Source organism: Balaenoptera ricei, chromosome 16 (assembly GCF_028023285.1).
Source record: "Balaenoptera ricei isolate mBalRic1 chromosome 16, mBalRic1.hap2, whole genome shotgun sequence".
Lineage (NCBI taxonomy): Eukaryota > Metazoa > Chordata > Mammalia > Artiodactyla > Balaenopteridae > Balaenoptera > Balaenoptera ricei.
Window position 1 is genome coordinate 120390530 of NC_082654.1, and position 1153433 is coordinate 121543962.

General features: G+C 38.9%; 5 protein-coding genes, 2 non-coding genes and 2 pseudogenes across 25 annotated transcripts; 4 read left to right on the top strand and 5 right to left on the bottom strand.

Annotated features, from left to right (window-relative positions):
* Positions 1 to 126276: 126276 nt before the first annotated feature.
* Positions 126277 to 130806, top strand: ADO (2-aminoethanethiol dioxygenase). Its single transcript, XM_059899383.1, has one exon. It carries the CDS (start codon positions 126759 to 126761, stop codon positions 127569 to 127571), a length of 813 nt encoding a protein of 270 aa, XP_059755366.1. The 5' UTR covers positions 126277 to 126758; the 3' UTR covers positions 127572 to 130806.
* Positions 130807 to 133618: 2812 nt separating this feature from the next.
* EGR2 (early growth response 2) lies at positions 133619 to 137657 on the bottom strand. Its single transcript, XM_059899587.1, has 2 exons — positions 137189 to 137657; positions 133619 to 135839 (listed from the first exon to the last, which is right to left on the bottom strand). Exons 1-2 carry the CDS (start codon positions 137355 to 137357, stop codon positions 134590 to 134592), a joined length of 1419 nt encoding a protein of 472 aa, XP_059755570.1. The 5' UTR covers positions 137358 to 137657; the 3' UTR covers positions 133619 to 134589.
* Positions 137658 to 192866: 55209 nt separating this feature from the next.
* On the top strand, positions 192867 to 192973 carry LOC132351336 (U6 spliceosomal RNA). Its single transcript, XR_009498275.1, has one exon. It is a non-coding gene; the product is annotated as a U6 spliceosomal RNA (small nuclear RNA).
* A 190742-nt stretch (positions 192974 to 383715) lies between these two features.
* On the bottom strand, positions 383716 to 383788 carry TRNAG-UCC (transfer RNA glycine (anticodon UCC)). Its single transcript has one exon. It is a non-coding gene; the product is annotated as a tRNA-Gly (tRNA).
* A 49645-nt stretch (positions 383789 to 433433) lies between these two features.
* Positions 433434 to 523346, top strand: NRBF2 (nuclear receptor binding factor 2). 3 transcript variants are annotated; one of them, XR_009497932.1, is made up of 7 exons: positions 433434 to 433648; positions 456636 to 456720; positions 461319 to 461359; positions 463361 to 464409; positions 468807 to 468862; positions 471137 to 471229; positions 523001 to 523346. XR_009497932.1 is itself a non-coding variant. In XM_059899611.1 (4 exons), exons 1-4 carry the CDS (start codon positions 433619 to 433621, stop codon positions 464069 to 464071), a joined length of 867 nt encoding a protein of 288 aa, XP_059755594.1. In that variant the 5' UTR covers positions 433434 to 433618; the 3' UTR covers positions 464072 to 464797. The 3 variants fall into 3 exon arrangements, 2 of the variants coding, with proteins under 2 accessions (XP_059755594.1, XP_059755595.1); XM_059899611.1 differs by lacking the exons at positions 468807 to 468862; positions 471137 to 471229; positions 523001 to 523346 and having other exon boundaries at positions 463361 to 464797; XM_059899612.1 differs by lacking the exons at positions 456636 to 456720; positions 468807 to 468862; positions 471137 to 471229; positions 523001 to 523346 and having other exon boundaries at positions 463361 to 464797.
* Positions 475291 to 791541, bottom strand: JMJD1C (jumonji domain containing 1C). 9 transcript variants are annotated; one of them, XM_059899599.1, is made up of 26 exons: positions 791437 to 791541; positions 657267 to 657431; positions 547205 to 547318; positions 520826 to 520931; positions 518402 to 518526; positions 516946 to 517089; positions 516662 to 516848; positions 514862 to 516546; positions 512410 to 512582; positions 509935 to 512144; positions 504779 to 504980; positions 501320 to 501534; positions 500239 to 500391; positions 497865 to 497954; positions 496800 to 496927; positions 496397 to 496610; positions 495671 to 495885; positions 494670 to 494948; positions 491651 to 491819; positions 490834 to 490924; positions 490226 to 490356; positions 489721 to 489843; positions 486295 to 486434; positions 484544 to 484720; positions 476443 to 476574; positions 475291 to 476181 (listed from the first exon to the last, which is right to left on the bottom strand). In XM_059899599.1, the coding sequence occupies exons 4-26, from the start codon at positions 520830 to 520832 to the stop codon at positions 476092 to 476094; spliced, it is 7080 nt and encodes a 2359-aa protein (XP_059755582.1). In that variant the 5' UTR covers positions 520833 to 520931; positions 547205 to 547318; positions 657267 to 657431; positions 791437 to 791541; the 3' UTR covers positions 475291 to 476091. The 9 variants fall into 9 exon arrangements, with proteins under 9 accessions (XP_059755582.1, XP_059755576.1, XP_059755575.1 ...); XM_059899593.1 differs by lacking the exon at positions 791437 to 791541 and adding an exon at positions 729882 to 730355 and having other exon boundaries at positions 496397 to 496550; XM_059899592.1 differs by lacking the exon at positions 791437 to 791541 and adding an exon at positions 729882 to 730355.
* Positions 791106 to 942631, top strand: REEP3 (receptor accessory protein 3). 9 transcript variants are annotated; one of them, XM_059899601.1, is made up of 10 exons: positions 791106 to 791273; positions 837799 to 837871; positions 864493 to 864569; positions 866970 to 867090; positions 867264 to 867377; positions 875719 to 875866; positions 883613 to 883767; positions 893073 to 893185; positions 940423 to 940611; positions 942496 to 942625. In XM_059899601.1, exons 1-10 carry the CDS (start codon positions 791242 to 791244, stop codon positions 942500 to 942502), a joined length of 1029 nt encoding a protein of 342 aa, XP_059755584.1. In that variant the 5' UTR covers positions 791106 to 791241; the 3' UTR covers positions 942503 to 942625. The 9 variants fall into 9 exon arrangements, with proteins under 9 accessions (XP_059755584.1, XP_059755586.1, XP_059755585.1 ...); XM_059899603.1 differs by lacking the exons at positions 940423 to 940611; positions 942496 to 942625 and adding exons at positions 927908 to 927973; positions 930055 to 930419; XM_059899602.1 differs by lacking the exons at positions 940423 to 940611; positions 942496 to 942625 and adding exons at positions 915696 to 915787; positions 916300 to 916363.
* A 94665-nt stretch (positions 942632 to 1037296) lies between these two features.
* LOC132350485 (mitochondrial import inner membrane translocase subunit Tim9-like) lies at positions 1037297 to 1037626 on the bottom strand (annotated as a pseudogene).
* Positions 1037627 to 1053785: 16159 nt separating this feature from the next.
* Positions 1053786 to 1054069, bottom strand: LOC132350883 (cytochrome c oxidase subunit NDUFA4-like; annotated as a pseudogene).
* Positions 1054070 to 1153433: the final 99364 nt, after the last annotated feature.

A 1153433-nucleotide genomic window follows, 5' to 3' on the forward strand; every position in this document is an offset into this window, starting at 1 on the left:
CCCTCTCCAGCATTTCTTGCTTGTGGATTTTTTGATGATAGCCATTTTGACTGGTGTGTGAATGCACAGTCTTGATTCTAGAGCCTGTGCTCTTAACTAAGCTTCCAGTTCCAACAAACGGCCCTGCCTTTTCAGATCTCACTTTCAAGCTAACCTGAGTTTGAAAAAAGTCTTGTATCCAACACTATTTCAAAATCGTTCTTCTAGGGACGGATAACTTAACTACCTAGTACATACTATATGGCTTACATCAACTCATTTTCAGTATTTTTATTTCAGTATTATTATTACTGCCATCTTACAGATGATAAACTGAGGCTTGTGTAACTTGCCCACACAGCTAGGAAGTGGCAGAACCAAAATCTGAATCCACAACCTATAACCCCTTTCTACCTTCCCCAGCCGACTCCCGACTACTACACGTTGCTTATTCATCTAGCAATTTTTTAGCTAAGACTTTCATGAGACAAACTCATTTGCTAGAAAAAGTAATACTTGTCTAGGAGGTAGAAGATATTAGTTCTAATGTTGCCACTAACTAACTTTGTGATCTTGGGCACAGAGAAATTACGAACTCTAAAGTCCCTTCCAATTCTAAATTCTGCAACTACATGCATTGGGCAGTGGAAAGAACACAAACTTTGATAACATCAAAAAGATGTTTTCAAAATGTGACTTGCCACTTTCTGGCTGAAGAATCTTGGTCAGGACAGTTAAACTTTCCGAACTTTGATTTCCTCATCATTGAAATTGGGATAATATCTTCCTTGCTCTATGACTATGAGAATGAGAGCTGACACATCAGGCAATTCCTGGCATGTAGTGGCATCAATAAAGAAAGTGATGCAGGTGCTGGTGCTGGGTATGCTGGATGTGACGGTGACTTCCTGGCATTGCCCGTGTAAGCCTCAGTCTCACTGTAGGACGCTATACATACATTCATCTCCAAGTAACACCTAAAACATGCTTACACTCTTGAACTTTCCTGTGACCTTGATATAAGAATTTCAATTTACCTTAAGGTGACCTTCACTTGTACCGAAAGTCAGAAAACGTACAGTCAGAGTTGCGTAACAGTGAGGCTGGCCTACAAAGGAAGCAGCTCTTCTCTTCCTGCTTCAAAAAAATTTTTTTCAGCAACTTGAGGCATTCCCCTTGTGGGCGTGTGATATCCCCAACAGCAGCAATAGCTCAGGCAGCCACAACCACAGCCCTCAGCCGCTGCGGCAAGTGAGCGCACAGAGCACCTGGCCTCCCACAGGCCCAGAGCTCAGAGCAGTTCCATCTGGTGGCTGCCTGAGAAAAGGCTGGCCAAGCACAAAAGGCCTCGGGGCTTGCCCAGAGTAGTGAATGCACCAGAGCTGGCTGTCCCTCCCTGGGGCAAAATGGACTCTGGGAGAACCTCTGGTCAAATTCTGACAGCTCAGGACCCCAAAGACGCCAGAACAAATGCGCTCAGATGAACCTTCCGCCCCGCTCTAAACACGCGGTTGTCTGTGATCCAGGTAGGAAGTAAAGTGTTACCATGTCACTGCAGGGTCATGTTACAGGGACAGCAGACCATTTCAGAAATAGGATAGGAGCTGCAGAAATGCGCTCCCTTCTGCCTGGTGGTCCTCAGCCTTGGTCACACTTCAATAACACTGGGAGAGGAAAATGGACAAACGATGTAGGCAAGTATGATAGCTAATCCTTACATCAAGGTCACTATATGTTAGGCATGTCTAAGCACTTACCAGTCTCCAAAACCCCAAAGGGTAGATAGCCTCATTTCTCCAATTCACAAATGAGGAATGGGGGAAAAATAACTTGCCTAAGGTCACACAGCAAATAAGTGGCAAAGACAGGGTCTGAATTCACAAAGCAGTCTTGGCTTCAAACACCAAGCTCTAAACCACTATGTTTCACAAAAGAAAAATGACAAAGGACTGATCAACATATGAAAAGATGCTTAAGCTCACTGGTGACCAGGGAGAAAGACGCTGTGGTGAAATGGACAAGCTCAAATACTTTAGAGCCTTTTTGGAGTATACACGAAAGCGGATTGTCTATCAAAAGGTGAACTGTGAATCCCCCTTGGCACAGGATTCTACTTCCAGTAATCTATGCTACTGGAATATGCAGAAAGCTTTCCGCACAAAAATGCTCACATACGGCTCTGTCTGTGCAGGATCCTCTCCAGTAGTCCCCAAACCTTTTTTGGCACCAGGGACCAGTTTCATGGAAGACAATTTTTCCACGGATGGGGGGTGCGGGGGTGCGGGGGCGGGGGGATGGTTCAGGCGGTGATGCACGCGATGAGGCGGATGGTTCGGGCTGTAAAGAGAGTGATGCGTAGCGGCAGATGAAGCTTCACTTGCTCGCCCACCACTCACCTGCTGTGCGGCCGGGTTCCTAACAGGCGAAGACCAGTAGCGGTTTGCAGCCCAGGGGTTGGGGACCCCTGCTCTAGCCATCTTTGTCCATGACCCATAGTACAGCACCTGGCACTTGTTAGGAGTATCAGAGCTACTTGCAGGAATATACAACCAATGAATATTTATTTAGCTAGATAATGATACGTCCATCCAAGTACTTCAATATTGCTGCTAATAATTCAATAGTGCAAGTGTGATGAGACCCAAGTTCTGCAAAACTAAAAGAAATCAAAAAGAGGCTCTTCTCTTCCCAGCTCTGTGTGCTGGGAGGATGGCCGCTACCCCCTGTGTTGTCCTGGCTCCCCCGCTCTGAGGCCTCTGATGAGGGTCAGCCAACAGAGACACCAGCAGATCAGAGAGCAGGAGTGACGGGCTGGAGTCTTTACTCTCCCACTTTCCCCTTCTGCCCCCTCTCCCTCCATACTAGGTTGTAGGTTCCTCAGTGGCTGAAATTCCTTATAGACCCAGCTCAGCCCCTGCTCTTTCATGGCTGTGGCTCACACTGGGCTTAGTGACACCTTTCCCTCCCCTCCAGGTCGAGAAGAGGGCATGGTTTCCACTGTTGCTAGTCTCTGGTTGCATCACCATGCCCAATGCTTCTACTCACTTGCCCTCACTGCTGTAAATAGCCCCTCCACTAAACAGACTGTGATGGAAGCCCTTGATGTACCATCTATTTTCGCCAGGACCCTAAGTGATTCAATCTCAGATTTTCATCCAATGCACATTTGTTGAGTACCTACTATGTTCAGGGGAGCCAATCTGTTACTGAGTTTACCAGCATGAGGGAGTCAGTCCCTTCTACCTGCTGGCTCAGGGAAGTAGCTGTAGCATAGGTTTTCCATGGGCCCATGGGGGAGCTTTTCTTCCAAACTATGTAGGACTTGGCTCTTTTCTAGATGAAGATGAATTAGGATGGTGTACACTCTGTTAAATTAGTTCTTGTTCAGGTATCAGTATTAAATAAAGCTGAATCCAGTCAAAACATCTATGTCTTTAGAAAGCACCTAACAATGTTATCTAATAGAGCAAATGTAGTGAGTTCAAGGAGACGGGGGAGGAGCTAAGTGGAAGTAAGCCTACTTCTCCTGGAGTGTCCTCCTTTCAGAGAAGGGCACCATCAACAACTGTCCCAAACCTGGAGCCCTGAATCTCCAGCTCCATCTCTCTAAACCTCTCCTATCCATCCCTGTTTCTACTGCATTGGTCCAGATCCTTACCTTTTCTTGTCTGATTTGCAAGGGTCACGAGGAATGGGTTGTGTATTCATTTCTGAGTTTCCAGCCCAGCAGAGTGTCTAGCATATAGTGGGCCCTCAATAAAGGTTAATTGCATGAATAAAGTCTATCACAGTAGGTCCCCATCTTTCTTCCCCAACAACTCTATCCTCCCTCCTACCCCATGAGATCTTTCTTAATCAGAGATATGTTTACACTATTACTTAAAGCCATTCAATATTTCCACCATGGCTTTTAGCCAGGGGTCGCCAAACTTTCCGTGAAAAGAAAGAGCAGGTATTTTAGGTTTTGTAGGCCATATATAGTCTATGTTGTAACTACTCAACTCTGCTGTTGTAGTGTGAAAGCAGCCATATATGACACATCATGAGTAAGTTTGGTTGTATTCCAATAATACTTGATTTTTCAAAAACAAATAGCAGACTGGATTTAGCCCATGGGCTGCAGTTTGCCAACCGTGCCCTAAGCAGATATGTCCAAGCTGGCTAGCATGGCCTACAGGGCTGTTCCTGACCTGGCTTCCATTTAGCTTCCACCTCCTGACACTCCTGCTTCACACTTTGCTTTCCATCACTGCCACACTTCTTAACAATCCCTCCAACGTGCTGTGTACTTTCAATTACCTGTGACTTCACAGCTGCAGTTCTCCCCTTCTAGAACCCCCGTCCCCATCTATATGTCTATGAAACATTGGCCTTTCAAATCTCCTTGATTGAAACCTTCCCTATCCACCCTCCCCATCACTGCCCCAGATGGTGACCTTGCCCTCCTTTTGTGGCCTTTGCATTTGTTCCATCATTGCATTTAACCCTCTGTCATGTTATTTATTTGTGGACATGTCTGTGCCCTGTTACGGAAGGGAACAATGTCTGGTGCAGAGGTACTTAGGGAATGTTGTTAAATTTAATTAAGACCAAGGTAGCTTTCAGTATAGTGATTCCAGGTTTGTCAGACAACTCTAGTTTTTGCCTGTGGCCCCAACATATTTATAATTTACTGCCCCTTTTGACTCTCCGAAGTGACCCCATGTGGATAATAAATTAAGCAGTTGCCCTATCTTTCAGCATTCTTTGAACCGTAGCACCTAAGTGGCTGCCTGCTCAGCCTATCCATGGGGCCAACAAGAGAAGGACTCAGGATCTCCCTACCCAGTGTTGGCCAGCAGATCGGCGTCCCTGGCTTCCCCGGGCCTAGCCTGAACAGCTGGGGGCCAGGGTGGTGAGGTTGCCAATGCAGGCTGAGCTGCCTGTGTCCATGCAGCCCAGTGAGCTACGCCCAGTCAAGGCCCTGAGCACAGTCATGCTGTGAGGAGAGTACAATCCCATGGTGACCCGTTATCTCTGCTATATCTACGACCCAGAATGACTCTGACCAAAGCCAGGGCAGTGGGGAGAGAGCAACAGGACTTCATGCCCAGTGTAGAAAATCCTTCAAACCCAGGCCCCCTTAGGAATAGGGCATTTGTGGCCCCTTTATGCAGAAAGGGGAGGACTTCACTATAGTGACCATCCTTCATCAAGGGTCATAGGAATAGCTCCTGGACAAGGTACTCAGGAAAAAGAAAGATAAATGCAGAATGGCTGTTCCCCTCCGCCCCCCCCCCCCCACCGCCCCGACTCCTCCACTTGTTTGACAAGCAGTCTGGTTGCCCTAGACTCTTTCCTGAACTTCCTCCCTCCTCCCCCGCATCTCAGACACTTCCATCTCTGTTCCCTGGGCTCCTCACAGGAATACGAAATGGCCACCCGGAAGTGGGGCTGCATAAGGAGCCCTTGGTTCTTTGAAAGCCATCTCAAATTCTCAAATCCGGGAGCAGCGGTTCCCACAGCTCTCGCAGCTCTGAAGTCAGAGCAAAGGCAACTGAATGCATTTACCAAAAAATGTGTCCCTCTGCACTGAATCCTGAGGTGTTATCTATACAGCCATCTCCACAAAGCTGCCCTCCTAAAAGGTCAGCCTTATTATTTCCAATGGAACCAAGCTCCTTCTGACCTCAAGGCTCTAGCTCATGACCTTGAATCTATGCTACCGAATTTTTGTTTAGTAAGTCATTTGAGTAGCTTTTTGAATAATTCCCACCCTAACCCCGGCTGCATTAAATTTTTCCAAAGAGACAGGCCTCCCTCATTGCGTATCAGGCAATGCCCTACTTTAAAAAAGAATATGCCAATAAACACAAATTCAAACTTAGAAAACAAAGTGATCATTAGCGGACAATCAGAAGGATTCTCAGCATGATGAGCACTCACTGTGGAGTTTCTTTACAAATTGAAAGTGCTCTTGAATTCAAGTGTTTATTTGTGACTCCTTAAAGCAAAGACTTCAGGAACCACTGTCAAATAAAGATCATCTCTCAAACTGTAACAGAAGGAATACAGGAATCAACTTATGCCAATCTTTTCAGAAATACTCCTCCCTCCCTGCCCACCCCCCATGCTTACATTACATAGAACACAGGTGTATGCTTGATATATAAACAGACAAATAAAATCCACCAAAGAACAAGGCAAAACAATCTAGTGGCAAAAATTGTGAATTCTGAGATTTTTCAGTAAATTGGTGATTTACTGCCCACCGTAAGCCTAGAACAGGTGATCATACCTGAGCAAGGAATGCTCCCTCTTCTCAGTGAGCTATCTATTTAGAGGAAAGAAAAGAGGGTATACAAGTAATTTATATAAGACAGAAAATAAGCTAGGTGATATTGAACAACTTATGTAACCTCACAAAGTTGGCTTTCTCACCTGTAAAACAGAAAGTTCATATCTCATATGAACTTAAATGAGGATTAAATGAGATGATGGGAGTAAAGAGCACAGTATACAGTGCCAGAGAACAGAATAGGCCATTATCAGTGCTAGCTATACTGCTCTCGTAGTTTTCATCTTCACTTATATGTGTCTTACACCGTCATTTCAGAAAGCAGAATGCAGAGAGTATTCAATTTGGAGAAACAGGAAAGGGTGGATGGAGGAGGTGGAATTTCAGCTGGATCTTAGAGGCTAGGTGGTATTTCAGGGAGAGAAGATGGGGCTGGGGAGGAGGAGTTCATGATAAGGAGGTGTGCCAGCTTTAGCAGGAGGAAGGACAGATTCAGCAGGAGTACAGGCTTGGCTGGCACGACAGATACCTAACAGGGAGAAATGGGAGGGAAGGCTGGGAACATAGTTGAGATCAAATTTTGAAGGAAGTTTTAATCTTCCCAGCTGAGATATTTGAATGTTACCCTATAGGCAATAGGGAGCCACTGAAAGTTCTTGAGGGGAGGAGTAATATTCTCTGAGTTATATTTGAGGTACATTTTCCTGGGAGCAGAGTACCAAATGGACAACAACAGAGAGGCCAATCAGAAGGCCATTTTAATAGCCTGGGCAAGAAATAGTGAGGGCCTCAACAAAACTCAGACTGTAGAAAACAAATGAAGGGGACAGATGGGAGCAACATTTTGGAGGAAGATCAGCAGGCCTAATTTAAGGGAGAAGGAGATGGTGGAGTCATATTTCAGTGACTCAAAGATTTTGAACTTGGGTATAGATGACATTAAAAAAGTTAGGAAATGAAGAGAAACTAGTTCAGGGCCTAGGTGATGATAAGTTATCTATAACTAGAGTGCCCGATTCTAAGGCTTCTACTGGCAAGAAGGCCTTGGATGGAAATTAATCTTTCAGTTTCCTCATCTGTGAAATGGGGATATCTGGGTATAGTCCATAACTTCACACAAATAGCTTTACTGATTTCTAAGTTCGGGCTTCTTAGGGGCTGGAGTCTCTCTAGTCATGATTCACTGTAATTTTGGGAGTAAATGAATGAATCACCCCCTGTGAGCTTATTTATGTCTATTACTACTTAGCCAGGAAGCCTTAAATAAACTAGCAAAGTCAACTATGGACCCAACATTCTAAAAGCATCAACCTGGAAACCAGAAGATGGATTTCAATTGCTTGCCAAATGTCAGTTGCTTTGGTGTATAAAATTCCAATAGTAGTTATTGAGACCGTACAATTTCTTGGCAACGTAGATGAAAATTGAAGTACTATATCAGTCAGGGTGAGTGAGGAATATAAACCATGTTAGGTATTTTAACAGAGAAAGTATAATGCAGGGATTTGGTTAAGTAGGTGTTAGAGGACTGAAAAAGCAAAATGAAAATACTAAGCTAACACAAATTAATAACTGCAGGCATTTGACACTAGCACTAAGGAGATCAAAGAGAAGAGAGTGGGGTTATCAGAACCTACAAGCTTGGAGGAGGGTCCCACAGAGCTGGAGCTCAGACCTCCGTGGAGAGAGTACTGCCCACCTAGCTGTGCTCTCTGATGCATGCACTGAGGCTGGCTCTGGAAGTGCTGGGAGAAGCTGAACCAGAACCATCTGCCACTGCTAGGGTGATACTGACACGAACAGCCAGATAGGAAGCAGCAAGTGCCTTCTCCCGTCCTCCTGCCCTCCTGCCCCCTGATCTAACGTGAAGCTAGCGTGGACTGGAGCTGAGAACCGATACCTGAATAACCAACATGAGGACTTTTACATAGCGCAGGACTTGAGAAATATCAGATTGCTATATTTATTTTCTGAACAAGCAACCACAAAATATAAAAACTGATTTAGATAATCAAGCACAGGCTAGAAATAAGCTACTCTCCTGCAAGCCTCAAAAAGGATTTTGTGGAGTGAAAGTGCTTATGTTAGTGGAATGGGTTATGTAGAGACTGAGGCAGACCCACCTAACCCAAAGGGTACTCCCATTGGCTTATGCCCTTGTATAATCCCATCCCTCTGAGTGTGGGCAAGACCTGGGAATTGCTTTTAACAAATAGAATATAATGCAGGTGATGGGGTGTCACTCCCTTGATTACATCATGTTATCTAAAGTCTGTGTCAGCCAAGTAGAGTGAGAGAGTCTCCTGACAGCCTTGAAAAAGCAAATATCCATTGTGCAAGTTACTACTGGCCTCCAGACCTGAGGGTGGCTTCCAGTGCATAGCCAGCAAGAAGCAAGGGCCACCCCCCCACCCCCACCCCGCACAACCATAAGGAAACAAATTCTTTCAGCAACCTCAATGACCTTGGAAACAAAACATCCCCCAGAGTCCCCAGGTGAGACTGCAGCCCAAGTCAACACCTGACTGCAGCCTACTGAGACCCTGAGCATAGGACCCCACTAAGCCGTGCCCAGACTCCTGACCCACGGAAACTGTGAGATAATAAATGTGAGTTGTTTTAAGCCACTAAATTTGTGGTAATTTATTACACAGCAATACAAAACTGATACAGGGATGATCCTTATTTCTCTATTTCCCATCTACATTCAACACTGACCTAATGTTTATGGAGCATCTAACACAGGCCAGGTGTTTTCAGTCTTCAAGAAGCCAGTTTAATAGAAAGACAAGTAACCAGGCCATTCCAGCTGAGTGTGATGTGTTCAAGAGGTAAGTGTGCCTGAGGGGCTGCGGAGCCTGGCCAGAGCAGGGGCACAGGAAGCTTTCAATGGAGAAAGTCCTAGTTAAAGGAAGATTAACTAGTTAACTAGGAAGGGGAGCTTTGGGCAGAAGTCCAAAAAAATTAAATTGTCCTTGATTACTAATCAATTTTCTTCAACTTCATACATGTAGCAGACATCAGAAATGGTTCTTCCTTACATTGTTTTTCTTCCATCGAATTTATACTCATATTACAGCATTCAACTGAAAATCCAAAATCCAGAAGAGTCAAAAAAAAAAAAAAAAGTGTGCTTGAACTTAAATACGTCTCCTGATAGAGATTAGATTAGCAATTGTTTGTCTTAATAACCAGCACTTCCTCTTGAAACTGTGCCCAAAACAACCTTAAAAAGCTCCGATTTCATGAAACGTGTCACTTCCTCTCCACTCACAGCCCCCTTTTTCCTTCCTTCCCTTGGTCTCTTTTTTTTTTTTTTTTTTATTTAAATGCAAGACTTTAGCTTTGAAATAATACCCCTCTTTGGCAGGCTGATATAACTCCCATTTTTCTGGGGAGAGTTTAGAGCTCGGCCAAGGTCACGGAGAGGGTTAGAAACAACAGAGCTGAGATTAAATTCCTCGCCTCAGGAACTTCTAGATGAGCCCCATAGCAGTTTTCTTGTCATTGTCTGAACTTGGAACGGCCTCCCACCCACGCCCAGTCTTCTCAGGCGCCTCCTTCCCTTCCCATAACTTCACAGAGACAGTTCTTCAGGATCCACATGCATGACCAGCTCAGCCATGCCACTCATTTTCATGCTACTCAGGGGAACTCTGGGGCAGAACCATGATGGTGGGGACAAGTTTTCTCAGCTCAATTTGGACCTGATTGCACTGAACAGAGAAGTAGAGGACAGAGCAAATGAAAGAACAAAGAAAAGGAAAAAGGTGACCACAGCTGGCTTTCAGCAACACAAGTGCCCATTTGAGGGATTTCTTGAGTGTTTGGACAAGGACATATGTCCCCATCCCTACTCCCATCTATTTCACATCAGACTCCCAATCATCCGCTGATCAACTGTATCTGTTTCAAGTCATCACGGAAGCTGTTTTGGGAGGAACCCTGTCTTTTGTGGGTTCTCTAAAGCTCCATCTACTCCTCCCACAGTGCAATACAATTAGTAACATAAAAACACTGCAGGACTACCATCTCCTTTAAGGTGGGCTATTAACTTTTCAGGGGGTGTGGAAGAGCTACCACTTTATTTTAAATAAAGCTAATGCCAAGGAACCCACATTTAAAGTTCTAAAACAGCAGCTACTCACCCACCACCACCCACAGATCTAACGATTGAGATTTTTTTTTCAGCTTGGCCTATTATTTATTTAGAATCAGAACTGATTTCTATCTTGATGATGCAGTCATTCAAGCTGACATCTCAAAAGCATCTAATAGTCTCTCTCCCTTAAAAACACACCAGTGAGGTTCTGTAACAGTGACCTCCGTAACTGTGGGTACACCTGTCCCAAATACAAGAGGGCTCATGGACTGACCTGAATCACCTGCTTCTCCCTACCTTGCTGAGACCCTGCTCAGACCAGAAACATCTCAACTGGAGGTTTCAGAATGGGAGCAGAAGCAACAATTCTTTCCCAAGCAGTGAGGGCTCGTTTCTGTTGAAGCCCTGACCTTGGACACGTTGATAGCCACTGGCAGTGCCTTTGAAGCCAAAAGGATGACTTAACACTTGCTTCAGTTTTCCTCTTAATTTCTTAAGTAGAAATATTAGGGAGGGAGGTTGAGGGGAGGAAGATGAATGGGTAGAGGGAAAAAAAATAGAGTTTCTCCTTAAAAAAATACAAACAACTTAAAAATTAAAATTTAAAAAAGCAGGCACTAAAAGTTTCCTTAAAGAACATCTTTGCTGTATGTCAATTAGGGAGGCTGTTCTTGCTGTAGATTTTCTCTGCCGCCTCAGAGCCAAATCTTCAGCCTCCCACACAGATCTGTGAAATCAATTGTCTTCCCCAAACATGTGGTAACCACAGAGAAGTGAAATTAATAAAACTGCTCCAAAAGATGATTTCTAAAGATGACATTCCTATTCTAGTTTTAGGCTTTCTTTCCTGCAGCCAAGCAGGGGCCTGAAGGGGGAGTGGGAGTGGTTGGGTAATGATCTGGGGGTTTGGTTTTTTTTTTAACTTTAGAGTTTTTAGTTTAACTTAGTTGTTTTTTTATTGGGGGTGGGGGGGCACAAGGAAGAGTTAAGGGTGGAGGCCAAAAACCCCAGAAGCCAGCAATTATGAACAGATCGAGTGAGGCCTGTCATTCCTGACAAACAGGCAGGTCACAGCCAGGGGGGGTGAGGCCTGGACTCAGCGCCCCCAGAAACCCCCTCTGTTTGTTTCTCCCACCACCCCCGCCCTGGGTGAAGGCTACCACAGAGGGCGGCGTGGATGCCACATCCAACCTGCCGCCAAACGAAGAAGGCCTGGCTCAGCCCCAGCCCTGACAATGCCAGGAAGACAAGCAGAGGCCATCAGTCTCCATTACAAAGACAGTATTTTCCTCCCATATTATCCCGTCTGTCATGTCCTCCTTGGTCTCCAAAGGCACTGCTGTCTCATACATCATCATCATCATTTCCTCCCCACAAAGATGGAGAGCCCCGGGGAGAGGTCCTTTTCGCCAAACATCTCTCCTGATGGCCAAGGGCCTTCCCCTGATGATAGAAGCTACCAGGGGAGACATTTGCATCCCAATTAGGCCCAGGGCTTTGAAGAGTCTAGGAGGAGGGCACTGACAGTCAGTTTGTCAGTTTAAATAAACTTCCACAATCTCCAGAGGCCTGGACTGAGAGGGGAGGGAGAGGAAAAACCCTCAAATCTAGGGCTCAGGAATATGGATACACTTAGTCTTGACAGAGCAAAGGCACGTTGCCACTGAAAACCGGAATGTTATTAATAGTAGTTCTGTTTAATTAAGCGTTGGGTATACTATTTTACTGAATTCTCACAACAGTCTTATTCCACATTTACAGGACATTTTTCTGGGGACAAAACTGAGGATTAGAGGGTCGGCCAAAATTAGAAGACAAATTGGTCAACCTATTTGTCTGATTCTAGATCTGATACTGACTACTACAGTGTATTAATTGGTCATCTATGGATCACTCTAGAACTTTTGCATATTTCCTAAATAATAATGTTGATAGTTTCTATTCATTGAGGTCTACTACGTGTCAGGCCCTGTTCTCACCACTTTACGTATATGTTTTCATTTAAGCCGCATAGGTAATACCACTCTGACAGACAGATATTACTATTATCATTATCCACATTTTATAGCTGGGGAGACTAGAGTTTAGAGGAATTAAGTAACTCTTCAGGTCCCCCACTAGCAGTTGCTGGTGTCAGGATTCAGACTCAGTCTCCAGTGTGTATTATAGATGATATAAACACTGACTTGCAGTCCAGAAGTCTAGATAATTGTAGTAGAAGGAACCAACCATGGAGCGTAGGCGTGGGGCATTCATCATTGGGTTCCTCACCAATGGTAATCTGGATGAAAGCTGACAATGAACCTCATGGCCAAGTCTCAAAGTAGAGAACATGTCACCAAAGCAGGGGTGAGGAAGACCCAGCTCCTTTCTTGGTTTTGAGAGGGAAAACTTATCAGCTGATGGTAGGTATGAGCTCAGTTCTTTCTCGGCATCAGCTTGTGGGGCCACTGCTTGCTCTCCAGCAGGCACTGCCACTGGGCAGAGCAAGGAGCACCGGGGGACTGCCTGCCAACAACCAGCATACAGGGCTCCAGCTCCTGGGCCTGCCAGTGTGGTGGGGTAACCCACCCTTTCAGCCCTGTCTCAGCTTGAAGGAGGCACTAACTCATCCTGAGCCCCTAGAAATCCAACTGAGTAATCCTGCAGCATGGAATCTGATCCATTTGCTTAGGGAAGGGCTTCTATCATGCCGAGTGGTAAGGCAGCAGCAACAGAAACTCAGCGCATCTCAAAATAGTTTTAAGAGACCCTGCTGGTTTCCTAACTACCTGTCAGTCATCCCCCCTTCTTTCTGTTAATAGAACCCTGATTTTGTTCAGCTAACCCTCTTCCTCACAGACCAATGTTTCACTATGCCCATAATGGTAACCCCATTTCTCTTGCCAATGAGTGACTAAGGAATAGACAAGTGACATAATTCTGGCCAATCTGTTGTAAGGGAATGTATGCAGAGGGGTTCTGGAAAGGTTTCTACACTGGATTAAAAAAAAAAAAAAGACACACACAGAGAAAATAATGATCTTTTTTCTTTCACTGGAATTTGTCATGACATGATGTGATTGCAGGAACTGCAGCAGCCATATTGGTAGCTACCTCAGGCTATCTCCCCTGAGGACCAATCCAACCACCCTGAGAAGGGCAGCCTGGAATGATGGAAAGAACTTGAATCACTGAAGACACTGTTTACCACCAAATTAACCAACCCTTAGAGCTGTCCTACCTTGGAATTTTGGTTACATAAGATATATATTTTTCTTATGTAGCGACAGTGTTCAGTGCAGGAAATACTGGTTAAATGAAAATAAAGATAATCCACATTAAGACTTTCAGCAGTACCTGCCGTATAGAAAACTTTAGCTATTATTACATTCATCATATGTGTATAAAGCTTCCAGTTCTGTGTCTTCTTCCCTGCTCCCCAAATAAAAAGGCTAATCATGAAGGCAGTTGGTCTGTGTAACCCATTTCAGGTCTTGAAGAAGTCTCAGAAATGTTCAACCTCAAAACACATTAGTTGCACTCTGGCAATAGTCTGAATGGAATCTATACAAAGCAAAGAAGTTCAGAGATTTGAGCTAAGACTACCACCTGATCTCACTTGACTACAAAATCATAAAAACCCACAGTAAAGGACATGGTTTAGAGGTTTGTTATGAATTTCCTGGCCTTGTTTATTAATTGAATCAAAACCGAAAGTAGTATCTCTCCTCTTCCTTGTAAACTGTACACTTTAGGAAGAAAGAGCAATAATATTCCTGGCCATCGTGTGTATGTTATATAATAAATACATGTTATAGGTTCTTTGAAAAGTGTGCGATTTACGGTTGGATCCTGGCATCTGCTTTGAAGCATAAAATTTTTCACCCAAGTCTAATTAGAGGATTCTCAATTAGCAAATCTTCCCAGCTGACACATTAGACAATGAAGATTTTTCACAACAACTGTAATATTTAGTTCACTTTTCCGCATTTTAACAAAACAAAGTAGAAAGACATCATTTATAAAAATCTCTGTTCAAGGCTCACAGAGCTTATAACCAGGAGAGGGTCAGGGAGAACTGAAATATGTGCCCTGTCCCCCAACCCTTGACTCTGACTTGCTTTGGGATCTGGAGCAAGTCATGTCCTTTCTGATCTCAATTTTCCCATCTATGAAGAGGGGAGGTTACATGAGATCGGGGCTTCTCAACCTCACCACTACTGACATTTTGGATCAAGCAATTCTTCAGATGTTTAGCAGCATCCCTGGCATTTACCCACTAGAGGCCAGTAACACCCCTACCCACACCCTAGTTGTGACTATCAAATATATCTCCAGACATTGCCAAATGTACCCTGGTGGTGGTGGGGCAAAATCACCTCAGCTGAGAACCACAGAATTAGACCTGGAGTCATAAATGCCAACAATAATCAGCTGTTATACAAATGAGAGAAGATCAGATGAAAGAAAGGCAAATTCAAGAGCATGTGTCCTATCAAAAAAGGAAGATACGCCTCATCTCCAGTGGACCCTCACCATATGTTATAATTGTTCAAGAGAGGGCATGAATCCCATGATTCTGTAAAGTCTTGACTTTCTCCTTTTTTTAATGTTGGTAACTCATTCTTTGTAGCACATAGGACGGTGGGGTCTGGAGCTACATTGCCTAAATTTGAATGCCAGGTTTACCTCTCAACTAACTTAAATATTGGGCAAGTTCTTTAACATATCTAAGTCTTGGTTTTCTCACCTAAAATAAAAACAATAATAATACCCACCTTATAAGGTCAAGATCATCAGGATTACATGACACAACACATGTAAAGGTCCTAGGATAATGCATATAGTAAGTGCTTGATAAATGTTAGCAATTATCCCTAGATATAAAAACACATATATTAAGCCAAACTAAATATATCTATAGGGCAGATTCAACCTAGAGGCTACAGGTTTACAATGCTGAACTACAGGATTTCAAGTGCATCTTCAGGTTCTCTAAAGTTTTAAAATTCCATTCTGTGGAAGCAAGAACACCAATTAGCCTCTGATTAACTCTATAAAATCTAGTTGAGAAGACAGAGATCTGACATTGGCAAAGATCAGGTTGTCAGAAGAGAATTCTAATCAAATACCAAAGTATGTGTTCTCAGAGGTCAGAAGGGATGAAGAGCATTCTATGCTTTCCATTCAAGAAAAGACTGTTTTTTGTTTCTCTTTTTTTAAAAAGTACATGAAGGAGAAGAACATCAAATTTGGAACCTGCCATCCTCAACTGTATCCTCTTAGCAGATGCCATAACAATACAATGAATTACTGTTTACTTTCTAGCTAAAATAAATCAACAGTTATAAGTTGTATCATTAGCCCAATTGCTTTTCAGTGAGATAGCTGATAGAGGCAATAATAGATTGGTTTCTCCATTCTTATCCTCCCACTGGAAAACAACATATCCACTCCTGATCAATACCTTAACCTGTGTTACTTATAACATTGTCAGACATGAGTGTCTGCTTCACTCCAGGGTGGAGAAATGAGATAGTTTGGGAAAGTTCAGGTCAGACATTAAATTGTCTTGGGTGAGCTGTTATCCTAGTCTAGATGCACATAACCAAATCAGCACCATAGAGGACTACCAGAAACTAAAGGACTTACTTGAAAAAGTCCCGCTGCCTTTACTAAAACTATGCCATGGAGGCATGGAGTAGAATGAGGTCCTAGAAGCCTACATCTGTGGATTACATCTCAGGGAAATGACTTGGGAACATGCCTTGAATGCTTTAAAATAAAACTTCACACCATTTGACCCATAGTTCCCTCCTGGGAATCTACCATAATGAAATATTCAGAAGCTGGAATCAAAATGTACACATAGAGATGTTCTATGCAATGTTATTTAATTAAATAGAAAAAGTGGATACCAACTCCAATGACCCATATTGGAAGCCTGTAAATAAATTAAGAAATAGTCTTACGATGGACTATTATGCAGCCAATTATAAACGGCATTTCAAAGAGTATTTCACTACCTGGGAACATAATATATAATGTTATGCAAAAAAGGTGATAAAAAATTGGATATGCAATGTGATACCAATTGTGTGTGTATGTATGTGTGTGTATATGTATGTATATATATATATGAAAATACTGTACATCAAAACATGTACTCTGGTTATTTTGGGATGGGATTATGAGTAATCTTCATTTCCTTTTATAAACCTCTCTGCATTTTCTAAATCCTTACATGGACCTCAGGATTGCCACATGCAGTTGTATGGGATGCACCCTGCAGAAGGGGGCCAATCCATGGGGCACTCCAAGTCATGTGCCCATGCACCACATCTGTTCAGAGAAGATGCCATTTTAAATTCATACAAAGACACCATGCAGGATACTGGTGCCCCATTATAATTTACAGTATTTCAATTTAGCAAGGGCAGTCAATAAATGCTCATTAATATGTTTATTAAAACTGGGGATGTTTTCTGCTTTATCCAGGGACACAGCCACCTTCTGTTTAATATCAATTTGATATTTTTAAGTTTTATAATAAAAAAAGTTAATCTCAAGAGTCCTCTGCCACACCTAGAGTTCTCCACTGGGTCAGGAAATTTATGAAAACCTTCCTCAGGAGTCCAGGCCAGCTTCTTAGGGCAGGGAAATGGCCTAAGATACAGAGCAGATCTGTCCCTAGTGAGCCACTGGGGATACTGAACTAGGTTCCTATCACAGAGGGGTAGCAGCAGAAGAGTACTCCTTCAATTAAAACAAAATAAAACAGAAGTCCAAACAACAATCAAAACAGACTTTCATATAAATACTACCAGTCAGAACCCAACCCCCAAAGTATCATCTAGACCAATGATTTTTCGACAATTTTAGAAAGAGATTTTTTTTTTTGGAACAAAGTCTTACAATGAGTTCCAATAAATAAATGAATAAGTATTTTCAGTGTTACCCAAAATGTAAAAGATACCCAGAATTAAAACTAACTTCAATATGTCACCACAACATGGCATGCTATGTGTTTATATCTCAACTGACTACATTAAACTATTTTAAAGTTGACAATGGCATATGTATGCTACCCAATTTTACGTGTTGGACATACATAAGCCTGAAATTTCTTTTAAAAGTCCAGTATAGAGTTATAATATTCTTATTCAGTGACATCTATATAAGACATTCAAATCTGTGCACAGAATGGAAAATGACTCCATGAATAAGATCAAAAGACAAATGATATAATCTGGAGGGAAATATTCACAACACATACAAGACACACACACACACACACACACACACACACACACAGACACACAGTTGGGATTCCAGAAGGAGAAGAGAGAAAGCGATAGAAGAAATTTTTTAAAAGATAATGGCAGGGGAAAGTGCTGCAGGCTGAGGAACATCAAATGCAAAGGCCCTGAGTCAGGAACAGGCTTTGCCTGTGTGAGAAACAGAGAGAAAATATCAGAGTTGAAGCAGAATGAGTGAGGTGTGTAAGGGGTGGGGAGAGTGGAATGAAGGGACCAAGTTCTATAGGACTTTCTTGGCCATGAGTCCCTGTGACGATTCCAAATTTGTCAAAATAATAAGAGAAAACCTCCTTGATACCACTGACAAAGAAGACACTTTGAGGGAGACCTTCAAGATGGCAGAGGAGTAAGACGTGGAGATCACCTTCCTCCCCACAAATACATCAGAAATACATCTACATGTGGAACAACTCCTACAGAACACCTACTGAACGGTGGCAGAAAACCTGAGACTTCCCAAAAGGAACAGACACCCTCAGGGAACCTACACGCAGAGGCGGGGCCAAATCCAAAGCTGAACCCCAGGAGCTGTGCGAACAAAGAAGGGAAAAGGAAATTTCTCCCAGAAGCCTCAGGAGCAGCGGATTAAATCCCCACAATCAACTTGATGTACCCTGCATCTGTGGAATACCTGAACAGACAAAGAATCATCCCAAAATTGAGGCGGTGGACTGTGGGAGCAACTGTAGACTTGGGGTTTGCTTTCTGCATCTAATTTCTTTCTGGTTTTATGTTTATGTTAGTTTAGTATTGAGAGTTTATTATCATTGGTAGATTTGTTTATTGATTTGGTGGCTCTCTTCCTTTTTTATATATATATATATTTTTTTCCTTTTTCTCTTTTTGTGAGTGTGTATGTATATGCTTCTTTGTGTGATTTTGTCTGTATAGCTTTGCTTTTACCATTTGTCCCAGGGTTCTGTCTGTCCGTTTTTTTTGTTTTATTGTTTTCTTAGTATAGTTTTTAGTGCTTGTTATCATTGGTGGGTTTCTTTATTGGTTTGGTTGCTCTCTTCTTTCTTTCTTTTTCTATGACTTTTAAATTTTTTTATTTTAATAACTATTTATTTTATTATTTTTTTCTTTCTTTCTTTCTTTTTCTCCCTTTTCTTCTAAGCCGTGTGGCTGACAGGGTCTTGGGGCACTGGCCAGGTGTCAGGCCTGTGCTTCTGAGGTGGGAAAGCCAAGTTCAGGACATTGGTCCACCAGAGACCTCCCGGCTGCATGTAATATCAAACAACGAAAGCTCTCCCAGAGATCTCCATCTCAACACTAACAAACAGCTCCACTCAACGACCAGCAAGCTACAGTGCTGGACACCCTATGCCAAACAACTAGCAAGACAGGAACAAAACCCCACCCATTAACAGAGAGGCTGCCTAAAATCATACTAAGTTCACAGACACCCCAAAACACACACCGGACGTGCTCCTGTCCCCAGAAAGACAAGATCCAGCCTCAGCCACCAGAGCACAGGCACCAGTCCCCTCCACCAGGAAGCCTACACAACCCACTGAACCAACTTTACCCACTGGGAGCAGACACCAAAACCAACGGGAACTACGAACCTGCAGCCTGTGAAAAGGAGACCCCAAACACAGTAAGTTAAGCAAAATGAGAAGACAGAGAAACACACAGCAGATGAAGGAGCAAGGTAAAAACCCACCAAACCAAATAAATGAAGAGGAAATAGGCAGTCTACCTGAAAAAGAATTCAGAGTAATGATAGTAAAGATGATCCAAAATCTTGGAAATAGAATGGAGAAAATACAAGAAACGCTTCACAAGGACCTAGAAGAACTAAAGAGCAAACAAACAGTGATGAACAACAAAATAAATGAAATTAAAAATTCTCTAGAAGGAATCAATAGCAGAATAACTGAGGCAGAAGAACGGATAAGTGACCTGGAAGATAAAATAGTGGAAATAACTACCGCAGAGAAGAATAAAGAAAAAAGAATGAAAAGTACAGTCTCAGAGACCTCTAGGACAACATTAAACGCACCAACATTCGAATTATAGGGGCCCCAGAAGAAGAAGAGAAAAAGAAAGGGACTGAAAAAATATTTGAAGAGATTATAGTTGAAAACTTCCCTAATATGGGAAAGGAAACAGTCAGTCAAATCCAGGAAGTGCAGAGAGTCCCATACAGGATAAATCCAAGGAGAAACATGCCAAGACACATATTAATCAAACTATCAAAAATTAAATACAAAGAAAAAATACTAAAAGCAGCAAGGGAAAAAAAACAAATAACATACAAGGGAATCCCCATAAGGTTAACAGCTGATCTTTCAGCAGAAACTCTGCTAGCCAGGAGGGAGTGGCAGGACATATTTAAAGTGATGAAAGGGAAAAACCTACAACGCAGATTACTCTACCCGGCAAGGATCTCATTCAGATTCGACAGAGAAATTAAAACCTTTAGAGACAAGCAAAGGCTAAGAGAATTCAACACCACCAAACCAGCTTTAAAACAAATGCTAAAGGAACTTCTCTAGGCAGGAAACACAAGAGAAGGAAAAGAACTACAATAACAAACCCAAAACAATTAAGAAAATGGTAATAGAAACATACATATCAATAATTACCTTAAATGTAAATGGATTAAATGCTCCAACGAAAAGACACAGACTGGCTGAATGGATATAAAAACAAGACCCGTATATATGCTGTCTACAAGAGACCCACTTCAGACCTAGGGATGCATACAGACTGAAAGTGAGGGGATGGAAAAAGATATTCCATGCAAATGGAAATCAAAAGAAAGCTGGAGTAGCAATTCTCATAGCAGACAAAATAGACTTTAAAATAAAGACTATTACAAGAGAAAAAGAAGGACACTAAATAATGATTAAGGGATCAATCTAAGAAGACATAACAATTGTAAATATTTATGCACCCAACATAGGAGCACCTTAACACATAAGGCAAATGTTAACAGCCATAAAAGGGGAAGTCAACAGGAACACAATAATACTGGGGGACTTTAACACCCCACTTTCACCAATGGACAGATCATCCAAAATGAAAAAAAATAAGGAAACACAAGCTTTAAATGATACATTAAACAAGATGGACTTGATATTTATAGGACATTCCATCCAAAAACAAGAGAATACACTTTCTTCTTAAGTGCTCATGGAACATTCTCCAGGATAGATCATATGTTGGGTCACAAATCAAGCCTTGGTAAATTTAAGAAAATTGAAATCGTATCAAGTATCTTTTCCAACCACAACGCTATAAGACTAGATATCAATTACAGGAAAAAATCTGTAAAAAATACAAACACATGGAGGCTAAACCATACACTACTAAATAACCAAGAGATCACTGAAGATATCAAAGAGGAAATCAAAAAATACCTAGAAACAAATGACAAGGAAAACATGACGACCCAAAACCTATGGGATGCAGCAAAAGCAGTTCTAAGAGGGAAGTTTATAGCAATACAATCCCACCCCAAGAAAAAAGAAAAATCTCAAACAAACTAACCTTACACCTAAAGCAATTAGAGAAAGACAAACAAAAACACCCCAAAGTTAGCAGAAGGAAAGAAATCATGAAGATCAGATCAGAAATAAATAAAAAAGAAATGAAGGAAACGAGAGCAAAGATCAATAAAACTAAAAGTTGGTTCTTTGAGAAAATAAACAAAACTGATAAACCATTAGCCAGACTCATCAAGAAAAAAAAGGGAGAAGACTCAAATCAATAGAATTAGAAATGAAAAAGAAGACACTGCAGAACTACAAAGGATCATAAGAGATTACTACAAGCAACTATATGCCAATAAAATGGACAACCTGGAAGAAATGGACAAATTCTTAGAAAAGCACAACCTTCCAAGACAGAACCAAGAAGAAATAGAAAATATAAAGGGACCAATCACAAGCACTGAAATTGAGATTGTGATTAAAAATCTTCCAACAAGCAAACGTCCAGGACCAGATGGCTTCACAGGCGAATTCTATCAAACATTTAGAGAAGAGCTAACACCTATCATTCTCAAGCTCTTCCAAAATATAGCACAGGGAGGAACACTCCCAAACTCATTCTATGAGGCCACCATCACCCCGATACCAAAAACCAGACAAAGATATCACAAAGAAAGAAAACTACAGGCCAGTATCACTGATGAACATAGATGCAAAACTCCTCCACAAAATACTAGCAAACAGAATCCAACAGCACGTTAAAAGGATCAGAAACCATGATCAAGTGGGGTTTATCCCACGAATGCAAGGTTTCTTCAATATATGCAAATCAATCAATGTGATAAACCATATTAACAAATTGAAGGAGAAAAACCATATGATAATCTCAATAGATGCAGAAAAAGCTTTCGACAAAATTCAACACCGATTTACAATAAAAACCCTCCAGAAAGCAGGCATAGAGGGAACTTACCTCAACATAATAAAGGCCATATATGACAAACCCACAGCCAGAATTGTTCTCAATGGTGAAAACCTGAAACCATTTCCTCTAAGATCAGGAACAAGACAAGGATGTCCACTCTCACCACTATTATTCAAAATAGTTTTGGAAGTTTTAGCCACAGCAATCAGAGAAGAAAACGAAATAAAAGGAATAGATGTTGGAAAAGAAGACGTAAAGCTGTCACTGTTTGCAGATGACATGATACTATACACAGAGAATCCTAAAGATGCTACCAGAAAACTACTAGAGCTAATCAATGAATGTGGTAAAGTAGCAGGATACAAAATTAATGCACAGAAATCTGTTGCATTCCTATACACTAATTATGAAAAATCTGAAAGAGAAATTAAGGAAACATTCCCATTTACCATTGTAACAAAAAGAATAAAATACCTAGGAATAAACCTATCTAAGGAGACAAAAGACCTGTATGCAGAAAACTGTAAGACACTGATGAAAGAAATTAAAGATGATACCAACAGATGGAGAGATATACCACGTTCTTGGATTGGAAGAATCAACATTGTGAAAATGACTCTACTACCCAAAGCAATCTACAGATTCAATGCAATCCCTATCAAACTACCAATGGCATTTTTCACAGAACTAGAACAAAAAATTTCACAATTTGTATGGAAACACAAAAGACCCCGAATAGCCAAAGCAATCTTGAGAAAGAGAAACGGAGCTGGAGGAATCAGGCTCCCGGACTTCAGACTATACTACAAAGCTACAGTCATCAAGAGAGTATGGTACTGGCACAAAAACAGAAATATAGATCAATGGAACAGGATAGAGAGCCCAGAGATAAACCCACACATGTATGGTCACCTTATTTTTGATAAAGGAGGCAAGAATATAAAATGGAGAAAAGACAGCCTCTTCAATAAGTGGTGCTGGGAAAACTGGACAGCTACATGTAAAAGAATGAAATTAGAACACTCCCTAAAACCATATACAAAAATAAACTCAAAACAGATTAAAGACCTAAATGTAAGGCCAGACACTCTAAAACTCTTAGAGGAAAACATAGGCAGAACACTCTATGACATAAATCACAGCAAGGTGCTTTTTGATCCACCTCCTAGAGAAATGGAAATAAAAACAAACAAAAAAAATGGGACCTAATGAAACTTAAAAGCTTTTGCACAGCAAAGGAAACCATAAACAAGATGAAAAGACAATCCTCAGAATGGGAGAAAATATTTGCAAATGAAGCAACTGACAAAGGATTAAACTCCAAAATATATAAACAGCTCATGCAGCTCAATATTAAAAAAACAAACAATCCAATCCCAAAATGGGCAGAAGACCTAAATAGACATTTCTCCAAAGAAGACATACAGATGGCCAAGAAGCACATGAAAAGCTGCTCAACATCACTAATTATTAGAGAAATGCAAATCAAAACTTCAATGAGGTAACACTTCACACCAGTCAGAATGGCCATCATCAAAAAATCTACAAACAATAAATGGTGGAGAGGGTGTGGAGAAAAGAGGACCCTCCTGTACTGTTGGTGGGAATGTAAATTGATACAGCCACTACGGAGAACAGTATGGAGGTTCCTTAAAAAACTAAAAATAGAACTACCATATGACCCAGCAATCCCACTACTGGGCATATACCCTGAGAAAACCATAATTCAAAAAGAGTCATGTACCAAAATGTTCACTGCAGCTCTATTTACAATAGCCAGGACATGAAAGCAACCTAAATGCCCACTGACAGGTGAATGGATAAAGAAGATGTGGCACATATATAAAATGGAATATTACTCAGCCATAAAAGACAATGAAATTGAGTTATCTGTAGTGAGGTGGACAGACTTAGAGACTGTCATACAGAGTGAAGTAAGTCAGAAAGAGAAAAACAAATACTGTATGCTAACACATATATATGGAATCTTAAAAAAAAAAAAAGTTTCTGAAGAACATAGGCGCAGGACAGGAATAAAGACGCAGACGTAGAGAATGGACTTGAGGACACGGGGAGGGGGAAGAGTAAGCTGCGACGAAGCAAGAGAGTGGCATGGACATATATATACTACCAAATGTAAAACAGATAGCTAGTGGGAAGCAGCCACATGGCACAGGGAGATCAGCTCGGTGCTTTGTGTCCGCCTAGAGCGGTGGGATAGGGAGGGTGGGAGGGAGACGCAAGAGGGAGGGGATATGGATGTATGTATATGTATAGCTGATTCACTGTATAACAGTAGAAACTAACACACCATTTTAAAGCAATTATACTCCAATAAAGATGCTAAAAGAAAAAAATAATGGCGGGACTTCCCTGGTGGTCCAGTGGCTGAGACTCCAGGCTCCCAGTGAAGGGGGCCTGGGTTCAGTCCCTAGTTGTCGAACTAGATCCCGCATGCCACAGCTAAAGATCCTGCCTGCCACAACTAAGACCCGGCGCAGCCAAATAAATAAATAAATAAATATTTTTTTCAAAAGTTAATGGCTGGGGACTTCCCTGGCGTTCCAATGGTTAGAACTTTGCCTTCCAATGGAGGGTGTGTGGGTTCAATCCCTGGTTGGGGAGCTAAGATCCCACATGCCTCAGGGTCAAAAAACCAAAACATAAAACAGAAGCAATATTGTAACAAATTCCATAAAGACTTTAAAAATGGTCCACATCTAAAAAAAAAAAAGATAATGGTTGAAACTGTCCAAAAATGTTGAAAGATATCAACTCACAGATACAAGATTAGCAAACTCCAAACAAGCTGAAAACAAAGAAATCCACACTTAGACATATTATAGCCAAACTGCTGAGAACAAACAAACAAATAAAAACAGAATATCTTGAAAGCAAATGAGGCCTCGAAAGGGTGGGAGAGAGGACCTATTTCATATAAGGAAAAAATAATAAGAATGACAACTAGCTTCTCATCAGAAATAGTGGCCAGAAGACATTGGTATGACATTTTTATGTGCTGAAAGAAAAAAATACCCCTGCTAATTCCAAATTCTATATCCAGTGAATAAATCCTTCAAAAGTGAAAGTAAAATAAAGACATTTTTGGACAGACAAAAGCTGAAAGAATTTGTTTCCAGCAGACCTGTACTACATGAAACACAAAGAGAAGTTGTGTAGGCTGAAGAGAAGTTGTATCAGAAGAAAACCTGGTTCTGCAGGAAGGAATGAAGAACTCCAGAAAGAGAAAACATGTCAGTGTATCAAACATTATTTTAAAAAATTTCATATATGTGCATGTATGTATAGATTTCTTTAAAATACTTTTACTCTTTTAAAGTAAAATAATAACGCATTGTGGGGTGTATAGAATAGGTGAAAGTACTATAAATGACAACAAGAACATATAGGGTTAGGGATAGTAACTGGAAGCTTAGTATTCTGAGAACAGAGAGAATGGAAGGAAGGCAACGTTTGTAGAAATTATCACCAAGAGCCAAAGAAACATAAGCATCCTCCTCAGATTGAATAAGTGCCACTACCACAACCACAAAACGCCCAAGTACCCAAAAGGATATTTTAAAAACTCAATCTACAGACATCATAGTGAAATTTTAGAACCTCAAGAACACAAAGAAAATACAAAAAAAAACCCTACTTTTTAAGAGCAAAAAAATTTTTTTTTAATCTTCAGAAATTCAAGCCTCAGAAAATTTAGCACTCACAGATGATCTTCTAAAGAAACACTACAGAATGTACTCCAAACAAGGGACAAATGAACACAGCCAAAGGAGTGGGATTTAAGAAAAACTTGTAAGTAAAGAATACAGTAAACGAATTAATTCTAAAATAAGTATTTATTCCAAAAACAAAAAAACTTTGTCAAAGCATTTTAGAAGTAACCTTCTGGATTATATGAACATTGAAAGTGGAAAAAGCTCAAAGAGAAGTAAAGGTTCTTGTCTTCGTCCAGAGAGGAATATAGATTAACTGATTAACTCTTGTCTTTATTATAAAAACATATGTTCACGTGTATGTAATAAAAACTGAAATGTAAAAAATAATAGAATTGGAGTATATAACTTTAAACCAATAGAAGAAAAAATGGAACAAAGAGCACAGACTAATTTTATTTGTTTTTAAAAGCATAGAAAATTATATAGAAGTATAATATCAGTGTCTATGTGTATGTCTCTGCGTAAACAGTATGTGTGCCTGTGTGTGTGTGTCTGGTATGCATCTATGTGTATACATCTGGTCTGTATCTGGGTACAAATACTGTTACATACTTTTTTTCCTTCACAAAAATAGAATCATACTGTACTATTTTGCCTTTTCTATGCCATAAATGTTGTAGTCAACCTAACTGTCAAACAACCTTGAGGGGCACAAAGCCAGGAGGCTTGATCATCCTGGGACTGCCAGCTCACTACCAATGGTCCTGGGAGAAGTAGTGCAAGTGGGAAAGTTGCCTGATTTTCCCCGAGGAACAACACTGTAGATAAGCTGCTAACATTGGGTATAGATCCTGAGCTGAAATATCACTAGTTCCAGCCCTTTCATGGGGAGGAGAGGCCCTGGTGAAGGAAAAGAAGGTGGCTCAGGTTCCCACATCTTGATCAGCTGGGCAGTACAGTCCAGTGATTCAGAGCATTCTCCCCAGAGACAGACTGCCCTGTCTGCTGGGTTCAAGTACCAACTCTACCCCTTCCAAGGCTGTGACTTTTAGGCAGGTCACTTAATCTTTCTGTGCCTCTGTTTCCTCATCTGTAAAATGGTGATAATATTGGAGCCTCCCTAATAGGGGCATGGTGAGGATTAAATATGTAAATCACTCAAAGAGTGCCTGGCTCATAAAGTGTTCAGTGAACTTGGTGTCTAGGACTCAGGGGAAGTACACAGAGGTGTGAATGAGACAGGATGAGACATGGGCTGATGCTTGTTGGGGCTGAGTGATGGGCACACAGGACTCTACTTGTAGGGTTTGTTCAAATTCTCTATAATAAAAGTGCTTTGTAAAAAAATAGTTTATAAATATTAACTGTTATAATAGGCAGCGCCAAGGAAACAGCACGGCTTCACTGCGGTCACAATTTTGTTATAACAAGAAAGATAAGGTGTCAGTACACAAAGCAGTTGTTAGACAATGATACAAATGTCATCTATTCTTGCTATGGTGTGATCTTAGAGGCTTTGTCAAAGTGTTGACCCTCCTGCCCCTCCCTCACACCCTAAAACTCTCTGAGGCAGCCTCATGGATGCCTGAAATATTTTCATTAAAACCTTAGCTTAAGTTTTTATAACCCAGTCAAAAAGCAGGGGTGGGGAGGTGGGAGAGCAGTAGGAGGGAGAACTAAATAGCTAAAGCAAAGCTGCTATGCATTGTCCTTCTAAAACACACTTAAATGTTGATTCTCTTCAGAGGTTAGATTTTGATGGGAAGGAAACTGACACAGAATGAGGAGGCAAAAGGGAGGTGGGGCCGCAGGAAGGGAGGGGGACCCAGGTAGGGAAGTAGACCTTTTTGTCGAAATGGGCTTTATGTCAGCCCTAAAAGAAGCACAAGAAATTGCTGCAGGAAAGAGAAAAAGGGGTTTCTTAGTCTTGGTACTCAAAGTGCGGTGCCTGAACCAGCAGTCCCCGTATCCACTGGGAGCTTGTAGGACATACAGAAACTCGGCCCCACCGCAGACCTGGTGAGCCAGACCATGTATTTTAACAAAGTCCCAGGTAATTCTCAAGTACATTAAAGTGTGAGAATTTCACTGCCTAACCGAGGACCTAGACATGACTGGCCCTTAGTAAATGTCTGAATAGACAGCTGTTGAACAGATAGAGAAAAATAGTGCTAGCTATGCTTTTATTCAGCGATCCTGCATTCATACTGCATCCACAGGGTGTACAGAATTGTGTAAGACTGTGGTTCTTTGGTTCTCAGCCTTGGTTGTAAGTTAGAATCACCCAGGGTGCTATTAACAACAGCTGTGCAGGTCCCTCCCATCTCCAGAGATTCTAATTCAACTGGTCTGGAAGGGACTTAGCCTAAGATGACTTCTTTTTTTGCAAGACACTGTACCAAGTAATAGGACTCCCTGCTGAAGAACCAGGGATGAGCCATCGAGGTCACTCTTGCTGAAGACAAAGGCAACAAAGATGTCAAGAGTCAATACCTAGAGGAGGGGAATATTTATCCCCAATGAGTATTGTCTTTTTTCCTGCAGATGTCCCAGAATATATAAAAATATAGTTTGTTAGTGTGGGTGGTTGGAGGGGAAGGAGGCTGATGTGTCTGTGATGGGTTTTATACTGTCTGACAATTTTCCAAATAGATTAACCTGTTGCCTGAGTCATGACCCCCTTAGGGATATGTTTCCTCTGGGCTCTTTCTCTCCCCCTACCCCTTGACCCCAACACACACATATATGGGGGTCAAAAATTGTCACACAGAACCTGGGTAGCCTCAACTTTTAGTAAGCCTCCTTTCTTTGGCTTCCTTGAGCTCAGGGAGGTTAAGCAGAGCAAGACTGTCAATCAGTCTTGAAGCTGTGCCATATGTGGCTGTCCCTGAAGCAACCTCCAATGTGTGGATTTTAGTCAATCCCTTTCTGGTTGGGAACTACTTACTTCTGAACCACCCCACAGTAAAAAGGTGACCTTTAGCATAACTGGTCCAATTACACCCCTTAGCATCCACCACCAGAAAATTTAATAATCATGTCGTCCCTCTCTCTCTCTCTAACTTGACTTAATTAAAATTACGCCCATTTCAAGAAGAAGACAACGGGTAGGTGACGCTTGGGCCATGGCCTGATTATGCACTGTCTTCTCATTAAAAACTTTTAGTGAAAAGTTCAAATGTCTTCACAATAATTCAGAATTCATCGAGGCGATTCAGACAACTCAATCCTTTGTCCTTATGGGTCTCATTCAGGGAGAAGAAAAATGGGAAAATGAATGATGAGTGAACAGTCAAAACTAAGTCCAAGTTAAAAAGAAGTAAATTAATACACAAAAGGTACAACTTGTGTGGAAGGCACATCTGTAGGTGAAATTAGCTCTGACATCCAAATGCTCTGATCAGTTTGAGCATTTGAAAACTTCTAAGGGCATGAAATGCGTGCGCTGAGGTGGCATCACGGAAGGAAGAGATGTGATTAAACTCCAGGCTGCCTGTCAGAGAGGTTCCAATCTCTCCTCACTTGTGATACTTCTATGAAGTTTTCGCATGAGAGCAGGCTGTCACGTTTGGGAAGAGACAGCACCCTCGTGCTAACTCCTCCTCCCTTTGATGTTTGTAGAACTTGGCCATTAAAATCTGCCTTGGGCTAAAACTCAGCAGGCAAGTTTCCAGTCCAGGAACAGCTTTGACAAAATTTTAATAAAATTAGAACCAGATTGGCATGAGGGATTTCAGTTAGAGAAAAGTTTATCTATATATGTAGATAGACATGTGAGGAAGGCCAAACTGTCATTGTGGAATAAATGATACATAGCAGTAACTCTTAGCCTGCTGGCATTCTGCACACAACTACTAGTGTCCTTGATCCATGAATAAGGTAAGAGATTATGAGTTTTCTTAGGCATTGTTAAGGTATTTGAAACATCCTATATTTGGGTGAATTTTGCTAATTTCAATATTGTTTTGTAACAATAGGGTTACAGTTTTTGTATCTTTTTTGTATCTCCCAGTTTTTGTATCTTTTTTTAAAAAGTGCAGCATTTGATTGCTTTGTTTTAAACTAACAGAGTAATTACACTGTTTGAAAACACTAAAGAGTTTTCTTTTGAAACCTTAATTTTGTAATATTTAACCTCTCTACGTGATTCTTGGTACTTTAAGCAAAGATTGGCTTACTTCTGAATATGGGCACTACACATACCTCTGTGCCTACTGTAAGAAATGTGGAGCAGAAGCAAGAAGAACTACAATCCTGCAGCCTGTGGAACAAAAACCACATTCACAGAAAGATAGACAAGACGAAAAGGCAGAGGGCTATGTACCAGATGAAGGAACAAGATAAAACCCCAGAAAAACAACTAAATGAAGTGGAGATAGGCAACCTTCCAGAAAAAGAATTCAGAATAATGATAGTGAAGATGATCCAGGACCTTGGAAAAACAATGGAGGCAAAGATCGAGACGATGCAAGAAATGTTTAACAAAGATCTAGAAGAATTAAAGAACAAACAAACAGAGATGGGGGCTTCCCTGGTGGTGCAGTGGTTGAGAATCTGCCTGCCAATGCAGGGGACACGGGTTCGAGCCCTGGTCTGGGAAGATCCCACATGCCGTGGAGCAACTGGGCCCGTGAGCCACAACTAATGAGCCTGCGCATCTGGAGCCTGTGCTCCACAACAAGAGAGGCCGCAATAGTGAGAGGCCCGCGCACCGCAATGAAGAGTGCCCCCGCTCGCCGCAACTAGAGAAAGCCCTCGCACAGAAACGAAGACCCAACACAGCTAAAAATAAATAAATAAATAAATAAATAAATTTATTAAAAAAAAAAAACAGAGATGAACAATACAATAACTGAAATGAAAACTACACTAGAAGGAATCAATAGGAGAATAACTGAGCCAGAAGAACGGATAAGTGACCTGGAAGACAGAATGGTGGAATTCACTGCTGTGGAACAGAATAAAGAAAAAAGAATGAAAAGAAATGAAGACAGCCTAAGAGACCTCTGGGAAACATTAAACGCAACAATATTCGCATTATAGGGGTCCCAGAAGGAGAAGAGAGAGAGAAAGGACCCGAGAAAATATGTGAAGAGATTATAGTCAAAAACTTCCCTAACATGGGAAAGGAAATAGCCACCCAAGTCCAGAGAGTGCAGAGAGTCCCATACAGGATAAATCCAAGGAGAAACACGCCAAGACACACAGTAATCAAACTGGCAAAAATTAAAGACAAAGAAAAATTATTGAAAGCAGCAAGGGAAAAACGAAAAATAACATACAAGGGAACTCCCATAAGGTTAAGAGCTGATTTCTCAGCAGAAACTCTACAAGCCAGAAGGGAGTAGCATGATATACTTAAAGTGATGAAAGAGAAGAACCTACAGCCAAGATTACTCTACCCAGCAAGGATCTCATTCAGTTTCGATGGAGAAATCAAAAGCTTTACAGACAAGCAAAAGCTAAGAGGATTCAGCACCACCAAACCAGCTCTACAACAAATGCTAAAGGAACTTCTCTAAGTGGGAAACACAAGAGAAGAAAAGGATCTACAAAAACAAATCCAAAACAATGAAGAAAATGGTCATAGGAACATACATATCGATAATTACCTTAAACGTGAATGGATTAAATGCTCCAACCAAAAGACACAGGCTTGCTGAATGGATACAAAAACAATACCCATCTATATGCTGTCTACAAGAGATGCACTTCAGACCCAGGGACACATACAGACTGAAAGTGAGGGGATGGAAAAAGATATTCCATGCAAATGGAAATCAAAAGAAAGCTGGAGTAGCTATACTCATATCAGATAAAATAGACTTTAAAATAAAGAATGTTACAAGAGACAAGGAAGGACACTACATAATGATCAAGGGATCAACCAAGAAGAAGATATAACAATTATAAATATATATGCACCCAACATAGGAGCACCTCAATACATAAGGCAACTGCTAACAGCTATAAAAGAGGAAATCGAGAGTAACCCAATAATAGTGTGGGACTTTAACACCTCACTTACACCAATGGACAGATCACCCAAAATGAAAATAAATAAGGAAACAGAAGCTTTAAATGACACAATAGACCAGATAGATTTAATTCATATTTATAGGACATTCCATCCAAAAACAGCAGATTACCCTTTCTTCTCAAGGGCACACGGAACATTCTCCAGGATAGATCACATCTTGGGTCACAAATAAAGCCGCAGTAAATTTAAGAAAATTGAAAACATATCAAGCATCTTTTCTGACCACAACGCTATGAGATTAGAAATGAATTACAGGGAAAAAAACGTAAAAACACAAACACATGGAGGATAAACAATACGTTACTAAATAACCAAGAGATCACTGAAGAAATCAAAGAGGAAATCAAAAAATACATAGAGACAAATGACAATGAAAACACGATGATCCGAAAACTATGGGATGCAGCAAAAGCAGTTCTAAGAGGTTAGTTTATAGCTATACAAGCCTACCTCAAGAAACAAGAAAAATCTCAAGTAAACAATCTAACCTTACATCTAAAGGAACTAGAAAAAGAAGAACAAACAAAACCCAAAGTTAGCAGAAGGAAAGAAATCATAAAGATCAGAGCAGAAATAAATGAAATAGAAACAAAGAAAACAATAGCAAAGATCAATAAAACTAAAAGCTGGTTCTTTGAGAAGAGAAACAAAATTGATAAACCATTAGCCAGACTCATCAAGAAAAAGAGGGAGAGGACTCAAAGCAATAAAATTAGAAATGAAAAAGGAGAAGTTACAACAGACACCACAAAAATACAAAGCATCCTAAGAGACTACTACAAGCAACTCTATGCCAATAAAATGGACAACCTGGAAGAAATGGACAAATTCTTAGAAAGGTATAACCTTCCAAGACTGAACCAGGAAGAAATAGAAAATATGAACAGACCAGTCACAAGCAATGAAATTTAAACTGTGATTAAAAATCTTGCAACAAACAAAAGTCCAGGACCACATGGCTTCACAGGTGAACTCTATCAAACATTTAGAGAAGAGCTAACACCCATCCTTCTCAAACTCTTCCAAAAAATTGCAGAGGAAGGAACACTCCCAAACTCATTCTATGAGGCCACCATCACCCTGATACCAAAACCAGACAAAGATACTACAAAAAAAGAAAATTACAGACCAATATCACTGATGAATATAGATGCAAAAATCCTCAATAAAATACTAGCAAACAGAATCCAACAACACATTAAAAGGATCATACACCATGATCAAGTGGGACTTATCCCAGGGATGCAAGGATTCTTCACTATACGCAAATCAATCAATGTGATACACCATATTAATAAATTGAAGAATAAAAACCACATGATCATCTCAATAGATGCAGAAAAAGCTTTTGACAAAATTCAACACCCATTTATGATAAAAACTCTCCAGAAAGTGGGCATAGAGGGAACCTACCTCAACATAATAAAGGCCATATACGACAAACCCACAGCCAACATCATTCTCAATGGTGAAAAACTGAAAGCATTTCCTCTAAGATCAGGAAGGAGACAAGGATGTCCACTCTCACCACTATTATTCAACATAGTTTTGGAAGTCCTAGCCATGGCAATCAGAGAAGAAAAAGAAATAAAAGGAATACAAATTGGAAAAGAAAATATAGAACTGTCACTGTTCGCAGATGACATGATACTATACATAGAGAATCCTAAAGATGCCACCAGAAAACTACTAGAGCTAATCCATGAGTTTGGTAACGTTGCAGGCTACAAAATTAATGCACAGAAATCTCTTGCATTCCTATACACTAATGATGAAAAATCTGAAAGAGAAATCATGGAGATACTCCCATTTACCACTGCAACAAAAAGAATAAAATACCTAGGAATAAACCTACCTAGGGAGACATAAGACCTGTATGCAGAAAACTATGACACTGATGAAAGAAATTAAAGATGATACCAACAGATGGAGAGATACACCATGTCCTTGGATTGGAAAAATCAATATTGTGAAAATGACTATATTACCCAAAGCAATCTACAGATTCAATGCAATCCCTATCAAATTACCAATGGCATTTTTTACGGAACTAGAACAAATCATCTTAAAATTTGTATGGAGACACAAAAGACCCCGAATAGGCAAAGCAGTCTTGAGGGAAAAAAACGGCGCTGGAGGAATCAGACTCCCTGACTTCAGACTATACTACAAAGCTACAGTAATCAAGACAATATGGTACTGGCACAAAAACAGAAACATAGATCAATGGAACAAGATAGGAAGCCCAGAGATAAACCCACGCACCTATGATCAACTAATCTATGACAAAGGAGGCAAAGATATACAATGGAGAAAAGACAGTCTCTTCAATAAGTGGTGCTGGGAAAACTGGACAGCTACATTTAAAAGAATGAAATTAGAACACTCCCTAACACCATACACAAAAATAAACTCAAAATGTATTCGAGATCTAAATGTAAGACCAGACACTATAAAACTCTTAGAGGAAAACATAGGAAGAACACTCTTTGACATAAATCACAGCAAGATCTTTTTTGATCCACCTCCTAGAGTAATGGAAATAAAAACAAAAATAAACAAATGGGACCTAATGAAACTTCAAAGCTTTTGCACAGCGAAGGAAACCATAAACAAGATGAAAAGGCAACCCTCAGAATGGGAGAAAATATTCGCAAATGAATCAACAGACAAAGGGTTAATCTCCAAAATATATAAACAGCTCATGCAGCTCAGTATTAAAGACACAAACAACCCAATCCAAAATGGGCAGAAGACCTAAATAGACATTTCTCCAAAGAAGACATACAGATGGGCAAGAAGCACATGAAAAGCTGCTCAACATCACTAATTATTAGAGAAATGCAACTCAAAACTTCAATGAGGTATCACCTCACACCAGTTAGAATGGGCATCATCAAAAAATCTACAAACAACAAATGCTGGAGAGGGTGTGGAGAAAAGGGAACCCTCTTGTACTGTTGGTCGGAATGTAAGTTGATACAGCCACTATGGAGAACAGTATGGAGGTTCCTTAAAAAACTAAAACTAGAATTACCATATGATCCAGCAATCCCACTACTGGGCGTATACCCAGAGAAAACCATAATTCAAAAAGACACATGTACCCCAATGTTCATTGCAGCACTATTTACAATAGCCAGGTCATGGAAGCATCCTAAATGCCCATCAACAGACGAATGGATAAAGAAGTTGTGGTACATATATACAATGGAATATTACTCAGCCATAAAAAAGAACGAAATTGAGTCATTTGTTGAGACGTGGATGGATCTAGAGACTGTCATACAGAGTGAAGTAAGTCAGAAAGAGAAAAACAAATATCGTATATTAACGCATGTATGTGGAACCTAGAAAAATGGTACAGATGAACTGGTTTGCAGGGTAGAAGTTGAGACACAGATGTAGAGAACAAACGTATGGACACCAAGGGGGGAGAACCACGGTGGGGTGGGGATGGTGGTGTGCTGAATTGGGCGATTGGGATTGACATGTATACACTGATGTGTATAAAATTGATGACTAATAAGAACCTGCAGTATTAAAAAAAAAAAAAGAAATGTGGTGACAGGTGCTGCACTGCATTCAAGAACATAGGAACAAAGATCAGAAAACCTCAAAATATTTAATCCATCCATTCAGCTCCTTTTGCCACTCTCCTTCCACATGCTTGCTGCACACTGGGGAAATGCGGGCTGTAGTCCTGTCCCCTATAATTTATTAGGAATCTTTCAGTCACTTTGAGTCCTGTCTCACATACTCAATACGTTACCAACACCTTACAGAGAAGCACTGGAAGCTTCATCTCTAACTTAGTCTTATCTAAAAGGTTATTAAACAAAGCAGCAACCATTTGACATATACAATAAAGACCCTCCAATGACTTTTTCAAGTATGCCTTATAGATGTATTATGCCAACAAAGACTGAAAGATCCCCATAAAAATGCCTCATGTATGTCCTGTTCTCCTTGGCCCAGTTGTTCATTTCATGAAGGTCAAAGAGAAACCATGTTCTAAGAATGTTATGCAAATTATCTAAAATTAGTGTGAGCCTATTTTTACCTTGCCAACCCCTACTCTATTGATGCTAAAAAAAAAAAAAATCAGAGACTGTAAGCAGTGTGGCTCCCATGGATGCCTGTAGCCTAGTACCAATGAAGAAATATATTTGCTAAATACTTTCCAAAACTAGAACCACACAATTACTATTTGATCCTTTTGGGGTTCAAACTGGCATAATAACATTAAAGTGGTTTTTGTTTTGTTTTTAATGCACAAAGGAGCCAACTCTACTGTCTCGGTTTAATCCATATTTTCTTCCTGCACTAGCAGATTTATTTTGTGTATTTATGTATTTTTATGCCATTTTTCCTGATATCACAGATACAGGGAGTATGCTTAATCTCTGACATGCATTGCAATGCCAGAGCTAAATAGCAGTGAAAGCCTTCCAAGACAAGCTCTCCTAAAAGCACATGCTCACTTTTTAGGTCAGCTCTTCTCCGTAAAGTGTGTACTGACTCCTAAAAGAAAATTTTTGTTTAATGTTTCCTGGTTTTTGTCTCCAGGAGATCATTTTGCATAAATGCTGTAACTACCTTGGGTCAAGGTCAGGAAAATCCTCATTGTGAGTCTCTTGGGTATGTTTCATTTCTTGGGTGTATTTTGAGAGCTGACTCATTGTCCTGACTTGACAAAAGTCTATCAGTTGATTGTTTTCTTCCCATTGCATTTTGGACCAGAACCCTCAAGACCTCATGTGCCCATTAGTCCCTGCCCAGGGCCTAAGGTCAGATGACTTCCCACAGAACCAAACTGGGAGAAAACAAAACAAAACAAAACAAAACTCACTGAGCCCTACGGCAGAGGAAAAAGAGGGATGTTCCACTTTCAGAGCAGCTTAAACTAGACTGTGTTCCCACAGTGCAGTACGAATCCTTCCTACATCAAGCACATGTTCAAAAGAACTATGGCAGGTGGTCTTTTGGCATCAGTATGCTTCGCTTGTGGCCTATAGTAGATGAGATGCGATCCCTGATCTTAGATTGCCTTCAATCTAGTTGAGGAAATAAGCTACAGACACATAAAATGACCAGCAAATTGCTGGCAAACAGGAGCTAAGATGTCTGTCTGAGGGCTAGCTAATAAAACACACCAAATCTATTTTTCAAAAACTCCTCAGTTCCTAATGGTTCATCATGAAGTTATCTACCATAAACACAGCATCCCTAATAATAGCCCTTGTCTCCAATATTTATTCAACAAGCCTAGTCATCACTAATTTCTCCTAACCTCCTAGTCAATAAGATTGTTATAGATTTACTGAATGATTTTTTTAAAGATAGAATGGTGGTATCCCCAAAAGATACTATGCTGTATCAGTATAATCTCTTCTGCTGTCAGCATACTGTCTTCTGGTTATTTTGACCTAGAGATGACTATTATGACTCAATAAATCTATTATTGGAGTCAAAACTTCTTTAAAAAAAGTGATTTACTGTTGCAACTGAGCAAAACCCACAAATCCAAAAAGTCATGTGGCCAGGGTATCACATGAGGTGGTGAAATGTCAGCCATAGACACCCACCAAAAAACTCTGTAATGTTCACTTGCACAATCAAAACAAACTTTTATTAAGCACTTACACTATGATAAGACCAAAGTATACAAAGATAAATGAAAATAAATGATTAAGAAATATACAAAGGAACAAATCAATAAAATACAGTGTGATAATTACTATTAGCAAAAGAATCTGGAAAGTATTATGGGAGCACTTACAGGAAAGAAAAACTCTTTTAGAAGGAATCAGGAGAGGCACTACAGAGAAGGTAATTTCTGAAGGATGGGTCTTGACGGATGAATAGGAGTCATGAGTGTAAGTAGCAGGCATAGCACATATACTAAACAACTATATTTAACATTTTGAACAAAATGAAGTCTAGAAGTATAAAAATACAACATTTCCAAGTGAGTGGCTTGGCAGAGCTGGAAAGGAGGGCATGAGGGACGCCCAGAGGCCAAGTTTTGGAAAAGATAGTTGCAAGAACTATCCCACTTCCCCTAAGTTGTGAAGGGCCTTATATATCATGCTAAAAAGCACGGAAGAGAACTATGATATGTTTTTAAGGAGAATGACATGATTAGTAAGTAAAGGATATATAGGAGGAGAGATATGAGGTAGACAAGGATGGCCAATATTATAGCCAGGGAAAATAGGTAATGAGAACCTGAACTATTTTTATGTTTGTTTCCCACCTTGTTGCAGAGAAAACTGCAAGTAGCATTCAAGGATATATAAGACATAAAGTGGCATAAAATAAATGTGGAACCAAAGAAGAATGAAAAACAAGGTCAAAGGCTCCATTTGAGATGGAGCCACAAATCAAGAGTTAAAAATAAATGCTCTATATATTTGCCACTGATTGCCCAAGACAAGTACAACTCACTCTTCTTGGTTACTGACATTTGACAGGAACGTCTCCTGGGTGAAGGAGGACTCTGTGAAGTCATGAATAGCACCCTTGATAATCTAGCTCTCTGCAGATCTGGTTTGATACAGGGTTAGATTTGATCTGGAGGAGCCCTCAAGTCATTCTCCCTTGATATTGCTTTTCTGGGTCAAGCTCTTGATAAAAACTGGATGGTCCAAAGCTAGAAAGGGCCCCAAATAACAAGAGCCTCAAGCTACTCTGTGCTGCCCTTGATCACAGGTCTTTTTGCCTTAGCAGATGACCAAGTTGGAAAAAGGACTGGTATGTCTTATAAAAGTTGAAAACGTCTCTTCATAAAGATAGGGGAACCTAAAGAGAAAAACTTTCTCCACTGGAAGTAAGCCAAGGAACAGTATACAGATAGGGAAAGTCCTGAACAGAGGCAGAGGTGATGAGGATGAAGAAGAGAGGAGATGTTGGAGAAATATTTCCAAGGCACAATTAATAGGACTGTTCACTAATCAGATGCGAAGAAATGAGAGAAAGAGAAAGTAGGGTTGAAGCTGTTTTCAAAGCTCCTTGCTTGGGTACTTGGATGAATGGTGATGATAAAAAGAAACAAAATAGGAAAGAATAGGTAGGATTTCTGGAAAAGATGATTAAATCCAGTTTTGGTTAAGTAATGTTTGAAGTAAGGTGTTCTGCACCTTGCTCTATTGCAGTTAGAAATAGCAATCTAAAGCTCTAGTGAGAGGTGTGGAATGAAATTATAAATTTATAAATTATTGAACTCTTGAAAGCAGGTAGAGACCTAGTAGTATATGAAATCATCCTGGGAAAACCTAGAGTGAAAGAAGAAGGGGAAGGGGTTGGGAGGATAGAGGGAGAGGACTAAGGGGAGTACACTGGAGAAGAAACGGTGAGAGGCAGATGACAAGGAGCTATGAAAGGATCAAGAAAATAATTCAGAAGCTGAGAACTTCTACTAGAAAAGAATGGTATTGCAGAAGCCCATGAAGGAAGAGAGGAGGAAATGGCCAGTTGAGACATCCCTATAAAGGTTTAAAGAGGGATAAGGACTAAAAAAGATGCTATGGGGTCATCAATAATCTTAGTTATGACAGTTTCTGTGGGAGTTATCTAGAGATCAACTCTAGTGGCCTGGTGCATGGTGAAAGGTGAAGGAGTAGAGAAAGCATGAGTGGGATACTCAAACAAGATATCTGACAGCAAAGTAAGGCGGTAACTTAAAGAAGAGGTAGAGTCAAACAAACATTTTTGGTTGACAGTTGTATCAAAATAGTTACTCATGTAAGTCTGTGAAATTCCCTCTTAAATCCAACTGACCAGCATTTCTATCTTCATAAGAAAGTAGCTTTATGAGTTACAGAAGCGGTAAGTTACAAATAACAGAAATCCAAATTAATGTGCTGGCCTCAAGGAAGAGGGATTTGTCTCACATGACAAGAACATGTGACAAGGACAACTTCCAGAGGTAGAAGCTGAGGGCTGGGCAGTAGCTCAACAATGGCAACGGGGACCCAGACTCTTACTTTCTGTTCTCCCACCTTTTGTGTGTAGGCATACTTGGTGCTTCATACTTGTCACGATTACAAGATGATTCCTGCACCTTGAGACTGACCATCTGCTTTGCTAAAAGCAAAAGAGGCAGGAAGGGCAAGGGGTAAAAGGGAAATGATTGCTGAGTCTGTCTCTTTTTCTCAGGAAAGGAAAAACTTTCTCAGAAACCTCACTCAGTTACTTCTGCTTGTATTTCATTGGCCAGAATGGTGTCACAATGAAATGAAAATGAAAAAGTAGATGAACCATCAAAATTAAGACAAAAAATATAAAATCTACCTGAAACAAAAAGACAAAGGTAATTTTACTCTTCCTCTATCTACCCACTTGATGAAGAAATCTCCCAGAGACACAGCTGAGGAGAGTTAGTGTTAAAAAGACCATTGCCATTGCCTTGACCCTGACAGACAATCACTATCCCAGCCCCCAGCTGTAAAACTTACACCCTTAGACTATACCTTATACTCTTCTACTTCTTGCAGACATCTAAAGACCCATGGTCACCAGCATTCCTATTCTGTGACGATTTGATTTCCAGGCTTAATTATTATCATTGTCAACATTACTCCTGACCTAATTCTAACTCTCAGTGATTTCAGTATCCAAGTAGATGATCCTTCCAAGAGGCTCACCTCCTTCCCTCTGATGATCTTACTCTCCACCCTAACTCAGCTCCTCTTTCTCATGGCTACACTTTAACCTAATCCTCACCAACAGCCACATCCCTTCCATAATCTCTACTTAACCATCCTATTCTTTGTCCCCCACCTCCTATCTTTCTAGCTGTCTCGCTCCAGTGCTTTGACTCTGAAAAATTTCCCTCTATACCAGAACCTATAATCCATTGGGTTCTTCCAACTTTTTTACTGTCTACACCACCTTCACGGCCTCATTCCTTTATTTTATTTAAATTCCATAGTTAATCAATTATTCCCTTGCGTCTACCCCCAGTTCTCTTGCTTGGTCCTCTCTTCATCTTACCTACATGGTGAAACCCAACCCTGATTGAATCTAGCTCTTCACCTACTTCAGGTCTACATCCAAAGACTTGAATATGACTGGATAAAAATATAACATTATGAATAGATTCATTTTAAATGTCTGAAACTAATCCCAAGAGGGCCCTGAATGCTACCTGGCAACTCTACTGCATATTGAATTCCATTCAGTCTCCCAATGCTAGACAACCATTGAACACCTTTTCCTCTCTTCTCATACCTCCAACCTCTTCTCCCCATCCATTCTTACTCTTAGTTGACTACCATGTCTCTTATTTCTCTTGAGAAAATAGTGGCAATCAGAAGAGAAATTCCATGTTTCACTACCACCTCTACCCACAATACTCTGCCCATATACTCTGCCTTCCCACCTGTTACTATGGGTGAAGACTTCAGGTGCTGTTTAAGGTCAACCCCTCTGCTCTTCCACTAGTTGCCACCCATCTCTTATCACCTAAGACACTGCTTTAACAATGGTCTCTATCTCACTTGGATCATCTGTGTGATCTCTTTTTAAAATTATTTCTATCATCATCTAAATATGCTGAAATTTCTCCCATCTTAAAAAAAAATCATTTGAGCTTCATATTCCTGTCCAGCTATCATCTAAATTTCCTGTTTCCCTTTGAGGGAAATTCTGAAATGCATTTTCTATTCCCATTGTCTCCAATTCCTCTGTCCTTATTCTTCCTTGAACCTATTCCAATAGGACTTTGGTCCTGGTCCTTGGCCAAAACTCTCTTCTAGGTCACCAATGACTTCCAAGTTGCTAAATCCACAGTCAACTCTCAGGCCTCATCTTACTTGACCTATCAGCAGCATATAGCAGGTAATCACTTCTCTGTGAAACACTTTCTTCCCTAGGGTTCAGGGACATCAAACTCTCCTAACTTCCCCCTAAATCACTGGCTACTCTCCTTGGCTGATTTCTTCTCCTCCTCACAAATCCTAAACATTTAGGTTGCCCCAGGTCACAGCCATCAAAACTCATCTCTTCTCCATGTGTACCATTTTCCAGGATGATGATCTCATCCAGTCACACAGCTTTAACACCAGGTATAAACTGATGATTCTCAGCTTTGAATTTCCAGCCTGGACTGCTCCTAGTAATTCCAGTCTTATATCTCCAGCTGCCTATATGAAATTTCACTTGGATACATAATAGTCATTTCGAACATAAGATGTCCAAAAACTAAATCTGATTTTCTTCATCTCTCCTCCCTGACCCTCCTGCATAGTTCCCTACCTCAAAGGAAAGCAACTTCATCCTTCCAGTTGCTCAAGCCAAAAATCTCATGGTCACCCTTGATTCCTTTTCTCTCTCAGCTCAAATCCAATCCATCAGAAAATCCTGTTTGCTCTACCTTTAAAATCTCTCCTGAATTATTGTCATAGCTTCCTAACTGATGTTCCTGTTCCTACCCTTGTCCCTCTTTAGTCTATACTCAACATAGCAGCCAGAGTAACTATTTATTATCTCACTCAGAGTAAAAGCTGAAGTCCTGCAATGGCTTAAAGGCCTTACATCAGTAATTCTTAACCTTCTTTGTGATGTGAATCTTTTTGGCAGACTGTTGAATTCTCCAGATCCCTTCTTAAAATAACATTTTAAAATGCATAAAATAAAATATATAGGATTAAAAAAGAAACCAATTATGAAATACAGTGAACAACAATTAAATAAGTCCAAATTTGTGATTAATAAGAATTCCTTTATTATATTAAATAACAATATCTAGTAGACCCCAAGTAAGAGATTTTGCTCTGGACAATCTGGTCCCCACTACCTCTGACCTCAGCTCTTACCATGCTCTCCTCTAATCATCTGGCTTGGGTCACCCTGACTTCTTTGCTGGTCCACCAAGCTTGCTTCTACCCTAGGAACTTGGCATTTGCTGTCCCTGCAAATATCTGCATGGGTTATCCCTGCACTTTCTTTAGGTCTCTGATCAAATGTCACCTTGACAGTGATGCCTTCTCTGGCCTCTCTCTTTAAAAAGGCAACTCTCCTCCCATACACATACCCTGGCACAACCTTTCCTGCTTTATTTTTAAATGGTGATAATATTTATCACCATTTAATAGATAGATAGATAGATAATGTCCTGGTTAATTTTTTTGTTGTCTACACACACACACACACACACACAAATATAATTTCCCTGAGAGCACAGATTTTTTATTAATTTTGTTCAATGCTGTGTTTATAGCATCTGGCCTATTACCGGCACGTAACAAATATTTACTGAAAGGACAAACAAATAAAGTGAATTCCTCCCTCCCAGAAGAGAGTCTCCGAGGGCTGTCTTCTTCGGAGTCAGGCATCAGGCAGTGACCATGCTCAGGGATGTGACTGCCAACTTTGCCCAAGATTTTGTAAGATCAAAATACTCACTATCATATAGTCCCCCAGTTGAGACTGATTACTTTGAAAGCCACACCCTAGAGGAGCAGGCACTAGACTGGGTCCTTGACTTGGGTGTTTGACTACTTGACAACTTTCCTTCATGCCCAAGAAGAATGGCCTGGCCATGGTCATTCTTTCTCATATCAGGGCCTTTTAAACAAAGTTCCACTTCAGAGATCAAATATGAAAGGAGAGCAAAGAAAACTTGGTGGTAGATAAGATACTACAAGAGACTGTCAGAATCTCTGCAACAGAATAAAATAATGCTCAGGGTACTGCTGATGAACACAACCAGGAAAGAGCACACCATTTTCTTAACTGAGGAGCCATCCAATCTATGAACAGAGGCACAACACATTTCTCCTCCAAAGATGCCGATTTCTAACTATGACTATTGATCTCTATCTAACCATGAAAATTAATGGTCCCAAAGAGAAAAAGTGACACTGAATCGTTGGAGAACTTCAGACAATAAGAACAACACTAAAGGGGTTGCTGCAAGGTCTGGACTTGATAAGTGTAGGTGTCACAGTATTAATCCATTGTGTCTAGCACAACATACAGGATTAGAACCAATGGGATTTGTTTGTTTTAGTTTAGTGGTTTTGTTTTTGTTTTACCCAAATCACTTCCATTTTAAGGTTCCACGGAGCCAGGCTGCTTTTCACTGTACCTTTTAGTGATTAAGCCATGGGGACAGATTGGGGGTGGGCAAGAAATGAAAAAGAAAAATGAATGAATCTATAGAGTACAGTTTACTCTCGGGGAAGCATATGTTAGCATCAAGGTGGCGTAAGTCACTGGGAAAGGAGGTGACTTCTACCAAATGATATTAGAAATATCCAGGAATACAGTATCATTAAGGAAAAGATCTTTCTTCTCTTCTCTCTGGAAGCCCATGTTCCTGCAAGGCTGCAAGTTTTCTTCCTGTGATGTCTTTCTACCCCTATAAGATTTCTTTTGGTATTCATTTAACTTGATCCAACACATCAGCCTGATTACAGTTTTCTAGGAATGCCTTTAATACTTTAGGCTCTGAGCAGGTCTTACATAGGTACATATATAACATTAGGCATGAAATATTCTTTGAGGCTCCTTCTTGCTTCCCCAGGTTACCTGACTAGCCTGCTAGCCCCTCATCCACTGGTCAAGCAGATGTTATAGGAGTTACTGAAGACAGAGGTCCCAGAGTCAGATCCACCTAATCCCATCAAGGTGTGACCAAGGCAGAACTGGTTTAGCAGCTGTTCCACCTGGAAAATAAAAGCACCTGGGAAAGAAAAGTGAGGTGAGGGAGGACATTTGTGGAGCTTCCTACATCTTGACCTTCTCCCCAGCAAACCTTGTAGTGGGATGGGAAATTGCAATTCCTGGACATTTCTCCTCTGATTTTAGGTGGTTTTCTTAGTATTAGAACTGGAGCCAGTTACTCATCTGAGGTTTCCTGGGTGACAGGATCTGCCAACCTGCCCTGGCACAGCAGCATAGTGAATGTTGGCAAAGATCACCCTTGCATTTTCCATAGAGCTAAGGTGAGTGTGGAGGGGTTCCTAATGTTCCCATTGATCTAGGCCAGACTGGGCCTACACATAAAGAAAAACATAAGGCACTTAAGTATTTATTACAAAAGAAATTAGGCAGGGAATTGGTTATACAGGTGGTAAAGGAACCAAGAGTCAAACAGACAAACTAGAAATTAGCAGCATAGAAATGAAAACTAGCTCTGTGATGGAGAGACAAAGGATAGAGGTGGTGTTCTTGGTGTGCATGGTCCAGGGACCATGGAGCACCCTTCCAGTGGTTTTGGAGCCACAGAGGACACCCCAGGGTTGCCAGCGATGCCACTTGCAACCTTCAATCTCCTGTCAACCCTCCCATTTGCTGAATCTGGACAAATTCCAGCTGACCTAGGAGCCTGGGCAATATAGCCTATAGGATTAGCCCCTTGTGATAACAGAGGGTAGCAGGAGAAGGATGAGAAATGAGCCCAAAGTAAAATGCCTGAGACTGGCACAGGATGACAGAGCAGCAGAGGCCAGCTAACTACACCCCAGAGATTTCCACTGTTGGAAGGAGAAGCATAGTGGGATCCCTGGAGACTGCTCTCCAAGGCTGAGAGAAAAGAAGCAGCACTACCCAATGGCGCCCTGACACTCTCAGGCTAGAGTGTACCAGTCAAGCAACTGATGTCCATCAACATGCTCCATGAGAAAGCACCAGCAGGTATCATCTGGGCTAAGAGAGCCACCTGTCAGGACAGCTGGCGTCACCAGCATCTGAGAGCAGACCAGCAGGAAACCTATGGCTGGGCCCTGTTGAAAAATCTGACTCCAGCCCAGCTGATCAATTTCCTTTCCACTCATGTACCCTTACCTGCAGGAGCACTTCTTTCTGCCCCCTTCCTGCAATGGAGGTGTACAGGCAAGCCCAAGGTCCCAGAGGGGAGAAAGGAAAAATTCAAGAAATGGACAGAAACCATGAAATGGGTGTTTTAAACTGGACAGTGGCCAATTAAAACACTTGATTTGGATTGAATATTTATTTGAAAGAGACTATTCTAAACCATAAGTGACTCAAAATGTTTAGGATCAGACCTAATTTCACAGTTTGGATGAAATTTAGTGAAACATTAGTGCTTTCATAAAGAAAATTAAGCAGTTTGCACATAGCTGAGAGGTGACTACAGGCATATCTCAGAGATATTTTGAATTCCATTCCAGACCACTGCAATAAAGTGAATATCACAATATCACAATAAATAAAGAGAGCCACACAATTTTTTTTTGGTTTCCTAGTACATATAAAGTTATATTTACATTATCCTGTAGTCCATTAAGTGTGCAATAGCATTATGTCTAAAAAACAATGTACATGCCTCTATTAAAAACTACTTTATTGCCAAAAATATTCTAGCCATCATCTGACCCTTTAGCGAGTTGTAATCTTGTTGCTGGCGGAGGGTCTTGCCTCAATATTAATGGCTGCTGACTGAACAGGGTGGTGGTTGCTGAAGGGTGGGCGGGACTGTGGCAATTTCTTAAAATAAGACAGCAGTGAAGTGTGCTGCACTGATGGACTCTTCCTTTCATGAACGATTTCTCTGCAGCATGCAATGCTGTTTGATAGTATTTAACCCACAGTAGGACATCTTTCAAAATTGGAGTCAATCCTCTCAAACCCTGCCATTGCTTTATCAACTAAGTTTATGTAATATTCTTAATCTTTTGTTGTCATTTCAACAATCTTCACAGCACCTTCACCAGGAATAGATTCCATCTCAAGAAACCACCTTCTTTGCTCATCCATAAGAAGTAACTCTTCATCCATTAAAGTATTATCACGAAATTGCAGAAATCCAATCACATTATCAGGCTCCGCTTGTAATTCTAGTTCTCTGGCTATTTTCACTACATCTGCAGTTACTTCCTCCACCAAAGTCTTGAACCCCTCAAAGTCATCAATGAGGGCTGGAATCAACATCTTACAAACTCCTGTTAATGCTGATATTTTGACCTCTACCCCCGTCCCATGAATCACAAAATCACGTGGGTTTTTTTTTTTTTTTACATCTTTATTGGAGTATTATTGCTTTACAATGTTGTGTTAGTTTCTGCTGTACAACAAAGTGAATCAGCTATACATATTCATATATCCCCATATCTCCTCCCTCTTGTGTCTCCCTCCCACCCTCCCTATCCCATCCCTCTAGGGGGTCACAAAGCATCGAGCTGATCTCCCTGTGCTATGTAGCAGCTTCCCACTAGCTATCTATTTTACATTTGGCAGTGTATATATGTCAATGTTACTCTCTCACTTCGTCCCAGCTTCCCCTTCCCCCCGTCCTCAAGTCCGTTCTTTACGTCTGCGTCTTTATTCCTGCCCTGCCACTAGGTTCATCAGTACCATATTTTTAGATTCCATATATATGCATTAGCATACAGTATTTGTTTTTACCTTTCTGACTTACTTCATTCTGTATGACAGACTCTAGGTTCATCCACCTCACTACAAATAACTCAATTTTGTTCCTTTTTATGGTTGAGGAATATTCCATTGTATATATGTGCCACATCTTCTTTTAACCATTCATCTGTCAATGGACATTTAAGTTGCTTCCATGTCCTGGCTATTGTAAATAGTGCTGCAATGAACATTGGGGTACATGTATCTTTTTTTTTTTTTTTAATTTATTTTTAGCTGTGTTGGGTCTTCTTTGATGCATGCGGGCTTTCTATACTTATGGCAAGCAGGGGCTACTCTTTGTTGTGGTGTGTGGGCTTCTCATTGAGGTGGCTTCTCTTACTGCGGAGCACAGGCTCTAGGTGCACGGGCTTCAGTAGTTGTGGCACGTGGGCTCAGTAGTTGTGGCTCACGGGCTCTAGAGCACAGGATCAGTAGTTGTGGCACATGGGCTTAGTTGCTCCGCAGCATGTGGGATCTTCCCACACCAGGGATTGAACCCATGTCCCCTGCATTGGCAGGCAGATTCTTAACCACTGTGCCACCAGGGAAGTCCAACATGTATCTTTTTGAATTATGGTTTTCTCAGGGTATATGCCCAGTAGTGGGATTGCTGGGTCATATGGTAGTTCTATTTTTAGTTTTTTAAGGAACCTCCATACTGTTCTCCATAGTGGCTGTATCAATTTACATTCCCACCAACAGTGCAGGAGGGTTCCCTTTTCTCTACACTCTCTCCAGCATTTATTGTTTGTAGATTTTTTGATGATGGCCATTCTGACTGGTGTGAGGTGATACCTCGTTGTGGATTTGATTTGCATTTCTCTAATAATTAATGATGTTGAGCATCCTTTCATGTGTTTGTTGGCAATTGGTATGTCTTCTTTGGAGAAATGTCTATTTAGGTCTTCCACCCATTTTTGGATTGGGTTGTTTGTTTTTTTTGATATTGAGCTGCATGAGCTGCTTGTATATTTTGGAGATTAATCCTTTGTCAGTTGCTTCGTTGGCAAATATTTTCTCCCATTCTGAGGGTTGTCTTTTGGTCTTGTTAATGGTTTCCTTTGCTGTGCAAAAGCTCTTAAGTTTCATTAGGTCCCATTTGTTTTTGTTTTTATTTCCATTTCTCTAGGAGGTGGGTCAAAAAGGATCTTGCTGTGATTTATGTCATAGACTGTTCTGCCTATGTTTCCCTCTAAGAATTTTATAGTGTCTGGACTTACATTTAGGTCTTTAGTCCATTTTCAGTTTATTTTTGTATAGGTGTTAGGGAGTGTTCTAATTTCATTCTTTTACATGTAGCTGTCCAGTTTTCCCAGCACCACTTATTGAAGGGGCTGTCTTTTCTCCATTGTATATTCTTGCCTCCTTTATCAAAGATAAGATGACCATATGTGCATGGGTTTATCTCTGGGCTTTCTATCCTGTTCCATTGATCTATATTTCTGTTTTTGTGCCAGTACTGTCTTGATTACTGTAGCTTTATAGTATAGTCTGAAGTCAGGGAACCTGATTCCTCCAGCTCCATTTTTCTTTCTAAAGATTGCTTTGGCTATTCAGGGTCTTTTGTGCTTCCATAAAAATTGTAAAATTTCTTGTTCTAGTTCTGTGAAAAATGCCATTGGTAATTTGATAAGGATTGCATTGAATCTGTAGATTGCTTTGGGTAGTATAGTCATTTTCACAACGTTGATTCTTTCAATCCAAGAACATGGTATATCTCTCCATCTGTTTGTATCATCTTTGATTTCTTTCATCAGTGTCTTATAGTTTTCTGCATACAGGTCTTTCGCCTCCTTTCGTAGGTTTATTCCTTAGGTATTTTATTCTTTTTGTTGCAGTGGTAAATGGGAGTGTTTCCTTAATTTCTCTTTCTGATTTTTTGTTGTTGGTATATAGGAATGCATTAATTTTGTATCCTGCTACTTTACCAAATTCATCGTTTAGCTCTAGTAGTTTTCTGGTGGCATCTGTAGGATTTTTCTATGTATAATATCACATAAGTGTTCTTAATGGCATCTAGAATGGTGAATCCCTTACATAAGGTTTTTGATTTCCATCAGAGGAATCACTATCTATGGGAGCTATAGCCTTATGAAAAGTATTTGTTCAATAATAAGACTTGAAAGTTGAAATTACTCCTTGATCCATGGCCTGCAAAATGGATGTTGTCTTAGCAGGCATGAAAACAACATTAATCTCATTGTACATCAGAGTTTTTGGGTGCACAGATGCATTATCAATGAGCAGTAATATTTTGAAAGAAAATTTTTTCCTGAGCAATAGGTCTCAATAAACGGCTTTAAATATTCAGTAAAACATGTTGTAAACAGATGTGCTGTCATCCAGGCTTTGTTGTTTCATTTATAGAGCACAGGCAGAGTCAATTCAGCGTATTTCTTAAGGGCCCTCAGATTTTTGGAATGGTAAATGAACATTGGCTTCAACTTAAAGTTACCAGCTGCATTAGTTCCTAACAAGAGAGTCAGCCTGTCCTTTGAAGCTCTGAAGCTAGGAATTGACTTCTCCTCTCTAGCTGTGAAAGTCCTAAATGGCATCTTCTTTCAATATAAGACTGTTTCATCTACACTGAAAATCTGTTGTTTAGTATAGCCACCTTCATTATCTTAGCTAGATCTTCTAGGTAACTTGCTGCAGCTTCTATATCAGCACTTCCCGCTTCACTTTGCACTTTTATGTTATGGAGATGATTCTTTCCTTAAACATCATGAACCAACCTCTGCTAGCTTCAAACTTTTCTTCTGCAGCTTTTCACCTCTCTCAGCCTTCACATAATTGTAGAAAGTTAGGTCTTGCTCTGGGTTAGGTTTTGGCTGAAGGGAATGTTGTGACTGGTTTTATCTTCTATCCAGATCATTAAAACTTTCTTCATAGCAGCAATAGGCTGTTTCACTTTGTTATCATTCATGTATTCACTGCAGTAGCACTTTTAATTTCCTCCAAGAATTTTTCCTTCGCATTCACAACTTGGCTAACTGGTACAAGAGGCCTAGCTTTCAGCCTATCTCAGCTTTCGACATGCTTTCTTCACTAAGCTTAATAATCATTCCTATCTTTCGATTTAAAGAGCAACTCTTCCTTTCCTAAAGAGAGACATGCGACTCTTCCTTTCACTTGAACACTTAGAGGCCATGACAGAGTTATTAATTGGCCTAATTTGAATATTGTTGTCTCTCAGAGAATAAGGAGGCCTCAAGAGAGGGAGAGAGACAGGGAAGAGCCGTTCAGTGGAGTACACAGAACACACACAACGTTTATTAATTAAGTTCGCCATATTATATGGGCGCAGTTGCTGCTGCCCCAAAACAATTACAGTGACATCAGAAATCACTGATCCCAGATCATCATAACAAATATAATAATAATGAAAAAGTTTGAAATATTGTGAGAATCACCAAAATGTGACACAGAGACACAAAGTGAGCAAATGCTGTTGGAAAATGGCACCAATAAATTTGATAAACTTGCTTGATGCAGAGTTGCCAAAAATCTTCAGTTTGGTAAAAACAAAACAAAACAAAGAAAAAAATCAAATGAAAACGAAACAAAAACCCCACAATAGCTGTGAAACATGATAAAGCGAAGTGCAATATAATGAGGTACCCCTATACTCAGTCATTCCCACAACAACAAATATACAGATACCCTTTAACCACAAAGGAAACACAAATGTAAAGTAAGGATTTCATCACCGTAAACATTGGCAGATAATGCTGAAGGGCAGTGTATGGAAGACAATGTGCAAGGACAACCTTCCTTTTTTCTCTGGTCAAGAAAGATCTCATGAAAGAAATGGATATTTAGGACTTTTTATGACTAGGAATAATGACTTGGCAGGCTTGGGGAATGAAAATTCTGAGCAAATGATGCTTCTTAAAGAAAAGTTCAAAGACCGTAGTGAGAGGGAATGGGTGAAGGGGCTCTCAGAGGTGTGTGTTTATTAAGCTCTTATCTCTTGGCTGCAATCTACTCTCCTGTGCTCTGCTTTGTGATGCTAGGGCTCAAATCCGTCAAACCATATTTCACCTTTGCCTGCTGAAGTCTTTAAGGTGTGACTCACGGGGGCAGAAGAAGGAGACTAGAGGGGATGGGAGAAGGGATATTTCTTTCCTGTTTTGCTTTTCATTTCTGTTTCTAGTCTGTGGCATTTATCCTAGCAACAGCTGTTGGTTCTGTTTCCAGAGTTTCTTCTACCCTCTCAGAACTCCCTCATAGGTACCTGCATCAGCTGGCCACGGCCCCTCCTCAGTGGCCTTGGTCTTCACTCCCCTTTACTAAGCTTCTAGGTTCCCAATCATCCCTACCTCTCCCCTCTGTTCCCTTAGCTGCTTCCCGTGGCCAAGACTTCTGTGATACTTCAGTATTCCCCTTTGTGTATTTTCAGTCCTCCAATACCTGTTTAACTAATTGTTTGTTAAATTCTCTTTGTTTAAAGAATTGGTATAATTTCTGTTTTCCTGACTGATGCTGATACAGTCATGTGGAAGACAGGAGAAGGGAGCAAACCAAGATTTAACTAAGATTTAAGTCAAGGCAAAAGAAGTGAGTACCAGAGTACCAAGGTGATTCAATGTACAACCAAGATAAACATGGTCATTTCATCACAACCAAAAAGCTATGACAATGGTAGATTCTTAGAGCAAAAGTGAGGGAAGATGTACTGTGCTTGCCTCAAATTGATGGCAAAAATCTGTATATCAAAGTTCAAAATATAAACATAGTTCTACAGCAGGTTTACAATGGGGCAAAGGGTTATAAATATATATGTGTGTCAAGAACTCTTTTTGGACAACCTTTATGCAGAAGTCCGGCCATTTATATAATTCTTAAGATTTCCTGTTGAACCTATCTGATGGAATTCCTGCATACTGAACACACAGGGACAAGTGGAACTGCTCAGGTCCTGTTTTGTCATTAACACAGTCATCAACCTCAGATGGAACACTTAGGAACTCCTACAAATTATGAGAAATGCCTTAGAAATGTCCGGAAAGAGAAGACAGCCCAGCAGCGACGTTATTGCTTGCTGGAAAGGATACTGAGCTTCAGAAAGTGGTCCATCAGATCAAGCACCACAGAGACCAGAAAGAGGCACAGAGAAGAATTTCTGCGTACGTTTAGGAGTGAGAGGATCTTCAGTGATCTTAGTAAATGTGGTCTCTGTGGAGCAGGGGTGGCAGAGGCTGGTGTGGACAGCCTCCAGGAGTGAGTCAGGGCAGCTTTTTGGCATCATTTCATTAGTGCTTGGGAGTCGCTGCTAGGCAGGTGGAGAGCCAGGTGGTGTCTGCCAATGCTGACCTCCAGCACTCTCACTGGCACTGATTGCTGTTATGTACAACTCAGTGCATAAACTGGATCTAATAAGAGGCCTTGGAAATCACTCAAAACTCATTTTCAAATAGGCTACGGTGCATTTTTCCCTTTACTCTCAGTGGCTCAAATCCAGTTGATGCTCCAGAAATGCTAGTACTATTCTCCCTTTCTTATGGCAAAAGGTATAAAAATGCATCCTAACACTACAGAGGAAAAATTTTCTCATCTTTGCTGCTCTCTTATGAAAGGAAGTTGGATTTTTCTCAGCACGTGTAATCTCACAGAGAATGTAGCTTGCCTGTTAATGCCTGGAGCTCTGAGGTTAAACAGGGTGGGGCTTGAATCCTTGCTGGCCCCAGAAAATTACTTAACCTCCCTGACCTGCAGTTTCTTCATCTGGATTGTAAAGGAGATGACAGTATCTTCCCCAGTGGGCTGGGTTGTTGTCAGAAATAATTAACCAAGCATCTATTACCAAGCCTGGCATAGAGTAGGTTTTTGGTCAATGGGAGTTCTTGTTAGTTATTTTCAGGAGCCTGTCTAAAAACTATTAGATCGTATAATTCTATATCCCAAAATTCCTTCAGAAAAAATAATTATTGAACTCTTTTTAATATGCTCTGCGAAGATTTGCAAGCAACTGGAAGATCTCTTTTTTCAGAACAAACCTGCTTATTACATGCTAGTTTATCCCTCACAACAGGGTTATGGCTGTGACTGCCTCTCCATGGATGTCTGGGTTTAAAAGAATCTAAGAATCTTTGTAGTTTGCTGGAAGAGATTAAGGCAATACCTCAGGGCAAAGACCCCACTGCCTCTGTTATCTTGGGGTCTTCAGATTACAGTTAGAGGTGCCTCAGACTGTAAAGAGGTGCAATGGGCATTTGAAAATTTCCTCTCCAGCAACTATTTCCCTTTCTTCCTACAACAGCACTGATTTCTTAGGACTGTTTGTTCACTGATTTGTTTGTGGTGAGCCATCCTCCCTGACTTTCAGCCCCACAGGGTGTAAGATTCCACCTTTACCTTGTGCACAAGCCAATGAGATCATGGCCCTTCCTGGTCATGGTGTTTCTTGCAAGGGTGGGCATCTGACCTAAATTGATCCAATATGGTGAATTTTACAGAGCTGGCAGGAAATTCTGGGTCAAAATGTTTGCTCTCCTCTGATGGGTTCACCCTTGTGATGGGATAAACCTGGAGCTTCTGGGGGTATGAGGTGGAAATGAATCCAACACAGGAGAGGGAAGAGTCACTAGGAGAGAAACTTGAACTCCAAATCCAGTCAAAGCAAAATCAGAATCTTGAGTTTTCAATAGCCAGTAAATTCTCCATTATGCTTAAGCCAGTTCATGCCTGGAAACTGTCATTGGCAAGAGTTGTGACTGATACTAGAAATAACTCAAGAGTATTTGAGCCAGTATTCACCATAAGAGAGAAAATTCTGATTCTCCCAAAACTACTACAGAATTTGTGATTGATTGCTTTCTTTCAGACACTACTTTGCATAAATCTGTCACAGGAAGCCCTCCATTGGTTGTCTCCAACAGGGAAATGGAAAAGAAAGCAAAAATTTAATTTAAGTGAAAAGAATTCACATAAATGCATAAGGCACTTCCCTGCAGACTAAACTACCAAGGTCATTTTGCAGGGAAATTCTGATAATAGCAATATACACAATAATGAAAATAACAATAAAGCTTGGTAACTACCAATAACATCCCAGGAGAACCAAGTATTTTCAATGAGATGCCACATCTATGAAGAGGGGAACCCTCCCCACATTCCTACATTGAGCAAAGCCTCTTCCTTCATGAACTGGAGTCTCCAGCTTTCTGAGGGCACCACGTGACACCCCTCTGCAGCCTAGAAAGGGTTTGCTTGGTGGTGGTCCAGATGCTAATTACCTTGAAGAGTAAATGGGTCATAATTTGTATCAGAGATGTTGCTGTAATTACAATACAATGAAAAAGCCAGAGCTTTTAATTGTTTCCACTTCAATAATAGACCTTGGGCTTATGGGCTAGAAGCTAAGAAGCTCAGCCAGCTGCAGACTCAAAATCTGACATCCTCGTCATCCACATTTCTACCCTGAGGGCCAGCTGGGTAAACTGTCAATGCAGAGTGGTCTCTGGTGGATTCCTGCTGGGTTCTGTGTGAAGCAGCATCAAACAGTTTCTTTTCTCCTGAATGCTGTATGTAATAGCTATTCTGTGGAAGAAGAGACAGAGGCCGGCCAGTGGCAGAGATTTAAATGATACCAATGGGTTTCTCCCTGCAAACCCAGCCATTCTCAGGAATGTACTTCCTATCACGCATCTATCTGGGAAGATGCCTGGTCACAGCGTGATTGATAAATTAATCTATCTTTCTTTCCTTCCCTCCCTCTCTCCCTCCCTTCCTTCCTTCTCCTCTTTCTTACCTCTTACCTCTGAAGAGTTTAGAAAATTTTCTGAAGGAGCTGTGGAAGATAGAGTAGACTTCCTAAACTTCTATTTATAGCTTCCACCATTGATTTTTTTTTTTTTCTTTTGTCAGTTAGGGTTTTGTAGCTGCAAGCGGCAGCTACTGATTCTGGATAATGAGCAAAAAAGATTTTATTGGAAGGATGTGAGACAGTTCACAGAACTGAAGGGAAAACTACAGAATCAGACATGGAAAAGTTGAGAACCAGAACACGTCTGGGATCCATGTAGTAGAAGCTATGAACAATCTTTTCAGGGCTCTGCAACAACCATTTTCCTTCTTTGCAATAACTGGGCTGAAGAATCAAATTCCTGGGCAAGAGAGTTCCACAGACCTAGGTTGGCTCAGTTGCCTCAAGCTTAGATTTCAGAGCACCGGCAGTTCCACCAAGACAGCTCCATATAGAGGAGGGGTAATTCCCCAAAGGGTTATCCAGGAAAAGAAAAATGGCATCTGGGTGGACAAAAAACCAACAGATTCCATTTATAGTACCTTTGATCAGGCTGCTTCCTCTACCTGAAATGTCCTTCCTTACAGCAGACCCTACTCAGCCTTTTGAATCTAGCTTAGACATCACCTCCTCCAAGAAGTCCTCCCTGACTCACACACATACCCTCACTAGCTGCTGAGTTAGGCTTCTCACAGTCTCCTGGGTTCCTTTCTCTTACTGCCCTTAAAACATTGGAGTGTAATTTATCTGAGCATCTGACTTGCTTGAGAGAAGAAACAATTTATTATTCAATCTTCTATCCCTAGCACCTAACACACAGTAGGCATTCAACCGATGTTTCTTGGATGACTGGTTGGAAGGAAAAATGGACCACTGAATGAATCTGATAGTTACAGAATCTGGACTGTACTAACTTTAAGTTACAGCTGTATCTTTATACAGAGAGAATGAATCAATTATAATGTGTTGATCCAATAAGTATCATCTTCAAGGTAGTATCAATACAAATTTCTTAAAAGATTTGTTGCAGCTTTGGGGGCACAGAATATAAATACCTGTTTATTTTGCACCTAATAGCTCACTGTTCATCTCCTATCTCCTGCTGTTCCAGAGATACATATGAAGAGTGAGGGTTATCACTATCATTCTCCCAAGCCAGGGAATGGATATGGAGATGTGCTGTGTCCCTAAGTACCATTAATTTATTAGCTTTGTGAAGATTATTTTATGGTCTGGCTTACATAATACCTAATCCAAAGCAGATGCTAAGTAAACACACCGGTGAAATCAATTCAGTCATAACAATTCACCTCAAATAGCTGCTATCCAGCACGTATGTCTGCCTTCCCAGCCAAGGACTAATTCATCATTCATCAACCACGCTTTCCCACTCAAGGTCATCAGAAAATGCCCACAAATTTATTTAAAAATTTGCAGGTGGTTTTCACATGAGTGCTTCTTGGTTAGGAGGGGGAAGGTTAATAGGACCTGGTTTGCTCCCATGTGCTGCAGACTTAAGGAATGTTGAGGAATGTTAACTGCAGTAGAGACTAGTAAACAAGTTGGATCCTCCTCCACCCTCTGTCTGGCTGTCTTAGGCAGCGTAAGCACGTTTTCGACCTTACTCTCAACAACTTAGTTAATACCTACCCCAACATGGGTGGGAAACCCTAGGTGCGGCCTTAATATCCTAGGTCAGGTCTGCTTTTAGTCTAGAATGCTTCTGTACAAATAGAAGAAGGCACCACCTACTACATAATCAAATTAGAAACAAGTCTTCTCCCCAGGCATCTGAGTTAGCAAAAGATGCCCACTCTGGTTGGATGCAGCCAGACAAGGGATGCAGCCCTGTGCCAGGGGTCATAGCCTGGGAAGCAGAGCACAGACTGCACTTCAGGCTCTTTCACCTCTCAGCCAGCAGCACCTTTGTGAAGGGAAGGAACACCCACACATGGCATCCCTTACATAGATAAACCTGGTCTCCAGCAAAGAAGAGAACATGACAAAGAGTCAAACTACGTATTGCAAATCCATAAGGTACTGTCGGGAATAAATCGACCCCCACACTTATTATCTACTTGGAAAGCTAACTGGAAAAGCTATAAGGAAGGTCAGCCTCAGCATCAAGAAAGAGAACCAGTTCTTTTTCATTTGTTTTTAAATTTTAAAACATCAAACCTAAGGAAATGTATAAATATTTGTGTATATACTATCAACCACCTAGATTTAGCAATAACATTTTATCATATTTGGTTCAAATCTTTTTTAAGCCTTCCCACACCAAACCACCGCCATCCCCTTTTCTTTCCTCCATCTCCAAACTGTCCTCCAGTTGATATTTGTCCTGCCCGTGCCTGTTTTTGATACTTCCCCTATGTATTTTTACATAAACAACATACATGTGCTTTCTTAAGTATATGATTTAGATGTACATATGTAATAAATACATAACATAAGCAACATATATCACATATAAACATATAATAAAGATATAATGTAACATAAAATAAATATATAATGTAAATGACATAAAGTTTGGTTTTTAAAATTTTACCTAAATGGTATATATAATTCAGATCCTTCTATAGATTGATATTTCTACTCCAATATTATCTTTTAGAGACTGATCCATATTAGTACATGTAGCTCTATCTCATTCATTTTAACTGCTGTACAGGATTGCATTATATGACTAATTCACAACTTATGTGCCCATCCTTTTATTGATGGGCATTTAAAGTTTTCAATTTTTTGCCTTTACAAAAATGATGCAATGAACATTCTTGTGCCTGGCACTTTGTATATATGTGCAAGAGATTTTCTAGGTTATATACCTACAAGTACAATAGCTGGGTCTTAGGATATAGACACTTCCAACTTTGATAGATATTGCCAATGTGCTCTCTAGAGTAGTCTTACCCATTTACATTCTCACCAGCAAGGTGTGAGAATGCTTGTTTCCCTATATCCTTGGCAAACTGGTTTTATCAGATATTATCCTTTTGGTCGACCTCGGGAGTGTAAAATGGTATCACAATATGGTTTTAATTTGAATTTCCCTTGTTATTAATGAGACTGAGTTTCCTTTTCTTTTTCCTGCACTGTCCAGTTTCATATTATTTGTCCATTTCTCTTGGATTATCTTTTTTCTGATTTGTAGGAATCAAAAATACAAATTTTCATTAAGAATGTTACTTACAAGAATTATAAGTATCTTCTTTCAGTCCGCAGCTTGTATTTTACCTTTGCTTATTGTGTCTTTGTTGGTATAGAAGTGTAATATTTCAATATAATCATATTTTAAAACCTCTTCCCTTTGGTGTATACCTTTTGAGACATAGTTCCCTATGTTTAAAAGTTCTCTATGCTTTCCCCTCAAAGTTTTAAACTTTCCTTTTAATATGTAGGCCTTACTTCCATCTGGAATTTGCTTGTGTATATAGCATGAGGTAGGGATAATTTTTTTTTTTCCACAGCCAATTATTTCAGCACTTGAATAGTTCTTTCATTCTCTGCAGATTTGTATTGCCATCTCTGTTATGAACCAAGTTTCCATGTATTCATGAATCTGTTTCTGGGACCAGTCCATCAATCTATCTGTCTCTCCTTGCACAGATACCAAACTCTTTCACTACTTCCAGAAAAGGCAGTTTTTACTGATACCTGAAATGGCACCATTCTTTGGGTGAGATGTGAAAATCTCCAGGAAGGGCAATGATCTAAATCAATGATAATGTGACATGCATATCTTGCTTGGATTCCTTCCAGTCTGTCAATCTACTGAGAGAAGCACTGACAGGGAAAATCAGAGGAAGATCCAGAGCACACAGGGCTTCCAGGAAAGGGGAGGGAGATAGAGTTGGATAGAGGGGCTCTCGGGCAGATAGTAAAAAATATGATATCTCCAATCTCTAATTTTTTCTAGGCGTGGCCCTGAACATAAATATATTTGCCTAGAAATATGATATTTCAATATATAAATGTGCCACAGCATTCCCCACTCTTATCATAAAATAATAACCAGAATCATAACTTACATTTATTGACACATGAGCTAAACACTTAACATGCATTACTTTATTAAATCCCATAATATGGGTAATTTCCTTGAAATATAGATGAGAAAACTGAAACTCAGAGAAGGGAAGTGACTTGTCCAAGGTCATACAGGTAGTGAAAAAACTCAGCTTATGTTCCTTGCTAGATTACATTGCCCTCCATGCTGTAGAATGTACCACACTGTAGTGGGATTAAGTACTTTTGAGGGGAGAGAGTGAATCTTATTTTACCGTTACGTCCTCAACCCAAGCACTGTGTTAGTCACACACAATAGAGTCTCAATCAATATTTGTAGACAAGAATGAATAGATGCATGTTGGCTGTGGGGTCTGTGGTTTCTGAGTCATGAAAGGCCTAAGTGGTTTACTCAGGAGCCTGGTGGGGGAGAAGAAACTTACTTACTCTGAAAGCCACGCCAAGTCTCTTTTCTACTTACCCTCAGATGACGAGCTGAGTTATGAACACACACAATGTACTTCTTTCTACACAGATATCAGGAATGGGCAAATAGAATTGGGGATGGGGACACACAAAGGCCAGTGCCTGCTACACTTCCAGCTTGAGCATTTGCTTCCAACCTCTAGAAATAATCTTCCCATTTCCTAGATATTTCAGCATCACTGGCTTTGGTTCTCATCAGAGACAACACAACTTTGCCTCCCCATGAAGTTGTGTGCTAAATCGGAAAAGCAGTTTGCAGCTCAACCCCACAGTGACTGCTGCTGCGGTGGGGATTCCCAGCCTGCACAGAGGCCCCTGCTGCTAGTGGAGTTCCCCGAAATGAGAAGTGAGTGGGCCACAGAATCCACTGGTCTCTGGGAGACTGTCAGCACCACGACATCTCCCCTAAAGAATTGTGTTTTGCGGGGGGGGGGGGGTATCTGCAAGGTGTGGGTTATAGTATGTGGGGAGATGGTTTTGGAAGGCTTGAGTCTCTCCCCATACTCCACAGAATTAAATGGATTGATCAATGATGGTTTCCTGGCAGGTAAGCCTCTATCACCTACCTCTTTGGATTAATCAGTTTACCATCTCTGAATTCAGCTCAACTTCAGACCCTACTCAAGCCCTACACTGTGGCCCCTGTTTCGACCATAAGCATTTAGGAAGCTTTCCACCTGAGACAGAAAGTGCCTCAGTGTGAACTTCTTTGTGCAAGGAACTCACAGCTGCTGTAATGATCATTCACTTGGATTCTGGCATTGATTCACAATTCCCTGGAAGCTCTGTGCTTTCTGATGGCTCTGCTGCCTTACGGCTCCTGCATCAGCCCTCACCATCAGCTGTCTGGACCTAGCCTCAGATGCCACACTCCTTGCTGAGGATTCCTGCCTAATCTCCCCAAGCACCACTGTCTTGAGCTTCCACATGACTTGATGTGCAATCCTGCGGCCTAAAGAAGACCCCTTACTTTCAACAATCCATTCATCCTTTTGACAAATATTTCCTGTATATGTACTATGTTCTAGACATTCTTCTAGGCATTGGGATACAACAATAAACAAGTAAAAGTTGCTGTCCTCAAAGACTTATATTCCAGAGGAAAGAGAGAAAATCTACACATAAACAAAAAAATATTTAACATAATATCCAGTAGTAATGAACAACACCATAAAAAAATAAAGTTAGAAAATGGGGAGTAACATGGGGAAGGGGTGTCACTTCAGACAAAGGGGCCAAGTAAGAAGGTAACATTCGAAGGAGACCTGGATGAATGAGAGAGAAAGCCACGTGAAGATCTATGGGGAGAACATACCTGGCAAAGGGGCCAAGGTGGAAATGAGCTTGGCAAGACAGAGGAACAGAAAGTAGACCAGGGTGGCTGGAAGAGCAGGACAGAGGAAGAGAGTGGCAGGAAATGAAGCCAAAGAGACAGGAAGGGGCCAGATCAAAGACTGTGTGGATATTTGAGGCCACGGTAAAGCATTCTGATCTTACTACAAGTCTGTTGGAAAGCCATTGGAGGGTTTTAAGCAGGTGAATGACATTTTTTTATGTTTTTAAAATCTGCATGGAGGACAGACTGAAGGGAGAAAGAGTGAGAACAAGAAGCCAGATGGGAACCTATGATAGCAGGCAAGATAAGGCATGGCAGAGGGTGGACTGGAGTGGTGACAGTGGAGGTGATAAAAAGTGGTCATATCAGCATATATTCTGTCAGGTCTTACTGACAGGTTGGACGGGGAATGAGGGAAAGAAAGGAGTCAAGGATGACTCCTAGGGCTTCTCTCAGACCTGACCTAGTTTAGGAGTATGAAATGAGAAAATAAGCATATGAAGATATGCTCCTCATCAGCCACTCCTTTTGGAGACCAAGCCTCTTGGGCCATCAGACCTCAGCCTAAATCCTCAAACCATCCACTGGCATCTAACCCAAATTATAGACATAATCATAGGAAGAAATGAAAAGTTTCCTGCATATACGCCTTCCATGCATATACTGATCCAGTGACAGTAAACTCCCAGGATGGAGATACTAGGGATTCTGAAACTAGTCTAAGGCCCTTGAACACCCTGAAATTACATTTTGATTACGGATTAAAGGGGCAAAAGGCCCTTGCTAGGCTTGGCAAATGTGCGGCACATGCATCACCTCCCCCTATTAAGCCCATGAGCCTATCGCTAATCAACAACGTCATTCTTATTCGTTGAGACTGGATGCTACCTCACACTCCTTATCAACACAACACTTCACGCAACCACTACCAATTAATCAGTCAGCTGACAGATGATTGCCACTCTGGCTTCTGAGTTATCATAACAGTTTAGTTCTTCAAGATCAGACACATCCTTAGGTATCCTTTGACAATCTCCTATCGGGGACAGTTTTCAGCCACATTATGAATGAAGCAGGAAAGGAAATATATTTATTAAGTTTTGACCTGAACACTTTACATAGACTGTGTTGTCATGTTTCAGTAGAGTTCATCTTTGATGACAATGTTAATCACACCCAGGCACACTCAGGCATCCAGTGCTTTCTAGTCACCTAACTTCCCACTGTGCTGTCCCTAGGGGATCTGCCATTGCTGAGTGATTCTGTATGCCTCACACCTTTGCTTACCTCCTTCCCAACCAAGACTCCCATTTCTCTTTTCTCCCTGCATGTGATACTAGTTGGTAATAGGTTAAACCATATACATTTAATCCTGACGTCATCTGGCTGATATGTAATGCCCCCTTTCCCACAAAATGATGCCTTAACCCAGCAAAATGGACCACTCTGTAATACCTTTAAGGTTATCATGCTAATAATGGGGATTTCTGGAAATGTGACAGAACTTCTGCGCAGAAAGGTATTTCAGGGTGTGAGGGACATCTGGCAGAGAAGGGGTTTTAGCACTTTTATGAGCATGACACTGGAAAGGCAAGAGTCCAGGAGGGTACCCCATCTAACATTTCATGCCATAGAAAGCCAGTCCAAAATAAAGGAAGGGAGCCCTGCTAAGAACCACTTTTAACAATCTTTGGGGCAGAAGAAAATTAATATGCTATCCTGATTCTTCCAAAACTCTTCTACTAATTCTGCACTCAACTTCTAGGTATTACTTGGAATCAATTTCATCCACACCAAACTACAGGATAAAGAAGCTCAGAAGGGAAATTTCTTAACCGTGTATAGTACTCTGACCACATCCTGCCCAGAAAGGAGGGGCTGAGCTGTGGGTCACTGCCCAAGGCATCTAAATGCACAGGCCTTCTTGGTTGTTTATTTTATTTGGGGCCCATGCACTTGGACTTTTGAGAAAATTCTGTCACCATTATCAAGATAATCTTTCTTACACTTTGGGGAGTTTAACCCTACCCACATAGATAGAATGACTCACCCCGGAGGGGTCTGAGTTGGTGTCTGGTAAGGCAGTGAGATTAAACAACTGCTTTAAACAGCAGTGTCCTAAATTATCCCTGTAACAATTGTCTTTAAGAAGAAAGGCCCAGAGAGAGCATCTAGATATTATTTCACAGATACCTGAGACAAAGTCCCAGCAGAAAATAACGGCACACTCAAATTGTGTAATATGAAGAGAGTTTATGATAAAGAGACTCTTTTCAGAGAAGTGGTCTCGGTATGGGGAAACAAGAAATAGAGTAGCACTAGGGGCTAGAAATGGCTGTACTCCCCTTACTGTCCCTAGGCCTGAACAGGCAATGGGAAGGAGCCGTTTCCAAGGAGAGAGAGGATTGTGAAGAGAGGGTCCCTAACAGGAGGCAGGGGCTATGACTCACAGTATGGGGACCCAGATAGTCCACAATGTCCCCACAGGAAGGGAGTCAGGGGAATAAATACTCCAATTTCACTCTTATCTGATTGCCAGATCTCCTGCTGGTGCCTCCAACTAGCCAATTCCAACAGGAAGCCCAGGACAGGAAGCCCAGGGCAAGGAAGCAGTCCACAGGTCAGCCTCCCAGGGCACAGAGCTAGGAGGAGAAGGGTGACCATTGGATCTAGAAGGGGTAATCAGAAGACATGCAGCAGATATGGTGCATGTGTAACTCAAATTCAAGAAACTCAAATCCAAGAAAAGTAAGACATCTCTTTAAGCCTTCTCTAGCTTTAAATATATTTATCATTTTATTACATAACTTGGTATTCTTCTTTCCAGATTACCCAAGTATTCCTTTAGAAGAATGTATCCAAATCCAGGGTGGAAAATGGGCTTTATCTCACATGTCACATGTTATCTCACATATCTCACATGTCAGTATGAGTCATACCTGCCTTCACTGTCTAGTTGAGGACTGGAAGGTCCCACTGGGCTCAGGACGAAGAAGTGCTGCGTTTGTTGATTAGTAACGCCTGCCATGGACTCTGGAAGGGCAAGGTGCAGAGAACTCCTCATATTAATATGAACCAAAGCAAAAGGAGAAATTGAGATAATTATCCAGATAATCTGGTTTAAAATAAATTTATCCAAAATATTCCCTTTAAGTGTATGTTTATGTGTTTGTGTATAAATTCAATCTCTCTGCTTTCTCCAGTACAAAAAACATTTTTTATGAGTATTGCATACACTATATCATGTCAGTTTCTAGAAGCATGAACAGTTGAAACGTTTGACTTTATCCTACATTTATGGCTTTTGTGTTCACATGTTCAAACAGCATTGGTGATCTTACAAAATGACTTGTTCCTTTTATGTTTACTCTCTAGATTTACACAGTCCAATGTGGTAGCCATGAGCCATGTATAGCCACTTAAATTTAATTAGAATTAAAAAAAATTCAGCCCCTCAGCCATACTAGCCACATTTCAAGTACTCAGTAGGCACATATTGGACAGCACAAATATAGGCTGGTTCCGTCACTGCAGAAAGTTCTATTGGAGGATGCTGCTCTAGATCCCAAGGCTAATTGTTGGACACAATGAAAATGATGTGTCTGTGAGTATCACTTAGGCATTTCAATAATCCCATTACACCAGGCAACCAGCTAAATGCTTTATAAACATTACCTCATTTAATTGTTTTTTTGTTTGTCTTTTGCAGTGAGACCGCTTAAGATCTGTTCTCAGGAAATTTCAAGTATACAATATGGTATTATTAACTATAGTCATCATTCTGTACATTAGATGTACATTAGATCCTTAGAACTTCATCTTATAACTGAAAGTTCACACCCTTCGACCTAACATCTCCCTATTTCCCACTCTAGTAGCCCCTGGCAGCCACAATTCTACTCTCTGTTAATATGAGATGGGCTTCTTTTTTTTTAGATTCTACATATAAGTGATACCATGCAATATTTGTCTTTATCTGGCTTATTTCACTTAACAGAATGCTCTCCAGATTCATCTGCATTGTCACAAATGGCAGCATTTCCTTCTTTTTTATGGCTGAGTAATATTCCATTGTATATATATACCACATCTTCCTTATCCATTCATCTGTTGACGGACACATAGGTTGTAGCCATATCTTGGTTACTGTGAAAAATGATGCAATGATCATGGAAGCACATTCCTTCAAGATCCTTATATCACGTGCTTCAGATATATATACTCAAGAGTGGGATTTCTGGATCATATAGTAGTTGTATTTTTAATTTCTTGAGGAACCTCCATACTGTTTTTCATAGTGGCTATACCAATTTACATTCTGACCAACAGTGCACAAGGTTTCCCTTTTCTCCACATCCTCACCAACATTTGCTATCTCTTGTCTTTTTGATAATAGTCATCCTAACAAGTAAGAGGTGAGATCTCATCGGGGTTTTGATTTTTGCATTTCCCTAATGATTAGTGATGTTAAGCACCTTTTCATGTACCTATTGGTCATCTGTATGTCTTCTCTGGAAAAAAGTCTATTCAGGTCCTTTACCCAATATCTCACTTAATCTTCACAACCATCCTATGAGGGAGGAATTCTCACTCTCACTTTGTTGACAAGGCCAAGAGAGGTAAAGTAACTTATCTCATAACCACAGGTAGTAATTAAAAGAGCTCAGATTCAAAACTAGATCTTTCTGACATTAGAGCTCATGCTCTTTACCATTATACCGGCACCTGCAAAAGAAATAGCAATTCTATTGAATAATTCACTTGGTTTTTTGTTTAACACCTGATACTCCCTAGAGATATTAACTAAGTTAATATACAATTTGTTTTCAAAACCAGCTTACTTCCTTACATTATATATTGTCATCTGTTGTTCATAATATATGATAAAAATATGAGATGTCCTTGAATTAACTTTTTCTCCATTTTTCGTATTGTGAATATGAATTAATAAGTAAATAAATGATTGTCTTAATACTTGTTCCATCAGTATCAGTCAGGATCCCATCAAGAAACAAATGGCATATTCAAACTGATTAACTGAGGAAAGTTTAACAAAGTGATGACTATTTATCAAGGTGCGGACAGCGTTTAGGAAAGCAAACAAGGAAAAGTACATACCCCATGGCAAGCAAGAGTGGGAAGCCATTACTACCTAAAGCCTGTGGTAGGGGAGGAGCAAGGAAGGGAGCACTTTCTGGAGCCAGAGAAGGCAGCCGTGTGGAGAAGGCAACGGATGGAAGCTGTGGCCTTTTGTAGAGGGACACAATGAACTTAGAGTACCTGAGCAGAGAGAGCCACCTCACTCACCAACTATCCTCCGAGGTGAGGGCAAGGCTGTCCATTGAGATAGTCCATACAGTGCAGCTTTCTGGGCTACCCAGAAAGATGGAGAAGAGTGGAGAAAGGGCACATACAGAAGATACTGTACACATTATCTGTTACTGTTGTTTGGAAAAAGACTAAGAACTGTGATGTGTGAGGCTAATGTCAATGGGAATAAGTTGACTAACAACAGACTTCCTTATCTCCTAGAGAGCCACTTTTGGACAATTAGATCCTTAAGGTAGAAGAAATGCCCAACCTCAGGCCCAGGAAGGCCATGGGTCTCTTCCCATCACCAGTTCAAGTACAGTAACTGAATACTGTACTTCACTATGGGATTTCTTTCACGCCATGGCAAAGGACAGGGTAACTATATCATGGGGCTAATCTGAAGCAAACAGGGACTTACCAAGAATATTTGCCTGACTGTAAAGGCTGTTACATTAGTGGCTCAAGAATTGGCAATAAGAGTCACAGTACTGAGAATAAGGACCATGGGTGGTCTTAATTCTAGGGCCATTTCTATGAGCTGCCAAATTTAGCTTTGGGGACTAATCTTTAACTCACTATTTTATTAAGTGCCTACTAAGTTGCAGATACCGGCAACCAGTCACCCAGTTCATCTCATTATTCCTGGGCATGCCATTCCCTTTTCTTTAGTTATAACTTGGTACATGCTGCTCCCTCTCTCTGATACTCCCTCCTGGACCTGGTCCGGAAAGCTCCTACCCTTACTTCAAAACCCACCTTGGGGATCACATCCACTGGGAAACCTTTCCAATTTCTACCCTGAAGGCTGAGGGGCTCCTTCCCTGGGATCCCTACAGCTCTTGGCTCATCCTGCTATTACAGTGGGTATCAGAATATTTTTACATGTCTGTCTCCTCAGCTTGGTGGAAGCCAGTGTTTAGCTTGGGAAAGGTTGGTTTTAATTAAATTTTAGCATATAAGTATCTTTCAAAGGCACTGTGTTAGGCATTGTGGGACTAGGTGTGGGAGTAATGGCAATATGGGAGGAAAGAAGTAGATAAACAAAGAGTAAATAGGGGACTTTCCTGGTGGTCCAGTGGTAAAGAATCCACCTTCCAATGCAGGGGACGTGGGTTTGATCCCTGGTCAGGGAACTAAGATCCCACATGCCACAGGGCAACTAAGCCCACGCGCCACAACTACTGAGCTCGCGCGCCTCAACTAGAGAGCCTGTGTGCTGCAAACTACAGAGCCCACGCACCCTGGAGCCCACGTGCCACAACTAGAGAAGAGAAAACCTACACGCCACAACTAGAGAGAAACCCCCGCGCTGCCACAAAAGATCCCGCATGCCTCAATGAAGATCCCGCGTGCCACAACTAAGACCCAACACAGCCAAAAATAAATATTAAAAAAAAAAAAAGAGTAAATAAAGTCCCTGACCCCTGCCCTCAAAAGAAAGACAATCAGATAAAATACAGGCTGTCCAGATAAATTTGAATTTCAGATAAGCAACAGAATTTTTAATATAACTTTCAAAATATATCTCATGCAAAATGGAACATCATACACTAAAAAAGTATTTGTTTATCTAAAATTCAAATTTAAGTGGGTATTCTGTATTTAATTTGTTAAATCTGAAAACCCTGTGTTCAAAGGACTCATCCACTAGTTGATGATATAAGATGTGACTACATGGGCCATTAGTGCTATCAGGCAGAGCATACTAAGAACACAAGAGTGGTGCGGTTTAGGGAGTGCTAGGAGAAACTCTGGTGACACAGGCCTGGATCAAGCCCTCCCTTTTTTTTCACTACAAAGAGTTCCTGCCAATAAACTTGGCTTCTCTCTGGCTACTCCAGCTTACAGAAGCATGGTGTGATTGAAAGCACCCTGGATTTGAAATAGAAGATCTGGACTTAAGTCACAGGCAAAACACTGACCAGCTGTGTGACTTTCAGGAAGTCACTAAACTTCTCTGAGTACCATTTTCCTTTCCCATAACTGAAAAACTCAGAACCAACTTAAAAAAAAAAAAGGAGGGGGGAGTCCTTATGTACTTGGGGATATCTCTTATGGGACATACTCTGAGAAAAATTAGAATTTTCCTGTAGAAGATTCATCCATTGCCCCCCCTTTCCTTGCCTCCCATTACTGACAGACACTGGCCTCTAGGCATGAGCCAAAAATTAATACTATTCCATGTCTCATCCCTCAGAATCTTCTATATCCGAGGTCAGCAAGCTTTTTATGTAAAGGGCCCTACAATAAATATTTTAGGCCTGGCAGGCCATCTAATTTACAAATTATCAACTATTTTAGGCTTTTCAAGTTTCTGTTGTATCCACTCAACTCTTCTATTGTAGCGTGAAAGCAGCCAAGGATGATACGTAAACAAACGGGTGTGGCTGTGTTCCAACACAACTGTATTATGGACACAAAAGTAGAATTTCATATACTTTTCATGTGTTGTGAAATATTATTCTGCTTCTCCTGATTTTTAAAAATCTTATAAAATGCAAATAACCATTTTTAGCTCCCAGGTCAGGCCGCAAGAAAACAGACAGTGGGCCAGATTTGACCCTGGGGGTGGGTGGAGGGGGGTATGCCCAGCCCTGTTCTATGTGACTGAATTGTTAACCCATGATAAACATTTCACCCTGGAGGGATGGTCCATCTTCTACCGTTTGTGCCCTAGAGCAGAGCTGGGAAAAGAGCTGGTCTGAGTTCTTAACCAGCCCTGGCCTCTGCTGTAAACTTGCAGTGTGAATCCGGAGAAATTATGTCACTACTTCCTGTCTCATCCTTCATCTGTTTAAAAAAAAACCAAAACAAAACAGGGTGAGGGGGCATTATATTTAGCAAGCTGCTAAATAAAGTGGTTGGGAAATACAAATGAGGTAAGTAAGGACAGACACTTAGCAGGGACGGTCCAAGTGTTGAGTAATATTGAAAATATATGGCAAGAGAAATAGAGAAATCAAATTGCTTTCCTTGTAAATTTTCCACCACGATGTTTTTACTTCATGGAAAGCAGAGTAAGGTGTGAGGTCATTTTTCCTTCACACACAATTCACTTTCATGGAGTTTGTAAAAAAGGAGAAGTTTCTCTCAACAGAGAAGTCTCGATGCCTGACTGAGCCAGAAGGGAGCATTTTCTCACAAAGGCCATTTCTGTCCCTCCCTTGCTCCTCCCCTGTCTTCCCATACTTCTCCCCACCCCCATCTCAGCTACTCTGAGCATATCCCACTTTTCCTAGTTATAGAGAGACCCCATCTTGAGTCTTTTCTTCTGCAGGATTGTGTTGCTAATAAATACCAGGTATATCGTGAAGCCAGGAACCCAACACAAACACACTGCTTGGAAATCGTTGTTTTGATGAGATATCAAAAAGATAGAAAAAAATGTTTTTAATTCTTACATTTTTTCAATTCTTAATTTAAAAATTCTTAATTTTTTAAAAAAATTCTTAAAAAATTTTTTAAAAATTCTTTAAGTTTTAACTCTTAAAACTTAGAGTACAAAGTGCCAGGTAAACAATGATACAGAAAACCCAAGTATAGAGAAGAAGGTGCTTGTTTCAGTAACCTGGGAATCTTGTGCTGGTGAGACATGGCAATCAACTTTAAATGACAATCCTAGGCAGTTTAGGAAAAAGGGCCCTTCAGGTGACTTGAGGGGAAAAGATCAGGTTTTTATAGAAGTAGAAAACAACCACCAGAATGGAATGATAATTAGAGATAATTGTAGTCAAGTATAAGGGTGCCAGAATCCTGGTGTCTACCCAGCAAGTACAGTCGAACCTCTCTTTTAATCACTTCAAACATGCCATTTTCATTTCTTAGCTGGTGAATCTTTCACAATCTCAGTGTATCTATAGAGCATTTTGGTTCAACCAAGGTCAAAGAAAGTAAGAGGTGCATCTGCCATAGAGCCTCCCATTCCCTCTCAGATGCTTAAGTAAGTGGCTTAAGAGAAGCAGTGTGGAGCACAAAATGGATCACCAGGATTCAAGACCTGGTCTTGCCCCTTTTAAGCCAGTGAATGTCAGCATTTGAACTTCTTTGAGCCTCAGTTCCTTTATGCGTAGAATGGGGATCATGCTGTTTTACCTAACACACAGCTCTGTTGTGAAGCTCAAACAGCATGACACATAAAAAGGGCTTTGCAAATTATAAAAATAGAAGTGCTTTCTATGATTATTATTGTTATTGAAGAAGAAATAGTTTGGATCAACTGCTAAGCTACTGAACAGCTGCTTCAGTTAGTTGAACAGATGGTTTTAAGGGTTAATAAGCACATGTCTTGGTCATCGCTTAGGCCTAATGAGTCAGTGCCCAAGAGCACGAGGCCCAGATCATGGGCTGCATGGGACCAGCTCATCTGACTTGAACAGCAGGAGCTTCCAAGTTAAAGAAATCTGGAATTGAATTCCATATCTACCCCTTAATTCACTAGGAAAGTCCCTTATCCTATCCAAGCCTCACTTTCCCCAACCCTAAAATTGGGACATAAATACTATCTTGAAGGGTTGTTGTGAGACTCAGAGATAACATAAATAATCTTTGGTACATAGTATGTTTTTCATAAATAGGAACAAGTACTGTAAAGGGAAGAGGCAATAGCTTTAACCCTTACCAGCTATTTTATAAATGCATGTGGAGTTTGCATATGTGAACAATCTGCTCAAATCTATTCCTATTTCTTGAAAAAAAATCCAAAGGCATGGCCCACTGATGATGGTATTTGTACCTAAAAATGACAGCACATTATAAACTGACTTCTTTCAGTTACATTTCTTATTATAATAGTCTGTGAGATACACCAAAGAAAAATTTGATAATTTGATCTAAACTTGCCATAAGGCTGCCCCATGATTAAAACTGCCGATGCTCCACATGCCCCAACACTGCCCCTTGTCTACCATAGTGAATCCTTTCCAAACTTTGCCCATATATGCAACCCAACACCCTAGCCAAACTGGACATCTCACTATTTCCCAAAGTAACCCTCTGCCTGGAAAGCCTAACACTGTACTAAACCAGTTATCCCAGAAACAATGAGACACTGAGATTTGTGTGCAAGAGGCATACTGGGGAGTTCTCAGGAAGACCTATGAGGAAACAAGGGGTGCAGGATTGGGCAAAGGGAGACGTTAAATCACGGTGAAGTTCCACAACTGAGGTCTTTAAATGATCCCACGTGAAGCTCTAGAGCTGGCATGGCCCTTCAGGGATGTCATGATTGTGTCCAGGGGCTGTGTGCTCTACCCCACATTGACCAGTCACTGCAGGTGCGATTCCCTCAGGGAGGGGTCATAACCTTTGGCAAAGGGCAGTTCTCAGAGAGGGACGCTGAGATCTGTCAGCGGCCAACCTTCCCTGCAGCTGGGCAATGTGTGTGTCCTGCTGAAGGGGCTTCTGCGCAGCACCCCACCACATCCACTACTCCAATTTCCAAACTACTGTCCAGTCCTCAAGGCCCAAGTTCACCACTGCCTCACCATGAAGTCCCTCTGACCCTGTATTCTCTCTTTTCATACCTGAGATACAGCCACCATACCTACAAGACACTTCCAGGTGCCTCTTCCGTTACCACTGAGTTCAGAGGTCACAAAGCTCAAAACATATACTTGGTATTACTTCTCAAAATTCCGGTGAATGTAGAGAATGAGAAAGTTATACCCCTTAAACACATGCAGTAATGTGTGTTCTTCTTATAGTTAAAATTTCCAAGACCTCAGCACATTTAAGCATACTTAATTCTTCCTAGTCTGTCTGGTTCCTCATTTTGTTTGTAGGAAAAAATATTTCATTGGTAACGATACACTTCTATTCTTACACAATATCCACTGGGGTTTTCATTTCCTTTATTTGCTGAATAATTTTTCTTTGTAAGTATTCTCTTGAAAATATAGCAAGAAGTACTATATACTGAAAGGAAAAAGTAAGACTAGATGAGCAGGGTCAAATTAATAAGAAATCCTCCAAATTACACAAAAGTATCAGCCATGAAGAAAATATGATTGTAACAAGAACTCAGTATTCACTGTAAGTATACCTATCCAGCTCCCTTTAGAAGTGAAGAAATGAAGATTAGTGTCATATTAATGCCATTATTTCACAAATCGAAATGATTTATTGGATTAAAAACATGAAAATGGTTGCTTTGCAATAAGTAGGTTATGTGAATGAATAAAATTGAGTAAAATGAATGAATGAAGCCAAATCCTTCTACCAAATGGAAGAGATATATGTGTGAAAGATGTAAGTATATTTATGTTTATATGCATTTTTATACACAATAAAATATATAAAATAAAATATATGCTTATATTATTTTGTATGTATTTATATATACATATGTGTATATGTACACATATGCATTAAGGAAATACACACATACACATGCTTCCCTAAAAAATTATATATAGCTGTTGTCTTTTGGGTAATTACACCACTTCACTCTGACAGCCCATTGCAAAGTGAAGGGCTTGAGTATCTCCAGCTCTAAGTCAACAGTATGGCTGCCTGCATATGATCCCTCCAATGCTTCCAAATCTACAACACCCTATACAGCATTACTGTTAGACCCAGGCAAGTGGCCCACCCCCGTAAGACTGCGCTGCCAGAATGGTGTTAGCCTACTGATTTTGTATGATTTGCTCACATTGGACATAGGATCATTCGGGTTGTGGAGTAACTGTCCACTTTTGGGCTTGAGCCTGGCATTTGTGGGTCTGCCAGTGTCCCCACTGCAGTGCTGCCTCCAGTCTACAGAAGCCCAGGTTTGGGGAGGGGGCAGTAGGCATCCTTTACCCTGTGTGAGCCACCCTTCCATCCTCGCTGCTGGCCCAAGGGTGACTACCCCACTCCCACATGCTCCTTGCCACATGTCAGCAAGTCCTCAGGAGTGGCCTCACTCATCTTCTCCAAGGTTTTTGGAGACTGTTACTCCACAAATGGAGTAAAATGGCCACAGACCCTTGCAATAGATCATATTGCATTGTATTTTCCAAGGTTGGCCATTTTGTGGGAATGGGACCACTCTTCTCACTGGGCCCAGAGGACCCTCTCCTATCATCAACACTGAAAGAGATCACTAGGAATGCAGTAATTGCATCCTAAAGTAATCAAGAGAAGATATGGATGAAAAATCTGTTATTCTACATTTATACTATAAAATTACAAACAGTAAATTTAACATGACCCAAAAAATGAATTATTGTTCCCATTTTTCTGTATACTCTGGGTAAAACTTACATTTGTGGTCATCAGCAAAAAAAGCATACTAATGATCCTTTAGAGTCATTGGAGGCCAATACCTATAGGCAGCACGATGGAGGATGAAGTGCCATGAGTAATAATACAACCAGCACTAAATAAATGGTTATTAGAGACCTACCCACATTGCTTCAATACAAACAGACGCCAAAGAGCTATGGCTTTGTGAATAATAACATACTTCTCACCTTTTTCCCATTGTGGGAGATACGAAGTTAGACAGGAATGGTGTATTTGACAAAAAAGAAAACAGAGAGGTGGTTCCTAAACCTTAACAGGAAGACATGGCGCCTAGACACCATGAAGAATCTTCACATGCACTGAATGGACAACAAACAAATATGTAAGTACCACTTCTTTACACATTATTCTAAATCTTCACTGATAAATGATTATGCTTCAAATGGGCCCATTAATTTTATGTTTTTTAGTCAAATTGTTTAAATAGACAGGGCCCTGCAAAAAAATATTTTCCCATGTACAGCCTCAAGATGACCCTAATCCCATACGAATTTTAAAAAATCACCCTGAAACCTAGAGATCCTGAATGAACAATAACTTTCACAAGCCCTTTTTTTAGTGCAGCAAATTCTCTAAACACTCCAGATTGTGATGAATATCATTATTAGAGTCAGCCGATGATATTCTGTATCAAAACAATAAAATGTCTTCCAATGGAATTTTTGAAAAATATATTGACTCTTAAAATCAAATGTTGAGACCAATGAGACCATCTCCCTTGCTCCATATGTCAGTCATATTCCCCCATGCTCTCCATTCTTACCTATTTTTGTTATCCACTACTTAAAGCAAAACTTCTATAATTATTTTAAATTTCAAATACAGGTAATTCATATTTAAGACAACCTAGAATAGCACTGACCCAAAATGCTCATTACATCTGACTTGGCTGCCTCATTTCTTCTTTTGTCCCTCCCACCTTCAAGTAATCTAAATAGACCAATGAAAATGTTTCCTCGTTTTCATAACTTCCTGAAAAAAGGCTCCATCACTCTGTCCAGTCACTCATTCCAAAGTCTAACAATGTTCACACTGCTTCCATATGAGGCACTCATCCTTGATCTGATGAACATATCTCTGGATTGATTGTTCAGGTCTCTGAAGCCCTAACCAGAGACATGCAATGACTCCATCCTAGTCTATATAGGCAAATAAAACATTTTTTAAGGAGTATCTTTTCCACAAAGATCATCCCTTAAATTCCTCTGAATTTATCTGCTACTTTCAAGCATAGACTCAAAATACATAAAGTACTTCTTAATACTCTTAAAAATTCATTCCTAGACATGCTGCTAAATACCTTCCCCAGAAGATTATTTAAGCCCTTTTGATTAACTCTGTGGTAAGCTATGAACATCAGTCCATTTCCTTTCTATTATTTTTGTTTTGGTTTTTATTCTTCTTCCACTTGCTGTTTTTCCTATTTGAAACTGAGGTCTCCCAATTTTAACCCATGTGAAAGAAACATATTATTCAGCCTCTTATCTGCTGTGGGGTTTGCTTGACAGATTTTCTCAATCTCTACAAAGTAGGAAGTTAAATTCCACTATGCCAGCTTGTAAGTCCAACTCCACTGTAATATCCAATGGTAATATCACCATTGAGTCCTTCTCCCTAAGTCTCAGTCCTTAAAATTACAGAAGGACAGTTTCCCCTCAGACCTCCCCAAGATAATGCCTGATGGCTTTAGAGACTTTGGGGCACAGTCAACATCTAGATATGAGAAGTGAAAGCCAGAATGCAGTGATTCACATTTGCAGCAGTTATGAAGATTACATGGTAAAAAATCAAGCTCTCTTTTATTCACTGTAAATGAACTTAAATCAGTTCACTGACAACAGAAAACTTAAGCCTAACAATCAAGGTAAATGTAGTCAGTGGTTTATTCTAGAGTCCCGGAGAGGGAATCATCAGTCATTTCAGGATGCTCCCTTCCCTTTTTTTTTTTTCCTTATCCCTAAGGGGTGATCCAAATTGGGGGAGGGGATTTTTTAAACTTCCCACCATCAGGCCGAGGTCACCAGTAGGTGTGATACTCAAAATGTTTAACAAGCAACAGGGTACAGGCACCAACCAGTCAAAACAGATACCAACTGTCACAACTGACAGGGCCTTGCTAGTGAGTACCAGGTGATGTCAACCCTGGCCATGAGCATCCATCCACACTGACTTCTAATGGAGCTTGTTCTTTGATCCTTGGAACCTACCACTATGGCATCCATGGTTGAAACACCTGCATCCTGCTCTGTTTTCAGGTTGATGGGTCCTCGAAGGTCACACAGAGGACTCCAGAGACTTTTGGATCATCTGACATCTAAATATGAGAAAGAAAAATTAGACTGTAATGATTCAAATTTGTAGCAATTATGAATTTTACACATTAAAAAATAGTAAATGTGAAAGACCGTTCTTACAAACTACCTCAGGGGGATGAAAAATTTTTTTACTATCTGGCATTTCCTGGGGTTGCAGGCATTTTGGCATGCTGCTTTAGACTTTCTCTGCCTAGACCTTCTTGCTGCCTTTTATTATACTTTGCTGCTGTAGCGCCATGATGGAGTGGGAGACAACCTACAAGAACTGCTTTCTTTCTCTTGAGCTTCATTAGGAAGCAAGCTACATGGCCCCAAATTCATCCCACCCTAACCTATCCTATCCTATCCTTAGGTTCTCCAAAGTCTCAGTAGGGGGAGAACAGGGCACTAAACACTTGCTGCAGCTCCTCACCAGCCTCTAACCTCTATTCTCCTCCTGGATGACTCCTGCTCAAACCTGCTCTCCCTTGAGGAGGAAAACACTCATGAGCCATTCCTTCCCACTCTGTGGTTTGGCATAAACTCTACGCACTGAAACTTCCAGACTCTCAAGCTTTTGAATCTCAGGTTCTTGTAGTAAAAGTCTCAGCTTTCAAAAGTCACTGAGGACTTTAAAAAGTAAGCTCGGAAACTCAACTGACTTTTAGGGATCAGCTATGTTAGCCTTCTCCTAAAGTAATGAATTCCACTGATACAGTGGGTAGAGGGCTGCAAAGAAGGAAATTGTGAAAAAGAACACACACACACAAAAATTCCTCATTATCTCCAAACTGTATCCTTTGCACACATCTTGGGAGAAGTTCTTTCAATAACCAAGATAGAGACCTAGAGGCCTATAAAATAATTTACACTGGTAAAAACCAATTAATCCTTTTTGGCTTGTTGGAATTAAGATATACATATTGATACCTAATCAATAATTTGTGATAAAGATATTTAAAATACAAAATATCTTCATTAAGAAAATTCTACTCCATTTAATATACTACTTGTTCAGTGACCTCAACTCAAGGAAAATTCAAGAGAGTACAGCTATCCTCTACCGTTTTTTTTTTCCCCAAGAAAATATTTCAAGAGACCACACTCCACATTTGTATCACCCTGTTCTAAAACCCTTCCTTCTGTAGAAGGAAGGAGGTGGCTTTAAGGACAGTTAAGGTTTTTCACACTGAATTTTAGGAGCTGATGGCATAAGTCAACACCTAGGGATGCTGACAATTTGCTTCTTTGTTTTTAACACTGGTTTAAAAGGAATACATTCCATCTTAGTCCCCCCCACCAATCCAGGAAATAAAATACATTTTTTATATATAATATAAATATTCAGTGTCTGAGGGAAGACTGAAAACAATGTTTAGTCTCCCAGTAATGTAGGCATTAGCATCTTTCTCTGTCTTCCTTATAGCCAGGAGATGCAACATATCTTCGTGGCAGTAAAAGTGGAAAATGGACCAAAGAGGAGGAGGAGGAAAGGAGGGGCACAATTTTGAACAGCATTTCACAGAAAACAATAACTCTTCCTCTGACCTCGGTTGACCCTGAAAACAACCTATGCCATAGGTGAAAACAATATTACCATCACCATTTTACAGTTAATGAAACTGATGCGCATGAAGAGTGTGTCTCATGCAAAGCCACGGAGTTGAAGTGATAAGCTATGAAAAACAGAAATCCACTTATTCTGATTTCAAATCCCATACTCTTTTCACCAAAATACAACGGCATCCCCAATTAAATTCACATAGATTTGGGAGCCGTGACAATTCCTCTGAGAGACCATTCTCATCTATTAAAAAAAATTGTTTTTTTATGTATCTATTGAAGCTTACGGTCGAGAACACTTCTCCTCACCTATATGCATGTTTCTCCTCTTCCTTTAGAAATGGAGACGTGTTCGAAATTTCTCAGCTTCTTTAGGTGAAGGGATATGACTGAGTTATGGTAAATGGATTGTGGACAAAAATGATGCATACCACTTTTAGGCCTAGCCTCTTATGATCACTCTCACAATTAGCCATGTTCTTTTTCTTACCCCATTGGTTACCCAGATGCAAAGGAACCAGTGGAGAAAACTAGATGGAAGAAGTGAGGGTCACTGAACAGCTGCATGGAACAGCAATGGCCTGTGACACAAATGAAAAATAAGCCTTTAATGTGAAAGCCACTGACATGCTGGAGCTCTTTGTTAGACCACTAGTGATTTATCCTGACCAGTACAAAGAGCAAAGAAAATATCATATTTTAATGCCTAGGATACAGTGACACTGCATACTTTAAATGATAAAGAGAAGATGGGGGAAACTGTCTTCGATTTTTAGCGTGCTCATATTTGACAATGAAAAATCCTAATGACTAACTAGTCCAGGATTGGTGAGTTTTATACAAACACACACATTTTGCTTTATATTACACCAAATCATTCTTGGATAGAGTAAATTCAGCCTTTGAAAGGACAGAAACTAATATAAGTGGGGGAGGGGTCTTCTTGAAGAACATAAATTACAAATAAAATTAGGTACAAAAGTAAATATTTATTGAGAATTAGAAAATAAATTACAACAAACTGAAAATTTTTTAAGTGGACAAATACCATAAGCATCACAAAATCCAAAAAACATAATATTTTTATTAATTAACTGCCTGATAAACCTATACGATATTTACATTTTTATGCTGCATACTCTTTTATCACCCCCTTCCTATGATGATGACTTTCTACTTTTTTAATAGAGAGAACAGAAAGATAAATGTCTTTCTTCTAAAATAGTTGGTTGAAATTTGTTTTCATTATTGATGGTAGCATCATATGCATATTTAGGATTATTGTGAACTTTGGGAAAATCTCTATAATATTTCTGCTGTACGTGAGTGTAAGGTTTAAAAGAATTATCCACTGACGGGCTTCCAACTCTGTAGATTTCAGACCTTGTTTCTCCTCTTCAGTCCACATGCTTCCAGTGCTGAGGGCCATCAGACACAATATCAAGACAGAACCTCTGCCCTGAATCTCTGTGTCATGATGTTAGGTGAGCTGGCACAATGGGCAATAGAAATTTTCCTGGAAGACGTGCATATACCAGGATAACTAGCTATAATATGGAAGTGACTGAAAATATAAATATAAATATATCCCACTAAACCTACTCTAAGTATACCTCAATTGTATTTTTCTAAGCCAGATTTTAAAAATATATAAAAACCATGACTTCCCCTATACCACTTGACACGAGGAAAAGTGTAACATGAGAAATGAGAAAGTTGGAGAGCGAAGAGTGAGCTTAACTGATTGCAATTAAAATATCTAGAAATTTTTCTAAGAAAAATTTCTAAGGGGTTAATGTTTAATAAACCTCAGGCTGATGTCTAAAGCTAGCATGATCCATGGCTTTGGGTGTTAAATGCTCCACTCCCAAATTGCAAATGTGATTCTGGAAATCCTAAGTCAGCTTCATGACCATATTTGTTGAAAACTAAACTTTTTTTTAATGATTTCATCAGGTAAAATAAAATAAATTCTCTTTTTAAAGTTAGCCCAATCATGTCCCAGGTATCTCTCTCTCTCCTTGTAACATAGATAGTCCAGCAGTTACGCTGAATTTTGTGACCACTCATAGGAGGCAAGACCATACACCAACGTGCCTAAGGTACATTATAAAGATAGACATTGCTTATGGGCACATAAAGGTTTTAAGGCAGTCACATTAGCTAAAATATGACCCTTTGAATTTTTTAATTACTTAAATGAATTGAAATGGAAGATGAGTTGAGATTATCCATGTGAGTTAGAAGTTGAGTGGAATTAATCTAGGAAAGCTCCTAGGGGAAGATGTGTAATTTGGGGCAGTATTAGGATAGTGGTTAAATTCCATGAGGGCATGGACTTTGTTTGCTGTGTTCACTGCCATCTCCAGTGCCCATAATACTGGGCAGCACATACTAAGTGCTCAATTAACATTTTTTACTTGAAGGAAGGAAGGGAGGGCGGGAGGGAGAGGGAGAGGGAGAGAGGGAGAGAGAGAGAGAGAGAGAGAGAGAGAGGGAGGGAGGGGGGGGAGAGAGAGGGAGAGAGAGAAAGAAAGGAAGGAAGGAAGGAAGGAAGGGAGGGAGGGAGGGAGGGAGGGAGGAAGGAAGGAAGGAAGGAAGGAAGGAAGGAAGGAAGGAAGGAAGGAAGGAAGCCTATCAGTGTGTCTCAGGTGAAGATAAAAATAGTCCCTCCCTCATAAAGTTGTTGTGAGGATTAAATGAGCTAATACACATAAAACACTTATAAGAGGACCTTCATTACTACAATGAATATTTGAACTTCACTTAGTTCCTTGGAGCTATTATAATATTCAAGGTATTCAACAAGAGAAGAAAGTGTTACTGATTGGCACAGAGAGAAGGGAGCTGAATTAGAAGAATAATTAATGTCAAGGGGTCTGAAATCTCTATTCTGAAAATTCACAATTTCATGGGAGAGTCCAAAAGATCTGGGACTTGATTCTCAGGCAGGAATGAAAAGAAGAGCATGTCCTGTGATGCGGCAGGAAGACTCATCTTAAGCCCCAATTGGGTAAATGCAATCAATAACATCCTGTCAAGAACTTTTTGTGGTCTCATGTAAATATAGGCTACCTGAATAAAAGATAAAAACTGTCATTTCCTCTCTCGTGTTGTAGCATGATGATTTATCTATTCCTTTGAAAGAACCAAACCAAACCTAACAATTGCTTTAACTTCTCCGGTGTATATGTATCCATTGTGAAATATAAGAAAAACTGGTCCAAGATGACTGGACATTTTTAGGACATTTGCAGAGCGGAACACTAGAAAGAATGAGGAATAATTAACTGAATCCAATGGGCAAGTCATTATAATTACTCCTAAGACAAACTATGAGGGAAAAAAGTGTCATGGGCTGTTTAATCAACCCTAAACTGTGGGGGTGACTAGTTATAATTTAGGTGTTTTCCAATTAGCTAATACAAAACAGTAATAAATTGCCAGTTGCATTCTTAACCTAATGCTTCCATATACTTAATGAGAGTTATTGCAGAGTTCTTTTAAAACTTTGAATTTGACTTGGGATGGTCATTAAAAAGTTTATTTCTCAAAATTATTATTTATTATTTATTTATCAAACCCATGATCTTAAATGAAATTTAGGTTCACAAAGGCAATATGAAATATCACTGAAGCAGGAAGCAGGATTTTAACATACAGGCAAGCCACTGTGAATAAGGAATCCTTTAAATTGGGGAGAACGTTGAGGTCCAGGCATAAAAGAGCAATGCACAACTGGCCTCCCACCATTTACAATCTGCTCTTGCTCTGAAGGGCAGGAAGCGTCATAGTCAACACTATCCATGTTAAAAGCCGCATAAGATGTAGGGCAGGGAGCTTGCTGTTTCAGATTCCATGCAGAAGACAGTCTGTCTGGTCAGGCAACTTATGAGCAGTGATGGCTCCCCAATTTGCGCTCAGCCCAAAGGCTCATCTCACCCCAATTGGCAAGGTGAAAACAAAGGTTGACACTGTCTAGCACAGACCTTCAGCTCTAAGTACTCCAGAATACATACATAAATAATCTTACTGTGATCAAGTACAAGGGTGGGATTAATACTGTTTTCCCTAAGCCTCAACCTAATTTCTGAAAAATCTACCCTTCAGCTCATTTGTGTAAACACTAACAATTATTTTCAAAGACATCTTTCTGAAGTATCTGGATACTATTTTAGAATAATCTTTACTTGTTTTTCCCATGGGCCAATATTCATTAAAGTAAAATCATATCCACTCAAATCCCAATAACTAATGAGCAAAAAGCATAGAGAAAAGAGCTTGACCCTTAAAGTCAGACAAACCTAGAGTAAGATCTCAACTCATTAGAAATAGGACCTGGAATAAGTTACTTGACCTGAAGAAGACTGAGTTTCCTCAACTATAAGTGTAATTGAGAAGCTTCACCTTATAAGGTAGCTATAAGAAATAGTAGGGGCTCAATAAATACTCTCATTATTATTATGAGCAACATGAAGATTTTGTGGTAATGCAACAGAGAGAGAGCATTAGTAGATCTAAGTTCCACTCCTCAAGGCCCCAAATTTAGCTGTATGATATGAGGCAAATCGATCCAGTTCAGTTTCCTCATCCTTAAATGAAAATAACAGTTGCAATCTTTGTAGAGTATATAATTTTAATGGCGAAAAATTAAAATGTATAAATCTTTAAAAATTAAAAGCACTATACAAAGTAATATTAATGTAATTGCTGGCACTGTTAGAAAGGCCAAACACCCTCTGTGTTTTTGTTTTTGCTGCTTTCCCTGTGCTGCTTCCAGTTGAACACATAAGAGTTCTATGCTCATCTAGTTCAATTCTGCCAGTGTGTTAGGGGCAGCACCAAACCACCTTTGCTCCCTATCTGGTTAAAACATGACATTTTCCCAAACTGAAATTTGGCAATTCTAGACAGGATGTGGTAGGTGCTGCTGAGTAAAAAGATTGAAGCAATTTCTCTTCCTGGGAATGTCCAGGAGGAATCCTCACCTACTGAATGAGGTTTTAATTGTCTGGGACACCTTCCTCATTATCCCGCTAGTTTCCCTTCCCAGCTGCCCTCTGAGCTTGTTCACTGGCCTTTTGACTGTCTCTGACCCTTTCTGAATGTGTCTTGTCTCCCTAACAATGAAGTACTCTTCTTGAGGCCAGGATTTGTATTTTAATTATCTTTGAACCTTCCATGTCACTTCTCACTCTCCTTTTCACATGCTATTGATTAATTCTAATCTTGGATAAATCCTTCTTTTTAACTACTTATTACCTCTCTTGAGTTTAGCAAAATGACTGTCCAGCAGAATTATGGAGAAGTCTGAGTTTTTCCATCTGATGAACAGCATAACAACACTCCATGATATGATAATAATAGTAATTATGATAACTAACACATATCGGAAATTTATAATATCCCAGGCGTTATACTAAGTGCTTTACAAACATGACTTCATTTCATCCTCCCAGTAACCTGATGAGGTAGCTATGATTATGTCTCATTTATAGAGATGGAATCAAGGCACAGAAGAATAAAGTAACTTGCTCAAGGAGTATAATAGCTTGCCCAAGTTTGTGGGTAGCAGAACCAAGATCTTGACCCAAGGCCATACCGCCTAAATATTTGTAACACTTCTGGCTTTTGTCCCCAAACCAAAGTTTCAAAATTTACTTGGAATGCAAAGTAGCCTATTGCTAATTGTGAGACCTTGATTTACAGAGTTGTATACACATTTAGTTTCTCTCTCCCATTTTTATGAACCAAACCCATTTACAGCTTGCATTGTCATTTAAAGTAATGAAACTGCCCTAATTCATAAATATTCAGTTTCTTCAAATTGTACCAAGGAAGAGTTTGCTTCCTGTTGGCAGGGCTGATTTATCCATTAGGTACAGCAGGCACAGTGCCTACACCCCACAAAACTTTTAGGGGCCCACGAAAATCCTTTCACTTCCTTTAAAATAATAAGAAAAAAATTGAACTTTCAGGTCAAAGGAAATGTTGTGATACATAACATTAGTATATTTGTCTTCATAACAACATAATCATGAAATATAGTTATTTATGTATTTCATTTTTTCGGAGGAAAGGGCCCACTATAGCAAAAATATCTAGGGCCCCCTCAAAGTCCTCCTATGGCCCTGCCTGTTGACTGAGCAGGGTTTATGGGCACTTTCTGTCTTACTGTTTCTCCCTGCACCCTCCCTCATTACCCCCAAGGTCACACTGCTGCTGCTTTGTGGCTTCTGGCTCTTCCCTGTGGATATCAAGTGTGACAGAGAGGTCTGGTTTGTAAAAAGAATGACAGCTGCTCTTTAGCATAAATAGCACATACTGAAGTGTTAGAAAGGTGCTTTCCTTCTCCCTTTCAGTGTGATGAGGAAACGTGGCTATACCAGGGTATCTACATCACCCATCAGATGAGGGTTTCCTGGCCACAAATTGTCTAGCCACAAGAAAATGGTTCACAGCAAAAGGATATTACAGAGAGGAAATTTTAAATGTCAGGAAAAAACAACCTAACTGCTTACTGGAGAGCATTCTTAAATCTGGGGTTCTAAGAAGTGTACCTGTAACAACTGATAACAATGACAGTTCTAGGTCACCTGGGGGCCAAGGCCCTAGAAGGGAAGACTTTTCCCAACTTAAGCCTGCTTTGTGTCAATTCTTCCCCCGCCTCATGCTCATATTCTTGAGTTCTTTTTGGAAGCTCAGACTCCAAATGTCAGTCTGAAATAATCACAAAGCTTAAGGTAAGCCTCAGGTTAAGACAAGGACCCTAGTGAGAGGACGAGTGCCATTTTGACCCCAGCTAGGCTAGAGACCCATTGAGACGTGGATTTTAACTTTTGTTCCATTTGAACTGTACGTAATGACCTTTATTCTCAAGTCTGGCTTGTGAGTAATGAATATGAAGTCCTCCTTTCAGCCTCTTAGTTTAAAGAAAGAGGAAGGAAACAGTCCATTGTTTTTCTAACCTTGCAGTTTCCTAGAGTAAGATGGAAAATTGAGGATGGCAAGTGAAAGCAGCAGGCATCTCTATAGAAGGACATCCGGTGAGGCCAGCCCGCTCTTGAGGGGGGTATATGTTGACTATGGGGCAGTGGGGGACAGGCATAAAGACAAACTGAAATAGTATATATATATACGTATGTATGTGTGTGTGTGTATGAATGGCAATTTTCTCCAATTCTGAGAGAGATTTTGTTGTACCCAGAAGAACTGAAAAGGGTGACCAAAAAAAAAAAAAAAAAGGTGTGTGTGTGTATTTAATATTCTTTTCTGTTCATCCACTAATCTGGTCAAAAATAGCTCTCAAGTTTGTTCAGCACAATTTGACCTTCATAATTATGCAGGTGATTATGGGGCCCCATTAGAGTTTTCAAAGCACTTTGTACACAAGGGGCCTTTAGACATTCTACTATAATAAAAACAAGCTCATAAAAATCCCACATGTTTCACACAGGCCTTTGATAACCCATCACACAATAATGACCTTGAGTAACTAACAGCCTGTACTACATTCAAACCAGTAGCTTAGAGGTAAGTTTTTGTATCTTACTATGTCTGGCTAGAGTTACATGGGGCCTCAAAAGAAAAAACCCACACACACACTTGCTTTTGCCCTTAGATGAGCATATCCATGAGTGAGCAGAAATAACCCCCCCTTTCTTCTCTGGCCACCTTCTCCCAGGTAGCTTTGTCAGAGCAGACAGTCTGGATCAGCACTCAGGTGATGGGGGCTCCAAGCCCAGTCCTGCCTATCTGTGGGATCCTCAGTTCCCTCCTCTCTCTGGGCCTCAGCTTCTCTTCTGTAAGACAAGAGGGTTGATCTAGAATCAGTGGAATTCTCTGCATGTGCTCTAGGGCTTTTAGGCTGGGGAAAGCTGAGCATGGAGGTGCTGCCCACCTCCTCTCAATCAGAGCAGACCCCTTTATGTTTTATAGGTAGGGTTCTGAATTATCTTTCGGTTGAAGAAAAAGTTTGAAAACCATAAAGCCAGATGATCTCTAAGGCACCTTAGAGATGCCTTAGAAAGAAAATACATTTCACTTGCCAGACAAGTGGGGAAAAGATCAGAGGAGATTGAGTGCATGGTAAGGCCTTGCTTGAGGACAGGCTTCAGTGGGGCAGCTCAGCAGACAATGATGGACACCCAAGGGCCTCAGAGAGGGGCCCCACTGGGAAACAGTCAGAGCCATAAGACTTTATTGACCAGCGTCTTTCACACATGCCATCTGATTCAATCTTTACAAGGGAGTAATAACATCCCCATTTTCCAACTGCAGGAACTGAGGTTTAGAGTGGCTACATGATTGTTCAGGATCATCCAGATAATCAATTCCAGAGACGGGATCCCAACTCAAGGGGAGGAGAGATGTGCCAACTGGGTTGGGGAAGAGAAGACCAAGTTTTCTGGCCTCTCCCATTTTGTTCCCATCACGTGCTAAGCTCTACAGTCTACCTAACATTTATCGCCTTTCTACTGCAGGCTGGTGTCAGGAGAAAGGCAAAGAGGAACATCATTGTTTTTACATTCAAGAAATTTATGACTAGGAAGATGTGTGTAAATGCAGTATTGTTAGTGTGGTTCACCCAACATTTCTGTTCTCCAGCCAAAAACAGAGTAGGACTGTACTTTTACAGTTTCTGCTTCCTTACAGTTGAGTGTGTCCATGCTTCTGCCAGTGACACTCGAGCTGAAGGGACAGGTGCTACTTCCAGGTGGAAGCTTTAAGAGCCTGGGCTGCTTCCCTGGGCCATGATAACTGGCAACATCTCCCATGGTGGCTGCTCCATCAGCCAAGGTCCCCAGGGAGGCTAATTTGGAGCAGGGCCCCAGACAAACTGATATGGGCATGTCTCATAAGGAAGATATAAATCTTCTTGTTTAAATCACTGAGTTTTGGAGTTGCTTGTTACCTCAGCATTACCTGGCCTATGCTGACTAATGCAGTAAATATCCACCACGGCAGAAGTATTATGAAGCCAGAGGTTTATGTCAGTCATTACTCACGTTAGTTAACCTATAGCAGCAATTCTTTTAAAGAGAGTTACTGGTTAGTAGTTCATTTCACTTGCCTACTATACTGTGGCCAGCAGGCTTCCATATAATTGAAGAGTATCAATGTTAATAAACTCCAGTGATGTAATTTATTGTTAATTAAAACTTCTTTAAAGTTCCTACATTGTAGGCTTATAAACATAGAAACTTCTAGAATATTTATTTTTATACCAATTTCTTAAATAGTCATAATAAACTCTGAGGGAGATGTGGGCATGTGGCGGAAGGGGAGGGCCTCGGAAAGCAGGAATATGTACAAGGCACTTCCAAATTGCAGAGCTATTGCCAGTTTCTTTGATTTGCCCCATAAGGCCATACCATATTTTCAAGCAGTTCTCAATTTCAGCTTTACCTTTCTATGATATTCAAAATACTATAGCATTATGCGTTACAAATTACAATTCTCTGTTCTCATTTTTATCCCTTCCATCAAGAAATTCTCTGTATCCTAATTCCTCTCTAAATTCATGAAGCATCAATAAAAGTTAGCAATAAGCCACCATTTGTAGACTATGGGACAGGCCCTTTGCTTTGTGTAAATTTACTCACTGACCCTTACCACAACCCTGTGAGGTAAGCATTCTTGTTACAGATCTTACAAATGAGAAAACTGAGGATTTTCTTATGGGCAAGTATCTTATCCAAGTCTCACAGCCTGGTGAACCCGACAGTCTGCCTTCAGAACCCACACATTTTGCCCCCACATTTCCCAGGCCTCCCAGTTATCTCGCTACTGAGGAACACGCCCCTCAAAATGGCTCAGGCATCTTCGGCCTCAGTCCCCCATTCATACCACCACATAGCTTAAAAGCAGTGAGGGGGCCAGAGCTCAGGGCCCTACAGGGCACAGACACAGGACCGGCCCGAGCGCAGAGGTCATACGCCCGAGAACAGACTGTGCGGCTTAAGGCAGCCAGCCAGAGCTTATTGTCCTGGGCCGTTCTGAAAGACGGTCTTAAAATAGTATTTGATGATGTGGAAACACACAGGTATCTCACGTAACTGATCTCTGGAACTCCACAGATATTACAGAAAATGCAGGGAGTCGGGAGGTGCAGGTCTAGGCCTGGCTCTGTCATTAACTAGCTCTGTGACTTCAGCTAATAACAGTAAACAGCACCTTGGCAAAGAGTGCTAACACTGGTGCCAAATGCTGTGCTTGGCACTTCATGTGCGTGCTCGTTTCATTTACTCTTCCCCAAAACTACAAAAAGTAGACATTGTAATTATTCCACATTTCAGAGATGATAAGTAAGTGCCCTGTACAAGGATACACAGATAGGAAGCAGCAGAGCCAGGATTTATTCCAGCCATTTCCTCTCTCTGGGCCTCAGTTTATCCATCTATACAATAAAAAGGTTGGGTTCGATTAACTCAAAAACCTATTTTAGCTCTCATATCTGGGCTCTTTCACAAATATCCAGGGAAAGCAATCTATTCAATCAATACCACATTGAATTTGCAGGAAATCATTTGTACCGCTTTCCCCTCGGCCCAACTTTGTTAGAACTTGCAAGAATGGACCACATTCTGATCAACACAGCTCCTCTTTTCTGCAGTTCTAAGTATTATTAGAGAGCACTTAGCAAATCCACTACAAAATTAATCCCAATGACAGAGGTTATAATGAGAAAAAGATTGATGCTTAAACATATTCTCTTTTCTTGTAGTAAAATGATGCAACCCTTTATTCTCATGGGTGGGCTTATAACATGGGGAAGCAGTTTGGAATTAAGACTAAATTCATCTTCTTTCCACAGTGCTGACAGAGGTTAACACTGCCCCTGGGGTTAGTCCACTGTTCCAAGTTCTAAATATATTTGTCATTTTAAATAACAAACCAACTAATAACAAACCCCAAATAATGAATTTTCTCTAGGGCCTTAGTGTTTCCTTGATTCTATGCATCTAATCCCAGATATCCTCAAACTTTAGGGTGCAGCAGAATCACCTGGGGGACTTGCTAAATATGCCAAGTCCCGGGCCCATCCTCTGAGGAAGATTTTGAGGTCTGGGGAAGAGACCCAGACTCTGCATTCTTAACCTCCCCCACCACCCCCAGGCAAGTCTGATGCCCATAGTTTGTGGACTACACTTTGAGAAATGTAGTCTAGTCCTTGTACTAGATTCATTTACTTCATTTTCCTCAAGAGAGATAGGGACTGACCTTGGCATTCTGGCCAGACACAACCAATGAGGTCAATTCAGACGACCAATTCAATTGTGGTTTGTTTGGTTTGTTGAGGAGGTTTTATTATTTGTTTTTGTCAGGTCAGATTTTTAATTGTGGCACACAATTGGTGCCCAATAAACATTTGTTTATGTTGAACAAAATCACTATTTGATTTTTTTTTTTTTTTTGCTGTACAGTGAATGGACAAGTTTTTCATTGAATTACCACACTCTACTACTTGTTTTGGGCCATTAGTCATTGCCTTCACACCATTTCACATGGTTACTCAATAGTGTTTCACCCCATTCCCTTGAAAAAGTTCAATCTGAAAGTACCACCTTAAGGTGACCATGTAATTTATTGTCCAAAATGAGGCTCTGTTAATAACTTCCCCAGGACAACAGGCATAAGCCAAGACTGTCTGGGAGAACTGGGAGACGTGATGCCTCCCACTTTCACCAGTTAGAAAAGAGATCACTGGAAGGCAACCTACTTGCCCAAAACTCCAAAGTGACCCCTCCCCTCTATGAAGGGCCACAGTACTGGATCAGACACTGCCTTGTGTTGCTTTTATCTTTCCATGGGACTTACAGCTGCCTAGCCACCAAAATGCTTGCCACTGCTGTAAAGGCAGGGGCCATGTCTCTTTTCATCTCCCTCACAGCACCTGGCCCAGGTACTCAGCACGTATGTCATCTGATGGAGAGGTGACCTAGGTAGCAGAATTCACTGTTCATATGATACTGCGGGAGTGCTCATCCAGCCTAGGGAGGCCTCACGTGTAGAGGAAATCCTTTGAACCACAGAGCCAGAAAAACTGGGTTTGCTTTCTAGCTGTGTAACCTTATACAAATCACTTAACCTCTCTGAGCCTTACTTCTCCATACATTAGGGTTGATAATATTAATCTCCTAACATTGTTAGGTAGATCAAATGAGATAATATACGTGAATCACCTAACAGGGCCTTCTAAACAATGATAATTCCCTCCCTCTGCTCTCTGCAACACTGAACCTGCTGAACAGAGAGAGATGAACTAGAAAAGGCCACCACTGCTTACGGTTCTAGTTACTACCACAGCATAACAAGTTACCCCAAACCTAGCTGCATAAAATAACCATTTTATTATCCTGAGTCTGTGTGCCAGGAATTTGGAAAGGACACAGTGGAGGCGATTTGCTCTGCTCTGTAACATCTGGATCTCAGCAGGAAGGACCTGAATATTCAACTTCTGTGGCCAAGAATCATCTGGGACATTTTTCATTCACATTTCTGGTGGTTGACGCTAGCTGTCACCCAGAAGGGCTACAATGTGGCCTGGGCTTCCTCACAGAATGGAGGCCCCTGAATTCCTACATAGGGGTTCAGAGCTCCAAAGGCCAACATTCCAAAAAAACTAGGAGGAAGCTGCATGGCCTTTTATGACCTAGCCTCAGAAGTCATATGCTGTCAATTCCACCATAATCTCAAGCCAGCCTAAGGAGGAGAACATAGATCCCAACCCTTGACAGGAGGAAAGTCAAGGTCACTGTGTAATAAGATTATGTGGGATGGAAGAACTTGATTTGGTCATTTATGGAAAACGTAATCTGCCACATTTACCCTGTAAATGATCACATGAAAGACGGATAAATTTTAAAAAAAGAAAAAATAAACCACCACACACATCTTAGAATCCCAAAGTGTTTAAGGATCTCCTGAACCTCATAGATAATCTAGGCTTTGGTTAAGCTGGGCAAGCCCCTGCCTTTAAGACACTAAGAGATGGGTTTGTGCCTTAAAGATGCCCCTACTTTTAGAAAAAGTTTGTTGGTAAAAAATCAATCTTTATCAAGCAGAAGTTTTAGGAGATGGACATTCATATTTGGTGAGTTGTGTGAGGAGTTTACCCGCATACCAAATAAAATCTTAACCTGGCATTCATGGTCTCTTATAACCTGGCCTGTACCTACTGTACCCATTTTATCTCTAGCTACACTGAATCACATGTCATTTCTGGAATAATAGTGTTGTATTTTTTTTGTCATGACATCTTTGTTTGGGTTACTTTCTTCTCCTTGGAATGTTCTTCACCCATGCCTATCAAAATCCTACCTATCCTTCCATGCCCAGTTTCAATGTCACCTCCTCTCTGAAGCCTTTCCTGGTTGTCCATGAAGGTAATCTCTCCTTCAGAACTTCTAGAGATCTTTATTTATATCCTTCCTTTATTTATAACACATTCCGCCTCACATAAACTTTGCCATTTCCCAAGGCCCACATCAAAATTTCACCTCATTCTTTCCCTCTGTCCTGATCCTTACCCTTAACTGATGCTAAGAAGAAAGCAAGATTAAAATGTTTCCCCCATTTTGGAAGTAACCGGGTTCCCACCTGGGCAGAAAGTGTTGGCATTGAGAGGTGGTAAGGAGTCAAGGTACTAATGGCGAAGACGAGATAAGTCAGGTATGACTGCCTCTACCCAAATGATCTCCATCCTCTGTCTCATGATTTCTTCTTATCTGACTACTCTGTGTTCTGTCACACACACACACACACACACACACACACACACACTCACCTCAGCCACTTAAAAGCATTATCAATCTCTATGGGGAGTGCCATACTTTTTTCAGTCACTTAAATTATCATTTATCTCAGAAATGTGGAGGTCCATATTTTAATGAGGAAATCTGTCTACTTATTGATTCTTTCCTGTTTAACAAGAATCTCTCAATCCTTGGATTCCTATTCTTTCTTCAGAACCACATTCATCTAACTTGCCATGGACACTCCCAAGCACGCAGAATTATATTTTAAATTACATGGATTTACTATATGTGGAATCTAGAAAAATGGTATAGATGATCTTATTTGCAAAGCATAAATAGAGACACAGACATAGAGAACAAACCTATGGATACTAAGGGGGAAAGGGGGGGTGGAATGAATTGGGAGATTGGGATTGTCATATACATAGTGTATATGACATATATACATTATGTATAAAATAGATAACTAATGAGAACATACTATATAGCACAGGGAACTCTACTCAATGCTCTGTGGTGACCTAAATGGGAAGGAAATCCAAAAAAGAGGGGTATATGTTTATGTATAGTTAATTCACTTTGCTGTACAACAGAAACTAACACAACATTGTAAAGCAATTATACTCCAATAAAAATTAATATAAATAAATAAATTACATTGACCTAGACTTCAAGTTACATTGTGTTTCTTTCTACTGGGCCAAATAGTAAATTTGAGCAACTATTCTCCTGTTAAATATGGCCATCAAAAGGGAGAAAATCCTCCTTTTTATAACTTTAATCTGAGGAAGAAAACTCTCATGAATTCAAGCACAAAAACTCTGTTGCACTATTTGGCCTGACCTTCATGCCAGAATTATGACTCTCCTTCACATTCCATTATTTGTTTCCTCTAATCTTCATTGTATCATGACTTCAAATTTCACATCTTAAATTTCAGCCAGTACTTACTTAAGCTCCTAAAGCAGGTTAATTAATTGCTGTTAAATATTCATGATTTAGGCCACAGATTCACTCTATGAAACAGCACCCTCCAGAGTGAGGAAGAACCGGGAGTCTCCCCTGTCCCAATTTACCCCATCAGCTAAACGGTCTCTTCCTTTATGCGTGTTCTCTTTTAAAATTCCAGCAACTGACTAATAACAGCTGAAAACAAGCACCACTTTACTAAAAACAGCACTATTTTAATATACTAAATGCCATCAAAGAAAGTGCCACCACTTAATCAGACAGACTATCTACTCTACTCTGTTGAATAGTCAAGAGTGGCCCAATCCACTAACTTACCACACATATGTGGACCTCAGCCTATCTTAGCATTACTCTTTCAAGAGATATCAAAGTGAGGTAAGCAAATAGAGGACAATTCAACCCTTAGCTTTATGTGATACAATTCATGTCTCATTTAATCATTCATTCACTATAACTATAAATATTCCTTGAGTACCTACTTTACCCAGTCAAGGATACTGTAATCCAATAGTTCCCAGTATTTAGATTTTACAGGCTAGTAAAATTCCCAATATATTTGATGGACTAACAAATGCTTCCAACTTTTTATTCTGCTAAAGAATGTCAAGTTATGAAAATCAGTGAGTCTCCCAGTGAGAGACTAGAACAGAATTCGCTGATGGTACAGGAGCGGCAGGTTAAAGGTAACTGAAAATAAATGGACAAATCCACAAAATGAGAAAAGGTAAAGAACATTCTCTGGTCTCAAAGTTAATGTGTTAAGAAGATTTGAAAATGTTAATTCACACCCATCCTTAGCCAAATGACTAAAGTTTTGAAGAGGGATAACACCAGAGTTGCAATACCTAGGCAGATTCTTTGCTCAGCTCCCTCCTTCCTACCAGATTCCCAGAGACAGGCTCATATTGCCCTGCCTAAGGGCTTAGCCCCTGCTAGGGTCTGAAGCCAACTATCTCACAGACCTGAAAATCTTGCTGAGTAATCCTGAGCCCAACCAAATCAGCTCTAACCCTAGTTGTAGTTACTGGGCTTTCTTTGTGACCTAGCCTTTACCTTCTAGCCCAGTTTCAGTTACTCTTCTCTTCTACGATTCCTGATGCTTTCTCTTGGCTCATTTTCATAGTTCAAGAGTCTCCAGATGGGCATTATACCCCTAAATCTCAGTCCCCATGCAGAGGCTCTGATACCTACAGCTAGTTATTCCTAGCACCAGCTCCCACCTCAATGAAACATGATTTGTTGCTTGTTCCCCTTGTTACAGCTGGGAAACCCCTGCTAGGCTCTCTCTGAACTTCCTGCCAGCCATCCTCTCTGCCTGGACCTAAAGATATTACCTATTACCAGACTTTACTGATGCTACATTCCACCCACATAAGGCGACTGGCTCCAAGAAAGCTGGGAACCCCAGAAATCATGTGTAACATTTTGCTTACGTATACATGTGTGTGTTTTTCTTGAGAGAGAGCCCTTAGTACTTAGCTTCTAAGAGTTCCATGATTTTGAGAAGATAAACAAAACCACTGCTATAGGGCCATTTTGTTGACTGATCAATCTGAATTATATATTCCAGGCTGGTACTTATTCTTATTTTATAACAAACACAGGCTTTACTGAGGGGAAAGTATACCAAGGACCCTCAGTGTCTAGAGAAACCTGAATTTAAGTCTAGCTCTATTTCTTTTCTAGTTCACTTCTGGTCTATGCACCATCTTCCATCAAACTACTTTTACATTTCACTCTGCTGGTCATGCTACCAACTGACATCTCTATTTTTAAATAAGATAATACAATGCTTGGCACAGCGTAAGTACTCAACAAAGATGTCAGCTGTTGAGCTTATTTCTCAATCAGGTAGGGCCACTTAGTACAGAAAAGTGAAAATTCAATGTTTTCATGGCTGTTTTCCCTGGAAAATAGTGCCAATTTAATTCCTAGGCAAGTCACTTTCCCCAAGAAAAGGTAAACTCCTCCAGATATGTCCTTAGTTCCCACAAGCCTAAGAGAGGCATAGGCCAACAGCAAGGTGCAGACTGGTCTCAGAGATGATGCTTGTGAAGCTATGTCACTAGTATGAAGAAGTGAGAGGATGATGTCCAATGTCTGTCTGGGTAAAATTGTGAGGTGGTGTGGAAAGTTTGTGGGGGGCACTCCAATCACTCTGGGAGTCTTCCTTCATGCCCTCCTGTTTTCTCCCTCTGTCCTTATCACCCTGATGGCTAATTGCTGAAGCATTAGCTGGTAAATGAGGAGCTGACAAAGTGAGGTATGAGAATTCATTAGCACTTTCAAAGGGAGCCTCTCACGGTCTATGCTGAGTTTTCCTCAAATCATCAAGCTGACCCAACAGCCTACATGGCCTATGAAGAAGCAGCCCACCGTCACAATGTCCAGAATGCTGGGTGTCCCGGGTCTGGGATTTGATCCCTGGAGTATCTCAACTTCACCTCTGGAAACGGACTCCACTAGGTGGGCTTTCCCCTGTGTAGTGCCACATGGGTAGCTCTGGCTTCTCATTCCCAAGGTAAGCCTTGGCATACTACATCAGAAAGATCTAAGACCTTAGATCTTAATCCTTTGGCAAAGACCTTTGATCCATGGTCATTCAAAATGTGTGTAACTTGATGTTATAGCTCAACAGAAGGAGCTCCCCTCACGATTTGATTTTTTTCTGATTTTTACTCAATTTTTTCCTTTATTTATATATATTCTCCAAGATATCTCTCACACCCCTACCTTGAATTAAGTCTGTCAATTAATTCTTTAAAGAGACAATAAAACTGACAGGGTACAGAAGTGATCCAGACAGTTCTTCTTGTATGCAAAACCTCAATCTCAACTAGGAAATCTTTACAAAATTATTAAGTAAATTACTGTCATGAGAATTCTAGTCATGAAGCAATACCTACCATTTCTGGAAATTTTTTTAACCCCATGATGCAGTAACACATCTAACTTATTAAGCTTTTTGTATTTGATAACAGCTGTGGTATCTAATCTTTTTCATCATTCAAAATGGAAACTGTCCTTATTTCAATACAGTCAAGTGAATCTAATTTAAATAGCAGGGCCTTTTGGAAAACAGAGACTCACCTCTCAATGCAAAGAACAAATATTTGCATTACCTATTTATATTAAAATATGCAGAAATTTCCCAAGCATTCAGCCAACTTATAAATTTTTATAACTTCTCTGAATTGTTAACATTTTTTTAACACACTGCATTATTTCAGCTTTGTGAAGGGCTCAATAACAATCTCTCTGGTCAGGAAAAAGGAAAGGACATTAGAATAAAGAATGCAGAATAAATAAAAACAAAACAGTACAGCCCGTACATCCACTCATACAAAGACAACCTTTATGGTGAGCTATAAGCAATTATAATAACACAATGTGCTTCATGTTGATTTCAGCAGTGAAAAGAATTTCTCTAGTTATTGAAGACTTTCCTGGCCAAGTTTCAGAAAAAAAAAAAAAATCTGATTCTATCCCAATCTGACTTCTGTGCAATGCAAGTCATGCACATTTTAAATGCTGGTATATAATGCTGCCATTCTTCTACGAACTGTTAACAGCTGTAGAAACTATTATAGCCAGCTTCAAAACGCGTCTGTGTAGTCACTGCTCTCCAGACACTTAGCAATCCCAAAGCTATTCCTGGACTCACTCAGATTGCAGTGCGAACACAAAGTTTTGATTTATGTTGGTAATGAAACAACAAACTTCTGATCTTTCCTCTAAATGGCCATTCAGATTACATGAACAGCATGTGCTTCAGGGGAAAGTGGAGGGCAGAATTTACAGAAACAAAAAGGAAGCAAGAAAATAAATGGAGGGGCCACCCACAGTTACCTTAAGGAAAACCCACAGTCATCAGTATAAAGCACTGTATTGGAGTTACATCTTGTGGCCACAAAAGGCACTTGTGCTTGGACAGAAAGAAATAGCAGCAGAAGCTTTAGATGAGGAGAATAACCCAGTGAGAGCATGTGCCCTAAGCAGGGACATGTGCAAAGCTGGTGATGGACATTAACACACCTAAGGTGCTACCCTGGCTATGAGCAAAGATGCAAAAAGGCCATGAAATTCTCATTTTAACTGAAAGTTCCACTTCGCTGAATCATGACCAAAATCCCCTGAAACTGACAAACTCATGCAAGGGAATTTTTTAGCTGTAGCAATCCAACCTCCCCCCAAAACACAATGTCCATTGGAGATCTTCCTTAAGTTATGAAGTTCCCTTATTCCACATTTGCCAGCGATAACTCAAATACATGGGGGTGCTTCCCTAAAACTGAACTTTGTTTCAAGCTAATCATTAAAGGATACCAACCAATTCTGTATCTAAGTTGTTTATAAAGAATGTAAATATTGATACGTAACCAAAATTCAAATAACGTCCACTTGTGATGATAGTGATGTAACATGAAAGAAATCTCCATAGGATATTCCATATCTTCTGTTTTCCAATTTAGAGACCAAGAAGGTGGTAAGTTTGTACCTTAAGATAAGTCATTTACTTAATTCCCTCCCTGCTGGCTGAGATAAAGAATTGAAGCCACAGTATTTCATTAACTTCCCCATCACTGAGAACCCTCTCTAGGCTGAGTACAGGAATGCACACCAGAAGAGTAAGAGGCTCAACAAACACATGAAAGGATGCTCAACATCACTGATCATTAGAGAAATGCAAATCAAAACTACAATGAGGTATCACCTCACACCGGTCAGAATGGCCATCATCAAAAAATCTACAAACAATAAATGTTGGAGAGGGTGTGGAGAAAAGGGAACCCTCTTGCACTGTTGGTGGGAATGTAAATTGATACAGCCACTATGGAGAACAGTATCGAGGTTCCTTAAAAAACTAAAAACAGAACTACCACGTCACCCAGCAATCCCACTACTGGGCATATACCCTGAGAAAATCATAATTCAAAAAGAGTCATGTACCACAATGTTCACTGCAGCTCTATTCACAATAGCCAGGACATGGAAGCAACCTAAGTGGCCATCGACAGATGAATGGATAAAGAAGTTGTGGTACATATATACAATGGAATATCACTCAGCCATAAAAAGAAACGAAATTGAGTTATTTGTAGTGAGGTGGATGGACCTAGAGTCTGTCATACAGAGTGAAGTAAATCAGAAAGAGAAAAACAAATACCATATGCTAACACATATATATGGAATCTAGAAAAAAAAAAGGTTCTGAGGAACCTAGAGGCAGGACAGGAATAAAGATGCAGATGTAGAGAATGGACTTGAGGACACGGGGAGTGGGAAGGGTAAGCTGGGACGAAGTGAGAGAGTGGCATGGACATATATACACTACCAAATGTGAAATAGATGGCTAGTGGGAAGCAGCCACATAGCACAGGGAGATCAGCTTGGTGCTTTGTGACCACCTGGAGGGGTGGGATAGGGAGGGTGGGAGGGAGACACAAGAGGGAGGAGATATGGGGATATATGTATATGTATAGCTGATTCACTTTGTTATAAAGCAGAAACTAACACACCATTGTAAAGCAATTATACTCCAATAAAGATGTTAAAAAAAAAAAGAGTAAGAGGCTCAGCCTCTGTCCTGAAGATGATTCAAATATAGTTGGTAAAGAAAACATGAATATGTATAAAAATAAGTAGAAAATCAAGTAGATCCAAAAGTGTTGAGGGTGTATAAGATGGTGTAATCTGAGCAAGATGGAGTTGAAGGGCTATATAGCTATGGGCAAGTTATTCAGGCTCTCTGAACCCAGAGTCAAAGTATAACTAAAATGCTGGAGGAAGAGTGGTGACGGGATAGCTGTGGTACCTACATGAGATATTGTTCATTGCTCTTGTACCAGTTAGTATGTATTAAGTAATGGAATACCCAACTCCAGTCATTAAATAACAAGGCCATTAAGTTATCTCACATAACCATAAATTTGAAAGTAGGTAGTTCAAGCCTTGGTCTTGTGACTCAGGGTGTTTTTATCTTTCTCTTCTACCATTTGCTAACATGAATGCTTTGTCCCATGTTGCAAAGAAAGCTGCTGTAGCACCACCTGACACCACGTTTACATTCATGGTAGAAAGAAGAGGGAAGGAGAGGTCTCAGTGAACTCTTTTCTAACACTTGCCCCTTTAAACAAGAAAATGAAAGCTTTTGCAGAAGCCTCATCCCCAGAGGATTTCTACTTGTTGACCAGAATTGTATCATATGGCTACCACTAACAGCAAGGAAAGCTGGAAATGTGTGTATCTGGTAATGAGACTACTATAATAAGCTTGGATAATCATGATTCAGCCCCAGAAGTCAGTACAGTGCTGCCAAAAGAAATCAAGTTTCATTAGCAAGGAAGAAAGAGCAAAGAGGGTGAAAATGGCAGCTGAGTACTCAATGAATAGTGTCTTCAGTGTTCCCTTGTTTTTGTTTTCTATCTTGATAAAAAACTTAAGATTTTCTTTTTTGCTGTTACAGAAAAGCAGAAATATGACTTCTATTTTTTATGCAGAGTACTTGCTTCCATTGATGGTATGGTATAAAACAAATTGCCTTTTCTCTTTCAGTGCCATAAAACCATTTTATGAAATGAGATAGGAGGTGTGCTATCCAAGCATAAAGGACTTGTAACAGACAGTATTGGCTGTCCACCCTACAAATATCTGTCCCTGTTCTTTGTTAATTGAACCCTGATCTTTATCATCCTCCACATGGCCATATGCTCAGTGAAGGTGTCCCTTTAAATATCTAGGGGGTGATTCTTAAACTAATCTAATCATAATAATTTTATTTCTCAAGTCAGTAATTGGTTTAAGAACGAGCATGCAACATAACTCTTTCTGTCCAATGATTTGTGAGGGGATGTCTGCCAAGGATCTGCTAGGAAAAGTTTTCCTCTTTTGAAAGAGATGAACTGAGAAACTGTCCTTTTCTTCATCTCAAAGAAAATAGGTGAGGATATGATACTTAGCGCATCAGCAGCCATTTTGCAACCATGAGAGGATAAACCTAGGAAAAGATCAACATGTTGAGAATAGTAAAACAGAAACTGGGGTCTTGATGTCATTGTTGAACCACTGAATTAACCAACCCTGAAAATGTCCTACCTCTAGGTTTTTTATTATGTGAGATAATAAATCCTTCCTTATTCACTTTGTTTCCTGTGAACCCAAAGCATCCTCAATGACATGGTGCTATCCCTATCGGCATATATCCCAGGTTCTAAATTTTCAATAATAAGCTTATTTCACCAGCAGCAGCATCAAGCTCTTATCAGTTCCCAGTTATCTGTAGGAACACTGTGCAGCTCTTTGATAAGCTCAAGTTGATTTATCATCATACTCCATGCTGCCACATCAGCCTTAGCAGAACTAGATATATGAAGTTTACGTGGTCAGAAAATCCAACCTCAGTCGTGGTGAAAGAAGGCTTTGAGGCTGTTCAGATTCACCACTTAAAGATTCTCTGTTTCCCCTCAGCCACCCACAACATGCCTACAGTGAGGTGCCTCATTAATTTTAAGAGAAGCCCCATAAAGTGCTCCTAAAGTCACAGGCAAAGGGGAATCAGAAGCTTAAAGGAGTAGAGCTACAGAAATCATGAAATAGTTTGACAGAAAAAAAAAAGAGCTTTGTTCATTAAAAAAAAATGGCTATAATTTTGGGCTTTTAATCTTATAAACTAAGATATGTCTTGTACTTAAATTATATGGCGAGATAAAAAAGCTACAAAAGATACAAAAATACATCCAGATACAAATGTATATAAATTGGAAAAATAGTATTTGGCCCTATTATGGTTTATCATAATAAATGGTTTATTTATGACGGTTCATCATAAATTCTCATATAAAATCTTTTTATAGAAAAGATTTTAAACGGTTAAATGTCTAAAATGTCAACTAACACACACACACATTTTTTTTTCCAGAAGTTGTCATGCACAGCTGCATGTTTGTTATATAAAATCTTGCAAAAGAAAATCCTGTATCATTCTTATTACCCAGGACTCCCACAGGTAATATATCTCTCCTGATGATCAGTGAGTGTGCCTTCACTGAACCCCATTTCAGACTTGCTTTAAAAATGCCCTTTCACTTACTCCTTCTTGTATGACAGTACCTTAAAAGAGCTCTAAATAAACTTTCTACCTTGGCAGGGGGAAAAGTACACGGCAAGTTTTTGTCCCAAGTTTGATATGCCTTAGCAGGACTTAGCATAAGAAGGACTTAGGACCAGATTCCCAACTAGATGGGGCAAACCACTTTGCTTATACCTTTATAACATAGTTTTCCATGTACTTCTAAAACCTGAGCTTGAGGATATCTTAATAGAAATCTCCAAAACTGGGGCTTCCCTAGTGGTGCAGTGGTTAAGAATCCGCCTGCCAATGCAGGGGACATGGGTTCGAGACCTGATGGGGGAAGATCCAACATGCCGTGGAGCAACTAAGCTTGTGTGCCATAACTACTGAGCCTGCGCTCTAGAGCCTGTGAGCCACAAATACTGAGCCCGCGTGCCACAACTACTGAAGTCCACGTGCCTAGAGCCCAAGCTCCACAACAAGAGAAGACACCTCAATGACAAGCCCACGCACCACAACGAAGAGTAGCCCCCACTCGCCGCAACTAGAGAAAGCCCGTGCGCAGCAACAAAGACACAGCAGCCAAAAATAATTAATTAATTGATTGATTAATTTAAAAAAAGAAAGAAACTTCCGAAACTGAAAAGCAAAAAGAACAAAGATTGAAAACAAATAGAAGAGAATATCCAAGGACTGTGGGACAACTAAAAAGGTATAACATACGTGTGATGAGAATACCAGAAGGAGAAGAAAGAGAAAAGAAGCAGTATATGAAACAATGATAGAATTTCCCCAAATTAATGTCAGACAGCACACCACAGATTCAGGAAGATCAGGGGACACCAAGAAGGATAAATATCAACAAACAAACAAAAACTGCACATAGGCATTTCATTTTCAAACTACAGAAAATCAAAGATAAAGAAAAAAATCCTGAAAGAAGCCAGAGAGAAAAGACACTTTATCTATAGAGCAACAAAGATAAGAATTACACCCAACTTCTTCTCAAAAACCATGCAAGCAACAAAGAGGGGAATGAAATATTTAAAGTGTTGAGAGAAAATACAGCCAACCTAGAAACCTGTATCCTAAGAAATTATCCTTCAAAAATGAAAGAGAAACAAAGACTTTTTCAGACAAACAAAAACTGGGGGGGAATTTGTTGCCACAGACCTGTCTTGCAAGAAATGTCAAATGAAGTTCTTCAGAGAGAGTGAAAATATATAGGTCAGAAACTTGGATCTACATAAAGAAAGGAAGAGCATAAAAGAAGAAATAAGTGAAGGTGATATAAGAACTTTTATTTTCCTTAATTAATTTAACAAATAAGTCTGTTCAGAATAATAATAGCAACAATGTATTTGACTATGCATGCTTATGTATATCATATATATATGCTTATGTATGCTTATATATAAGTGAAATGAATGACAGCAATAATACGAGGAATGAGAAGGAGAAAATAGGATTATCTTGTTATTATAAGGTACTCACACTACCCATGAAGTGTTATAGTGTTATTTGAAAGTGGACTTGGATTAGCTGTAAATGTATACTGCAAACTCTAGGGCAATCACTAAAAAAAGAAGTATCACTGATATGCTAAGAAAGGAGATAAAATGGAGTCATATAAAAATGCTCAATTAAAACCACAAAAGGCAGAAAAAGAGTGGAAAATAAAAATAGGAACAAAGAACAAGAGCAATAAATTTTTAAAAAGTAACAAATATGGTAGATATTAATCCAACTATGTCAATAATCACTTTGAACGTTAATGGTCTAAATGCACCAATTAGAAGACAGAGATTGTCAGAATGGTTCAAAAACAAGACCAACTAAATGTTGTCAAAAAAAAACCCACCTTAAATATAAAGACACATACAGATTAAAAGTAAATGGATGGAGAAAAATATACCATGCTAACACTAATCAAAAGAAAGCAGACTAAACAAATGGGACCTAATGAAACTTAAAAGCTTTTGCACAGCAAAGGAAACCATAAACAAGATGAAAAGACAACCCTCAGAATGGGAGAAAATATTTGCAAATGAAGCAACTGACAAAGGATTAATCTCCAAAATTTACAAGCAGCTCATGCAGCTCAATATCAAAAAAACAAACAACCCAATCCAAAAATGGGCAGAAGACCTAAATAGACATTTCTCCAAAGAAGATATACAGATTGCCAACAAACACATGAAAGAATGCTCAACATCATTAATCATTAGAGAAATGCAAATCAAAACTACAATGAGATATCATCTCACAGCGGTCAGAATGGTCATCATCAAAAAATCTACAAACAATAAATGCTGGAGAGGGTGTGGAGAAAAGGGAACACTCTTGCACTGTTGGTGGGAATGTAAATTGATAGAGCCACTATGGAGAACAGTATGGAGGTTCCTTAAAAAACTAAAAATAGAACTACCATACGACCCAGTAATCCCACTACTGGGCATATACCCTGAGAAAACCATAATTCAAAAAGAGTCATGTACCAAAATGTTCATCGCAGCTCTATTTACAATAGCCAGGACATGGAAGCAACCTAAGTGTCCATTAACAGATGAGTGGATAAAGAAGATGTGGCACATATATACAATGGAATATTACTCAACCATGAAAAGAAACGAAACTGAGTTATTTGTAGTGAGGAGGATGGACCTAGAATCTGTCATACAGAGTGAAGTAAGTCACAAAGAGAAAAACAAATACCATATGCTAACACATATATATGGAATCCAAGAAAAAAAAAAAAAAAAGGTCATGAAGAACCTAGGGGCAAGATGGGAATAAAGACACAGACCTACTAGAGAATGGACTTGAGGACACGGGGAGTGGGAAGGGTAAGCTGGGATGAAGTGAGAGAGTGGCATGGACATATATACACTACCAAAACGTAAAATAGATAGCTAGTGGGAAGCAGCCACACAGCACAGGGAGATCAGCTCCGTGCTTTGTGACCACCTAGAGAGGTGGGATAGGGAGGGTGGGAGGGAGGGAGACACAAGAGGGAAGAGATATGGGAATATATGTATAACTGATTCACTTTGTTATAAAGCAGAAACTAACACACCATTGTAAAGAAATTATACTCCAATAAAGATGTTAAAAGATAAATAAATAAATAAATAAATGAATGGTTTAAAAAAAAAAAAGAAAGCAGGAATAGCTATATTAATTACAGGCAGAGCAGACTTCAAAGCAAGGAAAGTAAGCAGAGATAAAGAAGAGCATTACATATGAAAAAGGGGTCAATTCTCCAAGAAGACATAACAATCTTTAACATGTATATGCCTAACAACAGAATATCAAACTACATGAAGCAAGAACTGAGCAAGGAGAAACAGATAAACCCACTATCACTATTGGAAACTTCAACACCCCTCTATCAGAAATGGACAGATCCAGCAGGCAGAAAAACATAGTTGAACTCCATAACACCATCAATCACCTGGATGTAACAGACATCTATAGACTATTTCATCCAATAACAGCAAAATACACATTCTTCTTAAGCTCACATAGAATATTCACCAAGACAGATCACATTATGTGCCATAAAAAGGCAAACAGTCTTAATCTGGAGTGAGTGACCCCATCCAGAGGATTATGTTCCATTCCCAGCCCTGGGTTTCATGAAGGACCTCCATAAACTAAGTCAGTCCAGAAAAAGACTGACAGTGACTAGAACAGTGAGAGAAACATAAGAAGAGCTGAAGTATCTGATATGCTTAGCATGCAGAAGAGAAAACTTAGAAGTTATAGGATGGTTAACTGTCTTCAAATATTTTTGGAATGGGTCGAGAGAAAACATGTTGTATGTCAAAGGAAGAACTCTGGCTGCCAAAGAGAGGAATGAAGCTTCATTTTGACATGAAGAAGTTTCTTACAAACTTTACTTTCCAGCCAAGGGATGATGGCCTCACCCACATATGGCCAACAATGGGCACTCCAGCACCACAAGGGCCAGATGGAAGTTGAGTGACCATCAGTCAGCGAGCCCTTGAGAGACATTTCTGCAGCTGGGGCCAGAGAAAAACCAGATGATTTCCAAGAGCTCCTTCCACAGTTAGACTTGGGTTTTGTTCCCAAGTGGTGTGACCATGAATTTTGAGACTGATTTTATCTCACATATCATATACCATCTCCTTGGGTCATTTAAAATAAATGACCTGAGCAGAAGCAAGAAGAACAACAATTCTGCAGCCTGTGGAACAAAAACCACACTCACAGAAAGATAGACAAGATTAAAAGGCAGAGGGCTATGTACCAGATGAAGGAACAAGATAAAACCCCAGAAAAACAACTAAATGAAGTAGAGATAGGCAACCTTCCAGAAAAAGAATTCAGAATAATGATAGTGAAGATGATCCAGGACCTCGGAAAAACAATGGAGGCAAAGATCGAGACGATGCAAGAAATGTTTAACAAAGACCTAGAAGGATTAAAGAACAAACAAACAGAGATGAACAATACAATAACTGAAATGAAAACTACACTAGAAGGAATCAGTAGCAGAATGACTGAGGCAGAAGAACAGATAAGTGACCTGGAAGACAGAATGGTGGAATTCACTGCTGTGGAACAGAATAAAGAAAAAAGAATGAAAAGAAATGAAGACAGCCTAAGAGACCTCTGGGACAACATTAAACGCAATAACATTCGCATTATAGGGGTCCCAGAAGGAGAAGAGAGAGAGAAAGGACCTGAGAAACTATCTGAAGAGATTATAGTCGAAAACTTCCCTAACATGGGAAAGGAAATAGCCACCCAAGTCCAGGAAGCGCAGAGAGTCCCATACAGGATAAACCCAAGGAGAAACACACCGAGACACATGGTAATCAAACTGGCAAAAATTAAAGACAAAGAAAAATTATTGAAAGCAGCAAGGGAAAAACAACAAATAACATACAAGGTAACTCCCATAGGGTTAACAGCTGATTTCTCAGCAGAAACTCTACAAGCCAGAAGGGAGTGGCATGGTATACTTAAAATGATGAAAGGGAAGAACCTACAACCAAGATTACTCTACCCGTCAAGGATCTCATTCAGATTTGATGGAGAAATCAAAAGCTTTACAGACAAGCAAAAGCTAAGAGAATTCAGCACCACCAAAACCAGCTCTACAACAAATGCTAAAGGAACTTCTCTAAGTGGGAAACACAAAAGAAGAAAGGAACCTACAAAAACAAACCCAAAACAATTAAGAAAATGGTCATAGGAACATACATAATGATAATTACCTTAAACATGAATGGATTAAATGCTCCAACCAAAAGACACAGGCTTGCTGAATGGATACAAAAACAAGACCCATATTTATGCTGTCTACAAGAGACCCACTTCAGACCTAGGGACACATACAGACTGAAAGTGAGGGGATGGAAAAAGATATTCCATGCAAATGGAAATCAAAAGAAAGCTGGAGTAGCAATACTCATATCAGATAAAATAGACTTTAAAATAAAGAATGTTATAAGAGACAAGGAAGGACACTACATAATGACCAAGGGATGAATCCAAGAAGAAGATATAACAATTATAAATATATATGCACGCAACATAGGAGCATCTCAATACATAAGGCAACGGCTAACGCTATAAAAGAGGAAATCGACAGTAACACAATAATAGTGAGGGACTTGAACACCTCACTTACACCAATGGACAGATCATCCAAACAGAAAATTAATAAGGAAACACTAGCTTTAAATGACACAACAGACCAGACAGATTTAATTGATATTTATAGGACATTCCATCTAAAAACAGCAGATTACACTTTCTTCTCAAGTGCGCATGGAACATTCTCCAGGATAGATCATATCTTGGGTCACAAATCAAGCCTCAGTAAATTTAAGAAAATTGAAATGATATCAAGCATCTTTTCTGACCACAACGCTATGAGATTAGAAATCAATTACAGGGAAAAAAAGGTAAAAAACACAAACACATGGAGGCTAAACAATATGTTACTAAATAACCAAGAGATCACTGGAGAAATCAAAGAGGAAATCGAAAAATACCTAGAGACAAATTACAAGAAAACATGACGGGGCTTCCCTGGTGGTGCAGTAGTTGGGAGTCCGCCTGCCGATGCAGTGGACATGGGTTTGGGCCCTGGTCGGGGAGGATACCACATGCGACGGAGCAGCTGAGCCCGTGCGCCACAACTACAGGGGATGCACTCTGGAGCCAACGAGCCACAACTAATGAAGCCTGCACATGTAGAGCCCATGCTCCATGGCAGGGGAGGCCACCACAGTGTGAAGCCCGCGCACCACAGCGGAGACTGGCCCCCACTCGTTGCAGCTAGGGAAGGCCCCTGTGCAGCAACAGGGGCACAACTCAGCCAAAAATAAATAAAAGAAAATAAATAAATTTATTTTAAAAAAAAATAAAACACGATGATCCAAAACCTATGGGATGCAGCAAAAGCAGTTCTAAGAGGGAAGTTTATAGCTATATAAGCCTACCTTTTCCAAGAAACAAGAAAAATCTCAAATAAACAATCTAACCTTACACCTAAAGGAACTAGAGAAAGAAGAACAAACAAAACCCAAAGTTAGCAGAAGGAAAGAAATCATAAAGATCAGAGCAGAAATAAATGAAATAGAAACAAAGAAAACAATAGCAAAGATCAATAAAACTAAAAGCTGGTTCTTTGAGAAGAGAAACAAAATTGATAAACCATTAGCCAGACTCATCAAGAAAAAGAGGGAGAGGACTCAAAGCAATAAAATTAGAAATGAAAAAGGAAAAGTTACAACAGCCACCGCAGAAATACTAAGCATCCTAAGAGACTACTACAAGCAACTCTATGCCAATAAAATGGACAACCTGGAAGAAATGGACAAATTCTTAGAAAGGTATAACCTTCCAAGACTGAACCAGGAAGAAATAGAAAATATGAACAGACAAATCACAAGGAATGAAATCGAAACTGTGATTAAAAATCTTCCAACAAACAAAAGTCCAGGACCACATGGCTTCACAGGTGAATTCTATCAAACATTTAGAGAAGAGCTAACCCCAATCTTTCTCAAACTCTTCCAAAAAATTGCAGAGGAAGGAACACTCCCAAACTCATTCTATGAGGCCACCATCACCCTGATACCAAAACCAGACAAAGATACTACAAAAAAAGAAAATTACAGACCAATATCACTGATGAATATAGATGCAAAAATCCTCAACAAAATACTAGCAAACAGAATCCAACAACACATTAAAAGGATCATACACCATGATCAAGTGGGGTTTATCCCAGGGATGCAAGGATTCTTCAATGTACGCAAATCAATCAATGTGATACACCATATTAACAAATTGAAGAAGAAAAACCATATGATCATCTCAATAGATGCAGAAAAAGCTTTTGACAAAATTCAACACCCATTTATGATAAAAACTCTCCAGAAAGTGGGCATAGAGGGAACCTACCTCAAAATAATAATGGCCATATACAACAAACCCACAGCAAACATCATTCTCAATGGTGAAGAAATGAAAGCATTTCCTCTAAGATCAGGAACAAGATAAGGATGTCCACTCTCACCACTATTATTCAATGTAGTTTTGGAAGTCTTAGCCACGGCAATCAGAGAAGAAAAAGAAATAAAAGGAATACAAATTGGAAAAGAAGAAGTAGAACTGTCACTGTTTGCAGATGACACGACACTATACATAGAGAATCCTAAAGATGCCACCAGAAAACTACTAGAGCTAATCCATGAATTTGGTAAAGTTACAGGATACAAAATTAATGCACAGAAATCTCTTGCATTCCTATACACTAATGATGAAAAATCTGAAAGAGAAATTAAGGAAACACTCTCATTTACCACTGCAACAAAAAGAATAAAATACCTAGGAATAAACCTACCTAGGGAGACAAAAGACCTGTATGCAGAAAACTATAAGACACTGATGAAAGAAATTAAAGATGATACCAACAGATGGAGAGATATATCATGTTCTTGGATTGGAAGAATCAATATTGTGAAAATGACTATACTACCCAAAGCAATCTACAGATTCAATGCAATCCCTATCAAATTACCAATGCCATATTTTACAGAGCTAGAACAAAAAATCTTAAAAGTTGTATGGAGACACAAAAGACCCCAAAGAGCCAAAGTAGTCTTGAGGGAAAAAAGCGGAGCTGGAGGAATCAGACTCCCTGACTTCAGACTATATTACAAAGCTACAGTAATCAAGATAATATGGTACTGGCACGAAAACAGAAATATAGATCAATGGAACAAGATAGAAAGCCCAGAGATAAACCCATGCACCCTATGGTCAACTAATCTATGACAAAGGAGGCAAGGGTATACAATGGAGAAAAGACAGTCTCTTCAATAAGTGGTGCTGGGAAAACTGGACAGCTACATGTAAAAGAATGAAATTAGAATACTCCGTAACACCATACACAAAAATAAACTCAAATTGGATTAGAGACCTAAATGTAAGACCGGACACTATAAAACTCTTAGAGGAAAACATAGGAAGAACACTCTTTGACATAAATCACAGCAAGGTCTTTTTTGATCCACCTCCTAGAGTAATGGAAATAAAAACAAAAATAAACAAATGGGACCTAATGAAACTTCAAAGCTTTTGCACAGCAAAGGAAACCATAAACAAGACTAAAAGGCAACCCTCAGAATGGGAGAAAATATTTGCCAATGAAGCAACCGACAAAGGATTAAACTCCAAAATATATAAACAGCTCATGTAGCTCAATATTAAAAAAACAAACAACCCAACCCCAAAATGGGTGGAAGACCTAAATAGACATTTCTCCAAAGAAGACATACAGATGGGCAAGAAGCACATGAAAAGCTGCTCAACATCACTAATTATTAGAGAAATGTAACTCAAAACTTCAATGAGGTATCACCTCACACCAGTTAGAATGGGCATCATCAAAAAATCTACAAACAACAAATGCTGGAGAGGGTGTGGAGAAAAGGGAACCCTCTTGTACTGTTGGTCGGAATGTAAGTTGATACAGCCACTATGGAGAACAGTATGGAGGTTCCTTAAAAAACTAAAACTAGAATTACCATATGATCCAGCAATCCCACTACTGGGCGTATACCCAGAGAAAACCATAATTCAAAAAGACACATGCACCACAATGTTCACTGCAGCACTATTTACAATAGCCAGGTCATGGAAGCATCCTAAATGCCCATCAACAGACGAATGGATAAAGAAGTTGTGGTACATATATACAATGGAATATTACTCAGCCATAAAAAGGAACGAAATTGGGTCATTTGTTGAGATGTGGATGGATCTAGAGACTGTCATACAGAGTGAAGTAAGTCAGAAAGAGAAAAACAAATATCGTATATTAACGCATATATGTGGAACCTAGAAAAATGGTACAGACGAACTGGTTTGCAGGGCAGAAACTGAGACAGAGATGTAGAGCACAAACACATGGACACCAAGGGGTGAAAGCGGCAGGGGGTGAGGGTGGGAGTGTGATGAATTGGGAGATTGGGATTGACATGTATACACTGATGTGTATAAAATTGACGACTAATAAGAACCTGCTGTATAAAAAAATAAATAAAATAAAATTCAAAAATTCAAAAAAAAAAACATGAGTAAGTTCTAAATACCTAACATATATCATGATGACTACACTTCAAAGTTATGTATTATATTAGAAAATAAAATAAAATAAAATAAATGACCTTATCTTCTCCCCAAAATTGTTACTCATACAATTCCCTTCCACATATGTGAACTAACATCTTTACCCAATTTCCATACTGCCTCATTCACTGATCCCCCTGCCTCTAAGATGTTTTGTTTGGTTGGTTGATTGGTTGGTTGGTTTTGTTCGTTTTTTTTCAGTTATACATGTATTTATTCTTTTTCAAATTCTTTTCCCATTTAGGTTGTTATATAATATTGAGCAGAGTTCCCTGTTGGTTATCCATTTTAAATATAGCAGTGTGTACATGTCAATCCCAAACTTCCTAACTATCCCTCTCCCCAACCCTTCCCCCTGGTAACCATAAGTTTGTTCTCTCAGTCTGTAAGTCTGTTTTTTTTCTAAGATATTGAGATAATTGTTAACTTGGTCAGACTGCCAGCTTTAGGTATTATTTCCCTATATATGTCTCCTTCCTATAATTGTCTCTCTGTGGTTCCTTAGATTCTGAATCTTCTTAATGAGCTGCTGGGTCTAAAATTGGCTCTTTGCCCAGTGTGGGGTTTCCCCAGCCTAGATGTGTGAAAAGACACATCACAACCTGTGGCACTGGGGAAGTCCCAGGGCCCCCAGAGAGCTGAACTATTTTATGTTGAATATTAAACAGAAGAGAAGCTTGACTAGTGGGTGTGAAAGAGAGGGGGACTTTCAGTTGTGAAATAGTGACTAGATACTATTTTCACAATAAAAGATAATTTATCTTCACTGACTCACTCATACACACTTCCTTGACTGATCTGTTCTTTTATCAACTGTCTAATATTCTGGCAGCACCATCAAAAGAGTCAGGTCCAGGGTATGAGCATTACAACTGGATTACACATTAGCATCTGAAGCAAGCAGAAAAACTGATTGCTTTTCTAAAATACTGAAGAAATCTTAGTTGTGGGCAATGCCTAAATGTTTACCACATACCAAAGATCTTGGACAAAGTTTTGAATACCTTTGATCCACTAACCTTCGCTGGAAAATGCCAGTGAATTTTGGAATAAACTTGCTCACTTCCCATGGATTAAAATGTGATACTCCTCAAGTCATCCAGGTTATTTTTAAATGTTTTCATAGTAACAGTCACCTTTAATAAACCAGAGGAAAAGAAAAATCTAGGAGAGAGTCTATATCTAGTCAGGGCTATATCTACTCATAGCCTAAGTGCACGATATAAAGAAACAAACAGTTTGCATGGGTCTACTCATCTTAACTGTTAACAACTTGGGACAAAGAACCAGAACGAGTTCACTTTGGCATGTGGAGATGGAGGAGAGAGGAGGTGGAAGATGTTAATCCCAAGCATCTGGATCCACATCTGGGTGCTGAACTTTAAAATCCTGGCAAGGAGGAAGAAGTGGGGTCCATGCAGGTTAGCACCCTATGAGCCCACAGCCTCCTCTTTGCTGCCCCATCCCTATTTGTAATGTGTGTGTAAATTGAGTCTACTGACAACAACAAATTTGCCTATCTGCTTTGGTTCTTCCTAGGCTATACCATCACCAAAGGGATGGAGGGTTCTCTGGGGATGACCCACTGAGATAGTCAACAGAAAAAAGAATAATACCAGGAAAAGAGAGGATCTAAAGGATAGAAGGTATGAATTATCTATTATTAAGATAATTAAAAAATTATCTTTAGTATACCCTAAAAATTAGCATGCCCCAAAACTAGTTTATTCAAGCTACCAAGCTTATTCCTGCCTTAAAACCTCTGCCTGGAATGTTTACCCAGATCTTAACTGGATCTGGATCCTTCTTGTCTTTTAGGTCCAGCTCAAATGCTACATTCACCAAGTAGATTTGTTTCCAGACTAAAGTAGTCATCCAGTTACATTCACTATGTTATTTTTATCCCAGTACTTGGGGCATTTTGAAATTATCTTGTTCCTTTGTTTTCTTTCTATTGTTTATTCCCCTCTTTTAGAGTAAATTCCATGCAGGGGCTTCCCTGGTGGCGCAGTGGTTGAGAATCTGCCTGCCGATGCAGGGGACACGGGTTCGAGCCCTGGTCTGGGAAGATCCCACGTGCCGCGGAGCAACTAGGCCCGTGAGCCACAATTACTGAGCCTGCACGTCTGGAGCCTGTGCTCCGCAACAGGAGAGGCCGGGATAGTGAGAGGCCCGTGCACCGCGATGAAGAGTGGTCCCCACTTGCCGCAATTAGAGAAAGCCCTCGCACAGAAACGAAGACCCAACACAGCCATAAATAAATAAATAAATAAATAAATAAATAAATAAATAAATAGAGTAAGTTCCATGCGAACAGGAATCTTGCCTGTCTTGTCACTATTATATCACTCACCCATAGACATGTACCTAATGCATGGAGAGGGTGTTTAATACACATTCGCTGAATGAATGAACGACCAAGTCAATGGTGGAAAGTTCCGAGTTTCTGGTAACTCAGAACTAATAGGTTTTTTGTTTTTAATGGATTTTATAGCAAATTTTCTTGTGAGAACTCCATTCCCCAATAATATCAGGTAAATGAAGCATGTAAATGAGAAAGCCTGTTGTCACTGAGATTATCTAAGCAATTTTAAAAACAAAATTTCTAAGTATAAGCTATTATTAGAAAGTATGAACTACCAGACTATGAATCAGAATCATAAAACAAAATTCTCTATTACTGTTTCTGACAAATACACCATTACTTCATCTTTCTTCTGATGCCCAGGGAGCTGCTATACACAAGGACTGCCTCTTTATTTCAAAAGCAACTTGGTAAGAGTAAAATCAGTAACTTTTAAAAGTCTACAAGGCCCTTTTCTTTGCTCCCTGAGCATCTCTTTCACCACCTTCATTGTGTGAAATGATTCCTCTTTAACCTCTCCCCTCACCCCTGCTGAAATCTAAGCAGAGTTCCAAATCCTACATCCATAAGTACCGAGAAGACTGGTGCTACAAAAATCTATTATCTCCACCAACAGCATTTCTCGCTGTACCAATGCAATTTTAACATGCTACAACAGTCACGTGCTAAAATGTGAAAATTCCACAACCAGTAAGAAATACCAAAAAGATTTTTCTTCTCAGACAAAATAAACATTGCAGTATGAAGTGTACTTTGTGAATTAAATAATTAGAAGCCAGATGCCAAAGGGCCAAAATAGTTGCATCCACCAGGCTTCCTACATTCTTCACCATAGACTAAGTCGTACAGTGGGATTATGGCTAAATGGAAAATTTATTTTCACTAATCTTGTTCATTTAGGAATTCAATTCTCTTTGTTTTAGCTTTGGAGCAAAAATCTGCACCATTACCTAAAGTCCGTTTTGCACGTTTAAAAATAAAATGTGTCGACTAGGGACTTGCAGCCTGTCCCTGTCTTTCAGCTGCAGTGCGTAGCTGTGGGCTTTCCCAAGCAGGAGAACAAATGTCTGAGAGGGAGAGAACACACACTGTTGACTGTATCAGGGGAGAGGCCATAAAAGAGGAGACGCTCTGGTGGGAAAGTTCAGGCAGGATTACCAGGAGATTGGAGAGAATGCCATTAAGTAACCCAGACTATGCCTCTATGGGCTACACAATGCACACAAGCCCAACAGAAAAACGTGTGACTCTCCTGTAGAAGCACAAGTGGGAGAATACGGGCTGAGCCTTTGCATCATGTTTTTCCACTGGAGTCCTCTGCTCTCTCCTTTCTATCAAGTTGGTCCCAATTCTTTAGTGGAGGTCAAGCTGCACAGCCTCAGAAAAGCTTCTTCTAACACATTTTGCTTAGGGTTGACTTCCATGTATTTTGTGAGCCTCTACTTGTCTTTATTAATAAGTAATGATGCTACACAAATCCCCATAGCCTGTTTCTGTTCTCATTCTAGCCCTTCTGTGTCCTGTTTCGAGGTAGATTATAATCTCCCCACCAGCAGAAATGTATGCCCCCTACTCTCTCTCCACAGAGTTTAGTACAGTACTTTCACAAAACAGTTATTTAATGAAAGCTGGAGGAATGACTTAGCAATTATATTCTTATAGGGATTCATTTCAAAAATCAGGGGGGGTCCATACATAGGAATTGGAGTTTACGGAACACTGAAATGTGATGGGAGGAAAAAAGATTAACCACATTAGGCTAAGGAGGAAGAGGTAAAGAACAGGAGAGGGCAAGAAAGGCCCTCCGGACCAAACAGCACCATTTAAGGGCTGAGCAGAGGAGAGGAAGCATGAAGGGGATCCAGAAGGAGCAAAGACTCAAGGTCAGGAGAGAATATCGGCACCAAAACCAAAACAAGAAGAGGGTTTCCAGAAGAAATGTGCCAAATGCTGAGCCAAGAGTGAGATAAAGTGAGCATTTCTGGGTGTGTGTAAGGAGAGCACTGTGTAGAGGGAAGGTGGAAAGGGGGGAACAGACCACAGTTACAGCACAACCAAGTTCATTTGCAGGACACTGAAGGAGAACTGTTAGGCAGTTTGTCCCCAAACTGCTTTCTCGTACCAAAAGCAGTCCCAAGGTGCTTATCTTCCCAAATCGCACCCAGCTCTGAAGATGTGTGATAACTGAAACCTGAGAGTTTCTGAGGTCTCCACGGTGATTAATGTGCTCATTTCCATGGTGATACTTTTTGGCACTTCACCTAACTCTCTTTTAAAGGTAGAATAAGAACTAAGTAGATAATTCCCTCTAGTTCAAAATCTCTCAGGGAATCAAAGTTGTCATGACTGGGCTCAATTCCCTCAGCATCCACTGCTGGCTATTCCAGAGCAGCCTTCCCAGACCACCTGACTAACCAGTAGAGGGGCCCAGGAAAGCGCCCGGCTTCCCTGTGGAACCCAAAGGACCAGCAGAAGATGTGAGGCAGAGGCAATCTCCTCCTAGGACCCTTTCCAGGCCTCCGGTAAAGCTCATCCTGTAGGCAGTAACACACATGGGGCAAGATGCTCTCTTCTTAGTCAGTGTCTACGTCCAGGGTCAGATGTGCTTCCTAAGGCACACCCCTTACCAGGGAAAGGAGAGGAGGGGAGTGACAGTGCCATCAGATTATTTATCTTCCCCCCACCCTTTTTTAATAGAAAGAGGAAAGCCATTCAGAATCCATCCTTCCATCACTTGGGCATATTATACATTAAATCAGTATCTCTGCACCAGATTTTCTTTCCCGCTGCAGTGCTGTCCTCATTTCCCCAGAACATTCCCCAATTACCATCTCTTCCAGGAGTATATTCCAGAATGTTCCTGCTTGAAAGAGTGCAAAAGGAATAAGCCTCTCAGTCACTAACACATGTTAAGATATTCATGGCATTATCCTGGGTTCTGCTAAAAATATGTTAATTAGATGTAGTCTTTGTCCTCAAGAAATGTGTAATCCAATACATGAATTCCCTCTCCCATCCCTGCCCACAATAGTGAGGAAATGGCCCAGGTAGCACCATCCTGGATCCCCACAGCCTGCCTGAGCTGAGGGGAGGGGAGGTGGCGGAGTGGGCTTCTGTCTCTTTACCTCTTATAAGTTTGGTGACCATATTCATCAACCCCAGTAAGATGCATAGCCCGAAGCAGGAGTTTTTCAAGGAACTAAATGGTGCAGGTTCATTTCTGCAAAATTTTAAAACAAATATATCTGTCCAGAGACGTCTTCTAAAATGTTTGTAGGAAGTTTTTTTGGTCAACAATTTATTAAGTAAAGTACTTGCTATCAGTTATATCATTTAGGGAATTGCTGCAAAATATATGGAGTTTCAAGATAGTAAGAGACCACTTGTTCTGGTTTATGGTATTTCATGATTGTTCTGTTGATGCCGCCAGGTAATTCCTGTAATACACACTGTGTATGTTTAGAGAAATATAATCTAAGAACAGTATAGCATGATTCTGACTGTCCTGGACATGGCTAAAATGGGTTTACTTAGTTTAGATCAGCAGTTTTCATATTCAGTCCCTGATTTCTATTCACCTTTTTTTATTGGTGGTTGTTTACAAATGTCTGTCTGAATAAATAAGGGCCAGGGTAGCTAACAATAAAGAACAAAAGGTAATTTAAGTAAAGATAATGTGAATTCAAAAATCATTAAAGATTTTTTTCCTAATTACTATTTCTTTGGAACAAGTTAAACTTCTATTCAGTGTTTTTACCTTATCTGTAAGTACCACTCTGGGAAGTCATGTATGTCTATTAGAATTAGAAAAGCATATGTCTGTCTGATATTGTTAAAACAACAACAACCTTAAGGGGAACAAGGAAACTCAATATTTGAAAGCAGGATTGGGATCACTTTCATAGATTCCTACATTTTTAAGAAGAAAAAAGGCTAAAGCAAATTATTAAAATGTGAACACATATGGCCATCAGTATTAGTGTACTATTGTTACTCTTATCAATAATAAAACACTATCTTCATGTGAAAGCTTGTGGGAAAATCTGAGTTGAGAGAATAAAGGTAAAAACATAATACTAAATTGGAAAAATTATGCTGAAAGGGATAAGTGTGAAATTTATCAGTCAGGTATAATATTAAGACAACTGCTTATATAATATGTGTAAGTCAAAACTAAAAAAGAGGAACCATTTAGTCCAGTTTGAGGCAAAGAACCTAAAAAAAATAGTAAGGTCAATGCAGAATGTTAAACTGCAGCAAGAACTGGTGAAACAAACAAGAAAAAATGTTTTATTTTACTTTGATGTTCAATTGGACTTTTGAATACAGGTTGGGTTAACCACTAGAAGGTATAAGATCAGTAACTAGTCAAGGAGTCCATAACTTTACATAGTGAGCAGTGAAATGGTCATAAATAAATCAGGCTCTGCGAAGGTCCCTGTGAAGGAGATGCCTGTTGTCTAAATCTAGCTGTGATCTGTGGTGTATTTTGGCTCCCTCATCTTAGGAAGAAATCAGGAAATGAAAAGGCAAGGGACACTGGATGGAAAAAAGAAAAATAAACAGAACCTATACTTAAAGGTTTGGTCTTGGTCTGAGTGCCATGAAACAGTAATTCCATTAAAAAAAAAAAAAAAAAAAAGTCAACCAGACCAAAACCCACCCTGAGTAACTGAAATCCTATAACTACATGGAAACTCAGTGTGGAAGCTACTAAGGCATTTATGAAAATATCCTAGAACAGTCTTCCGCATGCTTGCCATCAGATCTCCATGTCTCCTATGTTTTAGACAGTTCCTTTTAATGGACCATTATTTTAATCTTCAGAAAGTTTTTTAAATTGAATATAGCCTGAGCATCTACTTATGAGGGGTTGTGAGTTCCACAAGCAGTGCCATCCCTATGGTACCCACTGAGTGATGCTAGAAGGTCCAGGAAGCCCTCTTATAGGCCTGAAACTGCCAGTCACTGACTGGCAACGATGCCAGACAACAATGGAGGAAAAGCAGGCTCGACATCATTCACACCTCTTCCATCAGCGTGGATGATAGGTTTAAATGTCAGGTAATCTAGTCAATGTTTCTCTAGACTTTCAGATTTCCTCGTAACTTTTAAAAATTAACCTGGGATACCCAACACAGAGGGGCAAAGAAAGTACACAAAAAAAACAACTACTGGGTTGGCCAAAAAGTTTGTTCGTATTTTTCCATAACATCTTACGAAAAACCCAAACAAACATTTTGGCCAACACAATACTTTACAATCTACTAGAGTCTTTGCTGCTTAAAAAAAAAAGAAAGAAGAATGGAATTTAAAGATACAGGGAGTAGCAGAAAAAAACAAACACTGAAACATGGCAAGAGCAACTCAGGCTGACCCACTAAAAATGTGGTCTAGAGGATCTTTTTTTAGTGTTTTCCACCTCCCTTTAATCATTCCTTTTCCCACACATGATGTTTGCTTCCCATTCACCCACTAACTCTCAATTCCCCAGGTAATTTTCTTCTGGGTCCTTTTCCTGAAGGTCCTTGTCATAAGTAAAAAAGTAGGTATATGTTAATAACATGCTAGTATTTAGCTAAAAACTAAACTTTCAGTTTTAGTGTAAAGGGATGCTCCTCTCAGGAATATCTGCATTTTGACAGAAAGAACAAATTTCTAAGAATGCAAACTTCCAACCCTATAGCAAGGCATTAGGGAAAGTCAAGTGGAATTTGGGAGCAGGAGTGTTCTTCCAGTGTCCCCCAAAACCACTCCAAACTGGAGGTCAGCAAAGCTCTGATTCATTTGTTCTATCTCTATTAAGACTTCACTGACTAAAGACTACCTAGACATCCAAATTCAACACACTTAATTTTTTTAACATTGAAATACCTTTAAAGAAAGAAGTTGCCAAGGTCTTATTCTATATTATTGATTATCAACCAGGGGTAATTTTGCCCCCCCAGCCAATATCTGGAGATATATATGGTTATCACAATGGGGTGAAGTGGGGGGCAATTGGTGCTACTGTCATCTACAGGGTAGAGGCCAGGGATGTTTCTAAGCATCCTACAATGCACAGGACAGCTCCCACAACAAAGAATTAGTCAGTCCAAAATGTCAATGATGTCGAAGCTGAGAAACCCTGCTCTTACATGATTTAACTCCTATAAAGTTGATATTTAAATGATTAAAAACATTAATGCCAGTGAAATTACTGCGCCCATGGTAAGACTAAAAATGACCATAATTGGAAGGATTTGCACTATTTTCTAAGCATTTCTGGAACATCTTAATTCTGGCTCTGAATTATTTAAATTACTTTTTCAAAACAGTCAATTGAATAAAATGAAGAGTCTTTATATAGTTCACAAAAGTTTTTCTATTTTGGAAATGAGAGTTTTGATTAAAATTGGCATTTCTGAAACTCTAATTGCTAGTTATTGCTGGGGGAAAAATATTTCTAAGACCAGCCAGATGGGACACTTCAAGATAAGAAATTATAAGCCAATGTTCATATTCCAATCAGAAGAAAAATTCTGTTTATACATTTTTAATTCTGCTTAAATAGTAAGCAATATATTTCTTCAATTAATTCCTAAACTGCTATTAACTGGCTAGCTAATTTTCTAACATTGGGTTTAACTCCCCCAAATCTTTTTAGATTATTAATAAGCAGAACAGCATCTTTATAAGAACACTCTGTATATCAGGGACTCTATAAATTCTAACGGAATCAGATTGGTTTCTGATTACGACAAATCATATCTCTTTGTAGATGTACAATGTGCCCATAGAAACTTAAAATGTCCGTTTTTCAAAACCCATTTCTGACTGAAATATAATGAAGTGTTTCAGTTTACATGCCCAGAACCAGAACAACAGAAATGTCTTCTTGACATTAACACTTAGTAAGTCTTTGGAACATGACCTCTACCTCTTTGGTAACTTCTGCTCTCCCACATCAGAAAGCTCCCTCTCAACCCTTTGTCACTCCCCTCTCTTCTTCCTTTTCCTTTCTGCCATTTTGGATGGGAAAGACTTACAGTGGAGGAATGTGAGGAAAACCATAATGATTCCTTCTGCCATCCATGAGACTAAAAACTGTCCCCAAACAGGAAAAGATGGCCAAGTGAAGGCTTTCATTTACTGAATTCTATCTCAAGCCCTTCCAAACGTAAGACTCTTCAAGCCATATACACACACACAAAAAAAGTTGTTTTTTGAGGGTTTTGCTTTTGGTAGATTTATGGAACTGTTTCCTTTTATTCAACTTTGCTGAAAGCCAACGAGAAAGAACTCTAAATTAAGGTACATCTCTTACTAGTTGCTTGGGTTTGACAAATAAAGCAATCCTCAAAATCAAGTAGTGTGCACTTCTTTTAAAAGCTCTATTTGTCTGACATAATATAACAGCAAGATGGTTAGGCAAATAAATGGCATTACTTAACATAATCACTTAATGTTGTGCAACCAACCTCAGGTCTCATTGTTTTATCGCTTGCAAAGTGTTTGAGGATAATAAAGTTGATTGTTAGTGTGAAGAGATAAATTGTTCAGTAGTTAGAGTTGTTAATGAAAGCAAAAGAACACAAAAGAGGAAAAATAGGTTTTAGCAGCCCAAATTCATTGCTAATTGCTTGTGCATTCATTATAGGCTGACCACAGCTAATTACCTAATTAAACTAAAGCTCTGCTACCTTAGAGGAATTTCTAGAGCTATGATGTTGGTTGTCAATTACCTCAGCAGGTCTGACTGAAATGAGTAGTTAACTCAAGGCATGTTTTGCTTTTCCCAGTAGCAATACAGGCACTCTTGTTGCATAATATATGCTTAGAATGAAAAAAAAAAAGTTTTCCTTAAAAAATACTATGGAACCTTAACAATAACGGTAAACCTTATTTTAAACAAGAGTTCTTGCTCATTTTATTCAATAATTTATATTCAGGAAATGTCAAGGTAATCTACTTTAGGTAGACAACACAGACACAAAGGAGAAATCAGGTATCACTGTATGCATGTTACTGAGTGTCTAGTCACATGCTGTTTTTAAAAATACATTTTAAAAAGTGTCTTTTGTGATGCTCTGCAGTATTTCACAGGATGAAATTATACTACTTAATTTTATATAATATTTTAGATTCATAAGTTTTTTTTTTTTAAAGCTGGAAGAAAAGTAGTAAATCATCTAGACTAAATTATTCGTTGTATAAATAAGGGAACCAAGGTTCCAAGAAGTGAAATGACTTACCCAAAGTCACGCACTGGGTTCCTAGAACCAGGAGTAGAACTGGTATCCTGCCAGTCTATTGTTCTTTCTTCCTTGATTCCTGCTTTCCACTTTCAAATTGTACCATCATTTCTCAGGCTTCCTCTAAATGCTGTAACAGAGCATCTAGTTGGACAAGGCTTTTGGGTTTGCTTATGTTCAAAAGGCTTTGATTAGTAGCATTTTACTACTCCAAAGAAACACATGTAATACTGTCCCTATTTATTTCAAGTCAGTCAAATGTCTCAGGATGTATTCTAAGGTGAACACTCAAGGGAGCAGATTTTTTTAAAAAGTTATTGTTCGCCTTGCCCAACTAAAAAGGAAAAGATGATAAACTTATGGTGGATTTTACTAATCAGAGTGTTCAAGCAATTGAATTGCACCCGATATATTGTTCCTAGGGAATCTGATCCTAAATCAATGGACCATAAATCATCAAGCAATATTTACTAAGCATCCCTTGAGAAAGGCATTTCCCAAGAAAGTATGATTTCATTCTCAAGACTTTTCCCACTTCCCTTGATTCTGGGCTATGGTGCCTGTTCCTTGCAAGGACACAGAATTCTGGAACCCTCCTCTGCCCCTTTCACAGCCATTTTTCAGGTAGGCACCAGCAATGAATATCCAGTTCTTTTCTGCCAAGTTAAAGAGGATGATTTTCCCTTTCACTGCCTCTTGAAGATGAACATCAACTGTTTCACTACTTGCGATTCAAATCCATTAATTAAAATAAATATAAAGTAAAAAACATCTCTCTTTCAGCCAAGAGGAAAAGGACAGATGGGGAAGCGGAGGAGGTGGAGATACCTCATGTCTTCTTAAAGGGAAAAAAAAAAGGGAAAGAAAAACAAGAAGCATGAAATTGGGGGAAAAAGTTAATTAAGAGAGGTAAAGGGTGTTTAGATTTAATTTACAGTTCAGAACTATTTTGGGTCTTATAATAATTGCACTACTTAAAGGAGAAGAGGAAAACCTCTCTAATATCAAATTGGTAAGGGGAGTGTTAAATCACCTCCAAAAATGGTGACTCCTGGCCTTTGGCTATGCTTCACCCTGAGCATAGCAAAAACTTCTCTACATTATTGACTTGCAAAAGCCGCACCTTTTTTTGCTTCCCCCTCAACCTCTCTCTGCATGCTCCCAATTTTTAATTTCTTTCTCCCTTGCCTCCCATTGCCTGAAAAAAGACACTGGCAAGGAAGAGAAAAAGGAGTTAGTTTAAGTCCTTCTCCATCCCAACCCTACATTCATCAGTATGTAGAACCACACAGAAAACAAAGCTATATCACACAAAACAACCTCTGCAATTTTTTGGTGCAACGTGAACACCTAAAGTCTGACCTGAACACTACATACTACTGGGCCTGGCATACTTAACGGAACAGCCCATATACCAAAGTGATCTGATTTCAGATAACCACGCAAAGTTAAACCAGAGTAGAGTGGAGCAGAGTTACTTTATAAGACCTTAGTGGAGATGGACAGAGCTAAGAGTTACACTGTAATAATTTTAGATAAATGAGAAGAAAGAAAATACGTATGTTTGCCATGCCTAGAACTAGTTCTTCTGCCTTCACAACTATTTATTTTTTCTTACAACTTGACATTCATTCATGATAATGGATGGAAAAATATGCTAAATGTCTTAAAAACTGAAAGGAAAGCTACAATAGAAACCCAAAATATTTCAAATATAAATAAGTACAACTGAGTCCAAAAGTAGAAAAAATTTTTATCAATTTATTTATCATGTTCTATAGCAAATTAAAAGGCGGATATAGGAGTAAGTTGGCAAGAGGTACTGGGAAAAAAGAAACCTTCCTGCCCACTTTAAAAAAACTACTAGCCTACTGTAGGCTAGGAACACTGAGAATTTGAGAATGTCAGTACTTTTGTACTCTTTTGACTGGGTCCAAGCGTGATCAAAAGAGATGGACAAAATGAATTCTGAAAAATGATTTGAGGGCTTCCCTGGTGGCGCAGTGGTTAAGAATCCGCCTGCCAGTGCAGGGGACACGGCTTCGAGCCCTGGTCCAGGAAGATCCCACTATGCCATGGAGCAACTAAGCCCGTGCACCACAACTACTAAGCGTGTGCTCTAGAGCCCACGTGCCACAACTACTGAAGCCCTCATGCCAAGAGCCCAAGCTCCGCAACAAGAGAAGCCACCGCAATGAGAAGCCCGCGCACCGCAACGAACAGTAGCCCCCGCTCACCGCCACTAGAGAAAGCCCGCGCGCAGCAACGAAGACCCAACGCAGCCCAAAAAATTAATTAATTAATTAAATTTTTTAAAAAAAGAAAGAAAAATGATTTGAGAAAAAGTCAGAACATGATCTATCCCATGAATTAAGGAAAATAAGTCCTCATAAAGAAGAGGGCCAGGGGAAGAAGAATGAAAGATAAACTATAAGCCAAGTTCCCAAAGAATGAATAGATCATATAAATGAGCAAGTAGAATTAAGAAAAGATATATTTGTGTGTGTGTGTGTGTGTGTGCGTGCATGCATGCTGGGGGCTCTTCCAATTCTTCTTGCTTCCTGATTAATTAAGCAACTGTTAAAAAAAAACCTTAGCTTTACTCATGCTTCTGTGTGCTTCCCTCATTCCTAAATTTAATAGTTAGATGTGGGCAGGAGGTGAGATTTCAGCTTTATCAGTCTTACCTATCACCACGTAGCTGTCAGCTCATGAAAAAGAATATATGCGAAGAGAACATACTTTAAGAAACAGATTGCCAGAGCAACAGCTCATCAGCAAGCCCTGCAGCTCCACCTACAAAGCAGATTCCTAATCTTTACGCTAGTGTTCTTTTCTCTAGATTACTGCCTTCAACTGGGCTTTCTACGCTGTTACATCGCCCCCCACCAATCTCTGAAAAGCGCAAAACAGATCAAGTCATTCTCCTGCCCAGTGCTCTCTGAAAGCTTCTTACAACACTTATAATCCAACTCCCTACCATGGCCCTCAACTCCCTGTAACACCCCAACCAGGGCCTATAAGGCCTGTGGAATATGTCCCTTGCCTACCTCCCCAACTTCATCTCCCTCCAGGAACTCTGAAGGTCACTACATAGCCTATCCCCACCAGCCTTCATTCTTGTTCCCAATTATACCAAGCTCCTTTACATCTGGTCAAAGTCATGGTCTCCAATACTCTGTTTGACATCCTTAGGGCTATTTTCCTAGTCTTGGAATGCTCTGACCCCAGATTTTTCCACAACTGACTCCTTAATATTCAGAACCAAACATTATCTTCTGGTCACACCTGACAACTCAGTAACACACACACACACACACACACACACATCACACCACCATCCTGTTTGTCTTTATAAACTCATCTCTGAAACTGTGTTGCTCATTTATTTGTATTGTGTAACAACCTCCAACCCCAAAATACACACACACACAGACACACACACACATGTAAATTCCTTGAATTCCAATATTCTTTGCCAAATCCTCAAAGCCTAGAACAATGCCTGGTACCTAATAAATACTCACTATTTATCGAATGATAGATTCCATCTGTCCCAAACTTTTCCCAAATCTTGTTTCTGTCTTGTATTTCTAGCTCTTGTTCACTATCACTTCTCTTTTGTCTGTTCTCCTTTCTGAATGTCTTTTGGTCTTCATTCTGCTTACTGCAACACAAAGGAAAACAGAACAAGGAGCATAAAAAGAAGGACGTTATTGGTAATAGAAACCCAGTCAGCCTATGCTACTGGCAGTGGGGCAGAAGGCCAAATATTGCAAAATGCTTCTTAAGGGCAAAAGCCATTAGGATGGATCTCATCCATTAGAGCAGCTCTTAAGGACAGTTTCAAACAGGAATTATGGAGGTAGCCTGTCTGTGGCCTAAAAAAAGTACCATATGCCTTATGGACACTCAGCAGTTCTTAAAAACTTTAATGTGCAAAAGATTCAGATGAAGATTCTGAGATGATCTGAGAAGCTGCACTTTCAACAAATACCCCCAGGTGATTCTGATAAAGGCAGTCTTAGGAAACTACTTTGAACTCTCAGGCCAAACAATGAACAGCAAGGACCTGAGGGATGGTATTACCAGGTGAATAATTAACCAATAAAAATAATCTTTTTTTTTTAAATCTCTACCTTGAACCTAATTCTCAAGACAAGCAAATCCCATTATTTGCTCAATATTATTTAAATTCATTGGTCCTTACAGCTTTTAACAATTTTGAAAGTATAATAATAGCTACTATTATGAGACAGCTACTATGGTATCATCAGTGTTTTACACATGCATCTTGGTATCTTATTTTATAGATGAGCTTCAGTTAAATAAGTACGGACAACTATTAAGAAGTAACAGATGTGTTAATAAAGTCTGTGATCTATGGAGTCTACACCTCCCACTAATTATACCTTAATAGAAATAAAATCAATAAATAAAAATCCAGATTTTTAAATGAATAGAGGGCATTTTTTTCTCTTAATTTAAATATTCCTCACTTTAGAAAAAGATTGCATGGGATTTCATTACATGAACTTCGACAGTACATTTAAGTACCTTAACAATGGCATGGCAACCTCTGAAAACGAATAAAACTTGAGTCCTTTTCTAAAACAATCACCCTCTCAATCGAAATCACCAAATATTAAGAACTGGTTCATTATTTACAGATCTAGCAGTGGTTTTCAAACTGGGCTGATAATTAAGAATCACTTAAGGAGCATCTTACAAATAAAAATTCTGGGCTTCACACCAGTTCTTCTGAATCAGAATCTCTTGGGTTTGACCCCCAAATCTTTATTTTTATAATGCTCCCCAGGGTCTTCTGATGAGTAAGGAGAGTTCAGAATAACTGTTACCCTAACTCCAGATTCTACAAGTAAATAAACTGAGGATATAAAAGGGTAGAGTCTGCTAAAGACAGACAACTTTAAGTAGCAGTAAGTAGCACAGTAGGCTGGAAAAACAATATTCTAACTCCACATTTAGTGCTTTTAACACCAATTCAAGCTGCCGGTTTTGGTAAAACTGTACTTATTTCTGCTCTGCTTAGGCACTGTCAATTATTCGCTATCCTCTTGCAACTTATTCCCTCATCTGCAAACTGGGAATAATAATAATGCCTACCTCTTAAGAGTTGCTGTGAGGATTACTATAATATTCATTAGGTAATGTACTTAACACAATGCCTGGCAAATACTGAGTGCTCCTTAGATAGGTTACATAGCCCACTAAAAAAGCATGCCTTTTTTTAACTGGAGAGAATTTACTGCACCACTCCAATTACAAAATGAGTAAGAAACCCTTATTTAGCTTTGGAAATCCAAAAGGACTTTAAACTCAGGGTAAGGTTAAGGTCAAGAGTTTGCCTGATTCTCCCACAACAAGGTTTCTCACAGGAAGCCTCAGAATCATCTAATGAACCAATCTCTGGATGAAGACCAGGCATCTGTATTTTTAAAAAGCTCCCCTCCCCCCCTAACCAAGTGCTTCTTGGGCAATCTAAGGTTTGATAACCATTAGTATACAGAATCGGTGACCACAGCAAATAGCCTCTCAAGTTCCCCCCAAAAAACTATCGTACTCTGTAACCAGAAGAGCAGCGTCATCAGACCCTGATGCAAACAACAGCTGGGGACGGCTGGGTAGAGTAACTGTGGTGCTCACCAGGGACAGTCTCGACCCTCTCATCTCCTCAGAAACTTAGGAAATTACGAAAGCGCGGTCCCGTAACCCCTGTGGCAGACAGTGCCGCCTGGACGGCCACAAGGAGCTAAAGTTAACTCAACAGCCTCATTCCCAAGGCTAAGGCCACAGGAAAGCGACCTTGGAACGCTGACCAGGCCCGAGCGGCGTCAGAAGGTTAACGACCCCCTTGCCTGGTTCCTTGAGACTGCCAAGAGCCTCCTCCACACCACAGGCCAGACGCCGGAAGTGCGTCACCCCAACCTGCTGAGGAATGCCGGGAGTTGTAGTTAACTGGCTACTTCTCTGGTGCCCCAATTCGCCTTTCTTCAAACAAGCAAACACCTTGGGACCGTACTAAAGGTCGCTTTATGACCCACCTATCTGATCCTTCTCTTTTCCAGCTGACAAAGGGAACTCTCTGAGAGCGCATGCGGAATACCGGACTACAAGTCCCAGCATGCTCTGAAAGGCGCCGGGAACGCCTGAGCACCGCCGTAGGTGCGGGCCGCATGAATGGAGCTTCGGGCGTAAGGCAAAGCCTACCACCGTCCGCGCGGCCGGTACCTGCTCCCGGAGCGTGAGTGCGGGGTGTGGGCCGTGCGCGTGCGCGCTCAAAGGGAGCGCGAGGCGGGCGCGCCCGGCCGTAGCGGGCGCGTGGCCGCTGAGGTGGGCGGCTGTAGAGCCGCTCGCCCTACTGGCCGGTAGTTGCGGGGCCTCCTGCCTCGCCGGGTGTTGCGGGCAGCCGTGGCGGCCGCCGGGGACCGCAAGGGGCGGAGGAAAGCTGGGGGCGGAGGGGGCCGGCCTCGGCACGCAGAGGAACAACAGGGCATGCCCCGAGACAACATGGCCTCCCTGATCCAACGGATAGCCCGCCAGGCGTGCCTCACCTTCCGGGGCAGCGGGGGCAGCCGCAGCTCTTCCGACCGCGGCGAGGCGCCAGGCCCCGAGGCGCCGATTTCGCAGGGCTTCCCGGAGAACCTGAGCAAGCTGAAGAGCCTGCTGACCCTGGTCCGCGCGGAGGACCTGAACATCTCCCCGCGCAAGGCCACGCTGCAGCCGCTGAGGCCCAACCTGCCGCCGGTCACCTATATGCACATCTGCGAGACAGACGGCTTCAGCCTCGGCGTGTTCCTGCTGAAGAGCGGCACCTCCATCCCGCTGCACGACCACCCGGGCATGCACGGCATCCTCAAGGTGCTCTACGGCACCGTGCGCATCAGCTGCATGGACAAGCTGGAGGTGGGCAGCGGGCAACGGCCGCGGGCCCCGCCACCAGAGCAGCAGTTCGAGCCGGCGTTGCAGCCCGGGGAGCGGGACGCGGTAAGGCCGGGTGTGCTGCGCTCGCGGGCGGAGTACACGGCGGCCAGCGGCCCCTGCGTCCTCACGCCGCACCGGGACAACCTGCACCAGATCGACGCTGTGGAGGGGCCCGCCGCTTTCCTGGACATCCTGGCCCCGCCCTACGACCCCGACGACGGCCGGGACTGCCACTATTACCGGGTGCTGGAGCCTGTCAGGGCCAGGGAGGCCTCCGGCTCGGCCTGTGACCTGCCCCGAGAGGTGTGGCTCCTGGAGACCCCGCAGGCCGATGACTTCTGGTGCGAGGGGGAGCCCTATCCAGGTCCCAAGGTCTTCCCTTGAAGCCGCCGGCGCCCGGGATTGGTGGGCCGAAGACATGCCCTACTCGTATCTGGGCTTGGCTGGCCGCGTCCCATCACAAGGGCTCTCTTCCTTCCCCCAGGCCTGGGCGTTGGATCTACTGGAATGGGCTGTAGCCGCTTCCTCGGGAGCCTTGCGAAGCGCGGCGACTGGACTGCAGCCACTGGGCACCGTTTTGGGGGCGGAGTAGGCGGGGAAGCTAGGTTGTTTCCTGGCTCTGTCACTGCCACTGGGGTTTTGATTTGTGGGGAGGGGGCAGGGGTCTTATTTGAAGTGCTTCCATCCTCAAGCCATAATGAAGTTCCCCATCCTATACAAAATACACTAAGTGATTTTCTCCGCCCCCCTCTTTGGGTAAATAGGGTTTGTTTTCCACTTACGTCCTTAAGCCCTTTTACTCCTTATTGTTATAGTTCTAACTTACTGACTTTGCATGACCTAGTGGTTTGAATTGTTTTTAGTTCAAGTCATTGATAAAAACTAGGTTTAAAGACATGAGCTACTATTTAAAGTGAGCTGTCCGGCCTAATTAAGTCGTTGTGAAAATTAAAACCATTTTTCCAGAGTTGGGGGGTTACCCCCAAACGTAACGATGCATGTAGAGGGCAAGATTTATTTTCTTTCCTCCCCTTGCCCAGTAACCACATCTGGGTTACTCTGGCAGCATCTACTAAGAAATTCAAGCACCTGCATATCTCAGTGACAAATGGTCACTTAGAGCTTCCCGATGAGTCTCCAGATCTCTGAGTTGAGCAGATTTCTTGTTGCAGATTCACCTTTAATGCAAAAACTGTATTATCCTCAAGTGACTTTTTTTGTCTTAGTGTACTTTAAGAAGTAATAGGGTAATTCTGTATTTTCTAACCATAAGATTCAGAGGAGCTGAATCGGTATGCTTCCAAACAACTGAATGTAAAACACCCTTAGCCAGCTGTTAAATTCTGTGCCCATATTTACTTCCAGTATTTTCCTGCAAAAGTAGAGGAAAATGTTCATGACTGTTTCAGATTCTCTCAGGAGTTCTAACGTTCCAGAGGGCTGCTGATTCCAGCTGTGTTGTTGGTGGCAGTGTTCTCAGAACCCTGTCCCTCAAATAGGAGAGAGCCAGTGCTTGCTTCATCTAGGGTGAGTTTTCTGCAGGAAGAGAGAGAGGCACAGATGATCAAGGCTAGAAAATTGAGAATGAACTATACTGCTGGCCACTTTAGGGCACCAAAACTTGGGACAAAACACTTCCCACTCCCAACCGCTTGAAATGAACAGCTGTGTTGTGACTAGTTTTATTTTTGTCCTTTTAATTGGCTGAGCTTTACCTTGTTTACAAATGTATTGACACCATTTGCTTCAGGCCAAGGAACACTCCTGTTTCCCCCTTTTTACTATTTATAGGACTCTTTTTTCCACAAAACTTTTAATAAAAACAAACTGTAGAAATAAACACATTAAAATTTGTCCAGCTGTTGTCTAAGCCCTCTTGATTGACTTGCCCATGTGGCAGTTGAGTTCTAATATCTGTAATAAAGGGAGATTTGCTATTGGTGGGAAGTGATGACCCTGTAGGGAAGCAGTATGTGCCTTTGCCTCTTTCTGCACACTGGGTTAGAGGCCCAGAGTGAAGGAATATTTGTTCCCAAATTTAAAAATAGAATGAAAAAGCAAAAAAAGCAAAAAAGTTTTTTCTTAAAAAACAAATTACAAAAAGATGCTACTAAACATGATATGCCACTGTGTTGTAAAACCTGACACAAGCGTAATGCATTTCTTCCAAGTTTGCTAAAATTGTTTTATGGTAGTGTCACATTCTGGTGTGGTTTAGTATACCGTAGGGGCAGTTTGAAGCAGTTCTTCAGGCCATTCAGTTTGAAATTAAATTCTAGATATGCAAATGATGATTTTCTTTAAAATTGTTCACAAAATGGGTTTTTTTCATAGCACAATGACGAATGTGTATGGTTATCACATACCTACCTGTTTTGAATTATATTGTAGCAAAAAGTTGATCAACTTACAACAATTGTTGATAATGATGTATAGGTTATAATACAATCTGGAGTACATTAAACCTACAAAAACTCATGCTGGCAACAAGACAGTAATAAAGGAGAAATTGTTTTTTCAAACTTCATTATAAAAAATTTTTAAGTTCTCAATTACAAGCAAGTTGAATGAAAAAGACTTAAGGTGCTTTTCAAAAGAGTAACTGAAATTATCGCAGGCCAAAACAGCAATATATCTCTCTAATTTAGTTCAATAAGAACAGTGAAACTTTTGGTTCACTAATAACTCTGAGTAAATTAATGGTGAAAACAAAATTAACTTGTTTTAGTGAGCCACTAAGGAAAGAATATTCTTAATACAAAGACAGAATGTGGTGCAGAAAAGCCTTGCACCTTTCTGCGTAAACTGTTAGATGTGACTGCTGTTGTGTTTCCATATATTCCTGCAATATGGGTAACAACTGTGGGGAAAAAAGTTGTCTTCTACAAAGACTAATGAGCACAATGATCCTAATCACTTAACTTTCTGTTGAATAACAAATGCAATAATTGCCTCTCATGGGTGAGAAGTTGTCTAATACTTCTAAAGCTTTTTAATTCTCTGGTTATATCAATTCAGAGTGTCGTATATCTACCTACTACTTTATGAGAATTGATTTTTTTATTAAGCCTAATTTGCATGGATTGAGTTTACACCAGCTGCTGTTTATCAGTGAAAATGGTGAACCTTTTTTTAAAGTAATGTGTGTTTGTCAACAGGAGTGGGTTATCTGATCTTTTAATGCTAACAGCCCTTAACTTCTCCCAAAACTCACAACTTATGTTCCTTCTTTTGCATTGTTCCCTTGTAGGTGCCTTAGTCTAGGCATCGCAGGACTCTCATCACTCATTTATTCCAAATGACTTGGAATCTTGTGCTCTAGCTCTACTGTTCAACAAAAAAGCAATATATCTTTAATTCAGGGCTCTGCCCATTGCTATTCAACTCTAACCTGAGGGCAGTGCCACTCCTGTAACTCTCCTGTTCTGAATTCAGAACTTCACGTCACAAACAGAAGCTGACCATTGATTATTCCAGTGCAATGCGTGTCAAAGAAGGAAATCATTTGTTAAGCCACGTATAGATACTGAATCTTCTGATCCAGGGATGTTTACATTTCTAGATTAAAATCAGTGTACTTGTGGAAAATAAAGTCATTTTGAAATTGTTTAGAGGTAAATCTTATTTGATTATTGCAAAAGGGAAAAGGAAAATATTACTTGCTATGATGCCTACATTTGAATTGCTGTTAAACGTTCACAGTCTGTATAGTAAGATTATGTTGTACTAAAAACTGGGGGCCTTCTGCAGATTCTAAAGTCCAAGTAATAATATAAGCTTAATAGTTTATCTCCCTGAGTGTGATCTTTGAAACAGCCTGATTGACAAAACATCTGAAATTATTTAACATGCAATCATAACTATTTTGCTGCAACGAAAATACTCCTTTTATATTTAACCTGAGGAAAATAAGCTAGTGTAAGAAAACAAAAATACTTTCATTCATGGAGGAAAGAACCTTTGGACTTAAATATTTTCTTGTCTTTCCTTTTTCTGTAAAATTTATTTAATTGTAATTTGGATTGGCAGCATTTTAGGCACTTGTGATGATACTGACTATTCTTTCCCACCACCAGCCCCCCCAAAGTAGTATTGAACTGTTAAAGCATCACTACAGCCATTTCTAATATATGCCAGACAATTTGCCTTAATTTCATTAGCAGTTAGGATATTGAAATTAAATAGCCTGGTTTATGAATAATTGGAAACCTTATTTAGGTTTAATAGACCTATTTTTAATGTGTACTGAACCATCTCAACTGCATTATGATCTTTAAGGAATTACTCTCCAGAAGTTTATTTTTAATAAGAATTCCTAGTAACAGCTGAAACATCAATAATATTATTTAATAAAGCATACTGAATAAAAGAAAGCAGACAGCTTTATATGCTTTATTTCTTGAGCAAAGTAAAAAATGAGACACCTGTGAACAGTACCCTGAATGTTTCAAGCAGATAATAAAATCTGATTAAAGATTGACCTAACCTATTGAAATCAAGGAATAAAATCCACAAGGTTGGCTCTGAGAAAACACCAAGGTGTGTTCCTTATGGTATGTATGTTATGCCACTTCACCAAGCCCACATCAAGGCGAAAGTGATTATGTAATCAATTTGACTATCACCAAAATGTATTTCATCTTATTAAAAAGAGATTTTTAGTCTGTTGCTTTGTTAACAATTGTTTACGTTGTCTTAATTGAAGGTGCTCTGAAATTAAAATTTGGCAAGACAATTTAAATCACATAAAACTTAGGTGTATTATATTTTAATATAATGACATTTTGGTAGGAGAGTAGTATCATTAAAAACACAATTATCAAAATGTGGCATTGTTTTATACATATTTCTTTAAGAAAATTGGCCAAGCAAGGATGATAGTATGCTGACAAGCTAGGAAATATGAATCTAATGGAATGACACCAGGCACTAGAACAATCTGACACTGACGTTTAGAAACTTCCATTTAGTAGTTACTAGAGCTATTATGCATCTTTGAAATAAGGACAGGAAGGAAATAAGGGTTAGTTACCTTCACAAATTAGATTTCGAATTCTAGTGCTGGTAAGGGCAAAAAGTAGTTTCCAGGAGAAGCTGTCACTGTCTGCTGTTCTAAAATACAGGCCATCTATTATCAGCCACGCCTGAGAGAGTCTAACAGTGCCAAAGGACAGACGACAGGGTTTTCAGATGATGTAGCTAAACAGTGGGCGCTCCAGTGTGTTACATTTGTGTAAGGATCCAGAGGCAGCAAGTGACGTTAAATGATATTTAGGCCCAATTGTAGAGTAAAGAAAGATAACTTCACAAAGACAATCTGCATTGTATGATACGTAGATAACTATGGGCGGGGGGGGGGGGGGGGGGGGGTGAATTTATATTTTAAAATCACTACAAAAGGCTTGCAGTAAAATGACCCTTATAGTGCATTGTTTTGCAAACCATTATCCAGTGCCATGGAGGACCATTTTTGCCTATTTGATTCAGATTGTCTTTGAGGTTTTCTTAAGGCTGGTATACACTTATCTAAAAAGGTGAATAGTCTCCAGACCCACCAAACCTATGGCAGTGTAATGATCCTTCTGAATAGGTGTAACTGGGGAGACAAGGCTGGAGAGAAATGAGTCCTGGGGTAATTCCTTTGGCAACCTATTAATGCTGTCATCAGCAGTGTCTCAGTTCATTTTTGATCTGAAGAGGCGATAGCGCTTTTCAAAAAGTTTTCTGTGGTCATGAGACTAATCCTGGAACCTGAAAGTCATTTCCAGCTTGACCACGCCACCACACTTTCCACAAAGCCACATCTCGTCTGAGTTCCTGGCCCTGGTCAGGGTTCTGAAAACAGCCGCAAATGTGTAGTCTCCGAGTGGGCACTTGTTTGTAAGTATTTATTTTCCGGAGCCCACTCAGGAGCAGAGAGAAGTTATAGGCTGTTATAGAGGACGGAACAATGAGTCAAAACAACGCCTCCCCACTTTTACACTAATGCATGGGGGAAATCCCCGGAACGCTAGCGTTTGATTATGAATGGAGATTGCTTTGGGGCGAGAGGGCTGGTGTTGAAAGGCTAGCAAAGAAGACTTGGAGATCCTGGCTTGGTCAAAGTACTAAAACCCACTGACTGGGTACTGTTGAAGTCCCACCCAATAAATCTTTCGTAAGTAATTTCTGCAGCAAAAATATTGTTGAAAAGTATTTATTTACATCATAGTCATAAACCATTCCTTATCTGAACTTTAGTTAGTGGTTTTGTGTTAGAATAAATCATTTATATTTCCACAACTATTAAGAGCTAATAACCAAACAAGTCAGCTCCAGTAACATTATTTACATTCCTGCAATTTGACTACAAAGGTAACACTTTTAAGTCACAAAACAGAGCATACAAAAATATACTTTCTAAAAAAAATTCCAAATATTAATAGGCAGAAATATACAGCCATACTAAACCCAGGGAGTGATGGTTTTTTTTTCTATAGTAAGGCAACCCATTTACATGCAGACCCTGTAACATTGTCTACATCACACAAGGCACCAAGGACACTTCCAACACAATTGCATGCATCCTAGTTTCAGAGAATATATGTACATCCCCCTTTAAATAAGTTAACCTTTGACTCATTTTGAGATCATAAATGCTTTACTTTTTTTTCCCAAAGGTTCAGAACTTGGAGAACAGTGCACATCAAAAATACACAAAATCTGAATGGATATACACTGAAAAAATAGTCTTTACATTTCTCAACCACTCAAAAAGGAGCAGATATTGCTATGTCCCTCCCATCACATTGCACTTCTGTTCTCTGAGTTTATAATACATATTGCTTAAAGGGTTGAGATGACTAGATAAGCTTTGATTCACTGTTCTAGGGCCACAGAATGCAGCTTTATAAAGGCCATGCTTCACCCACTGTACAGCATCCCCCAAATCAGTCCCAAGCCATAAAGTGCACATCAGTTTTGCTTCTGCCTTTTTTGCTCTCCCCACCTGAAGGGATGAGCATCTCCCAACCTACTGTAGAAAAAGTCTCAGATCAATTCTGACATCCAGAGTCAAAAACCTGTAACCAGTCGAAATAAGAGAGGGGAAACAAAACCTAGTCAAACAACCCTTTAAAGTAGGGTCATGCCTCAGCCCTCTAGGCCAGGGACCCCCACCCAACCCCCTTCTGAGCCTCCCCATTACCTTGGGGTGACAGTCAACTCACCTAAGAGAGACTAAGGTGGGCTAACTTTTAGGAAGGACCTGCTTCTAAGTGGAAAGGGGTGGGGGCAGTGCTAGGCTCCTAAGGCCCTTTGCCCAACGAAATGAGGGAAGGGCAGGAATGGGTGGTAGTGTTTGTCGTGCAGCTCCAGTGGATGAAGGGCCTCAAGGAGCTGGTGTGTCAACCTGAGTCTCATCTCAAGGTGTCCGGGTCCGAGATGAGCAAGGGCCGAGTGACCCTCCACCAATAGTGCTGCTGTTGCTGCCGCACAGGGTCCCCCCAGCCTGCGCGCCCCCAGTGCAGGAGGTGCTGGAGGCGGCTGGCACCGTCGAGGAGGGGGCACTGCTCTTGCGTTCCTTCTGCCTCAGGTGGATCTTGGTGTGGCGCTTCCTCTCATCACTCCGGGCAAACTTGCGGCCACAGTAATCACAGGCAAAGGGCTTCTCGCCAGTGTGGGTGCGGATGTGGGTAGTGAGGTGGTCGCTGCGGCTGAAGTTGCGCATGCAGATCCGACACTGGAAGGGCTTGTGCCCCGTGTGGATTCGGATGTGCCGTGTTAGCTCGTCGGAGCGGGAGAAGCGCCGGTCACAGCCTTCTGCTGGGCACGGGTAGGGCCTCTCATGCACTGGGGTCTTGCTAGGCCTGTTGGGGTACTTTCGAGGCCTCAAAATAGGCCGCAGCGGCAGATGGTGTGGGTTATAGGCGGCAGCAGCGGCAGCTGCGGAGCCGCTGCCAGGTAGCCGGGGTCCCTCGCTGCCTCCACTGGCCCCTGGCCCTGTGGCCCCAGCACTGGGCCCTCCCAGGGTAAAGTTGCGGATGGTGGAAAGCGGAGTGAGTGGAGGGGGGACTCGCAGGGAGTCCAGGGGGCAGGGAAAGGGCTTGCGGTCTGGGCCAGCTGCACCATGTAGGTCTCTCTGGCACTGTGATGGGAAAAATCCAGGATAGTCTGGGATCATGGGGAAGAGACCTGGGTCCGTGGCTGGCTTGGGGGACGGGTAGGAAGGAGGTGGTGGGTAGGCCAGAGAGGAGGAGGTGGAGGTGGTGGCTGCCGACAGGAATGCCGAGGGGTCCTGGTAGAGGTCTCCTGCACAGCCAGAATAAGGAGGAGGCGGCGGTGGAGAGTAGAGGTGGTCCAGGTCAGGCTGGGTCTGAGACATGGTGCATACACCCAAGGGTCCAGTGGCCAGTGGGTTGGGGGAGGCAGAGGTGACGCTGGATGAGGCTGTGGTGGAAGCTGGGGAGGTGACCCCTTGCAGGATGCCTGCACTCACAATGTTGATGATGCCTTCTGGGTAGCAGCTAGCACCGGGGTACTGGGGGTCAATGGAGAACTTGCCCATGTAAGTGAAGGTCTGGTTTCGGGGTGCAGAGACGGGAGCAAAGCTGCTGGGATATGGGAGATCCAAGGACCTCTTCTCTCCAGTCATGTCAATGTTGATCATGCCATCTGGGGAGGGGAAAGGAAGAATGGAGGTGGAGCAATGAGAATGCAGCCAAGAATCCCTTCTCACCCCCGTCTCACATGAGTCCAACCCCAAGGCCCAGGATCTTAGCACTGTAGAACTGAGGCAGAGTTCAACAGGTGAGGAAATTGTGGCCCAAAGACAGTTAGAAGAGGCTAGCCCAAGATCCTACTGTGGCAGCCAGTGACAGTCTAGGACGCAAACTACCTCCAGGAAAGCAGATGAGCACTCCCAACCCCCATATACAGCCATCTGTGGCTCTAGTCCCCAATAAAAACACCCAAAAATAGCAACAACAGTATTAAAAATTCCCCATCTGCCTGGAACTTCTCTCCCTCTCCTTTGCCTGGGGCGGGTCTCACGGCTGGGGCAGACACCACCCAGAAGACTGATCCCAGCCACTGCCGCGAAGGTGTCAGCCTGAGAGGTGAGCCAAAGAAGGGGGTCAATGATTTCCCGGCTGCTCCCCATCCCAGGTGCCTTCCTTTCCTCCCTCTCCCACTGCTGGAGGGAATCGGGCTCTGCGATGGAAGGAGGCTATAGATTTCCTTCCCCTCCCAACCTTTTCAGCCTTGCCCGACACCCGCGCGTCCTCGCCCCAGCCCAAAGACAGTGGCAGGGCTTCGGGGAAGGCGCGGGGGTTGCGGGAGACCACTTTCCACCGCATCGCCAAGGAGACTCGCGGCACCGGTGCCCGATGGGCCTCCCTAGGCAGCCAGGGAGGGGGCCGCTTCCCGCCGTTGCCCGCCCTCCACCTCCTCCTCCCCGCCTGGCCAACCCCCTCAATTTCGCGGGCGGCACGCAGGTGGGGGCGCTCCTGCAGGCCGCAGGGGGAGCGCGCTCCGAGATGTTCCCCGGGTCTCCCCTGCCGAGGAGGGAGCGGCGGACGCTTTGCTCTGGGGCTTCTCCGCCGCTCGGCTCTCCAGACGCGCAGCTTTCCTCCAGAGCCCCGAACTTTCCCGTCACTTTGCCCCTACCCCGCGAGAGGGGAGGCTGGGGTGCGGCCGGCGGAAAGGCCCGCACAAGCCCAGAAGCCTGGTGGGGCACCTCTCCTACTCTCACCCCTCGCCCGCCGGGGGCTGGGCGCGCCGCGGCGCACGCACGCTCGCTCGCTGGCAACCTGGTGCATCTGCCCGCGCGTCCAGCTCCAACGCCTGGATCCCCGCTCACGCGGGCTCCTCCTGCACCCCCTTCCATTCTTCAAAGCCAGCTGAGTCAACATCGTCCACCTCGCGCCCCGACCCTCTCCTCCAAGTCCTGCACATGCACCGAAACCCCCCCACCATCTCCGAGCTGCGTGGGTCCTGGTCCGCGAAGGGGGCACGCGGCTTACCTCCGGCCACTCCGTTCATCTGGTCAAAGGGGCCTCCCAGTTCGGCATTGGGGAAGATGGTCACCGACGTCGCGGCGAGGTCCTCCACCGGGTAGATGTTGTCAGACAGCTGGTGCACAAAACCACTGAGAGTTACTGGGATTTTGTCTACGGCCTTGGCGGTCATCATTTGCTCCTCGCACAACCTGGAGACCCAACTCCCTCGCTACCTGGAGTGTCAGAGAAGCCGTTTTGGAGAGGGATTGGACTGAGCCTAGGTAGGTATCTCCTTTTGCCCTCCACACTTAAAAGCAACTATCCACCTCAAAAAAAAATCTAACAGAAACAAAACTAGCAAACAAGTTGCTTTTTTTTAAGAAGAAAAATGGCTATTTGCCACTGACTCTCTCCTGTGTTCCGGCTGGGAAGCCAGGAGTTGCTGGTGTAGTGTTATTATAACAGTCAGTGTGTCCCCTCGCCGAGCTATTAATCAATTGCTGCTCTCCGGGTTAGACGGAAAGTGTTGCTCTAAGTATTTATGGGCAGGTCCTCAATGCCCGTGACGTCACTGCCCATATATGGACTGAGGAACAGGGCTGGGCCAGGCGGCTTTTGCCGTCACATGGCCGATTTGCATAGGGGCTCGGCTGCGCGGGCTCCTCCGGGCTCGCGACTCCCGGCTCGCAGCCCGCGAGTATCCGCGGGGGTCTGGGGCGCGGGGCCCGAGCCGCAGCCCGGGTCCAGAGCGCAGGGCCCGACGGGGATAGGGCGCGCCACGGGTCCGGCTTAGGCCACTGTGGGAGAGCGATCGGTCCGGGCTGCGGCGCGGCCTCCCGGGCGGGGAGGAATTCCGGTTCTCCGGGACTTTCCAAAAAAGGCGAAGATCCGGTGCCAGCAGCTCCGCCTCCCCAGCCCTTGTTTGGGAGCCATTCCGGAAAATTAAACTTCGGAAAGAAACCGAGCGGAGCCGAGACACTACAGTCAAACCCCTACTCACTTTCTTGGCAGCTCAAAACCGCAAGCAAAAGGAGGCAGAGAAGAAAAAAAAAAAAAGCTGCATGCATTCACGGAAGCTGACTGCTTTTTTCTGAATTACTTGGTGGAAAGAAGTAGCTGGTGATAAGAGTGAATGCGGTATTGCTTTTTTGGAAAGTCTGTTCTATTTATACAGGAGCGAAAACGGAACAGGTTTGGGGTTGTTTGTTTGTTTAAGTATTTTGGGCACCTTGGGGCGGGGGGGGTAGACCCTAGGAGGAGCAGATAACTGCGGGGAGCTTCGAGAGAAATCCTCAGCCGGAGACACCCCCCACCCTTCCTCTGCCCGCGCGCTCCCCGCCCCCCTTCAGCTGCTGCGCGGAGCGGGCGCCCTTCCCGGCGCGTCTGGGCGGTCGGCAATGTGGGGGCGTCCAGATGGAGGCTTGGACACTCACCCTGCCCCGCCACACACGCGCACACACTCTTACACTCACACACGCTCCACTTCCGCTGCACACACTCCTGCCCCCGCCGCCTTCTTCACACACCCACTCGCACACCTTACGCTACACACCTCCCTGTTGACAGCGCGCCCGTGCGCTCGCCTCGCCAACAGAATGCCTGGTCGGCAGAGCGGGCGCCTGGGTTTGCTGAACAGGCTGCTCTGCGAAGACACCCATCCTCACCTTCCCTGCCTGTACCTGCCGCCACCGCAGTCATCCACCCCCGAAAGCCTACCCTCCGGAGGTGCGCTCTGCCCGCACCCGAGCGCTACTCCAGATCACACAACAGGAGGAGGAATATTCTTCCTGTCCCTGGCCAAAAGCCACCTCGGGGAGCCGAGCGAGGTCCAGAGTGACAGCAAACGGTGACGCTAACGCCAGTTTCGAGTCGCCATCACCGTACGCGCTTTTCCCTTTGCGTGTAAAAAAAAAAAAAAAAAAAAAAAACTGGCCCCGATGGGAACCTTTCTGCTTAGTTCCCAAAGCAATTTTAAAAAACTTTTCAGAGGTCCAGATAGCGGTGGATTCTGGCTGGCTGCACAGACCGCTTCTATCTCCCGGCGCGCCCTGGCCCACCCCCGGAGCGCTCCTGGCCTGGCCGGGGCCCCGTAGGAGGTTGGTCTCAATTGCTCAAACCTGGCGAGCGGCCGCCTGCCAGCCACTTTCCCGCCCCCAAAGCAGCCAAGGCCTGGCGTAGAGCGCGGGACAGCCTCTAGGGCCCGGCCCTGCCCTTTCCCGCGGCGGGCCAGGACTGCCCCAGCCTCGTGGGGGCCCGGGCGGCCGAGAGCCACGGCGCCACGCCGTGGAAGAAGCGCAGCGCTGCAGGCGGCTCTCTGGCCGCTCACCTGCCGCGGCCGCAGCCGCTGCGCGTCCGCTCCCGCCCGGCCCCGCGCACGGTGGTCAGGACCCCGGGGCGGCGGTGAGCTGCCTTTGCTTCTCCTCCGGCGCTCCGGTTCTCCCCCTGCCCGCAGCGAAATTGGTTCTCCCGCGGACGGCCATCTTCCTGACTTCAAACGCCCAGAGAAAATTTGGGAAAGTTTCTCGCTTGCGCTGCGCGCTCTTTTCCAATTGGAGATAAAAATTAAAGGGGAAATCGCAGCAAGATTAGCACCCTTGTAGGTACCCCACCCTCGACAAAAACGTGGAAAGTCCCGTTTCTGAAAAAAGAAAAGAAAGCTGCACTCTTACCACGTGCGCCGGCCCGCTCCGCCTGCGCTCCGGCCGGTCCTGCGGCCCCCGCGCTGACCACCGGCAAGACGACGCCTCGGAGGGGAGCCCGACTCGCATCTCCAGCCCTGAGTCTGAAAGAAGGGGTGGGGGGGACCGAATTATGCAAATATGGGTCGTGGCAGCGGGGCTCGGGTTACGGCCCCAGCCGGCCTCCGAGGTAAGGCACCCACCGGTGGCAAGCGCAGGCGCCGCGACTGGTTGCGCTTCGCTCCTCTCCACGCACGTGGGCGGGCGGGTGAGTCGCCGGGGCCGCCAGGCGGTGGGCGCCGCTGCCAACCCCGCCGGCGGCCACCGCGCGCCGCCCGGAGGGGGAGCTCCTGGACGCTCGAGCACGGAGCGAGCTGGGCGCAGAGGGCAGGGCGCAGGCTGGGGGCGGCCCGGGAGAGGGTGAGCCGCGCGCTCTTCGCCTGCTGCTCTTCCCGAAGGAGGAGGCTGAGTGGGGGTCAGATGGGGGATGGGACCCCAAGGAGGGGAGGCGGGCTTACCCGGCCGGTCAGAGAAGCACGTTAGAGTAAATGGGAGTGACTGACCTTGGAATTATTCACAGTTTTCCAACAACTCACACCTACTTAAGAGCTGCGCTACGTCAAGCCAGCCGTGCGCCGGGGGTGGGTTGGGGGCAGGGGCAAGCAATAGTTGCAGGGAGGCTATGCAGGCTACCGGGCAGGTGCCTGGGGCCAGTCCTGGGAGGGCTTCCCTGAATCTCCGCTGGAAACGGGTCAGTAGATTCCCTCTCTCCCCCTCTCTCTCCCTCTCCCTCCTTCCCTCTTAAGAGTGATAATGGAGCAAAATTTAGGCATACTCATTTCAAGCCAGCCATCGTGAGGATGGGTAATAAGTTCAGAAAGCTGAAGTAACTTGCCTAAGTCGCGCAGCTGATAAGGGGTGGTGTCCAAACTTGCAACCGCGTCTTCTGACTCCAAGTACGATGCGCTGGATGCTACATCATTCATATGGGAAAACCCAGTTCCGGAAAGTGAACGGCTCTTTGAGGACTGGGAGCGTGGCTTAGCCCACTAGGGAAGAAACAGGTCACCTTAGACAACTTCATTTCTTTTCTCTGGCATTTCGGAAAGGAGGAAAGCTGAGGTCAGGGGTTTCAAAAGGAAGGGACAAGGGACTGTCATGGACATATACCCCCCCCTCCCCAAATGAGGGAGAATTTGAGTTCTTGGCCTTTCGCAGCCTGTGTTATGGATGGAGTGACCAGGTTCGCACAAAACCAGCGTACTGATAGGCCCTGTAATAAAATAAGCCAATCCCACAGTATCCTTCTTGGAGTGAAGAAGTGAGAAAAAAAGAGGTAGAGACAAATAAAAATCACAAAGGTGTTTACAGAATAAGATACTGTGCTGGGGAGGGGAGGAATGGGGGAAGGGGGAAGGTGGCAGTTGAATACAGAGATGTACCATGGTCTCTACTTTTAGGCACTTGAGCTTATTCTGATCAAAAGCTGAACAAATAAATGCTTTTCTTTAAAATAGATTTGTCAAAATGCTCAAGTAAATGGAGTGCTCCAAGATGTATTAGGGTTATTAAAAGAGTAACAAATCGATGCCAGATGTTGATTTGCTTTGTCCTGATTCCAGACCCAGAAAGTAAAAGAGGAAGGAAGCAGAGGTGCCCCTTAGTAGGCTTGCCCTGTGGTGGGGGTGAGGAGGAGGGAAGGCAGCCTGAGGCTCCTGGCTGGCCCTCAGGGTCCACCCTCTGAGTGCTTTTCAGCTTTTTTTCCACAGTGTGGACTTGAGAATCACAATCAGCCATGAAGCATGTCACAAATAATTTGGTAACATTTGCGTTTTGATTTATTAAGAAACATTTTTGAACATCATTATAGACTATTCCTATTATTATGTCATTTTCACTCACTTCCATTCTAATACTGCCACTGGAGTGAGAAAGAAGTGTCAGAATTGCTCTTAACCGTGGACACACACAAGGGTGTGGATTCTGAACTCAAATGGCATAGGACATGTGAACCTCAGTGATAAACAGGCTAATTCCCAACTCTGCCACATGACGAAGCCTTCCTTAAAGGTGCCCCTGTGTGCTGAGAAAACTGATAAATGCCTCCCTACCTTCAGCATCTCACTACAAACCTGGTAATCCCAGAGGCTATAAACCAAACCGAGATTATGCCAATCAAAGTTGTTGGGAAGCCTGAGAGAACGAATGCTTCACACCAGTCCAATGTGCAACCAAAGTCTTGTTGGCACAAATAATCTGGACGGGGGAAGTAAGACCCCTGTGATCTTATTTTGTAGCAGTGGCAGCACTGGCCTAAGCAGAAGGTGCTCAGGTTCCCTTCAGGGTGAACTATTGTAGGTCAACAGGTATTTCTTGAGCATCTACTATGTGTCAAGACTGTGCCAAACCCTGGGCTACAGTGGTGCCTAAAACCAGGCCTGGTTCCCACCCTCCATGGAGCTTGCAGTCAATCACACAAATATACAGCTGTAAACAATGACAATGTTTGACCCCAATGAAGAAAAAGGACAAAGGATCCAACTGAATCTAGGAGGTTGAGGAAGGCTTCTCTAATCTAAGCAGAGATCTGAAGAATGTGCAAGGATTAGGGGAAGGTCAGTGGCTAGAGCATTCCAGGGAGAAAAAGACCCGTGCGGAAAGGCCCCGAGGTGGGGGGAAGCAAAGTGCATTTGTGGAATAAAGAAAGTTCCATGTGGGTGGAAACCTCCGGTCAGTCTTCCGTGCCTAGTGTACTGGAGCTGAGGGTAGCCAATACAGTCAGGCTCCTTGAAAGCCCCTTCCCTTTTCCCACCCCTCAAGAGATTTTAACCTCTACGACTCTCCTTTTTCTCTGCCATTATCTTTTCTGGATAATGACAATGGCATTATAATTTTTACATTTGAGATTTTTTTTTAACCACTCAGCTTCTGCAACATGCCAACAAGATGTCAGCAAGAAAAGAGAACATATACAGAAATGCTTATTGGCATCAGCATTCTGCTTCAGTGACAGTCTTAATGAAATAACATTCCTTAGTTGTCTGTTTCTCAATACGGAAATGACAGACAATGTGAATTTTGTCCCATTTAAAATGAATAGAAGGGAGAAGTGCAGTCTTTCTAGTAGAAACACATCATGTCAAATCTACAGATCACTTTAGCATTGCTGGCAAAGAATAAAAGGTAAATTAATGCATTACTTATCACCATTAAGACAAGGTACATATCAACTTAGGGTCCAGGTTAATAAGTGATAGTCTGTCAGTATGGTCATTAAGGCTCGAAGCAAAATCTCCATTCCAAATCACACCTTTTTATGCCCTTAAATTTAAAATCTTTCAGCTTATATATTTAATTGTACAAAAAATGAAGTTCACTACAACTAGGGTATTCCTGGATTTTTTAAAAGCACATATCACTAGCCTGCTTACATTACCAGATTACAGGAAGCAATTTTTCTTTTTCCAAATAATGCCAGACATCCTATAGAAGCTTTGTTTTTTTATTGAGAAAAGGACGGAGCAAATCGGTGCATCTAGTTGTCAGAGCAGTTCTTTTTCAGCATTTAAACCAAAAAAGAAAAAAAAAAAAACCCAAACATTTCATTTTTCAACTGAATAATCTTGATAAGAATGGTCACTATTTCTTGTGGTTATTAAATGAGCTCTGGAGGCCCATCTGGTCTGGGTTCAGATCCTAGGTCCTGCATTCAAATCCTAGATCCTGGGTTCAAATCTTAACTCTGACTGTACCTGGCTGTGTGTTCTTAACTAAGTCATATAATTTTTCTGTGCCTCAGTTTCCTCAACTATAAAGTGGACAAAATGATTATACGTATCTCATGGGTGTACTGAAGATTAAATACAGTGATATACATAAAGCACAGAGCATACTGTTTAGTACATACTACGTATTCACTAATCGTTAGCTATTAAATTATTACTATTATGGAACACCCACTTGGCAGACAGACACTGAACTCTGTTTTTCTCAGTTCACTGCCTTATTCCTCACAACCACCTTGAAAAATAAGGCTATTTATTCCTATTTTACAGATGAGGGAACTAAGGCTCAAAGGAGACACCCAAGTTCGCACAGATAGGAAGTGGCAGAGCCAGAATATGAACTCGGTTCTCTCACTTGCCAGAGCCCATGTCTTTCAAGTACATCATGTGATGCAGAGCAGCCTACAGTAGACAAAGATAAAGCAGATAAAGCATAAGAGTAGCTAGACTTCAAATATTGACATATGAAGTATTCATAATGTTTATTCTTGAATTCTGAGTTTCCTCTTCCAAGAATAATGATTCTAGTGTTACTGAGGAGGTCCAGGTTTAGGTTGTAAGGAGAAAAGCTAACCCAGAAATCAGCACTTATTTGCATGTAACTTATAATAAGCTGTACCCTTGTGGAAAACGTCATCTAAACTTGGAAAGCCAAGTTCCACATTAATAATTATCGAATTGACATAACACCCTTTTTTTCCAGGGAGATCAAAATGACTACCGATTACACTGTCGCTTTTCCAAGGAGGTTTGTAAATGTGGAATAGAAATTTTAGATTTAGGAAGAGTGGGTTAGTGAGTGACCTGCAAAATCTGGAGATGGTGTTAGAAAAGAGACATCCTTAGCCTTGGTGTCACCCACATAGGGGACTTGCCTTGTGCTGGTGTCTCACGTATTCTCTATGCTGTTACTTTTTCAACTCTCTTATAAATCCCCTAAAGGCAGGGACCTTGAAGGGTGTTCTCCCTGTCTGTACTCCAGTAAGCAGAGTTCTGGATAGAAACCCAACATACACCTTCCCAGCAGTGAGAGGGAATGAAGCCTGGCCATCTGAGATTTTCCTATGCTATCTTGCCAGAGAACTCCTAATTAACTAATTCTACCCAGTCCACAGCATGTTATGTCTAATGAATGGTTTCTCCAGGAGATGTTGGATTTCAGAGCAAGGACATGGACCCCAGAAAACATCCTCTGAAGGGTTTGTCCTCAGATACACCCTTTATTGGAGATTTAAATCATGAAGTTCTGAGCGCCACCCTCTGATGTCAGCATAGGGAGTGCCACTGATGTGGTGGCAGCCAGCAGTGAAAACCACTTCACAGATGTCTACCCGGAGCCCTGTTCAAGCCATCCCACCCTCCTTCCTGACTCCTCCCTTCCTTGTACAACTGGTCACAGATGCAGGGCGATGCAAGGAGCTGGTGAATGGAAAGGACTCAGGGCAAGGAACCCCAAGACTCCCTTAGCAGTTCTGCCCCTGCCACTTGACTGATGGTATTCTCCTGGGTTGGTGGTTGATGCTGGGAGGAACCAGCTCTGCTTGCTCCACTCACACCACTCAAGCCTTTGGTGGCAGCCTTTCCCCGTGTCTGATGATACGTCTTAACTATGTGCCACAAAGATACAGAAACATCACATCCCCTCATGCCTGCCCAGAATTTTAAACAGCGTCCTAAGAGGCCACAATGTTTAGAAAGAGTTTGGAAGTTTTCACTATTTTGAATGAGAAAGGTGGTAGGGGCAGAGATAAAGGATTGGTTAAAGGGGAATACCAGCAGCTGTGCTGAGGGCAGCACTGTGTAGTGGGAAAAGCACTCGATTGGGAATTAGGCTCAATGGTGGCTCTCCATAATAATAATGTTCTCAATAATAATAATAATGATGCCTAATATTTATTGAGCATTTAAGGGTACTAAGCTCTCTGCTGACTATGTTCCCTTATCTATTATTAGTCTACCAACCACCCCATGAAGCAAATATCATTACTGTTTTCACTTTGCAGATGAGGAAACTGAGTCACCAAAGCTCACACTACAGAGCTAATTAAGTGGAGGTTCCAAGATGTGACCTCAAGCAGTCTGACTCCATCACTTGGGCTCCCAGTACCTACCCTAGCCCGTGAACTAGACAAGCCACTTAACCTCTGTGAACCTCTTTACACTGGGGCTGGACATGTCTACCTCAACTGCCCTTGGCCAGAGAATTGTGGTGAATCAAAAGAAAAGGACTAAAAACATGTTCTGAAAAGCAGGACACACACTTCACATCTAATTGTCTCCCAGGGTGATCGTTTGGGATGCTGGACCTTCAATGACACAGGTGAATGTAGATTGGGATGGGATAGGAGGCGACGCTTATGATTCCAGGACAGGGACAAGCCATCAACTATTGAACTGAACTTCTAATCTGTTTGCTTGCTGACCAGTCCTAAAGCCCTTCAAAGAGATCTCTTTATCCCCCCTCACGTTGGAGCGTGGTCCAGATCTGTGTTCTCCTTTTCATCTGGAGATGGGGTTGGAGAAGGTGTCTACTGGCACCTTGGGACCTTTGGAAAGAGTCCTTGGCAGGTCTGCTTCTCCTGATGCTAATCACAGGCCTAGACACATGGTCACACTCCTTCCTGGATGCTAATAATTAACTAGAAAGCATGTTTCTGCTCAAGGGCTGTTGTACCTGAGAGAATATTGTGGTTACAATGCATTCACCACTGGGTAGCAGAATCATTTCGATCAATGGCCTTGTAAGCACACAATCAGAGACTCCCCAGAGACCTGGCAACTCTCAGCCTTTTCGAATTCGAAAGGTTGCTTTTTTAAAATATGATTATTTAATCAACAGCCCGTGGAAACTTCAAAAAGAAGAAAATGAGAACAATTTAGATCCTTTCTTCTGTTTGGATTTTATGAAACAAGAGACACCAAAGAAATGACCAGAGTGACCATTTTAATCCCTTCATCTGTTAACTCAGAAATCCTAAGGATGGAAGATGCCTTGACAGGAGACATATTTCCTTGGTTTTCCTGCATTTCAGGCCTGTCATCAAAAACTCTCTCATATAATGGCAACTTGAATGGAATGTTACCCCCAAAATGGAAAACGATATCCGGAAACCCAGTATGTAGGTATCCTAGGTAAAAGCTGGGTGGTTCTAGTTGAGCCGGAGTGGGCTTGACTCCGTCCACTCCATACAAGTTACCTGGGGTCGGAAGCCACTGCTGTGACGTGTAGAGCTAGCCCACAACGTGCTGGGGCTGGCTTAGAAAGGTGAACCGGAGAGCAAATGAAGATTTAGGGATGGGCCTATGTCGATTTCAAATATCAGGACAAGCTCATGGTGTTTTGTTAATCCATTCAGTGAGTATCTGTTAAGTACCTAGTATATACCTGGTACTATGCTAGGTGCTTGGGATGTATCAGTGAACAGAACTCCCTGTCTTTATGTAGCTTACAGCCTGAAAATTCTTGTGAATTTAATTCCAAGAGCTAAAAAAAAAGGAAACCTCTGTAGTTCCTTCCCTGTCTTCAGCCAGAACCATGTTTAAGCCACCCACACTCAAGCACAAATCTCTCCTAAGGTCATTAGAGAAAGAATACCAAACTTGCTTCAGTAACACATTTTGGTGTTTAATATTCTTGTAAGACATTCTTCAGAGATAGAAAACACCACCCTTTTATTATGCATTTATTTTGTTTTCTCCTCAGGAGACATGAAAGAAGTTAGTCATGATAGTCTGAGCAAGAACCAGTTACAGGCTGGAATATAGCCCTCAACCTTTTCTATTTCACATGGAAAAATCTCCATTTCTATAGTTTATTCTTAGAATTTTTGCCTTTTGATCCATTCGTCTCATCTCTTTGATGAATTTCCTAATTCCTCAAACTTCCCAGTGCTCATAAAGCCTAATAAGACATTTTATGTGGCACTCTACCCTTTCCAAGTCCCCTTCACAAACATTACTTCCTTTGGGCCTCAAAATATAAGCCCGTGATGTTGGCAAGGCCACTTTCACCTTTCCCACTGTCCACAGAAGCCAAGTGAGACCCAGAGAGACTAAGTGACTTCCCTGAGGTCGCACAGGTAGTAAGGAGGCAAAGCTGGCATTCCTAGCCAAGTCTCCTGGTGCTGATGTTGAGAGCTCTGTCTGTCTAATGCAAGCCTCAACTACTGGTTGGGAAGGCCCAGGCATGTGAATGCTTGTGAAATCCCTGAGACACTTTTATGGCTGCTGGCCAGTTAACATTTAGGTCATGTGTCTGTTCCCCAGGTGTGTACTGACCCTGTTCTGTTCCTCCATGTCATTTTATTCCCAGTGGGTAAAGACTGGTAGCATGAAGTTAAACAACAACAACCAGATGCTAGGCTTCTAGGTCATCGAAGGCAATTTTGGGCCACCAGCCTCAGGTCCATCCCCTGTTGCCCTCATTTGTCTCATTTCTGTGAGGTTGGCAACTGACTCACCGATTACCACCCTCTGGATCATCAGCCTGTGGTGCAGTCAGAAGGGATTCTCATCTCTGTGGGGTGGGTTAAGTGTGGTCGGGTATACCCTGCTGGGGTGACCAGCCTGACCAGGGGAGGAGATTAATTCACCAGCTTCATCCACAGAAGGCCTTGGTGGTTTTGTTTGTTCTAGACTTAGCTAACCTATGCCACCGTCTGCCCAAAGATGATCACAGTAGTATTTTTAGGTAAAATCTTTTGTGTTTGTGGCTAAAATTTGGCCAATTTTAACTTGTTTGTCCAAGAGATAACGCTGCCAACACTGCCCTCTCTTCTCATTCTTGCCCAGAAGGGTCATTAATACACTGGGAGGAGCTGACTTGCAGACCCAGGAACTGGCCAGTAACTGTCCTGGTCCCTCTTCGGATCTGGCTCATCAGAATCCTAGTCCCAAGAATCTGTATTAAAACAATAACAACAAAGAAAATGCCCTTGTAAAAAGCTAAATTTGATGAGGAGCTGATTGCCTGTTACAGTTTTTTAAAAATCCACACTCCTTACCACCCCCTATACATCCTTGCATCACCTGGCCTTGACCTCCCCGCTAATCACAGCTCCTTCGTCTTTCCCCACACTCACCAAGCTCAGCCACATCTTAAACAGCTCAAGCTGCCTCCCATCTCAGAACCTGTGTGCTCACTCCTCCCTTTGTCTAGGACGATTCCTGCCCCGACCCTTTGATCATCCCATGTCTAGTCCTTCTGCTATAGACGAAATGTTTGTGTCCCCCCCCCACCCAAGTTCATATGTTGAAACCCAATGCCCAATGTGATGGTATTAGGAGGTAGGGGCTTTGGGTGGGGCTTAGATCATGAAGGTAGAGTCCTCATGAATGGGTTTAGCGCTCTTATAAAAGAAACCCCAGAGAGCTCCCTTGCCCCTTCCACCATGTAAGGACACAGTGAAAAGACAGCCATCTGTGAACCAGAAAGTGGGCTCTCACCAGACAATTTGTTGGTGCCTTGATCGTGGACTTCCCAGCCTCTAGTACTGTGAGAAAAAAATTTTCTGTTGTGTATCAACTACCCAGTTTACGGTATTTTGTTAAGGCAGCCCAAAAGGACATCTTCTTATTTAGATCTCAGCATAAGCCTTCCCTTCCCGGCCCTCTCCACTCTTCCCCAGTCACCCTGTCCAGTACGTGCACTGTTCTTGGTGCCGAGCATACAAGAGGGTAAGGACCATAGCCTTCTTGACCATCACTGTGTGCCCAGAACCAAGAACAGTGCTAGCATAGAGAAGTGTGAAGTAAGCACTTGCTGAATGAATGGAATGAATGAGCGATGATCAGCCAAGTTTGGGATCCAATGACTTAGTATGGTCCCTTTCCCTCCCTGCATGCCAGTTGCCTCATTTGTAGAAAGGGGGTATTAGCCTATGTGACGTCTAAAGCCCCATGCAGCTTTGGCTGTATGGGGAGCACAAGGGCTGTAGCCTCAACATCACCCCACACTGGACTGTGCTTTCCTAGGTAAGGCAGCATCTCAAATCATGATAAAGCAAAGCAGATTAGGCCCATAGAAGAGGCCTCCCTCTTTCTACAAAGAAAAAAAAATCAGTCTCTGCTTTTCCTAGGAATTCTGACAGGAATTGTTCTCCATGAAATCTTTTTGATTGAATCCTGTTGCCTTGCTCATGCCAAGGCATTTGCAAATGGATGGAACAAATCCATTTTCAGATATATACATGACCTATGCTTAGAAAGTAGACTTAACTGAGTTGCAACTGCTGGGATCTTTTTTTACTTTTATAAATAATGGTGATTTATCGTTTTTTGATCTTCAGGTAAGACCTTAGGATTCCATTAACTCTTTTAAGTGGTTGTTCTGTTTAAAATGATATAGAATATAATGGAAAGGAGACAGTTAATAAGAGGAAAAGAAATTATTTTCTACCTAATTAGAGCACAGAAACTTAAAGCAACTTGTATTCTTTGGCCTAAGGCACTTAGGACTGCATGTTGTTTTTGAATGAATACTCCTAAATTTCAGTAAGTAAATGCCATTATTATCAACATTTGGCTTTGAATACACTAATGGCACTCCTGTAGGATTACTTTAATTTCAATGATGTATTTTAATTTGGGCTATAGAAATGAAACTACAGCTTATATAATTTTTTAAAAATCAAGAATAAGTTGATCAAGAATAGGGTGGCTTAATTGGGGCCTGGTTACTTAAATACATGCACACAAATCAAAAAACGGATGTGCAAAGAAAGAAGTCAATTTTTGTATTGCCATGTTCCAAAAGAATCAGAAATGTCAGGCGTGAATTATATTGTAACTGACAGTTTTACAAATGTCATCTGTTAGAATTAGGGGGCCAGTGCTGGCAAAATAATCCACTAAATATTTTTGAGACCTAGTGGGTGCTAGGCCCTGTGCCAGAAGTTAGGGAATGGGAGATGAATTAGACGGTATCCCTGTCTCTTGGGACAAATGGTCCAGGAAAGAAGAAAGGCAAGTGCACAAAGAAAAAGAATGCAAGAAGGTCATGGTAGGTATTATCAGACAAACATTCAAAATGTTGAAAAATTTTGCTATGGGGTCCCAGGAAGGGCAAGAACAGTCACGCATGTGGTAGTGGGGATCAGATAAGGCAAAACACTTGAAGGTCACTCATTTTCCAGACTTAGCCATGTCCTTCAGAGCTCAGTACACCTTTCTACCCTACACCTACTACTGTGGCATGGCTGTGAGAGATGACCAATAAACACTGACAGATCAATTGATCGATTGATTGATTGATACTCAATAAAAGATAAAGAAACAAACTCCAAACATGCTGTAGCAGCCAGTTGGTAGAATTAGTGGATCCTGGAGACTTAAAGATGGATAAAAAGTTTGGCTACTGTAGTTGCAGACCCATAAATGCAAGTTTTGTACGTATTTATCATCTTTAGTTTTCTGGCCAAAGATTATTGAACCCAATCAAGAAAGGAGAAATATGCATTTGTGCAGCCTACTCAGAAATGAAGGAGGTTGCATTTAGCAGCAGCTAAACTTTCTTTTCCATCAGAATACGCTGAGAATTACTTCACAGATACCTCACCAAAAAATGGTTATGTGGTCTGTGAGGGGAGAAGATGGGCCCTGAATTGTGCTGGCTTGGTTTTATAAAGTAGATAGATAGCAATAAGAGTTTAGCCTTATGCACAGGGCTGGCAGTCCAGAAGACCCCCCAGGATGTGCCAGGCCCTTAAGGACAGGGTTTTCTCACCCACCCAAACACTGGTCCCAGGACTCTCCACAGTTGCTCCCCCATCAGCTGATCAGCTTTGACTTGCACACACTGTGCAGACAGCTCTCCCCTGGGATCCAGAGCCCCTGTTAGAAATGAACCATGAGGAACTTTCAACCTGCACATTTTAGTTTATCACCTCTGCTTGCACATCCACAGGGCCCCTGGATGGAACGGGAACCCAGAACTCACTTGAGCTGCAGCTGGGGAAGGGGGGAAAGCCCATTCTATGGTGGGTGGTCTTTTGCACTAGGCTGAGGGACCAGAAATCAGAGACTTGGGGGACACAGTGACTTAACCCTTACCCTACCACTGCCTTTTACTCTGCCTCAATGAGAACCAGGGGAAGTTTAGCAATGAGAGTCTCATGATACGGCAGTTGACAGGAAAGAAAAAAACCTGTCTCTGACCCTGGATCTCAAAGTTTCCATTTGGAGTAAATTTTCAGAATGGAAAATTGATTATTTAAACTTCAATGAATTTTTAAAAAAAGAATGGACTTTTGTTGGTTCTGTCTCAGTGAGTTTAATTAACTTTCACAAGTCTACAGTAATAACTGTTACCCATGATGCTATTACAGATAAAATGTGATGGGCATAGATAAAACTAAATGTTAATTGGCATAATTACCCAGCTAATATTTTAAGATTTGTTATCTATATGTCTCTTCTTTTACCTTATTGTACATTCCAGTTCAATATGAAGATTAAGAAAAAGAACTTTCTCTTCATCTGCACTGAGTTATTTTTCACTTTGAGTTTGCTAGTTATTAGTCAGAGATGATAATAATAATTTTTCTTAAAGTTCAGGCTGCAGCTGAGAATTTCCAAATTTCTGTGAGTCACCTCTGGAGCAGACAAGTCATTTATCCCCAAACCTCAGACTCAGACACTGTGCCAGGAAGGGGATCCAGGATTCCCCACCTTTAACACCAAACACCAGTACCATGACCTCCTCACCATGTGAGATGGCTCTCCTTGGCTAGTCAGTGTGAGCTGCTGGGTCCCTTTAAGCAGGGCTCTGAGAGGGTTCTAATTTTCATGTTCCTCAAACCAGTTGCTTCCATGTTCCTACCTCAGCATCACTGGACACCTGATGCCCCCAACCTATGTCCTACTGCCCAACAGTGACAGACATTCATCAGCTGCACAGGAAAATAGGTACAGGTTACTGTGCAGAAAATGCCCAGTGTAAGGGCTTGGACCATTAGGAGATCCAGCTCCTAGTCCCTATTCCTCCAGTAGCATTTGAATCATGGAATCTCAGTGTGGCTTAGTGCTAGGTCATTCAAATGTCAGTCATTTTTATTTTATTCTGCCCTATTATTAACTTTGTACTTTTCTTTAAATGATTTATTTTAATAAATAAATATATTTTTAAAAGAAAGCTTTATGTTACTACTGCAAAACAGAAATTTGTCTTGTTTGATGTAAATTTTTAAAAAATCATAAGAATAAATATATTGGAGTTTCCAGCCAACACAGTAAAATGGCTATTGAAGTTCAGCCTCTGGGAGTAAAAAGGATTAAATACGAGGAACAGGAACTGACTCACTGCTTAAAACCCAGGGCTGAGATAGGTTCTTCACTACCATTTTATATAATGTATATCTTTTAAAAAGTTGCTTACTTACTATCTGAGGTTATGACTTAAAGAAATGTGTAAAGATAGACACAGCCTAAAGACTATAACTTTAACCAAGCCACCAGCTGACTAGTGGATCTGATTTGTGAATGAAATAGCAATAGAAAGAGAGAAAAAAATAACTGATTAAAAATCTTGGAAATGAAAAATATGCTAGTGGAAGTTATAAAACAACTTAATAACATAAAAATCAGGGCCAGAGACCATCAGAGAGAGTATTATTAAAGGGAAACATACTAATGAGGAATTCAGCAGAACACAGCACAGACAAAAAAGATGAAGAAGAGGTAGAAAAGGAGGAAACAAAACAAAAGAAGAAAGGAAGCTCACATGAAGGATAGATTGAGACCCTTCAACAAACTTTTTATAAGTTCCAACAGAAAAGAATGGAAAGAATAATGGAGAAGCATTATATGAAGAGTTAATACTTACAAATTTTAGCAAGACCACCTAAGATCAAAAGTATATTGTAGAGCACCCCAGATCTTGGTTTCTAATACCATTCTCCAATAAAAGGAACCAGGGCTCCTCAGAGAAATTGCTGATTCTAAGACTGGAGCAGGAAAGATACAAGATGAGCATGGAGTATCTTGTAGTTCAAGAAAGTAAGAAAATAATCAAACAACAACAACAAAAAAACCACATTGGTGGAGGTATGTCAAAGGGATACACAGGGCACCAACTGAAGGAGCTGCTCCCAAGGACCAAAGTTGTAACAGCTCAAACAACAAAATAAATAAAGTATAGGTTTATAACCCAAAGTATAAAAATACCTGTGAGTCCATATTAATATAAACAAATTATTGAATAAATAAACAGATGGGGGAGAATAGACAAATCTCCCATGCAGAAGAATTCCAAATAATTTATGTAGATACTTTGCCCCTGAGGAGGTGGAACATAACCCATTACTTAAGTGTGGGCTGCACATAGTGACTTCCTTCCAAACAGAGCAGTGTGGAAAGGAAGGGGGAAGAAAGAGTAACTTTACAATGGAGAAACCTGCAAACGCTTTCTTAAGTCAGGCGGTCAAGGTTAATATCAACAGTGATAAGTCATGTTGATAGTATGTACCTTTGATATGATATGATGAGAATGGCACTTTATCTGTGTGATCTTCTACCAAAAAACACATTACTCCAGGCTAATTATGAGGAAAACATCAGACAAATCCCTTTTGAGGTCCATTCTTTAAAACTGTCAAAGTTATAAAAAATGAAATGAGCCTGAGAGATTGTCACAACCAAAAGAAAGCTAAGGAGACATTTGACTAAACATAATGTGGTATCCTGGAAGAGAGAAAAAAGAACATGAGGGGAAATTTGAGAAAATCTGAATAAAGTATGGATTTTAGTTAATGCTAATAATATATCAATATTGGTTCATTGTTGGGGACAAATGAACCATAACAATGTAAGAATTCAGAATAGGGTAGACTTGGTATGGGATATATGGGAACTCTCTATATCAACTTCTCAATAGCTCTGTAAATAAAACATTGTTCTAAAATTTTAAGGTTTTGTTTTTTAAGTGCTAGTGACCAAGTGCAAGGATAAATATGGGAATAAAACTTGTAGAACATCAAGGATAATGAGACCATCCTAACAGCAACCAGAGTAAAAAGACAGATTATCTATGACTATAAGTGAGTTACAGTGAAACTTACTTTAATCAGCAGTACTAATAGAAGCCTCACAACTATGGAGATAAATCTTAAAAGTGCTGATGGAAAACAAAATAACAGTCAACTTAAAATTTTATACCCACATAAACTATTATCAGAGAAATGATAAAATTAAGCCATTTTCAACATAATGTTTACTATTTACATAACTTAAAGAACAACTAAAAGGTGCATTTCATAAAAGACAATTTTGAAGACAAATTTAGTTGGAGGACCTGCACTTCCAGATATCAAGACTTATAAAACTGCACTATGTTAAAAAAGAAAAAAACAGTGGTATTAGTAGAAAGATAGGCAAACAGACCAGTGGAACAGAATGGGATCTAAAAACAGATTCACATATATATGGTCACCTGAATTATGACAAAGACATCGCTGCAATATAATGGGAAAATGATAGTCTTCAATCAGTGGTACTAGATCAATTAGTTATCATATGTCAAAAAGGAACCTTGACCCTGCTTCACACCATATACAAAGATCAATTCAAAATGGATCATAGAACTAAACGTGAAAGGTAAGACAATAAAGATAACAAGCAATTTTTTTTATGAACTTGGGGTAGGCACAGAATTCTTATATAACCCATAAAAACACTAACCACAAAGGAAAATATTGATTATTTAAACTCTGTTAAAATGGAAAACTTGGGAATTCCCTGGTGGTGCAGTGGTTAGGACTCTGAGCTTCCACTGCAGGGAGCATGGGTTTGATCCCTGGTCAGGGAACTAAGATCCTGCATGTCAGGTGGCAATTTAAAAAATTAAAAATAAAATTAAAAAAAAGAAAACTTGTGTTTATCAAGGACACTTTAAGAGAATGAAAAGATGGGCCACAAAGTGGGAGAAGATATTTTTCATATATATGTCTAACAAAAGACTTGTATCTAATATATGTTACTTTCTAGTGGAAAATCACTCCACTAGAGTGATTTTCCACTAGAAAACCACTCATTACAATAAAGTTTAATGAGCACTAAACAAGGGAAGTTCCAGGGTACTTTGGGAATCAGTAGTCTAATTAATTCCTGGCATGACAAATCCCTTCTAAATCCTATTATGTTTGTATGTTAGACAGAGTAGGGCACAGTTTGGACAATCAATGAGCATTCCACATATCCACCTCATGAGAGAAGCAATCTCTAGTTGTTTCTTATTCAGTGGCTGTCATAGCCAGCTACCTTGGCCAAAGATTGGACGAGGACCTGCCAAAAGTAGCTGTCTTATGCAGTGGTTGTCATGCCCTGGTACCCTGAGGGAGAGAAAAAGAGGGAGATGGGGCTGAGGATTCAAGCAGGAATAATCTAGAAAAAGAGAATTAAAGGAAATCCACCAAAATGCCACTTCAAGATAATTTGATTGGTTAAATAAACTCCTTCCAGATAGAAGGAGTTAGGTAATGTTATTTTCTTTTTGTATTTTTATATTTTCCACATTTTCTACAGTGGATAATGTGTTGCATTTGCATTTTACAAATTTTCTATAGTTGATAGTGTTTTGCATATGTAGGTTTCAAAATTGCAGACCACTTGTACAATGACAGCAACTTGTAGAAAAGATAAACTAACCAGTTAAAGAGATTTAGGATCTTTCTAACTAGAGGAACCAAAATACTACATCCTGCTTTTTTTTTTTTTTTAATTGTGGTAAATCCGCATAGTATAAAATGTACCATCTTAACCATCTTCAAGTGTACAGTTCAGTGGCATTACATATACATACTCACATTGTTGTGCAACCATCACCACTTTCCAAGTCCAGAACATTTTTCATCTCCCAAAACTGAAACTCCATACCCATTTACTCCCCATTCCCCTTCCCCTAGCCCCTGACACCCATCATTCTATTTTCTGTCTCTGAATTTTACTAATCTATACTTAATGTAAGTGGTACCTCATACAATATTCATCCTTTTGTGACTGGCTTATTTCATTTAGCATAATGCCTTTAACGTTTATCCACATTGTAGCATGTGTCTGAATTTCCTTCCTTTTTAAAGCTGAATAATATTCCATTGTATGCGTATACTATATTGTGTTTACCCACTCATCCTTCAGTGAACACTTGGGTTGCTTCTACCTCTTGTCTATTGTGAATAATGCTTCTATGAACATGGGTGTACAAATACCTCTTTGAGTTTCTGCTTTCAGGTCTTTTGGATATACACCCAGAAGTGGAATTGCTGGACCATAACATAATTCTATACTTAATTTTTTGGGAAACTGCCATACCATTTTCCACATTCTCACCAACACCTGTTATTTTTGTTTTTTTTGGTAATAGCCACCATAATGGGTGAGACAATATCTCCTTGTAGTTTTGATTTGCATTTCCCTGATGATTAGTGATGTTGAACATCCCTTCATGTGCTTATTGGCCATTTGTATACCTGCTTTGGAGAAAAGTCTGTTCAAGTTCTTTACCCATTATTTTTTTATGTGTGCACTGAGTTATATAGTTTTTTATATATATTCTGGATATGAACCTATTATCAGATATATTATTTGCAAATATTTTCTCCCATTTGGTGGGTTGTCTTTTCATTCTGTTGATTGTGTTACATCCAATTTTTAATTAAATATTTTCATGATGGGTTGGGGTATGAAGGGAACTGTAATTTGTTGTTCCAGGCCAGCAATCTATGCTGGGCCCACTGAAACAGGGATGGCCTCAGTGTGTGTGACCAAGCATTGAGAGGGCTAGATCTGATGCTTATGATTTTTGGTATGAAGGAATACAGCAGAAGTAAGTAAATCTCAGACTAGTCTTTGGCATCTCTCTCTGTCTGACCCCACATCCAAACAGCATGCCAAGCCCTCCCTATTCTTCCTTCTCCAGTATGGTTGCATCTGTCCTTCCTTTCCATTGTTCTACTGCCACCCTCATTCAGACTTCTACAATTCTGCTGTAGATTTCCAAAGAGCTTGCTGTTGTTTAGAATGCCATTGTGGAAAATACAGACTGCAAACTAAATGTTCCATGTTCCAACAAATTTGAGAAATGCTGGGTTAATAAAACTTAAACACATTTTTCTTGCAGGACTTCTCAGAGCAAATACTATGCAAGGAGTATTGCAAATCTTCCAGAAGAGATTTAGTGTGCAGGTATTCCAAGATTATTTAGCTGCTGAACACATTTAGGGAGGTGGGTAGGGAAAGCACTATGAGCTTTGAATAGGACCTAGAAAAATGCTAATATATGGCAATCACTTCCTAAATGGTCTCTGCCTCCAGTCTCATTGTCCCTCAACCTTCTGATCCCATCACAGTTGAATTAATCTACATAAGGTGTCACCCAGAGGTATTTCCTATGGGCTACCAAACGAAGGACATCAGAGCTTTAGGCCCAACTTACCTTTCTAGACTTTTGCTGACTGTGCCTCACACAGACCTTACACTTCCAACAAACTAGACTGAATGTTCTACCCAGAGTAGGTGCAGCCTTTCCCACCTTTTTATAAAAGGTGCCTCTCATGCCATCCCCTGTCAAAACCTTGCTATCCACTGGGTCTCCTTTTTGACCTTCTCTCCTCTCTCCAGGCAGAGGGAGTCTCTCTTTCATGCATATTCCCCAACACTTTCCATGGTATCAGACCATCATTATCTGTATGTTGCATTATTCCTCCTATTGGATTTTACTTTATTTTGAGGGAAAGAGACTGTGCCTTCTTTATCTTTGAATTCTTTATCTTTCCTAATATTTACTTAGGGTTTATTTCCTCTGTCTTCTAGAAAACTTTTCAAAATCACACAAGTTAAAAAAAAAAAATGAGTACATGCTTGTAAAAATTCAAATACCACCAATATATGTGGAAGAAAAAAATAAAAACCATTCTCTACTCTTACCCCCTCTTTCTAGCTCTTCTAATGTGAAACTTCCATTAATAGTTGACGGTGTATGTTTCAAACCCATATTTACATTTAAATATATATATTTAAATACAAATACTTTTTGAATGTAATTTAGTCTATTAGAACACAGATGAGATTATAGTATTCCCACTCTGCTATGACTTGCATTTTTCACTTTATAGTAGGTCTTGGAGATCTTCCTGTGTCATCACGTATAGAACTAACTCATAGTTTTAATGGCTTCACAACATTCCATTTATGGAGGTACTGTACTATATTTAACTATTCCCTTTGGAAATTCAGTTTGCTTATTTTTCATAATCAAAATTAATGCTGTAATCAACATCCTTGTGCATATATCTAGATTTATTATATGAGTGATCTGATCTGGAAAATAAGAGTAGAAAGTTGGACAAATGCTGAGAACATATGAAATTTTGATGCTGACAAATTGTCCACTAAAAAACCAGTACTCATGATAAGCATGTGTTGAATAAATAAATTTCAAATTATAATTCTCTAAAGGAATTATCTCTCTGGTCCAGTGCCCAGCACAAGACCACATACAAATAGATAGTCAACGTACATTCCTGTTTAGCAACAGTGATAACCAGTTTTACAAATTCCTATCAGTTGAATACAGGATGGGTAGTAGCTTATGTGAAAGCAATCTAAGGGTCTTAGTTGATTACAAGCTTAACACAAGGCAAGATAAAGCAGCATCTTAAAAACAACAACTCTGGTTACATAAACAGAAGGGTAATTAATTTCCAGATCACAGGATCAAATCATTAATTTAATTCCACAAGCATCCATCCCCTCGACTTGTACAAGTCAGACTACATGTATTTCAGTTTGGAGCACTGGTCATAAGTTACTGGCAACCTGGGGTTTACTCAGGATCATAAAAGCTCTAGTGCCAGTCACATGAGGCAGAGTCAAAAAACTGAGATATTTAGCCTAGAGAAGAGAAGACTTGGGAGGCCCATGATAGCCATCTTAAACAACTTGAAAGGCTGACATGAGGGAAGAGGAAGCAGACATGCTCTATGAACCAGAACTCATGGGTGGACTTGTCAAGCAGAGAGATTTCAACTCAGTGTGAGCTGACCACTTTCTAACCACTTAGGTCATTCAACAATGAAATGAGCTGTCTCATGAGGTAATGAAGTTCCCATCACCGAAGAGGTTACAGAAGAGGGGTGTGGACTTTTAAGGATCTTGCAAAGCCTGTCTTGAAGAGTAAGGCATCTCCAGGTGTCCTGTAAGCATGGACAGAAACCAGCTTCCTCAGGGCAAAGGTATGAGCTCTTGCTCCGCTTCCCAATTATTCCAGCACCTCAGTCTGTAGTACCCTGAAAAATTCTCTCCTAACATTCTGACTCCTGGTGGGAAAAGACTCAGAATGACAGAATTCAAGGATGAAGGAAGCTCTGAGAAACTGAAGGGAGAGTTACAAAGAAGATAAAACAAATAATACTGATAACAGGCATTGTCTTTGCACGATTCTCTTATCTCCCTGTTCTCTGCCTCTTTACCGCTTTCATGATCCCCCATAACTCCCTCTTCCACCTTCTCCCAGGACTTTCCTGTCCAAAAGGAAAAGGTCTGATAGTTCACCTTAAGTTAGGGGTGACAAACAGGGTCCATCTCAAGAGCTAATTCCAATCAATTGGTAGTGCCTGCCTAAAGCCCTGAAGTGAGAGAGATTCTGGTGATGCATCTGGGTTCAACAGGAAAGAGCAGAGCAATTGATTAGTAGTGTCTGCTCTGAACTTAATGGAGTGAGTAATGGAGTGCATGCCATAGAGATGATAAGCTTGCACTAAGATGTCAGTAGTTGCAAATCCCTGGGAAGGAATGAGATATTATTTTTACAAAAGATCTGTGGGAAGAAGGCAATGCTTAAAAAAAAAAAAGAGGGGGCTTAAATCAGAGGCGATTACAAGCACAGTAACATTTTAGTGGAGGCCACATCTGAGGGCAAAGAAGTAACTCCTGGTACCCCTATAATCCTATCACAGAGGTAGCCTCCAGTTCTGTTCCCTGTTGGGCAGACTCTAAAGGCCAGAGAGAGAAAGTGGACATCAATATCTGCTACATGAAGTGTTTACAATGTAAGGTCCAGGAGTAAGGGCGAATGGATTTTTGCCTAGAGATGACCATGCTCGATTTTCCCCTTCCATCTTCTATTCCAAGACCCAAATCAAGGAACAGAGTGGAGAAATGATTTCCCAAATTTTACACATTTTCCTCCTGCCTTCAGGTCCACGGCTGCTTATCCCCGATCCTATGAGTGTCTTTTCAAGTGTCCCTGTTGCTCCTGGGCCAGACTCAGGTAACTCTGCCCACTCCCTGAGCCTCCCACCCACCTCTCAGAGGTCTATTCCAAGTCTTACGGTGATTTCAGTAGTTGCTCGCTCCCTGCCTGCAGCCCACACTTTCCTCCACAATGAAAATGCTTTCATTCTTCTGCCCCCATCACCTTTCAAGTTGTCGGTCCCCAGACGGCCACAAAGGGCTCTGTTCTCCTCTTGGTGTCTCCTCAGCGTGGACTCAAGACTGCCCCAGGGCATGGGTTGGGGTTGGTGGAGGGTGGGTGATGAGACACTCAGGGCCTCTACATACACCTTCCACTGCATGTTGAGGAAACTGAGGCCCAGAGAGGAAAGGAGCCTCCCTCAAGGTGACACAGAGTCAGTGGTGGAGGTGAGACTGGAACCCAAGTTTCTTTGCATGGTGTCCAGTCTCTTCACCCCATGAGCCTCTGGGTGGCAGCTCAGGCTCGGATACTTGAGTTGGTTTACACTTTATACCTTTAAAAACAAAGCTTCCTCTCCTCTTCCTCCTCTTCCTCTCTCTGCTTCTCTCCTTCTGGTCCCTCTTTCTGGCTCTCCCCCACTTTTCTCTGTCTCTCATCTCCATCTCTCTTCCTGTTCTCTCCGCCTCAGTCTCCTCTCCTCTTCTCTTCTCCTCACCCCTTCCCTTCCCTTTCCTTCCTTCCCTCCCTCCTTCCCTCCTTTTTCTCTCTCTCTCCCCCCTGCCTCCCTCCCTCTGAAAGGATGGAGGAGGACTGCTTTCTGATACAAGCTGTGTGTCCTCCATAGGCTGGGGAGGGGGCGTTGAGCAGGGCCAGAGGAGGAAGACTGAGGTACCTGCCCCCACCTTGGTTAACGGGGTCACATTCCTCCAAACTCCATTCTCCAACCCCACAATCTGGGTAGTCTGCCTATTTTCTTTTGAAGGGGTGCAATTTTATTTTCCTTCATTTTTTCCTTGACTGGATAGAGGAGCAGTCATATCAAGTAAAGGAGGGGTGATTTGCTGCTAATTGAAGTGTTTTCCCCTGTTGAATTTCTGGGGGAGTGAGAAGAGGGGTCACCAAGAGAGAGGGTGGAAGTCACCTGGAAAGGGCGCACTCACTGAAATGCCGATGTTATCTGATGAAGCAGGTCGGTGTGTTCTGCTTCAAACGTGGTTAACAATGAGAGAAGAGTAGGAGTGCGGGTTTTGCAACCAGATACCTGGATAATGTGTAATAAATAAGGAACACAGATAAGATGGCCTTTTATTATTTTTCTAATCTATGCTGTCAGGTTTCACTTATGAAATGGAGGAGAGACAAAGCAGACCTATTTCTCTATGGGATCCCCAGCATGTCCTCTCAGGTGGGCCTGGGGTACTCCTCCCCTTGAAGATTCACATTTTAGACTAGGCTGGGTCACTGGGGGGTTGAGAGAGAAACTTCCCCAAACCCACAAGTGTTGGTCTCCTGGAAAGAACACCCAAGGACGAGTTACGAGATGGCAGTTACTCTCCCCAGCACAGCTCACCTATTCTGTGTGATCCTGAGTAAGCCATTTTACTTTCCAATGTCTGGATTTTCTCATATCTGAACTGAAGGAATTGAACTAGATAAGTGGTTTTCAAGTAATATGCCACACATCCCCAGAACTCACTACAAATGTGTTTCAGAGCTTCTCCACACAGAAAAATAGTGCCAAACGACAGAGATTAAGACTTCCAGAGAAATCTGCCCATTGCTTTTTATTTGTTTAATGCATTAGGGTTTCAGGTAAGATTTAGTTTGAAAAAAAGAGTTCCCCTAAAGTATGAAAATCACTAAAATAGGGAATTCCCTGGGTGTCCAGTGGTTAGGACCCAGCACTTTCACTGCCGTGGGCCCGGGTTCGATCCCTGGTCAGAGAACTAGGATCCCACAAGGTGTGCGACGTGGCCAAAAAAAAAAAAAAAAAAAAAAGCAAATCACTAAAATGAATTATCCTTCTCCTTAGACAAAGGCTGCAGGGAGGTGTCTAGATCTGGTGTATAACATTGTCCTCTGAGAGTGAAAAGATAAGCCAGCCCCAAATGGTTCAGAGCAGAATTACACAGTCATGTCAAATACACCGGCCTGCTCTCAGACCCACAACACTTAACTCTCACCTGACTGAACATATCCACAGACAGGATGCGCTGGTCAGAAGAAAGATCTACCACGTATGGAAGACCTGAAAAAGGATGCTGGTGGTTGCCAACGAAGCACTGCCCAGGGTGCCTGAGCCCCCAGTTCTAATGATATGTGTACGTGTGTGTACGTGCATGCACGCATGTCTGTGTGTCTAAGAATTCATAAGGCTATCTTTGTCTGATGTTTTTACACTAGGGATGGCTCAAGTATAGCGCACATGTCACTTCCTCCTGATCCTGTGCCCATGGCAGACATGACTAATCAACTGTTGCTTTCCCACCAAGTCTAAATGTGGCCTTATACTCCTTCTCAACACCCCAGACAGTCCTTAACAATCAGTAAGAGTTTCAGGAAATGAAATCTATCTTTCATCCCTGCATTGAAACATTTGAATCATGTAAGTAACTCCTTTTGTTTAGATCTCTGACTCACCAAGCAACCTTCTGATTATAACATAGTTTCCCATGGAAGTAACAGATACCAAATGGGCTTTTCAGAAGACAGGAGTGCTAGTCCTCTTGAAAGTTATATTTTTCACTCGATTTATAATAAGCCTTATTAGTTCAGTCATTGACAATCTTTTCTCTAAAGCAAATTATCTTTCTTTCAGAATGATGACAAATTAGGTATCTTGATACCTTAAGGTCTGAAGACCAGACCGTGGACTCTGGCAGATCCACCAAGATAATGTACTTCTGTGGAGCACTATCTGGACCACCAACCTTCTCCAGATAACTTACTCATCATCTCTGTACGATATAATAACATGTGTCTTTTTTCCTTTCAAATTTATGTGATGAGACCTACAGTAACTTCAAACTGAGGATTCTATGACTTAGATATTTGCCACTGCAGAGTGAGTTGAGGTCAGAGAACAGCAGAGTGTCTGCTTAGTATTCGTTAGAATATGTCTGGCCAGCTTGATGGAAAAGGGGTGAGAGTGTGGAATTCTAGAAACAAACCATTCCCCTCCTGCAGCCCTTGTCTGTCAGACCATGTTCAAACTCTAAATCAAAATTCCTACACACCAGCAGCCACAGGGCATCTGGCCATGAATGTCTTCTTTCCTGCCCTGGTTTCTGAGAGCATCTCAGAGTCATCATTAGAAAATAAGAACTAAATCCTTACCAAGTAAGGCCCTTTCAGAGTATACCATAGATTGCCAGACGACCACTTGTCCTTCAATCACAGTTTTCCCACTTGGCTTTGTTTCTTGAGTCAGTTAGTCAGAGAACCACACTAAGGCCAAGGTTGGCTCAGTCTCCAGTGTAAATGAGTTCTATAGCCATAGCCTGCACCCAAGGGGCTTAAATGAAAGGGTACACAATGCCATTCCTTCTCTTGGAAAACTAACTCAGACTTGCGTCCTGCCTACAGCAGGTCTCATATTTTTGCACAGAAAATCAGCTCCAAAGCATATAAGCTTCCCTTGTGGAAATGCCTAAATGTTCCTGAGATTTATACTCGAACAATGAAACTATCCCATCTGCTATGGGCTGAATTTCCGCCACCTGCCCCCTGCCCCCTGCCAATTCATATATGTTGAAGTCCTCACCCACAGCACCTCAGAATGTGACTGTATTTGCAGAAAAGTGTGATTAAGTTAAAAAGAGGCCATAGAGGTGGGCTCTACTCCAATCTGACTGGTGTCTTTATGAGAAGAGGGAATATGGCCATACAGAGAGACATCAGGATACATGTGCATAGAGGAAAGACCATGCGAGGGTTCAGGGAGAAGATACCATATGCAAATCAAGGAGAGAAGCCCAGGAGAAATCAAACCTGCCAACAACTTCATTTTGGACTTCTAGCCTCCAGAACTGTTTAAAAATGAATTTCTTTTGTTTAAACTATCTGGTATGTGGTTATGGCAGGCATTAGAAAACTAATATACTATCTGATTCTCTTTCTTTTTGAGGTGGGTTATACCAACCCTACAAAATGTCTTAGCTCTCCAGGTCCCCAGGTATGCCTTTTGATGCTCTGAGCAACACATATCATGCTCAGGTTTGACCTGGCTTTTTAGGTCTAGACGTAATGGATTGAAAACCTTAAATTTTCTATTCAGCTACCACCATCTTCCATCCTCTCCCCTACCTACATCCCTCTTGGAGGATGATAAGTTGAGAACCCAGCACTTTATAGAAATGACAATTTAGAGCTCATCTGCTCATCACACAGTGACCAGGACAAACTGAACTCTGCTCCAAGCAAGGGTCATGCCACCGCCAATATAGCTTCGTTTGAGTTCTTACAAAGATTTCATCCCTAAAAAAATGGAGTATCTTGAGAAAAGAAGTGAGCATCTGACATACTTCAAGGAGATCTATCATCTGGAGATGAAGGATCTAAATTTTGGAGGGGAGGACTACAGGAGAGGTTAGAGGCCACATCTTGCCCCCCTTTGCATCCTTGACTCTCATGCTCTGTGACTAGCATAAGACTTGGCATGAGAAGATAACTTTTTATTTTAGTGCAGCAGGTGAAGGAGAACAACAACTCCAAGGGATTTTGGAGGAACGGTGATGTCTGTTACAAGTGTGGATAGAATGGTTATTTCAATCAAGCTGCGTGGTAGCACACCCACAGTGACGTTCTGGAAGTAGAATCCAAATGCTTAGCTTGAATGTGGTATCTTGTGATTCTTCTTGGAGAAATGTCCTATTATCAGGTTTCAGGTCAAATTTACTCATGCAGCCTAGGTTTGTCTGTAGCATTGTCCATTCACAACACTGAAATCAAAGTAATCCTTTAAAACCATGCAAAACTGTGCCACATCTTTGTGAAAAACCCTACACTGGCTCCCCATATCACTCAGATTAAAGCCTTCCAAATCCCCCATGATCTTCCTCCTCCTACCTCCTACTTCTCTCCCTGGCTCACTCTGCTCCAGCCACGCTGGCATCCTTGTCATTCCTCAAGCAAGACTGGCACATTCCCATCTTAGGATCTTTGCACTGGCGGTTCCCTCTTTCCAGAATGCTCTTCTCCCAGACATCTGCTTGGCTAAACTCCCCAACCTCTTTCAAGTCTTTGCTTAAATATCACTATCTCAGCGAGACCCATCCTGAGCACCCACTGCCACTTTCCTACTTCTCACCCTGATTTACTTTTCCTTTTTTTTCCACAGCACCTGTCATCTTGTAATATATTAGATAAATCTACTTATTTACGATGTGCATTGCTTACGCCTGTCCTCTTCCCACATAGAATGTAAGCTCCATGAAGGCAGAGATCTTTGTTTGCTTCAGTGATGTACCCCAGATACCTAGAACAGTGCCTGGCACATAGTTGATGCTTAACAAACACATTTTTGGTAGAATGGATTTTGTTTTGCACAAGCTAGATGTTGATATTTTCCAAGACTAGGTTAGAATGACTAAACTCAAGTTTTACCATCAGTGATCAAAAGCACAGTAAGATCTCTCATGGCTTTATTCTTATGCTGTATGGAAATCTAGATGAGATGACTGGCTTCTACGTCTAGATCCCTTGCTGATATTCTAAGATTCTATCAGAACACTACATGGTAAACAGTCCCCTAGTGCACTGATGGCGCAAATGCACTCATATTATTGGCAATGACCCCAATGTTAATCAAAACCACCAACCAGTTCAATCACACTAGTGAGAAGTTTAGTAAATAGGTTGTTTATTATCATAAAGTCAAAACACATATGGAGTTGACAACATTTTCCACCTTATTACGGTAGATGGTGTGTGGAAACTCTGCTTTATCCACCAAGAAGAACCAGAACTTTTGGAAGTTTCTGACATCCTTATAGATGCATGGGCCAAAAACTATTTAACACTTAAGTTGGGACACCTGTTGACCACCAGGCTAGTTGGGGACAGACTTCCAGCAGAGATAATATCTTAATTTTCCTGGCTATACCACTCCTTGGTTAATCTCATGGCATCTAATATTCAGAACGAACTGTTCTTTTCAAGCAAGGGTTATTGATTATGCCTAGGCTGAGATTTCAGACAAATCCCCTATCCCAGAGAAGAAGCAATTCTAAATGCAGGCAATCTTTCATGCCTCTATTGTCTAGGAAACTGTGGACACTGGTTCTTTCAGAACAGCAGACCATCTCTCTTAGGTATCTGACAAAGTTAAGGTCATTGCTTTTTTTCCCAGAATCTCTACCTCTCTTAATGAATAACTTTGGACACCCAAAGACAAGCCACAGAGGAGTCAAGTATGGGGGAGCAAGAGAAAAACCAATCATTCAGTAGTACTTTGCCGCAGCTGGTTTCTTCTTACTTCACTGTCAAAGATGCTCATACATTTTCTAAGCACTATGTCATTCACTCTCAGAATATGTGTAAGGAGAGAGCATTGCAAGCACTTGACAAACAGAAAATGTTTCCTTCTCTCCTTCCCTCTTTCTGTCCCTTCCTCCTTTCTTTCTTTTTCTTTCTTTCTTTCTTTCTTTCTTTCTTTCTTTCTTTCTTTCTTTCTTTCTTTCTTTCTTTCTTCCTTTCTTTCTACCTTCCTTCCTTCCTTCCTTCTTTCCTTCCTTTCCTTCTTTCTTCCTTTCTTTTGGAATTCTCACTAAGCAGTTACTATTATAGGCAGAGAGACACAAAACTAGGACCAGGGACACCTCTAGCAGATACAAATAACTCCTCTACAAGACAATGGATGCCAGGAAAGAGATGGGTGTACAGCGCCTGAGAAGCACAGAGGAGAAAGAGGACATAAATTAATTCTGCCTGAGGAAGGAATGTCAACAACAAATGCTTACCAGTGGAGGTGCTATTTGAGCTTCGCTTCCAAGTTATGAGGCAAAGTGTGTCAGGCAGTAAAGAAATTAAAGGCCCTGGATTTAAGTGGCCTTTGCAGAAAGCAACTATGGAAATTTTTCCATAGGCTTAATATATGTGGCAACAAGATAACTGGTTAATGAAGGGAGACGTTAGCCAAAATGATTATTTGACCTTGGGCAGATCAAAAAGGAAAAGCATTGGACTGAATTTTTTTCTTGTCCACATATGTTGACAGTCGGAGCCAGGTAGAATGGAAACATGATCTGGATAATCCAGCCAAACTCAGAATGATTCTCTTGGCCCTCCCAACAGTACAACCAAGTAGTGGAACATTCCATCTCCTAGCTTTCATTTCCTATGTGACACATCTCTAGAGAGACAGTGGCAGAAGGCAGATGAGTTCCAAGAAAGTGTGGTCTCTAGAGCTGACACCAGTTGTAGAGATCCAGGAAGGCTGAAGGTACTGGGACCTTGTTTTTTTCTCTGTGAAACACATTCCAAGATCCAGAATGAAGGGTCCTTGAGTGCATGAACTGTTTTGTCAAACAGGCAGAAAGCTCAAGATGGTGGGTGCTGTAGTTTAGTCTAGCCCTTAAGAGAATCACAGAACCTGAAAAGTGGAAGTGACCTGCAGCATCACTCTAGCCAGTGTTTTCATTTTACTCTGAGGAACCTGAGTCTCAGAGACTTGATTGAGGTCACACAAAAATCAGAGTCAGGAATAGAACAAAGTTATTTTTACTTCTAAGGAACAGCTCCATTCTGGAAACTTCCCTCTACATTCTACTTCATAACTTTACTCATACTCCATTCCCACGGGGAAAAGAAGCAAGAGGGTGTGAATGAAGATGAAATACCAATATGTAAGAAGATATTCCAGTGGAGTCAGAATGCAAGGTGAAAACTGCCTTGTTCAACTTTACCCTTGAAAATATCTCAGGGAGACACCCCCCTGGGGGCCAGAAGACTCCCTCTCAGTAAGTCCAACCCAGCCAGTTTTTCCATCTAATGTTGGAAAGATGTGCTACTTTTTCAGTTGAGCACAGATAAATTATTTAGCTTATGTCTAGGGGCTGTGCTGGATGAAAAATACTTAACTCGTAAAATCAAACCCAGGCAGGGATGACTGCAGCTACTGCAGGACCAAGAGCTGCAACCCCAGTTCTCCTAACCACACAGGAACCACGTTGCCTTCCTCCTTCTCAAGGCAGTTCCATTCTTTGCCTCAGTCACATTTCACCTTTGCAAGATTTCCTGCAGAACCTCTGTAGACTCAGCCTTTCCCCTTTCTGTGGTCCCCATGACTCATACTTTTACATTCTGTTTCTAGTGCTTCTTCATCAAAGTATTTAAAAATATTTCCACATAATCTGAACACGTAGAGTCATATGTATTACCAAAGCAGTGTATGAATTTGGAAGTATAAAGGAAAGAGCACTAGACAGGAGTCAGGAGACCTGGATTCCAACGTGTGTGGCCAGAGTCCAGGTAAGAAACCCATGATATATTCATTGACTTAAAGAAAAAGAGACTACGTGCAAAGACATTGGCAGGGTTAAGGGGAGCCTGCAAAATCTGATGAAGCACTCTGATGTGAGCGACAACTGGAAGCCTTATCACCCCTGGGTCTGAAAAGACAAGGGGAGGAAATGGTTACTAGAATTGGAGAGAAGGCAGCCAACAAGAGCCTTCCATCGAAGAATGTAACCCTAGCCACGTAGCCCAGTACGGAGGTCGTTGAGGGAATAAATGCTCCAGCCTCGCCTCTCCTCACCCTCTCACTTCTTGCCCCTGCTTCCCACCCCGGAAACACAAGGGAAAGCCAGAAGGCAAGAGGGAGTTCACAGAGCAGGGTGGAGAAGGAAGAGCAGCAAATCTTTGGGGGGAAAGGAAATATCCAGAACAGGACGTGAGTTCAGCCCCTTTAGATGAGTCTCCTTACTCTCAGATCCTCATAATCTTTAATAGTAAAAATGAGTGGGTTGATTATTAGACAGTCTCTGTGTTCCCTCTCTGTATAACACCCAATGACGCTATGAGTCTAGATAAAATAATGCTCACATATATATATTTTAGAGTTCCAAAGGCAGATGGTCTCAACAGACCAGGGTACAGTGGCTGCTATAAAATACTTCTTGAAGCAGTATGTGGAATTAGAAATTCATGCCTCTGTAACATAATTCAGTGCTAAATAAATTTCTAAGAAAAACAAGCTATTACTATTCATCATTTCTTAGTTTTAAGAAATGTTACCTTAGGCAGCTCTGTTTATGCAACATACTAAGGTGTGTCCTGGGAAATTACTCAGTTCTCTTTTATGGTGAGGCCTCTGCTCGGCCCTTGGTCTCTAAAAGATCTCAGTTACCTTATCTGACCACTGTGGGGCTTCTTTTAATCAGCTGTAAAAAAGATATAATTTACCTGAAGCCATCTATTTTGCTATGGCAGTCAGGAGGCAACCCTTTCCAAAAAGTGTTAGCACCCAGAGGTGGTGGAACTTTAAGAGAGATCCTAAGACACCTCGGCATCTCCCAAGCAAGGGTCCTTCGTGGATGGCCTAATGCTGGAGATGGGGAACGACCATCACAGCTTGTCAGGTTTGTTTCTCTCTTTCAACCAACCTGTACTGAGTTTGTGTTTGTGCCGGCCCTGTTCTAGGCATCCAGGAACAGCTGTGAACAAAACAAAGCCCCTGTTTCTGAAGTGAGAAGAATCATGTTGCAAAAACACATACATACAAAACACACAGATATGTAAGATACATTTATATAATGATAAGTGTAATGAAGAACATACTACAGGATAATGGGATACAATGACGGGGGTAGGGGGTGGGGTGGACTGGGGGTGGCACCTGAGACTTGAGTCAGTATACACAGCCTTGGGAGGAGGTTGACTTTTTTTTTTTTTTTTAATTTATTTTTGGCTGCGTTGGATCTTCATTGCTGCGTGCAGGCTTTCTCTAGTTGTGGCGAGCGCGGGCTACTCTTCCTTGCGGTGCACGGGCTTCTCACTGTGGTGGCTTCTCTTGTTGTGGAGCACAGGCTCTAGGTGTGCAGGCTTCAGTAGTTGTGGCGTGTGGGCTCAGTAGTTGTGGCTCACGGGCTCTAGAGCGCAGGCTCAGTAGTTGTGGCGCACGGGCTTAGTTGCTCTGCGGCATGTGGGATCTTCCCGGACCAGGGACCGAACTCGTGTCCCCTGCATTGGCAGGCGGATTCTTAACCCCTGTGCCACCAGGGAAGCCCCAGGAGGTTGAGTTTTGGTAAAAACTTTTATTTCAACTATTTTGTTCCTTTTTTTGCATAAATATAAAAATGTTCCAAAACTTTCAAGATCTTAGAAGAATCAATCTGAAAGAATTGATTGATTCTTCTAAGAATCAATGACTGAAAGAATCAATCAGTGACATTCATTTTAAAGGATTAAGAAAAAGTCCAAGAACTACAAAAGATGAAGCAGCCTAAGCTGAATAATTTATTACAACAACTTGTAAATGTTTGTGTAAAATGTCTTACAAAGGGTTCATTGCTGTGTCTGTGGGCACCCAGGGGTGAGGGGTGGGGACAGGGAAGCAAGGGGCCAGACGTCTCTCAGGAAAAGAAAAACAGCATGAGGATGTTGAGGGAGAAAGAGGAAGAAAGAGGGAGAAGCTGTCTCCGGTGAGCACTGAGGCAGGTATTGGTCCACGTCATGTAAATCTGAAGCTAAGCACATATTTATAAGTGTGGAGCACTTATCAGGCAAAACAGATTCTTGTCATATGGGATGATGATTACAGTGGCTGTATCTACTGTTGTCTGTAGTTCAGAGATGTTTGAGGTATGCTTAATATTATTTTATCTGCTTTATTTTAGTATCAAAATGATTGTAAAGGTGGGGTCAACAAGGAAAAATAAACATTTAATGAGGTTTGCAAAAGGAAAGCTCTTGTATAAAATAAAGTGTCAATCCACACAAAATATTTTGCTTCTTATGTGGTAGGGAGAAAAATGTTGAGGCCAAATCGGCTATCTTTTTTGCACTTTCAATTTAAGGAAACGGCCCTTGTCTGTCAGATCTGGAGTTTCCATGACTCAATGATAAATAGCTCAGAAAAGAAGCAGTAATTCCATATAACACTACAGAACACAGTCATGGCTGCAGACTTTAAACTGCACCTTTTTTTTTTTTTTAATTATATTTTATTTTTTTAAACAGCAGGTTCTGATTAGTTATCTATTTTATACATATTGGTGTATATATGTCAATCCCAATCTCCCAATTCATCCCACCACCACCACACCCCTGCCGCCACTTTCCCCCCTTGGTGTCCATGCATTTGTTCTCTACATCTATGTCTCTATATCTGCCCTGCAAACCGGTTCATCTGTACTATTTTTCTAGGTTCCACATATGTGTGTTAATATACAATATTTGTTTTTCTCTTTCTGACTTACTTCACTCTGTATGACAGTCTCTAGATTCATTCATGTCTCTACAAATGACCCAATTTTGTTCCTTTTTATGGCTGAGTAATATTCCATTGTATATATGTACCACATCTTTATCCATTCGTCTGTCAATGGGCATTTAGGTTGCTTCCAACCTGGGTATTGTAAATAGTGCTGCAATGAACATTGGGGTGCATGTGTCTTTTTGAATTATGGTTTTCCCTGGGTATATGCCCAGTAGTGGGATTGCTGGGTCCTATGGTAACTCTATTTTTAGTTTTTTAAGGAACCTCCATACTGTTCTCCATAGTGGCTGTATCAATTTACATTCCCACCAACAGTGCAAGAGGGTTCCTTTATCTCCACACCCTCTCCAGCATTTGTTTGTAGATTTTCTGATGATGCCCATTCTAACTGGTGTGAGGGGATACCTCATTGTTGTTTTGACTTGCATTTCTCTAATAATTAGTGATGTTGAGCAGCTTTTCATGTGCTTCTTGGCCATCTATATGTCTTCTTTAGAGAAATGTCTGTTTAGGTCTTCTGCCCATTTTTGGATTGGGTTCTTTGTTTTTTTAATATTGAGCTGCATGAGCTGTTTATATATTTTGGAGATTAATCCTTTGTCTGTTGATTCGTTTGCAAATATTTTCTCCCATTCTGAGGGTTGTCTTTTCGTCTTGTTTGTAGTTTCCTTGGCTGTGCAAAAGCTTTGAAGTTTCATTAGGTCCCATTTGTTTATTTTTGTTTTTATTTCCATTACTCTAGGAGGTGGATCAAAAAAGACCTTGCTGTGATTTATGTCAAAGAGTGTTCTTCCTGTGTTTTCCTCTAAGAGTTTTATAGTGTCCAGTCTTCATTTAGGTCTCTAATCCATTTTGAGTTTATTTTTGTGTATGGTGTTAGGGAATGTTCTAATTTCATTCTTTTACATGTAGCTGTCCAGTTTTCCCAGCACCACTTATTGAAGAGGCTGTCTTTTCTCCATTGTATATCCTTGCCTCCTTTGTCATAGATTAGTTGACCATAGGTGTGTGGGTTTATGTCTGGGCTTTCTATCCTGTTCCATTGATCTATATTTCTGTTTTTGTGCCAGTACCATATTGTCTTGATTATTGTAGCTTTGTAGTATAGTCTGAAGCCAGGGAGTCTGATTCCTCCAGCTCCGTTTTTTTCCCTCCAGATTGCTTCAGCTTTTTGGGGTCTTTTGTGTCTCCATACAAATTTTAAGAATTTTTGTTCTAGTTCTGTAAAAATGCCACTGGTAATTTGATAGGAATTACATTGAATCTGTAGATTACTTTGTGTAGTATGGTCATTTTCACAATATTGATTCTTCTAATCCAGGAACATGGTATATCTCTCCATCTGTTTGTGTCATCTTTAATTTCTTTCATCAGTGTCTTATAGTTTTCTGAGTACAGGTCTTTAACCTCCTTAGGTAGGTTTATTCCTAGGTATTTAATTCTTTTTGTTGCAATGGTGAATGGGATTGTTTCCTTAATTTCTCTTTCTGATCTTTCATTGTTAGTGTATAGGATTGCAAGAGATTTCTGTGCATTAATTTTGTATCCTGCAATTTTACCAAATTCATTGCCTAGCTCTAGCAGGTTTTTGGTGGCATCTTTAGGATTCTCTATGTATAGCATCATGTCATCTGCAAACAGTCACAGTTTTACTTCTTCTTTTCCAAATTGTATTCCTTTTATTTCTTTTGCTTCTCAGATTGCCATGGCTAGGACTTCCAAAACTATGTTGAATAATAGTGGTGAGAGTGGACATCCTTGTCTTGTTCCTGATCTTAGAGGAAATGCCTTCCATTTTTCACCATTGAGAATGATGTTTGCTGTGAGTTTGTCATATATGGCCTTTATTATGTTGAGGTAGGTTCCCTCTATGCCCACTTTCTGGAAAGTTTTTATCATAAATGGGTGTTGAACAATGTTCATGGCAGCTCTATTTACAATAGCCAGGACATGGAAGCAACCTAAGTGTCCATCAACAGATGAATGTATAAAGAAGATGTGGCACATATAAACAATGGAATATTACTCAGCCATAAAAAGATACGAAACTGAGTTATTTGTAGTGAGGTGGATGGATCTAGAATCTGTCATACAGAGTGAAGTAAGTCAGAAAGAGAAAAACAAATACTGTATGCTAACACATATATATGGAATCTAAAAAAAAAAAAAGTTCTGAAGAACCTAGGGGCAGGACAGGAATAAAGACGTAGACGTAGAGAATGGACTTGAGGACACAGGGAGGGGGAAGGGTAAGCTGGGACAAAGTGAGAGAGTGGCAAGGACATATATACACTACCAAATGTAAAACAGATAGCTAGTGGGAAGCAGCCACATAGCACGGGGAGATCAGCTCGGTGCTTTGTGACCACCTAGACGGGTGGGGTAGGGAGGGTGGGAGGGAGATGCAAGAGGGAGGGGATATGGGGATATACGTATATGTATAGCTGATTCACTTTGTTATAAAGCAGAAACTAACACACCATTGTAAAGCAATTATACTCCAATAAAGATGTTAAAAAAATAAAATAAATAAAACAAAAAAAAATAATAAATGGGTGTTGAATTTTGTCAAAAGCTTTTTCTGCAGCTATTGAGATGATCATATGGTTTTTCTTCAATTTGTTAATATGGTGTATCACATTGATTGATTTCTGTATATTGAAGAATCCTTGCATCCCTGGGATAAATCCCACTTGATCGTGGTGTATGATCCTTTTAATGTGTTGTTGGATTCTGTTTGCTAGTATTTTGTTGAGGATTTTTGCATCTATATTCATCAGTGATATTGGTCTGTAATTTTCTTTTTTTGTAATATCTTTGTCTGGTTGTGGTATCAGGGTGATGGTGGCCTCATAGAATGAGTTTGGGAGTGTTCCTTCCTCTGCAATTTTTTGGAAGAGTTTGAGAAGGATGGGGGTTAGCTCTTCTCTAAATGTTTGATAGAATTCACCTGTGAAGCCAACTGGTCCTGGACTTTTGTTTGTTGGAAGATTTTTAATCACAGTTTCAATTTCATTACTTGTGATTGGTCTGTTCATATTTTCTATTTCTTCCTGGTTCAGTCTTGGAAGGCTATACCTTTCTAAGAATTTGTCCATTTCTTCCAGGTTGTACATTTTATTGGCATAGAGTTGCTTGTCTCTTATGATGCTTAGTATTTCTGTGGTGTCTATTGTAACTTCTCCTTTTTCATTTCTAATTTTATTGATTTGAGTCCTCTCCCTCTTTTTCTTGATGAGTCTGGCTAATGGTTTATCAATTTTGTTTCTCTTCTCAAAGAACCAGCTTTTAGTTTTATTGATCTTTGCTATTGTTTTCTTTGTTTCTATTTCATTTATTTCTGCTCTAATCTTTATGATTTCTTTCCTTCTGCTAACTTTGGATTTTGTTTGTTCTTATTTCTCTAGTTCCTTTAGGTGTAAGGTTAGATTGTTTATTTGAGATTTTTCTTGTTTCTTAAGGTAGGCTTGTATAGCTATAAACTTCCCTCTTAGAACTGCTTTTGCTGCATCCCATAGGTGTTGGATCGTTGTGTTTTCATTGTCATTTGTCTCTAGGTATTTTTTGATTTCCTCTTTGATTTCTTCAGTGATCTCTTCGTTATTTAGTAACGTATTGTTTAGCCTCTATGTGTTGGTGTTTTTTACATTTTTTCCCTGTAATTAATTTCTAATCTCATAGCGTTGTGGTCAGAAAAGATGCTTGATATGATTTCAATTTTCTTAAATTTACCGAGGCTTGGTTTGTGACCCAACATGTGATCTATCCTGGAGAATGTTCCGTGTGCCCTTGAGAAGAAAGGGTAATCTGCTGTTTTTGGATGGAATGTCCTATAAATATCAGTTAAACCTATCTGGTCTATTGTGTCATTTAAAGCTTGTGTTTCCGTATTAATTTTCTATCTGGATGATCTATCCATTGGTTTAAGTGAGGTGTTAAAGTCCCCCACTATTATTGTGTTACTGTCAATTTCCACTTTTATAGCTGTTAGCAGTTGCCTTATGTATTGACGTGCTCCTATGTTGGGTGTGTATATATTTATAATTGTTATATCTTCTTGGATTCATCCCTTGATCATTATGTAGTGTCCTTCCTTGTCTCTTGTAACATTCTTTATTTTAAAGTCTATTTTATCTGATATGAGTATTGCTACTGCAGCTTTCTTTTGATTTCCATTTGCATGGACTATCTTTTTCCATCCCCTCACTTTCAGTCTGTATGTGTTCCTAGGTCTGAAGTGGGTCTCTTGTAGACAGCATATATATGGGTCTTGTTTTTGTTTCCATTCAGGAAGCCTGCGTCTTTTGGTTGGAGCGTTTAATCCATTTATGTTTAAGGTAATTATCGATATGTATGTTCCTATGACCATTTTCTTAATTGTTTTGGGTTTGTTTTTGTAGGTCCTTTTCTTCCCTTGTGTTTCCCACTTAGAGAAGTTCCTTTAGCATTTGTTGTAGAGCTGGTTTGGTGGTGCTGAATTCTCTTAGCTTTTGCTTGTCTGTAAAGCTTTTGATTTCTCCATCAAATCTGAATGAGATCCTTGCCGGGTAGAGTAATCTTGGTTGTACCTTCTTCTCTTTCATCACTTTAAATATATTGTGCCATTCCCTTCTGGCTTGTAGAGTTTCTACTGAGAAATCAGCTGTTAACCTTATGTGAGTTCCCTTGTGTGTTTTTTGTCGTTTTTCCCTTGTTGCTTTCAATAATTTTTCTTTGTCTTTAATTTTTGTCAGTTTGATTGCTATATGTCTCGGCGTGTTTCTCATTGGGTTTATCCTATCTGGGACTCTCTGTGCTTCCTGGACTTGGGTGGCTATTTCCTTTCCCATGTTAGGGAAGTTTTCGACTATAATCTCTTTAAATATTTTCTCGGGTTCTTTCTCTCTCTCTTCTCCTTCTGGGACCCCTATGATGCGAATACTGTTGAGTTTAATGTTGTCCCAGAGGTCTCTTAGGCTGTCTTCATTTCTTTTCATTCTTTTCCTTTATTCTGTTCCGCAGCAGTGAATTCCACCATTCTGTCTTCCAGGTCACTTATCCGTTCTTCTGCCTCAGTTATTCTGCTATTGATTCCTTCTAGTGTAGTTTTCATTTCAGTTATTGTATTGTTCATCTCTGTTTGTTTGTTCTTTAATTCTTCTAGGTCTTTGTTAAACATTTCTTGCATCTTCTCGATCTTTGCCTCCATTCTTTTTCCAAGGTCCTGGATCCTCTTCACTATCATTATTCTGAATTCTTTTTCTGGAAGGTTGCCTATCTCCACTTCATTTAGTTGTTTTCTGGGGTTTTATCCTGTTCCTTCATTTAGTACAAAGTCCTCTGTCTTTTCATTTTGTCTATCTGTGAATGTGGTTTTTGTTCCACAGGCTGCAGAATTGTAGTTCTCCTTTCTTCTGCTGTCTGCCCTCTGGTGGATGAGACTATCTAAGAGGCTTGTGCAAGCTTCCTGATGAGAGGGACTGGTGGTGGGTAGAGATGGGTGTTGCTCTGGTGGGCAGAGCTCAGTAAAACTTTAATCCACTTGTCTGTTGATGGGTGGGGCTGGGTCCCCTCCCTGTTGGTTGTTTGGCCTGATGTGACCCAACACTGGAGCCTACCTGGCTCTTTGGTGGGGCTAATGGTGGACTCTGGGAGGGCTCATGCCAAGGAGTACTTCCCAGAACTTCTGCTGCCAGTGTCCTTGTCCCCACGGTGAGCCACAGCCCCCCCCTCCGCCTCTGCAGGAGACCCTCCGACAGTAGCAGGTAGGTCTGGTTCAGTCTCCTATGGGGTCACTGCTCCTTCCCCTGGGTCCCAATGCACACACTACTTTGTGTGTGCCCTCCAAGAGTGGAGTCTCTGTTTCCCCAAGTCCTGTCGAAATCCTGCAATCACATCCCGCTAGCCTTCAAAGTCTGATTCTCTAGGAATTCCTCCTCCCGTTGCCAGACCCCCAGGTTGGGAAGCCTGACATGGGGCTCAGAACCTTCACTCCAGTGGGTGGACTTCTGTGGTATAAGTGTTCTCCAGTTTGTGAGTCACCCACCCAGAAGTTATGGGATTTGATTTTATTGTGATTGTGCCCCTCCTACCGTCTCATTGTGGCTTCTCCTTTGTCTTTGGATGTGGGGTATCGTTTTTGGTGAGTTCCAGTGTCTTCCTGTTGATGATTGTTCAGCAGGTAGTTGTGATTCTGGTGCTTTTGCAAGAGGGAGTGGGAGCACATCCTTCTACTCCGCCATCTTGAACCAATCTAAAGTACACCTCTGAGCTAAGTTCCATGGCATTTGAACTTAAATTTCCATCAGCACAAACCAAATGTATAATGTAAAAGAAAAAAAAATTTTTTTTTGCTCCAGTACCTCAAAAGATTTAACAACAAGAACTCGGTAAAACCTTTATGTCTCAGCAATATGACAGTTTCAGCTAACCACAAAAATCAAAAAGTTGTCCCTATATTAGTAAGTTATTTTAATTAAATTCCTGGAGATAATGTAAAAGTTCTTGAACTTGATGTCCTGCCAGGCGCAGGACAAGTGACCAACTAAATGATTATACCTTCTCTGCTCTGACTGCAGTACACTGGTTGATAAGATGATTAGCATGTCAACTGATAACATTAACTTCAGAGATGGAAAATCCTACCAGTTCAAAGACTTTTCTTCTAGAAACTGATGACTAACTTCATCAAAACATTGATGAGGATTGATTCTACTAGTACACTCATATCAACTCTATGAATAATAACATATCCGATGATTTTCCAGTTTTTGAGGAAAGTTGTTCTTGTGAAAATACTTCTATATTCATATGATATGAATAGTCACTACAATAATTTGATGATTAAGTCAAAGTGCAGAGCCAATAGCATTATATTAAACCCAAGATTTCTGAGATGGATGCCTTCTCTTGAAGAAGACTAAAAGTGTTCCAAATAGTTCATGAGTCTAAGAAAAGCAAAAAAATTAAAGATTCTAATTCAAAACATTGGTTCTGGTTTTATGTAAACTGTTTCTACTATTTTATGTGATGCTCTTTCTTAAAAAAGAGAGGCAAAATATATCATTACTGAAGACTGTGTGCTTTTCTAGCAGTATGCAAAAGTCATAAATAATTCTATGTTTTCACTTTCACTTCAAACTAAGAGAATTGTGAAAGAACATCACTAGCAGTGGCTTTCACTCTGGTTTACTGCTGCTCACAGATGAGTTACATATAAACTGTTTAAATCACAAAACTTTGGGAAAGGGAAGTCTAAATAGGGTCTATCGTTAATACTAGATTCAGCTGGGGGAAGTTAGAAATAAAATCGTCCAGAGGAACCATAAATCCCTTTCAAAGTGCTGTTCCTTCTTTATCATGCAATGATCTTTTTAATGAACACCATGTCCTTAAATCATAGTTTAATGAGAACTTACTAGCCTAATGGGCAAAGAGAAATTATCTACAAATGAGAAACAACCGAATACGCTGGGAGGTTTTTTTTTTTTTTGTCCTGTGTATATTAGCATTTCAGCCTTATTTTAAAAGGGCAAATTCATCCTCTCTACTGGGTACACCACAATGGAAGGACAGATTTCAGCAAATAACAATTTTGGAGGTCATGAAACATCTTCAGTGAGCACCAAACCTGCAGACTCTCTCTTAGTAATTCTAATTAGAACTCAGAGACAGAGATATTTGAGAAAATTAGGCAAAATACACAATTATTGAACAAGCTGAGTTCTTCAAAAAAAACAAGGAAAATAATTTGCTATTAGCATCATTACTAGATAAATGATAAAACTGAGAAAGCAAGTATTGTATTAAATTATAAAATTTATGTTTTAACTATCCAAACAAATTATGATTCATTGAAAAAATGTTCTCTATGCTTTTTCTTTCAACACCGCAGTCAAGTTTGTTTTCTTTTTTAAATTAATAGCCTTTATTTTTTAGAATAGTTTTAGGTTTACAGAAAATTGAACAGCTAGTATAGAATCCCCATATTGGCCTTTCCCCCCCATTTATAGTTTTCTGTGTTATTAATATCTCGTACTAGTGCAGTATATTTGTTATAATTGATGAGTCAATATCGATGGATTATTATTATTAACTAAAATTTATGCTTTAGGGTTTATATCTTGTGTTGTACAGTTCTATGGGTTTTATCATAGATATTTTTTACCAAATTTTGTATTTATCTAATTTTATTCTTTCATATAAAGAACAAAGATTGATAAATATAAATACAATGCCATGTCTGTATGTCGTAACACTTTTCAAATAAACAAATTCTAGGGGAGAAAAGTTCTTGGTTCCTAGTTCTGGATTAGAACAGGAGGACAATACAGATAGAGGGCATAGGAAAGAGCCTGAGTAGTTTTGTGAAAAGAGCCTGCAGAATGTGAAGGCAGAAACTACTTTGGCCTCAGCCTTGATCACCATAGTGTAACACATCCTTAAGTCTTAGCAGTTAGGTGCATGCCTGGCCCTTTAAATGCACCTCTGACACCAGGCAGCCTGGCCATAGGAAACTCTGACCGTCAGACTCGGCCACCCACAGCCAGTCAGCCTTGCCAGCTCCCAGCCCAAAGCAGAGATTCTGCTGCCTCTCCCACTTTGCTCCAGGGACTGCCCTCAGCTTTGCCATGTGCCTCACTCCCTGCCTATTGCCTTTACGGTCGATGCTCCAGCGTCATCCCAAACACTTGGCTTTTGCCCAGCAGAGATGAAGAAGACACATTTCCTTTGCTCAAGGAGTACACAGTGGAGTTAGCAGCAGGGGTATGGGTACAAAGTGATGGCCCAGGAGCTGCCTCTAGCCTCGGGATGTGGTCAGTTTTGCAGCACAATGTTGTCTCACATGCTGCTTTAAATTTGAATTGGGTTTTCAACCATTAAAAAGTAGAAAATTTCACACACACACAAATCATGATCTCTAGCTTCTCCTGAAACCTCAGAAGCAACCCCACACTCACGTTGCTAACAATCAGCTAGCGATGAACGGCAGCTGCCCTCCTTTGGACAAGGCATTTGCTCCCTAGTGTGACATAGCCCCCACCTCTCTCTTCTGTGTTACACTTACTGCATGTACGTTATCTACTTGGCCTCTGTAGACAGTTGAATTTGCAACCCTTGGAACTGTTGGCTATTTTTGTGTCTCCAGTGGCCAAAAAAGCCTGGGAGAATCTAAGATATAACCCTATACCAAGTCCTGCCCCTCACCATCCACTGATGGGAGAAATAAATGTTCAGGTATGTCCACCCAAGTCTTTTTGTGCCGAGAAAATCCCAAGGCCACATTTTTCTTCCTCATTGTACTTCTTTTTTAAAAATTCCAGCCAGTTCAATAAAATGTCCTTTGATGGAAAGGAGCTCCTGACAACCAAGCCAAATCTGTGGTCTGGAAGCATTATCTAAAGTGTCTCAAACCTGGAGATGATCAAGATGAACCCACCATGCTTGGCCTTGGAGTACCTTAGCCCCCTTAGGGGGCTCTTTGTTTCAGGGATTTCATAAGCTCTCAACTCACTGACCTTATGAATCCTGATTTGTACCTTGAGAGAGTCTTCATCATTGAAGGTACCTATAAGGGGGGTCATGTCATTTCCTTGCCTCTCAGATTTACTGAAACATAGGAGAAAATAGCGAAGATTCTTCTCCATGCCTGCCTTCCTCATCCTAGGGCTCCCTGCCACTGGCTCTCAGCCTCACAGAAGCACATACTTCATGCCCAGCTGAATCCATGTTAGCCGAGCCCGGAAGGATCATCCAACCCTTTCCTGTTCTGCCTTCACTGTAATAATCAAAGCATCAAAAAGATGTTCCAAACCATAGACTTGTCTGTCTCTTTTGCCTGGTTATTGCAAGTTGGACTTGCAAGAAGCTGCTCATTTGCACCCTGCAGAACCTAGACCTTATCCAGTGTGAAGGGAAAGGCTACCTAAGGGGGACAGGAGGTGCATTAGAAGCACATTTAAGGTAGAGCACCAAGTGAGCATGCCTCCGGAGCAGCCGTTAACAGATATGCCTTTGTTCACCTCTGCATCCCCAACGCCTGGAATGATGCCTGCCATATTATAGACATTCAGTACGGATTTGTGGAGTAAATGAACAATCCTTGCCTTCTGTAGCCTTACTTGCCCCTGATCCTTGGCTTCTGGTCTTTTCCTCACACTCTGCCTTTGGCATCTTTCACTTACAGACTGATTCAAGACTGACTTCCCCACATTTTGATCTGACATTTACTTTTTCCTTTGCCATAATAGTTCACGAATACCTCTGTTTTCAGTTTTTTATGCTCTGTATTTTTCTAGGCAAATGAAAAGAGCTGGAGGGGTCAAGTTATCTGGCTTCTGGTTCTAGTTCTGACCATAGGTAAATCTTGTAACCTCTCTGGGCTTTCCATGAAAATGGGTTGGGTGACCCAAGCGTGGGAAATGGATACAATATCTCTTACTTGCTCTTGAGGAATATTACAAGTTCTAGGGAGTCTTGCAGTAAATAAAACTGGTTCAATATTGTTTAAATGCAGTATTTTCAACATTCTTTTGATTAAGGAGCCTCTGCCTTTTTTCTCCACATGAGGCCTATTGACACATATGGAATTAGGATTCCAGGGGGTAGACACACTTTGGGAATTGCTGGAGTAGAGACTCTGGAATCTGTTTGAGGACTAATATTATCTGATTAAATTCATTTGCATTAAGGTGAAAGGCAAGGACATCTTATCACCAAGCAAATGATATAAAATGAAGAGAATGACAGGAGGTCTGAGAGCATTCTCCCAAAGGAAATTATAGTGTCCCTCTTTGCCAACTTCCTTTTGTCTGTCCTGTTTTATGGGTCTGCCATTTATCAGCAATTAATGAGCCCAAGTGGAGTCAAAGCCTCCACCTTCCGTATAGTGGGGATCTAAGCTGTACTGGGGGGTGGGGTGGAGGAGCCAGCTGCAGCTTTTTATCTTTGGTGACAACAAGCAGTTCTGTTCCTTCTTGGGCAGTCACCGGGTTCATGAATAGTGCCACAGTCTTTTAAAGCTAGGACTGCTCTTTTGATGTACAAGTTCATATGACTCCACCATGGGCAAGGCCTTCTGTCCTATTCCACCCCTCCCCCTTCCTGTGTTTGTCTTTGCCCTTGCAAGAGTTTTGGCTCCCAGCCAAAATGAAACCAGTGAGTTGCCCAATTCAGAGAAATAAAGGAAAACAACCCCCTCCTCAATTTGATGGTCAATAGCTCTGGGGGAGATATAATAAACCTCTTCATTAAGTAAATGCAGCTTTTAGATAAGTGAAGAATTATATCTCCAAAGCTATTCTTTAGAACTTGTGACGGCTGGACATAGTCAGAGGCTGCCGGCTGCCATGGAGATGGAATTTAAGTATAGAATTTGAGGGACTTTGGCTTGCGTGGTTTTCTTCTTCCCAGCCCCACCTTGCAGTTTGGTATATTTTTTAAAAATTTGAACTATAAACTAAACACAACTTCTAATGCAAAGAGTCAAACAAAAAGATACTTTTTTAGAATAATTTATTCTTATCTTTTTAGAATCTATCCATTTTGTGTAATACTGATGTGTATCAACTTTGCCAAGACTGCTAAGAAGAGCCCAGGCCTCCTGCCACCCATAACGGTACAAGGAAGGGGGGCAGGGGGAACTCCATCACTGGTGTCACCTCTACCAAATGGAACAAAAGCTTTGGTGTTTTCTGACCAAAAACCTCTTTCTTCCTTCCTGTGCCCAGACATTGACTTGGTTCTTTGCAGAGCAAGCTCCACCCACATGTAAAAGTTGGCCAAATACATCTCCTTCCCAGTGACTAAAATTCCCATTTTTAGGGCCACTCTATATGATTCAGGCATCATCTGCAGAAGATCCCAGCTAAGATGTAGTGAGCAAGGATGGGCTGTCCTTTCAAACATGGCTGTTCATTACTTTCCACTTCTCCCTCATTCTGCTCCATCCCTGCTGGCCTCCTTACAATTGTTCAAACACTTCAGGCATGCATCTAACTCAGGGGTTTTGTATTTGCTGTTCCCTCCAACTAGAATGTTCTTCTCTGGGTATACCATGGCTCACCCTCTCCTCTCCTACAAGTCTTTACTCAAATGTCATTTTGTCAGTGAGGCTGGCATAACCACCTTATGTGAAATAGCAGTTTCCCCACCCAACAATTCCTAGCCTCCTTTCTTGCTTTATCTTTCTCCATAGCACTTACCACTGTCTAACACATCTTTTGCTTATTTGTTTTACTCATGATCTTCTTCCCCCACTAAAATGCTGGTCCATAAGGGCAAGGATTTTGTCTGTTTTGTTTGCTGCTACAATCTTAGCAATGACATGTCTAGAGCAGTGCCTGGCCATGGAACACACTCACTATTTTTTGAATGAATGAATGAATTCCTGGATAACTACCACCTAACAGAGATCAGGGCCCTGAGACAAGGGGCACTAGGACTGCTCAATTTTGACTGTGGCCTTGGTGAACAGCTCAAAGAGGAGAATCTGAAATCACAGGGCTCTGGGCACAGAGTTGGCAAGCACAGGGGTAAAAGTGTTGAAGATACTCATTTCTCAGGTCACAAGAATGATACCTAGTAGTGTTTTAAGCACTTCCAAGTCCTCCTTCCTACTGTCTATGAGTTTCTTCTCATCATCAGAAAATTGCAGTTGTGTCTTCTGTTAACCATTAGCACCCCTGTTCCTCCAGGCACAGCCAGTGATGAATGGTTCCATCAAAAACAGGCCCTCTTTTGCTTAAACCCATGCATAGATGAAGGAGACTCCCAAACATTCCTCAGAAACCAGCAATTCTACCTCAATTAGTGGCACTTCTACTTTCCTCCAGCCTCCACATTAAGGCCATCCTCCAATTCTCTCTTTGACCCTCTAGATCCAACCAGTTGCCAGGATATGGTAATTTTATTTCCAAAATGCCTCTTGCATCCTTTGCCTCTCTCTCATTCTCATCACCACAGCCCTCATCTGGCCCTCATTAGCTCTTAACTGGCTATGGCAATAGCTGCCCAACTGGTTTCCTATCTCTAGTTTCTTCCTCTCCCAACCCTGCTCTGAACAGCTGTCACTATAATGTTCCCAAAGAACAAATGTAATATCACTCTTACAATTCCTACAAAAAGCCAATGGCTCCCCATCACCCTTGAGATGGGTCCTTTAATCTACCTTCCAGGCTTTCCACCCACAAGTCCCCTAAATAAACTTCCACCATAGCCTGGTCTGCTCATGTACCCAAGTACTTCTTGTCTCCCAAATAAATCATGTGCTTTCCACTCTTCACATCTTGGTTTCTTCCTTCCCCACTCTGTCTACCCACTTCTAATCATATGCCCTCATTTTCTCTCTGTGTCTATTGAAATCTCATCCAAAGATTCCCCCAAGGCCCATTTGTTGATTTGTTCAGTCAATCAGAATAGAGATTAGGAAAAGCTCAAACCTCTGTTCTCCCCAGATCTCCTATATCAGAAATGATCTTTCTTCTGTATATGTCCCGTGCATTTATCACATGCTCCCTTAATTAGTGCTATTATTCATATATATATATAATTATTTCTCCAGCCAGCCTCTTTGTATGGTCCTTGAGGACAGAGACTTTTGTGCCTCTATTTCATTCCCAGAATACTTTACATGACAGCTTGCTCATAGCAGGTGCCCACACCTATTCAGGGAAGCAGCTAAAAACACATCTCACTGGCCCTCTAAAGGTCACTATAATCCTTTCAAGGTCACGTTATCGATTATAACTGGTGAACCATCACCCAGGAATATTTCCCCTTCCCCCATCCCCACAGCCAGCAGGACTCACAGTCCTCAAGGTGGCCAGCGGTTATGCAAAGCTGAGTGGAAAATAATGTTACACAACTTCCTCCAAGATGAATCTTAAAAAGGAAATCATCAGGGTGAGAAGAACAGAGACTTGATTTACCAGTTGAGGCTGTCGTACCAGGTGCATACACATAATTTCTCTCTCGAATGCCCTGTGGCACACACCTGGATATCCTGGGTGCCTCGTTTATTGGGCAAGCAATTTGGTGGCACGTAAAACAAACCTGGAACTAGAGGGGTAGTCTGAGAGAATGAGGATAAGAAGAAAAAAAAAATGGAAGGAGAGAAAGAAGGAAGGAAGGAAAATTTTGGTTTCAACTTGCCAGGCAAGAACATTGTGAAAGGAAACAAGCAGAAAGATATTTGTAATATGACAATATGTAGCCTCTGCTGTTGGTCTCATTCTAACTCACCACTGTTGTCTATCATTTTCTGGCTGTTTTGTGTATACCCTGCCTTCCCAACAGTACAGACTTCCCACATTTACCAGTTTACATGTCTTCTCTTGCCTTGACTGTGAACTCTTAGAAGAAGAAGCACATTCCTTTATCTCTGTATCCTTGGCCCCAAGCACAGCATCTGGTATATAATGGGCACTCAGAATGTGTATCAATGATGGTGATGTAAAGCTGTGTTTCCACAACTTTAATTACTAGCATGCCAACCTTGTGCTTTTTGTTCTAACCAAGTATCATCACCTGTACGATTATTTGCTTCTTTCAATTGATTCATGCTTTTTTTTTTTTTAACTTTGTGCCATTCTTTGCAATCATATCTGTGAAATCACACAGATTGATAAGCAGGTTATATTTTTCCTAATACATGTTAAAACAAGTAGATAACTGTTAAACAGTATTCATTCAGGTACCGCCTAAATCAGCACACCTGTGGTAGGCAGATCACTTTGGGGAAATACTGATTAGGCTTTGTTCTCTAAAATTGTGGAATAATTAAGTGTATCAGTTCTATACTTTAGGCCTTTCAGTGGGAATCCTGCACACACTCGTCCACGTTGTCTTTCTTTAGAAGAAAGTTAACACTCTGAGTTTAACTTTTTCTATGTACCAATTGTTTAATTCGTGCAGCACAATTTGTATCTAAGGAAAGAGGGGTTATTTTTTCATCTTCCCAGTTATTGATAGGCTGATTCTGATCTTGAGGTGTTTGGCCATTTTAGCAATCAGTGATGAAGATTTTCTCAAATCCTGTCTTTCCACTCTCCCTCATCCTCTCACCCCAATATCTTCCCCAAATCTGGATAGTCTACCTGGGAACTGGCTCTAAAAAATTCTCCAGAAGATAAACAGGTGAAATGCACAGCAGATAATTCCCAAAAGAGGAAATGTAATTCATCATGGATATGGGAAAATAGGCAACCCTACTAGTAATCAAACGAATGCAGATTACACATAATATATTCTTTTAAACATTTTAAATAAGAGGGATTTTTTAAAAATGATGCTTAATGCAAAGAAGGTGGGCTGAAATTGATAATCTCATCCTCTGCATGGGGCCATATGATGCACAGTGACTACGGGAACTGCTAAAACATTTCCAACTCGACATTTGGCAAAATGTGAATCAAGCGCTCACGGTTGCAATGAGGCCTTCGATCTGGTGGCAATTCTGTTTCTAGAAATCTAGTCTATGGGAATAACTCTATATATGGAAAAGATTATATGCATGAACATGTTTGTTGCTATATTATGTTTTCCTTAGTAAGTGAAAACTGAGGAAAGACCAAAATACCAACAATGAAGATAGTGAGTAAAATTGGTAATCTATTTCCATTCACTGGATGATTATACACCCATTAAAAACCAGATTGATGGGCTTCCCTGGTGGCGCAGTGGTTGAGAATCTGCCTGCCAATGCAGGGGACACGGGTTCGAGCCCTGGTCTGGGAAGATCCCACATGCCGCGGAGCAACTAAGCCCGTGAACCACAACTACTGAGCCTGCGCGTCTGAAGCCTGTGCTACGCAACAAGAGAGGCCGCGATAATGAGAGGCCCGCGCACCGCGATGAAGAATGGCCCCCACTTGTCGCAACTAGAGAAAGCCCTCGCACAGAAACGAAGACCCAACACAGCCATAAATAAATAAATAAACCCAAAGTTAAAAAAAAAAAAAAAAAGTTGGTGTGTTAAGGTGCTCAGAAAAAAAAAAAAAAAAACCAGATTGATGAAAACACTTTATAACATGGCAGAATGCTTTGGGTATAATAAGATATAAAATTTTATACATAATGATGATAAATATGTAAAATATATGCACATAAGAAGACACCATGAGGAAATGCCCTTGCTCCTGGCAGGGCAGTGTGCCTAATGGTTAAGTGCATGAACTCTGGCATCAGATTGTCTGTGTTTGCAACTTGGCTTTGCTGCTTATTAGCTTTGTGACCTTGGGTGAGTTGCTTAAGTTCTCTAAGACTAAGTTTTTCTCATCTGTAAAATGTAATAGGTATCTCACCATGTTGTCCTGAGGATTAAATAAGGTAATTTGTGTAAAACATTCAGCACAGGGCTGGCACACGATGGCACTGACTAAATCGTTAGTTATTCATCCTGCAAATATTTATCAATCATTGACTATGTGCAAGACACCTAATATGCTGGTAAATCATGGGATAATTTCATCTCCCTTCTGTTTTCTGCAACATGCTTATATTATCTTTAAAAGGAAACACTCCACTGGGCCTACTTTGGCTGGTCACCCTATCAGCAGGCTATCCTAAGAGTGTGCTAATCATGTTTCCTAGCTTTTCTCCTCTCATCCATTCCAAATCGATGTCATACCCTTGCTTCAGCATCTTCCCTGGGGCCCCATTGCTTGCAAGGTAAAGTCCAACATCCTTACTTAAGAATTTTCAAAATCTGGCCTCAATCTACCCTTTTTAAAAAAAAAATTTGTATTTATTTATTTATGTCTGCATTGGGTCTTCGCTGCTGCGCGCTGGCTTTCTCTAGTTGCAGCGAGCGAGGGCTACTCTTGGTTGCAGTGCGCGGATTTCTCATTGCGGTGGCCTCTCCTGCTGCGGAGCACGGGCTCTAGGCACACAGGCTTCAGCAGTTGTGGCTCGCGGGCTTAGTTGCTCCGCGGCATGTGGGATCTTCCCGGACCAGGGCTTGAACCCGTGTCCCCTGCATTGGCAGGCGGATTCTTAACCACTGCACCACAAGGGAAGCCCTCAATCCACCCTTGATGTGTCATTTCTTGCCATTCCCTCTGTACTCTCTGTTCAAAACACTCTACTTCCCAATCCCAAACCTGCAGAGAACAGCCACTGTCAGAACCCTCGATTTCATGCAGCATGACACTGCAGATAGCAAATTTTAGCCTCCTTTAAAATGGTGATTCTTGGACCACAACCCCAAGGATTTGGATTCAAAAGTCTGCAGTGGGACCTAGGAATTTGCTTCTTTAATAAGTATCTTGCATGATTCTGAGACAAGGTTCAGGGATACCAACTGAGAAACACACCATTCTCTTCTCTGCCTGGTAGACACATCTGCACTGTGCCAGGCACAGCTGAAAAGTTTGTTTGTTTTCTTGCCTTCCTCTTCAACCTCTGTACTTCTGTGGTATTTTATCCCAACTTCTAAGGCCATCATTTCCTTGTGCTTTCTTTGCTGACTTACTTCTCTAGCTGCCTCTCCCATGAACCATGAGCTCCTATATTTCAGAAACTATGTCTTGTTTACCCATATAGCCCCCTACCCGGCATGATAACTGGCACGTAGTAGACACAGATGTCTATGGGATGTACTCGTTCATTGGCATTAACTGTGGATGACTGGATGATTCCATTGGCTACACTGAGCTCTAGTTCACTTGTAACTACCACGTCTGACCTTACTGATGCTGATTATTGGCTCTGCTCATTTACCTCCCAGGCCATGGAAAGCCAGCACACTTTCTCACAGGGACAATTTAGAATGTAACCTGCAACCACACAGCTAGCATGCTCTGAAAGAGAGAAGGAACTTGAGCCAAACACCATGAAGTTCAACATGGATGGCATGTAAACTTCTGTCTAGAAGAGGTTAACTAACATTGAGGAATCACACTGCAGACAGGTGAGCAAGGCACAAACCCAGCTTGGGTGCCCAGATCCCAACAGACTCACCATGAGCTTTCCTGCTTAAATGCTAGAATAGCATAGTAGCTATTCACATGGGCCCTAAAGTCAGACTGCCTTCAATTACAACTCCACCAGCTGTGTGACCCTGGACATGTTCTATAACCTCTCTCTGCTCCAGTTTCCTGATCTGTAAAATGCAGCTAATAACACTACCTAATTCATGCAGTTGCTGTAAAAAGTAAATGAACTAAAATATATACAATCTTTAGAATTACCTTTGGTACATAGTAACTGCTCAATAAATGGCAGCTGTTAAAATTAGATTTCTAAACTATATCATGGATTCAATGCGCACTTCAGATTGAAAATTTTGCTCTGGTCTTTTTTTTTTCCAAACACATGCTGAAATTTTCTGTAGTAGTAATCTTTGTCCTTGCTTAACTCCAACCTTGGGGACCTGACTTATTGCCTATCAGATTGGCTTCAGTTCTATAGGACCTGCAGAAACCACAGTAATATCAAGCTAATAGACTTTCTAATTCATGTGTTGGAGATAAGTTTGAAGTTGGAAAAATATGGCAAAAGAAAATATAAGAGTGTTACATATGTAGATGGGGGGGAAGAAATTAAGCATCCCCAAAATGATAGGATGAAGAGAGATTTTGAAAAGAAAAATCTGATAAGAAACAAAGTCCCATCTATTCAAAATTGCTAGCAATGTCTTGCATGAAAATATGCCCCCTACCTTTTAACTCGCTGAGAAAACTGAGGCATCAGTCTGCTCTCAGCGTTGAGAGCCTAGTACGGGCCAATGTGGAGCTCAGCACTTTACATAAATTGCCTCTTTTAATACTCGTTTGCAGTCACTGCTCTTCTTATTTTACAGAGGGGAAACTAATTACATTACCAGTAACAGCAAAACTGGATTCATACCCAGCTCTAGAGTTTTAAGTTTTACCAGCTTCCCTGTTGCTCTTAATTATGCCCCTCATAAACTTTTGAGTGGTATTTCATGGCCTAGAGATTAATAGAAAATATTTATACAAGGCCATTTTCCAGTTCTAGCTCTGCATCCCCCAAAGCCTGTGAGGAGGAAATGCCTCCAATGATCCCCCTGCTGAAGTCCTAACTCCCAGTACCTCGGGATGTGACCTTATTGGAAATAGGGTCATTGCAGATGCAACTAGTCAAGTTACGATAAGGTCATACTGGAGGAAGGTGGTCCGCTAGTTCAATATGACTGGTGTCCTTAGAAGAAGAGAAGAGATACTGAACATGAGGGGAGAAAGCCATGTGAGGCACTGATGTGCTACAGAGCAAGCCAAGGAACCAAGGAACACAAGGATTGACAGCCTGGAGGAGAGGAAGGATTCTCCGCGACAGGTTTCAGAGGGAGCATGGACCTGATGACACCTCGATTTCGGACTTCTAGCCTCCAGAAAACTGTGAGACAACAAGTTTCTGTTGTTCGAAGCCACCCGGCTTCTGTACTTTGTTATAGCAGCCCTAAAAATCTCATACATTCCCCCTGGAGTTGGGGGCAGCGTTCTTTCCCGCCCATGAAAATAAACAGAGAACATCCTTTTGTGGGTTTTTACCACTTCAGCCCCCAAGAGCTGGGCTGTCTGCTGTCACTGTGATTATGTAATGGCAATCATGACGATGACATCATGGCAGACACTGTGGGTTTCTCCCCAGTAGCCATCCTTTCCTGCTTTGGCTAACAGATCCCTATTTTACTCAGCTATTAGCCCTGCATCCTTCGTGGGGCCTTTTAGTTCTGTAATCACGTGGACTTCATGTATTTGAAACAATGTTCTGATTGGACCCATCAAACTGAATTAACTACTTAAAAAAATTTTTTTATTGGAGTATAGTTGATTTACAATGTTGTGTTAGTTTCAGGTGTACAATAAAGTGAATCAGTTATACATATATCCACTCTTTTTTAGATTCTTTTCCCATATAAGTCATTACAGAGTACTGAGTAGAATTCCCTGTGCTATACAGTAGGTCCTTATTAGTTATCTATTAGTTATCTATTTTAATAGTGTGTATATGTCAATCTCAATCTCCCACTTTATCCCTCCCCCTCTTTCCCCCCTGCCTAATTAGCTTCTTACAGCCCATTTTGTGAGTGACACTAGCTCAGAGCTCAGGAATTTGCCAGGTTTTACCATCCACATGCTAAGACCAAATGGGCTTCTGCAGGCTGCCTTTTCAGACTGAAAGGATGAAGTGAATGATTCATCCACCAGCTTGAAAAGTTAATTCGTTTGGTGGCTTGTGTGGCATAATTACCAGCACTTACAGATCCCAACAACAGCATCACCGGCAAACCCATGGGGAGGTAAGTGGTCATCTCTCGTGCTTCTTCTCTCTACCCTCCCTCAAACCAAACTGGTAGATGGGCATATTTTAAAATGCTTCTTCTTATTCATATTGAGCTTGATAATTTTATTTTTTTAACATCTTTTTTTACATACTGACTGATTCCACTGATATAGAGTTCAAAAGTAGGCAAGCGAGTATATTCTGTTAGAAGTGAGGACAGAGGGGTTACAGTTACATCAGGGGGCCTCAGGGGTGCTGGTACTGTTGTCTTTCTTGAGATGGGTGCTGGTCATACAGGTGTGTTCATCTTATAACATTTGCGACTTGTGCATTTTTCTGTATCTATGTTGTGTTTTTAGTGTCAATTATTTTCTTAAAGATCTTATTTTGGGCGCTCGCTTCGGCAGCACATATACTAAAATTGGAATGATACAGAGAAGATTAGCATGGCCCCTGCGCAAGGATGACACGCAAATTCATGAAGCGTTCCGTATTTTTGATGGGTACTAGGTATGAATGTTTCTTACAAATTGCATCTGTGTTAAAGCTAATTATTACAGTTCATAATAAGTTTAACTAATTGTATAATGAAAATCACTTTAAAGATCCATAGAAAGCACTAAAATGTTAAAATATATTTTCAAAACTGCAATAAGTGTTTAATGCACAAAGCAAAATCTAAGACTAAATTTTTGTTGTTAGTGCTGTTATTTTGTTCTTCTACTAAGTAAAAGATTTAATAAATGAGCCATTTATGTCTGTTTTCCAAAACAAAACAAAACAAAACAAAAAGATCTTATTTTGGGGAATTCCCTGGCGGTCCAGTGGTTAGGACTCCAGAGTTTAGGGCTTTCACTGCAGTGGGCCCGGGTTCAACCCCTGGTCAGGGAACTAAGATCCTGCAAGCCATGTGGCACGGCCCCCCAAAAAATCTTATTTTGGCTCTAACTAATTCTAATATCCTTTATTTCCATAGTACTGTCTCCACTCATGTTCATCTTAAAACAACACCTCCTGAAAGGTTGACTTAATAAAGGATCCCAGGACATATATACACTACCAAATGTAAAATAGATATCTAGTGGGACGCAGCCGTGTAACACAGGGAGATCAGCTCCGTGCTTTGTGACCACCTGGAGGGGTGGGATAGGGAGGGTGGGAGGGAGACACAAGAGGGAGGAGATATGGGGATATATGTATATGTATAGCTGATTCACTTTGTTATAAAGCAGAAACTAACACACCATTGTAAACCAATTAAGCTCCAATAAAGATGTTAAAAAAATTTTTTTTAAATAAAAAATAAGGGTTCCCAGACTGAGTCATATCAGGGTGGTGACCTGGACCCCAACTACTAGATATTATTCCTGATCAAGTCTGCCTCCCCTGCTCCCACTAAGTCACCACTTTCTAGGAGTTAATGGCTACTTCCTGACTCACTTTAAAAAAAAAATTTTTTTTCTAATTGTATTTTTAGAAAACACTCTGCTAAGGAGGTCTTCCTGTTTCACAGGAGATGATTTAAGGCCTGTTCCACTGCGTTCTTTGAATATGCAGTTTATATCTAACATAACACTCCCCCTACCCACCCAAATCACACTTTTCTTGCCTTTAGTTGAATTTATTAAACTGACCATTTACGTGAGCAAGGGCATCACTTTCAAAACCAAGCAGTAAGCAAATGACTAACTGCTTTCCCATCTGCTCACGTTCTACATTGGCTTTCAGGGGTGTTTACCTAATACGTCTAAAGCGGTTGTGAATAAACAAAGTGCAGTTTTCAGAGGAACTGCTCATTACACATTACATCATATGACACTTAAATCTTAGTTCACAAAAAAACAAAACAAAACAAAATCTCTTAAGAAATGCATCTGCAGACAAATTCTGCTTATTCTGAATGTCATTTTGCTCACCATGGTGGCCAGGATATATAAAACATTGACAGAAATTTGCAAAATTTCATCTAATGCTTTCAATTTCTTTTTTTATTTATCAAACTATAATTGATTTACAATATTGTGTTAGTTTCAGGTGTACAGTTTCAGATTCTTTTCCGTTATACAATTATTACAAGATATTGAATATAGTTCCATGTGCTATACAGTAAGTCCTTGTTGTTTATCTATTTTATATACAGTGATGTGTACCTATTAATCCCATACTCCTAATGTATCCCTCCCCCTCCCCTTTCCCCTTTGGTAACTGTAAGTTTGTCTTCTATGTCTGTGAGTCTGTTTCTGTTTCATAAGTAAGTTGATTTGTATTATTTTTTTTAGATTCCACATATAAGTGATATCATATAATATTTGTCTTTCTCTGCCTGACTTACTTCACTTTCTATGATAATCTCTAGGTCCATCCATGTTGCTGCAAATGGCACTATTTCATTCTTTTTTATGGCTGAGTAATATTCCATTGTATATATGTATATACCACATCTTCTTTATCCATTCATCTGTTAATGGACATTTAGTGCTTTCAATTTCTTTTGAGATTTTTGGGAAGATCAAAGTAGACAAAAGTTTTCTCAGTTTTCCCATTGAGGACCTCTTTTGTGAAGAATGCTTCATTCATTTGATAAACATTTACTTATTATCTACTACAGGCTAAACTCTGTGGCTGATTTTAAATATATATATAGAGAGAGAGCATTCAGAGGATTTAAAATTTTTCAAAAAAGACAGAAATGTGAAAAAAATCCCAACAAAGCCTATGGTGAAGAGTACTGAAATAGAGGAACTGAGGTTACAACCCTGAAGGAGGTAATATTGACTCTTGAAGAACAGATGGGATTTTAAAGTGGAGATGGGGAGGAATGAAGGTCATTCCAGGTAAAGGGAGCAACTTTAGGAAATGCCAAAAAGTGAAGGAGGACAGAGCAGGGAAATATTGGAGCACAGCAACTAACAATGTGGCCAGAGCTTCAGGTGGGAGAGGGAATTAGGAGTTAATACAGTCCTGGGAGGGAGGGTGGAAGCCAAATTTTGAAGTTTGAATTGAATTGAAGGTTTAAAGAATTTCTCAGGCAAATGGGAGTGAAGGAGTATTGTTACCAGGCTGTGTGTGTGTGTGTGTGTGTGTGTGTTAAAATATACATAGCATGAAATTTACAATTGTAACCATGTTTAAGTGTGTAATTCAGTGACGTTAAGTATATTCACACTGTTGTGAAACCATCACCACCAGCCACATTCAGAACTTCCTCATCTTCCACAACTGAAACTCTGTACTCATTAAACACTAACTCCCTCCTCCACCCTCTCCCTAGCTCCTGGCAACCACCATTCTACTTTCTGTCTCTGTGATTTTCACTATTCTGGGTACCTCATATAAGTGGAATTACATAGTATTTGTCCTTTTGTGGTTTATTTTACTTAACATAATGTTTTCCAGGTTTATCCAGGTTGTAGCATGTGTCAGAATTTCCTTCCTTTTCAAGGCTGAATAATATTCCATTGTATGTATATATCACATTTTGTTTATCCATTGACACTTGGTTGCTTCCACTTCTTGGCTATTGTGAAGAATGCTGTTATGAACATGGGTGTCCAAAAATCTCTTCACAACCCTGCTTTCAACACTTTGGGGTTTACACCCAGAGGTGGAATTGCTGGATCATATGGTAATTCTTTTTAATTTTTTGAGAAATCTCCACACAGTTTTCCTTAGAATTTACACCACTTTACATCCCCACCAGCAATGTACAGGAGTTCCAACGTCTCCACCTCCTCACCAACACTTGTTATTTTGTGTCATTTTGTGGGTTTTTTTCTTTTTTAAATAAGAGCATCCCAGCAGGTGTGAAGTAATATATTATTGATTTGTTTTGTATTTTCCTAATGATAAGTGATATTGAGCATCCTTTTATGTGTTTATTGGCCATTTGTATATCGTTTTTGGAGAAATGTCTACTTGAGTCTTTTGCCCATTTTTGAATTGGGTTGTCTCTTTTAATATTGTTGAGGTGTAAGAGTTATTTATGTATTCTTGATATTAATCCCCTATCCTCTATAGGAATTGTAAATATTTTCTCTCATTCTCTGGGTCGCCTTCCACTCTGTTAATAGTGTCCTTTGATGCACAAAAGTTTATAATTTTGATGATATGACTTATTTTTCTTTTGTTGCCTTGCTTTTGGTGTCATATCTAAGAAGTCACTGACAAATCCAATGTCACAAAGTTTTTCTTATGTTTTCTTCTTCTTTTTTTTTTTTTAATTGGGGTATTGTTGTTTTACAATGTTGTGCTAGTTTCTACTGTACAGGGAGGTGGAGTTCCCTGTGCTATACAGCAGGTTCTAATTAGTTATCCATTTTATACATATTAGTGTATATATGTCAATCCCAATCTCCCAATTTATGTTTTCTTCTAAGAGTATTATATTTTTAGCTCTTACATTGAGGTCTTTGATCCATTTTGAGTCAATTTTTAAATATGGTGTCAGATTAGGGTCTGACTTCATTTTTTTGCATGTGGATACCTAGTTTTTTTGTTGAAAAGACTGTCATTTCCCTATTGAGTGGTTTTGGCACCCTTACTGAAAATCATTTGACCATATATGAAAGCTTATTTCTGGGTCCTCTATTCTATTCATTGGCCTATATGTCTGTCTTTATGCCAGTGCCACACTATTTTTTTTTTTTTTTTTTTTTTTTTATTTATTTATGGCTGTGTTGGGTCTTCGTTTCTGTGCGAGGGCTCTCTCCAGCTGTGGCAAGCGGGGGCCACTCTTCATCGCGGTGCGCGGGCCTCTCACTATCGCGGCCTCTCTTGTTGCGGAGCACAGGCTCCAGACGCGCAGGCTCAGTAATTGTGGCTCACGGGCCCAGTTGCTCCGTGGCATGTGGGATCTTCCCAGACCAGGGCTCGAACCCGTGTCCCCTGCATTGGCAGGCAGATTCTCAACCACCGCGCCACCAGGGAAGCCCGCCACACTATTTTAATTGCCATAGCTTTGTAGTAAGTTTTGAAATCGGAAAGTGTGAGACCTCCAAATTTGTTCCTCTTTTACAAGATTGTTTTGGCTCTTCAGGTTTCCTTCAGATTCTATACAAATTTTAGGAGAGATTTTTCTATTCCTGCAAAAAGCATTGTTGCAATTTTCATAGGGGTTGTATTGAATCTCTGGATAGCTTAGTATTGACAGCTTAACAATATTAAATCTTCCAATGTATGAACAGGGATATCTTTCCATTTATTTGTGATTAGGCTTTTATATATTTTAAGTGACATTTTATTTTTAATTAACATTTTCATTCTGTTCTTGTAACTTGAGATAAAAGGGGCTGTAGAATGTCACACAGCAGGTGCATAATAAAAGTATGTTACTGAATCAAAAACAAAAAAAACCAAACGGAGCAACAAAGCAGAACAATGGTTGCAGTTTCATAAACTATGCCCACCAATACTAAGATTTATCATAAACACCTAGGTTTACCTAAATAAGGCTGTGATGTTGGTCGTTAATTTCTTCTCCCCTTCCCTCTTTCTTTCTTTCCACAATTTCTCCTTTGCTGTACCCATCTCAAGCTTCCACTCAGGGATCTGCTCTCTTAGACAAGGAGGTTATGATTTTAAAGTCTAGCCTAATTTACTTAGAGTGAAATTCACCATTTTAAAGTGCACAGTTCAGTGAGTTCTGACAATGTTTACAGTCATTTAATCTTCAGGACCAGGCTTTGGACAGTGGACTTGATGGCAGCTTTCCATCAAGAGGGAAAGAGGGAAGCTTCTTCCCTTCCCTCTTTCCATCACACATGGAAAAAGTGGGTTTGCTGTTTGGTAGTTTCTCAAAAATCAAACATAAAATTACCATATGACCCAGCAATTCCACTTCTAAGTATAGATCCCAAAAATTAGAAACAGGGACTCAAACAGATACTTGCACATCAGTGTTCACAGCAGCATTCAGCATTAGTCACAATAGCCAAAATGAGGAAATAACTCAAATTTCCATAAATAGATGAATGAATAAACAGAATGTGGTATATACATACAATGGAATATTTTTCAGCCATAAAAGGGAATGAAGTTCTGACACATGCTACAACATGGATGAACCTTGATAACATTATGCTAAGTGAAATAAGCCAGATACAAAGGGAAAAAAATCATTGCATGATTCTATTTATAGGAGGTACCTAGAATAGCCAAATTCATAGAGACAGAAAATAGAATAGAAGGTACCAGAGAAAGACAAACACTGTGTGATCTCAATTATATGTAGAATCTAAAAAAAATTGAACTCATAGAAACAGAGCAGACTGGTGTTTGCTGGGGCTGGTAGGTGGGTTGAGGAGAGAAGAAGTGGGGGAAATGGATGAAGGTGGTCAAAAGTTACAAATTTTTAGTTATAAGATAAATGAGTCCTGGGGATATAGTATACAGTGGTGACTGCAGTTAACAATATTGTATTGTATATTTGATATTTGCTAAGAGAGTAGATCTTAAAAGTTCTCACCAGAAAAAAATAAAAGGTAACTATGTGAGGTGATGGATCTTAACTAAACTTATTATGATTAACATTTCACAATACATACATAAATCATTACATTGTACACCTTAAACTTACACAATGTTATTTGTCAATTATATTTCAAACTAAGCTGGGGGAAAAAAGGAAGGTACCAGGGGCTGGGAGGAGGGGGTAATGGGGAATTATTGCTTAATCGTCATAGTTTCTCTTTCCAATGATGAAAACTTTCTGGAAATAGATAGTGGTGAGAGTTCCACAACACCGAATGTACTTAATGCCACTGAATTGTACACTTAAAAATGGCAAACTTGGGGCTTCCCTGGTGGCGCAGTGGTTGAGAATCTGCCTGCCGGTCCGGGGAACGCAGGTTCGAGCCCTGGTCTGGGAGGATCCCACGTGCTGCGGAGCAACTGGGCCCGTGAGCCACAACTACTTAGCCTGCGCGTGTGGAGCCCGTGCTCCGCAACAAGAGAGGCCGCGATAGTGAGAGGCCCGCGCGCCGCGATGAAGAGTGGCCCCCGCGTGCCGCAACTGGAGAAAGCCCTCGCACAGAAACAAAGACCCAACACGGCCATAAATAAATAAATAAATAAATAATTTTTTTAAAAAAAGGTAAACTTCATGTCATGTATATTTTACCAATTTTAACATTTTATTTTTTAAAAAGTGGGTTTGCCTTACCTCTAAGGGACACAGGTGACTCCAAACCCTCTGGCTAAACACATAACACGCATAAAACCACGAGAATAAATAAAAATATAAAATAAATAAAAACCAATCAAAGAGCACTGCAAGTTGGGAGAAGGTTCGGAAAAGAGAGAGAAAACTGAAGGCAGGGCAACCAGATAGGAGGCTGCTGAGATGGCCCTGGACTGGCCTCAGTTAGAATATGGGCAGAGGAAGAGGGAAGATGGCACCCACACAAGAGGCAGAGAGAACACCAGGACTAAATGAACACAGCACAAGGCAGGAGGAAAGGTGGGAAATGCCAGGCCAGGACCACACTGTGAATTTTGTGAGCCCTAGGTGTTGTTCTTAGAGGACCCCTTCCTCCACAAAAAAAGAAAAATAAATAAATTAGATAATATTTTACTGTTGCATTGGTATAAGGATGAATACAACAGTATTATAGATTATAAACATTTTTTTGTCCTGAAAGTACATTTTTTTCCTTCTGATATTAAAAGAAATCAAAACATTTTCGTGGGCCCCTAAATATTCACATCTGGGCCCTTGGTGCTGCCTCTTCTGAGTGTCCTGGAGGAGGGGGTCCTGGGCCAGCCTGTGCAAGGCGCTGACGGTCTCCTACCTAAGACTCTGCCCTCCTTCCCCTTCCCTGTGGCTTCCTTACCTGATGGACGGCTCCAGGTATTGAGGACTGTGTTACAGCAGATATGTGATCCTGGGGGCAAAGTTGTAGGCTTCGCGTGGGGTTAAGACTGTGGACTCCAGAATCAGAACAAGTTGGGTCCGGGACTTCCCTGGTGGTCCAGTGGTTAAGACTCTGTGCTCCCAATGCAGGGGGCCTGGATTCAATCCCTGGTCAGGGAACTAGATCCCGCATGCTGCAACGAAAGATCCCGCGTGATGCAACTAAGACCCGGCACAGCCAAATAAATAAATAAATAAATATTTTTTAAAAAAAGAAAGAAAAAGAACAAGGTGGGTCTGAATCACAGCTCTCCCTGCTTGACTGTGTAAACTGGAGCAAGTTACTTAACCTTTCTAAGCCATGGTTTCTATCTGTAAAATGCACATAAGAGTTCCTAACATCATAGAGGTTTTTTGAGGCCTAAATGTGATGTGAAACAACCAGCTTAGCACTATGTCTGGTCCACGGCTGGCAAGTGCCGGCATCCCTTGGCTATCCTTAAATCCGGCACTTACCCAGCACCACTTCTGACTTGGTTTTAAACAGGCACAGTGATTTGCGGTTTGTTATGAGGGGGAAGAGGAAAGGTATGAAGACACCTGGAGAGGGGAAGAGAGAGGGGCAAAGGAGAAGGAACATGAACTATTTCATGCTTTTGCCCAGGACAAGCCCAGTGAGCCTTTATATATGTTAAGGCTTAATAAGAAAGTAAAAAACTAAAGTAGACTAAGTCTGCCTTTATTTAGCAAATATTATTTGAGTGCCCACAATGTGGCAGGGTTTCAGGGGTGGAACAGACAACCCCTGCTACCCACTCCTCTCCCTGCTTGCCTTCCAGACTTCTCTCCTATTCTTCTGAACAAACACAACTAGACTATTAGCCGATGTGTCAAACACATCCCTTAACCATCGCAGCTTCCTCCGTAAACTCATGCAGGCTTGGCTCCCATCACCACCTCTTTTTTCCTCCCAGTCCCACTTGCTGAAATCTTTCTGCAAGGCTCAAAAATAAAATCAGCTCCTGAATGGAGACTTCTCAACTGGGGAGACCATGCTCCACGCTGCAACCCTGTGTGCGCCTCTTGGGGCCTCCTTTTTTTGGGGAGTTCTGTTTCTGCTGCCTGACCTTTCCTCATAAACACAAGCTCCTTAAGGCGAAAGACTCATCTCTGATTCACCTCTGCTCCAGGAACACCTGCTGAATTGAAAGATCAGAGAAAGGAGAGGGGAAAACACCTTATACAACTTCCCGGGCCTCCCAGCCTGGTCTCTGCCTGCTTCACTGTTGAGGAGCTCACATCGGAAGAAAAAGCCCCATTACCATCACACCACGACCATCCCTGCTCTGAGATCTCTGCCCTGGTTTGCGTGAGGGATTTGGCTGCAAAGGTTTGTTAAGGTGTTCAGTGCTCCAAACACAACCTTCACAACAGAAAAAACAAAAAGGAATGGTGGGGGAGGAGGGAGAAGGACAGGGAAGTGAGCAAATACTCCCGCTGGCAGGTGATCCCTCTTGGGATCTGATCTGTTTACTTCTCCCTAAGGTCTCTGTGGAGGTCATCTCTGTATACGGAGGACAGGCCCTTACTTCTTCTGTCTCAGATGTGAAACCAGACCCAATTTCTGGGCATCGAATGGACTGGACCCTGGTACCCCAAAAGCTGTCAGCTCTGGGTTTGCACTTCCATTACAGAGCACCACTTCAAAACATGACTTTAGGTATTAGCTTACATGTACGTATGTCACACGAAGTATGTATGAATAAATATATTGATTATCTACCATAGGCAGGGCCTTGTGCTAAGGCGAACAGAAGATTCAAAAGCTAGAGTTCACTAGAGTTTAAAAGTAGTTTGTCGTACATATGGGATGTTCGCTGAAGCACTGTTCACAACCAGAAAAAAAATTAGAAACAATCTAAATATCCATCATGAGGAGAAGGGCCAATAAAATGTAGCACACTGGTTTCCTAGAATACAATAAAGTGCTTTAATGGAAGTAACCAGGGATCATATGTCAACGCTAATAGATCTTGAAAATATAGAGAGTGAAAAAGACAGATTGTAGAATGATGAATATCATAAAATATCATTTATGCAAGTATATACATAAGGAAAATAATACTCTACATATTCTATGAATGCATTAGAATCTGCATGTAAAAGTGTGTTTTTTAAATGGTACAGAGGGACACATACTTTCAGGGAGAGGGGAAGAAACAGAGAAAGGCTGTGATGAAAGGGGGCTTTTGCTTTTTCTATAATTACTCTCATTTTTTTAAGTAATTAGGAAGGTACTACCTAAATACATGAGAAGCTAAGTAATGAGTTCATCGATAACCACGACAACAACCTAAGCGACATCACGGGGCAGAATGGATTTACTCTCCCAGGATTAGCATCTGCAATAACGGCTGGGAGTTTAGAAGAGGAAGAGCTGGGCCCTGGGGAGCTCTGAGGAGGAGCTAAGGAATTAGTATTTACTTCCTTGGAAGTCTCTGGGAAAGGGAATGCTGTGACGAAAGTGGAGTGATGTGAAGATTCATCTGGCCACAGGTGTGCAATATAAAAATTTACATTACGAGTGTATGTGGGATTTGTTTTTCCTCATAGTTGTCAGACTCTGGAATTGGAGGGCACTATTTTTTTAACTTGTCAGGCTCTGGAAATTGAAGAACACGGTATTGCACAAGCTAAGCTCTGAGAGGAAATCACATTAGGAGAATGAGGGATGTTTTGGTGTAACCCCTGAGCCAAACTAGGGATCGGGGCCTCCCGGGGGATCTGGGGGTCAGTGACGTTCACTAAGTTTCCTTCACTGGTCTGTCAGCTCCTCGGGCTGGGGCTGTGACATCTTCCTTCCTGGAGCCCCAACGTAGAGAACAGTGCATGATGTCACATCACTCAGTGAACACTTGTTGGATGAATGAGTGGATGAATGAGTGGATGGATGAATGAATATTGCAGAAAGGTCAAAGAGAATAAGGACTACAGAGAGGCTTGTGGCTTGAATGGCTAACTCCCTAGCTCTGAGGAACTTCTGCCCCATTATCCATTCTCCCAGATGGTGTCTGTCCCTAGGAGTGTGGCTTTTATTTGCCTCCCGCCGCCACCTGCCCTCCTCGACTCCATCCCTAAACCCTGGGGTCCTTCTTGGGATGGGGGGAGGAGTGACTGTCAACTTACAGGGAGACCCAGGATACCGACGTCGGAAGAAGATAAAATTAAAAATCATTTGGAGAACTGAGTTGGGAAGATCCTCATAGGAGGTGGGTCAGGGTGGAGCAATGTATTGTATGTTGGAGGCGGGGGGGGGGGGGGGGGTGGGGGGTGGGATTCTAATCCAAGGCGGAGGGGAAATGAGCCTATTGGAAGAGAGGATCAGGCAGGTGGAAGGACTGGGGCCAGATATCAGAAAATTGGTTGAGGAACTGGTTCATGCAGAGGTTTTTCAAACGTGGAGCTCAGAATCCCAGGATTTCATAGACAGCCTCCAGGGGTTTCCCAAACAATGAGGCTGCTTCTGCCAAGGAGAGAAGATTAAAACTGCCAGAGGGATCTGTTCATCCATTATCTGCCCTACGTCCTGGGATCTGTTCTTCCATTATCTGCCCTACGTCCTGGGATCTGTTCTTCCATTATCTGCCCTACGTCCTGGGGTTCTGAGTAAGATTTCATTTGAAGGAAGAGACAGGTGTGTGTGTGTGTGTGTGTGTGCGTGTGTGTGCGTGTGTGTGTGTGTGTAGAGACGAGAGAGGAGAGGAGGGGAGGGGAGACAAGGGGAGGGGAAAGAAGGTCATTCAGCTAAAACATTTGAAAGAACACTGAGTACATAGTCTCTCTCTCTCTTGAAATGAGGTCATACATAAAAAGTATTCTGGGTGGAAAAGGCTCTCAATGAGTGTTTGTATTGGACTAGATGCAGGAAAAGAACTCAATCAAAAGACAAATTCACTTGAAATTACCAAAACTTGCCTAGCCCATCCTATGCTCAGGGTTGGGATTATCCCCAAAAGATCAAAATTAGGAGACTCAAAGCCCAGAGTAAGGGAAGCAGGGAGGTGTAGCTCACTGGTGTTTAGTTCTTGTTAATAATCATTAACACTCTACTGAGCACTTTTCAGGAGCTGTGCCCAACCTTCGCATGCATAATCTCATGAATTCTCACAATAGGCTAGGCAGTAGGCCCTATTCCCATCTCTACCAAGGCTCAGAGAGGTTGAGGAACTTTTCCAGCATCACAGCAGATCACAAGCAGCAGAGCTGGACTTTGAATCCAGGCAGCCTAACTTCAAAGTCCCTGAGCATAAGATGCAGTCATATCTCCCAAAGACCATGCCCTGAGCAGGTGTGGTTGAAGCAAGGTGCAGGCACCTGCAGCACCTGCACCTTCCTCTTCTGAGGAAGAAAGAACAACACTTTCATTTTTGACAGGGTTCCATGTGACACAATCCCTCATAGAAAAAAGTCCCTCATAGAAAAACCCTGTCTCTGTTGGGGCAGTTGCCTCCCTGGAAACCTTGGGTGGACTGACCACACCTGGAAGTTGCATTCCCTTCTTGATGCCACATATCTGAGAACTTAAAGGTATCTCACCTTCAATCAGTGAACAGGAGGATGAAGGGTCTGGCTAACTATAAAGGAAAATGAGGACATTTAATTTAAAGAAGAGAAGATTAGAAGGGGAGAGCTATCTCAAGCACTCAGAAAGTTTTCTCAAGGAAGAGTGACCAAGTTTATTTTGTGCAGCTCTGGGTCACAGAACCAGGGTCAGTGGGAAAGTAAGAGGGAGACAAATTTCGAATCAATATTACAAGTGATTTTCTTTTGATCTGTTTGAAAATGAAGTTGGCCACACTTAAGATAGTGAGCACCCCGTCAGAGGAAGCAATCAAGCAAAAACAGTTAGGAATCATGAGTGCTAAGAGGGAACTCATCTGTTGGGTAGAAGATTAAAATGACTACTAAAGCCTCTTCTGACTTGAAGATTCCCCAAGTTTATAATTATGATGTTTCTTCTCCTTTTCAAAATTTCTCACTGAGCCAAAGACTTAAGAATGAACCCAATGGTCATTCCAGCCACTGAAAATATAACGCCTTATAAATTCTTATATTCTGCATGTCTGTGTGAAGGGAGCCCCACCTATGACACAAGCCTATATGTCTGTCAGCAGGGGCAACATTTTTCACACTAATAGTACAAGTCAGAATAAATACCATCTCCATTTGGGAGACAGTCTTTGACAGAAGAGAATTGGCCTGCTTGATTAGGAGTATATGTCAGGCACTGATAATAGGGAAATCCTTTTCTGCTGAGCCCTAGAACCTGAACAGTCATAATGAGACCGATTTAATGAGCCTCCTGTTTGTTCTACACCAATATTAATTATAACGCTGTCACAGAAGGCAGCCAGCTCGAGATAAAATAGGTAAAATGCCCAGGAATTGGACTGGATTCAGAATCTTTTCCCCAGATACAAATAAGCTTGCAGTCATGTACATAAGTCTCTAGCAAGCAAGTGGATTTAACTCCTTCTTTAAGCTGTTTGGAAGAAATACTTATGGAATTGGTCTGAACAGCAGAAATGCTTCTGAACTTTGGGTTTGTCCTCAGAATGCGTCTACCCCAAATCTGTCTGACTGACTGAGTCTGATCAGTACCAACTTGTTGGTACCAACTTGTTGCTCCCTTGGAAAGAGAAGAAAAAGGCCCTTCTTGTTGAGTAGGTAGGCACACCTCCAACCCTTCATTTTGGTCAGGTCTCACAAATCTCTCCCCTTAAAGAAATGGAACTTCTTTCAGATAAAACTTAAACTGGGAATTGTCATCAATCCGGTTGAATAAATCATCACCAGGGGCCTATTTACTGCTAATACCTATTGAGCTCTACCAGGCACTCTTGTAACACAAATTACCTTGTGGTCAGTACTGACAGTGTGCTCTTTACAGGAAGCCCAGAGATGTTAAGCACTTTGTCCAAGGGCACACAGCCAGTTTGAGTCAGGATTCAAACCCAGGCTGACTGATTCCAGAACCAGGGTGCTTAACCACAGGCCATGCTGTGCATGGTGTTTGCAGGCGGTTTATTCATTCAGCAAGTGTTAACCGAGCACCTCCTATGTGCCAGGCACGTGCTGAGCAGAAATGAATAAGACACAGGCCCTATCCAGAGTAGTTCGGCAATTCCAGCAGACTGTAACAAACTGTCCCATTCCCTGGATGTCAGCAAGGGCTCCGGGAAATGAAGTGTAACCAGAGACTGTAAAGATAAGTAAGAATTAAGCAGTGAGTGGAGAGGGGAGCCTGAGAAGGAGGAGGTTACCAAAGGAATCCCTGGGATCAGGATGGCAGGAGCACAGCATTGTGAGATATCGAGGAATTACACAACAGAAAGAGGAGAGAGCTTTCTGACAGAAAGGACTTGGGAGGAGGCAAAACTTGAGCTTGGTCCTCAAAAATAGACACAGTAAAAGAAGATGAGCAGTGTATCTGACATATACTTTAAATCTGCTGAAATTTTTTCATATTTACATAACTCTCTCACTCCAACTCAGACCCAGGGAACTTTGCCACATGGATAAAGGATTGACTCCAAGGGGTTAATCGCCTGCCAATCAAAAGAGGCCACAATGGTTCTCTTCTCTTTTCTTACTAAATCCACATTGGTGAGATTGTGATGGTCCAAAGATGGTGGGCAGCTGATGAAGGAGGCATGGGAGAGGACAGACATGGAATCCTGAGCCTTGACTCAGGCAGACTGCGGTTACTCAGAATCTGACACAGAGCGGCAGAAAGAGTTAGAAGCAAAGCAAAGGTCCATAGGCCTGAAAACTCACACCAGTCCCTGGCTCTGATCCCAGAACCCACTGACTTGTGAACCCATGAAGTGGTTCACGTCCACCCACAGCTTCCCACCACCAGCATGCAGGTGGCCTTGCCTGGACCGCCTGGCTCTGCTCGTCTCAGTGCTGCCTGCCTCTGCAGTGGCTCTCCAACTTTAGTGCAGGCTGGAATTGCCTGCAAGGCTGACTGAACCACAGATGGTAGACCCCACCTTCAAAGTTTCTGATTCAGTAGGTCTGGGATAGTGCCAAGAATTTGCATTTCTAACAGGTTACCAGGAAATGCCGATAGTGGTCCCACACTTTGAGAACTGCTGCCCTATGGCACAAGGCAAGTTGTACCTCTCCAGGAAGACTTCCCCCAGCACTCCAGCCCCTCTGGCTTCTTTTCCCAGTCTTACTGCACATTTAAGTTAATACATACCGCAAAGACAAACCCACTGCCTTGAGAAGAAGCCAGACAGGCAATGGAAAATGAGGGAATTGGATGAGCTCAGATGTATATACATTCATTGTGTGAGAGATGGGAATGATGGTGACCTGGAAAATTCAGGCCCCAATAAAAGGGGGCAACTCACTCAGCTCTAGTCAATTTTTGCTGGGTGTCCTTGCAAGTTCAGGATTGCCAGGTCTTCTTGCTTTCACGAGAAGGTAGAAATCATGGTTTTTTTTGCAAAATATTCCAATTTCTCAAAGTTGGTTCAAGATTTTTAAAGACAATATCAGGATCAGTCAGGTGACCTCTAGCCTCCTGCAGCTTTAATACTTGATGGTTTGGGCTTGTGGTAAAGTATTTGGATGATGTGTTCTGGCCTATCTCAGGGAGGAAGGTTAGAAACACCTGCACTCCATGAGGGCCACTCACTCTTGTCATATTCTTTCCAAAAACCCCTTACCCAAATCTAATCATGAGAAAAACACCACAAACCTAGATGGAGGGACATTCTACAGGAGACCTGACTGGCACTCCTCAAGACTGTCAAGGTCATGAAAAGCAAGGAAAGACTGAGAGAGTGTCACAGACCAGAGGAGACTGGGGTGCCATGACAACTAAATGCAATGTGGTACCCTGGAGTGGATCCTGAAACAAAAAGAGGACATTGATGGAAAAACTGATAAAAATCCAAGCAAAGTCTGGAGTTTAATTAATAGTAGGGTTCCTCATCTGTAAAATGAGAGAGTTGGAGCTGATCCTTCTACCACAAGTGTGTTCCACGGCCCAGCAGCATTGGCATCACCTGGAAGCCTGTTAGGAATGCAAAATCTCAGGCCCCAGCCGCACCTACTGAATCAGAGTCTGCATTTTAACAAGAATCCCTGAGGTGATTTGTATGCTTGTTCAAGTTTGAGAAGTACTGGCCTATTTCTCAAAGTTTAGTGTGCATCAAAGTCACCTGGGATGCTTAAAAATGCAGATATCCGCTTATAGGTGGAATCTAAAAAAAAAAAAAAAGATGCAGATGAACTTATTTACAAAACAGAAATAGACTCACAGAGAATGGATGTATGGTTACCAGGGGGGAAGGGTGCAAGGGAGGGATAGTCAGGGAGTTTGGGATTGACGTGTACACACTGCTGTATCTAAAATAGATAAGCAACAAGGACCTACTGTAAAAAAAGAAAAAAAAATTTTTAATTTTTTAAATGTAAAAACTTTTTTTAAATGCAGATATCAAAGCCCCATCACAGATCAACAGACAGGAAACCCTGGGCCGGGAGACTGGGACTCAGCCTTTTTCATGAGCTCCCCAGGGCCTCACTTTGAGAAACACTGCATGGCTTGTGCCCTCTCACCCCAAACCCCACTGAACATTCTGTTTTCGCCTCACCTTACAGCCTCTCCCTGGCCCCAGAGCCCGTGGCTGCTTGTCTCTTTCAGATCAGGAGTCCCAGGCTGGTGTTCCAGGCAAATTCACCCTCAGGGAGGGGAAGGGGGAGCCGTGATTTGCAACATTTGCATGGTGGAAATACGCCCACCACAGTGGATTTCAAGCACCCAGTGTGATGTCCCTGAACACGGAATTGGGGAAAGATGGGCACACTCAGTCCTTTAGTAGGCGTGGCTGCAGCACACCTGAGTTCACGGCCCTTGTTTCACTTGCAGTAATTCTCAGGGAGCCAAGCCTACCTTTGGTTCTTATTGAAATGCCAGTCATGCGCTCAACACTCTACTAAAGGTTGTAGAGGACAGCAAAGCGGCATAAAAGATTAGGCAATAGGGTTGAGTGATTCAGCGCTCAGGCTCTAAGACAGGACTGGATTCAAATCCAGATCTGCCTCTTATAACTGTGCAACCTTGGACAAAATAAATTGCTTAACCTCTTTAAGCAATTTACTTTGTAGAAATAAATATGTATGTACACGTATGCACACACGCAATATATATATACATATATGATAGTGCCAAATACTAAGAAAATATATATATAATTACATGTGTGTGTACAGATATATTATATACTATATACACACAACCTCAAGGAGCTTTTGGTCTAGCCCTTATAAGGAAATATTAACGTGTTCTAATTTAAAAGTTGGGTGGTCGATACATGGGTATTCATTTTATTATTTGTCTTTTGATTACACATATATGGCATATAATCTTTTGACTGTATTATTTATTTCAGAATAAAAATGGCAATACAAACCCAAATGAAGTTAATCACTAAAATGTGTCATCACATTATGACAGTTCATCCACGTCATTATCCTTCGCATCCATGTCACTGTCTTGAAAAGTGAGGTCATGACCCACTGGGAACTTGGCTAAGAACGTGGCTCTGTTGGGATGTCAGCTGGATGCTTGATGAAGCTAAGGGCCTCTGATTCTCTTTGCAGCTTGTGGGTGCACCCTTGAAGAGACACGAGGGAACCCCATTCAACTAAGAGGGACTTTGTTTATGCTTCGTGGGGACCTGAGTCAGACATTCTATCATTGCCACCACCAGACACAATTGAACTCCTATAAACCAGAAAGCAGGCTCAGAAATGGGGCCAGAGGGGAAGTACAGTGTGACTCAGGAAAGACACAGGCCTTTTCCCCCTTCCATTTAACCACTCTTCAGCTGAAAGCCTTTCTAACAACTGAAATAAGTCATTCATACTCCTTTCTAGGATCCACTAAATGTCCCAACTACCTCCCCCTTTTCCAGGTGATGTCTTGTTTTAAGGTGCTGAGTGATGAGAGTGGCCGTGGCTGGGCTGCTGGTGGACAGCAGACCCTTGGCCCTGACCATTAATATTGTAGGTCCTTCTCTGGGCCTCAGGCTCTTTCCTAAACCAGCAAGATGGGTGAGGCGACCTCTCAAGCCTCTTGTAGCTTTAATACTCCATGGTTTGGGCCATAATAGAATCTTTTGGTGATGTGTTCAGACCAATTAGGGGGAGCACTTTCAAATCACATCACCCCCTTGATTTCTTATGCTTTTCCTGCTTTGTTTCTTGTAAGATATTTCTACGTAGGAAATAGGGGAGACAGTACATTGCATTTACCCAAGTAAATAATAAAAATAGCTAATGCTTAAATAATGTGCCAGGCACTACTCTAAGTGCTATACAATATATCAGTTCAACTGAGGAATATACTATTGTTATCATTATCCCCAGTTTACACATGGGTAAACTGAGGCATGGAGTAATTAAGTGGTTTGTCCAAGATCATACAACCTGTACGTGTCAAAACCAGGATTATGAACCCAAGTAGTTTGACTCTGGAATCCATGCTGTAATCACTGCACTGCCTTTAGACTGCACTGCCTTTAGACTGTATGTTATCCAGATTGTTCCTGATAGAGTAGTAGCCTTTCTTTGAGGGGGTAAAGCTAGGAGATCCCATTTTATCAAGCTTGGAAACTACTTAGAATCCAGAAATTTGAAGGCTCAGTTTAGAAGCATTGTTGTCCCAGATTCTAGAAATGATTCTCTGCTTTTGCCTGAAAAGGTATCCAAAGGTTTGCCTTAACATTTCCTTTTCCGTCACTTCTTAACGGATCAGCAGCAATGGGATGGTTTTAAACACAGGGCAAATCAAGGCGGTGGAGAACCCAGTTAAGAGAGGCAGGAAAGCAGGATTCTAGTCTTCCAGCCTCTGGCCCAAGAAGCGGTGCACATTGGGGGAGGTGCTTCACCTCTCTGGACCTCACATTTCTCACTTAAAGAAGTGAAGATAGATGACTTTAGAGGTCCCTTGCCTCTCTAAAAGAGACTGTGAGCCTCTATTCTTCCCCCAACTATACCAGTTGCTGACGATGAAGCGATAAGGCAAATGACAAGCAAGTTTTGACGGTGCTCTGAAAGCAGACAGCAGACAAGTAAATTCAGATCCCAGGAATGTGAGAGAAAACTCTGGCATGGCCTTCCTATTTCAACAAACAACAAATCAATGCAGAAACAGCCAGGTAATTAAGAGTCAATTTAATTTTCATTTTCAGACTTTGTTCATCCTAGACCCATCCTCCAAACTACCTATTTTTACCAAAGTTCATCCCAAGCCCAGAAAACAGAGGTAAGGAAGGACCTTTCCCCCTCCACAATCCTTCACAATCCTTTTTCACATTTGATGATAGAAACAAAACCTTTAAAATATTCAACACAAAATGTTTGAGACTTCCAGAGTTTGTGAATCATAACATATCATCAATCTGTCCAAAACATGGCTAATAGACTATAAGTTCCTTCATTATACCTCAGTATCTGATGAGGAGGCACTCAACAAATATTTGTTGATTAGTGACAAATGTGTTGATGGAAAGTTCTAATCATTACCAACGAAAAATCAGACTCATGTGTGTGCTGATTAAACCTCAGATTGCTTCTCCTGGGTTCATCACAAACTCCATTCATTGTCCAACCAGGCAGTGAGAGCCCCTCAACTTTTACCCTCAAACAGTAAGATTTTACCAGAACATCTGATGCTCAGAGTGCCATCCGACACATTTCACTGAGGAACAGTGAGAGGGATCCAGCACGCAAGACACCGAAGCCTAAAGTCACTGTTGCCTGGGAAACCCTGTGCTTAGAACTTGATAAGGGTTTGGTGGATTATTCCCCAGCCCTCTTACGCATTTAGTGTTGTAACCTCAGGAGGTCAGTGCCAAAGGGGTTGATAAGTAATGAAAGTGCCTGGGGGAGGGGAGGAAGGACAGGACTGTTAGCGAATTTAGGAAGTCAAAGTACAGCACCCAAGGCTAACTTCTCTGAAGAACCCAGTGTTCTTGCTTTGAGGGACACTGGATCTCAATGGCATTGCCACCTGGCCTGGGAAAAGCCTGCCTCTTTGCAAGCCAGGAGACTTGAATCAATTATCTCAGTCTGTGTCCTTGCAATCCTGACACTGGGGCAGAGTAGCCCAAGGGTCTTTTCTGTATGACTGGCAAACCATGAGTTAACTTGAGAATGAGGTCTGGTGGGATATATGCTCAATTAAAGAGGAAGATTATTTGTTCAGCTAAAGAAGATCTATGCTTTAATTATGAATTTCACTATCTGAAGGTAACGAGTGACCCTGGTCCCCTGCTAGGATCTGGGGAAGATGATCTTCACCCTTTGGGAACGTAAGCACATCTCACTTACTCAAAGCAGCTGTAAGCCTTACAAAGAAGGCAGGGCTCCTCACCTGCAAAATTCTAGTGGGAAATGAGACCTAGTCAAGGCTCAGAGGGTCGAGCCCTGAATACCAATTCTGATGAGTAGAGAATACACACAGCCATCAGCTAAGTTTTCACGCTCAGTGGAGCATTCTTCTTCTCTTGGAAGCAATTACAATAACCATCATAATTCCACCTGTTATTGTATAGTTCTGTTCAACTTCTCAAACACCTTCCCAAACAGTCTCTCATTTGGATCAGCCGAATTCCAAATCTGTTTATTTTAATGTGGCATTCTGTTTTCTTTCTTTCCTTTCTTTGTTTTCAGCCAGTTCTGGAATCCTTCTAAACTTACTATTGTCAAGCACTCCATGGCCTCCTCCAAGCTGCCTGGCTTACGAGAACAAAGAACCAGGAGCAGTTCTGTCCAGGGGAACTTTCTGCAATGATGGAAGTGCCTTATACCGACACAGCCCAATAGAGCAATTGCTACCTCCATATGGATAGTGAACACTTAAAACGTGGCTACTGTGACTGAGGAATTGAATATTAAATTTTATTTCATTTGAATTAATTTAAATGAAAATAGCCACACAGGACTAGTGGTGCTAGATGGGACAGTGCCATTCTGGGGACTTTTCACAGTAGAGGGTAGAGAAGGTTAAACTGTCAGTCATCATTGCTTAACCTCCTTTCATTTCCAAACGGTACTGATTTCCACACGTGGAAATTTAAAGATTTTTCAGACTTTACATCAAACATCCGTATAGTCCACATGCATTAGTGCTGGGGTTGTATGCTTTTTCCTCAAATGCAAATATGGCTCAACATAATGTGCAGCAGTAGCAACTTTATTCTTCTGCAGGGTCTGGGGACCTTCGCATCCCTGCTGGGAGGGCTCCATGCTCTCAGGCTTGTGAATTCCCCACCCTGCACCCACACAGCTCGAGGCTTCTAAAGAGCGCCCTTTGTCTCCTTGGCTTGTGTGTCAAGGAGGCAAAGGGTTCTGTTGCACGGCAATTAATCAAATGGCCCACTTCCACCTTTGATCTGGGAGAAAATAGTCAAGATAACATTGAGGAGGAGAAAGTGAGAGACAGTGACAGAGAAATGGACAGGGGAGGGAGAGGAGAAACTGTGCTAGAGAAAGAAGGGGGAAAGGTAAGGTGGAAGGGGAGAGATGGCGGGAAGGAAGGGAGTGGGCGTTTTAGAGTCCAGCTGTCATTCTCCAGTCTGTATTCTTTAGGAAACCAGGATGTCTCACACCACCGTGGCAAGTTCCTTTCCTACTACTGGCCAAATTCAAGCCACCAGATATCTTAACTCGGAAGAAAAGCCTCATAAAGGTTTATTGGAAATAATAGGTTTGGACCATGCCTATTAACTTCCTACTCCAATACCCCTACGTCTACTTTTCACTCAGGTCAACAATGGGTATACTTCAAGGTGGCACTCAGAAAGGTCCTGTCTAAGAGAGAGTGCTCCCAGGAAAATATGGTAAGCCTGCTTGTCTCTGAGAGCTCCTGTAGACATTTAAACTTTCTTTATCCTGATTGAAAAACCAGAAATCCATGATTAACTGCAGAGAAGGCAGGAACTAGTAATCATTTGTGATTAACTACAAGAGCATAGGAGCAAAACTTTTCTCAAGGCCTTGCAGGGTTTACCTTTAAATGAAGCTCTTTAGACAATGGCTGGGTGGAGGGTAGTCCTGAAAGAGAGAATTGAAAAAGAAATGGCGTTATTTTGTTCAACTAAAGAGAAATGAAGTATTCAGAAACAAGGATTATGTTGGCATTTGTTTTGCTTTCCTTGAAAAAAAAAAGAGCTATAATATGTGTTCCTTTTGTACATCTTAAAAACATGTTAGGGACACACTGAGCTGATAGGTATGAAAAATTATGAATAGTCCACTCAGTAATTAAAGATGTCTTCTTTTCTTGGCCCTTTTATTTATTTATTTTTTCTTGGCCCTTTTAATGACAGTACTTCCTGCACAATCCATTTTAATCCAATTCTTTGATATTTAAAAAAATGGAGATTCCTATAATTGATTCATAGAGAAAGTTGATTTATCCAAAGGAACTGAGAAAAGTTAGTCTTGGAGACAATTGTTGTAGATTTTTTTATGAGGTTACAATTTGGCAGTTACAGGGGAAATTATCTAGAGATGCAAAGAATTGATCTGCAGTTTTTCTAGAGAACAAACTTGATGATGTCACACGATTGCATAAATACACAGACACAAACACACTTACCCTCTTCACAGTTGTGAGGTCAGCTGGATTTGGGGCCAGACTAATGTTATAAATGTTCTAAATGATGATCCCAACCCTCTTGGGTTCTGTGAAACATGTCCAGTTTTCCCTGACCAGACATTGGAGTCTGGTTATATCTGTCACAGATGAATGAGTTTGTTCTTGGCCTATGCAACTCAAACCCTCTAGGAACCTCTTTGAAAACCACAGAACCTCATTCCATGCTTGATTTTGCACTAAGATCTTTCAATGGGTTGAAACATACAGCAGGTAAGAGCAGGTGTTCCCAGCTTGCAGCCCAGCTCCGTGCCTGAGGAGGCTGCAGAGGGCATGCCGTTCTCATTAACAACGCACCATCTCCACGTTCTCTTCCTGAAACAGGCTCACCTTGTTTCAGACAGGAGAATGGCGACAGAGGCGGGCAATATCTTGACCACTCCACCTCCCAGGAGAATGCTTACAAACAGAGGAAATGTACAAATGAAGGTTAATACACAGCCGGTTGCTAGAAACCTTAAGAAAGCTCATAAAATGTCTTGAAGGCAAATCTTGGCCTTAGCTCCCATCTGACCTAATGATCCAAACATGCAGGAAAATCCAATGGGTATCTCCAGGTACCCTGGATTACCAATTGGAATTTTAGATATCATGGTATACAATGAATGGCTGGAATGGTAGGGAAGATTTCCAAATTCGGAGGGCTCAGAGACTCATTCTACTTTTCTAATTTACAAATGAAGTGCAAATTTTGGTCCATTGGTGACTTACGCAAGCTGACAAAATAACATCTCTTTCTGAACAGCTGCCCCATCAGCTCTGGACAGTTGCTAATCTAAAGTGCTAAGTAACAATGAAACGTTGCAAAATCACAAAGACTCACGCTGTCCGTTTGACAGGGATGTCACGTACAGCACTGAGAAAGAATACCTCCTGTCAGAGGTCCACCCACGGCCTTCACTGCAGACTTGGGGGTGGGGGTGGGGTGACTTTGGAGGCATGGAGCCCTATACCCTCCACACCCGATTCACCCACACCACAAGTATTTCTTCACATCAGCCTGGCTAGCTGGCTCCAGGCCCCCCAAAAATGGGAGGAAAAAGAAGTATCACTTGAATCAAAAGAATTCATAATGCTGCTTCCAGATACTTTATTCCTTTTTGCACTTCATAGTTGCTGTAACAGAAAAAAAGAGGGGGAGCTGCTCCACTAAGTATGAGAGAAAATGACAAGACCACACGAGGGCAAGAAATTAGAAGGCACAAGAGTCTTTGTGATGAATACTATTTGTTTTAGAAAAATAATCAGTAACACTTACCAAATGCTTACTATGTACCAGGCACTGGGCATGCATTATTTCATTTACTGCAAGTACATATTGCCCTGTGAGGTAGGCATTTGGTCTCCCTTTAACAGTTGAGGAAAGTCAAGCTTTTGTCCCAAGTTGCACAGATGGTAACAGAAAGGCAGGGTTTGCACTCAGGTAGTCTGACTCCCAGGCCTGGCTCTTAACCACTCTGCTGTAAAAGCCAAACAGTGCCTCATGAGGGCTCCTTTTAACCCAGCTGACATCTTCCAAGCAAGAGAAAATCTTTTCTATGTCACATTTCACAATTACTGAACATTACGTTTTAGGATGTCAATCTTCCAAGAGGCTTTTCCCTGACTCCTTCCCTAGGGACCCTCTCAGGGGGAGTCGTGTGGACAAGAAATCAGTCACAGGTAGCTAGCACAGGTTCACAAGGGCCAAGTTAGGCCAGACGAAGGCCAACCACATTTGCTTTTTAATAAGGTTATTAGTCTGCTCAATCGGGGAACATGGTGTGTCTGATTTTCAACAAGATATCTGGCCAATATCTCTCAGGATATTTTGGTGGACAGGGTAGAAAATGCGGTGATTGGAGGTGTGGGAAACTATCTTCCCCAAAGCTGGTCCATTAATGGATTGGCGTCCGTCTCAGACACCGCCGACCAACATTTTTACCAACAACCCACACATTCTAAAATCCCACAGGCACTCCCATTACCCTTCTCCTGGTACCTGCCTCTGCCAGGCCTATCCACACGTACGCACCACCCACACCCCAAGCCTTGCTTTCTTTTGTCTCTGGTCCTCGACTCATGTGATTTCCCAGGCTGGAACACTCTTTTTTCTTAAATTTAAAAAAAATTTTTATTGGAGTATAGTTGATTTACAATGTTGGGTTAGTTTCAGGTGTACAGCAAAATGTATCAGTTATACATATACATATATTCACCCTTTTTTAGATTCTTTTCCCATATAGGCCATTACAGAGTACTGAGTAGAGTTCCCTGTGCTATATAGTAGGTTCTTATTAGTTATCTATTTTATATATAGTAATGTGTATACGTCAATCCCAATCTCCCAGTTTATCCCTCCCTCCCCCTCCCTCTTGGTAAGCATAAGCAGGCTGGAACACTCTTATTTCTCTAATGCCATGTCTTTCACTGCTCAGCTTCAAGGTCACTTCCACAAGGAAGCTTCCCCTAAACATTGCCCACCAAGACTGGACTAGATGTTCACCCTTGACCTCTCTCCCCCTGCACGTGTGCCCCCAGAGCGCCGTAACACCCATTAAAGCATTAATGTCTCTCAGACTTTGTCCTCAGACCATAAGCATCAGAATCACCAAAGAAGCCTGTTTAGCATGTAGGTACTTTGGGCCCCATCATAGAATCCGAGTGGAACCCAAGAGTATGAATTCTTAGTAAAGCACCGTAAGTTGTTAACATGCGCACTGAAGATCCAGAAACAATTCAAAAGAGGCTGTGTGCCCTTGAGATGAGAACAACAGATAAGCAGAATTCAGGCACAGCAAGACTAACTCAGTTGCCCAACATCTCAAAGTAAAACCAGAGTTGTTCCCAGAAGAAAATAATCAGGTTATTTTCTGTTCTCTTTAAGGACCTAAAGACTTAAAGTGAAGAGGTAGGTGGAGAACTAGATAGTCTCTAAGGTGTGTCTAGTAGGGCTGAAGAAGCCCTAAACCCTGTCTGGTGAGGAAGGAGTCAGAGCTTTGTAACAAGGGGCAGTCATGCTTACCTCCAAAGCAGGTAAGCGCAACAGCAGATGCAGCCTCCAGACCGCAGAAAAAAGCAGAAAGTGCAGAGTGAGTCCAGCCAACAAGCTCTCCCTGCATATACTGACCCCCTGGGAGTGACATGAGTCAGGGTTTGAAAAGCTGGGAAAATGGAAAAGCAAGAGGTACTCTTAGTTAACTGAAAACCATCCTCGGCCAGGCCCAGATAAGCAAGGCTTTCACATGGTGCAATGACTCTATCATGGTAATGTTCATTATCCAGAAGTAGCCCTGCAAAATATTTTTATTTTCCTCCCCAGTTCCAAGGTACCAGAGAGCCGTTTTCCCAAACTTGCCATGACCCATTCTTGGTTTGAAGACCTACTGAAATTAGTAGAGTTCTTTATTTGAATTGGTCAAGAGGCGCTTGTTTTTGAAAGCCCTTTTGGCTGCAGACCCCCAATAGATGTCTATCATCACTAACAAGCCCACTTTTTTCCTTTTTTTTTTTTTTTTAACTCTTTATTGAATTTGTTACAATATTGCTTCTGTTTTACGTTTTGCTTCTTTGGCCCGAGGCATGTGGGATCTTAGCTCTCCACGAGAGATCAAACCCACACCTCCTGCATTGGAAAGCGAAGTCTTAACCACTGGACTGCCAGGGAAGTCCCCCACTTTCTCACATATATTTTCAATGAGGTTTTCTCAACACTGAGAATCATCAGCTTAAGTTTTTCTTAATCTCTATTTAAAACACACAAGACATCACTGATTTTGAAAATTCTGTTTCTGTCCTATAGCTTATTATCCAGGCAAGCCCCCTAAATTAACAAATAGTTTCACTAAGTCGGTTGCTTGCGTAAGGCTCACTGTCTGATATTTAAGCGAAAAAGCCCAGATGCCGGCACATTCAATGTTTATACATTTAGCAACCACCTCAAACCCTTCCCCCACCCACTCCCCAAAAGCAAATCCATGAATGCTCATCGTAAATGTAAATATTGCCTAATATAGTGTTTCCAAGTGTTCAGATGAGGCAAACTAAAACAGTCAAGACCGCAGACGTGCTCATGAATATGTCACATATTTGGTCTTGTACAAACCAAAGCAACTTCTGATGCTCTTCTCCCCATAAAATTATAGAAAGGCTTTACTTATAAGTCATGGGCACAAGTCAGTCACTAAGTCATTATCACACTGACATCTCTGGCAGCATTTCCTTAAATGACACCATCCACCTCTCAGCTCTAAAAGTCACTTAAGTGTCTCAACCAAATCATCTATAAAGCAAATAAACTCTAGGAAGATACCTCAACCTAACACAAATACTCCTAATGCTGAGAAAAATAAAGAAAAAAGCTTGCTTATAAAGAAAGCTAATTTCATATTCCTGTCAGAGAGCCATCAAGTAATACTGCTGGAAAAATAAAAAGTACCTTATCCAGAAACAGTTGAATTAAGCAGATGAATTTTGACAGGACCTGAATAATTAAAGTTTCCACTGCAGCTTTAGAAACTCCTGTTCTGAAACCCATTTTGTCAGCCAATGCCAAAGACTGTTTTTTTGGCTCAGGAACATAAAATCCAAATAATCCCAGACGATAAGCTGCCTCTTAGCCTCAACACCTTCAGATAGTGCCTTTCAAAGAACAACTCTTTCCCCTGGAAAAGGATCTGTCATCGACATTGTCATGTTAATTGGCCAAATTCAAACACAAGTCATCTCTAGAACCAGCAATAGGAAGACCTTTGGGTAGACTGTTTTAAAACTTTTTCCTAAAGGAAAAGAGACACGTTAATAAAAAGTCGACCTTGTCTTATTCGACCCTGACAATTAAGAACCCAAAACCAAAATGCTTTTTGTTAACTGCTGCCGGCAAAGGAGTCTTATTCTCTGCACTCTTCATTGGACAGCAAGAAATGGCATCCAGACCTCAAAACTCTATATGATAATAAATGGTTGGAAGTGATACGGATACATTTCCATCCACATATAATCCAAAATTTTGTATCAAACCACAGTTTTGCTTTTCTTCTGGAGCAAGTTTCATCCCAGATCTGTTCACAAGCAGCAGAAATCTAGGTTTAAAGGTGAGGCACTGAGGGCTCCATGGAGCCTGGCTCCTGTGTCATGGCTTCTATACAAGGCAACCAATGGTGGGGACCTAGGAACAAATGCAGAGGACAAAGCCCTCTTCGATGGTGCATGGTCAGGCCACTCAAGATGACTCTTCTCTTGCTCTCTGTACATCCTCTGCTCCACCAGTGCCTGCTTCACCTACACCTGCTCCCATGACTGACCTTCCTATGTACCTGCCCCACCCCCAGCTGGAGACTGTTCTCATCTATAGAGCAAAACATCTCCACCTGTAACTTATCGAAGGGGTGACGAGGGGCGTGCACGCCCCCCCGCCAGTTTCCCTGGTAACCAATGAGCCAATCTGATGTCAGTTCCCCCTGTAACCGGTGTTCCCCCCTCCCACCCCGCACCGGGCGCAATGATGGCGGCCACGTCCCGCCTGCCGTCTGCGCCACACGGGGTGGCGTCGCTCCAGGACCTTGCTTCAGACGGGTGAGCTCCCCCCACGCACCCATGAAACCACGGCTGTCTCTGTCGCTGACTGCGGGCTCTCTCTTCGGTCTCAAGGCTGGGCAAGTACAGGGCTTGCAGGCCTGTGGGGTGCAGCCCAGCAATTGGCGGAGCAGCCCGGAGACGGAGGCAAGTCCCGCGAGCGCCGAGATGCCGGGAAGTAAGGGCGGGAGTGGGAAGGTGCGGGGCCTCCGCTAACACGTGGGGCCTGAGAGTTGCAGGGCAGATCCCGGGGTGGCCGCCCCTCGTATGTGGTGCCCCGTGGTGGCTGTCCTTGAGGAGTGGGGACCACCGGGAGAGTGCGGAGAACTCACGGACGGCCCTGAGGCTGTGGTGGAGATGTTGGCCGCCATTACGGTGGGAAAATGAGGTGAGACCTTGAGGCGGTGGCCGCAGCTGTGGGCTGGCCGTTGCTTTTCGTATTAAGAAAGGCCACAGACGCTGAGCTAACAGCCGAGGCGGAGGTTAGGTGCCCAGGCATCAGGGAAGACATGATGTTAACTGGCCAGGAAGTGTCAAAAGTGGCCTCTGTGGCCACCCAGCCCCCTGGCAGCACTTCTATGAGGCCATCTATGAGGGTGAGCCGCTTTCCCGGCTCTCTTGGTTAATGGCCACCTGCCTGCCAGTGAAGGGGCTGCAATTAGTCCTTGTGAGCAAACCATGGACGATGTATAAGAGAACAGTGGCTCCTAATGGTTCTGCTATTGTATCAAAGTGAGCCTTTTGGAATAGGTTTGGGTTTTATCTTGGGTGTGCGTCTGAGTGTCTCAGTACCTGAGTCCAAATCCTGTTCTCTCTTCCTGGTGCCAACCCTCATTAGGGGGTCCTAGTAACTTGAACGGTAACTCATGTTCTTCAGGAAGTGAGGCATGTGAATCTGAGTGAACGATATGTATTTATCGTCTATTACTGTTATTCGTTTAAACAGCATTGGCTGTTTAGAAACTGAAAAAAATTCCTGGAAATGTCCAAGATGGGACTCTTTTGACATTCTAAAACTGTTTTTTGCATATACCCTTAGAGGAAGCTAGCTTTCTAGAAGGAATTGGTATTTCTCTTCCTGTGCCTTTGAGATGTAAATGAACTACCGGGGCTCTTGGGAACTTGAATCACCTGTGATCCCTGAGAGTGAAGAAAAAAAGAAAAAGAGGCCTTTTTATTTTTATTTTTTTATTTTTATTTATTTATTTATTTATTTATTTATTTATTTATTTATGGCTGTGGTGGGTCCTCGTTTCTGTGTGAGGGCTTTCTCTAGTTGTGGCAAGCGGGGGCCACTCTTCATCGCGGTGCGCGGGCCTCTCACTATCGTGGCCTCACTTGTTGCGGAGCACAGGCTCCAGACGGGCAGGCTCAGTAACTGTGGCTCACGGGCCCATTTGCTCTGTGGCATGTGGGATCTTCCCAGACCAGGGCTCGAACCCATGTCCCCTGCATTGGCAGGCAGACCCTCAACCACTGCGCCACCAGGGAAGCCCGAGGCCTTTTTAAACCCTCGTAGGAAAACTATGAGATCTCTGTGTCTATAGATATATGTATGTCTATGTGTACCTTATGAATATGAAGTGTCTCTGCCTCAAAATGGCATTGCCAAGATTGGTTTGTGGATGAGTTCTGTTTAATTGGCTTAATAGAAATTAAGAACTCAAATATAAAAGAAAGGGGCTTCCCTGGTGGCACAGTGGTTAAGAATCCGCCTGCCAATGCAGGGGACATGGGTCCAAGCCCTGGTCCAGGAAGATCCCACATGCCGCGGAGCAACTAAGCCCACCTGCCACAACTACTGAGCCTGCGCTCTAGAGCCCGCAAGCCACAACTACTGAAGCCCGCGTGCTCTAGAGCCTGTGCTCCGCAACAAGAGAAGCCACTGCAATGAGAAACCCACACACTGCAACAGAGTAGCCCCGGCTTGCCGCAACTAGAGGAAGCCCACGCGCAGCAACGAAGACCCAATGCAGCCAAAAATAAATTAATTAAAAAAAAAAAAAGGAATATAAAAGAAACTCCAGAATGAATTTCAGGTTCACATGATCTGGAAAATAGTACTAAATCGATATCTGGTGTTGAAGCTCATTGGTTTGATTAATATAGACACGTCTTTAGAGTTATCAATGTTAAGTATAATACTTCTGTTGTACCTAGGTTTATTAGAGACTAAATAAGACCTTATATCTGTTGCAAATTTGTCAGCAAGGAAAATAACTTGATATGATGAAACTTTAAATAAGTGTAAATGAGATAAGAGCCTTTAGGTAAACTCTATAGGAATAATTATATTTGGGGAATGTCTATCTAAAATAGTCTCTCCAGATTTTGGTAACCATGTCCTGCCCACTGCCTGCCACACATGGTGGGGTGTCTCTCCCAGGACCTTGCTTCAGGTGTGTAAGATCCCCCTAGCCATTAAACTACTGATGTCTCTGTTGCTGACTCTGGGCTCTTTCCTTGGTCTTGAGATTGGGCAAGTACAGGGCTTGTAGGCCTGTGGGGTGCAGCCTAACAGATGGTAAAAGGTGCCATTCCCCTAACCCTACTCTCCCTGCCTACAAAAACAAAACAAAGTGAACAACATTATCGAGATGAGATTTAGCTTTCTGAGCCTGAAGGTAAGATGTATGCTACGGAAACCAGTACATTTCTGAGTCATTCCTTTCCTGGCTCGGGAAATGACCCTGGCAGAGCCCAGAGAGGGATGACTTGGTTTCTGGGACTCAGTAGTTGGGAACCTCTGTAGCTTAAACCCTATCTCATCATTTACTGGACAGTAAGTCATTTTTGATAGACCTTTTCTGCCTGGTTCAGATCTACTACTGAGGATGTAGCTTTGAAAATGGTTAAAAGAAATAAGTGGCATAACTGGAAAGATCTGCTCTATTTGGAAAGAGCAGATTTTAAATACCTGAAAACAGGTAAACGTTGGCTGCGATACAGTTTCTGTAAAACTCCTCCCATTGATTTGAAACCCCCAAGCATTTGTTCAGAGGAGTCACTGAGAGACTTACTCAACTGGCTGTAAGGATTTGGTCTTGGCAAGTGTGCAGTATGTCTCTTTTGTTTAGAAGTCATACTGTGCTGGGCCACTAGTGTTGTGAAATAGTCTTGTGTCTTAGGAACAGAACTGAAGACTCAGTATGTCTGTGCCTGAAAACTGTAAAAGCCCAGGAAATTGACTCCCTCCCCCAGAAATGAGCAAAGAGTAAAATCAAGGTCTGATTAAGTGACCTCAAAGCCTGTGATGTCTTACATTGGAGAAGCTGATGGGGCTTTCTGTACCATGTCCAGGAGGATGGGTGATTTGGACATTCCCTAGAGGACAGCCACTTAGACCTCTTAGGGGATTGAGCACATTGTGGCATTGCCTCCCAGGTAGAATTGGGGATCAGGAAGGAAGGAGCAGAGAAAGGTCTTTAGGGTTTGGGAAGACTATAGAAGTTGCTTGACCCAGAACTATATACAATGGGGGGAATACATTTTATTCTGGGTTGGGTGCCATATAACTGATGAAGAAACAGAAATATGAATATAGAACTCTACCTTAGCACTGGTTTTAAGCATAGCTGGAAGAAACCAGTAGTTCCCAAAGCCTGGTCCAATTTTAAAAACCACTGTCCCCTATCCTACCACCCTGTGCTCCTACACACACACACACACACACACACACACACACACACACACACACACATTTTATACACGTAAAATCAGGTTGAAGAATGATAGGTACAGTCTTACTCTGAAGCCCTCAAAGAACACCTAATCCTACCTGCTTAAGTGACCAAAGAGAAAATTGAGGTTAGAGACGTCTATGAGTTATCCAAGATCTAGGCAAGACTACAGCCCAGCCACCCAGTCTCCTAACCCAGTCCTCTTTCTACTGCAATAACTAAAATGTCAGACAAAGACCTTAACCACAGTAATAGGCATCACAATAGCCTTTCTCCCACCCTCTTCACTTAACAGCATCTGCGGGCATTTCAGTGGCTGATCCCTCCCTCAGAATGGCTCCCACCCTCACCCCTGACACTTCATCCTCTCCACACCCTCACTTCCAGTCTAAGATCTGTCAACTGAGAAAACAAGGGTCTCTCAGCTCATTTCAGCAAAGCCACAGAAACATAAACATGAGCAGGCCAGGAATGGTGGTCAGAGTTGAGTGGGGCTGGAGTACAGTGTGTGGGAGGAGGGGATGGGACTGTTGGAGATGGAAGATATTTTGAGGTTATATTGCAGTGCGTCTTTTATTCTCTACCTCACCTTCTGAGAGGTAGAGAATAAAAAAGGCAAGGAACTTTTCTAATAAATGGGTCCAGCCTGCTTAAAAGAAGACGACTGATCCAGCATGACAGTTGTTACTAGTTTCTTTCCCTGTTTAATGTGTGTGATCTCACTAGAGTAGATGCCCCGTGAAGGCAGGGACAATGCCTATTATTCAGCACCATAGCCTGAGTGGCTAGCGGAGTGCCTAGCTTACACAGGTGCTGCACAGAGACCAGTTACTGAGGGATGCAAACACAACTACAGATGTGCAGCTCCCGTTACACTTGTCACATGTGAACTCTCTGGGTCACTGGCCAACATTTATATTTTGGGAAGTAAAAATAGCCCACCTGGCATTCCCCGCTCCCCCTGCCCCCGCAGTTTTTCCCCACCAGTTACAAGAATGGCAGGTAGAGTTCTGTATTCATATTTCTGTTTCTACATCAGTTATATGGCACCTAACCCAGAATACAGTGTATCGGGTTGGCCAGAAAGTTCGTTCGGGTCTTTCCAAAAGACCCAAACGAACTTTCTGGCCAACCCGATATTCTCCCCATTGTAAACACTTCCGGATCAAGCAACTTCTATAACCTTCAGAAACTCCAAAGACAGTATCAGGAGGATAGAACAATGGCCTAGGAATGAAGAAACTTTTCCTGGTGGCTCAGTCTCTGACTCACACCTGACCAAGGACAAATCATTTACCTCAGCTTGCCTTGTTTTTACTGTATGCAAAATAGAGTCTTTAACAATACAAGCCTCCTCCTTCCCTCTGAGGGATATTCTGAGCTTTGAGGAGATGCTATCTTTGAAGTGATTAGAGCTCCTTAAAACTGGGCTCTCAATACAGAAGCGGTGTTGTTCTCAGGTTGTGCTACAGCTGCTGTTTTTCCGGCATGAAAGATAGATATTGTGATGCCTTGTTGGCAAGGAGAGGAATTGCTGTGTGTTGACACGATACAACAAGCAGGAGGGCAGGCACCTCAGGTTTAATGGTTCTGATTTCATTCATTGAATTCCTTCTTCCTCATCTCAAACCTCAGTTTCCATTATTCTTTATGGATAGGTATTATTTTTTATTTTCCAACTTCCCCAGCTGCCAGGACATCTGGAGGAAAACAAAGCTGGTCCAAGACATAAATATAGTTTTCCTAATTGAATCAGAGAACCCCAGGGGGTGGAGGTGGGGGTGACACTGCTTCTAAAGGCATCATATGGTTCTTTCAATTTAACAATCAAACAATTTCTGAGTGTTTTCTATAACAGGGATATATAAAGAAGAGTAAAAGCTGGGACTGTGTTTTCTGAACAGATGTATGGTCAGATAGCCATGAATATACTTAGGGGAACTAAGTGCAAATACCTCTGTAAGCACCATCACAATCTCTGTAACCTGAAATTGCCAATGATGTGAGGTTTTTTTTTTTTTAAAGCATTATTCATTTAAATTAATTAATTTATTTATTTTTGGCTCTGTTGGGTCTTCGTTTCTGTGCGAGGGCTTTCTCTAGTTGTGGCAAGCGGGGGCCACTCTTCATCACGGTGCACGGGCCTCTCACTATCGCGGCCTCTCTTGTTGCGGAGCACAGGCTCCAGACGCGCAGGCTCAGTAATTGTGGCTCACGGGCCCAGTTGCTCCGCGGCATGTAGGATCTTCCCAGACCAGGGCTCGAACCTGTGTCCCCTGCATTGGCAGGCAGATTCTCAACCACTGCGCCACCAGGGAAGCCCAGTGATGTGAGTTTTTACGCCAACATTTGAAATGTCTTAGTAATAAATTTGTTCATTCACTCATTCATTTGTTCATTCTGCACATGGTTTGACTGCTTGTCATGATTGTAAGTTCCTCAAATGAATTAATTCATTCAACCTTCAACTAAGTTTGTTATGCACCTACTTAGTATGTGTACTAAGCCCTGGGCTAGGCTTTAGAGAAACTGAGGTGAACAAAACTAACATAATCACTGATTTCATGAAGCTTACAATCATATAGGGAATATATACATTAAAGAAATATTTTAACATTTAAACACTTTAATTACAATTCTGCTATGAAGGAATAGAATAGTCACTATAAAAGCAATCAGACTTAGTCTCATCAATCCCCATAGACTTGGAGGATTGGAGGAGTTTGCTAAGCAAAAATTCGAGGGAAGAGTATTCCAGGCAGAGCCAATAGCTACATAAAGGCCTGAGATGGGCCTTCTGGCATGAAAGAGATCAGAAAGGACAGTGTGGCCAGAACCTAGTGAGCAAGGCAGAGAATAGTAGGAGGTGAGTATGGAGACTCACAGAGATGAGCCTTCTCCATTTCCTATAATTACTGCCCTAGCACCTAGCAGAGCTAGGTTCTGGAACAGATGAACAAATGCAGCTTGGAGCACTAGAGGTATCCTGGCCTGTTGGCAACAAGATGTTCCCCAGTGTGAGATCCATCTTTACCTAATGGTATGAGGTTAGACAGAATGGCTTCCATAGATTTGCTTATGCTGCAAACAGCCTTGTAGAATTAGAAAACTGCAAGAATGAAGGTATGCTCTTACCCACTTTATTATTCATCTATCTTATGATAGATAGGTAAAACCAGGGTTGGGGTTGCTATTGAGGTGAAGATGTGCAAAATCTCCGTAAAGTCCAAGTATAGGTTAGAAATTTGGTTTCAAGGTATCGAGTTGCAATAATACAGCATCTCTTAAGCAACTTAATTCTATTGAACAGTAGAAGAAATAAGATCAGACTCTGAATAACAGCTCAACTTTCTTCAAAGCATAATTGCCCAGTAAGTTTATACATAGAAAAAGAAAAGGGTATCTGGACACTCTGGACTTTGCCACTCCATTTTGCCATTAATTTTTTAAACAAACAGAATTCACCCCACGATAATTCACATGAAGAGACTTGCATGACAGAAATATATACAGAGTTGAGGGCAGGGTTAAGGGAAAGAATAAACAAGGGATGTTGAGGCTTCCAGGGAGTAGAAAGAATGGAGGCAGTTCTGCTGGGACTAGGGCTGAGGGGACGAGGAGAGGGAGCAGCGCTACTGGCATTCAGGACAAAAGCAGCAGTTGTGGAGGAAGGAAGCTGCGAAGGAGCAGGAAAGACCATCCTGAGACCTCTGTCTGCAGCTCTCCAGGGTCCCCGCAGTGCCTCCGATTGCTGAACCCAATGTAAGCCAGTCAGCAAAGGGGCATGGACAGCACGGTCCACAGGGTCACCCTCCGGGGTACAGGGCAGGGCAGGGGAAATGGATCCTAAAGGAAAAATAGAGCACATACAGAATAATCAGCACTAATAATAATAATGCTCTAAGTATGGTGAGGAAAATATGGTGTAGCCGTAACAGGAAAGGGACAGAAAACTGCTGGTTATATACCGTATATATATACATACACACACACACACACACACACACACACTCTAAACAGTAACATACAATACATAATGTAAATATAATGTACTGTAATATGTGATAAATTCACAAATATACCTACTTTTATGTCTCTATGTCAGCTATTTTATATATATATATATTTGTGTGTGTGTGTGTACATTGTGCGAATGTATAATGCATATATATTTTCACCTGTAGTTAGGCTGAAGATAGGTTTGCATAGGCAGGATGTTCTGGCCACATGGATGGCTGATACTGAAAATGGGAGGGGAACTGCCTGGTATTTCCACGTGTCTGGCACAGTCACACGTCTGTTTCCAGATGAAAGAGTTGTGAACTGACTCTGAAGTCAGTTCTGTATGAGGTAAACACAGTAAATACTTTCTGAGGTTCACAGGTTCCCCTCTCTCTGGAAAAAAAAGAAACCCTGACTTGCAGGAAGTGGTTCTCTAAAGCCATGTTGACAGACACGTTTCTTTTAGGGCAGATGTCCTTCTCCACCATGCCTATGCATCACACCCTTTCCTTTGATTCAGAACCCAGTTCACACGTCATCTTTCCAGCTCTCCACAGTCGTGTTCTTTCTGTGTTTCTCATGCTCTTTATGTTATACCTTATAATGATCTGTCTCCTCTGGGAGCAAAGACATGTCTTGTTTTCATTTGTTTTCTCTTTTTATTTGGCATAAATGAAAACAAATAAATGAGGTGAACTTGTTTAAAGTGTACATGAATGGATGAATTGCTCTGTGAATACTAAAATGCTACAGCTTGACCCACAGGGGCGTTCTTATCCATTTGGAGCCTCTCCCCGATGCTTTAGAGTCAGAATCCATATCAGGTTTATAGTCTTGTTTCCCTTTCTAGGGAGAGAATGGTAGGACAGGATAAGGGGGTGAAGATAACTCTAAGCACTTAGAGCAACTCTGGTATCTAGATCCAAATGAAACCAAGATTTTGGTGAAAGACACAGATGACTCCAGACAAGCACAGAAGTGTGGAAGAACATAATGCCATTCTCTCTGCCAACCAGTGACTTGGCAACAGGCTCAGGACTGAAACCAGAGCAGAGAACTTCTCAGCCATGGATACACTTCCTTACCTGGTAGCTAGAGAAGGAAATGCCAGATGCTCTAATGTCATTTGAGGCCAACAATCCATAGGGAGGTCACTGATCTATAGAGGGGCCATAACAAAATGTGATTCTAGCAAGCTGATGTCAAAAAGTACTCTTAATCTCTTTTTTCCCATGCATAAGTAACTATACACTGCACGTCAATGAGCTTTCCCTACGCAGCCAGGCCATTGAAAACCATTTATGTGGTGCCAGGTATGTATTTTAATGGCATTAGTCTAAAGGTCAAGCAATGCAAAGAAAAGCAGCCAGGAAGCAGGCCAACAGCTCAGGCAGGTAATTGAGCGTGCAAAAGCACTCCGCCACTGTAGCGACTAGTCACCTTTTTGTTTATTTCTCTACTGCGTGGTGTGGAAATGGTGTTCTTTTATTTTCTCTTCTCTGTTTGTTAGAAATCAGCCATCAAGATAAGGATTATCCATCCAGAAATAATATTGCTATTGGCAATAGTCTACCAGCAAAAGTTGGGCTTTCACTCTAGAAAAGAGAGTCAGGGAGAGTCAAGTATCAGCTCTTAAACTAAACCTCAAGTATCCCAGTGAAGATTGGAACAAAACTGAGAGTGGAGGTAGAGCTTTAAAAATGTGGACATCCCCAGCTTCCAGTTCCAGTTTGGAGACCTGGCCGACCAGATCCTTGGGGAAATACTTTTGTAATTCATAGCAATGTCTGCTTGCTGAAGCCACAGAGAACGATGCCCCTCCATTTATCCATCTGTCTGTCCATCCACCCAAAAAGCATATATTTAGCACATAAATAATAGTGATAGTAATAAGTAGCTACAATTTCATTTATTCCTCATTGTATCCCAGAAACTGGACCCATTGACTTATACATATTAGCTCATTCAGAATACCCCCAGGAGGTCACAGTAAAGTCTATCCAAAACCAGCATCTTATGGGCCCCACCTTGAAGGGCTCTAAATGTGGTCAGAAAAGAGAGAAGCCATGTGATAATCAGCCAAGACAAGGAAAACATGATATTGAAGGACTGCTGTATGTGAATGATTCCTCTCCTCAGACTCAGAGGTTAAAATGAACTTGTCATCATTAAATTGTCTCAGAGCACATTGAAGAAGTGTCAGCCCAGCTGGAAAAGGCCTAACTATTGAATGGTACAGGGAGAAAACCAGAGAGGTACTCGTTCTGCAGATGCATATTTTGGAAGAAGTTCTGCTGGGGAGATTCCCTTTCTCTCTGCCTTGTTCCCTCCCTTCATGGCAGGGTGGCGGCCAGGGCCCAGGCTGCATTTCATTCCAGTCACTGAAGCTTCATCCTGAGGCCTCCTCTACGGGCACGCACAGTGACTGGATATGTGGTACCCAGAAATCAGCGAGGATATTTCTAGAAGTGCCGCTCTTCCCACTACTCTGCTCTGGGTGCTGCCAGAACCCGCCTCGAAAGATGAGAAAGATATAAGAAGGAAGCATCTGCCTAACTAGCCAGGACATCTTGCCTCTTCTGCTACCCCCTCCCCTACACATTCACTCCCTTTTGCAGGGTGCAGGCCTCTGGCAGGCTGACTGTTCTGCTGGGACCATTTGCTCTACTTCCCTTGTTCACTCTGCTACAGAATCACAATACAAAACAAAGCAAAAATGCTTGTCATCCCAGGATGGATGAGAAAACTATATCCTAATCCCATCAAACTTCCATGTGCGAGTAGGAGAGGCACAGGGTGACACACCAGAGCCAGAGAAATGCCCCTGGGTAAGACCTGAGCCCCAATAATAGTTTGGTGCCTAAACTCTTGGTACCTCTCTGAGGTAAAAGTGAATGCCATTAAGAAATGGAGGTTCCCAAAGACTGAGAAAGAAGTGTGGGCTTTTATTAGTTATTGCTGAATATTTGTGTCCCATTTATCACTGATTGTTGGCTATGAAAAACCCAGATAAAGAAATTTGGCCACCTGAGTGCCTGGGGCTTTCAATCAATAACAAGCTAGCCTATCAGTGGGCCCCATTTCTGACTGCTTTGCCTGAGACAAAGGTCCTTTGTAGACTCAAATGCCCCAGAGCTCGGGCTTCGAGCTGTGTTGATGCAAGCAGAAGGAAGACGGAGAGAGAAAAGGAAAAGAAAATCTTGTGCTTTTCTCAGCAGAAACTTAGTATTGAGAGCGACTTTTTAAAGGAAAAGGCTGTTGGTGCATGATGAGGACCAGGATATTCTAAAACATCTGTTACAGGTTTCCTCCCTGGACTGGTAATACAGCTCTAACCTGGCTTTATTTTGGAAGTCTCCAAAATACAGGTGCAGAGCTGGATATGAATTTCCAAGTATGCCGCTTTGATGTACCTTTGCTATTGTCTTTTCACGGATCTGGAGAGGTTAACGACCTTTCTTTTTCCTTTTTTGGAGGGGAGTTGAGTAGAGGGGAAGAAAGAAACTGGAGGAGGATATGTTCAAAATAAACCCAGAACTCTAAAGGTCATTTTTTAGTCTGGAGAGAGAAGAATCATTCTTTTGTAGAACTAGCCTTCACTTAAATAAGTTGCCCTGATTTGAGGGACTACCCCAAAATGCAAACCATCTGCTGTGACACTTAATTGTGCCATTCAGGGTCTTCTTTTTTCTCTGACTGAATGGACCGTCCAGAATTAAAATGGAGTGATCAAGTTTAGGCCAGAGAATTAGGAGCAGACACAAGAATTAGGAACCATAGGCCCTACTCATGAGTGTAAGAACTCTCTAAGTTGGATTCAGCCTCATTTTCTCACACTTATCATTTTTGCTGTTTCCTGGCAGTAATTTGCAGTGCAGTGAAAGGGAGGTTTTAGAGCTTCTTTCCTCAGCGTCATCAGTGGAGCTGGAAACACTGCTTCCATATGACCCTGGACCAGGTGGAGGGAAGAATCCCAAATGAAAGGCTCAGGTAGCGTTAACCAGGAAAGGATCACAGGTAGGCTGATTGGGGGGCAGTAGGAAGGTGGAAAAGGAGCCTACCTGGCAAGGCACCCTGAGATCTCCAACAAAGGCAGCAAAATGGGTCCAAGTCTTCCTGTATTTTACTTAGTCACTCAAATTATCACCCACTGGACTGTTCCCCAGAATGAGTACCAGGCATTTCTTTTTCTCAAAAACGATAACACTGTAATTGTATAGTTTTAAATTTTGCATAGTATAATTAAAATTAGCCATCCTCTGCCCCACTTCAACCCCAGAAGGCTTCTTGCTCCCAGAGGCAACCACCCCCCACCCACTCAGCTCCTGCCTCTCCCAGACACCCTATATTTGTAAACAATATGCTTACCATGCTATTTCTTGGTTTATTAATTTTAAGGATTATTTACTGGATTCCTGGAAAGAAGATGGGAACTCTGCTACTTTACATACATGCGTCCAACTTTCCTTCTCCCATCACCCCCAAATAGCAATATTGTAACATTGTTCATTAATAGTCAGTGGTCAGTGTTCCCTTTTGACTGTGCAAATATGGCTCACCATTGATCCAAGTAGTACACTGAGCTAATGCCTCTTTTCTTGTGCACCCTTCATATCTCCCAGATGACTGCCTTTGGGAACTTTGCTAAATTCCCGGAGAAGAAACATCCAGTTTAGTCTCTTCATTCCCTCATAAACATGACTGTCCACTCCTAGCACGCTGCCTTCGTTTGCATTGCTCTTCTGCCTCTCTCCATCCTTTCAAATCCCAACCATAACGAAACCTCATGTACTGTTTTCTCCAAGACGCTTGAGCCACGCCCACCCGCCAAAGCCCCATTGCTTTCCTTTGCTTCTAAACGTCTATAGAATTCACAATCTGGACTACACGATTGAGCTGTTAATTAAATTCATTCTTATAGTGTTTGATGTTATTTTTTATGTTATTCTTGTCTCCCCAACTGTAAGTCCTCTGAAGGCAGGTCGTCTTCTGCCTTGTACCTCCTCTGTATTCATCCCCCTCAGGAAAGCCCTTTCACAGAATAGTCCTCAATACCTTCTCTAAGGCTACTTCTCAGACATTACTGAATTCTTTCTTTGGGGATCATTATTTTTCCCAGGGATGGGCTCTTGACACATTCTTCATAGCAACTTCTTTTAAGCCCTGCTCCCTAAATAGAAATGGTTTGATTATAACCCAGGGGTAATCACAACCAAGCTACAAATCCTCAAAGCCTTCTTTGACAGTGTCTTCTGCCTTACCTACCCCATGTCTAATCAGTTACCATTTTAGTGCCATGGTGTTTCCTGTATCTGCCTTCTCATTTTGCTCCTACTGCCTCTCTCTCTCCCTCTCCCACCCTTACCCCCCAATTCCGGCTTTTATTTTCTGTCGTCTGCACTGTTGTAACAGCTTCCTGAATCACCTCCTCCTTCCTGTCTTTCACCTCTAAACCCATCTGCCAGATAAATTCTTCTAAAGCGTGGTTCATCTCTGCATGGTTCCTCATTGCTGTCCTGTCCTACAGTCCAGACTCCCTGCCTGGCATTTAAAACCTTCCATTCAGCCTTAGCTCCTGTTCCTCTCATCTCATTCTCTACATTGCCTCCAGCTAGAAGACTCACTCTTTTGCAAACATATCTCCATGCTTTTTGGCCTTTGCATATGCTGTTCACCACCTGAATTACTTATCTTCACCATTCCTGCTGTCACGTCTACCATGAAGCCTTCCCTGCTCTCCTCAGCTCAGCAAGATCCTTCTCAACTCTAGATTCCTATAACTTTTTATTCCTATCTTTCTAAAGAAGTGTGTTACGTTCTACTTTTTAAAATTGAAGTATAGTTGATTTACAATGTTGTGTTAATTACTGCTATACAGCAGTGATTCAGTTATATATACATATATATATATACATATATATATATATACATATATATATATACACACATTTTAAAAAATATTCTTTTCCATTATGGTCCACCATAGGATATTGAATATAGTTCTCTGTGCTATACAGTAGGACCTTGTTGTTTATCCATTCTATATATAAAAGCTTACATCTGCTAACCCCAACTTCCCACTCCACCTCTCCTCCATCCCCCTCCTTCTTGGCAACCACCAGTCTATTCTCTATGTCCGTGATTCTGCTTCTGTTTCATAGATAGGTTCATTTGTGTCATATTTTAGATTCCACATATAAGTGATATCCTATGGTACTCGTCTTTCTCCTTCTGACTTGCAACTAGAGATTATCATACTAAGTGAAGTAACATTCCACTTTTTATTATCATTATTTGTGGGTCTGTTTTTATCTCCCTGACAAGTGTAAAAGATCGTGGAAGGCCTAAACTTGGTCATTTAATGTTCCGTTCTCCACAAACATGGCAAGTTGCACAGATTAGGAGATGCAGGGGTTGAATAAATGTTTCTTAAGTAAATGAATAAATGAAGTAAAACCACATTCTTCTATCTTGAACCTACAGATCCTTCAAAAGACCATTCTAACACTCTTTACTCTCTCTCTCTCTGGTTAGTGGCAGAGATGAGTTGCAATACCCAACTTCCGGTGAGTGGAAGAGTCTAGATAAATACAGTGCTTGCCAAAAAATAATGTCCTAGTGTTAAATCGAGTGCCTCCTACTCTTATGCATAGCCCAGGAGGTCATGCTATTTCCCGACCCAAAGACCCTCTTGGGGATGGGGTTTAAATTCAGGGATACAATAATTCAGAGCTGTCAACACTCACCCTGCTTGCCTCAGCCTCACAACTCAGCTCTAACTACAAAGCAGCACTCTCCCCATCCGTAAGTGGAAAAGGAAGTCTCTGTCTATTTTTACAGGATTGAGGGGGAGGCAAGAGGAAGCATTTCATTTAATTTCTATTTCTTCTCTTGGCCTCTAACTCTCTGGCCAGGGTTTTCTATTTCCAAAGCTTTGTATTATGTAAACATAGGAGGGCCCTTCTCAAAAACAGAAGCAAGCTCTGCTAATTTCCAGTCTCCCTTCTGGAATACTCAGGAGTCCTGCTAAGCATCTTGATCTCAGGCGAATATGTCTTTGGCAACAAGTCACTTGTAATGGCCAACCCCGGGTCAATAGATTCAACTGACTCTATGTACCCATGATATTTGCAGTACTCTCTGGTTGAAAACTTTCCTAGAGAAAAATGATATTGTCCATGACTTTTCTCTTACGCCATTTCACACGAAGCCAAACATGCTTCCATTTGTTACATTGAACAAAGTTCACCAGAGCCAAGAATAATTCTTAAGGAAGCTTCTTGTAACCCATTCCAAAATTACAAAAATAATTCAGGCAAAAAGTGACTTGAGAATTACATTATCCATGTCTTGATGCTGTATAGAATATGTAGCCTGGACTCATTCTATCCCTACCCGCCTCCCCTTTTAAGGAGATGTGGCAGAGGGTAGACAAACATACAGGTGCAAGCTCCTATGAGGACTACGTCATTTTTAAAATGGCCCAACACAAACATGCCTTTGAGATTGCTACCAAAGCTGGACAATCTTCATAGCTCTGTATCAAGCACAGAGCACTGGGCCCATGCCCTAAATATCTGAGATCCAAGATTAGAAATCTCACCTTGATGCAGCAATGAATCAGATGAAATTATAAGAAAACAAGAATTACTTTTATTTTCCCTACCTTTATCCCACATCACTCTACCCTCAGGAAGAGAATTTCTGGAACCAGGATACTAATAATGCTGATGAAGTGCGTTAGATGTCTTGGAAATATTCTAGACTCTTAGTCTTCCAGTCTACAAAGGGTGGTAGCAGATGGCACAGGACCCAATCTGTTTTCAAATGTTGCATTTGTGAGTGGAAACAGGCACTTTGGACAGATTCCAGTTGGTAGATTCAATGAAGAATAACATAAGCCTCAGATTCCCCAGTGGTAAAACAAAGGACGTTGGGTGAGATATTCTCTCAAGTCCTTTTTAGTGCTAATATTTTATGATTCTCAGTGGTAAAAATGCAAGGATTTGGAATGACCAGTCTCATTTCTCCCATTAAGCTCCGGGTGAACTGAGGGCCAGTATTACATTGCATCATCTCATGTACAGTAATATGTGAATAACATTACACAATGCCCGCTTTTATTAATGGGAACACTCTTCCAGCAATAATGCAATACCCTTGAGCTCATTCTGGCCTTCTTTGTTAATACCCAATCCAGTTGCATTGTCAGGAGCTATAAGAACATGACATAGACTTTGGAAGCAGGAGCAGTTGAAGAGGGCAGGCACATCAGGGAATGACACAGACTAACAGCCCATAGTCTTGTTCATGCTCACAGTGGATGCTCAGTGAATGCCTGGTGACTAAGAGTGAGTAATGTAGAAACACTAGTGGATTTGTTAAGTGCCCAGAGTCAACACCTTTGCACCTTGCTATTTTCCTGGGGCTGAGTCTCGGTGGGGGATGGAAAGGAGGGAATTCACATTTGGGAGTACTTTTAGAGTTCCCATATGTTGGGGACTCTCATTTATTGGTGTTCCAACTCCTAATTATATGGGATGGGTTCTCTCTCATTAGATAGATATCCCATTCCGAAAAGGCTTGGGACAGGCATATTTTGAGTCAAATCTACACACTTGATTCCTGATTTGGGCTACTGTCCTAAGTCTCTGTCAGCTCTCTAACACAGGGTACCCTAGAATGAAAAACAGAGATCCTCAAGTATCTCACCACGTCCCTTTCTTGGATGGGTCTAAGCAGCTCTCCTTGCTTTCTTCCCTCAGCAGCCCCCTGGTCCCATAAAGCTCTCTGTGGACAGCACCCCTGGCAAAGGGCACCAACTTTCAGCTCTGAAATCAAAGAAGGAGCAGTCAACAGGCTTACACAGTATAACCCTCTTTCTGCTCTTTACAAACGTCTCACCTGCCTGACCCTGACCTTGATACGGGGTTGAGCTCAGCACTGTCCTTCAATAGCCCCGTTATGCCATTTGTCTTTGGAAAACACGGGTAGCCAATACCTATCCTATGATTGATACTTTCCTCAAAGAAAGATGAATCCTCCATAGACCCATTATCACATGACCTTTCTTTGAGCTATTTTACTGGAATTGACTGTTATTTCCTGGAACCATCCATTCTCTCTCCTTTGGTCCCTGAGTGCCAGAGAACAGGATAAAGTTAAGAAGTAGGCCGGACGCTATGAGGCAAAATAAAACAATTGGCCATATAGAAATTATGTTTGAAGAGAGCTAAACTTTGATAATAAGTTTATTTGCTATACAGAATAAGAAGAATGTTAGTCTAGACTAAGTTTTCACTCTATTTTGCCCTACTATCTCTCCAAATCGTATCACATTCATAATGTCAGAGGAAGAGCTAGTTAACATTTATAAAGTGTGACACTCAGCACAGCTCCTTCCTCTGAGGTTCTGATTGATTTCTCTCTGTGCTTGATCCCCCTTTGTGGATGTTCTTCTCCTCTTGTCAACTTATATTTCACTGTTTTCCCTTTAAGCATGTTGAACAAGTTGATATCCCTCATACTGCAAAGGTGTGGGGTGCATTTGGCCTTGGACAAGCTTGGAAGACTTTTCCTTTTTAGGGAACTTAAAGTTGACACGTTCCATCGAGCCAGCCATTTGTTTGGGAAACCTTTCACATCACTTGCAATTGAAAAGCAGTTAACACTGAAGTCTCTGCTTAGAAGTCCTTATAGATTGCCTCATTAAGAGAGATTTGAATTTCTACATGGCTAGATATTTAAATAATTTGCAAGAAGTAGAAACCAAAACCTAGAATGGCCACTTGAGTGTTGAGGCAGAGGTGAAAACACCCAAATGAGAATTTTAATAATTTTACAATTTGCAAAAATTCTTAGAAATTCCACAGAAGTATGTGAAGAAATGGACCTCGATATATCCTGTAATTAATATCTAAGGCATATATTATGATTGTCTTTTGGACAACAGGGTCATGAGGAGAGAGCTGGGTTTGTGCTACTGGTACTCTCGAGAAGGTTTGGGTCCTTGTTAACATCTTTGGACATTTGGTCTGTTTTGCCCCCATAGTTTTTAGAATCATCTCTAGGAAATGTCAAGCATGTGTAATCATCCAGGCTCCAAGATGTGACTTTGAGGTCAGGTGACAGGACCTGACCATGTTATGGAGAAGGTGGTCCAGCCAGCTTGTGCTTTTAAAGTCATGTGACATATCTGATAGAGCTATTTTTGGTTTTTAGATGAAAGGATTCTTCATTTTAACATGACTACAAAAACAAACTATTAAACTTTCTGGTGTTTCTTCTTCCAAGGAAGATGAACTACACACCTCCGTACCGCATCCCTCAGGTTCACCCCTTCTCTGAGCCTTACCCCATCATTGTACTTCACATCCTTCCTGTATCTCTAGGTGAGTCTTGAGTGTGATGAGACTCATGAGGACAGGGAGATGCTGCTTTATCTTGCTTGGTAACAAAATATAGAGATGTCTGTTGCAAAAATAACTTGCTGATAGAAAGCAACATTTTTATATTTTTGCTGCAGCCAAATGGGCAGCATTAAGATGCTCTGCTTCTTGCTAAACAACCTGAGGTTAAATAAAAGCAGTGTTCAGAATCAGCATTTTTGAGACAAAAGCCAGTGTCCAGGCAACATTCCCTTCCCCTCACCACCTACCTGCAAGAGAGTTAGCAGGGCAATCAAAAACACCTCCCTCTTTTCTCAAATTTTGAATGGATGGAAATATAGACACTGAGATCTGTTTTGTTATGGATGAAAGCTAGTCTGGGGGTTGTGAATTAATGTGCAGCCCCAGTGGTTTTTTAATTTATGCCCGAGTGAATCAGACTTACCCACCCAGGCACTGGTGGAGCCGGACAACCTCAGGCCTATCTCCAGGCAGACACAGGTGGCTCACCTCACGGCAGAGTAGGAAACAAGCTTGACCTGAGGACAGGCTGCTCTGAGAATGTGAGAGAAAAGATATACCACCCTCACACTACTCAGAAGAAAGCTGAAGTGGCTATATTCGTATCAGACAAAGCTGGTATCAGGTTAAAGAATATTACCAGGGATAAAGAAGATCTCTCATAATTATAAAGTGGTCACTTCATGAAGAGGATATAACAATCCTAAACATTTATGCACCTAATAGAGTTTCAAATTTACATGAAGCAAAAACTGACAGAACTGAAAGGAGAAATAGACAAATCTACGATTATAGTTGGGGATTACAACACTCATCTCTCAATAATTGATAGAACATGTAGACTGAAAATCAGTAAGGATATAAAGTAGGGGTCAACACACTATGGCCTTGGGTCCAAATCCAGCTCATGGTGCGTCAAATACAGCCATATCCATCTAAATACTTTCTTGATAGAGCTTCAAATTTGAGTAATTGTGACAGGGAATGTATGGCCCACAAAACTGGAAATATTTACTATCTGGCTCTTTACAGAAGAAGTTTATGAACCTCTAGACCCTTGATATACAAGACAACATTATCAACCAACTTGTCATAATTGACTTTTGTAGAGCACTCCGTGGTATAGAAGAACATACATTCTTTTCAAGTGTACATGGGACATCAAACAAGATACACAATATTTGGGCCATAAAACAAGTCTCAATAATTTTTAAAGGATTCAACTATGCAAAGTATATTCTCTGACCATAATGGAAGTAAATTAGAAATCAGTAACAGAAAGATCTCTGGGAAATCCCCAAATATTTGAAAACTAAAGAACTTCACATATTTCATGAGTCAAAGAAGAAATCCAAAGGCAAATTAGAGCACATTTTGAATTAAATATGCAAATTAAATGTATGCAAAAAAATCACAAAAATATTGTAGGCTACTGCTAATACTACTTAGGAGAATATATATTGCACAAAATACCTATCTTAATAGAAATTGAAATTAAAATTTAGTAGAAATTTTAAAATGACCTCAGCTTTCACGTTAAAGAGCTAGAAAAAAAAAAGAATAACAAATTGAATCTAAGTTAAGTGGAAAGAAAGATCAGGGCAGAAAGAAATAAAGTAGAAAATCAAAAGACCAATGAAAGCTTGTTCTCTGAGAAAATCAATAAAATTGATATATTTCTACCCCAACTTATAAGGAAACAAAGAAAGAAGACACAAACTACCAATTTTAAGAATGAGAGGAGTGACATCACTACAGATTTTATAGATATTAAGAAGATAAGGAGTATCATGAACAACTTTATACCTATAAATTCAGTAACTTAGATAAAATGCACAAATCCCTTGAAAGATACAAACTTCCACAACTTACTCAAGAAAAATAATCTGAATATCCCTAAATCTATTAAAAAATTAAATTTGTAATTTAAAACTTTACCGCAAAGAAAACTCCAGGCTCAGGTGGCTTCACTAGTGAATTCTATCAAACATTTAAGGAAGAAATATTACCAATTCTACACAAGCTCTTCCAGAAAACTGAAGAAGAGGGAATACTTCTTAACTCATTCTACAAGACTAGTCTTACCCTGATACCAAAACCAAACAAAAATATTACAAGGAAAAAAAAAACAAAAAAACTACAGACCAATATCCTTTATGAACATAAGTACAAAAATTCTAAACAAAAGTTTAACAACTTTAATACAATGGTACATAAAAAGAACAATACATTTGACCAAGTGAAGTTTGTCCCAGAAATGCAAGATTGATTTAACATTCAAAAATTAATCCATAGTTTGCCATATTGATGAACTAAAAACGTAAAACAATATGATCATCTCAATAGATGCAGAAAAAGCATTTGACAGAATTCAATTTAAATTTCTATTTAGAAATTCTTAGCAAACTAAGAATAGAAGGAATTTCTCCAATCTTGTAAAGGGAATTTATGACAATCTACAGCTAACATCATACTGAAAGGTGGAAGACTGAATGCTTCCCTGCTGAAATCAGGAACAAGTAAAGGATATCCACTTCACTTCTTCACAACATTGTATTGGAGGTGTTAGCCAGATCAATAAGGCAAGAGAAAGAAAAAAAAGTATCTAGATTGGAAAAGAAGTTGTATTAATTCACAGATGACAATCGTGTGTAGAAAATTAGATGGAATCTGTAAAAGAACTCCTGGAACTAATAAGTTTTGCAAGGTTGTGGGCTGCAAGATGAATATACAAAAATCAATTGTATTTCTATAAACTGTCAACAAACAATCACATATTGTATTTAACAAAATATGATTTATAACATCAAAAATATGAAATATGGTTAAGTCTGATAAAACATGTCTAAGACCTGTACATTAAAAACTATAATACATCACTGAGAGAAATTAAAGACAAATAAATGGAGGAATATACCTTGTTCATAGGTCACAAGTCCTAATATTGTTGAAATAAGTTTTTCTACAATTGATCTATAAATTTAATGCAAACACAATAAAGACCCTAGCAGGCTTTTTTTCTTTTTTTCTAGAAATTGACCAGCTGATTCTTTTTTTTTTTCTAAATTAATTTTTTTATTGGAGTATAGTTGATTTACAATGTTGTGTTAGTTTCTCCTGTGAGCAAAGTGAGTCAGTTATACATAGACATATATCCACTCTTTTTTAGATTCTGTTCCCATATAGGTCATTACAGAGTACTGAATATAGTTCCCTGTGCTATTCAGTAGGTTCTTATTAGTTATCTATTCTATGTATGGTAGTGTGTATATGTCAATCCCAATCTCCCAATTTATCCCTGCCCTCCCTTTTCCCCCTTGGTAACCACAAGTTTGTTTGCTACATCTGTAACTCAACTTCTGTTTTGTAAACAGGTTCATTTATACCATTTTTTTAAATTCCACATATATGACATATAATATGATATTTGCCTTTCTCTGACTTACTTCACTCAATATGACAATCTCTAGGTCCATCCATGTCCCTGCAAATGGCATTATTTTGTTCTTCTTTATGGCTGAGTAATATTCCATTGTATACATGTACCACATCTTCTTTATCCATTCCTCTGTCAATGGACATTTAGGTTGCTTCCATGTCCTGGCTATTGTAAATAGTGCTGCTGTGAACATTGGGGTACGTGTATCCTTTCAAACCATGGTTTTCTCCAGATATATGCCCAGGAGTGGGATTGCTAGATTATATGGTAGCTCTATTTTTAGTTTTTAAAGGAACCTCCATACTCTTCTCCATAGTGGCTATACCAGTTTACATTCCCACCAACAGTGTAGGAGGGTTCCCTTTACTCCACACCCTTTCCAGCATTTATTGTTTGTAGACTTTTTGATGATGGCCATTCTGACTGGTGTGAGGTGATACCTCATTGTAGTTTTGATTTGCATTTCTCTAATAATTAGTGATGTTGAGCATCTTTTCATGTGCCTGTTGGCCATCTGTATTTCTTCTTTGGGGAAATATCTATTTAGATCTTCTGCCCATTTTTTGATTGGGTTGTTTGTTTTTTTTGATACTGAGCTGCATGAGCTGTTTGTATATTTTGGAGATTAATCCCTCGTCGGTTGCTTTGTTTGCAAGTATTTTCTCCCATTCTGTAGGTTTTCTTTTCATTTTGTTGATGGTTTCCTTTGCTGTGCAAAATGACCAACTGATTCTAAAATCTATATGGAATGCAAACAATCTAGAATAGCCAAAATGATTTTGAAAAAGGACAAAGTTGGACAACTAACACTGCCTGATTACAAGACTTATTATAAACATATAATAATCAAGACAGACTGGTATTGACATAAAGATAGGCATCTAGGTCAGTGGAGTAGGACTGAAAGTGTAGAAACAGATCCATACATATATGCACAACTAATTTTTGACAAAGGTGAAAAGACAATTCAATGGAGAAAGGATAGTGTTTTCAACAAATAGTATTTTTTTCCAACAAATAGTATTATCTATCACATTTAATCCTCCTAAGAAGTCTGTGAGGTAGTTGTTGTTATTTTTCCCATTTTCAGATGAGGAAACTGAGGTCAAGGTAACTTGCCCAGTATTTCAAACAAGTAAGTGGTGGAACTGGGATATGAACTCTGTTTGACTCCACAATCCATGCTCTTAATCACTCTACCATATGTCATAACGTGCTCTCCAGGAAAGCAAAACACCAGATGCCCACAATTCTGAAAAAAGCCCAGGAAACCATTTTTAAGAGATCTGATTATTTAGTAAGTAAATTAACATTTTTTAAATTATAGAGATGAAGATTTTAAAATAACTTTCCAACACTTTGGAAGCACCCACATATTTCAGTCATTCATTCATTAAATATTTATTGAGTGTAAAGTACAAGACATGCTTCTTTATACACAATAACTGCTTACCTACCAGCAATTGATATGTGTCTATCAGCTCATTGAGATTCTCTCTTAGAAATACAACTTTTAAATTTGGCATAGGCTGTTTTGTGCACTTTGGAGTAATTAAATGGCATTTCTTTGTTTTAAAAAAATCCATTTATTTTACAACCTCACATTGGGTTTCTCCCATTCTTTCAATTACTTTTGAGCTTTGTACAGGATTGCATAAGAGGTAGTCTTAATATAATAAAACATAATTCTGGCTGAGCCACAGGGAAGAACTCTTTCTGTCCAACTCATTGGCCATTATCACAGCTTTGTGCTTAGTTGAAAAAATACATAGAATTTAGTATGTCAAAGCTTGAGGCATTGAAGGGGAGCATATTTCACAAAGTAAATAGCTAAAATCCAGCATTCATTTAACCGTAACTTTCTAAAATTCTACTCCATATATCTACAGAGTAATATACAATAGAAGATTTTTTAACCAACCTCTACTTTAACCATCTCACCAGATTAACTAATGATCTCTACAAAACACACTGATTGATGACCCAAGCAGACTGCAGTCTTGGAACTATAGACAACTCTGCAGTATGCACTTCTAATTAAGGTGTCTGTACCGAGAGTCAATTGTATTTTTCCCCAAATCTATTTATGTTGGTACTGTTTGTTGCTTGTTATGTAATTTAATCAAGTATTATAGAAATCCATATGAGTGCAAAAAGAATTGTGTTTATAAAAATTTAGTTGAATGTTTGAATTGCCTTTGAGTCAAGTGGGTAAGTTAAGTGGAAAAATTTAGAAGTTTTTCATAAAATTATAGATTGTAAAATAATTCTGTACACATCAGACAGCTTTGCAAACGTCTGAATTCCTTAAAGAACCCACTTTAAGGTTAATGAAACTTGAAAAGTAGATGAAGTATTGTAAGTGTAGTTTATGCAAGAAAGATGACGGGAAACTCCATAGGCAAAGGTGTATAGGCCAAGATGAGGCCATGACTGCATAAAAGATTGACTAAAGAGTGTATGTTTATACATCTTAAGTTTAAATAAAATAGTGAAAGTTTCTGCATGTATTTTTATTATTCCTCACTCTAACTTACTTTTAAATTTCACCCACAATACACCAGTTTTAAGAGCATGGAATAAGAACACTTCTACTTAAAGGATGCATAGAATAAGAATACTTCTACTTAATGGATGCTCCCTGGGCCAATTCTAGATCAAATTGTAAATTAGGAGAATTTTTCCTTTCCCCTTAGAATCACACTTCATCTGACCTACCTGCTTCTCTCCCCAACCCTGCCCCCCATAGGCAATCAGTACCTTTTGGGTTTAATTTAGTGGTGTTAAAACTGGATTGAGAATCAGAATTATCTGGGGAGCTTTAGAAATACAGATTTCTCCAGAAGCCAGTCTCCAAAGGTATGCTTGTAGATGGAAGGTAAGGCCCAGAGATCTGCTATTTATAAAGCTCTCTAGATGATTCTCATTACCAGCCAGGTTTGGGAGCTGCTGCCCAATTGCACTGAAGAATAAATGACAAAGAGTAGCTTTAAAAGTTACCTGGTGGGACAAAATGACAAAAGAGTTGCGGATGTATGCAATTGACATGTCATCATAAAATGTTAGTGTTTTTTAAAAAAAAATGCATGGGGGGGGAGAAAAGAGTGTAGAAGGAAAAAATAAGCCTCTCAGTCTCACATTTTAAGATGATGCTCAACAAAAGTTAAAGTGAATTTTCTTTAATGCAAATGGCAAATCCTTTTGTCATTGTTGTTGTTGTTTTTAATTCCTAATTATTAAAAAATTTTTTATTTTATATTGGACTGTAGTTGATTTACAGTGTTGTGTTCGTTTCAGGTGTACAGCAAAGTGATTCACTTATACGTATACATGTGTCTATTTTTTTTCAAATTCTTTTCCCTTTAGGTTATTACAGATTATTGAGCACAGTTCCCTGTGCTATACAGTAGGTCCTTGTTGGTTATCTATTTTAAATATAGTAGTGTGTATATGTCAGTCCCAACCTCCTAAGATATCCCTCCCCACCACCTTTCCCCTCCGGTAACCATAAATTTGTCTTCTCTGTCTGTGAATCTGTTTCTGTTTTGTAAATAAGATCATTTGTATCCTTTTTTCTTTAGATTCCGCATATAAGCAATATCATATGATATTTATCTTTGTCTGACTTACTTCACTTAGTATGATAATTTCTAGGTCCATCCATGTTGCTGCAAATGGCATTATTTCATTCTTTTTAATGGCTGAGTAATATTCCATTGTATATATGTACCACATCTTCTTTATCCATTCCTCTGTTGATGGACATTTAGGTTGCTTCTATGTCTTGGCTACTGTAAACAGCACTGTAGTGAGCATTGGGGTGCATGTATCCTTTCGAACCATGGTTTTCTCCAGATATATGCCCAGGAGTGGGATTGCTGTATCATATGGTAGCTCTGTTTTTTGTTTTTTAAGGAACCTCCATACTGTTCTCCATAGTGGCTATACCTATTTACATTCCCACCAATAGTTTAGGAGGGTTCCCTTTTCTCCACACCCTCTCCAGCATTTATTGTTTGTAGACTTTTCGATGATGGCCGTTCTGACTGGTGTGAGGTGATATCTCATTGTAGTTTTGATTTGTATTTTTCTAATAATTAGCGATGTTGAACGTATTTTCATGTGCCTGTTGGCCATCTGTATGTCTTCTTTGGAAAAATGGTGAATCCTTGAAAGGACAACTTCTAACCACAATAGAACCCTTCCTTTCCATGAAATCTCATGTGAAAAAAAATATGCAAAACAGAACAAAGAGCACTGCTGTGGCTGATGCTGGCTCAGTGAGGTCCTATCCATTTGATATCCCCCTCTTCCTTGATGGAGGCCCCTAAACAACTTCTTGGAACTCCTGGAGAATCCCAAGCAACATTTTGAAAACCACTGGCATAACCAGACCCTACAGGGAACCAGAAATTCCCTCAGGATGAAAGGGTAGATCTTGACATACAATAGAAACAGTGTTGACCCAACAGCAGCTCTCAGAGTGGTGTTGTCAGGACAGCCACACTTCCCATACTCGAGGCTTAGTGTAAAGATTTGCTTCCCCAGCTTGCTACTGACTCCCCCACTCCATAACCAGCTCATGGCTTCTGTTTATTGAGAACTTCTTCTCATGGATTCTGTGCACTGCTTTTTCTCTGTACCACCTCTCCTGTATCTCTGGGTGTCTCTCACATTCAGATGCCCAGTTAATATTCAGTATAGTGTCTTTTGGGGCGAGCTCTTGTGTCAAGCTATATTATGGGTCACAGACCAAGTATAGATTATAGATAACTGAGTATCTTTGAGTCATTTGCTACTCCCTAGAATATTTTGTTAATGGTACCAGGGTAATGAGGTTATATGATATAAAGTATAGTGACATGTTCATAGGGAACCACTGTAAATTGCTTTTTTTCAGAACTGGATTGTGAGTGGCAGCTTCTCAGATTATCATGACAGCACACTGGGGTATCAGAATCAATCAATAAATACAAATTTAAGCCATACTATATAATAAATAATTATAATAAAGTTGCAAGTCTAAACTTATCTGAGCTTATATTAATAAAATGACCAAATTTGAATGAAAGGATAAAAATAGGAGGAAAAGCATAGACGTATAATTGTAAGTTTTTGAATGGATAGAGATTTCCCCCTTTAAGTCACCATTGCAATATGAATAGCTTTTTAAATATGTATTCACTTAAAAAGTCCCTCTCCATTTATTTCTACTCTTTCTTATATTAGTAAAATCCAGCTATTTTTGAAATGAAACAAAAAATCTGCAAACACACATTATGAAATATGAGGAATCTTGGGACTAACTGACCACTTCAGTGATTATGAAGACTGTAAACTATTTTAAAAAGCAGATTTTTCACTGTTCTTCATTAAGGTCTGATTACCTCGCCCATTAGCATTTGGCTCTGTTGTTATTATGACTGTGAAATACTGTAGATGTTGCCACTAATGGATAAAGAAAGTTGACATGGTTATCTTGATTAACTCATCAATAATCATTTGGAATAATTTTTCTTCATTCAGTGAATGGATCATTCGCATGCACTATAATAATTGTGTACGTTGAGGTGCAGGAAATTAGCATAAAAATTATCCCTGGAGAGCTAGTTTCCACTTCTAATACCACTAAAAGTTAGCTCAGACTAACATTTGAAGGCTTTATCAAATGAGTGAGATAAAGAAATGATTCCTTGGCCATTTTTTCCTGTAATGCTATTATTAATACAGCCTTTCATTTTTAGGGTTCCACACTTATTAAGAGCAAGATTAGAAATGTAACAGCACTCCTAAATCTTCTTTCTTGCTACTTAGTTTTTGATAAGGGGAAAATATCAAGCAGCTGTTATAAAACAATATAATAGGGACTCTCTATAAATAGAAAATCACACAAGGAAATTACTCCACTCTCTTTTTCCACTGATGAAGAAGAAAGAAAATGGTGGCTTTTCACTTGCAATTCTTAGAATGGAATTGAGATTTTAAGTAAGTTTTACACAGTTTAGGCTTCATGTCTCAGCTACTGCCAGAACAACTTAGAAATGCAAAGTTGGTTCTAGAAGTTTCTTAACAATAATCTGATCTAGTCCAGAACAGAAAACTGAGAGACTATGATTTACCCAAAGTCATTTATTCAGTAAACAGTAAGATGGAATATCTCACCCAGATCTTCTGACTGAAATCCAGTAATTGCTTTTTTAAACCACAAGACATCATTACCACAAATACCTTGAATCTGGCATGAACCCAGACATGAAGATAGTATGGAAAATGTGGCTAGGGGACATAGCGAGAGGCTTCCAGATTATTTTTCCCTCCGTAGCAATCTCTCCTTAATTAGCTCAGGAATGTATTGATTCTGGCTGGTCTCCATTCTTTTTCAGGAACTTAGACAATGAATGACTTCAGCTGTTGTCTTATCTCATAAAGGCCTTGGCACTGTAAGTCCATTTGTTTTCAGGTACAGGTGAGCATATCGATTCTGACTGACATAATCTATAGGATTTGATTTCTGGTTATCCTTCCAGTCAGGGTTTACCTCAGTTGATTGAAGTAAATGATAACCAGTCTGAGGTCACTGGTGCAGTTCCTCCATCACAGGCAAAATTTTGTTTCATGACCACAGACAGGACTTTGAACTCTCACCAGGCATCTCACAAAGAGATGCCCTAGTTTACGATGGGGGGAGGATGTGAGTGGATCAATGACTTACAAACAACTTGACATTCATTACATGACAATTGGCATTGATCCAGGTGATGCTATGTATAACTAGATACTGATACCTTTGGGGTTTTGGCAAAATCCATATTGCCAGGACTTTGGGGCAAGTGATAGGCAACAGAAATATAATGCAAGCAACACGTAATTTTAAATTTGGGGAATTCCCTGGTGGTCCAGTGGTTAGGACTCTGCGCTTCCACTGCAGGGGGCCTGGGTTCAATCCCTGGTCGGGGAACTAAGATTCCATAAGCAGCGCAGCGTGGCATGCGTAAATGAATGAATGAATGAATAAATAAATAAATAAATCTGTTATTTCCCACATTAAAAAAAAGTAAAAGAGAAACAGATGATATTAATTTGAACAATAAATTGTATTTAACCCAATATGTCCAAAATATTATAATTTAAACATGTAATCAACATAAAAATTATTAATATTTTACATTCTTATATTCATACTGTCTTCAAAATCCAGTATAGTTTTTATATTATAGAACATCTCAGTGTATACATAAAATTTACAGTTAAAAAATAGATTCCTGGGCTTCCCTGGTGGCGCAGTGGTTGAGAATCTGCCTGCCAATGCAGGGGACACGGGTTCGAGCCCTGGTCTGGGAAGATCCCACATGCTGCGGAGCAACTGGGCCCGTGAGCCACGATTACTGAGCCTGCGCGTCTGGAGCCTGTGCTCTGCAACAAGAGAGGCCGCGATAGTGAGAGGCCCGTGCACCGCGATGAAGAGTGGCACCCCGCTTGCCACAACTAGAGAAAGCCCTCGCACAGAAACGAAGACCCAACACAGCCATACATAAATAAATTAAAAAAAAAAAAAAGATTCCTGTACCCAAGTTGTTCCAAACGTACTTAAAAGTTTTCCAACAATTTAATCAATTATCCAAAAATAATTTCCTTTAATATTTGCAACCACATTGACCAAACTGTTTTTTTTTTTTTTTTAAGAAGATTTGATTTAACTTTGAAGCAAAAGCATATCAGTTTCAAAACTACATCTGTCCTGGTTAAATAAATTCACTCTCTCCTGTGTCCACTCAGGATTATTATTTTTTTAATTAATTAATTTGTTTATTTTTGGCTGCATTGGGTCTTCTTTGCTGCATGTAGGCTTTCTCTAGTTGCGGCGAGCAGGGGCTACTTCATTGTGGTGTGCGGGTTTCTCATTGTGGTGGCTTCTCTTGTTGCGGAGCACGGGCTTCAGTAGTTGTGGCATGTGGGCTCAGTTGTGGTTCGCGGGCTCTAGAGCACAGGCTCAGTAGTTGTGGCGCACGGGCTTAGTTGCTCCGTGGCATGTGGGATCCTCCCAGACCAGGGCTCGAACCCATGTCCCCTGCGTTGGCAGGCGGATTCTTAACCCCTGTGCCACCATGGAAGTCTCCCACTCAGGATTATTAACATCAAATTCAAAAAGTCTTGAAATACAACTTTAAATTTATCAGTATCAACAAAGTGTTCAAATTTTCTTTGTCCTTTTGGCAGCCAATTTTCATGAAAATACTCTGCATATTGATTCATGTTACTAAAAATCGTGTAAAATCATTATTATTAATTTGTATTATGAAAAGTTTTCATTTCAACATAAACTGTTCTGTCTAGCCAGAGTTTTCCCTTTTCTTGGCGCTTTAAATTTAGCTCATTCACATGCACTATAATACCAGGGAGAAAATGTAAATCCCACTGCATTTTTATCTTTGGTTATTGAATACTTGGCAAGCATCCTTTTTTCCAAGATAATCAGAGTTAATACAGTAAATCTGTAAAGCTCTTCCACAACTCAGCCAATGAGCATTGGCAAAGAACACAAGATCATTAAACCCATTGTCTTCTATTTCTTTCAACAGTTTCATAAATCTCTGATGATTCATAGCATTTGCACATACATATTAAAAGATTTTAACAACTATATCCATAACACTGTCATGGAGTCTGCCTCAGCAAACTGAGTACATGAATTTTCAATAGATATCATATATGTCATATAAGGAAAACATTAGTCACTTGTTTTAAAATTCCAATAAATTTGAATTTTTTACCTAAAGCAGTTGGAGCACCATCCACTATGATAAAACGTAATTTTTTTCCAAATCTAGCTGAAACTCCTCTTTGACAGATGTAAAAGACTCAAATATGCACATCATAAGTTTGATTTTAGGTCACAAATTGACAACATTTCTTTGAGAAAAACATAACTGAAGAATTAATTGGGCGATATCTCTTGTGTAGCATGGTATTTAAAGCTAAAGAAAAATATTGGCAGTTTTTCAAATTTTGAATCAGATGATCTTATTGTTAGAAAGGTCATGTTTGGGCAGCTGTTTGGTGCCTTAATTAAAGATCTTTCACTTTTTGTAAAATATCTTTCTTAGTCTTTTCCTTATAATTTTCTATCTCAACTCCCGTAACTGGAATAATTTCTATTACCATTCCTCTATTGTGTGTGTGTGTGTGTGTGTGTGTGTGTGTGTGTGTGTGTGTTTGAATGTGTTCAAGAATCCAAGCAGTTTTACAGCTGGCCAAAATTAAAGCTCAGTCCCTCTTTTTTTTTTTTGGCTGTGCCCTACCACTTGCGGGATCTTTGTTTCCCGACCAAGGATCGAACCTGTGCCCCTTGCAGTGGCAGAGTTCTAACCACTGGACTACCAGGGAATTCCCAAAGCTCAGGTCTTCCGAAAACTCATTTTAAAAATTTTATTGGGCATTAAATTCTTTATTTTTAATTAATTAATTTATTTTTGGCGGCACTGGGTCTTCATTGCACACGGGCTTTCTCTAGTTGCAGCGAGCGAGGGCTACTCTTTGTTGAAGTGCGTGGGCTTCTCATTGAGGTGGCTTCTCTTGTTGCGGACCACAGGCTCTAGGTGCGCAGGCTTCAGTAGTTGTGGCATGGGCTCAGTTGTTACGGCTCACGGGCTTTAGAGCACAGGCTCAGTAGTTGTGGTGCACAGGCTTAGCAGCTCCACGGCATGTGGGAATCTTCCCGGACCAGGGCTTGAACCCGTGTCCCCTGCATTGGCAGGCAGATTCTTAACCACTGCACCACCAGGGAAGTCGTGGACATTAAATTCTGATATCAGGCAACTCCTCTCATCAAGTTTTTTGACTCTTAAGGGGAAACTTTTTATCAATTTCACTACATTTTGCTAAAAATCTCTTAATATTGTCCATTTTATTATCTTAAAAAATAATTTTTACACAAACACAGCTTTTTCACTTTGCTCTGCCACAGCAAATTGCAAATGCCTTTTCCTGTGAAGTATGCAATATACCTTCTTCCAGTCTCTTTTTTCCTTCACTGTTGTACTACTTCTGCATCTCCCCTCAATTCCCCACCAGTAGTATGTCTTCATTTTAAATTTAAAGTTCATTCACACTTATTTTTACCTAGAAAATTAACTCCGTTATTACAGTTAAAAGAGTAAGCATTTCAATTTGTATCACTGTAACTTGCGCTAATCTGAATACAGTATTCAAAGAAACATGTTATTATGTTACATCGACGCATAGAAGAAAATAATTTGAACTGAATTAATCCTTCGATTATGTGTTCATGTGTAAAATTAGAAAGGACACGTGTGCCGAAAACACCCACTATAACATAGTGTCTGACACGATACAACAGTTAAAGTGCAATATAGACCTACCAAAACAATAAAGTTATACTTTAGGAAAAGTATTTTACACTGTTTCATTTTTAAAATTAAAACTAATTAAAATTAAACAGACTTAAACATTCACTTCCTCAGTCATCCTAACCACATGTGGTTAGTGGCTACCCTGTTGGACAACATAACTGTAGAGTTTTGTGGACTGTATCCAGTTTGAGAATTTACCGGTTTGTTTGTTTTTGTTTTGTTTTTCTCAATCACTTAAAATTTCAGGTTAAGTTTTAGAGGCTCTAAACTTTTTCCCACAGACCTTGCTTGTTTCTCTGGAAGCTGCCACTTGTTGAGGATTAGGAAGTAGTTGAAGTAATAGACATAGCATTCAGGCTTTCACAACAGAAATGGAAAGGAATGAGAAAACATTTATACTCTCACCTGTGCTTTCAATTTTTAGAACATTTGGAATTGGTTATATTTTCTTTAAAACCTGTGGGGATAAAAAGCAGAAAAAAAAGATTTTTTTAACATTAAGACACTTTTTTTTGTTAAATTAGTAAAAATCTTTTTATTTTTCAATAACTGCCATTCCTAGCTATTTCTAATTCATTCATAGTCCTACCTTGTAAGTAAATAATTTAACCATTTTTATACCTGGGTCCATTTAAGGAGTCAAACCTTCACCATTTCTGGCATTTTGAAATAACCAGACAAACAAAACACAGGTCAAAAAATATTTAGGTGGATTTATCCACAGTGTCATAACACCTCTGTTCTGTGTATATAATGAGATATTGAGAATTAAAGTATTAACACGTCATTTCCCAATACTTTACCCTGCTTATGAGCCTAGCTTGGACAGTCAAAGCAAAGAAGAATCTTTTAAAATGACCAAGTCCCCAAAGTTCCATGTGGGTTCCTGACCTCCCAGAAACACAACAGGATCTCCATACTGAAGATCTCTGCTAGAGATCAAGTCTTGCCAAGCACCTCAGTTCTTGGCCTATGTGATCTGTCTCCTTCCTCTATTTCAGGATAGGTTCTCTTCCTTTCTCTCGGCTCTCTTCATACAGAAGAATAGACTGGTATCTTCCTTTCCTATATGAGCTTCATCTCATGACTGGCACAAGTTTCTTGGCCAAAGGACCGTGCTACCACTTTAGTCAAGGCCTCAGAAATTAGTTAATGAGGACATAAGTAGATAATAAAGGATAATAGAGATTTCACATCATTTGACAAGAGGATGCCAACTCTGTTGGTCATGGACCAATTAAGAAAGACAAAGGACACACTTGTGACCTGTCTTAGGAAAACTTACCTATCAGTAAGCACAAAGTAGTGTGTAGAATGGACTGAATTTTCAGAATGCTGAGGGAGATAAAGGTGGTACAGGATCAATACCAAAAAACCTTAACTGGGGACATTGAAGCACGCCTTATGCACAAATGTTTCTTCCATAGAACAATTTCAGGGAAATAGGAGATGTGTACCCTACATCCCTCTCCTCTGGATTTTTTTTAATACAAATTTTAAAGGTTACACTCCATTTACGTTTATTACAAAATATTGGCTATATTCATCGTGTTGTACGATACATCCTTGAGCGTATCTTACACCCAATAGTTTGTACCTCTCATTCCTTCACCCCTCTGTTGCCCCTCCCCCCCATTGTAACCACTAGTTCATTCTCTGTATCTGTGAGTCTGCTTCCTTTTTTTGTTATATTCACTAGTTTGTTGTATTTTTTTTAGATTCCACATATAAGTGATATCATACAGTATTTGTCTTTCTCTGACTTATTTCACTTAGCATGGATGCTGACTGCCCAACTTTCCCAGATAAATAATTCCTCTGAGTTGGAGCGCTGAAGGCTGCTATTTAATTAGAAATATTAATAGACAAGATTAACATATTAAGTTGTTTTCAGCCTTTTGTTACCACCAATTTTATGATTGGATTGTTAGATTAGTTGGCCTGTCACTCAGATGGTTCTGAGGGAATGGAACCCAAAGGGAAGCATTTTGACAGGGAGGAAAGTGAGGTGAGAACATGGGACACTGGTCTTCAGGTGCTCAGGATAGAAGAGCAAAGAGGCAGAAAGACAGCTCAGGACCTAGAGGAGACGGAGAAGCCAAAAGACCTACAATGCTACAAGGCAAGGCCATCAACAAGTGGGCAAAGAAGGGAGGAACAGAAATCATGCCCCAGCCTGCTGGAGGCATCTGGAGTTCACAGGGCCGCTCATTCGCCACCCCAATTAAAGACTCTCTGCTCCCTGCCTGGCCTTGCTGTGGTTTTCCCAGACAGAAGTGGCTTTGTTATTGGGCAAGCACCGGGGCCTGGACGCAGCTGTGAATGTGTAGACTTCCTGGTTGCAGCCTTTCTCCTCTGAATGCCTCTCTGGGACCTCTTGGTCCCAAGCCTTTTATCTCCCGTGTTTCATCTGATTCTCATTGAGTATATTCTGTAATTTGCTTTGTCAACTGCCGCTCCCAAGGAATCATTCCCTCTTGATCTTTTGCTCTTCAATCCCTTTTTTTGTTCTGTCCAAAATGTAATTTTTAATTAATTTTTTAGCTTAAACATTTATCAAAGATCAAAAGTCAAAGAATCGAAAATGTTAGTCACTAAAAAGAGCAGTTCCTTGCCTTTCCCACTTCACCCACATGCTACTACATCTCTTTTAGTGATTTTTTCCCTCTAATTTATCCCAGATTTCACATAACATAAATATACTGTTACCTCTTAATTAATCAATTATAGACACTGTCTAATGACTCTTTATTATGGTAGAGGAAGACTTAGTTAGCTCTCTCTCATATCCTTCTCCTCCCTCATCCTCCCCATTAGTTACATCATAATGTTTGGGTTAATCCACTTTGAGTATTTTTAGCTATTATGATTAAGCAAATACTGCTTGCTGCTAAGCCACATAGTATACTATGATTAATTACATTCTTGGTGTAATTCTTTATCTTTCCGGGAGTTAATAATTACTTCATTTTTTTCATTTGCTTACTTTAAAAATATGACCTGTTCCATGAATTTGCATGTCCCTTTGGGAAAGGACCATGTTGAGCTGCTTTTTCTCTTTTCAGTTGTGGTACACATGCTTCCAAAGTAAGTGCTTTCTTCCTGCTTTGAGTCTTAATGGCTGTTTCCGTTTTATTCAAAACCCCATAAAGCTATAGGTCCTTCTTGATGACAAAAATTACCCCAGATCACAGGACCAACACCAAGCCCTACACATAACTGGTGCTCCATAAATATTCCCAATTTGGATTGTTGTCCGTGATTTTGTGCTATATTCAGCTCCTGCCAACACCTTTGCATATTCTGTAGTAAACCAAGTTTTATTCACCAAGGTTGCACACAATGAGGTAAGATTCACACACATCTTGTGAAGTGGAACCAGCCCTTTACGCTGACTCTCAAGATGCACTATAACTCTAGCAACTTGAGATAAGACCTGTGGAAACCCCATCCTTCTGGAAGATAATCTTAAATTTAGGAATAAACAGATGGTGTCTTAGAAGCTTCAGAGGAAAACAGCTTGTCACAAAGCCTGGGCCCTCACTCACAGCTTATTGGATCTTATTTGACATACAGTTCTAGGAAACATGATTATTTCACAGTCTTAAGCAAGTAAGAAGTAGCAGCAAACTAAAAAGGAGTGTTAATAGAAGTAGACACAAGAACAGCAGGAGAAGGAAAGTTAACTTGACCTTAAGGAAAGAATAACAAGTCAAAATCAGAACTACATTTATCTGGTATCCAAACAGATGTTTATTATTATGATTTTTCATCGTTCAAAAGGCATTTTAGACATGTTTCTTTCTCAAATTTGAAGTCCTGGTACTTGATAGAATCAACTTGTATTATCTAGAAAATATGAGTAATATTTTATCCTTGATGCCAGATAAACAAGGTAGATTAAGTTCCGTTTGGCCTTAACTCAGTGGCAATGGCAATGGCAAAATTCTCTGGCCTGGAAAAGCCCTTATTTCTTATAGAATGTAGTTCTTAGAAACTTTACCTAAAGGCTCATAAGAAATAAATTTGAGTAAAACCAAAGGGATTTGTTTTACTCTATGTCAACAAAACCTGCAATAAAAATTTTTTTCAATAGTTTTATTTTCTCCTGGGGTTTCATATAATGAATAAGAATGTCTAAAATGTTAGTTTGTGAAGTAATCAGAACAGATCTCCAGTTAGGGAAAGCTGATGATTATATTTTATATCCCTCTTCCCAACCAAAAAACCAGAATCTGGTAGCAGAGAAGGAAGTGGATCCATTGTAACCAGGTTGGAATTGGAAAGTCACAGCCTCATGGTCACGCCTGGCCACCAAAATTGGGTTGGAAATGCTCCACATGAGAAATTTTATCTAGAGTGAAGTACATAGAAAAGCTTTGCTTTCCCTAAGGAACATACATTTTTTTTTCTTGTTGTCCGAATTGAAAAATGTGCATGATTATTTAATTCATGTCTTTTTCTCCCTCTTGACTGTGAGCTCCATGGTGCAGAGAATATACCTGCTTTACTTTACTTTTTTTTTTTTTTTTTTTGATCACACCGTGCTCCTTGCAGTGGAAGCGTGGACGCTTAACCACTGGACTGCCAGGGAAGTCATGTGTACCTGCTTTTCTGTCCATTATATTCTTAGAACCTAGTAGAGTGCCTGGCACCTAATAGACTTTTAATAAACATCTATTGAATTAATGCTATTGAATCATACTCCTTTTTCATGTAGTCACCAGGAACCTCTGGTCTGGGTTTATAACTTAGCCACTACTGTGTTACTAGGTTGAATGGTGTTCAGATCTGTACTCTATGTTTTTCACCCTCCTTAATTCCTATTTTAATATTAATTTCCCCTGACATGTTTTTTATTTTTATTTGTTTATTTTATTGCATGTTTTTCTGCTGTGGGCCACCTTAAATCAAGTGTTGAACAGAGTATAAAATAATTAAGTTATAATTAAAAATGGGTTATCTGCTACTACCAACAGTAACATTCTAATAAGTCTAATATTCACTTCACCTTATTTCTCCTAGATTGAAATACTGAGAAGGAGTTGAGATTTTCCTTGGAACTTGTACCCACTTACTCTAATGGTAGCCAACATTTACTGGATGTCAGTCTCTATTCCAGACACCTCACTTGTACTAACTCATTTAATCCTCACAACTCCTCTCAGACACTGAGAATGTGTCTTAAAGGAGGAATGATCACAGGGATAAAGTGTTACTAAAATTGGATCATTCCCTGATTTATCAATGAGGAATTTATCAGTCCATAACACAATATAACAAAAGTCCATAACAATAGCAGATTGAATAAGTAAAGGTTTATCTTTCTCATGCAAAAAAAAATTCCACTGGAAGGCATATCAGAGTTGGCATAGAAACCCTACAGTGCTCTCTGACTCCTGTCTTTCCATTCAGCATCCTTTGTATGTCTTCATGCTTGTTGCTTCATGGTCCAACATGGCAGCACTATCTCTGTCATCACATCTGCAGTCTGGGTAGGAAGAAAAGGAAAGGCAAAAAGCAAAAATGTTTGCTAGCTGAGTGTGTCTCCTTTCACAAGAAAACAATAGCTTTTCCTAGATGACTCACCAGGTGACTTTCACTTACATTTCATTGGCCAGAATGAAGTCACATGGCTACTCCTTTCACTTACAAGGGAGGCTGGGAAGTGTGGTGTTTTTAGGCAGGGCACACTGCTATCCCAAATAGAATCAGTCATAATTCAATTAAAGTCCTATCAATAGTGTCTCTAATGTTCTCAAATATGAGTAAGCAATCCTAATGTATCATGGAAATTAGAAGGACATCAGACTTTATAGAGATAATAGAATTGGGCCTATTTTTATTCCAATGTTACTTTAGCATAAGAAAAATTTTAGGCTTTCATTGTACTACAGGTCTACATCCAATTTCTTACATATAATCATATATGTTATAATGTCTTTTTGTGCACTGAGATATCACCAGATATTCTGTGCTAGGAGAATTTATGACAGTGGTCTTGCAAATATCCTCATCCAAAAAGGTTTAAAACTCATCAGTGTATTTAAACCCTCACATACACAAAAAGACAAAAAAAAAAAGTGTTAAGCAGTCAGGAATCAGGTAAGTGAAGAACATTTAGTGATAATCAGGATTAATTTTGAGGAAGATGATTCTGTTGGGGTTTTAGAAAGAATAAACAACAGACATAATAAAATATTTGCAGTATTTTTTCCAATTTATGTGAAGGGAGTTGTTTTCCCAACAAGATGTGATATCTGTTATATGAGTATTAAATATAATTCTTATAATTACAATGGGGAAGAAATCTTCAAACAGTCTATGGTTTAAATTAAGTTTATCTCCTTTATCCAAACCCCTCTTTAGCTAGATAGGGGAGCTATAATTCCTACAACTTCTAAAAGATTGGAATCTACGAATGGGCTGAAGAAGTTGTTTTGGATGTCATTGTGATGCAATATAATTGCCCAATAGTATTCTCTACAGAAAACAACTTAATAAAAATATGCAAATACTAACAAATAGCTTTAAAATCATCAGAACTGGGCAGCTGAAATTAAGGCAGTGGGTCTCTTAGAGGATGTTAATTGCATTCTGCTGTTCATTTTAACTTCTTTAAGTTTGTTTGGTTTTTACAGGAATTGTGGTTTGAGGGAGAATTCAAGGTATCTGTTTTCTGTGAGGCAAGCAGTTCTGTGCTTTTATCATCCCCTGGTCAGGATGCCTTCCCTTTCTTCTCTGCCCTGTTGGAAACCTCTCTTCTTCAAGGCTGCACCTTCACAGTCTTCCCTGATACCCTCTGTCCACCTCTCTCTTCTTCCCTATAATCTGACTGAATTCATTGTAGTAGTATTTGTATGTATCATGACCTTATAATATATCATACAAACTAGAACGATTTTGAGAGAGAAATAAGACACTATTAAATATTATGCCAGCTTAATAGAAGTCAATCAGGAATATCCCAGGCAAACCAGGTGCATGGTCGCCCTACTTATTTGGTCCAGAGGCCTCTGACATCCATGAGGGAAACATTACCGTAACTGTCAAGAGGTCAAAATCATGAAAGTATGTTCAGGTTCCTTGCTGTCTCCTAAATCCTATATGCATTTAGACACATAACCTGTCCGGACATCACCTATACACTGTAAGAAAACTACCTTTTTGAGTTTTGTCTCTCATTTGATGGTGATTTCTTCACAAAGAAACAACACCTTTAAAGACTTCACGTGATGGGGGGGATGGGGGAGGATGCTGGGCTGTCTGCTGGGTTCACAAACCAGCTAAGTGATGGAACCCCTCTCAGCAGCCTCACCAGGCACACAGTTAAAATTCCTACCTCAGCAAAGTGCCAAATTGATAGGTCATGATCCTCCTTGTCATTTCTTACAAGTTAAGGCACGAGTGTTGGATGTACAGTAGTTATATATTGCCTGGACCTTCTTTAAGATTCAGGACTCCATGGTTTCTGTAAAGTCCTTGTTCAAGCATTTGAGCTGCTATGATGCTGTTCTTTGAGAAAAGCTGTAGACTAGTCCAAAGGAGTCCCAGTGGCCCATTTCCTCAGAGAGACAGAGTGGCTTTTTGCTATCTATGTGTTAAGATTTAAGACTTTTTATGCTCAAAACCCCAACCTTCTCCTCACCACCAAATTTCTGGAGGACTTGTCTACCCTGTTCTCTTCCTCTACATTTCTCACTCTACCACCTTCAGGCTCCAGCACCCTCTGTAGCATGGAAACTGTTTTGACAAAGGCCAGCAATAAACTCCTGCTTGGGAAAGTCACTGGAAACTTTTTCATGCTTTATTATATATGAACTCTTCCCACTGACCATTTCCTCTTCGATGGATGTTTTCTTTCTTTGACTTCTAGCATGTCACTCTCTTCTGGTTCTTGATCTTCTCTGCTGACCCCTCTACCTTCAACCACCTCTTGAATATCAGTGTTCTCTAGGTTCTGTTCTTGGCTATCTTTCTTCCCTACCCTCACATTGTTCCTTGGCAAACACATTGATTCCTATGGCTTCAACCACTACTGCAAAACCAGCAATCATGAGTTCCAGATTTTCTAATCAGTACCATATTAATTTGCTTTGTTTTTATTGTAAAAATTGCTTTCATTATTCAATTAAATGTGTTTGATTTTTAGAATTTCATAGAATTTCTCCCATAAATATTCAAATCTACCCATCTTTGTAACCTGTCACACTACCCTTTGTGTATGAATTTTTGGTTAAGTAATTTAGCTGAGTTCAAAACTCTACCACTTACTAGTGTGAGCTTGGGCAATGAATTATATAACCTCTTTGTGCCTCAACTTCCGTGTCCTATAAAACGTGCTTAATAATAGGAAATCCTACCTCATGTAGTTATAAGGAAGATTACAGGAACTAAACTATATGCAAAGCACTTGGAACATGCCTAGCACTCAAAGTCCTGTTAGCTGTTATTGTTTTATGTGGTCACCTCACCTATATTGTGAAGACTCCTATATCTTTCTGCAAGATCTGTCCTCTTTCGTGAGCATTAAACTGCCTGTTCACATGGAGATCCCATAGGTACCTCACTTGCAACACTGAATTTGTCATTTTTTCCAACAGGGCCCCTCTTTTATTCCCTGTTTGCATGAATGGTATCACTTATCACTCTCTACCCAGCCATGAAATATCATCGTTACTCTTAACTACCTGCTTTCATCCATCTAATTGGTCATGTTGCTGCTACCTTCCAAGTGTCATAGATTTGACCCATTTCTCCATTACCACTGTCACTCATCTTCTCTTAACTTGACCCTCACTTCCTTTTCAGTTCAGTCTATTTCTAAGTCACCAGTCTGGTCACTTTACTCCACTGTTTAACAGTCTTTCAAGGCACTCCATTTTCTACAACAGTGCTATGCAATAGAATTTTCTGCAGCGATGGAAATTGCTATAACTGTGCTCTCCAGTACGGTTGCCACTCGCCACATGTGGCTACTGAGCACTTGAAATGTGGCTTGCACAACTGAGGAAATGAATTTTTAATTATGTTTAATTCTAATTAGTTTGAACACAAATAGCCCCATATGACTTGCGGGGATCAGATTGGACAGCACAGATCTAGAGGCCAGAGTCCACCCGACCTGTCCTGGCAAGCCCTGTATTCCCCACCCCCACACCCTATACCCTGACCCCAGTAGTCTGCTTATTCTGAACTTTTATACATCTGTGTTTTTGTGTACGTTCTGCCCTTTGCATACCAGGCCTTTATCACCTTCTTGATCTGATGAACTCTTATTCAGCTTTGCATCCTGGATCAAATGTCACTTTCTCTCAGAAGCCTTTTCTGACGTCAAATACAGAGACATGTAGATTTACTTTTTCCTTCTTTGTCCTCTTGCACTTTGCATTTATTGCTATTGTAATAGTTATACCACATTACATTTTAGCTATTTGTCTCCTCCTAAAAAATTATGATCCCCTGTAGAGTAATCCCTAGCTCAGTATCTCAGACTTATTAAACATGTGTTTTAAATATGACTAGAGAAATCGTTAGGCACTGTGGGCTGTGTGTGGTAGGAAATGCCTTCTGACAGGTACTTACTTCTGGAGTCAGCAAACTGTGACATGTTTCTTTCTAACATTCGTATCATGTAGCATCATGTCTTACACTCCCTTCAAAATATGAGTGCATGAAGGAACCAATGTTAAATCCAAGACTGTAAGAATGGTTTCAAATAGATGGTGCCATGTACAAATCAACAAGAAAATACATGCTCGAATTATTTATTTTGATGCTTTATCCCATTCACTCTCTTTAAGAAAATGGTTAACCTCTTATATTTGTATTTCATCCATGTTTATAAATTTACAATTTGGGCATAATGAAAATAAACATGTTGAATGAATAAATGAAGCACAGAGAACTAGTTTTGATCAATCTGGATACCTAAACTTTGGGTTGTTGGGCATTAACAATCTCATGTTTTTCTCATCTTTAATCACCTTCAGTCACTGGTACACTGCCTGTCAAGGTACCAATTGAAACAACTGACTTTGAAATAGATTGGCCAGCACCCCAGTGTTCATAGCAGCACTATTTGCAATAGCCAAGACATGGAAGCAACCTAAGCGTCCATCGACAGATAAATGGATAAGGACGAGATGGTATATATACACAACAGAATATTACACAGCTATAAAAAAGAATGAAATAATGCCATTTGCAGCACCATGGATGGACCTAGAGATTATCATTCTATGTGAAGCAAGTCAGAGAAAGACAAATATCATATGATATCACTTGTATGTGGAATCTAAAAAAATAATACAAATGAACTTATTTAAAAAACAGAAATAGACACACAGACATAGAAAACAAACTTATGGTTACCAAAGGGGAAAGGAATAGGAGGGATAAATTAGGAGTTTGGGATTAAAATATACATACTACTATATATAAAATAGATAACCAACGAGGACCTACTGCATAGCACAGGAAACTATACTCAATATCTTGTAATAACCTATATGGGAGAAGAATCTGAAAAAGAATATATATATATCAACTGAATACTTTGTTGTACAATTAAAACACATTGTAAATCAACTATATTTTAATAAAAATTAAAAAAAAAATGGAGTGGCCAAAGATTTGGGGTAGTCACTCTGGCTCTAGAGTCTTGAGGCTGTACTCCTGTACTAAATCACATTATCAGAAAGGCATACATCTAACTTCCCTCAGAAATACTAAGGACTACAATGTAATACTATGGCTACATTTTTGTTGCTGTTACTGTAAGAAATGGTCATGCGGGTGCAAAAGACTGTATATAAAATAGATAAACAACAAGGTCTTACTGTTGCACAGGGAACTGTATTCAATATCCTGCAATAAACCATAATGGAAAAGGATATGAAAAAGAATATGTATAACTGTATCACTTTACTGTACATCAGAAACTAATGCAACTTTGTAAATCAACTATACTTCAGTTTAAAAAAAGAAGAAATGGTCATGCAGAGACTGGATTTTCAAGAAAATTCCATATTGAAGACTGTTCATTATGGGGTTCAGTGCTTATAGAAAGATCCATGTGAGAATTCTTCTGTTAGTATAGTACTAGAAAGATTTTATCCTTTATAACATACTTGTACACATCCTTTCATTAGTTAATGACAGCTGCATGACCCTTCACATTTCCCTCTGGCTGCCGAGAAGCTCAGAGTTAAGTTTTATGCATCGTAATTAGTAATTTCCTTTTTTTTTTTTTAAGCTCAAGGTACATTCCATTCTTTAATCTCTGTCTTAGTGGTTTTATTGGATCTATGCTATTTATTGTTAGTAGTCTCAGATCCTCCTATACTATCAAATATTCTTTTAGATATTATAAATATTAAAACATACAAAACTTCCCATTTAAAATTATATGTTTGTACATTATGTATCTGTATTTCCTCTCCAGCAGGAAGTTTCTTAGAGACAGGAACTCACCTTTTCTCATCTGCTGCATCCTCTCTGTGGCTGTCACAGAGTCCTGCAGGCAGTCAGGGCTCAATAAATAGTTCTTGATTAATGGTATCAAAGCTAATTAATTCAGCCAAAACAGAAGTTTTACGATCTAATTCCAATTAAAAAAAAAAAACTGCTTGTAAAGCTGAGCTACTATATTAATAAATCTTAAGACTGAAAACAGACACATGAAATTATGTTCAACCTCATTAATATCAAAGAAATACAAGTCAAAATACTAAACTACTGTTCTTGGACAGTCTCATTAGCAAAGTTTTTTTTTTTTTAATGATAAGTTGCTGGCAAGCATCCTGAGAAATAAGTGGAATTCTAATCACAGAGGTGAGAATGAACAACCTTTCTAGAAGAAAATATGGCAATATGGGTGAAATCTTCAAATGTGCTTATATCTTTGAAACTGCAGTTTATCCTATAAAGACAATAGGTGTGGAAAAAATAGTCTACAATGAACAAGTAGTACTTTTTAAAAATCAAAAAATCTAGCCAAGACAAGTATGCATTTATGATTTTAAAGTCTCAGTATGGAAGCAGCTAACAATAAAATGGCAGACCCTTCTGAAGAAAGCTGTTTTCTAGGTGTGAGTCAGGCACTTTACAGTGTCTGGACTTAGGCATATAATAGAAGCTCTATTAGGGCTTTATGAAATACACTGCTTAATCATCTGAACCACGCCAGGAAGCTGGGGCTACTGAGGCAGAAGGCTTCTGACACCCCAGGGCCCACACACAGACCGGAACCTGCTTTCCTAATCACCATGGAGTCCAGCATACCATTTATGGTTTCTCCATTGGAGAAGCTCATAGCTAGCAAAGCCTCTCTCCAAAAAAGAACCCAACCTCTAGGGCTAAGGCAGGAGGATGCAAGAGAAAGTGGCCTCATTACACTTTCTCTTTGGTTGCTGCACCCCAGTAAGTGGGCCTCCACCGTACAAAAAAAAAGGTGTAAAACATAGTGTTTTGCTTTCTAGCCTATTTTGCAAATTAGTATTTTGATACACAGAGTAGTACTAAGAGGTCTGAAAAGAGTTAATATTGCCAGCAAAGCAATCTAATCCCTTATTCATTTTAATTCAATTTGGAAAATATTACTGAGTGCCTTAACAGTGCAGGGATCTATACTAAATGATATAGAGTATACAAAAGGCAAACTAACATTCAGTAAGCATCTACTAGAAGTCAGGGGCCAAGCTTGAACTTCACATTCTTGATCTCTTTCATCCTCCCAATCGTGCTGGGGGTCATTAATTTGATCCTCATTTAACAGATGACATAGAGGCGCAGAGCAGAAACAGACTGCCTAAACCCAGATACTAGCCAGTGAAGCTAACATCTGAACTCAGGTCAGCGTGATCCCTAAGTCCATGTTTTCCCCACTATTTATCAATGTATCAATATCTACTTTAGAGGTTTACAAGTCATGCATCCAAATATCTTAAAAAAGGAGAAAAAAAGGAAATGTCCTGTAAGCTCAGTTCAAACATCTAAAGGAAGGCAAAGGAAAGAGAGCACCTCTTCCAGGGACACTGGATGAACATCTTCATAAAAGGGAACAGAAGCAAGTAAACCAGGCCATGGAGTTTCCGTAAGATTCCAGCAGGATGGCAGCAAAGGTGTTTCAGCAGCTCACAACAGCAAGAGCAAAGGCACAGAGGTGGGACCCAGGGGCTCTGCCTGAGAAATGGTGTCTGCGGGGTGCAGGCTTGAGCCAAGCCTTAGAGAGGCCTGAATTTATCCTACGGGCAGATTTTGAGCAGAGGAACAGCACACTCAGAACTGTGCTTCAGAATGTTTGCTTAGAAATATGTGGTCCAGTTGCTGTTCCCCCCTGCCCGTTTAACTTCATAAGGCAGTTTTGATCTTGGAAGAGCAAGTAATGGCCATCTTGAAAGGTTGGGCGCTTTTTTTTTTTTTTTTTGTCCTTTTCTACCTTTTAGTATGTAGATTTCCTTAGCTAAGTTCTTAACAGCAATGTAAATCTGACCATTTGAGAACTCACTCTCTGAACCTCACATATTAGTCTTTCATTATACACCAATGTTATTTTCCCATTCACCAAATTACTTCAATACAGTGAATGTGGATTAGTTGCTAAGATTGAAATACAATCAGCTCAGCTTGATTAATGAAGAATATGAATGTTGATGAATGGGTGAGTTCATCAGTGTCCCCTTTAGGGGCTGTGTGATTGTAACCTCACCACTCATTGAAATCAGCTCAGGTAGATCCATGTTTTAGGATGGGAAGCCAAGCTAACTGGCCAAAACCAATAGAGACTTAATTTGGAAGCAGAAAAAACAATTGTACATGAACATAAAGAGCTAGAGATGAATGCGGTCTGCTTTTTTTTTTGTTGTAACTCTTCAGTGCTACCTGACAATCAATTCAATTTAATATAACCCCCTGGGAAGCCCACTTTCTTCCTTAGCAGGAAACCATAAAATGTCAGAAATACATAAAAAGCAGCGTACATCTGGAAGAGGAAAGACAAGTACGCTTCTAAAAGGAACACCTATGAGTTGAACCCTGAGAATTAAGCAGTTGGCACTGCTCATCTATTAACTTTTCTTTATTCCCAGCACAAGGAATATGTTGAAAACTCCTCACTCAATATTCCAAAGGAGATTATGAGCACCAGTGCTAGAAATGAAAGTCAAGGAGCATAAAAGGTATAATGATCAGTTTTGATAAAAACATGGGAAGCAGGACAAGTGACTGTTTGCTTTCTGTTCCCTCTACCTCCCCCTCTCCCACTCCCAGGCTGAGATGCACCACCTGACACCTGAATTCCTTCACAGTGGCTGCTCACCTACCATTCCTGACTGTGACAGCTCCCTACTTTCCAGTGCCCTGGATTTTCAAGCAGCTTCCCAGGGAGCACCTAAGTACTGTGGACAAGCCTCAGGGGTAGGGCAGGGGGCAGGACCTTTGAGAGGTTGATCCCAGACCCATTCCTCCACTTCACCCAGAACTCACTGTTTTCATCTATTTTGTTCACTGAGCTTCCACCTAAGATTTCATAGTAAGAAAAAGCTTTCATCACCAAAAGAAGTTTCAGAACGATTGTTGTACATCTCTGCAAGCCTGTGTTCACACTTTTCACCATCTGGCCCACTGGCTTCACCAGCCTCATTTCAAAACCACTCTCCTGCCCATCGTTTCTCAGTACATTCATTCTCTTCCAAACTCCCTCCAAGTTGTAAATAACTCTTAGGACATTTCTTTGACTCCTGGCCATGTCTTGCCTTGCATCCATCTCTGATGCATTTTCATCTCTGTATGTCTTGTCTGCCCAATGGACCAGAAGCTTGGGGTGAGGTGGGGGCCCCACCTGCAGAGACATTCAGCACCCACTCACACATGGGATCCTCATTCTTTTCTCCTTCTTACCTCCCTGCCCTTGCTGACACCCTCCTCCACTCCCGTTCAGCTGCCCATTCCAGAGACAGAGCGCCCCTTTCCTGAAGCTCACCTCCTACCTCTCTCAGTCATTTCTGAGGCTCCAGTGTGTTCTGACCTCCCCTCCTCAGACCAAACGCACTTCTAGTCAACACCCCATGATTTAGCTTATAGTCATTATTTGCCTTGAATCGTTCTCTGGTTGTTTCAGGTGTTATATTTGTCTCCCCCGACTGAGCTGCAGCCTCATTGAGGCAATGGATTCGCACTTAACACATCCCTATGTAGGCAGATGTCATGGTTTGCTTTTGGCAAACTGCACTCAGAGGCCATTGGATGAGTCAACTCCTCCTTAATTCCAGTAGAAGGGGATTTTCTCTGTTTTGAAAGGCCAACCCCATCTTCATATTCAGTGCTGCAAATAACTGCTATAAAAGTCATGATTGTGTATAAAACAATATGGGGTTTTTTTTTGTTTTTTAAAAAATATTTACTTATTTAGGCTGTGCTGGGTCTTAGTTGTGGCATGCGGGATCTTCGTTGCAGCATGTTTAGTTGCGGCATGCGGGATCCTTAGTTGCAGCATGCATGTGGGATCTAGTTCCCCGACCAGGTATTGAACCTGGGCCTCCTGCATTGGGAGTGTGGAGTCTTACCCACTGGACCACCAGGGAAGTCCCTAAAACAATATGTTTTAAAAGGAGAGCCACAGCACTTTTAATCCAATTTCCATCCTGATCAGGCTTTTGTAGTTGCAGATAACAGAAGCATAGTCACACCAGGCAAATGCATAGCAGCAGTGTTTGTAAGGATTCAGAGGAGCACACAGAATCCACGAATGGCAGGTGAAGTGACACATTTCCTCCCCAGAATCAGAATTGTGATGTAGAAATTGACTCCCCCCACTGCCTCCCCACATCCTCCCAGAGATTGCAAAGTTGACTTTTCAAGCCAGGGCAGTTCCAGTCCCTGGGGCCTCTCTGTGCCCACCTTTCTCTCTTTCCTCACGGCTTCTCAGCTCCTCTGTGGCTTCACAACATTATATAGACACATACCTCTTCCCACAGCCCCAAATGCTGAGAAACCTTTCAGTTCAGCCCCGGCAACTCCCCTTCCCAGGTCCCTCTGTTCAAATCTTAAGAGAGAAGATCTGATTGGCTCAGCCCAGTCCTGGGTTGGGATTCCCCTTCTGTCAGGTCTTCAGTAGGGGAGAAGGTGGCATGTTGTACAAATATGGACAACCTGCAGAATCTGGGGGAAAGAATTAATATTAAGAAGGAATGACTGAAAGGCAAGGACTGATCTCTAGGGACGTGTATTATTACTTGCAACACATTAAAATGTGCCATTGGCGCCCTCTGATTTTACCTCTTGTTTTCCAAATACGCTAGTTCCTCAAAAAATGCTCTTAATTTCAAAGTGCATGGACAGAAGGAAATCAGCAACCTGGAACCCACCTGGGTTAGCCTGAGTGTGTCTGATCAGTCAAAACAAAAACCAGCAGGGTCTGTCTCAACGAAGCCTCTTGTGTCAACCCTCTTAAAAATCCCCGAAGTTTAAATAGACTTAAACTTTGCATCCAAATTGGGACACTCTCTTGAGCTAAGAGCTTGCGTTCTATTATTTGTATTTGAGACAATTAAAAATGAAATTTCCCGGCTTCCCTGGTGGCGCAGTGGTTGAGAATCTGCCTGCCAATGCAGGGGACACGGGTTCGAGTCCTGGTCTGGGAAGATCCCACATGCCGCGGAGCAGCTGGGCCCGTGAGCCACAATTACTGAGCCTGCGCGTCTGGAGCCTGTGCTCCGCAACAAGAGAGGCCACGATAGTGAGAGGCCCGCGCACCGCGATGAAGAGTGGCCCCCACTTGCCACAACTAGAGAAAGCCCTCGCACAGAAACGAAGACCCAACACAGCCATAAATAAATAAATATTTAAAAAAAATAATGCTTCTGTTTTAAAAAAAAAAAATGAAATTTCCTCTGGTTCTCTCAAAAAAATTTCATGTGTATGTGTTCCACGATCTTTCCCCAGTGAATATCATTATATCGTGGGATTTTTGAGTGCTGGACAGCACAGTGTTTGTTGTTCAACGAAGAATACTTTAAGATATGAGCTTAGTGTGTGAAAATCAGCACTTTTTTTTTTCAGATGAAAACTTTCAGGATGGAGATTTTTAAAAAATTCTGTCAAGTTTTGAGGTTGCCAATCTTATTTGCATTTTAAAAAATGAGATAGAAAACTTGTTGTCATATTACAGTATTATCGGTCTGTGTTTCTCCACTCTGCAATTTTTAACATAGAAAAATTTCCCATAAGACCAAAAATAAATGAGAATTCCCACCAGACCTCTAACAAAAATATAGTCAAGTTGTAAACTTCAGAAACAAGAAACTTAATTCTCCAGGAGAGAATTATGGAGACACAACTAGCATTTTATGGACTAAAGTTATATAACACCAAAACCAAACTAAACATTTTTGAGACTACTTTTACCTTCAGTGATAACAAATTATTGAATTTTCTGCCAAAGGAAAGACTTACAGCACCTCCAAGACTCAGATTTAACAGAAAACAAATCAGTATTATTGGACATTAATGATTTTTGAGTCTTTGAGATGGATTTTATAGGCAACAACAACGATTCTGTCTTACGCTGAATCATTTAGAAAAGAGGAATTTTGAAATTGGCATTTCCCAGACAATTTATTGCCTACAATTAAAGGCAAACACTGGTTTCCCCTGCTCTCAGCTTCACCTTCACTATTTCTGCATAAGAGCAGAACTCCCTTAACAAGGTTTGTGTGTGAAATCAGAACTCTGCTGTAGGGAAGAAGCTCTTCAGATCCTTCCTGCTACAACTTTCTTCCTTATCCTGTAGATATGCTTTGATATATACAGTATTGTCTTTGTTTATATTCTCCCTAATAATCTACTTGATGCAATATACACATGACAGTATTGTTATTTCTAGCAGACAGGCAGATCCTTTTTTCTAATTCTGAATATAGAGATAACACATTATCCAAGAATTAATTGCTCCCTCCTCTGTGCTCCCATGGCCAAGGGTACTTCTGTTCTAACACAAGTAATGTAAGTTGCCTTATATATGAATAGCTCATCATACCACAGATGGCTCCCTAGGTTGTATTCCTTGAGGACACAGAGTGTCTCCACCATCACTGTATCTCCCAAAGTCCTTGGTGGTGCCAAGGGACAGCTTGTGGATGTTCAGTATCCCATTCTCGGCCATCCCAAATAAACACATACTCCAAGGGAAACTGCACTGAGCAAACATAGTCTTAAGACAATTTCTCTAGCCCACTCCTCTTCACCCTCCAACCTGATTGCATAACCTAAACGTCCTTCCTAAACAGAAATTGAGCTGTCTGTCCCTTAGGAGAAAGGAGTAGGGGGGAGGGGAGGAGGATCAGGAGAGAAAGAGAGAGAGGAGAAGGGAGAAGAGAGATGGTTAACATTTTTTGAGTTCCATCTGCCTGGAATCAAGTTAAATATTAATACTTTACATGCCTTATCTCATTTAATCCTATCAACAGCCCTGGAAGGGGAATATTATTATTATGCTATTTTTCAACCTAGAAAATTGAAAAGGTTAAGCAACTACCCAGAGTCACCAGTAAGAAGCAAGGCCAGACTTCCCAGAACTTCTGCTGCCAGTGTCCTTGTCCCCTCTGTGAGCCACAGCCACCCCCTGCCTCTGCAGGAGACCCTCCAACACTAGTAGCGTTGTGGTCAGAAAAGATGCTTGAAGAGGAGAAGATGGCGGAAGAGTAAGACGTGGAGATCACCTTCCTCCCCACAGATACATCAGAAATACATCTACACGTGGAACTGCTCCTATAGAACACCCACTGAACGCTGGCAGAAGATGTCAGACCTCCCAAAAGGCAAGAAACTCCCCCACATAGCTGGCCGTGTGGATGAAAGGCTCTTGGTGCTCCAGCCAGGCATTCAGGCTGTGCCTCTGAGGTGGGAGAGCCAACTTCAGGACGCTGGTCCACAAGAGACCTCCCAGCTCCACATAGTACCAAATGGCGAAAATCTCCCAGAGATCTCCATCTCAACACCAAGACCCAGCTTCACTCAACGACCAGCAAGCTACAGTGCTGGACACCCTATGCCAAACAACTAGCAAGACAGGAACACAGCCCCATCCATTAGCAGAGAGGCTGCCTAAAATCATAATAAGGCCACAGACACCCCAAAACACACCACCAGACGTGGACCTGCCCACCAGAAACACAATATCCAGCCTCATCCACCAGAACACAGGCACTAGTCCCCTCCGCCAGGAAGCCTACACAACCCACTGAAGCAACCTTAGCCACTGGGGACAGACACCAAAAACAACAGCAACTACGAACCTGCAGCCTGCAAAAAGGAGACCCCAAACACAGTAAGATAAGCAAAATGAGAAGACAGAAAAACACACAGCAGATGAAGGAGCAGGGTCAAAACACACCAGACCTAACAAATGAATAGGAAATAGACAGTCTACCTAAAATAGATAGCTAGTGGGAAGCAACCGCATAGCACAGGGAGATCAGCTCTGTGCTTTGTGACCACCTAGAGGGGTGGGATAGGGAGGGTGGGAGGGAGGGAGATGCAAGAGGGAAGAGATATGGGAACATATGTATATGTATAACTGATTCACTTTGTTATAAAGCAGAAACTAACACACCATTGTAAAGCAATTATACTCCAATAAAGATGTTAAAAAAAAAAAAAGATGCTTGATATGATTTCAGTTTTCTTGGGTTTGCTGAGGCTTGATTTGTGACCCAGGATGTGGTGTGTCCTGGAGAGTGTTCCGTGCGCACGTGGGAGGAGGGTGTGGTCTGCTGTTTTTGGATGGAATGTCCTGTAAATATCAATTAAATCTAAAAAAAAAAAAAAAAAAAAAGAAGCAAGGCCAAATACTCAGAAATTGTGAGAGGATTGAATAAATGATCTTATCACTAAACATCAACTTTCCCCTGGCACTTCAACGAGAGGAGACGAGAACTGGAGTAAGATAAAAGCAGTCCAGACAGTTACAGAAAGATAGAGAAGATGAAAAGGCAGAGGGCTATGTACCAGATGAAGGAACAAGAAAAAACCCCAGAAAAACAACTAAATGAAGTGGAGATAGGCAACCTTCCAGAAAAAGAATTCAGAATAATGATAGTGAAGATGATCCAGGACCTTGGAATAAGAATGGAGGCAAAGATTGAGAAGATGCAAGAAATGATTAACAAAGACCTAGAAGAATTAAAGAACAAACAAACAGAGATGACCAATACAATAACTGAAATGAAAACTACACTAGAAGGAATCAATAGCAGAATAACTGAGGCAGAAGAACGGATAAGTGACCTGGAAGACAGAATGATGGAATTCACTGCTGCGGAACAGACTAAAGAAAAAAGAATGAAAAGAAATGAAGACAGCCTAAGAGACCTCTGGGACAACATTAAACGCAACAACATTCGCATTATAGGGGTCCCAGAAGGAGAAGAGAGAGAGAAAGGACCAGAGAAAATATTTGAAGAGATTATAGTCGAAAACTTCCCTAACATGGGAAAGGAAATAGCCACCCAAGTCCAGGAAGCGCAGAGAGTCCCATACAGGATAAACCCAAGGAGAAACACGCCGAGACACATAGTAATCAAAGTGGCAAAAATTAAAGACAAAGAAAAATTATTGAAAGCAGCAAGGGAAAAACGACAAATAACATACAAGGGAACTCCCGTAAGGTTAACAGCTGATTTCTCAGCAGAAACTCTGCAAGCCAGAAGGGAGTGGCATGATATACTTAAAGTGATGAAAGGGAAGAACCTACAACCAAGATTACTCTACCCGGCAAGGATCTCATTTAGATTTGATGGAGAAATCAAAAGCTTTACAGACAAGCAAAAGCTAAGAGAATTCAGCACCACCAAACCAGCTCTACAACAAATGCTAAAGGAACTTCTCTAAGTGGGAAACACAAGAGAAGAAAAGGACCTACAAAAACAAACCCAAAACAATTAAGAAAATGGTCATAGGAACATACATATCGATAATTACCTTAAACGTGAATGGATTAAATGCCCCAACCAAAAGACATAGACTGGCTGAATGGATACAAAAACAAGACCCATATATATGCTGTCTACAAGAGACCCACTTTAGACCTAGGGACACATACAGACTGAAAGTGATGGGATGGAAAAAGATATTCCATGCAAATGGAAATCAAAAGAAAGCTGGAGTAGCTATACTCATATCAGATAAAATAGACTTTAAATTAAAGAATGTTACAAGAGACAAGGAAGGACACTACATAATGATCCAGGGATCAATCCAAGAAGAAGATATAACAATTATAAATATATATGCACCCAACATAGGAGCACCTCAATACATAAGGCAACTGCTAACAGCTATAAAAGAGGAAATCGACAGTAACACAATAATAGTGGGGGACTTTAACACCTCACTTACACCAATGGACAGATCATCCAAAATGAAAATAAATAAGGAAACAGAAGCTTTAAATGACACAATAGACCAGATAGATTTAATTGATATATATCGGACATTCCATCCAAAAACAGCAGATTACACGTTCTTCTCAAGTGCGCACGGAACATTCTCCAAGATAGATCACATCTTGGGTCACAAATCAAGCCTCAGTAAATTTAAGAAAATTGAAATCATATCAAGCATCTTTTCTGACCACAACGCTATGAGATTAGAAATGAATTACAGGGAAAAAAACGTAAAAAGGACAAACACATGGAGGCTAAACAATACGTTACTAAATAACCAAGAGATCACTGAAGAAATCAAAGAGGAAATCAAAAAATACCTAGAGACAAATGATAATGAAAACACGACGACCCAAAACCTATGGGATGCAGCAAAAGCAGTTCTAAGAGGGAAGTTTATAGCTATACAAGCCTACCTAAAGAAACAAGAAAAAGCTCAAGTAAACAATCTAACCTTACACTTAAAGAAACTAGAGAAAGAAGAACAAACAAAACCCAAAGTTAGCAGAAGGAAAGAAATCATAAAGATCAGAGCAGAAATAAATGAAATAGAAACAAAGAAAACAATAGCAAAGATCAATAAAACTAAAAGTTGGTTCTTTGAGAAGATAAACAAAATTGATAAGCCATTAGCCAGACTCATCAAGAAAAAGAGGGAGAGGACTCAAATCAATAAAATCAGAAATGAAAAAGGAGAAGTTACAACAGACACCGCAGAAATACAAAGCATCCTAAGAGACTACTACAAGCAACTTTATGCCAATAAAATGGACAACCTGGAAGAAATGGACAAATTCTTAGAAAGGTATAACCTTCCAAGACTGAACCAGGAAGAAATAGAAAATATGAACAGACCAATCACAAGTAATGAAATTGAAACTGTGATTAAAAATCTTCCAACAAACAAAAGTCCAGGACCAGATGGCTTCACAGGTGAATTCTATCAAACATTTAGAGAAGAGCTAACCCCCATCCTTCTCAAACTCTTCCAAAAAATTGCAGAGGAAGGAACACTCCCAAACTCATTCTATGAGGCCACCATCACCCTGATACCAAAACCAGACAAAGACACTACAAAAAAAGAAAATTACAGACCAATATCACTGATGAATATAGATGCAAAAATCCTCAACAAAATACTAGCAAACAGAATCCAACAACACATTAAAAGGATCATACACCACGATCAAGTGGGATTTATCCCAGGGATGCAAGGATTCTTCAATATACGCAAATCAATCAATGTGATACACCATATTAACAAATTGAAGAATAAAAACCATATGATCATCTCAATAGATGCAGAAAAAGCTTTTGACAAAATTCAACACCCATTTCTGATAAAAACTCTCCAGAAAGTGGGCATAGAGGGAACCTACCTCAACATAATAAAGGCCATATATGACAAACCCACAGCAAACATCATTCTCAATGGTGAAAAACTGAAAGCATTTCCTCTAAGATCAGGAACGAGACAAGGATGTCCACTCTCACCACTATTATTCAACATAGTTTTGGAAGTCCTAGCCACGGCAATCAGAGAAGAAAAAGAAATAAAAGGAATACAAATTGGAAAAGAAGAAGTAAAACTGTCACTGTTTGCGGATGACATGATACTATACATAGAGAATCCTAAAACTGCCACCAGAAAACTGCTAGAGCTAATTAATGAATATGGTAAAGTTGCAGGATACAAAATTAATGCACAGAAATCTCTTGCATTCCTATACACTAATGATGAAAAATCTGAAAGAGAAATTATGGAAACACTCCCATTTACCATTGCAACAAAAAGAATAAAATACCTAGGAATAAACCTACCTAGGGAGACAAAAGACCTGTATGCAGAAAACTATAAGACACTGATGAAAGAAATTAAAGATGATACCAACAGATGGAGAGATATACCATGTTCTTGGATTGGAAGAATCAACATTGTGAAAATGAGTATACTACCCAAAGCAATCTACAGATTCAATGCAATCCCTATCAAATTACCAATGGCATTTTTTACAGAGCTAGAACAAATCATCTTAAAATTTGTATGGAGACACAAAAGACCCCGAATAGCCAAAGCAGTCTTGAGGCAAAAAAATGGAGCTGGAGGAATCAGACTCCCTGACTTCAGACTATACTACAAAGCTACAGTAATCAAGACAATATGGTACTGGCACAGAAACAGAAACATAGATCAATGGAACAAGATAGAAAGCCCAGAGATTAACCCACGCACCTATGGTCAACTAATCTACGACAAAGGAGGCAAAGATATACAATGGAGAAAAGACAGTCTCTTCAATAAGTGGTGCTGGGAAAACTGGACAGCTACATGTAAAAGAATGAAATTAGAATACTCCCTAACACCATACACAAAAATAAACTCAAAATGGATTAGAGACCTAAATATAAGACTGGACACTATAAAACTCTTAGAGGAAAACATAGGAAGAACACTCTTTGACATCAATCACAGCAAGATCTTTTTTGATCCACCTCCTAGAGTAATGGAAATAAAAACAAAAATAAACAAATGGGACCTAATGAAACTTCAAAGCTTTTGCACAGCAAAGGAAACCATAAACAAGACGAAAAGACAACCCTCAGAATGGGAGAAAATATTTGCAAATGAATCAACGGACAAAGGATTAATCTCCAAAATATATAAACAGCTCATTCAGCTCAATATCAAAGAAACAAACACCCCAATCCAAAAATGGGCAGAAGACCTAAATAGACATTTCTCCAAAGAAGACATACAGATGGCCACGAAGCACATGAAAAGATGCTCAACATCACTAATTATTAGAGAAATGCAAATCAAAACTACAATGAGGTATCACCTCACTCCTGTTAGAATGGGCATCATCAGAAAATCTACAAACAACAAATGCTGGAGAGGGTGTGGTGAAAAGGGAACCCTCTTGCACTGTTGGTGGGAATGTAAATTGATACAGCCACTATGGAGAACACTATGGAGGTTCCTTAAAAAACTAAAAATAGAATTACCATATGACCCAGCAATCCCACTACTGGGCATATACCCAGAGAAAACCGTAATTCAAAAAGACACATGCACCCGAATGTTCAGTGCAGCACTATTTACAATAGCCAGGTCATGGAAGCAACCTAAATGCCCATCAACAGATGAATGGATAAAGAAGTTGTGGTACATATATACAATGGAATATTACTCAGCCATAAAAAGGAACGAAATTGAGTCATTTGTTGAGACGTGGATGGATCTAGAGACTGTCATACAGAGTGAAGTAAGTCAGAAAGAGAAAAACAAATATCGTATATTAATGTATGTATGCGGAACCTAGAAAAATGGTACAGATGAGCCAGTTTGCAGGGCAGAAGTTGAGACACAGATGTAGAGAATGGACATATGGACACCAAGGGGGGAAAACTGCGGTGGGGTGGGGATGGTGGTGTGCTGAATTGGGCGATTGGGATTGACATGTATACACTGATGTGTATAAAACTGATGCCTAATAAGAACCTGCAGTATAAAAAAACAAACAACTAATACTAAACTTTCATTGGGTTATTTGTATGGAAACATGTTAATATAAATGTTTCAGACATTACATGAAATTTCTAAAAATCTTATATTTGTATTTGTATGGAAATATGTATGGAAATATGTTAATATAAATGTTTCAGACATTACATGAAAAAAAAAAAAAAAAAAAAAAAAGAAAGCACAGCTGAAGCTGCCTCTGTTCTACTTTGTGTCCTTACCAACTTTGTAAATAAATATTATGTATGAACAACAAAAAAAAAAAAAAAAAAAAGCAGTCCATCATTTCACTCCATAGCATTTCAGGAACACACACGTTCACCTGCCTATCAGATTGAATGAAGTGTTCAGTGTCCTTAGGCAAGACTAAGGCCACAGAGACAGGGGCAGGTCCAGCATAGCTCCGGTATACCTTCTCATGGTTCTTGGAACTGCTAACAGGGACACAGCCAGTTGTTGGAGAGAGCATCTACAGAAAGTAAGATCTAGTAGGACCTGTAAAGCCCAGTTTTTGCTACACCACAGCCTTCCATACTCAGGATTCCAGACAAATTTCCACTAACAAGCTGTGTGCCTGCATTCAGGGAATTTTTAAAAATACTGAGTTCCTCTGGTTCTTGAATCAAATTCAGCATTAGGGAGGCCACATGTTCCTCCAGAAAACGAAACCAGTTAAAGAAACCAGAGAGAAGCACCATGCTTCGGTGCTCCAAACAATCTCTTGGCCTCCAACTTCCCCAGCTGGGACAGCCAGCTCCCTGCACACTCAATAAAACTCAAAAAAAATTGTTTTTAGTCTAGTATTTCCAGAAGTGTGACCCCGTGTTAAAATTTCCTGGTACATTTGTTGGAAAAGCTCATGCCTCACCCACCTTGGACCTTCTGAATCAGAATATCTAGGATTGGAAAAGAAATCAGCATTGTTAACAAGCTCCAGTGCTGCCCTTGTTCACTAACATCTCATCTTGGCTGTGTAAGGTGGGATGCTACCCACTTTCAAGGAAAGTCTCATTTATGTGAGAATAACCTTCCATTTAAAACATTCAAAACCCATTAGTGTGGCAAACTTTTCATTCCAGTGACTGGCTTTGTAGAAGAAGCTGGGGACCTAAATTTTCAAGCTTTCTTGAAATTATACTCATTAAACATATGTTAATCATGGATCAGGGATTGCACATTATACAACCCATTAAGCTTTTGCATGTTCCTGGAAGACTGTGTATTGTATAAAAATACAAATGATGCAGTGGTTAAAATAATTGGTTATAAGGAGAAGCAAAAATAACTATGAATGACCACATTGCTTACCCAGTTGACCTAAGTCATTAGCAAATGTAATGCATCGTGTAAAAAATAAGATGTATTTTGGCTTCTACAAAGTGCTCCATGAGCATCCACTGTAGTCCAGGATCTCGTTGCCAGCTCAGAGGATATTTACAGGACACAGTGTATGTGAAGCCAATGATGGTCCTCTAGAGAAAATTCACTATGAATTCATGATAAGAACATAATCTATTATGATAACCTGGATTTATCATGGAAAAGGAAGAAAACTGTTCACTTTTTTCACTTAAATTAACTCTTCTGTACCAAGACCACCAAGATGTCTTCTGATTTAGCTAAGCAATGACCTACTAAATGAGCATTTACACCAGTGTGTTCCATGGAACACCAACCCTAAGAGATGTTGGTGGGAAGATGGAAAGGGGTATGGAGACAGCTTCTGGAGCAAACAGTTTTGGAAAATGCCACATTCTTGAGCACCTTTTGGAGAATCACAATGCAAATTAGAATTTTAAGGTTCTGAGAGTCCAGCAGTAAAGAACTTCAGTTCTGTGTTAGTCAGTGACCTTGGCTGCAGGCAGCAGGATGAACTATACCTATCCTAAGTAGAAAAGGGAGTCATAGAGAAGATATGAAGTAGCCTCCAGAATAGATGGAAGGCTGGAAAACCAAGGATGCTAGGCACAGAAAAACACTGAAACAATATGGCTCGGGCACTGCCATGGCCACCATGAGTCATCTCATTTATTCCTTCAACTTTGTGTCATTCCCCAGATGAACCATCTCAGGAGGAAGCGTTTGGACAGACAAGCCCAGGTATGAAGGCAGAGAAAATTATTATCTACCCTGTCAAATTCCTTGCAGGGGGTAATGAAGACCCTCACTTCAGGACGTACACATAGACAGTTCCCTCCCCCAGACTCACATACCCAGTAATAATTTTCTAGCTCAACTTTGCTTAACCCAGCATTTCCCAAAATTATTCTACCACCATTTCTTCACATAACACCTTTTAATAGTAGAACACACTTTTGGAAATAGGGTAAATAGTAAATGGCGTAAGTGATTAGCATGTATGTGGGATACATGATTAATATGTATCATACATAATTAGTGTATATCGTTATTAGCATGGTTAATTTTGAAGGTATACTGATCTGTTATTTATGTTTGCAATAGTATTCTGAACAGGTCACCCCTGGGAAGGAGCAGGTTCTGAGACAAGTCATTCTAAATGTTCCTATACCCCCCATTTTTTTACACTTGATCTTAGCCAAAAGGCCAAGAAGCGATCCCCCCCATTTTTTTAATCTACATGAACTTGGGTTAAAATAAATCCCAAGGGCAGCCTGATGGGGGAGAAATTAACAAGAGGGCAACCTGCATCTCTGGGCATGTTGAAGGGGGTCAGTACCTCGTGATGTCAGTAACACTGGGGAAGAGGGTGGTTGTTTTTCTCTCCATTAATACAATTACAGTAATCTGTAGGGCACTTTATATTTCACTGCATGCTTCCACCCACCTTACCTCTTTGATAATAAAAGCTCTGGGCTGATAATTCTCATATGAGCCCAGGATCCTCTGAAATCCAACACACAGACCTCCTCCTTGCTCAGCAGCAGGCTGCCTCTCTGAGTCACTGCCTAGAAGTGTCTCTGACTATGAAATGTCACTGCAACAAAACTGCATTCCAGGTCTTACATGATGCTAACTGAGGGAAAGACCCTGGTCTCTGCCCCTGTACCACTGAGGCTTCAATTGTTTGTGTCTCCAGTTTTCCCACACTTTGGAGTCCAGAGTATTCACAGTCACAATCCCCAGGGAGTAAATGAGCTCAAGGCCGGGGAAATGAGGACCAGTATGGATACAGCTGGCCCACAGATGACAGAGAGAGGAGCAAAGCCGGCTCTCATAAGCCTGGATGTTAGAGAGAGTCATCCAGCTGCTTTCAACCCTGAGAGGAGAGAGAGGTCCAGCATATTCATTCTGCCTTAATCATGTCTAAAAGAGGCACGGGTTATGTCAGCCCCTGCCTGCTTCTGCCTGTGCCCAGCCTATGTCAGGCACTAAAGGCCCGACCCTTGCAGGCTCAGCTGTGCCGGCACAGTGAGTACCTGCTCTGGCAGCATGCTAGCTGCTCCTACCCACCGATGATAAGGCCCCAGACAGCCCTCATACATTGACCTTGAGCTCCAACATTGAACCTGACAAGTTAGCCAGGTGGTTGCCAGGAAGCTGCCACTTCCACTCCAGGTTCCCAGCCAGATGAGACACAAGCCCCATGTCCCAGGTCTCTGGGGTTGACCTATGTTTCCTGTACCTTCTCATTAATGAACCGCCCTATCAGATAGGATTAGATTTGGCTGCACCTAATAGAAAACCCAGAATAAAGTGACTTAAAACCAGAAGATTTGTTTCTTTGGGTAAAAGAAATCCAAGTGTAAGTGGTCCAATACTGGTAAATTGGCTTCACAAAGTCATCGAGGAACCTTGGAAAAAACAGGGAAACTCTCATCTTTCTGCTCCTCAAAGACTCATGATCTAGAAGGGCTCCTAGAGCTCCATCCACTGCATCCACATTTCAGACAGTGGGAAGGGAGAAGGAAGGAAGACACAAGGGCCTTCCTACAGCCGTCTATACTTCTTTCAATGAAACTTTACAGAATTCTTTCATCATCTTGACTTTATTTCAGTGGATAAAACTTAGACATATTGCCATATACAGCTTCAAGGGAGGCTGGAAACACAGTTTTATTATTGAATACATTGCCACCCCCAATAATATAAGGCTTTTATTAGTGTATTAGTGTATAAGGTTTACATTAATATAGGCAGTCCAAGCCTGGTTTGGTGGCTCCACAATTACCAGGATCTTAGGTTCCTTTAACCTTTTGGTTCTGCCGTCCTCATCGTGGGACTTCTATGTTGTCTTCGTCAGTTTGGGCTGCTAAAACAGAACACCATGGGCTGGGTGGCTTAAACAACAGACATTTATTTCTCAGAGTTCTGGAGGCTGGGAAGTCCAAGATCAATGTGCTAGCAGATTTGGTTCTTGGTGACTGCCCTCTTCCTGACTTGCAGATGGTCACCGTCTTGCTGTGTACTCACGTAAACTGTATGTATACTCACATGATCTTCTGTGTACAGAAAGAGAGAATGAGCTTTGGTCTCTCTTCCTCTTCTTATAAAGACACTAATCCCATGATGGGAGCTCCACCCTCATGACCTTATCTAAAACTTCCCAAGGTCATCTCCTCCTAATCCCATCACAGAGGGAGTTAGGGCTTCAACATATGAATTTTAGGGGACACAAACATTCAGTCCATAACGCAGTTCAGAGTCTGACTGCTCCTGTTCCAGCGTTCACATCTATAGTCCAACTAGCTAGAAGAAAGAAAGGCTAGAGACTTAAAAGACACTTCCTAAAAGTTCCATATGTCACTCTTCTTGCATCCCATTAGCTAGAGCCTAGTCACATGGCCATGCCTTGCTGAAAAGGAGGCTGAGAAATACATCGTGGGTGGCCGGGTACCAGCTAATTTGGGGAATTCTTATTCTTGAAGATAGGAAAATACATATTAGAGACAATTATCCATTTCTATCACCATTTGCAACTAAGAAAGACGTAATGGATGTTGGATAAGCAAATAATAATACCTATATAACTTCCCTAATTCCACTGGGACTCCTACTAGAAGCTGAGGCTTGCCTTGGTTGAGAAGCTCTGTCACAGCCCTGATCCCTGGATTGGATCCCTTAGGTCTAATTCTTGTTGGATTGGACTAGATTTTGCCTGTTTCTCTTGGGTTTGAAATGATGGTGCTACCTTAGAGCTGGCCAATCTTTCAGTCCTAACTACCCCCTACCCTCCTCCTTAACCCTGCCTAAGAGTTCCCAGCATGTTTATATTATAGGTTTAGCCAGCTTTAACCAAAAAACAAAGAATTGTGGGTTACTTTAAAAAAAATGTTTTCCACCCATTTCTGGTCATAAAGTAGGTTTAGTATCATGGGAGTGCCTCTTTTTAAATTGACCTTTTGACAGAACCAGATGGATTTGTATTTGTAAACAGAAGCAAATGGGTGAATGAAAGAATGACTGAAGTGAGGTTTTGGCTTCAACTCAACCATTGAGCACTTCATACTTGTCCTCTGCATGATAATATACGAAGAAATTCACCAATTTTGACCAATAAAATTTTGAGTTCAGCCCACCATCTTGTAATAAAAAATTAGCCATTTTCAAATAGGCATACCAAGAGTAATAGGTATTTTTGTCAAATTCAGGGAATTGTAGAAGTTTAGAGGTTATAGGCATGTCTGCTGGTCCTGCATGAGTCAACAGATCTTAGCACATTAGACTCAGGAAAGTTTATGATACTACCATAATGGTACCCAAGTTCACAGCATCCTGAATACATGTACTTAGGAGAATATTGACTTCACAATAAGGATATCTGGGTTTGTAACCCACTTTTAGCACTTTTTAAACTTTGTAACTGCAGATAAGTTTCTTCACCTAGAAGAGCTTCAGATTCTTCTCTCTAATGAAGATGCCAGCAATCAGTTGTTTGAAGATTAAGTGACTACATATGAGGAAGAATCTAGCACTATGTTTGGCCCACAGAGGACGGTCAGTAAATGTCTTCTGAATCTGAATTTATATAGAGAAAAAGTTCAGTGCTATTAATTACAGTACACATCACTTTTTTAATGGACTTAAAGAATCTCATTCTGAATTTCCCATTTTAGAAAAACAAACTAAATATTTTCAAAGCTCTGTAACTAGTGTAGTATTTAGTACAATGAGCTAGTCAGTTATTTTTCATTAAAAAATATAAAAGCTTGTATTGGAAATTATACCCATAAAGTCCATTTAGTTTTACAGCTTAATTATAGGTAGTAAAACTTTACTGCCACATTTAACAGGTATTAACCTAATTCTTTTTAAGCAAAAGCAATATTTGACTGGAAGTGAACCTTAAGGTGAGGGGGGGTGGGGAAAGGAACTGCCTTAAATATTTCCTTAATATTTATTTTTCAGGAAAGGTCACCTCAGCTAATGCATGAGTTTGCTTAATGTCTTATTTGTGTTATCTCAATATTTTTAGTAAAACAAATTTGTTACTATGGTGTTCGATTTTAGCATCACCACAAAATAGGCCAATATCAGGAAGGCGAAACCAACCGTGAGTTTTGCAATAGCAAATTTAGTAAATTGAGTTTATACCGTGGTTAAAACAATTTTTAAAACTCAAGGAATATCTGGGAAAGATGAGTCTTTCAGATTAATCTCTCACTGTATTTTGGAGGATTTGTCTCTTTTATAACAAAAACAAAAAAGAAAATGAATCTAGCCAAGTACTGAAAACACGTTACTTTTAACCTTAATATACTTCAGAGTGAAATCTTACCAGAATTTCCACCTTATTTTTTTCACCTTATTTAATGTGTCCTGTATAAAATAAAATATTATTTAACGTACTCAATAAAAATCCATAAGACACCATTAGGTTCTTAAAATATGTTTCATATAGAATATTTATATCTCATAGCTTCAGAAGGTGCCAGCATATGTATTCATGAGCAGTAATACAGACTTCTTGGGTGATTATCTGAAATTCAATTTGACTTTACAACTATTTATTGACTAGTGTATAATCAGAGATAACAAGTTCATATAATGAGTGAGATCCACACTTCATATCAGCTTCATTTGTGGAGCTTCTTACTAGATATTCAGCCATGTGCTTGGTTCTAGAGATACAAAGATATGTAAAACTCAGCCCCAAGAAGTTTGTATTATTATTCTTAATGTTGATAATGCCAGCGTATTACATTTGTATAGTACTTTTAAAATTACAAAATATAGTTATAACCATTATTTCACTTAACACCCTCAATATCCTTTTAAGGTAGCTGTAGAACAGGTAAAACCATTTCCATTTTATAGATTAAGTGAGCCTCAGCAATTAGGCAACCTGCCCAGGGTCACAAAACTAGACTGATGGCAGAAGTAAGATTAGAACCACATTTATACCTAAGGATTTTTCCACTTAATTAACTTCTTCCAAACATTTATTTAGGAAGTCCAGACATATTTATAAGATTTCTAAAACACCAAGGCAGTATGGTAGATGCCAAGGCCAAATGGCCAATATAAGAGGCATTAAGGAAGCTGTGGGGAGAGAACTTTACATTGGGACCCTCTCTGCACAGGCTTCAAGAAGAAGGTGAATCTGAACTGGTTATGAAGGTTTGGTTAAGATGCAGAAAAGCAGGAAAGAACCAGGAAGGCATTGCAGGCAGAGTAAGCTTGATCCAAAATGTGTTGCTTGAAATACTATTCTTCCTGGAGTATAATAAGCTAAGCGTAATTCATATTTTTGCCAACCTTAACCTTATGATGCCTAGCACTGACCCCCTGAACATTGTAGTTTGTTTAGCAGCGCTCCTGACCTCTTTCCATGACAGGCTCTCGATAAATGTTTGGTGAATGGAGAGATGAATGAATGGAGGAATCAGAATAAATGAATGGACAGACAAATATTGATTCAAGGATTGAAAAATTCCAAGGATTCAAGGATTTGGAAATCCCATCACATCTCTGAATGACTCTGTTAATTAATTCATGCATCCTTTATACATTAATTACATACATCAGTTGTTCTCGACTAGGGATGGTTTTGCCTCCCAGGGATATCTGGAGACATTTTTTGGCTGTCATGACCAGGAAAGTACTACTGGCATCTAGTGAGATGAGGCCCAGGATGCTGCTAAACATCCTGCACAGGAATGCACAGAAGAGCCCCCAATAATAAAGAATTATCCCTTCCAAAATTTCAGTAGTGCTGAGGTTGAGAAATCTTGCTTTATAATGAATGCTAGTAAACATTTTGGCTTAGTGATGGGGACAGATGTTTCGAATTGTAAACATTATTATAGATGATAATAAATAATAATTATAAACTGGTAGGTCCTATGGGAAAAATTGGGAAATACCCTAACAAAATTATTAGGAAATTCTAGATACCTTATTGCTTCTGAGCAGGAAAAGATAACTGGTCATTTCCAGAGGACAGCATTCTGGAAAATCTCAGGCAAACTAATTAGAAACCTAAACACACCAGAAACCCAAAGATAAATTGGGTACCTTTCTGGGAAAAAAAATTTCAGTGCCTAAGGCAATTGTTCTGCTGTTTTCCCTCTGAAATGTGGCACCACCCCCAAAAACACAGTCAGCATAAAGAAATTAAAAATAAATAGGATAGTGTTTGAGACTCATCGAGACTCCCATTTTCTTTAAAATGCAAAGACAAATTTTAAAAAATGGAGAACTATTTGGGTTTAAAAAGAGGTCTGGGGACTTCTCTGGTGGTCCAGTGATTAAGACTCTGTGCTCCCAATGCAGGGGGACTGGGTTCGATCTCTGGCCAGGGAACTAGATCCCGCGTGCCGCCACTAAGATCCCGCATGCCGCAGCTAAAAGATGCAGCGACGAAGATCCCGCGTGCCGCAAGTAAGACCTGGCGCAGCCAAATAATAAATCAATATTTTTAAGAAAAGAGGTCTGTATCTGATCAGGCTCCCTTTCTTGGGGGAATCAGCCCTTCTCCACCCCTTCTGATTCTGGGAGACTGATAATTGAGGGCCCTCTCATCTCCTCCCCTGGAGCAGCCACATGACACAAGCTGGGCCAATCAGACTCTCTTGGGCACACAGAAGGAGGTCAGTGAAGCAAATTCATTTGACGTCTCACCCTGGAGAACTTGTCTATGCGTTTCTGCCACCATGATTCCAGGGTTACTGTGATACTTGCCTTCTGTAGACCTTGTTATTCATCTGGCCTTGGTTCCTTGGAGGAACTCCAGCATTCTCCAGATGACTCGCTTTCTCTTTCTTCAGACGTTCTGGGTTAAAACCCTGGCTTTGTCACTCACATGGTGAGTAATCTTACAAAATCACTTAATATCTCTGTGCCTTAGTTTTCTCATTTGAAAAACAGCGTTAATAGAAGAACCCATCTCTCAAAGTTGGGGGGGATAAATGAAACAGTATAGGTAGAACTCTTGAAACAGTCACTGGAACAGAGTAAATTGTCATCTTTGCTTGAACCAGCGAACCCCAGCTGATATAGTTCGGTATTTTGTTTTAGGAATGATAGTGGCTCAGAGAGAGAAGGAGAAAGAACAAGAGCCTTCTTTTTTCTAATTGCTCATCCATCCAGCCACCATGCTTCCCAGGGCTACTGTGATACTTGCCTTCCATAGACCTTGTTATTCATCCGTCCTTGGCTCCTTGGAGGAACTCCAGCATGGTCACTCTTGATAGATAGTGTTGCCTGAAATGACCACCATTTATTTAACATGCATTGTCTTTGACTACTAGTGTCTTTTCCTAGACTGTGTGACCCTATAAAGGCAGAACCACACTTGGTATTTCTTCCTATCTTTCACACTGACAAGTAAATACTCAGTTAGGAATTGTTAAATAAATAAGTATGGAAGCCAATCTCCAAGATGCCCCCAATGCTCACCCCTTGGTGTTCATGCCCTTGTATAGTTCTCTCCCACAGTGAATAGGGCTGACTTCTATATCTAATAGGATATTGTGTAAATGAAAGTTTATGACTTTTTTTATTGAAGTGTAGTTGATTTACAATGTTGTGCCAGTCTCTGCTGTACAGCAAAGTGACTCAGTTGTACAGATATATACATTCTTTTTTTTATATTCTTTTCCACTACGGTTTATCCCAGGAGATTGTATATGGTTCCCTGTGCTATACAGTAGGACCTTGTTTATCCATTCTAAATGTAATAGTTTGCATCTACCAACCCCAGATTCCCAGTCCATCCCTCTCCCTCCCCACCCTCCCCCTTGGCAACCACAAGTCTGATCTCTATGTCTGTGAGTCTGTTTTGTAGATAGATCATTTGTGCCATATTTTCCACATATAAGTGATATCATATGGTATTTGTCTTAAATCTCTTTCTGACTTACTTCACTTAGTATCATAATCTCTAGTTGCATCCATGTTGCTGCAAATGGCATTATTTTGTTCTTTTTTATGGCTGAGTAGTATTCCATTGTGTATATGCACATCTTCTTTATCCATTCATCTGTCGATGGACGTTTAGGTTGTTTCCATGTCTTGGCTATTGTAAATAGTGCTGCAGTGAACATTGGGGTGCATGTATCTTTTTGAATTATGCTTTTGTCTGGGTATATGCCCAGGAGTGGGATTGCTGGATCATATGGTAGCTCTATTTTTAGTTTTCTGAGGAACTGAAGGTTTATGACTTCTGAGGCTAGATCCATAAAAGATGTTTGCGTTCCTGCCTTACTCTCTCTTAGATCACTCTCTCTGGGAGAAGCCAGCGACAGTGTCATGAGAACACTCTAGCAGCCTTATAGAGAGGTCCACATGGTAAGGAGTTAAGTCTCTTGCCTACAGCCAGCACTTGCTTGCCACTTTGAACCATCTCGGAATTGAATCCTCCATCCAAGTCAAGGCTTCAGTTGACTGGTACTCTAGGCAACATTCTGACTCTAACCTCATGAGAAACCTTGAGCCAGAGCCATCTAGATAAGCCACTTCTAAACTTCTGACCCACAGAAACGGCGAGATACTAAATATCTGCTGTTATTTTAAGCCACTAAGTTTTGGGGTAATTTAATACAGAGCAAAAGATAACTAAAACAATAATTGATTCCATCCTAGGAGAAACACAAACTCCATGTTTATTTGAACTATAAAAATAAAAGAAAGGGTGACAAATTTATTTGTTTCCTTGATGAAACAGTTCCTATAAACAAAGTTACTTTAATTATGATGACTCAGTTCCATTTAGAGCCTGAAGGCAAAAACAAAAACAACTTGCATATTGTACCAACTGTAATTCTTAGCACGTCAAATACTTAATAGTGCTACCTTTTTAGGTACTTAGCTACTAAGAGATGAACAGGGAGGATTTCTCATACAGAAAAGTCCTCTTTGAAAGAACTTGGAGAAAAAGATTAAAAGTATGGTCACCAGGTTTTCTGAACCCCAAATTAGAAAATAGAGTTGACTTATATGAAAAGAAGGAACTAGTGAAACCAAGATAGTCCTAGAAAATTCAAGAGATATGGTCTCATTACTAAGCCTGAACTGGTTGCCTTAAATTGTGCTGAAGACCGAACTTAAAACTATAGAATTAGATAGCTACTATTTGAAGATTTATTCACAATGTTTTGATTTGTCTATGAGAAGAACAGCAGCTTTAAAAAGACCTCGTACCATCCTGAGAAGGCTAATTGCGATTTTAAAAAGTAGTACTGACTAGGAAAAAGCCTGCTAGGTAATGAAAAAAATAATGTGAGTCGTAGGCACTTAGAAAATCAAGGTACAGCATTTCCTCTAGAGTGATGATTTTAATAAACAAAGAAGACCTGAATGTTAAGTTTAAATGTGTTTTCTTGTTTCTTTTTGTCTGATAGTAGCATATAAATTTGATTCTACCTAGCAAATTCCCCACAAATTAATCTTTATATAGAGATATTACAGGTTTTTAGCACATACATGCGTATATGTATATACACACACATATATATGTGTGGTGTGTGTGTTTCCATAACTGGAATGTTTCCGTATACATTGCATGTAGAATAAGATTCCAAGCTCTGGGCATGCCACGGTGCCTACCACTCACAATTGTCTTGTACAAGCCTGCCTCTCTCATTTACTTTATCTACCTCAACCCTGTAGGCATTTGAGTTTGAGACTCCTAGTCTAACCAGTCACTAAGATCCCTTTTTTCTCTAAATTAGGTGAATCTGTATTCCTTCAGTGCTAAACTCCCATGAGTTAAGTTACCAAAGAGAATATCAAGGAGTCAGAATAACAACTGTTTCTCTTAAGTTCCACTAAAACCATCGGAACAGTGAACATATATGATGTACACAGCACTTGAGAAGAGGTGGATTGGGGCTTCCAAAGCAACGTGACAGCCTTTACTCCAGATCTTTGTTCCTTATCACTGTGAGGTCCAGCGCTAGCACACGTGTCCATGGAATTTAAAACAAAATGACGGAGTGGCACATCATTAGACCACGATGTTCAAGGCTAGTTCTGTGAGCCTCTGCGCTAATGAGGTGATATTGTGTTTGGCTTTATTCTATTAATATTTATAGAGTACTCATTACCATAGCGACTAAGCACTTTCCACAGAGAACTGATCAAATTATTAAGGAGAGGTGAACGGGAGAGGGGAGGACCTCTGCAGGAGTTGAAAGGCAGCTTCTGATCTCCCTCTAAATAACCCTTTCCTTGACCTTCCTGACAAAGCTGGTTCTCATAGAACATTTGTTTCATGCATTCCCTGCCAGAATCCTGGCAATATCCAATCTTGGTTCTCTGGAACACTGCTACACGATGTGTTGGGCTCATCTTTGGCAAAAACAGCAAAATAGAAGTAGGTCGTCTTCAACCCTATCTTGCCTCTCTGTGCCCCTTTTCCTCTTACAGGGAGGCAGTAGAGCATACTCTTTCAGAGCCAGGCTTTGAAATCAAATCATCTAAGCTTGAATTCTAGCCCTTCCACTTATGAGCTAGGTCTCCTTTGGCAAGTTATTTAACCGTTCTGCACTTCGGTTTTCTTGTCTACAAAATGGGGATAGTAAGAGTAACTTCATAGGGTTATAATGAGAATCAAATAAGCTGATAAATATTAAGTGCACTAAAGAATTCCTGGTACATAGTAAATGCTCCATAAATGTTAGCTTCATTTCAGTGTATCCTCGTCTTTTATTCCCAGTCACCAGAACACCCACACTGCCCTGCTCTTCCTGGTTTTCACTGAATGGACAAAACTTTTTTCTAAGATGAGACCCCTCCTAGACACTACACAGAAGAGTGAGGGAGGATAGTGGCCCCCATCTGGCCAGATCAGTTGGCCAGATCATAAAGACTGAAACTTCTACCATTGGAAACTAATGTCTCTGGGTCAAGCAGTTCCTTTCTAGATTCAACTTTCATGAAGGCAAGGAGCATGCTTCAATCATTTGTCTCCAAATGTATAGCCAAATCTTCCCTCACATCCTATTCATACTCAGGTACAAATGAATAATTTGTTATCCTTCACTGAAAATATGTACACATGTATGCACAAAGAATCATAGCAAATCTATTAGTTCAGGCTCTACAACAGGTGGTAGGGGCCAACAAAAAATGATTGAGGCATGCTCCTTGCCTTCATGAAAGTTAAATCCAGCAGGAGAAAATACTTGTAAAGGAAATGTTTTACCCAAAGAAATGAGTTTCCATGGTGGAACTTTAGGCACTGATTCAGGAGGAATGTAGTGGGGTCTTTGTGAGTTCCTGAACCACACTGTGGAGAAGTCCACCAACTCTAGTAGAGGTAAGCCCAGTCCCAACATGGAGTCACATGGCATTCCTCTCCTTGGAGGGTTTCCTGGTGTGGCACAGCAGTGCTGGTCAGTGCTACTGACTCATCTTTACACAATCACAAGGAGACATTGTCTCAGACAAAGTCAGAAGCATCAACACCCAAACCCAAGAGTTAAGATTTCAGATAAGCACCCTTGAAACTTGGAAGAGGTCGTTTTAGGATAAATAAAGGGACACATTCCTTTACTCTGTGGGTAGTAAATTTATTACCTCATCTGGAACTTGTTACTGCAAGAGCCTATATAAACCATAAAACTAGTTTCAAGAAGGTTGAGAGAAATGTATAAATGAAGAGTTACAAACAGGCTCTTGAGATGAAGTTACGGAGGTTTCAGTTCCATAACAATCTACCAAGGATCTACTGCTATGTACTAACCACTACTTTGGACACACTTCTAACTTTCTGAAGGTCCCACTCTCTTTCATCAAATGCTCCTTGGTGCCACTCCTGAAGCAGGGGGCTGGAGTGGAAACAGTGCTTGCTAACTATGGGAAATTTCCTGTATCCTAATGCTCTTTATAGCACAATTTGCTTGCCAGATCTTAGTCAATACAAATCCCCTCTCTCCCTAACCCAGACCTTGGAGAATTGTTCACAAAGGGCAAATGGTTCAACTCCAGAAGAATAATTGGAAAGCCTAACCTGAGCACTAGAAAAAACAAAGGGAAGCCACATCTGCTCAAGTTTTTCAACAGTTTACTTGTCCGAAGTTGAAATACTCTGACTACTTAAATGCTAAAGTCTCTTTTCACTCTCTTGCATTTAGCAGTTTGCAACCCATGGGTGGGATGACTTTAGTTACAGGTAAAGTAGGTCGTCTCCTAGTAGGAATGGTAAGAGGGGCTCCTGAGGCTCTGTTCTCCTTAGTACCCTTTTGCCTCAACTCGTTGACAGATGCCCCCAAATACCACTGGGTCATAGCATGGTCACTTTAGGTTAGTGATTCTCAAACTTTTTCACATCAGAAACACCTGGAGGGCTTGTTAAACTAGATTGCCGTGTCCCACCCCTCAGAGTTTCTGCTTCAGTAGGTTTGTGTTAAGGCCCTAAAATTTGCATTTCTAATGATCTCCAAGTCATGCTAACTCTGCTGGTCCAGGGACCACTCTTTGGGAATCATCGCTCCAGGACATGATGTCCACTCAAAAGCAGTCTCCACCTGGGACAGATTACACTCAAGCTGTCATTAGCCTCATACACCCAAGGGTGGAGAAAGGCTCCAAGAGCAGAGGTAGACTGGGGAAGAGGGAGTAGAAGGTCAGGAGGGGACACTGAGGCTTGTGTTCAGTGCTTTGCTCTTTGCCCAGGAGAGAACGTGGGGCTGCTCCTTGAACCCACCCCCGCCCCTCACACATTCACCTGGCTACTCTTGACCCATTTTCTGCAAAAGCCATCCTCCACCACAGGACTCCCAGCCACCACCTCCCAGGCTGGCAGCTCAGCGTGACTGTCACTCTTGCCCATCTCCCTGTCAGGCAACAGCTGCTCCCACTCCTCAGAACCAGCCTGTCAAGAAGTGAGTGACTGAGGCTATGAATTACAAATCACCCCAGTATAAGCCCAAGTTCCCTGCCCAAGAGGCAGCTGTCCTGGGGGAGGGACCCCTTTCCCGCTTCACACACACACACACACACACACACACACACACACACACACACCAGCCATGCACGCCAGCAGGCCACAATTTCCTCCACCTACACAGGGATCCTTCAGAGATCGCTCCTGGGCTCTAAATGCCAAGTTCAGCCTCAGACCAAGAGAGCACAGATCCAAGGGAAAATTTCCATCACTAGCAAAGAGTGGCAAAGGGGAGGGAGGGTGGGAAGGAGGAGATCGTTTGCTACTCAAAGTAAGTACCAGCCACCAGTATTTGGTTCTGGAATCTTGACATGTTTAGTCTCTTTTATCCACACATGTCAGTTGAGAGAAACTCCACATGAGGAGAGGATGAAAAAAAAATAAATCCACAGAGCAGAATCTGGGATCTCTGAGTAATTTACCCACGGGAATAAGACTGAAATGAGTAATTCTCTCTGAGCCCACTCATCCTTCTTCTCACAGTGATCAGCCGAGAAGTGCAAAAAAGGTTCCTGTACACTCACACTCACACTCCTTCTCACTCTCCACAGAAGGACTTTTCCTTGTTCTGGAAACCCTGCCTGCTTACTGAGAAGTCACATGCATAATAATTGGTGGAGAGACTGTCGGGCTGGAAGCAGGCTGGATGACATTCCGTACTCCTCCCCACGCTCCCTGCTTCTCTTAACTTCCCTCCACCACCCAAACACGAATTTACTTCCTTGCTGGTTGCACTTCACCACCACAAACAAGGCACCTTTCTACAGAGCCAGAGCCTCTTTAGAAAAATCTTCCAGCCTGCCCATCCTTCTCAACACTTTTTTAAAAAATGGAAGCAGTCCGCTTTAAGCCATATAACTGAAACCTTTGTTGTCAGAGATATTTTTCCCAAATAAGTACAAAACTGTAATACTGCACCAAGTTAAATACCAACATTATCCATCTTTGTGGCTGTCAAAGGTAAAAGTATTAAATATATTACTTCAGTGAGAAGTGATTGCTGATAAACCATTAAATAGCTCATCTTCCAGAGAGTTATTTTTAGGCACTTAAGTTGGCATGAACGTGCATCTTAATGCCTTAAATTAAAAATAGTAATAATGGTAAGAGTGTAAACAAGTTGTGATTCTAAAGGAGCTTTTACTGAAAACAGTGTCCCGGGGGGACATTTTTAAAAGACCAATTCTAATGTTCTTTGTGCAATTAAGTTTATTTCCCAGGTTTATAAAATTCAATTGTACTTCCACAAAAGAAAAAGAATTCACTGTCTTCCCTCCTTATGACAAAGCCCCAGCAGCAAGTCATTATCACTTTTGACTAATCAGAGAGAAACCACCTGCAGGAATACTCCCCTTTCTGTTGGCTCCCAGCAGAACCTTCCAAACGATGATTAATCACTGAATAAATGGTGGAATTGACAACAGCAGAATGACAAAGAGAAAGCAGAGAAGGGACCTGAACAGTGGGTGCATGTGGTCCAGCCCCAGTGGGTGGAAGGGCCGAAGAAGATGGATGACCCTGTAAGCGCTTGACACTTGAGTATCTTGTCTTTTACAAGGGGATCACTTCTGCCAAATTCAACAAATAAGGCAGCACGCATCAAGTGGACATGCTTCCTATGGCTGTCAGAAGCAAGGAGGAACGTCTTAAAAATTAAACTAATGAGCTTAAATTGACATCCTAAGCTCAGATGATAACAGAAATAAGAGATACTACAAATGACAGCCTAATCCATTATTGTGGAAGGCATTCGGAAGGTTTTACTTATTACAGACTCAGATTACCCTAACCTTGTCCATACTAATTTGAAAAATGATGAATCACTAAGTTCAAACAGGGCTCAGAAGAATCAATTATACTAAGCAGTGATATCAAAAGCTCATATTTTCTACACTAAGGAATAAAACATGTTATGCCTAATAACAAACAGAAATGAAGTCTATTACCCACTCTCAGATGACCAAGTCATTAGCAGTAAGAATGTTTCTCTAATTTTTCAATATTCTTTTCAGGATATATACTCCCTGCCCCCAAGGAATCCTACTAGACAAAGTTTATTAACATGAAAAAGATTTGTAGTAAATGAAATATTGGTTTTCAGCCGCCTTAATGTCCTTCAGATACCATCAGTTTTCAGGCCTTCCGTACTCAAAAGAAAAGAACAGTTACTGGCCAGACTCCTTATTTCCCAGCCATCATCTATATCATCATCCAGTTCATCAGGATTATCTTCACCTTTATCAGTTTTTTTTTCTGTAAAACAGAGAATTTAAGGTCACAAAACAGTATCATGCACATCTTTCCATTGATTCTATCTTAAACAGATACCCCTAGTCAGTGCCCTCTTCCACCTACATGACACTCTTTGACACTTATCAATTCTGTCCTATCTCATGGACCACTTTCCATATTAATTCATAGCAACAGAAAGTATCTCATTGTATGGCTATGATATCATGTATCAAGATCTCCCTGTATTGCTAGGTATACTTTTTTTCTGCATTATGTCTTGTTCCTAACCATGTCTAGAGCAAAGCTTTGTACATTGTATTATAGATGCTCAGCAAATATCTGTCAAATGACTGTTTCCTGGTTCCTTTTTCCAGACTCAACCAACATAAGATCCTATATGTGAGATCTTTGAAATCCTTTACAAGGGAGTTCTCAAGCATTTGTAAGTCACATTCAGATCTGAGTAAACCAGTCACGTTGAAATAGCAGAGGAATCTAGGAATAGATGATTATAGATGGACTTTATTTTTTATACAGCAGGTTCTTATTAGTCATCCATTTTATACACATCAGTGTATACACATCAATCCCAATCTCCCAATTCATCCCACCACATCACCCCCCCCCTCCGCCACATTCCCCCCTTGGTGTCCATACGTTTGTTCTCTACATCTGTGTCTCTATTTCTGCCTTGCAAACCAGTTCATCTGTACATTTTTCTAGATTCCACATATATACATTAATATACAATATTTGTTTTTCTCTTTCTGACTTACTTCACTCTGTATGACAGTCTCTAGGTCCATCCACGTCTCTACAGATGACCCAGTTTCGTTCCTTTTTATGGCTGAGTAATATTCCATTGTATATATGTACCACATCTTCTTTAGCCATTCGTCTGCCAATGGGCATTTAGGTTGCTTCCATGACCTGGCTATTGTAAATAGTGCTGAAATGAACACTGTGGTGCATGTGTCTTTTTGAATTATGGTTTTCTCTGGGTGTATGCCCAGTAGTGGGATTGCTGGGTCATATGGTAATTCTATTTTTAGTTTTTTAAGGAACCTCCATACTGTTCTCCATAGTGGCTGTATCAATTTACATTCCCACCAACAGTGCAAGAGGGTTCCCTTTTCTCCACACCCTCTCCAGCAGTTGTTGTTTGATGCCCATTCTAACCGGTGTGAGGTTTCTCTAATAATTAGTGATGTTGAGAAACTTTTCATGTGCTTCTTGGCCATCTGTATGTCTTCTTTGGAGAGATGTCTATTTAGGTCTTCTGCCCATTTTTTGATTGGATTGTTTGTTTTTTTAATATTGAGCTGCATGAGCTGTTTATATATTTTGGAGATTAATCATTTGTCCATTGATTTGTTTGCAAATATTTTCTCCCATTCTGAGGGTTGTCTTTTCATCTTGTTTATAGTTTCCTTTGCTGTGCAAAAGCTTTTAAGTTTCATTAGGTCCAATTTGTTTATTTTTGATTTTATTTCCATTACTCTAGGAGGTGGGTCAAAAAAGATCTTGCTGTGATTTATGTCAAAGAGTGTTCTTCCTGTGTTTTTCTCTTAAGAATTTTATAGTGTCTGGTCTTACATTTAGGTCTTTAATCCATTTTGAGTGTATTTTTGTGTATGGTGCTAGGGAGTGTTCTAATTTCATTCTTTTACATGTAGCTGTCCAGTTTTCCCAGCACCACTTATTGAAGAGGCTGTCTTTTCTCCATTGTATAACCTTGCCTCCTTTGTCATAGATTAGTTGACCATAGGTGTGTGGGTTTATGTCTGGGCTTTCTATCCTGTTCCATTGATCTATATTTCTGTTTTTGTGCCAGTACCATATTGTCTTGATTATTGTAGCTTTGTAGTATAGTCTGAAGTCAGGGAGTCTGATTCCTCCAGCTCCGTTTTTTTCCCTCAAGATTGCTTTGGCTAATCGTGGTCTTTTGTGTCTTCATACAAATTTTAAGATTTTTTTGTTCTAGTTCTGTAAAAAATGCCATTGGTAATTTGATAGGGATTGCACTGAATCTGTAGATTGCTTTGGGTAATATAGTCATTTTCACAAAATTGATTCTTCCAATCCAAGAACATGGTATATCTCTCCATCTGTTTGTGTCATCTTTGATTTCTTTCATCAGTGTCTTATAGTTTTCTGAGTACAGGTCTTTTACCTCCTTAGGTAGGTTTATTCCTAAGTATTTTATTCTTTTGTTGCAATGGTGAATGGGATTGTTTCCTTAATTTCTCTTTCTGATCTTTCATTGTTAGTGTATAGGAATGCAAGAGATTTCTGTGCATTAATTTTGTATCCTGCAACTTTACCAAATACATTGATTAGCTCTAGTAGTTTTCTGGTGGCATCTTTAGGATTCTATAGATGGACTTTGAAATAGTCAGTGAACAACCCCATTTCTCACGACTTATAATATGGTTGCATTGAGAATTGATTTTTTCCCTACAAAAATTCAATCCTACCATCCTCCAACAGCTGGAGAGTTTAATCTCATATTCAAAATTTGGCTTCAGATTCAAACTCTTTGGTCTGGCTTTCAAGTCTTTACCCGAGCTCACCACACTGCCTGCTTAGCCAACTTCCCTCACCACCTCCACCCCGACCTGCCACACCACACACACACACACACACACACACGCACACGCACACACACGACTCATGACTCACCATGTTCAGTTCTGCCTTTGCCTTCCCTCTTCAGCAGGCCCGCTCTCCCTTTCTTCTCCTATTCAGACTTTCCCATCCTTCTTGCACCACACCACCCTTCTCTGGACTGCTTCTAAAATCTTACAATCTTGGGACTTCCCTGGTGGTCCAGTGGTTAGCTCTCTGCGCTTTCACTGCAGGGGGCCCGGGTTCGATCCCTGGTAGGGGAACTAAGATTCCTCATGCTGCACGGTGTGGCCAAAAAATAAAATAAAATAAAATAAAATCTTACAGTCTTGCCTTAGATGCTTCGGGAGGCTATAACCAGCACAGCCAGCATGAGAGAGCATGGACTTTGGAGTCATCAAGCCATTCCAAGTTCTCCAATTACTCACTACATGACCTTGGGCAAGTTGCTTAAACTTTCAAAGACCATTCTTACATCTCTGAAATAGGGATGAAGACACATACCTTAGAGCGTTATTGAAAAAAAATTAAACAGTGTGTGAAAAATGCCTGGCCCAGATACTGCAAAGATTGTGTTATTCATTTCTGAATCCTCAGTATAAAGCCTTGAGCCAGACATATTATAGTAAATTTTACTCAATATCAAATGAAAAGTGAGCAGACACAGAGGGATAAAATACATGCACACATGATTCAAAGTTTTTAATTCAATAAAATGTGACAGCTTTGCTTCTCATTTTATCTTTGATATTTAAATTATTTTATCTTGCATTTTTTTAAAAAAAGTCCCTTTTTCCCATATCTACCCAACAGACAAGTCAAATGTTAGACATCATTCATTAATGAGCAGCAGAAACCAAACGTTTAAATTTTCTTATCCTAATGTGGAGTTCCAATTTCTCTTCTCCTCTCCTCCCACATGGATCCCCAGCCCCAAAGGGAAATGGTGGAGGGGGGGGACATGGGAACCAGACAGGTGTGAATTTGCTGAAGACCCGGAAGCATAAGGCTCTCCCCACTGAGCTCCTTTCTGTTGGGGAGATGGGAGGCTTAAAATCAACCAAGGATGCAGAGGTCCCCCCTGAAGGCAACTAAAGGCAATAGGTACTTAAGGTCAAATAGAAACTAACTTATTAGGGAAAAATAGCATAGAAATTACTAAGTCAATAGATAAGAAATACTTAAGTAGAAGAAAACTGAATATGAAATGAAGGAAAATAAAAGAATAACATAAGGTAGCTTTAATTCAATAGATTTAAGGAATTCTTAGGAGTTTTTTGGTTTGTTTTTTGGGTGTATGTGTGTTTGTTGGGATTTTTTTTCCTAACAATTATATTTTTTACCCACAGCAATCTTTGTTACAGTTAATGAGTAGCTACAAAAAGGAATTAAATATATTTATAAATTAAGTTCTTAGAGTAAAATAGCAAAATAAAAGATACTTATTTCTAAAGACTTTCCTGGGAGAGGCTCTTTGTCCCATATCTTTCTAGATTTTCCACTTTTGGATTTCATATCCAGAAACATACAAAACATGACCATTTTATAAACAAACCAAATTGCACAAAAGCGCCTTTTGTTCCTAAACCAAGTGAGTTCGAATTTATAAATGGTGCTTTTAGCAAGTGTAACATCAATAACTATTTTCTACAACTCTTTCTCTTCTCTCGTCTTCGAAAAAAATAAATTTTTTTTCCCCACTATGATGTACTGTTTTATATAAAGTTCATATCTTGGGAGAAGGAGAAGGTTCGGCATGTAAAGTTTCATACCACTTGTTAGATATTTGAATTCGGTCCTACACATAGTATGTGCTCAATAAAATTTACTTCATTATATTCAAGTGTCCATTGAAAGAGAAGAATGTTCCTCTTGACTCCTCACGGTGGTGTTTGACTGTCCAGCGCTCTCCAGGCAAAGCAAAGCCAAGCCCTAACTCCAGGCTGCCTGCACGCAATCTCGGAGCTGTCTAGGAGTGGACTAGGCCTTCTCCCAGAGGCCCCACACCTCCGGAATGTTCTTCCCTTCCTGACTGGACACGGGCTGAAATCTGTGAAGCTGTCTGCTCAGTCAGGCCTTTTCCCGAAGGCTGTGGGTGGACTGGGATCAGAGATTAAAGTGGTCCAAGTCTTTATTTATTATGACCACAGAGTAGTCTATCCAAGCCATCCATTTATAGGGACGGGAGATGCTCTTGTAACTGCGAAGAACATCATTAGTGTTTTATTTCCTCTCCCAACTACCTGTCCGTGGTTGTTGTGCTCACTTTGACCCAATCAGGGTCCAGAAACAGTTTCCTGGCCTAGGGGATGAAATATGAGGTGGCTCACCTCCCAGGCAAGGATGGATGCACTGAGACGGCATGGTCCAGTGACCTAAGCAATGGGCTGGAAATTCCAGACTAATTATGCCCTTTCTAGCATCAAACTTGCTGTGTGGTGCCAGGTGAAGCACCTGCCTTCTCTGGACCTCTGCCTGGGCTTGTTTGCTACATGATGGGAGTGGCTGCTATGAGATAACATGCAACTAACAGCCTTACTGAACCTCGGCTTCCTCATCTGTAAAACAGGAATGACTAGCTGGGTGCCTTCGTTACCTCATAGGGTCAGTGTAAGGCAAAAATGTGTATTAAAAATTCCAGTAATTTGTACAGTGCTGAACAAACTGGTTCTTCCTAGTGCCGTTATTTAGTAACAGGGCAAATCTCAGACTCAAATCCAGGGTTGCTCGCTCCCGTTCCAGGACCCAGCAAAATCTACACAGACTAAATCCCCTTTTCATTCCATGAACATCCAACAAATATTAGACTCAATGGGCAGTGGTTTCATGATACAAACGTTCCTGGGTTTGAGCAGATCCTAGTATTGGCTAAGTTCAGAGACATTCTGAAGCCAGCACCTCTTAGCAGCGTTACAGCAGTTCTTAGGTTGAAACCGAGAAAATGCAGTGCAACATTTTTATTTAAAGCAAATGTGAAAGTGAGCCACACTTCTAAATTCTCAAATGTATAGAAAGTTTCCACTTGAGGATTAGATACAGAATGGCAAGGCTGCTTCCCTCCAGGCTGAATCACACTTTGCCCTCCTTCATTATATCCCTAGTTAATTCTTCAGTAATTGGGGAGCTATGGTCTTTGCAAATGTCACAATTTTACCACAGTGTATTTACTTCTGGGTGGATTAGCATGAATGTGTCGATTGTCTTGGATTGCCCATTTTGTGGGAGTGATTTGAAAGCCTGCAGAATAAACTGTTATTTAACTTGGGGAAATGGGAAGGAAAAAATGGCAGCATTTTATGTTTTGCTTTCTTTGGTTCACATTTGCAAGAAATCCTCATAACCAAAGGCAGCTGGAATCCCAAGTATAAAGATAACATTGGTGGTGAGAGGTTTGGACCTGGCTGGAAGTGGGGCTTGTTTAGGAGGCAGTTTTTCTACGCAGATGTCAAGCATAAGAAATCTTTATTTGTGAAGATTACATATGGGAATCAGAAAAAATGGGCTTATTTTTGAGGAACCTTGTTCACAGTATAAGCCAAAAGTATTCCGCTAGCTTGGTCTCCTTGTAAAGACAGTCCCCATCGGATTCACCTGCAAATATTCTTCATTCTGTAGGACATTTGCTTGTCACTCATTATCCAGAAGAAACTCTCGATTGGGGTAACAGTGCAATTAGATTATTCATAAAAATCAGTTTACTCCAAGCTGACAGAAATAAGTCTCTCTTTTTTTCTGAAATTACCAGAATTAAGGGTGGGACAATTAATAAGGCCGATACAAAGAGAGTGTTGTTTTCACACACAGGCCCTGCTAACTGCAAACGGGCATCCTGTGTGCTTATGTCCCTGGAGTAACAAGCTGAGGGCGTTACTCTTCTCCTCCTTGGCTCCCATGTATACTTTCAGCCTTGCTCCTCTGCCCTGTTTAGTCTCTTAACATATCACTGATGATCGCTATTATGATCACGAGGGTATTTTATGTTAAAGATAATGACCTAATGTGCACTGCCAAGCAGAGACACACAAACACCAAAACAGTGGCCGCCGCTGCCATACCGCACAGCAGATGAATTTTGGCCACAGTCTATTGGTGAAGCCTAGGTTCCAATAGGTCACCCCCAAAGAGCAGGACATCACTGCTGGCTAAGCCATGGGGTTATTTACATTCTGCTTAATCAAAATAACAAGAAGACCAATTATTATTGTTGTTTGTCTCCTTTTTTGTTTTTCAAGAAGAAAATAGAAAACAGGATGAAAATGTGCTATAGTAAAAGAAGTACTTTTGGGCCAAGAAACTAGAACCTGGTCAGTAGTTCCAAGACCGCTTCTAAGAAGTTCAGAGTTTGAGCAAGTCACTTAGCTCTCTGGTCCTTGGTTTTCCAATCTGAAAATGAATGGGTTGAACTAGACCTATAAACTTTTTCAGCTTTTAACCTCAGTGATTCTGTTTCCCAGGGTTCATTGTTTATTAACAATTTTTCTTATTACATAAGTAATGTATGTCCATTGTAGAGTTATAACAAACAATAAAGAGCAAAATTAAAATCATCTGCTATCTTACTACTCTGAGATAACTGGATTTGCAAATATATTAAGTATATATTTATTTGCAAATATATCAAAATGAACCTCTACCAAATATAGTGAAATATATTAAACATTGAAAAAAAAAGCTGATACCAAACTTTTTTCCCAAAAGGTAACACTAGTTTCTTTCTTCTTCCTGGAGGGCACCGGACCCATTCTCTTTCACTTTTTCTGTCCAGGATATGAGCTCATGTTGGGATGATGATGTCCCTGGTCATCAGAGAGAAAGCGTAGAACTTCAAAAGAACACTCAAAGGAGCCATAAAATTATTTGGAGCTACCTTCTCATTTTACAGGTAAGATAGTTGAGGCCAAAAGAGCCTAAGTGATATGTCAAACATCATAACATCACTGGATGGCAGAAGCAGGGCTAGAACAAAGGTCTCCTACCCCCTGTTCTAAAATTGTTTACACTCCTTTTTCTTATTTCAGTTTTTTTTTTAAATTTAAACAGTAGGTTTGAAAACTTTGTGGGTTTTTTTTTTTGTCTGATTGAACTTTGGTTAATAACAAAACTTGATTTAACCAACTTTCCTGGTTAATGGAGGTCTCACCTTACCATACTCCATCCTCACAGCTGGTCACTGGCAGACTGCAGGAAGAGCTGCCTTGAAGGGCGGGAATGTGTCATGATGATAATTATTCTTAGAAGAAAAAGTACGTGAGCCCATGTCCCTACCACCCCTCCCAGTGACACAAGACAAGAAAGAGACCTTAGGGCTTCCCTGGTGGCGCAGTGGTTGAGAATCTGCCTGCCAATGCAGGGGACACGGGTTCGAGCCCTGGTCTGGGAAGATCCCACATGCCGCGGAGCAACTGGGCCCGTGAGCCACAACTACTGAGCCTGCGCGTCTGGAGCCTGTGCTTCGCAACAAGAGAGGCCGTGACAGTGAGAGGCCCGCGCATCGCGATGAAGAGTGGCCCCCACTTGCCGCAACTGGAGAAAGCCCTCACACAGAAACGAAGACACAACACAACCATAAATAAATAAATAAATAGATTTATAAAAAAAAAAAAAGAAAGAGACCTTAATTTTCCTTCAATTTGTTGAATTTTCCTTGGACCAAGTGAAGGGAATCCTTACACATACGTTTAAAAAAAAAAAAAAAAAAGAATGCCAGGAAACCATGTCAGATACTTTTTTTTTTAAATTTTTTCTTTTTTGTTTTTTTTAAAGCTTTTGGTTTTTAATTTATATTTTATTTATTTATTTTTTGTCTGTGTTGGGTCTTCGTTTCTGTGCGAGGGCTTTCTCCAGTTGCGGCGAGCGGGGGCCACTCTTCATCGCGGTGCGCGGGCCTCTCACTGTCACGGCCTCTCTTGTTGCGGAGCACAAGCTCCAGACGCGCAGGCTCAGTAGTTGTGGCTCACAGGCCTAGTTGCTCCGCGGCATGTGGGATCTTCCCAGACCAGGGCTGGAACCCGTGTCCCCTGCATTGGCAGGCAGATTCTCAACCACTGCGCCACCAGGGAAGCCCCACGTCAGATACTTAATAAATATTTGTTGACTGATGGAGCTTGCTCCAATCAAAGGCACTGGCTTCCCTGGTGTTCTTGTTCTAACGATGAGATGGGGGAAATAGCACCCACCCACGCCTATCTCAGGAGAAGCCAAGTGAGTGAAAGAGACAATGGAGATCAGATCCTTGGAAGAAAAGTACTGTGTTTATTCAGATCTTGTTCATATGAACCATCCAGCCAAAGCACTTGGTCCCTGAGAAGCTACCTCTCCCTCAATGAGTCTGCAGGGCTTATTCTCAGTCTATAAATGGCCTCATTCTCCAGATCATCCCACCTAACCTTTGAAACTCTTCATCCACAATTCTCCACCCAATTTGCTTTCCTAGATCATACCTGATCCTGGTCAAAGTCACTTCAAAGGCTTCTAGTCCAGTTGTCTTTTGTTTTCTTTTTCTTTCTCGCTCGCTCTCTTTTTCTTTCTTCTTATTTTTTGTTGTTGTTTTCCCTACTCCTGCTCATGGGAAGGATACAAGACTTCCCCAAAGACAAAGTGGGAGAGACGTTTCCTTGTTTTGAATAAAACCTTCTGGATGATTTTCATATGCCCACCACCTCCTAATTCCTGGGTGAGAATCTCTGGTTCTGGTTCAGCCTAAGAAACTGTGAGCCAGAGATTGTAGACGGTGTGTTCAGGGTTTCATCACTGGCTGGAGGAAGCGGAGGGGGAATCTCTTTCCAATTTTAACTTTTGACGATCCCTCTTTTCATTAGGGTCCTATGTTGTCCATCATGACATTGTTTCATTTTATTTCAGAGTATATCTTGGTATCTCCCTACACAATCAAGCAAAGTGATTTTTATATAGTAGATTCTTAATAAATATATGAGTGAATTAATTAATCCCATACATTTTTCTCTTGCTACTCTTCACTCAGTTTTTACTGCTTATCTGGACCAGAGTCTCTGCAGTGGGTATCAGACATAAGCATGCCTCAGGATCACGTGGCATGTTCGTTGAACAAATGGCTGCGCCCCACGCTCGGAGTTTTTTATTTAATAGGACTGGCGTGTGGCCTGACAGTTTACATTTCTAGCAGGCTCCCAGGTGACGCTGATGCTGCTGGCCCAAGAACTGCACTTTGAGGACCACTGCTCTGTCTTATTCAAGGACATCATGGGCTCTTGCCTTTTCTAAGAAGACTGGTTTTCAGCCACTTAAGTATTCTCTGCATACTTTCCACTAAGCTTGAGCATATTCTTAATCATTGGTCTGATTTGCTTATCAGGGACTTCCCTGGCAGTCAAGTGGTTAAGGCCCCATGCTTCACTGCAGGGGGTGCGGGTTCAATCCCTGGTTGGGGAACTAAGATCCCATATGCTGCACAGCATGGCCAAAAAAAATTTTTTTTTTAAAGTTAATTTGCATATCAATTTTCTTAAGTAACACTATCCATGGTAATCTGGAACAATATTATATGTGTGTGTATACACACACACACATACACATACATATTAATCTTTCTGTCAAGAATTAAGTCTAGGGACTTCCCTGGTGGTGCAGTGGTTAAGAATCCACCTGCCAATGCAGGGGACACGGGTTCGAGCCCTGGTCCGGGAAGATCCCACGTGCTGCACAGCAGCTAATCCCGTGCGCCACAACTACTGAGCCTGCGCTCTAGAGCCCACGGGCCACAACTACTGAGCCCACGTGCCACAACAAGAGAAGCCACCGCAATGAGAAGCCCGTGCACTGCAACGAAGAGTAGCCCCCGCTCACCACAACTAGAGAAAGCCCGCACGCAGGAACGAAGACCCAGCGCAGCCAAAAATAAATAAATAAAATAAATGAATTTATTTAAAAAAAAAGAATTAAGTCTAGTCTAGAATACCTTTTTTCTCATTTCAACTATTATTCTCTCCTGTACATACAAATGATGTTTATTAGCATAGACCCATGTCTTAGTCCTTACCTAAAAGAAATTAGTACTAGCACAGTATTTTGACTACTTTTAATAACGTTTATCAAAAAGGATAATCAAATTTAGAAATGGAATAGACTACAAATACAAGTACCAATCCATTTAATAGATGAAGAAACTGAAGCCCATACATTTGTGAGTTTTACCAGATTTCACAGTTAAGTTGTAGCACAGCCAAGACTACACTCCAGCTCTCCTTTCCTCTATTTCTTTTTTTTTAAAACCTACCATGATGCCTCTTTGGCATTGTGTGTGAAGCTATAATTGGGTGCAAGGCTATTGAAATGCCTAATTTTTTTTTCCAAACCTACCTCTATGGAAGTCTTCCAACAGTTAATAATAATTCCTCCAGTGATTAATTATACAAAGACCTAGATTTTTTATAAATATATTTGCAAAAAATATATTCTGTATTACCAGAAATATCTCACTGTTCTCAGACACTGTGCTAAGTACTTTATATGAAATACTCCAGTTCAATCCTAGAATGAACTCTAGGGGTATGTATGATCCCAATTTTCAGATGTAAAAATGCACATTCAGATGTAAAAAGACACAAGAGCTTACTTGCCCACACCACTGGGATTAGAATTTACTACTGCCATTTTCTTTTCTGTATCCTCACTACACAATGAGCTTCATAAGGGCAAAGATTATATAGGTGTTTAATTACGATTTCCAACCCAGTGCATAGAACATAGAAAGAGCTCAATAAATTTATGTTGAGTGAATGAATAAATGAAAATCTCTTTTACTGTTTTTGGTTTTACTTACTGCTTTCTGCACTCCTTGTTCTACCATGGGGTGCCTTTAAAATAAAAGCTTACAGTTATCCTGGAATTATGGAAGAATCTGTTTCCTTGTGCAGCAGAATCTATAGTTTATTATTACTGCCTTGAAATTTGTACGCTACCCATTTTTCCAGCTATTTTAGCAAAATTTGGCCCCTGTGGAAGCCCTTGTTTGCAAAGGGCTTTTGTTTTTTTTTAATTAATTAATTAATTTATTTTATTTTATTTTTGGCTGCATTGGGTCTTTGTTGCTGCACGCAGGCTTTCTCTAGTTGCGGCGAGCTGGGGCTACTCTTCATTGCAGTGCACGGGCTTCTCATTGTGGTGGTTTCTCCTGTTGCAGAGCACAGGCTCTAGGTGCACGGGCTTCAGTAGTTATGGCTTGTGGGCTCTAGAGCGCAGGCTCAGTAGTTGTGGCGCACGGGCTTAGTTGCTCCGCAGCATGTGGAATCTTCCCGGACCAGGGCTCGAACCCGTGTCCCCTGCATTGGCAGGCAGATTCTTAACCACTGCACCACCAGGGAAGCCCCGCAAAGGGCTTTTTAGTTATTCACAGTTAATGGTCACAATGGTAAATGTGACTCTTCATCTCATCCTTCCCATTGAACAGAGGGAAACACATAACCAAGTCACATCTAATGTCAAAGTCAAATGAGTGGAGGAGTCAGGATGAAACCGGTGACCCTGGCCCTGAATCTAGTTAGGTATGCCTCTGGCTTCTGGTTTCTTCCAATATTTCTACACAGTTCCAAACTCTCCTCACTTTGCCAAATGTTTACCACATCTTTCAAGTGGAAGCAAGTCCTTTCAATTAGGCTCACCAGGGGAAACTTCTCTGAAAGAGGAATGGCAGGACCAGTTAGTCTAAAATAAGAACTGATGTGATTCTTTGTATGAATTCTGAAGCTGTTTGGACAGCATTTTCTTGTTGGCTAAGGTCCCACCAGCAATGAACTGGAATATAAAAACAAAGGCTGTTCTCATGTCGTTTCCAGCCAAAGAGGGCTAAGCGCTGGGTGAACACTGTGATGCCGACATGTTTAGCTGAGTCTTGAGCTTGACTTTTTCCTACCTAAATACTCCATCAAATTCCCACCAGGACACACGCTAAAACTGTGTTTCCATGTCGCTAAAAGAGTCCCAGAAAACAAGCCAATTTCTACAGTCATTTAACAATTTCACCCCTGATATCTCCAGGTTTTGTTTTCTCTTGAGCGAATAAGGGAGAAGCTGAAAATAAAATTGATAAAAATTTCACTTAGAATTTAAGTGCTATGAGTTGTCTTTATTCCCAATTTCATATTCCAATTTCACGCCTATACTGGCATTTTAAGGGTGCCACATGTGTGTAGTTCCTTTGAAATTTTCATAATCTCATTAATTAAAGAATTGAGGAATGTAAAAGGTGACAGAGAGGTCACACAAGAACAAGAGCATAGCTCAAGACTTGGATATTTAATTAGGTTTACCATTAAGGTATTCCTTCTGGAGTGAAAATCACTCCAGATCAGCTACTGTGGATCTAAACTAAGAAGTAACTAATAAAGTTCATTGCAACAGTCTTTCCACATTTTCCCAATGCCTTCAGAATTTGAGACAGCAAACCTCAAACCCCAAAGTATTTCTCTGGAGAGATTTCCAGGTTAAACTGGGAACCACAATAATTCGAGCAAGCTGACTTGTAGATGGTGCTCTGGCACATTCACCACGAGGGCCTTCCTTGGCATCCTTGGTGAGCTGGCTTCCAGGCAAGAGCCAGAGGAAGACTCTCCACGCCCACATCAATGTGTTGCCTGGCCCCTTCCTGTACTTTCTCCCCGAACCCTCAGCTACAAAATTCTAGCCCTGACTGCTTCAAACTGGTTAAGGATTCACAATCAAATCGAACATATAATTGAGTGGGGAGAGGATTTGGGCTAATATTTTACACTTTGTGCTTCTCTAGTTTAGCTGAATTTTTATTTATTTATTTATTTTTTACTGCTTAAGTCAGGGACATAGCTTAAGGTAGAACAAGGCTTGAAAACTCATTTATTTGCAGGAGAGAGGCATATAACATAACGTGTAAAGCAGACAGGCTACAAGAAGCACGTATCCCGCTCAGTCTAGATTTATATTCCCACTTTAATTGAAAACATGGTTATAAGAAATAGATTGTTTTTGCCTTAACTCTACTACATGAAGACAACATCCCAAGGAAAATGGTAAATGGCAACTGACACTAGGCCTCAGTGTTGTCGGTAGAGAATGGTGGAGACAGCTGAAAACAGGAACACAACAAGCCCATATGAAAGTGGTAGAGGGGCAATTCCCTGGCAGTCCAGTGGTTACGACTCCGCACTTCCACTGCAGGGGGCGAGGGTTTGATCCCTGGTCGGGGAACTAAGAGCCCACATGCTGCAGGGCAAGGCCGAAAAAAAAAACCATGAAAGTGGTAGACATTGCACACCTCCAGCACCTTGCTGATGTGCTGCAATTCAGGACCCAGGGTTACCAAACTGATGTTTCAAGAGAAACCAGATATCTGGACTTTTCCCAAGTTGGCAACTTCATCTGGGTTTTTTGTTGTTGTTTGTTTTTCTTTTCTTAAGCACTGTTCCAGATAACACTGTGTGGTCCAAAAAACCAAAACCAAAACAAAACAAAAAACCTGTGTGCACCCTGTGCTTTCAGGTCCTGAGATCACGGTGAGGTTGGTTCCATAGTTTTTACTTTCCAAGTCTCTCCACGTCACGCACTCAGCCCTCATCCTTCACACCTAGCCCTCCATACCCAGCCCTCGCTTTTGGCTAAACCTAAATTCAGTATACAACCTTAGGATCAGCAAAGATAGCATTTGTTTACCTCTGCTTCCTAAATGAGGTTAACAGTTAGTAGGACATGCATTTTGAGACTTTTTTTTTTTTCTCAATTGTAGCAATTGGTATGCCCTTTTCTATGTGTAATCTATTGCCATGAATAGCACTTTGTATTTAAAAAAATCTGTGAGGAGTCATATCCATGGACATGAAATGAAGGAGGCCAATTGGCCCACATTGAGTTGAACCCCACATACCCAGGAACAAGTCAAACAATGAGAGCAAAAACTATTTCATAGCAGTAATAATGAAACTGTTAAAATCAGAGGATCATTCAGACTTGGAAATACCCTTAACCACAAGCTCACTTCAATCCACTCATTTTCCATTTGTAGGAACTGAGGCCCAAAGAGATTCAATATTTAAGGATAGGCAGAAACCTAGCTACCTGGTCAGGAGACTGGATCTAGGACCTAAGTCTCCAGTTTCCACATTCAATGTGTTTTTTGTTACTAGCTATTAGCAATTCTAACAATAATATCGCGTGATTGGAAATTTTATTCATCAAGTTGAAAATGAGCAAAAGGAAGCCTACCCTTTGTCAGTCACACTCATAGATTTTGGGATCTACTTTTGGATGGCATGTCACATAGCTCTGTAGCTCCAGAGAAAACAATCATATTATTTTATTTTTAATTTCTATTCAGTTAGCAGTAAATCAGGGCTTCCTATTCAACCACTTTGCTCCTCTCTCTCTGATTAGCAGGGCCCACTGCCCTACCCAGAAGAGAAGTGTACCAATTAACTCAGCACATTATGACTCAACTCCAAATATATTTTTTCCCTGAAATTAATCAGAAGACAACAGTACCTCACTCTCATAAATACACAATTAAGTATTTTCTCTAGGCAGATTATGAGCGGAAGGCTGGAGTGGGTCCCTTGAAGTCATTGTTTTTAGGCCTCAAGATTCTGAGGTGGATTTGGCCCCAAGTATCTCAGCTTATAAAAAGAGGTTCTACCCCCAAATTCCTTTAGCATGACAGCATGGTGTTGTAGAAAAAGCAGTGGGGCCCTAGCAGTAGAGAGTTGTGGCAATGGATATGTCCACTCTGAGTTTTCTCATCTGTGAAGTGACAGGATTGAACAAGATGATTCCATGAGTCTCCTTCAAGTTTCAACATCTTTTGCTGCTTCTGCCATATCTAGTAGAGACTGATTTGAGGTTTTCTGATGAAAACAGACACACACACACACACACACACACACACACACACACACGCAAAATTGACATCTTTAGAGCTGACATATTGCATAGGGTTAATTGCTTAAGCGGTCAAGCATATATCCCAAACTGATAAAAAATATTTGACTTACTGTTGCTGCTATGCTGCTACTGCTGCATGTTTAAGTATTTTTGATATTGTCTTTGTATTCTAGATATTTGTTTATAAATTTTCTAGAGTATCTGCCTTTATAATTTGACAATTTGTTAAACAAACACACACACACACACTCCCCTAAGATTTTTGTTTAAACCTTAATCTTTTAAGAGACGCAGAAGCAAGAAGGAAGGAAACAACTTGTTGGCTTTCGTCTCAAGAGGGAAACCTTTTTCATTTTTTTAAAGTCTTGATTTTTTTCAAAACAAACCTCACAGGAAAAGAGAGGAAATCTTAGCAGAGACACTAAAAAGTCCATACACTGCATTTCCACCCATCCTTTCAACATTTCTACATCTTGTGGTGCTTCTTTAACAATTAGTTGAAGATTGATGCTTTTCAAGATAATGAAGCATGGAACTACCTTAAAGACATACGGTTCCTTTTCAGCTTCTTCTCTGCATGGGCCAGGATATTGGAGAAAATCAGCAGATTTCTGAGTGTTAATGTTCAACCAGGTACAGTAATGGGTATAAAGCACAGAGGGCAAGACAGATTCGTTTGACAGGTCCACCACTCCAGTCTATTGAAGTTGGCATGTACTAGCCTTGTATGTTGCCTTGTCTAATTAGCTGCTGAGCTGTGCCCTGGCTCCTCGCTCCTGATGGAAACTTAGCGGGAAAACTCCTGTCCCCAGGCATGATGAAGTGGTGCTTGATTGTGCTACAAGATGTCCTGTGACTGCAGTCCAGACTGTTTTGACTAATCATCAACTTTGCAGATTCCAACACCAGGGCTTGTCTACCAGGGCAGGAGCTTTGCAAAGTCAGCCTGAATGTTCTGTAGCTGCGGAAAGAACATAAGGAATTGCTTTGTTTATGTATTTTTAAAGGACTGACTACAATAGGCAGCACCATGAGTGTGCCTGAGAAACAGGGGACCACTTTCAAGTCAAGACTCCTCACAGCTTCATAAGAAGGGAGCAGCACCAAGCATTTGCCATCTGCATATGGCCAGATCTATCACCACCTTCAGGTTAAATTTCTAGTCATTTTATAACTATGTAACTATTCAGTTAACCCCTCACTTTCTTCCCTTGAATAGGAGTTTGCATGCCATTTGCATCACATAGTTGCAACTCTGTGCCTTTGGACAAATTACTTATCCTTTCTGAGTCTCAGTTTCCCCATCTGTAAAGTATTTTATAGAGTTTTGAGTGACTTTTAAAGTGCTTAGAACAGTGCCTGACACATAGTGAGAGGTCATTAATGTTAGCTGCTTGTATTATTATTTTTATGATGTCTGAACCCATCATTCTAAAAGTAAATGTGATAAAAGAACATCTGTTGGTAAGCATCATCTGTACAGTATTGATTCTAAAATTAACTACAGGTTTCAAATGCTAGTTAAGGGTCTAACTAGAATCATCTTTAGAGGGTTGCAATAACAAGTTGTAATAACAAGTCTTCCAATGTAGCTTTCCTAGCTGGCTACAAAAGGAGCAGGGTGTCTGCTTCTCTCCCTGTTGGTTAGCATTATCATACCTTGGTGATGACAAAGGTCATCCCAAGAGGCGTTTTCAAGGACAGAAGCATATGCCCACTATGGGTAAAAATAGACCTGAATGTTCATACTTAACATTTTGAATGTCTGTCACTAGCACACAATTATAACTAATCCCAGAAGAATTACCCCCTGTCAAAATGCAGCTTTTAGCTCAGGAAACAGAAATAGAGGATGTAAGATTTGGACAGGGACAGGACCAAATCTGACCCAATCCACCCTAGCTCCCATTTTCAAATGGGAAACCTGAAGCCCAGAGAGGTGACTTGCTTTTTTATGTCAGAGCCAGATTTCCACCTGCATCTGCACTGAATCAGGCGCTCGCATTGCCTCTAACCATGGGGTGAGTTCTCTCTTTAAATATGGTCAGAAGTGTCAACCCAAGTCAGCCATTTAACTAGCCGAGGCTCAAATTGGGGTTTTCCTCCAATTTATCTGTGTCTGAAGGAGACTTCCTAAAATAGAGGCTAGTATGAAAGAGCAAACATTTTTTCACGGAGTGATATAATAATTAAAAATAGGCATGACCAATTTTTTAAAGAGTCATATACACATATGTAAAAAAGTACTCAACATATTTTTAAGTGAAAAAAAAAGTTGCAAAACATTCTATAGATTATCCATAACACAGTCCATTGAGGGGTGTGTATGTGTGTGTACACAAACTTGTACATAAACGCATGGAAAAAAGCCTGCAAAGATATGCACCAAATTGTTAGCAACCCTCTGAGGAAGGGATGGGATTGAGGAAACCAAACTAAGTAGAAGGTAGAAGGACTCTTTTTATTCTACCTACTTCAGCATTGTTCAAATGTTATTACAGCAGTAATTTTTTACAACAAGTGTAGCTTGTGTAAATATAAACTAGTTTAATGTATTCAGTATATTAGCCATGGTCTGTCATCATCTAAAGCATCCACAGAGCTTTTGCAAAACCTATTATAAGAAAGGGGAACATTTGGCATGTGAAGTTATTTAATTTGCTTCTGTTCTCAAACCAAGGCACACAGTAGAGAAAGTGCATCTCTGCTATGGTCCAGTAATAATATACAAATCTTGATTTGGTTATTAGTGGTGCCAGTAATATAAATGCTATCTTAGAATATTGATTAAGTTTCTATAGCATTTTAGAAACTACATAAAAATAGAAATCCATCAGTATACTGGTTTTTTTAAGGTTTGCACATAAACACACATAAAACAAAACCTTCTCTCCTACTTGTGCAGATAAATTTTGTTTCTTTAAGAATTAAAGAACTCCCTGGCAGTCTAGAAGTTAGGACTCCATGCTTTCACTGCAGGTGGCATGGGTTCTATCCCTGGTCAGATCTCGCAAACTGCATGGCATGGCCAAAATAAACAAACAAACAAACTACAAGGATATATTCTTTTTAAAAAAAAAAGGATTAACCGCAGAACCATGCTTTTCACTTAGGCAATTCCATCAGAAATGAATTTTATCTCATGGCAACTTTATTCCCCAAACTCCATAGTTAATACAATCACCAGCAGCAAAATAAAAATCAAGCTACATTAACCCTTCCTAGCAAAATTATCTTCTAATTGTACTTTTACTTTTCTCTAGGGAATAGTAGTTTATTTCACATTAAGAAAATTTTATTGGATAGCCCTTATATTTGACTGTCAATTGAAATTTTAAAGTTCCTAAATTTTAGTTCAATTTTTCCCATAAAGGAGTAATAAAAGATCCAAACTGTTTTGTTGCTTACGTAGGGCAATCATCAGAGAACACAACTGAACTTCTGCTTGCACTAATAATGACTAGGTAGCCGTCATTTTTAAAAACAGTGTCACAAAAGCTATTTCGATGCTGTCATGCTTAAGAATAATTAGTTTCCATCAAAGCAACAGATTATCTGTTCATGTTGTCCACTGGGTCATTACAATGAACAACCAATACAGATAAATGATATCTAATCTTTTCTGCTCTTCTACTGAGCTGATGGATGGTTATGACATCTCCAATATTATAAGGCAGAAAAATTATGCTGACATTTAGAAGCAAAAGCATGGAAGGATAAAACTAAGTACAAAGCATGCCCAACACTACTGGGGAAAAAAAGAAATATCTAAAGACAGAACTGAAAACAGAATGGCAATTAGGCCAAAGGAGAATTATGGGAGGGAATGACTATACCTTGTGGGTGGCAGGCAGCTCAATTAATTATATAACAAGAAGGGGGAACCCGGGAATTTCTGAAAGACACATTATTAAAAGGAATATTGACTTAAGCATCTTTTAAATTTTATGACCTAACAGAAGACAAAAGGGTTTCCCTAGTATTGATCTGCTCCTGAATCAGGTTGACTTTAGGGGATCATATAATGAGAAATGGTTGAACAGCAAATGAGACTAAGAAGCAACTGCAATTACTTACAACTCACATTTACCAGGTTCAATAGATTACAGCTTTTCCATGTCACTTTGTGTGCATGTTGTATTTGTCAAGTAGAACTGGAAAAGAACCATTCAGCTTGTCCTAAATATGAAACAGCAATTTGGGACTGTACCTTTGGTTCCCTCCATTAGCATTTATCATTTATAGAAAAACTGTGAAATGAGGACGGTTTAGACTAAGAGTCAAGACAGAAGTCATCTTTAGGCTATTTTTTTTTCCAGAGATTTAGAAACTAGGTACCATTATAGCTGTTTTTCCCTTGGAGAGTGTCAATTCCACTTTCTATTTTAAGCAGAAATTAGGGAACTTTTTAGCTCAGTGAGTGCTAAACTCCCCATGGAGTTTGGGGATAACTCCCCCCACTTAGAAAATTATGCTCACCATCCTCATCTGAGAATCAGCAGTCTTCCAGGAATACATTGTATTCTTTCCATTAAAAACAAACAAAAAAACCAAGCTACACTCTCTCTAAATGCAATGAGTGATCCTGGATTGGACCCTGGAGCAGAAAAAAAGAGGTTTACGGGAAAACTGAGAAAATCTAAATCAAGTCTGTAATTTAGTTAATAATATTGTATCAATCAATGTTAAGATATTAGTTTTCATAAATGTACCACGATTATGTAAGATGTCAACATTAGAGGAAGTTGGGAGGACTCTATACAGGAACATTCTGTACCATCTTTGTGGCTCCTCTATAAATCTAACGTTATTTCAAAAGAAAAAGAAAATGCTTCTCAGGGACCAATCCCCTACCCCCATCACACTTCAGAATTAATAGTAAATGGGCAAGTGAGCGGATGCTTGTTAGACTTACACACAATGGCATCATTGTGGTCCACTGGCAAGACTTCGTAGCAAGATAGAAGAGTTGTTTAAAAAAAAAATCCTAAAGTTTGTCAATGTTCTTCCTTAACACACACACACACACACACACAAATAAAATAATAAAATGGCAGGTATGATCTTTTCAAGCCAGTGGTTCTCAACTCTGGGTGATTTTGCTCCCCCAGGGGACGTTTGGCAATTTTTGGTTGTCACAACTGGGAGGTGCTGCTAGCATCTGGCGGGTAGAGGCCAGGGATGATGCTAAATATCCCACAATGCCCAGCAAAGCCTCCACAACAAAGAATTATCCTGCCCAAAATGTCAGTAGTGCTCAGGCTGAGAAACTCTGCTTTAAGCAATTAAATTCCAAAGCAAAATGGATGAAGAGAAGTCAGACTAAAGAAAAGCTGTACCAGATCCTCCCTTTAAAGGAATACAGTAAAGGTGTGGGGGGTCCCAATAAGGAATGAGTAGCCAGAGTAGCCACACAGGTAACTGTACCATACCACAATTTCTCCAAGCAGGACATCACACTGGCAGCATCTCTCTTCCTGGAATCTCTACGCCTTTTCTTGGGGCTTATCCAAATTGACTCTCCTTATTTAGCAAGTTAGCTTAAGTCTGACCTTAAGAGTCCTTTATAACCTCACTGCCTTAAGATTCATTGATTTCTCCAGTGGTTTTTCCATTTTACAAATTCATAGAATTTGTAAGGATTATGTTTGATAATGCTTATAATCCATTTCACCCTTTACCTGGTCCATGGTAAATATTGTTTTAAAGGTTGCATATCACTACTTACTACCATATTTCGTTGAATCTGAGACACAATCAGTTAAGAGATACACCATTATTTTATATACCACTAAAAATGAAAAGGTGTTGCCAATTATTAAATAAGTCACTACCAATTATTAGATATATCCCAATAGACATAAAATGTGAAAACTTCTGTCTTAGGAGCAATGATACATAGTTTTATCATCCCTTTAGTATTTACTGTCTATGTATTTTCAGTATTATTGCATGGACACATATCTGCTTAAGCAGTTGGAAATCCCTTTAAAGCTCCATTTTTCTTATATTTCTTTGTTCATCCTCAGCACCAAGATCAATAGCTATAGCACCAGAATCAGTACTGGAAAAATAGTAATGATAATAGCACATTATGTCCTATACACTCATGCTACGCTACACATTCCAAAAGCATTTCATCATCCAAAGAACACTATTAAGTAGTACTATCATTATCCCCACTTAGTAGATGACGAGAGCAAGGTGATGAATGTGCCCAAGGTCACCCAGCTGGTATGTATCAGAACCTCAGAATATCCAGTTTTTTCCATTGCAAAGCCCAGGTTCCCAACTCATATGCTGGTCTGCCCTCATGAACCTTACAAATAGCTGTGAGCTACAAAGGGTAGGTTTAGGATGGGCGGGACTGACCATAATATGCTTTTTGGTCACACTCCACATGAACAGTAATTTTAAAATAAATATTATCATCTTCAAAAACAGGGACATTAGCAGCAGTAACCAAAAATTAAACCAAAATTTTCTGTTTCCAACTTTAAGCCACTAGAGGGCAAGTATTAGTAATCCTCAGTCACAAACCAAGAACATCTAACAAACATGCTTTGAATGTGATGATGGTTTATTGGTCCCATGAGAAATATCAATAGTTTCTTTTCAAATTTGCCTTAGTATGAAACTTTGTGGCACTCTTTGGATTAAAGACCTATAAGTCTTTAATTTTAATGTCATCGAGAAGATATCACATCAGTATTAAGAAATATTTCATTAAAAGAATAGCACAATAAATTCCATCTCCTAACCTGCTCCAAATTCTAATGTTATAGCTTCATTCCCATAGGCTTGTTTATTTTATGTTTTTCTACATGGATCAATTCATATTCTGCTGTTTTACATGATATACTATAAGCAACTTTCTATACCAACCTTCCCAACTAGCATATCAATTTGGCATAATATTTCTGCATATATTTGGTTATTAAAACATTTCCTCAATGTTAGATATTTAGAAAGTTTCCACTTTCTTTGCTTGTTTTAGTTGAGTTTCCTCCAACTAACCTATTGAATACAATACCATAATAACTGAGGGGAGGAGGAGCAGGGAGATTTGCTTCTGCAGAATTATTTACTTAGGATTTATCTCTGAGTTTGGGACTATTGAGTCAAAGGATTGAATATCTTTATGACGTGATTTATTGATAGTTCAATAGTGTAAAACAGAGATCCCCACATTGAGCTGTTTCATTGTTCTGAAAAAGGGGTGGGGGTAAAAAAATAGAATAATGATAGCTAGGATTAACATAACACCATATACTTTTCAAAGTGCTTTCACAAATGAAATGCTCTCAAGCTGTGAGGACCTGACTTTGTCAAGGACACCGTTACTGATGAAGCTCACCAATACTTGAAGTGTGTTTGAGAGAGAATATTACAAGATCAACCAATGTTTGTTGCATTAAGAGATGAAATAAAGTCTTCCAGGGAGAAAAAGAGGTGCCTTTAGATTCTTCAAGTGAAATATTGATCTGATTGATCACAGACATGCTAAAGGCATAATTATATCTGTCATGTAAACCTTACTTAGTTCATAAGTATTGAACAGGAGCAATAATTGTTTTCCTGTTAACGAGGCTGTAGACTGTGCTTTCAGAGTGACTCGTTTATTATTTAGTTCATTTCTAAATAAAGGATGGCTCATCAGCATTCAGCTAAATTGGACAGATTACCACCACCATCACCAACCTCTGAAGTCGGGCTCCTGTCCAAAATACGCAATGGACACTCACCAAAAACCAAAACCACACAGTTCCTTGAGTCATAAGAAGGCCAAACTCTATGCAAACCCACAAGTTACTATTTCCCTTGACTTGATTTTCATAACATAACCCATAACTTAAAGTCATCCTAATAGACTTTTAAGTAAGATTATAAAATTAACCGAATAAACTCGTGAATCATACATACATAGGTTATTACTATATCTGTTTCCAGGCAAGATCTACGAGGTGACACATTATAATGCTGGAAGTGCCACCAGACTAACAGGATCCACACTGTGGTTTTGGAATGAGCCTCCAGATGAAGGATGAGTCTTCTCTGTCAGCATCCATGCAGCACGCTATACGCCACTTAGAGGTTTCCAAAAGGGCTTTGCTCTCATCGCCTTGTGCCTTTACAAGTTCTACTCTATCTAATTAAAATACCTATCACTGCCAAAACTCGGAAACAACAAAGATGTTCCGTAGGTGAGTGAATAAATAAACTGTGGCATATTCAGATAATGAAATATTATTGAGTGCTAAAAAGAAGTGAGTTATCAGGCCGTGAAAAGACACAGAGGAACCTTAAATGCATGTTACTAGGTGAAGGAAGCCAATCTGAAAAGGCTACTGAATGATTCCAACTCTATATGACATCCTGAAAAAGGCAAAACTATGGCGACAGTAAAAGGATCACTGGTTGCCAGGGGCTGAGGTGTGGGGGCAGAGGGAAGGGATGAATAGGTGGAGCACAGGGGATTTTAGGACAGTGAAAATACTTTGTACGATACTATAATGATGGGTACATATCTATACATTTGTCTAACCCCATAGAATGTATAACAGCAAGCGTGAACCCTAATGTAAACCGTGGACTTTGGGTGATAATGATGTGTCAGTGTAGGTTCATGGATTGTAACAAATGCACCACTCTGGTGGGGATGTTGATAACGGGGATGGTTTATGTACCTGGGGGCAAGGGGCATATGGGAAATCTCTGTACCTTATGCTCATTTTGCTGTGAACCTAAAACTACTCATAAAAATAAAGTCTATTAAAACAAACAAAAAACAAAACAAAACCTCTACCCACTCTTCTTCACCTAATACTACCTGTCCTTCAAGATGCAGCAGGCCACCTGGGAGCCCTATTGCATTTATCCACTTTCTCATGCCTCCCCTTGACTTCCAGCTGCTGGAGAACAAAGACCTTATTTGTCTTTGCACAGCACACAGTAGAAGTGCAATAAACGTGCAAGAGGAGAAGCCTTTTCCAACCAGCTCCAGTTTTATGAAGAAAATATCTCGGTTGCCTTTTATAAGTAGCCAACGTATAGAGGTGCATTAGAAAAGAACAGAAAATCTGCCTAAGCTAAAAGACCACCCAGAATTCTACCATTTTCCAGAAGTGCTGCGGGATTGTTTCAGCCATAATTTTGAGTGTTAAAATCCAAGCATCCTATAACAGTTTTGTTGTTTTTTCTTAAACAGCTCTATGAATCCTGCTTTCACTTCAAGCTCTATAATGATTAAGAGCAAGGGGAAATCAAAGCTCTTGTTTAAACCAGGTGAAAAGCGTATTCAAGAGCTCTCTCCGCCTTGTTTTCTGCCCACACAGCGCTGAAGTGTATCACGTGCAGAATTGCGGAGAATGTCTCACCGTGGTTCCAGTCACAGAGAAAAAAGAAACTCCCTTGGCTCCGACTGACATAGTCACAAACAAAGACCGACTTTACAGGCATAAAGGGCATATACATGGAGGAGAATAAGAGCCTGAGAACCCAGTTGGCAAAGCTTCATCTGCCTATTGTGGGGTTTGAAGTGAGTAATCTGTAGCGAGGAGGTGGCTCTCTCGTGGAACACCAATGATAGTTTTCCTCCTGCTCTTCCAGATAATAATTTTTAAAATGCCTCCAATTTGGGGCAGTCTAGCATACACACAAGCAAACAGTTCCTGAAAAAGAGCTTTCTAGGTGAGTCTGGATGCCACACGGGTGAGAAGGATTGCTTAGTTGTATGTAGACAAGCAGCAGGGAATTCATTTCTCGTCACTCCTTTCCTCTGTTATTTATTATCCTTTTCTGTCCAAAACGTCCATCACCCCACCCCTCAAAGGACGTTACAGCTGAGAGGAGTTTGGGGTAGAATTAGCAGTCACCCTTTCACTCTCTAACAATGGCACCTCTTTTGCAGGTTGTTGTAAGCGTTCAAAGTAACATTGTAAAGTATAAGGCAGAGTGCCTGGCACATAGAAGGTACAAGTTGCAGATGTATAAGAAGGATGAAAGGAAAGACAACCAACCACTGGGAGTGGAGTGGGGTGGTGGCAGGTAGACCATTGGGCTCAGACCTCATATTCACAAAGGACCTCCAATTTAGACTTCTGATGTCATCTCCAAATAAGATCATACGTACAATTTACAAAAGCAAATCAAGAGATGGAAAGAAGTTCCTTTACTAACTTTAAAATTGTCCTCTATAACTGGACCACATCTTTATTGCTCTCTTTTTTATAAATCTTACAATTATCTTATGGCTGGTACAGTACGTTACATTGTGATGCATTTTTTTTATATTAAAAGTGTTGCTGTGTTAAATATAAAATTTTGCAATATGAAAATATAAAACCATTTGTGTAACTCTACTTTTGGCGTTTCCCATTTTTTAACTTACTAAGAGCTTCCAAAACATGGAATTGGCCTGGGTCTCTTGTGATCGCTGAGATCCAGACTGGAGAAGTGTGTATCTGGGGTCCTTCTTGGGAAAATGCACAGTCAGCAATCTGTCTAATCAGTGCTGTCCCATAGAAATGTAATACAAGCCATAAATAGGACCTACATGTGATTTTAAATTGCCTCATAGTCACACCTTACAAGGCAGAAATTAGTTTTAATAACATACTTTGTTAACACAATAATATTAAGATATCATTTCAATTAATATAAAAATTGTTAAGGAGTTATTTTTACATCCTTTTTTTACTAAGTCTACTAAATCTGATGTGTACTTTGCACTTAAAGCACATCTTAATTTGGACTTGCTACATTTCAAGTGTTCAGTGGTAGCCTGGTATGGCTGATGACCGACCACCACATCGGACAGCACGGGTCTAGAAGCCACATCTTCAGGAGTCTTCCTATCAGGTTTGTTTGGATAGAGCGATATCTGAGCACTTGCCATTTTAATGGTTAACAGTGGTATTTATAAGAAGCAGGTTTAAAAAGATGTGAGAGATGGCAACTGACACCTAGTGGACCTGAACTGAACATTTTTAGCAAGAAAATCAACTAAATAAGTAAGAATCCATAATTTAATTTAAGGGCTAGAAATCTTTTAGCATTTCTGATAGTTTTCCCAGACCATGTCTTCCTCCATGGGAAATGCCCCATGAACATTTCTGCAACGAGAAACCTACTTTGAAAAAGCACAGAGGTTCTGAACTGATTGTAACTGTGAGATACACGGGATAAATAAAATTCCATGAGTAAATTACAACGTCCTTCAGAAAGAGCCTTGGACTTGGGCTCCTTACCCTGATTTCATGAAAACAATATCCACTTCTGTCTGTCTCAGATATTAAGTTTCTGCATAAAAGTTTGGGGAAAAAATGTTGCTAGTGGAGGGGGAAAGAGATTCAAGTCCACTGAACAAAATGATCTCTTTGCTAAATGAAAGAAGTCAGACTTAAAAGCTATATACTATATATTTGTACTTATAGAACATTCTGGAAAAGGGAAAATGTAGGGACAGAAATCAAATCAGTGGTTGCCAGGGGTTGGGGTTGGGGCTAGGGATGAGGGAAGGGACACACGGGAAATTTTGGGGATGAAGGAAATATTTCATATCCTTTTTTTCCCCTTTTTTTGTATTTTTTGGGGGGTCTGGAAATATTCCATATCTTGATTATAGTGCTCTACACCTAAAAAAAGGTGAGTTTACTGTATGTAAATTATACTACAATATACCTGATCCCATAAAATACCTCTTAAGTCTCCTTTGTCTAACTGTTATAATTCATGGGGATGTTGGCTCTCAAGCAGAATGTATGAAAAGCAATTTGGATATTCAAAATATCATTCCTTATTTTTTAAACTCTGGGCACTTGTGGATTTTCACTTCAAAGTGCATATCCCTTCATCTTGGCAATAGCATCCTGTTTCCTTTTGGGGAACTACTTCTCCATTGCATGCTACTTTGGTGAGAGAGTCAGTCCAATCCTCTCCTATCCAAGAAATGGACAGATGACTGGATCTTTGCCAACTAGACACTCTTTTAAATCTATATCCTAAAAAGGAAGAGCAATATCCTTAAAAGAAATATGAGTTGGTTTCTGTCATTTAGGCCTCCAAAGCAGCCCTGGCTTGTCTTTTTTACTCTGTTTCCTAGCCCACTCTTTAATTTCTGTATCAGAATCTGCCTAATGGCTCATCCAATATCATCTCTAAGCCCTCTGGCATAACTTCTTGTACTATAGATGCTGGAAATTGAGACATTTCCCAGATTCCTTTGCAGCTAGAGTTCTATGTGCTGTGACCCAACATGTCCTCTTTCTATATATATGTCCCTAAGAGAAATGAGAGTATACATCTACCCAAAGACATGGATAAAAATGTCTGTGACAGCATTTTCATAATTGCAAAAACTTATAAAGAGCCAAAATATCCATTTTCAGTAGAACAGATAAATGTCATATATTTGAGATATTCATATAATGGAATATTATACAACAATAACAAGAATAAATTATTGCTATACTCAACCACATGGATGAATCAAAGATATAATGTTGAGAGAAAAAAGTCAGACACAAAAGAGTATATTTGTTTTTAAGGAAGAAAAATTAATTTTATTGTTACATTAATTATTTCCCAGGCTTTTATAATATGCAATGCCCTTCTATGAATAACTTAAACCATCTTACATTCAAGTTACCACTGAAAAAAAGGAAAATTTTAATTAAAAAAATTAAAAAACAACTACACAGGAAACCTTTGGGATCTCTCAGGTATATGACGCTTAAACTAGTTTTGCTATTGGTTTTTCAAATTTAAGGTTTCCTTAAAGCAAACTGAAAGGCTGAGAACCAAAAGAAAATAAGGACTTTATTTACCATTACTGGAAATCTCTCAGCCTTCCTACTCAACTCTTAAGTGGGTATTATGTAATCCCCAAACTCAGCTGAATGACAGGTGGATCTGGACATTGACCTTTTAAAAGGTTACAGTAGGCAATTCCCTGGTGGTTAGGACTGACGTGCTCACTGCCTGGGCCTGGGTTCGATCCCTGGTTAGGGAACTAAGATCCCACAAGCCACATGGTACAGGCAAAAAATAAATAAATAAAACTATCAACTGTTTTAAATCTGTTTAAACAAGATGGGATATAAGTAAATAAGTAGATTTTCATGGTGCTGTCTATCCATTCACAGAAAAACCTACAGCATTTTGATGGCATGTGTTTATCCAAGTTGCCTCACATCCTGGGAGTAATGGAAGGGATGCTCACCAACCTGATTCTGCAGAAATGAAAGACTGTTGCAAAACTCAATAAGGTAGTTAACAATATTGTATTGTATACTTGAAATTTGCTAACAGAGTACATCTTAAATGTTCTCAGCACACACACACACACACACACACACACACACACACACACAAAAGTAACTACTATGTGAGATGACGGATGTGTTAACTAACCTTATTTTGGTAATCATTTCATAATATATATGTATATCAGACCACCACATTGTACACCTGAAGTTTACACAATGTTATTTGTCAATTATATCTCAATAAAGCTGGGGGGAAAAACCAACACAGAAGGCTTCTCTGCAACATAAACAAACAAATGTGTAGGGTGTTTATAGAAGGGATGGGGCTGGGAGGAAAAAGAAAATATAATTTTGCAACAAAGTCTTTAAAAAATTATCAAAATTGTAAACAGCCTACATTTATATCACAACTATAGGTTTCTAAATTGCATCTTATTTTGGCATTTCTTTCTACTGTAGAATTGTGACATACAGATCAAATTCCATTTCAACAAATATAATTATAATAAATAGCAAATTTTAGTTATGCTTCACAGAGACAACAATAAAACATTCTGCAAAAGGAAATAATTAAACAGCGCTTTGGAGTTTATTCAGTCATTCAACTCTTCATTCAGCGAATATCCATTATGTAATTATTATGCCAAACATTGCACTAGGAACTGAGGAAACAACAAATAGAATACAGTGCCTCCGCTTGAGGATCATACAGACCAGGAAGGGAGAGAGACAATTGAATAATTACAGCCATGAGTAAATAGTACCTTAGAGGCACGCACAGTGTATAGAAGTGCAGTGGGGACTGAGGTTACTTGTGCTGGGGCATCATCGGAGGAAGTGATACTCAAGTTTACTCTTTAAAGATGGAGAGGAGTTTGAGGCAGGAGGGGAGGTATGGGGAAAGAGTGACAAGAGATGAAGTTGGAAAACTAAGCTGGAACCAGATCCTGAAGGGCTGCCTATGCTTTGCTGAGGACTGTGGAGTTAGTTCTGTAGGCAGTAGGGAGCCAATGCAGACTATTCAGCTAGGGAGTTAAGTCAGACGGGTATTTCCCTAAGGATAACCTGTGCACTGGCATGGATGACGAGTGGTGTGGGGTGAGACTAGAGGCAGGGAAACCGAGTAGGAAGTAGTAATGATTGTACAGACAAGAATCATGAGGACAATAGCAGAAAGAATGGAGAAATGGGGACAGTTTTGAGAACTATTTGGAATTTATGGGAGTTGAGACATTGTGATAGGTTGACTGTTTTGGAAAGAGGGAGGTCTCCAAAATGTCTTATAAATTTTCCGCTTGAGACTGAATGGATGGTGGTATAATTAATGGAAATAAAAAAGTAGGAAGAGCAGTTATTTTGGAGAAAAGAAGGTAAGTTTGGTTTTATAATCAAATGTTGAGCATGAATTGACTGTGGGATACTCACAGTTCAAGTAGGCAGTTGAAAATACAGAACTGGACTCAGATTGGCCTAATTATTTTGGTTCCCATTCTTGCAAAGAAAACAAGAGCCCCTGGAAATACAATCCTCGGTGTCTTTTGGAATAACTTCTTGGTAAACTAATGTTCCCTTCTTCTTGGGACTTTGTTATGAAAGTATGTAATTTGTTTAAAAGGGTGGAGATATTCAGTGCTTCTCAGAGCTGTCAGCTCAAGGCCAAGTCTTCATAATTCCATACAAAATTATTCATATTTTTTCTAAAGGAAAGGCGATGAGAAATGAGATAATATATTAAAGGAAATCAAATAAATTTACAATAAAAGATCATTAGGAAATGAAATCTTGTCAGCCTAGATAAATGGGCTCGATTATTACATTTAAGTCAAACTAAATTACTGTCCATGTATCTATTAAAGCATTTATAAGTGTCGAAAATCGAGATGTTAGGATCCGACCGTAGGTGTAAAATCAAAGTGATTTTGATAAGTTTAAACAATCTTTTATTGTGAAGGAAAAGAGATTTAAAAATCAGAAAATAATATAAGTATCACAGAAAGGTTTATAGAATTCCTTTTCTTAAACACTGCCAATGATTTGGGAGGTTAAAAAAAAAAGAGAGACACTATCTGCACAATGAAGCATGACCATCAAACAACTTTAGCTCCAAAAAAGTGATTATGAGATATTTTTAAGCTGGCAAAATTTGTATATTTCCTTCTTGAAGAACTAAAAGGAAGCTGCTGAGATAAATTCAACTTGTATTGATAAAAGCAATTTGCTTGCTCGCTGGCACTCTCTCTTTGTAGCAGAAAACGTAAGTCATTGTTGCTCTGACTTAAATGAAATCTCCCTTAACTAGATTGTATCTAACCAGATCCTTTAATTAAGCAATTAGTCTGATATTGTTTACTCTCTCCTTTGTAGAAGAAAGAGGAAAAAGATAAGAAAAACCCTGTGTGTGTCCGTGTGTGTGTGTGTGTGTGTGTGTGTGTGTGTGTTGTTCTTCAGTTGAATTGAATCCATTATGGAGCTTTCCAAGGATGACTGTCTGACACCAGAGAAAGCTTACACCTGGAAAGATGGGAAAAGCACTCCTGTCGCTTGAACCTCTCATGTTTTCAGTTTGTCTCATGTGCGAAAAAGGTGACTGAACTAGGTAAAATCCAAAGGAGTAGTTGCCAAACCTTGAGAAGTGTTTTTAAGACAGAGTCCTAGAATCTTAAATTTATAGATCTTAAATCAGATCTATAAATCAGGACCTTTGGGAGGAAGGGAGTTTGCTCAGTTTTGTATTTTTTTGGGTTCACGTGAGTGAACAGCCATGTTTGGGAACCACAGCACTAAGCTACCAGTTTTAAAGACCTATGAAATTATGAATCAGACATGTTGAGATTCTTAAAAGCAAGAATTCAACAGAACAATATGTATGACTATCCATTCCGTTAAATACAAATGTGGTGGCCATTGTAGTCAACTCGCCAGCACCACTGCACTCACGATCATCCTGTTCCTGGCCAGTGAGACATGGGGGCCTTTAAGAAAGGTTTCCTTGTTAGAGCTATTCAAACATTCTGTGCGTCTTCTTACTGCTCACCAAGCCCATGGTTTGATTACCAGCTGTGCTTAATTCAGGCTGGGAACCCAGTAAGGCAGGCTTTTCCCATGTAGTCTCTGCTGTGCCACGCAGCTCACCAGCACTGGTGTGAGGTCCTGTATCACTTAGGATGACTGTTGCTGCAAATATCAGGAAATCCCAACTCAATTTGATTTAAACAGTAAGGAAAACTGTTACCTTGTGTAGCAAGACGTCTAGGCTAAATGGATCCGGGGCTCAACAATGTCATAAAGGATCCAGGTTTTTTCCCTTTATCTACAGCTCCATCTTTGATGTATTGTCTTTGTTCTCAACACTGGATCATGGAGATTGAATGCTAGGACTCCATGCTGTAGGATGACTGAAGGCTAATGGAGAAGGGACACCTAAATAAAAGTAGTATTTAAAGATCAGCATGTCAGTAGAATTTAGGACAAATAAGGACTGTAGGAAAGTGGGGGGCGGGGAGGGAAGGCAACGAGGAAACGACAGTCATAGTTATTTAAGCCAAGCTTGCAAAAAACAGGTGCTTGAGTTAGATTAGTGGCACCAGAAATGGAAACGGGAGAAAGATAAAGAATATTCCAGAATGGTTCCCTAAGACATGGCATTTGACTGGATACAGACATAAAATAGAAAGAGGAGTCAAAGATACATGAAAACGTACTGAAGTTATGAGAAGATATTATTTAAACATAAAAGAAGCAAAATTGGGGGCTTCCCTGGTGGCGCAGTGGTTGAGAATCTGCCTGCCAATGCAGGGGACACGGGTTCGAACCCTGGTCTGGGAAGATCCCACATGCCGCAGAGCAACTGGGCCCGTGAGCCACAATTACTGAGCCTGCGCGTCTGGAGCCTGTGCTCCGCAACAAGAGAGGCCGCGATAGTGAGAGGCCCGTGCACCGCGATGAAGACTGGTCCCCGCTTGCCACAACTAGAGAAAGCCCTCGCACAGAAACGAAGACCCAACACAACCATAAATAAATAAATAAATAAAAGAACGTGAATTTCTTTAAAAAAAAAAAAAGAAGCAAAATTTACTCATTGAATACTTGCTTTTTTAAAAAATACAGTAATATTCATTATGATGGTAATTTTCTTTTTAGAAGCTCTTTTAAAAGATAAAGGGTGTATTATACCCTATTAACAAAATTTCAATCATAAATATAGGAAAAGCCAGTATTTGTATTAAGGAATTTTTATTTGACAAATAATTTGACCATCAAAATTGAATGCATTCCAGTGATGAGCTATGTTGTGTTCCTGAATGGGTTAGGGAAGACATTATTGTAAGGATGTTCATTTTCTCCAAATTATGTTACATATTGAATGTAGTTCTGAGAAATATCCCAAAGAGCTCTTTAAACCCTAATTAAATAATTCTAAATTTTAAAAATTCACATGGAAAAAATGCAAGAAGACAAGAGGATCTTTTTTTAATATTTAAAGAAAAGTAATCAGGAGGTGTCCAGATGACAGAATTTTTATTAATCCTGATGAGGTGGAGCAGGTTACATGGCAGGAGGTGGATGTGGAAGTTGTGATAGGAATTAGAATTTTTGTTTGGGACAGATTAATTTGAGATGGCTGTTAAACATCCAAGTGGACATCCTGGGCAGCAGTTGGATATATAAATCCAGAACTTAGGGGAGGGGTCCAACCCAAGATAGGAAGTAAACCAGAGTAGAACTGTATCCTAAAAGCCAAGTGAAGAAAATGTTTCAAGGAGGAGAGACGGATCCTCTGTGCCAAATGAAAGCTATAGGTCAATAAGATAGAATTAACTATTGAATTTAGCAACATGTTGATATGGGTGACAATGAAGAGCTATTTGGATCATATGGTGGGAGCAAAAAACCAATGGGAGAGGGTTCAAGAGAAAATGGGAAAGAAGAAGGGAAAAAGACCATCTGAGGACTTTTTCTCTAAAGTAGAGCAGAGAAAGAGGGCAGTAGGTAAAAACAGATTCAGATTCAAGAGAAGATTTTAGTTGGCCAAACTGGGATCCTCTGCCTTCCCTTTGCCTGGAGTAGGGCAGGCAACAGACCCACCAAGATAGCAAGCAATCAAGGAAAATTGAAGTCTTATTGGAATAAAGAGGAATCACTTCAAGGCAAGAAAAACACCTCTATTCGACAGATAATTACAGATTCAAGACTTTTAAAGATTGAATTACTTGCACAGGTGTCAGGCTGGACAAGGGAAAAACCAGGTCTACAGTCTCAGTCTTCTGACTTCCGATCCTGGGTTCTTTTCTCCACAACATGACCTCCTCTGGTATAATCATAAACACTCTACCCTGCATTACTTGGGGACTTGCTGTTCTTGCACAGTAACTTTAAGGGCACCATGTTGGCATCATTGCTTTGAACACCACAGGTGCTCAGTACATTAGCATGCAACAGAAATAAATACCCTTATTTAATCATATATTTTTTTTAAATGATGCTAACAGACACCGATGGTTGCCTACTATGGCCATTACCAACCTACATCTTCCTTAGGCAGTGCCCACTTTCTAAAATAAATTTTAAAACACTGGATACTTTCCCAGCCTTCCTTGTAGCTAGGACATGAAAATGTGACTCCATCTTGGCCAATGGGCTCTGGTAGTAAATTTATTGGGGATGTCTATGGATGGTTGTCTTCTCTAATAAGACACAAGAAAGGAAAAATTCTTCTTCATCTCTCTTCCTGTGGATATTGCCATGTGAGAATGTGATGCCTGGATCTGCAAGAGCCATCTTGTAAACATGAGGGGCAAAGATAAGGGAAGTCAAAACACTGACATTGGCGCAATGAAAAGACAGAAAGAGCCTGGGTCTTTGATGACGTTCAGAACCACTGAATTAGGCCTGGAACTACTCTGCCTCTGGACTTCTTGAAATGCAAGATAACCAATGTATTTTTTTGTTTGTTTGTTTAAACCAGTTTTAGGATACTGAAAAAAATTCCTAACTGATAAAGTGACTTTCCAGGGATCTGGAGAAAATTGAACAACTTTTAAAAACTACTCTGTACTCTGGGAATTCCCTGGTGGTCCAGTGGTTAGGAGTCAGAACTTTCATGGCCATGGCTTGGGTTCAGTCCCTGGTTGGGGAACAAAGATCCCGCAAGTTGCTCAGCACGGGCAAAAACAAAAACAAAAACAAACAAACAAAAACTACTGTGTACTGTATGCAATGCCTTACCAAATGCATACACTGATAACACATAACACTGATAATGCATACATACACTGATAACTCAAATGCATCTGACACAATGAACAAAAACACATCTTTCTCAAGTAAATTGTTAGTACTGGCTGAGATTAAGGGACATTGGAATTACTTCTTGGGAAAAGTCTTCTAGATGTAATAGATCTCCCGTAGGAAAGTTATTGAGATGTGAAGGAGCTGACTCCACCACTACTCCTAGAACCTCATGATAGCCTCCCAATCTCCTATTTTGCAACTGCAACCCAGAAGAGCCTTCCCTGTTTTTGCTCCCTGTCCTTTATCCTTATGAACTCACTTTTTCCTTAGATATTTTTTTAATGGCTCAATGGTTTTTGAAACTGAGTGATGGGTAACCAAGATCTCATTGCTGTTTCTGAGTGTGTTTCAAACGTTTTTTTTTTTTTTTTTTTTTAGTTTTAGTTTTATTTTGTATCATGATGACTTCATGGATATACATATATTTTGATTTGATGAATATTATTCTACTGCAGCAGTTATGAATCTTAGGGATATTCAATCTCTTTTTTTTTAACCAGTAGGAGCCTATTCAGTCTGACTCCTGAGTCCTTTGGATAGAATCCTAGTAGTCTTTGAATTCCTCTTGGCTGTCTGTTCTGGGGTCTACTGTTCCTGCCCTAGACCTGGAACCAGCCATTTCTTCAAAGACCCTTATCTTCCCTTAATGCAAAATGTATTTAGAGATCACAATCTGGGTACTAGGGGTGCTCATTGCTATTGGCCTAGTCACGGTTTATAACTTTTCAGTGGACAGAGCTGGCAATACTTTTAAGGATAAATTTCAGATGAGTTCATACATTATCCTGTAATACCCATATCCCATTTATCCCATAGTACACAAATTCAGAATAAGAGCAGATTCAGAATCACAATACCCACACTATCACAAATATTGTACAATAATTACTGAAAACAGTTTAAGATTTTTTTTGCAATTCTTTAATGAAAAATATTTACGTGCCCCAACCCTTCAGTCCAACACGATGGAAAGACTAGTGTCTTTCCCAAGACTCACCTCTCATGGTCAACTCTCATTCTAATTTCCTGCTCCCACTTGGTCTATTTGTTTCCTGTGTTTAACATCATCCCAAACATTGCACAAGACCTATTTTGCTTTAACTTCCCAAAGACACCTCTAACACAAGGTTACTATCTATAGCCTACTCTTAATAAAGGCTTGGGGCAAAACACTTCAGCAGTTAATGTTAGGCATCCTTGTTTTAAAATTTCCTTGACCATCCCTGTCATTAATCATCCTTTCTCCTTAGGCCATGACCTCCCAATAGGCTTCTGGGCCCTCTCTCTTACCAGACTACTTCACAGCTCCCCACTGAGATCCTTTTCCAGGCCCCTTTTGCCCCTCTTTCCTGGGAAACTCAAGGATCCCTCTCACCTAATGAGCACAACACATCAGCACTCTCTTCGTTTCACCTTCTTACAGAACTGCCAGAATCACCTTTTCAAATGAAAGATATCCTTTAGATTATTTTCCTAAATAAGTAAAAAAACCCCATCTTCCCTGAGATGAACTATGACATTACCCTGGTAAGATAAAAAGAAGTAGCAGATGCAGTTAGTTTTTATAAATTGCAGTCTTTTCCTTCTCACTGTGCCAGAATGCAAACACTGTGTAGTCAATGCAATAGGATGTTAATATGGCACAATTTCTGCCTCAATTTTGGATAAGGCCCAATGGCCAATAAGAGCTAAAGCTCATGGCACTTCTAGTTAACGGTAGACCATCTAGGAAGGATTTGCCAAAGCAGTAAGTAAAACCAGTTTGTGGACCCCTAACCCATCACCCCACCTAAGGATATAAAAGGACTGAAGTTGTAAAGGAAGAAACAGGATTTATTTGGAGAGTTACTGGTGTTCTGTGCATTCTGTCCCTCTCCCAATGAGGGAAAGGATGCCTCAGTTAAGCCAAGTGAGAAAGCGAGTTTCTATACCACTGAAAAAGCCCAATGTGTCTCTGGAGATGTGGACGCAAAGGACTGTGTGGTTGCACTGAAAGAAAACTGTACCCCTGTTACGGACCCTCCCGAGTTGGTCCCCAGCAAGGGTCCTTCTGGCCCGTGTCGTTACAGCCAATAGAACGAGACTGAGTTTGGTTCAGAAGCAAAGGAAAGCTTTATTCTTTGATCAAAGAACGGAGAGGTGGGAGCTCCTGCTCGAGAGAATAGGCTGTCCCCACAGGCTGTGGACACAGCTACTTCGTAGGGTTCTCGGCAGCAGCAGGGGGTGGAGTTCTTGCAGGTCGCGCACAGCTGTGCTGCTCGCGCTCCAGATCTCGGTGCCGCGCAGCGTCTCTGAACGTGGCCCTGCCGCGTCTCTGCACGTGACCCTGCCGCCGCCGCCGCCATCTTGAACTGAGTGCCGGGAGCAGCGGGTCTCCACGCGCCCGCGGAGCTGAGGTTCGGCGTAGCCATTTCGCACTAGGAACTCTGGTCTGCAGCGCCCACGGCAAGGCTGCTGCACGCCGCACTCTACGAGCAAGTGGAACTAGACAAAGCACAAAGGAAAAGAGAAAAAAGGTTAGACTTAATTTTATTACCCCGATTCTATTTTTATTCCCCGGGAATTATTAATGAACTTTGCCCGTGACTAATCCCTCCTTTGTCTCTTGTCCTGCTCCTCATCCTTGAGGGGCGCTGAGGGGCGCAGGTCCGTCTTCTGTAACTGCTTTCTGCTGATTTGGGGCATCATCATAGCCGCAGGCAGAGGATTGGAACTTCTCCCAGCTGCCCTTAGATGTGTTTGATTATCATCAGGTCTCAGCCCTGACAGTATTGCAAGCGACCACAATTTCTCTAACCTTTTGCAGACAAGGACACCAGACAATTTAAGATTCATGGACCAAATATTCGCAAGAGAAGAATGCTCACATGTCAAATTTTTCTTAAAAATTTAGGTTTCTAGGTCTTTTGTCTGTAGGTGAAAGTGTGCCCTGAGGTGGAGGCTCACGGCCCTGGCCAGCATCTCCCTGGTCACACTTATGTTGTTTTGGGGAAGAGAAGCTTCAGGGCAGAGAGAGTAGTCAAGGGGGTCCGTTGCCCCAGGTTGTCTCTCCGAAGGTTGGGATGCTCTTCACTGGAGTGTGAAACGCCCACAGAGTGACCCCCTGCAGCTTCGGGGCAGAGTGGGTGGTTAGGATCGCCAAGTGGAGTCCGCTCCACTCAAGAGTGAGCTGGTCTTGCAGGCCACTGGTTTTCCACGTTTTTAACTTCAGCCAGTCTCCTGGCTGGAAAGGATGTAAGGCCAGGTTAGGGCTGCTCTAACCCAGTTACCATATTCCATGAGGGCTTTCATGGTTTCTTCTACCTGGTGGGCATACTGAGTTGTTCCGTTTCAAGGGGGTTAAGGTGTCCCTTCTCTTGGGCTTGGGGAATGGGTCTACCATACATGAGTTTGAATGCACTTAATTTTTTTTTAATAGATCTTTATTGGAGTATAATTGCTTCACAATACCATGTTAGTTTCTGTTGCACAACAAAGTGAATCAGCCATATGCATACACATGTCCCCATATCCCCTCCCTCTTGAGCCTCCCTCCCATCCTCCCTATCCCACCCCTCTAAGTCATCGCAAAGCACCGAGCCGAGCTCCCTGTGCTATGCTGCTGCTTCCCACCAGCCAACTATTTTACATTCGCTAGTGTATATATGTTGATGCTACTTTCACTTCGCCCCAGCTTCACCCTCCCACCCCATGTCATCAAGTCCATTCTCTATGTCTACCTCTTTATTCCTACCCTGCAACTAGGTTCATCAGTACCATTTTTTTTCTTTTTTAGATTCCATATATGTGCGTTAGCATACGGTATTTGTTTTTCTCTTTCTGATTTACTTTGCTCTGTATGACAGACTCTAGGTCCATCCACCTCACTGTAAATAACTCAATTTCGTTTCTTTTTATGGCTGAGTAATATTCCATTGTATATATGTGCCACATCTTCTTTATCCATTCATCTGTCAATGGACGTTTAGGTTGGTTCCATGTCCTGGCTATTGTAAATAGTGTCGCAGTGAACACTGTGGTGCATGTCTCTTTTTGAATTATGGTTTTCTCAGGGTATATGCCCCATAGTGGGATTGCTGGGTCACGTGGTAGTTCTATTTTTAGTTTTTTAAGGAACCTCCATACTGTTTTCCATAGTGGTTGTATCAATTTACATTCCCACCAACAGTGGGGGAGGGTTCCCTTTTCACCACACCCTTTCCAGCATTTGTTGTTTCTGGCTTTTTTGACCATGGCCTTTCTGACCGGTGTGAGGTGATACCTCATTGTAGTTTTGATTTGCCTTTCTCTGTTAATTAGTGATGTTGAGCATCTTTTCATGTGCCTCTTGGCCATCTGTATGTCTTTCTTGGTGAAATATCTGTTTAGGTCTTCTGCCCATTTTTTAACTGGATTGTTTGTTTTTTTGATATTGAGCTCCATGAGCTGTTTGTATATTTTGGAGATTAATCCTTTGTTTGTTGTTTCATTTGCAAATATTTTCTCCCATTCTGAGTGTTGTCTTTTTGTCTTGTTTATGGTTTCCTTTGCTGTGCAAAAGCTTTTAAGTTTAATTAAGTCCCATTTATTTTTTTTATTTCTGTTACTCTAGGAGGTGGGTCAAAAAAGATCTTGCTGTGATTTATGTCAAAGAGTGTTTTTCCTATGTTTTCCTCTAAAAGTTTTATAGTGTCTGGTCTTACATTTAAGTCTTTAATCCATCTGGAGTTTATTTTTGTGTATGGTATTAGGGAGTGTTCTAATTTCATTCTTTTACATGTAGCTGTCCAGTTTTCCCAGCACCACTTATTGAAGAGGCTGTCTTTTCTCCATTGTATGTTCTTGCCTCCTTTGTCATAAATTAGGTGCCCATATGTGCGTGGGTTTATCTCTGCGCATTCTATCCTGTACCATTGATCTGTATTTCTGTTTTTGTGCCAGTACCATACTGTCTTGATTACTGTAGCTTTGTGGTATAGTTTGAAGTCAGGGAGCCTGATTCCTCCAACTCCGTTTTTCTTTCTCAAGATTGCTTTGGCTCTTTGGGGTCTTTTGTGTTTCCATACGAATTGTAAGATTTTTTGTTCTAATTCTGTGAAGAATGCCATTGGTAGTTTGATAGGGATTGCATTGAATCTGTAGATTGCTTTGAGGAGTATAGTCATTTTCACAATATTGATTCTTCCAATCCAAGAATATGGTATATCTCTCCATCTGTTTATGTCACCTTTGATTTCTTTCATTAGTGTTTTATAGTTTTCTGAGTACAGGTCTTTTGCCTCCTTAAGCAGGTTTATTCCTAGGTATTTTATTCTTTTTGTTGCAATGGTACATGGGAGTGTTTCCCTAATTTCTTTCTGATTTTTCATTGTTGGTGTATAGGAATGCCAGAGATTTCTGGAATGCACTCAATTTTAACTTACCCCTTCGAGCTAACCACATGTGGAGCAGGGTAATCAGAAGCAACTTAATCCAATATTCTTGAGTTTCTTGACATAACTTGGGTAAGGCCTATTTCAAGGTCTGACTGGATCGCTCTACTTTCTCTGATGGTTGGGGTCTCCAGGCTGAGTGCAAAGTCCATTTTTATGTCCAGGGCACTCATTATCCCCTTAGTCACTTGAGACACAAATGCTGGACCATTATCTCTTTCTAGGGATCCTGGGAACCCAAACCTGGGGATTATTTCTTTTAGTAATGCTTTAGCCACTTCAGTTGCTGTTTCAGTTCTAGTGGGGAATGCTTCTATCCACCCAGAAAATGTGACTGCTAGCACCACGAGATATCTGAAGTTGCCCGATGCTCTCGGTGTGACAGTGAAATCAATCTGCCAGTCCTCTCAGGATATGTTCCTCTGGTTTGAATAGGCCTTATCTGGGGACCTCTCATGTTGGGGTTGTTACTTTTCATGCTAGGAGTTACCATGACCTCAACTAACCAATTATATAGGGCTTCCCTCCTGTAGTGAGTTCCTTGATGAGCCTCCCTGATGGCTTGACAAGCTGCAGTTGGGGAAAAGAAGTATTGCCCATGTTCATTAACTAGCCACCCATGACCTCCTATATCTCTCTTGAAGCCCCATTTTTGGGTTTTGTCTAATTCTTCCTTTGTGTAGATTGAGGAATAATTGAGTGGATCTGGACTTCAAGATATGAGGGATAGTTGCCAAGGTACTGGTTCTAGGGCCACCCTTTTGGCAGTTGTGTCCACTTTGTTGTTTCTCTTTATTATCTCTACATCCCCCTTTCGGTGACCCCCTACAATGTATCACTGCCACCTTTTTTAGAAGCTGTGCTGCTTCTAAGAGCTTCAATATGCTTAAGCCATGTTTTACCTGTTTATTTTCCACAGTAAGCATAACATTTAAGATCTTCCCTGGCCCAAGCTCTAAGGCTCAGGTGAGGGCTATCAGCTCCACCTTTTGGGCAGAAGTCCCTGGCGGTAGGCATCTTGCTTCTATGACTTGAGTCTGGGAGGTTTCTGCATATCCCACCAGGCTTTTTCGCTCACATAAAACTGCTCCCATCTGAACCATTCCTCTTTGGTGTTTGGGAGAGGCTCACTTCCTAGGTTGGGGCGACTGGAATGGATCATGTCTATGGTTTCTATATGATCATGCTCCAGAGGCCTGTTTCTGTGGGTAGCAGGGTGGCAGGATTTAGCTTGTGACAGGTTTTTATGGTAGCCACTGGGTTGTCTAAAAGCATAGCCTGAACTTGAATCAACCTTCTGGGGGATAGCCTTTCTGTTTCCTTAGAACTTGCTAAAGCCTGAACCCAGCATGGAGTCCATAAGGGATTGGCTGACCAAATGTTAACCTTTAGCAGAGTTGCAGCAGCTGCAGTGCCCGTAGGCAAGGAGGCCATCCCTTAGCAGTTTGATCAACTTGTTTAGAGAAATAAGCAACCACCCAAGTAAGGGGTCCCCGTTTTCTGAGCTAATACCCTAAGGGCAATTCCCCTTCTCTCATGAATGTAAAGGTCAAAGGGTTTAGCTAAATCAGGGAGGGCCAGGGCAGGGGCCTGAGGTAATTGCTTTGTCAATCCTTGAAAGGCCCCTTTGCATTCTGAATTCCATTCAGAAGGATCATCATCCTTTCTTTTCAATAGTTCATATAAAGGCCTAGCTATTAGACAATAGTTAGGGATCCAGATGTGGCAAAACCTGGCCATCCCCAGGAAACCCCTAAATTGTCTTCTAGTTTTAGGAGCGATGAGGCTGCAAATGGCTTCTTTCCTTTCATGGGGTAGGCTTTTCTGCCCTTCCATGATAATGAAGTCTAGGTAGGTCACTCTAGTTTGTGACCCATTGATGGGACAACTTTCCCCATCTCCCAGCCAGTGTTGGGGCCAGGATACATTGCATAAGAAGATTAAATGCTTCTTCATGATGCACCCTAATGGGATATCCTTCAGTATGGTGGATGTTTGGTTCCCCATACTGTAGATGTTCTGTCTGGGATTTGTTTCCAACTACCAAGGGTGCCAGTTGGAGTGACGTGTTGGCATGCAAATGCCACAAGATTTGACCCAATTAAGATTGCAGGTCAGGAAATTTTGAACCAGCATCAAACTTAATGGATTCCTTAAAAGACCATAATAGGAGGCGTCCAGATAGCGTGGACTCTGATATAACTGGGGGTCCCCCTTGAATTCGTAACAGCCCGTGCTTGAGACAGCATCTCGTCAGTCAGAACATCCCACAGGTGGTGAGATGAGACCACCTCCAAGCCAGAGCAGCTTAGCCATATTAGTTCCTGACCAACTTGGTCCGTTAGGCAGTGGCACAGCTGTCTGGGGCAGGGGGTGGGGAGGGGAGAGTGTCTTTTTTTTCCTCCTTTTGCTTGAAAAGGAGGAGTTCTCAGACTTCCCACTGGGTGAGACCTAAAAGCACAAGGGATTCCCAATGGGTACTCACCAGATCGCTGGGGGCAGCTGGTATTCTATGCTGATACTGGAAGGACAGCCCATGGAATCTCAGTTGATAAAGAGTCACCCATGTTTTGCCTCATGAGCAGAGTGGGGAAGGAGCTTGGAAGATTAGAAGGATGGGCCAGAGTGATGGTATTAGAAAAGAGATCAGAAGAGAGGTAGGTCAGTGGGTGTTTCCTGTTCTTGACAGCAGCTCAGGGCTTCCCGATAATGGGGCTCCTGGTCATGTGAGGGGCTCACAGGGCTCCCCAGCCCACTTCAGAGAAACTAGTTCCGACCAGAAGAGGTCAAGTCACCAGTCACATACCTACCTTGGGATACCTTCACACTTGGGCATCTCAGATGCCTTTTCCCAAACTTGGATCAAGCATCCTTGTTTTGTTTTGTCAGAGGGTCCTCATTACCTGAGCTTTTTCCCAGTCTTGCCTCTTGGCTCATGAAGCTCACCACTTTCCTTTACCAAACTGAATGTGACCATGGAGAATGCAACTGTTGGCCCCTGGAGGTTGGCAAGGAGGGCAAAATCCTGGTGCGACTGCTACTGCCTTGGAAAGGGGTCAGGCAGACAGCCCTACTGGCAAGACAGTGGGCAAAACTGCTCCGGCTTCCTCTCATCCACAGGTCCCCACCATCCCTTGGGCATCTGGTACTGTGGGAAGGACAGCCAAAGGCAGGGGGCAGACATGAGTGAGCTTCAATCTTTAGTCCCCAAAGCTTCAGTCTTTAGCCACAGTATGATCCGCTCAAGGGGGCACATTCCAGATTACTTGGGGGCTACACTGTGTGTGCACCACACCCAGGTATCAGGTTCCTGGGCAGAGATGTTATGAGTTTGGCCGAAGCCTGCTGCCCTTCTACCATCAGAGTATACTCAAAGACCAGAGTCAGTCATCCTCATGCAAACCTCCCAAAGCCTCTGCTGCCCTCTGGCTTGAGCTGGGCAGAGCCCAGAGCCTCGTAGATAGGTGCAGGCAAAAAGGCCACCTGCGTCACCAAAATTTTATTACTGACCCTCCCAAGTCAGGCCCCAACAAAGGTCCTCCTGCCAGGTGTCATTCGGGACTGAGTTTGGTTCAGAAGCAAAGGAAAGCTTTATTCTTTGTTCAAAGAATGGAGAAAGTATGAGCTCACTCTCTAGAGAACACACTCTCCCTGACAGGCCACTGGTGGGGCTGCTTTTTAGGGTTCTTGTTGGCAGGGAAGGGGGGTGGAGTTCTTGCGGGTGGTGTGCAACTGGTGCTCACAGCACTCCAGGTGGAAGTCCCAGGTGCATCATCTCTGCACATGGCACACCATTGCCATCTGGAATTGCAGTGTCATGCGCAGGGTTTCTGCACACGGTCAGCAGAGTTGAAGTGTCGGGTGCAGCCATTTCAGACTAGGAACTCTGGTCTGAAGTGCGGTGTCCAAGGCCTCTGCATGTGGCACTCTATGAGCAAGTGAAACTAAACTAAGCAGAAAAAAAAAAAAAAAAAGTTAGACTTTATTTTGTTACCCAGATTCTCTTTCTATTTCCCAGGAATTGTTAATGGACTTTGTTGATGACACCTCTACCAATGGCAGAGCAAAAATGTATGAATGTTTCTTGTGGATCAGATGGGAGAGATCCATCCCTGTGGCTGGGTTGAATCCTGCCCAAGAGAACTTCCTCAGGTAATGAAGTGACCAAGTGAGGGGGTGGACCATGGGAAGTCCAGGGGCTGGGGAAGGAATTCTGAGTGACCAGCTGGAAAAGTGGACTTTCTCATGCCATGGAAACTGTACACAGGAATTCTCAGCATGGATATCTTGAGAGGAACCCATGAAAGCATCAAGTGAGAGGGAAAAATGTTCTACATTGGGTATATTACATACCCAGCAGGCACCATCACTGAATTATGTGTATGCCACATATTAGATATGTTTCTTGAGCCTCACCTCTCTTCCTGCTCCCTATTCAACCCTGGAGTAGCCAGAAATAATCATGTGAGAGGGAGAGCAGGAGGAGAAGAACAAGGTAGAGACAAGTGGAAGAATCCAACCACATTCCACCTCTCCAACTGCAGGCTTGCCAACCTAAAGGAGGCCCCTACTGCAGGGAAGAGAGAGCACTTAACTAGATTATCTAGCAACTAGATTGAGGCTCTAGGTGTTGATTATTACCCTGACTGGACAAATCGATTACTGAAATGAGCCTGTTCTTATGGCTTAATATTATTAGAAGACTTATTCTCTGAGATTGATGATAAAAGTTATGAGATCTAAAAGTTATGAATTCTACTTAATGGTTCATCCAAGGCTGGAAGAAAAAAGTAGTCCACAGAGAGTGTTTGACACACCTGTGCATAGGAATCTATGCGTATCTAATATCAGGAAGGAGGTTGTAAGCTATGACAAACACACAAAGAAAAACAATGCTCAGCAAATTAGGAAGAGTGATAGGATCACTGAATTTGGCCTAAAGAAAAGTTCTATTTTGCAAATATTCTTGGGTTTATTTTGTTTCTTGGTTGTTGATGTTGGTTTTTGTTGTGGTTGTCACTCTGTTTTATTCACTGCTATAGGTCTGTTGTTCAGAGCACTGCCTGGCACACAGTAGGTGCTTATGAAGTATATTGTGGGTTTGATTTCATATTTAATATCTTTAAAGCAAAGTTTAAAATTTAGCTTTTATTGTAAAATGCATACTATTTAGCTAGTGAATAGGGTGATCAGACATTTGTAAATAAAAGTCTATCTAGACCTTGTTTCTGGGCGGTGATCTTGGAAGCCAAGAGGGACAAAGTGAGCGGGTGGTGGAAGAAAGGAAGAAGCTTCCCAAAGGGGAAGACCTTCAACATGGTGGAGGAGTAAGACGTGGAGATCACCTTCCTCCCCACAAATACATCAAAAATACATCTACATGTGGAACAACTCCTACAGAACACCTACTGAATGCTGGCAGAAGACCTCAGAGTTCCCAAAAGGCAAGAAACTCCCCACAGACCTAGGGAAGGGCAAAAGAAAAAAGAAAAAACAGAGACAAAAGAATAGGGACGGGACCTGCCCCTCTGGGAGGGAGCTGTGAAGGAGGAAAAGTTTCTACACACTAGGAAGCCCCTTCACTGGCGGAGATGGGTGTTAGGTGGCGGGGGGAGCTTCAGAGCCACGGAGGAGAGCACAGCAACAGGGGTGCAGAGGGCAAAGCAGAGAGATTTCCACACAGAGGATCGGTGCCAACCAGCACTCACCAGCCTGAGAGGCTTGTCTGCTCACCCGCCAGGGCGGGTGGGGGCTGGGAGCTGAGGTTCAGGCTTCGGAGGTCAGATCCCAGGGAGAGGACTGGGGTTGGCTGCATGAACACAGCCTGAAGGGGGCTAGTATGCCACAACTAGCCGGGAGGGAGTCTGGGAAAAATCTGGAACTGCCGAAGAGGCAAGAGACCATTGTTTTGGGGTGCATGAGGAGACGGGATTCAGAGCACTGCCTAAACGAGCTCCAGAGATGGGCACAAGCCGTGGCTATCAGCGTGGACCCCAGAGGTGGGCATGAAACGCTAAGGCTGCTGCTGCAGCCACCAAGAAGCCTGTGTGCAAGCACAGGTCACTATCCACACCTCCCCTCCCGGGAACCTGTGCAGCCTGCCACTGCCAGGGTCCCGTGATCCAGGGACAACTTCCCCAGGAGAACACACGGCATGCCTCAGGCTATTGCAATGTCATGCCAGCCTCTGCGGCTGCAGGCTCACCCCACATTCTGTACCCCTCCCTCCCCCCAGCCTGAGTGAGCCAGAGCCCCCTAATCAGCTGCTCCTTTAACCCCCTCCTCTCTGGGCAAAGAACAGACACCAGAGGGTGACCTACATGCAAATGCGGGGCTAAATCCAAAGCTGAACCCCAGGAGCTGTGTGAACAAAGAAGAGAAAAGGAAATTTTTCCTAGCAGCCTCAGGAGCAGCAGATTAAATCTCCACAATCAATTTGATGTACCCTGTATCTGTGGAATACCTGAATAGACAACAAATCATCCCAAAATTGAGGTAGTGGACTTTGGGAGTAACTGTAGACTTGGGGTTTGCTGTATGTGACTGACTAGTTTCTGATTTATATGGTTATCTTAGTTTAGTTTTTAACGTTTGTTATCATTGGTGGATTTTTTTATTGGTTTGGTTGCTCTCTTCTTTTTTCTTTTTTTTTAAATAGAAAGAGGAGAGGAAGGGAAGGCTGTTTTTTTTTGTTTTTTTTTATAAGCAGATATTCATTTTTAATTAATTAATTATTTATTTATTTATTTTTGGCTGTGTTGGGTCTTTGTTTCTGTGCGAGGGCTTTCACCAGTTGCCGAAAGCGGGGGCCACTCTTCATCGTGGTGTGCGGGCCTCTCACTATCGTGGCCTCTCTTGTTGCGGAGCACAAGCTCCAGACACGCAGGCTCAGTAGTTGTGGCTCACGGGCCTAGTTGCTCCGCGGCATGTGAGATCTTCCCAGAACAGGGCTCGAACCTGCGTCCCCTGCGTCAGCAGGCAGATTCTCAACCACTGCGCCACCAGGGAAGACCCTCTTCATTTTTTTTTTTTATTACTTTAAAAAATTTTTTATTTTAATAATATTTTTTAAATTTCTTATTTTAATAACTTTATTTTATTATATTTTTCTTTCTTTCTTTTTTGTTTTCCCATTTCTTCTGAGCCATGTGGCTGACAGGGTCTTGGTGCTCCAGCCAGGTGTCAGGCCTAAGCCTCTGAGGTGGGAGAGCTGAGTTCAGGACACTGGACAACCAGAGTCCTCCTGGCCCCACGTAATATCGTTCGGCGAGAGCTCTCCCAGAGGTCCAGTGCTGGACACCCCATGCCAAATAACTAGCAAGAGAGGAACACAACCCCACCCATTAGCAGAGAAGCTGCCTAAAATCATACTAAGTTCACAGACACCCCAAAACACACACCGGACGTGCTCCTGTCCCCAGAAAGACAAGATCCAGCCTCACCCACCAGAACACAGGCACCAGTCCCCTCCACCAGGAAGCCTACACAACCCACTGAACCAACCTTACCCACTGGGGGCAGACACCAAAAACAGCGGGAACTACGAACCTGAAGCCTGCGAAAAGGAGACCCCAAACAGTAAGTTAAGCAAAATGAGAAGACAGAGAAACACACAGCACATGAAGGAGCAAGGTAAAAATCCACCAGACCAAACAAATGAAGAGGAAATAGGCAGTCTACCTGAAAAAGAATTCAGAGTAATGATAGTAAAGGTGATCCAAAATCTTGGAAATAGAATGGAGAAAATACAAGAAACGTTTAACAAGGACCTAGAAGAACTAAAGAGCAAACACGCAATGATGGAAAACACAATAAATGAAATTAAAAATTCTCTAGAAGGTATCAGTGGCAGAGTAACTGAGGCAGAAGAACGGATAAGTGACCTGGAAGATAAAATAGTGGAAATAAATACCGCAGAGCAGAATAAAGAAAAAAGAATGAAAAAATTTGAGGACACTCTCAGAGACCTCTGGGACAACATTAAACACACCAACATTCGAATTATAGGGGTCCCAGAAGAAGAAGAGAAAAAGAATGGGACTTAAAAAATATTTGAAGAGACTATAGCTGAAAACTTCCCTAACATGGGAAAGGAAATAGTCAATCAAGTCCAGGAACTGCAGAGAGTCCCATACAGGATAAATCCAAGGAGAAACATGCCAAGATACATATTAATCAAACTATCAAAAATTAAATACAAAGGAAAAATATTAAAAGCAGCAAGGGAAAAGCAACAAAAAACATACAAGGGAATTCCCATAAGGTTAACAGCTGATCTTTCAGCAGAAACTCTGCAAGCCAGAAAGGAGTGGCAGGACATATTTAAAGTGATGAAAGGGAAAAACCTACAACCAAGATTACTCTACCCGGCAAGGATCTCATTCAGATTCGACGGAGAAATTGAAACCTTTACAGACAAGCAAAAGCTAAGAGAATTCAGCACCACCAAACCAGCTTTACAACAAATGCTAAAGGAACTTCTCTAGGCAGGAAACACAAGAGAAGGAAAAGACCTACAATAACAAACCCCAAACAATTAAGAACTGGTAATAGGAACATACATATCAATAACTACCTTAAATGTAAATGGATTAAATGCTCCAACAAAAAGACATAGGCTGGCTGAATGGATACAAAAACAAGACTCGTATATAAGCTGTCTACAAGAGACCCACTTCAGACCTAGGGACACATACAGACTGAAAGTGAGGGGATGGAAAAAGATATTCCATGCAAATGGAAATCAAAAGAAAGCTGGAGTAGCAATTCTCATAGCAGACAAAATAGACTTTAAAATAAAGACTATTACAGGAGACAAAGAAGGACACTACATAATGATCAAGGGATCAGTCCAAGAAGAAGACATAACAATTGTAAATATTTATGCACCCAACATAGGAGCACCTCAATACATAAGGCAAATGGTAACAGCCATAAAAGGGGAAATCGACAGTAACACAATAGTGGGGGACTTTTACACCCCACTTTCACCAATGGACAGATCAACCAAAATGAAAATAAATAAGGAAACAGAAGCTTTAAATGATATATTAAACAAGATGAACTTAATTGATATTTATAGGACATTCCATCCAAAAACAACAGAATACACTTTCTTCTCAAGCGCTCATGGAACATTCTCCAGGACAGATCACATCTTGGGTCACAAATCAAGCCTTGGTAAATTTAAGAAAATTGAAATCGTATCAAGTATCTTTTCTGACCACAAGGCTATGAGACTAGATATCAATTACAGGAAAAAAACTGTAAAAATACAAACACATGGAGGCTAAACAATATGCAACTAAATAACCAAGAGATCACGAAGAAATCAAAGAGGAAATCAAAAAATATCTAGAAACAAATGACAATGAAAACACGATGGCCAAAAACCTAAGGGATGCAGCAAAAGCAGTTCTAAGAGGGAAGTTTATAGCAATACAATCCTACCTCAAGAAAAAAGAAGAATCTCTAATATAAACAACCTAACCTTACACCTAAAACAATTAGAGAAAGAAGAACAAAAAACCCCCAAAATTAGCAGAAGGAAAGAAATCATAAAGATCAGATCAGAAATAAATGAAAAAGAAATGAAGGAAACAACAGCAAAGATCAAAAAAACTAAAAGCTGGTTCTTTGAGAAGACAAACAAAATTGATAAACCATTAACCAGACTCATAAAGAAAAAAAGGGAGAAGATTCAAATCAACAGAATTAGAAATGAAAGAAGAGAAGTAACAACTGACACTGCAGAAATACAAAGGATCATGAGAGATTACTACCAGCAACTATACGCCAATAAAATGAACAACCTGGAAGAAATGGACAAATTCTTAGAAAAGTACAACCTTCCGAGACTGAACCAGGAAGAAACAGAAAACATAAAAAACCAGTCACAAGCACTGAAATTGAAACTGTGATTAAAAATCTTCCAACAAACAAAAGCCCAGGACCAGATGGCTTCACAGGCGTATTCTATCAAACATTTAGAGAAGAGCTAACACCTATCCTTCTCAAACAATTCCAAAATATAGCAGAGGGAGGAACACTCCCAAACTCATTCTTCGAGGCCACCATCATCCTGATACCAAAACCAGACAAAGATGTTACAGAAAAGAAAACTACAGGCCAATATCACTGATGAACATAGATGCAAAAATCCTCAACAAAATACTAGCGAAGAGAATCCAGCAGCACATTAAAAGGTTCATACACCATGATCAAGTGGGGTTTATCCCAGGAATGCAAGGATTCTTCAATATATGCAAATCAATCAATGAGATACACATATTAACAAATTGAAGGATAAAAACCATATGATAATCTCAATAGATGCAGAAAAAGCTTTTGACAAAATTCAACACCCAGGGCTTCCCTGGTGGCGCAGTGGTTAAGAATCCACCTGCCAATGCAGGGAACACAGGTTCGCGCCCTGGTCCAGGAAGATCCCACATGCCACGGAGCAACTAAGCCCGTGGGCCACAATTACTGAGCCTGCGCTCTAGAGCCCGCGAGCCACAACTACTGAAGCCCGCGCGCCTAGAGCCCGTGCTCCGCAACAAGAGAAGCCACAGCAGTGAGAAGCCCGTGCACCGCAATAAAGAGTAGCCCCCGCTCGTCGCAACTCAAGAAAGCCCGTGCGCAGCAATGAAGACCCAACGCGGCCAGAAATAAAATATATAAAATAAATTTATTAAAAAAAAAAATTCAACACCCATTTATGATAAAAACTCTCCAGAAAGTAGACATAGAGGGAACTTACCTCAACATGATAAAGGCCATATATGACAAACCCACAGCCAACATTGTTCTCAATGGTGAAAAACTGAAACCACTTCCACTAAGATCATGAAAAAGACAAGGTTGCCCATTCTCACCACTATTATTCAACATAGTTTTGGAAGTTTTAGCCACAGTAATCAGAGAAGAACAAGAAATAAAAGGAATCCAAATCGGAAAAGAAGTAAAACTGTCACTGTTTGCAGATGACATGATACTATACATAGAGAATCCTAAAGATGCCACCAGAAAACTGCTAGAGCTAATCAATGAATTTGGTAAAGTAACAGGATACAAAATTAATGCACAGAAATCTCTTGCATTCCTATACACTAATGATAAAAAATCTGAAAGAGAAATTAAGGAAACACTCCCATTTACCACTGCAACAAAAAGAATAAAATACCTAGGAATAAACCTACCTAAGGAGACAAAAAACGTGTATGCAGAAAACTATAAGACACTGACGAAAGTAATTAAAGATGATACCAACTGATGGAGAGATATACCATGCTCTTGGATTGGAAGAATCAACATTGTGAAAATGACTATACTACACAAAGCAATCTACAGATTCAGTGCAATCCCTATCATACTACCAATGGCATTTTTCACAGAACTAGAACAAAATATTTCGCAATTTTGTATGGAAACACAAAAGACCCCAAATAGCCAAAGCAACCTTGAGAAAGAAAATGAAGCTGGAGGAATCAGGCTCCCTGACTTCTGACTATACTACAAAGCTACAGTAATCAAGACAGTATGGTACTGGCACAAAAACAGAAATATAGATCAATGAAACAGGATAGAAAGCCCAGAGATAAACCCACTCACATATGGTCACCTTATCTTTGATAAAGGAGACAAGAATATACAATGGAGAAAAGACAGCCTCTTCAACAAGTGGTGCTGGGAAAACTGGACAGCTACATGTAAAAGAATGAAATGAGAACACTCCCTAACACCATACACAAAAATAAACTCAAAATGGATTAAAGACCTAAATGTAAGGCCAGACACTATCAAACTCTTAAAGGAAAACATAGGCAGAACACTCTGTGACATAAATCACAGCAAGATCCTTTTTGACCCACCTCCTAGAGAAATGGAAATAAAAACAAAAATAAACAAATCGGACCTAATGAAACTTAAAAGCTTTTACACAGCAAAGGAAACCATAAACAAGACGAAAAGACAACCCTCAGAATGGGAGAAAATATTTGCAAACAAAGCAACTGACAAAGGATTAATCCCCAAAATTTACAAGCAGCTCATGCAGCTCAGTATTAAAAAAACAAACAACCCAATCCAAAAATGGGCAGAAGACCTAAACAGACATTTCTCCAAAGAAGATATACAGATTGCCAACAAACACATGAAAGGATGCTCAACATCACTAATCATTAGAGAAATGCAAATCAAAACTACAATGAGGTATCACCTCACCCCAGTCAGAATGGCCATCATCAAAAATTCTACAAACAATAAATGCTGGAGAGGTTGTGGAGAAAAGGGAACCCTCTTGCATTGTTGGTGGGAATGTAAATTGATACAGCCACTATGGAGAACAGTATGGAGTTTCCTTAAAAAACTAAAAATAGAACTGCCTTATGACCCAGCAATCTCACTACTGGGCATATACCCTGAGAAAACCATAATTCAAAAAGAGTCATGTACCACAGTGTTCATTGCAGCACTATTTCCAGTAGCCAGGACATGGAAGCAACCTAAGTGTCCATCAACAGATGAATGGATAAAGAAGATGTGGCACATATATACAATGGACTATTACTCAGCCATAAAAAGAAACGAAATTGAGTTATTTGTAGTGAGGTGGCTGGACATAGAGACTGTCATACAGAGTGAAGTAAGTCAGAAAGAAAAAAACAATTACCATATGCTAACACATATATATGGAATCTAAAAAAAAAAAAGAAGAAAATGCTTCTGATGAACCTAGGGGCAGGACAGGAATAAAGATGCAGCTGTAGAGAATGGACTTGAGGGCACGGGGAGTGGGAAGGGTAAGCTGGGACAAAGTGAGAGAGTAGCATTGACATATATACACTACCAAATGTAAAATAGCTAATGGGAAGCAGCCGCATAGCACAGGGAGATCAGCTCTGTGCTTTGTGTCTACCTAGATGGGTGGGATAGGGAGGGTCGGAGGGAAACACAAAAGGGAGGGGAAATGGGGATATATGTATAGGTATAACTGATTCACTTTGTTATACAGCAGAAACGAACACACCATTGTAAAGCAATTATACTCCAGTAAAGATGTTAAAAAAAAAAAAAGACAAGAAATAACAAGTATTGGCAAGGATGCGGAGAAAAGGGAACTGTTGCGTGCTTTTAATGGGAATGTAAATTGGTTGCAGCCACTATGGAAAACAGTGTGGAGGGTCCTCAAAATATTAACAGTAGGACTACTGTATGAACCAGCAATTTCACTTCTGGGTATTTATCCGAAGAAAACAAAAACAGTAATTTGAAAAGATATATACATCCCTATATTCATTGCTGCCTTATTTACAATAGCCAAGACATGGAATCAACCTAAGTGTCCACTGATGGATGAATGAATAAACAAATTGTGTGTGTGTGTGTATATATACACACAATGAAATATTATTCAACCATAAAAAAAGAAGGAAATCTTCCTATTTGTGACAACATGGGTAGACCTTGAGGGCTATCCCTCAAGGAAATATGCAAAGTGAAAGAAGCCAGATGAAGACAAATTCCATATGGTATCACTTATATGTGGAATCTTAAAAAAGGAAAGAAAAGAGAGAGAAAAGGAAAGTTCATAGATACAGAGAGCAGATTGATGGTTGCCAGAGGCAGGGGTAGGGGAGGGTCAAAAGGTCCAAACTTCCACTTATAAAGTAAATGTCATGGAGATGTAATGTACAGCATCTTGCATCATACCATATAGTTAATAACATTGTGTTATATATTTGAAAGCTGCTAAGAGAGTAGATCTTAGAAATTCTCATCACAAGAAAAAAAATTATAACTGTGTGGTGATGGATATTAACTAGACATGTGGTGATCATTTAGCAAAATATACAAATACTGAGTCATTATCATTGTTCACCTGAAACTAATATGTTATATGTCAATTATATCTCAATTTTAAAATGTCAAAAGTGATAATCCATACCATGGAATACTACTCAGTAATTTGAAAGAATAAACTATTGATATACACAACATTCTGAATGAATCTCCAGAGAATTATACTTTGTGAAAAAAGAGCCAACGCTGAAAGCTTACATCCTGTACGATTCCAGTTATACAACATTCTTGAAATGAGAAAATTATAGTGATGGAGAAAAAAATTAGTGGTTTCCAGAGGTTAAGGATGGGGGAGGGGCAGAAGGGAGGTGGATGTGTCTATAAAAAGACAACATGAGAGATTCCTGTGGTGACAGAAATGTTTTGCATCTTGGTTAGATCAATGCCAATATCCTTGTTGTGATATTATACTATAGTTTTGCAAGATCTTACCATTGAGGGAAACAGGGTGAAGTTTATACAAGATCACTTTGTATTATTTCTTAGAACTGCCTGTGAATCTAAAGTTATCCTAAAATAAAAAGCTTAATTTTTAAAATGTACATAATTATGATTCCACTTATGTGAATTTTTAGAATAGATCAAATTAACCTCTGGTGATATAAATCAGAGCAGTGATTGCCTCTGGGTGGAAGGAGGAGAGGAATTGTCTGGGAAGAGGCATGGGGGAACTTTCTGATTTTCAAGAAAAACAACTGACTCTTGGCAATCACAGTGAGCTTTATGGTATTTTAACTTACCCTAAATTCATACCCCACTCCCTAACTAAGCAGTAGCCTTGAAAATAATAGCATACATTCCCATTAACTTAAGGAGCAAACAGTCCTCACATACAAAGAATTGTCCTTATTTGATATGTCTGGTGACTCCTTGGGAGACCCACTCACAAGGCTTATCTTCATTTTGCCTGATTGGGAACCCAATTCTAAAGCAACTACTCGAGGGGCATTTGTCCAAAACATTTATAGATAAATGTTTTAGTTACTGCTGCCTGAGGCAATGGATAACAGTTAGGGCAAACAATAGGTTATCCAAAAATCTTAGGAGGAAAGGCTGAGGAATGAGATTTTTCCTATGAGTTTTGAAAAGCTCCAACATACTCCTGGAAATCTAGAAGGTTATGTGTCCAACCAGGGCTATGCACATGCTCAGCAAAGACCAGAGAAGGCCCCAAGCTCCTACCGCTGGCTGAGCTTAAGTCTCTGGGCAAACAGGAAGTAAAGGTAAGGCAGAGTTCTAAATTACCTGGCTGAGTGTTGAAGGCATGCCATAACACACTGAGCGCTTCTCCAAAGTCTAGGAGATTTTTCAATTCTAGACATTTAAGAAAAACTGTCTAATTCTTAACTGACCACTAAGCTACTGGAATAGAGATTACTGTGGCTACACATGACAAAGAATACAGACTTCACAGAATTAGTTTGGTAAAGTCACTAAACAAACAACTATAAGCAGCAGCAGCAACAACAAATCTTGGGAGGGAGGTGGAAGATGATTTCCAGAGTTGCCACATTGTATTATTTAAAATTTCTAGTTTTCAATTAAAAAATAAAATATGAAAGCATTCAAAGAAACAAAGAAATATGGCCCTAGACTGAAAAAAAAAAAAAAGCAATCAAATTATCTGTGAGGAAACCCAAACACTGGACGTACTAAACAAAGACTTTAAATCAGCTATTTTAAATATATTTGAAGCACTAAGGAACCCATGTCTAAAGAACTAAAGGAAAGTAGTTCTTTGGAATGAGAATGATATCTAATATAATAGAGAATATTAATAAAAAGATAGAAATTATTTAAAAGGAACCAAATAGAAATTCTGGAGTTGAAAATTACACTAACAAATGAAAATTATACTAACTGAGTTGAAAATTACACTAATTCATTAGAAGGAATTCTCAAACGCTGCAATGAGAATATAAAATGGTTCAGCTACTGTGAAAAACAGTTTGACAGTTTCTCAAAAAGTTAAACATAGAATTACCAAATAACCCAGCAATTCCACCCCTAGGTATATACCTGAGAGAATTGAAACATGTTCACAGAAAAGTATATATAACAATGTTCATAGCAGAATTATTTATAATAGCCAAAAAGGGTCTGAATCCAAATCTCGATCTGCTACTGGATATACCACATTTATCTATACAATGGAATACTATTCAGCCATAAAAGGAATGAAGTACTGATACATGCTACAACATGGATGAACCTTGAAAACATTATGCTACACGAAAGAATCCAGGCACAAAAGGACAAATACTGTATGATTCCATTGATATGAAATATGCAGAATAAGCCAATCCATAGAGACAGAAAGGAAATTAGTGTTTACCAGGGATTGGAGGTGAGAAGGATTGGGAAGGACTGCTAACAGGCAAGGGGTTTCTTTTGGGGATGATGGAAATGATCTGAAATTAGATAGTGAAGAGACTACAAAACCTCGTGAATATACTAAAAACCACTGAATTTAACTTTCAAATGTTGAATTTTATGTGAATTCTGTCAGTAAAAAATTGCAAAGAAAAAAAGACTTAAACTAGATAGGCATTTATTTTTCTCACGCTGAAAAATCTTGAAGTATGAAGAGCTGGTCTATAATTGTCCTCAATGGTCCTCTGCTCTTGGCATCCCTAGGCAGGGGCTCATCCTCCTAGTTCAAATTGGCATTCTTATTTTAGGTAACAGAATGGACAAAGTTTCAAAAAAGGGCTATAGAACAAATACAAATTGTTTCTTAAGTAAAGTTCCCGGAATCTATTACATAGGACTTCCATTTACATCCCATTGGACAGAATGTAGCCATATGACCCCACCTAGAATAAGGGAGGCTAGAAAATCCAGGGTTCATTGCTAATATCAGCAGTCATATCACCAGCTAAAAACTCTACTAATTTTGCTATTGTGAAAGAGGGGAAGAATGGATAATTAAAAGCAGCTAGTGCTAGATTCTTAGAAAGTTAAATATATATTTTAAAGGCCATTATTCATTTCAGGGATAATAAAATAAAATTGTGTTTAAAAGGAAATGCATCACTACTACACTACATGTATTATTTACACTGTTATAAAAATCAAACACCAAATATGGATTTAACAAAAACTCTTTCATATATTAGGAGAAGGAGTGTAGAAAGGGGGATGAGAAAGAGTACAAATTCCTCATCTTGCATAATTCAAAGTCAACAGGCAATTTCTAACTCTGAAAATCAAGAAATAACACTGTAAGATTAATATTTAGAAATATGGAGGAAAATGATAAAAGAAATAGCTAACCAATTGAAAGTCATTATTTTAAATGGGGAGGGATAGGCAACAGGTGTTTTATAAGCTTTTGACTTTTAAATATATATAAATGTATATTTAAGTGTATAAATGTATGTAAACATGCAACGTATATAAACATTATTTGATAATTTCAAAAAATTTTTTAAAGGATTAGTAGCAGTTTTCATTCATAAATCTTTCAATTCCCCAGTCAACACTTTATAAACTTTAATGCAAATAATAATAATAATAGTAATGATGCTACATGGCTTATATACCAAACTGGATTTCCTTTCAAAATTTTTCCTCTTCCAACTCTTAAAATCTTTCAACATCTCAAGTAATAACCTTAGGTACAGAAGAAACTTTATTTAAGGCTTGCATTTCTTTGACTGCCTTAAAGTTACTACTCTTTTTACAGAATGTCTTTCTTAACTATTGTTTCAACTTCAAATTTTCCATTGAATCAAACTCTATGAATAATTCATAGTGGCTAAATAAATGGGATTAGTGCTTTAGCTTTCAGAGTCTACAAATTTTATGGTCAGGGAAGATGTAGTTTTCCAATGCTGATCCCCCAGGAATAACAATCCAACTTGCAGCCAGCAGGTTTTCAGGTTCCTTGATCCAGTAGTTTTAATACATGAAGGTCACATCATCAAACAGGATGTCACCTCTCTCATCATGTCGCTAGCTTCTTTTTCCACATCCCAGTGCTCGCCCTGTCATCTCCTAACCTGCAACCCTATTTTCAGCTGCCACAGCCCTAGAGTCTCAGATGCTTTGTTGAAACACCTCATTATCAGTAGTGTTGTAACAGCAGTTAGAAACTGAATGACATTCAATTAAAATGATATTAGCAGCTCAGGAGTGATTTTGTTTAATTTACTCCTACTCAGATGTAAAAACATTAGCGACTTTTTTAATTGGACCTCATAATGTCTAACTCCTACTCGAATGCAATGAAATTAAAGACTTTGGTGCCTAAATACCGCTTAATTTACTCCTACCCATCTATAATGACATTAAAGATGCTTTAGGGTAGATATTGTTTCCAATCAGTTTTATTCAAAAGAAATCTGAGCTCACAGGTACTATTATTAAGCATATAATAAAATCACACAAGAAATATATCTTTACAATTGGGGATAGGGTATTTTCCAATAATATTAAAAAGTAATCATGTTCATTTTAATGCAAGGATATTAAAAAGTAATATCTTAAATACAAGATTTTGTAAAGTTTTCAGTTGTTTAAACAAATACATGATTCACAGCCTGTTAAAGAAATGTACATTGTTACATATAAATTTGAAGTGAATTTTGTTCAATTATGGCATGCAATTGGCTTTTGCCTGAAATTTTGATTTCTTATGAAAGAAATTTAATTTCTTATGAAAGAAATTTTACCTTAGACATGGCTTAGGGAAGAGCATTTTTTCAGTCTAATGCTAATAATTTAAAAAATTCTGTCCCTACCATAAGTTTTTAAAATGATTATTTTGAACCTTTATTTTCCTGTAAAGGCTGTTTTTAAGCACAGCAGGATTTTGAGTCCAAAATCCTGTGGTTGGGACAGAGTAGATATTTAATAAATAGTTGTGGAGAGTTGGAATAAAAACTATTATCAGTAATAATAGCTAATATTTATAAAGTTCCTACTATGTGCCAGACATTGTTCTAAGCATATTAAATATATTAACTCATTAAGAATTAAGTAATATTAAGTAATATTCTTAGTTTACAGATAAAAACAATAAAATGATGGGTGTCCCTGATAAAATTCTTTGGGTTGCCTTTAGTTTGGGAAGCTTTGTAAGCACTTATACATTCTTAGCCTATAATGTGAAATTCTCCCCCATACAATTAATTAAGAAAATTTGATGGTATAAATTAGAATTGAGCAACAAGCACATAAACACCCATACATATATACACACGTATGTGGAATATTTCAGCCTGGAAATATGGCTTTCTTTACTTAGATATTTAGGAATAATTTCTCAGTATGTTTTCTTTGAAAAAAAAAAGTTGATGATGTTTTAAAAGATCTAACACTAATAATATTGGCATGCCTAGATGTCCTGGACATAGCTTCTAATTGTGCTCACAGATGCTCACAGTGTTAGAGGGTAGACATTTTAGTCTCTCCAGTAGTAATGCATTGGCTGAAATGCATGGCAGGAAGGCAAGGCCTAAGATTAAGAAATGTTTTAATAACAGATGTCAGGACAGTTGTGCAGCTGCCTGGGTTTGAATCCTAGCTCTGCCACTTTTTGGTTGTTTGATCTTAGGCATGATATTTAATTCTGTAAGCCTCACTTTTCTTATCTGTCAGTGGGAACAATAAGCTCCATTGTTTTTCCCCAAAATACTACTCACCTCATGTTTTTTATTTAGGTGATAGGCAATGCATTTATAATTGTTTAATCCACACACTTGGAGTCATCCTAGATCAATTGATCTCTCTCTCTCTCTTTCTTCCCACATCAGTGAATCACCAAATCTACTTTTTAAAAATTTTTATTGGGGTATAGTTGATTTACAATGTTGTGTTAGTTTCAGTTGTACAGCAAAGTGAATCTGTTATACATATACACATATCCACTCTTTTTTTAGATTCTTTTCCCATACAGGCCATTACAGAGTACTGAGTAGATTTTCCTGGGCTATACAGTAGGTCCTTGTTAGTTATCTATTTTATATATAGTAGTGTGTATATGTCAATCCCAGTCTTTCAGTTTATCCCTCCCCGCCCTTACCCCCTGGTAACCATAAGTTTATTTTCTCTATTTGTTTCTGTTTTGTAGATAAGTTCATTTGTAGCCTTTTTTTAGATTCCACATATAAGCGATATCATATGATATTTATCTTTCTCTGTCTGACTTCACTCAGTATGACAATCTCTAGGTCTATCCATGTTGCTGCAAATGGCAATTTTGTCATTTTTTATGGCTGAGTAATATTCCATTGTATCTATATATATGTACCATGACTTCTTTATCCATTCCTCTGTTGATGGACATTTAGATTGCTTCCATGTCCTGGCTATTGTAAATAGTGCTGCAATGAACATTGGAATGCATGCATCTTTTTTCTTTAATATTTATTTATTTATTTATTTGATTGCACCAGGTCTTCGTTGTGGCATGCAAACTCTTAGTTGTGGCACGCATGTGGGATCTAGTTCCCTGACCAGGGATCGAACCCAGGCCCCCTGCATTGGGAACATGGAGTTTTAACCACTGCACCACCAGGGAAGTCCCTGGTGTGTGTATCTTTTTGAATTGTGGTTTTCTCTGGATATATGCCCAGGACTGGGACTGCTGGATCATATAATAGCTCTATTTTTAGATTTTTATGGAACCTCCATACTGTTCTCCATAGTGGCTACACCAGTTTACATCCCCACTAACAGTGAGGAGTGTTCTCTTTTCTCCACACCCTCTCCAGCATTTACTGTTTGTAGATTTTTTGATGATGGCCATTCTGACTGGTGTGAGGTGACACCACGTTGTAGTTTTGATTTGCACTTCTCTGATAATTAGTGATGTTGAGCATCTTTTCATGTGCTTTTTGGTCATCTGTATGTCTTCTTTGGAGAAATGTCTATTTAAACTTCTGCCCATTTTTTTGATTGAGTTGTTTGTTATTTTGATATTGAGCTGCACGAGCTGTTTGTATATCTTGGAGATTAATCTCTTGTTGGTTGCTTCATTTGCAAATATTTTCTCCCATTCTGATGGTTGTCTTTTCTTTTTTTTCTGGCTGCGTTGGGTCTTCGTTGCTGCACGTGGGCTTTCTCTAGTTGCAGTGAGTAGAAGCTACTCTTTGTTGTGGTGGACGGGCTTTCTCATTGTGGTGGCTTCTCGTTGCGGAACATGGGCTCTAGGCGCGCAGGCTTCAGTAGTTGCAGCATGCAGGCCCTAGAGCACAGGCTTCAGTAGTTGTGGCACGTGGGCTCAGTAGCTGCGGCATGCAGGCTGTAGAGCGCAGGCTCAGTAGTTGTGGTGCACGGGCTTTGTTGCTCCGCGGCATGTGGGATCTTCCCAGACCAGGGATCAAACCTGTGTCCCCTTCATTGGCAGGCAGATTCTCAGCCACTGCGCCACCAGGGAAGTCCTGTCTTCATTTTGTTTATGGGTTCCTTTGCTGTGCAAAAGCTTTTAAGTTTAATTAGTTCCCATTTATTTTTTATTTTTATTTATTTATTTTTTTTTTAAGAGTTACCAAACTCTTTTTTTTTTTTTAATTAATTCATTTATTTATTTATTTATGGCTGTGTTGGGTCTTCGTTTCTGTGCGAGGGCTCTCTCTAGTTGTGGCAAGTGGGGGCCAGTCTTCATCGCGGTGCACGGGCCTCCCATTATCGCAGCCTCTCTTGTTGCGGAGCACAGGCTCCAGACACGCAGGCTCAGTAATTGTGGCTCACAGGCCTAGTTGCTCCGCGGCATGTGGGATCCTCCCAGACCAGGGCTCGAACCCGTGTCCCCTGCACTGGCAGGCAGACTCTCAACCACTGCGCCACCAGGGAAGCCCCCCCCCATTTATTTTTGTTTTTATTTTCATTACTCTAGGAGGTGATGGAAAAAGATCTTGCTGCTATTTATGTCAGAGAGTGTTCTGTCTATGTTTTCCTCTAAGAGGTTTATAATATCTGGTCTTACATTTAGATCTTTAATCCGTTTGGAATTTATTTTTGTGTATGGTGTTAGGGTGTGTTCTAATTTCATTCTTTTACATGTAGCTGTCCAGTTTTCCCAGCACCACTTATTGAAGAGGCTTTCTTTTCTTCACTGTATATTCTTGCCTCCTTTGGCATAGATTAGGTGACCATAGGTGCATGGGTTTATCTCTATCCTGTTCCATTGATCTATATTTCTGTTTTTTGTGCCAGTACCGTACTGTTTTGATGACTGTAGCTTTGTCTGAAGTCTGGGAACCTGATTCCTCCAGCTCCATTTTTCTTTCTCAAGATTGCTTTATCTATTCAAGGTCTTTTGTGTTTCCATACAGATTGTAAAATTTTTTGTTCTAATTCCATGAAAAATGCCATTGGTAATTTGATAGGGATTGCATTGAACCTGTAGATTGCTTTGGGTAGTATAGTTGTTTTGATAATGTTGATTCTTCTGATCCAAGAATATGGTATATCTCTCCATCCGTTTGTGTCATCTTTCATTTCTTTCATCAGTATCTTATAGTTTTCTAAGTACAGGTCTTTTGCCTCCTTAAGTGGGTTTATTCCTAGGTATTTTATTCTTTTTGATGCAGTGATAAATGGATTGTTTCCTTAATTTCTATTTCTGATCTTTCGTTGTTAGTGTATAGGAATGCAAGAGATTTCTGTGTATTAATTTTGTATCCTGTAACTTTACCAAATTCATCGATGAACTCTAGTAGTTTTCTGGTTGCATCTTTAGGATTTTCTATGTAGTGTCACGTCATCTGGAAACAGTGAACGTTTTTACCTCTTTTCCAATTTGGATTCCTTTTCTTTTTCTTCTCTGATTGCTGTGGCTAGAACTTCCAAAACTGTGTTGAATAATAGTGGTGAGAGTGGACATCCTTGTCTTGTTCCTGATCTTAGAGGAAATGCTTTCAGTTTTTCACCATTGAGAATGATTGCTGTTGGTTTATCACATATGGCGTTTATTACGTTGAGGTAGCTTCCCTCTATGCCCACTTTCTGGAGTTTTTATCATAAATTGGTGTTGAATTTTGTCAAAAACTTTTTCTGCATCTACTGAGATGATCATATGGTTTTTATTCTTCAATTTGTTGATCTCTATCACACTGATTGATTTGCGGATATTGAAAAATCCTTGCAACCCTGGGATAAATCCCACTTGATCATGGTGTGTGATCCTTTTAATGTGGTGTTGGATTCAGTTTGCTAGTATTTTTTTGTGTGTGTCTGTGTTCATCAGCGATATTGGCCTGTAATTTTCTTTTTTTGTGATATTTTTGTCTGGTTTTGGTTTCAGGGTGATGGTGGCCTCGTAGAATGAGCTTGGGAATGTTCCTTCCTCTGCAGTTTTTTGGAAGAGTTTCAGAAGGGTAGGTGTTAACTCTTCTCTGAATGTTTGATAGAATTTTCTTGTGAAGCCATCTGGTCCTGGACTTCTATTTATTGGAAGACTTTTAATCACAGTTTCAATTTCAGTATTTGTGATTGGTCTGTTCATATTTTCTGTTTCCTCTTGGTTCAGTCTTGGAAAGTTGTATCTTTCTAAGAATTTGTCCATTTCTTTTAAGTTGTCCATTTTATTGGCATAGAGTTGCTTGTAGTAATCTCTTATGATCCTTTGGATTTCTGTGGTGTCCGTTGTAACTTCTCCTTTTTCATTTCTAATTTTATTGATGTGAATCCTCTCCCTTTTTTTCTTAATGGGTCTGGCTAAAGATTTATCAGTTTTGTTTATCTTCTCAAAGAACAAGCTTTTAGTTTCATTGATCTTTGCTGTTGTTTTCTTCATCTTTATTTCATTTACTTCTGCCCTGATCTTTATGATTTCTTTCCTTCTACTATTTTTGGTTTTTATTTGTTCTTCTTCGTCTAGTTGCTTTAGGTGTAAGGATAGGTTGTTTATTTGAGATTTTTCTTGTTTCTTGAGGTAAGATCATATTGCTATAAACTTTCTTCTTAGAACTGCTGCATCCCATAGGTTTTGGATCGTCATTTTTTCATTGTCATTTGTCTCTAGGTATTTTTTAATTTCCTCTTTGATTTCTTCAGTGGTCCATTTATATTTAGTAACATATTGTTTAGCCTCAATGTGTTTGTGTTTTTTAGTTTTTTTCCTGTAATTTATTTCTAATCTCATAGTGTTGTGGTTGGAAAAGATACTTGATATGATTTCAATTTTCTTAAATTTACCAAGACGTGACACCAAATATATTTTATCTCCTAAATATTTCTCATTCAGAGCACCTTAACTGCAATGAGACAGAATAGAATATATGTCATAATGGAATATATAAGTGAAATTCGTTCACCCAACATTTATTTAACTCCAGCTTTTTGCCAGGAGGTGCTAGGATGCCAGGGGTGCAGTGGTGATAATCTTTGGATTCACTGAGCTTCGTGTCCAACAGGAGAGATAAGCAGTAAAATCCCTGGTTCCAATGTGGTATGATAAAGGCCTAACAACACTACAGGAATATGGTCATGCCTTAGTGCAGAATTAGAAGTACATCTGGTGGGCTTCCCTGGTGGCACAGTGGTTAAGAATCCACCTGCCACTACAGGGGACATGGGTTCAAGCCCTGGTCCAGGAAGATCCCACATGCCACGGAGCAACTAAGGCAGTGTGGCACAACTACTGAGCCTGTGCTCTAGAGCCCCCGAGCCACAACTACTGAGCCCTCATGCTACAACTACTGAAGCCCACGTGCCTAGAGCCCATGCTCCACAGCAAGAGAAGCCACGACAATGAGAAGCCCGTGCACCGCAATGAAGAGTAGCCCCCACCCGCCGCAACCAGAGAAAAGCCCATGTGCAGCAACGAAGATCCAATGCAGCCAAAAATAAATAAATAAAATAATAAAATAAATACATTTTTTTAAAAAAGTACATCTGGCTGCATGTAACCTAATTACAGTGATTTCACCAATTATGGGTTTGTGGAAACTGCAATCACTTAAAATTGAAGAGGCAGTTTTGAGGGAATCACTGTGATTTTGGAATCTGGATAATAAATACTGATTTTCCTTTTGTAAAAATGTCTGAATTCCAAGCATCAGTGTGTTAATAAAAATTTCCACACTTCTGGATGGTTATCTTTGTCTCTCATAGGACTTTAACTCTGAACAGCATATCTCTTCCTCCGTTTGCAGAGGCATGAGTTCTAATTACTCCTTAAACCACACCCACTGAGAGAATTTCAAAGCCAAATCATATCAGTGATATTCTCCAAATTTTATGGAAGTCCAACCAGCCATTTACACACAAACCAAAAAATAGGCTGAAACAATGTTCTTTACATAGATGAAAATGTGTGTTGTGGTAAAGATACAACACACACACACACAAAAGGATAATTAGGAAAAGTCAAAGGTTAGTTTTAGCTCTTTTAAGAGTAATGGTTTATTATTTTTGAAAAGATCATGATTAAGAGTATCAACCACGAAAGTACTGACTGAGCTTGATATATCATTTCCAGCCATATATCTGATAGAATTCTGGAAGTCAATTTCTTACACATTAGTTTGATTTTTGTGTCTCTTATTTTTCACAGCTGTGGTTCTCTGCTACAGAGGATGAATTTCCCTGTGCCAATTGAGAAAAAAAAAATAACAATAATAATTGTAGTAGCAGTACTAATGGCAGTAGTAATAGTAGTAGCAGCAGTAACAGTAACAGTTGTAACAGTAGCAGTAGCAGAGGTACTAATATTAGTAGTAGTAGTTAGCCACTATAACAGCAGGAACGGTATTTCTCCAGCTTTTAGCTCATTCATTATTTTGGTACCACCAGCACTCCCTGGAAAGTTCACGCACAATGATTTCTGGGAGTTCCCAAGAGTATCTCACAAGCTCTTACCTCTGAGGATCACCTACCATTTCCTTCCTATTATAGACTAAATGTTTATGTCCTCCCAAAGTTCATACGTTGAAGCTCTTATCCCCATTGTGATGGTGTTTGGAGATGGGGCCTTTGGGAGGTAGTTAGGTTTAGGTGAAGTCATGAGGGTGGGGCCCCCACAATGGGAGTGGTACCCTTATAAGAAGAGAAAGAGAGACCAGAGCTCTCCCTGTCTCACCCCCGCAAGTGAGAACACAGTGAGAAGTGATCTGAGAGCCAGGAAGAGGGTCTGTGTGAGGAACCAAATCTGCCACACCTTGATCTTGGACTTCCAGATTCCAGAACTGTGAGAGATAAATGTCTGTTGTTTTAAGCCCGCCAGTCTACAGTATTTGTTGTAGCAGCCCAAACTAAGACACCTCTCTCTTGCTTCAGTTCCTGTGGCCATGGGTGAAGCTCCTGAAAGTCCCAGAGGCCCAGCTTAGAGCTGCTATCTCTGCTATTGGTGGGGCACTAATGCCCTGAAGTTGGGGTCATACTGTGTCACATGAATCCTATAGCAAGGCTCCCATTGACCATGGGGATACTTTTCTGACAATCACAGTTACTTTTTTTTTTTTTAGTAGACTATTTCTAGGGTATGGTTGATTGATTGATTGATTTTTGGCTGCTTTGGGTCTTTGTTGCTGCTTGCGGGCTTTCTCTAGTTGCGGCGAGTAGGGGCTACTCTTTGTTGCAGTGCGTGGGCTTCTCATTGCGGTGGCTTCTCATTGCGGAGTATGGACTCTAGGGCCGCGGGATTCAATAGTTGTGGCACACGGGCTCAGTAGTTGTGGCTCGCAGGCTCTAGAGCACAGGCTCAGTAGTTGTGGCACACGGGCTTAGTTGCTCCGAGGCATGTGGGATCTTCCCCGACCAGGGCTTAAACCCATGTGCCACGCATTGGCAGGTGGATTCTTAACCACTGCGCCACCAGGGAAGCCCCATAGTTACTTTTAAATCACAGCCCCTTTCTCTAGGATTCAGGCACAGGTCCATACAGGCCAAAGGACATTCTGCCTTGTCTCTGCTTTGCTCAGAGAGAGTCTAGTGTATCTTCTCACTGTTATGTCCCCAGAACTGTCCAAGCACCTCCCGTATAGAAGGTCCTCAATACAGTAGTTGTTTGTGGAATGAATGAACACACAAGCATTCATTTTGGAAGGGCCCTCCTTTCTTTCCTAGGAGATCCCTTGGTCCCTAGCAGGGAATTATTTGTGAGGTAGAAGGACATGTGTTATTATTATTTTTTATTTATTTATTTGTCTGCACTGGGTCTTAGTTGTGGCATGCGGGATCTAGTTCCCTGACCAGAGATTGAACCCGGGCCCCCTGCATTGGGAGCACAGAGTTTTAACCACTGGACCACCAGGGAAGTCCCAGGACATGTATTATTATCCCCATTTCATGGATGGAGAAACGGAGATGCAGAAAAAGTGTTAGTAACTCGCCTAGGAGCCCCAAAACCTCACTATGTTTACTAGTACCTCAGTAATTTTTTTTTTCCCTTTTATGAGTGGAGCACCTTCCTTTAAACAGCTTTTTAGCTCAGCATTTATTCAGGGAAACAGGGGGAGGCATGTATTTACAGACTGGAAGAAGATTAACAATTGAGTTCATGGTGAAAAAGCCCAATTTTTGAAAGTCCATGACCACACTCCTCCAAAAGAATGCCCAAGGGCACTCAAGCCATTTACTTCTCCTTAGAATAAGAAGAGAGTGTGAGTCTTGTAAAATTTCCCACACTGCCTGACCCGGCAAGCTTTTGCAAGGAGAAAGGAACTCTCTATTAGCTCTAGTCTGGTTTCTATGCTTCTGCTCTGAATGTTCAATTGTCAAGCAAGATTCTGAAGTGTATAAATATGTAATTATACTGCATAGCCAAAAACAAATAGGTTGAGTTTTTGGTGAGAATCTGTTTTATTTTGATCCCCAATTTCTAGTTAAATGGTTTAGACTTTGGATTTCTCATACTTTGTGGAAATACAGATTTTACATTCCCAAATCTGTTTTCATTTAACGTGTTTAAAAATGGAATAATTTAGGTATTTTATTTTACAGTTTTGTAAATGTTGTATTTTCCGGTGTCATGTAAACGACTACATTTTAGGATTAGCCTCAACAAGTATTTTAATGGGTCTATTTCTCTATGAATAATAAAAACAAGACGCTTGTATAAATACCAGTCATTCAAGAATTCCATGATAAACTGGAAGCAGCCTCACTGGTGAGGAGTTCTGCTTCCCTTCTATTATCAGATTTTCATATTTCACTGTCAAACATAGTCCTATATTGCATTGGGTTTAAGGAGAATGCTTTGGCCAGAGGGTTAAAAAACCTTCTAGATATATTATCCTCAGGAGTCATCACTTGCATGTAAAAGATATAAACAAGAGGAGCGGACAGGGAAGTTAATGTCGGCCAGGCAATGGCACATATGAAGCCCGAGGTCAGGTTTCCTGATTCCTTGATACGTGCTAGAGGGACCAAACTTCTGGCGAGCAAAGATATTATGTTGCTTTATATAATAAATGTAGTGTATATCATATGTCTTCAGTAACTGTGAAAGACAATGAAAAGTCTTATTTTCAAAGTTGGCCCATTTGAAGTTGTTGTAGGTCGATGGCCTTTGGCCTCCTCCTGTGGGTCTTCAGAGTTCTCCCACGCCCGCACTTCCTTTCTTTTCATCTCCTTCCTTCTTGAAGGTCAAACCCCCATCTTTGAAGACCAACACTGGCACCACGCTACAGGGAACCTCCAGCTTCCAAATGCAGCAGAGGGGCCAGGAGGGAGTCCCCAGATGGCAGAAGACTTTGTCTTCATGGTGTCCCAACTGCTCGAGCTAGTCAGGAAAGTGATGGGGCAGATCGGGTGTTGGGATCTTTGGTGTCATAGAAATAAAGCAACCAGCGAACAGTTCTTTTCTCTCTCTCTCTTCTTTTCCAGTGGTCATCTTGGAAGGGATAAGCGCAAGGTAGAAGACAAAACAAGAAAAAATAGCAACTATATAGGCAGGTTGTTGGATTTTATTATTTTTTTCATTATAAAAAATAAGTGGAGAATCATTTAAAAAAATAAGTGCAGGAAGAGAGAAAAGGAGAAATATTGAAGGGGAAAAAAAATCATTGGAAAGTGAAGAAATGAGCAGGTCAGGTGAGGAATGCTAAATTCCTAGTCATACTCAGCTTGGGCACACAAAGACACATGGGTGCAGCAAAGATGAGCACTGTCTAAAGTAGTTGAAGAGAAGGTTGTGCATGGGGAAATGGAGGTGGGGAGAACATTCTAGCATGTCATAACCAGGCAGAAAACTGGGTTCCTAATCATTCTTTTTTTTTCTTTTTTTTAATATATTTATTTATTTATTTTTGGCTGCGTTGGGTCTTTGTTTCTGTGCGCGGACTTTCTCTAGTTGTCGCAAGAGGGGGCTACTCTTTGTTGCGGTGTGCGGGCTTCTCATTGCAGTGGCTTCTTTTGTTGCGGAGCAGGGGCTCTAGGGGCGTGGGCTACAGTAGTTGTGGTACGCGGGCTCAGTAGTTGTGGCTCGCGGGCTCTAGAGCGCAGGCTCAGTAGTTGTGGCACACGGGCTTAGTTGCTCCGCGACATGTGGGATCTTCCCGGACTGGGGCTCGAACCCAGGTCCCCTGCATTGACAGGCGGATTCTTAACCTCTGCACCACCAGGGAAGTCCCCCTAATCATTCTTTGTCAGTCACATTTCTTTACTCTTGTTTTTGTAGTTATTTCAGGCAGTGAAGCTACTATAAAATTTATACTTCTGTTCAACATCTATTCGCAATTTTTTTTTTAAAAAAGCAAAAGTTTGTGTGGTAAAAGTTCATATTTAGTAAAGGCTTTCTAGATGTGCCCCACCCCCACAAACCCAAACCTTCTCCAAAGTTACCTGGTGGCCTGCTTATGCTTTTATAGCAATTATTATATTCTCTTCATAACACAGTCATTTCAGTACTGTCAGTTCCATGAGGGAAGGCACTGGAGCTTTTGTACCTTTGTGCTTCCACCAAGCCCAAGACCTTATCCATAAATTAGAATGAACAGTTGATGAATTGGGGTTTGGTGGTTTGCTTACAAAATATGCCATCTGAGCAGCAACCTGTGACTTAGCAAAAGGGTCTGTAGTAAGTGGTGTGGAAAAGAAATATTAATTTAGAGATTTAAAAACTAACAGTTTTGAGAAAATATATTTATTATTTTTAAGGTGAGAGGTTTTTTTTATTAATGTGCTTTGTAAATGAAGGAAAGTGTCAATTTTCTACAGTAAATTATTATTTTAAAATACTCCTTATGATTACCTCTAGGCAAACTGTAATTAAAAAGCAGGGGAAAGGGAGGGACTTATGCCTCCTTAAATCTTTTTTAAGAATAGATAGGATGTTTTATATACATGAAAGTTTTGGAGTCTTGAGTATTAAAAGGTAAACTAATCATTGATCCTCATCAAGTTCTACAAGTGTGTGTAACCTCACGAGAAGTAGATTCTGTTCAAAAATGAGCAAAAGAGTAGTTTATATTGAAAACAGGACTCTTAGAAGAAGAGACAAATTTTCTTAAAAGTATTATTTGCCTGATGATCCTGAGAGAAAGGCAACGAGACAGAATTTCTCATAAAAATTAATGCAGCAATTTATTTTAATTTAAGCTGCCAGTTTTAAATTTTATAACCTTCTCAGTAGAAATTAACTTCCACAGGGAGCAGCCTGCAATCATGCTAGCCATGGTGCGAACACTGGTCTAGGGCAGAGCTTCACAGACTTTACTGTGAGTGAACACAGCCTGGGATCTCATTGAAATGCAGACTCAGAAGGTCTGGGGCGGGGCCTGAGATTCTGCATCTCTCACAAACTCCTAGGTGACGCCTACTCTGGCTCAGGGATCATACTTTGAGAAGCAAAGCCTTAGACCACCAAGTACTTACTTCAGTGACCTTACATGCTGATCAGTGGTGTTCGAGGACTAACTGCAGGGCCAGGCAGCTCCCAGTGAGGGTCACTTCGTATTTCACTGCATCAGGATTAGAGGCCCATGATCCCTCCACTGACATTGTCATTATGAAGTTGTCAATCCAGGCAGACACAGTGACAGAGATAAACAGAATCCAGAGATAGACCAAAGTTTAGAAAGAAATACTGTGAATTGGAACACACAGGCAGAAGAGAATCTAGAAAGCTGAGGGTGTCTAATGAAAAGGCCAGGAGAACAAATAGGTGCAAGCAGTTAATGTGGGGCAGTTCTGAAGCTAATCCTATGTTCTTTAGATCTCCATTTGGGGCATTAATTTATGTGCAGTTTGGCTTATTTCTCTTGCTAATAGGCAAGCTTGTAAAAGGACTCAGCTGGGTTAGACAATAATGTGGATGTAAACTGGGCAGTGCAAAATACTTGTAGAGGTTCACTGAAATCATCAGGAACAGATATTTTTCAGAATTTAAACTTTTTTGGATTTTGTGCATATACTGTATGCCACATAACATCCCCAGCAGGGCCTGGGAAAAAACACCCCAAAATCAAACCCATTAATATTCTTAAGCAAAGCATGTGAACACTCAGTTACACTGAGGGGGAAAAATAAGGGATCTAAACAGCCTCACGTTTATTCAGGGCAGGTTTTTTTGCCAAATGAATTATTTTTTTAAAATCTTATGGCTTGAAGACTTCAGAGTTACAGTTTAAGAGAATGTGGACATGTTTTCTAACACAGCCTCCTATTAGCGGTGTTCAGCCTTCTTCAGACAGGCAGTGCTCACATACTTCATCTTTCCTTCTTAAAATGAACTTCTTAACCTCTTCTCAATTATACTAAGGTGTAACTGACTAATAGTCAGCTCGGGTGTACTTGCATTTTGACAGGGATAACCACTACATTTTGAGGTATATTTTCAGGCACTAACCAGTAATTAATTTCATCTAGGAATTTAGCATCCAGAAGATTCTATTTAAGAGGGATAGGATTAAGTTCAGTTAAACAAAGTAAATTTTACCTAACCAAGTTGTTCTCTGCCTTTGGCTTAGTTGGCTTTGAGCTACCCTTTTTTTTTTAACTTACTGTACTGTACATTTTCATAGTGCTCTACAGTTTTAAAAGTAATTTATAATCATTATCTCATTCCATGTGTATTAATCTTTTTTTTTTTTTGAGGAAACTTAGGTTCAAACAAGTGACTTGTCCAAGGTCACAGAATTGAGAAGTAGCTGGGACTCCAACCCAGAACTTTGACCAAACTAGACCATTTCTATAAAACACTGGTTAGAAAATGAGGTGGCAGTGTTTGTTTCCTCCCTGTTGGTGAAATGCAAATGTGAACTTAGATGATGATGATTCACTGTGAAAACAGTAAAAGACATAAGAGAGAAAATATGTGTTCTTTATTAGAATGATCCCACTTTGTCTGATGATAGCTAATAGGCCAACTCTGAGCAAATGTTCAGCCTGATAAAAATATTATATTCCTTGAGGTGTTGTTACCATCGTCACGATTTCTAGTAGTCACAAGATCCTGCACTCTGAATCTTTAGACCAAATTTGCTGGAGTCATATTTATTTTAACCATCTGACACAGGAAGTTTGAAGTGCTGTGGAAGTGGCAAGAGATCAATTCCACAAACATTTATTGCACACACTGCCTAGCTAACAATAGGCGCTTAATATATGTTAAATGAATGAATACATCCCCTGTAATTACAAGATTCCCTCCTGTCATTTTGACTGAGTCAGTAACTCCCCTTCTTCTACTGCCTCAGTAGATGCAACATTCCCTAAAGCAAACGTCTGAATCAAAGCGTAGGAGGAAGGTTAATTTGCTTCCAAGAATGAACCGGGGAGTTGCTTTAAAAATAATGCACCTATCTCTATGGGAAAAGCTTCAAGAGAAACACAGAGTGTGTGCACAGGAAAATGGAAGCTACAGCATATTGTCTATTAATCTTCTCTAGGACATTTCTTATCCTTCATATTTTACTTTTCCTGAGTAAAAGGCTCCCTTGATTCCACTGGCTGTATTCCTCTTTTATGCTTGGTCTGGCATACTGTAGTAGAATTTCGCCTGGCTGCGTACCTCACTCTCAGCAATGATACTCCTTTTTATGTTTCACTTGACAAAAGGTGTTCATGAATCAGCTCGAAATCTCAGTTTATATTTAGATGACGCATTTTCTTCAACTGAACAACAGTCCACAGTTAACAAATGCCAAACAGGAGGGGCACATCTGCGAAAAACAAGCCTCTTAAGCTGGAAGAATGAATAATGATGATGTGTGGGTTGTGCTTTCTCTACAGCAAACTCGGGGAAGACCTTTCTGTGAACAGCTCTCTGATCACAGTTGAAGAGGCTTTGTCCTACTCACTTCCCACACTCCGTATCAGCAGCTCCACAGGGGCAAGGGCGATTGGTAGTAAAGATTACTTGGTCATTAGAAACTCAGGTATCTATTCAGAATCTTAAAATCTTAGGGTAGTGAGTCTTTTTCTCATCACTTGTAGTTCTTAGTACCAAGCAAATCCTAGAGATGAATGTTTTCTTCAGGGATATAAAAGTTGTTTCCACTTTGAGTTTCAAATCCCCAATAGAAGCTTCTAGATAATGAACTAGATAGTTAGACAGAATACTGGTTCAATTTGGATTTAATTAAATTTTTCTGCTTATGAAACGATTCCATTTTCACTGCAGAAATCTTATAATAAATATGGCATTTTTATCTGGCATAAACTTCAGTCATTTTGGAAAATGTATAAGTTGGCTTCTAATTTGGAATGTCTGTGGGGGGGTGTATCTGTGTGTGTCTATGTGTCTGTGTGTGTCTGTGTTTAACTAAATAAGCTCACTCTTCAGTAAAATAATAAAATTTGAGTTTGGTTAAGGAGTCAGCAAATTTGCATATGCTTTGTTGCAGTTTTTGATTCATGGTAACACTTATAACTAACTTTCTTTAGTTTATAGGCCCTTCTCTGTTACTGTCATAAAATTATTATAATAATAGAACCCCTCCTTTCCACGTGGAATTCCATTAAGAGTTTGGCTCTTTCATCCATCATGAGAAGAGTTTGCTACTGAGGAAGAAGCAAACAGTATTAACCCTGGAACCTCCCACCTCCTCCCCTCCATCCCCAAACTCAATTAAACCAGCATCGCACCAAGACACACACACAAAGACTGCTGCCTATTTACATAACACAATGATCGAGTGATAAATCAACATTAATCATGAACGATGCAACAAGTCACTGAAAATGATGTTTGACCTCACCATGGACCGGACTCATCCATCCACAAACAGCATTCATTTCCAACTGGGAGCAACTTCCCACTCCCAAGGACAGGGTCAAGCATTTCGGATACAGATGACAGGCAGGTTTGAGCTTTCCTTCCGGGTATCACTTTCCTTTCTTTGTATCTCTATTACTCTTCACTCTGAACCAATTTATCCTAGAAATGATTCCATTTCCAACACTCAACTAATCCAAATGTCCATTTTCTTGAAAGCCCTTCTTAACATCCACTTTCTTATGGTGCATTCCCTACTAAGGTTAAATTCAGCTACAGCGTGTATCATAGTCCTAGGCTCCCTGATTCTGTCTATAATTACTCTGAATATTTAAGGGAAAAATTTAAGTAAAACTTTTCTGTTAGTTCCTGGGTAGTGTTTTCGGAGTTACAGTTCTTTAGGGCAAGGTCCTTACATCTATTACAGTATAAGTTGCAAGCATGTGGCCTCTGCCTGTTGTCACATATTCCTGTCTTCCTCTGTAGGTGCCCAGTTATAAAACTAGGCCTGTCGGAGGTAGGTCAAATAGCAGCAGCCTCACCTTACGGCTTGGGATGAAGTCGTAGCTCAGCATGCAGTGCCCTGAAGCAATCTTGGCATCTCTGTCTTTTTAGTATATGTAAAGATAAAACAACACATGTAAACAAGATAAAGGTTTGTGAATTTCTTTTCTTCCTGAAAACGCTTTCACATGTCTCTCAGCCTTTGCACATTCTGTTCATGCTTTCTAGAATCCGCCCATCCTCACCCCTCACCCACATTCCCATCCTCATATGTGTGATTGGGGAACTGTTATTCACACCTTTGGTCTCCACTCGAGGCAGCTGCCGCTCTGAGAGTCCTTTCCACACACCCCAGGCTGTGACTCTTAACAGTTTTCTCTGTGTCCCACTGCACTTTGTTGAGACTCCACTTTGGAGCTCACCCCTGCTTGCATTTGTGTAAGCTTCCCCTCATCACTAGATGGTTAGCAACTAGGAACCGGAGACCATACCATTTTATTTTTGTATCCCAGAAGCTAGCCCAATGCTTGTCATGAGTTTTCAATAAAAAATGTGATGGATGAATGAGTGAATGGAGTGCAATTCGACAGGATTTTAAAAAGGGAACAACTAGGAGGATAATTGTGTTTTATAATCAACATTCCTCTGTTGAGTCAAAATTAAACTATCTTGCAGATAGGTGTTTATACACCAGTTGGTCCTTTACTAGTTGATTGATTTAAATGACAGTATTAAAAGAAACGAGTTATGACTAATTCAGTGTTTAATAGGAAAAGGAGAATTTTTGCACATGAAAAACAGCCTGTGTTAGACATAAATTATGTATCATCATACTGATTACTGGCTATGGTCAGTGACATGGAAGTTGAAAATGACAAAAACATGATATTTAAATTAGTATTTTGCACAGCCACATGTTAAATATGTGCCATTTCCCCATGACAAACTGATTAAATAACTTAGATAATGTTTTAACACACATCGTTATACAAAAAAAATTAGAATAAAATATAAATCATTCTGTCAACTTGTGATTCAATGGAACAATGTCTATCTTTCATGGTTATTAATATTTAGTGTCTTTAAGTAAATTAAAAAATCAAGCTTAACAAAGGTTAAAAATATCTGGTGATACATAGATGATTGTAAAAGTAATATATATTAATGAAGCTTTGTACAGCGACTTTTTTCCTTTTTTGGTTAATCACTCACAGAGTTATGTCAAACATATATCAAGACTTTGGCTCTTTTTTCATCCAACCTTCCGGCATTTCATTACTATAGTTACCTGATTAATGGATGCAATAATATATATGGCATGATATGATATGTTCACATTAAATTTTAATCAAATATTACTAAATTCAGAAAACATTAAGTAAATCATGACTGATGAGGCAATATTGCTGTACTGTCATATTGATGACTCTCAAACTTCACTACTGAGAGTAACAGATTAAGCACAAGAAGTAAATTTGATGAGGAAATATAAGGATCTCAACTTCCACAGTTGTGTTTTGTTAATTGCTTTCTGGCCACCAAGGGAGACGTTAGATCCATCAAGTCTATCAGTGTCACAGATCCTGTAATTCCCTTTCTCAGTTTCAAAAACTGTGTTTGCAGTGAAAGAGGGGCCCATTCGTTATCCATGGTGGTTTGTTGTTTTTTCTAATCATTGTTTTTAACTAAAATTTGCTGTTGTTCCAGTTATACAAGGTATCTAATGTAGTCAAGTAATGGAAACTGAAAGTAGAATGTGGTTTCCAGGGGCAGGGGCAACGGGGAATGGGGAGTAGTTGTTCAATGGGTGTACAGTGTCAGTTTTGCAAGATGAAAAAATTCTGGAGATCGGTTGCACAACAATGTGAATATGTTTAACCCTGCTGAGGTGTACACCTGAAAATAGTTAAGATGGTAAATTTAATGTTATGTATTTTTCCACAATTTTTAAAAAAGTTATAAGCATTGTTGTTGCATTTTAAATAGAACTTAGAACCTAATACTGGCTCCTTCAGTCTTGCCAAGGAGGGAAGAAAATGAGAACTTTCATTCGTTGAGACAGGCATGAAATTTGAGGGTGGTCATCAGTTGGAGCCATTAAACTATAGCTCCCTTAGTAAATAATGAACTGTAACCTGCTTTCATTGATCAAGCCTGTTTTAATTGTTTTTGCAAAACATGCATGTCCTCCAAGCATCTCATAGCCTAGACAATAAGATGTTTGCCCAAGTTGTTTTTCAGGAACTTGGGGTCAGCTCTGTCAAGTTTGAGTTCAAGCGGGTTGGGACCACCGACCCTCCAACTGGGCATATGCGAAATGTCCGAGATCCATGACCTTTTGACGTCAGAGGGCAAAAAACTCCATCCTAATGACGTTTACCTTGTCCTTTTGGTATCTCCAGTCACCTTTCCCCATGTTCCCCATGCCTCAGCTTTATCCCATAAATATCCTGAGCTCTTCGCCTTCAGGGAGGTGGATTTGAGACTTTCTTCTCCCATCTCCTTACTTGAATGCCTTGAGAGTAAGACATTCTCTGCTCCAGATTGCAGAGCCGGTGCAGCATCTCTGCAAACGGTCCGCCAAGCTGAAGTGTCGGGCACAGCGGTTCTGTGCCGGGAACTCTAATCCAACATGGAAGGTGCAAGGCCTCTGCACACGTGCCCCTAAAGGCAAGTGAAACTAGACTAAGCACAAAAGAAGAGGCTAGCCTTTATCTTAACACCTAGATTCCATCTTATTTTTCCCAAGGACCCCAGTGGCCTTTACTGATGACAAAATTCTGGGCACTTTATATGTGATATCTCACCTAACTTCACAGCAAAGCTACAAAGTGGGCCTCCTTATATAGGTGTTATATATGAAGAGACACATAACTGTTGAGTGCCAAGAAAGACTGTCGGTCCAAAGTTGTATTGTTCTTACTTACAGTAGAGATTTCTAGCACTCATGCCATTCTCCTTATTTTCCTGTACTCCCAGAGGAAACACATCACAGCCCCTCTTGCTGCCAAGCAGGGCCGTGTGACCCACACAGGTCACTTTGGGGCTCGGGCAGTGAGATGCCCCTGTGAGACTCTCCATGTGCTCTTCCTCCACTGTAGCCACTCTGGCAACCATGTGCTGAGGTCATGAATTCACAAGATAAGATCTCTGAGTCACCCTTGGAAGGAAGATGCCTCAGAGGGCCCACTTCACCTACAGCAGGTGTTTTGTGAGGGAGAAGTAAACTAGTGTGTATTAAGCTACTGGGACTTTGGAGATTCATGTTACTTCAAGATTGTCTAGCCTGGTCTGCCTACTACATTGCTGAACACTTGAAATATGGTTGGTCAGGGTTAGTGCTACAAGCCCAAAGTATTAGTCTCTCTGATAATCAAAATTTCTTCTTACCTTAGCCTTATCAACTGAAAACCATGTTCTACAATACCTAGCCTCCTAATTACCAAACTTCTACTTCTCCTTTCCTTTCTCCTCCCCCTACTTTCTTCCCCCCTCCCCCTCCTCCATCTTCTTCTTCTTCTCCTTCGTCTTCTTCTCCTTCCCCTCCTCCTTCTCCTTCTCCTCCTCCTCCTTTTCCTTTTTCTTCTTCTTCTCCCCCTCCCCGCCCCCTCCCCCCTCCCCCTCCCCCTCCGCCTCCTCCGCCTCCGCCTTCTCCTTCTCATGAAGAATGGAATCTTGAGTCTCATGTTAGAACAATCTGGAATCAACTCAATGTCAACCTGCTCACACTGACACAAGATAATCTATCCTATCCTCCAAGGCCAACATACCCAACTCCAGTTTTCCTAAAATGTGGTACTCCAAATAATTTTAGGTGCTTAATTAATTAGCACTTTTAATTTCATTTTTATACTGTATTTTATTTTTTGCTTTAGCAGTTACATATTTAAAAGTATGTTAGAAAACATCAAACCTGTGAGTTCATGTATATCATTGCTTAGGATAAGGCAAGTATACAGCAGCACAGCCTGTGTACTCATACGGCAAAAATCATGAATGAAGCTGAGAACATGATGCCAGATTGTACCCTGAGCCATGGAGGGCACACTCCAAGCAGGGTTAGTGCCTGTAGTGCCAGGTGGCCAGCTGTGCCTCCTTCCTGCCAGCCTTTGGACAGTATGATGAAAGGAACACACCTCATCTGTGTTTCCCCACACCACTGGCCCAGGCAGGCATGTCGTCCCTGCTCAAAGTTTTCCTTCCAGCATCAGTCAGCAATCAATGAAAATGCAGAGGCCACCAGACAGGGCTATGAATAGTGTTTAAGAGCTAATCTCAGTCTCCTTTTCTTTCTTTCTTTTTTTTTTTTTTAATTTATTTATTTATTTATGTATGGCTGTGTTGGGTCTTCGTTTCTCTGCGAGGGCTTTCTCCAGTTGCGGCAAGCGGGGGCCACTCTTCATCGCGGTGCGCGGGCCTCTCACTATCGCGGCCTCTCTTGTTGCGGAGCACAGGCTCCAGACGCGCAGGCTTAGTAATTGTGGCTCACGGGCCTAGTTGCTCCGCGGCATGTGGGATCTTCCCGGACCAGGGCTCGAACCCGTGTCCCCTGCATTGGCAGGCAGATTCTCAACCACTGCACCACCAGGGAAGCCCATCAGTCTCCTTTTCTTATTGGAGCCCATGATCTCATTATCAGGAGCTGACCCAGTTGTTTAATTGATCCCATAAGGGGCCCAGATGCTTTTAGCTGATGAGGGGAGGAGAAGAGGAGCAGAACCTGGGCAGGGGTGGAGCCTCTCTTGCTCAAACATTGCTGGCATGTTTAGCCTGGGCCCCTGCCAGGTTTTTGGGAGGGGGCAAGCCATCCAACTGGGTGCAGTCAGAGCAGCTGGGTTCTCTGGTGAAAGATGGTGTAAAAAATGCAGAGACAGGAAGATTGATCCAACCTCCCACGTACTGAGGTGTTCAGCACAAACTGAAATACAGAAATGGCTTGCCCTGATCAGAACTCCAAAAACTGCCTCATGTTAGTATCACTCACTGCCTCTATGCTGTACTATATTTAGGTAAAGGTGCCATCTTGCTTTTCTCACAGTTCCCCCCATCCTTCTGCCTTTGGTTTGACCCAGGGGAATTCACCGTACATTCTGGTTCTTAACTCCTGCAGAAGGAGTTGCAGTTTGCTCCCTACCCTTGGGCATAATGCCTCCTTCCTGAGCTAGTGGATTGTCACATAACACCAGGGTGTCTTGGCCCCATCTCCCTTCCTCTGGTCCACCAATAACAATTCCACAAATGATCCTTTTCGTGGACCTAAATCAGCAATCCGGCCCAAAATGGAGGAGGAGGAACAGAACTGTGAGAATAGAATATTGATTTCCTTTCATCTGATACCAGGCTGGTCCAGGGTGTGGAAGACACCTCCAATTACCTGGGCCCTCAGAGTGGGATGTGGGAAGGGAGGTGAAGGTGTCCTACAGAACCTTCATGAATTAGCACTTTTTATTTCATTTTTATAATTTTATTTATTTTTTATTTTGGCACTTACATACTAAAAATTATGTTAGAAAACATAAAACCTGTGATTTCATGGATAGCATTGCTTAGGATAAGGCTAAAGGAGGTCCTTATGTTTCAAAAGTAGGTAGATGTTTTTAAAAACTAATAAGTGAACAACAGGGCCACCAGTGCACTGGCCCATTGGATATCTACAATCACTTGTAAAAAAAGCACCTAGGGGCCAGAAGAGTCCATCAGGAGAAAAAAAAAAAAGCAAGGGACTCAGCAGGAAATAGAATTTTCTGAGAATGGAAAAAAACACACCACCAATTTGTTAGACTGCTTGGGAGCCTGAAGCTATTGTGATGGGAGCTATGTCAGCAAGGAAATTTTGAATTTGCAGGTGAGTTGGATGTCAAGGTGAAGAAGGTGTGGCCCAAAGGAGGGGGTGGCGGGAACAAGTAGAGAAGTAAGATAAGGAGTTGCAGAGCTGAACCAGTTTAGACAATGGATGGAGAGACCCCTGGGGTTGGTATACCTTCTCCCGAGCTCACGTTTGGACCTGCCGGGGCAGCCAGAACTTCCGCCCAGGCCCTTGGGGACTCTCACCCAGCACCTTGCGCAGCGGGTGGGAGCTGCTGTGGGACGTGGGTTGGGCCTCTTATTGTTTCAGTCTGCCCAGCGGAGGCTCTGTGTGGAGAGGGGAGCCAGCAGAACGTGGGCCAACACGCCGAGCAGCGCCGCGAGAACCACAGCTTTTCCCGGGCATCACACCCCTGTGACAGCTGATTTAGTTCCCACCTGGACTTGGGGTTACAGGTCGGGCTGCAGGATTGTTGTGAGGGCAGAGTAGTCTCATCCAGATCACGGAGGCCCCAGAGGTCTGGCCTGGCCGGGGGCTATCCCCTTCCTGGGAAGCCGCCATGAGAATGAATTTATTTTGATACTGATCTGGTGGTTCAGGTCCATTCTTAGTAGGAAGACATCAGCAGTGTGGTTCGTCAGAGGTACAGTTCTACTGAGGGTTACAGAAGATACTCAGTATTTAGAAAGCAGGTGCCATGCATCCTACCTGCTATTTCTTGCTTCGATTATGCAGTTCTGTCATGTTTCAGAGAATAAAATTTGACCTGTGGTATATCTGAATTAATTAATAATAATCCATACCCTAGCCAGAGCTATCATATTGGGTGCTGGTCTATTTTATTTCTAAAACACATTTAGTCTGTTGATAAATCTGCAATTGGCATCTTTGCAACTTGAACTTTTAAATGAGTTGAAGCCAGACCCTGAACATCCAAGACTGACTGGCTTGCTGGCTTGCTGGCTGGCTTATTTATTTATTTAGCAACATATGGCCTAATAAGTACAAATAAACAGCCATCCTTCGGTGAGTTTTGCCTGATATGGTGGGAAAGAAAGAATTGTCAGGCACACCAGCACATAGGGGAATCCCTTTTGTTTAAGAAATGCTTCTTCAAAGGAATCGGCATCCCTGCATCCCTTTGAGCACTTTGCTGTGTGGGAGGCTCTGCCAGTCTCCCTACAATGACCAAACTGAGGCGCCTGTCTTGGGTTGGTGCTTCCCTCAAAATGCACAGTCTGAGCAAAAAACGCACACAAAGCATGCACAGAGAAGAAGTCAGCGCTGAGCAGAGTGTGGGCTGAAGAATCCTGCCTCCTGAGGAGGTGCCAGTCAAATGACGCTGGCTCATCATGTGTGTCAAAGGCAGCATTCGGCAGGTAAATAGCAATTAAGCATTTCCTGCCCACTCACAAATTCCATGCTGGAAACACTGGTTTTGCAGGAGCCTCTTCCACTTTTGGGTCCATTCATAACCAGGCTCTTTTTTAAGAAGGAAGCAAACAAACCTCTAATACAGCAGGCACTATTTCAGAATGTTTTCAATAGTAACTACAGGAAATCTGTAACTTTTCCCTCTTACTACCCTGGCAGTTAATCACTTACCTTTACCTTGTTTTGTTTTCTATAAAATGAGATGAAACATCAATTGTCCAACAACAAGTACAGAATCAATGTGCAGTGACTAAATATTGATTATAAGGAAATTTAACTGAGCAGGGCCTCAGTTGAGCAGGACATGTGTTCCCCTAAGCTTTGCATTATTGTCTAACACAGCTGTGTTCAGAAACACAGAACCAAAGTATTCTCATTTGGACAAAGAATGAAACTATATAAAATCCCACAAATAAATGGATTCTATGAGGCAATATCAAATAAATTAAGACTATATCAAATTTAAGACAATTTATATCAAACAAAATATGACAATATATAAATTAAAACAGTGATAAATTTCAAATGCTAGAGAATTAAGGGAAGGAATAAGGAATTGGAGCAATCATGGAAGGCTATGTCAGTGAATGAGTGAACAATTAGGAAAAGCTGATACAATACAATTTTTATATAGGTATTGCTTTCCAACTTACCCTTAAAATATAATGCAAATAATACTTCCACTGAATAAAGAATGTACTCAGGTTTGACAAATGGTTCATCAGCCCATGCCACTTAAAATTCTGTCTTTCAAATAGTTGATGTCTGATTTAGTCAACGATATCTATATCTATGTTACCCGAGTGTTATGATCTATGGGAAAGTATAGCTTTGCTTGTATAGGCTCCTATTTCAGATAATGTCACTTCTTTTCACAGTAAAACAAAGTAGTAAGCAATTCTCTCCTCCTCTCCCAACTTCATGAGAAGTAATAGCTGCATTTTTATGTATGCCAGCTATGCTCTAGAGATCTGAATTATCTCATAGAGGGAGGAGGAAAGAAGGAACAGTGAAGACTGGCGATACAATTAAATAAAACAAATTGTGGTTTGTCTGGAGTTTTGGTCTACAACCTGTCAGGAAGTGAATGAAGAAGTCACTGGCAGGTGCTGCATTTTGGAAGAAGGCTTTTTCTTCCAAAAAAAGGGTAGGCTGGGTAAGTCAGCATAGTGCCAGCCTTACGTGTAGGAAGAAGGGCACCCACCTACATGGCATAATTTGAAGCGTACAACAAAGCCCTGCTGGCTGTAAAATAGCTCTTCCACAAGCCTGCAACAGCCCACTAGCCTCCTCAACCAATCAGTATTAACCGATAAGCATAACACATATATAAGTATTAACACTCATTCTATGCCCAATGATTGCTGAGCATAAAAGCAAATGTGAGATACTGTTCCTGACTTTAAGACCTAACAATAGGTCAGAGGGACAAAAATAAAGTAGATGAGATATTAAATACATGAAGACAATATATAATTTAAATTGTGTGATAAACTTTTAAGTGCTATAGAATTAAGTGAAGGAAGAAAGAACTGGACCAGTCATGGAGGACTTTGCTAATGAATGAGCAAACAAATGGAGGAATAGGATCTAGAATGACAACATGGGTAAGAAGCAAGGACAAGAGATCAAGAAGTGCAGTGGCACAGGGAGAGAGGTAAAAGGGGCTTTCTTAGGAAAATGAGACATGTCTGATTAGAAGAATGCGTTGAAAGAATGGTACAAAATAACTGATACAGCAGGGTCAGATGATGGAGGCCCTCCTTTCTGGTCTATGATCCCCACCTTCACCTTTTTTATTTTTTCCTTCTGTAAAGACTAAGAAATGAAATCTTTACCCCAGTTTTACTTTATATTATCACCCTATTTATTTCCTTCATAAGATTTATCATAGACTTCTATTACCTTATTTTTAATTCATTTACTTGTTTACTGCTTATTGTCCATCTTCTGCCTTGCATATAGTATGTGCTCAATAAATAATGGATGGATGGATGGATGAAAGAATGAGTGAATGAATGAATGAATGAAAACTGTTTCTACAAGGCACTTGGTAGAGCTTGGTGGGGTGATCTTTAGTTCTCATGCATTGTTGCAAACTCACCAAGTACTTTATGTGTCTCTTGAAGGCAAAAGGAGCCCAGTCCTGAAGAAGCTGAAAGAAAGTATTCTTTCTGTGGAATCTGGGATGCAGATCTTCAGTATCAAGGCAAGTCCTGTGAAATTTAAGAAGGAATGAATACCACACTGGGGAACCCTGTTCATTAGTCATGGTAGAAGCAAGTTGGTACCTGGGGAGTGAGAGGAAGAAAAGGCATTAGAAAAACAGGAAAGACTTGAATTCAGAAGAAAAGGAGGTGGGTGCACAGAAAGGGAGTGAGCATCAAAAGAAGAGTACTTCTAGGACCTACCTTGTACTGAGTCTAGAACTGGTAGAATCAGAGTTGCAGCGACCCCTCCCTGATGTCTCACTGCAGCACAGAGAGTAGCTAGGGAATCAGAAGGCATGTAAGAACAGAAAGGTCAAAAGACTTGAGTAGTTATAGATGGAAGTCTGGCAGTAATTCTTTGTGAAGGGAATGTCTGCACTTTAATAAGAAAATTGCAAAACTAACTCAGTAATTGATACCGTTATCTCTTCATTCATAGGATGACAGAATCTTAAGGGCTGAAAGGACATGGGGGATACTTCTATCAGCTATCAACCTTCAGAGAGGTTTTCCCCAAACTATTCTAAACTAAAAGCAATCTATTTTCATTTTAAAAGTTCAGGGAGGTAAAACTACTATTATTATTCACCTTCAATAATGAAATAGCCTTTTCTTTTCAAGAAATTCTTCTATGACCTGATACCAAAAAATCCAACTTCAACTGAGGTGCATGCTTATCTAAGAACAGTTCTAAAACTGATTTGCAGAGACCACACCCAGTTGGGTCCATTCTTGGAACCACCTTCAAGTACCAGTTCTCTCTCACCACAGGTTCCTGGCTTCCTTGTTTCAGTCTCCTCTTGTCTTCTTCCTGTCCCACATCATAACAGAAAACACATTGAAGGACCCTGAGTCACACAGGGCATGGTGTTTAAAATCCTACAGTGCAAGGCAGCTGGCTGCTTGTCTTTTTTTTTTTAATTTTTTTTTTTATTTTTTGGCTGCGTTGGGTCTTCGTTGCTGCACGCGGGCTTTCTCTAGTTGCGGCGAGCGGGGGCTACTCTTCGCTGCAGTGCACGGGCTTCTTACTGCGGTGACTTCTCTTGTTGCAGAGCACAGGCTCTAGGCACGCAGGCTTCAGTAGTTGTGGCACACGGGCTCAGAAGTTGTGGCTCACGGGCTCTAGAGCGCAGGCTCAGTAGTTGCGGCACACGGGCTTAGTTGCTCTGTGGCATGTGGGATCTTCCTGGACCAGGGCTCGAACCCATGTCCCCTGCATTGGCAGGCAGATTCTTAACAACTGAGCCACCAGGGAAGTCCCTGCTTGTCCTTATATCTAACTCAAAGTGCTTGTCCCACTCAACCCACTTCCAATTTTTATGAGATCATATAAGAACTAGTGCTACAGATTTACAAAGTCCTTAATGTTGAAAGAAAAAATTTTTCAGAGCTTTCCATTTTTCACAGTTGTATTCAAACTGTTTTCTGTATTTGGAGCCATATATGAAAGGTTGAAAAAAAAAGTGCTTTGAAAATGAGTAAATGGGTTGATATTGTTGAGAGCCACGGTTCTCATTGTGGAAGAAGGGACATACAAATATAAAATGGGAGAAGGCCAGAAAAAATCCTCTGGAACTATAATCGAATTGGAGGTATTGGTATGAACTCTGTTTTCTAAAATATGTATGTATATATGCATATCTGTGTGTATATGTATATTATAAATATATACATGTAGCTGTGTGTGTACATGCATATGTACATGTCTGTATTTCTTAGCTCTATACACTAAAGAGCCAAGAGGCAAAGATCCCCCAGGTAGCAACAAGCATACCTAAATCTTGTTCTCTAATACCATTCCCCACCAAGAAGAACCGGGGGTTCTCAGAGTAATGTCTGATTCCAGGGACAGGACAGGATAGGTGCAAGAAAACCTGGGATATATTGCTGTGCAAGACAGTAAGAAGATGCTCAAAACAATGATGAGCGCATGTTACAAGGGCACAAGGACCAGCTTGAATGGGCTGCTCCTGGCCAAATCTGGGACAATTTGAGCATCAGTGTCCCAGCATCAATCATGAATTCAATTTTTATTTTTATTTATTTATTTTATTTATTTATTTTTTGTCTGCGTTGGGTCTTCTTTGTTGCACGCGGACTTTCTCTAGTTGCGGAAAGCGGGGGCTACTCTTCCTTGTGGTACACAGGCTTCTCATTGTGGTGGCTTCTCTTGTTGCAGAGCATGGGCTCTAGGCGTGCAGGCTTCAGTAGTTGCAGCACACGGGCTCAGTAGCTGTGGTACATGGGCCCTAGAGCGCACAGGCCTCAGTAGTTGTGGCACGTGGGCTCAGTATTTGCGTCACATGGGCTCTGGGGCACACTGGCTTCAGTAGTTGTGGCATGCAGGCTCAGTAGTTGTGGCTCACGGGCTCTAGAGCGCAGGCTCAGTAGTTGTGGTGCATGGGCTTAGTTGCTCTGCGGCAGGTGGGATCTTCCCGGGCCAGGGATCACACCTGTGTCCCCTGCATTGGCAGGCAGATTCTTAACCACTGTGCCACCAGGGAAGTCCCTCAATCAAGAATTTTAAACCAGTGAATAAATAGGAATTAATGTACCCATTTCAAAAACACATAGAGATGATAGTGGTGATTATAATGATAGATAGATAGCTGATGATAGATAGATAGATAGATAGATGATAGATAGATAGATAGATAAATATGAAAAGTGAAGTCTCTTGCTTACAGTAGAATGCAGAAGACCAAATAGATTTAGATGTGGTGCTGGAGTTAGACAATTATCATTGTGCAACTATCATGGTTAAAATCAAGCTAAGAAAGAATTGTCAATGAATGTTAAGTCTTGGAGGAAATTTTGATGAGATAGGGACATTTGCATAGTCCTATCAGTTGCAAGAGAGAGAAGAAAAGTTATCGTAGGGAATTCCCTGGCGGTCCAGTGGTTAGGACTCCACGCTTTCACTGCTGAGGGCCTATGTTTGATCCCTGGTCAGGGACCTAAGATGCCACAAGCTGTGCGACGCAGCCAAAAAAAACCCCAAAAAAGTAATTATATAATGGGAAAACCAGGCAACGCCTTGACCAAGGTACCAAAATTAGTATCACCAACAAGAGACAGATGGACATCGTGTGCTTTCAGAAGTGATGTCCAGAGAGGACACACCACCTGTGCAGTAATCCAGCTGAGAATGTACAACCTCATTCTAATCAAAAGGAAACATCAGATGAACACAAAATGAGGAATGTTGTATTCATTTTTTAAAGGGGGTCAAGTATATTATAAAAAAATTATCGGTATCATAAGGGACAAAGAAATGTTGTGGGATTTGTTCCTGATTAATTGAGGTTAAAGAGACTTGACAACTAAGTGTAAAACCTAACCCTAGACTAGATCCACAGGAAAGGAAAAAATACTATAAAATGACATTACTAGATTACAGATAAAATTTGAATATGGATATGTGAATTTAAAACATAAATGGCCATATTTTAGTCATTCTTATGAAATACACACTGAAGAATTTAGGTGTAAAGGGCCATGATATTTGTAAGTTACCTTTAAACATTTCAAGAAAAAGTCAAGGAGACAGAGACTGAGAGATAGAAACAGAGACAGAGGCAGATATTGAGCACATGTGACGAAGCAAATGGCATAAACGTTATGTAGGTGAATCTGGATGAAAGGTCTAGGAGTGTTCCTTGTAACTCTCTTAACTTTTGCAACTTTTTGTAAGTTTGAAACTATTTCCAATAAAAAGCTTAGAAAGGGAAAGGTTTTGATAATCTGTAGCTCTAAGGACAAAGGAATAAGAGGAAGCATTTCCATGGAATACTGTGTAGTTGTCTTCTCATTATCATTGCAAATTAATTTTCCAGCTTACTTATTTGAATGTAAAAATTTTTGGAAAAATATTTGAAGAACACTTACTTGAAAGTGACATTTTTAGATGTTGCAAACCTCTGCTTGGCCCTCAGTATCTTATACTAGGTGGCATGGAGCCTTGGAAACAGAGTCAACAGATCTTCTGGCTTACAACAAAAACTCCCCAGCCCAAGGTACATTGACCCCACCCACATTTATCAGTGTCAAATCCCAGATCACAGCCCCCTCTTCAAACTCTTTCCTTGGGTTTCAAGAACACCATCTTCCCACTCAATATATTTTTAGAATTTTCCCTAAGTGCAAACCTGTATTAGCAAAGGAAAACAGACAATAATTATACATTTTATCTCCTAACCCCCTTCCCCAAGAAATGTGCTTGCTTTAGCCACTGAGGGGTTTTTTGTTTTGGCCACACAGCGTGGCTTGTGAGATCTTAGTTCCCCAACCAGGGATCGAACCTGGGCCCCCTGCAGTGGAAGCACAGAGTCCTAACCACTGAACCACCGGGGAATTCCCTGAAGGTTGGTTTTTTTTTTTTTTTTTTAAACAACTTAATTTAAACCACTTACATTGGGAGAATATTTCCTGAGTAGTCACATTGTAGAATTAGGAGGCCAGTATTTACCTAAGATGAATGCAAAACAGGTTTTTTTATTAGTTAGAAAAGATGAACTTGAAACGTTTTTTAAATGTCTAGAAGTATTTATTGCACAAGAGACAGATGTGGAATCCAGAATACAGTACTTCATTGAGAACTTATTCTTGCAAGCTGAGCTCTTCCGTTGCCAGCTGGCCCATGTGCATGAAAATCTCCTCGAAAGCTGGTCACTGAAGACACCTAGAGGACACATGCATAAACTACATGGGAGCAAATACTGTGTTTATGGAGTGTTTATTCAGGAGGCCTGGAGGGAGGAGGGGAGCGATTGGGAATTGGGACTCTGGTACTGAACACTGGGAAAACAGATCATCAGCACATGCCAGCATAATTTTTCATGATGCTTAATGTGCTACATTAGCTCCATAAAAGCATGTTAAGTGATATTCCTGATATAATAGATAAGAATGAGTGTCCTTGGCTAAAAAAGAAAATCATTGAAAACCTCCATTGTGGTTGATAGTGGTCAAAGAATGCAAAAAAATCTTTGCTGCATTTATTCTGATGCCTCACTGTGATTTCCTACTGCTTAATGCTACAATACCTGTACCTATGGATTAGTAAACTTTAAAAAGTTATTTTATGGAATTCCTTGGAAGTCCAGTGGTTAGAACTCTGTACTTCCACTGCAGGGAGCACAGCTTCAATCCCTGGTCTGGGAACTAAGATCCTGCAAGCCGCATGGCCAAAAAAAAAAAAAAGTTATTTTAAGACCACTGAAAACTCCCCTTTGGCTTAACCAAAAGCCCCAGATTTGGGGCTTAGGATTTAGAAAGAAGAGATGACCCATCATATTTCTTTGGCCCATTGACCTCCCAGTATTCTTTCCAATAAGTAGCAGGCTGGTGGAGACACTGCTTTACTGCTTTAGGATCCTGGACTTGCACAGTCTGGGTGGGCGACAACATGCACTTATAGCAAAAGTACTGATCTGTTAACACATAGCTACAACTATAACAAGAACAACTATTTTTAACACGGAATTCCATGGCCCAGAGAGAAGTTTAAATATTTCAAGCAATATTTATTACAACAAGAATTCAGGCTGTGTCTAGCACTCCTTTTTAATGGAATGTAAAGGCCTTTCTGTGGAGGTATCACACTATTTTAAGAGAAATTTCCCTTTCCCTTTGTTGCAAAGGGATTAGAGTATTTATTGATCAAGGGTATTACTTCAGGAACATCTGCTTTATTGTCCCAATTATTGATTAAAAATACTTGAGCTTTCTGCCTAAATTTCTTCTTCTCTTTTTTGGGGATAGAGATCAGGGGACAGGAGGAAGTTGCTTACCAGTGTCTGGAAGTACTTAACAATAACAAACTTGAGTATGAGGCTGCATTTTTATGTCCAGACAGGGTGTGGTTGGACGTAGACTTGGAACTGGGGAAAATGTGCATTTGGCAGTTTTCAATTTCTTTTTCAAGGAGGAAAGAAATGAATAGACTTGTTCGTTCCACCAAAGTCAGGAGGAACATTTATTAATACACGTGGGGATGGCATTATTGCTCAATCCTTATTGAGCACCTACATAAAATAGACAGAATTAAATGATGTGAATAATTTTGAAGTCCTTACATAATGTGTTTCAGTCTGGGGCTTGAATGATACAATTCATTAAAATCCATTTGAAAAATAAGCACAATCAAATGTTTTTGGATGGTTGATTAAGTGCAGATGCTGTTAAGAGATTTTGAATTAAAGTGGAACTAAGTGACCATTGCTGGAATAGTTAATATGAAAACAGGAATCCAGAAGACTCATAAAGGCAGAAGAAACAAAGGCCTAATTTTTAAGGAAATAAACTAATCAAAACTTTTTTCTCTTAAGAAGTATCTTACATGCTTAGAGCATCTAGGATCATGGATGCTATTTTTTTCTTTTAAGTAGTGTAAAGGATTTTCTCAATTTAAATTTTCTTCTTAAATATATAATACACATGAGTTCAAATCTGGGGTAGAAGAATAAGACACACTATAAAAAGTTTTCCTTCCACTGCTGTCTCTTAGCAGCCAGTTTCCTGACTCAGAAGCAACCATTATGTTTTTTTATGTATCCTTTATTTTATACATATAAATACACACACACACTTCTTTCCCTTGATTTCTACACCTGCATCATCATTCTAAACAACGTATTCTGTACCTTGCTTTTTCCATTTAATATATCTTTGAAAACATGAAGTTCATATAGCTCTCATTCTTTTTTATAGCTGTATAGTTTTCCATTGTATGGATGTACCATCATTTATTCAGTGAACCATTATTAGTGAATATTCAAATTGTTTACAAATCTTGTTTCCAGCCTTTGCTATTACAAAAATGGTACAGGGCTTCCCTGGTGGCTCAGTGGTTAAGAATCTGCCTGCCAATGCAGGAGACACAGGTTCGAGCCCTGGTCCGGGAAGATCCCACATGCCACGGAGCAACTAAGCCCGTGCGCCGCAACTACTGTGCCTGCACTCTAGAGCCTGTGAGCCACAACTACAGAGCCCACATGCCACAACTAATGAAGCCCGTGTGCCTAGAGTCTGTGCTCTGCAACAAGAGAAGCCACTGCAATGAGAAGCCCATGCACTGCAACAAAGAGTAGCACCCGCTCACCACAACTAGAGAAAGCCCACACACAGCAATGAAGACCCAATGCAGCCAAAAATAAATAAATGAAAATAAATTTATTTTTTTAAAAATGGTACAGTGAATAACCTTGTGTATACCTGTGTACAAAATATAGACCTACATTTACAGAATAAATTCCTTGAAATAAGATTCTGGGTCAGAAGCAAGAAGAACTACAGTCCTGCAGCCTGTGGAACAAAAACCACAATCACAGAAAGACAAGATGAAAAGGCATAGGGCTACGTACCAGATGAAGGAACAAGATAAAGCCACAGAAAAGCAAGTAAATGAAGTGGAGATAGGCAGTCTTCCAGAAAAAGAATTCAGAATAATGATAGTGAAGATGATCCAGGACCTTGGAAAAAGAACGGAGGTAAAGATAGAAAAGATGCAAGAAATGTTTAACAAAGTCCTAGAAGAATTAAAGAACAAACAAACAGAGATGAACAATACAATAACTGAAATGAAAACTACACTAGAAGGAGTCTATAGCAGAATAACTGAGGCAGAAGAACTGATAAGTGACCTGCAAGACAGAATGGTGGAATTCACTGCTGCAGAACAGAATAAAGAAAAAAGAATGAAAAAAAATGAAGACAGCCTAAGAGACCTCTGGGACAACATTAAACACAACAACATTCGCATTATAGGGGCCCCAGAAGAAGAAGAGATAGAGAAAGGACCTGAGAAAATATGTGAAGAGATTATAGTTGAAAACTTCCCTAACATGGGAAAGGAAATAGTCACCCAAGTCCAGGAAGCGCAAAGAGTCCCATACAGGATAAACCCAAAGAGACACATGCCGAGACACATAGTAATCAAATTGGCAAAAATTAAAGACAAAGAAAAATTATTGAAAGCAGCAAGGGAAAAATGACAAATAACATACAAGGGAACTCCCATAAGGTTAACAGCTGATTTCTCAGTAGAAACTCTACAAGCCAGAAGGGAGTGGCATGATATACTTAAAGTGATGAAAGGGAAGAACCTACAACCAAGATTACTCTACCCGGAAAGGATCTCATTCAGATACGATGGAGAAATCAAAAGTTTTACAGAAAGGCAAAAGCTAAGAGACTTCAGCACCACCAAACCAGCTCTACAACAAATGCTAAAGGAATTTCTCTAAGTGGGAAACACAAGAGAAGAAGAGGACCTACAAAAACAAACCCAAAACAATTAAGAAAATGGTCATAGGAACATGCATATCGATAATTACCTTTAATGTGAATGGATTAAATGCTCCAACCAAAAGACACAGGCTCGCTGAATGGATACAAAAGACCATATATATGCTGTCTACAAGAGACCCACTTCAGACCTAGAGACACATACAGACTGAAAGTAAAGGGATGGAAAAAGATATTCCATGAAAATGGAAATCAAAGGAAAGCTGGAGTAGCAATACTCATATCAGAAAAAGTAGACTTTAAAATAAAGAATGTTACAAGAGACAAGGAAGGACACTACATAATGATCAAGGGATCAATCCAAGAAGAAGATATAGCAATTATAAATATATATGCACCCAACATAGGAGCACGTCAATACATAAGGCAACGGCTAACAGCTATAAAAGAGGAAATCGATAGTAACACAATAATAGTGGGGGACTTTAACACCTCACTTACACCAATGGACAGATCATCCAGATAGAAAATTAATGAGGAAACACAAGCTTTAAATGACACAATAGACCAGATAGATTTAATTGATATTTATAGGACATTCCATCCAAAAACAGCAGCTTATACTTTCTTCTCAAGTGCACACGGAACATTCTCCAGGATAGATCACATCTTGGGTCACAAATCAAGCCTCAGTAAATTTAAGAAAATTAAAATCACATCAAGCATCTTTTCTGACCACAACACTATGAGATTAGAAATCAATTACAGGGAAAAAAATGTAAAAAACACAAACACATGGAGGCCAAACAATATCTTACTAAATAACCAAGAGATCACTGAGGAAATCAAAGAGGAAATCAAAAAATACCTAGAGACAAATGACAATGAAAACACAATGATCCAACACCTATGGGATTCAGCAAAAGCAGTTCAAAGAGGGAAGTTTATAGCAATACAAGCCTACCTCAAGAAACAAGAAAAATCTGAAATAAACAATCTAACCTTACACCTAAAGGAACTAGAGAAAGAAGAACAAGCAAAACCCAAAGTTAGCAGAAGGAAAGAAATCATAAAGATCAGAGCAGAAATAAATGAAATAGAAACAAAGAAAATAATAACAAAGATCAATAAAACTAAAAGCTGGTTCTTTGAGAAGATAAACAAAATTGATAAACCATTAGCCAGACTCATCAAGAAAAAGAGGGAGAGGACTCAAATCAATAAAATTAGAAATGAAAAAGGAGAAATTACAACAGGCACCGCAGAAATACAAAGTGTCCTAAGAGACTACTACAAGCAACTCTATGCCAATAAAATGGACAACCTGGAAGAAATGGACAAATTCTTAGAAAGGTATAACCTTCCAAGACTGAACGAGGAAAAAATAGAAAATATAAACAGACCAATCACAAGGAATGAAATGGAAACTGTGATTAAAAGTCTTCCAACAAACAAAAGTACAGTACCAGATGGCTTCACAGGTGAATTCTATCAAACATTTAGAGAAGAGCTAACACCCATCCTTCTCAAACTCTTCCAAAGAATTGCAGAGTAAGGAACACTCCCAAACATTCTATGAGGCCACCATCACTCTGATACCAAAAGCAGACAAAGATACTACAAAAAAAGAAAATTACAGACCAATATCACTGATGAATATAGATGCAAAAATCCTCAACAAAATACTAGCAAACGGAATCCAACAACACATTAAAAGGACCATACACCATGATCAAGTGGGATTTATCCCAGGGATGCAAGGATTCTTCAATATATGCAAATCAATCAATGTGATACACCCTATTAACAAATTGAAGAAGAAAAACCGTATGATCATCTCAATAGATGCAGAAAAAGCTTTTGACAAAATTCAACAACCATTTAAGATAAAAACTCTCCAGAAGGTTGGCATAGAGGGAACCTACCTCAACATAATAAAGGCCATATACGACAAACCCACAGCAAACATCACTCTCAATGGTGAAAAACTGAAAGCATTTCCTCTAAGATCAGGCACAAGACAAGGATGTCCACTCTCACCACTATTATTCAACATAGTTTTGGAAGTCCTAGCCATAGCAATCAGAGAAGAAAAAGAATAAAAGGAATACAAATTGGAAAAGAAGAAGTAAAACTGTGGCTTTTTGCAGACGACATGATACTATACATAGAGAATCCTAAAGATGCCACCAGAAAACTACTAGAGCTAATCCATGAATTTGGTAAAGTTGCAGGATACAAAATTAATGCACAGAAATCTCTTGCATTTTTACACACTGTTGATGAAAAATCTGAAAGAGAAATTAAGGAAACACTCCCATTTACCACTGCAACAAAAAGAATAAAATACCTAGGAATAAACCTACCTAGGGAGACAAAAGACCTGTATGCAGAAAACTATAAGACACTGATGAAAGAAATTAAAGATGATACCAACAGATGGAGAGATATACCATGTTTTTGGATTGAAGAATCAATAAGAAGAATCAATATTGTGAAAATGGCTATACTACCCAAAGCAATCTACAGATTCAGTGCAATCCCTATCAAATTACTAATGGCATTTTTTACAGAACTAGAACAAAAAATCTTAAAATTTGTATGGAGACACAGAAGACCCTGAATAGCCAAAGGAGTCTTTTTTTTTTTTTTAACATCTTTATTGGAGTATAATTGCTTTACACTGGTGTGTTAGTTTCTGCTTTATAACAAAGTGAATCAGTTATACATACACATATGTTCCCATATCTCTTCCCTCTTGCGTCTCCCTCCTTCCCACCCTCCCTATCCCATCCCTCTAGGTGGTCACAAAGCACCCATCTGATCTCCCTGTGTTATGCGGCTGCTTCCCACTAGTTATCTATTTTATATTTGGTAGTGTATATATGTCCATGCCACTCTCTCACCCTGTCACATCTTACCCTTCCCCCTCCCCATATCCTCAAGTCCATTCTCTAGTAGGTCTGTGTCTTTATTCCCATCTTGCCACTAGGTTCTTCATGACCTTTTTTTTTTCCCCTTAGATTCCATATATATGTGTTAGCATACTGTATTTGTTTTTCTCTTTCTGACTTACTTCACTCTGTATGACAGACTCTAACTCCATCCACCTCATTACAAATACCTCCATTTCATTTCTTTTTATGGCTGAGTAATATTCCATTGTATATATGTGCCACATCTTCTTTATCCATTCATCCGATGATGGACACTTAGGTTGCTTCCATGTCCTGGCTATTGTAAATAGAGCTGCAATGAACATTTTGGTACATGACTCTTTTTGAATTATGGTTTTCTCAGGGTATATGCCCAGTAGTGGGATTGCTGGGTCGTACGGTAGTTCTATTTTTAGTTTTTTAAGGAACCTCCATACTGTTCTCCATAGTGGCTGTATCAATTTACATTCCCACCAACAGTGCAGGAGGGTTCCCTTTTCTCCACACCCTCTCCAGCATTTATTGTTTCTAGATTTTTTGATGATGGCCATTCTGACTGGTGTGAGATGATATCTCATTGTAGTTTTGATATGCATTTCTCTGGTGATTAATGATGTTGAGCATTCTTTCATGTGTTTGTTGGCCATCTGTATATCTTCTTTGGAGAAATGTCTATTTAGGTCTTCTGCCCATTTTTGGATTGGGTTTTTTGTTTTTTTGTTATTGAGCTGCATGAGCTGCTTGTAAATCTTGGAGATTAATCCTTTGTCAGTTGCTTCGTTTGCAAATATTTTCTCCCATTCTGCGGGTTGTCTTCTGGTCTTGTTTATGGTTTCCTTTGCTGTGTGAAAGCTTTTAAGTTTCATTAGGTCCGATTGGTTTATTTGTGTTTTTATTTCCATTTGTCTAGGAGGTGGGTCAAAAAGGATCTTGCTGTGATTTATGTCATAGAGTGTTCTGCCTATGTTTTCCTCTAAGAGTTTGATAGTGTCTGGCCTTACCTTTAGGTCTCTAGTCCATTTTGAGTTTATTTTTGTGTATGGTGTTAGGAAGTGTTCTAATTTCATACTTTTACATGTACCTGTACAGTTTTCCCAGCACCACTTATTGAAGAGGCTGTCTTTTCTCCACTGTATATTCTTGCCTCCTTTATCAAAGATAAGGTGACCATATGTGCGTGGGTTTATCTCTGGGCTTTCTATCCTGTTCCATTGATCTATGTTTCTGTTTTTGTGCCAGTACCAAACTGTCTTGATTACTGTAGCTTTGTAATATAGTCTGAAGTCAGGGAGCCTGATTCCTCCAGCTCCATTTTTCGTTCTCAAGATTGCTTTGGCTACTCGGGGTCTTTTGTGTTTCCATACAAATTGTGAAATTTTTTGTTCTAGTTCTGTGAAAAATACCAGTGGTAGTTTGATAGGGATTGCATTGAATCTGTAGATGGCTTTGGGTAGAGTCATTTTCACAATGTTGATTCTTCCAATCCAAGAACATGGTATATCTCTCCATCTATTTGTATCATCTTTAATTTCTTTCATCAGTGTCCTATAATTTTCTGCATACAGGTCTTTTGTCTCCTTAGGTAGGTTTATTCCTAGATATTTTATTCTTTTTGTTGCAATGGTAAATGGGAGTGTTTTCTTAATTTCACTTTCAGATTTTTCATCATTAGTGTATAGGAATGCAAGAGATTTCTGTGCATTAATTTTGTATCCTGCTACTTTACCGAAGTCATTGATTAGCTCTAGTAGTTTTCTGGTAGCATCTTTAGGATTCTCTATGTATAGTATCATGTCATCTGCAAACAGTGACAGCTTTACTTCTTCTTTTCCAATTTGGATTCCTTTTATTTCTTTTTCTTCTCTGATTGCTGTGGCTAACACTTCCAAAACTATGTTGAATAATAGTGGTGAGAGTGGACCACCTTGCCTTGTTCCTGATCTTAGTGGAAATGGTTTCAGTTTTTCACCATTGAGGACAATGTTGGCTTTGGGTTTGTCATATATGGCCTTTATTATGTTGAGGAAAGTTCCCTCTATGCCTACTTTCTGCAGGGCTTTTATCATACATGGGTGTTGAATTTTGTCGAAAGCTTTCTCTGCATCTATTGAGATGATCATATGGTTTTTCTTCTTCAATTTGTTAATATGGTGTATCACATTGATTGATTTGCGTACATTGAAGAATCCTTGCATTCCTGGAATAAACCCCACTTGATCATGGTGTATGATCCTTTTAATGTGCTGTTGGATTCTGTTTGCTAGTATTTTGTTGAGGATTTTTGCATCTATGTTCATCAGTGATATTGGCCTGTAGTTTCCTTTCTTTGTGACATCTTTGTCTGGTTTTGATATCAGGGTGATGGTGGCCTCGTAGAATGCATTGGGGAGGGTTCCTCCTTCTGCAATATTTTGGAAGAGTTTGAGAAGGATAGGTGTTAGATCTTCTCTAAATGTTTGATAGAATTCGCCCGTGAAGCCATCTGGTCCTGGGCTTTTGTTTGTTGCAAGATTTTTAATCACAGTTTCAATTTCAGTGCTTGTGATTGGTCTGTTCATATTTTCTATTGCTTCCTGGTTCAGTCTCGGCAGGTTGTGCATTTCTAAGAATTTGTCCATTTCTTCTAGGTTGTCCATTTTATTGGCATAGAGTTGCTTGTAGTAATCTCTCATGATCGTTTGTACTTCTGCAGTGTCAGTTGTTACTTCTCCTTTTTCATTTCTAATTCTATTGATTTGAGTCTTCTCCCTTTCTCTCTTGATGAGTTTGGCTAATGGTTTATCAATTTTGTTTATCTTCTCAAAGAACCAGCTTTTAGTTTTATTGATCTTTGCTATTGTTTCCTTCATTTCTTTTTCATTTATTTCTGATCTGATCTTTTTGATTTCTTTCCTTCTGCTATCTTTGGGGGTTTTTTGTTCTTCTTTCTCTAATTGCTTTAGGTGCAAGGTTAGGTTGTTTATTCGAGATGTTTCCTGTTTCTTGATGTAGGCTTGTATTGCTATAAACTTCCCTCTTAGAACTGCTTTTGCTGCATCCCATAGGTTTTGGGTTGTCGTGTCTCCATTGTCATTTGTTTCTAGGTATTTTTTGATTTCCCCTTTGATTTCTTCAGTGATCACTTCGTTATTAAGTAGTGTATTGTGTAGCCTCCATGTGTTTGTATTTTTTACAGATCTTTTCCTGTAATTGATATCTAGTCTCATAGTGTTGTGGTTGGAAAAGATACTTGATACGATTTCAATTTTCTTAAATTTACCAAGGCTTGATTTGTGACCCAAGATATGATCTATCCTGGAGAATGTTCCATGAGCACTTGAGAAAAATGTGTATTCTGTTGTTTTTGGGTGTAATGTCCTATAAATATCAATTAAGTCCATCTTGTTTAATGTATCATTTAAAGCTTGTGTTTCCTTATTTATTTTCATTTTGGATGATCTGTCCATTGGTGAAAGTGGGGTGTTAAAGTCCCCTACTATGATTGTGTTACTGTCGATTTCCCATTTTATGGCTGTTAGTATTTGCCTTATATATTGAGGTGCTCCTATGTTGGGTGCATAAATATTTACAATTGTTATACCGCCAAAGGGGTCTTGAGGGAAAAAAACGGAGCTGGAGGAATCAGGTTCCCTGGCTTCAGACTATACTACAAAGCTACAATAATCAAGACAATATGGTACTGGCACAAAAGCAGAAATATAGATCAATGGAACAGGATATAAAGCCCAGAGATAAACCCATGTACCTATGGTCAACTAATCGATGACAAAGGAGGCCAGGATATACAATGGAGAAAAGACAGTCTCTTCAATAACCAGTGCTGGGAAAACTGGCCAGCTACATGTAAAAGAATGAAATTAGAACACTCCATAACACCATACAGAAAAATAAACTCAAAATGGTTTAGAGACCTAAATGTAAGACCGGGCACTATAAAACTCTTAAAGGAAAACATAGGAAGAACACTCTTTGACATAAATCACAGCAAGATCTTTTTTGATCCACCTCCTAGAGTAGTGGAAATAAAAACAAAAATAAACAAATGGGACCTAATGAAACTTAAAGGCTTTTGCAAAGCAAAGGAAACTACAAACAAGACGAAAAGACAACCCTCAGAATGGGACAAAATATTTGCAAACGAATCAACGGACAAAGGATTAATCTCCAAAATATATAAACAGCTCATGCAGCTCAATATTAAAACAACAATCAACCCAATCTAAAATTGGGCAGAAGACCTAAATAGACATTTCTCCAGAGAAGACATACAGATGGCCAAGAAACCCATGAAAAGCTGTTCAACATCACTAATTATTAGAGAAATGCAAATCAAAAGTACAATGAGGTATCACCTCACTCCTGTTAGAATGGGCATCATCAGAAAATGTACAAACAACAAATGCTGGAGAGGGTGTGGAGAAAAGGGAACCCTCTTGCACTTTTGGTGGGAGTGTAAATTGATACAGCCACTATGAAGAACAGTATGGAGGTCCCTTAAGAAACTAAAAATAGAATTACCATATGACCCAGCAATCCCACTACTGGGCATATACCCAGAGAAAAACATAATTCAAAAGGACACATGCACCCCTTTGTTCATTGCAGCACTATTTACAATAGCCAGGTCATGGAAGCAACCTAAGTGTCCATCGACAAACGAATGGATAAAGAAGAAGTGGTATATGTATACAATGGAATATTACTCAGCTATGATAAGGAATGAAACTGCATCATTTGTAGAGACGTGGATGGATCTAGAGACTGTCGTACAGAGTGAAGTAAGTCAGAAAGAGAAAAACAAACATCGTATATTAATGCATATATGTGGAACCTAGAAAAATGGTACAGATGAACCGCTTTGCAGGGCAGAAATTGAGACACAGATGTAAGGAACAAACATATGGACACCAAGGGGGGAAAGTGGCAGGGGGGTGGGGGAGGTGGTGTGATGAATTGGGAGATTGGGATTGACATGTATACACTGATATGTATAAAATGGATAACTAATAAGAAAAAAAGAAAAAGATTCTGGGTCAAAGGGCATGTGCACTTGTAATTTTGGTAGAAACTGCCAAAGTTCCCCCAAAGAGGTTATACCATTTATATTGAACCAGCATTATAGGGAAGTGTCTGTTTCCTCACCCTCCCCAACATGGACTTTTAAAAAATATTTACCTCCTTCCTCGCTGAGCCTTAACGAAGTAGTTTCTATAATTTCCCTCTTCTGGGACTAGTCTGCTGCAAAAATCCCACTACGTTTCAACACAGACCCTCTGCAGCTGTCTTTCACTGTCTCCACCCCTCCCCACAGCTCACAGACCTTGCATTTACCCCCACTTCTCTGCCCTGGTTCATGTCATTTCCTCTGCAGGGATTCCACTGGTTCATATACACATATTTCTTGCAAATAAAAAATGCCCTTTTTCATATACACATATTTCATGCAAATAAATAATGTCCTTTTAGGTGGACCACAGTCCCAAGTCTCAGTGAGCAGATAGTATTTGTGTGTTGATTAAGAAAAAGCACTTCTCCTCCAGGCAGAAGAAGCCTATGCTAGGGCATAAGGTTTGGCAAGTGAAGCAAGGAGTGGATTTCAACTCCCCAGAATCCCTCAGCTGGGGGCCCTTAACATTTACAACTATGTATGGTGGCTCCAAATTAAGGACAAGAGAAAGAGACAGCACAATTATCATGTAGCTCAATACTGATTCTTACAGAGCTATATTTATAGATTATGTCAAAGATCTAGATGACGTAAAATGAGGTAATACGTATGTAATCTGTACCTTGCTTGCCCCATCAGCCTGTAAACTCAAGAAGATGTCAAAATTAATTTTGGTGTGCAAATGGCCATGACTCTAAATATCTGCTATCTGCTCAAGCAGAACTTACCATCCAGTCCCTATCTGCTCAGGCAGAACTTACCTGCCCACAGCGCGAGTAATTTCTGGAAATCCCCAAAGGGGAGCCTCCCAAGTGCCTACAACCCAGATGGTAGTTCTAGGTACCATATGGTGTTCCATCACTTCCTTCTCCAGCTCCAACTTGCCAACATCACTGGCTTCTCCTAAAACTACAGAAGCCTTGCCAAGGCTTTTTGGAAGCCACCAAAGCCACGAGTCCTCAGAGTTACATAGGAACACTGGGAGTGATGCGGAGTGAAGGAGAATGTCTCCCCCCAATTCTGTGCCGCATCTTCTCACCTGAGCCCCACACAGCTCTGTCTGCATCCAGAATCTGCCAAAATCTCCCATAGAAGGCTTTCAGCCCATGCTCAGAATTTCACTTAGCCTTTCTGTCAGTTTCGGATCATCACTTCTTAACCAAGAGAGATTCAAATTCAATATGAGGCATGAATAGGAAACAGACAATATCACCATTCTCTTCATTCATTCATTTATTCATTCATCCATGCATGCATCCATCCATCCATCCACCCACCCATCCATTTGATTACCACCGATTGAGGCCAACTCTGTGCCTGACACTGTTCTAGACACTGAGGATAAAACATTAAATAAGACAGATAAGGTCACTACTCTCACAAGAATTGCATTTTAGAGCAGGTAAGCAGAGAACAATCAAACCAATTAACACAAAGCTGTTAGCTAGTGATAACTGCTATGATGAAAATAAAACAATGTGATGCGATAGGAAGAGACTGGGAAGCTACCCTGGGTTAACTCAGTATTTAATCTTATCAAACCCAATAGCCTCTATTCATAACAAATATAATAGCATTTATGACTCTAAAATGAAATTAATAGATGAGACAATCTACCTCACACATAATTTGTATAGTATTTTTTATTGGGTTCATTTTGTTATTACTGTTATTATTACTAATTTTTAAAAGTTTCACCTTCACAAGTCATAATTCATAATGTCATGTACATTTTTAGGACTGATGTCAACTCTGGAAAACATCTATCAAGTTTGTTTCACAAGCTGTAAGATATTAGGGCATTTTAAGTTTTCTTCTGCAATAGCTACCTTAAATGTTTTTTGAATTGACAGTACTCATTAACCAGTTGTCATCACCGTCCTTGTTGTAGTGTCATATAAGATGTTTTGTGTTAGTTTCATCAGTATCAGTTTTCCAGTGAAAATTAGTAAGAAATTTAAATCTTTTCCCATTGAGCTTATATGATTCACTTCTCTTTATTAGTGGAATTTCCAAACAATCCACAAGTTTATTCATTCCTTCTAGTCAAAGTGTAGCTCTTCCTCCTTATGTGTTACTGCTTTTAGTATGATCTGCAGGCTTTTTGTTACACTTTGCTTCTCAGTATCAGAATAATTAATCCATCACTTTTGTTTCACATTCCATTATCTTTTCTTCTGAATTTTGACTCCATTATTTAATGTATAAATAAATTTTAAATGACATAAGAAATATCCTTTATATAAATCCAAATCAAAAGTCTGTAATTTCTCACTTGTTTTTTGAAATATTCCAAAACACTTTTCCAAATTGCAATTAAAACAACATAGTCTAATCTCACCAAATTTTTGAATAAACTCTTTGCATCTGGTTGTGCTAGGCTTTCTGAGTCTTTGAAAAATATGTTTTGGAATCCTTGAAACATTGTTGTATCCATATTGCAAGGCTTAGAACATCCTTAAAACAGGCAGATCATCTCATTACACTTAGATTTCTTAAAGAAAAATCCAAACATGTTTGTTTCAAATGCTGCATATGTGAGAGGAACCCAAAAGGTTTTCTACTGTCTTCCTAACTGTTACAAAATACTGAAGTAGTCAATAACTTCAGGTACTATCAAGGCAGATTTTTCTCCACCAAAATTACGAAAATTCCACATACTTGATCTTTTAAAAGAATGCTGGTAGCCCTTTGCTCTCACCTTTCCTAACAGTTACATGATAACATAACTGACCATGAATACTGTTCAGTGGAAAATTGCATTTGTTGAATAAAGGCACAAATCGATGGTTTTCAGTTAAAAGTTAAAAATTGTTCAAGGGTGTTTCTATTGTTAATGTAGAATACAATAATCAGAGACTTCGCCAGAGGTCCAGTGGTTAAGACTCCTCACTTCCACTGCAGGGGGCACAGGTTCGATCCCTGGTTGGGGAACTAAGACCCCACGTGCTGCCCCATGCAGCCAAAAAAGAAAAAAGAAAAAACAATAATCACCATCTCATCAGCGTTCATCACTCCAATATAGACTCTAAGTAATGGAATGGTATTGGATATCTGGCTTGTTTGATTCACTACTTAATTTTGAATACCTTTTCATTATTTTGATTAATTTCTAATATGATTTCAGATAAGTCACATTGTTCTTTTATTCTGACATTTTTCCAAGTCCTTATGCAAAAATAGAATAGAATTTAGCAATTAGTTCAATGATTTCCATGAAATTGCCTTTGTTTAAAGAACACAATTTTTTCACTGTGACCTCTGAAACCATTTTTATTTAAAAATTTAATAGCTGCTGCTACACTTAATGGCATTTCAAAATAATTCAGCATGTTTTTCCTGTTTACTTTTCAAGAAATTGGTCTAGTGCATTTTTATTGGACTTCCATGTATTTCAAGTAAACATGGCCTTCTAGTGCTATGTGGAATGTACTTGACTTTTGAAACTTCTTAATATATTTATCCAGTCCAAAAACCCATCTGATGTAATGTCTGTCTTGTTGAAAACAGTTTACAAACAAAATGATAAATGCAAACCTTTAGTTTTAGAATAGGCTACCCAGGTTCTCATAGCAGTTTGGCCATTTAAAAAATATTTTTTAAATGTATATATCTGTTTGAGAAGTATATGTTTTCCCATGATCTGTTCTGTTTAATTCTCTGTTAATATTATTGATCAAAATTTGGTGGAAAAAAATGAACTCTTTCATTATTCAGTATTGAATGAAATTATTGCTCCTTAAACAGACCACAATGAAAGGTTATGGCAATTATCAAAATCAATGAATTCATCACAGTGAGGTACCTTCTGACCTTCTTTGTGTTCTATTGAATCTACAAAGTTTTTCTACCATCTTCCTTCTTCTGTTTTCTGTTTGTTGTTTAGAAGTGTTTTGATTGCCATAATCACTTTAGTCTCTTCTGTTGGCTATCATGAATCTTTCCCTAATCTTCATGATTTTGATTACAAGAGGCTTTAGTTTCTGTTGTGGTGTAATAAGAAATATTTTTGGCATTTTAAAGTTTCTACCTGTCTTCTTTCTTTCAGTTTATGTTTTTGGCTTCCATAAGGATACCTCCTCATCATCATAGTTAAATAGTGAAATGATCATTAGTACCCGCCCCCAAAAATTCTAAAATTAGGAAATTAGGCATACACAAGAGCAATTCCAATGTGGTTTTTTTGTTTGTTTGGGGGGTTTTTTTTGGCTGTGCCTCACAGCATACGGAATCTTAGTCCCCCCAGCAGGGATTGAACCCACATCCCCTGCGGTGGAAGCACAGAGTCTTAACCACTGGACTGCCAGGGAAGTCCCCCAATATGATTTAAATTGCTGCTACATTGTATAGAGCAATGTAGTTGTGAAATCAAATTCCTTTTATTCTGATACATTGATTTCTTGATGAAAAAGTGTAGGAGTTTTGTGTCTGGAACACTGGTTTCTTCAGATCACTTGACTTTCTTGGTGTCGATTTTGGTGCCATTTCATCTGGAACCACCAGATTTTGAAGGACAAGATGTGGCAAGTATAGTAAAATGCAACCCAGTATTGTCAGGATGCATAAAACACACAACTTCACACGTGTGTATTCACAGTAGGACTGTTCAAGTTCCTGCCCTACAAACACAGGAATTCTGATAAATTCTGTTTTGCATGTTTCCCATTTTTAAAAGCACAGTGCTTTTTAAAAATGTATATGGAACAGAGGAGAACCCTACAGGGCCCCCGAAGTACAAAACCAAGCAGTTCATGGCTATGACAATACAGTCACAGACTCAGTGTCTGATGCATATTCCTGAGTTGTTTTACAGATACTGTAACTATCACCAGAGAAAAAAGCTTACTGCATGATGACCAGCCTGCAGCCTTGACATAAACTGCTCCATCTTGAGCAGCACTGAATCTGTGGCTAACACAGTTCCAAGAACTGGCCTCAAGAGAATGGGATTAACATTATTGCTCATAATAATAAGTATCTTTGTGGGCATCAAAATAACTGTAGCTTGTTCTGCACATATCTGTAAGTGGGCAACTAAAATTGTCAGCAAAGAGATGCTACAGACCCATGTTGACATCTTCTACTCTAAGAATATGGCACCTTATGTCAGCATGAAGTTATAGAAGATGGACCTTCACCTCTAATCCCATAGAAGTGGAATGATGTTGACAGTAGGGAACTGAAAGCAGCTCTTTTGCCCCTTTCCTGTTTGTCCATTTCTGTTCCCCTCTAACTTTGAAAGAACCTAATTATAGGAATGAGATCACTAGGCAATTTAAACTAACTCCTGACTTATGCTCTCCTGAATGCACACCAAGCCTTGCCTATGCTGTTGATTCTTTTCCTAGATAAAAAGAAGTAAGAATGAAGAATTAAGTAGTTAAATAATGACTAGCTCTCTACCAATTACTAAGGGTTGCTCCCTAAACAACCCTGCAGGCAGGTTTCACAGGCAAGATGACATCTGAAGAGAGAGTTAGCCAGCCTGCATGCCTGGCTAATGGAGAATGATGCAGAAGTCAACCTCCTGCCTTGATGATTCCCCGAGATTCCCCTGCACCCCCCACCTCAGCCACCTTTTTCCATTTAAAAACTGTCATGGCTGAGCAGAATTTTTGAGTTTGTCTTAGGACATGAGTCCACCTTCTCCCCAGGTTGCTGGCTTTTCTGACTAAAGCATCTTTCTTTTCTATTGATACTTACCTCTCGATTATTGGCCTTAGAGCTGCAAGCAGCCGAACCTGAGTTCGGTAACATATGCTGCATGGTCAAGTATATTCCTGATAGAAGAGGACTTCTAATTTGATAAGTCATCAATGACAATCTGATTCCTGCTTACAGATATACATGTCTGAAAATTGAAAGACTTTTTCACAGATTAGCTTCTGGCTCTATATGTTTCAGACATTGATCCTACGTACCTATAGAGCTGGGTGTCATGATATGACCTCAGGTCCTGCATCTTCATGTCACAACTCTGGGTGAGGTGGCATAGTGAGCTGATGGAGTATTTATTCCTGGAACTCCTTCCATACTGGTACCACTACACTGGTATTGTTACCCAAAAACTGGGTTCGCTTCTTGGTCAGTGTCGAACCAAAAGACCAAGCCAAGAAAGGAGGAAGGAAGGATTTACTACTTGCAGCAAGTAAGGAGGACACTGGGGGTCTTTCCCAAAGCAGTGTCTCCCTGAACAGCTAAATTGGGGAAGTTTTAAGCTAAGGGCACGTGCATATTCATGAAGGGCTTGAGTATAATAGAGTTCAGCATAGAATTGGGGTGAAGATTGACAGAGTCCAAGCTTTAGTTGATTGAAGTCACGAGGGTCAGAAAAGGTCAACATCATCATTCCATCGTCCACCTGGGTGGGGGCCATAGTTCCTGCAGAACTCGAAGTTCCGAAGTTCCGTATCAGGTTGTCATGTATATCCCTTGAGGAGGAACTAGGACTCTGTTTTATCACTGAACTGTTGTTTCTTGACTGCTTTGTTACTGCATTCTTTTGTTCCCTTAAGATCATTAATTCCTGAGACCTGTTCCAGAGCAAGCATTGGAGCCAGGCTTAGATGACAAATGGCTTAGGCCTAAAATGATTTTTCTTATGTCAAGAAAGCCATGCCTAGTTCTCTTTCTCCGGGGAGCCCCTACTGTATCTGCATACAGTATGACTAAATCCAAACTAAATGTATTTGCTACTCGACTTCTCTGAGCTGGATGCCAAGACGCAGGGAAAAGTGTGACGAAGTGGAGATCAGAGTGAAAAGACACAGTGGTCTTGACTGATTTTGGTGAAAATATTTTGCAAGTTTCACAAAATGACATGACCCTGTGGACACATGGCTAGAACTCCTTGTAGGTCCTTGGAAGGGGGAGGGAACAGTGAGGAGCCCTGTGGCCTATACTTCATTCGCTTCCCAGCAAATTCTCCTCTGCAAAGCAATGAAGTGTTTCAAGAGGGAGGGAGTGTTTGCTGTGTCAAATGCTGCCAAGAAGTGTAATAAGATGAGGACTGACATGCAGCCTTTGGATTTAGCAAGTGGAGATCTTGGGTGACCTTGAGGATAGTCATTTCATCGGAAGTAACAGAAGCCACCTTATTAGAATGGATTAAAGAGAGGAGAGTGAGGGGAAGAACTACCAAAAATTTGGCTATGATCTTTCTATACAGATACAGAAAGATTTCCAGGATGTGTTGTTCAGTGAAAGGTAGAGAATAGTGTGTATAATATGGCGCTATTGCTGTATGGTTCCATGTGTATATCTCTCCAAGTACATAAAAGATGCCTCCAGCAATGGGAATCGGCCTTTGGAATTTTTGAAGCATGTGAATGTATTACCTATTTTAAACATTTTTTTTTTTAATGTTGCTGTGATGGGAGGCAGTAAAGTGGCTGAAAGCTAAAGGGTGAAGGGAGTGTTGTTTAAGGATGGGCTCTGTTAGGGTAAATTTGTATTCTGACCCAGTAGAGAGAAAGAGAATAATAATGCAGAAGAGGGACTTCCCTGCTGGTCCAGTGGGTAAGACTCCGAGCTCCCAGTGCAAGGGGCCCGGGTTCATTCCCTGGTTGGGGAACTGGATCCCGCATTCCGCAACTAAGAGTTCACATGCCGCAGCTAAGAAGTCCACATGCAGCAACTGAAGATCCTGCGTGCCACAACTAAGACCCGGCACAGCCTAAATAAATAAATAAATATTTAAAAAATAATAATGCAGAAGAGAAAGGAGCTAAATGCCTGAGGGGAGAGGGAAGCCAGAGCTGGTTGATAAGATAAATTTATTCTTACTGTGTTAAGAGAGAGCACCACCTTCACAGTCTTTAAGTGTCTCAGAGTGGGGAGGGCGAAGTCAGAACTTATAAGGTTTTGGACTCTGGTTTAAGGCAGGTCTTTCAACATGGGGTGGGATGGGGGCTTGATTAGGATTAGATGAAGATCGTGATGTGATAGTTTAGGATCTGTGGACACAGAGAAGGAAAGCAGAGGAGGAACAGCTACAGGCAAATTGCAAAGGGTTAAAGAGATTTAAAGGAATCATTCCCAAATGACTCACTATTTTATTTTTCTGGTAAAGTTTGAAGCAAGGTCAATTACGAGAAAGGGTGAGGTAAAGAAAACCAATAAAATGCACCTAAGCCATCAAAAAAAAAAAATAGAGTAACAGTAAGGTGTGGTGTGCAGGAGTTCTGAAGAGGGGAGAAAGAGAGAAACTATTACTTTGAAAAGTAAACAAGAGAAGGTACTTGGGAAGGATAGTAGGAAAATAGTTGGCTGACCTGCTGGAAGTCCCAGTCTCCCAGATGCAACTCACCCTTCCCCACAGAAAATATTTTAAAACCATTGTCACCCCCAAAGCAATTTTGCAGCCATAGAAATGAAGTCCCTTAAAATGCCTCTGTGTCAACAAAGGTTCTTTACTTCTCATTTTAGGACTAACAAGCTGTTGGAAAGGGTTCCAGATCAGGAGGTATTTGGCCACAGAAGTGAATTCAGGTTTCTACAACTTCCAACATAGAGAATCACTCAAAACTTTGAAATTATAATGTTTTCTGGCTTCTAGTCTTTTCAAGGTTTTGAAGATCTTAAGGCCAAGTTTGAATCAGAGGTCAATGTGTGATAAGCTTCCCCTCCCCCAGAGTTTTTACAAGGAAAGGGGAATGTTTACTGCCATCGTCCAGGTTACCCTTTACCTTGTGACTTGTGTAGCCTTGACACATAGCAAGCATTCAATAAATAATAGCTGCCATATAATCCATATAATTCCTTATTTGCTTTCCAGCATCTTATCCCAAACAGAAGATAAAAGGACTCAGTGCACTTGACACACTTGAGACACTGGGGACTCCTAGAACTATTTGGAAAGAACTTGAGTTTCTTCAGAGATGGAGTTTGGAGAAATGCTGCTTTGGAAATAATATTTTGACCTTGGTTGTCACTCAAGGCAAGGCTGGTGAGCAACAGGGAACAGAGATCCCAGGTATGTTTTATAAAGTGCGTAATATGTTGTGTTCATTCAATATGGAACAAAATGAGACAATCAGTAGTTCTAAAGGACTCATTATGGATGAGAGAGAGAGGTTGGAGCCTCATCATATTAAATGATGAAGACATGATAAAAACTGGCCTAAAATTGGGGCATAACTTAAATATTCACATCCAACAAATTGAATCACGCTATTCAAAAGTTAACTGGGAGGGCTTCCCTGGTGGCACAGTGGTTAAGAATCTACCTGCCAATGCAGGGGACACGGGTTCGAGCCCTGGTCCAGGAAGATCCCACATGCCACGGAGCAACTAAGCCCATGTGCCACAACTACTGAGCCCTCATTCTACAACTACTGAAGCCCGCATGCCTAGAGCCCATGCTCCACAACAAGAGAATTCATCACGGTGAGAAGCCTGTGCACCACAACGAAGAGTAGCCCCCGCTCGCTGCAACTAGAAAAAGCCCTCACAGCAACGAAGACTATGCAGCCAAAAATAAATAAATAAAATTAATAAATTTTTAAAAAAAAGAAAAAAAAGACAATTGGGAGATTTACAAAACAAATTAACTCATAGTGCAGCATACATACGCATCCAGGAAGGGGATACACATTTCAAGTTGTGTGATATATGCCTTCTGTTCTCAGTCTTGTCTGTATCTCTGAGAGTGTATGAGTAATTTCCTTTGGAGGTAACTGTAAAATTTTACATTCTAAGCCCCGAATGCTCTGGTCTTGTTTAGCTCCGTTCTGGGGATGCCTTGATTATTGCTTGTTGCCCAAAACAAATCTCATTTAACTTCTATTAAATAGAAAATAACTAAACAAAATGGCACAAAAGAAAAGCAAAGTTACTAATTCTGCTAGAGTTACAAAAACAAATCCATTCAATTGTTTATGAATATTTAGCGAATATTTTGGAGTTTGATGTTGAGTATTAATTTTATTGTGGTTTGTGTAGAGATTGGAGCAAACCAGTTTTTTACAGTCTGAGGTTTAATAAAATAATGTTTTCAATGACTTGTTCACAAGTCATACCGACAATGCAGAACTATGAATGATGTGCTATCTCCCTGTTCTGGGGATCTTTGGCACACCATGAGGTACCCTGGGAGTGGATGTATTCTGATTTAAAACATCTTAACGTGAAAGTACAGGTATAGACCATTAAATACACAGCTTTCATTTAACTGTTTAACGTTATTGTTATATTAAAATTTATTCATTTGTCTAAGAATTTCTGACACTCCACTGCACAGAAAGTATTAGGTGAAAAACTATGGGGGATAATAGAGGTAATTAAGATGGCATCTAGGGTCAAAGATTTTGCACTTGAATCAAGATGATACTTAGAATCCACTCAACACCATGCTCAGTCTTAAAACAAACAACTTGGGAGTTCCCTGGCGGTCCAGTGGTTAGGACTCCGCACTCTCACTGCCAAGGGCCCAGGTTCAATCCCTGGTTGGGGAACTAAGATCCCACAAGCGTACGATACAGTGCAGCTGAACAAACAAACAAACAAAAACAACTGAATCTATAGTTAGTTTCTGTTTAAAGTTAAAGGCAGTCCTACATTTCATACACTATGAAGTTGAAAATGGGAAAAGGTTTGCATTCCTGTTCAGGACAAGGAATGACCCAGCAGGATGATGAGTCTTCTTACCTATTAAAGTATTTCTAAAGTAATACAGCTTTATCACACCTGCCACTTGGCTGACAGTGATCACCTGACTTCAAAGGTGGTAAAATGGGAAACAATACAACAGTAAGCACCCACCTACCCACCACGCTGCTTAGATACAGATAAATTGCCCTCACAGTTATGACCCCTTGTGCATACCTCCCGTCATGTCTCCCTCCTTCCCACCCTAGAAACAGTCCCTGTTCTACACTTTGAGTTTATCATTCCTTTGTTTCCTCTCCAGTTTTACCAAAAATGTACCCTAAAAAACACATTGGGGGCTTCCCTGGTGGCGCAGTGGTTGAGAATCTGCCTGCTAATGCAGGGGACACGGGTTCGAGCCCTGGTCTGGGAAGATCCCACATGCCACGGAGCAGCTGGGCCCGTGAGCCACAACTACTGAGCCTGCGCGTCTGGAGCCTGTGCCCCGCAACGGGAGGGGCCGCGATAGTGAAAGGCCCGCGCACCGCGATGAAGAGCGGTCCCCGCACCGCGATGAAGAGTGGCCCCCACTTGCCGCAACTAGAGAAAGCCCTCGCACGAACCGAAGACCCAACACAGCCAAAAATAAATAAATAAATAAATAAAGTAGCTATTAAAAAAAAAACAAAAAACACATTGTTCTTGTTTATGACTTGGTCAATAAACAGAACTATATCACACAAGTTCTTTTGTGACTTGCTTTTTTACTCAAGCTTAGTTGAAATTCATGCATGATAATGTGTATGGCTGTTATTCATTTTCTTCCTTCCTCCCTTCCTTCCTCCCTTCCTCCCTCCCTCCCTTTCTTCCTTCCTTCCTTCCTTTTCTTCCTTTCTTCACTGCACGGCATGTAGGATCCTAGTTCCTCAACCAGGAATCAAACCCATGCCCCCTGCAGTGGAAGTGGAGTCTTAACCACTGGACCACCAGAGAAGTCCCTGCTATTCATTTTCATCACTATATAGTGCCTCAATACCTATCTATAGAAATATTTATCAATTTTTCTCGGGTCCTGCTGTGAGCCCAGTCATGACTAAAGCTGTTTATTTTATTGAAGCTGAGGGGGTGGGGCTAATTGTGGCCAAAGCCAAATCATCACCATCATCAACATCACTTATATTGCAATTATTATTAACAACAAAAACATGAGGGATTAGTTGGAATATCAAGAAAAGTTTTGAAGCCATTTTGTAGGTGAGGAATTATGAATAAAAGAAATCACCCTTGAGAAAAATTATAAAGGTAAAATCTCTGTGATTGGTAATTTTTTTGAATTTTGGAAGTGAGGAAAAGGGAGGGTCAAAGATGAAAGAATGGTGGAATCATGAACTGAAATAGGAAAGCCAGGCATTAGAAATGATCAACTACGTTGTGTCTGAAGTACAGATGGAATATCCAGGTCAGGAAATACGTTGAGGATAAAGGAGTAATTTTAAGTAGAACCTTTGAAAAGGTGATCATCAAAGTTTGTGCATTGTCTAGAGGGAGTTGAAAGGAAAAGGCTCAGGATATAGTCTTGGAAAATGCCAATGTAACACATCACAGCTGCTCTTTCCCAGCAGAACAGGACCCAACTCTTTCTTCAAAGTTTCCCTCAAGTGTTTCTGAGAGTTCTTTTTTTTTCTTTTTAATTTTATTTATTTATTTGGTTGTGCTGGGTCTTAGTTGCGGCAGCTGGGCTCCTTAGTTGTGGCATGCGAACTCTTAGTTGTGGCATGCATGTGGGATCTACTTCCCTGACCAGGCATCAAACCCGGGCCCCCTGCATTGTGAGCGCAGAGCCTTAACCATTGCGCCACCAGGGAAGTCCCTCTGGGAGTTCTTGAAAACTTCCATTTCCCCTTTGCTTTGCTGGAAACCTTTGCCACTTCACCTCACTCAGGTGGTCCTGTCACCTCCGTTGGACAATATGCTGTTTCTGTGGATCCTGTCCCTGGTGTGGTGCCACAACTGCAACATTTGGTTGGGATGTGGGAGTGAATGCCTATCTCCCTGTTATGGACTGAATTGTGTCCCCCTAAAATTCATATATTGAAGTTCTAACCCCTAGTACTTCAGAATATTACTGTATTTGGATAGGGGGTCTTTAAAGAGATAAGGTAAAATGAGGTCTGTGGGTGGACCCTAATCCAATATGACTCTTGTCCTTTTAAAGGAATTGGGACACAGATACATACAGAAGGAAGACCACGTGAAGTAAAGGAGCAAGGCCTCAGAAGAAACCAGTCCTGCCAACACCTTGATTTTGGAATTCTAGCCTCCAGAATTTAAAGAAAATAAATTTCTAAGTCACCCAGTCTGTAGTACTTTGTTACGACAGCCCTAGCAAACTAATACACTCCTTTTTGGAGCTAGCCTGTGTTAGAATGGAACCAGGTTGGTAGGCTCTCCTAGTAGCAGATACTTCACTACACTTTGGGTCACTTCTCTCCACAGACTACCAAGGCTTGTTACTTCAAAGTCAAGTGTGTCATGTGTAGATTCCCAGGAGAATGCATAGCCCCTCATACACAGAAATGGTGGGTCTGTCCTATAAGATCTTCAGGTGTGCTTGGGCATGTCTAAATTTAAATAGTAGTCTCAACCTACGGTTACATTTACTGGAAGGGAAAAGGAGTTTGTGATAAGGAGAGGCAATTAGGAATGTGGTCTGTCTCAGAAGGTGAGAGGCCATGGGAGAAGCACACTCCACAGAGAGAGTGTGGGCCATCTCAGACAGTGAGAGGCCCCAAAATATGGGGTGGTTAGTTTTTATGGGCTGGGTAATTTCATAGGCTAATGAGTGGGAAGATTATTCCAACTATTTTGGGGAAGGGTCAGAGATTTCCAGGAATTGGGCCACTGCGCACTTGCTGACCTTTTATGGTCAGCCTCAGAACTGTCACAGTGTCTGTGGGTGTGTCATTTAGCTGATGTATTAAATAAGCGTATATTGAGGCTCAAGGTCTGCTGGAAGTCACTCGTCCTCCATCTTGGACCTAGTTGGTTCTAACCAGTTGATGATGTGTCTTCAACAGCTATGTCATTCTTTTAAAGGTTGTGCCTTCCCCCTTCCTGTCTTACCTGGTCTCAGGACTTAATGAAGCTCAGGTTCTTTGTGTCTCAACACAGAAAGAATTCAGTAAGAGACAAAGTGATAGGTAAGACGTGGACTTATTTAAAGAGACACACATTCCAAAATGTGTCTCAAAAGGTGAGAATGGCCTTGGGAGAAACACACTCCACAGGCAGAGTGTGGGCCATCTCAGAAGAAAAGAGACCTCAAAATATGGGGTGGTTAGTTTTTATGGGCTGTGTAATTTCATAGGCTAATGAGTGGGAAGATTATTCCAACTATTTCAGGGGAAGGGGCAGGGATTTCCAGGAATTGGGCCACACCCCACTTTCTGACCTTTTATGGTTAGCCTCAGAACTGTCATGGCACTGGTGGGTGTGTCATTTTGCTGCCGATGTATTACAGTGAGTGTATACGGAGGCTCAAGGTCCACTGGAAGTCAAATCTTCCACCATCTTGGACCTTGTTGGTTCTAACCAGTTTTTGTCATGTCTTATGGCTATGCCATTCTTCTAAATGCCCCGCTTCCCTCCTATTTCACTATTGGATTAGAGCTCCCCCATTATGAGGCCTCTCTCCTTGACTTGTAGATGGCCTGCTTTTCCTCTGTCTTCACGTGGTCTTCCTTCTGTACATATCTGTGTCCAAATTTCTTCCGTTTATAAGGACAGCAGTCATATTGAATCCGGGTGCACCCACATGACTTCATTTTACCTTAATTACCTCCTTAAGGATCCTATCTCCAAACAGAGCCACATTGAGGGTTAGGGCTCCAATATATGAATTTTGGAAGAACACAATTCAGTCCAAAACAGATTAGCTCTTCAAAAACCAGTCTCATTCAAAGTGAGATCTGAAGTTTCCATAGAAGTAGCCAGGTAGAGTGCAACAGAAGTGTGCCTCAGACTGCAGGTAAAGCATGGCCAAAAACCAGGTTATAAGAGAGAATATGGCACATTAGGAAACTAAAGGTAGTTTCCAGATAATTCTAGAGGGTAATTAGATAACCCTGGAAGGCCTTGGAGTCATGATAGAATTAGGACTTTATCTTAGAGCAATAGGAAGCCAGTGGAATGCTGTAAGCAGGAAAGTGGCTTAATTTGCATTAATTACTTTGGCTATTGTGTGGAGAGTGAACTGAAAAGTAGCAACAATGGAGATAGAAAGGCAACTTAGGGGGCTCTTCCAATCAGGTAGGCAAGATGGTGGTAAGAATGGAGAGAAGTATACAGAATTGAGCAAGTCTCAGGATGTATCGATAGAATTGACAGGACTTGCTAATGGACTGGGAAAGGAGGAATAAACTGAGGATGATGCTTAGGTTTCTGAGTTGAGCAGATGGGTGGGAAGTTGGTGCCATGCTCTGAGATAGAAAACAAAGAAGCAGATGGTCAGGGGGAAGGAAGGATGGTGAGCTCAGTTTTCAATATATGGAGTTTTAGATGTGTGAATCATACAAGTAAAGATGTTCACAGCCTTATCAGCTAGCTATTTCAATCCCTGTTTTAGAGAAGAAAGTAAAAAAACAAAAAAACAAAAAACCCTGAAGTTTCAAGAGGTTGAGTAAATTGTTTATTCACACCCAGGTTTATCTGACTCCAAGGGCTATGCCTTTTCTACTATAGCCCTCAAAATTTTATGCACAACTCTGAGTCAGAATTCACAATTTTTTGGATTTAGAAAGCTAATATGGTGCCTATACTCTGTATTATAGAACACGGACTGGGGCAGTATCATAATAAATACCACATTAATAAATCATCAATGAGTTATGTGAATATACCGCTAAGTGGGATAAAGAAGGACTATGATTAGTCTCATGATAGTTCAGGATAGGTTTTGCCACGAAATGGGTAATATAAAACTTTCTGTTTTCAGGGTATACTAGATTTTTGAATTGTGGATAAAGATGTACCTTCTAGGATAATGGAATATCATGGAAGTCAAAGGAATACAGTTTCAAGAAGAAAGTGGTGGTCAGTGGTTTCAGATGTTATTAAGAGATGAAGGGCAAGGATTGAAGAAAAAGTCATTAGACTTGGTGATCAAGAAGATAATAGTGACATCTTCAAGAGTATTTCCTTTACTGGTATAAAGTACTGAGAGCACAAGGCAACTTTTTTTTTTTGGCTGCTTTGGGTCTTTGTTGCTGCACACAGGCTTTCTCTAGTTGCAGTGAGTGGAGTCTACTCTTCGTTGTGGTGCACGGGCTTCTCATTGTGGTGGCTTCTCTTGTTATGGAGCATGGGCTCTAGGTGTGCAGACTTCAGTAGTTTTGGCGCATGGGCTCAGTAGTTGTGGCTCACAGGCTCTGGAGTGCATGCTCAGTAGCTGTGGCACATGGGCTTAGTTGCTCCACAGCATGTGGGATCTTCCTGAACCAGGGAGAGAACCTGTGTCCCCTGCATTGGCAGGTGGATTATTAACCACTCCACCAAGGCAACTTTTAAGGAGTTAAAGAGTAAGACAAGCTACATACCCATAGGATGGTTAAAATTAAAAAGACAACAAATACAAAGTATTGACAACAATTTAGAGCAAGTCGCATTTTCATTCACTGCTGGTGGTAGTGTAATTAGCTTTTAAGCATTTTGGAAAACTGACAATATCTACTAAAGCTGAATATTTGCATAACACATGACCCAGCAATTCTAGAAACATGCTCAGCAGAAATGACTGCCTGTGTGCTCCAGAAAACATGTACAAGAATGTTCATATTAGTTTTGTTTTGGAGTAGTGGTAGGTTCATGGGCATTAATTATATTATAAATAAATTAGCTACAAATAAATAAAAGTGCCATACATGGACTATTGATGACAGTTGGACGTGAATCAAGGATTATAATTAATTCAAAATTGTGCACTGATCTACAGATTCAGTGACATCCCTATCAAACTACCAATGGCATTTTCCACAGAACTAGAACAAAAAAATTCACAATTTGTATGGAAACACAAAAGACCCCAAATAGCCAAAGCAATCTTGAGAAAGAAAAATGGACCTGGAGGAATCAAGCTCCCTGACTTCAGACTATACTACAAAGCTACAGTAATCAAGACAGTATGGTACTGGCACAAAAACAGAAATATGGATCAATGGAACAGGATAGAAAGCCCAGAGATAGACCCATACACATATGGTCACCTTATCTTTGACAAAGGAGGCAAGAATATACAATGGAGAAAAGACAGCCTCTTCAATATGTGGTGCTGGGAAAACTGGACAGCTACATGTAAAAGAATGAAATTAGAACACTTCCTAACACCATACACAAAAATAAACTCAAAATGGATTAAAGACCTAAATGTAAGGCCAGACACTATCAAACTCTTAGAGGAAAACATAGGCAGAACACTCTTATGACATAAATCGCAGCAAGATCCTTTTTGACCCAGCTCCTAGAGAAATGGAAATAAAAACAAAAATAAACAAATGGGACCTAATGAAACTTAAAAGCTTTCACACAGTAAAGGAAACCATAAACAAGACCAGAAGACAACCCGCAGAATGGGAGAAAATATTTGCAAATGAAACAATGGACAAAGGATTAATCTCCAAAATATACAAGCAGCTCATGCAGCTCAATATCAAAAAGACAAACAACCCAATCCAAAAATGGGCAGAAGACCTAAATAGACATTTCTCCAAAGAAGAGATACAGATTGCCAACAAACACATGAAAGGATGCTCATTAGAGAAATGCAAATCAAAACTACAATGAGGTATCGCCTCACATCGGTCAGAATGGCCATCATCAAAAAATCTACAAACAATAAATGCTGGAGAGGGTGTGGAGAAAAGGGAACCCTCTTGCACTGTTGGTGGGAATGTAAACTGATACAGCCACTATGGAGAACAGTATGGAGGTTCCTTAAAAGACTAAAAATAGAACTGACATATGACCCAGCAATCCCACTACTGGGCATATACCCTGAGAAAACCATAATTTGAAAGAGAGTCATGTACCACAATGTTCATTGCAGCACTATTTACAATAGCCAGGACATGGAAGCAACCTAAGTGTCCATCGACAGATGAATGGATAAACGAGAGGTGACACATATATACAATGGAATATTATCCATCCATAAAAAGAAATGAAACTGAGTTATTTGTAGTGAGGTGTATGGACCTAGAGTCTGTCCTACAGAGTGAAGTAAGTCAGAAAGAGAAAAACAAATACCGTATGCTAACACATATACATGGAATCTAAAAAAAAAAAGGTTTTGATGAACCTAGGGGCAGGACAGGAATAAAGATGCAGATGTAGAGAATGGACTTAGGACACGGAGCGGGGGAAGGGTAAGCTGGGACGAAGTGAGAGAGTAGCATTGACATATATACACTACCAAATGTAAAATAGATAGCCAGTGAGAAGCAGCTGCATATTACAGGGAGATTAGTTTGGTGCTTTGTGACCACCTAGAGGGGTGGAATAAGGAGGGTGGGAGGGAGATGCAAGAGGGAGGGGATATGGGGATATATGTATACATATAGCTGATTGACTTTGTTATACAGTAGAAAGTAACACAACATTGTAAAAAATTATACTCCAATAAAGATGTTACAAAAATTGGTTTCCATCAGCATGTGTGGAAAGATTTCATTTATGCTCACGTAAAAACTAGACAAATAGGGCTTCCCTGGTGGCGCAGTGGTTGAGAATCTGCCTGCTAATGCAGGGGACACGGGTTCGAGCCCTGGTCTGGGAAGATCCCACATGCCGTGGAGCAACTAGGCCCGTGAGCCACAAATACTGAGCCTGCGCGTCTGGAGCCTGTGCTCCGCAACAAGAGAGGCCGCGATAATGAGGGGCCCGCGCACCACGATGAAGAGTGGCCCCCGCTTGCCGCAACTAGAGAAAGCCCTCGCACAGAAACGAAGACCCAACACAGCCATAAATAAATAAATACCCCCCCGCCAAAAAAATTAAAAAAAAAAAAAAACTAGACAAATACAAAATGGATTTGGCCACTTGTTTTGAATTTTAGCACTGAAAAACAAAGAACAACTGCAACAACAACAAACTGTGCCCTGAGTTCCATATAAAAGGAGGAGAGGTGTAGGTTGTAAACGAGAATGGTCCCTAAGGATGTACTACTTCTTCCAAGTACACTGATTATAGAAGCAAAGGAAGAGGTAGGAGGGTAACTGATGGCAGTCTGTTTATGGGATGTGTTTCTCCCAGGGCCACTCTCACTCTCTGAGACAGACCACATTCTATCTATGGAATGTGTATCTCTCTAAATAAACTGCTTTCACTTTACTATGGCTTGCTCTTGAATTCTTTCCTGCAAGAAGCCAAAGATCCACACTTGGTGGCCAGTTCTAGGGACTCACTCAAGTCCTGGTGAAACCATGTGCCTCAGATTGGGACTCAAACCCGTGTGCCAGGACTTGAACCCAGCCTAAACCCAGATTAGGAGTTGAACCCAAGTGGCCGGGACTCAAACCCTGCCAAAACACACGGTCTTTTAACTGTGATCACACATCTGGTTTCAGGACTTAATGAAGCTCAGGTTCTTGACGTCTCATCCCAGAAAGAATTCAGTGAGAGACAAAGTGATAGGTAAGAAGTGGATTATTTATTTATTTATTTATTTATTTTTAGGATATGTGCTTTTTTAAAATAAATTTATTTATTTTTGGCTGCGTTGGGTCTATATTGCTGCACATGGGCTTTCTCTAGTTGCGGCAAGTGGGGGCTACTCTTTGTCACGGTGCGTGGACTGCTCATTGTGGTGGCTTCTCTTGTTGCGGAGCTCGGGCTCTAGGCGTGTGGGCTCCATTAGTTGTGGCACGCAGGCTCTAGAGCGCAGGCTCAGTAGTTGTGGCGCACGGACTTAGTTGCTCTGAGGCATGTGGGATCTTACTGGACCAGGGCTCAAACCCATGTCCCCTGCATTAGCAGGCAGATTTTTAACCACTGCGCCACCAGGGAAGCCCGTGGATTATTTAGAGAGCAACATACTCCACAGAGTGTGCACCCTCTCGGAAAGTGAGAAAGGCACCAGGGTATGGGGTTGTCAGTTTTTATAGGGGTGGGTAATTTCATAGGCTAATGAGTGGGAGGAGTATTCCAGCTATTTTGGGGAAGGAGCAGAGATTTCCAGGCATTGGGCCACCGCCCACTCTTTGATCTTTGATGGTCGGCCTCAGAACTGTCATGGTGCCGGTGGATGTGTCATTTAACTTGCTGATGTGTTACAATGAGCATATACTGAGGCTCAAGGTCTAGTGGAAGTCAACTCGTCCGCCATCGTGGGCCTATTTGGTTCTAATCAGTTTATGTCGTGTCCTTGGGCTCTGTCATTCATTTTTTCTTTTAATAAATAAATAAATTTATTTAAAAATAAATAAATGAATAAATAAAAAACACACCCTGGAAATTGCCTACTTCTCTTCTTTCTTCACACATCTCACGGGCCACAAGCTAGTCATATAACCACACAGAGCCGAAAGGAGGCTGAAAATGCAGTCTTCATTAGAGAGAACAGAGAGAGTTGATGTTGATGGGCAACAAAATCAATTAGTCTCCACCAAATCAGGTCAGACCCCTGATTACCACTCCAGCCCTGCAGTCTATTGTAACTACCATGATTATCTTGCTTTTGTTAAGTGCCTGAAATCAACTCCTTCTACTCTGGTATCTTTCCTTTTCCATTAAAATCAAGGGTCCCATTTAAACTGCATCCAATTGCATCATTGATTTATGGAAATCACTCATGAAATTGCTTTTTGGAGATGCTGGTACTCTACTCCCCAATGCGTTTTTGTCTTCTGGGCCCTCTTGAGGATAGAATAGATGTATGGGCAGGTCACACATGATACATCTTTTACAGCATTTCTATTTTTTTTTAATTTATTAATTTAATTAAATTTTTTTATACAACAGGTTATTAGTTATCTATTTTATACATATTAGTGTATAGATGTCAATCCCAATCTCCCAATTCATCCCACCACCACCACCACCCCCGCCACTTTCCCCCCTTGGTGTGCATACATTTGTTCTTTACATCTGTGTCTCTATTTCTGCCCTGCAAACCAGTTCATCAGTACCATTTTTCTAGGTTCCACATATATGTATTAATATACGATATTTGCTTTTCTCTTTCTGGCTTACTTCACTCTGTATGACAGTCTCTAGATCCATCCACATCTCTACAAATGACCCAGTTTCATTCCTTTTTATGGCTGAGTAATATTCCATTGTATAAATGTACCACATCTTCTTTATCCATTCGTCTGTCGATGGGCATTTAGGTTGCTTCCATGAGCTGGGTATTGTAAATAGTGCTGCAGTGAACACTGGGGTGCACGTGTCTTTTTGAATTATGATTTTCTCTGGGTATGTGCCCGGTAGTGGGATTGCTGGGTCATATGGTAATTCTATTTTTAGTTTTTTAAGGAACCTCCATACTGTTCTCCATAGTGGCTGTATCAATTTACATTCCCACCAACAGTGCAAGAGGGTTCCCTTTTCTCCACACCCTCTCCAGCATTTGTTGTTTGTTCATTTTCTGATGATGCCCATTCTAACTGGTGTGAGGGGATACCTCATTGTAGTTTTGATTTGCATTTCTCTAATAATTAATGATGTTGAGCAGCTTTTCATGTGCTTCTTGGCCATCTGTATGACTTCTTTGGAGAAATGTCTATTTAGGTCTTCTGCCCATTTTTGGGTTGGGTTTTTTGTTTTTTAATATTGAGCTGCATGAGCTGTTTATATATTTTGGAGATTAATCCTTTGTCCGTTGATTCGTTTGCAAATATTTTCTCCCATTCTGAGTGTTGTCTTTTTGCCTTATTTGTAGTTTCCTTCGCTTATGAAAAGCTTTTAAGTTTCATTAGGTCCCATTTGTTTATTTTTGTTTTTATTTCCATTACTCTAGGAGGTGGATCAAAAAAGTTCTTGCTATTACTCTAGGAGGTGTATCAAAAAAGTTCTTGCTGTGATTTATGTAATTGAGTGTTCTTCCTATGTTTTCCTCTAAGAGTTTTATAGTGTCTGGTTTTACATTTAGGTCTCTAGTCCATTTTGAGTTTATTTTTGTGTATGGTGTTAGGGAGTGTTCTAATTCCATTCTTTTACATGTAGCTGTCCAGTTTTCCCAGCACCAGTTATTGAAGAGACTGTCTTTTCTCTACTGTATATCCTTGCCTCCTTTGTCATAGATTAGTTGACCATAGGTGCGTGGGTTTATCTCTGAGCTTACTATCCTGTTCCATTGATGTATGTTTCTGTTTTTGTGCCAGTACCATATTGTCTTGATTACTGCAGCTTTGTAGTATAATCTGAAGTCAGGGAGTCTGATTCCTCCAGCTCCTTTTTTTTCCCTCAAGACTGCTTTGGCTATTTGGAATCTTTTGTGTCTCCATAAAATTTTAAGATTTTTTGTTCTAGTTCTGTAAAAAAATGCCATTGGTAATTTGATAGGGATTGCACTGAATCTGTAGATTGCTTTGGGTAGTATAGTCATTTTCACAATATTGATTGTTCCAATCCAAGAACATGATATATCTCTCCATCTGTTTGTGTCATCTTTGATTTCTTTCATCAGTGTCTTATAGTTTTCTGAGTACAGGTCTTTTACCTCCTTAGGTAGGTTTATTCCTACGTATTTTATTCTTTTTGTTGCAATGGTGAATGGGATTGTTTCCTTAATTTCTCTTTCTGATCTTTCATTGTTAGTGTATGGGAATGCAAGAGATTTCTGTGCATTAATTTTGTATCCTGCAACTTTACCAAATTCATGGATTAGCTCTAGTAGTTTTCTGGTGGCATCTTTAGGATTCTCTATGTATAGTATCATGTCATCTGCAAACAGTGACAGTTTTACTTCTTCTTTTCCAATTTGTATTCCTTTTATTTCTTTTTCTTCTCTGATTACCATGGCTAGGACTTCCAAAACTGTGTTGAATAATAGTGGTGAGAGTGGACATCCTTGTGTTGTTCCTGATCTTAGAGGAAATGCTTTCAGTTTTTCACCATTGAAAGAGATGTTTGCTGTGGGTTTGTTGTATATGGCCTTTATTATGTTGAGGTAGGTTCCCTCTATGCCCACTTTCTGGAGAGTTTTTATCATAAATGGGTGTTGAATTTTGTCAAAAGTTTTTTCTGCATCTATTGAGATGATCATATGGTTTTTCTTCTTCAATTTGTTGATATGGTGTATCACACTGATTGATTTGCGTATAATGAAGAATCCTTGCATCCCTGGGATAAATCCCACTTGATCATGGTATATGATCCTTTTAATGTGTTGTTGGATTCTGTTTGCTAGTATTTTGTTGAGGATTTTTGTATCTATATTCATCAGTGATATTGGTCTGTAATTTTCTTTTTTTGTAGTATCTTTGTCTGGTTTTGGTATCAGGGTGATGGTGGCCTCATAGAATGAGTTTGGGAGTGTTCCTTCCTCTGCAGTTTTTTTGGAAGAGTTTGAGAAGGATGGGTGTTAGCTCTTCTCTAAATGTTTGATAGAATTCACCTGTGAAGCCATCTGGTCCTGGACTTTAGTTTGTTGGATGATTTTTAATCACAGTTTCAATTTCTTTACTTGTGATTTGTCTGTTCATATTTTCTAGTTCTTCCTCGTTCAGTCTTGGGAAGTTATACCTTTCTACGAATTTGTCCATTTCTTCCAGGTTGTCCATTTTATTGGCATAGAGTTGCTTGTAGTAGTCTCTTACGATGCTTTGTATTTCTATGGTGTCCGTTGTAACTTCTCCTTTTTCATTTCTAATTTTATTGCTTTGAGTCCTCTCCCTCTTTTCCTTGATGAGTCTGGTTAAAGATTTATCAATTTTGTTTATCTTCTCAAAGTACTAGCTTGTAGTTTTATTGATCTTTGCTATTGTTTTTTTTGTTTCTATTTCATTTATTTCTGCTCTGATCTTTATGATTTCTTTCCTTCTGCTAACTTTGGGTTTTGCTTGTTCTTCTTTCTCTAGTTCCTTTAGGTGTAAGGTTAGATTGTTTATTTGAGATTTTTCCTGGTTCTGGAGTTAGGCTTGTATTGCTATAAACTTCTCTCTTAGAACTGCTTTTGCTGCATCCCATAGGTTTTGGATCATCGTGTTCTCATTGTCATTTGTCTCTAGGTATTTTTTGATTTCCTCTTTGATTTCTTCAGTGATCTCTTGGTTATTTAGTAATGTATTGTTTAGCCTCCATGTGTTTGTGGTTTTTACATTTTTTCCCCCTGTAATTGATTTCTAATCTCATAGTGTTGTGGTCGGAAAAGATGCTTGATATGATTTCAATTTTCTTAAATTTACTGAGGCTTGATTTGTGACCCAAGATGTGATCTATCCTGGAGAATGATCCATGTGCACTTGAGAAGAAAGTGTAATCTGCTGTTTTTGGGTAGAATGTGCTATAAATATCAATTAAATCTGTCTGGTCTATTGTGTCATTTAAAGCTTGTGTTTCCTTATTAATTTTCTGTTTGGATGATCTGTCCATTGGTGTAAGTGAGGTGTTAAAGTCCCCCCCTATTATTGTGTTACTGTTGATTTCCTCTTTTATAGCTGTTAGCAGTTGCCTTATGTATTGAGGTGCTCCTGTGTTGGGTACATATATATTTATAATTGTTATATCTTCTTCTTGGATTGATCCCTTGATCATTATGTAGTGTCCTTCCTTGTCTCTTGTAACATTCTTTATTTTAAAGTCTATTTTATCTGATATGAGTATTGCTACTCCAGCTTTCTCTTGATTTCCATTTGCATGGAATATCTTTCTCCATCCCTTCACTTTCAGTCTGTATGTGTCCTCAGGTCTGAAGTGTGTCTCTTGTAGACAGCATATATATGGGTCTTGTTTTTGTATCCATTCAGTGAGCCTGTGTCTTTTGGTTGGAACATTTAATCCATTCACGTTTAAGGTAATTATTGATCTGTATGTTCCTATTACCATTTTCTTAATTGTTTTGGGTTTGTTTTTGTAGGTCCTTTTCTTCTCTTGTGTTTCCCACTTAGAGAAGTTCCTTTAGCATTTGTTGTAGAGCTGGTTTGGTGGTGCTGAATCCTCTTAGCTTTTGCTTGTCTGTAAAACTTTTGATTTTTCCATCGAATCTGAATGAGATCCTTTCCGGGTAGAGTAATCTTGGTTGTAGGTTCTTCCCTTTCATCACTTGAAGTATATCATGCCACTCCCTTCTGGCTTGTAGATTTTCTGCTGAGAAATCAGCTGTTAACCTCATGGAAGTTCCCTTGTATGTTATTTGTCATTTTTCCCTTGCTGCTTTCAGTAATTTTTCTTTGTCTTTAATTTTTGCCAGTTTGATTATTATGTGTCTCAGCATGTTTCTCCTTGGGTTTATCCTGCCTGAGACTCTCTGAGCTTCCTGGATTTGGGTGGCTATTTCCTTTCCCATGTTAGGGAAGTTTTCGACTATAATCTCTTCACATATATTCTCGGGTCCTTTCTCTATCTCTTCTTCTTCTGGGACCCCTATAATGTGAATGTTTTTTTTAATTTATTTTTTATTTTTTTTTAACATCTTAATTGAAGTATAATTGCTTTACAATGGTGTGTTAGTTTCTGCTTTATAACAAAGTGAATCAGTTATACGTATACATATGTTCCCATATCTCTTCCCTCTTGCATCTCCCTCCCTCCCACCCTCCCTATCCCACCCCTCTAGGTGGTCACAAAGCACCGAGCTGATCTCCCTGTGCTATGCGGCTGCTTCCCACTAGCTATCTATTTTACATTTGGTAGTGTATATATGTCCATGACACTCTCTCACCCTGTCACATCTCACTCCTCCCCCTCCCCATATCCTCAAGTCCATTCTTTAGTAGGTCTGTGTCTTTATTCCCATCTTGCCACTAGGTTCTTCATGACCTTTTTTTTTTTTCCTTAGATTCCATATATATGTGTTAGCATACTGTATTTGTTTTTCTCTTTCTGACTTACTTCACTCTGTATGACAGACTCTAACTCCATCCACCTCATTACAAATACCTCCATTTCATTTCTTTTTATGGCTGAGTAATATTCCATTGTATATATGTGCCACATCTTCTTTATCCATTCATCCGATGATGGACACTTAGGTTGCTTCCATGTCCTGGCTATTGTAAATAGAGCTGCAATGAACATTTTGGTACATGACTCTTTTTGAATTATGGTTTTCTCAGGGTATATGCCCAGTAGTGGGATTGCTGGGTCATATGGTAGTTCTATTTTTAGTTTTTTAAGGAACCTCCATACTGTTCTCCATAGTGGCTGTATCAATTTACATTCCCACCAACAGTGCAAGAGTGTTCCCTTTTCTCCACCCCCTCTCCAGCATTTATTGTTTGTAGATTTTTTGATGATGGCCATTCTGACCGGTGTGAGATGATACCTCATTGTAGTTTTGATTTGCATTTCTCTAATGATTAAGGATGTTGAGCATTCTTTCATGTGTCTGTTGGCCATCTGTATATCTTCTTTGGAGAAATGTCTATTTAGGTCTTCTGCCCATTTTTGGATTGGGTTTTTTGTTTTTTTGTTATTGAGCTGCATGAGCTGCTTGTAAATCTTGGAGATTAATCCTTTGTCAGTTGCTTCATTTGCAAATATTTTCTCCCATTCTGCGGGTTGTCTTTTGGTCTTGCTTATGGTTTCCTTTGCTGTGCAAAAGCTTTTAAGTTTCATTAGGTCCCATTTGTTTATTTGTGTTTTTATTTCCATTTGTCTAGGAGCTGGGTCAAAAAGGATCTTGCTGCGATTTATGTCATAGAGTGTTCTGCCTATGTTTTCCTCTAAGAGTTTGATAGTGTCTGGCTTTACACTTAGGTCTTTAATCCATTTTGAGTTTATTTTTGTGTATGGTGTTAGGGAGTGTTCTCATTTCATACTTTTACATGTACCTGTCCAATTTTCCCAGCACCACTTATTGGAGAGGCTGTCTTTTCTCCACTGTATATGCTTGCCTCCTTTATCAAAGATAAAGTGACCATATTTGCGTGGGTTTATCTCTGGGCTTTCTATCCTGTTCCATTCATCTATATTTCTGTTTTTGTGGCAGTACCAAACTGTCTTGATTACTGTAGCTTTGTAATATAGTCTGAAGTCAGGGAGCCTGATTCCTCCAGCTCCATTTTTCGTTCTCAAGATTGCTTTGGCTATATAATGTGAATGTTGTTGCGTTTAATGTTGTCCCAGAGGTCTCTTAGGCTGTCTTCATTTCTTTTCATTGTTTTTTCTTTATTCTGTTTTGTGGCAGCGAATTCCACCTTCTGTCTTCCAGGTCACTTATCCATTATTCTGCCTCAGTTATTCTGTTATTGAATCCTTCTAGTGTATTTTTCATTTCAGTTATTGTACTGTTCATCTCTGTTTGTTTGTTCTTTAATTCTTCTAGGTGTTTGTTCTTTAATTCTTCCAGGTCTTTGTTAAACACTAATTGCATCTTCTCGGTCTTTGCCTCCAATCTTTTTCCGAGGTTCTGGACCACCTTCAGTATCACTATACTGAATTCTTTTTCTGGACGGTTGCCTTTCTCCACTTCATTTAGTTGTTTTTCTGGGGTTTTATCTTGTTCCTTCATCTGGTACAAAGTCCTCTGCCTTTTTATTTTGTCTGTCTTTCTGTGATGTGGTTTTCCTTCCACAGGCTGCAGAACTGTAGTTCTTCTTGCTTCTGCTGTCTCAGGCTCTGTCATTCTTTTAAAGTTTGTTTCTTGCCCCCTTCCCTCCTGTTTCACTTGGACATGACCCCATCTTTTCCCTGCAACAGAGAGATAGTGTGGGCCCCTGCTATTAATCTGCCATGCCAGACCTGGACTGCCTTCCTCTAGACTTCCTTTACAGACTTCCATCTTAATTAAGCTATTTTTATTCTGCGGTTTTTTAATTATATGCAGGAAAATACAATTCATAACTAATAAATTTCAATTACATTCCCCATGTAATTTAATCTGGTCAAAGTTGGTTTCTGCTATTTGCAACGAAAAGAGTGCCAACTAAAATAGATGGCACAGGATTCATTGTTATAAGGTCAAAATTTGATATTCCTTGTTTTACTTACTTTAAGACTTATTGTCGGGACTTCCCTGGTGGTGCAGTGGTTAAGAATCTGCCTGCCAATGCAGGAGACACAGGTTCGATTCCTGGTCCGGGAAGATCCCACATGCCACGGAGCAACTGAGCCCGTGTGCCACAACTACTGAGCCTGCGCTCTAGAGCCTGTGAGCCACAACTACTGAGTCCACATTCTGCAACTACTGTAGCTCAGATGCCTAGAGCCCGCACTTCACAACAAGAGAAGCCACTGCAATAAGAAGCTCTCGCACCGCAACCAAGAGTAGACCCCGCTTGCCGCACCTAGAGAAAGCCCGCGTGCAGGAACGAAGACCCAAGGCAGCCCAAAATAAAACAAAATTAAAAAATAAAAAATAAAAAGGTTACAAAAAATAGACTTATTGTCAGTGAATATTGAAGAAAGTACATTTAATATCATGTCTTTATTCAATGATTTTAAAAGATAGAATAATCAATGATTAAAAATACACTGGGGGCTTCCCTGGTGGCGCAGTGGTTGAGAATCTGTCTGCCAATGCAGGGGACACGGGTTCGAGCCCTGGTCTGGGAGGATCCTACATGCTGCGGAGTGACTAGGCCCGTGAGCCACAACTACTGAGCCTGCGCGTCTGGAGCCTGTGCTCCGTGACAAGAGAGGCCGCGACAGTGAAAAGCCCACGCACCGCGATGAAGAGTGGCCCCCGCTTGCCACAACTGGAGAAAGCCCTCACATCGAAATGAAGACCCAACACAGCCAAAAAAATAAAATAAATAAATAAATAAATAAAATCCAGCCATTCATATTAAAAAAAATTATTAAAAAAAGAAATCTCCCTTTAAAAAAAAATACACTGGAAGAGTGGACAACTGTCCAAGATTCTTTCACAAGTAAACATCACGAAAAAAAATGAAGAGTCAGGATTTCTCTAGATTAAAAGCAAATTAAGAGACTAAGAGACAGCAATTCCATGTAAGTTGTGGACTTTGATTGGATCTTGACTTGCTACAATCTTGGTATTTTGGAAACAGTTGGGAAAGTTTGACTATGGTATGGGCTGATATTAAGGAATTAATGTTAATTTTGTTATGTACAACTTAAGGTATTATAGTAGAGAAAAATGTTCTCATTTTTTAGAGATGAATACTAAAGTAATTAGAGGAAAGTAAAATATTATTTAAGATTCACTTAAAAATTTCTAGCAGACAAATAGATGGAGAAAATATGGAAAAATATTAACACTGAATATAGGGTTTGGATATATTGGTGTTCATTATACTATTATACTTTTTGATATACTTGAAATTTTTCATTATAAGAGGTATAAAAACGCAAAAAAGGCTTTAATTATTTATACAGTTACAAAGTAAACTTGATTAAAATGCAGCCAATAATTATGACTTAATTAAGTAGGATATTTGCTTTGTGATCATTGAAGAATTCAAGAAAGTTCTTTATTTCAATCTCACGTCAATTATTTCAATATTGTGGCCCCAAATTCCTTAATTGGTCTATTTTTCTAATTACTCGTCTCACTTCCCCCAAAATGTAAACTGGAAGAGTGTGATCAACGTGGCAGTCAAGCCGTGGAAGAGTCAATTAGAGTCCTGTGGATTTTAGAACTGGCAAGGGAGAATTCAGCATGGAATAAAGCTGAAGTCTGGCTAGCCTCCATGTATGCTGTAAGAATTCTTTGGCTGCAGCCCTGGTGTCCTAACATCTGAGGTTGCATCATTCTTCTCACAGTTGCTTCTGGCCCAAATGTCAACAGCATGTGATGTAAACAGGTCAGGATAATGTGTATAAGGTGTCTGTCAAATTTTCTCTCCTTTCTTTCTCTCTCTCTCTCCCCCACTCCCCCCAACTCCCCGCTCCCTCCCTCCCTCTTTCTCTTTTTCCTTTTTCTTTCTCCTTCCCTCCCTCCCTCCTTTCCTCCCTCCTTCCTTCATTCCTTACTTCCTTCCCTCCCTCCCTCCCTCCCTTCCTCCTTCCTTCCTTTTTCTTTCCTTCTTTTTCCTCCTTTCCTTCTCTCTCTCTCTCTCTCTCCTTGTCCCTCCTTCTCTCCCTCCCACCCTCCCTCCCTTCTCTCCACCCTTCTTTCTTTTTGTTTGCTTATTTTGGAAACTCAAGCTTACATAGGTTCAAGACAGATTTCCCCCCAAGGACTTTTCAGTTCCCTGAAGGGTGGAAAAAGTATAAAGTCCTGCAAAAAAGACCATTTCAGAAGTAAAGAATGCAGTGAAAGTGAGAAGTAAAAGATTCAATTAGTGGTAAAATGTTTACTTTTTCTGTGCCGCTTTGCTATGAACCCTTCCTTCCCTGAAGCCCTCACATGTCTTCCCAGAATTGTCAGTCAGAGGTCTCCCGTGCTTGTGTTGCTTAGGTGGAATGGCAGCAGGGAGCATGGAACACAGAGGGACTGAATAGGCTAACAATGGACTTGAGAATCTTGGCAACTGAAGAAAATGTTTTTAAAGGAAGCTGGAGGCAAATCTCTCCTAGAAAACTTCAGGAAGAACAGTTTCTGAACTTCTGCCTATGACTTCAATCATTTCTTTCCTACCATTCAGTTTCTAAGTCTTCTCTCATTTACATTGATTTAAAAGTAATTGAACTCCATCTTCCAATATCTCATGATTCCTTTGATCCTTTTCCAATATGTGACTACTCTGTTAGAAATAAAGTCCAGTGGACCAGCATTTTGCATCAGAGGGTCAGAGCAAGAGGTAGAGCTGGAAGTTTGAGGTCTGTGTAATTGGAGATGGTGATTATAATAGCTAAAGGGACTTGATTAGAGATGCCTCAGTGTTCTGACATGTCTGAAAAGAAAATATAGGTGAAAACTGTTTCCTTCATGCCTGACCCAGCACAGATCAACAGGTGAATTATTTTTTATAGATGGAAACAAGGCAGCCCTCCTGGTGTACCAGCAGGTGCACGTCCAAGGACATTTGGGATTCTGGAGAGCTCTCTTCTGCTCCCTTAGTTGAGAAACACCTAATGTAAAGTTGGTTGAATCATTGCCTTTCTGCCTTTATTTGACAGACTTTTCCCTGGTGTCAGCTTACTGGTAAGAAACCTGCCCTGAAATTCTACTTTCCTTGGCCTCCCCTCTGTTGAGCTTTGTTGAGTAGAATGCCTGACTCCTGCCTAACTTGGCTCTCTTCATCCTGGCTCAGGCTGAAGCGACTGGACAGCTTGGCTCAGAGTCCAAGGAATTAGAGACTGCAACCTTGTGGCTACCCTCCCCCTCCCTCACGTGGCCTGTTCCTGCCCAGTCTGGTTTGTGAATAGTTCTTGGCAATTACCCCAGAGGAGACTAGAGCCACTAACAATAGCAACTCTCTTTTTAGCTCGAATCTCTTGGTACCCAGGACCTGAACTTAGGAAAACCCAAAATAACCTATGTAATTACAGTGGGTTACCCTAACAGTCTATTTCTGCTATTACCAACCTTAGATGTCACTCCAGTAGATATTTAGCTGCTTGGAGTGGAAAGAGTACCGGGCTTATGGCCAGACAGACCTAGATTCAAGACCTAGCTCGGCTATTTACTAATTTTATGACACTGGGCAAGCCACTAATTTGAACCTGTTGGAATTGAATGGGTGCCCGCCTGTACATGTAAGTGCTTGGAAACCTGCAAAGTCTTATACAAAGTTAAACCATTGCTATTGGGAAATGGAATATAGTTTCAAGAAAAGAAGAAATTTAAATCTTCAAGAAACAAATGAATCAACTTTTTTACCCTCTGTTCCACACCATGCTCAGTCTTAAAAACAAACAATTAAAACTATAGGTAGTTTCCATTTAAAGTTAAAGGCAGTCTTCCCCCTTTGTTTATGATGAAGTTGGAAATGGGGAAGGATTTGGCAGTTCCTTTCATATCAAGGAATGACAAAGCAAGATGAGTCCTTACACCTAGTAAGTACAGGAAAGAGGGTTATCCACTTAACATGCTAACTATGCCAGCAAACTGGTTTTCTCTGAAGTTTAGCCATTATTTTTATCACTTAAATTTTTATTTTGTATGTAGGAAAAGAGATTGGTTCTTCAGATTTAGACATATTTTTGCACTCTCTCACTACTCTTTATTAATTAATTAATTTATTTATTTTTGGCTGTGTTGGGTCTTCGTTTCTGTGCGAGGGCTTTCTCTAGTTGTGGCAAGCGGGGGCCACTTCTCACTACTCTTGTATAAACAGAGCAGGACCCTGTGGGGCGCTACTGGGTACAAATCCTTTCCATGTTTCTTGTTCGTAGGAAATAAGCTTCATTCAGCCTCCTTGACCTTCTCTGAGTTCCAAAGGGCAGATTCAAACAGTGGCTCATCAGGGAAGGGAGGGAATGCAGAAAAAAAGGAGGAGCAGTCAAGAAACAATAGTGCAGTCCTGGGGCAGGGTCATGGTTTTGGCCAAAAATGCCTTCTCTCATATCAAGAAAGCCAGACCTGGTTCTCTTTCTCCAGGGATCCCCCCCCGCCACAACCCCAACCCTATCTGCTTCCACTGTTATTGCCCCTTTGGCAGACCCTATAGGTTTTGTGACAAAGACAGTGTGCTTGGGGTGAATTCACTGGACAGTCTATAAACACAGAAGCTGTGGGAGTACACTGGATTCTTTTCCCCACAGTAAAGTCAGAGGAGGGGCCACACACACCTCAAGGACTATGTGATGGTTCTTGATGCTGACCTTGTGCTAATCCCCTTCTCCATGGAGCCCCTCTGCTTAAGGGGAGAGAAATAATAGAAGCAGAGAAAACAGAACAGGAGACCAGAAGTGTCTGTTCCCCCCTCTTCCTGTAACGGAGCACATCAAAGACTTATAACCAGAAAAACTTTTGAGGTCAATCCAAGATCCCCTTGATGCAGGAATCCCCTCTAAGCACCTCTGTCAAATGATCTTTCTAGTTTTGTTTGAACGGTTCTGGGACCAGGGAGAGCACTATTATAATACCCCCAGTGAGCGTCTTCACAAACTTTAAAAAAATTAATTAATTAGGCTGCTCTAGGTCTTAGTTGAGGCACGTGGGATCTTTGCTGCGGCATGCGGGCTCTTAGTTGAAGCACATGGACTCTTAGTTGCAGCATGCAGACTCCTAGTTGTGGCATGCAAACTCTTAGTTGTGGCATGCACGCGGGATCTAGTTCCCCGACCAGGGATTGAACCTGGGCCCCCTGCATTGGGAGTCCAGAGTCTTACCCACTGGACCACCAGGGAAGTCCCTTCACATACTTTTATTTTCTATACTTGTTCTAGCATTTCTGTAGGGATTGCTCAGTCAAGGGCATGCACATTTTACATTTTGATAGCAGGCAACAGATTGTGCATATGTTCACACACCCATGTTATAGTGATTAATACAAACGCAGGGCATGGCAGTCATGGTGTTTCAGGAAAACAAAGTTGGGGCACGTGAGGATGGTCATGTGCCAGGTCTCAGGTGAGTCCCTGGGAAGGGCCGCCAAGTGTGGGTCCTTGGCTTCGTGCAGGAAAGATTCAAGATTGAGCCACAGTAAAGTGAAAGCAGGTTTATTCAGGGACATACACACTCCATAGACAGAGTGTGGGCCATCTCAGAAGACGAGAGGCCCCAGGGTACGGGTTGTCAGTTTTTATAGGCATGGGTAATTTCATAGGCTAATGAGTGGGAAGATTATTCCAACTATTTTAGGGAAGGGGTGGGGATTTCCAGGAGTTGGGCCACACCCCACTTTTGGACCTTTTAGGTTAGCCTTAGAACTGTCATGGTGCTGGTGGGTGTGTCATTTAGCTAATGTATTACAATGAATGTATAATGAGGCTTACGGGTCTACTGGAAGTCACTTGTCCATAATCTTGGACCTAGTTGGTTCTAACCAGTTCATGTCATGTCCTCAATGGCTGTCATTCTTTTTTTTTTAAATAACTTTATTTATTTATTTATTTATTTATTTGTTTATTTATTTATGGCTGTGTTGGGTCTTCGTTTCTGTGCAAGGGCTTTCTCTAGTTGTGGCGAGCGGGGGCCGCTCTTCATCGCGGTGCGCGGGCCTCTCACTGTCGCGGCCTCTCTTGTTGCGGAGCACAGGCTCCAGGCGCGCAGGCTCAGTAGTTGTGGCTCATGGGCCTAGTTGCTCCGTGGCATGTGGGATCTTCCCAGACCAGGGCTCGAACCCCTGTGCCCTGCATTGGCAGGCAGATTCTCAACCACTGTGCCACCAGGGAAGCCCTGTCATTCTTTTAAAGGTTGTGCCCTGCCCCCTTCCTGTCTCAATGGGAAGGCAGATTACAGTTCAAACAAAGAAAGAACTCTCTAATTTAAAAAAAAATGGATCACAACGGATCACTTTGAGGTAGTAAGTGTTCAAGAAGAGATTGGAGAATCTGATGCTGTAGATGCGTATAAGATTATGCCACCAAACAAAGTTTGTGTGCCTGAGGCACAGTGAGGCCAAATAAACATTGCAGTTTGGAGTAGAGAAAGGTTTATTGCAGGGCCAAGCAAGGAGAACGGGTGGGGGACTTCCCTGGTGGTGCAGTGGTTAAGAATCCGCCTGCCAACGCAGGGGACACAGGTTTGAGCCCTGGTCCGGGAGCAACTAAGCCCATGTGCCACAACTACTGAGCCTGAGCTCTAGAGCCTGCAAGCCACAACTACTGAGCCCATGCACCACAACTCCTGAAGCCCGTGTGCCTAGAGCCCGTGCTCCACAACAAGAGAAGCCACCGCAATGAGAAGCCCGTGCACTGCAACAAAGAGTAACCCCTGCTTGCCGCAACTAGAGAAAGCCTGTGCACAGCAACGAAGACCCAACACAGCCAAAAATAAATAAATAAATGTATTTTTAAAAAAGGATTATGGGTGGCTTGTACCCAAAAACCCTGAACTCCCTGGTAGTTTTTGGGGAAAAGTTTTTATAGGCAAAATTTGGGGTGAGGGCTGCAGAGTGTGTGCCTTTCTTCTGATTGGTTGGTGGTTAGTTAACAGGGTGATGTTCCAGGAATCTTGCTCTCAGCCTGAAGTTGCCATTCTCCACCTGGGTGGGGGCCTTAGTTCTGCAGAAGAGCTCAAAGATATTATATATTCCTTGAGGAGGAACCAGGACCCTGCCCCAAGGCTGCACTATTGTTTCTTGACAGCCCCTCCCTTGTTTCTGTATTCCCTCTCTTCCCTGATTAGCAACTGTTTGAACCTGCCCTTTGGAACTCAGGAAAGGTCAAGGAGGCTGAATGACGCCTATTTCCTACAAACAAGAAATGGGGGTTGGGGGGGGAATTCCCTGGAGGTCCAGTGGTTAGGACTCAGTGCTTCCACTGCAGGGGGCATGGGTTCAATCCCTGGGGAAATAAGATCCTGCATGCCACATGGCGCGGCCAAAAAAAAAAAAAAAAAAAGAGAAATGGGGGACACGGAAAGAATTTGTACCTGGGAGCCCTACAGGGTCCTGCTTGGTTTCAATTAGAGCAGCTAATATCTAAGGAATGTCTGAAATCGGGCCTTGAGGTATACTCTGGAAAAGCACACTAACCTCTCCAATGTGGCAAGTCCCTAAGTGGTGGTGAAGCTGTGCAACTCAGATTGATACTTGAACCCACACGCTGGGACTTGAACCCAGCCAAAACCCAGATTGGGACTTGAACCCACCATATTTTAACTGAAATCACACCTGGTCTCAGGACTTAATGAAGCTCAGGTTCTTTATGTCTCAGAACAGAAAGAATTCAGAGGGAGACAAAGTGATACGTGAGAAGTGGATTTATTTAGAGAGAAACACTCCACAGACAGATTGTGGGCCGTTTCAGAAGATGAGAGTGGCCCCAGGGTATGGGGTTGTCACTTTTTCTAGGGGTGGGTAATTTCATAGGCCAATGAGTGGGAGGAGTATTCCAGCTATTTTGGGGAAGGGGTGGGGATTGCCAGGAATTGGGCCACCACTCAATTTTTGACCTTTATGATTGGCCTTGGAACTGTCATGGCGCCTGTGGCTGTGTCATTTAGCTTGCTGATGTGCTACAATGAGCATATACTGAGGTTCAAGGTCTAGTGGAAGTCGACTGGTCTGCCATCTTGGACATATTTGGTTCTAATCAGTTTACATCATGTCCTCGGGCTATGTCATTCTTTTAAAGGTTGTGCCCTGCCCCCTTCCCTCCTGTTTCAGTGGCCCATTGAGGATTGGGTTCTTTTACATGAAATTCACTTTCCAGGTGAGCCACAGAGAGCACTGAAAGCTTTGCAGCTTTTAAATGTTCCCCCAAACCCACTGGCCCCATCTTGCTGAGTTGCAGCAGAGATGTACTGCTGAGCTTTTCCCATCTCTGCTTCAGTAATAGGCATGTCCACCTGTGTCCCCAGCTCGGATGGCCTGGGGATTTCTACAACCCTTTATTGATAGTCTCAGGAAATAAATGGGCTTTTTCTAATAGGCTAAGGAGTCTTCCATGTGTCTGAAAAGATACAAACCTGCAGGTAGAAAAAAACGGCCACTGGCAAGCTTCAGGCATAGCTGCTGTTCCCCATACTTCAAGAGAAGCAGCTTGGATAGCTCTGAAGTCTTTGCAGGCCTGCAGCCTCTTCCTTTGATGATCTGGCCATGAACAGCACAGTCTTAGCCTGTGGCTGGTCAGGCCAACAACATGACAGCAAGTGGCAGAGAATACAGCTGGCAGATGCAATGTCCATGTCACCATTTGGACATGGTTGTAAACATCTATCAGGTCTTGCCGTTTGCCGATCTGAATGAAGTTGCTCTCAAACACATAGTCTCCTTCCTTGTCCAGCTGTTGCTGAAGTTCCCCTTAGAAATATTAAACTTGCCCACTGCACAGCCAGCCACTGTAGGAGTACTGCAGTGACATGGATTCACTGCTCATGGTTATAGTTTATCAAGAAAGCTCTGCCTCTGGATTTCATCCCCATGAAGGGGTCTTAATAGTTTTCTTTGCCATATAATAAATTGTCACAAACTTAGTGGCTAAAAGCAACACACATTTATTACCTCACAATTTCCATGGGTTAGGAATTTGGGAATGGCTTTGATGGGTCCTCTGCTCAGGATCTCACAAGGCTGCAATCAAGGTGTAGGCCAAGGCTGGGGTCTCACCTAAAGCTTGGGGGTGCTCACCTAAAGCTTGGGGTCCTCTTCCAAGCTCACAGGGCATTTTTTTTTTTTCCCGGCCACGGCTTGCAGGATCTTAGTTCCCCCACCAGAGATGGAACCTGGGCCCTCCGCAGTGAAAGCATGGAGTCCTAACCACTGCACCGCCAGGGAATTCCCAAGCTCACAAGGCTTTTGAAAGAATTTATTTCCTTCAAGTTGCACAATTCATGGTGCCTCTATCACAGCTGTTTCCTTTACAGCATAAATCACAATTATTTTTTACCAGTGAATTCCTTGACAGAAAGAACCCACCATAGTGGTTTAGCACATAATTGTTAAATGAATCAAGGATTACATATGGTTATTTGTGACCCATATTATTTTCTTCATTAGTTTGTTAGCAACTTGAGAGCGCAGCCCTGAATCATTTGTTTGTCTCCCTCCAGCAGGGTCTAGTCCAGTGCATGGTTTAGCATTACTCAAATCTCGTTTCTGGAAAAAAAAATCAGGTGCAAGAATAAAGGTGGGGACTTGAAAGCAAGGGAGAATGTGGCAAAGCAGAGTGAATCTGGGAAGAGTTACGCTGGAAGGAAATGGGAGAGACCAATAGCAGAAGTCAGCCACTTTTACTTAAATTCCAGCAACAAGGCTGTACCTCCTCACGTGACGTATGCGGAAGCTGAAGACATGCTTCTCGCGAGAGGAAAGATGGACCGCGAGAAAGTGTACGTTTGTCCGTGCCCCGCCTTCCCTGAGCCCCACCCACTCCCTGTCCTCCCTCCCACCTTGAACCAGCCGCGTGTGACGTCGTGACGCGTGCGTGGCCGCGGCGCGGGGGGCGGGCCCGCGGCGCCGCGCCGGAGGAGGAAGTGGTGCGGTTGTTGCTCACTCTGCGCCCGCCGCTGGCTCCCGGGGCGCGGAGTGGGGCCACAGTCGCCGCCGCTGCGTCGCGCTCTCCAGCTGTTACCCTCCATGTGCCCGGGCTCAGTCGCTCCCCTTCCTCAGGCCGCCGCTTACCCCGGGGTCTATGGAAGTAATGGAAGGACCCCTCAACCTGGTGAGTGGCCCACAGAGGGTTGCGTCCGCCCTCGGGCGCCTTTGCCTCAGAAGCCCGGTCTCGGCGTGCAGCTGACCCTCGAGGCCGGGGGGCGGGTTTGGCACGGGTGGTCCTGAAGGCTGGGGGCGCAGGCAAGGCGCGGCCCTACAGCGGCTCCGGCCAAGCCACGGCAGACGGCCCCTCGGGGATCCCTGGGAAGCTCCCGCCTCCCATTTCCCGCCTCCTCCAGGCGCCACCTGCCTCAGGGCTCTGGGCGAGGGGCTCCCACCAGCGGGGGCTGCCACCTCTCCAGGCCGGAGGAAATGCCTCCAAGCGCCGCGTAACCACCTCTCTGCAGCCTGGAGAGGCACTGAAGCCGGCCAGGGCAGAAATGGTGTGTAATACTGGTTCTAACTTCCAACACAGGGTCTGAAGTCTGAGCCTCCCCACTGTGGAGAGATGGAGCATAACGTATCTGACCCCCGTTTCCCTTCACCCATTTCTCACCTGTATTCAGATGCATAGACTGAGACTTCCCTTTCTCAAATAAATTAGAGACAGCTGGGAAAAAAAGACGGGGCCGTCCCTGTTTTTAGCTCAGTTTCAGCCCATTAGGCATCATGAAAATACGGTAGATGTTTGCCTTTCTCAGAAACAGCGTTGCTGGTCACTTACTTATTATGTTTTTAGGCACCTCAGGTGTAGCGATTAAAACAACAATGAGAAACACGAGTTCCGTTCCACCTGGCCACAGCATCTTTTGGTTTCCCAGAGAAGGCGTCTGTTTTGGATACAAAAGTTAGATTACTTAAAGTTGCGGACAGACAAGAGGAACTTTTTGCAGTTCAACTGCGATGATGGGATTGGAAAAAAAGGATGTGTGGAAAATTATTAGTTTCTCACGTTGGAACTCTGAGAACCCTTGTGTGGGGCTGGATTTAAACCATTCTGTAGAGAATCAGTAGAGCCTCGTGGTTTAAGAGTATAGATTCGGGACCTAAACTGTTTGGATTTGAATTCTGACTTTGTCACTTAATAACTGTGTGAACTTGGGCAAATTAGTTGACCTCACTCTTTGTGGTTTGTTGTGAGGATTGAAAGAGTAAATAGGTGTAAAGGGCCTAGAACAGTACCTGGTACATAGTGAAGTGTAAGAGTTAAGCTATTATAATAATCAGACCAAAACTCTTAATTTAAAAATCTCACTTGTGAAGTAAGGTTTGGACTTGGTGAGCTTAAAAAGTTTAAGATTCTAGGACCTAAAGCTGTGGTTCCCAGATGACTGGTGCCAGGTTAGCCGCTATGAGTACCTTGCAGTTTTATTAAGTTATGCCCTGCCCCCATTGTTTACACTTAAAAAGAATTCGACTAGATTTGTTATTTTTTTCTTTTTTTAAAGCCAGGGAAATGCCTTGCAGTTTTCTTGTTCTTAAGGTGACATATAGTTGGCAGTGATGTATAGTGAATGGCTCAATACTGAAACTTCACAGGAATATTATTAGAAATAACCAGCACTTTACAAAATGCTTCCAAGTTCAAGTGTCCTTGCAAAATGACCATTGGGTTCAGTTCCAGTTAACTTCACTTTATTTGGCTGCTTGCTGCAGCATAACCCCAGCCAACTGCCCCACTAGTGTGTGGTAGCTTATGAAAAGACTGGAACTGGGTGACAGTTGTAGGTGGAGCAGCAGAGTGACCAGTTTAGGAAAAATTAGTTAGATGGTGGCAATGGTATTATCTTTTTATAGAGGAGAATTTTGCATAGTCTTGTTAAGGAGTCTAGCATAATTCCATAATCCAGCCATAAAATTTATGTATCAGAAATTTGGCATCTTGAATTCTTAAACCATTTGAGATTTGAAAGATCTGAGTTCTAGCATAGCTGTTTGATGGAAGGTAACAGTGGAACAGAGATTAACATTTACTTGAATCGTTTTACCTGTGCTGCTGAGTACCAGTGACAGGCCTCTGAATTTGTTCTCACTCAGTTTTAGAAGACTGGGGTTTTTCCCTCCTCTGTTGTCCTATATATCGTTGTAGCTTATTTATTTCATACATAGTTTGTACTCCCTTAGTCCCCTACTCCTATCTTGCCCTTCCCCCTTCCCTCTCCCCACAGGTAACCACTAGTTCTCTATATCTGTGAGTCTGCTTTTTTGTTATATTCACTAGTTTTATTTTTTTGATTTCACATATAAGTGATGTTGTACAGTATTTGTCTTTCTCTGACTTACTTCACTTAGTATCGTACCCTCCAAGTCCATCCATGTTGTTTCAAAGGGCAAAATTTCATGCTTTTTGTACGGTTGAGTAGTATTCCGGTGTGTGGGGCTGCGTGTGTGTGCACATGTATCTGTATGTACATACACACACACCACGTCTTCATCCACTCATCTGTTAATGGACACGTAGGTTGCTTCTATATCTTGGCAATTGTAAATAATGCTGCTGTGAACATTGGGTTGCATGCATCTTTTCAGATTAGTGTTTTCGTTAGAAGACTGAATTTTTTGAAGACTCTCACATTCTTTTATGTCAGCAGATGTTCAATCCAGGATACAGTTGACTCAACATGAGAAGTACTTCTCAGTGCTATGGTTTTGAGTGCTTTTGAACATCCCATTAGCATATACTAGCTTTTTCTAATGACATCATAGTGTAGTCCAAATTGATTGCATAAGGACTTATTATAGTACCTAGATTTATAATCATGTGTCCTCAGAGCATCCTTGGAATTTAGTAAGAATTGCTTCCCAGTTTTACAGATAAATAAGCCTAGACAAATTTAGTAATTAGATCAGTGACTCAAATACATTATGGACCCCACCTTATTTTATTTATTTATTTATTATTAAAAATTTATTTATTTATTTTTGGCTGCGTTGGGTCTTCGTTGCTGTGCGCGGGCTTTCTCTAGTTGCAGCAAGTGGGGGCTACTCTTCGTTGTGGCGCGCGGGCTTCTCCTTGCGGTGGCTTCTCTTGTTGCGGAGCACGGGCTTCAGTACTTGGGCTCGTGGGCTCTAGAGCGCAGGCTCAGTAGTTGTGGCGCACGGGCTTAGTTGCTCCGCGGCATGTGGGATCTTCGCGGACCAGGGCTCGAACCCGTGTCCCCTGCATTGGCGGATTCTTAACCACTGCGCCACCAGGGAAGCCCCACACCTTATTTTAATATCATGACTTCTTTCTAGCAATGCTTCTGTATTAATGGACTTATAAATTTCATTTCAATGTGGTCCTTATCTATACTGAATTATAGATGCTGTGTCAGTATTTAGTACCTGTGCTCCAAGTTAGGTTTGCAGTAAGGGCTTGTAGGCTTATTGCCTCACAGTGATTTTTTAAGATATGGAAGAGACCAGTTTGAAATAGTCATTATAATATATAGTACAGATATTCTGGTTTTTGAAGTTGGGCAAAAGAAAAATAGGATAAATCGTATTTACATTGGTGGGGGGGAATAGCTAGTCTTTGGACTCTGAGTAAGTTTTGTTACATCAGTTTTTTTCTTTTTGTCAATTTTTAATATGGAAAAATTCTAACATATAAAATTACTTAGTATATATTTAGGCCTTTCTTTCCATACATTTAATTTTGGCAATGCAAGTGCTAGTAGCAAATGTCAAAACTTGTGTGAGATAATTTCTAGTTCTTTGTTTTGTTTGCAGCCTATTTGGGAAGTGATGTCAGACTTTAATTTACACATGACTGTGTTGCTCATGCTTTGCTTACCTACTCTGCAAACTCTGAGGACATGGTCCATGTGACTGTGTGACCATAATTGTATTCTTTGTTTGACCCTTTTAAGAGTGCTGAGAATATATATGTTTGTTGAGAAACTGAGCTGCTATTCAGAGTGCTCAACTCTTCTCATCTAAGAAAAGGAATCAGATATAGTCCAAAGAATGGCCTTGTACGTATTGGGGGTCTTTGTAACTATTCCATGTTAGTTATATTGGCAATAAAAATGAAATCTTGTTGCCCTGAAAAATGTCAAGGAAAATTTCATCTTGTCACAGGCTAGGCTAGGCTAGGCTTAATGGAAGCACTCTGGGGTAAGGCCGTAGAGCACTAAGACTTATCCAGTAATTACAGAGTGCTGGAGTTGGCATCAGGCACTTACATGTATTATTTGTTTTGTTTTCTTTGTAGCTGTATGAGATATTTCCCCATTTTACAGATGAAAACTTAGAACTGCAGAGTGAGTGGTGATAGTTGGATTTGAAAGCAAGATTCTAAATAAAATATCTAATCTTTCCGTTATATCAGTGTTTGCCCATTTGTTTTGACTGTGATCCACAGTGAGAAATTTTTACATAATGACTAGTACACACATACCTAAGTGTATGTTACTGCAGAGCTTGCTACACTATGGATGTGCCTCCTGGAATTGTGCAAAATGCAGGGAAACTCATAAATTTCACCGAAAACAAGACAAAAAAGTAAAAGCCTGAAGCATCATATGATGCTGTGTGTGTGGGGGGGGTATAGTGCTATATGTGATGCACTCTAATATCTACTATTAGAGCTTTTTAAATGCTGATTGTGACCCACAGATTGATTTCAGGACTCATTACTGGGTTGCATCTTGTAATTTGTCTTCACAGCAGATGGTGGCAGTTGTAAAAAAAAAAAAAAAAAAGCTAAAGTGGAATCTTATGGAAATTGACTTAAAATCAAAAAGGTTTTCTTGGATCTCTCTAATACTTGAGCAGTTATCCTAAATACAGTTGCATTACGTTACTTAGATAGTTGATTCAGTACTTACAGTTAGGAGATACTACTTGCCTTTAGGAGACTCGCAGTCAATTGATTCGGAAATGGGGAGTGAGTGAGTTTTCTCCTTTGCTCTCCATTGAAGCACTGCCACAAGGTTCAAGAGTACATTAGATTTTCCTCTGTCACCTTATTGTGTTTGGTATGGTGTTCCTTTTTTTTTCATCTTTACATACAGTTTTCCCCAAGGACACAGAAATAAATAAATAGAAAATAATAGAGTGTAATACTCTTTTCCTTTGGGAAAGAAGACAATATTGAACCTGTAGTTTTAAGGCAGTTCAGCATGTAGTTCTTGGTGAGGGAAGTTGCTTGGTAATCTAGCTGTACTTAGTATTTTTGTTGGTTGCAGGTGATAGAAACCCACTTCAAATTAGCTTAAATCAAAAGGGATAATTTATTGGAATCAAAAGAAAGGTGCAGGAAGGGCAGGACTACAATGTAGGTGGGTCTAAGAACTTGTGGGACCTGGGACTCAAAGATAATCAGATTTTCCCACTCTGCCTCTTCAAACTTTATTGCTTTACTCCTTCTCTCTCCAGATCTACATTTTCCACCTGGCTAATTCCTGAGTATCACATTAGTTATAACTACTTAAAGCCTTCTTGACATGACCTCTGGTCCTGAGTTTGAAAATCTGTTGGAACGGTTCTTTAGGTGTCTAGGGGACAAGGTAATATAAAAATATGGCATCTTCCATAGGAATCTTATTGATTGCCTAGGAAGAAGAGCATTTCACAGAGAGGGGTGGGGCATGTGGAAAGTGTTGGCTGTTTCTGATGAGAATTCAGCAAGGGAGGAATTTGTACAGGGCACATGGAGTAAGACATTACTAAATCTGAAGATTTTGTACTTTTTATAAAGGTTTTAGAACATTTTGTAGTATTGTGCTTTCATTTTTACTCAGGGAGTAGGAATCTGCTGGTTAAAATGTCCTCAAGATTGGATGGATGAAATAGTGAATGAAGTAAATGTACCAATAACTAGTTTTCTGTAGCTCTGTATAGATGTATATACATATGTATAGTTGTTTATCTTAGACTTTTTAATTTAATTTTATTTATTTATTTATTTTTGGCTGCGTTGGGTCTTTCTCTACTTGCGGTGAGTGGGGGCTACTCTTTGTTGTGGTACGCAGGCTTCTCATTGTGGTGGCTTCTCTCGTTGCGGAGCACGGGCTGTAGGTGTGCAGGCTTCAGTAGTTGTGGCTCGCGGGCTTAGTTGCTCCGTGGCATGTGGGATCTTCCCGGACCAGGACTCGAACACGTGTCCCCTGCATTGGCAGGCGGATTCTTAACCACTGCGCCACCAGGGAAGTCCCTTTATCTTAGACTTTGATGCAGAGTTTTATTCTGATATTTACTGTGAAATACAGTAATGTTCTCTTGGCATTTAAGAATCTTTGGTTTTGTTACCAACCTTCAGCATAACCTCTCCCATCCTTCTATCCAACTAACTGTTCATTGATCCACCCAACATTGTGAGCAATTACTGTCTATCAGGTACTGTTCTGGACATCAAGGATTTGACAGTGAATAAGACAAAGTCCCTATTCTTACAGAACTTTTATCCCATTCTCTAGTTTTCTTTTCATCTGTTGTGGTCTCTTTCTCTCTTTACCAACTTAAGCATAGTTATTTTGAGTTCCTTGCTATTCCAATACATGGATAATCTCTGGGTCTGTTTCTGTTGTCTTTTTCTCTTTGTTATCAGTGACATTTTCCTGCTTGACATGCCTAGTAACTTTATTGTGTATTACACATTGTGGATGATGTGTTGTAGAGATTCTGAATTTGTTATCTTCCTCCAAAAATGTTAAGTTCTGGCTGGCAATTAAAATACTAGCAGATCACCTTGATCCAGTCTAGGCTTGATTTTAGGCTTTATCAGGGTGGATCTATTTCAGCTTTGCCCATAATGCCTAGAATGTAGTCCTTACTCCTAGGGCTAGACTTTGAGGTCTCAACTCAAAGCCCCAAGTATTCACCAAAGTTATACTCTCTCTAGGCCCAAACTGCAACCTGTCTCCCCAACACTGTGTGGCTTCTGAATTCTTTGCTAAGAGGTTCTGCTAGGCTTCCTGGAATTGTGCCCTGTTCATGTGCAGCTTATATGTTAGGTGAGGACCTGAGAGGATTTTTGATGCATATTTTTAGAGTGTCTTCACTGCACTTCCCTCCAACCCTGGACTCCTTAAAATCTAGTCTTTTTCGTTCCAATCTCCATCTCCTTTGCCCAGTGAGATACTGCCTTCTGCTTGGGCTTTGTTTTCTTGCACTCCATTTTTGAAAATGCACTCAGAAAGAAAGCCAGGGTGAATGCAGGTTTCACTTTGTGCATTTCCCTTTTCTTAAAACTTAGCCTTCTGTTACTTTTTGTTCTGTGTCTGTAAACTGTTGTTTTTATATATTTCGCCCAGCTTTGTAGTTGTTTACAGTTGGAGGGTAAACCATTGCCAGCTACTCCATCCTACCTGGATCAGAGGTACAAATTTCCATGAGAATTTTCAAAGAATTCTCAAAACACAATTAAGGCAGTTTATTGTAAACCCTAAATGCCAGAAACTGCTTTAATATGAGATTGTGGTATCACAAAAGCTAATACTGCCAATATTCAGTGATAGGTTATCACAGCTCTGTAAGGATTGGCCAGTTACTTACTGCTTTCCATATTTAAACATCTATTTTCAAGGAAAGTTTGAGGCAGCTTACAATAAAAGACAGATGGCATACTACTAAAATATTAGTTACCTATTGAGGTAAATTATTCCAAAATTTAGCAGCTTAAAACAGTGCACGTTTGTTTTCTCACAGTTTCTGTGTGTTAGGAATAAAGGCATGGCTTAGCTGGGTTCTTTGCTTCAGGGTCTTTCACAAGGCTACAGTCAAGTTGAGGGTCAGCTGGGGGTGTGGTTCCATTTGAAGGCTCTACTGGGGCAGGAGCTGCTTCCAAACTCATTCACAGGGGTGATGGCAAGGTTTCGTTCCTTGAGCGGTTTTGGATTGAGCACTTCAGTTCCTTGCTGGCTGTTGGCAGGCCACCTCATTCCCTTCTGTGTGAGTCTTTCCTTGGGGCAGCTGACAGCATGACTGTTGGCTTCATTAAAGTAAGCAAGGGAGAGAGAATGTACCAAGGTGGAAGTGACAATCTTTTGTAACCTCATCATGGAAGTGACACCCCATCACCTTGGCGGTATTCTGTTTCTTAGATGCAAGTCACTAGTTCCAACCCACATTTGAGGAGGGGAGATTACATAAGGTTGTGAATACCAGGAGGCAGGGGTCACTGGGAGCCATATCAAGCTGCTACCACAATTGCTGATAGAAAAACAAAGAAAATAAGAACTGAAGCAACAAAGGATATTGAGACAGTATAATCCTTTGGGGCTACATCAAACTAAAAAGCTTAGGCCCAATAGAGGAAATCATCAACAAAATGAAAAGGCAACCTACCAAATGGGAGAAAATATTTGCAAAGCATGTAGCTGATAAGGGACTAGTATCCAAAACAACAGAAAGAACTCACACAACTAAATAGCAAAAAAAAAGCAAAATATCTGATTAAACAGCAGGCAGAGGATCTGAATAGACATTTTTCCAAAGAAGACATACAAATGGCCAACAGGTACTTGAAAAGATGCTCAACATCACTAATCAGGGAAATGCAAATAAATCAAAACCACAATGAGGTATCATCTCTCAGCTGTTAGAATGGCTGTTATCAAAAAGATAGGAAATAACAAGTAACAGGTGTTGGCGAGGATGTGGAGAAAAGGGAACCCATCCATGTGTGCTGTTGGTGGGAATGTATATTGGTGCAAGCACTGTGGAAAACAGTATAGAGGGCCCTTGAAAAATTAAAAATAGAAATATCAGGACTTCCCTGGTGGTCCAGGGGTTAAGACTCTGCTTCCACTGCAGGAGGCACAGGTTCGATCCTTGGTCCGGGAAGTTCTGCATGCCACATGGTGCGGCCAAAAAAAAAAAACTACTATCCTGCAGTTGCACTTCTGGATATATTTCTGAATAAAATGAAAACACAATAAACGTCTATATTGGTCTACAAATGTTCTGACACAACTGAATCACCCTTTGAGTGACAAAAAATAAAGTTCAGAAAAGTTTACACTATGTTATTCACTGGAATGGAGAAATCATGTTGCAAAAGTGTGTGAGTGTGTGTGCATGCATGTTTTACAGAAGTGCCAAACGTTACAGAAGTAATTTCCCCACCTTAACTACTCAGGATAATTGCTCATATCTTAGGATTCCCATGGTGAGAAACGAATCAATCTATTTCCTAGATTAAGATCATTAAATGTTTTTTTTTTTCACACACACACACACACACACACACACTGTATTTTATTTTTACAAGAGATAAATAAACTGACACCAAGCATTGTAAATGGATGACCACAACAAAAGCAACAGTGATTGCAATTACCAAACACGAAACACACTCATACTATATCATAATATTGACATTCAGTCCAGTAATCCTCCACTGTAACAGCTCCTATACTTTGCAATGAAAATTGATTTGTATATTTTTTGCCTCTGAGTCCTTGTGGGATTTTTTTTTTTTTATTCAGACAGAAAGTCACAAAAATTATAATCATCCTCATCAGTTCATTCAGTCCCATGTAATTAATTTTTTTTTCATATTGATCTTTTGTTAGCACTTTTATGAATTCATCAGTTTTCCATTAGAGTTCTGAAAATGCTTATTCATTCAGTTCAGCAGTATAGTCAGTTACAAGAAACCTGTACTTGTCAGAGTCTTTTCCATGAATTCCTTGAAGATGAAACCCTTTTATAGGAACATTTTTGCAAAAGCATTAGAGTACACCCAGAACTGTCTGTAAATGACAAAAGACTTAAAAATGACCACTGTTAAAGATTTGATGAAAGTTCATAATAATGCAATTGACAAGGAAATTTAGTTATTTCTGAGATATACATTTTAAAGTAATAACTAGAATTATGACTTATAACATTATACCAGAACATATAAGATTTTTAGAAATTTCATGTAATGTCTGAAGCATTTATATTAACATATTTCCATACAAATAACCCAAAGAAAGTTTTGTATTAGTTGTTTTGTTTGTTTTTTTATACTGCAGGTTTTTATTAGTCATCAGTTTTATACACATCAGTGTATACATGTCAATCCCAATCGCCCAATTCAGCACACCACCATCCCCACCCCACTGCAGTTTTCCCCCCTTGGTGTCCATATGTTCTCTACATCTGTGTCTCAACTTCTGCCCTGCAAACCAGTTCATCTGTACCATTTTTCTGGGTTCCACCTACATGCGTTAGTATACGATATTTGTTTTTCTCTTTCTGACTTAACTTCACACTGTATGACAGTCTCTAGATCCATCCATGTCTAAACAAATGACTCAATTTCCTTCCTTTTTATGGCTGAGTAATATTCCATTGTATATATGTACCACAACTTCTTTATCCATTCGTCTGTCGATGGGCGTTTAGGTTGCTTCCATGACGTGGCTCTTGTAAGTAGTGCTGCGGTGAACATTGGGGTGCATGTGTCTTTTTGAATTATGGTTTTCTCTGGGTATATGCCCAGTAGTGGGATTGCTGGATCATATAGTACTTCTAATTTTAGTTTTTTAAGGAACCTCCATACTGTTCTCCATAGTGGCTGTATCAATTTACATTCCCACCAACAGTGCAAGAGGGTTCCCTTTTCTGCACACCCTCTCCAGCATTTGTTGTTTGTAGATTTTCTGATGATGCCCATTCTAACTGGTGTAAGGTAGATACCTCATTGTAGTTTTGATTTGCATTTCTCTAATAATTAGTGATGTTCAGCAGCTTTTCATGTGCTTCTTGGCCATCTGGTCTTCTTTTGAGAAATGTCTATTTAGGTCTTCTGCCCATTTTTGGATTGGGTTGTTTCTTTAATATTGAGCTGCATGAGCTGTTTATATATTTTGGAGATTAATCCTTTGTCCATTGGTTCGTTTGCAAATATTTTCTCCCATTCTGAGGGTTGTTTTTTCATCTTGTTTATGGTTTCCTTTGCTGTGCAAAAGCTTTGAAGTTTCATTCGGTCCCATTTGTTTATTTTTGTTTTTATTTCCATTACTCTAGGAGGTGGATCAAAAAAGATCTTGCTGTGATTTATGTCAAAGAGTGTTCTTCTTTTGTTTTCCTCTAAGAGTTTTAAGGTGTCCGGTCTTACATTTAGGTCTCGAATCCATTTTGAGTTTATTTTTGTGTATGGTGTCAGGGAGTGTTCTAATTTCATTCTTTTACATGTAGCTGTCCAGTCTTCCCAGCACCATTTATTGAAGAGACCGTCTTTTCTCCATTGTATATCTTTGCCTCCTTTGTCATAGATTAGTTGACCATAGGTGCATGGGTTTATCTCTGTGTTTTCTATCTTGTTCCATTGATCTATGTTTCTGTTTTTGTGCCAGTACCATATTGTCTTGATTACTGTAGCTTTGTAGTATAGTCTGAAGTCAGGGAGTCTGATTCCTCCAGCTCCGTTTTTTTCCCTCAAGATTGCTTTGGCTTTTGGGGTCTTTTGTGTCTCCATACAAATTTTAAGATGATTTGTTCTAGTTCCGTAAAAAATGCCATTGGTAATTTGATGGGAATTGCATTGAATCTGTAGATTGCTTTGGGTAGTATAGTCATTTTCACAATTTGATTCTTCCAATCCAAGAACATGGTATATTTCTCCATCTGTTGGTATCATCTTTAATTTCTTTCATCAGTGTCTTATAGTTTTCTGCATACAGGTCTTTTGTTTCCCTAGGTAGATTTATTTTTAGGTATTTTATTCTTTTTGTTGCAATGGTAAATGGGAGTGTTTCCTTAATTTCTCTTTCAGATTTTTCATCAACAGTGTATAGGAATGCAAGAGATTTTTGTGCATTAATTTTGTATCCTGCAACTTTACCAGATTCATTGATTAGCTCTAGTAGTTTTCTGGTGGCATTTTTAGGATTCTCTATGTATAGTATCATGTCATCTGCAAACAGTCACAGTTTTACTTCTTCTTTTCCAATTTGTGTTCTTTTTATTTCTTTTTCTTCTCTGATTGCCATGGCTAGGACTTCCAAAACTATGTTGAATAATAGTGGTGAGAGTGGACATCCTTGTCTCGTTCCTGATCTTAGAGGAAATGCTTTCAGTTTTTCACCATTGAGAATGATGTTTGCTGTGGGTTTGTCATATATGGCTTTTATTATGTTGAGGTAGGTTCCCTCTATGCCCACTTTCTGGAGAGTTTTTGTCATAAATGGGTGTTGAATTTTGTCAAAAGCTTTTTTGGCATCTATTGAGATGATCATATGGCTTTTCTTCTTCAATTTGTTAATATGGTGTATCACATTGATTGATTTGCATATATTGAAGAATCCTTGCAACCCTCGGAAAAATCCCACTTGATCATGGTATATGATCCTTTTAATGTGTTGTTGGATTCTGTTTGCTAGTATTTTGTTGAGGATTTTTGCATCTATATTCATCAGTGATATTGGTCTGTAATTTTCTTTTTTTGTAGTATCTTTGTCTGGTGTTGGTATCAGGGTGATAGTGGCCTCATAGAATGAGTTTGGCAGTGTTCCTTCCTCTGCAGTTTTTTGGAAGAGTTTGAGAACGGTGGGTGTTAGCTCTTCTCCAAATGTTTGATAGAATTCAAAGCCATTTGATGGCTGTGAAGCCATCTGGTCCTGGACTTTTGTTTGTTGGAAGATTTTTTTTTAAATTAATTTTGTTTATTTTTGTCTGTGTTGGGTCTTCTTTAATGCGCACGGGCTTTCTCTAGTTGTGGCGAGTGGGGGCTCCTCTTGGTTACGGTGCGCAGGCTTCTCATTGCGGTGGCTTCTCTCTTTGCGGAGCACGGGCTCTAGGCATGCGGGCTTCAGTAGTTGTGGCACTTGGTCTCAGTAGTTGTGGCTTGCAGGCTCTAGAGCTCAGACTGAGTAGTTGTGGCGCATGGGCTTAGTTGCTCCGTGGCATGTGGGATCTTACTGGACCAGGGCTCGAACCCGTGTCCCCTGCATTGGCAGGCAGATTCTTAACCACTGTACCACCAAGGAAGCCCTGTTGGAAGATTTTTAATCACAGTTTCAATTTCATTACTTGTGATTGGTCTGTTCATATTTTGTGTTTCTTCCTGGTTCTGTCTTGGAAGGTTATACCTTTCTAAGAAATTGTCCATTTCTTCCAGGTTGTCCATTTTATTGGCATAGAGTTGCTTGTAGTAGTCTCTTAGGACGCTTTGTATTTCTGCGGTGCCTGTTGTAACTTCTTTTTCATTTCTAATTTTATTGATTTGAGTCCTCTCCCTCTTTTTCTTGATGAGCCTGGCTAATGGTTTATCAGTTTTGTTTATCTTCTCGAAGAACCAGCTTTTTTATTGGTCTTTGCTATTGTTTTCTTTGTTTTTATTTCATTTATTTCTGCCCTGATCTTTATGATTTCTTTCCTTCTGCTAACTTTGTGTTTTGTTTGTTCTTCTTTCTCTAGTTTCTTTAGGTGTAAGGTTAGATTGTTTACTTGAGATTTTTCTTGTTTCTTTAGGTAGTCTTGTATACCTATAAACTTCTCTCTTAGAACTGCTTTTGCTGCATCCCATAGGTTTTGGATCGTCGTGTTTTCATTGTCATTTGTCTCTAGTTATTTTTTCATTTCCTCTTTGGTTTCTTCAGTGATCCCTTGGTTATTTAGTAACGTATTGTTTAGCCTCCATGTGTTTGTATTTTTTACGTTTTATTCCCTGTAAGTCATTTCTAATCTCATAGCGTTGTGGTCAGAAAAGATGCTTGATATGATTTCAGTTTTCTTAAATTTACTGAGGCTTGATTTGTGACCCAAGATGTGATCTATCCTGGAGAATGTTTCGTGCGCACTTGAGAAGAAAGTGTAATCTGCTGTTTTTGGATGGAATGTCCTATAAATGTCAATTAAATCCATCTGGTCTATTGTGTCATTTAAAGCTTCTGTTTATTTTCATTTTGGATGATCTGTCCATTGGTGTAAGTGAGGTGTTAAAAGTCCCCCCCTATTATTGTGTTACTGTTGATTTCCTCTTTTATAGCTGTTAGCAGTTGCCTTATGTATTGAGGTGCTCCTATGTTGGGTGCATATATATTTGTAATTGTTATATCTTCTTCTTGGATTGATCCCTTGATCATTATGTAGTGTCCTTCCTTGTCTCTTTTAACATTCTTTATTTTAAAGTCTATTTTATCTGATATGAGTATAGCTACTCCAGCTTTCTTTTGATTTCCATTTGCATGGAATATCTTTTTCCATCCCCTCACTTTTAGTCTGTATGTGTCCCTAGGTCTGAAGTGGATCTCTTGTAGACAGCATATATATGGGTCTTATTTTTGTATCCATTCAGCAAGCCTGTGTCTTTTGGTTGGAACATTTAATCCATTCACGTTTAAGGTAATTATTGATATGTATGTTCCTATGAGCATTTTCTTAATTGTTATGGCTTTGTTTTTGTAGGTCCTTTTCTTTTGTGTTTCCCACTTAGAGAAGTTCCTTTAGCATTTGTTGTAGAGCTGGTTTGGTGGTGCTGAATCCTCTTAGCTTTTGCTTGTCTGTAAAGCTTTTGATTTCTCCATCGAATCTGAATGAGATCCTTTCCGGGTAGAGTAATCTTGGTTGTAGGTTCTTCCCTTTCATCACTTTAAGTATATCATGCCACTCCCTTCTGGCTTGTAGAGTTTCTCCTGAGAAATCAGCTGTTAACCTTATGGGAGTTCCCTTGTATGTTATTTGTCGTTTTTCCCTTGTTGCTTTCAATAATTTTTCTTTGTCTTTAATTTTTGCCAATTTGATTACTGTGTGTCTTGGCGTGTTTCTCCTTGGGTTTATCCTGTATGGCACTCGCTGCGCTTCCTGGACTTGGGTGGCTGTTTCCTTTCCCTTGTTAGGGAAGTTTTTGACTATAATCTCTTCACATATTTTCTCTGGTCCTTTCTCTCTCTCTTCTCCTTCTGGGACCCCTATAATGCGAATGTTGTTGTGTTTAATGTCCCAGAGGTCTCTTAGGCTGTATTCATTTCTTTTCATTCTTTTTTCTTTAGTCTGTTCTGCAGCAGTGAATTCCACCATTCTGTCTTCCAGGTCACTTATCCGTACTTCTGCCTCAGTTATTCTGCTATAGATTCCTTCTAGTGTAGTTTTCGTTTCAGTTATTGTATTGTTCATCTCTGTTTGTTCTTTAATTCTTCCAGGTCTTTGTTAAACATTTCTTGCATCTTCTAGATCTTTGCTTCCATTCTTTTTCCGAGGTCCTGGATCATCTTCACTATCATTATTCTGAATTCTTTTTCTGGAAGGTTGCCTATCTCCACTTCATTTAGTTGTTTTTCTGGGGTTTTATTTTGTTCCTCCATCTGGTATAGAGCCCTCTGCCTTTTCATCTTGTCTGTCTTTCTGTGAATGTGGTCTTTGTTCCACAGGCTGCAGGATTGTACTTCTTCTTTCTTCTGCTGTCTGGTGGATGAGGCTATCTAAGAGGCTTGATGGGAGGGACTGGTGGTGGGTAGAGCTGACTCTTACTCTGGTGGGCAGAGCTCAGTAAAACTTTAATCCACTTGACTGTTGATGGTTGGGGCTGGGTTCCCTCCCTGTTGGTTGTTTGGCCTGAGGCAACCCAACACTGGAGCCTACCTGGGCTCTTTGGTGGGGCTGATGACAGACTCTGGGAGGGCTCACGCCAAGGAGTACTTCCCAGAACTTCTGCTGCCAGTGTCTTTGTCCCCACGGTGAGCCACAGCCACACCCCACCTCTGCAGGAGACCCTACAGCACTAGCAGGTAGGTCTGGTTTAGTCTCCCCTGGGGTCACTGCTGCTTCCCTTGGGTCCCGATGCGCACACTACTTTGTATGTGCCCTCCAAGAGTGGAGTCTCTGTTTCCCCCAGGCCTGTCGAAGTCCTGCAGTCAATTCTTACTAGGCTTCTAAGTCTGATTCTCTAGGAATTCCTCCTCCCGTTGCCAGACCCCCAGGTTGGGAAGCCTGACGTGGGGCTCAGAACCTTCACTCCAGTGGGTGGACTTCTGTGGTATAAGTGTTTGCCAGTCTGTGAGTCACCCACCCAGCAGTTATGGGATTTGATTTTACTCTGATTGCGCCCCTCCTACCGTCTCATTGTGGCTTCTCCTTTGTCTTTGGATGTGGGGTATCTTTTTTGGTGAGATCCAGTGTCTCCCTGTCGATGATTGCCCAGCAGGTAGTTGTGATTCTGGTGTTCTCGAAGAGGGAGTGAGAGCACGTCCTTCTACTCCGCCATCTTGGTTGCTCCCTTTGCTCATATGATTTTTATTCCTCATTTTGTTAATGTGGCATCACATTGGTTTTTGAATAAGTTTGATTTGTTGAACCATCCTTGTATTCCTGGAATAAATCCCACTTGATTTGCTAGTATTTTGCTGAGGATTTTTGTATCTGTGTTCATCAGGGATATTGGCCTCTAGCTTTTTTTTTTTTTCCATGTGGTGTCCTTGTCTGGTTTGGTATCAGGGTAATGCTGGCCTTGTAAAAAAATAAGTTTGGAAGTGTTCTCTATTCTTCTATATTTTGGAAGACTTTGAGGAGGATTGGTATCAATTCTTTGAATTTTTGGTAGGATTCACCAGTGAAGCCGTCTGGTCCTGGATTTTTGTTTGTTGTGAAGTTTGTGATTACTAATTCAGTTTCCATAACAGTACAGGTGTACCTCATTTTATTGTGCTTTGCTTTATTGCACTTTGCAGATGTTGCTTTTTTTTTTTTTTTTTTACAAATTGAAGGTTTATGACTACACTGTGTCTTATTGGCACCATTGTTCCAACTGCATTATTTTCAAATTAAGGAATGTACATTGTTTTTTTAGACATAATGCTATTGCACACTTAATAGACAACAGTGTAGTGTAAACATAACTTTTATTTATTTATTTTAAAAATATTTATTTATTTATTTGGCTGCACTGGGTCTTAGTTGTGGCACGTGGGATCTTTGTTTCTGCATGTGGGATCTTTTAGTTGCGGCTTGTGGGACCTTTTTTAGCTGCAGTATGTGGGCTCTTAGTTGCAGCATGTGGGATCTAGTTCCCTGACCAGGGATCGAACATGGGCCCCCTGCGTTGGGAGCTCAGGGTCTTAACCACTGGACTACCAGGGAAGTCCCAACATAACTTTTAGATGTATTGGGAAACCAAAAAATTTCTGTGACTCATTTTATTCCAGTATTCACTTTATTGCAGTGGCCTGGAACTGAGCTTGCAATATCTCCGAGATATGTCTGTGATTGGTTTGTTCAGATTTTCTGTTTTTTCATAATTTGGTCTTAGACAGTTTTGTGTTTCTAGGAATTTATTCATTTCTTCTAGGTTGCCCAATTTGTTGGCATATAATTGTTCATAGTAGTCTCTTATTATCCTTTGTATTTCTCTGTTACCAGTTGAAACATCTTTTCATTTTTGGTTTCTGTGTGTTTTTGTGTGTGTGTGTGTGTGTGTTTTGTTTTTGCAGTTGGTTAGTTCCCCAACCAGGGATTGAACCCGGGCCACGTTATTAAGACTTGTTTTGTGGTCTGACATATGATCTATCCTGGAGAATGTTCCATGAGCACTTGAAGAATGTGTATTTTGTTGCTTTTGGATGGAATGTTCTTTATATATTTGTTCCATCTTGTCTAATATGTCATTTATGGCCTGTGTTTCCTTACTGTTTTTTTGGTCTGGATGATCTGTCTATTGATGTAAGTGGGGTATTAAAGTCTCCTGTAATTACATTGCTGTATGTTTCTTCCTTTAGGTCTCTGAATATTTGTCTTATATATTTAGGTGCTCCTGGAGTTGAAATTCATGAAGATTGTTAAGTTACCTTTTCTGTCCTAAGTTTCCTGATAAACTTTAAGAAGAAAATAAATAAAATTTACTTTATTTGTTTGGGTTAGTACCCAAAATAGATACATTCTTGGCTTAAACATTATTTGAATTGTTAGTGATATCACTCAAAAAGACCTATATTGTCTTTTATCTTTTTGTTGTTGTTGTTGAGGTATAGTTGTTTCACAGTGTTGTGTTAGTTTCTACTGTACAGCGAAGTGGAGATCACTGTGCTATACAGCAGGTTCTTATTAGTTATGTATTTTATACATATTAGTGTATATATGTCACTCCCACTCTCCCAATTCATCCCCCACCCCCACTTTGCCCCCTTGGCATCCATATGTTTGTTCTCTACGTCTGTGTCTCTGTTTCTGCCTTGCAAACCAGTTCATCTGTACCATTTTTCTAGATTCCACATATATGCGTTAATATACAATATTTGTTTTTCTCTTTCTGACTTACTTCATTCTGTATGACAGTCTCTAGGTCAATCCACGTCTCTACAAATGACCCAGTTTCGTTCCTTTTTATGGCTAATGTTCCATTGTATGTATGTACCACATCTTCTTTATCCCACATCTTCTTTATCCATTCGTCTGTCGATGGGTATTTAGGTAGCTTCCATGACCTAGGTATTGTAAATAGTGCTGCAGTGAACATTGGGGTGCATGTGTCTTTTTGAATTACTGTTTTCTCTGGTTATGTGCCCAGTGGTGGGATTGCTGGGTCATACGGTAATTCTCTTTTTTAGTTTTTTAAGGAACGTCTGTACTGTTCTCCATAGTGGCTGTATCAATTTACATTCCCACCAACAGTGCAAGAGGGTTCCCTTTTCTCCACACCCCTCCAGCATTTGTTGTCTTTTATCATTTTTGAACGAAGTATTGAGATAAAACCTTCCCCGTAAAATTTTAGTGCATCTTGAAGTAATTGGCAGAAGAGAAACATGTTATCAGAATTATAAAATATCAGTGCCCAAACTTTTAGAATCCCTAACCAACGTTCCCATTTCAGTTGCTTCTTGTTCCTGTTTTATTTTGAATCACCAAAGAAGCATATGGATTTAATACTTTTAATGCTGTGATTTTGCCAAGAACAGTATTTAAAGAGAGATCAATTTTAATATTAGAGATCTTTAAAGATTGTTTTAAAAATAAGAATTACTTCAAAAATAAGTTTCGTACAGTATCTTTAGTTGGAAAAGAATACAGTTTAGTCTAATCTCCCCAATCACATTGTAAGCTTTATGGTGGTAGATACCTCTGGTGCTTTTACTGTCTTTTAACTCATTTAATTTTCACAACATTCTCATTTTAAAGATGAGAAAACTTGGGCAGGATGTTAAGAAAGCCAAGTTCAGGTGTCTAATAAGTGCTTCAAGCTGAGATTTGAACCTAGGCAGTTGGCATGTGCTGGGTGTCTAACAAGTACTTGGTGTAGGACCTGTATTTTTTAATAGGGAATTTGATTGCTGTGGTGCCAGATAACCTAAAGTAGGTGTGTGTTTTAAAACGAGATGTAACTCCTGAGTTGGCAGAGTGATCAGAGATTGGATTTTACATGGGGAAGTTTTTGGGGAGTTGGAAGAGCCGTGAGGTCCTGTTCCTACCACTTGAGAACTTTTTGTTTCTTTGGTGTTCAAGAAAAAGTTTATTCTCACACCATAGACAAAAATAAACTCAAAATGGCTTTAAGACTTAAACATAAGACGTGACACCATAAAACTCCTAGAAGAGAACATAGGCGAAACATTTGCTGAAGTGGCAATGTTTTCCTAGGGCAGTCTCCCAAGGCAATAGAAATAAAAGCAAAAATAAACAAATGGGACGTAATCACACAGAAGCTTTTGCATAGCAAAGGAAGTCATAAACAAGACGAAAAGACAGACTACAGAATGAGAGAAAATACTTACAAACTATGCGACTGAGAAGGGCTTAATTTCCAAAATAATTAAACAGCTGATGCAACTCAGTTACAAAAAACTAAACAACCCAATCAAAAAATGGGCAGAAGACCCAAATAGACATTTCTCCAAAGAAGACATACAGACGGCTAATAGGCACATGAAAAGATGCTCAACATCGCTAATTATTAGAAAAATGCAAATCAAAACCATAATGAGGTACCACCTAACACCAGTCAGAATGGCCATCATTAAAAAGTATACAAATAGCAAATGCTGGAGAGGATGTAGAGAAAAGGGAATCCTTCTGCACTGTTGGTAGGAATGTAAGTTGGTGCAGCTACTATGGAAAACAGTATGGAGGTTCCTTGAACTAAAAATAGAGTTAACATATGATCCAACAATCCCACTCCTGGGCATATGTCTGGACAAAACTCCAATTCAAAAAGATACATGCACCCCTATGTTCATAGCAGCACTATTCACAATAGCCAAAACGTGGAAACAACCTACATGTCCATTGACAGATAAATGGATAAAGATGTGGTATTATATATACACATGGAATATTATTCAGCCATAAAAAAGTGAAATAATGCCATTTGCAGCAACGTGGATGTACCTAAAGATTATCATACTTAAGGGAAGTAAGTCAGAGGGAGACAAATACCATATGATATCACTTATACGTGGAATCTAAAATATGATACAAATGAACCTATTAACAAAACAGAAACAGACTCACGGACATAGAAAACAAATTTATGATTACCAAAGGGGAAAGGGGCTGGGGAAGTTTGGGATTAGCAGACACACACTAGTATACATAAAATAGATAACCAACAAGGACCTATTGTATAGCACAGGGAACTATCTTCAATATCCTGTAATAAACCGTAATGGAAAAGAATATGAAAAAGAAAGAAATTTATTCTACTATTGTGGAACTTGAAGCTTAACTAGGGAGCTTCGTAAATATAGTACAAGGTAGAAAATGATTAATGTCATTGGACAGAGAGAATAGAGACTGTTAGAATAAGCTAACCTCAGAGAGCATCTCACCCCGGCTTCTCAAAGTGTGTCCAGGAAACAGTAGCTTCAGCTTCACCTGGGTCGAATCTCAAGCCCTTCTGAATCAGTGTGCATTTTAACCAGATTTCCCAGGTGATTTGGATTCCATTAAAACTTGAGAAGCACAGATCTAACTAACTCCATCATTTTACAGGTGAGGGAACAGGCCCTGAAAGATGAGATAACTTGGCTGGTTTAGTGGGATTACAAGGACTTGAGCCCAGTGCCCCAGGTTCTTAGTAGGGCTATGTCTGCGCTGTGCCATCCTAGTTAGGAAGTACTTTGGGATTTCAGAGAAGGTTGTCTCTTAAATAGGGCTTCATTCAAAGCTTAGAAAGGTAAAGGCATATGCAGATTCTTTCATTTTTTTTTTTTTCCTGTGCCTAGAACCTTGTTGATTGTCACTTGCTTTAGCTATATGCTCAGAATACATTCCTTAGAGGAATCATGTTGATCATAACTTACCTTTCTTCGTTACATACATTCTCTCCCCAAAAGATCTGTATCATTTCTGGATACTATATAATACTCCTGTGTTAAGAACATGTTTTTTGTTCAAATCCAGGACTCCATGGTTAAAATTATATTTTAAGCCCTTAGTCATTTCTGGTTATCCATTATTATATTTAGGAATAAATTGAGACTTAGAGAAAAAGTTTGTTTAATTACTATATGAAGAATAAAAAGCCTCTGAAACAATTGAAAGGAATAATCTTGCTTTTAAGAGTGTTGCTTGCCTCTTCCTTACAAAAATAGAAATGGGGAAAATGTAAACAGCATGCATTGCTAGAAGTGTACTGTTCCCTACTTTTGTCTTCACCTCTGTTTTACACTGAGCATGATTTGTAAACTTGCAAATATTTCTAATCTCAGTTACAAAAGTGATTTTCTGAAGTATTTTTATGAGGCATCAGTGGCACATCTTTTGAAAAGCATTCAACACAAATCATTTCACACCTGACACACAGATTTGATTTTTGCTTTTTAAAAAAAAACAGGTAAAGTACACATAAAATTTTCTGTCTATAATTTTTTTAATTTTTAATTTTTAAAAAATTTTGGTCGCATCATGTGGCTTGCGGGAAGTTCAGTTCCCCGACCAGGGATTGAACCTGGGCCGTGGCAGTGAAAGCACTGAATCCTAACCACTAGACCAGCAGGGAACTCCCAAATTTGCCGTCTATAATTTTTAAGTGTACAGTTCAGTAGTGTTCACATATTCACATTGTTGTGCAGCAGATCTCCAGAACTTTTTCATCTTGTAAAACTGAAACTCTACACCCATTGAACAGCAACTCCCCACTTTTCTCTCCCCCTAGTCTCTGGTAACCATCATTTCTACTTTCAGTTTCTGTGAGTTTGACTACTTTAGATACCTCATTAAGTGGGATCATACAGTATTTGTCTTTTCGCAAGTGGCTCATTATATATTTCATTATTAGCTTAAAGTTGTCAAAGTTCATGCTGTAGCATGTGTCAGTTTCCTCCCTCTTCAGGCTGAGTAATTTTACATTGTGTGTATGTACCACATTTTGTTCATTCATCTATTGATGGATGCTTAGGTTGCATTGTGTGTATGTACCACATTTTGTTCATTCATCTATTGATGGATGCTTAGGTTGCTTCCACCTTTTGATTATTCTGAATAATGCTGCTGTGAACATAGGTGTATAGTGCTTTTCCACTTTAGGCAGCTTTGCTAAATTATCTGTGAGTTTGTTAGTGAGGAAAACATTACACTAGTTAGAAGACTTCAGCTGACCATTGCTTTCTCCTTGCCTGCTAACTGTATAACCTTATGTAAGATATGTGACCACTATGAGTCTATGGACCTCCTTATGTAAGAGATGAAACACATTCACAAAATTGTAATAGTTCTTAAATGTAACACAAATGTAAGGAGACCAGTGACTACTTATTTAATCCATTTGCTTTCAGTACTTTGAGTTTGTTGTTTTGGTGAGTTGTACCTGAAAAGATCTCCACCATAACATTAAATATTGGTATCATTAATTCCTCAACTGTATAATGTACAAATTTTTTATCTTAAAAACATAAATAGCAACTTTAATGTTGAAAAGGAAGAATGAGTTAAAAACCAAGGAAATATACATTTTGAGTAACAATTTGATGATAACCCTTGGTTTATCTCTGAAGAATGGTCCCTGAAGGAGTTGGTGCCTGGTGTTAACCTCAATTGTTTATTAGTAGAGTTGAGAGAAGTTGCCAGTCCTTTCAGATACTACCCATTAGGTTTCCCCAGTTTTAGATGCAGCCGTAATGGTTTGATGTGTGGCAATAAACAGCATTATATCTTCTTAAAAGTTTTTTTTTTTTTTTTAAAGTAAGAGGAACTCAGGAATGTTTGTCTTCTAGGCTCATCAACAGAGCAGACGAGCAGATCGTTTATTAGCTGCAGGGAAATACGAAGAGGCTATTTCTTGTCACAAGAAGGCTGCAGGTGAGTATTCTTTTTAAGAAGTACTGAGTCTAAAACTGCAGGGCAGTTTCTTTTTTCCAGTATCTCTCAACACATTATTTAGAATGAAAGTCACAAGAGTAATGATGTGTTGTTGCCCTGCATATACCAGGTTGACACTACTGACCCACTGGAACACAGCTTGGATTATTTTTCAAGTTACTGTGTTAGATTTTCCAGCTCCTCCTAACCCAGTCTTTCTAAATCAAGAAGATTGCATATGCCATATTCGTAAATGATTCCTGGACACAGCTTTCTGAGCCTGAAGATCCCCAAAGACAGAAGTAATTCCAAGAAGTGTCTGTCAATTCATCTTAGTTGTTATAGAGAAAGAGTCTGGATTTCAAATATTTAGCCTTTTTGGGTTTTGAAAGTAATAACTAATTTAATTCCAGCCAATTAATTTTCACTGAGTTTCTGTTTTCTAAGATGCTGATAATACAAAATCCATTGAAACTCTTTCCTGTGGTCTTTCTTTGGCTTGTCTTCTGAATGTTTCATCTATACATTCATGCCTATAGTATCATGCTGCTGATGACCTTCTTTTAGGTATGAAGTTTAGAATTACTGGATTCTTATCAAACACCTAATTTTATCCCAGTCATACAAGCTAGCATATGTTGAACTCAGAAATAGATCTTCAGGGTCTGTTTGTACAGACTGGTTTCTGTTAGCTGAGTAGCCTAAAAGCTTCGGGGCAGGGGTGCTTCATCCTACGGTGGAGTGGCTGCCTGTCTTAGAGCGAGCCCCGTACTCTTTCCGCTGGAGGAAGGCGCTTTCCTCCCCTCTAGGCCAGTATCATGATCCAAGTCCTGCTTTTTCCTGGCAGAGTCTGCCCCTCCTGTGTTGCCTCACTGCTGAAATACAACACAGTGGATACTGGTTTCAATAAGTCCTTCTATGTCAGTGATTTTTGCCTACAAGTCAGTAATTTTCAGAGACTATTTCAAGTCTTATTTTTGAAGAGTTAGTTTTGCTACTGAAGTGTACCCCTTCAGCTGTAGGGCTGAACGCATTGTATGTATCCCATAAATCTTTGTGGAGTTTTATGGTGAATTTTATGGGAGCCTTAGACAACTTTAAACTTGGCAGCTAGTGCTCTTTAAATCTTTCATAAGCCATATTTTGTTATGAATCAAATTGTTAAATTTGTAGTCACTATAAAAAAAAAAGACAGTGTACTACACTGTTTTTAAAAAAACCATGAATGCTGTAGTGAAATGATACATTTAGTTAAATAATCCAGAGTGGTCATGGCTACACGTAAATAACAGAGTGATCAGCATTAGATTGTGTGTTGATTGGTAGGATATTCTTTTTTTTCCCCCCCACCCCAGAGAAAGAAGGATTTATTACTTGCAGCAAGTAAGGAGAACATTTGCTTTCCCAAAGCAGTGTCTCTTGATTGGTAGGATATTCTGAATACATAAAAGAGAGAGAAGTTTCTTTCATTCCTAGCCTGCATCCCTGTCTTCATTTGAAGACTTAAAATTAATGTTGGGCTTTAAACGCCTCTCTCCCTTTCTCTGTATCTAAATTCTGTGACTTTCTCAGGAATAGAAAAGATAAAGGCATTCTGTTGGATCCCATTAGCTCTGATTATGGAGATACAACTTTAAGTGTGATTAGTTAATCCTACCCAGTGGATTTGATTTGGAGTTTAGACTTGGTTAAAAATAGCCTTGTGTTGTGTTTCAGAGTAGAGTTGTGAATGTAATGCTAGTTTGAAAATTAATGTGGTTAGAATGAGCTCAGTGTTTTCTAGATTGACTTACATCTAGGGCTCGAACAGAGGTGTTTTGGGAGGTATGGATGTAAATGTATCCTGAGAGGAAGGAACTTAGTATTTGGAAATCATTTTAGAGACAAAACAGGGAAAGGTCATCATCTGAGAAAGACTGGTGGGATGAAAGCCTGAAATGAGAGAATTTAAGGGCAAAAGAAGGGGCCTCTGTCAAAGATCAGAGGAGATTCCGAGACAGTTTACCCGAGACTACACAGCTAAGGACCCATATCCTCTACACTTTGTAGTGTTCTGATAGTGTTTTGTAAATGTGTAGAAATAAAGAGGTTACTTGATAAACTGAGATACCCAACCCAGAAGGAAAAAGCTGTCTAAATCTGGCAGGAGGTGGGGAGGAGGAGGTGTACACATTTTTACCACTCTATATTGAAAAAAAGTTAAGAAGCCATAAACTACCAAGAATTCAGCACTGTTAGAAGAATCTATTGCTTTAAACCCTTGATTAGCAGCTGTAACTGGTTTTCTGTAACTCTCCCTTATCAGTCTTTTTTTAAAATAAATTTATTTATTTTATTTTTGGCTGCGTTGGGTCTTTGTTGCTGCACACGGGCTTTCTCTAGTTGCAGCGAATGGGGGCTACTCTTTGTTGCAGTGTGTGGGCTTCTCATTGCGGTGGCTTCTCTTGATGGGGAGCATGGGCCCTAGGCACGTGGGCTTCATTAGTTGTGGCGCTCGGGCTCAGTAGCTGTGGCGCACGGGCTTAGTTGCTCCATGGCATGTGGGATCCTCCTGGACCAGGACTCGAACCCGTGTCCCCTGCATTGGCAGGCGGATTCTTAACCACTGCGCCACCAGGGAAGTCCTCCCTTATCAGTCTTAATGCAGTCCAGTTTCTAAGTGGATTTCGTTTCTTTCACAGACAGCAAAAAGAGCAAAAGCTTAAATGGGAAGTTAATCATGGGCATTAACAATGCTTAGAACTCAAAATGAACTTTTCAGAAGATGAGCAGACCTCAGAGTACATTGTTTATATGTATTTGATAGTAAATGTTATCATTTTAAGAAGTGATAGATTCTTCAGATTTTCTTAATTCCTTTTCCTCATCATTTACTTAGTATTTACTTCAAATATTAGCCTTGTATCATAATTGAAGAAAGCAGTTTAACCACATTACTAAATATTTCTGAGATAAGTATTCTCTGCCTAATTTCTGTCTTGGTGGGCATTTGTTCCTGTTGTGGCTCTGGGGTAAACTCATTACCATGCAGTCAGATTAAAATTTTTTTTTTCTTTTAAAATAACTTTTAAGACCCAGATTTTAAGATGAAATTTGGGAAATACTTTAAATGACATTGTGACTCTTTTTGAATTCTCTGAGCTTTGGGAACTCAGTGTCCTTGGGAATCTTCTTCTGTCGTGTTAGTTTCAAGGTTCTGCAAAGGGAGGCATTGCATTTGGGTTAAGCTTGGTTTTGTGAAACTGTTCTATGTGTTAAGAAACTGGATTTAAAGCAAACTGTATTTCAGACAGGGAGGCAAATGTACACAGAATAATGGGAGGGATGTCTAGGGAAATCCACACAGTAAGAGATAGAATGTCTCAACAGACTTACACATGAACAAAAGGAAAAGAAGTCGTCTGTATGCAGTTATACAGACTTAATAAGACAAAAAGTTGAGGGAAAAATGTAGGTATGGCTGGAGCACAGGCCGTATAACCAGCTCTGCTTTCTGACGTGGAGGGAGCGTCCAGTTAGTCTGTCTTAAAGACTGTGATAGAACCTGGCAGACAACAGTTCCAAGTGATGAACTCAGAAAATCGTTAAAATATTTGGATTAAGATTAGAGAGAAAGCAGTGCCTGTAGTATTGGAGAAAAGGCAAGAAGGAAGTTAATGTATGAGAGATGCCAAAAAGTTTATAGTGAGCAAGAGATAAAAAATGGGGATTAATTGGACACGACCTGTTATTAATAATACTTGTTATTTATACCCCATCTTGTTCCAGCAAGATATAAAAGGTCTTACAGAGGAATACAACAAAATATAAAATCCATAGAAAGATAAAATGGGGGAGGACTGGGATTATAGTTCACAAAATGCATCGAGTTCTTGAAGGGGAACATGGCCTTAAGTGTTCTAGCAGTCAGCTTAGGAAATTTACGGATTTTACAGTGACTATTTAAATTCAAACAAATTAAGTCATCTAGGAAACTGATCGTAAGATTAGAGAGAGAAGTTAATTGAGTTATTGACCCTTTGTCATTTTCATAAATGTCCTAATACTGCCTGCAGCTACTTATTATAAATATGTCAATGACTTCTTTGGGCTTTTAACTACCAGATTCACAGTAGGCTGATAGTATAGCTCAGAAACAATTCAATAAAAGTAGTTCTATAGGAGACCAAAATGATAGTCTAGGTATTCATGTGGGTAAAAAGTCATTGATAGTCAATATCTTGATGTTTTTGTGAGCATAATTTGAGTAATAGGATTTTGATAGGTTCTTGTTTAATTTTAATCCTACCTAATTCTATTTTTCTGATTATGCCATCTTTACTTCCTTAACTGTGAAATCAACATTGATTTAAAAGAACCAGCCCCTCCAAGGTGAAGTATGGAATATGTACATTTGATTACCACTGATATCTTTTATGGAGAAGTTAAGAATCCTTTTTTTTTAAATCCTTTTCGGGAATAGGATAACTATGTAGCAGAATTGTTTCTAAGACCAGTTCTCTTTGTCATATGAGGAGTATTAAAACTCTTTGTTTGACCTTTTAATAACAAAATGATGACACATATATTAATGTGTCTCTTTTTTTTTTTTTAACCAGCATATCTTTCTGAAGCTATGAAGCTGACACAGTCTGAGCAGGTAAGACACTTTAATATTTTCAACAAGGGTTAGAAGGATTTTCTTGTGGAGACTTGAATTGTGTATAAAATAAAGCATTGTGCTCCTCCCAAAACACTGCAGTCAAAAATACATAAAATGGGGGAAGAGATGAGTACTTCAGAAAGGAAATTCAAACTAAATGAACTGTTGGGATTAACATATACGTGTTATACATATATAAAATAGATAATCAACAAAAACCTACTGTATAGCACAGGGAACTCTACTCAATACTCTGTAATAACCTAAATGGGAAAAGAATCTGAAAAAGGATAGATTCATGTATAACTGAATCACTTTGCTATCCACCTGAGACTAACACAACTTTGTCAATCAACTATACTCCAGTATAAAATAAAAAATAAAACTAAATGAACTGCTGTTGATGGCATGCAGAAACTGCTGTCCTTTTTTCTAGGGGTTTCTCACAGACCTTAGATTGCCAGACGTGTCCTTTAGAGACCCGTTAGTGCCTTTCCTGATCATTAGCTCATTTGACCATGAGCTCACAGTAAGTAAGCAGGCCTGGCCCAGGGGAAACCAGTTGGCCTTCCCTTTGCTTGTCAAAGATAATTTAAATCCAGACCTGTCTTTTCCTGAATTCCTAAGCAGTTCTGGTACTTTTATTTATTTATTTTTTTTTTCTTTCTTTCTTTCTTTCTTTATTTATTTTATTTTTGGCTGTGTTGGGTCTTCGGTTCATGCGAGGGCTTTCTCTAGTTGAGGCAAGCGGGGGCCACTCTTCACCGCGGTGCGGGGACCGCTCTTCATCGCGGTGCGCGGGCCCCTCACTATCGCGGCCCCTCCTGTCGCGGGGCACAGGCTCCAGACGCGCAGGCTCAGTAGTTGTGGCTCACGGGCCCAGCTGCTCCGTGGCATGTGGGATCCTCCCAGACCAGGGCTCGAACCCGTGTCCCCTGCATTAGCAGGCAGATTCTCAACCACTGCGCCACCAGGGAAGCCCAGTTCTGGTACTTTTAAATTTGTTTCACCAAGGGCTTTAAATTGTCTTCTGTGTCTGGGGAGGACCTGCCTAGGTTTTTAAAATACCTTTATACAAAGCTACATCTTTATCCAAAGGTGATTTCCTGATTATAAAAGTGGCAGGTCCACAGGAGTTACTTGGTAAATGTTTGTCTGATTGAATTAAGGAGATCTGAGGGGATATCAGTGGCAGGGAAAAGATACCAGTTCCTCAGACTGAACGAAGAGAACTTAAAAGTTGTGTTCCATTCTGTGCACTTCCCTTTGACGGTCCAGAGCTGCTTGTGTTAGCCATGTAATGTAGACCTGCGTCGAGACTTTAGCTAGTTTTAGAATTAAAGTCTAAACAGGAAAGTTTTCTGATTTTAAGCTGAGTACAAATAGCATTGCAGAGGGGAAAGGCACATTCAAAAACGGTCTGATTCACCGTGTCGATTGGAACTGGAATAGGACTTCTTCTGACTTCTTTTTTTTTTTTTAATTTTTTTTTAATATTTTTTATTTTTGGCTGTGTTGGGTCTTCATCTCTGTGCGAGGGCTCTCTCTAGTTGCGGCAAGCGGGGGCCACTCTTCATCACGGTGCGCAGGCCTCTCACTGTCGCTGCCTCTCGTTGCGGAGCACAGGCTCCAGACGCGCAGGCTCAGTAGCCGTGGCGCACGGGCCCAGCTGCTCCGCGGCATGTGGGATCTTCCCAGACCAGGGCTCGAACCCATGTCCCCTGCATTGGCAGGCGGACTCTCAACCACTGCGCCACCAGGGAAGCCCCCTTCTGACTTCTTGAATGGTATTTTGTTTATGAATGAAAATGTTAGCTTACTTAGAAAGATTTAGTTACTTTGAAAAGTGTTAGAGGTTCTATTGAATTGCAAACAGTATAAATAAAAAATTTTAAGTGCTGTTGGGTTATTCAGAAAAGAAGATACTGAAATAGTATTTACCAGACATTACTGAAGTGGCTTAAAATGTTAAGTTGTCCCTTTCCTTCTGTGTAATAGGCTCATTTGTCACTGGAACTGCAGAGGGATAGCCACCTGAAACAGCTCCTCCTCATCCAGGAGAGATGGAAGAGGGCAACGCGGGGGGAAAGATGGAAAGCCCAGCAGGGCACAGACAGGGATGCTGCTGCCCAGCTTCAGGCATCTCACAGACCCTCTGCTGAGGATGCAGACAGCCGGAGCCCCCTGCTCTCTCAGAATTATAGCCCTTCCACAGAGAAACACTTGCCTGAAATTCAGGGGGTCTTTGACAGGGATCCAGACACACTACTATTTTTACTTCAGCAGAAGAGCGAGCCAACAGAGCTGTGCATTGGAAGCAAAGCCCCAAAAGATGATAAAACAATTATAGAGGAGCAGGCAACCAAAATTGCAGATTTGAAGAGGCATGTGGAATTCCTCGTGTCTGAGAATGAAAGATTAAGGAGAGAAAATAAACAGCTAAAGGCTGAAAAGGCCAGACTTCTAAAAGGCCCGATAGAAAAGGAGCTTGATGTAGATGCTGATTTTGTAGAAAAATCAGAGTTATGGAGCTTGCCACCACATGCAGAAACTGCTACAGCCTCTTCAACCTGGCAGAGGTTTGCATCAAATACTGGGAAAGCCAAGGATATTCCAATACCCAATCTTCCTCCCTTGGATTTTCCATCTCCAGAACTTCCCCTCATGGAACTCTCTGAAGATATTCTGAAAGGACTTATGAATAATTAAAATGGAAGGCCATAGAAGAGGTGAAAAAGAGAAAATAATACGGTAATACAGTTAATCGAGCAAAAAAAAAAAAAAAAAAAAAAAGGGAAAACCACATGCAAGGGTATCCCGGAGATGCTGCATCCAGCATCCTGCGGAGAAGAGGCATTGACAAGACTCGGAAACAGTCACTGTGAAGTATGTCGCGCATCGGATTTACTGACTCGAGCTAATGATTCCAGACTTGGCAGATACTAAACTCTTGGAGGTTCACTTTCTCCTGATACAAACCAAATGGCTACCTGGAATAATTTTTTTCAAGCAACAGTTATTTTTCTTCAGGGTTAAAATGTATAAAAGTATGTTATGTGTAATTAATCTATAATGCCATAAATGATAATGCAAAACCTAAATAATAACGGTTGCCTGAGGGGCTACCTTCTATTTGAAACATGCTTTCTGTTCATGCATTGACTGTATGCATCTTGTTATGCACATTTCCTTTGTTTAATAAGGTGTGTAAGACACACCTTTCTAGAAGAAACTGTGTGCCACACTTTGCACTACTCGTAACATAATGATAACCTCAAGACTATCAGGAGAAATATTTAAATTTCCATTTTATGAAGAAAGGAACCAAATTATTAGTTATGCTTTTTTTAAAAATTACCAGTTTACATAATTAATCAGGGTGCATTTTAAGTTCTAACTTTTTTTGTTTATTGTATAATGCATCATTTGAAAATACCAAGGAAATATCCTTTTGTTTTTAATGATGCATGAGTGGAAGTAATGCTGGTTGGCAGTATTGATTGTAAGAAATCAATAAAGTAATTGTATTTTATACCTTCGTTGAATGTGGTTGGTAGATAAAGAGCAAGTTTTGTACGGCTTCTGTGTTGGAAGTTTTGAGTATGAATTTGAAGACATTCTGTCAGACGATTACTTTGGTATGTTAAAGGTTTTCCTCAGCGTTTTGTAGTCAGTTACCCCTACAACCAAGGTGGAAGAGAACAAGGGAGCTCGTGAGGTTTAAATGTGTTCCCAGCCTTCTTGGGCTGGCACACATGGAAAGGGCTCGGGCGGGCGGGCGGCGGCCATTGTGGGCACGCGCCCGCCGTTCAGAGCAGAGGCTGCAAAGCACTGCGTGAACACTCACCTCTCTGCAGAGTCCAGTGATGTCCCAGGAGGGGAAGGTGAAGAGGAAGACCTAAGTGAAACTTCTGGGTGTGAGCCACTCGGTGTGTTTAAAGCGTAGACTTAGTTTATTGTGGGAGAGGCAGAAATATGGACGAACAGCATACCACCTCTCCTGAGGGAATCGGGGACAGTTGGGTTGAGGGGGTAGGGTTGGGCTCACACGTCTAGTGATGAAACTAGCAGAAGTACGATGAGATGGATGACCATGCAGAAGTCACTTTTTTCCTGTGTCTCATCTTGGTGCAGATGAAACCCAAATTAAACTAGTTTCTTAAAATATCATGAGAGTTCTGTTCTCTGTTAATTGTCCATCTCAGTGTTGTAGTATCCTAGACTCTGAGAATACTTTGCTTGCCTAACCTTCCTTATGAAACTTGAGATTTGAAAGATTGTGCCAGTAATAAACTATTATTAGCGTAGCCATTTCACTTTCAAAAATGAGCTTTATGTTTTGACGTGAACACTTCGTAAGGCACCCTCCCGTTCTTCCTCTGCTGTCTCCCCTCCCCCTTCCCTCTCGTTACTTTTAGCAGTTTGACATGTATTTTGCAGGACCCTGTTCTATGCATTTCCACTAACAAAATTCATGTTAAATGGACTAATTTTACTTTTCCATTGTCTTTGAAGCTTTATTCACACTCTTTCGTCCTCTTGTTTGATCTTGTTTTTAGGTTTTGGATTTGAGTCTGTCAATAGAATGTATGTGCCTTTTGACCAGATGACTTGGTACATTTGCGGCAGCCTAGCAGTGTCTCCATGGAGTAGGTCCTTAAAACAAAAACACTTGTTTAATTGTTCCACAGGGCACATGCCTCATCTCCTAGCTGAGGTTTGTTTTTAAGATGTTCTCCTGTCTTCTCTGTCTAGCTTAAGGCCCTGAAAGGGGTTTAAGGAAAGCTTGCTTCCACTAAAGGAAAGTGAATGATGCATGTACTGGAAGGGGAGTAGACTCTTGTCCTTCCTTACTTCCTGATGGCCTCTTGCTTTTGAACCCAGATAACTATTTGGGCATTAGAAGGCATAGTCCTGAGTTCTTTCAACTTTTCTCAGAATGTTGACGAAAACATACTAATTTTCTGAAAGAAATGTTTGTAGTAACAGTTTTAGCTATACTGCCATGGTAACCACAGGTAAATCCATACTTTGGAAACCATGCTTAAGGGGGAATAAGAAGATATTTTCAAAATAGTTCTTCAAGCCATTGTCTATCCCTGGTGTTTTAACACAAGGTTATTGAAGTAATGAAAATATTTTGTCTCTAGGTAAGTCAATTCAAAATGTTAAATACATTATCTTTCAGCTTTTAACACTTTCTAAGCACTTTTTTGTTTTTTTAATTGAAGTGTAGTTGATTTACAGTATTAGTTTCAGGTGTACAATATAGTGATTTGACATTTTTATAGATTATACTCCATTTAAAGTTATTATAAAATAATGGCTATATTCCCTGTGCTGTACAGTATATCCTTGTAGCTTATTTTATTCATAGTAGTTTGTACCTCTTAATCCCCTGTCCCTATCTTGCCCCTCCCCACTTCCCTCTCCCCAGTGGTAACCAGTAGTTTGTTCTCTGTATCTGTGAGTCTGTTTCGGTTTTGTTATATTCATTTGTTTTATTTTTTTAAGTGGTAACGTACAGTATTTGTCTTTCTCTGATGTATTTCACTAAGCATAATACCCTACTGGTCCATCCATATTAGTGCAAATGGCAGAAAATTTACTTTTTTATGGCTGAGTAATATTCCATTTTATAAGCCATTCTGATAGGCATGAGGTGACATTGTGGTTTTGATTTGCATTTCTCTGAATAACAATGTTGAACATCTTTTCATGTGTCTGTTGGCCATCTGTCTTCTTTATTTTTATTTTTTATTTTTTTAAATTTATTTTTTGTCTGCGTTGGGTCTTCGTTGTGGTGCGCAGGCTTTTCATTGCGGTGGCTTCTCTTGTTGTGGAGCACAGGCTCTAGGTGCACAGGCTTGAGTAGTTGCAGCACTTGGGCTCAGGCTCAGTAGTTGTGGCGCACGGGCTTAGTTGCTCCACAGCACGTGGGATCTTCCCAGACCAGGGATCGAACCCGTGTCCCCTGCATTGGCAGGCGGACTCTTAAGCACTGTGCCACCAGGGAAGTCCATCTGTCTTCTTTAGAAAAATGTCCATTCAGGTCTTCAGTCTTTTTTTTTTTTTTTTTTTAAATATTGAGCTGTTTATATATATATTTCAGATATTAATAATCCTTATTGGTCATAACATTTGCAAGTATTTTCTCCCATTCAGTAGGTTGTCTTTTTGTTGTGTCCCTGGTTTCCTTTGCTGTGCAAAAGCTTTTAAATTCAATTAGGTCTCATTTGTTTCTTTTTGCTTTTTGTTTCCTTTGCCTGAGGAGAGAGATCCAAAAAAACGGTTGCTATGATTTATGTCGAAGAGTGTTTTCTGCCTGTTTTCTTCTAGAAATTTTATGATTTCTAGTCTTACATTTAGGTCTTTTATCCCTTTTGAGTTTTTTTACATGGTGTGAGAAAATGTTCTAATTTCATTCTTTTACATGTAGCTGTCCAGTTTTCCCAGCACCACTTAATGAAGAGACTGTCTTTTCTCCATTGTATATTCTTGCTCCTTTGTTGTAGATTAATTGGCCGTATGTGTATGGGTTGATTTCTGAGCTATTTTGTTGCATTGATCTCTGTGTCTGTTTTTGTGCCAGTACCATATGTGTATGGGTTGATTTCTGAGCTAGTTTGTTGCATTGATCTCTGCGTCTGTTTTTGTGCCAGTACCGTACTGTTTCGATTACTGTAGTTTTTTGTAGTATAGTCCAGAAGTCAGGGAGCATGATACCTCCAGCTTTGTTCTTTTTTTCTCAAGATTGCTTTGGCTGGTAACTTTTTTGTTTTGATATGTTTTGGATGCTGTAATTTTTAGAACCTTTAAACCTATTATTTTATAAAAAAAAAAAAAAAAAAGAAATTGAGGCCCAGAAGTTCAGGAGTTACGTGAAGTTTTATACCAGATTGGGAGCAGAGCCGAGAAGAGAGGTCTGACTAGCAGTCCTGTGCTGCTTTTATTGGGCCACACTGGCCCAGTTGAGTTGTCTAGTTTTCCTACTATGGCCAAGGGGCCTGGTCATTCAGATTTCCCTTCAGGTGCATACTATACCACTGCACCCCAGCTACTCTGCTTCCCAAGGAGAAGTTGGAGACCACCTGATGAAAGTTGAGCTTGTCCTTACAAGCACTTGCAGAAAACCCTAATGTCCATTTTCTTTGTTATCCCTTTTCATCTGTGAGGAGTTGTGATTAAAGTTTTGTTTTAAAAGAATACTAAAAAAAAAAAAAAAAAAAATACTAGTGTGAGGCAGTCTGCTATAGGCTGTTTATAACCTATTTGAAGAGTCTAGACATGAACTGTAGTAATAATAATAATAGCTGTTATTTATCGAATCATTCTAGACAGTGATCTTTATCATATTTTGTCATAATCCCAGTGTAGCCTAATTGGAGACCTCTGCCAGAGCAAGTGGCATGACTGTTTTAAGAATTTGTCTATTTTGTTCCAGTTGGCAGCCTGTCCTTCTAAGAGTCACCGCAGACCAACAGTGCCATCTAGTGGACGGTGAGAAACTTTCTGGTTCTTGTTCGCTTGAAGGAGTTTGTGGTGGGCTGCAGAGTTAAAAAATCCTTAGTTGGTCTGTAGTAAATATTCTCATAGTCAAGAGTGGTGTTATAGCTATGTGTAGGCGAAAAAATTTAAATCAGTGTCGTCTGAAATACAGGCACCAGATACTTAATAAATACCCATCTTTCCTTCTGCCACTAAAACTATAAGTAGCGTAGCCTTCATGGAAGTAGTGATGTGGTCAGAGGATGGGGAAATGGCTTCCTAGGTAAAGAACAAAGGCATGGAGTCAGAAATGGGGAGGAGGAACTGAGTAAGCTTGGTCAGAATCAGATCATGGCAAGACACACACGAGGAAATTTGGGGGAGGCGCATATGGATTGTCCTTCCCCCCATTTCCTGAAAGTGAGGGGGCCAGGGTCAGGCCCTGGTCTTGAGGAATGGAAAATATTTGGCTCAGTAGCCAAAAGGGTCTTGGTAAGGCTGGGGCCAGCTTCTGTGGTCCTTCGTTTGTTTCTCTATGGTAGACATTAAATTGGGAAAAAAAGGGTAGTGTTTTCTCGGTACGACTAGGAAAAGAGGTGAAGGAATCAAGATACAAATATCTTGAAGGTTAAGAGTCCAGGAAGACAAACGATACAATAAGTTTAGGTGATTAGTGAGTAGGGTAGGATTGAGGGACTAATGCCTGCCTCATTGCGGGTTCCCAGAGGTAAAAGATACCTTCTAGAAAGAAGAAAGGGAGGTTGTGGTCTGAGAAAGGGGATTCTTGATTTGAGGAACCAGATGACTTTCAGGCTTATCTTCCCTGGAAGTTAATTCTCTAAAGAAGTCTCAGTACTGAGAGTATAATGAAGTCCCAGGGCCTCTGTTGCCACCGATAGGTTTTTTTATTGGCTTTAGATCAGATTATTTCCCTGTTCTTAAGAGGAAATGGCTGTCCAGGGAGGGGCCCAGGTATTTGAAACAGATGCTAACCACTACCACAAAATTCTTTAGCTTCAGAGTAAAAACTAAAAGTTCTGTAGAGGCAGCAATAAGGTCACAAACCAATTTTCGTTTATTTAAATACCCAACACTTTTGAGTATCGTGGTAAATTCTAGAAGGACCTTTTCTTTCTTTGGTCTTTAAGGTTGAATATATAGTACTCGAGGAATTTGTTGAATTTTTGAAACATAACTCATTTACTGCAAAACTGGCAAAAGAATGAATAGGATCACAATTCAAGACAGAGATTTGGACTTTGGCTCAATTTTTCCGCCCAGCTGAAAAACAGCATTGCCATTCCATGGTTATGCGATAATAAATCTATTTGTGGGATTATAAAGCTATTAGAAATATTTAGTTTAAATGTCAGAATGACATAATTTTTTTTCCCAACTAACATAATACCAGTTTTTATATAACACGTGATCTATGCTCCGTAAAGTGGAAAAATACATAAAGATTTGTGGGAGGTAAACCAATAGAGTTGTCAGCCGCTTTTACCCTCAGTTCTTTATACTTGTTAGTACTCACCTATCTTGATAAATCAGGAAAAAATAGATGAAGCAATTTTTTAAATTCCTGAGGTTTTAAAAATCAAACAGTTTCAGGGCGACTTAGTGGTCATCCCTAACTTTTAATAAACCCTTCTCCCCAAAGTTTAGTTGACAGTAGTGGAACTGCTAGTGGTTGGAAAGATGTGAATGGAATGCTGAGACCAAAATGTGGACTCCCTATCTCAGGTACCCTATGTGAAAGCAGAGTACAGTAGATCAGTATGTCCTATGTAGTGCCTCAAAGATCCACTAACCAGGATGAACAGCAACTTCCCATGACTGTACAATTTCTGGAGCTTGTATATTTCTTTTAGAATACATAATCATTTGTCACCAGGCTCAATTTAAATGGGCTTAATTTCTACTTTCATTTCTCCTCTGGGAGGGTGTGTGACAGGATGACTAAGTCATTGATAACCAATTAAACGGATGTTCCAACTTTTTAATACTAGTCCTAGAACCTTCTGAAATCCTGTGGGTTCATTGGCTTTAGAAAGCTTTGATCTGAATAATCTTTTGTTGTACAGTCAGTTCAGCTGTTTCGAAAAGGCAGATATACCCAAGCGTGATTAATATATAGGGAACAATTTGAGCATAATGTGAACTTTATGTTTGCCTAAGAGGCAATTTTGACTGCAGGGAAAACTTAAGTATGGCACCTGAACTATCCCGGTGGTATTAAGCCATACCCGTCCAGATCTGGTGTTACAGCTTTCCCTCTAATTTCAGATAACCCTCCTTCCACCACTTCACAATATCTCAGTCACAAGCTGCAACCCTTCGGACACCCACTTCCAAAGCAAACCTCCAGTCATCTTCAAGGTAAAGTGCCACACTTGTAGTGTTAATCTGTTTCTTAAATATTTAACCTATGTAAAACCACCACTGCCTTTTAAAAAATGTTTCTGATAAAGGTTTTCAATGTTATGCACAAATCCCATTCCCCCCCCCCCCCTTTAAGTCCCGTGGGTTTTATTGGACTTTTTGCACGGTGCTGTGATTTTTAGGAATTAAGTATAATGGGATTCTGTCTCCTTTCCTAAAAGGTTATAGGCTGGAAAAGGTTGTAGGCTGGCTTTTCCCCTTTCTATCTGGAAAAAGTTTGCTAACAAAGTGTTGTTCAACATTTGTTTCTGCAAAAAAAAAAAGAATAAGTTATTAGAAAATTTTGGTGAAAATTTCCCCTATATGCCACATATGGTTACCAATTTCCAAAGAACGACTGGACATAATAAATGTTAGGTTGGCTAAAATTTCAGTTGACTTTAAGAAAAGTACCTCAAGTGATCATCGTGTCTCCAGGTGTTTGTTATGAAAATAATCTGTACTCTAAACTGCAGAATATGGGGGAGATGAGACTACACTCCCTTGCCTGTAACATATCCTGGAAGGTATCTATTGAACCGAATCCTTCACCTTTTATAATGGCAGTCCCAGAAGCAGCTCCTACCCCTCTCCTCCTCTAGAACAAGAGTTTAAGAGTAAATGATTTTGTAAGTCACTGTTGAAAGTATGTTCGAAGTCTCAAACAGCTAATGTGTCTATGGAAAAGGGCTGAAGGCAAATTAATATGTCCCCAACATTCGCTCTGTCCCATTTTTTCTGTTCCTTGAAGGATTGTACAAATACTGCCACCTCTCTGAAGCCTTCCTTAACCCCAGGCAATATGTATTACACCTTTTCCATGTGTTTTACACCTTAGTTGACCTTTGAACAGGGGTTTGAACTGTGTGACTACTTACGTGGACTTTTTCCAGTAAATTCTATAGTACAACATACATGATCCACATTGCTTGAGTCCTTGGACACGAAACTGGATAGAGAGGGCTGACTAGAAAGTTATATGTGGTTTTTCGACTGCGGGCGTCAAAGCCCCTAAGCCTGTGTTGCACAATGATCCACTGTACTTGTTACATAGCATTTAGCATTGACGGCACAATCCTGAGGTTCCTAATGAATAATTTATCATATTACCAGTGCCAAACACATAATAAATCCTATCCCAAAATGTCCCCACATATTATAACTCTCATGCTTTGTGAGGCACGCGTGGCCGGGGGCAGTGATCCCTGCATGCCCTTTATCATGAACTTCTTCCACTTACTAAACCTGTATGACTTACCTTGATCCTTTTGCTTTTTGTCCTGTGTTCTACAGTAGTTTGATAGGACCTGTGAGTCAGTTACCATCCTCACCGTGCTGGCAGAGGACTATACGGGCTCTCCTGGGAAAGGAGTCAGTTCCCATCTCATTTTGCACTTACTCGTTTCCATTTGTTCACTGACCCAGCTATCCGTATCTTTCACTTGTCAAATCTACATTCAAGATCTAGGGGGCAGGAAAACAGTGCTGAACTCCTAATGTGTCCCTCAGAATATACCACCTTGCAAAATGGAGTCCAGCTCTGACCTACATGTACAACACAGATCCTTGCAATACCCACCGCTGTCCCCAGGGCTGAGATCCTTTTTATAGATAAAGCACAGAAAACACAGACAATCCTCCAGTCTTAGCTGCAGCTGGTTGGCTCATCATACACAGAGAACTGACTGAACAGCTTAAGTCAGCTGTGGAAATCTCCCCAATCAAGAAAGGGAAGCCACTTTGTATGCAGCCAGTGACCCAGAGCTTACTAACATTTCATTTTTGTTTGAAAGTCACTTTGCTTTCATTCAAAGAGCCAGACTGATTACTGTGATAACCGAAGTACTTTACTACTACTCAGTTCCTGTACCTTCTATATGGTTTCAAGACGTAACCATCAAGGTTAACCTAATTATTGGATAGCCAGGAATGTCATAAATTTTGGACTTTGGAAAGGTTTGAGTCTGAATGTTGGTGACAGGGTTGGTGGCATATACCTTTGTATCTTGGCTACTTGTTACACCAATTCATTGTGTTTTGTATACTGAATAGCTGTAGGATTTTAATTGTCATTTTCTGTTCCCTCTTCTATGGCTGAAAATCCTGATCTGGTCTGGGGTTTGACAGATTGGCATCTAGAAATAGAACACGCTGTATCTATAGTATGTGTACATGAGTACACTTTTCTTCTGAAGCTCACTATTCTTACCTAGATAATGTTAAACCCATACCCTATCTACCAAAGGGAAGTAACAGAGAACTAGACGATTTCTATGGGTGCTACAATCCCAAAATGCATGGCGGAAGAGAAATTCTGCCATGCATGTAGTAATTCATTAATCAGGAAAAGGAATTCATATGCAGGTTCAAATGACATTAGAATAAATTTAATAGGAGGGACCCAAATATTCAGCACAAGTTTCCCTTTATAAAGTCTCCTTGATCTTGAAGTTTTTCAAATTATTCTGCACATTTAATACTACTTCACTGTCTGGAAGAAATGGACATATTCAGATGCTTTCATATGTGAGGAGCATCTGAGCCAACCAGAAGGATGGAGGGGATAAAGTAAATGGTCAGAGGAATTTGTCCATCAGAAATTGGATCAATAACAGCTCCCCAGCCTCATAAAAAGTCAAAGAATGTCTTTAATGATTGATGCAAGCATTATGGTCCTCTCTTTCCACTCCCCCCCCACCACTTACCAAGAATTAGGTCACTAGCATGGGATTCAGACGATAGATAGAATACTCTCATCAGATGAGTTTTCTCTGAAAGCCACACTGCCAGGCTTGATCTGCCTTAGCTTCAGCTATTCTATAGGGGTTGCAGGATGGTTTAAAAGTGGCTCAAACAACAGCAAGAGAAGCAAAAACATTTTGGAAGAAAACCACCAAAGACTTTGGGCCCTGGCAGACTTTAGGGGACCGGAAGGAGATGGTCTACTCCAGAATTAGTATCATGGGCTTGAAATTAATTTCACATCAAAATTAAATCCAATGGAATATACGAAAACGTTTAAGCAAAACATAACCATTTAATGAGTTGAGGCACTTGTGGAAAAATGGTTATTAAAAAGTCAGAATCTTACAAAAGCAGATGCACATACTCACCAGTCCCACCCCCCCTTTTCAAACCACTGGCCAAGTAGTTATCATCCATGCCATTAACCCGCGTGCCAGGTAGAGTATTAGCGTGAAATGTAATTGCTCACATTCCTGGCTGAACCTTGCCTGGAGTAGACGGTGGCATAACGGCCTACGTGGAACTAAAAAATGGTGGACATAAGCAACAGGATAAAAACCAAGCAGCTTACAAGGTCACAACTTAGGCTACCACTTTTTTCTTTTAAGCTATGTGCTTTCAGATAGATAGATAAGAAAAGGCCATCCCTTCAACATCCTGCAGGTGTCAGTGGAGGGCTACATATTTCCAGTAAAATTCAAAAGGTAAGGTTAGGGTAGGACTATGTGAGCCTCCTCAAGCAACCAACTGCTAACGGGAGTCAGCTGTTAAAGCCAAGACTCCAAATTAAAGCAGCTTGCCAAGGTCACACAGTAAGTAACAACAGAACTCATATTCAACCCAGGCTGGCTGGCCGCAGGCTCTTCTCTGCCACCTGCCCCCACTCTCCTCCTCTCCCTGCAACAGCGTCTCTGCGGCGAAGGGCACTTATTTGATATTGTTATGACCACATACTCTCATGATCATGACTTTAATGTATGAGTTCCTCTTTCAACTAAATGTATTTAGTCACAAATAAGAAATGTTGGAGTTACCTGTATTCATTAGCTGGGCCACAGGACAAGAAAGTGGAGGCACTTACTTGTGATCTATAACAACATCTGAAGAAAGCTTAAAAAGCTTACAAGAATCAAAGACAAGAGGGAAGTGTTCCGGGAGAGGACACTGTATCACAAGAAAATGCTGGTAGTCACCCTGATGATGACGAAGCCCCCAGTAATAGGCATATCAAGAGGGAGAACTCTTAGACTAGCCAATTTTTGATAAAGTCCTTTTAATGGAAAATGTAAAACCCCTCTCAACTTTACAAAGCCGTATGTAACACTTGCACTTTAACAAATAAAAGCAAGCCAATGTTTTAAAAAAATACATCATTAAATGTATATATGTATATATTTACATAGCATATTAAGTTTAATATTTAGCTTTAAAAGTTCACATAAATTTTACCAAAATGAGACAACTTTAAATAAATTACACCTTTTGAAAATGTTTAATTGTACAGTCAATAGCTTCAACAAAATATTGAAGTGTCTGTATTTAGTATCTACTTTATATACTTTATATTTTACAAATTTTACAATCATTTGGCAGTAATTTTCTAATTATGACATGTATGCTGTGCGATTCAGCAATTTCCCAAATGCAGGCAGTAGCTGGTGTTTGTGTCCTATTCTCACAGTAACTGTCTCAATGTAGTGAAAAATATCAGTTATTTTAGTAAACTGTACAGAGTCACATTTACACTTGATCAACAATATAGCATAGAATTTTGTATTTTTGTCCAAAAATAAATACATCATTTTAAATCTGGCATTTTCACAAACATCATATACACTATAATACAAAAACAGCTATGAATTGCTGCTTTAAAATTTAGCTTGTTTTAGTATCACTGAATCACAGGAGCTGTGACTTATGCTATACTGCTGTGGTGTCAGTAACAAGTAATTACTACAAAGAGAATTTCTTGGCACTGATGGTTTTATGAAGCTTAAGTCAGTGTACATACATATCATTGTTCAAGAGTAAGTAATTCCAGTTCAATGGCCTAAAAACATCAAACTGGACCACACCTAATTTTCTTCCATAGCCTCTACTTGATCTTCATGTATCTTCAAAGCTCTCACCATTTCCTTGACTGCATGATACAAGATATTTTTAACCTGAAAGAGATGTTGGTATTTCTAATCACTTCAGCAGGAGATAAATTAACAAATGAAAACTGCACCAGAATTAAAAAAAAAAAAACAACTGTTAAGCCAAAAGTTAAAATTAGTCATATAATTAAATACTGGCGTTAATCTTTGGTTGTTATCCTAATGTGACAAACTAGGCAATGATGGCCTAAGCTGTTATGCATGTTTTATAATTCTGAATATAAAAAGCCTGCAGAACAGGAGCTAGTTAGAAAATTCATCTCTTACCTGTAGCTTATCATCATAATTGATTTCTTCCTTCAAAAGTCTCAGTTCTTGTGTTAAATGAAATGACTGTACTAGGTGTTCTGGAGACACAAAGTCTTCAGTTACCTGAATACAGCTGTGAAAATTCTGTACCTATTCCCCAAACAGAAACAGAAAAGTATAAGTTTTAGGAGGTGGGAATAAAGAGAAGCAAAGTTGTCTGCTAACACAAGAGACAATTCACCAGAGAACTTATTTTCTCCAAAACATCAAATGCATTTCAAAGTGGAACACTACACTTTATGAGAAAGTTTATCACTGAAAAGCTTCATGTAAATGGAATATTTTTAAACGATGCAAAGAAAAGAACTTTTCTAGGAATCCTTCAGAGAGGCTGATAATCAGATCCTAATTATCAATTTTGTCAAGGTGGATTTTGGGGTGTTACTTAAAAACAACAACAACAAAACGCTAACTGGAAGGTATCTGTTTCACCAATCAGTGCAATCAATCGGTATGTCTGTTGTTGCTCCTTTGACTTTCTGCATTTGGTCATTTCACTGTTAACTTTTACACCAGAGAGTAGATGAAAGGAAATGAAACTTAGTTTGATTATTTATGAGGAACTGTGATGAAAACTGTAGTTCCAGACAGATCTACTGACCACAACAGTTTTAGAATTCTCCGAGGATTTTGTTTGTGCCTTTTTTTTTTCTTCTGTGCCTTTTCTTTCAAATCAACCAATTAAAGATACCCTTCAGTCTCTTGTGGCATCAGTACAACTGTTTTTCTACTAGTTCTCCCTCTCTTGACTAAATGGTATTCACAAGAAGCCAGTCAATATCTTACCTGTTATTTGTTCAGCATGTACAAACTAACTCTGCACTTTACAATTTCTTAGAACTGCTTTCTATCAACACTCAGGATAATGAGAAAGGACCAAGCTTATCCAATCTGGATTTTGTTTCTTTGCTGTCCTCTAGTGATATTAAAATATATCATAAAATTCCTGGGAAAGGAGAAATAACTGAAAAACTAAACATTTACATTTATTTTAATTTTTAAAGTATGAAAGTAAATTTCGTTGGGAGAAGTGAGCAGAGGGAGATAACAAGTGGGGAATAGAGACTGTGGAAAAAAAATCTGATGATAGAGTGATGAAATTCCAAAGGGGCTGGAATTGCTCCTCTGGGCATAGTGACCACCTGAACAGCTGCAGATGTCTTTATTCTTTAACTGAAGCACTGTGCCTTTACTGATAACTCGGTAGCATATATATTAAACATTTTCTTCCTTTAACCATTAGGTTGTTGATTCCTGTGGAGGATGAACATAGTGGATGCCTCACATTTTCAGCACTGCTGTACAGTCTCATTGGATCTTCATTATGTGTCTGTAGAACAGATGCTCTATTTCACAGAGCAGGAAACTATGGATAAGCAGTTCAGCGCCTGTTCCAAGATAAATCAGCCAATAAATGGCAAGTCAACAGGAACCCAGCTCCTGTGATATCTTGTCTAACAGATGCTTTACAGTCCTACATGAACTCAGTCATACCAGCATACACAGGCTCCAAATGCCCTGTCTTATCTTACATTCATCTGAACACGCTATGGGGATTAAGTCCTTCTGAAGTTCTAGCATGTAACTTTTAGCATATGCAACTATTTTTTAAAAAATAATTTCTCTTCACTGATATTCTAATTGCATTCATACATCATTTGCCTGGTTTTATTTCTTTTTTCCATAGTCCTTTAGCCCTTTGAGCATATTTAAGATAACTGACTTAAAAGTCTATCTAGTAAGTCTGATGTCTGGCCTTCCTCAGGGACAGTTTCTTTTCTTTTCTTTTTTTTTTTGACAGTTTCTGTTGAGGTATTTTTTCCCCATGAGTGGGCCCTACTTTCCTGTTTCTGTGTATGCTTTGTGACTTTCTGTTGAAAACTGGACATCTAAACATTATAATGTGGTAACTAGAATCAGGTTCTCCCCTGCCTCAGAGTCTGCTGCTGTTGACAGGGATTGTAGTCATCCATTTGTTTTGTGACCTTTCCAAATTAATTTTGCAAAGACTATTCCTCTTCTGGCGTGCTCACTGATGTCTCTGTTCGGTTATCTCAGGTGGTCAGCCAGTGACCTGTCAGAGATTTCCTTGAAGGCCAAAACTCAGATGTCCTCTTCTTCATTAAGCAGTCCCCTGGTCGATGTAAGTTCTCAATTTAGATTCCAGAGCTCTGAAAAAGTTGATTCTTATGGTTGTTTTAAAATCACTTTTAGAACAGTGACTTTCATTAGTGGTTACAAGATGTTATTTTGTTTCCTAATGACCTCAACTTGACATATATTCTTAAAGACTTAAGGGTTAGTTTGCAAAGGCAAGGTTCAGTTTTAAGGTGGAATATATTTGAACTTCCCATTCCACTTACCCCTTTTTGTGCCATCTTTGAGTCATTTACATTTCACTTCCTTGGCAGACTGTCTTATTCATACTTGCCTTCAAGATCAGTTGTAATCATAAATAGGTAATGTTAAGAAAATGTAACTTTTGTTTTCAGAGTAGGAAAAGTTATTATCTTGACACTGATTTTGTCTGAGTCCTTTTAGTCATAAGAATGTAGAGAATTTACAACTTAGCAATATTATTAACTTACTTGAATGACCAAATACAATCAGTTAAGTAGATGAGAACAAAATTATCAGTAAAGATTTTGTGTTAATTTAAAAAAACTGTTGCTGTTTAAAACTAAAAGCTACTCCAAACCTCAGGACACTAGAGCTGAGAAAGTAAATCCTGGAGGTCAAGATTCACCTGCTTTTATCTAAGGGTATACACAGGGTTTCACAGACTCAGCCACGTTTGCCAACAGAAGATTTTTAAGCCTGCAATTCTAGAGTAGTTCTTAGAATACAAAAAGAGGGCTGTGGCTGTGATCCTGTCGCTCAGCTTGCCGACATACACATCTGAATGCCGCTGCACAGAGCTGTCCCGTGTCCGTCTCTCCTCCCGCCCCAGGCTTCTCAAAGTGCTCACTGCTGACAAATCAAAGAAAGGTATGTTGATTCTTCCCTAGCACTGCTGGCCAGTCAAGTCATGCACTATCATTTGGACGAAAGTTTTTTGTTACATGCCTTGGGTTTTGCAAGGGCTTCCTATCTGTGTGGTTCTCAAAGTGGGGCTCCTGGACAGTAACGTCAGCGTCACCTGGGAACTTGTTAGAAATGTAAAATTCCAGGTACCTCCTCAGACCCACTGAATCAGAAACTCTGGGCATGGGGTCTAGCAATCTGTGTTATATCAAGCCCTCCAGGAATTCTGATGTATGCTAAAGTGTGAGGGAAGCACTGAGACTCTAGGGTTATTTAAAGGGCTACCTGTGGTTTACTGGAAGTGTTGAAGCCATCAATGAAAAGTTTTCAGGACCTCTATGGACTACGTAAGTTGTAAATAATAATGCGCATTGTCTTAAATCCAAGTTAACATTGTTAAGAGTTCATACTTCCTTTTAATTCTCTCTCAAAACCACATTACCACCACTTGTGAGTCATGGACAACACCCTTTAAACAGAGTACAAATAACTGTGCTGTCATTATCATATCACATAAGGGAAGGAAGGTAGAAATTCTTGCAATTCTGTGCCAAAATATGCAGCAGAGAAGTTTTTACTTGGAACACTCAACAATTTAGTGGCAGAGATCAGAATAGAATTTGCCAGTCTAGATGCTGTTTCAGTCTATTTAAGTATAGCATCTTAAGTAGGAGTGTGTGTGTGAGTATAGAATAGAATACAAGTACATACTGTTTAAGTGAGGCTAAAGCAGAGTGACTTGTGAACTAAGCTTTTTAACAGGATTACTTTGCCCACTATTTTGAGAAAAAAAGGCTATTCTCTTCCCTCTCTTCCCCCAGGAAAGTATAAGCAGTAGAGAGACATTTACATGCAGGGACTCTCTCTGCATAATAGCGATTGCCTCTGGAGTAGAGGAACTGAGGGCAAAGGTGAGAAAAAGACTTAATTTTCACTGTGAACCATCGTGTACTGTTTGTTTGAATTTTAAAAAATCATATGAATGCATTACATTTTCAAAAGAAAGTATTTTAAAATTGTTTTCTTGACAAACAGTACTGGAACAACTGCATGTCCATATGCAAAAAAACTGAACTTCAGTCCACACTCTGCACTATATACAAAAATTAACCTAAAAATGGATAACAGACCTATATGTAAGACTATCAACTATAAAACTTCTAGAAGAAAATTTAAGAGAAAGTCTTTTTGATCTTGGGCTAGGCAAAATTTTTCAGATACAATAAAAGTATATAATACATTAAAAAAAATTGATCAACTGAACATCAAAATTTAAGAACTGCTGTTTGGAAGACACCATTAAGAAAATGGAAGGACAACCCACAGGTTGGGAGAATATATGTGCAAAAGCACATATCAGATAAAGAACTTAGAGTAGATAAAGACATTCAACATAGTAAGAAAAAAAGAACCCAATTACAAAAATGTATATATAAATGTATTGCAACTACTTCTCCCACTCTTGGGTTACGTTTTCACTCTCTTAATAGTGCTTTTTTTAATGAACAGAAATTCTTAATTTTAATATATCCCAGCCTATCCATGTTGAAAAAATGGACAAATATTTGAACACATTTACCAAAACAGATTTACAGATGGCAAATAAACATGAGAAAAGATGTTCAACATATTTACTTATTAAGAAAATGTAAATTAAAGCCATAGTGAGATTCAAATGCTTAAAAACAAAACTGACAGTAAGCAGAGGAGATGGGACTCACATATACTGCTTTGGGGAATGGAACATGGTACAACCACCAGCCTGGCAGTATCTTATAAAGTTACTCACACGCTTATCATGTGACCAGGTGGTCCCACTACTCGGTATTTACCCAACTGAAATGAAAACCTATATTCATACAAAAACCTGTATGTAAATGTGGCTTATAGTGGATTTATTATTGCCCCAGACTGAAAACAACAATGAAAAACTACCCAGTAATAAAAAGAAACAACTACTGATGTACACAGTAACATGGATGAAACTCAAATACATTATACTGAATAAGAAAAGTCAGACTCAAAGGCTACATACTGTATAATTCCAATCATATGACATTCATATAAAGGCAGGACTATAGGGAAAGAAAATAGATAAGTGGTTGTAGGAATGTCAGGAGAAGAGGTTGACTAAAAAGTGGGGGGTAGATCAGTGGAACAGGATGGAAAGTCCAGAGATAAACCCACGCACATCTAAACTATGACAAAGGAGGCAAGAGTGTCCAAGGGAGAAAAGACACTCTCTTTAATAAGTGGTGTTGGGAAAATTGGACAGCTACATGTAAAAGAATGAAATTAGAACACACCCTAACACCACACACAAAAATAAACTCTAAAAACCTAAATGTAAGACCATATACTATAAAACTCTTAGAGGAAAACAGGCAGAACACTCTCTGACATGAACAGCAGCAAGATCTTTTTTGATCCACCTCCTAGATTAATGAAAATAAAAATAAATGGAACCTAATTAAACTAGAAAGCTTTTGCACAGCAAAGAAAACCAACAAAATGAAAAGACACCCTCAGAATGGGAGAAAATATTTGCCATGAAGCGACCAACAAGGGATTAATCTCCAAAATATACAAACAGCTCATGCAGCTCAATATCAAAAAAAAAACACAACCCAATCAAAAAATGGGCAGAAGATCTAAACAGACATTTTTCCAAAGAAGACATACAGATGGCCAAAAGGCACATGAAAAGATGCTCACCATCACTAGTTATTAGAGAAATGCAAACCAAAAGCACAGTGAGGTCACGCTGGTCAGAATAGCCATCATCAAAAGATCTACAAACAAATGCTGGAGAGGGTGTGGAAAAAAGGGAACCCTCCTACACTGTTGGTGGGAATGTAAATTGGTATAGCTACTATGGAGAACAGTATGCAGGTTCCTTAAGAAACTAAAAATAGAACTACCATATGATCTAGCAATCCCACTCCTGGGCATATATCTAGAGAAAACTGTAATTTGAAAAGATACATGCACCCCAATGTTCACTGCAGCACTATTTACAATAGCCAGGACATGTAGCAACCTAAATGCCCATCAACAGACAAATGGATGAGGAAGTTGTGGTACATATACACAATGGAATATTACTCAGCCATAAAAAAGGAACGAAATAATGCCATTTGCAGCAACATGGATGGACCTAGAGATTGTCATACTGAGTGAAGTAAGAGAAAGACAAATATATGATATCGCTTATATGTGGAGTCTAAGAAAATGGTACAAATGAACTTATGTACAAAACAAAAATAGAGTCGCAGATGTAGAAAACACTTATGGTTACCCAGGGGGGAAAGGAAGGGGAGGGATAAATTGGAAGACTGGGATTGACACATACACACTACTACATATAAAACAGATGACTAATAAGGACCTATTGTATAGCACAGGGAACTCTACTCAATACTCTGTAATGGCCTGTATGGGAAAAGAATCTAAAAAAAAGAGTGGATATATGTGTATGTATAACTGATTCACTTTGCTGTACACCTGAAACTAATACAACATTATAAATCAACTCTACTCCAATAAAAATTAAAAACAAAAATGAGTGGGGGGGAGTAAGAGGGAATTTTTTGAAGTGATGGCAATGTTATTTTGATTGTGTTGTTGCCTAACTACATATTTGTCAAAACTTACAGAACTGTACACTAAAAAGTACATTTATTATATGCAAATGATACCTAAAAAATGCACTGTCCAGTTTGACTTTTAAGAAAATGGATACTGGATAAACTGAGTATGTGAGTAAGGATTTTCAAGGGAACCTGTTTTGTATTATCAAATAATTACCCCTAGTTAGAAAAATATTTACTGTGCTATTCTCTTAAACAGACTGCTCCTTTGAGGACATTTTACATTTGAATACAGATTAGCTATTTTCTGATAAGAGGCTAGAAGCCCAAAGAATAGTATGTGGGGTGAATCCCAGTTAAACATGAATCATAAATGACACATCTCTGAAATGATATAAGTCCATGAGAAAATAAAACAATTTAACATAAATAATCCATTCATTTAATTAATACACTTAATTATATTTTACGGTAAATGCTGTTTGAGATCTAAGAATGATAAATCTAACCCTGAACTTGACATCTTAAAAACTAAGCAACTATTCTCACTTAAGAAATATTTGTGGCTGTTATAATAGTGTCACAAATATTACACAGGCAATAATTGCATATAGTTATATAAAATGTAGGAAACTTTGCTTGGTAAAAGTACACACATCAGACACATCTCAATAACCAGGTGGTGGCAAAGGTGGGGAACCAACTCTGAGGCAAACTAGTTTTCTGGATTCTCGGGTTTCCTTTGCACTCTGTTACTATGAGCGCTAAACTGCTCTGTGGTAGCTTCAGTCTACTTATAGGAACCCACTGTATGCTTTTAATCCAAACCCTCCATATAACCATCGATTCTATGCCATTCTTCTAGGTGCCACACAGTCAAGCCACAGAAACAAAGACTAGATGTGTATTTCAGTTTTAAAGTTTTGTGAATCAGTAGCTATAAAAATTACGTAGCATCTTTCTTTCGACATGCTATTGCTACGTTAGCGAACTAAAAAGAGGCAGGAAGTACAGTGAAAGGCTGAATTATGGAATGGTCTACCTAATAACTCATTCTACTCATATTTGGTGCCTTAGAAAATGTATCATCTCTAAGTCCTGATACTCCCCCCTCCCACTGTTAGGTCTCAACTACTGAGAACTGAATATATACAGTAAACTCTTTTTTTCTTAAAAAGTCTTTGAAATTAAGATTTCAATCCACCAAACAGTAACAATACAAAAATGGAAATCTGGCTCATGTTTATACAATTTAAGGTCTCAAAGCATTTAATTACATCAGATCTCATCAAGCACTGAAAAGCTGTTTCAGTAATTTCTTAATGAAGGCATACTGGTGTAGGCCATTCTCTTTCTTACATCTTCTTTCATTTATATTTATACTCAGAACAATTTCTTTCTGGTTCTTTCAGTAACAAGTGTGTTAGAAGCAACTTTTTATATACCTGATGAAGTGCTCCTGCTGGTAAGACAATGGCATCACCAAGGAACTGAATAAGAGTGCAGGCTTTGACTCCATATTCCTCAAGCAGTCTTTGGCGAAGCTTTTTGTTCACATACCAACTCTGGTCACGAATTGGATCGTGTTCTGGTAGAACTTCAAGGCCTTGTTCTTTTGAAATCTGAAATATAGATTAAAATGAAAATATATACCCCAATTTAAGTAAAGAAAATGGTAAATCCTGTTCAGTTAAATTTCTGTTTTCTTTACAATAACAGTCTGTTCTCAGAATCTTCTGGAACGATGACTGAGCTTAAATTAAAGAAAATGATATTCTACAATTGGAAAAGCCAAAGGACATGAAAACAATATTGCACACCGATACACTATTAATAAAGTAAATCATACTCCCTTCTTACCTTCTCCTTCCACTATGAAGTTCTCTTTTTTTTAAAAAAAATAGTTTTATTAACTATTATTTATTTCTTTTTCAGTCTTTTTTTTTTTTTTTTTTTTGGCTGCACCGTGCAACATGTGGGATCTTAGTTCCCCGACGAGGGATCAGACCCGTGCCCCCTGCAGTCGGAAGCACAGAGCCCTAACCACTGGTACGACGGGGAATTCTCTCCACTATGACGCTTTCATCCATTTGGTTCCTTACAGTTATTTTAAGAGTATAGCACAAAGACGGGGAAAAGCTTAGTTTAGTAGCTTTTTTCCAAAAGCCAAACCATTTGTATGTGTGGACATCATAAACATTCATTCATTCATTCACTCAGCTGCGTGGGGTCTTAGTTGCGGCACTTGGGATCTTTGTTGCAGCATCTCTTAGTTGTGGCATACGGGATCTAGTTCCCTGCCAGGTATTGAATCTGGGCCCCCTGCATTGGGAGTGTAGAGTCTTAACCACTGGACCACCAGGGAAGTCCCCATAAACATTTCTTTTTGCTGCTCTTTTTTTAAGGTAGGTACACAGATAAATACCTTTATATTGCTAACCTTCTAACCCTTGACAAATCACTTTCAAGGGACCCTCTGACGAACCAGTGAAACGTTCTGCTTTAAAAAGCATAATTTATAACATTTTAAATTAAAAGACTGGTAGGTAGTTCTGGGATAAAATAGTAGTTACAGGGCCATAGCTCCCTCGCTTCACACTGACCAAAGACAGACCTTAAGTCCATTCAGAAAGAAGATGAAGTATAATAAGAAAAACAGCAATTATGGTCCATTAAAAGAAATCCCTATAATTACAAAATTCAGAAAATGTTTGAGAAAAGGGTTTGAACCAATTTCAGATTAATGTGTCACTTTTTTAACAAGTATACGATTACTCAATTTCAGTCTATTCAAATAAGTATCACAGAGCAATCAGATATGACAGAGCAGAATTACTGTCTAGGTCAACAGCCAAAAATACCAATACAATTAAAAAAAATTCTGCCTTCTTTATGTGTTTCTATGACAGATTTTATATTCTATAATTCCAATCACTACTTTTCATCAAGGGTAACATCTGACTCATCAACAGGTTCTTTACTCTAAGGGGATGAAGGAGTACTACTAACTGAGAAGAAGCTGCCATTCAAATTCCTCAAGAGAAAGGAGCTTTTGATTTTCAACAACAAAAAATTCCATCCTCCTATGTAAAAATTACTCAATCATCTTATACTGCTGAATGCCCATGAAGTTACGTTAAAATTTAAGTCTCTGCTCAAGGTGAAGAGATAAAACTGTCTGTAACCTAAATTATACCTTCTGAAGAAATTCCCTTATCTTGTCAACATCTTTCCCAGCATAAATATGCCACAGGGCACCAGGTATTTCACTTGAGTCCTTCAATCGTTTTCTTAAAATGTCATCCAAATCTTCTTCCTCAAATTTCTTAAGTATTCCTGAAACACAGAATATATTCAAACTGGTCAGTAAAGACTACCAGAAAGCCAAGTCTCCTAAAATTGATCTACCATAGTAGCATAGTGCCTGACTAGATTGGGACTCTTAAAGAGGAGATAAACCCAGTTATACATGAAAACTGTTAGAACTATAAGAGCAGAGAACAATGACCTGGGGTAACTGGGAACAGAATCAACAGTAACTTTCCCAGTTCATGTGTTTTCTGTAAACCAAGGGATGGGAGATAAAAACGCAAGGACTTTTAACTCAAACATAACCAACTTTCCTCCTGTCCCAAGGGTGTGGTCATAACAATGTTTTGTACTCACAGCATTTCATAACTTACAAAGGACTATCATGACCACTATTATGGTAGGCAAGGATCATAACCTTTACTTTACAGCTGAGCAAAAAGGTTCAGTGAGGAGAAGGGATTTATTCATTGCCATGACTAATGAATGGCAGAGCAAAATGTCTTCCGACTAATTTCTGGGAGATCTCATTTATGATTATTGGTTAATCTGTAATCAAATGCAAATGCTTCAGGTGCTATGACTGAGGAGGCATCAAGGCCATTCTTCTAAACTACTGACAAATTAAAAACTGCACATATATATGCACAGAAAAAATGTTAACAATAGTTACCTCTGAGTGAAGGACAGGAATGTTGTTTTCAAATCCCTGATTTCACTACAATGAACATTTTAGTTTTTTCTTTTTGAATTTTATTTTATTTTTAATACAGCAGGTTCTTATTAGTTATCCGTTTTATACATATTAGTGTATAGATGTCCATCCCAATCTCCCAGTTCATCCCACCCCCACCCCACAATGAACATTTTAAAGAAATGTTTTAAGAGAAAAGGAAATCTATTGCCTAATACAAAGAACATAGCAAATGTTCCCTAATTTGTGACAATGAAATCTTTTTTATGCTTAAAGTTAGCTGCAAAGATTTCTTGAAGTCAAACATTAGGGGTTTACAATATGCCAAGCACTGTCCTAGAATCTTGGGGATTAGAGTTAAGAAAGACCCAGTTAAGACTTCACAGAATAAAAGATGGTATTAATAAGTGTAGGCAAATGAACAAGAATATCACATAGTGGTTAAGCACAATCATACGAGTACAAAGGGTACACAAAGACTGGGTCAGTCCTCGAATGTTATCTTTTAATGAAAAAGATAACTTAAAAAGAAAATTGTTACTGCTCTGTGAATTCTAAAAAGGCTGCTAGAAAGAATACATCAGATATTTGTGACAGTGAAATCACAAGGAAGAAAATGGTTGCTGGAGCAGAGAAAGTTTATTCTTTAAATGAAGACCTCTAGGGGGAGGTGACAATCTGAGCTACATTTTGAGGGATGAATACAGGAATTTGCTAGGGAGACAAGGAGGTAGGAGAGCCACTGTATGCAGAGGAAAAAGCGTGTGCTTTATGTAGGTCGGTTTTCTTGATGTGTTTTAAGCATTATTATAACACTAAAACATTCCTTTTTTTGTGACCATCTATAAAAATTGGCAAAAACTTTAAAGAAAGACAGTCCAAGAATTAAAGTCCAAGAATTAAAATTAAAAGCTGATGACTTTTTCTCGAAAGATCAAACATTATGCTATGAATGAGGGATGGGAGATGAGCAGGAACAAAGATGAATAAGAAAGTTCTAGCATTTAAGGAGATGAAAGAAAAGTAGGGGAGAAAAGCAGATGTAACCTCTGTATTGTAGACTAAGTGCTATAATATCTAATACAATGTAAATGCTAGGTAAATAACTGTAAATACACTGTGAGTGCTATGTAAACAGTTGCTGGCTACAGCAAACTCCTTTTGCTTTTTGAAAGCCAGCACACAGCAAATTCAAGTTTTGCTTTTTGAAACTTACTGGAGTATCTTCTTTTTGCTGTGTATTTTCTATCCTTGACTGGTTGACCCCACAGGTGCGGAACCCGCAGATACGAAGGGGCAACTGTAACTCTGTGGCACCATAGCCTTTGAAAGAAGTAATCTGATACCAAAGGGCACACACATTTCTGTCCTAGAGCTGAGACTACAACTCAAGTGTGCCTGACTCTCAAATCCTTGGGAGTAGGGGAGACAAGAGTTTTTATCAATTACAATCAATAGAGTCAGTTAAAGAAGCTGAGAAACTATGAGTTTCTACAGTTTTGGAGGAACTTAGGTTGTGTATTATAGAAGCTGTCAAATAGACACAAAAACTGAGTGAATACTATAATAAACCCCCAGGTCTTGAGCACCCAGCCACTAAGCTGCAGATATATTCTGGGCTCCAGATAGAATTGTTGAGCTAAGTGGTTGGAAATCATGTATAGAATTTCACAGGAAGTGCATGTAAACCAGAAAAGGTAGAGGATAAAGTCTATAACTCTAGAAAAGTCTGAAACTCCACCGTATGAAGAATGAGGGGAGTAGTGTTACTGAAGCCAAGGAAAGTATTTGAAGAAGAGATGTCGTTTACTACAGAGGGTACAAATAATAAGAGGACCACAAAGAAACCATTGTATTGAACTATGACTATCAGTGAAAGCCACAGCAATAGCAACAGTACAGTAATCTCAGTGGGGCGGCAGGCAGGGGCCAACCCGCATTGAGTTGAAATATGAAAGGGAGGTGATAGACACAGCACATGTGTTAAGAGGGCAGGAGCAACAGGATGGTGGCAAGGAAGACAAGGTCTGAAGAAGGCTTTTTAAGGAAGGAGGAAAAGTCTGAAGTTTGCTCCTACTCTGAGAAAAGCCAGTGGAAAAAGAAAGTTGAAGGACCTATGTCTATAAAGAAGGGAATGATAGATGGAACAAGGTTTTAGAAAGAAACCCAGAGGACAGACTCTAAAACCTATACACTGGATTGAACAGTTATTTCTACTTAGGAGAAAAGGCCCCTTCTCTCTGGTACTAGAGGGGAAAAAAGAATGCTTGAGACACAAACATGCCTTAATCATCTTCAGAGCTCAAGGACCTAGTTTCTATTCTTCACTAAATGTTTGTAAGTGAGCTTACCAGTTTATTTTCATAAACCCAATATTTAATAATAGGAAATGAGCAAATAAAAATAATTCACTTTTAAAATTAAAATTCCTTTTGTGTTAAAAAAAAAAGCCAGGTAAATTAATCACGCCTCCAAATAAATATTAGAATATCCCAATATCCACTGCAATTTTTTGGGGAATCTCTGATGTTAACACAGAGGCTGACATTCTAGATAATATTATTGTGTGTGGTTATTCAACTGTTATTCCAAAGACCACTATTCTTTAAGTTTCTTTACCTGCTTTTGAGAGAATGCCATTTCCTTTTGCTGTGCCAACATAGACTAGAATATTTACAACATCAGAAACTTCAACATGTAGATTTGTTGTTCCTATATCATGATCTTTAGCAGCAGCTACACCTGTGTATAAAATAAAATTTTATTTAGCATAATATATCCTAGATATTCCTTCCAAAATCAGCTGAGGAAAATCTGTTAATTGTAATTTGAGTTTTAGTCTCCTTATTCCGAAACCTGCCCACAAAATACCACAATCCATGAAATGTACCGTAAAAATCAAATTAATAGAAAATGTAACTATATTTTATAAGGAATGAGCAGGTACTTAACTATATATTGGCTATTAATACCTAATATACACTGCTTGACTCAGAAAAAGATTTCAATGGATTATTAAAGGAACGGATTTAGCAGAATCTAAAAATGATTAGATAATTTATCTTTGGACGGAAGTTAAACTTCCATATACTCCAAGTTGACAGAAATGCAAATATGTACTTACCATAAGCACTGCACAACCTGGGTCCTAGATCAGGGCGTACAAAAAATCCTGGCAAATGAGAGGCCAAATTGAATTTTCCTTCTGGATTACAATACTCTGGCAATGGCAGGCTTTTTAAAAGATCTTCATATCTGAAGAATAACATTGACTTCTTTTGAATAAAGGTTTACATTCTTAAGTGCTTTCAAATATATAAATGTTCAAGTTGTTAAACTTTCCTTAAGGCCTTTAACAGTTAACACTTTCCTTGACTTCATTCAAAGTTTAAATGAATGCATAATACATGGATAAGCAAAGAATAGAAGTGATACTGACTAAAACTGCAATTCTCTTTCCCTAAACACAGCAAATTGAAAGCACCAAAGAGAAGAGAGGTCCCAAATGGGGCCTCCTCTTTGACAGCATCCTCTTCTTTACTGCCTAACAAAGACTTCCCCCTGCTCAGACTACAGAGATTCAGTTCTTTCTTTTTTTATTACTTATTTTTAATTGAGGAGGATACTGCCTAAAGCTCACATTTGTAATTCATTATCCCACTTCTGGGGATAATCTCAGCTCAACCTCAAAAGCCAAGAGTCAAAATAACAAGTATAGAAAGACATACATACCTTGCTGGCATCATAGTCTTGAAGTCTTCTCCTGAAGGGCAATCTTTCAGTTTTAAAACAACTGTTTCTCCACCTTTCGTTTTTTGCCGTTCTATAAGAATGCAATTGATTATTAAAAAGATAATCTGTCTTTTTATTTTTATTAATGTTTAGAAGAAGGAAGAAATGTAAAATGAATGAATACCTCTATTATTGTACAGTAGGTAAAGAATGCTTGCTTATGGACTTTTATTTCTTATGTATTCATGTAGTATTAAGATGTTTGTTCCTTATGAACACAGATATCTGTAATATCGCCATAAAATTCTTTATAAAAAGTCTCTTTACAATTGTTATTAAAATTAAAATTACAGTCTTACATTTTTACTTTTAATTTTTCAAAAATGTTTTACACAAAGTGTGTTATTCAAGTTTCAAATGTTTTGGGGGTTGCCAAAAATATTCCCCAGGAACATTAATATATTGAATATGACATATGGAAACACAGTATAGATGACTTTTTTTTTTTTTTTTGGCTGCACCGTGTGGCTTGCTTGCGGGATCTTAGTTCCCTGACCAGGGAATGAACCCGGGCCTCGGCAGTGAAAGTGCTGTGTCCTAACCACTGGACTGCCAGGGAATTCCTAAATGACTTCTTTATGGTTAAAGAAAATGAGGGGTAGAGCCAGGAATAGGACCCAGTCTCCTACTTCCAAGTACTTGTTCCTTTTTACTAGACAACAAAGTAATACAGACATTTCAAAGATTAAACAGTTTATCATTTTGGGGGGAAATGTTTAAGAAAACAGTAAAACAAAGAAACAAAAAAACAACATACTTGAAACTTCTTCAAAACCATCCCAGAATTCCTTAACATTGGCATTTGAAATAATGCTGTCTTTGCAGTTCAGGAGATCAGCCTGGTGGTCTCCAAAATCAAGACTAACTGAGTCCGCCTTCCACAAGCTAATGTTCATTTTCTTATGCACACCAGAAACCACTGCAGGCTTATAAATAAACAGACAGATAAAGAAAAGTTAAAAGGTATATGGACACTTCCAAAATTTGATTTTACACACACATGCAACAGACGGTTAACATGTTGAATTTTAGGACTAATGACAAATTGTGAGAATAAAGAGGCTTTCAAAAACAGTCCCTGACCTGGAAAGATGTCCACAATATATTTTCAAAGAGAAAAGGTGATAAGAGAATGCCATGTACATGGCAGAGTACACTGCCATTTTGAAAACAAAAAATACGTAGTGTTTTTCAGGAAAGAGTCTGAAAGGCTATACTAAAAATTTCATTTCTAGGCAATATAAATATGTTTTGTTTTATTTACAGACTCCTTTTTATAGACAAAACATAACCTTATATATTTGTACATATGCAATATATGTAAATAAGATTTTTAAATAAAATAGAGTCCTTGGGATTAAAACATAATTTATATACATTCTGATTTTATATCACTTAAAACACATACACACATTCTTTACCTCTACAAGGATCATGACAAAAATATTCACAATATTAAACAACCAAACACAACAACAATAAATTTCAAGTTGAATGACCAATTCCCTGAAAGTGAATCTCTCCTTTGAAATCACATGAATTCAAATTTCCTCAAGGCTCTCTAACCCAAAAACCAACAACTGAAGATTGGTGGTTTTAAAACTCCAACGCCGATGGAAAAAAAGACCTCTAAAGGCAATCTGATGCATAGATTCTTAGGTTTCTTTTTTTTTTAAATTCCTTTATTATAAATGAAAAGTAAAAGAGAACACAGGAAGTTGTGACGTAAGAGTCTCTCTTGTAAAAGTTATTTTTAAGTACTCTTAAAACTCACAAGATAATCAAACTTGAGGAACAATAACTGCAGAATAACCTCAAGCTAGGGGTGTTATCACAAAAAGGTATCTCAAAAGAAAAGAAAAAAACAACAGCAAAAACCACCCTAAGAAGTTTGGTTAACCACTTGGGTAACTGCAACATTAAACTTCCTTTCAATGGGCTAATAATATATCCAACTATTAAAACAGGTTCAGCTATTAGATAATTAACTATTGCTGACAATTCACATATTAACTCCTAACCCTTATTATGCCTATCCAGTAATACTCCCATCCAGCCCTGTGCCACTCCTTATTTTGGTAACCAGCAGCTTGGGAAAAGTAAAATTAAAAAAAAAATTATAGAGGCACGTTAATTAATAAATTAGAATATTCTAAAGCAGAATTCTTAGGCTACTATCGTCATCATCATCTTCCTGAAATACTGAAAGCCTTCCTAATTTGACTCCTTGCCTCTGGTCTTATTCCCCTCCAATTCAACTTCCAATCTGCTTTGCTGTCAGTTATTTTAAAATGTCGATCTGTACAACACAGGGAATACAGCCAATATTTTATAATAACTATAAATAGGGTATAACCTTTAAAAAATGTGGATCACTATATTGTACACCTGTAACTTACATAATATTGTACATCAACTATACTTCAATTTAAAAAGTCAATCTGAGTACTTTGATTCTTCAATTAAAACTGTCATCTACAGGATCAAGTTCAAACTCTTTAGCAAGATATAAAGGCCCCTCATAATCATAACTGTAACCACCTCATTTCCCCATCATTACCCCACAGAACTCTTATTAATGCCAGGTAAACAAAGCTACTGAACAGTTCCCCAAACACCCGATCCTTTTTATTTCCAACCTCTTGTCCATCTATAAAACCTTCACTTAACCCCTGAGACATCAATTCATACTAGCCCTTCTGAATTAGTATTCTAGCTTATTCATTCACTCTTTTAGGTTTCCACAGTACCTTAAACAAAGTTCTGAGAACATGTAACGTATTTATAAAAGTACTTATTTATGAGACTGTTTAAGCCTACACAAATTTAAGTCATCTAAACTGTGATGCAGCAATGGCATCAGGGCTTCAAGGGAGAGCCAACCAAAAAAATATATGCTAAATACCGTGTATGTGCAATGCATGGGTGTGTATTTTTTCTAGGGTGAGGAACCAAGCTGTCATTGGATTTTACAAAGGATTAGAGACCTAAAAAGATTAAGAGCCATTGTACTAAAATGGTTCTTACTCATTTTTACATGATGTACTCATTTTTATATCCTTAATGGCCAGCACAAAGACGATTTTATTAGGTGGTCAATAACTCTCTGTTAAATGAAAAAAATGAAGTAAAATAGCAATGATGTTTTCCAGAATGCAAGAAAAAAACTGAAGATAATACTAAGTCATGCAAAATCCTAATTTGTGCACTAATGTAGTAAATTACCATCTGAAATGTGTATCAAACATTATTATATCAAAACTCTGGTCAAACAGAAAATCATTTTTATTTGAGCCAAATTAAATAATGGAGTTTGTCATTCAAGATTTGATGAACTAACATAAATACATGTTCTACAGGTAAATATTAAAGGCAAAAACATCTACACTTCTCATCAGTTCAAGAAAACTGCTTTTACTATTAACACTGTGATAGCAGAAATGAATCTGTTAACTGAACTAAAATACAAATGTAAAAAAAGGAAGGTGATACCAAACTTTGTGAATATATGGCTTTATTAAAAGTCTGCTAACAAATTGAAATTATAACATCAAATAATCAATGCTTCCCTGTTAATTCATATAAATCTGGCCAAAAAATAAGAATTCAGAAACAATCATTCTGGTAACTTTTTTGGTGTTTTTGATATCTTCCAACTCAAATGTGTCAAGTATTATCTTTCCCCTTTCTTTCTAATCCTAAGGAGAAAACCATTTTTCCTATTCAACCAGCTTTAGTTCCACTCAGAGCATACTAAATCAGCTTAAAATACTCACTTGTCCATGTTTCCAACACTCTTTGAAAAGCTTCCAATTATTAATATTTTTATAATCCTTAAGCCACAGAATATGCTTCTCACAGATCCAAGAATGTGGTATATCACTGTACAATTTATTGTTTTCATCCATGGCAGGTTTTCTGTTTTCTTTAGGTTCTTCTTTGAGCTCTGGTTTAACATTTATCTTAGAGGCTTTATTTGGTGGAATTTTGTTTTCAACAACCGAAGCAATTATGTCATCAAGAATGTTTGGCATAGTCCTTCCACTTTTACCACTCTAATAAGGAAAAAAAGTTATATTTTCAGGGGAAATGATTACATTTGGAAACTTTTGCTTTTATTTACTATTACATAGCAAGCAACCAACACAAACAATATATCTGGCTTCAAGAATCATGTCAATGGGTATGGATCTCTAGTCCCTACACTGTTCCTGACAGTGGGAAGCAGAAGTTGGGTGCTCTCCATGTGAGAAACCACTCGATCTGCAGAAACTAGAAGTGTGGTCTTCCTACCTTTTATATTGTTTTAGGATTGGGGCAGAGGGAACAAATAGGTAGACTCTCCCAAATACTTTTAAAAGCCACTAAAAATTTGTGTCTACCTATGCAATTTTTCTGTTTTTATTTTTTTTAATATTTTGGTGAATAATTAAAGCAAAAATTGATGTCTAAATATTTTAAGTAACAAAACATTCACATCCATGTCATTCCCTGCCCCCCCTCCCCTCCCCCAACTAGATACATGGTTTTCAAATTCTGAAGGAGTTTGTTAGGGCTCTTTTGGAATCAAAATGCCCCTCCCGCAACCCTTTTCACCTGGGAAAAGAACAAAATCTCTGGCTTTTAAGTTATGAGAATTATAATGCAAATAGGAACATGCTTAGTAATTTGGTATATTTGATTTCATGTGCATCTATTTATTGTGTAGTTCACAGCCAAGACCCCAAATCTAAATTTAAGGCCCATATGAAATCCAAAAATCTGGCATCTCACTCACGGGGGTTCCCATTGAATAAACTGGTGCAAAGGCAATGCCAGCATCTGTAGAACCCACACGTAGCTTGCCAGCTGTTGTGGTCAGCAAATCTCGTAATGTTGAGCCTTGTTCATTATTCTGGGACACAGGAGGTGATGTTCTGCTATTGGGAGAATCAGGGTTGTCTTGTTCTCTCTCTTCTTTAATTTGCTTTTCAAGGGCAAATTCTTTGTTTTCTGAAATAAGACATTTTACAAAATTCAAATAAAATTAAACATGCTGCTAAAGTACAGACAAAGCTGGCATCCTACATTTTATAGTGAGAGATGAAAACTGTAGCACTAGTCATTTATTCACCTGAACACACACCAGAGGATGGGTTAGATCCTTCAGGAGTCAAATAGTTTGAATATGAAAAGGCCTTCCTCAGTGTTTTAGACATGTAGGTGAGTTTGTACCTGTCACAAAGGAAAAATGCTATAGCTAAGACCGGGAGAAGGTGTAGGTAAGTTACAAATCTATCGCCCTGGTGGCTTTATTGATATGCTCATCTACAGATGATTCTGTAACTAACTTTGATAAGATCACAGGAAGTCGAGTTCCTAGTAAGAAAAGACAAATGTTAAAACCTAAGCCACAATGAGAGCAAAAGACAAAAGTAAATTGTTCTAAGTGAACAGTAGTACGTTAATGTATAATACTACACTGTCGATTACAATTCTCTATTAGATAATAAATTAGGTTTACCTTTTTTTTCCTCTCTGGCCTTTTGCTCTGCAAGATCTGCTAACCAGTGCAGTGGTGACTGGGATTCTGGAGGAGTTAACTTGCTGTCTGTGCTTACATCACTCTCTGGGCTGCTGTTGCCATTACTCTCTGGCTTCTGAGGGGTATTTTGCTGCTGAGACTCAGGCATGCACAGAGAAATTTTATTACTGTGATTAAGAACATTCTGTAAAACCTACAAAGGTAGAACAGTTGAATTTTTAAAATACTATTTCTTCAATTATTCAGAGTTAAAAATAGAGGTTACATTTATACAGTAATACAGGAAACATAATTTATAAAACACAAGTCCTAAACTGGATTTCAAATATCAAAGCTGATTAATTTAACCATGAATTTTATTTGAATAGAGATTTTTACTCACTTGAGACACACCATTCATAGCAGAAAAATTTCCAACTTGTATGTTCTGTTTGTTAGTACAATGACAATGGGATTTAATACCATATTTTTCTCTAAGAGTGTGCATCGCATCTAGAAGATCTGTCAAAACTACAAAATATAATGGTTAATAAAAAGATCATCACTAGTTGTTAAGATTATAATAATTTTTTGTTTTTCTTGTGGAGGTTTTCTGTGCCTTTTCAACTTTTCTTCCATTTTTTCCTTCATCCCTTCTATCTATTTCAGGTTTGATCATTCAACCAAATTCATGTCCTCTATTCTCTTCTTTTACCTCTATAATCAAAAATCATTATGCTCAAAAAAACAAAAAAAAAGTAGAATAACCTGTAATAAATACATCTAATATGCCTTTTCATTACACTCTGGTCTCCCCGCCCCGTGAACCCCCTTTTTCTGGCTGCGTGGTGTGGCTTGTGGGATCTTAGTTCCCCGACTAGGGATCAAACCTGTGCCCCCTGCAGTGGAAGCGTGGAGCCCTAACCACTGGACTGCCAGAGAATTCCCAGTTTTCCCCTTCTAAAATGGTTCCTCTTAGGCTTTCTTCATCACTGGGTCTGGGCTTATCCTGCTAACTTTATTACACAGAGGATTCTAAGAACAGAGCAAGAACAATTCAAGATTACATAAACCTTACCACTTCTTTCTACTACTATGACATACTTCTAAGTAATCTGGAACAACAAAGACCTGTTACAGTGGTTAAGAATCCGCCCGCCAGTGCAGGGGACATGGGTTTGAGCTCTGGCCCAGGAAGAGCCCACATGTCGCGGAACAACCAAGCCCGAGCACCACAACTATTGAGCCTGCACTCTAGAGCCCATGAGCCACAACCACTGAGCCCGAGGGCCACAAGTACTGAAGCCTGTGCGCCTAGAGCCCGTGCTGCACAACAAGAGAAGCCACCGGAATGAGAAGCCTGTGCACCGCAACAAAGAGTAGCCCCCACTCGCCACAACTAGAGAAAGCCGGCGCACAGCAACGAAGACCCAACGCAGCCAAAAAAAAAATGTATATTTATACTTACCAGAACCAGGTATAATTTGAGTTGGCATTAAATGTTTGTGATCATGAGGCTGTCCCTTCACACACTTCATCCAAGCATACAGTTCTTTATCTGTAAGATAGTAACATATGTACTTTTATATTAGTCATGGTTTTAGAATTATAAAATTGATGGCTTACATATAAAGAGTTTAGCAATTATGTAAAATGTCAATGGTAGGCTTCATATGTTTGCTTCTTAAAAAAAAAAAAAAAAGTTCCACTATTCTGAGAATTTTATAAAAACATGATACAAAACAGATACAATGTTACTAGCCTTTTCTAAAATGACCATTCTTTAGTCTCATTAATGTATTAGTCACCTCAATCTTCCCTGTAGCTAATTTTTTACTCTTAGCTATTTGTGCCAAACAGGGCTTTTTCCTGATCTTAGCACATTAGACTCATAAGTTTGAGGCTACTGCCAACTCATTTTTGTCTAATGGGTCAAAGACACGAACTGTCACAAGACATGTGAAAAGCCTCAACTTGATAAGACAGTATTTAATTGGTATTACTGCAATAAGGCTCCATACCTGGAAAAGTCAATGTATTAAGGCATAGCATGAGGCATATCATACAAAGGAAAAATATTCAATACCTTCATCTCAAGGACATCTTCTATAAATTTAATGATATAGATAACTAATTATCTATGATGTGGCTGTAAGAGCTTCAGTAAGTATCAAAAAGCTCATTAAATTCAGCATAAAAAAATCTAGAACTATTTCATGAAAAGTTTCAGAGGAAATAAAATTCAAATCTAGCCTAAAACTGGTCTTCTTTAAAAGTGCTCTGACTTTCCCTACAAAACCTACATAGTAACTCGTAAATGTTCTCCAACTAGTTATATTTGAAACACTAGGTTTAGTTACCACTATATAAAGCTATAACTTACGTCAATGTGAGCTTATTACAATATTTATCAGTGAAATAAGAATATATATATATATATATATATATAAAACACAGAATACAACTCAAGGCATATAGTTTATACTTAATATGGTGACTGACAGACTATACTTTAAAAATTAATAGTACTATGATAACCGACAGCAACACAACTATTAGGTTTTATTATGCATACCCTATCTTGTTTAAAAAAGAAGTCATGCTTATATATGCATACAATATAACAAAATATAATACATTAAAATTAATTTCTTTTTAATTTGGCAAAGGGAAAATGAAAGTAACATGGAACCAGTAAAAATGAATGAAGTTTTATAACACTGCAGCTAGTTCTTCTATCAACCAAAAATATCCAAATAGATTTTTAGGGTTTTGAAGATATTTAACTGCCTAAAATGCATTCCTTATTATGGTTTTACATTTTACTCATGTATCTTTTGCATATCACAGAAACAACTAGCTGTAGATGCTCTCCCACTTGCTCAAGTCTCTTTGGTAAACGCTGGGTGTATAAGAAAAAGCGTTAGAAAGGGCCAGGTTTTAGTAATCCTATCAGTGGAAAAGATACTGATGGCTAAATCATGGTTCATCTATCTGACATACTACTTTGAAAAAGAGCTGCCTGGAATGAAAATGACATTCACTGTTCTTAGATACTGAATAAATAGTCTATCACTAAACATGATTTTACTTCTAATACTTCCACAGTTTGAATCCTCTCATTAAGACTTTACCCCCAAAACCTTCAGGTTACCAGTATTTAAGTAGCTACTTCCTTAACTGCCTTGGATGAACTTTTTCTAAAACACTTGTACCATGACAAAAGGTACAATTAGTTACTTTCTTTTAAACTATTATCTTCCAAATGTATTAACATGCAGAACACTGTTTTGTGCCATTTTACTTCTCTAGAAATTAGAAATAATCATTTCAAAGGCTGTTTTCATATATAATAAAGACTTCTTCATTTTCTAACTAGGGGATAAATGGTGCTAGTGGTAGCATATTCTTGAACATTTGGATTTAAACTTTATGGACCAATTTTTAGAAAAATCAATTCACCCTAGTAAGTATGCAATTGTGACTTATGTGCTTGACTGTATAATTAACAGGTTCTATAAGACACTTCAGGCTGTGACACAGTGGAATCTGAAAGCAGCAAAGCCTAACCTAAATTTGGGCTGCATTAATCTGACTGAAATGAGAGAGTGGATCTACTAATCAGGCTAAAAAGATACAGATGCAGTTTTATTGTAGAAAATCTGGCTATTTTAATAAACTGTGGTTAACTCCTCCTTTTTTAAACATATGCTTCATAAAACTTCCTTAATGTAATATATTCATAATTAAGGAAGGTAGGGAAAAAACTCATCTAATTCATCAAATTTTCTAGATGAGTGGTCCTAAAAAAAAATTTCAATTTATATGAAGTTATAACTAACCTCTAGAACTTTTCCTTTCCTTTGCCTTGTAACAATCTAAGCAGACCACAAATCCACATTTTTGACAAACCCAATGAATGTTAAACAATGTTGCTTCACACGCATCACACATCTCCCGGACTCCTCTCACTGCTCTTTTCCAGGCAATTTTGGCTGAAATACAGGGAAATAAAAATTTAAAGGCAAACATGCTCTTTTCCATACAATTTTCACTGATATGCACAAAAACAAAAATTTAAAGGCGAACCAAAAACTTTGAAGGATTTATTAATTAACAATCAATAGCAGATTTCTTGATGTAACTAGTAATTCTCTTCAGAAGACTTACATCTAATGGAGGGGTTCTCAATCCTGGCGCCCTTGATATTTGGATGAATAATTCTCTTTTGTGGGCGGCTACCCTGCGCAGTGGCATCTGGGGTTCCACCTATAGATACTAATTCTCTGTACCCCCAACACCTTTCAGTTATGCAACCAAAAATGTCTTGAGTCATTGCAAAATGTCCCCTGGGGGACGAACTACTGACTTAAGGGATGGGAAGGAAAAGAAGCTAACATTTTGAACACCTAGTATGTTAGGTGCTTTACTTAGTAAATATAACATAACTACTTTAAAAACAAACCTATGATGTAGTTATCATTCCCATTTCATACAGTTAAACAAGGAATAAAGTTGAGATACAAATGTAAGTCTATCTAACTCCAAAGACTGATGAATCACATGAGATAAAAAGCTTAAATAATTGGGATGGATTATGTCTTTATATGGCAAATGCTGAAGTTTCCCAATTTCACATCCAAAGTGTCTTTATCGTGCTCAGTTATGTCATAATGGCAGAAATACCAAAATGCTATTGTAATTGCACAAATTGCTAATCCATTCAATTCAACCTCAGTTGGAAAATATGTTACCTTAATTACATATAGGTACATTTGCACATAATAGTGTCATTATCAAAATTAAAAGTAAACAAGCCTAGGTAAGATTAAGGACGTCTCCCACAGATAAAACATATTCCAAAGAGAAATTCTTAAAACAAAATGTGTATAGTTGCATGGTCTAAGTATTTAACTTCCTTACCATCCTTTTTCACCCAGGACAAAGCTGTTTTTTCAGATGTTACTAACTGACAGAACTTATCACCTATTATATCCAAGATGTATTTTGAAGTTTCTATGTCTACTTCATCATCTTCATAATTTTCATGTGTCCATAGACTCATAGCTTCATCATCATATTGGTCAGGAGAAGAGAAGCCATCTATTCTAACCACTCCATTTTTACTAAAAGACAATCTGAAACATTAAAACACAAAAGCATTAGATAACAAGACAGAAGTCCAGGTTTTAAAAGTTGTAAATGTATAATTAATTTATATTTTTATATTACATTATAAATATATAAATTTACAATTAAAAAACATGAAAATAGAGTGGTTCTTTATACATACAAACTTTATTAATAAAATTTAACCAACTTTTGACTCCCATAGTGCTACACAAATGGCAATGCAGTGGCACCAATTTTAGGTTATTTCAAGAAATAAGATTTTACCTATCACTTATACTTAACTATTTAACTCCAGTCAAATGAAAACTGTCCAAGTGTTTCATGAGGAAAAGAGTTAAAATGTTGGCCGAATGCTGCCTTGAGCAATGCAGTTATTTTATACATAATCTAAGTCAGCACCCTCTAAAGTTGAAAATACCGTAAATCACCTTAAGACTCACTGAGATTAAAAAAAAAGAAAAAGCTAAATTAAAAAATACATTTTCTTGGGCTTCCCTGGTGGCGCAGTGGTTAAGAATCTGCACGCCGCCACAACTAAGACCCGACGCAGCCAAAAATAAATAAATAAATATTTAAAAAAAAAAAAAAAAAAAAAAAAAGAATCTGCACGCCAATGCAGGAGACACTGGTTCAAGCCCTGGTCCAGGAAGATCCCACATGCCGCGGAGCAATGAACCCCGTGTGCCACAACTACTTAAGCCTGCGCGCCTAGAGCCTGTGGTCCGTGACAAGAGAAGCCACTGCAATGAGAAGCCCGCGCACCGCAACCAAGAGTAGCCCCCGCTCGCCGCAACTAGAGAAAGCCTGCGCGTAGCAACGAAGACCCAATGCAGCCAAAAATAAATAAAAAATGTTTAAAAACCCATTTTCTTCACTAATTAAAATGACACTTCATTAACATGATTTGGAGGAACAAGATTGAAATTCTTAATAGTATATTAGGAACTCAATTACTGTGCTTACTTCCTTCTCTTAGCTTCTGATGTCCAATTTATGTAACCACTCAATTCAGAGAAGTTTAAGGTAAATGGAAGGCAAAATTGCCATTCTCCTACAGGCTGACGGTTATTTCTCAACTGTCTTTGAACTTACTCTCTTTACTCTCAAAGAGGGGATATGAGAAGTACATTACAAATCAGTCTGTATTTTTCAAATGGACAATACCAACAACATTCCTTTTACCACTTCTTCCTATACCTTTATTACCTTTCCCTCTTTTTCTTAAAAAAAAAAAACACTTTCTCCTTTCATGACAACCCATCATCTTATTTCAGCTTTGTGTTATGTCTACTTTTCCTTCCTTAAAACTTTTCCAAAGGTTTTCCTATCTCTTCAAACCTACTTTCCTTCTGATTCCTTTTCCACCTTTTCTGTACTTCCATATGGACTACCTTCTATAACTGTTCTTTGAAGTTGTCTGTCCTTTGGGGATTGTTGGCTAGAAAAACCATGAAGTAAAGAAGAAATGTTCTGTTTCTGCCAATACATATTTTTGGGGTCTCTACTGGGCCACCAGCATAGTACATTTATTTGCCACAGCAAAGTGCCTCGTAACTTCTTAGGAAGAAGATGATGATGATTAGGAAAATAATTGCAGGCAACATCATAGATGCATTCCATACATGCTTGGTACTATGCTAAGAACTCTGTGTACTTTATTCTCATTTCATCGTCATGAAATCTCTGTGAGGTAGGTAACACTATTATTCATATTATGCAGATGAGACAGGCTTAGCTGTAGTGCTACTACAGTTAATAAAGTCACACAGCAACTAAGGACAGAGCTGGAACCGAAATCCAGGAATGACTGATTCTAGAATCTGAGAAATTAACTAGTTTCTACTGGCTGGGTTACCCAGCTATTCTTTAAACTCTTATAAGTCTATAAATTTTTAGTATTAAAGTATTATTTAGTAATATTAATATTACAGTAGTATATAAATTAATAACAACTTTTTAAAAAAAATTATTTATTTTATTTATTTATTTTTGGCTGTGTTGGGCCTTCGTTGCTGCGCGTGGGCTTTCTCTAGTTGTGGTGAGCGGGGGCTTCTCTTCGTTGTGGTGCGCGGGCTTCTCATTGCAGTGGCTTCTCTTGTTGTGGAGCACGGGCTCTAGGTGCACAGGCTCAGTAGTTGTGGCTCGTGGCCTGTAGAGTGCAGGCTCAGTAGTTGTGGTGCACGGGCTTAGTTGCTCCCCGGCATGTGGGATCTTCCCGGACAAGGGCTCGAACCCGTGTCCCCTTCATTGGCAGGTGGATTCTTAATCACTGTGCCACCAGAGAAGCCCATAACAACTACTAAGTTGTTTTTATATTTACCACAAAACCTGTGAAATGTGACGTGCTACTAACAAATCCTTCTTGTCATTTTATAACTCATATTTTTATAGCTACAAATGTTTAACAAAACAAAAGTATGGGTATCTATACTCCAATAAAAATTAAAATAAAAACAAAATTTAAAAAACCCCAAAATGGGCTTCCCTGGTGGCGCAGTGGTTAAGAATCCACCTGCCAATGCAGGGGACACGGGTTCGAACCCTGGTCCAGGAAGATCCCACATGCTGCGGAGCAACTAAGCCCGTGCGCCACAACTACTGAGCCTGTGCTCTAGAGCCCGCGAGCCACAACTACTTAAGCCCACACGCCTAGAGCCCGTGCTCCGCAACAAGAGAAGCCACCGCAATGAGAAGCCCACACACTGCAATGAAGAGTAACCCCTGCTCACCACAACTAGAGAAGGCCGGCACGCGGCAACAAAGACCCAATGTAGCCAAAAATAAATAAATAAAAACAAAACAAAACAAAACCCAAAGTATGGGTATCTGTAATGTAACATACTGACTTTAGTTTAATGCCTAGATTGTTTACCTAGATTTATAGACTTTTATTGTGGCTAATGCACAGATATAAATGTGACATTGTTTTGTTTTATATAAATTTAAAAAATACTTAAACTGCTGTTTCCTATAATTTAGAAAAAATACTAACATTTTCTCATTAAGGAATAATAAATCTCTCAGAAGAGAAAGGTCATATGAAAACAAGTAGCAGTGTGAATACGAATTTAGTCTAACGGTTAACTATTGTTAAATTTGGCACACAAAAAGTTTAGTGTCTTTTTATAATGCCTCAGAAACACAGAGGCTCAAAGCCTCATTCCCACCTCCAAAAAACCCTCAGAACGACAGTACAATTTCCAATATCCTATTACCATATTTTCCCCCAATTACCTATTTTCAACTTACCGTCTAAAGTAGTAAAATCTACAAAACACTGGTGAGTGAGTTGGTTCTTCTCCCTTCTTACTCCGAATAAGTCTACATTCTCGGCACTTTTGCAAATTAGGCCCTATCTCACAGCAGGAGTCATCCTGTAAAAAGGATTCCCCAGTTTGCTTCAGCTTCTTGACTTTACGCCAGTCTTTTAATACTGAACGAGGGATGCCAGCTGTAAAAGCAGTAGGAAAGTATTAGCAAGATTATAACTTTTTAGAAAGGTAAACTCCTTGAGATAATATTCAAATCAATTAAAGATCACTGAGAATAAAGGCAAAAAAAAAAAAGTTCAAGTCAATTATACAACTGTGATCATATATTATTAAGATTGTAGAAAAGAGATTATAGTTCAAGGTACTCATTAATAACTAAAAAGTCCATAGCAGCATTTCTGTTTACTATTCTACTAACCAAATGAACTCTTAATGTCAGTATAATGGAAATGCAGACGTAAGTAAATTTTCCAGCTGACTGAAATCTTCACATACTCAATATTCATATTTGTATAGTAGCAAACATGATAATCATTCATTTTCTATGTAAATCTATAGATAAAAATGCAGCTCTTCTACACAGAAATTTGTTATATGTAGGAGGAGGCTCTTTTAAGATGCACAGGAAGGACCTAAAGACCAAAAGTTAATACTTCTAGAAACTACAGGCTAGTTTCAATATATTTATAGTGTTTTGAAATACTTAATCTGATTCTCCAAAGGTAAATGTGGATCAAGACAAATTTCAATTTTATCACACTATATTTGTGGGAAGAGGGGCTAAGATTTTTCTCCTAATATCTCTCCCTTATTATAATGCCCTCCATTTGGTATCAATATTTGATAGGAGCAGTATCTTTTAGAAAAATCAAAGGGTTTGAAGGATGTAAAAGAAAAAAGCCAATATTAACCTGCCTGTCTTTATTGATGGTATAAAGAAAAAAGGCATCAGAGAAGTCTAAAGAAAAACAAAACTCTAACGCACTATACAATTTAATACTTGCAGGAAAAAAATTAATTTATTTACTATACTCTGCATCATTGCTCCATCACGTTCATTAACTTGAACTTAACTGTTGTAATAACATGAGCTCAAGTAATCAGTCATCTATAGAGCAGCAAGAACTCAAAACATTATATTGTATTTAAGTTAAATGTAGCCTATTCAATTTTAAAAAATATATTCACTTAAAAGCACGTTGGGACAAGCAAGTGTTTGTTGACACCTATCAGCGTACTTATACTGCCCATATTTATGTAGCTATATGCCAGACCTGAGATTTACATAGTTTGTTATTTCTATCATGTTGAATGAATAAATTGTATTTCCTACCCTTTTGTTTACTAATCCTGCCCATTTTGCGGATCAGAGGCAGTTCAAGTGTTCTCCTGAGATTATATAATTCTTGCAGAAGATACAGCAGAACTCTTGTTCTGAGCTCTATCAACTTACCTGTTGTTAGCGTACGTAGTACAATTACAGCAAGATCACGTACATCTTAACATAGGAAGTGCTGTGTTTAAATTCCAGGGTGGCCCATTTGAAATAGGCTCCAGTTAATAATAAGCACTTCTACGACTGCTGCCTGGTCCTTTTACAATTACATGTTCTCCCCTCTTCTGTCTCTAATTTAGGGCAAGGAGCCATTTGGCTTAATCCACTAGAGATACACGTATGTGGGCACACATACCACTTACGGAATAAAAATGTTTCCAGAAGGCTTGTGTAAAACGTTTGTTATTTCCTCCATTGTGTATAAGACAGATTTCTCCTATGGACTGTATAAAAAATTCAGAGCTTCTTGAAGTCAGAATGAACAACAGTAGTACACTGCTGATAAATCTTGATTTGTTATATTACTTCCAATCATTTATTTACTTTTTTATTTATTACACTAGAATAAACTAAATGAAATCTTTCTATTTAGACTAGAAAACGACCATTAACCAATGTGCTTTTGCATTCCAGACAATGGAACAGTTCAAAGAGTATGGATAACCATACTATTGTGAAAAATTTAAATAGTATTATAAAGAAAGAACCAGGCATTTCAAAGCAACTCTCAGTTCTGTGACATGAAATGGACACTTAGACCTTTTTTTTAAATGAATGAATAAATTATAAAGATACGAAGGTCCAGGTCATGTAGACTGTTTTTCATATTATATTTTTTGCTTCTAGACTAGGCCAAACATGACTATGCCTAACTCCTTTTATGAATTTTACTGTAATATTATTTGTACAATAAATAAAATAAAACTCCATTTTTCAATTCTATATATATAATTTATTGGTAACATCTAAAATCTAAAAGTTTGAGATTTAGACACTTAATCAACAAAAAATACCGAACTCAATGGATATTTCTTCTTCCTTTATACCAGAAGAACATTTTCAACCTTAGTTCTCTATCAGTAAATCCTCAAAGCAGCTGCTCTAGCAACAGAAAACTGAGGAAGAAAATAAGAGAAAAATACATGCTAACTTTTAATCTCTGATATGCCTTCACCTTAAAAATATTTTTTGAGATATAGAAATGAACTATGCTAACAATTAAACCACTCATTTTGTGTGTCACAGGACTTACATTTAAATCTGATGGGAAATTTCAGTACATAAAATGATGTAAAAAATTAGTCACGGAAAAGCATCCAACTTTTAATTATCGGTAACAAAAGGCAACAGATATGAAGATTTTCTAAAACAGCAGATAAAGCAAATTCTATTGTACCTGGCTTTAGAATGTACTAAAAACTATGATATGCATATTTGTGTAATAATTATACATGTATAATAGTCTATGCAATAATATTACATTGTTTAAGTGCAGACTTAACTCTTTTCGATTGACTATGACTGATGACAACCCCAATGAACATTAAAAGGATAAAGATAATATTTAATCCATGAGGGAGATAATCCACTCAGGTTTAGAATTTATGAACTCCCAATTTAGAGAACTTTTCTAGATAGCCCAGAACAAAAGCAAGTCAACTCTGCCCATAATTAATAGATGGCATTTAATAGTCACTTAATATTACTTTGGACTTGGGAATAAATGGGACTTAAAATAGCCTGTCTGATGCTAAATGTTATTTACTATGTAGGGGAGATTTGACTAAGCATTACAACTTGGAGGGGGAAGTGCTGATTCCAGTCTTTGTCTTAAAACTTACTTGGGAACATGTACATACACAGTCTCAAAACGAAAACAGAATATGTACTTCATTAAGAGTTAATTTTATAAATTTAAGTTCTCAAGAATATTCTAAGTGTTAAAAGCTGGAAGAGTCCTATTTCTGTTTTCTGTAAGTTTAACTCCAGTATTTGAATACTCGACACCAAATGTTTTGTGAAACAAAAGAGAAACAATTATTGACCACACTAAGCTTCTTGAATTCACTGGGGAAGTAAGCAGAACACATGACAACACAGTATGCAATCCAACACTCAAATAAATGGCACGCATCCTGTATCCTTCGTTGTCAACCTCCCTCTCTTTCTTTCTTCTTACTATGTTTGCATTTCAGTCTGTCAGCCTGTCTCTAGTTGAGCTTGTTTTCCTTTGTTCTTTCACTTTCTGTCCTTTTCTACGATTCCATCCTCCTGTTTTTCTCTCCTTCACTTTGCCTCTGGTTTCCACACAGGCATGTGGGAAAAACCTCATTCAGTAAAAAGGCCCAAATAAGAGCCTTCAAGCATCCAAATGCTTGTTACAGTACTTCTTGAATGTCCACATTGTCACAGATATTTCATATATTGTATGTGGATGAATACATGGATATAGTGAAACTATTAACTGCTTTCTGCCTTGTGCAACATACCTAAAAAAAAATAAGCAAACTGAGAAAAACTACTTCTAGAGTAAAAACATACAGAAATACTTTATAGTGGATATTACTAGCAAGTATCACTTATTCTGCCCTGTCGTAGCCACAAATGAAATATAAATATTATCAGTTTTGAAACTTTTACTTACTATGGAAGTTCTTCTTGAATATAGAAATGAACAAACAAAACCACCAATCCCGTTTTTATTTAACTTTTACCCGTTGTTAAGGACTGCTTGAATGAGTAGCATTATTAGTTAAATAGAAGGTAATTTCATTCTTTTCTTTTCTTTCTTTCTTTTTTTTTTAAGGTTTTCAATTTTTCTCCAGATGACAAAGGGTGAGATATGGGCTACATCCACACTACTTCGAAGTAGTTCTCTTCTAAAAGTGGGACTTAAAGGAAGTTTTTGTGAATAGGAATTCTTTTTCAACTATTATCTTGTTATAGGTAAATACCTAATACAGGCATACCTTGGAGATAGTGTGGGTTCAGTTTCAGACCACCACCATAAAGTACACAAATTTTCTTGTTTCCCAGTGCACATAAAAGTTAGGTTTACACTATAATGCAGTCTATTAAGTGTGCAACAGCATTATGTCTAAAAAACTATGCATGTACCTTAATTTAAAAATAGTTTATTGCTGAAAAAGGCTAACCAACATCTCAGCCTTCAGTGAGCTGTAATCTTTTTTCAATAGTAACATCAAAGGCCACTGATTACAGATCACCTAAACAAATATTATACAGTAACGATGGAAAAGTCTGAATTACCAAAATATGACAGAGACATGAAGTGAGCAAATGCTGTTGGAAAAATGGTGCCAACAGACTTTCCTGACACAGGGCTGCTGCAAACCTTCAATTTGTTTAAAAAAAAAAAAAAAAAAAAAAGACAATATCTGGAAAGCACAATAAAACAAGGTATGCCTGTATTAGAAATCCACTTTTAGTGTATAGCTGTAACTGCCTTTTGACAATTTTTAGAAATGGTCAAAATTCTGAATAACTACTAAATTACACACTGGGTTTTTGCCAACCTGAGTGCTATGTAAAAACATATTTCTACAAGTCTCTTGAAAATGGAGAAATATTGATAGGTCTTCTCTCATTTCCTCTTACAGGGTACTTGTAGAAATGAAGAATGTAGAAATGAAGTCAATGAGCACATACATTACACCAGGGCATACAAATGAAGTCAAAGATGCCTTTAAGCTCTCTAATTTTTAGAGAACACCACCATTATTGCAAGAACTTACAGCCCATTTTACTTGAGATAAAAGAGTAATTAATTTACTTACCACTATTATTGTTGCTCTGCAACTTCAATTTACTTTTTTCTTTGGCACTCCTGCTGAGAACCCCATTGGGTTTTAAATCTTCTTCTATTTCACCTTTTCTCTTCTGAAGATCATTTTGCTTCTTTTTGTAAGTTGGCTTAGGTTGCCTTTTAGTCCTTTGCTCTGATTTGCTTTCACTTTCGTCTGAATCTCCACTTTCAGAGCCAGATTCATAAGTTCGTTTGGCTTTTCTCCTATTGACTTTATCATCTTTTACAAATTTATCAACTATGATCTTACTATCTACACTATTTTGTAGATCATTCGATGTAGAGGCTATTAAATTGACAGAACATGGCTTAATAATTTCTGATACAGAATTCCCTGAATTTTCCATTTTATTAGTATTTTTATCTTCTTCTGAATGTCTCGTAAGCCAGGCCTTTTTCAGTTTAGTATGGTAGTTTGGTTGACTTGTCTGGGATGCTTGCCCATTTCCTACAGAGTTTGCTTTGTTAATTGTACTACAGACTACAGTGCTATCCAAGAGAGGGGAGGCTGAAGATGTCTGATTTTTCACAGCATTAGGCTCAGTCTCACTGACATTACTACTTTTATACTGAGCTGCAGCCAGTGCTGCCTTGTGCTTTTTTAAATGGATAAAATCAGTTGTGCCTGAGAACCCAGAGCTGGATTGAACAGCACTTCCTGTCTTACTACTGGCTGGTGTAACTGGAGCTGTCGTGCTGACCCTGCATTCTTGTGTTTGAGCCACTGAATGACTGACACTTTTCGAAGAGGTACATTCTAAAGATTTAGAGGCCAAAATGGTATTTGATAAAGAGTAAATTATTTCTGAACCACCCCAGCTGGAAACACTGGTGGTAGTGGCAGCAGATGTGAATATATCCGTTTTGGTATTACACATTGTATTTACAGCAGACATGACTGAACTGGGAACACTGCCCTGTGAGACAGCCTGAAAGTTTTTTTCGGATTTTATGTGAGCACTGTCTGAATTCACACTTGGCAGAATGATTCTTCCACTCTCTCCAGCTTCTGCTGATTTGAGGCAATCTGTTTGATTTGCCCCAATTGAAGATCTTTCACTAACTCGATCTTTGGAAGCTAACTGCATTGCTGGCATGCTATCAAGTTTTGTACTAGAAGGTGGACGTACAATGACAGATGCCATAGCAGCCTGTGACTTTCCGCTGCTTTTCTCCACATGCCATTCAGCTTTCTCTTTGCTGAGGTTATTATTAGATTTCCACATTTCTGTCAAACTCTGTTCAGAAGAACTCTTAAAATTTGCCTGAGTGTCTTTAGGCTCAGGAATCAGAGTTGGAGGCTTTTGTGATTCTTGAACCTTCCCACCAGCATTTACGGGCATCACTGGAGTTAATGTTGGAGGGGAAAGGCTACTATAGCTGCTTTCCTTTCTCTCCAGGCTATGATGGATTGGTGGGTGAAATACGGGTGCTCTATGCAAAGCAGGCATACTCCGGAGTGTATTTGTAGAAGAAACTGTCAAATGAGTAGGACTCCTACAATCATTTCTGAAAGTTGTTACTGAGTGAGAAGCAATTTGATGGGGAAGATGTTCTGGTACCTTGCCTACTAAACCTTCACTTTCCGGTTGGTGTTTAATCAAAGGTGGAGGCTTTGAAAGAGATGATATAAACGAAGTCAGAGTCTGAGGGTTAGCTGCTGCTGCTCCAAGGGTATTACTCTGTTTTTCAGTGTAAATATTTGAAACCTCTTTGGATGGGTATGACCTTGGTGGTTCATTGACCACACTATTAGACAATGTAGTGAAATAGTTACTTTGAGGCAAACTCTGAGGCACTGAATGCTTCATCTTATAAAGATCTGATACTGAACATTCTACATCTTTGTCTTGTTTGATGACATGGCTTTTAGGGCTAGAAGATGATGGTGCTACTCTGGAATAATTCTCTCTGTCACCCTCAAGGCCCTTGATTTTAGTTGTAAAGGGAGCAACATCAATACTTTCTTGAAGAATTCGACGGTGTTCCTCCTTATATTTGTTTAATCTCTCTCCAGTCTCCTGGGGTGGTCTCTGTAATTGATTCAATACAGGATCCACAAAATGCCTATGCAAGTGACCATCTTTTCCCGTCTGTGACCTATTTAGATCCAGGTCATTTTTGGCTGATGTGGATGCAACAGAACGCAATGGTTCAATAAAAGCTTTCCTCTCCAATTCTCTGCAAAGAAAATACACGAGGGTTTCTGTAAACACTTTTTCTTGTATAATACAAATATAGCTTCTATGCGTTACTATTCTATCATAAAAGTGAAACACGACTTTGCATGTGCTATAATATTATTACGAAAATTAAAGGAATATAAAAACAGAAGAATAGTACTTACTATTATTCAGCCTAGTTTTAAGACATTTGCTAAAATTATCTATTTATAAACTGAATTAAGAAAAACTATAACACAAGTTTTAAGCATTGGTGAACTTACTCTTTATGATGATCTACTAAACATTTTGTCAGTGGTGGACTGGAATGTGCTGTAATTTTAAGAGGCCGATGAGGCTCTGCGCTAGAAGGTCTGACAGGAATGTGACTAAGTAATCCAATACCATCTGCTGAGGTCACAGGGGTCGGCTGATGTAACCAAGGACTGGGAGAATTCTATCAAAACAATTTTTAAAAATCATCCTTCAGTTACTAGAAAAAGCTAAACACAGTATCAGAGCAGGACTTTAATAGTAGTATATTTATGAAGTATGTGACATACTAATATAGCAGTATATTTATTAAGTATTTTATGAGAAATATCCAGACAAATAAGTAACTAACATAGTTATATGGATTTTTCCATATGATGAAAAAAATCAATCAGCATTAAAATAGTAATTTCCAGGGAATTCCCTGGCAGTCCAGTGGTTAGGACTCTGCACTTCCACTGCAGGGGGCCTGGGTTTCATCCCTGGTTGGGGAACTAATATCCTGCATGCTGTGTGGCGTTGCCAAAAAAAAAAGTTATTTCCAGAAATTTATTTACTGATTGCAGATCTTGAAATCATTGCCTTTAACTTACAAATGATGTACAGAGAACCTAGCTTTTAAGATTTCCTAAGATTCTAACACCAAAAGACTATATGCTGCTAATAGAAAAAAACAGAAAACATGTTGCTAAAATACATTTCACCAGATTTCGTCAAGTTTATTTGCCAATTTTTCTTGTCAAAAATAATTTTTCCAATGTCATAATTTATTTAGATTTGGCAGAAAATTACATTTTCAAGACACATTTGTACTCCATTTCACTATAAGCTATAGATGCTGTTGGACCATTAAACTTGGAGGTGTGGAGGTACAACATAATTAATTTTTTTAACATCAACATGCTGCCTTTCTCATAGTTAATATCTAGTGACATTGATCTGTATGTTGACACTTACAACTATCTAGTTACATGCTTAAGGACTGTTTCTATACTATGACTCACTGAAATTCTTCCAGAAAATGCTTTGTTGAGTTATACTGTGTTGAATCAGATATTGGGAAAATACAATCCTTTGGTTTTACCAAAGGGCATACATTTTACATCTCAAAATGATAATGTGAAAGCAGTAATGATATCACACCAAAGATATGCTGCTATAAAATTTCTTAGATTAAAAATATACATAAACCTCACACAAGAAAAAAAAATATATATATATACATGTACATAGGATCATTCAAATATATGTTTAAAATAAGGTCTCAATTCTATAAGATCCAGAAATCTGAAGTTATATAGATTACAAGGGTACCTGTATATACCTATATACATATAACAGAATATTACTCAGCTTAAAAAAGAAAAAAATCCTGTTACATGCTACAACATGGATGAACTCTGAGGACATTATGCTACATGAAATATCGTATGAGTCCACTCAAATGAAGTATCTAAAGCAGACAATCATAGAGACAGAAAGTAGAAAGGTGGGCGCCAAGAACTTAGGGGGAAGGGGAATTAGTGTTTCATGGGCAGAGTTTCAGTTTTGCAAGATGAAAGAGTTCTAGATATCTGTTGCACAACAATGTGAATATACTTCACACTACTAAACTGTACACTTTAGAATGGTTAAATAAATTTAACGTTGTAGCTTTTACCACAATAAAAATAAATAAATAAAATGTGTTTTGAAAGATTCTGGGGAATACCTGAAAAGCATCCTGGTCCACGCCAAGGATTAAGTTGCCTCCTAGAGTTTAACAGTGACACCCAATCCCCCAGTTTTCAGAATGGGGCTGGTAATGCCCTCAACAACCATTTCTTAGCATGGAAATTAATCTGGCTGGAAAAACCACACAGCGCATGAAGGAATAAGAAAGAGCCCTGTCCCCCACCTTCAGCAATACTTTGTCAAGCAGAGAGACGCTCAGCCCCAACTTCACTCCCAATATCAGGATTCTCCAGCCTCGGCACCCTTAAGAGAACTAGGGGCTTAGAGAGTCATAGCTTGTAGTATACATCAATATAATGTATCTAACTGGGAAATATAACAATTTGTCTTTTAAGAATAACTTGATTATACATATCAAGAGCCTTACAATTTTACATAAATTTTATATCCAGAAGTTTCACTTCTAGGAATTTACCTGAGCAAAATAATTATGGATATATTCCATAATTAGTTATGAAGACTAAGTATATTAGAAACAACTTAAGAGGTTTACTTCTTTAAATTGGCTTTTTAAAAAAATAAATAGGCTTTTCTGAGATTTTAGCTTTACAGTTCCAAAGTTACTAAGCATCAAAAGTTTCATCATAATTAGAAAAATAACTGTTTCAAAAATTCTAGCATATTTTATAATAAGAAATCTAAAAAATTAATGGGATATTAATTAATTAATCAACACTTGTACGTATGTTAATAAATATATGACATGAGGTAAACCACAGCTTAACTTACCCTCCTTAACGAAGATTCAGCATTAACTGCATTTTCTGGGTGAACCCACTTAGAAGAAGGCAGACCAAGTCCTGAGTATGCATGTGTTCCATTTGGATATTGCCAAATAATTGGATAAAGTCCAAGCTGATTATATGAAGCAGATGGGTGGGCTTGTCCAAGAAGATGAGGTGACTGGTGCTGTAACAACTGTTGCTGTTGCTGGTGTGCTAGTGCTAAGTGGCTCAAGCTGCTGGCGTGAGCAGTCTCCAGTCGTGGGTGGCCACCGAGTAAGGAGGCAGTAGGCACTCCAGGTAACACAGGAGGAAGTAAATGAGGGTGATGAACAGAATGGTGTGGACCACTAGTCAGAGGATGAGTGTTAATGGTAGGTAATGGAGTTTGACTGGATGATCCAGCCAGTAAGTGGGGTGCAGGACTTAAGGCAGGGTGATGGGTACCTGGATTTAAACACGTTCTATGGGATGAAGAATGAAGAGGAAAAGGATGCTGGCTTAAGAAAGGTGAAATGTGATTAGCTCCTGTATCTGACCCGACAAGAGCAGGATCTCTGTAAACTGTGAAATGCTCATTTTTATCAATGATAAGAGGGCTTTTTGTAGTTTCTAATGTACTGCCTCTAGTAGGAACCGGATGAAAGCTGCATCTTGATAACTCATGTTCTATCTTACTTGCCAGTCTTCTTTCACCAGCAGTTTGGCTGTTTGCAAAAGTGGGCTTAGACTTTACAGAATCCGGGGAATGGTTAATTTTAGGTTTAACAACTTCAGGTGAGGGATTGGATTTTGTCTTGTGAGCATCTACTGAAGTATTAAGTTTAGATTTTATAGTTTCTGGGGGTGGACTTCGTTTATGCAGCTTATCTTCTGTGACAGAAACTGCACTTAGAGAAGATATGTAAGAGACATACTGATTTTTCTCTTTTTCCATATTCAGGTTTTCATTTCCTGAAGAAGCATTCCTAACATTTGATTGGGTTAAATCTACTTTAACTACATCACTGACCCAGCTCTGGTCAGAATCTTGGTTTGCTGTTTCCAAGTATTTTGTATTTGTGACTGAATGTTTTGAATCACTAATGTCAGGGTCCATTTTCTGAAGTGTCTGAAGGCCAAAGGTACTTGAGTTTTCCTGAGCCACCTTTTCCGTAATAGTGTCATTCGTAATATCAATAACACATTTTGGTGTGGGTGGTCTGGATACAAACTTCTCCTTTGGCAATAATTCCACCGTATGTGTTTTCTCCATATTGCGTTCCTGAAGAAGTAAATCGTTAGAATTATGATCAGAAAGTGTGGCCTGTTCTGATGAACGGATAATCATTTTTTCTTGAAGCTGAGAGTCAACAGACTTCTGTTTCTCTGTTTCTTCATGTTTTTTATCTTCCTGTATTTGATCCCAGGGAGGCTGGCTATCTATTAGTGTCTCTTCTCCTGCCTTCTCATTATTCTGGGATTTTCCTTCTTCTCCATTTATCTTTGAAGTGTTTTTATTTTTCAACTCATTCTCTGGCTTCTGCTCTGAGGAATTATTTATTATTCTCTTATTTGAATTTTCTGAGTCACTGCTCTCAGAAAAGTCTGAAACATTGTCGGTTCGTAGTCTTTTCATATTTAGTTTCTTTTCATCCTCCTCAGGTTTCCTTCTTTTGTTCATCACCTGTTTGTTTTTACCTTTAGGATTTTCTATAAGATTTAAAAAAAGAACAGTTTTATCTTTCAAATTAATATTAAATAAGTATATTTTAAATGTATTTTTGTTTTATATGTTCTCATGCCCTTTAAAAAAGGTGGGTCCTACCTCCTCGTGCTATATAATCATATTTTTCCTCCTTCATCTTCTCTTCATCTGGTATACTGCTATCTGAGCCCTTCCTCTTATTTGGACGAATATTTCTTTGTTGCTGGTGTGAATTCTGTTTTGGTACAGCAGCTTGGGAGTTCATTGCTGGTCTGGGACTATTTGCTTGGGCACGTGTATAATGACCCTAAAAATAACCGATTAACAATGATTGTTCACTATCTGATCCTAAGTAATTTAAGGGAAAATATTTTACCATAATCCATCACTAACAACATACATACGTGAACAGTGTTGCTATTTTGACTGGCACGAGACCTTCGCCGTGATGTAATGCCAATATTTTCACCTTTTAACAAAGAGTGAACAACATCATCTAGAAAGGTCATTTGAACCATAGAAGGATCGACATTCTGTGGTTCTAGTACCTAATCCATGACACAAAACAAGAACAAAAATTAAATCCAATCAGCTAGCCAATGTGATATTAGGTACAATTTCTTTACTGAGTAGAGATGTTAGAAATCAGTCTGAGATACTGTCAGACTTACAATAAATCAACTTTAACCATTAAAGATAAGACTACTGTTTCACATGCTAACTAAAAATTAAAAAGCAAATACATCTATTGCAAGTATACCTTGCAAAACAAGGATTAGAGTTATTCAAGAGTATATTGCCAAGCCATAAAATGTATTTCAAAAATAAAAAGTAATTTTCAAAAAATAGCTGTAAAATAAAACAAGAAGGTAGAGCATGACAGGAATTCCCTGGTGGTCCAGTGGTTGGGACTTGGCGCTTTCACTGCTGGGGCCTGGGTTCAACTCCTGGTCGGGGAACTAAGATCCTGAAAGCTGCATGGTGCGGCCAAAAAAAAAGGAAGAAGAAGAAGGTAGAGCATGGGAAGCAGAAAAGGACAAAAATCATATAAATGAATAATAATTTTAAAGACAGGTTAAAGAAAGAACTATTTTAAAAACTAAAGGCAATTTTGTGCTTCACTGAGAGGTCAAAGTTTGTTAGCTTTTAAGGAAAAAAATTAAATAAAATTAAATGATATAGTTTATTTAGCATTTTGACTAGAATTTTAACCAAAGCATCTGCATTGTTTATAGAGGGGGTTCTCATTTATTCAGACACCCTCCACAATCCACTCAGGTAGGAAGGTGTAAATATCTATTTTCTGGGGGTAAATACAGTACAGCTTTAAATGATTTGAAATTAAGACTTTCAGACTGTTAACTTAAAACTTCCCATTAAATTCATATCCTTAACATTAACCATATTCGCTATAAAACTTAAGGGAGCATCCCAACTCTGGAATTTGATGTAAAAAGAACTTCAGTGTGCATTAAAGTTTTCATTCGTGGAAAGAAACCATTTGGGAAGTATTTTTATTACTGGAGGGGCAGAAAAGCTGAGACTTTAAGAAAGTTTTAGCTGACCTACTGATAAAAAAAAAAAAAAGACTAAACAAATAAGAGTTTGATGCCTCCATTTCAGGGACTGATTTTATCAGTGTTGAAATAAATTTGGCATCACTATCTCGCTGTGACCTCAAGTGAACTCTATGTAACATCAGACACATTTGAACTTATTAGGATTATTACATGACTGCACCTAGAGATGAAAATTATTTGGTGTCAACCTGTTGATCCACTGTGGGGCGGGGGGGGGGCGGAGGAGAGTCATGGAATATGTGAATTGTAACCATCTCTTTTCAAAAATTGGACTATTTACCTGATCATTCATAACGATCATGGTGCGAGTGAAGAGATCATGATGAGTAATTATGCCAGTAAACCACTGGGTGGCAGAGTCTTGTCTATATACTCTCACTCTGTATCCATTCAAGGAATAAGGACCTTAAAAAAAACACACATCATACATGAGTTCATGGATGAAATGGAAAAGTAATTTGGAACTTGATGTATGAACCTTCTAGTTGTCAAAACTTTACCATAAGCAACTACAAATTTTGATCCTGGTGAAAAAGCTGCCAAAGTCTTAAAACATGCAGAGACTGTTAACTGAATTTATAAACACAATGCTAAAATACCATATTGGTGTACTTTTGGATTAAACTCACTTCTTAAAATGATATCTATATATGTATACAGATATCCTTCAGAAAATAGGTAATGATTAAATAATAAAATATATATATCTGTATATATTTAAATATGTCTTAAAACAAAAGAGAATGGAGATAAAAATTTCTTCAATTCACAGGTACTAAAATGGTATCAAATACTTGAAAGTTTAATAAGAACTGTGGGGGGGGATCTGATGCACCTTATTAATATGATAGTATTATACATTAACAATTTACTAAATGCTTTCACAATTTGCAGATGCTTATTCAATCTTTTGAATCTTATTCAAAAACTCTCAGATCTTTCCCTGTTTATAAAAATTAAGAAAGTGAGGTTGATAGGTTAAATAAATTTTTAAGTGAAAGAGCTAGAACTGAATTTATTTTTCTGATTCCTAGATTGATGCCTTTTCTTCCACAGTTAAGACATTTAACATATCAATCAATGATTTAATGTTTGACAGTTTAAAAAAAAAAACTATGCTAATCAGTCTAAAATATACATCAAATAACACATCTGTAGAAAGTATTCCATATTACCTGTAAATCAAACACATTCATACCTGTAATCTATTATACAAACTATAGTCTTAGAATTTTTAACTATGGAAGAAAAAGACTCCAAATTATTTTTTCTGAATGTAATATAGAAATAGCTTATAGAATAACTCCAAATATGACCAGTTTTCAATTCCCGTCAGCACCCATCTTAACTGTCTTGTTCTACCACCAAACACAATCTGGAGTCTGTCTCACATAATTCTGCTTAGGATGGAAAGGATTACTGCCTTAATGATTTCACCTCTAAGAATATGACAAGGAAAAAAAAGTTACTTTAAAAAATATTAGCCTGGCTTCTTCAATAAATAAATTGAAAGGAAAGGAAGAAAAAAAGAGATAGACGGGTCATATCCACTAATCAATCTGTGGACATTTTTTGGATCCCAGATTAAAAATAAATAAATAAAATAAAAGTCAATCCTGTGAAAAATCATTTATGAGACAAATGGAAACTTGAACCTGAGTATTCAGTATTTGGTATTAAGGAACTATTAATTTTTCAGCATAGTAATGGTATGGTGGCTTTGTTTAAAAATAGAACACAGCAATGTCTGAAAATTGACAGAAATAAATGAGAGTACGGGTGGGGCAGAACCTACCAAGGTTTTATTTTACAGTTGTTGGAACCAGGAGATAGAATATTTCGGTGAACTTCCATGTGCCTATTTCTCTGTATGTTTCAAATTCTCCATATTAAAGGTTTAAAAAATATCTAGCTTAAGAAGAATTTAATAAGTAGATGATCTGCTGCTATAAAAACCCATACAAAGAAAGGCAGCCACAACTGAGATTATCTCTATTAATGCTTAAATTAAATGGCATGGAAGTTGAGGTTCAGATAAACATGGGAATTTAACAAAATTCCTTTTTAAAAACATTCAACCAAATATCAATACTCCATGTATCCATGTCATATTGTTGCGGTTTCACTTCAATTTCACAAAAAGCTTACATTTTCAATATATGATTTTATGACAGGAAAAGAAATCACTAAGAATCATAAAATCTCACTGGTTTGAAGACAAACTTGTAACTTACTAAAAAAAGGAAACAAAATTAAGACTAGTATTGTGGTCATTGCTGAGGAAGGCAAACTGAAATAGGCCACTTTTATCAGATACCAACAGCATTCTTCAAAGGAAATCAACTGTGGCTTTGGGCAACCGTCCACAGCAAACAAAGCTTCCTTCTCCAGGAAGGACACACCTAAAGCACTCTGCAGTATGGAAATTTTCCTGTTAACAAAACACCTGTGTGGTTATAATTTCACTTCAGGCATTCAGCTCAAATTAGTGGTGAAATTACCTCAGTAACTGGTGAAGTTACCAATTTCCTATTGAAATTATTCTGATTTTGCTATTATTTTCCCTGGCCTGTATATAACTCAAAATATTAGACTGGGTCTTCTATTTGTATTGCATATAACTGAACAACCAAAACCAAACATAGGAAATTGCCCAGTTCCAAAAATATATATATATATTAATGCATAACTTCAAAACAGTTACCTTGCATAAAAATCTCCTGAACCTTTTGTTCCTTTACCCAGACTTTCACTTCTTCCTGAAGTTGCGGGTTGTCCCTGAGAACTGGGTTTAGGCTGTCTATGTCGTCCTAGAATTATAGATTAAAAGAAAGGTCCATGTTACACTGTCCTAACATTAATGTTACCAACATTCCCTCCTGAACGTTCTAAGGACTGAAGAAAATTCCTTGATCTAAACGTATACAAAAACGCAAATTCAGAAGTTATAGTTCATTAGCAGTAACATAACAACAGAGCCTAAGAAATTAATCCATGATAAGACAAAAATGTCTTAAGACAAAATTTGAAATTTACTCATTTCAAACTGTTTTGTTTGAACTGTTTGTTTTCTAACTGAAAGCCTTATACAAGTTTTCCAACTGCAAGCCTTATACAAATCACCTTTTAAAGGGTTTCACTGTTAGCAGCAATATACAAACCAAATAGCTTCAGGTCATCTAAAGCTGGTAGCAAACAAATCAAGTTGATTATTTTAGTGACAATACATATATACATAGATGAGTTACCCTCTCCCCATAATACCTAAAACATTAGTTTTAAACTACAAGTCATTATCCACTGTCTTTTGATTTAAATTGATTTGATTTAAATGTCATCAAATTCAGTTCTACTCAAACTCATCTGACCAGTAACTTCACTGCTAAAAGTTTTATTTTTTCAAGCCAGTGTCAAAGCATCCAGGCAATTTAAATTACATTATTGATGGTATTATCCTCATAACAGGGTGGATCTAGACACAGAAACAACCGGTTCTCTCTCCTTGGAGATGTGAATCACACAGTCACATGGTTTCCCACAATCTGTTGGTCCCCCGCTGGACTCTCTGACATTCTGTTCTCTCTCAAAGCACCTCTGCTGCTCCTGCATTTGAGATCAGCGGCAGGAGCCCTAGAGTAGAGCTGGGAAGAACAACAAAGCAGCACTGTCAATTTGGCGGCCCTTTTAAAAGTGGACTAGCAGATCATGGAAACCAGTGAACAGAAAGGAGCTACATGAAGGCAATTTTATCTGGTGAATAAAAATAATTTGGCAATACAGAACAGCCAAAGAGCGGATGAAGAGTACAAAGAATCCCTAAATCAAGCAGGTCATACTTCATTCTTTTCTAAAGTTTATCCAAGTAAAGTAAAGCACTTTCCTTCTCATCTCATCACTGCTTTAAGGAACTACTCTCTATTCTTGGAATAATATTGCGGTAAACACTCTATTTCGTTTATACTTAAGTGAACACTAACAAACAGAAGTAAAGGCCTTTAAACTTATCAACTATGTTCTCCTTGTAAAATATAAAGAAATGCTGCTTTATAGTAGAAGGAAATACTAGAGTGGAAAAGTTGTTAGCAGGAGTGGAAAAAGTAGTTAAAATCTGTCATTTTGGGCAGGGGGCGGGGGGGGGGGGGGGGGGGAGGCAGGAAAGGCCCATGCATACATGCCTTCCTTTTTGTAAAGAAACTTCCTAGCAATCCCTTTTCTCCACTTTAATAATACACTGCACACTTAATCTCATTATTTGAGTAACAGAAAATACATGGTCAGACTCTAACCCTCTTGATGCACACCAGGTGACAGTCTAGTCTATGACAGACAAAACACAGGAAACTTTCTATTTCCCAAGGAAAACCATTACCATTTCCAGACAGTTCTGACAGATGCCAAGTTGTTTTAAAATCTTTCTCACTTTAACTTCCATACACAGGTCCAAGCTTAACTCCTTGGAGTCAAACACAAGCCTAATCACTTTCCTAACCTGACAGTCCTTCAAACATTTGAATTCTGGTTTTATGTTTCCACAACCTGAGTCTTCTCTAGTCTCAACACCCACCTTTATCACAGTTGTTCTTCTTACTCTTATTCTAGACATTTAACTGGCTCAAAGAAGATGGGTACTTGTCTAGAAAAGTACAATATACAATCACATGGGTGTCACAAGCTTACTTAGATCAAATTTACTATAGTGTATTGCTCCCAAGCCTTTATATTCGGGGTGGGCGTGGGGAGGAGTAAAAGCAGCACTGCCAATACGTTGTAGACAAGTACAAGTATGATTTATAAAACCAGTTCCCTGTATTGAAATTTTATAACTAAAGCTATTGAGATGTAAAATTTGCTCAACATTTATATTTTATTTATTCAACAGGTTAAAATAATGAGCTACATTTCCAAGATCATTAGACAACAAGTATCTTCTCACCAATGACCCGCTCATTTCTAGGGAAAAAAAGCATACCATTGGGCTTCCCTGGTGGCGCAGTGGTTGGGGGTCTGCCTGCCAATGCGGGGGACACGGGTTCGAGCCCTGGTCTGGGAGGATCCCGCATGCCGCGGAGCAGCTGGGCCCGTGAGCCACGATTGCTGAGCCTGAGCGTCTGGAGCCTGTGCTCCGCAACAAGAGAGGCCGCGATAGTGAGAGGCCCGCGCACCGCGATGAGGAGTGGCCCTCGCTGGCCGCAACTGGAGAAAGCCCTCGCACAGAAACGAAGATCCAACACAGCCATAAATAAATAAATAAATAAATAAATAAATAAATAAATTTAAATTAAAAAAAAAAAGCATACCATTAAAAGCTGATAATATCAGTCTACTCACTGAAATAACCTTACATAAGTTCAAATTTCTATGTATCAATTTCCTCATCTATACAGCAGGGTTAATAATATCTCTTTTCATATTAATGAGTATGTTTTTATAATAAGATTTTTAAAAATTTACAGAAACTAGTCTTCTTAACACATTCAATTCTAAATTAACCATGGTACTAAATGACATGCATTACACGAAATTAATTAAAACCCATGAAAATTATCCCAATACAATGCCTGATTATGATAATCATATTGTTGCTGAAGTCTTCCTCTACATATAGTGCTTCGTAAGTTAGATGTATTTCTGCTGAGTTGTGGTCATCATTCCCATGTTAAAGAGGCTCACAAAAGGCTAAACGATCAAATCTTGTAAGAGTTGTTAGCAAGTAGCCAAATGAGGTTTTTTCCCCTATTTATTTACCTGAATAATGTTGTGAAAGTGTACAAAATCAGATACAAGGCTATAAGGCAGACTCACAGAGAAGAGCATCTGTTAATTAAAAACTAGTTATGAATGCTTACTATCTTTCACAGAATGCAACTAACAAACAACTTAAACTATGCCTTGAGCTTGTATGAGATTAAAAACAATTTATCTGCACCGTACTTTTCATTAACTGTAGTATAATCACCCCCAATTTCATATTGTATAACTAAAATTATATGTATTCATTAATCCCCCCCCAAATCACTCATGTAGTGAAGGAATAAGCACTCTCCGTGAATCTTCTCTTCTCCATAAACTCCATCCAATGTATTAATTACACTGCTAGTTATAACCTCCAGCAAATCACTAAATGGGGAAAAAATCAGTTCAGCAAGATCTGTTGTACGAGAAACATAGAAAACATGGAAAAGTGCTAAAGAATGCCTTAAGTGAAGTTCTGGACTATATTTATTGTTCACTTGTGTGCTGTGCTTTTCCTCCTTTTGCAAAGACAAAGATTAGCTTTAATTGAACATTAGTGGCACCTTAATGTAAATAATAATAAAGAAAATTAGCTAACATGATTGTGCATTTACTATGACAGATATCACTTTGGGTGCTTTCCGTACTATCAATTTTTGTAAAGCTGAGATTATTATACCCCTTTTACATGCTATACACAGAGAGGTCCATGGTTAAAGTCAGGATGTGATGGAGAGACCTAGCATTTGAATCTAGTTCTGCGACTCTAACGCTCAGTCTCTTTTCATCTATTCTCTGCTTCTCTTGAACTAGTACAATGAAGAGGCATAAATAATAGACTATTTACTGTCATTGCCTTTCAAAATTTGACACATTTCTTTACGTTATATGGAAAAGGTGAAAGGTAACATTATCTTAAGTCAGAATGGGTCAAAAGACATTAACATTAGGTGGAAGTTATCGTTCTACAACCTCACATTGGCTATGTGAAATTCCGCATATCAAAATAGTCTAACACTCATCAAACAGAAAAGACTTAGGATGTTAAACTCATGCAATCTTATAATCAGAAAGCATAAAAGAGAAGACAAATTACTTTGGCAACGTGACTTAGTCATGACCTACAAATTCCCAAATGCTGTGTTTCTAGGTTAAACACCACCCTGAATTAAAAACTGATCATCTCATCATCTGAGATGATCAAAATACAGACTCTTTCTCGTATGTACAGAAGCATATGATGAAATCAAAAAGCAGCATTCCTCAAAATATCAATATAAAAGTTAAAATCAGGTTGGAATCTGTACTGTGACAGTAAGATTACTGTATTAACCTAATTTTCAAGCGATTCTCTACTTCATCCCAGTTCAAAGGGAAACAGTAACAAGTACAATAACATAAAAAATAAGATCTTAGTACTAAAATATTCAGATGTGCCTGACTAGGTTTAATAAATAGCAATATTATTACAGCGCTCAAAGTGTATGTAACACATTTTCTAAGATAATAAAGAACAATTTGTCTTACCATAATCAAGTGCTCCTTACTATTTCAACAAATATTTTCTTTGTTACACATCCTCCGGATTTACATACTGACTGACTGAAGAGCCAGCAGAGGCATGAAATAGGTAATAATATACCAGTTGTTAGTTTCTATCAAGATGACTGAGTTGAGTGGCTTAATAATTTTAAGAGATTTGCTCTAAAGTCTTAACTGATGACTTTTATTTTAGGATACAAGAAATATAAAACTGGAGCAGTTTCTCTCCCTTTGGACAATATCTGATGGAGAATGACCTAATGCCTGCTTTCAAACTGATACTGAGTATGTCTTAGAATTTTTTTCCTCCTGCAATAAAGCCCTTGACCTCTGTGGTGACAATTTAAATGCAATTATATTACATAAACCCCCCTATAAAAATCACAGTTGATTGTATTTTTATAAGAGTTATCATAAAAGAAACTATCTGTATCTTGAAATGTCAGGTTGGGTGACTGAACATGCTTTGCCACACCACTCTGGCACAGTCATAATTTAAATTCATGCTTCAGCAAAACTACAAATGACTGCCTGTCCTTAAATCCCTGGGGTTGCTAGCCAACAGTGAAAAACATGAATGTTAGGTCCATATAGGTCAAGAGTGACGCCAATTGCTATCATGCCAATTCTTGTATAACTTATAAAAGAACCCACTTTATTAATAAGGCTTTACTAAGATAGGAAACTTATTAAGTCTGAGAGTTACCACAGAGGTCTTCAAAAAGCACAGTTGTCTAAACAATCTGCAGTTTAATTAAATGCAGCTACCACTGAGGGCTTCCATATATTTTCAAGATTTAAAGCAAGAGTTGGCAAACTTTTCCTCTAAAAGGCCGAAGAGTAAAAACATTAGGCTTTGCAGGTCATAACATCTCTGTCACAACGGCTCAACTCTGCTACTGTAGTGCCAAAAGCAGCCAAATAATACCATAAACAATATATAAATGAATGGGCATGGTTGTGTTCCAATAAAGTTTGTTTTTAGCATTATATGAAATCTGAATTTCACAGATTGTTTAGGTGTCATGACATTATTCTTCTTTTGAGTTTTTTTCAACTGTTTAAAAATGTAAAAGGCCTTATAAAAAATGGGAGGCGGGTTTGATTTGGCCTGTGGTCACTGCCTACCCATGATTTGAAAGAACAAATAAAATACCAGTACAAAGCAAGATCAAAACCTTCTAATCAGTGCAATGCAATTCACTGGCAAATTGACTGCAAACTCTATTTCCATAAACGGCTGCATATTCATAAGCATAGGAAAATACATCAATTACCAAATCTTTTCCATTATTAGAGAAAAAAATATTTTAAGATAAATCATTTTTTAAGGCTTTCACAGGCTTTCATTTTTTAAGGCTTTTCATCAATTTCCCTGATACATTCTTGTACCATGTTTAGCTCTCCAAATATAATGACTTGATTTTAGTGTAGAAAAATTACCCACTTTGAAAGATAAGATTTACTCCTTTGGGTCAATGAGAATTATACTCATATACAGAGGTTGGTACTATCCACTTCTCTGGACTCCATAGTAGGATAAAAATAGGAACATGCATTGAAAAAGAAATTTTCTAAAGACAATGTTCCAGCATTAATCCTATGGTTCTTATATCTGAAGTTAAGACTGAAAACTGAGTGTTTTCTCCATGATAAGGTAATTTAACATAATCTCATTTATACTATATAGCTCCTAAGGAAAACAGATATTCATTTAAAAAGCAAACAAACAAAACAAACAAACAAACAAAAAACAGGGGAGGGGAGGATCCAAACAGGGAGACAAATACAGAGTAATTTCTTTGCTTCTCTACTTCCTCCAAGGGCTGACCTTGTGACACTCTGAAAAAGAAACCGATTAGTGTTGAAGAGGAAGAAAACGCACCACCACATCCTGCCACAAAATTGTCTCCAAATATTACTGGGAGAAATGATCAATATATTTCAAATATTTTACCTGATATTCTCTATTACATAAGATTAATGCTATGTTGTCTCTAAATGTTCCTAACATAATCCTAAATCTTGTACTGTCAATTTTGGTGACTTGATTCTTCACAACACATTATACAATAAAACCTAAAAATTTCCAGATTTTTCATTATTGCTAACATTTTAAGTTTTAGGTAGAATTTTAAATTATTATAATTTATTTAGGATCTGATTCCCTGTATATAAACCAAACATCAATATTTTAGAGTTAAGAGTACTGGACACTTTTATATTTATCCACACTAAACTAAAACTCTGGAGGAAAAAAAAAGCTCGGTCTCACCAGTCTTCAAGAACCACCAAATTTAAATGTATTCCAGTTTTTCTGTTAATCAGATTGGAAAAGTTAGAAAATTTATGACATCATTCATGGGAGAGGAAAAAACCTTTTCTGAAAGGCAGTTTGACTATACATCCTATTCCTTTAAACAATGAATGTTTCTGCAACTCATTTTAGCTCACAAGAACTTGTAGAAAATATGTGAATGATATCAGTGTAACACAGAAATACTGTTGGTTCATATACCATTTATTTATTTTTGCACTACCTAGTATGAGCAGCTGAATACTAAGTATAAAAATAAAGCTGAACACAGCACTAGACATGATAGCCACCCATTCCACTTTATTCTTTGTTTAGTGTAACTGCATGCTGACTTAGAAGTTCATATTGATTAGACTGCCCCAATTTTCATTTATTTTGCTTTTGACTCCATAATCTAGCAATCTCAAGTCTTCCTTACATATTAATATGAAGCAAACGCCCTCCTTCCTCTTAAAGATAAAGTACTATATTTGCCTAACTTTATTTATTAGAAATGTCTTTTTAAAGTCTACTATTTTTATAGGATTATTACTGTTTGTGGTAGTACTCTCATTAAAATTTTGCATAAGCTTTGAACAATCTACTCCAAAGCTATTTTTCTCAAAATCTTTCTCATTGTACATTAGGTTTTTCATAGTTTTAATATCTTAAAATACATACTCTTCTACTCAACATTGAACTTTTGAGTAATCTAAGGAAATAAATGAATAACAAAACAAATTAATGCATGTACAAGAAAGGTCTCTCTGTTTTAAAATAGAAAAAAGTTTTTTTAGTTGATCATATACTCATACAATAGACTACAACAGTAGGTAAAATGATTATGTAAGCACAAATTTAGTGACACAGAAAGGAGCTAATGACACAGAAACAGAAAAGATTAATTTTAAAACTTCTCCACATATGTAATCTTTTTAAAGACAAACATATGACAATTTTGTACATAATTAAAAGCAATAGATAATTAAGTCCTGTGTATATATAATTTCATAATTCCTGGTTGATTTTGGTTAATTCAGATGAGTGGTATCCTCCCGTTTCAACATAGCTTAAATATATCCTAAATTGACTGTATATGATTAATGAAACGAATCTATTTTCAGCCTTTAAAAAGTATCCATTTAATAAGCATATTTACTTGACAGTGTAAACAAAAAAACTTAAACTTTAATCGACAGAAGAGGTTAACACTTCACAAATGTTAACCTCATCTAATCCTAACAAACCCTTTGCTAGTCTGATATTATTCTCTCCATGTTATAGATGAAGAAACATTCAAAGATTAAGTAATTTGACCCCAAATCACATGGCTGGAAGGTAAATTAGCAAGGGTCTGCATAATGTCAAAGCCCTTCCCACAAAACCTTTTTCCAACCCATGCACTGGCAGAATTAAAATCTGAATACTCTCTACTGGGTTTTCAATATTTTACTTATGATATTAGTGACATGACCACAGAAAGTGAAAGGAAACCCAATTAACCAAATTATTTTATTGTTAAATATAGAAAATGATGTTTGCTAAGATAAAGTCAGTTCACAGGAATATAATATTCCAAAATTTGGAATGGATATCATAAACAACAAAAACTCTATAATTTATCAGATATAAGTAACTTATCAGATCTCAGATGGGATTTTGGAATGGGATATACTATATTAACATAAACATCCTATTACATCAATTCATAAGAAAGCGACTACTTATGTTGCATTATTTTTATTTGTTCAGTTATACCAAGGTTAAAGAAAAAGCTAACTAGATTACTTTTACTATATTAATTAAAAACAACAACCATTTGGGTTTCTCTGCTAATTTCCCAACTGAATGAAAATGACCTTTTAAAAATATTCTCCTGAATACACTTAATGCAGACTTGTAATATTTCTGCATTTTAAACTACAACTTGCTAAGTGTCCTTGCCTCTCAGAATTACCACAGAGCAAAAATCAGAACAACAATTAAGTAAAACTTTTAAAACCACTTGAAGGGAAATGTGTTTCCTTCTAAAGCCACATGTTAATATTCTTCGTGGTATCTTTAATAATAGTTTTGAACTTTTCATGGCAGTTCAAAAGTCTGGAAGGCAATTTTTCTTTCAAGCTATTTAAAAGCATGGTTTTTACACAGTTGAGTCATCATGAGTTCAACCTATTGAGTCACCTGCTTACAGCATCTGCCAACCACAATTTACTAACTGCAGTTTCCTCAAACTTACAAACTGAACAAACTCAGGAAGGCCTGGGAACTGTTAATGTTTTCCAAAAGAGCAACTGAAAATATTCTTTCAGAACAGCCCAAGTTTAAGAAAATAAAACAACAAAAAAGCAACTTCCTTCCTCTTGATGAGCCCTCCACCTATGGCAGTCTCACCCTACCTTGTGAAGAGGGAGAGAAGGAGCTCAACCTAAGAAGGAAATAAAATTATATGCTTGTATAATATTTTTTTGGAAAGTAATCTACTAAAAGTAATTCCTAGTCAACGACTATTCTGATCATACAGAGTGAACATTTATTTTTAAAATATAAAATGCAAAAGATATAATTTCAAAATTAATACCATGCCATACACGTTCTGGGGCTGATTTTCACTATTTCCAATATACTGCTATGGAAATGATAAACCTATAAACTTGAGAACTATAATACCATACTTTTCTCACAAAGAATTAATACAATCTAGTCCAAGTTGAAATAATCAGCAAGTCCTGTAACTTGACAGACTTGGATCTTCCAAGTGACTTAGTCTTTTATCATATGACCCCAAGTTAAGTATCTGTTCCTCTCATTGAGTCTAGAGCAAATGCAAATACATGACAAATGTGTTAAGTTATTCAGAGAAAAGGAGGGAGTTAAAACTACAACTCAAAAGTATCAAAATACAAGAACATCTTAATTACCTAGGGCTGTTAAGGAAGATAGTATGCATAATGTACTTTACCAAGATTTCCAATCACTGCTTTGCTATTCCTAAAAGGGTAAGTTTAACTTACTTAGAAAATCTAATTAGAAAAAAAGAGAACATATACTGAATGAGACATGCCAAATGCTTATTACAGTTTAAATCCAAAAGAGGGCAAGTTTTTTAAAATAACTTACAGAAATAAGAAAACTTATCAAAATCCTACTAATTCTGAAAATATTTCTAGAGTTCCTTCATTAAAGAACATATTAAACACAATTGTAGCTTTTTGTCAATACTCACAGGTATCATTATTGATTACTATGTTATGATATAGTCATAATTATCGATTGATATAAAGGATTACTGCCTCTACACCAAACCGCCCCAGAAAGACAAAATTTGAGTTGTAACTACCTTTTAGTTTCTTTTGTAACCTCTTGTGCTATCAAGCTCCCAATCTACCATCATCATACTTTTTAAAATTCTGATTTTGACCTTTCATTTGCTATGGTAGAGGAAACCAGATTAGATAATTTGTTGGAATTATGTTTGAAACAGTCTGTAAGTGTGGGACTAAGAGCTGCTCCTTTGAGTTAAACATATTAGAAATATATTTCATTCAACAAGATTTTTGAATACCAAGTATAAAATTACTATGCTAGGAGACTGGCAATACATATAAGAGTTTCTGCCCTTGAGGATCTTATAGCCTGTAGGAACAGGGACTAATACACAAATCACTGCAATACAGATTAAACAGAGTTTTACATATAATACAGAGGTGAGAAAAAGAAGGTGGGGAAAGATAATCTAGTTAGGTATATCAGGAAAGGTATCACAGAAAAGGATATCTGAGTTGGGACTTGAGGAAATCATGGGTACCTAGATTCTTGAGTTGAAACTTCAAAAACTCAAGGGCACCTACCAGGCTATGGTAGAGCAGAAAAGAAGGGCTTTTAAGACAGGGTGAAATGCATGTGCAGACACAGACATAGATGGATGGAACGGTATGGCCTATGTGGAGAACTCTAAGTACAATGACATAGATTGAATGAGGACAAGGGAGTAGGTGAGCAGAAAGACCCTACTTAGAGAGCTCTCTAATAGTCTAGCCAAATGAGGATGGAAGCTTTACAATACAGATGAGGAGGATGGGATGGACATATGCAACGTTAAGGTATTTTTGGAGGTCAGCAAGGGCAAGAGAGGAACCTAAAACACTCCCGGATGTTGATTTGAGTAACAAAACGGGGTAGATACAGTTACACCATTAGCCAGGATACAGAATGATTAGGAAGAAAGACAAGGTTTGAGTGCTGAAACTGTAACACAGTCGGCAGTAGAAAATACGGGTTTCACCTTCTCAATGACATCCACAGGGACCACAATACTCTAGCCTGCCTCTCCCTTCTCCATGCCTAATTGCTCTTACTTTGCTTTACTTTTCCTTTTGGCCTAGCAGTAATTAAACCATCTATCATACTGTACCACTTACTTATTACTATATTTATTATCTACTGTGCCTCTTCTAGAATTTAAGCTCCAAGGGGACACGAATTTTCGTCTAAACAATGCCAGGCACATAGAAGATGCTAAATAAAGATGTTAAATGAATGACAGTGTAGCAAGGAAGTCTGGACTAGAGTTACAGATTCAGAAGACAGGATTTTTAAATGATAGTGAAAGCAACTGGAAATATGACACTGCTTAGGATGAGTAGTGAAAAGAGAAGACACCAAAAATGAAGACTGTGGAAAACCACCCACCATTAAAACTGCAGAAACCTTTTCAGGGAAACCTGAAAAGAGATATCACAGAAGCAGTTAAGAATAAAAGAATATCCAAGACAGTGATCCTCAGTGTTAAATGCAATGGTCCAGTAGGATAGGAATGGGGACTGGAATAATATGTTTGATATTTAAGAGATTATTAGTGATCTTAACAACACTAACATTAGTTTTGTGGAATTGGAACTGAATTTTTAAATTTACTTTTGCTTGGGACTTCCCTGCCAGTCTAATGGTGAAGACTCCACGCTCCCAATGCAGGGGCCACGGGGGTTCGATCCCCCAGGGGGTGGGGAGGAGGGGGGGAGAGAGAGAGAGAGAGGGAAAGAGGGAGAGGAATAAATAAACGAATAAATTAATTAATTAATTTACTTTTGCTTAATTTAAATTTAAATAGCCACATATGACTAGTAGCCACCAATAATGGGCAGCACATTTTCATGGGGTAAAAGTGGAGAAAATAAATAGGACTATTCCAAGATAAGAAATTAAAAGGTAGACGTGACAGAAAGACAAAGTCATAAGAGAGTTAAGGTGGTGGTTAAGAACGACTGAAATAATGTATCACAGGAGAGATATCTTGGCTGGAAATAAAATGAGAGAAAACTAGGAGAATGTAGGAAATTCACCAATTATGTGACCACTGCCAATTATGTGACCACTGGTGAGGTGGTAAGGTCTGTGAATGACATCTATTTTGTGCTGAAGGTTTAAAACACAATCACTTTGAATAGGCTTCTTGAAGCTACACGTATCATGAACTGAGATTTACCCAACCAGACCTATTTATTTTCTGAACTCCTATCATATTTATTCTATTTATCACAAAAATTTTATAGGGTACAAAGTTTTTTCCTACACATTATCTCATAGACAATGGCAACACTATCATGAAACAGGTATTACATAGCTAACTTTAAAGATGAAAAAATAAAAAATTGTTAAGTGCTTATATGCCTTGCTTAATATTTCAGACAGTAAGCAGCAGAGTTGGGATCTGAGTCCAAGTTGGCCTGTTCTACTACCAAATTCTGATATTTTAATAGATGTAAATTTTTGCCTCCCTTCAAAGAGCCAAAATTCCCTAAGAATATAAATTTTACATATGTGTACTTACGTATATGACTAGATATCTTAAAACAGAATCTCAATAAATTTGGCAACTTATTCTTTAAACTGTTGTGTGCTGATTTTCATTCTTCTCTCTATATTTTTTCATTTGATTAATTTGTAAACTATTTTTGATTTTAATAATATTTGCACTAATCAGACACTGTTAAGTCCTTAGAGTTTGGGGCAAAAGGCAGAGCTACCAAGCTGTGCCATCATTCAAACTGAACTCATAAAAAATTTAAGTACAAAGGTGTATTTATACCTATAATGTGGAACAAGACAGAATGGGAAAGAGATACCTTGTAGTGATCAAGATCAATAAAAACTAATTAGTAGTTCAGCCTGCTCCTTTACAGTGCTGGTAGGGAACATCATTAATTAACTACACACCCTTGGCCAGAACAGGGCATCACAATACTTTGCAACATTAACAACATGCCAGTTAGACGTTTCCAACTGATACAAGTGTACCTAACTGATATAACATAAATGCAATAAACTTTAAGAAAATTTCTCAACAATGGGCTTTGTTAGGCGTTGGAATGAATCGTTAATATATGATGGAACTTAATTCCTTGCAAATAGGAGTGAATGTGGGAGAAACAAGATAAAACCTCATCCTTCTGAGGTCCTTCAGATACTGCATTTTTGGAAGACCACATACTGTATAATGTCTTAAAGGCCTTTAAGCTTGAAGACTCTACATGAGGAAGTCTTATATATCCAGGCCTTACTCATCCACATTATACAGAATTTTCTATTTCCCCAAATGGCTACTCTATAAATGGCAGAGGGGAGAAGGGTTATTAACGGGAAACAATAACATGTCATTTCTATGTAGAGTACCTGACTTCCAGGCAAAGAACATCTAGAGAAGCACTGGATAAACACAATTTTTAAATGTCTTATTATTTTACATACTTATAGATTTGCAATATATAGGTATCCCTATGTAAGTATAAATACAATGGAAAGATATTAACCATTTAAAATTAATAATCTTTATCAAATAACTAGGTCTAAAGATCTCCGAGAATGTGTGAGTGATACAAGAATTTGGTCTGGAATGAGACTGAATTGGTAGAGGGTTATGATTAGCCAGGACAAAAACCTCATAGTATCAAGACTCAAGAGGAGGCAGAGCTTTGTAACACTGAGAAAGGAATGATGCTTCTTCACCTTTAGGGTGCTCAAGAGAATCTGGCAGGCCACTGCTTGCTGACCACTTCTAAGTTGACTTGACAAGATTGCTTTGAAGGGTTCCACTTTTCTAGGTGTCTTAATTTATATTCCAATAGCTCTAAATAAAGTGGCGGAGGGCACTGGAACTCTGTGGAGATGGTTTTTCCCATTAACATAATAATAACTAGGAAGAGGTGCTAAAGGCATTTAACTGTTGGAAAGCCAGAAATGCCTACCATCCTACAATTCACTATAAAACAAAGAACCAAATATCAATAGTACCTGTGACCGTTAATTTTACTTATCAATTTGGGTAGACTATGGTGCCCAGTTGTTTGGTCAAACATCAGTCTAGATGTTGCTGTGAAGGTATTTTTCAATCAGAAGACGACTTTGAGTAAAGCAGATTACCCTCCACAGTGTGCATGGGCTTCATTCTATCAGTTGAAGGCCTTAAGAAAAAAGAATGAGGTCCTCCAAAGAGGAAAGCATTCTGCCTTCAGAGTCAACATCAACTCCTGCCAGAATTTCCACTGTGGGTGTGTCCTGTGCATTTCAGAATCCCTAGCCCCCACAAGTGCATGAGTCAATTCCTTAAAACTCCTCCCCCATCCCCTTTCTCTCTACACACATACTTGTATACACACACATACCCTATGGTTTTGTTTCCCTGGAGAATCCTAATACAGTACCCTATTGTGAAACATTATTAGCTTTCCTTATCTCTTTCCCATCTTCTAAACCCTTGCCTTCTAAGAAAAAGTAAAACCAAAAAAAGAGAAACAGGCAAATTGCTGGTATTACTACATCAGTTGATTCCACAGTACAGAACACTATAAACATACCTCTACTTTAGAACTTTTAGCACGTTGCCATAATTATATTTAAATCTCTCCCCCTGGCCTGAAAGAGAGCCAAGTATTTTATCTGTCTTTAAATCCCCAGTAGCTAGCAAAGTAACTGGCACAAATCAGTAAATGAATGACTGTATGTTACATTTCAACAATCACTGATCTTTTTCCCTTGCATCTTAAAAACATAGCTTCTCTAAAAGGCAGGTCTATGCCTAATAATTTAATGACAGGAATTATACTCCAAACACTGACAAGTGCTTCAGAAAATGTCAACAGTTAAGCAGAACAGTATACTTCAAAATGATTTATCTTTAGGGTTAACCATCATTTGGACAAATTATGCAGTTGTAGAAAAGTGGAAAAAACAGATACCTCAAGTAATCAAAACAGACATATACATAAATAAATAAATTTTAGAGTAAATGGTCAACTGATTTCCAATGAGGGTGACAAGACTATTCAATGAGGAAAGGACAAATGGGGCTGGGAAACTTGGATATCCACAAACAAAAGAATTAAATTGGATTTTTACCTTATACTATCTAAAACATTAATTTAAAATGGGTCAACGGGGCTTCCCTGGTGGCGCAGTGGTTGAGAATCTGCCTGCCAATGCAGGGGACACGGGTTCGAGCCCTGGTCTGGGAAGATCCCACATGCCGCGGAGCAACTAGGCCCGTGAGCCACAACTACTGAGCCTGCGCGTCTGGAGCCTGTGCTCCGCAACGAGAGGCCGCGACAGTGAGAGGCCCGCGCACCACGATGAAGAGTGGCCCCCGCTTGCCGCAACTAGAGAAAGTCCTCGCACAGAAACGAAGACCCAACACAGCCAAAAATAAATAAATAAATAAATAGATAGATAAATATTTTTTAAAAAGGGTCAATGACTTAAACGTAAGAATTAAAACTATAAAACTCTTAGGGGACATTTTTCATGATGTTGGAGTTGGTAATAATTTCTCAGATATGATACTAAAAGCATAGGCAATGAATAGCTACTATTAAGGAAATGAAAAATAACAAGTGTTCTCACAGATATAGAGAAATTGGAACCCTGTTGGTGGGGATGTAAAATGGTTCAGAGCCTGTGGAAAACTGTTTGGCTGTTCCTCAAAAAGTAAAACATACATTTCCATATGCTCTAGCAATCCCATTCTTAGGTATATACCCATGAGAAGTGAAAAGTGGGACTCAAACATTTGTACACCATTGTTCACAGCAGCATTATTCACAACAGTTAAGAGGTGGAAATGACCCAAATGTCCATCAACATATGAATGGATAAACAAAATGTGGCAAATACATACAATGGAATATTATTCAGCCATAAAAAGGAATGAACTGCTGACACATGCTACACAGGTGACTCTTGAAGACATTCTATTAAGTGAAACAAGTCAGTCACAAAAAGGACAAATATTGTAGGATTCCATTTATATGAGGTATTTAGAAGAGGCAAAGAAAGTATAGACCAAGAACAGAGAAGTTACCAGGGGCTAGGAAGAATAGGATACCGGGAAATGGGGTGTTATTGTTTAATGAATGAAGAGTTTCTATTTGGGATGATGAAAAAGTTCTGAAAATGGACAGTGGTGATGGCTGTACAACACTGTGAATGTACTTAATGCCACTGAATTGTACACTTAAATGGTTAAAATGGTTTTACTGTTACCTTCTTTTAAACAAATGCCCGTTATTCCTCTACCCCAAATGGACAATGAGGGTTGAAGTCAATCACGTGGTTGACTCAACTAAAAAACTGTTAAAATGTCTCTGACTAGTCACCATTCCACCTTCACAGGAAAGGCAGGTATGGTTAGCGTTTATGCAAGTGGACCATCCAACACCCATTCTGCTTATTCACTGCATCTCATGCACTTAACCAGTCCTGCTGTCTTAGTGGCTTAGCTAATTTATATTCATCCTGAGACAACTTAGGGGGTCACCTATTCTAAGGACAGGGGCATCCTCTATTTTTCCCACAACCAGGGTAGATTCCTTATACCTCTCTGGTGTCCGCTACTTACTATCTTTTGCCTATATTTACATTTGTATTTTTCCATGTGCTTCTACCATTAGATTATAAACTCTCTGAGGGCAGTGTATTTGTATGCTTGAATACAACACAGCAGGCCCTCAAACATGAATAAAGAGCCCCCAAACGTTATTTTATTGACTAAGGGTTAGTGCTGTTTTGCCTTTAGTCTGAAGCCTAGAAAGACTTGGATTTTAGAGACGGTCCTTTTAACAAGAGGCTAAAACGGCTTTGTTTTAAAGTATTGCTTTTCAATTTTAACTTTGAACAAATCTTTGAGCAAAACAGAGAAAACTAGGCAGCTGAGAAAAGTGGGAGAGGGCAAAACATCTTAATCTGTTTGGATTCTTGCCTAGGGAACAAGTGAGTCTGAAAATGATGCACAGATTTGGGGTACAGCTTGATGCCAGTCTTTGAAAAGTCTAGGGAGATTGTGCAGGCAATAAAATTAAGGAAAAATTTAATCTTATATTTAGGAAAGATGTCAACCCTAAGAAAAATAACAAAGTGCCAAACAAAAGAATGATGTGCAAATAAGTGATGTTTCCTGTTTGACAGCTCACAAAGGCAGGGTGGCATAGTAGAAAAAACATCTTGGAATCTAAAGTTTTTGGTTCAAGTTCTGTTTAGGCTACCACTAGCTGTGTGAACCTAGATGCCAAATCACAACTTCCCTAAACCTCGCTTTCTTTGCCTGTAAAAATTGCTATCACATATTCTCTCCCTTCCTCATATTTCTTCCTTCTTCTCTTTTCAGCCTTTCATCCTCCTACACTCCCACCCCTAATTTACCAAGAAACACAAATATTAGACTTAAAAGGTCCTGCGAAGGAGGGGGAGCTGGTGGGCGCACTGACACTGACACACAAAAGTCACATGGAAACTAGTATTATGAGAAGCAAAACCTATGATTAAGCAGAAGAAACCTGTCTGCAGAAAGAAGACTGAGGAACGGGGGGAGAAGAAATACGTAACTTGAGTTCCTGACCTTCTAGTTCCTAATTCCATTCCAAGTAAGGTTCAGCTGTACTTTTCTGCAGTGGATGTCCATGACATTTCCCGTTGTATCTTTTTAATAGGCCCACCACCCCCTTTTAAAAATTAAATCTAGTTTAAATGGGTTTCCATTTCTGCCACCTAGTCATTGTAAGTTAGACTTCTCAAAGACTTGTGTGAATTAAATAAATTCATATATGTACCCTGAAAGCATTATATGTAATTAAGATAATAATATAATCTGTTTTCCTCATAAGGTAAACATAAGAATTAACTAAAATAATGCACATGGAAATATTTTGGAAAATGTTGAACCTTATAAATGTAAAATATTAACAGCACACTGAGAAATAAAATTTTGATTTTGGGGTTTTTAAATAAAATGGCCGTGCTTTAGTAAGAATTCCCGGTTGGGCAAAAGGAATAAGTAAATAGTATCAAGCTATTTTGATTGGCAGAAAGAAATTGGCAGAAATCTTTGTCAATGATAACTAAGTGATGGCTTAGAATCTTTGGAATCTGATGTCTACAAGCATAATTTCACATACTTTAAATTCATAACAGCAGCCACAAAAAATTAAAAAGAGACTGGCAGATTTTTCAGCATATGATCATAGCAGATTTGTGACCAGGAGAGAACTATCGCAGACTGTGACTTATAAATGTTTTTAATCTGAATATTGCAGAACAGCTCATACGTGGGCCAAATTTCAGTCAAAATAACATGTTCCTGAACTTCATGAATATATTTTCAACACACCAAGTTTTGCAACCAATTTTTACAAATGAAGAACTCCCTTTTTAATAGCAGCAGACAATACACGTTGGCATACCTGATTTGTGGGACCTTAAGCATGTTTCACAACTTTTTTTGAAATTATGGCAATAAAGAATCATGCAGGCAGGTGGGAGATAAAAGTATTTAAACAGAATGCAGAGCAAAATTACTGAATATTAAAACATGATGTACCAATTTAAAATTTTTAAAAAGCCTACTTAAATAAGGAAGTAACAACGATTCTGTTTTGGCTTCTGGTTCTGCTTTTCTTGTAGTCCATTCTACTTTCTAGGCTTCAGCTTGCCTCCACTACTGCAAGCTGTCACTTTTGACTAGAAATGGAATAAAGCCAAGTACTACACAATAGCAGCTTCCTGCTCTGGCCTCATCTCCTAGACCACCCCCCAGGCCAATGCCTGCCCACAGATGCTGATCCTACCAAGCCAATATTCCACCAGCAATCAGTTCACAGCTATGGCTATGATCCTGTATTTTTTATACTCTTGGCACAGTGTATATCCTACAATCTCACAGTTCTCATTTTTACTGACATTATGGCAACAAGGCACCTCTAATTTCAATCAAATGTTAATATGAAGGCAAAGTGAAATGCACACAAAAACTCATGGACTAACTGAGAACGTCCTCAACTCTGTCAAAATATAATTCAGAAACAGATACAGAAAAATATAGAATAGAAAGAAAGCTCTCAGTAGGTACTACTAATCCAAACAATCCTGTTATTCCAGTTTTGCATAATTTCGATTTGCATCTGGCACTGCCTAGCTTAATACTTCTCTCTTTTGAGATAAACCTAGATTTAGGTTGAATGTCTTTTATCCCTGAGGCTAAAATCATTAGCCAGGGACTAACTTGATTAGGTTAATGTTCGTCAGAAATATTTGCTTTCCCACATTGAGCAAGTTCACAGAATTATGGCTTTAAATGTTGGAAAGGAACTTCAAAGGTCATTTAGACCAACTCTTATTCAATGCTTAGAGGACTTCCAAACTGCAGTACTACATCCTCATGGCCTCCCTCCAGAGCCAAAGAAAAACAATTCTGTAATTTGCTGCATATCACTTATACTTTTTGAGATAAAAATAACTATCAGCAGCAAGTAGAGCTTATGACTTGCCCCGTGGGAAAAAAGGTAAGGATGTGTTGTGGAGAGTAATCCCACAATAGGGTTCTGCATCTTTTCTAATATCATTTTCTTAAAACAGGAGTTTAAGAAGTCACTGAGGCATCTTATCTAAATATACTTTTTAAAAAGGGGGAGAGGGAAGAAGAAATACTACTACAGAGACATGTTCTGTTACACAGTGACCATGGCTTGTACCAACACCGAAAAAGTTTATCTAGTACCAGCTGCAGAAGGAATGGTGAGAGTTCCAGAGAAGACAAATAAAACAGATTGTTAAAAGAGGCGCAGATGGTGGCAGAGAAATGTCCAATGGTTGCATATGGTAAGAAGAGAAAGGAGTTTCAAATATCTACCACAAAGGTTTAAGACACCATCTATAAAAAGGGAGATTTAGAGCATGTCTAAATAGCAGTGACCTTCTATGGAGCAGTTTCTATGTAGTAATAAGCTCTTAAATGTGTCATTCACTTAATCTAACTCTGAGATGGATCGTATATTTATCTTATAGATGAGGAAACCAATTATTGAGCATGCTTTAGACTTTCCCAATGTCACATCGCTAGCAAACGGCAAAGCTAGGATTTGAAACCATATCTGCATGAATTAACTTCAAAATTCATAGCCAGGCTGATTCTCTAAGACAAAAGATGCCATCAATTAGCTCCTTCTGATATAGTACAACAACCAGATGTCACTGTTATGTAGAAAATTTTGTTTTTGTTATTCTCTTGCTTCAAAGCTTCCAATGATTCATAGGGCCTACAAGATAAAAGTCACTTAGTAACTGTACTTAGCAATCCTTTTCCTCTTTTATCTGACCCCACAATACTTATTTCTCTGGTATGATGTCTATATTCAAAACCAAACTCTCTTCTCTAGCTAGACTGATATTCTACTAACCCCTAAATCTACTTCATCATTGATCACGAAATCCTTTCTGCTAAATGTCTGCCTCACTCTCCCTATCTTTCACTTCCATCTCCATTCAAAAGAATCCCATTCAAGTTTTACCCTCTTCATGATACTTCTTTATACCACTTCAATCTCTGCTGGCTTCTTTCTTTTGTATTACTGAAGTCTTTACTATGCATTTTTGGCTCCTTAAATCAAATCTATTTCAAGGAAATTTTTAAAAATCTAAGTTGTTATCATGGATTATAAATAAACTCTTTGGAAACTAATAAGGACTATGACTTATACTTTTATTTTTTTATTTTTTTAATTTATTTTTTTGGCCACACAGTGTGGCCTGTGGGATCTTAGTTCCCCGACCAGGGATTGAGCCTGTGCCCGCTGCAGTGGAAGCACGGAGTCTTAACCACTGGACCACCAAGGAAGTCCCTTTATCAACTTTTGAAAACCATCAAGCACCTAAGCAGGATGCTATGAATAGGGAAACCACATAATTTAAATAACTGCTAAATGAATGAAGTCAGTTGGGATGTTTCTAACACCAGACATTAAAAAATTTCAAGGGTAAGTCAAAGGGAAGTAGAGTCTGAGCATAAAACTGCCATTTAAACACTCCTTTCTGGGAAAAAAAAAATCAAGTGAGTTAACAGTAAGTGGAACTTCTGTTCTGAGCCCGTCTCTCCCCACCTCAACTCAGGAGCAGATGCTCTCATTCTCGAGGGTGGGGTGTGAGCACACTCCACTCCCATATCCTAATAGGAGGTGTACTTCCGTTATTTCTTATAAATACCTATCTCTCAATACCAAGTTCAGTTATCATTACAAAACAACAAACAAAAAAACCCACCAATTTCTACCATAAAAATAAAACAACAGTTTTCTAGGCAGTTTCTGAAAGTCAATTTATTTTTTTCTTCTAGTAAAATTAATGAGGGAGCAGTAATTTGACACCAGAAAGAACAAATCTGAGAGTAATTCTGGGATAGAAACATTTACCTAACTACATAAATCCTGTACCAGGTCAAATTCTCATTTCCTCTACAGGAACGTTAGTTTAAAAATGCTCTAAAGTGATATATCTATACTACAAATTGAAACGAGAGTAAAGAAAAGGGCGAAAAAGTTGTCTTTTCTCTACCCACCAAAGCAATACTAACAATGAAGTTCTGTTTACTTCCTCTCTAAACTATTAGCAATATCATTATAGTTCTCTGGGGAATAAATCTGCTTATAAGCCAAATTACTACCAACAAGATTTCCAAACTTTTCAGTGGCTCACTTATGTCAAATACTTCACTCAACAAAATATAACATTTAGCAGGTAACAACCAAACAACTAGTTGATTGTTCATCTAGGCTGACTGGAGGCTAAATTTCACCTCACTCAAACTCATCTCATCCTGGTAGTGAAGCAATTCCAAATAACAAAAATTTAGAAGGAAAAAAAATACATGTCTCTGCTACATGCCACTCCTTAAAACTATTTTTAGTAAACCAGATGTGTTGAGCAACAACTAACTTAGGGATATTCTCAAACTGCAGACAATAAATTTATATAATCAATGATGGAATGTGGTTCAAAATAGACTCCAATTGAAAAAACAACTTTCTCACTGAAGGAGCATAGAGCAATGATAAACAGATCTGACACAGTTCAGACACTTTCATTAAATAATATAAGACTCTTCTCTGTTCAAGTCCTTAATCAATCTTTAGTCTAGGAAATAAGAAAATACTCAGGTTTGTTCCACGCATTCCCTTCAACCAGCAATTCACAGCACAACAGTACTATATCAAGGACTTAGTAAAGTAGTTCAATGTCTGTATTTTGCAATGGTAGAAACTGAAGTATTAGTAGTCTTATCTCTGAACTTTTAGCACATTATAATGTTCAAGAACTTCAAATAGGATCATTCCTTCAGGTCTAGGATGATTCTACCTTATTCTAGGGAAAACACCTCTTTAGTATTGCATTGGCCAAAAAGTTCGTTTGGGTTTTCCGTAAGAAAACAGAAAAACCCGAACTTTTTGGCCAACCCAATACAGTGAATTTTAATATACAATAAGATAGACATTGGGTATAATTTTAAGCCAGCACATTCTGCTTCAAACCTTTAATGGTTTTCAACTAGTGCCCTTTGTATTATTCCTTTATTACATTTAAAAGCAAAAAGGATTGTGATCCCTAGAAAACAGTGGACTAACAAGCCAGACCAACCCAGATTAATTGATTATGAGTCATGTACGATTTTCAGGTAAGAAATAATCTCTTCTATATCCTCTATGAGGCAACCAACCTGAAAACTGCAGGTGTGTGCATGGCCAGAAGCCAAAATCCAGGACAAGATGATTTCAAAATCATGCTGAAAGTTCAATGTTCATATTTCATTATCAAACTTTTTTACATGAACTTGATCAAAACTTCAAATTTTAGTGGAAAGTTTTTTAAAACTTCTGTACTCATCCTCCAAAGTAAAGCAACCATACCACAGAAATCATAGTAATTAAAAAAAAAAAAACCCAAAAACTATAAAAAGCAGCTTTAAGAACAAATAATTTGTGTTTTCCTCCTCCTTCCCAGCCAGCTGAGAGACACAGTAGAATCTGAAGAGCTCCCTCCTACTTCCTCTCTTTTTCCCTTCCCCCTTTACTTCAAAGAAAGTTAATTGCAGCCAGGCATGATCAGGAAATCTGAAAGGAGGAAGCAGAAACTCATTTGTGTGCAAAAGGAAGGAAAAAACAGAATTAACAATACCATGGTACGCTGCATCAGCAATGTATTAATATGCATTCATTATATTGTCTATAAAATGTTGATTTGATTTCTCTCCTCATTCAACTTGCTTTCCAAAATATTGAAAACTGTAATCTATGATGGTTGCACCCTGATCCACCAACCACATGTAACTTAAAAAAATGACCAAATTGCGACTTCCTTTGGTGGTCCAGCAATTAAGACTCCATGCTCCCAATGCAGGGGGTCTGGGTTCGATCCCTGGTCAGGGAACCAGATCCCGCATGCCACAACTAAAAGATCCCGCGAGCCGCGACTAAGGCCCAGTGTAGATAGATAGATAGATAAATAAATAAATATTTTAAAAAAAGAACAAATCAACTAACTTAATACATGCCATCTGATACTCAATACACTGAAGTGATTCAGAAAGATAAGTGCAAACCAGTGACCTAAAAGTGAAAGGATCTGTATTAATTCTGAGTCATCTGTTTCCTAACCATTACCTTACAATATATGCTATTGTGATATATTTAAAAATAGGGCTGTACCACTATAAAGGTAACTAAAGGGAGCATACTACTACAGAATAAAATGCTGAGCACTCAAGGAGAAAGATGGTGAATGGGAATTCCCACTATAAAACTATTTAAACAGATTCACAGTGAAGCATCACTTGTGGGAATTTTTCAAACAAAACTTAGGTGTACTCTATACAGAAAGGCCATTTCCAAAGAAGACTTTTTTCCCCATCCCACATAAGAAGTCTACAAAGGACAATTAACACCCAGATTCAGAAGAAACTGCCTCACGAAATTTAAAGAAATGAGAAAAAACAGGGAGACCATTTTAAAAACTTGTTCAATTTTCCCCAAACGCCCTTCGACTTACATATGGTTACCCTAAGGTTAAGATTTATCAAGGCCCTATTTACAAAATCTATGCCAGGAACAGCTGCCATGTTTAACATGCCAAGGAATTTAATGTACTGTTTGGACAACTGGTTAGAGAAAAGCATTGTGGGATAAAGCCACTCTAATTACATGAACTCTAAAAGTATTTCCTTTATGTAGAGTATGTCTATATTTTATAAATTCATTTAAATAAATAACTTTGAAAACCTAGACTAAGCCATCTTCAGTCTCTGGAGTAAATTTTCATTCAAAATATTACAGTAGCTGTCTATAATGTACATACTGGAGAAACTTTTAACATTTTTAACCTGGTTTTAAAAACATTAAATATAAAAATTAAAATACATACAAAAAAGCTTTATTGTATACCATTTATTACTTGTAAAACTCTTAAGAAACACTAAAATTAAGGTATGCTGCATCCTAAACCAAGTGCTGTTAGTGTAATTCCTTCTGATCTCTTAGAACTGAGAATTCACATTATTTGTGAAGCACAAATGGTTAAAATGTCAAGTGAATCACCATCACCTTTGGATGATCGTATCCTTCTAGGCCAGAGGTCAACTTACCTATACTAGCAGGGAAAATATAAATAGCTAACAAAGACAATCATACAAATCACCAAGTCAAATAAGACTTTAGCTCTTAAGCCTTTATTTCTAATTCTTTCAATCACTATAATTTTAATAAACATGTTGTATAGTTTTAGGCCACCTGGCAAGAGTTTATTTTTAAAAGTAATTTCTACATAATGATTTCAGTTCTCTAAATCAAATCCAAGCTTCTACAGTGCTAATCAGCAGCCACAGAATTAAAATACTGAGGTGGAAGGTTCCTCTGATTTTTACCTATACTCACCTAGTCTAATTCCCACTAAAAGACTGTTAGAAATGAGACAAATAAGGCTATAGCAAGCTAAATGGCATTTACACTAAAACCAAAACAAAATAAAACCCGAGGGAAATGCTCTAACACCTCCAATATTAAACTGGAACTGCTATGAATTTTTAGCTGTAATCAAAGAGCAAAAGCTAACAGTACAAAAATGAGGCCATTTAATGAACTATGAAAAATAATGTGAAAAGACAAAAACACCCATGTAGACTTCAAAGTAAGAAATAACATTTAATCGAGAGAACTATCATCTCCTTTTGGTAGATCTAATAAAAGCGGAACATCACTACTAATTCCCTTAAGTATTATAACTTCACACACAACAAACCACTGCTCATTAACTCAAGCTCTTGTTCTTTCCATGGAAACAATGCCTCTATATTTTACTTTTGAAAAACAGTAACTATTCTGAAATGAAATAGGAGTGTTGACTTTCAGCTCCATTAAAAAAAAGAAAGTCAAACTAGTTCACTCATACTTTCTTTCAATGCACTTTTTATATTATCTTAAACATTTAAGTAAAAAAAACCTATAAAATATACTGATTTAATTCAACCTAAAATCCAAATATACAAAGAAAACAAACTTCTGAGCATTTTTACTTCAACCTTAAAAAATTAACTCACAGAACTTAACTAGAGATTTTAAAAAACATTTAGCTTACTACTTTTGATATGAGTTTCTTTACATGATTTAAATCTAAAAACCTACTAGAGAACGTTTTTTCCAATTAAGTGTATTTGTATTTAAATTGCAACAACTAGGAATTAAAATTTAGAAACTGAACAATTCAATTAATGACAACCTAAAGGAAAATTCCCACTTAAAAAGAAAATGAACTACTATTATGCTAAACTGATATGAATGTATATAGTAAACACTAATCTCATTTAATTACATTAATTGACTCAATTCTTAACCTTTAGAGCTGGAGACAAAGATAATTTATACTAATATCTAACCAGTTATTTTCTAACAATGAACATTATTTAGAATGGCAGGGACTTTTATTTTGCTCACTTGTGCATGCGACAGGACGCTGGCTGGCTCACAGTAAGTTCTTGGTATATATTTGTTGACTGGATAAATGAATCATTTATCCTATAATCAAAATTTATCAGATGCACTGGGTTTCTTATACACCTTGATGTTAGCTAGAATTGAATATTCTAAAGAATATCTGAATATCAGTGAAGTTTAGTGAATAGTTAATTTTTAAAAGCAACCTAAAATTTCTTACCTGGTAGGGCTGAAAGGCACTATCTTCAGTTAAAAAATCCAGTTGTTTATCTACAAGGAATTCTACTGCAGTGATTGAACTGGGTATACTTTTTTCAACCAGGGGTTTGAAAGTCTGGTAAGAGAAAAAAAAAAAATTCTAATGGTTATTTTCTGGATTTTATCCTCAAAATGTGAAGGGGTATATATAAATACAATGTATTAAAGTCATCATCATAATGGTTTTAGGATACCAATTGATATCGGTTTTCATATTATAACCTAAAGCGATGCTTTTATCCATACAATAGAGTACTTTATTTATTTAAAAGAAATGAAGATTTCAAGAAATGATATGAAAAAATTCCAGTATTAAGTCCCAGTTTATTTTAAAAGAGGGATATAATCAAATATACATGTGTATAAAAATTTCTAATATAAAAAAAGAGAAATTGCTTCTGAAAAGTAAACTGGGTAGGAGAGCATATTACCCCAACTCTTTAAAATATTGTAAGTATTATTCTTTATAAAACAGAGTAGTTATGATTTACATGTGTAATTTTTTTCCTAGCTCATTCACATCAAGAAGGATTTTAAATGATCAGGATGCATCTGGTCTTTTAACTCCACCCCGTGTACTACTCACCCCCGCCCCTGCCCCAAGCACAAATAAAAATCCAGCTGCTTCACTAAGAGCAGCATGGGGGAAGGGTGTAGGAAAAGAAGAGGGAGGTAAGAAGTATTACACAAAACCAACCTTTCAGTAAAGTCTCTCCAGATTTCCACTATTAAAAAGCAAAACAAAACAAAACACGGGCGGGGGCGGGGGGAGCAAATCCATGGTCATTTGATTGTTTTAAAGGAGACTCAACTTTTACATAAAGAAATTTACTCATATCTTGGGGTGGGGGTGGGAGTGAGCGAGGCAGGAGAGGAAGAGGAAGGAAGGAAATAAAGGTACTATATATGCATTTTTCTTATGACTATCACAATCACTTTCGAATAGAAGCAGTCTGAATAAAAGCCAAGTACATTATATCCATGATACTGCTTTAAAACTTAAAAAATGAAAACAATATTCCACAGTCTTAAAAACATATAGTGGCTTTACTATAAAAGAATCTAAGTTTGGAAAATGAAATAAACAAGGAACTAAGTTGCTAAACTACCTATATCACATGGGGAAATCTTTCTTGCTACAGGCAACTTCTGCAACCATTTGGATGTAAACCAAAGCTTTCGGCACAGACAGTAAAAATCCCCAGGAGATCCAAAGCCACTGTATTTCCCCCTTCTCTTATTTATGTCTTAAAGAAATCTAACATCTTACTAATCACAACTAATAAACACTCTGGGGAAAAACTTTTCAAGATTTTTAATTCAGAATGGCTCTTAAGCAGTTAATTTCTCTATTTAAGAAATTGTTTTTAAAGCTTTCAATTCGATTCATTGAGTCTGTGTTTTGAAAAAGCTAAAAACACAGAGGATAAATATTTTAAACATGCCTTATTTCTACACTATCCACACCATGAACTAATAAATGATATCTTCTTTCACAAATTAACATGAAAAAAATTCTCTTGCACCTCCACTTATTTTCAGTATTCATGATTAGAAAACCTAATCACAGTAATATCCTCCCTCCTATGTCCTAGGGCTAACCTTTTAAGTACTACATATGTAGCAAAAGTATTTTTATTTGGGTGAGAAATTACATTTTCAAAACAGACATTCCCCCATTATTTAGCTATCTCCTGCTACTGCTGCCATCTAACATTTTCCATTTACCATAACTAAATTCCTTAGTGTAGTATGTAACATTTTCATATTATATCTTTGTTTAGTTTTTAGTAAACTAGAAAACACTGGCACCTTCTCAGGAGAACTTTTAATCCTTGAACTTTATCAAATGCTCTACTTCTTTTTAAACAGTACCAAGTCAGATCAACTTGGGAAGGTTAACAAAAAGGTCTACAAAAGGTATTATCTAAGTGGCTAAACATACAATTCAATTAAGTAGGATCTGGAAAAAAAGTAAACTTCTCCAGTCTTGAGTGCCTCTTTCTTAAGCAAATAATATAGGTGGTTTGCATTTCCTATGAGAACTAGTCATTTTATAATATGAAAAACATTCTTGTGAAGAGAACCTCTCAGAACTCAGCTTTTTAAGGTAGGTCAGAGTTCTAAGGGTAAATTTCAACAGGCCAATTTATCATAATTTAAATTACTGAGTTAGAAAAAACAAAGGTTTAGTTTCTAGGCTAAAATAAAGAATTTCTCATTTTAGGATATCTAATTGAAAGCCACTGGTAGAATTTAGCTATCAGAAATGTTAAAAGACTGGTTTATAATGGTCTATTTCTGATACATGAATACTTATAATACCCATGTACAAATGGAAGTCAAAAGTATACCATGCTTCTTAAATATTAGCAAACAGGGCCACGACTTGCAAATTTTAAAATGTGCAATTACTTTTAAACTACAAATATGTTCCCACAAGTGCCGATAAATACTTTTATAGTACTTGTTAAAGAAATGTTTTAATATGTATTAAACAAGCAATCCTAAAAATATGCGACTGTTTGTACTTTATGGAAAAATTAAAGACAAACAACATATAAAACTAAGAGTTAAAATACATCCTGATTCCCTAAAGTGGCAAGTCAATGATGTAACCATTAACTTTTGTATCCAAGTCAAACACATCCATTTCAAAGACATATTATTAGCTTAAAAATAAAAAATATTTAAATAAAAGCGAATGGATCCTACAGATTTTTATGTAGTAAGTATTTCATGGGTCTAGGTGCACTGGAATGTAAAGAAACTAGAACTCATGCATAGCTAAGTAATTCAAGACTCTAAAGATATACCATTCTATGAGGAACTTCCACAGCCTAAGGGGAAGCAAGGAGCTACCATCTGATGAAAGTCACAGTAGAATATGGCCCTAATCATAAAAAGACTATTATTCTAATGCTGAAAAAAGCCTTTGAAAATCCAAATTAAAATTACCAATTAAACAAAACACTTTTTCAATTTTATTAATGGATTGGGAGTTCTTTTAAGGTCCTTTGTCTTTGTTAACTGTACTTTAAAAATAGTATAAAGCCAAAATAAATACTTAGTTGAGAGCATGCATTTCTAGTAGGGCCTACCACACTATAGGAAGAATGCTTAGAACAACTGTATCCTGTTTGGGGCTCCATGCTGCACCACATTCCATTCACATGAGGAAGAGGCGAACAGATGAGCCCTCCTTGAAAAAATATTTTTAAAATAAATCAGCTACAGTTCTCAAACATAACTGAGCTGCTCAAACAAACCATGTTAAAGCTCATCATTTAACATTTAATTGGAAATTCATGGAGTTTATATCTACAGTCTGAGTTTCTAACAATCTCCAGTTAACATTTAACAATTCCTTTTCCAAGTGAAAAAAATCAGGCTCATTAACTACAAAAATCTGATATAAATCTCCCTAAAGGAATACTAAAGCAGAAAACAATCTAGGATACATTTCAGAAGTCAAGGTTTAGTCTTAAAAAAAAAAAAAAAAGACTGGAGTGACTCTAAAGAACAAAGTCCAAATTCCCACCCAAGCAGGTCTATTGAAAAACACGATACTGTTAGAAAACAAGTTGGGGGTGGGGACAAGAATACACCACAGAAGAAAACCCTCACAAAACAAACACCCCTACTTCCCTTAACACATTATATTCTAAAACCCTAATCTAAAACATTTCTGCTATAATACTTTAAACAACTGAGCTCTTTTTTTTTTATCTTTACAGTGTTATGAAATTACTACACACACAATAAATCTCTTCCTAAACAAATGAAATCGTTAAAAATTCTTATAACTAAGAACACTAAGGCTGGATCTATAAAAGACAGTGACCTTAATTCCTAAGGCTGAGAAGCAAAACCAAATGTAAATTAAGACAAAAGAAAAAGAAAGCAGAAAAATACAAACCGTACTTTGTTCTTGAGAATTTTAAAGTATCTTTAAATCTCATATATCCACGACAAGGCTTTAAAGGTCAAGAAGTATTGCTGACATTTCCATTTTGTTCTTGAGCAGTATTTTTTTTTAATCTAGCCTAAATACTTCTTAAGTCTTAAAAAATCACAGGCAAATGTCTCTCAAACCAAGCATTTCTAAGCTTACTTGCAGCGTCGTCATTGTATAGTAAGAAAAGCCAAGACCACAGAACGAAGCAGAGGCTGTAACCTAACAAGTCTCCGACGAGCAAATGACGATTTTCTGTCTGCTCTGGCTCGGTCCTGGCAGTGATGAGGATTACAACTCGCTCTTTGTCATCAGCACTGTGGTGTTAACGACTAAGAAATCCTGCAGCTGAAGCACTACTGCATCCTCCGATCTGGGTCAGGATAATTTCTCCCGAGGTCGCTTACATAACCAGTAAGATACTCCAAATAGAGAGAACAGCCATCCATCAGCTAGAGAAAGCCTTTTCCCACTGTACTCTGTCTGCGTGGAAACACACTGCAGTAGCTTCCAACAGTGCAGACACCCAAATGAGAACGACTACTTGGCTTAGGGCACACTGAGAGAAGGGAAGAGGCGGTGCTCTGTAAACTGTAACTAATCCTCCGTCACAGGTGCTGATGGAGTCACTTCCAGCACGAGTCACATTACTGGTGATTACTCATTTGGCTGCGCCATAGAGACTGGCTCATAATTTTAACAACAGACAAAGACAGACTAGTGGCGAGACTGAGAGCTCAAGTTTACTGTCTCCTTCATAAAGCAAATGCAAATACAAAGTTTTTGCTTTCCAGATTTACCAAGGGGAGAAAGTGCAGAAAACAAGTAATGTGTAAATATCTCTCAAGCTGGAAAAAATAAAGCATAACTTTAAACCATCAAAAATACTTTCAAGTGTGTTTTCAAGTAAAGAATTTAGTTTTAGTTTAATCATTTCTCCTTAGAAATATACTGATATTTTTAAAAATGCAGGGAAAAAAACAGTTTAACATTTCTGGAGTAATAATCTAAGTTAAATCAAGTGACATAACCAACAATCTCACTGACACTTTACTCAAAGGAAAAACAAACCGGTAATATTTATTTTGGCAAATTAAAAAATATTCCTGAAACATTTTCATTGTTTATAAAAATAATTTAAATAGTTTACAGTTATAAAAACCTATAATGGCCATACATGGCTACTGAGCACCTGACATATGATTAGTCTGAATTGAGATGTGTGCTGTATGTATAATAAACACACTGAATACGAAGAATGTCAGATATCTGCAAGTGCAAGAAAACATTCATCTTTTTTTTTTTTTGAGGCAATTAATACGACTTTATTCGGAAAGTCGGCAGACCAAGAAGGTGGCAGACTAGTGTCTCTGAAACACTGTCTTCATTCACCTATTTTTTAATGATGTTTGTGAATGGTCTTTTATTATAAATTTGTCCCAATGTTAGGTATCTCAATTTCAATACATTTAAAATTTTACACTGATTTTTTTAAAATACCACACACACAACCATTTTATCAAATTATGTTAAAAGAAAAACTTCCAGCCACCAGCCAATGCCCTGTCCCTTTAAATCTATTCCAGATGTATCAATTTCATTTCAAAGAAAACATCAGGTTAACTACTGAAAAGCAGATATTTTAAATTTAGTCTATTATGGATTGCACTTAAAATCTCAATCAATCCTGTTTTAAGGATGAGAGAGAGGAGTAATGATTATTCAAAGAATGTTAATAAAGGGACTTCCCTGGTGGCACAGTGGTTAAGAATCCACCTGCCAATGCACACGGGTTCGAGCCCTGGTCCTGGAAGATCCCACATGCCGTGGAGCAACTAAGCCCATGCGCCACAACTACTAAGCCTGAGCTCTAGAGCCCTCAAGCCACAACTACTGAGCCCGCATGCCACAACTACTGCCCAATCGCCCTAGAGCCCGAGCTCCGCAACAACAGAAGCCACCGCAATGAGAAGCCCATGCACAGCAACAAAGAGTAGCCCCTGCTCACGGCAACCAGAGAAAGCCAGCACGCAGCAACGAAGACCCAACGCAGCCAAAATATAAAATACAGCATCCTAATAATTCATTCATAATTAATTACTTAAGACGTGAACATAAAACATATATGGAATTAAAAGAATTCAATGTAATGTAAGTTACCAAAAAAACAACTGGAGTAATATGGCAGCCTTATTCTGAGCCACAAACAACAAAGAAACTCAAATGTTTGATTCAGGTTATTACATTATAAACTATCAAATTTTAAATATACATCATACTACTTTTCTATAATTTATTGTACATTAGAGAATGAGTTAAATATTTCACAAGATTCATCTTACAATCTCACATAAATTCAAGTTTGACTATATGTGTTATTAACTTAAAAACATGTCTTTGTTCCTCAAGTACTATTAGTCCCCTACAGAATCAAACAGCATTAAGACCTACACTTAGCTAACAATCCAAATGCCACAATATTTATATATTGCTAGTGATACATAATTCAATAATTTTTATAAAATCAAAATAATTAATGTCAATACTGAAAAACCATTCACTTTTATTTCATACTACATCAGAGTTGCATTAAAGTTAGATGCTTCTCCATTGCTATAAATACTACATAGTTGATTCTTTTTTTTTTTTAAATCAATTTATTTATTTATTTATTTATTTTTGGCTGTGTTGGGTCTTCGTTTCTGTGCGAGGGCTTTCTCTAGTTGCGGCGAGCGGGGGCCACTCTTCATCGCGGTGCGCGGGCCTCTCACTGTCACGGCCTCTCTTGTTGCGGAGCACAGGCTCCAGACGCGCAGGCTCAGTAATTGTGGCTCACGGGCCCAGTTGCTCCGCGGCATGTGGGACCAGGGCTCGAAACCGTGTCCCCTGCATTAGCAGGTAGATTCTCAACCACTGCGCCACCAGGGAAGCCCTACATAGTTGATTCTTAATGCAAATAAAGGGTACAAGTGCAACTAGTTGAAAACCATAAATATCTTAATATTTAAATTGGCCTTAATAAATATTTTTATATATATATATGAATGTGAGTTTGGTCTGGTACTCTGGCAAATTTCTAACACAAATAAAAATAGTGAAGTAACAATACAGAGAAACCACTTGGTAGCAAGCGTAGGTTGCTCAGCTTTTACATCAAGTCTCCTTAATTCTCTCTTGTTCTTACAACTCATAAGGGATGGTATTAAATATCACCTTTCAGAGAGCGAAAAGCACCAATTTGAGGCGAGCAGCATTTCAGTCCTTTAAACTGGTTCTTCTTATGGCTTATACCTTCCTTAATGAATTAAGGAAGGAAGTTGAAGAGCTACTGTTAAAATTTTTTTTTCTCTCTTTTTTTTGGTTGGGTAAAAGGTCTTTTCTGGCAGCTAAACCAGGCTAGAGGAAGAGGAAACTACTCCAGTTACTGCCCAGAAATACACATCTCTGACTTCCTTCCTTTTTAGCTGGTTTCTAGGTTACAAGCTGAATAAGTCAACAGAGGTGAGAAAGTAAACAGAGGCTTAAAAGGAAGGCAACACTGTATGGCTAGCTGAAGAAAATCTGTTCCTTCCAATAACTGTAGAACCTTTTTACATGTAATTAAGAGTTAAACTAGCATTTTAGTCCCATTTATCTTGGGCTATGAAAGAAATAAATCCCTCATCTTTATAGATATGGAAGCCTAAACAAACAAGTGGATTTCTCCAAGTATACAGACTTTACAAAAAACCAAAAACCTCTAAGTTTCAGTGGCTTAGCATTTTAAGTATTTCTTTTTTAGACATAAGGATAGGAAAACAAGAGAAACAATAGTAGTTAAAAGAGGATTTGGACTTGATATGGCCTTATTTGAAGGCTGACTAGATTCAGGAAAATACTTTTCAATATGCCCTACTGCCCTATAACTCTATGAAAATATATAATCAAACATGTAACTCTTACATCATGGTAATGCCCAAATGATTAACTTCTTCACATTAATAAATCCATATAGATCTTCCAGGCACTGCAAAGGTTGTGTAGCAGTTTCGTACCTTCAATAGACCATGAAGTTCCAAGAGGATTTCCAGATGATACAGACCTAATCTTGATTTTTAAACTCTCTTCTCTCCCTTAAGCGTGCAGGACGTTCATTCAACCAATATGCATGGGATGCCTTGAATTAGTGCACTTTCCCCTCCTCTCTTACCTATATCCTTGATAACTGCCCCAGTCATAAGAGGAAAGTTGTGCAACAACAGCATGTGTTCATTTTTTAACTTGGTAAATATCACATCATAGGTTCTATGACATATAGTTGACTAAGAAAAATCACTGTTGATAACACAAAAACACTACACAAATAGTCTCTGTGTCTGAATAAGCATTATGGCTGAATTCAGTGTCCTTTCTTTTATTTTTTCCTTCTAGTCTTTCTGAGTACTAATAAAGCACATACCCATACCCTAACTCCAGAGTAGTTTTATCAGTTTGTCATATCTAGGACTTCTCTTTCAGAATCTCCCTGATCAGTCTTTCTTCCTCCCAATATTATGAGGCTTCACTTAAAGTCATCCCTCTATATCTGCGAGGGATTGGTTCCAGGGCCCAGGAGGACATCAAAATCCTTGAAGGCTCAAGTCCCTTATATAAAATAGCACAGTATTTGCATATAACCTACCCACATCTTCCCATAAACTTTAAATCATCTCTAGATTACTTATAATACTTAATACAATATAAATAATATGTAGATAGTTGCCAGGTGCAAGGCAAATTCAAGTTTTGCTTTTGATAATTTTTTGGAATTTTTTCTTCTGAAATTTTCCACAGTTGATTGCATCCTCAGATGCAGAACCCGCAAATAGGGAGGGCTGACTGTACTTTTCTTTCTCTACAACTTCACAGGTGTGTGCCATTGAGATAACCAATTTTTCTTTCCACAAATAATTCCAAACTATATTTTTAGACCTAAATTTTCATCCTCTAACCTGTATTTTATACTGTTACTAGGACACAGCCATACTTGTACCCTGTCACCACATAAAGCCAAATATGACTAGAATTAAATACTTAACCTTCTTTCCTAAGTTATTCACGCTTCTTTCAAAACCACTAGAAATATTATCACTACAACTTAAGAAGTAGTTACCTCAAAATTCATTAATACAGTAATCATGCTTGATGATTTACTTTGGTTCCCTTGCTCATATTATAATATTCTGAATACTTGATATTTTTCCTTTAAACCTCTGTCAATAATATGTAATTTTTAAATAAATTATTCCATAACTTTAATATGACTTTGATAAAAATATCAATAAGAATTTTTGTAAGTAGACAAATCAAATTTATGGAAAAGCAAATATAATCAGAAAAGTTCTAGAGAAAGAAAAGAAAAATACAAATCAATGATAGGAAACTGGCCCTAAAAGATACAACAAATTTCAATGCTCTAATTAATACAACAATGGGAAACTAGAACATACATCAATAATAATCAATGGATAGTTTAAAAAGTCCCAAAATAGCATCCGGTAAGTACGGGAATTTAGTGTAAAATAAAGGTGGATTTTCAAATCCGAGGGGGTAAAATGAGAATGAGAAAATTTAATACAAGAAAGATAGCTGTTAAAATAGAAAGGGAACTTTAGAGATTAATCTCATTTTTACAGAGGAAGAAATGGACATTCAGAGAGATTAAGTGATTTTTTTCATCAAAATACTTGTTTGTAGAAGCCCTGGGACTAGAAAGTGGATTTCCTAATTCATAGCTGAATGAATGATTTTTACATTGTAAGATGGTGTGAAACAACCATATTGTTTTCATGCTTGTTGCCATGAGACAGCAGAGAGCAAAGTGTTTTGCTATCTGCTGAATAAAACTTTAAACTTTGAACTTAAAATGGAGGAACCTGAAACTAGTCTAGAAGAAAATGCAAAATTATATACTACCAAGAAAAAGAGGTAGAACATAATAAACTTATCTATTTTTAATACGCTTTACTGACACACGTCACCTATCAGAAAGAAGAAACAACCAGGATTAGGTAAACCATTCAACATAAAGGAGTTTCTAAAGCTATATTCTGAAAAACACCATTCGAGAAGACAATAAAAAACTAAGAGTTAAAAGAAAAAGCGAGTTTAATTTAATTCCTATTTTGTCACTATCATTTCTATCAAGAAAAAATATTTTTTAATGTAGAAAGTGTAAACTAGGGATTAAAAATAAACTAAACCATAAAAAACAGATATAGGATCCTTTTTGCTTTGTTTCAAGAAACAACTAGTTTTCCTTATAAATAACATAATTACATTAGAGAATAATTTGGAAAACAAAAGAAATGGGTGAAGAAAAGGATCCCATGGTTCTAACCATGAACTCAGCCAGTTAAGCATGTAATTGAACTTTCCGGCTTTTTTTCCACAAGTATGTATATTTGTTACCAAGTTTTAAGGCACATATAATTTATAAGTTGCTCATTTCACTTAGCATTTTTTTTTTTTTTTTGGCTGTGCCACGCAGCTTGCAGGATCTTAGTTCCCCAACCAGGGACTGAACCCAGGCCCCTGCAGTGAAAGCACAGAGTCCTAACCACTGGACCGCCAGGGAATTCCCCACTTAGTACTCTTTTCATGTTATTACACTGCCATCATTTACAACAGCTACCTAATAAATACTTAATCAAGCAAATGAACATTAAGTTTATTACGCCTTTTCTCAGTGTTGGATATTTAGGCCTTCTTCACTTCTCTACTATCACAAAAATAATAGGAAAATCTTCATGCTTTTGTTAAACAACCAAAATTCTAAGTTTAGAGGGTTCAAATAAATTACATGTTAGAGGGCTTCCCTGGTGGCGCAGTGGTTGAGAATCTGCCTGCTAATGCAGGGGACATGGGTTCGAGCCCTGGTCTGGGAAGATCCCACATGCTGCGGAGCAACTAGGCCCGTGAGCCACAATTACTGAGCCTGCGCATCTGGAGCCTGTGCTCTGCAACAAGAGAGGCCGCGATGGTGAGAGGACCGCGCACTGCGACAAAGAGTGGCCCCCGCTTGCCGCAACTGGAGAAAGCCCTCGCACAGAAACGAAGACCCAATACAGCAAAAATAAAAATTAATTAATTAATTAATTTTAAAAAAAATTACATGTTAGAATATTAAATTGATAGATATAAACTCAGAGCCATTACTGGCAATCTTTGAAAAAAACCATGACATTATCAAGATATTAGAGAGAGGTACGTATTAATATTTATAAAGGAGGAAAGGGGCAATTTAGAAAAAAACTACATGCTAGTAAATGAACTCCAGCAAAACTCCAAGATGTATAATTAGAATCATGAAAAAACAAACAAAAAAACCCACACAGTGATAGTTCCTAAGAGCCAAATATACTCATTGAGAGTAATTTGTCTTGTAATAAAAACAAAGGTTACTTTTATCAAGAAAATTTGCAATAGGTAAGTCAATGAAATATGGGCTAGATGACAGTTCTTGGTACATTTGTACCTAGTTAAACAGTACTGAATAATAGTACCACTTTTAACCTATAACATAGCATCTCTTCATCTTTGGTCTTACACACTATCACTTGAAGGCTATCTTTATTTGCAAATTAATAAATGACAGAATGATTCCAAAATATATCTCACAAAAAATGCAATTAAGAACTAGATTACTCCCAAAGTTAATAATCAAAAGGTTAGGTTCTATTTTTAGGTTGAAAAAATCAACTACATAGGTAGAATGTAAGGGAGATCTAGCTTCCTAGAAATTCGTATGAAAGAATCCTGGAGGATTTCAAGACACTAAGCCAATAGAAGTCATGTATTTTTTAAAAAGAGAGGACAGAGCGGTGACAAATCAAATTTTGACACAAAGTACCCAGACCAAGGGAGGTATTGGTCCCTTTAGATTTTGCACTGGTCATACCATCTCTGAATATCTTGTTCAATTTGGGACATCATAATAGAAGAGGAACAATTACAAACTGAGGTGTGTCGACACTTAAAAATCACGAATTATGAGGATCATTTGAAGGAATGGAGAAGAGGAGAGCAAACAATAATTAACTATGTACAATTACTTAAAGGGTTGGGTAATTTGAAAAGGAAGAAGCTTGTAAGTAAGATTTCCATAAAAGCCAATTCTAGCTCAGCACAAAGAATGTACAAATTTTTAATAATTAAACACTATCAAACCAAGGGAGACTTACTCATGAAGTAGTGAGCTTCCAATAACAAGAAGCAATCAAGAAGAATCTGGATGAAAACTAACTTGGCAAGCTTGTCACTGAAGGATCCCATTTCTGGCTTTGGCAAGGGGTTGTTTATGAAATATCAAAGATTTTTTTCCAATTCTAAGATTCTAATACTGTATTCATTAAGCAATTTAATGTTTAAGAGCAAAGTGAAGATAAACAAAATTAAACCAAACTTTCCATAAACACTGCTACTACTGCTTTTGCATATAAGAAAGCATAAAAAGAGTACTGCTTAATGTTCATGTATTATTGACCCAAGGTGGCAGAATTAAAAGTAAAAAGTAACATCTCCCATTTCAGAATAAATTAAGTTAACCAAGACTTCTTCTGTTTGGCAGAAATAACTACATGGGAGACTTCTGTGGCACAGAATTTCTGTAATCCACAGATCCTTCATCTCTTACGTTGAAAAAGTAAATGTAATTTTGTGGGAATAAAAAAATTACAAAATTAAATCTACTCAACCATAAATGCAAAGCATGTGTTAAAATGCTAATAATCACAAAATCACAGAAGAAATTAAAAGTTAAGCTAAATAAAATATTTTAAAATATTTTTTCCAATTTTTATTAATCATTTCACTGCTTGTACTCTTGGAAAGCTGAATAGGATATCTATTTCTTTATTGGTTTTGTTCATTTCTGTCTGGCAAACATCTGTTGCTTGTGCAGCACAAGTCAACAAAGCCTCTACAATTATTTCCCCATTATCTCCTTGTTTGTCAAAAACTCTGATGATGTCAGCAACAATCTGGAAGCAGAATTTTTCAACTAACAAGGAGGATTCACAACTCCATTAAGTATAATAGAGTAGCTATTTTGGTTATTTTAAAAATTAATACATTTTAGGTGATAATGATCCATATGCTAAGTAGTATTTAGATTCAAAATATGGTAATGCCAAAGTTACCAAAGTTTCAGGCATATTTCGTTAAGTATTATAACTTATGCCAACATTCTGACAGGCCTGAAATAAAGTACTAACTACAATGCCAAGTTAAAAGGCTACAATGGAAGAGAGAACTTCACGTAAAGGCCTCGGCACTAAAGTGTTTTCTTTGAATTACTAACAAATTATGATTCATTCAAAATGAACTTTCCTTCCCTTCTAAATATTACAGGACAACTGAAAGTTATATTGGAAAAAAAACCCACAAAAACAAAAAACCCCAGAGAAAACGAATACCCATTACCTAATTTCAGGTCAATAACCACTAATATAAGTTTGCTACACTTCCTTTAAAGAAATCGCTCCCCTCTAAAGCTCTGTTTAGCTCAGTTCCTGTTTCATTGAGGACATCTCCCTCTAAGGGGATGAGGCAACAAAAGTCCTAAGGCTAAGTGGGGAGGGAAAAAGCTAAGGCCCATTAGTGATGCCCAGAAGCCTTGCTTAAGTTTATCTCTGTAGAGAGAGAGGAAAGTTTCACAATTAGACTCTTCATGGATAATAGATTCCTTCCAGGATCTTAGTTTCCTTCAAAGTTTCAGACACAGCCTGTAAGCAGTCTGAACAAATAAACTTCTTTGGGACTCCTGTGGATTTAGTAGTGTTTTATAGCTTTTCAAACAGTTGTTTTCTCCTTAGGGATCTGAAAACTTCTCTGCATTGACCACTGACCACATGTTTTTAGGAGCTTTTTAAAGTAGAACCATTTTTCCTGATTTCAGGAATCCTTAGGATCATCCTTCCTTCTTCCCAACACATTTAGGTCAAACTTCGAGCTGTATTCTACTTGGCCTTGGATAACATGAGCATACTCAAAAGGTTACATTATTTAGCTTAAAAAAAAAAAAATCAAACCATTTAAATGGTCACGGAACTATGAATTTTTCTACTCTGATGGGAAGAAATGCTACATAAGGAAGCAACTGCTAAAACACAACAAACTACTGAATGTAACAAAAGAAGCAAACTCACAGATATACAGAACTAGTGGTTATCAGTGGGGAGAGGGAAGGGGGAGGGGATTAAAGATACAAACCATTATGTATAAAATAAGCTACAAGGATATATTGTACAACACAGGGAATATAGCCAATATTTTATAATAACTATAAATGGAGCATAACCTTTAAAATCTGTGAATCACTATACTGCATACCTGTAATATATAATACTGTATATCAACTATACTTCAATAAAAAAATTTTTTTAAAAAGAAGCAATTGCTTATGAAACAGATTTATCAATGGGTCAACTAAAAATGCCTGTGTACTTTCCACTGCCACTTGCTTTGCCAGCAAGGAGGGAGTTTTCTTTACCATTCTCTTACAGTAGTGAACTAGATTGAGCTTTGATAAGCTTCATTAAGTTTATTACTACATTAATTGGTAAAGAATCCTGAAAGGTTTACTTTACTTCCAGAGCTTAATGCTGAAGGCACAGAGTGTTGTTAGCCAAGTCCTAAAACAGTGGTTCTCAAAGGATAGACCTCTGTCCAGCTGCATCAACAGTATCAAGTAACTAGTTTAAAATGCAAATTCTCAGGCTTCACCCCTACCAGAATCAGAATTTCTGAGAGGTAGGGCCTAGAAATCTGTGTTTTAACAAGTCCTTGGGTAATTCTGGAGCACCTTGAAAGTTTGAGAACCAGTGGCTCATAGCAAGTGTTCTTAACCTCTATGGGGTCAGTGTACTCTCAGAGTCTGATGAAAGCTATAGCCCCCCAGAAACATGACACATAAAATTATGCACCACAATTTCAGGGGTTTCCAAGATCATCTGGAGAATCTTCTAAGAATATACATTTCTAAGCTTTAACCCTGATGATCTACTGAATCAAAAACTCAGGATGGGGCACTTCATTGTAAATATTTTTTTTTATTGCAAATATTTTTAAAACTTCATTTTAAAAATATTTTCCCCACTGCCTCAACATCTCCACAAATAGGCTATAAGCACCCTGGCCCAGGTGACCAGGTACACCAGGTTGATAAGGTTGGCCTCTGCCACAAGTTCCCTTTCCTGCCCTCCTCTGACCATGACCTAATAACATTCAAAGGCACCAGTGAAATCTTTTTGGCTCTTTTACTTTTACTTGGGTAATCCAACCTGACACCCCCAAGAAGAACACTAGCCTACAGGTCCTTGTGTTCTCTCTTGGCTCCCCACCTGCGTGGTTGAGCCTACTCCCTTGTGGCATAGTGACTTTTTCTCTCTAGGACCTCTGAGTATAACAAACTTTGTTTTCATGTGCCTCTCCTGTGTCTCCTCTTGTGGCTGTACCTCACTGACCATCAAATAAAAGAATACTGAACCGGCCTATTAATCCTCAGTTTTAAAATGCTATCTGACTTAAATCGGAGGTTCAGTCAGTTTTGAGAACCACTGCTTCAAGGATCCATGAATGTTCGTTGAAAACACCTAGTCTAGAGTGATCATATCTCAGGACAGAGTGCCCCAGTTCAGGTCTTAGATATTCTCTTGACAAATCAGTCTCCTTTTCACTTTGCTAACTCAACCTCCTACTCTCTCAGGAAGCACAGGGTCTTTAAATAGCTTATCAACAGCTTACACTGGAAAGCTGCTCATTCTCAATGTGGAGATGTGAGAATCATGTAGCAATCAATTTCACACACCAGGTTCTCAAATTCAAATAACCTAGGGCTAGTGGAAGATAAGCTCTTTTGTATTATGCAGAGAGATACCTATTTAAAGATGCCTTGGATTCCTAAAAATATCACGCAGTTAAAGCAGCAGGCTCAGAAAGTGGCAATGCTGCGTCCCTAGATTAAATGGAAAGAGGGAACAGAGCCAATATAGTAAACAATATAACCACAAAGGTAGTTTTCTCTTGATGCTTAAAAAAGATGAGAATTACAATCATTGCTGTTCCTTACCTTCTACTCAGTAGGAGGAACACAGAGGAAGTTCCTCAAGAGAAGATATGAAGAGCCAAAAGTATAGTTAATCATTCAACAAAAAAGATTTCCAAGCTGATTAAAATTGCCTATGAAGCAGCAAAAAAATCTCCCAGGTCACATGAACTATGAACCAAGAATGAGTTGGCTTAAGATCGTGACCCAAGGAGGTGAAGGCCCAAAATTACATTACAGTCTTCTATCATGTATGATCTATTACAGCAATTTGGGGGATAGGGGGGAGAAAATGGGGGACACTAAGGTTAAGTGTCCTATCCTGACATCTACAAAGCATACATGAAGTTATAATTAAAGGTGCTCATCTTTAGAATGATATCACTTATATGTAGAACCTAAAATATGACACAAATGAAGCTATCTACGAAACAGACTCACAGAAATAGAGAACAGACTTGTGGTATGTACGGAATGGATGGACAACAAGGTCCTACTGTATAGCACAGGGAACTATATTCAGTGTTCTTTGATGAACCATAATGGAAAAGAATATAAAAAAGAATGTGTATGTATGGCTAAATCACTTTGCTGTGTAGCAGAAATTAACACAACATTGTAAATCAACTATACTTCAATTTTAAAAAACATATATGAAGCATAAAACATTCACTAATAGTGAATCAAGCTCTCAAATTACATACTTTAGTTATTACAAGTTTATGACCATTAATTATTCATCCAGTTAGCAAACGTTTGTGCAGCCCCTATGATGTGGTATATATCCACTGTGCATATTACATACAGAAAGTAAGAGTTATCACTATTTTGTTTTCCTTGGCATCTTCTCTAGATAATAGAGGAAATAACTGCTCTTGTACAAGGAAATTTAAAGAGTAACGTTAAATCCCCAGTTTAGGTTCCAAAAAGCTACTACTTAACTATGGTGCAACACACACTCCCACCCCATCCCTCACAGGCATTCATTAGTATAATATGTGGTAAAACTTGCTTGGCAGCTTTTGATGCAAAAAAAGCATTAGGAAGTTTTATTCATTCTACAAACATTCACTGGAATATCTACAATGTGTTAAGCATTGTCCCAGAGATTTTGGATGATGCAAAGATGAAGCTAAACAGAAACTGCGTATAAGGCAAGAATGTACTGTGTGATGTGAATGCTACAACTGCTATTATAGAGTGTTCCAAATATATGAATAACAGTCCCAATAGATTGAGATGATTTCAAATGAAAATTAAAGGCATCCCATTCAGAAAGATATAGACATTAAAATATAAATAAAAGTAGGTGACGTGGACAGCAAAGGTCTGTCTAAAATCAAGTCATGTTAAGACGGCTTAAAGGAACTGGGAATGTTTAGCCTAAGTCTTTATTATACTTTAATATATAGGAAAAACTTGACATAACTTGCTCTAGAGCAGAGGATCTCAACCTGGGTTTTTAAAAAAAGCCTTCAAGGAGTCCAAAAAATCCTTGAAATTATTTGTTAAAAATTTACGAATGTGAGAATTTTTTTTCCCCTGGGAAAAGGGCTCTTGATAGCTTCTATCAGATTTTCAAAGGAGTCCCTGACCCAAAAGATTTAAGAAACAGCGCCTAGAAGATAAAGTAGGTTAATATACGGAAGTTGTGTACAGCTAGATTTTGGGTCAATGTTAGGAAAAGCTTTATAACAATTTTAGCTATGCAGTAATGGGATGAGCTGCCTTATGAAGTAGTAATATCTCAGAAAGAAAGCATTCCTACATGCAGAGGGTATTCATTTATTTTTTTTTTAGTAAAAACATATCTGGTAATCTACTTACTGATGATTTTTTTTTTTTAAACATCTTTACTGGAGTATACTTGCTTTACAATGGTGTGTTAGTTTCTGCTCTATAACAAAGTGAATCAGCTATACATATACATATATCCCCGTATCTCCTCCCTCTTGCGTCTCCCTCCCACCCTCCCTATCCCACCCCTCTAGGTGGACACAAAGCACTGAGCTGATCTCCCTGTGCTATGCACCTGCTTCCCACTAGCTAGCTATTTTACATTGGTAGTGTTTATATGTCCATGCCACTCTCTCACTTCGTCCCAGCTTACCCTTCCCCCTCCCCGTGTCCTCAAGTCCATTCTCTACATCTGCATCTTTATTCCTGTCCTGCCCCTAGGCTCTTCAGAACCTTTTTTTTTTTTCTTAGATTCCATGTATATATGTTAGCATACGGTATTTATTTTTCTCTTTCTGACTTACTTCACTCTGTATGACAGTCTCTAGGTCCATCCACCTCACTACAAATAACTCAATTTCATTTCTTTTTACGGCTGAGTAATATTCCATTGTATATATGTGCCACATCTTCTTTATCCATTCATCTGTCGATGGACACTTAGGTTGCTTCCATGTCCTGGCTATTGTAAACAGAGATGCAATGAACACTGTGGTACATGACTCTTTTTGAATTATGGTTTTCTCAGGGTATATGCCCAGTAGTGGGATTGCTGGGTCATATGGTAGTTCTATTTTTAGTTTTTTAAGGAACCTCCATACTGTTCTCCATAGTGGCTGTATCAATTTACATTCCCCCCAGCAGTGCAAGAGGGTTCCCTTTTCTCCACACCCTCTCCAGCATTTATTGTTTGTAGATTTTTTGATGATGACCATTCCAACCGGTGTGAGGTGATACCTCATTGTAGTTTTGATTTGCATTTCTCAAATGATTAGTGGTGTTGAGCATCTTTTCATGTATTTGTTGGCAATCTGTGTATCTTCTTTGGAGAAATATTTAGGTCTTCTGCCCATTTTTGGACTGAGTTGTTTGTTTTTTTGATATTGAGAGGCATGAGCTGCTTGTAAATTTTGGAGATTAATCCTCTGTCAGTTGCTTCGTTTGCAGGGGGTATCTGTTTATGTAGGACGCTACAACGTGAACAGCAAGAGTGTTCAATGTTTATCACGAGTATTACCAGCTATGGACCTAGAGACTGTCATACAGAGTGAAGTAAGTCAGAAAGAGAAAAACAAATACCGTATATTAACGCATATATGTGTAATCTAGAAAAATGGTATAGATGATCTTATTTGCAAAGCAGAAGCAGAGACACAGACATAGAGAACAAATGTATGGATACCAAGGGGGAAAGGGAGTGGGGGTGGGAGGAATTGGGAGACTGGGAGTGACATATATACACTACTGATACTATGTATAAAATAGATAACTAATGAGTGCTACTATATAGCACAGGGAACTCTACTCAATGCTCTGTGGTGACCTAAATGGGAAGGAAATCCAAAAAAGAGGGGATATATATATATATATATATATACATATAGCTGATTCATTTTGCTGTACCGTAGAAACCAACACAACATTGTAAAGCAGCTATACTTTAATAAAAATTAATTTTAAAAAAGAGTATTACCAGGTAAAATCATTGTTACTTAAGAATTTTCTTTATGGGTAGGACTATATGGCATAATAAAGTGCTGAAAATGTGTGCATGTTGTATTTTTTGGATAACAACTAATTCCGTTCTAGATAACAGGAAAAAATGAGATGTATGAATTCCTAAGATATGATTAGTAAAGAGTGCAAGCATCCTGTCTGGCACATCAGACACAAAGAGAATATACAGAAAGAGAATACATGGAAACACCAAGTAATGTAATCTATTCATTAAGCTCAGATCATGTCACCTACATATTGATAGCTATGTCACCTCTAAGATGGGCATTCACTGGTGACACCCATTATGGTCTTAGGTGTCTTTTGCCAAAAATGTAAAAGATGAAAGGAACAGCTGCTCAGCAAGTCTTTGGTGAATTATACTTGCGGCCAGGCTTAGATACTCCTGCAAAAGTAGGCAAGTATTGAGTCTACCTGGCCCCTTCCCTCCACTGAGTTCCCTGGCTCACATTCAACTCTGGTTCTTATAGTTATGTTATTAGCAGTGAAAGCTGTATGGCATAAATAGACAAAAGAACTTGGTAAGACTCAGAAGTGACTGTCACAATCTTTTTACCCCAACTGCACCCTATCCTGAGTGTACTAGCCAACCTCATATCTTTCCCCTTCTTTATTTTAAAAGTTTTAAATAGACTTTATTTCTTAAAGCACTTGTAGGTTCACAGCAAAATTGAGTGAAAAATTCAGAGTTCCCATATAGCCCCTATTCCCACACATGCACAACCTCCCCTATTATGAGCATTCTGAAACAGTGATACATTTGTTTTGTTATAATCAATGAACCCACAACTGACACATCATCATCACCAAAGTCCAACATTTACATTAGGGTTCACTCTTGGTGTTGTACATTCTATGGGTTTGGACAAATGTATGACATGTAACCATCATTACAGTATCACACAGAACAGTTTTGCTGCCCTAAAAATTCTTTGTGCTCTGCATATTCATCCCTCCTCTCCTCCCCACCTCACTGATTTTTTTTACGGTCTCCATAGTTTTGCCTACTCAAGAATGTAATATAGTTGGAGTCATACAGTACACGGCCTCTTCAGATTGACTTCTTTCACTTAGTAATATACACTGAAAATTCTTCCATGTCTTTTCATGGCTTCATAGCTCATTTCTTTTTAGTAATGAATAGCATTCCATTGTCTGGGTGTGCCAGTTTATCCATTCACCCTTTGAAGGACATCTTGGTTGCTTCCAAGTTTTGGTTACTATAAATAAAGCTGCTATAAACACCTATGTGCAGGTTTTTGTATGAACATAAGTTTTCAACTCATTTGTAAAATACCAAGGAGCACGATTGCTGGATCGTATTATAAGAATACGCTCAGTTTTGTAAGAAACTGCCAAACGGTATTCCAAAGTGGCTGTATCATTATGCATTCCCACCAGCGATGAATAAGAGTTCCTATTGCTCCATATTCTTGCCAGCATTTTACTAATACTTCCAATATTACTTATTAGAAGTAAGTATTAATACTTACTAATACTTCCAATATTAGTATTTTGGATTTTTTCCATTCTACTAGGTGTGTAGTGGTTATCTCCTTGTCTAAATTTGCAATTCTCTAATGACATCTGATATTGAACATCTTTTCACATGCATATCTGCCATCTGTAAGTCTTCTCTGGTGAGATGTCTTTTGCTCATTTTTTAACCAGTTGTTTGTTTTCTTATTGTTGAGTTTTAGGAGTTCTTCCTATATTTTGGACAAAAGTTGAAACCGAGTCCCCCTAACACTGAGTTCCCCTGCTGAGCTTATGGTTAACCTCTCTCTCTATCTTCACTGCCTCTCTTGCCCCTCACCTGTTACCCTCAGGATTGAGGAGTATCAAAGAAAAGGGTGGTACTGAAACTGAGCAAGACCCTGTGGGGCCCTCCTGGGTACAAAAGTCTTTCTGTGCTCTCTGTTTTTTGTTTGTAGAATAAGGCTTTAGTCTCCTAGGCCTTCCTGAGTTCCAAAGAACAGATTAAAGCAGTTACTGATTAGGGAAGTGAGGGAACGCAGAAACAAAGGAAAAGCAGTCAAGAAACAACAGTTCAGCAATGAAACAGAGTCCTAGTTCCTCCTCAAGGGATATACATAACAATCTGATGCATATCTTGGAGTAGTTCTGCAGGAACTAAGATCCCTGCCCAAATGGAGGATGGTGACTACATGTTGACAGCAAGCATGTAGACCCCAGACTGGTTGGAACAAGAAGGCTGATGACTAAGGTTCCTGAAACATCACCCTGTTACCTCACCACCAATCAATCAAAAAAAGTCACGCACCCAGGAGCTCTCAGTCCAAATGTTGCCTTTAAAAACTCTTCCCTGAAAGCCATAGGGGAGTTCATCAGGTCCTTTTGAGCTTGAGCAGCCCGTTCTCCTTGTTTTGCCCTGCAATAAACCTTCCTCTGCTCCAAACTCTGAAGTTTCATGTGCATAGGGCACATGAACTTGGGTTCAAAAACACAGTCTTTAATCAGATATGTCTTTTGCAAATACTTTTCTCCTAGACTATGGCCTGTTTTCTCATTCTCTTAATCTCCTTATTTGTTGTTATATATATTTAAACTGATTTAATAACTTTGTAATTCCAGTATTTTAATATAATCTGTGGTTCTTTCTGTTGCACAGACTCTGGGAAACTTTATTCTTCCAATTAGCACAAATGAAAGGTACAACTTTATCACAGTAATTTCTCACACAGCACCAGTAAACTCAGAACTAGTGAAGTTTAAATCACTGTACTTCTCCTCAGTAAATTCTTTTGGTAGTCATGTAAAAAGGTTTTTCTATGGTTTATTCTTATAAGAATTTCCTAAGAGAAAACTAAAAATTTTCCCTCTTGGAAAACTAGTAATTTAATTTATAATTATTTATTTTGCTAGGCACATGATAAAAATTATTACGATCTGAAGTAAAAAAGCATGAATGTAAACTCATGGCTGGAAATGTTAATTAAAACAGCAAAAAATGACTGATGGATAGTAAAAAGCGTTGGGAATATTTCTTTTCTCTTTTTAGTGATGGCAACAGTGATCTGCAGTCTTATAAATTAAGACAATGAGCAGTGACTTGTTTTTCATAAATAATGACTAGTACTGTTTGATGGATGGTATTTACATATTTATTTATAGTTTGAATGTATGTATTTGTAAGTTAAATCCTGTTGCAATAAAACTCCAAGGGACTGTACAAATTCCTTATTTCTAAAGTAAGTATTACAGCAGTTAATATTAAAGTTAATGGGTTACTGGTGGACTCTTAAAAAAAAAACACATTTTTAAAAACAAAGCTTTCACTACAATTGTATTTATTATAATAAGTTATTATACGATTATAAATGCACAGATGTCACAAATATTTTTAAATTATGGCATTTTTAGAAATATCATTCATTATTCAAAAACCTGATTACAGAGCAAAAATTCTAAGATGACTGTCTCTGCTACTTACAAAATTTTAAAAATTATAAAAAATGTATTAAAATCACAGAAAAAATATCTAAGAGGAAAGATTAATGAAAGATACAAAAAAATCAATATGTACAATGTAGCCTTTTTCAAATAAAGAGATAGTACTTTGAAAATATATAAATTACATGAATGTTCTAGGAAGCAATAAAAGCAACTGCAGGCCAACAGCGGGAAAATACCCTTAAAGAAAGGTCCAGAGGCACAAACTAGACTGCTGGGGAACTTGGGAAACTTATAAAAATTTCTGAAATTTCTGAAAACACCAGGAAACATGTAAAACTGGTTAAGAAAAAGCTCCTGGGGTTGTACTATAGACCAAGACTCAATAGGACTTGTCTGTCTCTAATATGTATGATTCCCCTGAGATGCTTATGGAAAAAGATTAACATACACAATGATACAAAATGCTTGCAAATTTGCTATTAATATAAAATAATTTTTATTGGAATTCATTTTGCAATCAAAAGACAAAAACAAATAAATGAAGACTGGCTATGGGAATTTAATTAATGAGCTCATGAAAATAATTTTGACAAGGTAGAGAATCAATGTGAAGTTTTCTTTTGGGGGAGATAACTAATCTTGAGAAGGAATACTATATATATATATCAGTTATTAATCTGTGGGACCATTTCCAAATACTATTAGTTAGTAAGAAAAACCTGATCAGAATTATAACTTTTACAGTACTTTTGCTACCCTTTTCTCCATAATAAAGTCTACTTAAAAGACTAAGCTTTTAACTCAACATTTCTGTTTCTTTTCTCTTTCTATTTTTGTGGGGGAGGGAGAGTGGGATAGAAGGGAAATACATACAGACATAAAATATTTATATTTCCACTCTATATTTTAATTCCATTCCCACAAGCTTGTTTTAAAAAAAATTGTTTTAAAGTCATCCTAGTGGTCATTCCCACAGACTAAATGACCACTAAGATCTATTTAAGTCTATGGGAGTAATTAAGACAGGACAAATGTCATCACATCATACTAATGTTCTATAAATATTCTAATGCCAAACCCGCTTCACAGTCCATCATTATTAACATGATATAAGACCACCTACAATTCTTAATCTCTTCCTCAGAGCCAAAATCCACCTCCAACCTAGCCAAGTATTTTTTCCAGCATGATCACACACTCCAATCCCCCTAACCAAGAATAATCACTTCAGCTACTGTTATTTTAGAACCAATACCAAAGAATAAAGGACTCCCTTGACCTTTTACTGAAATGCTCTCCTTGCCACCAAACCTAAGTGAAATAAAACCTGGCCACCCTATTATATTCATCCACCCAGCCACCAAATCAACCAACAAATATCTGGGGGTAAAGTATAGTGTAGAACCAAACATCTCCTGCTCTCACAGAGCTTTCAGTCCTGTGGGGTGGACAAACAATAATCACTACTTTCCTAGCCATATACTGAAGTGAAGACTTCTCCTGTTTCTTCTAGTTACCACTTATGGTCACTGTTACCACTCTCTCAGGTGCTATAACACAGATGACAATACTTAACATTCGTTTGTCCTGCTTTTTGGAAAACACTTTATATAATCAATGCACTCCTTTTCATTAAGATAGGGCCTCGAGATAAAATCTTCAATTCATCCTAGTTTTACAATCCAACATAATCTACCTTTTAATTTCTGCACTCTCTTGAAATTGCTCTCTCAAGGTAATGGCCCGCTTACTGCTAAATTCCAGTCCCTTTTCTTTCTTCTTCTTTTTTTTTTTAACATCTTTATTGGAGTATAATTGCTTTACAACGTTGTGTTAGTTTCTGCTGTATAACAAAGTTAATCAGTTATACGTATACATATATCCCCATATCCTCTCCCTCTTGCGTCTCCCTCTCATCCTCCCTATCCCACTTCTCCAGGTGGTCACAAAGCACTGAGCTGATCTCCCTGTGCTATGTGGCTGCTTCCCACTAGCTATCTATTTTACATTTGGTAATGTATATATGTCCATGCCACTCTCTCACTTCGTACCAGCTTACCCTTCCCCCTCCCTGTGTCCTCAAGTCCATTCTCTACGTTTGCATTCCTGCCCCTAGGTTCTTCAGAACCTTTTTTTTTTTTTTTTTTTTTTAGATTCCATATATATGTGTTAGCATACGGTATTTGTTTTTCTCTTTCTGACTTACTTCACTCTGTATGACAGACTCTAGGTCCATCCACCTCACTACAAATAACTCAATTTTGTTTCTTTTTATGGCTGAGTAATATTCCATTGTATATGTGTACCACATCATCTTTATCCATTTATCTATCAATGGAAACTTAGGTTGCTTCCACGTCCTGGCTATTGTAAACAGTGCTGCAATGAACATTGTGGTACCAGTTTCTTTTCAATTCTCAACTCTACTTAACTCAGAAGTATTTCGTACTAAAGTTTTAGAAACTTACTCCTCCCTTGACTCTGAAAATAGCATATTCTGATGCTTTTTCTCCTACCTCTCTGATATCATTTCAATCTTCCCAGATGGCTCCACTTCTTCTCATCCTTTACATGTGGATGTGGCTCAAGATTAAATCTATCACTTAAACTCTAACTGAGCATCTTATGGCTTTAAATACTATCTACATGCAGAAAGCTGCCCCATATAGGTACCTTTTTGTTCTGACCTTTCTCACTGTACTAATTCAGTTCGTTTCGATTTCTTAATTGGCCTTCTGGCATTTAATCTAACTCTTCCAAAATGATCCTAAAACAAGTATGACTGAATCATTCCCTTGCTCAAATCACTTTGATATTACATATAGAAAGGTGTCCAATCTTCTTCACCTTGCATATGAACTTCCCTTTCTGCCTCATTTTCCACTACTTCCTTTCCCTAATTATGCATATCTTATATACCGAAACATTCTCTGTTCTTTCTCATTTATTCTCCTCTGATTTAGCTCAAGATATTTCCCCATATCCATCCGTTAAAATTCGCTCAATCCTTTCAAGACATAGCTCAAACACAGATTTTTCTATGACTTTTCAGATATTCCCAGTCAAAATTAATATTTTCCTACCTCATATAACCATGTTGTTTTCCTACCCCATATAACCAACAACACAATAAAACAGTTTTAATCGATTATTTATTTATTGGCCACATGGCATGCGGTATCTTTGCTCCCCAACCAGGCACTGAACTCGTGCCCCGTGCAGTGGAAGTGCGGAGTCTTAACCACTGGACAGCCAGCGAAGTCCCTAATCGATTATTTATTTATACATGTATTTATCTCCACAAAACCTTGAGCTCTAGGTCAAAGATCTTTTCATATTCATCTCTGTATTTTCCATAGTATCTAACATAGAATTTGTGAAACAAAGACGATCATTAAATATTTGTAAAGAAGTTCTAAAACTGATGGTCCCTAGGGAAAACACCTTCCAACAGCTCTTAGGAAATTAATTTTTAAAAGGTGCTATTGAAAATACAGAACTAAACTGTTAAAGCCAGCATGCAGTTTTTTATGAGGTTACTATGTAAGACAGTGCCACAACCATCTCGAGATCACCAAGATTAAAAGGGAAATTCACTGTTAGGGATTCTTCCTAGAACAGTAAGAAATCTTCTAAAAGTTTAGTATTTAAAAAAATTCTGAGGGAAGCCATAAGTATTATAAACTGAAAACCTGAATACGAAATTAAGTGCTTCAAGCTCATGAGTTCTTTCCTCATGGGTTCCTTTCTTGCTCGGATTCCATACAGGCTCACTAGTTAGCCTACTGATCAAGAAAGAGGTAGCTTTCATAAAATGCAAACTTAATTTTGAAAATTTCATGAGCAAGCTTCCTTACATGCAAAAAAACCTACAATTTACTTCCAATGTGTCAGAGGACAAATTGTTAAATATTTTAGTCAATAAGTACAGTTGTAACTAGAGTTGACTGTTGTTATTTGCAGTAGTTATATTCTATACAGTCACCACAAACCTGAATTACCAAATACTGAGCCAGTGTTATTAGTGGAAATACAAAAGTAGATTCCTGGAGCCTTTGATAACATTTTCATCAACCTATCAATATATAACTTTCTTTTATGTGTGTTTCTGCTTAAAGACACCTTATTTAATATATATTGTTCATTCATTAACATTGAAATCAAAGCCAACAGCACTATAACTCATGCCTGAATGAAGCTTACCCAACTTTCTCATTTATGAATGATCTGCCTCTGATACAAAAATGTAAGTATCACTGGGTTTTTAAGTCATTCCTGAATTTAGCGGGAAAAACAGTTTCGTTGGTTAGAACTAGAACTTTAGCTATGAACACAGCACAAAGTTATCCTCTCAGAAAAGTTAAAGTCATATTAGTAATTTTGAAAAAAAAACCTGTATATATTATGTGAAAAAAGTACACTTGTGGGACTTCCCCGGTGGCACAGTGGTTAAGAATCAGCCTGCCAATGCAGGGGGCACGGGTTTGACCCCTGGTCCGGGAAGATCCCACATGCCACGGAGCAACTAAGCCATGAGTCCCAACTACTGAGCCTGCACTCTAGAGCCTGCAAGCCACAACTACTGAGCCCACGTGCCACAACTACTGAAGCCTGCGCGCCTAGAGCCCACGTTCCACAACAAGAGAAGCCACCGCAATGAGAAGCCCGCGCACCGCAATGAAAAGTAGCTCCCACTTGCCGCGCCTAGAGAAAGCCCACACGCAGCAACAGAGACCCAATGCAGGAAAAAAAAAATAAATAAATAAATTTATTTTTTAAAAAAATTTATATATTTAGTAAACATTACAAACAGTCTATAGTGTCAAGAACCATTCTAGCAATTATGCAAAACATTTAGAAATCAAGATGATATTTGAATTATTGTACCTTTAAACACTAAAACTGGATTTCCTATTATAGTATATTGGCAAGTCCGTTCTAAAATGGATACTTCACAATAGAACAGAGCTCACCTCTGTTTCAAATGCCCTATGAATAAATATCCACCCTATTATTGCTACCCATAGTTTTTGTACAAAATAGTATTAATTTATAATCTTCTCTTCAGCAAAATTGTAAAAATAAAACAATCGCAGATAACCAAATAGTATCAATTTCTGTGAATTCCAAGAAGCTCTACATGAATGCCCTTATCCTATCTTCTTTCTTTCTTTCCTTCCTTCCTCCCTCCCTCCCTTCCTTCCTTCCTTCGGCTGCACTGCATGGCTTGCGGGATTCTTGGTTCCCCAACCAAGAATTGAACCCAGGTCCTCGGCAGTAAAAGCGCAGAGTCCTAGCCAGGGAATTCCCACTTATCCTATTTTCAAATTTCAAGACTGTCAGCAAAATCATCTCTGCAAGAAATAAAGAGAAAGCTTCTCATGGAACCCAGTCTTTTTGATTCAGTTTTCTGTAGGTGAGTAAGTCTTCAAATTATATCACTTATAATATGATGATGATCCTTTATTTAAGTTATTTCTAACAAATACATGTAGACTGTAAGATAAATTTTTAGAAGTGGAACGTCTGAGTTAATGGGTATATGTAATTAGAATTGCTGATAATCTGTATTTTCTAAAGGAACAAAGAAGTATAATACATTAAAACAAACATATTACTTAAATAGCTACTCCATTAGGCAGTTATCACACTTCAGTGAATATAACATCCAACCGAACATGTTAATTCAGTCTGGTCAGACAGCTGTTAATTATAGTACTCATGAGGCCAACGTTAGGGACTCTATCTCACATATAGCACTACAGGTTTGGTTTCAGAGCCACAAACTACCCTCTAAAATAGAAAGTCAGCATAGTCATCAAAAGCACAATAAAACTACCAATGATGTATTTATTGTTATGTGTACCAAAGGGAAAGGAAGGCTACCTCTGTCTAGACATAAAAAGAATTTTGCACATCTTTCAAATTTGCCACTTTAGGAAATATTATAGTTTGGAGAAGCTGAAAAAAGGAAAATGATCTGTCAAAGGAAGGATACTTTTATAAAACCATCTTTTTTACATGAACAAATATCTTTGCTAACTATTTCCTTCTCTGAATCTTAAAGGCAGATCATCCAAAAGAAATTAACATTGCTTTCAGGGTGAAAGTAGAGACGTAAGAGAAAAATAATTAAGAAAGAACTATCTATAAACACTGCACATTCCACTTAAAGGCCTCAGCAGATTTCCTCAATACCTACTAAAGCATATACTATAGGAAAGGCAACAAGGGAAAATGCTTGAGAATCACTGTCTCTCAGAAACACAGGTACAAAATTAAAATATATGCAGGGAAACACCAGTTACCCTTTTATTCCAGTAAGCACATCTGATTTCTTAGCCCAGAGGCAACAAGTTTTAACAAATTCTTATTTTTTTCCAGAGATATTGTATGCATATTCAAGCATGCATATATGTACATATAATATAGAGACCACGTACAAAACAAATGGTTTTTTTAAAAAAAATTCTATATACTTTGTTCTTCACTTGAAAAAAACTTTGCTCTATTCTGAAACGAATCCATTCCCGGTCAGTATATAAAGAGCTACATCATTCTTTTTAAGGCATGGCTACATTCTATTCCACTGTATGGATATATCATAATTGATTTAATAGCTATTTATGCTGTTTCCATGCTATTACACACAAGAATAAGCCTTGTACTTAAGTCATTTCCCACAAATGCATGTAGACTGTAGGATAAATTCCTAGATTAAAAATGTCTGAGTTGAGTATATAATTAGAACTGTACTACTCCATCAAGTTTATACCTAAACATACTCATACCAGCAATGAAAGAGTAGCAGTTTCCCCACATTCTTTTCAAAAAGATGTTATCAAAAATATTGATCTTTGTTAACCCGGTATTTGAAAAATGATATCCCATTATAGCTTTGTCTTGCTTGAGAACCTCTTTAAAGAGCCAGCAAGTTGTATGTTTATCTTCACAGATAGCTAAGAGTGGAGAAAAAGTGAAAAGCAATCTTTACAACATATTGTAACTACATTTTTACTTCAATTATACATCACATATGAGTAATCAAAACTTGAATTCATTATTTCATTTTTTTTGGCTGTGCTGCGTAGCTTACAGAATCTTAGTTCCCTGACCAGGGGTTGAACCCGTGCCCTCTGAATGCCCTCAGCAGTGAAAGCGCAGAGTCCTAACCACTGGACTGCCAGGGAACTCCCGAATTCATTATTTAAATGTTTATCAAGTTGTTACTATTGCAGTCTGACTACTAGTCCTAGACCCAGACAACAGTTACTGAAATCTCTAGAACTAGCTGCACTTAGTAATGCCATTTGTCTGGTCAAGTCTCATTTGGAATTAGTAGCCACAATTACAGCCTCTAGATTTAAGTCACATTCAAAAAATTACTACCCCTTAGCAACTAGAATGATAAAGATCCATCTTCCTCCTAGACTTCACAAACATATGTAGGAACTTTATTAAAACTCAAAGAAAGCCACAGGGAAAGAATTTTATGTTGTAATGTTCACTGAGCATATTTTAATATAATTTCTTCAATCACTGACTGACCAACTCTTAGTCTGATGATTTAAAAATCTTTGGGCCTAAGATTCTTTATCCATTAACCTGACTTTATTGTGAATCATCCAGGGAGGGGAGAGGTACATATTCCTCTAACTTACGAATGAGAGACTATTTTTTACAACACTAGGTTTTCTACAGAACATAGTTTGAGATAGATACACTCTCAAGAAATTTTTTATAGAGTAAAACCCAAGCTTTTTACCTTTACCTATACCTTTACCTATAATTAAAAATTTCTTTCATGAAGGGCTCTCTGATTATACTTTGCTCATGCTTTTTATCAATCCCAATGCTAAATCACATTCTCAGCTAGGGCTTGCACATTTGATTCATATCATGTTATTTGCCCATACTGTTATGTTGCTTTGGAAGTACATAAGACATTTCATTTCATGCATCTAAGAGTTATATAAACTATTTAAAAGCAGGTTCTTTTAAAAATATGTATTTCTTCATGATTTTTCACAGTAGAAAACAATGCTGTACACAAAAAAGCAGTCAATAAGAACCTGTTATGTGACTTTATTGAGTCAAAAATTACCAAGATTCTGTTTATTATTAGATTATATTATAAAACACTCTAATTTTTTACTGAGTTTTTCTGATATCAACAGAACAGTTTCAAAGGGAAGAGCAAGGATATCGCTGAGAAGCCACTGTTTCTAATACATACTGATATGAGAAACAATACACTCTTATGGCACTAATCTTACTCTACCTTGAATTACAGTAATTAATGTACTTGTCTGAACAAGAAACTTGCCTTACTCATCTTTGTATCCCTGGCAGCATCTTTCTATTAGACTATCCTTCATATAAGTGGTATAAATAAAATCTCTTAATTGTTATGAACTCAAAAGGGACAAAAAGGCCACATTGACAAAAACTTCCAACTTTTGGAAATCATCAAATATGAATAACAGTTAGCTACTGCCTTTGCCATTATTGGGAATGCAATCAAAATAACTCATATTGGATATAAGAATGAGTTGGTAACAGAAGTTTGGGCATAAGGCTGTCTCTTTTCAGACATAGGCATGCCCAGATTGCTGGCTACATCTGAGGGAATGAGGATTTAGGATTCAGAGCCAGGAATTTAAAACACAAAAACAAAAACAAAAACAACCACACAGCTGCGTGTTAAACTTCAAAGTGGAAAAGTACTTAAGTATAAATGAAAGTATCATGCTTTATTTGAGCATCCATGTTAACAAGTAAACTCTTACTTCTTAGGTTGGCAGGAATAATTCTAAGGGTAAGATTCTTTTGTCTATACTGCAAAAGCAACTTTTATTGTTCATAGCATCTGCCATAAGAATACCAACTATGATAACAGTCTGTATAGCAAAAACACTGAGCACTAGACTGGGTTAAGGTAAAAAAACTCAGATCACAGACAGCAGATGCTTTTACTCACTTTTAATCTATATGGAAAGGCTACTGGCAGAGGATATTTGATAGGACCTGATACTGTACTTCACTGTGAAACATATATACATATATATAAAATTGGTATATAGACAGAAATAACTTTTATTTTATTTTCAAACAGATGCCTTTTTAAGACATTTTTATATTGACCTAGCTATTCACTTAAAACAGGCAAAAAAAAAACGGTTAAGCTACAGCCAAAATTAACATTCAAACATGTTAAGAAACCTCTATCCAAGTTCTCAAATAATAGCTTTTTCTATACTCCAATTAACAAATTAACATTAGCTGCTTAGCATACCCAACTAAAGAATGACTAGGGTTACCTACAGACAAACGGATATGGGTAAAGATAAGTGTGAACATCATGTATTTCAGCATTTGAAAAGTGAAATCTAGTTTATGGTCAGGGTTTTTATAACAAAAAAGTGGTCCTCATTTTGCCTCTAACTGGATGATTAGTTAGCTGTTCCTGGACTAGGGCTGAGATTTCATTACTGCTTCCCTTTCAAAGTCATGTTTCTGATAATAGGGAAACTAAGATCTCATTGTTTATAATAATATTAAGTGCATTTCAATAAGTTATTTCATTTCTTAGGCAGATAAATCCCCTATTTTAAAGACAAATTTTTGTAATACCATGTGTTATGGGCTGAATTGTATCCCCTCTAAAAATTCTTACGTTGGAGTCCTAATTCCCAGAACATCTGAATGTGACCATATTTTGAGACAGGATTTTTACACAGGTAATTAAGTTAAAATGAGGTCCTCAGGATGGGACATAATCCAGTATGAGCGGTGGTCATAAGAGGAAATCTGCACACAGATGAAGAGGGGAGATGATGTGAAGACACAGGGAGAAGACAGCCATCTATAAGTCAAGGAGCAAGGCTGGGAACACATCCTTCTCTCACAGCCCTCAGAAGGAAGCAAATCTGCTGACAACTTTATCTTGGACTTCTGGCCTCCAGAACTGTGAGAAAATTAATTTCTATTGCTTAAGTCACTCAATCTCTGGTACTCTGTTATGGCAGCCCTAGCAAACTAATACAGCAGGTGTTTCATCACTTAACATACTTCACAAAAAAAGTTCTACTGAAACTGCAGGGAACCCACATAGAAAAAAAAAAGTGAGAAATGTATATGCTGTCACCACAGGATTTTGTCTTCTGAGCAAAATCTCAGATTGAGTCATCATATCCTGAGTAAAATTCACACTAAACAAATCTAGCCTCCACCAAAGTAGGGCTTTCTGCATAGAATGTTATGTGGTAGAAAGAAAAAAGGACTTAGTCAGACAACAGTTTGCTTCCTCTTGCCTTTTATTTTTCTGCAAGTAGACTGAGGCTATCTGAGTAGCTGAACTTTGAAATGCAAAGCAACACATTTTCAGATGATGGATACTACATATGTTATAAGTTTAATTCAAGAGATAACAAATAGATAGTCTCATCCACCAGAGGGCAGACAGCAGAAGCAAGAAGAACTACAATGCTGCAGCCTGTGGAACAAAAACCACATTCACAGAAAGACAGACAAGATGAAAAGGCAGAGGTCTATGTACCAGATGAAGGAACAAAATAGAACTCCAGAAAAACAACTAAATGAAGTGGAGATAGGCAATCTTCCAGAAAAAGAATTCAGAATAATGATAGTGAAGATGATCCAGGACCTCGGAAAGAGAATGGAGGCAAAGATTGAGAAGATGCAAGAAATGTTTAACAAACACCTAGAAGAATTAAAAAACAAACAAACAGAGATGAACAATACAATAACTGAAATGAAAACTACACTAGAAGGAATCAATAGCACAATAACTGAGGCAGAAGAACGGATAAGTGACCTGGAAGACAAAACGGTGGAAATCACTGCCACAGAACAGAATAAAGAAAAAAGAATGAAAAGAAATGAAGACAGCTTAAGAGACCTCTGGGACAACATTAAACACAACAACATTCGCATTATAGGGGCCCTAGAAGAAGAAGAGATAGAGAAAGGACCTGAGAAAATATGTTAAGACATTATAGTCGAAAACTTCCCTAACATGGGAAAGGAAATAGCCACCCAAGTCCAGGAAGCGCAGCCAGTCCCATACAGGATAACCCCAAGGAGAAACACGCTGAGACACATAGTAATCAAATTGGCAAAAATTAAAGACAAAGAAAAATTATTGAAATCAGCAAGGGAAAAACAACAAATAACATACAAAGGAACTCCCATAAGGTTAACAGCTGATTTCTCAGCAGAAACTCTACAAACCAGGAGGGAGTGGCATGATATACTTAAAGTGATGAAAGGGAAGAACCTACAACCAAGATTACTCTACCCGGCAAGAATCTCATTCAGATTCAACAGAGAAATCAAAAGCTTTACAGACAAGCAAAAGCTAAGAGAATTCAGCACCACCAAACCAGCTCTACAACAAATGCTAAAGGAACTTCTCTAAGTGGGAAACACAAGAGAAGAAAAGGACCTACAAAAACAAACTGAAAACAATTAAGAAAATGGTCATAGGAACATACAGATCGATAATTACCTTAAATGTGAATGGATTAAATGCTCCAACCAAAAGACAGGCTTGCTGAATGGATACAAAATCAAGACCCATATATATGTTGTCTACAAGAGAACCACTTCAGACCTAGGGACACATACAGACTGAAAAAGTGAAGGGATGGAAAAAGATAGTCCATGCAAATGGAAATCAAAAAGCTGGAGTAGCAATACTCATATCAGATAAAATAGACTTCAAAATAAAGAATGTTACAAGAGACAAGGAAGGACATTACATAATGATCAAGGGATCAATCCAAGAAGAAGATGTAACAATTATAAATATACATGCACCCAACACAGGAGCACCTCAATACATAAGGCAACTGCTAACAGCTATAAAAGAGGAAATTGACAGTAACACAGTAATAGTGGGGGACTTTAACACCTCACTTACACCAATGGACAGATCATCCAAAATGAAAATAAATAAGGAAACAGAAGCTTTAAATGACATAATAGACCAGATAGATTTAATTGATATTCATAGGACATTCCATCCAAAAACAGCAGATTACACTTTCTTCTCAAGTGCGCACGGAACATTCTCCAGGATAGATCACATCTTGGGGCATAAATCAAGCCTCAGGAAATTTAAGAAAATTGAAATCATATCAAGCATCTTTCCTGACCACAACGCTATGAGATTAGAAATGAATTACATGGAAAAAAACGTAAAAAACACAAACACATGGAGGCTAAACAATACGTTACTAAATAACCAAGAGATCACTGAAGAAATCAAAGAGGAAATCAAAAAACACCTAGAGACAAATGACAATGAAAAGATGATGATCCAAAACCTATGGGATGCAGCAAAAGCAGTTCTAAGAGGGAAGTTTATAGCTATACAAGCCTACCTTAAGAAACAAGAAAAATCTCAAATAAACAATCTAACATTACACCTAAAGGAACTAGAGAAAGAAGAACAAACAAAACCCAAAGTTAGCAGAAGGAAAGAAAGAAAGATCACAGCAGAAATAAATGAAATAGAAACAAAGAAAACAATGGCAAAGATCCATAAAACTAAAAGCTGGTTTCTTTGAGAAGATAAACAAAATTGATAAACCATTAGCCAGACTCATCAAGAAAAAGAGGGAGAGGACTCAAATCAATAAAATTAGAAATGAAATAGGAGAAGTTACAACAAACACTGCAGAAATACAAAGCATCCTAAGAGGCTACTACAAGCAACTCTATGCCAATAAAATGGACAACCTGGAAGAAATGGACAAATTCTTAGAAAGGTATAACCTTCCAAGACTGAACCAGGAAGAAACAGAAAATATGAACAGACCAATAACAAGTAATGAAATCGAAATTGTGATTAGAAATCTTCCAACAAACAAAAGTCCAGGACTAGATGGCTTCACAGGTGAATTCTATCAAACATTTAGAGAAGAGCTAACACCCATCCTTCTCAAACTCCTCCAAAAAATTGCACAGGAAGGAACACTCCCAAACTCATTCTATGAAGCCACCATCACCCTGATACCAAAACCAGACAAAGATACTACAAAAAAAGAAAATTACAGATCAATATCACTGATGAATATAGATGCAAAAATCCTCAACAAAATACTAGCAAAGGGAATCCAGCAGCATATTAAAAGGATCATACACCATGATCAAGTGGGATTTATCCCAGGGATGCAAGGATTCTTCACTATACACAAATCAATCAATGTGATACACCATATTAACAAATTGAAGAAGAAAAACCATATGATCATCTCAATAGATGCAGGAAAAGCTTTTGACAAAATTCAACACCCATTTATGATAAAAACTCTCCAGAAAGTGGGCATAGAGGGAAGCTACCTCAACATAATAAAGGCCATATACGACAAACCCACAGCAAACATCATTCTCAATGGTGAAAAACTGAAAGCATTTCCTCTAATATCAGGAACAAGAAAAGGATGTCCACTCTCGCCACTACTATTCAACATAGTTTTGGAAGTCTTAGCCACGGCAATCAGAGAAGAAAAAGAAATAAAAGGAATACAAATTGGAAAACAAGAAGTAAAACTGTCACTGTTTGCAGATGACATGATACTATACATAGAGAATCCTAAAAATGCCACCAGAAAACTACTAGAGCTAATCAATGAATTTGGTATAGTTGCAGGATACAAAATTAATGCACAGAAATCTTTTGCATTCCTATACACTAATGATGAAAAATCTGAAAGAGAAATTATGGAAACACTCCCATTTACCACTGCAACAAAAGAGTAAAATACCTAGGAATATACCTACCTAGGGAGACAAAAGTCCTGTATGCAGAAAACTATAAGACACTGATGAAAGAAATTAAAGATGATAGCAACAGATGGAGAGATATACCAGGTTCTTGGATTGGAAGAATCAATACTGTGAAAATAACTATACTCCAAAGCAATCTACAAATTCAATGCAATCCCAATCAAATTACCAGTGGCATTTTTTACGGAACTGGAACAAAAAATCTTAAAATTTGTATGGAGACACAAAAGACCCCGAAAAGCCAAAGCAGTCTTGAGGGAAAACAACGGAGCTGGAGGAATCAGACTCCCTGTCTTCAGACTATACTACAAAGCTACAGTAATCAAGACAATATGGTACTGGCACAAAAACCGAAACATAGATCAATGGAACAAGATAGAAAGCCCAGAGATAAACCTACGCACCTACTGTCAACTAATCTATGACAAAGGAGGCAAGGATATACAATGGAGAAAAGACAGTCTCTTCAATAAGTGGTGCTGGGAAACCTGGACAGCTACATGTAAAAGAATGAAATTAGAACACTCCCTAACACCATACACAAAAATAAACTCTAAATGGATTCGAGACCTAAATGTAAGTCCAGACACTATAAAACTCTTAGAGGAAAACATAGGAAGAACACTCGTTGACATAAAGCACAGCAAGATCTTTTTTGATCCACCTCCTAGAGTAATGGAAGTAAAAGCAAAAATAAACAAATGGGACCTAATGAAACTTCAAAGCTTTTTGCACAGCAAAGGAAACCATAAACAAGACGAAAAGACAACCCTCGGAATGAGAGAAAATATTTGCAAACGAATCAACGGACAAAGGATTAATCTCCAAAATATATAAACGGCTCATGTAGCTCAATATTAAAGAAACAAACAACCCAATCCAAAAACGGGCAGAAGACCTAAATAGACATTTCTCCAAAGAAGACATACAGATGGCCAAGAAGCACATGAAAAGCTGCTCAACATCACTAATTATTAGAGAAATGCAAATCAAAACTACTATGAGGTATCACCTTACACCAGTTAGAATGGGCATCATCAGAAAATCTACAAACAACAAATGCTGGAGAGGGTGTGGAGAAAAGGGAACCCTGTTGCACTGTTGGTGGGAATGTAAATCAATACAGCCACTATAGAGAACAGTATGGAGGTTCCTTATAAAACTAAAAATAGAATTACCATACGATCGAGCAATCCCACTACTGGGCATATACCCAGAGAAAACCATAATTCAAAAAGACACATGCGGGCTTCCCTGGTGGCGCAGTGGTTGGGAGTCTGCCTGCCGATGCAGGGGACACGGGTTCGAGCCCTGGTCTGGGAAGATCCCACATGCCACGGAGCAACTGGGCCCATGAGCCACAATTACTGAGCCTGCGCGTCTGGAGCCTGTGCTCTGCAACAAGAGAGGCCGCGATGGTGAGAGGCCTGCGCACCGCGATGAAGAGTGGTCCCCGCTTGCCGCAACTAGAGAAAGCCCTCGCACAGAAACGAAGACCCAACACAACCATAAATAAAATAAATAAATAAATAAAAGAATGTGAATTTCTAAAAAAAAAAAAAAAAAAAAGACACATGCACACCAATACTCACTGCAGCACTATTTACAATAGCCAGGTCATGTAAGCAACCTAAATGCCCATCGACAGATGAATGGATAAAGAAGTTGTGGTACATAATATACAATGGAATATTACTCAGCCGTAAAAAGGAACGAAATTGGGTCATCTCTGAGACGTGGATGGATCTAGAGACTATCATACAGAGTGAAGTAAGTCAGAAAGAGAAAAACAAACATCGTATATTAATGTATGTATGTGGAACCTAGAAAAATGGTACAGATGAACCGGTTTGCAGGGCAGAAGTTGAGACACAGATGTAGAGAACAAACACATGGACACCAAGCTGCGGGGGGGGTGGGGGTGGGGATGGTGGTGTGATGAATTGGGCGATTGGGACTGCCATGTATACACTGATGTGTATAAAACTGACGACTAATAAGAACCTGATGTATAAAAAAATAAATAAAATAAAATTCGAAAAATAAAAAATAAAACAAAAGAGACAATGAGAAGTGAGAAAAAAACAGAGGGGGTGAGTTAGCTAGCAGTATACCCAATAAAATTGGTTTGCTTATTTCATAATTATTAAAATTTTATTGACCATTCTTCAATCTCATTATCCTACATGAGTCTGAATAGAAGAAATATGATTACGTGAGTAAAATACCTAGTTAAAAAAAAAGATAAATATAGTGGTAAATAAAAACTGTTAGGTGTCTCAACAGTAAATAGTAAAATACATAATAAAAAAATAATGTGACACAGTAATGACGAAATTTTCCCTTAACTTTCAGAATATTTTTTGGATCTTTTTCTGCAGTTTACATCCCCAAACTTTGTAGGGACTAGCTGGGTGCAAGATGAAACTAGAATACTCTTTTTAAAAAGTATACCCCGACTTACCTATTCCATGATTCTTTTAATCTTAAGAGTCCAAAATATTTAGAAAACATGTATTCAAGTGCAGAGACTTCACGTATCCCCACCATTAAGCCTGCAGAAGAATTTTAACCATCTATAACCTAATAATAACACCAGATATATTATCGAGATAACAGAAAGACATTTTTTTGTTTTCCAAACATTCAAGTAAACACCACAATAAACAGATACGGTAGTAAAACCACCCACAAAATGTATGAAACACAAGTACTTTCTAACATGTTTTTTAGGATCATGATTCAGTCTGGTCAGTCATTTTCCTTTTCTTTTTTCTTGGCTTACACATCCCCGAGTTAATGGAACTTACACTTTACAAAATTTCTTTATTTCAATATTTTATAGTGGTTGCCACTCACAGTAAATAATTTGGAAGATTCATTTGAATCTTCCTTACATGTCCTTTCTTTTCATCTAGTTCCTATTCCAAAAAAGAAGTGTGAATGTTGACATTCACAAAAAAAGTTAATACTTGTTACTCAATGATTTATTTAAAAAAGCATGCATGGAACACCTAGATATTACCTATTTCAGGATATTTCAATGCTGCATCATAAATAACATACATTTAAAAATAAGTAGGGGGACTTCCCTGGTGGCGCAGTGGTTAAGAATCTGCCTGCCAATGCAGGGGACGCGGATTCAATCCCTGGTCCAGGCAGATCCCACATGCCGCGGAACAACTAAGCCCGTGTGCCACAACTACTGAGCCTGTGCTCTGAAGCCTGCAAGCCACAACTATGGAACTCACGTGCCATAGCTACTGAAGTCTGCGTGCCTAGAGCCTGTGCTCCACAACAAGAGAAGCCACTGCAATGAGAAGTCTGCGTACCACAATGAAAAGCACCCCCACTCACCGCAACTAGAGAAAGCCCGCGTGCAGCAACGAAGGCCCAACACAGCCAAAAAATAAACAAATAAATAATAAATAAATAAATAAGTCCATAGGGACTTCTCTGGTGGTCCAGTGGGTAAGACTCCATGCTCCCAACGCAGGGGGCCCAGGTTTGATCCCTGGTTGGGGAACTGGATCCCGCATGCATGCCACAACCAAGAGCCTGCATGCCGCAATGAAGATCCCACATGCTGCAACTAAGACCCAGTGCAGCCAAAATAAATTTTTTTAAAAAGTAGGACAATTAAAAAGTAGGTTTAGGTTTCTGGGGTTAAGATGGCAAGTTATATACATGCGTTTAATTTTAGTCCCTTCTGATACCCTACTAAAAACTAAATCAGAGAAATTCTTTCAAATGAAAATACTTCAGAAGGATAGGAGTAAAAGGGGAAGAAGCTTTCATCATCACATTCAAATGAAAATAGGAAAATTAAGTGACTGTATATATACTAATATCTAAGAGCAGAGACGTCAGGCTTCTTCCCTGTTTGGTACCCAGAATCCTTACAGACAGATCCTTACCTGACAGATAGGAGGCTGATGTCTTCCCTGGGGAAAGTACCAATCTGAGAAATGACAACAAAATTTATATTCTCAGAATAAGATACTCACCCATGAAACATAAACAAGATGCTATAAAGAAGTCAGTAAAAATCTTAAAAGGAAAGTTGAGGCAATTTACTTACTAGGAAATTAGAAACTGAAAGTAGAACAAAAACACAGAGAAATAGAAAATAGGAGAGGAAATTAGAGAACCAGAAGACAAATGAAGAACCAATATCCATTTTAGGAGAGAACAGAAAAAATGGCGGCAAAGTTATAATCGAAGGGTGGAAAACAAAACAACAAAACTAAGAAAATGTCTTAGGGCTGAGGAGTATGCTGCCAGATTAAAAGGGCCTTAAACCCAATGGATGAAAGCAGACTCACACACAGAAACATCACAGCAAAATTTCAGAATCTTTGGAGATAAACTAAAGATTCCACAAGGTTCCAGGAAAAAAAGGTGACATATAGTGGATCCAGGAAACAGAATGTTCTCAAGGCTTCTCAACAGCTACCTTGGAAGCTTTTAAATATAATGGTGCATCTTCAAAATAGTGAAAAAAAAATTATTTCTAAGCTAGAATTAAATGTCCAAGCTATTATCAAGGAAGACCAAAAAATATATCTTTCAAACACCCTATCTCAAGGAGCTATTCAAGATATGCTCCACCAAAATGAAGAGTAAAGAAAGAGAAAGACAAGGATATAGGAAACAAATGAGTCAACACATAACACGGTAGAAAGCAACCTCTATGAATACAGTAAAGGAAGAGTCCAAGGGTTACAGCTGTGCAACAGACCTAAAGGGTAACCAATCTACAATATAACACTGTTATTTGAGAAATAGGTATATTTAAGTCTATTATCAATAAGCTCTTTTCTGCCTCTGTAACTTTTTTTGTAGCCTGAGGACAGAACCCCTGAATTTAAGTCTAATATATAACTGGCTTGTTTTGATCATGTGGTAATGAAACTCATGCTCTCTGCTGTGCTTCATATATATCAACTGAGAACCTACATTTCATACTTCAGAACTGTTCTGCTTTGACTTACTCCTGAGAACATGAAGTAAACCACAGTGAATTTAGAATTACAAAGGAGACAGTAGCCCATTCCCTCTAACTGTACTTTGGTGAGGCATCTGGTATCTAGTATACAATAAAGGTCTGCTAGATGCCTCAATGGCAGTAAAGAGGATTCACCATCACTCATCACTATTCACTTTATGAATGAGTCTTTATGACCTCCCCCAAAAGAAACTGTGAAGCCACACAATGACTCAGAAACTGTTCTACTTGTATTTTCTACCTTTTCTACCGGAAGCCTTCATCCAACAGTGGCAATAATACACTCTCCATACAGAGTTAAGTCTGTTTTTGTTACTCAGTTTTTGAAAAGTAAACAGTAACTGTTTATGGATACATACTTCCATTTTAAAGCTAAAAAAAAAAAACCAAAGTCAGGACACTGGTTACCTGTTTTGGGATAGGGAAGGAGGAGGAAGGGCAACTGGGAAGGGGAACACTGAGGAACACTTACAATGTTCTACTTTTTAACCTGCGTGGCAGCTAAAGAGTAATTTATTATGTAAATTTAAGTAAAATAAAATTTTATGTAAACACGTTTTATATATCATTTTTATAGTGCATTTATTTTATAATTCAAAAAATAGGTTTACATTTCCTGAACTAGCAACATTATAAATCAGACAAATAAAACACTTTTCTGTTAAATTCATCTAGAAATTCTCAAAGTGGGCTTCCCCCAAGAATTCAAAGGCTGTTCTATGAATGTTATTCACCATATTAACATATTACAGGAAAAAAAAAAAAGAGAACGTATTATAGGAGAAAATATATGCAGAAAAAGCACTTGATGAAATTCAATAATCATTTATGAACAAGGAAAAAAACATTCTTTAAGCAATATAAGAAGCAAGAAATTCTTTAACCTAATAAATGGTATCTATGCAAAATCTAGAGCTAATATCACTTACTGGTAAAACGTTAGAGATTTCCAATTACAATGCCTCCAATAGGTAATAGGGTAGTGTCCCTGATTTTGATCTATTTGGCCTTTGAGACAGGTAAGCAAGGCCTAAGGCAATGGGAACCCAAAATAGAAGTTGTCTTATTTAACTTCAAAATGCTTGACTTCTCTAAAATATAAAGTTTTTACTCATTAAAACTTACTAACACATGTGAAAAAGTGAGCTATTGGGAGATGATGTATGCAATATATAACCAGTAAAGGATTAGTATCTAGAATATATAAAGAAATCCTACAAAACAATCTTTTAAAAGAGACAAGCTTCTATTGAAAAATGGACTACAAATACTGAACAAGGGACTGAAAAAAGAAGCCAAAAGGGTCAAGAAATATATGAAAAGATGCTCAATTTTCCTGGTTATCAAAGAAGAACAAATGAAAACAACATTGAGATACTATTTTATGAGATTAGCTGCAATTACACAGACTGACATACTAAATGTTGATGAAGACATGAAAAAACAGGAACTCTCAAAAAGCTGATGGGTAAATATATGGAGACAATGGCCCTGGAGAGCAATTAGGCAATATCTAATAAAGTGAGTTAAGTGTCCCATAAATGCAGTATTTCTAGTTCTAAAAATACACCCTCAAAAAGGTGTCACTGTACCCCATGGAGATATGTACAAAAACATTCACTACAACATTGCTTTTAATAGAAAAAAATAAGAAACAACCTAAAAGTTATTCATAGGAGTAGAGATAAATATATTTGACAGAATCATATAATTGAATACCATACATCAGTTAAAGTAAATGAACTAAAACTACTAAACTACAAAAACAAAGTTAAATGAAAAGAGTATATTGCACTCATTAACAAAAATTAATCTGCACTCATTTAACAAAGTTAAATGAAATAAAAAGCATATTATATATACATCATGTCAAGTTTAAAACACGCAGAACAATACCACATATTGTTTATGAATGCCTATATATATAATAACAGTATAGAAGCACATATGAGAATAAGAAACAACAAATTTAGACAGTGATTGCCTACTGAGAAGGAGAAGAGCTAGACAGGGAGACGTACATGAGGAGCACTTTTCTTTCAAACACAGAAGATATGCAAAGTGTTAAGATAAAGCTGCACAGCACGAATGTAGGGGAACGTTAGGTTATTCTCCTTATTTACTATGCTTTTATTTATTTTATTTTTTTGGCCGTGCTGCACAGTATGTGGGATCTTAGTTTGCTGACCAGGGATAGAACCTGCGCCCCCAGCATTGGAAGCTCGGAGTATTAACCATTGGACCGCCAGGGAAGTCCCTTACTATGCTTTTAGTACAACATTTTTCTTTCCATTTTCAGAATAAACCTGAACTATTAAGCCATACATCTACTAAAAGCCATGTTAAGTTTAATTCTTTAACAAAATAAAAAGCAAGCAAAATTGCTCAGAAAGATGAATACTCCCAATCTCTCACTGATTTACTCCAGGTAATCTAAATATTAAACTATTTCTGTACCTGGTAATATCAAAATTGTAAGAAATGTGAATAGAGTTATTCTAATCTGAGCCAAAAGATTCTTAAAAAAAAAAAACTATGAAAATTCTAAATAAAAATATCTTCTAACAAGAATTGAAATAGATACATTAAAAGTACAAGATTTTAAAAAGAAAAAGACAAAATTCATAAGACATATTTTAAAAGTTGTAAGAAGTGGAAACATAAAGTAGAAAATTTACCATTAAGAGTCTTATAAATGCCTTGTATGATGTGTAATACTACTCTCAATTCCCGGATTTTCTCTCTTCTCTCATTCTCCTTATACTTAATTCTTCTGCTATAAATAGTCACTTCCTTTAAAAAAATTCTCCCCCAATACTAAAGTCCAGGACCAGAGGGCTGCACTGGTGAATTTTACCAAACATTTAAAGAAAATTAATACCAATCCTTCTCAAACTTTTCCAAAAAACAGAAGAGAGGGGAATTCTTCCAAACCCATTTTAGTGGGCTAGCATTACCCTGATACTGAAACCAGACAAGGATCACACACTCTCTCTCTCACACACACACACACACACACACACACACAATTACACACCACTATCCCTGATGAACATAGGTGCAAAAATCGTCAATAAAATACTAGCAAACTAAATCCAACAATACATTAAAAGGATCATACTCCATGATCAAGTGGGATTTATTCAAGGGATGCAAGGATGTTTAAACATCCACAAATCAGCCGATGTAACACACCATGTTAAAAATGAAGGATAAAAATCATATGATTATCTCAAGAGATGCAGTAAAAGCATTTGACAAAATTCAACATCCATTTACAATAAAAACTCTCAACTAAGCAGGTATAAAGGGAATATATCTCAACATAATAAAGGTCATATGTGACAAGTCAATAGCTAACATAATATTCAAGGGTGAAAACCTGAAAGCTGTTCTTCAAAGATTAGGAACAAGACGAAGATGCCCACACATGCCACTTTTATTCAACATAGTATTGGAAGTCCTAGCTTTTAGGCAAGGACTAGCTTTTAGTCAAGAGCAATTAGGCAAGGAAAAGAAATAAAAGACATCCAAACTGGAAAAGAAGAAGTAAAACTGTTACTATTTGCATACGACATTATATTATATGTAGTCCTTATACCCTAAGGCCTCCATGAAAAAACTGTTAGAATTAATAAATGAATTCAGTAAAATTGCAAGATACAAAATCAAGACACAAAAAACCTGTTTGCGTTCCTTTACACTAATAATGAACTGTCAGAAAAAGAAATTAAACAATCCTATTTACAACTGAATCAAAAAGAATAAACTTAACTAAGGAAGTATAAGATCTGTATATTGAAAACTACAAAACATTAATGAAAGAAACTGAAAAACACACAAACATAAAAGGAAAGATGTTCTATGCTCTTGGGTTGTAAGAATTAATATTGTTAAAAATGTACACATTACCCAAAGCAATATCCAGATTCAGTGCAATTTCTATCAGAATTCCAATGGTATTTTTCACAGAAATAGAACAAACAATCCTGAAATTTGTATGGAATCACAAAAGACCCTGAATATCCAAAGCAATCTGGAGAAAAAAGAACAAAGCTACAGCAATTAAAACAGCATGGTATTGGCATAAAAAAACAAATAGATCAATGGAACATAATAAACATAATACAAAGCCCAGAAACAAACTCATGCATATATGGTCAATTAGTTCATAACAAGGTGGCCAAGAATTTACAATGAGGAAAGGGAAGTCTCTTCAATAAATGGTGCTGGGAAAAGTGGACAGGCACATGCTAAAGAATGAAACTGGAAAGCTATCTTACACCATACAAAAAAATTAACTCAAAATGGATTAAAAAGACCTGAATGTAAGACCTGAAACCATAAAACTCCTAGGAAAAAACATAGGCAGTAAGCTCCTTAATGTAGGTCTTGGTGATGATTTTCAAAATCTGACACAAAAAGCAAAAGTAACAAAAGCAAAAATGATACAAGTGGGACTACATCAAAGTAAACAGCTTCAGAGCAAAGGAAATCATCAATAAAATGAAAAAGACAACCTACTGAATGGAAGAAAATAACTGCAAATCATATATGCGATAAGGGGCTGATACCCAAACTATATAAAAAACTCATACAACTCAGTAGCAAAAAAAAAAATATCGATAAAAAAATGAGCAGAGGATCTGAATAGACATTTTTCCAAAGAAGACATGCAGATGGCCAACAGGCACATGAAAAGATGCTCAACATCACTAATCAGGGAAATGCAAATAAATCAAAACCACAATGAGGTATCACCCCATACCCGTTAGAACGGCTAGTATCAGAAAGGCAAGAAATAACAAGTGTTGGTGAGAATGTGGAGAAAGGGAACCCTTCTGCACTGCTGGTGGGAATGTAAATTAGTGCAGTCACTATGGAAAACAGTACGGAGGGTCCTCAAAATATTAAAAACAGAACTACCATATGATCCAGCAATTCCACTTCTGGGTATTTAACTGAAGAAAATGAAAACACTAATTTGAAAAGATATGTGCTCCCCTATGTTCACTGCAGCATTATTTACAATAGCCAAGATATGGAAACAACCTAAGTGTCTACTGATGGATAAAGAAATATTATTCCACTATAAAAAAAAAAGAATAAATTCTTGCCATTTGCAACATGGATAAACCTCAAGGGAATTAAGCTAAGTAAAGTAAGTCAGACAAAGAAAGATAAATATCATGTGATCTCTCTTACATGTGGAATCTAAAAACAAAAACAAGTTCATAGGTCAGAGAACAGACAGGTGAATGACTTTTTTGTGTTTTTATTTTTGTTTTAGTTTAAATAGAGTAATTTCTTTAAAAAAACCACAAAAATAAAAATAAATATAGCACCTAACCAAATTTAGGATTCGTAGGCTATTTCCCAATTGTTAGTTCCTCTCCCATAGCTATCTAATAAGCAAATTAATTAAAAACAAACAACAAAAACTCCACTTGATAACACGTTTCCTTTCTTTTCCTTTCTCCATAGCACTTTAGACCATCTGACATGTTATGCATCTACTTGTACGCTTGTTATCTGCCTCCCTACTGGAATGCAAGCTTCATGAAGGTTGAAAGCTTTTATTATTCTTTCAACACTGAATCCCCAACATCTAGAACATAGATGCCTTAAACATAGGAAGTAGTAATGAATGAGCATCTGTTGAATGAATGAATGAACGAATGCACTTAGAATTGTACCTGGCATACCTGATGTTACCTGTCATCGACTTCGACATTTTTACCATCATCATCATCTTTATTATTAATCTCACATGAATTGCAGTCTCCCCTGCATTGTCTCTGGAATGTTGATAGCCAAAAAAATTTCTTGACTCAATTGGAAATGACAACTGATCTTTATATTCTCCCTAGGCACTAGTCATTCCTTAGCTATAGTTACTAAGGCAACTAGACTCTACATGGATTTTGCCCCATGTATATTTTGTCATGTCAAAAATGTTTTTAAAACAATTGTAATACTTTTCTCACACCAACTTTTCTGCCTCATAACATTTCAGAATGACTTACAAAATCGAAAACCTAGAAACTCAAGACTAGAAAGGAAAGCCAAGAATACTTTCTCCTAAAATGAGTATGATAAAAATGATGAATGTTTTCTAAGTGCTTTTAAATCCATCTCCCTCTCTCTTCCTATCAGAGTAAGTATACTGTTACGGTAGTTTGGAACCCGCAATGAGTACAAAGAAACTTCTGGTGCTAAAACTGACACAGTGTTTGAATACTCATTTTACCACTTGTTGAGTATATAACAAAGAAAAAAGTTATTTAAGGCCTCTGAGCACAATTCATTTAAAAAAGAAATATAACAGATTAAATAGAGACTAAAGAAAAAAATGAATATAAAATTCTTTAGGACCATAGGGTTGGGGAGTGTGTGTGGGGCTGGGTTTGTTTCTGGAAATGAGCTCTTTTGACAATATTAAAACAAAAATCAGATTCTGGTAGTGTGCCTTATCTTTGGTTCATAAAGTTAACTATAAACATTTATTAAATGTTATGTCATTTTTAATGTAACAAACACAAGGACTCATTCACAAAAGCTGTATGAATAGTAAATTTTAGAATACCAAACTATTTTATAAAATTGTTCCATCATTTTACACGCCCACCAGGAAAGTTAAAGAGACCCCAAGGATGTGCATTCTTTCAAACACCTATTATTGTCACATTTAAATATTTCTGCTAAAAATGTTTTGTAAAATAGTTTTATCTCTTAATGTGCATCTTCCTAATCACTGAAGATAATGAATACCTCTTAATACGATTATTATTCAGTATTTACATTTTTATGCAATGTCTGCTCATTTATTTATCTCCCCTCCTTCCCCATCCCCCATTAGCCTTCTTGTGCATTACTTATTAATTTATAGAAATTATGTGATATACTCAATTACTTAAAGATATTTTTAGATTAAAATAATTAACCATCGGGAGCTTCCTGGTGGCGCAGTGGTTGAGAGTCCGCCTGCCAATGCAGGGGACACGGGTTCGAGCCCTGGTCTGGGAGGATCCCACATGCCGCGGAGCGAATAGGCCCGTGAGCCACAATTGCTGAGCCTGCGCGTCTGGAGCCTGTGCTCCGCAACAGGAGAGGCCGCGATAGTGAGAGGCCCGCGCACCGCGATGAGGAGTGGCCCCCACTTGCCGCAACTGGAGAAAGCCCTCGCACGGAAACGAAGACCCAACACAGCCAAAAATAAATACATAAATAAATAAATTAATTAAGTTAAAAAAAAATAATTAACCATAAAAGACAGGTTTATCAATCTTTATTAAACAAGGAATTCTAAGTCTTGTTTTAAAAAATGTTCCCTACTTCATAGCCTACATATTCACCACTATATTTGCAGAGTTTTAAATTTCTGTTTATAAAACTGAAATGTGTACTCATCAGGTCCTTGTGAACCCATCCAACGACTGTACCTATTTGGGAAAGATTCAATTTCAGCTTTTTCCATGGGATATCATTTTTTCCCCAGCTGAATATAGAAAAGTCCCCTCCTTTTCCCCTCCTTTTCCAACTGATCTAACGTTTTACCTCTGTGATAAACCAAAATTCCACAGCATGCTCAGTTCTGTTTTGGGGGGAGATAAGATATTTTACTGTACCAATCAATTTGTCTATTCCTATGTCAAATGTCACACTGTTTTAATTACTCAAGCTTCACAGATGTCCTCTTATTTGATAGAAAACAATGACCATCTACACCTGGATCTTCTTGCAAAAAGTATCTCATTTTTAGTGTTCATTGTTAGAAATAAAATTTACAGTTACTTTATCAACTGTCAGAAAAAAAAAACCCACTACTTTTTTGACCAAATTTAAATTATATCTATAAATGAATTTGGTGCAGAATTGACATTATTATACTAAATGTTCCTGGAAACATTGTATAAAAATTTTGAAAGCTTTATGATTTCTTTTATAGAGGTCTTGCACATTTTTGGTTAAATGTATTCTAAAGAACTTAATTGTCTCTGATCATCTGCATTATTATAAATGGTATCTCCTATTTAATTACATTTTCTAGTCGATTAGTCCTGATATATAAAAATGGGAGTGAATTTGGATATTACATGGGTGTGTGATTTTGTTTTCTTACAATGTCTTTGGTTTTTATATCTGGGTAATGCTGGACTCATAAAATTATCTATTTTCTGAAAGAATATGTGTAGGCCTGGTATTATTTTTTTCTTAAATACGTTTGATATAATTCACCAGTGAGACCATCTATTGAAAATAGTTTACTTTGTGCAAAAGTCTTTCATTATAAATTACACTTTGGGACTTCGCTGGTGGCGCAGCCGTAAAGAATCCGCCTGCCAATGCAGTGGACAATGGTTAGATCCCTGGTCCGGGAAGATCTCACATGCCCAAGAGAAACTAAGCCCGTGTGCCACAATTACTGAAGACTGCACGACTAGAGCCCAAGCTCCGCAACAAGAAAAGCCACCACAATGAGAGGCCCGTGCACTGCCACAAAGAGTAGCCCTCGCTCGCCACAACTAGAGAAAGCCCGCACACAGCAATGAAGACCCAACGCAGCCAAAAAGAAATAAATAAAAAATTAATTCACTAATTAAATTTAATACACATAGAGCTAATTCAACTAATCTCCTTCTTCTTGAGTGAGCTTTTCAGTTTTTGTCTTCAAGAAATTTGCCCATTTCAAGAGAGTAATCAAATTTTTTAGGATAAAGTTATTTACTATATTCTCTTAATCCTTCTAATGATGTAGATCTCTACTGATATTCTTTTTTCATTCCTTATGCATAATATATATATCTACCATTTTTTTGAATTTTATTTTTTTATACAGCAGAGTCTTATTAGTTATTCATTTTATACATATTAGTGTATATATATATGAATCCGAATCTCCTAATTCATCCCACCACTACATGCCCACACCACTTTCCCCCCTTGGTGTCCATACGTTTGTTCTCTACATCTGTGTCTCTATTTCTGCCCTGCTAACTGGTTCATCTGTACCGCTTTTCTAGGTTCCACATATATGTTAATATACAATATTTGTTTCTCTCTGACTTACTTCACTCTGTATAACACTCTGCAGATACACCCACGTCTCTACAAATGACCCATTTTCGTTCCTTTTCATAGCTGAGTAATATTCCATTGTATATATGTGCCACATCTTTATCCATTCATCTGTCGAGGGGCATTTAGGTTGCTTCCATGACCTGGCTATTGGAAATAGTGCTGCAATGAACATTGGGGTGCATGTTTTTTTGAATTATGGTTTTCTTTGGGTATATGCCCAGTAGTGGGATTCCTGGGTCATACGGTAATTCTACTTTCAGTTTTTTAAGGAACCTCCATACTGTTCTCCATAATGGCTGTATCAATTTACATTCCCACCAAAGTGCAAGAGGGTACCCTTTTCTCCACACCCTCTCCAGCATTTCTTGTTTGTAGATTTTCTGATGATGCCCATTGTAACTGGTGTGAGGTTATACCACATTGTAGTTTTGGTTTGCATTTCTCTAATAACTAGTGATGTTGAGCAGCTTTTCATGTGCTTCTTGGCAATCTGTATGTAGTCTTTGGAGAAATGTCTATTCTTTGATACTGAGCTGCATGAGCCGCTTGTAAATTTTGCAGATAACTCCTTTGTCAGCTGTTTCATTTGTAAATATTTTCTCCCATTCTGAGGGTTGTCCTTTCATCTTGCTTATCGTTGTCTTTGCTGTGCAAAAGCTTTTAAGTTTCATTAGGTCCCATTTGTTTATTTTTGTTTTTATTTCCATTTCTCTAGGAGGTGGGTCAAAAAGGATCTTGCTGTGATTTATGTGAAAGAGTGTTCTTCCTATGTTTTCCTCTAAGAGTTTTATAGTGTGTGGCCTTACGTATAGGTCTTTAATCCATTTTGAGTTTATTTTTGTGTATGGTGTTAGCGAGTGTTCTAATTTCATTCTCTTGCATGCAGCTGTCCAGTGTTTCCAGCATCACTTACTGAAGAGGCTGTCTTTTCTCCATTGTACATTCTTGCATCCTTTATCAAAGATAAGGTGACCATACGTGTGTGGGTTTATCTCTGGGCTTTCTATCCTGTTCCATTGATCTATATTTCTGTTTCTGTGCCAGTACCATACTCTCTTGATTACTGCAGCTTTGTAGTATAGTCTGAAGTCAGGGAGTGTGATTCCTCCATCTCCGTTTTTTTCCCTTAAGACTGCTTTGGCTATTCAGGGTCTTTTGTGTCTCCATACAAATTTTAAGGTTTTTTGTTCTAGTTCTGTAAAAAATGCCATTGGTAATTTGACAGGGATTGCATTGAATCTGTAGACTGCTTTGGGTAATACAGTCATTTTCACAATATTGATTCTTCCAATCCAAGAACATGGCATATCTCTCCATCTGTTGGTATCATCTTTAATTTCTTTCATCAGTGTCTTACAGTTTTCTGCATACAGGTCTTTTGTCTCCTTAGGTAGTTTCATTCCTAGGTATATTATTCTTTTTGTTGCAATGGTAAGTGGGAGTGTTTCCTTATTTTCTCTTTCAGATTTTCATCATTAGTGTATAGGAATGCAAGACATTTCTGTGCATTAATTTTGTATCCTGCAACTTTACCACATTCATGGATTAGCTCTAGTAGTTTTCTGGTGGCATCTTTAGCATTCTCTATGTATAGAATCATGTCATCTGCAAACAGTGACAGTTTTACTTCTTTTCCAATTTGTATTCCTTTTACTTCTTTTTCTTCTCTGATTGCTGTGGCTAGGACTTCCAAAACTATGTTGAATAATAGTGGTGAGAGTGGACATCCTTGTCTTGTGCCTGACCTTAGAAGAAATGCTTTCAGTTTTTCCATTGACAATGATGTTTGCTGTGGGTTTGTCATATATGGCCTTTATTATGTTGAGGTAGCTTCCCTCTATGCCCACTTTCTGGAGAATTTTTATCATAAATGGGTGTTGAATATTGTCATAAGCTTTTTCTGCATCTATTGAGATGATCATTTGGGTTTTATTCTTCAATTTGTTAATATGGTGTATCACATTGATTGATTTGTGTATAGTGAAGAATCCTTGCATCCCTGGGATAAATCTCACTTGATCATGGTGTATGATCCTTTTAATGTGTTGTTGGATTCTGTTTGCTAGTATTTTGTTGAGGATGTTTCATTCTATATTCATCAGTGATACTGGTCTGTAATTTTCTTTTTTGTAGTACTTTGTCTGGTTTTGGTATCAGGGTGAGGGTGGCCTCATAGAATGAGTTTGGGAGTGTTCCTTCCTCTGCAATTTTTTGGAAGAGTTTGAGAAGGATGGGTGTTAGCTCTTCTCTAAATGTTTGATAGAATTCACCTGTGAAGCCAGCTGGTACTGGACTTTTGTTTGTTGGAAGATTTTTAATCACAGTTTCAATTTCATTACTTGTGATCGGTCTGTTCATATTTTCTATTTCTTCCTGGTTGAGTCTTGGAAGGTTATACCTTTCTAAGAATTTGTCCATTTCTTGCAGCTTGTCCATTTTATTGGCATAGAGTTGCCTGTAGTAGTCTCTTCGGATGCTTTGTATTTCTGCAGTATCTGTTGTAACTTCTCCTTTTTCATTTCTAATTTTAGTGATTTGACTCCTCTCCTTCTTTTTCTTGATGTGTCTGGCTAATTGTTCATCAATTTTGTTTATCTTCTCAATGAGCCAGCTTTTAGTTTTATGGATCTTAGCTATTGTTCTCTTTCTTTCTATTTCATTTATTTCTGCTGTGATCTTTATGATTTCTTTTCTTCTGCTAACTTTGGGTTTTGTTTCTTCTTCTTTCTCTAGTTCCTTTAGGTGTAAGGTTAGATTGTTTGAGATTTTTCCTGTTTCTTCAGGTAGGCTTGTATTGCTATAAACTTCCCTCTTAGAACTGCCATTGCTGTATCCCTTAGGTTTTGGATTGTTGTATTTTTGTGGTCATTTGTTTCTAGGTATTTTTTGATTTCCTCTTTGATTTCTTCAGCAATTTCTTGGTTATTTAGTAACGCACTGTTTAGCCTCCATGTGTTTCTGATTTTTACGTTTTATCCCCTGTAATTTATTTCTAATCTCATAGCATTGTGGTCAGAAAAGATGCTTGATATGATTTCAATTTTCTTAAATTTACCAAGGCTTGATTTGTGACCCAAGATGTGATCTATCCTGGAGAATTTTCCATGTGCCCTTGAGAAGAAAGTGTAATGTACTGTTTTTGGATGGAATGTCCTATAAATATCAATTAAATCTATCTGCTCTATTGTGTCATTTAAAGCTTGTGTTTCCTTATTAATTTTCTGTCTGGATCATCTGTCCATTGGTGTAAGTGAGGTGTTAAAGTCCCCCAGTATTACTGTGTTACTGTCGGTTTCCTCTTTTATAGCTGTTAGCAGTTGCCTTATGTATTGAGGCGCTCCTATGTTGGGTGCATATATATTTACAATTGTTATAACTTCTTGGATTGAACCCTTGATCATTATGTAATGTCCTTCCTTGTCTCTTGCAACATTCTTTATTTTGAAGTCTATTTTATCTGATGTGAGTATTGCTACTCCAGCTTTCTTTTGATTTCCATTTGCATGGACTATCTTTTTCCATCCCTTCACTTTCAGTCTGTATGTGTCCCTAGGTCTCAAGTGGGTATCTTGTAGACAGCATATATATGGGTCTTGATTTTGTATCCATTCTGGGAGCCTGTGTCTTTTGGTTGCAGCATTTAATCCATTCACGTTTAAGGTAATTATCGATCTGTATGTTCCTATGACCATTTTCTTAATTGTTTTGGGTTTGTTTTTATAGGTCCTTTTCTTCTCATGTGTTTCCCACTTAGAGAAGTTCCCTTAGCATTTGCTGTAGAGCTGGTTGGGTGGTGCTGAATTCTCTTAGCTTTTGCTTGTCTGTAAAGCTTTTGATTTCTCTGTCGAATATGAATGAGATCCTTGCCAGGTAGAGTAATCCTGGTTGTAGGTTCTTCCCTTTCATCATTTTAAGTATATGATGCCACTCCCTTCTGGCTTATAGAGTTTCTGCTGAGAAATCAGCTGCTGAACATATGGGAGTTCCCTTGTATGTTATTTGTCTTTTTTCCCTTGTTGCTTTCAATAATTTTTCTTTGCCTTTAATTTTTGTCAATTTGATTACTATGTGTCTCGGCGTGTCTCTCCTTGGGTTTCTCCTGCCTGGGACTCGCTGTGCTTCCTGGACTTGGGTGGCTATTTCCTTTCCCATGTTAGGAAAGTTTTCGACTATAATGTCTTCAAATATTTTCTTGGGTTCTTTCTCTATCTCTTCTTCTTCTGGGACCCCTATAATGCGAATGTTGTTGCATTTAATGTGGTCCCAGAGGTCTCTTAGGCTGTCTTCATTTCTTTTCATTCTTTTTTCTTCATTCTGTTCTGCAGCAGTGAGTTCCATCATTCTGTCTTGCAGGTCATTTATCCATTCTTCTGCCTCACTTATTCTGCTATTGATTCCTTTTAGTGTAGTTTTCATTTCAGTTATTGTATTGTTCATCTCTGTTGGTTTGTTCTTTAATTCTTCTAAGTCTTTGTTAAACATTTCGTACGTCTTCTCGATCTTTGCCTCCATTCTTTTTCCAAGGTTCTGCATCATCTTCACTATCATTATTCTGAATTCTTTTTCTGGAAGGTTGCCTATCTCCACTTCACTTAGTTGTTTATCTGGGGTTTTATCTTGTTCCTTCATCTGGTACATAGCCCTCTGCCTTTTCATCTTGTCTATCTTTCTGTGAATGTGGTTTGTGTTCCACAGGCTGCAGCATTGTAGTTCTTCTTGCTTCTGCTGTCTGCCCTCTGGTGGGTGAGGCTATCTAAGAGGCTTGTGTAAGTTTCCTGATGGGAGGGACTGGTGGTGGGTAGAGCTGGGTGTTGCTCTGGTGGGCAGAGCTCAGTAAAACTTTAATCCGCTTGTCTGCTGATGGATGGGGCTGGGTTCCCTCCCTGTTGGTTGTTTGGCCTGAGGCGACCCAACACTGGAGCCTACCCAGCTCTTTGGTGGGGCTAATGGCAGACTCTGATAGGGCTCACGCCAAGGAGTACTTCCCAGAACTTATGCTTCCAGTGTCCTTGTCCTCATGGTGAGCCACAGCCAGCCCCCGCCTCTGCAGGAGACCCTCCAACACTAGCAGGTAGGTCTGGTTCAGTCTCCTATGGGGTCACTGCTCCTTCCCCTGGGTCCCAATGCACACACTACTTTGTGTGTGCCCTCCAACAGTGTAGTCCCTGCTTCTCCCAGTCCTGTCGAAGTCCTGCAATCAAATCCCTCTAGCCTTCAAAGTATGATTCTCTGGGTATTCCTCCTCCAGTTGCCAGACCCCCAGGTTGGGAAGCCTGATGTGGGGCTCAGAACCTTCACTCCAGTGGGTGGACTTCTGTGGTATAAGTGTTGTCCAGTTCGTGAGTCACCCACCCAGCAGTTATGGGATTCGATGCTATTGTGACTGCGCCCCTCTTATCGTCTCATTGTGGCTTCTCTTTTGTCTTTGGATGTGGGTTATCTTTTTTGGTGAGTCCCAGTGTCTTCCTGTCGATGACTGTTCAGCAGTTAGTTGTGATTTCGATGCTCTCGCAAGAGGGAGTGAGCGCACCTCCTTCTACTCCACCATCTTCAACCAATCTCCTATTCCACCTTCTTAATCAGGCTTGAGGCTTATCAATTTTATTGATCTTTTCAAAGAATCAGCTTTTGATTTTGTTGATACTCTATTTTTTTTTAAGTTCATTGATTTCTGCCTATGCCTTTATTTCCTTTCTTACTGTGGATTTATTTTTTTAAATCTATTTCTCAAGTTTATTTGTTTGTTTATTTGGCTGTGTCAGGTCTTAGTTGCTGAACACAGGATCTTCATTGCGGCATGCGGGATCGCTCACTGCAGCACGTGGGCTCTTTGTTGCGGTGTGCAGGCTCAGTGGTTGCAGCGTGTGGGTTTAGTTGCCCCATGGCATGTGGGATCTTAGTTCCCTGACCAGGGATTGAACCCACGTCCCCTGCATTGGAAGGCAGATTCTTAACCACTGGACCACCAGGGAAGTCCCCCTACTGTGGATTTAATTTGTTCTTCTTTGTTTAGATTCTCAAGGTTCTTAGATCACTGATTTTGGTACTTTCTTCCTTTCTCATATAAGCATTTCAAGCTATAAACTTCCTACTAAGCACTGTTTTAGCTGCATCTCACAGATTTTATTGTTTTCATTTTCACTCAATTCAAAATATTTTAATTTCCTGTGACTTGGCTTTTTGACTCACTGATTTAGAAGCACGTTTAATCTCCATATATTGGCAGGTTTTTCAGGTATCTGTTATTGATCCCTAATTTATAGCTAGAAAAACTTTGAGTCTATAGTCTACCTATTTCTTGTTCTGAAGTGCACTTTTCCTGATATTAACACATCCACTCTACTTTTGCTTTAATTGGTACTTGTAGAGCCTTTTTTCCTCCATACTTTCACTTCTTAACCTATGAGTGTCTTTTATACTTAATGTGGTTTGCTCCTAGACAGCATATAGCTGGGATTTGCTTTAGCTCCCACTTAACAGTTTTTGCCATTTAATTGGGGTGTTTGGGCAGATTATATTTTTTGTAAATATTGATTTGTTTAGGTTTAAATCTACCATCTGGTTATTTGATTTGTACTTGTCCATTTGCTGTCTTTTCCCCCTCTTGGGATTATTTCTTTTAGTATGTGTTTTTATCTTCACTAATGACTTATTTAGTACATCTCTTCACTATTTCCAGTGACTGCTCTAGGGTTTACAATAAGTATCATTAACATATTATAGTCTACCTTCAAATAATATACCACTTCATCTATAAAGTAGAATTCTTTCAACAGTATAGTTCCATTCCACCCTCCTGTCCTTTGTACTAATGTTAGTATACACCTTAATTTTACCTGTTAGTAAACTAAGAGATTTTTGCTGTAAACAGTCAATGGCTGGAGCTATTATATATATAGCACAGGGAACTCTGCTCAATATTCTGTAATAACCTAAATAGGAACGATAGTCCATATATCCCTGCCATTTATTCAGAGCAGTGTGCATAATGTAATCCTCTTTTTTAAGAAACGTTTTATGATTTTTAAAATAAATTTAGTAAATAAAAAAATTCAATGGACATTTTAAAGAAACTAAACACCCTGCCCCCCAAAACCAAAAACTAAAAAACACACACCTGAAAAGCTTTTAAAAATCTGTTTTCCAACAAATTAATCATTTATGGCAGGCTTCATTCCTTTTGTGTAGATTCATGTTTTCTTGTGTTATCACTGTTCTTCTGCCAAAAGGCCCTTATCACTTCTTGTAATTCATGTCTGCTAGTGATAAATTCACTCAGCTTCTGTTTGCTTAGAAAAGCCTTATTTCTCTTTACTCAGAAGGTTGTGCTTTCTGCACAAATAATTCTAAGTTGAGTTTTCTTTCAGTACTTTAAAGATGCCATTCCATTGCCTTTTGGACTGAACACTGTCTGGCAAGAAGTCTGCTGTCAATCTTACATTTGTTCACCTGAAGGTTACGTCTTTATTCACTTGCTATTTTAAGCATTTTCTCTTTATCAGGGATTTGATTATGACATACCTTGGTAACTGTTTGTTTTCTTTTTGGTGTGTTTATCTTGTTTGTGATTCTCTGAGCTTCTTGAATTTGCCTATTTATAATGTTCTTCCAAATATCGAAAGTTTCTGGACATCATTTCAAGTATTTTTGTTGGCTGCCTCTTTGCTGGAACTCCAATTATGAATGAATTCCACAAGCCACCAACACTTTACTGGGTCTCTCCCCACCCCGCCCCCCCAGTTTTTTCTCTTTGAGCCTCATTTTGCATAGTTACTATTTACCTTATGGTCACTGATCTTTTCTTTCACTGCATCTAATGTTTTGTTAAGCCCATCCAGTGAATTTTTCATTTCAGTTACTGTATTTTTCATCACTAAATGTTCATTTGGTTTGTAGCTTATATTTCTCTGTTTGTGTTTTCCATAAACCCTTGTACACAGAGCATATTTATAATACTGTTTTAATGTCTTTGTCTGCCATTTCCTTCATTTCTGCCATTATTGCATCTGTTTCTATCAACAGTTTGCCTAATTGAAGTGTCTCTTACTTGTCTACAAAGTACAGGAGCTGAGAATATATGTCTAAAAATTTTTATACCACTTTGACATTGCTGGTACATCAATATTTATGATTTCTTTAAATGTATAAAAGTTAGGTCTGAAACACTGAAAATTTTTTTTAAAAAGTTCCTTCAATATAGTTTGAAAAGTGTTGACCTAGACTTTTAATTCTGAATTAGTATGGACATATTTTCTCTATTCTTTAGTCTTAGCTACACTTTTTTTAAGGAAGAAACAAAAAACTTTACCAAGGTATTTTATTACCTTTACTTCATATATCTCTTTCACAATTTTTAAATTTTTGTCTGTTCATTTCAATGTTTCATCTGAAACTTTTTTTTAAATTTATTTATTTTATTTATTTTTGGCCGCATTGGGTCTTTGTTGCTGCGTGCAGGCTTTCTCTAGTTGTGGTGAGCAGGGGCTACTCTTTGTTGTGGTGAGCGGGCTTCTCATTGTGGTGGCTTCTCTTGTTGTGGAGCACAGGCTCTAGGCGCGTAGGCTTGGTGGTTGTGGCTCCCGGGCTCAGAGCGCAGGCTCAGTAGTTGTGGTGCATGGGCTTAGCTGCTCCGTGGCATGTGGGATCTTCCCAGACCAAGGCTCGAACCCGTGTCCCCTGGATTGGCAGGCGACTTCTTAATCACTGCGCCACCAGGGAAGCCCCATCTAAAGCTTTTTTAATGTGATAATTTATATAGCAGACCTTTTGAGACTAATATGCATACTAATATTTTTTATTATGCCTTTATATTTGAATGACAGTTTGGTTAGATGGAAAATTCTAAATTCTTTTTCTTCAAACTTTTGAGAATACGAATGTGTTTTCTATTCATATTCAGAACTGCTGTTGAAAAAATGTGATGCAATCTAATTCTTCACTTATTGGGACTTCTTTCTTTTCCCATCTCTAGAAAAGTTTTAGATTTTTCTTTCCCTTTGCTAGTTTTACATTTAACTTTAATGTGTGTTGTGGGTTTCTCCTTATCTCTCCCTTGACTTTTTTGTGGGTCCTTTTTATCTGAAAATAGTCATCCTTCCTTCCCTCCCTCTCTCTCTAATTCAGGAAAACGAATCCTCTTTATTCCTTCAAATATTTTCTCCTGTACTTTTTTCTCCTTTCCTGAGATTTCTTTCATCTGAATGTTGGTACCTTTATTTTTGTCTTCAATATCTCTCAGTTTTTCTTTTCTATATTTTATTTTGTTATCTTTTCCTCCTTTTTATTGTGAGATCACCACACTCTAATCTTCCAATTAACTGTTTTGTTCTTCCAACAAATTCACTCTGTTATTTATCCTATTTTTGTATTCATTTCGGCTATTATGTTTTTTATATTGTTTTTCTCTTTTATATTTTCTTGTTCTGTACTGTTAATATCTTTCTTTCTTGAAATTTTTAAGCATATATATTAGAATAATTTCACATTCTTCATTTGTCTATTTTTGTATTTCTATTACAAACATAATCTGTGATCAGTACATTATTTTTCTTTTCTTTGGAATGTCATTATTTTGGCCTGTGTGCTCATTTTCTTCTAAGAAAACTCACTCAAGGAATGTATATGGAAGAATGCCAGACCACAGTCTCTGTCAACCCCAGTGGGCTCAGAATACTGAGGCAGAAAACACCTAAGGTGGAGAGTTCCAGGCAGCAGCAGAAAACTACACTCAATGTATGTTCTTTTCTCAAAAAACAATTCCTTGGGAAGGGAGTTTTCACTCTTTGTTCACAGGAAAAAATATCATGAAAGGGAGATCTTAGACTATAATTTATCAGTACTAGGAATCTGCTGGGTATGCGGTTGCGAAGCAGTAGTTCATATTTGTCATCCCCTAAGAAGCAAAGGGCACAATCCTGATTTGACCTCCTAAGGATACCTGGACCAGAATTCTGAGACATTGCAGCCATGGAGAAATTAGGCAACTTTGGTACAAAGGCGAGAATCAAGAGCAGAACTCCAACAGTTCTTTTCCTATTTTTCCTTCCCATAGCCAAAGCAGGATGCCTACGCAGCCCCCAAATAAAGCTCCCATCCCACACACCATTTCAAAATAGTACCTTTTCCAGCACCTTAGGAGTTTCCCTCCATATGTTCTGATCCTTTAATTTTCCCTCTACTGAAACTGATCCTGGGTGAGGGAGCCAATAGCCATGCTAATTGAACATCTTTTCAGGAATCTGCACCAGAACATTCTTTTTAATGATGAAATATTTTCTCATCTCTGAGCATATTAGAGGATTTTTCTCCCTAAAGTTTTCAAAACTGTTCCTTGCAATTTCTTAGGTGTCATTTTTTTTCCTATATGACTTTTCTCTTTCATGTTGGGAGATTCTCCTCAAACGTTGAGCATTCCTTGGCTATTAATTTATATACAAAAGGAATGAAAAATCTGATTCAAACATGAGTATACATCAGCTTCACTGAAGGACAATTAGGTAAACTGCTGGTTGTTTTAGTGAAGGACTCTCAAGTTGGAGTATTTTTTTCTCTGGAAAATTATAATTTCTACAAAAATGAACCTCCCTCCAAGCTCTTACTTAGGAGGTATTTGCCAACTTACAGGATTCTGGGAGCATGACAGGGAAAATAACATAGGGGGAGAGAACTACCACTACTTAGTATGAAGATTTTAAAGTTGCTAGATTTTAAACTACAAATCACAAGGATTTAAAGTCAGAATAGATTAGTGTTTCCTGACATTTTATATTTATTGGAACTGTTAAAAATGTCAAAGTTTGTCACAGCGCAGCTGGGAGAAAAGATTATACTAAATGTTTCCATAACCAGTCATAACTACTGGTATGAGATTTCTAGTGGAGAAGAAGGGTTCTGAAAAACCTATGTATGAAAAATTCACATATACATGAAAATTAGATAATACTGGGCAAGGAACAGAGAGGAGAGAATGGGACAGAAATGGCTGCCTGGGTAAAACCTAGGGCTGGGCTGAGAGAGTAAGTAGGAGAGAAAAGTCAAAGAAATTTCATTCATAGTCATGAAGGGTAGGTGCCTAATCCAAAACACAGGGAAAGCTTGATGGCTACAGCAAACTAATTAAGCCTAGAGATAACACTGATATGTCTGGAAGCACAAGTTGGTAAAGAATGTTACTCACTCAGAAAACAGGAATTACACTGATAAGAGCACTATAAGAAAGGTCAGTAACAGAAAACTAAGAACAATCTCTCATATACTCTTGGCATACTTAGATGTGACATAAAATGAGATGACAGGTACAGAGACCTGTTTTTTCTTTTTATTTTTGAAAATTACTACAAATAATAATAGAAACAAATCAAACATTAAACAACACTTTTAGACTTCCCTGGTGGCACAGTGGTTAAGAATCCGCCTGCCAATGCAGGAGACATGAGTTCAATCCCTGGTCCAGGAAGATCCCACATGCCGCGGAGCAACTAAGCCCGTGTACCACAACTACTGAGCCTGCGCTCTAGAGTCCATGAGCCACGACTACTGAGCCCACACACCACAACTACTGAAGCCTGTGTGCCCTAGAGCCTGTGCACCGCAACTACTGAGCCCACGTGCCGCAACTACTGAAGCCCACGTGCTCCAGGGCCCGTGTGCCGCAACTACTGAGACTGCATGCTGCAATTACTGAAGCCTGTGTGCCTAGAGCCCGTCTCTGCAACAAGAGATACCACCGCAATGAGAAGCCTGCGCACCACAACAAAGAATAGCCCCCACTCACTGCAACTAGAGAAAGCCCGCGTGCAGCAACAAAGACCCAACACAGCCAAAAAACAAAAACAAAACAACAAAAAAATTAAACAATACTTTCATCACCTAAATAATGACAATGGCTAAATTTTATTAAGCTTATTACATACCACGGACCATGTTATGCATCCTCTCAATTTTCAAATAACTTATCTTGTATGAACTCAACACTATGTAGTTTATCCTCATAACAATGTCATTTTAGCATGTAATAGATGGAGAAATCAAGGTTCAGTAAAGTTATCATATTTCACAAAACTAAGTAAATGGTTGAGCCCAAACTCAAATTCAGGTCCTATCTGAATCAAGAGCACGCTAAGACTCTGTGGGGGAGGTAGTACAAAATAGGGCCCACACCCCAAGGAGCTTCCAGTGGTGATGGAGACCAGATTTATACACATCAAAACCACAAACTTATTTTATACCGACGGCAAGATATAAACAGAGAAGCCCAGTGGAAAGGAAGATTCAGATTTAGACAAATTCATTCATTCAACAAATGTTTCTGGAGAGCCTGGTATGTCCCAGGCACTGGTATTGGCAAAGCAGATACAGCAGTATATTAACAAAATCCCTGCCTATGGAGAGCACAGTCCTAATATGTATGGGTGTATGTGTGGAGAGGAAATGGCAAGAAAAAAACATGTCAGGTGGTGGTAACTGCTTCACAGAAAAATAAAGAATTTTAGGGAGAATACAGATTTTCAAAGTTGTATTTTGTATTGAGTAATCACTGCATATAAATTTAATCAGAGAAAGTTTAAAATGCCGAGATACCTAGGCAAACATCAACAAACAGAAAGATTTGAGGGTACTAGTAAAAAAATTGGCAGTAGGTTGGTAACTCTTGATTTTGTGTATATTTGAAATTTTTCATAATAAAAAAACAAAATATTCCAGGAATTCCCTGGTGATCCAGTGGTTAGGGTTCCGCACTTTCACTGCCGAGGGCCCGGGTTCAATCCCTGGTCGGGGAACTAAGATTCCACAAGCCATGCAGCACGGCCAAAAGAAAGGCAAAACATTTTTAGGAAAAAAAGATTCTGGCCCAATGTTATTACAAATAGATATACAGACATTTTCGTAGATGACTTAAATAATATTATATTTGTGGACACGTGTGAAGTGTTGGCCTTATTTCCAAAGTTTTACCAGTGAGGGCTTAATGTCATAGCTGATTCATATTAGATATAATTTTGTTTACAAAATTGAAAGTCAACATACATATATATAAATGTATAAATATGGGAATAATTTTCATTTAAAACTAAATGTTTTCCCTCCTAGACTGTGTATTTCTTGAGAACATTGATAAATATCTTTGCATCTTTCTATTCCAAGTACATAACATGTGCTTATTAGCATCTAACACAATCTAATAAATGTCTAATAAATAGAAGCATATCAAAATGTTTAATACAGTTTATGCACTTTAACTTTGCTAAATGCTCTGAGGCATTGATTTTGGTTATATTTAAGAAATTTAAATAGACAATATGTAGAAACATGTTATATTTTAATTACATTTCACAAGATTTAAGATTCTTAACATTTTCTATCTATAGATGATGAAGAACTATTGACCTTAAAAGGTATGAATTTTTAAAACTAAGGAATCAGATTTTTTAAAGGTAAGACACAACATGCATACTCCTGTTCTTGCATATGAGGAAGGTAAAATATTGCTACTAGAAATTTCTCCCAAAGGAAAAATATGAGTAAAAATGCTACTACCATCCTGTGGTGAGCTCACTGACTGCCCTGCAAATCTTTCCCATCCAGTTATGATCCACTGGCAATTATGAGGCAAAACCTAAAAGCATTAACCACACAATTATCCTGCTACAAAAATGAGGAATGCCTTTTAACAATCTCTTCATTTGAACACTTGCTATTTTGTCTTAAGAGATTTTTTTCAATCCCTGCAAATGAAGTACAAGGATCACTTCACCTTGACGTGATTTCTCAGTTCAATTTTGGATATTTAAATACTTGACTTTTTTCAGCAAAATTAATTTATAAGGATAGATGGTTTCCTAAAGCCAAATGCCAAAATGAAATCACAAAGCTGTTTCTCAAGACAACTAAAGAAATAAAATGTATTAAAAGCTGAGACTATTTTGTGTACTGATAAAATGCAAAGAAGGAACTTAAATGACTCATGGCACCCTTAAATAACCTTCAAAAGACTGTACTCATACAAGACTACTGTCACAGAATACATTAAATGCTGACCCAAAGGTAATAGACATATTCTATTACCCTTTGGCATGCACCACTTTTCCAGTACTATTAAATCTGGTTTATTGGCATCAAAAGTTTTGACCAATAAAGGAGAAACACAACATGGTCTTTGCTAATTCCTTCCTGATATAAATTTGTGTTCAAACAAGTTGTTTGTTTGTTTTTTTAAATTGAGACTATTCATCTTATATTTAGGAAAATACATCTAACTTGGCCTTCACTTTAATAAATCAAGTTGTACTAATCTTATGTTCTTTGAATTAAAACAGTAATGAACACAGGTTAACAAAATCTATAATTACATATGCTAAGAGTACCTTCAGGCAATTTTATTTTAAATTGTGATTTTTTTTGTTTTTAAATCTTGTTCCCTAGCTAGGAAGTTCCACTCCTTCACAAAAAAGAACTGACCTAGAAAAATGGAGACACTACCTCACAGGGGATAAGGTCAGACACAGCAGTCTGACAAAGTGCCTCTGAATGTTGATATCAGAAACTGTCATTCTAGGTAGCTTCGACCTTGATAATAAAATCTGTAACATAACCAACCTGGACACAATATTCAAAACAGGTGATAATCTAGAGTGGGAACAATGCAATGCAAGAAGGATCTTTGTACTGTATAAAGCTAAATATTCCACTTAATATTCAGTTAAAAGGAAACTGGATTCCAATTACAATTCTTCTTAAAAGCTGGCATTTTCACTGTGATATGCAATTTGAACCATTACACTTGTTTTTTAAAAGAGTTCCAACAGAAATATCAAAAACCATCTTAACATATTTATTAATCATAGAAGGGTGAAATAAAATCTAGGCATCTGGGTTTATGTAACTATGTACTTAACCAAGTTACAGGGTGCTGTATTATGGCTTTCAACTTCATTTTTAAGATCTGATAAGACACTATGCTATTGTACATATGTCTCTAAAATTTTTAAATCTTAGTTATGTTTAATTTGGTTATATTTCAAACCTCACCTAGGAATTTAAGAGTTCTGAATTATTGTTCTTCCCAGATAAGAAATCTGGAGGAAAGAACAAGTTTCCTGGGGGAGAGAAGAGTAGAAGCATGTTAGGAAGACAGAGAGCAAGCTTTGGAATAATGTGCCTCTGAAACTAGGAAATAAGTCTTGAGAAAGCTGGAAAGAATGTCCAAGGTTTTTAAGAGGCTTTCTTTTAATTATCCATATATTTATGGATAAATGGATATCCTAATAAATAAGGAGATAAAGAGTCAAGGACTAAATCCTGTGTAATGTGCTATATAAAATAAAGTAAAGAAAGCAATATTATTTTCAAAACTACATACCCAGGTTTCAGTACTAATCATACATTATTTAATTTTCCATTGGTTTCCACATCTCCATCCCGAGAGCTATTTCCTGGGATACCTTAATAAAATCTAAGGCACGGGTAAAGAAGAAGAAGAATGAAAAATTCGATCTGAAAATGTTTAGAATACAAAGGACAACTATTATAAAGGTTCTCAACACTCACCATATGTTTCAATGCCATCCTCAAGGTGTTATCATGGCTCCTTGGTTTCACAGAAATCGTGTATTAGGAGAACTTGAGAACCCCACGCAAGAAGAATATCAGAACAGAAGAATGCAAATAAAGAGGATCTTGGCCAGGAAAAGCTAATTTCTAATTAGCGTCCACTGCATTAGACCCTAACCCTCTCAATTTCCAAATGCTTCACAGTAAGATGCTTTGTAAAGTCAGAAATCCACCCTTGCTCTTTATAGCAATCCCCTTATAGTGGCAATACTGTTCCCTGAGGTGTCTTCATGTGGATTCCCTCATTCTTCATAGCCACATAAGGAACAACAACCAGATGGGCCAGGCACATGTGCCTTATTCTCCCAGAAGGAAGGTACACTTAGTGACATTCTGTAGGTCTTATTAGCAGACTAAGGGAACACTTCACATTTACAAAGTATCTGATAATCTGAAAAAACAAAATAAACAAAAAAACCCTCCACATTCATTATCTTACTTACTCATAGCAACTTGAAGATAAAATTGGGACAAGTAAAACAGAAACGTTTATAAACTCGTAAGGTTTATAAAAGATGGCTGAGACTAAAATCCATGTTAGCTAACAACTAATGTTCTTTCTATAAGGCAAAAATTCAAGACCAAAAATAACAACAACAGAAATACTATTTCTGAAGAGTTTACCTGGAGCTCTTCAGAACAGATCTGAATATGATCTGGATTTCAAGCTTTTTTTTAAAAATTTATTTATTTATTTATTTATGGCTGTGTTGGGTCTTCGTTTCTGTGCGAGGGCTTTCTCCAGTTGCGGCAAGCGGGGGCCACTCTTCATCGCGATGCGCGGGCCTCTCACTATCGTGGCCTCTCTTGTTGCGGAGCACAGGCTCCAGACGCGCAGGCTCAGTAATTGTGGCTCACGGGCCCAGTTGCTCCGCGGCATGTGGGATCCTCCCAGACCAGGGCTCAAACCCGTGTCCCCTGCATTGGCAGGCAGATTCCCAACCACTGCGCCACCAGGGAAGCCCTCAAGTTTTTTTTTTTTTTAAGGTTATTCAAACAATTTTAAGTATGTACCACCAAGAGAGACCCAGATGGAGTGACACCATTTAGTGAAGCTCAATGGCTGACTACACATGCTACATGGACTGAACAGACTTCAAAACTTTGAAGAGTCAAATATCTTTCGACTTTCCAGCTTTTTATTTATTTACTTTTATTTATTTTTTTGGCTGCGTTGGGTCTTCGTTGCTGCACTCAGGCTTTCTCTAGCTGCAGAGAGCACAGGCTACTCTTCGTTGTGGTGCGTGGGCTTCTCATTGCGGTGCCTTCTCTTGTTGCAGAGTACGGGCTCTAGGTGTGTGGGCTTCAGGAGTTGCGGCACGCGGGCCCAGTAGTTGCAGCATGCGGGTTCTAGGGCAAGTGGGCTTCAGTAGTTGTGGCACTCGGGCTGAGTAGTTGTGGCTCGCGAGCTCTAGAGCGCAGGCTCAGTAGGTGTGGTGCACAGCCTTAGTTGCTCCGCGGCATGTGGGATCTGCCCGGACCAGGGACTGAACGTGGGTCCCCTGAACTGGCAGGTGGATTCTTAACCACTGCCCCATCAGGGAAGTCCCCATCTTTTTATTAAGCTTAATCCTCTATATTTTGAAGTAATTATTTTTTACATACTGAAGATCTGAGAATGGGCAAATGTATTTCCTTCATCTCAATAGAGTCTCCTTGCTTAAAGGAAAAAAGCAAATGTAAAAGAACAAAAAACTAGTCTATACTTTCATTATTAGTCTCTGATCAGTTACATAAATTACTTTAATGACTGCCTAATAAATCTAGCCAGCCCGACAGGAATAGGATGGTACTGTATATACCGAAGGAAAAGAATAAAATGGAAGACTCACTAAAACATAATGCACTCAATATCTGTTATTCTTTTAACTCCCCAGTTTACGCAATTCTTATATTTGGGGAAACCCCTAGCTTCCACGCATCTCTCACTTACAGAAATTGTAAAATGCAGATACATTTCCAGACTCCTTAGCAGCTGAGTGCTATCAATCAGACAAATCTGTCCCAGAATTTGAATCTGAAGCCAGTAGGAAGAAGGAAGGGACAAGTGAACTCGATGCTGAAAAGTGTGCTGGTATTAGGAGCATCTTTATCTGCTTTCCAGAGGCAGTGATGTTGCAAAATCAGAAGGGTGCCCATGTAATTTACTGTCCAAATTAGGACACTTCTGAGAGTGAAATGAACTATTAATAATTACCAAGGAAAACCAAGATATATGGCTACTGTAAGCATCAATGGTATTGCTATAGTGACTCTGTCTAACACAGAACCATTCTTGTGGTTTGATTTTGCATGCTATACTGATTCTTGCATAGCCTCCAAGAATGGTTCTCATGTCTTGCTGGGGATCCTGTGTGCCTAAGTTCTTTATTCAAGTGCGTTTTCTGCTTAAAACTGCCTTAGTTGGTCTTAGTTGGTTTCATTATTGTAACAAAGAACCCTGGTAAGAAGATCTACAATGAACAGGTGCTTATTTGGTACACAGAAGAAAATTAAATTTAGTTGCTTAAAGTTCTGCTTGCTATTCAAAACCTCTAAAGTAAAGACATAAAATTTATCCACCATATTTTCCAGTTCCCTCATATTTCAAGAAGATGAACTATTTTCTCTACTATATGTTTCTACTTTAGCATAGGAGAATACCATTATTGTCTGTTTGTCTGAGAAAACTGTTACATTTATAGCTAAAGATACAGTGGTCAAATGAAAAGATTTGTCTTTTTTGCAACAAGTTGGAATAAGGGGAAAGGACAGCTAATTAGGCCTCATCCTCTGCTACCACTCCAATACTTCCATTCTTAACTTCTTCCTCTTGGAAGTTGGGTCAAGAGCTCCTACCATATGCTTTCAGTCTGTCTGAATAGTACACCAAGCACAGTGGTGCTGGGGATTCCACTGTAACTTATTTTACACATCTCTGTCAGGCCCATAGTATCATCCCTCCTGTTATTTTGGTTCATTTCTCTAGGGCGAGGGAAAAAAACCAAAAAACCAACAAACAAACAAAACCCCCAAGTGCTTTCTGGAGGCACTTTGGTAGGGACATACTTCAGCCCCCAACCACACCCACGGAAGGGAGGGAGGGAGAAGTCACATAAATCTAGTATGTGTATGTCCTAATTTGTATAGGAGCTTTAAATGAGTAATTCTTAAAATAAATGGGTAAGAGAAGCTACTAAGAGAAACTCCTACCCTAATGTTCTGAAGAGAAAGGTCCGTCTGGGCATATTTAACTACTGTGATTTTGGCACCCTCTTTGCCTGTTCTAAAATCCCTAAGAATAATTACCCTACACCTATGATAACTTTCTCATGCAAGAAGAACAACAAAGCAGAGGAGTGCACAGGAAAGGTAAGAGGAGGATAGTTTCCTAATTTCTTTAATGAGGCAGTTGAATTTAAACTTTTTCAGGTCCCCTTTTAAACTCTCCATTTAGTCATTTCACATTACAAGAAACTAAATTTTATAATTTAAAAATGCTTGTAATCTTTGAAATAATGATAAAACAGAGTTTACTTAAGAATACACATAATGGCTTTCTTGAAAATTCAAATATATAAGATGTAAAGTTATAATGTTATTAATAAATTATTTTTCTATTAATGCTCATAAGCATACCAGTACCCACCATACTACACAATATCAATCCACTTTATGTAACATCAGACTTAAAAATCACATGAAGAAGAACAATGAGAGTTAGAAGGCCTTGGTTTTATCTCTAACTGTGCTACTCACATTAGCATTGTAACTTCGAACATATCAATCACATAATCTCTAACAGCCTGTACAGTAAAAAAAAAAAATTTGCAAAAAATGATGACATTGGACATTCTTGTCTTGTTCCCAGTGTCAGTGAAAAAAGCATTCACTATTTCACTATTAAATATGTTAACAGCTGAAGATTTTGTGTAAATACTCTTTATCAGAATAAGAAAGTTCCCTTTATTCCTGAGTTGCTAAATTTTTTTAAAAAATCATACATAGGCATTGAGTTTTAAGAAAAAAATTTTCTATTTCTACTGATTAGTTTTTCTCCATTCTTCTGTTAATTACACTAGTTTTTCAAATGTTAAGCCAGCTTTGAATTCCTGAAATAAACCTATCTGTACATGTTGCATTATATTTTTTAATATATCACTGGATTCTATTAGCTAATGTTCTTTTCATAGTTTTTGCATCCATGTGCATGCCATATATTGGTCTGCAATTTTCCTTTCCTATAACAGCCTACTCAGGTTTTGTTATCAGTGTGATGCTGGCTCATAAAAGGAGTTGGAAAGGATTTTTCCAGTTTTTCCATTCTCATAAGGGTTTATGATATTTCTTCTTAAACATGTAGGAAAATTCACCCATATAGCCAGCTGGGTCTGAATTATCAAATGCAAAGTTTTGTGAGCTAAATTTCTTCATAAAGGAGTATTCAAATTTTCTACTTTAATTTTGTATGTATTTTATTAATATCTGATTTTAAAGAAATTTTATCCACTTCACTTAAATTTTCAAATACATTGTCATTAAGTTGTACATAATAGCCTGCTAATGCCTTCTGAATATCTGCCTTGTCTATAGCACCAACCAATTTGGGGCCTTTATATTTTTTATTTTGTATATTTGTTTCCTGTTTTACTTCTATTTTTATTATATCCTTCATTCTACATTCATTGGGCTTATTAATCTGCTGTTTGTTTTTCAAGCATCTTGCAACAGAAAGTGGTTTTCAACTTTCTTTCCCAATATATATATTGAGAGCTATAATTTCCCCCTAAGATTGCTTTAATTGTCTACCACTTGTGAAATATATTTTCATTTTACTCACTTCGAAGTATTTTCTAAGGTAAATTGTGATTTCTTATTTGAACCAGAGATTATTGTAAAATGTGTCACTCAATTTTAAAATATTTGGGGGATTTTCCAGTCATCTCCTATACCAATTTCTAGTTTAATTTCACTGTGACCGTAAAACTTACTCTGTATTAATTTAATTCTTTAAGATTTGTGAGATAATTTGTAAGATCTGCTTCATGGTCCAACATATGAACTACCTTCCTAAGTGACAATAATGTATATTCTACATTTTGGGGGGGTAGGGTAGAGAATATTCTATGTATTTTAAGTAGGTCAAGTTAATTAAAAAAGGTCTTCAATGACTATATTATTACTCTTTTTTGTCCCTTTACACCATCAGTTTATGGAAGTGAAGTTAAAGTGACGATGGATTTCTATCTATATCTTTTTAGTTTTTTATAATTCTGCATTAACTGCTTTGAAGCTAATCTTAATGCATACAAATTTAGTGCTGTTATATCTTATTAAATTGACCATTTTATCATTATACAATATTTCTCTAAATCTCTAGTAATAATTCTTGAGTATATGTATAATATCCATAAAGTTAAATCAACTTTATTTTAGCGAAGACTTCACGTAGTTTACCTTTTTCCATTTTATTATTTTCAAACTTTTTTATATTTAGAGTATGCCTCTTATAAACACCATATAGTTGGGTTTTGTTTTTTATTTAGTCTGCCTATCACTGACTTTTAATTGAATTACTCAGTCCATTTCAAGTTAATGCAATGACTGGTATATATAGATGGGTTTAGGTCTACCATCTGATTATTTGTGATGTATTTATTGCATCTGCTCTGTTTCTTTACTTCTTTTCAAATGCATTTTGGATTAATCAAATTTTATTATTCCATTTTTCTACTTTATTCAATTTTTAGTTATACATTTCAAAGTAATTATTTTGGTGGTTACTCTACAGATTACAATAAAATTCCTTAATAATTATTACCTACTTTAATAGGCACATTTTAATAACTTCACAAATAATAGAACTTTACAGCAGTTTAATTCTATTATCCTAACCTGTTACCTATTGTGCTATCATTGTCATATATTTTATTTGTGTAATTTAAACTCTATAGACCACAGTAAATATTGTTTTTAAAATGTAATATTTAAAAATTTACTTATATTTAATATTATTTTTAAACATTTTTTTTTAAATTTATTTATTTATTTTTGGCTGTGTTGGGTCTTTGTTTCTGTGCGAGGGCTTTCTCTAGTTGTGGCAAGCGGGGGCCACTCTTCATCGCGATGCGCGGGCCTCTCACTATCGCGGCCTCTCTTGTTGCGGAGCACAGGCTCCAGACGCGCAGGCTCAGTAGTTGTGGCTCACGGGCCCAGTTGCTCCGCGGCATGTGGGATCTTCCCAGACCAGGGCTCGAACCCGTGTCCCCTGCATTGGCAGGCGGATTCTCAACCACTGCGCCACCAGGGAAGCCCTAATATTTTTATTTACCTAAAATTTATATTTTATAAAATATATTTACCTACAACTCCTCTGGCATTCTTCATTCCTTCCTGTGCTTATCTGCTTTTATCCACTTTCATTTCTTCAGCCTAAAGCCCTTACTTGATTGGTTCTCTCAGTGGCAGATCTGTTTTACTATATCTGAAATTTATTTACTTTGCTTCATTTCTGAAGGTATTTTCACTGGATATACAATTCTTTACTGGCAATATTTTTCTTTTAGTACATTAAAGCTATCATTCCATTTCCTCTGAGCCTTCATAGTTTGTTGAAAATCAGCTCTAATCTAATTGTTGCATTGTTTTGTACCCAGGTTCAGTATTCTTTCAATTACTCCTTTTTGGGGTTTTTCGTAAAGAATTTAAATCACAACCATGTTCATGCAGAATTTTGTAATGACTTTATATGAACTATATATATGGTCCAAACACTTTAAGTAAAGGTTTCATATTAAAGTCCCAATTGGAAAAAACAAATACTGATTCAATTCAGAAGTATCAAAGAATTCCCAAAGATAAATATCCAAGAAAATGAGCAGCTACCAATTTTTTTAAAACACCCAAAAACATAATAAAACAAAGCATCATAAGTGAATCTCAACACACACACACAGACACAGACACACACAGCATCAGAATTTAAATGGCAAAGAGTTAAGAAAATTTTAGACTCAAAATATAAAACAGGCAGGGACTTCCTGGTGGCGTGATCATGGCCAAGAATTTAGCGTAAGTGTTCTTAAAACACGAAGCCTTAGATGTGGAAAAACCAACCAATTTTAAACATAATGGATAAAACAAAATCCAATCTGAAATATAACACACTGAAACTGAATAAATGTTTAGAAAAATTAAAGAGGAGTTCATAAAAACATCCAGAAAGAAAATAAAGAAAAACCATCTAGCTGCAACCTTAAGTTCAGTTGAGTGACATCCCCTATGTGCTAATAGAAAAATAATCATCAACCTAGAATTCTAAAAACAGTAATCTGTGAAAATGAGATGAAATAAAGTAACAGTAAAACAATAAAAACTGATGATTTTCCTCACAAAAGTCACTAAAGGAAATTCTAAAGAATAACTGGCTGGAATATGGAAAATTATTTCAAATAGGAAGTGAAAATTACCAAAAGGAATACTGGGCACAGTCAATGGAAAATGTGGAATTAAATCTAAAACAGACTGCCCAAATAAGAAGGAAAAATAATGAAACAAGAACAACAAAAGGAGGGGGAAGAAAATCAATCCGAAAGAGGGCAAAAGATAAAGCTGAAAACTGAAAATGTAGAATGAAAAAGATGTTAGAAATAACTTCAGTAACAATTCTAACCTTGTTCAAATGATAATAAGAAACCGACAGTAAAACAAGGAGAACCTGATAATCAATTCACAATCATAGTACAAGACTGCAATATATCATTTTTAAAAATTGATGAACCAAATAGACCATAGAATGCCTGCTGGGATAAAGATTAGAACAAGAGAATTGATGAGCTGGATTTAATGGGTGTATGTAAGATACTGTGCCTAATTATAAAAATACACATTTTATCCCCAAGAATACATAAAACATTTATAAAACCTGACCAGATGCTAAGGCCTCGACAAGTTTTGAAATACTTATATTTCAATGTACTTATCGATATTATAAAGGCCATTTCCTCTGACCATAATAACATTAATTTAGTAGTCAGCAAAAGTTTAACTGAAGAATGCATACATAAAAAATTTTAAGAACTCATTTCTATTTGTATTCATGGATCAAAGAAAAATTGTAATGAAATTCAAAAAATATTTTACACTAATAATGAAAATATATACCAAACTTCTGGGCATCGATTCAAGCATTACTTAGAGTGAAATTCAGAAACACCACAAATCAATAAGCTCAACATTCAATGTAAGATCCAAGAACAAAGAAAATAATAAACTCATGTAAGGAAAGAAATAGGGACTTCCTTGGTGGCGCAGTGGTTAAGAATCCGCCTGCCAATGCACAGGACACTGACTCGAGCCCTGGTCTGGAAAGATCCCACATGCTGTGGAACAACTAAGCCCATGTGCCACAATACTGAGCCTGTGCTCCAGAGCCCGCGAGCCACAACTACTGAGCCCACGTGCCACAACTACTGAAGCCTGCGTGCCTAGATGCTGTGCTCTGCAACAAGAGAAGCCACCACAGTAAGAAGCCCGTGCACTGCAATGAAGAGTAGCCCCCGCTCACCGCAACTAGAGAAAGCCCGCGCACAGCAACGAAGACTCGATGCAGCCAAAATTAAACAAATAAATATTTACAAAAAAGAAAAATAACAAAACATTAAAAACAAAATCAAAGAGGAAAAAAATTACAATGGAGAGCATAAAAAAAGGCAAAAAGTTGGTTCTTTAGAAAGACTAATAACACTGACAAATCTCTGACAAAGTAAATTGGCGGGGGAGAGGGAGAAGTCACATGAACAACATTTTGAAATAAAATGCCTATTACAGGCTTTAGGTCTTAAAAACATTCAAAGGAAAAAAGAATTTTATTAACAATCCGAAGCAAACACATTTTAAAAATAGATAAAATGAACTCATCTCTAGAGAAACACCACTTACCAAAGACAAAATGAAAACTTCATATTCCCACCTGTTAAAAATAATTGAATTAGTGGGTAATCATCTGCCCCCAAAGAAGACACCAGACTTAAAGAAGCTTTATAGTTAAGTTCTACCACACTTTCAAGAAACTCAATTCCAATCTTAAAAACACCATCCAGGAGGGGCTGGAGAAGATGGCGGAAGAGTAAGACGCGGAGATCACCTTCCTTCCCACAGATACAGCAGAAATACATCTACACGTGGAACTGCTCCTACAGAACACCCACTGAACGCTGGCAGAAAATGTCAGACCTCCCAAAAGGCAAGGAACTCCCCATGTACTTGGGTAGGGCAAAAGAAAAAAAGAAATAACAGAGACAAAAGAATAGGGATGGGACCTGCACCAGTGTGGGAGGGAGCTGTGAAGGAGGAAAGGTTTCCACGCACTAGGAAGCCCCTTCGCGGGTGGAGACTGCGGGTGGCAGAGGGGGGAAGCTTCGGAGCCACGGAGGAGAGCGCAGCCACCGGGGTGCAGAGGGCAAAGTGGAGAGATTCCCGCACAGAGGCTCGGCGCCGAGCAGCACTCACCAGCCCAAGAGGCTTGTCTGCTCACCCGCCGGGGCGGGCGGGGCTGGGAGCTGAGGCTCGGGCTTCGGTTGGATCGCAGGGAGAGGACTGCGGTTGGCGGCATGAACACAGCCTGAAGGGGTTAGTGCACCACAGCTAGCCCGGAGGGAGTCCGGGAAAAAGTCTGCAGCTGCCGAAGAGGCAAGAGACTTTTTCTTCCCTCTTTGTTTCCTGGTGCGCGAGGAGAGGGGATTCAGAGCGCCACCTAAACGAGCTCCAGAGACGGGCGCGAGCCGCGGCTATCAGCGTGGATCCCACAGCAACAGGGGCGCAGAGGAAAAAATGGAGAGATTCCCGCACAGAGGCTCGGCGCCGAGCAGCACTCAGCAGCCCGAGAGGCTTGTCTGCTCACACGCCGGGGCGGGCGGGGCTGGGAGCTGAGGCTCGGGCTTCAGTTGGATCGCAGGGAGAGGACTGGGGTTGGCGGCGTGAACACAGCCTGAAGGGGTTAGCGCACCACAGTTGGCTGGGAGGGAGACCGGGAAAAAGTCTGCAGCTGCCGAAGAGGCAAGAGACTTTTTCTTGCCTCTTTGTTTCGTGGCGCACAAGGAGAGGGGATTCAGAGCGCCGCCTAAATGAACTCCAGAGACGGGCGCGAGCCGCGGCGATCAGCGCGGGCCCCAGAGACGGGCATGAGACGCTAAGGCTGCTGCTGCCGCCACCAAGAAGCCTGTGTGCGAGCACAGGTCACTCTCCACACCGCCCCTCCCGGGAGCCTGCACAGCCCGCCACTGCCAGGGTCCCGTGATCCGGGAAAACTTCCCCAGGAGAACACACGGCGCGCCTCAGACTGGTGCAACATCACGCCGGCCTCTGCCGCTGCAGGCTCGCCCCGCCCCCTCTGTACCCCTCCCTCCCCCTGTCCTGAGTGAGCCAGAGCCCCCGAAGCAGCTGCTCCTTTAACCCCGTTCTGTCTGGGTGGGGAACAGACGCCCTCAGGCGACCTACATGCAGAGGCGGGTCGAAATCCAAAGCTGAACCCCGGGAGCTGTGTGAACAAAGAAGAGAAAGGGAAATCTCTCCCAGCAGCCTCAGAAGCAGCGGATTAAAACTCCACAAACAACTTGATGTGCCTGCATCTGCTGAATACCTGAATAGACATAAACCATCCCAAATTCAGGAGGTGGACTTTGGGAGCAGGATATATTAATTTTTCCCCTTTTCCTTTTTTTGTGAGTGTATATGTATATGCTTCTGGGTGAGATTTTGTCTGTATAGCTTTGCTTTATAATAGTTTTATTTTACTTCACTATATTATATCCTCTTTCTTTCTATTTTTTCTCCCTTTTACTCTGAGCCGTGTGGATGAAAGGCTCTTGGTGCTCCAGCCAGGCATCAGGGCCGTGCCTCTGAGGTGGGAGAGCCAACTTCAGGACACTGGTCCACAAGAGACCTCCCAGCTCCATGTAATACCAAATGGCAAAAATCTCTCAGAGATCTCCATCTCAACATCAAGACCCAGCTTCACTCAAAGACCAGCAAGCTACAGTGCTGGACACTCTATGCCAAACAACTAGCAAGACAGGAACACAGCCCCATCCATTAGCAGAGAGGCTGCCTAAAGCCATAATAAGGCCACAGACACCCCAAAATACACCACCAGAGGTGGACGTGCCCACCAGAAAGACAAGATCCAGCCTCATCCACCAGAACTCAGGCACTAGTTCCCTCCACCAGGAAGCCTACACAACCCACTGAACAAACCTTAGCCACTGGGGACAGATACCAAAAACAACGGGAACTACGAACCTGCAGCCTGCGAAAAGGAGACCCCAAACACAGTAAGATAAGCAAAATGAGAAGACAAAAAAACACACAGCAGATGAAGGAGCAGGGTCAAAACACACCAGACCTAACAAATGAAAAGGAAATAGGTAGTCTACCTGAAAAAGAATTCAGAATAATGATAGTAAGGATGATCCGAAATCTTGGAAATAGAATAGACAAAATGCAAGAAACATTTAACAAGGACGTAGAAGAACTAAAGAGGAACCAAGCAACGATGAAAAACACAATAAATGAAGTTAAAAATACTCTAGATGGGATCAATAGCAGAATAACTGAGCCAGAAGAAAGGATAAGTGACCTGGAAGATAAAATGGTGGAAATAACTACTGCAGAGCAGGATAAAGAAAAAAGAATGAAAAGAACTGAGGACAGTCTCAGAGACCTCTGGGACAACATTAAACGCACCAACATTCGAATTATAGGGGTCCCAGAAAAAGAAGAGAAAAAGAAAGGGACTGAGAAAATATTTGAAGAGATTATAGTTGAAAACTTCCCTAATATGGGAAAGGAAATAGTTAATCAAGTCCTGGAAGCACAGAGAGTCCCATACAGGATAAACCCAAGGAGAAACACGCCAAGACACATATTAATCAAACTATCAAAAATTAAATATAAAGAAAACATATTAAAAGCAGCAAGGGAAAAACAACAAATAACACACAAGGGAATTCCCATAAGGTTAACATCTGATCTTTCAGCAGAAACTCTGCAAGCCAGAAGGGAGTGGCAGGATATACTTAAAGTGATGAAGGAGAAAAACCTACAACCAAGGTTACTCTACCCAGCAAGGATCTCATTCAGATGTGATGGAGAAATTAAAACCTTTACAGACAAGCAAAAGCTGAGAGAGTTCAGCACCACCAAACCAGCTTTACAACAAATGCTAAAGGAACTTCTCTAGGCAAGAAACACAAGAGAAGGAAAACACCTACAATAACAAACCCAAAACATTTAAGAAAATGGGAATAGGAACATACATATCGATAATTACCTTGAATGTAAATGGATTAAATGCTCCCACCAGAAGACACAGACTGGCAGAATGGATACAAAAACAAGACCCATATATATGCTGTCTACAAGAGACCCACTTCAGACCTAGAGACACATACAGACTGAAAGTGAGGGGATGGAAAAAGATATTCCATGCAAATGGAAATCAAAAGAAAGCTGGAGTAGCAATTCTCATATCAGACAAAATAGACTTTAAAATAAAGACTATTACAAGAGACAAAGAAGGACACTATATAATGATCAAGGGATCGATCCAAGAGGAAGGTATAACAATTGTAAATATTTATGCACCCAACATAGGAGCACCTCAATACATAAGGCAAATACTAACAGCCATAAAAGGGGAAATCGACAGCAGCACAATCATAGTAGGGGACTTAAACACCCCACTTTCACCAATGGACAGATCATCCAAAATGAAAATAAATAAGGAAACACAAGCTTTAAATGATACATTAAACAAGATGGACTTAATTGATATTTATAGAACATTCCACCCAAAAACAACAGAATACACATTTTTCTCAAGTGCTCATGGAACATTCTCCAGGATAGATCATATCTTGGGTCACAAATCAAGCCTTGGTAAATTTAAGAAAATTGAAATCGTATCAAGTATCTTTTCCGACCACAACACTATGAGACTAGATATCAATTACAGGAAAAGATCTGTAAAAAATACAAACACATGGAGGCTACACAATACACTACTTAATAACGAAGTGATCACTGAAGAAATGAAAGGGGAAATCAAAAAATACCTAGAAACAAATGACAATGGAGACACGACGACCCAAAACCTATGGGACGCAGCAAAAGCAGTGCTAAGAGGGAAGTTTATAGCAATACAAGCCTACCTCAAGAAACAGGAAACATCTCGAATAAACAACCTAACCTTGCACCTAAAGCAATTAGAAAAAGAAGAACAAAAAAACCCCAAAGCTAGCAGAAGGAAAGAAATCATAAAGATCAGGTCAGAAATAAATGAAAAAGAAATGAAGGAAACAATGGCAAAAATCAATGAAACTAAAAGCTGGTTCTTTGAGAAGATAAATAAAATTGATAAACCATTAGCCAGACTCATCAATAGAAAAAGGGAGAAGACTCAAATCAGTAGAATTAGAAATGAAAAAGGAGAAGTAACCACTGACACTGCAGAAATACAAAAGATCATGAGAGATTACTACAAGCAACTCTATGCCAATAAAATGGACAACCTGGAAGAAATGGACAGATTCTTAGAAATGCACAACCTGCCGAGACTGAACCAGGAAGAAATAGAAAATATGAACAGACCAATCACAAGCACTGAAATTGAAACTGTGATTAAAAACCTTCCAACAAACAAAAGCCCAGGACCAGATGGCTTCACAGGCGAATTCTATCAAACATTTAGAGAAGAGCTAACACCTATCCTTCTCAAACTCTTCCAAAATATTGCAGAGGGAGGAACACTCCCCAACTCATTCTACGAGGCCACCATCACCCTGATACCAAAACCAGACAAAGATGTCACAAAGAAAGAAAACTACAGGCCAATATCACTGATGAACATAGATGCAAAAATTCTCAACAAAATACTAGCAAACAGAATCCAACAGCACATTAAAAGGATTATACATCATGATCAAGTGGGGTTTATCCCAGGAATGCAAGGATTCTTCAATATACGCAAATCAATCAATGTGATACACCATATTAACAAATTGAAGGAGAAAAACCATATGATCATCTCAATAGATGCAGAGAAAGCTTTCGACAAAATTCAACACTCATTTATGATAAAAGCCCTGCAGAAAGTAGGCATAGAGGGAACTTTCCTCAACATAATAAAGGCCATATATGACAAACCCACAGCCAACATTGTCCTCAATGGTGAAAAACTGAAACCATTTCCACTAAGATCAGGAACAAGACAAGGTTGCCCCCTCTCACCACTATTATTCAGCATAGTTTTGGAAGTGTTAGCCACAGCAATCAGAGAAGAAAAAGAAATAAAAGGAATCCAAATCGGAAAAGAAGAAGTAAAGCTGTCACTGTTTGCAGATGACATGATACTATACATAGAGAGTCCTAAAGATGCTACCAGAAAACTCCTAGAGCTAATCAATGAATTTGGTAAAGTAGCAGGATACAAAATTAATGCACAGAAATCGCTTGCATTTCTATACACTAATGACGAAAAATCTGAAAGTGAAATTAAGAAAACACTCCCGTTTACCACTGCAACAAAAAGAATAAAATATCTAGGAATAAACCTACCTAAGGAGACAAAAGACCTGTATGCAGAAAATTATAAGACACTGATGAAAGAAATTAAAGATGATACAAATAGATGGAGAGATATACCATGTTCTTGGATTGGAAGAATCAACATTGTGAAAATGACTCTACTACCCAAAGCAATCTACAGATTCAATGCAATCCCTATCAAACTACCACTGGCATTTTTCACAGAACTAGAACACAAAATTTCACAATTTGTATGGAAACACAAAAGACCCCAAATAGCCAAAGCAATCTTGAGAACGAAAAATGGAGCTGGGGGAATCAGGCTCCCTGACTTCAGACTATATTACAAAGCTACAGTAATCAAGACAGTTTGGTACTGGCACAAAAACAGAAATATAGATCAATGGAACGGGATAGAAAGCCCAGAGATAAACCCACGCACATATGGTCACCTTATCTTTGATAAAGGAGGCAAGAATATACAGTGGAGAAAAGACAGCCTCTTCAATAAGTGGTGCTGGGAAAATTGGACAGATACATGTAAAAGTATGAAATTAGAACACTCCCTGACACCATACACAAAAATAAACTCAAAATGGATTAAAGACCTAAGTGTAAGGCCAGACACTATCAAACTTTTAGAGGAAAACATAGGCAGAACACTCTATGACATACATCACAGCAAGATTCTTTTTGACCCAGCTCCTAGAGAAATGGAAATAAGAACACAAATAAACAAATGGGACCTAATGAAACTTAAAAGCTTTTGCACAGCAAAGGAAACCATAAACAAGACCAAAAGACAACCATCAGAATGGGAGAAAATATTTGCAAAAGAAGCAACTGACAAAGGATTAATCTCCAAGATTTACAAGCAGCTCATGCAGCTCAATAACAAAAAAACGAACAACCCAATCCAAAAATGGGCAGAAGACTTAAATAGACATTTCTCCAAAGAAGATATACAGATTGCCAACAGACACATGAAAGAGTGCTCAACATCCTTAATCATTAGAGAAATGCAAATCAAAACTACAATGAGATATCATCTCACACCGGTCAGAACGGCCATTATCAAAAAATCTAGAAACAATAAATGCTGGAGAGGGTGTGGAGGAAAGGGAACACTCTTGCACTGTTGGTGGGAATGTAAATTGATACAGACACTACGGAGAACAGTATGGAGGTTCCTTAAAAAACTACAAATAGAACTACCATACGAGCCAGCAATCCCACTACTGGGCATATACCCTGAGAAAACCATAGTTCAAAAAGAGTCATGTACCAAAATGTTCATTGCAGCTCTATTTACAATAGCCAGGACATGGAAGCAACCTAAATGTCCATCATCGGATGAATGGATAAAGAAGAGGTGGCACATATATACAATGGAATATTACTCAGCCATAAAAAGAAATGAAATGGAGGTATTTGTAGTGAGGTGGATGGAGTTAGAGTCTGTCATACAGAGTGAAGTAAGTCAGAAAGAGAAAAACAAATACAGTATGCTAACACATATATATGGAATCTAAGGGGAAAAAAAAAAGCCATGAAGAACCTAGTGGCAAGACGGGAATAAAGACACAGACCTACTAGAGAATGGACTTGAGGATATGGGGAGGGGGAGGGGTGAGATGGGACAGGGTGAGAGAGTGTCATGGACATATATACACTACCAAATGTAAAATAGATAGCTAGCGGGAAGCAGCCACATTGCACAGGGAGATCAGCTCGGTGCTTTGTGACCACCCAGAGGGGTGGGATGGGGAGGGTGGGTGGAGGGAGATGCAAGAGGGAAGAAATATGGGAACATACGTATATGTATAACTGATTCACTTTGTTATAAAGCAGAAACTAACACACCATTGTAAAGCAATTATACTTCAATAAAGATGTTTAAAAAAAAAAAATGCCATCCAGAATAAAAGGAGAGAATATCTCATAGCTTATCTTAAAAGTTCTGCATAACCTTCAGACAAAAAGAAAACAATGTATAACAAAAAAATCACAGGCCAGTCACACTCAGGAATACAGCTGTAAAAAATCCTGAAAAAAGTTATCTGCAATCCAAGGTTAGCAATATATAAAAGATACAAATACTTCAGAACTAATTTGGTTTAACTAAAAAAATCTAGGGGATGATTACCATTAAAAAACTTTATAAATGTTTTTCAAAATAGTACAAAAGTATCGAAAAACATGATCATCATCAGATGCAGTATTCCACAAAATTCAGTATCTATTCATGATAAAAAGAATCAGATAAAACAGGAAAACTTCTTTAACCAGCAGAGACAAACTTTAATACTGATAAATAAGCGTACAATCACATCTATTCACCACTTCAATAACAATCCAATGAATGAAGTAAAACAAGATTTTTAAAAAATTTTAAAAATCACTGCAAGACATTGAAGAATACCTACGTACATGCAGAAAACATTACAAACTTGAATGGAATGTCAATAAAGATGTTAATACTTCCTAAACTTATGTAATTGTAATAAAAACATCCACAGTGATTATTGTGGAATTTGACTAGTTAAGAAATACCTCAGTTAGCAGCAGATTAAGTCCCCTTGATTCAATTTTGTTTTTAATTTTCCTGAATATATATTTGTTTTATAGTTGGAGTCTCAATTATTCCATTATGTGGATACTTTGTTCATCTGTTTCTACTGTACATTGTTTTACTTGGTTTTTCATCAGGAGTCCCTGTACCCTTTTGGGCTGTACATAGATCTTCTAATTGGTTTTGTCAGATACTATATGTGAGAAAATGAAGAGATAATTTGAGGCTTTTGATAATGTTATTTTTTCAGGGGTAAACTAACGTTTGCTTTTAACAGGCAGCTTAAGGCAAAGGATATTAGTAAATCTCAGATAATCTTAATCCAGTGATGGACATGATTGAAAACTGGGCTCAATTCCTATAAAGTCTGGTCTATTCCAGTATACCATTTAGTGTTTCTTAAATGTGGGTAATTTTGTGCACCGGGGACATTTGGCAATATATGGAAACATTTTCAATCATCACAATGAATATACGGGTAGGGGTTGTTACAGACATCTACGGAATACAGAACAGGGATGTGGCTAAACACACTTCAATGCACAGGACAGCTTCCCACAACAAAGAATTATCTCATCCAAAGTGTCAACGGTGCTGAAATTGAGAAACACTGATTTAGAGTCTAGCCCCTTGAGGTTTTAACATAAAAACAAAGAGCTCTCTCCTTGGAAGTCGCGAACTCAAACTTTTACCTCCCTAGTCCATTAAGTGTGACAAAACAACTGCTTAGCTTCTCAGCCTCTTGGTGGCCTTTTCCGGAATCTGTACACCATTAGGGGAAAAGAAAGTCCAAATGTCAGTCTCAATATACTAGCTCTGCTTTTTTTCCCCCAGAGCTTTAGCCCTATAATTCTTCACAGTTTTGGAGACTGTCTGATGTCTTCAAAGATTATTTATTTTAACTGTGATTCAGCTTTTCCAGTGGCTCTCAATAGTAGAGTTGATTCAAATTACCTTCTCCATCTGACAAGATTCTAAATATATATGGGAGGGACTTCCCTGGTGGCACAGTGGTTAAGAATCCGCCTGGGGACACAGGTTCGGGGGGACGAACGCAGTTGTCCCCCCCACAATGCAGAGGACACAGGTTCAATCCCTGGTGCAGGAAGATCCCACATGCCGTGGAACAACTAAGCTCGTGCGCCACAACTACTGAGCCTGCGCACCTAGAGCCCGCAAGCCACAACTACTGAGCCCGTGTGCCACAACTACTGAAGCCCATGCACCTAGAGCCTGTGCTCTGCAACAAGAGAAGCCACCGCAATGAGAAGCCTGAGAAGCTCCACAACGAAGAGTAGCCCCCACTCACTGCAAGTAGAGAAAGCCTGCGCACAGCAACAAAGACCCAATGCAGCCAAAAATAAACAAACAAACAAACAAATAAATATGGGAGAGCAAAAGGACAAGAAGTAGCACTATACTACTGAAGAACAACAACATGGTTGGCTTGGCTTGCCCCATCAGATTTCAAGTCATAGTATAAAGCCATTGTAATAAACACATGAAAAAAAAAAGGAAATTAAAATTTTAAAAAAGGAAACCAAAAAACCCAAAGAAGAAGAACAACAACAAAAAAACCCACCTCAAATAAATAAAGCCTTATTAATTACACTGCTTGATACTAGAATAGGAATATGGGAGGAAAAGGATAGAAAAGAGGAACCTCCAAATAAGCTAAACATATATGGAAACAAATGACAAAAGCAGGCATTAAAGCCTGACAGAAAAAGGACTGACTCCTTGCTGAGACAACTGATTACCCAAATAAAAAAGAAAGTGAAATTTCAGAACTATCTCACAGCATATACAATCACTTCCAGGTGGAAGAATGAAAAAAAAAAAGCGTATGGCAGTTAACAACAAAACAAACAAAAAAACCCACCAAACACAATCCAACTGCAAAATGGACAAAAGTCTTGGTCAGGCATTTTACCGTAGAGGATATACAGATGGCAAGTGAAATGGCACATGAAATGTTCAACACCATTAGCCATTAGAGAAATATAGACTAAAACCACAGCAAGACATTATTTCACACATACCAGAATGACTAATATAAACAAATAGTGATCACCCCAAATGCTGGCAAGGACACAGAGAAACTGGATCATTCAAACATTACTGATGAAAATGTAAACTGGTATACCCAACTCTGGAGAAGAAAATGGCAGTTTCTTACTAAACTAAACATCTAAACATGTACTTGCCATATGACCCAGCAAAATAAACTTTCAGGCATTTGTCCCAGAAAAAAAAAGATAACTAATGTTAATACAAAAACCTGTTGATGAATGTTCACAGCAGCTTTATTCATAATAGCAAAAAACTGGAAATAACCCAAATGTTCTTCAACAGGTGAATGATTAAACAAACTGTGGTACATCCTTGCCTTGGAAATGTTACTCAGCCATAAACAGAAATTTACTGATGCCCACAAAAACTAGAAGGAAACTTAAAGAAACTGTGCTTAGTGAAAAAGCCCATCCCTTTGAGATGGATACAGTATGATTCCATTTAGACAATATTTTTGAAATAATAAACTTATAGAGATGGAAAAAGATAAGTGGTGGTCAGGGGCTGGGGAGTGAGGTGGCCATGGCTACAAAAGGGTAGCCTGAGGGATCCTTGTGATGCAATTGTTCTGTATCTTGACTGTGGTGACGGTCACATAGATCTAAACAGTGATGGAACTGCATACAACGCATACACACACAGAGCACATGTAAAACTGGTGAAATCTGAATAAACAACTGGTTATCTTTTAAAGAGGCTACAGAAAAAATAAAAATAATTTCCATAGCCTGAGACAGCTGCAATATTAAAGAGATGCCAAGAGTGCCATTGGGGTACCAAGTAAGGAGACCTGCCCTAACCTGGATAGGAGATAACTCTGATCTGAGTCTTAAAAAACTGGGCTACTTTAAAATCATTCAATTCTCTTGATCTTTTGAACTCAAAAGACTGTAATATCAGTCACCTTCATTTTGAAGTATTGTAACCTTTTTTGTGTATTTGATTCAGGCGTCTTAAGAACCAGTTTGTTTCTTCTGGTTAGTCACTTGGGGATTGGTAATGTGTTTGCATAGTAGAAACGCTTATAATATCACAAATTTCGAAATGTAAACAATACAGAGTACTTTTGATTACAAATAACAGAAAAACAGCTTGAGGATAAAATAATTATAAGATTACACAGGTATCTCAGAATCTAAAAAGCAAAAAGAGATGAGGGTCTCACAAGGTTATACCTAATAGACCTAGGAAGTTGTTAAGAACCGTAACGATTCTCTTCATCTCTCATTGCTGCTTCTCTTTATATGGCTGAGGCTTCATTCTAGAGAAAAACTAAAACTTACATGTGCACCACTCACATTACTCCAAATTTACCGGCTATTCACAGTTTAGCACTATATACGGTAGGTGTCCATCGCTGATCTGATCATGAAGACTGGGGGAAAGAATTACGTAGGATGCTGCAGTACAAAAGAAAGCCATTAGGGTTCTCTGACACTGAAGATAAAAGGAGGCAGTTCTCAAAAAAGCGTTTTATCTTCAGCAAAGAAGATAATTTTCAGCATAATAAAAAACTAATATAAACGCATGTGACATTTTGGGGTCTGCCATATATTTCACAGGCAGATTACCAAATGTAATCAGTGTTTTTATTTTTTAAATGAAATATATACTAAATTTTTTAAAAGAAAAATATTATGTTTTTCTGTTCATTTGTATTACATGGAATACCAACTAAATAGTTCAAGGAACACAGTATTTTCCGACCTCCCTAGATATTTTTCTATGACCTTATATTTAAGGTCACTACCATGTCTGAAATCAATTTTTGCTTTGGTCTGATAATTAACCTAGAACAAGGATGGTCTGACACAGTAATGCAACTGTCTACTATTAGCTGGCTCCTATGAAAACCTGCTGTAATTTTGTGTTTTCCTGAATAAGAAGACAAGACTTAAGGCACAAAAAGAAACTGTCAGGCCTGCCAATTAGGCTAAAGGAAAGACACAGAGCTTTCAAATTTATATTGAATTTCCCCCAAAAGATCCATTTGGCTTAACTACATTTGATCAAACTGAATTGATAGAAACATTTCTATCACTTTTAAGTTCTCAAGGTATCTGTTTAACTTAATTCCGTATTACAGTTTCTTTTAAATAAGTGGTTCTCAAACCTAACTGCACATTAGAGTCCCCTGCGCAGCTTTTACCTTGATGCTCAGTTCTCATTTCAGATCTCTTAAATCAGAACCTTTGGGGGCTGGACCCAGGCATCAATATCCAAGGACTGTTTTTATAAATAAAGTTTTATTGTAACACAATCACTTTTCATTCCTTTACACGTTGCCTAGAGTTGTGACAGAAATCATGTGGCCAGCAAAGCCTAAAATATTTATTATCTGTCCCTGTACTGAAAAAGTTTGCCAATCCCTGCTCTATTTTTATTTTATATGTATATAAAATATATATATATATATTATATATGGTAAAGCAGGCCAATTGCACTAAAGGAAGTACAGATATCTCAGGAAATTTCATACTGTAGGCAAAACTATGTACCAGCTTTATCCTTATATTTTTGTCTAAATCTTTTCTCAAAATTAAACATAAAATTAAGAAAAGTGAGAATGATTAGAAAAAATGATAACTTAACATATTAAGAAGTAAGTCTTGCATACACAGGATGAGAAGGTAGTAGAGGAATGAAGAAAATACATTCTAGGCTGATTTCATGATTGGAGTAGAGACAAGGAATATATATTTACAAGTTACAAATTTTAACTTAGATAACATATAAGAATAAAGATTTTGTCAATATATATATACTTCACATCTTTGCTCTACTTGCAGAAGTAACTATATTCAATATCTTGAAATAACCTATAATGGAAAATAATCTGAAAATATGTATATATAAATATAACTGAATCACTCTGCTGTACACCTGAAACTAACACAACACTGTAAATCAACTATCCTTCAATTTTAAAAAACTGTTGCTACAGACTGGGAGAAAATATTTGCAAATCACGTTATCTGAAAAAGGACTTATATTCAAAGTTTTTTAAAAAAACAACTCTCAAAATTCAAAAATTAAAAAGAATTTAAATGGGCAAATGATTTGATCAGTGACTTCTCTAATAAAAACAGATAGTAAATAGGTCATGAATAAAGCTCAACACCCATTACTATAAGGGAAAAACAAATTAAACCACAATGATGTACCATTACACACTTAATAGGATGTCTAAAATAAAACAAAAACCAACTCGACAACATCAAGTGAAGATAAAGAGCAACTGGAACTCCCAAAACATTTCAGCTACTCTGGACAACGGTTTGGCAGTTATTTAAGAAATCAAATACCATCTTACCATAATGACCCAGCAGTCTTCCTCTTAGGTATCTGCCTAAGTGAAGTAAAGTTTATATTAATACAAAAACATGTAGATGAATGTTTTTAGGAGCATTATTCATTATCACCCCAAACTAGAAACAACCGAATTTATCTTTCAATGAGTAAATGCATCAACAAACTATGTTACAATGGAATACTCTTCATTAATAAAAGCAACAAACTACTGATACATGGAATAGCATGGATGAATCTCCAAGCATTATGCTAAATGAAAGAAGCCAGCATCAAAAGGTTACATACAGTGTGAATACATTTATAGTATATGACATTCTGAAAAGTGTGAAAACTATAAACAAAGAACATTTCAGTGGTTGCCAGAGGTCAGGAGTACAAAGGGGCAGCACAAATTTCTGAGCGTGAGGGAACCATTCTGTATCCCAATTGTGGTGGCGCTTACATGAGCCTATAAATTTACCAAAACTCACGAACTGTACGTGGGGATAAATAAATGAATGTTACTGTATACATGTTTTTTTCAAAAACTAATTTTTTCAGAAATTGTACTTAAGCGCTTATAAAAGTAAAGCTATTGATGTTTACATAAAGAAGACAGAAAAAAAGTACAGGCAGCCTGAAAGAAAGTGGATCCAATTCTTAACAGTGGTTATTTCTGGCCAAATATTAAGGATGACTTCTATATTTTAGTCCTTACAACTCTCTGTGTCTGTCAAAAATCCTGGAATGAACATTTGTAACTTTTATAATCAGGAAATAAAAGCAATTTTTTGAAGTAGGATTAGATACCACTTATAAAATTTCTCTGAGTAGCTGGAAAGAAAAAAAAACGACTAAAATAAGGCCAAAAGAAAAATCAATTAAGAGAAGGCACTTAGCCTATGATAAACAATAGTCTGTTTGTATTTCCTCCTACTTTGCTACTATTTTAAATTATCTTAGAGTATCAGTCAGTGTCACAGTGTATTACCCCTTCTCCTTCATACCATAATTTGGCTCAATTAAAATGTCATTTTAAACACTAGTTTAAAATTCAGGGCTTCCCTGGTGGCACAGGGGTTAAGAATCCGCCTGCCAATGCAGGGGACACGGGTTCAAGCCCTGGTCCAGGAAGATCCCACATGCTGCAGAGCAACTAAGGCCGTGCACCACAACTACTGAGCCTGAGCTCTAGAGCCCGCGAGCCACAACTACTGAGCCCGCGTGTCACAACTACTGAATCCCGTGTGCCTAGAGCCTGTGCTCCACAACAAGAGAATCCACTGCAGTGAGAAGCCTGCACACCGCAATGAAGAGTAGCCCCCGCTCACCTCAACTAGAGAAAGCCTGCATGCAGCAACGAAGACCCAACACAGCCAGGGGAAAAAAAAAAAAAAAGAATAGATAAATTTTTTAAAGTTTAAAAAAAAAATTCATTGGCTAATGAGAACTTCAGTTTTGGGGAAAAGAAGTTTTAAAAATGTCTGGGGCTTCCCTGGTGGCGCAGTGGTTGAGGGTCTGCCTGCCAGTGCAGGGGACGCGGGTTTGGGCCCTGGTCTGGGAGGATCCCACATGCTGCAGAGCGACTGGGCCCGTGAGCCACAACTACTGAGCCTGCGCGTCTGGAGCCTGTGCTCCGCAACAAGAGAGGCCGCAATGGTGAGGGGCCCGTGCGCCACGATGAGGGGTGGCCCCCGCTCGCCGCAACTAGAGAGAGCCCTTGCACACAAGCGAAGACCCAACACAGCAAAAAAAAAAAAAAAAAATTAATTAATTAATTAAAAAAAAAAGAGTCTGGATCTAGGTGCTCCTACATGATACAGCATACCAACTGTATTTTCACATTAAGAGTAAAGTTGGCCCCTGAAGGGTGCCATTTTCAACAAACTTTTACTATTCCACAGTATGGAATAAAGGTAAAAAATGAAAAACAAATTTTTATACAAGTATATATTATATAGATACATTTTACAATCTAATCTCTGATTCATTTTTTTTTTCATATATGAACATTCAATCAGAAACAAAGGAAACGAGTTTCCTTAACTGCAGTTATGGAAAGGCATAGAGGTCAATGAGTAAACAGATTGAAAAAAATTTTTAATAGACCATACATTCCAATGGTTCTCAAAATACATAAGACAATATTCAGAAGAAATTCCATCCCTTTTTCTCTCCTTTCCTCTATCTATCCTCCAAACAAATACCCCCATCTGAAACATACACATGAAGGTAACCAGGATTACTGCAGAGTTCCTTTAAGTGCATATAAGTAGATACAAACATATGTATTGATTTTTCTCACCTATCTTAAACTTATTTTGAAAAAAAAAAATAGTATAAAACTATATTTATAACCCTACATCTTGTTTTCACCTAATGAGATAATAGTAAGTTATTTTAAATTACTATTACCTTTAAACTAAGAACAAAGACAAAAGTCCCACATTTAAGTGTTATACACACACTCACAGATTTAGGTTTCAAGGTTGTCAGCAGTGCTGATGTGAAACTATATTAAGAAAATGTTAATGATTTACACAACTGTAAATGAGAAACGAGACTTACTGGGAGTTAGCTGAGGTTGCTTGCCTATCTCCAGTAAAACATTAACCTCAGTGAGATCCCAAATGGCCTCTTTAAAGTATGGCAACTCTAAGGCTTAAGCTTAACCTGCCCATAACTAATATGCAAATGAACAAGTTACCTAATTTAAGTCAAGAACCTCCATTTTCAGCATAGTAGCTATTTAGATGGAGGGGCTAAAAACAGACAACTGAATAGAGAAAATATATTCCATAAATGGACAATAACATAACCATTTCTCACCTCCTCCTGGTATAAAGCAGCATAAGAAAGTCCTAGGAACATTAAAAACCCAGAAACTGCCATGCAATTCTTTTTCTGCTTGCAAATTCAAACAGGGGATGGAAACAGAAAACATTTTATTCTCTAAGCTATAATGTAGCCTGGACTCTTGTCATCTTCAAATGTATATCTTTTTGTTTAAAAAAGCAAAAAAACTTTCATAAGAAAACTGTATTTGTTAATATGAGCCCAAGGCATTTATCCTGAACTCACTGTAGTAAAAACAAATATTTAGAGATTTATCAAAAAGAAAATTAAGACCCAAAGCCTACTAAGTATAATCCATTTTTAAAGCAAAGCAACCCAAAGATTGCTTACCAATGATAACGTTAAGAAAACATTCAAGTGTCATCAAGGTACCAAAAAAAGTCTCGGTATTTCATCAAGAGACATATGCTAAAGCAGGTGTCATTGGGTCAGTGATGAGAATTTGTGTCATCTCCTCACACCATGGGACTATGGAGTTGTACTAGTTGTTTAAGACTAGTCCAGAGTTCACAACATGACTAACAAGACGCTTTATATAATCCATAAGTATGATACATTTCTACAAATAGCTTACAAGGTTAAATATAAGGACCTTGGGTGGGGATAGCCTATGCTTTAGTCCCAGGTCTGCCAATCGCAAGCTGTAGATCCACAGACAAGTTGCTTGCCTCATAAGCTTCAGTTACCTCACCTGCAAAATGTAGATGATAAGAATGTTGTAAAGATTTAATTAGATGATACTTTTAAAAGTGCCTGGTGTGAAGTAAAAAGTTATTAATAATGTTTTTGTGTTGTCACATACTATATGTGAATGATGTTCAAGATACTATGCTCTAGTACCTTGGGGATAGAGATACCTCTAAGGGAATCTCTTGGGGAAAGAGAAATCAAAAATAAAAATAAAGCATCATCAATTCTTACCCTCAAAGTGCTCAAAGAAAAGTAGGGAAGGCAAGCACATATAGCAATGACTAGAATGCAAGGACTCACAGAAATGTTCAATGTACTTACAAAGAGGATTCTCTGATTGCAATCAATGGAATTCTTAAAATGAAGGCGGTATATGAGTTACTCTGGATTTGTAGGGATTTAATAAGCAGAAATAGGTGAAAAGACTTTATAGGTAAGGAAAAAGCATGAACAAAAGAACAGAGACGTTAAACTGTATGGTATTTTTTGGAAGTGCTAAGCACAAGCAGTTAGATATAGAGAGAATATAGCATTGTGGGAGGTATGAGGGAAGGGTAATAAATTTAATAACATCCTAAATTCACTGAAAGAATAATTCACAGATTTCAGGCAGTAAGAATTGATGGTAAGTAAACAGTCTCTAAATAAACATACTATTTAGAAATTTAGGGTTTTAAAAACCCTTAATGTTATAAGCAACCCAGCTTATAACTAAAGAGGAAAGTACTTACTATTTCTACATCCTAAGCATCCCGTAATGTCATAAAAATTTCTACCTATAAAATTATGCAAAAGGAATAAAAATATTTTTACTTATTATTTATCTGAAAAGATCTCCCCACTTGTTTCAATGCTATTTCACAAATGAACACTTAAATCTTTCCTGTAACTTTGAAAAGTGCATACTAAGTGCTTTCTTATGTTTCTTTTTCATGTATTTTAAAAACCTTACTATTAACTTGAAAGTCATTCTACCATTTTACTTATGATTAATAAATATATCAACAATTGTTTAAAACAACTTTTTTCATTTTCAAAGTCATATAAGTTTAGCATAGAAGTAGTACCAACACATGACATGAATTGAAGGGATCTATATGAGCAAACAATTTTAAAACTCATGACCAATTACAATCTACATGTGAATAATTTGGAAACATGGATTAAATTAGTACAACACTAACTTTAGGTCTGCAATTCCTAGAAAACATTAATTTCACTTACTTCTAAATCGTCATATTAAAAAACAGGACCTGCATAGAGACTCTTACCCCGAGAGCATTTGCTGAATGGGGGCACACTTGAGCTGAAGTTTATAGAGATTTTGGGGAAACAGTAACAGAATGCAAAAGCCACAGTCTGCTCAAAGAGAGAAGGCTAGCAAGAGATTCACCCGCAGTTACCTGGAACCACAAAGGGCTAACAAATCACACCTTGAGATAAGAGTAAACCTACCCAATTCTTTCCACTTTCTTGGGTCTGCAAAGAAAGCTGGGTTGGTATTGAGCAAATACAATTTTTAAAATTTCCTTTGAAGTTGTAACCACAAATCAGCCCTCACATGGATTCATTCACATTACCTTAGTAATACAAAAAACTTTAAGCTTTGAATTTAAAGTGATCTAAGACCATCATGATGGTGTCACCCCAGATATATGGCAGACTGAATAGCGAATCCTCTCTGGAGAAATCTACCTTCATTCTAGACTTAACAATATTGTCACAAAAATCCCCCAACCATCTTTGCCTGGAAAGGGGGAGTGGAGAGTTAAAAATTAACTAAACACAAGGTAGCATGGCTGAGAACCAGCAGAGACAGCAAAACAGGAAAAACTTTAAGACGTGAGAATTAACAGACACAGGTTAACAGAATAAATACAAGTAATGTATGTTTAAAGAAATAAAAGACAACTTTAGAAATATGTATAGAAAACAGAATTTTTAATTTTTTTATAAAAAGGGCAAGCAGAATTGGAAAAGAATCAAAAAAACTTCTAGGGTATAAGAAAATAGATTCGTTGAAAATTTTTGAAAAAGCAATGAATGAATAAAAGCTTATTAAATACCACTGAAAAGAGTAAGTAAACTAGAAGACAGGTCAGAGGAAATACAGCACAGAGACAAAGCAATAAAACAGTCAAAAATAAAGAGGAGAGTGTGATGAATTTTAAGTCTAATTCAGTGTTTCACTAACGAAGGAGAGGGATTGCAATGCTGAACAAAAACAAGCACGGTCCTGCCTCCATGGGGTATACAATCTACCAGCAGGCTGACATTCATCAAATAATCACATAAAATATGCAAAATTATAACTGTGATAAATGAAATTAGGAAAATTTACTAAGTACTTTCCTCAATTTAAACCATGAGTTTAGAGAGGCCTTCCACGAAGAAATGAAGTAATATTTGAGGTATAAATTAACTGGGAAAGTGTTCTAAGCTGAGAGAACAGAATGTGCCAAGGCAGGAGAAAATATGGTATTTTTTAAGAATTCAAAGAAAATTACAGGGATGGGCTATGAAGAACAATGGGGCAACAGGGGGTGGGGATGTGTGGGTGGTTCATACGGCTAGAAGGGCAAGATCATGCAAAGTCTTATAAATGGATGTTTGGTCTTTTTCTTAAGATGAGAAGACACTGAAGGGTTCTAAGCAAAGCAGGTGAAAATTAGATTTTCATTTGGAAAATGTATTCATAATAACCGACTGACACTTTTTGAGAACCAAAACATTCGGAAGTCTTTTTAAAACCATTACCAAATTATCATTTTTATAGTAATCAGGCACTTAACTGTAAACATAAGTACAAGTTAGCCACAACTACAATAAATGATTTAAAGAAGGTCATTATGAATTTACTGTCCCATCAACGAACCTCCCTCATATTACTAAGTGAGAGATAAGAGAAAGGTGGTCACCGGATGTCTTTTTTTCTGTAACGCCAATGAAATTTTACATGTTTAATTTCCTTGACCTCAAACTGTTCATGTTTTTTCATTGTTTTGACATCTTTTCTCTAATTTTTAAATTTCTAATTGTATTATATTATTTACTGTGTCCAACTAGCTGGATCCTCCTTATATTAACCATTTCTTTATTTTAACCATTTTTTCATTTTTATATCATTTTTTAGATCTCTGAAACTAATGATGTTATGTTTTTATTTTATTTATTACAATTGAGATGAACATGCTAAACAGGGACTTTTATATGAACTTGTATATTTTTTTACTTTCTTCTATTTCTGAAAATAAGTTAGTTAACTTTTACATTTACTTTCTTTTACCTTTATTGTTCAGAGTATTTTCTATTTGAATTTTCAATTTCTTTAGTTTATTCTACAATTTTTATCATTTCCTAATCTTTTGGCTATTTGTGTTAATCAATAACCTTTATATTACTTTTTAAAAATTTAATCTACTTTAATTAAAATAAATGCCTAACAGCACTTTGTTGAGGAGAATGGAGACTTTGTTTAAAAAAAAAGTAAAAAGAAAGTGTTTCTCAAATTTCTCTCACATGTGTTATGACCTACTTTTTTTTTCTTTTTATTTTGCAATAATTACACCTTCACAGGACATTGCAAAAAAGTCACCTAGTTTCTTTTAACAGTAACATCTTATAGAACTATAGCATAATGTCAAAACCAGGAAACTGATACTGGTACAAACTACAAATCTCATTTCACCAGTTTTACATGCACTCATAGTTGTGTGTGTGCACGCAATCTATTCAATTTTATCCTATGTGCAAGATTCATGTAACCACCACCACAACCATTATACAGAACTGTTCCATTATCACAAGGATTCCTAATGCCTTCACACCATTTATAAAAACCCTGAAACAGAGGTTTTTTATTTACGTGAGAAATTTATTTACATAAGAAAGGGTATAAAGCTTCTCTTGAAAGAGAAAGATTCAGGCAGTTTTGTGGATGAACAAAGAAAGGTCAAAGGTTGAGCAGCAGGCAAAAAAATTTTTTGAGGGACAGTTGTATGAGAGTAGCTCTTGGTTTAAGAGAAACACACAAAGATTTTGTAGAAGTTTTGTTCTGTGCTCTGTGTTGTCTTCTCTAGGTACTTATTCAAAAAAGACACTGTTTGCTCACGTGCGTTAATTTTAGATAATATGTAATGATGAGAGGGGTACCAAGTCAGGAGTCAAGCAGATCCAGCTTTATTTGGACTACACAATGATGAAGTTTTAAGACAAGCTGATTTAAAGCTCCGTAACACCATAATTAAGCTGAAATAGCAGACTACATGCATCACTGTTTTTCCAAAATAAAATTCATCTGGTGTTCCAGAATTACTCAAATGTTCTTCAGATATGCTATATTTAAATGGACTCCTTGTACTCCAATGAGGAGAGGAAAAACTAAGCTTAAATAGCATTTATTTTAAATTTAAAATTATAACAGTATTAGGGTTACACAATCTATATATCAGTACATAGCACTGCTGCATCATAGTAAGAAAAGGACTGCAAATGACTTCATCCAAATCCGTATCTACCACCACTACATATATATGATTGACCACTACTTCATAGATTATAAAAGATAAACTTTGTCCGCAAACACACTATATGTAGGAATACTGGGTGGGGTGGGGAGAGAATACCAGAGATTTCCTGGCATTACTCAATTAAAAGTAGGAGACAGACATTCAAAATGATAAAAACATTTCTTAATCTGTATTTTTTTCACCGAAGAAGGTTAGCCCTCCTTTTCTTCACTGTGAAAGTGAATTATTTTGATACACCTTACCTTCAAATCCTCCTGAAGAATAGAAAAGATCTTGGAAATCATTCTTATATTCTTTGAAATCCCTAGGGGAGCCCCAAGATTAGCACAATTATCTTCGGGTTTACCCAGTTTACAAGATGCTACAATGATTTGCCTATCTTTCATGGTTCACATATCCATTTCAACTTTACAACCTTAAGATATCAAAATCACGTTTAATTCATAAAGCAGTACATGCATAGTAAGTTATCTATTTAGTTTTAAAACAAGACTTTTGCAGAATATTTGCATATTTACCGAGAAGGGAGGAAAAGTGGGGAATTCTAAAAGGACATATAACGATCTGTTAACTAGGGATACCTATGGGAAATACATGAAAGAGAATGAGAAAAGATTATCACTTTTAATCTTACATAATTATTTAAACTTTTCAATAGTTATTTCTTTCCTCAGTAACTTACTTAACTATACCATGTCTCAAGTTTGCCTATCTGTAAAACAGGGATAATAAAAATATCAGTCTCCAAGGGATGATACAAAAACACTGGGAAAAATGCCTGGAACTTGGTAAGCCCTCAAAAACCTAATGATGTTATATTACTTATATTATTACATGTAAGAAAACTTACATCATATTTTTTCAAATGGAAGTATAAATAAGCTTTACAACAGTATCAAGGGAGATCTGTATTTTTCATAGAACTCTTCACAGTTGCTTTTAAATAATTATGTGTCAGACAGCAAGGACCATACTTGTTGGATTTACAGTACTTACATAATGCTTAGCACATAATAAATGTTAAAAAATATTTACTGCATGAATGAAATTATCATGTGACATATATATAATGCTGCTGCATTTTAAGTTACTTGTAACCATTTATAAATTAAAACAAAAAAGTATTTATACAGTGAAAGAGAAGCTACTTTTGTAAAGAGGCAAGCATTTAAAACTCAACACCAAAGCAGAGTTTTTCCCCACAAGAACTGAAAATAATTTCTCAAATGAGAACACATGGTAGACAGGCAACCATATTTCTGGACAAGAAGAAAATGGAACCAACAATCTCTATATTTATTTTATATGGCTAGCTGCTTTTGGCTGCTATGAATTATAACAGCAACAAAACAAAAATCCCTAGCAATTCCAAGCATAACAAAAAAGACAAAGAGATATGGGAAATACTTATAATAGAAAGGTCAAATAATCAAGAAAAAGATTCCAAAATAATTTTAGGATATAAAGATTTTTAATAAATTATATCCAAAGAATAATTCACTGTGACCTATGATGAGGCTTTGAGCCATACATTATCACCTGTGAACTCCAAAGGAAGTGATAACTAAAGATATTAGTCTGACAGTCTGGGAGGGGCTAGAAACTAAAAGTCAGCCATGTGAACAGTTTGTGATCAAGCTCCAATAAAAACAAACAAAACCAAAGGCTTGACTTAGCTTTTCCTGTTTGACAATAATCTATGCATACTGTCATACATTGTAGCCAGGAAGAGATAACACTATCCATGACTCCACAAAAAGATGATGATCAGGAGCTCCACGTCTAGACTCCTATGGGAGTCTGTACCTTTTATTGATTTCAGTTTGTATCTTTTCTCTGTAACAAACTATGGGCTTGAGCATAACAGTTTTCAGTGAGTTCCATGAGTCCCTCCAGCAAATTAATTGAACTGAGGGTGGTTTTCAAAAGCCTTGAACTTGCAATGGCGTCAGAAGGGCTGTCTTGCAGAGACTGTTTGCTCAAACTGTACAATTGGCTGAGCTTAGTGAGTTGGTGTCAGAAGTGGGATTTGTGCAACAAATGCTAACCACCTCTACTATGTAGTTTGGGAAAAGAATGAGAGGATGGTGGAGGACAAACCTTTTGACTCCCAGGTGGCCCTTTGACCACCCATGGTTTGGAACTGTAGCTGTATAATGATCAGTTAGCAGAGGTGAAAGTTACCAGTGAAATTTAGAAATGATGGATCCAACTCATAGAGATCTGGCTCACTGGATACATAAAGAAATGTAAAATTTTTTAAATGAGCTAACTATATTATCTCTTGATTCTTGTTATCTGTAACAGTTAAGAAGAAAGTCAGGGAGATACTGGGGCAGATCCTAACACCTGGCCAAGCTTAGGAAGAAAAAGATTTGCTAACTAGAATAAGGAGATTAGAGGGAGGTCTCTTCCAGGAGGAAGGCAAGGGATGGCAATCAGCCTATGAAAATAATGAGGTTTTAGTGAAATGGGTCAGGCAGACTCAACAAATAATGCTAGGCACCAGCACTGGGAAAGGACTTGTACTCTGACCCAAAAGGTCCTTTTCACAGGTTGAGGTCAAAATAGCCTTGGGAAAATGGCCCTCCATCTTAGCTGCTAAGGCTCAAGTAGCACACCCATGGGATTCCTACATACCTCTAAACCTATGGAAGTTTTTCTGGGGCACCTGTAATTTATACCAATGCACTATGACTGCCCTTGCCCCTATGACTAATCAAAATAAGACATATCCTATAAGATAGTTATAATATTAATATAATTAATATAATTCTCAATACTCCTTGTGTACTCCCTGTAGTAGAGAAGTGGGCCTTACTTCTTAACACCACACAATGGAAAACAGTCTTAGTACAAGCTTGTGAACTAAGACAGGGTGATTGACTTTGTTCTAAACTGACTTAGAATCCAGAAAAAAATGAGTAAGGGCCAATTGTTAACTAAGCCTGTCCATAATAATATCTGATATATGGGCAAGATTCAATTCCGTTAGGAGCATAGCAAATTCCTCTGCAATAATGACTGATCGTTCTTTAGTGAAACTGAACTGTCTCATGACCATACTACGATATGACAGAACACTATCACTGTAAGATTCAATTACCTTATGTAAGTCTTATAATAATACTGATAATTAACTGTATCAGAAAATTGAGCCTTCTCAGAATGTAATACTGATAGAAGAAGAATGGTCTGGGGAATAACTAGATTTAGCTAACCATCAGCTAATTTCTATACTAAATAGTTCTGTACAAGTTTATCATAAGGTACAAATAGTGGTAGATCATGAGGGAAAATAAATAATAAGTTACTACAAGAATATGAAAACGTATGTAATGGCTTTATAAATCAGATTAGCAGTTTCTTTAAATCTATCCCTACTCAACACTGGCACTTCCAAATGTAGAGTATGTTCATACTATTACTATTACTGTGACTGTCATATAAATGCTATACTAAATTCAGATGTCTAGACAAATATGACTGTTTTGCTGTAAGACAGCATAGGCTAAAGGCTATGGGGGTGGCCTGTCTAGTGAAGAAGCAACCCTACCTACCCAAAGAGAGGTCTGGTCTGGATTTCAGCTACTGGGAGGTGATCTTTAGGCCCCTGTGATAAGAGTGTCTTTGTTTGCTTCAGGGCTTTGGCCACTGGACTGTCCAACAATTAATTTATGATGGGGACTTTAGATATTTCAATATCAGTTTCAACTTCTAGAGTAAGTGATAACTAAAGGTATTAGTCTGATCTCCAGAAAGAAATAGAGACTACAGCTCAGATATGCAGACAGTATGTGCTTGAGCTCCAATGAAAACTATGGCCAGCAAAGGCTCGAGGGAGCTTCTCTGGTTGGCAATACTCTGCAACTGTCACACTTTGTGGCCAGAAGGAGATAATGCTGTCTATGAATTTCATGGTCCATGTGTAGACCCTCCTGTACTTTGTGCCCTAGGCATCTCTTCCCTTGGTTGATTTTAATTTGCATCCTGGCTCTGCAATAAATCACAGGCACAAGTATCACAGTTTTCAGTGAGCTTTATGAGTCCTTGTAGTGAATTATCAAACTGAAGAATAGGTCTGGGAAACCCTCAAACTTGTAAGAGAGGCAGTCTTGCGGGATTACACCTAAAAACTGTACAGTTGGTTAAACTCATTGCTGTGCTATACAAAAGTTTTTTTTTTTTTAATTTAATTTTTAACTGAAGTAGAGTTGATTTACAATGTTGTGCCAATCTCTGCTGTGCAGCAAACTGACTCAGTTATATACATATAGACATTCTTTTTTCTTTTTAATATTCTTTTCCATTATGGTTTATCACAGGACATTGAATATAGTTCCCTGTTACACAGTAGGACCTTGCTGTTCTGAGGTTTTTATTTACATATTTTGTTGCTTAACCTTTACAACTCTACATGGTAGGTACTACTATTATGAAGACAGTGAGACATAGGGAGAATAAATGATTTAATTTCATCCAGATATTAAGAGCAAAGGGCAGAGTAGAGATTTGAACCAGGAAATCCAACATCAAGGCTTATGTTCTTAATATATTACATTGCCTTCCTAGATGACTGCTAGGTTTCTGTTGTCTTTTTCAGCAATTACATTCTCTGAATCTATGACTAGAAGATCTCTAAGGTCATATCATGCCATGTAAATCTATGAGTAAACAGTAATTCAGACTGAATTAAAAACAAATCTTAAATAATCTTTATTATATTTTACTTGGTCATTGTTTCAATTGTCACTTTTATTAGAAAGTCTTAATTCTTTGTACTATTAAGAATAGATATTAAAAATGCTGTATTAACATAAAAAGCATATGTCAAAGTATATCAACAGTAGCCTAAAACAAACTAAACTAATTCATTTGAAGAAAACTATTTCCAAAATAAAAACTGCAAGACAAACTAATTACATCAGAATTTCCAATATCTTGGGAAATAATAGTTGTTTTTATTGACAAGACAAATTATAATCAGGCATATGCCTTCCATTCTAAAAGAATAATTTTAATTACTTTATAATACTTTCTAAGTACAGAATTTTAACACCACTATAATCAAGATTTGTTTTTTACTTAAATTTTATTTGTCCATGTTTCTCTAAAGTATTCATAATTACAATGTTTAAAGCTGCATAATCTCTCAGAAAATTAACACCATTCACAGATTTTCAGACATCAAAGTTGTTTCTTTTTTTCTTCTTTAGTAGGACTTAATGAACAACTTCCTGCATGTAACATTATACCTTTAATTTTTCTATCTGCAGGACTATCTGGCTCATATTAGGTATCTGATAAACATTGGCTGAACTGACTATAATTCTTACTTTTTTAAGAATTATTTTATAAGGATAATTTCCTAAGAGTAGAATTAATGAATCAAAGAGTAGAAACTTCTTTATGGTCCTTACAAAATAATACTTTCCCCCCAAATAATGTCATTTTATGACCCACAAGAAATGAAAGACATGCTCATTCACTGGAATCCTTTCTAGTATTAGACTTTGTTATTTAAAAAAATCTAATACTTTACTATATATAATTTGATCTCTTAAAGTGCTTTACCTTCCTGAGAAATAATAATCCTGAAGGTTTATTATCTTTACTACCATTTCATTATTTACTGAAGTACAAAGAACTGTAAAACTTAAATTCTAATTCTGAAAACTCAACTATCGATATGTAAAAACTTTCTAAATGAATTTATGTGAAAGCTCATTTCATAGCTGGAATGTGGCATATCTTCACATTTCAGTAAAATTTGGTTGAAGTCATAATCTAACCAAGTTTGGAAATATAAGAGACATAAATGTAAGTCTGTCCCAAAGAGAGGTGAATTCTGTTCTACTTTGAGAAGGTTTCTTTCAGAACAGAGAGCAACTAAAAAGTATTTTCACTAGGCAAAAAGCCTAAAGGAAACATATTGATGAAGGCTCACATGCTTATGATCTGATCGCAATTCCTGGTCAAACCAGAATAACTTATCTAGCAAAGGAAAAGTTGCATTGGGAAGAAGGAGAAGTCAGAGCTTCCTAAAACTCATTCCAGAAATTCAGATAAATTACTGTAGATTGGCATATTTAGTTGACAATGAAGATATAAGTTCATTTCCCCCCATGACAACTTAAGGAATCACATTTGTATTTGATTAGAAAGAGGGCATCTATTATAAACATTTTTATTGTTTGTTTTTGACTACTTGCCATGTAAAATTGGTAACTTAACAAACACATTTTTACCACAACTGGCTGATGATGCTCTCTTGTCCTTTGATCTTAGCATAAAGTAATAGCCAGGAAACTTGCTGTAACTCCCAGTGGGGTTCTTTTTCACTAGCTGGGATAGAGTAAATCTATCACTTTAAAATAAGCATTTCCTCACTGTCTAAGATGGGTAAGGCACTGTGCTAGAGTCCTAGGATGATACAGAGGTGACTAAGACATGATCCTGTCCTCAAAGAACTTACAATCTAGTAGAGAAAGACAGACATGTGAACAAATAGGTATAATACAAAGCAGAATGTACTAGTTGTTAAAATAAAGGTACAAAAACAATGTTCTACAGGAGCACAAGATGGTAAAATTAATTCTGGATGGGGTGACCTGGAAGGCTGGGTCAGCAGAAAAGTAGTAGAAAACTCAGCCCCTTAGAAAATGCAGCAGTGTTACAGCCCAGCTGGGTTAGGGTCGAAGCCCCACTCCCCACAGAAGGTTTTCCTAAAGGAGATGGAGCCAGGGCCCTAACCCAGTTAGGTAGGCGATTCGTTGATTTCAATTATGAATGCAACACTTTCTTTCCCTGGTGCAGATAAATGTGATTTCATGAGTATTTTGCTTCATTAAAAAATAAAATTTAACAACATATTAAGTAACTTACATAAAAATGTAAGTTACCTTGGCCTCCATCATCAAAATGGCCTCAGGTGGTACCATGATCCTACAGGACCAAGCCAAAAAAAAAAAGAAGACACCACTTCAGCATGTTACATATGTGGTGCTCCAATACATGTTCTGCTATTGATATCCTGGGAAGAAAGATGAGGAGACAATTCCAGAGAAGTAACCTGGGTATTATACTATCCCATATTTTATTGAAGTTTTATTTATTTTTAAACTTTTAAAGTAAACTTTAGAATAGGTTAAAGAGATAAAAGGATTTTTTTTGTCCTGTCATGATTCCAAAAACCAGCAGGTATATTGTTGGTTTCCACTGATTTCTTAGAATAAGAAGGAGACTAGATAATATAACCAACATGTAATATTTAACAGGTACCACACAAGGTGTGAAACAACTGGAAAGAAGATAATACAAACATATGTTTAAGTACAAAGGAACAGGAAAGCAACTATCAGGTGCACAGAATTACAAACATTTAATTCTCTACAAAAATCTGTAGAGAATTAAAAACAAGACTAACTTTCTACTGTGTTTCAGCCTATTACTACCTCATATGTATCCCTAAATAACTCAAATTTGTATGTATAGTATTTCATTATGCTATATGAATTTAAAAATTCTGAGTTTCATAACTGCTGCTTGTAGATTTCCTTAAATAAGCCTCATTTTAGTGAACAGATAAACAATAGACTCTTAGTCACATGTATTATACATAAATGAATGTTTGCCAAGTCTTACGAAAGTTAAAATGATTATTTTCTAGAGTATATCATACATTCTGATTTCAATCGTTTGTTCTATTAATTTTTACAACCCCCTGAAACAAAGAAAGAAAGGAAACAGGAAGAAAGGAAGACACTTCCTGACTATCTGAATTAAGGAAGATATCACATTAGACAGACTTTCTTTAAATATAAACATACAATTCAAATAGACTTTCTCTCATAAAACTAGCTGAGCAAACCATGAAACAAATATGACAAAGAGTTACAGTATCTGTAATAATATTTTAAAAGTTCATAATATTAGAAAAACACAAAACCCTAATAAGTAATTGAAAAAACAGTTCACAAAAATACAAGTTCCTAATAAATATGAGAAAGTACTCATCCCATTAAAGAAATGCAAATTAAAACAATAAAATAGTATTTTAAAATATCAATTTAGCAGATATAAAAATAATAACATTCAATTCTGCACTTCTTAAACCTCTCAAACTGTAAAAATCCTCCTTTTCCAATGTTTGGGTTTTAAAAGATGTTCTGAAAATAAGTAATCAATGCTTACAGGCAGGGTGGGGGGCAGCTGGGGGGTTAGGGTCAGGGTGAGATGAAAACACTCATACACTGGGGACAAGAGTAATAAGTACAACTTTCAAATAATTTGTGGAGTATTAGGATATTTTTAGATTTTTCTTGTTTTCAAGTTCATACCCTTGTGATTCTACTACCATGAATCTAAGTTTTAAAAATAATCGGATTCAGAAAAAGATTTACATATTTATAATAATGATATTTATTACAGCTATTTATAATCACAAAAAATTAGAAACAACTACAATACCAAACATTAGGGAAATGGATCATTATAGGATCAAATATTATGCAGCCAATAAAACTTGAGGACAAATGTATAGGATAAAACATTAAGTAAAAAAAAAAACCAGGATCTACAATTTTAATGCAGGTTCAGCTAAAACTATGATTAAAAGAAAGCACAGGGGCTTCCCTGGTGGCGCACTGGTTGAGAGTCTGCCTGCCAGTGCAGGGGACGCGGGTTCGTGCCCTGATCTGGGAAGATCCGACATGCCGCAGAGTGGCTGGGCCCATGAGCCACGATTGCTGAGCCTGTGCATCTGGAGCCTGTGCTCCGCAACAAGAGAGGCCGCGATGGTGAGAGGCCCGCGCACAGCGATGAAGAGTGGCCCCCGCTTGCTGCAACTGGAGAAGGCCCTTGTACAGAGGCGAGGACCCAGCACAGCCATAAATAAATAAATAAATAAATAAATAAATTTTAAAAAATAATCTGTTAAAAAAAAAAAAAAAAAGAGTATAAACCCCAAATGCCAGTCCCCTCCCCATCCCTCCTTGCCTGATCCTCCTAACCTAAGTGATTCCTCCTGCCTCTAAACTTGCATAGCCCCTAGTGCTGCTGTAGGTTTCCACCACCTGTTATTAAAAAAAAAAAAAAAAAAGAAAGCACAGATTTTGTATCCTGCTGCTTTTCTGAATTCCCTTATTAGCTTGTGTGTGTGTGTGTGTGTGTGTGTGACCACACAAGGTCATACCACCTGCAAACAAATAATTTTACTACTTCTTTTTCAATTTAGATGCCTTTTTTTCCCCCTTGTCTAAGTGTCATCCTTCTCTTCCGGAAAAGCTTCCAGTTTTTTCACAATTGAGTAGGATGTTAGCTAAGCAGAAGGATATAAAATCAGCACATGGAAGTCAACTGCATTTCTATACTATAATAATGAACAATCTGAAAATAAAATTAACAATACAATTCCATACACAATAGCACAGAAAAGAATTAATTACCTAGGAATTAACCACAGAGGTGAAACACTGGTACACTGGAAACTATAAAACATTGCTAACAAAATTTAAAAGAGACATAAATAAACGGAAAGATATGTGTTCATGGACTGGAAGGCTTACTATTGTTAAGAGATCAATACTATCCAAAGTGATCTATACATTCAATGCAATTCCTATAGAAATCCCCATGTTTCTTGCAAAAATAGAAAGATCCATCCTGAAACTCATATGGAATCTCAAGGGACACCAAACAGCCAAAACGATCTTGAAAATAAAAAAAGTTGAGGGACTTATACTTCCTGATTTCAAAACTTCCTACAAAGCTTCAGAAATCAAAACAGTGTGGTACTGGCATAAAGAGAGACATAGAGACCAACGGAACAGAATAAAGAGCCCAGAAATCAAATCTTACATATACGGTAAAAGAAGTTTTGACAATAGTGTCAAGAACATTCAGTGGAGAAAGGACAGTCTCATTAACAAATGGTGCTGGGAAACTGGATATTCACAACAGAGGAATGAAGTTGAGCATTATCTAATGCCCTATACAAAAATTAACTCAAGATGGATCAACAGCATACACGTAAGGCCTAAAACAATCAAACTCTCAGAAGAAAACATATGACAAAAACTTCATGACACTGGATTTGGCAGTGATTTCTTGTATATGACACTAAAGGCAAAGATAATAAAAGAAAAAATAGACAAATTTAACTTACTGAGAAATTTAAAATGTTATGCATGGAAAGACATTATCACCAAAGTAAAAAGACAACCCACAGAATGATAGAAAATGTTTTCCAGATCAAATCTGATAAGGGATTAATATCCAGAATACTACAGAGAACTCCTAAAACTCAACATAAAAACAAACAACCCAATTCAAAAATGGTCAAAGAATTTGAAGAATCATTTTTCCAGAGAAGATATACATTATACAGAGAAGATATACAAATGGCCAATAAGCACATGAAAAGATGTTCAACATCACTAATCATTAGGGAAATGCCAATCACAACAAGGAGACAGCACCTCATATCCAGTAGGATGACTATTATCAAAAAACTGAAAAAAAAAGCAACTGTTGGCTAGAATGTAAAATAGTATGGCTGCTCTGACAGTAACTGCAAAAAAATTAAGAGATAGAATTATCATATAATCCAGCAATTACACTTCTGAATATTTACCCCAAAGAAGTGGAAGCATGGTCTCAAAGAGATATATGTACCCCCAAGAGCACAGCAGTATTCTTCACAATAGCCAAGAGGTGGAAGCAACACAAGTGTACACCAACAGACAAACGACTGAACATGATGTGGTATGTACATACAATAATATAAAGGAAGGAAATTCTAACACAGGCTACAACATGGATGAACACTGCAGACATTGTGCTAAGTGAAATAAGCCAGTCACAAAAAGACAATACTGTATGATTCCACTTATATAGGTACAGAGTAGTCAAAATCATGGAGACAGAAAGTAAAATGGTGGCTGCTAGGGGCTGGGAAAAGGGGGGAATGGGGAGTTGATGTTTAATTGGTACAGAGTTTCAGTTCTATAAGATGGAATAATTTCTGTAGACTGTACAACAATGTGAATGTACTTAATGCCACTAAACTTCACACTTAAACATAAGTAAAATGGAAAATTCTATGTTAAGCACATTGCACCACAATTCAAAAAAATTATTTAACTCTGTGCTTGAAAAAAAAAGGCAGAGAAATATATTTTATAAGAAAGTATGTCAAAGAATTAAGTTAGATATTCCTTGGAAGCCAAAACAGAATGATTATGATTTTCTAGTTTATACCATTTAGCACTTTCCAAGTTTTTAATAATATGTACTTGCTTTTATATATATAAAAAAAGTTGAATTTTAAAAAGAAGTTTGGTGCTTATTCAAGTAGTTTTGTGAGGTTAAAAGATTTTCAACAGAAACAAATTTCTAAAATTATGATAAAAATTATTAAACAGTATTTCCTAATAGAAATTTTCTCCAAAATCAGTAATTTACAAATATACATTAGGAATTCACCTTGATTTTAACTCTCTCTAATAAAGGGCAAAGATTTTTCTAAAGTTCTGTTTATTCTTTAACTATGATACTAAGGCATACTTTTTGGTATTATTGATATTACTGCTTCCTGCTTTTGAGACTTTTCATACAAAATTCACATATATGTGATAATTACAGATTTTTTCCAATTTTTGAGTTAAGGTTTATAGAATCAAAAAGCATGCTAGTCATGGTTTTAATAACAATCCAACATATACATTCAACAAATATTTTTTTAAAAATCTATCATGGATAAAATTATCTTCTTTATTTTCCTAGAGTATTCAAACTATCCTATCAAAACTATAACTCATAAGTATCACCTTTCATCTTTCCATATTATATTTTCTTTTTAAAACGCCATTAATTCATTTCATCATCTCTCTCCTTCCCTCTCTGTCTTTGCTTTTTAACCACTTAACTCCTCAGACTTTTAAAGGGTTAACTAACTAAAAGAGAAAATTTATAAGCACTACAATTATCAGCAAGTAAAACTATCCTTGTAAGTAGTTAATTTATGTTGAAAAAATCTGAAATACCTACCCTGATAATATATATACCAAATACCTGAAATAACGTTTCAATGGCTTTAACATATTTCTTTGATATTAATGTAAGAAAATTATTTCATTCAAACAAACTGAATAAATATTAAATGCCGAATACCCTGCCAGGAAACAGGGATAACAATGGTTAAAGAGGTGTGGCTTTTTTCCCACAGAATTAATGATACTGTTTAGTTAGTACGTTTCTTTTATAAAACTCTGCAAACTAATTGAGAATTTATTGAAATCTACTATTTTCTTAAATGGAATACCTCCTGATATGAAATAATTTTACTTATTACCTTAACATCTACAGTTGACCCTTAAACAACATGGGGATTATGACCTGACCCTCCATGCAGTTGAAAATACGTGTATATAATTTTATAGTTGGCCCTCCAAATCTGCAGTTCCCCATCTGCGGATTCAACCAGCTGTAAATAGTACAGTACAGGGGTATATATTTATTGAAAAAAATCCATGTATAAGTGGACCCCACAGTTCAAACCCATGTTGTTCAAGGGTCAACTGTAATTTCACATTAAATATCTGCTATTATCCACAATGACTCACTCAATTTTGACAAAATTTAACGAACTAAGGAAAATTATATGCTACTGAATGATTTATAAAAAGTACCCTCTTATCGTTCACTTACAAAGTCTCATTCAACACAGTTCTTTCACACTGCATACAAATCAATCAAGTATCTCTCAGCAGTCGTCAATTCATGTTTCCCCTAGCTGAACAGAATAAACTATTTATGGACTAAATATGCTGAAAGAGTACTAACAAAAAGACACACAGAATTGTTTAACAAAATGAAAGCAGTATTTTGAAATATCTGCCAGATACTTCGGAGCCTCCTCAGGAATATTAACCTATAATCACTAAGATAAATCTAAACTTATATTTAGCTCTTATTCTTTTAAAACAAACAACTGAAAATGCTTAATGAAATAGGAATATAGATCTTACCAATGCAGGCCACTGAATCTGTTTGCTCTTTGATCCCTGAGTCTGGCTAGGGTTGTTCCTTCTGGCCCAGATTAAGTGGTATTCCACCAAGAAGGTTGAAAAATCTTCATAAACTTTAACCCACTCTCGTTTATCCCACTCAAGATGATCAAATTCCACATACACCTATGGAAAAGAAAACATAAACTCCATAAACAACGTAGAGTGTGATATTTTAAAATATAAGCCATGAAGTTAAATTAGAAAAGCCATTAACAAATTCATTATTCAAATTAACATTTCTCTTAAAAATCATTATTTATCTAACATCTCCTTAACCAAATTATAACCCTGACTTATTGTATGGCAGGAAGATAAACTGTAAGTTTATTAAGAAAAGCAATTTACACAATATTGGTCAGTACAGACCGGCGAATATCTACTAAAGACATACTAAAGAACTACGTTGATACTGATGATTCTAGAAGCAGAAGTCAGGAAATGTTTTCTAAGGACCAAATAGTAAATATTTTAGGCTTTGCAAACCATATGGCCTCTGTCATAACTACTTATTTCTGACTTTGTAGTATCAAAGTAGCCACAGACAATATGTAAACAAATGAGTTTGGCTTTGTTCCAGTAAAACTTTAATTACAAAGACAGGAGGCAGTGCAAGGATGGTTCAACATATGAAAAACCAATCAATGTAATATACCACATTAACAGAATGAAGAAAACTACATGATCATCTTAACTGACAAAGAAAAAGCATTTGACAAACTCAACACCCTGTCATAAAAATAGTCAAACTAGGAATAGAAGGAAACTACCTCAACTTAATGAAGATAATAATGAAAAATTCACAGCTGAATCATACTCAATGATGAAAGACTGAAAGCTTTTCCACCAAAACAGGAACAAGACACGTGTGTTATATTTGGAAAACTGAAGCTGACGCTTCTATGCTAAGTCATTCAATCATTCAACTCTCCTTTCCCCACCGTCATCCTTTTCATTCATAGAGCTGTCCTCCCTATTACATTATGAGTTATGCTGGAGGCCGTCTTGTTCTTTTTTTTTTCCACCCATCTTTTGCTCCCTTACACCTGAAGTGTTTCAGTTTCCACTTATTTAAATTCTGTTTGTTCTTCTGGCCTTGTTCAAGTTCTTAGAGGATGTTTATAACCCCCACTTCGATTCAAATATTTGAACATTTACAAGCAGTTTTTTTCCCCAGTTTATATTAGTATATAATCAAATAATGGGTACAAGCTCACTGAGGGCAGAACTGTTTTAGTGTTCACTGCAGTGCTGCATACATACAAAGTGCTTTACAAATATTACGTATCTCCTGCCTGTTGCAGTCATCGACTTTTAAACATGGAGGCAAACTGCTAAAACATGTTTGATTTTGAGATATCTGTGCTCCTGCCCATTAGGAAGCTAGTTAGATATGCTTACCTATTAGAAGTGGGAAAGAGAAATACATTGTTCAAGGATTTAATCTCTGTTCATGGTTATCCACATGAAGGCACAGCAGAAGCTCTGTTGGCTTCTTATAAAAATGCATCCTTAGGGGTTGAGCTGAGGTCCAAATGGTGTAATGCAAATATTTCAAACTATACCACTTTCTCCACTACTTTAAATCTTTCAAGATTCTCGTTTACTCAATTGTGGTATAAATGGGTTTTGGGAAACTCCAGGAAACTGAAGCTGAGATAAGGCTCAGGAAAACCTTAGCACTATCTTTGCTTTCCCCTCATGGACAGTAATAAGGTCTTGTTGACAAAATATTTCAGCCAAGAACCTAAAGAACCAAGGTTTATAAACGTCTCTTTATCTAAAAGGACATATTCAATGTAAATTCTTCCAAATGCAAAGCCCTTGATATAAAATTAAAACTTTCAGCTTGAAGTGAACTTTCTAAACTCATAGTTTTTCTTGCATGGACAGTGTCATGGGCAGTTTTAGGAAATCTGCTAGGACCCTGGGGACAAAAGGAAACTAAAACTAGACATCCTGCTGCTTCTTTGCTATGCAGCCAATTTACCTCCGTACTATCAACAACAGTGAAGGATTTGAGACTTGACTGTAGACAGACAGGTAGGTAGGTAGATAAATAGTTAGACAGTTGTGTGTGTGTGTGAATCTCTTATTTTTCTACAAAATAAAACAATGACCAGTAACTACGAAAAGCCCCTATTCTTTCACAATATACTCTATTCAATGACATTTATAAAGAAAATTAAAGTCACACAACTGTTTCTGTGGTAAAATCAAATGATATAAGACAAATTTAGTTATTTTTACCATGGTTTCAATAATAATAATAATAATAATGTTGATATTATATCAATTTAGTGCAATGCAGGCCTCATCTTTTTATTTACTGCAAAGGAAGGGCGGGGATCTACATAATGTCATGAGAGAACTATGAAGAGTTCCCAGGCTTGATTCTGCCAAAACCAACCAGCCACCACAGGCTAAAACTACTTAGACTCTAAGAATCTTTAATGTTAAAAATAAAAGCGTTAGACTATACTAACATTTCTCAAAATATAATCTATATTATAGAATCATCATTTCTTTGTATATAAATAAGCATTAGGGAAGCCAAATAAGTCATGCACAAAGTTCATGAACTAACAAGTTAAAGTAACAAATGTCTAATTTTACCAGAGGTCTTCTCAAGTCTTTTAACATGCCAGTGTTCATTATGCATTATTAATAATAAGAGAGTTCATACCGTCAGATTTTTCCCAATTTCTTTGTCCATAAAATCTTCTATTATGGGGTACTTAATATTTTTCTATAAAATAGCAGTAGGGGGAAAAACAGACTAGTTTTTTCACACGATTTACCTGTCTACAAATTTATATAAATAATTTGGTAATAAGAAATCAAGGGGGAGGGAGAGGAGGGAGATTAGCAGATGCAAACTGAATATTATATATAGGATGGATAAACAATAAGGTCCTACTATACAGCACAAGGAACTATATTCAAAGTCCCGTGATAAACCATAATGGAAAAGAATATGAAAAAGAATATATATAAATAACATACATAACCCTTTAAAATAACTTTTATAAACAAAAAAACAAAAAAAGAAATCAAGGGGGGGCCAAAACCTGGTCATCTCTGCCCAAATACTCAAGGAGGTAGGTAACTAGATAGTAAATTAATGGGGTTTAAAGTGTAATACAGTAAATGTTTTACTCAAAACATTAAAAAATGCCCTATGTCTTTATAAAATCAGAAATGTTTAACTATGGCTTATTAATTCATACATGTTAAAAATTAAATTATCAAATTAAAATGGTAATTATAGCAGATTTAGTTGACCTTCCTCTCTAATGAATAAAGCATATTTATTTCAAAAGATATATTGTAAGCAGATATTTTATATAAAAGTAAGTAATGAAATAGAGGAATACGATAAATCAACAAAGTAATGTTTTTATTATTACTGGCTTAGAGTCGTATTTAAAATAAGTTTTCTAGATTATTGGAAGAAATTGTGAAAACAAAATTAAAATCACTTGGTGACTTCATTTATTAGTTAAGACAAAAAAGACATTACAGAAAATAATTTCATATAAATTATATAAAATAAGGAAGCTAGGTCTCTTTTTAATTTTACTTTACAAAAAACGTAAACAAATGTAACCATAATTTTAGGTTACTTCAAAAGTTTACACTTTTATTAACATTAAAAAGGGTCAAAATTAATAGGCACTCATATGAACTAGCCCAAGCTTAAACAAAGAGTACGCTGAGCAATAATCAATAAATCTAAGAATTATTTTAAAGAAATAGGTTGATCTTAGAAAATAATGAACTGTAAATTTAGAATTAAACCTGAGAAATAGTCTGACATAATCCAAGGTATAAGCGGTGTGAAACAATGTTAAGTGGCTTCTGCTATTTTCTCTCTCTTTTTTTTATTACAGCCATCCTAGTAGGTATGATAAAATCCAACATTTTAATAAATAAGTATTATATTCTGTGTAGCTGTATTAAATTTGCTATGGTGAACTAAAATTAAAATCGTAAGGACAATTCTACAGAGGAGTCCAATACATATTCACACCAAAACAGTATATTACTATAATGACAATCGCAAGTAAAATTACAATACACATTGCGATATATAAATCTAGGTTCTGAAAATGCTAAAATAGTCTGGGGATCACAGATAACCATTCATTTCCCAAGGGGCATTCAAACCTCTATCAGAGTTAACCAGTATTATTGATAATGGAAATAAAAGCACTACCAGTAACAACAACAAAAACAGCTAACACTTCAATAGTGCCTACTATTCCATATATTAAGCCATTTAATCATTACATATACCCTGTAAGTTGGCACTATTAGGATCAACTTTTTCAAAAGCAGAAACTGAGATATAGAGAAATTAGTTGCCTAAGGTCAAACCCTAGTAAATGATGGAGTCAATGAAAACAATAAAATAGCTTCTAAGAGGCTTCACAGTTATACAGCAGCATAGTCCCTACAAGGTGATGCACACAGCAAGTGATAAATCACTTGAATAGAGAGGGATGTCTGGGTAGCTGAATCCTTTGTGGCAGAAGAACCACACACTTAAAATGGCCTTAAGATTTTCCACAATGAGTCTGCAAGTTAGAGCCCTAGGGGGCAAAATGAGAAAAAAGGTCAAACAAAGATAGCAAATAGTAAAATAAAAGAGACCAAGCTTGCTTTCAGTACCTATATTGTTAAATAAAAGAGACTAAGCTTGCTTTCAATATCTATATTGCTTATTCCTCTTCTCTATGACTTACTTACCTAATAGTCTTACTACTTGGTGAACAACAAGATGCATCAAGAAATGCAAACTATTCAAAGATGCTTAAGTTACAATTACCTTCTTTACATCTAATGAAAAAGAATTATATTCCCATCATCTTCAAAGTTCCTTATCACATTATATAATTCAGTATATATACTACTATCTTTTGGATAAATTATGCATAGTATTTAACATAATATCATTGATGATGATGACTGTCTTAGTCTGCTTGTGCCGCCTTAACAAAATACCATTAAACAACAAAAACTTATTTTCTCACAGTTCCAGAGGCTGGAAAACTGAATAGAGCAAGGTCTGTTTATGAGGAGGACTCTCCCCTTGGTTGTAGACAAGCTGCCTTCTCACCGTGTGCTCACATGACCTCTTCTTTGTGGGAGCACAGATGGTCTCTTCTTATTAGGGCACTAATCCAATCATGAGGGTCCCAGCCTCATGACTTCACCTAACCCTAATTATCTCCCAAAGACCCCATCTCCAAATACCTTCACATTGGGAGTTAGGACATATGAATTTGGGGGGGACACAAACACCAAGTCTATAACATTAGTAATGATAGCAACAGCTAAAATTTGAGGGCTTACAATGTGTTGGGTACAGTTTTACAAAAGAGAAAACTAAGGCATAGAGAAGTTAAGCAATTTACGGCTTTTGGACAATTATTCAAATGATACACAACTGAAAATGGCTAAAAAGGACGAAAACCATCAGTTCAGCTCTTTTTTAGCATAAGGAGGCATTTTAGAGACCACAGTAGTTTCTAGACAATATAAAAGATGAGGAAGAGAGAGAAGGAGCTTTACCAAACAAGGAGGAAAAAGCTTTCCAGGAGCACAAACTCTGGGGATGCTTTTAAAGCACAGGAATGAATTAATGAAGAGAGTTCTTCTATAGGTTAAAAGGGATTCCTGGGAATAGTTTACAAAACTGAAGGCATTAGGATGTAACTCAAGAGTTTAAAGGAGAGGGAGAGCAACTAAATATATAACAAAGAAAAACCTAAGTTAAATGCAAAGTCCTGAATAATGCAAATGCTTGTTAATAAATCCCCAACATAATTTGTTTAGAGAAAGACTCAAATTCTGGTTTTGGTCTTTTGAGACATGATTAGAAATTGTATTAACTATTAATGTTTTTATAGAAAAGAGGTCAAATGCAGAAGCTCCCATAATATATCATTCTAATTCTAGGAGTACTTTTAAAAGTAGGCTGGAAATCTTACAACACAACATGAGTATCAACCGTCTACTAAGTATGTTAGCTTTTGATTTTTTTTTCCTTAGCAATTGATTATTATCCTCTTAAGCTCAGTCCTAGAGCTCCACAGTTTTGAAAATTTATGCTGGAAGTCTTCTACTTTCAATCACCCAACTGGCAAGCCATTCTCAAAACTTTTCTGCCGCTATTACTGCTACCAACTCCAAATCCAGTGACCCCTTTCATAGCTTTCTGTTGCAGCTACAAGATGCTTTGTTCCTTCCTTCTTGTAAAAGAACTTAATAAAAAACTGGGTCTTTCCTCCCCCTGTCTATAACAGAGACTATACTATGTTCTTGTCTATAACCATGTGGTCTTTCTTTAACTGGGCTCCAGAAGACAGTGTAATAGGCAGTTAACCCTTCAGGTAGCTGAGGCAGCTCAAAATCATCACTGATACTCTTCTCTTCAGATTTGGTTTTCCAATTAAGTAACTTCTCAAAGAGTTGGGCAGAAGTAAAATATATTTCTCTGATACTTTGAATTAAAAAATCAAGTACTTTTATTCCTTATTTTCACAGTACTGAAAACTACTTCTGCTTTTACTTTATTTCTTTTGTACTGTTAATTTCCTCCATTTACCTTCTGAAATAGATTTTTAAGAAAGTTACCATAGAAATAAAGACTTGCTATAACAATGAAAGCAGTGGTGAATGTCCTTTCTTTATACTATTTATAAAGAACTCAGCGCTGGGGCACTGGTAACTGATTCGTAAAATTAAAATACACTTCTGTTTCTCGATCTAACTGTTCATATGTATGTTAATAAAATATTTAATTAATTGGGATCGAGAAACATGCTACTTATTTTATCAATGAAGAAAACTAAGTAATAAAGGAAAGGGTACCTTGAAAGGCAGAAACAAATATATCTCAGCAAAAATGTACTGTGTTCTAAATATATTATTTGTATGTAGGACAATAGTACTGCTATCCATCTGAAATACAACAGAACTAAAAAATGAGCTAAAAGGCTCCTAACAAGCCAAGAAAGATGTTACAAATTCCACTCCCTACAGGCAAATACACTTTACCCAAAGGTAAACTCTCTCATCTTGTGTCAGATCTTACTGACACTAGTATAAAGATAATTATAATAATAAACTACATTATCTAGTTTCCAAGTCTAAAGTAGCTTATAAAAGCAAAACAGGGAGAGAGCCTCTGAAGACATGCTTCCATAGCATTCTAAAAACTATAAAAAAGTTTCATGAAGACTTTAGAAAATCTTTTACCCTAGGACTCAAAATTGGTCAGAAAATAGTATCACTGTATTATAATTTATATTAAATGGGCATTTGTTTAATTGAAAAATATACGCAAAACATTTTTTTAAAAACCCTGTATCATTTACTTTCATAGCACCATATACTTTGTCTTTGTACCATTTGACACAAATGAAATATGTCTGTGTATATTTAATGTTTGTCCCCTCTACTACTAGTTTGTAATAAATATGTTTAATGAGTGATGCAGAAAAAGTCTAAATTTATATCCAGAATCATCTAAGATGATGCAGAAATGTATTTTAGAAAACTCGCATGGAAATGGCTAATGTATTTAACACATATTCTATAACATTTATACACCAGCTTTATTCATAATTGCCAAAATTTGGAAGTAACCAAAGTGTCTTTCAATAGGTGAATAGATAAACAAGTTGTGGTACATCCATACAATAAAACATTACTCAATGATTAAAAAAAAAAAAGACCATCAGAATGAAACAGCTGTTTTTAGTCACTGTCAAAATTCACTACTAGTGTATTACTTACTTAATCAGTCTTTCTTTAATACTTCTACACTTCCAGTTAACTAACACAGTATTGAATATCAGAATTTGTATTTGGACAATTATACAAGGCTTTTCCTACCAACCTAAGGTCTCAAGACAGTGCCAGTGTAGAGTGTTATGAAGAGCACTGGGGAAAGAAATTTCAGCCACCTAGCTTTCGAGACATCAATAGCATTCAAGCAGTTAAGTCATCCGAAATCATAAGTAAAACTAACAGAATTTTTAAATAATGGTACCAGAATATTCACTATCAGAATAAGTACACTCATACTAAAATTGTGCACTCATTTTGAGGTAGATATTTATTTTATTTTTTCTATTGCAGAAAGAAAACTTTAAGATTCCAAGTCTTTTTATTTTATTTTTTGAATTGAAAACTAGGGCTTACTATCCTTGTTAAACATTTTAGATACAAGAATTACTCTAGGCATAGGAGAATGACCTCATTATGTTTCATCCCTATCATATACTTGGCTGATACCTGTATTAAAGGATAGCAGGTGTCATTACAAAGGGTCATTGCACAATTATTATTAGTTGTCTCACCCATATATGCTGTATTCCAAGACACAATTATCACCACAGTTCCTTGACACTTACTTTGTGGAGATCATCTGGACTTCCTTGACCTCAGATCCTTTGATCTTAAATTGAGTCTGAAACCATTTAAATTTCCTGGGCTGCCAAATTATCTTTCATGTGTTTTCGAGAATAGAGCCCTGTGTGGTGTTTTCTGTAAACTTAAAGAGGATAACCTACCAAGCAATGATCAAAATATGGAATATACCTTTGCTTATTTCCAGGGACCTAGTTTTAGGCCACCCACCTCATAGGGCTAGAAAATCTATTAGTGGATCTATGTAAAAAATGTAAAGCCAATTTGTTGTACTTTTGGAGGCCCCCCCAATGAATTTTTTAGCAATAAATTTATAATTGCACTTTTCTTTCTGCCTCAAGGATACTGTGGCTAGCAATAGGTTTTATTATGAATTTGCTGAGTCATGTCTAAAAAGCACATAGTTACCATTAAGACTTTACCTTACTTCAACTATAAAGGGTAGTTCCATCTGGCAGATAAAAGTATGAATTTTTAAATTTATGAGAAAATAAACATGAGGAATATCCCTCCTCTCAAAAAACAAACAATTTGCACCTTTGAGACTGTATGTGCATTCTGACCAAATATACCTTTATCCCTAACAGAAGTCAGCCATAAATAAATAATGGGACTCTTTCTATCATGGTGGGCCAGCAATCCAGTTTGACAGAGTCTGATCTCTGACTGAAGCTGAGACTAAGCACCAGAGCCCACAAATCTGAGAGAGGCACCTTGGTTTCTGGAGTCTTGGGTGGGAAGAGAATATATAACGCCATACACTCCTGATTCGCATCAAAGAAGTAAGCAGTATTTTAAGATAATAAAAAGTAGCAGAAATTGATCAAAATAAGTTTAGGACGTGTATGAGAAAATTACAAAACACGCATTTTAAAAAAATGAAGGTCTAAATAAAAGGACAGATACACTGTGTTTGTTACTTTAAAGACTCAATATTCTTAAAGAAGTAAAATTTCCCCCCAATTGATCTATAAACTCAATGCAATTCCAATAAAAATCCCAGCAGGATTTTTGCAGACTCTTAAATTTATATGAGGGCAAAAAGATATAGAATAGACCAAACTTCAAGAAAGAAGAAAAAAGTTGGATGACTCACACTAATTGGTTTTAAGACGCACTACAAAGCTACATTAATCAAGACAGTGTGGTAGTGACAAAAGACACACAAATCAATGCAAGAGAATGAAGTCCAGAAACAGATCCATATAGAACTGACAACTGATTTTTGACAAATGTACAAATGCAATTCAAAAGAGATAACCTTTTCAACAAATTATGCTGGGATAACTGGACACCCCTATGCAAACAAAACAAAACAAAACAAAACCCCCCGAAACCCTTCAATCCATACTTCACACCATATACAAAACTTAGGCCAAACAGGTTATAAAGTTAAACGTAAAACCTAAAACTTTTTGGTAAAAAGTCTTTGTGGGGGGCTTCCCTGATGGCGCAGCGGTTGAGAATCTGCCTGCCAATGCGGTGGACGCGGGTTCGAGCCCTGGTCTGGGAGGATCCCACATGCCGCGGAGCAACTGGGCCCGTGAGCCACAACTGCTGAGCCTGCGCGTCTGGAGCTTGTGCTCCGCAACAAAGAGAGGCCGCGACAGTGAGAGGCCCGCGCACTGAAGAGTGGCCCCCGCTTGCCTCAACTGGAGAAAGCCCTCGCACAGAAACGAAGACCCAACACAGCCAAATATAAATAAAATAAAAATTAAGAGCTTTGAGATATAATTAAAAAAAAAAAAAGTCTTTGTGGCAAATAATTCTTAGAAATGACTTCAAAAGCACAAAACATAAAAGAAAAAATGTAATTACTTAGATGTCATCGAAATTTAAAGTTTTTGCTCTGGGAAAGACAATGTTAAGAAAATGAGAAGCCACAGACAGGACAAAAACATTTATAAATTGTTTATCTGACGAAAGACTTGTATCCAGGATATATAAAGAACTGCCAAAATTCAACAGAAAGAAAACAAAGCAATCGAAAAACATAGGAAAAGATTTGAACAGATACTTCACCGAAGAAGATATACAGGTGGCAAATAAGCTAATGAAAAGATACTCAAAATCATTAGTCATTGGAGAAACGCAAATAAAAAGCACAATGAGATATTACTGCATACCTAACAGTATGGCTAAAATTTCAGCCTTGTGAAATAAAAATTGTACTTATACAAAAGCCTGTATATGAATGTTTAGAGCAGTTTTATTTTTAATAGACAAAAGCTACAAACAACACGAACAGGGAATGGATGAACAAACTATGGTATATCCATATAATGAAATATTTCTCAGCAATAAAGAGGAAGAAACTACTGATACATGCAACAATATGGATAAATCTCAAATGCATTAGGATAACTGAAAGAAGCCTGACTCAAAAGGTTATCTATTATATGGTTCTATTCACATGACATTCAGGAAAAGACAAAACAAGGACTGAGAATTGATTATTAATTGTCCAGGGTTAAAGGGGGTGGAGGATTTGAAGGTTTGACTACAAAGGAGTGGTAACAAAAGGAAATCCTATGGGAGAGTGATTCAACTGTTATACATGTCGACTGTGGTAAAGGTTACCCTACAATGCCGTTGTCCTAACTCAAAGAACTGTTCACCAAAAAAAGTAAATTTTACTCTAATTAAAAAAAAAAAATTGTAAGTAGAAAATTTAACTGAAAAGGTAAAGGAGGAATGAGCATGATGGAAAACTATGCCACTGCCTTCTCCCAAAGGAATGATGTAATAGTATTATACTTATTGGTATTCTACTATAAAGCTTCATATGCCTTTTGGGGAAAAGAATAAAATAATGAGATGGCAATCATATATTCTGATGGGCCAGAAATTTCTGCAATTATACATTATCACGGTACGGGTTGACCCCAGGATTCTTTTTCCTTGAGAAAGAGAAAGAAAGAATGTAAGTCCTCTGGCATACCCAACTCCACCCTTCCTATTTTTTGCTTTGAAAAGGCAAATGTGGAAGTAGAAGTGAGGATGAGGAAAGAGCTATGGAAACACTAACAACCTGAAATTAAAAACACACTCCCCAAATGCCATATAACTGGTCATGTAGCAACTTCAGCTGAAAGAGCAGAGCATGCCCTAAAATGAAAAGGACATAAATGTCAGGTCCCAGAAAGTTTAAGATATGGAACTTATTTATAAACTTGCAAATGTTTTGTTTCCAGGAACTCTTAGAAGGGGATACCCCAATTTTTTTAAAGAGAAACTAATGATACCTTTTCATCATAGGCACAAGGGGGCACTGGAGCACAGAGTTATTAGGTATGCCTTGTGCTACACCTAAGGACTTTTCCTTTGTTCAGCCAAAAAAAGGAAACCAACAGTTGGTACACTTAACTGTATTTCCATTTTTTTCATTTGAAGAAAGATTTTACAAGACTGGATTTAAATGTACGGATTGTTTCAACAATCAAACTCATGGAATGAATTTTTCCTTCTATCAAACCCTATCAACAAAAATTGTTTTGCTCTCTTAATTCTGATTAGGTCAACTATAATGCTTGAATTTAATAAATAACCACAGAGCCCTTCAAATGAAAATTGCCACTATTTAACTGATCTCATCTTTTAATCTACGGTTCTCCACCACAAGAGAGTGAAAGACACAAACACTTAAATTCATAAATAATTCTTCAACTATTCAGTATGCTAGATTACTGACAGATTTTGGATACAAGAAAAGATATCTTGAAAAATCTAATTGTTCTTTTTTAGTTTTAACTTTTCATTATATAGAGAAATAACAATGGATTCCCATGTGTCCATCATCTAGCTTCAACAATTTTCACCTCATGGCCAATCTTCTTTATACTAAAAAAAAAATTGTTAATTCTGCAAAATTATTCGTTATCAGTCAGCATTCAAGTTTCCCAGGATAGTCTTTTTTTTTCCTTTTCAGTTTGTTCAAATTAAGACCCAAATAAGTTCCACAAATTGCAACTGGTTGACATGATTCTTACATCTTTTTATCTATATAGGTTCTACCATCTCTTTTCCTCCTGCAACTTTCTTGTTAAAGAAGTCATTAGTTCCAGTCTTCAGTTACCTGTATTTTGCTGATTATACACTTCTGTGGCATTTTTAAACATGTTCCTCTGTCCCTGCATTTTCTGTAATTGTTGAATCTAGAGTCTTAAATTCCGAACTGATAGAGAAGACAACCTCACACACTGTACCGTGTTCTTCACTGAGGCATATATGTATTACCATATATCTTTCTGTGGTAATAGCAGCCAATGACAAATATTGCCTAAATCCACTACTTCACTGACAGTTGCATAATAGTGATACACAAATTTTATCATTCCTTCATTTACTATCTGGAATATGTCTAATAAGTGAGAATTCCCCTCATCAAATCTTCCGTATCCAAGAGGTAGTTTGTTTAGGAAAGGAAAAGTAAATGCTCAATTTTTATGAGTTTTTCAAATACAGTTGCCCCTCACAATATCTGCAGGGGACTGGTTCCAGGACCACCACCCCCCCTCGACTTGCACTCATGGACACCAAAAGCCACAATGTTTAAGTCCTTTATTTAAAATGGCGCATTATTTGTGTATAACCTATGCCCCCCCCCATATACGTTAACTCATCTTTAGATTATGTATAATACCTAATACATTGTAAATGCCATGTAAATAACTGTAAATACAATGTAAACGCTATGTAAATAGTTATCAGTGCTGGACAATTTCAAGTTTCACTTTCTAAAATCCACCCCCTTCCCCCCAAGTATTTTCAATTCATGGTTGGTTGACTCCACAGATACAGAACTCACAGATATGGAAGGCCATGGAAAACAGACTGTAATGAGTTAGTATCCTAACGTCCCAGAATGGTAAATAATGAGAGGTTTTTAGGGGAGGGATCATTATTAAAAACTCTTGGATTTAAATAAATGTAGTAATGCTTCAAATCACTGCAGTTTTTATTCCTATTGCTTCCAAATTTCCCATCTTCGGCCAGTGAGAGCCTCTTCAATTAGTTTCAGAGTCTTCTAGACATGACCTTAGTAGTCTTTGATAGCTTCCTTGTTTCCAGAGTAACAAAATACCCCAGGGTCATCCTGTCCAACTCCTGCCTCAGACCTGAAATCAACCATATATCCATATATACTTCTCAATAAGAAATAGCATTCAGAGACAACAATCTGGGTTCTAGGAGTGCTCATTACTCCTGAGCTGGTCAGATATACTGGTCAGGGTTAGTATGTCTTTATACTGATACTTCCAAATAAAATTCTACATTTTTTTTTAAACGGCATCTATCTTATATTCCTATCTCATTTCTCCCATATTGAAGATCCTGTTAAACAACGACACCAACACAAATCCATTTGCTTTGTTGCACAATACATATACAACAATCTAGGAATAAGAATACCAACACTGTGATTAATGAAAACATTGTTTTTACATTGCTCTTTTGTCCTTAGGGTATATAACCTACTAGGCATGTATAATCAAGTTACTGTGTTATAAAGTCACTTAAAATAGTTCCTTCCTATGGTTATACCACTTATGCTTCTTTGCTTCATTTTGCTTTCACTTTTAGGATCTTTATTTTTTAATGATTCAAACTTGTTTTAAAATTACATAAAACATTTACATGGTTTCAAAGTCATACCTAAAAAACAAATATATTCACAGAACTCTAGCTATTCCTTCCATCCTTGTTCCCTATGATGGATTAGTTTCTGGTTAATCCCTATGTTTTAAAAAAATCAAATAGAAATGCACATATACAATATATATGTATTTAGTTAAATAACATACTTTATGAATTTTTCTGTATCTTATTATTTTTATTTCATAATATGTATACTGGCCATCATGTCACAGAAGATATTGCTTATTTGCTTGTATACCTATAAAATACTTCATTGGGTAGATGAACGTTTTACTCAGTCACAACCCTATTGATGGGTTATTTCAGTCTTTTGCTATTATAAATGGGGCTGCTATAACTACAGCCTTGTGCACATGTCATTTTGTATTTATGCCACTCTATGTTTGGGATATATTCCTAGAAATAAGATTTACTGGATCAAAGAGTAAATGAATATGAATTTAGCTAGAAATTGCTAAATTCCCTACTATAGGAGGTTGCACCATTTTGTATTCCAATAGACAATGTCTGAGAGTGCGTATTCCTCCACAAGTTCACCAAATGGATATGTTGTCAATACGGGAAGAGAAGGGAATGAGGGACAATCTGATACGGTAGAAATTATCAGTTTATTCACTTTTTCCCTTTTATTTTCTATTTTAATGATCTACTTTTATCTTTATTTCCTGTCTTGTTCTTAGTTTGGGTTTCATTTGCTCTTCTTTTTCTCTCTTAACGTGGAACCTTAGGTCACTGATTTTACTTTCCTTCTTTTCTTATGTAAGTATTTAAACTTATAAATTTCTCTCTAAACCACCATTCATTCTCAGGCACCAACATTCTGATGTGCTACATTTTCATTATCATTCGGTTCAAAATGACTTCTAATTTCCCTTGTGATTTCTTCTTTGACCTACAAATTTTCTAGAAGTGTACTGTTTAATATTAAACATTTGAGGTGTTTTCCCCAAACATCATACTGTTATTGATTTTTAATTTAATTCCACTATGTTCCAAGAATATACTCTTGTATTATATCCATGCTTTTAAATTTATTTAGGTGTTCCATATGTATTAATTAAATCAAGGTGATTGATAGCTTTTTGGATCTTTAATGTCTTTGCTAGCTTTTTATGTAGCTGTTCTACCAACTGCTGAAGGAAGGGTGTTAAAATCTCCAACTATGACTGTGAAATTTTCTATACGAAATCTCTGTCATTCTGTAAAATTCTGCTTATGTATTTTGAAGCTATGCTATTAGGTGCACATATATTTGTCACTGTTATATCAGAACTGTCCCACTTTTTTTCTGATTATTAATACTCTTTCTTGAAGAGTACCTTAGCCACATCAACTCTCATATGGCTACTCTACGCATGGTTTATCTTTTTCTGTTCATTACTTTCAACCTATCTGTGTCTTTGTATCTAAAGTGAATTTCTGATGGACCATATATGCTTGGATCTTACTTCTGTTTTATCCATTCTGACATTCTCTGTCTTTTAATTGGACTGTTTAAGTCATTAGCATTTATTATACTTATTAATATGGTTGAGTCTATCAATTTACTACTAGTTTTCTGTTTGTCACCTCTGTTTTTGGTTCTGTTCCTCTTTCTCTGCCTTCTTTTGCATTGCCTGAATATTTTTTAGAATTGTATTTTAACTAATGAAAATTTAAACTTTCTAGTAGCCACATAAAAAAAGGAAAAACAAGATAGGTGAAATTTTAAAATATATTTTAAGCTAACATATCTAAAGGTTATAATTTCAACAAGTAAGCAATATTTTAAGTTGAGATTTTTACATTCTTTTACTCATACTAAGCCTTTAAAATCTGGTTTGTATATTATATTTATAGCACATTTCAACTGGGACTAGCCACATTTCAAGGGCTCAACAGCCACATGTAGTTGGTGGCTACCATATTAGACAGAGCAGCTCTACCTCATTCTGTAGTACAATGTGTCTTTTTCATTTTCAGAGTGAGAGGGTTACCTTTAACAGTCTTTGTATCCAGAATTATTTGGCTGCACACTAAAACACTGAATTATGACTCAAACATTTAAAAATGATTTATATGTGTTCACTTCACTTAGCATTTTAATGAAACTTATAAATAAATCTAAAGATTTTAATTAATTTCAATTGATGCAGTTTTCTTTTTAAATCTTTTTCTTAAAAACTACAAAATCCTTAAGAATTTTAAAATGTCTGTTAGCTGAATTTTAAAACTGAAGAGAAACATGAATTTTACTAATATATTTTCAAAATGATAGTAAGCTATCATTTAAGGAGTTATAAATGAAAGGATATGTATGTAATATACGATCAAAAAATAAATTAATAAATATAATGGTTTCTGTAATTATGGATTTCATATGTGACATGATCAACCAAGTCTATTCTGTTAAAAAATAAGTAATTCCCATATTATGTGAGAATATGGCAGGCTATCCTATAAACTTTTCCCACAATTACTTATTTTCTCTATAGGGAAAGGTTCCCAAACATGTGCTGCATAGAAAAAAAAATATGTTCCCCAAAAGATACATCAAACTGAATTGCATTCAAAATGAAAGAGAAATTATATATTTTCTTAGACTATAAGATATGTGAGGATATCTGTACATATTCTAGATTGTATGTGTTTCACAATAAATCCAGAGGTATGACAGAGTACACAAATGTTGGTTACCTAATGGCATTTATGGTTGTCAGAGGAGCTAAAGCTTTCTAGGAGCCAAGCAAAACATAATGAGTTAAATAAGCCAGTATTCACTATGTGATATAAAAACATGTTCATAATTGCATTGTTACCACTGATACAATAAATGCAGACATTTAATTTGGAGTCCTACAAGTGGCCTATGTACACTTTAGTATCACTTTCTATGACAGGCTAAAACAACAGAGTACAAATAATTAATCTGTAGATTCATCTGAAGGTAAGTTTAGAGCTGTGCTATTCTAGAGAATCAACATGAACTACAAATATGATTCAATATGTAATTTTAAACTTTGTTAGACACATTTACAAAGTGAAGAAAAACAGGTGAATTTTACTAATATATTTTCAAATATATATATATATATGAAAATATCATTTCAATGTGCAATCAACAAAAAAAATTCATGCAATATTTTAGGCTTATTTATACTAAGTCCTCAATATTTGTGTGTATTTTACACTTACATCAAATCTCAGTTCACACAAGCTACACTGAGTCTGTTTATGTTAAATTCTAGAGAAGTTAAAACTATTTTGACAGAAGAGAGATCAGGGGTCAGGAGTGGGGACTTAAGGCAAAGGGACATGAGGGAACAGTTATGTTAAAATGTATACTTAAAATAGGTAAATATTACCACATAAAAATATTTCAATAATCCTACTAAAAAATTAATATACAGTCAAAAAATATTTAGGCCAGACTATTTTCAAAAGTTAACCCAACATTTACTTTAGTCATCAAAGTAATGAAGCTTCAAGGTAAACCTTTTAGACAAAATTAGAAATTTTATTATTGATCTTTTGATTATAGATAGTGGCTGAATCATTATTTACTGATTCATTGTGTTTTACACTCAGTGAGGAAGCTCTATAAGTGCCTATTACATGTAATTGCAATACAACAGAAGTTTTCAAATACATTGTCTCATTCTATCTTCACTATAATCCCATAAAGAAAAAAAGATGAATATTATTTTAACATATGACAAAACCGTTACCACAGAGGTATCCAAAGGTTCTTCACATACTAAGGGTTGTGACTAAAACTGAAAATAGAAACACAGATGAAGTGTCTAGGATGCCTTCTATTATACTTCATAGTGATACCATTCTTAGAAGGGAGATTTGTATGAACCTGCGTTGTTAACTTTTTAATTAAAACTGCCTATCCACTGAACTATTTTAGCTATTCTCTCCCCAGGTCCCAATCCCCAACCAAAAACTTTCTTGCCGCTCCTTCTTTTGTCAAAACATAAAATCCTTTGTTGCATCATCTCCTATTGCTGAGACTGAAACATAGCACCACCAGTTACAAGTATCTCTGAAATAATGCCAATATAAAAAGAGAGCTCCAATTCTAGCAAAGGAAAGTATGAACACAAAATACTTTCTTTGGTTATTCTTTTTTTTTTTAATTATTTAATTGCTTATTTATTTTTATTTTTGGCTGCATTGGGTCTTCATTGTTGCACGCAGGCTTTCTCTAGTTGTGGCTAGCGGGGGCTACACTTTGTTGTGATGAGCGGGCTTCTCATTGCTGTGGCTTCTCTTCTTGCAGAGCATGGGCTCTAGGCACGTGGCTTTAGTAGCTGCAGCATGTGGGCTCAGTAGTTGTGGCTCGTGGGTTCTAGAAGGCAGGCTCAGCAGTTGTGGTGCACGGGCTTAGCTGCTTTACAGCATGTGGGATCTTCCAGGACCAGGGCTCGAACCCCGTGTCCCTTGCATTGGCAGGAGGATTCTTAACCACTGTGCCACCACGGGAGTCCTCCTTGGTTACTCTTGAACATTAATTCTGCCCTATAGCATTCTAAAACATAACTCCTGAAAATCTACCACAATGATCTCTGGAATAATACCAGCAAAAATCCAGCATATCCTCAACCTCTTCTCTGAATTTTGTATCCTTTGCCTTGTTCCTCTAAATGAAGTATGGCTCTTCTTCAAAAACACTGTTTTTTGCTGGTAACCTCTCAAATTATGACTGTTTTCCTTCCCAAGTTCCTTGTACTACTGGGCTTAGATTTGGAGTAGGTCTCTCTTTATTTCCCACTGCACAGACCATACTCCTTCCTTGATCATCCATCCTACCTCAACCAAGCCCCTCCCCTCTCCCTGGTTATATACTTTCTCCATATCCTCGATTTCAAACACTTCACTCCTGGAACACTACCTCCTATATTTCCAGCTCACGCTGACATATTCAAGCTGGACCAATCAATCAACCCAACCCAGGGCCTACAACTTTTCATTGTTGTTCTATTATACTACAATTCCACTATAAAATATGTAAAGCTAGAAAAGCAATTTGCAAAAATGCTAATGAAAATTATCCAAGAGTGGTGCACTGATGTATGTTTCCTAAATTTTCCAAGAATAAACATAAATACCACTTTTAAAATAACACTGAAGGTTTTTTAAAAATAAAAAAGTTAATTGCAGAGGGAAGGCGGGGTGGGATGAATTGGGAGATTGGGGCTGACATATATATACTACTATGTATAAAACAGGTATGACCTAAATGGGAAGGAAATTTTAAAAAGAGTAGATATATGTATACGTATGACTGGTTCACTTTGCTATACAGCAAGAAACTAATACAACACTATAAAGCAACTATACGTCAATAAAAATTAATTTTAAAAAAGGCAATGGAAGAAAATTACCTTTAAGTAATTACTCTTATCTTACCCTTCATCTCAGTTATCCTTCCTTTAAACCATTTCCTAGTCTTACTGGCTAAATGCACGTTGAGACAGCATAGCTAAGAATGGCTTAAATTACTATATAGTGGTAGGAATGGGAGGGATGTGAAAAGGATGTTATGAAAGTCTGCCAAAACGAAAAGATTTAAAAAAAAAATCAGCCTAGTCAAAATTTATCAGAACAGAGGCATTAAAACAAATGTCATATTGTCTTAAACAAAACAAAACCAAACCAGTGTGGAGTAACTACTATTTCCCAAAATCAGTGCTGACTGTTTCATGAATTCTCTCATTTCATCATTAGCACATCCCTGTAAGTTACGTAAATACTGTTAAACTTATTCTAATTGAGGAAGCAGTGTTAGAGAATTAAGTAACTTACCCAATGAAATATAAATACAAGTGATCAAAACAAGGATTTCTATGTAATCTGTCTCCCTTATGTAACAATACTGTGTATGTAACACAAGAACATTTTGTAAAGTAACCATTAAAAATGCACTGATGGGGACTTCCCTGGTGGCGCAGTGGTTAAGAATCTGCCTGCCAATGCAGGGCACATAGGTTCGATCTCTGGTCTGGGAAGATTCCACATGCCGCAGTGCAACTAAGTCTGTGCACCACAACTACTGGAGCCCTCGCGCCTAGGCAACCCTCACGCCTAGGCAACAAGAGAAGCCACGGCACCGTGAAGCCCATGAACCACAACCAAGAGTAGCCCCTGCTCACCGCAACTAGAGAAAGCCTCCGCGCAGCAATGAAGACCCAACGCAGCCATAAATAAATATCATTCACTTATTTTTAAAAAAATGCATCGATGATGTAAATATTATTAAGTCAAGATGTAGAGTATTGGGGCTTCCCTGGTGGCACAGTGGTTAGGAATCTGCCTGCTAATGCAGGGGACATGGGTTCAAGCCCTGGTTCAGGAGGATCCCACATGCTACAGAGCAGCTAGGCCCGTGTGCCACAGCTACTGGGCCTACACTCTAGAGCCCGCGCACCTAGAGCCGGTGCTCCAAGATGAGAGAGGCCACCACAATGGGAGGCCCGCGCACGGCAATGAAGAGTAGCCCCTGCTCACCGCAACTAAAAAGAGAGCCCACACACAGCAACGAAGACCCAACGCAGCCAAAAATAAATTAATTAAAAAAAAAAAAAAGAAATGTATTTCCAATAATATTAAAAAAAAAAAAAGATGTAGACTATTTTCAAGTTTGGAAAATTGGTAGTAACAATGAATAAAATATTTTTATAATATTCAGTATTATGTAAACATATTTCTTTATCTTGGAAAAATATATCCTTTTGTTATCAAATTTTCCTGTTTTCCCTTAGCTTCAAGATTTCAATAAATGAACTTATCTAAAAGTTAAATTTCTTACAGAGAACAACTTTCTACATATTTACAGGATATCTCTAAATCCATTATATTAAATGTAAAAATATCAGAAGCAAGCTTCATTCTTAAAATAGAGAATGATGCTACATGATCATAGGGCCATAAATCACAAATACATTTAGGTACACAGTGAAAACTCTGATAATTGATACTGAAACTTTTCACTTAATATGCTTTTTGACGTAGATATATTAGTTATGAAAACAATTCCTCAACAAATGGAATTTAAGTTATAAGTCAATCTTCTAAATTTAATGCACCTTTTAGAAAACAAAACAAATATGCTGGGCCTACCAAGCAGAGTTCACATCACTGAATACTCTGATGATTAAAATAAGAATTATTATAGGAGACTAAGAATTATTTTTTATTAGATGAAACTTTTAAATTCTAAAACACAGACTTATAGTGGCTGAAGAAGATTCCAAGTAAAAAAAGCTAAACCTCTCTAGTAGAGTAGGATTAAGAAATTCAATTTGTAGAACTCACTTCTACAGAAGTGAGAATAGAGTAAATGTATTAAATCTCTAAGGTTTATAGGTTGCTTACAATCTGCAAATTTCTGGAATAAGAAATAATATTCGAAGTTACTAATGAGAAAATCTATCACGACATACTCTATATATTCACATATTTACATAATCCTATCTTTTTTTTTTAAGTAGTAAATTCAAATAATTTACTTACTCAGGTAAAACTACCATCACAACAACAAAAGCAGAAGACAATATAAAAGTACCATCCTCTGTGACTTCCCTGGTGGTCCAGTGGGTAGGACTTTGCGCTCCCAATGCAGGTGGCCGGGGTTCAATCCCTGGTCGGGGAACTAGATCCGGTGTGCAGGCTGCAACTAAGAAGTTTGTATGCCACAACTAAAAGAGCTTACATGCCACAACGAAGACCGGCGTGCCGCAGCTAAGACCCGGAACAGGCAAAATAAATACATACATACATAAATATTAAAAAAAAAAAAGTACTATTCTCTAAAATTAGCTTCTTCCCCCCTCCTCTAACAGAAAAAAGGCTATCGTCCTCCTAACAATAACATCTACAAATAGATGGACAGTCTCTCAAAAAACAAATGAAAATAAAACCAATTGATTTTAATGTACTACTAAAAACTAGAATCCTTAATTAAAAACCTAGTACTGGATTCCCACTAAAATAAACAATAAAAGCATCAAATCCTAACCACTAGACCACCAGGGAGCATCTAAAATAAACAATGAGAACAAAATAATTGGGTACATTTACAAAAAACACTTTTTACATTCTTTTTAAAATATATTTTCCTTCCCTCCTGTCTTAAAAAAATATTGTTTATTCCTTTGTATTGAGCAAATGAATAACATTATGACCGAATGTATAAAACTCATCTGAAAAGAATGTTTTTAGGAATACCTTAATTACCTATTCCCATCAGGATGGAAAAAGTAGACGTGATAACTTCAGGGCTTAATTCCCCATCATGTTGCTCCAAAGTATGAAATAGCTTCCAAGAGTCCCAGCTGTAAGCTGGGAAGAATCCCTGTACCTATAATCACACAGTGACCACACTATAAATTAGACTTCTATTGTCATCTCATCACTCAATTTACATTTTAGCAGCTCAATGGGTATACTTTAGGGTTTTTCATTTGTTCTATAACAAGATATTAAAACCTCAAAAAAGATACCAAATCATTCCCCTTACCTTAAAGCCCTCTATTAGCTTCTCCTGAGACAAGAATAAAGTCTAAACTTACGCTAGTTGACAAAAACCCTAAAGATCTAGTTTCTGCACTCTTCTCAACCTGCTACAACTACTAGTCCCTTACTCTACAGATTGGTACTATGATTTTCTTCCTGTTCCTAAAACATACCAGGCTCATTCTGATCTCATGGTAGAAAAGAAGCAGAAGATAAAGTTTTACTGCAATGACTAAAAACAGGAATGAAATACAATGTCTGAAACCTAAAGATATGTCAAGAGAAAGGGAGATGGACAGACTAATCTCTGGAGCCGTGCTTTAACTCTTTAGAGAAAACAAGTCAACGTCAAAGAGCTGGAAATACAAGTGTCACTAGGAAACCCAACAGACTGGCCCAGGGTAATACAAGTTGTCCTACTACTTCCAAATGTACATTACCCATCCAAGCTGTATGAACTTTTTAAAAGTTCAGAAATATGCATCCAACGTACATTCTAGGTAAGTATAATGTAGCAAGACCAACAATGAATAAAGAGTACTGAGAATTATTATTTATAATCTAAGAAAGATACCGAAGAACTTTAATTTGGATGATAAAGTTATATAAGTGATTCCATGGACGATACGGAATGATGTTCAATGTTCTACATCATTACTTTTCAGGTCATGTATTACAGCACAGAGAGCATATTCTTTGGCAGCAAGAACACTGAGACCTTGAATGGTAAAATTTCTTTGAGCCTCAGTTTTCAAATTAGCAAAACAGAGGTAATAATAAATACTTCAGATGGCTGTTGTAAGGACTAAACATGATAATGTAAGAAAAGAACTCAACAAAGTAACTGACACATGTTGGCTTCTTCTTTTTGTCCTTGACCTTAAAGTATGATGTACTTCATAAAGACTAAAAAGAAAATGTTTGGCTAGAGATTTGTCACCATGATCACGATTGCATTGCATTGAAATTTTAGAAAGAGGAAGGATACGTAAAATGCAGTTATTCAGAAAAACAGTGAATTTAATTTTAAAAAGAACCATCAGAGAAATTGGCCAATCTCATTCAAAAACAAGAGAGTGAGAAGGGGGAGGGGAGAGGACACAGACACACTAATATTTTTAACCTTGGCTTTTTTATAATCCGGTGGTTAAACACATTAACTTTTAACGTATATTTAATATTTTAACATAAAATGTAAAAATGATCTCTCCGTATGAAAAGAAAGGAATTTCTTACTGGAATACAGCAACATGTCTATTTATCTTTCAAAAACAGGTAAAGAAGAAGGATTACTGAGCAGCAGAGATGCCAGACATCCAGAAATCCACAAACGTAAGCATGATATAACATGGCAATTTGGGAATGAGAATAAACAGAAGCAATAATACTTATAAGTATATAACAGAAATTGGCCATATGGAGAATTTTTCCTTAACATTAAATTTTAAAGTGACACAGAGGCAGGTACATACGGATAAAAAGAAATATCAACAATGAAATGGGTGAAAAGAAATAACCAACAAATTTAGGCAATCCAATTTGAAACTGTAAGTCATTACTATTTACCAGTTGCAATGGATAAGGATCAGTACAATATAATTCTTGCTCCCAAGGAGATTTACAATCATATTTCAAAAGGATTGCAATAAATATCTAGATAGCAATCCTTATAAAAATAATACCATCATGGGCTTCCCTGGTGGCGCAGTGGTTGAGAATCTGCCTGCCAACGCAGGGGACATGGGTTTGAGCCCTGGTCTGGGAGGATCCCACATGCCGTGGAGCAGCTGAGCCCGTGAGCCACAATTACTGAGGCTGCGCGTCTGGAGCCTGTGCTCCGCAACAAGAGAGGCCGCGATAGTGAGAGGCCCGCGCACCGCGATGAAGAGTGGCCCCCGCTTGCCACAACTAGAGAAAGCCCTTGCACAGAAACGAAGACCCAACACAGCCATAAAAATAAATAAAAAAAAAGAAATGACTACTTGTTGAATTTCCATACAATATCAAAAAATAACCACAATTATCTGAAAAGACTATTAAAATATGTCTCCTTTTAAAAAAAATAAAAATAAAAAATAATACCATCATAAAGCTTTTTAAACTTAAGAAGCTCATATAATATATGTATGTACATTTTCTCAATTAATTTTTAACATCTGAATTCTCTCAATTCAACCCTATCAAGTAGATATTAGGTACATTTTACAAGTGAGAACTCTAAGACCCAGAAAGATTAAGTGAGTTATCCAACATTACACAGCCAGCATTTGGCAGAGCCAGAACTCAAACTTGAGTCTACTATTATAGTACCATACAGCTCCAAAAGTAAGTATTATTCGACAATGTGGATGAGAGACCAAAGAGCAAAAGTTAGTAAGTTAGTTTTTAATTATACAGATGTGGATAACTCTAACGAGAAACGGTAGAAGATATTCCCTATGAAAATATGAACTCTACTAGTAAAAGTAGTATCTTACCAATATTTTATTTCTCAGGAACTGATACACTTTAGGAACTTAAATAATTTCAGTGGATTGAATTAATGAAGGTGATGAGTGAGTGAAACAGTATGACTACATATAGTTTTCAGATGCCAGATTTTAGAAGGACATATATAAATAATGGAAGGAGGGGAATGTAACTAAGAGTGTTTATAAATTAATATCATAAACTTTATAAGAATAATAATATAAGTTAGAATAAGCTAAATTTTATAAATAATACAAAGGAAAACCAAACAGGTCCACTGGCTACATAAAAGTAAGAGGATGAACTAGGAAGAAACAAGAATATTGCATGGAAAAGATGATGTAATGTTAACAGATGCAGAGAGAATAAAGAACTACTCACACCTTCTCTTTTGCATCCATCTTCTCCACCAAGGAGAATTGAGTAGAAAACTGGAAAAGGTAGAAGAAACATAGTTAAAAAGTAAATGAAGTTGAAATGAGTAAAGAAGACAGTAAGAGAATACCTAGCCACTTTTTAAATTAGTTTTTGTCTACAGAGCCTGAATTAGGCATGCATCTCTAATGTGTATAATCTGTAAAACATCGTAAGAAAGCAATTTCTAAAATGCACTGATACTGAAAAGAAAAAAATTTAAGAGAAATATGTATCAAAAAAGCATGTACCCTTTGAGTTTAAAATGCTTTTGACAATCCATTAATGTCAATCTGTATCCAAAGTACAAAAACTATTGTTTGAAGATGGCTTGTAAGCACTAAAAAAATAAAAAGGTTACTCCTGGAGCATTTTTTTTTTTTCACTGTAAGTGATCCTCAACTTTATCAAAGTAAATTTCTTCTTTTTAGGTAGGCTAGTATAACACTAGATGTTTTTTACTAAAATATTGCATAGAAAGATTCTGAAAATATTTTTAGGAATCAAATTTAAAAATATAAGATCATTAATAAATAATACAGCACAACCAGGTACTCATAGCTGGATAAACCACCATAATTTACAGTATTTACCAAGAACTAGAGTAAAATTGAATGTCTTCAAAAGTAATCCACAGGGCTCTGTCCTCATACTTTAATCAAGACAGATGACTCAATAGGATTCAAATTTAAGAAGAATAATTAACATGTTGGATGATAACATGAAGTTTCAAAACAATTTCAATAGATTGGAAAATGGGTAGAATCAACTAATATTAAAACAACAGCAAAAGGAGTGATAGATGACCTCATGAAATAAAAGAGGCTTAAGCTAAAGCCAGAATTTGGGAAAACTGATAAACACTCCAATTTACAGCAGAGAAGCCCCCAAAGGGTCAAAAATTGGTTGAGGGTAAAGTAGAGCTAATAGGAAGAATTACATTAGTCTATTTAAGCAACAGTCAGACCCACAGATCTCTCCCTGGCTCTAGCTTAGCAACTGTCTCCTCTCCCACTTTGGCAGAAAAAGAGTTCTTAGAAAAAGGTTATCAGAGGGTCTCTGGATCAAGGACCATATTACTTTGTATTATTTATAAAATAATATGAGATTATTACTGAAATAGGATGATGAAGTTACAGTATACATAATGAAATATGTTGAAAACCAACCCCATCCCTCCCACTCCCCCTCTTTTTTACCTCAAAGGGTTTAACTTTTGAGAGCCAGGGAAAAGACTGGTTTACTTCTATGGGAAACCTGACCAGTTTAAGATAAAAGACACCCAAATACACAGACATTAGGTATTCTCCAAGGACATGGCCTGATCTCCAAACAGGCAGCACTATGGTCAACAAACCCTGCCCACATGCTCAGAGCTCCCAAAGTGCTTTTTAATTGCTTTGCTATTAAGTATGAGTAGCCAAAAAGAATCATCAAGTATTTCATGTGGGGAAAACATCAAATATAAAACCTAGAGACTAAATTACACAGAGAAAAAAGTGACTAGAAGAAAACAAGACTCTGAAGGGAGAAGAAAACAAAGAAGCAAAAAATCATGCAAAAACTAATATTAATAGTCTCAATAATATAATAGAAACAACATAACATAATTAAAACACAGAGAGAAATAACAATTTTAAATGGTTATTTAAGAATAACCATTCGGAGAACAAAAAAGTTTAAGGAAATTAAGAGAGAAGAAATGAAAAACAAAACAAAAAGTTTAGACTATAAAGTTGAAAATTTTTCCTACTCATAGAACAAAAAGAACATAGGCAAAGAAAAGATATGGTAAAAAGAGAACCAGTATGGTCCCATATCCCAACACAAAAGTTCCAGAAAAGAAAAAAAGAATTCAGAAAAGAGGGAATTAAGGAAACAATTCAAGAAAATTTCCCAGAACTGAAACTCCCAAATTCCCATATTGAAAAGCAACTCCTGAAGAGCTACGCACACAGATGAAAAGGCATGTACATCTAGGAATGTTATTATGAAATTTCCAAGCACAAACAAAAGAGAAGATCCTACATACTTCTTTCTTGTAAAAGAATCAAAAAGCAGAATGATATGACTTTTCAAAAGCAACATCAGAATCTGGAAGATATTATATCAATGCTTTCAGAACTCTCTAATCCAGAATTTTATATCCAGTCAGATGTGAGTCAAGTTTGAGGGGAGAATACAAATACCTTCAGATGAACAAGCCATTAAAAAATGTCCAAACAGGCAGTCTTTTTAAAGAAATTACTGGAGGATATATTCCACCAATACAAGAGAATAAACCAAGACCTGGAATTCAGGAACATAATCTGATAAAAAAAAAAAAGAGAGGCAAAGGAAGTACAGTGCCTCACATAAAGTAAGCTTTATATAAGCCTGTTTCATAACTGTTTTCCCTGCCTCTGAAACAGAGCAAGACCCTGTGGGGCCCTCCTGGGTGCAAATCCTTTCCATGTCCTGGTTTCCTGTCAGTAGGAAATAGGCTTCATTCAGCCTCCTTGACCTTCCCTGAGTTCCAAAGGGCAGATTCAAACAATTGCTAATCAGGGAAGAGAGGCAATGCAGAAACAAAGGAGGAGCAGTAAAGAAACTAGTGCAGCAATAAAGCAGAGTCCTGATTCCTCCTCAAGGAATATACATAACCATACCTTTGAGCTCTTCTGCAGGAACTAAGGCCCCCACCCAGGTGGAGGATGGTAACTTCAGACTGAGCACAAGATTCCTGGAACACCACCCTGTTACCTCACCACCAACTAATCAGAAAAAAGTCTGCACACAGTGGAAGACAACTAAGACTCTGATCCCCCCTCTCCCTGCACCCTCTCCCTGCACCCGCCCCCCCCCCACCCGTGATTCTTCCTTTAGAAACTTTCATTGTTGAGCGGAATCTTCAGAGTTGGTTTCTGGACATGAGCTTGCCATCTCCCCAGGCTACTGGCCTCCTGAATAAAACAACCTTTCCTTTCCAACCAATGCTTTTCTCTCAAGTATTGGCTTGCGAGCAGCTGAACCTGAGGTCGGTAACACCTCCAATCACATTTTTTCTCCAGCTTACCTAATACCACCAGACTAATTTTCTTAGAACAGTTCCTTTCATCATCTCACTTTAATAATGTAAATATGCATGACTACCTTCTGAATCAAGATCAAGCTCCTACATCTCACATTCATAGGTCTCTATTACGTATTCCAAGGGTCAGCAAATACGGCCCATAAGCCAATCACCTGTTTTATTTATTTATTTGTCTATTTATTTATTTATTTATATTTTTGGCTGCACTGGGTCTTCGTTGCTGCACAAGGGCTTTCTCTAGTTGCAGTGAGCAGGGGCTACTCTTCGTTGTGGTGTGCAAGCTTCTCACGGTGGTGGCTTCTCTTATTGCGGAGCACGGGCTTTAGGCATGCAGGCTTCAGCAGTTGTGGCACGCAGGCTCAGTAGTTGTGGCGCACAGGCTTGGTTGCTCTGCGGCATGTGGGATCTTCCCAAACCAGGGCTCGAACCCGTTTTCCCCTGTATTATCAGGCGGATTCCTAACCACTGCACCACCAGGGAAGTCCCCAATCACCTGTTTTTGTTCGTAAGTTTTTATTGAAATACAGCCACCCTCATTAATGTATGCATTGTCCACAGATGCTTTCTCACTTTGATATCAGAGTTGACTGGCTGTGACATAGTCCATAAGGTCCACAAAGCATAAAATGTTTACTATTTGGTCCTTTAAAGGAAATGTTTGCTGATCCCTGACCTAGTTCAATCTCTTATCTGTATGAATCCCATATACATATTTAACATGTCTAAAATGGAACTCACCTTTTTTTCAGATACTTGCTCCTCTCAACTTCATTATTTTATTAATATTTAATTGATATTTATTGAGGCCAAACACTGCTCTAGTAAGTTGGTAAAACAGCAGGGGAAAAAAGGAAAGCCCCAACTCTTACAAAGCATATTTTCTTTTGGAGGGCAATAAACCAAAAATAAAAAGTATACACGTAAGTAGATGTCAGTTGGTGATAAGTGCTATGAAGAAAAACAGAGGTATCTAGGATGACAGAATGACAGAAGATTGGGGTGCTATTTTAGATATCATAGCTTTTCTAATGAGGCAACATTTGAATAGAGTCTTGAATTAGAAAGTGAACCACAGGAATGCTTTGAACCACAGGAATGCTTTAGGGGAAAAGCAATCCAGCAGCAGAGGCAACTCAACCCCAAGAGTGGATGCCTCTTTAAATTTGTACCCTAAGTACCTCACTTGTCTCACTCTAGTCCCAAATCCTGCTGTCAATGACTCATATACAGAATACATAAAGACCTCCTACTAATCAAAAAGAAAAAGACAAACAATCCAGTTGCATAAGACTTGATCAGGGACTTCAAAAAAGAGGATATATATCCAAACAGCCAATAAGCATATGAAAAGGTACTCAACAAATTACTCACCAATGAAATGCAAATTAAAATTACAGTTAGATACTATTACACACCCATGAGAATAGCCAAAATTTCCAAGTGAATACAACTTTATTCAAAAGCCAAAAAACCTGGGAACAACCCAAATACCTGTCATTTGGAGAAGAGTTCAATAGTGATGTATTCGCGCAATGAAATATTTCATGGCAATAAAAAGAATAAATTTCTGGTAGATCCAATAACATTAATGAATGAATTAGTTTCCTAGGGCTGCATTAATATATCACCAAAACACTATCTATTGGGATAGAAATCAGATTAGTGGAATAGAGAAGCAGTATAAACTGGGAGTGAAACCAAGCAGGACCCTGTGGGGCTCCGAGGCATGGAAGCCTTTCTGTGCCCCCCATTTCTTGTTTGTAGGGAATAGGCTTCAGCCTCCATGACCTTCCGTGAGTTCCAAAGGGCAGGTTCAAACAGCTGCTAAAGATTCAAAGACAAGGGAGAAGCAGTCAAGAAACAATAGTGCAGCCTGGGGGCAGGGTCCTGGTTCCACCTCAAGAGATACACGTAACAGTATCTTTGAGCTCTTCTGTAAAACTAAAACGCCCAACAAATGAAGATGTTAACTACTCTTGATAACGTTGAGAACGACAGAAGCTCACCAGGAGACCACCTGAGGCCAGATTAAAGGAATGAATGCAGGCCCTGCACATACCCTGATCCTTATCAGCAACCCCACCCCTTGAACCATTGCTATAAAACTCATCACCAAATCCCCCAGGTTGGGACACAAAGTTTTGAGGGCAATAGCCCACTGTGTCCCCCTTTGCCTGGCAAAGCAATAAAGCTGTTCTTTTCTACTTCACGCAAAACCCTGTCTCTGAGATTCAATTTGGCACCAGCGCACAGAGGCTGAGTTTCAGCATCAGGAAGGGGTACTAAGGTAAGTGTAATGTCTTGGAGACATTCTATTCTGTATTTTGATCTTGGTGGTAGTCACATGAATAGATAAAAATGTTATTTTTTAAAGATCAAAGAATGAAACTGAGTCTTCCAAAAACTGAGTTACCCTGCCGAGATTATGATTAACCTCTCTATCCAAAACTTTATCCCCTTCTTCTCCTGCCCCTGCTCTCCTCAGGATTGAGGAGTATCAAAGAAAAAGGGGAAGAAATGAAACCAAGCAGGACCCTTCAGGGGCCCCACCAGGTACAAAAGCCCCTCCGTGATCCCTGTTTCTTGTTTGTAAAAAAAAAAAAAAAAAGGTCTTAGTCTCCTAGGCGTTCCAAGTTCCAAAGAGCAGTCTCAAGCAGTTACTAATTAGGAAAGAGACAAATGAAGAAACAAAGGAAAAGCCGTCAACCAAGAAAAATGATGATAGCTGAAACAATAGTTCAGAGGTAAAAGAATCTTAGTTCCTCCTCAAGGGATATACAAAACAATTTGACCCAGACTGGTTAGAACCAGAAGGTTGATGGTTAAGATTCCCAAAACAACACCCTGCTATCTCACCATAAACCAATCGGAAGAAAGTCCACAGGCTGCAACCCTCATTCTAAATGTTGCCTTAAAAGACCCTTCCCTGAAAGCCACTGGGGAGTTCAGGTCTTTTGAGCATGAGCTGCTTGTTTCTGCTTGCTTGGTGCCCTGCAATAAACATTGAACTTTCCTTTACCATGACCCGGTGTCAGTAGATTGGCTTGCTGAACAGCAGGTGAGCAGACCCAAGCTGGGTTCAGTAAGAACAGAGCATATTCTGTACGACATGGTTTAATTAAAAGAAATAAGGATAAGACCACAACACAGAGCGGAAACATCAAAACAATAATCACAAAATAGTTGCTAAATAATTATTGAAAGACTGACTAGTTCAGAGCTATCTTAAGACTTAAACCACTTTAATCAGACAGACTAAAAGACATATCATTTCCAAATACTTACTCTCATCTTTCAATTCATGTGTTTATGTATTTACCTTAAAGAGATAATGTGAAAATAGGTCAAAGACAAGCACTCTTCAATATTCTGATGTCACAGAATTATCTGGACTGTAACAGGTCTGGTCCTAAATACCAAAATAGATTATTTTATTTGTGTTTTGCCATCTTAAATATATAATTTAGTGATGAAATAAACTTACCTCTGTTTAATAACATCTTAAAAATATGACATATTCTAGCTTAATATGCATAGATTTTTAAGAATGGTTTTCCTGAGGAGTAACAAAATAGACACAACCTCATATTGCAGGAAATTTTTATGTAAACAGTGACAACTATTGGGAAGGAGGAAATAGACTAATTTAGTAAAATAGTTGGTTAAACTCCTTTCTGGTGGGAAAAAGGCCCTTCACAGCTGCCTTAGGTTGAACTTTTTTTTTTTTCTGTTTTGCTAGGAGACAAAGAAAGAAATCAGGAGGTAAGATAATGGCAGAGGCTCTGTATATGTGTTGTGTGTGTGTGTATGTGTCTGTGTGTATGCACATGAGACAGAGAGATAAGAAATGCTAAGAAATCTAAATAAAGCAATTCTTTTAACTTCTGCAAGCATTTAACTTTTGTCCCTCAAGTCAGATTAAAAGGTGAATAGAAGACAGTCACAAATATCTGTGATGAAAATTAGAGAATTTCAAAATTACAAAACCGATAAATCCCAGATCAATGAAGAAAAATAAGATTGACTGATTCTATCCAAATCTGAGAGAGAACCTGAGTAAAGAGTGATCAATAAATACTGAAAGACTGAAAAGTTCACACTTTTACAAAGATATTTAGACTTCTTAAAATGTACACTGAATACTATATGTTCTAAAATTATTAATAATTAAGAAAACCTTATCTACTGAACTTCCTTATTGAAGAGTTCTTTGTTTTAATTTTAAGAAGCACATGAGGGCTTCCCTGGTGGTGCAGTGGTTAAGAATCCACCTGCCAATGCAGGGGACACGGGTTCGAGCCCTGGTCCGCGAAGATCCCACATGCCGCGGAGCAACTAAGCCCGTGCACCACAACTACTGAGCTTGCACTCTAGAGCCCGCATGCCACAACTACTGAAGCCCACACACCTAGAGCCCGTGCTCCGCAACAAGAGAAGCCACCTTAAATGAGAGGCCCGCGCACCACAACGAAGAGAAGCCCCCGCTCGCTGCAACTAAAAAGAAAGCCTGCGGGGCTTCCCTGGTGGCGCAGTGGTTGAGAATCCGCCTGCCAATGCAGGGGACACGGGTTCGAGCCCTGGTCTGGGAAGATCCCACATGCCGCAGAGCAGATGGGCCCGTGAGCCACAGTTACTGAGCCTGCGCGTCTGGAGCCTGTGGTCCGCAACAAGTGAGGCCACGGTGGTGAGAGGCCCGCGTGCTGCGATGAAGAGTGGCCCCTGCTTGCCACAACTAGAGAAAGCCCTCACACAGAAACGAGGACCCAACACAGCCATAAATAAATAAATTAAATAAATTTAAAAAAAAAAAAGCCTGCGCACAGCAACGAAGATCCAATGCAGCCATAAATAATTAATTAATTAAAAAAAAAAAGCACATGACTATATGTGTTGTATTTTCTGATTTAGAAATTTCAGTTTAAAGGTCTCAAGGCTAACCAGATAACCTAAGGTTAGGTGCTCAAACCTTCCTCACAGCTTCTGCATGGCTCTTATAATATGACCACCCTCCCCAAAAGATGAGTGTGATTCTAGTATTTAGAGATACAAGAAAGATACAAATGAAAAAAAACACACAACACTTTATCGAATATACAAAAAAAAATTATTCCGACACTGAAAGAAAAAAGCCAGCTGTGTTGGATGAACTGAAAAACAACAGCTTATTTTTCCCCAAAAGGCTTTAGGAGTGAATTTGATTAGATGCATTTTCCCCTGCTGCTGCCCACACTGCAACCTAATCCCCTCTTTTTAAGATACAACTCCATTACACTGGTTTTGAAAATGAGTAAATGTAGCAGTATGGGTATGAGTAAGAATATGGTTACTTACCATATCTCACTTAAAAACGTAATTTTTCTACATATAAAGTGACTTCACCAAAACTTTAGTATCAGTATGTATAATATCACAGGCATAATGAAGATAAGCTTCATTAGAATTTAACCTGTAAGTTTTAGTGTCCTATCCATATACATATTTTTAAAAGCTACCAGATTACTAATAACTTTCCCCACCTAATAAAATTTCATATGTGACTTTTATCAGAAAGCACCAATATGAAAAGTTACTGTAATTTGATAACATTACTGGAAAAATAATTATCTATATTGTTTTCTTTAAAGCTTTTATATACAAACATAAAAAATTGGCTTTCACTTGCAGTGCAATTGGTATTGGCCATTAGGTTTGGTTCACGTGGATTCAGAAAAACTATAGCACAGATATTTTGTTATTTAAAGTTTTGGTTTAGCATAGTTATTCTTAGAACACCTGATGACTTTTTTAAAAGCCTTTTTATTTTTTTAAGGTGAAATATAAGTGTATACCAACTCACCACAAATTGTAATCCTTTATTTAAAAGAACTAGTTCAGTATATAATCTTAAGGCATACACAATTGTTACAAAACCAAAAAACAGAACTACATGTAAGATTATATTTCTTAAACTTTCCTTAAAATAAAATCTTTTTTCCAAATCTGACACAATGAAAAACAACTATAATGCCCTATGGAACAGCAGCACCTGCAAGGAAAAGATCCAGTCTGGCAACTGCTGGTACTATCAATTTAACACTTGATTCTGAAACATTATGGTATTCCTTTTCCCCCTTCCTACACACTCAAAGGATGTAACTGAAGAAAACAGAGCTTAGAGTGTTCATGCCAAACCCCCACACTACACAGCTGGATCTCTTACACACTCTAAAAGAGGCTGTCCTTCAGACAACAGGCTTAACACACATTTATGCAGCATCCTGCTCCTAGTTAGGAGTTGCAGATATGATAACTATTCAGTGACACATTTAATCTCTATTTAAAAATTCTATATTTTTTGAAAGATACTAACAATCAAGTAAGAGAAATGTGCAATGGGGCTTCCCTGGTGGCGCAGTGGTTAAGAATCCGCCTGCCAATGCAGGGGACACGGGTTCGAGCCCTGGTCCGGGAAGATCCCACATGCCGCGGAGCAGCTGGGCCCGTGAGCCACAATTACTGAGCCTGCGCGTCTGGAGCCTGTGCTCCGCAACAAGAGAGGCCGCGATAGTGAGAGGCCCGCGCACTGCGATGAAGAGTGGCCCCCACTTGCCACAACTGGAGAAAGCCCTCGCACAGAAACGAAGACCCAACACAGCCATAAATAAATAAATAAATAAAATTTAAAAGAAATATGCAAAAAAAAAAAAAAGAGAGAGAAATGTGCAATGTTTAAACTGCACAAGGAAAAATATGACCAAGGCAAAAAAAACCATGCTTTAATCCTTAATGACAATTAATTTCACAGGCAAATTTTTAAATAAAAAAAGTAAACTCTTATTCACTCAACAGACACAATTTTCTTGTTTTGTTTTCTTCCTGAAATAAACGAACACCATTTTAAAATTACCTGAACTGTAATCCATGATTGGGGAAAAATAACATACCTCATTTTGTCAATATTTTCCAATGTGTTCTTAATATTTTAGAAAGCTTTTGATATTATGGAAAACAGTTTAAAATTTCCTTGGCATGTTACTAAACCACTAAAGGCCTGTCAAGTAACAGGGGGAAAACTGTCTACTTGGCTGATCATGCTGTGCTGGCAATTTCTCAAACATCTGTTAAAGGTCAGATTTCCAATGCATGGAACCAATCAATAGAACTACACAATTCTCCTAGCCCTATAAGAAGCTAAACACAGAACACTATTTTACATAAGTAATGAAACATAACCTTAGCTTTGTAATAATAACTTGCAGCAAAGTCTATCCCTTTCTTATCACAGATTTCATACATTTTAAATTATTGTAAAATTCTATTTGCATTTTATTCTAAAATGTTTATTATATTCATGAAATATGTATATAAAACTCTACATTCAATTTGGTTAAAAAAAATAATTGATTTTTTAATTTCACACTCCACAGAGGTGCTGTATGTCCAAATGAAATTTTAGGGATAATTTTAACATAACAATAAATATTTATAGCTTTTATTTTTTTACAAATATGAAAATTGTAATAGTAGGTCACTTAATTGAGTGATTCATTTTGCAACAAATTCACATTAGTAGATGACTGAGTTTATAAAAAGATATAATGTTGAAACTAAATTTGTCATAGAAACATTCAGATTTTTCTATGATCATAGAGACTGATGTCACCTACTCTGAAAAACTTCTGACCCAAGTCATCTTAAACACATTCTATATGCTACAACTTTGGGAACTTGATCAATTATTTAAACGAGTAATGAAACACAACAGATCACCAAAGAATAATAGTTAAATATCATAAGAAGCATTCTCAATGCACATATACAGATGAGGTACTCCTTTACTGGGTCTTCGGTTTTTTAAGAGCAGAAATATTAAAGCCAAATTTAAAAGTTACTTTTCCTTTCAAAGTACCACACTAGTGTTAATTACTCAACCTGCTGCCAAAATTTTGATAAACATACTGAATCTACAAAATGATGATAAATATAAAGAATGTGCCTTTTTATATAAGCCTGCCCAATAATGAATGGACAGTTTTAAATCTTAGATTGAAACACTTTGTCAAAAGGCCCTCAGAAAATTAGTGACCGATGTTTAAATGATCAAGTGACTATTGGAAGCTTTTTAAAAAAAACTTAATGTCAACATTTTTATATGGCATAGGATCTTCTTTCATATAAAAATATGATAAAGCTACTAGAAAATAGATGGATCATAAAACTTTACCTGTGATTACACCATATACTAAGGAACTTCTATCATATTATAGACGAAAATTACTTCCTTCCAAACAATGAAAAATAGAGAACTTACTTTTACCCAGACTATCACTAAGAAAAGTTCGGTCTTAAACAATCCAATACTTCAGTAAGTCAACTGAAATAAGCCAGGTTATTGTCAAATAAGAACCACATCACTTTCCTGTGTAATACAGACAAGTTTTTATTTTTCAATGAACTCAACTATTTTGATTGTTATTTTGCTCTAATAACCTTCATTGCTTTATATAGGTTTACAATTGAATTCCAAAGAAAGCCTAAGATTGAGACTACATTAAATATTTTACAAGAATATCATCACAGAAAGGTAACAAGGTTCCAGGTAATGCTGATGCTACTGGTTTGCCGACCACACAAAATTACCATACTAAAGGATACCTGTAACATGCATCCTGACAAAATAATCTATACTGAACACTGTTTTCCAATTAATCTCCCGTTAACAACACTTAAAAAGCTCTAAACAGTTGTTCAGAAATCTCTCCATGATCTTCCACTGCCAAGAGCACAACATACAAATTTATTAAGATCTGTACTGAAGGTTTTACAAGAAAGAAAACCATTTGTCTTTTAGTCTCATTTTTCTTTGATGGCTCAAGGGAACATCTGTCTACATAATATTTTTTAAAGCCTTGCTAAAGCCACTCAATACTTTCTATGTACTAATGTATCAGACACTACCAGGAGCTGTGTTACAAACAATAAAAGCTACCTCTACCTGAAGGACACATATGCAAACAAATAATCAAAATATCAACACCATGTAGGAGTTTCTGCTTCCTGTATAATTCATACCATCATCATTACCATCGCTGTGAGAATTAAAAATCTAGATAAAATATATTTCAAGTTTAGGTTTTTAAAAGCCAAGGGTAACAAGATAAAAAGGAAAAATTAAGCCAAGAACTTGAAGAGGTGAAAAACTCAGAGATAATAAAGCACTGTCAGTTACTTTTGTCCTGAGGTTGAAAAGCCAAGCAATATACTTACTTGATGCCCTCCCCCGGCTGTATCTATCGAAGTCCAAATCTAGGGACCACGAAAGGTAAGGACCATGGTTACCCCCTAAATGAGTTAGAACTCTAAAAGGCTGTATCCCAGAAGAGTAACCCGGAATGAAATCACCTCTTTCATGGTAGGAAGCCCAGCTTTGAGTAATCAACATGGCTCAGAAAATCTCAAATCACACTTAGAATAAGACAGTTAATGGTGTTGGTACATAGAAAAGTCTGGCACTGTCTTAAAGAGTTAAACATATAACTACCATATGACCCAGACATTCTAATGCTAGGTATTTTTTTCCAAGAAAAATGAAAGCATATTTCCATAGCAACTTTAAATGAACTAATGATCCATGTAACAATATGGATGTATCTCAAAATAATTATGCTAAGAAAAGAAGCCAGACAAACAGAACATATACTTACGATTATATTTGAGCAAAATTCTGGAAAATGCAAACTTGTCTATAGTGACAAAAAGCAGTGAGTAATTTCCTGAGATTGCGGGGTGGGAGTGGAGATTTACAAAGAGATTGCAAAGAAATTTTGGGGATCATGAGGTGTTTTTTTTTCTTTTTAATTGAAGTATAGTTAACATAACAATATTATATTAGTTTCGGGTGTACAACACAGTGATTCAATATTTTTACAGATTACACTCCCATTAAAAGTTATTACAAGATAATGGCTATAATTCCCTGTGTTACACAATATACCCCTGTTACTTAACTATTTTATACATAGAAGTTTCTATCTTTTAATTCCATAACCTTATCTTGTCCCTCTCCCTATCCCTCTCCTCACTGTTAATCAATAGTTTGTTTTCTAAATCTGTGAGTCTATTTCTGTTGTGCTATATACATTCCTTTTATTTTTTAGATTCCACATATAAATGATATACAGTATTAATCTCTGTCTTGACTTATTTCACTAAGCATAATATTCTCTAGGTCCATCCACATTGCTGCAAATGGCAAAATTTCATTTGTTTTTACGGCTGAATAATAATATTCCACTCTGTGTGTGTATGAGTATATATAGATGTATATGAAACACAAGGAGATGTGTTTATTTTCTTGATTATGTTAGTTTTATCTTGGAATCATGTATCTTTATATATGTCATTTAAATATGTACAGTTTATTGTATCTCAGGTATAGCTCAACAAATCTGCTAAACATTCTTAGATCAAAAAAAAGCACAAACCAAAAAATTTTCATCTTTTTTCACTGAAAATAAATTTTCTTAATTGTATCTTAAAGAGGATTATTTAAGAGTAGTAGGAAAAGGGATGAGAAAGGTAAACCTGAAGGACTGAAAAACAAATGTTCACCCAATTCAAATGCAGTACAAGACAATACAAAACAGAAATGTGTGTACACATATTTGTGTTCACACTGCGAAAAGATGGGGAAAAGCAACATATGAAGCATTTGCATTTCTAAGAAATGAACAATATAAGAGAGGGAAAATACTGTAACCAGTCATACATGCCCATTCAAGTCCATGTAAACCATTCCCAGAGACTACAAACTGAATGCTGTCAAAAAGATTGTTGATTATTTCTGCTTAAGCAATCTGAACTGCAATGTAACAACTAGGGTTTTCTATTTTGTTTTCTGACCCCCTTTTAAAACTTAACATCTCCAGATTCCTTTCCCTAAAACACACACTATAATAATTGTAGACCTCTGTGTAATCCCTTGAGAGTTCCCTTTTCTAACAGTCTAAATTCCTTAGGCTAGCATTCAAGAAGTTCCATAAATTCACCGTTCAAATCTTCAAAGCTATACTATCTCTTCACAGAGACCAACTAATCTACTTCTAGTACTAAAAAGTCCTTCCTCTCTCTTACCTCTGCCTCTGGCTCTCATAATCCCTTTTGCCTAAAACATTCTGCTCACACTGCTCCCTATACCAATACCATAATCTCTGAAATATCAATTAAAATCTCATATCCTCTGTGACACGCTCAGCCTGGACAAAAATATTTACTTCCCAACATTTGATTCAAGTATTTGCAAGGGGTATAAATCATTTCCTGACCAGTATCTTTAATCATTCAACATTTATACCTTACACTTATTATCTACCATAGTGCCTTTCATATATTAATATATTTCTTGTTTCTTTATAAGTACCAATATATAACACATTGCTATTTTGGTCAGGTTCACGTTCATTCACTAATGAACAAAATCCCTACTTAATAGCTGCTACCTTTGATTTATTATTAAATTTTTTTGAGAAAAGAAACATTTTTAATAGACTGAAAACGTGAATACTGGGTGGGAATAACTGACTAAATCAAATAAATAGAAGAGAGACAAAATCAAACTTTAATATGGAGAGTTTACAGGATAAAAAATAAACAGTAAATGTCAAGAAAAATAAACAGTAAATGTCAAAAAAAATGGAGAACAAAAAAACCTGGAGGAAGAGAAATTTCTAATTCCTGAGGATTCATATGGAGTTCTAAGTTTTGGAATATTTTACTGACTCACAAAGCCCTTCTTAGTGACTCTAATACAGAGTGAGAATGACTTGAAGAGTGGTGTCAAAATGCTTAAGTACTCTCTAAACAGACACCCAATCTGGTAAAAATATTAAGTTCTAGATTCAAAGCCAAAACTTTAAGATATTTTTATCTTTATCTCCTAAATAATTTTATAGTCCTCTATGAAAACACAGCTTTGTGAGATATTATTATCTATGAAAGAGGAAATAGAGAGGGATGAAAATGGCGGAGTAGGAGGACATGAAGCTCACCTCCCCGTAGAAACACATCAAAAATACATCTATATGTGGAACAATTCTCACAAAAAACTGACCAGAAACTGGCAGAACTCTTACACAAACAAAGCTGGAAGAAAGATTTCCACGTAACTGGGTAGGACAAAAAAAAAGCACAGTGTCGGGACTCCCACCCTTGAAAGGGATCTGAAAGGAAGAGAATCTGCAAGGCAGACCCTCATCCTGGGGAGCAAGAGGGTCAAGCCACAGATGGGCATCCCAGCCTCAGAGTCCTGCGATGAGGAGACAGGCCCCCGTGGGTGCTGGGAGAACCCCTGTGACAGACAGAAGGGCTGGAGAAGCACAGACTCTACTTTCGAGAAGTGCATATGTGCTGGCTTGCTAACAATCAGGGCGAAGAGAGCTTTTCACAGCTGTCTGCCGCCTCACCACACTCCCTGTTCCCAATGGGGCAAACGTCCCAGCCCCGCTCACTCCACACAACAGCTTGGCACGAGATCTGGGCTACCCGGGTCCTGGGCAAAAAGTCTATTTAGCTATAGTACAGAGACAGATGGAGGGAGGTGCCCCGCTTGGGTGTGGTCTGGGTAGGACAACAGCAGCAGCCATTGTCAGCACTCACTCAGTCAGCACCCCAGGAACATGCTACGGTTCCTATCCCAGCTCTGCAGATACTCTGGCCCCTCCCACTCCACCCCACAGCTTGGTACTGGACCTAGGGCAGAGAGTTCCTGGGAAACGACTGTCACAGAGGCAGCCCAGATCTCTGGCAGCAGTGTGGTCACCTCAATTCCTGCAGCCACAACACCTCAAGCCCCAGCCCCAGCATAGTAAATGCTCCACCTCCAGCTCCACACACTCCATGCCACAACCTTGCAGTAGATCTGGGACGAATATGACAGGAGAAGAGATGTGATTTTGGGCTGTGCCTGTGTGGAGCTGGAGACTCCTACACAGGTGGCACACTGGTCCTCTGTGAGTGCATGGGATGCACTTGCTTCAGCAATCCCCTCCTGTGGGACAGGGCATGCAATGAAGGGGAACAGAAACTGATCAAGCCCAAACCTCAGGGCTTCTACTCTGACAGCTTGGGAAAATAAACCACCTGGACAGGGCCACAACAGCCAGGGAACAGAGAAGTCCCACCTCATACCCTTGAACAAGCTTTAGATCCTCCGACACCATGAACAGGCTTTAGATCCTCCGACACCAAACACCCTATCAAAGTAATAATGGCCAACACATCCTGAGGAAACATGTGGCTGGTGTTCATATGAAAACCAGCCTTTGCACCAAAAATACTGGACACAGTCTACACAGGGACACTCCCACATAAAAACACCCCCTCAAGACCACAACAGATAACTGCTTCTCCTAGATTTATAGAGACAGAGAAAGTTAAGTAAGATGAAAAGGCAGAGGAACTACTCCTGATTAAAAAAGCAAGAGAAATCCCTTGAAAGAACAAATAATGAAACAGAACTCACCAGTCTATCAGACTCCTACTTCAAAAAGGTGGTAATAAAACTGATAAATTAATTAAAGATTATTGATACGAATGCAAATCAATGTAATAAGGAACTAAAAACTATAAAGATGAACCAATCAAAAATAGGTGATTCAATATCTGAGATAAAAAGCAATCTAAGAGCAATGAAATGCTGACAAAATCAAAGCAAAGAATGAATAAGTGATCTGGGAAACAGAATAATGGAAACATCCAATCAGAACAGCAGACAGAAAGAGAAGGGGAAAAAAGTGAAAGCAACATATGACATCTATGGGATAATATAAAATGTGCAAACCAACACATAATAGGTGATATAGAAAGAGAAAAGTGAGAGAAGAGGATCAAAAATGTATTTTAATAAATTACGGCTGAAAACATCCTAAATCTAAAGAAGAAAACAGATATACAGGTACAGAAAACAAAGAGGGTCCCAATGAACCCAAACAGACTCACACCAAGACATATTGTACTTAAAATGGCAAAAGAAAGGATTCTAAAGCCAGCAAGAGAAAAAACCAAGAGTCTTTTACAAGGAAACCACTACAAGGCTATCAGCTGATTTCACTGCAGAAACTCTGCAGGCCAGAAGGGAACAGCATGATGTATTCAAAGTCCTGAAAGGGAAAAACATGCAACCTAGGATACTCTACCCGACAAGATTATCATCTAGAATAGAAAGAGAAAGAATTTTTCAGACAAGCAAAAACTAAAAGAATTCAGCAACCTACCCTAAAAGAAATATTAAAGGGTCTTCTCTAAATGGAAAAGAGGCAAAGAATCTATAGGAGAGAAAAAAATCACAATAGGAAAGGCAAATGTACACTAAGGTTTGACAATCAGTTAAACAAGGCAGTACAGGGACTTCCCTGGTGTCACAGTGGTTAAGAACCAGCCCGCCAATGCAGGGGACATGGGTTTGATCCCTGGTCCAGGAAGATCCCACATGCCTTGCAGCTGCTGAGCCCGTGCTCCACAGCAAGAGAAGTCACAGCAATGAGAAGCCCGTGCACCGCAACGAAGAGTAGCCCCTGCTCGCCACAACTAGAGAAAGCCTGTGCATAGCAACGAAGACCCAATGCAGCCGGGGAAAAAAAAAAAGGCAGTACACTGATTAAAAAACAATTAAAAACTTGTAAAAACAATCATACCTACAATGAACAGTAAAAGGATAAACATGAAGATGTAAAAGAGGACTTCAAAATCACAAAGTGTCGGGGAGGGGAGTAAAAAAATGTAGATCTTTTAGAATGTGTCTGAACCTGAATGACTATCAGTTCAAAGTAGATATAGTTATGGGTCAATATACGTGAACTCCAAGGTAACCACAAATCAAAAACATACAACAGATTCACAGAAACCAAAAAGAAAGGAACTTAAGCACACTACAAAAGAAAATCATCAAACCACAAAATGAAAAACAAAAAAAGAAATGAACAAACAACTATCACAAAAACCTGTAAAACAAGGATTAGAATGGTGTTAAGTACATACCTGTCAATAATTACTTTTTTTTTTAATTAATTAATTTATTTATTTTTGGCTGTGCTGGGTCTTTGTTTCTGTGCGAGGGCTTTCTCTAGTTGCGGCGAGCGGGGGCCACTCTTCATCGCGGTGCGCGGGCCTTTCACTGTTGCGGCCTCTCTTGTTGCGGAGCACAGGCTCCAGACGCGCAGGCTCAGTAGCTGTGGCTCACGGGCCTAGTTGCTCCGCGGCATGTGGGATCTTCCCTGATGAGGGCTCGAACCCGTGTCCCCTGCATTGGCAGGCAGATTCTCAACCAATGCGCCACCAGGGAAGCCCAATAATTCCTTTAAACGTCAATGGACATGTCACAAGGATGGTTCAACATAGGCAAATCGATCAATGTAATACACCACATTAACCAAAGGAAAGACAAAAACCAAATGAACATCTCAAAAGACGCAAAAAAAAAGCATTTGACTAAATTCAACATCCATTCATGATAAAAACTCTAAGTGGTATAGAGGAAACACATCTCAACATAATAAAAACCTTTTATTTATTATGCTTTTGGCTGCTTTGGGTCTTCATTGCTGCACGCAGCCTTTCTCTAGTTGTGGTGAGCGGAGGCTACTCTTCATTGCAGTGTGCGGGCTTCTCGTTGCAGTGGCTTCTCTTGTTGCGGAGCATGGGCTGTAGGCATGTGGGCTTCAGTAGTTGTGGCTCGCAGGCTCCAGAGCGCAGGCTCAGTAGTTGCGGTGCACGGGCTTAGCTGATCCGTGGCATGTGGGATCTTCCTGGACCAGGGATTGAACCCATGTCCCTTGCATTGGCAGGTGGATTCTTAACCACTGCGCCACCAGAGAAGTCCCAATAAAAGCCATTTATGACAAGCCAGCACAATACTCAACAGTAAAAAGCTGAAAGCCTTCCTGCTAAATTCAGGAACAACAAGGATGCCCACCTCTCACCACTTATATTCAACATACTTTTGGTAGTCCTAGCCACAGCAGTCAGACAAGAAAAAGAAATAAAAGGTATCCAAACTGGAAGGGAAGAGGTAAAATTGTCACCATTTGCAGATGACATGATCCTCTATACTGAGAACCCTAAAGTTTCCACACAAAAACTATTAGCATAAATGATTTTAGCAAGGTAGCAAAATACAAGATTAATATACAGAAATCTATTGCATTTCTACACACTAGTAATGAAATATCAGAAATAGAAAGTAAAAAAAAAAAGCAACTCCATTTAAAATCACATCAGGGAACTCCCTGGCATCCAGTGGTTAGGACTCCATGCTTCCACTGCAGGGGGCCTGGGTTCAGTCCCTGGTCAAGGAACTAAGATCCTGCAAGCTGCGAGACATAGCCAAACAAACAAAAAATAAATAAATAATAAAATTGTCAAAGGAAAAAAAAAGCAAACTAGGAATAAACTTAACCAAGTAGGTGAAAGACATATACTCTAAAAACTATAAAACACTGATAAAGGAAATTAAAGATGATTCAAAGAAACGGAAAGATATCTCTTGCTCTTGGATTGGAAGAATTAATATTGTTAAAACTGTCATACTACCCAAAGCAATCTAAAGATTTAATGCAATCCCAATCAAACTACCCATGACATTTCGCACAGAACTAGAACAAATCTTCTTAAGTTTTATGTGGAACCACAGAAGACCCAGAATTGCCAGAGCAATTCTGAGAAAAAAGAACAAAGCTGGAGGGATAACCCTCTCAGACTTTGGACTACACTAAAAAGCTACAGTAATCAAAACAGCATGGTATCAGCACAAAAAACAGACACATATATCAATGGAACATAATAGAGAGCTCAGAAATAAACCCACATACCTACGGTCAATTAATCTTCGACAAAGGAGGCAAGAATATACAATGGAGAAAAGACAGTCTCTTCAACAAAGGGTGTTGGGAGATCTGTACAGCTACATGTAAAACAATGAAATTAGTGTATTCCCTCACACCATACACAAAAATACACTCAAAATGGTTTAAAGAGTGAAATCTAAGACACAACACCATAAAACTCGTATAAAAGAATACACGTGAAACATCCTGTGACATAAATCACAGCAATATCTTCTTACATCAGTCTCCCAAGGGAAAAGAAATAAAAGCAAAAATAAACAAATGGGACCTAATCAAACTTAAAAGTGTTTGCACAGCAAAGGAAACCGTCAACAAAACAAAAAAAAAACAACCTACAAAATGGGAGAAAATATTTGCAAACGATGTGACTGACAAGATGTTACTATCCAAAATATACAAGAAAGCTCATACAACTCAGTATCAAAAAAATCAAACAGCTTAATCAGAAAATGGGCAGAAGACCTAAACAGACATTTTTCGAAAGAAGACATACAGATGGCTAACAGGCACATGAAAAGATGTTAAACACTGCTAATTATGTTAGAGAAATGCAGATCAAAACCACAATGAGTATCACCTCACACTGGTCAGAATGACTATCATCAAAAAGTCTACCAATAATAAATGCAGGAGAGGATGTGCAGAAAAGGGAACCCTCCTACATTGTTGGTGGGAATGTAAATTGGTGCAGCCACTATGGCAAATAGTATGGAGGTCCCTTAAAAAAACTAAAAATAAAATTACTATGTAATCCAGCAATTCCACTCCTGGGTATAAATATGGGAAAAATGAAAACTGTAATTTGAAAAGATACATGCATCCCAATGTTCACAGCAGCACTATGTACAATAGCCAAAACATGGAAACAACCCAACTGCCCATCAACAGATGATTGAATTAAGAAAATTTGGTATATATATACAATAGAATATTACTCAGCAATAAAAAGGAATGAAATATTGCCATGTGTAGCAACATGGTGGACCTAAAGAACATTATGCTTAGTGCAATAAGTCACCCAAAGAAAAACAAATATTGTATGATATCACTTATATGTGGACTCTAAAAAATATATACAAAACAGAAACAGACTCACAGACAGGGAAAACAAACTTATGATTACCAAAGGGGAGGGGGAGGGGGAGGGGGAGAGGGAGGACTAAATTAGGAGTATGGGATAAACAGATACAAACTGCTACACATAAAATAGATAAGCAAGAAGGATTTACTGTATAGCACAGGGAATTATACCCAACAGTTTGTAATAACCTACAATGAAATATAATCTTGAAACTAACACTATATTGTAAATCAACTATACTTCAATAAGGAAAAAAAAAAAGAAATAGGAAAAAGAAGCAACCTCAATATACCACTGAAATTTCAGACTTTTAGAGAAAAAATGGGGGAGATGGGGATGTTAAAGAGCATTAAAAATACTTAAGGAGTAGCCAAATTAAACATAAATAAGAAGTTTGTTATTTTTCCACAAATCACAAGAAGGATGGTACTACTTCCAGCTAGACATAAGCAAAGGAAGGGAATGAAATGCAATGATTTCACTTAAAGTGACAGTGAAATAGGAAAACAATATTAATCTATACAGTACAGACAAACAGAAATGTGGGCACATTACAGATACAGTATCAGAATTTATCGATGGGATCTTAAAGATGTCTATTACTAATTAAAGCAGTGTTATTTAAACCAGTAAGAAAGTATAAGCAGACAAATAATCATCCAAGCAATCACATTTGCCTTTGTAATACCTCATATGATTCAACTTACATTTTTTTCTATAAAAGTTTCTACTTTATTATTAAAATTAAAATGCATTTTCTGAGTATCCACCAAACAATAGTAGATGCAGCTTTCACACAGTTTGTACAGACTACCAGTTAATAACTCAGTGACCAACTAATTCTCAGAAAGAAAAGAACCACCAGATTTCTACCACTCTATTCCTAGATCTTTTGATTCCAGATATCTTCCTTGAAGACTGAGCCTTAAATTACTGTCCTTTACTACACTGTCTACAGCAGTCCCCCAAACAGTTACATGAACAATCAGGTTTAGTAAAGGGAACATAAAAGGCACTATGATAAGTGCTTTACATAGTTTAATCCCTGTAATAACCCTTTTAGGTAATATATTCCCTCTTATATACATCAGAAAACCAAGAAAAGTCAAATCATTTTTCACAGAGACACACACACACACAGGTAGTAATTATGAATAAGACTTTCCCCAAGTCACCTAACTCATCCAGATAGAAGGAAAAGTGGCTACAGTCAGGAAGTACCTCGTTGGAAGAGCTGTGCCTGAGAGGCAGCATAACACAAAAAAAGTGGATTCTGCAGTCACAGGACCTGGGTTCAAACACTAGTCATCACTTACAATATGTATGTGCAATTTCCTAAGCCTATATACTCCCCAGTTGACACATTTGTAAAATGGTACTAACAGCAGTGATTAACTCAAAAAGTTTCTATGAGGATAAAATGTCAATACATGTAAACTGTTTAACATTAAGATAATGGTTGGTACAGAGCAAGGGCTATGTAAGTAGAAATATTACCACCATGAACCAATCATTCTTCCCTTCCTATTGGCTTAATTTTAAGTCCTTCCCTCAATCTTCTCATTTTGCATTCTCTCCAATCTCTATTCTTAAGTTTCACTTAAAAGCTCTCTTTTCAGTTTTCCTGTTCCAAGCATCACCCTATTTTCAATAAAATCACACAGTAGCCAGCTGGTGACTCAAAAAGTTAACTCCAATATACGGTGATAGTGGAGAAAAATCTGACTTTTGCCCCTTTTGAATTACTACACTCAGCTTTATTCTCATTACTGAATCTCTTCCAGTTCTTTGGCCTCAGTTATTTTATGGATTTAGTCACCTTCAATAAATACCTCTGTTGTTCTGTTTCTCATTCCTCTTCTCACTGTTAACACTGTTGGTGTTCTTGAAGCATGGGAGAGGTGAGCAAATAAATTTTACCCAATATTTTATACATTTAAGAATACGTATGTAGCACCTATTATTTGCTAAGCACTATTCTGGGGCTATATATATATATATAACTAAGATGATACTCATACACAATGATAACTGGTGAGATCAACAAGAAACAGTCATACTTGGTAAAATGATGCGGACAAGCAACCAAAACTACTGCCCAAAGATTCATGGAGGCTGACCTAGTACAAAGCTAGGTTTTCCCATTATCGGTTAAAAATCTGAATCAACGAGTCCAGAAACAAGAGTCCCAGATTGCCAGGGAGAAAAAAGTAAATAATATCTGAACCGGCCATAAAAGTTCCTCCTAATTCTATCCTCAAATTGGGCATATAACAATTGGATATGCCATTCTTAATAAACCTAGGATACCAATTAACTTACAACACAGTTAATTACATTACATGCACATGCAAAATATAGACAGTTTTGGGTATGTGTGTATGTGTGTGTGTATTCTCCATACATATTTGTTCTTTTGGATTTTTACTTGACTCCAAGGGGCCATTAAATTTAAAATTTCTTAAAAAAAAAAAAAAAAGACTTGGTTCATTATATTCCCTGTAACTTCTAATGACTCATTAGAATGTTAGGCATATGTTAGTGTGCATGAAATATTAGATGCTCTGTAGTTTAAAATATAACCAACTAGAAAATGAAGGGAAGGCTTTAAAGAAAAAAATGGCATAAAAATTTCTATAAAAATAGAAGTATTTCTATTTCCATGCCAAACTTTTTCTTGTCCCCAAGGCAATATTCATATTATTCCCCTCTCTGGAATGTAGTCTCTTCATTCAATGACTACCCTTTTTATAATCCAGCTCCTCCATGAAGCCTTTCTATCATTAAAAGTATAATAGTAGCACACTCTCATAATGCCCCATCTCTTAATTTCTATAGCACTTAACATCACCACATAATTAATCCTTAATTGTTGACTGGCTTTTTCCCTCCTGACATCAATTAGGTGGTATATTTTCCAAAATGACTTCTCCAACAATCCAGTACCAAGTGGGTATCCTACAATTCAATTAGATTCTGACACTAACTATAGGGAGTTAGCATCAAACTCCACAGGTTGAAGGTTTCCGTCACACAAGACTGCCATCACTTCAGTCACCAGTCAAATATATGATACCAGTACTTCCGACTGACCAACTATAAATCAGGGATTCCCACAACCCCCTTTATGAGGTTCACTAATTTCCTAGAACTACTCACAGAACTCTGGAAAGCCTACTTACTACAACTGGTTTATGGATACAACTGATGAACAGCCAGATGGAAGAGATTAAAAGGGCAAAGTGAGTGGGAGATGGAGTTTTTCATACTTTCCCTGGGTGTATCACCTTCCCAGCACCTTGATGTATTGGCCAACCCAGAAGATCTCCAAATTCCAGCTTAGGAGTTTTTAATGGAGGTTTCATTATAAAAGCATGATTGTGGCCATTGGTGATTACCTCAAACTTCAACCCCTCTCACCTCCCCAAAAGCTGGGGGTTGGGGATGAAAGTTCCAAGCTTCTAATCAAAGCTTAGTCTTTTCAGTGACCAGCTTCCAACCTGAAGCTATCTAGGGACTCATGAGGAGTCACCTCATTAGAACAAAAGATGCTCCCATCACCTTTATCACTCAGGAAAATCCAAGGATTCTAGAAGCTCAGTGCCAGGAACCAGTGACATAAACCAGATATATATTTCTTATTATACCACAACTGTATACTATAGTAGAAATCAGCAGTTGAATGTTAAGTCATCCCCCTCCACTAGAAATATAAATTCCTTGAGAGTGGGTTTATTTCTTACATTTTCAATTAGCCTAACAACGCTAACCACATAATAGATACTTGTTGTGTATTCATCCAATAAATTTACTGAGAGGCAACACCTAACAAAAATTGACACGGAGAGTGTTCTGATTTCATATTTGCATATTAGAAAGTTCTCTTTTACTGACTTTATTAGGTTTTTCATTATAAAGTAATATAACTCCAAGAATAAGAGCTAAATTTCAGAAAATTCTAGGACATTTCATTGTATTTTAACTAAACAAATATTTTTTGAATCCCCATTAGCTGCTAAGCAATGTTCTAGGTGATGGGAAAACAGCAGTTACCAAAATAGGCAAAAACCCATTTCATGAAGCTTAATTCTAATGCAGAAAAATAAGTAAAATGTTTAGTCCGAATGAAATTACAGACAAGGCCAGTAGATCAGGATAGCAAACAGAAAATGTTAAAGGAAGAAGGAAAGAAGGAAGGAAGGAAGGAAGGAAGGAAGGAAGGGAGGGAGGAAGGGAGGAAGGAAGGGAGGGAGGGAGGGAGGGAGGGAGGAAGGGAGGAAGGAAGGGAGGGAGGGAGGGAGGGAGGGGGTCAATTTTAGATAAGGTGGCCAGAGAAGACCACAATGAGCAAGCATACTGACACTGGAAGAGACCTACCTGGGGGAGCGAGTCATGTGGATATCTTGGAGAAGAGCATTCTGGGCAGAGAAACAAGTGCAAAGGCCACAAGGGTGGATAACACCTGGAATATTCAAGGAACAGCAAAGAGGCCAATGATGTGGCTGGAAAAGAATACATAAATCAGAGAGTAATAGATGATGAGGTCAACGTGGCCTGATGAGGAACAACATAATGTAGAGCCTCTCAAGCCACTTAAGGCCTTTGGCTCTTAACTCTAAATCAGTGTGGTTGACTTTGGAAGCATTCGATTATGGGAGTGACATAATCTGACTACCTGCTGTAGATACTTTTATGGGTAAGAAGAAATAGAAAGCTAGTTAGGCACCTACTTGTTACTCATAACTAGTTAGAAACTACTGGAAAATCTAGGCAAAAGATCATGATGGCCTGGACTAGAGTGATAATAATGGAAGAGGTGAGACGTACTGGAATTCCGGATGTATTCTGAAGGCAGCACCAAAAATATTCTGCAGATACTTTGGATATGGGATGCGAGAGCAAGTTGTCAAGGATGACTTCAAAGAAACCGAACTGGAAAGATGGAGCTGCCATTCACTGGATGGTGAAAACACAGAGCAATGCAGGCTTAGGGGGATAGTGACAGGAGCTCAGTTGTGGACATGTTACATTTGAGATGCCCATTAGGCACCCAAATGGAGACATGAAGGGAGTGCTTCAATATGAGTCTATGAGTCTGGGGTTTGGGGGAAAGGTCCAAACTAAGGATATAAATGTGGGAATCATCAGCATATAGATGGTATATCTTCCAAGGACAAAAGTTTAGATAGAAAAGAGATCCAAGAACTGACCGCTTAACAGGCGGTAGAAACAAGGAAAATTAGCACAGGAAACTTCAAAGGAGAGGCAAGAGAGGTAGGAGAAAAATCAGGTGAGCATAATATCCTAGAAGCAAAGTGAAAAAAATATTTAATGGAAGAGAGGGTGATTAGCCATATTAAATACTGCCGATAGGTCAAGTAAGATGAGGAGTGAGAAGTGAGAAATGACATTTGATTTAGAAAGGAGCAGGTGATTTGTGACTTTGATCACAGCAGTTTCCCTAGAGTAACGGGGCAAAAGGCTGGTAGAGTGGATTCAAGAGGTAACAGAAGTCAAGAAACGGAGGATAATACCAAACAACTTATATGTCAAAGATACAACAGAGACTACTTTCTTTACAAAGTAGAGATTCCAATTTCCTTCTAATTACCACGAAATTTCATTTGCAACAAAGTTTTTCTGTTATTGCTATATTTGTGTTTTGGTGATGTGTAAGGAATTGGTATAACTCTAGGAACAAAATATAAGCATTTTATAAATAAACACAAGATACAATCAACTTTTAAATAAAAATCTTCCCAATAGACTCAAAAAATATAGGGTACACTAAGTGTTAATGGTCACATTCTTAAGAAGAAAGTTTCTCAAGCTTGACCTTTTTGAGTGCCTCCCCCAGAGCACAGCACATCACAAAAGCACTCAAAGGTTTATAGCTTCCCTGACCTCAACTGTTCTTCCTCATGTTCCCACATTACTTCTAAAAAGCTTCTCAAAAAAAAAAAAAAAAATCTTCTTAGAAACCTCCTCTTTTTCACCAGAAAACAGCCTATAGTATCTAGAAAACTGTAGAACAGAGGAAGAAAAAATAAATAAATATAATTTTAAAGGGTACAAAATAGTACTGGATTTAGATTACACCCCCTTTTTTTTCCTGTAATCAAAATCAACGTATTTCCGACCTCTTTCATTTCCTTTGTACTACTAGGTGAGCAGTCGAATTTCATTGAGCCTGTACATTTTCCTTCTAACTCTAACATGAATCATAATATTCCACATTACTTAAAAGGACAGAAATAATAAAGGTAATAGCTTATGCTCTGAAGAGATTAAATCTTACTTTCTATGGCTCTGTGCCATTAATATTATAACTAAAAAGAATCAGCAGTATAAGTACACTGTCCATAACTCTGAAGTATGGGAGAAAGTGGAAGGGAAAAAAAACTAATCTAAAAAAACTTAGTTTTATTACAATAGAAAAAAAGATCATTTTCATTTAGAAGATAAGATACTAAGGTCAAAGAGTTCAAGATTTTTAAATATGTCCATTGATTGTTAATTTTGCCAGAGTCACAACTGCTTTAAAAAACAAAACAGGGCCTTCCCTGGTGGCACAGTGGTTAAGAATCCGCCTGCCAATGCAGGGGACACGGGTTCCATCCTTAGTCCCGGAAAATCCCAAAATGCCACGGAGCAACTAAGACCGTGCGCCACAACTACTGAGCCTGCACTCTAGAGCCCACAAGCCACAACTACTGAGCCCACATGCCACAACTACTGAAGCCCGCACGCCTAGAGCCTGTGCTCCGCAACAAGAGAAGCCACCGCAATAAGCCCGTGTACTACAAAAAAGAGTAGCCCCCGCTCGCCACAATCAGAGAAAGTCCATGCGCAGCAACGAAGAACCAATGCAGCCAAAAATAAATTAATTAATTAATTTAAAAAAAAAAACTTCCTCAGAACAAAGTTTAACTAAAAGTTTTGCCAAAACCTGGATTATTTTTTCTCTCTTATGTAAAAAATAATAACAAAAAAGAAAGACTAGACAAAAAATTAGTACCTAATGCACCTGTTATCCTTTCAACCCTTTTTGCATTTTTGGAATTTAGTAAAACTGAACATTTTCCTCATACATTTTAAAATTTCACAGGTAACTGACTCTGTCAAGAATCCAGAAAGTACAGCCATTTGTTGTTTTAAATGGATAATTTTGATCTACTATTTCCTGAGCTCTACCAAGGTTCAAAATATCAAAAGCTGAAGAAAGCACATTAAAAAATTACAGCATACATAAGGTCAGTTTCCTATTCTCCAAGTTTTAACCTTCACTACAGTACCATTCTTGAGAAGTAAAAATAGAACAGTTCTCTAAAAGGTTAACACAGGTCAGAAATCAATTGAGAATGGAGTCTATTGCAAAAGAGATAAAAAAGAACCCTTTAGACGGTGTGTGTGTGTGTGTGTGTGTGTGTGTGTGTGTGTGTATACACACACACACCCCCACTGTTTTCAGTAGATTGTAATTTTATGTCATAAATATAGCATTTTGAAACAGTAGTGTTTAAAAAGAATTGATACCTTAGGAAGTAATTTAAATACACTTTAAAATTAAGAATTCTGATATGTACTCTTTTGTATAGTAATTCCCACCAAAATATCTTTATTTTTATCTGTATTTGTGAATACAGTAATTTGTTACAATCTTATCCGAAGATAAACTGCTACATACTTAACCTAAAAGTAAAGCTCTATAAAATAAACTTTGTATTTCCACCGATTACAATTATAAAATGACAGACAGGTTAAAGAAATAACATCTTCAACAGCCTACTGAGAATTTAAGCAAAAGATTTAAGACGCTAGTAACATTATCATTTCACTTTTTCTTTATGACACTAATCTTTACTGTAACTTTGTTAAGCCCATTAGTGAAAAGAACTAGAAAGCAATTACATGAGCTAAAAACATACACAGGGAAAAGAATAGGAACATTATTTTTAGTCCAAAAATCATGTTTGGGGAAAGAAATCAGTGACTTATAAAGGTATGTATTAATGATTCAGGGTATGTCCACATGCATTTAAAAATCAAAATATAAAGTGTCTAAGAATAAACCTAAGAAAACCACATGACCTAAATGAGGAAAATAACTGTAGAACTTAAAAAAAAAAAACTTTAATAGCTGGAAGGATATTCCATGCTATTTGAAATTCAGACTCAATGGAAAGGTGTTCTTTCTTCTTGAATTTGTCTATAAAAACGTATACAATTCCAAGCAAACTTATACTAGAATATGTGTGAGAAGGGGAGAAAATGAAAAGAGTTACAAAAAATTTTTTAATTAAATACAATAAAAATAGTAATATACATAACCAAGTGGGATTTACTCCTGGAATGCAAAGATGGTTCAACATATAAAAATCAATCAATGTAATATACCACATTAAAAGAATGAAGGGGGAAAAATGATCAACTCAATTGATGCAGAAAAAGCATTTGACAAAATTCTACACCATTTCATGATAAAAAGTGACTAGGAATAGAAACTAGGAATAGAAAGAACTACCTCAACATAATAAAGGCCATATATGAAAATTCCACATCATATTCAACAGTAAAAAACTACAAACATTTTAAGATTAAGAACAAGACAAAGATGCTTGCTCTTGCCATGCCTATTAAATATGGTGTTGGAAGTTCTAAATAGAAAATTAGACAAGAAACTAAAAAGACATCCACATAGGAAAGAAGAAATATCTATTTGCAGATGGCATGATCTTATATGCAGAAAATTCTAAAAATTTCACAAACACAGGAGAAAATAACTGTTAGAAAAAAATTCTGCAGCTGCAGTATACAAAATCAACACATGAAAATCAGTCGCATTTCTATACAGTAACAATAAGCAACCTGAAAAGGAAATTAAGAAAATTCCATTTACAATAGCATTAAAGATATTTAATACTTAGGAATTAACATAACCAAGGAGGCAAAAAACTTCTACACTGAAAACTACAAAATGTTGCTGAAAAAAATTAAAAACACAAATAAATGGAAAGAAATATTGTATTCATAGATTAGAAAACTTAATATTGTTATAATATTAATTCTACTCAAAGAGAGCTACAGATTCAATATAATCTCTATCAAAATCCCAATGCCAGGGCTTCCCTGGTGGCACAGTGGTTAAGAATCTGCCTGCCAATGCAGGAGACACGGGTTCGAGCCCTGGTCCAGGAAGATCCCACATGCCGTGGAGCAACTAAGCCCGTGTGCCACCAACTACTGAGCCTGTGCTCTAGAGCCTTTGAGCCACAGCTACTGAAGCCCGTGCGCCCAGAGGCTGTGCTCCACAACAAGAGAAGCCACCTCAATGAGAAGCCTGCGCACAGCAATGAAGAGTAGCCCTAGCTCGCTGCAACTAGGGAAAGCCCGCACGCAGCAACGAAAACCCAATGCAGCCAAAAATAAAATACATAATTAAAAAAAAAAAGAGACCAAAATATGAGCAAGCTATTTATATATTTTTAAAATAAGGCCAATAAATACATGAAACTCAAAAACACATAAACAGGAATTAAAGCAAGGTACCTTGTTTTTGGGGCGAATTAGGCATAAATTATGACTGACAATATCCAGTAGTGTTGAGACTCGTGTGGGAAAACTGGTGCTTCCATAAACTGCAGCTGTAAACAGGTACAATCTGTATGGAAATTAGTCTGCTGTTTCAGCGACCAGAATTAAAGGCCCTTCATTCTACTTTCAAAAATATAGTTATGGCTCTACATACTCAGTTTCGAAGGGCCAACTGTACTATGCCATTTTAAGAAAGGGACTTGAGCGCCCATGGATTTTGGTATCTGAGGAGGCCCTGAAACCAAGCCCCCATGGATACCTAGGGACAACTGTATTCATAAAGTTGGGAAATGGCACAAGTACTAGGATATTCATTTCAGCCAACCACTCTAGACATACCACAAATTTCTCAATCTGATATTACAATTTGGCCCTAATTTTCACATTATTTTTCTTATTGTTATTCCAATATGAATCCTCTCTGAAGCCAAGTGGTTTGCTTTTCCTCATACCATTCCTTCTACCAAAACCATTTTATACCTCTTCTAATATTATTATTGGGTTGGCCATAATGTTTGTTCAGTTTCCTCGTTAAGATGGCTCTAGTAGCGCTTAGGTGTCTTTAACTTAATTCGAAACAATTTTGTAGATTGCACCATGACAGCTGTCATACCAGTGTGAATTTAAAAAAATCAAAATTGGTGAATTTTTTTTTAACATCTTTATTGGAGTATAATTGCTTTACAACGGTGTGTTAGTTTCTGCTTTATAACAAAGTGAATCAGCTATACATATACATTTACCCCCATATCTCTTCCCTCTTGCGTCTCCCTCCCTCCCACCCTTCCTATCCCACCCCTCTAGGTGGTCACAAAGCACCGAGCTGATCTCCCTGTGCTATGCGGCTGCTTCCCACTAGCTATCAATTTTACATTTGGTAGTGTATACATGTCCATGCCACTCTCTCACTTTGTAAATTGGTGAATTTTTGTATAGCCATTTTAATACTGAAGATGGAAGAAAAAAGTAGCATTTTTGGCATATTATGCTTTATTATTTCAAGAAAGGTAAAAACGCAACTGAAACGCAAAAAAAGATTTGTGCAGTGTACGGAGAAGGTGCTGTGACTGATAGAACGTGCCAAAAGTGGTTTGCGAAGTTTCATGCTGGAGATTTCTCGCTGGACAATGCTCCACGGTCGGGTAGACCAGTTGAAGTTGATAGCAATCAAATCGAGACATTAACTGAGAACAATCAACGAGAACAATCAACGTTATACCATGTGGGAGACAGCCAACATACTCAAAATATCCAAATCAAGTACCGAAAATCATTTGCACCAGCTTGACTATGTTAATTGCTTTGATGTTTGGGTTCCACGTAAGTTAAGCGAAAAAAACCTTCTTGACCGTATATCTGCATACAATCATCTACTGAAACATAACAAAAACGTACTGTTTTTGAAACAAATTGTGACCAGCGATGAAAAGTGGATACCGTACAATAATGGGGAATGGAAGAGATTGTGGGGCAAGCAAAATGAACCACCAGCAACCAAACCAAAGGCCGGTCTTCATCCGAAGAAGGTGATGTTATGTATATGGTGGGACTGGAAGGGAGTTCTCTATTATGAGCTCCTTCCGGAAAACCAAACGATTATTTCCAGCAAGTACTGCTCCCAATTAGACCAACTGAAGGCAGCACTCAACGAAAAGTGTACAGAATTGGTCAACAGAAAACACACAATCTTTCATCAGTGTAACACAAGACCGTATGTTTCTTTGATGACCAGGCAAAAACTGTTACAGCTTGGCTGGGAAGTTCTGAGTCATCTGCCATGTTCACCGGACATTGTACCTTCGGATTTCCATTTATTTCCGTCTTCACGAAATTCTCTTAATGGAAAAAATTTCAATTCTCTGGAAGACTGTAAAAGGCACCTGGACCAGTTCCTTGCTCAAAAAGATAAAAAAGTTTTGGGAAGATGAAATTATGAAGTTGTCTGAAAAATGGCAGAAGGTAGTGGAACAAAATGGTGAATGCGTTGTTCAATAAAGTTCTTGCTGAAAATGAAAAATGTGTCTTCTATTTTTACTTTAAAATCGAAGGAACTTTTTGGCCAGCCCAATATATTATGCCAGTCACTCTTCAGGGCCCAAAATATCCTGTTTCCTCAACGAATGCATCCTTCAAATCTGTATCACTCACTTCTACGAATCCATAGATATTACTGCTTATCATTCATTAAGCACTTAAAATTGGTAACTGTACCTGACAACATCTTACATTTAAGGCTGTATACCTTACAAAACACATGTCTTAAACGGTACCAGTCATTAGAAGGTGCTCAAATATTTTTTGAATAAACGTATTTCAGTATTTATTCATATTAAATATTTACTCATATTGAATGACCGTGTATTTATGACATATACTATCTCATTCACACAACTACCTTGTGAGATGGCCAAAGCAAGTACTTATTATTCTAAATATTCTATTTGTTACTGTTATTTTACTGCTAGTTCTATCAGCTATTTAATTTCCCATTATGGTTATAAGTTTGTCTATTTTCTCTAATAGTTCTATAAATTCCAGCTTTATGTATTTTAAGTCATGTCACAGGTACTTAGAAAACTGAAATTATATCTTCTTGCTGAATAAACTCTTACCATGGTAAACAAAGCCTCTTTATCCCAAATAACGCTTCTTTTCTTAAACACTGTCTTTAGTATAGCCACGTCAACTATCTTTAATTAGTATTTGCATGGAAGTTTTTTCCCCATCTTGTTACAACCACCTTTAAGTATTCTTATGTTTTAGATAGATTTGTTATAAACAGCAAATAAGCGTGGATTTGTTTTTTTTTTTCTCACTGCGTTGGGTCTTCATTGCTGCGCGTGGGCTTTCTTTAGTTGCGGCGAACAGGGGCTACTCTTCGTTGCGGTGTGCAGGCTTCTCGTTGCAGTGGCTTCTCTTGTGGCGGAGCACGGGCTATACGCAGACGGGCTTCAGGAGTTGCGGCACGTGGGCTCACTAGTTGTGGCTCACGGGCTCTAGAGTGCAGGCTCAGTAGTTGTGGTGCATGGGCTCAGCTGCCCCGCGGCATGTGGGATCCTCCTGGACCAGGGATCGAACCTGTGTCCCCTGCATTGGCACGCAGATTCCTAACCACTGTGCTACCAGGGAAGTCCCAGTAAGTGTGTTTTGTGGGTTCTCTCCTCCCAGTTTTATAACCTTCCTTTTAATAGAAATGTTTAGTCAATTACATTTAATGTAATTACTGATATATCTGGGTTTAAATTAAATCTCTTATTTTGTGCTGTTTGTCTCACCTTTGTTATGTTTGTCTCTCTTCTTGCCTTCTTTTATTTTTATCATTCCATTTTTTTCCCCTTCTACTAGTCTGTATGATAAGTTGACTATTCTTTTAAAGCTTACTCTAGAATAGTGGCATCCAATAGATCTTTCTGCAATGATGGAAATTTTCTTATTTGTGCTGTCTAAAACCATAGTTACTAGCTAGATGTAGCAACTGAGAACCTGAAATTGGCTACAGTGAATGAGGAACTGATATTCAATTTTAATCAATTTAACTTGCCACAATATTCAACAGCACAGCTCTAGTTCTAGAATTTCCCACATCCTGGATCTAGCTGACTGCATCCTCATGGTGTTGTTTAACATGTGCCTCTACCCTCATATGTCCTGCAAATTAGTGGTTGAATGTAGAAGCTTGATTATACTCAAGTTCCATAATTTTTAGTACAAATACTTCATTGGTGTACTTCCTACCATATCTTCTCAGTAGATTCATAATGTGTGTTTTTCTTTTAGTGATGCTCAGGTTGATCACATATGAATGGGAGGAATGAAACCATGTACACTTGCTCCTATCTTTATAAGTCAACCCTGGAAAGACCCTTGAATTAATAAAAATGGTTATTTAAAAGAGTGACAGAAAAATAAATAAATAAATAAAAATAAAAGAGTTGCAGAGTAAACTGAGCTGATGGGGACGGGGTGGGAGTGAAATTACTCTAGATGTATCTTTTTACGTGGCTTTGGTACCTAATAAAATAATTTTAATAAAATGCAGATTTTAGTAAAATGCAGATCAAAATATCTAGGTATGAGGTATAGAAACTAGCATTTAAAATATGGAGCTCCCTCCAAGATTTTCATGCACATTAAAGCTTAACCCTATCCACTGTGAGACTGCAACAAATATAAAAAAGGTTGAGAATCACTGCCTTTAGACATATATATCAGATTCTTCTCTTACATGTTCCACTGATCACTAAAAATTACATACCTGGACGAAATTAATCTTTTGCAGGAATATCCTCATCAGGAGTCACTTTATAATTACATCTTTAATCTTTAATTACTAAGAAAGTTCTTATTTGTTTTAATAATAATCATTGTGTTTAACAATTGTACACTACTTAATTTTCCATGTAAAAGTCATCAATTAAAGAATTTTTTGTCAGGAAAAGTTTCTCTTTAAAAATGGCACACTTCTTTCTCCCTGGAAAAAGAATTATTGATACATAACCAATTTTTTTGACCTGAGAAATCATTATCAAATAAAACTGATAAGATCAAAGCTGTTCCAAATGAATGGGTCGAGGACCAGAATTCAGTACCCTAGGATTTCTTCCTTTTCTCCTATACTCTCTGGCCATTCATTCACTTTTCCAACAGACCTCAGAAAGCTCCAAAAAGCCAGTAAGGCTTAGTGAAAATCACTCTGAAGATCAATGATATTGTAATTCATCACAATTCTCATTTTGCTCTAGACACTAAGAAATTCAGAAGCAAATTTAACGCAGTATTATGTTAGCTCGCTTTACAAGCTTATCTACCTTTTTCCTTTTTGCAGTTTTAACCTAAACTTTTTTTACTGCTATAACTTTTAGTTCAAGGGGAACTAATCACTATTTCCATAAATATGTACATATGTTTATATATTTCAAAGCCATTATGAAAAGACAGGACACAAATAGTCTATATTCATATTCATTATTTATTCCCTTTATTAAGATGAACAATGTAAAGTTAAATGGTTTCCCTTAAAATGATTCACTTTGGTATTAAAATATAATAAGAGATCTTGAAAGTTAAGGCAATAGAACATTTTAGGGAATAGGTTAAACACTCTGAAATCTGATCTATATAATTTCATCAATGTGGTTTTGAAGATAAAGACAGACCAAAATAATAGTATGGTTCTATTCAACACATTGGAACAGTTTACCAATTTTAAGTTGTTTCACAGTTTCAATACCTTCCCTAGTACTGTATTGCCTTGATGCTAAGATTCAATCTAAGGAAAAACAATTTAGGGAAAAAATAAATCTTATATTAAATATACATAAAGCCATTCTGCATTAAATGGCAATGCATAACTTTATCCATACATTAACATAAACATACATTCCTTCTTCAATATTCCTCTGATTCTAAAGATGTTTTCTGAGTCTTACTTAAACTCAGTAATTTTGACAGGTGAATCAGATTTTTCAGCTCCTAAGTGACAGTCTTTCACAAGACATGAATTAGTCACACAGACCTCTCCTATCTTTGAAAAATTCTAAAATCTATTCCAGGAATGCTGACTTAGTTTCTACTTCATGTTCTACTGTTTCTACATTCTAGGGCATGAGACAAGAAATCTACATTTAAAATACACTCTTTTATATAGAGCAATATAGAGCAATATAGCAAATACTAGCAGACATTTGAAATGAAGAAGCTAAATTCAACTTAAAATTTAAACACCTGCCATGATACTTCCAACTAGGGAGATGATTAGATGAACAGATACCTTCACCACAGGTTTTCAGGGGTAACTGAACCCGTTCAGGGGGTTATAAGGTCAAAACCTTTCACAATAAAACCAGGATGTTATTTGCCTTTTCCAATCTTACTCTCTCATCAGTGTACAGAGCAGTTTTCTACAGGCTACATATAGTGTGATAGCACTGTTCTGACAGGTAACGGAATGTGTGCTTTTACGTTGTAACGATTCAATCTTACTTTTTAATGTAGTAAATATCTATAGGTATAACCCATAGAAATCAAAGCTCTATGGGATCCTCAGTAATTAAGTTTAAAAGAATACTAAGACTGAAAAGTTCTACACTAAGGTTACACACTTTGCAGACACGACTACTACCATTACACTGCCACTTAACATTCAGCCTAGTGGTAAACAAGTTGCTTTTGACATGGACTGTATGTAAACTATGCCTTAATTTCAGAAACATTAAAATGTGGAAAATGTCTAGCTTAAAATCAAAGAAAAGTCGTATTTCCAGATTCATTAATAGTGTGTAAAATGTTGTTAAACTGGATTTTGTCTTTCATGAACAGAAATGGAATAACTAACACTTTATACATTATTTGACTCATTAAGAATCTGTTTTCTCATTGGACTCAGTTCATGCAATACCAAGTAATACCATTTTTAACAAGAGAAATGTTTGACATCAGAAACTTTTTATCAGCAAATGAAATTCGAAAGCAAGAAATGCGTTTTATGATTTCATTAACAGTGGGTTATAATATTTTAAAAATTCCAACGAAAGACTTTCGCTAAACACCACAACAGTTTATGCAGGGGATTAGTTAATTTTAAATTTCAAAGGATAGAGACACTGAGCACATCTAAGCATTAGAGAATGAAGTCTGGACTTTATCGAATAAGCGAAGGAAAAACTACTAAAGTGAGCTAAAGGGAAACACAGGATGAGTAATTTGTCCACAACGAATAGAACGGACTGAAAAAGGAATAAACTTTAAAGTAAAAAGATCACTTAATACATGCCTAGGGCAAAGAAGGTGTGGACTCAGTGGTAGCACAAATTGGAATAAAAGGGGAGGTGGGAGTGGGGAGTAGAAGAGATTGTAATTTGAAGAAAGAAATTTGTGTAACTCACTAAATACATACATTGTAGGTGGTGAAAACGTGAAGGATGAGGCATCTTCAAGCCCGGATGAGACTTCAAGATAAATCTCAAAAGGGGAGCTTTTTCACATGAAGATAATAAACTACATTTTAGAAACATTAATCATACTCAAATGTGGGACATTCATATATAGACACCAAAGAAGAATGGAGAGATGGTGGATTCCAACTGAAGGTCAATGCTTAAGTTGCAGATTAGTGAGTAATGATGCAAAGAAGTACAAGTAAATTCTCCAAAGGGAATAACAAGATTTGAAAAATAAAACAAAAAGAAACAGTAAGCAAAGGACTGACTTTCTAATACTAAATTAAGAAGATGGGAGGAACTGTAGTCACTAAAAAAAGAAGTTCCAAGAGGACTTGAATCATGGGGCTGCAAAAATCAAGAAAGAAAGGTTCAGGGAGAATATTTATCATAGCAATGGATGGGGCTTTTTTTCTTTTTTTTTTTTAACTTTGAAAGTGTGAATTACTATATCCCTTTGGAGAAGCAATTTTTGACTTCTTTTAATCGATTTGAACCATAGGGTATTTTCACCAAGAATTAAATGTAACTGATCAAAACTTCCAAGTGCATGAAGAAATATATATGCTAAATTATTTTAAGATCCAATATTGAAGGCTTCAGATATTTTTCTTTATTCTACCTCAATTTATTCAACCATAAAAATCCAAATCCTATGATCTCATTTTGATCATCCAAAAGAAACACTGAACAGAAATCACATTATTTACATAGAATTGTGGTTTTTGTAATAACAAAACACAACAGACATGTCATAATGAAATGTTTCATTAACTCAGAATTAAGAGCTTTTGGGACAGACCAGAAATTTATTTTTGCTTAAAAGACACTTTATTCTAAGACATTACAGGTTAAAAAAAAAAAAACTATTAACATCACAATTCTAGAACTACAGAATAGGAAATGCTCTGAACTCTAGACCAATTCCATTCACTGAACGGGATAAATAAGAAAACTGAGGCCCAAACTATAAATCAAGTACAATGTTAAGTGTACCTTTAAGAAATGTTTCTTTTAAGTGATCAGTTATGTATTATTATATATACTTATACTTAATTCCTATTTATTCAAACTAATTTCAAAATATGTTCTACTACGATCTATTTTGTTATGCTGGTTTGAACAAATATAGATGAAATACTGTACCTGAAATCTGCAATCTATTAAGAAATACGTAATCCAAAATTTTTATTCATTCCAAACGAGTGTACTAGCCAATAAACCCCAATAGGCAGGTATCACTATATTCACACTTTTTTTTTAAAATTTATTTATTTATTTATTTATTTATGGCTGTGTTGGGTCTTCGTTTCTGTGCGAGGGCTTCCTCTAGTTGCGGCAAGTGGGGGCCACTCCTCATCGCGGTGCGCGGGCCTCTCACTATCGCGGCCTCTCTTGTTGCGGAGCACAGGCTCCAGGCGCCCAGGCTCAGTAGTTGTGGCTCACGGGCCCAGTTGCTCCGTGGCACGTGGGATCTTCCCAGAACAGGGCTCGAACCCGTGTCCCCTGCATTGGCAGGCGGACTCCCAACCACTGTGCCACCAGGGAAGCCCCTATTCACACTTTTTAATTCAAAGGTCTAAGCATTTATCTACCCTGCTCAAATCCTGTATGACTCACAGTTCCTACTGGTTGCATCCGGGAAACTGGACTAGACCATGTTGTAACCTTAGAATTTTAGCACCAAGTCCAACCAAACAGTAAATGAATAATAAGCTGTTTTCTACTCATTAACCATGTATTCTATAATCAAATCAATAGGTTCTATATTATAAGAAGAAAATATTTTCAAAGGGTTTACTAATATAATTCCACAAAATAGCTAAAATATAAAATGAATCATAAATTCTACATGAAAAGATTCCACGCAATTAGATAATTTCAGAGAATGCTTCAACATCTTAGAACATTTCAGTATTTAGTAAGCAACAATCTTAAAGGATAAATTATATAACCCTTACAGATTTGTCAGATTAAGAATTTTATATCAAATAAAACACAAGTTTATTAAAAATCCACATAGAAAAAAAATGTTTATCGGGGCATCAGGCAGAAATGTAATCACTGTCAAATCTTGAAACAAATGAAATCAGCAGTATTTGTTACCACCAAACTGCCACCATTAAAAATCAGGCCAACAGTGACAAGAGTAGAAAAATATAGTATTTATGGTTTACAGCCTAAAAAAGAAAAGGTTGCCATTTCTTTTTTAATTTCTGAAATATTAATGATATCTATTTGCTGAAATTTCTCTTTAACAATGAGGGGTTTATGGCATACTTCCTGACATAAAAATTCAAATGGTATTTCTTATTTTTAATTATTTAGAAAATTAGGTATTTATGTTTCATATACATTAATTTTTCAAAGCTCTGTAATACATCTGGACACAATAAAGCAGAACATATCACCATTCTTGAAAATCACTACTGAAATTATTCAAAATTATAAAGCAAAAATCTGCCTTAACCTTAAATAACAAACAAGAGTGTCAAGAAAATGCCTTTCATATGCCTTCAAAAAAAAAAAAAAAGGCAAAGGAACATTACCATGTATATCAGTTAACATGCTTTTAGTTCCAAAGAAGAGACACACCAAGAAAAACAGACATAAACTCAATTTATTCTTCCATAATGAAAAATCTCGTAAGTGAAAAATCCAATAGTTGTATTTAGGCTTCAGAAAACAACTTGATCAGCCATATTTTTTCTGTTGCCTTTTCAATTCTGTTAGCCTCTATTATGTCAACTTTGTCCTCAAACTGGTTTACCTTAAAGTAGGAAAATGGCTGTGGCAATTCCAGATTCACACCCACACAATACCCCTTGCCTTCATTCTGACTGGACTTATTTAGGGCCTATACCCATCAGTGTAACCAGAGGAGTTCAATTTCCTGATTGGCTTAGGAATACCCAGGCCCACCCTTTAGTCAAACCACACAATAGACAATGAATATGGGGAAGTAACCACTAAGGTACACAATTCCACACAACAACAAAAGAGATTCAAAATTACGAGTAAAGAGTCACTGATAATTGAGATGGTTGGTATGAATTAAAGTACACAAGAAATTGATGATATTCATTCATTTATTTGCCATTCAATGAACATTTACTAAACACCTAATGTTAGGTACTATACTAAATATGTAAAGGAGAAACAAAATATGAGTTTGAGAGTTGAAAACATTCTTTGCTCATAACTTACAATTGTCAAAAGTAACACATTAAACCTATAAACACAGGAAAATAGCCTACATACTTTTGATTACGTGGAAATATCCAGACATTTTTACTTTCAAATGCAACGTCTTCCCTATATGAAGCTAAGAGTTCTCATACTAAAATGTCTTTAGTCCAATTACCTTAATGAATGAAAACATTCTCTATTTTAAATTAATGGCATCAAAATACGTGCCAGAATATATCTATGACAGGTCAAAAGGGAAAAATCAAAACACCTCCTTTATTTAATTTTACACAGAAACATACACTTCACACCATTTACTGGGTGGCTATCTACTTTTAAAGCCAGCTAGTGGTTACAACTGCACAAGTTACGTGCCACCACAGCTACAGTTTACATACTTATTTTCCTGTACATAAGTCTTTAGGACCAATCACAATATAAATTCAAGGGCAGGGGGGGAACCTGTATGTACTCAAATCAGACATAAAAGTTTTTCTACCTACCAGCTAAACCAATTTTCCCTATGGTTAACTTATCCAGGTCATACTGAGCAATGAAGTAAAAATCATTCATTCATTCATTCAACACTGTGTGCCTAGACCAGAAATTAGTATTAGCAATATTACAACACCATGATATACATTTTAGATTTACCTAAAGAATTATCCTAACAAAACTTAAAGAATCAAATACTACCAACTCAATATGAAACTTAAATGAAAGACAGCTAAGCAGAAAAACATAGTTTTCATATTTAAGATACTTACATTTAGGACATATAAGATCTGCAAAGTAACTTTAAATCTACAGGTAGTACAGTTTAGAACAGCTTAAAATCTGTATTACAAGGTTAGCTACTCCTCACTAAGTGACCATTAGAAAATTCCCCCAAATACAAACAAATTTACATGTTTGGTCTATGAAACACTATACTATGATTTTTTGTTCCTTTTGGGTACTGAAAAAACCTGATAACATTTTTTTTTTAAGATTTTTTTTTTTTTTTTCCCGATGTGGACCATTTTTAAGTCTTTATTGAATTTGTTACAACATTGCCTCCATTCCATGTTCTTGGTCCTTTGGCCATGAGGCATGTGGGATCCCAGCTCCCCAACCAGGGATCGAATCTGCACCCCCTGCATTGGAAGGCCAAGTCCCAACCACTGGGCCACCAGGGAAGTCCTAAAACCTGGTACTTTTTTTTTTTTTAATTGTAGAATGCTTTTTATTAGACAGAGAGTAATTTTCAAGTTAAAAAATAGATAACAATAATTGCCATACTTCTCATTTCTCTACAAGAAACTTTCAATCTGAGTTTTTGACAAGAGACTATTAGATAACAACTACTTTTCAAGTAACTTCACATTGATTCATTGTACTTCAAATAAAACATTTGCTGAGAACACTGTTCTTGTGAAAGAGATTTAAAATCATATTACATCACTCAGAAAGCAACTTGGTATGAGCATTTAGAAACTGTGTGCATTTGCTCCTTTCTATCCAATAATGAGTCCCCAAAGAACTCTTCAAGATTTTATCAAATTTAGTATTAATGGTAGCGGGAGGAAAGTTTTATAAGCGCTACAGAAAAATGTTCCATGATTATAAGTAAACCGCTTTTTTTCAATGTACACAAAATATCTTCATATTTCTCTACTGACATTAAAAAAACAGAGTTAGTGTCTTTCACCAAGTAACAGAAGTTTTTATTTGTGTGTGTGTGTTGCCTTTGTTGTTGTATCTGTGTTCTTCTTTTATGTTGCAATCAAGATGTAATTCAGTTCCTAGCATCCCTTCCTGAATTTTTGAATACTTCAGTTAATATTTTCCTTCCTTTATTATGACTTTACTTCTTCCCTGACTCTGTATTTGTTTCAAGCAATATATTAATATAAAGGAGACTGACTCAAAAGGATTCTTGTGTAAAAATAGAAATAATATTCTACAGGGGAAAAAGAATAACTGACCCAAGATCCAGAGATCCCAAGTGCGAATCTGTTAAGTGTCCATTCTCAGGAGCTCCAGAGCAGTTTCTATTTCATTTGAAACAGGACTGGGTCCTCGGTATGAAGATCTATCAGGTATAATGTATTTCAACTTCTCATTCACTCAGCAAATATCTAACCTCTTATGCAACACAGCGCAAAGTTGAGTGCAAAATTCTGGGAATTTTATTCTCAAGAAGCAGACTCAAACACAAACATCACACTCTTAGATTTTAATCTGCAAGACTAAAATCCAAGATAAAAGAAAAAAAAAGAGGACTTTGGAAAAGTGGAAACGTGGGCTTCCCTAGTGGCGCAGTGGTTGAGAAGCTGCCTGCTAATGCAGGGGACACGGGTTCGAGCCCTGGTCTGGGAAGATCCCACATGCCGCGGAGCAACTAGGCCCGTGAGCCACAACTACTGAGCCTGCGCGTCTGGAGCCTGTGCTCCGCAACAAGAGAGGCCGCGATAGTGAGAGGCCCGCGCATCGCGATGAAGAGTGGCCCCCCGCTTGCCGCAACTAGAGAAAGCCCTCGCACAGAAACGAAGACCCAACACAGCCAAAAAATAAATAATAAATAAGTAATAAATAAATTAAAGAAATCACTATTAAAAAAAAAAAAACTGGAAACTTTTGCGGGAAAATAGATGATTGCATCCAAAATGAGGAATCCCAGTGGGGAGGTCTCTAACCAGATTAAAAATGATTTTCATCGACATTGCAAAATGTCATGGTAACCTGGAATGTTTTATGAAAACCTGATACATTTTTTAAAAATACTCACACTTTGGATAGGATTAGCTTGAAACAATGATGCAATCACATTAAGCTTCAAGGGAAGGTAGATGGGTAAGTGACTGAATGGATGGATAAATAAATAAGCAAGTAAATAAAGGGCTGTTAAGTTGTGCAAGGGAAGTAAAATGAGTAAAGTAAATCAATTTTTGCTCTATAATTAGCATGACAATATTATTCAAGGTTGAATATTATGCAACCCTACTTTTCTCAACTGTCAGCTTTCCTTCCATAATACTATCAATCTTCTAGAAAGTTCCTCAAAAAGTAGGGCAGTAATAAACGTTTAACATGTATAACAAATCAAGAACCTTTCTAAACAATGGAGCTACAAAAAAGAAAACATGCTGAGGGCTCACAATATATTTTATGTATTTCAATTTAATCAACTATTTGGTCCTCCTGAATTAAAAGGGTTCAGATAAAGTCTTTTGTTGGTTAATGTAATTCCAAGATACCCCAGAAGATTTTTCAAGCCATTTTTTAAAAGTCACCAACAAAATAGGTGAAATTATACAAGCACAGCTGAGTAAAACTTCTACAAATTAAGCTCATTTACTTAAGAGATCACATAGTGATATCGCTAAAACTCGCAGCAGGAAAAAGTACAATAATTTTAGCCTTAATTTATTTGTATCAAATCATGGTCATATTGTAAAAGAATATTTTTGCTACCATGGTGTGGTGGGCAGAATAATGCCACCTCAAAGATGCTCATGTCCTAATACATGAAACCTGTAACTATGTTAAACTCCATGCCAAAGGACAATTAGGGTTCAGATGGAATTAAGGTTGTTAATTAGCAGATGGGGAGATTATCCTGGATTATCTGGGTGGGCCCAATATGATCACAAGGGCACTTAAAAGTGTAAGGGGAAGCAGGAGAGTCAAGAGGGAGATGCGACTAGAGAAAAAGAGAGAGACATAAACTGCTGGTTTTTAAGGAGGAAGAGGACCACGAGACAATGAATGTGGGCTGCTTCTAAAAATGAGACCTAGAGCCTCCAGGAAAGAACACAGTTCTAATCACACCTTGATTTTAGCCCATGGAGACCCAGAAGTTAGACTTGTCATCTCCAGAACCATTATAATAATCAATTCGTATTGTTTAAATCACCAAAGTTGTGATAATTAGTTAACAGTAGTATAGAAAATTAATGCATGTGGAAATTCCTCATATATAAGACCAAAAATAAGAATAACTGACTAACTTTTGAGACAAAGCATCCCCTACTTTCAAGTTCTGATAATTATCCTTCCAAATCATGTGCCATAAATACACACATATCTGAGATTCCTAATGAACTTGCAGTTTTTAAATTACATATATTTGTAACCAAAAAAAAAACCCACAAAAGTAATTAATAAAGCTCCTTTGGGCTTGATTTATTCTGCAGTAACAAAAGTCTACAAGGCAAATTGCATTTTGGTGTTGCTAAACTGTCCCAAGTTTAACTTAGAAAATATGAATGCAAAAAAAGAAATATAAGAAAGTTTGGGAGTAACTCTAAATCTGTAGGTTCCAGGCTAAAAAACTCAGATTACACTGTAACAACATAAATTGTTTAAGTAAAGACTGTTAAAGGAAAACTGTCAAAGGTTCACATAGTTATACTTCAAAACACATTTTTGAGGTAAAATTTGTATGTAGGAAATGCACAGATATTAAGTGCACAATTCAATGAGTTTTGACATATGTATGCACCCATGTAATCATCAAGATGCAAAAAGTTTCCATCATCTGAGGAAACTCCTTCCTGTTCTTTCCAGTTGATTCCCTCCATCCACGTATACTTTTCATTTTTAAATACCCAATTTATTATCTTGCCTTTTCAAACATGGTATGTGTAAACCCCCCTCCTTATATCATTTAAATCCCCATACAAAAAAGTAATTTTTTTAATATATTTAACTTCGATAACTTGACTGTTGCCAATGACATTCGTAATTTAAAACTATACTTCCCAATTTTCATGAATCTACTAAAACAAAACACAAAATTTTTAGGAAAACACAAAATATGTTTGTTTTGAAACAATTTAAAAATGCTGACCCATAATCTATCTTCCACATAAAGCCAAGACTATAACATATCAGAGTAAAAGGAGAAAAAATAAAATCAGCACATGCTTTTTACACAAACTTATTGAATTGCCACAATTTGTAGAACCATTAAGAAATGTTTGGGTTGTTTTTTTTAAGGAAGATTCTCTTTTTCTTCTTTTCAACGAGAATAACCAACCAGAATCTCCAAAATTACCTCTATTCTGCAAACATATTTTGCAGTATCAAGTCGACATTAATACACGCCGCAAGAAACCGTATCACTGACTACATTCATGAAACCGGGGTTAGCAAAAACTCCAACAAAAGTATTAAGATACATATGTACATGTAAATTCGGAATTGTAAACCTGCATATAAACAAAAAGAAGAAAGTTCCCAAATTTTAAATATCCACTGAAAAATTAAATACCCCAAAGTATTACCAATAAATTTCATGGATTATGTATTCATAAGTCAATCTTTCAAAGCCTAGTCAATGTCTTGCCTCTCCTTGGCTCCCTAACTCCAACATGTCCCCCAGTGAAAACGTTATTGGAACACTAACAGCATATCCCGTCTCAGAATCTTGCACACTCCTACACTACTGAAAGAAAACACTGGCAGTATCACAAGTAAGGGAAAGCAAGCAAAGAAAAAGACACTTTAAGGTTCTGCAGAGTCTTAAACGTTTTAACTTACAATATTTCTTGCTTCATTTAAAATCATATAAAACCCAGGAATGGATGACTTTAAAGCACTATTCCCTTCTAACAAAAAAACACAACACTATGGAAAAAACAAACGGAAGGAAAGAAGGGAGGGAGGGAGGGAGAGGTTAATTTCCATCGCCCTCCAAACCAAAAGTTTTCATTTTCATCGTTTTCTGTTAGAAATCCAAGCATCTACTGTAGAGAAAGGTTGAATCAGGGCACCCGCCACCGCCAGGGCCTTTGCCTCGAAAACACACACGAATCCCAGGACAGACTGGAAAACCAGAGATCTGTCTCCTTCCTTTTCTCCCTCCCCTTCAGCAACCTTACGGGATAAGTTTTCAGTCTCCAACGCCTGCACTGTTAAGACTTTCACACAGAGAGGCAGGTGAAGCTGGCCCCCTACCGCCACGAGCGAGGGGTCCGCCCCCCACCCCCACCCCCACCCCCACCCGCGCAGCACCCGGCTGGCAGCCCCGCCTTTCCGTAAGGTCTCCGCGGCCGCCGGGGCGCCGCAGGGGAAGCCGCGGCCGAATCCCTCCCGGATAGCGGCCAAAGGGCCCGGGCGGGCGCCGGGGAGTCCCGAGGGGGTCACCGCCCCCGCTGGGGAAGCTCCTCGCGGGGAGGAGGCGATCCTGGCAGCGCACGTGGGCAAACCCGCCCAGAGCGCAGGAGAGGGGCGTGACCGCCAGTTGGCCGGGCTGAGCCAGGTGCCAGAGGTAACCCCACGAGGTGCGGCTGAGAGACCAAGGGGTGGGGCTGCGGCCGCGGGCGGGAGACTGAGGGGAGTTTGCTTTCTTACCGCCAGGTCGGGATTGCGGCTGTCCCTATGTGACACCGCTCGGATAACCCCCGCTCGCCAGCCCCGCCAGCAGCGTCCGCTCTCCCCGCGTTCCGGCTGCGCCTCTTCGCCGACCGCCAGGCACAGGAACCGCTTCCCCACCAGCTCCGGCCGCGTCTCCACCGCCATAGCCGTCGCTGCCGAAGTGGCCGCTGCCTCCTCAGCTGCCAGGAAATCACCGAAACCCCGCTCCTACCGGCCGCCCATGCCGAGGACAGCTGACCTAGGGAAGGCGGCGGCCCCGCGAACGAGCGCAGGCTCGGGGGCGCACCGGCCGCTCTGCCCAGAAGGGCACAGCGACCTCGGTCTCTCACAGTCCTCAACACTCCCCCGGACTCCCCGACTTGCAGCCTCTGGCTGCAGTTCCACAAATAAAAGAAAGAAACGGACAGAAATTTCCACACGGCCGTCTCAGGCCCCGAGGCAGCGCCGGCCGGTACTGCCACCGCGCCGCGGCCAGTACTACTCCGCCTCCCCATCCACTAGCGTGATTGAGGGAGCGCCGCGCGTCTCCTTCCGCCGGCGCGGGCTGGGGGAGGGAGCCGCGGGAGAGGGTCGGAGGAACCACCGCAGACGGAAAGTAGTGCCCGACGCTGCAGCAGCGTCTGCGGGACCAGCCAGGATAAAAAAAGAGAGAGCGGGGCGGGAGAAGGGAGTGCAGTCGTTCAGAAACGTAGTGTTTGACGTCCACCTCTCTACTCGTCGCTCCCTGAGAAGTGGGGGAGTTGGGGGTGAGGTGAAAGTGAAGCGTGCTGGTTCCACTCTGGGTCACAAAACAAACTCAAGGTTAAAAGCCGCATCTCCAGAGTGATGTTTTTCAGAACACATGGCGCCTGCAGTCTGAGTTAGCCTCAATTTTGCCTGAATTAACAGTCCCGTAGTCCCAGCAGCAAAACAGAGCAACACTTTCAACTGAAAACTAAGCCCACAGAACTCGGTCACGACAGAAACACAGTCCACGACTTTAAATGAAAATGAAGATAACACTGTCATCCTTTCATTCTTACTGTTTTGGGGCGATGCTCATTACGGGTTTGAGCTATTCAGAGATTTACACCTCGCTACTGCTTTATTGTAAGAAAGCCAAACATCCGGTTGAGGGCTTTTTGTCAACATTCTTAAAATGAAGATAACACTGTCATCCTTTCATTCTTCCTGTTTTGGGGCGATGCTCATTACGGGTTTGAGCTATTCAGAGATTTACACCTCGCTACTGCTTTATTGTAAGAAAGCCAAACATCCGGTTGAGGGCTTTTTGTCAACATTCTTAAAATTCACAGTCTCTGCACCAATTTGAGTACTTTTAGTACTAGTACGTACGCCAAACTCACTGATCGGATAATAAAAACAGGGAAAGGCTCCGGATTCAGTTGTTAGAAAATACCGTGGAAAGAAAAGGATTTTAGCCAATCATAGTTCAGGAAAATAAATTATGTTTACTTCCCGTCCAATCATAACAGGACTTTGTAACCCATACACGTACAGATCTCCAACTTAGAACAATTACTCCTTCTTTGATCTAACCCTTCAATTCTTCTAAACCAAACCTCTATAGATGTCGGTGAGAAGTTCGATTTCAGACATGCATTATAGTGTTTTTTAAAAGGTAGTTTTCAAAATCCCAGTTGTGGGGTTTTTTCACGGCCACTAGTGATTACATCAACTCCCAAAATTCTTCTAGTCCAATAAAAACTTTTTCTAAATTTCGGTTTCTTAAAGATTTTTCTAAGCCTCCACCAAAAAAAAGTTACCTTTTTAAAGGAATTTACACTAGAAATTTGAATATTTAAAATAGACATAAGGCTTTTATCTGCTTTCTTACAACACCCAAGCTGAGCTGTTTGAAATGGAAAATACATGGCCGAAGCTAACAGGTTAAAAACCACAATTACAAGACAGATTTTAATCATCATTGTCTAATTTTGCTACTCTAAAGACCAAATGTAGAACTGTAATAGATAACAAAGGAAAACCATATCTAGAAATGCATACTGGCAAGTTGAGAGACAAATTTAATTTTACTTGTGCCATCTTATTTCCAAGTCCACTCTTTTAGTACATACTGTATAATACTTAGCAAATTACCTTGAGAACTACAGAGTAAGATTTCTAAAGTCTCAATGTGGATTAAGGAGCCAGTAAAATAACCTGCTGAAGATAATCTAACATGTGGAAAGAGAAAAAAACAGAGTAAGAAGATCTAAATTCAGATACCAATTTATCAATGACTTGCTTTGTTATCTCTGGCATGACACAATTGCTACAACTGAAATTGCCTGCTTCCTAATCTCAGTGATAGTCTGGGAGCAAGTGAGAAAATATAAAGTCGTTTGAGAAAAGAGATGCAAATAACACTATTATCACATAAATACCATTCACTAAATTATATTTTTAGAGTCTAGGTTGTCCTGTTGCCTTACATAAGACTGCCAGCTGATTTTAATTTTGTAGGCAAGCTCCTCTAAATGGACCCTAGGAACCCTCTCTATATGTAGAATGCTGTCCTTTCAAGTGCTCTGAAAAGCATGTCAATCAACCAAATCAATCAAAACATTTCAAATGCAAAAACAAAAAGTTTTTCATAAGGCCATATATCTTCATAACATTTTCAAACATCTTATATTCTTAGAACTATATTCCAGATAGCAGTCTACGAATCCCTTGACTACAACCAGTACCTAGGGTTCAATGACAACAACAACAAATCACTAATGTGTGGATGTTTTGCTTTTGGAGAAACTTGAAGTGAATTTTTTTAAGTGCAAAATAAAACGGCCTTAAAGGATTTTTGTTTGTTTGCTGGCATTTTTTTGCTTTGTTTCAGGGAGTACAGTTGACCCTTGAACAACATGGGATTGAACCGTGGGTCCACTTACATGCAGGCTTTTTTCCCTTTAAGTACTACTGTAGTACTACCCCATCCAGTTGGTTGAATCCACAGATGCAGAACCTCTGACACTGAGAGCCGACTGTAAAGTCATACTCAGATCTTCTACTGCACTGGGGATCAGCGCCCCTAACCCCCGAGTTGTTCAATAGTCAACTGTACTTACATTATTTTTGCCAGCAACTCATAACTGTAAATAACATGGAATAAAAATAAATTTAAAGTCAGACTAGAAACCTTAAAATATTTGTTTGTTCAGTTGGTTCCCTTACATCCTTTACTTTCATAAAGATCTTCAGAAAATGCCAGGATTAGTAACTGTAAAGAAAAGAAGTTATAATACTATAGTTGTAAGTTATAGTACTTCACTATATAGATGAAGACAGTGACACAGAAGTACTTAAAATAACTAAGTTTACAGAAGCTGAAAATTTAGATATATAGACTAGATCTTCTACTCTTTCCATCCCCAAATCCAAATATGTACATTAAGTATATCCACACACACACATACACATCAATTCAGGCAAATTTCGTACATCCAATTATCTTAATCTATATACAAGATAAAATGGGGGATCGTTTTGTTTTTTAAAAGTCTACAAAAATTTATTTATAAAATCTACTTGGTTTATTAAAAAACCTGACTTATAAAGGAAGACAATGTATTCATTACAATGATAAGTGCCACAATTACCCACTTAATTATCAATAATTAGTAGTTCATCAAATTTAGTTTCATAAACAACTAGTTATTAATTTTTTACTTTTTCACTTGGTTTAACTATAGAAAGGGCCAACTTTCTGCTCTAACACATACCAGTATCCTGCATCACTATAGGTATATATTTTAAACATCACAGATAAAACAAATAGGTAAAAAAGTTTAGTGCATGTACAGACAGTCCCCAACTTAAGGATGGATCGATGTAGAATTTTTCAACTTTAGGACAATGTGAAAACAATATGCATTCAGTAGAAACCTTACTTTGAATTCTGAATTTTAATCTTTTCCCAGGCTAGTAAGGGTGGTACGATACTCCCTCTTGATGCTGAGCAATGGCAGCAAGCTGCAGCTCCTAGTCAAGCCATGCAATCACAATGGTTAACAGCTGATATACACTTACAACCATTTTGTTTTTCACTTCAGTAAAGGATTCAATCAATTACATGAGATATGCAGCACTTTATTATAAAATATGCTATGTGATATTAATATATCAATATTACATGATATTGCCCAACTGTAGGCTAATGTAAGTATACTAAGCATGCTGAAGGTAGGCAAGGCTAAGCTATGATGTTCTGAAGATTAGGTGTATTAAATGCATTTTCAACTTAGGATATTTTCAACTTCTGATGGGTTTATCTAGAGGTAACCCTACCGTAAGCCAAGTAAGATCTGTATCTTGTAATAATATTAGCCACAATATTTGTGAAACACTTACTATGTGCCAGACACTATGTGAAGTACTTTACACATGTAATCGCATGTAAATAAATCTTTATTTTAAAGATGAAGAAGATGAGGTTTACAGAAGTTTAATTAGTTGCCTGGGAATACACATTAAGGAACTGGAATTCAAAACCAGACCTTATGATTCAAAGCCTCTGTATTATGCTAAAAAGTAACTTAAATGAAACAAGAAGGTCAGTTGCCAAGTTGTTTCCTCCTTATTTAACACACATTATTATTATGATTTGTTTATTTTACACTTACTATGTGTCTCACATCCTGCAAGGTTCTGGAGATAGGGCCTCTCTGTCCTTAAGAAGTTCAGTCTATCTGGAAAGATAGACAATAGAAATGCCTTGGTTTGTTTAATATTTAAGGAAGTATTCCTGGAATGGAATACAAGGTAAGTTTAGTGCATTTTAACAAATAATTTTCAAATCTATTATAATTTGGAGGCTTTTATTTACTGCCAAATGTAAAGACTGGATTGGGTTATGAGCTCAGACTATATGAGTATATCTAGGAACTGTGGAAGCCAATGTTAAAATGAAGAAAGCCAGGAGTTTCAACTGAATTCTGCAAACGGAAGACCAAGAATAGAATGGAATATAAATTTGTTATCATGCTTATTATTAAACCTTAACTAATACTTATCTAGGTATTTCCCTAAGCACTTATTTAAACTGAATTCCTCAACCACATTTATGATAATGATAAAGTAACTCAAATGTCACTTCCTTAAGGAAGCCATCTGATTCCAAGACTATCAAATCCCCAATTATGGATTTTCAAAACTTTTCCCATTTGTCTTAGTACTTATCACAATTGTATTTATAACATTTATTGTGTAAAAGACTGTTTTATATTTGTCTCCCTTGGCAGACTATAAGCTCCATAAAAGCAAGGACAACTTATCTTATTCATAACAATACTCCCAGCATCCACTAAGACTTGAGCAGAATAGACACTCAATACATGTTATTGAATTAACGAATGAACATCGCAAAAAATGTACCTTTTTCTAAATCCAACCCAACTAAGAGGAACTTAGAATCTCTCAATTGAGGGTCATAAACAAGAGTTCATGTTCTTTCCACAGGGTTATTCATCACCTTTAAAACAATGTCTTACATATATTATCTCATTTCATCATGGAAGTACAATGTAAAGCCTTCATAAAACTTGAGCTTCACCAGAAAAGCAAGGTGGTTCCTGAGGATAATTTCTAAAGAAGAGATACAGAGAAAGGGTTACAACTCACAAGAAAAACTTTCACTGTTACCAAATTACCAATTTAATGCAAACCCCAAAATGATCCTATAAGTATATATGCTAAACACCAGTCTATTCTTGGTATTCCAAAGAGAACAGTCTCAAATAATGTCTTTGATGGAGGTAACATACAAACATAACTTTCTGACTGTCTTCTTGATGCCACGTGGAAGGAGCAAGAGGGAGAAAGACGAAAAGAGGGTGAAAAGAAAGGAAGGAAGGAGAAATAAAGAAATCTCTACTGGGCCTCCACATTTGTTACCTAGTTTCCAATTCAAATTCTGGATGTGCTGGAACCCACCACTTCTTTTCAACATTTCTCTATTAAAAATGAGACTTCAAATATGATTTTCAATGATAATTTTTTTAATTTAGAAAGAATGAACATAATAGCACTGAAAATTTCTCATTATAGAATGAGCAACTATAAGAAAAAGAATAAATGAAAAGTTGCCATTGAGCATACAGCAAGAGTCTTCCCGGGGTGTCCCATAGGACTTCTTGTTTGTCACCCCTCACACAAATGCTTCCACTATTAACTACCATTAAAATATGCATATGCTAGATGGCAGTTTGCACTTTTCATCTTCAATTGTTACATTAGCTCCTTCATTTATCAACAGGTCAGGTTCCTAAAGGGTTATGTATTATTCTCACAAGCCTTCACTATTACCACGTGTGTCAGTAGTGGCAAAGCTAAAAGTCCCAAAGAATGGCTCTGTTTATTATATCCATTAAAGTTAATTAAGTAAAAAAGCGTCTATACTTGTATTTAAAGCTACAAATGAGGGAAAGTCAAAGTAAAACCTAAGCTAAAAAGTGGCCCGGGAAGATCCCACATGCCGCGAAGCAACTAAGCCCTTTCACCACAACTACTGAAGCCGGCACGCCTAGAGCCCGTGCTCCGCAACAAGAGAAGCCCCCGCCCACCGCAACTAGAGAAAGCCCGCGCACAGCAACGGAGACCCAACGCAGCCAAATAAATAAATAAATAAAGTAATACTGACTCAAAATCACAGCATGCTTATTACTCCACTGAAGTTCCTCCCCACAGATGAAACTTCACGGTCAAGTACACACAGCTCTGAGGCACATTTCTTAAATTAATGGCATCTGGCTTCAAAGAAACAAAACCAAAACAAAACAAGACCTAGCAGTGAAATACGGGAAATCTTTAGTCATTCTTTTCTTTGGCATCTTCTAGAAAAAGCCACATGATTGATTACATATAATGAGATTTATAACATACTACAAAACATAAATATCCAATAAAAATAAATTACTCTATATAAAGGAAAGCATTGTCTTCTGGCTCCACGTGTGCTTCACTATTACATATAATTTATTTATTCAATTAAAGCGTGTATAAAATAGTGTTCCAATTCCAAGGCCTATGTTCACAGAAGCTCAGTATTTGGAGGCCCCTAGATTTTTTCTTTAAAAATCAAAATTGACACACATAAAAAAGAGACCTGGAAAAAACTTTAACTACAAACTTAAAAATCAAATCAACGTCCCCAAAACATTCTGCTACTTCAGGGCACATTTTGATATTATTTAAGATTAAATGGCCAAGAGAAATATTCAGAAAACTAGCCAACTTCTCTTTTCACAAAGTATGCAAAAACACTTAGGTTAAAACTGGTCAATCTCCATGCCATAGAGCCATTTACAAACGGGTATTTTAAGATATATATCACAAATATAGCAAACTTAAAATTATCAGTCACATAATGTAATTTAATGAAAGAGCAAGAGTCACACCGAAGTCTAAGTTACTTCTACTGCTAACTACTGTACACTTTGGGCAAACCCCTCTGCTTCTCTAGGAATCATACATAAAAAGTAGAGGCTAACATAATCAATAAAGTTCCTAAAAATTTGCTTCCAAAGCTTCTGAATAATCCAGCAAGCAGCAAAGTACACTCTCCTGATACATGCTAGGTTCAAACCTGAAAAATGTTAAAGGATTGACAAAAGTAATTTTGCTTAGGAAAACAAATGTTTTTAGCCAGAAAGTTTCTATCTCAAAGCTCTCACAGAAGATATACATATCAATCATTTAATACATACAAACTTAATAATACAGACCAAAAGACTTCCCAATTAAACAACAGTTTTTAAACATCCTTGTAGAATCGCTTCTTTCCTCTTCTCTCCAAATTTGCTCTTAAAACTATCGTATTAAAATAACCTAGCAGAACTAACGCCAAATGGAGGAATTTTTGAGGTACTTTGCATTACAAGTAACCTTTATATTAGAAACCTCTGCCTTGCATGCCTTTATATTCTTCCTTGTTTATAATGGCTAAAAATCCATTTTTCAATTATTCTAAATTACAAAAATTATCTTAAAATCAATTGTTTCATTTGCTTTTCACAGCTAAATTTTCACGGATGTTTCTTTCCCCACTTGTACTTTGTTTTTGATATTCACTAGTTTTAAGTTTTTACACAAATATGCTAAAATATTTGTTTTGACCTTAAGCCATGCTTAGAAAATACATAGGTATTCTTCTGTATTTTCTTCTGGTAGTTTTATGATTCAAATTTTTATAATTCCCTCAAATTAGAGGCTAATATCTACCCCTGAGAGAGGGACAGGAAATCATCCTGGCCCCAAACAATAAAGGTCTACTATTATCAGGGGAAAAGCAGGATTACAGAGAAGAGAAGGAAACAGAGCCTGTCTAAAACTAACGCTGATCTAGGACAAAAAATAAGGCCCGATGCCCTCCACCACAAAGCTAGAGTTCCCAGGGCCCTAGCCTACCACAACGCAAACGAGCTCCCAGTAATAAGTAACAGCACTCTACTAGTAGAGAAGGAACAAAAGAGTACAGAGAGAGCCTCTCTGATTCTCAGATATACAAGTAAGGCTTAAACATAGAGGTGGAGTAAAAATATTGAGTTAAACTTTACAGCAAACCAACTCTCACCTTAAGCATGAGGTGATGATAGAAGTATTTACAGTTGATGATACACTGAAGGTAACCAGAGCAACAACAAAAAAACATAAATCCTCATCAACTTCAAGCAAGACTGATTCAATCTCCCATGTTAACAGCTGAATGGAATAAGAGTCATGCCTACTTCTTGGCATAAATACTGTATACTTATATCTCTATTACCGTGCCAATGATAGCTGGCATTCAATCAAAAATTATAAGCCTAGCCATGGGGGTGACTTCCCTGATCACCAAGGCAGTGCCTGCATGTTGGGTTACCATTACCTGTTCTATGAATCATACAAAAACATCTATTTTTGAAATTGAAATGCTGAAAACGAGAACTGCAGTAACAAATTTTAAAAGCCTTTGGCCAGCTCATCAGGCTTAACACAGCTGAGGAAAGAATCAATAACCTTGAAGACAGGTCAAAAGAAATTACCAAAGCTGAAACTAAACAGGAAAAAAAAAAAAAGTGGGAAAAAAATCTACACAAATAGAACAGGAGGGAAAGTCTCAAACTCATTTTATGAGGTAAGCATTACCCTGGATACCAAAATCAGACAAAGAAATTACGAGAAAAGAAAACTCATTATCCCTCATACATGCAAAAATCCTCAACAAAATATTAGCAAATCAAATTCAGTAATTTATAAAAAGGATAAGACACCACAACCAATGCAGGTTTATTCCAGGAATGCAGGTTGATTCAACATTGAAAGATCAACCAGTATAATTCAACAGATCAACAGACTAAAGAAGAAAAATATGATAGCATCAACAAATGCAAAAAATACACATTTGAGAAAATCCAACCCTCATTCCTCACAAAATTCTCAGCCAATCAGGAAGAGAAGGGCACTTAAACAACCTGATAAAATGCATCTACTAAATAATTACTGCTAACATCATATTTAACAGTAAAAGACTAAATGTTTTCCCCCAAAGATTCAGAACAAGGAAAGGACATCAGCTGTCACCATTCCTATTCAATAACAACATACTCAAAGTCCTAGAAAGTGCAATAAGAGAAAAGAAATAAAAGGCATACAGACTGGAAAGAGAAGAAATAAGCCTGCCTCTATTTGCAAATGGCATGATTGTCTATATAGAAAATCATAAAGAACCTTCAAAAAAGCTTCTAGAACTTTAATAAATGAGTTTAGCAAGGTTGCAGGATACAAGATCAATATGCAAACATCAATTATGTCTCCATACACTAGAAACAAAAAGTTAGAAATCCAAATTTAAAACAAGTACCATTTACAACAGCACCCAAAGAAATAAAAATATGTATAAATGTAATAAAATATGTACAAGCTCTCCATGCTGAAAACTACAAAGTACTGATGAATGAAAGAAGACCTAAATAAGTGAAGAGATATACCATAAACATGTATTAGAAGACTCTATTAGCCCCAAGTTGATCTACAAATTCAAAGTAATCTCAATCAAAATACCAGCAAATTTTTTGATGCTGGCAATCAACGAGTTGATTCTAAAATCAATAAGTTAAGGTAACGAAACTGGAACAGGGGCTTCCCTGGTGGCGCAGTGGTTAAGAATCCACCTGCCAATGCAGGGGACACAGGTTCGAGCCCTGGTCCGGGAAGATCCCACATGCCACGGAGCAACTAAGTCCGTGCGCCACAACTACTGAGCCCGCACTCTAGAGCCTCCGAGCCACAACTACTGAAGCCCGCGTGCCTAGAGCCCATGCTCCACAACAAGAGAAGGCACCGCAAGAGAAGCCCGCGCATCACAACGTAACCCCCGCTCGCTGCAACTACAGAGAAAGCCCGCACACAGCAACGAAGACCCAATGCAGCCAAAAATAAACAAATAAAAATAAATTTTAAAAAAATTAAAAAAAGAAAAAAAGAAACCGGAACAACCAAAACAATTTTGTTTCACAACAATTTTGAAAATAAAAAACTAAAAGACTCATAGTATCTTACCTCAGGACTATACTGTAAAGCTTCATTAATCAACTCAGCATGACATAAGCAAAAGAGTAAACAGATAGATGAATAGAACAAAATGGAGAGTCCAGAAACAGACTCATACATATATAGTCAATTGATAGACAAACGTAAAAAAGTAATTCAATGGAGAAAGGATAATCCCTTCAACAAATAGTGCTAGAGCAATTAGACATTCATACACCAAAAAAAGAACCTTGATCCATCTCTCATACCATACACTAAAATTAATTCAAAATGAATCAAAAACCTAAATGTAAAATATTTGAAAAGCTAAAAAACTTTTAGAAACACAGAAAATTCTCATGACATTGAGTTAGACAAAGATTTCTTAAAATCCATAAAACCCATAAAATTAAAAATTAAACATTGTTGAAATTAAAAATTCCTCTCCAAAGGTCGCAGACTAGGAGAAAATATTTGCAAAACACATATGTGATAAAGGATTGGTATCCAGAAAATTTAGAGAACTCTCAAACCTCAATAATTTTTAAAAATTTTTAATGGGCAAAAAATTTGAACAGATACTTTAACGAGTAAGATATACAAATGGCAAATAAGTACGTGAAGATACTCAACATCACTAGTTATTAGTGAAGTGGAAAGAAAAACTATAATGCGATACCATTACATACCTATTAAGATGGCTAAAATTAAAAGAAAAAGAAAACTGGCAATATCAAATATTGAGGAGGATGAGGAGCAATTAGAACTCTCATACAGTAGTAGCTGGGAGGAGTACAGAATGGTATAGCCACTTTGCGAAACAGCTTGGTAGTTTCTCATAAAGTTAAACTTTTCATATAACCCAGCAATCCCACTTTTAGGTATTTTTACCCAAGTAAAATCAAAACCTATGTTCACACAAAAACCTGTTCTCAGATGTTTATAGAAGTTTTATTTGTAATTGCCAAAAGCTAGATGCAACCGGCTCAGCTGGGGAATGAACAAACTTTGGAATGCTACTCAACACTGAAATAATTCAATATTTCATATACATGAAATAATATGAATGAACCTCTGCAGTTCAGAGGTCCCCAAGTCCACCCTCATGTTCAATGATTCACTAGACTTATAAAACTCAGAAGAGCCATTTTACTCAGGGTTGCAGTTTAATATAGCAAAAAGATACAAATTAAAATCAATAAGGGGAAGAGGGGCATAGGGCAGGGTCCAGGAGACACCAAGCTTCCAGCTGTCCCCTCCCAGTGGAGTTGTGTACACAGCGCTTATTTCCCCCAACAAGAACTTGTGATAACGTGCATGGAGTATAAGCAATCAAGTAAGTTCACCCGAGGCTCAGTGTCCAGCATTTTTATCCGAGGTCTGAAACACAGGTAGGGCTAACCATCTGCATGGCTGACTTTTGTCTCAGCTCCTCTATAGGTCAAACTGATACCACACAGCCCAAGGCCTCCACGCAGTTATCAGCCACATTGTCAGGATAGGCAATCTGGGGTGGCCAAATGCCCCCAAGTAAACAAAGACACCCTTATTAAGCAGGACATTCCAAGGGCTTAAAGGTTACCTCCCAGGAGCTGGGCAAGGCCAAACCTTAGGCAGCTTTGGGTGCAACTGAGCTACTTGTACTCAAAACACTTGTGACACCACACGTGTGCACTTTTTCCTCACACCAACTAATTCTCCAGCTCTCCAGACACCAATTAGGTGTCCTACAATTCACTTCAATTCTGACATTAACTACTCAGTCAGTATTAGACTCCTCAGCCTTTTGGGCTCAGTCTCACAAGACAGCCACTTCAGATGCCAGTTGCAAGCACTGGGTCCCCAGGTTACCCACACTTCTGTTCAACTTGGCTACAAGGTCGAGGAGGGGGGGCTCCCATAAACCCCACCCCCTTTCAGGTACATTAATTTGCTAGAATGGCTCACAAAACTCCACAGAAAACTTTACTATTACCAGTTTATTATAAAGGATACAAGTGAACAGTCATATAAAAAGGCACATAGGGCAAGGTCCAGATGGTTCCTGAGAACAGGAGCTTCTGTCTCCACAGAGTTGGGAGTGTGCCACCCTCTTAGCAAGTGGATGTGTTTCCCAAATATGACTCTCTCCGAACCCCACTGTTTCAGGGTCTTTATGTAGGTTCTACTAAATAGGCATAATTAATTAAATCATAGGCCACTGGTGACTGAACTCAATCTCCAAACCCTCTCCCTCCTTGGAGGTCCAGGGATGGAGCTGAAAGTTCCAACCTCTAATCACATTGTTGGTTCCTCTGGCAACCAGCCACCATTCTGAAGCTATCTAGGGACCCACCAAGAGTTCATCAAGTCAGACATGGTTGGAAAAGGCTTATTATGAATAACAGGAAATGTTCATTTCAAGGGTTTTTAGGGGTTCTAGACCAGGAACCAGGGACAAAGACAAAATATGTATTTTTTACTATGTCAAAGGAATGCTATTCCTTTACTACACAACCTCAGATGCATTTGTACTAAGTGAAAGGAAAAGCCCAAAAGGCTCTGAGGTATATGATACCATTTATACAACATTCTTGAAAATGCAAAACTACAGGGACAGAAAATACACCAGTAATTGTCAAGGTCTGGGATGCAGGGGGGGAGGGCTTGTCTACCAATGGGCACAAGATTATATTTTATGCCTTTATTGTGATGGTGGTTACATAAATACATGTGCTTATCAAAATACAAAACTATACACAGAGAACAATGATTTTTACTGTTTGTTAATTATACCTTGATTAACCTAAGACAACCAGGAATATAGATACAGTCACCTAAAACAATTTCATTCTTTAAAAGTGGCAAGTATAAATATTAGGTAAATAACAAAACAAATGCCTTTCCTAAGTAGAGAGCAACAGAAAATTGGATCTTTGCTCTATAGGTTCTTTATAAAATTTATGCATGCACACAGCCAAAGGAAAACATTTTTAATCATTGGCTGGCAGGATTATGGGTGACTATTTTTCTCTTCTACTTCAAGTTCCATTAATACTGTCTGCATAATAACAAACAAAATAAGCTTCATGCTCTTGTACAATCATCTCTCCCTGAGTGTGGGTAGGACTCGCAACTTGTTCCTGACCAATGAAATATGGCAAAGGTGATGGGATATCACTCCCATGATTATGTTGTTTTAAATGGCAAAGGTGAAAATACTTTGCAGATGTAATTTAGGTCTTTAATTGGTGGCTTTAAATTAATCAAAAAGGAGATTTTGCCCAGGTGGGCTTACCTGATAAGGTGAGCCCTTTAAACAAGGGTCTAGATGTCTGAGACTTTCTTGCCAACCTTGAAAATGCAAGTCAACCTGTGTTCTACAGTTGGAAGAAAATGAATTCAGGCAACAACCATGTGAACTTGGAAGAAGACCCAGTCTCAATGACATCTCAGCCGTAGCCAACACTTTTGATTTGCAGCCTTGTGAGTCCCCGAGCAGAGGACTCAGCTTAAACTGTGCCCAGACTCCTGATCCATGGAAACTGTGAGATGATAAATCTGTGTTGTTTTAAGCTGCTAACTGTGGCAATTTATTACGCAGCAATAGAAAAGTAATCCAGTAATTAAATTTATTTTCTGGGGAATCTTGGCTTTAATAATGGCTCATCTCAAATTACAGGAAATGTCCTGTTCTTGTTAGGCACTTCAATTTTCACCAAAGAATGTGAACCTTAACAGAAGCTTCACTGAATAATGGTTCAGATTTAATCAGTAACACAGAGGACCTGTATTTCAGCAAGTTGCCAGCAAATAAAATCTCAATTCACTCCTGCCCAATACCTGGGAAAAGCTCCACACAAAACAATGTTTATGGAGAACTGTCTGCAGGATGCTTCATACAGTCCATCTAGTTAGAGTCGTTGGGGAGAGGGAGAGGAGTTAATAGCAAAAGCTCTAAGGAAGTAGATGACTATGGTATTTTTTTTTAAATTATGAGCACGTATGAAGTTTTACTTCAAAATTGCCACAAGAGACCTAAAACAAGTCAACTCAAGGATTCATTCCAATTAGAGACATGTAGTAAAAACAACAGCAACAACAAAAACAGACTACTTACACTAATACAAAAAAAGAATATTTTGTTAAACTATTAAACTTTTGCCTGATAATCCATAGAGAAGCTAGTTTCTCAAAATGTTTAATTTCATTAGATTGAATATAATTTGATTATAATACATTTTATCAGAAATGCTGATTTCTTCCTAAAATTATTGTGAATTTTGTTATACAAAAGTTATATCCCAGACCAGGTTTGAGACACTTACTCTTTATCACCCTTTGTTTCAAAAGTTTTAAAAGATTAGCATTTTTATTAGCCTAGGGGTAATTGACCTAAGTCTCAAGTTGCTAAAATAGAGTTTGATTTTTTTTAAGTTTAAAACGGTATGTTTAGATACTAAAATGGGATACTGAAGGAAATTGTGAAATACCCTTCAGAATTTTCAAAAATAAAATAATTTATGGTCTTGTTTAAAGTCAAGGAAAAATATTAGGTGACTTAAGATGTTTTCTAGCTCTATGTCATAAACAATTTTTTTTTAGAATTCTATTTATTTTTTTATACAGCAGGTTCTTATTAGTTATCCACTTTATACACATCAGTGTATACATGTCAATCCCAATCGCCCAATTCATCACACCACCACCCCAACTGCCACTTTCCCCCCTTGGTGTCCATACGTTTGTTCTCTACAGCTGTGTCTCAATTTCTGTCCTGCAAACTGGTTCATCTGTACCATTTTTCTAGGCTCCACATATATGCGTTAATATATGATATTTGTTTTTCTCTTTCTGACTTCACTCTGTGTGACAGTCTCTAGATCCATCCACGTCTCTACAAATGACCCAATTTTGTTTCTTTTTATAGCTCAGTAATATCCCATTGTATATATGTACCACATCTTCTTTATCCATTCGTCTGTCGATGGGCATTTAGGTTGCTCCCATGACCTGGATATTGTAAATAGTGCTGCAATGAACACTGGGGTGCATGTGTCTTCTTGAATTATGGTTTTCTCTGGGTACATGCCCAGTAGTGGGATTGCTGGATCATATGGTAATTCTATTTTTAGTTTTTTAAGGAACCTCCATACTGTTCTCCATAGTGGCTGTATCAATTTACATTCCCACCAACAGTGCAACAGGGTTCCCTTTTCTCCACACCCCCTCCAGCACTTTTTGTTTGTAGATTTTCTGATGATGCCCATTCTAACTGGTGTGAGGTGATACCTCGTTGTAGTTTTGATTTGCATTTCTCTAATAATTAGTGATGTTGAGCAGCTTTTCATGTGCTTCTTGGCCATCTGTATCTCTTCTTCGGAGAAATGTCTATTTAGGTCTTCTGCCCATTTTTGGATTGGGTTGTTTGTTTCTTTAATATTGAGCTGAATGAGCTGTTTATATATTTTGGAGATTGATCCTTGTCCACTGATTCGTTTGCAGATATTTTCTCCCATTCTGAGAGTTGTCTTTTGTCTTGTTTGTAGTTTCCTTTGCTTTGCAAAAGTTTTGAAGTTTCATTAGGTCCCATTTGTTTATTTTTGTTTTTATTTCCATTATTCTAGGAGGTGGATCAAAAAAGATCTTGCTGTGCTTTATGTCAAAAAGTGTTCTTCCTATGTTTTCCTCTAAGAGTTTTGCAGTGTCCGGTCTTACATTTAAGTCTCTAAACCATTTTGAGTTTATTTTTGTGTATGGTGTTAGGGAGTGTTCTAATTTCATTCTTTTACACGTAGCTGTCCAGTTTTCCCAGCACCACTTATTGAAGAGACTGTCTTTTCTCCATTGTATACCCTTGCCTCCTTTGTCATAGATTAGTTGACCATAGGTGTGTGGGTTCCTCTCTGGAATTTCTATCCTGTTCCATTGATCTATATTTCTGCTTTTGTGCCAGTACCATATTGTCTTGATTACTGTAGCTTTGTAGTATAGTCTGAAGTCAGGGAGTCTGATTCCTCCAGCTCCATTTTTTTCCCTCAAGACTGTTTTGGCTATTTGGGGTCTTTTGTGTCTCCATACAAATTTTAAGATTTTTTGTTCTAGTTCTGTAAAAAATGCCATTGGTAATTCGATAAGGATTGCATTGAATCTGTAGACTGCTTTGGGTAGTATAGTCATTTTCACAATATTGATTCTTCCAATCCAAGAACATGGTATATCTCTCCATCTGTTGGTATCATCTTTAATGTCTTTCATCAGTGTCTTATAGTTTCCTGCATACAGGTCTTTTGTCTCCCTAGGTAGGTTTATTCCCAGGTATTTTATTCTTTTTGTTGCAATGGTAAATGGGAGTGTTTCCTTAATTTCTCTTTCAGATATTTCATCATTAGTGTATAGGAATGCAAGAGATTTCTGTGCATTCATTTTGTATCCGGCAACTTTACCAAATTCATTGATTAGCTCTAGTAGTTTTCTGGTGGCATCTTTAGGATTCTCTATGTATAGTATCATGTCATCTGCAAACAGTGACAGTTTTACTTCTTCTTTTCCAATTTGTATTCCTTTTATTTCTTTTTCTTCTCTAATTGCTGTGGTTAGGACTCCCAAAACTATGTTGGTGAGAGTGGACATCCTTGTATTGTTCCGGATTGTAGACGAAATGCTTTCAGTTTTTCACCATTGAGAATGATGTTTGCTGTGGGTTTGTCATATATGGCCTTTATTATGTTGAGGTAGGTTCCCTCTATGCCCACTTTCTGGAGTTTTTATCATAAATGGGTGTTGAATTTTGTCAAAAGCTTTTTCTACATCTATTGAGGTGATCATATGGTTTTTATTCTTCAATTTGTTAATATGTTGTATCACATTGATTGATTTGCGTATATTGAAGAATCCTTGCATCCCTGGGATAAATCCCACTTGATCATGGTGTATGATCCTTTTAATGTGCTGTTGGATTCCCTTTGCTAGTATTTTGTTGAGGATTTTTGTATCTATATTCATCAGTGATATTGGTCTGTAATTTTCTTTTTTTGTAGTATCTTTGTCTGGTTTGGGTATCAGGGTGATGGTGGCCTCATAGAATGAGTTTGGGAGTGTTCCTTCCTCTGCAATTTTTTAGAAGATTTTGAGAAGGGGGGTTAGCTCTTCTCTAAATGTTTGATAGAATTCACCTGTGAAGCCATCTGGTCCTGGACTTTTCCTTATTGGAAGATTTTTAATCACAGTTTCGATTTCATTACTTGTTATTGGTCTGTTCATATTTTCTATTTATTCCTGGTTTAGTTTTGGAAGATTATACCTTTCTAAGAATTTGTCCATTTCTTCCAGGTTGTCCATTTTACTGGCATAGAGTTGCTTGTAGTAGCCTCTTAGGATGCTTTGTATTTCTGCGGTGTCTGTTGTAACTTCTCCTTTTTCATTTCGATTTTATTGGTTTGAGTCCTCTCCCTATTTTTCTTGATGAGTCTGGCTAAAGGTTTATCAATTTTGTTTCTCTTCTCAAAGAACCAGCTTTTAGTTTTATAGATCTTTGCTATTGTTTTCTTTGTTTCTATTTCATTTATTTCTGCTCTGATCTTTATGACTTCTTTCCTTCTACTAACGTTGGGTTTTGTTTGTTCTTCTTTCTCTAGTTCCTTTAGGTGTAACATTAGATTGTTTATTTGAGATTTTTCTTGTTTCTTGAGGTAGGCTTGTATTGCTATAAACTTCCCTGTTAGCACTGCTATTGCTGCATCCCACAGGTTTTGGATCATCATGTTTTCATTGGCATGTGTCTCTAGGTATGTTTTGATTTCCTCTTTGATTTCTTCAGTGATCTCTTGGTTATTTAGTAACGTATTGTTTAGCCTCCATGTGTTTGTGTTTTTTACGTTTTTTTCCCTGTAATTTATTTCTAATTTCATAGCACTGTGGTCAGAAAAGATGCTTGATATGATTTCAATTTTCTTAAATTTCCTGAGGCTTGATTTGTGCCCCAGGATGTGATCTATCCTGGAGAAGTTCCGTGTGCACTGGAGAAGAAAGTGTAATCTGCTGTTTTTGGATGGAATGTCCTATAAATATCACTTAAATCTATCTGGTCTATTGTGTCATTTAAAGCTTATGTTTCCTTATTAATTTTCTGATTGGATGATCTGTCCATTGGTATAAGTGAGGTGTTAAAGTCCCCCACTATTATTGTGTTACTGTCAATTTCCACTTTTATAGCTGTTAGCAGTTGCCTTATGTATTGAGGTGCTCCTGTGTTGGGTGCATATATAATTGTTATATCTTCTTCTTGGGTTGATCCCTTGATCATTATGTAGTGTCCTTCCTTGCCTCTTATAACATTCTTTATTTTAAAGTCTATTTTATCTGATATGAGTACTGCTACTCCAGCTTTCTTTTGATTTCCAATTGAATGGAATATCTTTTTCCATCCCCTCACTTTCACTCTGTATATGTCTCTAGGTCTGAAGTGGGTCTCTTGTAGACAGCATATAGATGGGTCTTGTTTTTGCATCCATTCAGTGAGCCTGTGTCTTTTGGTTGGAGCATTTAATCCATTCACATTTAAGTTAATTATTGATATGTATGTACCAATTACCATTTTCTTAGTTGTTATGGGTTTGTTTTTGTAGGTCCTTTTCTTCTCTTGTGTTTGCCACTTAGAGAAGTTGCTTTAGCATTTGCTGTAGAGCTGGTTTGGTGATGCTGAATTCTCTTAGCTTTTGCTTGTCTGTAAAGCTTTTGATTTCTCCATCAAATCTGAATGAGATCCTTGCTGGGTAGAGTAATCTTGGTTGTAGGTTCTTCCCTTTCATCACTTTAAATATATAACCTTATGGCAGTTCCCTTGTATGTTATTTGTTGTTTTTCCCTTGTTGCTTTCAATAATTTTTCTTTGTCTTTAATTTTTGTCAATTTGATTACTATGTATCTCGGCATGTCTCTCCTTGGGTTTATCCTCCCTGGGACTCTCTGCGCTTCCTGGACTTGGGTGGCTATTTCCTTTCCCATGTTAGGGAAGTTTTCGACTATAATCTCTTCAAATATTTTCTCGGGTCCTTTCTCTCTCTCTTCTCCTTCTGGGACCCCTATAATGCGAATGTTGTTGCGTTTAATGTTGTCCCAGAGGTCTCTTAGGCTGTCTTCACTTCTTTTCATTCTCTTTTCTTTATTCTGTTCTGTGGCAGTGAATTCCACCTGTCTGTGTTCCAGGTCACTTATCCATTCTTCTGGCTCAGCTATTCTGCTGTTGATTCCTTCTAGTGTATTTTTCATTTCAGTTATTGTATTGTTCATCCCTGTTTGTTTGTTCTTTAATTATTCTAGGTGTTTGTTCTTTAATTCTTCTATGTCTTTGTTAAACATTTCTTGCATCTTTTCAATCTTTGCCCCATTCTTTTTCTGAGGTCCTGGATCATCTTCACTATCATTATTCTGAATTCTTTTTCTGGAAGGTTGCCTATCTCCACTTCATTTAGTTGTTTTTCTGGGGTTTTATCTTGTTCCTTCATCTGGTACATAGCCCTCTGCCTTTTCATCTTGTCTTTCTGTGAATGTGGTTTTTTTTCCACAGGCTGCAGGATTTTAGTTCTTCTTGCTTCTGCTGTCTGCCCTCTGGTGGATAAGGCTATCTTAAGAGGTTGCACAAGTTTACTGATGGGAGGGACTGGTGGTGGGTAGAGCTGGGTGTTGCTCTGGTGAGCAGAGCTCAGTAAAACTTTAATCCACTTGTCTGCTGATGTGTTGGGGTGGGTTCCCTCCCTGTTGGTTGTTTGGCCTGAGGCGACCCAACACTGGAGCCTACCTGGGCTCTTTGGTGGGGCTAATGGTGGACTCTAGGAGGGCTCGTGCCAAGGAGTACTTCCCAGAACTTCTGCTGCCAGTGTCCTTGTCCTCACGTTGAGCCACAGCCACCCCCCACCTCTGCAGGAGACCCTCCAACACGAGCAGGTAGGTCTGGTTCAGTCTCCTATGGGGTCACTGCTCCTTCCCCTGGGTCCCGATGCGCACGCTACTTTGTGTGTGCCCTCCAAGAGTGGAGTCTGTTTCCCCCAGTCCTGTCAAAGTCCTGCAATCAAATCCCGCTAGCCTTCAAAGTCTGATTCTCCTCCAGTTGCCAGACCCCCAGGTTGGGAAGCCTGACGTGGGGCTCAGAACCTTCACTCCAGTGGGTGGACTTCTGTGGTATAAATGTTCTCCAGTTTGTGAGTCACCCACCCATCAGTTATGCGATTTGATTTTATTGTGATTGCACCCCTCCTACCGTCTCATTGTGGCTTCTCCTTTGTCTTTGGATGTGGGGTATCTTTTTTGGTGAGTTCCAGTGTCTTCCTGTCGATGACTGTTCAGCAGTTAGTCGTGATTCCGGTTCTCTCGCAAGAGGGAGTGAGCACCGACTATGGTATTTTAAATGTTTATTTTAAGACAACATTTTTACATTTTAAAAAATACTTGTTTTGGAAACAAACCATAGAAAACAAAATTCAATCAAATTTCTTTGGCCAACAGTAACAGCTATAAGGAAATTTATCTGTTATATTAACTAATCTGAAACACAGGGTTAGGGGAAGAAGTCATTACAGAAATCGAGGGGAGAAATAATAGAGATGGGAATGAGACCTCTAATGAATTCTACTGGGAAGTGAGGTTCCTAGAATGTATCATATTGGCTCCCATAAAGCTGGTTTCACTGGAATTAATCATGGATGGGATTTCACTGGCCATTTTGAGGAATGCTACAAAAAATTGATTCTATTTACTGGAGGGATGTGGTTTAAAATGTTTTTCACACTACCTTACATAGTGTCCTCAAGAACACTGTCAAGGAAAACTTCTTTTTGGTCTTAATAAATGGTAAGAAGAATTGTGCTTTTTCCCAAAGTTGCTTTGTTTTTATTGTATAGACACTATGAATTATGTTACTGACCTAGTTTTCGTTCTATGTTGGCTGCTAGAAAACTTTATGATACACGTATTTTAGGTTAATTTTTTTAAACCTTTGGTTCTGAAATTTTTCAAACATATATGTAAGTAAGGAGATAATTGTAGAATGAATGGCCATGCAAGTTAACAATCTCATTTCTCCTATCCTACCATTTCTCTCTTTTTCTTTGGGGGAAGAGGGGCTTGGGGCTTGGAGTTAGAGCAAATCACAGACATCATCTTTTTTCACCCGTACTAGTCAAGAATGTATCACTATCAGTTAAAGACTTTTCTTTAAATTGATACTATAATTCCATTATCTCTTCTGACAAAATTAGCAATAATTCCTCAATATCCTCTAATACATAGTTCATGTTCAAATTTCAATCATCTCAAAAATGGAACTTTTACTACTGATTTGTCTAAACCAGGAATGAAACAAGAACCACACACTTTATCTGATGGATATATCTCTTCAAATCTCATTTAATCTGTAACAAGTCATTTGTCTTGTAGAATTTCTCATATCCTAAATTTAGCTGACTATTTCCTTACGGTGTTAACTTATTCCTCCATTCCCCATATTTCCAGTAAACTGTAGTAAGATCTAGAGACGTGATTCATTTTCAAATTTTTGACAAGAATACTCCAGAGATGATACATGTACTTTCCTAATCCATCACATTAGAACACATGTAATATCTGGTTATCCCACTTAAAGTAATGTTCCGATTGATTATGATATTCAAGTGTTGCCGCCTGATTCACCCAATGATCATTCTCCATTATTTATTTAAGGGCTGCCCAAAAGTGATATGCTAATTCTATCATTCCATCTGCATTTATTACCTGGAATTCTTCTAAAAAGGACTTTCCCTAAATAACTATTTAGATACCCTGAAATGCAGTTTACACAGGAAAAACAGTGTAAATTCTTGACTCTTTCCATTTACAGTTTCTCAGAAAATGAACTGGCGATCTAGCACCTTCAAAAGCTATGATATTTATTTACTCATGTCAATTTCTTTTTGTCTTTCTCACTAACTTCTAAGTTGTGTTATCTTGCTCAATTCTATAGAAATAAACATAGTGATAACACATTCAGAATTCTTTGGACCGATTCCTAAACACTAATAGTTCACTGTGAAGTACTGTGAACTATTAACACTGAAAAGATGTACTGTGTAATTTTAACAGGGCCACTTTCACAAACTGACAATTCTGAACAATGATAGCAGTGAAGGTAGCACCAAGAAACCCAAAGCAAAATTTTAGGGGGAGGGTGTCTTAGACTTTTTTTTAAATTTCAAAACAACATTCCTCCTCACTCCCCTAAAATCTTCTTCAAAAATCTTTTGGATATCTTCGGCATAGAGCATGGATGAACAGTCATCCCTTTGTATCCATGGGGGACTGATTCCAGAACCCCACAGGTACCAAAATCCATAGATACTCAAGTCAAATCCCTCATAGAAAATGTCATCGTATTTGCATATAACCTATACATGTCCTCCCACATATTTTAAGTCATCTCTAGATTACTTATAATACCTAATACAATGTACATTCTATGTAAATAGTTGCAGTGCAGCATATTCAAGTTTTGCTTTTTGCAACTTTCTGGAATTTTTTTTTCTGAATATTTTCAATCCGCAGTTGGTTGAATCCATGGACGTGGAACCTGTAGCTACAGAGGGCTGACTGTACATAGAGAATCAATGTGAATACTCTAGGTGTACTGCAGGTAGAAGAACTGTCTTTACAGTTCATAATAAATAAGCAATAGAGAAAGTCACAGGTGAGAAACAAAATCTGCTTCCCTACAATTACCTTCTGACAGTTAAAAATCATCTTGTGATTCCAAATTACAGGGTATCTATACCTCCCTTAACTAACTAGAGAAGCAGAAATGTACATGATATATATAACTAAGTATAATACAACATGGGAAGTGTTTTAAAGCAGTATAATTAGTTCCCTCTGGAACACCAGAGTAAGTAATTATATCTCGAACAGTTTAAAAATGCTTCCCAGGGAATTTTACCAAACATACAAAGATGAACTTATACTGATACTTCCAAAACTTTTCCAAAAGATTGAAGAGGAGGGAACACTCCCAAAGACATTCTATGAAGCCACCATCACCCTGATACCAAAACCAAAGACACTAACAAAAAAGAAAAATACAGGCCAGTATCTTTGATGAATATAGATGCAAACATCCTCAACAAAATATTAGCAAACCGAATCTAACAACATATAAAAAAGATTATACACCACAACCAAGTTGGATTCATCCCAGGGTCATAATGATGATTCAACACAAATCAATCAGTGTGATACAGCACATCAACAAAAGAAAGGACAAAAATCACATTATCATCTCAATAGATGCAGAAAAAGCATTTGATAAATTCAACATCCATTCATGAGAAAAAAATCTTACCAAAGTGGGCATAGAGGGAACATATCTCAACATAATAAAAGCTATCCATGACAAACATACGGCCAATATAATACTCAACGGTGAGAAGCTGAAAGCCTTCCCACTAAAATCTGGAGTAAGACAAGGATGCCCACTCTCAACACTTCTATTCAACATAGTATTAGAAGTCATAGCCACAGCAATCAGACAAGAAATAAAAGGTATCCAAACTGGAAAAGAAGAGGGAAAATTGTTGTTACATGCAGATGACATGACAGTATATATAGGAAACCATAAAGACTGCAAAAAAAGTACTAGAACTGATAAATGAATTTAGCAAGGTAGCAGGATACAAGATTAACATACAGAAATCAGTTGCATTTCTTTACACTAACAATGAAATATCAGAAAAGTAAAAAACCAAACCATTTTAAAATCACATCAAAAAACACAAATACTTAGGAATAAACCTGACCAAGGAGATGAAAGATATATATGCTGAGAACTATAAAATATTAATAAAGGAATCTGAAGATGATTCAAAGAAATGGAAAGTTATCCCATGCTTTTGGATTGAAAGAATTAATATTGTTAAAATGGCCATACTATCCAAAGCAATCTGCAGATTTCATGTGATCCCTATCAAATTACCCATGACATTTTTCACAGAACTTTTATATGGAACAACAAAAGACCGAGAACTGCCAAAGCAATCCTGAGGAAAAAGAACAAAGCAGGAGGCATAACCCTTCCAGACTTCAGACAATACTACAAAGCTACAGTAATCAAAACAGTGTCATACTCATACAAAAACAGCCATATGGATCAGTGGAACAGAATAGAGAGCCCAGAAATAAACACCATACAGTCAATCTTCGACAAAGGAGGGAGGAATATACAGTGGAGAAAAAGACCGTCTCTTCAGCCAGTGGTGTTGGGAAAGCTAGACAGCCACATGTCAGTCAATGAAGTTAGAACACACCCTCACACAGGCAAAACAAACTCAAAATGTCTTAAAGAATTAAACACAAGACATGACATGATAAAACTCCTAGAAGAGAACACAGGCAGAACACTCTCTGACATAAATTGTACCAATGTTTTCTTAGGTCAGTCTCCCAAGGCAACAGAAATAAAAACAAAAATAAACAAATGGGACCAAATCAAAACTACCATAAAGTACCACCTCACAGCAGTCAGAATGGCCATCATTAAAAAGTCTACAAATAACAAATGCTGGAGAGGGTGTGGAGAAACGGGAACCCTCCTGCACTGTTGGTGGGAATATAAGTTGGTGCAGCCACTATGGAAAACAGTATCTCGGTTCCTCAGAAAACTAAAAATAGAACTACCATATGATCCAGCAATCCCACTCCAGGGCATGTATCTGGACAAAATTATAATTTGAAAGGATACATGTACCCCTATGTTCATAGCAGCACTATTTACAACAGCCAAGAGATGGAAACAACCTAAATGTCCATCAAAAGATGAATGAATAAAGAAGATGTGGAGTGTGTGTGTGTGTGTGTGTGTGTGTGTGTATAAAATGGAATATATAATGGAATACTGCTCAGCCATAAAAAAGAATGAAATAATGCCATTTGCAGCAACATGGATGGACCTAGAGATTATCATACTAAGTGAAATCAGAAACAGAAAGATGAATACCACATGATATCACTTACCTGTGGAATCTAAAAATATGACACAAATGAACTTATCTATGAAACAGAAACAGACTCACAGACATAGAGAACACACTTGTGGTTGCCGTGGCATGGGGGGTGGGGGAGGGCTGAATTGGGAGTTTGGGATAAGCAAATGCAAATTATATATACGTATAACTGAATCACTTTTGCCATACACCAGAAACTAACACAACACTGTAAATCAACTATACCGCAATAAAACAAATTTTTTTAAAAATTAAATTTAATTTTAAAAAATGAATAAAAATAAATAAAAATGCTTCTCAGGGAAGATGATGTCTAAGTTATTTATTTATTTTTTTACACTTTTATTTATTTATTTATTTATTTATGGCTGTGTTGGGTCTTTGTTTCTGTGCGAGGGCTTTCTCTAGTTGCAGCAAGTGGGGGCTACTCTTCATGGCGGTGCGCGGGCCTCTCACTGTCGCGGCCTCTCTTGTTGCAGAGCACAGGCTCCAGACACGCAGGCTCAGTAGTTGTGGCTCACGGGCCTAGTTGCTCCGCAGCATGTGGGATCTTCCCAGACCAGGGCTCGAACCCGTGTCCCCTGCATTGGCAGGCAGATTCTCAACCACTGTGCCATCAGGGAAGCCCATCTAAGTTATATTTTTAAAGTTAAGAAGCATTTTTGTGGGAGGTAAGGTAAAAAGAAAAAGGTATTTCAAGGCAGAGAAAAATAGCATAAAACATGACACTGGTGTTTGGAAATATGCCGTGTTTAAGGCATAAGCAAGTTACGTGATATAAGTCACATATAAAGTGCCTACTGAGGGACTGCTATGGATGAGGCCACTGTGAAATGTTTCATAATCTTCTAACACTTTATATATGCTATAATATGTTGTCCACACTTTAAAGTATTCAGAGACACAAAATGTTTTTAAGCTAAGTGACAGGATCAGACTTGGTTCTTAGAGAAATAAATATACTAATATTGTAAAGAATAAAAGAGGAAAGACAATAGAAACAGAAAAACCAGGTAGAGAAGACTAGTTTGACATCTAAGACAAGCACTGTGAAAAGGAGTAAGTCAGGACTTGAGGGACTGGACAAAATCAAGAGCCACAGTAGATACAGAACTAGCAGGATTTATTTACTAAATGTAACTAATCAAAGATGAGCCCCAGGTTTCTACTTTGGGAAAATAAGACTATGAGGATCCCAGTAACCAAAAAGTGGGAAGAGATTTTTGAGAGGACTAAATAGTTATCAGTGGCTTCCTTTGGGTAGTAGAATTACCAGAAGTTGGTTGGTTGGTTGGTTTGAAGTGCTTCCTACTTCTCTGGATTTTCCAAATACAGGATTTTGGAAAACTACTATAAAAGAAGGAATATCTGTTACTTTGACAATTTAAAAAAAATCACTGTAAAAAACAGTATTTTTTAGAGTACAGTTGAGTTTTATTCTAGAGGCTCTCCAATCAAACAGCATTGTTCTATGGTTAGTATAAAAGGTTCTGATCCAGTTAGGAACGATCCAGATTTAATCGAGAAGCAAAAGACATACAGAACCCATCTTCTGAAGCAATTTCAGACCCTAATTTCAGACCTTTGGGGGTCTGCAAGATATATTCCACAGGGGTACTAATGAATCCTTCAGAAACAGCCTAAAATGTAGTTTTACAGCCAGGACCATTCTAAGGCCTGGCACTCTAGACTGGGAACACTGAAAACTGTGAACACAATGATTACGGGTGGATGCACTCAAGCTCCCCTCACTGCTTATTATTAACAATTAACAATTGTTATTAACAATTTTTATTATTATTAACAATTAAAAAATATTATTATAGACGAATAATAATTCATCACAGCTAGTCTGTATGCCTATAGATAGAGGTACCCTTTCTGTTAGAGAGGACTCCGGTTCAAAGCTTTTTTGGCTACCTTTGTGATACATCACTTAATAAAAAATGGATGGATGGCAAATAAGAAAGCCCAGGACCCTAGCTACCAGTATACCAGAAAATGTTTTTTTGTGAGTCTCAACAGCAGTTCTTTCCCTACTCTCATTCTGTAATACAGGAAATTAATTATCAGAAGGGAAGGGGGGCTGTAAGCATTTTCATCATCCAGTCTATAACTCATATGTGTATGCTAGAGAAACTGATATAAATATACTGTAGACTCATCAGAACAACTAAGGCTCGTATTTACAAATTTTCCAAATACTATTCATATGCTGACAGAATTATTTTAAACATTACTGTACACTGAATCTTCATATGTTTTATGAAGATTCAATATACTCACTGAGAAATTAACTAAGTGTTTTTCCTCAGGAACTAGATAGGATTTCCTTGATTACAGGTATAGTTAGAAATAATGTGAAGTCTTTTTCTAAACTAATAGTTGGTAAATACTATAGAATAGTTTTTAATGTTATTTCAGATAATTCATGTTTTCAGATTTCAAAAAAACTAAAGATACCTTAATTTTAAAGTTGGATTTGAGAAACTTTCACTTGGGCATTATACTGCTAGAATATGTCCACGGTCGTATTAATTACAACTAACATATCTACTGGATATTTATGTTTTAATATAGCAGACACTTATTTCCTTTTAAAATTAACTGAATTTATTTATTTACTTACTTACTTACTTACTTATTTATAAAAATATGAGCAGTACTCAAACTAAACAAACAGCCTTCTTAATTCTGTGGCTTTGAGAGTTCACTTAGAAGCTTCATTTAACAAAAGATATTTCTGAAAGAAACCCACAGTCAATTACAGATCATCCATTTACAGTTTGTTAACTGTATATTTTTGATGTCTTCTCCTGCCACCCAGCACACTTTTGGACCTCTTCCATGACCTCACTTAGTAACAGAAATATTACTTTTAGAAATAAATTAATCTCTAGTTTATTAAGATCATTTGGGGGATGGAAAGAAGGTAAAAATCAGGGGACAAACAAAACCCCCCAACCAAAGTAGTAAAACACATGAGAGGAGGAAGAGACAAACAGAAGTTGGAAGGAAGTTATGTGGAGAAGAAAAATCTAAATCAGAGAGAGAATAGTAGGTTTCCTTTGGACGAAAGACTGTGCACACCAGAAGCTACATGGAGATCGAGATGGAGATAAACTCAGATTTCCATTCTTTCACATCCTAATCTAAGCATATGAACTTATATTACACAGTCCATGCCAATGCCACAAGAATATTTTAAAATTATGTATCTTTCAATTTACTTTTAGCTATATATATTCATCTAAATCTAGAGAGATGTAATTAATCAGAAAATAGTTTAACTTCTTTATTGACAGTCAGTATAAAGTAACATAGTGGTTAAGAGAGCAAACTCCAACTAAACTGAATTCTAATCCCAGCTCCAACATTTACTAGCTGTGGGACCCTGGGCAAGTAACATGATCTCTCTGTGCCTCAGTTTCCTCATCTGTAAAATGGAAATAATAATAGTTCCTATGTAAAGAAATTGCTGTGAGGATCTTATGAGTGAATATAACGTTGCATGCTTAGAACAGAGTTGCACAAAGGAAGCACTCAATAAATATTAGCTATTTCCAAGAAAGGTCAGTAATGGCCTGTTCATTTATTCTTTAAAACCAGTAAAATGCTTCCTAATTTTTTAAAAATTAAATTCCTAATTACCATATAGAGTTGATTTAATCCAGGTATGATCATTTTGTAAAATCTCAACATCTCTAGTCTAAATAACTATCTTTATAAAGGAACTTATCTTAAACTGTAATAACCATAAAATCTTATGTAAAAGAACTATAAATCAATCCAAATAGTCTTTAAAAATGGGTCAACTAGATTGTTTATTATTCATCACGAAGACAATGAAGTAATCATTTAAGAAATTTATTAGTTTAATTCCCCCATGAAAATATCAATTTAAAGAGGATAAAATACTATTTTCAGTTACAGATGAAGCATAAAATATTAAAACAATCCAGTCATTTCTACAAAGTATTCACCACAAAACATAACATAATGTTAAGCTCCCAAATAAGCTGATCCCTAAGTCTAGATCAGGGGTAGTTTGAGCACTACTGACATTTTGAAACACATTAATTCTTTGCGGGAACAAAATCGCCCCCAATTGCTCTAGATTGTGAGAAAAGTTCTTTTACTTCTAACAAACAAGGGGTTATAATAACAACCAGGTTTCCACGTCCCCTTTTTTTTTTTTTTTTTTGTCTATTTCCTTGAAAACTTCACAAAAAAAGGTGAATTAACTGCCTGCCCACAATACATTTTAGTATCTTGATAATACTTGCAAATAAGACTGCCACTGGTGTCTTATTTTACACTCACTTGATTCTCTGCACAAAACAAAAGGATGTAATTCATTAATATATTTTTTTAAACAACGTCTCATTTTAAATTTGCCCCTTAGGCATAAGGACTGAAATTTTTAATCATACCTTCCCTTTAAACCAGACACACGTTATGTTGCCAATTACCAGCACAGCACTTCAACAAAAGAATACCTCACACTTGGCAACACTTGAGATCTATGAAACCTGTGTGATAAGCACAAACTACCTCGTTTAGTCCTAACAATATCCTTAAGAGGTATTATAATCTCCAATTTTTAAGGGGAAGAAACTGAGGCTAAGAAAGAACAATATGACTGAATCACACTGCTAGTAAATAAGAGAATCAGGACTGGATCTCAAGTCTCCAAAGCCAACAATTCACACTCACTACCCCCAATGTGCTATCCTACAAAGGACTCTAAGAAACATTGTTTCAAAACACGGAAGCAATGGAACGCTTATCTTTTGAGATAATACTGCTATCCTCATTGAACCATTTCTGAATATATAACTTTTAGTGTATGTAACTTTCCCAGATGAACAATACCTTTCTCCTAGCATTTAGTCCCTCTCTCCTCAGGACAAACACAGAGCTTATGTGAACTTCAATTGTGGCCTTTGTGATAGGAGAATCTGTAGTTCAAGAACTTAGGATTTTTCAAAAAAATAAAAAGAGGGTTAAAAATATAAGATCTTGATCAAACCAATGAAAGCAATGACAAACATTTTTATATTCTCTTAAAAAAATCACAAAAGTAGATAAGGAAAATATCCATTCCAACTATCATCTAAAATTGACTATAGTGAATACTGTATATTTAGTTTCCATTGACCTTTGATTCAGAGATAATAAGGACATATTTCCTACAATAGCCAGTCTCACAGAGGAAATATGAGAAAAAAAGGAAAAGCGTTTCCTCAGTTTTCCTGGTTCCCTTACTGTAAGGCCCAGAGAATCCTCATGACAGAGAATCCCCGTGACACTAGGGCAAGTGAGGGTTCATGCTGCTCTGTTCTCCTCTCCCCTCATCCACTGGAGGGATGAGTTAGCATTTGACATAATGGGTTCTTTTAAAAAGAACTTCTCAGAATTATCTCTTCTCTGCTGCACAAATTTTAAAAACTAAAATCCAGGAATAGAGGTACAACCACAAAAGGGATAATAAAAACACTAGCTTCATGAGGATTAAATGAAATAATTCACATACAACAACTAGCACAGTGCCAAGCACAGAGTCAGGGCTCAGTAAATTTTAGGTATTTATTGCTTTTGTTGTTGTTAAAAGGAAAATGTTAGTATGAAGACTATTAAAACACAGAGGAAAGTACCTGTGGTTCTTCCTGAAATACTTTCTGTGCTCTCCCCTTTCTATACCTGTTCTTTCAAAGTCCCCTTGATTGAGGCTGTCGTCAGAGAATGCAAATTTTTCTTCCAACCTCCATTTTGCCTCATAAATCTTTATTCAAACAGAAAAAAATAGTAGCAGCAAAAAAAGAAGAGAAAATCAGAGAAAAGATATCCCGTCACCCCTTCTCAAGGCCAACATCTTCTTTCTTCTTCTGAACCTGTGACAGCTCAATGTAGAACAGTGAGAAGAGGAGTGACATCTTATCCTAGAAATAAAATTCTCACAATTGACAAAAAAGTATTACAAATATATCCAAATTTCCTCATATTTCAAATTAGGAGAACTCGTATTCAGGAAAACATCACCATCCATGTTTTATTTCCACAAGTGGACCACAGCACTTTGAAAGCAGGGACTGGGGACCTTTGAATCTCGCACAGCAATTGACATGATGCCTAGCACAGAGTAACTGTTAAGTAAAAGTGTAATATGAATGAATTAATGTTTTTCTCAATTTAACAAAAAAATTAAATCTATTAATTTATTCAACAAATACTTGTCAAGGCCCTACCACATGCCAGGCACTATTGTCTAGTACGAGGATCCAAAAGTGAACAGGAAAGACATGGTCTCGGCTCTCCCGAAGTTTACAGCATAGTAGACATACAGACCTTTGATATTAAGTGAGAAATCTACGAGAAGATATTAAATAGATGGATGACTAGACAGATGGCAGCACACAGAAGGGGCAACTAACTAATCCAGGCTTGGGGTTGAAGCAGAGATTAGGAAGCAATAATAGATCTGATGAAGCTTGAAGAATGAATGACAGACAAAGAATGGGGGAAGGTAAAGGGTTTCAGGCAAATATAAAAAATGGAAAGCTTGAGAGAACATGCCATATTTAACGAACTGAGAGAAATTCAGTACAGTATGACTGAAGCTTGGAACACTTAATGGAGCAGGGGGGATTTGGGGACAGAGGAGAAATGGAGTGGTGAGAGCTGAGGGTGGACGTGTTGGCAGGGAACTGAGTCATTAGAGGGAGAAAATTAGAATTGTTCTTTGCCTTAATTCCTCCACTTCCATCTTTTTCTCTTACCTTTCTCATCTTGTTTTACTACTACTGCTCTTCTTTCCCCCTCCAACTATTTTAAATTACCAACTCTTTTCTCCATTCCACTTAATCTGATTCAAAATAATTTCATGCTATATACTTTAACATTTATATGTAATCTTTTAATATGAGGTAATTAATATTCACTAAGACATTATACAAAGACCTACAACTTCATTTTTCAATAAGGAATCTGCACCAACACTCTTGACCCTCCTTCTTCTTGCATAGTGATTCTCTTACGGTACTCAACTTGGTTGTGGACTGTCTAGTAAGAAAAGGAGAGGCTTCCTTTCTTTCTTCTTCTTTCTCTTGGTATCCTAAGAAGATAGATAGGAATATAAATACTGCCAAAGCCTATCTGTACTAGAAAGAGCCCCTTTTTTACTGGGTCTGAAAATTTGGTTTGGAGCACAAAATTTAAATTTATGCCTTGGTATTGCTCTATTTTGCACTGTCATCACAGAATCTTTCATGGGTGTTCCGACAGCAGCTTAGAGCTACAATCCTCCTCAGTGGAGGAAACTTGGGCTCCAGAATCTTTCCAGACAAATAAGGCAACTTGCAGAGAGCTTTCTAAGCAGCCAAATCAGAGAGCTGCCACAACACTTCCAAGAGAGTCCTAAAAGGAAGTTTTCTTGCCAACTTCAGAAACAGCTATGTGTCACCACAAGAGAGAATTCATTCTAAACTAAAAAAGAAAAAACAAAGATCCAACTTAGCAGAAATTCCTTGACCTTATAGAGATTTTCTTTTTAAATAATAGAGTAATCATTATTTTCTTTGAAAGGCAAGCTTTAGCTCCAAATAAAAAGGTTCCTTCTAATATGAACAAAGTCTGATGAAGAAGTTAATCACAAGAAGGGAAGTTTTAATCTACAATATCGATTTAAAAGATCATTTTAAAAGGTAATTAGTAAACAAAAGTAATCATTAAAAGTATAAGAAAAAGCAAAACAAATTACACTCTTATACACCAAGCTCAAAGTGGTAAGTCCAAAATGCGGAGGTGGGGGAGATCTAAACAATTGAAAATAACTCAGACAAGTAACTCACCACAGTATTGCCTGAATCACCCCAATATTAACTTAAAGTCTTCCCTTTGTTTTAACTGTGAGGTTCTGACTAAGATATGAGTCTAGATAACAGCTGCATCTTCAAGAGAAGTGTCAGATAAGTGTTAGCTTTCTGTTTGAAGGGGGGAAAAAGGAACATGATTTAAAATTATCTGGATTTCTCTTCCAATTTCTCTCCCTGCTTTTCTTTATTTATTCTTTCCCTTATCTTCTTTTTTCAACATCATTCATAATTTAAGAAAATTCTCTGGGTATGCTAACCTGATAAAATTATACATTTATAGCAGGAAAATTTAAATAGATAATATTAAAATGTAGATTGACACCTACGTAAGAATCACAGGCTATTTTTAAGTAGACAGGAACAAAACATAATTTCAGAAAGTACAAATTATTAAAATAATAAGTTCAACAGCACATAAAGGAGAGAGCATAAATGTTCTGCTTTCATGCGTAAATTAATTTATGGTTTATCCATTTTCACAGACCACACAAGTGGCTACTATAAATGGAGGTAATAAAGTCAGAAAAGTAGAAAAAGTCTGATAAAATTAGAAGGCTCACAAACTACCTTAGGAATGTTTTCTTTCTAATCCACATCTCCAGATCACATTTCAAAAAAAGAAAAAAAAAAAAGAGAGAGAGAGAAGTGTGACATCAGAAGGTCTTTTCTTCCTGCAGCTGGTCAGAAGCAGGGTATATGATTTCTTGGTATGCTGACTTTGAATTACTGATACTTTTCAAAATACAGATAATTATTAATCCACAGTAAAGAACTACAAAGCTCCATTATAAAATAAGTTTCTAGTGCTGAAAATATCTTAAATTTTAAACATAATCTTAACACCATACTTGCAAGAGGTAAACATATTTAAATTAACTTCCTGATATTCTGGGAAGGAATCAACACAATATGATACTAAATAAATGAAAATAATTTAGTTTTAAAAGACACACTATCGTGGATGTGAAGAACAGTCACTAGCCTCCCATTGGTAAAAGTTGTAAATTGTTACAACCTTTTCTGATGACAATTTGGCAGTTATCTATAACAAAGTTTAAAATGTACCTACTCTTGAACACGGCAATTTCCTTTCTAGGAATCTTGCCCTATCAAAATACATGGCCAAATGCACAAGAGTATACACACAGTGATGTTTCCTGTGGTATTATTACTGACAGAGCAAGCCTGAAGAGAAGCAAAATATATGTTGATAAGTGTCATAAACTTAAAGATGAGGAAACTGAGGCTCAAACTGGTGCAAAGACAAAGGAATACCACATACATGTCCTAAAGAGACAATTCCCAAGAGTACCTTCACTTCAATTTATTCCTCAAAGCTGAGATCAAGTGCCATCGCCTCGAGGAAGCCTTCCTTGATGCCCATCTTCCCTCTATGTAAGATGGCCTCCTATGAGCTTCTATACCAAAAGCCCAACATATTCTAGTATTTATAACACCATGCTTTAATTATCTACAAAGCAGGGACCGTGTTTTATATCTATTTCTCCAAGTGCCAAACACAGTACCTAGGTATTCAAAAACAAAAACAAAAACTTATTTCCTGGATCTGTTCACTGAAAAACCAAGTAGCAATGAGTACCCCAAGCACTCAGATTGTAGGCTCTAAATACCAAGGTTCTTAGAGCAAATGGCTGATTCCAGGTCTGGGTCAGGACATTTACAAGATGACCCTGGAATGTCTTATCACACCAAAAAGCAAGGAAGCAATCAGAGATGACTAAGGTCATGTCAAGAGGACGTAACAGCCAACTTGAAGAGCCTTTCACCAACTTGAATATCTACAAGTAGAGTAATGGACTAAAACATTAAATATTTTTAAATCATCAAATTCTAATTCATCAAAGGATACTAAAATTAATTCACTCAACATCTTTGGAGGATCCTAAGGAACCAACTCATTAGTTTGAAAACTGATAAATAAAGGGAAATAATTGAGCATTTATACTTCCTTTCCTTTTTAAACTTTACTTTGGGGTAACAAATAGTTGACAAGGAAAATTACTTTAAAAATATTAATTGTTAAATATGAGAAAGAATGGATTTGAAAAAAGGAATATCACCACTTAGCAATTCCTAGTGAATTAATGGATCTATACAGTGACCATCAATGGCTACCAACAGACATTATGTGCCCCTTAATGGACATACACGATAAAATTTATGATGTAGTGGTGCCAAAAACCTCAAACCTGAACTTGCTCAAATCTCTAAATCTAACTGTAAATCTGTAGGAAATGCAGGGGCAGAGGAACAAGTTAAATGACACAACAGGTATGCAATTAGCAAAATCAAGATGGAGGGAAACTCTACAGAATAAAAAACCTAATTTCTTCAACAAAAAAAGGACAAAGGGATGGCGGGGGGAAAGACTTACAGATTAAAAAATTTAAGAGACAAAACACTATACAGTCCTTATTTTGGTCTCAATTCAAGCAAACAAACTATTTTTTGAAGAGAGAAAATTATATAAGATAACTGGGGAAATATAAAGACTGGCTAGTTGATATTACGAGATTTTGTTTTGGTTCTTTTGGAAGAAAAGGATGGGAGGGAGGGAGGGAGGGAGGGAGAAAGGAAGGAAGGAAGGAAGGGGAGCCAGCTGGCCCTATTTTCTAGAGAAATTTACTAATACAGTCACAGATTAACTGATGATTTGCTTCAAAATAATCTTAGGCAGGGTGGGCATCAGTGAGGATAATGATCAATCAACCTTGGCCATGCATTCACGATTGTTGAAATTAGCTGTTTAGTACATCAGGATTCCTTACTATTCTCTACTTTTGTATATTTGTATAGACCCAAATTTTCCAAAATGAAAAAAACTTTGAAAAAATGTTCTAAGGCCTGGAACATGAGAAGTATACAGGTGAGGAGGGAACGGGTTGAGAGGGACAAATAGATTTTTTTAAAGAAGGGGGGGCGGGGGAGGGCAAGCAGCATAAAATACAGTGGTTGTCAAGTCAGTGAGCATCAGAATCACTTGTTAACATACAGACTGCCAGGCCCCAGCAGAGCAGGTCTAGCATGAGGCCTGAGAATTTCTAGCAAATTCCCACAAGATGCTAGTAAAGCTGTTGGTCCCAGGACCACACCTGGAGAACTATAAAAACAGATAGTGGGGCTGGGAGGCAAAGAATGTATTTATGTAAGGACTGGCCTGACTTGAGACTCCTCTCCACTCTCACCCCAGTAAGCCACATCTCAGAATTTTCAAGACTGAGAAATCCCTGTCTGAAGTACATGACATCCAACAGACAATCAATAAAAGTTCTTCTGACACCTCCTGTAGAGAGAAAGGGATATCAAAAACAAAGTGGGTTGATAGAATGAAAACAGGCTTGGTTCAATTTTCTTCCTGGCTCAATTTCCCAAGTAATAGGGTAATGAAGAGGTGCCTGGAGAGGAGGACCTCTATATGTCATGAGGGGAATGGGACTGGTCAAAAGACTGCACCCAGGAGTGAGTCTTCTATTATTCTCTGGTAAGTTATCTCGTAACACTCGTAATGGGATCTCTGCCTCACCTCCACTCTCATGCTCTTGCATGGGTCTCTGGCTCACTTTTAGATACTACTGGTTGAAGTTGGTTATCCCGTGACCTTAGTGCTAGAAATTCCCTTTACTTGTGAAGTTCTGGGATATTCCCTTGAATTCAAAAGACATGGAGCTACACCAGCTTCACCTCCATCTTTCTCATCTTTCCTCCCTAAGTTTCATTATTTCCTTCTGAGGTGTGATAACCTGAATTTCTGTTTCAAATAATCTGTGCCTCCTTACATGTAAGAAGGCTATTTATCCCCACCTAATGCCATGTGACTTGCATTGCCTACTACAGTCAGATTATACTTCCCTGACTGATTGTCAGGTTTGCTATATGACCTGCCTAACTCAGCCAATGTAATGTGAGCAGAAATGTGATGTATGCCAGTTCTGAGCAAATGCTTTACATGCATGTTTTACGAGTTTGGTTTCTTTTTCCTTCAGTTATAAAAATGGTATGTCCCAAATAGAGTTTGTTCCTTCAGCCTGAATCCTGGAATGAGAAGATGGGCGAAGAAGAGCCCCAGCCAACTGCAACTAACGTGTAACATGAGCAGATAACAAACCCATATTGTTGTAAACTACTAAGATTTTGAAGTTATTTGTTAGCGCAGCAAACCTAGTAAAAGCTAACTAATATATGGGAATAAAAGAGATAGAATTTTTAAATATCTACAAAAGATATTTCTAAAAATAGTACATAATTTTTTTCCTTTAGAACATATTTCATTAAAAAAATTATCTCAAGAGAAATGAAAACATATTTCCATGCAAAAAGCTGTACATGTATTTTTATAGCAGCATTATTCGTAATGGCCAAAAAGTAGAAACAATCCAAATGTCCATCAATTGATGAATGGATTAACTAAAATGTTGTCTAGCCATACAATAGAATTTTATTCAACAATAAAAATGAATTAAGTACTGACATGTGGTACAAATTATTGAACTTTGAAAATATTTTGCTAAATGAAAGAAGTCAGTCAAAAAAGACTACATATCCATATTCCAAAAAAAAAAAAAAAAGACCACATATTGTATGATTCCATTTATATGAATGAGAAGTGACTGCTAAAATGTATGGATTTTCTTTGGGGGATGATTAGGATGATTTAAAACTAATTGTGATGAAAGCTGCACAGCTCTGTACATATGCTAAAAACCACAGAACTGGACACTTTAATATAAGGGTAAATTACCTGAAATGTGAATTTTATCTTAACAAAGCTGTTATTTTTAAAGTCTATAAATGGATGGTTTTTAAAAGTTAAATCACTATAAATGAAATAAGTCAATTTTCTGCTCTAAAGCTGTACAAGTTTTCTTTGTAAACCAGGAGAACATCACTGGAGTAACAACCTAAGTAAAAAGCCCTAAGTACCTAGAAAAGAGTAAGTAAGTAGCATACTTTAGAAAAAGCTCAGGATAAAAGCTCAGAGAAAAAAAAATTTTTTAATTGATTCTAAATGTAACATGATATGGATTCAAAAAACTGAAGCCTTCAGAAAACAGAGAGAAAGTAATCCAGAAACCTTTGTTAAATGTCAAAGCAACCAATCACTATGAGTTGTTCTCTACGAGGGTACAGTCAAGTTGTTCTTCACCTTGGAGAAATATCAGTCAGTAAATATTTACTGAGCACAGTGGGCCTTAAGATGCGTAAAGGTTATCTCCCAGCCATTTGCAATTCCCCAAATTTCGAAGTAAAACAATGGCACCTAACTTTGCCTATATAATGAAGTAAAGTAAACAGCAGTGTTATATATACTTGTTGGGAAGAAGAGCAGAAAGTCGTCACATATTCTAGGTAAAGTGCTCTTCTCCACTAGGTGAGTGACTCACTCCTACACACAAGGCTCCCCAGCCTGTGAAATTCTAATTTTGTGCCAAAACAAAATTATACAAATTACTAACTCCTGGGCCATCAAGGTCTCAAAAAACTGAAACAAATAATACAAGAGTGATATCTTTGCATACAAAGTATCAGGATAGGAAGAGTGACAGATACACACAAAAAAACTACACCATCTTCCTTTTCTCAACAAGTTTACAAACTAGTTGAGGAAACTGGACAATCAAGTAATGGTGTTAAGTTGTCACTGAGTTTGACAATAATAAAAAAAAAATAGTGACTATTTTTTGCCAGGCCGTATACTAAGCATATTACACAAACACTAGCTAATTGAATTTCTGACAAGCCCATAGGAGAGGCCTTATCACCCCTAGATTGCAAAGTATCTGACCAAAGGTCACACAGAGTCAGCAAGTGATGAGGACAGAATCCAAACTGTGTCACTCAGCTTAAAATCCTCACTTTTAATCATTAAGCTATATTGCCTAATGACCTTTAAAAGTACATTGTCAATACTGGGATTAGAAGGGGCACATTGTGAAGAGAGAGAGATAGGTACGAAAGAGTGAGTGATATGGTCTTCACGATAAAAACATCACAAGCACACACTATAGAAGTAGTGGAATTCAGAAGAGTCAGATACTGGCAGTTATACCTCAAGTAAGTAAATAAAATGACTCTGAAAATATAGCAAGTCACTAATCTAATAAAAAAAAGAGAGAAAGGAGACCAAGAGCAGTAGTTTGAGGATGGGGCCAACCATGTAGTCTGTATAAGAGATGGCTCATCAACAAGCTGTATCATCACAATAATGACCACTCCACTGTCTTTAATCTCTCATCCACAAGAAGCAGGGGGCTTCAGAGAGCTTCAAAGATTTGAAAAAGTTCCCTTATCTGATTAGCATTAAAATTAGTTTTATTCTAACCACTAGGGAAAGAAATCTTTTACTTCCAAATCTTCCACTTCCAAAATATGTAACATTTTTTAGCCTTCCTAAAGAATGTAAATTTTGTTTAATTTTGCCTTTCCTTAATTAGCCAAGGTCATCACCATAAACATCAGGGTGATGTCCTGGGGAGTTAGTGAAGTTAAAAGTGTGGGGCTGCCTGGCTCAACAAACAAATTGATACACTTGTTTGGACCCTTTGTCTGCTCCTCACAGTTTTCATATCCTCCCAGGCTAAAAATTCTAAATTATTATAAACAAGTAAGCTTCAATTCTTTGATTAATTAATAATGCCTTATAACAAAATAGACATTCTAGGCCATCATTAAAAAGTCTACAAATAAGGAATGCTGGAGAGGGTGTGGAGAAAAGGGAACCCTTCTACACTGTTGGTGGGAATGTAAGTTGGTGCAGCCACTATGGAAAACAGTACAGAGGTTCCTCAGAAAACTAAAAATAGAATTACCATATGATCCAGCAATCCCACTCCCGGGCATATACCAGGACAAAGCTGTAATTCAAAAAGATACATTTACCCCTGTGTTCATAGTAGCACTATTCACAACAGCCAAGACATGGAAATAACCTAAATGTCCATCGACAGAGGAATGGATAAAGAAGATGTGGTACATATATACAATGGAATATTACTCAGCCATAGAAAAGAATGAAATAAAGCCATTTGCAGCAACATGGATGCAACTAGAGATTATCATACTAAGTGAAGTAAGTCAGAAAGACACCATATGATATCACTTATATGTGGAATCTCAAGTATGGCACAAATGAATCTATCTACAAAACAGAAACAGACTTACAGACACATCAGACTTGTGGTTGCCAAGGTGGACGGGTGGAAGGGAGAGGGATGGACTGGGAATTTGGGGACAGTAGATGCAAACTATTACATTTAAAATGGTAAACAACAAGGTCCTACTGTATAGCACAGGGAACTATATCCAATCTCCTGGGATAAACCATAAGGGAAAAGAATTTTTAAAAAAGAATGTATATATGTGTATAAAAGAGTCACTTTGCTGTACAGCAGAGACAGGCACAACACTGTAAATCAACTATACTTCAATAAAAGAAACAAAAGAAAACAGACATTCTATATGGAAAAGAGTGAGACATTGACTCTTACTAAAATAAAGATTAAGTACATCAAAGAACATCCCTAGTTAACAGTGTAGAACTAAATAACTTCAAATCATTTGTTAGATATCTTAACTGGAAATTTATCATATATTGACATTAATTCAAAACCTGTGTTTGTTTTAGCTATCTGTTCAATAATGAAGCACTAGCACAATATGTTTTCTTCATAGGATTCATATTACTTTAAAGTATTAAGTGCAGATAACTATGAACAATAAAGTGATAAAAAAAAAAAACCCACACAACAACACACTCCTGGAAAAAGCAGTTGCCAAGCTATCATACAATACCTGAATAAAACAGATAAAAAAAGAGACATGGTATTATTCAAATTCTTTAAAAGTCTTAAGCTATTAATTTTTTAGTTTTAATCTACAAAAATCAGACAACAGAACTTCTAAACTTGTGTAAAATTTATAGGCAAGACTGATTGAAGCTCGATGCACTAATGTAGATTATGGACTTCTTGTCAATTGAAAAAGACAAATTTATAATAGTCTTTATAGCAAAGAGATCATGGAAAAACAATTCAGAAAATACTGAAGAATATCTTTTCAGCCATGGCTGAAAGGCAGGTTGCACACCAAAATACTAAGGAAAAAACTGAATCAATTAAAAACAAATTCAGAGTAAAATCAATTAAAAATAAATTCAAACTTCTCAACTATATTTCATTAAAGTATTTAAAAAGGAAATTTATAAATAGATACAAGATTGAAGGGGACTTTTATTCAACGTAGTATTGGGAGTCTTAGCAATAGCAATTAGGCAAGAAAAAGAAATAGAAGACATCCAAATTGGAAAGGAAAAGTTAAACTGTCACTATTTGCAGATGACATGATATTATAAACAGAAAAAGACTCCACTAGAAAACTCTTAGAACTAACAAACGAATCCAGGACAGTTGCAGGACGAAATCAACATAGAGAAATCTGTTGCATTTCTAAACAATGACAACAAACTATCAGAAAGAGAAATTAAGAAAACAATCTCGTTTACAACTGCACCAAAAAGAATAAAATACCCAGGAACAAATTTAATCAAGGAGGTGAAAGACCTATACACTGAAAACTATAAAACATTAATGAAAGAAACTGAGTAAGATACCAATAAACGGAAAGATACTCAGTGCTCAGAGAGTGGAAGAATTAATATTGTTAAATGTCCATATTACCCAAAGCAATCTACAGATTCAATGGAATCCCTATCAAAATTCCAATGGCATTTTTCACAGAAATAAAGTCCTAAAATTCGTATGGAACCAAATAAGCCCCCATATAGACAAAGCAATCTTAAGAAAGAAGAACAGGGCTTTCCTGGTGGCGCAGTGGTTAAGAATCTGCCTGCCAATGCAGGGGACACGGGTTCGAGCCCTGATCTGGGAAGATCCCACATGCCGCGGAGCAACTGGGCCCGTGAGCCACAACTACTGAGCCTGCGCGTCTGGAGCCTGTGCTCCGCAACGGGAGAGGCCGCGACAGTGAGAGGCCCGCGCACCGCGATGAAGAGTGTCCCCTGCTCACCGCAACTGGAGAAAGCCCTCGCACAGAAACAAAGACCCAACACAGCCAAAAAAAATTAAATAAATAAATAAATAATTAAAAAAAAAAAGAAAGAAAGAAGAACAAAGCTGGAGGCATCACACTCCCTGATTTCAAAGTAATCAAAACAGTATGGTATTGTCATAAAAACAGACACAGAGATCAATGGAACAGAATAGAGAGCCTAGAAATAAAACCAAGCATATATGGTCAATTAATTTATCACAAATTAATTTATGACAATTAATTATGCCAAAAATATACAATGGGGAAAGGACACTCTCTTCAATAAACGGTGTTGGGAAAACTGGATAGTCACATGCAAAAGAATGAAATTGGACCACTACCTTACACCATATACAAAAATAACTCGAAATAGATTAAAGACTTGAAAGATCTGAAACCATAAAACTCCTAGTAGAAAACACAGACAATAAAGTAATATGACCTCAAAAGCAAAGGCAACAAAAGCAAAAATCAGCAAGTGGGACTACATCAAACTAGAAAGCTTCTGCACAGCAAAAGAAACCATCAACAAAAGGAAAATCACATATCTGATAAGGGGTAAATATCCAAAATATATAAAGAACTCATGCAACAAATATCATTTGCAAAAAATAATACCATTAAAAAATGGACAAAGGATCTAAATCAACATTTTTTCAAAAGATATACAGAAGGCCAACATGAAAAGATGCTCAACTTCACTAGTCATCAGGGAAATGCAAATCAAAGCCACAATGAGATACCATCTCACACCTATTAACACAGCTATTATCAGAAGGACAAGAAATACCAAGTGATGGCAATGATGTGGAGAAAAGGGAACCCTTGTGCACTGCTGATAGGAATGTAAACTGGTGCAGCCACTATGGAAAACAACATGGAGGGTCCCTACAAAATTGAAAACAGAACTACCATATGATCCAGCAATTCCACTTCTGGTTATTTATCTGAAGAAAATGAAAAAACTCGCTAAAAATAATGTACACATCCTCACATTTGCTGCGGCATGACATACAATAGCCAAAATACAGAAATCACCCAAGTGTCCATCGATGGGTAAATGGATAAAGAAATTGTGGTGTGTGTGTGTGTGTGTGTATAAAATGGAATATTCAGCTGTTTAAAAAAAAAGACAAGAAGTCTTTCCATTTGCAACAACATGGATGGACCTTAAGGGCATATGCTAAGTGAAATAAACATGACAGAAAAAGACAAATATCATATGATCTCATTTATATGTGAAATCCATTTTAAAAAAAAAACAAGCTCACAGATAAAGAGAACAGAGGCAGGAGGGTGTGGGAGTGGAGGGTTGGTGAAATGGAAGAAGGGAGTCAAAAGGTACAAACTTCCAGTTATAAAATAAATGTCACAGGGATGTAATGCACAGCATGACAATGCTAGTTAATAATGTATTGTACATTTTAAAGTTCCTAAGAGAAAAAAATCTTAAAAGTTCTCATCACAAAAGAAAAGTTCTGTAACCATGTATGCTGATGAATGTTAACTAGACTTATTGTGGTGTTCATTTTACAATATATACAAATATCAAACCATTATATTGTACACCTGAAACTAGCATAATTTTGTATGTCAATTATACCTCAATTAAAAAAAGGTAAATAAATGTCATGGGTATGTAATGTACAGCACGGTGACTATAGTTAATACTGTAATGTATGTACATTTGAAAGCTGCTAAGAGAGTAAATTTGAAAAGTTCTCGTCACAAGAAAAAAAACTGTAAATATGTGTCATGATGGATGTTAACTAGACTTATTGTGGTGGCCATTTCACAAGATATACAAATATGGAATCATTATGCTGTACAACTGAAACTGATATAACATTATACGTCCCTTGTATCTAAGTTTTTAAAAATTTGCTCTGATTAAAAAAAAAAAAAAAGATTGGGATAATGCTATCACCCCAATAAACTCTACTACTTAATATTTAGTAATTTACTTTGTACCTAGTCTATTTAAACATATTCGCATTAGGTAGATCAGCCTTTAATTAGGCACATTTTATGGTTTAACTAGAGGTAAATATGAGTAACCCAGTAAGAGGACAGTCATATAATTCATGTGTTAGAACTGTCCATAACAAATGAATATTTAACTATCTAAGGTGACTTGGTAGAGAACCACCAAATCTAATCAACATAATGCATTTTTAAAATAAATACTGTTTCCCCCCTCTGAACAGCACTTTAGAATTATAGCACATTAGTGCTATAGCACATTAGTTATAGCACATTAATTATAGCACATTAATTAATTAATTAAATTATATTAATTAAAAATATAGCACATTAATTATAGCACATTAGTAAGAGGTAGGGCCAGAGCCTGAATGCAGGTCTCAGTTCCTGGACCTGCTGGACCTTGTACCTTAATCAGGTTACACGAATGCTCATATTATCAGCTCCCTTCAATGCCACCTTATTGTATACTATGTAGAGAGTTTATAATATTTTAGTTTTAAGAATGAGAAAGGCATGCAGTTTAATCGTACAATCAGCATCAGTAAGTTTTACACCAGCTACACAGGTATTGCAGAAGACAAAAACTGATTCATTGCAGGACTAAACCAAAGGTACTGATGTTAATTGTGCTTTGATTTTAAAGTTAAAAAACCGTATTACCATGTTATATTTTTCAGTTCTTTCTCCCTGTACTTACTCTTAAAAGGTGTTAAATATAAGATTGTTTTCACGATAAAAAAAAATCATTTTATTAAGAATAGTACCACTATTTCTGCCAGGTGATTAGTTTATTAATTCTCCAGCAAAATCACCACCTGAGAACAAACTCATGGTGCTATGGGGAGGAAAAGAGAGGGAGAGAGGGAAGGAGGTAGAGAGAGGGGAAAGACTTCATTTCAGTATTTAAAATCTAGCCTAATTCACCATTTAATAATCTTTTCTAAAATGAGTAAGACTGAAATACAACTTCTAAGGGAAACATTTTTCTTCCCATGTTAAAATAACATGCTAACAGCTACCAAGGAAATATACTTTATGTACATGCATTTTCATAGATTCCAATTATGAAATGTGTTGCAATAAAATGGAGTGTATGAAAAACACTTAAGGTGAGCATCATTTTTACAAATTTTGCCAATTTGCAAATTTTACCCCTTCTGTCTCCTTACTTCAACATAAGATGACCTCTAAAACATCAGCAGCAGCTCATTATGGCACCTCCATAATCCACTTACTATTGAAGCTGAAGCTTGTTTCCCCTCACTCTGTGCTCAGTGAATGGAGCACAGCTGTTTTTTTGAAAAGGCCAGAGGTTTTAAAAACCTGCCAGCTCTTCATTCTCCCTCCAGTCACAGCTGCCAATATAATAAATTCTTTTCTCAATTCCATCTTTCTTGGGGTTAAAGGAGAGGGAATCAATTCCTGGGGATAAAAAGATCAAACTTTGAAACCAAAATCTACAATCCCAGGAATATGAGCTGCATAGCTCCGAATAGCAATAACAATTATAGAAATAGAATAATGGCTAATAATTATTGAAGCTGTACTATGTATCAAGCAATATGCCAGTGCTTAAAAGCATTATCTCACGTGATCCTCAAAATAACTTCCTGAAGTAGATACTATTATTATACTCATTTTGCAAATGGGGAAACTAAGTCTTAGAGCTAAGTACCCTATGCAAAATAGTTCTCAAGTGACAAAGATTTGAATTCAAACGGCCTGAGAAATAAATTTAGGGCTTCAATGGCCAAGCTCCAAAGCTCTCAACCTCTAAAAGCCATAGGTCATTTTTAATATTTGAAAAATCTAAATGAAACAACCAATTAAACCATTTAACTGTAAATGCCATACCAGGTAGCTAAAACTGTAGTTTGTTTTTTTTTCCTTTAGTTGAACTTAACATCAATTCAGTATGGATAGCATATGCTGTTCTAATTACAGTCTTTGGTAAAAAAAAATGGGGAGGCAAATCATTAATAATCAAAGGTTTTGCGGAAAAATATTTTTGTAATATGGGATTCAAAATGAGAAAACAATTTAAGAGATCTCTTGTGTGAAAATTTGGGGAAACAATGGACTAAATGACCTCAATGATCTCAGATGGAACTAACAACGTCTGATTCTTTGCCTAACAAACGCTTCTACCCCAGAAATATGTCTGCTCCACCCTTACTCCAGTCTCTTCCTCTCTCCCAATCTCACACTCATAACTCACCAGCTGCTTTTTATTACCATTGGCAGGCCTAGGAAATTTTGAGATTAGCTCTCAATCACTAGGATGAGCTGAATAAAGGCAGCTGAAGTTTACTCAACTTTTATTCTTTGCTATGAATCCTGGACAATTCTTTAATTTACCTGGTTTCCTCCAATTTTTTTCTGATTCTCCTCACTACTTGCTGACTGACTGACCCTCTGTCCAATTGCCTAGCTCTGCTTCTTCAACTACTGACCACCTCCTGGCAGCTGCTTAGGGTATGATCACTGGGTCTCTATCCTGGCCCCCATCTCTGGGATCTGGATCATACTGATGGACTAAGAAGCATCTAACTCCACCAGAGTTCACATGCTTGTGTCTCATAAGTGCTCTCTTTTCCCTTTTCTGCTTCCTTGCTAGTTCCACTTGACCTGCTACAAACCATACTCTACCATGACATTCTAAAATGACCGTAATATTATAGCTGATTTTGGTTGGCACACACTCCATAAAATGCTATGCGCAGCTTGTGAACAAAAATTTTAATATCCGTAATTTCCTGGAGGTCCAGTGTTAGGACTCTGTGCTTTCAGTGCCTAGGGCCTGGGTTATATCCCTGTTTGGGGAACGAAGATCCCGCAAGCCGTGTGGTACAGCAAAAAAAAAAAAGTATAATATGAATTCGGAGATTGGGATTCACATATACACACTAATATGTATAAAACAGATAACTAATAAGAACCTGCTGTATAAAAAATAAAAAATCAAAAATCATACCCAATGTATAAAGTCATTATTTACTTTTGTACTTTTTTGGCTAGAGTTAACCAATGAAAATCCTAAAGGATGTTATACAGCTGACTCACAACCTCCCCATCCCCAACTCTCTGAATGAAACAACTTATGATTCACTTCCTTGGAATCTTTAGAAGTTATTTTTATTTCCTATATAATGACATTATCAAATCGTCAATAACTCTGAACTCTTTCTCATTCCCCATTTTACTTGCTCTGGACACTTTTTTCGCTCTTCAAGCTATCACTAGCCCCCCTGAATTTTAAAATGCAACTAGTTTGAATATTCTCATAGTAATTAGTGTAGTCCCAAATAGTCATGGACTAAGACTTAATGTATTGAAATAATACAAAATATTTCAAAAAACATCTATTTTTAGGTACTGGGAATATAACAAGTGCAAAACAGGACAATGTTCCTGCTCTAACAGACTTTACGTTCTAAGTAGAGGAGACACAGAAAACAAGAAGAGCAGCAGTGGTGAGTACTACTGCAGAGGACCGGAATCGGATGATCTAGGAGTGATTAGGTGACTATGTTAGATTGGGTGATCAATGAAGGAGGCTCCCTGGAATCTGAACGGCATTAAGAATCCAATACGGAGGGGAAAGTTGCTCATTTTGGAGTAGGAAACAATAAATACAAAGACCTTACGACAGAAAGTAGGATCCCATGTTTATAGGAACAGAAAAAAGGCCAGTGTGGCTGAAGCTTAGGGGGCCAGGAGGACAGTGATAGCAGATGAAGTTGGAAAGACAAGCAGGGGCCAGCTCACCCAGGGTTTTTAATCCAAGTGCAAGGAAAGCCATTGGAGGGGGTTTTAAGCTTTACAAAGTCCTATCATTTGTGTACTAAAATGGCCCCTCTGGTTGCTATGCAGGTTACAGACTATAGCAGGTGAAGAACAGAAATAGGAAGATGCATTAGAGGGCTTGCAGTAGTCCAGCTGAGAGAGGTGGTAGAGAGAGAAAGGTACAGAGATTCACAAGGTTAGGAAGTAGAACTGAGAGAACTTGGAGAAGACAGGTGAGAACAGGTGAGAAAAAAAGAAATCAAGGATAACTCCTACATTTTTCACTTGATGCACTGACTGGAGAGTGATGTAGTTCAGTGAGATGGGACAGGCTATGGAAATGTTGGTTTGGAGGGAAGCAAGGCAAGAGCAGAATTTTAGAGCTGGAAGAGATCTCATGGATCATTTAGTCCAACCACTTTATTCTAGAGAAGTAAAGTGACTCAAACTTGTTAATGCGACTTGCCAAAAATGGCAAACTACCAGTACATTCTGGAAGAGCCACTGCCTCGGTTTACCAAGAGTTCTTAATCTTTTTGTGTCATAAGCCCCTTTAGTAGTCTAATCAAACTTGGAATCAAAATAATGCTTAAGTTTTTTAAGAAATTTCTTAAGTATGGGATTACAAAAAAACCAATTGTATTGAAATACAGTTATCAAAACAGTAAAAGAAAATATGATTTGGTAACACTATATGTGCTTCTTTATCAACTCATTCAATAATAAGACCTCATAGCAGACCTAATAACTACCACAGTTTCAGAGTAACGACATGTGGTGTAAGTAATATTTCAAGACACCTGAAACGATTTTAACGGGCTATGAAAATATTTGTGATTTCTACTGACAAAAAGTTAAAAGTACTACAAATATTCCTGTCGTTTGTTTCCTACATTCATAGCTGAAGGATATGCTAACTTTCAGGAAAGGTGTAGTGGGGAAAAGTGCAATTTTTCACCTTCTAAGTTCATGGCCTCCTGAATTCTATCCAGGAACACCTAATTTGTAGACCCCAAGTTAAGAGCCTTTGGTTAAATCCCTGATCATTTTCCCCCCAGATTAACATAATAGCCTTGGACTGATCACCCTGCCTCCAGTATTTCCTCAAATCCATCCCTCATCCTGATGAAGGATCACAAAGGCCCATCTAACAATACTCCCCTGCTTAAAGTCCTTGGAAGGGTTCCTCATAGCCTATAGATAGTATGGCACTGACAGACATACACTCCAGGCTCTGCTTCTCTAATACAGTATTTCTACTTGATTTCCAGCATTGCACTGAACTTTCAAGACTTCCTGCCTGTGTTCTCTTCTCTCTTTTCTACTAGTATAAGACCCTACCAAAGTATCATCTTTCGAAGCATCTGAGTCCTTTCCCCCAAACAGAGCAATCTCTCCCTTTCCTATGAACTTCAAAATCAATAAACGTTTTCGCCTGGCACATTATCCTGGGCTGTGGTTATCTGCACATATTCTTTTTCCCATACATGACAGTATGCTTCTCCCAAATTCAGTGTTCTCCCCACTGCAAAAGGTGGTCTTGAATATTTGTGCTGGATTTTTACTAATCTAAAAATAATATCTCATATCCCCATTACAGTGTTCAGCTTATAAAGGGATTTCATACATCTTGTTTAATTCTCTTAATAACCCTATGAAGACAAGCAGTCTAACGGATTACCTTAATAACCCTATAAAAACAAGTAGTCTGGCTCTTTGGTGGGGCTAATGGCGGACTCCAGGAGGGCTCATGCCAATGAGTACTTCCCAGAACTTCTGCTGCCACGGTCCTTGTCCCTGCAGTGAGCCACAGCCACCCCCCCCGCCTCTGCAGGAGACCCTCCAACACTAGCAAGAGCAAAGACCTCCTGCCCCCTTCTTCAGACAGCAATGGAATCATACAGACTGAAAGTGAGGGGATGGAAAAAGATATTCCATGCAAATGGAAATCAAAAGAAAGCTGGAGTAGCAATTCTCATATCAGAAAAAATAGACTTTGAAATAAAGACTATTACAAGAGACAAAGAAGGACACTATATAATGATCAAGGGATCAATGCAAGAAGAAGATATAACAATTGTAAATACTTATGCACCCAACATAGGAGCACCTCAATACATAAGGCAAATGCTATCAGCCATGAAAAGGGAATTCAACAGTAACACAATCAGAGTAGGAGACTTTAACACTCCACTTTCACCAATGGACAGATCATCCAAAATGAAAATAAATAAGGAAACACAGTTTTAAATGACACATTAAACAAGATGGACTTAATTGATATTTATAGGACATTCCATCCAAAAACAACAGAACACAATTTCTTCTCAAGTGCTCATGGAACATTCTCCATGAGAGACCATATCTTGGGTCACAAATCAAGCCTTGGTAAATTTAAGAAAAGTGAAATCGTATCAAGTATCTTTTCTGACCACAACACTAGCCAGGACATGGAAGCAACCTAAGTGTCCATCAACAGATGAATGGATAAAGAAGATGTGGCACATATATACAATGGAATATTACTCAGCCATAAAAAGAAACAAAACTGAGTTATTTGTAGTGAGGTGGATGGACCTAGAGTCTGTCACACAGAGTGAAGTAAGTCAGAAAGAGAAAAACAAATACCGTATGCTAACACATATATGGAATCTGAAAAAAAAAAAAGGTTCTGAAGAACCTAGGGGCAGGACAGGAATAAAGACACAGACGTAGAGAATGGAACTGAGGACACGGGGAGGGGGAAGGGTAAGCTGGGATGAAGTGAGAGAGTGGCATGGACATATATATCCTACCAAATGTAAAACAGCTAGCTAGTGGGAAGCAGCTGCATAGCACAGGGAGATCAGCTCGGTGTTTTGTGTCCACCTAGAGGGATGGGATGGGGAGGGTGGGAGGGAGGGAGATGCAAGAGGGAGGAGATATGGGGCTATATGTATACGTATAGCTGATTCATTTTGTTATAAAGCAGAAACTAACACACCACTGTAAAGCAATTATACTCCAATAAAGATGTTAAAAAAAAACAACAACAACAAGCAGTCTGAAGTTTTACCTTTATTTTGCAGATGAGGAAACAGAAGTCCAGTGAGGTAAACTGACTTGCTCAGGTCTAATCATTTAACGAGCTAGAGCTGGGATAATAAAACCAGGCTCCTTGGTACAGTGCTTATCGTGAATTGAAGCCAATGTGCCAGGCCCAGGACAGGTGAATAAAAAGCATGAGAGCGCTGCCTTCAAGAAACTTTTCAACATAATACCAATATGACCCTATTAGCAACAGTTTTTTTTTTAATATAATAGTACAAGGCCATTGCTGTACACCTGAAACTAACATAACATTGTTAATAACTATGCTCCAATATAAAATAAAAATTAAAAGAATAGTACAAGTCCTATAATAAAATTACATCATAAAGCTACACATTCCTTAATGTTTAAAAATATAACCAGTTTTCTCTTTTTCTGTTAGAATTTTTAACTACATTATTCCTATTATTCTAGACTGGAGAAATGAAAGCTGCTTGTAAACACTAGTTAAATATTACACAATTAACTAGAGGTTATTATTTCCATCTCTAAAAAGAGAAACTAAAGTGATAGCTTAATATTTTAAAAGACTTCAAGAATGTACCAATTTAAAATTGTCAAATAAGAACTAAGAATTCTTGACATTTATTATCCTGCTAATTCATATTTATTTTGATCAAGTTGCTGAAATTTTTAATGCGATTTTCACGTATTACAACGTGGCTAAGTATTTTGCTTATCAATAGTTCTCTCTTGTGAAATTTGAGGCTTATAGAAAACTGAGTTTTCAAGAGGGTGCTGCATGAACAGTAAAGAACAAAATTCAACTCAATTAAGCGAATATTTATTATTATATGTAAGGTTGGGAACGCACGATGAGATGTGTTAGACACAATTCCTGCTTTCAAGAAGCTTAAAACCTAGTAGGAAGGATGCCAATCATAAACATATCTACAATTTTTAAAATATGATATTTATTATGCTTTAAATGTGATGTTTTACATATCACACACCTTAGATAAACCTTAACATAAGCAGCTGGAGCAAAAAAAATTTTTCAAACATCCAAAATATCCTTATTTGGAATGAAAAATATACTGTATATACTACATATGATGGATATTACATAGTGGTGGAAATCTATGAATACAGTCACAAGTAACAACAGGATAAGTCTCAAAAATAGGATGCAGTAAAGAAGGGAAGGTGTTAGGGAAGGAGAGAAGGAAGAAAGACCACAGAGTATCTGGAAGGAGTTGTGAAAGAAAGATGAAGAGCTTCTTCGAGTGATTTTTAGCAAGGGGTACATGATTTCTTAGAACCAGGAATAAAATAATTTTTTTTTAAAAAGGAGGGTGGTAAATTATATAAAGGAATTTCAAGATAAGGTAAGGAGAGGTAAGGAGAACTGAAATACAAAGAATTAAGGATTGATAAGTATTCCACTCAAGTCCTTCCAGGGTTAGGGTGGATGGGATTGGAGCCTGATCAGAGCAGAAGTTCACAAACTTGAGAGCACGAAAGAATGGCTCTAATTATTTAACCATATAGTTAATTTTATATCTAATTATGTTGAGCTTGTTTAAAAAGATCCCTAGGCCATACCCAGAGATTCTGATTTAGTTGGTCTGGAATAGAAACTGGAATCTATTCTTTTAAGAACCATCAATGGAACTCCTTTTTAATAACTTTTGGGGTTGAACTATGCTTCTTGAACAAGACCCAGTTCTGAACTTGGACCATGTGTATTCGTAAATCAGTTAGGATTACAGTTTGTCCTGGCCATTTGCACCACTTTTATAAATTATGTGTTTATATTTGTGCATTTTTTTCTACCAAGATTTTTTTTTCATTAATAAGCTTCATTTTCTAGAGCAGTTTTCAGTTCACAAAAATTGAGGGGAAACGACAGAGTTCCCATATACCTTCTGTTCCCACACACATACAACCTTCCCACTATTAACATCCCCAGCAGAGCGTTACATTTGTTAGAACTGATGAACCTACATTGACGTATCATTATCACCCGAAGTCCACAGATTACATTAGAATTCTCTCTATTGTATATTGTATAGATGTGGACAAAAGTATAACGACATATTTATACCACTGTAACAACATACAGAATAGTTTCACTGCCCTAAAAATCCTCTGTCCTCTGCCTATTCATCTGCAAAGCTTTTAATTTTAATGAAGTCCAGCTTATCAATTATTTATTTCATGGATAATGCCTTTGGTGTTGTACCTAAAAAAAAATCATTGCCATATTCAAGGCCACTTAAGTTTTCCCCTATGTTATCTTCTAGAAGTTTCAGAGTTTTGCATTTTACATTTAAGTCTATGATACACTTTTAGTTAATTTTTATGGAAGGCCATAAGGTCTATGCCTAGATTCATCTTTGCATGTGGATGTCCAGTTGTACCAGCACTATTCGTTGACAAGAACATCTCTGCTCCAACGTATTCCCTTTGCTTCTTTGTGTCAAAGTTCAGTTGACTATATTTATATGCTTTTATTTCTGGGCTCTCTATTCTATTCCACTGATGTACTTGTCTATTCTTTCGCCAATACCATACTGTCTTGATTAATGTAGCTTTATAGCAAGTCTTGAAGTCGGGTAGTGTCAGTTCTGACCTTATTTTTCTTCAATACTGAGTTGACTATTGAGTCTTTTGCCTCAGCATACAAACTTTAGAATCAGTTTGTCAATATCTACAAAATTACCTGCTGGAATTTTGATTTGGATTGCACTGAACCTACAGATCAAGTTGGGAAGAACTGACATCTTGACAGTATTGAGTCTTCCTAACCATGAGCATGGAATATCTCTCCACTTATTTAGTCTTTGATTTCGTTCAGAGTTTTGGGGGTTTGTTTTTGTTTTTGTTTTTTTGCCACCCTGTGTGGCTTGCAGGATCTTAGTTCCCTGACCAGGGATCGAACCCAGGCCCCCAGCAGTGGAAGTGCAGAGTCCTAACCACTGGACCGCCAGGGAATTAATCAGAGTTGTATCATTTTCCTCAAATATATCTTAATTTTGTTAGGTTTATATCTAAGTTTTTCATTTGGGGGGACACTAAAGTAAATGGTATTGTGCTTTCAATTTCAAATTCTACTTGTTCACAGATAGCATACAGGAAAGCAATTAACTTTTTTATATTAACCTTGTATCCTGCAACTTTGCTATAATCACTTATAATCCAAGAATCTTTTTGTCAATTACTTTGGATGTTTTACACAGACAATCATGTAGAAATAACACTGCAAACAAAGACAGTTTTATTTCTTCCCATTCAGTACAATTTTTTTCCCTTTTCTTATCTTATTGCATTAAGTTGGACTTCCAGTATGATGCTGAAAAGCAATGGTGAGAAGGGACATTCCTTTTTTATCCTTTCTTAGAATTTCTACCTCTCTGCTTACGCTGTCCATCTATGCTTGCATGTTGTCTAGTTTCCCCATTAAAACCCTTAGTATAATAATCATAGTTCTTCTTTAAATTCCTGGTCTGATAGTTCCAACATTCCTTCCACATCTGACTCTGGTTCTGATGACTGCTCAGTCGCTTCAAACGGATTTTGTGCCCTGTAGATGCCTTGTAATTTTTTGTTGAAAGGCAGACATGAAGCACTGGATAAAAGGCACTGTGGTAAAGTAGTGGTATGGTGGGGAAGGGGGGAGCATTCTATAGCATTCTATAGTCCTATGATTAGGTCTCAGTCTTCCAGTGACCCTAAACCTCTGGACTGTAAACTTCACCAATGCTTCTCAGTCCCCACCTCCCTTAGATGGGACAGGATGGCTGGAGGGGGCAGGAGTTATGTATTTCCCTTCCCCTACATGTATGGCTAGAGGGGCTCAAATTGGGTTTTTCCCTTCCCCCGGTCAAAGGCTAGAGCTGGCTGGTGTGGGGTATTTCCCTTCCCCCAGTTAGGTTAGGCTCTGGAGAAATAGTTTCTCCCGAGGGCATACTTTGCTAAGAAGAGCAGAATGCACTGGTGTATTTCAAAATGGTTTCTTTTTCGTTCCCCTGCTTCCAGCAGGGGGAATTTTTCTTCAATACTAATTGTGAAGATCGGGTAGAGCTCCTATGACTGGATTCTCTTGCAGTTTTTAACTCTCGGAGTTGTCCACACTGAGCCTCCAGATTCAATTACAGTTTAGGTTTTCCTACCCTGGCACTGGTTCTTGCAGAGGTTTCCACTCCAGTGAGTTGTGATTCTCCGTATCTGCCTGTTTCTCTAATTTGGGAGACAGCAGTTTATCCTATGACCTATGACCTTACTTCTCTGAAGCATCTAAGAAGAATTGTTGATTTTTTAGTTTGTTCAGCTTTCTACTTGTTGTTAGAGTGGCAACTCTTAAGCTGCTTCTTACGTGCCAGACTGGAAACCAGAGATTCTGAGTTTTGAGACACATTTTTAATTAATGCTTCTTTTTATGAGTGCTTTGTATATTAAGAATATTAACCTTTGTTGGGTTTTACGAATGTTTTCCCCCAATTTGTCATTTGTCTTGAAATCTTATTTATATTGTTTTTTGAAGGCATAGGGGTTTTAAATTCTTATGCAATCAAGTCTATGAAATTTGCCTTTTTGGTTTCTGATTTTATGGCATGCTTTGAGAGGCCTTTCCATTATTATCATGATTTTATTACCTTCACATGTTTTCTTTTTATACTTTCATGGTACTTTTAATTTTTACATTTACAGTTCTTATCCATCAAGAACTACTTTTTCTTCAGATTTTATTAAATGGCTAGCTGGCTGTCATAAAATCATTTACTAAATAAATCCATCATGTCCCAACTGATGTAATAGTCTAACTTTATCTTAGACTAAATACCTATATACAATTGGGTCTCTTTCTAGACTTTACTCTTGGCCAAAAAACAAAACAAAACAAAACCTGGCAACAGAGATACACCTCTAAAGGAACTGGATAGCTGGAGACAGGTGATAAAAGAAGACTAACAGACTAACTTCATTGTTCACCCTTTTGAATTTTATTCCGGGTGCTTTCAACTACCACTCAAAAACATCAACAAAAATTGTTTAAAGTTCTGCTTACTAGACATAACAGAATTATCAAATATTTCAGCTCTCTGTAAATGACATCATAACAACCCCCATATGCACCTGAACAATACCCAAAATCATAGATCTACCTTGATTTCAAAACCGGGAACTATGATTTAAATGAATAGTAAAAGTGCCTCAAATATGTCTAAATCCTTAATCATTGTAAGCAAAGCTGCTACCTCAAATGTATAAGAACCTCAGATGTGTTCCCTAGATCCAGCCATCACAGACATATTTTGCCTTCTTCATGGAATGTTAGCTAGTAACTATCAAATACTTAATTCACAATCTAATCTTTCACCTAGGGGCAGGACAGGAATAAAGACCCAGGCGTAGAGAATGGACTTGAGGACACGGGGAGGGGGAAGGGTAGGCTGGGACAAAGTGAGAGAGTGGCATGGACTTACATATACTACCAAATGTAAAATAGATAGCTAGTGGGAAGCAGCCGCATAGCACAGGGAGATCAGCTCGGTGCTTTGTGACCACCTAGGGGGTGAGATAGGGAGGGTGGGAGGGAGACGCAAGAGGGAGGAGATATGGGGATATATGTATATGTATAGCTGATTCACTTTGTTATACAGCAGAAACTGACACACCATTGTAAAGCAATTATACTCCAACAAAGATTTTAAAAAAAAAAAAGAATCTAATCTTTCTATTCTAACGCAATCCAATTACTTTATTTTCAATATTATTTCTTTATAATTTGATTTCAATGTCAGCTGCCAAATTTGACCTCTGTTGTAACCATAATGCCATAAAGCAAACTCGCTAAGACAAAAAACATTCATCTGGCAGCAGATGGAAAAACAACAGGTTTTGTCTTTTAAGTCATTCTCTTTAAGATCCTCTCCCTCACACTATTTTCTAAACAACTATGAAAGGTAGGCTCATTTAGTCATTTTAGCCTTTCTGTAAATAAAAATATTTTCAAGCACTTGAAATACTCCTCCAACAGAAGTGTGAAGGTGACCTAGTATTTAGTTTCAATAGCATACTCATTAATTATATAGATTAGATACTATCTCTGTACCCTGTAACTCTCTCACTATCTGCCCTCCTAGATACTTTCCCACTCTCTTTTTTTTTCCTAATAAATAAACTCCTTTAACATGTAGAAGACACATATTCCACATATTTCCCAGGAACTCTAAGTGAAAACGCAGAAGAGAAACCAATTCTTTTTAACAGTCTAATTACCCTTAGTTTTTAAAACCCCTTGCATTTGATCATCATAACATTATCATCCCCATTTAACAGGAAACAGATCGGCCTGCCACACATCGCATTACTGGCAATTAAAATAGGTCTCCTGATGTCCTTTGCCCTAAATATGCTGCATCCCACCATGATTAAACTCAATACCCAAAGAAAACTCTTTGTAGAATACAATGAAGGAAGTACTCAAATGAATGCTAGTAATATATGTTTTTTAAAAATCAATAAGTTTAGTATTTAAAGAAACAATTTTCCATCTTGTAAACAAGAAATGATCTCAAGTACGCCAAAAGAGACACTTTAAAAGGCAGCAGGTAATGTATTTCCTTTTTTCCCACTGTCTCCAGAGCCTTGTCTTATACCATGAAGCACTTACCTAATGGCCACCTACTACTAAATCTCAACTATACACCCACTACTAAAATCTGGGTACTTCCCATGTGAGACTTCTCCTCAGATGAAATTACTCTTTGTTTAGGCTAAGAGGTCTCAACCATATCAGGCTTGATGTCCCCCTTTCATAAAATATTTTTCATCTTCTGCTTTATCACCCTGAAATGAAATTTAAAACAATCTCCCTACAGACTTCAAACAAACCCATGTATCCTAAATAAAATATGAATGGAAAAGCGAAATGAAAATCATTTAAAATAAGATAATGTGTATTTCAATATATTAATCTTGAAACAAAACTGAACTAGAAGACATACAAGAGTAGCTAACCATGACAGCTATGAATGCAAAGTAGTTTGTGATGCAATTTTCCAAAACTGTAAACAACTCTTGATTAAGTTGTGAACAAAACAAATGTTTCTTTCGCACAACAGTTGCACGGAAACAGACACTGGAAAATTCAGTCTCAGTTAAAACCATGGTTTATATGTGAAATGGAGGTTCCAGGTTCATATAATTACACGTATTATACAAATGTCAGGCAGGATATTCCTAAACCTTGCAGGACATGGGAACATTCTTTGTCCAGGACAGCCCATGCATTTACAAAGAGCATATATATATATAGCATCCCTGGCCCCCACCCATCAAATGCTAGTGGTTAGCCCCAATCACTCCAACAACCCCCCAAAAATGCCTCCCAACTTCCCCCTAGAGGGAACCCCCATCTGGACCCACTGCCTTAAACACAATTCAACTATCACAGTATAAAGTAAAGAGCACTTGGGAAGCATGGATTAGAGTTCCAGTTCTATCACCTATGCGTTATTTGGTCACGCAGTGAGCTCTCTAAACCTCAGTTTCCAGTGTACAAAACGGGAATAAACACTACCTAGGCTCTGAGTTGTAAAAGGTTGACTCCACAAATTGTCTGTAGCACAGGGTAGGTGGTTTCCAACACTTGGCATATTGAGATGTGAAGAAGGGGGCTGTTGCAGATTGAGAGCAGCAAAAAGTGACATGAATGTGGAGGAGGTTGAAGATATAACAAGCATACAGGATGAAATTTAACACACAGCAGCCTACAGACATTTCAGAGAGCAGTTAGCAGTCCTATATATCTCAACAACCCCGAAAGCATTAGTGTATTACGATGCAGTGAAATAATATTCAGAATGATGACCCCCCAAAATAAGAAGGCAAGAAAGACATCTTTAAGAGACTTCCACTGTTCAAGGCTGAAATTTCATAAAGTTTTCATACTTAAGAGAGTGACTGTACTAAAAGACATTATTCGAACTTTTACTGGGCAATTACCCTATTCTAGACACTAGGAAAACACAAATAACTAATATACCATACCTGTCCTTAAACATTTTACTAATCAGTAGATTAGGCATAGGTAAAACATAACCATTATATAAAGCAGAATGACACAGGTATTAAATAGATATTCAAGCAATAAATTATGAGGGCCTAGAGAAAATTATGAATAACTATGAAAATCAAGGACATCTTCATGGCAGAGCACACTGAAAAAGACTCTGACAGGTAGAGAATGGGGCACAAATCACTCAAGAAAAATTGAAGTACAGGCATAGGCACTGAGGATGAAAATACAGCTTGGTTCAGAGAAAAACGGTAGGGAAAGGGTACTTTAGAGGCTGGGAGGGCAGTAAAAATTAAGGCTGTAAAAAACATTTCAGGACCTGTTCATGGAGGAATCTGAATGCCATACAAGTAACTTTGAGTTTTACTGGGCAAGAGAATTTTCCAGAAAACTGGTGTTTATGTGGCATACGTGATCCCCAAATAATGTTGAATAATGGCCAAAAATAAGATTCCGAACAAATGCAAATTTTCATTAGTGAGATCCCTGAAATTAAAATATACTTTCTAAATATGGGTAAATAAGCAAAAAGAACCTATCCCAAGAGTAGAAAGCAGTTTCTGATTTCATTCCTTAAATAATGAAAATATTATTAAATGTATTGAATCTGGGACCTTAAAAGAATTCAAGATAATCTTATATTTGCTTTTGATTTTCTCCCAAGCAAGTAGTAGAACGTTCTAAACATGTATTTAGCATGCTTTATGTCACCCCTGGAAGGCAAGAGGTAAACTGTAGTATTATCAGCCTCTTTTTACTATGGGGAAACTGAGGAACAAAAAGAATAAATTACAGTATGGTCACAAAATAAGCTGTTATATTTCCTGGGGCTTTCAACTTTTAATTAAAGGCTTGAAGTGCCCATTTCATCCTTTATTCTTCGTACCATCTGAACACTAGAATTATCTTTTATTATCGTCTTAACAGAAAAAAAAAAAAAGATGAGAATTAAACTTTAAGATCACTTTCTCGACTTGGTACTGCCACCAAAAAAAATTAGAGTTTAAATTCTGTCTCCTGAAATTATGATAACTGAAAGAGCTGTAAGGTGTAAGCAGTAATCCAACCTCCCCAAAAATAGACAGCTGTAAATAGCATGACAGGTCAGGAATCCTAGGCCCAACTTTTACTTTGAATATCTAGCAGGTCAGAGGTGTGTTTGTAAAACAGGCTTTGCAGATGTTGTGATGGAAAGTTGCCTTAAGAGGCCCAGAACAGTGGTATCTATACACCCACTACTGCAAACTTGAAATCCAACGCTTTCCTCCTTCTGCCCCTCCCTGCACTGCACCAGTCACCAGAAGACTCCTGGTACACACAGGCCTGTGCAAAGATCCTCCCGACGTTTGCCTTAAAATGCGGTACTTTGAGGACGTCCAGGGCCTCAGTGAACAGTGAGAACACCGGATGTGGCTAAACACATCTCAAAATCTCTCCTCTCCAGAATCTAGGGCCTAGTCTAGAGGGTTCTATCGGACACAGAGTTCCTGCTACTATTTTGCTTTTCACACAGGCACTGACAACCCCTATCCACACGTCCCCTTCCTCAGCCTCCGCCTCCCCCCCCACGCCCCCCCCCCCCCCACGCCAGGTGGACTGCCCAGGGACAGAAAGAGCAGGAAGAGGGAAGTGAGAGCCCAGATATCCGCGCCACAACGCCATCCGGCGCGGGCCGGGGTACCGCCAGCCCAGCCCCCGGAGCCCAGCAACCCAGACCTGGCCTCGGCCAACGCGCCGCCGCCGCCGCCGCCGCCTATCAGCGGAGCGCAGGGGCGGGGCTGGCTGGCTCGGCGGCGGCTCCGCCGGCGGGCGGGGACGGGCGGGGGACCGACCGCAGCGCAGCTCGGGCCGCCGCGCGCAGACACGGGGCCCAGCTCCCGAGGGCGCCAGCGCGGCCCCGGGGAGCGCGAGGAGCCGGCGAGCGCGCGGCCTGCCGTTGGCGGCCTGGTCCGCCACGCTCGGCGCCCACCCGCCCCCGAGGTGGGGTCCAAGCCTCCGGGAAGATGGTGTCCTGGATCATCTCCAGAGCCGTGGTGTAAGTGCCGCTCACGGCGCCCCCGAACCCCCAACGCGAGGCCCGGGGGAAGGGTGGGGGGGGGGCTAGGAGCCAGGAGGAGAAGGCAAGGCCGGGGCCTGGGCGGGGTGGGCTGGCCCGGCCTCGGGCCTGCCCGGGGTCTGGGAGCCCTCGGCCTCCTCACCCTAGTCCACGTCGCTGCGGGGCTCCCTGCGTCGGCCGAGGGCCCGGCGGCTGCGGCGCGGCCGGGCTGCGTGCAGCTCGTCTGCCCTGCTCCCCGGCGCTGGGTGGGCAGGCGCGCAGGGCAGGCGGCGCGCGCTCCCCGCTCCCGCTCCCCGCGCTGCGCGGCACCGCCCTGCGGGCCCGGGAGCGGCGCGCCTGGCGGCGGCGCCCTGCGCAAGCTCCTCAGAAACTGAGCGCGGGAGGCTCCGCGATCCTCCTGAGGATGCAGTGGCAGCGCCGAGCCTTTGTATCGTGCGTTGCGGGTCTCCCAGGGCGGCTGATCACGTGTGGTAGGAGGAGAGATTTGTCTAAAAATCGAGACCGCTCCCAGCTCAGATCCCTGGGAAGGGTCTCAGGTGACCCGAGGTTTACAGCTTATCGAGAAAGGAGCTCATTATTGAATGGTGACGCTCGCCTGTTCGTCCAGATCCCAGAATTTGGCGCTATCTTAGTGGAAATATTTGCAAAGGGATTGAGAGGCTGCAGGTGCCTGTTGCCTTTTTTCAAATTATCGGTTCATTGTGTTTTTACCAACAAGTGCTACAGGCCCGTAAGAAAAAAATTAGTTGAGTTGTTGTGTTTACTCTGTAAAGGTATTTGTTGGGCTACAATTTAATTTCCTCCCATCCTCCCTGACTTAACCCCCTCCTCGAAAACAAAAGTCACGAAGTAAACAATGACGTAGTTACAGCCAGGGGCCCGTGGATTCATTAATCATGATCTCTGTAGGAGTAGTATTATCTCTGTACCTTTATGAAATGTTTTTATGAGGTGGTAGGCTTCTCTGATTAGCTTTATAATGTGGGAAAAGTAACATTACCAGATTTTTAATTTATTTCTCAACGGGGAAAAAGAACTAATTTTTCTGGGTTTTTGGTTTTTTTGGTTTTTTTGGAGAGTGAATTAATCGCCTAGTAGCCCCGTTTAACCTGATTTACAGTAGTATTCAAAATGTGTCATTTGATTGTCTTAATCAGTTTTTTCTTCCTCGGTATAGTTTTTAGCTTTAAAGCTTCAGAGTGTCCCGTGTTCATCTGTACAAAACTAAAACTCAAGAAATGAAAGCATAGCAAAGATATCTTAAGATTTTTTTATTTTTTAGCCTTTTGGGGCCTTCTTTGAGTCTACAGTTTCATCACACAGACATACGGTTCCCGACCTAGAAGATGTCTATCAATTGTTGTGTCAGCACCTAGGAAAGAAATCAAGTATCCCATGAAGACTTTTTTTTTTTTTTTAATTCTCTGGGTTCCTTTAACCAGTTTTTTAACTGACAGAAAATTGTGAAGCACTTTTAGTTTTCATTACTCAAAATCAGATTTTTGTTTTTGATCATTAACTATGAGTATGAGTGTCTTTTCTAGGTGCTATCTAGAACACAAAGGTTATTAACACATAACTGATCTTAATGGAACTGCCAGTTGGAATACACTGATACCTGCAGTACAGGTCAAGTCTTCTAAGAGTTACACCCAGAGCAATAGAGTTTAGACAAGGAAGGGAATATATCTGGTTGGAGAATCAGAGAAAGCAAGGGAGATACATTTGAGATGGGCCTTAAAGGACAGACCGAAATTCGACAGCCAGAGATGAAAAAGGAGAGGATTCCAGATAAAGGGATCACTGTGAGCCAAAGAACAGAGGAGGGAAAGCCCAGATTAGTTACCTAGGGCTAAAGAGACTGAGGAGAGAGAAAGCTGGAAAGGTAGGCTGGGGCCTGTTTTCAAGGAATTTCATGAAGAATTGATAGCTATTATTAGGCAGCAATGGCCTTGCTTTAGAAGATTCTCTCCCTGTGTGAGATGGTTGTGAATGGAGAGACTCTGAAGATGGGGAGACCACTTAAGGGGTTCCCTAACTGGAGAGAGAGTATTAAAGCCCACAATGCTAGAACCTACAGAATTGAAAGTGTGAGGCAAAGGAAAGGGAGCAAAATAATGAGGGAAAAAAGGTCATGGGAATGTATTTATCAAGTGTCTGGAAATGTATTTCATGAGCCCTTGAACAATTAGCATATTAAAAAAGCGCACTTGTCAGGGAATATAAGCATCATTATATTTTGCCCCTACTCTCTAAGCACTGAATGTTTTCTACTCCCTTGATCACACATAACAGCACAAAGGATCAACCCCCAGGGTTTACACAAACTTGGAAACCTTCTTCACACCAGCAGATAGATTTACTACATTCTTTCTAATCTACTGGAACAGCCAGCTAGTCCTGAGCCTGAAGAAAGATCAGACAGTTCTCTCAACATGAACGTCTGGTGGCACGTGCAAGGAACATAAGGACCCTCTTTAACCAGAGCTCCCTGTGTGCATGAGCACTTTCTCCCCAAGCCCTGTGGCAGACCATTTCTGGGAAGAGCAGTGACTTGGTTATCAGACCTGGATGCCAGTTAATAGTTGCATGGTCCTGGGCAACATACTAAACCTGAGCTTCATTGTTCTTGTCTTAAAATGGTTATAGTATTTACCTCCTTAAAACTGTTGTAAAGATTAAATTAGTTTAACTAAAACACACCAAATGTGGTGCCTGGCATTTGTTGTGCACTTAATACGTAATATGTACATAGATTTTTTTTTTAACGAGGGAGAGGAGTAAGATGGTATAGCAAGAAGTATCACTGGACTATGATTCTCATTATTGTTATCATTGGGAACCTGGAACTTAGAACTAGCTTTGGTTGTATTAACCAGCTGAATGACCTTGAGTCAACCTGTCACTGATAGTAGACCTCCGTTTCTTACTCTGTAGAGGTAGAGGGATCTGGTAATCTCAAATCTTTTTAAGATTTTTTTGACGTAGGCGATTTTTAAAGTTTTTATTGAATTTGTTACAATATTGCTTATGTTTTATGTTTTGGTTTTTTGGCTGCGATCGAACCCGCATCCCTGCATTGGAAGGCCAAGTCTTAACCACTGGACTGCCAGTGAAGACCCTCCAAACTCTTTTGTACAGCTGTAGCATTCTGTGATGCTATGAGAGGATTTTCATTTTTTTTCCAGTCTGTTTAAAATCAACTTACCTTAATTTTACAGGCAAAATGGAAAGGTTAGTTAGCAATTATTAAGGGATAGTAATCTGAGACTACCAAATGATATTATATGTGATACAATATGTGATACCCATAACCTTACCTTTTAAAACATGATTCTTAGAGGTGGAGGGAAACCCCATTTTTCTACCTTTTCTTAATTTGTGTATACAACATAGATCGTGGTGAAGATCAGGACTAAAGACTGATTGCCTGAATTCAAATATCAGCTCTGCCATTTAGTATTGGCTGTAGCCTACCCCATAAGATTAAATGTGCTCGCATACAATAATGTCCATTCTCAATCATCAGGTAGATGGTAAGTATTCAGTAACTGTTAGTAGTTGTTACTAGAACAAGGAAGCACGTATTTCGCTATAGTCCCAGCATACTGAATGTTTAAACTATTTTCAGTTTACATTTTTCTTTCTGTCTCTTTGTGTAGGTGACATACTTGTAATTAAAAGTATAGTAAAAAATTTTTAAATAATTAATTTATTTATTTTTGGCTGTGTTGGGTCTTCGTTTCTGTGCGAGGGTTTTCTCTAGTTGCGGCGAGCGGGGGCCACTCTTCATCGCGGTGCGCGGGCCTCTCACTGTCGCGGCCTCTCTTGTTGCAGAGCACAGGCTCCAGACGCGCAGGCTCAGTAGTTGTGGCTCACGGGCCTTGTTGCTCCGCGGCATGTGGGATCTTCCCAGACCAGGGCTCGAACCCGTGTCCCCTGCATCGGCAGGCAGATTCTCAACCACTGTGCCACCAGGGAAGCCCATAGTAAAATATTTTTTACACTGCTGTTGTTATATGGTAAGCATCTTCTACGTTGCTCTGAAATCTTATATCTTCTGTTTGATTAGGCCAGTATTCATAATTTTCATAGCCATTCTTCCATTTTTTAATTTTCCTTTTAGATCATTTCTAATATCATTATCATAGTTAATGCTACAATGTAATTTTAGTGCTGCAATGGACATCATTTATATATACTTTTTAGTATTTCCTTAGGATAAATATCCAAGAGGAGTATTTCTGAGTCAAAGGCTATAAATATTTTTATGACCATTGATACCAATTTCCAAATTGCTGTCCAGAAGGATATTAGTATTTTTCACTGCCACCAACAATGTATGAGTACTGTCTTTATGACAGTGTAGCCAGACTAGGAGGCTTTAATTTTTTTTATACTTTCCTAATGAATATAACAGATCTCACTGTTTTTTTTGCATTTTGTTTCTTATTTGCAAGGCTTAATATTTGTTCTAATATTTACTAATTATATCACATATTGTGCAAATGATCTTTATGCACTTTACCCATTTATCTCTTGGTTAGCTGATAATTTACTTGTTTGTCTGAGCTCCTTACATAATAAAGAAATTAGCCTTAAATCCTATCTGATGCAAGTATGTTTCTCAATCTCTCCGTCCTTCTCTTTAGATATTTTACTTTTACTTATATAGAGAGTTTATAGTTTAAATGCAGTTCACAGTTCAGCATGTTCATTTTTTACTTTGTGATTTCTTTTTCACTTCTAAATATGAAGTATTTACTCCAGATATTTGATTAGCACTACTTTGTCATATAGAATTAGATAAATTTGGAGAATTCCTTTTAAATTCCATAAATCTGCATTTCCCTTTTTACATCTTAAACACATTTTAATTTTCCTTTTACCATAATTTTATTATCTGGCAGTACTAGTAAAACCTCAGTCTTCTTTCTTTAATTGATCCTCTTCCATTATATTTAATGGGTATCTTTAGAGTCTAAATTAACATACCTAAAAAACCATACTCCAGCAGTTTTCCCCTTTCTTTCCAACTTCGTCTGTTTTCCCTCTCTGCTAGATCTTTCTTGTCAGCATGCAAACATGCTATTGTTGCTCCCATCTTAAAAAAAAAAAAAAAAAAACCTCTTTCAGCCTACTATACTTTTCATCTCATTTACCCATTTCTCTCCCTCTCTTTAAAGCAAAAATCTCCTCAAAAGATAGTCTATATACACTTTCTCCACTTTCTCTCCTTTGGGTCACTCGCGAACCCCTACCATTTAGGCTTTGCCACCAACCACTCCACTAAAATTACCCTTCCGTAGGTCAGCAGTGGCCTCCACATGGCCAAACTGGTCCTCATCTGACTTATCAGCAGCTTTTGATACAATTGCTCATTCTCTCCTTGTAGTACTTTCTTCACTTGGTTTCCCAGAAACCTTGCTTTTTTTGTTTTCTTCATAACTCATTGGCCACTCCCTGCCCAGTCTCCCTTGCCACACTCCTCCACATGCCCTGAATTACTAAAATTGATGTGTCCAGGGGCTTAGTTCTCAAACCTTTTTTCTCGTCTATCTACACGCCTATGAGGACTCTTGCTAATTTATATCTGCAACCCAGACCTCTGCTGAACTCATGATCATATACATTTTTAAATGCTTACTTAACTCTACTTGGAAACATCTAGAAGTCATCTTGAACTTAAGATATCCAAAACTGAACTCCTGAATTTCCTTTTTGATCTGACTGTGGCAGCCTGCCCCAGCTCAATTAATGACAACTCAGTCCTTCAGTAGTTCAAGCCAAAAACCTTGGCATCATCCTTGATTCTTCTTTTTCTCTTGTTCCCTGCCTTGAATACTACAGTAAATCTTGTTGACTCTACCTTCAAAATATACCCAGCATCCACCCAGTTCTCACCACCTTTACTTACATTACCTTAGTCCAAGCCAGCATCATCTCTGAAATGTATTGTTACAAAAGCAACCTGTTTCTACCCTTCGTGTATGTGTTGGTTAAGATTATGACAGGATTAATGAAAAAGATCTTGAGTAATTTTTAAATCCTTGGGAACTTGGAGTGCAGTCACAATTTACTAGTGATATTTTTCTTCCTTCATATGTGCTTTAAATATTTTTAAATGGTTGTAAAATCTCAATGATGGCTAAAATTGTTTCTTTCAATTACGTTAAGGTAGATTTTAACTTTATTTACCAGTTTTGATGAGCTCCATCATGTAAATGTTCATGAGTTGTGTCTAAGAATAGGATACTTACTGCTATTAGACCATGGGAAATAAGGAAAATAGGAGCAATGAATTTTTCAAGGAAATTGGACAAGTTAAAAATCTTAAACATGTAATTTGTTGTGAATGTCCTGAAAGAGGTCATTTTTGCTTCATTAAGACAGAAAACACATCCTAAACTATTGGGTCTTGTTTTCATTGCATAGGCCAGAACTTCCAACAAGATTCCTTTATTAGCCTTCATTTCAAAAACAATTTGCTTTTGTCCATTTTTTGTCACTGCTGCTATATTAGCTATTTCTTTTTGCACTAGATTTTTTAACCCTTTTAGGGTAGAGATTTTTATATTCTCTTCTTTCAGTATAGATTTAAATGTTTAAATAGTACATTACAATAATAATAGCATAAGTGGGTAACTTAAATGTCTTAAATAAATACGATATTACTGTTGTAGTCATCATATGGAAAAAGATGACTGCTGAGTCTCTGTTAGCAGAACATGAGCTTATTTCTATATCATTGGTTATGCATTTGCCCTAAACTACCCCTTTCATAGCATTTTTTGAAGTTAAATGAAAGGTTAAAGATAAAAATTATTGTTATAAGTGTCTTTATTTTTACAAAACTGTCCGTTAAGGGTTTAAGCGTATTTACCTCTATTACTGAAGTAAATTGACCAGCTTCAGTCATGTTGGAATTACAGAGACCACTATGACTAAAAATCTGGTGAGATGGCGTACTCACTAAGATACTGTGGACAGAGACAACAGTAGCAGTTGGAATGAAATTATTTAACCATGGCTAAAGATTATTTGAAGAGCAGACTAGCTAATGTTAGAATATTATACAGCTATTCATATCGATATTCAAAGTGTTTTTTATTTCCTTTGAAGATCCTTTAAATATGTCAGGGTTTCTTAACCTAGCACTATCGACATTTTGGACTGGATAATTCCTTCTTATGGGGGCTGTCCTGTGCCTTGTAGATGGTTTAGCAGCATCCCCGGCCTCTCTTCACAAGATGCCAGTAGCACCCGCACAGGTTTAAGAGCCAAAAGTGTCTCCAGGTGTTGCCAGGCTCTCTTGGTGTGGTCCTCTACCAGATACAGTCTGCTCAGCATCCCCATCTGAAAATGGCTTTGTTGTTGACTCTTTGCTGCTTCCATGGGAGAAATTATAGGCCATAATAATATATGGAAATTCATAAACATCTTAGGATCTCGCTTAAGAATTTTCTGTATAAAATACTGTTGCTGATCAATCTGTCATAATTTTTTATTACTTATTTCAGAATTAATTTCTATTTCAGTATTTATAGAGAATTTCCCCACACTGATGAAAATCGCTGTTACAGTACACTTTGAAAATAATTTTTATAATCACATATTCTGCATATCACTCTTATAGTCCTTCTTTTCTAAATTTATGAATGAAACGTGGTTTACAAGTTACAGTTTTCCTGGTCCTAGATTAGGATTTGAATGCAGAGCCAAAGGTTACAAGTATGTTGCTTTCTTTACTATTAACAGTGTCATCAACTCTGCAAAAGCAGAGCTACCAAAGAAAAATTGTGAAAACGAAAGTCATAGGAAAAATCTGTACATAATAGACTTGTACTGGCCAGAAATTCAGAGTATAATTTCAGAATGTATTCAAATATATCATTGCTGAGAGCATTAATATTTTCAATAATGATATGTCCATTTTAGGAAGGAATTATTCTCACCCATAAATAAAACCAAGCAGTTTGGCTGTGGAAAATTTCCTTAACCTTTTGTCATGTCACATTTCTGAGTAATGTATTAGTTTTCTAGGGTTGCTACAACAAAGTACCACCAACTGGATAGCTTAAACAAAAGAAAAGTATTGTGTCAACAGGGTTCTTCCGTCTGCAGTCTGTGAGGGAGAACCTGTTGCATGTCTCTCTCCTAGTCTGGTGTTTTTTTGGCCTTCTTTGCATTCCTTGGCTTGTAAATCATCACCCTGATCTCTGCTTTCATCTTCACCTGGCATTCTCCCTTTGTGCCTGTCTCTGTGTCCAAATTTCCCATTTTTATAAGGATACAAGTCATACTGATTAGAGCTCACCCTAATTACCTCATTTTAACTAGATTACCTCTGTAAAGACCCAATCTCCAAATAAGGTCACCATATCTTTTTTAGGGGGACACAACAATCTCTTTTATATATCTTGAGGAAAACTAGTGTATGGCAAGGAATAATTTGAGGGATTGGATTAGAAAAATAGGGAAAAAAACTAACAAAACAGCTGTCTTAATATAATTTGAGTTGTCATATGGGAGAAGGAATACTGATTTTTCTATCTTAACTGTGAAATGCAAGGCTAGAGCAATAAGTAGATGTCATAGCAAAGACAATTTTATTCAGTGTTAGGGAAAACTTTCTAACACCTGAAGTTGTTCAACATTGAGACTGACAGTCCCATGTGTGCAGTGTGCTCTCCGTTACTGGAGGCATGAAAGGGAGAGTAGAAAGCTAGTTAAAGATCTTGATTATATTACTTGTATGCTTCCTATGGAGAATCGTAGATGAAGTACTCTGAAGCATTTTGTGTTTAATAAAACTACTTAGATATTTACATGAATACATTAACCTTGTATTACAACAATATCAAGAATAATTAATAAACAGCATTGTTTGGCATTAAAAAAACAGTGTGATTATGTACAGCACTGAATAAATTATATGCTAAAGCTTCTACTAATGTGACACTCTTTCATTGTCAAAGTGTGATCAATCTTAATGGCTCCCAAAATTTGGGATGCGCTTTCACCAAAACTGTGAAGTGGATAAACTGACTTTATTCTATGAAGACACCATCACACTGATACCAAAACCAAAAATACCACCAAAAAAGAAAATTACAGGCCAATATCCTTGATGAATATAGATTCAGAAATCCTCAAGAAAATATTAGCAAACTGAATCCGATAACACATAAAAAAGAATACATACCATGACCAAGTGGGATTCATCCCAAGTTCACAAGGATGGTTCAACATACGCAAATCAATCAATGTAATGTACCACATTAACAAAAGAAAAGTCAAAAACCACATGATCATCTCAATAGATGCAGAAAAAGCACTTGACAAAATTCAGCATCCATTCATGATAAAAACTCTTACCAAAGTGGGTATAAGAGAGAACATATCTCAACGTAATAAAAGCCATTTATGACAAACCCACAGCCAGTATAATACTCAATGGTGGGCTTCCCCGGTGGCGCGGTGGTTGAGAATCCACCTGCCAATGCAGGGGACACAGGTTCGATCCCTGGTCCGGGAAGATCCCACATGCCGCGGAGCAACTAAGCTCGTGTGCCACAACTACTGAGCCTGTGCTCTAGAGCCCGTGAGCCACAACTACTGAGCCCACGTGCCGCAACTACTGAAGCCCGCGCGCCTAGAGCCCGTGCTCCACAACGAGAGAAGCCACTGCAATGAGAAGCCCGCGCACCGCGACGAAGAGTAGCCCCCGCTCGCCGCAACTAGAGAAAGCCCGCACGCAGCAACGAAGACCCAACACAGCCAAAAATAAATAAATAAATTAAATTAATTTATTTAAAAAAAAATACTCAATGGTGAGAAGCTGAAAGCCTTCCCACTAAAATCTGGAACAAGATAAGGATGCCCACTCTCGCCACTTCTATTCAACATAGTGTTGGAAGTCCTAGCCACAGCAGTCAGACTAGAAAAGCAAATAAAAGGGATTTCCCTGGTGGTCCAGTGGTTAAGGCTCCATGCTGCCAATGCAGGGGGCCCAGGTTCCATCCCTGGTCAGGGAACTAGATCCTGCGTGCCGCAACTAAGACCCGGTGCAGCCAAATAAATAATTTTTTTTTTTTAATTGGAAGGGAAGAGGTAAAATTGTCACTATATGCAGATGACATGATACTATATATAGAAAACTCTAAGGACTCCACACAAAAACTACTAAATCTAATAAATGAATTCAGCAAAGTAGTAGGATACAAGATTAACATTCAGAAATCGGTTGCGTTTTGTTTTACTAACAATGAAATGTCAGAAAGGGAATGTAAAAAAACAGTACCTTTTAAAATCGCACCAAAAAAAAAAAAATACCTAGGAATAAAACCTGACCAAGGAGGTGAAAGATTTACACGCTGAGAACTATAAAACATTAAAAATGGATCAACTGATTATTTTTCTTTAACATTTGAGAGTCCCTCAAGAACAACGAGCAGTAGATATCCATGAGTGCTGACTTAAAGAATATGGGAATAGAAGAGAACAAACTTAGTGATATTTGCCTGATGGGTGTCATTACGGCCATGATCAGTTCTTCACTGCTTTGTGCCTGTGTTTTCTATGGGAACACTGACCAATCTCACTATTGCTGAACAAACTTCCCAGTTGTTCATTTGATGTTTGTTTATTTGCATTATATTTTTTAATCATTAATTTTTATCAACCTTAGTTTCTATTTCTGATTTTCTGAAATATGGGGCCTTTCACTTTTCACTTTGTAAACCTAGGCTAATTTTGCCAATATAAATGATAATGGTTTTAAGGTGTTTAATGGATCATGAATGTATAGGACAAAGTGTTCTCTAAAGATATGCCTCTCGGTCCATATAAACATAGACTTGCTAGTGTATAAATCTTAAACAATCTAAAAATATTAAAGTGTTAAATAAAACTATATGAGAAACGTGGTCTGAAAGCTTTGTGTAAAGATATTGTGAAAGGATATCTGGTCTTCTCCTTGCGAAGTAAAAGTTTCAAATATGCAAGTTAGAAATAAACTTTCCCCCCCCACACAAAGTTTATGCATTGTTATTATGATTAAATATTTTTTAGGAACTTCTAAACTCTACATCTTGTTTTGTTTTATATGGTAAATAAATGTGATGCAAATACTACTTTATTTCAATCGGTCTTTTCTAAGTTTAAGAAATTAACTGTACTGTCCATGGGTAGGGGATTAAGAGATACAAACTATGTATAAAATAAGTAAACTGCAAGGATATATTGTACAACAGAGAATATAGCCAATATTTTATAATTGTGAATGTGGGTATAACCTTTGAAAACCGTAAATCACTGTGTTGTACACCTGAATCTTACATAATATTATCCATCAACTTTACCTCAAAAATAAATAAATAAATTTTTTAAAAGAAATTAAACGTACTGTCTTCCAGTAACTCTGTACCCAATTACCTTAAATGTTTGCTGGTGACAAATTCTTGTAGTGCTTTAACTAAAATAACTCACCTAAAAGTAAGATGAGTTCAACATAGCTGGTAAACCATTTTAAGAGTAACAGTTATAATAAAAAGAGACCTTGATTACCTTGAATGACTGAGAAGTATAAAGGAAATGCTGAAAATCATATAACCTATAAGCTAAAAATGGCACTGCCTATCTAAATATGTGATGAGAGGAGGAACTGCACGAGGAAGGAAAGCGTTCAGTTTCTTCCTTTGAAGAATTCAGTTTTGGTCCCCCACTTCAAAGTATGTCATCACTGGCTCTTTTCCTCTCTTTTATGCTTTCCTCACCTTTTTGTCTAGTTTTACTCTTTTTCCCTTCACTCTCAGTAAAGGTGAGGAGAGAATGGAATGGTCTCTGTCATGTGCAGAGATACAGTAATTTAAAAGGGTATAAATATAATCTATAGTCTCCACACCAACAGAGAAAAAAAGAGGCTAAAGGGATATAAAAGACCAAAATAAAGGGGACAAGGTGTGGGAGACATATGGACCAAAAAAGATAGTAGAAATGGGTTCAAAAATATCAATAGAGACAATAAATGTAAATAGATTACATTTTTCTGTTAAAAGACAGACTGTAACACTGGGAAAAAACCTATAAAGTTATAAAATGTGATTGAAAGATAAAAGATCTATATAAATGGATAGCTCATATTAATGGATCAATATTAGTTGATGATTATCAGTTCTTCCCAAATAAATCTATGAATTCTCTGGAATTCCAACAGGATTTTTTTGTTTTTGTTTCATGAAACTTGATAGACTATAGTTCATAGGAAAGAACAAAAGCTCAGGAATCAATAAGATAGCAGCAAAGAACAGGGAAGGAAAACTTCTCCTGTTATATATCAAGATTAATTATAATGTTGTAGTGATTGAGACAGTGTAGTACTGTATTGGTGCAGTGCTTGACAATAGACTTAAGGAAACACAATCAAGAATCCAGAAACTAAATGAGGCATATAAGGAAATCTGATATGACAGAAGTAGTATTCAAAATCAGTGGGCAGGGATGGATAATTAAATAGTGTTGTGACAACTTGGTTACCTCTCAGAAAAAAGAATGAGACTACAGCCTTACTTCACAGCAAACTCAAAAATAAATTATCAGTGGATTACCTGCCCAAATGTGAAAACTGTAACATTTATAATATAACAGTATAGGTACTGCTGTTATCCCCACTTTGCCAATGAGAAATGCAAGGGTTAAAGATATGAAATAACTTGCCCAAGGTGGTAACATACTAAGTGGCAGAGCTAAGTGGCAGGTTGGTTCTAGAACCAGACCTTAACCAATGTGCTATACCACCTCCCTGTGTTATAATTTACACCTGTTATTTTATTAATTTTAAATCAGCATTTTTGGGATAGAATTTACATATAATAATTTCAGTGAGTTTTGTCAAATAGTACACTCAGGTATCACCACCCCTATCGAGTTTCATTTTACATTCTCAACAATGGTAATTGATTTTCACTACATTGGCAATAAATTTGTCTGCCAATCTATGTTAAAAAGAAATATCTAATTATATTAAATATCCTTTTCAGGATATAGAATTATTAAAACTCCATTTAGAAACTCATACTGCTATTTTCTCAATTCCTCAGTAGCTCGAGGGCAGGGAAGGAAGGTATGATGGAATAAGCCAGTACTAGAATTGTGGCCCAATGAGGGCAAAAATTGCACAGTTTCGTAACATATGTAACTAACAAAGTATGATAGAAGGTGTAAGAATTCTTTAAAATCAATAAGAAAATATTCAGTCTAAAAGAAGAATGTACAAATGAACCAGTGGCAACTAGACATGGAAAAAGATGCACAAAACTCATTAGTTTTCAGGAAAATGTAAATTAAGACCACATTGAAATTCCATTTCACACCTTCTAGCTTGCAAAAATTAAGAAGTCTGAAAATACCAAGTGTTGGCAAGGATGGGTAGAACAACAGGATCCTTTTTTGCAATGCCAGTCAGAGTAAGATGCTGTAGCTGCTTTGGAAAACAATTTGGCCCTAACTCATAGTGTTAATCATTCACGTAACCTATAACCCAGCAATTCCACAACTAGGAAGAAGTTGGCACGTGCACCAGGAGACATTTGCAAGGATATTTATAGGAAAGTCTTAAAGCAAAAATATACCAAGAATACTAATTTACACGGACAAGAGAATGGGTGAAAAAATGCTGGTCTGTTTACATAATGGAATATTACACAGCAGTAAAACTGAATGAGATACCACTTACAAGCATCAGTATGGATGACTATTAGGGAAATTAAAGTGTGTTTTTTGAAAAAAAAAAAAAAAAAACAGCCTGATATGATTGCATTTAGTGTGATACCATTTTAAAGGCTCCAGCATAGGCAAAACTAAACAATACATAATTTAGAGATATATACATATATGGAACATATTTTTCAAAAAAGAAGAGAGAATAATAAACACGAATTTTAGGATAGGGGTTAACTCAGAGAGTACCCTGACAGAGGAAGGGGTGCTGGGACAATGGCGTTGGTGGTGTTCTACTTTGAAGTTGGATGACTGATTCACTTCTTTATGCTCCCCGACTTAGAAGTGTACGTCAGATATTTTCTTTATAGCAACTATTACATTTTTAAAATGCTTAAGGGAATTCCCTGGTGGTCCAGTGGTTAGGACTTCGCAATTTCACTGCCGAGGGCACGGGTTCAATCCCTGGTCAGGGCAAGACGTGTGGCACAGCCAAAAAAAAAAAAAAAAAAAATGCTTAACATATAGTGAGTCAGGACCAAGGTATCTACAGTAACTGAAGGGACAAGCTTAAGACAACACAGAGCAGATACCAACAGAAAGCAGATATCGCCCCTGTCCCAGCCCATATGCTTCTTGCTGGTGTAGAGGCCAGTTTAAGTGCTAAGCCAGGCCCCAGATGGAGGGAGGGAAGGAACTGCACCTGTCATGAAGAATATGTGAACAGAAGGCCAGAACCTCTGTGAAACCGCCAGGCAGGCTGTTTCTAGTCCCTTTTTTTTTTTTTTTTCCCCTCAAAGCTGGTATGAGTCCAGTGAAGATGTCAAGTTTCTTATTTATCCAAAGGATTTTCAAGGTTCTAGAAGTAAGTACATAGATGGCCACTTAAGAGCTTTCTCTTTTTTTCCCACTTACTTTAAGATAACTGTTTTCCTTGTCTGTCCATTTGGTATATGGGCTATTGCTATAAAAAGTAATTCAGTGTCTAAAACCCGGTATAAATCAATGTGCCTTCACATAGCTACTTCCAGATTAAGATAGACCTAAGAGATAGTGTTGATGTTGAAATGTAGAATAATTTTCTTAACAACCACTGCTTTGTGTTCTTAATGATGGTGCTTGTCCATTTTGATCGTTTACAAAAAAATGTCGCTGTCAAAAAATGTTACATTGCTTGAAATTCCCCTAATACCTACACAAGAATAATTTAGCTTTTAGGTTATGTGTTTTAGAGCAATTCCCCACTATTACAAAGGAGATGACATTAGCTCTAGAATCTGGGGTGGGTTTGAACCTATCAATGGAAGATAACACCTAATATTAACATTTTATACTAATGTGTAGCTCTGATTCCTTATGCACCCTGAGCATCACTTACAGAAGGGGAGGGAAACGGAAAATATTAAATTTAGTTGTGCGTTTTCTGTGTGGTCAGTGTTGCTGTGGGGGTGATCTGGCCGAGACATCTGTCACCCACTGATGGCCAGGATTTATTTGGCCTGCTAGGCTGTCCCCTTGCTCCCTGGTCATTCCACGTGCTGTGCTCACTTGGTCATTACAGGAGGACATTCAAAGCCTCGCAGCACCTCAGGAACATGATTATGAGACATGAGCTAGTAGATATGCAGATTATGTCTGTGGAGATTTCTAGCTTGAGAATGCAAAGTAAATAAGTTTACTATATTTAACTTTAAAAGTTATCCATATTCCTGTACTACCCCAGCAGTCACACAGAAACATCAATCAGATTGCCAGCTAGTCTAACACTTTTTTTTTTTAAACGTGAAGAATGTTAGCCTATTTGATTGAGGAATCTTGGAGGATTTCGTAAGAATGGCTTAAGAAGAGGAAATTAGAAAATGAATCATCAGTCAGCTTCTACAAGAGAAAGAGTACTGCCCAAAGCCCAAGCATATACTAGTGGGATAAAGGAAGTGGGTTATTATGGAACATTTCTTACTAAAGATGACTGGAAAACAACAAGGTCCGACTGTATAGCACAGGAAACTATATTCAGTATCCTGTGATAAACCATAATGGAAGAGAATATGAAAAAGAATTATATATGTGTATATTGAATCACTTTGCTGTACAGTAGAAATCAACACAACATTGTATATCAACTAAACTTCAATAAAACAATTTTTTTTAAAGAGATGTTTGGAAACTCATCAGATAAAATGGAACTTCTAATATAAACAAGAAAAGGTTTAGAAGCTGAGATAAACAACAAAAAAATTTTTAAAAACAAAAGCATCTTAGCCTACAAATGGGCTTTGAAATCAGTGACCATTTATTCCTTTTACTCCTAGCCAGATTCTTGTTTCATTATTGTTTTGTCAGAGTCTTACGTTTTGCTAGCATTTAATCCCTCAAACTAATCATAAAACTTGTCAATAAAGGGACAAAATTTCCTAACATTCACCCTTTAAAAAGGAGTTTTGTATGATGGGGTACTATAAAATTACAGTTTTGAACCAAAAAAGCAGTTCTATAGCTTTACAGATCTTGAAAACTGATGCCATCATTTAATTTGAGAAATATGATTGATAGTGATAACTTTCACCTCTTAAAAATCTAAATAAAATTATTTTCAATATAACTGAACACACGATAAATTGAGTATCTATTTTCATAGAGATGATTTAGATTCTTCATTTAAAATAAGAGCTTACCAAACCCTATACTATATTTAAAAGCTTTTAAAACACCTTTCCCGGAGCCCATTCCCAAAGATTCTGAGTTAATGGATCTGGGCTGGGGCTGGACATCCTTATTTTTTAAAGGTACCTGAGTGATTGCAATGTGCAACCAGGTTTGAAAACCATTACAGCAGAGGTTATGAGATAGAAAACCTGGTGGTGATTTTTTTGAGAAATAGTGTCAGGAAACTGTCACAGAATTGAGCTGCTAAATATTGTTACCATTTTAAAGCAAGGAAACAAAAATTGTACAATATCCTTAGTTTGGTTTTCAGTGATTTGATGATTTTTAAGGCAGTTTGAGTACCTAGAAAATGTCCGAAGCTAAGCAATAAGCAACATTAGTGGCCTATAAAGAAGTAATCTTTCTAGACAAACTTGGTCTTTTCAGATTGAATTACAGAAGTATTAGAGGAAAGGAATGTAGTGGAAGGAATATTTGGATTTTATTACAGCATTCTCTATTGTGCTTCATGAAATTCACTTGGAAATGCATTTCATATTTCTAGCTAGTATGTGAACAAAGTCTAGCAAACAGCAAAATATCACATTTGTCAGGTTGGCCGAGTAGCACATTTGCAGCAGTACACATCTATGCTGCCTTAAAAAGATCATTTGTAAAATTTGTCAGTATGATGCTTTATGTTTATTTTTAAACATAGACTCATCAAAATCATTCCATGCCTTTTAAAAGTTTCCACAGCGTTAATATCGTATATGAGAATGTGTTATATGTCTTGGTTTAAAAAAATAGGTAATGAGAATCTGGTGGGGGTGGGGAGGTGGGAGGAAGCATCAGGGCAGATTTAATTTTTCATAGCAGAAAGACAGGTGCTATTTAGGGTTGAAACGCTAGCCTTTCATAATCCTTAAAGGATTAGTGTAGACCCTGATATTTGTAACATTTAAGATTTTATTTATTCCTTCAGTTTTACTTACTGTCTGTTAAATTTAAGCAAAATGTAATTTAGAATTTTTATTTTAAATCCCATATATTTTAAGATTCCACTTGTATATACTTTTTCTGTCACTCTTCTTTCTCTACTAATAGTACAGAAAGATGTTTGGATTATCAGACGTTATCACTGATTATTTCTGGTCAGTAGAACTGGGGGTGAGTCTTAGATTTCTACTTTGTTCTTTTTGGTAATGTTTCTATAATAAATATAAATCATTTCTACTAAAAATTCATTTCTTTTTTAATTGAAATAACGTTGATTTATAACATTTTCTGTTTCATGTGTACAACATTATATTTCTACTTCTGTCTACACTACAGCATGCTCACCACCAAAAATTTAGTTTCCATTAGTCACCGTACAGTTGATGCCCTTTACACATTTCGCCCTCCCCTCCCTTCCCCTCTGGTAACCACTACACTGTGCTCCATATCTACATGTCTGTTTTTTATTTCATTTGTTCATTTATTTTGGTTTTTTGTTTTTCATATTCGACATGAGTGAAATCATACGGTATTTGTCATATTTCACTTAGCATAATAATGCCTTCAAGGTCCGTCCATGTTGTCACATATGGCAAGATTTGATCTTTTTTTTTTTTTTTTTTTTTTTTTTTTAATAATTTGCCCCTTTCTTTTTTATTTATTTATTTATTTATTTATTTTTAGCTGTGTTGGGTCTTCGTTTCTGTGCGAGGGCTTTCTCTAGTTCCGGCGAGCGGGGGCCACTCTTCATCGCGGTGCGCGGGCCTCTCACTATCGAGGCCTCTCTTTGTTGCGGAGCACAGGCTCCAGACACGCAGGCTCAGTAGTTGTGGCTCACGGGCCCAGTTGCTCTGCGGCATGTGGGATCTTCCCAGACCAGGGCTCGAACCCGTGTCCCCTGCATTGGCAGGCAGATTATCAACCACTGCGCCACCAGGGAAGCCCTGATCTTTTTTTTATGGCTCATGAACATTTATTCTGTATCTTGGCTATTGTAAATAATGCTGTCCACCAACTCGTGGACCTTAAGTAAGGTCACTTTAACAGTTTGACCCCCGAGTCTAATAGATTACTAACCCTAACTCATCTAACTTAGGTTAAGACCTCAGCTCCTCACTTCCATCTCTCTGGGTGCATTCAAGGGTACAGGGTGCTACACATACAGGCAGAGTCACCACCTGCAGCCCTGCAGTCCTCTTGCTGTGACTGTTCCTTGTGCCGTTGATGCCGCCTTCCTCTGTGCTTTATTATGCCCACCAGTGTCCCCCCAAGACATGCATCAGGCAGTACTGATTTGCCTCTGACTTCCAAGTCTGTGCTCACTGCCACTAAGGCCACCTGGAGTTCCTTACTGCTTTCAGTTATCTGTTGCTGCATAACAAACCACCCCCAAAACTTAGTGGCTTTAAAAAAAAAAAACAACCATTTTATTATATCTCTCAATTCTGTTCTACATGAAAAAGAACATCAGCTTTCCTTAATCTTTCTAATGTTACGATCATATAGCAAGCTTCATTTGTTTGGAATAATTTTTAAAGCTGTTTCATGCATTAGAAGGTTTTTGGTGCATTGCAGTTTTTTTCCAGTACTAGTAGACCTAAAGTCTTAAATGTAATGATGGAAAAACAAATTTGCAGGTGTCATCTTTAAGTATTTAACTGACAATTTTTTCCTTGTATGCAAATCCTACCTTTTTTTTCCCTCTCTCTCTTTTTCTCATAAACTGACTCAAGTTCTAGGATGATTTGGTTAAGTTGCCTTTATTTGGTCAATAAGAAAGTAAAACTTACTCTAAGTTAAAAGGAGAATAGGTCATTTGTCAGTTTTTAGGTGATCATTATTCCTACTAGTAAAAGTAGCTAACTTTCAGCTTATTGAAAAGCTTGTCTTGATTGTTAAAGAATAAATCTCCCAGGAAACAATCTTAATTACCAGGTTTAAACATTTGGGTGAAGAAGAGAATATATTTTCTAGAAGTGACTTTTTCTGAGTGACAAATATGGGCACACAATTTGTTAATGATACTATTTCTAGCAAACAATATTTGGAGGAGTTTCATTTTGTGAGTCTTGTTTCTCTGTAACTGATATGTGTGTATGTGTTTTTAAAACATGCTGAAATTTCTCCAACTTTTCTTTTGTGTCTCTTCCCTGAGGAAAGCTCTATGGTATTTAAAGTATGGTTCAGTGTGTTGCTCTGGAAACTAAAAAAATACGGAAAAAACATAAAAGGTAAATCTTTGGCCACCAACCAATAACAAAAACATTCCATGAAAAGAAAATAATTTAATGAAGCAAATACATTTTAAGTAAGTTCAGAGCAGATGTTCTCCACAAAATTGGAATGAGTCAGACATGAGGAAAACAACCACAAATCCAAATTAATATAACATTGGGAAATATGGTCATTTTTGTATGTATGTTGACATTGAGACTTCTGCTACTGAAGGAACTTAGACTTCTGTTACTGCTTTTTTGACTTTATGATTTAATAAATTATGATTAAAAGATACCTTTGTGCATCAAATGGAGAATTTTAAATTGCTGATACATATGTTTAACTAAGTGATGATTACATTTAACCCACTAAAAGAAAATGCTACGGCTGTCATAATTTTCTAATCCTAAATGGCCACTGCAGTTTTTTAAGGCCATGAAAGAAAATTATAGAACCGTCAGGTTGAATATTTAGTACTTTATCAATTTCAATTTCTTTAGTACTTTGTCACTTTTTCATTTTCTGGCCTCAGCTTAGGCTACATTCACATATTAGATTGTGCCTATAAATGATTCAGTCCTGCCTTGCTATGTACACTAAAGGAGTTTATTTTTTATTTTGTTCTTTCTGTAAATATATATTGAGCACCTACTATGTTTCAGAGAGTGTTCTAGACCTTGGGGAGGCGGAGCTAAACTTGGTACAGTTTTTGTCCTAACTGAACAGCCAACATACAGACAGCAGATGGAAAGTCAGTGAACATAATATTGTTGGACAGTCGTAGTAGCTAATATTTATGGACTGTGTACCATGTGCCTAGCATTGTTATATGGCTTAACTCATTTAATGCTCACAACAAGGTCATCCCTATTACCGTTGCATTACAGAAAAGCACACAGGCGCAGGAAGGTTAATGACTTGCCCAATGTCACACTGCTAGTGGTGTCACATCACGTATGTTTAAGATGCTGTGAGAACAGAGGTGAGGGGTTCCTCACCTACAGAGGAGGCAAGGAAATCTAAGAGAAAAATGGCCTTTCAACTCCCTCTTTGAAGTTATCCTCCTTGAGAAGAGGCCTCAGTCAGAGAGGAAAAATACGCCACCACACAGAAACAAAATAACTTGACTCTCTTAGGAAGAAGCAAGGAGTTCAATATCACTGGAGCAGAGATGCAAAAGCATAGACTAGAGAGGTCAGAAGAGTTAGATCAGTTAGGTCTTGCACAGCCTGATGAGTCGTTTCCTTATTGAGAAAGCAAGGAGAAACAGCTGAAAGCTTTTAAGTACAGTTTACCCTTGAACAGCATGGGTTTGAGTTGCGTGGGTCCACTTACAAATGGATTTTTTTCAACAGTAAATGGTACAGCACTATGTGATGCAGGGTTGGTTGAATCCGGGGATATGGGAACAGCCGGTATGGAGGAACCGGGTATACGGTGGGCGACCAAGTTATAGGAGGGACTTTTGATCGCACAGAGAGTCCACACCCCAACCCCTCCCTGCATTGTTCAAGGATCAACGATATGACTAGGGGGCCCGAGGACAGTGAGGAGGACAGATAGTCCCCATGAAAAATAAGAAGGGTCAGAATTAAGGCTGAGGTAAGTGTCAGGGCTGTGGGGACAGACATGTCGGCATGAGAGAGGTCTAGGGGGGCGGATTTTGACGAAACTTGGTGACTGGATGTGAGGAGGAGGAAGAAATCTCATACTATCAGAGTAAATTTCAAAAGTAACAATTGGTGAAACTGCTGTAAGGGAAACAATACCTTTTTCTGGCGGGGGGCAGGCGGTGCCCTGCGAGGCTTGCAGGATCCTAGTTCCCCGACCGCGCCCCCCAGCAGCGAAAGCGGGCGCCTAACCGCCGGACGCAGGGAATTCCACTCTACCTTCTTAAGATTCGGAGGAAACTTCCCAGTTCTTCTTGCACATGTATGCATCGGGGTTTAGTTAAATGCCACTAAAGCAAAGACTGTTTGATTTACCTAGTCCTTTCTCCACACGTTAAAAATTACAAATTAGAAAGAAAAGAACTATGAGATGGATGGCCCACAGAAGAGGCCGGCGTCTGCCACTCTGTGGCCGTTATCATGTGAGATTAATGATAAGGGCTGTCTTATATTTAACAAACACAAGGAAGACAGAGTTGGCCATGTGAAAATAGCAAAACTTTGCATTTTAAATTGATCAGTTATTATGGGTCATACTTATTGTGTTCCTGTTAAAAGGTAAAGCATTTTGTTTAGAGTGTTCATCTAGTCTCAGGGGTGACTTGCAGTTTTAAATATGGTGGTCAGGGAAGGCCTCAGGGAGAAGTTGACATTTGAGCAAAGACTTGAAGGAGGTGAAGGCATTAGCCACGCAGAGACTGGGGAAGAGCTTCCCAGGAAGGGAGTTGACCAAGTACAAGCCCTAAGGCGGGGCCCTGCCCAGCACCGGGAGGTCAGGATGGCTGGGGCAGAGCAATAGTGTGGCCATCTGTGTAAGCCATTGTTAACAGCATTGGAATTTACTCTTGAATGAGATGAGTTTTGACCAGAGGAGCAACATTATCAGATTTGACTTTATTGTATCTTTTATTTGTTTGTTTGTTTATTTATTTTTGACTGCATTCGTCTTTGTTGCTGCGTGTGGGCTTTCTCTAGTTGCAGTGAGCGGGGGCTACTCTTGGTTGCGGTGCGCAAGCTTCTCATTGCCGTGGCTTCTCTTGTTGCGGAGCAGGGGCCCTAGGCGCGCGGGCTTCAGTAGTTGCAGCTCGCGGACTCAGTAGTTGTGGCTCACAGGCTCTAGAGCACAGTCTCAGTAGTTGTGGCGCACGGGCTTAAATGGTCTGCGGCATGTGGGATCTTCCCAGACCAGGGCTCGAAGCCGTGTCCCCTACGTTGGCAGGTGGATTCTTAACCACTGCGCCACCGGAAGACCCAGATTTTATTTTAAAAGATCTCTCTACCATGGAGAATCAACTAAAGGGGCAAGGATGGAAGCTTATTAAAATAGTCGGCTATTTTAATAAACCAGTGAGAGATGGGTGGTGACTTGGACCAGATTGGTAATAGTCATCAGATTCTGGATTTATTTTAATGATTGTTAAATGCAGAGGATTGTTTGACAGATTGTGGATATCCAAAGTGATGAAACTGGACGAGTTTACCTAGGGAGTAAGTATATCTAGAGAAAAGAAGAAAGTCAACAAGTTATTTCTAAAATGTATATGAAAATGCAAAGGACTAAGAATAGCCAAGACAATCTTCAAACAGAAGAGCAAAGAATAGAAGAACCAAGTGAGATGACACATTTGATCAGATATTAATAGTAGGATGAGTTAATCAGCTAAAGATTTATTATAAAGGTACAGCAATTAAGACAATGTGCTATTGGAGAAAGGACAAATAGGCCAGTGAACGAGCTTAGGGTCTAGAAAGAGTCCCATACATCTATTATGGATACTTGTTTTATGACAAAAGGTAGTACTGCAGAGCAGTGAGGAAGGTTGTTATATACTATAGTGGTTCCATGTCAACTGGATATCCATATATCCATACAATCATGGCCCCCAACTCGGCCCCTAACTCGAAAATATCAATTCCAGTCTGATTACAGATAAAAAGTTAATGCAGGTTTCTAGAAGGTAATATAGAAAAATATCTTTATGACTTTGAAATAAGGAAAACCAATCTTAAACAGGGCACAAAAAGCATTAGTCATAAAGGAGATGTCTAATAATGATAAATTGAAACAGACTAAAATACTTCTCTTCATCAAAAGACATCATTAAGAGAGTGAAAAAAGGCAGAGTGGGAGAAAACATTTATAACATATGAAAGTGAAAATTGGCTTATATTCAGAATGGACAAAGAAAAATGGACAAGGGACCTTATACCAAAGAGAGGGAGGGAGACACATGCAAATAGCCAAGAAACCTAGGAAAAGGTGCTTTCCCTTCTCTTTCTGGATTGGTGGCAACATTATGTGATGCTGAACCACATTTCTGTCCCCTTTGTTTATCTTTGTGAAAAGAACTAGAGCTTCCTGGATCTTTATTTGTACTAGTTGTGCACTTGTAAATCTTTAGGATTGAATAGGAATTGAGATTATTTAAATTTAATCTAAAATTTGAATGGCTATATGTTTAAGAAAAATATAAACAAATTCCTGAACATGAGATTACTGCTTTGAGAAAAGCTCTCCTACCATAAGCATAAGTAATATTAGGCACACTCATGCATAACCTCTTTATTAAGAAATAGATGATTCTGCCTTGCTGCTAAAACTTGTGGGTAAAGGACTTCCCTGGTGGCGCAGGGGTTGAGAATCTGCCTGCCAGTGCAGGGGACACGGGTTCGAGCCCTGGTCCGGGAAGATCCCACATGCCACAGAGCAGCTAAGCCCGTGAGCCACAACTGTTGAAGCCCGCATGCCCTAGAGCCTGTGCTCTGCAGCAAGAGAAGCCAATGCAATGAGAAGCCTGTGCACCGCAACGAAGAGTAGCCCTTGCTCGCCGCAACTAGAGAAAGCCCGCGCACAGCAATGAAAACCTGATGCAGCCAAAAATTAATTAATTAATTAATAATAATTTTTAAAAAACTTGTGGGTATAGAGGGTGCAGTCAGAAAAATGCCAGCAGGGACACTAACATATCTTGAAAGAAACATGATTACTGGGGAAGAAAATGCACACAAAATGCTTATTTTCTATTAATGTTTCAAATTTTATTATTATTATTTTTAAAGATGTAACCTAAAGGTAGAAACTATCCTGAGTGGCATTTATTGGTTGTCATAAGAGGAAGGTTCTCATCAGATGGCACTGGGATCCAAGGTAACCAGCATGTGTTTAGCAGGGACTGGAAGTGATAAGGATAGAAAAGCATCTGTGTTTAGAATGCTCCAATGAGCAATCAGCACTCTCCTGAGATGACCCTTTCCTGTTGCTAGGCACTCATTTCTGTTTCTAGAGTGGGTGGCAACATTATGTAATGCTGAACCACATTTCCAGCCTCTTTATATATCTTTGGGGGAAGAATTAGCGCTTCCTAGTGTTTTATTTTATACTATTAAATTTTTAGGATTGAATAGAAATTGACATTGTTCAAATTTGGCCTGAAACTTGAATGGCTCTACACTTCAAGGAAAAAAAAAATCTATTTCTGAGCTTAAGATTACAATTTTAAGAAAAGCTCTTTTACCATAAGCATCAAATAATGTTAGGAACTCTCATGTATAAGCAGTAGTTTAGGTGACTGATTTACATAATTCACATCAGATATAGGCAACTCCCATATCTCAACTTATGTCATCTGGCCCCAGAAGTGCCTCATAAGAGACTGATTTCCTTTCTTCTTATAGACTGTTCTGATTGTCCTTTTTAGAACAAAGCCTCTGAAAATTTAAAGAGCAATTTAGAGTGTCATTTTCAGTGGTCTGGTGGACAAAAATGTAACTGTGATGGGCCCTCCCATTGAGAACATGAAAAATGCTAGATAAAATATTTATTTAATAACATTTTAAAATATACCATTGATGAAAGCTATTTAGACCATGCGTATTCTTATAAATAAAATGAAAATAAAATACTGGTTGACAACATGATCAATCAAAAACTTTATAACCATTCAAGATTATGTAAAGAAAATACTACCATTATATGTAATGGCTGGGGATTGGAAATGTTCGAAGGTGATCTCCTCTAAGAATCAAAATAAATGCCTTATAGGTTATTTTTTTTAAATATACCACTGAACTGACTAGGAAGTACAGTTTGCTCAGAGGCCAAAAGCCTAGCAAGGTAAAGCGAGCACTAAAGTTAGCTTTCACTTACAGGCATTTCCTGAAACCTAATGACCTTAAGTTTTTGGTTTTCCTGTTTTCATGGGGCATGATGAGACAAGAAACAACACCAAGGGTCTATCCAATATAGGCAGTCTAGTAGCATAAAGCTACAAACCAGAGAACCAAAGAACTAGGTCTCATTCATTCTGTAGAAGGAAAAACAAGAAAGAGAGAAATGGAACAGGTAGGACAAATACAAAGTACAGAATAAGATGTTACATTTAAACCTAAATGTATCAGAATAGCAATAAACATAAATGGACTGACAATTCTAGTTAAAGACAGATTTTAGACAGCATAACAAAACAAATCTAGTTACATATTTTCAAGAGGATGTATTTAAGCAAAAACGTACTGAACTACAAGAAAAAATGGATGAATCCACAGTTATGGTAGGAATTTAGCATAAAATATTTTCAATATTTTTGTCTTTAGTCCCCACTGTTTATCTTTTACTCTTTTCACTAGGAGTATGGTAGCTAATCCAGTTGTTAGATGTTCCAGTTTTCTACATAATTGCAGTCTTTTATATAAATGAAACTTAACCTTTTGAGAAACAAAGAATTTAATGAAAATACTTCTAAAATGGGTTTCATTCTTTCCTACCTTCTTTGTAGAAGTATTTCACTGCTTTTTATTGAACAATGTTAACACTACAGAAAATTTAAAAGAGTATAATGAACACTATTTACCCTTCACCTAGAAGCACCTGTTGTTAACAATTTGTCACAGTTGATTTCTCTCTCTCTCTCTGTATACACATACGCACATACTGCAATAACAACAGCTTTTTTTTACCCTTGACTTTCCTGAACCTTTTGAAAGTAAGTTGCTTCAACAAATGGTACTAAACAATTAGATGTCCTTGTGCAAAAAAAAAAAAAATGAAGCTAAACAAAGACTACATCTTTCACCAAAATGACCTTAAAATGGGTCAAAGACCAAAATGCAAAACTCCTAAAAAAAAAAAAAAAATATATATATATATATATATATATGAGAAACTCTAGATGACCTTGGATTTGGTGATGAATTTTTAGGTACAATGCCAAAAGCATGGTCCATGAAAGAAAAAAAAAATTGATAAATCGGACTAAAAATCTTCTCTGTGAAGGATGCTGTTAAAAGAATGAAAAGACAACCCATAGACTAAGAGAAAAATATATGCAAGGAGCTCTTAAAACTCAACAATAACAACCCAAATAAATGGGCAGAAGAACTGAACAGATACCACCCCAGGAGAATATATAGATGGCAAATGCACATATGGAAAGATGCACTACATCCCACATGTCATTATTAGGAAATGCAAATTAAAACAGTGAGATACCACTACGCACCTACTGTTACCTTTAAATATCTAAAATCAAAACCTGACAATATCATTTCCTGAAGAGGATACTAAACAGCAAGAACTGCTGGTGGGAATGCAAAATGGTACAGCCACTTTGGAAGGCAGTTTGGCTATTACAAACCTGAACATAGTCTTACCATAAGATCTAGCAATCGTGCTTCTATATATTGATGCAACTGAATTGAAAACTGAAGTCCACACAAAAACCTACATGCAAATGTTCATAGAATGTTCATATCAGACCAAGTGCTGGAAGCAACCAAGATGTCCTTTACTAGGGTAAACAAACTGGTACATCCGTACAAACACTGTACAGTGATTAAAAGGAATGAGCTATCAGACCACACAAAGACATGGATGAAACTTAAATGCATATTACTAAATGAAAGAGGCAAGTCTGAAAAACTAAATACTATATAATTCCATTTGTATGACATTCTGGAAAAGGCAAAACTATAGAGATTTTTAAACAGCAGTGGTTGTCGGGTTGGAGGTGTTAGGTAAATCGCAAGGGTTTTTATAGGGCAGTAAGACTATTCTGTATGATACTATAATGGTGGATATATGACATTATGCACTTGTCAAAACCCATACAATTTTACAGCACCAAGAGTGAACCTTTTTTATTTATTTATTTATATTTATTGATTTTTGGCCGCATTGGGTCTTCATTGCAGTGTGCAGGCTTCTCACTGCGGTGGCTTCTCTTGTTGCAGAGCACGGGCTTTAGGTGCATGGGATTCAGTAGTTGTGGCACGCGGGCTCAGTAGTTGTGACACACAGGCTTGGTTGCTCCGCGGCATGTGGGATCTTCCCAGACCAGGCTCGAACCCCTGTCCCCTGCATTGGCGGGCAGATTCTTAACCACTGCCCCACCAGGGAAGCCCAAGAGTGAATCTTAATATATGCAAATTTTTAAAAAGCATTTACGAGGTTAAGGGATACAGGATGGGATGAGGAACGTGACAGCACAATCTAACTATATTACAAACATATTAAACAACCTTGTTGAAGGCAGTATAGGAAAAAGGGGGCCTATTTAAGTAACTTTGGCAATTACTGGGAGCTGTATGACTGAAGTAAAAAAGAACTGTATATAGCTCTGTACTCTGCTTGATAAAGTTGTATCCCATGAAGGTATGGGTTAACAGTTCTGAAATCACTCTACAGGTATACTAGAATTGAACAACTAAGTAAATTTTTCTCACTGTTGGAATGGCAGTTACCCATAAGCAAGGAGAGGAAGCTAAATGATCCATGTGGAAAAGAAGAAAGACGAGGGAGGGAGGCATTTCAAGAAGCACACACTCCAAGACAAGTAGAAGTACAAGAGGCATATTGAGGAAACCATGTTGGAACAGATGGTTTATATAAGGCAGTGGTTTTCAAATTACGCTCTGATGAGCCGCTACATAGGCTGGTTGGCAAGAGGGCGAAGAGACCTTTAAGTCTTTAAGCAAGGTAGTACAGCAGGTGTATTAGGAAGATTGATCTGACAGTGGAGCCAGAGGCTCTTTTGGGAAACTATTCAGTAAATCGATTGAGATGGCATGAACCTAAATGTATCATCAGCCACTGGTTTGAAAATAAAAGAGGAGGATGAACGTGCGGATGCTCACCAAGGAAAAACCAGCAGGACTGGGTTACAGATTGGATGCATGTTGTAGCAGGGGAAGGAGGCGTCAAAGATCATACAGTGATAGTGATGGGTAAAGGGGGTTGGAAGGTATAGAACTTACAGTTATAAAGTAAGTAAGTCATAGGATGTAATACACAGCATGGTGACATAGTTCTATAACACTGCACTGCATATTTGAAAATTGTTAAGAGAGTAGGTCTTAAAAGTAGGTCTTAAAGGTTATCACAGAAAATTTTTCTAACTGTATGGTGACGGATGTTAACTAGACTTACTGTGGTGATCATTTTGCAGTATATACAAATATCAAATCATGTTGTATCAATACATTTGAAACTAATATAATGTTATATGTCATTTATACATCAATTAAAAATAGAACTAAAGGGGAAGAATTAAGCTTTTTTTTTTTTAAAACGAAAGAAAAGAAATACTAACTTGCTGCCACACATGGACAGACCAAGTGAGCTGAACCACTTCAGACTGGCAACATAACAGGACTTCTTCATGGCAACTTAGTGCAAAATGTCCTGTAAGGTCTTCAGTTTTACAAAAGATAATCATCATAATTATAATTTATGAACAAAACAGGCATTTTTAAAGAATTAAAAAAAGAATCTCATATTGAATTTAAATCCAGCAGTACTAGATTATATTGGAATATGGAAAATAATATGTTGATTGTGTCCAAATTCTCAAGGGAAATACAAAGTAGATTGAAATGACTAACTTCAATATGTAAACTATAACTGTGGCGGCTAACTTTAGTATTATACCTTAAATTGGCAGTGAGGATGAACACATAGCAGACCTGAGAGTTGTATTCTTGTTTATACCTCAGTTCCTAAGGTTAATTGCTTTCTTAGAAATCACTAAGCTGTAAAGCCTCCGTGCCTTGAGGGGTACATGTGTTAACTTGAAAAGCCCTAGGCTCTGTGGCACAGCTAAAAATCTTATATCCAGAGTTTGGGTATTGTCTTCTGGTGAAATAGCATTCACAGGGTAGTATCGTTAAGGCAGGGAGTTAATGATGTGGCTTTCAGTTGGTGAGGATAAAATCCCCAGCAGGAGAAGACTTGGTATTCCTCTGACCTGATGACATGAGCCCCAAACCCAGGGTTCAGCTTTGTAAAAGATAAGAAAGTCACCAGGGATTTACAGCCCATTCCCCCCCCAAATAAAACAGGCTATAAATGAATTAAAAATATATAGAGAGGGACTTCCCTGGTGGCGCAGTGGTTAGGAATCCGCCTGCCAATGCAGGGGACACGAGTTCGAGCCCTGGTCCGGGAGGATCCCATGTGCCGTGGAGCAACTAAGCCCGTGCGCCGCAACTACTGAGCCTGCACTCTAGAGCCTGTGAGCCACAACTACTGAGCCCACGTGCCACAACTACTGAAGCCCACGTGCCTAGAGCCCTTGCTCCGCAACAAGAGAAGCCACTGCAATGAGAAGCCTGTGCACCACAACGAAGAGTAGCCCCGCTCTCCGCAACTAGAGAAAGCCCACGCACGGCAACGAAGACCCAACGCAGCCAAAAATAAATACATAAATAAATAAATTTTTTTTAAAAGATAAAATCTTTAAAAAAAATAGATACAAATATTTACTTGCTCTCAGCATAAGAAAGGTTTATCTAATATAAATGCAAACGTTTAATATCAAGGTTTACAAATATACAACATATTCATATTAGCAGAATTCATAAACAAAATTGCTATTAGTTAAGATACAAAATAGACCAAAAAAAAGGCCTAGAATCAACAATACTCCAATAGTAATGAGCACACCTAACACCTATATCTTGGTTTCAAATACATTCTCCAGAAAAAGAAACCAGCGCTCCCTGGGGAAATAGCTGACTTTAGGAATGGGACAAGAAGTATACAATATGAGCCGGGTCCATCTTTTAGTGCCACAATATAACAAAGTGCTCGAAAAACATACAAATAAAAACAATGATGGGGTTATATCAAAGGGACACAAGAGCCAACTGAAAGAGATCCCAATGACCAAATCTAGAACAATTTGAGCAACAAAATAAAGTACTATTGTGTTAGAACCCAAAATGTATAATATCCATGAGTCCATAATGATACAATGGTTTAATAATGAATGGAAGAGAAGAGAAAAATTTCCCATGCAGAAGAATTCCAAGTAATTTATGTAAATACTCTGCCCTTATGGAGGTGGAGCATATAACTTGCCACTCCTTAAGCAGAGGCTGTATATAGTCACTTCCTTCCAAGAGGTATGGTATGGGAAGCAAGACAGTGTTTTGGTGGGGAGTGTTTAGTAACTTTACCTGATAACTACTACTACAGCCAAGTGATCAACGTTAACATCATCAGTAATAAGTTTCCAGCGATAAGGGTATGTCGTATGTACCCTTGATATGTCATGAAAATGATACATCGTCTTTGTGATGTTCCTCCCAAAAACCCTTACTCTAATCTAACCCTGACAAAAACATAGGACAAATACAAATTGAGGGACATTATAAAAAATACTTGACCAGTAATCTTCAAAACTATCAAGTCATCAAAAAGTTTGAGAAACTTTTTGAGGAGCTTGGGGAGACATTAAATGTCATGTCACAAATGAAGTGGAATCCCAGATGGTATCCTAGAATAGATATATGTAAAAACTAAGCAAATCTGACTAAAATATGGACTTTAATTAATTCTAATGTATTGTTAATGGTTCATTAATTGTGCAAATGTACCATAGTATTGTAAGATTTTAATAATAGGGGAAACTGGGTAGGTGGTATATGAGAACTATCTGTACTATCGTTACAATTCTTTTGTAAATCTAAATCTATCCTAAAATTAAAATTTTATTTTAAAAATGTAAATTGAAGACATTAATTTAGTCCTAATTACAATTTCAGTGCTAATTACTGTGTCTCCTAAACAAGGGCATTCTTTAAATAGCCACAAGATTAATATCACCTAAAAAAAATAAGAATGATAAGATATTAACACCTAGAGTACAGTTCGTATTCAAATTGCCCAAGCCCTAAAAATACCTTATGTAGCTTCATTGTTGTTTTTACCAAAAAAACAACCAGAACAAAAATAACAATAGAATTCAATCAGGGATTACACATTGCACTTAACTGTCATTTTTTTCTCTGTCTCTTTAACATAGAACAGTCCTCTCATGATGAGGAATTTTAACAACCCTTTCTTTTCAATGGATATATCAACTGTCCTTTGTTTAATCACTTTTGTATCTTTTTTTTATGGAGCAAAAAGCCACAACTTCAGAATTGGTGGATTCTGTATCACTTCTCAGGAGTGGGAGTAGGATCATCCAAAACTGCCTTTCTGAAACAATGAGTGATGTTTCCTAAGAGCCCAAGGGCTTGGTAGTGCCTAACAGTCAGCATACTGGTTCCCTGCTGTAATTACTGATGTCAGGATTAAATTAGGTGGTGGTATAGTTCTTGTGGCACATGTTTGCTTTCTTTTTCTGTTAATGAGTTGCCCAAGACAGTATAAAGTTCCCTCCTCTCTGGTTTTCTTGTACAAAGAAAGTACTTAGACATTCTCTAATCAGCTGACCACCTCAAGACAACAGAGAATATCTTTAAATGCTTTTACAATGCTTAATTTTTATGTTCTGGTTGTTATTTTTATAATTTCTGTTATTGATTATTTGCTCTACAAAATAAGAAGACCAAACCTCCTTTCAACCTCATTAATGAAAGAGTAACATGCAGGGTGCCTGTGAAAAGAGGGAGCGTTCTCAACGTAAAGAGGAAGATTATTCTAGCTCTAGGGAGTGGCATGAGAAAAAATTACTGAGTTGGAGATAATAGAAGTATTAGAAAGATGTGAACAAATGAAATGAAGGAAGTGGTTTAAGAAATATGAAAGTAGACTGCTTTGATTTCCAAATCATCACAAATTTAGTTTTAATTAAAAAGCAATGGGGTGGGGGGGACTTCCCTGGTGGCGCAGTGGATAAGTCTCCGCACTCCCAAGGCGGGGGCCCAGGTTTGATCCGTGGTCAGGGAGCTAGATCCCACACGAATGCCGCAACTAAGAGTTCGCATGCCACAACTAAGGAGCAACTAAGGAGCCCGCGAGCTGCAACTAAGGAGCCTACCTGCTGCAACTAACACCCAGTGCAATCAAATAAATAAATAAATAAACAAAGCAATGGGGAGTTCAGTGTTGTATCCTTAGAGCTAGAATATACAGTGCCTGGCACAAAGTATGCCATCAGTGATATCTGTTTCTGTATAATGGAGAGGAATTAACAGATTATTTGAAAGCAAAATATTAAATTCACTTTAGTTTGGTTGGAGCCCAATAAAGAGTTGTTATGCTCATTTGTGAGTGGACTACAGAGGATCGTAGTATGGACTGCACAGTAGATATGAACGCCCAGTGGGAGGACTTGGCAGCAATTTTAGATCTGAGTTCAATTCAGGGAATTTCACTTCGAGATCAGGCTAGAACCCATATTTATGGCTTTTCTTACTTATCTCCTATTTGTTTGTGTAGAGGCATGTACTTTAAGAGAGGAAGTTTTCTCAACATATTCAGAAGTGGTTTGTATGTGATTTTTCTTCACCAGCAGCTTTTTTAAACTTTAGATTAAAACTGAACTCTCCTTATCTTTAATGTCGATGGGGCTGAAGCTGGGTTTGGGTTTTAACAGATCCTGTGCTTAAGGGGCTAAATAAAGAAAACAGTTCCTCTGAGTTAAGAGTTGTTCAGGAGTCAGGGGTTGGTCAGATGATATGAGTAATTCTTATTCCCACCAAGTATAGCCACCTAACCAGTTTGATAGGAATGGAGAGCATGTGAATGTTGATTAAACATGTCAATACTCCTCTATGTAGACTTTGTACACAATCAAAACATGGGTCTCATATTTCTCCAAAGAAGGCATACAGATGCCCAATAGCACATGAAAAGATGCTCAACATCGCTATTAGAGAAGTGCAAATCAAAACTACAATGAGGTATTACCTCACACTGGTCAGAATGGCCATCATTAAAATGTCTACAAATAATAAATGCTGGAGAGAGTGTGGAGAAAAGGGAACCCTCCTACACTGTGGGTGGGAATGTAAATTGGTGCAGTCACTATGGAGAACAGTGTGGAGGTTCCTTAGAAAACTAAAAATAGAATTACCATATGATCCAGCAATCTTACTCCTGGGCATATATCCAGACAAAACTATAATTCAAAAAGATACATGCACCCCTTTGTTCATGGCAGCAGTATTTACAATAGTCAAGACATTCAAGCAACCTACATGTCCATGGACAGAGGAATGGATAAAGAAGATGTGGTACATATATGCAATAGAATACTACTCAGCCATAAAAAGGAATGAAATAATGCCATTTGCAGCAATGTGGATGAACCTACAGATTATCATACTGAGTGTAGTAAGTCAGACAGAGAAAGACAAATATGTTATCACATATGTGGAATCTAAAATATGACACAAATGAACTTATTTACAAAACAGAAACAGACTCACAGACATAGAAAACAAATCTATGGTTACCAAAGGGGAAACGGGGCAGGGAGATAAATTAGGAGTTTGGGATTAGCAGATACAAACTACTGTATATAAAATAGATAAACAAGGTCCTACTATATAGCACAGGGAACTATATTCAGTATCCCGTAATAAACCATAATTGAAAAGAATATGGAAAATATATATATATATATATAATGTATGTATATAAAAAAATTGAATTACTTTGCTGTACGCCAGAAACTAACACACTATAAATCAACTATACTTCAATAAAAAACATTTTAGAAAATGGGTCTCAGATATCTTTTTTTTTATATATGATGGGTCACAGTTCACAGTTACTTAGATAACTTCTGAATGTTGACTTCATTCAACTACTAATATTGGAGATGTTTGCTATGAGTTACACGTTGTATAAATTACAAAGTTTTTTTGGTATAGAGCAAAGAGCACAGGTTTTGAAATTAGAAGTTCTAAGTTTATTTTGTTTTGCCTTCGACACTTAGTGGTGCTTAATTCATAAGATTGTTAGTCTCTGAGCCTTATCTGTAGAGATAGAGCAGTAATATCTACCCCACGTATGAATTTCTTATTTGTAGTGACAATCAGAATGGAAAAATTACACCTGGTAAACTGGGGAATGCTGTAGATTTTGGGGACCTTCGTCTTCTTTTAGTTATGTATGGCAATCTATAGAACCCTGTCCACAGGATGCCTAGTTCCTTGAAGGCCTCAAAAGTTGGTGGTTCTATAGTGTATTCTGTATTGAGTTGAGCATTATTTTTAAACATTTTTCTTTGGTCTGGGCCTACCACATAGTAGGCCCTGGTGGTTGGGGGGTGAGGTGGTGGCTAGGGAAAAGAGTAAGAGGATGATGAAATACTAGTCTGATTTACTGTGAATTGATTTCTTTCCCCTTAGTTTTATCTTTAGCTTTCCTTTAAGAGTAGAAATTAGAAGCTCTGAAGTAAAATTAGATGTTTAGCTCTGACAACATGAAAATTCCAAGCTTTATAGCTCTTGATGACTATAATTAAAACATGTATAAAATCTTTCAAAGGAAATTTTTACTGTGTTTTTCTCTCCTTGGCAGTTTTAAACTTGTATCACTGGTTAAAGAATTCAGGATTTGGGTTTTTCCTCATGGGTTTGACTTTTTCCTCGTGATTGTAATTTTCATACTTTTCTTTAAAGCCACTTAACTTGTTTTACTAAATGGGAATTCTCTACTAGTAGAGATTCTTAGCAACAAATCTTTTCTTGAAATCTGTATAAGACAAAAGTTACATATTATTTTTAGTAATCATATATGAACTTTTGCTACATGATGGCTGCTTAAACAGTGGCATAATGATTCATTTAGAAAGAATATACACAGATAAATGGGTTATCACCAGACCTTGTACCAGTTGTAATCATTTAGCCTTAAACAGGCACAAATTTATTATTTTCAAAGATTTATTAATTTTTGCCACTTTACTCTGTACAACTCTCTTCCCTTATGATCTCTTACATTTATTTTAGAATTTAAGTAAAGACAGAGTTTGACAAAAGTCCAGATAACCTATAGTCACATTACTTCTAAAAATACAGTTAGAGCTTAGCATATGGACAACATTTGCTTAATCATAATCAGTTTTAATCCAAGACTAAAGTAACCTAATGTTGTCACACCTTAGTTTGTTGAAGATGCAGAATTCAGAAATTCAAATTCTTGGGCCCCACTTCCAAAGATTCTCATTCCCAGTTGATTCCTATATACAGACAGATTTGCAAGCTTCTAAACCATTTATAGAGGATGCTTTTCAAGTAGTTCTCAAGGGTTTAGGATTCCTCAGAGGATTCTACAATCATGGAAGCTAAATTCTCTGAGGACAACTTAATTGCATTTGTCTCATTTATTTGCATTCATCTCTTATTTTTTGATGATCCTAAGAAAGATTTCCTCTGGGGGGAAAATACTGCTTTGAAAAAATTCAGAAAACTACTGTTATACAATAGGATTTCTAGGATTCACTAATATTTTATTTATTTATTTATTTATTTATTTATTTATTTTTTGGCTGCGTTGGGTCTTCGTTGCTGCACGCGGGCTTTCTCTAGTTGCGGAGAGCAGGGGCTACTCTTCATTGAGGTGTGTGGGCTTCTCATTGTGGTGGCTTCTCCTGTTGTGGAGCACGGGCTCTTGACGTGCAGTCTTAAGTAGTTGTGGCATGTGGGCTCAGTAGTTGTGGCTCGCAGGCTCTAGAGCGCAGGCTCAGTAGTTGTGGCGCACGGGGTTAGTTGCTTCCCGGGATGTAGCATCTTCCCGGACCAGGGCTCAAACCTGTGTCCCTTGCATTGGCAGATGGATTCTTAACAACTGCACCACCAGGGAATTCCGATTCCCTAATATTTAAGAGTCTACTTTTATTTTAAAAATTCACCAGAGTCTATGTTAATATTAGAGACCTAATCTTCAAACAGAATTGAACTATGATAAAGGGCAAAAAACGTTTGCCCTCTTTCTCTTCATCTTGCATGAAGCCTTTTATAAACTTGATTGCCAGAATAGCCTGACTTTTTGATTTCACTAAATTCTGTGAATTCTTTCTACATATAGTATTTCATTGTTCTTCTAATAGAAACATACTATAGTTTCCCTTGGCTAAAACACATATAGGCAGTGGTGTGCTGGGAATGCTTAATAACTGGGGCAAAGGGACTGATTCATATCATTTGCTAATTTCCATGATGTAAATACTCCCTACAATAATAGCCTATTTCAAGCTACCAGTGTGATGTCACCAAATGTGGAGCTGGGAGGAGACACACACAGAACACTTAGTATTTCCACCATACAAATAGAATAAGTGTAAATAACTTCAAGAGCATAGCAAAATGTAGTCAAAGTAGTTAGGAATAAAATAATTAGGAAATGAGGAGTTTGAGTATTTACTGTTTTGTTATTAATGTGTTTTATATATTTAAATTAGTTGATTGTAAGATATCCAAGAAATTGTTTCCATGCTTCTGTGGGAAAATAGATTGTTTCAAAATGGGAGGAGACTTCTACTTTGCATTTTCTACTTTATTCTGTTTTTTAGATTACCTATGTTAAAAGTTTCAAGCAACAGCAACAAAAACAGTATTTAAAAAGAAGCTCTCCAAAATATTTTCATGTGTGGCTAAGCTGGGGAACCAACAGTGGTTCTCAGTCACAGCTACCTACACTAAAAAATGCGTTTCTTGGTTCTCTGGCACCGTAGAGCTGAATTCTGTGCTTAATCGCAGTGCCCAGTGCATTTTAACTATTTTTTATGCTCTGCTATGTTCTTTCAAATTATTTGAGAAATCATTTGCCAAATGTATATGTTAGAATGTAAAGAAAAATAAGAGAATTAAGACTAGGAAAAAATAGCAATCAAAATATAAAATAAAAATCTGGTGAATACAAGTACTATATAAATATGCCAAACTTAAGGCCCATCATATTGAACAACATTTTGCCTATGAGCTTCCTCGCAATTAGTGGGGGGGAAAAAAGGAATAATATAATTCTTATCAGAAGGAAGGGCATCATTTTCTCAAAGAAAGCTAAGCATTGCATTGTACCGAATTCCAAAGTAAATCTCACACATGAAATTTCATATATAGGGATACCAATATAATAGACAATGCCCTTAATACTATTCCCCTAGTATTTATAGCCATGGGTTTCACATGGCAGTTTCTTATAATATACTTCAAGAAAAAACAAGAATGTAATATTAAAAAACAACTCAGTTAAAGTGAATTTTCCCCCAAAGAAGATAGGTATCATGTTTAGGAATATAATCTGGTAGTCGAGCTTGATCCAAATTTAGAGTGACACCACCTACAGAAATAAAGGTTTAGAACAAGGATGGCAAAAAAAAAAAAAAAAAAAAAAAGGCAAATAAGTCCAGTTAGCTTCCGTCCTTTGTTGTGAGCTTATGTTGGTGCTGTGTTGACAAGGATTCCGAGACCAGGGTCAGCAGAAAAGAGTGCAGTGAATGACTAGCAGTTTCTCTCTTGGTCACAGGAATGAGTAGCAGAGAGACCTCTGCATGTTTGCCATCCTTACGCCAGGCTATTTTATGTACATTTCACTGGTCTTGGTCTTTGGTGTGAACTGGATTACAGACAGGTGGGGTTTGTTTATACTCTTTGATGAGGGCCTGGAGAGTATTGTATTTTACGTTGCTCTTTGAGAGTGTACATGGTATCTATGTTCATTGTGACTAATCCTAACGAGTCTGGTACATCTGTCTTTCATCATTCTGACTTTTGATCCTATGCTTTGTTTCTTTAATATTAGTTATCCCATTTTAGTTAATCTCTCGTCTCATTGAGTTTGTCCTTTAATGTAATAGAACACCATAATTAACATTTTTTTTTTTGTTTGGGAGCATGATTCTGAATGCAGTGGAATGAGGAGAATTTGCTGAGTGAATAACACCAGGTGCCAATGAGCATGGTCACGTTACGTATTAGCATTATATAGTTTAATATCAGCAATAAGCTGTTTGTAATGCTTCCTTTTAACAAACTACAATGTAAATTCCTTTCTATTATTAGAGCAGGAACTTGTAATCTAAAGACAATTTAGGGGGAATTAAAATAATTCTGAAATTAAATGTTAATATCATTAACTATAATATTTTGGGATGTTTTTCTCTTTTCATAGCAATTTATACACTGCATGATTGTTCTAATCCACATATTATCTTAAAAACACAGTTCATCTGTTGGAAAAAATGCCTACTGACTCCTAATCTATTTCACCTGTTTGACTTTTTTTTAATCTTATTAAATAGTCCTTAAATGGGTATTTTATACATTCCTTGTAAGAATATAAAATGATGTTACTTTTCTGAAGAGCAGTTTGGCAATATATATTAAAGCTCTTCAAAATCTCAGCCTGTTTGACTTAGCTATTCCCCTTCTAGGATAATGTCATTGGGAAATAGTGATCTTTAAGTGTGGATTTTGGAGTGAGAGTGCCTGGCTTTGAATCTAGCCAATAAAGTTATAAGCTGTTATGAAACCGGATTAATTTCTTAACTTCTGTAAGGCTCAGTCTTTTCATCGGTAAAATAGGTATGAAAATAGCACATATCTCTAGGTGTTATTGTGAGAATTAAATGAAGTCATATACAGAAAGTGCTTAACATCCTGCCTAGTATAAAATGTTGATAAATAATTGCTGTTATTAGTAATCAGAGAAAGATTGTTCATCATAGCATTAATTAAAATAGTACACATACAGGAACGTATGATTTTCATTCATATGAAGGAATATTATACTATATAGTTGTTAAATGACGTTCTTAAAGAATATTTAAAGATATAAGAAAATGTTCATAATGTAACATTTAGTGGAAGGGCAGGACAAAAATCTATATGCTCTCAGATGTCAATTGATTGTTTTTAGTATTCTATAACATATTTATTACAACATGTTTTTAAAATAGTCTTTAAAATGATGTTATGTTTTAAACTAATGTTTTTAAAAGATTATAGAAAAAACTTCAAAAGATAATACCAAAATGTTAAGACTGGATCACTGTTAAAGATTCTTAAAACTAGGTGATAGGGATAGTGGGATTTATTTTATTAATACTATACTATTTGTGTATAATTTCATTTTTCATAATCTTTTTTAAAAGAATGACAAGAATAATAGATAAAAAAGGAAGTTTAAATCCTTGGAATTAGTGCTTTGTCATTTGTTTAAATGTAAATTAATTCTTTATCAGTGTTGTTATTTAACTATTATTGATGCATTTTTAAGGTTTTCAAACGATTTGAGTGATATCAGACTTGTGAAAAGTTTGATAAAAATTATAACAAATATACATAAATATATATTTGGAATAATCTTTACCAAAAAGAAAGATAGTTTATTCAATAATGGAATTACCTGTGATTTTTATTGTCTTTTTTATACTTTTCTACATCTTACAAAAATTCTAAAGTAAGTTCTTTTTAAGATCTTAATCAGAAAAAGCGTTAATCAATTTTTTATGAAATGATGTTTAACTTTTATGCTTTAATGACATTAATTCTAGTATTGAAAGCACTCTTACTCGTTGCTTCTTAGACTTGCCTTTGAACATGATATAATTCTCTAAAACAATTTTGGTGAAGGATGGATTGTGTCGTACCATCTGTCCAGAAAATAGGTATTTCAAGTATTCTCCGTATATGAAAAATGATATAAGAACCATCTTCACTACTGCATTCCCATAAATTTTATTTCCTTTTTTAAATAGTGTTTTTCAACACAGCCAGTGTTCGTATAGGCAACTTTACCTTAGTGGGAGGGAAGGGTATTATGAGTATTTTGGCAAAGTTCTCCAGTCTGTAGGCAGAAATAAGACTAAGAGTAAATGAGTAGCTATTTCTTCCTACCTCTATAACTGAAACGATATTCAAATTTATAGGTCAATTTTATTTGTAGAAAATACTCCCTTTATAAACCATAAGTTTATCTTGTAGGTGGCCTTCTAAAATAAACTTTATTTGATTTTATACAGTGTGTGCTCATACTTTGGCTTTATGCCTGACCTCCCAGGTTGCAAACTTCTCCAGTAGAAGCCAATATTAAAGAAAATGAACCAAAAAATAACCTAGAAAATATTACAGATGTTAGTAATAAATTATCCAGTAATATTCACATTGGAGCAGTAATAAATTATAATATTAACAGTGGTGGTCCTTAAAAATTGTCCCACTATTCACTAAAACATTTAATCTTTCCAGCATTCCAAATGAAATACATTATTGTTTTCTACTCTTAACAAAAGTTAGCTGTTAGGGACGTTGTGTTTGTTCATTTGACTGTTTCTATTCACTACAGAGGTTAGAAAATAAAAGCAAAACACCTGTATGTATAGCATCAACTAGCACCAAACCTTACTATATGTGAGAAAATTATCTATTTTGAAAGTCAGTTATATATACATTAAAAATTCAAATGATCTAAAATAGAGTATGCTAGGGACTTCCCCGGTAGCGCAGTGGTTAAGAGTCCACCTGCCAATGCAGGGGACACGGGTTTGAGCCCTGGTCCAGGAAGATCCCTCATGCCGTGGAGCAGCTAAGCCCGTGTGCCACAACTGCTGAGCCTGTGCTCTAGAGCCCACGAGCCACAACTACTGAAGCCCACGCGCCTAGAGCCCGTGCTCCGCAACAAGAGAAGCCACTGCAATGAGAGGCCCATGCACCACAACTAAGAGTAGCCCCTGCTTGCTGCAACTAGAGAAAGCCCGCGTGCAGCAACAAAGACCCAACGCAGCCAAAAATAAATAAATAAATATTTTTAAAAATAAAATAGAATATGCTAAAGGCAAAATGACTAATCCTGACAAATTCTACATTTCACAATAAAAGTAATTTAGAGGTCTGTGGAGGAGGGTGGGATCTTGAAGGAAAAATGTGAATTAATTAAGCAAGAAAAAAAATGGAAGAAGAGGAGGGAGGATAAGGAGGGAAGGAGGCATTGCAGGCAGAAGCACACACTCCAGGATTGAAGTAGAAATATCATACAGGAGGCATATTGAGGAAACCATGTTGAAACAGATGGTTTATATAAGGCAGTGGTTTTCAAAATACGTTCTGATGAGCCCCTACATGGGCTGGTTGGCAAAGGGGTGAAGAGGCCAACTACTGAAGTGTTTAAGCAAGGTAGTAGAGCAGATCAATATTAGGAAGGTAGGGTAGATATTAGGTAGTAGAGTAGATCAATATTAGGAAGACTGATCTGACAGTGGAGCCAGAGGCTGTGTTGGGAAACCATTCAGTAAGTCAGATGAGATGGAAAGAACCTAAATGTATCATTGGCCACTAATTTGAAAATAAAAGAGGATGGATGTGTGGATGCTCACCAAGGAAGAGCCAACAGGACTGAGTTACAGATTGGATGGATGATGTAGCAGGGGAAGGAGGAGTCAAAGATCCATACACTGATAGTGATGGAGAATCTCATGTTGAATTTAAATCCAGCGGTACTTGATTGCATGGGAATATGGAAGATAATATGTTGATTGTGTCCAAATTCTCAAGGGAAATACGAAGTGGATGGAAATGGCTAACTTGAATATGTAAACTATAACTGTGGTGGCTAACTTTGGGATTATACCTTAGGTCTGCAGTGAGGATGAACACATAGCAGACCTGAGAGTTGTATTCTTGTTTACACCTCAGGTTCTAAGGTAAATCGCTTTCTTAGAAGTCACTAAGCTGGAAAGCCTCTGTGCCTTGTGGGGTGCCTGTGTTAAACTGAAAGGCCCTAGGCTCTGTGGCACAGCTAAAAATCTCATATCCAGAGTCTGGGGATTGGCTTCTGGTGAAATAGCATTCACAGGGTAGTACCGTTAGGTAAGGCAGAGAATGTTAATCAAGTGGCTTCCAGGTGGTGAGGATAAAACCCCCAACAGGAGAAGACTTGGTATTCCTCTAACCGGTTACACGAGCCCCAAATCCAGGGTTCAGCTTTGTGAAGGATAAGAAAGTCACCAGGGATTTATAGCCCATCCCCCTCCCCCAAATAATCTGTAAGTAAACTAAAAAATCTCTCTTTATCTCTTATATAGAGATATAAATATTTACTTGCTCTCAGTGTAAGAATGCTTATTTAGGGCTTCCCTGGTGGCGCAGTGGTTGAGAGTCTGCCTGCTAATGCAGGGGACACGGGTTCGAGCCCTGGTCTGGGAAGATCCCACGTGCCGCGGAGCGGCTGGGCCCGTGAGCCACAACTACTGAGCCTGTGTGTCTGGAGCCTGTGCTCTGCAACAAGAGAGGCCGCGATAGTGAGAGGCCCCCGCTTGCCGCAGCTGGAGAAAGCCCTTGCACAGAAACGAAGACCCAACACAGCCAAAAATAAATATAAATAAAATAAAGGAGTTCCTTAAAAAAAAAAAAAGAATGCTTATTTAATATAAATGGAAACATTTATTTAATGTAAAAGTTCTTAAATATACAGTATGTGTTAAGGGCTGAATTATGTCCCCCTCGCAAAACTTGTATGTTGAAGTCCTAACCCGCGGTATCTCAGAATGTGACTGTATTTGGAGATAAGATCTTTAAAGAGGCAGTTAAATTCAAATGAGGTATTTAGGGTGGGCCTGAATCCAGTATGACTGGTGTTCTTACAAGAAGAAGAGATTAGGACACACACATGGACCAAGGTATGACCACGTGAGGACACAGTGAGAATGTGACCATCTGCAATCCAAGGAGGAAGAAGGCCTCAGGAAAAAACCAAATATGCCAACACCTTGATCTTGGACTTCCAGCCTCCAGAACTATGAGAAAATAAGTATCTGTTGTTTAAACCATCCAGTCTGTGATATTTCATTATGGCAGCCCTAGCAAACATAATACAGTATGTATTTCAGCAAACTTCATAAACAAAATTGAAAGATAACAATAACCTAGAAAAATATTGGCTAACATACAAAATAGACAAAGAAGGGCCTCAAATCAACAACACTGTAGTAACAATGAGCACACCTAGCACCCAGATCTGGGTCTTAAATACCATCATCCAATAAAAGGAACGGAGGCTGCTTGGAGGAGTGGCTGATTCTAGGAATGCGACAGGAAGTACACAGTATGAGCCTGGCGCATTATGTAGTGCCAGAAAGTAACAAATTGCTAAAAAAAAAAAAAAAGAAAAAATCCGTCCCTCACAATTATGGAGGTATGTCAGAGGGACACAGGAACTAACCGAAAGATGTCCCAATGTTCAAAGCTTTTGAGCAACAAAATAAAGTATTATTGGATTAAAATCCAAAGTGTAAAATAAACCTATGAGTCCATATTGACATAAATACATTATTGAATAAATAAATAACTGGGGAAGAATAGACAAATCTCCCGTGCAGAAGAATTCCAAATAATTTATATAGCTAATCCACTCTCAAGGAGGTAGAGGGCAACTCCCCACTCAAGCCTGTGCATAGTGACTTCCTTCCAAAGACTACAGCATGGAGGTGGTGGGAGTAACCTTAAAGTTACCAAATCTAACACACACTACCTCAGCCTGGTGGCCAAGGTTAACATCAATAGTGATAAGCCATACTAATAGTATGTGCCCTTAATATGATGAGATGGAACTTAGCCTCCGTGATCTTCCTCCCCCAAACCCACACCTCAGTCTAATCATGAGAAAAACATCAGACAAATGCCAGTCGAGTGGCTTCCTACAGCATAGTTGGCCCATATTCTTCAAAACTGTCTACATCAGGGACTTCCCTGGTGGCGCAGTGGTTAAGACTCTGCGCTCCCAATGCAGCGGGCCCGGGTTCAATCCCTGGTCGGGGAACTAGATCCCACACGCATGCCTCAACTAAAAGTTTGCATGCCACAACTAAGGAGCCTTCGAGCCCCAACTAAAAGGAGCCCATCTGCTGCAACTAAGGAGCCTGCAAGCTGCAACTAAGGCCCAGTGCAACCTAACTAATTAATTAAAACAAAACAAAAAACACATGGTATGAAAAAACCATCAAGATCATTTACCAAGGAAAGTCTGAGAAACTTACAGCCAAGAGGACCTAAGGAGGCAAGACAACTAAATATAATATGCTCTCCTGGATGGGATCCTGGGACAGAAAAAGGATGCTAGGTAAAAACTAAAGACATCTGAATAAAGTTTGGACTTTAGTTAATAATATATTAATTATGATAAATGTACCATACTGATGCAAGATGTTATTGATAGGAGTAACTCAGTGTAGGGTATTGGGAATTATCTATGCCATCTTCCCAACTTTTCTGTAAAAATAAAACTATTCTAAAATAACTCTTTTTTAAAAATAGATTAAAGAAAGAAAAATAGACAACAGAATATCATACACTCATGTATCAAAAAACCAGTGAACACTTGAGAAAAACTCATACTTACTGGTGCTCAGAAATGCACATTAGAACATATAAGGTGATTATTTTTCTCCTATTTAGCTGGCAAACTTTTTTTAAATGATGGTACACACGATTGGCAATGTATAGGAATGCAAAGTGGAACTACTTCTCTGGAGGGCATTTTTGGTAATAGGCAGAAATGTGTGCACTCTTCGAAGCAGCAATACTGCAACCAGAAAGTGTATATCAGTGTGCATAGAAATGTTTTTCACAGTATTATGTGCAATAGCAAAAATCTGGAAATTAACCAAAAGCCTATAAATATGGGACTGTTTAAATAAATTATGTGAATGTCAATGTGGAATGTAATGAAGGTATTAATACTGTAGACTAATATTTGAAGACAAAAAATTCCATGATGTTATGTGAAAATGCCAATTGTAAACCATATATACTGTGTCATGCCATTTCTGTATCTGACACACACACACACACCCTCTTGGATCTGGAATTTGGTGAAATAATTGTAACAGAGAGCATTAAATTAAGTCCTGTTAGTGATTGTCATTTTATAAATGCTTTAAGAGTTACTTTAGAATGGATAAAGATGTGGTGTGTGTGTGTGTGTGTATGTATATATATATATATATATATATATATATATAACACAATGGAATATTACTGAGCCATAAAAAAGAAGGAAATAATGCCATTTGCAGCAACATGGATGGACCTAGAGATTGTCATACTGAGTAAAGTAAGTCAGACAGAGAAAGCCAAATATCATGTGATATCACATATATGTGGAATCTAAAAAAAAGGTACAAATGAACTTATCTACAAAACAGAAATAGAGTTACAAATGTAGAAAACAAACTTATGGTTACCAGGGGGTAAGGGGGGAAGAATAAAATGAGAGATTGGGATTGACATATACACACTACTATATATAAAATAGATAACTAATAAGGACCTAGTGTATAGCACAGGGAACTCTACTCAATACTCTGAAATGACCTATATGGGAAAAGAATCTAAAAAAGAGTGGAAATATGTATATGTATAACTGATTCACTTTGCTGTACACCTGAAGTTAACACAACATTGTAAATCAACTATACTCCAATTTAAAAAAATTTAAGTTATTTTAAGATATATTGTAATAAATGTATCAAGTATAGTTTCACAGCACTGTCATAATTAGAAATCAGTGCTTCTCAAACCAATGGAGTGAAGGGCCACTTTTTCCATTACCCCAAATTATGTGTGTGTGGGCATGCATGCTATATTTATGTTTTAGGTATACTACACATGGATAAAAAGTAGGATTTGCATACAGTAAAGTGTTGCCTGTGGTTATTTCTGACTGGTAGCGTTGGGGCAAATTTTATTCTTTTGGCAATTTTGTACATTTTCCAAATGTTCAAGGATCTACAGAATATTTTTTGTAATTAGTAAAAAAGATTTTAAGTGGCAGTTTTTAAAAATAAATCTTTTTTTCCCATGAAACTACCTAGAATACTGAAACCATCTTTTTGTTTAACAAAAATTGTATTTTTAGTTTGATTTTCTGAGTGGATTTAGTTTATACACAAAGTTTTCATACATATTTACACTGTCATATGTTCTCCATGTACTTTCTGCTTTTCTATTAGGTGAAATTTTCATGAGCTGTTAAAAGCATTATTATGTTTGATTAGTCCTCTTGTACTTTTTACTTTTAGGTTGGTGTTTGGAATGCTTTATCCTGCATATTATTCATACAAAGCTGTGAAAACAAAAAACGTGAAGGAATATGTAAGTATAGTTTTGTGAGTGATCAATTCTAGTTGAATGTATCCATTATATACAATACTAGAAAAACTGCCATTATTTTAGAAACAGCTGGAATAATGTTTTGGGTTAAAAATGTGATATAAATGTAATAAAGTTAGTCTTTTTTTAAAACTAATTTTGAATACAATTGCAAAGTGGAGTTTCAAAAATAGTTTGCTGTCAGTTGGCAGTTAAATAAGTATGATCCCCAAATGAGTAATTGGATCTCTTATTCATTTAGACTTTAAGTCCCAGTAAAATAAGAGGTTGGGAAATTGTCTGTTTTTTATTCTTGTTTAAATGGATAGGTACACCAAGAATATCTCTCTGGTCCCAAAACCTTTTTTCTTCCTTCATAGTTGTTTTGTCCCTTTCTAATTGATTTAAATACATAGATACCTCATGACTACTGACAATTACAATCTTTTTTCTTCTTGAATCATACTATATTTGTAATGATTTCCTCTTCAGTCATCAATGTTTCTTTTCTCTTTTACTTTCCTCTTCCCTGTTCCTTAACTGTTTTTTTTTTTATTTCACTAATTTTTAAAATTTTCTTCTTTTCTTTATTATTCATTCATTTATTTACACATTTCTGTAAGTTCTCCCTCCCAATTTTATCCATAATGTTCAATGGTAAATGGGCTTCCCCACCTATAAATCCTGGCATAAGTTTACTATTTGTGATGAAGGGAATTTTCAGAGAATAGCAAAAGCATAGCTTATTAGTGGTTAATCAACAGGGGTAAGCAGTCAACACTGAGAACTGCACATCAGTAGCTGTGGTTCTTTTTTTAATTGAGGTGACATTCAGGTAACATAAAACTAACCATTTCATAGTGAACAATTGGTGGCATTCACTACATTCACAATCTTGTGCAAACACTACTTCTGTCTACTTCCAAAAGATTTTCATCACTCCAAAATAAAACAACATACCCGTTAAGCAGTTACTCGTCACACTGCCCCTGCCCCCCAGCCCCTAGCAACCATCAATCTGCTTTGTTTGTATGGATTCTGGGTATTTCATATAAACTGAATCATATAATATGTGACCTTTTGTGTCTGGCTTCCTTTTACCTAGGATAATGTTTTCAAGATTCATCCACATTATATCATGTATCATTATTTCATTCCTTTTTATGGCTGAGTAAAACTGCATGCACATAGAACATTTTGTTTCTCCATTTATCCATTGACAGACATCTGCATTATTTCCAGCTTTTTAGTATTATGAATAGTGCTGCTATAAACATTTGTGTACAAGGCTTTGTTTGAGTACCTAATTTCAGTTCTCTTGGATATATAGCCATGGTTCTTTACAAGGGATCTTGGATGGTAGCCTTGTCATCCAACTTATCAAATGACCAGAGAACATATTCTTTATTCTATTTGTTCAGGGTAGTTTGTTCTTGTTTTTTGAGTAGGGGGAGGCTCTGAAACCTTTATAGCTAACCCATCCTATTGAACATTTATACTCACTTTTTATCTTCTGTATAAAACTAATTTTGAAGTAAAGTATATACAAATTAATTAGAATGGTGGAATATACCTAGCAGAGGTAGAGAGGTTATTCAGTTGAGCTCTGAAATTTTTCTGTCCTTTTAATATATATATTTATCTCTTGGATCTAAGATTGGTGCAAAGTCTTAAGAGATGGAACCACATTAAGTCCTAGTAATTTAAAGTAATTGTTAATGGCTTGAAAGGCCATGTATTAATATATATCATAATAAATTCTTCAAATATTGTTTTACGGTACTGGCATACTTTAGTTTTTAGAAACAAGCAAGTTTCTTCAGTTAACAGTGCTTCTCAAGCTACCTGTGGTATAGGACCAGTTTGGGATTTTTTGTTTTCTTTTTAAATAATTTCCATTAAGTCATAGACAAATACTTTTTAAAATAAAATTAAAAAGTAATTACTAGAAAAATGAAACGAAAACCCAAGAACATACGAAATACAACCCCAACTTCTTTTTATTATTAGATTCAGTAGACCTGAAATAACTGACAATTTTGTATTAACAGCAACAATTCACAACCTTGCACTAGTCCATAGACAACACTTTGCCTTACGGTGTCATATTTGAATTTAATTGCTCTTTTGAAAGATAAAAATAAGAGTTGCTCTTCATTTCCAAACACCACGAAAATATGAGCTGGGAGTATACAACTGGCTAGTACTTAATAACTGTACTGGCCAATACAATGCTCCTTATTTGAAATGTTTATGATACTGTTATTAAATGAGATCTTTTTTCTGAACCTAATTAATTATATAGTTGAAGTACATGGTGATATGTTTCTCAACTCTGGGTCCATCTTACCTATAAAGTATTATACACCCAGGGTAAACAATAACTGGTAAGCCTCTGTGTGTCTTTGTGTACATATTTCTGCTTGAGGTATTCTCCTATCTTCCTTCCCAAATGTGCAATGTTTTTGTTGGGAAAAAAAGTTAAGTACAAGTTGAAAATGAAGCTCTAATAATATAAGGGTATTATCAGCAGGCACACAAATACCATCCCCTAAAATAAAAGGTAAGATAGCAAGAAGAAATATAAAGGTATTCATAACAAATTATAATAAAAAGAAACAGGCCCGTTATGTGTTAATTAATGCTAAAAGGGCAGAAAATATGGTGTTATTTGGGTATTGGTCTAAGAACCATTATAAAAATATTAGTCTATTTATTACTATGTGTCAATTTAACTTTATTAATGTTAATTTTTAAGGACTTAAAAACATGGATTTGTGAGTTTTATCCCTTAATACAACACTCAATTTTTATTACTAGATTAGTCTATAAATTTTTATTACTAGATTATTCTATAAATTTGGGATTAATAAGAATGGTCTAACCCTGAAAATTTTTTTTTAATTTATTTATTCATTTATTTAATTTTTGGCTGCACTGGGTCTTTGCTACCGCACGTGGGTTTTCTCTAGTTGCTGAGAGCAGGGGCTACTCTTCGTTGTGGTGCGCAAGCTTCTCATTGCAGTGGCTTCTCTTGTTGCGGAGCATGGGCTCTAGGCGCGCGGGCTTCAGTAGTTGTGGCACACGGGCTTCAGTAGTTGTGGCTCTCAGGCTCTAGAGCGCAGGCTCAGTAGTTGTGGCACACAGGGCTTAGTTGCTCCACGGCATGTGGGATCTTCCTGGACCAGGGCTTGAACTTGTGTCCCCTGCATTGGCAGGCTGATTCTTAACCACTGCACCACCAGGGAAGCCCCCTAACCCTGAAATTTTAATTCTGCTTCATAAGTTAAAGATAATGTAACCTATGGAAGAGAATCTATTAACATTCTTATTCAAACTGATGGAAAAACTATAAGACTTGACATGTACCGATATACATACATATCTGCGTATATGCTTATTTGGAGATATACTTCACGTATTGCCTTGCACAGCTTTTAGAGAATAACTCATAAACAAAGTTAAGAATTATCTATACATAATTTTGCTACAGTATTACAACTCTGGAAAAAGTTTTCTTGTTTTGTTGGCAAGTACCAATGGCAAGTGCCAATTTGTTGTTGACACTGCTATGGAGCAAAATCAACAAGGGAATTTTTTTTTCTAACCTTATATCATTAAGATTTCTAGTATCTCTTTCCTATTCCAGCCCCAGAGCATTATTATATCACTTTTAGGGTCATTTAAAAGCCTTTTTTGTCTATAGCCTGTTCTTTTCCATTTTTTTAAGGAAGTTTTTAGCATTTTTGAACAATATTAACCAGGGTATCTGAAAGTCTTAATTATCTTGGAAAGAACATCAAGGAGCTAAAGCTTCTAAGAATGTCCAGGTGTTCACCTATTCAAAGCTATCCTCAGTAATGGATTCAACCCCAAGATGTAACTGCTGAGACTTAAATGCTATTATTGGAAAAAGTTTTCTTAACCATCCCTTTGGGAATATCAGAATCATGAGTAATTGAAGAGAAACTAGGCAACTAGAAAGGCAGGTGGCTGGCACTGGTTTGATTATTACATGGTAATCAACTCTGCTTCACAAATTAGATGAGAGCTAGAGCGAATGCAAAAATAGGCACCGAAACAGGAAAGGCAGGAATCTGCTTTTGACAAGGAAATTTGATACAGCTCTAGAGACCTCCTGGTGACCAAGCTGTCTGCCATCAAATCTGCTGAAGAGACTAAGCAGATATAATACTAGAAAGATAACATCTTACATTTATATAATTTCCTACCAATTTCAAAATACTTTTCTATATTATTGTTTCCAATTGCTACTGTAACAATTACCACACACTTACTGGCTTAAACCAACACAAGTGTATTCTCTTACAGTCTCAGAGGTCAAAAATCTGAAATGGATCCACAGCTACATTCCTTTGTGAGGCTACAAGGGAAAATCGGTTTCCTTACCTTTGCTAGCTTCTATAGGCTGCCCACACTCCTTGGCTTACGGCTGTATTCCTCCATCTTCAAAGCCAGGAACACTTGACTGAGACCTTCTCAAGCTGCCAGCTCTCTGGTTCTCCCTTCTGCCTTCCTCTTCCACTTATACAGACTCTCGTGACTACACTGGATTCACCTGAGTAATCCAGGCTCCTCTCCCAGTCTGAGGGTCAGCTGATAAGCAAACCTGAATTCCAACTGCTGCCTGATTTCTCCTTTAACACACAACCTGACATATTCATAGGTTCCAGGGCTTAAGACGTGGGCATCTTTGGGGGAGGGGGACATTATTCTGTGTACTACAATATCGCACTGGCCCTCACTACAACTCTATAAAGTAGTAAGGAATATTAGAATATTCTAGGCTCAGTGAAGTGAATTAACTTGCCCAGAGTCACATGGATCACTAAGGCAGGAATGGTACCAGATTAGAAAAGTAAATGAGGATTCTACACGAAAAAGTTGAAAGAGCTTTCCCAACCAGCCAGTGAATATGCCTCTGATTAATTCCAAGGTAGATCTTCAGGGGCCACAATTATATGGATATTTTCTAAGAAGAGCAATGAGGCAGCTTAACCAGTACTAGGGCAGGACCCATAAGCATCTAAATCAACCGTGATCAAAATGGTTAAAGATGAAATGAGAAGTTTTTGAAAGTTCTGTATAGTCTTGGCAGTTCTTTAAATATTTCCAACCTAAATTTACTTCCGACAAAAAAAAAAATTTTTTTTAAGTGTTTTACTAAAGGTAGCAAATCTTTTTCTGGATGGTCTGGTGTTTTTTGTGGTTTTTTTTGGCCGACAAAAATTTTGAATATCATCTTCTTGCTGAGTCTCACCTAAACTTAGTCATCCAATTTCACCTCTGACTTATAGAAGTTTTATCAAAACTCTGTTCTCACAAAGTTCTCTTGTATGGTAATCCCATCCAAATTTGCTTTGCATATGGTAGTTTCTTAGTAAAATTAACCTTCTTAAAATTCCCCTGTTATATTTTTAATAGTCTTTTATACTATCTGTATTGTATTTTTTATATGTGTTTGTCTTCCCCACCAGATAAGCTCCATAGAGAGTTTTGTTGCTTTGTTAATTGCTATATTCCTGTACCTAGAACAGTACATGTTACATAGTAGGTACTCAATATTTTTTTAATGAGTGAATAAAAAAAGAAAGAAGAGTTGACTTCTAAGTATATAAGAAATATTAAATAGTGTTTCAAGAGCATGTACATTTCTTAAGTGGATTAGTCTGGTTTCTCAGCTTTGATTCTACTGGGTTAAGGAGTACACAGTCCAATCTGACTTATCCCTAAACCCAGTTACTTTGTCGTGTTTGGTTGTTACCTAAATTCTACTGATATCTACTTCAAAATTATTTTCAGAAAGCAAACATTTTTTATTAATTTACTTCTTCAAACGCTAACTACTACCATTCCCCTTAAGCCTGCGAATAGTAGATTGCACCTGATAAAACAGATGCTGTATTCAAATCAAAACAAATGGAAAGTGCTGTGTATTTTGGCAACCTTCCTTTCTTCCTTTGCCTATTTTTAAAACAGAGCTTTCCTAGGATATAATTTCCTGTATAGTGTGGCTGATATGGCCTACTTAAAGTCTTTCAGTCTTGCAGTAATTGAAATGTAAACTCACTGAAGAATTAGAATGGTTTTGCAAATTTTTTCAAGCTTATACCGTCTCATGACTTGAAAATAGAGTGTTTACTTCCAAGTCGTGTATAATTGCTGTCGCTTTTCTAGGAAAACAGTGTTCTTATTCTAAGAATGTTGGAGAAAGTGGCAATGAAAAAGACTGGCTAATAGCACTTACAAATCAAAATCAGACATTTGGTCCTGAGATTTACTATGAGCAAGAACAAAGAACAGGGAAAACTCTGGGAGATTACTTTTTTAAAGGCCCTCTAAAACACTGTTGACTTGGCTTTTGAAAGTGACCTAATTTGTGACTGAATATTTGGGTGATATGAAAGTGAACAAATATGCTACATGCTAGTTCTACAGTTCTTGTCAGTTGGTAAAATCTGAAGTTGTCTACTAATTCTGTGTACTAGATAGAAGTTTGTCTATTAGTTATAAGGGAAAAAACATAGTGAAAAAACATAGTAAAGAACTTTTCTTTATTGTCAAAAGTGCTCCCCAGGCATCTTTTCATATTTTGGATTAAAAATACTCATTTGATTGAAAGGTTTTAATAATTTGGGAAGTGTAAAGATTAACTCATTGATTAAAGGGGAATTTTTTTTTAATTTTTTGAAAATTAGTTTTGTCAGGCCACATTCCTATCTGTTTATTTTCTTTTCTGATCTACTTTTAACTTAGTTTTTGCTTTTATCAAAGCTGTACTTATTTATAATTTTTAAATCAAACAGCTGTCCAAGGCTTATTATGAAAAACAACAGTTCCCCACCCTCCTCATCCCTATTTCTAACTCTAGAGGCAACTACTTTCAATTCTTTTATCCGGATCCTTTAGTATTTATTTCCACATCTAAATACCTGCTCATATTGCTGCTTCTTAATTTTTCAGAGGGATCTCGTCAGTTGACTTCCTTCTATTAAAGATGATTTAGTAGTTACCCAATGTCACTGTATACTTGCATAATTTCCCTGTAGCCTCCCAGTGTCATTAGGGTGTAATTTGGGTTGGATCAGTATTCAGTCTTTACATTATTGAGGCTAAGTTAGAAAGAAGCAAGAGAATATAAAGAACCATCTAGAACCAGGCTGCTTGTCTTATCATCTTGGCCCTATCCCTTACTAGCTGTATCTTTAAACAAGTTATTATTTATTTATTTATTTATTTATTTATTTATTTATTTGGCTGTATTGGGTCTTAGCCGCGGCATGCGGGATCTTCGTTGCAGCACGCGGACTTCTCTCTAGTTGTGGCGAGCAGGCTCCAGAGCGCACAGGCTCAGTAGTTGTTGCACGCGGGCTCTAGAGCACACGGGCTTAGTTGATCCGCGTCATGTGGGATCTCAGTTCCCTGACCAGGGATTGAACCCACGTCCCCTGCATTGGAAGGTGGATTCTTAACCACTGGACCACCAGGGAAGTCCCTGAACAAGTTATTATTTTGCCTCAATTTCCTTATCTGGAAAATGAGAACAGTAGTAGTACTTACCTCCTCAGGTGGTTGTGAGGATTATACGAGTTAATGAACACAAAGCATTTAAATCAGTACCTGTTATATAAGATTTTTCACGATGTAAACACTATTTGCATCTGATCCCTATAGTATCCTATCCTACCGTGACCATTCTTTTTCTGCCCAATAGTTTGTTTTCCCTGGTATTATACATTGTCTTGTTTTTTTTTGTTTTGTTTTGTTCACTTCTTTGATATCCTCTGTTCTCATTGCAAATTTAGACCCAAACTCTGTGACAGTTGTGTGAATTTCTTCTCAGTGCATTCTCATCCATTAGATATTCTGGACTGGCTCTTGTCTTAGATCTTCAGATTTCTTAATCTCCTGTTTTCCTCTGTCTTATTTTACTTCCTCATTTTGATGCAATGCCTTCTTCCCGAGAAGGCTTTTTGAGAGGTAGATTTTTTTTGAGATGATAGGCTGGAAATAATTTTCCTTCAGAATTTTGTCTTTTAGCTTCTTGTGTTGCTGTGCAGACGTCTGAAGGCATTCTGATTCTTACCTGCTTGTGGAATCTTTTCTATGTCCCCATTGTTTTAAAATTTCATGATGACATGCCTCGGTGTGAGCCAATTATAATCAATTTTGCTAAACCCTCAGTAGTCTCTTTTAATCTGGGAATCCTTTGTTTTTCAGCTCTGGGAAATTTGGTTAAAATTATTTCTTTATGATTTTCTCCACTTCTTTTTCACTATTTGTTCTATCTGGGATTCCTTTTATTCAGCTAGAAAGCCATTTGGACTGATTCTCTAATTTTCTGATCTTTTTTTCTTCTCTTTCCTATCTTTTTCTTTTTTGCTCTATTTTATGATAGAGTTCCTCAATTTTATCTTCTCTTATGTGTTTAATTTCTAAGAGCTCCTTTTATTCTCTGAATGTTCCCTTTTTTGATAGCACCCTATTCTTATTTTGTTTAAAATAGCTTCCTTTTTGTCTGAGGATATGAATGATTTCTTTTTAGACATGTTCTTTCTACAGTCTCTGTCCTTTGAATTCTGGGTTTTTTGTTTGTTTCAATCTCTCTTTTTCATATATGATTTTCTCAAATGTTGGATGATCCTTGGTTCTCTGCTCATATTTGAGTATTATAATGAATAGCTGATTCGAAGTCCTGTACCCATGAAGAGGCTTGCTGAATGTGATCTTCACTACAGGGTGATCTGACTAGGCAATTTAATTTGTTCCTAGGCCTGCCATAAGGAAGTGCCACAAACTGAGTGTCTTAAAACAATACAAGTGTATTGTCTCACCGTTCTGGTGACTAGATGTGGACAGAGCCACATTCCCTCTGAAACCTGTTGAGAATCCTTTCTTGCCTGTTTCTAGCTTCTGGTGGTTGCCAACAATCCTTGGTGTTCCTTATCTTTCAGCTGCTCCACTTCAGTCTCTGCCTCTATTATATGATGTTCTCCCCTCCTGTGTCTTTGTCTCTGAGTCTCTCTTCTTTTAAGGACACCAGTCATATTGGGTTAAGGGCCTACCATACCCCAGTATGACCTCATCCTAACTAACTATATCTTCAGTGACCCTATTTCCAAATGAGGTCACATGCTGAGGGTTAGAACTTTGTATTAGTCTTCTCAGGCTACCATAACTAAATGCTACACACCGAATAGCTTCAACAACATAAATTTATTTTCTCACAGTTCTGTAGGCTGCAAATCCAAGATTAAGGTGCCATCAGGGTTGGTTTTTGGTGACGCCTCAAGGAAGCTTATAGACCTTCTCTCTGTGTCCTCCTATGACCTTTCCTCTGTGCATGCATGGAGAGAGGTATCTCTGGTGTCTCTTACTTTTCTTATAAGGACACTAGTTCTATTGAATTAAGGCTCCATTCTTACAACCTCATTTAATATTAATCACCTCCTTAAAGTTCCTATCTCCAAATACAGTTACTCTGGGGGTTAGGGCTTCAACATGTGAATTTTAGGGGGACAGAATTCAGTCTATAACAGACTTCAACATATCTTTCTGGGGGACACATCTCAACCCATAACAATCATTTCCTTAAAAAATTATCACTGGCTATATCTTTAGGTGTTTTCTTTTGTGCCAGGCAGATTCTTCAGAGAAGACTCTTCCATTCTGGAAGGTACTTGGTTGCTGCAATTCTGGTGGGAAAATAAGGGTTGGGGGCCCTCAATATTTTATAAACTTTTACTTAATCCCTATTAGCCCTACTCTCAACTGTGCCAGAGATTTGCAAATCCAGCTATCCTCTGATTCACCCTTTCCAGAGAATAAGCCTCAGGGTCCTGCTAGGGGAGGGAGGGGCATCACCACACAGCTGAAGTGGGAGGACATCTAGGGGCCTACCTGCTCCTTACAGGTATCCTTACAGCCATCCTTCTTTTGCCTTTTTTGCCAAGAATTGTGTTACCAATTTTTGAGCCTTTTGGAAGCTCTGCAGTGTAAAGTTGGGTTGCTTGTCAGCTTTTCCCACTGTCCACTTATTATTCAGTTTTCTCAGGTCTCCTGAGTCAGTTACTACTCAACCATTTCCTTCTTGGGTCCAAAAATGTTGGTGCTCTCTTCTCTTCTATATTTTTCTGGACTTAAGTGTTTTTGAAACATCACTTTACTGTTGCTTTAAAGAGATTTGTGGTGGGGAATGCAATTAAATGTGTGTATTCATTCTACTATCTTTACCCATATTTCCACATTGACTTTGTGAGTGGTATACTTGTGGTTGATTTATACTGTAATATCAAATAAGACTTGTTTTACCATTAACATTGGTTTTTAAAATGTGTTCGCATAGGACATAGGTTTAAAGTAGTAATACGTGTTATCATTTTTTCAATCCTTGACAATTTTAAAATTCAATTTTAGCTGACATGCAATGAATACATGTGTATCTTGTTTTGAGTTATAGTTGTTCACAAATCAAGTTGTGATAAAATCACAGTTTCCACTTGAGACAGTTAAAAAAATCACTTGGGATAGTTCATTATTCTTTAATGAACTATCATTAAATCAGCTTACATTTACTTAAAGTAGGTGATGAGTATGCTTTGTAAACTTAAGTTTTTTCTGTTGGGTTTACTTATTTTATACATAGTGCATGTTAGTATGTAACTTCGCTGCTTGCAGTAATTGATGCTGTTATAATTATCAAGTGACGTATACTCTTATGTCTTCTAAAAACAATTTCTTCATGATCATCTTAGGATCATTACAGTGGATCCACTTTAGGAAACAACTGTTAAATTTGAATTAAGGTTATATAATTGGGGGGTGTTAAATGAAAGCCTAACACAGTTCCTTCTAAAATTTTTAAATGTGGGGAATTCCCTGGCAGTCCAGTGGTTAGGACTCTGTGCTTCCACTGCTGGGGGCCCGGGTTCGATCCCTGGTTGGCCAAAAAAAAAAAAAATCAGCTAAAATGTAAAAATATGAATTAGAGTACCCCTTGACCTTTAGGAAGTAAATTGAAAGCATTCCAACAATTTTCACACTAAGATGGAGCTAGCCAACCACAGCTGTCTTGTCCTTTTCTATCTTCCAATGCAACTGCTTTGCAAAACCTACGGAAAGAAAAAAATTCTCATGGTAACGTTTAAACCTAACAGGCTAAGTCAGGCTTTTGCTAATATCTAGGAAGAATTTTACTAACTGTAGTGCCAATGGCAACAGATTTTTAAAAACAGGGACAGAAACCGTTGTTTCCATTAAAGGAAATGTTGTTAAGCAATAAATTGGAGGGAGACCTAGCCACCTCCACCCTAATCCCTAGTGATGGAACAGCTTAAAATCATAAAAGGTACAGCAACCAAAAAACTCAACTGCCACCACCTTCTCTGCAGGAGAACTGTGTTCAGAGGCAGCCAATGTTCTGCCTCCCCCGTATCTGTTCAGAAACCATTACCTCATTACTTTGAAGAAAACCCCCAATAAGTTCCAAAAGGGAGAAATAACGAGTACAAGAGAAGTTCAAAAGTGCAGTACTAGACGAATTCAAAAATAAAAATGACAGTAATACATATTACAATTTATGTTCTTGAATTTAATAGCTTTAAACGCCTTTATTTTGAACAGGAGGGAAGAATAATGAAACATTCAACTCACAAAGCAAGAAGAGTATCAGAATTAAAGGAATCTGTAAAGAAAGTAGGATGATAAAGCAATAAAAAAAGCAGAAATAAAAATAAAAACAAAACCAAGAGAATTACAATATCTAAGAGTTGTTCCCTTCAATGAGTCTAGTAAGATAAACACTTGAAATAGCTTAAGGTATGGAGAAGAGTAGAAAAAGGATTGACAAAATAAACAAGAAAGGGTTTAAGCAAGCAATGCTAAACTTAAGTGACCGAAAATTAAGACTGTATAATGGAGGGCTTTAAATGAATGCATAACATAGTTCTTTCTAAAATTTTAGAATAAATTTTTTGGGGGGGCTTCCCTGGTGGCGCAGTGGTTGAGAATCTGCCTGCCAATGCAGGGGACACAGGTTCGAGCCCTGGTCTGGGAAGATCCCACATGCTGCGGAGCAGCTAGGCCTGTGAGCCACAATTACTGAGTCTGCGCGTCTGGAGCCTGTGCTCCGCAACAAGAGAGGCCGCGATAATGAGAGGCCCGTGCACCGCGATGAAGAGTGGCCCCCGCTTGCCGCAACTGGAGAAGGCACTCGCACAGAAACGAAGACCCAACACAGCCATAAATAAATAAATAAATAAAATTTTAAAAAAGAAAAAAAATTTTTTGGACCTAGAGAGTGTCATACAGAGTGAAGTAAGTCAGAAAGAGAAAAACAAATATCATGTATTAACACATATATGTAGAATCTAGAAAAATGGTATAGATGACCTTAACTGCCAAGCAGAAATAGAGACACAGATATAAAAAACAAATGTACGGATATGAAGGGGGAAAGGGGTGGGGTGGGAGGAATTGGGAGATTGGGATTGACACATATACACTATTGATGCTATGTATAAAATAGACAACTGATGGGAACATACTGTAGCACAGGGAACTCTACTTAATGCACTGTAGTGTCCTAAGTGGAGGGGATATATGTATATGTATGGCTGATTCATTTTGCTGTGAAGTAGAAGCTAACACAACGTTGTAAAGCAACTATACCCCAATAAAAATTAATTTTAAAAAATAAGTAAATAAAATAAAAATGGAATGTTTTCTAATAATGTAAGATATACCTCTTCTTTAGTTTTTTCTTTTTCAGCTAAAGTTTACACTATTTAAACAGAGAAGTTTCCTTTTACTCAACACCAGGATCTACCTTTGGAATGTTCAGTTATGTACATCATCTTGCCATTATGTAATTTTAGTAAGATAGTGCTTCACCAACTACAGCTGTAATAATCAGATTGTCAGCCGTGAAAGGTCCTCCTAAAAATATAAAAGCTAGAGTTGTTCCTGAAGATTTTAGCTAAGTAAGAAAAATAAAATCTTTCAGAAAACCTCATGTAATTTTAAAAGCTCATGAGAGAGATGTTACTTCAGAAATGTAATAGATTGTAAAAAGATGAAGTTCTTTTGAAAAACTGTAAAAATTTAAAATATATTGAATTATACAAATATATGAAATTTTGTCTGTCTCTTGTGTATCAGGATAAATATAGACTGATTCCTTTTTTTTTTTAAACCCTTTTTTTTTTAAACCACAGATCCAAACTCTGCAGGTAAAATGGAAAAATTCATCAAAAGGTCTTGAAAAGTCACAGAAGTAGATTGAGTTGAGTAATTTTATTTTAAAATATTATATTAACTTCCAAAGGTTTTCAATAGCATCTTTTAAGTGAAGATCTAACAATTCAGTTTTATTATGTTATAGTCTTCTTAAGAAGATTATCAGAATAAATTATTAGAACCAATTAAGGACGTTTTTGCCAATGACATGTTGTTTGACTATAATTTCAGCCTACTCATCAATGTTCTTACTTTCTCTCTGTAGAAGGCAGATTTAGATTTACTCCTAAGGAGAAGAATCTAAGGGCACTTCCACCTTGGGGAGAGAGAGAGTTTCCATCGAGTGGTCAGTGTCCAGATAGCTCCAGGCTCTTAGGATGAGTAGACAACAGGGACATTCCACATGGAACTTATGGGTAGAAGAGCCTGTAGGCTGCCCTTCCCTGGGTAGTTTACTCAAAGCTTTTGTCTGTTCAACTGATAGCCATAAACAATGCCTCTGAGAAGTAGACTAAAGACTCAGTTCCTTCTATTTTTTTCAGTTTTTTTTTTTTTTTTTTGTAATGATGATGTGCCTAAATAGTGTTATGAAAGAAGGGTACATTTTAACTGTTTACATCTAACAAATTATCATGCAAAACTGAGTTCATCTTTTCTCCAAACCCAAGGCTCTTCTTATACATTCTTTTCATGAATGATACCACCTCCTTCTAAGTGATATTTTCAGAAAAAACACAGAGCAGCCCCCCACTGCAGTGCTTCTCAAACTTTGAGGAGCATTGGAATCCCCCTGGGATCTTGTTAAAATGCAGATTCTAATTTAGTAGTTCTGGCCTGGGCTTGCGAGTCTGCATTTCCGGCAGGTGCCCAGATGATGCCAATACTACCGGCCTGTAGACCGCATTTCAGGTAGCAAGGATTTTGTGCATGTTCTCAAGTCTGCTTACATATTAAAAACTTACGGAGCTTGCCTTTTAAACACCTAGCTGCCCTCTCTCTGCACGTGATGATGGGGCCTGGGAATCTACATAATTTTTTTTAATCCCCAAGTAATTCGTATCCACAGCCAAATCGAAAAGCATTGATTAAGAGGTATCTTATTGTATTGTGAAAAGTGAATAATTACCACGTTGTGCTTTTTTTAGTATAAGTTTATGTAGGCAGATGGGCACGAAATAACAAATAGTTTGTTTTAGAAAACATCTGTATGTAAATGGACTAGCAACTTGGAGTATATCATAGAAAAATAATATTTTAACAAAATTAACCATATAATACTATTAAGGGGGTAAGGATATTGAGTTGGACTTTCTCCTCGTTTCCATGTTGTAGGGCTGGCCATACACAAAATTTCTACATCAGTGAAGTTTTTCTTGAGACTCATCCACCTTTCTTCCCGTACCTTTCCTCCCACTTTTTTCTTCCTCTCACTGTGTTTACTTGGGGTCTTCATACTATCCTGCACTCTGGCACACATCCATCCCTTCCTTACCCCAAGTATCCAGTGCTCTGTAACTTGCCTCTCTCTCCATTCACCCAAATGTGAACCTCAGTTCTCTGTGTGAGGCTGGCTGCACATACTTTTGAAGGAAAGTAATTTGATAACACAGACTCACTTTCAGTCATGACAGATTTATTCTTCCTGGAGCTTTTGGGTTTTTTTTTACCAGTCTTTGCTTCTCGAGAAGATGCTGTTTTCCCATGTGGTATAAAGGCTGGCTCTTACTGTTTGAATGGTTATTGTATGTTAAAGCATGCTGTTGAGCCTATAACATAAAGCTACAACTTGTATATAGAAAGTGGTATCTTACCTAAAGAAGGAAAATTTTCATTTACTGTGTCAGTCATAGTCCTGCCGGGCACCTGGAGAAAAGAGCATACCTTTTAGTGGCTAGGATAGTTCACTTGTTGAAATAGCAAGGTGGAATTGACCATGTGAAGATGCATGAGGAAATGGAGGACCTAGGTGCCTAAGAAGTGGTGCCAGCCCTTGGGAATGCCTCAAATAGGAAATGTAATGGGCCAAGACTCTGGGAACACTAAGGGAATAAAGAAGGTAGGAGGACAATCTAGCATGGAAACATGACAATTAGGATGGCCATTGAGCCCCGTTTACTCCTCTCTGTCTGGATAGGCTCTGTCCCAGGCTAAAATCCTGAGAAATTGTGTGGTTCTATCAAAAGTGGAACAGTGTCTCTGTTAGATATTTATTATCCCACATAAATCAATAGGACTTTAAATAATACAAAAAGTGAAGTGCAAATTCTCAGCCAGTGTGGATGCAGAGAGTTATTTTGAACTAAGAGGTCATTCCTTCCTAAATTCTGCTCCCGGGAACAGTTCCTGTAAGCAATTCCTGCTTTTTACACCTTCTTTTCAACACCCCTTTTAAATTAATTATCATCTAGTTTTTAAACATTTTTGCACTTTTTCCTTCTCTCAAGTTTCTCAAACTACTGAAGTGAGGGATGAGATACATGGGGCTTCTGTGATTCAAGAACATTGAGGAAGACCAAGGCAGTCTTGTGAAAGAGTATCCATTTCTAGTTACAGTCTGCCCCATTTTAATTGATTTTAACACCAGATACATCTGTATAATGTGAGGCTTTCTTCCTCAAAACAACAGGATATTCTGTGAGGTCTTTGGCAGTGACGTCTGGAAACTGCAGGTAAACCATGTTGCTGCAAGTTCAGCATCTGAAAGTATAACCGACTCCCAAACATCCAAGTCCTGGAAAGCTGTAAAGTTAAGACAGTGGGGAAGTGGGGGAAGAAGTACCCCAAAGTCAAGGAAGTCCAAATTAATCCTAGTCTTAACATATTCACCTCCCAACGCATGCTCCCTGTTTTTAAAGAAAAAAGAAAAAAAACTATTTCAACCAAGGTCTCTATTCACTGTGGATTGAAATTCAACTAGCTTATTTTCAAGCATGCTTCTAACTTAGCACAGCTCTGGGAAAAATCCCATAATCGAGCCATCTGGGTTGAATAAAAGAGGGAGTTTTTCTATTTGATTTCTCACATTTTGTTCCTTTGTTTTTAATGGGGAAAAATCATTATGAAGTAACCAAATTATTGCATAATGTTAGTGAAACAGAAATCTTTTCAATTCGTTACTGTTTCTAAAGAAATCTCTGTTAGAAGATCTGTCTGTTGTCTCTGAAATGTGGTACAGAATGAGTGTTTTGGGTGAACTGACTTGAGGGAATAACTAATAATGGTCAGAAAATAAAGTTCTCTTTGGGTGGTCTGAAATTCAGCAGTGTTTATTTCTTTTCAGACTCAGCAAGGATATTTTTTTCCAGTGAAGCATATTTTAGCATTTTATGCCCTGGAATTACTTAGTGTGGTTATAATTGAAATCATTAGGCATGTGTAATTTTTCATTTTTTCTTAAAAACCAGCATTAATTGCTTTATGATTCAAAGAATCTGAAATTAAGAGACATTGGAAAGTTGTTTAATCTCTGAAAACTTTGAAAACAACTTTGACAAAATAGACTATGCTGTATGTTATAAATTGCTGTTTGCAGTCCAGAGTTACCTGTTTGAATCTTACATCAATTCAGATCTTAAAGTTAAGAAACTGTTAAGTAAAAGACTCCCCCTGTGTTTGCTTTACTAGGCACAGGGGTGCTAGGTCCTGGGAACATGATGATGAACAAGACAATTTCAGGCCCCATTGGCTGTTAGAGTCAAAAAGCAGAGACAGATGTTATACAAACCGTTTCACAGATACACCACAAAGAGAAAGTAGCGTGCACAAAAATTATATATGACCTTTGGAGGGGGGTAGAGGCAGTTAGAGAAGGCTTTCCTTTGGAAATGAAGAAATTTCATTCATACAAGGCAAATGAATTATATATAATATATTAAAAATATTAGTAGTTATATGCTGGATCCAACACACAAGTGCTGGCAATCACTTATTATTATCCTTTTATATGTCTTATTTTACTCATCCATCCCATGAAAGCTTCTTGGGGGTAGGAATGCCTTGACATCGGGTTTATGACTATTTCATGTCAACAGGTTTTGTTTGTAATAGGCCCTGACTAATATTTGTCAAATTAATATATCACCCTTTTTTTTCATTGTGCAAGTATCATTTAGTACAGTTATATCTTTTAACACAGGGGTCCCCAACCCCCGGGCAGCAGACCGGTACCGGTCCATGGCCTGTTAGGAACCGGGCCGCGCAGCAGGAGGTGAGCAGCGGGTGAGCGAGCGAAGCTTCATATGCCGCTCCCCATGGCTCCCCATCGCTCGCCTTACTGCCTGAACCATCCCCCACCCCCGTCCGTGGAAAAATTGTCTTCCACAAAACCGGTCCCTGGCGCCAAAAAGGTTGGGGACCGCTGACTTAACGTACATCATTGTTAATATCATTGCTATCATAATATCACAATGCTCATAGCATAGCAAGAATAACATATAAAGATACAATTTAAGAAAAATGCTTTTTAATGAATATGCCCTAACCACTATTCCATAACTCTTGCAAATCTATAGCAACGAGCCTCCCACCAGAACATGATATTCCCGTATATAAATATGCCTGTGCATTGGTCTCAACTTCTGTGATGGAAATCATGAGGATTATTTTACAGTCACAGTTCACTTTTTGTTTGCTTTATTGTTTGTCCTGGGATCTAAATCAATTTCATTAAAAATTTTGTCTAAGAATGTTAAATCATAAAAACTTGTTTTGTTGAAAAATGTTTAAAACCCATGAAATGAGACCTACTTTTCTTTTGGCATCAGAGGTAGGTAAATGCCTATCTATTAGATGGAGCATGGTCTTTTGATAGTAAATTTAGCCTATGAGTACGTTCATTTTACAGTATTCACTCAGGCTTAAACTATCCTAATTCCTTTCAGAGAGTAAAGCAAGAACACGATCACATGACTGTCTGGGTTTCCGAAATGCTAAGTCTTTATAAAGGCCTTATGGATTTTGAGTAATAAAGCAAGTGCTGGCCTGTTAAGTAGGTTAATCTGATCCATGCACTATGTAAACCAGAATGTAATTTTAGGTACTATGGTTTTATATCACAGTTGACTCCATAATTTTCAGAAGAACTTGCCTAATTACAGGAGTATATTTTCTTAGAAAATAAATTCATTTTGATATTTAAATGATTTTAACATTCTATTTGAGTAATCTTTTATTTATAAATATTGTATTTTTAATTAAAACATTCATCACATTTTTGTAGTCATGAAACATATAGTGGGTAAAGTGTCCCAAAATTGATAAATGATTGCCATTTCATTGTGACCACTTCAAAAGAACTTTATTACCAAATAATTAGGGAAAATGGAAATTATATTCTTGCTTATAAGTTAACCCAGGTCACTAATTCTTTAAATAAATATTTTTGAGGGTTTATTTTGTACCAGGTACTGTAGTAGGCATTAGGTGTACTCCTGGGAAAGAAAACAAAGCAAAGTAGGCAAAATAGACCATTGAACAACTTTTTTCATGTAGTCTTCCCATGGACTTCTATGCATTTTATTTTTTGGATATCTTGGCCTACCACTTAGAATATAATGACTTTAAACTTTATGCATATTTCTAACAAGCTTATTTATCTGATTCCTTGGCCTACTGAAAGTAGCAGGGGATTGCCTTAAGTCACATATACTGACAATACAGATGATAACAAATTCACCCAGATAGAAGCCACACTTGCCAAAGGATCACAATAGTAATTTGAAATAGTATTTCTCTGGCTCTGCCCCAGTCTGCTGCATGAGAATATCAATCTTGCCTATCCTCCAGTTTCTTCCCCAATACTTCTGAGAGTCCCCTGGGGATATCTCAGCCAGAGTTTCTTAAAAGGATAGTCCTCTTCTCCATTTCCAGATCACTGTGGTAGTAGCACCCATCACTGCCAACCAGGGCATTAGCTATGTCACAGATGGCAGCCAATGGCATTGTGACCAATGTCCACCTAGTTCTGGAACCATGGCTACTATGGCCTTGCTCTCTCACTCTCCATAGAGATTAGAGGATAGCTTTTTATATTAGGGTAGGCTAAGCTGCTGTAATTACAAAATGTGGGAAAAAAATGCAATGGCTGAGGGAATACAGAGATGTTTTTCTCTCACATGACCGTCCAGGTTAGTGTTGACTTCAGCAAGAAATGCTTCTCAAGCAACCGTGTAAGAAGAACTAGGGCCCTGCCCATCTTGAACAAATAGATTCCAAGGTTGCTCTGCCCCCTGCCCTCCCAGCCGCAGGAAGGGAGAGAGCCTGTGGGGGAGACCCAGCCCTACTCAAAAGCCTCAGCTAAGATTCTGTTCAGCGAGAACAGGACACATGGCCCTTCCTCCCTCAGAGGTTAGGCTGAGAAGCACAGGCCCTCCTGGGCCACTCCCCAGCCGCCACTCCATTATTCTGTCTTTTTATGGACAGCAAGCTGTCACCTCCACCCCTGTCTTGTTTCACCATCCTAGACCTTTCTTTGCAGCCCCCTAGCTCTGACACCCAGAGCAGTGGAGAGCATCCTTGGTCACATAACCTATTCCATCTCTACACTAGGCAGGTCCTTTTTCCATCCATATAGACAACTTTTAAAAACCTTTACTACTCTTTTCAAGTCCACTCTCCTTCCCACCAATCCCCAGCTTTAAAAGATGACCTGCCCTCCTACTGCAGAGTAAAGATAGAGGTCCTCAACTATGAACCACTTCAGCCCTCTTCCCAACATGGCCACTCTTCTTTTCCTTCTATCCCAGAGGAAGATGCATCCCTACTTCTTTCTTTTCTTTTTTTTTTTTTTTAAACATTTATTTATTTATTTACTTACTTATTTATTTATTTGGTTGGTTGGTTGGTTGTGCCGGGTCTTAGTTGTGGCACGTGGGCTTCTTAGTTGTGGCATGCAAACGCTTAGTTGTGGCATGCACATGGGATCTAGTTCCCTGACCAGGGATCGAACCTGGGTCCCCTGCATTGGGAATGTGGAGTCTTACCCACTGTGCCACCAGGGAAGTCCCCCTGCTTCTTTTCTTGATCCCACTCTTCTTTCTAATATTATTCTTGTCTGTCTCATTCAAGATCTTGTTCCATTAAGTATTCCTGCTTTCTCATAATTTGAATCTCATTATCTCTCCAGTAAAATATTCAGTCCTTGAGGCTGTACACATGCTTTCCTTTTGCCTCATGCTATTTTTTATTTCCCCTTTTTTTCTTTTTAAACCAGGTCTCTTAAAAGACTCCTCTATATTTAATTGTCATGTCTTTACCTCTTGTCTACTGTCCAGCCTTTTGCAGTCCTGATGTAAAGGAGCACACTAAGCTCTGTGCAGCCCCATATTCATGCAACAATTCATATGTTTATTGAGCACCTTCTCTGCAGGCACAGAGGATTTAGTAGTGAAAAAAATGAAAGTCTTTGTCCTCTTGGAGTTTACATTCTACTAAGGAAAGGCAGGAAAAAAATTGAATATTTGTTAGCTGTGTCTATGATATGTGATATGTGCTAAAGAGAAAAATAAGTCATGATAAGGGAGTTAGAACGACATTGTTATTTTAAACAAGTGGTCAGGAAAGGCCTCTCGGATAAATATTTGAGCAGAGACCTGAAGCAAGTGAGAAAGCTGTCCACATGGATAACTGAGGGAAGAGCATTTCAACAAGGAAATAGCATGTACTAAGGCCCTGAGGCAGGAACATTACCGTACACAGGAAGGACAGTAAAGGGCCAATGTGACTGGAGCAGAACAGGGGAAGGAGGAAGAGGAGAAGATGAGGCCAGAGAGGCAGCTGGTGCCAGATCCACAGGGCCTTGGAGGCTGAGGTAAGAATTCTGAGGGGGGCCATCGGAGGGGTTTGAGCAAAGGAATGACCTGCTCATTAAGGAGACACTCAGTGATGTGTGCAAAAGACCCAAAAAAGCAGAGTCATCAGTTAGGACACTATAAGAATAATCCAGACAGGAGATGATGGTCATCTGCACTGGGGAGGTGTCTGTGGAAGGGGTGAGAAATGACTTTGATTCCTGATATGTTTCCAAGAGCTGACAGGCTGAATAGTGCTGGGACCTACCACCTGCCCCTCCAGGGGAGTTTCTTCCCCACACTCCACCTTGCTCTGCCTCACTTAGGGCCCAGGAGGCCGATCCTTACAGGCTACATTATGTCTGACTTCCCTTTGGGTTTGGCTCATGAGAGGCTCCTGCAGAAGATCAGAAGGCAGGGTGAGCATGAAGTCAGAGTACTGGTCTCCCTGCTTCCTCCCCGCCACCACAGGTTGGCTGTGACTCTCTACCTGAGGCTACAGCTCTCCCCTACGGTTACCCTGTCTGGATCCCATGAAACCTTTCCCTGTCCTCCCTTCTTCACACCAAGGGGATAACGTCAGTTCCTGCTGTCGCTAGCTCAAGGGTGAACTACTATCCTTTGTTGGTTTTCCTGAACCTCACCCACAACTTTATAAATAGTCCCTTTAATAAGCTTTCCTCAGACTCTTGTGCTCTTGACTCATACTGGGAACTAGGGCATCTAATGTAAAAACAGAAGAACATTTTTAAAATCACTGTTATTTACCTGCTTTTCTCCCCAGTAAAATGTTAACTCCTTGAGGACAGAAGCTGTTATATTCCTGTTTCTATTCCCATGATGTGAAGTAGGTAGGGTTTGCTACAGTTGTGTCAATGAGTATTATATATGATGATCCCACCTGAGTCCTTAGGAATAGTCTAAATTATGTTTGATATGAAAGATTAATCAAAAGTAGGATGTGTGTGTGTGTCCATCTTAGTGCTTACAGGTATAAGCTCCACCTTGCTGGATCATTCAATTCCCTGGAATCAAAGAGAATTTTAAGAAAAAGTTGAGTAGCTTTCTTATTACTCATTGTTCTCATGAAGATATCTAAACAACAGTTTTGTTGATTTTACCAATTGTTTCTGAACTGGAAAGAAATAGTATTTGTTCCCACTTTCTTAAGATCATAAATTTTTTTTCCAGTAATTTTAAAGGTAGATTGTGTTTTATTACAGTTAACTGTTAAGTTACAGTCTTTTATTTGCATAACATTTTAATGACACTTATTTCTATTATATTTGGTTATATACAATCATAAGATTATCAATGTGATTGTTTTCCTACTAGTTTTTTGTTTTAATATTGCATTTTGTTATTGATGTTTTCTGTTGATCTAAAGAATATTTTATCTCCACATATTTATAATTCTAATTTTGTGACTTGCTTTTTTTTCTTTCTTCCTTCCTTCCTTCCTTTTCTCCCTCCCTCCCTTCCTCCCTCCCTCCTTCCCTCCTTCCTTCCTTCCTTCCTTCCTTCCTTCTTTTCTTTCTCTCCTTGACTTCTTTCTGTTATTTCCTTTGGGCTAGACCTTAAACAGTAGTCTGAGCAGCCTTGAGGTATAGTTTTAATGAAAGCTTTGCTGAGTAATCGTTTGGTATAAAATCCCAACCATTAATAGAAAACAGAAAGCAATATCTTTTCAAGGTTAACTTTCTTTGTGCTTGCTCCCATGAATAACACACACTCACTGAATTCATTTAATTATTACCTTGACTCAACTATATTTAAGGTCCATCTTTCTAATGAGGAGAACAAAAAAATCCATAAGTTTATGAGAGCAGATTGTCGAAGAATATATTCATTAAAGTTAAATTAGAACCATGGAGTTTTGCTTATATAAAATTGTAGCCGATACCTCAGGAAAATGTCTAGGAATACCCTATTGAGTATATAGTTTGTTGTTGTTTTTTAACTAAAAAGATAGAGCCTTCTTTTTCTTCTTTTCTCCCTTTTTTTATTTTTGGCATTATTACGTATTCTCACAACCTAAATAAATTTTTTTCTTTTTAGAGATAAACATTATATACGAGAAAGTACTTATTTATTTGGTGGGGTTTAAAATAAATTTGAAAACTGAATTAACACTTGACTTTACCGAAGCCAAGGTGCTTTTGAAACCTGTGGGACTGTAGCAGCTCTAGTCTATTTGAGAAGTAGTCTTTCAGGGAGTATCACCAAACATTAGCTATCTGTGCAGTTCCTTTCACCTCTACTCAACCCTATTAACAGGTAAATTATGACTATTTGTAGGGTATTTTTTATCGTTGTTATCCATTTGGAAGATCACAACCATAATGACGGTTGTGAAATAGTAAAATAATGAAAATATAAAATAATGAAAAATAACAAGTGTTGACTTAAATCATTTATTTTTCTGAAAGTTTCCTAAAGTTCCTATGAGAGAGACCATTTAACTCAAGCCACCACTTTCCCAGGAAAGAAGGTGGTAAAGTTTACACTGAAATCCCCAGGCTGAGTACCAGAGAGGGAAGAGAGAGCTGAAAAGATTGGTCTGATGGCAGCTGCTTGTTTGAAAATCTGCCTGGTTCAGGCTTCAAAGTAGACTGTGCCCTCCTGCACCCATTTCCCAGCTTGGCGACCTTGCACAGCATGCTTACTTTGGCCCTCAGTAAAATGAGAGGAGTTTGCCAGGTTACTTATTTTCGAACTCTGCCCCATGGAGCAGTAGGGTTTCTTGGAGTTTCCTCAAGAGTCCGACAGTGGGTAGAAGGGGAGGACCAACCAGAGCTGGTTTTTTTGTAATTGTTTTACAATTTTTTTCAATAAAGGCTTATTTAGTTCAAAAAACTTGATCGCCACCAAGGTCCCTTCTAGCTCAATGAAAGTGCGTTGTTTTGTTTGCAGGGGGTTTTTTTCTTCATTTCTTTTTGAGGGGATAACCTTGTGAATACAGTTGAACGGTAAAAGTACTAAATTACTGTTTGATTTGGAAAAGCTAAATGAATGAACTCATGTGAGAGCCTCACTTTCCTTTAAATAGAAAGGGGCGGGGAGAAAAAACACATAGGATTTTAGCCCTGGAAGAAAATCCCCATATTGGGACAAAAGCTTGGAACTGCCAGCAGTGAGGGATTTAAGATAACTCATGAAAAGTGAAAAACTAAAGAGAATATTTGGTCTAACTTTCTTTTTTAATTTGAGATGATAATCTTATAAATCAATTTCGTTGTATTTTAAATAGAGATAACGTGCCCTACTATTTGCTTTGGGCAATTTTCTAAGCTCTTGGGTAAATTATTATGCATATGTCACAACACATTGCTTCAAAAGTTATTCATGGCTATTATTAATTGATTTCTCCATGTACATAGAAAACTGTTAAAGCTACCTGAGTTATAGTTCCTTATTGTTTATGGAATACCCAAACAAGCATCTGTATTAAAACTAAATAGGTCAATTTTCTAGCTAATTATAGAGACCTAATTTTTGTTTTTTTGTCATCTTATTGGGATGAGAACAAGGGAAGTAGTGGTTATTCTTGGACCTCACATTCAGCAATTCCTCACATTTCTTTCTGTACATGGCAAAATTGGTTAATAGCACCAATTCCAGAGTCAGGCAGCTTGAATAAGTCATTTTACCTCTCTCTGCCACTGTTTCCTTATAATCATATAATTATGTTTTCTACTTCATAATGTTGTTGTGGGGATAAGTGAATTAATATATGTGATGCACTTAGTATAGTCCCTGGCCTATAGTTGGCATGGTTTTGTGTATTATTGTTAGCCATTATTACATTATTGAGAAAGCGGAGATTTTTTTTTTTTTTTACATCTTTATTGGAGTATAATTGCTTTACAATGTTGTGTTAGTTTCTGCTGTATAACACAGTGAAATCAGCTATACGTATACATATATCCCCATATCCCCTCCCTCTTGCATTTCCTTCCCTCCCACCCTCCCTATCCCACCCCTCTAGGTGGTCACAAAGCACCAAGCTGATCTCCCTGTGCTATGCGGCTGCTTCCCACTAGCTATCTGTTTTACATTTGGTAGTGTATATATGTCAGTGCTACTCTCTCACTTCGTCCCAGCTTATCCTCCCCCCTCCCTGTGTCCTCAAGTCCATTCTCTACGTTTGCATCTTTATTCCTGTCCTGCCCCTAGGTTCTTCAGAACCTTTTTTTTTTTTTTTTTTTTAGATTCCATATATATGTGTTAGCATACAGTATTTGTTTTTCTCTTTCTGACTTACTTCACTCTGTATGACAGACTCTAGGTCCATCCACCTCACTACAAATAACTCAATTTTGTTTCTTTTTATGGCTGAGTAATATTCCTTTGTATATATGTACCACATCTTCTTTATCCATTCATCTATCGATGGACACCTAGGTTGAAAAGCAGACATTTTAACCCTTAAGGAAAATCCAACCTACGTGAGAGATGAGAGTCTCTGTGCTTAGGAAGGTGGAAAGGTATATTCTCACTCATTTGTGAGAATGAGTTCAAAATAAAATTAATATGGCAATATTCCATGAAAAGGATTGGTACAGAGATACCAGAGTCTTGAGGACCTTTTAGGATGCTCTGTTCCAGGCAAGAGGTAAAAATGTCCTGAACTACTGTCTTAGTTCTTTCAGGCTGCTATAACAAAAATACCATAGTCTAGGTGGTTTATAAACAACAGAAATTTATTCTCACAGTTGAGGAGGCTGAGAAGTCCAAGATCAAAGTGCCAGCAGACCCCATGTCTGGTGAGGGCCCACTTCCCGGTTTATGGTGGCCATCTTCTTGCTATGTCCTCACATGGTGGAAGAGCAGAGAGAGCTCTCTGGGGTCTCTTTTATAAGGACACCAATCACATTCATGAGGACACTACCCTCATGACCTAAAAACCTCCCAAAGGCCCCACCTTCTAGTACACATTCAGGGTTAGGATTTCAGCATATGAATTTTGAGGGGACACAAACATTTGGTCTATTACAACTACTCTTGTGGTATTGGAGTAGAAGGAAAAGGATATGTGAAAGATTACAGGCTTATATTTAGGGCAAGAGGAAGAAGACACTAACCTTAGACTTTCAAAGTGGGTGACTAGCATTATGGATGTAACAAACCCAGGATTGTTCTTTGGTTTCCAAATAGTTTCTATATATTGAGAAATAAGGAATGCAAAATTTAAAAGACTAATAAAGATTAAATGTGGTCATATCATATACTATATGATTTGTATAATAATTAAATAGCTAGTAATCTTCATAAGGAAGCATGTAGATAAGATCTTTTAAAGAATTTTCCTCCAGTTAAGAAAAACATGTCCTATTTTTTCAATTCTCTCATTTCGGTTCCTACATTATATTGTATCAAGCCTAGAGATTTGTTATTCTTTGATTCTTATATCCCAAGACTACTGATGTAGTGATGTGAGGAACTCGGGCATAAAACCTGTTGAGAATTAAACCATCGCCTTCTGCATTTAATCCAACATACTATATATGATATATACAGTTTTTCAGAGTTGCAAATAACTTTGGTCTATTATTTCATATGTATTTTTATTGTTTCCAGGTTCGATGGATGATGTACTGGATTGTCTTTGCTCTCTATACTGTGATTGAAACAGTAGCAGATCAGACAGTTGCTTGGTAAGTTCTAGTGTTGACAAAAGGCCAGACTATAGACTCTTTATTAGGTGTCCTGAGTTTTTATCCTGCTCTGGCTGTTAACTGAGTGAATTTGATCCATCTACGTAATTATCCATTGTATCATTTTCTTCGTCTGGTTTCCCCACAAGAACATTACTTCCCTTACGAAATCCCCCAGGTGAAGGCAGCTCACCCTTCTCCCCACATGCCACTCCCTGCCCATCTCCCACACACCTCCCACTACCTTGGAATAGAGAAAAGTTGGTTGTCATTATCTTTTTTCCACAATGATGACTTCAGACTGTTTTTTCTTGATTACTTCCTAAACGACTCCTCTTTTGAAGCCCACAGCATCTGGTTTTAGCGCTCCCTTCCCATCCTTAAAAGTCTCATCTACAAACATTCAAACTGGATGACGTCAAATCCACACAGAAACACCCCCCAGCACCAGCTCCTTGACTGCTCTATTCCAAACAGCATGGGGCAAAATTAAAACATGTTTATATCCTCAAGGATTTAACATTTTACTGAGGAGCAGTACTTAATGGAACAACTTGAATCTCCTTGTGCTGTATTTCAGTAGTGCATTTCCATCTACACCTTTCCATCACTTGGAGAAATCCTCCTTTCAAACTCTTTAAACTTTTACTACCTTGCCACTATCTTCAACTGCCTTTGCTGCACAAACCTTCATCCTAAATTAGCCCAACAATTGCTTTTCTTTGCTTCTTTACCCAGGCTACCAGTTGAGCTGAAAAAAATCAGCTGCTCATATTGGTATCAGTTTGAAAGTCACCATTCCTTTTACTTGCTTTTGGTCAGTGGCTACTTCCATTCCCTCCTGTATCTGTTTCAAACATTTACTGTTCTCTGCTTAAACTGTCTTTCTGACTTTGCTATTCTCATCATATTCTCATAGCACACTAGGTCACATTGGATTGCTAGGAAAAAACGGAAGTCATCAGACTTAAATGTTCTTAACAACCTGCCTTTATTTATCAACTTCTCTGTATCTGCATCAATCTTTCTCTTCCTGCCTCTGTCCCACAGCTCATTTATTTACCTGTTATGTTTTGGTGTAGGGGTTTGGGGAGGGTTTGTTTGTTTTTAAGTGGCAGAACACAGATTCCAAGCCATGCTAGGTCTCTTAAATTTCAATGCTCTCTCTTTAAAGACTTCTATTTTTTTTTCCTGATTGCAGATGTAGCATATATACACTATTAAAAAGTAAACAACATAGAAAAAGCTTACCACGAGCAATGATAGTCCAGAAACTCCTCTGTAACTGCACTGTGCAGAGACCCTTTGTAGACTACACAAGAGTCATTCCTCACTGCCCCCTGCCCATCTGTCTCATCAGAAGAGCCCAGATTTTTTTTTATCATGTATCTTAGTACTTCATGTACCACAAGATGCTGGTCCCCTCATGATGTATTAGTTAACTTTTGCTGTGGCAACAAACAACCCTAAAAGCACAATGGGTTAGAAAAACAAACATTCATTTCTTGCTCAAGCTATATGAGGACAAATGATTGGCTGCAACTTTGCTGGGCTCAGCTCAGTTTTAAGTGTCTTCTTGTTCAAGGACCAAGGCTGAAGAAGCAGCTGTTCTCGTGGCAAAAAGCAAAAGCAAAAATTGAAAGCAAGAGGTTGGGGGTGTTGAGGTGAGGGAGTCAAAGGGCATTTAAAAAAGCGTCTCCTTGCATGTGACATATGTCACACTCATATTCTGTTGCCCAAAGCAGGTCACATGGCTAAAGCCATGGTCATTGCTTGAGGAAGTGTATTCAGCCTACCGAGAAGGCACTGAAAAATCAAGTGGGAAGGGACATGGGTATATTACCCTAATTCCCAGGTTACCACAATGGCAATTCCATTCTCCTTTCAAGTGAACAGTTTAGGTCTGTCAAGTGCTGCAGTTCTGGCCAAATGAAATCGGAGGGGACGTTTTCTGGGAGTTCTAAGGGAAGGAGATGTGTATATGGGGTAACACTGTACACTTGACGCTTATAAAGGTGACTCCTGGTGCTTGGAGATGTGTCCAGGGAATGCCATGACAGCTACGCTCTGCAGACAGGGTGGGTGTACCTTACTATCCTGGTTATAAATGCTATTAATGCCCTCTCTGAACTGCCACAGTCAGTTTGGCAGCTTGGCTGTGCTTGTCTAAACAGAGCAATCTTGTACTAGAAGGTGTGAATCACTCCGGGGGTCAGGTTGCTCTGATCTGTATAGTCAATGAGATTTTGTCAATTCAAACATGGTTGTTTCCCTGATCACAACTTTTTACATGTGAAAACTTAACCCAGTGACTGAACTTTGTAAAAAATTTTTTTTGCGATTTCCTCATGGTCTGCACTTTATTTTCACTGGCGTTTTTTTCTAATTTTTTCTTGTTAGGTTCCCCCTGTACTATGAGCTTAAGATTGCTTTTGTCATATGGCTGCTCTCTCCCTATACCAAAGGAGCAAGTTTAATATATAGAAAATTCCTTCATCCACTACTTTCTTCAAAGGAAAGGGTAAGATATACAGATTATTTCCACAAATCACTTGTTAGAAATGTATATCATCACATGCTATATGCTATAAAATGAGTGAAACTATTATGTTAAGGGGGAGAAGTCCCAGTTTTCAGCTTCTTGTCACTCTTTTTAAATAAAATTAATATTTATGGGTTTCATTTTTTTTCTAGGAGATTGATGATTATATTGTACAAGCAAAGGAACGAGGCTATGAGACTATGGTAAACTTTGGGCGGCAAGGTTTAAATTTAGCAGCTACTGCTGCTGTCACTGCAGCAGTGAAGGTAATTTTTTATTTACCTTTTATTTTTTTTTAATCCAGTGTCACATTGTCAATGAAAAAAATAAGGTGGCTTTTTACTTCAGATCATTATAAAATTTTGGCACAAATTTACGTTCTGTTTATTTCTGTAATACTAGAAAAAAAACAAGTAGATTATTTTAAAGGCATTTTAACATGTGTTTTCTATAATTGTTGGATATTTTGAAACTCTTAATTGATGATGAAATGAGAGCTAGTTAGTAAATAAAACATACTGGAAATTGTCATTTTGTCATAATTTTCCTACTTTATAACCTTAAAATAGTTTTGAGTAAATCACCTTTAGTAAAGATGACCATTCTTTCTTTCTCTGTCTTTGGTGTTTTTTCCCTCTCTCTCTCCATGGCAATATCTTGGTAGGATTTCTGGCTTACTTCTGCACCCATACTTCAACCAGTTTGAGGTAACTGATTATTCAAAATAAGGCATGAAAAATTTCTGTTCTTAAAACTTAAGATTTTACTTAGCCAATTACTAATGTCATGTGATGTGTTTTACAAGCCAGATTATCAAAGGAATGCCTTCTGTGAAAATTCGCATTATGGCTTTTGGATTTCTTTGCATGTAGTAATTAGTGTGGTTTATTTTAAATACCATAGCATAATTGGTTTTGGTGTGTAGTATATGGAAGGAAAACAGGTTTCAGATCCATAAAGTGCTGAGTGTGACTTTCTAAGTAACCATCAGTGATTTACTTAACTTCTCGATTGGGAGGATGGCGAGGAGGAGAAAATGAGGTGGAAGAGAACTAAAGTCCTCCGCTGCTGTATATGAAAGTAGAGGTTTTAAAGTGGTTGCCTGCAGGGGGATGGAGAGAAGGGGACAGAGGGCTTCTTGCTTTCTTTTGTTACAAAATTTAGCATTATTTAACTTTACAAATGAAGTACATGTATTTATTTACACCCCAAAGAAGATGCTTTCTGAGTTTTCCATACTTAAAAGCAACATTCAACGTGATTCTATGGCAAAAAACTAAAAATTAACTTTCGACATCAAAAATTGCTTAGAAAATGTACACATTTTAGAACATTGTTTTAGGAAACATAGAAGCACGCAAATCCCATTTGCCCTCTTCTTTTTTTTCTTTATTTGGCTGCATTGGGTCTTCGTTGCTGTGCGCGGGCTTTCTCTAGTTGCGGTGGGCGAGCGGGGGCTGCTCTTCTTTGCAGTACGTGGACTTCTCATCGCGGTGGCTTCTCTTGTGTGGAGCACGGGCTCTAGGCGCGCCGGCTTCAGTAATTGTGGTACGCGGGCTCAGTAGTTGTGGCTCGCAGGCTATAGTGCGCAGGCTCAGTAGCTGTGGTGCACGGGCCTAGTTAGTTGCTCCTCAGCATGTGGGATCTTCCTGGACCAGGGTGCGAACCCACGTCCCCTGCTTTGGCAGGCGGATTCTTAACCACTGCACCACTAGGGAAGTCCCTGCCCTGTTCACTTTAACACTTAAATATAGTTTATAATCCTACATACTCTGTGAGACACCTCCCTACATATTGTCACTATTTTGTAGGATATTTATTTTATTTTGACTTACTACCGCCAAACTCTGTGTGAGGAATCAGAAACCCCAACTAGATCATCTTATCCTGGTTCCCTTCTCATTTATTTTTATTTTATACATACTTTGCTGCCATCAGTATTTAACATACGATATATTTATTCAACATGTATGTATTTAATGTATTTAACATCTATATGTATGTATGTATGTTTTTTAATATTTATTTATTTATTTATTTATTTATTTATTTATTTATTTAATTATTTTGGCTGCACCCGGTCTTAGTTGCAGCATGTGGGATCTAGTTCCCCGACCAAGGATCGAACCCGGGCCCCCTGCATTGGGAGCCAGAGTCTTACCCATTGGACTTCCAGGGAAGTCCCTATGTATGTATTTAATGCCTACCATATGGTAGGTGCTTGGGATGCAGCAATGAACAAAATAGATACAGTCCTTACCCTCACAGGCTACTACTGTCAAGCTGAATGTGTATTCACTAACTGAAAATTTTACCTCATCTTTGGTTGCTTAGAGCCTACCCCTTGCCCTCCACTATGAAAATAAGCATTATCTGGTAATTCCCTGGCAGTGCAGTGGTTAGGACTCCACACTTTCACTGCTGAGGGCCAGGGTTCAATCCCTAGTCGGGGAACTAAGATCCCACAAGCTTCACGGTGCAGACAAAAAAAATAAATAAAAAATAAAATAAAAATAAGCATCATCTCACAGAAACACTTTGCTGTAGAAAGGCTATAAAAGTAATTCTATGTTTCTCTGGCTTCTTTGTTGTTCAATGTTTGTTTTTATTTATACATTTAACAAATCAAAACCACCTCCCCACTTCAAAGGCAGGAAACAGAGATCATAAAAGTCATTTAAGTTACCACTGCAAAACAAACAAACACACATCCTGTAATTTGAATTCACTTTGGAATGCTCTCTTTTGTTTGTGATCTCGTGATCCTTTTGTTATCAAGCTCACTGTATGAGGCAACCCTCACCATTCTCCTCATGAGCACAGGAATGTTGGCATCAACCATACTGGATTTTATTCATTAGAAATAGTCATTAAATATGCTGAACACAGCATAATGTTAACACTATTTGCCTCAAGTTTTACTGTGCCTATTTTAAAGTAGGGGAAATTAGCTTCATCTCTGGAGATGTCAAAGAAAGGCGGTGTGATGGAAGAATCACTGAACCAGACACTTCATACGGAAGAGTAAATTGAAACTGAAATAGGAAATAGGTCAAGTTTAAGGAGAAACTGCAAGAAAGCTAATAGAAAGACTTGAGAATTATTAAACATTTTTTTTGCAATATATGGTTTGTTAAAAATATCTTTCAGGCTAAAAATATTGGACTCTCAGTGTGACCTTTAAAGATCAGCAGTACCGCTGACTAGTTTTCCCAGGTTGAACCGCCTGAGCATGTTAAGGATGAAAATAGGAATCTAATCAGAACATTTATTACACCGTAAAGCAATTTTCTGAAAATGTTACTCAGTTCTGTGACCTCATTACCAGGCATCTGTTACCAAGGTCAGTGTACAAGTTTATTTTGACTGAGCAAAGCACAAGCATATGAAGGAGCTTCAAGGATTTTACTGAGGATGTTCAACATCCCATAGCTTTCACATGAGAAATGCCGGTGGCTTTTGTACAGATGAGCAACACTCCTGCCGGACGAAGGACAGATGAAGAAAAGTACTATCAGTCGTATTAACCATCTCTTGGGATTTTCTTTGGCAGCCTCTTCTTGGTGAATCCTTTGGCAGATATTATAAAAAATCAATTATCACAGAAATGAGAGTATTAAAGTTAAAATTTCTGAAATCTTATTGACTGTAAATGATGATGATTAGGTCAGAAATCCTGACATCTTGCTGTCTGTTTTAATGGCTTTCTGTTCGTGAAAGGATTTGAGGAGATTCAGCTGTTTAGTATCATCCACTGGAGAAGAAAGATGATATTTTTTTTCTCTGCAATCTAGGAAAGCACAATATTTTAATGAAAGTTGAATTCTGTAGCAGTTGAGTTGTCAGCATTTTTTAGCTCTGATTCTGCCACTAATTAGCAGTGAGATTTGGGGCAGTCATCTGCACTGATCTCTCTAAGTATTTATTTTCTTACCCGTAAAATGAAGGGGTAAAAACTGACTTCTAAAACCCCTTATACTCTAAAACAATGGTTCTCAACTGGGGGCAGTTTTGCCCTCCAAGGGACATTTGGCAATGTCTGGAGACGTTGTGGGTTGTCACAGCTTAGAGGGGGGTGCTGCCACTGGCATCTCAGGTAGAGGACAAGGACGCTGCTTAATATCCTACAAAGCACAGGACGGCATCCCCCCACACACACACAGAATTATCTAGCCCAAAATAGCGTTAGTGCTGAAGTCGAGAAACCCTGCTCTAAAAGTATGATGAGTCAGAAAAGGCTAAAAGAATACATAAATATATATAGGTAGTTACGGTGATGGGTTACAAATAATCTTTCTTTTTTATATTTTTCTCTGTTACAAACATTCTTCAATAAATATATATTGCTTTAATCTTAAAACCACTAAAATGTATTTTTCACTTAATGCAAATGCAATCAATTCCATTCTAGGCTTGATCAGATTGTGTTAAATGTCCATAGGGAAAAGCCATTTCCCTAAAAACTGGGGACTAACCTTATCTGCAGTTATAATGTAGTATGTCAAAGATCAACAAGAAATAGAGCTTCATGGCTATTCATTATTGAACAGTAGCATAAAAATTGTTCCATAAAAGATTGTTTGTATGCTTGTAAGATTATAAAGCATTGCTGATTATGTTTTTGAATTCTTAATTTAAAAATGTGAAGAGGATAGGTTGAGGTTTTATACAAAGATGCTGATAAGCACGGTAAATTCCCCTTATTTAACACAAAATATAGTAACTTTAATGTAATATATAACCAGGATATGAAGTATTTAAACAGAAGCAGAATCGTTTGGGTATAAAGAAGTTAGAATTAGTCATACATTCAGGGTCCCTTTTTACAGATGCCAACTATAGACTTGGATACTTGAGCAGACATTCAGATTCTCTAGTGCCCTTGGATGTAAGTGAGCTCTGTGTGAGGCCAGCTCGGGAAGCTGCTTCTCAGCTGAAGGATTCTTTCCAGAGCTTGAATGTGTTAGATTTGGTCCCAGCCCTCCCGCCCAGTCAGCCCTTACAGTGTTCTTAGTTTCTTAAATGGATGTTCTGGGCTCATCCAAATTCAAACCCGAGAACTCAGAGTTACCTGAAGGCAGGAACACTTCTGCTAATGATGTGAAATATTCTACAGAATGCTTTTTAATCACTTTGACTTTTGCTTTCTCATCATTATCTTTCTGTTACCTTCTCTTTGATTTTTAGAACCAATTTTAACAGACAGTGTACATACAATTCTGTAGAGAATAGGATCTAAAATACTGGGATATAGAATTACCTTGTGGATGGTAACGCCCTTCCAACTTATTGACTAAGACTGCTCTTTCCACACGTATTTTCCTCCTCAGACTAGAACCTGTCTTCATTTTTTTAATACTTTTTAGCTTAATATTGTATAAACCAAATGGAAGAAAATAAACAAAGCATTTTTAAAATTTTCTTTTATATTTCCCTATTTAATGACCTTACAGTGCTCTTTATTTGTTCACATGGGTTCTATTATATTTACTGTCCAGTATCCTTTCCTTTCAGCTGGAATGACTTCCTTTAGTATTTGTTATAGGGGAGGGCTGCTAGTGACAAATTCTTAGTTTTTAAAAATCTTTGTATGTCTGAATTTGTTCTTTAAAGGACAGTTTTGCTGGATAGTCAATACACATTTGAAACTTTTTTTCTCTCAAAACTTTGAATATGGCATCCCAGTGCTGTCCTCCATGGTTTCTGAAAAGGCATTATTAATTTAAACAAAATCTCAATATCTTTTGTATTGTTATTGACAAGTGACTATAATTCCCTGTTTATGCCCTCAAAATGTAGAAACAGTTTTTCTTTTATTTATGGGAGTAAGTGATTTAGATACTGGAAAAATGATCAAGAAATGGATCAGAAATTCTTATAGTATACTATGTTACAATTAAAACTTCACTATACTATCTATGACTAATTTTGTAATATAAAGAAATTTTTGAAAAACAGAAAAAAATCACTCATCTGCCTAAACATCACACTGTTTTCATTTTTTAATATTTTTCCCTAACTATAACCATACTGCATACTTGTGCCCATATTTTGCATGATTTAGAATTCTGAGGTGGAGGGTAGGTATTTCCACTTAACATTTTATTGCAAACATAATTCCCTTATTAATGGACTTTTTGTGCTGAATATATAAAAATTAGAGGGAATAGGTCTGCCTTTAGCTGCAATTATTTTATAATGACACCTCTCCTTTAAAGTGGTCACATTGGATACTTATAATTTATGTAATATTTTTGAAGTTCACAATAGTGCAATATTTCTCTCCCCATATTATTTCTCTTCTGGACCCATTAGAAAATATACAGTGGAAAAAAATGATTTTTCAAAGTGATAATGGCTGTTGAAGTGCCGTTGGTCCTCAAGGAGGGTACAGCCCCTTTTTGCTTTTGTCTACAGTACCTGGCCTTTTGGGGGGATTGATAATACTTGGGGCTAGAGGGTTGGTTACTCAAGAGCTACATTAAAATCCATACTGTATATAGATCACCCAGATACCTCAGGGTTGGTCCTTGCTCACCTTTAATGTAAACCTGAAGCAGACTCCTAGTGGGTGATATAATCTACCCATGTAGATACCCATGATTGTACCTGTAGTTTGGTGCTGAAACTCTCTATATAAACTCCAGTGTTTACATTAAAACATGCTGCAACCTATGGAGAAGTTTCCAACAGTCAAGAGTAATGAAAAAGAAGAGGCATAAAAAGAGTATTTAGTTTACTTATTACACACTCAATATCAGTCCCATACCACGTGCACTCAGAGAACAGAAGAAGCCTAAGATTTGTCCCTCTCTAGTTTCTTAAAATCTTGCTCTGGAGGCAAAATATATAAAGTACAGCAATAGAACTAACATTAATTTGTGAGTTCATTTGTGAGATATGCCCTAAGTAATTAGTTGATTATAATCATTAAAGATACCAAAGTTTGTGGGTGCTATAAAGCTAGACTGATTCAATGGCACTTTGACTCATTTGCATGCTGAGATGTACTTTCTTGAGTGGGAGGGTTTGGGAGTTACAGTAGAGGGTATCATGGACGTATATTATCATTCATTTGGCAATAGGCAAACAGTCAAGAATTGCTGAGAGAGGGCACAGAAATACAAAGGTAGGAATAGAGAAAATGACAGTTCTGAGAAAACAAGGCATCTCTTTCAGATGAGCACTGGTCACTTCCTTTTAGTGTGTGTCTGAAGTCTTCTGTCATCCTCTACTTAAGAAGCAAATGGTATCTGATAAAAAGAGAGTATAATGAATTAAACCTTGTCAAGAATGTTTAAACATGTGTGGAATCCAATTATTTTTATTGAGGATATAGACCCTTTAATAATTCTTTTTCATAATTCAAAAAATATGGTAGAAATTACAAAGCTTAAGTGGGGTGTGAAAATGGTGTTTGGGTTTGACATAATAGGATATCACTCACTCGGAGTATCTAAATCAAGACTCATGAAACAAGACCTTTTTCTTCAGTGTAAAATACATGTTAGCAGTAATGTTGGAATGTTTGTAGTGCCTTAGGCTTTGAAATTTAGAGATGAACCATTATGGATGAGTTTCTACAGTTACATTATAACTAGAGGCAATCATAAATTCACATGTGTGAGAAGAAGAAATAATAAGTGTAAAAAAAACCTTTAGAAGAATACTTTTAATCCAGCTATAAATAAGAAATGAGTCATCTGTATGCTATGCAAATTTTCAAGTGGGTAAATTTAGAAATTATTTTTTTCTCTTTACAAAACTTTATACTTTGAGGGGAAATGTAGTTATGTCTGAGCAGTTCAGGAATGTCCCTTTCAAAGCTGTGCAGTGATGAAAAGCATTGAACTTTCTGCAGTAATGGGAATGTCCTGTATCTGCACTGTCCAATACAATAGCCACTAGCCACATGTGGCTATTGAGCATTTGAAATGTAGCGAGTGCAATTAGGGAGCTGAATTTTTTAATTTATTTAATTTTAGTTAAATTTAAATACCCACTTGTGCCTAATGTCTACCATATTGTCAAATTGTGTGTATTAGTAGGTATGCTTTGCCAGATGGTGAATTCATTAACTGAATATCGTTTCATACTCAAGATTCTTTGGCTCTCAAATTTTTTTTACTGTGTTCTAGGTAGAGCCATTACCATTCCTGACTTAGCTTTAAAACAGCATCTCTTTTACTTTAAAAAGTTCTTCTGAATCATAAACGTAAGCCTCAAAGTGCTACTTTTAGGAGAGAGAAATATTATGGTTGATGTTTACAGAGAGGATAAGCTCATTATACATTTTTTTACATCCTTGAATTAAATTTAAAGCTGAAATGTTTGGGAGTGGAATGCACTGATGTCTACAACTTGCTCTGAAATGCATTAAAAATTGATTGATGGATGGATAGATGGTAAATATTGTGGTAAAGCAGATATAGCAAAATATAAACGATATATGGGTATCCACTGTAGAATTCTTTCAACTTTTCTGAATGTTTCATTTTAAAATGAATAAGCTTCATGATAAAATGTTGGAGGAAAGTTAAATGGAAACATATTAAGTATTTTAAAGTGCATTTCTTTTCTTGGATCTATCACTTCTTTGTTAAATAGAGCCAAGGAGCAATAACTGAACGTTTACGAAGTTTCAGTATGCATGATCTAACAGCTATCCAAGGTGATGAGCCTGTGGGACAAAGAGCATACCAACCTCTCCCAGAAACAAAAAAGAAAAGTAAACCAGCCTCCGGTGAATCACCAGGTGTGCTTGTTTTGTTTTAATGTATTGTTCTTTCATAATTGGGATCTTGAGTCAAGATGGGTACTAAAATAATACCTGGTCGCTACCTGAATTTGGGTAAACAACATTTATTTTTAAGCTTATATTCTTGAGCTTCACACTTAACTGTATGTAGGTCTCCTCCTCTAAATTTTCTCTAAATAAGGTTAGTGCTTGCTTTTTGTTGACTCTGGAGATAATCCAGGTAAGAAAGTAGCAGTAGCGCCTTGTGCTGCCATGAATTTTTTAGGAGCAGTGGATGTGGTTACCCACTACCACCAGCGCTAGTTCTGACCTGTGATCTCTACTCTTGCTACTCAAACTACGTAGTGGCATCTGAGTTTTATAATTAAACCCTCTTTAATGTAAGTGCTGTGAACAAAGAAGGATACTGACTTATAAGATAAAAAGTTTTAAGCAGGTGACAAAAGATGACAGGTTTGAAAATAGGATTACTCCAATGGAAAAATATGTTGAAATCATGACTTGTAGACTAAGAACTAACTTGTTCTAATGTAAATTATAAGCATGTCATAGTTGATACATTCTAAAATTTTAGTAAATTTTTGTGATCTTAGAAACATACACATAAACAAAAATACATAGTCCCTTAGTCATTTTTTTCGCATATAAGAAAGTTGTAGTTCAAGGCCCAACTGAGAACTAAGATCTTCAGGATATTTCTTTTTAAAGTATTATTAGGTCCATAAGGTACAGGGCTACTTGATCTTTTTTTTTTTTTTTTAAGTAGAAGTTTTCTTCTGAGGGAGACTGAAAATCATCCTTTATAATTAAAACCAATTTGAAAAGAGCAGTCCCGAAGTGAGAGAGTAGCATTGACATATATACACTACCAAATGTAAAATAGATAGCTAGTGGGAAGCAGCTGCATAGCACAGGGAGATCAGCTTGGTGCTTTGTGACCACCTGGGAGGGTGGGAGGGAGACACAAGAGGGAGGGAATATGGGGATATATGTATACGTATAGCTGATTCACTTTGTTATACAGCAGCAACTAACACACCATTGTAAACCAATTATACTCCAATAAAGATGTTAAAAAAAAAAAAAAAGAAAGAGGGACTTCCGTGGTGGCACAGTGGTTAAGAATCTGCCTGCCAATGCAGCGGACACGTGTTCGATCCCTGGTCCGGGAAGATCCCACATGCCGCGGAGCAACTAATCCCGTGTGCCACAACTACAGGGTCTGCGCTCTGCAGCCTGTGAGCCACAACTACTGAGCCCGTGTGCCACAACTACTGAAGCCTGTGTTCCTAGAGCCCGTGCTTCGCAACAAGAGCAGCCACTGCAATGAGAAGCCCACGCACCACAATGAAGACTAGCCCCCGCTCACCACAACTAGAGAAAGCCCGCGTGCATCAACGAAGACCCAACGCAGCCAAAAATAAATGAATGAATTAATTTAAAAAATGAAAGAAAGAAAAGAACAGTCCCTTCTTATAAAGGAAAAATAGTGAACTTTGTTCTAAGTTCTCCCCAGAATGAATAACTTTAAAAAGCTGGTGGCTTATCTAAGAGGTAGTAATTAAGTATTGGCCATTGATTAAGGTACTGATGCCTTTAAGAGTGAGGAAACTTTGAACCTTGAACCATCATCCTTAATACTTTAATAATGTAAAAGTAGTCCCTAATAGGCTTTTTCTTAATATGCATTTTAAAAATTAGGTATACTGATTTTGTTTATGGGGACTGCTATATATATTTTGCTGATTTGGACCAGTAATCTGAGCCCTTTATCAGCAGTTTATTCATGATTATACCTTAGAATTGGTTAAGAATTATATTCCAATTATTTAAATAAAACCAGGATTATAAATTTGAAAATCCATGACACTGTTTTTATGGTATCCATCTATTAAATTTAAAATGGTGTGACTAAAATATTTTAGGATAGTGAGGTGTTAATTAGTTCTTCTGTTAAATTTTAAACCATGAAATTAAAAGAACAAGAAAGTTGGGAAACAAACACTCTCATACACTTTTTATGAGAGTTTAAAGTAGAATAATTGTTTTTGATGACAGCCTGGCAAGAATTATCAAAATGTATTCTTTTTAACTCAGCAAGAAACTTCTAAGAACATGTCATAAGGAAATAATCAGACAAGTGTTCAAAGATATAGGTACAAAGATGTATGAATGTTCGTCTTGTTGTTGTTTATAGTAACAAAATATTGGAACAAACCAAATTCCTAAGAGAAATGGTTAAACAAAAAGGTGGCTATTAGCCGTGAAAAATAATAATGTCAGTTTATACGTATTGACATGAAAACAAATCCAGATTGGGAGCGGGGGGAACAATAACAGTGAAACAATGTGTGTGTTATGATCCTATACCATAGAGGCACAATAGATAGACGATGAAATGGATTAATATACGTAAAGTTATTTTTCAGATAAATGTACATAGAGGAGAGTCTGGAAGAGAGTCTAAATGCTGCTAACTAAAATGTTAGCAGCATTTACCTCTGAGTTGTGGGTTTTTAGTGATTTTTTTTTTTAATCAACCTGTTACCCGTAAAATCAGAAATAAAACAAACCTACTTCTTGTTTTGAAAACAATTAAGGTATTCTTTTTTTACATCATGAATTTTTTTCTATTTTATTTACTTCCAAACTTCCCCAAGAAAAGCAAGTTGGTACATTTTTTAGTGTGGGAAGTATATTTATATTGCAAAGTCTGTTTACTAATAGTTCATGTAATCAGTACAGTTAGCTCAGAACACAAGCAAATTCAAATATTTGGAAAAGTGGTTCCCTTTTGAAAACTAGTAATGGCTTGCTATGAGCGGTTTGAGGTTAGCTGATTGAGAGAAGTCTTGCTTCGATGAAGTTACTCAAGTCCGCATGCTGTCACTGTGGGAAAAAGAGCCCCCTCCAAATGCTTTTTTGTAAGAAAATAGACACCTTGAACATGATGTTCACTTCCTTAGAAAGAACACCACATTCTGATAAGTGGAAATATTTTTTCTGCAAAGAACCTGCTGCTACCATATTAGTTAAAAGTGGTTCAATATTCAGTTTCAATATACCAGCACATAAAGAGATTTCTGTTTTGTCTTGTTTTTGATGCTTTACATATTTATTTAATCCTTAAGATGACTATGCAGGTTAAATATTTTTATCTTTATTTTGTAGATGAATAAACTGAGATTTAAGGAGATTAAATTACTTGTCAAAGACCACATACTCAAGGACAGAAATGAAGTATCCAGGGTTCCTAACCTAATTCTTACTCTTTTTTTACTTTATAAAGAGACTGCACTTAGTGAGACACTTGGGCTGGAACAATGAATTCAAACAATTTGGCAGGGGTGACCTTAGAGATGCTTTAGTCAAAGATGGCAAATAAGTGACATGCCTCCTCTCTGCTCCTGTGCCCATGGCAACCATTGCTAATGGATTGTGGCACTTCCCACCCTGGCTCAGAATCCCTCTCAACACAGTGCCCCAGTCAGCTCAACTGGCTCAGAGTTGGCATTCACGTAGAAACGTATTCACCTCCCATCCGCCTCAACACCTTACCAGATAGGAAAACTGAGACCCAGAGAGGCAAGACTCACTCAAGGTCTTAACAGCTGTTAAGTGGCCAAGTACTCATTTCTCCTCACATGGATCCAGGACCCCTTCCACCACGATAACTAAGGCCCCTTCCAAGTCAACTTTCCATGATTCTGCACTTACATTAATACATGGAAACTGCTTAGAACAGTGCCTGGTCCACGCTAAGTACTGGATCAGTATTGGCTATTATTATTATAAGGGGGGAGGGAGGGACTTAAAATATACCAATTCTAAGATGTAGGAGCTATGAATAAAACCAGGTCAGTTTGCAAAAGCATCTGCTACTTTTCCTAAAATGGTAACAGAGCTCTGGGCCAAAGGTGGCCGAACAGCTGCAGCCTTAGGCCTCAGGGCCCCCGGCAACAGAGACTCTTCATTCTTAGGTCCTCAGTCACTCCTCCTCAGGAATGTGCGTGGACAGCCCCATTTTGAGGATTTTGCCCAGTCTAGACTGATGATGGAAAGCAGCCGACCTTGGCATCACCTTTGTCGGCGCCAGCAGCACCCCACCAGCTTCCCCTTGTCTGGGCTTGGAGGACCTGCAAACCATTCAGCCAACTCGCCGGGCTCCTGTTCAGATAGGGCATCCAGATTCGGGCTTTTCTCGTAATCTCGGGTCTCCCCCTCTTCCGAAGTCTTTAAAATCCTCGGACAACTTTGATTAATACTGTTTCCACCACTCACAGCAGAATTTTCATATACTCATTTTCAGGTTTTTAAGTGGAATAGAAAATGAATATTTTATTGAAGATATTTGACTTGACTCCTCTCTTTTTGATGCAGTTTAGTTTAATAACTTGCTAAATTAAGCTTGTCGACTTCATCTCCTAACAGATCCCAAATTTGGCTACTGTCTCCTCAATCCCTGGACTCTTATCATTTCTGGCCTGTGGTACTGCAGTAACCTCCCTGCTTCCAGTCTCATCCACTTCTGATTCATTCTCCAAAGTACAAGAAGACTCTTTTAGAGAACCAAAATCTAATCATGTCACCCTCCGATTAAAATGCTTCAAAAAAAAAAAAAAAAAAAATGCTTCAATGCCCCCTCCCCCTTGTTCTCTGAAGCCCAAGCTCAATAGCGTTTGGTATATTAGCTCCCAGCCTTGGCATCCCACTCCTTCATGTGCTCGGTGTATAGAATCATGAGTCTTTCAGGATTCGGCTTGGCCACCACCTCCTACAAGAAGTCTTCTCTTACCACCCACTTCCCCCTACTGTGTGCTCCCGTAGCACCTTGTCCTTGTCTTCTATTTACAGCATTTATTACAGTATTGTCATGCCCACTAGACTCTGTCTCCTCTACTGGACTATATATTTCTTAGGGTAGAAAAAGACAGTTGTGTGTTTTTCAACATAGTATCCCCCATAATTTAGTACACTGCCTCACACGTAGTAATATTTTTCAAATATCAATACTTGTGGAATAACAAATCAATCCATCACTTTTCCTGAAACAATATTTAGAAAACTAAGATTTTTTTTTTTAGTTGAAATTAGGAAACAAAGAATAAGATGTATATATAATTATTGTTTTGAGTGTAATTCCAATTCCTAATCACATAAAGTGAGAGGCAATTAAAATAGCAAGGGCCGTCTTTGTTGAAATGTAGCCTTATGCTTCATCTGTGGCCTTAGAGAACTTTTTGATCACAGTCGCTTCCTTTCTGGTTCTTTCCTTGATTCTTTATTCTATGTTTTACCTTAGTTTTATTATATTGGGATTAGGTGTATTATATAAGCAACAGCAATAGAGAAAAATCTACAAATGGCAATCTAAAAATATTTTTTCTGGTTTATATTCCCCATTTATAGAAGTAATACAATTTTTTAAATAAAAATTTGGCAACTTTTTTTAAAAAAGGAAAAATTAAGAAATTTAAAATCACTTAAAAGCCCACTTCCAACAGATATAATGGTTTCATTTTTATGTTTTTCAACACTTTGTTTCTATACATACACTTTTTTCCACTTAATATTGCACCGAGAGGGTTTTCCCAGGACTACTGACCCCATTCCCTCCCCTGGCCACACTGACCTCCTCACAGCTCTTCCACATAGTTATGCTTCCCAATGCCCCGGGGCCTTTGCACATGCTGTCATGTCTACCTAGAACAAACTTCCTCTGACTGCTGCAGGAAAGCAAAGGATCTTGGCCTATGTAATGACTGATTCTACTTCCAAATCCTTCCTGATTTCTAGCCTAGAAGTCTGGCAGCATAAAATTGTACTTCCTTAATATATAATTAAAGATGTTTATCTTATTATGAGACCAGGAAGCTTTTTTTTTTTAATTAATTTTTATTGGAGTATGGTTGCTTTACAGTGTTATGTTAGCCTCCACTGCACAACAAAATCAAAATGAATCAGCTATACACATACAGATATCCCCTCCCTTTTGGACTTCCCTCCAATTTAGGTTACCACAGTGTATTAGGTAGAGTTCCCTGTGCTATACAGTATGTTCCCATCAGAGACGAAGAAGCTTAATTATAACTCTTCATGGTTTGCTTAGTGATGCTCAAGTTATTCATGTCCTATGAGAGCAGATTAATAAACAATTATTCAGTATACTTTTCTTCACATGCAAGAAGTCCATCTCTTGCCCCCTCCTGAGCCTGGAAAACCTGCTACTTTTTTCTCATCTGAAGAAGGTATCTATGCTCCTTACCTTTATTGGAGGAGAATTTGAAATATAATGGGGCCTTGTAACCTCACCCCTGTCTTTTTTTTTGGCCGCTCCCTGCAGCTTATGGGATCTTAGTTCCCCAGCCAGGGATGGAACCCGGGCCCTCGGCAGTGAAAACACAGAGTCCTAACCACTGGACTGCCAGGGAAGTCCCTCACCCCTGTCTTTATAACCTACGTAGTACTCCAGTTGCCTTAGACTTGAGCCCCTCTCTTTCGCCATCCAGGCAGTAGTTCTCAAAGTGTGGGCCCGGGACCAGTAGCATAAGCATCACCTGGGAACTTGCTAGGACTGTAGATTCTCAGCCCCACCCCGGGCCCAGCAATGTGTGTATCAGTAAATTCTCCAGATGACTCTAATATGTGCCAATAAGTTTGTGCTAATAAACTCTAATAAAGTTTGAGAACCACTGCTTCAGGAATGGGAGTGTTCTTGTCCCTGAATCCCAGCCTCAGGGTGCTCTCAGATTTCCTGACAGTAACCAGCCTGACTGGATGTTTGCATATTGGCCAATGTTAAGTCTTCGTTGCTACACATAGCAGCCTGTTAGCACACCCACACGATCCATCTCTCACTGACCCTCCTGATGCTGGCTATTTTCTTTGACTAACATCAGTCATCATAGCCTGTGATGTTTCTAATTACTGTACCCTGTCTGGCTGGGTTTTATCTTAGCAGCTGCAACAGTGTTGGTTTAACTTCTCCATCACCTGCCCCCAGTGAATTATCTTGACCGAAGTTCTATCCCCTTTGGGTCTTATATGACTCCTTAAGTTCACTATACCATTTCTGGTCTTGACAAAAGGTTTGACACGTTGGGGGGGTGAGAAGGACCCTGAGTCCCTAATTAAAGTCAAAGGTACAAATAACAGACCAAAACACACTGTTGCTTAGGTTGCTTAGAATTCACAAAAAGGGGACTTCCCAGGTGGTCCAGTGGTTAAGACTCTGCTACCAATGCAGGGGCCCTGTTTCGATCCCTGGTCAGGGAACTAGATCCCACATGCCACAACTAAAGATCCTGCATGCTGCAACTAAGACCTGGTGCAGCCAAATAAATAAATAAATTTTTTTTTTTTAAAAAAAGAGATCACAAAAAGGAGAAAGGGCAGGAAGAGACTTTTCACTGTGTATCGATTTATATTCTTTGATTTTTGAACAAGACAGCCGTGTTAACCTACTAAAAAATAAAGTATTTTTAATTATTCTGAAAAATGCATAGTGAAAATAGGAATGGCCAGGGAAAACTTCCTGGAAGAAATGCGTTATGAGCCTCCTCTAGAATAGTGCAAGGGGCAAAGATTGATGGTAAAGGTCAGGGAACGCCTTCCAGATGAGACAGGGAGAAGAGCAAGCTGGCAAATGCAGACCATGCAGAGAACCGAGAGTAGACAGGGTGAAGAGGCAGTGCTGACTGGCATCCTTTTACCAAAACATGCTGGTTTTGACAACTCGTCTAGGTGATGGAATTCCACTGAGAGATGGAGATGGGAAAACAGATGAAGAAGCGGATGGGCCATATTCAGATGATGAGATGTTAACACACAGAGGGCTACGAAGATCACAAAGCATGAAATCTGTGAAAACCGTGAAAGGCCGAAAAGAGGTTAGTCAGGTATAGAGTTGTTTTCCCAATGATTACTATTCAGGGATTTCCCTGCTGCATTATCATTTAGGGTATCCGTAAATGAAGGATTGGAATAATAGAGCACCGGCTATATTTAAAATTCTTTATTCAGATCAGATGGATTAGGATCTCTGGAAATTTAGAAAATGGCAAATTCCTAGTCTTCCACTATAAGTAGAAAATGGTATTCTCACATAGCAAAATCATACGGTTGATGTGAGTACCCAGTGCCAGCCCTACGTACATGCAAAAAAAAGGCAGCTAACAGTATTAAGTATGTAGTTTTGTTTTGAACCAACTCTAAATAAGGATTAAATAGTAAAAGTCTATCCATAATAATGTATTGTCTTTGTGCCCAGAAAGCATTGGAGGATTTCAGCGAATGACCTCAGATTATTGTGAGCAATGTTCATTGACATGTACCCAGCAAAGCATAAATAATAACAGTTAATGTTTTCATTTTTTATTAGTGATAATAATCTGTGCATATATGCAACATAATGCCAACTACATTTTGGAGTATATAGGTAGTGCTGTCTTTCGAGTACACACTTAGCGCATAATTGATTCTTTATATCAGAAAAGTTAAAAAATTATTACTGTGATTGTGAGCCATTAAGTCCTGTCTTACTTCAAAACCTAAGTCATAATAATAACACATTTCTCTCTTCAGGTGCGGTATGGGTCACTGAAATACAAAGTGAAGAAGAGACCACAAGTTTACTTTTAGTCATGTACATGTCAAGTATCCCAAGACAAATTATGCTAATACATCAACTTTTTTTTTTTAACATCATATATTCAGGATTTATACATTAAAATAATTCTTTAAATTGTGGTGGTGATAGGATTTACTTTCATCTATTTAAATAGTTTTTATTTCTTTAACAATTACTTCCAAATCTTGACTACTAAAGGTAGTTATGCAAAAATTGATAGATAGATATATCAGAAATAATAGAATACTGTGTTATCTATTGTCACATTCTTCAGAACACTGAGTGCCTGGGATGTAAAGTGAAACACAAACCCACAGTATACTTGAAAAGAGTCTTTTTATGGTTCAAGATATACCAGACTTTGTGATATTGTATTGTGTTTACCTATATTTCTGTTACTATCCTCTGTATCACATGAGGATAGTAATTAAATAGGCCTCTGATCTAGCAGTGATAGAACAAGGGTATAATATAAGATAAAGTATGCTTTATATGCTTCAAATTTTTACTTTCTTAATACTTTCTAGTTTTTCCACCATCAACTGAAAGTTTTCAAGGCAAATGTTTGAAAACCAGGTATCTACATAGCACTTTCATTCCTGACTAGTTTTGCACACTTGAAAATTGTTTACTTATTTTACAACTGTACATTTATTTTAAGTTTTATTAACACTGTGTTTATTGTTATTTGTCATATTCTGACATGTCAAATTTATGCCTTGAATTACATCATCTCTTTTCCTGTGGGTTTCATTAGTTATATTCATTTAATTTCAATAATAAAAACCAGAGCTTATTTTTCAATTTTAACTATTTTTACTTATCTTCTTTACAGATAAGAAGTTATTTTAAAATTCACCAGCTTCCCATATTTAGCTCTATAGTGTAGTTGAACTTAGCATGTTTTTGTTAACACTGGTTATGTTTTCAGCTTTTAAAAGTGGTAGCTTTTGTGAAATGGAGTCAGAGACCAGTATAGCACTGAGGTATCTTCTAATTCATGAAATTAACCAACAGCCAATCCATTCACAAGCTTGGCACTGATACGAGCTGCTGATTTATAAATCTGTCATTGACTAGAACCATTTGAATCACTTCACTTCTGGCTGAGAAAATTTCCTGAAGATACCTGCCGATGCAAAGTACAAATGTTGTTAATCTTACATATTAGAAGTTATTAGAATAGATTTTAGAAAAATATCATTTTTTTAATCCAAGAGAATTTGAGTTACTGAACTTTGAGGTTTTTTAGGTGGCATAGGTAACTATGCATTATGAACTCTTAATTAAATATATTTCTGATGATGGTTTTAGTGATCAGTAATCAAATTTGTATGATTATACTTGTTCAGATAATTTACTTGATTTTTCTGTTTGTCCAAAAGAAAAAGCAGTGAGAGAGATTTGTAAGATCTTTGACCTTTCTACCTTCTAAGAAATGGAGCCACCTGGCAATGTATATTCAGGACCTACTCAGAGTGTTGGTAGAGAACAGAATGTTTACTCAGGAGTACCTTAATATAATTCATACATTTCTCTAGATACAAGTCTTAAAATGTCTGATAGATTATCTCACATTCTTGATAAGTACCACCGAGTAAAACTTCATTGAGCTTATTTTCCCCCAAAGTTTAATTCCATGAATATCTTCATCTATTTTACCTTTACCAATTTTTAGCCTCTTCGTTTCTGGAAAGACTCTTTGTGTTCAAAATTCCTATGAATTCTGGTTATAAACTCTTGGAAGAGAGTTTTATTTATTTTGCCTAGTACTAGACTTCCCAGTGTAAATGCTACCTGTGCCATGCTTATCTTTCCTACACAAAGGCAATGTCATCTCAAATTGCCTGACAAGGTCATGTAAGTAAGTGACTTTGTATCAAAAACATTACCTTTGGGGGCTGATTTGCACCACTGTATTTTTCTTCAAGTCTAACTTCAGTATTAAACCTATTCTTTAATTATAGTAAACTCATGAATACTGTCCTAAGTTGGAGGAATTATTTATCCCTCTACACTTCTAGAATCAAAACGTTTAATGGAGGACAACACTAGTTTCAAAGAGATAATGCAAGTCCTTCTGTTTAATTGTATCTCTTTACACTTAACAATGCGTCTTCTGATGTGTTTGTTATATCCTTATATACAATCAATGTCATTTTGCTGTTCTGTCATTTCCTTTCTTTCCTTTTCTTATATTTCTTAAAATTTGCTTCTTTTCTTTTATGTGTGTTTTAGCATGCTTTCTTTTGAATTTTGTATAATAAACGTATATTTTTGTTTCTTTTAAGGTGGAACAGGTCATTTTTTGTTTTTCTGCTTTTAAGTCTAATGCTTTTAAAAGAGGTATGTTAATCCCTAGAGCACAGTGCCTTGCTTCCCCCATTGCTTACCACTTGGCGGATGGGCATTGGATGCTGCACGAGCCTTTAAGGCACTGTTTTGGTAGCTGTTAAAGTTTATCCAGAAATTGTAGCTGGTGTTTTATTTTATTATATAGTCATTCAACTTGTTCATAATATTAACTATTTCCAGGGTTTGTTTGGAAGTACCAACTGATCTATTCTTTAGTTCACCATATTTTTTCTGGTATAAAAATGGGCCAGAAATAAGCCTTATTGCTAAGGAATTAATTATGTAAACCCCCATAGACCCTGCATAAGATTCCCTCCACACACTTCCCTATATGTATGTGGAATTGGGTAGAAAATGAGGCTGCCAGCATTACCAGTTATAAATACTTGACTACACAGATTGATGGAACAAAATTATTAAAGTGTTTTCAGGGAACTTAATCCATATGTCACCACCAAAGATTTCTACAGTGTTATATGGTATGCAGATATTCCAAATTTCTGTAAAACATTGGTTAGATAAATGTTTTTCTTTCTTTCTTTTTAAGTAACACAGTTTATACTATGGAATGCTTGAACTTTTGTGTTATTAAAAATAATACAACTGTTAAATATTAGTAATTTGTATTTTTAATTGGAATGAACTAAATTTTTATTTTGATTTTCTTTTATCAGGAAAAATAAGAAGTTAATATGTATTGAAAAGCAATTTCCTATGGTTTTTTCTGTTTAAGTTGATCCATTTGCAAAGCAGTTATGTAAATTTTGAAAAGATCGTTATTATGGTATGCAGTGTATGTTTCTCAGTAAACATCACTTAAGAGTAAAGCTTTCTGAAAGGAAAGTACAGCATTTATTCTCTTAATGTTTTTAAGATTTAATCTTCTAGTAGTTTTCTACAGATATAATGTATTTTAACTCTTTAAACATTGACCATGAATTAACGTTTTCTCTTCTAACACCTTTTAAATCTATGTACTTTAGTAGTTAAGAGAAAGCAGTTTTGCAATTTTTAATCCCTTTGTAAAGGTTATCTTTAGGCCTAGTATGGCGGTAATTTTACAAATGTGGTTTGTGAAAACTTTAATATAAAATAAACTCACTTTATTAGTGATAACTTGTATTTTTTTCCTGTGTCAGAATATATATGTTAGGTTCCATGAAATGATATTATTTATTACTGAGTGTCTCTTGATTACATAGTAGACACCATAGGTACACACTTAAGATACAAATCATAGAGCAAATTATAAAAATCATATACATTCTTTGAAATATTGCCATTTGCAACAACATGGGTGGACCTAGAGAATATCACACTAAGTGAAGTGAGTCCGAGAAAGACAAATACTATACGATATCACTCATATGTGGGATCTAAAAAGTAATACAAATGAATCTATATACAAAACAGAAACAGACTCAGAGACATAGAAAACAAACTTACGATTACCAAAGGGGAAAGGGGTGGGGTATACATTAGGCATATGGGATTAACAGATACAAACTACTATACATAAAATAGAGGACCTTCCCCGGTGGCACAGTGGTTAAGAATCCGCCTCCCAATGCAGGGGACACAGGTTCGAGCCCTGGTCCAGGAAGATCCCACATGCCGCGGAGCAACTAAGCCCGTGCGCCACAACTACTGAGCCTGCACTCTAGAGCCAGTGAGCCACATCTACTGAGCCTGTGTGCCACAACTACTGAAGCCCGTGCCTAGAGCCTGTGCACTGTAACAAGTGAAGCCACCACGATGAGAAGGCCGTGCAGCGCAATGAAGAGTAGCCCCCGCTCGCCACAACTAGAGAAAGACCGTGCACAGCAACAAAGACCAACACAGCCAAAAATAAATAAATAATAAATTTTAAAAAATGAATAAATAAAATAAAATAGATAAGTAACAAGAATTTACTGTATAGCACAGGGAACTATATTCAATATCTTGTAATAACCTATAGTGGAAAATAATCTGAAAATATATATATATGTATAACTGAAAAAAATCATACATTCTGGAATGCTCATCCATAGGATTACAAAAGAAACAACTGTTAAATTGAATGTTAGAAAAAGAAGATAGGAAAAAACAACCAGTACAGAAACCCTAGCCATCAATTTATATTGTTAGCTGTCTCAGACATAAAATATAACACAAAATTCAATTTTATGTATCCTGGAAATGTTCTGGGGTTCCATCTGTTTTAAAGTCAGATGTCTGTCTGTCTCACATTTAAACTTTAAAGAGAAAGCCTGTGTTTAAAAAAGTTTCTTTGTGTGACTTCATTATGATATATAATGTTTTAAAGTATTTCCAAATGGAGTTATATTTTCACTTTTATTAGGATACATATCCTTGTGTTGATCCAAAGAAGTTAGAAATTTAAATAAATATTCAAAAGAATACAATGAATACATGAACTGCAACATTTTTTTCAGTGTTTTGTTCTCCCTTTTAGTGGTTCACTGTTCTTCAGAAAGAGATTCATGGAACAAAAATCATGTCAGAGAGTGATTCATTGTTCCCTGGAAAACATTCTGCCTTTTACCTACCCATCAGTATTCTATTCTTGAAACTCCCTCTTTATGGTCTGGTTTTAATAACATTTTTTAAATTGCTTTTTTTTTTTTTTTAAGTATTTGTGTATTTATTTATTTATGGCTGTGTTGGGTCTTCGTTTCTGTGCGAGGGCGTTCTCTAATTGTGGCAAGCAGGGGCCACTCTTCATCGCGGTGCACAGGCCTCTCACCATCGCGGGCTCTCTTGTTGTGGAGCACAGGCTCCAGACGCGCAGGCTCAGTAATTGTGGCTCACGGGCCCAGCTGCTCCGCGGCACGTGGGATCTTCCCAGAACCAGAACCCGTGTCCCCTGCATTGGCAGGCAGATTCTCAACCACTGCGCCACCAGGGAAGCCCTAAATTGCTTTTTATAAGACGATGCTTTGAACTGAAATTTTAACACACAAGATTGATAACTGTCCATAAGTATAGGATACTAAGAGGCTGTGCTCAAAAAAGCAGGAAAATCACCCCATTTACTCTTAGTTTACCTGGGAATCCCAGATTAAGGACAAGAGGAAAGAGGGGAAAAAAAGGAAAATATGGTATTTTGGCACTATGTGCAAATCAAATAATTTTTTCATTCAAAAATATTCCTTGAGTGTCTACTGTGTGTGGTAGCTCTGCACAAAACCTATGTCCAAGTAGGATAGCATAACAATTAATTTAAGGAAAATAATTCTTGCTTTAAAAATAACAAATTCATTGTTACCAAATGTTCGGATTGAGTATTATTTATGCTTTGATTTCTCCTAGGTTATTGAATAATTTATTTGGTTTCTCTCAAAGCAAGTTTTGGTTTATGGTTTGTTTGGTTTTTTTTAATTCTTGGTTCTCTTCTTTCCCTTACCTCTTACATCTGATACATTAGTAAGTCCTTTCGGCTCTCTCCAAAATATATACTGAATTTGACCATTAAACTCACCTCCCCTTCATTTTCCCTATTTTAAGCCATCATCATCTTTCACCTGGAGTACTCAGGGCGTAAATGTTATTTAAGGCAGAATTTCTTGAAACTTTACTACATTTTTTGTAGCCTTGCAAATTTTGCAAGGTGACTTTTAACCTTGAGTGCCATAGTTTCTTATCTTTTCAACTGTATTTTTGGGAAGTACAAAAAGAGATGGTTGTGAAGAGCAGCAAAGACCCAATGCAGCCAAAAGTTAAGTAAATGAATAAATCAATTTATTAAAAAAAAAAAAAAAAAGCAGGAGCAGACGGTTTTGCACATCAGCCTTGGAAGAGAAGTTTTTCTCTTCTAAGCATTTTTTTGGTTTTTTTGGGTTTTTTTATTTGGCTGTTTGGGTCTTCGTTGCTGCGCGTGGGCTTTCTCTAGCTGCAGCGAGCGGGGGCTACTCTTGGTTGCGGTGCACGGGCTTCTCATTGCGGTGGCTTCTCTTGTTGCAGAGCACGGGCTCTAGGCACCCGGGCTTCAGTAGTTGTGGCTCACGGGCTCAGTAGTGTGGCGCACAGGCTCTAGAGAGCAGGCTCAGTAGTTGTGGCGCATGGGCTTAGTTGCTATGCGGCTTGTGGGCTCTTCCCCGGCCTGGGCTCGAACCCGTGTCCCCTGCACTGGCAGGCAGATTCTTAACCACTGCACCACCAGGAAGTCCCCTAAGCATTGTTTAATTCTGAAATTTAGAAAAGGTGAGTGAGAAGAGTCGATGAAGCCAGGTTAGAGTATCTGGCTGATATATATATATATATATATTATATATATATGTATATATTAACCATCATAATATCCTTAAAATTAAGTTCCAAAGGAAACTCTGTTTACCCTAAAATATAAAGTTTTTTGACTAATTCAATTTGTAAAAATTCCAAATCTTGAATTTTATTAGTTTATCTTACAAAGAAAGGGAATATTGCAGCACATGCTTTATTTGGGAGAGGGAGAATTGTACCTTATAAGGCTTGTGATGCCCCTTGTGTTAGGTTGTGATAACTAAGATTTGTATATTGGTTTGTTTCCACACTTTGGGAAGTATCACTATTTTACAGGTAGAGACACCGACACTCAACAGTAATCAAACCCCCAACCACAATAATTGTAGTTTCCGATTCTTGTGTTGTTAATTCTATTACACTTGGTTATCTTTGCAATCATAGAATACTTAAACAGCTAACATAGAAATGATTCTTAACTGTTTATGCGTTTAACAAAAATTTCAGATTATTTATCAGAAGATTAAAATGGAGTGAAGTTTTTGAGTGATCTGTAGGTAATAGTAGATTTGGTTCTTAGGGTCACTTCAGTAAGGAGAGAAAGGATGCTTTTTAAATGAATAGGAAAAATAAAGACCAAATTTACTATCAATTATTGGCTAAGAAAAACAGGAAGAGATTTGAAGAGAGGATGTCGCTCAACCGGGAGGAGTACCCACTCAGGAAGTGCCTTCCTTCCTTCCTTCCTCACCTTCCCACCAGCATTTGCTCCAGGGCTTCTCTCTTCAAACCACACCTTGTAAAGCCTTTTATGTGCTCTGTTCACAACAAGAAGAATTTTCGTGTGTTGTTCCATACTGGGTTTTAACTAACAAAACACAGAAGAGGGCCAAATGCTTTTTTACACAGGAGATGAACTGCATTCAATCTTTAAGCTGAAAGCAAGTACAGTTGGGATATATAGCAGGCAACAGTTTCCATATGTTCTAGGAAAGTGGAACTGTATTATTTATAGTTTACAACATGTTGTATAAAATTAAAGCTTGCAGGGCGCTCCCAGGGAGGTAGATTAGACATGAAAGGAAGACTTGGGGAATTCTATTTTGCTATATTCTGAGAAGATGCCCATTAAAAAAGCCAAAAATAGTGTTTGAAGTATTTAACATTAAGCAGTGTACAGAAGAGGTTGTGGTCTTTACCTTGGAATAACAAATTCTAAAATTAGAAAAGACTGTTGAAATCTGAGGAGGGGAAAAAAAAAACCCTTAATAGAAAGAAAAAAAAAAAGCATTTCAGAAAAGCAGGGATAAATAACTGTCATTAAAATGCTATATTTTCCAAGGTGCAAAGTAAAGTTACATGAGATCTGGTTGATATTTGACCTGACAGTCTCAAAGCACATTAGACTGCAGCAAGTAATAATTGCTTCCTCATTTAGATTAGACAATGAGTTCTCTCTGCAAGCTGCTCTCCTCTAAATAGATCGTAGAGTGTAATTGAAACAAGTTATACTGGGAAGTGGAGTAACCGATTCCTCAAAGTGTGAGAGCAGAGCTATGGTAACCTCTTAAGCCTGGCCTTCATCCTGTTCCTATTTAGGGAATCCGCAGGGCAGCCAGCGTGGAGAGTGCAGTCTGCAGTTCTCCAGCTTTATTGTTTAGACTTGAAGGGAAGGTCATATGCCCTCTTTGACAGAGAGGTTTATGGTCTCTCTCTAATTAGCAGCACCCTGCACCAGACAGACTGTTGGCCACATTCCAAGAACGGGGTTTGGTAGCGGCCACTGATGAAAGAGAAAACAAGGTTATTTACCCTGTGACTGTAATTCTTGGCACTAGTCCTCTCTTTACACTCAGACACGTTTTCCTTTTGTTCCAACTTGCCTTTGGAATTCTGAGTAGGGCGTTAAGGGAGGAAAATGCGGCTATATATTTAGTAGCGTAAGCAACCCGTATGTTGGCCTCAGATACTTTTTTCTTTTTACTATTCTAGGGCTGCACGGTTCAACAACATCAATTACCCAAAAAGAAAAAAAGGCAACATATTCAGAGTGTTGCTTGCAAATGTGAATGCTTGAGCATATGCCCACACACAACCTCAGAAAAGTAAGTTTAATTTGCAACATCTATAAAATACCGACAGTTGTACATTAGGACACTTAGAAATCCCAGGGGTAAAATGTGATTGGGTTTAGCTATTACTGGAGTGTTAAAAAGAGTACCGGGATTATATCTGGCTTGTCCTGTTCTGTCGGTTCCGTAGGACAGTGGGTTAAGCGGATAGAAATGCTTTTGGGTTGATTTAAACCAGATGCTCCGACTATTTTTGTCCTGTGTGCAGGCGTTGCAGCACTGCAAAAGGCAATACTGCCCCCCTCGGCCGCCGGCCAACTGCCGGCGCAGGAGCCTAGTCTCCACCAGCTACCCCCTCGGCCATAAAAACCTTTCAAGTCCCCCTTATTATTCCAGGCACATTCCAAGGGGTTGAGTCACAAGGTTCACTTGGCTTTTCTCCCGCTCTGAACTGCTCGTACCAGGTGGAATACGACCTCCAACATCAAAAATGGAATCCATAACCGGTCAAAGAGCGCTTATAGGGCAAGCCCCCAATTCAAGCCAACTGCATCTTCTTCCTCCGCAGCTGGGGTTTGCTGGCTGTGCACCTGGAGTCCCACGGCCCGGATCGGGATTGCGCGGTCAAAACATAAGGGCTTTTCTTTGGGGAGTCCCGTAGAGATACTCGACTCTCCCTGGTGGTTTGAGAAGCTCCGAGGGCTGCACGGCAGCAGGGCAGGGGCTGGGTTGGAAACGTTTCCTTTCGGCAGTGCTTCCGGGAGCGTTTGGAGGCTAAAGCGGGGAGCCGGGGGGTCTGAGGTTTTAAGTCTTAAGTCAGCTCTGAGGGAAAACTCCCAGCCCCTCCCAGGCGTCCGCCCAGACTCGCCGGCCGCCAGGCGCGGGGAAGGGGAGCGCGCACATCTGGCCGCCCAGGAGCCACATCTGGAACGCTAACTCCCGCACCCAGATGTTCAAGGGGCTGGGGTAGTCCAAGCACCCGAAGGGCGGGGCTACCGCGGCTGCAGCTCCTCCCTGTAGCCCAGACAACAGGGGTCCAGACTAGGGAGACGTCCCCAGGGGCGCGAGCAGGGCCGGCCGGCGGGCGGTGCGGAGGGGTTGGAGTTTGGGGAGGGTGGCTAAGGCCGCGGTTCGGGATGGTTGTACTGGGGGTTTGGGGGAGGGGTGTTGCTCTGATGGAGGGAGGCTGGAGCCAGGACACGGAGAGGGGCGGCGGGTGTTAGGGGTGCTGGGGCCGTGCCAGTGCCTCGCCCCGCCCGGTCACCAAGTTCGCCCCGCTGCGTGGGCTTTTACAACCCAAGTCCCCAGGAGGTGGTGAAGGAGGGAGGGACCGGCGGGCACGTTTCCTGGGGGGAGGGGCGCGCTGATCCTGCTGGGGACTGAGGGCGGGGTTCCCCCTCCTTCTTGCCCCTGGCCCTGCACTGAGACGCAGAGGTTTTCTCCTGCGGGGCGACTAGCCCCTGCCCCCCTTGCACCTTCCCTGAACGGCGAGCGGCGTCATCCCAGATGAGGCTAGCCGGGGAGCCCTTTCTCCTCTTCCCCCCTCCCCTCACGCCACCCCTAACCAGGAGAGGGAGGAGCTCCACGTGCCCTCTAGATTTTCTCCAAAACCTGAGCTTCGCTTAGTGCTGGCGGGTGAGCCCCTCCTGCATTTGTTTGCGCGCGGGAGTTTTGACGTCTCGCTAAGCAACGGTGTTTGCCAAAGCGTCAAGGGCTGTTTCAGAGAGCTTGCGTCTGTTGGATGCTCCAGTCTGAACAAATCGTTTCCATTCGATTTGTTTAACCAAGGCGAGGGCAGACCGTGTTCTTTTTTAAAAGTTGTCCTTCATCCAAGTTGTCCTTAGATTTTGATCTAAGGCTGTCATGATACCCCAGGTCATTGCACAAATGTTTTGTGTCAGTTTACAAAACCAGAGGAGGAAATATCCTAAAGGAAAAAAAAAAAAAATCATCACAACCAATAGGAAAATGATGTTAAAAGATGTTGGCCCTTTTCCATCTGACAGCCGTAGTCATCACACAGTCTCCACCAAAATAAAATGTCTATTCACAGCCTTCAACCTACAGCGAATCTCCCCCATTTGGAGCGAAGTACGTAAATAGGCCCTTTGGTCCCACCTTAGTCACCAGCTGAAACTGAGTAAGTTTTAGCGTTTCCTTTCCCAAAGATTGCTGAGCTTCACTGAGAATAATCAGAAGCATACAGGATGTTAAGTGCTCAGGGTACAATGTTCAAATAATAGCTCTTCCATTGCTTTGTGGCAAGTTACTCTACCACATGGTGCCTGGCGCCTCGGTTTCACCATCCCTAAAATTTAACTTGTACCTATAGTATAGAGGTGGTGTAAGGATTTAGAGTTAATGATAGTGCAAATCAACTGCTTAACACAAAGTGCAATGCATAGGAAGAGCTCCATAATTGTTATTATTACTGTTAATGAGAATAGGCTCTGTTTATCACTAAAATAAGACTTGTGGGCAATGGCAGTTGGATCCCTCCTTTAAGTTAGTTTTTCCACTACCTGCAAAAAAGGCAGAATTTTCTTCCTCTGGCCGTGACTGATCTGACTTTTAAGCAGAGGAAGAGCCTGGAACAGAAGGCATCCATGATGCTGACTGGATGAGAGAAGTGTGCCCTCTTGTGGGCCTCATGTCATGTTACCAAGAAAGTCCCTCAAGACAGAAGGAGGAGAATGGTGGCCCTTGTGGTCAGGGCTCTAATCCCACTTTACCTCAAAATGTCTCCCATGTAGTTTTCTGTCATCATCTTCCCTGAGAAATATTTTCCAAATAATAATGCAGCTCTCGCCCCATCCCATCACCCTAGATTCCTCTCCCTCCCACTCCACATCCAATCTATCAGCCACTCCTGTCAGCCCTAATTTACAGATGTGGATATGGATATAGATATATCACAAACCCCATCCCTTCTCACTTCCCCCTACACTAGCAGCTTGCCCAAATAACATTTCTTGGCAAATCTACTGCAGTCAGCTCCTAATTATTCTCTCTGCTTCCACTCCTCCACCCTACACTTCATTCTCCACACAGCAGCCAGTCCTTTTAAAATATAAATGAAATGTGCTCACTCTTCCTGCTCAAAATCCTCTTAATTGTCTCCCCTCACACTTGGGATAAAACCCACAGTCCTAACAATGGCCCGTATGATTTGGCTCCTGTCTAATTCTCTCACCTCATCCTCTGTCACTTTCTCCTTGCTCATTCCCTCTCCAGTCACACCAGCCCAGCCTTCTCACTGTTCCTCAAAAAATGTCAAGCAGATTCCTGCTTCAAGATCTTTGCATTTGCTGTTTCCCCTGCCTTCAACCCCAAATCTTTGTATGACTTCCCCTTATCTCATTCAGATCTCTGCTCAAATGTCACCTAAGAGAGGACCCCCTGATCATCTCATCTAGTATAGATGCAACATAGCCATAGATATTCTCTAATCAATTAACCTAGCTTATTTTCCTTCATATCTCTTACCAGATCTCTTAAATGTTTGCCTGTTTACTTGATTATTATTTGTGTTACCTCTAAGAATGTATGATCTGTGCGGATAGGGACTTCGTCGATCCTATTCATAGTATCGATACAGTCAGATAATCTCCAATCTAAAACAGTGCTTCTCTTGTAAAAGGCACCTAATAAAATGCTTGTTAAATGGATGAATAAAAAATTTCACACCTGAAACAGCAGTGGGGAAATAAGTTGTCCCTCAATTAGTATAAGCGTAAAAAAATTTCATATTTCCCCAACCTCATGAGCTTATTCCTCAATGGTTCCTCCTCCATGATGCAACCTAACCCTTCAAATGGAGTTTAATCCAACATGCATATAAATATGTGAATCAAACTACACTCACCCAGTAGGGGGAGGGATGGAGAGAGAGAGAGGAAAAAAACAATGTAAATAGTGTGGTTAATTCTGTTTACCATTTTACACAGCAAGTGTATGTACTGAAATAAACATGAAATGGGAGACATGAATCTGTACTCTCCTCAGTTCCTCTCAGTTCCTCTATGCTCTTCATCATATGATCAATGTGCTGTGCTGGGTGTTTAAAGATAAGCTGATTTGTCTGAACAGCATGGAGCTCAAATGCAAAGCAGTTGGGAAATGAGTTTGAATCCTGAATCCACCACACTAGTGTGTGACCTTGAGCAAATTACTTACCCTTTTGGTGCCTCAGTTTCCTCATCTGTGAAAAGGGCCAATAATCGTGCCTCCTGAATAGGATTGTAATAAGGATTAAATAAATAATATTTGTAAATTCTTAGAACAGTGCCTGGAATATCGTTAGCTATATATGAGTATTTTTTAAGAAAACATATGTCAAATGTTTGACTGTACTTGATTTTCCCATTTCTCAATGACTTTATAACATAAGATACTGCTCCACTCTGATGGGCACTGGAGTTTTCATTATGGTTTTAGGCCAGTAATTTTAGTTTTAGCACCAAGAACAATAATTATTTTACAGCCATTTCTACTCTAGCATTTATGCTTAGCCATAAATTCCATTTAGGCCAAAAATATCCCAAACTTTGCAAAAAAGAAATTGCACCTTCAGGGGGTCACCCACTCTATGATAGTTGAATAAAAGATGTCCCTTACTTTTTAGTTTTGTAAGCTTTTCTTGGCCAGCTTTTCTATAACATAATATTGTTATTTGGGAGTTGAGTGTCAGTCACTTCTATAGAAAAACAAATATCTGTGCTTTTCGTAAACCTGTTTGCCAAATCATCCCCGAACCAGGGGAACTGGGCCAGATAATCTCTGGAAGGCTCTTTAGCTCTGTTTTTCTATGGTTTTCATGAAAATAGCTGAGAAATAGAGGTTCAGGACTTAGCACTATGTTAACTGTGCCTGGTTGCTCTGTGAATCATGGGCAAAACAGACTAGGTTCACATTCAGATTCAACAAGAACAAAAGCTATTTGAAGTGCAGACAGTCTGTCAATACCTTTCTAGGCTCAACATTTCACCACTCTTTCCAAGACCTTGATCACTCATTCATACATATCTGCATCAGGCCCTCTTAAGAAAGGACTGGAAACACCCCCTGCTAATATTTTGTTAAAATCTCCTTGAGATTATTCTACATATGATACATTAATAAACATACCTCCTGTAGTCTTTACCTTAGTAATAGTACCATCATTCATACATCCATTCCTTCAATAAATATTGACTGAAGGCTTAATATATGTTAGGAATTGTGCTAGTGCTGGCCACTTGATTGTCCAAGTTAGAAACCTAGGAGTCAGCTTAAATACACTCCTGACCCTTGCACCCTTGAATTTTTGTTCACCTCTCCACTCACTCCCCCTGTCATGATGTTGGGAAAGCCCTGCTAAGCCTGGCTAAGCCCAGCTACTGTAGAAAGCAGAGCATGACGTATTCTAGCTAGGAGGGACCTGCCCAGAATGGTAGAGTGAGGGGGGAAGAGGGAATGAGGCAAGGGAAGATGTGACTTGGTGAGATGCACTGTACTACCACCCTAGTTACTGTTGTGTAATGATACCACCAAAAATCACTCAGCGGGCACAGGACTTCTCTGGAAGGCTTACAGAGGAACTACATCTCGGACTAGCCCATGGCAGAGGGGAGGGGAGTGTACCTGCCGCCATCACTCCTGGCTCCATTTGCCATTGGTGAAGGTTTACTCAGCAGAGAACTAAATGCCCCCCAGCTTCTGGGTTTATCATCTGGTCATGTGTTGGCTCTCAGGAGGGCAGATCCCATGCCCAAGGTATGATACTTCAACCAACTTCAAAAGTAGAGCAGCAGCTTGGCACAGATGAGGCTCTGATCTAGATAGAGAGAAGAAAGAGAGGATTTGAGAAGGAACACAAGGTTTGTGTCTCAATATAAGCAAAGACTCCATAATTTTTACTTGAAATTCTTGTAACTGCCTACTAAGTGGACTTCGCACCTGTCACTTATTCCCTTCTAATTCATTCTTCACATTGTACCTAGACTGATCTTTCAGATCCAAATCTTTCACGAGCTCTCCCAACCTTATACCATGGTATGTCAGATTCCACTGTCTCCCCTGGCCTGCTTTTCAGTCTTCTTATTAAAGATTATTTTACCAATAGAATCAGATGGTCATTCCTCTCAATCTCTTTGTTAGCATTTATTGTTTTTTCTTTTTTCTGACTCAAAAATTAATACATTCATTATAGAAAATTTGGAAAATATAAAAGTATTAAAAAGGAAATAAAAATAATTACCTTGAGAAAACTTCTGTTAACATTTTGGAGTACATTCTGGCCACATTTTATCTATGAATTTTTTTTTAATTCTCAGAGGCATATATTAAATAAAAATTATACTTCAAGAATTACTACATAGAAGTTTATATTCAACCAAAAATACATGTTAAGACCACTCAAATTGTTCAATTTGAAAACACAAACTTTACTGCAATTTTTTATTTCTTTGTTTTATTGTACTGTTACTTAAGTATGCATTGAAAATGTATGTTTACATTTCAGAAATATAGCACGCTAAAAAAGCCCTCTGTAAACCTAACCCCTTTTCAAGATATTTTCCTGCTTTGTTTTGAATAAAATAGCTTAAAAATAAACAATAAATAACTTAGTCTAAAAATCATAATGGAACTATTAACATTTGTTCTATTACATTGGGAGAGATAATTTAAGGCAATTATAATATGCTGCTTTCCACATCATGGCCTAAAACTAGATACAAAATTTGCCCTATATTAAGGACTTGACAAAAAATTATTTTATGATTCTATAAATATCAATATAACATTTTTACTTTTTTATTATCAATAAATTGACATATTAGCATCACAAATTAATATTTTTTCCCAACCTGTCAAGTATGGACTGTCCATAGTAGTTGATGAAATTGCTGTGTGTTTAAAAAAAAAAATCACTTGGTCAAGACTAGATTTTGAAAGCAATACCAGAGAAAACTGATCTTTAAAAATCCTTAAGCCTTACTAAAGCTGTATCAATATATCTACACACACAAAAAAGCTACTAAATAGTGAAAGCTTGTGTAATTATTTAAGTTTTAAAAGTCTAAAATTCAAGAAACAATGAAATCAAATTGAATCCATATTAGTATTATGAAAACCCTTGCATCAGGTCTATTAGCGAAACAGAATCAATACTATCTTAACTTTTCTGAAACTTAATTTGAACCTAGATAAAGCTTAATTTGAGCTAGATAAAGCTTTTAGGGTGCAAATAACATCGCACAAAAATGATCTTAGAAAGGTATAGTTATAATTCTGGATATTGGGACATTTAACTAGTCTTTATTTAATGACTGGCAGTCCTTGTTCCTTGAGAAAATATTAACACATTTGTAAATGAAAGACATCTCTTGTCTAATGATTTATTAGAGAACCACTTATGGTTCATTAGATAAGCACTCTAATTATTTTACTTCATTCAATTAGAAAAAAATCTGCATGTTGGTCATGTTTCATTGCACACATTACATTTTTCTCTTAAGCCTTCAATTAAAGGGTATAAATTATAGAAAGCAAAGCATAACATTCTCAACTAGTATTCCAAATTTATCTAAATGATTCAAACTGTATGTAAGTAATTATTTTTAAAATCTAAGTTATCAAAAGTATATTTTTTTAAAACAAAACATAATCTGATTCACATTAACTACCAGCTTACTTATACTTAAGAAACAAGATTTTTTAGTTACAAAAGCAGATTACAATTTTTCCCCTGCTCTTAGAAAAAATTTGTAATGTACATAATGAATCTAAGTCAGCATTCACAAAGGCTATCTGAAATTCTATCATCTTTCAGCCCAATGTAAGATAAAACCGTAATTATGCATAAACAATTAAAAATTAGAGCTCACAATGGAAATGTCAACAAGTTATAACTTAGATATCACTAATGCTGGGTTCTACTAAGCTTCCCATCAGATACAACAGATGGCAAAATATGACAGACAGAGTTTCCAGAAAACTAAAGCTATCAGAGCTAGAAATAAGGAATGTATTATATACTGGAACATAGCAAGGCCAAGGCATTAATGCTGTTAAAAAGGGAATAGGATGTGAAGTAAACGTCTCTAAAATATAAAATATAAGCAGACCACAAACCAAAACATATGTCACTTTACATTTATTTATAAATCTATGTTTTTAATAATGATTTTTATAAAGAAAACATTTATTTCTACACTGTGGCAGGCAATGATTTTTCTTCTGCCCCCATGACTACTGTGCAATCTTTTAATCCTTTTCCTGGCTGGCATTATCTCATCAAGATTTCTCCCTGAAGTCAGCTTGTCATATTTTCAGCAGGTTTCTGTGTTTTGATGGTCTTACAGAGTTCCTTCTTCTTCCCAACTCAGGGCTTCTGCTAGCCTATCCCTATCCTCAGGGTCTTGTCCTCCTATGGATGAAGCAGGGGGAGGTCATGCCTGACTTTCTGCATTGCTGGTTTTCCACCAGCCACGGGCAGGGCATGATGGGGCTCTTTCTGCGGATGCTAGACCACTGCTTCTAAGCCACACAAAGCTAATGGAGTTCCCTCTGCCTTACAGCTTCCCGCTGCCTATTCCCAAAGGAGGCAGCCACTAGCCCCACGGTTCTCAGTCTAGCCTGACTCTATCTGGATGTTTCTATCACCTCCCCACACAGATTCCACCACACAAGGGGCAAAGTGTGGGCACCAGCATTCAACTGCCTTTCCCTAATCTCTCCTTTCATCTCTCCCCTCCCTAAACTGAAACTATCCCTGAATTTCCCTTCTTGGCTGGAAGGCTCTGTTCTTACATCATATCCTACTTCTGGGCAAGGTGACCTTTGCCCTTTCCCTTCCCTGGGGCCATAACGGTAGAAAGGCTGCAGAGGAACACAATTTGTGCGAGGAATAAAAAAAAATACACATCAGTTCAGTATTTTCTAGCTAATCTTCATTATGCTATGGTAAATGGTATCCAAAGCTGCTGATAACTTTACAGTTTTCAAAGCACTTTCTTATCTGTTATCTTATTATCGTCATGTTACAAGAGGATGGTTGGGTTCCCAGAAAACAGACTCTAAGATAGAAATTTGCATGCAAGAAGTTTCTGGGGGGCAAGTGCTCTCAGGAACAGCATCTGCAAGGGATTGAAGGAAACAAGACTGGGCAGATAGAGAGGTTGGACTGCGATACGTAGAACAGCGGGCTCAGCCAATCTCATAAGGAGCTCAGGAGTTGGGATAGCACTTCATATTTTTACCAAATTGAGACAAGAGGGCCTGTCCTTTACAGCCCTGAAATGAGAGTCATTGGATATGAGCTGCTTCCTGCGAAGAGGACGTGTCCTTGGGTAGGGCAGTTGCTTTCAGCTGCAAGCAATTTTTAGAGGGACTAAGACGCCAACTGTTAGCCAAAAAGCCCCAGGCGGCTGGGGAATGAGTGCTGCAGTCACGAAGCGGGGCTTGGAGTCGTATGACAGCATCCACTGTATTTTACCAAAAGTGAACCTGCTTCCTGCCCCTTCTCCATATTTTATGCATGGGAACCTGGGACAGGGGGTGAGTAACATCCCAGAGCCAATGAGTGACTTACATATTTTATTTCATTTGGCCATTCTATCAGATGTATCTTGTTAACCCTCCTTTTAGGTACAAGGCCACTGAGATTCGGAAAGTTTAAATGATTCCTTCAAGTATTCAAGGGCGGCAAATCTTAGAACAAAGATCTAGATCATCTACCTCCATGTCTGTGCTTTCTGTATCTCACATACGGACTTGGTCACACCAAAGTTGCTTGGAATAAAAGAATTTTAGGACTGGAAGAGACTTCAGAAAGCAGTCCAACCCACTCATTTCTCAGAGAGGTAAAGTAATTTGGTAAATTGTTCAAGGAAATGAGGCTGGTGAAGAACCTCTCTGGGCCTGTTTTCTTATCTGTTAAATGGAATGAGCTGCCCACCTACAGAGTGTTTTTAAGATTCAAATAAGATAATGGATGCAAAAGAAACTAGAAACTGATTAAAATGGTAGGGGAGTGTCAGCGTTTAGCCATTTAAACACTATGTTGTGAGTAAGAAAAGACACCTAGCTGTTAACAGCAGAGCCAGGCGAGTACGGAAGAGTGTAACATTTTAAGTTTGGGGGATGTTTGCACAGAAAATGAGATTAAGATTTAATAAACTCTATTAGCTCAGATTCCTGTTAAAGGTGGACAAGTTTCCAGAAAAACAAAAACAAAAACATTTACTTTCTGGCAGGTTTTACTTAGAAGGGACATCCTAGGAAGTATTTGTTGTGAATAATTCTGACCAATATTCAGAATTCAAAATCGCCTAACTTCCTATTCTCAGATAAATAAAACAGCACAGCTTAGTTTGCTTTGGTGTAAAGGAAACACCAAAGTTCCTTCCTCTGAACTTTGGAACTGTTTGTGACATAAAAACAAAAGATCCAAAATATTTTTGTGCCTTTTTTGTCATGCAGGCTGAGTTCCTAAAACACCACAATTTAATAAATTTAGGTTATTCTTTATCCACGAATAATCACAACTTCTGCTGTGTTGGTTCTTAGCATGGAGCTTGGAATTTAAGAGAGTCTGTGTGTTGATTGTTTGGCTTTTTCTCTTCTGGAAAAGTTACAGGTGAATTTATTTTCCATGTTTTTAACATCACAAAATAGCAAGTTCTAGTCATAATGTTGCTCATAACGACAATGCTATCTTTTTAAAGGATGAAATGGATGTTATCTATTGCTGCATAACAAATCACCCCAAAACTTAATATAATAGTTGTGTATTATCTTTCACAGTTTCTCTATAGGTCAGGGATTCTGGAACAGTTTGGATAGGTGGTTCTGGCTTGGGGTAACTCTCAAGAGGTTGTAGTGAGATGTCAGCTGAAGGCTTGACTGAGGATGGGGGATCCACTTCCAAGTGGCTGGTAAGGTGGTGCTTGCTGTTGGTGGGAGACCTCAGTTCCTTTCCCTGTGAACTCTCCAGGGCCACTTGAGTGTTCTCAGAGTTTGGCAACTGGCTTCCCCCAGAGTGAACAACCCAAGAGAACAAGGTGGAAGCTTCAATGCCATTATGACCTAGCTTTAGAAGTCACTCATCTTCACCTATTGGTAACTCAGAGCAGCCCTCAGCCCTGATTCAGTGTGGGAGGAGACTACCCAAAGACATAAATACAAGGAGGTGAGGCTCATTGGGGATGATCTTGGAGAAGTTGTTGTCTGATGTGTGAATTCCAGTCATTTAAATTGTCATGAATCAAACATGTGCAGTGAGAGAGGCCTGACAGCTCTCCTCACCTTTCTCCAGAGGAACAGAAATGCCATGATAGCTGAAAGAGATTCAATATGGAAAATCCAAATCCTCCAAGGTCATTTAAACTCAGAGCCTCAATCAGAGAAACCTGAACGATCCACCTAGTTGCCTCCTCCACCCTCTGAAACGGGGCTGATCCACCCTCAGAATTCCAAGCCAAGTGTTAAAGTGGTTGTGTGATTTAAAGGCAAGTAGGCTCAGCCAGCAATGGGATATATCAACTGTGGTGTCTATACTTCAAGCACTCATGTGTGAGAAAGGGTTCTCTCCTGATATATCAGCTCTGCCAGATCCATGGGTACATCTTGTGTCAAAGGCTTTGGGTGCTGAGAGGGCTACATGCTCAAAATATGTGACTCCCCAGACCCAAATTCCAACTCTAATCTCCAGTTGGAAGGCTAATAGGTATCTTAAATATGTCATGTCTAAAACAGAACTCTTAATTTCCACCCCTTTAATACTCAAAGCCTGCTTCTCCCATCTTAATAAATGCTACCCACCACCACCATCCGCCCAGCAGCTCAGGCAAATAACCTAGAGAATGTCCTTGAATTCTCCTTTTCCTCAGCCCCTAAATCTAATTCATCAGTACATTTTATCAATTCTCCTCCAAAATCTATCTCAAGTTCTTCCACTCTTTTCCATCTCCACCATGACCACCATGACCACCACAACTGTAAACAAAGTCATCTCTACTTGAACAAAGCAAGAGCCTTCTAACTGGGGACCTCATTCTCACTCTTGTAGTTCTCTCCTTTCCATTTTCCATTCAACAAGCAGTGCAGTATCCCAGGAAGCCAGCAGACTGCACCATGTCACGGAGCATCTGAGGTGTGAGTACCAGAGAGAGCCCACCTCCTTCCCAGTTTTAATCAAAGGGCCCTGAATAATGTGCCACCAATATCTACATCGCCTTTTTCCTTGCACTCTCATTTAGACTTGGAAGTGGGCGTAGACTCATTCTGTTTAGTTCAGATCACTATAAGGAAAACCTGTGATCTTAGAACATTGAAGTAGGTTTAATTACAGTTTACGCATTACAATATTCATCTTAGTTTTTTGTTGCCCTACAGTCAATGGTGTTCGGTGAGAAGACATGTATGGATATGTTTTGCAGGGCATTAACCTTTTAAACAAGCCAAACCTTAATCCCCCAGGGGATAGAAACCACTGGTAGAATGATGGGTGTGAGTCCGGGTAGGAATCAATCTGTAGCATTATAAGTAAAAAAAGAAAGACAAGCTCTGAGTGTGTACGATAAACAAAGAAACAACATGAAAATGATGGTAGATGTAGATCTTTCGTCAAACATGAACGGTGTGTTCTTTTTAAAAAAGATTTAAGGGCATATGACTTTATGCTTCTTGTTTTGGGGGCTGCAGGGCCAGAAGGTCATCTTGACCAAAAACAAAGTTATATGAGTCATGAAAATCTCAACAAGTATGTCCACATTACAGAGAAAATGACATGTATAGTAACTGAGAGAGGAACCTAAAAGCTTCTGGTAAAATATGAATTTCTCAGGCCTTTCTTACCTCACTCTTTATTTTGAGTGAGATAAGATGGTTGAATTGATGGTTGAATTCTCTCTCCAGGGATTATATGTACAATTAGGGGTTATAGTTTTCTTATAACTAAAAATATGAGGAATATGCTTTATAAACAGAAAAGATCTGAAGCTAGGACCAGCTCTTTTGACCATATTAATAATGAAACTTCCCTTAGGTGGAATAAATGTAAACCAGATTTACACTAAATGAGTCATAGGTTTGCTCTTACATTTTTCCTTCCGAATTTTGAATTTCCCAATTTGAGTGTTAAGAAAGGTCATTAAAGTTGTGACCGAAGACCGATCCAAATCAGAGTATGATTCAGCGTTGCTGAAATTACTTTTTTTTTTTCCCTGTTTGTGGTCCTTATTTATCCACTGACCTAAGTAAAACGTGTAGTATAGTTTGCTTTTTAATTGCCCTTAAAATTTTTTTTTTTTTTTTTGGCTTAACAACGATTTATTATTTCTAACATTTATATGGGCAAGGCTTGCTCACGTGGCTTCATTCAGCACAGGCTGGCTGAGCAGGGAGGTCCAGGACGGCCTTATTCACGCCCTTGGCGCCTGGTGCTGGCTGGCTGCTGGGGCACCTCCGTTCAGGCCTAGCCTTGGAAGTAGCACTTCGGCCACATTCTGTTGGCCAAAGCACCAGCAAAGGCAGCCCAGAGTTAAGGGGTGGAGGAACGGACCCCACCTCTTGATGAGAGGAGCTCAAAGAATTTGTGGTCATCTTTTTCAGTCTTCGACAGAAATCAGTCTCTCCTTCAGCTTAGAATAGAAAACATCAAGACTTGGATCTTGGAGTAAGAAGCATCCAGTGTTCACAATCTGGTGATGGGGATAGCATGACCTGGGCTTCATATAATGCTAAAGACACAGTGGCTCCTCATTTATTGACTGTGACCCTTTCGATTGAAGTCACTCTGAGTAATTAGTCTTTCTTGGATTATGCAGGTGGGAATGGATTCTGTGCAGAGTTAGTCCCAGTAGGAATTCTCCTAGTTATCATTTAAAATAGCCACACAATTCTGTTGCCCTTTGCTTATATTACATCTTTCTAAATTCCATTTCTCTGAAATCTGAGGTGGTACAATTTTCCCCCCCTAATTTCCTACCTATTCATCCTCCCTGCTCTGAGACTTCCATCCTGTGGTTATTCTTACCCCTCTCCTGCTTCTTCAGCTAAATTGCCTTTTAAATTTAATGTATATTCTGCTATAACAAAATGAAGAGATGATTATTTACCGTAAGCCAGTAACAATGACATGCTTCAATGATGCCAATCCCTAAAGCTAAATCAACATCAGGGATTTTTCCATCCTAGTTTCAAAACACTGTGAATATTATCTAGAACTACTTCCCAATATATTATAAAATTCTAAAACAAAATATTAAAAAAAAAAAAGACTTCTCAAGTAATTTGATTTTAGTTTAATCTCGGAGCGCTTTAACACACTTTTGGAAGGAGGAAGAGTCTTTACTCAAATAAATAATAACATTATTTGAACTTGTCAAAACATTTGGGCATCACAGAGCCATGTGGTGAAAAGGGCAGAAACCCCATTTATTGCTCTTTGGCATTGGTTGATACAACTGGGAGATTTAAAAAAGGCCAAAAGACTGGAAAGACCAGGTTCCTGCCAGCCCTAGTTTTGCAACTTTCCCACCGGGTGCCCTGTATATATTACAATACACTGACCACCTCTGAGTTTCATTTTGTCTTTTCAAAACGGAAACGATACCAACGACCTCCCACAGTTGCTTTAAGACTTAAGCAAGCTAATGAATGTGAAAGCACACTGTACTGTAAAAATATAAGCCATCATTAAATTCTTCATGTGAGGATGAGTATTTTGGGGTTGGTGCTACCTGTTAAATAAAATATATCACTATATTTTTAAGAACAAGTACATACTCGAAAATACCTTTTCAGTCTTTAAGGGTTTTTTTTGTTTGTTTTTAATTTTTATTTATTTATTTATTATTATTATTTTTGGCTGTGTTGGGTCTTCGTTTCTGTGCGAGGGCTTTCTCTAGTTGTGGTGAGCGGGGGCCACTCCTCATCGCGGTGCGCGGGCCTCTCACCGTCGCGGCCTCTCTTGTTGCGGAGCACAGGCTCCAGACGCGCAGGCTCAGTAGTTGTGGCTCACGGGCCCAGTTGCTCCGCGGCATGTGGGATCTTCCCAGACCAGGGCTCGAACCCCTGTGCCCTGCATTGGCAGGCAGATTCTCAACCACTGCGCCACCAGGGAAGCCCTAGTCTTTAAGTTTTAAGCTGAGTGTTTGGGTAGATGAACTCTTTTTGAAGAATTATAAAAGGAAAACATAATCTAAAAATTCAAGGAAAAGAGCCATTTTAGGACAGATTAATTTATTAGCGAATATAATGAAACTTGAGTTTCAAAATGGAAATCTAAGAAGTGTCTGAGCCTTCCATGAATTGGTACATCTTGAAATGTCTTATTAGATGAAAGGAAAACTGACCAGTACTTTATATTGACCTGATTTTTAGGAGCTTCGGGATTATGTTTATATTTTGATTAGTACTTATGATATGGGTAGGACCATCTGAAAATATTGTGAGTGCTTTCCTCACTAATACAGGCAACAGATCACCTTGACTTAATATATGTAAAGAGAGAGCTCCACTACAGGCCTGGGTGGCCACTGCTTCCAGGTGTTTTTTGCTCTCTGCAGCTTTCGCTCTACCTCATCCAATACAATGACTTTGCTAGAAGTGAGCCATATTTTGCTGACTGGTCCAGGCCAGGTTTTTATTTCTCCCCCTCAATGCACTTTCCTCTCATTCCAGCAATGTTTCACATGTGTTTGATGTGTTATTATAGGTGTGGTTTATGCTGACAGACAATATAAACTGATAAAGATCATCAAAGGATCTGTGTTCCCAGCCTTGCATTTACTTAGAAGATTGGTAAATGAATGCACATGCGTATGTTTTAAGTTAAAATAAAATGTTTAATGGAGGTATCTTTTGAAAACATGACCCTTTGCTTCAAATGATTTTTTATTGTTAACTTAGCCACTACCAGTCCCAATTGTGTCAAAGAGAAGGCTGCCGTGTGTTTCTCCAAAGGACAGATCTAGGACCAATGATCTCAATCATAGAGAAACAGATGCTGGCTACTATACATAAGGAATTTCCAACGGTCAAAACTGTCCCCTAAAAATGCTTTCTTTGTTGATAATCCTGAGATTGGAAGGTCTTCATCAGAGGCTGATAAATATTTCTTAGGGGTGTTCATCATCCACTCACCCGTTCACTGACCAAAAAATGTATTGAGTGCCCACTACACCCTCAATATCTATTTGATACAATGGGAGATCCCTAGTGAGATCCACAAGGAGATACAAGTTCATGGAACTTAACCTAAGGGACTCAGGGTTGGACAGTGGAGGGAATGGGACAAAGAAGGGCGGAACACAATAGCTTGATTTTGTACTCACAGCGTAAATGTCCACATGGGAGCTTGTTAGAAGTACAAAATTTCATGTCCCACTTTAATCACATTCTCCATTTTAACAAGAGCTCCGGGTGATCTTTGTTTGAAAAACACTGCTCTAAGTTTCTTTCTAACCCTGAGGTAATATGTTTCTGTGACTCTACAGCCTTCCGTGCCCATAATGAAAGATCCTTGGAAGAGTAAGTGACTTCATAAGGTTTGGAGCCATGGAGTGGCTTTCCAATGTGGCACCAAGCTTTAATGATGTCACCTCAGTCTAGATGTCTGTTTCCAGGCCAGTCTGGAAAAGACCTAGGTCCAAATGCCTTTTTCCTAGATTGTTCTAGTGGCAGCCTCTGTGCTACATCTCTATTCTCCTTTGATAGCATAGCATCTGCCTGACTTTGGGGTTCCACAAATAGTTAAGGATTAAATCAGGCAAGAAAGAAATCTTATTTACATTTGAGTCACACCAATGTTGATAACCCTCTGATATTTGACACTTATTGTAGGAAACCTGGATTTTTCTTAGTTAAAGATGAAATCAAGTATATATACACACACACACACATACACACACACACTAAACACATCAGAAAGTATCATCTTCTGCTTAAACACCTCTGATGTCTGTCATTAGGAAAAAAATTCAAACACCTTACCACGGCCAAGGGCTCTAAATGTGATATACCTCTGCTATTCCTCAGTTTTCTTGCCACTGTCTCCCTTGCTCCTTCATGCTAGTCATCTGTCCTTCTGTCAGTTACTAAAGCTATTGTCTGCATTAGGATCTTTGCGTGTATAGTTCTTTCTGCATAAATAACTCTCTCCTTGGTTTTCAATGAGACTTGCTCCTCATCACTTAGATTTCGGCTAAGGTGTCACATTTTCAAAAGGTACTTCCCTGATGCCCCCATCTAGAGCAGGTCCCTCCATTATTCTCTCTCAAAGTCCATGTTTACTTTCTTCACTGTATTTCATTAATAATCTGTTTTTTATTGGGTTTTTGACTTTTTTTCTTTTTTTGGCCATGCTACGTGGCTTGTGGGATCCTAGTTCCCCGACCAGGGATGACTGCTCCTTCAGCAGTGAAAGCACGGAGTCCTAACCACTGGACCACCAGGGAATTCTCTGACTTGTTTACTGTCCCTCCCCCCCACTGGATTGGGATGTCTGTGAGGGCAGAGACCCTGTATTACTCTTCATAGCACAGTGTAGCTCATAGTAGGCTTGCAATCAATATTTGTTAAATGAATTAATGAACATAATAAATTCACTTTTTTATTTGAAAGTTTCATCCGCCTCAAGTGAAGTTGTAAGCAATTATAACCATTTGCAGAAATTTTTCACAAACATGAAATAGAATAGCTTCAAACTTTGATCACAAAAGTAAGGTAATTAAGGAAAGAATAAGATGATGAATTTTCTTTTTTAAGCTGGAATACTGTATCTGTTTTGTCATCTGTAACCTTGATATTACCCCAGGTATGTTATAGTGTAGTTTTTTTTCTGTAAGTAGATGACATCATTTTAGTACAATTCTTTTCTTTTTAAATCTCTGACAGTGTTATTAATCAAACACAAAGCCTATAAAATGAGCCCCGTGTCATCTTGTCCTTTGCTGGTTTCCTGATTGTAATGTTCACTCTTGGCCCATGAGCACACTCACTTGGCAGAAAATCAGTTTATTTGATGGGTAAGGGCATCAAAATATTTCTTTCCTTGGTTAAATTAATTCCCCTTCCTCAGAGATACAGTATAAATGGAACTGATGTGTCAAATAAACCTATAGATGCTATTTCTCCGAATTCTCCAAATGCTGCCTAGTTCATGTCTGAGCGATAGAGTGGGTAGCATGGAGGAAACTAGCATCAAATACAAGCTCAATGAGTTGACCAGCCTGGTACTTCACTTGGCTGGCAGGGCTCATCTTCTTTCCCCTCCTCTTCACTAAGTTATACATTTTTTGAGGATAAAGATGTTGTCTCTTCCTTGGCAATTTTGCACACATACATGCCGACTGCCTGATTGATTTATAATATTACTAATTATGCACATGATGTGGTTTGGACTCCATGGAAGCATGTTCCACATAATACAAACTATTTAGGATGCAAACACAATTTACATTCCCCTCAAAACAGAAAACTTCTGTCTGCTTCATTGAGCAACACTAAGTAATGCATAATCGTTGCAACTAATGTGCTATTGTTGAGTGCATACCATATGCTAAGCATTGCTCTATATGATTCACATATATTATCTTATTTAATACCCTATTATAGCATGCCAGCCCTTGAAATGTATGTGAAAGATCAAATGTAGAGAATGGGCCATTGTAAAGAACTTTATTGTTTGTTTTTTTCCCCAGCTTTATTGAGATATAATTGACATTATAACACTGCATAAGCTTAAGTTGTACAATGTGATGAGTTGATACACATATATATTGGGAAGTGTTTACCACAATAAGGTTATTTAACACATCCTTTACCTCACATACTTAACATTTTGTTGTTGTTGTTATAGTGAGAACATTAAAGCTTCACTCTCAAAGTGAATTTTCAAATATATGATACATATCATTAACTATAGTCATCATTGTATACATTAGATCCCTGGAAATTATTCACACTGAAAGTCTGTACCCTTTGACCAGCATCGCCATGTTTTCCCCATCCCTCAGCTCCTGGCAACCACCGTTCTACTCTGTTTCTGAGTTCGATGCTTTTGGAATCCACATATAAGTGAGATCATACAGTACTAGTCTTTCTCTGACTTGTTTCTGTTTGCATAGTGCCCTCAAGGTCCATCCATGTTGTTGCAAATGGCAGGATTGTCTTCTTTTTTTTATGGCTGAATAATATTCCACTGTCTATATAGACCACATTTTCTTTAACCATTCATCCATCGGGTAGGTTGTTTTCATGTCTTGGCTGTTGTAAATAATGCTGCAATGATCACAGGAGTGCAGATACCTCTTTGAGATAATGATTTTATCTTATTTGGATGTATACCCAGAAGAGGGATTGTTGAATCACAAGGTAGTTCTATTTTTTTTTTTTTTTTTTTGTTTAGCTGCACCAGGTCTTAGTTGTGGCAGGCAGGATCTTCATTGCAGCATGTGGGATCTTTAGTTGCAGCATGTGGGCTTTTAGTTGCAGCATGCAGGATCTAGTTCCCTGACCAGGGATGGGACCCGGGCCCCCTACATTGGGAGCATGGAGTCTTAACCACTGGACCACCAGGGAAGTCCTGGCAGTTCTATTTTTAATATTTTGAGGAACCTCCATGCTGTCTTCCATAGTGGCTGCACCAATTTACATTCCCACCAACGATGCACCAGGGCTCGCTTTTCTCCACATTCTCCTCAGCATTTGTTATCTTTTCGTCTTTTTGATAATAGCCATTCTGACAGATGTGAGGTGATATTTCACTATGGCTTTGATTTGCATTTCCCTGATGATTAGTGATGCTGAGCACTTTTTCATGTACCTGTTGGCCATTTGCATGTCTTATTTGGAAAAATGTCCATTCAGGTCCTCTGCCCATTTTTTAACCGAAAATTTTTTTGCCATTGAGTTATACAATTTCCTTATATATTTTGGATACTAACCCCTCATTAGATATGTATATGGTTTGACTTTATTTTTGTTTGTTTGTTTGTTGTTTGTTTTTTATTTATTTTTGGCTGCATTGGGTCTTCCTCGCTATGCGCGGGCTTTCTCTATTTGCAGTGAGCAGGGGCTACTCTTCGTTGCGGCGCGCGGGCTCTAGGTACGCGGCTTCAGTAGTTGTGGCTCATGGGCTCAGTTGCTCTGCGGCACGTGGGATCTTCCTGGACCAGGGATTGAACCCATGTCCCCCGCATTGGCGGACAGATTCTCAACCACTGCGCCACCAGGGAAGTCCCTGACTTTATTGTTTATTAATACATTTAACAGAGAAGTCTGGTTTCACCCTCCTTTCCTTAAGTCTTAGGGTTGGAAAACAACTAATGCTATGTGAGCAGGAGAGGAACTTGCCTTTATCTGTTTTCTACCTCATGCTATTATATTATCATGTCCTTACTTTCCTGATGAGGAAGTTGAGGTTCAGAAATGTTTAGGTCTCTCAGGTGGTAAATGTTAAAGTAAGGCTTAGGCTGTGGTTTATCTAAACTGCCTCTAATGTTTATTTAAATTTCTGATAATTGATTGTGGTTTCTTTTATTATTCCCCAAAAGTAATGTTTACTTTCTAAAAAATAAAATCAAGGAAATATCTGAAAGAACATTAGGATGAGAATCTAAGGACATGTGTTCTAACCAGCACCTATCATAAATGAGATGAACCTTGAGAAGGCACCTAACTTTGATCCTTAATGCGGTACTTGGATAGAAAATTCTATGATTTCATTCCAAGGCACTTACAAACAACTTCAGTGAAAAATAGAAAGGTCATCTTGTGGCTCATCTATATCTCATCCATACATATACCTATATTTCTTACTTGTTGTAAACACTATGTAGATGCAATTTTATGTTTGCTAAGTAATTGTAATTTTCTAAACCAATAAGTTCAGAGAATGGTGATTTAGAATAAATTATCATAAAGGAAATATTTTACAAATGTACCTGTCACTCTTTATTGCTTATATCAATTATAAACAATAGTTCAGTATCATAAACAGCTAGACAAGTAATCTAGATCAGGAGTTTTTAACCTGATTGCACATTAGAAATACCTGAATAGGGAATGAGGGGTGGGAGTAGTTTTGAAAATATATGATATTAGGAACCCCAATAGACCAAATATATCAGAACCTCTGGGGTGGGGCCTGGGTGTCAATATTTTTTAAATGCTCCCATCTCCATGATTTTAATGTATAGCTGGAGTTTACAACTGCTGATCTAGAATAGATCATTGTTTATTGCACTACAGTTTCTGATCATTGCTCAACTGCTTTCTCAAGAACCAACTAATTCAATAATACAGAGGTTTAATGGACCATCAATTGTTAATTCAAAAATAATATTTCCTTATTCTAACAGTATCATTTGGGCTCACAGAATTTTTTTTCATCAGCAATCTTAAGAGAGCCATTATAGTTTGTTTCATGGCTATATTCATCTTTGAATCCTTAATAATTATAGAAGTAGAACAGTTTCCTATCAAAGTACTTGATATTTTTTAATGTGAAAGGAAGGTGAGCATCTGGCTGTCTCGAAAAAAAGTTGTGAGTTGGGGATTTGAGTTTTGAAGTTCCCTTTTGAATTCTAATAAGCTGGCTTATTTTGAAATCTCTATTTTAAAACTAAAACAATGATATAACTTTACATTTTTCTCCCAAATTCTGCAACAATTCTTAGATGTCAGCATTTATTTCCACAGTGAAATAAATGGGACTCAGAGATTTTCATTAACTTCTCTCCAGAAAATTCAGTAATAAAACTTAAATTTATATTCACTGATACTGAAAATCTCTTATCACCAAAGGACTCTGAAAGTCATGATGAAAGATAACTACTTCTAGGTCAGGACACAAAGAAGACTCAACTCTTTGGATGGCTGATTAAAGAAATTATCTCAAATTCTACAGTCATAATATTGGAACAGACTTGGTTGTAATTTATTTATTTACATAGCCATCTGGTCTCAGGCACTGGAGGAAAGAAGGTTATTATATAATGCACATATGAATCTGCAGTTCTTTGCACGAATATATTTGAAAGGCTTATTTAGGGCCCACCTTGCTGCCCAAGTTGACCCACTCTCTGTGTGCAGAGCCACTGGCCCTGGGCCACTGGTAGAGGCCAATCTTAGAACCATCCAGTGAGGTCTCTTTTCCTTAATGGGAAACAAGGAAAAGGCTTCCCTAACCCTCCTCCAAGTGTGCCAGAACACATAGGGAACCCTTTCAGTGGGAGCCACAGCACTCAAGCATGGGACAGTATCCATTATATCCACCCTATGCAATTCAAGGCCAGGACTGAGTCTTAGGAAGTAAAGGAAAAGACAGGTGTAACCAGTGTTGCATAAGTCTTTCTGCTTCTTTGTCATCCTTGACCTCTTATTTGTAACCTTACTGTAGATAATAGAATTAAATGTAAATTGAAACATTCCCTCCTTAGAGAAGGAGGTGATGTCATCCAATTCTGACTCCTCTTATGTTGATACGTTTTTTTGTTTGTTTGTTTTTGGCTCTGTGCTTCCCATCATTTCATTCTTATTTACCTGTATCGAGACATGGTTCCTGGATTTCAAAGTGCTCCCATGAGAGGCAGCAAAAGAAGGCTTTTTCTACAGTTCAGGATGCCAGTGAGAGGGAGCCCTCATGTAAGCCAATGGTCTTTTTCATGGTCAGTTTTATTCTCCACTTGAATCTGAAGTAAACTCTGATTAGAAAGCTGATCAAAAGCAGGATGGTGAAAAATCACTTCTAGAACTATGAGGGTACTTTTGTTAAATGTGAAAAGTCTTCATTGAAAGTCAGTGGAAGGGGAAAAAGGACGGAGGAGGTGGCCTCCTCATTGAAAGTCGTAATGATGACAGCCACTGCTGACTTTGTTGAACTGCTAATAAGGAATTTGCTTATTATAATACTTCACAGACACTGTACTGAATCCATATACATGCATTAGCCTGCCTGTGGCAGGTGAGATAATGTGATTATCTTTTCTTTATTCAGAGGAACTGAACCTGAACTTTTAATGAATAGATACAAGAATCTTGTGCTGTATTCTTATTCAAAAGAAATCTATATTAACTCACAGAATTGTTTTTGTTTCATGCATCAGATTTATTTCATATTTCTTTTTTTAACAACATATATTTTTCTTGTTTTTTAGAATCATGCAAGTGGATTCTTTGCGCAATTTTAAAGAGACAATAAAGCCCAGCATGTTTTTTAAATGCCTTATTTAATCTGATTTCTTAGGGTTTCTGAAGAGCTTTCTTTTTAAACATGCATTTATAAATTTGCATACTTTCTCCTTGGCAATTGTAGCCTTTATAGCATGAACTATGTCATGAATATCTTTTTTACACTAGTAGTACTTTGGCATACACATAATAAGCTCACAGTTAATATTTATTGGTTGGTTGATTTTATGTTACATATGAGACACAATTTATAATAATGAGTTTTCATGCTGCCAAACCCTACCAAACTTTTTGAAAAGAGTAATTTTGTTTGTCTCTATTTTCCCACCTCTCATTCACTCTGCATCCACTGAAAGATAGCTCCTACCCTCACCAACCCAATGAAATGCCTTTGATGAGATCCCTAGTGACTACCTAGTTAAAAATCCCAGTGGCTACTTTTCAGTTGTTATTTTCCTGGACGTCTCTGTATATTCAGAAGCTCTCTCCTCCTTTGGCTTCCATGCTATTTCATACTTCTCTGTTCCTTCTCAGTATCCCTTGTAGATTCCTCTTCCTTTGCAGACCCTTTAAATATGGTGACAGAGTCATCTTAGTGCCCTTTCTCTTCTTATTCTACCCTCTTTCAGGGACCTCATCCCACCTGCAGGACTTCAGTGTTATATGCTGGTGAATCTTAAATTTACCTGTCCAGACAGGCAAGGTTTTTCTGAGCTTTAGACCATATTTCCAGGTGTCTGCCAAACATTTCTATCTGGCTATCCCAAAGGCATCACAAACTCAACATACAAAAACGAAATTCTTCATCCCATCCCTACAGTTTCTATTCCATCACATGACTCCTTATCCTCTTATCCCCTTAATGAATTTCATCGATTTCCTACCACTCTATCAGTTGTACCAGATTAAAAGCTTGGAACTATCTTAGAAACTTAGCAGGTGGCCTCTGCTAAGTTTCCATTAGTCATGGGAGAACCTGTTAGGTTCAACTACCAATTTATAAACAGAGAATTGAAGAACATGTTAAACAATACCATAGGGTTACAATCAGCAAAATCCAATCTGTGTCTACAGTAAAAATGACCTGATTTCTTCAACAAATGAATTATAAACCAAAGCGAAAAAAAAAAAAGAGTTAGAAGGAAAGCCTAGAAAAAAATTTAAAAGACCTAAGAAACATGTAGGGGATCATATGAGTGAAATCTGTTTAGATCTTGATTCAAACTATTAAAAATTATTATATTTATGGGGAAGTCATGTTGAACACTGTATATTTGATAGTATTAAATAATTATTATCAAATGTTTTAGGCATGATAATGGTATTGTGGTTATCATTTTTTTAAAGACATCTTTTAGAGATACATACTGAGGTATTTATGGATGAAATGGTATGATGTCTGGGATTTGCTTCAAAATTATATGGAAGGAAGGAATTCAGTGGGATGTAGCTGAAATAAGATAGGTTATGAGTTTAAGATTCTTGAAACTGAGTGATGGGTCAAAGGATTCACTGAAATGTTCCATTATATAAAGGTTTTTTTTTTTTTTTGTAAAGAGTCTTAAGACTCTAGTACAGAGCTCTTTCCACAATTCCATTACATTGGTCATGGAAAAATGAAGCAAAATTCCAGAATTTTCTACATTTTTTAATTCAAAAGGGGTTCCCAAAATAAGGAATAAGGACAATGGTTAAAAATGTCAGCCCTTGGAGTTCATGAACTCTGTTTTCTCATCTGACTTTGCCAAGAAATTCCTATGTGGTCTTTGGCAATATTAGATTTTTCTGTCTTGATTTGGTCACCCTCCAAAAGTGGCCAGAGGTCAAGGTCCACATTATGACTTGTCGGCAGCACTTCCAGCATAGGAGGGCTCCATTACTGCATAAAGATGATGCATAAAGTGAGCCGATTTTAGGAGAAAAATCTGCTTTTAAATAACTATTAATACAATAGGTCAGAAGAAAATGTAAAATGAAAAACCATTACAGAGGGAAAAAAAGATGCTTTATATGAAAGATTGTTATTGACCAAAGCTTCATAATTAACAATATTATTAACTCAAGACGGTAGGACTGTTTTTCACTTTACTACAAGACGTTATGGACTGCCACCACCATCTTGAATCAAAGTGTCTGGTGCGCTGAGCTGAGGTGTCTGCGCAGTGGTTCTGCCTTGGGAACTCTAATTCGACGCGTTAGGTGGAAGTCCTCTGCACACAGCCCCCTACAGGAATAGACTTTGAGGAGGAAAAACATGCAGCCGACAGAGATTGGTTCAAGATGGCAGAGTAGAAGGCTGTGCGCTCCCTCCCTCTTGTGAGAGCACCGGAATCACAACTAACTGCTGAACAATCATCGACAGGAAGACACTGGAACTCACCAACAAAGATACCCCACAGCCAAAGACAAAGGAGAAGCTGCAGTGAGACAGTAGGAGGGGCGCAATCACAATAAAATCAAATCCCATAACCACTGGGTGGGTGACTCACAAATTGGAGAACAATTATACCACAGAAGTCCACCCACTGGAGTGAAGGTTCTGAGCCCCACATCAGACTTCCCAACCTGGGGGTCCAGCAACGGGAGGAGGAATTCCCAGAGGATCAGACTTTGAAGGCTAGCGTGATTTGATTGCAGGACTTCCATAGGACTGGGGGAAACAGAGACTCCACTCTTGGAGGGCACACACAAAGTAGTGTGCACATGAGGACCCAGAGGGAAGGAGCAGTGACCCCATAGGAGATTGAACCAGACCTACCTGCTAGTGTTGGAGGGTCTCCTGCAGAGGCAGGGGGTGGCTGTGGCTCACCACGGGGACAAGGACACTGGCAGCAGAAGTTCTGGAAAGTACTCCTTGATGTGAGCCCTCCCAGAGTCCACCATTAACCCCACCAAAGAGCCTGTAGGATTGAGTGTTGGGTCGCCACAGGCCAAACAACCAACAGGAAGGGAACTCAGCCCCACCCATCAACAGACAAGTGGATTAAAGTTTTACTGAGCTCTGCCCACCAGAGCAACAGTCAGCTCTACCCACCACCAGTCCCTCCCATCAGGAAGCTTGCACAAACCTCTTAGATAGGCTCATCCACCAGAGGTCAGACAGCAGAAGCAACTACAATCCTGCAGCCTGTGGAACAAAAACCACATTTACAGAAAGATAGACAAAATGAAAAGGTAGAGGACTATGTATCAGATGAAGGAACAAGATAAAACCCCAGAAAAACAACTAAATAAAGTGGAGATAGGCAACCTTCCAGAAAAAAATTCAGAATAGTGATAGTGAAGATGATCCAGGACCTCAGAAAAAGAATGGAGACAAAGATCAAGAAGATGCAAGAAATGTTTAACAAAGACCTAGAAGAATTAAAGAACAAACAAAGAGAGATGAACAATACAATAACTGAAATAAAAAATACACTAGAAGGAATCAATAGCAGAATAACTGAGGCAGAAGAACAGATAAGTGACCTGGAAGACAGAATGGTGGAAATCACTGCCACAGAACAGAATAAAGAAAAAAGAATGAAAAGAAATGAAGACCGCCTAAGAGACCTCTGGGACAACATTAAACGCAACAACATTCGCATTATAGGGGTCCCAGAAGGAGAAGAGAGAGAGAAAGGACCCGAGAAAATATTTGAAGAGATTATAGTCGAAAAATTCCCTAACATGGGAAAGGAAATAGCCACCCAAGTCCAGGAAGTGCAGAGAATCCCAGGCAGGGTAAACCCAAGGAGAGACATGCTGAGACACACAGTAATCAAATTGACAAAAATTAAAGACAAAGAAAAATTATCAAAAACACAAGGGAAAAACGAAAAATAACATACAAGGGAACTCCCATAAGGTTAACAGCTGATTTTTCAGCAGAAACTCTACAAGCCAGAAGGGAGTGACACGATATATTTAAAGTGATGAAAGGGAAGAAACTACAACCAAGATTACTCTACCCGGAAAGGATCTCATTCAGATTCGATGGAGAAATCAAAAGCTTTACAGACAAGCAAAAGTTAAGAGAATTAAGCACCACCAAACCAGCTCTACAACAAATGCTAAAGGAACTTCTCTAAGTGGGAAACACAAGAGAAGAAAAGGACCTACAAAAACAAACCCAAAACAATTAAGAAAATGGTAATAGGAATATACATATTCATAATTACCTTAAATGTGAATAGATTAAATGCTCCAAGCAAAAGACACAGGCTGGCTGAATGGATACAAAATCAAGACCCATATATATGCTGCCTACAAGAGAACCACTTCAGACCTAAGGACACATACAGACTGAAAGTGAGGGGATAGAAAAAGATATTCCATGCAAATGGAAATCAAAAGAAAGCTGGAGTAGCAATACTCATATCAGATAAAATACACTTTAAAATAAAGAATGGTACAAGAGACAAGGAAGGACAATACATAATGATCAAGGGTTCAATCCAAGAAGAAGATATAACAATTGTAAATATTTATACACCCAACATAGGAGCACCTCAATACATAAGGCAAATGCTAACAGCCATAAAAGGGGGAAATCGACAGTAACACAATCATAGTAGGGGACTTTAACACCCCACTTTCACCAACAGACAGATCATCCAAAATGAAAATAAATAAGGAAACACAAGCTTTAAATGATACATTAAACAAGATGGACTTAATTGATATTTATAGGACATTCCATCCAAAAACAGCAGAATACACTTTCTTCTCAAGTGCTCATGGAACAGTCTCCAGGATAGGTCATATCTTGGGTCACAAATCAAGCCTTGGTAAATTTAAGAAAATTGAAATCGTGTCAAGTATCTTTTCCGACCACAATGCTATAAGACTAGATATCAATTACAGGAAAAAATCTGTAAAAAATACAAACACATGGAGGCTAAACAATACACTACTTAATAACCAAGAGATCACTGAAGAAATCAAAGAGGAAATCAAAAAATGCCTAGAAACAAATGACAAGGAAAACACGACGACCAAAAACCTATGGGATACAGCAAAAGCAGTTCTAAGAGGGAAGTTTATAGCAATACAATCCTACCTCAAGAAACAAGAAAAATCTCAAATAAACAATTTAATTTTACACCTAAAGGAACTAGAGAAAGAAGAACAAACAAAACTCAGTGTTAGTAGAAGGAAAGAAATCATAAAGATCAGAGAAGAAATAAATGAAATAGAAACAAAGAAAACAATAGCAAAGATCAATAAAACTAAAAGCTTGTTCTTTGAGAAGATAAAGAAAATTGATAAACCTTTAGCCAGACTCATCAAGAAGAAGAGGGAGAGGACTCAAATCAATAAAATTAGAAATGAAAAAGGAGAAGTTGCAACGGACACCGCAGAAATACAAGGCATCCTAAGAGACTACTACAAGCAACTCTATGCCAATAAAATGGACAAGCTGGAAGAAATGGACAAATTCTTAGAAAGGTATAACCTTCCAAGACTGAACCAGGAAGAAATAGAAAATATGAACAGACCAATCACAAGTAATGAAATTGAAACTGTGATTAAAAATCTTCCAACATTCTGGTATAATGTTATAAGTAATAATCCTAGTTATTACTTTAAAATGTATATCTCAGAAATAACTAATTTTCTTGTCAACTGCATTATTATGAACTTTCATCAAATCTTTAACCGTGGTCATTTTTAAGTCTTTTGTCATTTACAGACAGTTCTGGGTGTACTCTGATGATTTTGCAAATATGTTCCTATAAAAGGGTTTCATCTTCAAGAAATTCATGGAAAAGACTCTGACAAGTACAGGTTTCTGGTAACTGACTGTACTGCTCAACTGAATGAATAAGCATTTTCAGAACTCTAATGAAAAACTGATGAACTCATAAAAGTGCTAACAAAAGATCAAGATGAAAAAAAAAATTAATTACATGGGACTGAGTGAACTGATGAGGATGAGTATAATTTTTGTGACTTTCTGTCTGAATTAAAAAGAAAAAAATCCCACAAGGACTCAGAGGCAGAGAATATACAAATCAATTTTTACTGCAAAGTAAAGGAGCTGTTGCAGTGGAGGATTACAGGACTGAATGTCAATATTATGACATAGTATGAGTGTGTTTCATGTTTGGTAATTGCAATCATTGTTGCTTTTGTTGTGGTCATCCATGTACAATGCTTGGTGTCAGTCTATTTATCTCTTGTAAAAATAAAAAAAAAAAAAAAAAAAAAGAAAATCTTCCAACAAACAAAAGTCCCGGACCAAATGGCTTCACAGGTGAATTCTATCAAACATATAGAGAACAGCTAACAACCACCCTTCTTAAACTCTTCCAAAAAATTGCAGAGGAAGGAACACTCCCAAACTCATTCTACGAGGCCACAATAACCCTGATACCAAAACCAGAAAAAGATAGTACAAAAAAAGAAAATTACAGACCAGTATCACTGATGAATATAGATGTAAAAACCCTCAACAAAATACTAGCAAACAGAATCGAACAATACAGTAAAAGGATCATACACCATGATCAAGTGGGTTTATCCCAGGGATGCAAGGATTCTTCAATATATGCAAATCAACCAATGTGATACACCATATTGACAAATTGAAAAATATAAACCATATGATCATCTCAATCGATGCAGAAAAAGCTTTTGACAAAATTCAACACCCATTTATGATAAAAACTCTCCAGAAAGTGGACATAGAGGGAACCTACCTCAACATAATAAAGGCCATATATGACAAACCCACAGCAAACATCATTCTTAATGGTGAAAAACTGAAAGCATTTCCTCTAAGATCAGGAACAAGACAAGGATGTCCACTCTCACCACTCTTATTCAACATAATTCTGTAAGTCCTGGCAACGGCAATCAGAGAAGAAAAAGAAATAAAAGGAATACAATTTGGAAAACAAGTAAACTGTCACTGTTTGCAGATGACATGATACTATACATAGATAATCCTAAAGATGCCACCAGAAAACTACTAGAGCTAATCAATGAATGTGGTAAAGTAGCAGGATACAAAATTAATGCACAGAAATCTCTTGCAGTCCTATACACTAACAATGAAAGATCAGAAAGAGAAATTAACAAAACAATCCCATTCACCACTGCAAAAAAATAAAATAAAATACCTAGGAATAGACCTACCTAAGGAGGTAAAAGACCTGTACTCAGAAAACTATAAGACACTGATGAAAGAAATCAAAGATGACACAAACAGATGGATAGATATACCATGTTCTTAGATTGGAAGAATCAATATTGTGAAAATGACTATACTACCCAAAGCAATCTACAGATTCAATGCACTCCATATCAAATTAATGGCATATTTTACAGAACTAGAACAAAAATCTTAAAATTTGTATGGAGACACAAAAGACTCCGAATAGCCAAAGCAGTCTTGAGGGAAAAAAATGGAGCTGGAGGAATCAGACTCCCTGACTTCAGACTATACTACAAAGCTACAGTAATCAAGACAATATGGTACTGGCACAAAAAACAGAAATATAGATCAATGGAACAGGATAGAAAGCCCAGACATAAACCCACACACCTATGATCAACTAATCTATGACAAAGGAGGCAAGGATATACAATGGAGAAAATACAGTCTCTTCAATAAGTGCTGGGAAAACTGGCCAGCTACATGTAAAAGAATGAAATTAGAACACTCCCTAACACCATACACAGAAATAAACTCCAAATGGATTAAAGACCTAAATGTAAGACTAGGCACTATAAAACTCTTAGAGGAAAACATAGGAAGAACACTCTTTGACATAAATCACAGCAAGATCTTTTTGGACCCACCTGCTAAAGTAATGGAAATAAAAACAAAAATAAACAAATGGGATCTAATGAAACCTAAAAGCTTTTGCACAGCAAAGGAAATTATAAACAAGGTGAAAAGACAACCCTCAGAATAGGAGAAAATATTTGTAAACAAATCAATGGACAAAGGATAAATCTCCAAAATATATAAACAGCTCACACAGCTCAATATTACAAAAACAAACAACCCAATCAAAAAATGGGCAGAACACCTAAATAGACATTTCGCCAAAGTAGACATACAGATGGCCAAGAGGCACATGAAAAGATGCTCAACATCAGTAATTATTAGAGAAATGCAAATCGAACTACAATGAGGTATCACCTCACACCAGTTAGAATGGGCATCATCAGAAAAATCTACAAACAACATATGCTGGAGAGGGTGTGGAGAAAAGGGAATCCTCTTGCACTCTTGGTGGGAATCTAAACTGATACAGCCACTATGGAGAACAGTACGGAGGTTCCTTAAAAAACTAAAAATAGAATTACCATATGACCCAGCAATCCCACTACTGGGTGTATACCCAGAGAAAAACATAATTCAAAAAGACACATGCACCCCAATGTTCATTGCAGCGCTATTTACAATAGGCAGGTCATGGTAGCAACCTAAATGCCCATCGACAGACGAATGGATAAAGAAGTTGTAGTACATATATACAATGGAATATTACTCAGCCATAAAAAGGATCGAAATTGAGTCATTTGTAGAGACGTGGATGGACCTAGAGTCTGTCATACAGAGTGAAGTAAGTCAGAAAGAGAAAAACAAATATCGTATATTAACACATATATGTGGAATCTAGAAAAATGGTACAGATGAACTGGTTTGCAAGGCAGAAATAGAGACACAGATGTAGAGAGCAAACGTATGGACACCAAGTGGGGAAAGCGGGGTGAGGGGGTGGTGGTGGTGGTATGAATTGGGAGATTGGGATTGACATATATACACTGATATGTATAAAACAGATAACTAGTAAGAACCTGTTTTATATAAAAAATATATATATAAGACCTTATGGTTGGGGTCCTCCATAACCATTCTTTTTTCTTTTTGTAGTTGTTCTTTCTGCTTGTTATTTGAAATATGGCAATATGAATGCATTTTGTGATGGTTCTAATCTATGGTTTACATTAATTTTTTTTTGTGTAAAGCCTGGTCTTACTTAGACTTTGATGTTTTCAATGCCAGTATCCACAGACAGCTTTGCAAACAAATGAAAAACAATGATCATTTGAGGCTGATACATATGTTTTTTTGTCTCTCTTGCCTCATGCCCCAAATAAATGAAGTGATAAAGTAAATGAAATCAACTTTCTCTTGTACCCACCTGGCATCAATTGTTTCCAACTCCAGGCATCCAGTCAGGGATAACTTGTTAGCCAAAGAGGTTGAGGGTCACCCCAGAATTCTCAGTTGCTTATGTAAAAACTAGACAATACTCTTCTGTACAGCCATCCTTTCTCCATACCAATCCTCTCCCATACATTTGGACAGACATGCTTTCTCAACCACAAACATATACATCCTCTAATTTTCTTTCTCATATCTGTAAGTTATTTTGCCCAAGATATACTTATTCATCTGTTTCATATTTAGATAGCCTCCCTTAGTATAATCTTTAAAATGCTGTCATAACTATTGCAAATCTTTTTAAATAAAGAGAAAAGTACATGCCAGGTAATTATAAAATAGTTATTACATAGTCTACAGGAGGGAGGAGAAAGAGGGAGGGAGAGAGTTGAAAGCAAAATGGATTTACCAGAAAGTTTTGAAATGTTCACAACTCACAAAAATTAATGGTGAATCATGGGTCAAAATTTCTTGCTCTAGAATATTTAGAGGAAATGCTGATAGCTAAACAAAATGCAGATGAATCTTGGGTTGAAAAATAAGAATGTGAAGAAAAAGCACAATGATGATATATATGTATATGGAGGGGATACTTCAGAAATGTTAAAAACCAACTGTTAACGAATTTTCTACTGGGTCTGCTATAAATGTGCAGGGAGATACAGTATTAGAATGGATCTGGGATTATAAATGTAGTGTTAGAAGTTCATAAATAAGATTTGTAATTTAAAGCCCAAATATTCTTCATATTTTTCTCTATCATATACCTTTTTCAAAAATGGACTCACACCAAGTCATATCATAAGAATGAGGGCTTAGCTATCCTCCAAACTCCAGGGCCAAATGGCTAAACTTAGCCAACCTGAACTTTGAATACTTATTTTTTAATTCACACACTACCAGAGAACCCTGCATTTCTAAAATTTTATTGAGAATCTTAGCTATTCCAATAAGGACATTCAAGTATTTACCGCAGTTTTATTTATTTATTTTTTTTAAATATTTATTTATTTAGGCTGAGCCAGCTTTTAGTTGCAGCATGTGGGATCTAACTCCCCAACCAGGGACCGAACCCAGGCCCCCTGCATTCTGAGCGTGGAGTCTTACCCACCGGACCACCAGGGAAGTCCCTCTGCAGTTTTCAATAAAATATCTTAGGAGCTACCCTGTAAAACATGCTTTAAAAAGTTTAGGAAGTTGTATGATTTTAATTAAGATAGAGGCAGATTATGGATTAGTAGTCATTGAGTGGCAGAAATTGGCTAGGTGCTCACCGACCTCCTTTCTTCTTCCTGGATAAATAAGAAGAGTCACGTCTCAGTTTTGCTTGTAGTTCGGTTGGTGTTATTTGACTAGGTTCTGGCCAATAGAATGTGAAGGGAAGTAATATACAGTACTTCCAGATTTATCTTTAAAACATCCTGGTTGACCCTCCTTGCTCTCTCTCTTTACTTAATGGTTGAGTGATGATCAAGCGTAGGAGTCCATGGAGGCACTAAGAAATAGCAGCGCTGTGATATAGATGTACCCTACGTTCCTGAGTCTCTGTCTGGAGGAGAGCCTAAGGAGAGCTGCCCAATCTGTATTGGGCAGGGATGTAAGAAAGAAAGAAAGAAAAATTTTAACCAGATTGTGGGAATCCTTTCACAATGTGTATGCATATCAAATCACCATGCTGTACACTTTAAATATCTTACAATTTTGTCAATTATACCTCAATCAAACTGGAAAAAAAATAAATTTTTATTGTTAAGCAACTGAGACTTGGGAGGGGTGCATATTAATAGCTTCTGATATTGATTACCTTGAGGAATGTCATTGTTTGTTGGCATTTGGTACACCATTCTTTCATTTTATTTACCAAAAGCCACTGTACTCAGTATCTCATCTCTGCTTCTTCTTCTTTTTTTTGGCCACACTGCGGGGCATGCAGGATCCTAATTCCCCGACCAGGGATTGAACCCGTGCACCCTGCAGTAGAAGGGTGGAGTCTTAACCACTGGACCACCAGCAAAGTCCTTGTTACTGCTTGTTAAATCATGGTCTAAACTTCTTACCCACTCCTAGACCCTAAGCCCCGTACCATGTAGGGCATGATGTTATACTTCCAAAGACAGCTCACTCCCTGATCATAGGTTTGAAGAGCTGGCAGAGAGCTTGTCCATTCTGCAGGTAATAAATACCTCCATTTAAGCAAAACGATTTCTTCTGAGACAGTAAAACAAATTTTTTATAAGACGCATAGCATTTTGGAGATACTCCCTCCATACATATTCTACATCACCTTTTATTTTCATATCCTTATTTTTCATTCCAAGATCCATAGTTCCATTTTGTTTGGATACTAGAATTTCCTCTCAATATTTCAGAGCAGGGATGTTTAACCCATGATTTACCATTAATTTTAGGTTGTGGAAGTTTCAAAGCTTTCTGGTGTGTTCATTTTGCTTGCACTCATCCCTCCCATAACGCGGGTAAGTAGCTCTATTTTATAATTACCCAGTGTGTATTTTTCTCTTTATTTTAGGGAAAGTGTGTTAGGCAAAACCCAGTCCTTGTGTGCTTCTCCTTTACTCTCACGCTACTAACCATATTCACACCACTTCTGATACCAGTTGTGTGGGGTTTTTTTCGCCAAACCAAACAATTCTACAAAACACCAAATCAGCTGCGTGTCCCACGATTTAACTCAATTCTAACACCATCTACCCGTTGACAGTGTCAGATCCTACTGGTTGAGGGCTCAGTCCTTAACTGCCCTCACCCTCCACCCCTCCACCCCGCCTCCACACTGCAGATGCCAATTTGTTTTGGTTGTCACCTGTGCTTCTGACCAATTGGCTGTAAGTAGGAGATTCCCACGACCTCCTCCTTGGATTCAACAGATCTGCTGCAGTGGCTCATAGAATTCAGGAAAACAGTTTGTTTACCAGTTTATTATAAAAGGGTTTGATAAAGGATACAGATGACACCCAGAAGTAAGGAATGCATTATGGGAAGGGTCTTGAGCTTCCATACTCTCTCCAGGCATACCACTCTCCCAGCACCTCCACGTGTTCGCCAACCTATAAGCTGTCCAAACCCTGTACTTCGGGGATTTTTATGGAGGCTTCATTGTGTAAGCATGATAGATCATTAACTCCATTTCCAGCCCCTCTCCCCTGTGAACAGGGGTTGGGTCAAAAATTCAAAGCTTCTAATCATGGCTTGGTCTGTCGGGTGACTGGTCCCTATCCAGGAGCCTTCTTAGAACAAAAGACAAGGTTGTCAACCAGGAAATTTCAAGGGATATAGGAACTTTGTGTCAGGAACCAGGGTCACAGACCAAATATTTGAACAAAAGATACTCCCAGTGCTTTTATGACTTAGGAAATTACAACGGTTTTAGGTTCCTGTGTCAGTAACCTGGAGCAGAGACCAATATATACCTATATATATATTTTTTTTTTTTCTATTATCTCACAGTTTCTAATAACTATGACAGCATTTTGCACCCACTCCCCCATTCTCAGCAAAGAAGGTTCAGGATTCACCTCCTCTCCCCTGCCTACCCAGCACAGCCTGTTTAAGGAGCAACACGTGTAGCATGTGCTTGGAAATCCCAAGGCCCTCATCTGTTCCACCTGACCATTCCAAAACCTCAACAACAGAATCTCTGGGTTCTTCACCATCCTCACCATTGTCAATCCGTTGGCAAACCTACCTACAAATTCTTTTCTCCTTGAAACTGCTCTGCGTTGAACCAGTCTTTCTCAAACCAAATTCAGCAGCAACTCAGAATCAACTTATTTTCCATGCTCCTGAATATTCCTCACCCAGGAAAGTTTCTGTGTAGCCTAAAGGCACAGTCTTGACCTTACCAAACGCTGTCTGGTACTAGGGCAGACTCCACCCTAGTGGAGTAACTAGAGAAACTACGACAAGTGGAGGCTTTCTCCCAGGGCTCAAACCCAACCCAGATCTCAGACCTTCTCTGGATCCTTGCAGAAGTCTAAAACAGTGACTCCCAAAGTTTAGAATGCATTCGAATTACCTAGTGGATACTTGTTTAAAAGCAGATTGCTGGACCTAAAATCTTCAGGAATTTTAATGTATAAGGTTTTGGGTAGGTCCTAGGAATCTGTATTTCTGTGAAGCCCCTCAGATTTATCTGTTCCTGATGATTCAACGACCATACTTTGAGAAATGTAGATGGGGTGATGTCAGATATCAAGTGACATGTTTAAGATGCCCTGAGAAAAATGTTACTTTGTGTCAAAACAAAATCAGCTAAAATAGATTTATGACAGGTTGGCTTTTGCCACTTGAATACATTTTCAGGATTTTGATGTTTGCTCCCTCCTTTGCTTAGAGCTCTGAATCTCCTTCCTCACTGACCCTTGACCTTGGCTTAAGACCTCTGAGCCATGACTCATGCTTTTTGTTACAAGTCCTTAGCTTTGCCTTTCAATGTCTGTTTCTATCCTTATATTGCACAAGGAAATCACCCTAAGTTCCAGATCGTTGAGGGGTGGGGTAGAAATTACTCCAATATCCAGTTCTCTTTCCCTTCCAGGCACAACTGACATAGCATTTCTCAAGTTCCTTGTGGTTGGATGGAGCCATGGGATTAACTCTGGCTAATGAAATATGAGCAGAAGTAACATACATGGGATTCTCCAGTGTCTCCCTCTCCTTCCACCACTTCTTTCTGGCCACGTGTTCCAGATGGTGCAGCTATAAGCTGGTGGAGTCTTCACCTCCTCAAGTCCTTCAGTGACTATGTGAAATAGAGTCTTTGATTCACATGGAGAGTGTGTTGAAATAAACTTGTGTTGGGTCCATCCACTGAGATTTGGGGGTGGTTTGTAATCACAGAAAAAACAAGTCTGTTCTGACTAATCCGAAGTTGTGTTGTGCTGGAACAGAGTTTGCCCAAGGCCACCGCTATCCTTACTTAGTTGATGGCTGCTGACTGCCTTAGAGAATTAAGTACATATTGAGGCTGGCAATGTAATAAGTTGTCTTTATTTTGTGATAATGGTTGGATGAGCACCTAATAAACATATTTAAGTAAATAAATCTTTAGTTTAAGATAGAAATGTTCAGGGGAATCTCCTCAGCTCTTTGAATCTGACTGGTACAGAGCTGATGGGTTGTTGGGCATGTATCTTTTTTTTTCTGGCAGTGCTGTGCAGCTGGCAGAATCTCAGTTCCCTGACCAGGGATCAAACCTGGGCCCACAGCAGTGAAAGTGCTGAGTCCTAACTCCTGGACCGCCAGGGAATTCCTGGGCATTTATCTTTTGATATATTTCAAGCATTCAGATTTGAGCTCATTTGCACTGCCATCGTTTGCACTGACTTCAATCTGAACAGAATTTTCTATATTTCTTCTGGGTCTTTGCTATTATGTAGATGCATAGCCTTAATGTATCTTGTAAGTTCAGAAAAACGTTACAATCTGTCCCGATAAAACACATTAAAATGACTGAGTCACACATTTTTAAAATTTAACTCTGCTGGGGGTAGCATGAAATACTGGGGCAGTCACAGTTCTGAAGAGGCATTTAAATTTGACTGTTGTGGATTTGTATTCTATGTGTCCTCTTTAAAAACTTTCATTGTCCATACAAGGCAAGTTAGGTTGTCTAGACTGTCCTTGTTTTACCTTTGCAAATGCTTAAACTGTGCAGCTGGAAGAATGGCCTCTACATAGATTCTGCTGGAGTGATTTTGTCTGATTCCTGTCCCCAGAGCAGGATGAAGAACTGGCCATTTTCTTTTGTTTTCTATACCCCCTCCCAGCCCTTTCCTCCCCATTCCAAATGATTAGTTTGCTTTTTATTTGGTTTGGGTTTTTGTGGGTTTTGTGTTTTTTTTTTTTTTTTTTGGCCTACTTGTATGCACTCCTAGTCTGGCTGACTTTCTGGGCTCTGATCCAGTTTAGTTTAACATTGTTTACTGTCAGAGTCTTCTTGGGAGATTGGTATTTTAATTAACAACATATTGATTTTAGATACTACAAAATGTCATTTGACCCAAAATGTTTCTCCATTCTAAAACTTCTCAGCAGACTTCTCACTGAATCCTAGTCTCTCCCTAAAAGTGATGCCAATATATTTTGAGCATATTTACATTGTTGAATGTAGTTTTTCTTATAGCACTCGATCAACACACTTAGTACACCTTGGCTAAAATATTCTCCTTACCATAGTTTGCTAGTTTTTTCCTTTTACCTACATTTTAGTTCACTTATATCACTAAGAAAATCTTTAGCTCCATATAAAGAGAGGATAATTACTTTGAATATAATAGTTATTATTAATAACTTGCAATACTTTAAATCTTAACGTGTTTATTAAGACAATTTGGTGGTTAACTGTAATTATTTATTAAGCTCCTGGTTTGTGATCTCTCAGGGTTTCCTTTTGTAAATATCCCTTCCTTCTTAATATTTAAAGTAGATAATTCTGACTCCAATATCAAAATGGGGAAAATGCATGAATGATCAGATCATTGACGAAATCAGAGGAGAAAAGGCTCATATTGTCTAGGTTGGGTTCCCAGCCCAGAAGAAGACCCCGAGATAAGGATTCAAGTAGTTAATTCAAGAGATGATCCTAGAAAACACTGATAGGAAGTGGAGAAGTGAGACAGGGGAGGGAAGGAAGCCAACAAAGGATGAGTTATCAAGCCATTTCCTCTTTGGGCAGCTGGGGCTCAGTCCTGCTGGGGAACTCTGGGAGAGAGTGTGGAACATTCTCCAGAGTTATCCCACCTAAGGGGTGCAACTGAGGTATTTATCCCTCAACTTGGTTGAGGCTGCTCCTGGGAGTATTAATTCTCTGACACTTCCCACTTGCCCGGCCCAGCTTTCCACTGCTAGGTAACCAAAGAAACACTCTTAGCAGTGGAGTAAGCAACCAGAGGCTGTAGAAGTGGATACAGAGAGATATGGGAGGGCTGCACAATGTTTGCTACTCATATGAAAAGTTGATCAATTTCACTAATAATCAAATAAGTGCAAATTAAAATAACAATGAAACATTATTTTGACTTTTTATTTTATTTTATTTTTGGCTGCATTGGGTCTTTGTTGCTGCGTGTGGGCTTTCTGCTAGTTGCGGCGAGCGGGGGCTGCTCTCCTTTGCGGTGTGCGGGCTTCTCATTGCGGTGGCTTCTCTTGTGGAGCATGGGCTCTAGGCGCGCAGGCTTCAGTAACTGTGGCACCGGGTCAGTAGTTGCGGCTCGCGGACTCCAGAGCGCAGGCTCAGTAGTTGTGGCGCACGGGCCTAGTTCCTCCATGGCATGTGGGATCTTCCCGGGCCAGGGCTCGAACCCGTGTCCCCTGCATTGGCAGGCGGACTCTTAACCACTGCACTACCAGGGAAGCACTATTCTGACATATTTTGACATACTTTTGATATATTAGAATAAAAATTTTTTTTCAAAGGGGAGGATGTTGGAAAACTGGAACTCATATGCTACTGGTGAGGGTAAAAGTTAGTATAATCTTTCTATAAGCGCCATTTGGGATATGGATCAAAAGCCTTAAAAATGTGCTTCTCTTTAATCCAGGAACTCTGCTTCTAAGAATATATTCTGAGAGGATAATTACATCAGTGTGCAGTGTTTACTGAATCATTGTTTATAAAAATGAAATAACCAGAAAAATCTGAATGTCTAATGATATGTGATTGGTTAACACCTTATTCATCCATCCAATCCTTCCATCCAATGGAATACAATGGAGTCATTTGAACTGATGAAGTAGAAGTGATTACCTGGAAATATTTTCACAATATACTTACAAGTGTTCAAATCAAATGCTCCTGTTTGTTAAAATATGTATGAGTGTGTTGTGTGCATATAAAAAATGCTGGAAAGATGAAAACAAAAATGTTAAAAGCCCCTATTGCTGATTGGTAGGAATATAGGTTTTTAAATTGTTTCCTTTTTTTTATCAATATATATGTTTGTAATTTCAGAGTTACTTACAATGGCATTATAATACCATATGACAAAACTAAAATTATTTTTAAAAAGTGAACACACACATAGTTTATGAGATTATTATATAAAGGACCCTTGGGATGCAATAAGTAATACATCAAAAATGCCAGTTTTATAAAATAAAGGTAGAACAGTAATTTACAAGTGAAAGCTACTTCTGTGACCTAAAAAGCATAAGATATTCATCAATCTAATCTTAGAGAAGTTTTTTTTTTTTTGTAAAATTGAAATCACTTGATTCTTTTCTAGAAAATTTCCACAGTACTATCTCTTTTCTCTATACAAAAATGTGGGTCATAGTAATTTCTGTCTTGAGTAGAGTGGTAGCTCATGTAATTTTATAACTTGGAGGAAAAACATATCATAGCTGAAACCAAAATTAGAAGTAGATCATGTTTAAAAGTTCATGTATATCCTGTAGCTAGAAATGTGGAATAGCAACAGAGAATACATTTCCTCATAGATCAAAAGGCTATAGAAAATAATGATGAGCAAATGTCATGACTATTTACTGCCTAAAATTAGGGTTACATACACTATCTAATTTATTTCTCACCAAAACCTTTTTGAGGTTATTACATTATTAGTATTACCCCTGTGTCACAGATGAAGCCCCTGAGGCCTAAGAAGTTTTAACCAATTTTTTTCTACCTCAGCTAAAAAAGCATCCATTTTAGGAATCAGAGATTTTTGGGTTCTTAAACTGATTTTTTTCTTCTAACACTGCACACAGCATTCAGAGTCACAAGGCTGTTGTCCCAGGCTCCATTAGCTGGGTTATGTAGGAGCCCACGTTCCCTCATTGGTTAAATAAACATAGTAATATGTATAGATTTGGGCAGTTGTTCCCAAACTGTAGTGCATCAGAATCACTTGGAGGACTCCCTTTTTTTTTTTGTTTAATTGAGATATAACTGAAACATAACATTGTGTAAATTTAAGGTGTACAACATGTTGGTTTGATAATTGGAGGGCTTGTTAAAGCACAGATTGTTGGGCTCCAGCCCACAAATTTCTGAATCAGTAGGTCTGGGGTGGGGTCTGAGAATCTGCGTTTGTAACAGGGTCTCAGGTAATGGTGCCGCTGCTGGTCCAGTGACCACTCTTTGAGGACCACTGGCTTAGGTTCTATTAGCTATTGCTACTACTAGAGTTGGTTTTATTTACCTGTCTATGGCATTCTCATCACAATTTAAATTATGAATTTGTTATTTGTTTATATGTGTGTATGTAAATATATATATATTTCTGTGTGTGTATACATAATATATATTTGAGCTATTTTCTGAACATGTAGGTCTGGTTTTTTTGTTATTTTAAACTGTCTCAAGTTTTCCCCAAATTATTTAAGTCTTTGCTATGTTGTACCCTTGGGTTGGAATCATGAATAATATCTCTAATATGAAAATTATTTTAGGTAATTATTTTGGGTAAGAGTGGTGTTTATAGTTAGCATTGTTGGTTAAATAACATAAGCTAAAGACCAACTTTCACTGTCTTCAGAAATTAAGAAAATAATGTCTGAGATGCCCACTCAAAATTGTACATTGCCTCCTCTAAGGACTGCTATTTACTAGATTCTCTATATCATAAAGAGTGAAAGATGAAGTATTATTGTTATGGAAATAGAAAAGAAATACAGCAGAAGTGACTAAAGTAGGTGCTGCTTATTTGTTCCTCTCCTTTCCTCCAGCTACCCTTGGAACTTGAAAGTAATTGCACCATCTTCCAATGCAAGAAGAAATCTTAGTATCTGGGTCCCAGACTACAGACTCTTCAAGAGAGAAGTGGGCTTAGTAAGGGCTATTTAAGATTTATTAAGCACCTTCCACGTGCCTGGCACTGTGCCACGTTGCTAGGGAAACAACAGTGATTAAGACCGAGCCCTCAAGAACCTGATAATTTAGACTAACAGAAAATTCTATTTGTGTGATATGCGGTGTATCTTCTGCCTACGAATCCCATTGTTCAAAGTAGAACTTCCTTCTGTTCGTCCTAAGTGCACCTTGCTCCAGTTTCAACAGAGCCTCTCTTATCCTATCAAGTTAAGAACAAAGTCATTTTTTATCCATACCACTCATTAACTTTTGTATCATTTTTAGAATTTACCTCTTTCAGACTAAAGGTACTGAATCTTCTAATATTTTTAAATATGAAAATAAACAATAGCTACTGTTGATAACCCTAAAATATGCTAAGTGTGTTTTCACCAACTAGGTATGAAACCTGAAGATTGATGTTGGTGCCTTTGGAGGTGGGCTTCCTCAGTGATAGAAGGTGAGGCTGCTGTTGAGAGTCTGTGGCTAAGCTTCAGACTAAATATCTGCAGGCCCAGGCCCCACGGGATTTCAGATTCAGATCAAGGACCAGGAACTACTGATGCTTAGCCTTTAACGCTGAAAAAGAATAAGGGGAGAACATCCTGACCCTTGGGGAGATTTATATACTCTTTCTTGACAATGGGTTCCTCTTACTAGCTAATATGCCTTTTTTATTTGTAATCATGGAGATCATTTAGCTACTCGAGCTTTCTGTTACTTCATTTTTCTAATGACATGTGTTCTTTGTTTAGCTTCATCCTCTCTCATAGGGCTTTGGCTTGAAATAGCTCAGGAAGGGGATTTCATGTCTTGAAGCTAACTGATTTGGAATCGCCCTTTCATTTCTCACAGTAATTTTTAGCATAATACGTTAATCAAAGTTGTCTCATTTGTTTCCTCTTCTTATTTCTCTGTTTTCACATGGCTTTTTTTCCTTTTTGCCTATCTCTTGCACAGAGCCAAGTAAAAGTTCCACAGAGACCATAACATTTGGACCAATTAAAATAATAAAAATGTTAGGACACTATGGTATTTATTTCTAGGCTTTCTTTCCTAAAATATTAATGCCTCATGTTTATGTTGCAACTTAAGGCACTGTTGCAGACATTTATCTTCTTGTTTTTCTTAGGAGGGAGAAACACTTATTACAATTCCAGTTTTGTACATGGAGAGTGAATAATTTGTCCAGAGTTGCAAAGTTAGTGAGTGACAGAAGTGAGACAAAGGCTGTGGGTTTTCTTGGTTCTCATCCTAGTATCCTTTGTAATGGATGTTGTTGCTCTTACTGTAAGAACATGCTTTTATAACATAAAAATCGATAGTTAGGGGCTTCCCTGGTGGCGCAGTGGTTGAGAATCTGCCTGCTAATGCAGGGCACACGGGTTCGAGCCCTGGTCTGGGAGGATCCCACATGCCGCGGAGCAACTGGGCCCGTGAGCCACAACTACTGAGCCTGCGCGTCTGGAGCCTGCGCTCCACAACAGGAGAGGCCACGATGGTGAGAGGCCCGCACACCGCGATGAAGAGTGGCCCCCACTTGCCACAACTAGAGAAAGCCCTCGCACAGAAGTGAAGACCCAACACGTCCAAAAATAAATAAATTAATTAATTAATTTAAAAAAAAATCGATAGTTAAAAGAAGCATTGGTTATAACATTGGTTATAGATTGTTTCCTTCTTGGCAAAAGTTTATATAGGTTTTCTCTAACCATTTCATATGAATTTTGGTTTTATTTTTAGAAAATTGTAGATGACATGAAATCCTATGCCTTGTTAGGTTATGGCATCACGACTGGCCCACCTTGGCAGATGTATAAAGTACCTCTGGAGGTTTGTCCTTCACACTTCTTTTTAGGTTACTAAAATTTCACATGGAGTAAACCACAGTATGTATCTTCCCTGGGGTTGATTACTGTTTTTTAAAAACAAGGGGTTATGTGGAAAGTTTGGACCTGGCATATCATGGGGCAACCACGTTTTATTTGAAACATGGAAAAAAGGTGTCTCAGATCAATAACTTTCCTATCCATTGTCTTGTTCTACCACAGGGCCTGTTGAATTTCAATCTACTCCTTTGAGATAAGAGATCTATTACTACCATTAAAAACAAAATAAAACAAACAAACAAAAAACAAATGTTATCCAGTAAGGATGACAGATAAAAATAATAGACCATAAGATTTTTGAATTAATCTATCACATTAAATTTTATCTTCTGGGTGAGCTTTGTGGTTAAGGGGGTTGGATAAAAATGAGGTCTACAGTCAAGAGGCTAGAAGCAGCCTGAACTCACCGAGCATCTGGGAGTTGAGAAGGCTAAGGAAAACTAGTAAGCCACAGACAAATATTCCCACTTTAGGCCATCCTGCATTATTCACAGAAGGTCAAACAATTTGTGAAATGAGAAATGAGTCCAATAGAAGCTGGCATGAAAAGTTAAAGTAGAATATTTTTACCTAACAGGAGCTTATCCAAAGAATATGAAAACACTGAATTCAAAAAGATACATGCGCCCCTATGTTCCTCACAGCATTATTCACAATAACCAAGATATGAAAACAACCTAACTGTCCATTGATGGATGAATGGCTAAAGATATGGTATACAGTGACAACATGGATGGACCTTGAGGGTATTATGCTAAGTGAAATAAGTCAAATGGAGAAAGACAAATACTGTATGATGTCACTCATATGTGAAATATTTTAAGAAACAAACAAAGGAAAGTGAAACAAACACATAGATACAGAGAAGAGATTAGTGGTTACCAGAGGGGAAGGGGGGTGGAGGGAGGGCAAAATGGGTAAAGGGGGTCAACTATATGGTGATGGATGGAAACTAAACTTTTGGTGATGAGCATGCCATAGTGTATACAGAAGTCTAATTATAATGTTGTACACATGAAACTTATATAATGTGGTAAACCAGTGTTACCTTAAAAAACAAAACAAGGGGGCTTCCCTGGTGGCGCAGTGGTTGAGAATCTGCCTGCTAATGCAGGGGACACGGGTTCGAGCCCTGGTCTGGGAAGATCCCACATGCTGCGGAGCGACTAGGCCCGTGAGCCACAACTACTGAGCCTGCGTGTCTGGAGCCTGTGCTCCGCAGCAAGAGAGGCCGCGACAGTGAGAGGCCAGCGCACCGCGATGAAGAGTGGCCCCCGCTTGCTGCAACTAGAGAAAGCCCTCGCACAGAAACGAAGACCCAACACAGCCAAAAATAAATAAATAAATAAATAAAAATTAAAAACCATTATAAAACAAAACAAAACATAAGCTGATCGATTGTAACTGACTTTATTTTGAAGCAAATGTAGTCTATTAGTCTGTGTTGTCATTGTGCGTAAGGATATTCAATAGTTAATGATGAAATGGGGGACAATGTAATGCATAGAAGATGATGCTTTTATCAGAATGGATAATTGTGAACAAACCTTGGTAAAATAGAACCCCATTCTTCCCACAACTAATGCAGTTTCTTCTGCTCCATCTAAAGTTTGAGCACAGTTACTTCAATACAGTTCATTTCAATTCAAACATTTTGAGGATTGCTGGAGCACCAGGGCTTCAGAGACAGGAAGCTGCCCACACCTAGAAGCAAAGCCCTGTGTCTCATAAAGCAGATCACAACTGGAAAAATCATTTGCAACCTCGGAGAGAGATACAAAGTATAGGGGTAACATTCCTTCGGTTTTCTTTAATTTGTAAAGAAAATATTACTGGTGTTTGCTACCTTTGCAGAATACTTTAAAAAGAAGAAGAAAAAACAAACAAAAAAAAAGAACAGGTATGTGTTTGGCCAATAAGAACAAGAAAAGATGCTCAGTGCTATTATTATTATTAGTCATCAGGAAAATGTAAATTTAGACAAGATATCACTACTCACCCAGTAGAATGGCTAAAATTATAAAGATATAATACCAAGTGTTGGTAAGGATGTGGAGCAACTGGAACACTCATACATTTATCATATGATCCAGGAAATCCCAGTCCAAGTCTTACACATGAATGTCCCTACCAACTTTATTCATGATGGCCCAAATATAAACATCCAGATGTTTATCAGCAGGTAAATGGATGGAAAAATTTTGTATATCTTCATTCAATGGAATACTATTCATCAATAAAAAGGAATTAACTACTGATAAGTACATACAAAAAAAAAAAAAGGATGGATCTCAAAAACATGCCAAACTAATAGACACAAAAGAGTACATACTGTGTGATTCCATTTATCTGAAATAACAACTTCTGTCAAAACTAATCTATAGGGTAAAAAGCAGATCAGTGGTTTCCTGAGGCTGACTGGGGGTTACAGGGGGATTGACTGCAAAAGAGTACAGGGAATTTCTTGAGATGATGGAAATATTGTACAGCTTGTCTGGGGTGAGTATACACGGGTACACACATTTGTCAAAAATCACCAGCCAATACACAGAACATGGTACATATTGTTGCATAAAAATTATGCCTCAATCAAGTTGATTTAAAAAGAAAATTACTCAAAATAAAGAAAAATACTCATATCTTTATGATTTATACACTAAAGTTACTTTTCACAGGATAATTTTTTCATAGAGGATCCAAATTAGTCTCGACATGGTGCCCAGCAGTAAAATAGTGAACACTTTTAGAGTTTAATGAAAAGTAGGCCACTGATACTGGGGAAAGCTGTTCTAGCAATTGCTATGAGGTGATTGTTTCTCTGTCAAGCATGGGATAAGTATGATGACTCAGGAGTTAAGCTGTCAGGATTTGACTCTAGCTCACCTTCTGCTGACTGAGTGACCTTGGGAAGAGTTACTTAATTTCTCAAAGCATCGATTTTTTTTCATGGATAAAATAGGGATAACAATGGTCTCCATGTTGTAGTGTTTGCAAAGATTAAATGAGATGGCACATATAAAGAGCCTAGGATATAGAAAATGCATCATAATGATTAGCTATTATTTCTGGTTTAACCCCTTACAGGAATATGGAGGTCCAGAAGAGTAAAAACACAGGCAGGAGCAAGTCTGTATAGGTACACATCTGTTTGTCCCCTGGTTTTTGTTTTTCTTCAAAATGTACATAAAGCTCTTATGAAAGGAATATTGTTCTCCATTCCCAGGAGAAAGATGGAGATTGGGCTGAACCTGAGAGACTTTGAACTAAGAGAAATCACAAGGCTGAATTTTGCAGCACTCTCAGCTGTTCCTAATGATTTTGAGAAGCAGATAAATTTAATGGCAGGCAGCTGCTCTCCAACCATTTACCCTCCTGTCTTCACTGCCGTAGGACCATTCTGGACCGAGCACAGGTAAAAATAAAACCCCACCAAATATTCTCTCATGCTCATATTTAAAATCACAAATCAAGGATCTGTGAATCATTTTGCCTTCCGGTTTCAGATTCTCGCATTATATTTAACTTCAAACTACCTAGTATTTAAGATCCATTAACACAATCAATAGAGAATGGTGTGTGTTTGCGGATGGTGTTGCTGCTGCTAAGTTTTAAAATGCTTGTTCTATTTCCTTTTTACTTAAGCATGTACAAATTCTGCTTAAATTCTTGAAGTGAAAGTGAGTAAGTGGATTTTTAAAACTTTCTGTGGAAAAAAAGGATAATAAGAGAAAATAATCTGGAAGATTCATTTTTTCAGAAATACTTTCCCAGTTAGCTCAGTTTTTTAGAATGTGTATGAGGCATTCTCGTAGAGTTAACTGGCAGAATTTTAAAACTCTGGGACATGAAAACTGATTATTTTCTTTGATTTGAAAAACCCGGATGAGTCCTCAGTTCTTGAAGTGTTAAAATGAATGTGCCGTTACCTTATAAGCTATTGTGCACATTAGTTTGCAAAGGAGAAAAGACAGGGAAGCAACATTGCTTAAATGGAATGAACTTTCACAACTGAATCCATTTTTGGGTGTATGCTTCCTGAATCCCTAAGATGGTGTGTTCCCAAGGCGATGTGGAAAAGCGGAGGAGATGTTGTAAAACATCACCCATGAGAATGGAAGTCTGAGTATAAAATTGAAGACATCTGTAGGAACAATGAAAGCATGTGACTTAACACCAATACCCCAAACCAGGTGAAATACTCAGGTCTTTCTCGGCAAACTGTATCTGATAGATGTATGTTATTAGTTAAGTGACTGCGTGAAAGAGAAGGCCTGAGTTAGTCTGGATTAACCAACCATGAGAAACTGATTAAGATTTTCCCATTTTGTCCCTTGCTTAAGAACAGATTTTTTTTTTTTACATAAAAATATCTGGTTCATTGATTGTTTTAAGCAATGTGTGTAAATTTAGATCCTCTTGATTATGATGTAATTGGTGGAAGCTGTAAGAAGTTGGAATGATTTGACTGTTACCAGCAGGAAAAACAGTAAACAGAAAAACTGAATATTGGGGGAAATAGTTTAGTCTACTATAAAAAAAAAAAAAAAAACCAAAACTACGGCAGAAACTAACACAACATTGTAAAGTAATTATACTCCAATAAAGATATAAAAAAAATGTATGTTTTGATTGCTGAACCCCACTAGCTCTCTTCTCCCACTAGACTGAGTTCTCTGGATACTTAGCAAAAGAACTTTGACCCATCATCAGGAGATTTTACAGATAATTCTAGGTCTGTTACTAACATTTAGGAACAAATCACATCAACTCCCTGGATAGTTTGCCCTTCTTAAAAATAAGGGGAAAAGGGCTGGATTTTATGGTTTCAAGCTCTATAATTCTGCCTTCTCTTAACTTAGATGAAATTTTAAAGATATCTATGTACAGAGAGGCAGAATGATGCCTATTCTCTAAGCTTCATGCCTTTAATGTAGTTTCTCAAACTTTTCATTAATTAATTATGTGATACTTGAGATAAATAAAAGACATAAGGAATTAAACAGTCATTATATTATGATATAAACTGCCAGGTAAAAATGGTGGCTTGAATATACACATAAAATTTCAATCCCTCCTGAACTACTCATAAAGGAATTTCTAATTAAGGGCATAAACCTACAATGACAAGGAGAATATGATTGTCTCTCCCAAGTGAACAGTGAGAACCTACCTACAAATCAAACATAACAGACAATTCCTAGTTGAGCTCTTCTTTTTAGGTCCAGGTTTGGTTAGTATTTTGTTTCACATGCCAAGGGGAATCCCCTGCAGTGTCATTTTTTTTTTTTTTTTTTAGAAGCTGAAAAGCAGACGCATGAGTGGGAATTGACTTAGTAAACCTGGAAAAGCCAAATCCTAAACTGATACTGGAAAAGATGAGAACGAATTGGATTTACACCACATAATTCTGAAAAACCTCAAAACTGGTGGCATTAGGGATGTGTGAAGTGGTGTGGAGTGGGGGTAGGGTAGGGTGAGGGGAAGCAGGGGCTAAACTAAAGAGGACTGATTAAAAGCTAAAGAGGATTGTTAGGAAGCATTCAGATCCTGAGGTTTCCCATTACCGCCACAACAGCAGTGTGAATTCTTGTTCTCTGGAGATGATAACAGTTTCTGAACTGGAGAAAACCAGATATAGTTGGTTAACAGTACAGATACCATACCTGAAAGAAGGGGATTGATTAAATAAATGTATGTTTCCAATGGAATATTACTCAGCCATAAAAAGAAACAAAATTGAGTTATTTGTAATGAGGTGGATGGACCTAGAGTCTGTCATACAGAGTAAAGTAAGTCAGAAAGGGAAAAACAAATACCGGATGCTATTGCACTTATATGGAATCTAAAAAAACAGTACTGATGAACCTAGTGGCAGGGCAGGAATAAAGATGTAGATGTAGAGAATGGACTTGAGGACACAGAGGGGGAAGGGGAAGCTGGGACAAAGTGAGAGAGTAGCACTGACATATATACACTCCCAAAGGTAAAATGGATGGCTAGTGGGAAGCTGCTGCATAGCACAGGGAGATCAGCTCGATATTTGTGATGACCTAGAGGGGTGGGATAGGGAGGGTGGGAGGGAGGCTCAAGAGGGAGGGGATATGGGGATATATGTATACATATAGCTGATTCACTTTGTTGTATGGCAGAAACTAACACAACATTGTAAAGTAATTATACTCCAATAAAGATATAAAAAAAATGTATGTTTTGATTGCTGAACTCCACTAGCTCTCTTCTCCCACTCAGCTACCCAAATACTAGCAGCCAAGCCTTCCCCTGCAGGCAAAAGAATGAAACCATCATCTCTGAGAAATCTGATGAGTGAAGGAGGAAAAACCTAAAGATACTGCATCAAAAGTTTCCCCACAGAAGGTCCAACCATATCACCCTACATGGAAGCTCCCTCCCTACTTATAAGGAAGCTACACCCAAATGCTCAGAACTTCCAATCCGCTTTTACCTCTCACCTTTAAACATGAGCAGACAACCAAGGATTACCAGACAGCCAAAAAAAGTGTCTAACATAAAAACTAGAAACTAAAACACATGGGAAAAGAAGCATCTTGGAAGAAATGACAGCTATGCGGAGTAAAGATAATTTCAAGAAAACTAGCATTATCCTGTGAGAGTTAGGAGAACATATTGTGTCTATGAAATAAGAATAGAAATATATAAAAAGACAACATTAAGAGAAAACAAAAATGCTCATGGGAATTTAAAACATGATCATAGAAATAAAAACTCAAGAAGTGTAAGATAAAGTTAAGAGTTATCCCAGAAAGTAGACCAAAAACAAAAAAACAAAAAAAAGAAAGAGAATGAATACGTGAGAAAAATAACCAGGAGTCGAGTTCCAAAATCTGAATAAAAGAAGTAGAAGTAAGAGAGGAAATGGAGGGGAGGAAATTATCAACAAGGTGATTCAAGCACATTTCTCAGAACTGAAACATAAGAGTTTTCCAAATTAAAAAGGCATAATGAAGCCTCAGCACAATGAATTGAAAGAGATTTACACTAAGCAACACCACTGGAAACTAGGAGACGGTGGAGAAATGCCTTCAAAATTCTGAAAGAAATGATTCCTAAACTCGAATTTTATACCCAGCCAAACTATGTATTAATCAAGTACCAGGGCAAGATATTTTCAGACTCAAAATGTTTATCTCCCAAAAATAATTTCTTAGGAAGTTGTGGGATGATATGTAGCACCAAAACAAGTAAGTGAATGAAGCAAGAGGAAGATACAGGATACAAGAAACAGGATATGCAACTCAGGGGACCAGTGAAGGGACTCCCCAGGTTGGTGGTGAAGGGAGTTTCCAGGATGACAACTGTACATCAAGCTTAAAGTCCAGACTGGATCAGCGTGACTCAGAGGCATATCTGTCATTGTCGTTTTGACCTGAAAACGGCTGGGTGAGCATGGCCCTGTGCTTATCTGTACTTGGCTTTCTTGGGTCACATACAGATGAAATTCCATCTCTTCTCTTCCTTCTTGGGTCAGTTGAGGATACTCGTTTACCCCATATATAGGTTCTGCTTGGACCTGTTCCTGCGAGCTGGAGTTTAGCCAAAGTGAGATTAGAAGCAGCAAATACAGACCATATTCCTGCCTGAGGTCCAGTACCTGGCCCATACTATGCCCTGCCAAATGTCCCAATTGTGGTGAGCCCAGTGTTTCTCAGGATTCAAGATGTGATCTCCCCCCAAAGGCTTTGGTAACATCTCAGTGAAGATAAGAGGAGGAAATCATACTATAACCATCCTTCTGCAACTCCCCCTTCTCCATTTAACATTATTTTTGTGAAATTTATTCATGTTGATACATTTAGCTCTTGTTCATTTATTTTCACAGCCATATAGTATTCTATTGCTTGAGTGTACTATAACTTATTTATCTGGTCTTTTGTTGTTTGGACTTTTCAGTTGTTTACATTTTTGTTGTTACAAACAATGCTTCTGTGAGTGTCTTTGGTACATGTGAATGTATTTCCCTGTGAATGTATAAAAGAGTTTCTCTTTGGTATTTACTTAGAGAGGGATTGCTGGATTATGGTGTTTGTGTATAATTTAATGGATATTTCAAAAATTTCCTAAGTAATTTTCACCAATTTTTACTCCCACCAGCAATATATAAAAGTTTCTGGTGCTCTACATTCTCACCAATACTTGGTCCTAGTAGACTTATTAAAGTTTGTTAATTAAATGTAAGCAAAATGTTTTCTCATTATGATCTTCATTTTCATTTGCTTGTAACCAGTGAGACTGAACATCTTTTCATGTTTACTGTCCATTCAGGATTCCTATTCTATGACTTAACTGTTCATACCTTTTTCACATTTTTCTATTTGAGTATTCATCTTTTCCCCTAGATTTATATATTCTGAATAATAATCTTTTGTTGACTATAGATGTTGTAAATATCTTTACCCAGAGTGTGGCCTGCCTCTTCACTTTTATTATAGTGTCCTATTTTTGGTAAATATAAAAAAAAACTAAAGTATAATAGACACAGAGTGCACAAATCTTAAAGAATAGTCCAATAAATTTTCACAAATATGTATATAAATATTATGTATTTTGATACATTTTAAAATGGGGTTGAACTACTAAATCTTTTCCTTTATTGTTTGTGATTTCATGATTTGTTTAAGAAATCCTTCCCTATCCCAATGTCACAAACCCATTCTCTTATTTTTTTTCTAAACATTTTAAAGTTTTATTTTTGTTTACATTTCATGGACCTGGAATTGTTTTGTGTATGTGTCTGTGTGTGCGTGCATAGTTTGAAGTAGTTTGTAAGTCGACTATACTTCAATTTTTAAAAATTGCTCATTTCTAAATAAATAAAAAAATATTTTTTAAAAAGAAACAGTGATCCAGTTTTTTTTCATATGGATATCCATTTGTTCAAGCACTATTAATTGGCCATTGTTACCCTCTAATCTACAAATCCACCACTTTCATGCTTCAAGATTCCATATATGTGTGGGTCTAATTCCTAGGCACCCCAATGTGTCCCACAGGTCTCTGTCTAGCTTTGCACCAATACCCACTCTCTTAATTATTGTAACTTTATCGTAAAGTTTAACACTGGGTAGAGCAAACATTGCTTCATGCTTTGTACCATGAGCTCCTAGTTGGGCACTGAAGTATTAAAGCACTCAAGGGATTCTGCAGTCTCAGGTTAGTGGGGGTGAAACTGTATAAGCTTTGTGGTCACAGGGTCTGGCCTCAGTTTTGCCTTATCTGGGTATGCGGCTTTGGGCAGGTCACACTCTGGGCCTCAAGTTGTTTTTTTTTTTTTTTTTTTTTTTTTTTATTTATTTATTTTTTAATTTATTTTTGGCTGTGTTGGGTCTTCGTTTCTGTGCGAGGGCTTTCTCCAGTTGCGGCGAGCGGGGGCCACTCTTCATCGCGGTGCGCGGGCTTCTTACTGTCGCGGCCTCTCCCGTTGCGGAGCACAGGCTCCAGACGCGCAGGCTCAGTAGTTGTGGCTCACGGGCTTAGTTGCTCCGAGGCATGTGGGATCTTCCCAGACCAGGGCTCGAACCTGTGTCCCCTGCATTGGCAGGCAGATTCTTAACCACTGCGCCACCAGGGGAGCCCTGGGCCTCAAGTTTTTTATCTTAAAACATGTAAATTTGAGTGGCTCCATAAGGTCCCTTCCAATTTAGAAAATCCTGACTTCATCATACCTGTTTTGCCATATTTCCAACAACCTGCCCCCCGTGCCCCATAAACAGCAGTGTGTTTTGGAATTTACCACTGGAAGGGAATGTTTCCAACCCCTTATTTTTTGTGTCCTTGCATTTGAGGACTAAGCTATGTTATCATTTTTTCCCCTTTAAAGTCTTTCAGAGCTTGTCAGCTAACTAAGCTCAGAAGAGAAACAACTATCATTGATTTCTCATAAATGTCAGATCTATTTTGTTCATACTTTCTAAAACAACTTGGTTTACATGGAGATTTTAGTTGGTCTCACTGAGACTGTAAAAATGCCTCTTCCTCTTTCAGAATGGGTTATTTTGAGTAGTGATATAAATGAAGATCAGCATGTAGTTTTATCTTGGTCAGTTTGAACTAAAGCCAACAGAAGAAATGTTCCTGCCCTTATAAAGCAAATTAGTTCTATAGTGACATGCTGTAACTAGTGTGCTTTAAGAACTTCATTCATTCATTTACATTTACAAAATAAATACCTAGTAGGAGGGTGGATGTGATTATTCACAGTACTGAAGACTTACAATCTTAAAAGTGAGGATTCACTTTGGACTTCCTTTAAAATATTATTTATTGGAAAATATTATTGAAAGTATAGTAAGACAGGCATGAAGTCAGGATTTTCTAGGTTGGAAGGGGTTTTTGGAGCCCGTTAAATCTGCATGTTGTAAGACAAGAAAGCCAAGTCCAGACAGAAGAACAGTAACTTGCCCAAAGATTCAACTCAGGGGATCCCTTCTGCTCCAGAAAACTCTTTTACTGAATTGAGATATGTCTGCCTGCTTTTCTCATATTCTTAAATTACAGTGTTATACATATGTTCAAGGGCAAATCCAGGTTTTGTGGTGTCTAAAGTAATTCATTTGTGAATGAACACTTTTAGAAAAGGACACAGAATTATAAATATAAAATTAAGTATATGGGGGAAAGGGTGGGGGACAGGGATAGTTAGGGAGTTTGGGATTGACATGTACACACTGCTATATTTAAAATGGATAATCAACAAGGACCTACTGTATAGCACAAGGAACTCTGCTCAATATGTAACAAGCTAAATGGGGAATGAATTTGAAAAAGAATATATACATGTATATGTATAACTGAATCACTCTGCTATACAACTGAAACTATCACAACATTGTTAATCAACTATACACCAATATAAAATAAAAAGTTTTAAAAGTATAAAATTAGTTATAAATATAAAATTAAGTATTCAGAATAGAAAAAAATATCACAATAAGTTAGTGAAGATTTAGAGATTCCAGTCCCTTTCTCCTAAGATCTCTTCAGGCAATTTACCAGAAACACATGTAGTAATGTTTCCAAGCAGAGTCTGCCTTCCCTTCCCCACTTGGACACTCCACAACTTCCATTATTCGTGGCTTTTTCCACTTTCATGGTAAAGCCTCTTCTGCACATATCATGCACATTACTACATGAATTTTAAGAGTGATCAGCAAGGTAAGAAGCAGTATAACCCAGAAAATAAAGGCTTCTATATTTCACTTTTATGTCATAACAAAAGACTGAAAGCACATTTGTTATCGTGTGTAGTGGAATGCATGGAATTTCGCTAAAAATAGGATAAAGAAAAATGATACCTTTTATTCATTGTCTGTTACATACCAGACTCTCCCTTGTTTTTAGATGAGGAAACAGAGGCTTATAGGGAGATGTAGCTATTTGCATTCTATCACCCCAGCCTCCCACCAATGATTCCAAAAATGACTGTTCACATGTTCTGTAGGGGGGCTAGTGTATAAGATGCAAAATGACAAATGAGACCATTCCCAGGTGGTGGAGCTCAGAAGCACAGAACATTTCCCCCAAAGATACCAGACTCACATCCCTTTGGAAGTTTTCTTAACGACAATAACAAACCACACAGCTGGTCAGAGGTAGAGTTTGGGTTATTTCTCAAAATTATAGTTCGAAATAAATTACATGACTGTAGCCTGCGATGTACCACTGTGCACCGATGCCTATATATTTCTTCTTAGCTTGTGCTTTTATTCTTTTTATCAGTTAGTAGAATATAGTAACATATTCACAACTTAATGATTTCTAGGATATAGCATTGTGTTTAACAACAGCCACATCAACACCCATTTTCAATACCTGTGTGATGAAAGATATTTAATTTTTAAAGAGTGTATCTTATACACCTGGTAAATATAGTAGTCCTCCTCTATTTGCAGCTTTGCTTTCCATGGTTTTGATCAGCCCTATCAACCATAGTCAGAAAATATTAAATGGAAAATTCCAAAAATAAACAATGCATAAGTTTTAAGTTATGTGCTGTTTTATTATTATTATTATTATTATTCATTTATTTATTATTGGGTCTTTGTTGCTGCACGCAGGCTTTATCTAGTTGCGGACAGCGGGGGGGCTACCCTTTGCTGCGGTGCGCGGGCTTCTCATTGCGCTGGCTTCTCTTGTTGCGGAGCGCGGACTCTAGTCGCGCGGGCTTCAGTAGTTGTGGCACTCTGACTTTGTTGCTCCTCGGCATGTGGGATCTTCCCGGACCAGGGCTCGAACCCGTGTCTCCTGCATTGGCAGGTGGATTCTTAACCACTGCACCACCAGGGAAGTCCCCTGTGTGCTGTTTTGAGTAGCATGATGAAATTTGTTATCTTGCTTTGTCCAGCCTGGGATCTTCATTGTTTGCTCCTGACATCCAGCTGTCGACATCATCATGACTCGATGATCCAGGATCACCAGAAGCAGATGATCCTCCTGATGTTGCATCAGAAGGTCAGTAGTAGCTTAATGCTACGTCACAATGCCTACGTCATTCACTTCATCTCATCACAGAGACACTTTATCACCTCACATGATCACAAGAAGGGTGAGTACAGTACAATAAGATATTTTATGAGAGAGGCCATATTCACGGAACTTTTATTATAGTATGTTATAATTGTTCTATTTTATTATTCATTATTGTTAATATCTTACTGTGCTTAATTTTTAAATTAAACTTTGTCGTAGGTATGTATGTATAGGAAAAAAGCATGGTCTAGGGTTCCATACCATCTGCAGTTTCAGGCATTCACTGGGGGTCTTGGAATGCATCCTCCTAGGATTTGGGGGATTGCTGTATGTTAAGTGTACCAGAGCATGCTGTCGGAGAGTTGAACTCGTCTTGATCCTGCCCTTGCAACCAAGTACTTTTCTGTAACTTGAATTCTCTTCTTTGGATGCAGGCTACAACATTCTTAGCCTCTTTCAGTGTAGTGTCCTTGGCTATGAAATGAAAGTGTTGGAACTCTGAAACAGTCTGTGTTTTTTTTTTAAACTGAGGACTGATGTATGAGAACGTTTATTCCAGCATTACTCATAGTAGTGGGAGGAGTTGGAAGTAACCTAGGGAACCATAACAGGAGAATGAATAAGTAATTTGTGTTGCATGATTACCATGGGATGTTACTATTATAAGCACCAAACTAGATGTATATACTGCAATGCAGATAGAACTGAATATACAGTATATAGTGAAAAAATATAGGAATGATCAGTTCTGTAGAATAATACCATTTATGTAAATTAAAAACATTTTAACACAGAATATCAGTAAGCTTTTAACAAAGATAAGTGGATATTCAAATACATATATTAAATACATCAGGTGTCACAGCGGGGGCAGGTATTGGGCATGGAGATCACGGAAGAAAAGGTGTGGTGGAAAGAAGGGTCTTGCATGGACCCTTCTAAGGTGCCATGAAATAAAAGATGTAATTAACTCAATCCTGTGCACTTGAGGTTAAAATTTCAAAGTTCTGCAGTAGTCACTTGCTCAAGAAAAACTAGGGGCTTATGAAAGTCAACACCAAACATATTGACTGAGAATAGTAGGAAATACAAATTTAACATAACAAATAGAGAAAGTATAAACCTTCTCAGGTAAATTAAAAATGACTGCTAAAGTAAGGAGAGGTGAATTTAAGGAAACAATCAGAACTTTTATATTATAATTATAATCAGGTCCTCAATTTCCATGTGTGTGAATGTAGGTCGAATTTGAGTCTTGAAGAATTTACAGGAAATCCACATGTGATGATTATGAAAGGTTAAATGTTCTCAGCGTTGGACACTCGTCAGCTTCATTGTTTCTGTTGTCTTTCCTTCTTTCAGCCAGATTATTTTTGGCTCTACTTTCTCTGGCTTGCTTCTATAGACAGTACTGGGCTTCCACTTCCTTTGGCTGCCGTCTTGGCATGCACATTATTGATACTTCTTTTAAAGAAGTAAATAGTTCTTGCTTTGACCACACACATTGTAAACTCCTTCTCTCTATCTCTGTCTGTCTGTCTGTCTGTCTCTGTCTCTGTCTCTGTCTCTCTCTCTCACACACACACACAGTTCTACTCCTAAAACATTGAATAAAGCCAACCCTACAATTAGTGGCTTAGGAGTGAAATTTAATACAAGGGTAAAAGAGGTGGTAAATATGACGAGGTGAACAAAAATGTTCCAGAGAATTCCAAGAAGTTATTTGTTCCATAAAGAAAGAGATGACTAGGACCAAACTTTTTTCTTATTCTGTATCGTATCTCCATTCTCATAGCCTAAATCTAAGTATTGAAATTAATTACTGTATATGATAGGTTTAATATTTATCTAGGAAAAAACTTCTGATGATCGTAATTCCCATTACCAGGTAGGGACTAAAATTTTTTTTTAACTGCAATTTTTTTTTTTAAAGTTATTTATTTATTTATTTATGGTTGTGTTGGGTCTTCATTTCTGTGTTGGGGGGCTTTCTCTAGTTGCGGCGAGCGGGGACCACTCTTCATCGCGGTGCGCGGGCCTCTCACCATCGCGGCCTCTCTTGTTGCGGAGCACAGGCTCCAGACGCGCAGGCTCAGTAATTGTGGCTCACGGGCCCAGTTGCTCCGCGGCATGTGGGATCTTCCCAGACCAGTGCTCGAACCCGTGTCCCCTGCATTGGCAGGCAGATTCTCAACCACTGCGCCAACAGGGAAGCCCCCGGAACTGAATTTTAAATACCCAGCAGCTTTTTCTGTGACTGCAACTTAATTTCTTTCTTTTGGCTGTAGGTTTTTGCCTTTGTGTTTAGAGGCTTTGTAGGGTAAGCAAATTTCATTATAGAGGTTAAAGATAATGTTTGTTGCTTAAATGTAAAGAATTTGAACTATAACATTGTTATTTTACTTATTTGTCATTAACAGGGAATGAGGAGGTTCAGGTTAATGGACTTCCCAGATACCTCAAGTTTTTATTTTTATTATTTTTTAAAATTTATTTATTTATTTTTGGCTGTATTGGGTCTTCGTTTCTGTGCGAGGGCTTTCTCTAGTTGCGGCGAGCGGGGGCCACTCTTCATCGCGGTGCGCGGGCCTCTCACTATCGCGGCCTCTCTTGTTGTGGAGCACAGGCTCCAGACGCGCAGGCTCGGTAGTTGTGGCTCACGGGCCCAGTTGCTCCGCGGCATGTGGGATCTTCCCAGACCAGGGCTCGAACCCGTGTCCCCTGCATCGGCAGGCAGATTCCCAACCACTGCACCACCAGGGAAGCCCGCAAGTTTTTATTTTTAAAGGCCAAATATTATTATTACAATCGTACGATTAGTCATATTGGTATATTACTCTGGAATAAAATATTTTACACTGAATTTTTCACTTTTTGGCTTTATTTCGCAGAATATGTTGGTTATCTATTCTACATTTATTGATGGCAGTCATCGTGAATAGTGAATAGTAATGAAGCTTGCTGTACGGTGGTGGCAGGTGTGGCAGTGTGGTGTGGTGGTTAAGTGAATGGGCCTGGGAGCGAAATTGCCTGGGTTGAATCCTGGTTCTGCCAGTAATGAATTGTGTGGCCTTGGGCAAGTTATTTAACCTCTTAGTACTTTATAGGTTTATTATAATGATTACATGAGGTAATATTGGTAGGAGACTTAGAACAGTGCCTGTCACATAGTAAGCAGTACTTCTGTGTTTGTTAAGTAAAAATAAATACACTCCAGTGAGTGTTATTGAGGTGTATGTAAATCGCCTTAGACTACTGTGGTTTCCTTTTTATGTTGGCGTTTTATGGTTTTCTGCCTCCTCTCTTTTGTTGGCTGCTAGGTGAGTCCATTTCTACTACCTTACTCCCTTACTAAGTGACTGTCTCTACTTTGTGGTGGGCTGAGAAATGAGGATATCAACTCATTAGAATTACGTCTAAAATTAAGTTGAATAGTTTGAAGAACTTTCTTACGAATCATGCATGTGATCTTTAGTTCTTGGATGAAGAAACATCTATCTAACTTGCTCAGAAATGGTCCTTTCCCCTCCTCTTCCAATTGATTATGTTCTGAGTAGTTGCCAAGTGTTCTCTAGTTAACAGGATTTATCATACTATCTTTTATTCTGTAAATATATTTTGCATTTCTTTACTTTTTCCTCCCCACTTATGCCAATGCTTATATGAAGTAGCAATCATTCAGGGATAGCATAGAATCTGTTCTGCAAGGGAGATGAGGAATGGATATAGTGGCAGATGATGGCTAGACAATTTCCTCTGTGCTTCCCTATCTATTGCTAACTACAGAGAACTTCCATAACTTTCTGCTAGCTTCTGAACTAACAAGTTTCCTTAAAAGTGTTTTTAATCTAACCTGTGTCTTTCCTACATGAAAGTAGGTACATAATTCCAATTATGATATATGAAATGAGGCAAAGCTGTTGAAAAATCATGTAAGTCATCACTAGATTGACTCTGTTCCATTCCCTTCCACTCTCTGCCTTAAAAATGCCCAATAGCCAAAAAATAAATAAACCATTTTTGGGGAATTATTCTTCTTGGCTTTGTAGTGAATGGAAAAACTGAACTTAAAAGCAGTCTTGAAGGTAGCCAAGAAGACCTTAATTTAAGGCATGGTCATAAAATTTTAGAGTTGGAAGGTTAAAGATTATTTGGTTTAATTTCTGGATTTTCAGATGAGAAAACACACCAGGAAAAGTTAAGTGACCTGGTAAAAATCACAAAGCCAGAACTTGACATTTTAAATGCTGGTGAGGCTATAATTTTTTTTTTTCCATGATACCTACTTTGGACCCTGGGATATATTGTAAGTTGTATCAATTTGGTTTAATCTCTGTTGCAAGTGATTAAAAAAACAACAAAAAAAACCCAAGCCTAAACTAATGTAAGAAAATGGGGGAAATTATTGGCTCATGTAAATAAGAAGTATGGGGGAGGTTTGATTTCAGGCATCCCATGATCTAGCAGGTCAAATAATGTCAACGGAACCCATTTTCTCTATCATGGATCTGCTTCACTGTTATTCTCAGATAGATTCTTGCTTCAAATTTGAACGATGGTGGCAGCAGTTCCAGACTGTATATCCTCTCAGATTCAAGCTCAGTACGAAAGAACCAGGAATCCCAGAAGTAGACTCATAACCTATTGGTCCTCATACCCTATGCGGACGATATACCATGTAGCAATCACAGAGGCCAGCAGGAATGTGATGCTTTGATTCGCTTACGCTTGGGTCACATACAGTGAGAATCAGTACAAAAGTGATCTGAAAAAAGTAGTTACCTACATGTCATTTATTATTTTCTAACAATTACACAGCTTTTGCTCTTCCAAGTTGTTCCAAGAACATTACAAACATTAACCCATTTAATCATCTTAACAACCCAGTGAGTTAGTTAATTACTATCCTAGTTTTAGAAATGAGAACACCAAGTCACAGAGAGGTTAAGTCATGTGTCCAAGGTCACACGGCTTGTAACCTGTAGAGTAGCCACAACTCCAACCAAAGCAGTCTCACTCCTGAATACCTGCTTCTCTGTTGTGTGCACTGAATAGTTTAATTCTTTCTCTTTATCTAGTTCAGCCATCTTCTTAACTACAATAGTTTACTAAGCTAAGACTATGATTTTTCTTCTTTCTTGTCATGAGGAGGCTGACTAACAGAAATCAGTGGTTTACAGAAGGTGGGCTGGGCTGGCAGGCCCTGAGGTTAGGGGCAGATCCAGCCCAGTGTAGGTAATAGCTAGTTCTCAGTGTCCTGGGCTTCCTTCTTCAAGAGTCTTTTGGGCTATTGTAGAATGCGTTCACATGCACGCTACATTTGCTAATTCTGGGAACTGAAAAGATTTGCCAATAAGCTTCTTGGAGATGGATGACTTCTTAAATGTCAAATGAAACATTGAGCCATTAAATTGTGCTGTTTAAAATGTCAGGAAAAACCATTATTTTTTTAGACGAAGCTTCAGCGCGGTCTGATTTCAAGTCTGTGAAATGACTCCTGTCTTTCGGAAGAATCCTTCTTTTCTTATTTTGAAATGTTGCTGTTGTTTTGTCCAGAGAAGAGTGGTCTAAAAGGCAGCTCTGGCCTCTGACCCCAACCTAACATGGGGAAATAGTTTAATTCCTCCAAGGCGCTTCTATCCCATAAAAGCCTAGTATTTCTAGATACTCCATGGACAGCTAGCCACTGTGCTGCCCTCTTCCCACCTTCCTCCAGTAGCAGGGCTCTGGGTGATGTTTTCTCCAGAATTCATTCCAGTTACACTGTTTTAAACCATTTTTCTGCAGAGCATAGTGGGGACTAGTAGAGTAGCATTTATTCTTCGGGAGAATATTATAGCTGAGTGATTTCGGGAGGAGCATCCTGTAGGTAAGTTCCAAATGATGACCAGTCCCAATGGAGAGTTCGAACCTTGAAGGTTTGGATCTATTTCTCCAACCCTGTCATTTTCATCTAGGTATTGTCACATGATTAGGAGCCTGAATTAAATCACCAAAAAGTAACCTGAAGTTTGAGTGATATATGTGGAAGTGGGCAAGAGAGAGGTCTACTAACTGCCCTTGTTGAAGGTGGAATGAGAGAGGAAGGATTAGAGCTTTCCCTGTGGTCTGTGAAGCTCCAGCCTCGTAAAGCACTATTTTCCTACAGTCAGCCCCTCCTCTGCTCGCTGCCTCTCTCATCATGACTCAGCTTGATCATCTCAAAATTGTTAGGTTGTAGGAGATGACTCCCAATCCGTCTTCGTATATGAAATTATATGGTAAGGCCTACCACATAATTTATAAGATAAACAAATAACTTGGGGGAGGGGGAGAAAGTCTGTTTTAACAGTGTAGGAGATTGCCATCTTGTGTCCTACCAAGCCTCAATATGAGTATATTATTTCACATGTTCTATATCTTCATATTTATAAAGCACTTTGAATAGGGTGAGCTATATGGCATAGAGCCCAAAGCACTGAATTGCATATCAAAAGGCTGAGTTTTTAGCCTAAACTCTAGAACCATCTAGCTGAGTGATGTAGAACAAATCAAAATCCTTCTGGTCCCTTTTTTCTCTTTTGAAATGGGGAAATAAACTAAAATAAAATTTTAAGATCTGATTCCTGCTTGAACAATCAAATATGGATCTATGAAAACAAATTTTTAAAAAATATTAACAATTATTTTTTATCTTCACAGTCTCGGAAATTTAAATGAATATTTGCCCCTATGTCACAGATAAGAAAACTAAGAATCAGAGAGATTTATAGCCCACCTAACATCAAACAGGATCTTCAGAGAGATCCTGTTCCCTTGTGTGATGCTTTGTCAGTGAGTCACTGACCTACATCACACAGGCCATGCTGGCTGGCTCTTCCACTCTGGGAGTAACACAGTGAAGTCAGTGGGTATGAATAGCTTGGTTCCCAGATCTCTCAACTGGGAGATGATATTTAGAATGATGGCTTAAAAACAATTCTGACCAACCAAAGCATTAGTTAGCTTGGGAAAAACTTTGACTTGGGAGGAACTTCTCAGGGATGGAGAGGTAACAACAGTATATTCTATTCATCCCAGGAGGACCATTTGCCATAAGTCAGTCAGGGAAGAATTTGTTTTGGACCCACACAGAGAAAAGGGAAGCAGTGAGGGAAGGCAGACCAGACTGTAAGTTAAAAGACTTCACGTCTAGTCTAACTCTGCCGAATACTTAATATGGGGCAAGGGATATACCCTTTCTGCCCTTAACTTCTATGTCTGTAAAATGGGAGGATAGGAATAGATGGTCTCCAAATTTCTCTAAGCTCTGACATCTACTTCACCTGTGTTACAGCAGTGATTGGGAGGCTTCTCCTTAATTGTTGAAAAAAATCCTAAATGATCAGAATGATCTCTCTCCCCATGGTTTCCCTCTCCCCTGGTTCTGTGTTCTCTTTAGCTTATGAACATCTTCCTATAAGTAACCTAATCCAGGCCTGATTTGTTTTATTGAAAGTGATATATGTTCTCCTGTCTCCTGTGGTGGGCTCTTGGCAAACAGGTTCCAAGTCATTCATTTTAGGGTGTCCTATAGCATATAGTGAATGCTGCCTTGTCTTTTGTTTAGTAGAATTACATATCCAGGAAACTTCAAGTCTACGATTGCTCAATATTTCAAGTATTATTATTTCTCAAAATTTGAAGGCTAATTATGTAATAATTTCTTGTGTAACTTTCATGATAAGCTACTGATAAGCAAGTATAGAACTCCTTCACTTAAGTGTACAATTATTGGTTAACTATTCCATATTGTTTTTTTTTCATTAAGGAACAGCAACACACATGTGTGTATCATTTTATATATACATATATATTTTCTCCTGTGCCAGTATATGTTTTATTGGATTAAAGAAGTGAACAATTTTTATATTTATTTAAAATTTTTGTGCTGGAGCTCTGGTTGCAACTATCTCCTAGTTCTTACTACTATTTGCTTATTACAAAGCCCTTATCAGAAGAGTAAAGCTAAAAAGGTCCTTTAAGGTCATCTGTGATCCAACCCCTTATTGTACAGTTGTGAAAACTGAGGCCCAGAGAGGTTAAGGTGTCACTGCTGATCATAGCCAAGAGAGAGCTAGAACTGATGGATCTTGCTTCCCAAGCCGAGGCTTGTTTCCCTGCTACAGCAGAGTAATATTTTTAGACGAATAACGTAACACACATATATATGTTTATATAAACAGAAATATTTATGTTTTGCTTACATTCTGTTACAGAAGGGTAGAGAAATTCAAGTATAAATTTCCCTCCTGAATGTCTCTGAAATGTGCACCTTTACGAATATTATTCATTGGTTGAAGAAAGTATTGCTAGGGAAGTACAAGACGTGTATCCTGTTTCTTTAGAAGCCTCATTCACACTGTGCCAAGGGGATAGAGTACAAGTGCTGGTTAATAATTTATACTATGCATTCATCTCCATTCCTCTTTGACTAAAATATTAATTCTCCGTTGATCCTCATTATTTGCTTTTTGCCCAGGCAGTAGGCAATGTGCAGAGAGTTTGATGAAAGGGTTATTTCCTAGACTTATCGTGGCCCCCTGTGCTCTGCCAGTAATTTGCTGACTTTATTTACTTGTGGTGATGAGCACACCATGTAGGGGATGCCAGCTGCTCAGATTGTCTTGGGTGCCTTTTTTCTAGGGCAGGACAATGTAAAAAGCACAGCTGTTTTTTCTAATTTAGTATGTGCAGCATGTGCCTGCATTTTTATTACATTTTTAATGGAACAATGCAGGTGAATATGGAATATAAAGAATCTCAGCCTGACTTCTATTAATAAATTGAATTTATTTCAAAATATCTTGAAGTGTTTGGAGGGTTTATGTGTGTGTTCTAAAAAACAACAGGCTCTGGAAGATGAGACAGAAGATTTGGTTTGCTGACTTAGAAATTGTATAGTTGTATAATTTATATAATTTTTATATATATAGATACATTTAATACATGCAAAAGAGTGTGTATGCATAATTTGTATAATTTTTCATAAATATAATCTAAGAGATATTATAATTATATCTAAGAGATAGAAGAAATTTAGTACGTAAACCATCCTTTACTTTGTATGTTAAAGGAGAGAAACTTTTTATATTTTGATTTATAAAAAGGACATCGTCAATCTGCAAATCATTCTTACTGTGAAATGCAGTTTTGGATTTTTGTTTGTCTGAGAATATCTGTTTTTCCAAAATGTGGGCATTTTGACTACACTGTGAAGCCAGGAGGGTGACCTAATTAAGGAGGAACAATCACTTTTCCAGCTTCCTCATTTGGCCACTTGTTCATTCCCTTTATGTCCCTTGTTCTATGAAGGGGATTGAGTGCATTGATGTTCAGACCACAAGACCCCACAGGCTAGCTCCTTTCACCCCTTCTCTTTCTGACTTTCATCTATGTCTTCCTCTTTTTTTTTTAAAAAAAGAAGCATTTCTGCTTTTATCTTCTCTCACTACCTCTTTAAATCTTCTGTTAATTTAAATAAACTCAAGAATTGCAAGAGCTCTTGGCACACCCAAGTTTGTGGGCTGAACTGCATGCCCATTACGTACCCTTGGTTTCTCATGGATGATGAGCCAATGATAGGAGAACTGTGGAGTACTTGGTGCTCATAATACACTGTAAGGGCGATGGATTCATGTTACAATTGCTCCTACTCAGCTGGTGGCCCAGTTTTTCCTGAAGCTCAGTGAGATAGATCTTCTTCTTGAACAGTCACTTATGCAATTCCTGCCTGTTGGGGAGGGGGCAGGGAAGTCTTAGGAATTGTGTTCTACTCTTGAATATTGTAACTGCACTACTTGGCAAGTTACCACCTTACTGTATCAATCCTTTACATATATATGTATCAGTCAGAATCTGGCAAGGAAATCAGAAACCACTTTAAGTATTTATAAGAGAAGAAATTCAATACAGAAATTGTTTACACAGGAGAAGCTGGGAGCAAAACAGGTTTATCAACAGAGACAGAAGTGAAGGAGGCAGAGTTACAGGTAAAGCCCCGGGAGCCAGGGTCGCCTAGCAGTGGCTGGAACCATGACAGCCCTGTCCCACAGGAGCTAAGGCCAGAGAGGAGACCCATCAGTCACCTGAGAAGCTGTCCAAGGTGGAGGGAGCTGCGGCCTCAGGTTTCCCCCATTCCCCGTCTCCTGCATGGTCTCATGCCAGTGCCTCCCACTGGCCAGTGACTAAGGGCAGCCAGTGACATGGGAGCTCAGTGAAAGCAAACTGTGGAGAACAACCCCTCTTTGCCTGCAATACAGATCAGAGTAGGATAGGGGCTGGGTAACATAAAGGGAAGGGAGAGGAGAAAGGATCATATAGTGAATAAGCTCAGGATGCCCTCCTGAAGGTCACCATCTGACCCTAGCTGAGCTCTCTCGAACCCCAATAGTGGCAAAAATCTTCGTGTAGGTTTATGAACCCAAGGGGGCAGGGACTATGGAATCTGGAAGTTATCTAGAGCCTGGTTCTTAGAGTACCTGCTTAAGCTCCCTTCTCTTTGGGACTTTCTATTTACCTTTCTGTTCCCTCCCACCCCTGCCACTACTTCCTTGCTTAAACTTTCCCTGTGGTCACTAATCAGAATTAAGCAGGTTTTCTGGGGAAGACCTCAACTTGTCTTCAGCTGGCTCACAGCCTTGGGTTAGGGTTAGAATTATTAAGTCAAGGATAATGTCTGCAGGAGAGTTGCTCAAGTTTCAGAGGTGGGATCAGGCCTTCTGTGAACATCTGCACAGGAAGTGATCTCTGACTGCTATGGTGGGTTTTTCCTCCATGTGTCACCACATGTTGCCAAATATTTGAATTATTTGGTTAATGTCTTTACAATCCTAATAGAATGTAGATTTCTTTCTTTTTTTTTTTACCTTTCTTTTTTTTTGGGCCGTGCCACATGGCTTGTGGGATCTTAGTTCCCCAACCAGGGATCAGACCCGGGCCCTGGCAGTGAGAGCACAGAGTCCTAACCACTGGACCACCATGGAAGTCCCTAGATTTCTTGAGGATAAAGACTTTGCCCTATAGAATTTTACATCTCATAATATAGTGCTACTCAAATATTAGGTATTGCAATGTTTTTGATTGAAAAGGTGAAGGTCCCTAGATGCAGAAAGATAGGCTCTAGTGTCTGCGGTTTTGGTTAAGTTATATAGTCTCTGAGTCTCATTTTAAGGCTTTTAAAGATAGAAGTTTAAATAAAGAACATGCTTCTATGACCTGTCCAATTACATCACAAGCAATTTGAGGACAAGGCCAGCATCTTATACTTTTATGTGTAGCATCTAGCACATTGTCTTGCCGAAATAAGATGCTCAATACATGTTTAATAAAGAAAGATCTGATTGAAAAATCAAAACTAAGGTTGACCAATCTGCAATGTGAATAAGTTCTTAATGTTTACACTCTTTTAAAATGTTCTATTTCTTTGTATTATATTTAGAAGTAAGAAAAAAAGTTAGAAATCTAGTTATCAGGGGTTCCAAACTCAAATGCCTACCAGGGATTAAGCAAGTAATGAAAAATGAACCTGTTTAAGACAAAAGGGAATAGTGGGGACTGTGGAGAAGTGGTGATTATTGGAGAGAACTTTGTGTCCTCTCTAAAGGGGGCAGCTGATGTTCTGTCCTAGCCAATTGTCAAATGGAAGAGTGGCAGCAGTGTTGTCAGAACTTCTGAATGTGTATGTGAAATTTCTGTATGTTTGTGGCTATATTAGCCAGTTAGAGGATTCTGCTAAAAACAATGCATACGTCAAAAAAGAATTCATTGTAGACTTCCAGGTGTTCATAAGGTACTTATTTAAGATGCTTGGGGAATTGTCTCGTGATTTAGGAGCTCTAATTTTCCCTATCTTCCTTTCCAATTTTAACTGGAATACTTTATCAATGCAACTTTTTGTTGTATTCAGTTTAGTTGCAGAGGTAACTACAAGGCAGAAAAGAGTGCTGTTAGCTAGTGCTGGACTTTGACTTTCTAGTGACAAAATAGTTGCTTTTTCAGATTATTTTCTACAACATTAAAAAAAAAAACATGAATGATAACAGATTTTCAGTCCACCAATAGATTATCCAAAAAATGTCCTTACTGTATAGAGACTACAAAGATTATGTTTAGATGTGGTCAGCTCAGATAAGTGCAGCACCCTGTTGATGAGGCTAGGCTTATGAGTTCCTGTAGCCAAACAAGAAGTTAGTTTCATACACAAAATCCCTCTGTGTACCAGCAGAGAGCAATGGCTCAAACAGGGCCACTTGAGTTTCTTAAGATCAACTCCAATTTGCAGTTGATTTGATGTTGAGGGGAGCTAATAAAGGTAATATATGAGTCATTTTCCAACATGATATAACTAGAATTGGTTCTTGGCCCAGAAAGATGTGAGTCAGTTTAGTCCTGACTCAGTTCCCAGTCTGATGCACAGTGACTCACTTCCCTATGTGATGTCATGTTTGTTCCTTGTAAGATTTGACCTCCTCGTTGTTTTGTTGTATTAGGGTTAGCTTTTTTTTTGTAAAAAAAAAAGAAGAAAAAGGGAATATTGTAGAATAAGATGAAGTATTCCAAGGAATACAGCATCAGTCAAATTAAAAAAGCCTTGATTTTCTCACAATGAGCCTGAAGGAGTAATTAAGCTTTAAATGTCTATATTGTTGTTCTCATCTATTAGGATTGTTAATTTCCAAACAGCCTAGCTATTAGCCGACATTTGATTAAAAACATTTTGCATGTAAAGGAAGAAAAATTGGTGTAACAACAATTTAATCATTTGGTAGATATATTTATAAAAGGCAGCTGCAACTGAAAAAAGGTAACAATAGATGGTCAGATGAAAGAGGACAATGGATTGATCTTTCTGGAAAGATACATTCATTTATATACAGAAAGTAAACCAAAAATTGGACATTTGTTATGGAACCCATGAGCATTTTCAGAATATGTAGAATTTAAAAAAAATACTGTAAAAATGGCTTTTTATGCTTATGTCAATTGTGAATGAAATTCAGTGTTCATAGCTTGTGTTAGGAGTCAAGTTTGGAAGCTAAAGAGAAAAGCAACTTATGCATCTCAGACGCTATATGGTGAAATGAATTGACTTTGGCCTTTCCCTCAAGGCAGAACAAAAACTCTCATCCTTGGTAGATAACTATACTGATAAAGTCAAAGCAATATAAGTTAAAGTTGTTTCTATGAGAAGCAAGAGAAACCCCTTTTAGCTAACTTAAGCTAAAAAGAGGATATTTTAGGAAATGGATGAATCAAAGGAGTTGCCAAATAACCAAGCCTCAGAGCATTTTGGGGGTCCCCAGATGAGTTACTTCTGGACATGCTAGGGCTCTGTCAATCTGCAACTCTGCTCCAACAGCCTTCTATATCCTGTTCTCACCGTTCATGTTTGAAATGCCCAGAAGAATGATCCATTAATTGGCCCCTTGGATGAATCATCTCTAACAGAGGAGCTAGCTGTATAATTCTCACAGGGAGAATTGTTATGAGCTGGCAGTCATCCCAACTCGTGTCTGCTACAGAGACCATTTCGTTTGTTCTCCAACTTCTTTCCCCTACAGCCCCAATCATAACAATGTTTTTACCTGTCCTGTAGATGAGTGCTTCTCAGAGTTTTATGTTCATATGATCACCTGGGGACCTTATTAAAGTGCAGATTCTGATCCAGCAGAACTGGGGTACTACCTGAGATTCTGCATTTACAGTAAGCTCCCAGGTGACACCAGTAATACCAGTCCATGGACCACACTTTCAGTAGCGAGAGGTTTTTGGCTGCCTAAGTCATATCCATTCTCTCCTACCCCTTTCCTAATAGCACAGAGGTCTTTATCCAAGCATTCACTTCCACCCCTATACTGTCCATGTGCTTCGGGGGAAACAACATACTCTTAGCTCTAGTGGTGGGTACCAACTGGCTTAAGTCAATCAGTCATTCAGTGTTATTTCCATGTCCTGGAATCTAGAAGAGTGGCTGGCAAGTAGTAGATACTCAACAAATATTTGTTAAATGAATACATGAATTGATGTGAGCATAAATATGTGTCATGAGTTTATCTAATTAAGATGAATTTCAGGACACTGGCTTGGAATGCTGATCTGCAAGCCCCTCTCACCATGGGATGTGAATATTCGAGACTTGATTGTGACTGGTAGCCTTCCTACAACTGTTAGGGAGTCAGCCTTAGAATGAGGCTGACACTAGAGAAGGCAGAGCAGAGACAGAAAGAAATAGGCCACTGATAACACATTGAGACCCTGGATTAGCTTCCCTATATCCACCCCCAAGAGTTATGTGAATCAAAAATCCCCTTCAATTTTAAAGCCCATTTCAGTTGGATTTTCTGTTACAACTTGTAGAATCTTAACTGACAATGGGGAAATGTCTTATTCCATTCCTAGAAGGTCCCATTTTGGTGCAATGTGGGTGCCTTTATGGCTCACCATGGTCAGAAAGCACCAAGGTCAGAAAGCATTTTGTAACACCCTATGGTGTGGATTTAGAAACAGGCTTTCTTGAAGAAATTTACTGAGCAAGTGTCCACAGGAAGAGCAGAAGTCTGTGATCTCAGCCTCTCCTCCATCTACTAAGGTTTATGTTCCAGGCAAAGGACCGTACTTCCTTCTTGCTTTCCAGACAGAGAAAGTGAGAGAACAACTTATCTCACTGTGGGGATACAAACAGATTCTGGGGCACCAAGCAATCTGAGTTAGGTGTTAGATATTTTCAGCTGTCCAGGAAAGCCAGTTTTGCAGCTCTGGAGATCAGAGGCCTGCAGGGGGGCCTGTGGCTTCCCTGACTGGGGGTGGGGAAGAAGCCACCAGTCCAGTGAGTTTGGGGCAGCCCATACCATGGGGAGAAGGGGGAGGCCCTTGCTCTAGTTGGTCTGGCCAGGCTACCTAAAGTGACCTCCCAGAGTCATTTCTAGACCATCTTGCTCGTCACACACACTAACCTAAACTCCTGACCCAGCCAGTCATTCAAAATCCTTCACATGCTTCACTAGTCCCTTCAGGGTAAAGTCCAAGGAGTTTGTTTTTCAAGACAATCACCATCTGGCCTAACCTAACTCTTCAGTCTTTGTGTCACCCCTACGTTATATCATAAACTCCAACTGTACCAGACGACCTTCTTCGCTCCAAACACTTCCTATATCACCACTTCTCAGTGCTGGGAAGACTTCTGCACCATGCCTTTTCCTGGAATGCATCTTGCGGTGTACTCTGCCCACTAAATTTCCTCCTCATCAAAGCTTGTTCATCCTTTAAGTTTCAGCTCAACTGCTACTCTCTCTGGGAAACATTCCCAGATCTTTAATCCCCATACTCGTTATAATTAATCATCGCTGCCTTTGTGTTCCCATAGCACTCAGTTCACACTGTAGCTTATCACCTTGTTAAGCAACATAGCAGCGGCCGCCCTTAGATTATGAGTTTCCTGAGCATTGAGAGCTTGTCTTATTTGTCTTTATAGCTTAAGCCCTATTGGGCTGCTCTCCATGGGACTGATCCTGCTGGCCCGATGATGGGATGCTGCCCTTTATTCTCCTTAGGAAGCTGCCTTAAGGCCAAAATTTACTGAGAAGCTGTACAGGCTTTTCCCTGGTGATAAGAGAATCTAAAGATGGACCAGGTGCAGCTGGTTAAAATGCTGGAATTTGTAACCAAGCTGGAGAGGGCTAAACAAGTTTGGGGGGGAGCAAAATTAGGAAGAGATGAAGCTTAATCTTTCAGAAAAAGTTCCCAGATGGTCAGTGGGACCCGTTGACTTGGAGAATAGCCATTGATACAGAAGATGATCTAGTATAGAAAAGGAACAGTATAATATTTTTTAAAATAAAGATTTCCTTTTTTTGACCTTTTCTTGATATGATTGTACTGATGTTAACTTTATTACCGAAGCTTTACGCCCAAGGTATCAGGAAGCTGTGAATGTGGCCATTCATTGATTTGCCCCCAACATTTGGACATAGGGGGCGGGATTTCTATTTCCACAGTCATGGAGCCTGGGTTGCTCTAGTTAGAGTACTAATGACAGGCACTTAAATTAGACCACACAGAGTTAAGGAAAATCGTTGGCACTTTCATTTTCATCAGGCCAACAAACTTCAGAGGTTTGTACCTATACACCTTGACCTCTATAGATTTTTAGAACAACAATGTAATGTCCAGAGTGATAAGAACTAGCAGGTGATGTGGCTTCTCTAAATGTTTATTCAGTCACCTCAGGACACACCTAAAGGTAGGCTGATGCCAAAGTACACAGGCCATTGGGTGTGAGCCTGCCGGGAGCAGAGACTGGGAGGCCTAATGGAGCTGTTGGCACAGCGACAGTCTACAGGCCCAATCTGGCCTGCACGGCAGCTGCACATGTTCCTGGGACCAGAGCCAGCTGGTGGCTCATGGCAATGGTTTCTGGGTCCTGGCTCCATCCCAAGACTGGCCCAAGCTCCTTAGCCCTGACCTGGCTGTGGCTTTGTTCTGGCTCTAAGCTGAAGTTCCGCCCCCTGAGCCAGAAGGTGAAGGCAGGCCTGTGTATCCCAATCCATGCCCTCCTCCCAGCCTGACACATAGTGGGCCCCGGGCGGTCCTAGGGCCCAGAGGGAAGGGCAGGCCTCCGGGATTAACCTTGGTCAGCCTAAGAAATCCTATAGTGGTTTTGCCAGCTCTGGGACTCAGGGGTACACTTCAGTGTTGCTGCCTGTGCATTGGGCCCCAAGTGAGTGTAGACATCACAAGGGATGGAGCAAAAACCCGGCAGGAGATTCACCTGATGCTGACCAATCCAGCAACACTCAGAAGGCAACTCAAAAACTGTATTTCATAACTGGCCTTGGTTTCACAAGAAGTGTCACTTCAGATCAGGGTCTCCTAAAGAGAGAATCGGGAATACCACATTTTCAAAATAAGATGGATTTTAATCTCTATTAGAACGTTTCACAAACACTCCACATAAAAACATCCACGCTTTCAGTCTTCTGCCAAGTGTGTCTAAAGTGTCTCTACAACATTTTGGTATCTTTAGTGATTAGAATGGGCAGTCTAGGTAAAAGCAGAGTGCTTGCTATGCAAATAAGCTGCTTTCTCCGCCCCGCCCCGCCCCCCCCCCCCCCCCCCCCCCGCCAGCCCACTGCCATCCCTAGCTCCTTCCCTCCCTTGTGGAACTCTGAAATCTGCTTTTAAAACAGAGTCTTTATTTTTATGTTCCCCACCCTGTTTCAGTCTAATTCTCCCAGATTGCGAGAAACACAACAAAGCGAAAAAAATTTTGTTTTCAGTGCTTCCCTTTTACAAACTCTTCTTTTGGAAACCACAACCTTGCATCCCAGCAGAGGTTTTTGGGGGCTTGAAGAACATCAATCAGTTTCGCAGCTGGAGGCCGAGGCTTTCCTCAGGGAAGACTTTTTACATAAAACAGATTGTACTTTGTCCTTGCCAGGGCAGACTAAGGTTTAAATTAAATATGCAGCAAGCTGCAGTTGGCTGATTGCCACAGCCTGGGGGAGGGGGAAAGGAGATCTTGTCCCTACTCTCCTTCCTCTGTACAGTAGTTGTTTCTTTTTCCTGCTTCTTTTCCTCCCCTCCCCTCCCCTCCCCTCCCTTCTCCTCCCCTCTCCTCTCCTTTTCTTTCCCAGTGGAAGGAGCCTGGAGTTAAGAGATCTGGGCTCTGGGCTGGGCTTTTCTGCAAGCTCACTGTATGACACGATAGAAGCCACTTAGTCTTCTGGGACATCAGTTTCCTCTTCTGTACAATGAAGAGTTGGACATGATCTGGAAAGATCTTTTTCATATTTAACCTTCTAAGTTATTTCCAAATTCCGCTGCATGGATTTCCAGCAAAGGTCCCAAGCCTTAACTATAAGTAATGCATCCTCACTGGTCCTTGGGTGACTGAGGTGACCAGGCTCCTTTTCCCTCAGGCCCAGGCACCAGAAAGGCCATGTTATAAGAGAAGGAGACCCAGCAGAACTTGATAAATGGCAACTGACCCTGTATTCTCAGTTTTGGGGAGTAATAGAGAGTGGTGGGGATTGTCATGAATTGGAGAGAAAGAGTCCTCAAAAAAGGGACTCACCTCAAACCAATTATTGCCGCTTGGGAATGTGAGCCACTGGGGCAGCCAGTTCTTTATTTTAATGTGAAAGTTCTAAACTTTTAAATATTGGCAACTAATTAAAAAAAATCTTGTGAGTCTCACAAAATAGACAAATAGGACTGTGGAGTAAATTCAACTTGAAGAGGGTCAGTTTGCCAGGTTCATGGACCTTAAGATAAGAATTTCTGTGCTCTCTATCTCACAGAACTGTTCAGAGAGGCTGTGTGTTTAAAAGTGAGTTGTAAGCTGCAGAAAAGTACTATAGATCTGAATGGTAGAACCTTAATAGGTTGTTCAATCATACTTTTCAATATAGTAAAGTTCCACTGGAGGGTAAGTTTCAGGAAGACAACTTTATCCATATTCAGGTTCCCAAGCAATTCTTGGTCTGGGAGCTAATTATTCTGTTTTTTTAGTGGTTAAAAATAATTTCTACTATCTACCTCCATGTTAAAAAAAAATTGATTTCATGTTATTAGGCTTTGGGGAAATCATGCTATGATGGAGTATATATTTAAACTTCAGAATTGTATTTTGCATTCTGTAATAATGGCAGACTTTTATGTTATTATTAGCATATTAAATGAACATATTTTAATATATAATTGAATATGTTAAGATTTGTATAATATAAGGCAATATGCATTTTAGTCAATTTTTCTGTCATTTGGATACATATGTGTTCTATAAAACTATAATAATTGCAATAAGTCTGAAAAGACAAGTAAACGAGAGAAGTTTAGTTCTCTTAATACTAAATAAACTATTATGCATAGTCTTTTTATCTTCAGAGAGAGAGAGAGAATCAATGAAAATGGGATTTAATCCTTTAGAACATTCACTTAAGTGGCTAGATTACATCTTTTGCTATTTTAACTGTATAAGAAATGCAAATTTTAATTTCAGGAATGTATATGAAATACATTCAATTGTTCTAAATTTATTCAACTGATATGCAAGTATCATTCAGACAGGTAATTTATTGGGAAACAAGATAAAATTATTTCTTTTCTTGAAATGCCATAACTTTACCAAGTAAAATAACTGAAGTGGTACCTAAATATAAAGATATTTCCTTTTTCATGGATAGATAATAATTCTCTTTTCAGTTTTTTTCCCTTGGTCTTAGTAACCTATAATAACTTAAAGACTTCATTTTTTCTCATTTCTTTTAGAGTTTGTCTCATTTTCTTCCCTTGTATTTAAGCTTTTTTATCTTTTTGTCTAATGTATATAATAGGTCTTTTGGATTTGATCCATTAATTTATAACTCCTGACATAATTTACAAATACATTTTACACTTTTAAGCTTTCACTTTTAGTATAAATAGAAGGACACAAGTAAATAGGATTTCTCTATAAGGAGGGCAATATGTGAAATATTTACCAAATGAGATGGCATGGGTATGATCAGAATGGACTCTGCCATGGTCAGGACAAACACCAGCTGTAAACAACTGTTCCAGACTTACTGGTTCTTTTAAACAACAAGTTGCAACTGTGTAATTATTGTCACTACAATAATTATAGTATGGGAAGCACTGTAACATTTAGTTGCTGTGCTAGTCTGGATAACTAACCACTAGCTGCCACAATAGACCAACTCTGAAGTCTCAGGGGCTTTACACAACAGAAATGTCTTTCTTGTACACACAAAGTGATGTAGTCAGCAGGGATTTCCTTCCACTCAGAGGCCCCAGGCCCATCATCCTGTGGTGCTGCCATATTAACATGTGGCTTCCAAAGTCATTGTACAAGGGATGGAAAAGCTGGAGGGACCCCTCCTGGGTCCTACCATTCGTTCTTGACCTAGAAGTGATTCCTGACACTTCTGCTCACCTTTCACTGTCCAGAACTAGACACATGGCTCCAACCTAACTACAAGAAAGGGTAGAAGATGTAGGGGAGCACATCAGTTGTTTTGTGAGTCTGCAGCCCAAGTACTGATGGTGGTTTCTATTTCACATCACACATCTATTTAACTGATGGTGCCTTAAGACCTTTGCTGCTGGCTCATAGCCTGATTCTGTGACTTCTTTGCTTCTCTAAATAGCTCTATCATACTCTCTCCAATCTATTTCTGGGTTGGATGCCCAAAAGGGACAAACTGACTGGCTTGTTTATCATCATTGTCTCTGTGGGCAGAGCCTTTGTTTAAAGCCATCTGAAATGCACTGGCCAGTCTACAAATGACTGCTTTTGATTATGTGCCCACACCTGTTTTAGCCAGCTGTGGAAGAAAGGAGTTTAGGAATAAACTGCATAGGAATTTGGAGATAAAATGAATAAATAAATTTGGTAGAATTATTTTGAATAGTGAAGATTTAAAAACATATAACAGTGTTTTCATTGTAATTGTTACTATATCACAATAATTGCAAAATCAAAATTTGTCAAGGTTTTATAAAGAACTGTAGCTTTATGTTTTCCAAGCATATTCAAGTAATATGAATTAAGAGTAGCTGTTGTGTCAGTCCACAAACTAAAGTGTATAAAAATGTAACTTTCTTCATTTTTTTCAATAGCTGAATTTAATTTCTATTTTATGTCTCCATTTCAGTGAGTGGGAGAAACTTAATTTTGTTAAATTTCAGGCCTCCCTTACCTGCCCAGGGCTGCATCTAAGATTCAAGGGGATCACGTAGCATCAAGGCATTGGAAAGTGTATAATCTTGCCCTCTGAATATATCCGCCCCCCCGAACCCCACACCAACTTTCAAGAGCTACTAAGCATGACAGAGATCATCACTTATTCATAGATACCCATTTTCTGTTTCTTTAGTCAAAGAACCACCTTATTTTTATCTGGGTATGGCTACCCATGCAGTGACTGCATTTCCCAGACTCTCCTAAAGCTAGGTATCGTCATGCCCTTAAATGGCATCTGCTGGCCCACAGCTGTCCACATCCCTTTTACTCTTTCTCCCAGGATGGAATGAAGATATGGTGATAGCGAGCCAGCTTTGTTTCTGTGATGGCAGAAGGGCAATATTCTGGTGGGTTGCAGAGCAACAAGATAGAAGGAACCTGGGTTCTTTGATGACCTGGTAGCACAGACCAGCTCTAGCCCCCTAGACTACTACTACCTTGAACTTCTATGTGACAAAAATGAGTGTTCCGTCTTGTTTAAGGCTCTGTTATTTTAGTCTCTGTGAAAACAGCTGAACCAATATCTTAATACACCCACTTTCCAGAATATACACCCATTTTCCAAGGTAGTTCCTGCTGTGTCCTCCCTTGTTTCTGATGGCCAAGCCTCTTTCAGTCTACTGCTTCTCAATGACTGGCTCTTGTAGCTCTCTCTGTGTTGCTGACATTCTAATGCTTCCTTACCAGCTGCACTATGAGAAACTCTGCTTCTGTGCTTGTCTTATATTTCTGCCATCATTCTACTGCCACCACACCACTCTGCGGCTTTGGGAACTATGTGGGACTCTTATGGGACCATCTGCCAAGACATAGCATACAGATTTTCCATTACTCCTATACATGCTAGACACAGGAATTTAGAGTCCTACAGCCCTCAGATTTCATATGGAGAGGGGGCAGAATCTTCTGCTCTAGAATCCTTAAACAAAGCTAGGCATTTTATTATTCCTCCCTGTGACCTCAAACAGAGGGCTCAGATTAGGATGGGAGTAGGATCAGACTCAGGGTCCCTTCTCAGGGGCACACTAGTGTCTTGGCTTTTCTTTCAAATCTCCCTATTCTTCCTCATCAGACAAATCTTTTTGAGTATTGACAGCACAGGAAGCTTTGTCCTAATATGTCAGGTTTCCTTCTAAATCTTTTAATTTTTTATTTTTGGCTGCATTGGGTCTTTTTTTTGTTGCTGCACGCGGGCTTTCTCTAGTTGTGGCGAGTGGGGGCTACTCTTCATTGCGGTGCGCGGGCTTCTCATTGCAGTGGCTTCTCTTGTTGCGGAGCATGGGCTCTAGGTGTGTGGGCTTCAGTAGTTGTGGCATGCAGGCTTCAGTAGTTGTGGCACGTGGGCTCTAGAGCGCAGGCTCAGTAGTTGTGGCACACGGGCTTAGTTGCTCCGCGGCATGTGGGATCTTCCTGGACCAGGGCTTGAACCCGTGTCCCCTGCATTGGCAGGTGGATTCTTAACCACTGAGCCACCAGGGAAGTCCGCTTCTAAATCTTTTTGCCTTAATGCCTGGCCTAAGTTTTTAAAATACTCTGTTTTCTGGATTCTTCTGTGTCATTCTCTGAGGCAATTAAAGCAGAACATCTCATGAGGTGGAGGATGGTTATAACTATAATAATGTAGGTGGATGAAAGTGTCTGTTAATATTTCAAAATTTCATCTGTCATTTCTTCAGTCCATAAATAAGAATTATTTGTCATGGTGCAGTGGGAAGTTCATTGGCTCAGGATTTAGAAGGTTTATGTTTTAAGTCCTAGTTTATTCCTTTTCTTTGGAAGCATACCTTCTATGTCAATAGTAAAGTGCAATTCCAAATGTTGGTCTAGTTTATCTGTGGACTTTGATTCTGTCAATTGTGTAACATTGGGAAATTGACCTAGATTTCATGCTTCAGTTTTTACTATATCTTTCCATAGCACTTTGTACCTCAGATACAGGGAGCTTATGTGGAATAATAAAAATAGTTAATATTTAAATAGCATTTCTAAGTGCCAAGTATTATTCCTAGTGCTTTATGTATACTAATTCATTTGTTACTCATTTATGAGGTAGATACTGAGATATACAATCCAAAGTAGAGCTAGAATTTAAATCTACACAATCTGGTTCCAGGGTCTGTGCTTTTAATTATTATGCTACACAGTCTCTTAAAATAGGTAATAATTTGAAGGAAAAGAATGAGAAATGTGTTATTGTGTTAATTATTGGAGAACTTTCCTAGTTTGATTTATAAGCACCAATCTTTCAAAAGTAAACTATGATTCAATTCTGCCTAAATTCTGCCTAAATTATCCCAAATTTCAGGTATGCTGAGGAAGAGCTGAATGAATGCTAATAGTACCATTATTAATATTATTAAGCTATTATTTTTATAAAGTGAATAATAAATATGTTTAAACTGCTTTCAAAAATGGATTTAGGTCAGAAATCAATACAAGTAACTCTTTTAATTCCCATTTGGAAATAATAATTCAAAAATAGTATTAACTGAGTAATAATTAAGAAATAATTTCCTTTTCTTTTTGAGTTACATTAAAAGTATTTTTACCCTGGTTAAACAGTGTAACTGAAATATAATTGCACGATAAAACTTTATTGCCATCTAGTGTCAGTAAGGAACATTGCAGTAATGTTGCTTTTTTTGTCCCTCTTCCTTTGGTACCTTCCTTCTATATGTATGTAAATATTAACCTGCACTCCCAGGTGGCACTGTTTGATTCCTTTACCATCGACCATTGATTCTGTAGACTATTTTAATAATTTGATTTCAGAGTAACTCATTTCATGACTTTTCTCACTTCCAAAGCATGGTTTCTTTTCTGAGAATGCTCTTGGGGAGCCATAAGAATTTTCATCCAAGTTAGAGACAGTGTCTAAATACTTTGAATGTGCTCAGCCCTAAAAGATTCCTTTACTTTAGCTTCAAGATGCTAAACATGGGGAAAATCTCCATGGTATATATTTAAATTGTTAAGAAATGTTTTAGACATTCAGAAGAACATAAGGAATAAAAATTTATGAACCCACTGTATTAATTATCTATTGCTGTATAACAAGTTGCCTCAAAATGTAGTAGCTTAAACAGCAAACATCTGTTATCTCACAGAGTTTATGCGGATCAGGAGTCAGGGAGTGGCTTACCTGGGTGGTTCAGGGCCTCTTAGGAAGTGTAGACAAACTGCAGTCTGGGGTTGCAGAAATCTCAAGCCCAGCTGGGGCTGGAAAATCTGCTTCCCAGCTCACTCATGTTGTTGGCAGGTTTCAGTTTCTGGCTGGCTGTTGGACAGAGGCTCAGTTCTTCTACAAGTAGGACTCTTCATAGGACTTGCTTCTCCCAGAGCAAGGGCTGGGGGAGGGGGAGATGGGAGGGAGGGTGGGAGGGAGGAAGAGGGAGGGAAGCCACGGTCTTTTTTTAGAACCTAATCTCAGAAGTAACTTTAACTTCTACCAGATGTTATTGGTCACACAAACCAGCCTTGGTACCCTGTGGCAGGGGACTACGAAAGGGTGTGAATAGTGGGAGGCAGTCACCGTTGATGACTGGGGCCATCTTGAAGGCTGCTACGGACCAAACTATCATCAAGCTTTAATAAACAGTAACATTTTGCCCTGTTTGTATAACTGCCTCGTGGAATGAGTTCAGCCCAGGGCTAAACTCTGGGAGACAGAAATGAGAAACAAACTTTTTCTCTCACAATGGCTTTCAATGACACCCTGCTAAATCTCCCTTTCTTGCCGTGACTGACATTTCTGATAGATCCCATAGCTCTCCGCTAACATTTAGCTGTAAGAGGAGTCCCGTGTTTGGACATGCAAAAGCTTAGTCCGATATCATGTGCAGCTCAAATGGAATATTTTTTAACTCTTCTTACTGCTGCCTCTGTGAGGTAGGAGATCATGGCTTTCCTTTGAGTGATTTTTCTGACTGGTTCTCGCCTCTCTCCTGCTTTCTGATTGCTCTAGCATGGGGCCCAGCATACAGATTAAAGAGGAGCAAAACAATCTTTGTACTTAGCTGGTGTTGTGTGTAGCCCTCTCTTGCCTACTGCTGGCTGGACCTCATCGCCTCCATTAATCTAAGCATTCAGGTGTGGGTGTAGTTTGCTTGGAGAACCCATGAATGGGGCTTCATACTGTTCCGGATATTCTTCAGTTGGCTTCTTGAAATTCACTCTCAGCCTCTGCCCCACATCTCTGGGGCTAAAGCCTCTTCCTGCTGGGGACCCCTTGCCTCAGGAAGCTGTGCTCTTGGGCTGCAGGGTTTCTACAAGATGACTCATGCCTAGCTACTCCTTGCAGGGCCTTTTGGTCAATGGGAAAACATGCATCCTTTTCCGGCAAAAAGTTTGCCCATCTAATCAGCCCTCTCTCCCCACCCTGTAACCGTGTGTTGCCCCAGCCAGTGTCCTGCCTTTGCAATTCTCCAGATGGGCATAAGAGCCCAGGCACAGATGCCAACAAATGTCTGCTGGTGCTCATCGGCTCTCCTGAGAACTCTTGCTCTTGCTGGTCTTGAAGCAGCACCAGGACCTGCAATGTCAGGGCTCTGTAAACATCCAGCCGGGAAACAGACACCAGTCTCCTCTCTTGTAGGTACTTCTAGTCTCTGTAACTGATTTGCTTGGGGCCCCTCACTTGGCTTGGCAATGGGGCGGGGGGAACATCTCACCACAGTGGGGTGTAGGGGAGCCAAAGCCTTTCTCCTCCTAAAGATCCCCTTCAAAGTGCCCTATTCAAAGCATCAGTGAATGTATAGCCTTTTAAAATGACTGGAGATGACAGATGGGGATTAAGATATTTGAAGGTCATTTGTTATAAAATTCTGCAGAATGTGTCTAGTAAGTTTCTTTGGCTTTAGGGCCTTAGCTGAATTTCAAAGATATTAAGAAAACCCCTTTTAACATCCTATTAAATTTCACTCAGGTTAAAAAATGTAGAAATTTATGGATTTAGTTGAAGTTCCCTGTGTACTTGTCCTCAAATCCAGTCCCCTCCTTGCCCACCTAGAGGGTAATCATCATCCTGAATTTTGTGTTTTTCAATGCCGTGAGTGTTTAATGCTTCTCTTGGCCCACTCAGGTTGCTATAACAAAATACCACAGACTGGGTGACTTTTTAACAACAGAAATTTGTTACCCACAGTTATGGAGGCTGGTAGACTGAGATCAAAGTGCCAGCATGGTCAAGTGAGGGCCCTCTTCAGGCTTTCAGACTCGTTACCCTCACATAGTGGAAGGGGACAAAGGAGCTCTCTTGTCCCCTTATAAAGACATTAAGCTAATTCATGAGGGCTCCACCCTCATGACCTAATCACCCCCCAAAGGCCCCAACTCCTAATATCATTGCATTGAGCATTAAGATTTCAACATATGAATTTTAGAGGGACATAGACTTTCAGATCATAGCAATACTATTACCATATATGTATGTATCCATAAAGAATATAGAGTATTTTTTCAAGCTTTGTAGAAGTGGTATTTTAGCATACACATCATTCTCCAACTTACATTGTTCAATGTGTTTTTTGAGATTTATTCATGTTGATACCTGAAATTCTAATTTTCCTTTTAGCCACTTTATAATATTTCATGTTTGAATATAATATACTTTATTTTAAAATTTCCTCTATTGGACATTTAAGTGATTTTCTTTTCTTTTGCTATTGCTGCAATCATCATCCTTATACTTGCCTCCTTACATACTATAGTATATATACCTAAAAGAACTATGTAGGTATTGCCAGCTTGAAGGATATGCATCATTTAGATCTTTACTAGATGCTGTCAGATTTCTCACTCATGTTATTTTCTGCTACCATCAGCAAATCCAAATCCTAAGCAACATTTGGTATTTATGGATTAAGTAATTTTTGCTAGTTATCTTGTAAATTATATATGCACTTTCATGATTGTTAGTGTGATTGAGCATTTTTCCTATGTTCTTTTTTCTAGTCTTTTATGTCATTTGGGATAGGTCATCACAAGGCCACTCAGAAAGCCCTTAAGCTGGAAAACCCCTATACCATGTGAGGAAGCCCTCATGTTAACTCGAAACCCCCAGGATCTATGGCATAACTGGAAATTATAAACATAGAGTTCAGACATTAGGGTTGTATATGCATTTCCAAGCTCATCACTTTTTTGTAAGGGTTGAGCTACATTAATGGTGTAATCTCCAGGGCTGTTAGGGGATAAAATACCATGAGACTGAACACTCAGTCTCAGTATATATATGTATTTGTTGCTAAAATAGTCTATATCTTTTCTCGTTTATTTGTCTGCTTGAGATAAAATCCCAAATCAACTGTGAAACTGTAAATTTCTCCTTTTATATATTTACAGGCTATATACACATTTATGATTATTGTGCTTTCTTAAAGGATTTTCCCTCTAAGTCTGTGTGTTTCCTTCATAATTCCTATTAATATATTTCTTAAAATCCATTTGATATTAATTTTGCTATACAAGTTTTCTTTTTTTTTGTATTATAATAAATATTTTAATGTATTGCCAACTACTACAAAACTTTATTATGTGTAGATTGTATTGGTGATTAATGCTTGCTATTAAAAGAAAATGAGTGTAAAGAGACTCTTCCTTTTCCTGTGCACAGTACAATCCAGCCTGCATACAATCTAGAATCATAAACACATTTTGTTGTTTGCTTCACCAATCAGTAAGACATATTGTAAGTATATTCATTTATTCATACATTCATTTATCATTTATTGAGCACCTTCAGTGTTCCAGGCACTATTTAACACACTTCAGATAATTGATGAACTATACAGTTAAAAGAAAAAGACCAAAAAAAGCTGTCCCTATAACCCTGATGGTGTATCTGAGAGGCAGACATCTTTTTGTAAAATGAGTCAATTTAAAAATGACTAAAAGCCTAGTAACCTTTTTTTTTTTTCACACACACACACACACTGTATTCTATTTTTACGAGAGATAAATAAACTGACACCAAGCATTGTAAATGGATGACTACAACAAAAGCAACAATGATTGCAATTACCAAACATGAAACACAGTCATACTGTGTCATAATATTGACGTTCAGTCCTGTAATCCTCCAATGTAACAGCTCCTTTACTTTGCAGTGAAAATTGATTTGTGTATCTTTTGCCTCTGAGTCCTTGTGGAATTTTTTTTTATTATTATTCAAACAGAAAGTCACAAAAATTATACTCATCCTCATCAGTTCACTCAGTCCCATGTAATTAATTTTTTTTTCATATTGATCTTTTGTTAGCACTTTTATGAATTCATCAGTTTTCCATTAGAGTTCTGAAAATGCTTATTCATTCAGTTCAGCAGTATAGTCAGTTACAAGAAACCTGTACTTGTCAGAGTCTTTTCCATGAATTTCTTGAAGATGAAACCCTTTTATAGGAACATATTTGCAAAAGCATCAGAGTACACCCAGAACTGTCTGTAAATGACAAAAGACTTAAAAATGACCACGGTTAAAGATTTGATGAAAGTTCATAATAATGCAATTGACAAGGAAATTTAGTTATTTCTGAGATATACATTTTAAAGTAATAACTAGAATTATGACTTATAACATTATACCAGAACATATAAGATTTTTAGAAATTTCATGTAATGTCTGAAACATTTATATTAACATATTTCCATACAAATAACCCAAAGAAAGTTTAGTATTAGTTGTTTTTTTGTTTGTTTGTTTTTTTAAAAAATTATTTATTTATTTATTTGGCTGTGCTGGGTCTTAGTTGCGGCATGCAGGATTTTCGTTGCCACGTGCGGAGACCTTTTAGTTGCGGCTTGTGGGGATCTAATTCCCTGATTGGGTATAGAACCCGGGCCCCTTGTATTGGGAGCATGGAGTCTTAACCACTGGACCACCACAGAAGTCCCTATACTAGCTTTTTTTTTTTTTTTTTTAATGTATTTTATTTATTTATTTTTGGCTGCGTTGGGGCTTCGTTGCTGCACGTGGGCTTTCTCTAGTTGCGTCAAGCGTGGGCTGCTCTTTGTTGCGGTGCGCAGGCTTCCTCATTGTGGTGGCTTCTCTTGTTGTGGAGCACGGGCTCCAGGCACGCGGGCTTCAGTAGTTGTGTCTCACAGGCTCTAGAGCACAGGCTCAGTAGTTGTGGTGCATGGGCTTAGTTGCTCCACGGCATGTGGGATCTTCCTGGACCAGGGCTCGAACCCGTGTCCCCTGCACTGGCAGGCGGATTCTTAACCATTGCGCCACCAGGGAAGCCCCTATACTAGCTTTCTTTTGATTAGTATTTGCACATCATACATTTTTTTCAGGCTTTCATTTTCAACTTTTTCGTGGGGTTTTGTTTTTATTTTACTTTATTTTTGGCTGCGTCGGGTCTTAGTTGTGGCCTGAGGTATCTTTGTTGCGGCACGTGGACTTCTCTCTAGTTGCGGGGCTCGGGCTTCTCTCTAGTTGTGGCGTGAAGGTCTTCTCTCTCTAGTTGTGGCGCGCAGGCTCCAAAGCGCGCGGGCTCTGTAGTTTGTGGCACATGGGCTCTCTAGTTGAGGCGCGTGAGCTTAGTTGCCCTGTGGCATGTGGAATTGTAGTTCCCCAACCAGGGATGGAACCCTCCTCCCCTGAAGGTGGATTCTTTACCACTGGACCACTTGGGAAGTCCCTGGTTTTGTTTTAAATGTGTCTCTTATAAGTAGCATATAACAGTATTTTTTTTTCTATTTGTAAAAATAGGATAATATATTACTTGTAATTACAATTATTATTATAATTTGGTTATGGATAAATTTAGAATCATTTCTAACATATTATTTTGTGTTTTCTGTATAGTATCCCTTTTATTGCTTTTTTCCCCCTCTACTCAATTACGTCTGACACATAGTAAGAACTATATGTGTTTGCTACTATTATTATTACATTGAATTAATAAAGCTTTTTATATTCCTTTTTTCCCTCTTTGTTGTTTTATAAACTATGGACTTTTTTCTAATTTTAGTACTAATAATTAATTTAAAAGCTTATATATTTAATTGTCTCCTTCTCTAACCAGGTATAAAGTTATTCACTATTTCTGTCCCTTTCCTGAATATAACATGGATCTTAACACATTTTAGCCACATATATATATATTTTTTAATTTATTCCTATGTATTTTGTTCTTTTCATGCTATTGCAAATGGAATTATTTTTAAATTTTGTTTCAGATTTTTCACTGCTAGTGTATAGAGTACAATTAATTTTTGAATATTGATCTTGTATCCTTCAACTTTTTTTTTTTAATTTTATTTATTTATTTATTTATTTATTTATTTATTTATTTATTTATGGCTGTGTTGGGTCTTCGTTTCTGTGCGAGGGCTTTCTCTAGTTGCGGCAAGTGGGGGCCACTCTTCATCGCGGTGCGCGGGCCTCTCACTATCGCGGCCTCTCTTGTTGCGGAGCACAGGCTCCAGACACGCAGGCTCAGCAATTGTGGCTCACGGGCCTAGTTGCTCTGCGGCATGTGGGATCTTCCCAGACCAGGGCTCTAACCCGTGTCCCCTGCATTGGCAGGCAGATTCTCAACCACTGCACCACCAAGGAAGCCCTAGCCACATATTAATCAACACCACCCCATCTTGTTATTGTTGCAAGTGTGTTTTTTGTTCCTTTTTTTAACACAGAAATGAGATATTATTGTCATGTTCATAAGTGTCATTTTATAATTTTTCTGCTTATTGCTTTTTCTTAATTCTCTACTTTCATTCCTCTTCAGTTTTATTCTTACTAAAATTTACTCTTTAATTATTGTTTTCATGAGATCCTGTGGCTATTAAACTCTTAGCATTTCTCTGAATGTTTTTATTTTACCCTTACTCTTTTTTTTAAAAAATATAAATTAATTTATTTACTTATTTTATTTTTGGCTGTGTTGGGCCCTCGTTGCTGTGCGCGGGCTTTCTTTTAGTTGCGGTGAGCGGGGGGCTACTCTTTGTTGCCATGCGCGGGCTTCACTTGGCAGTGGCTTCTCTTTGTTGCGGAGCACAAGCTCTAGAGTGCAGGCTTCAGTAGTTGTGGCCCACGGGCTTAGTTGCTCCGCGTCATGTGGGATCTTCCCGGACCAGGGCTCAAACCCGTGTCCCCTGCACTGGCAGGCGGATTCTTAACCAGTGCGCCACCAGGGAAGCCCTTGCCCTTACTCTTGTATGATATTTTACCCAGATATAGATTTCTAGAGCAATATCTATTGCTGATAAAAAATTAGGCGAGTTGTCATTCCCTTATGGAAAATTTTAGAGGCTTTTAATATTTTTCTCTTTATCCTTGATGTTTCTAGCTAAATTGTAATATGTCTTGGTATAGGTTTATCTTTGTTTATCCTGCTTGGTATTTGGATTAAAGTTTTACTTTGATGACTGATATCTTTCTTCAGTTTTGGAACAATTTCACCTATTACCTGGTTAAATATTGCTTCTCTTGAATAACCGCCAATTTTTCCTAGTGAAGCTCCTATCTTACATATGTCAAAGTCCTTCAGTTTACCTCTCATTTCTCTTAACTACATAAAATTCATAGCTTTAATGTCTTTGTCTCTCTGTGCTGTGTTTTGGATAAGTTTTTCACTGTATCTTCCAATTTACTAATTTTTTTTGTTTAGTGTGTCCGGACTAGTTTTCCTGATTACTGCATTTTTAATTTCAATGACTCTATTTTTGCTTCTAAGATTTTTTTTTTTTTCATCTAAGATTTTAAATGGATTCTTATGTAACTTTTCTTTCATTTTGCTTTTCCTTTTTTTGTTTTTTTTTTTGCTTCACAAATTCTTGCTCATAAGATGAAATTTATTCCTCAGTGAATTACTAAATATACTTATTTTCAAATTTTGTCAGATTCTTTCAGATATTAATTTGTTTTGGATCCCATCTACATTTGGATTATAGAATTTTTGGCTACCTTTCTTTGCATATTTTTCATGGCTCTGGAATTTTGGTTTGTGGGCACATTTTGAGGCATGTGTATACTTCTGAATAAAACATCTCTCCTACTCTCAGGATGAGATGGTATCTGTGATTTATAGAAAGCAATGCTTATTTTGTTTTGCTTTGTTTTTAAAATTTTATTTATTTATTTTTGGCTGTGTTGGGTCTTTGTTGCTGCATGTGGGCTTTCTCTAGTTGCGGCGAGCAGGGGCTACTCTTCGTTGCGGTGTGCAGGCCTCTCACTGCGGTGGCTTCTCTTGTTGTGGAGCACGGGCTCTAGGTGCTTGGGCTTCAGTAGTTGTGGCGCACAGGCTTAGTTGGTCTGTGGCACGTGGGATCTTCCCGGGCCAGGGCTCAAACCCGTGTCCCCTGCATTGGCAGGCGGATTCTTAACCACTGCGCCAGCAGGAAAGTCCCAGCAATGCTTACGTAATGTAAGCTGATTATAAAGCTTTAATTAAGCTCCATGAGTAATTCCATTTTGTTATCCTTTTGTCATTAGTTAAGTTTTGTTTTCGTGGTCCAAGCTTGTTGATGCCCATGAAAGTGATATGTGTCCATATTTGGGCTCCAGTGTTTAAGGAGTGGCTCAGGACATGATGGTAGTACCTGCAGTAATTACTGAGAGATCTCCAAGGGGAAGGTGAATCTTGGGAAACTCGTATCGACTTTCTTAACCTTTCAAAATTCAAGTTCCATCAGATAAGAAGATGTGGTCAGTGTTTTTCTGTAGTTTTTATTATTTATGAAAACAAATCATGTGTTCTCCCACCCAATATAATATTACACTATAATATGACACAAACTTTCAAATTACACTTACCAGTGTGAAGATTCTGACACATTTTTGCTGCTTCTTATTTGACACTGACTGGCTGGGAACACAATCTAGCTGTCTCTTCCCATTTTGAGAGTCTCTCTCCATTGCCAGTATTGGGGCATCCAAGTTCTATTTCATTAAGGAAAGTAACAATTTTCCTTTCAGAGGATGGAAACAACACAAAATTCCTATCTCATTTTTTCAGACTTATTTTTATTTATTTATTTTTAAAATAAATTTATTTTTTAAACAAATTTATTTATTTATTTTTGGCTGCTTTGTGTCTTCGTTGCTGCGTGCAGGCTTTCTCCAGTTGAGGCAAGCAGGGCTACTCTTTGTTGCGGTGTGAGGGCTTCTCATTGTGGTGGCTTCTCTTGTTGCGGAGCACAGGCTCTAGGCATGCGGGCTTTAGTAGTTGTGGCATGCGGGCTCAATAGTTGTGCCTCATGGGTTCTAGAGCTCAGGCTCAGTAGTTGTGGTGCACGGGCTTAGTTGCTCTGCAGCATGTGGGATCTTCCCAGACCAGGGCTTGAACCTGTGTCCCCTGCATTGGCATGTGGATTCTTAACTACTGCGCCACAAAGGAAGCCCTTCAGACTTATTTAAGAAAAAACCCAATATGTATCATGTGCATATGTGTGTTATTATATAGCCATTGAGGAAATTTTAGAAAGTCTGGGAAAGCAGAAATAAGAAAAAGTTATCTAGAAATCTATGATTTACAATTAGCTATTAATATTTTGGTATATTATTATATATAGAAATCATTGAAAAGTGATATATACAATACCTACTGTTTTGACCTATGTTTTCCTTAGCAGTATGTTGTGAATATTTAATGTATCAACAAAGTATTTTTATAAAACACGTTTTTAAATGCCAATTCTAATATCTATAGATTTAAGACTATCTCACCACTATTGTCTCAGTTGCACTAAAGATTGATGGAAAGGATTGACCTATGGGTTATGCATTTACTTGTTCAAGATCTTACTTGTTCATTTCTTCAATGCACATTTTAAGTTGCCAGTTTGTTCTAGGAACATTGCTAGGATCTGCATGTACAGAGCTGAGTCAGATGTTTCTCCAGTTTCATTTTCATCCTCACAGGCTGAGAGACTAGTGATAGGAGAGGTATGTTAACAGATAGGTACCACACAATGTAATAAAACACTGGAGGAATCAGAGGACAGAGTTTTATTTCTATTGAATCCCCTCTGTTGTGAAAGGTACTGTTTTTTTTTTTTTTAATTAATTAATTTTTTTTTTTTTTTTTTTTTTTAAATGGCTGTCTTGGGTCTTCGTTTCCGTGCGAGGGCTTTCTCTAGTTGCGGCAAGTGTGGGCCACTCTTCATCGCGGTGCGCGGGCCTCTCACTATCGCGGCCTCTCTTGCTGCGGAGCACAAGCTCCAGACGCGCAGGCTCAGCAATTGTGGCTCACGGGCCCAGCCGCTCCGCGGCACGCGGGATCTTCCCAGACCAGAGCTCGAACCCCTGTTCCCTGCATTGGCAGGCAGATTCTCAACCACTGCACCACCAGGGAAGCCCAAAGGTACTGTTTTATGTACTCTAAAGAAAGAGAAAAAAACCCAAGATGGAGAGTCTCTAAGGGGAGGGGTCACCTCCTTCAACAGCAAAAGTCAGAAAGTCCAAAAGGCTGCATCCTCATGGAAAAGAAACCTTCTAAGCAGAGATTACGCAGAAACCTTAGATATTTAAACCTGGCCCTGGGTGGAAGGAGGAAAACTAAATTTCCCCTGAAAATTGGAACTGCAGACAGGTTCTCATTTTGGTTTGTGGTCTAAATTGGCTTTACCAATATGGGTCAGAAAACTTCAAGGACGACTTCCCTGGTGGCGCAGTGGTTAAGGATCCACCTGCTAATTCAGGGGACACGGGTTCGAGCCCTGGTCTGGGAAGATCCCACATGCCGCGGAGCAACTAAGCCCGTGAGCCACAACTACTGAGCCTGCACTCTAGAGCCCACGAGCCACAACTACTGAGCCCGCGTGCCACAACTACTGAAGCCTGTGAGCCTAGAGCCCCTGCTCCGCAACAAAGAGAAGCCACCGCAATGAGAAGCCTGCTCACCGCAACGAAGAGTGGCTGCCGCTCGCCGCAACTAGAGAAAGCCCGCGTGCAGCAACAAAGACCCATAATTCAAAAAGAGTCATGTACCACAACGTTCTTTGCAGCACTATTTACAATAGCCAGGACATGGAAGCAACTTAAGTATCCATTGACAGACGAATGGATAAAGAAGATGTGGTACATCTATACAATGGAATATTACTCAGCCATAGAAAGAAACGAAATTGAGTTATTTGTAGTGAGGTGGATGGACCTAGAGTCTGTCATACAGAGTGAAGTAAGTCAGAAAGAGAAAAACAAATACCGTATGCTAACATATATATATGGAATCTAAAAAAAAAATGGTTCTAATGAACCTAGGGGCAGGACAGGAATAAAGATGCAGATGTAGAGAATGGACTTGAGGACGTGGGGAGGGGGGAAGGGTAAGCTGGGAGGAAGTGAGAGAGTGGCATGGACATATATACACTACCAAATGTACAGTAGATAGCTAGTGGGAAGCAGCTGCATAGCACAGGGAGATCAGCTTGGTGCTTTGTGACCACCTAGAGGGGTGGGATAGGGAGGGTGGGAGGGAGACGCAAGAGGGAGGGGATATGGGGATGTATGTATACATATAGCTGATTCACTTTGTTATACAGCAGAAACTAACACAACATTGTAAACCAATTATACTCCAATAAAGATGTTAAAAAAAAAAACTTCAAGGAGAGAATTTAAAGTGGCATCAGTTTGGTATGGACCCACATGACTGGCAAAAGCAAACTCAAATCCTCTCTAGAAAAACTTGACTTCAATCCAGACTGACATCAATTGGTAAGAATCCATCAACAATAACCATGTCTCAATTCAGTGATAATAAAATATGAAAAAATACACATCATAGCAACAATGAAACACAGTGACTCCCTGGAGTAGAATAGATCAATGTGTCTTAGAATTAAGCCTCTGGGCTTCAAAAACTATAGGTAGGAAATAAAAGGAGAGACGGCACTGATGGAAGCAAATGCAAATTATAGGAGGGGGTCCTCCATCTACTGTTCTGTCCACACTAGAAGTCCATGACACACTTTTGCAAAAGTTCATACTCTCACATGTCCCAGTGGCATCATGGCTAGCCCAAGCTTCTCGAATTTAGGAGCTTAATGTTGTTCACCATGACATCCCAGTCCCTAGCATAGTGCTTGAGGTAGAGTATGTGTTTGCTCGGGCGGCCATAACAGGATACCACAGACTGGGTGGCTTAATCAAAAGAAATTTATTTTCTTATAGTTTTGGAGGCTAGAAGTTCAAGATCAAGGTGCCAGCAAGGTTGGTTTTTGGTGAAGCCTCTTTTTCTGGCTTGAGGTTGGCTGCCTTCTTGCTGTGTCCTCACATGGCCTTTCCTCTGTGTGTGCGTAGCGAGAGAAAGCTCTAGTGTGTCTTCTTATAATGACGCCAATCCTACTGGATTCTGACCTAATTTAACCCTAATTGCATTTTTAAAGGCCCTATCTCTAAATAATCACATTGTAGGTTTGGGCTTCAATACATAAATTTCGGTGGGATGAGGGGGCACTCAATTCAATCCCTAACAGCACACCTTCAATAAGTATTTGTTAAATTAACATCACTTATTTACATAGGTCTCCCTATTTCTGATAGTCATATTCCATTAACATAACCTAGAGCTGATCTTTTAGGCTTTCTCATGCCTGAATGAATTTGATATTTTCCTTCCCCTTGAGGATCCCTTCTGAAGAAATCAATATTCCAGGTATTTCCCAATATTTCATAATTTTGGGTATATGCAACACAATTTCCAGAATGGCCAAAATGAAAAGACAGAAATACCAAGTGTTGACAGGGATGTGGGACAGCAGGAGTGCTCACACATTGGTGGTGAGAGTGTGAGTTGGTACAACTATTTGGCAAACTCTTTGGCAGCATATCAAAGGTAAACACATGCATACCCTATGACCCCAGAAAGTCTCCTCAGTATTTATGCAACAGAAATATTGTACCTCCATACGTTCATCAAAAGACACAGACAGAAATGTTCAGAGCAGCACTGTTCATAGTCGCCCCAAACTAGAAATTACCTAATGCCAATCAAAAATAGATGAATAAATAAATTTGCGGTATAGTCCCTCAATGATATCTTATACAGCAATGAAAATGAATGATCTACATCTAGTGCAACCACATAGACGAATCTGCTAAATATAATGGTAAGTGACACATTACTTACCATGTTTGTAAGTGGTAGTGTACTGGCACAACTTGGTGGTGGAAGCAGTTCACCCCAGGTGTAGGCAATAACGATGTGCATTGTGTGTAGAGAATGTAAAAACAATAATAAAACTGACTAAAAATCAGTTTTTCTTTTTTATTATCACCATGTGCTGTCATTCAAACATTGTAAATGATAAAATATTCCTTCCTGTTGGGGTAGAACATTTCTTTCCTCACCTCCACCCACAACTGCCCCATCACTGGAGTGAAAGAAGCCCGCCCCAAAAGAGTATATACTGTATGACTCTCTATACATAGATTACAAAAACAGGCAAAACTGATCTATGCTGTTAGCAGTCAGGATGGTTTTTCAGCCCTTTGGGGGCAGTGACTGGAATGGAGCAGAAAGGGATTCTAGGGGCTGGAAATGTCCTGGATGTTGGTTCCAAGGGTGTGTTCAATTTGTGAAAATTTGTTGAGTTGTACTCTTGTGACCTGTGTACTTCTTTGTATATTATACTCCAATAAAAAGGTTTTTTAAAAGCTACAACTTATTTTTTAAAAATTAGATGTACTTAAGAGTGATCATTTTGCGCAGGAATGTATTTCTGGCTTGATTTTGGGAGGAAATCTTTGTCTGCTTTGATAGAAATTCCCATCAAGATCACTCAAGTAGCCTATAATGTGTACATTTAGAATCAGCTCCTAAAAACTCGGCACAGACATTTATGGAGTGCTTATGACACGGAAGAGGTACTGAGCTCTATGCTCTGATGATAAGATAGCGGAGCTGCTGCTTTTGCCGAGAAGAAAAACTGGCTTGTAAAGCAGTGGAGCTGCTTGGGACTCAGTCACATGGAACTAGACATCTACCTTGAAACACAGATGGCAGGTAACCTGTAATATCTCTCCTTTGCTATTTCTGTGGAGTGTGAATTCTTTTTGAGGTCACTAACTTTGCAGAAGAGCTACAGTGTTGGAGCTGGGAAGAATGAGAGCGGGTGGGTGGAGTAGATAGATGCCAAAAGAAGCAGCTAAGGAAGAGCAAGAGAGAGGAGAGAAGACATTGCTTCTTCCATCCCCATTAACCAGGGTAGATAAGGAGATTAAACAGAACCAAACCATCATTCATTATCACTGAATAGCAGAAAGGACATCACTTCACTCCAACAAAAAGTAGGAAGGATGTCACCTCAGGATAAAGGGCTCTTCTTTAAATTGAGTAAGTTTAACTTTACGAAAAATCCACTTAATTATACTTTTTTTAAAAAAAATAAATTTATTTATTTAGTTATATTTGTTTTTGGCTGTATTGGGTCTTCGTTTCTGTGTGAGGGCTTTCTCCAGTTGCGGCAAGCGGGGGCCACTCTTCATCGCGGTGCGCGGGCCTCTCACTATCGCGGCCTCTCGTTGCGGAGCACAGGCTCCAGACGCGCAGGCTCAGTAGTTGTGGCTCACGGGCCCAGTTGCTCCGCGGCATGTGGGATCTTCCCAGACCAGGGCTCGAACCCGTGTCCCCTGCATTGGCAGGCAGATTCTTTTTTTTTTTTAAATTTATTTATTATTTATTTTTTATATTTATTTTTGGCTGTGTTGGGTCTTCGTTTCTTTGTGAGGGCTTCCTCTAGCTGCGGCAAGCGGGGGCCACTCTTCATCGCGGTGCGCGGGCCTCTCACTATCGCGGCCTCTCTTGTTGCAGAGCACAGGCTCCAGTCGCGGAGGCTCAGTAGTTGTGGCTCACGGGCCTAGTTGCTCTGCGGCATGTGGGATCTTCCCAGACCAGGGCTCGAACCCATGTCCTCTGCATTGGCAGGCAGATTCTCAACCACTGCGCCACCAGGGAAGCCCCTGGCAGGCAGATTCTTAATCAATGTGCCACCAGGGAAGCCCCTATACTTATTTTTTATATTCTCCTGTAAACTGGCAAAACATCATTATCTGGTATTTGAGAAGGACCTCTCTCTGCTCTAGCCTGGGGTCAGCCAATTTTTTCTGCAAAGGGTGATAAAATAAATGTCTTTGGCTTTTGGGGGACACATTCTCTGTTGCAACTACTCAACACTACCATTGTAGCTTGAAGTGGCAATGGACAATATATAAATGAATGGGTGTGGCTGTGTATCATAAAACTTTTGGACACTAAAATTTTTGGACACTAAAATTTGAATTTCATATGATTTCTTGGGCCACAAATATTATTCTTGTTTTGATCCTCCCTCTCCTCTCACCACTTAAAAAGGCAAAAGCCATTCTTAATTAGCAAAACTAAGCTGCACAAAAACAGATGGTGGGCTGGATTTGTCTTGCAGGTCGTAGTTTGGATTCTGGAGTTTTATTCTGACATCTGCACCCTTACTAAAGTTGTTTCCACTGCATGTCTTGTTTTCCTGGCTTTCTTTCACTCTCTCACCCTCTTCAACAGCTCTTCTATTCTTATCCCTTCCATTGAGTTCTGCCCACACCTTTTGGAGGATCTCCTTCACATACTGACTTCTAGTGGCTCTGCCCTTTGTTAGCTGGAGGACCTTGGGCAAAATATTTAATATCTCTTAGTCTTAGGTTTCTCACCTGTAAGATGGAGATAATACTAGTACCTACCTCAAGGTATTGTGTGTGTGTGTGCGCGCGCGTGTGCGTGCACGCGCGCGTGTGCATTAAATGAAGTAGTGCATATAAAGCACTCAGCACAGTGTCAGATATACTAAGTGCTCACTAGTGTTATTTAAGTTATTTAATGTTACTTAAGTTAAGCACTTATGTTGTTTAAGTGTTTTGTATGTAATAGTTTTGTTCCTTCATTTAAAGCTTCCCAGACGCTAATGTTTTTCTTGTGTTCTCACAACAATAGCCTAGGGCTCTATTTAAAGCAGGTGCTATAAATATTGAAAGTAAAAAATTAGTTAAATTTAAGAAAGTTAAAAATTTCTAGAAATAGTTATATGGAAGGTAGGAATCATAGCAGCAGCCCAGGCCATACCTACTGCTGGAAACTATAGGGCAGGCTTGTATGGCATTCTCAGGCTCTCAGTATGGTGCCTCTTCAAATTCCTGTTCAGCTGGGGAAAAGGTTAAGCGATCCTCGTGGGAGAGGCAGACCCATCCCCCTCAGCTCTTAGCCCTTGTCAAGAACACTTCCCCTCTAGTCCCAAACTTGTTCACCTCCCCCAACAAGTCAAACTCAGAGGCTAACCAGACACACCCCCCCCACCCCACCCCCACCCCTCCTTACCAGGCATTTAACTACCACCTTTACACACCCTTGTGGGATCTTACCATCTCCAAGTGACTTTTTAACGTATTCCTCTCAACCACATGTCACATTCTTCATGGAAGGAGTTTCGATGAATACAGCATTTTCTGTCTGGTTACATTTCCTATGATAACTCAGCGCTCGCCTGCCTCTTAACCCAGCTCAGTGTGCAGTGATCAGGGTGCTATTGGGTTTTGGATAAAAAACCTTTGCTCCTTGGGAAGGGGAATTGCAGTGTCTGTCTTAGATTTAGTCCTCTGGTCCGGCATAGGGCGAGAGGGATCTGAGGCAGAGATGAAAGTGATTCAGAAGATGCTCTGAGAGATACTATGGTAAACTGCTGTTTGGATATAAAAGAGGGACACTGGATTGGGTGAGAGAGGCATCCTCTGCACTTCTGGATGGTTCTTCTGTGCCTGAGAGCTTGCAGGGCGGGCACAAATGTGCCACTCTGTCTGATGGGAGGGGACAGACAATGGGCTTCAGAGGCATGACAAGGTGCCCTCGTGCAAGTTTGCACAGAGAAGGCCTTGTCCACTGGGCATGAAACCTGGTAGTGGAGAAACCACTGGTGTGGAGAGTGTGTGGACAGCAGGAACATGGACTCTGGTGTCAGGTGCTCTACCACCTAACTAATAATTTTGGACTATTTCTATGTCTGGAAATAGAGATAATACTTACTATATAGGGTTGTTGAAAAGATTAAGATTAATACATGTAAAGCATGTGGTAAGTGATGTTAAATTATCAGAAAGAGACATGGGTCAGTAACATATGAGCTATTACTGGCAATGGGACCCCATTTGAATCTATAAAGAGTGGTCTGGCATTTAGACACATGAGTCACATATGTTTCCATGTGCCTTGGGTGGCCATGAAATTAAGTGGTCTTTTTTCCCTTTTAAAAACCACATCCTTTTAATAGAAAACTGCAGCAAACACCATGCAATATGTGAAAAGGACCACTTATTTATTGTCACTACATGTCAAAAACCATCTGGACCATTTTCTTGTAGCAGATGTTTGCCAAATTAACTTTGGAAACAGAGAATTCATGTAGGGTATTTCTGTTAGCACGATGAATGTAACTAGGACACATACAGATAAATTTTTGAAAACAATATTAAGCCATACTGTAGTCAGGTAGAAAACCATGGTGACTGCACACATTCTTAGAATTTGCAGAGTGCTCAGGAAATGTCAATACCCTCTTAATTGAAAAGAAATTCATTTACAAATGATCTGCAATTCAGAACAGCTTTAAAAATTTGACCATGAAGATTTAAGAACATTTAATTTATGTTGTTTGTGGTAATGGTAACTATTAAGTGATAATGTGATTTATAATAAGAAATATATATTTGGTCATTGTCCCATTCCTGGCACAGAGCTCCTAAAATCCTTGTAATTTTCTGTGAAGAGAGCAATAAAGGTGTCTTTTGTTATGTTAATGAGGCGGCTTTTGAAAAGCTCCTACGTTTGGGGGCTGGTTGCCAGTGGAGGCAACTGTGTGAATGGAGGGTGGGAACTTTCAGCCCTGCCCCTCAACCTCCTGGGAGGAGAAAGGGTCTGGAGACTGAGTTGAATCATCCGTTGTCAATGATTTAATCAATCATGCCGATGTAATGAAGCCTCCATAAAAACCCAAAAGAGTGGAGTTCGGAGTGCTTTTGGGTTGGTGAACATGGGGAGACCTGGGGAGAGTGATGTGCTTGGCGAGAGCATGGAAGCTCCAGGCCCTTTCCATATACCTTGCCCTATCTATGTATCTCTTCCATCTGGCTGTTCCCGAGTTACACCCTTTTATAATAAATCAGTAATCTGGTAAGTAAAACGTTTCTCTGAATTCTGTGAGCCGCTCCAGCTAATTAATTGAACCCAGAGAGGGGGTTATTGGAACATCCAATTTATAGCTGGTTTGTCAGAAGCACTAGTGACAAACTGAACTTGCGTCTGAAGTGAGGGGGGGGGGCACTCTTGTAGGACTGAGCACTTAACTTGTGGGATCTGATGTTATCTCCAGGTAGATAGTGTTAGGATTGATTTAAATTGTAGGACACCCAGCTGGTGTTGGAGAACTGCTTGGTGTGGGGAAGAAACCCACACTGAAATTGGGTGCGGAGCCTTATTAAGAAATAGAGTTATCTTCTGTTGATTCATAAGGAGTGTCTAATTCTTTTTCATTCACAAACAAGCTGTGCCAGGACCCGGGAATAAAAAGTCTATTAAGAATTAGCCTCTGCATAAATTGTAGCAATATTTTTTTGGATCTGTCGACTAAGGCAAAGGAAACAAAAGCAAAAATAAACAAATGGGACCTACTTAAACTTAAAAGCTTTTGCACAGCAAAGGAAACCATCAACATAACAAAAAGACGACCTACTGCATGGAGGTAAATATTTGCAAATGATATGACCGTTAAGAGGTTAATATCCAAACTATACTAAGAGCTCATACAACTCAACATCAAAAAAAAAAAAAAACCTGATTAAAAAATGGGCAGAAGAACTGAATAGACATTTTTCTAAAGAAGACATACAGATGGCTAACAGGCACATGAAAAGATGCTCAAAATCACTAATCATCAGAGAAATGCAAATCAGAATCACAATGAGGTATCACCTCACACTTGTCAGAATAGCTATCATCAAAAAGACCACAAATAACAAATATTAGTGAGGATGTGGAGAAACAGGAATTCTTCTACACTTTTGGTGGGAATGTAAATTGGTGCAGCCACTGTGGAAAACAGTATGGCAGTTTCTCAAAAATCTAAAAATAGAACTGCGGTATGACCTAGCAATTCCACTCCTGGTTATATATCTGAAGAAAACAAAAACATTAATTCAAAATGACATATGCATCCCAACATTCGTAGCAGCATTGTTTACGATAGCCAAGATATGGTGGTAGCAACCTAAGTGTCCATCAACTGATGAATGGATAAAGAAGATGTGGTATATATACACAATGGAATATTACTCAGCCATAAAAAAGAATGAAATTCTGCCATTTGCAACAACATTGATGGACTTGGAGGGTATCTCGCTTAGTGGAATAAGTTGGACAGAGAAAGATAAATACTGTACAATATCACTTATGTGTGGAGTCTAAAAAAACAGACGCACAGAGAACAAACTAGTGGTTACCAGTTGGGAGAGGGTTGGGGGGAGGCACAAGATAGGGTAGAGGATTGAGAGGTACAAACTACTCTTTATAAAATAAAGAAGCTATAGAATATATTATACAGCACAGGGAATATAGCCAATATTTTGCAGTAACTATAAATGGATTACAACCTTTAAAAATTGTGAATTACTATGTTGTACACCTGAAACTTATAAATCAACTATACATCAATTAAAAACAGACACAGAAAAAAAAAAAAAAAAGAATTAGCCTCTGCCCTCAGGGATCTTTCAGTCTAATTGGGAATCAGGTAAAGTAACACATCCAGTGTGGTAAAGGGCTAAGATTCAGGTGTGCCTTGTGTCCTCTGGAAGCCCAGACTGAGGGGCCAGGGAACACTCCTTGAAGGGGTGCAACTTGAGAGACGAAGGAAAGTTTGCAGAGCAAAAAGCAGGCAGGGCCTTTCACTCAAGCTGACAAATGCAGAAAGCTAGTGTTTACCTAGGGAAGCCTGAGCTCTGGCGTCCCGAGTTTCCACCACTGTCCACCATTACGAACTCTGAGACCTGGCAGGCTTCGTACCTTTCTAAGCTTTGGCTTCTTTTCTGGCCAATGGGGAATTGCCCCCAGAGCCAGGTGATCAAGGGGTATCTTTTGGCCGCCGCTGTAAAGACCGCCCTGGGCAGCGGAGGCGCGGAGGAGCTCCCTTCGGGGAGGCGCTAAGATGGGAGTCCGGCTGGGGTAGGCGGAGGACGGGTCCGGAGACAGCGCCCGCCAGTCTCCCAGGCAGAGAGCACCCCCGCAAGGCCCCAGATGTGTGTCAACTCGGAGGCCTGACCTCAGGCCGAAGCTGCAGGACAAGCAGACGAGCCTCCCCACCACAAAGTCTGGGCGCCCAGCGGCTGCTCCGCACGGGGCCCTGGAGCAGGTGAGTCCCAGCGCCAGGCCCGGAAAAGCTGTTTCTCAGGTCGCTACAGCCTTGTGGGTCTTGGGCATAAGAGCCCCTTGGTTTTCAAAGCTAGATGTTTTGGGGGCTCGTCTCTCGGGTGCAGGTCTTGGAAGTTGGGGTGCCTGGTGTGGGGTTCAGATCCTTTGCTCCTCCGAGACGCTCTGGGTGTTGAGTTCCCTCCTGACTGGGGTGGGGCGGGGGGGGGGAGGAGTAGGGGTGGCGTTTATGCCGAGACTGTGTCCCACCCCTTCCCACGTGCTGGCTGTGGGCCTTCTCCTTGGCCCCATGTGTAGAAGTTGCTCAGTTTTTAGGTTTTTTCAGAGGACGTTGTTCTATTTGTATCTGTAGATTCAGTATGTGTGTTGCCATCTTGAACCTGAGTTTTAAACGGAAGTACTTAATCATATATTTTTTAACAAAGTCTATAGTAAATCAATATTTCTGTCTTCCTCCTCAACAAGATTAGTATTTTTAGAAAGCTTTAACTTCGTTTAAATATTCCTCCCATGGTCTGCTGTGAGAGGCTTTTCCATCTTCTGTGCTATTTTTATCTAGTATTTTAATTCCATTTTGTTTTTCAGTACAAAAAAGTTATCATTTATGTATTTTTTTTAAAAGTAGACTATTTTTTAGAGCCGTTTTAGGTTCATGGCAAAATTGAGTGGAAAGCATTGAGAGTTCTCATATGCCCCTTCCCCCGTCCTCATTATTTTTATAGTCAGTTCTTACTTAAATTTACCAACGGGTGTTCTGGTCTTTTGCGTCCCATTGCTCCATGAATCCTATACCTCCCTTCTGAATTTATTTCAATTAATGTGATGTGAACCTCTATTATAATTTCTAGGAATGCAAAATAAATATATCTGTAGTTTTTCAGGGGTGAAGAACTTCTAGTTGTTGGGTCTGTGGGCTGAGTCATTAGAATTCCTGGGTTTTTTTTTCATAGTTTTGGTGAGTGAGGCCATCTTTGTGGATATTCTTTTGAGAGTACCGTGCATGCCTGGGATGGGAGACCTCCCATGAGATATTTTTTCCGTTTGCCTCTGTCCATGCTCAGTAGTGTTCATGAGTCCCCCATCAGTTTTTGTTTTAAATAATTTTAGACTTCACAGAAGAGTTGCAAAGATAGTACAGGAAGCTCCCACATACCCTTCACCCAGCTTTTCCTATTACTGCAGCCCTTAGCAAACCTACGATTGGCCTTCAGCAATTTGTTAAACATTTCTAGCTAAATTCTTCCTAATGGCTTATATGGTGTCTAGAGGGGTTTGTCCCAGCCAAGCAAAGGCCTGGGTCCTGTTTCTTCCTGTGGATGCCTGTTTTTCCTCAGATTCTGGGTTGGTTATTGGCTCTGTGACCTCAGCTTTCTGATGAGTTCATGAAAAATTGTTAATTTGCCGTTTGTCTAGCTTGTTCCTTGTTGTAAGTGTGGGTGTGATGCTTTCCAGTGCTATGTCTCCAAGTGGAACCAATTTTGGTGTTAATTTCTTCTTCTAATTTCTCTACTGCTCAGGTGGTGCAAATGTGGGACCTGCACTGGCGGCCAGCACAGCTTCAGTGCTGCTGGCACAGTTGGCCATCCGTTTGTTGCAATCCTGGGTTAGTAAACCGAGATCCTTTGGTCTCTATTTATGGACAGGTCGGTGGGTTTTATTTTGCGTTTTGTTTTTCTTTATTTTTGGTTCTACCTTTGCAGAAAATTGTGGTTACCAATGACTCCATGGGGATTCCCCTGAAGATAGAAATGACCTAAAAGAATACCTTTTCTTTATTTGGTGTTTTCTGCTTTATAAGATACATGGACTTCCTATGCACCTCTATGGCACTTTCCATATAATCTGATCTACATGTGATTTTCTTCTATTTTTTCCTGCTTCCATTTGTTTTGTGTATATTAGATTGGAAGCACTTTGAATAAAGAGGACATAATTTCTACTTTTGTACACCATGTTAGTGCTGAGCGTATATCTTCATTCAGCAAATACTTTCTGATCCCCTGCTGGGTGCCACGAACTATTCTAGCACCTGGGTGTATAGTGGGAAGCAAGAAGAAAATTTCCTTGCTTTTTAGTATTGTGAGGAGTCAGACACAGAATAAATATATAATTACCAACTATGATAAAGAAAAGTACAGGGTGCTCTGAGACCTAGTTTATGGTGGGAGCTCAGAAAGACTTGTCTGAGGGAGTGAATTTTAAATTGAGACTTCCAGGCAAATAAGAGGAGAAGAGTGGGAGGGAACAGCATCACAGACAGCGAACAGCATATGCTAAAGTATTTTGGTGGCAAAGAGTGTGGGGCATTCAGAGAACTGAGCAGTCAGTGAAGCTGGAGTGAGTGAGGAAATGAGCCTGAAGGAGTGGTCAGAGGCTGGAAGATACAGGGTCTTGAAGGAGTTGATATTTCATTGTAGTCTTGGCAGCCGTGGAAGGGTTTTGCTCTAGTTTACATTTAAAAACCTTACTCTGGATGCTGGGTAGAAGACTGATAATAAGCGAAAGCGAATGGGAATAAGCAGATAATCTGGGTGGTCCAGGCAAGAGAATACAGTGGCCTGAACAAGGGTAGTAGCAACAGGGATTGAGGGAAGAACTCGAGGTACAGTCTGGATGTGGAAGGGGCAGGACTTGATGATGCTGTGTTTGGGGGAGGGGTAGTTGGGAGGGAGGGGAAAGTATCCACAAATGCTTTCAAGCTGATTTATTCACTTCCTCTGCCCACTTAAACAAGGGAAGAAAATTGTCATGTGAGTCTATTTTTTCATGATTTTCACTGAGCAGAAACCTGCTCTATAGCCGCCTAAGTCTGGTGTGTCCCACCTGCTGTGTTCCATTCTACATTCTGTCTTGTCTAGTGGGATTTTCCTTCTCAATTGGATTACTAGCTGTTTGGGGGTGGGGTGGGGTGGGGGGAAGGACTATGTTGCTTTCATCTCCTGTCCTATGTAGCACTTAGCACAGTCCTTTGCTCAGATGCTGAAAATCATTTTTGAAATATACATTTCTTTTGAGCACTTTATGTTTCTTCAGTTGGACAAGGAAGATTTCACTTTCCTTTGGACTTAACCCTACTTTCAGTTTCTAGTCCATTGGTAAACTGTGGTGCACATGGCGTATGGATTATAAATTCAAGTTAATTTTTCCTCTGCTCTTTGCTTTTAGTCTACAGTAGAATCGAGTTGCTGGACCAGCAAAAAGCCAAGTGCTTTATCCAAGTCTGGTATTTGTGTTTGTGAGGTGAGCACTGAGGGGCACATTGAAGCATTTTGCACATGTGTTTTTCTCTTTTGCCTCTGCGGTAACACATTTTCCTAGCTGTGCTTTGGATTTTTCCCAGTTCAGTTTTGAAATTTCCACATGGGGTTTAGCCACTTGGTGAAGTGCTCTCAGCTTCCCTGCTCACCGTCAGGTTGGCTTCAGCTGTGAGACCTTTGATATCTTTCTGTTTTTCTGAGCTTGGGTTTACTGCCCCACTTGCTGTCCTCTGGCTTTATTCTTTCCCAGTATTTTATAGTTGTAACGTATGGGCTTTTCCTTTCAACAGTTCTCTGTCCTCAGGGAAGCACTCCATCTTGTCTGTCCCATGGTTTTTGATTTTGACTCTGTTGCTACCCAGCTGTGACTATTGCAGCTTGAATCACAGCACCCCAGAGCATGGACCATTTTTCTTCAGTTTGCCTGTTTCTCATCTTCCTCTGCCCTGACATTGTTTCAGACATAGTTTTTAATTCAGTGGAATTTTTCTCATTATTTTGTTTCTTAGTTGCTGATTCCAGTCTGTCTCTTTAAAATAAAGCCGATTCTGTTCATTTCTTTCTTTCTTTTTTTTTTTTTCTATTTGGCAATGTCGAGATTGCCACCGCTCTTGACAGCTGCTTTCCAATATGTCATTACTCAGCCTTGGAAGTAATTTTAGAATGTTGTGTGCCCCTGACTGTGGAACACTGCGTTACCAATGTCCCGAGTGTGGTACATCTGAAGGTGGGGGTGACCTGAAGAAGAATCTGTGACATTTGTACAGTGCCGTGCAGTTTACAAGGGACCTTTAAATCTGTGATCTTGTTTAGTACTCACAGTAAGCCTAGGAGGGTGGCAGGGCATTATAATTTCCTGTTTTAAAGTCAAGGAACTTGGAAGATCATAAAGTTAAGTGTTTTCCCTATGTTGCCTAGCTAGAAGGTGATGGAGCCAGACTTTGAACTTATGTCCCAACAGTGCTCTTTATACTATAGGAACTTTTCTTTTCAATATCATTTAAATTTCAGGCTGGGATAGTCAGGGTAGATTTCAGGCACAATTGGATTTAGGAACTCAAACAATGTTATCAGGGCTGCGTCTTTCTCTCTCTTGGCTCTGCCTTCCTCTGAGTTAACTTTCTCTTTATCCAGGCTCTTCTTTTGGGGGGCACTGTGGCTTCCAGTAGCTCCGGGCTAATATCCACCAATCTGGGGGAAAGGAGAACATTCCTCTCCTGCAGAAGAACAGTGTTTGCTTGGCATTGTCCTTAATTGAGTTAATGTTTATCTGAGTCAATCACTATGATAAGAGGGTTGTGATGCTGATTGGACAGGCCTGAGTCCTGAGTCACATGACCTCTCCTGCTGTTAGAGGTGCGATCAGCTGGGCTTAAATCATGTGACAGGAGAGTGGGTGGGAAGCGGTTCCCTAGAAGAAAATTGAGGTATTGTTACCAGAATAAAAGTGAATGCATGTTGGGCAGACAAGACATGAGATGTCTTATGTGCTAGATATTTTCCATTTGCCCCTCAGGTCTGCTCACCGCTCTGCTCTGTGCCCCAGGAATCTAACTTGTATAAAGTGCTTTGATGCGCTCCCTTTCCCTCAAGTTTCCAATTACGTTTAGCCAATGAAAACCTCTGGCAGGAGATTGGAGTCAAGGAGAAGAGTGAGGGAGGGGTATTTATTCCACCAACCCCTGTCCTGTGAGGCTGCCATCTGAAGCTGAAGGTCACAGCTCCTGCCAGGCAATCCTCTTTACTTGGCTTGCCCTGAATCCAGCTCTGCTAACTGCTTTCCTTGTTCGTTCAAGCCTGGAGTGGTAATACCCTGGGGTATTGTACTATCCCTTTTAGTTTCCCTACCCTGTGCTCACACTTTTGTAAATGGTCCCTTTGTTAAACTGTCCTCAAGTTACTAAATTTGAGCGTGCCATACCTTTCCTGACAGGACCTGATTGACCTCTACAGGTAGGAAAGTAAAAACTCAATGCATGCCACATTAAAAATGATTTGGAGCTTCTGTGGTGTTAGGTTAGGAGTTGAGACGATTTAGTGGGCCATGAAAAGTATGATCAAGGTAGGTGTGAAGGATGGCCACAAGGAAGAGGGGGTAGCATTTTTTGTGTATGTGGTTTTATTCAGTTCAGAGTTGTTAGAAGTTTCTAACAATTTGTGCTTTCTAAAAATGAATCAAGCTGCCTTAAAGGTAATGAGTTCACCATCATTGATGGTATTCACCTGGACAGCTCTAGTGACACCTGTTTTTCAGGGGTTTTTCTGAAGGGGATTCCTTCCTCAGGGAGTCGGTGGGCTAAATGATCTTGAGAGTTCTTCCCTACAGTTCAAGTGATGCAGGAATTGCCTTTGCAGAGGAAATTTTCATTTCTTCTGTCCTTTGGGGACCTACTGTTTTCTCACTGCCTGGCAGACCTTTTGGTGTTGAGACCAGAGGCTGTGGGTGCCCCTGCTTTGTGTTGGTTTGCATTGAATTCCTGGGTCATCTTGGTTCCTAGCATCCCCAGACACCCTCTGGTGTGAATGTCAAGAATCAGATGTAGTGAGCTCTGCTTTGTTATCTTGTCAGTTACATGTTAAAGGCATTAAAAATCCTCACCTGTGCCTTTGCCATCACAGATGAGCAAATGTCCCCAAGTGGAAGCCATGGAGAGGTAGTCTCTGATGCTTAATACTAACGGTGTACTATGTTGTCACAAAGAAATCAGCTGCTAGTCCTAAAGAACTAAAATTACATCAGCAATAGGAAATCACTGTACGTTAACTATTGGGGCTAATTTAATATCTGTGAAATGGTGTTCATATTCCTTTATATGTTTCTGCATTCAATAATTGAATTAAAAATATCTTCTAAGGTTTTATAGGTTCAATCAAGACCTTTCTCCCCTAGTCCTATTTTGTTCAGAAGGAATCAGATTCCTTAGAGACAAATTCTCCTACCCTGCAGGTTTTTATGGACCTATTGTATTAGCTGGGTCTGGTTACAAGTGACACACTGATCTGGCCAACTTAATTTAAAAAGGAATTTACATCTGAAGAACCAGGCTTGGAAAGGACAATTTGCAGAGCAGCAGGAATGAAGAGTCTTGGAAGGGCACTAATGCAGGTACAAATCAACTCTCGCTAAATTTCTGTCCATGAGTCATGATATTCCAGATGTGAAATTGTGGGAAAGGAGTCCTAATGGGCCATTTGGGTCTCAAGCCTGTCTTTGGTTAGAGGAGGGCAGGGCACCTTGACTGAAAGTCCTACCAAAGCTGCACACGGTGGGAGAGGTAACTGCCTGGATGCTGGAAAAATAGAAACCACTGTCCACACACCACCCCTTATGGCAAATGAGAAATTACCACATGAAAACAGAGATTGAAACAGGTGTTACAATAGTTCTGAGGTGGTGTAGCCTATCCTAGAAAAGTAGATTATGGTTAATGTGGAAAAAGTACCAACATATAAACATATATGTAAGAAAGATCCATGAGAGAAATAACAAAGGGTTATGATTCCATTGTTCCTCTCACTTGTGGTTTTACGACTGTCCATGGGTTAATGAGATATTTGCCAATATAATGTGGGTCTGGGGCAGGGTTGACAAACTTTGTCTGTAAAGGGCTACCTCATTAATATTTTAGATTTTGCAGACCATACAATCTCTGTTCAACTATTCAACTCTGCCATTGCAGTGTGAAAACAGCCATAGACAGTATGAAAATAAATGGGCGTGGCTATGTTCCAATAAATCTTTATTTACAAAAAGAGGCAATGGTGAGGTTTCGCCCACAGGCTGTGCTTTGCTGAGCCCTGGTCGAGAGGGATACTTCAGTACTGTGGTAACTTGGTGGAGCCCAGTCAAGGCCAGCAATTGCAGGCTCAGTGTAAGTGAATAGTTTGTGTAGTAGCTGAGTCCTTGAGCAAGTTGATATGAACCCTGGAAGACAGGTCTGGTAGAGAGGAAAGCACAAGGGACTTTATATTGGGTGGCCTGAGTTCATATCCTTGCTTAAGCACTCTGTGGTTGAGGGCAAGCTTTAGACTTTCCTGAGTCTCGGTTTCCTCATCTTTAAAATGGGGAATGTAATTAGAATGCCCCTTATGTTTGTTGTTTATTTAAATGAAGTAACATATGAAAAATATTCAGCATGGGGCTTCCCTGGTGGTGCAGTGGTTAAGAATCCACCTGCCAATGCAGGGGACGCGGGTTTGAGCCCTGGTCTGGGAAAATCCCACATGCCGCGGAGCAGTGAAGCCCGTGCGCCACAACTACTGAGCCTGCGCTCTAGAGCCAGCAAGCCACAACTACTGAGCCCGTGTGCTACAACTACTGAAGCCCACGCACCTAGAGCCCGTGCTCTGCAACAAGAGAAGCCACCGCAAGAGAAGCCTGTTCACCACAACAAAGAGTAGCCCCTGCTCACTGCAACTAGAGAAAGCCCGTGTGCAGCAATGAAGACCCAATGCAGCCAAAAATAAATAAATAAATAAAATAGATACAATTAAAAAAAAATTCAGCATGGAGCTTGACACACAATATTCACTGAACACTCTCTATTTCCTTTCTCCTCCCTTCCTAAAGTTACGTGGAAAGGATAAATTGCTTAGTTAGGGTACCCCACTGCAACATCACTGACGTCTCATCCAACTCAGGAAATGTTTGAAAAAAGCTGATGCCATATCTCTGAAGATTCTCAGAAGCGTAGAGTGATGGGGGTGGGCGTTAGTGGGTAGAATGATGAAGAAGATCTGGTCCCCTGGCTTTCTTTACAATCCTGTCCCCAGCCTGGCCTCACCTTAAAGCTGGGCAGCCTCCCTTCCAGGAATTGGGTGGCTCTGAAGCATATTAACAAGCAGGAGTTCCTGTGGAAGGGACTATATCAATCAGGCCCTGGGATAACACTTTAGGAACATGGGGATATTCAGCCTAGAAACTTGATAATGTAGTTACATGTTTGAAGGGCTAAGTACCTTCTGCTGGGTGGACCCACAGGACAAAATTAGAAACAGTAGGCCATCCACAAGTCACATGGACAGCCAAGGGGCAGTTTCCTTTTGCTGGAGATATTCAAGCAGAGGTTTTCTGGGATGTTAGAAAGGGAATAAGATCTGCATAGGGCTGTAGATCAGGCTCTCCAACTCATGAATCTTTTTGGAGCCTGTGGAAATGCGGGACAGACAGGTTAGCGTATGAACTGTTCCCGAAGATCAGTTGCCCAAAAATATTAGCAGTAGAGAGAGTACTCCTGGCTGCAGGCGGGTTCTTCTCCATGACTGAAGAGTAATTACCATGCCCCGTCTAGGGAAGGATAACAGTAGATAACAGTTGCTGAGCTCTTAGAATGTGCCAGACACTCATATATGTGCTGCAAACTTTTTATTTTCTCAAAGTGGCTTTAAGAGGTAGGTGCTCATTGTTATGTCATTTTATAGATGAGCAAACTGAGGTCATAGGACGTTATGTATGGTGCCTAAGACCACATAGATATAAGTGATGCCAAAATCTGAATCTGAATATTCTAATTCCAGAGCCCACTCTTAATCCCAAAATAAAATCCCACTTTTATTCAAAATTAAATAATTAGGGGAAGGCTTCCCTGGTGGCGCAGTGGTTGAGAGTCTGCCTGCTAATGCAGGAGACATGGGTTCGAGCCCTGGTCCGGGAAGATCCCACATGCCGCAGAGCAACTGGGCCCGTGAGCCACAATTACTGAGCCTGCGCATCTCGAGCCTTTGCTCCGCAACAAGAGAGGCCGCGATGAAGAGTGGTCCCCGCTTGCCACAACTAAAGAAAGCCCTCGCACAGAAACGAAGACCCAACACAGCCATAAATAAATAAATATAATTAAAAAAAAATAATTAGGGGAGAGAGGCGTTTCTGGCACGACATTATGCTGGATTAGGTGCTCCTCGTGGCACTGACATAAATCTACATTTAATAAGAAAACTATTTCAGGAGCTAAAAGTTTGAAAAGTTAATGAAGACAAATGGCCCCTTTTAGCAAAATTAAATAGCAGTGTTTGAGGTGCTGGTATCCAGTTTGTGGTAGCCCTCTTGGGGTAGGAAACTTTCAAGTTTTGTTTTGGCTGTGACTGTTCCTTATCTGCGTTATAACCTTGAGTCAAAATATCTGTTGACTGCAGACTCTGCTTTTTGTGGAGGCCCCATAAAGAAGTGACCCATTCTGGTAACTGGTGTAGGGAGGGGAGGAAGGGAATGCACCAGCAAGTTCAAAAGAAGTCCCAGGATGTATATGCAGTTGGGAAAAAAAAAACACAACAACGTTATTTAGACAGCTGGGCTTGGGAGAGAATGGTCATTGTTTGGGAAAATTGCTTAATCAGCCCTGTAGTGCAGAAGGCAGGGGCTGGAAGGAATGATCTGGATGACAGGATCTGAGAGAGGAGTTCAAGCCCTTTGGACTGACTCTCAAAGGATGTGTTGACCCTAGTTGACAGGTAGGCTGCGCATACACACAGTCTCTTAATCCCCCATCCCCTCCCTAGGAATAAGGCCAGAGTGTGCTGGCTTACTCTGCTGGCATCTTACACACGCTAGGCTGCATGTTTGGGCCTTTTCCATGTAAGGCTGCTCTAGCGATGTTAATTTTAACCTGATTTTCCTTGGATGTGAATACTGGAAAGCTGAGGAGGGGGTGGCTGACACTGATTTGCTGTAGGCCTGGAAGCATTTTAGATATGTGATTCAAGAGAAAAAAATAAAACCACAGAGAACATAATTGGAGCTTCTATCTTGGAAAGCATGGTCTCCAACCAACCCTGGGCTGCTGCTATCGCCAGCTCTGCTGTGCGACCTTGGGAAAGGCATTTAGGCAGTCTCTCTGAGTCTCTCTTGCTTTCCTGTTTGTAAAATAAGGACAGCTGGACTGAATGATCTCTCAGGTCAACCCTTCAAGCTGTAAATTCTATGAGTGTTCACTATTTCTTTCTCGGTATTGAAGAGTTTATTTATTTTTAAATTCTCTTCTATTTTTAGAAGATATAACAATTCATCCAAGGAGGAGAGTAGTGACATGATCCTGGAAAAAAAAAAAATCATTGTATTTTCAGAACTTTTCTTGCATGTAAATTCTGTATGTCTGTGTGTTTCTTGCTCCCTCTTCTGTCCAAACTCTAGTTTACTCTGGGTATTTTCTTTTTTTTTTTAAATTTATTTTATTTTATTTATTTTTGGCTTTGTTGGGTCTTCATTGCGGTGCACAGGCTTCTCATTGTGGTGGATTATCTTGTTGCGGAGCACAGGCTCTAGGCACACGGGCTTCAGTAGTTGTGGCATGTGGGCTCAATAGTTGTGGCTCGCAGGCTCTAGAGCACAGGCTCAGTAGCTGTGGCACACGGGCTTAGTTGCTTCGCGGCATGTGGGATCTTCCTGGACCAGGGATCAAACCTGTGTCCTCTGCATTGGCAGGCGGATTCTTAACCACTGCGCCACCAGGGAAGCCCTACTCTGGGTATTTTTACATTTTGAAGGCCATTGTATAAACTTGCTCTTTTCTGTTTGAAATCTACGCTATTTTTATAATTGTTGATATTTCCTCTCTTTTTTTAAACTGAGGTGAAATTCAAATAACATAAAATTAATCATTTTCAAGTGTACAATTATGTGTCGTTAAGCACATTCACAGTATTGTACAAACAACACTTTTATCTAGTTCCAAAACATTTTCCTAGCCCCCAAATGAAATCTCCCATATCCATAAGTAGTTACTCCCCATTCCTTTCTCCCCTTAGTCCCTGGCAACTATGATTCTGCTCTCCATCTCTATGGATTTACCTTTTCTGGATATTTCATATAAATGGAATCATACATGTGACCTTTTGTGACTGGTTTCTTTCACTTGGCATAATGTTTTTGAAGTTCATCAACATTGTAGCATGTATCAATATTCATTCCTTTTTATGGCTGAATACTGTTGCATTCCACTGTATGTATATATCACAATATGTCTATCCATTTATTGGTTGATAGATATTTGGTTTGTTTCTGTTGTTTAGCTATTGTGAATGGTGCTGCTGTGAACATATGTGTACAAGTATTTGTTTGAGTACCTGTTTTCAACTTTTTGGGGTATATACCTGGGAGTGGAATTGCTATGGTAATTCTACGTTTAACTTTTTGAGAAACTGCCTTTTTTTCCTCAGCCACTGCACCATTTTATATGCCCGCCAGCAGTGTATGAGGGTTCCAATTTCTCCACATACTCATCACGCTTGTTACTTTCTGTTTTTTGATTACAGCCATCCTAGTGGATATGAAATGGTATCTCATTGTGGTTTTGGTTCCTTTTCTTTTCTTTTTTTTTTTGGCCTCGCCATGCGGCATGCGGGATCTTAGTTCCCTGACAAGGAATTGAACCCGCGTGGAGTCTTAACCACTGGCTGGCCAGGGAAGTCCCTCATTGTGGTTTTGATTCTTACTTTTAGGAAGTAACAAGGTACCTTTCATATTACCACCACTCCAACCCAGTACAAGAGCTAATAGATGCCAGGCAAATCCTTTGGCAAAATTCATTTGAACCACCAATCTGTTCTGTATACCTGGCCACTTACTTTCACACTTGTCTCAATCTTGTTCCTAGGGTACAACTCTATGTCTTTGTGTGAAAATGTCTTTTACTGACCCTTTGTTTGTCCTAACAGAAAATACTTTAAAAAAATCATACGCAAAACGGGGTATGAAAGTCAAGAGTCAAGGAGGGAAGTGTTTTGGTTTTGGTCAACATTCACCGAAAGATACTGGGTTCTTTTCTCTGGGACAGGTTCTAGGTGAGATAGTTAATTACTCCTGGTCCTATGTGGAGTTGGGTGCACCAACAGCATCTTCTTGGACAGACATCTCCTGGAGATCCACACCAGCTGATTCAAACACTTGGTCTCTTTGAGGGATCCTTGAAGCTGCTTTTTGTACCACACTCAAAGGGTAGTCTGTACCTCATCCACCTGAGAAGTGCTGGTTCTGCAGAGAATGCCTTTGGATTTCTAACTGCAGTGGTTCCATCTTGAGGGAACTGTACTCATGTGGTTCATCAGCACAGAGAAAGGTGAACAACTTCCCCTTCTGAATTCCAGACTTAAGAGTGACATAGTCAGTAAGGTATGGTAGGCTGGCAGATGGCTAAGATTAGCAGGGGTTAGTTGTTTCCCATTGCCATCTGAGTGACCTTTCAAATCAGGAATTTCTTCTCTTTCCTCATACACCATTCCTCTTGCCAGTTAGTCAAGGCCAAGGTCAACATTTTCTATGGACAGTCCAATTTTAAAAAATTTGAGGAGGGGAGGTTCTCTAGCTTCTGTGGTTAATGAGATTTGCCCACCTTCTATTATAAAATAAAGCACCAAGGAGTTAAGAAAACTTATTTAAAACTTGGAAGTAAGACAGAAAGATAGGTAATATGTCCTTTTAACATCATCTAGGGGCATAGTTTAGCAGCTCCACGCAAGGGGTATTTAGGCAGGAGAATATGCTTTGTTCATCCCAACCATTATTTTTCATTAAAGTTTCCAGACTCAGTGAAGTCACATGTTAACATGTAGATTTGGCAAATAATTTCTGTTCAATATAAAAGATAACCCCAAAGGTTATGGTTTATTGCTCTCTAGGTCATTAGCCAGTTTTGTATTTAACGTTGTGATGTTGTTCTAATGTTGTTCCACATGCTTATGGAAATCTAGATCCTGAAAATGCTCTTTGAAGGAGCTTTACCATCTTAATGTTTCCCTCATTAATTAACAAATTGGATAACATCTTTGACGCATGTTCATTTGATATTTGGATGAGAGTCATGTTTTTCACTTTTTGAAACTTACAGTTTCAGAAGATTTTACTGGAAACCCAGAGGAGGATGGAATTGGGTCAGAGCTAGTATCAGTAAAGGGATTATGTCCCACAGGGACTGCCATCATATGCTTTTCTAGACAAGATGATCATGGGTCTGTTTGCTGGGTCTAGCTGAGCAATGCAGATTTTGGGGCATGGGGTGGATTTGGCTCATCTAACTTTAAGGCTATGACTCACGGTATTTCACAGCCTTGCCTTCCATTGCCAATGATAATTCTGCTCAACATTGGGACTTCTGCTTCTGGCTTCTCTCCGCTCTTCCAGCTCTTCAGTGTCTTTCTATTCCCAACCCAAACAGACAACTGGTGAGTCCTTTCACTCCCGACTTCTTTTAATCTTCCTCTCTTGAGTGTGAGACTTCTATACTTAGAGATTCTAAAAGCTGGATTTTCAAGCCACTCATCAGTACTTGCTGGCACTCCTTTCACCTCCTGGCTGTCTGTGAGGCACACATCTGATCTGGCTGGAGAAGAAACCCTGGGGCAGAATTTTTTACAAGAGCAACTTGTGAGTTCTAAAGTAAAAACTTGCCTTCAGACTGAGTTGAGTCTTTTCTAGTCTTTGGGGATGAGGGATCCTGTGTGCTCAATTATATCACTGCTGTAATTGGAAATCTACTTGTCATCAGTTCCTCAGGCTGTTTAATCTCTTGGTCACTCATCGGCAGCTTGGGCTGTTCTGTTTTTCCCTCCGATGTGTTATTTCTTCCCACAGTTCAAACCAGGATTTTCTGGAATGTGGGCTCGTTTTGTTACTCCATCCGCTTCTCCCATCCCTCAGAGAGCATTACTCCTCTTTCTTTTAGTTCAGAGTTAGTTTGTGTTTCATCTTCTCTCTGCTTCTTGGATGGAATGAGCTCTTGAGAGCCAGATCATCCTGTCTTGATTTAGGCTGAGGAAAGATTAATTTTATTGGTAGGGCTTCTTTTTTGCCTTTCTATTCTTCTCTATTCTCATAATGGCTTCTCTGAGGTGTCTCATTTCTCTCAACTTCTGGGATTCCAGGGGAGGTCAGGGCCGAACAGCTGAGGGACTGGCTCTACATCCAGAGGTCCTGTCTGTCCTGAGGTAAGCTCAGCTTTCCCCTCCAGCCGTATATCCATGTTGACGTCCATCTTTGGGTCAAAGGTGTCATAATGCCTGCTCTGGCACAGGCTTGTAAGAGTCTGGAGGAAGCTATGACCTCACCTCTGTTTCCCAGGTCATCAGAATCTTTGTAAGGGGCTTCTCAGGGGGAGCAGGGAACTGTCTTTATGCCTCCCAGAAGCACTTTTTACATTTTGCCATGGGATGTGATGATGTAAGCTTTGTAGGTCCCCCCCAATGCCTAGAATAGTCGCAAAAAGATGTTGCTCAATCTGTGTTTGATGAATAAATGAATGAATCAAATTAGTGGGATTTATTTTGGCACTTGAGTTCCACTTTGGTTCGAGCCTGGATTGGTTCATATAGCATTTCCATAGATCTAGCTTTGTAGTCTTCATTATTTAAAGTGTTATTGTAATAATAATTTAAGAAGTTTCATATAAAATACAGATGCTGGTATAAATATAGTTGCCTATATAATTAAAAGCTGGGGTCTTTCTGTTTTTAAAATTCTGCAAAACACAATTTCTAGCTATACTGAGAAAATTCCAGGCATGGCAGGTCTATTAGGTGCGTGTCAGACCAGGACTGTATTAACAACTCAGCCATCGTTTGTGGTTGCACCAGGGGAAGGAGGTCAACTGTGGAGTTTAGTCCTGACTAAAGACTAATAAATGTTATTAAACTGTTTGATTACTTAATACAAAAGAAGAATAGAATCTTCCCTGTATAGACTGACTGCACACTGAGAGCCAGAGTTTCCTTTCTGTACACAGACTGAAGAAAGATTATTTTAATTTTTAAAACTTCTTTCTTGCCTTTCTACTCCTCGATTCTATTCTCAAGCTGTTGTTGATGGGATCTAGATTTTCCCAAATGGGACCATTTGAAACAGAAATGAATTCATTCTCAAATGAAATATATGAGGAAAGAGAACAGCTCTGAAATGTATTTTGGTGATTAGCCATCAAGCCAGGAGAGAAAGGGCAGCAGTTGGCTGGAAATCATCCGTATCAAATCTGCATTCATTTAACATCCTTCTTTATCCATATGTCACTTTCCTGTTTTAATGGAAAAAATAAAACAAGTAAACACTTTTAAGCGTGCATTTTTTTTGGCGAAAAGGATTTAGTCTTAAAATAAGATTATGCACAGTATTCATACAAGAGAATTTTGAAATTTTTTAGAAGCAAATGAAATTAGATAGGTGCAAATCCTTGCAGACTGAAGTGATGTGTACAAATAAATACAATGAAGAGAGGTTTCTCTAATCGTCTTTGGGTGCAGACAACTGGGAGATAAGGAGAGTAAGTTTACAGGGATTGAATGAATAACATTTTTATGAGAAGTTTATGAAACACTGCAGCTTTCAATTTGGATACTGACATATTTAGAAAAGAGAAGCAAAAAGATGTCACCAAGAGAAAAGATGGAACAGAAGATGACTCATATTGCTTTTTCTTTTCTTTTTTTAGTTTAAATAAATTGAATAAAAAATTATCCTAAAAAATATGACTCATAGTGTGTTAAAGAGAATTCAGAGGTTATTTTGTCCAGTCTCTTTGTTTCACACAAAGGAAATTGGTGCTTAAGGACATTGAGTGACTTGCCCAATGTCACCCAGTAACTTAATGGCACATCCTGGGGTTGAATCTAGTCTCCTCTTAAATAAACCAATATTCCTGTAGTGTTATGACTCCCCAGCCCCCATTTACCCAATGTGGGCCAAGTTAAAGGTTTGGGAGAATCCAAAATGCTCCAGTCGAAGAGACAGAGGATTGCAGAGTAATTTACAATCCCATGACCTTGCTTTGCAGTTATGGAGTTCGCAGCTCATTTTATTAAAATATGCTGGTCTCTAATGGATAGTTTTATGGCAGACTTATATTTTAAAATTTTTGTGTTAGCCCTTTGGAAAGGATTGAAAGCTCCCAAGGACATTGCAGTTTCCCTGGATAGGCTTTGGCTGTAATTAAAATGTTCAGGCTCTATTCTGCATTCAGATCCTTGTGAAACCAGGGCATTTTTACTTCATTTCTCCACTGTTTTGGTAGCTGAAAATTTGAACATTTATTTTATTATCCTGGCACATGTCTTTGTGAGCATATATCTAATGGGTAAACATTATTGTATTTAATTCTTTCTGAAAGTTTCTTTTTTAAGCTCTTTGCTTTTTTTCATTTTAAAGCTTTGTTCATGTGTCCTGAAGATTTACCAATTTTTGCTGACCATTTGTTGCCTAAATATTTTTTTTTCTTCTGTCCTTTTGGCTAAATGAATAGATTCTCTTCTATCTAGTCTCCTGACCCTTTTCAGACTTTGCTATTTGATTTTGAATGGGCAGAGATTTTCTGTATAGGTTAATACATCTTTTAATTGTGGTAAAATATAGACAACATAAAATTTACCATTTAAATCATTTCTAAGTGTACAATTCAGTGGCGTTAAGTAATTCACAATTTGTACAATGTTGTGTAGCCATAACCACTAATCCTTTTCTGAACTCTTCCATCATTCCAAACAGAAACTCTGTGCCCATTAAATAACAATTTCCCATTCTCCCCTCCCCTCAGTCCTTGGTAACCTCTATTCTACTTTCTGTCTTTGTGAATTTGACTAGTCTAGGTACCTCATCTCAGTGGAGTCATACAATATTTGTCCTTCTGTGGCTGGCTTATTTCACTTAGCACAAGGTATTTATTAATTAATTAATATTTGTTTATTTTTATTTATTGTTGATTTACAATATTGTGTTAGTTTCAGGTGAACAGCTTCAGATTCTTTTCCATTATAGGTTATTACAAGATATAAAATTTAGTTCCCTGTGCTATACGGTGAATCCTTGTTATTTGTCTATTTTATATATAGTAGTGTGTATCTGTTAATCCCATGCTCCTACTTTATCCCTCCCCCCTGCCCCCATTTGCCCTCTGGTAACCGTAAGTTTGTTTTCTCTGTCTGTGATTCTGTTTCTGTTTAGCACGTTTTTAAGGTGCATGCACGTTGTAGCCTGTTTCAGAATTTTATTCTTTTTTTAAGATTGATTAGTATTCAGTTGTATATGTATGTGTGTGTGTGTGTGTGTATACCCACCACATTTTGTTTATCCATTCATTTGTTGATGGACATTTGGCTTATTTCCACCTGCTAGGAACATTGACTGCAAGTGTCTTTGTGTCCCAGCTTTTGATTCTTTTGTGTATATACCTAGAAGTGAAATTGCCGGATCATACGATAATGCTGTCTTAACTTTTTGAGGAATTGCCAAACTGTTTTCCACTACTGCACCATTTTACATTCCCAACAGCAATATACAGGGGTTCCAACTTCTCCACATCCTCACCTATACTTGTTATTTTCCACTTGTTTGGTAATAGCCATCCTAATGGGCATGGAGTGGTATCTCATTGTGGTTTTAATTGTCATTTCCCTAAGATTAGTGATGTTGAGCATCTTTTCATGTGTTTGGCCATTTTATGTCTTCTTTGGAGGAATGTCCACTCTAAACCTTTACCCATTGTTTTGGATCAGGTTACTTATATTTTTGTTGTTGAGTTACAGGAGTTTTTTAGGCATTCTTGATATTAATCCCTTATCAGATGTAATTATTTGCAAATATTCTCTCTCATTCTGTGGGTTGTTTTTTTCACTCTTGATAGTGTCTTTTGATGTACAAGAGTTTCTAATCTTGACGAAGTCCGGTTTATTTTTTCTTTTGTTGTCTGTGTGAGGCTTACTGTGTTTGAGCGTCAGGTAGGCTGGTGACTGTGTTGTAACTGTGAGGTCAGATGTGCAAGGATAGTGGTGCCTCTGTCTCCACAGCTGCAGTTGTCAGCCATGGATACTCTGGGTTCTGCCTCACCCGGGGAGAACCTCTTACCTGCCCCTGTAGAAGGCTGCTTAAAACCTGGCAGAGGACAAACAGGCCCTTCTCAGATCAATAACCCAGTTGCACCACTGTGCAGACCAGGGGTCACATACCGTAAAACTGACAAGTAGGAAATATGAGTGTGGATTTGGCTAAGTGTAAGCCTGGGCTGGAGAGGCAACTGCAGCATTGTGGCTAGCACCTGCATCTAAATCCTGGCTGGGCTATTTACTAGCTGTGTGGCCTCAGGCAAATTACTCCATTCTCTGTGCCTCCTTTTTCATAGGTAATATGGGGATAGGATTGCTAAAATTGTTCATGAGTTAATGCACATAAAGTGATTGGAATAGGGCTTGGCATGTCATAAGCCCTCCTCAGCATTGTCTCTCTGTGTTTCTAGACTGCTTGCTTTCCCTTGGATTCATTCTCAGGTACATCTCCAAGTGGTGGTAAGATGAGCCCCACTGGCTGCTGGCTTACATGGTCCTTAAAGCCCGTGATCCCAGAGTCTCCCAGTCTCTGGTTTAATGGTGGGATACTGACTGGTCCTGTTGGTTATGTGCCCATCTCTTGGACCAATCCCTGTACTGGGTGAGATAACTTGCCAGGTCTGGGTCGCATGCCCATCCCTGTGACCCCACATAAAGAAGGGGTTTATGCCTACAAATGTATAGATGGCGCCCTCATGCACTTTCCATTAATGACTAGAAAGAGGCATTTAAAAATTTGAGAGGGAGTGTTTTTCCCAAGTCTGCTTATTAACTTAAAGGTAGTTTAGACTAACTTAACTTCATCCACTAGTCTTCAGTTCTATTGGACTTGTTTTATACAAAATGAATTGTGGTCATTAGGTCTTGTTTTAGGTGCTGGCACAGTGACATTTAGGTGAGGGCGCCCTGTGAGCTCTATCAGCCCAGTCTCTGAGGTGAGGTCAGCGTCTGGTGGGCTTTCTCAGGCCACTGGGCTCACTCACTCATTGGGATCCCACTGCCCTCCACGTGTTGGGGAGTAATCTGACAGGAGAGTAGTAGGTAATTTCATGAGATCTCTCTTTTTATTCTCCATTGTGATACAAAATGTGTGATTCTTATTTTGTCACAAAGCAAATACGACTATGATTGGTTTTGCATTTGATGTAGTTTTTTGTGTGTATTATGTTTCACATTGAATCATGTTTGGGACAGTTAGAAAAATGAACATGGCTTTAGAAGTTTTATTCTGACTATAGAAATGATAAATGCTCATTGTAAACAATTCAAGAAGTATGGAGAAGTGTAAAGAAGACAGAAAAATGGCCCCAAATTCTGTCTCCCAGAGATAAATGCTGTTAACATTTTGATGAATATCTTTCTGTATACCCTTCTGGGTATTTCACTATGCATATATATTATTACCTGTCTAAAAAAATGCAAGAATGAGTGTTGCATTTCCTCAAGTGCCTTTTGGAGCCCTTTGAAATGCTCATACAACCTATTGAGCATTTTCTATATTGACCTATTGAAACAATGAAAAACAGTATTTGTCTACATATTTATTGATCTGTATATTTTTTCCTATAGAAGCTGATGGACTTCTTACAGAAAGACTTACTTAGTCTGGTTTTCCAATTGCTTAATTTCTGCTTTTTTCCTATTGTAAGTATTTCTTGTTTTCCTTAGGCTTTTGCTGTCCTTTTTCTGACTTCATAGTCATATATTATGGCAACCTAAGTTGAGTCCTGTTTTCTGACCCTCCTTTTACCACCAGAAGAAACTCAAGAGTTCATTCTAAATAAACATCTCTCTGTTTTGATAACTCTTAACTTGGAGTAAAGAGACAATGGGAGAGGCTGGTGACCTTTTCACATAGCCGGCTGTTAACAGATGGTATTGCCATTTACTTGTGTTTTGGAAGCTAGAGGCAAATAACCATAGCATCTGGGATGAGATCAGTTAAATTTAAGAATGGAAGAAAAGAATTTGGGTTTTTCTGCAAGATGAAGATGTAACAGTCCTCTCTAAATGTCACCACTGAAGGAAATGTTACCCTCTGCATAAACTTAGCAGTGCGGGCTCACCCAGCAGGCTTAACAATATTTAGTATGGATTGTGGACTAAGGAGCCTGATGTTGTTAGCAGAGTTTCGTGATTTCTATGACCTCTTAGAACAGGATGTTTCTGGAAATCATATTTCCTCTGTTGATGTACTTAGTGTGGCCCGTCTTTTCAGCCTGAGGTCTTACAACCTCCAACATAAAACCTGCCCTACGAGGGGGACCAAGAGTTCAAACTGGAGTCAGATAGAATCTGTGCTCAGTCACTTATGAGCTATGACCTTGTCGAGTCTCCGACCTCTTTGAGCCTTAGTCTGCTCTTGCAGAATATAAGACTAACGTAAGAATAAAGTTGGCTAATGAGTGGAATACAGCACTGATTTTCAAAATATTCAATGGGGGCATTGACCAATCAGAAGAGGCACAGGTCACAACGCTGAAGAGGGGTCCTAGCAGCCTCCTTTTATGTTTTTAGTTCCTGGAGGGAGGGGACACAGGAAGTTCTAGGAGTGGGGAGAGCTCAGATGATCAGGGCAGTGGGGGCTTCCTAAGGATGCTCAGCGTAATAGCTGCTTGGTAATGGATGTGATAGCATTTCAGTATTGTAATAGCTAGCATTTCAGCCTGGAGAAAAGCACTTAGCATAGTGTCTGGCACACAGTAAGCATTCAGTACATGTAAGTTATGGTTCCTGTTGTTATTTTAAAATGATGAACATGATGATGATAAGTATGCTTATTCCTGCCCACAGGCTTGTGCTCTCATTGTTACCCTGCTTGAAGAATGGTCATTAGTATAAAGAAGCAATGTGGTCCGACATAGCTCTTTTTTTTTTTTTTGCCAGTGGCATTTCCTATTTAGTCTTCTATTTCTATCATGACCCTCCTTACCCCCAGGTTAGCTCTCCCCCTACCCCTCAGGATCACTTTTCTCGTTGGCAGCCACCACTGAATATTAAGTACCTCTGATGTGCTCAGCACTATGTTAGCACGCTGGATCTGGTCCTTGTCCTCAGGACCCTGAAACACCTCTTTGATGGCCTTCTTTGGTTGTTTTAAAGCCTTCAGTGGCTCCCAGTGAACTCCGGATTCTCCATCAAAATTTCCAATGCTATCTTCTGGCACTCTTCACACTACAGAACGTCTTCGCACTAGACAAAATGTCTTAGTCCCATGTTCTTGACTAATGGGGCTATTGGTCACTCTTCTCCAACCAATTAGGTAACTTCCTGCCTCATTGACTATTCTAATTTTTCTGCATGGCATGTCCTCCCCTCTATCTTCACCAGCCTGGCTTCCTCCTCCTGTTTCCTGAAAATGCACTGAGAGTTTCTGATCTTTGCTCATGCTAGTTTCTCTATAGAATGTTTTTCTTCCTGCCTCTCTGTCATGTCTCCACTTCTTTTAACTTCCCCAACCTTGTAATTACATCCTCCATAGAATGGAGGTTATTTGGCACGGTTATTTGCACCATTAATTTGATACATTATATTACCCTGGTTTTACATCTTTTAAAACTTATGTCCTCTGTAATTTCCATAATTGTATCATAGGCTCCTGGAAGATGTTTTGCATCTGTACACACAAGCATCCATAGTAAGAATTCAGTAAATATTTGTGGATACTAGTGATGGTGAATTCACTGTTGGTTCTGAATAGGGGAATCACATGCCCAACGCAAGGGAGGCGGGAGAGATTTTGCAGTGATGTACAGAATGGACATGATTAAGAGAATGTGGAAAACAAGAGACCAGTTAAGAGTCTTCTGTTGAAGTAATTTGTGCTAGGGCAAAGGTAATGGCATTGGGGACGGGGAGGATAGAACAAATCTGAGAGCTATCTGGAAGAGAAAACCTGCAAGATTATAGTACAGATTCCACTTAAGGGATAAAGAGTAGAGTCAGAAAAAAGTTCTGAGGTCTCTTGTGTATAGAAAATTGAAAAAAAAGAAAAAAGGGCAGGTAACTGAGGACAATTTAGATGCAGAGATAGTTTTGCTTTGTACGTGTTGAATTTGAGCGGGCTCATGGACAGGTAAGAGCTGAGGAATACAGTTAGAAACCATAGGCCTGGTACTGGGTAAGGCCACTAAGAGAAAGAATTACTAGAAAGACTATATACAAAGAAGAGTAGAAGCCCATGGACTGAACCACAGATAGATCAAGGACTGGACACCGAGGAGAGAGAAGGGGCTGGGAGAAGACGTGGGAAGAGGCTGAATTTAGGAAGCACAGTGTCATGGAAACCAACAGAGGACAGAGTGTGAAGAAGACTTGGTGGTCAGATTCTATTCGTACTTGTGGAGCATGAAGAATAGCAGACCGAGAGAACAGACAGGACCTCGGGTGGGATAGGGATACATATACTGGGGGGCGGGTGAGGGTGCTTTAGTAGGGCGGAAGCCAGCCTGTGAGAAAAGGGTGGGCAGGAAACCAATTTAAACCACAGTCTTAATAGCTATTGCTGATGAAAAGGAAATGTATTGAGAGCGTGGAGGGATATTGCATGGAACCTGGGGTAGGTTGTACAGCCAGGCTCTATGAGAGTCTGGGGCAGGAACGGGACAGCCAGCGGTCTGCTTCATTCTTCGTTCTCCACAGAATTTCTTTAAGTACTCTGGTGTGTGCATAACCAAAGCTACCCACCCTATAGCTCCTGGATTTGAATGTCCTCAGGTCAAGTCAGCAGTTCAGACTTAGTTGTGTCCACCCATAATCGAATAAGCTGTGGCCAGGGCCAAAGGGTCTTGAAATAAAAAGGAGGATGCTGGGGCCCAGCCTGTGAGTGGGGAGGCAGTTCTTAGGAAAAGGGGTGTTTACTATAACTGAAGAGTTAGATAGCAAAAGGAAGAGTGGCAAGGAAACCCAAGAGTGGCAAAAGGGAAGCAGCATCAAATACGTATGTTTAAGGTGGAAAGAAATGCATGTTCAAAGGGAGGAGAGATGGGATCCTTATAGAGGGACAGCTTAAAAAATGAAGTAATTGGGAGTCCCAGAGAAAGAAAGATGATATTGAATCTAGTGAATAAGTAGAGGGGCTAGCTTCCAGAAGAAGAGAGGAAATTTTTACTCTGGTGCTAGGGAGGTGAAAAAGCAAAAAGTGATATGTTGATGTGAAGAAAAGGGAAAGTAAGAGGCTCCTATTAGATATCTGTGATAGACAGAATACTGTCCCCCAAAGATGTCTTCATCCTAGTCTCTAGAATATGTTACGTTACGTGGGAATATGTTACGTTACGTGGCACAGAGGACTTTGCAGATATAATAAAGTTAAGGATCTTGAGATGGGGAGATTCTCCTCGGTTATCTGCATGGGCCCTGTGTAATTACAGCAGTCCTTGTAAGAGGGAGGCAGGAGTATCAGTGTTAGAAGAGATGTGATAATGGAAGCAGAGATCAAAGAGAAGGAGAGGGAGAGGAAGTGGGAGAGGGGGAGGGAGATGTTATGCTGCTGGCTTTGAAGATGAAGGAAGGGCCCACCTTCCTTCCGATGCACAGGAATGTGAGTGGTCTCTAGAAGCTGGAAAAGGCAAGGAAACAGATTCTCCCATAGAACCTCCAGAAAGAATACAGCCCAGCTTACATCTTGATTTTAGGAATTCTGACTTCCGTAACTATATGATAATAAATTCAACTTGTTTTAAGCGGAAAAGCTTGTGGTACTTTGTAACAGCACAATAGGAAACTAATACAATCTATCTTTTCTGACAAGTATGTAATATTATTTGCTAAATACTTATGTGTGAGGAAGAAAAAAGTGGGTGCATTGGAGGAGTAAACATAGGAGCTGTTATGGAGTCAGTGAGAGTCCTGAGTAGAGGGCAGACCCTAGAATATGGATAATAATCATAGTAATAAAGTGCTAAAATAAATGCTAAAACTTATGGAGGGTTCACTCTATGCCAGGCACTGTTGTTAAGTGTTTTACCTAAATTATCTCATGTAATGCTTTCAGTAACTCCCTAAAATGAGTGCTATTATTAGCTCTATTTACTCATTAGGAAAGTGATGTATGGGAAGGTTTAAGTGCCTTGCCTACTGCTATGCAAAGTAACATCAGTGCCAGGACTTGAACCCAGGAAGTTTGGCTCTGAGGTCTCTGCCCAAGCTCTACTATGATGAGGGGCGTCTATTCTTTGCATCTTATTCCTGAAGGCTTGTGTCTGGGGTTGGAATCAGAAGAATGCCTGATACTGGGCACTGCCTGGCCTCCAGCAGACATTGCTCTATCAGGTGAATTCGTAGTCCAGTGTGGGTTAGGGTTAGGGTTTGGTTCCCTTTCCCTTCTCTCTCCTCTTTGACAATCCCTACTCTCACTTCTACATCAGTTCCTCTGATTTTCTCTTTTTCCTGAATGTCTGCTTCTCCAGCTCCTCTTTGAAGAGCCAAACAGTGGCAGCAGGATAATAGCCAAAGCTTTTCCAAGTGTCAAACTTAAAAACAGAGTAGAAAAGGTTATATATTCTTCTTTGAGTTAAACACCTAATAAATGCTAATGATCTTCCTGTGGAAGGCTGTTTTGGTTAGCTTGAGCTGCTATAACGAAATACGATTGACAGGCTGGTTTAAACAACACATATTTGTTTCTCACACTCTGGAGGCTAAGTCTGAGATCAAGGTGCTGGCAGATTTGGTTCTTGATGAGGGCCCTCTTCCTGGCTTGCAGGTGACCCCCCTTCTCCCTGTATCCTCATGTGGTAGAGAGAGAAAGCTTTGGTCTTTTCCTGTTCATATAAGGATACTAATCCTATCATTGGGGCCCCACCCTCATGACCTTATCTAAATCTAACTACCTCCCAAAGGTCCCACCTCCAGATACCATCACCTTGGGGGTTAAGGCTTCAACATATAAAGTTTGGGATGGGGAAACAAACATGCAGTCCATAACAAAGGTATATTTAATAATTGGGAGGGAGCTCCAGTAATCTAATTGATTTCAGAGTTGAAGTTGCATAACATCTGTAGGCTGCAACCTAGACTGCTACTCAAGTTCAATAAAGTCAACAATGTGGAAACCAAATGAGGACTATTGGAAAGATATTCCAGACCATTTTTGGTGCTATTTCTAATTCTCTTCCCCTAAGATCCTCACAGAGAATGTCATTTGGACCTTGACAGTCACTGACTAAAAATAAAACCCAGACGCTCCGATGCATTATGCGTGCTGAGAGAGGTAATATTTAGTTGTGCTTTACAAACATGCATTGTATTCCTATTGTATTCTGAGAGCAATGCCAGGCCCTATAGGGAGTATGGAGAATGAGCATGATTTCCCTGGTTTCAAGGAGTCCTTTTAGTAGCAGCTTCTGGTTTAGAATCAAAGAGGGCTAAGGGTAAACATTTAGTTATCTTTTGAAAACTCCGAGAGACAGATGGTTGGACATACCATGATTCCAACAACATAGCACAGAGCAGATGAGTTTGCATTGGGAGGTGCCATGCAATTGTCCTTACATCTTGGGCTCTGCACTTTACACACCCCAGTCTGAGTCAGGCTCCATTGCTTACTCATTTCATGAAGCTAGGCATGTTGTTTAGTCTCTGTGAGCTTCTCACCGGTAAAATGGGCCTAATAATAGTGGAATCCTTGTGAGGATTAAATGGGATCATCTATGTTAAGTGATTATAATAGAGCATTAAGAAAGCGCTCAATAAATTTAGTGTCATTATTATAGGCAAGAAGGAGTCAATGCCACAAATCTACTGGTAGTTCTTGGGCTTGGAAACTCCTTGATGCACTATTATTTAACTATTCTTTGAGTTCCTCCATTACTAGTAGGAGTTGCTGGATTTAGCAAAATACAGGATACCCTGTAAAAATACAGGACATCCAGTTAAATTTGAATTTCAGATAAGCAATGAATACTTTTTAGTATAAGTATGCCCCAAATATTGCATGAGATATAATTATAGTAAACATTATTTGTTGTTGCCTGAAATTCAAATTCAGCTGGATATCCTGTATTTTATCTGGCATCCCTAGTAGCTGTGTGACTTAAGGCAAGTTACTTCTCTGTGTCTCAGTTTCCTCATCTGTTAAATGGGTGATTAAATGGGTTATTATATGTAAAGCACTTAGAACAGTGGCTCATAGTAAGTGCTCTGTGAATTATTAAAATAATTATTACCATTCAGGTGGGGGCTGTGCCTGAATCATGCCAGGTTTCTGGTGTTAAGTCCTGGAATCATAATATTGAGGATTCAAGTGACATTTATGAAAATTACATGTTCACTGCTATTGCATTTGGCATCCATTTGGCATTGTCTTTAAAATGTAACCTTAAAACGAAGTCAAAAGAGACTCCATTCTCATAATAGACCCCTTTGGCTTTAATGATTTTCACTCTCCCATAAATTCTTACAACAGGATTGACAGCCATCAAGGAAAATTCAGTTCTCACTCTCCATTTTTCCAGTTTTGCCCTCTGGAGCAGTGCTGAGCTAGAGTTGAAATTGAAATGAAATTCAGTTTCCTCCTTTTGCGCAAGTCACGAAAGGCTTTTCTGAAGAGTTTTTTGAAGTTTCAAACCAGTTCAAAACTGTTTCTTGAATGGAGGCCTCTGGCATTGTGAAACTTTAGATGGAAGGCTCTGAATCTGAGGTATAGCTGCAGTTCTGATGGGGGAGATGTTTATTTACTAATTTAACCCAGATATTATATTTCAAATTTGTCAGAGGTTACTACTTGCCATTATTATTATTTTTCTATCAGAGTCTTTAGTAAAGTCAGTAGCTATACATGTCTTTGATCTGAGAAAGTAGCTTGCCTAAAATGATTTCTCTTTCACTTAAAGTATCCCTCCAAACCCTCACTCCCCACAAACTCCACTGGTCAAAGTTCTGCTTATCTTTCCAGATTCTAATAAGTTCTACTTCCTTGAGGGCATCTCCAAGTCCTGCCAGAATTAATCTTTATGAGAACATTTATCATAAAGAATTAATCTTTATGAGAACGTGTATAATGTACATCCTCAGATGCTGCAGTACTCTCCCTGGGGGGAGGGACAGAGAACATCTATAATTCATCTTGGAATTCTCTGTGATGCCTTGCAGGTAGTAGACTGCTCAAACAATGTTTGTAGAAATGAGCTGAAAACATCTGAGCATTTGTTAGAACTTCAATGTCACGGCAAAAGACTCATGTTTTAACAGATATTCACCTTTGCAAACCAATCTGAAGGAGCTACTTTCACTAGAATTGGTGAAATTAAAATACGGAAAAGCTTGCGGGTGGGGTGGGGAGTGCGGAGGCTGTGGTTTGACTGTATGATTTTTCTTTTGTATTTGTATTTGCTAGTCTCTGATTTCTTCAAAACGAAGTGGAATTGACTACTTACTGTCTTCAGTGTTGATGGTGTTTTGAATTGGTGCCTATAGAGATATATATTCACAGTTCAAAAGTCAGGTGCTGAGAGCTGGTTTAAAGACAAAAATTCATGAAGGTATATTTTGTGTTATAATTGTTGAGTTCTTTGGTTTTCTGTATTTTTGCCCCCTCTCTTTAAAATATTGAAATTTCAATAAATTTTTATTGAAATGTCAAAAAAAATACGGAAAAAAATAAGAGATTTTTTAAAAAGTCCAAAGCATTATAGTACTTATAGTCTCATTATAAGATAGGTTGCAGCATGACTAATTCACAATAGACATAGGAAATAAGTGGTTTGATGGAAATTCTCTGAGTTATTAGTGAGAGGACTCCCTTTCCTCTTCCCAGGAGGAGAAGGGTGTTATCGATGGTGTGGACAAGGGCTGGCAGGTCTTAAGGCTCTAAGCCAATGTTAAAGGATTGGATCTCTCACTGGGTGGGTTGCTTTCCATTTGCCCAACTTGATCCCGCATCCACTCTCTGCCCTCATGCCCAGGAGGCTGACCTTTTCAGATTGCCTCTCCCTTGTTCACCTGCTGGCTGCCTTCCATGTGGGTTTGGCCAACAGAAGGCACCAGCTGGTCAGGAAGAAGGTTGGGGGTATTCTTTCTCTGTTTCTTCCTTGTTTTTACATTGCATTGCTGGCAGCAGCTGGCTCCCTCCACAGTGACAACTCCTGCTGGGCCCCTTCTCCATAGCTGGTTTAGCTCTCCTAGGTCTCATGGGAGGTAACAGTTCCTTCACCATTGCTAGTCTCTGGTAATTCGTCAACCCTGATTCCTAAACGCTGCCTTCACCTCTATTACAAGTCCTTTCATTAATCTTTCTTTATTTGAAACATCTGGAGTAGATTTTTTTGTTGTCATTGCTGAGACATTAACAGTCACACCATCCAAAGCAAAGGCTTAATAGAAGGTTAAATCCTTGTAAGCAAAGGCTTAACAATCTTCATGCAGTAAGTCTTTGTAAGGTCCCTACTATGTCCCAAACCCTTCCTTAGGGGGTGGCGGAAGAGGCGGTACAGAGGGAAACATTGTTTGGATGTTTTAAAATATGATAACACACTCTGTGTATTTCATTCCATAACTTCATTTTTTGCTTCAGAATTATGATTGTGAGGTTCATACTTGTTGGTCTGTGTAGCTCTAGTTCATGTCATTTTCAGAACTTACTCATTCTCTTGATGATGGATATTTAAGTTGTTTGAAGTTTTTTTGTTTTTTTTTTAAACTACAGTTAATGCTAGCAATCACAGTACTTTCTGTATGCCTCTGTTTCACGCATTTGTAAAATAAAATCAGAGCATCTTCTCTGCCTATATTGTAGTCTCCCTTACAATGACATTTTTAGAGCATTTTCCAGTTTACAAAATGCCTTTAAGTCCATTATAGCCTCCCACAGACGGAGACCAGCTTCACACTGGGGTTTTCTGGGTCCCAAACCAAGGCTCATTACAGTACCTTACGCTATGAAAGCTCTTTATAAACTCCAAAGACTTTCACCAATGTGAAATAACATCATCATTGCTGACAAGTACCTTTTGCAGTAGCTCAAAGCCCACTTGTTCTTTCTGTTTATCTTTCAAATAGGGTTTCAGATTCTACAGCTGAAGTTCCCCAAACCAAAGTATTGCAAAAAATTTTCAATTTTCCATCCTGAGGTAAAAAATAGTTCCTTTCAGTAACCTTGGCATTTGCTGCCCGGTCAACGTGGCTTTTTTGTGAGTTTCTCTATAATTAAGATTTCCATGAATTTTTTTTTTTAAGTTGAGTTTTTACAACTATAAAATTGGTACAAGATTTTTATGTAAGGATTTGGAAACTGTCAATGCAGAAAGAAGAAAAACTCACCCAGAAACAAGCACTGTTATCATTTTGGTACATTTCTTTCCAGTTTTTTTTTTTTTTCAATTTGTTTATATAGTTGGGCTTGTGCTGTTGATCCGGTTTTGTACCCTGCATTTTCCGCTTAACTTTATAATGTAAGCTTTCCCTCTGTGGACTTTTAGTGGCCAAAATTTTCCCAGAAAGGAAGTCTGTGTTGCCAAGGAAGCTCATTCTCAGAAAGGAAAAATTCTGTTCTTCCCAAGGTTATGGGAAAAACGCCTCTGGTGGTTCAGGCTGTCCCTGAGTAACTCTTTATTAAATGTGCAAGTAAACTTCTGTATTCTGTTGGAGTTTGGTTTCCGTAAAGATAATAGCTGGAGTAAATAAAATATGTAAAATGTGTGTGTTTGTATATACATTTATACATCATATGTGTGTGCATGTGTGGGTGTGTACGCATATATATGACTAGATGTTTGCATTTACACATGCACACACATAGACACACACCCCTTAGGGAAGGAGTTGCATTAAGACAGACGTAACATACCACGTTACTATTATTTTAGTATTTTTTAATACTGAATCCTCTCCCACCAGGAGGAGATTATTTTATTTATTTATTTATTTATGGCTGCATTGGGTCTTCATTGCTGCGCGTGGGCTTTCTCTAGTTGCGGTGAGCGGGGGCTACTTTTCATTGCTGTGAGCAGGCTTCTTATTGCAGTGGCTTCTCTTGTTGTGGAGCACGGGCTGTAGGTGCACGGGCTTCAGTAGTTGTGGCACGTGGGCTCAGTAGTTGTAGCTCATGGGCTCTAGAGCGCAGGCTCAGTAGGTGTGGCACACGGGCTTAGTTGCTCCGCGGCATGTGGGATCTTCCCGGACCAGGGCTCGAACCCGTGTCCCCTGTATTGGCAGGTGGATTCTTAACCACTGCGCCACTAGGGCAGCCCTATTTTAGTATTTTGAAGTCATCTTTATTCTGGCTCTGTGTTATGATCTTAATCTCAGGCTTCTTCCAGGAAGGGGGTGACATAATTATTAATGACAGCTTGTAGTCCAAGTTTATTTGTTGTTGGAGGAACTAGTTATCCATTCCAAGGGTTCTCCATCAGTGTTATAAGACAACAGGTAACAATCGACTGTTTTGTTTATGATGAAGCTAATTAAAATTAAAAGATTTGAGTTTACAAATAATTACAAGTAATTATGGTACACTAGGCTTGTAGTATACACAGAACAACTACCTTTGAAACTGGAATCTAGTTTCCTCAGATTCAATGGACATGTTTGTGATATAAACAGGAATCAAGTCAAGAAATCGGCCAAGGAAATTTTTTTTGTAATCCACGTTCAACTTTTTAAAAAGTTACATCATGGTTGCCTAATATTTTAATTCATAAAGTATGTAAGGGCATGAATTTCTCCAGGCAAGGTACAACATGCAGAAGAGCCAACGTGAGGTTATGGATTGGAGTATTTTTTGGAAATGTTGAAATGCTTTTGAAAGGCAGAGTGAATAATATTGAAAGATATTCTCCAGTTTACCTGAATTCTCTGTGGCTTCCTTTTGTGACTCCAGAGAATGTCACAGCTTCACCCCCATTGCCACAGAGGAGGTAGAAAACATCTCCTGATTCCAGGCAGGAATTCTGTGCAGTGCCTGATGGGCTGGTCCAGCAGAGAATCATTCTTCTTGTCGAGGCCTCTGGATGACCAGTCCAGCCCATCTCTGGGTTGTTTTACAGGGGTGAGCTGGGAGGCAGAGCAGTTGTTACTTTCTGACCCAAGAGCTCTGCTTGGCCCATGACTGGCATTGTCTGATGAAAGAGAAGTAACATTGGTAGTTACTCCGCTGGGAGTGTCTGTTCTTAGAAAACCCTAGTTGGGTGGCTTTTGCAAGAGGCAATGAGAGCCTGGATTAAGTCAGTGGCTGTGAACATGGAGAAAAAGGGAAGACATGGGAGAGATATATGTTTGTAAAATAGAAAAGATTTTTGGCAATATTTGAATGTGGGTTGTATTGGACACATTTTGTACAGCGATTCAAATGTTATTGCTTTCACCTTATTCCAGCCAGAGCAGCGGCAATGAGCTCCTCTTAGGTTTTGAGCAGCTTCATGCACTTTCAACCTGACAGTATTCTCAGGCTAGAACTGCACTTCTTGCTTCCTACCCTGGGGGTCTGTGCCCTTGAGGACCTGCTTGGCACTCAGTATTCGTAACAGGGGAGTATTGGGGAGTTAAAATGCCCCTTTGGGCAACCCTTGACTAACCCTTGACATGTGCTTCTTTTCTCTTTTCCTGGTAGGGAGCCCATTTGATAAGGTGATTGAACACCTAGTAGCTGGTAGTGTTGGCCAACTCGGTATCACATCTTTGTAGGGGTCCTCCTTCCTTTCCTGTTTCACTCTCCTGTCCCTCACTTCTGACCCCTGCGATCCCACTACCAAACAAATTAGTTGAATGTAAGCCATTGTCTCTGGCTCTGCTTTTGGGATAATCCAGGTAAGACATGTTAGGCTTGGATGCATGAAAGGATGGTGGGCCTGTGAAGAGGAATAGGAAACCATGGATGAAGGGCAACCTGATGAGGTCAGTTTGGGTTGTTCTGAGTTTGAAGCAGCAGATGGGACTCTGGTCACAGAAAGCTCAGTTAGCATATCAATGATATTGCTAGCCATAGTTTTCCTGAGGTTAGAATCCAGGTTTCTTAGCTCCTAAACTAAATTTTTAGTTTCTGATACATGCGGTGATGAGTGTTCAGTTGCTTTTGTTTCTTCAGGGGTAGCACTCCGTATTAGTGGTGTACTGCTGCATAAAAAATTACTGGAAAACTTGGAAGCTTAAAACAACAAACATTTATGATCTCACACAATTTCTGAAAGTCAGGAATTCGGGTGTGACTCAGCTGGTTCAGGGTCACTTATGAGGCTGCAGTCAAGTTGTTGGCTGGCGCTGCTGTATATGAAAAGTTGACTAGGGTTGAGGGGTCTGCTTCCATCTCACTCACGCTGCTGTTCTCAGAGACTTCAGTTCCTTACTCTGGGGGCCTCTCCATAGAGCTGTTCATTGTGGCTTCCCACGGAGTGAGTGATCTGAGAAAAAGATCTGCTGAGAAAGAGAGAACATCCAAGACAGAAGCCATAGTCTTTTACTAAGCTTGAAAGTGACCTACCATCATTTCTGTCATATACGCTTGGTCACAACAACCTTGGTCTCCCTGGGAGGGAGACCATACAAGGGTATGAATACTGGAAAGTGGGGGTTATGGGGGACCATCCTGGAGCATGGCAACCACACAGTCTTTTCATTTTCTTCTTTTAAATAGATATCTATTTTATTAAAGAAGTGCAAAGAAAATATCAAACACTGCAGAATAATTTAAATGAAGAGTAAAACGCTTCCTAATGTCCTACTCCCAGGCTCAATCCTCATAGCTGATCACTATTAACTGTTTGATTTTTTTCTTCCTAGTGTTTAACAACTGTGTTAAATAACTATAAATAGTCTACTTTAATTTCTCACTTACACAACTCCCACTTTCATGACTCTTCTACTTCCCAAATGTGTTAGTTATATAATTATTTTTAATTCCTCTCCTGGTTGCCTTAGATGTTTAAGATGTACTTAAACATCTGGTTTTGATCATTCATTTATAAATGTTATCTCTTGACTCCACGGTGTAAGATGATATAAGCTGAGAAATTTAGTAACGCTTTTCCTCACTTTTGACTTCTGTCAGCTATTTCATTCCTTTTAATCTTATGGAGGTTAATAGTATTTATATTCTGTTCTGTAGGCATACTTGCTTTTCATTCCTTGACCATAGATTGACTATGAAATTTTAAAGCCACGAAACAGCACTTACAAGTATGTAAGTATTTGGAATAAATGCCTTCTGCAAAACCAAGCAGTTGAACCAGTAGTAAAGGCACTCAAAAAGCAAACGTACTAGGGGCAAATGGATTTATTTTTTTCTTTCTTTTTTCTCAAAGCCAATTGATTGCTTAAAATATATCACATTTTAATTTGCATCATGTTTGCATAATGGCTTTCTTTTATAATATTTTATTTTTCCTGGTATCTTGAATTGCCTTTCTTTTTCTTTTTTATAAAAGAGATGTAATGCTTTCATTTTATCTCTAAGAAATTTCTGATTCCTAATCATACATTTGCGTAACGGAATTCTTCTTCAGCTTAATGACAGTCTTCACAGAACTGACCTCCTGTTCTAATCTGGAACAATTTATATCCTGTCCTGGTGCACAATATTTCTTCAGTAGTTGCCTTGAGTTAGCTCTTTTGAGTTAGTGTTTCTTCTCACTTTTAGATTCCTTTAATGATTTGTTATAGTGTGTCCTCACATGGATATTTTTTGAATGGGAAGGAAGTAAACTTTCTGAGTTCTTTTATGTTTGAAAGTGTCTTTATTATGCTCTCACATTTGATTGATAGTTTGGCTTAGTATAGAATTCTAGTTTCAAAAAATTTTCTTAGAACTTCAAAAACATTTCTCATTGTCTTCTAGCATCCAGCGATGCTGATAAGAAGTCTGATATCAATGGAATTCTTGTTCTTTTGAAGGTAACCCTCTATGGAAGCCTGTACAATGATTTTTCAGTCTTTAGTAATTGAATCTTTGGAGTGTCTGGGTGTGGGTTTTTTTCTATTAACCCTGTGTGGCACTTGGTGGGCCCTTTTGATCCTAAGACTATAGCCTTCCTTCAGTCCAGCCCCTATGGTCTCATGTTTTCTCCTTCTGTAACTCTTGTTACCCAAATTGCTCATCATCACTCTAAGAGTTTTTATTTTGTATTTTTGCTTTATATTCGGAGAAATAGCCCTGACTGTCTTTCAGATCACGTACATTCTTAACAGAATTGAATAACTTCCATTCCTTCTTTGGATTTGTTGTTGTTTTTCTCTGGTTGTTCCTTTTTTGCAGAAACCTGTGTGTGTGTGTGTGTGTGTGTGTGTGTGTGTGTGTGTGTGTCCTTTCTAATTTCTCTGTGGATACCCGTAAGCATTAAAAAAAAAAAGAAGTCTTTTCCTTGTATTACTTCTCTGTCCTTTGGGAATGGTTGTTCTCTTGATTCATCTTAGTCTTTCTCGTTTATCTTCTCAGACTTTGTTCTTTCTCCAGCCCCAGTACCTACATGATGTGCTCTCCTCAGCCCAGTCTTTTATTGCCTTTATTGCAGTTGTTCAGGTGTCTAGCAGGGTGATATTATTGAAGCCAGCCCTCTGTATATTCAGGGAAAAGTGGTCCAAATTTTAATTCTGACCTTCCTGGCAGCCTAACTCTTCATAGAGAAGACCTATTATCTGTTTTTTACAATGGAAAAATGTTAGCCTAGACTCCTTTCCTTAGAAGGAGTTGGGGATCTCTATCTATGAAGATCACAAGATTTAGCCACCATTTTACTAAGAATGCAACCATTTATGGAGTGTTGTCTGTATGCCAGAGACATGACATATATATTATCTCTTCCTTTCCAACAACTTTGAAAAGTAATTACTATTACTCCATTTTATAAAGAAACAGCCTCAGCCAGTTAAAATAACTTTTCCAAAGTCATCTAGACAGTAAATTCAAAGCTAGGTTTTGAATCTAGGACTGCTGGAGGCTCCAAGCCATTACTACTGAAAGCCTTCTCTCTATGACTTGACAAAAGATGAATAAATATTGCAACACTTCAAAAAGACTCATTTCTTTTCTTAACTGTTTTCTCAGTTTGCAAAAGACAGTGTTTTCAAAAGTAGCATTTGGCATAATTCCCATCTTCCCTCACGTACAATACTGTTTTAAGAGACCCAGACTTGTTGTTTATTGGGAGAAAGCTTGCATAGAATTTTAAAGAACTCTCTTGCTAATAGATGGATCTATAATTCTGTGGGGAGAGAGGGGCAAGGTTTTTTGTTTTGTTTTGTTTTTCTTTGAAATGAGGCTGAAGTTTGAGTGTATCTCCAGGGAAAGGAAACTATACTTGATGAATTAGAGTAAATATTGCCTGAGTATTACTTAAAGTGAGACTTAGACAATTCGGCTAGCAAAAGATCTTTATCAAGATCTGCAAGGGTTAAGCAGGTACTATAATATGGTGGGGTGAGTTGGGATACGTTATTGGGCATGGGTTTATAAAACGTAAACCTATGGGGAAAATGAGTAGCCTACTTGTCAATTAAAATTCTTATTTTGGACAGACATCCCAGCATAATGCATGCTAGCAAAATGAAACCACACACACACAAAATCAAACAAAAAATGGAGAGGAGTTGCAAATAAAGGGTTAAAGAAATTATGTTACACATAAAAAGAAATCTGTTGTGCCACATACCCAATTGCCACTTCTCCAGTCTACTGATGTTTTACTGTGGGCTTTTGGGCCCAAGCAGTTGAACCAACATAAGACCTATCATGAATAATCTGCCTTTACTCTGCATCTTGTTATAGGCCCTAATTAGTAAGCCTGTTCCTAGAATCCTCCCATAAACTCCCGTTTCTGAGGCTTTCTATTGCTAACTTGGCTTGCAGTCTACCTACTGGCAGAGCCAACTATTCTACCCAACTACTGTGGATTTCTCCATTGCCAAAATCACATGATGTTTGCTAAATATCAGAGAACTTTCTCTTTAACTTGTTATGCTGTTAGGACAGCCAGAGGGTGAAAAGGAAAATTTTTCTTAATGGACACTCAACCTACAGGAAACCCTCCATAGATGATGACTTCCTATATACGGGTTCATTCCATAATTGCTCAGAATAACAGTGCCGTAGACAGAAGACCAAATTAAAATGCATACCCAGTAAAGCTGGAATTTTTTAGTTCTAATTAACCAATTCTCTCTCCTTGAATGTAAGTGACCTCTCTTCCTACTCTGAAATTTTGCCACTTAAGATTTACTCAGTACAAATTTTAAAGTAGATTGAAGAACAAATCTCTTCAAATCTATTTCAAAGATAAATGCCTCCTACAAGTCTTGTCCTCAGATACTTACTCAGTAGATTCATGTGTGCCTGAGGCATTGTCAGTGATGCTTGGGGGTGGGTAGAGTTTTTATTTCTATTTTATATTCTCTTCTCCCTGTCCTAACCATTTGAGTAAATGGTGGTGGGTAGATTGGCAGATAGTACCTCTCTCCTCTCCAAGGACTAGATGCAGAGAAGGTGAACATTCTCTCCACAGAACCCCCTTTTTTGAAAAGTGCAGCCCCTTCTTTTCAGGGGGAAGAAGTAGGGGAAAACCAAAATAACAGAACACAGCCAGCGTCTTTTAAAATGGTTTATAATTGGACATGTGTACAATAATAAGAAATATATATATTTCCAAGTTTCTGACACAGACCTCCTAAAACCCTTGCAGATAGAGGTGCTAGGAGAATCTTTTATTCTAACATTTAGTCTTTGACCTCAGTTACCTTCACAGAGCTCCTAAATGCCTTGAAATTTCCTAGGTGATAGCAGTATCTTTTGTTCTAATGAGGTCATTCTTGGGCTCCAGGGTGGGGACTGGTCACCAGAAAAGACCAAGCCATGATTAGAAGCTTGGAAATTTCAGCCCCACCTCCCATTCACAGGAGAGGGAAGAGGGACTGTAAATGGAGTTCATAATTGATCATGCCTACTGTGATGAAGCCTCTATAAAAATCCCAATAGTACAGGGTTCAGGGAGCTTTCATATTGGGGAGCACATCCACCAATTGGGAATGTGGTGCAAACCCAGCTCCACAAAGGAAGAAGCTCCTGTGCTCAGGACCCTTTCAGTCCTCCCCCATGTACTGTTCATCTCTGTTTTTTATAACATCCCTTATTGCATAATAAACTGGTAAACATAAGTGTTAACTTGAGTTTTGTGAGCTGTTGCAGCAAATGATCACATCCAAGGAGGAGGGTCATGGGAAGCTCTTAATGGAAGCCAAGCCAGACAGAAGCTGTGAGTAGCCTGGGGACTTAGTACTTGTGATTGGCATCTGATGTGGGGGACAGTCTTGTGAGACTGGGCCCTTAACCTGTGGGGTCTGTGCTAACTCTGATTAATGTCAGAATTGAATTGAATTGTAGGAAACCCAGCTGGTGTCATGGAATTGCTTGATGTGTGGAAAACCCACACAGCTGGTGTCAGAGGTGTTGTGAGTGTGTTGTCCTTTCTCAAGCAATGTGATTTCTTACTTGAATTTCTGTTTTCTACATAATAAAATGTAGAAATAAATAAAGATTATGTAAAACTTTCACCTTAGACTACAGGTGACTAAAAAGCCATAATTCATAAATATGAATGTAGTTTTAAATCTTGGTTGGAAATCATGCCTTTCTTCTTTTCTTCTGTCTAGTGAAATTGATTAAGACTTTTGCTACAGCAAAGACAAGATGCAAATAATTAAACCCAAATGAGAACTTGCCCAAGAAAAGATTTTTTTTAAACAGGCTCAAAAATAAAAATAAAAATTGTCTAACAGTCTAACTTCCGTGTTGCACTTCTGCTTATTAGCAAGATAAAGTGTACTGATGACAAATACTTCAAAAAACTGTGGCCCAAAGAAAAATTTTTTCCGGTAGAAGGAATTTCCCCAGAGGCAGGAACACAGTCTTAGTCTGAGATCAAAAAACATTATCATAAAATAGACTCCCCTCTGTTTTCACAGAAATTGATGATTATCAAAAGAATTTTAGAATTACTTAGGGCCTGTAGACCTGAGGATGGGAAAAGGGCAGATGCTAAATGCCTTTACTTGGGTCATTTGGGGGTCAGGAAGAATTGATTTGTTATATTTGTCTTTAAACTCTCCTTCCTCCTTCTTATGGTGCCTTAAATTTTCTGTCCTTGTGTTTTAGGCGGCTGTTACAAGTGAATGAGCTTAGCTGATAATTAGACTAAATGATTCTTCCTTGGGAGTCATTAATTGTGCCAGGTTTTGTGGTAGAAGGACGAAACCCAAAAGAACTTTTTTGAATTCTCTGTAAGACAGGCTGTCATGTCTGCTGAAGGTGATTGAGGAAGAAGGGCTGGCCATTTGGAATGCTGCAGTGCTGTGTGTAAGAAATGTAAAGAGCTGACTAGACGAGATAGGAATAGTGGAACAAAATAAAGTACACATCTACTTTTTCTGCCCAGTGAATGTAAAGTACGTCTCTTATTTTCTGTCCAGCATCCATGTTTTGAGGGATTGCCCCTCCTCCACTCTGTCATTCTGGAGGGGCTGTAGATCATGAGACCTCACCCATGACATTAGGGGGTGGGGCTAGGTAGTAGGCACGTGACCCAAGCTAAGCCAATCAGCGTCTTCTGGAAGTTTGGATCATTAGGGGAGATATCAGATAGAAAGTGGGTTGGAACTGGGCCATCTGATGGCTGGAGCCTAGGCAACTGTCCCTTCCTCAGGTGCCTGGGCTGTCTCTGATTCCTGTCCTTCTGGTGGCTGTGCTGTCCAGTGCTTCCTTCACAATGCTAACTACCCCCAGAATATTTCCAATAAACCCCTTTTTCTTGCTTAATATGGCAAGATCAATTCCCATGATTTACCATTAAAAAACAAAACAAAACAACTTTTTGGTTGGTTATACTTTCAGGTATAACAGCAATTTCTGGATTAGAAATTAAATTTAGTGTATGCATGAGATAAAGAAATTATACAGTACAATGGCTCCAAATTGTCAGTAGCTTATCTGCAGGCTTGGTTGGTATTACATCCCCTTCAAATTCTATGTCATGTGGTCCTTGCAGCTCCAAAGCTCAGTCAGTGAGCCCAGAGAAGCTAGGGAGGCAATAGGGCTAGTGCCGTGTTTGCCAGTGGGTTCTGAGAAATAATAATTCCTTGAGAAACTGTAAACAAACAAATGAAAACATTGTGTAGCTAAATAAGATGGAGAAGCAACTCGACTTGTATGTGTTTTATGGAGATTTATATTGCTCATAAACAAAGTAAATGCTCTGATGAGTTGTGTGGGAAAGTGTTTACCTTTGTCTAATCCAGCATTTCCTAAACTTGCTTGAATATAAAATGCTTTTCCCACAGAAAGCCTATTAATATCTCTTGGAACTAGGATTTTGTAAAACATAGTTGGGAAAAAACAGTATAGTGGGATTAGAAAATTAGGTATTTAAACATTTATTTGGTAGAGTGCTAACAGATGAATTTTTACTTTATTTCTTTATTTCATCTTTAATCATGATTTTTTTTTTTTTTTGATGATGATTTGGAGTAATTTACTGAGGCCTTATTTGGGTCATTCATTGAAATGGGTATTTGATACAGCGACTATTATGATTTCAAATACACAAACTCTAATTCCCCATTTTTTGAAGGAGACAGATAAATTCTTTCCAAGATCACTAGCCCAAAGCAAACAAGTTCCAATTGTATTAATCTGAGCACGTATTTTAAAATCTGGGCATTTGAGTGAGTTTATCACTTCTTAATGGAGAAAATTAACATATATCAGCTAGAACAGTGATTCTCAACCTGGGGCAGTTTTATCCTCCAAAGGACATGTGGTGGTGTCTGTAGGTGTTTTTGGTTGTCACAGCCGGGTTGAGGGGTGTGTGCTGGCATCTAGCGGGTAGAAAGGATGCTCTAAACATTCTACAGTAGGATGACGGCCCCTCTCAACAGAGAGTTGTTCAGCCCCAAATGTTAATAATGGGGCTGAGGTTGAGAAACCCTGAGTAATGCAAGTGCCTCTTGAGAAGATGGAAAGAGAGAATCCTTTAAAGGCATTACCATATTCCTAAGCCATTAGATTCAATGACATACTCCCCATGGGCTTTGTGGCATTATGTTTGGCAACCTAAGTCTAAACTTTGTCCAATCTGACCTGCTCAAGTCACATGGGGCCTCAATTTCTTTACCTGAAATAAAGAATTAGATGAGGTAATTGAGAGGTTTCCTGTGATATTGTGATTCATGAAGAACAATCCTGAGTCTTGAACACTTGTAATGTAAGATAAACAACACTGGGCTTAAGCTTTGGGGACATTTAATGTTGTAGAGAAGATCTGCCTCCAGTGATGTTGCCTCCTTGTGCCTGGACATGTCTGGTACAGTCATGTAGTGATCATGGGCCGAGGGATGAATGGCTCCTGTCCCCCAGAGAACCCCATACATTTCTACTGTTCTTCCCATCCCTTAAATGAAAGCTCTGATCTCAGTCCTCTCCTCAAGATACACCCATCTTTGGCCATCTTCTCCTCTCTTGTTATACTCAATCCTAATCTCTATGTTTGTATAAATCCCCATTTCACATCCTCATCTTTCTCATGAGCAGTGATTCCCAACAGTCTTTTTTTTTTTTGGCATCTACACATGGGTGATAATGATAATGATGATGATAATAGTAATAGTTAAAAATAGCTAACACTGTTGATCTCTTGCTATGATTCAGGCATTGTACTAAGCTCTTTCATTAGCTTGTTCAACCCTCAGAGGCACTTAGAGGTTAAGTAACTTGTTCAAGATCAGTTAGTATATCGTAGCTCTAGGACTCAACCCTGCCAGTGTTCAGAATTCCACATGTCCCTAATAGATTGATCAGCTTCTCTCTTACACAGTTCCTCTTGCTGTGCTCCCTAAAATGATAGAATGTAGTTCTTAAATCCTTCTCTCATATCCTTACATTTACAACTGATCACTTTGCAAGAATTTAACATCAAATTCATCTTTTCTTTCACCAACCACTATTACTGTCATTGCCTTGCCTCTATGGCAGATCTTCATGATTCCCCATCTATAACCAACTACCAAAATGACCTGCTTTTATTTTTATTTTATTTTATTTTTTTTGGCTGCGCTGTGTGGCATGCGGGATTTTAGTTCCCTCACCAGGGATCGAACCTGTGCCCCCTGCAGTGGAAGCACAGAGTCCTAACCACTGGACCGCCAGGGAATTCTGAAAATGACCTGCTTTTAAACTTTTCCTCTCTATTATTCTTTCTGCAACCTTAATTTCCCTATGTAACAGAAATCTAGTCACTTCATGTCATTCTTAAGAACTTGTAACGACCTTTCCCTGCTCGTAGAATAAAGTACTTTCTCTGGCATTCAACACTCTCCATGACTGAGGCCCAAATGTGGTATCAGCTACAACACTCACCAAAGTCATTTGCATTATTTATTTGATCATGTCATGTACTTTTACATCTTAAATTTTTTCAGGGTAGGGTCTAAAACTTCTCACTCCTAATTGTAACACTAGAACATAATTTCTCTTGGTTGAGATATACTAGCTTACTTTTTACTTGCACTCATTAGAGGAACACATTGACTCTTTGCTGAGAGGACCTAGACAGCCTTCTTGTGGTTCTCAGAATGGGTCTGCTTTCCTTTGTTTATTAATGTTTCATTACACTAGAATACCCATCCTTTGCCCCCATCACTTCTTCTCTTTTCAAAGCCCAGATTTGAGACTTCTTCCATTTAACTTTCTCTGACGTACCTTCCTCAAGTCAGAAGTATTTATTCCTGCTATGATCTCACAGAATATTTTAATATCTGTTTCCCCTATACATTGTAAGCTTCTTGGGCAGGGACACTGTGACTTACACATTTTCGTGTTTCCTGAACTATCACCCATTCCAGGGTGATATGTATGTATTGCTGACATGTAGAAAGGGCTCAGTAAATGTTTCATAATAAAGTCACATCTCTTGAAGTCCCTTTAAGTTCTGTGATTCTAAAATTATCATTCATTATTTATTTCTTTACACTTCTTATTGCATTGGGATAAATATTTCTCCCTGAGGGTGGAAATATGTTAGGGTTAATCTGCAAATTAAAAGTATATAAGAATTTTAATCACAGTATAATTAAGACCTAGGGGTTTTTTTTGAAATGCCAGTCAGTATTGCCATAAAAGAGTAATGAGCTCCTTTCTGGACTTCTCTGGTGGTGCAGTGGTTGAGAATCCAACTGCCATTGCAGAGGACACGGGTTCGATCCCTGATCCGGGAAGATTCCACATGCCATGGAGTAACTAAGCCCACACAGCACAACTACTGAGCCTTCACGCCACAACTACTGAAGCCTGTGCACCTAGAGCCCGTGCTCCGCAACAAGAGAAGCCACCGCAATGAGCAACCCACATACTGCAATGAAGAGTAGCCCTCTCTCGCCGCAACTAGAGAACACCAGCATGCAGCAACGAAGACCCAACGCAGCCAAAACAAAACAAAACAAAAAAACAATCCCACTTAAAAAAAAGCAAGAGTAATGGGCTCCTTTCTCATGAAAACAGTAGTCTGTGGGAAGTTTTTTTTTTTTTTTTTAAGGAAGTAAGCTTGAAAAGTGTCAATTTTATTACCATTGCAATTAAAAATTTTTGTCTTTATTTTCTGTATGAGACTAGCCTATACAAGATATTGATTAAGCATGAAGTCAGGACTCAAGATATCCCATCTGTTTACTATAGTTTGTATTAGTAACTTCAATACTTAGAGAAAAAATAAAAGTTAGTAGTGCAAACCAATATCCAGTTCTCCTTTCTTTCCTGGGAATACAAGGCTACAGTTTGCAGTCTGCTTGCACCTAAGCGGAGCCATGTGACAGCTCTGGGCCAAGTAAATATGAATGGGAGTGACGTGTCGCAGTAGAAAAGCAAACACAATCCTTTCATTCTGTTCTCTTGTCTTAGCAATCATGAAGGAGGCTACATGGTGAGATAACCACAGTGTGAAAGCAGCCTGAATTATTTTTCTTTTAAAGCAAGTAACTGTTTTATGTATTTACCATCAGTGTGAGGCAGATGTAAATGAACAGGAATATCTAGAGGATAATTCCTATTGAAAAACATTTCAAGGTGTCCACAGACTGGTCAGAATACTATGGTACTATATGGTATAGACAACTAGTCAGTGATATTTTCATTTATTTCACTTTTAGTAATAAAACTTTTTTCTTATACACGATTGAACACATATTTTGCTTTAAAATTAATAGTCACAGTTGAAGAAATAATGGTTTATTTTTCTAATCAAGTGGCCAAGCTGCTCAATCTTAAAACCACAACAAATGTTGCACCTTATTATTTTAACTAAACAGTAAGACCTTCTGTTTTGATTATTCCTGGTAAATTGCAACTTTGTTTCTCACTAGTTTCCATTTGCCAAACAGTCATGACAAACAGTTTAACCTGGTGGCTACTGCTTTCAAGGGATTCTATCAGATGAATCCTCATTTCCAGTGCAATAGCTGTTGGCAGTCCTTTGCTGAAAGTCCATCCACCAGGACTTCTCTATTGTGGTTAGTTAAGAGTCGTGCTTTTGCTGCCAGGGCTTCCTTCTGCTGAATATAATATTCCTGAAATTTAATGGATATTCTTTGCATCATTTAAAAATATTTCTATAAGCAATGTTCTGAGCAGGTTATCTCAACAGGTATTACTTCTCTTCCTGTGAAGTCTTTAACACAGTCCAAAAAGCATGTTTCTTTAAGTTTATAGTAGGTTCCAAGAAGTTCATTGAACTATTTTATCTGATCAGATTCTGGTATTTGTGCAGCCATATTCTTTTGGTATGTTTATCAGTCACTTTTTCTGATGCATGAGTTTCCTTTCTGTTCTGGAAAAGCAGCTAAACTTTGCTTGAATGTCTCCTGTGAGGCCTGATTTCTTCCTTAAGCACAGGCTCTCCCGTTTGGTACCAGTATGAGGCAGAGAGGCTAGTCTGGGGACAGAGGGTTGGGGTATGGGTGGGTGCCTGGCAGCTGGATGGCAGAGAACCTAAAGTTAGCACTTGAATTGTTGAGTCACCACATGGGGACAGCTGCCCCAGAGAGTTGCCAGGACCTACAGTGGTCTTTGCTTGAGTGTAAAATAACTTTTACGTGTTTAAGCCAGTGAGATTTTGGATTAATTTGTCACTGAAGAATCACTTGTCCTAATCTGACTAATATGGGTGGCACTGGGAATTGCAGTCATTAGAGATAAGAGAAGAAAGCCTGTAATAGCAATAGCTAGCCCTTATTAAGCACTTACTCGCCAGGATTTGTCCCATGTACTTGAATGAATTGTCTTTTTTGACTCCCACAATAATCTACTTAAAAGATGAGGAGACTTGAGGCACAGAGGAATTTAATAGCACACCTAGGGTCACAGAGTTTATAAGGTTTAGAGCTGGGATTCAGACCTGCATTTGGTATGATACCAAGGTTCATTTACTTCCTGAATATGCTCTAGAGTCATTTAGTTTATTCATATGTTTGTAACTAAGTAAATGCAAAAATAAGACTTGTTTCTCAGGTGTCAGGTGAAATAGTTTTTAGAGGAGCATGGTAGATTTTTGTCTTCTGAGAAATTTCTTAGGATTTATGGAACTTTATTTCCTTTGGGGCAAAAGGGGAAATTTCTGTTTCATATGACCTGCTTTGTTTTTATGGTACCCATATGTTGGGCATAGAGTAGGATTAGAGCCAAGTTCTTTTAGGATTTAGGAATGCTGATGTGATTAATTTGATCTGATTTAACAGTGATGACAGCATAGAACAATCAACAATTTTAATAAATTAAATTTCATTTATGTGTCTTCTGGGAAGGACTCTGTCAGTTTAAGTAAGACTTGGTGCCTTGATTGACTATGAAGTTTTTTTTTTTTTTTTTGGCTGCGTTGGGTCTTCATTGCTGTGTGCAGGCTTTCTCTAGTTGCGGCAAGCAGGGGCTACTCTTCATTGCGGTGCGCGGGCTTCTCATTGTGGTGGCCTCTCTTGTTGCGGAGCACGGGCTCTAGGCGTGAGAGCTTCAGTAGTTGTGGCGTGTGGGCTCAGTAGTTGTGGCACACGGGCTTAGTTGCTCTGCGGCATGTAGGATCTTCCTGGACCAGGGATCAAACCCCTGTCCCCTGCAGTGGCAGACGGATTCTTAACCACTGCGCCACCAGGAAAGTCCCGCCTATGAAGTTTTGAACTGAGCCTGGCTCTCCACTATGAGGATCAAATCCTGAAGTCCTGGCTGTACTCATCCAGCATGTCTTTGACTCCTTAAGGAATTATTACTTTAATGAAGACGAAATCTATTACTTTAAACATTTTTTCTTGATAATAAAAATTCAACCATGACCCTCATTAATGAACTGGCAAATTATTTTACTCTACCTTGTTAAATGTATTAGTTGGTATGGGTTGCTTTGGAGATATTTTTAAATACATTTTTTTGATAGATACTTAAAAATATTGATTCTTCAGAGCTCCCTGAAGAATCTGGGAGAAGTCTGGGGGGCAGGGAAAACACAAGATGAACTGAGACATCTTGTTGGGCAAGAAAGAAGGGAAATACTTAAAGACTAATGGGTGTGTGTGTGAAAAGATATTCAAGTCAGCTTGAAGGGATTACTCTTGGCAATACTGGGGGACTGTTTGAACATAAAAAAGAGTATTGACAGTGACTGATTGTAGAAAGAGAAGAGGAGCCTTTTATAAGTAACTTAAGGGGAACAATTCACTGTAGAAGCAGTATATGCAGGCTAAGAGCTTGGTCTGGGTTTGAATCCTTGGTATGAGTTTACCTCTTTGCTTGTAAGTTCTTAAACCTTTCTATGCCTCAGTTTCCACATCTGTAATGCGGGAATAATAATAATAATAACAACAGTAACAACTACCTCAGAGGGGTGATAAGAGAATTAGCTAAGATAAAATTTATAAGTAAAGTATTTAGAACAGTCCCTGCCACATATATCATGTGCTAAATAATTGTTATGTATTATATTACTTTTATTATTATTGTCTATAATGCCCACTACCCATTAGGGAACGGCCATACCAGCCCTGGGCTTTTTGTTGTTGTTATGGAAAATTGTTTTTTTTTTTTTTCCCAGCTTTTTTGAGATATAATTGACATATAACATTGTGCAAGTTTAAGGTATGCAATGTATTGACTTGATACACATATATTGCAAAATGATTACCACAGTAGTGTTAGTTAATACCTCTATCACCTCACATAATTACCATTTCCTTTTTGTGGTGAGAACATTTAAGATCTACTCTCTTAATAACTTTCAAACATATAATACACTATTGTTAACTATAATCCCCATACTGTACATAGATCCTCAGAACTTACTCATCTTATACCTGGAACTTTGTACCCTTTGATCAACATCTCCATTTTCCCTGCACTCCAGGCCCTGGTAACCACCATTCTGTTCTCTTTTCTTATAGTATCCTTATCTGGCTTTGGTATCAAGGGAATGCTGGCTTTATAAAATGTGTTTGGGAGTGTTTCCTCCACTTCAATCTTTTCAAAGAGTTGAGAAGGATTGGTATTAATCCTTTAATGTTTGGTAGAATTCACCAGGGAAATCATCTGATTCTGCGCTTTTCTTTGTTGGGAGATTTTTGATTACTGATTCAGTTTTACTTGTCAGATTTTCTGTTTCTTTATAATTCAGTCTTGGTAGGTTGTATGTTTCTAGGAACCTATCCATTTCTTCTAGGTTATTCAATTTTTTTGGTATATAATTGCTCATAGCGGTTTCTTACGATCCTCGTCTTTTGTATTTCTGTGATATCAGTTGTAATGTTTCCTCTTTCCTTTCTTATTTTACTTGAGTCTTTCTCTCTCTCTCTTTTTTTTTTTTTTTTTTGGCTGCACTGCACGGCACGTGGATCTTAGTTCCCCTGACTAGGGATCAAACCTGTGCCCCCTGCAGTAGAAGCGTGGAGTCTTAACCACTGGACCACAAGTCCCTCTCTTTTCTTCGTGTGTCTTTCTGAAGTTTTGCCAGTTTTGTTAATCTTTTCAAAAAATAACTCTTAGTTTCATTGATCTTTTGTATTACTTTTCTGGCCTCCATTTATTTCTGCTTTGATCTTTGTTATTTCCTTCATTCTGCTAACTTTGTAGCCTTAGGCTTTCTTACTCTGGACTTTAAAAAAAAAACAAACAAACATGTGCACTCCTAATTGGATCTTTGTTACAACTGAATTGCTATCTAATACAGTAAGTCATCTTAGAGGCCTCTGTGATACCAGGAAGATGGTAAAGTCAAAAGCTGTGAAATAGATAATCTGTAGAAATCCCACTGCTGTGTTAAGAGCAGTTCCATGACTCACTGCCCTGTGAGACTCCAGCCTCAAACAAAGAGAATTGGTGAAACCTGCAAGGGAAGGATCCCAATGCAAAGGTTACAGAACTGATTAAAAGATGAGGGTAGAAACCTCAGGGGCCCCAGAGGCCCAGGGGATCAAAGAGGAGTCTGGACAGGGGTACTTAGGGAGAAACAACCATATTGTCAGTGAACTTCAGTTTTGAGATGACTTGGGCCAGTTGTGGTTTGCTTGGCTGTTAATTTCCCTGCCTGACTCCTAGGAAGTGTCTCATCAAGAAGTCTGTGAGGGGGGCTTTCCTGGTAGCGCAGTGGTTGAGAATCTGCCTGCCAATGCAGGGGACACGGGTTCGAGCCCTGGTCTGGGAAGATCCCACATGCCGCGGAGTAACTAGGCCCGTGAGCCACAATTACTGAGCCTGCGCGTCTGGAGCGGCCGCGACAGTGAAAGGCCCGCGCACCGCGATGAAGAGTGGCCCCCGCTTGCTGCAACTAGAGAAAGCCCTCGCACAGAAACGAAGACCCAACACAGCCAAAAATAAATAAATAAATAAATAAAACAGAAGTCTGTGAGAAATCATACCTTTAACTGCCTTTATCTCTGTATGGAGCATTTAAAGACATTCATCTTAATCCTCTTCCAAGTAATGTTCATTGGAATGTATTTGAAGTGGTGTTAGTTCACCATAACACTTTTTAGCCTTCTTTTAAGTCATTTGAAAAATCTGCTTATAAAAGAGGAGAAGTAAAATTTTTGTCTCAAGGTCAATTCACATTTCAATGTTTTAAAAAAGCAGTGCTTCTCAAAATCATGTTTTAGTATCAAATCCAGCTTTAATTTTTTTTTTTTAATAAAATTTATTTATTTATTTTTGGCTGCATTGGGTCTTCGTTGCTGCATGCAGGCTTTCTCTAGTTGTGGAGACTGGGGGCTACTCTTCGTTGCGGTGCGCAGGCTTCTCATTGCGGTGGCTTCTCTTTGTTGTGGAGCACTGGCTCTAGGTGCACGGACTTCAGTAGTTGTGGCACTCGGGCTCCGTAGTTGTGGCTTGCAGACTCTAGAGCACAGGCTCAGTAGTTTTTTGGAGCACCGGCTTAGTTGCTCTGCGGCACGTGGGATCCTCCCAGACCAGGGCTCGAACCCGTGTCCCCTGCATTTGCAGGCAGCTTCTTAACCACTGCACCACCAGGGAAGTCCCACAGCTTTAATTTTTAATGTAAGATAATGCCAAAGATAGGGTTTGTGATTCAGATTTTCACTAAATGCAAAATTTTCCTGGGACAGAGCAAATGCCTAAATCAAGGGAGGCCATTTTAGTCCTTATTTTAAGCTTTTCAACAGTGTAGCTGGTCATACGAAAAAGTCTGAAGGTCAAGTAGATGTGTGTGGTCTTGGAAAATTATTTAGTCTCTTTGAAACTCAGTTTTTCCATCCATCAAAGGGTACACATGGTGATTGTGAGCATGCTACAGTACTTGTTCAGTTCCCCTTTTTTCTTTTCTTATTACGACACTTTTTAAGGAGCAGTTTTAGGTTCACAGCAAAACTGGGGGGAAGGTACAGAGATTTTTTTTATACCTCTCCTGCCTCTACACATGCATGACCTCCCCTATTATCAACATCCACCACCAGAGTGGTACATTTGTTACAACGGATGATCCTATGCTGGTACATTATCATCACCTGAAGTCCATAATTTACATTATGGTTCACTCATGGTGTTGTGCGTTCTGTGGGTTTGGACAAATGTGTTATGACGTGTATCCATCATTATGGGACCATTCAGAATATTTTCACTGCTCTAAAAATCCTCTGTGATCCAGCTATTCTACCCCACCCCCTGCCACCCCGTAGCAACTGCTGTCTCTATAGTTTTGCCTTTTCTAGATTGTCATATAAGTGGAATCAGTATGTGGCCTTTTCAGATTGACCCTTTTCACTTAATATTATGCATGTAGGTTTTTCCATGTCTTTTCATGGCTCAATAACTCATTTCTTTTTAGTGTTGAATAATATTCCCTTGTCTGAATATACCATAGTTTATTTATCCATTACCCTACTGAAGACAACTTGTTTGCTTCCAAGTTTTAGCAATTATGAACAAAGCTCTTATAAACATCTGTGTGCAGGTTTTTGTGTGAACATAAGTTTTCACCTTTTTTGGGTAAATACCAAGGAGTGCAATGGCTGGATTTTATGGTAAAAGTACGTTTAGTTTTGTAAGAAACTGCCAAACTGTCTTACAAAGTGGCTGTACCATTTTGCATCCTCACTAGCAGTGAATGAGAATTCCTACTGCTCCGCATCCTCATTAGCATTTGCTAATGTCAGTGTTGTGACTTTTGGCCATTTTAATAGGTGTGTAGTGGTTTCTCATTGTTGTTCTGATTTGCATTGCCCTGATGACATAAGGTGTAGAGAATCTGTACATGTGCTTATTTGCCATCTGTATATCTTCTTTGGTGAGGTGTCTATTAAAGTCTTTGGCCCATTTTTTAAATTGGGTTGTTTTCTTATTATTGTTTTTTAAGAGTCTTTGTATATTTTGGATAACAGTCCTTTATCAGACTTATCTTTTGCAAATATTTTCTCCCAGTCTGTGGCTTGTCTTTTCATTCTCTTGACAGTGTCTTTCACAAAGCAGAATTTTTAATTTTAATGAAGTCCAGCTTATCAATTATTTCTTTCATGGACCATGCCTTTGGTGTTGTATCTAAAATGTCATTGCCATACCCAAGTTTTTCTGGCCTTTCCCCTCTGTTATCTTCTAGGTGTTTTATAGTTTGCATTTTACATGTAGATCTGTGATCCATTTTGAGTTAATTTTTGTGAAGGGTGTAAGGTCTGTATCTAGGTACTTTTTTTTTTTTTGGTATGTGGACGTCCAGCACCATTTGTTGAAAAGACTATCTTTGCTCCATTGTATTATCTTTGCTCCTTTATCAAAGATGAGTTGACTATATTTATGAGGGTCTATTTCTGACTCTATTCAGTTCCGGTTTTTTTTCCTCCTGTAAATTTCTCTTCTCTATTCTGTAACTAGCCTAGAGGAAAGGGTTAGCTTTGTTTATGCTACTGAGTATGTTGTCCAGTTCCCATGTCAGTGTTTCAACATAATATATTATTTAAGGACCATCACTTAGGACTTAGCAAATTTTTATCAGAATTCAAGGTCCTTGATGAAATATACAGGTGGCATAGTTGCTCTTCTTAAGAAACCAACATTCTAACAGGAAGAAAAATATCCTCAAGAGCATCTTGCTTCTACTTTTTCTCCCCAAATCTATCTAGATTGTACGTGGCAGATAAGGAATTTTCAGCAATACTTAAAGGAAGAGACAGACTCTGTTTCTTTTTCTTTCTCTGCCTTTCTATTCCTTTCTATATTTTGTCTCCATCTGTTTGAATCCTTGTCTTGCATTTACAGTAATATTCCTCTTATGAAACATTTGCATATGTGGATTTATTTCCATAAATTTGTCCTAAAACTGTAAGACTTTCAGTTCACATTTTATATAAGCTGCAGTCAGCATTCGTATGAATTTGCAATCACTCAATGGAGATAATTTTAAAAAGACATACCTGGGAGTTGGGAAAAGCAGGAGGGAAACCAGATGGCAAAGCAGGAGCAGGGTAAGCGCCAGGAAGCTGAGCCAAGGTGCACCTGAGCCCGAGGGCAGCTCTCCTGCTTGTGAGTGGGAGGAGGGAGCTGGCGAGGTGAGAGAAACTGTTGGAGCTAGGGCTTGGGGTACGGCGACCTTCTGGTATGTTTACAGCCTGGAAGGATCATGGGGGCACTAAAGCTGTACAACCCGGAGCATGGATGGGAAATCTGAGAAACGCCAAGTCAGTTATAGGGTAAGATAAATAATTTATAAAAAAATTTACTCAAAATGTTTTCATCTCAAGGTTCAGGTAACTATGGAGACTGTTAGTGGCCTACTCAATGCTAGTCTCCTCTTCATCCTTAATAAACAGAACCTTCTCTTTGGTCAGGGTGGCTGTGCACCAGCTGAAAACTGCATTACTCAGCATCCTCTGCAGTTAGGGGTGGACATGTGACTAATTCTGGCCAATGGGTACAGGGGAAGTTGCTGAGTGGGGGCTTCATGGAAAGTACCTTCAAAAGGGGGCTAACTCAGTCTGCAAGCTCCTTTTGCCACATTGTAAATGTGGTAGGACCTTGAGGTTAGAATACATGTGCTGAGGACGGTGGAGAAAAAAATAGGAGGCCAAGACACTGAGGGCATCATGGAGCCGCCATATCAGCCAGGGAATGCCTTCTTCTTCTTCTTCTTCTTTTTTTTTAAAAAAAGTGAGAGAACGGTTGAGTCTCTGTCAAAGATGAATATAATTTCTAATGGACGAGAGATTCTCTATCTCTTAGGCCATCTTAAGATGTGGGAAAGAGGGGGATTCCCTGGCGGTCCAGTGGTTGGGACCGCGTGCTCTCATTGCTGAGGGCCCAGTTCCATCCCTGGTCGGGAAACTAAAATCCTACAAGAAGCATGGTGTGGCCAAAAGAAAAAAAAAGACATGGGAAGGAGAAAGCTTCCACTCTGAGTCATAAAATCATAAAGACATTTAAACTTGACTAGGGGACCAGACACTGAAAAAGTGTTAATCTTTTTCTTCCAGGTTAGAAATCTCTGTTTTTCTTTCAAATTATTTTAAAAAAAAACCAAAAACCCAGGGACTTCCCTGGTGGCCCAGTGGTCGGGACCGTGCTCCCAGGGCAGCGGGTCTGGGTTCAGTTCCTCGTCCGGGAACTAGATCTCACATGCTGCAACTAAGACCCGATGCAGCCAAATAAATAAATAAATAAACAAATATTTAAAAAATAACCAAATAATTGTTATAAGAAGAAATTCAAGCAAAACTAAACTGTACAAAATGAAAAGTGAGAATATCTTTTTTTTTTTAAATTTCATCCTCTAGAGTAACCACTGTTAACTGGGTTCTGTATTTTTCAAAGAATCCTCCCCCCTCTTTGTATATAAAAACATAAAGTAATTAAAAAATTATTCTTGACAAGCATGTTTTCTACAAGGAAAATAAATTTACAAGCCTCTTGAAGGGAGATCCTGATATTGAAAAACGATGTGACAATCAATCAATAAAATTAACTTTATAATGAGTATTATTACTGTTTTAAGATATGTAAAATGTCATTGATAATCTCATTTTCCTGAGTGATTATTTCAAACCCAAGTTCCTCAGTGTCAGCAGATAGCCTGATTTTTTTTTTTTCCCCTCTTTTGAAGGTACTTTCCATGTGCCTTGGTGGGAGGTTACTGTTCCCAGAAGGGCAGGATTCTGGATAGGCAATAATTTGGGTTCTCTATTTTCTTCTGCTCTGTGAAATAAGACTGTATTGTATTTGACTTGTACCCTCCAAATCTAGCATGGGACCTGGTATATGATACTGTATGCTTCTGCCAGTAAGTGTTCTCATTCAGAAAAGGAGTGCTCTGAGGAGGACCAGAGGGAGGTAGAGGAGCAGGAAAAGTTCCAGTTATTGTTCTGAGGCAGGAGTGGTCATAGCCTGTTTGAAGGGACAGTGAGAAGGTAAGATTCATACGGGGGGTAAATCTTTCTGAATTTCCTTTTTGTGGCCAACTATATATATATAGATATAGATATATGTATACACACACACACACACACACACACACACACAGACACACATACATGAGAAACTATACATGTGCAGAGGGCTCTTTGCAGATCAGATTATCTCTTTACCTTCAGTTTTCAGTTTCCAATTACATCAGGTCATCTGGTAGTTGATTATTGGTCTATTTTTATGTTCTTTGGAACAGCTATACTTCTACTCTCCATCCCCTGCCTTCAGGGCACATTCTTAATTCTTACCTAGCTTTTTACTCAGCAATTGTTCAATAAATGCTGTACAACAGTAAGGTACCATCCATGCTTCTATGGTATACTTTGATTTTTAAAAATGTACCTTAACACAAAGTTTTTAGAGCAGACCATATAGGTGTGCTTCCATCTTTCAAGATCTAGGAGGTTAATTTCAAGCTGGATAGCATTTTTTAGTTTTTCATTAATGAGTTCAATCCCTTTTCTATTTTTTAAAATAAATTTATTTTATTTATTTTTATTTTTCGCTGTGTTGGGTCTTCGTTGCTGCACGTGGGCTTTCTCTAGTTGTGGCAAGTGGGGGCTTCTCTTGGTTGTGGTGCGCAGGCTTCTCATTGCAGTGGTTTCTCTTGTTGCGGAGCATGGGCTCTTGGCATGAGGGCTTCAGTAGTTGTGGGGCGAGGGCTCAGTAGTTGTGGCTCGTGGGCTCTAGAGCACAGGCTCAGTAGTTGTGGCGCACGGGCTTAGTCGCTCTGCGGCATGTGGGATCTTGCCGGGCCAGGGCTCGAACCCGTGTCCCCTGCATTGGCAGGTGGATTCTTAACCACTGTGCCACCAGGGAAGCCCCTCAATCCCTTTTTAAACTGATGAACTTTTCATGTTTCTTGGTTTCTGTGGGTTCATGCTGAGTTAAATGAAATTTCATGCCACCACTCATTCAACTATTTTACTTTTCCATTTTTACTTAATGTAGCAGAAAAAGCACTGAAGTTTTCAGTCATGAAAACCTGAAACACTAAAGGATATTTGATATTCATGGTTTGAATTTCATGATTTAAGAGGAAATTCTTCCCTAATGAAAATGGTCCAGAACGGGCTCCTTGAAAATGTAGCAATGGAACCACTTCTGGATGTATTCAGGAAGCTGCTACATTCCATTTGTAGATTTATATTCAACATTTTAATTTAGTATTTAAGAGATGGTTTAGGGGTATCATCATCTCTCTGTGTTTATCTTTTTATTTTTTAAATTTTTATTGGAGCAGTTTATCTTTGCTGAAAAGAAAGTTGAGGACTTCCTGGTTGGGATGACCAAATATATAATGAAAGCAATTCTCTCCAGCAAATGGCTCCCAGAGGCCATCTCTTGAGAAGAATAAAAGCAAAAGCTGTCGGAGGGATTCTCTATCATAAATGCTTTCAAATAGGAGAAGAAACAGAGAAGACCATGACTCTAGCCTTGTGCTGGATTATCTGTTGTCAACTTGGAATCAGCTTCAAACCCCTTGTATGACCTCTCTTTTAGGGCAGAAACCTGAGTTTCCCTGAGTCCTCTTCCCTCTTCTGACCCTGAAGCTGGGTTAGGGTCCACCAATGAGGGGAGATGGGAAGGTTGGGGAGGAGAGGCCATTACTCTCTTAGGAGGTGCTGAGGGGAGATAAAGACATGGCATTTGAAGCAACTTCTTAGGGTCTTAGGGAGCTTCTTATAAGACATTCAAGTCTATGCTATAAGCACAGGTTTTTTTTTTAACATCTTTATTGGAGTATAATTGCTTTACAATGGTGTGTTAGTTTCTGCTGTATAACACGGTGAATCATCTATACGTATACATATATCCCCATATCCCCTCCCTCTTGTGTCTCCCTCCCACCCTCCCTATCCCACCCCTCTAGGTGGTCACAAAGCACCGAGCTGATCTCCCTGTGCTATGCAGCTGCTTCCCACTAGCTATCTATTTTACATTTGGTAGTGTATATATGTCCATGCCACTCGCTCACTTCATCCCAGCTTACCCTTCCCCCTCCCGGTGTCCTCAAGTCCATTATCTATGTCTGCTTCTTCATTCCTGCCCTGCCCCTAGGTTCTTCAGAACCATTTTTTTGTTTTAGATTCCATATATATATGTTAGCATATGGTATTTGTTTTTCTCTTTCTGACTTACTTCACTCTGTATGACAGACTCTGGGTCCATCCACCTCACTACAAATAACTCAGTTTCGTTCCTTTTTATGGCTGAGTAATATTCCATTGTATATATGTGCCACATCTTCTTTATCCATTCATCTGTTGATGGACACTTAGGTTGCTTCCATGTAAGCACAGGTTTTTTAGCAGTGAATTTCCTGAGTTTCACTTCCCCAGCTCTTCTAGCTACCTCTAATTCCTTGTGTTAAACCCTCCATACTTGGAGTACGTAGAGTGGTTACTGTTTTCCAGATTTGACCCTGACTGATATGCTTTTCATGCTGGTTACCTCAGTTTTGTCTGAGTATCAGGCTTCCCCACTTCCCCAACATTTGTCCACAAGGGTGTTAGAATTCTCCAGGATGATGGCAGAATTTAGAGGAGATTCAAGAGCTAATACCTAAAGTTGCTCATGAAAATGGAAGAATGAATAGGAAATCAGGAGATGGCAGCTCGAGCAGGACCAGAGGGTGGTGTGGGGCTGTAGAGAAAATATTTTTATGTTTCCGTATGGTTAAGGCTTTCTGAGCAAAGAAACCTGGGATCGGGGTCACAGGACAAGCCTTGTATTTAAAGGGTGGTTAGACAGTAAGTAAGAGAACATCCTGAGAAGTTTACCTCCCTAGGTAAATGCTTACATTTCAGAAGAGGAATGAAACCTAGTATCATGGAGACGTTGAAGAGATTGTTAATTTGTAGATGCTTGGCTTCTTCCTGGAGACATTTATTTATATTCCAAAGGACCAGAACTCAGGAGTCATTCCCTTCTCTTCCCAAGGTTCATTTGTTTGCATTGGGGAGAAAAGTTTTTTCTCTCTCACAGGGGAAAGGGGACAGCTGCCCTCATCCTAGATAAGCTCGCAGCTTCATGTTTTGGGTCCCTTCCCTATAGTATAGATCCTGGTATAGGTAGGCTGACCTCTGGTTCTCATCGCATAGCCACAAAGGAAAGAATTGAGCCAGAGGAGAACTGATGTGGTTATTGCTGTAAGTAATAGTACCTCTGCTCTAGAAAACTCGTGTATACTTTTAGGATAATGTGAATAAATATAGATGCTGAAACCTCATCCGGTGCTAGAATCAGATGGTTTGAGCTTCAAGGGTGGTGGTGGAGTTTTGAAGGTCAAATCAGAACAACTTGGAGAAAGTCCCCAGGGAGATTGCCCAGGCTGACCCCAGGGATTGAGGAGCATGATGGGGATGAGCAGCCTCTCCTTGAGGGCTGCGAGAGAATTTTGTGCAATCACCTCAGCTCCAATGGAAGAAGTCTTACTGAATGAGAGGCTTCAGGCTTCAAATGGAGTTTATTCTCACATTTACGGGGAGGCAGCACGCATAGTGGTAATAATTAGGCAATTTGGATTAGAGATGCAACTCTACCCATTATTCATTTAGGCAATGCTTATTGAGCATCAATTATGTACAAGGCTGTTCTGCTGAGGAGAGGGATGATCTCTGCACTTGTGGAGTTTACAGTCTACTGCAAAAACCAGACCGAATATAAGCAAACAGAGGAGTAAGTATATACTTACAAGCTATAATAAATGTGATGAAGGAAAATAATAGGGTACTGTGAGAGAAAATAGAGATGACCAACTTTAGACTGAGTGGCCAGGGAAGGCTGCTCTGAGACGGTAGCAGTTAAGCTAAGTTCTGAAGGATGGGAAGGAGCTGAGAGCGTGAGAAAAGGGAGTGTGAGCTTCCCAGGTAGAGTACCTTCATTTACTAGCTGGCTATGAAATGCAGCCCCTCAGAGGTGTGTTTGAGTGAGGTATTTAACAATTGGGGGCATTTCTACACTGGTTTTTCATCTGTGTAAAGGAGATAACAACACCTACCTCCTAGGCAGGAAGTTCTGCTGTCCAAGCGAGATTGGTCTAGAAATGACCACCTTCCCCCAACTTCATGATCCAGGTGAACTCTGTTTCTTATCTGAAGGCAAGTGACCGACCATCGTATTTCAGGAGGGGAGTATATACTGTTAGGGAAGTTTGTTTGGAGGTAAGGGAAAGTGGATACAGATGAGTTCTGTTGCTATGCAAGATCTTGGTTTCTGATAATGCCTTCTTCCTTTAGAAGAAAAATTTCAGTATAGAAATTTCAGCCTTAGTACAAATGTCAGTGAGAGAGAATTTTCGGAGGCTGGAGGCTCTTCTCTGGGTCCCTCATAGTGCATATGACTATCAGTTTCACTTATGCCTAAGGCTGCTTTGACTTGGGCTTCTGGGGCCATCTCCTTTGACATATCTGACTTCTAGGCAAGCAGGCAGGCAAGCATAACCTGTGGAGGCTTGGAATGGAAGAGGGGTAATTAGTGATGATAGCAGAGGGATGGAGTTACAGGACCTTCCTCATCTCTGTATTTATTTCTAGAACTCTTTCACTCAAGAGTTGCTGTGAATGCATTTCTTTTCCTCACAATAAAGCAGATGTGGAGTGGGACTGAGGATTATAGCAATTGATTTTAAGGGTCTAGGCAAGGCTGGAATCAGAGGGAATTCCTGCTGTGATGTATACATTGATGCATCAGGAAGTAACTTGGCGTTTGTAATGACTTCTTAACTATAATACTACAGATGGTACCGTATTGGAGTTACAGGTCCCTGGGAAGTGTATTTGTTTCCTGTTTTGCTCAGATAAATAATGTCCCTAATGATCATGATACAATCCATAAATCTAACTTTGAAAGGATTAGATACTGGCTATTATAATTTCATTGCTGATGGTTATTTTGATGAAGAAGGATCTCTCAGTAGGGGGAATGGGAAGCAATAATAACTCCCCTGGCCAGAATCATTCATTTACTGAATGCTTATGAAAAGATTTCCTAGATACACCTCACATTCTCTTTGGCAGTTTTCCCAGTTGCTTCTTCCCCTTATCTTCTCTGAGTTCTTGGAGATTCAAGTACATCACCTCTAAAATTGTGATTTGCTTCCCAGAATATAAAGCTTTAAAAATTTCCACTTCGGGGCTTCCCTGGTGGCGCAGTGGTTGAGAGTCTGCCTGCTAATGCAGGGGACACGGGTTCGAGCCCTGATCTGGGAAGATCCCACATGACGCGGAGCGACTAAGCCCGTGAGCCACAACTACTGAGCCTGCGCGTCTGGAGCCTGTGCTCCGCAACAAGAGAGGCCGCGATAGTGAGAGGCCCGCGCACCGCGATGAAGAGTGGCCCCCGCTTGCCACAACTAGAGGAAGCCCTCGCACAGAAACGAAGACCCAACACAGCCAAAAATAAAATATAAATTAATAAATTTAAAAAAAAGGCGTCTATAAGTACCTTTTCAAAGACAACTGTAACTAATAGTTTGGTATACTCCTCTCATTTGCATACACATATATATCATTATTATTGATAACAATTGTAAACAAACAAACAAACAAAATTTCCACTTCTTCTGAGAAGGAAGTAGACCTGTCCCCCTTCTATGTTCATTCTAGCTTGGCATCTGCCCTTGTTGAGAGAAGTCAGAGAAGACCAGATTGGAAGTTACACTCTGTGAGTTAGAGCCTTCCACCAGTCACAACTCAGTCTTAATATTTTAAGCATGTTGGTAAATACTTACTTCCATTTCCCTCCCAGACATGATTAATGGCTCCTTCCTCTGTGCCCCCATCAAACTTAGTCCATCATTCATTCAGTAAACATTTACTAAGATTGAGCTATATGCCACTAATGTGATAGTCATTTGGTGAACAAAACACGGTCTCTCTCCCTCTCCCTCCTTCTCCTCTTTCCTTGCTTCCCTTCCCTCCCCTCAGTCACAGAGCCTGGTGGGACTGCTGGTACAGGCTCAGCCCTGTGTGATGTGGGACTCCTCTGCTGGCCAGCTTTCCCTTGAGGACTCCCCATCAGCATGGCTCGAACTTTTAGATTTGTCTGCAGTCTGAGACTCTTCACAACTCATCCTCTTTCCTATCCTTTCATAGGTGCCAGACCTGCATCACAGTCTGAAGTCCCTCCCTGCCTACTCCTGCTTCCCCACCTTTACCCTTCACAGGCATTTTCCCCAAAAAGTCTCTTGCACATCTACTCCCATCTCAGGTCTGCTTCCCTGAGATCAACAGATTTAATGCTGAAGAGTGGAAATGAAGGTGGAGAGGGTTAAGAGGGCCAGAAGAAGAGGGTGAAGGGTTTTTTGGTTTTTTTTGTTTTTTAAATGTAGCCGCACTGACCACAAAGAGCTGCCTTTATTTATTTATATATTTATTTTTGGCTGTGTTGGGTCTTCATTTCTGTGCGAGGGCTTCCTCTAGTTGCGGCAAGCGGGGGCCAGTCTTCATCGCGGTGCGTGGGCCTCTCACTATCGCAGTCTCTCTTGTTGTGGAGCACAGGCTCCAGACGCGCAGGCTCAGTAGTTGTGGCTCATGGGCCTAGTTGCTCTGCGGCATGTGGGATCTTCCCAGACCAGGGCTCGAACCCGTGTCCCCTGCATTAGCAGGCAGATTCTCAACCACTGCGCCACCAGGGAAGCCCGTGGATGAAGGGTTTTATCTGCTAGGTGAAGCCTTTGGATGTTGCTCTCAGGTCAGTGGAAACCTATGGACAGATTTTAAACAGATGAGCGACAAGTTTTAGAACAGTTATTCGTGGGACTTCCCTGGGAGTCCAGTGGTTAAGACTCCATGCTTCCACTTCAGGGGATGTGGTTTTGATCCCTGGTTAGGGAACTAAGATCCCACATGCCGTGTGGCACAGCTGAAGAAAGAAAAATTCTTCTTTTTTTGTTTTTCAAGTTTCAGATTATTAATCAGTGTAATTCCCAACACAATACACCAACATGATTTCGTGCCTTTGGAGGGGCAGTATTTCCTGGTCACATGGAAAATTGTGCAGATGGCTTCTGGAAGACCTTCATTCTAAGCAGCTTTATAGTGAAACATTTCATTTAGAAGTCTGGACCCTCTTCTTCAGTTTGCTGTCATCTACATTCACTTGCATTGATCACTGGGACCTAGTTTGTTCCAGAGTTCTGGGTTATTCTTTCCGTCCCAGCTGACATCTGGATTGAACAATGCCAGGTGCAAGACATACAGTGCTGCTCCAGTAAACACGAAGAGGGGGATCAAGCTAGGATGCTTCTTGGCCTGACCGATGATCTGGTGGAGCATGGTTGCCACAGAGGCCTTGAGTCCAGACAGAGAAAAACAAATCTGCGAGGCCTGGGACTAAGCAGTCTCCCCACCGAGGGGGAGCGGATGTCCCTAGAAAAATTATTCTTGTTGCAGGGTGAGAATGAACTGGAGGGGCGCAGGATGGGAGGCGTGTGCAGACTGTAGTCACCCCGACAAGCAGTGATGATGGCCCAGATGGTAGTTCATTATAGGAACTCTGTCTGTTCTGGGAGATTCTGAACAACCTGATGGCCAGGACTCAGTCTTACTGGCCTTGCTGCCCTGGCACAGTGGTAGCTAGTCAACACCTGTTTGCCGAGAATATCTAATTGTTTTTCTCTCTGTACAAATATATTTTAACATTTTTTATCTGTTTATGCATATATATTAGCCTAAAATCAATTGCTTTTCTTATACTGAGCTGTCAGCCTAAGCTGTGAGGCATTTTAGTAAATTATCTGTGATCACTGTTCTTTGCAATTCTGGTTAACTCTATCATAGGATCTACACTGTTTTGGTACCAGCTCTGAGAGAAAAAAATGTTAGCTATAATTTTCCATCTGAAAAGTCAATTTCAGTTTTGCTCTGTCAGGTATTTCCATAAGGAGTTTATTTGTATATTCAGCCATTCATTTTGGTTTTAATGACAATTAGATGCTAAAATGGCAAGGAGAAGGATTTGGTAAGAAAATTTGTTAAAATCGCATTTATTCTAGTAATAGATACCTTTGAATACTTACACGAGCACAGTGACAGGTTTCTTTTGTGTGTGTATATCATGTCATATCACCTACCATATTCTATCTATCTATGTACCTATCCCTTAAAAATATGTAGGAGCCGTCTAGATACAAAGGAAGCTGTGATTAATGTGATTTTCGATATGTATGTTCCTATTACCATTTTCTTAATTGTTTTGGGTTTGTTTTTGTAGGTCTTTTTTCTTCCTTTCCTCTTTTGTTCCCTTCTCTTATGGTTTGATGACCATCTTTAGTGTCGTGTTTGGGTTGCTTTTTTGTGTGTGTATCTGTTGTAGTTTTTTGGTTTGCATTGGAAGCTGTGATTAACATTTACATTCATTTAAAAGTCTGGAAAATCTTATTGTGGGTAGCTAATGGAAACTTTTCCCAGTGATTAAGGATACATGTACTACACTTACTATTTTCCTCCTTTATTTTGATCTTGATTACTTTCTCTCAAAATTACACCCCCCTCCATACCATGAACCACTTCTTGCTGTTCAGAAGTAAGTCTGGAATAGCTCTCATTGTCTAGTCTATATTTGTTGGTCAGATTGAAGTCCAGTAGCTTGTTTCCATTGCTTATTCTGTCTCCAGAGGGATTGAGTTGTCATTGGGCACGTCTAGAATTTATTAGAATCTCTGCTTTTTATCATATTTTGACTTCAGGCAGAAGGTAGGCTTATTATTGTCTTGTTTTGCTTACTGTGGCATCATGTGCTTTAATTTTGTTTCTCTAGCTTGACCTTTAGGTGTGTAGGGAACACACCTGTGCTCTTCTGTATCTCAGCAGTACCCTAGACAATGCTGAGTGAAACAGATTCTTACTTCTCTTTGTACTTAGTATTATTTTCACTTAACTTTGGAATTATTACTGTTTTCATAGAACCATAAACTATTAGACATGAAAGAGATCTTTGAGCTCCTTTTAGTCCGTTTCCCGTTTATAGATGATGAAACTGAGGCTCAGAGAGGTCTCATGGCTTGCCTACAAGGTCATGGTTGTATTAGTGCAGTGTTTTCATCTGGACAGGGCTAACTGCTGAAAAAACCACTCTTATAATCCTCAGTGGCTTATAAGAAACAATAAAGGTTTATTGGTTACTCACATGATAGTCTACGTGGGTCCTTGGGAATGGGGTTCACGTGTTCCATGCAGTCATTTAGAGACTCAGAGTTTCTACTATCTTATAGGGTCTCAGAAACTGGATCCTTTGCATCTAGCTAGTAGGTAAGGAAAGAGAGAGACAGCATGGAAAAGGCTCACTTGCTCTCAAGTGCCTCAGACCCAAAGTGATAAATCACCTCCACGCGTATGCTGTTGGTGAGAATTAGCCATGTGGCCCCATCTAGATGCAAAGTAGGCTGGGAAATGTAGCTTAACTATGTATCAGGAAGAGAAGACAGGTTTGGTGAACATCTAGCCAGTCTCAGCCGTATTTAGTCTGTCCATAGAGCAGCGGTTTTCAATGTGTCAGCCCAGCAGCCGCCCCCGCTGTCACCCGAAGACTTGTTAGAAGTGCAGATTCTCAGGTCCCACCATACCTGCAGAATCAGAAACTCTGGATGATTCTTGTGATTTATGCATGCTACAGTTTGAGAACCACTAACATATTCTATTAGACATAGTTCAGTTGTTGTTAACCCTGGCTGCATATTAGAATCACCTAAAGAAACCTAAAACAGAATAAAACAACATTTCTTGCGCCCCACCCTGACCACTTAAGTCAGAATTTTTAGAAGGGGGACCCAGGCACTGGTATTTTAGGCTAAAGGCTACCCAGTTATTCTAAGTGTGGCCAGGGTCAGGAACTATTATCCTGGATGATAATATATATGTGTGTGTATATATATATATTTCTTTTATTGTGTAGTGTAGCATGCAGCTTACTACCTGTGTGACTTTGGATAAGTCAGTTAACTTCCCTGAACTTCTGTTTTTCTCATCAGTAAAACCGGGCATAATCCTAGAATCTACTTTACTGAGCTGTGAAGATTACAAGAAATTGTGTTTATAAAATGTTTGTATAATAGCTGGCACACAGTGAGTGCTCATGCATAAAAAACAAAATTTTTATCACATTTTGATTGCTCTGTTGAGAGAACTCTAGAGAGAAAATAGAGTTGCTAAATCAGAAGTCAGGAAAGTATTCATCACATCTTCCTACATTTTCAGGTTATTTTTTTTCTCTCTTTCTTATCTTCCTCCTACACGGAAAATTGGAGATTTGGATTTGTAACCAACTCACCATGTGGGATTGTTTATATTATTCTTTTCTTTCATTGGCGACATTCCTATTGCTCCCTATTAGACCTGTTTCAAGCACTGAATTTGGGCAGGACATTGATCTAGTATGTTAAGTGGAAACAAGGGAGTGAGACCTTTCACCATGAGAGATGCTTGGAGACCAACCACACAGCGCCTGATTGGCAGCTGGACGGGAGGGAGGCCGGGTCATTGTGAGTGACACCTCTGTAGTGCCTGAACAAATGTAGAGACACTTGTCTCTCTGTATTTGGTGTGCTGCTGGGAAAGAGAAAAAAATTATATGTCACGTGGTTTCTTTCACATGCAGTTTTCTGGAAAGGTGAAATTTTAGTAGAGTCTGGATCACCTACAAAAGCGCTCAGGACGTTCATCCATCTACTGTGGCCTTCTAGTGGCACAGCTTACTCCTGGAGAATTTTCAAGCAAAATAGCTCATTGACAGGGCAAAATAGCCAACTCATTTGTCCTTATCTTTTTTTGTGTGTGTGTCCTTATCTTAATGGAATTAAAATTAGATTCTATCTTTACTTAGAATTAAATGGTTTTTCTGGTGTATGTCTGCAGGCTTAGCTAAAATATTAGATAAAGGCTTATATTTCTTAGTGAAACTCTTCAACTTGTATTTGAAGTAACTGTGCTTTAAAAAAAATGCTTTAGGTGACAGTTGTGGTGGATTAAAACTGGAAAAAAGACAGAAATTGGTACTACATTTGATAGAGAGTAGGTGAATCATGTTAGGGTTAATATTCTGACAGCAAAACACTTGCATTTAAACTTCTGAATGGATATGAATGGTTCAGTCTATTCAGACATCCTGGCAAGACTGAATTTAGGATCCTGGTAGGATGCTGGTTTGTGAGAAGCATAATTTTCAAGGAAGTAATCACAAAGCTGGATATTGACACCTTTGAGTTGAAATTTCAGACTCTCTCTGTGATATTATGTAAGTCACTCAGTTTCTCTCTCGATCTTGTTTACTGCCTGTAAAATATGATTCACTGTTTCTGTCACATATATCTCGTAGTTCTCACCGAAATACTTCCTATTTCAAAGACTAGGAAATGATTAAAAATATTTTTTTTGCCATATAATAGTCGTTGAGAGGGCACGTAATGTTTCCCCAGAAAATTCTTTACTCTCTGTGCCTGTTAGAAAGGTGAGGGAGTCTTAGACCAGTTAGATACTGGGGCAATGTGAAGCATGAGTTCAGGGTAAGCCGTGAACCAAGTTCTACTACTGCAGTCAGACATCAGTGCTGTTCTTCGCTCGGCTTTGATCATTTCTGTGAGCAAGTGGGAAGTCTGACTTTTTGAGAAAGCCGTTTTACTCTGTGGGTTCATTATTTTGGCTGACAAATGGAGAGGTAAATTGACAGTGACTTCCCAGCTAAGGATACTGTGCATGTTTATCACCATAGGGAGCCGGAATTTTGTAAGTTAGCATGATGTCTTTTTAGCTTTCCTAAGGTTTCCAACTGCAAAATTCAATTTCTCTCAATGAAGAAAGGCTTTTAAAAGCTAGGGCGGTTCCTACTGGCCCTGACTGTGCCTGTGGAGGACGAACCCGTGTTAAACTGTCATCAAGGCTGCTTTAGCGTAATGGGGAAATTCTTCTTCTATCATCGCAAACATTGAGCCAGGAAGGACGAGGTGAAGGTCGTGGAGCCAGGTGACGGGGATACAAATGTTTAAGGCATCCCAGGGAGACAGTATAGCACGGCAGGAAAGGGGCTATGCTTGCGAGTAAGGTAGGCCTGGAGGGAATCCTGGCTCAGCACCCAGTACACGGGCAACTTCAGGAGCTGACGTAATTTTTTAAATCTAAATGAGCTCATCTGTAAAATGGGAGCATTATCACCTACCTTGTAGATTTGTTGGGAGGATCACATTAGGTAAAGTTTTCCAAATATTTGGCAACATCAAGGCCTGGTGTGTAGCATGAGCTCACCCTTCTCAGGCAGCCCTCCTGCTGGTCTTTCCTTTCTGGTCCCATTTGTGAATGACAATGAGAAACCCCTGGTGTTCATTGCTCTAGGGAAGGATTTTGAATTGTCATTTACATTTTAGTATAATTTCAAGTCACTAACCTCCCTCTACCTCTGTATGAAGCAGGAGTCTGAACTTGGGTATATATATATATATATGGCTTATGTTACACCTCAGTCATTCCTAGAAAATGAGGTGGGGACCCCTTGGGAATCAACCGCATGAGAATCTGTGTTAGAACTCATCCCAAAAGTACTCAGAAATGAGGTGGCCAGATTTGTTCAAGGGCAGTACCCAGAAGCAGAGGAGAGAGCTGATTCTGAATACAGTACTATGTTAGTCCCTTAGGCCTGACGCTGTGCTACTCAGCACCCCCGATTCTGGTCCATGGCCCTTGGACAAACCTGAGGCCTGAGCTGGCTATCGTTGGGGGCTATGTATAAAATTCCCAAAGCAGTTTCATTACAATCTTGTTTGGATAATGAGGAAACAAGATGTTGGGCACTACTAATTTTGGTAATATTGACAGTAATGAGGAATGGTGCCTGTAGCTTTATAGTAATTTTCCAGTACTGGTATCAGCAGCAGTTTCAGTGCAGACATTAGCACTGTCAACATAAGGCATTGTGTGCTTTGGACCAAATGATATTGGGCCTCTGCAGCAGTAGTGGTGCCTTTTGCAAGCTTTGGTAGTGGTGGTTTTGGTGGCTACAGGGCATTAAAGATAACCTCAAACTTTCTGCCACCAATCCCATTAAGAGGTGAAATTTATTCCCCTTTCCCTTGAACCTACTTTGGTCGGCATTGGTCTTATGACTTGCCTTGACCAATGTAACATGACAGTAATGATGCTTTGTAACTTCAGAGGCTGGGCTTTAGGAGATCTGCAACATCAAATTTTGCTGCTTTGGAACACTCCTTCTGGGAATTCAGTCCCCATGCTGTGAGAAAGCCCAAGGAGCCACATGAAAAGGAGGGCTGAGGCTCCCAGCTGACAACTAGCACCACTTCTCAGCCATGAGTGAAGTCATTTTGGACCAGGATTTCCCAACATCCCAGATGACACCAATGAAGCAAAACAAACAAACAAACAAAAACCCACTTGGTCAACTCATGGACTCGATGGAAGTAATATATTCTTGATGTTTTAAGCCATGAAAATTAGGGGTGGTTTGTTGTACAGCAATAGATTATCACACAATGCCTATTTGCAGTGCAAGAGATAGTGCCCTAGAGCTGGAATAGAAAAGGAGGAAAATATAAAAGCCCATGGAATAGTTAATAGGACTAGTTAAGAGAGCACACGAGAAGCCTTCAGAGGATTCCCAGAATTCCAAGGAAAAAACTGTTTTTGGGGAATGGAGATGAATTCCTCATTTATTGTATAAGCAGGAGATAGTAGTACCAACCTGTTAGTGGTGTGATGCAGATTAAGTGGAATAATGTATGTGAAATAATTAGTGCTCTTTTTGGCATAAATATACTCAGTAAGTAGCAGCCATTATCGTTACCCTCATTTTTTTTTTATATATCTTTATTGGAGTATAATTGCTTTACAATGTTGTGTTAGTTTCTGTTGTGCAACAAAATGAATCAGCTATAAGTATACTTATATCCCCATATCCCCTTCCTCTTGAGCCTCCCTCCCATCCTCCCTATCCCTCCCCTCTCGGTCGTCACAAAGCATCGAGCTCCTCTCCCTGTGCTATGCGGCTGCTTCCCACTGGCCATCCATTTTACATTTGGTAGTGGTTATATGTCAATGCTTCTCTCTCACTTCGTCCCAGCTTCCTGTTCCCCACTGTGTCCTCAAGTCCATTCTCTACATCTGTGTCTTTAGTCCTGCCCTGCCACTAGGTTCATCAGTACTGTTTTTTTAGATTCCATATATGTGCATTAGCATCCGGTATTTGTTTTTCTCTTTCTGACTTACTTCATTCTGTATGACAGACTCTAGGTCCATCCACCTCATTACAAATAACTCAATTTCGTTTCCTTTTATTGCTGAGTAATATTCCATTGTATATATGTGCCACATCTTCTTTATCTATTCATCTGTCGATGGACATTTAGGTTGCTTCCATGTCCTGGCAATTGTAAATAGTGCTGCAATGAACATTGTGGTACAGGACTCTTTTTGAATTATGGTTTTCTCAGGGTATATGCCCAGTAGTGGGATTGCTGGGTAGTATGGTAGTTCTGTTTTTAGTTTTTTAAGAAACCTCCATACTGTTCTCCATAGTGGCTGTATCAATTTACATTCCCACCAACAGTGCAAGAGGGTTCCCTTTTCTCCACACCCTCTCCAGCATTTATTGTTTGTAGATTTTTTGATGATGGCCATTCTGACCAGTCTGAGGTGATACCTCATGGTGGATTTGATTTGCATTTCTCTAATGATTAGTGATGTTGAGCATCCTTTCATGTGTTTGTTGGCAATCTGTATATCTTCTTTGGAGAAATGTCTATTTAGGTCTTCCGCCCATTTTTGGATTGGGTTGTTTGTTTTTTTGATATTGAACTGCATGAACTGCTTCTATATTTTGGAGATTAATCCTTTGTCAGTTGCTTCATTTGCAAATATTTTTTCCCATTCTGAGCGTTGTCTTTTTGTCTTGTTTATGGTTTCCTTTGCTATGCAAAAGCTTCGAAGTTTCATTAGGTCTGATTTGTTTATTTTTGATTTTATCTCCATTACTCTAGGAGGTGGGTCAAAAAAGATCTTGCTGTGATTTATGTCAAAGAGTGTTCTGCCTATGTTTTCCTCTAAGAGTTTGATAGTGTCTGGCCTTACATTTAGCTCTTTACTCCATTTTGAGTTTATTTTTGTGTATGGTGTTAGGAAGTGTTCTAATTTCACTCTTTTACGTGTATTTGTCCAGTTTTCCCAGCTCCACTTATTTTTTTTTATTAATTAATTTATTTATTTTTGGCTGTGTTGGGTCTTCGTTTCTGTGCGAGGGCTTCCTCTAGTTGCGGCAAGTGGGGGCCGCTCTTCATCGTGGTGCGCGGGCCTCTCACTATCGTGGCCTCTCTTGTTGTGGAGCACAGGCTCCAGATGCGCAGGCTCAGTAGTTGTGGCTCACGGGCCTAGTTGCTCCGCGATATGTGGGATCTTCCCAGACCAGGGCTCACACCCGTGTCCCCTGCATTAGCAGGCAGATTCTGAACCACTGCGCCACCAGGGAAGCCCAGCTCCACTTATTGAAGAGACTGTCTTTTCTCCATTGTATATTCTTGCCTCCTTTGTCAAAGATAAGGTGACCGTATGTGTGTGGGTTTATCTCTGGGCTTTCTATCCTTTTCCACTGATATATATTTTTGTTTTTGTGCCAGTACCATACTGTCTTGATTACTGTAGCTTTGTAGTATAGCCTGGAGTCAGGGAGCCTGATTCCTCCAGCTCCGTTTTTCATTCTCAAGATTGCTTTGGATATTCAGGGTCTTTGTGTTTCCATACAAATAGTAAACTTTTTGGTTCTAGTTCTGTGAAAAATGCCATTGGTAGTTTGATAGGGATTGCACTGAATCTGTAGATTGCTTTGGGTAGTATAGTCATTTTCACAATGTTGATTCTTCCAATCCAAGAACATGGTATATCTTTCCATTTGTTTGTATTGTCTTTGATTTCTTTCATCAGTGTCTGATAGTTTTCTGCATACAGGTCTTTTGCCTCCTTAGGTAGGTCTGTTCCTAGGTATTTTATTCTTTCTGTTGCAGTGGTAAATGGGAGTGTTTCCTTGATTTCTCCTTCTGATTTTTCGTTTTTACTGTATAGGAATTCAAGAGATTTCTGTGCATTAATTTTGTATCCTGCCACTTTACCAAATTCATTGATTAGCTCTAGTAGTTTTCTGGTGACATCTTTAGGATCTTCTATGTATATTATCATGTTATCTGCAAACAGTGACATTTTTACTTCTTCTTTTCCAATTTTGATACCTTTTATTTCTTTTTCTTCTCTTGTTGCCCTGACTAAAACTTCCAAAACTATGTTGAATAATAGTGGTGAGAGTGGGCACCTTTGTCTCATTCCTGATCTTAGAGGAAATGTTTTCAGTTTTTCACCATTAAGAATGATGTTGGCTATGGGTTTATCATATATGGCTTTTATTATGTTGAGTTAGGTTCCCTCTATGCTAACTTTCTGGAGAGTTTTTTATCATAAATGGGTGTTGAATTTTGTCAGAAGCTTTTTCTGCATCTACTGAGATGATCATATGATTTTTATCCTTCAGTTTGTTAATATGGTGTATCACATTGTTTGATTTGCATATATTGAAGAATCCTTGCATTCCTGGGATAAACCCCACTTGACCATGGTGTATGATCCTTTTAATGTGCTGTTGGATTCTGTTTGCTAGTATTTTGTTGAGGATTTTTGCATCTATGTTCATCAGTGATATTGGCCTGTAATTTTCTTTTTTTGTGACATCTTTGTCTGGTTTTTGGTACCAGGGTGATGGTGGCCTCATAGAATGAGTTTGGGAGTGTTTCTCCCTCTGCTATATTTTGGAAGAGTTTGAGAAGGATAGGTGTTAGCTCTTCTCCAAATGTTTGATAGAATTCGCCTGTGAAGCCACCTGCTCCTGGGCTTTTGGTTTTTGGAAGATTTTTAATCACAGTGTCAATTTCAGTGCTTGTGATTGGTCTGTTCATGTTTTCTATTTCTTCCTGGTTCAGTCTTGGAAAGTTGTACTTTTCTAAGAATTTGTCCATTTCTTCCAGGTTGTCCATTTTATTGGCATATAGTTGCTTGTAGTAATCTTTCACGATCCTTTGTATTCCTGCTGTGTCAGTTGTTACTTCTCCTTTTTCATTTCTAATTCTGTTGATTTGAGTCTTCTCCCTTTTTTTCCTAATGAAGCTAGCTAATGGTTTATCAATTTTGTTCATCTTCTCAAAGAACCAGCTTTTAGTTTTATTGATCTTTGCTATTGTTTCCTTCATTTATTTTTCATTTATTTCTGATCTGATCTTTATGATTTCTTTCCTTCTGCTAACTTTGGGTTTTTTTTTTGTTCTTCTTTCTCTAATTGCTTTAGGTGTAAGGTGAAGTTGTTTATTTGAGATGTTTCTTGTTTCTTGAGGTAGAATTGTATTGCTATAAACTTCCCTCTTAGAACTGCCTTTGGTGCATGCCATAGGTTTTGGGTCATCGTGTTTTCATTGTCATTTGTTTCTAGCTATTTTTTGATTTCCTCTTTGATTTCTTCAGTGATTTCTTGGTTGTTTAGTAGCGTATTGTTTAGCCTCCATGTGTTTGTATTTTTTAAAGATTTTTTCCTGTAATTGATATCTAGGCTCATAGCATTGTGGTTAGAAAAGATGCTTGATACGATTTCAATTTTCTTAAATTTACCAAGGCTTGATTTGTGACCCAAGATGTGATCTATCCTGGAGAATGTTCTGTGTGCAGTTGAGAAGAAAGTGTATTCTGTTGTTTTTGGATGGAATGTCCTATAAATATCAATTAAGTCCATCTGGTCTAATGTGTCATTTAAAGCTTGTGTTTCCTTATTTATTTTCTGTTTGGCTGGTCTGTCCACTGGTGTAAGTGGGGTATTAAAGTCACATACTATTATTGTGTTACTGTTGATTTCCCCTTTTATGACTGTTAGCATTTGCCTTATGTATTGAGGTGCTCCTATGTTGGGTGCATAGATATTTACAATTGTTATATCTTCTTCTTGGATTGATGCCTTGATCATTATGTAGTGTCCTTCCTTGTCTCTTGTAAGTCTTTATTTTAAAGTATATTTGGTCTAATATGAGTATTGCTACTCCACCTTTCTTTTGATTTCCATTTGCATGGAATATCTTTTTCCATCCCCTCACTTTCATTCTGTTTGTGTCCCTAGGTCTGAAGTCAGTCTTTTGTAGACAGCATATATATGGGTCTTGTTTTTGTATCCATTCAGCCAGTCTGTGTCTTTTGGTTGGGGCATTTAATCCCTTTACATTTAAGGTAATTATTGATATGTATGTTCCTATTACTGTTTTATTAATTGTTCGGGTTTTTAAAAATTTTTTTATTTATTTTATTTTTAGCTGTGTTGGGTCTTCGTTGCTGCGCGTGGGCTTTCTCTAGTTGCGGTGAGTGGGGTGCTACTCTTCATTGTGGTGCGCAGGCTTCTCATTGTGGTGGCTTCTCTTGTTGAGGAGCACGGGCTCTAGGCAAGCAGGCTTCAGTAGTTGTGGCACATGGGCTCAGTAGTGGTGGCTCACAGGCTCTAGAGTGCAGGCTCAGTAGTTCTGGATCACGGGCTTAGTTGCTCCGCGGCATGTGGGATCTTCCTGGACCAGGGCTCGAACCTCTGTCCCCTGCCTTGGCAGGTGGATTCTTAACGACTGTGCCACCAGGGAAGCCCCCTTGGGTTTGTTTTTGTAAGTCTTTTCCTGCTCTTGTGTTTCCTGCCTAGAGAAGTTCCTTTAGCATTTGTTGTAGAGCTGGTTTGGTGGTGCTGAATTCTCTTAACTTTTGCTTGTCTGTAAAGCATTTGAATTCTCCGTTGAATCTGAATGAGATCCTTGTCGGGTAGAGTAATTTTGGTTGTAGGTTTTTCCCTTTCATCACTTTAAATATATCCTGCCACTCCCTTCTGGCCTGTAGAGTTTCTGCTGAAAGATCAGCTGTTAACATTATGGGGATCCCCTTGTATGTTATTTGTTGCTTTTCCTTTGCTGCTTTTAGTATTTTTTCTTTGTGTTTAATTTTTGTTAGTTTGATTAATATTTGTCTTGGCGTGTTTCTCCTTGGATTTATCCTGTATGGGACTCTCTGCACTTCCTGGACTTGATTGACTATTTCCTTTCCCATGTTGGGGAAGTTTTCAACTATAATCTCTTCAAATATTTTCTCAGACCCTTTCTTTTTTTTCTTCTTCTTCTGGGACACCTGTAATTCGAATGTTGGTGTGCTTAATGTTGTCCCAGAGGTCTCTGATGCTGTCCTCCATTCTTTTCATTCTTTTTTCTTTATTCTGCTCTGTGGCAGTTATTTTCACCATTCTATCTTCCGGCTCACTTATCCGTTCTTCTGCCTCGGTTATTCTATTGATTCCTTCTAGAGAATTTTTAATTTCATTTATTCTGTTGTTCAACATTGTTTGTTTGCTCTTTAGTTCTTCTAGGTCCTCGTTAAATGTTTCTTGTATTTTCTCCATTCTATTTCCAAGATTTTGGATCATCTTTACTATCATTACTCTGAATTCTTTTTCAGGTAGTTTGCCTCTTTTCTCTTCATTTATTTGGTCTTACCGGTTTTTATGTTGCTCCTTTGCCTGTAAGATATTTCTCTGTCTTCTCATTTTGTCTAATTTACAGTGTTTGAGGTCTCCTTTCTCTAGGCTGAAGGTTCGTAGTTCCTCTTGCTTCTGTTCTTGGCCCCCAGTGGTGGGGTTGGTCCAGTGTCCTGTATAGGCTTCCTGATGGGAGGGACTGGTGCCTGCGTGCTGGTGGGTGGAGCTGAGTCTTTTCCCTCTGATGAGCAGGGCCGTGTCAGGTGGTGTGTTTTGGGGTGTCTGTGAGCTTAGTAGGACTTTAGGTAGTCTTTGTGCTGATGGGTGCGTTTGTGTTCCTGTCTTGTTTGTTGTTTGGTGTGAGGCATCCAGTGCTGGGAGCTGCTGGCACTTGGGTGGAGCCGGGTCTTGGATTCAGATAGAGGCCTCCATGAGAGCTCTCGGTGATTAATCTTCCTTGAGGCTGGGAATTCTCTAATGGTGCAGCATCCTGGACATAGTGCTCCCACTCCAGAGCCTCAGGCCCGACTTCTGGTGAGAGACCAAGACCCTGCAAGTAGTTCGTTCCAGCAGTAAAGAGGAGTTAAAAAAAAAAAAAAAGACTAACAAAACCCCAGACAAATAGTAAAAAGTAAAATCAAACAAACAGAAAGAAGGAGACATGCACACACACAAAAGAAACAAAAACAGAACCAAATAAATCAAATAGCCAGAGAACAACCAGACGAACAAAAGAACCCAAGAACAAAATCAAACAGTGAAGAAGAAAGCTGACAAAAACCCAAAACCAAAAAACAAAACCAAAGCAGAGTACCAATTGAAGAATGAAGCAAAGAAACAAAACAAACTGATAAAAATGATATTTAAAAAAAAGAGCGAGAAAGGGGAAAGAAGACAGAACAATAGAAAAGCAATGTAGAAAGAGAAATATAAAAAAAAAAGAAAATATATTAAAGAAAAAAAAAGATAAACCAAACTCCAGGGAAATGGTAAAAACAAAATCAAACAAACAAAAATAGAAACAAGGAAACACACACACACACACACACATATAAAAGAAACAAAAACAGAACCAAATAAAATAAAAAGCAAGAGAACCACCAGACAAATAAAAGAACTCAAAAATGAAATCAAACAATTAGGATTAAAACTAGCAAAAACACATAACCTAAAAACAAAACCAAAGCAGTGTGCCACCTGAAGAATAAAGCAAGGAAACAGAACAAACCTATAAAAATGATTTTTAAAAAATAATAAAATAAAATAAAAGGAAAAAACACAGGACAACAGAAAGCAAATTAGAAATGGAAATATTAAAAAAAAAGAAAAAAAAGAAAAATATATTAAAGAAAAAGAGGAAAACTAAAAATAAGGGAAAAGAGCACAGAACAACATAAAAGCAAAGTAAAAATAGAAATGTATAAAAAAAAAAAATAAAAATACGTTATAAAACACAGAGATCCCAAAATACTAAAAAAAAAACACAAAAAAACCCACAAAAAAAGCAACAAACAAAAAAGAGAAAGAAAAAGAAAACAAAAAAAAATTTAAATAAAATTAATAGTAATAATTATGTTTCCCTGGGGTCTCCGATGTAACTGTCCTTGCACACACCGTGAGCCACAGCCCACCTCCGCCTCCCCAAGAGGCTCTCCTCTGCCTCTGGGCTGGTCTCTGGACCTACCGTGGGCCCTTTGGGGACCACTGAGACTCTGATAGGGCCCAATTCCTGCATGTGCTTGCCCCCAAAGTCCGCAACTGCTAGAGCTAGACCGTTTTCATTTGTGGGAACACTCATTGTCTACTCAGATATTTCACAGATGCAGGGTCTACCTAGCTGATTGTGGGGATTTAATCTGCAGCTTGTACAGCTGATGGAAAGATTTTCGATCTCCTTCCTTACTTGCCCCATCCATGGGGTTCAGCTTTGGTTTTATCCCCACCTCTGCGTGTGGTCCACCCACAGGAGTCTGGTCCTGAGGCTGCCGTGGATCTGCCCCTGTGAGGACCGGGCGCAGAGGTGGTATGACTGCTTGGATCACGGGAGCCCTGGTGGTACCCAAAGCACAGGGAAGCCTGCGGCCATGGCCACAAGCGGTATGGCCCTAGTGAGGGCCTTTTCTGGTGCCCAGCATAAGGCACGTGAGGGCCATCCCTGGCGGGGGTTTTTCTGGCACCCAGCAGCAGGCGTGCAAGGGGCAGCCCTGAGAGGGCTTTTTTTTTTATTGCCTTGCAGCCGACGTATGAGGGCCAGCTCTGAGGGAGCTTTTTTTTATTGCTCGGCAGCTGGCACACAAGAGCCAGCCCTGAGTGGGCTTCTTATATTGTCGTTGGCAGGCGCCAGCGTGTGGGGAGAGAGAGGCTGCAATAGCGGCTCCTCCCCCTGCGTGTGACTCAGCAATAGTGCGTGCTTCCATGGCAGTCCCGTCTTCCTCCATAAGCATTCCCTGCTGCAGATTTCCTCCCTCCTGTCCCCTCAGTCCGTCTCCCCACAGCCAACAGCAGTTCTCACTCTGGGCCCGTTCTCCAGTCCCCATGCACCAGCTCCCAGCCTCCTTGCACACCTGTGAACACATGTCCCAGTCTAGGGCACAAAGGGCCGAGATACAGACCGGACCGTCTGTGCATTTCTCATTCTGTCCCGTCTGCCACAGATCGGCCACTTCACCCTCTTCCGACAGCCTCAAATGCTTCCCTCCTGTCCCAATCGATTTCCCTGTGGAGACGGGGTTTCCCCGTATTTGGGAATCTCTCCTCTGCTTCAGCTCCCCCAACCTGGGGTGCAGGTCCCATCCTGCTGCTTCTCCTCCTCCTCCTTCTCCCTTCTTTTTTTCTGTCCTACCCAGTTATGCAGGGATCTTTATAGTCTTTTCTGGTGTCCAAGGTCTTCTGCTAGTTTTCAGCTGGTGTTCTGTGAGAATTGTTACATCTATAGATGTATTCCTGATGCATTCGTGGAGAGAGATGAACTCCATTTCCACCTCCTCCTCCACCACCTTAAATCCCCAATCCCCTTATCTTATCTGAAGCTGGCCCACTAATTTGATGCTCAACAGAAAACAGCCACATTAATTGTATATCCATCTTATTTCCACAGCTAGATGGAAATTCTCTTAAGGGAAGAGACTGCAGCTTATATTTCTTTGTGTGATGTAGGCTTTGAATAAATATTTGTTGGTTGATTAGCTAGAAATAGGACAGACTATATCACATTTTTTTTAGGATTCTAGTCTCATTCACGTTAGACACCCGTGTCAGTTTGTAATCTTAGCTAAATTTCTAAGGCTGAAAGATAGAAACTGATTGGACTTCAACTGACATGGGCACTTATTGGAAGGGTGGGTGTCTCATGCATGTATATTTCAGGTGGTAATAAAAAGCCAGGTGCTCTGTTGCCAAGGAGATTTGTCTATTTGATTGTGCTTAGCTGAATCAGCTACACACCTGTTATGAACTCAGGTTGCCTATCTCTGGAGATACAGATAGCTTCATTCAGTCAAGGTCAGGTACCAAAACAGACCCTTAGTTGCTGGCAGAATAGCTACATCAGTGCTTGTGGAGCTGAATCCTTATAAGTTGCCATGAAGCTATGGTAGCATGTGATTGGCCCTTTTAAGCACTGCCCTTTACTGATTGGCTGTTACCACCTCTGCCATACATGTGAGTAGTCACTAAGGTTTCCTCAGCCAATCAATGCAATGGGTTCCCAGAACTGTTCTGCTGTCAGTCAGCTGGGGGAGTGTGTAGTCTTGGTCCATTATGGCAACAGCAGGGTGTGTGTGTGTGTGTGTGTATATATACATTTGTGAGTGGCAAGTGTTAAGCATAACAAGGCTCTATGACCAATAGAGCCCACTCTAATTTCTTTTAGAGTCTGGCCACGTGTATCTATTCATAGGAAATTAGATTCAGTGTGTGGGGCAGCTGGAATTTTATCATTTAAGGGAGACACAATAAATGATTTTTTTAACATCTTTATTGGAGTATAATTGCTTTACAATGGTGTGTTAGTTTCTGCTTTATAACAAAGTGAATCAGCTATACATATACATATATCCCCATATCTCCTCCCTCTTGCGTCTCCCTCCCACCCTCCCCATCCCACCCCTCTAGGTGGTCACAAAGCACCGAGCTGATCTCCCTGTGCTATGTGGCTGCTTCCCACTAGCTAGCTATTTTACATTTGGTAGTATATATAAGTCCATGCCACTCTCTCACTTCGTCCCAGCCTACCCTTCCTCCTCCCCGTGTCCTCAAGTCCGTTCTCTAGTAGGTCTGCATCTTTATTCCTGTCTTGCCCCTAGGTTCTTCATGACCATTTCTTTTTTTTTTTTAGATTCCATATATATGTGTTAGCATACGATATTTGTTTTTCTCTTTCTGACTTACTTCACTCTGTATGACAGACTCTAGGTCCATCCACCTCACTACAAATAACTCAATTTCATTTCTTTTTATGGCTGAGTAATATTCCATTGTATATGTGTGCCACATCTTCTTTATCCATTCATCTGTCGATGGACACTTAGGTTGCTTCCACGTCCTGGCTATTGTAAATAGAGCTGCAATGAACATGTGCTACATGACTCTTTTTGAATTATGATTTTCTCAGGGTATATGCCCAGTAGTGGGGTTGCTGGGTCGTATGGTAGTTCTATTTTTAGCTTTTTAAGGAACCTCCATACTGTTCTCCATAGTGGCTATATCAATTTACATTCCCACCAACCGTGCAAGAGGGTTCCCTTTTCTCCACACCCTCTCCAGCATTTATTGTTTGTAGATTTTTTGATGATGGCCATTCTGACTGGTGTGAGGTGGTACCTCATTGTGATTTTGATTGACATTTCTCTAATGATTAGTGACGTTGAGCATCCTTTCATGTGTTTGTTGGCAATCTGTATATCTTCTTTGGAGAAATAAATGATTTTAAACATCAGTTTAGAGAGAACATCTAAAGTCTCCTCCAACATACTCTGTTCTTCACCAGCAATTCCTGATCTAAAGAGAATGAAAAGAGTTAGTAAAGTTTCTCTAAATAGAACATGTAAAATGATTAGCTGTGGCTCTTGATGTGTACATGATGGAAGGGAGTAAACTGTTTAAAGAATTTGGAGCGAGAAATCCTCCCTTGAAATTCAGATTAATGATTGGTTGTATACTTAGACAGTGTCTGTATTCCAGGAGCTTAATGCAGTGCTGACTTTATAAACTTAATCATTATTTATTTATGTGGTGTGATTTAGGAGGCACCGAGGATTCTCTGCCTCCATATAGTTTCTTTACCTAAATGATACAGGTTCTGAAATTCCACCATTAGAAAGATTCGTTCTTTTAGGTTAAGTATTACCTCCTTAACTGGTTCTCTTTTTTGGAAGTAGATAATTCAGCATGTCACTTATACTTTGGTGTAAATTCTTTTATTTGGTATTTCTACCCCCTTTATAATGAGGAGTGTGTGTGTTTATGTGTCTGTCTGTCTGTCTGTGGTGGTCACAGGCTTGCAGCTGTAGATCACTGTATGTATAACTAGAGAGAAGGCTGGAGGTGAGCTAGGTAGAAATCATCTGTGAGACATACTTCAAAATTTTGTACAGGGCCTTATTTTAGCCAAGACTCTTTTGGGGGGTACAGCCTTAGAATTCTTTGTATAAAATAGAGAATTTCTTTCTCACAGTGATCACATTTATTTTGATTGGTCTAGCTGATGTCATGTGCCCACCTCTGGGGCCAATCACTGTGACCATAATTTAAAGACTTGTGATTGGTCAGTTTAGGCCACATGCCTCAGACACCCTGAAAGCAGGAGTAGGTGTTGCACCGTGATTGGCAGCCTCACCTGAGCCACATGGAGTGAGAGAAGAGAGTTCCCCAAAGGCCGGTAGGGTTGCTATATTTGCTGGAAAAGGGAGGATGGGAAGTCCTGGGAGGAAACAAATGACACTAACCACTGGACTTTTCTAAATCAAAAGCATCTCCACTTAGAGAGTTTTATGGTGTAAAATAATTCATTCTAATCTGAAGGGCATAGTCAGTGTGTGGTGGTTACATGTGCACCCATGGGGAGAGGATGGTTCTGAAACTCTGCCTCTTTGATTTAGACCAAAGAAATCAACACCAAATAGATGCATTTGACCACATGATGCTATCATGTAAACATGGATCATTTGTAAGTATGCAAATGATGAGACCAGGATGTTTGATAATTCTGCATCAAAGGATTATCTTCTAGACTATACCTTCTCAATAAAGGTGCTGTTGCCTCCAAGGGGGTGAAGACCGGTTTGGGGAGGCAAAAACTTTAGCTATTATGGTGTTCTGTGGCCTTCCAAAGGGCTGCAGTATATAAACAGATACATAATATCATGGGGGAGGCCATTAGGAAAAAAAATCTAAAAAGTCTCCTTTTGGGAACAATAGTAGTAAAACAAAGGTTGAGAGACACTGTTCTAGATGCAAGAAAGTTGATCTATCTTAGGAAGATATGAACCAGAATGAAACAGTTGTTATGAAACTTGTGATCAGAGATGCAGCATGATTTGTGAAAACAGAACCTGAGTTGGAAACCAGCTTACTTTCTGGTGGAAATGGACAAGTAACTTAACCCCTCGGCATCTCAGTTTCTCAGTAGTGACCTTTTGCAGTCAATTCCTCCTTCAACCCCTGGCCTCAGGCAACCGTCGGTCTGCTTTCTGTCATGACGGTTTCCTAGAATTTCATATATATAGAATCATATAGTACATAGTCTTTTGTTCTGACGTCTTTTGCTCATCATGTTTTTGAAATTCATCTATTTTGTTGCCTGTATTAGTATTTCATTCCCTTTTATTGGTAAGTTGTATTCCACTTACTAATTTTAGAAAAATTTTATTTATTTTACTTGTTTATTTTTGGCTGGGTTGAGTCTTCATTGCTGCGTGCGGGATTTCTCTAGTTGCAGCGAGAGGGGGATACTCTTCGTTGCGGTGCGCGGGCTTCTTATTGCGGTGACTTCTCTTGTTGCGGAGCATGGGCTCTAGGCGCACAGGCTTCAGTAGTTGTGGTGTGCGGGCCCTGGAGCGCAGGCTCAGTAGTTGTGGCACACGGGCTTAGCTGCTCCGCGGCATGTGGGATCTTCCTGGACCAGGGCTCAAACCCGTGTCCCCTGCATTGGCACGTGGATTCTTAACCACTGCACCACTAGGGAAGCCCCTCCACTTATTAATTGATGGGCATTTGGGTTATTTCCACTTTGGGGCCAGAGAGTATTATGAATAATGCTGCAATGAAGATTTGTGTATAAGTCTTTGTGTGGACATATCTTTCCAAACATCTTTTCATAGTTCTTGATTTTTGCTGCCATTAGCAAAATCCAGATGCCATTGGATATCAGATATGCTACTTGGTTAATACATAAACTACATCATGAAAAACAAACCAAAGATAGAGGCAAGAAAAAAATACAAATGGATGAATTTGATAAATTCTTTTTGAAATGCTGCAGATTTTACAAGTATTTATTGCTAGAAATAGCCTGTTTCAAAAAATATTTGAAATGTAGAAAAGTATGTAAAATAGGAAAAGGGCGTTCAGAAATGTCCAAAATAATCATACTGGTAAAAGCTATGCTGCAAAACTAAGGTATAATTAATGTAAAATACAAAATTAGGTTCAAAGTATCTTTGGACAAATTGGTTATAAAAATCTGAATTTATAATCCCTAATTCAGAATTTTAGGCAAAAAAATATCATTAGGAAGTTGATCATTAGGCAAATAGGTTTCAAGTTAACACGTTTTAGGCAAATTCTCTTCAGGCAAATTTCACTGTTAATGGAAAGGGATTTGTTATTAATTGGACATAGATGGCAAAAGTAGAGGTTAAATCTGGACTGATTCTCAGATTTCTCTTGTTGGCTACCAGGCAGTAGAGGTGTCATTCATGGAGATGGAAATTCAGAAATGGAAGGAGGATTTGTGGTGGGGATGGAAGGCAGATGATAAGTTGAGATTTATTTGTGTTGAGTTTGAGTTGCTTGGGAGAGGCATCTGGTAGGTAGTTAGATTTATGGTGCTTAGGGCAGATCTGGCTTGGAGATACATACAAAGCCATTAGCACACAGGTGCTCAGACATAAGTGGACACGTGGGGAAAATTGTTGGAGCTGAAGGATCTCTGTAGAGGAGAGTAAGGCTTTGCCTCTTATCTTCCCTTCAGGAATCCTCTCTAGACTCTCCAATGCAGCAGATGTGTCCGCAAGGCCCTGTGGCTCAGGTGCACATGGCTTTGGCTCACAAGGAGGGGGTGGGGTGATGCCCTTTTCATGGATGCATGTCTGAATTCAACCTCTAACTAGCGATTGGTGTGTATTGGAGGCTATAAAGAAAAACTGAAAGGCCTGATTCTCTGAAAACCACACTGGGGTGTAAGTGTCACTGCTTTGGGGCTCTTCCTACAGAGCGTAACATAAAAAGGGAGCAGGAGAGTGTGGCAGACGCCTTTGGTGCCCATGTCATCTCCCTCCTGCCTACCCCTGGTTTCAGTTGTAGCTGTGGTGGACCCTTCTGGGGAACCCAGACTCACTTTGTCATTTTTCTGATGTCTGCCTTGGGGCCATCTCTGATTCTGTAGAAGCCCTCTTAGCCTGCATGCAATTGCAGCCTAGAAATGCAGGAGAGTCAATGGTCCCCTCACTCATCGGGCCTTGGGAGCAGCCATCTGTTCTTCAAGTGGACGGCATTGGAGGCATCCTCTGTGCTTCACAGGGGCCCTGGTTGAACCAGTCCCTGCTGCTCACGTTGGTGACCTGAATAGCTCATCCTCGAACTTTCTTTTCTTCCTCTTCTGTCTCACCCTCTCATTCTTTCACTCTATATTCCTAGAGCACCTCCCAAATAAATCACCTGCACCCAAATCCTTGCCTCAGGCTCTGCTTCTGGGGGAACCTCCCCTAAGATGGCCTGCTATGCCCACTGTTCAATAGAACATTGTCAGCTTTGCTGCCTCCCACCAGCCTTGACTGAAGCAAGAGACTGTGGTGCCTAATGGATATAGCAACACCCAGCCAAGGTGGGGGTCAGGAGGTGAAGGTGAAGGTGGAAATTGAGGTTGACACCTGCAGGACTGTGGGCTGGATGTGTCTGTGAGCACATGTGAGTCACCCCTGGGGAACTCCAGAAGTACTTGGTAACACCTTTGCTGGAGGCTGCAAATATGCATTCTCAGGAATGGGTAAGAACCAATGGGACACTGGTTATGGGAAGATGTGGCGTTGTCAGAATGTGTGTGGTTGTAGGGTCAGTGACCAATGACAATGAGTAAAATTTCTTGGGAATAGTGCAGTGGTTCTTAACTTTTGGTGCACATCAGAGTCACATGAGCAACTTAAAAAAACACAGATGTCCCCAAAGGAGAATCCCTCGGGGTCTGGCAGTGTGTATTTTGAAAATTCCCCTGCTAATACTATGCCCAATAAAGTTGGGGGACCTCTGTTCAAAAGTGGGACAAAAAAAGACCAAGGACAGAAGTTGGAGGAGGCGTTAACACTTAAGACGTAGACAGAGAAAGATGAGCCTGCGAATGAAGGTAAGAAGGAGCAGTCAGAAAGGTAGGAGAGGGAGAAGATGGCGGAAGAGTAAGATGCGGAGGTCACCTTCCTCCCCACAGATACATCAGAAATACATCTACACGTGGAACTGCTCCTATAGAACGCCCACTGAACGCTGGCAGAAGACGTCAGACCTCCCAAAAGCTTTATTTTATTTTATCTTACTTTATTTTATTTTATTTTGTTTTATTTTATAGAAAGGTAGGAGAGAAAGTCTCAAGCAGGCGGATAGATCCATTAAGGGAAAGTTGAAAAAGGACAAGGGGTGGTAAAGTTGGTAGGATCCGTTTCAGGGAAACAATGGGGGTGGATGTCAGATCACAGTGGATGAAGGTGTGGATCGAAGGGGAAGAAGTACAGAGTGTACTTTATCACTTTCAAATGGCTCACCAATCAAACCCTGCCGCCCACCAAATCATAACCACCCCATAGTATAGCATCTGTGAGGGTGAGTGTATAGCCCTGGCGGCTAGTACCGTCTTTCAGCACCCGGGAGTCTGCGGTTGTACCACCCCTAGAAAAGGATCTGTGAGAATCTCTAATAGAGAAAAATCTCCAAGAAACTAAGAGGAAAAAAACTTGAAAAAAATCAAGCATTTCAAAACAGTGGATGGCTCTTGGATGGCTCACAGGCTGTCAATCCCTGGCATCATGCCCCATGGGAGGCTGCGGTGTCCTAGAGGGAAAAACTCCTTTCAGAACATCTCCTGGGTCACACTTGTCTTGCACTGTGGCACTGTGTCCTCTAGATGGCGATAAATCTCCATCTCTGCAACCTCCCTCTCCTGGCTTTAGCTCCCTAGGAAATTGCTTTCTGGTAGAGAAAAATGAGAGACATATCTTCAGAATTGACTGGAAGCTGCTGAGAAAGCTCTTCCTTGCCCCTTAGTTCTTAAACAGGCTTTGCAACACTGGCAAGAGTCCAGTATTTGGAATATTGAAATCTAAGCGAGGAAGGAGCTGCTGCATCTATGAGTAGCTTGGCCCCGGGATTTGTTGGTAGGGAGAGTGGGCTATAAAGAGCTCCCAGAGCATCTTCCTTGCTCCTTGGGAACTGTCTCTCCCCTTGTGCCCAGTGTCTAAGAGTTCTTACCCTTCTTAACAGGATCATGGCATTCATTCCACCACAAGGTAGCCACCACTAACATGAGCCAACCTTTCTGTTTTTGGTTTCTGCACTTATCTGCCACATGCCACCAATGGCCAAGTGTTTTAAAAATCTCATTCAACCCCCCCAGGTAGGTTCTATTATTCTGTTATTTAAATAGGTGAACTACTTGGCCAGAGTCTGTCAGGGATTAGTGTTATGGCTGGGATTTGATTCCAGAGCTTGAATTCTTTTAATTTTTCAATTAATTTTTATTGGAGTATAGTTGATTTATGATGTTGCCTTAGTTTCTGCTGTACAGTGAAGGGATTCAGTTATACATATACATATATCTACTCTTTTTTAGGTTCATTTCCCATATAGGCCATTACAGAGTACTGAGTACAGTTCTTTGTGTTATACAGTAGGTCCTTATTAGTTATCGATTTTATATATAGCAGTGTGTATATGTCAATCCCAATCTCCCAATTTATCCCTCCCCTCTTTCCCCCTGGGTAACCATAAGTTTGTTTTCTACATTTGTGACTCTATTTCTGTTTGGTAAAATAAGTTCATTTGTACCATTTTTAAGATTCCACATATAAGTGATATCATATATTTGTCTTTCTCTGTCTGACTTCACTCAGTATGACAATCTCTAGGTCCATCCATGTCGCTGCAAATGGCATTATTTCACGCTTTTTTATGGCTGAGTAATATTCCACTGTATATATGTACCACATCTTCTTTATCCATTCATCCGTCAGTGGACATTTAGGTTGCTTCCATGTCCTGGCTATTGAAAATAGTCCTGCAATGAGGTGCAGAGCTTAAATTCTTAATCAGTATATTGCCTCAAGGACAATGTCTAAAAGCACCCTCAAACCTCCGGGGAAGGAGCCCTAAGATGGGTCAGGGATCAGTGTCTCTGGGGAGCGTTGCTCAGGATATGGGGCTCAGGCTGTCTGAAGGGAGCATGAGGGCACCCTGGAGAGGGTCAGAGAGTTCTGAAGGGAGTCAGGGTGTGTGCGGGAGCCTAGGACAAGACGACTCTCCTTCCCACTGCTGCCAGGGGCCAGCTCCACCTGTGACTTGGGACGGGGTTTAACGGTGGGTGTATGACACCACCAAATGCATTCAGACTTTTTCGTTTGATAGTCAGTGACTTCCTTGGAAAGCAGTCAGCCCAATGGCCTCTTCAAAGCAGTAAGCACATACAGATCTGCTCTAGAAACGGAATTGGCAGTCGCTGGCCTATTGTGTCTTTGGGTGGGGGCAGCTTTGGTTTCCAGCTGAGTGTCAGAGAAAGGTCATACGTGACACATGAACCAGGAGAGCTTGGGGTCAGGCTTGGTGCAGATGTCTCTACTGCGAACTTCTTACAGGGAAGTCACCAGGGTGAATGCTCAGGTTTTCCTTTGGAGAACACAGATAGCAGAATTGAGGTCATGTTCTCTGTCCTTTCCCCAGTTTGCCTTTAGAATGATTAAGAATGTTGAAACATTGTCATTCATTTGTTATGTGCTTACTATGTGTTTGGCTGTGTAGTGAGCCATTTATGTGCACTATCTCTTGTAGTTCTCACACAACATTGTGAGATAAGTATTATTTCTCTTCTGCAGATGAAGAAACTGAGACTCAGGCAGGCAGTGGTGGGCAGGGGCAGAAAAAAAAAACAGAAACTGAGACTCAGAGAGGTTAAGTAACTTCCCCATGGTCACACAGAAAGTAAGTGGCAGGGGCCTGGTCTGTATTACTCCATTCGGGGCGTTGCTCTTAACCACTCTCTTCGGCAGACTCCTCCTTAGTCAGTTGATTAGGTGGGACCACCAGAGCGTTGAGCATCAGAATGGCGGCACCTGAAGGCAGAAGCAGAGGCGTGGGGATGGGTGTGTGATCTCAGCTGGAACTCCGAGGTCACAGGCTCCTCTGTGTCTCTCCAGAGCAGACAAGATTCAAGGTGCAAGGAGGTAAGTGAAATGTAAAGGGAGCTTTTGAAAACCCTAAAACTGCCAGGCCTAAAGGAATGACGGCATTTCTGCTCACTGACTGTGACTGTGGAAGAGAGATTTGTGTGGGAGGCAGGCCCTGCCCTTCTCGAATGAAATCGCGAGGTCGGCCACCTGTTTCTAGTTCTTTGCTTGGCCACATGGCTGTTGTTAACTCTATTGGCACCTTATTCAACTGAATGTACTTAAAAGCAACTTTCAAGCCTGTGGTACCTTGATAGCAGCATGGGGTTGTAGTGCATGGGATAGCTCAATCCCAGTGACCGATGGGGTGACTGACACTGCAGCCGCATTTGCCTCCCCCCCTCCCGAATGCTCAGAGTGCTCTACATGTATTATCAACATCCATCCTAAAAATGCTGTCAAGAGCCGTTTTCCCTTTTCCCTGAGGATCCTGAAATGCTTTGCGGTGTTCCTCCCACTGAAAGACAGAAGCTTGGTGTTATAGTTTATCCCCATTTATGAGACGAATAGCCTTAGGAACACATTGGAAGCTGAGCCGTACCTCCACACAACAACCTCCTTTCATATTCCATGTTTTTCTCTAGAGATATAAGAATATATAGAAATACAGAAGACTTATTTATGGAAATATAGAAGAAAACATTTTGAACATCCACTTTTTTTTTCTTCCATCCACTTTTATCTGCACTGCTTTTTTGTACTTAACATTAATTCTTTGTATTCTTAATTTTATTTATTTATTTATTTATTTATTTTTGGCTGTGTTGGGTCTTCGTTTCTGTGCGAGGGCTTTCTCTAGTTGCGGCGAGTGGGGGCCACTCCTCATCGCGGTGCGCGGGCCTCTCACTACCGCGGCCTCTCATTGCGGAGCACAGGCTCCAGAAGCGCAGGCTCAGTAGTTGTGGCTCACGGGCCCAGTTGCTCCGCGGCATGTGGGATCTTCCCAGACCAGGGCTCGAACCCATGTCCCCTGCATCGGCAGGCAGATTCTCAACCACTGCGCCACCAGGGAAGCCCTAATTCTTTGTATTCTTTACTAAAAACACATACCCACATTAGCAAAGAAAGAAAATTAAAACCTTGTCAGTCATAAAAATGAGTTGATTGTCTAAATGTTTTTTTTTTTATCTAAATGCCTTTATCTGCATCGTAGCCTGATTTTTCCTCTCCTTATATTTTTTAAGAAAAAATTGTGTTTCTTTGAATCGAATTTATTAAGCTCTTTTTACGTGTATGGCACTACTGAAGGCTCTGTGGGAGATACAGGTTTGTGTATATTTTCCCTCCATAAAAGAGCTTACAGTCTAGCTGAGAAGAAACCTGCCTGTCCATCGCTATGTCAGTAGTCATTGCTTCTGTTGTTAGCTGTGACAAATGAGAGGCACAGATCATTCCTTTAGAACTTCACAGGAAGGAAAGAGCTCCATGAATCGGCTGTTCAGAGATGGGTACTAGGAGGGGGGGAATTTATCCATTCAACAAATATTTGTTGTGCCAGTTTTTGAGCAGCTTGCAGGGGCTGAGGTGATGGATTAGAAAAGCTCTTTGAGAAATTCACAGTAGGGGGGAAACAGATAAATAAATAGCCGATTATAATCCAAGCCTAGGTGACTGGGAAAGGCTGAGCAGTTTGTGCAGTGCGAACTTTGGGGAGAAAATGGAGGCGAGTGGGGCTAAAATCCAGCCTCTACTCTCTCCTCAAGGGGTACCTGGAAATGTGAATAAAACAGGGAGTTTTGCAACCACAGGGGATGGCTTTTTGCAAATCCTGCTAAGGTGCCATGTGGCCAGTGGCTGCTGCCTTGAGTGTAATTGATTTTTTTTTTCTACTTTAAAATTTATTTTTAAATTCACATACAATAAAATCCATTCCTTTTGGCATATCGTTTAATGAGTTTTAGAAAATTCATAGAGTCATGTAACCACCATGACTCCCTCAACAGATCAGTGGTTTCCAGGGGCTGGGGACAACAGTCAAGCGCCATCTCATCTCCAGCCCCTGGAAACCACTGAAGTGTTCTCTGATCCTATAGTTTGTCTTTTCCGGAGTGGAAATCATACAGAATGTAGCCTTTTCAACCTGGCTTCTTTCACTCAGCATAATGCATTTGAGATTCATCCATGTTGTTTCACGTATTGATTGTTTGTTCCCTTTTACTGCTGAGTAGTATTCCAGTGAACGGGTATAACACAGTTTGTTTATCCACTCCCATGTTGAGGGACATTCTGTTTTTGGCTGTTATGCATAAAGCTGCTGTAAACACTTGGATATTGTTTTTTTTGTGAACATAGGTTTTCATTTGGCTAATTAGTGAAAAGTAGGATTGCTGGGTTGTATGGTAAGTATATATTTAGCTTCATAAGAAACTGAAGATAAAATAAAACTAAGAGAAAAGTTTTATAATGACTGTACCAGTTTGCATTCCTACCAGCAATATGTGAGAGTTCCAGTTGCTCTGCATCGTTGTCAGCACGTGGCATTGTTGGCTTTTTTTAAAAAAAAGTCGAGTTGTTCTAATAGTTGTGTAGTGGTATCACATTGTGGTTTTAATTTGCATTTCCCTAATGACTAATTATATGAACATCTTTTCATCGGCTTATTTGCCATCTATGTATCTGCTTGGTGAGATGTCTGTTGAAATCTTGTCCATTTAAAAAATGAGGTTGCTTGTTTGCTGTTGAATTTTGACGGTTCTTTACATATTCTGCGTACCATTTGTCTGTCATAATTCACAGTTATTTTCTCCCAGTCTATGGCTTATCTTTTCTTTCTCAGAGTAAATATTTAAAATTTTGATAAACTCCAATTTATCATTTTTTTCTTTTATTGATTGCACTTTTCTTTTAAATTGTCCTATCTAAGAACTCTTTGTCTAACTTAAGATCATAAAGATTTTTTCCCTATATTTTCTTCTATAAGTTTTATAGTTTTAGGTTTTATATTTAGGTCTATTATCCATTTTGAGTTAATTTTTGTCTATAGTTCAAGGTATGGATTGAAGCTCTTTTTTTTTTTTTGGCCATATGGATGTCCAGTTGTTTCAGCACCATTTGCTGAAAAGACTATCCTCTCTTCATTAAATTGCCTTTGCCTTTTTGTTAAAAATCAACTGGCCATGTTTATATGGGTCTATTTCTGAGTTTCTCTTTTGTTACATAGAATGGGCAGGAAGGGTTGGAGGCTTTCCAGAGCACATAACCTTTAAGCTGAAATCCATATCAGCTAAGAGTGAGTCAGGAGAAGAGGATGGGCAGGTATTGTAAGTCATTTCAGGCCTTGGGAACATCCTGTGCACAGGCTGGAGGGCAAGAGAGAAGTGGGTGTGGCAGTTATACAGTTCACAGTGTGGTTGGAATTGAGTGCTGGGGATGGGTTAGAGAGCCAAGGTCAGGTCAAGGTAGGTGTGGATTTGACCCCAGGGTAGGGTGGATGTGTTCAATTCAGAAGAGGGCAATAGGTCTCCAAGATGATTAAAAACACCCACTCCAGAAGTTCTCTTTTGTCATTCAGTCAGTGCATCTTCCCTATCTCTAAAACAGGGAATCTGGCTTCTCAAAAGAAGCAGACCCAAGTTCCAGCTTCACCGCCCAGAGGGAATAGTCCGCTCAGCCCAGGACTGACACTGTCCTATTTATAGGTACTTGTATGAGTTGAAACTTGCTCTCACCATACTTCCCTCTTGCCTCGGGGTCTGTAATGAGGCTTAAGTGAGTCGCGGTGCACCTCTTGCAACAGACCTGCAGGTGGCAGCAAAACCAAGGCTCGTTGAGTGGAAGCCACCCAGTTCTTCACCTTCAATTCAGAGCCACTCTAATATTGCAGTAATTTGGTGTCTGCCTAATAGCAGGCTCGTTTTTCACATTCCCCCACCCCCGCCGGAAATAATATTCTCTAAGTCTTTTGGAACCAAACCTACCAAATAGAGTGTAGCATGTTACTTAAGCATTTGGCCCACATTCTCCCTTCGGCAAGGGCGTTGGTTTCAGCGGGCATGTTTTCTGCCGCTGTGGATCATTACGGAGATGGTCCCGGCTTGCTCTGGTAAGCTGAAGAAACAGTCAAGCGCGTGGCATGAAGTGAAATAAGGACAAAGGCAGGAGACACCCCGTAGGCAGGCAAGTAGGGGCAAACGAGAGGCAGAGAAGGCAGGGTGGTGAAGTGGGTGCCCACCTGCCCAGCATTCTTGCCGAGGCACGCCTCAGCCCGGGAAGCCTCTTCCTCAGAGAATACGCCTCCCCCGCTGCCCCAGAATGCTGTCATGGAGGACAAAGCTTTTCCCAGAATTCAACTGTTCCTTCCTCAGGGAGGTTATTCCCCTGACAGTCTCCCTCTCCTCACAGAGCAACCTTCTCTCCTGGTACTTTTCACAGTGTGTAATTATATAACTGTGTGATAATGTATTTAGCATCTCTATCCTCTGCTAGATGGCAAATCCTATGAAGGCAAGGGTGGTCTTGTTTTGCCTAATTCTTTTTTTTCTACAGACCTAGTATATAGCTCCTAGCACAACTGTGGCAAATTATTTATTAATTCCATGATTATATAAACAGAAGAGGAAGTATCATAAAAAGGTGGAGACTGATTTGGGTGGAAATCTTGTGTCTGTCACTTACCTACTGTGTGTGCTTGGATACATTGCTTAAGCTCTCCGAATTTCAGTTTTCTCATCTGTAAAGCAGGGAAAATAATGCCTATTTTACAAGGGGGTCATGAGTATTACAGTGAGTAAAATCTATGTAAAGTGCTGAGCACAGGGCTTGAAACTAAGCCCTCAAGTGTGATAGTTCCTTTCAGTTTTATGGAGGAGTCTTCGTGTGCAGTTTGCTGGGGGAGACCACGTGGATCTGAATTCACGAGGCGATGGGAGAGTCATTGGAGGTGGTGGTACCGCTGCTGAAGTGAACGACTTGGAAGTTCTAAAACTGTGAAGATGCCGTGTGCTAGGGTGTTGAATGGAGAAATTCTGCTCAGAGTCAGAATAAATGGTCAGCTGACTAGGTGAAGCCATACCCTGGTTTAAAAAGGGAACGTGTTTGGATCATTGATATAAGTGTCAGGAAAGTAAGGCTGAGCAAAATAATTAGAAATTTAAGTTCCAGCAAGTCCAACAAGTGTTTGGCGCTTCTCTCCACCATAGCAGAGTGGTGTGGTTAAAGGAAACCCCAGATGAGAAGGCTTGGTGTCCTTTTCCCAAGAAATGCTTTCAAACCGTTGCATACATGCTTTATATTACTTTAAAAGCAGGTCTTTTATAAGTGCTTTTAAATATTAGGGATACTCATAATAGCTAAGGAGTAGAAATAATCCAAATGGCCATCAACTAATGAATGGATCAACCAAATCTGGTGTAGCCATAAAATGGGATATTATTCTGGCATAAAAAGGAATGAAGTACTGACACATGCTATAACATGAATGAAGCTTGAAAACATTATGCTAAGTGAGAGAAGCCAGACACAAAAGGACAAATACTGTATGATTCCACTTATATGAGGTACCCAGGATAGTCAAATTCATAGAGACATAAAGTGGGATAATGGCTGCCTGTGGCTGGGCATGGGGATGGGGAATGACTGCTGCTGGATGTGGGGTCTCTTGGGGGTGATGCACATCTCCTACAATTACATTGTGTAGATGGTTTTACAACTCTATGAATATACTAAAAACCATTGAAGTGTCCACTTTATTATTATTATTATTATTTTTTAATTATTTGTTTTTATTTTTGTCTGTGTTGGGTCTTTGTTCCTGTGTGTGGGCTTTCTCTAGTTGCAGTGAGCAGGGGCTACTCTTTGTTGCGGTGCACGGGCTTCTCATTGCAGTGGCTTCTCTTGTTGCGGAGCACAGGCTCCAGGCGTGCAGGCTTCAGTAGTTGCGGCATGCAGGCTCAGTAGTTGTGGCTCGTGGGCTCTAGAGCGCGGACTCAGTAGTTGTGGCGCACGGGCTTAGTTGCTCCGCGGCATGTGGGATCTTCCTGGAGCAGGGCTCGAACCTATGTCAACCACTGAGCCACCAGGGAAGCCCGAAGTGTACTCTTTAAACGGGTGAATTGTATGGTGTGTGGATTATATCTCAATAAAGATATTAAAAATATTAGGGATAGATCAGCGGTTCTCAACTCTGGCTGCCTTTTACAATCACTTGAAGAGGCTAAAAATATACAGATTCTCAGGGAGGGTCCTACGTGCAACCAATTAAATCAGGGTATCTGTGAGGTGGGACATGGTCCTGGGCATTTGTGAAGCCCGAATTGAGAGCTTCTGGACTGCATGATTGAGGGAGTAGATTTTTATTTTTCTACTTCTAAAGGACCTACTATAGGCAAAGTACTCAATTTTGTTGTTGTTTTTTACAAATCTGTGGGGCTGAGGCAATTTCTGTTTAGTTTTGCTTGAAGGCAAAAGAATGGCTGAACTACATGGCCTTACTAGAACCTTTCCCATTTTAGGATTTTGTGATTAAATTCATCTGCTGCAAATGTGATAAAAAGAGACCAGCATTTGTTCTAGTAATGTCTGGAGCTTTAGTACAACTAGAAACAGTCTGTTCATTTAAACTTAGTAAACAGAGGTAATGGCACGGGTAATAACACGAACATTTTCATGCCAAAATTGTACTTCCCACTTAGACAAATTAAAATGATTAAGGCTTAGGAAGAAACTTTTGTTTCATTACTGTTGTCATCACTATCAATATCATGATCAAAAGCAGTTAATTGTCTGTTTACTCTCTACCCTGGAGGGGGCAAGTCAGACATGTCTTGTTAGGCCAACCACTGTAATAAATGAATGTCCCTGTCAAAATCCTTATGAGAGCTGACCAGAACCTGTTTGAATTGTAATAACCTTTTAAAGAATGGAGAGGTTCCATTGATATCTTGAATTTTGCAGTGCAAGAAATAGTATTGGAAACTTTCAAAATAAATACATTAGAATAGAGCATATCATTCTATTAGATTAGATTTTGGAAGGGCAATTCTAATAGCATGGAAGGAAGAAGAGATAAAAGAAAATAACATTTCTTGAGCTACTATGAGTCTGACGCCAACCTTTATGCCTTATATATAGTATATCATTTCATTCTGTCCCCAGTCATCTTTCCAGGTAAGTATTGTCTTTTTTTCTCTGCAGGGAAGGAAATGAGGCCAGGGGGGCCACCTATTTTGCTCCAGGCCCTGAGCTTGTAAGTGGAGGTCCTGACCCAGCTACATGTAACTCTGCCAGCCTGTCATTCTGAAGAAAGGCCAGATTGTTTCTATTTGACAGCTTTGCGTAGGAGAGCACTGAACATTACAAGACCCAATTTCAAATTCTGTGTGGTCTTGGGCAAGTCACAACCCTTGTGTCTCAGTTTCCTGAGCTAAAATCAAGGGTGAGAGCATTTGTCTTGTGGAATTGTTAAGAGGCAAATGAGTTAATGTACTCAAATGCTCAGCATCTTGCTTGGCACAGCGTAGGTGGGTCATTTCAGTTGTCAATCCAGAGACTTTGAGTTTCTAAGTTGTGGAGTAGCTTGTGTGGAAGAGGTGACCCATTGTGGTAAAACCCCCAGCCTTACTCTATTCGCCATCTTTGAAAACCATTTGCACCAAGGTCAGGCATGAAAGCCCAGGTTGGAAAAGGCTCCCAGTGGGTTCTGTCAGGGCAGCTATTTTTGTTTTCAAAGGAATTATTTCCTTCCTTGAGTTCTTTCAGAAACCCATTAGTCTATAAACCAAGAAGAATATATTGAGCATCTGCTCTGTGCTAGGTGCACTGGGGAATATCTCTGTCTTCAAGGAATTTATTTATTTATTTTTTACTCTTTTTTTTTTTTTTTGCCACAATGCCGGGCATGTGGGGTCTTATTTCCCAATTCCATTGGAAGCGTGGAATCTTAACCACTGGACCATCAGGAAAGTCCCTCTGTCTTTAAGGAATTTAACACATAGTTGCAGAGGGCAAAGCAGACGTATGTGCATAATGGTACCAAACTAGATGGTATTCATTGAAAAAAATAACATAGTCACATAGTGAAAATTTTAAAGTGCTAAAGGATGTATGGTTAAAAAGTCAGTCCCCCTTCCACTCCTGCCTTTCTCACCCTGTTCTCTTTCCCTCCGATCAGTTTTTTTGTATTTTCCGGAGAGATTTTTTTTCTATGTGCAAACATATAGGTACATATAGCACCTTCTCTTTTATCAAAATAACAAGTGAGACCTACTATAATGCTGTTCTGTACTTTGCTTTTTAAAATTCATAATAGATCTCAGATACTGTGCTGTATCAGTACATATTGATCTCCCTCATTCTCTCTAATGGAGTTCCTTTGTATGAATGTACCACATTCTATTTAATGGCCCCTTATCAATGGTCTTTTAGGTTGTTTCCAGGCTTTTCCTACCAGAACAATGCTGCAATAAATTCTCCTGACAAAGAGCCATAATTAAGGGCCAAATTGTGTGGTTCAGACTGTAAGTGATTCTCATTTCACAGTGTATGTGCTAATGGCATTTTGGGTGGGACGGTTTTTTGTCCTGCATAACTGTCTTGCCCACTGTGTGATTTTTGGCATTTCCGCTCCCTCCCCCTTCCTCCACCCAAGTTCGAGTGTGCTTCCGCTGCAACAACCAAAAATGCCTGCCCCTCCCTCCCCATTTCTAAATGCCTCCTGGGGGATGCCATTGCTTAGAGTGGGAAACTCCAGCAAATGAAGGGAGTTATGAGTTGGAAGCCAGAGGAAGGGGCGTCAGAGCAGGACTTTGAGGACTGGCCCAGGCTTTGGGAACAACCTGAGAAACATCAGAGGCAGAGTCACCTCATTGTGGGTTCCCTTCTCTCTTCGCACCTACTTGCTTACTCCCAGAGAGAGAGTGCAGTGTCTTTAAGCTGCTTGGCCTGCCATGTAGTCCTTAGCCCCTAGTGTGGGTCCTGGAAGCACTCCTAGGTCCTTGCTTCAGCTTCTCCCTCCAGCCTTGCACATTGGCCCCAGGTCTACAGAAGCCTTCAGTCGCAGGAGTGGCGGTGCTGGCCTGGTGATTGTTCGCCAGTGGAACACGGAACACGGAAGAGCATCGGCACAGCTAGATGGGACCGCCAGCCAGGCTGAGGACAAATTTACTCAGTGCTTGAAGTTCCACACTGCTGTTTCTGTCAGTGAATCATAAACTTTGAGGAAGTCAAAGCTGGAAGGGACTTAAAAAAAAAAAATCATCTAGCCCTCTGTCCATATCCTTGGTTTCCACATCTTCATACTTGACCCATTCCAGATTGAAAATCTTTGGGGAAAAAAAATTCCACAAAGTTCCAAAAAGCAAAACTTCAATTTGCCATGCATTGGCAACTATTTACATAGCATTTACATTGTATTAGATATTATAAGTAATCTAGAGATGATTTAAAGTATATGGGAGGATGTGTGTAGGTTGTATGCAAATAATACGCCATTTTATATAAGGGACTTAAGCATCTGTGAATTTTATATCTGGGGAGGGGGGGTCTTGGAACCAGTCCCTGTGTATACTGAGGGATGACGATATGCATCAGTTTGATGTGGGAAGAAGTGTTGAAAAAAGCCTGCCGGTAAGGGGTATCAGGGACTCGGAGAGGAGAGGAGAGGAGAGATGGCTGACTGTGATGAACTCGCCAAGGGGAAAATGATCAAAATCAGTGGTTTCCTAACTGAGTTTTGTATCAGAATAACTTGGAAAAGTTAAAAAAAAGAAAACAATGCAGATTCTAGGCTTTGCTCCAGAAAAAGAAATTAGACTGCTAGGACCAGGGTTTCAGAATCTGTATTTTAATTATGATACGCAGGTGATTCTTATGCCTGGTAGTGGCTAGACAATCAAGCTTGGGAAACTCTAATTTAAATAGAATCCAATTAAATAATTCCCACATCTCAAATACAAGTGTTAGAGGAGCCTGGAGAGCTGCTTTGCTGGCTATCTGCCCTATTAGTAAAGGGAGTGAGCAGATAATATGCTAGGTGGTTAATTACACTGGCATTTATTCATTCTGAAATGTTTACAAAAGTAATTAGAAGTCAGATTAGGTTTGATGCTCACTGACCTTTAAGGAAGGGCTTGGCTTCCAACAACCAACCAAAAAAAAAAAAAAAAAAAAAAAGAAAAAAGCTTATTTCAAAGGTTAATCAGAGCAAAACACAGCATGACTAGCTGGGATCTCTATCTTGCGAAAAGAAGTGTTTTATTTGGCATTAAGGATGAGAGTTCGGAAATGGGAGATCATCACACCCGGGTTGTTGTTTTTCTAGATTTCAAATGTGAAGGCAAACTTCTTAGACATAAGAATCCTTTTAAGTATGAGCCTTGTTCTATGCTGGTCTCAGCCTATCAATATCCAGTGTTGTGTTTGGATCAGCGCTTGTGGTTCTTATTATGATTGCAAGATGCCTTTCAGCAATAACCATCAGGGAGCTTTGAAAAAAATAAAGGTTTATTACTTACAAGACCTGGAAATGACACAGCGCACCTGGGGCCACACAGTGAGGTCATGGGCAGAGAGAGAGAGTGCACGGGCCTGGGTTCTGATTTTATTGGCGTTAAGGGTGGGGACTTAGGGTTTCTCAGGCTCACTCTTTATTTGTGGATTTAAAATATAAGGAGTGGGAATTTATGGGAAGAGAAAAAAAAAGCCAAGTAGTCCAAATGGTCCGTTATTGAAATCAGCCAAGATCTCTAAGAAAGCTCAGTGCAGGGAGGCAGCCTGGCTCTTTATCTAGTCCTGTGGCTGGCACTGTGTTTATTTGAGGTAGCCGTCTTTGAAATGGGTGGCTTGGCCATCAAAACTTGTCAGGTGCTTAAATTACAGAAAGAAAGAAAATTCAACTGTCAGGACTTACACTACAGTCTACCCTGTGGTGCTGAGGCATCAGAGTCAATGATGAGGAGGCTAAATGCCTGGGTAGCTGATATGCTAAAAGTTAGGGAGAGGGCATGTTGTAACCCTGAGAGTACACATCTAAGTAGGAGTATAGTAGCAAATTCTATAATAATTATACAGGCAATAGTTTGAAATTCCGTCTATAGCCATTGTCCCAAACTTGAAAGTGTCCAGCCATGAAACTTAAGTCAATGAAGTCTGGGTACCTAGGAATCTGTTAGGGTAACATTGTGGAATATTTTAACATCTTGAGTCAACTATTTTAAGTAGGTTTGAACCTGTCCTGTGTTGGTGGATTGCTTCATATCTCATCGAACCAGTTTCTTAGTCCCGAGAATAGGTCAGTTCAGTTAAAGGTTGTGTCTCATTTCAGGAGGCAGTGATGCAGGTGGGCTCCCAAAGTTAGGCCTATGTGGTGTAAGTATGCCAGTATTTAATAAGAGGCGTTTCTATGGAAACAAAGGAAAAACAGTGGTTAATGATTGGAGCAGACCATAATCCCGGTTTCTGAGTTCTCAAGGCGGCCAGTTGAGAAGATTTTTAGATGTCTGGCTTGAAGCATTTTCACATGAAGCAAGGTCAGGCAGTGACAGTTTGATAGATTTTCCTGGTTTGTAGTTTGAATGTCTCTGGTGATCTTTCTGAGTGGCCCACACAGCAATAGGCACAAAGATTGTCCATACATGTGCTGTTATACTGATTTCTCTGAAGTTTATATCAAGTTTCCAACTTTTCGCTTGCATGGCTTCAGTAAAAGAGCTATTTTAGTTCTCAATGATTCCAAGTCAGAAGGTTGGGAGAAAAATTAGAAATGTTAGTTTGGAGACTTGAAGTCAAATATTGGAGGAAAGTAGAATAATTAAGGAGGATCTGGTCTGGTTTGCTGTTAGAAACTCAGAGAAAATTAACAGCACTGGAATTTGATATCCACAAAGGTATATTATGGTTTCTAATGAAATGAAAATTTTCTCTCTACAGTCACCCTAATCTCTGTCAGAGATAATAAAAAACGAGACTAAGTTGTTTGTAAAGTAAGTCTTATCTCATTAAACTTGGCCTGGTTATTTACATGAGTGCAGCAAGAATAGTGATTGACCATATAGGCTCTTTTAAATTGGCTTTTCTGGAACTTTTCATAAGGAGTCTCAGATTAAACTTTTAAATGCCTCTCGAGGTCAGGAAACCAAGCCAAGCCAACTATGTGCCATCAGTCTCTCCTGCAATACCTATAGATTTAGGTGAATTCCTTCTCAAGGTCTGCTAAATATCCTGAGATGCCTGCACATGCCAGGAAGTAACCTTCCTTCTTCACCTGGTAAGGCTGCTGGGATTCCTGTAATTGAGGTGCTATGCTTTTTTTCCAAGAAACTTTATTGGCTCCATAAGGTCAGTCTTAGTTCCTTAAAGCTGTCTGGTCATATCTGAGTCTATGTATGTCTCTTCTCAAATATGACATTTCGAGCAAAACCTTGGCAATGCAACCAATGTTTTCAATTGTGTCTTGTTACAAGGAAAACAGATTCTTATTGAACTTAGGCAAATAACTATATGGCCATGAAAATAAGAGTACTCACTTAGAGTTTTTGAATTCTAGAGGGATTAGGTAGGGAGAAAAAGATAAATGGTTCAATTCTGCTTACAAAGGCATAATTTACCAAGTTGCTCTAAGTCATAGTTTAAGAAGAAAGTTTCTTAAGTCATGGCTTAAGAAGAAAGTTTCCTTATAATCTGGAAAATGAAAGATTAAAGAATCAGCAATAAAGAGTCATAGAAAATCACAGTCGTCCTCTTCCGTTCATTCAGTCCCATGTAATTAACACTTGTTCTGCTTGAATCTAGCTTTTTCCCCTGTTAGTTTTGGAAATTTTTACCCCTTTCAGGTTTATAATCTTAAAGTCATCAGAAACCTGTATCCTAGAGTCTTTGCTGAGAATCTTCTTGAAGGTGAAGCAGTTTTGCAGGAACACGTTTGTAGAAGCACAACTGTCTGTAAATGACAAAAGACTTAAAAGTGACTATTGTTAGATATCTGATTAATTATACTGGAATTGGCAAGGAAATTTGGTTATTTTGATGACATTTTAAGATAATAACTGGAATTATGACTGATAACATTATACCAGGACATACTGATTTCCAGGAATTTCACATAATCTCTGAAACATTTATAACATGTATCTATAAAACACAACATTAAGAAGGCTTTGTACTACTTCTTATCTGACAGTGCTTCGCATGTGATTTAGCATATCAAATAAGCCTAATTAGTATGATATCTCCCTTTTTTATAAGGAGAGAGAATAAATCTTTTGAAGTGTTCCAGGGGCCCCCTGGAAAATTTCAAAGTTAGTTTGAGGTTAAAAAAAAAAAAAGACATTTAGATTTTGATATTGGGAAGTTTGTCAAAAATATCAAAGAGGTTTTCTGTTTTTTTTTAAAATTTTTTTTAAAAATTTATTAATTTATTTATTTTTGGCTGTGTTGGGTCTTCGTTTCTGTGCGAGGGCTTTCGCTAGTTGTGGCAAGTGGGGGCCACTCTTCATCGCGGTGCGCGGGCCTCTCACTATCGCGGCCTCTCTTGTTGCAGAGCACAGGCTCCAGACGCTCAGGCTCAGCAGTTGTGGCTCACAGGCCTAGTTGCTCCGCGGCATGTGGGATCTTCCCAGACCAGGCTCAAACCCGTGTCCCTTGCATTAGCAGGCAGATTCTCAACCACTGCGCCACCAGGGAAGCCCCTCAAAGAGGTTTTAAAATACCTGGTCAAATAGGATCATAGGTCACTCTGAAACAATATTTAGTTATCCATTTAACCATAGTGACAAAGATTTTAAAGGCAACTACAGAAAGTCACATAGTTCTGGGCAAACCTTAGCTCTTAATATTGAGAAGGCTAGGCTTACTTAAGTAAATAAAGACCTGATGATAAAGATAACACAAAGCACAGTAAGTTATTTTTGTCAGGCACAAAAATCTTTGCTTTCCAAATAGATTACCCAAGAGAAAGAAAGGGGGAAAAAACTTTTCATAATCATTTATCAAGAGCAGACCAGTAATCCAATTATACTTTGTCCCTTTAGCAGATGAAGAAAATTTTTAGTTTTACGTAAGTAGACTATTGGTATTAAAGCTCAATTAAAAACACTCTTATAATGACAATTCAATTTTTAGCCCAGTTGACCACACAAGATTTCCCCTTTTTCTTTCTTTCTTTTCGTTTACAGCCACTGCTTCTTTATTGATTATCTGTCTGATGACCTGTCCATTGATGTAAGTTGGGGTGTTAACGTCTCCTACTATTATTGTATTGCTGTCAGTTTCTCCCTTTATGTCTATTAATATTTGCTTATGTATTTAGGTGCTCCTGTGTTAGGTGCTTATGGGTTTACAAATGTTACATCCTCTTTTTGGATTTATCCCTTTATCATTTTTAATGCCCTTCTTTGTCTTTTGTTAAAGATTTTGTTTTAAGATCTATTTTGTCTGATATGACTACAGCTTCCTTTTCATTTCCATTTGCATGGAATATCTTTTTCCATCGTCTCTCTTTCAGTCTATGTATGTCTTTTACTCTGAAGTGAGTCTATTGTAGGCAGCATATAGATCAGTCTTTTTAAAAAATCCTTTCAGCCAATCTGTGTCTTTTATTTGGAACATTTAGTCCATGTATATTTAAAATGATTATTGATAGGTATGTATTTATTGCCATTTTGTTTCTTGTTTTCTGGTTGTTTTGTAGGTCTTCTCCGATCTTTTCTTCTTCGTTTAGTCTCTTTCCTTGTAGTTTGATGATTTTCTTTAGTGTTATGAAACACTAAAGAGTTCCTTTTTCTTTGTTTTTTGTATACCTATTGTAGGTTTTTGGTTTTTGGTTACCATGAGGTTCATATATATTAACCTGTATATATATCTATTTGTTTTAAACTGATAGTCATTTAATCCAAACACATTCTAAAATCTCTACATTTTTTACTCCTTCCCCTATGTTTTATGTTGTCATATTTTATACCTGTATGTGTATCCTTTAACTCTTTATTGTAGTTATAATTGATTTCATGACTTTTGTTGTCTAACCTTCATACTAGCTTTTAAGTGGTTGATCCATTGCTATTATTATTTATTTGCCAGTGAGATTTTTTCCTTCATATATTGTTAAAAATTTTAGTTTTGAATCAGTTATTACAATGTAAAATTCACTAGTTTATAAATAACAGTTGGAATGAGTTAAGTTTTCCTGCCTAGATGGCTAAAGTTTTTACTGTTTATGAGGAAGACTTTTAAGATTTGTATTTGTTCTTGACAAGCAGTCTTAAGGAGGCTGTTGTTTAGAGTTTGGGCAAGAGAGTCCTTTCAGCAGTTTGCATTTAAAAAGGACTCTTTCCACTTTTTTTTTTTTCCTTTAGTCTCAAGCGAGTTTTAGTTACCTCCTGGCGTGTTTACATTTCAAAGACATGGTAAGATTTACATTTTTATGCGGCAGAGAAAGAAAATGTAAGTTTTCTCAGGAGTTTCTGTACTTTTTGGATGGTTTTGTCAGTCCCAATTAAAATGTAGTAGCACCACCCTGTAAGTAGGGAGAGCACCCTGTAAAGAATAATTTTTCTGGGCTCAGGGTCCACTGGGGCCTCTTCAGGGCTGGAACTGAAGGGGAGATCATTTGGGTCACTGTGGTCATGGTAGTGATAAATCCAGTTTTGCACAGCAGGAGATGAGCTTTATCTTAACGTTTTCCTTTCATTGTGAGCCTTAGCAGTGATCACTGTGGCAGAAGGACGGGCATAGTGCCAGGCAATAAATATCCAAATGAGGAGAGGGAGGGCCGTGGTACAAATGTCGGTGGTTGTAGAAGGCTTTGCTTTCCCATTTCCTTCTTCCTCCTCCCAGAGGCCTTTAAAACCCTGTCAGCTTTTCCCTTGGTGGCAGGAATACCTCATGAGGTATGTTTCTTAGGTTTGCCTCATTCAGGGGAAAACTGAGGGGGCTCAGGATCTGTGGCATCAGGGAGGAAACAAGCATATAGCCTGAATGAATCTTTATGGATTTTCAAGTCTTTAGAGATACCAGTCAGTTGATGCATTTTGGCAGCCATGAGTGACAATTCAGAGAATATTACAGGGGCTTCCTTGGTGGTGCAGTGGTTGAGAATCTGCCTGCCAATGCAGGGGACACGGGTTCGAGCCCTGGTCTGGGAAGATCCCACATGCCGCGGAGCAACTGGGCCAGTGAGCCACAACTACTGAGCCTGCGCTTCTGGAGCCTGTGCTCTGCAACAAGAGAGGCCGCGATAGTGAGAGGCCCGCGCACAGCGATGAAGAGTGGCCCCCGCTCGCCGCAACTAGAGAAAGCCCTCGCACAGAAACGAAGACTCAACACAGTCATAAATAAATAAATAAATAAATAAATAAAAGAACGTGAATTTCTTTAAAAAAAAAAAAAGCAAACTGGGCTATTCATTTCAGTAACAGTCAAGTGGTCTTAGTTTAATAAATAAATAAATAAATTTAAAAAAAAAGAGAATATTACAAAGAAACAAACAAGAACCTGCAGTAGCCAGTTAGTTCCCCTCTCTCCCCTCCCTCCTTCCTCTCTCCTTCCTACATAAAATCTTTAAAAAATGTTTGAATTTCAGTTTATGTATAGTTTTTTTTTAATAAGTATTTTAATTAATTAATTAATTAATTTTATTTTGGGCTGTGTTGGGTCTTCGTTTCTGTGTGAGGGCTTTCTCTAGTCGTGGCAAGTGGGGGCCACTCTTCATCGTGGTGCGCGGGCCTCTCACTGTCACGGCCTCTCTTGTTGCGGAGCACAGGCTCCAGATGCGCACGCTCAGTAGTTGTGGCTCACGGGCCTAGTTGCTCCGCGGCACGTGGGATCTTCCCAGACCAGGGCTCGAACCCGTGTCCCCTGCACTGGCAAGCAGATTCTCAACCACTGCGCCACCAGGGAAGCCCTATGTATAGTTTTTTGATCTCAGTTTCTACTTGTTTCCCCGCCCCCCCTTCCCGTACCTTAATGTTATGTGTTGACATCATTTTGGATGCTGTCACTGTGAGCCCCCTTCATAGGTGGCAACTTCCCTTTCCAGGGTGTCCCAGGAGATCTCTCTGGCATTGGAGTCTGCTTCCATTATCAAATATGCACAGGGTCTTTGGGAAAGGCCCCTTGGTCTCTGGAGCATAATATCAGAGTCTTAGAATCTTGGTATACGTGGCATTGAATAACACCCAGGAAGTGTCCTTGGGGTTTTTGCCTTTATCAAGGAGCTGGGAACCTCCTCAGAGTCCTTTAGGAAGTGCTGACACTACCTGTCCAAGACATTTATGTTTACCCATTCATTTTTTTTTTTTTTGAAGTAACATCATGCCAGGATTAGACCCATCATGTCCCATCGGGTCAGATGAAGAGCAACAGTAGTGAGTGAAGTGGTGACACAGAGGCTGTAGACCTCTGTTATGTTTTCCCTCTGCTGGTGCCATTGGTTTCTGGTTGCAAGGCTATTTCACTATTCTGGGTTAGGACACGTAGTCTGTGCATGACCCACTGACTCCGTGATTGCAGGAGGAGGTCTCCCATCCCCTTCACCTACTGGGATGTTTTCCTTTTAGCCCAGAGCCTCTCCTTGAGTGGTGACAATAGCCTTGGGATCCAGTTCACCCTCCTTAGCTCTCTTTCGCCTTGAGACATGGAGGACTCTTATGCACGTAAATAGTCAATTAAGGTCTTTATACTTAGTGGTCTTATCATCTCATTAGATCATATGGTCTTGATCACACTGATCTGGGGACATCATTGGATTATTATAGCAGCTGTGACATTTTGGGTTGGATACCACAGGCAACACACAACAGAGCCAATCTGAGAAAGCATATAACAGTCCATCAGACCCTCAACAGGCAGGTGGTGTTGCTAACTGAGTTAGTACGCAAGTTGCAGGTAGAGTGATGCCCTTCACTTAATTGCAAGGGCAATCATGCAATCCTGCCAACTACACCGATTGTTTTATGCTAGTCTCCGCCTGTCAGTAATCAGTGATGTGGTTGGACTGGCCTTTGTGGTTCTTACTATGATTGCAAGATGCCTTTCTTAATAAGGGAACTTTGAAAAAATAAAGGTTTATCACATAGAAGACCTGGAAATTACATAGCTCACCTGGGGCCACACTGTGAGGTCATGGGTATAAAGAGAGAGAGAGAGGGACAGAGAGAAAGAGAGAGAGAGAATGGGCCTGGGGTTCTGTTTTTATTGGGGTCAACTGTGGGGTTTTGAGGGCTAACTCTTTATTGGTGAATTTAAAACATAAGAGCAGGAATTTAAAGTACAGGAAGAGAAAAAAAACCCAAGTAGTCCAAATGGCCAGTTATTAAAATCAGACATGATCTCTAAAACAAAGGAGCTTCCATGCAGGGAGCTGGGCCTGGCTTTTTAGTCCTGTGTCTGGCTAAGTGTTTACTTGAGATAGCCATCTTTGAAGTGGATGCCTCTTTGAAATGGATGCCTTGGCAATCAAAGCTTGTCAGGCACTTGCATTCAAAAAAGAAAAAGAAAAAACAAAAGCAAAAACCCCAACTGTCAGGACTACACTACAACCTGGAGTGGTACTGGTGTCCTGAGAAAAGGTATCAATCAACTCTTCTTAGACCTGAATCTTTCCTGGCTGGCCTAGCAGTTTCCAAATTTTTGCCTGTTTGGCTAGGAAGATCATTTCAATTGTAAATTCACAGCTTTTGCTCTATGTGGGCACATAATCAAACAGGACCGTTGTCTAGTCGTACCTCAATGGCTAGAGTTTACCACCCTACCTCTGATGGTGCTAAGTCCTCCGGAACTGCTCACTCCTTTGCTAGGGGTGTGTATTTGGGATCCTTCCTTGGCAGTAGGGTGAGGCTGGCTAACTATACAAGCTTAGGTAAGTCTGCAGCTTTTCTTTACTGGCCTTTTGCTCTTGCAGATCCATTTTCCACCCTGCTCTGTGCCTTAGGAGGCTGACTTCGGTAGACCACATCACTTGGGTTTCCTTGCCAGCTGACTTCCTGCTGGCTTCAGCCTGCTGGGTTCCCTTCCCTGCCTGGTTGGTTGCCATGGCTGTAGGGGTGGCTTCCATTCTCCTTGACTGCATCTCCCCTGAGCAGCCACATCTGCACACCTGGGGCTCTCACAGAGCTCCCTTTGCACCTTCCAGCCTAGAGGTGGTGATGGCTCCCCCTTTTGGTAGTTGCTGGGTACTTCATCCACCCTTGGTGTTTCCCTGATCTTTGTGTACCTCAGTAAATAATCCCTTTAGGAAGATCTTTTCAAGTTGAATATCTTGAGGAAATCTCTGTTTTTGTCTGTGTCCCTGCCTAATAGGCTTTTTAAAAGCTATCAAATGGGGAAGCAAATCTTCCTCTTCCTGTCTTGGTGTAATTGATAGGGTAATGTGAGATCCCTTGTGAGAATGTGCTTCAGAAGTGAAAGCATTCAACTGCAGGGTGCCATCGTAGTTACTGCTCTGGTGACTATTAATAAAGTCTTAGATATCTTCATAATTCTAAGGCATTTTGGATAGTTTTTAAAAAATATTTATTTAGGGCTTCCCTGGTGGCGCAGTGGTTGAGAATCTGCCTGCCAATGCAGGGGACACGGGTTTGAGCCCTGGTCTGGGAAGATCCCACATGCCGCGGAGCAATTAGGCCCGTGAGCCACAACTACTGAGCCTGCGCGTCTGGAGCCTGTGCTCCGCAAGAAGAGAGGCCGCGATAGTGAGAGGCCCGCGCACCGCGATGAAGAGTGGCCCCCGCTTGCCGCAACAAGAGAAAGCCCTCGCACAGAAACGAAGACCCAACACAGCCAAAAATAAAAATAAATTAATTTAAAAAAATTTATTTATTTAATTTATTTATTTGTTTTTTTGGCTGCATCAGGTCTTAGTTGTGGTGTGCGGGCTTCTCTCTAGTTGTGGCACATGGGCTTCTCTCTAGTTGTGGCGTGTGGGGTCCAGAGCGTGTGGGCTCTGTAGTTGTGGCATGTGGGCTTAGCTGCCCCGTGGCATGTGGGATCTTAGTTCCCTGACCAGGGATGGAACCCCTCCCCTGCATTGGAAGGCAGATTCTTAACCACTGGACCACCAGGGAAGTCCCTGGACAGTTTTTTTTTTTTTTTAATTTTATTTATTTATGGCTGTGTTGGGTCTTCGTTTCTGTGCGAGGGCTTTCTCTAGTTGTGGCTAGTGGGGGCCACTCTTCATCGCGGTGCGCGGGCCTCTCACTATCGCGGCCTCTCTTGTTGCAGAGCACAGGCTCCAGACGCGCAGGCTCAATAATTGTGGCTCACAGGCCTAGCTGCTCCGCGGCATGTGGGATCTTCCCAGACCAGGGCTCAAACCCGTGTCCCCTGCATTGGCAGGCAGATTCTCAACCACTGCACCACCAGGGAAGCCCCCTGGACAGTTTTTAATGTTTGATATTTACACAGTAAATTCTTGGTTAAATCAGGGAGCAGAATGTGGGGAAAGATGGTAAGACCATCTACTTATTTTCAACTACACAGACTATGTTTCTGGGAGATACAGTAGTATCTAGTTTTATTGTCTTTGTTATTAGTGGGAAAAATGTCCAGTTTCTGGTAACAGGTTGGTATATAGCCCTAATTTTCAGAGTTTTCTTAAGTTTTCATTTCTGTCTGGGTTCCAAAGGTATTTCTTTGAAAGTTAGAAGATATATTAGGGATTACTGGCAAGATTTCATTTTAACCTAAGAAACCTTGAAAGCCTAAGGGTAAAGTAAGCTAAGGGAGATAGAGAACGGATTGCCTGTTTAACTAGGGCAATCACAGAAAGACTTTCTGATACGGTGACATTTGAGCAGAGATCTGAATGACAGGAGGAAGCAAGCCAGGCACATGTCTGGGGGAAGGGCATTCCTGGCAGAGGGAACAGCAAGTGCAAAAGCCTGGAGGCAGGACTGTGCTTGAGGTACAGCAAGGAGGTTCATGAGACTGGAGAGGAAGAGTGAGGGATGACAGTAAGAGCTGAAGTCACAGGGAGAACTGGGGGAAAGATCTTGAAGGGTCCTATAGGCCATTGGAAGGGCTCTGACTGATCCTTACAATGACGGGAGACCTTGGAGGGTTTGGAGTGGAAGAGTGACGTGATCAGAATTTTATTTACTTGTTTATTCATTTCAAAATTTTTATTGGAGTTGATTTACAATGTTATGTTAGTTTCAGGTGCACAGCAAAGTGAATCAGTTATACATATACATATATCCACTGTTTTTAGATTCTTTCCCCATATAGGCCATTACAGAGTGTTGAGTAGAGTTCCCTGTGCTATACAGTAGGTCCTTATTAGTTATCTATTTTATAAGTATATAGTAGTGTGTATATATCAGTCCCAATCTCCCAATTTTTCCCTCCCCACCCTTACCCTCCGGTAACCATAAGTTTGTTTTCTACATCTGTCACTCTGCTTCTGTTATGTAAATAAGTTCATTTCAGACTTTCATTTAAAAGGCTGTCTTTGGCTGCTGCATAGAAAAAGCTCTGAAGGGGGGGCAAGGGTGGAGTGAGGGTGACCAGTTAGGAGACTTCTGGGGTAATTCAGGTAGAGATGATAGTGGTTTGGACTAGAGTTGTTGCAGTGGAGGTCATGAGAAATGGTTGGATTCTGGGGATATTTTGAAGGCAGAGGTGGCAGATTTTAATCATGGATTGGACGCAAGGTATGAAAGAAAGGAGTGAAGCCTGACTCTTGTGTTTTGCCCTGATTGGTGGTGGTTGAAGTGTAAATCAATGTCTGTCTGGTTAGGGCAGTAGTTCTCAACCCAGGCAGTTTTACTCCCCACAGGACACTGGGCAATGTATGGACATAGTTTTGTCACAACTGGGGTGAAGAGTATGTATTACGGAAATCTAGTGGGCAGAAGCCAGCGATGTTGCTAAACCTCCTACAATGCATAGGACATCCCCGCCCCCAACAAAGAATTATCTGGCCCCAGTGTCAGTAGTGCTGAGAAACCCAGAGTTAGGGAGATCACTGCTTCTCTGTTTTCTGAGCCTCTTTCTTCTCTTGGCTTTCTTCTCTCCCCTGCAGATGGGTTTCTTTGCTGCTTCTTGGACAAGTTAGGAAATGATTGGCCCAGCTCTTCCCCCTCCCTCCTACCAAATGTGGGCTTTAAACTCCCACATCCAAAGTCAACTCACTATACATCATCTCTTTGTCCCAATTTCACATTATCAGGAGAGAAAATTTCATCGGCCCAGGCATTTCCTCTGTTCCAATCAGGCATGTTAAAAGGTGGCCTCACGTGGGTCCCTGTCCGCTTAAGAAAGACTGCAGGAAAGATATTCTGGGAAAGAGTGTGGGTTAGATAAGAAAAGTAACTGGAGTGTCTATTGTATGAACTTGGAGGATTCTGTCTAAAGCTTTGACTCCTGGGGGCCCTGCTTAGCCCACAGAATTGTCCAGGCTTCTACAATTTTAGCCCATTCCTTTCAAGTAGCAGGAGAGGGGAACCGTGGTTAAAGACCTCCTGGGCCATGTTCGGAATCTAGCTGTTTGCTGTGTTTTTCCTTTCCCTTTCTGATTGAATTTGAATCCAGCATATCTTCAGAGGAAATCATCTGGAGCAACAAACACTCACAGCTAGTGACTGACATGAAAAATAATAGTGGGGAGAGAGCATGGAATGCAGTATGCATTTATTGTGACATACGGCTCTCCTGGTTTTTCATTGACTATATTATCCAGGCAAGAACTTGTTTTTAGAGAGAAAGAGGTATTCTGCAGATGGCAGCATATTGGAATCATTGTCAAAAAGAGGAGAGATTATATCAGACTCGTATTGAATCAAATGTTCAGTTAAGAATTAGTCTGAGATCATTTTTCCATGCAGTAATGAGCATTTTAATATTTCCAGCCGGCTGTTCCACATGACTAATGCACTTCTCACAGAGGGATGTCTCTGAGGGCCTCAAAATAATGCTAATAAAAACTGTCATAGGGACAGAAGGATGAGGAGAAAGGTAGCCTGATCAGGCCCAGGGCTGTGCTGGCAGACTCCTGGCATGGGCAAAGCAGGAGACCCTGGTGACCTAAATGTCTCCTTTTCTCCTCCAGCTCATTGAAAGTACCCACATTTCTGAGACCTTTGAGGTAAGGCTTTGAAAGTCCCTGTACCAGGGCATATAACATCTAATAAGTCAGGCATAAGAGGCCATTTGCACGTAAAATTTTTTTATTGAAATGTAATTTACATACATTATAATTCACCCTCTTACAGGGTACAATTCAGTGGTTTTTAATATATACACAGAGTTGTGCATCCACCACCACAATTGATTTTAGAGCATTTTCATTACTCTCAAAAAAACCCCCCAAAACCAAAACATGCTCCTTTCCCCCAAAACTTTAGCCCTAGGCAACCATTAATCTACATTCTCTGTAGATTTGCCCGTTTGGAAGATTTCATATAAATGGTGTCATGCAATATGTAGTGTTTTGTGTATAGCTTTGTTTCATTAGTATAACATTTTCAAGGTTCATTCCTGCCATAACATGTATCAGCACTTCATTCTTTCTTACGGCTGAATAATATTCCATTGTATGGACGTATCACATTTTATTTATCCATTCATCAGTTGATGGCCGTTTGGGTTGTTTCCAGTTTTTGGGGTATGAGTAATACTGCCATAAGCATTCACGTATAGACCATTTGCACTGTAGCAGCACTAATTAGTTTATCAACTCAAAAAGACAACTGCTCTAGATGTCTGCTATGATTTGCCTGCTTCCCTCTTTGCCCTTTATCTCTGCCCCAGTTAATTACTCTCTCTGTTCTCATAGCATCTTGTATGTTTTTCCATTATTAGTACTTGTCACACTCTAGAGTGATGATTTTCTTATTATCTCACCTGTCATCTCTGTGAAAGCAAGGGCCATGTCTTATTCATCTTTCTATCCCCAGCGCCTAGTAATATTAAGTTTACAACTAGTTCTACTTCTTAACTAACTGCTGGATTTCCAGGTATGGCCTTTAAAAACAATGAGTTTTTATATTGGACTCTTAAAAGGAATTTAACAGTTTCAATTTGACCTAAAATTCCACATCTTTTTCTCTAGTCTCCACAGGTTCTTTTTGACCAAAGGTGGCTTGAATCTGTCTGTCCTGGTGAATCAGAGGGAGGCACCAAGAGGATTTGGAAAATCAGATTTTTTTTTTTTTTTGCTTATTTTTATAATGATAAACTATCTTTTTGTGTCTCTCCATTTATTTTTTCTTTTTGAGCACTGAAGGCAGGGGGAGCATCTAATGGGGATGTTGATTCATTGATGCATTGGGGTAGGTGAATAATAACCATCCTACAGTGTGGGCTGCAGTCAAAGGGGAGGCTTCTTGGACCTTGCCGAGGACAGTTTTGCTGTCAGTGACACAGCTGAGCATCTGCTCAGCTGGAGCTGCCATCTTTTGTATTTTTTATAGGAAATGATCAGCTCTCCCTTTAGGACCTCAGGGCTCTGTGTGCTCAATGTGGCTTTTTTTTTTTTTTAACATCTTTGTTGGAGTATAATTGCTTTACAATGGTGTGTTAGTTTCTGCTTTATAACAAAGTGAATCAGTTATACATATACATATATCCCCATATCTCTTCCCACTTGCGTCTCTCTCCCTCCTACCCTCCCTATCCCACCCCTGTAGGTGCTCACAAAGCACTGAGCTGATCTCCCTGTGCAATGCGCTGCTTCCCGCTAGCTATCTATTTTACATTTGGTAGTGTATATATGTCCATGCCACTCTCTCACTTTGTCCCAGCTTACCCTTCCCCCTCCCTGTGTCCTCAAGTCCATTCTCTAGTAAGTCTACATCTTTATTCCTGTCTTGCCCCGAGGTTCTTCATGACCTTTTTTTTTTTTTTTTTTAGATTCCATAATATGTGTTAGCATACGGTATTTGTTTTTCTCTTTCTGACTTACTTCACTCTGTATGACAGACTCTAACTCCATCCACCTCACTACAAATAACTCAATTTCGTTTCTTTTTATGGCTGAGTAATATTCCATTGCATGTATGTCTCACATCTTCTTTATCCATTCATCTGTCAATGGACACTTAGGTTGCTTCCATGTCCTGGCTATTGTAAATAGAGCTGCAGTGAACATTGTGGTACGTGACTCTTTTTGAATTATGGTTTTCTCAGGGTATAGGCCCAGTAGTGGGATTGCTGGGTCGTATGGTAGTTCTATTTTTAGTTTTTTAAGGAACCTCCATACTGTTCTCCATAGTGGCTGTATCAATTGACATTCCCACCAACAGTGCAGGAGGGTTCCCTTTTCTCCACACCCTCTCCAGCATTTATTGTTTGTAGATTTTTTGATGATGGCCATTCTGACTGGTGTGAGATGATATCTCATTGTAGTTTTGATTTGCATTTCTCTAATGATTAATGATGTTGAGCATTCTTTCATGTGTTTGTTGGCAATCTGTATATCTTCTTTGGAGAAATGTCTACTTAGGTCTTCTGCTCATTTTTGGATTGGGTTGTTTGTTTTTTTGATATTGAGCTACATGAGCTGCTTGTAAATCTTGGAGATTAATCCTTTGTCAGTTGCTTCATTTGCAAATATTTTCCCCCATTCTGAGGGTTGTCTTTTGGTCTTGTTTATGGTTTCCTTTGCTGTGCAAAAGCTTTGAAGTTTCATTCGGTCCCATTTGTTTATTTTTGTTTTTATTTCCATTTCTCTAGGAGGTGGGTCAAAAAGGATCTTGCTGTGATTTATGTCATAGAGTGTCCTGCCTATGTTTTCCTCTAAGAGTTTTATAATGTCTGGCCTTGCATTTAGGTCTTCAATGCATTTTGAGTTTATTTTTATGTATGGTGTTGGGGAGTGTTCTAATTTCATTCTTTTACATGTAGCTGTCCAGTTTTCCCAGCACCACTTATTGAAGAGGCTGCCTTTTCTCCATTGTATATATTCTTGCCTCCTTTGTCAAAGATAAGGTGACCATATGTGCATGGGTTTATCTCTGGGCTTTCTATCCTGTTCCATTGATCTATATTTCTGCTTTTGTGCCAGTACCATACTGTCTTGATTACTGTAGCTTTGTAGTATAGTCTGAAGTCAGGGAGCCTGATTCCTCCAGCTCCGTTTTTCATTCTCAAGATTGCTTTGGCTATTCTGGGTCTTTTGTGTTTCTCTACAAATTGTGAAATTTTTTTGTTCTAGTTCTGTGAAAAATGCCATTGGTAGTTTGATAGGGATTGCATTGAATCTGTAGATTGCTTTGGGTAGTAGAGTCATTTTCGCAATGTTGATTCTTCCAATCCAAGAACATGGTATATCTCTCCATGTATTTGTATCATCTTTAATTTCTTTCATCAGTGTCTTATAATTTTCTGCATACAGGTCTTTTGTCTCCTTAGGTAGGTTTATTCCTAGGTATTTTATTCTTTTTGTTGCAGTGGTAAATGGGAGTGTTTTCTTAATTTCACTTTCAGATTTTTCATCATTAGTGTATAGGAATGCAAGAGATTACTGTGCATTAATTTTGCATCCTGCTACTTTACCAGATTCATTGATTAGCTCTAGTAGTTTTCTGGTAGCATCTTTAGGATTCTCTATGTATAGTATCATGTCATCTGCAAACAGTGAGAGCTTAACTTCTTCTTTTCCGATTTGGATTCCTTTTATTTCTTTTTCTTCTCTGATTGTTGTGGCTAAAACTTCCAAAACTATGTTGAATAATAGTGGTGAGTGGGCAACCTTGTCTTGTTCGCGATCTTAGTGGAAATGGTTTCAGTTTTTCACCATTGAGGACGATGTTGGCTGTGGGTTTGTCATATATGACCTTTTCAATGTGGCTTTTGAAGGTGGTGCAGTCCCTCATGGCCAAGTGACAAAGGTCACAACGACAGAACTGAATCCTCTGACAGGTTGGCTTCTGGACTGTCATGGCCAAGGCTGCCGCTCCCCACTGTTAGGTCACTGTCCCCCTCAGTGCTCCTGAGTCCCTACAATGATGGGAGAACCTGGAGGGTTTGGAGTAGAGGAGCGACATGATCAGACTTTCATTTGAAAGGCTCTTTTGGCTGCTGTGTATAGAAAGCTCTGAGGGGGGCAAAGGTAGAGTGAGGGTGACCAGTTTGTAATTTTGTGGTAATCTGGGGAGAGATGATGGTGGCTTGGACTAGGGTTGTCTCAGTGGAGGTCGTGAGAAATGGTTGGATTTGGGGGCTGTTTTGAAGGCAGAGGTGGCAGATTTTAATCATGTATTGGATGCAGGTTATGAATGAAAAGAGTTAAGGATGACTGTGGGGTTTTCCCCGAGAAAGGGAGGATAAATAAATGTCTCATTAGGACAATAGTTGTCACCCTTACATACCCTCGCAGAGTGCCTACCACCTGTTTCGAGTCTGCTTGTTTGCTGGCTGTGGCCTCAGTGGTGTCCATGGTTCTGGACCATCAAGAGTTTGTTTCAGCTCTGTGTTCACAGTGCCAAGCACAGGGCTGGACACTCTGTAGGTGACTGTTTTTGACTGGGCCACTTCCTGGCATCCCTTTAGGGGTTGCTGAGGACATAGGTACAAGTGGGAAGGGCTCTCTGGGTGTAGAAGCAAAGTATGTATGAGTGTAGAATGAGACTAGAGACCTTGGCACATTTTTGCTTAGAGAGGGGCAATCCTGGAATTCAAACTTGTTCTGGTGAGCTAAATGGTCTTTTAGTTGGATGGTATCTCTCCATCTATTCTTGGGGAGCTAGACATTTGCATAGGGCTTCTAAGAAGATTTCTAGCTCTGAACTTTTAGAAAAGTCATGGGCTTCAAAATTATTTTCCTCTCCTGATCTGAAATTGCCTCAGCTTGTTGAAGGTACCTTAAAGAACCTGTTTGTTTCCGTCTGAATAGTAGATCTTTGGGCATGTGTTGCATTTGGTACTTTTTCCAAGTGCTTTTAAAGAATTCTTTCATGGGACACACACAGCCCCATGCGGCTGAGACCATGTCTTATCCTTCCATAATCCTGACTGCTGACATGACGCTGCCTACCTGGAAGATACTCATTAGGTCTAACTTCAGTGAGTATGTGGCAAGGATTTTCTTTTCCTTTTCACAAATAAAGCAATGAGGACTAGAGAGGTGATAGCTATTTAGAGACAAATATAGGTTTTCTTTATCTTTTTTCACCATATCATCCATCTCTAATCACCTTGCTGATAATTTGTGTTGATGACACTTGACTGCTTCAAATAGTTGGTATATTCTGGAAATAAATCCATTCTTGTCTTTTCTTTGGGCTCACTCTTTGGATTTCCTTTGCCTTCCCATTCTACTGTATGCCATTTGAGAATGAATAGCCAGGTAATCAAATCAGTGAGGCATTGTATAAAACAAAACAAAAACCCCAAATAAATAAGGGTGATGTTCATTTGCAGGTTTTGAGAGAGTCCCACCACAGAGTGCTAACATACTGAATGACATTGAATTCCAAGGCTCAGAAGGCCCATCCTTCTATTCCATAGCAGCACCAAGGGGCATTTTAAATGCATGGAACACTAGGAATGACTAATGTGGATTTTCCCCTCTCCTTTAAGTAATCACTACTGATACCATTCACCCTGCAATTAATCAAATCCAGTCGAGGAGGAGTTGTGCATCTCTTCTGAGGTTTGCCTATCTTTCTGCTCCCAAAGACTGTAAGCCTCATGAAGTCATGTCTTCTATGTCTGTACAACTCTCACAGTGCCTCTCGTGGACTGGAGCCCAAAGAACAGCTGATTTTAAACATTTATATCAATTGGGTATTTCCACTGGAATATTCCACCTTCAGTTTCAAGCTCAGTATGAGTTAACTTAGTCCCCTCTTTGTTCTAAAAAGGATTTAAATCTGCTTACGTGGATGTCATATGGCAAGAAAACAGATGAGAGAAAGGTAGGACAAAATAAAAAAAAACAAGGATAGGGCCATAAAGTGGAGCCCCCATGAGGCACACGTGCTATTTTTAGACCACAGATTTGGTTTTACAAGACTAAATAGGAAACCCTGCTGGTTACACAGTTCATTGTCCGTACGATAAAAGCAAGCCAGCTTCTCAGGAGGAGCACAGCCACTGGCCCCTAAGAGTCTAAAGGAGTTTCTTGAAGGCTGTTCATGAAGTTCACAGCTCTCTGCTGGCCTGGACTCTCCAAGGGGTAGATTTTCAAACAGAGTGGAATGAATAGACTGAACAGCTTTCAACCAGTCCTTTGTAAATTTTATTTCTCTCAGCTGAGCTTTTGTTCAAATGCAGTTTATTTTTAAGAGAACATAGTCATCTTGCTCCCAAACTAACTCTTCCTTCTGCTTCTCTCTTTTTGAAAGAAAGCTATAATTGTATAGCCACATCAGTCTGTATGACTATAGTTGTATAAAACTCCTTTGTTTCTTCCCATATCCAACCAGTTATCTTTCTTCTTTTCTTCTCTCCTTCCTCCCTGCTCCCTTCTTTCCTTCATCACTTACTATGTACCAGAGGCTGACCGTGCATATGAAGGCATGATATTACATACATGTAACAATTGGCAAGAGGACTGACCAATCAGAAAGAATATCAGCTTTGACATAGGAACAAGGTTCTCAAAGCCTTATCCTGTGTCAGGCATAAACTATTTGGTTGCTAATTGGGGAAGGGTGTAGTTTTGGAAAGTTCCGGGGGGGATGCTGGGATGGTGGGGTAGGCATGGGGATGAATGGGTGGTGGTTTCAAGTAAGGGACTACTTTTTACTCATAAGTATAGCAGTGCTTCAGTATACTCACAGCTGATACAGCTGCCCTGGTGGATGCTGACGCACGTTATCCCTGGGTATATGTGGACACAAAGATGACTCAGCCATGGTTCGTATCCCAGAGAACACTGGTGTTCACTGTCTTCAGAATATGTTTTAGGAATATCCTTTCCTCTTTCTGTCTGTTGCCATAACTGTAGTTTGGACCCTTTCTATCCCAGGCCTGATTAATTATAATTACCTCTTAACTGGTCTTCTAAGTTTCAATTTCTTTATTCTTTTATTTTCTCTCTTTCCAATGTTTCAAGTATGTGCTGCCAGAGAAAATTTCCTAAAATTTACTGCTTCTATCATGCTATTACTTTCGACTACAAAACTGTCCATGGCTTTTCTCTTCTTTCTAGGATAATATTCACACTCTTTAGCTGGGCATTCACGGCCTTCTATTTACTGCGTCAAGGTGTATGATGTCATAGAAGGACAAGCTGTGGTCCTCCCTGCTCTTAAGTAGCTTAAAATGGGCAGTGAAGGTATGTTTGTAATGATTATTTATTCATTTTAAAAATATTTATTTTGGTTGCACCGGGTCTTAGCTGCGGCACGTGGGCTCCTTTGTTGTGGCAGGTGGGCTCCTTAGTTGCGGCAGGCGGGCTCCTTAGTTGCAGCATGCGGGCTTCTTAGTTGTGGCCTGTGAACTCTTAGTTGCGGCATGCATGTGGGACCGAGTTCCCTGACCCAGGGATCGAACCTGGGCCGCCTGGATTGGGAGCACGGAGTCTTATCCACTGCGCCGCCAAGGGAAGTCCCTGTAATGATTATTATGTAGTAAAAGTGAATGTGGGAAACAGGTAGGTGATGGGGTGTGAGGTGGAGCGGGCTGACACCACTAACAGGATTGGACAGTCAAGAAATAAAGTCCCTTCAAGTCTGACTTCTCTCGGGAAGCCAAGAACAATAGATTCTTGGGTATAGACCCCTGATTTCTAGGTCGTTGATCCTGGAATGGACGAGGGGGGTTTGTCAACTTCAAAATAAAACTTTTTATAATTTCTGAGCTGCAAATCCAGGGTGCAAAGCCTTTTCAAAGTTTAGGACCCTGAATAAATTCCAAACAAGACAGTGCAAGTACATTCAAGACTCACTTTCACACATCTTACCACCTTCCTCATAATTTTACCCTCAGCTCTCAGTGGACATCTGGCAGTCCTGGGCCTGATTAGATTCACAGGATAAGCCCTGCAGGGAGCGTCCAGGGTCCTTTCTCTGAGCTTTTTAAGAAAAAGCTTGGCTCAGCAGTCCCTGGGCTTAGACAAAGAGAAACCGTTCCTACCTACCATGTACTGAGAACCTAAAATAACCTTATTGGGTACTCTAAGTTAGGCATTTTGCTAACATTTTCATGCACAATCTCATTTAATCTTCACCATTATTTTGTAAGGTAGGTATTATAAGTAAACTGAGGCCTAAGGCTAATTTATCCAAGATCACCCAGAGGATATATCCTTAGCCAAGATTGTAGGGCTATCAGAGTCTAGGTTCCTTCCACTCTATCATTTTGTCCTTCTAGAGTTAATACAGATTTCCTCCACTCTCTGAAAGTAGAGCATTCGTACGAAAGCTTTCATAATCAGAAATGGCGTAATGTGAAGAAGCAGTGACCTTAGGGCACAGCTTGCTAACGGATGCACAGATAAAGCATAGATGCTCACAGACACAGTTCAAAGCTATGGTGGCTTGATGCTGAGATGCTGAGTGTAGTTCCCAGGGAAGGAGCTCAGTGGTACCACTCTCTCTGTTGGGCGCACCGCTTTGTTTGCAAAACAAACAGTGAACACTGTTTTTGCTTTCACCTTTTTACATTATTAAAGTTAAAATCATCTGGCTTTCTTTTGGTTAGTGAAAACAGATACTAACGTAGGTGTCTTGTAAAAGCCAAGTGGTATAAAGGGAACTTTTTAAAAGTGGGGGATTGGGATTGACATATATACACTACTATGTATAAAATAGATAACTAATGAGAACCGACTGTATAGCACAGGGAACTCTACTCAGTACTGTGTAATGGCCTATATGGGGAAAGAATCTAAAAAAAGAGTGGATATATGTATATCTATGACTGATTCACTTTGCTGTACACCTGAAACTAACACAACATTGTAAATCAACTATACTTCAATAAAATAAATTAAAAAGAAAAAAGAATTCAGGTCTTTGGCCACCTCCAGCAAAGAAATTGCTTTTCATACTGCTATGGCATTAGGAAACCTGAGATCGGTGATTAACTGACTATTAACTTACATGGAATTTCTCTCTTTCACCTGTAATGTGAAGGGTGTTACAAACTAAAATTTTTGCAGGGTCTGAGAAGGTCACATGCATGTGTGCAGCAGGCTGAGTGGAGAAAGGAGAGTGGGGAGGATTGTGAGTATCCGCAGATCCACGCTCCCCCCCACGCAGGGGGCAGCTGCTAACCAGCTCTAGCGGATGATTGGCAGGCGGGAGATAGGGACCCAAAGCGGCCAATGCTTGTGATTTTTTTTTTTTTTTAAGAAGAGCCCCCAATGTGGCTTTTTATGTGGATATCCCAATTTTAAGTATTGATAACTAATTCAAATTAAAAGCAAACAAACGAATTACAAGGATCAAATTAAAAAGTATGTGGGCCAAATCTGGCCCAAGCTGCCAGTTTGTCACCCCTATATCAGAGGATTTTCAAGGTCCCTTCCAGCTCTAGGATGCAATGAAAACGGCAGTGGCTTCCTGTGGAAAGGTGGGAAGCCATTTATCTCCACTCATCATTGAAACTCATCGCCTGTTTCCATTAGAGAATATTCATTGGTACCAGGGGATGATGCCACCCGAGCCTCCAGGTTCTCACTTACACAGAGAGGTGGAATTACCTTGCCACACTGCAGTGAGTGACAGCTGTAGATGCAGGGGAGAGAAAAGCAGAGCTGGGTTTAGTTATGTAAATCCATGGCTACGCTTTAATAAGGCACTGCAATAAAACTGTCATAACTGTCAAGTCTGGGAAATAGGCTGAGCAAGGTTTTCATTCCTCGCACTATATTTGGGAAGAAAAAAAGGAAGAAAAATGCAGAGGAGCTGGTTCATTTTTGAAAATCTTCAGAAACACATCAGGGCTTCCTGGGCTTCTTGCTCCTACCAAGCAGCATTTGCAGTGGCAACTGGAGCTGAAACCCCAGCAGCCCACACAGAACTCCTTGGGAAAGGAGAAAGCTGAAGTTTCAAGGTAGACATTTTCTAACGAGATCTCAGAGACTGAGCTTTCTGTCATCACCTGCCAACTGTTCCTCAAACTAGTCAGCCCCCTCTTTTGCTTCACAACCCTGCTTCCGCTGCCTGTTCTTGGAATGTGACAAAGGTGACAGGGGCTTGGTGGTGGTGGGATTGGTAGTGGTGGGTAGGTATTCCCCATCAAGTGGTGGGGACTGGAATGCTGCTATCTTTATTTTAACCATCCAAACACATGTTTTTCGTTTTCATTTTATTTCAGTATTGAAAAAACTCCCCATCTTGATATTATAGGACTAGGATTTTCATGGCCAGGACTTTATCGGTCACAAACAGTAGAAGCCCATTCCGAGGAGCTAAGCCAAAAGGACCCATAGGAAAAGAGTTCGCAGAGCAGATGTTTTGTACTTTATAGACGTCCTGTGCTCTTACCAGCTGAGATCTTTTTCCAGTGAAGGAAACTGAAAGGGCAACCCACTCTTCCATTTCTTCAACAAATAATCAAATAAGTTGCATGGAGGTGGGGGGAGGGAGAGAGAGAGAGAGAGAGAGGAAAATTATAGATGAATCTTCTGAGCCATATCAATCAATTAAATATAAGAATTACTAGGGACTATTAAGGAATTATTAAAATTGCTATGTGTGATAATATTGTGGTTCTGTTTTTTTAAGAGTTTTAATCTTTTAGAGATGCGTGTTGAAATGTTTATGGATAAGATGATATAATGTCTGGGATTTAAAAAAAAAAATCTGGGGCTTCCCTTGAGGTCCAGTGGTTAAGACTCCACGCTTCCATTGCAGGGGACGTGGGTTCGATCCCTGGTTGGGGAACTAAGATTACACGTGACGCACGACCGGGCCAAAAACAAAAAAGTAATCTGGGAAGGGAAGAGTGCAGTGGTGGGCTAGATCTAGCTCATCGGCAAGAGCTGGCTGTTAAATTTTTAGGAATTTTGTGAGCTAGTTGGTTAACAGCCGTTATTAAAAATCGAATTCTATAAACCTACAATTAAATAAAATATATTGTTATAGAGCTAGTGAGTCCTCAAAACTTACCACTTCCTAGTTATATTTTATTACAGTTACTATTAGCTATGCTCTTGAAATTATCGCATTTATTGTATCTGTATGGTGGGAATACTATATCACCTTGTGCTCCTGAACATCTCTTCCCCACCCACATTCAGTACCATTAGGCTGGTGAATTGAAATCAGCCAGAAAAATCCCCAAACACTACAAATCAGGGGAGAGACGGTTGTTATGCATCCACCACCACACCACTGGAGAAGTGGGAGGGGTTTGAATGAAACAAGATCCCTCATGAGTTGATGATTGCCTTGAAGTGGAGAGAAAGGAATTGTGGGCTCATTACATCTCTCTACTCTTATGTATGTTAAAATTGTCTATACTGAAAAGTTTAAAGAAATGAGCCAATTCAAGCATTCCCTTGTAGATATGAAGGTTGCAGGACTGAGGAATCAGGCAGGTAATGGATACCCCATGGTGCAAAGGAAAGAGGCAATGGTCACAAGGATGAGAATTCCTTGGCCAGCTCTGCTCCTGATGAGCTGAGGGACTTGAGGAAGTCAGTTAGGGTCTCTGTGTCTCATCATTCCTAAAACATAGTTAGGACATAATAAATGTTTGTAGCACTCATGACTACAGCTGAGTGCAAGGATGAGTTAGTACAGGTGGGTACAAGTTAGTACAGATGAGATTGTGGAATCATATTGAAGAAGGATTGCAAAACAAGAGAATTATCCTTCACTACTAATTTTCATTTATTCTAATAGATAAAAATCTCTGAGAGACTATCTTCCAGAAGACTTCTCTTTGGAGTAGTTTTATCTTCTTGGTTCATGATGATGGGTCCTTCTGGGGAGAGAATTATTTATGATTACAGAAGTAGTTATAGCATGGAAGCTAAAAGTGCAGGCAGGCAAAAAGTGAACATAACCCAAATGTCCATCAACTGGTGAATAGGTATATAAAATGTAAAATACTAATACAGTGGATTATTATTTGGCTATAAAAAGGAGTGAAGTACTGATACATGCTACAGCATGGATAAACCTAGAAAACATTGGGTTAAGTGAAAGAAGCCAGTCACAAAAGACCACAGTGTATGATTCTATTTATGTAAAAGAAATGTCCAGAATAGGTAAATCTATCGAGACAGAAAGTAGATTAATGGTTGCCTGGGGCTGGAGGATGGGGGGATTGGGAGGTGACAGCTAATGGCATGTGAAGTTTCTTGTTGGAGTGATGAAAACATCCTAAAATTGATTGTGATGATGGTTGCATGACTCTGAATATACTAAAAGCATAGGCTTCTATATTTTAGATGGGTGAATTGTGTGTTAGATGAATTATATTTCAATAAATCTGTCAAGAAAAAGTTTAGGCTGACTGGGTTCAAATTCTGGTTCAGTTTGCTTCTCAGCTGTGGGACCTGGGGCAAATTTTCTTAGCATTTCTCTCCTTATTTCCTCATCTGTAAAATGAGGATAAAATGGTACCCGCCTCATGGGGTTTTTATGAAGATTTAATTTAATCCTCACATAGAATATATCAAAATGCTTACAGTGTGCCCTACACATGGAAAAAAGGCAATAAATGTTAGCTACTGTCATATACTTGTTACAGGGGGAGAATTTTCTCTAACAGTGGAGGAGAGTGGGAAAGAATCCTTGGATGTTTGTTTTTCTACTATTTAATTCTGGTCTGGGGAAGTGAAAATGTGTCCAAAAGCTTCAGGTAATACTAGTTGTAGTAGATTGAATAGTGGTCCCCAAAAGATATGTCCATGTCCTACCCCGCAACCACCAACCTGTGAATGTGACCTTCTTTGGAAAAACGTGTTTTGCATATGTAATTAAGTTAAGGTTCTTGAGATGAGATCATCTTGGACAATCCTGTTGGGTCCAAAATCTAATGTCAGGTGTCCTTATAAGAGAAAAGCAGAAGGAGATTAGACGTACAGAGGGGAAAGCCACGTGAAGATGGAGGCAGAGATTGGAGTTATTCAGCCTTAAACGAAGGAAAGCCTGGAGCCTCCAGAAGCTAGATGAGACAAGGAAAGACTCTCCCCTAGAGCCTTCCAAGGAAGTGTGGCCCTGCTGACACCTTGATTTAGGACTTCTGTTCTCCACACTGTGAGAGAATGCATTTCTTTTGTTCACTGCCACCAAATTTATGGCAGTGCCAAGAAATTAGTACCCAATGAAAGGTTACACTTCCTAAAACTGCTTTCATGACAGCACTCCCTATAACATTCCCTCTGTTGATTTGTGTATCAAAGATCGATTTTTCATTCGGAAGATCGAGTTCTTCTTTATAGACTCACCCTCCTCTTCTCGTCTCCCAAAGGCTCCTTCAGGCCTTTGCTCTCCTGGTTCAGGAGGCGTTTAACCCAGGCACATTCGAGACCTCCTTCACTCTGAGCTCAAGCTCCACTCTGTGCACTTTGCTCTTTCCCTTCTTGCTCCTCTAAAGTACCTGTGTTGGTGCCACCCAATTTCCTAATGTGCTTACATGCCATCTTTTAGTACTTCTGATTATATTTATATATAATAATGTCTCTACAAATAGATTGTGAATGAAAAATATGGCCTGCCTTATCAGTAAACAAAGGACGTTGCAGCCATCAAGCCATCAACATTACAGCCTCTCCAGTGGTGAGCCCTGAGAGAACTCAGGATGGAAACAGGATGCCCGTCATCTAGCAGTCAACTGCTGCAGCCACCCCCTGTGCTGCACCTTGAGGAAACTCAGGATGAGAAGGCACGGGATACTGGCCCTGGATAGCTGAGGTGCATGTCAAAGGAGTGATTTCAAAGAGCCCAGACTCTTGCATCTTCCCTTACATAGTAACGCGCTAAATTCCATAACTTGAGATATCCTGTTTTCTTTAATTAACTGTAATCTTTTGATGTTCTGACCACCTGGTCTTTGTTGCAAAAACTCCTATATATCCTGGCTCTCCCCCTTGTCTCTTCAGAGTTATCTGAGATTCTGTGTCCGGGGCTTAAGTCCTCAGTTTTGTCCGCCAAATAAAACATAATTCTTAGCTTTTAGGTTGTGCATTTTTTTTCAGTCTACAGATAAGTTGAGTTATTGAGTATAAAGCATCTTCTGTTTCTTTAGAATTTGCCGCAGTACCTAGCATGGTGTTAAACACATAGTAGATGAGTGAATAAAATGACTCAAGGCAAATAATATATTCTGAAATGACAGGGAGAATGTATCTTTCTGCTTTCTTTCCTGATCTCTGTTTCCCTCCCTCTCCATTCTCAGGGCTAGATCACTTTCCCAATGGAGGATAAAAGGTATTAGGAGTAAATGCTAGATAGATTCATCTTCTCAAAGACAGGCTCCTAGAACTAATAGATTCTCCCTTTGCCAACTTTTGCTTTATTTGGCTAGCTCTCTTGAATCCTCCAGTAAGGATGACAAAGGATAGCACTTTGCGTATCTTATTACCTAAGCATTCTTTCTTTGAAGACAGACAAATAGCTTGATAAGAAAGACGTGTTGGACAGAACAACTCAATGGTATGAAACTGAGAATTTGTTCAGAATATCATCTTTTGTTGCCTCTGAATTCAGGAGCAAGCATGTGGCACTTTGTACAATAGATGTATCAGAAAGAGTGCTGGACTGGGAGTCAAGAAGCTCAGATTCTAGTGCTGGGCCAGGCACTATCAGCTGTGACCTTGAGTGAGTCAGCCTCTCTTGCATTTCAGTTTCCCCACTGATAATATGTTAGAGTTGAACTAGGTGATCTCCAAGGCCCTTCTGTATTTGAATATCCTATAGTTTTAGATCCCATTCTTATTCATCTGATTCCTATATGTCTAACTTAGGCTGTATCAGTCAAGATCTAGTCAGGGAACAGAAACCATACTAGGTATTTCAACAGAGGGAGTTTAATACAGGGAGTTGGGCACACAGATGTTGGTGGGCTGAAATAGTAAGCAGAGAACACTTAGGTAATCCAGTGTTGATAACTGAAGGAAGCAGCTACCATGTATGTGGTAACAAAGGAAAGATGTTGGAGTTGCCAGAACCTAGAAGCATGGAGGGGGAGCCCCCAAGTGCTGGGGCTCAGGTGTCTGAGGAAGGCATTCTGTTCTGCTGATGCTGTTACCTTAGGGGCTCAGTGAGCTGGGACTCAGACTTCTGAGGAGGGACCCTAGCACCTCTGAGGGAGCATGATGAGTCTGTTCTGGAAGTACCAGCAGTAGGTGGAGGATGGTACTAACTACTGTGCTGGGGGAAGTGGGGAAAGGGTCACTGATGGGGTGACAGTGCTGGGAAGAGCAGACACTCCTCTCTTCTTGTCCATCAGGCTCCCTATAGGAACTGTGTGAGCAAAACCTCACATGGAGCCAGCTGCCAAAGGAGAAATGTAGTTTTCAGAGTCCCAGCCTCAAAGTCAAAAGACAGAATGTAGAAAAATTTAGAGCTGAGACAGTAACCTGAAGACCAGTGCATTCATTTCATATTTATGTTGTATATTTATTTTGTATTTATTCGTATAAATACAAATTCGTAGGTGTTCAATATATGTGTGCTGGAAAATGATGCTCCTGCAATAGCAACTTTATAGTCTGTCTTTGGGGCAAGAATTCAGGGAGATTTACCTAGTTGACAAATCAGTATTTGCTAAGAAGAGTAAGAGATGTGATGGTGAGAGAGAAAATATGAGGTGGCAAAGGGAACAATGGGTCTGTTTTCCATGTGATTGATCAATAACAGAACTCTTACAGTAGTGTGATTTATGCAGTGTGAGCCTGGCCCAGTTTTGGACTTTATAAATGAGTTTTTATTGTGCAAGTGCTTAACTCTAAAATAAGAGATTCTTGGAACTTCCCTGGCAGTCCAGTGCTCAAGACTCTGCGCTTCTACTGCAAGGGGTGCAGGTTAGGTCCCTGGTCAGGGCACTAAGATCCCACATGCCGTGTGGCATGGCCAAAAAAAAAAAAAAAAAGAAAAGAAAAGAGATTCTTACCAAAAGGAAGCCCTTCTCTGGCCTGAGGAAGGGGGCTCCAGCAAAGTTTGTGATGTTGGGCACCTGTTGTAGGCAGAATTCTGAACACGTTCCCCCAGATTCCTGTCCCTGGTTATTCAATCAAATACTAACCTAGATACTGCTGTGAAGGGATTTTGCAGATGTAATTAAGATTATGATAGGGAAATTATCTTGGTTTATCTAGGTGAGCCCAATCCAATCAAATGAGCTCTTAAAAGTAGAGAAATTTCCCTGCTAGAGTCAGAGAAATGTGGCAGAAGATGAAGGTGGTTGGCGAGATGAGGCAGATGGGGGACACCAGAGAGATTCTAAGTGTGAGCAGGACTTGATCCATTGTTGCTGGCTTTGAGTAGGGAGGTAAGGGGCCATGAGTCAAGGAATGTGGGCAGCCTTTAGAACCTGAGAATGACCCCCAGCCGATAGCCAGCGAGGAAACAGAGACGACAGTCCTACAACTGCAAGGAACTGAATTCAACTAACAATCTGAAAGAGCTTGGAAGTGGATTCATCCCTAGGGCCTCAAGAAGGAACACAGCCCTGTAGACACCTGTATTTTGATGTTGTGAAAGCAGAGAATCAGCTGAGCCACGCTGTGCTTGGATTTCTGTGAAATAATAAGTGGGTGTTTTTTTCAGCCACTAAATTTGTGGTAATTTGTTACACCAAGGAATAGAGAATAAATACAGCACCCAAACAGTGCTCCAGGGAAATCTCTGTTTTTGTTGTTTTTTTCCTGATGGCTCCTGTGCCTCTTTCCAATTATCTAATCATTTTTTCCTAAGAGGGGGGTCCATCAAGTCCTTACAGAAGTGGAATCTGGAAGCTGCCGCTGGTGGCTGTCCTGAGCTGTCTGAATTGCTATGGTGGCCCGACAGAACAGGAGCACTTTGGAGACCCTCCCTCCACTGCCCTGTGGATCAGTTCAGAGAGAACCCAGCTGCTTTCTCTGTGTATTGTCAATAATAATCAACAGGCAGTCAGCCTGTCACAACAAAGAGGAATTACAAAGATTGGGATGGATAACTGATATAAATGTTGAAGTCAGAGTTGGGTTGATTCAAAGAATTTGAATTCTTTTTTCCCTTAATCATGTTAAGTTTCCATGTCTCAGGGGAAGCCTCAGTTTTATTGGCCATCAAGATGGAGAGGTAGTATGATCAAATTGCAGATGTAATTGTTAAGGTAAATTAAACTGTCAGGAGCTCAAATGAGGCTTCTCTGTTGATTAGAGCTCAGTTCACTCAAAAAGCAGAATATGGCTTGTGATCCTGTCCAGATAATAGGCATAGCCCCTGTGGAAGAAGAATTAGCTTTCACTATGTTTTTTAAAAAACTTCTTTGGAAGAGAGGCTGGGTGGCTGGCTGGATCTCTTTCTTTTGACTCATGGTTCAGAGGGAAACTATGATTACAGAGTGTTTCTGGTCTTGGACAACAGCTGTTTCATGAAGTGACTTCAGAGATCAGGACACCAAGGGGTTAGATGAGCTGTCAGGAATTTCATACCACAGAAATGGAAAGCTCTTATTGTTTTCTTTATTTCTTATTGCTAAATTTCATTACACATTGGTCACAACTCTCGGGGCACAGCATTTTAAGGTTTTATTGTGCTCTCCTAGTTGTTAGCCAACTGATCTTTGGCCCCAAGCCTTCTTGTTCCTCATAAGTTAGTGTTTGCCTAGGACAGGTTCTGTAACTGTCCAATGCAACTATTTTTTTGGCTGCACGGCTTGCGGGATCCTAGTTCCCCTACCAGGGATTGAACCTGTGCCCCCTGCGGTGGAAGTGCTGAGGGGCTGAGTCCTAACCACTGGACCACCAGGGAATTCCTCCAATGCAGCTTTTAAAGTTCTTTTACTTCACTTTTTTTGGTTATTTTTATGTACAGCAGTGCTTATCACCTGTTTCTCCCATAGACCATATTTGAATTTATGGCACTGTGCCAAAGGAAATGTTGCTTCATCTCCTTGCCTGTTAGTAAGAACTCCTCATTTCTATAATGCTGTTAACCTTTCAAAGTGTGCTTCATGTATTTTCGTTGTATGAGATGGTTCTATAATGTGACATTCCCTGTAAGGTGCTTAAGGTAGGTTCAGGCTCCATTTTGAAAGGGGTGCTGCTTATTTGGTCATCCTTCTCTGGGCTCAGACACTTGACTTTGTGCAAGCTGGGATCTCTCAGGTCCAGTACCTCTCTTTAAAAATACACGAGGGGTAATCCAAAAATGGGCAGAAGACCTAAATAGACATTTCTCCAAAGAAGACATACAGATTGCCAACAAATACATGAAAGAATGCTCAACATCACTACTCGTTAGAGAAATGCCAGTCAAAACTACAATGATGTATCCCCTCACACCAATCAGAATGGCCATCATCAAAAAATCTACAAACAATAAATGCTGGAGAGGGTGTGGAGAAAAGGGAACCCTCTTGCACTGTCGGTGGGAATGTAAATTGATACAGCCACTATGGAGAACAGTATGGAGATTCCTTAAAAAACTAAAAATAGAACTACCATACAACCCAGAAATCCCACTACTGGGCGTATACCCTGAGAAAACCATAATTCAAAAAGAGTCATGAACCACAATGTTCATTGCAGCACTGTTTACAATAGCCAGGATGTGGAAGCAACCTAAGTGTCCATCGACAGATGAATGGATAAAGAAGATGTGGCACATATATACAATGGAATATTACTCAGCCATAAAAAGAAATGAAATTGAGTTATTTGTAGTGAGGTGGATGGACCTAGAGTCTGTCATACAGAGTGAAGTAAGTCAGAAAGAGAAAAACAAATACCCTATGCTAACACATATATATGGAATCTAAAAAAAAAAAAAAAAGGTTCTTAAGAACCTAGGGGCAGGACAGAAATAAAGACGTAGACGTGGAGAATGGACTTGAGGACACGGGGAGGGGGAAGGGTAAGCTGGGACGAAGTGAGAGAGTGGCATGGACTTACACTATACTATAAGTATACTTACACTTATACTACCAAATGTAAAATAGATGACTAGTGGGAAGCAGCCACATAGCACAGGGAGATCAGCTCGGTGCTTTGTGACCACCTAGAGGGGTGGGATAGGGAGGGTGGGAGGGAGGGAGATGCAAGAGGGAGGGGATATGGGGATATATGTATATGTATAGCCGATTCACTTTGTTATAAAGCAGAAACTAACACACCATTGTAAAGCAATTATACTCCAATAAAGATGTTAAAAATACACGAGGGGTTCTTTCAGATTGGAACTTTATACAAAAGCTAAAAGACTTTGTTGAGAATGACTTTATGGAGCGAACTGATATTTTAAAAAAATAAGCTGTAATCCATATGGGAGCTAAGAAATTCTTATCCCTTAAGGTCAGATGAAGTTTGGTTCAAAACTATCTATCCTCTTTCCAATTCCTAGTTTCTTTTGTCATCACAGGCACCTTTGGTTCTGGCTTTCTATCCCCGCAGGACTCCTATTCTCTTCTTTGGGTCTGATGCTAGTCTTTTTCCTCTGACCTTGATGTGGCATTCAGATGATTTCCTTACCTTACACACACACACACACACACACACACACACACACACACGCACACACAAACACATACACATACGTCACCTATACAATCCACTCATCTAAGGTCTTTGCATGTGGTGGCCTTTACTGAAAGCTTGGGGAGATGAGGAGAGGGTTTGGTTGACAACAGTGAAAACAACGTCAAACTGTGAATTAGACATTTAGTTCTTAAAAGGCATTTAGTCCTCTAGCATCTTTGGCATGTTATTCAGCCATACTTCTCTTCTATCTTGCTTGCCCACCTTTTTTTTATCTTCTCTTTTTACTAGTTCCTCTTTACTTCTAATGCAGAACAGCTTATTGGTCATGCTTGTTTCTTTGTCTCCTTGGCTTATCTCAGTGGTATTGGCATTCGGGGCTGGATATAGTACTCCCCCCTTATCCTCGGGGACTACGTTCCAAGACCCCAGTGGATGCCTGAAACCATGGATAATACTGAACACTATACATATGTTTTTTCCTATATATACCTCCTGTGATAAAGTTTAATTTATAAGTTAGGACAGTAAGAGATTAACAGCAAGAACATAATGAAGTAGAACAATTATAAAAATATACTATGATAAAAGTTATGTGACTATGATCTTTCGCTCTCTCTCTTATAATATCTTATTGTACAAATTTAATGCATTTTCCATTCTTAACTAAGCACTTACCATACACTGTGGCTGTAACTTTTCTAGTTTGAGGTGCTATAGCAAAGCTAGCAAGAATTTCTTTTCTCTTCACAATTTCATGGATAGAAGATTTGTTCTTACTGTGGATTGTAGCAACCTCTGCATATAATTTTTTTCCTTTCCTTATTAAGTAGAGAACTTTCACCTTTTCACTTAAAAGAAGCACTTTACAGCTTCTCTTTGGCAGATCCAAATTGCCACCATTTACTACTCTTGTGCTTTGGGGCCATCGTTAAGTAACTTGAGGGTTACTTAAACACAAGCGCTGCAATATGGAGACAGTAGATCTGAAATCCCAGAGGGCTACTAAGTGAATAATGGGCAAGATGTGTTGGACAAAGGGATGATTCATGTCTGAGGCAGAATGGAGAAGGATGACTCGAGATTTCATCGCGCTACTCAGAAAGAACAGCGAGAAATTAAAAACTTATGAATTATTTATTTCTGGAGTTTTCTATTTAATATTTCTGAACCACAGTTGACTGCAGGTAATTGAAATGTGAAAAGTAAAACTGTGGATAAGGAGGGGCTACTGTTACAGGGGTCGTTCTATGCATTGTAGGATGTTCAGTGGTATCCCTGACCTCTACTCACCAGATGCCAGTAACACTGCCCACCACTCCCTCCCGCTAAAATGTCTCTAGATGTTGGCAAATGCCCTGGGAGGAAATCTACCCCATCTAGAACCATAGCCCATACCCTCCAGTTTCATCTTTCGCCTCAATGCCTTGTTCTAAACAAAAGCTCTTCCTGCCCCTGAAAGTAATTCTAGGAACAGTTATTAAGATACCTTTCTTCATCTTCCTGCTTAAGTAATAGTTGTTGATGAACACTGTGTGCCAGGCACTGTGCTAAGCATTTTATATACATTGTATCATGTGCTACATGCAGTTATCAAAAGTTACGTCAAGCATATACAAATACACTGTAGTTGTATGTATTATACACACATGCATATATTTATATGTACACATACGTGTATCTAAGCCAAGTGTTCAGGAATTGTCTGGCCTTATGGAAACACTCCTTCTCGTGATACAGTGGTTTAAGTGGCTTAGATACGCCTCTTCCCAAGTACTGCGGGGGTCTGCCAGTACTCTCCTTGATTCCTCTGAGGATTCCTGAGGCAGAGCTTGTATCTCCCGAGCCAGCTCCCTGTGTGACCTGCTTCTCTGTGGTCACCTACTCTAATCAGTATGCCTCATTCCTGCAGTCACTGCCCTCTCTGCTTTTCTCCAGGCTGGACACTACTCCCCACCCCTCTTTGTAATTTCTGAAAGCAAAATCAACACAATGCTGTTTGCATTGTAAATTGTAGACTTTTTTTTTTTTTGAGGGTCTGGGGATAATGGAAAAGAGACACTGCCCCAGGAAGACTAGAGAACAACTTAAAATTGAATGTTAATATCACTGATTTTTTAATATCCCTCGAACATTCTTTTGGCTGGGAATTTCTCACTGGTTGCCTTTATCCTCAGTCCTGGGTGTTCTGCCACGTTACCAGCCTCTCGTTTTTCATCCTTCTCCTTTTTTCCTGCATGCCAGCCCCAACCCGTAAGTCACCTATTATCCTGAACATTCTGTGTCAGTTCCTGTCACCTGTTGGTCCACATTGGGCATACTGAATTGGTTTCTTCTTTGTATCAGAGTTCATATTCTAACTGTAGGCAATAATGGCTTATTCAGTCTTTGATTGCCCTACATTGGAAGTTAAAATACAGCATCTCCATCCCCTGTGTTTCTCTTCCGCTAGACATTTTTTCCTACAGGATCCCTTCCACTGCAGGAATCCAGCTTGGAGATGCTGCAGCTGGAGGAGGTGGGCTTGGAAGTGTATGCCTGCAAAGAGTTTCTCGATGGTATAGTTTAGCCACAGCTGCAGGACTACAAGGCAGAGGTTGAAGGAGTCTTATAAGTCCCTTTGGTTTTTGGTGGGCAGAGAACAACATTGAAAAGTCTTTCTTCATAAGTCAAAAAGCAGTTATTCTGTTATTATTTTCCTGTCACCACATCCACTATTCTGGCAGAGGTAGGAGAGTATTTGCTCCTTAAATGTTCATGCTCATTCACAACCTTGGGTAATAAATGAAACAAATCCTAGTATCACAACTTTATAAAACAAGAGGAGAGGCAACAGAACAAAAAATATCTTGCAATATTTATCATTTTAAAATTCCCTCTTCCTCTACACTCGCCTAGCTTTTTCCTCAATGAGCTACATTTTAACTTCACTTATAGTTAATTATTTACAGTTTATAGATGAGAAAACTGACTCCTAGGACAATTAAGTGATTTCACTAAAAGGAGGTGATAGAATAAAAAAAAATTTTTATAAAGTGTGCATTTCTGTTATTATTCTTAATATCCCGTGAGATTTAAGGAAGACCATTGACAATTAGATTAAATTAGATATAGGTTTAATAAGCATTTAATTCAGCACCGGTGACAAACCGTGTACTTGGAAATGCTTATCAAAGGATGAATGAATTCTGTCATGCGAGCGATTCTCACGGTACCTTAAAGAGGTAGTATTTTTTCTAGATGTGAAAAGCAAAGCTTAGAGAGAAGTGACTTGCCCAAGATAGCACAGCTAGGAATTAGCAGAACCAGGACTCAAATGCAAATGTTGACTTCAAAGCCCATTACTCCTTGATGTAACTCCTTAATATAACTTAATATAGCTTAATATATCTTCTTAATATAACTCCTTAATATATCGATACATCTGTTAATTAAGGAGGTGCGTGCCTCACAGACATTTGTTAAGAGGATTTCACTAAGTAAATAAGGCTGTTGTAAAGACAGAGCCCACTTACCTGTGTTCCTGGTAACCCACACCTGTCTAATGTATTGTAGATGGGATTTTGGAAATGAATGTGACCTCCATGAGAACCTGCATAATCATAGTCTAAAGACTGAATAACTTCTTTGGTAGCCAGCCTCCAAGATGGCCCCAGAGACCCCTGCCTCCTGGAATTCACACCCTGTGTAGTCCCCTACCCGATGTACCAGGTCTGTGTGGACAATAGCATATGGCAGAAGTGATAGTATTCTGTGATGGTGGCCAAGCAGACTAAGACATATACCCTTTTCAAAAAGAGGTGATTAAAAAAACACTACAGCTTCTGTCTTAGGCACTCTCTTTCAGGGCCCAAACTGGGGGAGATCCATGAGTGCCTCCTTCAGTTCTCACCTAGCCTCCTCCCTTGCCTCACTCTAGCCCCTTCCCCCCTCCCCTTCTCGCTCAGGTCTCTGTGTTGTGGGGGAAGTTGGTTGCCATGTTGTGAACAGGACTGTGTGGCTGGGAACGAAGGCCTCAGGTCAATAGCCAATGATGAACTGAGGCCTGGCGAAACTATGAGAGTGAGCTTGGAAGTGGATTCTTCAGCTCCAGTTGGGCCTAGAGATGACTGAACCCCCTATGACAGTTTGACCACAATCTTGTGAAACTCCTTGAGCCAGAACCACTCAGCTAAGCTGCATTCAGATTCCTGGCAAAGCAGTTTAACAATTCAGCTCTCCTTAGCCCTTCTCAACTCGCCATGGGATCCATCTTTGTACATGAAATGGCTTGACTACTCACCCCTCCTTTCTTTTTTTTACCAGGATACCCTGTCCTTAAAGGCCAGTGTGATTTTAAATAATAGCTTTCCTCCTTTATTCTGATTTAATAGGAATTTGTTTGTGACCACCCCAAATGTAGAGAGGCAAAGCACCTGTTACCTACGTTTTCACATTTGTTCTGTGAATGAAACATCAAATCTTGCACAGTCCCTTCCGACACAATAGGCAGGTGTGATGGTTAATTTTATGCCTAAACTTGACTGGGTCACAGGGATGCCCAGATAGCTGGTAAAACATTATTTCTGGGTGTGTCAGTGAGGGTGAGATTAGTATTTAAATTGGTGGACTGAATAGAAAATATATCCTCACCAATGTGAGTGGGCATCATCCAATCCACTGAGGGCCTAAATAGAACAAAAAGGCAGAGAGAGGGGGAATTTGTTTTCTCTGCTTGAGCTGAGACATCCATCACCTGCTCTCGATATCGGCTCTCCTGGTTCTGAGGCCTTCAGACTTGAACTGGGACTTAGACTGTTAGCTCTCGTGGTTCTTGAATTTGGAATGGAACTACACTACTTGCTTGCCTGGGCCTCTGGCTTGCAAAAGGCAGATCATGGGACTTCTCAGCCTCCACAGTTATATGAGCCAACCACTCATAATAATAAATCTCTTCCTGTGTATCTCTATATATGCTACTTGTTCTTTTCTCTGGAGAACCCTGACTAATACAGCAGGTTTGTGAGGAGGTTAATGGCGATGTGTGTGCTATGGTATTTGATGAGGTGTGGCACCAGCACTCCTGTAGCAGCAGCATGGGGAGAGCTTGGGATGAGCAGACCAGGCCCTGATTTCAATCCTGACTCTGCTTTCAGCTAGCTTTGTGACTTTGATCAAGTCCTGCTACCTTTCTGCTTCATTTCTCATCTGTAGTAGAGAAATGAGATTATTACCAGGATAGACTGAAATAATAAATGGGACAATGCATTGAAAAGTACGAAGGGTAATACAAATGCTGTACAGTATTAATCAGGGTTCTGGTTATTATGACTGTGTTAAATAATCCATCACATGATAGATAGTTTTAAGTGGGAACAAGGGATCTTGCTCCCCAACACAAGTAGATTTGCTTTACAAAGTAGAAATGATTCATCATCATCAGGTTAGGTGATGATGGATGTGCCCATTGATTTACTCATTCATTTATTCAACAAGTATTTACTGTGTGCCTACTGTGTACTAGGCACTGTTTTAGGCTCTTGGGACACCTAAGTAAACACAATGGACAAAGACCACTGCCCACATGGAGCCATTCCTGATGGGTGACGGGCTACGGGTTGTAGCCTCTCTTGCCCAAGATGGCTGTGCTTGGAGCCCAGGAAGAATGCCTGAAAACTGCAGTGAGCAGTCCGAGGTCTGTCCTCTGAATTCAAATAGGCACTGTAGTAGAAGAGAATGCTGTGGTGGAAAGCCAAGGGATTCAGGACAAAGGAGAGACAATGAGTGAGGGGTCCAAGGGTACCTAAGGAAGGCAAGATCCAGAGGATCTTCTGAGCCTACTGTAGTTTCTGTGATTATGGTAGGATTTTGGGCAAATCAAGGACCCTAGAGGAGGAGAGGGTCCTGGTAAAGGAAAGAAAGGAGGAATGAATAGTCAAAGCCCCTTGATGTACAAAGGTGGACCTGATAGTGAGTTGAGGGGTAGGGCTAGTAAAAGCAGAATTGCTCTGCATCAGAGAATAAGAAGAAACAGGAGGGTTTTTTTTGAGGGGGTGCAGATCAACTTAGCTGGAGTGGGAGGATCCCCAAGGGGAGACAGATATGAGACTGAATGGTGGGCTTGGGCCACACTGTAGAGAGTCTTTTACCTGGGTAAGGATTTGGAACGTAATTCTTTATGCTACTGCATATAGTATTATATGATTATAGATGATTTTAGAGTAGAGGAATGATATAATCTGAGCAGATCCCTCTGGCAGCAGGCTGTTGAATTGACTGGAGAGGGAAGAGGTACAAGAGGTTATATCAGAAGGAAAGGAGTTGACAATCCCCTCTCTCTTCAGAGCAACATGGGTTTCCCATCCTATAATGTGAAGCAGTCCTCAATCCTGGTTGAACTTTAGACTCCCCTGGAAAATGCTTAAAAATTTACTGATTCTTAGGACACACCCCAGACTCAATCAGAATCTCTGAGCTCATTTTCTGGACATCAGTCTTTTATTTTAAACACCTCTAAGTGATTTGATGTGTAGGAAGGGTTCCAATGTTATATGGAAATGGAAAAAGTGAGCCAAATTCTCATGTTTTATTGCCATGTCTTCATAAACGTTTAAAAGGGAAAGATATCATCACTGCAGTCTTGACAAGTAAGATTTAATCCTTAACTAGATTGTAGTGGATCCTCTCAGAACTGAAGAAAATGGTTGATAGAAGCATAAGGTGGCACTTGGTGCTGGTCATTCAGTTCATGAGGGTGTAGACTGGAGCATGTAGTCAAGTGTGAAAGCTTGGCAGCTGGATCTTTCTGCTTGGTCCATTTCCCAGCCAGGTTAAACCCTTGTTCAAACTTACTGTGTTTCTGATTATAAATTGCTTAATCTCACTTTGCCTCATTATATTCCTGGCACATGATAAATATTCAATTAATGTTCTTTTTTCTTTCTTTTTTTTAAATTTATAATTTACACATTTTAAGATTGATTGATTGATTGATTGATTGCTATGTTGGGTCTTCGTTTCGGTGCTAGGGCTTTCTCTAGTTGTGGCAAGTGGGGGCCACTCCTCATCGCGGTGCACGGCCCTCTCACCATCGCGGCCTCTCTTGTTGCGGAGCACAGGCCCCAGACGCGCAGGCTCAGCAGTTGTGGCTCACGGGCCCAGTTGCTCCGCGGCACGTGGGATCCTCCCAGACCAGGGCTCGAACCCGTATCCCCTGCATTAGCAGGCAGACTCCCAACCACTGCGCCACCAGGGAAGCCCCAATGTTAGTTCTTATTGTTAGTGATCCTGAAGAACTTCAGCACAAACCCAAATATTAAGATGCTGTTTTAGATATGCTTCTTTGGGTCACTTCTGATTAGCTTTCTCGTTAGTTAGGCTCATGATAGATGATGGGTGACCAGCAAAGATCCAACTGATTCATAAGATAGTTCCAAATCTTGTCTGTAGATTTTCCTGGAGGTCTCAGTTTTCATCAGAACTTTGGAGATCATCTCAGTGCATCAGAAGGATGCCAATGCACAAAAGGAAAAATGTTCTGTAATATAATAAAAGCCATCCTCAGATGGTTCCAAAGTCTCAGATCTGTAAGATATAAACATTTCTTAGAGAGTTACAGATGACTATCAGGGTGAATTGCTGGGCAGATTTTCAAAAATACTCTTTGAAATCAACTATACTTCAATTAAAAAAATAGAATAAGTATGGAAATTGATCTTTGCCAAAAATTTTCCAAAAAAAAAGTGACTCTTTGATGTCTTATAATCTGAGTTAAAGGGATTGAATTCCATTGGCCATTCTTCTCTTGCTTAGCCCACAGGGGCATCCAAGGATCTTTCATAGGGTAGCAATGGGAGTCCCATAGCTTAGCAGCACACCTATCTTATCTGTACCCCACCAGCTTCCAGCTGGGCTTTAGGTAAGCTCTTTATTCTTCTAAGCACATGGTGCTTTGATGAGAGAAGGGACCACCATCATCGGTACTCACTTCTTCTCAGCAAATAGTTTTTGCTGTTTTGACCTGTTGAACTTGGGGTTCTATGCCTTGGTACTGGATTACCTCCTTTGAAGCCTTTGATTTGATTGGTTGGCTTATCTCCAGGATATGACTAGATTTGTTCTCTTTCACCCTAGTGTCTAATGAAATTAGAAGGTTCTTTTCTGGTTCCCAAGAAGGAGATGCAAATCTCAATGCAGGTTAGAATGGACTGGATTTGGAGTAACATCCTGGGACAACCCTGGGAGTGTGAGGTAGAGAGAATTTCCTTCTCTTGAGTGGCTAGACTGTGAGCCTCTGGAAGGCAGAGGCTGTAATTTACAGGCCATGTATTTCCCTCAGTGCCTGGTATGGCTGCTTGCATTTGGCAAATGCTCAATAGGTACGTATTGCCTCAAAAAACTGTGTTTGGTCTGGATTATGACCTGCTGCCAGGTGCATCAGTGAAGACCAGGGGCTATTTCTCAGGACCCCTGCTTCTGAGCCAGAGGTAGGAATCTTTGAGGGATGAGCCAGTCATCAAAGAGGAAGCTCAATCTAAACCCCTGTTCAAAGGTTTCCATGTTAGGTAAGAATAGTAGAAGAGGGCCAAATAAGAGACATGATCTTCCCATTAGTGCTTTTGGTCCAGAAAGACCCAAAAGTTGTCGCCCTGCCTGCCTCTTGCAATCAGACCAGACTATATTTTTGACAGCTGGGATATGTAAGGAGTGGTTGCACCTGTTTACATTGGGGACTACTTTGCCTTAATTTACGAGTTTGCCTGTGTACTAAATCATGAAAGCTTTTTGCTTGCTTTTCAATGAAAACATTTGACTTCCTTCCAAATGGAAGCACATAATGAGTAGACACATTGCTCTTTCCCCCAAACTCAGCTGAGCCACTTAAATTTGCCTTCCTTTTCTCTCTTTCCCTCTCTATGACTCCTCTCCTTTCCGTTTTCTAAAGTAGCTCACCAAAGTTTAATTGCTCAGTGCTTTGCTAAGTGTTTAAATTCTCTCCGGGGCACTTACATGTTTCCTAATGCAGGACTGAATCTGGATGAGTTTCAAGCAAGTGGATGATGTGGCTTGGCAGGAAATAAGGAAGGTCTTTTTACTCTTTGAAGGTGCCAGGGTAGCATCACCATCAGATCAGCAAACTTGAATAATTCCAGAGCACTGGGGCATGGGTAATGTCTTGCCTATGATGTGGGTAATATTGCAGAATCAGTGATAATTAATAAAGAGCTTTGAATTTCTAAAGAACTTAAAGATCACTCTCGGGCATTCATTAGAAAAAAGCTGAAGATTTGTGGAAGTTACCATAGAAATGTGGGGACAATGGAATGTGAGACAGTGATTCTCATTTTTTTTAAGATGGTGATATTGTTACTATTACCACCACCTCCACCACTACCACTACCTGCTCAAACTTACTGGTACTTCCTGTGTTCCAGGCACTGCACTAACGGCTTTATATGCATTCTCTCGTTTTATGTTAATTAGCTTATATCAATTGTATGAAGTAGATACCACTATTATTCTTAGTCTACACTTGAGGGAGCAGATGCTTAGAGAGATTAAATAATTTGCCTTAGGATCTCTAGCCCTGAAGTGCTGGAGCTGAGACTTAAACCCATCTATGAGCTCAAAGCTCATATTCTTAACTAATATACTATATATGAACATAGTCACTGTAAATATGGACGTTCATTCAGTACCGTAAAATTATATTGATTAGACTAGATCATTTTCCTTAGTATTATGTGTGTATGTGGTGTGCATGTGTATGTGTGTTTTTGCCACAGTGTGCTGATGACAAAGTAAGTTATAGAAATGGGCAAAACTATTAACCTGAGCTTGGAGAGGCAAGATCCATCAGTGGAGATTAAGGATGCCTCTCCCCACTATCCTGTGAATGGATTGTAAACGTGATTTCTCTGAATCAGAAAAATCAAGTCTGAAGGGGAGAATGTTAGAGGGCTGAAGACATTAGATTCAAGGAAAGTGGTTCTGGCATTCGTCCTTGATTGTAGCAAGATGTTTAGTTAGACTGTGGTAATGTAGTAAGAGACAAGATGGTCTCACTGTGTGCAGGCAGAAACTAGAAGGCCAGAAGTGCAGGCAAGGTGCCTGTGAACACTCCCAGCCAAACTAGAGACAAGGCTAATTATTCATGATGGTGCCCCTCTGAACAGTTTTTTTAAAAACCTACATTAATTATGTTCTTTTTGTATTATGTATACTGTTTATTTTCACTTACTTTTTCTATCTTCCTTCAAGAAAAATTATTTTTGAAAATGCCAATTTGTATTAGTTCCAGTGAGAAAGAAAGTTTGGGCCAAAGAAGAACCCAGCTAGGAGGGAGTGAACCCTTGGGAAGTGGAGTGGTAGTATCGGGATAAAAATGAGGGTAATGCAAGGGGAAGGAGAAATTTTAGGCAGAAGGGGGCAGCAGTTGCTGATGTAGCTTCTCTTTTTCTGCCACTGAATTTCCTCTCTAGAAGTCTGCTTTGTTCAGCCTTTGTAGGATTTTTGTTTGATTTCTTTCAGGCATGAATCTTTAATGGAATCAAAATATAGAAATTTTAAGGTTAAATGGATCACCCTGTCCAATAAAGGACAAAGAAAACAAAGATAACTGAACTTGCCAAATAAGTGGAATTTATAGAAAAACTTTAACATGAATCTTGTATATAATAAATTATATTTCTGTAAATCTATGATTTTAAATTGTATTGGCTCATTTTTGAGATCTGCTATCACAAGTAATTTGCTACCAGTAATAAAGGAAAGGAGTTTGCAAAGACCTTATTCATTTTTTAAAGTATAAATTAGAGTGGAATTAATGTTGTATCAGTCAGGATAGGATAGGCTTTGTGCAGTAACAAACAACCCCAAAATCTCAGTTGCTGAAAACAACGAAGTTTCATCTTGTTCTTGTTGTATGTCTATTGTGGGTAATCTGGGGACCTTGCTCCAGATTATTCACATTCAGGGATGAAAGTTGATGAAACCTTATCATATGGAACGTTTCTAGTCACTATGGCAGGCGGAAGGAAGTTGGCAAATCACTCATTGTCCCTTGAAGTTTGGAGGAGACACATATTATTTCTGTTCACATTTTATTGCCCCCAAAAAGACATTTAGACTTGCCTAACTAGAAGAAAGAGGGGAATTGTGAGCCCACCATGTGCTTAGAAGGAGAAGAATTAGAATATTGGGGAATAGCCCTATCATTACCAAAGAGGTGGATCCCTTTACTACCATGAATTGCCCTCCCTTGCATTCTGTAAGGGTCATGAGAGTGGGGAAGTGAGGCTCACAGGTAGGAATTGTCCCTAACCCACAGGCCATCTACACAACCTGTGGTGTAGGTACAGCCCACTGTGGTGTCTGTGTGTGAACATCACCCTTTGTGTCGCCCTGGGGACCGAGGCTGTGAACTCTTACCTCAAATAAGGAGGAGAGATTCAGTTGTTCTCTCCAGCTGCTGCAGTTTAGAAGATATGACTTTTTCAGTGAGGACAGGGGGACCTCCAGACACAGAGTTTCTGAGATCCCTTCCATAACTGATGTAGGCTTCTAGCAGCAATATTCTAAACCTCTCCTCTAAAGGGTTTTCCCAGTCTCAACCCCACCAACTAAAACCTGGTGCTCGAGTATCTTACCTTGCAATAAACGTTCTATTTCTACTCTCTCCTAATTGTTAACATTTATTTAGCACTTACTGTGTGCCACTCACTGTTCTAAGCATTTGATGTGTATTACTCACTTAATCCTCATAACAACTCAGGGAGGTGGGTTCTGTTATTACCCTCATTTTACAACCGAGGCACAGAGAGGTTAAGGAACTTGCTGGAAAGTAGGGGAGCTGGGATTCAACCCCAGGCTGTCTGGCCTCAGGGCCCATCGTATGGCCTCTTAGTTACTAGCACAGTATAATATTTGAGAAAATGAGCTCCATTTGAATGTGGATATGAACAATGAACAATGATGCCAATAACAGCTCACAGAGATTCTTAGGGACTAAAATCCTGACAACCTTACATTCTCTGTTTAAATCAGTAGGACAGAATGAAGGCAGATGTACCAATGGCCCAGCAGGCCCCTTCATCTTTACGGAGCTAAGGCAGAGCAAATTTACATGATTGAGTGTTAATAGAGCCTCTGTCATGACCAGCAGAAAAACTGAAGAAGTATCTGTGTTTTCAAGAAACACAGGTTTCTGTAGACCTAAACTCATTACGATGTACACACAGGGTGAAGCTTGTAGAATCCCTGTAGGAAATCATTGTTGCAAAAATAAACTTAAAAGATCTTTCAAGCAAAAGGGGGCTATCTAGGAATCAGTGCTAAAGTCATGAGAACTTATCCAATCATGTGCTGGTAAATATTTAACAGTTGGTTCTCTGAAAAAAAAATCTGTTTGCTGTGGTTGCCAGTTTCTGTGGTATAAATACTCCCACCATTTCAATTTCAAGTTACCTTTTGGTATCACTGAACGCAGAGTTGGAAAGAGTGGCTACGAATTGGCTCTCAGGAGCTGTATGAACTGGCTTCAGCACACCAGTGACATCAGACGGGAGAAAGAAGATATCCCATAGCTCTGATTTATAAAACGTATGCATCAAATTTGAAGCAGCTTAACTGAAATGAATTTACCATTTTATCAGAGCTGCAAATGGGAAGCATATGAATTATTTTTCTTCTAATATCTGTGAAACAATTTTTTTCAGAGATATCCTGGTAATTCCTTTTTTTGCGGCTCTTTGGAGTTGTTCTCTGGAAAATTTCCTGAAACTGCCAGGAAGCTGCTACTTTCAAAACTTTCAACTCTGAAAGAGAGAGAAAGACTAGGATGGTGACTCTGGGAGACTGGAGTGCTGAGTGCTGCCTGTGGCCGTGCCGGTGAGTAGCTGGTGATTCATCTTGAAGTGAGGACACACCTTTAGATCCTTCTGGTGCTGACAGTTTATGGTTTTAAGTCCAGTTAAAGGGGATGGTGAGAAGGAGACGAGCATAAGGTAGATGAATGGAAAGAAGGCAGAAAATGGAGAAACAGGAAGAAAAAGACTGAGTGGGGTTGCTGGGAGAGAGAAGTGGATTTGAGAGAAAGATTGAAAAATTAACATTTATTGAGAACCTACTATGTACCAATGATGATGAGATTGTGAGTGATTATGAGATTATGATTATCTGATTCTGAAAAGCACTTTATTTATTTATGCTATCTAATTTAACTTCCATACCGATTTTATGAGACAGTGGTTATGTTCAGTATTTTACAAATGAGGAAAATGAGCCCAGAGTTCAATTATTCACCCAAAGTAACCCTTCTAGTGAGTGGCTGAGCCAGAGGTGCAAACGAGATCTGAGAAGCTATAAATCCTGTGTCCTTTGCACAGGGCAGTGCTGCAGGAGGTTTGAGAGGAGTGTTAGATTAAGATCACTCCCAGGAGAGCATTTGGGCTATGACTCTTATGAATTATCCTTTCACAAGTTTGTTGATCCTCTTTGCTGTTCTTTACCTGCTCAAATCTTTAAATCTTAAGAGGCTCCAGTTGGAATAGGACAACTAGAGCAGCCTATTAAGACAGAAATTATCTGCTGGGATGATGCATTCATCCAGAGAGCAATAGAACCCTGGCAGTTGGCTAGCTTTTGCCCTGGGTTGGAGGTTGCCCTTTGGATCTCTCTGTGGGAACAGTGGTAGAAAGTAGGTGTCATCTGGGCTTGAACTTAAACAGCAAGGTTGGGAAAGACAGAAGAAGAAAGAGAGGGAGAAGGAGAGAGAGAGACAGGAATGTTGAAACAATGGGCAGATTTTTGTTGCCCAGTAAAAACTGATCAGAATACTGATTCTCAGTCTCTGAGTCTGGCTTAAAATCAAAATTTGAATCAGACATCTGCTTTAATGAGTAAGAAAATATTGATTAAAGGGGCCAGACTCCCTCACCTCCCCAGCTCTGGAATCTCGCTGTTTGATAGCACAAATCGATTCTCTCTTGTGAAGGTTTAAACTCTGATTTGTGAAATAGGAACTGCATCAGGGTCCAATAAGAGCCGCCCTCAGAGCAGAGCCAAAGCCTCCAGCAGAGAAACTGCAGTGAGACACTGGCCCAAGGGAAGGGCGTTTACCACTCGGGCAGATTTTGCTCAGGACACAGAGCCCTGGATCAGAGCTCTGGGCAGCTCCTGCTGTGGACTGACCAGGAAGGGATCGGATTCAATGAGTGTGCTGTCTTTATTTTATTATACATACATGGATGGATATATCCCTCTATTATAGAGTGGTACCATGAGCTTGAATTATAGGCATGACCCTGAGTGTATTTGCTCCTGTGTCCATTGTCTCACACAGTCTGGTTCCGCCTTTTCCATTCCATGTGGGAGGTACTGAGCTGAATGACTGAATTCTGGTGCTGGGAATACGTGCATCTCCTTTGTTCTTGCTCGATGGAAGGTGAAATACTTTTCTAGGTTGGAGAACTAGTGCACATTTTGGAGTCAAATAGACCTGTATTCAAGTCTTGTGTCCACCACCCACTAGCTGTGTGATAGTGGGGAGATCATTGAACCTTGCTGAACCTGTTTTCTTGACTGAAATGTAAATAACCGTGGACTGTACCCCTAGGATTATTGCAGGGATTCAATGGGATCCTGCAAGGAGAGTGTCTAGTGGAGTGCCTGGTATGTACTAAGCAGTCCAGTAATTCCAGTAACTCTCCTATATATATTATATGTCATATATGTCACAGCACTAGTTGGGGTCTGAATAAATGGGGAAGTAGCGTTACTCTATCCAAGTGACTGTTTTCTTTCTCCTCTACCTTGTATTTCTGGCTTTAGACTCAAGTCAGCCATTAACTAGTTTCAGGAAGGCCTTCCCGTCTGTTCATTCCCCATCACCAGAAGTGTTAAACAGAGTCACAGGATGTCAGCTCTGCATCAGCTGTGTGGCTTCAGGGGCAGAAGCTTGTGCTTTCTGGACCTCAGTTCCATTACCTTTAAAGGGAGGCTGGGGTCACAGGGAATTTGACATTCCTAAGGCCTCTCTAGTGAGAATATTTCTGTATGGTTCTGTGTTCTGTTTCCTGGTGCTGTGCCTTTTCCTCTTAAAAAATCCTGTTATGCTTTTAAAAGATATGTTATGCCCTTTTAGAATAGGGTGAGGTCAAGGTAAATAAATGAATACATGCTGTGTGTTTTGTATGGTTGAGTGCTTGACCCAACCTCAGGGAAAAAGAAAGCCTCCTGGAGGAAGGTGCTGGGAAAATAAACATACATCAGCTCTTACGTAGTTCAGTCAATCATGAAATCCCCAAAGTGGCGTGTGATTGAGGTTGGAAGTTGTAGGGATTACAGTAAAACAGAAAATCTCGTAACATTTACATTAGAGTGGGAAACATTTGCCATATAATGTAACCTCATCATGGGAGTAAACTCCCACTATTTTTGTGTCTACAATCAAGGGGAGGAGATTATACATTCTGTCTACTACAGATAGTTAATGTAATTTAACAGCAGATTTTGCCTCAATCAGCAGTATGAACTTCCTGTATGCCTCTGGCTCTTTTTTTGACTGCCAGTTCCATACTATGATCCCAGGACACCACCATGAGTGAGAAGCACATCAAGGTCTCTACTCACCAATTCTGAGACTCGAAATGCCATGACCTTCCTAACTCTGGCTTCAACTTTAAGACAATCCATGCAGAGTTGGAATAACTCTCTAGAATAACCCATAGCCTGTACTGATTTTGAACACCTACCTGATCTCCATCACAACTAATGCCACCTCCACCTGCTATCCCTATCCCAGCTCACAGCCCACTTTCTCCCACTGCTCATTCTCTAATGTAAAGGCAATAGATGGGGAATTCCCTGGTGGTCCAGTGGTTAGGACTCCATGCTTTCACTGCAGGGGGCCTGGGTTTGATCCCTGGTTGGGGAACTAAGATCCCGAAAGTCGGGGGGCGTGGCCAAAAAAAAAATAAAGGCAATGGATGCATTTTAGTAGTGCGTCTTTGTGGAGACTGAAAAAAATTAGTATTCGGAAAGATAATGTTATGATGTAGACTGATATGATAGGCAAGATGGTTAAAACTTTTTTAGGGCCTTCCCTGTGACCTCCAAAGATCTCCATGTGGGTTTCCAACTACAGAATCTGCTTCAACAAGTATCCTTTCTAAGAGTGGCTGGATGCTCTCTAGGAGCAGGACTTGTTTTGCTTCCAGTGACTGCCTTTAGAGAGTATGAGTATCCTCCCACCACCAGCTGAAATAAACCTTCTTTTTAAAAAAAATTTATTTATTTTTGGCTGTGTTGGGTCTTCGTTGCTGCACGTGGGCTTTCTCTAGTTGCGGCGAGCGGGGGCTACTCTTTGCTGAGGTGCACGGGCTTCTCATTGCAGTGGCTTCTCTTGTTGCGGAGCACGGGCTCTAGGTGCACGGGCTTCAGTAGCTGTGGCCCGCGGCCTCTAGAGCACAGGCTCAGTAGTTGTGGCGCACGGGCTTAGTTGCTCCACGGCATGTGGGATCTTCCTGGACCAGGGCTCGAACCTGTGTCCCCTGAATTGGCAGGCGGATTCTTAACCACTGCTCCACCAGGGAAGCCCATGAAATAAACCTTCTAAATGTCTGATAACACTGAGTATCCTGCCCAACAGGGCACCATGGTAGAAGCTGCTCAGTCTCTCTTGATGCTTGCAAGTCTCTCTTGATGCTTGCAAGTCTCTCTTGATGCTAAGCCCACAGAATCTAGCTTTACCCAGAGACAGTGATGACTCTGTCATCAGACTAGAAGCATCTTTTTGCAAGCAAAATTCTGCTTTCAAAATCATGCAAATCCTCTAATAGTGGGACTTTTCATCTTGGCCTTTTCTGTCTTAAGTTTATAAAACCTCCTGGACATCACCATGGCCTCCCCAGAAATCTATAAACTGCTGGTATCAGTGGGTGCTCATTTTCCAGATCTGAGAACATATCAGGGATGTAGCCCACAACAGTTGCAGAATATCTGAGGACAGAAAGCTGGTTATAGGACATATACTCCAGCAGACCTGTTACAACATCTTAGCATTCTGCCTGCTTTGCAAAGCCCGTTGTCCTTAAACATGCTATTGTTGAGAACTTGTCACATGGCTCCAGTTAAATGGAAGGGAGGCAGGGAAATGCAGTCCACGCATCAGTCTGCCCAGAAAGAGCAAGCAAGCTTGGTGATCATCTAGATGTCTGTGTCACAGTTTGGAAAGCACTATGGAATCAACCCCCGAATAGCTGAAATAAACCTTCTAAATGTCTGATAACACAAAATCCAAACAGATGTCACAAAAATAATTAGTAAAAGGCCAAGGAGCTTTAGCTACAGGAAATAAACTGTGACCTGGAACTATAGTTACTCCCATTTCTCAGTGGGAGAAAATGAAACAAATTAAACACAGATCTCAGTCAAATCTGACTTCTGCCTTTGGTTGATATTCAGTACAATGAGAAATCAATAGTGTGAGTTTCAGCCACACCCAGAGGCAGAGATGAAAGTATCCAGAGATCAGTCACCCAGAGTTCTAAAGAAAGGGGGGGATGCTCTACTTGGTCCAGTTGGCATAGGAAGATTAAAGAACAGGGTGACCTATGACCTTCTTAAAAGAGTCATCTGTTAGGACTTGGGACCTTCCTAGAAGATGAAATAGTTCTCTCTCTTGAAATTCCAATGTAACAGTAAAAATCACAAAAGTGAAGCTTTATGAGCACTTACTCTGGGCCAGGCAGTACCCCTGCATTGTCTTATTTTCCTTCACAAAGAGGTAGGCGCTATTAGCCTTACTTTACAGATGAAGAACCAAGACTTAGGGAAGTTAAGGAACTCTCCAGAGTCACATAGCTACTAAATGGTATAGTTAATATACAGACCCCGGTGTGTGTAACAGCAGAGACCATGCGCTTACATAATGTAAGAAAGATTGGTGAATGGATATATAGTTGTGTTTTAGGTTAAAATAAGCTTTTGAGGTTTGACAAAGAGGAATTCCAGATGTTCATGTCTGACCTTTCTGACACCCTGTGCCTTTAGTCTAACTGCTCCAGCTAGAATTTTGCTCTCAGTGGAAAACAGTGAGGTGCAGCAGTGGTTGCCAGTCACCTTTCTTGTATTTTCTCTTGATGATGATGACTATATTTGCCTTTTTCAAATATCATGGCATTTCTTTTGGTTTTCGTACATGTAGATAGCCACACAGCCTCTGCCCCTTCTCTTTGAAAACTTCAGCAGGTTTCCCTGTTCCTCACAGTTTGGCAATGGAGCTTCTAAGGAACACACAAAATATCCTGACAGACAAGGAACAGAGATCAGGGGGCACTGGATGAGATGGATTTAAAGAACAAAGACAGACAGTGGTTGTTATTTAGAGACCAGAAACCAATGTGAAAGCAGGAATTGAAAAAGGAGGAAGCAGAGACATCAGTTCAGCTATTTAAGGGGAAAAGAGCCCAAAGTACATCATAAAAGATAAAAATGTGGACATTTGTATCTTCATTAAGGAGCTTATTAATTAGAGTTGAGTTGTTAACTGGTTTATAGTTCCCTGGGACTAGAATGAGCCTCTAAGAGGAGCCTAGGCAGAGAACAGCCAGTCTGGAGAATTACCGTGGCTTGCCTTGGGGTTTGCCCCGGCCTCCTAGACAACTTAATATCTGGCAGTGAGGTTTTCAGGCCTGGGCTGCTCTACCATGAGGCAGGACAAATTCCCAGGCTCCTGGTTTGGATAAATAAAACATACCAGAGGGTGGGTCTGTCCTGTGGATCTAAAATTTGGAACTGCTGACATTGCTTGCCACTTTGGGACCCAACCCATGTTTTTGTGGGAATGTCACCTGGGCCTATCCAGTCCTAGGGTGAGGGTGTGGATTGGGTATCTGTGGTCCAGATCTGGGTAGGGAGCATCCCATGATGACGATACACAGATTTTCTTCTCTTATTCCTGATCCTCATAAATCCCTAGTGCCTACGTGACAGAGTACATTTCTTGCCACACTGGCCTAATGCTCAATTGCAAAGAAGATCAACCACATATTTAGTGCCCAACCCCTGCTTCCTCCCTATACCTACATTTATTCTCCCCTGGTAAAAACTGCTGGCTTGGTACTTCTGGACTCTGGTAAGTAATTAATACACTAATTGACATTTAAGTGCTAAAGGCTAAAGTAGTACTTGCTTCAGGAGTTGTTCCTTTGGCTTATGGAAAGGTTAAGGCTTAATTCAAAAGAACACTTTTTTTTTTAACATCTTTATTGGAGTATAATTGCTTTACACTGTTGTGTTAGTTGCTGCTGTATAACAAAGTGAATCAGCTATATAAATATATCCCCATATCCCCTCCCTCCCATCCTCCCTATCCCACCCCTCCAGGTGGTCACAAAGCACCGAGCTGATCTCCCTGTGCAATGCAGCTGCTTCCCACTAGCTATCTATTTTACATTTGGTAGTGTATATATGTCAGTGCCACTCTTTCACTTCGTCCCAGCTTACCCTTCCCCCTCCCCATGTCCTCAAGTCCATTCTCTACATCTGCTTCTTCATTCCTGTCCTGCCCCTAGGTTCTTAACCATTTTTTTTTAAAGATTCCATATATATGTGTTAGCATACAGTATTAGTTTTTCTCTTTCTGACTTACTTCACTCTGTATGACAGACTCTAGGTCCATCCACCTCACTACAAATAACTCAATTTCGTTTCCTTTTATTGCTGAGTAATATTCCATTGTATGTATGTTCCACATCTTCTTTATCCATTCATCTGTCTATGGACACTTAGGTTGCTTCCATGTCCTGGCTATTGTAAATAGAGCTGCAATGAACATTGTGGTACGTGACTCTTTTTGAATTATGGTTTTCTCAGGGTATAGGCCCAGTAGTGGGATTGCTGGGTCGTATGGTAGTTCTATTTTTAGTTTTTTAAGAAACCTCCATACTGTCCTCCATAGTGGCTATATCAATTTACATCCCACCAACAGTGCAGGAGGGTTCCCTTTTCTCCATACCCTCTCCAGCATTTATTGTTTGTAGATTTTTTGATGATGGCCATTCTGACCGGTGTGAAGTGATAACCTCATTGTGGATTTGATTTGCATTTCTCTAATGATTAGTGATGTTGAGCATCCTTTCATGTGTTTGTTGGCAATCTGTATGTCTTCTTTGGAGAAATGTCTATTTAGGTCTTCTGCCCATTTTTGGATTGGGTTGTTTGTTTTTTTGATATTGAGCTGCATGAGCTGCTTGTAAATTCTGGAGATTAATCCTTTGTCAGTTGCTTCGTTTGCAAATATTTTCTCCCATTCTGAGGGTTGTCTTTTCGTCTTGTTTATGGTTTCCTTTGCTGTGCAAAAGATTTGAGGTTTCATTCGGTCCCATTTGTTTATTTTTGTTTTTATTTCCATTTCTCTAGGAGGTGGGTCAAAAAGGATCTTGCTGTGATTTATGTCATAGAGTGTTCTGCCTATGTTTTCCTCTAAGAGTTTGATAGTGTCTGGCCTTACACTTAGGTCTTTAATGCATTTTGAGTTTATTTTTTGTGTATGGTGTTAGGGAGTGTTCTAATTTCATTCTTTTACATGTAGCTGTCCAGTTTTCCCAGCACCACTTATTGAAGAGGCTGCCTTTTCTCCATTGTATATCCTTGCCTTCTTTATCAAAATTAAGGTGACCATAGGTGCATGGGTTTATCTCTGGGCTTTCTATCCTGTTCCATTGATCTATATTTCTGTTTTTGTGCCTGTACCATACTGTCTTGATTACTGTAGCTTTGTAGTATAGTCTGAAGTCTGGGAGCCTGATTCCTCCAGCTCCATTTTTCTTTCTCAATATTGCTTTGGCTATTCTGGGTCTTTTGTGTTTCTCTACAAATTGTGAAATCTTTTTTCTAGTTTGGTGAAAAATGCCATTGGTAATTTGATAGGGATTGCATTGAATCTGTACATTGCTTTGGATGGTATGGTCATTTTCACAATGTTGATTCTTCCAATCCAAGAACATGGTCTCTCTCTCCATCTGCTGGTATCATCTTTAATTTCTTTCATCACTATCTTATAGTTTTCTGCATACAGGTCTTTTGTCTCCTTAGGTAGGTTTATTCCTAGGTATTTGATTCTTTTTGTGGCAGTGGTAAATGGGAGTGTTTCCTTAATTTCTCTTTCAGCTTTTTCATCATTAGTGTATAGGAATGCAAGAGATTTCTGTGCATTAATTTTGTATCCTGCTACTTTACCAACTTCATTGATTAGCTCTAGTAGTCTTCTGGTAGCATCTTTAGGATTCTCTATGTAGAGTATCATGTCATCTGCAAACAGTGACAGTTTTACTTCTTCTTTACTGATTTGGATTCCTTTTATTTATTTTTCCTCTCTGATTGCTGTGGCTAAAACTTCCAAAACTATGTTGAATAATAGTGGTGAGAGTGGGCAACCTTGTCTTGTTCCTGATCTTAGTGGAAATGGTTTCAGTTTTTCACCACTGAGAACGATGTTGGCTGTGGGTTTGTCATATATGGCCTTTATTATGTTGAGGTAAGTTCCCTCTATGCTCACACTCTGGAGAGTTTTTATCATAAATGGGTGTTGAATTTTGTGGAAAGCTTTTTCTGCATCTCTTGAGATTATCATATGGTTTTTAATCCTTCAGTTTGTTAATGTGGTGTATCACATTGATAGATTTGTGTATATTGAAGAATCCTTGCATTCCTGGGATAAACCCCACTTGATCATGGTGTATTATCCTTTTAATGTGCTGGTGGATTCTGTTTGCTACTATTTTGTTGAGGATTTTTGCATCTATGTTCATTAGTGATAAAAGAACACTTTCTAATCATAGATTTCCATGTATTTTAGCCCTAGAGTAGTGAATATATTTTTGGAAGTTTGTAGCAGTCATGTGGTAGATTCTGTTGATTGCGGTATTCAACCTCCATTTTTACCTAACTCTCCTTTTTTGGAGAGATTAGAAAGCTAAAAACTACATTTCCAATAACTCTTACCATCGATGGCTCTGGGTATGAAATAGATTCTTCCAGTTGGACACAAAAGATATAGAAGGTGGGAGGATGGTGGAGGCCATTCTCCTGCCTCTTTTGTCTGTTTCTGCTGGCAAGCAAGGAAGGGGAAACACAAGTTGTTTCTGTGTCAGTATTCCAGCGTCTAATCTCCAGCTTCTTGAGTATCAAGAGGCAGTGATAGCATCAATGTGTTCTTGATTCAGCTCCTTGATTCTAGGGCTCCAGGCACACGGATATGACTTTGTATTTATATCTCCAGTGGCAGCATCAGACGTGGATCAGTTTTATATTTTTCTGGGTGTAATTCCTGGAGGCCCATCTTGGAACCTGCTCCCTTAGCCCTTACAGCAATGTGTAAACTTTGAATTCCCTGCATTAAATCCCTTCCTGCTCAAAATCCCTACAGTGCTTTATACTTTCTGTGTTGAAACTTGACTGTTAGATCCTTCAAGTGGTTTATGTTAAACTTACTCCTGAACCTATTCCTAATCCTAGAATCTGAGTCCTAAGTTTGACATGGAAGTGGAGATGAGAAATAAGGGCCCCATTCAGAGAGAAGACAATGCAAGTGTGGGAACTAAGTGCCACAGATTGTGGCATTGACTTGAGTCTGGCTCAGTAATTAGGTTTGACTAGACCAGGTGTTGTCTGCTGTGAATGTCACCAATGTCTTGTAGAGGGTTTAGGTCATTGCAGATTGTATTGGCAGCCATTGCTCTTATTTTTTAGCTCTCTTGGGGCTAAAATGCAGATGAGGGTGGCCTAAATAGGTGATGGGTATGTGTGTTTGCCTGTTGCTTAGCCCCCCTGCCCCTTTTTAAGATTTATTTATTTATTTAGTTTATTTTTGGCTGCATTGGGTCTTAGTTGCGGCACGCCGGATCTTCCTTGAGGCATGAGGGATCTTTCGTTGTGGTGTGCGAGATTCTCTCTAGTTGTGGTGTGCGGGTTTTCTCTCTCTAGTTGTGGTGTGCAGGCTCCAGGGCACATGGGCTCTGTAGTTTGCAGCACACAGGCTCTCTAGTTGAGGTGTGCGAGCTCAGTAGTTGTGGTGCGCAGGCTTAGTTGCCTTGCAGCATGTGGGATCTTAGTTCCCTGATCAGGGATCGAACCTGCGTCCCCTGCCTTGTAAGCCCGATTCTTTACCACTGGACCACCAGGAAAGTCCCCGCTTAGCCCTTTCTTAATTGTTGAGATAGATCAGTGAGGGTAATGTAGTCATATTTCCTAGTGGGGAATGTAGTTTGGTGTGGAAATAATTGAATTGGTAATGGGAAGGTGGAAGTGTTGTTTTGTGTTGAAATATTCATTTATCCCATAACAGTTGAGTAAATGTAGCCATTAGTGAGTGTATGCATATAATCTTCTTTACCTGCTGCTAGAACACTCAGAGGGTTAGACACTTCCTGCTGAGAAACATATTTGAGAAAGACGAGCATTTTAAAAAGAGCATGAATCTGTTCGCCATCTGGGGAGGCAAGAATCATTCTTCCATGTTCAGCATGAATTCAGGTGAGTTCTGGAGAGTGGGAGCAGTGATGTTGCGCTAAATTTTGGCTGCCTACTGAATTCAGCTTTCCTTGTAACTGAAGATCCTCCTGAGCAAACAGTAGCTTGAAGGCAGAACATCATGGAAAGTGAGGCATACCTCTGAGGTCTTTCAGACAAGGAGTAGTTAGAGGTGGTGTCAATTTTTGTACTAAAGGCATCATCCTTTCCAAGATGGCCCTGTAAACATTTTTAGTTTTCTGTAGAAATTGTCTTAAATGCTTGGTTGCTTTATAGAAAATGGCCTTGCCTCACATAGAGAAAACATTTCCACTCTCTTTATGCTTTTATTTATTTCATTGAATTAACCCTCATGTAAATGGTTATTACTGAGCACCAAATATTAACTCAATTCTTAGAGCAAACTTTGGAGGTAGGTACTATCATTTTTCCCATTTTATAGATGGAAAAACCAAGGAACAGAGAGATCAAGGAACTTAGCCATAGTCGCACAGCTAGTAAACCAGGATTCAAAACCATGTAGTGACTCCACAGCCCCTGCTCTGAGCCACTGTGCTGTAGACTACTCATCTTTCCCTTTTTCTTCATCTCAGAGAACGTACCATTTTGCCTTCTTTCCAAGGCCAGGAATGCTGCATTTTGTACAGATTGTTCACTCCCTAAGAGGGCCCTGTCAAGGGGGCTTGGAGAACGAAGTCTAGCCTGTCCTCTGTTCACCAAGCTGTGTGTTCTTGTGGTGCTACACCCACCCAGAGTCTGATTTGGACTAAGGTGCTCTATGGGGTAGCAGCAGCTTACTCTAAGGCTCACTCCTCCATCCGACCACTGGATCTCACCCCTTCCTGTCTCTTCCAGCACCTTGTATTTCAATGATTTCCCAAGCATTGGCAAGAATTTGACATTTATGACACGAACCTATACTTCCTAATATCTGTTTATTTTCTGAAGGTAGTTTTAGCTTCTCTTGTCTATACCACAGAACTAATGTCCAAACCCTTTCATTAACTTCATAGCCTTTTTCCAGGAATCTTTTGAAGTCCTCTGGGTCCTTCTTAATTATAAAGCTGCTCAAGAATGAAAAGCAAAGTCATCATTAAACTATGGAACGAACCCAAGGCCTTTTACAGCATTGTTTCCTGGGAAGGTATGTTCTGAGTTTCATTCGAGGTTGCCTAGAGAGTTTTTCCCTTTAACCTAAGGGGTTGAGAATGTAGAGTGATTGGTGCTGACAGTGAGGTGGTGGCTGTTTATGTGACTTGGCCATCTACAGCTGGGTATTCATAGCTTGGTACACCTCTTCCAGCTGGTTTCCCAAAGCCACTTTTGCCATCCTCTAATTCATTCTTGACATAGACAGCCAGAATGATCTTTAGAAATGCAAGGGTGATTATGACACTTCTCTTCTTAGAATCCTGGAATGGCTTGTAATTGCTATTAGGATAAGATCCTTAACACGGCTTATGGAATGATCTGGCCCTTGTCCAGCTCTTCAGCTGCATGTTGATCTCTTCTCCTCCCTGTCACTTTGCTTTAGCCATATTGGTCTCCTTTTTGTTAGTTCTAGTGTTCTAAGCTCTCTTCCACTATGGTTTCTTCATATGTGCTTTTCCATTTACCTGAAATATTCTCCTTCCTTCTCCTCGCCTGGCCAACTGGCACTCATCCTTCAGATCTTTTACTTGAACGTGACTTTCTCAGGAAAAAATGCTTTTGTACTCAAGGCAACATGTGGTTTTCCTTTAGAGCACTTATTACAGGTTACTGTTAAATGTATTTAATGTCTCTCTTCCCGCATAAACTGTAACCTCCACTAGGTAGGGGCCATGATTGTCTTATTTTTTTCTTCTGCACCTAATAAGTTTGAATAAATATCTGCTGAATGATTAAATGAGTGAGTGAATCAACGAGTAAATTAACCAGATTTGGCTTGCATATATGCCTGGTTTTTTTTCCCCCCAACTTAGGCTTCAAATTTTCTGAAGGCAGGGGCCATACCTTTTCTCATTTTCATAGGGCCTAAATTGTCTAGTGCAGTGCTTTGCAAATAGTGAGCCTCAATGAAGAATTCCTGGTTAATTAATTGACCTGCCAAGCTCAGATGAATTAGGTAAGGTATGGAAAAATAAGGAAAAGGTGAGGATGAAAAATATGGGGTCATTCTAATGAAAGAGTATGGTCTGGTGTTTCAAAGTACAGTGATATACGGGTGCCTGCTTATGTCCAGTGGTCAACAAATTAGTAGATAATGCCCTATATCGAGCCCTCTATTTTCAACCTGATTGCTTGTTTAGCTGACGATTTTTGTCTCCATTAAAAGTCTTTGGTTAGCATAGGTGAAGGTCTTTGGCCTGGGTTAGTAACAGCTGCTACTTGTATTTACTCTTTTGTTTCTGAGAATAATTGCTGTTTTTCATCAACTTGTTGAGATGCCAAGGACCACCTGTAATAGGTAGCTGATTAAACTCATTGTGATGATGGAAACAAGATGTCTCAGGTTTTATCTTTTAATTTACTGATTTTAGATGGGGAGTAATTTTCATGGCTACAGACCATGCTTGTTATCTCCACAATCAACTGTCTTCAATTCTTTCTGTTGGAAGAAGGCAGGACAGAATCCTGAGCCTCTGGTTCAGAGGGTCACAAATCAATCTTTCTCCTACGCCTATTGATTCCAACTTAAATTAGTGAAGTTCTACTCTATGTCTTCTTTTTCTTTCCTTCTCCATTAAAAAAAATTCTCCCCTATGCTGTGAAGAAAGACAGGAAAGTAGAAAAGTAATGGGAATAGATTTTGCATCTTCTTTTGGTCTGTCTGAATTATCATCATTGCCTTCTTTTCAATGCCATCTTGGCATATTGTACTTTAAAAGACCTTTCACATGTGTTTATCTCATATGCCTCTCTTTCAATAGTTACCCAATTTATAGCTGAGGAATCTTGGGCTCACAGAGGCCAAATGAATTAGCTAAGTTCATATGGCTAGATAATGAGTGAAACTGGATATATTTCCTAGTACTCTTTTGGTTGTAAGGAACAAAAAAATCAATTTGAACCAGCTACTAGCTTAATAGAAAGGAATATACTGCAAGGAGTTTGGACTTGTTTACAGACTAGAAGAAAGAGTTATAGAATCAGGTCAACTCTGGAGACTTTCGGAATTAGAAACAGAGATCTGAAGCCTGCAGGAATTTTTTAGTCCGTCTCATAGCTGTTTCTTTTGGGGTACCGACATCATTGGGTCAAACCTCCCCATGTAGTAGGGGACATGGTTGTCAGTAGGGCTGTCATGTATTGCATGCAGTGTACAATTCTGCTCCAAGGGATACTAATCATATCTTAGAAATCAAAGATTTGCATGTTTATTGTGGCAAATTTCCAGCAGATGGTACTCAAGTGTCTTTTCTAACAAAAGTCAGTAAAATGATTTGAGGAAGAGGTACATTTCTCTATTTGCACAAAGGTGCCTTAGTGGGTAGTGGGGACCTTGTCTTTCTGAGATCATGCTTTTCCTGATTATAACCAAAGAAAAAAGAAAAACCTTCCCCATGACAGAAAGAACCTAGACAATAACTTTGGTGGATTTGGCTTGGGCTCCATCTTGGATCAATATCTATGGTTGGGAGTGGTTCATGATTGACCCCTTTAGACATTACAATTTTCCCTGTGGAAACACTCTTCTTTCTATGTATAAAATTCCACTGCTGCCTACATAAGGCAGTGAATCCACATGTAATCAGAAGTATACTCCCCACCCCCAACTCTTTCAAGGGAGGTATTTCAAAGTATCACCCACTACTGCATTTACTAACAAGTTCAGGGTGTTTGGGAGACATGGCTCCTCAAGGTTCTGAACGCTGTGGGCATTGGGACTAATTTAACCATTTCCAACCCATCTAAGATACAATAGTACAGGAAAAAGAAAGTAGCCACAATAAGAATTCAAGTTTGGAAAAGAGGGAGAAGGATAAGCAACATGAGTGGGACAACTCCAGAGGATATGCCATACTCCACTGAATAGGACGAGTAAGGCATATCCATTTTTCACTCACTGCCTTGGCTGCTGTTAGGTCTTTGGCATTCTGTCCCCAGGAAGCTTTGCCTTGATCATTTCCCTTCATGGCCACAGTAGACAAGAGGACAGCCCGTGGAAGGCTATATTCTTCCAGAAGCCCAGTTGCTATCATTGTTGTACAGAGACCCAGGAATTGCCTTAGAGATGGAGCAACTGCAGGCTTCTAATTGAAGAATTTCTTTAGCAAAGCACATCCTTTAAAGAGCTAGTTGGCTGTCAATGTTGAGTTCATTTTGATGAGCTCTGTTGACTTATTTTTTTTTTAGCATTATTTTTAAATTTATTTTAATTTACTTATTTATTTATTTTTGGCTGTGTTGGGTCTTCGTTTCTGTGCGAGGGCTTTCTCTAGGTGTGGCAAGTGGGGGCCACTCTTCATCGCGGTGCGCGGGCCTCTCACTATCGCGGCCTCTCTTGTTGCAGAGCACAGGCTCCAGACGCGCAGGCTCAGCAGTTGTGGCTCACGGGCCCAGCCGCTCCGCGGCATGTGGGATCCTCCCAGACCAGGGCTCGAACCCGTGTCCCCTGCATTAGCAGGCAGATTCTCAACCACTGCGCCACCAGGGAAGCCCCGATGGGCTCTGTTGACTTATAACCAACCAGCAGTTTTGTTGATTCATAATATTTGGCTCTACACTCTGCCTTTGAAATTTATGTCTTCTAGAAACATACCCATAGGATGTTGACAATCCTCCTGTGGCCTCTGTTTAGTAACTTCTCCCTTGGCCCCTGCCTCAGGGCAACTGAAGCAATAGGCTGAGTTGGTAAAACAGAGCTCTTCTGCCTTCTGGCCCCTCGTTGCTTCCCAATTATTTGCACTTTATGATGGGAAAAATTACTGCCTTTTCTTTGGGGCAAGTGCACAGCAGGAGCTGTTTTGGAAAAGTCTGAGTGGTCAGGCTTTTCCCATTTCTAGGTTACTCCTGGATATCCCCTCTCCTTGATGGTGAAATAACTTCACTGTAGGACACAGAATTCATCTCTAACAGTTTAGCAGGCAGCATGGTTTTCTGATCCCTAGCAGCTTTGGATCAGTAGCTACATATAGATAAGGCCTCTGTTTTAACAGCACTATATATCTATCTTCTTATTTCCTATCCATTTTAAGAAATGCCAGCTTGGATTGAGGCTTATTTTCCTTTTAAGGGACCTTACCAAAGGCCATAAGAAGTATCCAGTGTGCTCTTTTTTTTTCTTTCTTTCAAATTTTAATCATTTATTAAAGCAGTTGTTTTATCAGTCATTTTTCTGGTACGGATATAAACGAAGTCCCCATTAACATCTCTTGACTTCCTGTCAGTGTTCTATTGATACATTCTAGTTTTAAAGTTTTTTAAATTGAAGTATAGTTGATTTATAATATCACATTAGTTTAAGGTGTATATAATAGTATTCAATATTTTTATAGATTTAAAAAACTTTTAATTTAAAAAAATTTAAAATTTTATATTTTATCCATTTAAATTTATTATAAAATATTGACTATATTCCCTGTGATGAACCATATATCCTTGCTGCTTATTTATTTTATACATAGTAGTTTGTACTTCTTAATCCCCTACCCCTATCTTGCCCCCTTCCTTACTGGTAACCACTAGTTTGTTCTCTATATCTGTGAGTCTGTTTCTGTTTTGTTATGTTCATTTGTTTGTTTATTTTTCAGATTCCACGTATAAGTGATATCACACAGTATTTGTCTTTCTCTGTCTGGCTTCTTTCATTAAAGCATAATACCCTTCAGGTCTCTCCATGTTGTTGCAAATGGCAAGATTTCAGTCTTTTTTATGGCTGAGTCTTATTATTTTTCTACCAAGCCACCAAAATATTATTGTCTGTCTGCCAAGATACAGCAGGTAATAGTTAATATCTACTTTGTTTTCATGTAACTATTGCCATCTTTCCAGCTGGGAGTAGTGTGATTCTCACTTCCTGTACCTCATATCAATTAAACCCAGTCTACATTTAATACTAATTTCTGTAGTAATTAGTAATCTTTGTGTTGCTAGTGAGAGAAACTCAAGTGTAAGTAGCCTAAGGGGAAAAAAAAGTAGGAGGAAATTATTGGAAGGATCTTGGGTCAATCACATAAGAGCTACAGAGAGAGGCAACTCTGGAAACTTCTGTGGCTGCAACTGGGGAATTGACTGTCTCCTATTCCAGATTCTCTCTGTTGGCTTCATTTGCCAACAATGTTTCCCTTTTCAAAGCACCTCCATTCTGTTTTCATTAGTGGCTCTTACCACGTCCCACTTAGCACCGAGGGTACGCATTTCTCCACAGCCCCTTCAGCATTCATTGTTTGCAGAATTTTTGCCGATGGCCATTCTGACTGGTGTGACCTGATAGGTTTTTGTAATTTGGATTTGCATGTCTTTAGTAATTCCTAATGTTCAGCATTTTCCCACGCCTTTTTCTTTTGTGCCAAAAAAAAAGAAAAAAGGGTGAGTAAAATATACCTCTTGAAATTGTCTTCTTTAAAGGTTGCCCTCTTTTGAATTTTCTGGTGGATTTTCGACCCCAGGATTTTTTTTGAGGGCAGCTGTCATTTACAGGCCTGCCATGATTGTGAATATTTAGTGACCATTAGCACTGAGTTTAAAGCTGCTGTTGTGGGAAACGACCACAAGGCGGCAGCATTTCTCCATTACCAAATCTGGTTACTAGGGCAGCACAGCCTTTCTGGAAGTCGTGATCCTAGGTTGTAAATTAGAATGGAATGTGTCAGGAAAAACCCCCATAAGTTTATGTCTCATTACTTCTTGTTCATTGTTTTAATTTTTTTAATCAGGGTAATGAATAGAATATTGTTTGTCCTAGGTGTACACAATCTGGTTAATTTGTACATCATATATATCTATCCATATACAGATCCTATTCCCATGTAACTTATTACAGAGTGTTCTGTAGACCTCCCGTGCTATATGGTCGGTCTTTTGATATATGTATTTAATATGTATTTGTATATGTATGGTAACCCGAATCTTAATTTATCAATTCCCCCCACCTTTCCTTTTAGATAAGCAAAGTTTGTTTTCTAAGTCTGTGGGTGTCTTTCTCTGTGGAAATGTGTTCACTGCAGCAGTCTTACAATAGCCAAGACATGGAAGCAACGAAAAAGTCCATCAAGAGGTGAGTGGACCAAGAAGAACTGGTACAGGTACAGATGGAATATTAGCTAGGGAAAAAAATGAAACAATGCCATTTGCAGCACCATAGATGAGTCTAGAGGTAATCACGCAAACTGTACTAAGTCAGAAAGCGAAAGACACATATCCTGTAATATCACTTATAGGTGTTAGCTAAAAATTGATACCAATGAAGATATTTCCACAGAGAAAGGCAATCACAGATTCATTAAACAAACTTATGGTTCACCAAATGGAAAGGTGTGAGGATTGGATACATGAGGATATAGAAACACATGTGAAATATATAATCACCAAAGACCTATGGAATACCAAGAGAAGACTACTCCACGTTGTGTCATAACCTACGTGGGAAAAGGATCCAAAGAAGAATAGATATATGTATATGTGTAAAAGAACCACATCTTGCACACCTAGAACAAACAAACCATTGCAATCAAATTTGCTCTGATAAAAAATAAAAATTAAATTAAAAAAAGAACAAGAAGTAATGAGACATAAACTTAAGGGGCTTTTTGCTGGCACAAAGCCAAATTGCATTCTAATTTACAACCAGAACACGACTTCCATTAAAGCTCTGTTGCCCTAGTAACCAGATTGGGTAAATGAGAACTGCTGCCGCCTTGTGGCCGTTTCCCACAACAACAGCTTTAAACCCAGCGCTAATGGTCACTTAATATTCAAAATAATTGCAGGCCTCAAAATGACACCTGCCCACAAAAAAAATCCTGGGGTCGTAAATCGACCAAAGAATTCAAAACGCGTCAACATTTCAAGAAGACAAGTTCAAGAGGCATAGTTTATGCACATTTTGTCTTTTCTTTCTTTCTTTTTTTTTCTTTTGTTTAAAAAAAAAGGGCATGGAAAAATGCTCAACATCAGGAATTAATGAAGCCATGCAAATCCAATGTACAAAAACATTCACCTCACAGCCGTCAGGATGATCATCAGCAAAAAAGTCTTCAAAGAATAAATGCTGAAGGGGTTTTAGAGAACTGTGTACCCTCTAGCTGCTGGTGGGATGTAAACCGGTAACAGCCAGTGTTGAGAAGAGAATGGAGGTGCGATTAAAGGTAACAATTGAGCCTACCATGTGATCTGACAGCCCCGCTGATGGGCGGATCAACTGAGCAGAGCAGAATCGAAAAGACACAGGCTGGCAATCCTGCACTGCAGCAACATTTACCATAGCCAAGACTTGGAAGAAACCAAAATGTCCATCAACAGAAAAATGCAAAAAGAAGAAGTGGTCCATCTTCACAATGGAATATTAGCCATGGAAAAGAATGAAACAGTGCCGTT

Excerpts from the sequence above, each read along its gene's own strand:
- ADO (XM_059899383.1), top strand. The coding sequence starts at position 126,759 with ATGCCCCGAGACAACATGGCCTCCCTGATCCAACGGATAGCCCGCCAG.
- NRBF2 (XM_059899611.1), top strand. The coding sequence starts at position 433,619 with ATGGAAGTAATGGAAGGACCCCTCAACCTG. Across the intron at positions 433,649-456,635 it reads TGGAAGGACCCCTCAACCTG|GCTCATCAACAGAGCAGACG; the intron begins GTGAGTGGCCCA and ends TTTGTCTTCTAG. Across the intron at positions 456,721-461,318 it reads TTGTCACAAGAAGGCTGCAG|CATATCTTTCTGAAGCTATG; the intron begins GTGAGTATTCTT and ends TTTTTTAACCAG.
- JMJD1C (XM_059899592.1), bottom strand. The coding sequence starts at position 730,049 with ATGGCGGTGGAGACGCGGCCGGAGCTGGTGGGGAAGCGGTTCCTGTGC. Across the intron at positions 517,090-518,401 it reads TGATCGTTATGAATGATCAG|GTACTAGAACCACAGAATGT; the intron begins GTAAATAGTCCA and ends GTCATGGATTAG. Across the intron at positions 491,820-494,669 it reads AGTGTTGGAAACATGGACAA|CCTGCAGTGGTTTCTGGTGT; the intron begins GTGAGTATTTTA and ends TTTATTTATAAG.
- EGR2 (XM_059899587.1), bottom strand. The coding sequence starts at position 137,357 with ATGATGACCGCCAAGGCCGTAGACAAAATCCCAGTAACTCTCAGTGGT. Across the intron at positions 135,840-137,188 it reads GATGAACGGAGTGGCCGGAG|ATGGCATGATCAACATTGAC; the intron begins GTAAGCCGCGTG and ends TCCCCTCCCCAG.
- REEP3 (XM_059899601.1), top strand. The coding sequence starts at position 791,242 with ATGGTGTCCTGGATCATCTCCAGAGCCGTGGT. Across the intron at positions 867,091-867,263 it reads TACTTTCTTCAAAGGAAAGG|GAGATTGATGATTATATTGT; the intron begins GTAAGATATACA and ends TTTTTTTTCTAG. Across the intron at positions 883,768-893,072 it reads GCCGAAAAGAGGTTAGTCAG|GGCTGCACGGTTCAACAACA; the intron begins GTATAGAGTTGT and ends TTACTATTCTAG.